General features: G+C 35.7%; 3 protein-coding genes, 2 non-coding genes and 2 pseudogenes across 7 annotated transcripts; 1 reads left to right on the forward strand and 6 right to left on the reverse strand.

Annotated features, from left to right (window-relative positions):
• Window positions 1–9,778: 9,778 nt before the first annotated feature.
• On the reverse strand, window positions 9,779–79,713 carry HGF (hepatocyte growth factor). Its single transcript, XM_057731795.1, has 18 exons — window positions 79,524–79,713; window positions 72,582–72,747; window positions 68,284–68,396; window positions 66,691–66,805; window positions 61,841–61,968; window positions 55,725–55,845; window positions 54,225–54,343; window positions 38,905–39,079; window positions 35,634–35,761; window positions 26,917–27,019; window positions 23,391–23,524; window positions 18,447–18,485; window positions 17,146–17,242; window positions 14,488–14,562; window positions 13,484–13,630; window positions 12,868–12,974; window positions 12,601–12,746; window positions 9,779–10,002 (listed from the first exon to the last, which is right to left on the reverse strand). The coding sequence occupies exons 1-18, from the start codon at window positions 79,609–79,611 to the stop codon at window positions 9,826–9,828; spliced, it is 2,178 nt and encodes a 725-aa protein (XP_057587778.1). The 5' UTR covers window positions 79,612–79,713; the 3' UTR covers window positions 9,779–9,825.
• A 138,715-nt stretch (window positions 79,714–218,428) lies between these two features.
• On the reverse strand, window positions 218,429–219,116 carry LOC130852385 (ribulose-phosphate 3-epimerase-like; annotated as a pseudogene).
• Window positions 219,117–245,230: 26,114 nt separating this feature from the next.
• Window positions 245,231–245,337, reverse strand: LOC130852902 (U6 spliceosomal RNA). The gene has a single exon (XR_009053602.1). It is a non-coding gene; the product is annotated as a U6 spliceosomal RNA (small nuclear RNA).
• A 14,411-nt stretch (window positions 245,338–259,748) lies between these two features.
• On the reverse strand, window positions 259,749–261,144 carry LOC130850872 (serine/arginine-rich splicing factor 10-like; annotated as a pseudogene).
• A 22,505-nt stretch (window positions 261,145–283,649) lies between these two features.
• CACNA2D1 (calcium voltage-gated channel auxiliary subunit alpha2delta 1) lies at window positions 283,650–871,223 on the reverse strand. Of its 3 annotated transcripts, none has more exons than XM_057730987.1 (39): window positions 871,197–871,223; window positions 660,355–660,436; window positions 642,218–642,334; window positions 500,027–500,086; window positions 465,167–465,208; window positions 449,345–449,474; window positions 419,279–419,410; window positions 407,338–407,407; window positions 404,703–404,753; window positions 401,995–402,094; window positions 369,827–369,985; window positions 364,692–364,796; window positions 352,289–352,367; window positions 351,340–351,389; window positions 350,110–350,199; window positions 346,020–346,097; window positions 344,053–344,127; window positions 343,702–343,776; window positions 340,635–340,691; window positions 336,762–336,833; window positions 335,598–335,669; window positions 333,033–333,094; window positions 326,614–326,690; window positions 324,591–324,651; window positions 316,999–317,096; window positions 314,003–314,090; window positions 312,850–312,912; window positions 312,068–312,171; window positions 311,021–311,107; window positions 309,385–309,452; window positions 308,958–308,996; window positions 307,409–307,480; window positions 306,378–306,530; window positions 306,239–306,291; window positions 304,522–304,577; window positions 304,016–304,145; window positions 301,880–301,989; window positions 300,672–300,754; window positions 283,650–285,619 (listed from the first exon to the last, which is right to left on the reverse strand). In XM_057730987.1, the coding sequence occupies exons 2-39, from the start codon at window positions 660,412–660,414 to the stop codon at window positions 285,503–285,505; spliced, it is 3,195 nt and encodes a 1,064-aa protein (XP_057586970.1). In that variant the 5' UTR covers window positions 660,415–660,436; window positions 871,197–871,223; the 3' UTR covers window positions 283,650–285,502. The 3 variants fall into 3 exon arrangements, with proteins under 3 accessions (XP_057586970.1, XP_057586968.1, XP_057586969.1); XM_057730985.1 differs by lacking the exon at window positions 871,197–871,223 and adding an exon at window positions 749,488–749,705; XM_057730986.1 differs by lacking the exons at window positions 340,635–340,691; window positions 871,197–871,223 and adding an exon at window positions 749,488–749,705 and having other exon boundaries at window positions 336,762–336,818.
• On the reverse strand, window positions 645,657–645,763 carry LOC130852906 (U6 spliceosomal RNA). Its single transcript, XR_009053606.1, has one exon. It is a non-coding gene; the product is annotated as a U6 spliceosomal RNA (small nuclear RNA).
• On the forward strand, window positions 779,513–784,707 carry LOC130851907 (iron-sulfur cluster assembly enzyme ISCU-like). The gene is made up of 2 exons (XM_057732586.1): window positions 779,513–779,669; window positions 784,100–784,707. Exons 1-2 carry the CDS (start codon window positions 779,513–779,515, stop codon window positions 784,705–784,707), a joined length of 765 nt encoding a protein of 254 aa, XP_057588569.1.
• Window positions 871,224–1,008,326: the final 137,103 nt, after the last annotated feature.

Raw genomic sequence — 1,008,326 nt, forward strand, 5'->3', positions numbered from 1 at the left:
AATGTTAAATAATTTTCCCTAAGGGAAAAAGAAAAGATCAAAACTAGAAACATGAAAATAATGAATATTGTTTAGTGTCCACAAAAACACATGGATGCTAAACAATGCCTGGAAAATTATAAATATCTGGAGAAAATGAAAAAAAATACAATCCAAAATCTATGAGACACAGCAAAAGCAATTCTAAGATGGAAGTTTATAATGATAGAAGCCTACATCAGGAAACAAGAAAAATCTCAAATAAGCAACCTAACCTTACACCTAATACAACTAGAAAAAGAAAAAGTAAAACCCAAAGTTAGTAGAAGGAAAGAAATCATAAAGATTAGAACAGAAATAAATGAAATAGAGACTTTAAAAACAATAGAAAAGATCAGTGAAGCCAACTGCTAGTTCTTTGAAAAGATAAATAAAACTGATAAACCTTTAGCCAGATTCATCAAGAAAAACAGAGGACCCAAATCAATAAAATAAGAAATGAAAAAAGAAAAGTTACCATTGACACCACAGAAGTACAAAGGATCATAAGAGATTACTATGAACAATTGTATGCTAATAACATGGACAACCTAAAAAAATGGACAAATTCCTAGAAACAGACGATCTCCCAAAACTGTATCAGGAAGAAATAGAAAATATGACCAGATCAATTTTCAGTAATGACTTTGAATCAGTAATAAAAATCGAATTCCCAACAAACAAAGGTTTAGGACCAGATGGCTCACAAGTGAAGTCTACCAAACATTTAAACAATTAACACTTATCCTCTTTAAACTATTCCCCAAAATTGAAGGGAAAGGAACACTTCTAAAGTCATTCTATGATCAGCACCACTCTGATACCAAAACCAGACATAGATACAATAAGGAAAAAAAAATACAGGCCAATATCACTAATGAGCATAGATGCAAAAATCCTCAACAAAATATTAGCAAACTGAGTTCAACACTAAATTAAAAGGACTGTATACCATGATCAAATGAGATTTATCCCAGGGATACAAGGATGGTTCAATATCCACAAATTGGTCAATGTGACGTACCACATTAACAAACTGAAGAATAAAAATCATATGATCATTTCAATAGATGCAAAAAAAAAGCTTTGACAAAATTCAACATTTATTTATGATAAAACTTAATGAAATGGGAATAAAGGGAAAATACCTCCACATGGTAAAGGCTGTGTATGACAAACTTACAATACAGCCAACATCACACTCAATGGTGAAAAGCTGAAAACATTTTCTCTAAGATTAGGAACAAAACAAGGATGCCCGCTTCTGCCACTTTTATTCAACATAGTATTGGATGTCCTAGCCACAGCAATCAAAGAAGAAAAAGAAATTAAAGGAATCCAAATTGGACAGGAAGAAATAAAACTGTCACTATTTGCAGAAGACATGATACTATATAGTATAGATAAATAGATAACCCTTAGACACCACCAAAAAATTATCTGCACTAATAAATGAATTCAGTACAGTTGCAGGATATAAAATTAACAAATAATTCTAAAATTGTATGGAAATAAAAAGGACCCCAAATAGCCACAACAATCTTGAGAAAGAAAAACAAAGCTGGAGGTATAGTGCTCCGTGATTTCAAACGATAGTACAAAGTAACAGTAATCAAGAGTATGGTACTGGCACAAAAAAAGACACATAGATCAATGGTGCAGAATAGAGACCCCAGGAATGAACCCACATATGGTCAATTAATCTATGACAAAGGAGGCAAGAATATACAATGGGGATAAAACAGCCTCTTCAGTAAATGGTGTTGGGAAAACTGGACAGCTGTATACAAAAGAATCAAACTGGATTACTTTCTCACATCATGTACAAAAATAAACTGAAAATGAATTAAAGACAAATGTAAGGCCTAAAATCATAAAACTTCTAGAAGAAAACTAAGGCAGTATGTCTTTGACATGGACCTTAGCAATATTTTTTGATATGTCTCCTCAAGGGAAACAGAAGCAAAAATAAACAAATCATACTTCATCAAACTAAAAAGCTTTTGCACAGTGAAGTAAACTATCAACAAAATGAAAAGGCCAGCTGAATAGGAGAAGATAGTTGGAAATGATATATCTGATAAGGGGTTAAAATCCAAACTATACAAAGAACTCATTTGACTCAACATCAGAAAAACAAACAACCTGATTAAAAAATGGCAGAGGACGTGAATAGACATTTTCCCAAAGAAGACAGCCAACAGGGACATGAAAAGATGCTCAATATCACTAATCAGCAGAAAAATGCAAATCAAAACTACAAAGAGATAGCACCTCACACCTATCAAAATGTCTATTTTCAAAATGATTATAAATAACAAAACTTGCCAAGAATGTGAAGAAAAGGGAAGGGAACAGCCATGCACCATTGGTGGGAATGCCATCATGGAAAACAGTATGGAGTTTCCTCAAAATATTAAAAACAGAACTACCATACAATCCAGCAATTCCATTCCTGTGTATATATCCAAATAAAAAGAAAACATTCATTCAAAAAATATATGCACACCTATGTTCATTGTAGCATTATTTATAATAGACAACATATAAAAGCAACCTAAGTGCCTGTGGAGAGATGAATGAATAAAGAAGAAATCATAAATATATACTATAGAATATTACTCAGCCATAAAAAAGACTGAAATCTTGCCTTTTGCAACAGCATGAATAGACCCTGAGGGTATTATACGCCAAGTGAAATAAGTCAGATAGAGAAAAACAAATGCTGTGTGATTTCACTTATATGTTGAATCTAAAAAAAAAAGATAAATGAACAATCATAATAAAACAGAAACAGAGTCATAAATACAGAGAAAAATTAAGGTTGTTGCCAGGTTTGGGGTGCATAGGAGAACATGGGGAATGAGTGAAATAGGTGAGGTAAATTAAGAGGTACAAACTTCCAGTTACAAAATAAGTGAGTCAGGGGGATGAAATGTACAGTGTGGGGAATATAAGTCAATAATAATGTAATATCTTTGTGTGGTGACAGATCCTAAGTAGACTTGTCATGGTGGTCATTTTGTATTATACAGAAATAGCGAATCATTGTGTTGTGCACCAGGAACTAACATAGTGTTGTCGGTCAATAATACTTCAAAAAACAAACAAACATACACATGAACTCATAGGAAAAGATATCAGATCTCTGTTTTCCAGAGGTGGGGGTGGGAGGAGGGAGAATTGGTTGAAGGTGGTAAAAATGTACAAACTTCTAGTATAAGACAAATAAGTAATAAGGATGTAATGTATAACATGATTAATATAATTTAACACTGCTGTATGTTATATATGAAAGCTGTTAAAAGAGTAACTGAAGAGTTCTCATCACAAGAATTTTTTTTTCTTTTGCTTTTATTTTGTATCTACATGAGATGATGGATGTTCACCAAATTTATCCCAATAATCATTTCATGATGTATGTAAATTAAATCATTATGCTGTACACCTTAAACTTATATAATGCTGAATATCGATTATATCTCAATAAAACAATAAGAAAAAAATCAGAATTAAACAAAACAAAACAAATCTCATGCAGTCATAGGCAAACTATTATAACAGGTGAAAAGGAAGCATCAGCAAAGCCAGTCGTAGGCTAAGAAAGTGATAACTTCTAGATAAGGATATTAAAGATGGATTCACAAGAGATATTATATGATAGTTGATGATTTAGAGGTGTTAAAGAAAAGCCTGATGTTAAGAGGAACTATTCAAACACAGGCATGAAGTTTAAATGTGAAGGTATTTCACGTTTATGATGTGAAATAAAGTGATGAAAATAAAGTGATGAATGTTCAGGAGTATTTGGGAGAGATAAGAGTCCAAAGTTGGTTTGGAGTTAGGTATTATGACAGATTGATAGGTTTGGTTTGGTTTGGTGTTGTTTACCTTTTTAAAGCATAATTATCCATATAATATATAGTCTCATACTTCTTTTTAATTATATAAAAAGCAGAAATATCTTTCCTTTGCGCAGTATTTTCTGTCCTGCTTAGATGTGCTTTAGACAATAATTGTTCTTCATAGTACCATAAACTTTTCCTAAATTACCTTAAATATTATTTTTATCTTGAAGTTACTTTTATTTTATTTTTTAAGGCTCTATATTGGAGTATAATTGCTTTACACTGTTGTGCCAGTTTCTTTGGTACGACAAAATGAATCAGCTGTATTTATACACATATCCCCTCCTTCCTGTGACTCCTTCCCACCCTCCTATCCCAATCCTTTAAGTCATCACCCATCATCGAGTTGATCTCCCTGTGTTATGCAGCAGCTTCCCACTAGCTATCTATTTTACATTTGGTAGTGTGTATATGTCAATGTTACTCTCTCACTTCGTCCCAGCTTCCCCTTCGCCCTCCACCCCAGATCCTCAAGTCCGTTCTCTACATCTGCATCTTTATTCTTGCCCTGTCACTGGGTTCATCTGTACCATTTCTTTAGATTCCATACATATGATATTTAACATATGGTATTTATTTTCCTCTTTCTAGCTTACCTCAGTCTGTGTGACAGACTCTAGGTCCATCCACCTCACTACAGATAACTCAATTTCATTCCTTTTTATGGCTGAGTAGTATTCCATAGTATATATGTGCCACATCTTCTTTATCCATTCACCTGTTGATGGGCATTTAGGTTGCTTCCATGTCCTGGCTATTGTAAATAGTGCTGCAGTGAACACTGTGGTACATGTTTCTTTTGGGATTATGGTTTTCTCAGGGTATATGCCCAGGAGCGGGATTGCTGGGTAATATGGTAGTTCTATTTTTAGTTTTTAAGGAACCTCCATACTGTTTTTCATAGTAGCTGTACCAACTTACATTCCCACCAACAGTGTAGGAGGGTTCCCTTTTCTCCGCACCCTATCTAGGATTTCTTGTTTCTAGATTTTTTGACGATGGCCATTCTGATCGGTGTGAGGTGATACCTCATTGTGGCTTTGACTTGCATTTTTCTAATGATTAGTGATGTTGAAGCTACTTTTAAAATTAGCTTTCCTAAACAACACATGCATTTAAGATATTTGCAAATGTAAAGGCCCAAAGAAAAAATGTAGACTGTTATTAGAATAAGACTTTTAATCTAAATTTTAATGAAAATGTTGTAATTTGGTGAAATGATATAGGAAGCACTTTCAGGATTGTGTAGATTGAGGATGGTGCCTGTGGAGGAAAGTAAATGAAATAGAATGGCATTAAAACTCCTGGACTAAAACACTGAGGAAATACAAAACGAAGGTGATTCTATTCAGGACATTGACAAATGATGACTAATTAAAGCACTACAATTTATAAGGGTAAATAAATAAACTATATCAAGAAACCAGCAAAAAAATTGTCTAAGTTTTATTTCACAGACCCCAGATATATACGCAGCTTACTCTCTCACTTTGTTGAGGATCCTGTTCAAATACCAGCTCTTAAAGGAGCTTTCCTGAACTATTCTACTTAAAATAGCACAGTATTGCTTTAGGATGGAATGGAGTTTTAGAAAATAGTGGAAAAAAAAGAAAAATTTAGAAAAATCAACAGTATATACATTTGAAATATTCTTAATGACACCGAAAATGCGTGAGTACATATATTCTGCTTGGATCATAATCATTGAGAAGATTAAATATTTTATAATGGGCTCTAGAATTAGATACATTAATCATCACTTGAGATAAGTATCTCTGCTAGAAAAATTAGTAGAGCAACCTTTTTGAGGGAGAGGCAGTATAATATAACTTGAAATACTCAATGGTGTTACAAAACCCTTTTTGGTTAGATCAGTTGATAATTAGTTCTTCCAATTTTGCTTCCAATTTAAATGAAATGAGCGAATTTGATTTATATTTATTCTGAATTTAATGCATACTTTGAAGATATATTCCAAATTGATTAATTGAATTATAATTCTGTTTGTAATGTATAGTGACATGCTAAAGGAATTCAGGTGATCATTCATGACATTATATATATAATTATATCATAGCACCACTCTAGCAAATATGAAAAATGAATAATTATATTTTGCAGTGGGAGAAATTTAAGTGCATAGAGTTTAATAGTTTACTGAAGATCACTGTTACTACCATAGATAGTTGTTGAAATAGGATAATATTTTTTTGTCTAGTTCTATAGACAGGTTATATGACATTTCTTGCATCAAAACATATGTAATTTCTGTCAGTGAGATCAGTGCTGTTGTTTTCTACATTAAGCCCTAGAGCAGATTCAACTATGTCCATATGTATAACTAAAATAAGAGGAGAACATTTTGATAAAATCTTTTATTAATAATAATAATATAATCATGGTTATAAAAATAACAACTTTATTAACTACAGAAAATTTATATACAAGTCATAACCACAGTGTTCCCCTTTTGGGTAAGCGTCCAGCTCTACCACTCAATAGGCAGCTTATCTATTTCCTATTTACACACAAGACAAACAGTCATGACATCCACAGTATTCCATTTTCAGTTTCCTAAAGACAGAAACTTTCTGTGCAAATGGAAATGAACCTACTTAAAATTACACTGTCAAGATTTACAGGGTCCAGAGAATTTTTGTATTAGTAAATTCTTAGTTGAAAATTCAGTTGAACATTGAAAGATAAATTCTTTTTGGATTTTATTGTGAAAAGTAATTTATTCACATAAAGACTGTATCTCATTCAAATTAACTTTATTTCTCAAATGATTTTGTCTGTAAATATGGGATATAATTGATTGAAAGTGGTTCTTTTTGGACCTAAGTCAATTTAAAAGTTTTTTTAGTATGAGGGTTTACTAAAATTCTTTACCTCATGATTCCAATATTGCAAAAACAGTATTTCTTTTTTAAATTTAAAAATGTTTAGAAACAACAAGAAAATTCCTGACAGCATTTCTTATTTCTTGACAGTGTTTTTTTCAAGAGAATGTTGTGGCTATAACATTCACTTTGTACAGTACCATTGGTACCAACAAGAAATATTCACAGGAATAAGTGAAATACAGTTTTGCTATCACATGTCATTATTGTTATTTTTCTTGCCTTCCAGTGTCTCACATTTCCCATAATTTGAAACACTCAGATAGCAAGCAAGAGCCTATTAATACTAGAGATTAACTCAATATAAACCATTTTACTGAGGACCTGCCCACAGCAGATAGGTAAAAGTTATTACACATTTTATAATAAAATTAAAGAAGTATACAAAAGGATTACCATCCCTTCTGCACGGCAGAGGCATTATGACAAATATTTTAATTTTACATTACTATTCCTGGTAGACATAAGAAAATGTCCACAATTATAACAGCATATAACCACTATTCAAACAGCCCAAATAAAAATAACATTGAAAACTTCTAATTTAAAAGATCCTTTTTTTCCATGACTCAAAATGAAATGGATTTTTAGATAAATTGGATTTTTTATCTTTTTGTAGTTTCTTACGAAAAGAATGCCCAGGACATAGTATCTTTCACCAGAGAAAAATGACATGATTATTCCCTGTTGTACCACCTAAAATAAATGGGTCTTGTTCAGCTTGCTTTTATTATCAATTCCATCAGTCTCCTTCTACTAAAAGGAAACTCTCAAAGAAAGAACTGCATTTTACACGTCTGATGGTTTATTGGTGGTCTTGGTTTTACCCTTTAATAAAATGGAAAACACTGAGTTCAAAATGTCTGTAAAGTTAGCTTCATTTTGTATCTAGGTCACTTCTCTCAGTGGAAATTTAGAGAAAAACACATCAAAGAAATATTTTAAAATGTGAGTATTTAAAAGAATTACAATTTAGTAAATGTTTTACAAATATCATTAATATGTGACAATAACATTTTGCCATTTAGCAAGAAGAAACTGAAAAATACTTTAATATTTAGACAATATGCCTTTGAAATTTCTGTTTTGATTATAATGGTATATTACATAAGGGAGAGAGAAGTAAGCTGGTACGGACTAGCACCTGGTTGAATCTCTCTTTGCTTTCACTGTTTCTTGATACCAGCACGTGTTTTATTACAAAACATAAATAAATAAAATGGCACAATTTGGAAAAGCATTTTTGTGTTTGCTGCCCTATACTCTGTGGACTAAGCTCTTGAGAGAAGTTAAAAGCGTCTTATTCAAGATTGAACAGTGTCCAATGGAGTTTTTGGAGCATCATTTGGGTCCCTGGCCTTAATTGAAATCATCCAGAAGAAACAAGTTAGAGAAATGGAAATACTAGATTCAAAATATTCAAATAATTATTTTTAAAGAACTTTTATACAGGAATATTTTGTGAAAGTTCAGAACCTATCCTATTACTCTTTGTTATCTCATTTCTTGACCAATACATGATGTTTAGCTAATCATGACTAATACAATAATAAATATGATGATTTGGTTATTATCATACAGAATACAAAATCTGAATGAATATTTCCCAAGCATTAGGAAAGATCTATATAAAATAAAGTAAGATAAAATGAAGATATTTTGACAAAATATCTCATTCAGCAGATTTAACTGTACTTTAAAAACTAATTGAATACGGAGTTTAAACAAGCTAGTTCCTTTCCTTTCCTTTACATTTTTTCCTTTACTTGAGTAAAGTTTTATTAGGCTAAAAGACTTCCAGGCTTCCAGGTAGAGAAAAGTATTTCAACTTCTTTCTTCAATATATATTTTAATGCATAATTTGATGAAAGGGCTATTTATAAATTTTGGAGTCATGGACATTTTCCTCTTAAATATTTGTTTTTAATTTAAAGAAGGTGAGATAGAAGCCAATCACAGCAGCAAGTCTTAGAGTTAACATATTTAAATACATTTTAAAGACCAAAAGACTTTTAAACTTCAATTAGTTATCTCAGAATTTTTTAAATACTTTAGGAAAAAAGATCTAAAAATATCTTGCATAAATAAGTGTCCCTAAATTTGAAGGAAAGAAATAATACTAATACACATATTAGCCTCTTCTCTTAAAGAATTAGAAACTACATTAAATGACTTGGATGATAAATATATGTAAGCACCTAGGTTAGGTGTTATTTAATTTTGTGGGTCATCATCACACCTCAAATGCCAACCATTAGAGGTCATCTGCAGATTATGTATAGAGGATGATCTAGTCACTTCTATCTTTCACCTTTCCTTAATATTTCTACTATTCTTTAGAAATGTTTATATTTTTCTTAAAGAAAAACTATAAGTACACAATTTCAGAATATTTAGGGGTTACATTAGATACACCACAATTTGAACTATAGTTCATGCACATGTGTACCCAAGCATTTGTGTATAGGTATATGTTTTTGTAAAGAGTATATGTACCAGTATCATAGGATACATGGTGAGGAGAAATGAGTGAAATATAATTATGGCATATTAAAGGTAATATAACTTAATAGAGAGTTACAATTTAAGGACACAGATATAAATTGTTTTTGTGAGGTTGAAATAATGTTTAACTTATGATGTATTCGTTATTGAGAAACTAACCTTGGAAAGCAGCTGAGAGAGGTTAATTGATCTTTTCCATTATATCTTTAGCATCCAGCAATTATACCTTTGCATTTTTTTAATCCATTCAAGTATCTTCAGGAGATATGTTACTACACTTGCATGTACCTTAATTCACTTCAACATTTACAAAATAACACTGACAAACAAAAAACAGAAAACAGCCATAAATATTAATGAGTATCTTAACAAACATGACACTCAAGTAGTTGTCTTAGCATTTTTTAAGTTACATTTTAATTCCATGTTCTCTGAAATCTTCATGTAAAAGAGCGTTGTATTATTGGAAGCTTCAGACACAGTTACATCAGCTACGACTGTGGTACCTTATACGTTAATATAATTTTGTGTATCCATTTTGCATAATATGCCACTCGGACAAAAATACCAGGACGATTTGGAATGGCACATCCACGACCAGGAACAATGACACCAAGAACCATTCTCATTTTATGTTGTTCACACACAAGTGGTCCACCATAATCTCCCTAGGAAGAAGACATGCAGCAATAATAACAACAACAAAGTATTATTTTAGAAATAAAAGTTAACAATTCAATAACATTTCCCATATCAATGTATATCTCAAATATACATATATACAAAAAAAGAGAATAACTTCAACTGAAATATGAAGACATAAAATTGATGTACTAGACCATTGGTTGTCTTTCTATTGGACTACCAAGTAAGACTGAGATAAGTACAAAAGTTCAAAGTGTTCTATCATGTATAGTAATCGTTTAAGAATGACTGTCTTTTCTAAAATAGTCACTCATGTTTTAAAGTGGTTTCTGCCTCTGTTGTATGCAGACTGAGTAACACATAACCAGTGATAGCTCTTTAAGAAGCTAGATTTTATATTTGTTTTGATTTTCTTCTGATGTCCAAAGTATGTTCAATATAGAAAATTCGAAAAATGTAGAAAAATAGAAGTATCCAAAAAACTCACCTGTAATCATACAGTTTTTATGATTAAACCACATTAAATTTTCTCTTATTTCTAAGTTTTTTTCCCTTCCCTTAATCCTGCCCCCAGAATGATTTTAACAAGTTAAATAAAAACTTGTAGGTGGTAAAATAATTCTGTTTACTATTTGGAAATTGCTTTTCCAGGCATAAAAAAGGGATGTTCCTCCACTTACTTTTAGTATTAGTAGTTTATATAGTTATATTTATATTTTTTTCTTCCCCTTTGTGGAAGGTAGTCCATGATTTTTTGTATGGTAACCCTGTTGTATCGTCATATATAGATCAGTAATAGATGAAAGATGAATAGACTGATAAAATGATTTGTGTGTATATTTTTATATACATATATGTTTATACACATTGTTATATATAATCATTAAAATGTGCTGCATCACTTTTTTCTGCTATGTAGCCTTCCCAGGATTGCAGTGACTGACTTTTGGCATCTTTGTATTTAGAAGAGTGCTTGCAACCATCTTAATTTTCCCCCAAAAGTGATGTGATGAGATAAAAATAAACTACTGCAAAATTTAGTTGTGTAATACCAGTGGAAAGAAGAGAGCTATCAACATTCTATGATAGAGAAAATCAAGGTGGGGGAGAAAAAGAAGATAAAACATTAAAGAAAATAGTTTATTCAAAAAGACTTCATATAAATTCTGCCATGTGAGTTAATCTGGTTTTTAAAATAATGCACCAGTGATTACTGATACAAACTCTTCAGATCAATTCATTTTGAGAGACTTTCACGAAATGTGATGCTATAGCTATTATACAGATGTTTAGGAGGTTTCTTTTTCAAGTGTCTAGATTTCAACGGTTTGGTGATTATATTACGCTGTTTCAAATATCAGTGATGTAAAAAAAATTCTGAAGGATAAGTGCATTTTTGAGAAGTGGTTGAATCAATTTTAAGTCAAGTCTTGTGAATAGAGATAAAAATAACATATGTGATAATGTGATAAATTTTTCAGTGCTAAAGTGAGGAATCTAAGAATGTATAGATGGCAAATGGCTATTCCTGAAGAGCATTTGTCAAAGTAGTAATGGCAATAGAGCTGGGATAATTGTGAGCTTCCTAAATATCTCAAAGATTTGGTCTAGTTCAAAACTTTGTGCTTACAGAGACCTTAGGGTAATAAATAAACAAACAGATAAATAGTTCTTTCTCTTATTAGTCATACTGATTTACTGGAAAAAACATCTATTTTGAAAGTGGTTATAAACATATGATCAGTTTCTAATCATATTATTTTAAAGCAATTTTAAAAATTCTTTAACGTAAAAACATTTTATTGTCTTTTCAGAAATGAAATCTCAGAGCAGTATATGTATATAATATGCATTTCAATAGAAATTTATGCTCCATACTTAGGGCATTTTCCTACAAGCTGAAAAATATTTCACTATTATTGAACTCATTCCATGTTTTACTACACATAGTATTCTTTAATTCCGCAGCTCCCAGGCTTGGAGAGGTTGTCTCTGGCATTCAAAATACATCAAAAATAACGGTTTAACAGCTTGTCTATGTAAAATAGGGATAGGAACACTGCCAAGTAGAAAGAACAGTTGCCTAACAAATGAAAATGTCCAAGTTCTTAAAGTCACAAACTTTGACCTTTTGGTTTTCTAAAATAGAATTTGTTTAAACATACACACACGCACACACACACAGACAGAGGCTTAACCAAAAACACATTTAAAAGTTTAAAACCAGGCATGTATCTCTTACTGAAATTAATAGAGTTAAATTAGAATTTGGGAAGATCAGGTAAATTTAGAAAAACACTAGAAAAAAATGCAAGCTATTGTATCAAACTGCATATTGGATAGTTCTAATTTGAATAACTTTCTCTTAGAGTTTTGGCTGTATTATTTTCTTGTTTTTTGAGAGACAAATGTCATCTTAGTTTGCTGCCAATGAAACATGGATTGCTTCACTGTTTAGCTAAAAGAAATGTACAAGGAAAAGAGTTAGCTTTTTCAACTCCTCTGTGTTAGAACAGGTTGGTGTACAATGATTCTTATTGGAGAAAAATGGAAAGAAAATATAAACACAAGAAACTAGGCTATCCATCACATACTCCTTATTTAAAAACCTCCTTTTTTACCTCGCATGGTCCTGATACAATATTTTCAGCCCCAGCACATATTTCAGACTCATTCAGAGTCACCTTTCCTTGATGATATTGGCTGCATTTCTCATTCCCCATAATATAGAGATGTGCCACTCGTAGTAGACCGTCCGAATTGATCACTAGAATGATGCAAAATATGTACGGTTAATGAGCACAGGGTAAGGTGAGAAAGATAAACAAATACAAAATATTTTTATAAAATAAATATGATACTGTCTTATCTTTCTAAAAATAGCTTACATCCAGTGTAGCCCCAGCCGTAAACACTGCAAGTGGTTTTTTCAGGAATTGTGCACCCATAATTAGGTAAATCAATTGTACTAACAAAATCATCCAGAACAGCAGGCCTGAAAAGAGAAAATATAACAGTAAGCAGCCTTGACTGGAATCCACACAAAATTCACCTATTAAAAGGTAGTGTGAATGTTACAATGAGTCATTCAAACAGAATAAACAATTTTGCTTCAGAGTAAGTAGAGAAATGAATATTTATTTGCAAAGATTTAAGAATAAATGGTCACTGCTATTTTTTAAATCATTATTTTACCTGTTAAAGTTATCATACAATTGCTCACTAAGCTTTGGTTTTAGAGCAGGCTGATTATACTGTTGGCCCAATTTCATTTGTTCACTTTTGAAAAATTTGAAAAAGTCCCTCTCTCTGCCTCTGTATACACACACAGACACCACACACACACACACACACACACACACACACACACACACACACACGACATGTGACTCATGCTTTTATAACTCATCTACATGAGAGAGAAAGAATAAGCACATAGTTGAAGAAAAACCTTCAACAATTCTAGTCTGTGTTAAAAATATGAAACTATCTAAAAGAACTAACCTAGCAAGCTTCAGTAATACCAGATCTGATCCTTCTGGCCCATATACCAGTTGGGTAACATTTAGAACCTGTTTGCGTTTTTCATCTCCTCTTCCATGGACATCATGAATTCCAAGCCAAGCTTCGTAATCTTTCAAGTCTTTGTTTCTAAGTAAAAGATTAAAATATAAAATATAACTTTAAATTATGTAATATTATTCACATATATTGTTATATTAGCTTATAAGGGCAGATAAATAGCCTAAATTTAAACTTTAATTTTAAGTATAATAAAGAGCAACACATTTGCTATGGGAGAGTCTGAATGATACAAGAACATATAAGCAGGAAGAGCCTTTAAATAGGTGAAATTCTAAATAGCTATTTTTTTTTTAAAACTTGCTTATTCTTGCTAGAGAGTAGGTCACTTATGAAAAATTCTCAGGTAAAGTACATTACATGAATTAGCATTTATTGCAAATGTTCCTTTTTATCTCAAATGTGTATGTTTGGTTTGTTAATAGGGGTTGAAAATTTTTACTAACAAAATCAATGTGACCTTGATGAGAATCAAGAAGCTTACAAATGCTACCTCCTTATCTCTTCTGTAGGCTAATTTTCATTGAAAATTATCCTCAGTATTATTCTGAGGCTGGCTCTACATAAGAAAGAAGTGAGGATTGAGAGGTCTGATGATAATTCAGAAAAAGAATTTCTGTCTAGAAATATACAGTGCAAGAAGGAGGTTGGGGTAAAAATTATTAACATAATTCTAGCAAAAGTTTCCCCCAAATGAGAGTAGCACCAGTCGTGGAAAGAGGTGAACAGAAGTAAGTACCCATAAATATAAGTATCAATTAAGTCAAAGTAAATTTTATAAGCTAAATCTAAAAAAGAAATTAATTTGTTCACCCCATACTGGTGAATCTCTGTTAAATGAATATGCATTCTAAGCCTAAGAGCTAAGTGGAAGCCATGCATATTTTTAAATGCTCAAACAAATATTGGTTTCAGAAACACTTTACCGAGAAGGGAAACACTGTCTTGCAGTAAGAATCCAACTTTCCTTTATCAATGATCCTCCGCAGATATGTTTATTTCTAAGAGAAAGAGGAAAGAGAAACAAGTAACATCTGTGCAGAAAGAGTGACTGCCAATTAATGCAAAACCTATGGCTCCATTTGTTAAAACATAAACACATTGAAACGAAAATGTAGACATTAACCCAACTAGAATAAAATGAATAATCCTTTTATCAAAAGGATATTTGGTGATTGTAGCATTAGAACTTTTTTCATAATGTGATTATGATTTTATGAAATCAACTTTATTTCTGTATAAGGAACCCTGTCGCTACACACGAGGATCCATTCCTAACACACATGTTCACGTATGTGTGTCTATCCTTGCGAGAGAAAGTATGTACTACAAATATAGGATAATTAGACCTATTTTAAATTGAGTGTTTGATTCTGAAAACTGCAAATTTGAGTTTTTATTTAAACTTTAAAAACCATCTGGTGGTAACGATATATAATATTTATTCACTGTTCCCTTCTTTCATTACCATTATTTAGTTCTGATGTGTTAGAATATAACTGAGTTTGAATAAATTTGTTTGTTCAGCTTAAGACCAACAATATAACATTTTATTTATAAAATTAAAAGGTTTATAAAATATATCATCTAGGAAATTATAAAATATTTGTAGAGAATAATAAATACTAGAACATTTATTTGATGTATCCAAAATCTGTAAATCTATCATTTTTTGGCAGACATAAGGAAAAAAGTACAACTATTCACAACTTACATTTCCAAAGAGTACAGATGTTCAGTGCTTCAGAGGGTAATAGAATAAGATTCCCAGACTAAGACCACAGTTATTTATGGCCTGTGCCACACAGGAGGATAAGAATATATATCGAGTTTTAATTTCTATTTCTCTCTGTGAGTTTTGGAAGAACAGCTAAACAGCTGTTGTCACTAACAACTTGGATTTAAAAGGAAATTTATTTTTAAAAAAATGTTTATACTACTGTAATCTGATGAAAAACTGTTTCACCTGCTTCTCCAAAGATGGAGACTTCCTTTGGACTATGACTAAGAATAAATTCAGAAGTATTGCCTTTTTTTCCTCGAACAATGAGATTGGCAAAGATCATCTAATTAATTCAAAGAGGGAGATTCTTGGAAAATTTTCTATAATAAAGAAAACACTCGCCCCCCCCCCAACCTTACAGCCTGCCTTAAGTCTTAATATTGCACAATCAGCTTTAATATTCTGGTGAGTTTCATAACTCTATTTCAGTACTATACACCCAGGACAGCTACCCTACAGTTATCAACAAAAATAATTATAAAAATTGATGAGTTACTCCTTAAAAGAAAGACGTACAAAAAGAGAATTTTAGGTCATCTGCTACCCGGTATCTAAAGTCATATATATATCAAGGGATATAAATTTCATGCTTGTTAAGAACTGATTTATTCATTAAAAACACACTTCACTTTCAAGTTGTCTTTATTCTACTTTAATGTCACTGTGATTTAATTATAGTAAGAAAATGGATTTTCTTCCTCTACTCTAGGAGGCTAGAGGTAAAGGAACAGAGAGAGTTTCCAAAAAGAGGAGATATTCCTCTTTTTGGTATTCAAAGAAAGAAAGATTTTCCAGCCATAAAATACGGAGGAAGAAAGCTACCACACACACAGTGGGAACAACAACACAAAGGCTCAGGGGGAGAAACATGGGGTGTCTTGAAAACAAAGGAAAATGTGGCTAGAATGCAGGTGCACTTTGGAGTATGTTGCATGATGAGGTTCCAGTAGAGAGAGAGATACACACAAAAATATTTTAACATTCTGATTACCGTACAGTATAATATGTGTAGTATATAGAAAGTTGTAAGATGAGGTTTTAAGCTAACTCTTATTTTTAATGTTTAATTCTTACAACATAATTACTGATCTTTTTTTTAAGTGTACAATTTAATATTTTTTTTCTTATTAGTAATGTATATATGGCAATCCCAATCTCCCAATTCATCCCACCCCAACTCCCCTGCCCTGGTTTTCCCCCCTTGGGGGAATCTTAATTGATTCTTACAACCTTGAGAAATAGATGTCAAGAATTTTTTATCCACACTGAATATTATAATTGCAGGACTGTTCAACTATCAGTTAATCTTTTTCTTAATGGCAAAATATTCTAGAATTTTAAATATTTGCCATTTTCCTTAGAATGACAATGAAAAAAGTCAGAAATTTAAAACAAATATAAAATTTTTGATATGATTGTACAGAGACAAGTTAGAAGATAAGATAATATCCTAGATTGGGAAATTAATAACATAAGTATTATAACTACTGTGGTAATATCAAAGTATAAGTAGGTTCTCTGTGTAGTCTTTTGTTTGCTTGATGAGAACTGAAGTGCCACATCAGGGACAGTGCCAACACAAATGGGACCTTTGTAAACATTTAAAATGGCTCTAACTCTGGAGGCACAAATTGCAAAATCGAGGGCTATTTGGAAAGCAGAATGTGATCAGTCCCTCTTGTGCCCCCTGTGTACGGGTGCCTTGTGGACGGCACAACCTGCAGGACTACATATAGGCATACTGCTGAGGATATTTTGCAAATAATCCAAACACATATGATTTGTGTGTATTAATAATTACCTGTATTTCAAACTAACCATCCATCCTACATTTGTTCGTGTTGGAATTCCATTTACAACTCGCAATTGTTTTGTTTTGGCGCAAGATATTACAGGATCTAAAAAGAGGACCAAACATAACATTTGACAAAACATTTTGAAATAATCCATGCCTCTCAGCTTTCTTAAGTGCAATGGTAACTATACAAATGTAACTACTGTAATTGTGTCAGAAGAACATTTTGGACAAAAAAAAGGCAAATAGGATAACTACAGTGCCAAATCAGGCCCAAAATGTTTGCTATTCTCATCTAAGTAGATGGATAACACAGAAAAACTGATCAACTCAAGGTCAACAGCATTGCCATGATAGTGACAGTGGCTTTGCTCACTATGTACAAGTTCTTCAGGTCTAACATTAATTGTATTTCCCTTACCAACCTCAATATAAAATGGAACAATGTTATTTACAGTGCTTATTTCTAAATGTCACTGGAAAGCAATAGCAATAAGTGAAAAAACTAACTATATTTGGTTTATTACTTCTGAATTTGTATAGTAAGAATGTAGAACCATTTTGCAACACGTTACCAAAGTTATATTACTTGAAATTTTATACAAATGACATAATTATGTCTAAATCATTATATCCAAATGACATAATCCAGAATTCTTTGAAGTAAACTTTCTCCTGACCCTCCTCGGTATTCCTTGCCTTAGATTTTCCACATCTTGTCCATGGTCTAAAATAGATTTCCATTTGCTTCTTCAGCCTGGACACAGCAGGTGGTGTCTTAAATCAAAATATTTGAGTAACTTCCTTCAGCCCAAGAAATGTGTGAGAATCAGACACAAGCAGCTCCCAACAAATTTTTCTTAAACAGAGGATTAACTGAACCTCAGATTGTGTCACCTTTTGCCTCATAGAGCATGCGAAGAGCTTTAAAGATAGAGCAGGATAAAGACACTGCATAACTTTCCAATGTTCTGGTTTCATTCTTTCTGACTTTAGCATCCTGATTTAATTTAAAGGATGGTGAAGGTCCATTGAATACATTCTGCCCCCAATTAAAAGCAATATACATCCTTTTTTCAAAGTTAAATATTTTCTGACAGAGCATCGAGTTTTGAGTTTTGATATTCAGTATGCAGTTGCCTTTGTAACACCTTTACACATCACACAGAAAAATATTCAAATAAAATAAAATAGGTTATTTTATGATGAAAGTTTATATAATGATATTTTTCTATGAAGAAAATAATGACATCATTTCTGACACATAGAGACTCAGATATAGTATATTATTTTGAAAGGTTACTTACGGTCTAAATTGACTATTGTAGGTGTGGTATCACCTTCACCTGTGAAAACAAATATATACATATACACATAATTTATACATACATATTTCTGTTATATAGAACCAAAACTGTGTATTGAAATCCAAATATCCATGAATGGATAATTTACTACAATTCTTTGCATTTTATTCAAAAATAAAATGCAGTAATACTCTTTTGAATAATTATATATCACTTTTACTAGACAAGGTTGAAAGTATATATCTACTGGTAGTGGCTGATGTGAGAAAAGCCCTGTTTTGTGATTGTGAAAGCTCTCAGGTATGTGGTTGGATGAATATTAGCAGTTTTGAATTACACTGTTGGCATCAAGGAACTAACTACCTCATTCTCCCAAGATGCCAAACATTGTACACAATGAACTTTCCACTGAATTGCACTAATGCTTATTATTATTTGTTTGGGCTATTCATATAGATAAACTGTGTAGCTTTACTGTAATTTGGCCCATTTATATTTTTTTCTGAAAATTACTTTTATTTTTATATGGTTAAGGATAATTGAAACTTCCTATATTTCAGAAAACCTTTTTAAGTATTCAAGAAGATAGAAATCAAGGTCACTCATGGAAAAAGCAGGATAACAAAATATAATTATGTTTTCTTAGAATATTTCAAAGATTGGTTTTTCTAGGTAGTAAGGGGAAACGTTTTTAAAAAAAGAATACTGAAAACTGCAAATAAATTATAACTAAAACTTCATACTTACTCCTTTTTTATAACCTCCCTACTGAGTGGGGTTTAATTGCTGCAAAGAGAAAGGCTTGGAGGATGCTAGGATTTGAAAATACTTAAGTAGTAATGAATGAGGCACAAGACATTTCCTGGAATTTACTGCGTGACTGTTCAGAATTGATAACATAGAGTTTACTCAGGCATTGTTTAGATCCAGCTGGTTGTTAGTCTCTGGAAGTGCCCTGAACTCAGATAAACGGGCAACGAAACATAAATGACATATGGATTCCTTTGCAATAGATGCAAATTTGATTTTTATCTATGGGAAATCTTGAGAAAATTAATACAGTCTAAAGGGTTTTTATTTATGTTCATTTTCCGGATCTAGATATTTTAAGTGAATAAGCATAAAGGTGAATATACAAATTTCATCATTTCCCTTTCCCTTTAGTTTATCCTTGGGGAGCGTTTTGTCTTAGAGTAAGCTGAGGTCATTGTTTTAGTTCATAGCATAAATTAGGATTGAGGCTGACTGTGGTCATTAAAACATCAAGGATATTGGTTTTTCCACTCAGGTCAATTACTTAAAAACTCTAAAATAAAAAGCTAGATATTTATTCCTTATATTGTTGTGGTGAGAAAGACTAGACTATATATTGTATTCTTAATTGCATATCAAGTTTCCTATTTCTAAGCATCAAGTTAATAGGTCAACAAGTATTTAGTTCATTATTGTGCCTTACTAAAATATTTATATTTTTTAAAATGTGTAGATATTATAATTTAGGAGCTTTAATAATTAATAGTATGTATATAGAAAGATTTTCCTCTAAGCCAATATTTCTCACAATTTAGAACAAGTTGCAAAAACTTAAAATCAGATTTCTAGAGATTCTGATTTGTTGGTTAGATTATGAATTTTTAAAAAGCATTCTAGTTTATTCTGCTTTCTAGGCCTTTTCCATTTTACCTTAAAATACTATTTTCACTTCTTCTCTTACTTTTACTTCACGTCTGCACCATAATACTCAAGTCTGAACAACTATATGTGATGCAAATCTTACTTTATATTGATTCAACTTAATTTAAAGAAGGAAAACATGTCAATGATAAAAGTTTTCCCTATGGAAGAGTAGGGGTGTTTGTGAGTGTGTGTATGTGTTTATATGACCTCAGAACCAAATATGTGCTCTAACTGAAAACATAAAGACAGCTTTCTTTTGATAGATCCTTAAAGTTTCAACTCGAATTCAAAACTTTATGAACAGCACATATTTTTCCAGTCTGATGTTTGTATTGCCATTTTCATTATATATTTAATATTAATATGTGTGTATTTAAATGACTATATTTGTGATTATGTATGTAAATATCTCCTCTCTACACTGAAAACTACTTGAGTATAGGAAAGATTGTTTATATTTTCTATACCTAAAATGTTATATAGGGCTTTGCACACAATAGGAGCTCAATTTAAAATTATGAGTAAATGAATAATTTACTCAAATACAAATTGAGGTGGCAGTAATTTACCCAAGGCACTTAAAGTGATAGAACTAAAATTCCTACCTAGAAATCAGAGTTGAAACTCTAAACCATTATATTCTCTTAATACTTAAGAATTTTCTAAGATACATTGTGTGTATGTGTATAAACAAATGACAGACATTTCTACAGTTTCATTTTTGCATCATGATAATCTTAAAAATATATGTTAAATATTATTTTGTAAGCATTTTTTAAAAAAGAAATCAAACCTTTATGTGTTTTGTAATACAAATGTACAGTGTGAAAATGATATATACAGTATCTGAAGTTAAATAAATAAGAAATCAGATCTTCTAAGAATAAATTATATTAGCCTTTCACCAGCAAGAAAATGTAAATAAATCCTGGCTATAAATATTAGAAAAATGGCAGTGTAAAAAAATTTGTTGAAATTAATGTTCAGAATACATTGAAGTAAATGTTATCTGCAGTAGCGTTTAATCAAATACTAGCAACACCCTGAAGTCTTTCAATAGCACATCACTAACTTTTAGTTTAAAAATGTTAGTTGAAAATATGTTTTAAAAACTTTAAAATTATTAGAGTCTTGTCTCAGGTTTATAAACCGAATCACAGTTCTCTGAGATGCTATGAGAACATTTTACTCTTAACTATGTGTATGTACTAAAATTAGGCTACTGTGATTTTTACAAATCTGGAATTCTATAGGGAAAGCAATAGAGCTTGTTTTAGAAGCCAGGTCACTGACTTTATTCCTTTCTCCTAGGTCACTGGAGAGTCTATTAGTCTCCAATATTCTTATCATAGAAACTTCACAAAAAGCTACCATGAAATAAAACTAATATTTAGAAAAAATAACCCTTTCATCATTAAAAAATTTTTTGTGTGTGCACCAGAGAGGTTGGAAAGGTTGGTTGGTTTGCTCATTTATTTTAGTGTTAAAACTGGAAAGATATCTTCTATATAGAAGAACTTTTCCAGGACCTATGCAAACCCTAATCTGGGATAAGTAAGGAACATTAAGGGAACACTAATTAATTTGAAAGGCTATGATTAAAGCTGATGAAATGAAATATAATAATATGAAATACTATTTCTTTGCAAACATATAAGATATTTACTTACTATTACAGAAAATTCCTTTATTAAAAATAGGTTGGAAAGTTCCAAGCTGTAATTATAGGTAAAAGTGATTAACATCATATTTTAAAAGTTTGCTTTTATGCTAAAATTACATGAAACATGACTAGTGTTTCCATTTACGGCGAGAAATTATCTCTTTAATTTGATGTAAATTATAGAAAATATAGACTTGTGTTTGTGTTTTATGTTTTAAAGCAAACATCATTTCTTCAATCTAATCTCTTTTTAAGTGGGTATTTTTGCTGCTGTTTTCAAGGTATTTGCTACTGTCTTGTCTCACATGAAAAACATTCTTAAAAAAAGGCTTAGTGAACATATGAAACTGTCTTTTAAACAAGACGGCAGTTTAACATGTGTTTAAAGATGTTTACTGTAAACAAAACTGTGAGACATGTAGTACAGTAAAATGGTCTCTTGCTACTAGTAGAGCTTTATAAGTCTTTTTCACTCAATAAGATATTGAGGATATACTTTCATCTCAATATACATTACTCCCCCTTAGTGGTTCTCAGTGGAGGTGACTCTCCCCTGCACCTGGGGACATTTGGCAATGTCTGGAGATATTTTTGATTGTCATGACTGGAGTGAGAGGTGGTGCTATTGACCTCTAGTGGGTAAAGGCTATGGACACTACAAAGGTCTTATAATACACAGGACAGCCTCCCATAACAAAGATTTATCCAGCACAAAATGTCAGCCGTGCTGAGGCTGAAAATTCTGATACATTTCCCCAAACTGACCTCTATACAGGCTTTCCAATACACAAAGCACAGTATTGGCAAAGCCTGATTACCCAGGTTCTTAGTGACACAGAGCATTAATAATCATGTTCTTATTTGCCAACCTGATAGGTGGAAATGATTTCTTATGCATTTATATTTTCATTATAATTATTATATTTTCTTACTATTAAGTTTTAATATCTTTTCATTTGTTTATTAATTAAGTTTATTCTTGAAGATGCGTTTTCTTCAGTTTTCTCCTGAGTCATCTCATCTCTTTCATATTGCTATATAGGCACTCTTTTATATGAAGTATATCAGACATATATTACATATTTTACACATATCTTTTAGTTTACGTGCTAATACTTTTTTTAAACAAAATCATCTTATTCTCAGAGAAGAGAATGGAATGTTCTAGGCTTCTTAGTCTTGGACTAAACAGCTGAGAAGAAAATGGAAGCACCACTATCTCCACTCTGTTTATGGGTCTGTTAGTGGGCTGGGGACTTTGCTAAGAGCTCTGCTACATTCAGAGGCTGAACAGTTAGTATTTATTGGTGGTGGGGGTTAGGAGGTCTTTCTAGCCCAGTCAGAACTATGGCCATGTATTGCTTGTGGATTCCAAATAAGAATCTTCTGATGGAGGAAAATCTCTTTTATAAGATCAGCAGAACTTTTCTTTGTCTAGAGGAGAGATGAAGTTGTGATGTGTGTTGCTGTCTGGAGTGCATCCTTATTTTGGGATCAACTCTAGCCCTCATCTGTTATTTCCACCTCTGATTAACATATTATTTTAGAGGGCATGCAGTATATTTAAAATAGTTCACTTGATAAAAATCACAAAATGCACTTACAACGAGAAATAGGGCAATAATCCCAAGGAATGAGAGGATTCCCCGTGTAACACCAGGGACCATGGGCATCATCATCAGGATTCCGGCAGTAATTTTTATTCAGCTTACTAGCATCTGGTTCCCAGAAGATATGCCTGCATAAACAACACACTCTGAACATCACAAGATGCACATCTTGTCCAAGAGAAACAAAACCTCACGAAGAAGATATAATCCTAGCACATAACTTTCATTACAGATACAACACAAACTACCTGCTGTGAATTTGGGTTACTTTTTGAGACTTATTTTGTTCTTGTTCTTGCAGTTTGGAAACATGCTTTTTAACTCACGAATAAGGCTGAAAAATCAGCATAGATAAAATGATAAAAGATTTTATGACTTTGCGTCTGTTTAATAAGTATACTGGCAAGGTAACAATACCCCGTGCCAAAAAAAGGAGCAGATGACAACGATCTAAATTATAAAATGCATAGAAAATACAAGCTATTGCAAAAGTATTTTTTTCACGTTTCAGAAACATGTAGAGAAGTATCACTAACAACATTACTATGAAAACATTACTTCCACAACAGGAAGATACACTGAAAACTTAATTATGTGCTAATAAAATTATTAAATTCTAAAATTTCACTGGTCATATAATTACAAAGTACAATTTTTTGACAGATACCTGAGTAACACTTCATTTTACATATTAACTAAATTTACTACAAAAGAAAATCAAAAATACTGTATGTTATTTTACAAGATCATGATCACTCATATAACATCAATATTTATCTTTACCTCAGTAATATTAATGAAGTCAAATTCCACATGGCCATCCTGACCATGTCATGAAAACTATGCATCCTAACTTAATTTGTTTTGGATTGTTAATTACCACCATGCTTGAATGTAATTAATGTGTCATTTTTAAAAATTGGGAAGAGCTTCAGCATATTGGGTTGTCTAAAAAATTCCTTTGAGTTTTTTCCGTAAGAAGGAAGGAACTTTTTGGCCAACCCAATAGAAACTTGGATTATCTTTACAGGCTCAGATTCACTTTTTGGACCAATACAACAGGAAAGACATATAATACTTACTATGTGACAGATTCTATTATATATGAGTTACATATATGCCCATAGACCAACCAATCTAGAGCCCTTAGACGACCTCTAAGATTATGCAATTTTGTATTTGAGGAAATTGAAATCAACAGGGGACAATTAATTTGACTAGGCTCACATGGTTTTTAAGCTATACAACAGGTGTTTGAACACATGGCTCTTTCCAGAGTCAGTGTTCAAAACCACCACGCTGTATAAACTCTTTACTCAGTTATAGTTTTTTCTTAAACCAAAATGGTACCATGCAACTTAATCATTCATCAATATCCTACGAATTGTTTCCAAATGATTTTTAACTATTTCCAAAGGCAGATCTAAACTCAGTGAATTAAGAGTTATAACCATTTTAGTCCCTGAGTAAATATGTTGCATATTTCCAGTGGTATGCTGGTAAATGTTTAACAACTGGCACTCTGAAGTGTGTATGGGGGGAGTCATTATTTGTTGTCCTTGCAGATTTCTGTAGTGTAACTACTTCTACCATAAAACTTTCAAGCTTCTAATATGGAATCACTGAAGTCAGAGTTGGTTACAATTGTCTCTCACAAATCCATGAAGAGTGAGATCCACCCAGCTTTTAAAAATACCAATGTTGAAATCAGCATTAATTTTAATCATGCCAATTTTTGCTTAAAATTCTTCAATGAATCCCTTTAATGCTTAAGATAAAACTCAAACTTCTTAACACAGTTTACAGGGTCCTATATGGTTTTGCCACTGAAGAATTCCTTCTCTGTGGACATTAACCAAATTGTACTGTTTCAACCTTATTAAAATTATTTCTGATTTTTAAACTCTTCAGTTTTGGGGCTTTTGGACAGGTTGTTTCTTCTGCCTGATGTACTTTTCCTCCTACACTTCCTTCGACTAACTCCTACTTATTATGTATGTCCCAGCTAATGTCCCTCCCTTTAGGAAACCCTCCTGACCATCTAAGTCTGGGTGGCACTTCTTTGCAGTCCCATAACATAAAACATGCTTTTTCATGGATTTTTTAATATGGCATTGGCATTTGCTGTTTTCTGGCATTCCATACTAGAGACAGAGATCCATGATGGCAGAATTCTCCTTCACTTTGAAGTTCTAGAGCTACAGCACCAATACAGTAGCTACTAGCCACATGTGGTTTCACAGAAACTAGTATGTGGCTGGTCCAAATTTAATGATGCTGTAAATATAAATATACAACAAATTTTGAAGCTTTAATATAAAAATGTGAAATAGCTCATTAATAATTTTTATATGGAATACATATTGAGATGAAAAGTTTTAGAAATACTGGATTAATAAAAACATATTATTTTTTAAAATTGCCTGTTTATTTTTATTTAAGTTATGGCTACTAGAAAACTTAAAAGTACAAGTGTGGCTTACATATGTGAATTGCATATTTATGTTAGAGAACTATTACTATTTGTTTGTAAAGAAAATTAATCAAAACAACATCATCCACTAGTGAGTAAATTTTGAAAGAGAATAAGGACTAAAGCTAAAGTGAAACCAGGAGCAAAATGACTCAACTTCTCTGCATCCTTAAATTCTTATTCACAAATATAGGAATTTCTTCCATATAGCATTATGATGGTCAAATGAGATAACTCATATAAAGCAGCCACATTGCACACACTTTATTCCATGACACTACCTGCTTTTCTTTTAATCCTGCTGCATATATTCTGGGATATTTAATAAAAATCTGTTCTATGTAGCAACTATATCTCATACTTCTTTTGTAATTTCAAACACACTAGTACTATTGCTGGGGTCAAGTGGAAGATAACTGCTTTTATGTGAATATGTCCAATGTCAAAATCTCTAATTCTCTGAAATACATAGATTTTTTTCAATTACATATCCATTCCTTTAATTGTAGAAAAACTGTGTGTGTCAGAATAAAGCTATACAAGGAAACCTGTCTCAGTATGTTTTTAGTAGTCAAGTGGAATTTTAAGGTATGTATGTACATGAAGATGGTCACTTATGAATTTTATAAACTAATACTAATAAATAGTTATGAGAATGTAATCATATAATGTATAATTTGAAACACTAGATTTGACATTTAATTATATACTGTCTTATCAAGTTGTGTAATTGTTTTCATGATATGACCATATCCTGCTTAAAGGTGGAGCCAAAATGTGTGTCCACTTTTCGTTAATGTTCCCAAGGCATCTGTTACAGAGCAGAAACACATAGTAAATGCTCAATAAATATGTGCAGGTTTGAATTGTTTATTTAAATTTGCCACATAGAAAATGTTAAATTGAGTTGGACCGAACAATCAATTTAATGTTTTTATTAGCTTACTATAATATATAAATGAATAGAAAGAAATACCAATGTACCTCACTACACCTATCCGCTGTTATCACTACATACCATATATTGAAAGGAAAAAAATTACACACCGATGTAAATCTTCCATGTTCTTGTCCCACATCGAACATGTTAGTCCAGATCGTGTTTTGGATAAATTGCCCATATAATTTTTGCCATTCCCACGGTAACAATCTAAACATAAAATATATGAAAAGAAGACTAATGAATACTAGGCAGTATAGAACAAAGATTTTTTTACAAGCATATGAATTCATGAAAATCAATATAAAAATTAAAACAAAGCAATGAAATACAAAGCAAGGGACTTAACTCTCTCTAATAGAATATCTTTATTTTTAGCCAAATTTCTTCATTAAAATGAAAGTTTATGCATTAAATTACAAATTCAAAAAAATATCAAAGAAAAAATTAAATGAGTGGCTCTTATGGACACCAAAGAAATGACATATATATTTTCCAACATTTTCTACTAAAAAATTTTACTCCACAGGAAAGTCACAAGAATGATACAATATACCAATCTCATTTGTTGTGTTTTGATTTTTGTCTTTCATGAGACTGACATTCTGAGTCATCCAAGCCAGCTGTTTCACAAATGCTCTTTAATTTCATTTTGTCTGATTATTATCTCGTGAATCAAATCAAGTTAAATACAGAAATATTGCATAGCTGATATTTTATCCTTTTTACATCATTATTTCATGTGACACATGATGTCTGATTATTGGTGAGGAGTTTGATAACTTGGTTAAGTGGTAAAAAGGAAAAACTTCTCTTCATATACAACAAAAACAAACAAAAAGTTTTCTGAGGACTTTGAGGCTGACAACTCCTATTCCCAAACAAATTTTCACAAAATGGCTTACGCATACTTTGATTAATTTTGCATGAATCAGTTATTACTATGTGGCTTTTAAAATCATTTTTTTTATTTCCTACATTTCTTTCTTTCTTCATTATTATTATTCTGTAAATGAGAGTTTTTCCTTCTCCCCTTCTCCTTGCATTTGCATATTACTGCTACTACTGCTACTACTAGTAGTAGAAGTAGTAATGTAAATATGGACTCATGGGTTCTCTTTTTATTCAGCGTGATATATAGTCTATTCCTGTTGTTCATTTTGATGCTCAAATTGTTCCAAATTTAGCCAATGGAAGCCATGTTAAAATGGCTCCTGTGTCTTTTATCATGTCCCATGTGGTTTTATTTTTCACTTTTTTTCAACTGAGCAGTTCACATTCTACTAAATATTGATAGAAGTGTCCGTATTCTTAATTTTAAAAAATAATAAAAAGAAGTTAAGTTCCTTCAAATATGTAAGTTGCAGTTTTACTTTTGAGAAGAAACAGTATTCCATATTTTGAAATAATGCTGCATATTTTAAAAGTAACTAACAATTCTGATTTTTATATGAATAAAAACTAGTTTTGACTGTAAAATGTTATCTACAAATGTATATCAACATTAAGATTATTCTCTGTTTTAAACTTGGTAAGCCATAGTATATTATCACTGGTTTTAAATGTGCTACATGATTAGAAAAAATAATAGGTACAAATCCTAATAAAAATTTTAAATGAATAATTTAATAATTTGTCCACGTGTTCATTAATTTACTAAAAAAGAAGTGTAATACATATATTCAATAGTTGTATTTTGGTATCCATGAATTTGCACTTAAATATAAAAACTCAAATAGGGTAGGATTTGATACACATAATATAACAATCATTACCATACACGATAAAATAGTTTTCCAAAAGCATAAATTTATAAAATCCAATTCTTTTATGTATGCAGAATATGTTAGTTAAAATATGTTCCTCTGGGAATGCAATTTTTTTCTATACTAAGAAAGGTTAAACCTTTGGCTGTTAGGTAGTAAATTCTTCAGATAAGCTCTTTCTGAAGAAAGCAATTGTGCAATGCATATTGGTATTGCTCTTTGATACATTTTGATTTTACATCTATGTTTTCTGTATTAGAGAAAGAGATCCTCGTTACCACTACTACCCTTTCATGTGAATATGAGCTGTGAGCTAGGTTTTTTTTTCTTAGTAAATTTTTTATTTTTGAATAGTTTTTAATTTACAGAAAAGTTGTAAGTTTGTACAGAGAGTTCTAATATACCACATAGTTTCCCCTACTTTTACTATCTTAAAGCATGATAGATTTGTCACAATTATTTACCATACTGATACATTATTATGAACTGAAGACTATATTTTGTTCAAATATTCTTAGTTTTTACCCAGTGTACTTTTTTGTGTTCTAGGATTCCACATGATACCACCTTACATTAAACTGTCATGTTTTTTTAAGGCTCTTCTAGATGTAACCGCTTTCTCAGACTTTTCTTTTTTGATGATCCTGACAGTCTTAAGGAGGATTGGTATTTTGTAAAATGTCTATCAGTTGGGTTTATCTGATGTTTTCCTCATGATTAGATCTGGGTTATGGGTTTTTGAGAGAAAGACATGAATTTTTGAGCACTTATTAATTTGCTGGCAAAAGATATTGCAGCCTTGCTTTGTGTTTTTCTTGCCCCGGGCTTGGAACTGTCAGTTTCACCAAGGAGCCATTGGTTATGTCAGTGATGAAAGGTGAGGAGAAGACAAGAAGTGGGTGCCATGTGTGCTCATTGCTATTTGGTACCATTGTTTCTAGTCCCTTTTATTTGCTAGAGCTGGGCAGTGTATGTGTGTGTGTGTTCAGGAGTAACTGATCCCTTCTAACTCCAGTCTAGCACCAGAGTTCTTCCTCTCCTCCGCATATCCTTTCTCCTACAGTGAAAATCCTGATTCTAGGTAACATCAACATCTTTGCTCATTTTCTTAATTCTCCAATGCACACAAAATAATGTCAAAGCTGCTACATCCTAATACTAACAACAAACTTATACTTTAAATTTCAAAAGGTATTTATAGTTATCTAGCTTTAAATGTATTCCAGTGAGGTTATATATAGTCATAATTTTGTTTAAAAATTATTTGGAATTTTTTTCCCAATTCTGTGGTAATGGTATCTATTTGATATGTAGATAGGCACATTTCTGTGGATTTTTTTCCATCTTTCTTGAGAATACATTTTGAACAATTAAAAATTATTAAAACATTAATATTGGTTGATAGTCAAAATTATATGAAAGTGTGTATTCAGGGTTCTTATTTTCCCTTTCACTTCTGTGTCATATTACCCACTACTACCCACCATTACAAGTAACCAATTTCATTATTTTCTTGTTTATGGCTCCTGTGTTTCTTTTGTTTTTTTTTTTCTTTTTTAGCAAAGATAGATACACACACACACACATATACATATATAATAGATGTTACATGTATATATATTCTATATGTATTATTATATCCCATTCTTTATTACTAGTAGTACATCCCTTTATTACTAATAGAATACCAAATACTGCCTTGCTTTTTTTAAAATTAATAATATACCTGAAAATCACTTCATATCAGTTCATGAAAAGTTTTATCATTCTTTCTGCAAATTCACAGTATTCCATTGTGTGACTTTCCCAAAGTAGATTTGGGTTGTTTCGCTAGTACAGAAAATGCTGCAATTAAAAAAAAAAAAAACTTGTGCATATGTTTTCTGCATATTTATTGGAGCTGTATATTCAGATAGTGCACTGTTGGGCCAAAAAGTGAATGCATATGTAATTTAATTATTGTAATATTCTGTTCCATAAGGATTTTACCATTTTGCACTCCTAAGAGCAAAGCATGAGAGTTCATTTCCCCATACAGCCTGGCCAGAAGATAGTGTTGTCAAGCTTTTGAATTTTTGTGAATTTATATGTGAGAAATAGAAGTCATATTATGAAAAATATCAATACTTACATTTTACTTTTTTCTTGTTATATGTGAATTTAAGCATAATTTTCATGTATTTAAGGGGATTTTTATATTTTTTCTCTAAAGAAATCTTTCTGTTCATGTATTTTGTCCATTATTTAATTTTTGGTCACATATTTTTCACTTTCACAATTTTTATGTACTAAAAATGTTTATCTTTATCTGTGATACACATTTTAAAACTTATTTCCAAATTTGTCATTTGTCTTTTGAATTTAAATATGATGGGTTTGTTTATGTTTTTTGCCATGGCAAGTTTTTGAGGTAGCTTATTATTTTTTTTTTCTTTTATTGCCTTTAGATGTGAGTGTTAATTAGAAAGCATATCACCGCATCTAAGTTATAAAGGCATTTGTTTCAAGTTTACGTCTTGTGTCTATATGGTTTCCTTTCTTTACACTCATATCTCTTATCCATTTGGAGTTTATTTTCGGGTATGGTGTAAGGCATGGATTTAATTTTATTATTTTTCCAAATGGTACTTTATTGATACAATATTTTATATATTTTTTTAATTAATTTTTTGGCTGTGTTGGGTCTTTGTTGCTGCGTGCTGGCTTTCTCTAGTTGTGGCGAGCAGGAGCTACTCTTCATTGTGATGCACAGGCTTCTCAGTGCTGTGGCTTCTCTTGTTGTGGAGCATGGGATCTAGGCAGGCGAGCTTCAGTAGTTGTGGTACGTGGGCTCAGTAGTTGTGGCTCCCGGGCTCTAGAGCACAGGCTCCCTAGTTGTGGCACATGGGCTTAGTTGCTCCGCGGCATGTGGGATCTTCCTGGCCCAAGGATCAAACCCGTGTCCCCTGCATTGGCAGGCAGATTCTTAACCACTCTACCACCAGGGAAGTCCCCATTATTATATTTTAAATGTTTATTTTTACCCAGTGACATATAGTGCCACATTTTAAATACAATCTCAGAAAGGAGTCTATTTTTGGATTCTGTGTTTTTTTCTAATTGTCAGTTTATCCACGTCCTAGAACTATGTTCTTTTAATTATAAACGTTTTTAAAAAATTTAGTATCTGATAGAGTTATTTACCTCTAATCACTCTTCTTTTCAAGGTTTTCCTTAGTATAGTTACATTCCTTAGTATAGTTATTCTCTTGGGAAAATTTTAGAATGAATTTGGAATCAGAAAAAGATGTTGATCTATTTCTTAATATCACTTTATAAATTAGCTTAGGTGGAATTGATGTATTTATGATGCTAAGTTCTCATATCAAGAACAAGGGACATTTTTCTACATATTAAAGTACAATTTGGGGCTTTCAGTAGTAATTTAAAATTAATTACATGGATTTGTTCATCTTTCCTAAGTTTATTCCTAAGTTTTTGTCAGTTTTGTTTCCTATTATAGATGTAGTTTTCTCTTTAATTAGATCTTCAAACCCATATATGAATGCTATTAATATATGTATATTAATTGTATATCCTGCTACCTTAGTGATTTTTTTATTATTTGAATTCAGATTTCCAAGTATATTACTATTATATCATTTGCACAAAGATCTTTTGCCTTTTTACCCAATCAATAAATATGCCTTCTTATCTAATTGTATAAAATAATATCAACAATGCAATGTTAAAGAGAAATATGTTAACTTATATTTACAATATTAAATAGTAAAGGAGATAGTAGTCACTCTTGTTTTCTTTTTGACCTTAGTAAGAATACCTCTAATGTTTTCCCATCAAGGAAGTGGTGGTTTTATGACTGAGATTATATCTATATATCTGTATATATATGTTGTATATGTATACATATATATGCGTAGATATATGGATGTGTGTAAGTATATGTATTCCACAAATCTTGAGTACTTTTATGAAGAACACATGAATTTTATCACAGTAATTTCAAAATCTGTTGAGATTTGTTATATGGTTTTTTTTCTTTCATCTAAGATGAATTATGTTAATGGGTTTTTAAAACTGAACCATTTTTGTTCTCAGACTAAACTCTACTCAATCATTATGTATTATTTTCTTAATTTCTTTATTGAACTGTTCACTCAAATTTCATTTAATATTTTTATATTAATATTTACAAGTGAGATAAGTCTGTTGTTTTCTGTGATACCTTTATCATGTTTAGGTTTCAATATTACAATCCCATCATAAAAGTAATTTGGAAATGTTACTGCATTTGTTAAGGTACAGGACAATTTATATAGCATTGAGATCACCTGGTCTGGGAATTCATCTAGGCATGATGTATTTGTGAATAATTTATTAGTGAATTTCCATGTTTCTTTTATAGGAATGAGTCTAAGTTTTCTTTCTCTATTAGGGTCAATTCAAATAACTTGAATTTTCCTAGTATATTACCCATTTTATTTTCATTTTCAGTTTTTATATGAGGTTATATAAAATAATCTCATGTTTTCTAATTTTCTTGTTTCACTGGTTATTTATACCTTCATAATTATTACATATTTATCCACTCTTTCTTGAGTCAGTTAGCTGATGGTTGTCTATTTTGTTAAATTTTTTCAAAGAATCATCATTTGGCTTTATTCATTAGATCTACTGTTTTCTTTACCTTATTAATGTCTGCTTTTATCTTAGTCTTCTGTCTTGTGTTGCTTTTGGTTTACTTTTTTCTCCACCTCTTTGAGTGGGAAGTTTCATTCCCATCTTCATTATGTATATTATTGATGTAAATATTTAAAACTGTGAATTGTGTCCTGTTTCCTGCTTTAAGTTATGCTATATAATCTAATACAGTGTGTTTTATCAGCATTTTTAAAGAAATTCTGCAGTTTCAGTTTTCTGTTTTTAAAACAGTTATTTGATACCAACTGGAAGAGCTTTTATATATATGCTAATTCAAGTACTGCAAGATTTGAGCAAAAGTTTTTAACTCATCAACCAATCTTTGAAATTTACATTTCCTGTTAAATAGAGAAGGATAAGAGCAACATCCTTTCGTGTGTGTGTGTGTGTGTGTGTGTGTCTGCATCCATACATATATGTTGAAATGCATACTATTAGCTTAGCAGTATTATACAATGACATAACTGTCTGTTAAAATTTCACAGCTGTATGTTGAATTGGCTAACAGTTTCTCTTAAGTAGGATTTATTCATTTTCAAATTACCCCACAGAGCCTAGCATGTTGTTGCATATATCAGGTATAATATATTGTTAAAGAAAAGGAATATAATATATTGTTCAAGTATTAGTGAAAAGGAGAAAGCATGAAGTAATGGAAAGGTCATTTGAAGGAAAATTTGAGTAAATCTCAGTTGCACTAATTTGAGAGTTCAAACAAGTTATTTAAATTCCATAAAAGTAATTCATTCATCTTTTAATGTGTAGATTTATTATATAAGCAATAACATCAGCTTAACTTTCAAAAACCAAAATCCTTACCTGATCTTTGGTAAGTGAAATATATATATATACACACACACATAAAAGCATCTTAACACATACCAGAAGCTTATTAAACAATTGTTTTCATTTGCCTCTATCACTCAGAAATTATCAGTAATTGTTTAAATGAATAAGGCAGGGACAAAGAAGATCCAGCTGGTACCAAACATTCCTTAATCATTGGTTTCAATTTTATTTCCAACTGACCTTTAAAGTCTGCCCAAGAAGAGTGAAATTGATTGAAAAGGGACTCATCCTTTCTTCCCTCTACAACTGTTTTCAGAGTTACTCATGAAAAATGGCACTGAGGAAAAAGTCCGGAGGTGGAAGTAGTATGTATAGGGCAATAAATCTATGAAATGGAGCTTTAAATTTGGCTTGGACATTTTAGAATGATTTAGGATTGACCATGGCCATGACCATCATAATGAAATTTATGTGAAAGAATATGATTATTTAAAAATCATAACCCCCAATTCATTGTATACCAATAAATGCCCAGAATCCAACATTATTATTAATTTTTGACAAATGATTTTTTAAACCTATTTCAGTGTGACTTTTCTCAACCACTGCTCCCTGAAACAATTATTTTCAATGGTGTCTATGTTTCCAAGCACAATGGTGATTTATCCCAAACCCCACTGCTACATATCATCTCTACTGCTAACACCCAGGTCCACATCACTCTCATCTCTCACCTAAATTACTAAAACAATCATTCAATTGATTCCCCTGTTTTGGCCCTTGTCAAGAGTTCTGGCTATTTTTCATAATACAGCCAGAGTCATCCAGTTAAATTTAAGTCAGATCATTTAATTTCCCTTCTCAAAACCCTGCAACAGAGTTTCTTCTCTTTCAGAATACAAGTGTAAATCCTTCCAATTTCTACAAACTGCCTATGCAGTTTTTGCCCAGTTGCTCTCTAACCTCATCTCCTGCTACCCTCTACCTTGCTCATTCTGTACCAGCCACAACGATGTGCTGTTTCTTTCTTTCAACTTTTCAAGCACTCTCCCATCTCATGCCATTTTCATTTGCAGTTTCCTCTGCCTAGAATGCTCTTTACAAATATGTGCACGTGCTGCTCCCTCACTTCTTTCAGGTCCTCCTTAAATGTTATCTTAATATGTAAGATCTTCTCAGGCCATTAAAATATAAAATAGCAACATCCTCCTCCAACTCTGGGACATTTATCTCTCTAGCACTTATGCAAACTAACTTACTGTCCCCACCTCCACTTTAATTTTGTTTGTTTTTTGTTTGCTGGACATTACTTCCACAGGGTCAGAGAACTTTGTTTTGTTTATTGGTATACTCACAGGGCCTAAAACTGCCCCTGGCACTAGTCTACATTCAAATAAATAAATGGATATTGAACAAATTAATATATAAAAGAAATCCAACTTCGGACTTGGTGATTTTGTTTGCTAACAGTGCAGCAAGAAATAAGTCTTCTGCTGTAAAATGTGTACTCCCTTTAGGCATTTCCACTAAATTTAATCATGCCCACACTGCAAAATGTCAGCTATTACCTTGTCCACTTGACACGTCACATTTAGGAATTTGGGAGCAGTAGCCAACTCGGATGTTTGGATCAGTGGTAAAACACCACGGTGACTCAGCCCCATCTGGATTTCGGCAATAATTTTCTCTTAGGTCCCTATTGAGAATAAGCGTGTTAATGTAAATTGCCAGGGTTTCTTACATTGGTGAAGTCAGTCTTATTACATTTCTAGAATCCCAGAATGTATGCATTCTATAAATAGAGCTCTATGTTTTAGATTTAGGATAGTTATGACAATTTAGAATTCAGTATACACAACTGACACTGCCCACATTACTGAAATAAACACTGTCGGATTTCACAGCATTTACTTTTTCCACAGACCTGGGGAAGAAAAAGAATTTGACACAAGCACCACTGCTTCATGAAAGAGAGAGATAGTACCACTTTATTCTTTTCACTCATTTTCAAGACTTGGACTCTCAACTGTTACAATTTTTAAAAACTGTTCTGTTACTTATTATGTATTCATGGGCTGTATGTAATGCAGAAACATTCTCTTCCGCAGAAGAAAGGCTATTATAATTAATAGCCTTTACTTACTCTTGTTTAAAAATGAAGTTCCACCTATTCAAACATTTGCCACAAAAAACATGATAGGTATTTCTTCTTTAAATTCTGCATGTATTTGTTTTATTTAATTCACTGCATAGATTTCTTTTAATTACAAAGTAGTTCTTTCTTAATTTAGAGACATTACCCAAAATCTTTATATTTCTATAAAATTAAGGCCTAATTACAATATAGAAAACCCAACTATAAAAAGAGTTGTTAATATAGTATATGTACTTCCTTTATTTTACCAATGATAGACATTTAGAGTTCACAATAAGGAAAAAGTCTAGACTAATATTCTCTGTATGTAAAAGGATTCTACCTTAATACAAGGTTCACATTAAATAAAATGTGGAATTTATTATTTGCTCTCCTGATAACGCTTCTAATTTGAAGAGAGCATGTACCTTCTTTTCACAGATCTCTGCTAATTAACAAAATTAATATTCAATCTATTGGAAGGTACATTTTTCATTTCACTTAGACTCAATTAAAAATACCGCATTTTTATTACTATCAAAATTTATCATTAGAAACTAGAAAGTTTTTAAAGAAGAAGCTTTAGTTTGGTTATAAAATCAACTAGTAATTGTTTATCTAGCCAAAATAGGTTCTGACACAAACTGTGTTACTTAAGGTTGTGAGAACCTTGAATGCCAATAGATAAGGCCATTGTATAGCAAATGTTATTTATAACCCATAATCAAGCCTTTACCTTTCTTATAAAATTGTAGAATTATTAACTGCAAAGATTAAAAAAAATTTTTCTTTCTTCTAAACAATTTATGCTCATGCTTAAAAAAAATTACGTAGGTACAAAATATGTACAATTTCATATAAAGTGTACAGAAATTTGCAATTTTAGATAATTGCTTAGTTAAATCGAGTTGCTAATTTAAGGCAAGATAATTAAACAGAGATCTAAGGCTGTCAAAAATCTTAGTCTAGGCCCACTTTTATAATCTCTATCTAGAAGCACCTCATTCATCTAGGTTAAGCAAGAATGAAGGTCAAGGTTTGCTCAAATATTTTTTCTAAGTTTTTTCTCTTCACTTGAAGAAAGAATTGTTTACAACTATTAAAACAAATTCAAGATTATATGATTCAGGTACATCCATCACAGGCAGTATTGTTCAGTTATAGTGTTTTAATGATCGTCATTTGTAAGGAGTCTCAGTACTGGGGCAAATAGTGTTTAGTACAACCAGAGACCCCTGACAGTACTTCGTTTTCTTCTAGCCCACAAACAGTAAAGGCATCAGTACTCTGTGAGAAATGTTGAGTCAGATTTTATCAGTTTTATAACACAGCTCACTTTTTGTTTGTTGATATTTATGTTTGGTTATCTTGACCAAATAACCAATTTTTTAAAATGGCTTAAATAACATGTAATAGCTAAACTTTTGATCATTTTTAATTGTGAAATGTGTGGATTCAATTTCTATAATTATTCTCTTTTTTCTTATAGATGAGGTTTATTTGAGTGTTTACACATACACAATCTCCTGCTTGAGTAATACCAGTCATTAGAAGTTAACAAAAAGTGTTCACGGCACTGACACTGTCTCCTTTGTCTCTCTTAACTGTTCTTTCCTCATTTTCTTTGCTCTCCCTACTTTATGTTTATTTCTGTGGTGTGAAACATATGGGTCAAAAATAGAGAGTGAGTTGCTCTGAAGAAAATGAGGGAAATAAATCCAGAGTGGCAGCTATAAATTTGTTATAATAAAATAATTTAAAAAACATAACAGATGAATATTTACTATCTAAGCAAAAAATTCTGAATTGGCTTTAAAATTTTTAAAAATAAAATAAAAAAAACTATATCCCCTCTCCAGTGGATGGGTCAACTATTACTCATGGTTCTCCATCTTGAAATGTTAAGCTCTCTTATTAAAAGCCAATTACATAAAGCCAATATATGTTATTTATAGGTGCTATTTCAGCAAAGCCACTATGAATGACGTGTGTTATAAATTTTAAAAGCAATCATTTTGTGTTCCTAATAACAAGTTGGACAATTTAAAAACACATGGCATTCTGGCTGTCTCTCTAACGAAAGTAAAGTGGTGAAGAAAAGCAGTCATGGAGAAGAACGTAACAACGATACAATTGATAAGCAAGGGCGGTTTCTTCAGTTTGGTTCATCTAAACAATTGTTTTACTTCCCCATGATTTAGTGAAAATTTACAAACAATAAAAAACATTCATTTAAAATTTTAAAAATAATTTTTTTCAAGGCTGAAAGCTCATCAGTTTATAATGTTGACTGAAATTAAGGTATGCCTTGTAATCTCCCCTAAAGTTAATATGAACATTTAAGAAGGCACCAACTTGAAACTTGCCTGGTTATCATTACCACTAATTGGTTTATTAAATAGATCTGCAAGAATAAAGCCATGATCAGAAACCTAGGGATGTGTTTCCCAAAGCATGGATGGTACATTAACCATCTGATTCAGAATCACCAACAGTGCTTGTTAAAATGTATTATTTGAGGTCCAAATTTCAGACCTGAGGAATCAAATTCTCTGGGTGGATGTATCTGCCTTTTAATTGCTCAATTTTCCCTAGGCACACTAAAGTTTAAGGATCACTAATACAGAAATTAGTAAAAAGCAACCATTCTGCCTCATTACCCCCAGGGCCTACTGAAATTTATAATACTTCCCTAATTTACTCACTTGCACTTGAAATTTTCAGGCGTTATATCATGTTGGTGAGGATATTGGGAATCCCAACGCTGACAGGGAATTCCATTCCAAATGGTATTGATGGTGCCTCGGTAACCTTCTCCTTGACCTTGAATGCATTCAGTTGTTTCCATAGGGACATCCGTGTCATTCATAGTACTGTGAGCTATTGATAAAAAGAAATATAAATTTAAATACAATATTTCAATCTGTCATCTGCTTCTTAGAGTTCCCTTGCATTTTATTAGCAGGGTTTTCTGTCACATAAGTTTTCATAATAATTGAATGGAATACAAAATTTTATTTATCGTTACTACTGTCTCACTCAACTGAAAGGAGGAATTAACATGGTGGACTCAACCATGGAATTTCTCTGCTTAAAAAAGAATATTCTGGCTTGACTTTATCTAGGTCTGTTTAAACGAAAAAGCATCCTTTAATAATATTTAAATTTCCTGGATCTGTCTACTCATTTATTAACATTAGATGTAAAATCTCTCTATAATGTTTAAGTATTGCATATATCTTTTTTTAAACATCACTAATCTTGCTTTTGAAATTGGAAAACATCTATGTGTGACCAAACATTTTAACACTGTGCTGTAAGTTTGACCATAAAGAAAAGTAAGAAAAAGAAGATTAATGGTAGTCTAGAGAGCAGTTGTTTTTTAAAAAATCAGTTTATCACTATTACTATCTCCATTCCAATTCATTTCATTTAAACACTAAATCAGTTTATTCTTGAAAAATTCTTTAAAGGCATTTTACTTCCATATGTCAATATAACTTATACATGCTAAATATACAGTATTTCTGAAATGACTATACAATTATTCCTAAAATTAGTTTGCTTAAATACATACAATGTTGGTGATGGTATTAACCATGGTTTTCCTCTAAAATGATAAACATATTCTTTGTTGATATGTTACATTTTTCTTTTTAATCAGCTTGTTGACATTTAAAAAATATTACTTGATTCTAGGCAGATTTATTTCTTGTCTTTTTCCTAGTCCAACTGCTGGGCTTACCATACTTCATGAAGATCCTGAAAATCCCACTGAAAAAATTTTTAAAGTACAAAATTAAATTTACCACAACTTGAACTGTCTCTTTTGTCTTAAGGTTTACTTGCTTGCACAAAATATAACTCAAAACATTCTGGAGGAACTAAATTTCATATACCTCCTTAAAACATGCATGAAAATGTTTATGCTTTCATATAAACTCCCCGGTTACCTTTATAACCTCAGTAGTTAATCAAGATGCCTCTGGATAAAACTCAAGTTGAGACCTTCTATGATAGTTTAAGAAGTGAATAAATGTCTTTGATTCATTCATTCTGGAATTCAATGTATCAGTTCTCCAAAGAAGAGGTCAGAATTAGACATGCCTTCAGAGGCTAAGGATGTCTACAAAAGTGTTCCATATTCTTTTAAAGCGGCTCTTTAACTTCATTTTAAATCTTTCTTTCTTTCTTTCTTTTTCTTTCTTTCTTTCTTTCTTTCTTTCTTTCTTTCTTTCTTTCTTTCTTTCTTTTTCTTTCTTTTTCTTTTTTTCTTATACATGATTACTGCCTTATGTGGCTGAATGCTTTATTTCATTGAGTTCCATGCAACAAAGTAGAGCCTAAGTTTGGAGTTATTCTATGAAGTTTTGTGGAAAAAAGGAAGATTAATTAATGACTATCCCAACCACTAGAATATTTTATATACAGATTTCCACAAATTGCTTTTTTAATAATTCTTCTTTTTGGAAAAAAAAAAACTCTTCTTCAGCTCATCTTAAAGTGTTTTTATTTCTTATATGTGTACTGTAAGGAATAGAAATGCAGCTCCAAAATATCCTAAATTAAAAGGAAATTCAAATGGACATGAGAAAAATGTCCAGAGATTGACCCTTAAAATGGTCATTGAGAGTTGATGGCTTAGAGAATTAATATATATTGATATATTGATTCAGGAAGAATAAAAATTTTGAGAAATGACTTGTAGAGAAGAAGCTTGTGCTGTTGAACCAAGTTCATTATGATTTTAATATTACCTGAAGTTCTTCGATGAAATAGAAAATAAGATGGATTTAATAGGTTCTGAGGATTAGAACTATATTTCATGAAAATAAATACTATTAAGCTATTTTTCTGATGATTTAAGTCAATTGTTAAATGATTTGAGGAGACTGAGAATGTGTGGGAAGTCTTTAAAGGGCAACAACTCTAAAACAGGAAAAGGTCAAGCTCATACTGATATATATCATATCTAGTTATAAAACTATCATGTGAAAGAAGACAAAAATGAATGTGTCCAGGAATCTCTCGATTCATTAGCTTAACATTTTGTAAAGAAAATTTTGATTCCCCCACTTCTTATGCACAAGCTCCTGGGCAGCAAACTTGTGACCTCAGTCAGGACTCAGAATACTTATAATGGGAAGAAGGTCACAGTTAGGGAAGCCAGAGCAAAAACACTTCCACTAATCTTCTCACAGACTTCATAGCCTGACTTGGGTACTACAGCTCTCTTACTTTCCTAGTTATTTGTGTGTGTTTTGTTTTATTTGTGTATTACTGACCCATTCTTCTCAGTATTACTTTGGCACTGGGAACTTGTAACCAAAGAATCTAGTTTTGATGAGTCAGCCAGGGCCACCCTTGGCTAGATATGGGCCTATCACATCTAACTGAGTACCTAGTTCAAGGCTAAACCCATCAGAGATTAACACACTCTGCTCCTTGGACTCTACTATGATTTTCCAGACATCAACCTAAACAATGAAAAAAGAGGAACTATAAAATTTAAAAGCTAGTAGAAAAATATTTTTCTAATTTGAGGGTAAAGTTTTCAAATTTTAAGAGTACCTGTGAAAAGAAATGTCTATATTACAACACCTTCAGTCAAAGAAAAGACTACCTGTATCTACTCTTCTCAGTAGAATGGATACTACTACTGCTGATTGAAGCATTAAAATTGCAATGGCAAGTTCAGAGATGTGAATTATTATACTAACTTTGCACCTCAACTGCAGGGGTTCCCAGCAAGATTTATTTAAAGAATATTTCACTTTAAAAGTAGCTATCATAAAATCTTCATTTGAACAATTATGTTGAATATTTTTTCTGAACTTTCATTATTATATTCTAAAATATGATATAAACTTATTTTTAGTTACTAAATATTCACTAAAAGACTATGTAAGTTAAAATGGTTAGATAAAAACCAAAATTTTGGATTTGGATTAAAGAATTTGGATTATTTACCCTGAGAAAACCATAACTCAAAAAGATGCATGTACCACAGTGTTCACTGCAGCACTATTTACAATAGCCAGGACATGGTAGTAACCTAAATGTCCATCGACAGATGAATGGATAAAGAAGATGTGGCACGTGTATACAATGGAATATTAATCAGACATAAAAAGAAATGAAATTGAGTTATTTGAAGTGAGGTGGATGGACCTAGAGTCTGTCATACAGAGTGAAATAAGTCAAAAAGAGAAAAACAAATACCATATACTAATGCATATATATGGAATCTAGAAAAATAGTACTGATGAACCTAGTCGCAGGGCAGAAATAGAGATGCAGACATAGAGAACAGACTTGAGGACGCAGTGGGAGAAAAGGAAGCTGGGACGTAGTGATACAGTAGCATTGATATATATATACTAACAAATGTAAAATAGATAACTGGGGGAAGCTACCTGCTGTATAGCACAGGGAGATCAGCTTGGTGCTTTGTGATGACCTAGAGGAGTAGGGGTGGGGGAGTGGGAGGGATGCTCAAGAGGGAGGGGATAGGTGGATATATGCATAAATATAGCTGATTCACTTTGTTGTACAACAGAAACGAACACAACATTGTAAAGCAATTATACTCCAATAAAAATATATTAAAAAAATTGGATTTGGATTAAATAATTTGGATTATTTAACAGATCCTAATTTGGAAGTGGAAACTAGAACATTTAGAAATTTAAAAAATTACAGAATACATAGAATTACTGCACATTAATAAAAATACAATATTGTACACAATAAATATAACTTTTTGTTAGGCCATGCTATAAACAATGTTTGTATCTCCCTCAAATTCGTATGTTGAAATCCTAATCCCCACATTACAGTATCAGGAGGTGGACCTGTGGTAAATGTTTAGGTTATAAGGGCATCTCACAAATGGAATTAGCACCCTTATAAAAGAGACCCTGCAGAGCTCCCTTGCTGCTTCTGTCTTATGAGGACACCGGGAGAAATCAGCCATCTATGAACCAGGAATGAGGCCCTCCCCAGATACCAAACCTGCTGGCACCTTGTTCTTGGATTTTGCAGCCTCCAGATCTATGAGAGATATATTTCTGTTATTTAGAATCCACCCAGTCTATGGTATTGTGTTACAGCAGTCTGAACTGACTAAGTCAGGTCCTATCAAGATGTAAAGAATCTGACAATTTTACTTATTCTTGTGTTTTAACTCAGTGGAAATATTTCTTATGATTTTAACTACAAACTAGCAGTATTCACATAATATTTTTCTTTATTTAAAAAGTACCCTCTGAAGTTAGTGCATCTGCATTTATCCCATTTCAGCTGCTAGAAATGACCCCATAAACAAAAGCTACATAATTCTGCTGGCAATGTATAGAATAAATAATATAGGCAAGTAAAGGTATATTAGTACAACAAGGTAACTACATAGTTTTCATCAATTAGTAAGAGTTATTGTGAGACTTCATGCAGCTGTTTAATAAATATTGTCTGATGGGGACCATGATGAATGATTTGCCCATAGACCATTTAACTATAATATAAATGTTTGATCTTTGCCACCTACATGAATACTTATGCTTTAAACACAAGGAATTATTCCTGAAGTATAATAAAATAGACTCCTTCAGCTGTCCTACTATATAAACATCAAAGCTTGGTGCAAAAACCAAACAAATGTTTCATGCCAATTGATTTGGAAAGGGCTATTAAATGTTGGGAAAGCTATTCCTTTGGACTTAATACTTAAACAGAGCCCTGAATAAGGGAAGGCTTTGAAGAGTCTCCAGTGGCTTAGCGAAGTGCTAAAGAAGCACAGAAACATCCCCAATATCAGCTGAAGGTTATCAAGTTTAGACAAAGCAACATGTTTTTAAAATACCGCATCCCCACATCCACAAATGTTTTTGCAAGTATGTCTACCAAGCTCACACTGATAATACCAGGAACTCTTCTGAGAGTTCCTCACAAATAAAACATTTTGCCAGGCGTGTCAGCAGTGGTCACCCTTTGGAAGCAGATGCAGAGATATTTATATTATCTTCAGTGGCCTATGAGTGAAGGAATGTTTTTCTTTGCTGACTGACACACAGTTTTCTATTTGGAAATGCTTTAAGGAAAACAACATTTGCTTTTGAAATTTTTTTACTGTCCTGTTAGAACATGACCAAATACAATGAGTGCCTTTTGGAACATTAATTTCACTTTGCTGGTGTGGATGTGCTATGATCTGATTGCTATACTGTTTGGTAGGAAACGTTAAGGTTTGAATAGATTTTTGGAGAGAATGAACAGTAACTATCATATAATTGTTGGGAAAACCCTCTTGCTCCTGAAAAGAAAGAAACCAATAGAACAAAACAACTCATAATAAACTGATGCTTTTTCTCTGTGAAAGCTGAGCCAGATCCTTGCAGAGAGACCACAAGGCCCTGACAGAAGTCTGTGAATGGCAACTGGAGAATATGAGTGTGAGTGTACACGTATATTACAGAAAACCACACCCAGGGCTCTATAAGCTTTACATTGACAATAAGTAAATCCTTACATTTACAGTCCCCTTAACTCTCCAGAAAATCTGGATTTCTTAGTGGTGACAAGCTATTGCAGTTCTTTTGCCTGTAGCTAAGAACAAGTTGCTGCTTCATAGGTCACTGGGCAAATACCTGATTATTCTTGGAATAATTCAACCCAACCAGCTTCTTATTCCCAGCTACTAAAGAGCAACTGAAATGTAGGATTTACTTTATCATGGTCCCTGGATATTTAGAACAGTGTAAAGCTACTCTCTAGTCAACAGACTTGTGCTCTTTGGGCCACAAAGGGCAGGATTAGGTTCAATGTAAATTTAAAGAGCTTCTTATTTTAAAATTGACGTGGGAAAATAGTATAAAGACCTCCAAAGCACAAACCTCAAATTGCTTGCACGTTTTCTTTCCATGTGGACCTGGGATTCCTGTCTGAAACTTTCCCCTGGACTTTATCCAAATCTTTCCTGGTATAAAATGCTCAAGAGACAAGACTTTCATGAAAGATCTTCAATTCTATACTATTATTCCTTAGAAGATGACTTGGAAAAGACCTCCAATACAAGATCTTTCCCTTGAGAAAGGATATTGATAGCATTGCTTTTTCCTGACACAGAATACAATAAGAGGATTATATTTCTAAGAATCTCTGTTCTGGCCTTGAATGAATTAATTAAGTTTAGAGAAATAATCAGCTTTCTTTAAGAAAGAAAATAATTTGCTAAAGTTATTTTCCCAACACACAAAGACATTGAATTTTAAAAGGTTACATATTCCTGTAAAATGATGCCAATGTACGTTAATTACTAGGAGGAAGAATTCTTTTAATTTAGTACCAATGGCAACATATTTTCTCAAGCCGCCATAAAAAAATAAGACTGAGTGGCTTAAACAACAGTAATATATTTTCTCAAAATTCTGACAGCAGTAAAGTCCAAGATTAAGGTGTCAGCCAGTGGTTCCTGGTGAGAGTTCTCTTCCTGGCTTATAGATGTAGGTGTAGACATACCTTTTTGCTATGTCCTCATGTGGCAGAGAGAGAGAGAGAGATCATTCTCACCCTCTGCTTATAAGACCAAAAATCCTATTGGATTAGGACCCTGCCATTATACTTCATTACCCTTAATCATCTCCTAAAAGCCCTACTCCAAGTGCATTAAGGGTTTAGACTTCAACATTTGAATTTAGGGTGGGGGAGCACAATTCAGTCCATAATGGTAATTTTGATAGAAATCTTAGCTATCGAAGATCTGCCCAGGCCACACTTCTGCAGTGGGGAGCTGTTCAACAGGTATAAAGTTTCGGTTATGCGAGATGAGTAAGTTTTAGAGATCTGCTATACGGCATAGTAGCTATAGTTAACAATACTGTGTTGTATACTAAACAGTTGTTAAGAGAGTACAGCTGAAGTTTTGTTCTTACCACACAACACACACACAGAGGCGAGGGGGACAGGAGGAAACTCTCGAAGGTGATGAATATGGTTGTTATCTTGATTGTGGAGATGGATTCATGGGTGTGTGCATATGTTCAAAGTTATCAAATTGTGTCCATTAAATATGTGATGTTTTTAAATATCATACCTCAATAAAGCTCTTAAAAATATAAAATGGTTCGGACCCTTACATATCTAGAATTTTAAAAAATAAGAAGGAAAAGAAAGAGGAGGTGAAAAACAAGGTTAAAACCTGACAAGATTTGTTTAATTTGTTGAAGGAAAAGCCATCAAGACAACGGGCAACAAAGGCAACAAAACTAGCTCAGGGAGGCATGAAACCTGACAATGAGATGCGGTGATGAGAAGAAGGCATGAAGCAAATCTTCCTGATTGGCAATGACTGGGAAAAGCCAAGTTTTCATATGAAAATCAAGAAGCATAGAAGAAATTCCAGGAGACACTAAAAGAAAATGAAAAACTACCACTGACTAGGAAGGGAACAGTCATTCATTCAACAAAGACTTGTCAAACTCCTGTCCCAAGCAAGGCAATGTGGTAAGTCTATGGGATACAAAAAAAGGACATGGTCCTTACTCCGTTGGAGCTTACAAATTTTGGTAGAGAGAGCTATTAACTTCAAAATAACTTCAAAAATAAGTGTAAAAACTGAACTCTGAGAAGTACATGGATGGAGAGGTTTATGTTGCTATAAATATGCAATAAGGAATTTGACCCAGTCAGGGAAGTCAAATGAAGAAATAACTGACTTGAAATTTGAACAAGTTGCCAAACTAGGTGAGGAAGGAAGAGAATATTTTTCAGGAAGAGGAGATGGTAGGGGTGAAGGAACTATAATGAAAATATGGAAAATATGAGGTATAGGAAGAAAACTAGTCTGGCTGGAACAGAGAGAATGGAGAGATATGTATATGAGGCTAGAGATATGGGTGGAGGAGTAAAAGATGGTTTTGTTTTGTCTGTGTCCTAAGATCAAAGGAAATGATTGAAGAGTTTTAAACTGGTATGTGTGTATGTGTGTGGTGTGCTAGGCATAGGGAATGACATACTCAGATTTTTTAAAATACTCTATTTGCAGTGTGGGGAAGGGGTTGGAGGGGAAAGCTGGTGAACCTGGATATAGCTCCACTCAGAAGGCCACCCAAATATTCAAGATGAAAAATACTGCTGTCTAGGGTAAAGGAGACAGTGATGAAGTGAAATAGAGATTTGAGAGGTACATAGAAAATAAAATTGACAGGTCTTGATGGATCAAATGTGAGGAGTAAAGGAAAGAGCATGTTGAGGATTCTTCTAGGCTTTTGGATTTTAAACTGTGCAAATGGTATCAATCATGCAAAAGAGAGCTTGAAAAGCAAATTAGAACACCCTACAGGATAAATGAAGAAAATCAGAGAAAAAGATAATAAAAGAAGTTTCCAACCAGGCAAGTTGCGGGTGGTAAAAGGTGGGGAACAATTGGAACAGCAAACAGGTATATCCTAGTTAGTGTACTTTAATGGGACATCAGCCTTACATGTCTGATATGTAGCAAAAAAGTTGTTCTCAGAGGGGTACCTGGGGCTCCAGAGATCTTTTCAGGGATCTAGAAGGTCAAAACTGTTTTCATAACAATGCTAAGATGTCACTTGTCCTTTTTACAGTGGAACTGCCAGGTGCACTTGATGTATGATATCCCAAAAGACTGAATGCAGAAGCAAATATGAAACAGCGCCTTCTAAGTAAGGTAACATTAAAGACATTTACAAAAAAATCTAAAAGAGTTATTGTCTTCCCTATTTTTCTGAAAAAAAAATTTTCTTTTAAAATATGTTATATTTAACAACCAATGAGCTTATTATGCTTTAATGAATTAATAAGCGTTTTTTTTAATTTGTGTTTTAATTTCCAATACAGTAGATATTGATTCATGTAACCCATGCAGACAACTTGGGGTTCTCAGTAATGTGTAAAGATATCTTCAGTCCAAGTGACTTAAACAATCAACGGGGTATCTAAGCGACATCAACCACAACAAGATAAGGAACATTAACCACGAGTTAGCTTTTCAGTTGTCAAAGAGCTACTAAAGTTCACTTCAGAGAAGTACAGTTAGTCCCAACAAATATTATTATTCCTCTCTGAAAAGCAGTGAACTAATGTATGGAACAAATTCTTATTCAGAACATGAAGTTATTATTATAGGAGAAAACCATAAAAAGTCAGTACTTCATTTAAGCACTACATGGGACTTCCAATCTTGCTATATGTTTGCAGTGTCTTAAAATTCCATATTCTTGGAAGCCTGTTAAAAGCTACATAGCCAGAATATGTGTGGGCTGCTGCCATCTGGGGAGACATCACCTTCTGAAGAATACAGTGTGAAGGAGGACTGAGAAGGCCTGTCCCAGAACACCCTGGTACACATTTGTCAGGTGCTGAGCAACGTTCATCCTTCACTTTCAGTGATACACTGATTGTAAGATTAGAAAGTTGGAAGCAAAGTGACAAGTATAAATTTGTAGTTCAGCTTTTTAACAAAAAAAATTGAGAGCAATATTCAAAACCTTGGCTCTGGTGTAAATATCCCAGTGTCAAGGCAATGTCAGCTTTTACCTTACTAGTTCATGCTAAAATCTGAAATTTCAGTTTTATCATAGATCTTGGTCTGTTTTGTTCACTTCTATATCCTCAGCATCTAGAAGAGCAGGTGACGTATAAGAGCTACTCAGTAAATATTTGTTTAATGAATTCTATAGAAAGGGGGCAAAAACCCCTCCTTACGCTCTCTCTGTGCTTCCTGGGATTGCTGCTATGTACAAGGCTCTTGCTATCACTGTTCACTCATGACTTTGCATGACCTTCAGGGAAGACTGGGCTTAGATGTGCTTAGAGCACAGGCATGAAGCAACTGCATCTCAGTATAAGCAGAACCAAACTTATTATCTTTCTCCTCAAGTGTACACCTCTCTTAAATATGCATCATCTACCCAATAACTTAGGGAAAAATTTTAGACTTTACTTCTTCCCTATCTCGTTCCCCACTTCATCCAATTCATCATTATATATGCGACATTCTAACTCTTGAATATTGTTCACATCCTCTTCAACTTGTTCTCGTCACTGCTTACTGCCTTAGTTCACATTCTCTTTATTTCTTACTGGCCTCTTAAAATCAGTTCTTATCTCCCAATTCCTCCCACCCCACCCCTTTCCCTTGGGATTGACACATATATATTATTGATACTATGTATAAACTAGACAACTGATGGGAACCTACTGTATAGCACAGGGAACTCTACTTAATTTGGTGTCCTGTCCTAAATGGGAGGGAAGTCCAAAAGGGAGGGGATGTATGTATATGTGTGGCTGATTCATTTTGCTGTGTAGTAGAAGCTAACACAACATTGTAAAGCAACTATACTCCAATTTAAAAAATAAATTAAAAAATTAAAAATATTTTTTAAAAATCAGCTCTTATCAGACCCATCTGCCTCCTTGCTCAGCCCCCTCCATGCTAATTACCCAGAATATATAGTAATTCTTCTGGATCAGTAGTCTTCAAATGTTGTTGGTTTTTTTGTTTTTGTTTTTTGCTCCTGTTACTAAAATAATTTTGAAAAATTATTTGTATTCCTTCTCATGTTTTTCAGTTGACATTTACATTTTTATGCTGTTTAAATAGCTGCAAAATATGTGATTTCTAGCATGTTTTAACTATTGACAGTTTTAAAATGAAAAATTTTATATCACTCTTTTGAATGGATTTCATGGACTATAAATACCATGGTGATTTGATACTTACCTTTTTCTGGATAAAATGTACATTATCAAGTTCTTTTTCTCCTTCAATCATTTTTCCATTCCACTTTACCCACAGAATGTTATTTTAGTGTAATGTATTTTATTTTATGTTGGAGAGTCTTTTATTCCTCACCCCTCATACTTTCCTGAAAGATTTTTATATACTTAAAGTTTCTTTAATTTCTCAAGACTATAAAATTCTAAGAGATAAAGACACACTATACTAAACACATGCACAGGCACAAACACACAAATATACATATATACACATGTATTTGTATACCTATTATGGATAGAGTTGTATAATTATAAGCAGTACATAAATGATAAACTGCATGAATATATAGTATTTTCAAAGGTCTCTTTGTTTAGCGTCCCCAAGGTTTTTACATCCCAGGACAATGCACCACATTAATATTCAGGAAGGATTGGCAGTTTCCCTTTTTTTCAGTAAAGTAGCAAAGGGCAGTTGTCACTGGGCAGGTAGGATGTTGAACTTGACTGACTCCTTGAGAACACATGCATCTCAAGCAGAAGACTGTGGGAAAGAATTTGTATGGAAAAACTGGAGGTGGAATTTGAGCCCTTTAACCTATCCATGCCCATAAACCCCTAGGACACTCTTTGTGTTCCCCTGGGTTTCATGGAAACCAATTTGGAAGCTACTGTTCTAGATCACAGATCAGATAAGACCACTCTCCCTGCTTAATTTTTCAATGTTTCTCATGGCAACTGGATGGGCTCCTCTTGGATCCTACTCCATCTGCCTCACAACAATCTTATTTTTCTCATCTTCTTCTGTTCTTCTGTTTCTACCCCATCCCTACTCATATCGACCTAATTATCATATCTTGAATATTGCAGTGCTGCTCCACCCATCATGTCTTTGCACACCTTTCTCACTGACCTACCTAATCACAGGCATTTTGTAGAACTGAAATAAGGATTATTGATAGTAGATGGAAAGAACCTTTCTGTAGATGTTTCATAAACTGTAGCAATTATAATTTTCTTATACAGTTATTGTGTAAGAAAACAAGAATTTTAAAACCCCCCCTCAACTTTAGAGAAGACAAGTGACACAATCACAAATTCTATTCTTTCCTTCAAACACATTGAAAACTCAGAGTGAATTCAAGCAGCTAGGACTGAAAGATAACCAGAAAGCTCACCCAAGAATTAAATGGTACAAATAAAAAGTGACAATCAATATTCGGTTTTAACCAGTGCACGTAAACATGTGTGCAGTATAAAGAATTCTAATATGGCCCCTAAGATTCCCACCCACTGATGTACACTCTGTAATCCCCTCCCCTTGATGGTGGGTGGAACTTAATATGATGGGAAAGCCACTCCTGTAATTAGCTTATGTTGTACAACAAAAGTGAAGAGATTTTGTAGATGTAATTAAAGTTCCCAATTAGTTGACTTTAAGTTAATTAAAGGAAGACTTCCTTTGGTGGGCCTGACCTAATCTGGAGAGCTCTTTAAAAGAGGGTGCAGAGATTTCTGCATCAAATCATATTGTGGGGGCAAAAACTGACCAGTTATTTTTCAATCATTGTCCCAAATAAAGATATGCTATTTTCCCAGGAAAAACAAAACGTTATTTTTAATCTTTCACAATTGTGTTTTAAGGGGAAAGAAATCATATGGAAGTTCTAAAAGGTGTGATTTTCTAACAAGACCTTTAGATATTCACCCCCAGTGCAGAATCTTGGGTAAAGTTGGCTTATAAAATTCTAATAGCTTTGAAAAATATTTTAATAAATAAATGAAAGAGGGTGCAGGGATCAGAGGTTCAGAGTAGCAGAAAGCTATCCTATTGGCCTTGAAGAAGTAAACTGCCATATTATGGAGAGTGTCATGTGGTAGGAAACATCACGCAGTCTCTAGGAGTTGAGGACCTCAGTGCTACAACCATAAGAAACTGAACTGGAACAGGACACTAAGTCTTAGATGAAATAGTAGGTCTGGTGGGCCCACGTTTGTGGCCTTGTGAAACCCCAAGCACAGAATATACCTGATCCATGCCTTGACTCCTGACCCACAGAAACCATGATATAATATGTGTCATTTTAAGCTACTAAATTTTTGATAATTTATTATGCAACAATAGAAAATTAATACACATTTGAAACCATCACCAAATTTCTTAATTTTGCATTTTAGGCTTTACTATATGTGTAAACCAAAATATCTGGAGGACATTCTCTCTTATGCCTTCAAAAATTCTTGAATGTAACTTTATCTCACTAATTTTAATAAAAGTGTAGTCTCTCTATATAGGTTTACAAACTAAAACCTGTCCTGAAATAAAATATTTTAAAAATATTCCCAAAGCTGAAAATATTTTTATCTTAACTACAGTGTATCCTTGAACAACATGGGTTTGAACTGCGTGGGTCCACTTATTCACTGTTTTATTTTCTGTAGTAAATGCTATAGTGCTACATGATCCCACAGTTGCTTGAATTCACGGATACAGAGGAACCCAGGAGGGTCAGCGCCCCCTAATCATCATGTTGTTCAAGGCTCAGCTGTATATGGGTTTGGCTCACAAATTCTACCACCATTTTCTTAGAATTAGCATCCTATAAACACCACCCCCTGTTTAACAAAGCCATCGAATTGTTGCATGTTAATTGTATAAATAGCCAACTCTGGACAGAAAAGAAAAGGAAATGTATCTAATAATTAGAGGTGTCATATTTGTTCTGTTTTTTTCCCTCTCTCAATATCTTTTAAAAATAGCCAGTCTTGTACATGCCAGTTGAAAGGTGAATGTGCCAGTGAATATGCATGTGTGTGTGTGTGTGTGTGTGTGTGTGTGTGTGTGTGTCTGTGTGTTTATACTGGTCTTATTCCAGAGATGATTTATAAGAGTGCCTAAAACACACACACAAAAATGGAAGGGAAACAACTGGTTCATTGTACCTACCTGGTCTAGAATGATGGACAGATTAGCAAGATTTTAAAAGTGAGTGGAACTAACCCAGTCTACACAGAGAAACACTGCCACAGGAGTCATCTTTTATTTTAAAGGACCAAACAGATGGTTCAATTTCCTTGTAACATTGTGTTCACATTGAGAGCCTTCCAGATTCTGCAGTTATCTCACATATGCCAGACACATCTCCTTTCTATGGATTTTATTTGAGTTGTCCAAAACATTTCCTTTTATTAGCAGGTCTAAGTGGAGAGAGATTTACCTTGGCAGTATCATAGTGTAGATAATACTGAATAAGTTTGTTCGAAGACATATCCTCATCATGCCAATCTAGGGATATGCAAATCCCTAGCCATAGCCTCATAACTGTATGTTTATCATTCAGGGTGCTGGTACCTGATTATCTGTGTTTACATTTTCCTTTCTTTATATACATATTTTTATATTAGCAAGCCAATTTATAACATGTTGACACCTTACTACATTAATGCAGTTCTACTGATTTGAAAGCATTTTAGGATCCAATTGAAAAAATAAGACACGTACACATAGAAGTAAAAGCATGCCTACATCTAATTGTTATTCAGGATTATTTCAGAGGAGAATAAAAACATGAGTTAACCATGGAGGAGAGGACCAAGTGTACAGATTTAAAGGAATATCACAAAGCAAGTAAGAAAAGAAGCTTTTATCATAAACTCAGGAGATTTGGGCAAAGGCCAGTATATAGAAGGATTGTGGGACTGCTAAAATACAGGTTGAAAGAGAATGCAGTCAGTGCCCAAGGACAGCCAGAGAGGTGAGGATCAGCTGCTAGAGATTAAAGCTGTCTATGAGAATCTGCTATTAGACTTAGTTTTCTACATTGCAGCCTCTGTCATTCACCAGAAGAGGTTTATAGTCAGTTGACAGCTCGTGTTACGTCTGGGAGGATAGGTAGGGAAAGGATACAGGATTGGAAGGTAAGAATCTAAGATCCTAGCTCTTATGGCCTTAATGATATTATGATACTGCACATAACCCCTGATCTTTTTCTCCCTCTGTAGATTTTTTTTCTTTTTCTTGGTAAAATGAGAATGTGTAGGCCTCTATTATAAGTATAAATGTTTTGTGTGTATGTGTGCACTTGCATGTGTATCTCTTTTAAAATAATGGCCCTCTGAAAATGCAGAAGATTGTATAGGATTATGTAACACATTCTTAAAATGTTAAAACCTATACACATTAAAGCATCAAGTAAAATAGTTGTTAACCTGTCTCACTAATAACCGCCTGCTTAGATCCAGTCTGTGAGAGGAAAAGGAAGTGATAAATTTGACCCTAACTTACCACACATTTTAATTGCACAGTACTCCCAGGGGGTGTCAGGGTCAAGAGTATAGCACCATGGCCTCGGCTTGCCATCAGGATTGCGGCAGTAATTATCATCAAAGCCCTTGTCGGGATATCTGCAAACCACACCAAGAAAAGTGTCATGTAAATCTGCCTGGAACACCAGCCAGCCCTCAGCTCACAAAATAACTTTTGACTTAGCTCGGATACTATTAGCTGAGAAAAGAAGAGGTTTTCTATGTTTTGCCTTACAAGGACTGCTGATCATTGACTGTGGAATCTATTAATGTACATATTCTACTAAGGCTAGAGCACCATCCCTTTTACTAATAAGTTAGGTCCATCTGGTACCTGTCCACCAGATCCCAAACGGTATCCCCTTCTGACAAAGCCCAATTAAGGACAGATTACATAAACATGACCTAATGTAGAATGTTCATTAAGAAAACAGGTCCTCTTCTAGGGCAAGCTTAAAGTCCAAACTGAAAGTTAGGTTTCAATAGCTGTGTAACTAATGATAGCTTGGTTTTGGAGCTAGAGCCTTTCTAGGTCATGCCCTCAGCTCCACCAGAGCAAGAGACAAATTCCATCACACCACTTTCTCTATACCCACCTCCCTTTAAATTAACAGGGTCCTGAATTGGTGATTTGTTTTTAATTGCTACCATATCCCTTCTCCTCTCACTTAAAAGACAAGAGATGCACTTAAAAACAAAGCAGTTTTCATTTCATCTAGAAGAGCAAGAAACAAAAAGAGAAAGAAGAAAGAAAAAACACCTTTCAGCAATTTCAAAAGAAAGGTGGAGATAGACCTTCTTCTGTAATTATTTGTTTTAATTTTTTATAATAAAAATAAGGAAAAATTTTTTTCAACTAAAATGTTTCCTATGAAATGAATGGGCCAAAATAGACATAATTTTTAAACCATATAAACTCAAAACCTACTCCTGAGGAGAAAAGTAGACTTGGTTGCCTGACTTTTCCAGATTGGCCATTTCAAAATCCACCCCAAGAAAGCAGCCAAAGAATTGTTTGCTCTGCCTTTCATTCCCTCTCTATGGGCACGACCTGTGTCATGATGTCACCCATTGACCCCACTTTACCTAAGTCACAGAAGGTGTGGTACTAGGAGGAGATTGACTTTTATTTAACAATAATGCTTCCTCCCCAGCTTGGGCCTGTCAAAGTGATTATTATTGAATGAGCTTTTGTCTTTTTGCTGCTGTGGAAGAGAAAGAGGAAGCTTCTGTTCGTGTTTTCCTTCTGCACCCGCTGATGTTCCTGTGTTCAGGACCATCCTGATTGCAGGGACATGTAACCTCATCTGCCAAGACCCGTTGAAGGTATAGCCAGCACTCTCATGTCCCTCATTATAAATGTTTGCCCCAAGACTATCAGGAAAACATTATAGGAAGAGAATTTCCATGGCAACACATCATGGGACAAATAACAGTTTGTAGAAAGGATCACTGGAAGCATGATTTCGTGGTATGTTACCTTTCTGGCAAGAATTTGTGCCGGTGTGGTGTCTGATGATCCCAGCGCTGACAAATCTTGCCTGATTCTGTATGATCCATGGGACCTCGGTAACTCTCCCCATTGCAGGTCATGCATTCAACTAATAAAATTAAAGCACGGCATGTTAATTGCTTCTGACAGCAAAATCAAGAACACCACTGTTCCATTTAAAGAACAGTAAATCACCTATTTAGCAAGGATATTTTTAGAAAAACTTACATACCATTTTAACTTTAAATGAGGGCTTAATGTCCATTAATCGTGACATAAAATACTCCCTACTGAACTTTTCATACAGTTTAAATGGGATTTTTGTAGTTAGTGTCATACAGATTTAGCACAGGGCCAAGATGCTGCCTTTCTAATTTTTTAATAACTGTCCAGAAGGTACTTAGAAACTGAAAATCCTTGGGGATTTTTCCCTTTGTTAGTCTAAAATGCCAGGGCTCTCAATATCTATACTGTCAACACGGTAGTACTCCTCTCTCAACTTACCCTCCAACACATACACAGGAAATACACAATTTAAAATGAGTACACATCATACTCCTACAGTTAATGCCAAGACCAGGACCAGATAGATTTGAGGGACCAGCTTTGAATAGTAATCTGGTACTATTTAAAGAATACGAATATTTTAAAGGAAGAAATCACAGTTCCTTTCTATTAGTGAGCATCCACGTCGAATAACTGAGCAGACCTACATTCTTATCTAGCTTAGGATAGAAAGTGACCTGTTATTGAACTTCTTGTGCTCACTGTTTTTAAAATGTATAAGCTGGCCTAATTATGCTGGATATTACCGATTATTCTGTGAGATTAATTAATAGTTCTCTTCTGGCTGGCCTCTTATGCCACCCTGAAAACTCTGAATCACATCAACTAGCTGAAAATAAGACTTTGTAAATAGACAGGTTGATTTGTAGCACAGCAGGCATCTTGTGGAATAAATCATTGCTTGTCTTTCCTCTGAATCCGGCAAACTTCCCCAAACACATCATTTGTATTTTGTGATTACTGGTTATCTAACATTAGCTGAAGTGGGAAAAGATATCAGTGTTTAGTTTTATTCATTGGGACCTAGCCCAATAAGTATCTGTAGTAATTCGGGATATATTATTAGAATCATCACTTTTGAACCTTTGATTTGTATAAGCTAATAGGGCAGTAACAATCAAATCCCTACAACATGAAACCATTTGGCCCAATCCATCTACTTTCGTGTGGTTTAATCTATGAACTAAAATAAGGGACCAATTCAGCTTCCTCTCATTTGATACTGCTATCTGCCAGACACTAGTCAGTAAACACCTGAACTATAAATGAGAGGGGTCCAAGAGCACATGATAAAGGTGTTCTGGTTGGCCAAGGTCAATTCCACATAGGTTATGTAGTATAACATTACAGCTTTCCATCTGAATGGGGGTACAAACTTACTTAATTTCCATTTTGAAAAGAATGCAAGGTTTGATATGTTCACAGAAAATGATGCAACACTGATCATTGTTGTTTGCTCCTTTGTATTGAATGAAAAAGTAGAATAGAATCCTACGATCACAACATAAAGGATAAACAACCACATGTACAATTTCTAATCTTGTATAGTACTCAGGAATTAGAATATACCTATTTTTGTCTCCATCAGAAAATGCAGTTTATAAGAGTATATCCTTTTCAAATAAGAGTGAATAAAATTATTTTCTGGGAAACTGTGTTGGGGCATTTAAAAAAAAAAATTCTCCTGAAACGTTAGAATTTTAATGTTCTTAAGGAAAAATAGCTACACAAATGAAACAGGTGATTCTATAAGGGGACTACTTTCCAACGTGAGTGGTAGGTTCGTGCTTCTCCAAACTTCAGTGTGCATAAAAGTACTTTGAGATCTTGTTAAATAAAGGGCGAGTTCTGATTCAGTGAATCAGAACTGGGGCATTAATAACAAGCTCCCAAGGGATGCTGTTGCTGCTAGTCCTATAACCTCATGCTGAGTAGCAAGTTTGTAGACAATTTGTTCAATTCTGAAAGTTCTTAGTGCTTGGCATTAATGGCTTTTAGGAGAGAATGGATTTTACTTAGACCTTGAAGGATGGATGAGATGTGGATAAACTATAAAGGGGCAAAATAACATAAATGATACAGAAACATGAATTAGTATGCTATGTTTATAGTAAAGTGAAGAGAGTTATGAATGCAGGTGCAGACCTAATGAGATTGACAAAATGGTAAAAGCTAATATGAATAATGCTAGATTTTGGAAGGCAATGAAGGTTGTTGTTGGTCTGAGAATTAAATGTATCCTGTGATAGGACTGGGATGCTAAGTATATTATAGTTACATACTCTTTGATCATTCAGTGTTTTTAACATATAATAAATCATGTGATCCTTGCAGTGAGGAAAACAGGCTCACAAAAGTTTTAAAGGACTTACCTAAAACAGAAAATGCCAAATCTGTGCCTGGAACACAGGTCCTTTAACCCACAGTCTAGTGCTCTTTCCATTCTCCCTAATTGCCTTTTTGTCCTACATATTTTAACTTGTTTCCTGCACATTCTAACTGGTCATACTTTAAGAGAGGCTAAAAGCAAAACTTTTAGAAAGTCAATCTCCCTACCCTTTTTCAATATTCTCCTCATCACCCTCTTCCCTCTTGTTTACAGCAGTAGGTTGCCCTCCAGTTGGATTCTAACCTATTGGAGGCTGGGAGAAATGAGATAGGCCATGTTATCCAAGGATGAAAAATTTGTGGTTTTTCCATTGCATCAAACCATCAGGTTAGTCATAAAAATTACTTCAAGAAAGGCAAATTTTGAACTCATATTTACTTTTCAAACTTCAAGAATTCTAAGACCTCTTCTAAGTTTTCCCAAAGTTAAGCTGCATAGGTGGAAACCAAGTCCACCTACCTACTCAAGGATTCAGGTGAAAGCATTATCTATATAACAGTGCAAGAGAGTAAGGGTGCACCTCCTGCTCTATTTCCTTTTGATTCTCTCTATTGTTGCCAATGTATTATTTAACCATTCTAGCAAGTTCTCCCCTTAAAAGAAAAGGCAATATACTGTCCCAATTCACAGAAACGCAAACTAAATAAATGTTAATATTCATAAGTAAAATATCTTTTTCTAAGTATGGTTCTGCCCTAATTGATAATAGAAAACTACAAAAACATGAATTGTAATATAAGTAGGATTATTTAACACCTTTCTCATATACTAAACTCAAAAATTATTGTGGTCCATTTTTCTCAGTCATAAAACCTCTAGTGATCTGAGTTTACAGACTAACTCAACTATTTTGAAAGTCTCTCTCAGACAAATCCATACTGGTGATTACTTCAGCAAAATTGAATATTTAAAATATGAACAGTTTTACAAATCCACATTTATACATGATAGTTTTATTTAAGTCTTTGTTTTTAAAAGTTTTTGCCACACAGAGTATGGAATTACACATTTGAAGTTATGGCAGTGTTAGTTGGTACTTTAAGTGTAAGGTTTTTAAAAATAATGATTATGGCTTAATAAAATGTATTTACTTGAATATTTATGATTTAAAAAATCTGTTGCAATGACTAGTGATTTCTTTATTTTAAATCCCAAGCAAATGTTAAAGCAAGAAATCAAATTTTATATACCTCAGTTTTCCGTAATCTTTGAATTAAACATTAATGGTAATATTTTCTTTACATAATTATGGAAGGTTCTAAATATGGTAAATGAGTGTTCATTTTCTTTTGGAATGCTTAATGTATTTCACAGGTTGATAAGAAAATAATTTTAATCTTTAAATATCAGATATATTTTTATGAACCAAAATTTCAGACAAATTTCAGGTGATTATTTAGCAAATATTTTAATATAGTTAGAAAACTTTCCAAAAATATATACTGTTCTACTTGTCCTTTTCTAAAGAACAGTCTAAAGTTAACCACAGGTACTTTTCTTATTTAATTTTAAGATATACAAAATGATGTGATCATTAATATTTCATCCATAATAATATAACCTTTGAAACTTGACATTTATGATATCCATAGATTAAAATGTCTCACCCATCATACTATTTAAACATTGTGGATCTTGAGGCTTTTCCCTCATATATGTATTTTAATAGAAATTTACATCATATCTACATTATTTTGTATATTTTGTATTATCCATTTTATAAATAGCTGTTTTGCTTTATTAATGCATTAACAGTGCTTCTTATTTTATATCCTTTTCATTAAAATCCTGCTAAAACATTGTTTATTTTAGCATGAATATAAGTATCACAGCTCAACTCACAGTCCCTGAAATATGTTGAGCCTATAGGACAGGTGTTGGTTTACTTCTGTCACAGGAGGGTTATTCTACTACTGTCAGACTTCTAGTTGTTTCCAAAAAGAGCATACCTGCAACCTTTGGTGCTACGGTGACCAACAGCATCGTGTGCCATTCATACTAATGATCAATGCCTTTTCTAAGGAAGGTGCAATGATCTCAAATCATTAAAGAATCTTAGAGACATATGCTCTAATAAGGTAAGGAATACCAGCAATTTTTCTATTTTTTAGCACATTGATTCTACATTGCCTGTCACTTTAGATATATGCCAATGTATTGTGACGAAGAGTCTTCATATAAACCAGAGATTGAAAAATCACATTCCCATAGACTAGGCAGGCAACATAAATGCTAAACTGTTTAAAGTTTGATCAATTTACCTTCCCTTGAAAACACTGTCCCGGTTCAAACAAAACCAATAGATAAAACTCCTTGCCAATAACTTTCAACCTCAGGAAACTTTTAGGGAGAATTCCCTAAAAGTAGGGTTTTCTTCCATGTGTAAATTTAAGACAAATATTAAATACAGACTTATTCATACAAAACAGACTTATAACGTTATCACAGATAAGTTTATTATTTTTAAAAGAAAAGAAAACAATGAAGAAGTTATAGTGAACAGATTATGATATGGAATAGGAAGTAAGAATTTACAAACAGAGATGAAACTGGCTCTAGCACATGAATTCAAGAACTGTAAATTAACTAACAACAGAAAACAAATTCACCTTCTCTGTGACAATTGGCTAACAATGGCCTTTTAGGTGATAAATATCAACCTAATACTTAATGAATATAATGGAAGAAGTAGTTAAAAAAATATTTGTTAATAACAAACAGGTAAGATATCTTACTATAAAAATTGGACAGCATTCCAGCAGTAACCCTCACCCCCAAGTACTTCAAAATCCTACTAAATTTTGATCAGAATTTAATCCATGTTTCATTTTGATTTTTAGTATTTTAGTTTGTGACAGAACTAAAAACCCAGCTATTCGGTAGCCAGATAACCACGAAAAATGAAACCACATACAATGCTAAAATGGTTACTCTTCCTTCTTGTCAGTCATTCAGTTTCCACTGAACGTAAGGACAGTGACCTTTCATGCTGTGAGAGGAGGTGAAAACACAAACGTGGATTTAGAGTGCCTGCCTTCCAGACAGCTTGGGATCTACTGTTTTGATCACTTCAGATACCATTCTGAATGGTATTCAGTTCCAGTATATGTATCAAATTTGGTTCTGGTCACATATTCACCAAAACACACATGGGGCGCTCGAACTTTCAGTGACCCCCTTCCTTATTCTCTTCTGGGTCCAGATACCCTTGTCACGCCACTTTCAAAATAGGTTTCACAGAACTTCTGCAGAACCAGGCTCTGGATGAATAGAATTAGAGTTACTCAGAAAGGGCTAAGTGTCATTCTGCTTCTTTCAGGTGATATATGGGAGCAGATTTTGAGGTATATGAGCTCGAAACAGTAGATGAGGAAGCCCAAAGTTTTATTCTCCCCAGAGAGATACCTCAGGCTCTTTTGAAATTCAAACTGATAACTCGCTCTGTTATTCTGCATTAATCTGATAATCAGTTTTTAATAATCAGTTTTTAAAACATCCTATAAAAATGCTAGAATACTGATCTATAGTTGCAATTGAATGTACATCATATTCATTGTAATTTGATTCAATTCTGTTAACCTTTAATGCGAGTTGCAGTTTTACACAAAGGGAGAGCAGAGTGCCCCACATGGCATTCAGGTTCATTTACCTTCTGAACACTGAGGAATGTCACAGACTTCGTAGCGTACCTCTGGATTGCTTGTGAAACACCAAGGTCCCCCTTCTTCCCCTCGAGGATTTCGACAGTAGTTTTCCTGTAGGTCTTTACCCCGATAGCTCGAAGGCAAAAAGCTAGTTTTAAAATGATAATCATTACAGTATAAGAGCATGCAACTTTTTTTTTTTGGCCTATTAATTTTACTAACTAGTGGGTATGTTTTCCTGAAAGTGGAGAAATCCTTTATTCTATCTCAGACCTCCATATATATTAACTTAAAATCTGTCATTTCCATTTATTCTTAAAATACTTAAATTTTATAGACATTTACCTGACTGAATTCTTGTATTCAGCATCCTTGAGAATGGTTCATCTCTGGATTCACTAAGAGCCAAAATCATTCTAAAACCTAATTGACACTGTTTGAACCACAATTTCAAACTTCCACTCAAAGGCAGCAAATGATTTAAGAAAGCCACTTAGGAGAAGACTGCAGAAACACTGCACGAGACCTTGAAATTTCACTATTACACTGCTTATCCAAGAAAATTACTTGTTTGTTTATTGCTTTTCTTATGAATAATAGCCCCCCTTTTGATGAAGTAACAGGAACAAAGGGTCTAGAATCAAATTGAATCTGGACTCAAAATTCAGCTCTATCTTACTAACTGGAGACCCCAGTGGGCAATTTAGCCTCTTTCAGTCTGCTAGCTTACCTGTACACTGAGTATAACCATAGCTTATAATATCTTACACCTTATATGGTTGTTTTGAGAAGTTCAAAGAGATGAGAGAGTAACTGACACCTAATAAACGCTTTCTATTATTAAGCACACTCCACTTAGTAGTTTTTAGATTGTCATACTAAAAAATATAAATGCTTATTCTCTTTAAAAATTTTTGAGGTTTTCACTGTGACTGGGGTTTGGTGCTTTCAGGTTTAGTTTATATAGTTGGCCATTGTGTGCAGACTGCAATATATTACCTTCATTTAAAATGCCTAATGCCCTGATTATAATTTTGTTACCAGCATAAAGTATTTCAACATAAGAGCAGAAAAGTCCAAAGCTCTTTTTATTCTTTTGTACTGCTTGTGAACTTGGCCTCAGTGAGGCTGCATGTGTCTGTTAGAGTGCACACAAAAAAGCATAAGTAAACAATATACATCTGTAGGTAACATTAGTTGGCACTTTTTTGGAAAATCTGGTTACATTTTCAATATTTAGTTCAAACTTTGCTGTAAAGCTTAATTTCTACTTTTACTGATCTCTGAGTTCTAAATAGTGCTTACATTACAGTGAAATCCAAAGATTTTAGTCTCTCAGTAAATACCATTCAAATGTTTCCTACCCATTGAAACTTCCAGTTAAGAACTAATCATTTCTGTTATGCTATGGCACAAAATAAATATGGGCATGCCATGGGTACCAAGCAACATACTGCAATGAAATTATTTAATTTGGACAGGAAATACACCAGAGTTAAGTTTTCAGAAAATATAAATAATTGGTCAAAAATAAAGAGTCGAAGAGACTCACTACTAACAAAACATTTTCAAGATATCTATTAAGTATTATAAAGGTTATGAAATGCCAAAATGTCTTTAATAAAGAGTTTATATCCTTACTTCACTAGCATTTTAAATATTGGGAAACAAAAAGTAAACGTTAGGTCTTATGACTGACAAAAATTATAATATAGTGAAAGCTTAGCATTACTTTACAATTCCTAACAGTAATTTTCAAAGGAAAAATGTCATCTTGTGTGTTAGTTTTAGCCCCATTTTTCCAGAATAATTTATGATAATCTTTGTTTGTGCCATTGCATGAAATTTCTTTACTTTCACTTTGCCAGTTCTCCAATTTTTCATAGTACATTTATAATGAAATACTCATTTTTCTGATAGAATCAAAACGGACTTTTACTTTACATTTTTTTCATAAAGTACTGTATTAATCAAATTTACCTAAGAAAATCCCCCTATAACTCTATTTTCTGAAAATGCTTGGCATAGTAGAGTAGTAAGAATAAGTTATTATTAATCACAAAAATCTACATTCTTGCCCCATATATATCACTGGACTAGTATAGCACATTAGTCCTTAGACAATTTACTTACTCTTTGGGTTTTCAACTTCACTTACAAGATGAATGGAGGGAATTAGATTATTATAAGGTTCTTTATTTTATATCATTTTATGTATTAAGTTTAAAAAACTAAATAATGATTTAACAAATGTCAAATGCACACATATCAAATATCTACAGTTTTAAAGACTTTTGTTCCACACACACACACAAACACATACACATATACCTTTCCAGTGGATTGTAAAGCGAGAAAGAAGCTGTGAAGAAGTAGTGAATGAATGTCAACAGTTTAGCAGGCAAAATGCAAGTAGGAAGGGAGATAAAGTAGAAATCAAAACTAGCTATGCTTAAAAGATGAATAAAGTTTTCACACTGGAGTTAATAAAAATGAAAAATAAAGAGAAAAATATGTGCTGCTTTCCACAATTCAATATCAATGCATCTCAAATTCCTCTTTGGGACATGCAGGGTAAAGAGCAGTCTGGGTCACCTCTCCTCTTCATTCTTTGGTGTATATGACTTTTCACCCAAATTAACTGGTCTTCTTCTGTGTCCTGAGGTTTTTAGTCTGCTTTTCTTTAGCATCCCATACTTGATCAAGTGATGAAGCCTAGCCCTGCTCTTTGCACGTATATGTTCATTCAGCACATGTTTATGAGAACCTATTACACACAAGCCCTGTGCCTGTCAATAGGCTCTGTAATAAACTTTTACTCACATACATACTATTTTTGGTTCTTTGTCCTTGTGAGCAAGGCTTTCTTTTTAGAGAGATAAGTGAAGGAATATTTAAAATTGATTTATATCCAAATGTACTTTGAAATATAAATTAGATCTTCTGGGTGCTAGCCACCTTTTCTTTTCTTTTAATATGAACTGTGTTCTTAGGAAACTTGATCCACTCCATCATCTCCTTCTTTAATGAATGCTGGGTGGCCAATGAAGGATATAGATGTAGATATCAGGTCACTTGATTTTCTAGTTAAGCTTCTATACTAATTTCATCATCTATCATCATCTTCCCATTAAGCCACTTGTAAAATATTTCAATCTAGGGAGTCGACAATAAATCACTCCTCCAGACAGAGACATATATAGATATATATTTCTTTTTCCATTTTCCATAGAGTTCATCTTTAGTTAATACTTGAAAGTGTTAACTTATGATGTAGATATTCCAATAAGCTGCTAATTGATGAAAATATGTTGCTCCCATTGAACACACACACAAAAAATTGATTAATGCACAAAATCCTCTCAGACCTAAAGCTGTATATCACAAGGAAATGTTTGTTGGTAAAATAGCTGATTGGACTGGGAAGCCCGTTCCCAGGGAGATCTATTTCACATGTACTCCTGTAGCAGAGAATCGCGATCATAGAGAATTTGGATTGAAATAAGACCTCTACTGGGTCAGTCCAGTGCACTCTCCTTGACTAGGGTAGGATTGATTTCAAACACCATTCCTTTGTTCATGAAAAACTTAAATCCATCTATCTAAGCAAAAGGTTTTCCTCACTATGCAGAGAGTGACACCATGCAAATCCTTATGAGAGGACAAAATGAATTACATTGTTTGTTTTATAATGTAAGGGTAAAACTCTTTCAGAGGTATTCATGTATAATTATAAGTAATGAATTTGGAAAAAATTAGTTCTTTTCTGTTACTGAAACACTGTAAAGCTGATCCGCTTGGACACTTACCAGCTGGTGTTAACTAGACTAAAATCACTGGTTTGATCCCAGTGTAGAGCAACCAACTCTTTTTTTCTTTATATGTGGGCTGATGAACTTGGTCTCTGTTTACTGAAGTAAAATCATCTTGCACAGTTATGCCACCCTGCCCCCCATCAAAATGAATGAAATGAAATAAAAAAGTGGATTCACCAAGGCAAGTTATTACCACTATTGCAAAAACAAGTCACAGCATGTAGCCTACTGATATGTTCAAGGCCCTTGGGTTGTTAAAAGCACAGGTTATAGAGTGACACTGGCTGGCCTCAGATTCTGGCCATACCACTTGCTAGTTGTGCGTGACCCTGAAAAGTTACCAAGGATCTTTGCTCCTCAGTTTTACCATATAAAAAATATAACTAATAAAATCACCTTGAGAGGTAATTTTATCACCTATGTGGTTCTTGAGAGGACTAAAAAAGATAACCAGATATACTGCTCAAAATATTACTAGGCACATGATAGACTAAATCTTCCACTGCATCTAATAATCAGGGAGAGCTGTTTTAAACTACTTTAGTTCCTGTTAAAATTCTTTGTGAAATAAGTCTTGAAAAACTCTGGCTGTATATAGCTCACTAGCAGGTGATTTTAATGTGCAAACAAGTTTGCGAACCACTATGGTTAAAGAACATTCGGTCCCTGGGTAAGGTCAAAATCTGCTGCACCTCTAACTTATCACAGGCAACCTCTCCACTCCAGCTGCAGAGTGCTGTGCCTTCTCGCAGGCAAAGAGAGGGAAAAAACTTTTTAAAATTATTTTTGTATTATTTCTTCCCAAACACCAAGATCTACGAATTGAGATTTTGAGGTGAAATAATGTAGGCTACCTCTTAATGATAATTTTTTATTCTTTGGCTAAATGTCAATGACAAATTCAGATAAGCCTTGGCCTAATACTTCTCAAATTTGGCTAAATTATTACTGAACTGGAGAATTATTCTGAAGGACTAACCTGGGGCTAACACACCTATTTAAAAAGAGGCTCTATCTTCTTTTCTTCATGCTATTCTTACCTGTGTTCGTGTGGTATCATGGAATTCCATGGCTGGCATTTGATGCCACTTTTAGTGATAGATACCGTTCCCTTGTAGCTACCTCCTTTTCCAATGATGCAGTTTCTAATGTAGTCTATCAGAAGAAAGCAGAGAAAAATAATTATGTGTAACATATGCTGTATATATTAAAAATAAAAGTAATGCTAAAACTCCATTCAAAGCTTTAATTAATACTTGTAAACCATCACAAATCATATTAAAATTTCTTGCCTAAAACTTCTACTGGTACTTTCAAAATAATACATTTAAGAGTAATCCAAAACAAACAAACAAACAAAGAAAAAACCATTGAGAAGTTTTAATTTTGTGAGTATATACTTGGCTAACTGTAGAGTTTAGTCCACCTATTTAAAGTAGATTATTCTATATACTCAACTGGCCAGGCAAATTTAATTTGGCACAATGATTTGCTCAAATGCACACGCTATTTTAAGAAAATATTAAAAACAAAAATTTGTAAACCTATATTGAATTCAAAAAGTTACTTTAATACAATGGAAATAACTGATTTGTTTTTATATCAGTAAAACTGTGTGTGTGTGGGATAACTACATTATGCTGATTATCCATATTTTTGCTAACAGATCAGCTGCTAAATTATAGGGCAATCAAATGGAAACAAGTTGCATATTTCTATCAAATAATAGTGTATACAGTTGTTAGCAACCTAGAAGATTGAATATGATTTTATACTGATTATGAATTATGTTTAGCATTTATAGAATTATTGGGGTATATAGAGATCATCTTACTTTCTAACATGAATTAATTTTAATTTAAACATTTTCCTTATTAACAAAGAAATGTCTGTGTATATTACTAAATTCCTAAATTTAATGAAACACAGTATGTTTTAAGAAAACATTAAAATTGAAATAAATAGTATTATCATAAACATAATTCATAATTATTTTGTATAATGAGAGATTTAGTTTGTAAAATACATATTTATTTAACATTCTTCAATTATTTTATTGTTATAAATCCACTTTTGAATAAAGTAAATACCTTGTTAATATAATATCAAACTATTAAAATAGACAAATTAACAAATAATATGGTCTCAATTCTTTTAAAGATTTCTTGAAAGTATGTAAATAGGATTAGATCCTATCTAATTTTTCAGAACTTCCACATTTTGTTTTTATCAGCAATCATCACTATAACTTAGATTAATTATCCAAAGTTATTAAAATTTAAAATACTTATAGTAAGCTCAAAATTTGCTGTTATATAAAATGTCTTAAACTAATAACTTAAGGTGGCACTTTCTGAAATGAATATGGAGAATATCAATTCCAGGAGATGTTACTAGAAATAAGCGAAGAGGGAGAGGATCATCTAAATATGGAAATTTTAAGAAAAACTCTCTTTAATGTACCATACTGAAAATAGTCAAGGCACTAGTGTCATCTGTCTTAATGAATGAACTGACTGCATAACAGATCTAGGATATAATGGAAAAATCAGTTCGGAAGACCACTATGACAGGCAATTATATATATTTTATACTTTAGTTCATTACAAAATACTTAGGGAGAAATCAGTTACCTTTGTTTTCATAGAGGTCAAATTCATGGCCAAACTCTTTTTTCACTCCACCTGACATGCTATTGAAAGGGAACCAGAGGCATCGTTTTCTTGCTTTATCAAAAACAAAGGCCCTGAAAAAAATATCTGAATGAAAAGACAGAATACTACTATTTATACAGTTTTTAAAGAATAGGTACCTGGTTTAACCAAGGAAGTCAATATAAAAAAAGACACATTATTACATATACAGAAACATGAGGGATATTTGAACCTACCATTTTGATAGCCAAATAAGACAGAACAAAATTAAATTTTTATAGGTGTAGATTTAAATATCAGATAGAATAAAATTTGAAATGTTCTCATGTTATTCTAAATGACATAGAAAAATGAGGGCTTCAACAAGCAAAATCAATATATAACACAACTACTTGGATTATTTCTGAAGACTTTATTTTTTTTTTGTAAGTACACAGCAAGCTGGAAGATTATTTTGCAGTTATATACAAATGATTATATTTGAAATATCATGATTAATTTCTAAAGTTTGTAACTGTATAAAGCACATTCTAAAGTGACATGTCCTAAAATGTATTAGACAAATCACCACCCCAGGAGATTCTCCTAGCAAAAAAAGATCTGAAATCAAATGTTTGGGAAATTTTGCATATAATATCCCTTCTTGGTATGTTATAAAGCACTGAAGCTTATTAAAGGCTATGAAAATCCTGCTATTAGGTAACTTTATATAAGTTGATGTTTTCTAAGTAGATTTGCTTGCAAAGCATTTTTAATTTAAAAAAAATTTTAATATGCTTTTGATATATCATCTTGACAAAAATTACTAAAATGTGTTAACTCCTAAAATTATCATTCCTATAGCTAAGTGTTATATTGGTTTTTTTGTTGCTCAGTAAAAAAATAATTTCTAAAGTAAAATGATAAATACAAAAATCCCTTAACTGAGAATAGTAAAGTACTTAGAATTTTCAACACATTGTTACCATTTTTTTTACAATATAGGAAATAAAGTTGGAATTCTGAACTATTTTCTTTCCATTAAGAAATAGTATTAAAACTCCGTCTTACCATGTTCGTGCTAATTATAATGCCACCAAGTATAAGTATCTAATTAAAAGAAATACATAGAGTTTCTAAGAATAAAGATTTTTGACTTCCAGACCATATATTTTTGAAAGCACATAATTTTCTTGTAATTTTAGGTAGTTCAATTCAGTCATTTATTTCTTAACATTTTAAGAACTTTTAAATAATTTTAAATGGGTGGAATAGCTTTTATAAAACAAATATTAAAAAGATGTTATAAAATTATTTTAACTATTTTACCTATTATTTTATATTTTTACATAGCATTTTATTCTATATCTAAGTAAGTTCAAAATTGTATGTGTAAACTTTGTGCTTTGATTTACACGTGGACATTTTGAAATGTCTACAAGAACATTTTACAGCTGAAATAGTATTAAAGAACTAACATAAAAGTATATTTTTGCAACTGTGGCAGTATAACTTGATAAGAGAAAAATTAGCTAATAATATATTTGAATTTTGATCTGGTAGATAGTAAACTTATGCAATACATGTTAAACTTCCTATTTCCCTATTGTGGGATATTGGGGGAGAGTGTTAAATAACCTTGAAAGCACAGTAATTAGATAAAGAACATATATGAAGATAAAAACTAAACAAACATCTAAAAAGAAATTTTAAAACTACAGAATCAAACACCTGCCACTTAACATTACAATAAAAATGTACCACACATATATAAACTACTTTTTTTAAATCAATAATATGCCTTTGACATGAGATTGCCTTGGAAGTGACCCATGAGCCCCATCAGGAACATGTAAGATTTGCCTCTATGAATACAAAGGTGATTCCATCTGGAAAGTGGGTAAAGGGGTTTCCAGTTTGCTGATTTCATTCACCCTTTTCTCTCATTCCATTACAATTTCATAAACTCTCAGAAAACTGTTTTTGCTTGTGTCATTTTACACCTCCATATGGACTGGATCCAAGCTGACAAGTTCCATGAGTTGCATATCTTCTTTTGTTTTACTTTGAGTCTTTATCTTAGTCTTATTTTAACTATCATTTTCCTTTCAAGAATTTATTTTGTCGAATTGTTCATGGCAGAAGGGCAATTCCAGTACCAGTTACTCAATCATGGTTAGAAATTTTCATCTCTGAGTCAATTCATGAACAGCAATTTTCTGAAAAGCTTAAAATCAGGCATCCTCGTCATCTTTCTCATCCAGCAAAAGAGAACTTCAATCTCTATAAAATCAATATTGTTGATACCTTCTCAAGAAAAAAGTGTTTGAGACTTCTACCTCACACCCTCTGAATCATAGATGCTTTCACACAGCATTGTTGGTATTTTCCAAACACTTTTGTGTATTTGCCATTGTTTTCCAATGATTCTAGTCCATGTTAACAAGTCCGCAAAAAGATCTTTAAATCATTAAGAACCTACTTTCAGAGTATCACAGTATATGTCCATTCAATTCTGAATAAACAATGTATTTAGTGATTCCAAATAGATATATATATATATATTTAGAATACACAAATGTGAAGGATGACACCATTTCTGAGCAGAGAACTTTAGCTGTACGTTGGTATTACTAAATGTGGTTTTCTGCACAGGTTGCCATAAATTTGGAGACTAAATATAACTCAACCAGAATTGAGATATGGTAGAAAAACATGAAACCTCATAAACATGGGATATGTAAAGATTTATTAATCAGGTCACATGTGTTCTCCAGTGCAGCAAAATCATTTTAGTTTCTGCTGAATAAAACAAAGGGAAAGCTGTTTTGTTTTGTTTTTTTCTAGACATAAGGCTGACTAATGTGAAAATCGAGGCTTAGTAATACTTTCCTTACTTGTGGATCCAGGAGACTGTATCTTCAGATTCAAAGTTAAAAATCAACCATGAGATGTGGTTCTCCCATTCCTTTTGCCCTGCCCTTCTAACCCTGAGAGGGGAAAATACAATAAATCCAACCTCCTCAATTGCCAGAAGAACATCTTCATAAATCTACACAGCTGAGATGTTGATTGAGAGTAGTTTTCTCTAATTTATTTTTTTAAGTCTCAAGACTTTTCTAGGAAAGTGAGGGAAAAAAGGAATTATCATAGGAAATACTTGCAAAGTTAATTCCCCACTCTCAGTGCCAGGAAATATCTCCCTGAAAGTGGCAGTTTGGCTACAAAAATACTTCCAGAGGAAATCTAACCGAATAGAAAAGAGATAGTCTCTCCTCCTGCTAAATCTTTTGAAGACCTCCTCTGACCATGTCCTTTCTCCTCAAGCCCATAACACTTACTCCTCTGAGAAAGGCAAGATGAATTTAGAACCTCTCGTCATGGCATTGCTAAAATCGAACCTGTGTTCACATTATGTGTCACTACCCACATGTAATAAAGTAGAATTCCAAAGTGACAGGATGCCATGTGCAATCCTGTGAAAATGGGATGAAATGAATAAAAAGGTGGAAAGTAAGGGAGGGGAGGGAATATTTATAAAGAACTAGGAAATACATTTTCTTCTGGCAATTTGGAAGACTATTCAGATGTCTTTGTACAATTCAAATTGTCACCTTCATGGCCCCAAACTCTAAGTTTTATCCTCTGGGATTACTGGCAAAGTAGTAAAGAATTTTTCCCTGGGAGGTCACAGAGGAACTTTCAAAAGATAAGAAAAATCTCCATTTGAGTTCCCTCATGCCTCTTTGAATTGCCCCATCACTTTTCACCTAAAACATCACCATCACTACCCCCTAACTTCTTTTAAACAGCCTCTGCTGCTGACACCAATCCCTCTAGTTTTTTTATATAATTATCTCAACACTTTTTATTTACATCTCTAAAGACAATGATATAAGTTACAGTAAGTTTTGGCTGTTGCCCAACTTATATTCTGAAAATTCCTCCACTCCTCTTAAAAGAAAAAAAAAGTTTACTCTGAATAGAGTATTTTAAAATATTAGAGAGATAAAAAGTTAATCTAATTGAATTTTAGTCCCTAAAGTTCAATTGTTCATAGGATGAAAAAATATAAATTCCATAACTAAATCCACTGTGGATTCTAAAAGATCTCAGTTTATGTGTTCTCCCTTACTCATATTTCCATCAAATGAGAGCCAAGTCTTCTGTTGTAGAGTTAAAACTAAAACCGAGCTTATAATTTTAAGAGCACATCACATTAAAAACAATAAAGATGATGAAAATGAGTACATACTATATTTGGAAAATCACTCTGAGAACAAAGTGAAGTAACTTACTTGCAAGTGAATGGAAGTCCTTTATTCCTAATACATCTATTGGCACATTGATCTGCAGTGTTCATTTTTTTTGTTTTTATCTTCAGTAATGGGTCTTCTTTAATTAGAGTAGTCTTTGTTGACTTTTTGAACTCATGAAGTGTGTTTCTTCTTTTCTTCTGTCCTTCTATTAATAATAATAATTTAAAAAAAAAATAGGGGAAAAGTTTTTAAGGCTCACATAGAAAAAATATCCCTAAGAATCATCTACAAGATAATAATTTTATCTGACAACACACCAGACCTCCAGGGGTTGGAGGTGGAGTGATGTGAGGAATGATACTCTCAGATACTTAAGAGTAAGAGAGAAATATTTAATCAGTGAAGAAAAAATAACTTATAAAGAGTCACTCGTCTACATTCTTTCAAATGAAGGATGCTTTTAAAAATTGGGACAGAACTCGCTCTTAAGCAATAACTAATATGATATTCTTCAAACAGTATGAAAGCAAGTGTCAGGGCATATCATATCATGCTCTATAATTAAATTTGTCATTTCCTTCTACAGTTGGTCCTTATGTAAGTTATAGTTCTAATTAGATAAGCCAATTCAATGACAGGCGAGAAACTTCTCACTAAAAATGGTGCACTGGATGAATTCTTCTGACTTGGTCTTTAAAATATTTCATACTATTCATATTTTAGCCCTTTCCATTTCCTACATAAGTGCTTTCTGTGCTTTTGAGCACTATTTCTTAGTATCACTGAACTGTTTGTTTTGAAATCAAGCCAAACCTTGTAAATCAAATGCATGTAAAACCTCATCCTTTAATGTAGCAATATCATTTTTCTTCCTCAAAGTATTCTACAAGGCCCCTAGATAGCATGAAGCCTCCTATCAAAAAGCTGAAGAGCAAAGCTAGAACATCCCAAGAGACTCTTAATCTTATGCATAACTTTAGAATATGAAGAACTTGCCTCTTCATTCTTAATTTGCCCAGAGTTACCTGGTTTCTAATGATAATCACCTCTTCACAATGAGCATCAAATTGTCTAAGACACTGCAGCTATTATATAATAAAGATGGACATAATCGTGCCCCTCCCCTGCCTGTCAATCTTTTGCATATCCTCATAACAAAGGCAATAATAATACATGCATTTTTAGGATAAGGAAACCAAGACACAGGGGAAAATTGAGAACTTAGAAGATCTGATTCAAAATCCAGCCGCCTGGCTTCAGAACCCCCACTCTTAAACCCTTATGATGCCATCTTTCTCTAAGACTTGCTAAGAAAGCATGTTGAAATGTGGCTTGTAAATAGTTTTTGAAGATTTGGTTAAAGCTATCAGTAGAGAAGTAACTTGGATGACAGAACAGGAAATCATTTCTGATCTTTAAATGTGGTGAAATGTGTCAAAAAAAGAGGGTGAAAATTTTTGTGCAGAAAATTTGGAAATATGGCTTGAGTGATGTACCAAAAATGGCATCATGCTCTTAAGTTTGCCAACAACCACTGGCTCCAGTTGTTTTATTAAACATGCAGATGCTACTCATTAATATCGGTCCTAACCTGAAGTCCACAATAAATATGAGAAAACATGAATTCCTCTAAATTTCTGGTTCTGTGTAAAACTCCAGAACACAGTTGCCAAAAGACTGGTACTAATTTCTGTAATAATGCTTTCATTTTCTTTTCTTTTCTTCATCTTTTCTTTGCCCTCCAAGATGGAATGGCTATGGTAGAACAGATGTAATTTAAAAGACATTTTAACATAGAAATTCAGTCAACCAAATAATCTATCAACGTGTTATTTATTGAGTGTGGACCAAATGCCTTGCATGACGCTGGCAGACTGATGATAATTCTGGCATTCTTATTGACTTGCCAAGTGACTTTGTTTAATTACCTTAAATGCTAATATCCCATTACTCAATCTACAAAACAAAAGTTATATTATATTTGAACTAAAAGGAGCTATTTAAACTATAATCATTTGGAAATCAATTTGGGTTAAAAATGTTATGAATATGCAAAATTTTAGCTTTGTGTTTGAAATGTCATTCTTTAATTTCTGGCATCAGGGAAGAAACTGTTATTCTCCCAAGCAAAGAAGTAATATTATTCTTTTCAAATTTTGGTTTCTGCCATAGGACCGTGTTAATGGGAGATAAGTTTCTCCACTAAGAGTTTCTCCTTCTTTTGACCTTAGTGCACTGTTTCTGAGGTGCTGTGAAATGTTTCACAGCATAAAAATCATCTGAATTCCTATGTAAATTGTAATGTTTCTTAGAAACAAATAGTAGTTAATGGATGCAGAAAATCTGTTCAAAAAACTCTCTGCCACAGTGGAAACATTGTGTTTTATACACACACACACACACATACATATACATATATAAAATAAATTTGATTAAAAGTATCCAATTAAAATTGGCCTAATGTATAATGCATTTATTACATATGTTTAAGTATTTGTGTGAGAGAAGAACTTAAAACTAAATTTAAAATGTCTAAGGCAAACATTGAGTTCAGATATGTATTTTACAAATTATCTAATAAAATAGAATCCCTAGTCAATGCTCTGGTTTCTTTTCTCAGAACCATACAACCTGAAGGTAAGCACTGAAGAGGACTGTAGAGAAAAGTGGTTTCTGTGGGATTGTTGGTTATGTTTAATTCTGCAGATCCTCAGTTGTCCTATTGAAATGTGTTAATGTGTGGCTATACCTCATAAAAATAGTCTACTCTTGCTTACTGATAAACTTTCAATCACTACCTTTCATCTAGAGATCAAAAAGTATCCTGAAAAGCAAATAAATCTATGATTTCCCTTTACTAGATAATAAATAGGAGAGGAAAGCTTGTCTGGGGCTACAAAGCTAATCAGAGGCAATCAGAACCAGATAACGAGGATTCCCTTCTCACTCTTTATTTCTCATGACTTAGAAGCTTTCCCTTATAATTCAGTCATTTCTACTACGTCAGTAACTAATTGTTCAGAAATGCAAAGTTCAAGCTAGTTGTTCATCATGTAATCCACACATCTATAAAATTAATTTCTTCTTCAATAAAAGATAAATTTAAAACAGAAGTCATTCAAAAACAACATCTGAAAATAAAATCCCTTTGCTGAAAATACTTTCAACTTGCTCTTTCATATGTATTAACAACTGATGCTTGTTTTACTAAAACCAATTTAAAGACAAGCTTAAGTTGGGAAGAAACTCAAAAATATCTTTGGATCAGATTTTTCCCTACTATTTCTTGTGCATGACTGTTAGTTGAAGTTTATAAACAAAATATTGAAATGAAATCAAAGGATAAGAGATCACTGCAACTTTGTCATGGTTTCCTGTATTTTAAATTGCAACTCCTTTTCCCTTTTCCCTCAGTATGAGAAAACATTCTTGAAGCTTTATTTCCTGAAGAAACTAAAGTTCCTAGTTTAGAACTGAAATCATTAGGATCTTAGTGAAAACCTACAAAGAGAAAGTAGGGTCAAATGTATCAAGGTGCTTGAAGAAAGACACATTTCTCCCTCTGGTCCCCTGGCCTCACACTCATTTCTCTCAGTACCTCATATATTTTCTTCTCTGTATGGACTAACCATTGACTTCAAAGGAAAATCATGCAAAGGAAAGGATTTGCAGGGTGTGGAAAGAAGCAGAAATCTGGCTCCACATATTCTGAGAAATCTACCCACATGATTAGTGATTAACAGCTTGAAGTGGCAAGATGTTAAGATGAAAGTACACAAATAATTAATGGAAGGGAATGGTGGTGACTGGAGATTTACTTCCCAAAGGCAAAAATCATAAATACAAGTCCAAAGCTTCATTGCTATTACCTAGGACTTGGATTTCACAAGTGGACAAATTTCTCCCCTTCCTTAGAGAAGGGGACAATGTCACAAATAAAGATGCCAGAAAGGGATCAAGTCAGATTTACATCAAATGTTGGTATTTGAGAAGCAGCATAATTATCTCTTCCAAAAAGATTTACAAATGAAATGATGTTCATTGTGAGATTAGGGACCTCCCTAGATATTTCCCTCCTTCTACTTCCATGCCACTTCCTCATTCATCCTCTTCCTGGCCTCTTCCTTCATTGTCTGTTTCTGCCTACAGCTCCCTTCCACTCATCAACCAAAACAACCACACTTCAGTCAGGTGTCTTGTCAACTCAAAAACTTCCAGCTGCGACCCATGTTTAAAATAGTGTAATTTAGCATGATATTCAAGCATAAATGCTAATCTATCTAGCCATATTCCTTCTCCTAGGCTATATTCCAAACTTAGGCCATATTCCTCCTCCTCAGGCACTAAGTACACCAGTCCTACATGATTACCTGTCCTTTCTTCACTTTCTCATTTCAGTACCTTCAGCCACTTTGTGTTCCCGTGACTTAAGTACTGACCATACCTGTATTTTCATACTCAACTTGGGTACTGCATACTCCTAATCCTGGTTTCACCCTCTAAGCTAGAAATGAACTCTCAACCGTAACATCATAATACTTCTAACACCGAACTGTTCTCATATTACTTAGCAAAATGGAATTTTTTTTAAGTGAGCTTCAGCTGATTTCACTGCTGCTGTTTTCAATGTAAATAAAAGGAAAAAATGCACATTGCATATTTCATTCACATAGGTTTGGGTGGGAATCTCAGCTCTATCCATTATCTAAGATTAATAAGACAAAATAATTAAGGTCTTTAACCGCAGTTTCCCCACGTGAGGTGAGTCAAACCAATAATTCCAATCTTATTGAAATTAAATAAGCTTTGTTTTATAACTTGGTCCATAACAGTTGCTCAACAAATGTAGGTTTCTTTCTCACTTGTTCATCTGTAGGTTTCCCACAGGCTACTTGACAGTAGATGCTCATTTAATGTTTTGTGTTTTTGTTTTTGTTTTTTTTTTTTGGTTAAAGCAGATTGGATATTTGTATCCAGTGTAGGTAGGAGTGGATAAAGGATAATCCTATGTAGACCAATTCCTATAAAGATGGCTTAGGTCTATTATATTGAACATGTCTTCAAGTTTTTTGAAACTTTTCTAAAAATATCTCCATAATATATTCTTCTCATAACTGGTCGTCACCTCATTTAGTATCCACTTCTTTTTAAATATTGTTATTTCACAATATGTAAAGAAGTAGACTCATAAGATAAATCAAAAAGTATAACTGAAGCAAGTAACAAGAACAACAAAATTCTAAATGTTCAATGTTAGATGATATAAAAAAGGACGGATTTGCTTTGTTTATTCTAAGAGGCCTATGTTTTCCACTTTGAAGAATGTTATTTTTTTCTAATTATCAAAATAAAGTTGCCACCCAGACAAAGGCAGACCCTCTTTTGATAACAATTTTAGCATTCTTCACTTTAGGAATTATTCTATTATCTGTAATTCCCAATTGGCCTCTCCTTGGGCTGCATTCACCCTATACTCAAGAAACACAGTCATTTCAACATTAGGCAAAGTGAAATATAATTACAAATGTATATCTCCTGCCAAAACTTCAGAATGCCTGCCAAAAACAAATAGACATTGTCTATGGTTGATCTACTGTTTGGGTTTTCCACACTGTGTTCCCCATGCATTAGCACAGATGATTCCAGGTAACCATATTCTACTTCAGCCCATCAACACTTTAATCTTTAAAAATGAAAGTCCTCAAAATATTAGCCATTATTTCAATTTATGTTCAAAAATCTCCCAAACCAGCAATGTCATATAAGAATCAGTTTTAACATGACCCATCTCAAAGGTGATAACCTGCTAGATTGAACTAACTTTTTTTTCATCTCTTCAGAAATCTAACATAAATGTTTTCAAACTGACCCTTCCCACACGGTATTATTTTCCAAAACAGACACGTCACAAAATCAAAGAAAGCCAGGTGGGACTGAATGCTTTTTTCTTGTCATTTTTCAAATTCTTGGTGTTGTCAACCGTTACATTACATCAGAAACTAGATCAGAGGTCTGATAAATTTCATATTTAACTTATCTCAAAAGATATAGCCAGTTCTCTGTCTTATATTATAAAAAAGCCATGTGTACTGTCTGGGCATTTCTTCCATTCTTTTATTCCCCTGCGCCCACCTGCGATGCTCACTACCTTCTCCTGTGGGCATCCCAGCCACGACAATGATAATACAACCAAATACAGATGTTTCCTCTTGCCCTGATAACAACAGAAAACTTCCCAACGCAGCAAATGAAACTTCTAAACTTCCAGGCAATATGAACTCCTAGGCAACTCCTTTCCAACCTGTAAATTCTGGGGAGAAAATGGGAGACTGAAAGGAGCAGTTCTGTAGCTATAATTAAAGTCACACAAGTGTTGCCTCCTTTGCACTGCAGTTTCAAAAGTGCAGGCATCCATACCCAGAATGAGAGGAGGCTTTCCCTTTCATTTTTATACCATGCATATACCCAGAGTTTAATCTGCCTTCTCGAAATGAAAACCTGTATTAAGTCATAATTTGGCCCTGAATATTGACCGAGTGATGTGAGATAGTGGATTGTCCTCTGGAAAATTATCCTCTGGAAAAAAAAGTGTCCCTGCTGTACTGACCATCACTCTCCTCTTTTCAGATCAGACCCTCTGTTCAGCTTTAAACTTATCCAAACCAGCAAAGTTTAGCCAGTGTTAGCACTTCATTCCCATCCCACCATCCACAACTATTAGGCTAAGTGATAAGGGGCTGGATCAATGGGGAGGGGGATGGAAACAACAGAGGGGATGCTAATTATCATTTTAAATGCTTTTCAAACAGAAAGAGAATGTCAAAAGAAAGCTAAATGAGAGGTTTAAAAAACCCATCCCACATACAGAGTTAAGGAAGGATGCTGGGAATAGGGTAAAGAGAGAGTCTTAGGAAAAGGAAATGTTAGCAAGAGAGAGTTTAATAATAATGATAATAATAAAGAAGAAAAGAGAAAACTAACCTGCATAGGGGATGGCAATGGGAAGCAGGAGGAGGTGTAGGAGGACGTGCTGCAGCAGCAGGACTGGCAGAAGTTGGGTCACCCACATGGTGCTGCTGGATGTGCTGGCGGATCCCACTGGAGATGCCTGGGTGAAAGAATCCTGTTCCGACTCCGTGCCTGAAAGAGCCCGTCGGCTCTGAGCTGCTTTTTATTGCAATGAGCTAAGTTTGTTGTGTGATTAACTGGAAAGATCTAGGTCTGAACTCCCTCTTACGGTAAGAAACTGTTTAACAACAGCCCTTTACTCTCTTCCACCCCCTCCTTTCCTCACTACCCCCCCAACAACACCAAACAGATCCCAGCTCCCCACCCCCCCCACCCCCACTCTGCTTAGGAAAGAAACTTACAAAGGAGAGGTCACCTGGCCTGAGGCCAGCTTCAGTTTGGAAGTTCGAGCTCCAGATCCCAGTGGCTCCTATGCGAGCAGGGAAGGGAGGAGCAAGGCTCAGTCCAATAACTAAATCAAGGCACAGGCAGAGGGCTAATTCGCTAAATTTAAACAGGAAAATACATGTGTTTACATATCTATTTGGGAAAAGAGGAAGGGGAAGCAGCATACGAAGAAAGCAAAGCGCTGCCTTTCTGTCAAATGTGCCTCAGCTCCTAATCTGTCTCGTTTCACTGCTGCAGCAATCTAGGGATTCCAAACACTGACACAGTTTCCCTAGGGTGTTAGAGCCGGGAAGGAGGCGGGGGAGGCAGGCTGGCAGGCAGCGTGCGGACAGGTCCAGCCCAGGTAGGAAGAGGTCAGGTGAGAAAAGGGTATGATGTTGTGGGGTAAAAAGAAATAAACAAGCACAACAAAAGCACCCCCAATGTCAGGCAGGAAAATTGCTCCTGCCCAATGGGCTCAAAGCAGGTCGCTTTTCTCAGAAGCTGAGCTAAGCCCCTCAGTCACCGCAAAGGTTCCAAAAGCACAGAAAAGTTATTGTCTGATTTGGGGTCTGTGATGAAATCTGGTCATGTGCTCTTCTTAAAATGTCTAAGACATTGGGATTACCCACTGCCTCCCCCTGACGGATAAGCGTGGCCGGCATTACATGTCCTTGTACACACACACACATACACACTCACTCACACATGTGGGTAACTTCGAAGACTAACTTTCACTGGGAATCTCTCAAGCTGTTTGAATTCATGAATAATGAATGCCCCTCTCTTCTCCAGTTCCATCCTGCCTGCATACACTCACCAACCTCCCTAAATCCAAGTGGAGACATGAAGAGCTCGCGTTGGGGTTGGTGGCAGATAAGAGATGGACACTTGTTTTGTAGAGATTTGTCTTCACACCTTGAGGTGATGCTTTGATTACTTTAGGTAAGAACTTGCTTTATTTTAATGGATTTGGAGGTATAGTTGCCCTTGTGTATCTCTGAAATGGGTACAAGTAGGAACAGTGTCTCTGTCCAGAGAGGAAAGAAATTGGGCATAATGTGGAATGCCTCCGGAGCAGTGTGCAGCTGTGCAGAGGTGGTAGTGGGCGAAATTAAAGCCATCCCTGCACAGCTCTCGTTCCTCATCCTCCAGTTCAGCCCACCGCCACCTCCAGAAAGAACCTAAGGCCTGGGGAGAGCTAGAGAAGCTAGCGAATAAGAACTAGTTTTGAAGAATCCACTTCATCTTAGCTTTTCCTATTGCTAATCCTTCTCTTTGATCATTTTCTCCTTATAAAAACAAAACCAAGCAAACTTAAAAATCATTTGCCAGCCTCTCCCTGATGTGCTAAGTATCCATTTTACTTTTCTTTTTACTTTCTATTACACTTCTTGGAAACTCTTAGTTTCAGTATATTGCGTGACCATGAGCCTGAATTGCCCGTGGTATCTCCTGCGCTCTACTAGGGATTCAGACGCCTTTTAAAGAAGCTAGATTTCTCTGTAAGTAAATTCTTATAGGTAAAGAATGAAGGAGATCAGTCTTTCTATTTGTGTTCTCTCTCTCTCTCTCTCTCTCAGAGATAGCAGAATCAGGGCTGTAAGGATAATTGCAATTATCATTATAGCTTGGGGCAAAAATCTATTCTGGATAAGAGAGTCAGGGCAAAGAAAGAAATTGAATAAACTTATTTAATAGGTCACACATTTTCACAATTTTTTATTGTCACGTTAAATACAATAAATGCTTCACCTTATTTAGAATTATTTATTTATATTTCTATTTTGACAGGTTATTTGGTTTATCTATATTGAGATGACAACTGGTATGCATTGAGTTTTTAGTGTATGCTAAGCATTGTACCAAGTACTCAAACATATTCTTATTTAATCCTTATAATAAACCTACATTAAAAAGAATTATTGTAATTCCCATTTTATAGTTGAGGAAACTTAAGTAAATTATTTTTATTCTTAAATAACTTGCTCAAGATCCCAAAGGAATAAAGACTCAGGTGGGAGAGTTGAACATTGTTGGCCACAACCCATAGGGTGGGGTTAATTTCTGTAAACCTCAGAAGAAGAAGCACATGTCTTTTGTGCCAGATTGTAATCACTAAAATTAGCCGAAGACCAAACATACAGGAGATGTTTAATAATAATTTACAAAATAAACTGAAATATAAACAATGTAAAATCTCTCAAAACTATGATGAAATACACAAGTAAAATAACAAATTGTGCTATTATTTTCCTTTGTCTTGATAATACATTCTCTTTATTCTTTCCAAATTATAATAATGATGTTTTCCCCATGCTCTGCTCTTACCTTTATACTCCTTAGGTGTTAAAATATGTAAGTCCTCAAAACTGTTTCTGAAAAAGTTTTGATGAAACAGAAAATCTTGTAAGGACAATATTTTAAATGCTATAATTTGTGTAATTACTGAAATACAGGATGGATACTCATTGTCCATATAATATCATTTCAAAGCTTTCATTAGTTTAAGGTCTCTAGTATTCCATGTAAACTGGATTGATTGAATGGGGGAAAATGTACACTACTGTAGTTTTTTTAAAGCCTGCAGTTGGTTCCCCCAAAAAAGACAAAAAAAAATCCTTGTCTTCAAAAGCCTCATGTTTCTCAAGCACAAGTGATATTTGCATCTATTTTACATCAGAGTGAAACTGATAGGATATTGTGCTCTGGAGACCACTAAAGAGTCCTGCACTCTCGGACTAGTCGTTTCATTTATTAAGTGATTGGCACATACGTGTTTGTACCGTTCTGTTTGCTACTGCTACTCGTGTAGACTCAGTTTAGTCTATGTCTGGTTTCAAATCCTAATTACTGATTGAGAAAGTTAATTAATCTCCCTAAGACTCAGTTTCCCTACCACTAAAGTGGGACACTATGTACTGGGTATCGATAACTTTGCTCAACATTTCAAATGTGTTATCTCACCTACCCACCTACCCCTGAACAGAAGCTATATAAGAGATAAGTATTATTATTGTCTCTGATTTACAGATAAAAAAACTGAGATTTAGAGATGGCAAGTAACTCGCTTTAGGTTAAGTTGCTAATAGCATGTGCTTCTAAGCCACAGCCATCCAGGTATCAAGTCACTGCTATCAAATACTATGCCATATTGACAGAGATTCAGATTGAAAGATGCCCAACCTTCTTCCTAGCTTTAAAATTTGATTATTCTACTTGTATGAATTCTTTTGTCATTACCATACTTTTATACAGTTCTTTCCTTCCACATAAGAAAAAAGTGCCTGTGTAGTCTTTGAGACAGCTTATCTTTCCCATGCAACCGTATCTTCCCATTCTTTCCCCTCTTAACGGTTCTACCCTCTAAATGGTAATTTTTCATCTGTAGGCCTCACCACTGAATAATCATGTTGACTACCTTTAATGTAGGAAATATTGCAAAATTCATGATTGTTTATATTGATTTCCTTTAGATAATACAGGTCATTTCAGAACATGTACATAAAATGTTGATCGACACATTACTTTGCTTCGACTTATATGCAAGGTGCTATCATCTGAATGTTTGTATCACCCCCCCACCCCCCCACCCCCCGAATTCAAAGATTGAAATCCTAATCTCCAAAGATGATAGTATTCGGAGGCAGAGTCTTTGGAAGGTGCCTTGGGCATGGGATTACTGCCTTTATAAAAAGGCTCCAGAGGGTTTCCTTGCCTCTTCCAAAGCAAGAAGGCACCATCTATGAACCAGAAAGTAGGCCTTCACTAGACACCTAACCTGCTGGTGCCCTGGTCTTGAAATTCCAGCCTCCAGAACTGTGGGAAGTAAACTTCTGCTCTTTATCAGCCACCCACTCTGTGGTATTTTGTTGTTGCAGCTCAAACAGACTAAAACACAAGTATCTTTAACAGCAGTTCCTAAGTTGGAAGGAGGCTATGTTCTAGAGATAGAAAATGGTTATTGGGTGATTGTTTTTCAGAAAACAAAATTTAAAAGTGTGTCTAATGTCTAACACTGAGTACTAGTTCAACAAAAACTTTGAATCAGATAGAAAACATTCATAAATAAGTGAAGCAGAATCAGAAAACGGTATGATAAAAGTAGGCATGATAGCATATGTATTTGCAAATTTCTTCAAGACAGGGTACAATGGCCACGTAAAAACCTCACCCTGTGCCATCCGCATGTTAGCCACAAACCATATGTGGCTGTCTAAAAACTAATATTAAGTAAAATTAAAACTAAACTTTCAAAGTTGCACTATCCATGTTTCAAATACTTAACCGTCAAATGTATGTGGCTCCTATCATGAACAGTGCAGATAGAGAATATTTCCATCATTGCAGAAAATTCTATTAGATAATATTGATCTAGTCTAAGATGTCATTTAAGTGTCATTTAAATGTGATTATAGACTCAAGCAGAGGGGTAGAGCAAAACAATGACTGTTAAAGCTGAAAGAAAAAGAAAATACTAAAAAGTAACCTGTATGTTGGTGACATTTACTTTGAAATCCCCCCACTTTCTTTCTATTAGTATTTCACATAGTTTGAACAAGTATAACAGGACTCCAGTTACTCTGTCTTCTGAACATAAAGTAACTATGACAGAAGACAGGTCATTGTTTAGAGGATATGTCAGGCACACTGGACAGGCACAAGCACAGAAAAATTTGTCATGAGAAAAGCTTTTTAAAATAGGCATTTTTAAGAAAACACCTGTCTACTAAGGAATGTGATACAATCCACACATTAAGTATAGGGTCTCTGGGAATGTGGCAAGTCTTTGTCTATTACATTTTTTTTTAATGACCTAATTGAAAACAACTGGCAGGATTTTAGGATGCATTATAGATGTATGTAAGGTTTTTTAAATTAATTCAACAATGATTAACCACTAAAAAAGGTTAATGTTTACTCAATCAAATCATAGACTCAAGCCTCACCCCTGACTTTTGCCGCACTCCCAGGAAATCTGCCGCAGAACTTGTGGTAAGACCACAAAGCAACATCCAGGAAAATGACAGAAACATCATACAAGGTAGGAGTTGTCAAGTGTGTAAAAAATCAAGGTTATTTTTTCTCTAGAAATGTATCATATATACTTAAGCAGAAATCATCATTTTTCTTCATGTAGCTTATTAATGTCTATAAAGCAATAGCACAGTGCGTTAAAAAAAATTGATTAGAGCTGTTCCTTGCCTGTGGGGAGTAAAGAGAGGATAGGCGTTGAGAACACCAGGAAATCTGAGCTAAAACTAAACTCTATGATGCTGCATTTTCAGTTTTCTTTTCTGAGCCACGAGGGGCCATTCTTTGAATCCAGGGGGCCTAGTTAACTAACACTCATCACCTTGCGCTTAGAGGCCAGCTTTTATGTATTTCCAGGTGTTGGCTGCTTTGTTAAATCTGGAGTGCCCCCAAACTTATAAAGCCTAAGCATTCCACACCTGGTATGTTGGACACTGGCATATTAGTAAAGTGTATGGATTTAGGGAATCCAAGTCTTCTTTCTGAGTTTAGAATCCAATAATGACAAAATCATTAGTGTAAGAAAATGGAAATATTCACAATAAGGTACTTTTCAAAGCAACTGTTTAATCCATTTATTTTACATCTTAAAAGCCACATAATAAAATTGAGGTTTCCCTTTTATTATATGTACATGTTGCATGTTTATTGTGGTCTTGGGGATATCTGAGGGCAACTCCGTTTACCAGATGGCACTCAATACCAGGAATTACATTTCAAACTTGAGAGAAAAAGGCTTCACCTGGTTGAGTACTGCTTTTTCATGAATGTGCATGTTGGGGGGGGGGGGGTGTTTCCTTATAATATACTATACTGTACATAGCTCGCCTACTTATTAATTACTTAAAGAGCTACTTAACGAATGCTATAATAACATGGTCCCTTATAACATAATAACCTTGGTGATTTTTTTTAAATGACTGAATTTCTATCTAGTTTGTTTGCAAGGCAATATGGTTTAGGTTGTTAAACAAGCTTACCCTTAAATTCCTAATCTATGACTCCTTACTCTAAATGGTAGGGTCCTTGGCAGACTTCTTACCCCTCTCAAGTTTGGAAGTATTTGTATTCACTGAACCCCTGGAGACTTTATAGAGCCAAGTCCATCAGAAACATCACTTTTTGCTGGCCATGCAGTGTTGAATACGAGAAGGCAAATTCATAGTTGCTGAAATTATCTATACTCCTTAATTGTTTAATCTTGCTAAATTTGTATGCTTTTTCAATTCACAATAATTTTAGGGGAAAATAGCAAAATTATGTAAACTGCCAGGCTTAAAGAACAGACAGAGTATGTTGCTGGATATTTTAATCTAATCCTGAGTGAAGGGAGAAAAATAACTCTAGAATGAACTAAATGTTCTCACCCTGAAACTCTAAAACAGAATTCTACCTCACATATTGAATAGGTGATGACATTTCACAGAACACCCACTATGGAGAACACTAGCTTATAGCAATCTTAAACTTTTATTTTTATGAATAAGGGAGGTTATAACCTCCTTTTAAAAGTAAATAAAGTATTTTCTTTAGCTATTCTATCCACTCCCAAAACAACATATTTATCCTAGCATTTCTTGTGTCTAAAGGTATACTAATATTTTATCAGGGTTTTGTTTTGTTGTTGTTGTTGGTTTTTTTTTTTTTTTCTGACTTTTTGCTCAGAAATAACTTCCTAATTCTCCAAAGAGCTATTTCATGTTATGCTTATTCTGTATCATCTGACAAGCTACTTATCAGAAAAAAAAAAAAATCCTTTCTTGATTAATTTTTATTTCAGGATTTCTATACAATACATAACTTTAATACTCTACAATTTTTTAAAGCTCTTTATTGGAATACAATTGCTTTACACTCTTGCACCAGCTTTTGAGGTACACCAAAATGAATCAGCTGTATTTATACATATATCCCCATATCCCCTCCCTCCCACGACCCCCTCCCACCCTCCCTGTCCTGGCCCTCTAAGGCATCACCCATCATCGAGTTGATCTCCCTTTGTTATACAGCAACTTCCCCCTAGCTATCTATCTTACAGTTGATAGTATATATATGTCTATGCTGCTCTCTCACTTCGTCCCAGCTTCCCCTTCGCCGCCCTCCCCCACAACCCCGTGTCCTCCAGTCCATTCTCTGTATCTGCATCCTTATTCTTGCCCTGTCACTGGGTTCATCAGTACCTTTTTTTTTTTTTTTTAGATACTGTATATATGAGTTAGCATACAGCATTTGTTTTTCTCTTTCTGGCTTACTTCACTCTATGACAGACTCTAGGTCTATCCACCTCATTACATATAGCTCCATTTCATTCCTTTTATGGCTGAGTAATATTCCATTGTATATATATGCCACATCTTCTTTATCCATTCATCTTTTGATGGGCATTTAGGTTGCTTCCATGTCCTGGCTATTGTAAATAGTGCTGCAATAAACATTATGGTACATGTTTCTTTGGGGATTATGGTTTTCTCTGGGATTACTGGATCATATGGTAGTTCCATTTTTAGTTTTTTCAGGAACCTCCAAACTGTTTTCCATAGTGTCTGTACCAACTTACATTCCCACCAACAGTGCAGGAGAGTTCCCTTTTCTCCACACCCTCTCCAACATTTATTGCTTCTAGATTTTTTGATGATGGCCATTCTGACCGGTGTGAGGTGATACCTCATTGTGGCTTTGACTTGCATTTCTCTAATAATTAGTGATGTTGAGCATCTTTTCATGTGTTTGTTGGCCATCTGTACGTCTTCTTTGGAGAAATGTCTATTTAGGTCTTCTGCCCATTTTTGGATTGGGTTATTTGCTTTTTTGGTATTAAGCTGCATGAGCTGCTTGTATATTTTAGAGATTCATCCTTTGTCCATTGCTTCATTGGCAAGTATCTTCTCCCATTCTGAGGGTTGCCTTCTTGTCTTGTTTATGGTTTCTTTCGCTGTGCTAAAGCTTTTAAGTTTCATGAGGTCCCATTTGTTTATTCTTGATTTTATTTCCATGATTCTAGGAGGTGGGTCCAAAAGGATCTTGCTTTGATGGATGTCATAGAGTGTTCTGCCTGTTTTCCTCGAGGAGTTTTATAGTGTCTGGCCTTGCATTTAGGTCTTTAATCCATGTTGAGTTTATTTTTGTGTATGGTGTTAGGAAGTGTTCTAATTTCATTCTTTTACATGTTGCTGTCCAGTTTTCCCAGCACCACTTCTTGAAGAGGCTGTCTTTTTTCCATTGTATATTCTTGCCTCCTTTGTCAAAGATAAGGTGCCCATATGTGTTTGGGTTTACCTCTGAGATCTTTATTCTGTTCCATTGATCTTCCTTTCTATTTTTGTGCCAGTACCATACTGTCTTGATCACTGTGGCCTTGTAGTATAGTTTGAAGTCAGGAAGCCTGATTCCACCAACTCCATTTTTCCTTCTCAAGATTGCTTTGGCTATTCAGGGTCTTTTGTGTTTCCATACAAATCATAAGATTTCTTGCTCTAGTTCTGTGAAAAATGTCGTTGGTAACTTGATAGGGATTGTGTTGAATCTATAAATTGCTTTGGGTGATATAGTCATTTTCACAATGTTGATTCTTCCAATCCAAGAACATGTAATACCCTACAATTTAACATTTCTTGTTGTGAATTTTTTAATTCTTTCTTGATATATGCAAAGACTGCAAAGTCAAGATCAGCTAGTTCCAGTCCTAATTATTTCACTTACTGAGCAAACTTGGATAAATTAATTCACTTTACTTATTGGCAAAATGATATAATAAGGGTTGTAATAATTTTTTTTAAGTGAAAGTTTTTTAAGTGAAAGCAAGTTTATTCAGGGAGATATGTACTTCATAGACAGAGTGTGGGCCATCTCAGAAGGCAAGAGGCCCCGAAATACAGGGTGGTTAGTTTTTATGGGCTGGGTGATTTCATAGGCTAATGAGCAGAAGGATTATTACAAATGTTTTGGGAAAGGGGAGGAGATTTCCAGGAATTTGATCACTGCTCAATTTTTGGCCTTTTATGGTCAGCCTCTGAACTGTCCTGGTGCCTGTGGGTGTATCACTTAGCATGCTAATGTATTACAATGAGCGTATAATAAGGTTCAGGTTCTACTGGAAGTCAAATCTTCTGCCATCTTGGGCCTAGTTCATTCTAACCTGTTTTTGTCTTATCCTCAATGGCTAATAGTTGTGCCCTGCCCCCTTCCCTCCTGTCTCATTCCCTGCTCAGAGATTTTTTCCCCATAATCTTATGGGAAGCAGAGGGGCAACGGTCTGTCTTCTGTAGCTGCTTCAGGGCTCAGGGTCATCATCCCTGCCTGTCAGGGAGTAAAAATCTCTGGATGCCTGATCTGTACTAATTATTTATATTTACATTTATTTTATAATTATTAGTTATATTAATTGTTACTGAATTGGTCAGTTGGACCCACGCTCAGGGCCCTAGCCCCAGTCAAGACCCCTTGTCTCAGCCAGGGAGGTTCTTTTTCCAATTGGATTTGTGCAACCAATAACGAAACTGATGCTGAGACTAAAAGAGCACAAGCTTTACTCAATGGCCAAATAATGGAGAAGCAGGAACTTAGTTCGCAAATCAACTTCTCAACCCAATTTGGGCAGAGATACCCAATCTATAGGAGGGTTGAGGTAAAGGGGAGGGAAAGGAAAGGTTGGAAGGAATAGTCATGACATCACATGGGTGTGGTTTGGACCCAGAACTGATGCAACCCTCCTTTTCAGTCCTTGCTTGGGCTTTTCGGGTTGTTGTCATAGCAATTGTCAACTGTCACAGCACTGGTGGATGTGTCATTTAGCATGCTAATGTGTTATAGTGAGCATATAATGAGGCTCAAGGACTACTGGAAGTCAAGTCTTCCACCATCTTGGGCCTAGTTCCTTCTAACCAGTTCTTATTTTTTTCTCTTTGCAGCTTCCTGTTGAAACTTAGATAAGAGTAATTGGTTTCCATTCAAGGGAGAGGCAGGGGTATGACTCTGGGGCAATAGCCTTGGTAACATAGTGATTAGAGAATAGTCATACACAGCACACAGGAAATATATAGGAATGCAATACAATTTTAGTTTTTATTGACCTTGCTTATACTCTTTTAGATGCTCATGTCATTTAATATCTCAAACTGAAAATATGTAAATTAAAATTCAGAGTGAAGACATGTTTTTGGCATAATGATATTAGGGAAACCCCTAGTATTTAACAGTTATTTAATCCAAAGTGTCTGTTAATATCTTGCAATAAATTTTAGGTGGTACCAAATATAAATTTAAGTTTTCCATATGTATCCATAAATTAATTAATCTAGGGAAACAGAAAAAGCCACAGAATTCCATATTGTAAAATAATGCTAGTGAAAATTCAGTGTAAGTAAAATAATTTGACAATTTAAAATGTAAAAAGTTTTGGGCATGCTCAACTTGCATTGGTATCTTGCTTAGTAAATGTCATTAAAATAAATTTCTTGAAATGACTTAAAGGAAATACAGCATCAAGAAACTAACAGTATTTGTGTTCTGTTCCATTAAATCAGTAAAAAAAAAAAAAAAGATATTAAATACCAGCATGCTTTATCCAAAAGATTCTTATCTACTCCATTTCTCAATGCTAAATCATTAACTGCTTTTTTTTCTATTTCCAAGTAATTCAAGATACCCACTCATTGTACATTGAAGTCTATAGAGTAAATGGTTGAATAGATATTGTCCACCTTGCCAGTTAGAGTCTACAGCAATGTCTGGAATATCTCAGCAACTACCAAAAACTATTTAGATTCTGAGTAAGCTTTATGAATTTTCACCTAACATATCCAAAATTTTTGATGTTTGTCTTCAAACGGCATGACAAAATAGTAGTAAATTCACCATTTAATTTTATGCACATAGGCACACATATACACACATGAGTGCATAAATAAAATCTATTGGTCAAAACTACCATAAACTTCTCTAAGGAAAGCCGGTTTACCATTTAGTAGACTGCTAGATTTTTAAGTATCCAAAGTCTGCTCTTTACAAAAAAGAAATTTAAACTGAAAGCAAAGTTCTACTTTTGTAGAACACTCAAAGATCCCCTATTCTCTGACATACATCTTTAGACATTGATTTAAGACAAAAAGCAAGATCTATGTCCACTGATGCTCTATTGAGATTGATTTCAGCTCTAAAAAATACTATCTTAATAGTACATGATTTGTAATAGCAAAACTTAGGAACTATTTACATGCATCAACAATAGATTTATTTTTGATAGTTTAACAACATCCAATGATATATTTATAGGCATATACTTATAATAAATTCTAAATTGATATCTTTGAATCTTTTGACTTGAAATCTTTTCCTTCAAACAATTATGTATTTCTGTAGCCATAGCCAGGTCTTGTAAATTTATGCGCGTGATGTCTGTTTCCAAAAACTGAAACATACTTTCCTTGTATCTTTAGTACATTGCTTTATACATCTTTCTATTCATTCACTGATTCAAAACATTTATGGAGCACTTTGCTAGGTGCTAAAGATACCACAGTGGTTATATATGTTGAGGTAGGCAGAAGAATTGCTCCCAAGGATTTCTGTGTCCTAATCCCTCAACCCAGTGAATATAAGTAGCAAAAAAGACTTTGCATGTGTGATTAAGGTTAAGGATCTTTTGATTGGAGATTATGTTGGGTTATCAAAGTGGGCCCTATCTCATCACAAAAGTCCTTTAAATCAGAAAAACTTTCCCAGCTGTTTCAGAGAGAGAGCCATGATGACTGATGAAGAGTCAGAGAAATGCAAATTGCTGACTTTGAAGATGAAGGCAAGGGGACACAAGCTAAGGAACTGGGGTAGCCTCCTGAAGGTGAAAAAGGCAAGGAAACAGATTCTCCCCTAGAACCCCCAGAAGGAACACCGCCTGTGGTTATCTTGATTTTATCCTAGTGAAACACATGTCAGAATTCTGACTTACACTAACAAAGGTAATTCATTTATATTGTTTAAGCCACAAAGTTTTTAGTAACTGGTTACAACAACAATAAAAACCAATACATATGTCTAACCTCCCTGAGTAGTTTGTAAACTCTTTAAAGGTAAGAGTTAAGCCTTACATGTCCTTATATCTTTCCAAATTACATTCGGAAAGGTAATTTGGAAAGATGCTTTCACTTCATATGTATTTTCACTTAGTAAGTATCAAGAAGTCTTGATTGAATGATGTAATAAGGAAGTTTAAAAAAAAAAAACAAAACCGTTTGTACTAACCAGTGTGTGATGGCAATCTTAACCTCATAGTGGTTTCTGCTTTGCCCTGTGCAATAATGCACTAACTGCTCTTTGAGAGAAATATTTTGCAATGTGCTGTTTATTCAAGTAATCAGGAGAAAGCACAAAAAATCACACTTGACATTGCAGGAAGATTAGCAAACAATAGTGCTGTTTTGAAAGACAGAGATCTGTATCTTTGAAAGGGGAAGTTGCAAAACTGTCTTTTCCTTTATCTATTCAGATTCCTAAGGAAGGAGGATTTTACAACTAGTATTATCCGTGTTGGAGACTCTTTTATATGTCTGGCACTCCTCCAGTCCAAGTTTATCTGATACCCTAAGACTTCCCCGAGCCTCCTCTGGGATGTAAATCCAAAGTTCTTGTGCAAAAGTAACTGAAAAACTGATATAGCAGTGCAAAGAAAAAGCCAAATTATTTATTTAAAAGGAGCAGAAAAATAGTTACAGGAATTACACAAAGTCTGTCAAACATAGATGATTTTGCTAAAAAAAGGCTGGTCATGTACTCTAGGACCTATGGGTGTTAAGTGGGTAATTGAAAGTATTTTTATTTCCCTCAACCTCATTGGCCCATTGACTATTTCTTGGATGACTTGTATTTACACATCTTATTACAAACATAAATCATATCTTAAAACCTACTCCAATTCTTGCACCTGCTGGGAAATAACATTAAAAATCTTTGAATGCCCAATGTACTAATACATATGAGATCATACAAAGGAATAGGAGACATAAACCCCATCCAAAGGATGAATTATCTTCTACCAATAAGCCTAACAATGATAACCTGAGAGAGCCACTAGAGATATATTACATTATTTCATGTATTTTTACATTTAATTTTGTTTCCATTCTTTGTATTATACTTCCTGTGATTTTTAAACTGTTGAGTAAGCAAATAGAACTGGGTTTATTCTCTTCCTTTCTTCCTCACTTATCATAATTTTTGGTCATGATCATGGTTAGTCAGTACTATTCATCTGTTTCCAGTTTCTGCAGCTTATTATTTTCACTGTATTTTCTAATTTAAGAGTAACTAGAAATGTCATTTTCATTAATTTAAGAAATGTGCATGGGACATCACTAGGTTATCTCCCATACTGATTTTGCAGTAAATAATTTAAATGCATTAACTCCAGATCATAAATAATAATAAACATTTATGGAAGCACTATTCAAAACACAGTCCATATTTTATACTTTTAAAATACTTTTAAAAAATCATCACAATAGACCTATAGATAGGTACTATTATTATCTCCACTTTACAGATGAGGTTCTGAGTTTTACTACATACAGCTAGTATATGGCAAATATAGGATTGGTACCCAAGCATTCTGCTTCTGAAGCCTATGCACTAGCCTCCCTCAAAAAAAAAAAAAAAAAAAAGTAAAATACTGCACGGTAGTCTAGGGACAAGAGGATAAAGGGTTTCCTCTCATTTGAACTTGAATTAAATGTGGAAAGTGGGGAGAAACCTGTTTATTAATATAACTGATTTCTCCATCTGGTAGGTGGCAGTGTGGATTAGTCACTTCTCTTAATCATTACTCAGGACTGCCCCATTCCTGTATACATCTATAAAATTTTCCATTTTTCTCTGAACGCTATTAATGGTTACAAGTTTCTTCAGTATTAAAATAAAATATTGATTCCAAAGTCCTAGTTACCCATTGTTGCAAACAATGCCTTCATCTAGTAGTCATTCATCCCCTCTCACTTCTTCAAAGACGAGAAATCCACCATCATTTTGGGGAGTACTATCTGTTGTTGAGCATATATACTGTTAGATAATTCTCTTGCATCTTGATCTGAAATCCACCACCTTATAACTTTCATTTATTTGGTCCTGATTCTGCCTGCTGGAGACAGAAATATAAGACTACTCCCATTCAAACACATAAAGATGTGTACTGCTTCTTTAAGTGGTGTACCTCATCCCAGTCCTTCCAAACACTCACTTCAGCTTTTTCTTAAGTTCAAATGCCCTCTTAAATCACTAAGTCCAAAGGAGAAAGGAATGCCATAAACATGATCCAATCCACACAGAGTGAAACTCAGATTAACTCTATTCATGAATTAAAAACTAAAGAGATATCAATTGGATCCAGTTCTTATAATGCAGAATCTGCCATCTATTGACAGACTATGTATGTCCAGAACTGGGAAAGAATTTTGTAGAGCACCATACCATTTAACCCTCATAACAACCCCAGGAGATAGATATTGTGGGGATCAAAGCATACCATTTCTGTCCAGATACAAATTTTCCTTCTCCACATTATATTCACTGCGGTCTCTCAGTGCCCACTCAGTAACACTTCTTCAAGCAGCCTTGTGAATATTAACATACTTCATGGATATTTAGGAACAATAAAATATAAAATGTACATAAATATATTTTATAGGAGTATTAAAATGATGTAGTAAAACTATTCCCACATAATAAATCCCCATAAATGCAGTAATTTTAAACTATTTTCCCATGTAATCCATTTTTTAACTCATGCTTATAAGGTTATGTCAGCTCATATATTTACATGTGATTTGACTATGTCATATTTACAGATAAATATTTGGTAATAGAACTGTTATCTTTTTTTCAAAATTGAAATTCACCATAATTAGGAAAAATCCATATCATTAAGTAAAAGCTGTTTGGAACATAAACATTAAAACAACTATGCAAAAAGTATTCACAAATCACAAAGAAGAGCCTTTGAAATATTCACCCACATGTAAAACGAAGGATCCTGTTTTTCAACTGGAATAAAATTTAATTATGATACCATTAGGATCAGGAATAACTGTCCAATAATGTGTTTTAAATTAACAAAATGGCACCTTAGACTCTTTCACATCTACTCCAGGAACCCCTGATCTTCATAGTTCACAAAAATATAAACAGACTTGTCAGACCTCACTAAATTTATTAAGGTTTGGCAAAATGCCTGCGGGAGAAGAAATCATATTTCAGAATAAAGTTTAAAATGAGTAAGAAAAATAACCTCTTGAAAGTCTAGCAGTAGAGCAAAGCAGGTTGCAGCTAACTGGTGAAATAATGGGTTCCTTTAGTATTTATCTATCACACGCTTACCATTCCTTTTTATTTATTAATTTATTTTTTGACACAAAGTTCTAAAACATTTACTGCAACCCGAGTTCTGTTCATTTTGGCAGATGTAATCAAAATCTTACTGAAGTAAATAAATGTCTTGAAAATGAGGGAGAAAGATGAAGAAAAGCACATTAATTCTGTCACATACACTGATTGCTTAAATTTGTTTTCACCTAAAACTTGAATTTATATAGAACTTGGTGAGTCACACCTGTATTACTTGACTTTAGGCGTGGAACGTCGGACTGTGGCTGTTTCAAAATAAACAATAAAACAATGGATAAAAAATCTTTCATAATATTTATAGAAACAAAATGCATTTAAATCACCATTCCTTATTAAGAAATTAAGAAAATAGTAATGAAAAATGAATGCACATGTATAAATATTTACTCAAAGTGTGTGCAGAGAAATTACTGTATTGCTTTTATTTACAAAGATTTTGATAACTATTTACTCAAGATTTCTGGACATGTAATATTTTTAAAGACAAATCCACTTTAAAATTTACTGACTCAATATATTTAAGAATGAAAAATAATTGTTTTCAATAGAATAAAAATTGCCCAAGGCCTTACTAATGCGGTATATTAATTGTAGTCATGACTAACTTTATTTTCTGCTACTATGGTTAAAATGTGCATAGGATCTAGTCATGTAAATAGAGGATATGAATTTTCTGGATAGATCTATAATTTAAAGTGATTGTTGTTAATGACAGAAAGGAAAATGACATAAAAAAATAGAATTGTTTTATAAGTTCTTTATTTTAATTCTTGAAATAAAAACAAAGAGAAGTCAATTTTTTACCTCCCACTGAATATACCATAACAACAAAGACCTTCAAGACAAAATAGTCAAAACTCAAACAAATGTGGAGACTAAACTAACTATTAAGTACAGAGTTACCCCATGAGTTACAAACTGAGTATAACTTACACTAAAATAAAATTTTAGTGGTAGTAATTAAAATGTAATTTTAATTTTCTGCCAAGAGAAATATTTTTTTCATTCTTGCTAATCTTTTCCAGCTATTGAACCACTACTAATGTTACACTTATCTCCAAATAGGACCACTGATTTCAGAGGAAAATGATAATATGTAACAGGCCAAATGTGTTCTGATGTAGGGAAGGACAATTCCACGTAACTGTTCAGATGTAGCATATATTATTATGCTGTTTTCTATTGTTATTATATATTTATTACATTATGTAAATATGATCCAAAAAGCACATGCAAATTTGTATTTCAAACATCACCATTGAAGCGTTTCAGGAATGTTTGGGGCCAAAAGCAAAATTACTATAAATTTTTAATGTATTGCTTATCTTTGAATAGAACTGAAAGAGTTAATAGGTTAGCATCTAACTGTAGCATCTAGCCCTACATATTTTTATCTCTGAAATTAATCAGTGAATACAATTTAATTTTTTGTCCTATATCACAAATGTTCACCACAATGCATTTTTCTCATTTGGTTTTTATATTATTCTATCACACTCTTACTATGTTCTTTTCTTTTTCTTTTTCATTGCATCAGTTTTGTCCTATACACCATATCTTTGGCTGCTCTCCAGAGTTTAGCCTTTCATTTTGTTCTTATGCCTAAACACCTTGTCTTAGAAAACTGCTTATAGTCCTGGCTTAGCTCCTTAATACCAAGTAATATGCTTCAGAGACTCACATACATTTTGGTTTAATTATTTACATTTATTCCTTCTTTCTTTCACTTTTTTCCTATAAAAATTTATTCAGTGCCTACTTTCTTCTAATAATAGTTTTAGGCTCTGAAGATACACTGGTAAACAAGATTAGCAAAGGCTCCTGGTCACGTGGACAAGGTATTTTAGTGGGAAAGACAGCATACAAGTAAATAAATAATGATTAACATTATTTCAGAATTAATAAGTGCTATGGGAACGTAAAAAACAGTTATGGGTAGGTTGGAATAGAAAATTTAGATTGGACTAGGGAAGGCTAAGTGGGAGAGGTAACAAGGCAGTTAAGACCAGAATATCAAAAGGAAATAGCAAGTATAATTTTAAAGCTGTATTTCCAGAATCAGCCTGTCACATGACTTACCCTCTCAGTGATCTTTAGTTACCTTCTGGTCATCTCAATAAACGTTTGTATATCAACTTAGAGTCAGTTTAACAGGTAACCACATTAACTTGCTCTTTAAACTTGTTGACCCTTTTACATTTAAAATGTTTTTGGTGACATTATCATTTTACATGTCAGTTTCAGAATCTTGAATTAGCTGACACCCACATCCTTTCTTTTCAAGAAGCATCAGCCAATATCCTTTTGCCATGCTCTCCTATTTCTTTCTTCCTACTTCCCTGGATGTGTCAGCCTAGACCAGTTCCATGATTTCCTTAAAACAATTTTTCATCTGTAAAGCAGAGGTAATAATAGTACACAGTCTTTTTTTTTTAATAAATTTATTTATTTATTGGCTGTGCTGGGTCTTCGTTGCTGCACGCAGGCTTTCTCTAGTTGCAGTGAGCAGGGGCTACTCTTTGTTGTGGTGCACAGGCTCCTCCCTGCGGTGGCTTCTCTTGTTGTGGAGCCCAGGCTCTAGATGCGTGGGCTTCAGTAGTTGCGACACATGGGCTCAATAGTCATGGCTCATGGGCTTAGTTGCTCCGCAGCATGTGGGATCTTCCTGGTGCAGGGATCGAACCCGTGTTCCCTGCATTGGCAGGTGGGTTCTTAACCACTGTGCCACCTAGGAAGCCCCAGTATACACTGCTTGAGGAAATAACATGGGTTTTGGAAAGAGGCAAACAAATTTAAAATGTAACTCACCACTTATTAGCTATGGCCTCAGAAATGCTACAACTTGTTTTTTTCTTTCTTTCCTTTTTTTTTGTCTTTTTTTGTGACAACTTATTTTACTTTTTAAAAAATTTTTATTGATGTATATTTGATGTACAATGTTATATTAGTTTCTGGTATACAGCAAAGTGACTGAGATATATACAGAATATATATATATATTCTCTTTCATATTCTTTTCCATTATGGCTTATTTTAGGATATTGGATATTGAATATAGTCCCCTGCCGAGACCAGCTCGGCGACTCGAGGTGAGTGACGGGTGCCGCAAGCTTGAAGAAAACACAGACACAGACTGAAGAAAACACAGACACAGACTGAAGAGAAAGATGGGACCGAGGGGGCTCAAGACCTCTAGGATCAAGAGCCTCGCTGATTCATCCCACGTTGCTTTTGTTGAGTTCTTGGCATAGCCTAAGGGTCTCACACTCCCACTTTAGTCCCACAAACAAGGTTATCTTTGAAGTAAACAAACAAAGGCCTCACATGACTGGGGCAATGATCTTTGTTTGCCTCCTGGGTCCGATTTGAGCTGGGCGTGGATTTGAGCTGGGCGTGGATTTGAGCTGGGCGTGGAGAGCAAAGCAGCCCTGGGGGCAGGAGACCTCTCTTAGATGGATTAAGGGGTCTGTGCCCCACCCCTGTTGGCCCCTCTGCGACTGTGCCTGTCTTAGGTTGTTCCTCCCCTGAGGAATCTTACCCGTCTTTGGCTAACCAGCCATCCTCTGGGGCCAAACAGGGTGATATGAGGTGTGCAAGAGAGAAAGGGGCTGCACCCCCAGAGAGGGTCAGTGTTCTGTTTCCACGGTAGCCTATGCCCCCATGGTCTCCACGCCCAGCACCCTTAGCTCCTCCACTGCTCAAGCAGGACATCCTGCATCCAGTCACTCGGCCCACGTACTTTAATTGCTTTTAGTAACATTTACAAGGTTTCAGAAAGACTTCTGAATGTCTTCCCACAGTCCCCTGTGCTATACAGTACAACCTTGTTGTTTCTCCATTCTACGTATAATAGTTTGCATCTGCTAATTCCAAACTCCCAATCCATCCCCCGCCATCTCAGCTTCCCCTTGTAGCCTTTTAAAAAATTCCACATAAAAGCAATATCACGTGATATTTGTCTTTCTCTGACTTACTTCACTCAGTATGATAATCTCTAGGTCCATCCATTTTGCTGCAAATGGCATTAGTTCTTCCTTTTTTGTGGCTGGATAATTTTCCATTGTATATATGTACCACATCTTCTTTATCCATGCCTCTGTTGATGGACATTTAGGTTACTTCCATGTCCTGGCTATTGTAAATAGTGCTGCAATGAACATTGGGGTGCATGTATATTTTTGAATTATGGTTTTCTCTGGATATATGCCCAGAAGTGGGATTGCTGGGTCATATGGCAGCTCTATTTTTAGTTTTTTAAGGAACCTCCATACTGTTCACCATAGTGGCTGTTACCAATTCACATTGCCACCAACAGTATAGGAGGGTTCCCCTTTCTCCACACCCTCTCTATGTGACAACTTATTTTAATCTCAGTTTCCTTACCTTATGAAAAGAGAATTCATAAAATAGAAATGGTGTACTTGCTTCACAAGACTTTTGTAAAGGATAAGGAGAAAATATCACACCAAAAACCCAGACAAATAGTTAATGAGTGTTAAGCAATCTTGTTCCTTTTGATTGTGGAACTGAAGGAATTGATATAGAGACTACTTTCCTGATGATGTAAAATATTTTGTCAAATTTTGTTTTTGTTTTGCTCTTACCTTCCCAATGTCACCATCTGATTCAAATCCTTATCTCTTCCTACTTGAATTTTTCTCAAATTTTTGGCTGCTAAGTGGAAAATTCAGAATCCTTCTACCTTTAGCTCGCTTGCATAGAGCAAATGGAAATTAGAACATTGGAACATACAGCCTGGAGATTTTGACTAGAATTGGTTATAGGAGACAGAAACTGTCATTGAGAAGAGTTGTGGCAGTTCTAATATCGTTTGATTTTGCTCCACCAGAAATAGGCCCTTGGGAATGAAGGCCTAAGCCCCATGCAAGGTAGAAGGAGGATTCCAATCGCCATCAGAAGGAGAAACTTCTCCATTTAACTGTGATCTCCTGAAGGTCAAAGCCAGGTCTTACTCACCTCAGTATCACCAGTGCCTAGCATAGTTCCTAGAACATGCTAGGTGCTTAATATATTCATTTATTTTCAAGTGATGCTGATATAGTCTTGAGGAAGTTTTCAAATAAGAGGAGGATATATTACTGAATCTGAAACTTCATCACACTTCCCATGATTGTGTTTCTGAGGGTGCAGATGTTCACATGGGGAGATCTGTGACCCCTGGCACCGTGTGGTTTGAGTGACTGGTTATTCTGAAAGGACTCCAGTCACTGAGCCAATTGGAAAGGGAGTCCTCGCCTACTCCTGTAAACCCCATACCACCCCCTGTGATCAGGAGCCTGGCAGCTTCCTCTGCAGATTTTGCCAACAGAGTGACTATAGTATCATACAGCAGGTCATAGCCCTCAAAGATCAAGAGAGAATCTCTTTTTGAAGCTATCATTCCCTGCACTGGGAGGTCCAGCAAAGAGGGTCTTTTGCTGTGGTTGCTTTATTTGTTTTTGGTTTGGTTTTGTTCTGTTTTTGCTTTTTTTTTTTTTAAACCAAGTTCAAGGTCAGAAAAGTGTATCGCCCATAAAGTAACCCCAGAACTTCATGCCAGAGGAATTTCTGACAAAATGAATGGTTTCAAATGCAGCAGCTTGCTACCAAGTTCCCAGCCTGCGATCTCCCTGGAATCTGCAGTTTCAGATTAACCCTCAGCTAAAAGCCCCTCATTCTAATGCCCCTGCCATCCCAATTGTCTGCTCCAATCCCAGGGACCCTCCAGGCTGGGTAAGCTAATTTGGACTACTAGATGTGTGGTCATACTTTAAAGCCATCTTGTTCTATTCCTTCCAAATATATTTTTTAAAGAATGTAAGGAAAAAGTAGCAAAGCCTCTTTAAATACCCAAATTCAAAACACAGCAGAAGGAACACAGGAAGTTTTACTGAGTAATTGAAGTGATTACATGCAAAGCACTTTCCCATAATCAAGGCATTTCAAAGGAGGGTAGAGGCTGATTGACAGTGTTGGCCACCCTTGAAACTACATCCTGATTGGAGGAAATAATTACAAGCAGGGAGAAAGAGACCCAGTACTCTACATTTCTTTATTTTCAGATCTAATCTGGCAGAAGAGAGACAATAGTGGAAAATAAACTTTTTAAGGTTTAAAATCTTCTTGGGGAACAAGAAAGTAGGAGTCCCTGATATATCTATGACAGATTTCCTTTTCCTTTTCCTTTTTTTTTAAATTTTTAATTCATTTACTGAACACCTACTGTGCTCCAGATTGTAAGAAAGATTAAAGGATATCATGTCATGAAAGCCATTCATGTGAACTGTAAACCTAAAAAAAGACATAAGCTGTCATTGTGAATATTAACTTTTCAAGAAAAGTGATTAGGGCAAAGAGACAAGCTGTGAGGCTGGGTTAAGCTTGCTGTCTGTCTGCCAGAATGTACATCTATATACACATACTGCAGAGAGAAGCAGAGCAATTTCAGGTGAAGCAGGCATGGTGTCCCTTGACTCCAAGAATTTTAAAGTTCAGGAGAGCACTTGAAACCCACTGGGCTAGAAGCGTGTTCATGCATCTTTTTCTGCTGTTGGTGCTTTGGCCCTTCAGAAGGAGACAGGCTGTTTTCTTGATGTCTTCACAATGCTTCCTCCTTTTTCCTCTCTAACTTGTTCTTCCACTCCAGTGCTCCTACCTTCAGTTCTTGATTTTTTCTTTTCTTCATTTTTTTTTTTCCTAAAAAAAGCAAAAGCCTCACCATCTTCCCTGAAGAGTCCCAGATTGACATTTATCTTTTAATTTCCCTCGGTTGTGTGTGGTAACTACTAAAAGTATAGTATATCATTGTTTACATTTTTATTACTTACTCAGTGCATGAGTTTCTCATAAGTCCCAAGAAGCTCATGAGATAATTATCTACATCTATTAAGTGCCCAGTCTTTGGAGCCTGCTTGAGAAAGCTAGAATCCTGGCTCTGCCACCTAATTGCCATGGCCTGTAAGTAAGCTACTTACCATCTCTATGCTTCATTCTCTTTATCTATAAAATGGTGATAATACTAGCATTTACTTTTTATGGTTGTTTTAAGTGTTAAATAAAATAATAAATGTACAGTGTTTAGCACAGTACCTGGCATGTATTACATACTCAATACATTTCAGCTACTATTGTTACTGTCAATACTATAATTATATTCTCAGGAAAATCATACTAAATGGAATTCTATTGAATAGAAATTAGAATAGGTCTATGTTCCACATTCTTTCCCAAAGAGAAACATGGAAACTTTCAGAATGTCACCCATTCAACAAGAATGCATTGCCGCAGCCAAATGAGAAGGAACTAGAAAATCCTGAATGGAACTGGCTAAGCAGAAAGTATATTAGACTAAACAACAAGCCTGGTGATGTAGGGGAATACGGCATTAATAAAAAGAGCATTGGCTTTGAAACCTCTGGTCGCCCATGGTCAAGTTGGATGAGCAGAAATCGATGCAGCCCAGCTGCCTTCCTCAACACAGCTTTGTCCATGTTGCAAGCATTTTCTTATGGTAGATTTCATATCAGCAGTATTTAATCCTACCTTTAGGTATTCCATTTCATTTTACGATTAATCATTCTCCTACCTGCTTCGTGGACTTTGTAAATTGATTATAGATGGCAGAATTTAATTGACCTAGAAACAAATGTAGAACTTGGATGTTTTTAGAGACACAGATAACCAAGTACTCTTCAGTGTAGGAGCGGGTCCACCAGTCTGCTGTGTGCTTTTTAACTGTAAGAGAGTTGTGAACCATTAATGCTGAGCAAAACTTTAGATTCTATCAAACAGAAAATATTATGACAATTACAAAATGAAATATTCCACAAATAGCATGTACAATGAAGCACCTTTAAAAGGATTTCTCTTTTTAATCGTTTAAGTAAATTATTTAATCTTGCACATTTTTCTAATTTGGTTGATATCCTCTCAGCAATCTTGTTAACTAAATATCTTGGCTATTCATCCAACATTGTCTTACATATAAAAAAAGCTACTTTATAAATAACTGAAATTTTAATTATATCACCCCATATGTGACATACAAGGTAAAAGCGAAACACTGAACCCCCTTTTTAAGAAAATAAGCTGTATAAATTCCATAAGCCACTAAATACATTTGTGATCACAAAAGTAAGTAAATTTCCTCAGGCTCAATATTTAATGACATTATTGGGGACAGAATAGAAGAAATAATATTTTTAATTATTATTTTTAATAATTTCAGTTATTCTCCCTATTTTTAGAAGCCAAAGAATCATAGGACAGAATTCAGCCACTCATTTAACATATATTTGTTGAATTCTCTCTGTGACCTTAACAGTTATAATCCTCTGGTATGTAAAAAATTATTTATGTTTTATTATATATATCTATATGTGTATATATGTATGCTCAAAGCACTTTACCCACTTAATATTTCAAACAACTAATAAAATATGTATTACCTCCCATTTTGTAGATGAATAAAGTGAGACACAGTGATGTTGAACAAATGTCCTCAACGCATACAGCTGTTAGTGGCTATAAATCTAGATAATCTCTATCCACAGAGGATGGATGGATAGAAGAATTGTAACATGAAAAGAACTTTTAACCAGGAGAAGAATAGAATATTGCATTTGTTTTTGCACAGTTCTTTGCTGTTGATGGCAAAAATTTCCTTTGTTCTGAATTTGAACAATAGGAGTTGATGTTCAAGAGAAACATTTTAATCATTGCTGATAAAGCTGACTTCTCTCTAGCCCTTAAATCATTCTTGCATTCGTAGTATGAAAGGGACAGATCGTGATCATAACACTTGGCATTTATATGTAGTTTATTAAATATTATTTTTAATAGTTGTAATATTCCAAAAAGAAACTTGAAAAAGATTCTTCAGCTCCAGTTTGGAATTTTACTTGCCTTTTTTTTTCATTACACCAAGTTACTTCCCAAGTAGCAAGGCAAATATTATTTTGTCCATTTAACAGATTAGAAAACTGTAGTGTAAAGAGGTCAAGGAACTTGCCACATTCTGTTCCATTACTGAGATGAATCCAAAAACAAAATCTCTTCATTCCTACTCCAATTTTCCGGCCACTTCATGCTTCCTTCCCACATCAAATAGTGCCTAATATTGTAGAAACAAATTACAATTAACCACTGGGTTTAGATAGTGGTGGATGATGTTTTCCTCTCACCTAGTGTATACCCTTTCCATTCACCATCCACTGTGTGATTTCACTTTCAATATCCAGCACCTGTGACTCTTCCTCTGAGGGTGACTGCAAGGGCTTAGGAATTTTATCTCTAAATGGTAAGCAATCCTGAGGGTTCCCACGCTTCCTTGCCTCAGGGAATAACCCGGAGGCAAGTCCTGATCTTCTGAGTCATCAGGCTGAAGCTACACTCTGGAGGATTTTGCCTGAGATGCCTCTTGGTTTGGCTTATTCTCCTTTGTGGGAAGACATTCGGGAACCTTTCTGAAACCTTGAAAATGTTAAAGTATGTGGGCCGAGCGATGGGATTCTGAATGTCCTGCTTGAGCAGTGGAGGAACTGAGGGTGCGGGGCGTGGAGACTAATATCACCTTGTTTGGCCCTGAAGGACGGCTGGTTAGCCAGAGACGGGTAAGATTCCTCAGAGGAGGAACAACCTAAGACAGGCACAGCCGTAGAGGGGCCAACAGGGGTGGTGCATAGAGCCTTCCTTATATCACCGTGTTTGGCCCTGGAGGATGACTGGTTAGCCAGAGACGGGTAAGATTCCTCAAGGGAGGAACAACCTAAGACAGGCACAGTCGCAGAGGGGCCAACACGGGTGGGGCACAGACCCCTAATATCTGAGAGAGGTCTCCTGCCCCCAGGGCTGTTTTGCTCTCCACCCCCAGCTCAGATCCACACCTGCTCAACTGGACCCAGGAAGTAAACAAAGATAATTGCCTCAGTCATGTGAGGCCTTTGATTGTTTATGAGTGTAACCTGAGAATGTTAGCCCAGGAACTCAATAAAAGCAACCTGGGATGAGTCAGCAGGGCTCTTGATCCGAGAGGTCTTGAGCCCCCCGTCCCACTTTTCTCTTCAGTCTGTGTCTGTGTCTTCTTCAAGCTTGTGGCACCCGTCACTCACCTCGAGTCGCCGAGCTGGTCTCGGCACTCCTTCCCTGTCCTTTTTCTCCCCTCCTTTCCCACTTCACCTAGGGTGCCTCACTAATGAATCACTTATAACTGTATCCTTGTCTCATAGTTGGCCTCTGTGGAACTTAATCTAAGACAGATGGTATTGGTTTATTAATATTAATAATACTGTTATTCTCATACTAATTAATTTTTTGCTTTCTATACAGTCCCATGACTACAATACTATTATGTCACCTCTCTGTCTCTTCCTAAGATCTAAATTTGAGTTAGTAACTACTGAGTGCCATCTATGTGGATGTTTTGAAACTCCTCCTAATATCCAAAAGTAACTATCTTCTCCACACACCCTCACTGCCTTTCCTTCTTATCACTATTAGTGGGAATTTCTTAAGGAAGAAACAGCAGTCATTTTTACTTTTCCTTCTTTTTTTACCTTTTTACATGAAATCAGTCCCCAGTATCTACCTGTTCATGCGTTTTTTTCAAATAAACTTTAATACTCTTCTTTTCTTTACTACTTAGTTTACATTCTCATCATGTCCTTCTTGTACTACTCTAATAATGTTCTACATTTCACCATTGTCTCCATTATCTATCCTCAAATTTATTCTACGCCAGAATGATCTCAAAATATGATGATGTTATTTCTTTGCCTCAGGAACTGCTGTGAATGTTGATATTTTAGTTTTAGCAGGTAAAACTTGCTTGGGTTCAGACCACAAGTTCTGATCAGCCTTCAGTGAGTATGGCTTCAATGGCAGGTTCTTTTTCAAACCCTTTATGGTGATACTTGTATCAACCCCATGTGTGTATCACCAGTGGCCACTCTGCAATCTTTGTGGTGGTCTGTCTCTTAATTCAGTTCTCAAAGTCTAGTCGGCTATTAGATCCACATGTACACAGCTTGGTGGTGAACCCAATCCAGTTCTCATCAGAATTCTCCAGTTTCATCTCATGGCAAATTCCCCCACTCAAAGAAATGCTAGAGCTCAATAGGACTACTGGCAAGCTTTGTAAATGTCCCATACACTTAACCCAGAAGTGTCCATAGAGTGCCCCCTCTCCCTGGAACACACTTTCCCCAGTTTATCTATCTCCTGGCTCTTTCTTCATCATTCTAGCTTATAATCCAACACCTTCACTGAATTGTCTTCTCCATCTTCACCAGACAAAAGTAGTTCCTCCCTCCTCATTTGTAGGATGGACTGGTTACAATATTTGTCATGTGGCGTCTGTCTCACTTCAGGCTCTGAGCTCCTTGGGGCAAGGACTTTATTAATGTCATGTATTTGCAGTTTGAGGCACATACTAGAGGAACAAAATATGAATGTTGAAATAACAAATGCTAAATATTTTGTGAATAAAGAAGAGTACATTTTTTAAAGTTTTTTTTTTTTTTTAATAATTCTGAGGTGTAGATCAATAGAACTGCTAAGTTACTCTCTTGAATTCAGAAGTTTGTTCAACCCCCATCCCAATTCCAGGAAGCCCATTAACCAGTGTCCCTAATATGTATGGTTCATCTACAATCTGCTTCATTTCCTTGTTTGCAAATGGGGATGATTATACCTATCCCACTCATAATATGTAAAACAAACAAACAACAACAACAAAAACTCAGGGCATTAATCAGCCTTTGAAAATTCAGATGTTACTGTTGGCACTAAAGAGTAATAGCAGCAATGACCATTGAGAGAGTGCCCATTGGAAAGCCATTCCCAGGAGGAAAGATTTGTCAGTTATCTTTGAACAAACCCAATCTTTCTTGGGAAAGCTTTAAGTCCACATTTCAGCACACAGTGATCAGCCACTTAAAATGCTAATGGAGATGCCATATGGTACTCTTTCAAAGGACAAAAAGAAATACTTATACCTCCAGAATCTTTAGGGGCTAATAATTACATCAGATTAATCGTTCAAGATATTCCATTAGGTGACCAGCAGGGTGTTTATAGGTTTGGCCGTTTCTAGATTTATTGTAAATAATTCTAGATTAAATACCTCATCTTCTAAAATAATATTCATTAAGAAACAGGTTAAACATTACAGATTATGTGTTCTGAAATGTCTAAGAGAATGATATCATTTGCTTCTAAATATTCTTTGGCTTCATAAAATTCTTTGATCCCATATGAGATAGACATAAATATACAAATTGTTCTATAAGTGTTGATTGCAAGTATATATGTGCTTTGCTAAATCAAAATGCATGAAACATGCAAAATTTCCAGATTTCAGTGCTGACATATTTAGTCATGCCTGTAAGATTCTTTCTATAATCCCTGCTTCTGATTTAAAAGAACTTTAAAATATACATATTGACAAAGAAATAGGTACTTTAATAAAATCCCCTGATTGATCTTGAGTTCCCTAAATAATACCTTAAGGAACTGTGTTTCTTTGTTACATAAAATGCAAATATTTTCAGGTGAATTTTATAATACATATTGTTCAGTGAAGTTCATGAGATGTATACATAATAAGAACTTTTATTTAAATTACTCCTAATGGAAATATAGATGTAGGTTAGAAAACAGTCAAAGTTCAATAGGAAATATGTTTACCTTAAATTGTAGTATGTATATTTCTTTATGTTTGGGAAAAGTAAGCGGTAGTTATTTTCTTCATTGTATTATAACCCTATGTTGAAAAGGTTACTAACAAAATATAACTAATTAGATAGTGGCTGAAAAGAATATTTGTATAGAATTTTAAATCCATTTAACCAGTGCTGGTTAGAAAATCACCACCAGCACCAAAACATGAAATCAAAATGTAAACAAAGATCAAAGGCTTTACACAGCTGGCGAAGGTGGCCACTCAGTTCACACCAGGCCTCATTGAGCAGTTAACAAAGTCATGTTTAATAGCCATGCTGAGTGTCAGTGTCACCCTGAAAGCAGTGTATGGTTGAAGATCAGGGAAGGAAAATGAAGATGGGGTTATAAGAGAAGCTGAAAATATCGGCAACATTCCCAGGAAAGCCTTGCCCTACAGAGAAAAAAAAAATGACTTGGGCTTTAAAACTTATTTCACCTTTAATAAGCAGATTCATTTTGCAGACATTTGTTCTAAACTGTTTCTTGAATTAGTAAACTTCGATTTTCAAACAAAACCACACAGGACACTATCAAGTAACCTTAAGATTTGACACACTGTACAGGATCCATTCCTCTCTTTAAGTCAAGCATGCGAAGTCCGAGTCACTTGCTAGGGATCAGGAGTGAATTATGTCGCTTATGTGAGGTTGCTGTATGCACAGAGCCTTCATTCAGGGAGTCATTTCAAAGAACATGGAGACGAATATGAATTGAATTCTTCTAGAATGAGATTATTAAGCAAAGCAACAATGGGTGGATCCCACAATTTGAGAAATAGACCATTCCCCACCCCCGCCCCTGCCCACTTCTCTTTATAATGCGCTTTAAAGTCTGTCTATAATACATCTGGTGTTTGTTCTTCTAGACTGAAAATAACTAGTAGACCACCAGTAATTTAAATTGTACCCTGTTCCAAGGATGTTTGACATGTGGTCCCTTTGGAAGAACTAATGCAAAAAACTGGCTCTAACCCTGGAAATAAGGTTACCACAGACTCACAGAAGGTTGCAATTAACTAATATCAAGAAGGTTAACCTGCAAATTTCTCTTTCAAATACATGCTAATCTCATTTGTAAACCATTTTACGCAGTTACAGAGAATACAATAATAAGGGTTATAATGTTTAATTTTAAATTTGATTTCTTTTCTCTGAAAAGAAAAATAAGAAGGAAATGTCACATTAAGTTAATAGTTACCAGTCTACCAAAGAACACACACACAGTGAATTTATTCAATGCCTAAAATTTATAGATAGATCTGAGAGAGAGAGAGAGAGAGAAAGAGAGATTTCATGTTTTATTTGTATTTAAACATGTGTAAAGGAAATAAATAAAACTTTATAAAGCCTTTTTCATCATTCTCCATCACCGTGATTTCCTAGTGCTGTGGGGAGAAAGAATTAACTCATTAGAATACTAGATTAAAAAGAGTTAGAAATTATGTAATTTAACCACTACACTTCATAGATTAGGAAGCCCAGATCACTGAGGTGACTTGCTGCAGTGTGCACAGACACTTACTGGCAAACACAAGCTAGAGATCTGTTTTCCTGATTCAAAGTCCAGAACACATTTTTACAATTCCATAGTGTCTCTCATAAAATATTCTGCATGTATCTCTGTAATTGACAAAATGTGCGCATACTAAACTAGAGGTTAAAATAGAAGCATATAAAACAAGGTGACAAATTTAAATAAATTCTTGTATAAAAAGTTTCCATTTTAGAAAATTTTTTTAATGGAGGGGGGCAAAGAGCGTGCATTTTCTAATAAAAGGAATTAATCTATTTATTGGATCCTTTTTAAATAAATGAGTCTGATCATGAAACATTTCAGACTCACCTATAGCTTAAAGAATTATTTTAGTTTCATGGTGACTAATTGGAACACAGTCCATAAACTGAGATAGGGAGGAACGTATTACTGTGCGCCCTATGAATTATGATGCTGTCATCCATGCAAAATAAGACCAGTAGAAATCCCTAGGATATTTTCTTTTTTTAGTTCTGTTGCTTAAGAAAGCATGTTACAGAAACACACACCAAGCTAAAAAAAAAAAGCAAAATAAAATAAAAATAAAAATGGACTTAGAATATTAATTTATATGAAAAAATAGATTTGTCTATAAAATTATAGTAATTATTATATAATCATCCTGCGAATAAGTTATTGATTATTTTAGTCATTTATGTTTTCCCTGTAGCCCTGCAGCACCCTCTCCCCAGTGACCACCCTCTCATGCCCTCCAGCTCTCGTTTTCCTTGGCTGGTTTATCTATGGAAAAGTGGATTATTCATTTATTTCCTCCATGTGAATATTAAACTGAAACATAACTCAAAACATCTTTAAATCCTAAAACTTTAAATACCTTTGTACTAAAATCATTCTTGTTTTTTATAATATATTCAAAATAAGCAAAATTGAACAACAAATTTGACACTAAAATGAACAATTTGGCTGAAGCGCAGATCTTCAACATGGGGAAGGAAATGAGCACTTGAAATACTTGAAACAATGTCACTGATAATAAAGTTAATAATACAAATGAACCCAACTATATCCACCGTCGATATTTTTACAAAGGGAAATAAAAAGGAAAAATAAACATTATTACACAAAGTAAAAATGTTAGAAAATGTTACCTTCTGATCATGAAATTATGACACATTCTTGACAAATTTTACTCCTGGAGATTTGATCTTGAAAAGTATCAAAAAGTCAGGAAAGATATCAAACATGAGTAAAAATATTCAACAACTGCTCTATATATGATCAAATTAATTTCCAAAATAGGTCTAGGCTATTTTTATTTTTAGTACAAAGTCTCCATTAAGAGAATATATTAAATTTTATTTTGAGTTTCCTTTCAAAGACTGGAAAGAGTCTTCTAGAAGATGAAGTGATAAAGTACCTATGAAACTGTAGAGATTATCGGTGTGACTCACTTCAGTTTTCTAAACCACACTTTTCTCATCTGAAAAATATGGAAACTAATAAATGTCTTGCAGAGTTGTGTTGAGTTTCACAAATGGCACATGTAAAATGCCTGGTGCAAAAGAGGAGTTTAATAAATGATAGCCAGTGTTACTGATGTGATTAGAGGACACAGGTTCAGCAAAGCATGGGAGAAACTTCAGACAGAGGAAAGGAATAGAAAACTCCACGGTTTTGCTAGGTTTGGCTCTATTAAACATCATCTTGGCAAGAGCAAATAATTTGTACAATGCAGCATTTTTTATGCAGGTGCAAATTCATGATTTATGCACTTTTAAGTAAATCTGGCTTTACACATGTTGACTATGTAAAATGGGGCTTTTTTCCCAGGGGATTCATGATCATGGTGTTCATGTATAAAAGATAGTTGAATTACTGAGAACTTGTAACAATAGGAATTGTGGAAATGATGTCAGGAAAAGACTGAAATACTAGAAAATAATTTTTTTAAATGCCATTATACCCAAGCCCATGGTCATGGTTTACTTTTTAGAAAATAATACCAAAAAGAAGTCCAAAATTAAGTCATAGGCAGTGTGCTCTCCATAAAGATCTCTGTGGAGGGGATCATTAAATAAGAAGCAAAATTTCAGTTATTCACTTGCTATCTGTGGGGCCATAGATAAAACACTGGGCATATTGTTTTATTAACAATAATCTAGGTCAGTGTGTCACTGGATTTTTATCATTTTATCCTATTAATTTAATTTTTTTTTTTTTAGCCATGAAATCCTTGCTTCAAAAGGTAGATTACTCATATGCCTGCTATTTAAGACAGATAAAACTCCATCTTCTCTTGACTGAAGCAGAAATGGTACCCTGGCATTCTTCCAGCTTCCAGAGTGGCCTACATACCCTCATCCCAACCATCTTCCCATCTTAGTGCACCATGGAACCCAGTTTGAAACAATCTTTTCAGAAGTCTTTTGACAGTTAAAAAAACTGTTTGGTCAATGATTCATTAACAACAATGACTACACTTTCCTTAAGAATATATCTCCCTTTTTGATTATTCAAAGGAGAATAATTATCTCTTCCATTTATTTATAAAAATATTTGACATGAGTCATCCACAGTTCTCCTGAAAAGACATATGATCTGAAACAAATAACAGTGGGTTTTGTTTTGTTTTGTTAATATTTATTTATTTGCTTGTGCTGGGTCTTAGTTGCAGCAGATGGGCTCCTTAGTTGTGGCACGCAAACTCTTAGTTGCAGCATGTGTGTGGGATATAGAACCCAGGCCCCCTGCATTGGGAGTGTGGAGTCTTATCCACTGTGCCACGGGGGAAGTCCCTACAGTGGGTTTTGAGTAATAAAATCTGGTTCGGTTCTGTTCACATCCATTTTCAACCTGGGTGATCTTGGCCAAATCTAACTTCTCTGAGCCCCCATATTCTTAAATATCTGATGTACATGATGATCTCTACTTATCTCAAAGGATTGTTGTGAGCTTCCAATAAGATAAATATATAAAAGTGCTTGTAATGTTTATAACATTCACATTCTGTACTATGATTCTAATTTCCACAGATTCAGGTTATGAGTTTTTGTTCAGTATTCAAATTGATTGCTGATTTACTTCTCACTTTAACTCTGAAAATAACTGCTTTTCTCATAAAAATGCAAATTTATAGTCATCATTAAATATTACAGAATTTTACACTTGTAATAAATACATATTTATGCTTCAATTACTAATAGAATTCAACATATGAAACACAAAGGAATCTTTTACTCAAAAGGAAGTAAATATTCAGATATGAAAAATAAATCTGAATGGCATGGCCTGTTTCTTTTGCTGGCATTGATATGGCAATTAGAGTTCATGGGAACCCAATTATTTTTCATACACAAGCTCAGAAATGCCAAAAATGACATTGAAACATTCACCTTTTTGACTTTCCAAAGGCTAAGGTTAAGACCAAAGACAATTAGCAGACTTAGGCCAAATTTAAAGGCTGAAGGAAAACTTTGGTGCATCTTTAAAGATATTTAAACTTCATGAGTTCTTTCTTGTTTTCTATTTGTTTTTTTCTTTATTTTGTCTTATTCTTGGTTTGTGGAAATGATTATCATTTCAAATCTCTCTGAGGGTAACCCGTAAAGATTTATTCAAGTTTGCTTCTGTATTCCAAACAGGGAAGGCCTGCTTCATGGGTATGCAATTGTGCAGTCTCACAGGGCCCTGTGATTAGAAGGTCTCTCTTGACTTCATGCTCTCCTGTAACCAAGTTGAAATATTAATAATTTTTGAACAAGGGACCCAGTTTCTTTCAGTAGGCCCCCCAAATTATATGGTTGTTCCTGGTCCTAAGTCTGCTCTTTCTTCTTGGATCAGTTTTATTCTTTTCATTGTTTGCCTTGTTCTGCTTCTTTTCTACAACTCTTTAGTTACTTTTGGTTGCTTATTCATTTTTTAAGGTGAGGTGATTAAAAATGCTGTTGGTATACCTGTGTATACAGACAGGGCTTTGCCTTAAAGTGCTCAGGCAAGGAGCCTTCCCCCTCCTGAAGGGACTAAAAACTTGTTCTTGGGACATTCAATTTCTCCACCGAACAAATTTCTAATTAAATGTAATACTGATACAATCACCTTTCAAGTTAGGGTCACTCCAAGGTACAAAGGAAAACAGATCCCTCTTTATTCTCCCCACATGTAGCAGAATACATCTATATAAATTATTTTCCTAGAAAAATCCATCTTCCATGATGATCGTCTCATAATCTTATCATCAAACATCTAACAAATGATTCATTTCAAGAATTAGCAATAGAAAATAAGGTTGGTTTAATGGAAGAAATGCTGTTTGAGTAGCTAAAAGAAAGGCTCTTTATAAGAAAGTTGGTTCAGGTATAGCAGATACTGATAGAACTTCAAGATAGGATTCTTTAGTGTTTACTGTGGACTTAAGAAAATGTTAAACCTTGTGTGTCCCATACACACACATGTGGTACCTTTTCCTGAATATTTTTAATTATAGAAAGAGCTGGTGCATTGAGGAGAGTTAGAAATGTTCACAAACTCTGGGGATGCTGAGAAAAATTAGTAAAATTAAGTCTCATTTTAGCCTATCTTATTCTCACCCATTTGGTATTCAAAGTGTTGGTAATTTTAAAATTTGAAAAATACTCCAAAAGTGAAATTTTCCAGTAGTCAGTAATTTTCTCAGAATATGCTCGCAATAATAAAAATCCACTCTAACATCTCAATCTATGTGACAGAAATGCAACTTAAATTTGTAGCAAAATAATATATAATTTTGTATTATTATTTGTCATATAGTATATATTTATAATCTATTACATATATTATAGCATATTATATTAAGTATAATATATATGGACATCTTTGCATATGAAAGTCATATTTCTTGGCTTAATCTCAGTACACATTTCCATAAGTCGATTCTCAAATGAAAAAATACTAAATTAAAATGAGAGGTCTTACCATAAAACTATTGTCATTTAAATGACTATTGTGCAATGAACCTCCCCAAATTATTTATAGACTTGTGGGCAATACATATGTCTGTACGGGTGTGTATATATATGTAAATATATATATACATATATACTTTTTTTTTCCTAAAAGAAGGAGACAAAGAAGATTTAAAGTTATCAAATTCTCCCATGAATCTTAACATCGACATAGTTAAACAAAAATCATTCCTTTTTTTGAAGCTAAGAATATAGAGCACTGACAGAAGTTGGGATATAGTAGAAGTTATATTTCTTCAATTTCTTATCCTTGCCACTCAAATAATTTGATTATCATTTTCTTGGAGAGAAATATAAGAAACATTTAAGGTTTGGTAACATAAAATTTCAATTAATAGCTTCCTCTATTATTTGGCTCTGATTCTTGGATAGAAATATCCCACAGCCATCAAGGAGCCTGCCTTTTTTTGTGTGAACAAGGGTGTTTTAAAAAATGACACCCACACTGTTTTCATCTAGGGAGTGGGACTGGCAGAAGATTTGGGCATCAGTGACAAGGAACTTTTCCTTTGAAATTGGGGAATATCTGAATTTTTATAAAATTATTGACAATGTATTTCTTACTGTTTTTGTTTTTATAAGATACACAAGTAGCAAAAAAAATTAAATTACCTTGTCTAGATTAGAAAGGTACGTTTTCACAGAAAGCAATTTTAAACTCTCTACCATTAAAAAAAAAAAACTTATTTTTTTCTAAAGCTATTATTGGTCTTCATCTACAGCCTCATTTATTTAGCCTTATTTTTGGTATAAACATGATACTAGAGCATTTTTTTTATACTTTTTAAAAATTAATTAATTTATTTATTTATTTATATTTTTGGCCGTGTTGGATCTTTTTTTGCTGTGTGGGGGCTTTCTTTAGTTGCGGTGAGTGGGGGCTACTATTTGTTGTGGTGCACGGGCTCCTCATTGCTGTGGCTTCTCTTGTTGCGGAGCACGGGCTCTAGGCACATGGGCTTCAGTAGTTGTAGCACATGGGCTCAACAGTTGTGGCTCACGGGCTCTAAAGTGCAAGCTCAACAGTTGTTAGTTACTCTGCGGCATGTGGGATCTTCCTGGAGCACAGGGATCGAACCCGTGTCCCCTGCATTGGCAGGTGGATTCTCAACCACTACACCACCTAGGAAGACCTAGAGCATTTTTTAAATAATATATTTGACATACATTTTCAACATGTATTTGATTATAAACTTGGTGTTTTCAAGGAGCTCTGATTTTGTGTTTATTTTTATAAGAAGCTGTGTGAAAGCAGTTTCTGCATCTATTTTAAAACAGCTATTGAAAGTGTCCATAGGGATAAAGAACCTAAGTCCAGAAGTTGGGTTTGAATCCTAGAACAATCCCTGATCATTTGAGGGTCTTTGGCAACTTATTTATTAAAATGGCAGTTATAAATTAGTGCCCCATCTTCATAGGGAGATTGTGAGGATGAACAAATGTAAAGTACCTTGAACAGGGCCTAGCAGATAACAGGCACTCACTGTCAGGTGAAGGGCTGCTGCTGTTATTTTTGCAGCTGCCACTCACACTGGACAGTGATCCATCTGGATTGATTGCCCAGCAATCCATTTCCCTTTTTTAAGATAACACTGATCTCCTGTTGAGGAATTGCCACTGCCTCACTTTGTGTGGATTGTGGGGGACTGTAAATTCAGAGCCTCCTTTCCTACTAGGGAAGCCAGTGAGGTCCTTGGAGGAGCCTTGCATCAGAGCCTTCCTCACTCCCCTCCACACAGCAGTTACGTGGGCTTGTGTGTCTCCAAGTTCAGCCAACCACTGCCACACGGGACTATATCCTGAGCATCTTACCAATATGAAGCCATTAAAAAAAAAAGATATCTGATATACTTGTTGCTTTTCTAGGTGTGACTCTACACGTCTCCTTCCCTGAGGGTGATAGGTTTACTCCCTCCCCCTTCTCCTTCCTCCTGCACTCTGGTCTGGGGATAGGAGTGAGGAGGAACAAAGACTAAGATTCCCATTTAAAGTGTTTCATTTTCTCCTGAAAATTTCTGTCCCTGGGTGCAATGATCTGTAGTCTTATCAGATTATTAAATTTCACTCTCATTTCAGTTCAATATTCCCTCTCCCCTCAGAATAATCTGCTTAACCGTATTTATCTTGACCTGACAGGGCTACTAGCTGCTGGCATAGTGGGAAGGGGGGGAGGTGGACGACAAGGGCAAGACAAAGAAAGCAGTTCCAGGGCTCAAGTGACTGCCGCAAGTAAATACCTGTTATAGAAGGAAGGGCAATGGAAGAGTTGGAGTAATTCATTTGAGTGATAGTGCCTGAGAGAAACCCTCAGGTTCTTTCCACTATTGAGACGCAAGTCACCTTGTTATAGTAATTGACCCAGGGACTGCAGGAAAGTGGCACTTCTTATTGAAATGCTATTGCCTGGGAGAGGCTGTCAGATTGTACCAGCTGTTGAGACTCTTAAAAAGCTTGCTTCTTCTTGGGTCCAAGCCTGGTTTTTCAACCATCCCTTTGATTCTGGGAGCACCTTCATATCTTTTCTGTGAATTTCCTCGAGTTACCAGGAGGTGGTTTCTGCTTTTTGAACTGAAGACTAACTGAATCAACGCTGTACAGTGTCACTTATGAGACAAACTTCTGAAAATTAGTGCTAGCAGAAAATTTGTTTTCCTGGCATTCTGTTATGCTTCCCATGAGATAATGTATTCTATTCCTCTTTTCGTTTAGCCACTGGGAAGTTTAGGGTCAGAAATAGTTCATGACTACAGTAGCTATCTTTAAGCTAGGATTTGAGGGGAAAATAATAATGCCTTTTTTCTCCTATTAGTACTTCTTTACATTGTTTTTAAGTTTTTTATGTTATTTTAATTTTTAACAAAGATTCGCCTTGTATGCCAAGTTGCTCCCTTTATGCTTAAATAGATCAATAAATAAAAAACAGAACTCAAAAAAATAAATCAAATCAAAAATAGAGACGGTACATTTTTAGTTCAGTCTATGAAAACATTGCCCCATTTTCATCCACTCTGCTGCTCTCCTATACATAGCCCCAAAGAATCATCTGTGAAGACATAAATTTTGATTCAATGTAATAAATTAGTCTTTAAGTTTGTTTTATCAGATTTCTTCTAAACCTGACATTTACATATATGTATTGGTATGAAACTTTAGTGTCAGTAAGCCAGATTATCGTGAAAACTTGAAAGATTCCTTTTTTCCTCCTATATTTAATGTCACTGGATCCTTTTCTTTATATTTAAACTCTTCAGTGACACTCACTAATGATTAATGACCCACTGGCTCGTGCTGCCTTATAACATGAAAGTCACCGAAATGCCTTTTCCCCAGAGAGCAATTATTCTGTGGAACAATATCCCCTACCTGGTGCATTGAAGTCCCAAAGGCTGGCTGTTAAACTTGCAGTTGTAATTCGTGAAAAAGTCCAGAAAGCCAAGGTTTGAACTGCTGGGGATTTTATGCACAGTTTCATTTTACTAGAACAACTTGTTTCTTTTCTGCCTTTTCTTGCAAAGATTGTAAATAAGTGGCAAGAATGAAAAAGGCTTGATTTAGATGGTTTTCTATTTAAGCCCAAGGATACCTACCTGGGAGCTATGTATCTTTCAGCTTTTTGGTTTGTGACACTACACTGCTGACATGAAAAAATGCAGAAATTCAGGCCATGTGTACATGTTCAGATGTTCGTCCATTTTGATATTTCAATAGCATAAGACAATTAGATAGAGGATGCAACTCAGACATCAGAGTTACACTATGAGATAGCAAAGAATGTCAGTGTGTAATTCTGCGTGTACATCTCTGGTCCATGAAATAAAGGATGCTTCTTATTCTAATACTTCCCTTGTCAGAAGAATATTCAGGATATTTGGCTTAGGATAAATATATAAATAAAGCCAAAATGATTAGACTTGTAAAATCTAAGGTCACTAACCTCCTTGAGATATTTAATACTGAGGGATATCTTGCCAGCTTTTCCTATCTGCTTATAAAAAATAATAATGCATGTTTAGTGAATTAGTTAGTAAAATATCATTGTTATGTGACTTCAGCTGTTTTGGTGCTATGAAAAATGCAATTAATATTAGTTCTACACCATAAGTATTTATATTCTCTTTGGTAAAATGAACACACCATATCTGTTAGAGGACAATGAAGGACCGGAGCATGTGATTACTGATGAGAATCATGTGAATTCAGAAAATGGATTCATCATTACAAACTTCCTTAATTATAGAAGATGCGGGACAATGATTTTGCAGTGGGCCTCCAAGTGTGGTTATACTTTGAATAAAAAGAAGGGAGGGAAGAAGGAAGGAAGAGAAAACTTGTCAAGACAAAGTTTTGAGGCAAAAATAAGGTGACCTTGTGTAGGAGAATGGATGGAAAATGGCTTCCCTCGAGCTGAGAGTAAAGGTTAAGTCTATCCTAGAAAACAGACTTAGATTAGAAAGACTCAAAATCCCAGAAGTGGTGTTTGGACTAGCTGGTGGCTGTGGATATTGACGGGCCACTGATCTGAGGCCAGAGTGGCAGATGATGGAGTGTAGGCAAGGGAGTCATCCTGAACGCTCCCTCAGTAATTTAAGCCTGAGGTGATGAAAGCCCCGAGTCATGAGGTAGCTGTGGGAATCCCACAGGGGAGGCAAAGATGAAGGGATGATAACTCCTGGGGACAGATCGTAATTAGATGATGAAGGAGCAGAATGAGTAAAAGAGGACTCCAAAGTTTCTAGTCTCATTCAGATGACTAAGAAGAATAATAGTTATCTGTGAGAGATACGATGCAGTTGATAAATTGAATGTAGTGGCAGACAGTTCAGTGGCAACACCCTACAAGTAGTTGGAAATATGACTCAGGAAAACTGCTGAAAGATCCGATATATATCTCCTGAGATATGTGTTTATATATCTCTTGAGATGTAAGTGTTTCTATGACACTATGACACTTGGATGTATGCCATAGAAATTAGTAAACAGGAAACTGGGAAACCTAAAGTAATTTCAGTTTTGATACAAGTAAAAACAAAATGCCATATTAAGAAATCTCATTTATTCAAGCTTAATACCTGTTGTCCCCAGATAAGTGCCACAGCCGCTTTGCACATCAGTCTCCTTATCTGTAACCTGGAGATAATAACGTTGGCATTTCCCAACTCAAAAGAAAGCATCAAAATTTTTATCTTAATTATGCTTTATATTTATTAAAAAAAATCCCTGTCTAGTCAGTTAGCCAATAAGTAAAAAATCTTTTTTTTTGTATTTGAATTTTATTCTTATCTCTTAGTGATATAAAGATATGTATGTAAGATATAAACTATATATGGCAATTTCTGATTACTATGCACATCTGCATTGGTTACGTCCTGATAGCTACCTCAACTAGCCAGCTAAGGGGCTTACGCTCTAGGTTATTGTAAAGTATACCACTTACCTTACCCAACTGATGGGGAACATGACCCAACTGATGTCTAACAAGTCTCCTGCAACCCACCGCAACTGCCTAACACCATTTCCTTCTGCTTCTCCCATTCTAGAAGCCCACGGGGAGCAGTGGCACATGGCTGCCCTGACAGCTGAGTGAGGAGGGTAGAGGCCTGAGAAGAGTGCCCTGTGCCCCAGATGTTGCCAAGCTATTAGCAACCAGAGTGCTCCACAGTTCTCCTGCTGCAACAGAGAGGAAGTAGAGAGGAAAGAGGAGAAGGAAGAAGCAAAGAGTAAAGTGGAGAAGGAGAATAAATCATGGGAGAAGGAGAAAACAAAGTTAAGACCTTTTCAGTCATCAGTAAGTGTTCTAGAGCCCCCCTCTACTTCATCACTTTAACACTTCACTGCTATTTCTCAGCCCCTAACCTCTGATACTTGAATTCTGCTGTGTCTCCTCTATCCTCTAGCTGGAGTCCTTGCCTTCCAGAATCTTTAGGTTCAGAGTATTGAAGACAGTGCCACTAGTCTAGAGTTGGGGTCAGTCTTGTTTACCATCTTCTATCAACATCTAGCAGGACATACAAGGGATGGAACAGTAAGAAATGAGAGAGTTTTCTGCCTTTGCACCATAGTGCCATCACAGTAGTGATGACTTCTTGAAAGTCACTATTACAAAAAGAAATTAATGTCACTAACAAGATAAAGATTTTATTATCCTTTTCCTCTCCTTTCACTATACATAATGCATTTTCAAAGATTTCTCAGTATTTACACTTTGGGGATTCTATTTTCCATTGTTCTATTCATAAGGTGTTTATTGTATTTTTTTAATCTGTGAGATCCAGTCATTGATATTTTCTAATTTCTTGAATTTTAATGAAATATTTTAGAATTTATCTACAATTTCATACAAAAGAAAGCACTGAACCAAATTTTTTTTTAAAAATTCTTATTCCAATTCTGCCTCAGTGGCGTTGGGCAAATCACACTGTGTATGCCATCTCTGAAATTAAGTTCCCTCTACATAAACTTGAGATGATAATATTTATCTCACTGGGCTCTTGTGACCTTTGAATTAGGTAATGTAATTAGAGCATTTGTTAACTATTAGTATCTGGTGATAGCTTTAAGTACTATCTTTTATTAGTTTTTAATCAGAGAATCACAAATGTTTTGCAATATGGGCTGACGTCAGTAACAGATTGCATAATGAAATTAAGAAACCAAGTCGTATTGTAAATTAAACATTTTTGAATTCAGAAACTCTTGATTTTATAAAGATTTAAACATATTTTTCAAATAGAGGAAAAGGTTACATTTTAAGACAAAGGAAAGTTGGATAAAAAAGTGTTAACAGATATCTAGAACTTCAAACAAAATAGATAGACACCCTCTCTGTGTTTTGGGAAGACAAGGCAGTCCTGATGCACTGACAGTTTGCCATTGGCCGAATTTTCCTTCCTCAGTTGCCACCTGCTCTGTATTTTAAGTAGCATTTTAGTCCCATCATCAAGGCAATGTCAGGAAAACAGGTACGTAGGGAATCATCCAGGTGCCTACTTTCACAGATATAAAACAAGCACCAAAAATGGTCTTCATGCTATTGCAGATAAACTGGTAAATATACTTTTAATTTAGCTTTAGTTTTTATTGATTATTAGAATCATGAAGATTAAAATAGAAATTTTAAAATTTTAATTATAACAAAAATAATCCAACACTAGAAATAGTTTTAAAAATTTACACTTGAATATTATAAACATCTCTTTTCTTTCACTATATATTAATGCATTTGGGGACTAAGTTCATTTTATGCATAGCGAAATTATAAAATGCATCGGCATTCAATTAAAAAATTTTTTTCATAAATTTATTTATTTATTTATTGACTGCGTTGGGTCTTCATTGCTGTACATTGGCTTTCTCTAGCTGTGGCAGGCAGGCGCTACTCTTCGTTGTGCTGCACTGGGCTCCTCATTGCCGTGGCTTCTCTTGTTGCGGAGCTCGGGCTCTAGGAACGTGGGCTTCGGTAGCTGCGGCACATGGGCTCAGTAGTTGTGGCTCATGGGCTCTAGAGCTCAGGCTCAATAATTGTGGCTCATGGGCTTTAGAGCTCAGGCTCAGTAGTTGTGGCACATGGGTTTAGTTGCTCCACGGCATGTGGGATCTTCCCGGAGCAGGGATTGAACTTGTGTCCCCTGCGTTTGCAGGCGGATTCTTGACCACTGCACCACCTAGGAAGTCCTCAATTAAAATTTAAGTAAATATTTTAATAGTGGGGCAATATAAGTATATTTTTCATTTTAAGAAATTTTGCCTCAATTTTGCTATGAACTTTCTACAGTCATTTCCATATTTAATCAATGAAATGTACAATTATGTTTATTCATCTGAAAATTAGTGACATTTTTCTCTATTCATTCACATTCTGAGGGAAACTGCCATGTTTTGTGTTGTGATTCCTATCAGAAAGATACTGTACAAATCATTCACAAACATTCTGCTGTATTCTCTGGCACCAGCAGCCTTCAAGGTAAAAGATTAGATTTCCTCTCTTCCAGAGTTTGGCATATACAATTCTTTTTCTAAAATATTCTTTAATTTCAAAGACTTGGTCTTTACCACGTTTACAAATAACATCAAAAGTATGTCAACAGTGGAATGAGGCAAAATTAGTCAAATACCAGCTCAGCTTCCAGGGCAAGTCATTTCATTTCTCTTTGCCTTTTCTGTGAAATAGGGGCTAGTCAGGCTTTTCTTTCTAGGCTGTTGGGAGCAATCAACAAAGCAAGCCATGTGTAGGCAACGCAAGACCTAGTACAACTGTTAAGCACCCCTATCATGCTTGGCACTGGCCTGGGAACAGGCGGTTAAGGGCATGGGTGTGTGTACATGCAGCACACACACACGCATGCACACACACCCCACTCTTTCCTTCTTAAGCCTGAAAGATGCAATGCCACTGTTCTGAAAAGCCTCTATTTATTTTCCTCTAATGAAACCCCAGTTTGTAAATACAAGCTGGTTGTGTACTAACACAAAATTCAATAGAGTTAAGTTCATATTCTCTTTGGAGCTCAGGTACGTTACTCTACCAGAGACAACTTTCACTGCAGATGCTCAAGAGAGTGCAGCGGGGACAAGGTTTACTCTCTACCCTGGACTGCACAGCTGCAAAAGAGGCATCATCTCAGCCTCCTATCAGCTGGTTTATAACAATCTCCACTCAGGTCTCACTTAGAAGAGCATGGATCCAAGGGAAAGTCATTCTGTTTGGGCCACTTCCCAAAACATTAAACTGGACATTAGAGCAAGTTTATAAGGGAAAAGAAATCTTAGAAGCCCAGCTTGAATGCATCTTTGATATGCTGCTTTGGGATTATTGGCAGCCTGCCGGGAGACACCGTACATGCTCATGAGAGAGGCCTTCTTAGACTTTTTAAAAATAGTTTCATCTATAACTGGGGTGAGACGATACCAGACTGACGCCTCGATCCCTTCAGAGTGGGGGAAGTTGAGCTTCGTATGTGGTCACACCAGAAATACCAAAGTTAATTTAGGGAACTTAGCAAGAGTTTATGACAAAAATATATTTATAGTGGTATAATCTTTACATTTTGATACTTTCTGGAGTTGGCTTTGCCATGCTGAAAAGAGTCTGGATTTAACTAAACATCAGAGCCACAATCCCTTACAGATGAAAAGAGAATCAAGTGATACTGTCTTCAGAAGAAACCTTAGCCTCTTAGGGATTCAGGAATGAAGATATACTATGACATTTGCTTACAGCGGTCAGTGCAAGACTGAACTCACCCCACCAGTCTATATGGTCATGTGGTCCACCAGAGCCTTGCGCTGACAACACGAGGATGGCTTGCTGAGGCAGCAGGATTATTTTTAAGTATTATTTAATGGTCTTGAGTCCATTGTTGAAAAAAAAAAAAAAAACAAGCAAATGAGAGAAAATTCCTCTTTTTTTCCTAAGTAGGGCAATACATATGTGGACGCTCTGAGCAGATTACCAAGACCTGATGCAGCAAAGTGGAGTAAAGTTCTACTTCTCAGCTGACTGCTTCAGCACCACACAGAGTCTACTTTAGGGGCAAAGAGAAGGCAACAAACTCTGTAATATCCATCCAAGAGTCTTCATTTCTGAAATTCCTGTACAACAGTTTGTGAAGAAAATCAGTCACTGAATGAATAGGTCAGCCCAGAAGACCCTAATATTCAGTGAATCCTGACAACACTAACTATAAGTACAACATGTATGTAAACACAGGACATGGAGTCTCTATGGCCAGCACTGTTGGTCTTTGAGAAGAAGACAGCTATGGTGAGAATGGGTTCTGCCAGCTCTGTCACTTTCTTTGTCAGTGCCAAGGGAATTTTTTTTTTTTTTTTGGCACACAGGCTTAGTTGCTCCGCGGCATGTGGGATCTTCCTGGAGCAGGGATCAAACCCGTGTCCCCTGCATTGGCAAGCAGATTCTTAACCACTGTGCCACCTAGGAAGCCCTCTGTCACTTTCTAAGAGGTTTCACAGTTTGACAGCACCCTAAGGGAGTTATCTGATCTTCATAATTGAGAAGTGTAGAAATTTTATTTAGTCAACACACCAGAAGTGATGTAAAGAAAATATATTAATCTGGTTCACAGTAAACTCTGGATAAGCCAGAATGACAATTATCGATTTACAGCAGTAAATACAGTTGTATTGGAAATTGAAAACCTTGCCCATGTGACCAGCTCATTTTCTGTATTTGGGAGACTAGCATGGGGATCCAAACCAAAACTCAAAGTGGTGAGCACAATATCAGAACAGAGAGAACTATACAGGCAGGCATATCTGCATCATAAGCTCAGGAGCTTGCTAGAAACATGGAGTATTTAGCCATATTCTGGAGATTATGAGTGGGGCATGGGAACTACTTTAAAAGCAACTCAGGCACCACTTTGCATGTGGAAGTGATATAGAGATCATCCAGTGTGCGCTGGACTTGCTTTGGGACAATCAAATGTGTTGACTTCCACATCAAACATATACCAGCCTACTGACTAAACAGTTCATATCCTTATCTCCTGTCCCTTGGATGTAGGTAAATGAGTACTGTCAGTGAAGTTCCTTCTCAAAATGTCTTTGGCTGAATAACTGCTTTTTCAACCAACACCTTCTTTGTTTACATACATTGCTACTGTCATTTGATTTTGTTATCACCTGGAATCTATTCTGTTTCCTCAAAGGCATATTTCTCAGATAATAGTTATATTCATGGAGCACTGATTTATTATGTACAAGATCTGATGCAATGTAGTTTACAAACATTTTCTCATTTAATTGTCACAATTGCACGATAACTTACTTCTATTTTACTGATAAAGAAAATGAATTTTAGCATATTTAAGTGATTTGCCCAAAGTAAAACTAGTAAAAAAAAATATGGTGAAACTGGAAATCAAATATAGTTAGGGTTAATTTAAATCCCAACGCCATAGGAAGATTTTATACCTTTATCTCTGCTCAGTTGCTCTCTTATGATTTTTGAAATTCAGTGTAATTAAATACAGTGTAATAAGCATTTAATGAGTACTTTAAAAAAATTAACCAAACAGGGTGTTTTCCCAGCAATAACACTCCTGGTCTAGTTAATCTATCAAAATAGGAGTTTGACAAGGGTCAATTTGTTTGGATAATTTATGTTTTTACAAATTACAGTAAAAGTAAATTCTTGATTTTAACATTCTAAAAATTCATTTATAACTTTCACTTTTGTTTCTATTAAATGTTGTATAATGATGCCTTAATATTATAAAGATCTCAGGAATCATTAAAGTAGATATGCAATTATAAAAAAAAAATCCCAATGCCATAACCACTAGGCATATTGCCTTGTACATTGGTTTTTGTACTTCAACTCACAAAGAACGTTGTTCATTCCAAACACTTGTCCTCTTACTGTTTTCTTTCTGTTCATGTAGTACCTGCTCATAGACTTGATACCTGATTGTCTAACAATGCGTTTGTCTGCTTCAGACAAAGGATTCTGGAATTTTATGTGTTTATTTACTTTGTCTATTTCTTCATTCTACTCATTGGCTCAGTGAGGAAATTTTCAGTTCTATTAACAAGTGGGCATTAATTTTAATAGAATATTGGAAAATATCTAATATCAGGGGAAGCTTTTAAATGATCATTTTTATTAGGAGAATATACACACATATGATGGAATAGGAAATGGCTAATAAACATTGAAGAAAATATATTTTTGATTCACCATAGGGTTCTTTAAAAACATATAAATTTCTTAATTTCAAAATTCAGGAGGTCAGAATACCTCCCTCCTGAGTCCAACTCGAGGATGGAAGATGCCTTAGAGGACTGGGACGGGGAGGGTGGGGGGACTCTAGGGAGGGTGGGGGGGGGAGTTGAGGGAGGGAGGGAATATGGAGATATGTGAATAAAAACAGATGATTGAACTTGGTGTACCCCCCAAAAAATAAAAATAATAATAATAATAAAAAAGAATACCTCCCTCCTCATTTTCTTTCCTTCCCTTCTTCACCCATGGTTATAAGGTAAGATTAGGGCAGGGGATATCTTTGGTAAAAAAGGAGGACAATACCAGCACAGGCAAAATTTATTTAGTTTTTGTGATGCTCCAAATGGAAATATATGAAGTATTTAAAATCTCTTCCAGCAATGAAAAGTAAGTCACTCCTACCTGCCTTCAGGGAACACAACCAAGAGTCTCCATCATTGAAAGGACATTTCTCCTAAGTCATGAACTAGAGGACTTGACAGAGAATTGCAAAACGCTGAGCAAATAATGGGGAGAAAAGAGAAGACAGTAGTAGACTATGATCAAAAGATTTCAGAACATTGGAAGAATCCTAGTTGGGCTAAAAATTAACTCAATATGAAAAGGAAACAAATGTTTGGCCTCGTTGGACAGCCTCTAGACTTCTGTAGCATTCTGTGACGTCTAAAATGACTGTTTTCTTTCAAGTAGAAGACTATACCTAAATGTCCTGCTGGATGCTGAAGGTATAATGAAGAAATTAGCTTATTCACGTTTTCTTCTAACAACTTGTCCAGCAATTAAAGTAATGTCAGTAAACCTAAAATTCTGCCAAGTCCTCGCTTTTAATTTTGCAAAAAGCAAATGTTCACTCCTCCTTAATTTCACAATTGATTCTTCTTCCCAATTTGATTTGAAAATTTTTCAACTTTTATTCACTCAACACTTTTGTTAAATAACTGCTCTCATGTAGACACAGTTACATAGTGATCAATCTGCCCGTGGATTAAAGCTCTACCAGTTTTTGTTATTTGTTATGAGTTTATAACGAATAACTTCTCAGGTTGTTTTAATGTTTCTGTATATTTTCACACAAGATATCTCTTCTGTCATGTGTTACTACATTGGTACAAAAAATAAACATCTTCCGTATATTTTAAAACTCAGGCCAACATTTACCTAATCTCTCAAGCCTTCCTTGACCCGTCCCATCCCTCTAGAATACTGGACACCAATTTCTTTGTGCTCTAATTAAGCTCTTCTCTATTTCTATAATAATACCTAGGTTATATAATATATGTTTAAAAATATTCATAACAGACATCATATTTTATCTTCCCTATTTTTTTGAAAATTATTTCTCCTCATTTTGGTCCCTTTGGTTCGGGCTGAACTGACTCCACCTTCCTGCTCACAGAATAGACATACAAGCTAATCATAATAGAAAATGCCTCTGACCACCACTGATGTTGAACCAATGACCCAAATGCTAAAAGCCAAATAGATACTGACACTTGAAAAGAAAGGGTCTCTTTTCTGAGATTGCAATTGCTAAGCATCATGTAAATTTGTGGGTCGTATTTGCCCCCATTTATTGGAAGCATGCCTGAGAGTGAAGTTATTAAAAAGTAAAGAACAGTCAAGAAGTCAAGAGAAAGAGAATGAACAAGAAAATATAATTTTAGTGCCAGGATTTAGCTTTGGCTGAAGCCATTTGTACCTCCTGGATATTCCAGCTATTCTTGCTAATGGACATTACTCTCAGCTAGTTTGGGTTGAGTTTTCATCATTTACAACCAGAAGAGTCTGCATTATTACATCATGTCTGTGTCTGTCACTACACTGTGATGTAGAAATTGCCTCTTCTATTCTATGACAGGACTTGGAACAAATCAGATACTCTGTTTACTGATTAAGGAAGAAATGAATGGATGAATGGAAATAAATAAATAAATGTAGTGTAGTCTAGGAATATGAGAAAAAATATATTTCTTGCTGTAGACCCAGGTTACCAACAATTTTGTGCTCTTCTCCCCCCCTTAAAAAAAATAATTTCTCAAGTAAAAATTATTTTCAAATTATTGTACTGCATAGTGCCAGGTCATAGTACTTTGTGATTCCAAAAAATATCCTTAAGGTGGCTTACTCAGGTTGGATGGATTTGTTAAATATCTCAGGATGATAAGCCCTTTATTTACTTCTTAACACCAAATGATATCCTCCAGGTCCTAAAGTTATTTTAAATGGCACATGAAATGGCGTCTCTGTCAGTTCCCTTGGGATTGAGTTTCATGGTTTAATCAGACTCACCATTAACAATCTTCCCTTGGACAGGAACAGAGCTAATATAGTGTGATGAGAGAGTGTTGGCCAGTGGCTCACCCAGCTCCGCAAGTCTGCACATGTGGATTCTATTTTCAAACCTATGATTGATTTACTTTCTGACCATGGCAAACCACTCCATTCTCCCATATGATGCTTATCAACAAATGGTGTCTGCTCAACTCATTTATTGAGAAAATATAACCGCATTTTAAAAATTGGAAATTATTTCCCACGAACAAGTTTTGCTTTTTTACCACATTGCTGTTCTGCATGTGTGATTTACTACCTGATCAAAATAAAGTTACTTTGGGACAGTGATTTAAAATTTTAGAAATTCATTACTTTCTCTTAATAAAAATATTGACCTCTTTAGATCATTTGATATTTCTCTTATCTCAATTCATATGTCATTTATAATCTCTACTGTGAAAAAAAAACAAAACCTTTTGAGGATGCATTGTTTTTAAATGTCTTCCAGTTGGTTCCCTACAGATTGTAAACTATTTAGACAGGGAGGAATGGGTATTGAACAAATATTTGTTGATTTGACTTATTTACTTTTGAACTTGATGCAAGAATCATCAGTTTCATATATTCATATGCAGTGATGTGTGTATGGATGTGTGTGTGGGTGTGTATGTGTGCGTGTATAATCACCAAGTGCAAACCACTAGAAGGAAGGAGTACTCACTTGGGATTCGTTTTTCCTTTCATGTTATACAAATTTGAGCTGGCTTGTGATGGGAAGAAATGGCATGGGCTGTGAAAAATAAGTAGAGCTCCTAAACTACTGCTGTACCTTAAAGTCAAGGGTCAGGACAAATGACTTTAAGGGATATTTTAGGAATGATTTTGTTGTTTGAAAACTGATATTGGACAACAGGAGAAATTATATAAGACACTGTCGTATACAAATTTTCTTTAAATTTTAAAAAACTTGTTTGTATATGGCTTTATGGTCAGAGTTATGCTGATGTACTTACCTGTCTCCATGTTATGGAACACACTAAATAAGATCAGCATCATCTGTTCCTTCAAGGATTGAAAAAGACAAGTTACCTGAGAAATTATCTAAACTGACACTGCGAAGAGTCTTAGCTTCTGTGGCGATTTGTTTCCAGGGTTAGTGGTTTGTTCAGTGTTTTTCTCTCTTCCAGGATCACTTTGATGTTGTTGTTATTTTGGGTTTTTTTGTGTGTGGGGTTTTTTTTTAGTTATTTATGTTCTTTGGTTTTTATTGTAGAAAATCTTCCATTTATTCTAAGTTTCTGCATTTATTCACCTGTATTTTTGCAAAATAGGGCACTAAAAATTATTTGCCTTTGTGTCTGTGCCTTTTTACTCTTTGGGTTTTTTATGATTGTGTAGCTATATTTGTTTATTTTATTTTATTTTATTTTTCCAAAAATTATTTTTTTCTGCTGTGTTTATACGTATATCCCCATAAACCCTCCCTCCTGCAACTCCTTCCCACCCTCCCTATCCCAGCCCTCTAAGTCATCACCCATAATCAAGTTGATCTCCCCGTGTTATGCAGCAGCTCCCCACTAGCTATCTATTTTACATTTGGTAGTGTATATATGTCAGTGCTACTCTCTCACTTCGTCCCAGCTTCCCCTTTGCCCTCCACCCTGGTTTTTTAATTTCATTTTTTTGTTCAAAATTATTTTATCTAAAAAGTTTGGCTCGTCACTTTATTTTTTTCTATTTCTTGATTAATTTATTACTGCTTTTAAATCTATTTATATCCTTTGTCATTCTTCCCTTAGGTTTATTTTGTGCTCTATTTCTATCTTCCATTAAATGTTTAATTTAATCTTTAAATTATTGTATATCAAATTAAGTAGCATTAATGTGCAGGGCTCTAAATTTTTCATCTCAGCCTAAATTTAGCTCTATCTTACATATTTTGTGCATGTGGTGGTTTAATTTTGGATATTTTCTATCTAGTCTGAATATTAAGTATATTTACAAACACACATATACTTCCATATGTATTTTGGAATGTGTTGTCTAAAATATACTATTATTTGGAAGTGCTATAAAATAACTTGAGAAGTTTAACTCTAAAGCCATGATGTTTATTCATAACGTATGTTTGGATCAACCTTGCTAATAACTATATACATTTATAATTTTTTGTTTGTCTACCTGATTTGGGGGGGAATATAAGGTTTCTTGAGTTAGTCTCTTATTTCTATTGTTTCTATAGATTTATCTTTGAAAATCTGCCATTCTTGTTTGATATACAGTTGACCTTTGAACAATGTGGGGAATTAGGACCCATCTGCACAGTAGAAAATATATGTATAACTTGATATGCCCTCTGTATCTATGGTTCCTCATCTGAGGATTCAACCAACTACAGATCACATAGCACTATAGTATTTATCACTGAAAAAATATCTGTGAATAAGCAGATGTGTACAGTTCAAATCTGTGTCGTCAAGGGTCAACTGTATTTGACTATTTACTATTTACTACATAATGATTCATTCTCTAGTTCAGGAACTTTAGGAACATCTAGAAGTTTAGTGTTAATTCTGTACCCAATATAAACCATCTTTTCTCTAACTACTTTTGTACGTATTTTTATGTCTCTATTTTAGTTTTTAGATATGCATATTTATTTTCCTAACAGTCACTTATTCATTCATTCTGTAGTGATGTGGTTTGATTCTCAACTTGTTTCCTTGATTCTGCTATCTCTAATTTATGTCACTCTGTTTCATTATCTCATCCTTGATTTATTTTTTGTTTCATTGATTTCATCTTTTTTAGCATTTCATCTGAATTTGAAAGTATTTTTTAAGAAAATCTTTTTCAGTATTTGTGTAAATTCCCTAAGTGTTTTTAAGCCTGTATTGCATTTTAAGTTCTTAAAATTGTGGTGGCATTTTTTCCATAGTGGTCAGAGGTTTTCTCCCCATCTTTCACATATTTAATGTGGGTAGTTATGTCTAAATATTTTCCCCTGGATATAGTTTATATGAATTCCCTGTGATTCTTTTACTCACTTACCTGAGTTCTTTCGGTGTTTACCCCAGACTATCATGAAGTTTGAGGGCTGATTATTGTTAGGTTTGTGTTCTGTCTGTATTTTTGTGCTCTTATTTTAGATAGGAGGCATGGATTCGTCAGTAGAGGCTGTATATTGACATGATTGCTGGATTTGGTCTCTGATCCTTTTTTTTTTTTAATTTGCATTTTATTTTTTATTTATTTATTTAATTTATTTATTGTGCTTTGGGTCTTCGTTGCTGCACATGGGCTTTCTCTAGTTGCTGCGAGCGGAGGCTACTCTTCATTGTGGTGTGCGGGCTCCTCATTGTAGTGGGTTGTGGAGCACAGGCTCTAGGCATGTGGGCCTCAATAGTTGTGGCACATGGGCTCAATAGTTGTGGCGCATGGGCTTAGCCACTCCGTGGCATGTGGAGTCTTCCCAGAGCAGGGCCCGAACCCGTGTCCCCTGCATTGGCAGGCGGATTCTTAACCACTGCTCCACCTAGGAAGTCCTGATCTTTTTTTTTTTATTAAAAGTTTTATACCACCTAGTTACAGGTCTCTCTTAACCCAACAGGAGACACATTTAAATTTAATATCAAAGTCAAATCGTGAAGGCTTCATCTCTCAAGGACTCAATCAAAGGGGCTGAATTCCACACTTTTGCCAACCTTTCCCCAGCAGCTCTCCACCTCCTCTCTTAGCCAGAGGAGAGAAAACTAGATGAACTTTGTAGAACTCAAAGTGAGCTTCCTGTGAGGCCCTTCCCTTGGGTACTTACACAACCTCAGAGATTCTTGTGTAACTTATTTTCTCTTTTGTGTTTCTGTGTGGACAATTCCACCTTTATTGTTTTCACCTCCCTGCCCATCTACCTGTAAGAAGACAAACTCATTCATCTTCAGTGAATACTTTTTATTATGTTGATGAGATTTGCCTTTTCTTCCCTTTACCTATCTGTCTGCAGATAAAATTAATTATTCTGGAAAGGAGATTTGCCAATTATTTAACCTGAAGTAATCCCATTTTCCACAACTCAATCAAAATTCTGTGAGGTAGGTAAAACTTTGAAACAAATGTCCTTCGTATCTACAGTGATCAATCCACCAGAATACTCATTTTCTTCTGAAAATATTCATTTTACTGTTCATAGTTCCATAATGATGATGAGACATGCAAGTCATCAAAATTTTTATTTTTTTCTAATTTTAAAATTTCTATAGGCTATGATTTCTATAAGGCTAAAGGAAAGGCTATTTCTTTAGCTTTGCCACACTAATTTGTCCTGGTCAAGCCAAAATATCATTTTAGTTCATGTGGTATTTAATTGTGAACAGCGATGGCTGGAGGATTTTAAGGGTCACTAGGTCCAGATGTTTGGTCATTAGTCACCACCATATAACCCACCTTCAATATAATAAATATGGATAAAATAAGGAAACACTTCAGCCGTCAACAAGATTAGTGTTCAAGACTAATAGGAGCCTGATTTCTGCTTTTTAACTTTGTTAACATTTAACCCTTTGAGGGCAGGGGATTTCACTTGAAGTAAATCTCTCCTCACACACTCTGCTCTTATTTACTGAAGTTTATATACCTTCATTAATGGCACGTCCATTCACCAAAGAAGTGCAGGCATGCTTTTAAGTATTTTAATACTTAACATCACACTTCATATCTTTTTCTTAACAACATATTGGAATGTTTAAGAAGGTGGTTTTGTTGGACAGTCACATAATTGTCTGATAAAGTGACCTATGTCTGTGGCTATGAAGCAGCCTATTTAAAAGAATTTATTGGACATATTGGGCTGATCTGGACTCCCTCCAAACAATAGAGATTCTTTCAAAACCTTCTTTGTATGTTTGTTTGTTTGTTTTTTTGTATAGAATGGAAAGAAAATATACCAAAATCTTCTGTCTCTAATGTAGTATTTCTCACCTGCTGCAATGGAAGTAAAAACGTACAACCATATGGCGCAGGCCTTGGAATCTAGCTGCACTGGAAGCCATTTCTGTAGGTTCCCCTGGAGAAAATTGGGAATGACTATACTAACCAGGTAGAGTTGTTGTTTGGATTTAATTTTACATAAGTAGGCATTCAATTAATGTTAATTCTGTTTTTCTTACTTGCATAGATGTCGTACAATGTTCTGACACATATGTTTGCAAATCAAATACCTACTTGAAAAAATGGATAAGAATGTTTGCTACAAGGTGCCAAGTATCCAGTTTGGATACTTTCGCTGATATTTTGCTGGCATTTTGGCATTATATAATGCTTATAATGTCTAAAATTTTACATCTAGCCCTTTAATGAAAATTCTTATGTTATTTTATCAGATTAGGTATCTCTTTGATTCCATATTAGGGGAAATTTTTCTTCCTGTCAAAGCAATCCTCATTCTGTACAATTAATAAGTTGCTTAAATTCTAACTTGATGTTAAAAAAATCTTAATTTAAAAAAAAGGGAACAAAGAAAAATATATCTCTCTGGCTAGTTGATTCAGTTTATTAGGGTGTATTTTTAATAAAGACAAGATGGCAGTCATGACCTCCTCTTTGAGTACAGTACAGATTTTTTCTCCATTCCACTGCTCTAGAATCCTAAGGCTGGCCCTATTAAAATCATAGCTTGCCTCCTCTAGGACTTTGAGTCCCTCCCTGACCTGTCACAGGAGCCAGGTGGCAATGAGCCAGGTAAAAATAATTATTGAACCGAAGGAAAGCAGTAGGAAAACGATGGATCCCGCAGTCCAATTGAGAAATGGGAGCCCATTGATTAAATCTCAAAACAGCCTCAGAAATTCTTCCTCTTTTTATGAATTGTATGGCTTTCTTCTTTTTCCTGCTCTCCCTACTCCTGCTTCCTCTTTTCTCTTTCTTTCTATAATTTATTCATTCCTCTGTTTCAAACATTAAGAAGATTAATCTCTTTCCATATGGTCTATTCTGACATTCCATTTTTATGAAAATAAAAAACAAGCAATTTATTTCCATGCCAACTTTATGATACTAAAAAGCCAACTTTGTATAACCATCTATATAATAACTAGCAGAATTATTCATTTTCTATTGAAATATTTCATTTTTTGAAAACTCAATCAGCTTTTGGTTTTATTTAAATACTGAATTAAATGTTAACTGTTTAATTACCCATAATCTTTATTTTTCAAGACCATTTCTCAATCAAAATTTATTAAATGGCTACATTTAGTGGTGTGTGTAGCACGTACATGAATAAGTATATATTGTTCACAACAGTATATACATATATGCACCTAAATATGCAAATTAATATCCATTTATATTCATTTGGTCCTGTAAATCTAGAAATAAGCTTTCCAGTGCTTACATCTATGCCTACTGAGTCTGGGAACATTGTCACATTTTTTGTCATACACTGCTATAAAGCTATGGAGAAAATATCCAAATTCTATTTCAAATAACCAAACACTTTATAGATATTCTTCTCCATCCCCTTCTGTAACCCTTTTAGTTAAATTAGCACGGCTGTCTAAAAAATCAGATTTAAAAGCTTCAAATGTTTTCTTGGTCTTAGAACAGATGCCTCAGGAGACTTTCTACCAGGAAGGTACATTGGATTAGCACAGCCTGTTTTTGTACTACATTCTTTAAACATAACTGACAGCCCCCAAATAAGGAGGACAATTTATTTGTTAGGACATGTATGAAATTTAAAGAGGGGTATATTTTTCACCATACCAGTGTGAAGGAGACCAGAATAGGTTGTTTAGGAAATAATTTAATACCATTTCAATGAACAATAGAAGGTCAAATAAAATACTTAAAAATGGCAGGTTTCTATCAATGAAATGGATACTTGCAAAATGAGAAGAAAGGTTTGATGGTGAAGAAAATTACTGTATCAGCTTAGTAGAGCTATCGCTCCAGGCATAATTCTGTGCTAAGGATACTTGACGTATGATAGCATTCCTGAGTGCACACACTATGATCTGGTTTTATTGGAACACACACATCAATAGAAGTCATGTTTATTGATTAGGCAGAAATGAGACATTATGAAATCTGAGACAGAATCTGCTATACCTCAAAGAGAAGAATGGGTTTAGCAAAGAATGCAGCACCTGCTGCTTTTTACCAAGTGAGATTTAAGGATTTTTTTTTTTTTCTTTTAACTCTGAACTGAGAAAGTAGACTTTGGATACTATCTCAGAATTAGAAAACACACTCCAAGATGAGTCAAGAAAAATAAATAGGAAATATAAGCAAAACATAAATAATTCTGTTGCACTCCCCCAGTTGTGTGAGGGGGCAAATGTGTCTGAGTATAAACATGTACTTGGGGCTGCATTGCTCTTCCTTTCTGGCCAAGGAATTTTCCATCATGAAATAGTGGCTTTTGTATACTGATTTCTAGCTTCTGACTTACTTTATGCAGGCACTGGTTATGCTAATAGTGTTATTCAAATAATGAGACACTTTTCTACACAGTGAAGACCAAGAATTCCCACACAAACAACCTGCACATACATTTCACTTTATTATTTTAATAGTAAAATACACATTTTAATATATGTGAGGAAAAAATGCATCTAATTATGACTTGTTAAGCATATCTAAATTTTATTTTTTACAAAGCTATGCCAAATAGAAGAATTTTATTTAAGCAACAAAATGCTAGACTTTCAACAACAAAATAACTATAAATATGGCAAAGGTAAAAAGAAAAAAAATAAAGAAGAGACAAATATTTGTTGAGTATTTAATATGGGCCAGTTGACTTCTGATTTCTGATCCAACATGTAAAGAGCTTGGAAGTCATCACTCCCATCCAGACATGAGAAATGCTGAACAAATTGAAAATCAACAAATCTTCTTAGATATATCAGAGAATTGAGGTCACGGCTCTAACTGTTACCCTGAAAACTGGAAAGAGAGACAGGCAGGTACAGAGACTCACTGCTTACCTGAAGCAGAAGCACAGGAGCAGAACCCTGAAATGGATCTAGCATCAATAGGAAGACTTTAAACTATGATTGATAAATTCTGGAGGCACAGTGAGAGTTAAAAACTCAGAGGTGACCCATTCTTGGTGGGGGAGGAGCACACTTTCATGATTTTTACTTCCATTTGCCCTATCAGATTTTGTGAAGATTTGAGAAAAATTACCTCATGTTTCCAGCAGGGGGAGGGAAAAAGTAATCTTTTTGATGTGTTTTCAGAGCTCTCTCTTCCTGGCCCCAGGGAAACTATTTACTAAAGTCTACCTGATTAGGGTTTTACCAGAGGCTATCCAACCAGGAGAAGGGAAATATCCAACTCAAGCCTCCTCTAGCCTTTGACATTGGGGAAGGGAAATACCCAGCTTAGACTCACTAAAAAAATGAGACCTAATCATGGTACTAGAGATCACTTTCCCTCTCCCACACCTTACTACCATATCAGTAGGGTTCCTGTATAATAACAAGAACACAGCTAAAAGAAATTCAAACCTCAGACCCTATTAAGAAGTCTCTAGGAAAACCCAGAATCACAGGAGAGGCAAAAACATGGACAGTAAATGAAATTTTAGCCCCTGAAACTATAGCTACAACAAGCATACACACAGCCTAAGCCCTGGATAGAAAGATATAAAACCTCACACTGAAAGTCTATCTACCTCATTCCTTTCACCTGATAGTCATGTCTAGCTTTAACAAGAAAATCACAAGGCATGGCAAAGACCAAAACTACACTACACTCTCAGAGGCGAAGTAGTTATTAGAACCAAAGCCAGGTATAATGGAGATTTTGAAATTATCATACTAGAAATTTTAAATAACTATAATTAATATGCTAAGGGCTCTACTGGTAAAAGTGGAGAATATGAAGGACCAGATAGCTACTGTAATCCAAGAGATAAAAATTCTAAGAAAGAATCAAAAGAAAATAGCAGTAATCCAGGACTGTAACAGAAATGAAGAATGCCTTTGATGGGCTTATCAGTAGACTGTACACAGCTGTGGAAAGAATCAATGAGCTTGAAGATATGTCAACAGAAACCTCCAAAACTGACACACAAAGAAAAATAAAGAAAGAAAAGATGGAACAGACTCTCCAGTAATTGATGGATGATTATAAAAGGTGTAACATATGTATAATGGAAATACTAAAAGAAGAAGAAAGAGAGAAAAAGTAGAAGAAATTTTGGGGAAAAAATAGTGGCTGAGAATTTTCCAAAATTAATAACAAATACCAAATCACAGACACAGGAAGCTTGAAAATCACCAAGCAGGACAAATACCAAAAATTCTATACCTAAGCTCATCACATTCAGACTTTAAAAAATCAAAGACAAAGAGTAAATCTTGAAAGAAGCCAGAGGGGGTGAGAAAACTATATTACCTACAGAGAAACAGGAATAAGAATTACATTGGACTTCTATTCAGAAACCATAGAAACTACACAAGCAAGAAGAGAATGGAGTGGAATATTTAAGGTGTTAAGGCAAAAACAAACAAACAAAAAACCCACCAACCTAAAATTCTGTATCCAACAAAATTATCCTCCAAAGAAGAGGAGAGTACTTTGATGATTATGATGTGTCCGTGTAGGCTCACCAGTTGTAACAAGCATACTACTCTGGTGAGAGATATTGATAATGGGTGAGATTATACATGTGTGGGGACAGGGGATATTTGGGAAATCTCTGTATCTTCACCTCAATTTTTCCCTGAATCTAAAACTGCTAAAAAAATAGTCTTTGACAAAATTGCATTTTTAGATTTAAGAAAAAAGTGAAGCATAAATACTTTCTCAAACAAACAAAAATCCAGAGAATTTGTTGCTAGTAGATTTATTTTGCAAGTAGTATTAAAAGAAGTTCTTTGAAGAGAAGGCAAATTATACAGGTCAGAAACTCAAATCTACATAAAGAAAGGAAGAGTATGCGAGAAGGAGTAAGTGAAGGTAAAATATCTTATTTTTCTATTCCTAATTGATCTAATAGATAACAATTTGTTCAAAATAATGACAACAATGTATCTGGTGATTATAGCTTGTGGATAAGTGAAACGAATGGTAGCCATGGTTTAAGGGAAGAGAGGGAGGAAATGGAAATACTCTGTTATAGGTACTTGCATTACCCATTAAGCAATATAGTATTTGAATGTGAATTTGGATTACTTATAAATGTGTATTGCAAACTCTAGGGCAAATTTGGGTCAGTCATTTTACATGGTTCAGCTCCCATAATTCCTTCACCCTGTACTAAACACTTGTATTCTATTTTAGTTTACAAAAACAAACTAAATACTTTGTAGATGAGAAAACTAAGGCTCATAGATATTAGTAAAATCACATAAAGAGGACTCATGATTTTAACCCATTTCCATCAGTTTTCAAATCCTGTAATTTCCACCACAGGTTCATGATGCTTCTCATTTGTGAGCCAACTTTAAAAGATCAAGGAGCAAACTCATAACTAAATGATCAAGGCAAAAAACAAAAACAAAAAACCCCCAAAACTAGATAATATTTTTCTTAAAAAATGATACCATATAAGACATATGTTTGGAAGTAGCAAATCTGTGTACCACATCTACATTAAATAAAGGGTAATGATGGAGACTACATACCTAAAAAAGTCCAATTCTTTACATTCCTGGGCCAGTACTGTTGTCAACCAACTTGAAGGTATATACACCGTCAAAGAATGGAAAACTGATGTCCTCCAGTGTCCTAGAGAGGCATCCAAATCTTACCTCCCAACCCAGTTCAAAGGTTCATTCATTTCTTCAATAAATATTTATCCACCAAGTACAGCATGCCCTGAAGGAGAAGACGCTCTGATATTTCTGAGCCAGAATAGCTCTAATCATTAGAAAGTCCATAATTACATTGTACTAAAAGCTGCCTCGTTAGTCCTAATCCTGCTTTTCAAATAAAAGCCAGTACATTTTCCACATGGTAGTCTTGGACATATTTGAAGTATGTCTCATAACTTGTCTGGACTAAACATTCTTATGCTTGTCCTTTGTGGGCAGAAAACTCATGACTTGCATTTTTCTAGCTGCTACCCTGAGGAATAATAGTTCCAGACTGGGGCCCCATGTTTGCAGAATATTTTTCTTGACCCATACATAGTTTAAAAAAATCAATTGCCAAGATTAAAAATCAAAAGATAACACATAATAATAAATATATCTCACATTTTGGTGAATATTTGAAGGTCCCAAGATCAAAGGCTCCTGGAGTAGTAGCCCCTTAACCAGGTCATGTGCTACCCAGTTCACCACACGCTTCGCCTGTTCTTATTGCCTGAGGGAGGCCAAATGGCAGGTGCCATTTAACATCTTGCTCTTTCTTTCTCTTTCTCCCTCCCCACCCCCTTTCCTCCCTCCTTCTTCCCTCCTTTTCTCCCTTCCTTCCTGCCTTCCTTTCTTCTTTCTTTCAGTTCTGGGTAGACTTCACTTCACTACATTAAATGCCTGGTACCTTAAGCAATTAAATTTCTTCCTAAACCATATGTCACTATCCCTCATAAAACTTTATATCCAGAACTAAGCACTGTACAGCACTTTTTAGACCATTCTCTTTGATCATGATGTTATACTCTTATATGAAGATATAACTGCGTTATATTCCTAGGTATCCAAAATAAGCTTATACTTAATTCACAGTCAAGTAAAATTCTCAAGGCTGAAGCTGCACTTTCTACACAGCTGGAATTCCTTGAAAACCATCTGCAGACTCAGCACCTCCTTACATTCTAGAGGAATACTTGGAGCTCTAGCTAACTGTGAGACTAAACATAAGTCAGCCTTGCAATGACCCATAGCTATGTTCTAATAACTCAGCTTTTACCTTATTATCACTTGAATCTTTATTCTGATAACTGAGTCACTGCTTATTTACCTGTGCAGGAGCTCTTGCTTGGAACCTTGCCATTCTAGAACATATGCCTGGTCCCTAAACCCTAGCACAGTAACTGAGGCTGTTACTGACTTTAGTCAAATGGTAAGTTGCTGTATCTCAAAATGAATCTGGCTGTTGTATGTCTCTGTTATCCAGCATCCTCACCTGTAATTGTTCCTGTTCTACCTGTTGGGTTGATTTGCCCCCTTCTGCATAGGCTCTGGACCCCTCAGTGTCAACCTTATGACCAGACAAGCCTAGATTCAGGTCCCACTCCTAGTGATCTACATGATCTGCTAAGTAAATCATACCTACTTTTATCTTTTTAAATTTAAATAGTAGTTAACTGAGTCTTTGTAGTATAACAGTTTGAATTTTTAAGTCAATTAATAATAATATTTACCAGTAGTATAATTATTGATGTGACTCTTTTTAAATTAGCATTGAATTATCGTCCCAAAATAGTCACAAAGGGCCTTTACAGTGTTCATGTTTTCCAGTGTTCTTCCCTTTTGGTTACCATCGACCTCCATGTTGCTTGCTTTAGTAATAAACTATAAGATATAGTTTACTTTTTGAACTAAAGTTCTCGATGTCCCTACTACATTAACCTTGTTAGATACAGCCTTTCATTTCACTTTTAAACACCTTTTCGACCTTGATTAAGTTACACAGTTTATTATATATGCATTCTAGTTTTAAAGCTTCTGAAAAAATCACAATTATCACTATCTACAAAGTAACTAAAGCAAACTTTGAACAGGCCAAGAGATTTTCAGCTCTTTTCTATAGACAATACTGTGAGTTTATATATTTCTTGATTTACTGTGTCATTAGGTCTTGAGTTTTAACCTTTTCCCCTTCTTCTTACTGTAACATTAATGTTTTTTAGTGGTTGGAAAATATTCAATAAATAAATATGGATTCTGGCATTTAAAATTCATATTTAAAATTTCTTCTTCACCAATAAAATACAAGCAGTCCAGGTAGAAGTGGCAGGTATTTGGTATAAATGATATAAGTAAATATATGAGTGTAGACTCCACAGAATTTGGGCTAATTCAAAGTAAGGTAAAAAAAAGGGGGGGGGATCTAGTCTTATGTCTAAATCTGTGATGTGTGTGATGTGTGATGGAGTATATAGAGTACCACAGCTAATAGAGGATGGGACTTAGGAAGAGGGAAGACAATAAACTATATTGTAGATGTGTGGTGTGTCAGGGTCCTGTGGGATACCCAGGCATGGATACAGAAAACACAGACAGATACATTACTCTGGAACTCTAGGAGGTCTATAGAGGAGAAAAAGATCTGGTATGCATTAGGAAAACAGGTACGGTGTGAAGCCATAGGAAATGATGAACCTGCTCAAGAAAAATGTGGAGATGAGAAAGAGGAGCATGCAGAAGAAAGAACGTTGGGGGACATCACAGGACTTGGTTAAATTGTGACATTACCCCACTGGAAAAATAATATCTTAAAAAAATGGATAGCCTGCCAAAAACTCCATACCACTCCACATAAGGCACCAAGTTCAAATGGTTTCATAGGGAAGTTTCAAAAACATTAAACTTTTCCAAAGCATACACCAGTAGATTTCAACTGGGGAGGATTTTTTTTTTTTTTTGGCCAGAGGACATTCATCAATGTCTGGAGATATTTTTGTCACAGCTGGGAAAGGTGGTGGTGGTGCTGGGGAGGCTGTTCTATTGGCCTCTAGTAGGAATAGGCCAGAATGCTGCTAAACATCCTACAATACACAGAACAGCCCCCACAGCAAAAATCACTGGCCCAAAATGTCAAGAGTGCCAAAGTTGAGAAATTCTAGCATAGAAGAAAAACTTGCAGAATGAAAAAAGCTTATTCTTGGTTTATATTCAAAGGCAAATGAAACTCCAAAACTAAAAACTTTCAAAGGTGGCTGTGATAAAATTATGAATAAAGCTTACTTATATCAATAAAATATGAGCAAGTCCAAAGTTCTTATTAAAATAATCCACACGACAGAGAAGGCTTTATTTCAAGAGTGCGTGGGTAATTCAACAAAAGCAAATCTAATAATATTTAATTTCAAAAATAATGGAGAAAAACTGCATTTCAACATATCCCAAACAGTATTCAAAAAATTCAATATCCAACCCTAATTAAAATTTATAATCCTAGCCTAATGAATGAAAGAATCTTTCTTAACATGGTAAAAAGTATATATTAAAATTTAAAAATCTTATTCAATAGTGAACTACCAGAGATATTTCCTTTAGGAAAAGGAAAAAGAAAAGTGTGACATTCATCACTGTGTTGGCTTATACTCTATAAGATAAGAAAAGATCTAATAATGTAAATTTTAGAATGGAAGAGACAAAATAATCATTATCTACATATATTTTGAATGCTTAGAGAATTCAAGACAAAAGATAGAAAAATACTCAAATTATTGAAAGAATACAGAAAATTTTATTAAAGCAAGATTGAAAAATTAATTTAATACCAGAAATAATCAACTAATCATCGAGTTAAAATTGTTATTCTATTCTCTCTAATAATAATGATAATAAGCTTAAAATAGAGGCAATCTATTGTTTTTGGCTACCCACTGTCTCTCCTCCTTTCTATATAGCAACCTCCTCGTTCTATGGTGGGGAACTGGAGATGTCCATTACATGCTGCTACCTGGATCCCCAGAGCTACTCTGGCCATCTGTTTTTTTCTGAACCCATTATTTTTCTTTGTTTGTAGAGATACCCTATAAAGGTTTAATTGATCTGAAATTGTTTGTTAGAGTAGTTTTATTGCTTTCAACCAAAGAACTGATATATGGAGGACTAAAAGAAAGAAAAGTTCAACCACAAAAGCAAAAGAGCACGTGAGCAATTAGGTGTATGTTGCTCCTGAGTGGAGAGATTCAATTAGTAAAGATGTAAGTTTTCTCCCAAATTAATGATTATAATTCTCTGCAATCACAATTCCACTATAAGGGTGTGACTCAACTAATTAATCCCACATTTTATTTCAAAAACAACTGCAGGAAAATAGGGCAACTTTACAAGTATAGTGCAGTGGATCTTCCCATCAGATAATAAAAATGGAACAAATAAACCCTGTTTATTGCCGGAAAAAACAAGAACAAACGCATAGATGATCAAACAAAAGAAATTCTGGCAATTACTTCATGAATAATAAAATTCTAATTGAAAACTAGCAAGAAATTATTCTCACAAGTTATACCCTCTCCTCCTATATTACACACACATTCACACATGCTCCAGTTTGATTAAAAGTTTTGATTTAAAGTATAGCACCATAAAAATTTAAGAAAAATTTAATATTTTCATCACTTTGGAGTAGGGAGAGTCTAGGTTGAGAAAAAAGAAACTTTGAACAAACATCATAAAGGAGAGAACAGATATATCTGTTTACATAATATATGTAAAGTCATCATCAAAGAGATTTGAAAATTCATTTGACAAGTGAAAACATACTTTACCTCATTAGTAATCCAAGAATTGCAATTTTAAACAGCCAGCCAAATTGAGAATGATTGATAGACCTGTAGAAAAGGAGGCTCCAAACACTGTGGATAGAGATCAGCACATTTCTGACAGGCAGTTTGGTAAAAGGACTTTAACTTCTAAGTGCACAGCAATTTCTACTCAGCAAATTTACTTCTAGGCATTGATTAAATGGAAATAATTTGACAAGTCCAAAAGCAGATATATGTTTCGTTCTTTGAACATAATAATAATAATTTGGAAACAACCTGAATGACCATCGGTGGTGGATTATTCATGAAAAAATGTATAGCACAATCATTCAGGAAAATGTTTATTATACAGTCATTAAATATTCTGAATTATGACTAGAGGTAATAAACAGAGGTTCACAAGACATCAAGTAAAATAAAGCAGCTTGCTATTGTTTGTCTCTGTGCTATGGAGTATAATCCCCAATTATAAAGACAAAGTCTGGAAGAATATACATCAAGTAATTAGAATGATTATTGGGAGATAAAAAATTTAAAATTTTAGGTTTTTACTTCATATATTTTTTGTACTGCTTGAATTTTTCACACACATCAAATATTTTTGTAATTGTAACACATTTATATCAGTTGAGTTTTGAAAGAAAAGTTGGATCAGAAAAAAGCATCATACGTTTGCACTTAATAATCTCACTTATTATAGTTAATCCAAAGAAAATAATTCAAAATAAGAAAAATCTACAGAAGTATTTTATTGGGTCATGATTTATAATTGTAAGATAATAAAACCAGCATATGTGTCCAACAATGGGAATATGCTATTTGATATAAAATTGTACAGCCATTAAAAATGTAACTATGAAGTTTTGTAGGAACTTGACACAACATATTTGACAAAAATAAGTGAAAAAGCAGGATATAAATTGTATGTGTCTAATAAATATCCAAGTGTGTGCAAATGGATGACAGATTTAAATGGGCATTAAGTGTGATAGGACTCTTCTTAGTGTGTATATATGTTTAAATTTTAAACTCAGTAATATTATTTAATTTTATTTCATGAAAATACTTTTTATTTATTTTCTAATTGAATTTTTTAAATTAATTAATTTATTTATTTATTGGCTGAGTTGGGTCTTCATTGCTGCGCCCAGGCTTTCTCTAGTTGCGGCTAGTGGGGGCTACTCTTTGTTGTGGTGCAAGGGCTTCTCATTGTGGTGAACTTTCTTATTGTGGAGCATGGGCTCTAAGTGCACAGGCTTCAGTAGTTGTGGCACATGGGCTCAATAGTTGTGGCTCATGGGCTCTAGAGCACAGGCTCAATAGTTGTGGCGCATGGGCTTAGTTGCTCCACAGCATGTGGGATCTTCCCAGACTAGGGCTTGAACCCATGTCCCCTGCATTGGCAGGTGGATTCTTAACCACTGTGTCATCAGGGAAGTCCCGAAAATACTTTTTAAAATGAAGCATCCTTTGTTTTCTCCCATTAAGTCTCCTGGGCTGTTCATTGAACTCCTGGGAAGCAATCAGTTCATTTTATCATTGACTCTTCACAGCCATTTCATGTCACTTATCAGTTTGTGATTATTTGTTTATTTGTGTATTTACTGGCTTTCAGCTCTTTCAAACAATCATACATTCATAAGTTCTATTTTTTTCCCATTTTACTCACTAAATTCTAAGAAACATGAGGGCAACCCACCACACCCATTTATTTATATTCTTTTCTAGTAGCGTTATTGCAATAGTTCCACATTTAATACTGTTTAATAAACTGTTTAATACCATTTATTGTATTAATCTCTCAGAAAATAAAAACTGTCCAGATAGGACAAATATATTTATAAAAAGGTAACTGGGGAGGGGACAACACAAACACTTATACAGTCCTTTATTAGGTTCTAGGCAGTGTTATAAGCACATTACAAACACCAACTCCTTCAATCCTCATAATGAACCTATAAATTAGATCCTATTGATAAACTATTTTACAGATGAAAAAAGGTGAATTATAGAAAGTTAAGGACTAGATAAATCCTGGTATGAACCCCGGCAGTCTGGACATATGGGCTCCAGAGTCTGAGACTCTTTACCACTGGTATTATCTAATATGTCTCTTTGGTACTGTTATTAAACAAGTATATCAATTAATATTGTGTGGTATACACATCGAATAATTAACTTAAAGAAAACTGTTGAATATATGCATATGTATTGCACATAGTATTGAAATTTTAGGAGGTTTTTTGAAGATTTTATGTACTTACAGGAGTTAGTCATAGGGAACCCACTAAAATCTAACTAAACTCTATTTTTGGTCTAATTAATAAAAAGATCTCTGAAAAACTATCAGATAACATTCCTTTTCTCTAATTCCAAAGTGTCATTTAAAATTAAGAAATGAAATTGCATATATTTAATTTACACAGAATCTAGACTATTTGGAAAGTTGATCTGTCCTCTGATTTTTTGAGACAGACCGAGTAAATAAGACTAGCAATTATAAAATATGGTTTGTCAAAATTTCCCCAAATCATTTTAATGGGTTGCTGGCAATGGAATAGGAATTTCCATTATATAGAAAGGAGCAGCCACTAATTTTACTTAAAGCCAATAGCCTGAAAGATTTTGGTCAAAAAACATTGTAAACTCATTTACAATGCAGTAGTAAAAGTATTTGCAGGGAGACAAAATGATTATTTTTGGGAAGAAAGGCCTTCCACATGTTAAAAATGGGTTCTTCACTGGTACTTCCTAAGCTCTTGGTAAGTTGAGAGTTTTACAGATTAACTTTTTACCTACTATCAAAGCACTACAAAGTCAGGCTATTTAAACTGTAAAAGCAATTAAATTGTACACCTTAGAGAGAATGTTTTACAAATGTAATCATAAATTCATAGTTCCTTTTTTCCCCCCGTTTCAAAATGGGCTATTGATGGCTATAGCTAGAATTCTGCTATCTCATCTGATGTTACTTTATTGTTTCAGTACCTTTGACAGTAAGGAAAATAGTTACCTGTCCTACAGACTTAGCAATGGTACTACGAGACATTAGCAATCAACAAAAGCAAAATACTTAAAAATTTCATAGCTTTTTTAGGTCAAGCAAAAGGACAGTAATGCTCTACAGTTTTGTGATATATGGCAATTTTTATTTTTTCTTATTTTGAAGTGCCCCATGCCTTTATAGAGAGTAGATCGTACTCCTCAAACTGAGTGTAAAACAAGATACTATATGTAAAAGCACTATGGAAAGTGTAAACTAGGCAAGGTATTCTTCTTCATCATTCTTATGTCTTAATTCTTATGTCTTTTTAATTATATTATCTCCCTCTCCCTATCCTTCAGCCTAAATATCAAGCTGCCCTCCCTTCATTCCACATAGGGTAGATTCCCCACTAGTCATTAATTAATGAAGCCATTCTATGGGGTATGGCCAGGAACTTACGTCATCTTCCAAAATTTTAATTTTCTATGTTTAAACAATGGGAAGAGATTAGCTGTCAGCTCACCAAATTGTCATTTAAAAAATCCAGCATTTCAGACTTGCTTGGCTGTGCAGTGGTTAAGAATCCACCTGCCAATGCAGGGGGACAAGGGTTCAATCCTTGGTCTGGGAAGATCTCACATGCCTTGAAGCAACTAAGCCCATGTGCCACAACTACTGAGCCTGCACCCTAGAGCTCGCGAGCCACAACTACTGAAGCCCCAGCGCCTAAAGCCGGTGCTCCTCAACAAGAGAAGCCACCGCAATGAGAAGCCCGTGCACCACAATGAAGAGTAGCCCCCACTCATTGCAACTAGAGAAAGCCTGGGCGCAACAATGAAGACCCAACTCAGCCAATAAATAAATAAATAATTTTTTAAAAAAATTCAGCATTTCTAGTTAAAGCATTTTTGATTTGATATTTCCCTTTTGGTCTTTAAATTCCTGTCTCCACCACCCTCAAATCGATCCTAGTTAGATTCACAGTAGGAAACATCAGGTGAAAAAGAGCACATGAACTTTGGAATCAGACAGAATTGGGTCCGCATTCTTAATTTGTTATTTTGTGTTTGTGGGTTTACCATTGAACTACATAATCTCACCATTGAACTAGGTAATCTTTCTCAACATCAGTGTCCATAGCTGTCAAGGGAGCACAGTCATAAAACCTCTTAAGTTGTTATAAAGCTTAATATACAACCTGCTACATTTAGTAAACTCTTTGTGTGTAATATTTAGTGCATTTTCTTCTTTCTATAGCAATAAAGGTCAACTCCTCTTTGGAGAGCTATTTTTTAAAGTTCTAAATAGTCCTCTTTAATGTTACCTATGTAATAGGAGCTGTAAACTCTTTGCCTCTCTTTCTTAACAGGGGTGACCAAATTATATGTAAACCAAATGTTCTAAAAAGTTCAAAATGATATGGTATTTGCTTGAGAATTAGATATATCTTATAGACTAATTTGGATTCTTGATGTTTAGTTTCCTCTTTCATTCTGCTTGCAACCCAGGATGATAACTGAAAAGAGATACAAGAAATGTTTACAGTTTAGTTTATCCTCTCGTGTTCTTCATTAACTAACTGTGGGTGTTGTTCTTTTAAAAGGCCAAGGTTCATGGTTCTGTTTTTTAATTGCAATTCCCTCTTTCCCACTTCTTCCAGGAGCTTCGGCTTTATCATTGCTGTGAGATTTACAGCGCTTCCTTCCATCGTCAGCTTGCTAATAGGCAGTGCTTGAACTCCCCGGAGTCTAAACTAGGAAATATGAGCAGTATGTAATTGCTATGGCTGGAATCGCATTCAGCTTCAGAAGCTTCTTAACAGCATTCTCAGATGTGTGAATATCCATTAGTGACCCAAGGGGATTACTCCCTGGCACCAAGTTTACCTTTATGAGGGGCCTGGAGGATGAGCCCTTTCCTCCCATAAGCAGAAGGCGAGGAGAGGCAAAGGGCTCAGAGGTTGGTGAATTCAAAAGGAAAATGTGTGGGAAAAGAGAGTGCTTTTAAAAGACAGGAATTCAAAAGGAAAACTTTATAGTTTTGGCCTTGGGGGTATGTAAGTTTAGTATTTATATTGAGTAAATAACTAACATATTTATCAAAACATCCAGGGGCAATAAGGCTAAGTAACATGACTTGATCTTCCTGTGTCTGTTTATGTCGATGGTAATTGAGAGTAAGCAACACTGAACTTTCACTTCCTGTTCACTGTATCTAGGACAGACAATACTGGGAGGATGACTCAGTTGCTCCAGCAGCAACTGCCCTTTGAGGAAAAAGCTTCCTGATTTCACCATGTCTCTTTTAAAATATTTCTACCCTTCCTGCCTACCCCCAATAGCTCTTCAGCTTCTCTTTTTGCAACATCTCTAACCACTGTCCCCTAGATGTTATAACAATCAGAAAGGCTCCCCTTCACAGTTTTTAGATCAAAGCAGAAATATTTTTGCATGGATGTGCCTATTTCACAGAAGAGGTTCACGGGTTTTCTTGCATAAACAATGTCTGCATTATCACATATGCACAATTAGTGTGAAAGTCTACTATGTATCCAAGTAATATGTACAGTGAGAGGATAAGCAAAGAGAAAATTCTAGGGTTAAATTTATGACTTAAACCCATGATATCAGCAAAGTGAGGAGTTTACTCAAAATATCAAAATCTGGAAAATATCTAGCCACATTGTAGAGCTTTTCACAACTCCTAGTAGGAACCTTTGCATTTAGTAATAAATACACTATTTAATGTTAGTGCAACAAATGTAGGATTTAATAACATACAGTTTAAAATTATGTTTTGAATGCATATATGAATAAATGAATGAATATAAGGATAATTTAATTAAATTAGAAATTTCCTAGGCCAAAAATAATGGCTTATATGTTCCTAAACAGATGGGTATTCAGATTTCATCCATTAGAGTGTGTTTCACAACCCTGGCTATACATTAGAATCACCTAGGGAGCTTTTAAAAAATGCTGCCTGAGCCCCACCTCCAGAAATTCTGATTTAATTGGTCTGTGGTGGGCCTAGGCATGGGTATTATTGAAAGCTCCCCAGGTGATTCTGATATGCAGCCAGGGCTAAGAATCCCTACATTACAGCCTCCTAGGTAGGCTTTTAGAATGACTTGCAGATTATAGGAATGAACATCTCTCACTGATCTATTAGGGGGAGGGAACTGTGAAAGAGATAGAGAAAGAGGGAAGGATGTGGAGAAGGAGAAACAGAGAGAGAGAAGAAAAGGAAAAGAAGGTAGGAAGGGATGGAGGAAGGAAGAAAAAGTAAATTCTGGTTATTCCACATTAATATTGAGTTCTTACTGGATAACTTAAATACTGACCCTATAATAGTGATTATAAATGGACTATTGTGGAGTTTACAGTCTATTAAGAGGAAACAAACATTAATCAAATAATACAGAAATGCCTATGAAATTATAAATAACAAATCTTAAAACAAAAAGTACATGGTGCTATAGGAAAAATGTTCTTCTGTACTATTTGGGAGGCAGGGGTTTCCCAATGAAGTAATTTTGAACTGAGATCTTAATTACAAGAAAAAATGAAGGAGTGAAGTGATAAGACAGAGGGAACTGCATGTGCAAAGGCCCTGGGCCTCCAGGGACTGTTTATTGAGAGGAAAACAGTAAGGTTCTCATACAGAGATCAATAAAGAGTTTTTTTTCATAGGAGATACAAATTTGGGTGTTATTTTCAAAGTGAGTTAATGAATACTATCGAATGAAATTTCCTTTGGAGAAAGTATAAAGAGAAGTTGGAGAGAATCTAGGGCCTGATCTTTAAAAACATTCTCATCAAAAGAAACCAGGAAAATGTGGTCTACATTTATTTCAAATTCTCTTTCTTTTCTTTTCCTACATTTATGCATCATGATATAAAATTTGCCATGAAGTTGGAATCAGTTTAAATATAATAGGGTCATTAATGTCTTTGCTCCCAACCAATTGACTTCTCTAAGTCCTAGATTCATAATATTTTTTATAATAAAGATAAACTGAGAAAGGGCAATCTGAGGCTCAGAGAAAAATAGATAATTCAAAAGAGAGTGAGAAGTTTTAAAATTATTATAGCATCTAAAATCTTATGAAAATTAATACGGATCTAATCAATGGTGAGCTGGTAATTATTTCACAATTGGTTCTCCAAAATTGAAAAAAGAAACTGATTTAAAACAATTGTCCATTTTCATGGTGTAAATACTCCACTCTGGCTGATTTCGAGCTTCAAGGATGTCACTGAACCCAGCGTTTAGAAGAGATTCACAAAATGGATTCTTGCCAGCCATCTCAAGATGAAAGTGAAATCTCAAGAGACTACCCAAATTCCATAATCTCATAGTTCTAGCATATGGAACATCTGAAAGAGAACTCAGAATATCTCACAAGTCTAGTGCTTTTCCTACTCACCATGTTAATAATAGTGATATAGACCAGTAGTTCTCCAAATATGATCCTAGAACCAGCAACCTAAGTAGTATCTGTGAAATTCTTAGAAATGCAAACTCACAGGTCTCTTCCCAGACCTACTGAACCAGAAAATCTAGGACATAGCAATGTGAGTTTTAACAAGCCCTCTAGGTAACTCTGATGTATCCTAAATTTTGAGAACCACAGAGCGAGACAATAATAATCCCTTGATTGTTTTTTTTTTCAACTTTTTGTTTTATACTGGAGAATAGCTGATTAACAATGTTATGCTAGTTTCAGGTGCACAGCAAAGGGACTCAGCCATCCATATACACGTATCCATTCTCCCCCAAACTCTCCTCCCATCCAGGCTGCCACATAACATTGAGCAGAGTTCCTTCTGCTGTACAGTTGGTCCTTGTTGGTTATCCATTTTAAATATAGCAGCGTGTACATGTCGATCCCAAACTCCCTAACTATCCTTTCCCCCATCCTTTGATTTTTAGGTAAGAGATGCTTTCTGAAGAATTATTATCCTCTCATCTATGTTTCCGATAGCCCTAATTCTAATAACAATGTAAAACTGCTCTTTAGGAATATCAATCTGGAAGCTTTGTTAGATTCAACAAAGAGAAATTGAACATTTAGAAATGAGGTAAGTTCTTGATTTATTGTGCTGATTGTGAATGGGGAAAGGAGCAGTCCCAAGGTACGATCTGTAGCAACATCTTATTGGAAGTGAAGGCTAACATACAGAGAAATTTAAAATGCCTTCAAGGTTTTCAGCTTGGTTAACTGGAGGAACAAGTATTTCACACAGAAATTAATTAAAACAATCTTGTCCTCAAACCTATCCTGGTTTCTCCCTAGTTTTTTTCATCCTTACATCCATTGCTAAGCTTGGCAGAATGTCTTCCACATAGTAGATTACCCTAATAACTGAACTAAGGAATCCGTATATAGGAATCATTTCACAAAGGTGATTAATTTCATCAATATTTATACACTTTGACATTTCAGGACAATGGGAAGCATGAGGTGAAAATAAAAGGAACAGTTGGAGTCAAATTTCCAGGTGCGCTCACAACAACATACAAACTTTCAAACAAGGTTCAGTCACCGTTTAGTTCAAACCAAAAGATTTTTAAGTGAGTTTGCTTTGCTGTAGCCAGCGCTTATTCTAGGTATGCCACATCCCTGATTTTAGTGTTTTCCTGATTTTATAGTTCCTATGGTTTGGGGGTCCTGAAACTGTTATGGCTTTCATTTTATATTCATGTAGAAGTCAATCTCAATTATAGAGCCTATTTTTAAATAAAAAATGTAGAATTACATATCAAAATGTTTTAAATATTAATTCCCTAATATTCTTGCTCTCTGAAATATTTTAGCTAGATGGAAAAAACATTTATCTTTATACTTACATGCCAAGGCATGCATAAACTATTATTTTACAGAAAACAAAACAGAAGCTTCTAGTAAATTCATTATTAAGAATATAGAATATTATTATAGGATATAGAATAGGCGTTTCTGAGTTATGAGCAAAACCCAAGTATGTTTACTATCAACTGAAAAGGAAAGAAAAGAAAGAAAAATGTATCTGTAGGATACAAGTTTTTGTACATATTTAAATACATGTGGAATTTTAGAAAAAAGTGATGTATTTATTTGGGTGTAATTCCACTCCTTATATCCTTCTACTCTGAAATAAACTAATTGTATGGATCTAGGTAAGAAAGACTATAGGTAGTGGAACAAGAGGCCAGGAATTGAACCTGTTCTGCCACTATAACCTTGGGAAATTCATTTCATGTAGGTTTCAATCTGAAAAAAATGAGATAATAATGATACAATATGACAACGTGTTGTTCAGAAGACTAAATTCTGTTTCAAATAGAGACATTAGCATAGCACGGGAATCAATAGCAGCCCAAGCACGTAAAACCTAGATAAGAATATTCTGCAGGGTAGGAATTTAATTATTTGAAAGTTAATCACATGAAGGAATTCTCATTCACTTTTAGTTGTCATAATCATATTGTGGTTATGTTTTGTTTAAAGAGTATTTGTCTTTTAGAGATTTATTGATGTACATATAGGTGAAATAATATAATGCCTCAGATTTGCATAAAATAATCTGAAGGGAAGCAGTAGATAAAACAATTCGACATACTGTTGAAATTAGAATATATATACATGGGTTTCACTTTACTATTTCATTCACTTTTGCATGAATTTGAAAAAACCCATAATGAAAAATAGCTCATAAGATTAACTGATTGAACTACACTTTCTTGTGCTTTAATTCTTGTTGCTAGTCTCTGGAAAGCTTGACTCTCAGGTAAGCAGCTGCCTTGCCTGCATGTCCATGGCATCAGTGACTGCCAAAATGTACAAAATTCACTACAAGGGAAGGAAAATGCTTGCTTCTGGAGCTCCTTCCTAGTAGCAAATAGTTCATTCCCCCTCCCTGTCCATACATACAAATAAAGGAGACTTTTATGCAAAAAGAGTATCTTATATATGAATGAAATAACTTTTCAGTAAATATGAGTAAGAACAATACTTTCTTGTGGCTCAAAAACCTAGTATCCTAGTGAATTTGGAAAACTCTGTAGAGTTGGATGAGGCATATCTATATATGATAAGACAGCAAGGAATAAGGCAATTTCAGTATAAAGTTATATCAGAGTAATGAAAATATGCTGTGTCGGCCATAAGACAAATTTTCCATGACTATTAAAATGTGAATACTTTTCCAAACTTTTGCAAATCCACCCTTGTGGAAAACCTTTCTAAGTAACAAGATACGCTCTATGAGAATCAAAGGGAACAAGGCATGGGTAACATTGAACTTCATTTAACCTAACCAAATCCCACATAATTGATAGAAGGCAGTTTTCAAATCATCTCAAAATAAATAAATTTATCTCAAGATAAAAAACAATTTACATGTGTTTGTTCCACTAAAATCTAATTTTGGCAATCTTCCTTATTGGTTAAGTTTTCATTATAATTACCAGAATAAGATGGTTCTTAATCTCAGTAAATTTTTCATGTGGTAATCCATTGTAAGGTCATTGTTGTGGTGAAGGCAAATGTTTGACTCCCAATGAATTTTTATGATAAGGAGGTATTGTACTTCAAAGTCACTTTTGAAAGTGACTTCAGTAACTGATGTGTTTTAATTAGACCTACTCTCAAAAACATCCTAAAAGAGTCCTTTTCTTTTTTTATCCTTTACAAATATATGACTTTCTGACAACCAGATACTGGTAATTAAATATAGATCCAGTGTAAACATGAGAAGCCATAAATCACAGTATCTTTTCAAAACTAGCTTAGTGTACCTTGTAGGCATTTCAGAAATCCTGGAGCACCTTAAGCTTGCTCAAAACAAAGCAAACCAAACCTCCTGTAGTGCACTTGACTTTTATTGTTATTGTCGTTGTTGTTTAGTGATTAAGAAAAGCAATGGAAACAACTTCTAATTCATGAAAACTGGCAGAAAAAACCCCTTGTTTAACCTCAGAAGGACTTGTTCTGACTTATCATCTAATCCTGATAATCAGACTAATGAAAAGGAGTCACCTTCTGTAAAAATGGAAAATGGATAATGTTATTTTTATAAATAATATTACAGAGAATGTGCTTTCAGCTGAATTTATTGATACATATGGACAGATTTCATGGCATTTTTCTACTTGTGATTATTTGCATACAGTTTGATTTATATGCAAAGAATACATTTAGAAACCACACAGGTTATCACTTTTTTTTAACCTTACATTCTTAGTTTACAGCAAAGAATTTGACATCCACAGGTAATTTTAAGTTAATGCTAATGATTTATGAAAGGAAATAAAATATGTCCAGATTATGTCTCCAGAAGAAAATGCTCTGAGTTTTACAGTTTGGGGATACATTTGCTTTTTTTGAAATGTACAAGAGTCCTTCCTTAGCTCACATGGAATTATTATAGGATGTTACTCACCATTGATGATAACCCTTGACTTTTGTCGTGCTGTCAAGTGGTAGGCTGAAAAAACAAGTAGCCTTAGGTTGTGATACGATCACATACTCTTTTCAGCTGGATTTAGACAGAATTAGTGTTAAGTTACATTGCATTCATCATGATGACGTGAATACAAATGATGTCGTATAGGAACAGACACCTGACCCAAACTTCTGAACTCAACATCATTCTCCTTCACACGGGTGCTTCTTGATCTGTGCTCTGAATAACAGAACAGCCCTTCAGTTTGCCTGACACGCTAATCAAAAATCTGAGCATACTATAAATCCATGAGATGTCTCAAACTACACTCCAGATTTTTTGTATTTTGTATTTTGGATTGTATTTTATTTTGTATTTCATTAGGTTACATTTTTTTTTTCATTTTTTTTTCTTTGTGCACAAATCTCCTGATATGAATTGTTCTTTGGAGTAGCCCCTGAAATCAAAGTATTCCCTTATAGTAGAAGGAGGAATTGGCCAAAACAATGTATCCTGTGTTTGCCACATGCATATTTTAAAGGATATGGAAGAGAGAGGGAGAAGTAATACAATTAAAAAGACAGAAGAATTAAGACATAACATTTAGGTCCATGGAAAGCTTTTATATAGCTCCGTACACATGATACCCTTTGGTGGAGGGCTGGCACGGGGATGGGGGAATCTCACAAACAAAAATTAGAAAACCACAGTTATAAAACATCTGCCATAAGGAAGAACCCGTAAATAAGGGGTCTGTCAAAACAGACTTGTTAGACCTTCAGACCAATCTGTCAAAGCAGACATGCCGGACAACAGCTACTCTGCCACAAGCCTAAGAGAGAAGGCTTCTCACGAATACTGAGAAACATACATGTTTAAAAGCCTATTTAATTACAGACTTTTAAAATGATATTGTATTCGTTTTCCAAGGCTGCTGTAACAGATTACCACAAACTGTCTGGCTTACAGCAACAGAAATTTATCCTCTCACAGTTCCGGAGGCTTAGTTTAGGAGTCCAAAATCAAGTGGCTGGCAGGGCCATGCTCCCTTGAGTGGCTGCAGGGGAAAACCCTTTCTTGCTTGTTTTAGTTTCTGGTGGCTCCTAGCAGTGCCTAGCATGCATTTCCTCACTTGTGGTAGCATAACTCCAGTCTCTGCTTGGCTCTCCAGAGGGCCTTACTCCCTGTGTCTCCTCTGTATCTCTGTATATCTCCAAAGCGGCCTCTCCTTATTAACACAGCAGTCCGTGAATTTAGGGCCCACCCTAAAATCCAGTATGCCCTCATCTTATTTGATTTTATCTGCAAAGGCCTTATTTCCAAATAACGTCACATTCATAGGTACCTGGGGTTAAAGCTTCAACATGTCTTTTTGGGAAACACAGTTCAACCCATGAAGGATAAATAATTGTTTGTGATGATTCAAAGAAACAGACATTCTCATAAAGTGCTGTCAAAAATATGACAACTTTTCTGGAGGAAATTTAGCAATAATTATTGAGATGTAAAATGCTCATATTCTTTGGCACAGTGATTTCACTTTGAGAAATGTATTCTCTAGACATAGTTGGAGATACATAAAAAATTAAGTACAAAGCTATAAAAGCTGCATTTATAATAAAGCATTTAAAATACATATTATTTACATAGTAATAAGGCCTTTATATATTAAGTAATTTTTAATATAGAGTAAAATATTAATGGAATAATTTAAAGTAAAAACATTATGTACCACAGGTTTTTGAGGTATTCATTTGTCAAAAGATATTTTTCTAGTTGCCATAGTTTTTATTTTCCTTTTTATATATTTATTTTTTTTTCAAATTTTCTCTGATGGTCACACACATGTGTTACTTTTATAAATCAGGGGAAAAAATAAAGCAATGTTATTTAAAAACCCACCTATTCTGTGGTCATTCCAGCTGTAGTGACCTCTCAGTGTGCAATTATAATAGACTGTATCTGTTCATCTGCTTTTTTGTCTTTTGTTTTCCTGAATTGTAATCACGTCTTTCCTCAAGCTCTTTCGATCAACGCTGTTATTGTTTTTCATATCCTACTGAAATAATAATGTACCATGTGTGATCACAGACCTGCTGAGGTAAATAGAAAATGATTTTGAAAAACAGCTACTTAAAAAAATAAGAATGCTACAAAAATCTCTCAGCCACACATTTAGCAAGTTATACAACACTAAAAACATGCTAAGTTATGCTCTTTCATAAATGTGGCAGAGAACCATCAATAAAAGGGAATCATCAAAGAAAAGGATCAAGGAAAATCATAATAATCCACAAATTAGAAACTGAAGACTGAGTGGCTAAAATACACCTGGAATGTTCAGATTATTTCAATATAACAGAGGATTTCTAAGCTTGCTCTGTTATCCTTGTTTCAACAAAAGGCATATCCAACCAAGCAGACTCTAGAATTTAGAAATGAGCACATGCTGATAATACTTTAATGCCCAACATGTGTTGAGCTCTATGAAGATGTAATCAGTCCATCCACTCTATTAGTCTGTGATGTAGGAATTGCAATCTCATCAGGAACAACAGCCTGACATTTAGAATACTGTGGGGAAGATGTTAGGTTAACTTTGAAAATAAGTTATCAGAATATTAAAATAACACAAAGTGATGACTTGAAAAAGAGAAGTTAGACCTGAGAGCATAAATTGAAAATTGGGTCAAGAAGACCATCAAGAAAAGCTCAGGAGGTGGGGAAAGCTTGAGGGGAAGAATAAGCTATGGCCCAACAATATCTCTGTTATGAATGTGTGTCTTGATGGCTTCCAAGGAGATGAGACTTGGTTGTGGATGAACTTGACGTATCAGTAATAGTGGATTACTGAAACATTTTGGATTCCATTTGACTATCAGTCTTCCTCTAAAATCCTCATGGATGATAAAAGTTTTCAGATGTGTATATGTAATATTTTAATGAATGAAGTTGTATGTGGATGTTGCAGAGATATGTGATTGCATCGAGGTGCCACTACTTCCTAATCTGTTATGCACTTATTCTAACATTAGATTTTTTTTGAACCACAAGCAATTATCAATGAGAAAATTATTTAAAACAACATCATGCTATTTTTCTTATATCGGATTGTAAACATTAACAAAAATGACTGTGCTGAATGTTGGCCAGTATATGGAGAAATATGCATTCTCATGTGCTGTTGTAAGGCCGGTAAGTTGGTATCCAGTTTCTGCAGGGAAACTGCTCTGTTGACTAGGCCCACCTTGATAAATGAGTTTTGCTTCTGGGAATTCATGCCAAGGTAATATAAAGATATCATATAGTAATATATGAATAAATATGTTCATTCTTATTTTAAAATTTTCTAAATAAGGAAAAAAGCCCAATATCAAAAATAAATGCTACCTAATAAAAGACAAAATTAAATGCTTTATTACATTTCTTACCACTGAACAATTTCAAGTAAAACTATAAGGTGGCTATTTCAATAAATCCCTTTAAATAGTGTTCTTAAGGTCTTATCTTAAATCTCCCCTATAGGAAATAGAGTTGTAGGTAACGTATAACATAAAAATTGTGTCATTGAGGAAATTGATGATCTGTATTTAGCTTTACTTAAGCAGAGAAGTTTGATTTTTCTAAGCCATTTTGTAGGTAAACTTGAGCATGAAAAAACTGCATAAAACATTTTGATATATACATTTTTGAGCACTGTTTACTTTTGAAAAGGTGTAATGAGTTGGCAGTTGTGACTTTTACGCTGCTCCATGTATTTTATATATTTGTATTTCACTGACTGTAAAATGCACATTTTTTTACATGTACCATTTGGAAATCTGGATACATTGTATGATCAGTGGCTTGTCATATTTATTCAGCAATGTTTTTTGCCTTTTAGTGGGATCAAAAAATGGTGTAGTGATGCTGATGATGACAGATCTGATGAAGAATACTGTGTAGGTAGGCTAACGAGGGGAAAACTAAAAACAAGAAGTATTTTTTTTAATAATTTTATTTAATTTAATTAATTATTTTTGACTGCATTGGGTCTTCATTGCAGTGTGCAGGCTTCTCATTGTGGTGGCTTCTCTTGTTGCGGGACACAGGCTCTAGGTGCGGGGGCTTCAGTAGTTGTAGCACACAGGCTCAGTAGCTGTGGCACACAGGCCTAGTTGCTCCACGGCATGTGGGATCTTCCTGGACCAGGGATTGAACCAGTGTCCCCTGCATTGGCAGGTGTGTTCTTAACCACTGCACCACCAGGGAAGTCCCAAGAAGTATTTTTTTAATGAGCTGGAACCTGTTCTATGGATGGCCTTACCCTTTCCTTCAGACACAAATTCCCCCATTTTCAACTGCAAACTTGTTCAACTAATTTTTAAAAATATACTTGAGCTGAAACTTGGGCCTTTCCTGCACTGACCATAATTTCTGTGTGTGTGAACACAATGTTTTAGAAAATACCCTTAAGTGCTCCTCAGTATCCAGTGTTCATTCATCCTTCTTAATCTGGGACTAAAACTGGGTTACTCTTACCTAGAAGACAACAATCTAAAGAGGTTCTGAGGCATAAGCAATATCAATGAGCTTTTCAATCTTTTTGAAGTATAATGGCACAAAAGTTTTGATACAACCACCAGTCTTCACAAAATGATTTTAATACTCTGTGCCTGAGCTAGCAGCATCTTCCACTGTGACACTCCTATACCTACATAAGCATTTTATCCAAGTACAAATGTTAAAAGCAGAGGAAGGTAAGCAATTGTCTATACGAAGGTAAATTAGACACTATAGGTTATTTTTTTCTTCTTGAATCATTTTTGCTGCACAGTAAATTGCAAGTACATGTCAGTATAACATTACTGATCTATAGAATGCACTTTGAACTGTGAGGCATGGCAACACCCTATAAGAGAGAGCTAACATGTAAACCTGAATATTTTGAGTGATTTTTTTTTTTTAGCTGCCATGGATGGATAAGACCAAAAAAAAATCCAGCATTCAAATACCCTAGAAACTTATTTTTCTAATCAATAAAAAAAAAAAAAAATGTTTAAAAAAAAAAGTGCTTAGTAAATGTGGAAAATTATATAAATAATAATAATTACAATAATAATCATTAAAACTAACAATAACTAAATAACAATAAATTAGAATAATAATAAAATAATGACAATTAAATTAAATATTTGTTATTATAATAATTAAATATTATATTTAGTATTTAATAATAATTAAATAATGACTATTGTTTATTATTAAATAATAATAATTGAAAACTAAATATCTGTAAATAGAACTCTTTACAGGAATTAATTGAAAAATTATTTAGATACAGATTTATTGATATGGGAAAGTCTCTGCTACATTATTTACCAAAGTGAAATTCAAAAGTAGATTTTAATTATTAAAGATCATCAAGAATATGTATGGTATGGCCCTGTTTTTATGTACAGTGTGTGATACAATACACACCAACAAGCTGTTAGTCATTATGTATAGACAATCAAATGTAAGGGTGTTTTTTGCTTTTTGCTTCCTCACAGTTTCTAAGACGACACAATATCCGTGTGATGATGGATAATAGCAAAATGAAAGGGGGAGGCAATATATTCAATTCTTCAACCATCTGACTATCTAATTTGGATTGTCCTGTATGGTCATCAGCTTTTTAAAAATCTTAAAACCTTCACCTTTTAATAAGTCTTAAAACACCAGAGTCAAAGAAATAGATACATGATTGATGTACATTGCTTTAGTATATTGTGAAAACACTTTTCATTTAGTATTAGGCTGTTAAGTGGTCATTGTAATTACAGCAGAGTATGTGTACAGGGTCTTCCTTTAGCCCTTGGACAATGTGTGAGTACTTAAACTCGAACAATTGAAGTTGTGCCTGAAATAGCGTTTCATTCAACAAATATTTATGGAATGCCTATTATGTACCAAGCACTACTCTAGGCACTTGGAATCGAGCAAAACAGGGAAATTCTTACTTCCTCAAGTTCTCATTCTAATCGAAGAGACAGATAATAAGCAAAATAAATGACTAAACTGTGTAGTTTATTAAAGATGATATGTACTATGGAGAAAAATTAAGCAGGGAAGCCTACAGAGGCAATGCCAGGGGAGGGAGTGTTGCAGATTTTAATAAGGAGGTCAGAGGGTCAGAGAAGCGTACTAGTTATATCCAATTTGCCTACTCAGATGTATTCTTCACACTTCTCTGTCCTATCCTGTCCCCAGGAAAACGATCTCTATGACTGCCTCATCCAGGTTCTCTTGTCCTCTGGATTGTAGTTGAATTTGGGCAAAGGAAGTTACCAGTTGGAAACCTGAAGCGAGAGGTCTGATTATTTATTTCTCCCAACCACCGGCCGTGGGACATGGCTTTGGTGCACTAGTCTAGCCACAGTTACTGTTGGGAAACTTGTATGCTATGCAGACAGCTCTCAAGTTTCTCTTAATAGTTTCCTACCTTTGTCTGTCAAGCATAAGGGTTTTAAAAGCTTCTCATCAATGAATCTTTCTGGGTGCCGTGCCATCCTTTATTGCTTCTCTTTACTCTGTTTACACCTACTTAAATTGTTCCTCCACTAAACTGTTGAGATTCTGTTTTGAGGGTACTCTTTCCTGCCTGGCCAATTTCTGATACTTCAAGTTTTGGCAAATTTTGGCACCCCAAAGTAGGCCTTCTTCATTAGATTTGGGACTATCGCTCACATATTTGAAAGATGCAGACTTTCAAATATTGGATGGAATAAAATGGGGCACTTAATTTGTGGCTTGCATTGTTATTAGGATTACTCATATCATCACTGGTAGTGGCATGGGATGGAAAGCCGGTGGAGGATAAGGCATTTACGCATCTTGCAGTAGTGAAGCCTTTAGTCACTATGGTGATGATGATGGTGAGGATGATAAAAACTGTGGGATGAGTTAGTCATTTCTGAATAACTTAAAGGAATGAAAAAAGAGAGATACACTGAGAGCCCTGAATTCAGAACTTAAAGCATGGGTGGAAAATCATCTGGCTTTCAGGAAATATAAAAGAATTCTCTTATTTAGTCACAAGAAAGACATGGCTAAGGATTCAGCCCAAGGCCATATTGCTAGGGTTATAAAATTTCAGTTCCAACTAAATATGCAATACTTTCAGTCTTTTCTCCTGAGAGAAAGATACAGGCATAGTAGGAATAGTCCCTGAGATGTGGTATAGAGACATTTGGGCAGATGCAGACAAGATAGAAAGCCGTGAACATTTCAATATTTCTCAACATTTCCCGGAAGAGAAAACTCCTTCTTCCTCCACTTTATCCCCCCAGAAACAAGCCTCCCCTTCTATAAAACCTTTCAGTAACTCTACTAACTACAAGGAGTAACATTCTCTTCATTGTCACTCGCACCAATTCCTCTCACTTCCAGGCCCATAGGAAGGAAGATTTATATTTCAGCATAGACCAGATATAAAAGTGAAAAGTCTTCTCCAAGGATGAGGCAGCTCAAGCAAAGGGTCTTGCCTATTTGCATAGTCAAGAGTTTAGGCAACACAAGTAGAAATTATTTATAAGAGTATGAGAAAAAAGAGGATTAACTATACGATTGATTTTAGCTGAATTTAGGGAAACTGGGATAAATTTAAAATGTTAGCTCAAGCACTTGGGAGCAGAGGTAACAGTGGCTTGGTTTGAGATACTATCAGTGAGGTTGAAATGATAACACTTCCTGGCATGCATGTGAAGGCCTAAGGAATGTTGGAGTGGATCTATTTGTGCAAGTTGTTCAGCCATGTCCTATCTTCCTGGAAAGTCCAGAAGATATGCTCTTTTCCAAAGCATCAGTGAAAGCTCTGGGATGACGGTCTTCTGTAGGCCAGAGATAATGTTGGGGGAAGGTAGATTGGAACTGAGATCTTGGAGTTTAATTTTAATAAGAAACTCCTGGTCAAATGTGCCAGAAACAGGTCAAAACCATTGAAGACAAATGACTATAAGTATTTGAAAAAGGACACTGCAATGTGGCCACAAGTCATACCATGAATTTTTCTCTCAGTTTTCTCAAAATGGAGGGAGGGGGTGGTTGAACTCTATACCAGAGATGATAACACATAGGCTTTTCAGGTGATTAGACTCACACAGAGGCTCTTCACTGCGGCTAACCCTTGGAAATCCAAAATGCCACTAATATTCACAGCTCACAGTGGAGGTTTATCAAACTATAATAATAGATGGAGTCTTGGTCTGAATCTGTCTCACAGTGAGACCAGTGATCCATCCTGTGGTTATTTACCCAGTCCAAGCATTTGGTAAGAACGTATATACTACTTAGCAACTGGCCAAATTCCCCACATTAATTACCAACCATGGAGTAAGGGCTATTATAATAGAGAAATTCCAGTGGAAGCCTCTGTAAATGTTGCTCTCCACCCAAAATAGTACATTCAAGGCAACACTGCATCTATAGGAGAATTACAGAGATAAGCACTATCATGAAGGTCTTGAAAAATGCAGAGTTTGTAATTCCTCTCACAACCTTGTTTAACTTGTCCCTTTAGCCATTATGAAACCAAACATGTCTTGAATAATGACTGGATTTTCTTGAGGATGATCAGTAGCTGGAGTTAATCCCAGCTACTTTTCTTGATATGATTGTGGCAAATCAGTTCTTGGTACCTAATATACAGCTGTTGATAAGATATCACTTTCTTTTCAATTCCCATCAACAAAGAAAAATAGTAGTGGACCTGCACCTGGAAAGGGGGAAGAGTTTTGTTTGCCGGATGTGACGTACAGAAATGAGCGAGCACATTAGATACACTGTCATAGTCTGGTATGACATCCTTGTAATGGACCAGCAAGATGATTGTGGGTCCTCTGGACTATAATGCAACAGAGAGAAGAGTTGACATAGCCCTGAGTTAAGGCAGTGAGCACAGACTGCTGATTTTTCCAGGTGCATGCCAGTTACTTCTATTTATCTTTGTTGATGGGAATTGACCTTTAAAATGTCAATTTTGTGGCATGTAAAACATTTGTTGGTATAGCTATTATTTTTAAAAAAAGTGGATTCTGGGAGTGGAGTAGGGATGACACCTGTGATTATTTGCCATTTCACCCACCAGATCTACTCTCTGACTTTCTTTGCCCCCACTCTGTGCTCTCAGAGGCTTTCCTCTACAGAGTATGTATCCCAGACTTCCTCACTCTTTGGCCTTTATTCAAACACAGCAAATGTAAGGTCCCAGCAGTCAATCATAGGATGAAAAGAGAGAGAGAGAGAGATCAGGATATTTATTCCCCTTATTCTCTCCCTGATGAAGTATAGTTTGTTAGCATCTTTCTTTCTCTGTTTACAGTTACAGGCTTCTGTCAGGTAACTTTCCTCTTAATATTACAGCTCTTACCACTTTCAGATAAGAGTCTCTCTCCCTGGTGCTTTCACCCTAGGGATGGTAATGGCTTCCAGTTGTTGCTAATTTTTGGCGGCTTCACCATCCTATTGTAGCTTCCTTAAGCCTTCACAGTCTTTGCAAATAACCCCTAATGATCTCTTGCATTTGAGCTACCAACTCATTTCTGCCAGGACACCAGCCGACATGCAAGGTCTGACGGAGCTGTGAGAAGGTAAGATTTGCAAAAAGATTTTAAGAGGGAGCAAGCAATATGAATACGTTGGGAGAGAGTGCTCTGTACTGAAGTAAGAGAAACACTAAGGCCTTGGGGCAAGAGTGTGGCCATATTCTTTGCTTAAGAAGCAGAAAAGAGGCAGATTTTGCTGAAGTGGAATATGCAAGGGGAAGAGCTGCAGGAAATGAGGTGGGAAAGAAAACAGGTTGGATGAACTTAAAGTTTGTTATAGGGACTTTCAGTTTTACTCTGTAAAATGGGATGCCTTTGGGAGGTTCCAATGCAAAAGATAAATTATTTCACAGGCTCACTCTGCTGTGCTGAGAACAGGCTGTAGGGGCAAATATGATAGAGATAGCTGCAATAATCTTGAAGTAATTCAGGTTAGAGATGAAGGTGGCTTGGATCAAAGTGATATCTGTGGAGGTAATGAGAAGTAGTCATATTCATAATATATTTTGAAAGTAAAACCAGCAATATTTACTTATGAATTGGACGAAGAATGTGAGAGAAACAGAGTCAGGAATGTCTACAACTGTTCTGTCTGACCAATAAGAAGAACAGACTCACCATGAATTGAGATGATCTTTGAATTGTTTCGAAGGAAAACAGAATACTCATTTCTATAATCAATTCACACGTTAATCCTTCTAAAAAAACTCAATATTTTGTCTATCTGCTTTATCTTATAAGATATAAAATATATTACATATTGTTTTTCTTATTGAATGACAGATTCTTCAAATACTATCGTGCTTTACAATTTTCAAAAGTTTTGCACAGGTGATTTCATATAATCCCATAACTCTGGCTTCCCTCTTACCCCTGTATTGCCCCTCCCCGCTTCCCCCTCTCCATTGCTAACCACTAGTTTGTTTTCTATATCTGTGAGTCCGCTTCTTTTCTGTTTTATTCACTAATTTGTTGCATTTTTTATGTTTCACAGATAATGGACATTCTAGTTGTCTTTCTCTAACTTATTTCACTTAGCATAATGCCCTCCAAGTCCATTCATATTGCTGCAGATGGCAAAATTTCATTTTTTTTTTTTTATGGCTGAGTAGCATTACATTTTGTCTCTGTGTGTGTGTGTGTATATATATCACATCTTCTTTATCCATTCATCTGTTGATGGACACTTAGGTTGCTTCTATGTCTTGGCTGTTGTAAATAATGCTGCTATGAACACTGGGGTGCATGTATCTTTTCGAATTAGTGTTTTTGGTTTTTTCAGGTGAAGATTCTCTAAATAGCAAACCAGTTGAAATTTTCACAACTTAATGTATTCATTTAAAAAGTACACAGGGTTTTCATGCTTTATTTTCATAACACAGTGTAAGAGGTTGTATAAACAAAAAAGAATAGTTTGATAATGGCTACTCACTTGATAATCGTTCATCTTTTTCTCCATGTGAATAACACACTTGTATTACTTAAAAAATAATAGAAGTATTTCCTGGGAATGGCCAGGGCTTTGAAGATCGTAAAACATACTGTCAAGGGTACTTTTTTTTTTTAATCCAAGAAAAAAATAGTGCATGTGGTTAGGTCACTGACGTCAAAGCAATGATGCAGGTTTTTTTTTTTTTAATTTAATAAATTAAACACATTGTTTTCTTAGATGTGTTTCAGTTTATAGTAATTAGAATCTGATGTTTATTTAAAAGAATCTGAAATTATTGCTGTAACTGGTCCTACAGTTTGCATAAGATAAAAGTGAACAATATCAATGAATTGTTAAGATAGTCAAGGCTCTATATTTTCTTTAAAAAGGTTTATTGAAACTTGCAAAGAGAATTTTATTAAATTTTTATGCAGAGATAATGTATGTAAGTTAAACATGATTAAACAAATATTCTCCAAACATGGGTTCATCAAGGAAAAAGCATGAAGTAAGAAGAATGTTGCCTTTGATTCCTTTCAATGCAAGCTTTGCATCTATTTTCCTCTCGATATTATTTCTTTAGAGAGTTATTTAATGATAGGCAACTGAAAGACTAACTTTGTCTTAATCTTTAAAATTGAAATGTATACCTGACAAGGACAAAGGACATAGAAAAAAAACAATCATTTTTGAATGCCTGAAATAACAATAATAAGAGTAAAAATCACCATTCCAATGTTTACAACAGTGTAGTATTTTATTAGGACTTTAGAATTTCAATGCCTTTAATAATTGAAATTATCTTAATTCATGTAATTCTTATGACCCCATGGGGGCCAATCTAATTTGTACACATGGTACACCATAACTGAGATTATGAAAATTTGTCTATTTAAAAAAATCAGTCTTTTTACTATATGTTTATATCTCTCTAGATATAAACTCAATAGACCAGTTTTGGATGGATCCACTAAACAATGCTATCTCACCTGAGAACTGAATATCTAATGGTAATTTCTTCCTGTTCACCAATCAATACTATTTAAAAATAAAATGCTAAGTCTATCCAACTTGCAGTCATCAATACTCCTTATAATAGTATCTGCTCATTTATTTTCATGAATGATAATAGAATGAAACATACAATGAGACCTTACTAAAAAATATAGAAATAGAAAAATATAGAAGGCAGATGTAAATGTATAAACAATTTAAATTACTATTTCAGTGTAGTTGTGTTAATCTCAATAAGCATTTAAAAGCTACATTAATGGGTTCTTTGATTAGGTTCATTATTAAAGTACATACTTATAACAGTTTTTTTGCATGTAAGTAGCACTTCTTTTTAAAATTTCTCTGCCCCATTTTGTTGGCACCACTAATTTGCATTGAGAAATATTTTTTAAAGCCTATCAAAAGTTAATTTAAGTCTAACTCCTGATCAGATTTTCAGTCTAAATTGGTAGAACCTAAATTAATGCCAGAAACTGAGTGTTGTCCTCAGTTCCTCTTGACCCTACTCCTAACCATCCAGTTCCATTCAATAATGGCTTTTAAATATCTCTTCAGTGTATATATTTATTTCCATTTATTATCATTTGTGTCACAATATGTATAAGATTCCCTACTGAGCCTATATCTAGCCTTTCCATAGGCTCTTTACAGCCAGTCTTGAACTGCTCTGAGCGATTCTCAATACTGCAATGACAAAAAAAGCAAAAATGTCTCTGAAATAAGAATATGTTCCATCCATTTGTTTACAGCCCCTCAGGGCTTTCCATTGCTCCAAAGATGATATCCAAAATCATTAGGAAGGCTACAAGGTACTTTTCTTTATAAATTAAATAATGCTACCCGCTTGTTTCATTGAATACAATATGACTTTAAGCCTTTGCTTGTGTTAACTCAGCTGTGAATCTGCTCCTGGGAAGTTTATATGATTTTGGATGTCACTGATTTGCCACATGACTTCTCTAACGTGCTCAGCCTCCTCCTTCAGGATGGACTGAATATACTTCACTGGTAGGCACTGAGCATAGTGGTGGGTTTTTGAGGATTCAGTATCTTTTTCATCTTTCTCTGTTCATAGCCTTTTTTCATAGTAACCTGCCTGATGGCATTGCCCAAATGTTGGCAGGTATCAGTAATTCTTTCTTCATGTCTCTCTGGCTGGCCTGTGCTTATCTTTGCTCCTTATTTCCCCCAACCTCCCTGACTCTACCTCTAGACTCCAAATCCCATGAGCAAACAAACCAAAACCAAAACAAACCTCTCTGCCCTTTGTCTCAGCCATGCTGACTTCCTTGAACATTTCCTGAATTTAACACACACCCCCCTGACTTTGCCTCCAGTCTTTGTACATGTTCTCTCCGCTAATTTTTAACTTAAAGGTTATCTTTCAATAAGCCTTGTTAGACCCAGCCATGTTTTTAAGGCCTGGTTTAGGGGGTCCTTCCATCATAGCACAGCATCCCAATCTAGTAATCATTTTGTTTGTCAGTCTCCCTTATTTAACTGGAAGTTGCTTAAGTGTGTTCTATGTTTTTTATACCCAATGCTTAGTGGTTCCCCCATCTAAAACATAAAATTAGTTTGATGCAATGAAGTTTAAATTTCTTGCAGAGAATTTATTTTATTTGAAGGCACCAAATAAAAGGTGCTAGCATAACAGCAGCTAGGCAAAAATTAATATATTAATAATTACAATTGTTGAAGTCCCTCCACTTCACTCTGCAGACCTGCTCTCCTAACAAAATAGTCTCAACACAATAGATACCTAACAGTCATAGAGATGATTTAAAACAAAAATCAGATTGTTTTACTTCTTTCATAGTCTATAAAGCCTTACATGATCCAACCCCATCTTCTACCACTCTCAGGCCTCCTCAAGCCTCCATAGATATCTTGCAGTTTTCTGCATACTGGATCCTTTCCTTAGGGTCCTTATACATGTAATTCTCTCTGACCCGAGTTACTTGCATGCCTTGCTCTCTCATTTAGGTCTTGTTCAAACAGCACTTGAAGAGAACTAGCTGCCCTGGGTACAACATCTATGACATCAGCTCCTTGTATGCCATTACTCTTTCGCTTTATTCTGATATCTGTGCTTTCTTAATAACTTTTTTCAATACCTGATATTGATTTGCATTTTTTTGTATTTATTGACTCCTCTAATTATAATATAAGCTCGATGATAACAAGGATTTGTCTTATAAACAGCTGTATTACTAGCACCTGGGCCAGGGCCTCACACTTAGTATATGTTTAGTGAGTATTTCTAGAAGGAAAGAAGGATAGATTAAAGATTTTAAACTGTTAATTTTCAGAAAAAAAGTTTATTCAGTGCTTTAAACCAATTGAGGAGCTAACTTTGTCATACACTCAATAAAAAGGGCATGCAGGCATGGGTCTCTTAATCTCAAATAGCAAATAACAGATTTAAATGGTGGATTTAATGATTAGACATAATCTTGTCAGAATTACATTTTAATATGCTGCGAGCCCAGAGAAGATTTATATATTATGTTGTAAAATGACAATAATAATTACGGACACAGGATGTTTATTAAGTACTTGGGCTTTTTATCAATGTTCGTATTTTAACAAAGTTATCTTTGGGATATTAATTCCATAAACATTTGTTGAGAATTGTCCATTGCAAGGCACTGCAGACAAAGCAGGAACCCCAGCTGGGTCAAAAATATTTTATTCCCCCAGCCATAGTGGTTCATGTTGGCAAGTGCCCCAAATTGGCCTTTTTGAAAGGCAGAATCTTTTGAAAGGATTTTTTCAACAGCAGAGGTAATCCCTTTTGTCTAGCTTCAGATGTGAGAGTGTTTGAGTACAGAGTTGCAGATGGCTATTTCCACCCCCATCTGTGGAGAAGTCCATCTATGGTTAACATAATAAAGATGACTCACAGGCAGAAACAGAAACCAGTGATAGAATCTTACAAGCATTTGTCGTGTAGTTTGAACCGGTCTGACTTTGGAGCTGTCTTCTCTGAGGCTTGGGTGCTTAGCGTTTCTTTCAATTCTCTGTGCTACCACAATATACATCCAATACATTGCTTATTAAGTTGTTAAAAAACGATTTCTGTCTTTGTAACTAAGAGTTCTGACCAACATCATTATTCATAACAGAGGACTTATTTTTTGAAAATTACTTTGCTTGAACCCTATGAAATTTTATGACACTGTTAAAGAAAATGGAGATAAATTGGTACTTGGAATTTGCCTCAGTGCATTACATGAACAAATTAAAAATACAATGTATCATAAGATACCATTTGGGCTGGGGGCTAAATGTGTTGGGGGGAAGGGGAACTTTATGCATTACATATTGTAGTTTTTTGTTCATTTACTATAAGTATTCATTATGTTTTTTAATAAGATAAGAAATGTAGAATTATTTAAAAAGTAAAAAATAAAAGCAATGAAGAATCTGTTGAATAATAGTGGTGAGAGTGGGAACCCTTGTCTTGTTCCTGTTGTTAGAGGGAATGCTTTCAGTTTTTCACCATTTAGAATGATGTTGGCTTTTGGTTTCTCATATATGGTTTAATATGTTGAGGTAATTTCCTTCTATGCCCATTTTCTGGAGCGTTTTTATCATAAATGGATGTTGAATTTTGTCAAAAGCTTTTTTTTTGCATCTATTGAGATTATCATATGGTTTTTATCCTTCAGTTTGTTAATATGATGTATCACATTGATTGATTTGTGTATATTGAAGAATCCTTGCTTTCCAAGGATAAACCCTGCTTGATCATGGTGTATGATCTTTTTAATGTGCTGTTGGATTCTGTTAGCTCGTGTTTTGTTGAGGATTTTTGCATCTATATTCATCAGTGATATTGGCCTGTGATTTTCTTTTTTTGTGACATCTTTGCCTGGTTTTGGTATCAGGGTGATGGTGGCCTCGTAGAATGAGTTTGGGAGTGTTCCTCCTTCTGCTATATTTTGGAAGAGTGTGAGAAGGTTGGGTGTTAGCTCTTCTCTAAATGTTTGATAGAATTCACCTGTGAATCCATCTGGCCCTGGGCTTTGTGTGTTGGGAGATATTTAACCACAGTCTCAATTTCAGTACTTGTGATTGCTCTGTTCATATTTCTGTTTCTTCGTGGTTCAGTCTTGGGAGATTGTACTTTTCTAAAAATTTATCCATTTCTTCCAGGTTATCCAATTTATTAGAATATAGTTGCTTGTAGTAGTCTCTCATGATCTTTTGTATTTCTGCGATGTCGGTTGTTACTTTTTCATTTCTAATTCTGTTGATTTGCATCTTCTCCCTTTTTTTCCTGATGAGTCTGGCTAATGGTTTATCAATTTTGTTAATCTTCTCAAAAAACCAGCTTTTAGTTTTATCGATCTTTGCTATTGTTTCCTTCCTTCCTTTTTCCTTTATTTCTGATCTGATCTTTATGATTTCTTTCCTTCTCCTCACTTCGAGGGTTTTTTCTTCTTTCTCTAATTGTTTTAGGTGTAAGGTTAGGTTCTTTATTCAATATTTTTCTTGTTTCTTGAGGTAGGATTGTATTGCTATAAACTTCCCTCTTAGAACAGCTTTTGCTGCATCCCATAGGTTTTGGGACCTAATGAAACTTAAAAGCTTTTGCACAGCAAAAGAAGCCATAAACAAGACAAGAAGACAACCCTCAGAATGGGAGAAAATATTTGCCAACAAAGCAACAGACAAAGGATTAAACTCCAAAATATACAAGCAGCTCATGCAGCTTAATACCAAAAAAGCAAATAACACAATCCAAAAATGGGCAGAAGACCTAAATAGACATTTCTCCAACAAAGGTATGCAGATGGCTAATAAACACATGAAAAGATGCTTAGCATCACTAATCGTTAGAGAAATGGAAGTCAAAGCCACAATGAGGTATCACCTCCCTCTGGTCAGAATGGCCATCATCAAAAAATCTAGAAACAATAAATGCTGGAGAGGTTGCAGAGAAAAGGGAACCCTCCTGCACTGTTGGTGGGAATGTAAATTGGTACAGCCGCTATGGAAAACAGAATGGAGGTTCCTTAACAAACTAAAAATAGAAATACCATATGACCCAGCAATTCTACTCCTGGGCATATACACAGAGAAAACCATAATCCAAAAAGAAACATGTACCCCAATGTTCACTGCAGCACTATTTACAATAGCCAGGACATAGAAGCAACCTAAATGCCCATCAACAGATGAATGGATAAAAGAGATATGGCACATATATACAATGGAATATTACTCAGCCATAAAAAGGAATGAAATTGAGTTATTTGTAGTGAGGTGGATGGACCTAGAGTCTGTCATACAGAGCAAAGTTAACCAGAAAGAGAGAAACAAATACTGTATGCTAACTCGTATATATGGAATCTAGAAAAATGGTACTGAAGAACCCAGTGACAGGGCAAGAATGGGCAAGAATAAAGATGCAGATATAGAGAATGGACTTGAGGATGTGGGCTGGGCGGGGGGAGGGGGCAAAGGGGAAGCTGGGATGTAGTGAGAGAGTAGCATTGATATATATACACTACCAAATGTAAAATAGATAGCTAGTGGGAAGCTGCTCCATAACACGGGGAGATCAACTCGATGATGGGTGATGACTTAGAGGGCTGGGATAAGGGAGGGTGGGAGGGAGTCACAGGAGGGAGGGGATATGGGGATATATGTATAAATAAAGCTGATTCACTTTGTTGTACAGCAAAACCTGGCACAGTGTAAAGCAATTATATTCCAATAAAGCGCTTAAAAAAAAATCTGTTTACCAATTTAAGGCAATTCAGCCTAGACTGAGAATGCTAAGGCTGTGTCTACACTACTCTACCATGTTATGTATATTTTTTAGGCTAAATGTATGTCTTTAAACTGGGAGTATTAATGGCAATCTGATTCTGACCATTTTTTGATTACTACAAGCCACCAGCCATGATAAGGCAACTCCATAGACATAAATCATGTTTCTAAGATCAAGTCACAATCTTTATTCAAGTTGCTTTATGTATTACTACACTGTAAGCATTTAGCAATATGAAACAAAAGATATATAGCCGAAAGAAAAATCTTTTGGTAAATAGTTGAGAGAGAGGAAACACAGAGCTAGGGTTACACGTAGATTATTTTGTGTAGAGACAAATTTTGGACCAATATTCCTTAACTGTATTATTGTAGGCACAGAGTGAGGCTATTAGCCCCACGGCTCACCTGCTCTGTGGTTTCATAACAACTGACACAGATGCAAGAATTGCTTGGCACTTTGGGTCTAGAGTCACACAGAAATATGATGTGACTTTCCAGCTGTTGCAGTGTATTATCTTCACATAGAAAATACATGATACTTCTCCTCACATCAAGCACTGATGTCACGTGTGTGTTACTTGAACTAACTTCTGATTCAACATTGCCTGGATCCTTTTCATCAAGTAAAGATGATATAGTGGAAAAGAGCAAGACTTCTGAGTCGTTCAAATCTGGGTTTTGAAATCCTGATTCTATTACTTATAAGCCTTGGGATTTAGGCACATTACTTAATTGTTTTATGCATGTTTTCCTAATATGAGAAATGGGTTACTAATGTTGAACATACAGAGTTTGTGTTAATTTTAATTGTGAAGGGTTTGACACATAGTAGTACCTCAATTACTTATAGGCATTGTTACTATTATTCTATCTAACATCCAGCTCAGTCACACCAAAAAACATGGTTGAATAAAAGGCTCATAATGAATAGTGACAAAATTGAGGCAAAGTCTCCTGTAATATTTTTCTATGAGCAATTGATTTAACCTTCACCAAACAGAATTATTATTATTATTATTGTTATTTTAAGAATACAGTTTGCTCAGACTATAAAAGTGCCTTGTATCAGTTCTAGTAGCAATATGACAAATTCATTATGACTATAATAAAAATTAGCATAAATCCTAAGGTCTCAGGGATGATGTCTATGATGAAATTATCTGGAACTGCACACATAAAAATATTCATGCTTTCTGGAATGGATCTAAAATGAACTACCCAAATTTTGCTATAATATTTTATTGAAAGTTTATTCCAATGCACAATTTCCCCTACAGCTGTAGTTAACCTTCAAGAATTTACAGGGTTTACATATTCTTTTGAGAATATAGCTTTTAAGAATAAGGTGACTTGATTAAACAGCAAGACAACAAAAGAAACTGTTTTTTGGAGAATCAGGGAATTGTAACCCAGGTCCCTCTTGTGTGTTTGCTACAATGTAATCCTAATCACATGGGTTATGATTTTTCAACAACTTCTGCATTTGCACAGGCAACAAAGTCACCAAGTATGATTTCCTTAAAGGTCCAGATAAGGCTGTAGTGTCAATTTTAAGAGTGACAGTTGATACCAGATGACATAACAGGCCAGTAATGGGAAAATAAAAGGTAACAAAGAGAGGTTCTGTGCCTCCATTGGATCAGGACCAACTTCTGATTAGTTCAATTGGATCAACTTCTGAGCCTTTAAATTCAAATATTTCAGTAAATGTTGTCCTCTATTTTTTACGTCTTAATAAGAAGATTAATGGTGATCCATAAACCATTCTGGGAGAGCTTTTGATTCATATGTTTTACATAGTATTCAGTTCAACAACTATTTATTTACAAACTTCAACAAATATTTGTTCATTCTGCATTAAGCCTCTGCATCCCTGAACAGATCTTCCAGAAATGAACTTGCCCTTTTGCTTCCTCTAATAAATTGAGAGAATTGTTTCCACAAGTTTTTTCAATACTAGATATCAGCAAAAATATACATAGACTATTCAGAATCCCAATATTTTATGGCTATGATACATTAGTGTCTTACCTAAAAACCATATTTTAAAAATGAATTGTACTATGTGATAATTTAGGAAAATACAAGGTTGAGTCTTATCTCCTACAAAAATAATAACAGGATCAAAATCTAGACTTGTTCAGGGTTTAAGTATAAATTATGAAAACCAGCTAGAAAGAAATAGAATTGAAGCAAATCTTCATTCTAGAGGTTGATCACATGAAAACAATGTATCAAAAGCCTTAGAAATGATCATCATTTGTACTCTGCAGTTTTGCCTCAAAGAATTTATTGTCAACAATAAATGTAAATAAAATTTTATATAGAGAGATGTTTATTGCAAATAGATTTATATTAGCTAAAAATAAAATCTAAAACTCAACTCTAGGTATAATAATAGAAGAATGACTAAATTTCATTTGTTAGAGACAAAAAGTATATAACACATATTCAGAGAACTTTTAGGAGATGAGATAATGCTAATGGTATAATGTTAAGTGAAAATTTGACACATACACTGTGCAATCCCACTGATGAAAAACAACAAAAGAAAATAAAATATTAATAATTATTTTGGAGTGGTGGACTTAGGATGATTATTCTCTTATTTTAATTTTTTAAATTTTAAAAGATTATATAGTAATTTCAGATTTAAATAAAAATAACTATCATAAAATTAAATAATATAAAGATAATACCATATATAAGAATATGACTGTATGTCTAGCTTCCTTCCATGTATGTGAGGAAGATGTTCTGTTTTTCTTTTTCATCCAGTTCATAGTAGCTTTTTTAGTCTAATCTATCCCAAAAGAGTTTACTCATAATAAAAAAAATCCAATCAAAACCAACTAAGAAAACTCCTATAAATACCCATTAAAAGAACAATGAGATTAAAGAGGTTTGCTCATGACAGCTTTCACTGAGGAAACTGTAATATACAGCACATATTTTTGATTCTCACATGTGATTATTTTCTAAAAATAAAGAGTTTGATAATGGTAGTGTAAAGGGATAGTTTTTGAATATTAAAAAAAAAATCAGAACATTAGGCAGGACAACGTTCCCTTTAATGGAAATAACACAGGATTTTGTGTTCTGTCTTCCCCATGAGCATCCACTTGCCTTCCTGGGTAAAATAATGTTTGTTCTTCCAGTCTGAAAGAAGTTAGCTTGTTGACAAAACAAAATTATGGAAATATAGTATAAAATCTAAATCTTTTTTTAAAATTTTTATTTTATATTGGAGTATAGTTGATTTACAATGTTATGTTAGTTTCAGGTGTACAGCAAAGTGGTTCAGTTCTACATATACATGTATCTATTCTTTTTAAAATTCTTTTCCCATTTAGGTTATTGCAGAATATTTAGCACAGTTCCCTGTGCTATACAGTATGTCCTTGTTGGCTATCTTTTTTTTTTTTAAGAATTGTTTATTTATTTATTTTTATTTATTTATTTTATTTGTTGGCTGTGTTGGATCTTCATTGCTGCGCTTGGGCTTTTTGTAGTTGTGGAGAGTGGGGGCTACTCTTCATTGCAATGCACAGGCTACTTACTGCTGTGGCTTCTCTTGTGGAGCACAGGCTTTAGGTGCACAGGCTTCAGTAGTTGCGGTGCATAGGCTCAGTATTTGTGGCTAATGGGCTTAGTTGCACCGTGGCAAGTGGGATCTTCCCAGACCAGGGCTTGAACCCGTGTCCCCTGCATTAACAGGCAGATTCTTAACCACTATGCAACCAGGGAAGCCCCTTTATTTTAAATATAGTAGTGTGTATGTGTCAATCCCAAACTCCTGATTGATCCCTCCCCCGCCCCAACCTTTTCCCTTTGGTAACCATAAGTTTGTTTTCTAAGTCTGTGAGTCTGTTTCTGTTGTTTAGATAAGTTCATTTATATCAGTTTTTTTTAGATTCTGCATATAAGCGATATCATATGATATTTGTCTTTCTCTGTCTGACTTACTTTTCCTAGTATGATAATCCATGTTGCTGCAAATGGCATTATTTCATTCTTTTTAATGACTAATATTCCCTTGTATATGTGTACCACATCTTCTTTATCCATTCCTCTGTCAGTGGACATTTAGGTTGCTTCCATGTCTGGCTATTGTAAACAGTGCTGCAATGAACGTTGCAGTGCACGTATCTCTTCAAAGTATAATTTTTTCCAGATATATGCTCAGGAGTGGGATTGCTGGATCAGATGATAGCTCTATCTTTAGTTTTTTAAGGAATCTCCATACTGTTCTCCATAGTGGCTGTACCAATATACATTCCCACCAACAGTGTAGGAGGGTTCCTTTTCTCCACACTGTCTCCAGCACTTATTGTTTGTTGACTTTTGGATGATGCCAGTGTGAGGTGATATCTTTGATTTGTATTTCTCAATAATTAGCAATATTGAGCATCTTTTCATATGCTTTTTGCACATCTGTATGTCTTCTTTGTAGAAATATCTATTTAGGTCTTCTGCCCATATTTTGATTGGGTTGTTTGTGGGGTTTTTGGTTTTTTTTTTTAATATTGCGCTGCATAAGCTGTTTGTGTATTTTGGAGATTAATCCCTTGTCAGTTGCATCGTTTGCAAATATTTTCTCCCATTCTGTGGGTTGTCTTTTCATTTTGTAAACCCACACACATATGGTCATTAATCTATGACAAAGGAGGCAACACTACAATGGAGAAAAGACAGTCTCTTTAATAAATGGTGCTGGAACAACTGGACAGCTACATGTAAAAGAATGAAATCAGAACATTCTTCAATACCTTACACAAAAATAAACTCAAAATGGATTGAACACCTAAATGTAAGACCTGATTCTATAAAACTCTTAGAGGAAAACATAGGAAGAGCACTCTTTGACATAAATTGCAGCAATATCTTTTTGGATCAATTTTCTAGGGTAATGGAAATAAAAACAAATGGGACCTAACCAATGTTATCTTTTGATACTTCAATATATATGCCATAATATATGATAAACCATAACTGATAGATATTATGGAAGTTTTTTTTTTCTTCATTTTATTTATTATTTTTTTGGGGGTACACCAAGTTCAATCATCTGTTTTTATACACATATCCCCGTATTCCCTCCCTCCCTCGACTCCCCCCCCCACCCTCCCCGTCCCAGTCCTCTAAGGCATCATCCATCCTCAAATTGAGATATTATAGAAGTTTTACCAGTTAATGGCCTACACTGAAAATAAGACAATAGATTATTTTCAGGTATGTGTGTGTGTTTCCTACTCTCATAATAAACATGAGTTTCTGCCATTAGTATCTAACTTCCCTTAATCTGCTATGAGGTAATGAAGACAATAACACCTATAAATGAGGTTTTATTAGGAAAATTAGTAATGGAGTATTGGGCAGGGCGGGGGGGCTGCAATAATATTGAAAAGTGGGAAAATGAATTAGAAACAGGGATGAGAATAAAATGAAAGGTAAAAGTCTCCATCAGGAGACTATTAATGTGACTGGCTTTCATAAATTCAAACATAGCATATTAGAAAAAAGAGCACAGGCTTGATTCCAGTTAATAGTCTATCCCTTCCTAACAGTTTGGATGTGGAAAAAATAATAGCTACCCTTCAGTGAGGAGTTACCCTCTCAGGTGCCATAAATATATTTTTCCTAATCATCAAAAATAGTTGAAAGAAATTATCAGTACCTGGCATAGAGTAGGTACTTAATAAGTATTTATTATTATTAGTTTTAAATATTTATGTAGGTTAGAATAGAAGATCTCATGTGACACATAAAGATATCAATTTCACCTGCCAAGTCAAACATGAACAAACGTGTTTTATACAAGTGTGTTTAAAATAGGCAGTAACATTTTAAATGTTCTCTTCAGCTCTAAAAATTGTCTAGTCTTTCTAGTAACATTATTATGGCCTGTCCTCCTTTCACTTTCTCCCCAGGTTGAGAGGATACAATTACATCTCTCTCTCAACCATAGATATTTCCTTTGCCTTTGGTCATTTTATTAATTCTCCATCTTCACAACTCTCATAACAACTATTTTTTACAATCTAGTTCTTATACCACAGCTTAGAAACAGGAAAACAGGATCAAGTATAAACTGACCACTGAAACAATTTTCATTATTAAAAACCCAAGATTTATTGGAAATTATCAGTGTTACCGAAGATAGCCACAAAGATACTACTCATACTAGCCACAGCATGTTGAAAGACTTTTCTTTAGCGTTGCACATTTTCTCATATGCATGGTCCACAGAAGTAGAAAAGCCCATATTTTATCTATAAACCTATAGATATGTATTTTTAGATTTTATCTATAGCTTTGAAGGGAGAGAAGTTTCTATTTTGATGCCACTATTTTGTTTCACAATCACAGCTGTTGACAGGAAAACTCCCACTGTCATCCTTGTCACCCTGGTCCTGGCTTACCTATGGTCTTCCAACTTTTCTCACTCAGAGACAGACACGAATTTGCTGTCTTATGGAAGTATTGTTTTTCCAGCACAAAATACAGCCACCCTGGTCTCTGATGGGCTTGATATGGCCATTATTTCTCCCACCTGCTCCTGGGGGAATCTCCACAGATGTGGCTTTTATATGTCTCTTCAGATTTCTTATAAGCAGTATTTACATTCATGTATAGTGATATTCCTCATGTTTTCCTTCCATGGGGTTTTTGCTCAGTGCTCTTCATTGTTTTGGTATATTTGGTCATACCAAATTTTTCATAGCTTCATTAAGTGTCTTTTTCACTCACGTAGTCATGGGCTACCAAATCCAGCCTGGAGACGAGGTCAGCCAATGTGAAACGAAGCATCATGGATTCTGAAAAGTAAATCTAGGACTATAGAGAAAGCTTTAGTTATATCAATAAATCTCTTCCCAATAAATAATTTATTCTCACGATCGATAAGGAAATTGAGGTGCACAAATGTTAAAAAATGAGTCTACACTTACTCAAAAAGCAGAAGTAGCACCATGACCCCATTGCCAAATCTTAATTGATTTTAAAAGTTCTGCTCTTGCTAGTCAGCAACTACCATCAGCAACCACATGACATTCTTGCTTTCTTATTCCTGATCCCGAGTCTGGGGCAGATGCTAATGGATCACAGCACCCTTTCCAGCTGAATATGAACTTAACCTCTCAATCTTTCCCAAAACAAATTTGCACACAGGCACTAGCAATTGGCTTTAGTTAGAACTCAATCACGAAGCTATTTTCTATCACAAAGTTAGAATGCATTCTCTCCCCGAAATAATTTAGGTCTTTGTTTACTTATCTGTAGAACAGGAACTTTGGACTAGAAAATCTCTGAAGCTTTTGCCACACTGAAATTTTTATGAAGATCACCAATCTACATATTCCCAGAAAATACATAATTTAGGAATTCTGAGGTATTTTCCATTGAAAATATATTTGGATTACAGTATGTTTACAACAGAAAAGCAGTGTTACCCATGAACTTACGTTCATTTTGCAACCTTCAAATATTTTTCCTCAGGGTGGAAATTTCTCATGCTTGATCACAGCCCAAAGATAATTTGGTCCTGGAAAATACACACACCATATCTTTATTCATCTAGAAGTCCTATCCTGTATGCGAAGAAAAAGAGAAAAAGATGAAGAAGAGCCACACACAGTTGAAATATTCCATGTGTCTGGTCTTTACTGAGGCATAGTCTCCTGAGAATAACCATTTGAAATATGTTTTACAAATTGAATTTTTAATGGAATATATGTAGTATGAGGTCAGGAGAAATTCTTTGGTTGTTTCTTTGAAGTTTAATGTTTTAAAAATAATGCCAATACAGATTTAGGAATCTTTCAAAATTACATAACTGTGGTTTAGTCTTGCTTTTTAACCTAGAGGTATAATCTTTTTTCCCTTTTGAAAGACACCAGCAAAGCCCTGCTCGGAGAAACCTCTCCCTCTCCCACCCCTTTGCCTTTTGGCCAAAATTATGTTCACATCTGTCCAGAGTGGAGGAAGTCCCAGCCACCACGTGCAAGTCTTTGTGCTTTCAGCCTGCAGCCCAGGAAATTACTACCTGTGTGGGCAGATCCTCAGTGCTTAAATGTAAGGTCCCACAAAACTGAGGACTCAGCAAAAAGAAACAGCGGGGAGCAGAGGGCAGGGGCTGGGGGAGTGCAGAAGGGGAAGAGAGAAAGGATGAAAGAAAGAAGTCTCTGCCTCTTCCACTGAAATACTCACCATCTTTTAGGGGTTCATAGCCAGAATTACACACAAAGCAGACTAGAGAGCCAGGAATGCATGTTCCCTTATAAGTGGAAACAAAATAAAACACATAGAACACCCTTAATGACATTTAAGAATATTTTTACAATAATAAAAATAATATATTCACCAAGTGAAAACTCTGAGCCAGAGTTTACTCATTTACTTATCACCTGAGATCATTATCTGTTTTATAGATGAAGAAACTGAGGCACAGAGAAGTTGAATAAATTGTCCAAAGTTCCAGGGCTTAAGTAGCGGTGCTGAGATTTGACTCATGGATCTCCAACACCCCACAGACTAGGACCCTGGCCTGAGCTGTCCCATCACTAGAATAGATTTATGCATAAGACCTATACATCTTTCTTAGAGCCTTCATAGCACCCCAGATAACAAAGTGTTGTAATTATTTTTTTAGCTCTTAATAGGAAGAGAATATGGGGGGTGGGGGTGGATTCTGCTGTTTTGGGAGACCATCACTTCCACCCAGTCTTTAACCCTTAACAAATGCTATTTTAGAAATTCCCTGTGTCAGTCTCTCCTCTGTGACACCCCAAGACTCCCCCCCTCTATAACCCAATGGGGTGCCACACCACTCAGCCTCCTTCATTCTATCACTCTTTTACACACCTAATCAGATGATGTACTATAGTATGTGGCAGAGCAATGATAACAGAATTTGGAAATTCTCTTCCTTAAGGGCCCTGCAATGCCCAACATCCCATAGTGTATAGATGGCTATGTTCCCGGGGAATGAGAACTACAGACATACAGATAACACTTAATCACTGCATCTCATTGTTAGTGTTATCCCTAGAAAACATCCCTTCCAATTTAGTATTCTGTTAGACATAACAAAATTCTTTGAGGAATGTAAAAGCAATGTTATGTCATAATCCAAGTTGGCATTAATATATTTAATATATGCTCAACTTAAAAGAGGCAAGATGTGCAAATAAGATGTTTTCCCATTTTGCATGTGCAGCACTTAATATTTTAACTCTAGTTTAAGCATCTGAACAATCAGCAGTAAACAGTAGCCTCAAAGGTATCTAAAAAAATGAATTTGTCTGTCTCAATCATCCTTGAGTTTCTCCTCCTCCCTTCCCTATACTGGAAGTGTTCAAGCAGAGGATGGTGGCCTATCTTCCAGGGCAGTAATAGAGAGAATACCTATATTAACAAGGAGTTTGAATGAGATAGTTCAAGAGCCCATCCTGTTATTAGCATTTATGATTCTGGGATATTGTATTGTATTGCTATATTAGGAATAAAGAAAAGCATATAAATCTTAATTATGAGTTCCAAATTATTTAGGGTATAATTTAAACCTAAACCAATTTCCATGTGAGTGGTGGTAAATTGAATTAAGTTTTAAAAAAAATATTCTGGCTAGATTCCCTGCAGCTAATCTATATGGTTATGCCATGTGGTTGGGAACAGGAAACACCTGTCTCTCTGCTTGCTAGCACTCACTTAACATGATCCCTGGCAAAACAGTTTTTTCAGCCCCAGTCCAATTCACCAGAGGTCATTTCAATATGGACTATTTCAACTTGTATTACAAACCATCAGTGTTTAACAATTTTCAAGCACTTTCTGGGTATGAATCATTATATAGTCACCAGAGGTTTTTAAACTATTGTCCTGAGGTCCTCTGAAAGAGATCATTTGCAAATTTCAAATTCATTGGGATTTCAATACATAAAATATCTTATTTTTACATTTTTATTGTCATATAGAGACTGTATCTCACCTTGCAAAATGGAATGTGTATTTCTAGTTCTTTGTTTTTAAAAAGCATAATAAATAAAATCTATTGTAAGAGTTTCAAATGTCAGTGCAATATATTTGCCTTAGGGCTTTTAGTTTCTTTCTTTTTTACTTTTTACAGTGCTTGAGAACAGAATCCTCATATTTAATACCCCACTCAAGTTCTGGCTTTGAATTTTGCAGTGCAAAGTTTGACAGTTACCACCAATACAGATGCTTCAGATATGCTAACAATTCGACTTTGGGAATGAATATCTAGACTTTTATTATTTTTTTTTTAACATTTCCATGGTTTCATAATTGGCAGTCTGCCTAGGTTGATCAAGAAAACAATGAGTTTGGACAATTGCTTTACCATTCCTTCTGGCTGTGAATATACTCATTTCCAAAAGAAGGAGATTTGAATAAATAGACTAGACTTTTTTTTCCTCTAACTTGGAAGGGTTAAGAGGCAAATACTGACTTACAAATAGCAAATTGCAGAATATATGTTATAAAACAATCCACAATTATTGTGCTATTTAGTCAGTCATCCTGTATAACTCTGTGGTTGCTTAAGAGAGCTGTTTTCCCTTATGTAACTACTCTTTTCTCCTGTGCACCAGACAAAAAGTATTTGATTTCCCAAGTAAATACTGTGTAGGTCTGGCTCTAAGTTATTATGACACTATGAACCTTACCCCTTAAATTGTAATCTGCCCTACATCATGTTTTACAATCTGTTTGATTAAAAAGTCAATATGACAAACATCAACATAACAGCATGCATCTTCAACGGAAACAAAAATAAATTTTATACATAGATTAATATTTGGTAGCCTTCCTGTGAATAGTTTATGGTCCATCAACTTCCCTTCTTATACAGGTTATATCTAACTCATTAAACCTGGATCAAGTAGTCAGGCAATAAAGCAAAAACCAAGATCAATGGTTGATGAGGCAGGTAGGATTAGAAATGCTGGCAGCTTGTTAGCCATTTGTAACACCACCCACCCAGCTCCATGCCATCCCCACCACCCAGAACCTAGAGAATTTTTTGAGCAGTCAACTGTTCCAGTAATGAGGTTAGTCCATGGGAAAAAAGGGAGTTGGAGGGAACCAGCCACAATGTGTCAAAAAACAGTTGCCAGTCATGAGTTCTATGGGCAAAAGTCATGCCTATACATGTAGAAATAGGCATCCATATGTCAACTTCTTTTCAGGAATCTCTTTCTCATTAGCAATGTCTCTCTAGACTCAGGGAATTCTCTGCAAACTCTAAGTTTATTAGTTTTAAGAAATATATTTTGGGAGTTATATCATTATCAATGGAACTATAATTCAGACCAAAGACAGCTTGGGAGAACAAGAGTAAGCCTTTTTCCTTACATCAAGAATTTACCAATTTCTACATGGAAATATCTCAACATAGAAACAAATTCTTAAACTACGCCATGCTTTATTATTCCAATTTGGAGATAAAAAAGGAAGCTGTAGGACAATAACATAATCCCGTATTAAATAAAAATCAAAATGGAGGCCAAGGATCTACATTTTCCTCCCAGCCAGTGACCCACACTCATTTTAGCAAAACTCATAAAAATTCATTTCCTGAAATACTCACTTAAGCTGTAAAGGAAGTTTCCTTGTCAGGATGACTCAGCACATTGTAGCCAGTCAGCAATGACTGAAGTAAACTGCTTGTCCAAACCAATGAGAATTAAGCTCTATGAGCTTCCTCTTTTATGCTCCATAAGCCTTACTGTAACCTTCCTGAGACAAACTTCTTACCACTTTTGGTTTTGAAGCCTCCCCTGTTCAAGAACTGTTTGTTTCTCACCCAATAAAATATCCATATCAAGTAAAACCCTGAATTTTCTTTTGACACCCTTTACGCATAAACCTCTTACTTTGAGAAAGAGAAGGGGGAAAAGGGGAGAAAGAGCAAGGAAAGCAACACATTGTATAGGACAATTTGGGTGAGATAAAAATAAAGTTTTGACTCTGATGTGTCTCCACAGCCTGAACCGCTTGAGCCACCTCCCTGAGCAGATGTAGTGAGATGCTCCTGCTGTTTAACATTCTCCAACCACAGGATGCTAATGAAGACACAGAAATAGTTAGCTTAGAGTTCCCACCCCTCCCAAAAAATTTTAGGAAGGTATTTTTTAGGAACATAGTGGTGCTAAGTAAAAAAAGTTCAAAAGAAGACTTGATGACAAAAAGATCCAACTAAAATTTCACTCCCCTGCCACCCAAATCCTAACCTCTTCTCTTAGCTTCTACCACCTCGCACTCTGAGTTCACCAAAAATGGAACCTCCTCTGAGTAAATCTCCATGTTGATTTTTAGTTGACTAATTGAATGTTCCTACATTTTGGAAATCAATTCAAAATAATCTGATTTCTCTTGTGAGAAAAAATAAAGCGTAACGTCTTCTCAGTGGTGATTTCTCGAAGCAAGTCTGGCAAGTTAAAATCCTTGTTATGTATTATTGAGACAACTGGGGAAAATGCTTCATGTTGTAATTTGAAATCCAGAACAAAGTCTACCATGGCAGGAGTGTTGGGGGCCTTAGATTAAAATATTCCACTATTTTAAACAATTTCTTGTGACCTTTAGTAAGTTCTTAAGAAAGGAAGACATCAAAGACAGTTGGTATAGAGGCATAAAGGGAATTTTGTTTTTGTTTTTTTTAAAATCCTTCTCATGGACAAGTTTGTAAAATGACTAATTCCAAAAAGAGTCCTACAGAACTCTAGAGGGCCAATTCTCTGCCAAATGCTCACGTTCACATGGGCGAAGGAGCAAAATTGAAGATAAAATTGGGTTGTGATGGGTAGAGATGGGAAACCTTTAGGCACCTCTGCATTAACTCTGCTTTGTACTGTTTGCCCCCAAATAGTAACATTTTCACCGCCCTTCCCTGCAACATAAAATGGGATGTCATGAATGCACCATGGAGCAGTGGGCATATAAGATCTGCCTCATATTTGTGTAGGGGAGATAAAAGCTGAGAATCGTGAGATAAGGAGGGTGGGAAGGAGTTGCAGGAGGGAGGGGATATGGGAATATATGTATAAATACAGCTGATTCACTTTGTTGTGTAGCAGAAACTGACACAACAGTGTAAAGCAATTATACTCCAATAAAGAGCTTAAATAAGAAAAAAGCTGAGGGCTTCCTAGGTGGCGCAGTGGTTGAGAATCCACCTGCCAATGCAGGGGACATGGGTTTGATCCCTGCTCCAGGAAGATCCCACGTGCCACGGAGCAACTAAGCCCGTGTGCCACGACTATTGAGCCTGCGCTCTAGAGCCTGTGAGCCACAACTATTGAGCCCATGTGGTGCAACTACTGAAGCCCACACACCTAGAGCCCATGCTCCATGACAAGAAAAGCCATGGCAATGAGGAGCCCGCGCACCACAATGAAGAGTAGCCCCCGCTCACCGCAACTAAAGCCGCGCACAGCAAAAAAAAAAAAAAAGACCCAACACAGCCAATAAAATTAATTAATTAAAAAAAAAAAGCTGAGTATGTAGCTTTAGTTTGGGAGCAAGGTATTTTACAAGAGAAGTTACCACTAATGCTTGCTAAATAACTGAGAATTAATATTGTCAGAAAACACCAAGACTAGTAAATAATTTCTTACAGAATAACCTAGAAGCAGTAAGACTCAGAATCTCTGGTTCTTTTAATTTTCTATTCTATATTCTATGGCAATATATTTCCCAGAAAAACAGGGTGGTGCTTTTATCCCCCATTAAATAACTTGAGGTCAGTTTCTTTTCCCATTAAGGACTTCTAATTCTAGCAAAATTCAAAGGAAATTCCGTTTTCTGAACTGATATACATCAGAGTTCACTTAACACAGCTTTTTTGGGGGGATATTTTTGCCTTGGCCTTATAGGCAATATTATGGACTCTCCTGAAACATTTAGTTTATTTATATAAGTTGCTACTCTAGAGGCGGAGACAGGAGATCCACAGCCTGTGAACTTTCCAGTGCTGGAACTACTTCTGCAAAATGAAGTCAAGAGTCTATATATCAGTTTCACTAACAGCAAGAATCTAAAGACACCTGGGAACCCTGCAGCCTTCTTTTGAAGTAACTTCTGCTCAGACAACCTCAGAATTGAAATGAGCATTTCTTATTCATTTCTTGCCTGATAAAGACAACATCAATAAGGTATACCTTGCCAAAGATGATGTCAGCCTTGAAGACGAAAGAAAAGATTTGACATGATTTCAAAGAAATGTCAGAGAATTCTGGGTTTCCTTAACATAAGCCACCCTTACCTGGGGAAGTGGCTATGAGAATTCACTCTGTCTCTGTTTGCTGACACATACTTTTATCAGTATGGATTTTGTGCAGCCTGCTATTAAATAGAAAATGGTCAAAATTAATTGCCTGTTAACAATAGCATGTGCATTACCATGTGAAAGACCACTCACCAATTCAAATTATTATTCATACCCACAGCAGCAGTCTTCATATTGAAAGTTACTTGGAGCAGAATTAAACTGATTTGCACAAATTGAACTTACTTCCATTTTTCGAGGAAATGGTCATAGGATTTGTAGCAAAATTATTAATGAAAGACAATTTCTGAAAAATAATTTTTTGAGTTTTAATTGTGAAAAGGAAATTAATTTCTAATGCAATACAATGAATTTTAAGTAAACTTTTGACTACCAGTGTTGATACATATTGAAATAAGCAGAGGAAGAAGACTTTTATCGATTTCTTCAGTCTTACAAATGTACTTGGCTCTAAATGGTTGAGTTACCTTTATATAGTTTACTTCCTTTGTTATATTTTTCAATAATTGGCAACCTATACATTCTACCTGCATGTATTTAAAATTTTCTCTTTAGTTTTTTTGATGAGCAGTGACAAGTCTTTCGACTTCCATTGTACATAAAAAAAAAGTTGAACATTATTTTATAAACACTTAAAATTGGAGCCTAATAGATTTCTCCTCTGTTGAATGTATTTTTCACTTTTAAATCCTGTTTATTAAGTACTATATTTTCAAATATCCATATGAACTTCGAAGGATTATTTTTGTAGTTAGGCACCCACTTTGCCATCATATTTACTAAAATTGTTCAGAACACTATGTGTTTAAATGCTTCAATATCTAACTGCCAATTCTTTTTATTTTCATGTTTTTAAGTATTTATTTTTATATATTGAGAATGTGTATTAAATATTTTTGAGTCATTTTCATATCTGAGAGAAACTTACTATAGTTAACAAACATAAAAAAATTCCAACTGCAGATGACATTCTTATTATAATATTTCACTTTAAAACTACAGTGATTATATGATTTCATGTTCCAGATCATCACCTTCAGTTCCAGTCTGATTTTTGTTCAATGGTAAATAATTTTCACCCTCCTCTAAAATTTACATTGTAGAATAATATTAAAAAAAATTTTTTTATTATATTGCTTAAAATGTATTTGCTAAGTTTTCACTAATTTTTCATGACATAAAGGAAAGCCTGTTAGTGTTCTGCCTAATTGGGTATCATTTTTTAAGTCTGGAGTTTTATTACATGTTATGTTAATGCATTCTTTATGTCATATGTATAATTTTGATACTTTATCAAGAATTTTCACACACTGATTCTTATTCTCTGTTTTCAATATGTGTATTTTTTGTTATCCTAAGTATAACCTACTTGCCCATTTACACTTCATTATAACACTACAGTAAAATAATTTCTTAGATTCGTTCTCTACTTAATTGATTTCTATGCTGTCTATTCTATTTACTGCCTAAAATATAAAATTTTACCCTACTACCAATATTTTAGTTTTGTTAAAATTATTTTCAAAATCTCAACAATGAATAATAAAAGTTTTACATATTCCTTTCTTATATGAATACTGTTTATTACCCTGAATTGCCATATTGCACTGGCTAGAAACTGCAGCACAATGTTGAGTATAAGTGCTGAGAGAGGACATCCTTGTGTTGTTACTTATCTTAGAGCAAAAGTACTTAAAATTTCACCAATACATATGATATTTGCTTTAGGTTTTTCAGAGAAGCCTTTTATTATATTGTGCAAATTTCCTTTTATTACTAATTTTCTGAGACTTGCTATTATGAATGGTTGTTGCACATTGTCAAATGACTTTTTTTTAAATTTTGTAACTTTTGAATCAACTTTACCCATCCACATCCTGCTGCTGATAATAATAAATCTGTTCTCTGTATCTATGAATTCAAGTTTTTTTTTTTTGCATATAAGTGATGGGATAAAGTATTTGTCTTTCTCTAACATAACACTCTCAAGGTCCATTCATGTTTCAGATGCCAAAATTTTCTTCTTTTTATGGCTGAATAATATTCGTGTGTGTGTATGTATCACATTTTCTCTATTCATCCATTGATGGACACTTGGCTTGTTTCCATGTATTGCCTATTGTAAATAATGCTGCAATGAATATGGGGGTGCAGTTATCTTTTGGGGACAGTGATTTTCATCAGATAAATACCCAGAAGTGGAACTGATGACTAATATGATATTTTATAATTTTTTGAGAACCCTCCTGACTGTTTTCCATAATCACTATACTAATTTACATTCCCACCAACCATGTGCAAGAGTTCCCTTTTCTCCACATCCTCACCAATTTCTTGTCTTTTTGATAATAGCAATTCACACAGGTAGGAGGTGCAATCTCATTGTGGTTTTGCTTTCTATTTCCCTGATGAGAGGTGATACTGGGCACCTTTCATTTACCGGTTAGCCATTTGGGTGCCTTCCCTAGAAAAATGTCACTTCATTTCCTCTGCCCATTTTTTATTCAGATTGTTTTTTTTTTGCTATAAAATTATATGAGTTCTTTATATAATTTTGATATTAACCCTTTATCAGATGTATAATTTGAAAATATTTTCTCCCATTCCATAGAAAAACTTCATTTTGTTAATGGTTTCTTTTGCTGTTCAACCTTTTTAATTTAATGTAGTCTCCCTTGTTTATTTTTGCTACCTTGCTTTGCTTTTGATGTCAAATCCAAAAAAAATCATTGCCTAGATCAATGTCAAGGAGATTACCTACTATGTTTTCATCTAGTTTTATGGTTTCAGGTCTTACATTCAAGTTTTTAACCTGTCTTTCATTGATTTTTGTGTATGGTATAAGGTAATGGTCAAGTTTCATTCTTTTGCATGTGGCTGTCCATTTTTTCCAACACCATTTACTGAAGAGATTGTCCTTTCCCCATTGTATTTTCTTGCCTCCTTTCTTAAAAATTAACTGACCATACATGTCTGCGTTTATTTCTGGGCTCTTTATTCTCTCCCGTTGGCTTATGTGTCTGTTTTTATGCCAGTACCATACTGTTTTGATTGTTATAGCATTATAGTATAGTTTGAAATTAGGACATGTGGTGCATCTAGCTTTAGTCTTCTTTCTGAAGACTGCTTTGATATTCTAGTCTTTTGTATTTCAAAACAAATAATAGGATTTTTATCTCTGTTTCTGTGAAAAATGCCATTGGAATTTTATTAGGGATTAAATTGAATCTGTAGATTGCTTTGGATAGTATGGACATTTAAATATTAATGCTTCCAATCCATGAATATTGATTATCATTACATTTATTCGTGTCTTTGATTTCTTTCATTAGTTCCTCATACTTTTCAGGTTACAAATTTTTTTTACCTCCTTGGTTACATTTATCCCTAAGTATTTTACTTTTTTCTAAAATTTATTTTATTGAAGTATAATTGATTTAGAATGAGTTGATTTCTACTGCACAGCAAAGTGATTCAGTTATACATATATATGTATTAATATTCTTTTCCATTATACTTTATCACAGGGTATTGAATATAGTTCCCTGTGCTATATGGTAGGACCTTGTTGTTTATCCATTCTACGTATAATAGTTTGCATCTGCTATTCCCAAACTCCCAATCCATCCCTCCCTCACCTCCTTTCCCCCTTGGCAACCACGAGTCTGTTCTCTATGTCTCTGAGTCTGTCTCTGTCTCATAGATATGTTCATTTGTGTTATATTTTAGATTCCAAATATGTGATATCATATGGTATTTTTCTCTTTATTACTTACTTAGTTTGATAATCTCTAAGTCCATCCATGTTGCTACAGTGCCATTATTTCATTCATTTTATGGCTAATATTCCATTGTATATATGTACTACATCTTCTTTACCCATTCATCTGTTGATGGACATTAGGTTGTTTCCTTGTCTTGGCTCTTGTGAGTAGTGCTGCAATGAACATTAGGGTACATGTATCTTTCCAAATTATAGTTTTCTCCAGGTATATGCCCAGGAATAGGAGTATAGGATCATGTGGCAACTCTATTTTTAGTTTATTGAGGAATCTCTGTAGAGTTCCCATAGTGGCTGTACCAATTTACGTTCCCACCAACAGTGTAGGAGGGTTCCCTTTTCTCCACACCCTCTCAAGCATTTACTTTTTGTATACTTTTTGATGATGGCCATTCTGGCCGGTGTGAGGTGATACCTGATTGTACTTTTGATTCTCATTTCTCTACTAATTAGTGATGTTGAGCATCTTTTCATGCACCTCTTGGCCATTTGTGTGTCTTCTTTGGAAAAATGTCTATTTAGATCTTCCACCCATTTTTGATTGGGTTATTTGTTTTTGGATATGGAGCCATGTGAGCAGTTTGTGAATTTTGGAGACTAGTCCCTTGCTGGTAGCATCATTTGCAAATATTTTCTCCTATTCTGTGGATTGTCTTTTTGTTTTGTTTATGGTTTGCTTTGTTGTGCAAAACCTTTTGAGTTTAATTAGGTCATTTGTTTATTATTGTTTTTATTTTCATTACTCTAAGAGACAGCTTGAAAATGATATTGCTATGGTTTATGTCAAAGAGTGTTCTGCCTATGTTTTCCTCTAAGTTTTGTAGTGTTTGGTCTTATATTTAGGTCTTTAGTCCATTTTGAGTTTATTTCTTTGTATGGTGTTAGGGAGTGTTCTAATTTTATTCTTTTACATATAGCTGTCCAGTTTACACAGCACCACTTACTGAAGAGGTTGTCTTTTCTCCATTGTATATTCTTGCCTTCTTTGTTATAGATTAGGTGACCATAGATGTGTAGGTTTATCTCTGGACTTTCTATCCTGTTCCTTTGATCTCTATTTCTGGTGGTTTTGTTTTTTTTGTTTTTTTTGTTTTTTTGCCAGCACTATATTGTTTTGATTACCGTAGCTTTGTAGTACAGTCTGAAGTCAGGGAGCCTGATTCCTCCAGCTCCGTTTTTCTTTCTCAAGATTGCTTTTGCTATTTAGGGCCTTTTGTGTTTCCATAAAAATTGTAAAATTTTCTGTTCTAATTCTGTGAAAAATGCTATTGGTAATTTGATACAGATTACATTGAATCTGTAGATTACTTTGGTAGTATATTCATTTTGACAATATTGATTCTTCCAATCCAAGAACATCATATATCTGTCAATCTGTTTGTGTCATCTTTGATCTCTTTCATCAGTATCCTATAGTATTCAGAGTTTAGATCTTTTGCCTCCTGAGGTAGGTTTATTCCTAGGTATTTTCTTCTTTTTGATGTGATGGTAAATAGGGCTGTTTCCTTAATTTCTCTTTCTGATCTTCCATTGTCAGTGTATAGGAATGCAAGAGATTTCTGTGTATTAATTTTGTATCCTGCAACTTTGTCAAATTAATTGATGAGCTCTAATAGTTTTCTGATTGCATCTTTAGGATTTTCTATGCATAGTATCATGTCATTTGCATTTTGCTTCTTTTCCAATTTGGATTCCTTTTATTTCTTTTTCTTCTCTGATTGCCATGGCTAGGATTTGCAAAACTATGTTGAATAAAAGTGGTGAGAGTGGACATCTTTGTCTTGTTCCTGATCTTACGGGAAATGCTTTCAGTTTTTCACTATTGACAATGTAGGTTTTTCATTTATGGCCTTTATTATATTGAGGTATGTTCCCTCTGTGCCCCTTTCTGGAGAGTTTTTTGTCATAAATGGGTGTCAAATTTTGTTGAAAGCGTTTTCTGCATCCATTCAGATGATCATATAGTTTTTATTCTTCAGTTTGTTAATGTGGTGTATCACATTGATTGGTTTATGTATGTTGAAGAATCCTTGCATCCCTGGGATAAATCCCACTTGATCATGGTGTATGATCCTTTTAATGTGTTGTTGGATTTGGCTGGCTAGTATTTTGTTGTGGATTTTTGTGTCTATATATTGGCCTGTAATTTTCTTTTTTGTGTGTGATATCTTTGTCTGGTTTTGGTATCAGGGTGATGGTGGCCTCATAGAATGGGCTTAGGAGTATTGCTTCCTCTGCAATTTTTTGGAATAGTTTGAGAAGGATAGGTGTTAATTCTTCTCTAAATATTTGACAGAATTTTCCTGTGAAACCATCTGATTCTGTAGTTTTGTTTGTTGGAAGTTTTTTAATCAGAGTTTCAATTTCATTCCTTGTGATTGGTCTGTTCATATTTCCTATTTCTTCCTAGGTCCATCTTGGGAGGTTGTACCCTTCTAAGAATTTGTCCACTTCTTCTAGGTTGTCTATTTTATTGATGTATAGTTGCTTGTTGTAGTCTCTTATGATCCTTTATATTTCTGTGTTGTCTGTTGTAACTTCTTTTTCATTTCTAATTTTATTGATTTGAGTCCTTTCCCTTTTTTTCTTGATGAGTCTGTCTAAAGTTTTATCAATTTTGCTTATCTTTTCAAAGAACCAGCTTTTATTTTCATTGATCTTTGCTGTTATTTTCTTTGTCTCTATTTCATTTATTTCTGCTCTGATCTTTATGATTTCTTTCCTTCTACTAACTTTAGCTTTTGTTTGTTCTTCTTTACTTCCTTTAGGTGTAAGGTTAGGTTGTTTATTTGAGGTTTTTATTGTTTCCTGAGGTAAGATTGTACTGCTATAAACTTCCCTCTTAGAACTGCTTTTGCTGTATCCCATAGGTTTTGGATTGTTGTGTTTTCATTTTTGTTTCTCTGTAGGTATTTTTTAATTTCCTCTATGATTTCTTCAGTGATCCACTGGTTGTTTAGTAACATATTGTTCAGCCTCCATGTGTTTTTGTTTTTTTACCATTTTTTTTCCTGTAATTGATTTCTAATCTCATAGCATTGTGGCCAAAAAAGATTCTTGATATTATTTCAGTTTTCTTAAATTTACTGAGGCTTGATTCGTGACCCAAGATGTGACCTTTCCTGGAGAATGTTCCATGTGCACTTGAGAAGAAAGTGTATTCTCTAGCTTTTGGATGGGATGTCCTATAAATATCAGTTAAGTCTATCTGGTCTAATGTGTCATTAAGGCTTCTGTTTCCTTGTTAATTTTCTGTCTCGGTAATCTGTCTGTTGGTGTAAATTGGGTGTTACAGTCCCCCACTATTATTGTGTTACTCTCAATTTCCCCTTTTATAGCTATAGCATTTACCTTATATATTGTGGTGCTTCTATGTTGGGTGTGTATATATTTACAATTGTTATATATTCTTCTTGGATTGATCCCTTGATCATTATGCAATGTTCTTTGTCTCTTGTAACAGTCTTTATTTTAAAGTCTATTTTGTCTGATATGAGTATTGCTACTCCAACTTTCTTTTCATTTCAGTTTGCATGGAATATCTTTTTCCATCCCTTCACTTTCAGTCTGTATGTGTCCCTAGGTCTGAAGTGAATCTCTTGTAGACAGCATTTATATGGGTCTTGTTTATGTATCCTTTCAACCAGGTTATGTCTTTTGTGTTGGAGCATATAATTGCATTTAAGGTAATTACCAATATGTATATTCCTATTGGCATTTTTATAATTGTTTTGGGTTTGTTTTTGTAGGTCTTTTTTCTTCCTTTCCTCTTTTGTTCTCTTGTGGTTTGACAACCATCTTCAGTGTTGTGTTTGGGTTACTTTCTTTTTTTTGTGTGTGTATCTATTGTAGTTTTGGGGTTTTCTTTTCCCATGAGGTTTTGATATAGTAGTCTAGAAGACAAGAGAAGTTCCTTTAGCATTTGCTATAAAGCCAGTTTGGTGGTGCTGAATTCTCTTAGCTTTTGTTTGTCTGTGAAGCATTTGATTTCTCCCTCAAATCTGAACAAGAATCTTACTGGATGGAGTATTATTGGTTGTAGGTTTTTCCCTTTCATCACTTGAAATATATCATGCCACTTCCTTCTGGCTTGAAGAGTTTCTGCTGAAAAATCACCTGATAATCTTATGGGGATTCCCTTGTATGTTATTTGTTGCTTTTCCCTTGTTCATTTTAATATTTTTTCTTAGTCTTTATATTTTGTCAATTCGATTAATATGTGTCTCACTGTGTTGCTCCTTGGGTTCATCCTGTATGGAATCTCTGTGCTTCCTCAACTTGAGTTGAGTCTTTCCTTTCTTATGCTAGGGAAGTTTTCAGCTATTTATCTCTTCAAATATTTTCTCAGGCCCTTTCTTTCTCTCTTCTCCTTCTGGGACCCCTATAATGTGAATGTTGGAGTATTTAATGTTGTCCCAGAGGTCTCAGGCTGTCCACATTTCTTTTCATTCTTTTTTCTTTATTCTCTTCCACAGCAGTGATTTCCACCACTGTCTTCGAGCTCACTTATCTGTTTTTATGCCTCATTTATTCTGCTGTTGGTTACTTATAATGTATTTTTTATATCAGTTATTGTATTGTTCATCTCTGTTCTTTAAAGCTTCTAGCTCTTTATTAAATGCTTCTTGTATCCTCTCAGTCTGTGCCTCCATTCTTTTTCTGAGATCTTGGATCTTGTTTACTATCATTATTCTGAATTCTTTTTCAGGTAGCATACCTACATGCCTATCTCCTCTTCACTCAGTTGTTCTTCTGGGCTTTCACTTGTTCCTTCATCTGGAACATACGTCTCTGCTGTCACATTTTGTTTAAATTTCTGTGTTTGTGGTCTGTGTTCCTCAGGCTACAGGATTATAACTCTTGGTTCTGGTGTCTGCCACTTGGTGGATGAAATTGTTCTAGGGGCTTGAACAGGCTTCCTGGTGGGAGGGACTGATGCCTGTGCCCTGGTGTGTAGAGCTGGGTTTTGTCCCTTTGGTGGGCAGAAGCATGTCAAGGAGTGTGTTTATAGGCAGCTGTGGGGTCAGCTTGACTTTAGGTAGCCTGTCTGCTGATGGGTAGGCTGTAACCCACCCTGTTGGTTGGTTGTTTGGTCTGAGGCATCCCAGCACTAAAACTTGGAGGCTGTAGGGTGGGGCCAGGTCTTGGTGCAAAGATGGTGACCTCTGGGGGAGCTCACACTAGTGAATATTCCCTGGGGCATCTGCCACCAGTGTCCTTACCCCCACAGTGATCCACAGCTGACCCCTACCTTCTCAGGAGACCCTCCAAGATCTGTAGGCATATGTGGCCCAGGCTTTTGTGTATTCAGTGCTTTGCCCTGAGTTCCAGTGCATGTGAAACCTTGTGTGTGCCCTCCATGAATGGAATCTCTTCACCCAATCCTGTGCAACTCCTGCACTCAAGCCCCATTGGCCTTCAAAGCCAAATGCTGTGGGGGCTCCTCCACCCAATGCCAGACCTCCAGACTGGGAGCCTAACATGGGGCTCAGAACCCTCACTCCTGTGGGGAACCTCTGTGATACAATTATTTACCAGTTTGTGGGTCACCCATCCAGTTGGTATGGGGTTTGATTATATCATGAAAGTGCCCCTCTACCATCTGGTTGTGATTTCTTCTTTGGGGTGTAGAATATCTTTTTTGGTAGAGTTGAGTCTTTTTTGTCAATGGTTGTTCAGAAGTAATCATGATTTTGTTGTTTTTTGTGAGAGCAGATGAGCTCACATCCTTCTACTCTGCCATTTTGTTTCCAGGCTGGCTTATAATTTTCTTTTTTTGTAGAAAACCATGTCTGCTTTTGGTATCAAGTTAATGCTGTCCTTGTAAAATAGTGTTTGGAAGTGTTCCCCAGTCCTCTGTTTTTTTGAAAGAGTTTGAGAAGGATTGGTATTAATTATTCCTTAAATGTTTAGGAGAATGTGGTCCTGGACCTTTTTTTTGTTTGGAGTTTTTTGATTACTGATTCAGTGTCTTTACTATTAATCAGTCTGTTCAAATTTTCTGTTTCTTCATTATTCAGTCTTGGTAAGTCCTATATCTCTAGGAATTTATTCATCTCTTATAGGTTGTTCAATGTGTAGATGTATAATTTTTCATAGTAGTCTCTTATGATTACTTATGATGATATATCAGTTTTAACATCTTCTCTGCCACTTCTGCTTTTATTTGAGTCCTCTCTCTTTTTTTCTTGAGTCTGGCTAAAGTTTTGTCCATTTTCTTTTTATCTTAAAAACAAACAAAAAAAAACAGCTCTTGGTTTTGTTGATTTTTTTATATTATTTCTTTAGTCTCTATTTCAGTTATTTCTGCTCTGATCTTTATTTCCTTTCTTCTACTAATTTTGGGCTTAGTGTTTTCTTTTGCTAATCCTTAAGGCATAAAGTTATGTTGTTTAATATCTTTCTTGTTTCTTAATGTAGACATTTATTGCTATGAATTTCCCTCTTGAAAATACTTTTGCTGCATCCCATAAATTTTGGTACATTGTATTACCACTTTCAGTTGTCTCAATATAATTTTTTATTTCTCTTTTTAAATCTTCTTTGAGACATTTATTGTTCAGGAGCGTGTTGTTTTATCTCCACATATTTGTGAATTTTCCAGTTTTCTTTCTGTAATTGATTTCTAGTTTCATACAATTATGGTTGGAGAAGATGCTTGATAAGATTATAATTTTATAAAATATACTATTTATTTCATGTGCACTTGAGAAGAATGTGTATTCTGCTGCTTTTTGATAGAATGCTCTGTAGATGTCTGTTAAGTCCATATGGTCTAACATATCATTTAACTCCAATGTTTCCATATTGATTTTCTGATTGAATGATATATCCATCAATGAATGTGGGATATTAAATTCCCACATGGTTGTATTGCTGTCTGTTTCTCACTTTATGTCTGCTGATATTTGCTTCATATATTCAGATGCTCCTATGTTAGGTGTATAAATATTTACAAATGTTAAATCCTTTATTGGACTGATCTTTTTATCATTATATTTATTTCTGTCTCTTATCATAGTCTTTGTCTTAAAATCTTTCATCTGATGTAAGAATAGCTACCCCAACTTTTTTGTTTTTTGTTTGCTTGTTTTCTTGAAATATCTTTTTCCATCCCTTCACTTTTGATCTTGTGTATTTTTAAAACTGAAGTAAGGCTCTTATAGGCAGCATATTGTTTGGTCTTTACCTATTCAGCTACTGCATGTCTTTTGATTGAAGAATTTAGCCCATTTGCTTTTTTTTTTTAAGCTCTTTATTGGAATATAATTGCTTTACACTCTTGTGCCAATTTTTGAGGTAAACCAAAGTGAATCAGCTGCATTTATACATATATCCCCATATTCCCTCCCTCCCACAGCTCCCTCCCACCCTCCCACTTTCCCTATCCTGGCCCTCTAAGTCATCACCCATCATCGAGTTTATCTCCCTATGTTATACAGCAACTTCCCACTAGCTATCCACTTTGTATTTGGTAGTGTATATATGTCAATGCTGCTCTCTCATTACTTTTAAAGTAATTATTGATAGGCATGGACTTGTGGCTATTTTGTTAAATTTTTTTTAATTAAAAATTTATTTTTTTATTAGCTGCATTGGCTCTTTGTTGCTGTGTGGGCTTTCTCTAGTTGCAGAGAGCAGGGGCAACTCCTCGATGAGGTGCATGGGCTTCTCCTTGTGGTGGCTTCTCTTGTTGTGGAGCATGGGCTCCAGTAGTTGTGGTACATGGGCTCAGTAATTGTGGCTCATGGGCTCCAGAGTGCAGACTCAGCAGCTGTGGCACACAGGCCCAGTTGCTCCACAGCATGGGGGATTCTCCTGGACCAGGGCTCAATCCCATGTCCCCTGCATTGGCAGGCAGATTCTCAACCACTGCGCCACCAAGGAAGTCCCTCTTTTGTTAATTTTTTCCTAGTTCTTTTTTTTAAGCACTTTTATTGAGATATAGTTGACATACAATATACAATAAACTGCATATATTTAAAGTGTTCAATTTGATTATTTTATTAATTTTTAATGGCTTTTTATTATTCCTTTGTTCCTTCCTCTATTGCTCTCTTCTTTTGTGATTTGATGGGCTTCCATAGTGTTATGTTAGATTCTGTTCTCTTTATCTTTTGTAGGTTTTTGCTTTGTGGTTACCATGAGACTTACATAAAATATCTTAAACTCATTCTAAAGCTCTATGGTTTTACTCTATCTGCCATGTGTTATGTTTTTTTTTTTTAAGAACTTTTATTGAGATACAGTTAACAGACAATAAACAGCATATGTTTAGAGTGTACAATTTGGTATCCCAATCTCCCAGTTCATTCCCCCCAACCCTCCCCGCTTTCCCCACTTGGTGTCCATGTGTTTGTTCTCTACACCTGTGTCTCTATTGCTGCCTTGCATTTCCACTTTCATAGTTGTTAGCATTTGTCTTATGTATTGAGGTGCTCCTATATTGGGTGCATATATATTTATAATTGTTATCTCCTCTTCTTGAATGGGTCCCTTGATCTTTATGTAATGTCCTTTCTTGTCTCTTGTAACATTTTTTATTTTAAAATCTATTTTATCTGATATGAGTATTGCTACTCCAGCTTTCTTTTGATTTTCATTTGCATGGAATATCTTTTTCCATCCCCTCACTTTCCGTCTGTATGTGTCCCTAGGTCTGAAGTGGGTCTCTTGTAGACGGCACATATATGGGTCTTGTTTTTGTATCCATTCAGCCAGTCTGTGTCTTCTGGTTGCTGCATTTAGTCCATTTACATTCAAGGTAATTATCGATATGTATGTTCTTAGTACCATTTTCTTAATTGTTTTGCTTTTGTTTTTGTAGGTCCTTTTCTTCTCTTATGTTTCCCGCTTAGAGAAGTTCCTTTAGCATTTGTTGTAAGGCTGGTTTGGTGGTGCTGAGTTCTCTTAGCTATTGCTTGTCTGTAAAGCTTTTGATTTCTCCATCAAATCTGAATGAGATCCTTGCTGGGTAGAGTATTCTTGGTGGTAGGTTCTTCCCTGTCATCACTTGAAATATATCATGCCACTCCCTTCTGGTTTGCAGAGTTTCTGCTGAGAAATCAGCTGTTAACCTGATGGAGTTCCCTTGTATGTTATTTGTCATTTTTCCCTTGTTGCTTTTAATAATATTTCTCTGTCTTTAATTTTTGTCAATTTGACTACTATATGTCTTGGCGTGTTTCTCCTTGGCTTTATCCTGCCTGGGACTCTCTGCACTTCCTGGACTTGGGTAGCTATTTCCTTTCCCATATGAGGGAAGTTTTCAACTATAATCTCTTCCAGTATTTTTTCAGGTCCTTTCTCTCTCTCGTCTACTTCTGGGACCCCTATAATGCGAATGTTGGTGCGTTTAACATTGTCCCAGAGGTCTCTTAGGCTGTCTTCAGTTCTTTTCATTCTTTTTTCTTTATTCTTTTCTGCATCAGTGATGATCACCATTCTGTCTTCCAGGTCACTTATTCGCCCTTCTGCCTCAGTTAATCTGCTATTGGTTCCTTCTAGTGTATTTTTCATTTCAGTTATTGTGTTGCATATCTCTGTTCACTTGCTCTTTAATTCTTCTAGGTCTTCGGTAAACTTTTCAATCTTTTCATCCAGTCTTTTTTCAAAGTCCTGGATCATCTTCACTATCATTATTCTGAATTCTTTTTCTGGAAGGATGCCTATCTCCTCTTCCTTTAGTTGTTTTTCTGGGGTTTTATCCTGTCCCTTCATCTGGTACAAAGTCCTCTGCTTTTTCATTTTTTCTATCTTTCTGTGGCTGTGGTTTTCAGTTCCACAAGATGAAATACTGCTGATACTGCTTGATACTGCTGTCTGCCCTCTTGTGGAGGAAGCTATCTAGGAGCCTCCTGTGTGCTTCCTGATGGGAGGGACTGATGGTGGGTAGAGCTGGGTGGGTGGAGCTCAGTAAAGCATTAATCCGATTTGGTGGGCAGAGCTCAGTAAAACTTTCATCTGCTTGTCTGCTAATGGGTGGGGCTGTGTTCACACCTTGTTGGTGGTTTGGCCTGAGGCTACTTAGCACTGGAGCTTACAGGCTCTTTGGTGGGGCTAATGGTGGACTCTGGGAGGGCTCACACCAATAAGCACTTCCCAAAACCCCTGCTGCCAGTGCCCCTGCCTCCTCAGTGAGCCACAGCGGCCCCCCCCACCTCTGCAGGCAATGCTCCAACTCCAGCAGGTAGGTTTGGTTCAGTCTCCTGTGGGGTCACTGCTCCTTCCCCCTGGGTCCTGGCGAGCACATTTTTTTGTGTGCCCTCCAAGAGTGGAGTCTCTGTTTCCACCAGTCCTGTGGAGGTCCTGCAATCAAATCCCACTGGCTTTCAAAGGCTGATTCTCTGGGGATTCCTCCTCCTGTTGCTGGACTCCCAGGTTGGGAAACCTGATGTGGGGCTCAGAACCCTCACTTTAGTGGGTGGACTTCTGCAGTATAACTGTTCTTCAGTTTGTGAGTCACCCACCCAGCATTTATGGGATTTGATTTTAACGCGATTGCACCCCTCCTACCATCTCATTGTGGCTTCTCCTTTGTATCTGGATGTGAGGTGTCTTTTTTGGTGAGTTCTAGTGTCTTTCCGTCGATGATTGTTCAGCAGTTAGTTGTAATTTTGGTGCTCTTTCAAGAGGGAGTGAGCACATGTCCTCCTACTCTGCCATCTTAATCCTATCGACTGACTCCATGTGTTATGTTTTTGATGTCACAATTTACATTCTTGTATCTTGTGTATCCATTAACAAATTATTGTAGTTAGAGTTATTTTCACTGCTTTTGTCCTTTAACCTTCACACTAGATTTCTAAGGATAACCCACCACCATTACATCACATTATATTTACATTACATTATATTTACATTACACTTCCCAGTGAGAATTATACATTCATATGTTTTCTGTTACTAATTAGCACCCATTGTTTTATCTTTAAAAATCTCTCTGACATTTCTTGTAAGGTTTAGCTAGTCATGCTGAACTCCTTCTGCTTTTGCTTGTCTGGGAAACTTTTTATTTCTTCTTCATTTCTGAAGGACTAATTTGTCAGGTAGAATATTCTTGGTTACCAGTTTTGTTTTGTTTTTTTTATTTCAGCATTTTGAATGAATCTTGCTACTCCCTTCTGTGTTGCAATGTTTCTGCTGAAAAATCTGCTGATAGTCTCAGGGTGTTCCGTTGTATATAACAAGTTGTTTTTCTCTGACTGGTTTTAAGATTCTCTCCTTGTCATTTATCTTTTAACAATGTGACTTGGTGTGGGTCTCTTTGGATTCATCCTATTTGGAACTTTTTCTGCTTTCTGTATCTAGATATCTGTTTCCTTCCCCAGTTAGAGAAGTTTTCAGTCACTATTTTCTCAAATAAACTCTGCTGCTTTCTCTCTCTTCTCCTTCTGGGACCCCTACAATGTAAATATTGGTCTGTTTTGTATTGTCCTTTAAACTGTCTTTATTCTTTTTCATTCCTTTCCTACTTTCTGATTGGAAGAATCCCACTGCCCTTCATCAAGTTTGTTGATCATTTCTTCCACTTCATTTAGTTTGCAATTGAATCGCTCTTGAATTTTTCAGTGCAGTTATTGTATTCTTCATCTCTGTGATTTGTGTTTGGTACTTTGTTATATTTTCTGTCTCTTTGTTGAAATTCTCACTTTGTTCACGCATTGTTCTCCTGACCTCAGCAGACATCTCTGTGACCATTATTTTGAGCTCTTTATTAGTGAATCTCTCTCCTCTATTTTATTAAGGTCTTTTTCAGGGGTTTTATCTTTTTTTTTTTTAATTTGGAACATGTTCTTCTGTTTATTAATTTTCTTGGCTTTGTCTTGCATTTTTGTGCATTTATAAAACAGCCACCTTTCCCAGTTATGAAGGAGTGGTCTTGTTTGGGGAGATGAACCTTACTGTTCAATCCTGACCTAGCTCTTGGTTGTTTCTCAAACTTTTGTGATTGTCCAAGCAGCTACCTTTATTCTTAGTGGTGTCCAGTAGGTGAGAGGATCTTAGTCAGCACCTAGATGCAGGTTATTAGAACAGGGACACTTGGCAGAAGAATTAAACTGTGAAAATACACTTCTTTCTTCCATCTCCTAGGAAGACTGGAAGATGGGCATTTCTGTCTGCTCCTTTTTGCACTGAGGACTGGAGGAATAGCCAATAAAAGACTTTATTTTTTTCTACCACCCCAATCAACTTGCAAACACAAACCCACTGGTCACCAGAGCCAGGCTATCAAGGAATTTGTCATCGAAGTGCCAGCCACAACAGCTGGAGTGCCAAACATGTGAAAAATTCCTCTCATGGAGACGCCAATCTCCTCAGTCAAGGCAGAGGGAGAGCATAAAAATGATATCTGCTGGCCTCACCAGTCTCTGGAAAGCATTGCAGTCAGACCCATATGTGTGTTAAATTAGAAGCCTGGGCTTCTGGCTGCTCTTTTTAGGATATTCAAATAATCCTCTTCCATAGAAAGACAGGACTTGTCTATTGCCTCTACACTGGGCCCTGGTGAGTCCCCACAAGCCTGTTAAGAACTGTTTCTTAGTTCTCTACATTCTTTTGAGTCTCATGGATGCAAGCCCTGTTGGCTTTCTGAGCTACATGATTTGGGGACCTGTCTCTGGGTGAGTCTTAAAAGTTGAGGAACCACATATGGGCCCAAACCCTTCATTCCTCAGTGAGAATATGGGAGATGTTATTTCCCTCCTAATTGTGTGCCACTGTGCCTGGGGTGGGGTTTATGGTGAGAGTGGATCTCAGTCTGTTCTAACATTTCATTGTAGTGTTTTTCTCATTCACCCAGTGTGTAACAGTTGCTAAGCTAGTTTCTAGATCTTTTTCAGAGGGAATTTTTGTGTATGTAGCTGTATATGTGGTGTATCTTAGGGAGGAGATCAGTTCAGGAGCTTCCTGTGTCACACTCTTTAATCAGAACTCCTCTTTGCCCTTTTAAAAATGGTATCATATACTATTTGCTATTGAGTTGAATGAATTTATGTATTTTTCTATTCATCATTAGATATATAGTTTGAAAATATTTTTACCCATTCTGTAGATTGTCTTTTTGCTGACAGTTTCAGCTTTTTAGATGGATATAATACCATTTCTCTATTTTGATTTTGTTGTCTGTACTTTTGGTGTCATAGCTATGAAATAATTGCCTAGACCAACAGCAAACAGTTTGTTTTCTAAGTTTTATTTATATTTTTATGATTTGGGTCTTATATTTAAGTCTTTAATCCATTTTGAGTTGATTTTTGTATATGGTGTGAGGTAAGGGTCCAATATAATTCATTTGAGTGTGGATCTGTACTTCTCCCAACACAGTTTATTGAAGGGATTATCCCTTCCCCATTCTGTGTTCTTGGCACCCTATTCATAGATCTATTGATTGTAGATGTGTGGATTTATGTCTGAACTCTATTCTGTTCCACTGTCTGTATGTTTTTCTACCAGACCATACTGTTTTGACAGCTATAGCTTTGTAAATATATTTTGAAATCAGGAACAGTTATACCTTCAGCTTTGTGCTTCTTTGTCAAGATTGCTTTGACTACTTGAAATCTTTTATTATTCTATATGAATTTTAGGATATTTTTCTATTTCTATAAAAATGTGATTGGAATTTTCATAGTAGATCACTTTGGGTGGTATAAATATTTTAACAATATTGATTCTTTTGGTCCATGACCATTAGATATTTTTCCATTTATTTGTGTCTTCTTTAATTTCCTCATCGGTGTTTTATAATTTTGTGTGCAATCTTTCACTTTTTTTATGTCATTTTTTAAAGTATTTTATTCTTTTTCATTACAATTGTGAATGGGATTATTTACTTAATATTCTTATAGAATGGTTTGTTGTTTGTGCATGTGAACATGGTTGATTTGAGTGTTCTGATTTTGTATCCTGCAACTTTACTGAATTTTTTATTTCTAACCTAGTTTTTATTGTTGTTGAGTGCTTTCTATGTATATGATCATGTCATCTGCAAGCAGAAATAATTCTGTGCTTTCCTTTCTGATTGGGATGTCTTTTGTTTCTTATGTAATTACACTGGATAAGATTTCCAGTACTTTATTGAATATCAGTGGCAAGAATGTCTATCCTTGCCTTGTATCAGACCTTGGGAAGATTTCCATTCCCCCTTCCCCACATTGAGTCTGATACCATTCCCCCTTCCCCACATTGAATCTAATATTAGCTATGGACTTTTCATTATGGTCTTTAGTATGTTGAAGTAAGATCATTATCTTGCTATTTTGTTGAGAGTTTACATCAATAGGATAAATGCCACTTGATCATGATGTACAATCCTTTTAATGTGCTGTTGAATTTGGTTTGTTAGTATGTTATTAAGGATGTTTGCATCTATGTTCATCATGGATATTTGCATATAGTTTTCCTATAGTGTCTACTTGGTTTGGATATCAGGGTGATGATGCTGTCCTCACTAAATAAGTTTAGAAGTGTTTCCTCTTCTTTTTTTTTTTTTTTTAAGTTCAGGGAGGGTTGGCATTAATTCTTCTTTGAATGTTTGGTAGAATTCACATAGGAAGCCATCATATCCTATACTTTTTGGGGGGAGATTTTTGATTACTTATTTAATCTCCTTTTATTCCCCCTGCTCTTCTCAGGCTTTATATTTCTTTCCTGGTTCAATTTGTGTAGGTTGTATGCTTCTAGTAATTTATTCATTTATTCTAGGTTATCCAATTTGTTGGCATATAATTGTCCATAATAGATTATATTCTATTTTTATGGAATCCATTGTAATGTCTCCACTTTCATTTCTGATTTTATTTAGTGAATCTTCTCTCCTTCTTACATAATATACCTAAGAGGCTGTCAATGTATCTTTTAAAAAACCAATCTAATTTTACTGATTTGTTTTCCTTTGTTGTTGTTGTTCTGTATTTGATTTGTTTCTGCTGAGATCCTTATTATTTTCTTCCTTTGGCTAACTTTGGACTTAGGTTGTCATTCTTATTCTAGTTTTTTGAGTTATAAAGTTTGATTGGTTATTAGAGATCTTTTTATCAATATAGGCATGTATCACTTTAAATTTCCCTGTTATTTTTGCTTTTGCTGTATCCCAGATGTTTTAGGATGTTACATTTTTATTTTTGTTTGTCTTGAGACATGTTTAAAATTCCCAATTTCCTCTTTATTTTTTTTTATTTTTTAATTTTTTTACAATAAACTGCATATATTTAGAGTGTACAATTTGGTATCCCAATCTCCCAATTCATCCCCCCCCCAACCCTCCCTGCTTTCCCCACTTGGTGTCCATATGTTTGTTCTCTACATCTCTGTCTCTATTTCTGCCTTGCAAGCCAGTTGATTTGTACCATTTTTCTATAGTCCACATATATGTGTTAATATACAATATTTGTTTTTCTCTTTCTGACTCACTTCACTGTGTATGACAGTCTCTAGGTCCATCTATGTCTCTAAAAATGTCCCAGTTTCATTACTTTTTACAGCTGAGTAATATTCCATTGTGTGTATGTGCCACATCTTCTTTATCCATTCATCTGTTGATGGATATTTAGGTTGCTCCCGTGTCCTGGCTATTGTAAATAGTGCTCCCATGAACATTGGAGTTTGTGTGTCTTTTTGAATTATGGTGTTCTCTGGGTATATGCCCAGCAGTGGGATTGCTGGGTCATATGGTAGTTCTATTTTTAGTTCTGCAAGGAACCTCCATACTGTTTTCCATAGTGGCTGTATCAATTTACATTCCCACCAGCAATGCAAGAGTGTTCCTTTTTCTCCGCACCCTCTCCAGCATTTAATGTTTGTAGATTTTCTGATGATGCCCATTCTAACTGGTGTGAGGTGATACCTCATTGTCGTTTTGATTTGCATTTCTCTAATAATTAGTGATGTTGAGCAGCTTTTCATGTGCCTCTTGGCCATCTGTATATTTTCTTTGGAGAAATGCCTATTTAGGTCTTCTGCCCATTTTTTGATTGGGTTGCTTGTTTTTTTGATATTGAGCTGGATGAACTGTTTATATATTTTGGAGATTAGTCCTTTGTCTGTTGATTCGTTTGCAAATATTTTCTCCCATTCTGAGGGTTGTCTTTTCATCTTGCTTATAGTTTCCTTTGCTGTGCAAAAGCTGTGACGTTTCATTAGGTCCTATTTATTTATTTTTGTTTTTATTTCCATTATTCTTGGGGGTGGATCAAAAAACATCTTGCTGTGATTTATGCTGAAGAGTGTTCTTCCTATGTTTTCCTCTAGGAGTTTTATAGTGTCTGGCCTTACATGTAGGTTTTTTATCCATTTTGAGTTTATTTTTGTGTATGGTGTTAGGAAGTGTTCTAATCTCATTCTTTTCCATGTAGCTGTCCAGTTTTCCCAGCACCACTTATTGAAGAGGCTGCCTTTTCTCCATTGTATATCCTTGCCTCCTTTGGCAAAGATTAGTTGACCATAGTTTATCTCTAGGCTTTCTATCCTGTTCCATTGATCTATATTTCTGTTTTTGTGCCAGTACCATACTGTCTTGATCACTGTAGCCTTGTAGTATAGCCTGAAGTCAGGAAGCCTGATTCCACCAACTCCGTCTTTCCTTCTCAAGATTGCTTTGGCTATTCGGGGTCTTTTGTGTTTCCATACAAATCGTAAAATTTCTTGTTCTAGTTCTGTGAAAAATGCCATTGGTAATTTGATGGGGATTGCATTGAATCTGTAAATTGCTTTCGGTAGCATAGTCATTTTCACAATGTTGATTCTTCCAATCCAAGAACATGGTATATCCCTCCATCTGTTTGTGTCTTCTTTGATTTCTTTCATTCGTGTCTTATAGTTTTCTGAGTACAGGTCTTTTACCTCCTTTGTTAGGTTTATTCCTAGGTCTTTTATTCTTTTTGTTGCAATGGTGAATGGGATTGTTTCCTTCATTTCTCTTTCTGATCTTTCTTTGTTGGTGTATAGAAATGCAAGAGATTTCTGTGTGTTAATTATGTATCCTGCAGCTTTACCAAATTCATTGATTAGCTCAAGTAGTTTTCTGTTGGCATCTTTAGGATTTTCTGTGTATAATATCATGTCGTCTGTGAACAATGACAGTTTTACTTCTTCTTTTCCAATTTGGATTCCTTTTATTTCTTTTTCTTCTCTGATTGCTGTGGCAAGGACTTCCGAAACTATGTTGAATAGTAGTGGTGAGAGTGGACATCCTTGTCTTGTTCCTGATCTTAGAAGGAATGCTTGCAGTTTTTCACCATTGAGAATGATGTTTGCTGTGGGTTTGTCATATATGGCCTTTATCATGTTGAGGTAGGTTCCCTCTATGCCCACCTTCTGGAGAGTTTTTATCATAATGGGTGTTGAATTTTGTCAAAAGCTTTTCTGCATCTATTGAGATGATCATGTGGTTTTTATCCTTCAGTTTGTTAATATGGTGTATCACATTGATTGATTTGCATATATTGAAGAATCCTTGCATCCCAGGGATAAACCCCACTTGATCACGGTGTATGATCCTTTTAATGTGTTGTTGGATTCTGCTAGTATTTTGTTGAGGATTTTTGCATGTAAATTCATCAGTGATATTGGTCTGTAGTTTTCTTTTTTTTGTAGTATCTTTGTCTGGTTTTGGTATCAGGGTGATGGTGGCTTTATAAAATGAGTTTGGGAGTGTTCCTTCCTCTGCAATTGTTTGGAAGAGTTTGAGAAGATTGGGTGTTAGCTCTTCTCTAAATGTTTGATAAAATTCACCTGTGAATCCATCTGGTCCTGGGCTTTTGTTTGTTGGGAGATTTTAAATCACAGTTTCAATTTCATTGGTTGTGATTGGTCTGTTCATATTTTCTATGTCTTCCTGATTCAGTCTTGGAAGGTTATACCTTTCTAAGAATCTGTCCATTTCATCCAGGTTGTCCATTTTATTGGCATATAGTTGCTTGTAGAAATCTCTTATGGTGCTTTTTATTTCTGCAGTGTCCATTGTAACTTCTCCTGTTTCCTTTCTAATTTTATTGATTTGAGTCCTCTCCCTCTTTTTCTTGATGTGTCTTGCTAGAGGTTTATCAATTTTATTTATCTTCTCAAAGAACTAACTTTTAGTTCTATTGATTTTTGCTATTGTTTTCTTTGTCTCTATTTCATTTATTTCTGCTCTGATCTTCATGATTTCTCTCTGTCTACTAACTTTGGGTTTTGTTTGCTCTTCTTTCTCTAGTTTCTTTAGGTGTAAGGTTAGATTGTTTATTTGGGATTTTTCTTGTTTCTTGAGGTAGGATTGTATTGCTATAAACTTCCCTCTGAGAACTGCCTTTGCTGCATCCCATAGGTTTTGGATCATTGTGTTTTCATTGTCATTTGTCTCTAGGTATTTTTTTATTTCCTCTTTGATTTCTTCAGTGGTCTGTTGGTTATTTAGTAGTGTATTGTTTAGCCTCCATGTGTTCGTGTTTTTACAGTTTTTTTCCTGTAATTGGTTTCTAATCTCATAGTGTTGTGGTCAGAAAAGATGCTTTATACAATTTCAATTTTCTTGAATTTACCAAGGCTTGATTTACCCAAAACATGATGTATCCTGAAGAATGTTCCATGTGCATTTGAGAAGAATGTGTAATCTTCTGTTTTTGGATGTAATGTCCTATAGATATCTATTAAATCCAGCTGATTTATTGTGTCATTTAAAGCTTGTGTTTCCTTATTAATTTTCCATCTGGGTGATCTGTCCATTGGTGTAAGTGGGGTGTTAAAGTTCCCCACTATGATTGTGTTACTGTTGATTTCCTCTTTCATAGTTGTTAGCATTTGCCTTATGTATTGAGGTATTCCTATATTGGGTGCATATATATTTATAATTGTTATCTCTTCTTGGATTGATCCCTCAATGTTTATGTAGTGTCCTTTCTTGTCTCTTGTAACATTTTTTATTTTAAAGTCTATTTTATCTGATATGAATATTGCTACTCCAGCTTTCTTTTGATTTCCATTTGCATGGAATATCTTTTTCCATCCCCTCACTTTCCATCTGTATGTGTCCCTAGGTCTGAAGTGGGTCTCTTGGAGGCAGCATATATATGGGTCTTGTTTTTGTATCCATTCAGCCAGTCTGTGTCTTCTGGTTGCTGCATTTAGTCCATTTACATTTAAGGTAATTACTGATATGTTTGTTCCTATTACCATTTTCTTAATTGTTTTGCTTTTGTTTCTGTAGGTCCTTTTCTTCTGTTTCCCACTTAGATAAGTTCCTTTAGCATTTGTTGTAAGGCTGGTTTGATGGTGCTGAATTCTCTTAGCCATTGCTTGTCTGTAAAGGTTTTCATTTCTCCATCAAATCTGAATGAGATCCTTGCTGGGTAGAGTATTCTTGGTTGTAGGTTCTTCCCTGTCATCACTTGAAATATTTCGTGCCACTCCCATCTTTCTTGCAGAGTTTCTGCTGAGAAATCAGCTGTTAACCTGATGGGAGTTCCCTTGTATGTTATTTGTCATTTTTCCCTTGTTGCTTTTAATAACTTTTCTCTGTCTATAATTTTTGTCAATTTGATCCTTCTGCCTCAGTTAATCTGCTGTTGGTTCCTTCTAGTGTATTTTTCATTTCAGTTATTGTGTTGCATATCTCTTTTTGTTTGTTCTTTAATTCTTCTAGGTCTTTGGTAAACTTTTCTTGCAACTTTTCGATGTTTGCATCCAGTCTTTTTTCAAAGTCCTGGATCATCTTCACCATCATTATTCTGAATTCTTTTTCCAGAAGAGTGCTTATCTCCTCTTCATTTAGTTGTTTTTCTGGTGTTTTATGTTGTCCCTTCATCTGGTACAAAGTCTTTTGTCTTTTCATTTTCTGTGTCTTTCTGTGGCTGTGATTTTCAGTTCCACAAGATGAAATAGTGCTGCTACTGCTTGATTCTGCTGTCTGCCCTCTTGTGGAGGAGGCTGTCTAGGAGGCTAGTGGGTCCTTCCTGATGGGAGGGACTGATGGTGGGTTGGGCTGGGTGGGTGGAACTCAGTAAAACTGTAATCTGATTTGGTGGGTGGAGCTCAGTGACACTTTAATCTACTTGTCTGCCAAAGGGTGGGGCTGTGTTCCCACCCTGGTGGTCCTTTGGCCTGAGGTGACCCTGCACTGGAGGTTACAGGCTATTTGGTGGAGCTGATGGTGGACTCTGGAAGGGCTCATGCCCATGAGCACTTCCCAAAACCCCTGCTGCCAGTGCCCCTGTCTCCTCGGTGCACCACAGCTGCCCCCCACCTCTGCAGGCAACCCTCCAACACCAGCAGGTAGGTCTGGTTCAGTCTCCTATGGGGTCACCGCTCCTTCCCCCTGGGTCCTGGTGAGCACACTTTTTTGTGTGCCCTCCAAGAGTGTAGTCTCCATTTTCCGCAGTCCTGTGGAGGTCCTGTAATCAAATCCCACTGGCTTTCAAAGCCTGATTCTCTGGGGATTCCTCCTCCCGTTGCTGGACCCCCAGGTTAGGAAGCCTGATGTGGGGCTCAGAACCCTCAGGAGTTCTGCAGTATAACTCTTCTCCAGCTTCTGAGTCACCCACCCAGCATTTATGGGATTTGATTGTAATGTGATTGTGCCCCTCCTACTGTCTCATTGCAGCTTCTCCTTTGTCTCTGGATGTGGGGTGGATTTTTTGGTGAGTTCCAGTGTCTTTCTGTCGATGGTTGTTCAGCAGTTAGTTGTAATTTTGGTGCTCTTGCAAGAGGGAGTGAGCGCACATCCTCCTACTCTGCCATCTTGATTCCTTCCCTCTAGTATAGTCTTAACAACAAACACCAAAAATATATAGAGGGTGAATAATGTGCAAATAAACCTTTGAAAACTGACTTTTTTCTTTTATTTTAAAAAGTAATATAGGGAATTCACTGGCAGTCCAGTGGTTAAGTTTCGGTGCTATCACTGCGAGGCCTGGATTCCATCCCTGGTCAAGGAACTAAGATCTTTCCTCTTTAAACTAATGGCTGTTCAAGTATGTGTTGTTAAGTTTCCTTGTGTCTATAAATTTTCCTGTTTTAATGCTGCTAGTGATTTTTGGTTTTATTCTATTTTGGTTGAAGAAGATACTTAAAATTATTTTGATATTCTTAAATTTCTTAAGACTTATATTGTGGGAAGACATTCTGGAACCTTTTTGAAACATTGAAAATGTTGAAGTATGTGGGCCGAACAATGGGATTCAGAATGTCCTGTTTGAGCAGTGGAGGAGCTGAGGGTGCGAGGCGTGGAGACTAATATCACCCTGTTTGGTCCTGAGGGATGGCTGGTTAGCCAAAGACGGGTAAGATTCCTCAGAGGAGGAACAACCTAAGACAGGCACAGCCGCAGAGGGGCCAACAGGGGTGGTGCATGGAGCCTTCCTTATATCACCGTGTTTGGCCCTGGAGGATGACTGGTTAGCCAGAGACGGGTAAGATTCCTCAAGGGAGGAACAACCTAAGACAGGCACAGTCGCAGAGGGGCCAGCACGGGTGGGGCACAGACCCTTAATCCTTTTGAGAGAGGTCTCCTGCCCCCAGGGCTGCTTTGCTCTCCACGCCCAGCTCAAATCAGGACCCAGGAGGCAAACAAAGATCATTGCCCCCAGTCATGTGAGGCCTTTGATTGTTTATGGGATTAACCTGGGAGTGTTAGACCCTTAGGCTATGCCGAGAACTCAATAAAAGCAACGTGGGATCAATCAGCGAGGCTCTTGATCCTAGAGGTCTTGAGTCCCCCGGTCCCATCTTTCTCTTCAGTCTGTGTCTGTGTCTTCTTCAAGCTTGCGGCACCCGTCACTCACCTCGAGTCGCCAAGTTGATCCCGGCATTATATTGAGGAACTTCCCTGGTGGTGCAGTGGTTAAGAATCCACCTACCAATGCAGGGGACACAGGTTCAATCCTTGGTCTAGGAAGATCTCATATGCCATGGAGCAACTAAGCCCATGAGCCACAAATACTGAGCCCACATGCCACAACTACTGAAGCCTGCATGCCTAGAGCCCATGCACCACAACAAAATTAGCCCCCACTCCCCGCAACTAGAGAAAACCAGTGCACAGCAACAAAGACCAAATACAGCATAAATAAATAAATAAATAAATAAATAAATAAATAAATAAGATGTTAAAAAAAAAAAAAGATTGTAACCTAACTAGTGATCTCTCTTGGTGAATATTCATTGTGTGTCTGAGGAAATTGTGAACACTTTCTTATTGGGTGGAAAATGCTATCAGACCAGTTACATCAGTTAGATTTTTTTTTGTCTATAGTGTTGTTCAAGTCAGTCATTTTATAACTGATCTTTTTGTCAGGATGTTCTATCCATTATTGTTAGTAGGATATTGAAGTCCCCTACTATTGTATTGCTGTCAATTTTTGCCTTCGGATCTGTCAATATTTGCTGTGTATATATAAGTGCTCTGATGTTGATTGCATTTACATTTATAATTGTTATATCTTCTTCCTGTTGAATTGACCCTATAATTAACATTATATAATGACCTTCTTTGGATCTAGAGACAGTTTTAAAGTCTACTTTGTCTAAGTATAGCCACTCTGCTTTTTAGGGGTTACCATTTGCATGAAATATATTTTTCCATCTCTTTACCTTCAGCCTGTGTGTGTGTTTTTAATTTTAAAGTGAGTCTCTTGTAGACAGCATATCACTGGATCTTGTGTTTTTTTAATCCATTGAGCCACTGTGTGTTGACTTATTGGTGAGTTTAATCCATTTACATTTAAAGTAACTGTTGATAAATGAGGAGTTAGTATTACCATTTTGTTCATTGTTTCCTGTTTGTCTTGGAGTTGTTTGGCCACCCATTGTCTGTTGCTCCCTTCCCTTGTTGTTTGATCATCTTTTGGTAGTAATTTGCTTTGTTCTTTCTCTTATTTTTTGTGTATTTTATATGTTTTCTCTTTGTGGTTAGCTTGAGGCCTAAAGAAACTATCTTGTAGTTATAACTTATTTTAAGTTCATAACTACTTAACTTCAGTCACATTCACTTTCACTCAACCCCATTTACACTTCACGTTCTTGTAGTCAGTTTGCTTCTTTTCATGTTGTATGCCCATTAACAAATTTTTACTTATTAATTTTTATATTAGGGCTATATTAGTATTAAAATACTTTACAGTATTATGTTCACTTATATATGTCTATACATGTACCTTTACTTATGAAATCTATGCCCTCATATGTTTTCACATTATTGTTTAATACTTTTTCATCGCAATTTGAAGCATTTCATCCCTGAAGCATTTCTTTCAATGCAGGTCTAGTAGTGATGAGTTTCCTCAGCTTTTGTTTTTCTGGGAAAGACTTATCTTTCCTTCATTTTTAGAGGATCATTTTGCTATGTATTGTGTTCTTGGCTGGCAGGTTTTTTTTTTCCTTTTAGTGCTTCAAATATAAATCCCACCCTTTTCTGCCTTGCAAGGTTTCTACTGAGAAATTTCCATACAGTCTTATGTAGTTCCCTTATATATGACGAGTTGTTTTTCTCTTGATATTTTAAAAATTCTCTTTCTGTCTTGACTTTGACAATTTGATTATAATGTGTCTTGGTCTAGACTTATTTGTGTTGTTCTTATTTGAGAACCTTTAAGCTTCATGAATCTGAATGTCCATTTCCCTTCTAAGACAGGTAATTTTTCAGGCAATATTTATTTAAATTAGCTTTCTGCCCCTTTCTCTCTCTTTATTCTCCTTCTGGGACTCCTATAATGTACATAACAATTCACTTGTTGGTATTCTAGAAATTCAGTAGATTTCTTCAGTCTCTTTCATTTCTTTTTTCTTTTTTATTCTCTGACTGAATAATTTCAAGTGACCTGTCTTCCAGTTTATAGATTCTTTCTCCTGCTTAAGCAAACTTTGAAGCTCTTAAAAATGCTTTTAAGGCTGTTAAATCTGCTGTTGAAACTGTCCATTGCATTTTCCATGTCATTCATTGTATTCTTCAGCTCCAAAATTTATGTTCGGTTCTTTTTTATGATTTCTATCTCTTTGTTGAACTTCTCATTTTTTTCGTGTGTCATTTTCCTGATTTCATCTAGTTGTCTGTGTTCTCTTATAGCTTCCTGAGTTTCCCTAAAACAATTATTTTAAATTTTTTCTCAGACAATTTGTATATCTCCATGTATTTGGGACCAATTTCTGGAAAAGTATTGTGTTCCTTTGGTGATGTTATGTTTCCTTGATTTTGTGTTTTTGTTTTTATTGTTTTTTGTTTGTTTGTTTCATTTTGTTTTGTTTAATAACCTTGCATTGAAGTTTGTTCATTTGAGGGATTTTATGGACTGGCTTCAGTGAGGAAAGACCTTCACCTATTAGTGGATATGATGGTTCCAGATAGGTGAGGTGCAGCAGCTCTTACTCTAAGGAGTATGTGGGAGTTCTGGGTTCAGGGATGGCACAGCAGTGTAGTCTCCATGGAGCTCCATCAGCTGAGGTCACCCTTGGTGAAGACTGTAGGGGTCCTTGAAGTCCACGTGTGTCCCTGGTGGTCACAAGGGTTGTTGGCATCCTTGGTAGCAAAGTCTCCTGGAGTATTCCTATTATTCCCATTTAGGGGAATCATGGCTGAGGTGGTCCATCTTGGCATTGGATCTGGTGCATAGCCAGCAATATGGCAGCAGCAGTGCTGAGATCTGGGGACTGTAGTTATTTATGGCAGCAGTAGTAAGTGTGTAATGGCTGTGGAGGTGTACTGATTAGCCACAGAGCCAAGTCCAGGGCTCAGGAGCTTGCAGAACAACTATGGCACTTGGCCCATAGTGCAGGCTCACTGCCAGCGTGGCCCCAGTGTATGAGGTATAGGTATGCCCTGAGGAGTTACAAGTCATGGTCCAAGGCATGTTTGTGATTGGAGGTGGGGAATGTTGACTCTATTGTTGGGGAGGGGGTGTAGGATGCAGCCATGAAATTGGCCCCAGAGAGGACAAGAAATAGTGGTGGCTGTAGCCACAGGATATGGGATAGGTGTAGCAGTATGGAGTCCAGGCAGCTCCATCACTGGGTTCAGCATTAGTGAAGGCTGAAGTGATCCATGGTGGTGTTAAGGGTTGCTGGGATCCTCCTGCTCTCCTTTTTTCTTCTGGGCAGTAACACCAAGAGGATTCCTCTTGGCACCTAGCTGTGCCAGACTGGAAAATGGAGTGATGCAAAGCAAAATACTTCCTATGCTTTTCTGTGTAGGCATCCTCAGTGTCTGTGCTCCCAGTGTTTTGCACCTCCTTTACTGTACTTCAGAGCTTTCCCAAAGTCATTTTCATTGCTGTGTAGATGTTATTTATTATGTTTGTTTTTTTTGAGGGGAAGCACTGGGATCTCATAGTCTGCCATCTTGCTTACTTTACCTATTAGCCTTTCCTTGTTAATAATCTGTACTTTCCCTCTCTGACACTGAGAAACCTGGCTCTCACAATCCACCATTCATTATATTTATTTATAAGTTCCTTTTTATCTTTAGCCCAACAGTTCCAGTCAAACATCATTTTCCAAAGTTAATTAAGGCAGTTGCTCCTTCACATCCCATTCAGTGTGGTTATATCATATATTGGTAATAGAGTTACCTTCATTTGTCACTGTCAACATTCCATTGTGGCATCCCCAGCATCCTGGATGATGGTCCTTTTTTTTTTCTTTTACTAATATTATAGTTATATATCCATTGTTCCCTTGTGTGTCCTCTCTGTAGTTAACCTCCCACCCCACTTGAAAAACAACTAGCAACTACTGATCTGTTTTCCATCTTGATTGTATTGCTTTTTCCAGAAGGTCATATAAATGGAGTCATTTAATAGGTAGCTTTTTCTGTCTGGCTTTTTCCACTTAGCAAAATGCATTTAAGATTTATTCATGTAGCATAAAACTATAGCTCATTTCTTTTTATTTCTGAATAGTATTACATTATTTATTTCTCCATTCCCCTGTTGGGGAACAACTTGGTTGCTTCTAGTTTTAGCTATTATGGGAAAAAAAAGAACTGATATAAAAGCCTTTTCTGTGTGAACATAAGTTTTCAGATAACCTGGGTGAATATCTAGGAGTGTACTTTCTGGATCATATGGTAAATCTATATTTAACTTTATAAAAAACTGCCAAACTGTCTTCCAAAGTGCCTGAACCATTTTGAACTCTCTAAACAATAAATGTTCCACATTCTTGCCCACATTTGCTACTGTCATTTGGGGGATTTTAGTTACTTAATAGTGTGTAGTGACAGCTCATTGTTTTAATTTACGTGTCTCTAATTACAAAGGATATTGACCATCATTTGATGTATTTATTTTTTTATCTGTTTATCTTTGACGAAGTTCTGTTCAGATCTTTTATCCATGTTTTATTGGGTTGTTTGTTTTCATACAATTGAATTTTGAGAGTTTTTAATATGTTCTCCTTGAAGTCATTTATCAGAGAGATGATTTTCAAATACTTTCGCATAGTCTGTGGTTTGTCTTTTCTTTCTCTTAACAGTGTTCTTTGCAGAGAAATTTAAAACATTTTGATAATGTCCAATTTATTGATATTTTCTTTCATGAGTTTTGCTGTTGGTGCCATCTCTAAAAAATCAGTGATGCATTTTATAGTTTAATGTCTTAATTTTGGTCCATGATCCAATTTTTGTATGTTATTTATGTGCTGGGAGTTACTGTATTACTTTTCCATTTTTTATTTTCACATATCAGTGGCCAGTTTTTTTCAACTTCATTTGTTGAAGAGGCTGTCCTTTATTAAGTTACCATTGAGCCTTTGTCAAAAACTGTTGATTATACTTGTGTGGATCTATTCCTTTTTATTTGATTTCCTCATCTATGTGTCTGTCCTTTCTCCAAAACTGCACTACACTGTCTTTTGTTTTTTTTTTTCATAGCAGCCAATATGCTTTCCTTAGGCATTAAGACACATTTCTGTTCATAACCAGAGATATTTTTACTCTTTATAAATATTGTCTCCCAGTAAAAATGGTATTTTACCACACTAATCTTTAAATTCCATCACTAAAAAATGTAGTTACACATGCCAATTTCTAACTTCTTCACAATGGATTTTAGTCACTGGAATAAATGATTGCTCAGAAAAGCAGCATTGCCTCAATTGTGGTATGATTTGGTAGTCAATATTCTTGTTTTCCAGTAAAAAGGAGATCTCATAAACAGGAACACTGGACTCCTGTGGTTTCATCAATCAAGAGAACATTTCTGTGCAGCTTCTGGACAAACATTTCTTAATAGATTGATCACAGACCTGGAGTGTTCACTCCTCAAAATGGCACTGCCAAAAACAGTAATGTTGGCTCCTGCCTCTGTGCATTTATGGATGATGTCAGGACATAATCCACCATCAACCTCTACGTCCAAAGGCAAGAACTGGGTCCTCAACCACTGAAATTTTGGCATCATATCTTCCATGAATTTCTGCCCTCCAAACCCAGGTTCCACCGTCATAACCAAGGCCATATCTATCTGATTAGCCCATGGTGCCAAATATTCAACTGTAATTCCTGGTTTGATATCAAAGCCAACCTTCATTCCATTCTCCTGAATATCTTTGATTAAAGCCCCTGGGTTCTCAGTAGCCTCAAGATGAAAAGTAGATTGACTGACTCCTGCTACAGCCATTGGCTTTATCCACTTTTCTGGCCTAGACACCATCATGTGCCTATCAAAGAAAGGATCCTGGCCTAGATGCTTTTGGAGGCTTTCTACCATACACAGGGTGACAAAAGGTAATGTTGGGAACAAAATGCCTGTCCATTACATCCAGGTGCAGATAATTGGCCCCAGAGTCCAGCATATGGAGGCACTTGGCATGTAAACTGGCCAGGTCACTGTCAAGGATGGACAGGACAGTCTTGCAGCCAGACGCCATGGTGCTCGTTCTGTAGAGGTACACTGTCTTAATTACTGAAATGTTATAGTAAATCTTGAAATTGGAAAATGTGAGTTCTCCAACTTTGTTCTTCCTTTACAGATTGTTTTGCTAATCTATTTCCTTTGATTTTCATATAAATTTTAGAATCAGCTATTCATTATCTAATAAATTCTTATGTATTTTTGATAGAGATTGTATCAAATCTATTGATCCAATTGAAAAGAGTTAACATTTTAACAATATTGAGGTTTCCAATCCATGGACATGACATCTCTCTCAACTTATTTAGATTTCTTTGATTGGTGATTAATAGTTTTCCACATACATGTCCTGAATGAATTTGTTAGATTTATACCTACATACTTCATTTTCAGGCTGTCATTTTACATGGTATTTTTTTTTTACCTTCAATTCCAATTATTAATTCCCAGTATATCAGAATACAATTGATTTTTGTAAATTGACCTTGTATCTGCAAACTTGCTTGAGCTCATTTATTATTTCTAGAAGAAAATTGTTTAGATTCATTGGGATTTGCTCCATAGGAAATCATGTCATCTGAATAATAAAGACAGTTTTATTTCTTTCTTTCCAATTTGGATGCTTTTATTTATTTTTCTTGCTGTATTGCACTAGTTAGGACTTTGTGTGATATTGAAGAGGAGTGGTGAGAGAGGACATCCTTGCCTTGTTCGAGATATTAGAGGGAAATCATTGTTTCTCAACATAAGGTATAATATTAGCTATAGACTTTTTATAGATATTGTGCACTAGGTTAAACATTTTACCTTCTATCCCAGTTTGCTGAGAGTTTTCATCATGAATGGATCTTGCTTTTTGTCAAATGATTTTCCGTTGGGTGGGCCAAAAGTTTCATTTGATTTTTTTGCATAAGATGGCTCTAGCAGCACTTAGTTGTCTTTAAGTTCATTTGAAACAATTTTGTTAGATTGTATGTGATAGCTGTCATATCAGTGTGCATTTAAAAAAAAGACATCAAAATTGGTGAATTTTTGTGTAGCCATTTTAATATTAAAAATGGAAGAAAACAGCAATAATATGCTTTATTATTTCAAGAAAGGTAAAAACACAACTGAAATACACAAAAAGATTTGTGCAGTGTATGGAGAATGTGCTGTGACTGATCGAACGTGCCAAAAGAGGTTTGCGAAGTTTCATGCTAGATATTTCTCACTCCACGATGCTCCACGGTCTGGTAGACCTGTTGAAGTTGATAGCAATCAAATCGAAACAATAATTGAGAACAATCAACATTATACCACTTGGGAGCTAGCTGACATACTCAATATATCCAAATCAAGTACTGAAAATCATTTGCACCATCTTGATTATGTGAATCACTTTGATGTTTGGGTTCCACATAAGTTAAGCGAAAAACACCTTCTTGACCATATTTCCACATGCGATTCTCTACTGAAATGTAATGAAAATGTTCCATTTTTAAAACAAATTGTGATGTGCAATGAAAAGTGGATACTATACAACGATGTGGAATGGAAGAGATTGTGGGGCAAGTGAAAGGAACCGCCACAAACCACACCAAAGTTTGGTTTTCATCCAAAGAAGAAGATGTTGTGTATATGGTGGTATTGGAAATGAATCCTCTATTATGAGCTTCTTCCAGAAAGCCAAACGATTAATTCCAAAAGTACTGCTCCCAATTAGACCAACTGAAAGTGCCACTCGACAAAAAGTGTCCAGAATTAGTCAACAGAAAATGTATAATCTTCCATTAGGATATTACAAGACTGCATGTTACTTTGATGACCAGGCAAAAACTGTTACAGCTTAGCTGGGAAGTTCTGATTCATTCACCATATTCACCAGATATTGCACCTTTGGATTTCCATTTATTTCAGTCTTTACAAAATTCTCTTAATGGAAAAAATTTTTATTTCCTGGAAGACTGTAAAAGGCACTTGGAACAGGTTTTTGTTCACAGTTTTGGAAGATGGAATTATGAATTCCCTGAAAAAATGGCACAAGTTATTGGAACAAAAGGGTGAATACATTGTTTAATAAAGTTCTTGGTGAAAATGAAAAATATGTTTTTACTTTTACTTAAAAAACCGAGGGCACTTTTTGGCCCACTCAATATGGTTTCTCTTATTTAGTCTGTAAATATGATCAAATTTATTGATTATTTTCCAATATTGAACCAACCTTGCATTGTATGGATAAACTTCACTTGGTTATGATGTGTTGTCTTTTTTATACAATGCTGGATTAGATTTGGTAATACTTTGTTAGGGATTTTGTGTCTATATGCATGAGAGATTGATCTGTACTTATAATGTCTTTGGATTTGATAATATGCTGAAGTCGTAAAAACATTGGAAGGTTGTTTCTGCTGATTCTATTTTTGGGTAATGATTTTGTAGTTCTACCAGTACATATATTATGTAGTTCCATCGTTATAAATAACTGGCATTATTTATTCTTAAATATTTTGTGGATTCACTTTTGAAATCCTTTGGACCTGGAGTGATTTAAAACCTATAATTGTATTTTATTTATTTTGTTGAGATATTAGTTTACAATATTAGTTTCAGGTGTACCACATAGTACATCTATGATTCAAGTTTTTTGTAGATTATAATCCACTTACATTTATTTAAAATATTGGCTGTATTTCCTGTGCTGTACAATATATGTTTGTATCTTATTATTTTATACATATTTGTTTCTGCCTCTTATTCCCCTACCCTATTTTGCCCTTCCTCCATTCTCACTCTCTACTGTTAACCACTAGTTTATTCTCTGTATCTGTAAGTCTATTTTTGTTTTCATATATTTATTCATTTTTCAGTTTCCACATATAAGTGATAATATACAGTATTTGTCTTTCTCTCTGAGAGAGAAACATAATACACTCCAGGTCCACCATTTTGTTGCAAATGGCAAAAATTTGTTCTTTTTTATGGCTGAGTAATATTCCATTATATACGTATATATCATATATATATGCCACATCTTCATCCATCTATTGATGGGCACTTGGACTGCTTCCATATCTTGGCTATTGTAAATAATACTGCTATGAACATTGAGGTGGCAGATATCTTTTCAAATTAGTGTTTTCATTTTCTTCAGATATATACCCAGGAGTGGAATTGTTGGATCAAATGATAGTTGTATTCTTAGTGTGTGTGTGTGTGTGTGTGTGTGTTGAGGAGACTCCACACTGATTTCCACAGTAGCTGCACTAATTTACATTCCCAGAAGCAGTGTACAGGGGTACCCTTTTTCCAGCATTATCACCAACATTTGTTTTTTGTGGTCTTTTTGATAATATTTGATAATATTCATTCTGACAAGTGTGAAATGATATCTCATTGGGGTTTTGATTTGTATTTCTCTGGTGATTAGTTATGTTGAGCATCTTGTACACGTCTTGGCCACCTGTATGACTTCTTTGGGAAACCGTCTGTTCAAGTCTTCTGCCCATTTTTTTTTTTTTTTACTGTTTTTTGCTTGTTTTTGATAGTGAGTTGTATGAGGTGTTGATATATTTTGATATTAACCCCTTAATGGTCATATCATTTGTAAATATTTTCTCCCATTAAATAGGCTATCTTTTCATTTTATCAATGGCTTCATTTGCTGTGCAAAAGCTTTTAAGGTTAGTTAGATTCTGTTTATTTTTGCTATTGTTTCTTTTACCTTAGGCACATCCAAAAAAAATTGTGATGATTTATGTCAGAGAGTGTTCTGCCTATGTTTTTGTCTAGGAGTTTTATGGTTTCTGGTCTTACATTTTTGTCTTTAACCCAGTTGTAATTTTTTATATAGTGCTGGAAATTTTTCTAATTTCATTCTTGTACCTGTAGCTGTCCAGTTTTCCAAGCACCATTTATTGAAGAAACTGTCCTTTCCTCATTGTATATTCTTGCCTCCTTTTTCATTGGACTAATTGACCGTAATTGCATGGGTTTATTCTTTTGTTGTTGTTATTCCATTTTTTTAAAAAAAATTTGTTTTATATTGGAGTATAATTGATTTACAATATTGCATTAGTTTCAGGTGTACAGCAAAGTGATTCAGTTATGCATATATCAATTCTTTTTCAAATTCTTTTCCCATTTGGGTTATTATAGAATATTTAGCAGAGTTTCCTGTGCTATATAGGAAGTCCCTTTTGGTTATCTATTTTAATTACAGTCATGAGTATATGCCAATTCCATTTGTATCATTTTTTAAAAATTCTGCATATAAGAAATATTTGTCTTTCTCTGTCTAACTTACTTCACGTTGTATGATAATCTTCATCCATGTTGCTGCAAATGGCATTATTTCATTCTTTTTAATGGCTGAGTAATATTCCATTGTACATATGTACCACATCTTCTTTATCCATTCCTCTGTTGATGGACATTTAAGTTGCTTCCACATCTTGGCTATTGTAAACAGCACTGCAGTGAACATTGGGGTACATGTATCCTTTCAAACCATGGTTTTTTCCAGGTATATGCCCAAGAGTGGGAAGCATATGCTGAATCATATGATAGCTCTAGTTTTAGTTTCTTAAGGAACCTCCATACTGTTCTCCATAGTGGCTGTACCAATTCACATTCCCACCAACAGTGTAGGAAGGTTCCCTTTTCTCCACACCCCCTCAAGCATTTATTTTTGTAGACTTTATGGTGATGGCCATTCTGACTGGCACAAGGTGATATCTCATTGCAGTTTTGATTTGCATTTCTCTAATAATTAGTGATGTTAAGCATCTTTCCACGTGCCTCTTGGTCACCTTATGTCTTCTTTGGAGAAATTTCTATGTAGGTCTTCTGCCCATTTTTTGATTGAGTTGTTTGTTTTTTGATATGGAGCTACGTGTGCTGTTTGTAAATTTCAGAGACAAATCCCTTGTTGGTTGCATCATTTGCAAATATTTTCTCCCATTCTGTGGGTTGTCTTTTTATTTAGTCTGTGGTTTCCTTTGCTGTGTAAAAAGTTTTGAGTTTAATTAGGTCCCATTTGCTTATTTTTATTTTTATTTTCATTACTCTAGGAGAAGGCTTGAAAAAGATATTGCTGTGATTTATGTTAAAGAATGTTCTGCCTATGTTTACCTCAGAGTTTCATAGTGTCTGGCCTTATATTTAGGTCTTTAATCCATTTTGAGTTTATTTTTGTGTACAGTGTTAAAGTGTTCTGATTTTATTCTTTTACATGTAGCTGTCCAGTTTTCACAGAACAATTTGTTGAAGAGACTGTCTTTTCTCCATGTGTTTTCTTGCCTCCTTTGTCATAGATTAATTAACCATAGGTGCATGGATTTATTTCTGGACTTTCTATCCTGTTCCATTGATCTATATTTCTGTTTTTGTGCCAGTACCATACTGTTTTGATTACTGTAGCTTTGTAATACACTCTGAAAACAGGGAGCCTGATTCCTCCAGCTCCATCTTTCTTTCTCAGTATTTGACTACCCAGGGTCTTTTCTATCTCCATACAAATTGTAAAATTTTTTGTAATAGTTCTATGATGAATACCATTGGTAATTTGATAGGTATTGCATTGACTCTGTAGATTGCATTGGATAGTATATTCATTTTGACAATATTCATTCTTCCAATCCAAGAACATGGTATATCTTTTCATTGGTTTGTGTCATCTTTGATTCCTTTCATCACTGTCTTATAGTTTTCAGAGTACATGTCTTCTACCTCCTTAGGTAGGTTTATTCATACCTACCTACCTAAGTGGAATTGTTTCTTTAATTTCTCTTTCTAATCTTTCATTGTTAGTGTATAGAAATGCAACATATTTCTATGTATTAATTTTGTATCCTGCAACTTCACTGAATTCATTGGTGAGCTCTAGTAGTTTTCTGGTAGTATCTTTAGGATTTTCTATGTATAGTATCATCTGCAGACAGTTAATTGCTTTACTTCTTCTTTTCCAATTTGGATTCCTTTTATTTCTTTTTCTTCTCTGATTCCCATGGCTACAACTTCCAAAACTATGTTGAATAAAAGTGGCTAGAATGGACATACTTACCTAGCTACTGATTTTAGAGGAAATGCTTTCAGCTTTTCACTGTTGAGTGTGATGATAGCTGTTGGTTTGTCAGACATGATCTTTATTATGTTGAGGTGGGTTCCCTCTATGCCCACTTTCTGGAGAGTTTTGATCATGAATTGCTGTTGAATTTTGTTGAAAGCTTTTTCTGTATCTATTGAGATGAATGTATGGTTTTTATTCTTCAAATTGTTGATGTGGTGTATCATACTGATTGACTTGTGGATATTGAAAAATCCTTCCATCCCTAGGATAAATCCTAGTTGATCATGGTGTATGATCCTTTTAATGTATTGTTGGATTCATTTTCTAATCATATTAACATGATTTTTTGCATTTTAATATTGTGTCTTGAAACTACCAAATTTATTGAAGAATCCTAGCAGTTTTGGGGAGGTGTCTTGAGGATTTTCTACATACGATATTATGTTATTAGTAAACAGGAACAGTTTTACTTCTTCCTTTCCAATTTGGATTTATTTTATTTCTTTATCTTGTTTGATTGCTGTGGCTAGGACTTCCAATAGCACATTGAATAAAAGTGGTGACAGTGGGCAAACTTATCATATTCCTGATTGTAGAGGAAGTGGTTTCAGTTTCTCACCATTGTGTATAATGTTAGCTATGGGTTTATCACATATGGCCTTTATTATGTTCAGGGATTTTTCACCTATACCCACTTTCTGGGGAGTTTTTATCATAAATGGATGTTGAATTTTATCAAAAGCTTTTTCTGTATCTATTGAAATGATCATAAAATTTTTATTTTTCAACATGTTTATGTGGTGTATCATGTTGACTTGTGACTATTGAACAATACTTGCATCCCTGGAGTAAGTCCCACTTGATCGTGGTGTATGATCCTTTTAATGTGTTGCTTGATTTGGTTTGTTAATATTTTGTTGAGGATTGTTCTTTAGCAATATTAATCTGGAACTTTCATTTTATATGATGTCTTTATCTGATTTTGGTATCAGGGTGATAATGGCCTTAGAGAATGAATTCAGAAGCATTCCATCCTCTGCCATTTTTTGGAATAGTTTGAGAAGGATATATGTTAACTCTTCTCTAAATGTTTGGTAGAATTCACTTGTGAAGCCATCTAGTCCTGGACATTTGTTTTCTGAGAGTTTTTAAAAGTTATTCTTGCTGGTTCAATTTCATTACTGGTAATTGGTTTGTTCTAGACAATAGAAGAAATTTTCTATTTGCTCCTGCTTCAATTTTGGGAGTGTGTACATTTCTAGGAATTTGTCCATTTCTTTGAAGTTGTCCATTTTATTGGCGTATTGTTGTTCATAGTAACCTCTTCTGATCCTTTGTATTTCTGTGGTATCAGTTGTTATTTCCCCTTTTTTCATTGCTGATTTCATTGATTTGGTTCTTCTCTCTCTCACTCTCTTTTTTCTTGATGAGTCTGGCTAAAGGTTTATTAATTTTATCTTTTCAAAGATCCAGCTCTTACTTTCATTGATCTTTTTTATTTTTTTTTTTAGTATCTATTTCATTTATTTCTGCTCTGCTATTTATGATTTCTTCTACTTTCAGTTTCTTTTGTTCTTTTTCAGTTCCTTTAGGTGTAAGTTTAAGTTGTTTGTTTGAATTTTGTTTTGTTTCCTGTTTGAGCTTGCATTGGTATAAACTTCCTGCTTAGAATTGCTTTTACTGCATCCCATAGATTTTGGATCTTTGTGGTTTTGTTTTCATTTTTCTCCAGATATTATTTTATTTCTTCTTTGATTTGTTCATTGATCCATTGGTAGTTTAGTATCATATTGTCTTGCCACCCATGTTTATGTTTTTTGCAGCTTTTTTCTTGTAGTTGATTTCTAGTCCCATAGTGTTGTGGATGAAAGAGATGCTTTATATGATTTCAGGTTTCTTAAACTTACTGAGACTTGTTTTGTGGGAGACTACAAGCTGTGAGACTACAGTGGTCCTGGGATTGGTGTCCACATGCTGATGTGTGTGACCCAAGCTCAGGTGTCCTGGGGCTGATATCAGACACCAGGCAGTGTGTGAGGATGGTCCCAGGGCTAGTTCTGGCCCTCTGGTTTGGGATAGGGCCCTGGGCCTTCTGTTGGACAGGGCTGTTTCCTAGGGTGGCTGAGGCAGGGCAGCCTGTCTGCTGGTGGATATAGCTGTGTCCCTGTTCAGCTAATTGCTTGGCCTGAGGTTTCCTGATACTGATGCCAACAGCTGGTTGCATGGGACTGGTTCCTAGTACTAATAAGCTAGAGGGAAGATTCCAAATGGTGCTTGACAGTACCAATGTCCACGTGGTAGAATGAGCTTCCAAAAATGGCTCCTGCCAGTGTCTATGTCATCAGGGTGAGCTCAAGTTGCTTCCTGCCTCTCCAAGATACCTCCAAGATCAGCAGATGGGTCTGACCGAGGCTCCTTTCAAATTATTGCTTCTGCCCTGGGAGCTGGAGCATGTAAGATTTTGTGTGTGCCCTTTACAGTGGAGTCTCTATTTCCCACAGCACTTTGGGTCTCCTGAAAGTAAGCCCTGCTGGCCCTCAAAGCCAAACATTTTGGGGTCTCATATTTCTGATGTAGGAAGGACCCCTGGGCTGGGGAGCCTCACATGGGTCTCAGAACCATTGGTCTTTGAGGAGAACCTCTGCAATTGTAATTATTCTCTCATTTGTGGGTTGCCCACTCAAGTAGTAAGGATCTTGACTATACTGTGACTCTGCCCCTCCTCATCTCATTGTGTTGTTTTTTTATATATATGTTTATTTGTAGATGATATTTTCTGCTAGATTTCAGTCTTTCCTATCAATATGTGCTCTGTAAATATTTGTAATTTTGGTGTGCCCATGAGAGGAGGTGAACTCAGAGTTTTCCTACTCCACTATCTCGGCCAATCTCTCAAAACCTATACTTTTAAACTACAACTTAATTTCTTCAATAGGTTTTAACTATAATTTAACTCCTTTACTAGACATAAGACTCTTTGGTTTATCTATTTCTTCTTTGGTGAATTTTGGTAGTTTGTGTCTTTCAAGGAATTTCTCCATTTCATCTAAGTTACTGAATTTATGGGCATAGGTTTTTTTTTTTGGAGGAGTAGCATTTTTTATTATCCTTTTAATCAGTAGTTTTATCTCCACTTGATTCCTGATATTGGTTAGTTTTGTCTCCTCACTTTTCTTCTTGGTTAGCCTAGGTAGAATGTAGGCTTCACCTAATAAAACAATGTGATTTGGTAAGAGATACAAGGTTTTAATTTATATTTCTCTCTAATAAAGCAGGAAGATAATTAAAGAAGGATATAGGCCAAAATAATATAGTTAATAAGGTACATCGAACTCTGTACTCTAAAAATGAAGAAATTATCTTCTTTTCCAGGTTTCATGGAATAGTCACAAAACCTGACCATAAGTTATTTCACAAAGAAAATGTTCTAAAAGTACAAACCAGTAGTACTACTATATACAACATTCTCTGGTTACACTGCACAAAAACTAAACCTTAATTAATGACAATTACCGTAAACAACTATGATAGTAAACCCTAGTAATTCTAATCTTATTGGATAGTAAGCAAACTATAGAAAAAACTGGGTAAGTCAACTATACTTCAAGAAAAGAAAAGAAAAATCTAGAATTTTCTGCCTTGTAAAACAAGGCAAAATGAGACCAAATCAAGCTAACAAAGACATGTAGCTCCCCTTTGAAAAATCACTAATTCAGTGTGAGTTGGCCATGTGAAAATTGCTAGGTGCTATTAGTAAATAGCATAGTTCAATATTTTAATTTCTACTTATACTTTTTTTTTGTTTAAATAAGAGGTTATTTGTGCAGCATCTTTGTTTTGTGTCATGAATACATAATGCCTCCTTTAAACTTTTTGCAGAATTTTCTATCAACTTATTCTGAACACATACTTCTGAGAATGCTTCTGATATGTTATATAATTTTTATGAGGCTCTGAGGTCATCCTGGAAACAGTAGGAGAAGTAATTATCCATTTTATATTCCACAGCTTATCTTAAAGTGTTTCTATGTTCTTATTAGTATTATAATGGAAGCATTTGCAATTTATACAATTATTATCTTTTTAATGACATAGTGGAGATCCATGTACTACTTTGAGGTCAGACTATTGTTTTTAAGGTATAATACGTGCATTTAATCCTGTACATTGGAAAATGTGAACTGTTAAATATTATAAAATTCTTCTGTAATAGCACCTGCAATCAAAAAGCCATTTCCAAAGGAAAAAAAAAAGCCATTTCCCACACATTAAGACTTTGTGTTGCATGGCATATGCTACTGAAGGAAAAATAAATCTCTCAAGCTTGCCGGCATTTTATGTCTGAACCAAGTTGATGATGATAAATTGATTTCATGTTTGATACACTTCTAGTTAATTTCCATTCTAATTAAATACATTTTTTTCATTGGGCTAGTGGATTATTTTGAAAGGTTACAAAGAGTATCAAGAACAGATCTGGATGAGTTTAGTAAAGTAGCAGGATACAAAATTAATGCACAGAAATCTCTTGCATTCCTATACACTAACAACGGAAGAGCAGAAAGAGAAATTAAGGAAACTCTCCCATTCACCGCTGCAACAAAAAGAATAAAAGACCTAGGAATAAACCTGCCTAAGGAGGCAAAAGATCCGTATGCAGAAAACTTTAAGACATTGATGAAAGAAATCAAAGACGACACAAACAGATGGAGAGACATACCATGTTCCTGGATTGGAAGAATCAACATCGTGAAAATGACTGTACTACCCAAAGCAATTTACAGATACAATGCAATCCCCATCAAATTACCAATGGCATTTTTCACAGAACTAGAGCAAGAAATCTTACAATTTGTATGGAAACGCAAAAGACCCCAAATAGCCAAAGCAATCTTGAGAAGGAAAAATGGAGTTGGTGGAATCAGGCTTCCTGATTTCAAACTATACTACAAGGCCATAGTGATCAAGACAGTATGGTACTGGCACAAAAATAGAAAGGAAGATCAATGGAATAGAATAGAGAACTCAGAAGTAAGCCCAAACACATATGGGCACCTTATCTTTGACAAAGGAGGCACGAGTATACAATGGAAAAAAGACAGCCTCTTCAATAAGTGGTGCTGGGAAAATTGGACAGCAACATGTCAAAGAATGAAATTAGAACACTTCCTAACCCCATACACAAAAATAAACTCCAAATGGATTAAAGACCTACATGTAAGGCCAGACACTATAAAACTCCTAGAGGAAAACATAGGCAGAACACTCTATGACATCCATCAAAGCAAGATCCTTTTGCACCCACCTCCTAGAATCATGGAAATAAAATCAAGAATAAACAAATGGGACCTCATGAAACTTAAAAGCTTCTGCACAGCAAAAGAAACCATAAACAAGACTAGAAGGCAACTCTCAGAATGGGAAAAAATAATTGCCTATGAAACAACGGACAAAGGATTAACCTCCAAAATATACAAGCAGCTCATGCAGCTTAATACCAAAAAGCAAATAACCCAATCCACAAATGGGCGGAAGACCTAAATAGACATTTCTCCAAAGAAGACATACAGATGGCCAACAAACACATGAAAAGATGCTCAACATCACTCATCATCAGAGAAATGCAAGTCAAAGCCACAATGAGGTATCACCTCACACCAATCAGAATGGCCATCATCACAAAGTCTGGAAACAACAAATGTTGGAGAGGGTGTGGAGAAAAGGGAACTCTCCTGCACTGTTGGTGGGACTGTAAGTTGGTACAGCCACTATGGAAAACAATTTGGAGGTTCCTTAAAAAACTGCAAATAGAACTACCATATGATCCAGTAATCCCACTCCTGGGCATATACCCAAAGAAAACCATCATCCCAAAAGAAACTTGTACCATAATGTTTATTGCAGCACTATTTACAATAGCCAGGACATGGAAGCAACCTAAATGCCCATCAACAGATGAATGGATACCGAAGATGTGGCATATATATACAATGGAATATTACTCAGCTATAAAAAGGGATGAGATGGAGCTATATGTCATGAGGTGGATAGAACTACAATCTGTCATACATAGTGAAGTAAGTCAGAAAGAGAAGGACAAATATTGTATGCTAACTCACATATACGGAATCTAAAAATGGTACTGATGAACTCAGTGACAAGAACAAGGATGCAGATACAGAGAATGGACTGGAGAACTCGAGGTTTGGGAGGGGGCGGGGGATGAAGAAACAGATGAAGCGAGAGAGTAGCACAGACATATATATACTACCAACTGTAAAAGAGTCAGTGGGAAGTTGTTGTATAACAAAGGGAGTCCAACTCGAGGATGGAAGATGCCTTAGAGGACTGGGGCGGGGAGGGTGGGGGGGACTCGAGGTGGGGGAGTCAAGGAAGGGAGGGAATACGGGGATATGTGTATAAAAACAGGTGATTGAACCTGGTGTACCCCCCAAAAAATAAAAAATAAAAAAATAAATAAAAAAAAAAAGAACAGATCTGTAGCTCTACTAAGAAAATCTGTTTGAAGCAAGGTGATTGAATGTGTGGTTACCACAAGGAACTCAGACTCCTACTGTTGTCAGTATGAGACTTGAGATTGTATAAAAAGACTTTCTATTGCAAATTAGTGATGGCCATTGCCTCATTTAATTTTCCTCAGACTTCTTTGGAGGCTATTTTAATCCTACAGATTATTTCAATTCAAATGCAAATTTGTGGAGAGGGTCAAAATGCATATTTGTTTCAAGAAACAAAACTTGAACCTAATGTTCCCTTATATCTTTCTACAATTATTCTCTGCAAAACACACTGACTCACTAGCAACATAACATGCTTTTAATGCCGTTATCTCAATTCCTGCTTAATTCATCAAGGGTGGTTTCTGTCCTTAACACTTCATTGCAATCACAGTCATTAAGGTCAGTGGTTTGCTGTCTTTTACCTACTTTGTTTAATCTCATCAACACCATTAACCTAATAGGTTACTGTTTTAGTCCCCCCCCTTCTTTCCTTTCCTTCTCTTCCTCCTTCCCTTCCTTCTCCTCCTCCTTTTCATTGCATGAGATTCTCTCTTTTCCTTGTATTTTCCTGATACTGGGCATGAAATAAATCTGCAGTGAAAAAAGTTAAAATAAAAATTATTCTATCTTCAGGTAAACTGTGTGTACACTGTGTCAAAAATATTCCAGAGGTGTAAAAAATAAAACAAACTTTTCAGGTGACCTGAATGCCATTTGTATAATTCGGTTGAAACAATATGCCTTTTCTAAATTATATCATGAAATGAACTTCAGTGATAAATTAACCATATTGCTCAAAGGGTGTAAAATGAATGACTTCTCCCGAAACAAAAATGAATACTTGCAATACAGGTTCTTTGTTAATTTAAACATTTTAAAGTTCATTTTTTAAACTGTTTCAGTGGCCTAGAGCCAAATTCTATGCTTCAGGTGAACAAAAATCTATCCTTTCTAAATGAACAGTATGGGCTGGCAGTTTACTTAGAGGAAAGAAATTTTTAATATATTTTCTCTGCTATGACTATCAATAATGATATAGATAAACTATAAAATATAAAAGAACCTCTTTGTGAAGAATAAGCTTTGCTTCATCCCTGTGTTAAGATAAATGCAGTTTGCACTCACAGAAAAACAAAACTTTAAACTAAAATGTAGTACCATGTCACATCCGTCTTAAAAAGCTTACTTATGTCTCAACCATATGGATGAACATCAGAAAAAAATAATGTCAACTAGATATATGCTTTTAGCAAAAGAAAAAAAATGTGTTTTCATTTTCTGACTTAAATTATTGCTGTTCTAAATGTTTTTCTCCAAAGCTCATGAATATACCATACATCTAAAGAAATACAGTGAATTATGAAACTATGAACTAGTCAGTGTTTGAATAACTTAATAATGAATCTGAAAGTATGGAATAAATACAGCATGCAGCACACAATTAACTCTTCACAGGCTAATAATTTTTAAAACTGAAATCAGATTATTTTCTAATAAAATGTATCATAATAACTTATTTTATAATTGTGATAAGGACATTAAGATCCAAAACATAGTGATGTCATCAAGGTTTATTGAATCAGTATGTAAAGACATGGGACAGTGATCATATCTTTATTATAGCCCTATAAAAATGCTTAGTAGTTTCAGTTGCAGTTAAATAGAATGGATTCAAACAGTATTGTTTATCTTGGAATCTACAGGAAGGAAATATATTATCTGAAAAACTGATGGTTGGAAGAATTGAGGCCAAGGTAGGGGTAAGTTTTGGGAGGTAGAAGGAAGGCCTCAAAAAAGACGCAAAGTGGAAAGTGTGGGTAAGATCAAAAGAAGAGTACAAGTGTTACGTTTTATTCTAAGAAAGCAAGTATTGTATCATATTTAGTGAAGTGAATGAAGCTGATGAACTACAGAAATGCCCCCTATGTCGAATAAACATTGAAAGCCTAGTTTTTATATGTGGGTTTCTAAGAAAAAAGTAGAGAAGTCAGGAACAAAGCTACATAGCCCAGACGTCTTTCTGTCTGAGATCCATCTATGATTGAATCACTACTAGTCAATACCTTCATCCAGAAAATAATTCCTGCCTGGACAAAAATCCCATGTTTTTTCACAGTCTTTCCTTTTCCTTGAGGTGGCCTTTTCTAAACAACCAAAACATGATTGTTAAAGTCATTTTCATTTTTTGCCTTATGAAAAAATAATATTATTACAAGTATCATTTTCCTTATAAACTTCAAAATTAACATGTTTAATTTAAAAAATAAATTCCTATTACATTTCTTTTGTGTTAATTTAGAAAATTAATTTAGTGGTAACTGATGTCTTTATTACAGATTTTCTCAGTATGCTCAAAACATACTTTTCCACTTATTCACTTATTTTAAGTTCCTTAATAGCATTTATTTTTAAATGTATTTTTCCACATTTCCTATTAGCTTTTTCCCCTAGATGTTTCATCTTCTTATTCCTATCTTCTAATGTATTGTGTATATATAGGAAGACTCCTAATACTGTAAATTAATTTTGCACCTGCCACTTATATAAGTTAGTGTTTGTGATATTCTCTAGAGTTTACCTAGTAGCATTTCATCAACAAATAATGATAATTTTACCTTCTCCTTTCCAATTTTTTAACTCATTTACTTTTTCTTTCTCATTCCACTATTTACGTAGTATCATTCAAAATGACTCCAGCTAAAAGGTCATCATTTTGTTAGGTCTTTTTACAAGGGTTTGTGAAAGAGGAACATTTTCGAATGTTTTGAAGTACTGAGGAACAGAATAAATGAAAATGTAACTATGAGAGTGATGCCTTGTGGGAAGCTTCTGAAGTGGAACAGATGACTGATGTGGACACTGAGTATTGCAAAAAAAAAAATGATTTGTCAACCTCATTCTGCTGATGAAGTAATGAAAGCAGAAGTAGCATTTGCCTTTTACTTTTTCTCTTGGTTTATCTAGCGCAGTTTGGTTTCCTGTCTTTCTCCTAACCAGTTTCTAGGGCTGATAGGGGTTCTTAATCTACTCTGGCCATTACCTCCCACTGCTCTATGGCCTTTCTTTAGTACTAAATGCTAAGTGTGATCATCTCGTCAAATGTGCCACCGGTTAGATGTGGGGTCACTTGGTTCCACTGGTCACTCATGTTAATCCTGGAGTGATAGCTCTCCTCACCCTTTGTGCCTTATTCCTAATACTGAAGCTTGGCATCCCTGAGGGACTGAGCCCAAATCCAAAGTCTTGTGACCTGCCACTTCAAGGGCAAAACCTTAAAATGACCATGTAACTCACTAGTTCCAATCGTGACAACATATTAAAATTATCTGGAGAGTGTAAAAAATTTATACATGTCTGTGTTTCAACCTCAGATATCTGGGTTTCAACCCTAAATACCTGATTTCATTAAGCTGAGGTGGAGCTCTGCAACTGTGTAGTAGTTTGAGAATCACTGATCCTAAAAAATACCACCTGCCCCTCTTCTCTTTCTAGATGACATTCTACCAGTACATGGACACCTATAGGGAACTATGGCCTTAGATTAGCCTGGGTTTATCAATTATCTTTGACCACTGTTCTCTGTATTATCTCCCTGGTAGATGCTCTTTTGTCACCCTGGCTCACCTGTCAGCCTATTCAAATCTAGTAAACTGTTGCCTCTCTTTTTATGTAACCTAGGCTGTAGGGAGCAAGCATAACTTACAATTTAGTTGTTCACATGGGTAGTTAACAGTAAAGCCAGGACCTGAAACCAGGTGTACTGACTTCCAGACATCTGTTCTTTACATTATGGCTGAGTGCCTTTAATTCAGTCCATTATTTACTTTGCCATGTTCTAGATTCTCCCTCTTTTCCCACATTTGGGCCTAGTACACTCGATAAATATAGATTAGTGATTATTTATTATTTTTTACATATTTTCTCCCTTTGTACACATATCTCATTTTAGACAATGCTGAAAAGATCATGATTCATTATTCCACATAGAAACTAACAGCTGGAGTCAATTAAAGTGAGTCTAACTCATGTACCACATGGTACAGAAGCTGGGTGAAGTTTTTATTGAAGCTAGACATTGGTAATGTAATATGGAATGTATATAGACTCTTTATCACATTTCATTCCACATGTCCTTGAACTTAGGTGCTATAAAAAGGCATGATCAGTTGATGAGAAATTATGCCTTAGTTGTTTTCAAAGGCATAACTATTTTTCTTCCTTCTAGGTCCCCACAACTGCGCTTTAAAACAAATTAGAAATACAAATTATTTTTCACACTCTAATACTGAAAGAATCTTGAAATAAAATAGCAAAAATGTGACTTACAGCATCAGTTACTGATGTCTCTTATAAGAAATCATATGTTCTTATCTTTTTTCTCTTTAAATTTTTTGTCGTTGATATTGGTATTTAAAACCATTTCTAAAAATCATATTTCTGTAAATTAAGCTATCATACTAGACATGCACATCACATTATATAGTTTCATCCTTTGAGCACTAAAAACTTAGAGGTATCATATATTTGTCTTACAGAAAATAATAGCAAAGGTTGTGTTTTTCAAAGTTATGTTGTTAAATACAGGTGGACCAAAATGAAAAAAAATCATAAAATATTAAACTGTGTTTTGATCATGGGAAACCACACTCAAATGGCATTACATGTGAATCCCAGAGACATTTATAAACTTTAAAGATCAAAACAAAGCCTTAAGTCACATTCTCTAAGTATCACATTACATTAGGGACTGAAGTCTTATTCTTATCCATTCATTAAGTATGGCAGTTGTCTAAACAGTGGAGAGTAAAATTGTACCCACCACATATGGATTGAGCAATGGGATAGAGATCTCTGGGAAAGACTGAGTTTAGAATAAAAGTTTATTCTCAACAAAAATTCCTAAAGTGTAGGTTAGTCTAATTTTATTTTATGATTTATTTTTGTAAAAAACCTCATTCTTTTCCCCCATAGATTCCAGTAACTGTGTAATACTCTGATTTCTTTCATCTCTAAATCTAATTAGCATCTTCACACCAGTCACATGATTTATTTACACATCCTTTAGTACGTGCCCTGTATGCAAAAACATAGTTGCAGCTTAGATATTCATTGCTGTTGCCAACATGAAGAAGATTGGGAAATTTCTGAGTGTGATGCAAACTGTGGTTGGTATTATGAACCAGCAGGCATGCTGAGGGTTCACAGTGGAATGGGGCAAAGGGACCCTGTAGCTGAGGCTATAGAAAGATAGTCCAAGCTGTACTGGGGGATAGCTGAGTTTAGAGTATCAGTCTTTGCAACAAAGACTAAGATGGGACCCAGACTGACAGGAGGAAAACCAAAATCTCCATTTCAGAAAAAATAGTGTACATTTCCTACAAAATTAGAGACCATAAATTATTCCATCTGGAAACAAATTATTGCAATGGAGACAGTGGCCAGCATCCTAGGCCAGACGCGGGAGGCTATCAAGGACAGACATCAGCACTTGTAGCAGACATAACAGTCCTAGGTACCTCCCGTTCCCACTCATTTCTTCTATCAACAAGAGAAGCAAGATAAGAGTCCCAAGAGCCCAAGCTGTAAAACCTGAAATATCTGAGCTACCTTGAACTGGCCAGATAATAATTTCTACTACCAAACGCTATTTGGGATTCATGAGCTAAAAACAAATTTCATTTAGGAAGAAATACGGACCCTATAACTTGACACTGTAATTGTGTTTGTTTCGTAACTGCAACCATTTAAAGCATATTATAAACTCTGAGTGCACTGCCCTACTCTCTTCTCACATTCAAGATTGCTAAGTCTGAAAATTATTATAGTCAACACTTATTAACAGCTTATTAGGTCTAGGTACTGTACTAAGCACTTTAAGGTCTTAACCATAAAAGATAAAAACTATTATTATCTCCATTTTATAGTTGAAGTAACTGAAGTACAAGTTAAGTAAATTGCCTGAATCACGTGGTTAATAAACTGCAGCTCCTGATGCTAGACCTCATGTGTTTAGGTACCACATCACACAGACTCTCATGACAGGCACTTTCTCATTGCTTTTTGAGTGGCTTTTTTAAAAAGTCTTTAGAAGCCTTTAATAGCTTCTTTATTTCTCTGAAGTTTAATGAAAATATGTCTGGGTGTGAGCCTTTTAAAATTTAAAGAAATGGGCATTTGATGAACTCTTTCTTTCTAAAAAGTCTGTCTCATGTTCAAATCTATTTATCTCCTCCCCATCTTTTCCCTTTATTTTAGGTGAACCTCCAAAACCTGGAATGATAAGGGCTAAATTCCAAGGTAAAAATGTCCACAATAAAAGGCTTGGATTTCCCACCTGCCTGCTTCCCCCCCCCCCCCGCCCCGTCCCCACCAATTTTTGGATAATAGGCAAGGCAAAATAAGAATAGATTGGAGTTTGCTAAGATAACAAACAAACCAAAAAACGTAATGACTTTAACAACAGAAGAGACTAGCATCTTTGTTCCAGATCTCTTCAATCTGGATGTAGGCTGATAAAACAGCCAACATCTCAATGTTGCTGGCTTGTGATTGATAGCAACAGAGTTCTGCAAGGGAACAATTAAATGATCTTGCCCCCAAATGGACACATAGCACTTTCTCTGATAGTTCATTGGTCGCAGCTAGTCACATAGTTCTGCACAACCAACAGTGAATTTGCTTGGGAATGAATAAGTATTGCTTATAATTTGTGTGTTCAAGATTAGAGAAAGAGGAATAGGTGTCTAAAGACAGTTATTCAATACTGGTAATTTCACTGAATTTCAGCTCTGTTTTTCATTTGTGTGCTTTAGCCTGCCTCCTCATTCTGAGATGAGAGATTCTGAGAGTTTCTCTGTGAAAACTTGCTCCTTCCTTCTTCCTTCTAGCCTATTCTCGGTTGCAGCTTCTCTCCCTCTTCAGCAAAAGTGTTGATCTTTCTCATTGGTCAATGATGCTCATGCCCAACTCCTATTCTCCTCAGCTTATACTTTTTTTGTTGTTTAATTTTTATTTTATATTAGAGTATAGTTGATTCACAATATTTTGTTAGTTTCAGGTATACAGCAAAGTGATTCAATTATACATAGATCCATTCTTTTCAGATTCTTTCCACATATACGTTATTACAGAATATTTTTAAAAGTTTTTTTATTTTATATTAGAGTATAGTTGATTAACAATGTTGTATTAGTTTCAGGTGTACAGCAAAATGATTCAGTTATACACATACATGTGTGTATTCTTTTTCAAATTCCTTCCCATTTAGGTTGTTACATAATATTGAGCAGAATTCCCTGTGCTATACAGCAGGTCCTTGTTGGTTATCAATTTTAAATATAGCAGTGTGTACATGTCAATCCCAAACTTGCTAGCTAACCCTAACCCTGCCACCATTTCCCCCTGGTAACCATAAGTTTATTCCCTAAGTCTGTGTGTCTGTTTCTGTTTTGTAAATAAGTTCATTTGTATCATTTTGTTTGGTTTTGTTTTTTCATTTCTGGTTTTTTTGTTGTTGTTTTTTAGATTCCACATTTAAGTGATTTCATATATTTGTCTGTATCTGACTTACTGTGACAATATCTAGGTCCATTCATGTTGCCACAAATGGCATTATTTCATTGTTTAATGGCTGAGTAATATTTAACGTCAATGAGCATTTAGGTTGCTTCCATGTCTTGGCTACTATAAACAGTGCTGCAGTGAACATTGGGGTGCATGTATCCTTTTGGACAATGTTTTCTCTGGATACGTGCCCAGGAGTGGGATTGCAGGATCATGTAGTAGCTCTATTTTTAGTTTTTTAAGGAATCTCCATACGGTTCTCCACAGTGGCTGTACCAATTTACATTCCCACCAACAGTGTAAGAGGATTCCCTCCAGCATTTATTGTTTGTGAATTTTTTGATGATAGCCATTCTGACTAGTATGAGGTGATATCTTCATTTTGATTTGCATTTCTCTAATAATTAGCAATGTTGAACACCTTTTCATATGCCTCTTGGCCATCTGTATGGCTTCTTTGGAGAAGTATCTATTTAGGTCTTCTGCCCAGTATTTGATTGGGTTCATTGTTTTTATGATATTAAGCAGCATGAGCTGTTTGGGAATTTTGGAGACTAATCCCTTGTCAGTCACATCATTTGCAAATATTTTCTCCCTTTCTGTGGATTGTCTTTTCTTTTGCCTATGGTTTCCTTTGCTGTGCAAAACCATTTCAGTTTAATTAGGCCCCATTTTTTTATTTTTGGTTTTGTTTCCATTACTCTGGGAATCAGCTCGTAAAAGATATTGCTGCAATTTATGTCAGAGAGTGTTTTGCCTATGTTTTTCTCTAAGAGTTTTATAGTGTGTGCACTCACATTTAGGTCTTGAATCCATTTTGAGTTTATTTTTGTGTATATTGTTCAAGACTGTTCTGATTTCATTCTTTCACATGTAGCTGTCCAGTTTTCCCAGCACCATTTACTGAATGGACTGTCTTTCCTCCGTTGTATAGTCTTGCCTCCTTTGTCGTACATTAATTGACCATAGGTGCGTGGGTTTATTTCAGGGCTTTGTGTGCTAGCTATATTTATACTTTTGTGCCAGTACCATACTGTTTTGATGACGATATCTTTATAGTATAATCTGAAGTTAGGGAGCCTGATTCCTCAAGCTCCATTTTTCTTTCTCAAGATTGCTTTGGCTATTCGGGGTCTTTTTTGTTTCCATACAAATTTTAAGATTTTTTTGATCTTGTTTTTGAAAAATGCCATTGGTAATGTGATAAAGGTTGTATTGAATCTGTCAATTGCTTTGGGTAGCATAGTCATTTTGACAATATTGATTGTTCCAATTCAAGAATATGATATATCTTTCCATCTGTTTGTGTCATCTTAGGATATAATATTCATATATATCATAGAGGAGTGTTAGTTATTTTTATCATGTTGTCCATTATATCCATAGGACTTATGTATCTTATAACTGGAAGTTTGTACGTTTTGACTGCTTTCATCCTATTTCCAACCATCCCCGTTTCTGGTAATCACAAATCCGATCTCTTTTTCTATGAGATTTTTCATTTATTTTTGGAGTATAGTTGACCTACAACACTGTGTTACTTCCTACTACAGAAAATAGTGACTTCATGTTTTTGTTCATTTCAAAAAGATTCCCACAATAAGTTTAGTTATGATGTCACCATACAAAAATATTTTAGTTATTGACTATATTTCCATCAATGTACATTTCATACCTATAACTCATTTATTTTGCAACTAGAAGTTTGTACCTCTTAATCTTTTTACCCATTTCGTATTTCTGTCCTCCCCCACCACCATCTCCACTGGCAATCACCTCTTTGCTCTCTGTGTCTATGACTCTGTTTCTGTTTTATTTTTACTCATTTGTTTTGTTTATTTAGATTCCACATATAAGTGAAATCATGCACTACTTGTCTTTCTTTGTCTGATTTATTTCATTTAGCATAATACCCTTTATATCCATCCATGTTGTCATGAATGGCAAGATTTCATTCTTTTTCATGGCTAAGTAATATTCCATTGTACATATAAACCACATCTTTTTTGTTTGTTTTTTGTTTTTATAAATTTATTTATTTATTTATTTATTTATTTTATTGGCTGTGTTGGGTCTTTTTTGCTGTGGGCGGGCTTTCTTTTTAGTTGTGGTGAGTGGGGGCCACTCTTCGCTGTGGTGCGCAGGCTCCTCATTGCCATGGCTTCTCTTGTTGTGGAGCACAGCCTCTAGGCACGTGGGCTTCAGTAGTCGCAGCACATGGGCTCAATAGTTGTGGCTCACGGGCTCTAAAACACAGGCTCAATAGTCACGGTGCACAGGCTTAGTTGCTCCGCAGCATGTGGGATCTTCCTGGAGCAGGGCTCGAACCCGTGTCCCCTGCATTGGCAGGCAGATTCTCAACCACTGAGCCACCTAGGAAGCCCCTAAACCACATCTTCTTTACCCAGTCTTTTATTAATGGGCACTTAGGTTGCTTCCAGATCTTGATGATTGTAAAAATAATACTGCAATGAACATAGGGGTGCATATATCTTTTCTATTTAGTGTTTTTGTTTTCTTCTGATATATACCCAGGAGTGGAATTGCTGAGTTATATGGTAGTTCCCTTTTTAATTTTCTGAGGAGTCTCCATAGTATTTTCCACATTGGCTGAACCAATTTATATACCCTCAAATGTTCTAGCATGAAGGTTCCCTTTCTCCATATCCTTGCCAACACTTGTTATTTGTTTTCTTTTTGCTAATAGTTATTCTGACAGGTGTGAGATGATATCTCATTGTGGTTTTTATTTTCATTTCCCTAATAATTAGTAATGTTGACAATATTTTCATTTGCATCATGCCCATGTGTATGTCTTTGTAGAAAAACTGTATATTCAGATTCTCTACCCATTTTTTAATCAGGTTGTTTCTTTTATTGATGTGGAGTTGAATGAGTTGTTTGTATATTTTGGATATTAACCCTTTATAAGTCACATCAGTACATCAATTACAAATATCTTCTCCTATTCAGTAGCTTGTCCTTTTGTTTGGTTGAAAGTTTGCTTCCCTGTACAAAAGCGTTATAGTTTGATGTAATCCTTTTTGTTTATTTTTTCTTTTGTTTCACCAGGGTGAGGAAACATATCTAAAAAATATTATGAAGGCCAGTGTCAAAAAGTGTATTGCCAGTTTTCTTCTAGAAGTTTTATGGTGTGATAGATCAGTCCAGATTGACCCTTTTGCATGCAGCTGTCCAGTTTTCCTACTGCCATTTGTTGAAGACTCTGTCTTTTCCCCATTGTATATTCTTGCCTTTTTTGTTATAGATTAATTTTCCATATAAGTATGGGTTCTTTTGTGGAATCTCTATTTTGTTCCATTAATCTATGTGTCTGTTTTTTGTGCCAGTACTCTTTTGATTATTGTAGCTTTGTAGTATAGTTTGAAATCAGGGAGTGTGCTACCTCCAGTTTAGTTTTTCCTTTTCAAGATTGTTTTGGCTATTCAGGGTCTTTTGTGTTTCCATACAGATTTAGGAATTATTTGTTGTAACTCTGTGAAAAATACCATTGGTATTTTGATAGGAAGTGCATTGTATTTATAGATTCCCTTGGGTAGTATGGTCACTAAGCTTCAAATTTTTATTTGTTTACTATATGGAACATAATTTACAATAGAAATTTAATATAAAAATCACAAAAAAATGTTAATTTGAGGACTATAAGTTAGGACAGAGTAACATTTGGTCTGATTAGACTATTGTGGAAATATTCTTTAAGTACTTGGTAAAGGGAACAAAATGACTGAAATATATTTTTAATTACTACTAATTTGCACACTCTAGATTTCACTTTTCCACATTCTCTTTTAATGTTCAAATGTACACCTATGAATATTACATTGTAGCAATGATAGGATATAATTGGCAACCTTTTCTTAAATTTAATTTTTATTTTACATTAGAGTATAGTTGATTTACAAATCCTTGTTGATTATCTATTTCCTATATAGTAGTGTGTATATGTTAATTGCAAACTCCTAATTTATCCTTCCCCCACAATTCTTCCCCTTTGGTAAACATAAGATTGTTTCCAAAGTCTGTGTGTCTGTTGCTGTTTTGTAAATAAGTTCATTTGTATCTTTTTTCAGATTCCATATATAAATGATATCATATGATTTTGTCTTTCTATGTCTGAGTGACTTCACTTCGTATGATAATATCTAGGTCCATCCATGTTGCTAAAAATGGCATTATTTCATATTTTGTGTGACTGAGTAATAGTCCATTTTATATATGTACCAAAGCTTCTTTATCCATTCCTCTGTCCATGGATGTTTAGGTTGCTTCCAAGTCTTGGCTATTGTCAATAGTGCTGCAGTGTCAATAGTACATGTATCTTTTCAAAATTATGGTTCTCTCTGGATATATGCCCAGGAGTGGGATTGCTGGATCATATGGTAGTTCTATTTTTCATTTTTAAAAGAACCTCCATACTGTTATCCATAATGGCTGTACCAATTCACATTCCCACCAACAGTGTAGGAAGGTTCCCTGTTCTCCACACCCTCTGCAGCATTTATTGTTCAGACTTTTTGATGAGAGCCATTCTGATGGATGGGAAGTGGTATCTCATTGTAGTTTTGATTTGCATTTTGCTAATTAGCAATGTTGAGCATCTTTTCATGTGCCTCTTGGCCATCTGTCTGTCTCTCATCATTTTTTGAGTAGCTCTTTAAAAACAGCCTTTAGATGCTTTTAACATATTCACCTTTACTTTTTTTGAAGTTTAATGAAAATATGTCAAAGTGAGAGCCTTTTAAAATTTAAAGTGATGGGCATTTGATGAACTTGTTCATTCTAAAAAATATATCTCATGTCAAATCTGTTTTTCTCCTCTTCATCTTTTTTCTTTATTTTGTGTGAACCTCCAGATACTGAAATGATAAGGGCTAAATTCTGGGGTACAAATGTCCACACTAAAAAGCTTAGTTTTCCCATTCCCTTCCCCCAATTTTTGGATGCAATGATAGGAAAAGTAAGAATAGATTATATTTTGCTAAGATAACAAACAAGCCAAAAAACTTAGTGACTTTAATAACAGTAGAGACCAGGATCTTTGTTCCACATTTCTTCACTCTGGGTGCAGGCTGATAAAGCAGCAAACATCTCAGTGTTGCTGGCCTGTGATTCATGGAAAGAGAGTTCTGGAATGTTCCTGTCCCCAAAATGACACATATCACTTCTGATTGTTCATTTGTCATAAGTAGTCACATGGTCTTTACAACCAACAAAGAATTTGCTTGGAAAAGAATATGGTTTGCTTGTGATTTGTGTGTTCATGGTAAGACAAAGATGCATTGGCATCTAAGGACAGTTATTCCATAGTGACATTTTCAGTGAACTTCAGCTCTATTTTTCACTTCTGTGCTTTAGCATACCTCCTCACTCTGAAATGAGAGCTTCTGAGAGTTTCTCTGTGAAAACTTGCTCTTTCCTTCTTCCTTCTAGCCTATTCTCTGTTGGAGTGTCTCTACAAAGTGTTGATCTTTCTCATTGGTCAGTGATGCTCACACCCCCACCTCCCATTATCCTCAGTGTTTTACTATTTTCTTCTTTGTTATTTATCCCATCTATTCCAGAGGAATATCACAGAGAATCGGGACAAACTCTATTATCTGACATCTCAATCTGAAGTCAGAATGCTTTTTCCACTTGTTCAGCCTCATGTTTTACTCGTTTGCTGAGACACACCTAAATATATGAAGAAAAACACATTGAGTGCTTTGAGATGACCTCTTTTTACAAATCAAAATCATACTATAGATCTGTTCTTCCTAGATTTATGGGACAAACATCAGACTTTTAATCTCCTATGTCACAGTGGGATTACAAAGGTAACTGGCCCTTGTTTTGAAGAAGCTCAGGATTTATCAGGGAGGGAAGATACATAAACACAAATATGCAGTGCTTTTTTTTTAACATATTACATAATATATTATGATAATATAATGATATAACACATTGAATTTTTAAAAATCCTTATGTCCATAGTGAAAAAATATGGAACGCTTCACGAATTTGCGTGTCATCCTTGCTCAGGGGCCATGCTAATCTTCTCTGTATCGTTCCAATTTTAGTATATGTGCTGCTGAAGCGAGCACTGCAGTGCTTTTTTTAAAATTACAAAACAACTGCATAATTAGAGAAGATGAAATTACTTTTACCTGTTAAATGCAAGAAAGTATAGATAGAAGTAATAATTGAAATGAATATTCCTCCTCTTCTTTACCCACCCCCTCCTTTACTTCTCTTTCCATATTCTAAGTTTTTTTGCTCTGCCATAAATTCATGTAAGCTAAGTGTGGGACACATTCAATTCCATCATAGGAATTTGAGAAAATTCCTACTCAAATTTATTTCAAATATGATCTAAGACCTCAGTGATTGTTTTGTTATCAAATTTACCTTAAAAGTATGGAATTATTAGGACATACTCATGAAATAAACATGTTTCTTAAAAACTGTTATCTCCTTTAAAAATCTACACTTATAAGAAATTTGAATGGATAAGATTGGCACAAATAAAGTTTAGAATCAAAAGATTCATTAGACCAAATACATCTTTATTGCCAAACTTTTCTTTTTTCTGGCTCTCCACATCTAAACTGATGATTTCAAGTGATATTTATAGATTGAGCCTAAATCTGTCTTTTTCCCTATGACCTTTCCTGCTGAGATGTGGACTCATATCCTACAGTTACTCTATACCTTGTTATCTCATGGGCATATAAAGCCCAACCTTGCCCGATGAACTCGTTCTTTCTCCTGCAATCCAGTCCCTCCCCTGACTTCCCTTATTTAGTGAATGGTTCCATCTTGTATCTGGAATCATGGTTCAGTTTAGTTCCGTTTGTTTCCATTAGGAACAACAAGCTGAAGAATTGAATCAACAATTGATCAATCTTGTTGATCAACAAAAATCAATAGCTGACTAAAATCTGAAGAATTCATTATCCTATCTACTTGATTATTGTTTAATTGCAGCCTTTTTACCCCACTGGTAAGAAAGGAATTCCCCAGCCTAGAGTTGTAGGGGTGTCTGTATACAACATCCATCATGGGGCAGATGAAACTGACAGCAATTGATTAGTCACATGTACCTGCAGCCTAGGGTAGGAGGACAGAATACACACTAGGAGTCCACATGAGCCTTGCACTTGAGAACCGAGTGAACAACCAGGCACGGTGGGAGACTTTGGAGTATCAAGAGGGTAAAAAGTCCTCTGGGTCCTATGGGAGAATATAATTGGCTTCCTTGAATAATTCCATGCGATAACAATGAAATGAAACTTGTTACAAAGGTAGAAGCAGAAACTGTACCTGGTATATTTGATAAAGAGACATCCACAGGGAACGAAAACTTTTCCTTTGGGCCGTCCCAGTTTCAGATATCAAGTTGGCACTTGATATTCAGATAATTTTAGTTAGGCCTTGCACAAGTATTCTGAGTCGTGATCTTTTTTTTTTCTTCCAGTTTTATTGAGATATAATTGACATAGAGCACTATATGAGTTTATGGTGTACAGCCTAATGGTTTGACATACATACATCATGAAGTGATTATCACAATAAGTTTAGTGAACATCTATCATGTCATATAGACACCAAATTAAAGAAATAGAAAGGAAAAAATTGTTTTTCTGATGAGAACTCAGGATTTACTCTCTTAATTACATTCTATATAAAATAGAGGAGTGTTGGTTATTTTTATCATGTTGTCCATTACATCCTTAGGACTTATGTGTCTTATAACTGGAAGTTTGTGCATTTTGACTACCTTCATCCAATTCACAACCATCCCCCCTTTCTGGTAACCACAAATCTGATCTCTTTTTCTGTGAGATTGTTTGTTTGTTTTTGAAGTATAGTTGACCTACGACACTGTGTTAGTTCCTGATACAGAGCATAGAGATTTGATATTTCTTATATGTCAAAATGATCACCACAATAAGTCTAGTTATTATATGTCACCATACAAACATATTATATACTTATTGACTATATTCCCATCACTGTACATTTCATACCTGTAACTCATTTATTTTGCAATCACTTATTTTGTACCTCATAATCTTCTTTTACCTATTTCTTTCCACCTCCACCACCCTCTCCTCTGGCAGTCACTTGTTTGTTCTCTATATCTATGACTCTGTTTCTCTTTTATTTTTATTCATTTGTTTTTTTTTTAGATTTCCCTTGTAAGTGAAATCGTACACTATTTGTTTCCTTTGTCTGATTTATTTAACTTAGAATAGTACAGTTTAGATCTATCCATCTTGTCATGAAAGGTAAGATTTCATTCTTTTTCATGCCGACATAATATCCCACTGTACATATAAAGCACATCTTCTTTACCCATGCATTTATTGATGCACTCTTAGGTTGCTTCCATATTTTGACAATTGTAAATAATACTGCAATGAACATAAGGGAGCATATATGTTTTCTAATTAGTTTTATGTGTTTTTTTTTTTTTTTGACCTTCCCCAGGAGTAGAATTGCTGAGTTCTATTGTAGTTCTCTTTTTAATTGTTTAAGGAATCTCCCTACTGTTTTCCACGTTGGTTACACCAATTTATATACCCTCCAATCCTCTGGCATGAAGGTTCACTTTCTCCATATCTTTACCAACACTGATATTTGTTGCCTTTTTGATAATAGTTGTTCTGACAGGTGTGAGGTGATATCTCATTGTGGTTTTGATTTACATTTCTCTGATGATTAGTGATGTTTAAAATTTTTTCATTTGCCTGTTAACCATCTGTGTGACTTTGCAGGGAAATTATCATTCATATTTTCTGCCCATTTTTAAATAACATTTTGTTTTGTTGATATTGAGTTGTATGAGTTCTTTGTATATTTTGGATATTAAACCCTTATAAGTCACATCATTTACAAATGTCTTCTCCCATTCAGTATTTGGTCCTTTTGTTGACAGTTTACTTCCCTGTGCAAAAGCATTTTAGTTTGATCTAATCCTATTTATTTTTGTTTTTGTTTCACCTGTGCAAGGAGGCATATCTAAAAAATATTATAAACCATTGTCAAAAAGTGTATTGCCAGTTTTCTTCTAGAAGTATTGTGGCTTCATTTAGAATTTATTTTTATACATGGTATGATAGAGCAGTCCATTTTGAGTCTTTTGCAAGTAGCTGTCCAGTTTTATCAATGCCATTTGTTGAAGGGTCTTTCTTTCCCCCATTGTATATTCTTGCCTCTTTGTCACAGATTAATTTTCCATATTAGTGTGGGTTCATTTCTGGTATCTCTATCCTGTTCCATTAATTCATGTGTCTGTTTTTTTGTGCCAATACTGTTTTCATTACTGTAGCTTTGTAGTATATTTTGAAATCAGGGAGTGTGCTACCACCAGCTTTGTTTTTCCTTTTTAAGATTGTTTTGGCTATTCAGGATCTTTTGTGCTTCCATACAAATTTTGGAATTATTTGTTCTAGCTCTGTGAAAAATGCCATTGGTATTTTGATAAAAATTGCTTTGAATCTCTACATTGCCTTGGGTAATATGGTCATTTTAACAATATTCTTCCAATCCAAGAACAAAGTATATTTTTATATGTTATTGTCATATGCAGTTTCTTTCATTTGTGTCTTAGAGTTTTGGAGGACATGTCTTTTGTCTTCTTAGTTTGATTTATTTCTAGGTATTTTGTTCTTTTTTGATGTGATGGTAGATGGGATTGTTTTCTTAATTTTTCTTTTTATTTATTTTTAATTTACTGTCCACATTTCACTGTAGGTGCTAGAAATAAGATCTGCCTGATCATGTTATGCTGTAAACTCCAGAATTTTATTTCTTTAATATATGTGGTATCATTTACAATAGTAATTTAATATAAAAATCACAAAAATGATAATTTGAGGACTATAAATTAGAATAGAATAACGTTTGGTCAGATTAGAGCACATAAATGTTAGAATTTCAACTGAGGTCAGATCTGTTGAAGTGGGGAAATATCATTCCCCATGACTCTTATAATTATTATTTTGAGTCCATTTCATAAACAGTACTACTGTGGAAGGACTCATTAAACATTTGATAAAGGCAACAAAAATTGAAATACATTTTTTGTTAGTACAAATATGCATATTCTGGAGTTCACTTTTCCACATTCTCTTTGAATCTTCACATTCACATGTATGAATTTTATACAGTAGTAATGATAGGGTATAATTTGCAACCTTTTTTTTAATTTCATTTTTAATTTTATTAGAGTATAGCTGATTTACAATGTGATATTAGTTTCAGGTATACAGCTAAGTGATTCATTTATACAAATGCATATATTCATTCATTTAGATTCTTTTCCCATATAGGTTACTACAGAATATTGAGTGGAGTTTCCTGTGCTATAAATAGATCCTTGTTGATTATCTATTTCATATATAGTACTGTGTATACGTGAATTTAAAACTCCTAATGTATCCTCTCCCCACCTCCAACCGTTTCCCCTTTGGTAATGATAAGATTTTTTTTGAAGTCTGTGAGTCTGTTGCTGTTTTGTAAATAAGTTCGTTTGTATTATTTTTTTCTTTTAACTTCCACATATAAGTCATATTATATGATATTTGTCATTCTCTGTCTGACTTACTTAGTCTTATAATCTGTAGGTCCATCCATGTTGCTCAAAATGGCATTATTTTATTCTTTCTTATGACTAAATAGTAATCCATTGTTTATATGTACCACATCTTCTTTATACATTCCTCTGTTGATGGACGTTTAGGTTGCTTCCAGATCTTGGCTATTGTCAATATAGCTGCAGTGAACATCAAGGTTCATATACCTTCTCGAATTATGGTTTTCTTTGGATGCCCAGCAGTGGGATTGCTCGATCATATGGTAGTTCTATTTTTCATTTTTAAAAGAACCTCCTTACTGTTCTCCATAGTGGCTGTACCAACTTGCATTCCCACTAACAGTGTAGGAGGGTTCCCTGTTCTCCACACCCTCTGCAGCATTTATTGTTCAGACTTTTTGATGAGAGCCATTCTGATGGATAGGAGGTGGTATCTTGTAGTTTTGATTTGCATTTCTCTAATAATTAGCAATGTTGAGCATCTTTTCGTGTGCCTCTTTCCATCTGTCTGTCTCTCATTACTTTTTGAGTGGCTTCTTAAAAATTGTCTTTAGAAGATTTTCATATCTTGTCCTTTATTTTTCTGAAGTTTAATGAAAATATGTCAAAGTGAGAGCCTTTTAAAATTTAAAGTGATGGGCATTTGATGAACTTGTTCATTCTAAAAACTGTATCTCATGTCAAAGCTGTTTTTCTCCTCTCCATCCTTTTCCTTTATTTTGTGTGAACCTCCAAATACTAGAATGATAAGGGCTAAATTCTGGGGTACAAATGTCTCATAAAAGGCTTGGATTTCCCACTCCCTCTGCCCCAAGTTTTGGATAAGATGATAGGCAGAATAAAATTAGATTAGATTTTGCTAAGGTAACAAGCTAAAAATCTTAGAGACTTTAACAACACTAGAGACAGAGACATTTGTTCCACATCTCTTTACTCTGGGTGTAGGGTGGTAAAGTAGCCAGTATCTCAATGTTGCTGACCTGTGATTGATGGAAAGAGAGCTCTTGAAGGGTAATAATTAAATGATCCAGCCCCCCAAAAGATACATATCACTTTCTTATTGTTCATTTATCATCATTAGTCACATGGTCCTGTACAAGCAACAGGACTAACACTTGGGAAAGAATATGATTTGCTGGTGATTTGTAAGTTCAAGGTTAGAGGAAGGTAAATTGGTGTCTAAGGACAGTTATTTCATACTGAATTTTAGCCCTATTTTCATTTTTGTGCTTTAGCCTACATCCTCTCTCTGAGATGAGAGCTTCTGAGAGTTTCTCTGTGAAAAGTTGCTCCTTCTTTCTTCCTTCTAGCCTATTCTCAGTTGCAGCTTCTCTCCCTCTTCAACAAAAGTGTTGATCTTTCTCACTGGTCAGTGATCCTTTTCTACTCGGGTTTAATCTCCTTTCTTCTATGTAACTTATTCTATCTATTTCAGAGGAATCTCACAGAGAAGGTCGGCAAACTATATGTATTATCTCACATCTCAATCTGAAGTTAGAATACTTTTCCCCCCAGTTTGCCCTCTTGTTTCTTCTTTCATTGAGACACACCTAAATATATGAAAAAGAATACATTGAGTGGGATGTGCTTTGACATCCCCTCTTTTTACACATCCAAATTTTATGATAGATCTGTTCTTACTAGATTTATGGGACAAGTATCAAACTTTTCATCTTTGACATAAGAGTGGGGTTACAAAAATAACTGGCCCTTGTTAGGAAGAAGTTCAGAATTTTTCAGGGAGGGAAGATACATCAACACAAATATACAGTGTTTTTTTTTTTTTTTTAAAGAATTACAAAACAACTACGGAATTACAGGCAATGAATAAATTACTTTTACCTATTAAATGCAAGAAAGGCTACATAGGGGAAGTAATATTTGAAATTACATTCCTCCTCTTCTTTACCCCACCACCCTTTACTTCTTTTTCCATATTCTACTTTTTTGCTTTGCCGTAAGTTCATTTAAGCTAAATGTGGTATATGTTCAGTTTCTTCATAGGAATTTGTGAAAATTCTTACTCAATATTTAGGGTTTATTTCCAATATGATCTAAGACCTCAGACTTTTTTTTTTATCAAACTTACTTACAAATTAAAAATTATTTGGATATACCCATGCAAATTAACACCTTCCTTAAAAACATCTGTTATGTGCTTTAAAAATATAAATTTATAAGAATTTTGTATATATAAGATTGGCACAGAAGAAAGTTTAGAGTCAAAAGATTCAAATACATGTTTATTGCTGACTTTTTATCTTCCTGATCTTCCACTCTAAAGTGATGACTTGAAGTGATATTTATAGATTGAGTCCCCCCCGCAATCTGTATTTTTCCCTATGAATTTTTCTGCTGAGATGTAGACTCATATCCTTCAGCTACTCTATACCTTGTTATCCCATGGGCACATAAAACCCAACCTTGCCAAGTGAACTCATCCTTTCTCTTCCAATCCAGTCCCTCCCCTGACTTCCCTTACTTAGTGAATGGTTCCATCTTTTATCTGGAATCATGGGTCAATTTAGTTCCATTTGTTTCCATTAGGATTCTTTTGCTTCAAGAAAAAACAAATGACTAAAATCTGGAAAATTCATTATCCTATCTACTTGATTATTGTTTAATTGCTGCCTTTTTACCCCACTGGTGAGAGAGGAATTCCCCAGCCTAGAATTATGGGGATGTCTGTACACAACATACATTACTGGGTAGATAAAAGTGACAGCAATTGATTAGTCACACATACCCACAGCCTAGGGTAGGAGGACACAGTAGACACAAAGATGGGGTTGTACTTGAGAACAGACTGAGCAGTTAGGCATGATGGGTGGCTTTGGAGTTTCAAGAGGGTAAAATGTCCTCTGAGTTCAATGGGAGAATATGATTGTCTTCCTTGAATAATTCCATGTGCTAATAGGGGAACAAAAACTTGTCACAAAGGCATAAGCAGAAACTGTCCCTGGTATATTTGATAAAGAGACATCTTATCCACAGGAACAGAGTGGGGAGGAGAACTTGCCATTAGGTCATCCCACTTTCAGATGTCAAGCTGGCACTTAATATTCAGACTTAATTTTAGTTAGGCCTTACACAACTATTAAGAATTGTGTTCTTTTTTTTTCTTCCAGTTTTATTGAGATATAATTGACATAGAGCACTATATGAGTTTATGGTGTACAGCCTAATGGTTTGACTTACATATGTCATGAAGTGATTATCACAGTAAGTTTAGTGAACATCTATCATCTCATATAGATACAAAATTAAAGAAATTGAAAAAAATTAATTTTGTCTGATGCAAACTCTTAGGATTTACTCTCTTCATGACTTTCATATATAACATAGAACAGTGTTAATTATTTTTATCATGTTGTACATTACACCCCTAGTACTTATGTAGCTTATAACTGGAAGTTTGTACATTTTGGCTGCCTTCCTCCATTCCCTACAACCCCACTTTTTGGTAACCACAAATCTGATCTCTTTTCCAAGAGACTGTTTGGTTTTTTTGTTTGTTTTTTGAGTTATAATTGACCTACAACATTATGTTAGTTTGTGATACAGAGCATAGTGATTCAATATGTTTTAACATTTCAAAATGATCACCACAATAAGTCTAGTTATGATATGTCACCATACAAACATGTTGTGTAGTTATTGACTATATTCTCATCACTGTACTTATCAAACCTGTGACTCTTACTTTGCAACCAGAAGTTTGTACCTTTTAATCTCCATTATCTGTATCTTTCCTCCTCCCACCACCCTCTCCTCTGGCAATCACCTGTTTGTTATATCTATGACCCTCTTTCTGTTTTCTGTTTATTCATTTATTTTGTTTACTTAGATTCCACATATAAGTGGAATCATGAACTATTTGTCACTCTTTGTCTGATTTATTTCACTTAGCATAATACTTTTTTGATCCATCCATGTTGTCATGATAGCAGTATTTCATTCTTTTGCTTGGCTATATACATATAAAGCACGTCTTCTTTACCCATTTATTTTCATGGGCACTTAGGTTGCTTCCATGTATTGGTGATTGTCAATAGTGTTGCAACGAACATTGAGGTGCACATATCTTTTCTAATTAGTGTTTTGGTTTTCTTCTGACATTTACCCAGGAATGGAATTGATGAATTATGTGGTTGTTCCCATTTTTATCATTTGAGGAATCTGCATACTATTTTTCATATTGGCTGCGCCAATTTACATACCCTCTAGTCCTCCAGCACGAAGGTTCCCTTTCTCCATATCCTTACCAACACGTGTTATTTGTTGTGTTTTGATAATAGTTATTCTGACAGTTGAGGTGAGATCTCATATGGTTTTGATTTGCATTTCCCTAAATATTGGTGATGTTGAAAACTTCATTTGCCTGATGACCATTTGAATGTCTTTGTAGGAAAAATGCCTATTCATATCCCCTGCCCATTTTTTAATTGGACTGTTTTGTGGATGTTGAGTTGCATGAGTTTTTCATATATCCTGGATATTAACTCCTTATAAGTCATATCATTTACAAATATCTTGTTCCATTCAGTAGCTGATCCTTTTTTGTTGTTGATGGCTTATTTCCCTATGCAAAAGCTTTTTCATTTGATGTAATCCTATTTGTTTATTTTTGCTTTTGTTTCACCCATGCAAGGAGACATATTAAAAAAAATAGTGTGAAAACCAGTGTCAAAAAAGCATATTGCCAGTTTTCTTCTAGAAGTTTTATGGCTTCATTTTTAATTTGTTTTTGTGCATGATGTGATAGAGTAGTCCAGTTTTATTCTTTTGCATGTAGCTGTCTACTTTTACCACTTCCATTTGTTGAAGAATCTGTCTTTTCTCCCCACTATATCTCCTTGCCTTCTTTGCCATAAATTAATTTTCCATGTAAGTGTAGGTTCATTTCTGGGATCTCTATTTTATTCCATTAATCTTTGTGTCTGTTTTTTGTGCCAGTACTGTTTTAATTACTATAGCTTTGTAGTATATTTTGAAATCAGGGAGTGTTCTCCCTCCAGCTTTGTTTTTCCTTCTTAGGAAAGTTTTAGCTATTCAAGGTCTTTTGTATTTCCATACAAATTTTGAAATTATTTGTTCTAGCTCTGTGAAAAATGCCATTGGTATTCTGGTAGGAATTCCATTGATTCTGTAGATTGCCTTGGGTAGTATGCTCATTTTAAGAGTATTCTTCCAATTCATAAACAGTGTATTTTTGCATGTTTGTGTCATATGCAATTTCTTTTATTTGTCTCAGAATTTTTGGAGTACAAGTTTTTTACCTCCTTATTTGGAATTATTCCTAGGTTTTTGTTCTTTTTGGTATAATGGTAGATGGGATTGTTTTCTTAATTTTTCTTTCCTTTTATTTACTTTTATTTTATAACCCATATTTTGCCATAATGTGTTAGAAATAAGTTCTGGCTGATTTTATCATTCACTAAGTTTCAGAATTTTTTTTTGTTTAATATATTGGACATCATTTATAATAATAATATAATACAAAAATCACAAAAATGCTAATTTGAAGATTATAAATTAGGATAGAATAACATTTGTTCAGATTAGTGCACATACATGTTAGAATTTAATCAAGCTTAGATCTATTAAGTGGATAACTGTTGTCCTCCATGATTCTTTTAATTATAATTTTGAAACAATTACAAAAACAGTACTACTATAGAAGTATCTGTTAAATATTTGACAAAGGTAACAAGATGACTGAAATATATTTTTAATTACTACAAATTTGCACATTCTAGATTTCACATTTCCACATTCTCTTTTAATCTTCACATTTACATGTATAAGTTTTGCTTCATAGTAATAATGGGGGTATAATTTGCAACCTTTTTAAATTTTTTTAATTTTATATTAGACTGTAGGTGATTTACAATGTTTTGTTGGTTTAAGGTATACAGCTAAGTGATTCAGTTATACATGTATATCTATCCATTCTTTTCAGATTCTTTTTCCTGAGGCATCCCAGCACTGGAGCCTGCAGGCTGTTGGGTGGCACCTGGTTCAGTGCCAAAATGAAGACCTCCAGGAGAGTTCACACCAATCAACATTTCCTTGGGCTTCCACCACCACTGTCCTTGCCCCCACAATGAGCCATAGCTGACTGCTGCCTCCACAGGATGTAGAGGTAGGTCTAGCTCAGTCTTGTATGGAGTCAATGCATTGTACTTGGTCCTAGTGCATGTGAATTCCTGTGTGTGCCCTTCAAGAGGGAAATCTCTGTTTCTCTGGACCTTTGGAGTTCCTGCACTCAAGTCCCATTGACCTTTAAAACCAAATGTTATGGCAGCTCCTCCTCCTGATGCCAAACCCCCAGGCTGGGGAGCCTGACATGGGGCTCAGAATTCTCACTCCTGTGGGACAACCTCTGTGATATAATTATTTTCCAGTTTGTGCATCACCCCCCAATCCCAGCATGCATGGAATTTGATTATATCATGAAAACGCCCCTCCTACCATCTCATTGTGGCTTCTCCTTTGTCTTTGGATGTAAAATATCTATTTTGGTAGATTCCAGTTTTTTTTTTTTTTAATCTATGGTTGTTCAGCAGTTAGCTGTGATTTTGTTGTTTTTATGAGAGGAGGTAAGCTCAAGTCTTTCTACTCTGCCACCTTGTCCAGAATTGAGCAGCTGCTTTTAATTTGGATGCTTGCTGCCTCTTTCCTCAGTGTGTGCTGGCCGTCACCCCTTGATATGGCCTGTGCAGAGCGTCAGCCAGTGATCATTATTGATATAGTGGGGGCAGTGATTGGCACCTGGTCCCAGGCCTCATAGCAGAGGCAGCGGCCTGTGCCCACCCCCCAAGCTCATGTAGGTGGTGTCCTGTTTCCTGAGAGCACGAGAGTATGTGCACAGAGAAAGAAACTTCTATGGCAATCCCACTGCTCTCCTCATGCGCCCACCAACAATGGCATCTTGACTCTCTGGCGGACCCAGGTTTCCATCAAGTGCACCCTCAGTTGCCACACTTCAGCCTCTACAGACTGTCTCAGTGCAGCCAACCCCAGTCCTTTCCCTGGATCTGATCTCCAAAGCCAGAGCTTCAGCACCCAGCCCCCACTCACACCAGCAGACAAGCGCCTCGGGCTGGAGAACACAGGTCAGTGGTACCAACCATCTGTGCAGGTCACCCTCCATTTTGCCTTCTGCAAACTGGTTGCTATGCTCTCCTCTGAGGCTCTACAGCTTCGCCTTTGGCCAGGCTTATCTCCCCACCAGTGAGAGGACTTCGCATGGTGCAGGAACATTTCTTCCTTCACAGCTACCTCCCTGGGTGCAGGCCCATCCTGATTCCTTTCTCTCTCTCTCTTTTTTACTTTCTTTTGTCCTATCCAGTTACTTGGAGGTTTTCTTGCCCTTTCAGAAGTCTGAGATCTTCTTCTAGTGTTCGTAGATGTTCTGTGCGAATCATGCTACTTGTAGATGTATTTTTGATGTATTGGTGGGAGCTCCATGTCCTGCTCCTCCACTATCTTGATTCCTCCCCAATTTGCATCCTTTTTTTAACTTAAAATTATATCATAGACATTTTTCCTACTGCTGTATAATATGCATAATACCAATTTAGTGACTACATAATATTCTATATTGTTGTTGAGCCATAATCCATTTAACCATTCCACTCTTACTGTATATTCAGATTTTTTTGAGGTATAGTTGATTTACAATACAGTGTTTGTTTCAGATGTACAGCATAGTGTTTCAGATATTTTTGAAGATTATATCCCATTATGGGTTGTTACAAGATACTGGGTAAAATTCTCTGTACTATATAGTATATTCTTCTTGCTAATCTATTATATATATAGAAGTTTGTATCTGTTAATCCCATACCCCTAACTTGTCCCTCCGCCTTTATTCTCCACTTTGGTAACTACAAGCTTGTTTTCTCTATCTGTGAGTCTGTTTCTGTTTCACATTTACATTAATTTGTATTATTTTTTTAGATTTCACATATAAATGATATCATATAGTATTTGTCTTTTTTTGTTTGATTTATTTCACTATGCATAATATTCTCTAGGCCTATCCATGTTGCTGCAGATGGCATTATTTTATTTATTTTTATGAGTAATATTCTGTTGTTTATGTATACCATTTATCTGCTGATGGACACATAGGTTGCTTCCATGTCTTGGCTATTGTAAATAGTGCTACTATGAGCATTGGGGTGTATGTATCTTTTTGAGCAAGTGTTTTCATTTTTTACAGATATACACCCAGGACTGGATTTGCTATTCCATCAACAGTGTACAAGGGTTCCTTTTCTCCACATCCTCACCAACATTTGTTATTTGTGGTCTTTTTGATGAAGGCCATTCTGACAGGTGTGAAGTGATACCTCATTGTGGTTTAGATGTGCATTTCTCTAATAATTAGTGATGTCGAGCATCTTTTCATATGCCTTTTAGCCATCTGCATGTTGTCTTTGGAAAAAAAATGTCTTTTCAAATATTCCACCCATTTTTAGATTGGATATTTTTTATGTTGAGTTATATGATATGTTCATATATTTTGAATATTAATCCCATGTTGAATGCATCATTTTGCAATATTTCCTCCCATTTTGTAGGTGGACTGATCCAAGAAAATATTGCTACAATTTATGTCAAAGAATATTTTGCCTAGCTTTTCTTCTAGGATTTTTATGGTTTCAGGTCTTACAGTTAGGTCTATAAACCATTTTGAGTTTATTTTTGTAGATGGTGTGAGGGAATACTCTAATCTCATTGTTTTGCATGTGGCTATCCAGTTTTCCCAACATGGTTTGTTGAAGAGACTACCTTTTCTATATTTTATATTCTTGCCTCCTTTGTCATAGATTAATTGATTATAGGTATGTAGGTTTATTTCTGGGCTCTCTGTTCTGTTCCATTGATATATATGTCTCTTTCGTGCAATACCACACTGGTTTGATTATTGTAGCTCTGTAGTATAATCTGAAATCTGGGAGCATGATACCTCCGGATTTCTCCTTGTTTTATCAGGATTGCTTTGGCAGTTTGGGGTCTTTTATGGTTCCATATTAATTTTAGAATGATTTGTTCTAGTTCTGTTAAAAATGTCCTGGGTATTTTGATAGGAATTTCATTAAAGATTGTTTTGAGTAGTATGGCCATTTTAATAGTATAATTCTTGCAATACAAGACCACAGGATATCTTTCCATTTCTTTGAATCATCTTAAATTTCCTTCACCAATGTTTTATAGTTTTCAGTGTATAAGGCTCTCACCTTGGTGAAGATTATTTCTAGTTATTTTATTATTTTTTGATATGATTTTAAACAGGATGTTTTAAAACTTTATCTTTCTGATATTTCATTATTTGTGTACAGAAAAGCAACAGATTGCTGGATATTAATATTGTATCCTGCAACCTTGCTGAATTCATTTATTAGTTCTAATAGTTCTGGGGTGGAGACTTTAGAGTTGTCGATTAAAAGTATCTGCAAATAGTGACAGTTTTACCTCTTCCCTTCCAATTTGGGTATCTTTTATTTCTTGCCTGATTGCTGTGGCTAGGACTTCCAATACTATGATAAATAGAAACAGCAAGAGTTGGCATTTTTTCTTGTTCCTGAATTTAGCAGGAAGGCTTTCAGCTTTTTACTGTTGAATATTATAGGTTTTTCATAAATGGTCTTTATTTTTATTTTTCTTTTTTTTTTTTTCACTGCACAATAAATCAGTTTATTACAGATTAAAACAAATCATTTTTTCATTACTTGTATTAATGGGATGCAAACAAATTCTGGATACTTTTAAATGCCAAATAACCACAAAATTACTTATCTTTGATAGTATACTGGGTTTTATAATTACACAGGATATAAATGGTGTAAAATATTGTTATCAATAATACACCTCAAACAAAACAATGAGGCCACACTGTAATGATTCACTAGATTGTGCTCAGTAGACATTTATTGAAAAGTGAATTTTATCTATTTTTCTCCCCAATCACCCAGTACAATTTTTGCCCATAGTAAGGGCTCAGTAAATTTTTGCTGAATATACTGACTAGGAAGGAGGTGAGAAGAGATGGACCCTCTTAGCTGGATTTCAAGTATTATAATGGGAATTTACGTAGAAGAGTGTTTAAGGAAGATGTAAACCGCATGTGGCATACAAGTAAGGAAACTCAGATGCCAATGAGGCAAACCATTAAGCAGAAAACACTGGCTGGCAATGGACTAAACAAAGGCAAGCAGTGCCAATAGCGAAAACAGAACTGACTTTAAGAGATAACCAAGTTTATACTGGACCATACCTTTTCTCACCCAATTCAGTTTGAGACAGACCAATAGAGGCACTGTAAGAGACTATGGCTGTCTTCCTTGATATTCAGACATCCTAGTTTCCAATAATTTAACATGGACCTATTACCCATGAATCAATATAAACCTATTCAGATTTAGGGATTAGTTTCCACAAGTACAAAGTTGAATTTCCTTTTATTTGTCCTAAAATGCTTACTTTGAAACTTGAAGGGACTTCAATTATTCCATGTAGTTTCGATAACATTCTTTCATCTTTTCAGACCAGAGTCAAAATATTCATACAGTATTCATACTGCAGCACCTTCCACCCACCCTTTGGTCGCTTGAACTGCCCTTCTTTGGTTCTCTTTCCGCTTTCTCAGATCTTTCTTGAAGTGTAGTAAGCAGAACTGTACTGGGTATTCCAGCTGCAGTTTGGTCTAGAACGTGATTTAGCCTTCATTTCTTTCTTGGGCTGGGACTTGGACCGTGATCTTGAATTGGATTTAGATCTTGAAAAAGATCGATTTCGGTGTTTGAATCTATCATTGTCGGAATGGCTTCTGCTACGCCGTGGTCTTCCAGTCGGTCTACTGTTTCTAGGACTATAAGATCGTCTATAGTTGTAATCAAAGGACCGACTTCTTGATCTCCTTCTTTCATAACTTCGGCTTCTAGAACGTCTGTATCTGTCATAATCATCATAGCGTGAAGAACTATACACATTCCTCCCTTCCTTGGCTTTCATCTGATTTGGAGTCTTTCGATCTCCCTGTGCAAACTGTATTTCAATTTGGCGTCCACAAATCCATTTTCTGTCCAAATTATGTAAAGCATCTTCGGCATCACGAACATCCTCAAATTGAACATATGCAAATCCTCTTGGACGGCGAGTGTAGAAATCAAGTGGAACATACACATCAACTATAGGACCATAACGACCGAATTCGCGTCGTAAATCTTCAGACCTGGTGTCGTCGGCCACGTTCCTTACGAAGAGTGACGTGTTGGGGGGGGCGCAGGTACCGGGACATGGCTGTGGCGTGAGTCTCAGCAGGAGCACTAACGGGCTCAGCAAACCGTCCGCAGCTCCGCCGCCGGATCCTCAGACACATACAGCCAAAAGCGGTCTTTATTATTTTGAGATACATTCCCTCTATACCCATTTTGATGAGAGTTTTTATAATGAATGGATGTTAAATATTGTCAAATGCTTTTTCTGTGTCTGTTGAGATGATCATGTGGTTTTTGTCTTTCCTTTTGTTAATGTAGTTTATCACATTGATTGATTCATGTATACTGAACCATTCTTGTGACCCTGAAGTAAATCCAGCTTGATCTTGATGTATAATTCTTTTCATGTATTGTTGGGTTTGGTTTGCTATTATTTTGTTGAGGATTTTGCATCTATATTTATCAAAGACATTGACCTTTAATTTTCTTTTTTTGTAGTGTCTTTCTTTGGTTTTGGTTTCAAAGTAATGGTGGCCTCAAAAAATGAATTTGGATGTGTTCCCTCCTCTTCAGTTTTTGGAATATTTGTGAAGGATAGGTATACATTCTTTATATGTTGGGTAGAATTCCCCTGTGCAGCTATCCAGTCCTGGACTTTTGTTTGTGGTGAATTTTTCTTTGTGTTTTGGTTTGTTTGTTTTTGTTTTATTACAGATTCTATTTCATTTCTAGTAATTGGTCTGTTCAACTGTCTTTTCAAATCAGTGTTGGCAGGCTATATGTTTCTAGAAATTTGACTATTCGTATTTACTTTATATATTTTGGTGCTCCTGTGTTGGTTGCATATATGTTAATAAGTTTAATAACCTTTTCTTGTATTGACCCTTTATTATTATATAATACTTTTCTGTCTTTTATTATAACCTTTGTTTTAAAGTCTATTTTGTCCAAATATGAATATTGCTACCCCTGCTTTCTTGTTTCTAGTTGCATGAAATATCTCTTTCCATACCTTTACCTTCATTCAGTCTGTGTGTCTTTTGCCCTGAAGTGAGTCTCTTGTAGGCAGCATATTACAGATTCTTGTTTTTATATCCAATCAGCAACCCTATGTCTTTTGATTAGAGCCTTTGGTCCATTGAAATTTAAATTAATTATTGATAGGTATGAACTTACTGCCATTTTATTCCTTGCTTTCCAGTTCACTTTGTAGTTCTCTGTTCATTTCTTCTTCTTTATGTTTCTCCTGCTGTGGTTTGATGATTTTCTTTTGTAGTATGCTTGAGTTTCTTTCTTTTCAGTTTTTGTGTATCTGTTGTAGGTTTTAATTTGTGATTACAATAGGGCTCATATACGTTGACCCATAATTTTAGGTACTTTAAACTGATAATCATTTAAATTCAACCACATTCTAAAAGATCCACATTTTAAACTCCATTCCCCCACATTCTGTGTTTTGATGTAGTATTTTACATCTGCATGCTTTTCACTTTAGTGGTTATTGTAGGTATAGCTGCTTTTACAACTTTTTTCTTTGTTTTTTAATCTAAGTACTGGCTTATTCATGTGATCTTCAATCCTTACTATATATTTGCCCTTCCAATTGGGATTTTCCCTTTTCTATAGATTCTTATTTCTTTTTCACTAAGAGAAGACCCTTCAATATTTCTTTTAGGGTAGATTTAGCATTGCTGAATTCTTCTACTTTTTGCTTATCTGAGAAATTTTTTTGTCTCTCTTTCTATTCTAAATGATAATCTTGCAGGGTAGAGTATCCCACATTGCAGATTTTTTCCTATCAGGACTTTGAATAAATCATGCCACTCCCTTCTGGCCTGCAATTTCTGGGGAGAAATCAGCTGATTGCCTTATGGGAATTCCCTTATATATGACTCATTTTTAGTCTCTTGCTGAAGTTAGAATTCTCTCTTAACTTTTGCAATTTTAATTATGATATGTCTTCATGCAGGTCTGGGGTTCATCTTCATAAGGACCCTCTGCACATCCTGTACCTGGATATTTTTTTCCTTCTTTAGATTTGGGAAGTTTTCAGCTATAATTTCTTCAAATACATTTTTGATCTCCTCTACTACTCCTTCTGTGACCCTTATAATGCAAACATTGTCATGTTTTATATCATCTCAAAGCTCTTGTATGTTACTTTCATTTTTAAAAATTTATCTTTCTGTCTGCTGTTCTGACTGGGTGATTGCCATTATTACTCTGACTTCCAGCTCACTTATGCATTCTTCTGTGTCATTTAGTCTGCTGTTCATTGCTTTTTGTCTCAGTAATGGAATTATCTCTTTTTGATTGGATCTTCTTCATAGTTTCTAGTTCCTTGCTTATCTCCAGTTTTTGGGTGTGATATATTTGTCTGGTTTTGGTATCAGGGTGATGCTGACCTTGGAGATTGAAAGCAGAAGTGTTCCATCCTCTGCAGTTTTTTGGAATATTTTGAGAAGGATACGTGTTAATTATTCTCTAAATATTTGCTAGAATTCCCCTTTGAAGCTATCTGGTCTTGAACTTTTGTTTGTTGGGAGTTTTTAAAGTTACTGATTCTATTTTATTCCTAGTAATTTCTTTGTTCATATTTCATAGTTCTTCTCAGTTCAATTTAGGGAGATTTTACGTTCCTAGGAATTTGTCCATTTCTTCTAGGTTGTCTGTTATATTGGTGTATAATTCTTTTCAGTAATCTCTTATGATCCTTTGTATTTCTGTAGTATCAGTTGTTACTTCTTTTTTTTTTTTTATTGGTGATTTTATTGATTTGGACCCTCTCTCCTTTTTTGTGATGAGTTTGACTAAAGGTTAATCAATTTTGTTTATCTTTTCAAAGAACCATTTCTTAGTTTCATTGATCCTTTCTATTATTTTTTTAGTTTCTATTTCAATTATTTCTTCTCTGATCTTTATGACTGCTTTCTTTCTACCAACTGTTTTTCTTTGTTGTTTTTCCAGTGCCTTTAGGTGTAAGGTTGTTCATTTGAAATATTTCTTTTTTCCCAGGGAAGGCTTTTATCCCTTGTAGAACAGTTTTTGCATAAAACCAACAGATTTTAGATCATAGTGTTTTCTGTTTCATTTGTCTCCAGGTATTTTTTGAATTCTTTGATTTCTTCAGTTATCCATTGATTGTTTAGTAGTATATTGTTTAGCCTCCATGCATTTGTCTTTTTGAAATTTTTTGAAATTTAAAAAAATTTTTAATAGCTAATTTCTCATGGCATTGTGGTTGAAAAGATGCTTAATATTATTTTAATATCTTAAATTCATTGATACCTGTTTTGAGTCCTAGCATGTGATCTATCCTGGAGACTGTTCTGTGTGCACTTGAAAAGAATATGTCTTCTGCTGCTTTTGGATGAAATATTATATATATGTGTGTGTGTGTGTGTGTGTGTGTGTGTGTGTGTGTGTGTATAGTCCAATGATGTAATGTGTCATTTAAGGCCAGCATTTCCTTACTGACATTCTATCTAGGTGATTTGTTCATTGCTATAAGTAAGGTGTTAAAGTCCCCTAATGCTATTGTGCTACTGTCAATTTCTCCCTTTGTGTCTGCTTATATTTGTTTTATATTTAGGTGCTCCTGTGTTGGGTGCATATATGTTTATAATTGTTATAGCTTCTTCTTGGATTTATCCCTTTATCATTATGTAATATCTTTCTTTGTCTGTTGTTTCAGTCTTTGTTATAGTCTATTTTGTCTCATGTAAGTATTTTTGCCTTGGCTTTCTTTTCATTTCCATTTGCGTGAAAGGGCCTTTTGCAGCCACCCCCCACCCCCTTTCAGTCTGTGTGTGTCTTTAGATCTGAAGTGAGTTTTTTGTAGGCAACATATATACAGTTTTATTTTTGTATCCATTCAGCCACTCTGTGCCTTTTTATTAGCCACTCTATGACATTTAAACCATTTACATTTAAAGTAATTATTTACATTTAAAGTAATTATTGATATGTAAGTACCTACTGCCATTTTGTTCATTGTTTTTGGATAGGTTTTATAGTTACTTTTTGTTCCTTTCTTTTTTTCTCTACCTGTGTGATTTGATGACTTACTTTAATGTCTGTTTGTATTCTCTTTTTCCGTGTGTGTGTCTTACAGATTTTTGGTTTATGGTTACCATGAGGTTTATATATAACAATCTATGTATACACATCATTATTTTAAGTTGCTTATCTCTTAATTTCAAACACATCTTAACATGCTGCATTTTTACTCTCCTCCCCCCATTTTCACTATTTTTGACAACATATTTTACATCTTTTTGTTGTGTTTAGATTAACTCTTATTGTGCGTGTAGATGATTTTACTACTTTTGTCTTTTAAGCATCCAACTAGCTATATACATGGTTGGTTTATTAACTTTATTGTAAATTTACCTTTACCAATACTATTTTTCCTCTTGGAATTTTTATGTTTTTAGTTGTATTTTCTTTTTAACTTTGAGATGTCCTTTAACATTTCTTGCAAAGCTGGTTTGGTGGTGCTGAAGTCTTTTGGCTTTTGCTTGTTTGTAATGCTTTTTTTTTAAAATTAATTAATTAATTTATTTTATTGGTTGTGTTGGGTCTTCTTTGCTGCACGCAGGCTTTCTCTAGTTGCGGTGAGTGGGGGCTACTCTTCTTTGTGGTGTGCGGGCTTCTCATTGCGGTGGCCTCTCTTTTTGCAGAGCATGGGCTCTAGGCATGTGGGCTTCAGTAGTTACAGCACATGGGCTCAATAGTTGTGGCTCAAGGGCTCTAGAGCACAGGCTCAATAGTTGTGGTGCACGGGCTTAGTTGCTCTGTGGCATGTGGTACCTTCCTGGGGCAGGGATCGAACCCGTGTCCCCTGTATTGGCAAGCGGATTCTTACCCACTGCGCCACCTACGAAGTCCCTGTAATGCTTTTAATCTCACCATCAAATCTGAATGAAAACCTTGTCAGGTGGAGAATTTTCCACTTTCATAACTTCAAATATATTTTGCCACTCCCTTTTGGCCTGGAACTTTCTGCTGAAAAAGTCAGTTGATAGCATTATGGGAGTTCTCCTGTATATAACTTGTTTCTTTTCCCTTGCTGCTCTTAATAGCCTCTTTTTATCTTTAATTATTGCCATTTTAATTACAATGTGTCTTGATGTGGTCTTCTTTGGGTTGATCCTGTATGAGGCTCTCTGTGATTCCTAGACCTGGATGTCTATTTTCTTTCCAAGGTTAGGAAAGTGTTCAGCACGTATGTCTTCAAGTATGTTCTTGTCCTTTTCTCTCTCTCTTCTCCTTCTGGGACTAGCATAATGTGCATGTTATTATGCTTGATGTTGCCATGTAGCCTCGTAAACTGCCTCATTTCTTTTTATTCTTGTTTCTGTTCAGCTTCATTGATTTCCACCACTCTGTCTTCTGGCTTGCTGTTTGGTTTCTGTGTATCGTCTAATCTACTGTTGATTCCTTCTAGTGTATTTTTCATTTAAGTTAATGTATTCTTCATCTCTTGCTCTTTTCTTTTTTTTAATTCATCTTTATTGGAGTATAATTGCTTTACAATGTTATCAGTTTCTGCCGTACAACAAAGTGAATCAGCTATATGTATACATATATCCACATAACCCCTCCTTCTTGAGCCTTTCTCCCACCTTTCCTATCCCACCCCTCTAGGTCGTCACAAAGCACTGAGCTTATCTGTGCTATGCAGCAGCTTCCCACTAGCTATCTATTTTACATTTGGTACAGTATATTGTCAATGCTACTCTCTCACTTCATCCCAGCTTCCCCTCCCCACCCCATGTCCTCAAGTCTGTTCTCTACATCTGCGTCTCTATTCCTATCCTGGCACTAGGTTTATCAGTATCATTTTTCTAGATTCCATATATATGCTTTAGCATACAGTATTTGCTTTTCTCTTTCTGACTTACTTCACTCTGTATGACAGATTCTAGGTCCACCCACCTCACTACAAATAACTCAGTTTTGTTCCTTTTGATGGCTGAGTAATATTCCATTGTATATATGTGCCACATCTTCTTTATCCATTCATCTGTCGATTAACATTTAGGTTGCTTCCATGTCCTGGCTATTGTATATAATGCTGCAGTGAACATTGTGGTACATGTATCTTTTTGAATTATAGTTTTCTCAGGGTACTTGCCCAGTAATGGGATTGCTCGATGATATGGTAGTTCTATTTTGAGTTTTTAAAGGAACCTCCATACTGTTCTCCATAGTGGCTGTACCAACTTACATTCCCAGCAACAGTGCAGGAGGGTTCCCTCTTTTCCACAACCTCTTCAGCATTTATTGTTTCTAGAATTTTTGATGATGGCCATTCTGATTGGTGTGAGTTGATACCTCATGGTGGTTTTGATTTGCATTTCTCTGATGATTAGTGATGTGGAGCATCTTTTCATGTGTTTGTTGGCAATCCATATGTCTTCTTTGGAGAAATGTCTATTTAGGTCTTCCACCCATTTTTGGATTGGGTTGTTTGTTTTTTTGATATTGAGACGCATGGACTGCTTATATATTTTGGAGGTTAATCCTTTGTCAGTTGCTTCATTTACAAATATTTTCTCCCATTCTGAGGGTTGTCTTTTCATCATGTTTATGGTTTCCTTTGCTGTGCAAAAGCTTTTAAGTTTCATTAGATATCATTTGTTTATTTTTGTTTTTATTTCTATTTCATTGGGAGCTGGGTCAAAATTACTGTAGCTTTGTAGTATAGCCTGAAGTTGGGGAGCTTTGAACTCTTTGTTAGAACTAAACTTCTCACTGTGTTCAACCATTCTCCTGAGTTCTTTGATAATCTTTACAATCATTACCTTGAACTCTTTATTGGGTAGACTGCCTGTCTCCACTTCACTTCTTTTGAGGTTTTATCTTGTTCCTTTGTTGGGAACATGTTTCTCTATTGCCTCATTGTGCCTAATTTGCTGCCTTTATTTTCATATATCTTGTAGGTTGGTTATGTTTCCCAACCTTGAAGAAGTGGCCTTTTGTAGGAGATGTCCTATGCAGTACACTCCACTCTGGTCACCAGAGCTATATACTCCAGGTGTGCCCCCTATGTGGGCTGTGTGGGTCCTTCAGTTGTAGAGGGCTGACTACTGTGAGTGGTCTGATAGGAACAGCTGGCCCCTGGCCTGGTTGGTTGCCAGTCCCTGCCTTGTCTGGAGGCTGCTGGCTTCTGACTGGGGGGGCCCAGTCATGAGGTGGCTGGCTGAGAAGCCTCACAGGGGTCTGGGGTTAGTGCTGGCGCGCTAGTGGGTGGATTTGAGTTCTGGGGTAATGGTTGCTAAGCTGGAGTTCCCAGATCTTGTGTCAACCTGATGGTGGGTGGGGTTCCTTCCTGACATGGCTGCTGTGGGTTTTGGGGGATCTCAAGGCTAGTGCTGGCCCCTTAGTGAGTAGGGCTGGATCCTGGGGTGGCAGTCTTATGGTTCCAAGATGTCCCAGAGCTGGTGTTGGCTTGTTAGTAGGCAGGGCCAAGGCAAGGTGAACTCGAGGCTGGTGCAGGCCTGCTGGTGGGTTGGCTGGGTCCTGACAAGCCAGGCTGTGGGGCTGCAGTTGCCCTGGGGCTTGTGTCTGCCTATAAGTAGGTGTGGCCAGGGCCCAGGGGATCATGGGAGCCAGGTGGAGCCAGGTCCTTTGATCTCTGAAAGAAGGGTCTTAGGGGTTCTGGAGCTGGTGTAGTCCTGCTGGTGGGTGGGCCCAAGTCCCAAGGAGGATGGCTGAGGAGTCTGAGGGGTTTCAGAGCTAGTGTTGGCCTACTGATCAGGTGGGTCAGAGCTCGGGTGGAGGTGGGGTCCCAGGGTTGGTGCCAGACTTCTAGTGGGTGGTCTCGGTTTTGCCATGGCAGACTATGAGGCTGCAGTGGTCCTGGGGCTTGTGTCCTGAGATAGCCCTGAAGCAATGGTATGTGGGACCATGGCCTTGGCCCTCTGATGGATGAGACCATGTCCTGGGGCAGCTGTGGGCTCAGGTCTTAAGGAAAACTGCCTGCTGGTGGGTGGGGCTGTGTCCCTACACTTTTAAGCTAGTGGGAAGATTCCAAAATGGTACTTATCAGCACCAGTGTCCTCATGGTAGAATAAGCTCCCAAATATGGCTGATGGCAGTGTCTCTGTCTCCAGAGTGAGCTTCAGTTACCTCCTGCCTCTCTAGGAGGCTACATAATATCAGCAGGTGTGTCTGACCCAGGCTAGGTAGCTTGACATGGGTCTCAGAATGGTTGCTCCTTGGGGAGACCTCTGCACTTTTAGTTATCCTCCTGTTTGTGGGTCACCCACCCTGAGGGTATGGGTCTTGAATATATCAGGTGTTGATCATTTTTTACCAGTCTTGTTGTGGTTCCTTCTTTATATCTTTAGTTGTAGAGAATCTTTTCTACCAACTTCCAGACTTTCTCACCAACAGTTGCTCAATAAATAGTTATAAGTTTGGTGTGCCCATGTGCATAGGGGAGCTTGGGGTCTTCCTACTTTGTCATCCTGGCCACTTGCCACCTACTCTTTTCTTAAATGCCCAAGGAGCATACTTTTTAAAAATATACCACATTTTCATAAATTGTAACAGAGATATGTTCCAAATATTATTGCAGTTTGTGGAAGGAGGTGTAATTATACCAGATAAGGCTCCAGAGAGATGGAAGCATCTGAACTGGGTTTTGAAGTGTAAGTAGAAGTTAATAGGGGAAATTAGAAGTTGTGAGAATCATATGTTCAGGCACTGAAATGTGTTGTATTTGAATAATTGTAGGTAGTTTGGTAAGACCTGAGGTAGAATTGAATTTTTTGGTGCTGGGATTGGAATGGAAGGAAATGTAAAGTTAGATTTAGGTAGAGGTCAACTCCTAATTGATGGCATATGTCTTCCAAAGGATTTGTATTTTATTTAATAGGCAATGAGGAGTCGTGGAATGTTTTTAAACCAGAAAAGGATGTGGTTAGGGATACATTTCAGAAAAATAAAATATCATGGGGGATGAACTGAAGTAGAAAGAAACTCAAAGTAGGGAATCCAGTTGGGAACCATTTAAATAGCTTGGGGAAGTTGATGAAAGTCTCAAGCAAGAAAGTAGCACTGGATATAAGAAATAGTAGACAGTTAAAAGGTATTTAAGAGCTAAATAGGGTTGTCAGAATTTGATAACTTAATGGCACTAAAGACTCTAGTTTAGGTGGCTAGGCCTCTGTGACTAGGTCTTGACATGCAAAATCAAAAAGGAGAAGAATATATTGAAATATAATAATTTTCTTAGCATGTATTTAAGACATCTAGGAATGGGTATCTAATAGCACTTGGAAATTTGGACCACATAGAATATAAAAAGGCATGAATTTAATAAAAGAAGATAGGTGAATAATTTAGAGTGAGATAAGTAGGAAGTAAGGATGAAGTTCTACAAACATATTTAAGAGTCAAGTGAGTTGGAAGATCTTGAGAAATAGGAGAAAGAGAGAAAGAGAGTGAGCAGGAAGTCAGTGGAGCATTGAAGCCCAGAGAAATTTTGAGTTTTAAGGAGCTAGAATATGACAGGTAGAACACATTGAAATTGGAATGTCATGAAAAGCAGTTTTTGGAGAAAGGTAGGGATGAAATATCAGGAGATTAGAACTAATAGTAGGAAAGCACATGGTAATTGAGCACAGAAAAATTTCAAGAAGGTTTACAATAAAAGGAATAGAGAAAATGGATAAGGGGGTACATCTTAGCTCAGGGAAATTTAAGTATAGACTCATCAGTGAGACGGAGTTCTTTCTTGCACAGCCCAAGCTGTTATCTGAAGTCAAAGGTTCTCTCAGAGATGACATCACCATCTGCTGCACCATTATATCTATATCTACTGTGCTCCAGGTGTCTAATTGTTTTCTTTCCTTTTTTTTAAATTGAAATGTATTTGACATATAATATTGTATATATTTAAGGTGTAAAACATATTAATTTGATACATTTATATATTGCAATATGACTGCCATTGTAATGATAATTATAACTTCTATCCTGTTACATAATTATCCTTTCTTTTTAGTTTTTGGAATAATTAAGTTCTAGTCTCTCAGCAAGTTTGATGGTTATAATACAATATTATTATCTATAATCACTATTCTTGCATTAGATTGCTAAGTCTTATTTACCACTTGTTGCAAGTTTGTACCCTTATAAAACACCTGTTCTATCTCCCCACCCCCCTCCCCTGGTAACCACCATTTTACTCTTTTTAGGAGTTTGGCTTTTTAGATATCACATATAAGTGATATCATAGGGTACTTATCTTCCTTTGTCTGACTTATCTCACTTAGTGCAATGTGTTCAGTGTTCATCCATGTTGTCAAAAATGGCAGATGTCCTTCTTTCTCATGGCTGAATAATATTCCATAATTATTAATAATAATAATAATGCATGTATGTGTGTGTGTGCATGTATATATATAAATATATCCCACTTCTTGTTTATCCATTCACCCTTTGGTGAGCACTTAGGTCGTTTCCATATCTTGGCTATTATGCATAATGCTACAATAAACATGAGAGTGCATATATCACTTCAATATCCTATTTTCATATCCTTTGAGTATATACCCAGAAGTAGAATTGCTAGATCATATGGTAGATCTATTTTTAATATTTTGAGGAAACTCCATATTGTTTTCTATAGTGGTTGCACCACGTACATTCCCATCACTGGTACAAGAGGGTTCCCTTTTCTCTACATCTTTGCCAATACTTGTTATTTCCTGCTTATTGATAATAGCCGTTCTAACAGGTGTGAAGTACTATCTCGTGATTTTGATGTGCATTTCCACATCAAAATAATTTGTAATGTTGAACATCTTTTCATTTGGGTATCTTCTTTGGAAAAATGTCTTTTAGCTCCTCCGCCCATTTTTAAATCGGATTTTTTTTTTTTTTTTTTTTTTGCTGATCTGTTGTATGAGTTCTTTATATGTTTTGGATATTAACCTCTTATCTGATGTATTATTTGCAAAATGTTCCTCCTATTCGGTAGGTTGCCTTTTCATTTTGTTGTTTCTTTTGCTGTGCAGAAGCATTATAGTTTTATTTGGTCCCATTTGTTCAGTTTTGCTGTAGTTGTTTGTGCTTTGGGTGTCATATCAAAAATTCTTTGCCAAGACCAATGTAGAGGAGCTTTTTCCACACATTTTCTTCAAGGATTTTTATGGCATCAGGTCACAGGTTTAAGTATTTTATCCATTTCAAATTTTTTGAGTGGTGAAATATAGGGGTCCAATTTCATTGTTCTGCATCTGTTTATGCTGTTTTCCCAACATCGTTTGTGAAGAGACTTTTCTTTACCCATTGGGGGTTCTTGGCTCCTTTGTTGAATATTAGTTGACCATATAAGCAGGGGTTTAATTCTGGACTTTGTATTCTGTTCCATTGGTTTTTGGATCTGCTTTTATGTTAGTACCATACTGTTTTTTTTTATTACTGTAGCTTTGTAGTATAGTCTGAATTCAGGAAGTATGATACCTCTGGCTTTGTTCTTTTTCCCCACAGTTGTTCTGGATATTCAGAGTCTTTTGTAGTTCCATACAAATTTTAGGATTGGTTTCTCTAATTGTGTGAAGAATGCCTGGTATTTTGATGGTGATTGCATTGAATCTGTAGAAGACTTTGGGTAGTATAGATATTTTAATATCATTAATTCTTCCTATTCATGAAGATATGGTGTCTTTCCATTTGTTTGTGTCTTTTTTGATTTCTTTCAGTAAAGTCTCATCATTTTGACTGTATACATCTTTCACTTCCCTGATTAAAATTGTTTCTAAATTTTTAGGAGTTAGTATCTGTTTCATTGTTTTTTGATGCTATCATGAATGGGTAGTTATTCTTGATTTCTTTTTCATATGTTTCATCCTTAGTGTATAGAAATGGAACTGATTTTTTGTATGTTGATATTATATCCTGCAACTTTACTGGAACTGTTGATTAGTTCCAACAATTTTTTGGTGGAGTCTTTGTTTTGTTTTATTTTTAATTATTCTTTTATTTATTTTTTTATGATTTCAGTGATCCTAGGCTTGACTTTATTTTTTTTTTAATTTTTTTTAGAACTTTTATTGAGATACAGTTAACATACAATAAACTGCATATATTTAGAGTGTACAATTTGGTATCCCAATCTCCCAATTCATTCCCACCCAACCCTCCCCACTTTCCCCACTTGGTGTCCATATGTTTGTTCTCTACATCTGTGTCTCTATTTCGGCCTTGCAAACCAGTTGATTTGTACCATTTTCTACAGTCCGCATATATGTGTTAATATATGGTATTTGTTTTTCTCTTTCTGACTCACTTCACTCTGTATGACAGTCTCCAAGTCCATCCATGTCTCTAGAAATGTCCCAGTTTCTTGCTTTTTATAGCTGAGTAATATTCCATTCTATATATGTACCACATCTTTTTTATCCATTCATCTGTTGATGGACATTTAGGTTGCTTCCATGTCCTGGCTATTGCAAATAGTGCTGCAATGAACATTGGAGTGCATATGTCTTTCTGCATTATGGTGTTCTCTGGGTATATGCCCAGCAGTGGGATTGCTGGGTCATATGGCAACTCTATTTTTAGTTTTGCAAGGAACCTCCATACTGTTCTCCATAGTGGCTGTATCAATTTACATTCCCACCAACAGTGCAAGAGCGTTCCCTTTTCTCCACACCCTCTCCAGCATTTACTGTTTGTAGATTTTCTGATGGTGCCCATTCTGACCGGTGTGAGGTGATACCTCATTGTCGTTTTGATTTGCATTTCTCTAATAATTAGTGATGTTGAGCAGCTTTTCATATGTCTCTTTGCCATCTGTATGTCTTGTTTGGAGAAATGCCTATTTAGGTCTTCTGCCCATTTTTTGATTGGGTTGTTTGTTTTTTTGATATTGAGCTGGAAGAACTGTTTATATATTTTGGAGATTAGTCCTTTGTCTGTTGATTCGTTTGCAAATATTTTCTCCCATTCTGAGGGTTGTCTTTTTGTCTTGCTTATCATTTCCTTTGCTGTGCAGAAGCTGTGACGTTTCATTAGGTCCTACTTATTTATTTTTGTTCTTATTTCCATTATTCTAGGGGGTGGATCAAAAAAGATCTTGCTGTTATTTACATCAAAGAGTGTTCTTCCTATGTTTTCCTCTAGCAGTTTTATAGTGTCTGGCCTTACATGTAGGTCTTTAATCCATTTTGAGTTTATTTTTGTGTATGGTGTTAGGGAGTGTTCTAATCTCATTCTTTTACATGTAGCTGTCCAGTTTTCCCAGCACCACTTATTGAAGAGGCTGCCTTTTCTCCATTGTATATCCTTGCCTCCTTTGTCATAGATTAGTTGAACATAGTTTATCTCTGGGCTTTCTATCCTGTTCCATTGATCTATATTTCTGTTTTTGTGCCAGTACCATACTGTCTTGATCACTGTAGCCTTGTAGTATAGCCTGAAGTCAGGAAGCCTGATTCTACCAACTCCATCTTTCCTTCTCAAGATTGCTTTGGCTATTCAGGGTCTTTTGCGTGTCCATATAAATCATAAAATTTCTTGTTCTAGTTCTGTGAAAAATGCCATTGGTAATTTGATGGGGATTGCATTGAATCTGTAAATTGCTTTCGGTAGCATAGTCATTCTCACAATGTTGATTCTTCCAATCCAAGAACATGGTATATCCCTCCATCTGTTTGTATCGTCTTTGATTTCTTTCATGAGTGTCTTATAGTTTTCTGAGTACAGGTCTTTTACCTCCTTTGTTAGGTTTATTCCTAGGTCTTTTATTCTTTTTGTTGCAATGGTGAATGGGCTTGTTTCCTTCATTCCTCTTTCTGATTTTCTTTGTTGGTGTATAGAAATGCAAGAGATTTCTGTGTGTTAATTTTGTATCCTGCAACTTTACCAAATTCATTGGTTAGCTCAAGTAGTTTTCTGGTGGCACCTTTAGGATTTTCTATGTATAGTATCATGTCATCTGTGAACAATGACAGTTTTACTTCTTCTTTTCCAATTTGGATTCCTTTTATTTCTTTTTCTTCTCTGGTTGCTGTGGCAAGGACTTCCAAAACTATGTTGAATAGTAGTGGTGAGAGTGGACATCCTTGTCTTGTTCCTGATCTTAGAGGGAATGCTTGCAGTTTTTCACCATTGAGAATGATGTTTGCTGTGGGTTTGTCATATATGGCCTTTATTATGTTGAGGTAGGTTCCCTCTATGCCTACCTTCTGGAGAGTTTTTATCATAAATGGGTGTTGAATTTTGTCAAAGGCTTTTTCTGCCTCTATTGAGATGATCATGTGGTTTTTATCCTTCAGTTTGTTAATATGGTGTATCACATTGATTGATTTGCATATATTGAAGAATCCTTGCATTCCAGGGATAAACCCCACTTGATCATGGTGTATAATCCTTTTAATGTGTTGTTAGATTCTGTTGGCTAGTATGTTGTTGAGGATTTTTGCGTGTAAATTCATCAGTGATATTGGTCTGTAGTTTTCTTTTTTTGTAGTATCTTTGTCTGGTTTTGGTATCAGGGTGATGGTGTCTGCAGTTTTCTTTTTTTGCAGTATCTTTGTCTGGTTTTGGTATCAGGGTGATGGTGGCCTCATAAAATGAGTTTGGGAATGTTCCTTCCTCTGCAATGTTTTGGAAGAGTTTGAGAAGGATGGGTGTTAGCTCTTCTCTAAATGTTTGATAAAATTCTCCTGTGAATCCCTCTGGTCCTGGACTTTTGTTTGTTGGGAGATTTTTAACTGTTGATTAGTTCCAACAGTTTTTTGGTGGAGTCTGTTTTTTTTATTTTTTAAATTTATTATTCATTTATTTTTATTAGAGTATAGTTGCTTTACAATGTTGTGTTAGTTTCTGCTGTACAGCAAAGTGATTCAGTCACACATATACGTATATCTGCTCTTCCTTGGATTTCCTTCCCATTTAAGTCACCACAGAGTATTCAGTAGAGTTCCCTGTGCTATACAGTCTGTTCTCATTAGTCATCTATTTTATACATAGTAATGCATATATGTCAATCCCAATTTCCAAATCTGTCACCCCCCCATTCCCCCCTTGGTATCCATACATTTGTTCTCTACGTCTGTGTCTCTATTTCTTCTTTGCAAATAAGTTCATCTATACCATTTTTCTTTCTTTGTGATTTTCTATACACTAAATCTTATCATCTGAAAATAGTGACAGTTTTATTTATTCCTTTTCAATTTGGATCCCTTTTATTTCTTTGTTTTGCCTAATTTCTCTAGCTAGGACTTTGAGCACTATCTTGAACAAGAGTGTGAGAGTGGGCATCCTTGTCTTATTCCTGATCTTAGAGAAAAACCTTTCAAATTTTCTCCCTTAAGTATAATGTTAGCTGTGGGTTTGTCACATATGACCTTTAGTATGTTGAGGTATGTCCCTTCTATAACCAATATATCAAGTGTTTTTACTATTAAAGGATGTTGTATTTCTGTCAAATGACTTTTCTTCTACATCTATTGACATGATAATGTGATTTTTAAATTTCATTAATGTGATGTATTACGTTTATTGATTAACATATGTTGAAATATCCTTGTATCACATTTACTGATTAATGTATGTTGAAGTATCTTTGTATCCCAGGGAAATCTCACTTGGTCATGGTGTATAATCATTTCATTGTGTTCTTTTTTTTTCTTTTAATGTGTTCTTAAATTTGGTTTGCTAACATTTTGTTGGAATTTTTGCATCTATAGTTATCTGGGATGTTGGTCTAGTTGTCTCTGAGATTTGGATGAAGACACCCAGGACAGTTTGGATCTTCCATCTCCCTTTTACCTGGCCCTGTCACTAAACCCAGTTCAGTTTCCATCTGGCTGTGTTCTCCAGCTTGCCATTAGTTTCTTATTACCACGATCTTTTATTACATGATTTTTTTTTACAGTTAGTAATAATGTTTATTTATGTGAATCTTTGGATGAATTTTCTCCTGGTGTTCTTCTACAGCTTTTGCTGTTTGTATTTCTCATCATTGTCATTGTATCCATGTGTCCCACAGAGTAAGAAAATTTGACGTTCTGGCAATGTTTCTCATACTTTAGAAATCCTCTTGATGCCAAGTTTCTCTAGGCACTCTTGAAATCATCAGCATCAAAATAATTGAACTTCTGAAATAAGAAGCAGAGGCTGAACAACTCTTAGTGACTATTATCATTTTTATATACAAATATTTGTGGAGTCAACAGTATAAATAAGACTGACAAGGAGCAGAAAGTTAGAGATATTACATAACATGCCCAAGTTGGGGAGCTGAGATGTGGACCCAAGGAGTCTGACTGCAGAGCCTGGCTTTGCTATTATGTACCCAATGGTCTTGCCTCAGTCAGGTTTCTTTGAGGGTCTGTGAATTAGATGGACAGGACAGTCTGAAATCCATCTGAAGCACTCACCTTTTTAGTGGGTTTTAAAAAGTTTTGGTTAGCTTTTTATTTTATTAAGGAAGACATCATTTTTAATTAAATACAATATCTGTAGAAACCAGATTGTCAAGTAATATTATTTCCTAATTTTATTCTGACTTGCAGTATCATTTGCCATAAGAATGAAGCTTATTGACAAAGTTCTCTGATAGTATTTATAGAAATCTGTGGTTCAACTCTATGAGACATTTGATATCACCAATATGAGTAATAGGAATAGAATTTCCTTTAGTAGGAGTTGTCCTAACAGTGGTCTTATCAACCACAATCAATGAAAACTTTATTGGCTATCAGCTGTGTACAGCTATAGAATCTGGGTTTGAAGAGAAAATAAAACATTAAAAAGTATAGTCCTCAGAAAACTTGCAGTTGAGTTGGAATCGTAGGGTAGGTTACAAAAAACATAAAAAGGGTTATTTAAAAAAAATTGAAGCAATGACATGCTTCTAAATTGGGTTTTGAAAAGTCTATTCAGAGATAGCCTGCACTGGAATTGTCACACCTGTCATCTAACATGCCCCCTGTTAGTGTACAGCTGGCTGCACATTAAAAACACGTGAGATTCTGCATTAATTAAAATCTCCTGAGTGTCAATGTTTTAAACAAAAGAAAACAAACAAATAAAACCTCTGATAAAGGTTTCTAAATGAGTCAAAGTTGGGAATCATTATTCTGGAGTATATACTCCCGAGCATGAGAGAGCATATCATCTTTGTATACTCAGCACCTTACAAAAACTCATTCACATTATTTCTGAAGAGTAAGCCCTCATTTTTTGGCCCAGACTTGTCCCGCCGATCCCTGCTTCTAGTACCCTCCATTGTTCCCTAACTCAGGGGACTGCACCACTCTGCACAATATTAAACTTCAAAAACCTGGAAGTAATTATAAATTTTGTCCTTTCTTTTTTAGTACAACGAGTAAATCATGAAGTTCTCTCCTTTTTCCCTTCTAAATATTTCTAAAATCAGTCTACTTTTCTCTACCTAGCTTCCTATGCCAGTCAGCAAAAGTTTCTCACCTTGACAAAAGCCTCTTAATTGGTCTTCTTTCCTTTAGGTGTTCTACCAGTAACCCACATTTCATCCGGAGTGTTTTTCCTGAAATGCGAATCTGATCAAACTGTTTTCTGCTTAAAGATCTTCAGCAGCTTCCAGTTGCCTAAATACCCCATGTCATCCAGAGAGGACTCCAGGCTCTCAAGCCTTTTCTCTTCAGCTTCAGCTTCCACTTCATCTCCAGCTACTCCTCATCCATCCCTCAAGCCATAATGAACCCATATTCTGCTCCCTCCAGCTTCTTGCATGCACCTCTCAGCTTTCACACACTCTCCTCAATGTGTAACAGTACTGCTACCTCTTTCCCTCAACTCAAAATCATGGCAGCCTTCTCTGGGCACTCAGTCTAGCTAAGTTACCCTACTGTAAGCTCCCACAGTACTATTCATTCCTTATATCACAGCGCTTACTTCATACTATTGTCAATTCTTGTTAAATTTTCAATATTCCTATCCAGTATTTCCATCAAGGACAGAATTGCTTTTTATCTTGTATAAGGCTCTACTTCTAACACTTGACTTGAATAAAGAATTAGTAAATGTCTTAAATGACAAATGATGCAGATAATGAGGATCTTAAAAGCTCTAGGCCAAAATGAGGACTATGATGACTGAGAAGATGATTGTGATAATAGTTCATAATCCTAATGGAGAGCACTGTTGAGTGCTTACACAGTGCTGGGCCCTATACACTGATTATACCGTGTAGTCGTCATTACACCCTACTGTGCAGTTACTATTACTCTTTTATGGATGAGGGAACTAAGGCTTGGACACATTATGTAATTTGCCCAGGGTTAGAAAGCTGCTAAGTGGTAAAGTCAGAATCCAAATCAAAACAGCAGATTGCAGTACTACTTGGCTACACTGCCTTCGTGATAAGGACTAGGTCAGTAGTTACCAGATTTAGGAGTTTTACAGATCAGTATAATTTTGAAATTAAAAAAGGAGGGATTGAGTGCAGATAATGACATCTAACCTAAGTTTATTGTGAATATCATCAATTATCCCATAATTTCACAAAAGAAAGATCATTGTTTCTTAAACTAAGCAATTCTAAACAAGAAAAGACACCATCTGGAAAAGAGCAGTCCTTCTCAACTTAGGAAATTGCCAGTGTTACCCCAAACTTGGTATGTTATGCATTGTTCTTTTATCAATGAAAATGTTACAAGTAACCTTTAAAGACGTGTTAGGGTCCTGAGATACTCAAAAACTATTATTATTAGGATCAAGCATTTTGAAAAAATAAATCCACGCACCTCAGAAAGCTCAAACTTTGAAAAAATTTTCATCAGTGTGCATAAATATATCTTAATGTATGAATAATTACAATGTATAGTCAGATGATTTGAGTCCAGATTTAAACTTTAAGACATTTGTGGCAGAAATAGAAAAATTGACTAATTCATCATTACAATAAATGCGTTGAAGTGTTATGTTAAATATAGCACATTTTATCCTGGTATATGCTGAGTGATTTTTTATTTCATTATAATGGATATGAACCTGTGACTTGAGTACTAATTATGGCAAACTATGTCAGCTTTCCAATTATGCAGTAGTTAAATTTCTTTCTTAAATACATTCATTTAAAAAAATAGTCCATTTACATAAAAATTCTATTAAATAGCACTGTTGACTATGTACCAATTTATAGAAAATTTTGTTGGTGCTTTGTGACTAAAACCCCCCACTTAAATGTATAATGAATTTGAGAATCAAGAAGTCCCCAAGACCTTAAACTTATTAGAACTTCATACCTGTAACTAAAAATTTTCAACGCCCAGAACTAAAGGTCAGAGATAATATGCCTTTCAGATCTAAAATTCTAAGGCCTAGTTAAGTATATTGCAAAGAGACTGCCAATATGCGTCTATGAATGTTCAAAAAATATTTTAATTCTAAGTTTATTACTCTAGGAAGTAATGGGGAGAATGTGCAACACTGGATGTTTGATTTTTCTGTCTGTTTTCAGTAGAGGTGTTCTAAATGTGTTTGCAGGAAGAGGGAAGAAAGCCTGTAGAAAGGGGAGACTGAAAATGCTTGAGGAAGGAGAATTGATGAGGCAAAGTCCCAAGGGAAGAGGTGGGGATGGGATCAAGATGATTGATAGAGGAAATGAGGGTAGCTGGGGAGTAAGAGGATTGACTGAGGAGATAAATTGGTGTAGAATGAAGCCAGATGTTGAAAAAGCAAATGTTATCCCCCTTACCCTTTTAAGTAGGGTTTTCCTGTTAAAATGCCTTGATCAGAAACTAGGGGTCAGATTTTCCAGTAATCACCATCATTGGTCCCCACATACTACATTCCTCCTCTGTGTAAGTATTTTCGCTCTCTCTTATAGGAGTCTCCAGAATGAAAAGTAGACTTACATTTTATTAGGGTCCACATAACATCAGGCTCATTACTTATTAGGTGAGCATGGAAGGGCAGGTGGTAAGTTGCTCTAAATGTAAAAGGCATATAGCAGTTTTTTGTTTTTTTTTTTTAAGAAACTCTTTATACTATACTTCATTGCCTCAGCTTCTGTTTGCTATAAAATAGCTAGGAGAGATATTTAAGTGTTAGATGTATAAAAGATATGCACATTTCAGATATTCTACTTGTTTCTTTCAAACTATTTTCCAAGGTCTTTAAAGAAACATGGAAACATTATTTTTGCCTAGAAAAAAATTTTTTCTTACATGAGTCAAAAGTCTATTTTAATAAATTCCTAAATGCCTTGATGGCAAAGGCACATGTGAGACGCGCCAGAGTTATGCAAAGGAGTTGCAATTCTGTTTGCAAGTTGAGGTTTGTAATTGTAAAAGCACTTTCGTAATCCCAAATTTTATTTGCACAATCCAGAATTCTCTCCACTGGAAAGCCTGCTTTTTTAAACTGTATGTATGACAGAGACCCCTGTCTCTTTCAACTGGATTTTAAATAATCAAAACTGGTGACTTTAAATGATAAACTTTTATTCTGAATATACTGTTTTTGCACAAGATTTAACACAACATTTTCTGGGATTATAAATATTTTTATAACAGTAATATACAAATTTTTACAAAATGTTTTTATCAGGCTAGTTAATTTCCACAAAAGTGTCAAGAGAACATAATAAAGGGGAGAAAAGGTCTTTTGTTCACAAAGCCACTTGGCTTTTTGCATGGATGCACGCTGAGCATTTCAATAACAGTATCCCTAATAGCATGAGCCAACAACATACAGCACAACAAAAAAGACACTTTTGTCAGGTCACACTGTAAACTCAATTGGCATCTATTCAAGACAGCATCCCGTTAGTCTCAGTGGAATTTGAGTTAATCTTGTGAACTAGAAATTAAGTAGATGAAACGGTTGGTAAGGGTTGTCTAAGACTTTGAACATTCTGGAATTTTTTCCCAAGAAATCAAGAAACTTCACACTTTTGCTTTATTGATTTGCTCTTTACAGAAAGGTACATGGAATAATAGCAGTATTAACATTCTGCCATGGGAAAGCAACACAAGTTCCAGATAACTGTAAAATATTTGAAACTGTGGGCAAGTGAAACCATCATTCTATTCTGCCCTTTAAAAAAAAGTCACCACATCCATTTTGTTTTACTAGGTCAGACTCTGTACCTCTAGACACTTTAATGTCAACTAACACGTTTAATGGAATAGTTCAGAGTTTTAAATTAAGACATAGAATGTAAGCTTTGGTGGAGAGAAAGATTTAAATGAGATGTAAAATACAAGAGAGCATCAAATAAGCAAGTAACACTTGGGTTGCAAAGGTCACTTAAAAGGGATACTGCCTATTTGAACCCAGTAAGGCCAGTTTTAAAGTTAATAAAAGGAATATTATAGGAAAACTTACAAATGGCAGCAACACTGTCTTTTTTTTTCCAAGTTAAGCAATAACGCCTCAAGCATTAGAAACATGAAAAAAGATCATACTAAAATCTTATAGGCCCAGGACCTAAAAATGTCTTCAATCAAACTTGCTAACTATGTCATGTTAAAAACCTGTTACAAATATGGACCACGATTGGTGTTTGGCAGTAATGCTGGTTGTTCAAATGAAGAAAATAAAAACAAACCATTAATGCAAAATTCATTCCTGTTATTCAACGCCAATGCAAGACTTATTTTGATTCTGTTTTAGCGACAGCTGCATGAGCATAGCAAAAATTAAGCAAGCAAAAGGGGTTTAAAAGCTTTTTTCTTGATCTCTTGTACTGTTTAGTCTTTGAAAACCAGTATTTATAACAGGCTGAAATTTAAGTTCTTATCTACAATTAGAACTCACAGAAAAATCCTAAATTAAAGATAACAATTGGATGGGATGAGTCTTACTGTCTTTCAAAAAATTATGCCAAATGCATGAAGACTAGTATCAGGCATAAGAACAATTTTTAGTGAGAGAGCATGTTCTTACCCAATTTATAATGTATATGTGGTTGTCATAGTGTATGTTTATTTTATAACACAAAATAAAGGATCATGGCAAGACTCGTGCATGTACATATATTTTGATGGCAAATGAAATCAAATAGGACCCTGCCAAGAGATGCCAAGTTTATCTGTGATTAACACAACAACAGTTTAGTTGAAGAAAACATAAGATTTCAGTGACATTAGCCATGAAAATATATTTAATAGATTTTAAATATAATTTTAAGGTAGTTCGTTGTATGCTGGAAGCAATTCAGTTGTTTTAGTGTGCGTCATTTATATACACAAACTAATTGTATATTTCGATATCCCCTTCCCAACACTTTCATGATTTAAAATAGTCTAGCAAAAGTTAACAATAAGTTTTAAATATTTAATTAACAAACAACATGATTTAAACATACTGTTACTAGAGTGAGAAGTTCCATATTTTTTTAAATCACTTTGGTGTTTTCTAAAATGTCAATACCAGTTACAAATGAGACTACAAAATCACAACAATGCGTTAGAAATGGTAACTGATGTCAACTCTTAGAACAATAGTTGGCAAAGTGATTCCATTTTCCCCTCCCCCCATTTTTAAATAAAAAAATATTTTAAATAAGGAAATGTACACAAATGGTACCTAGGGTATATTGGTGGTGGAGGGAATTACAAATGTATGCAAAGCTAAAAACAAAACAAATAGATCTTTCAAACTATGCTAAAGAATTGGTTATGTCTTTGATATATGAAGCATATTAAAGCATGCTGGATAACGTTAATAAGATTTATACTTAAAAATGGTATATAAGAAAATTTCCAGCATAGACACACACCAATATTTGGCATGTTCAAAAAAAAGAACAAATGCATTTTACCTTTAAAAATATCTGCATACTTCCAGCCTTCCGCAGAATTATTCCCTATAATTAGTTACACATTCATTGTTTTCCACCCTTTCTTCAAATACTGTTTACCCCTGAAAATAATCTTTAAAAGCATAAATAAATTCTGCTACCATATTACTCTATAATGAAATATCTGATTTACTACATTAACCATTTTCACTAATGAGGCTGTATAAAAACAATTTTGAATATTCACAATCAAGTATTCATGTGCATACATGTAGATTCAAGGTTTCCTGTTTGTTCAGAGTATTGTAAAACCCTCATCAAACTGCATGGAAAATTTGGTCAAGTGATCATACCACTTAAAACGGAGGGAACACAAGCAGCAGCAGCAAATTTGGGATTGTACATGCTACTATTCCAGCGAACAAAGAGGAAACCTAGGATGAATCTTCATTGAGAACATATATGTACTCTTCAAAAAATAAATGTGTCAAATCTGATTTATGTACTTAAAATATCTGTACATAGGTTTTCAGGCCAAAGCACGAATCAGTATAAAATCCATGAATTCTCATTTCACCACTTACCTAATCCAATCATTCAGCATTTACATTGCACAGTATATTCAGAGTAGTTTAACGACATTTTAAAAGATGACTTAAGTGCATTACACTGCAAGGTTCAGATTCTTACATAACAATAATGTCACTCAGTTAACTTTTCAATGGACTATACTCTACAGTAAGAGAAAAACAATCCAGAAGTTAAAATAGCAGCAGCATCATGCAAAATACCCTTGGTAACCAAAGTTCATTTATCACAAGAAAAAACATTTCCCCTCCCCCCAACAAGCTTTTCTTAGAGCATTTTGAAATATCTGGCTAGCACTACAGAACTTTACTGTGAACAAAAAGAACATTACATCGAAGCTTTCATTAAGGGCTCACATTTATGAGGAAATATGTCGCATATTAATTCTACCCTCAAGCACCTTTAGTTTAATTTCTTAGTTATTATTTTCAAACAACCAATTTATCACCCCACCAAAACTTGGTCATCATTTGTGTTATATTTCTGGCAGAGAAGCCATTCTTCATAAGGCATTTTATTCATGGCAAATTTTTTTGTAGAAAATAAGCCATTATTTCTATTTTGACAGGTTACACCAACATTAATTCTCTTCCTCCCTCCCCCTCTCTCTATGTATATTTTCAATAATAACTACTCAAAGCAGGAAATAAAGAGAAGAATACGTGAAGGAAAAAAATAACTCTTTCTTTTCCCCTAGAGATTTTCTTGGTAAAAGAACAAGGATTGCAGCAAGTCAAAATTCCAGGTCAAAATCAAGACAATTGGTATGATCCACAAACAACTGTATGGGGAGCCCTTTTACATATAATCACCAACAATGCAACAACAAATTCTCGAATTTTCCAATAGAGCATGTATAGAGTTTTGCTTTGATGTTATACATAGATGATGCAGCATTCACACAAATTTAAGGATCTGACACCCTGACATGCAGCCAGTGGGCGCCTTATGAGTCTGCGTCTTAGATGCATGCCATGGGACGGGCCCAGCGAGTGGTCTGCTGATTCCGCAGTTGACCCTCTTTTAATGCAACTGAGGGCTCATGTTTTGGCAGGGTCTGGAGTTTAATATGCAGATTTGGTTTTAGAAGGTCATAACTGGTAGTGTCTGCTGCCAGATAAAAGCCAAAGTAGTACACACTGGATTCCGATGATGGACCACAGGGAGGGATTTAATCCAGAAACGCCACCACAATCGGTATAATCCTCCTGTTGCAAAGAAAAGGAAAAAAGAAAAATCCTGAAAAAGATTTGGTAAGACATCTTTCAGAGCATCCCATGTTTAGTCCACTTCTGAACTCACCTTATAAAGCTGCTTTGTCCTAGATTTTACTGTTCAATAATTTTGCATAAAGCAATTTTCCTAGTACATTTGCTTTACATTCTTAATTGTGGAGTCTGATGATTATGAAAGGAAATACTTTAATAATAAATGCTGTGTTGAGTGATATACCAATTTCTAAGTTGAAAAACCTACTTTCACAGTATTAAATGTTCTATGTTTGTAAATACAAGATATAAAAATAAAATTTCATAGTCTATTTTATAATTCCAAAGAATTATGGTATCAGCAATTATGCTCAATAAGGCAAAGTTTGAGACTGGCAAAATAAATAACTTTGAGAAATGAACTTCTATTTTCCATATCCCTCACATCCAGTTTCAAGGGTGAGCATATCATGCTGTACATGTAACATCTGGACTGTCACCAAGAATTAAAATGAAGAATGATGTAGTTGAACCCTCAATGAAAGGACACTCTGAAAACCTATATCCAAGCTACAGAGCTAAGCTAGCAAGAGAGGTTTGTTCTGTTTAGAGAACCATGAAACATAAGCTACAAATGTGCCCATTTGGATCCTCCATTGTCTAGTGATGGATCATCAGATTCCTTGCTAACACAAGATTACTCTTTATCTTTTACTCCTAGGTTCTCTATTCTGTAACATTTTCTGTATCCTTTGATTCCTTTAAATATGCTGAATTTCATTAAAAAAAAAAAAAACTTCCTCTCAAGAGGTATAAGCTATTAGGTATAAAATAAACTACAAGGATATACTGTACAATATGGGGAATATAGCAATATTTTATGACTATAAATGGAATAAAACCTTTAAAAATTGTGAATCATTATATTTTACACTTGTAACTTCATATTATAGATCAACTATACTTCAATTAAACCCCCCCAATTATTTTCCTAAACATCTTTTAAGAATTCACTAATCCAAGGTTCATCTTCCAATAATCAAAATAATAGGTTACGTAAGAAAATAAATTTTCTAGTCAGAATAATTTTACAAAGACTCTGAGCTCCCAGAGACTAAAACATAGGTTCTTTTTGCTCACTAGAGTTAAATACAGTGCCCGCCACCAAGGAAATAAAATTTCTTTCTTGAATTGTATTTTAAGGCAGCAGAAGTCTGTTAAAGAGAAGTCTGAGGAAAAAGAATCTGTTAAAGAAAATTTTATTTTTCAAATCCCAGAAGTGGGATTGCTGGATCATATAGTAATTTTATTTTTCATTTTTTGAGGAACCTCAATATTGTTTTCCATAGTGGCTGCATCAATTTACATTCCCACCAACAATGTGTAAGGATTCCGTTTCAACCACATCCCTGCCAGCATTTGTTCTCTCTTATCTTTTTGATAGTAGCCATTCTAACAGGTGTGAGGTGGTAACTCATTATGGTTTTGACTTGTATTTCTCTGATGTTTAGTATCCTTTCACGTGCCTGCTGGCCATCTGTATATCTTCTTTGTAAAAATGCCTATTGAGATCCTTTACTTATTTTGAAATCAGATTTTTTTGATAGTGAGTTACAAGAGTTCTTTATATATTCTGGATACTGGCCCCTTATACATGATTTGCAAACACTCCCTCCCATTCTATGGGTTGCCTTTTAATTTTGTTGGTTTCCTTTGCCATGCAGAAGCTTTTAAGTTTGATGCAGTCCCACTTTTTCATTTTTGTTTTTTTTTGTTGCCTTTGCTTTTTAATGGTGACAAGTCCCCAAAGTCATTACCAAGACCAGTGCCAAGGAGCTTACTCCCTAAGTTTTGTCCTAGGAGTTTTATGGTTTCAGATCTTCAAGTCATTAACCCATTTTCAGCTGATTTTTGTGTAGGGCCTAAGATAGTGGTCCAGTTTCCTTCTTCTGCATATGGCTGTCCAGTTTTCCTAGCACCCTTTATTGAAGAGACTATCTTTTCCCCAATGTATATTCTTAGCTCCTTTGTCATAAACTAATTGACCATATATGCATGGGTTATTTCTGGGCTCTCTATTCTGTTCCATTTGTCCATGTGTCTTTTTTAATGCCAGTGCCATACTGTTTTGATTACTGTCGTTGTTTAATAATAGTTTCAAATCAGGATGTATTATGCATCCAACTTTGTTTTTTCTTCTCAAGATTGCTTTGGCTATTTGGGTCTTTTGTGGTTTCATATATATTTTAGGATTGTGCTAATTCTGTGAGAAATGCCAATGAAATTTTGATGGGGATTGCATGGAATCTGTAGATTACTTTGGGTGGTATGGACATTTGAACAATTCTTCTAACGTAGGAGCTCTGAATATTCTTCCATTTGTGTTGTCTTCAATTTATTTTCCATTAATGTCATATAGTTTTTGGTGTACAGGTCTTTCAACTTCTTGGTTACATTTATTCTTAGGTATTTTATTCATTTTGATGCAATTGTAAGTAGAATTACTTTCTTAATTTCTCTTTCTGATAGTTCATCATTACAGTATAGAAATGCAACCGATGTTTGTATGTTAATTTTGTATCTTGCAATTTAATGGATTTGTTTATTAACAGTGTTAATAATAATTTATTAACACTGTTAATGAACTATTAGTTTCTTGATGGAGTCTTTAGGACTTTTTATATATAATATAATGTAATCTGCAAATAAATACAGTTTTAGTTCTTACTTTTCAATATAGAAGCCTTTTATTTCTTTTTCTTGCCTATTTTCTCTGCCTGGGACTTTCAGCACTATGTTGAATAAAGCTGGTGAGAGTGGACATCCATTATCTTGTTCCTGATCTTAGAAAAACAAGCTTTCAGCTTTTCACCACTGAGTATGTTAGCTGTGGCCTTGTTATATATAGCCTTTATTATGTTGATGCACATTCCCTTTATATCCACTTTGTTGAGAGTTTTTATCATAAATAGATGTTGAATTTTGTCAAATGCTTTTCCTGCATCTATTAAGATGACCATATGATTTTTAGCCTTCATGTTGTTAATGTGTATCACATCAATTGATTTGTGGGATTTTGAACGATACTTGCATTCCTAGAATAAATCCCACTTGATCATGGTGTATGACCCTTTTAATATATTGCTGAATTAAACTTGATAATATATTGTTGAGGGTTTTTTTCATCTATTTTCATCAAGGATGTTGGCCTATAATTTTCTTGTAGTGTCCTTGTCTGGTTTTGGTATCATGGTAATAATGCTGGCATTGTAAGAATGAACGAGGAAGTGTTCATTCCTCTTTTATTTTTTGGAAGAGTTTGGAAGGACAGGTATTAATCGTTCTTTGAATGGTTGGTAGAATTCACCGGTGATGCCATCCGGTCGTGCACTTTGTTGGGAGGTTTTTGATAACCGATTCAATCTTCTTACTAGAAATTGGTCTGTTCAGATTTTCTATTTATATTTCTTCATGATTCAGTCTTGATAGTTGTATGTTTCTAGGAGTTTATCTCTTTTATCTAGGTTATCGATTTTTTGGGCAGTTTTTAAATGGTATTTCTATTTCTCTCTTTAAGTCTATTAATGTTTGTTTTATATTTTTTGGTGCTGTTGGATTGACCCCTTTATCATTATGTAATGACCTTGATTGGCTCTTATTACAGTTTTTGTATTAAAGTCTATTTTGTCTATGTATACCTACCCCAGCTTTCTTTTGGTTTCCATTTGCATGGAATATCTTTTTCCATTTCAGTCTGTGTACATCCTTAAAGTTGAAATTGATTCTAGTACACACCATAAAATCATTGCTTGTGTTTTTAATAGATTCTGCTACTCTATGTCATTTGATTGGAGAATTTAGCCCATTTAACATTTAAAGTAATTGTTGATAGATAGTAATTATTATTATTACTACAATTTTGTTAAATTGTTCTTGAGCTATTTTGAAATTCCTTTGTTCTTTTTCTCTTATTGCTCTCTTCATTTGTGATGTGATCATTTTCTATAGTGGCATGTTTAGATTCCTTTCTCTTTTATCTTTTGTGTATCTACCATAGGCTTTTGCTTTGTGATTATTATAACAACTATTATAAATATAACATGTTTTATGTAAGCCTAATAACAGTGTTATAAATATAATAAGTTGATAAGCCTCATAATAAGTTGATAAAAACTTAAGTTCAAATGCATTCTAAAACTCTACATTTTTACTCTCTCCTCCATGTTTTATATTTTTGATTTCACAATTTACATGTTTTTAGTCTGTGTATCCACTAATTATTGTATGAGAGTTATTTTTACTGTATTTGTCTTTTAACATTCATACTAGATATATGTGATTAACCTATTTTTATATTAGATTATTCTGAATTTAACTGTATATTTATCTGTACCAGCGAGATTTACACTTTCATATGTTTTCCTGTTACTGATTAGTGATGTCTTGTTTCAGCTTAAAGGAGTACCTTTAACATTTCTTATAAGGCCAGTCTAGTGGTGATGAACTCCTTTAGCTTTTGCTTGTCTATACCCTTATTTCTCCTTCAAATTGGAAGGACAGTTTTTCCTAGGTAGAGTATTTTTTATTGGCAGGTTTTTTTTTTCTTTCAGTACTTTAAGTATATCAAGCCATTCCCTTCAGGACTGCACATTCTGGTGGAAAGATCCTGGTATCCTTAGAGGTTCCCTTGTATGTAACAAGTTGTTTTTCTTGCTGCTTTCAAGAATCTGTCCTGTCATTTTTTTTAATTTAATATTTATTTTATATTCGAATATAGCTGATATACAATGTTGTATTAGTTTCAGGTGTACAGCAAAGTAATTCAGTTATACATAGATGTATATCTAGTCTTTTTTGGACTCTTTTCTTATATAGGTTATTACAGAGTGTTGAGTGGAGTTCCCTGTGCTTTACAGTAGGTCCTTGTTGATTATTTTATTATATTAGTGTGTATGTGTTTATCCCAACCTCCTAATTTATACCTCCCTTGATGTTTCCCCTTTGGTAATCATAAGTTTGTTTTTGAAGTTTATGAGTTCTATGAGTCTGTTTCTGTTTTATAACTAAGTTCACTTGTACCATTCCTTTAGATTCCACATATAAGTGGTATCATATGGTATTTGTTTTTGCCTGACTTACTTCACTTAGTGTGATAATCTCTAGGTCCATCCATGACGTTGCTGCAAATGGCATTATTTCATTCTTTTTTTTTATGGCTGAGTAATATTCCATTTATATATGTACCATGAATCCTTTATCCATTCCTCTGTTGATGGACATTTAGGTTGCCTCCATGTCCTGGCTATCATAAATAGTGCTGCAATGAACATTGGGGTGCATATATCTTTTTGAATTATGATTTTCTCCAGGTATATGCCCAGGAGTAGGACAGCTGGGTCATATGGTAGTTCTATTTTTACTTTTTTAAGGAACCTCCATAATGTTCTCCATAGTGGCTGTACCAATTTACATTCCCGTAAGAGGGTTCCCTTTTCTCCACACCCTCTCCTGCATTTACTGTTTGTAGACTTTTTGATGATAGCTGTTCTGACTGATGTGAGGTGATACCTCACTGTAGTTTTGATTTGCAGTTCTCTAACAATTAGTGATGTTGAGCATCTTTTCATGTGCTTTTTGGCCATCTGTATGTCTTATTTATTTATTTTTAATTAATTTGTATTGGAGTATAGTTGATTTATACTGTTGTTAGTTTCTGCTTGTACAGCAAAGTGAATCAGTTATACATCTACATATATCCACTATTTTTTAGATTCTTTTCCCATATAGGTCATTACAGAGTACTGGGTAGAGTCCCCTGTGTTATACAGTAGGTTATTATTAGTTATCTATTGTATACACAGTAGTGTAAATCTCCCAATTTATCCCTCCTGCCCCCTTTCCCACCTTGTTTGTTTTCTACATCTGTGACTCTATTTGTTTTGTAAATAGATTCATTTATACCATTTTAAAATGTACATTCCCACATATTATCTGTATGTCTTCTTTGGAGAAATGTCTATTTAGGTCATCTGCCCATTTTTCTATTGGGTTGGTTTTTTTGATATCAAGCTGCATGAGCTGTTTGTATATTTTGGACATTAATCCCTTGTCATTGCTTCGTTTGCAAATATTTTTTCCCATTGTGTGGGTTGTCTTTTCATCTTGTTTATGGTTTCCTTTGCTGTGCAGAAGCTGTTGAGTTTAATTAGGTCCCATTTGTTTATATTTTCATTACTCTAGGAGGTGGATCCAAAAAGATATTGCTGGGATTTCTATCAAAGAGTGCTCGCCTATGTTTTCCTCTAACAGTTTTATAGTATCCAGTCTCACATTTAGGTCTTTAATCCATTTTGAGTTAATTTTAGTGCATGGTATTAGAGACTATTCTAGTTTCATTCTTTTACATGTAGCTGTCCAGTGTTCCCAGCACCACTTATTGAAGAAAACAGTCTTTTCTCCATTGTATATTCTTGCCTCCTTTGTTGCAGATTTACTTTTGATAATTTAATTATATTGTGTCTTTGAATGGGTCTCTTTTACTTTAATTGAAATATATTTGAAATATAACTGTAAATTTAAGTGTATATGTTAATTTGATAATTTATGTATTGTAATATGATTGCCATTATGGTGATAATTAGCACGTCTATGACATTACATAATTGTCCTTTTTTTTTTAGTAGATGGAATAAATCATTTTTAGTCTTAGCATGTTGGATGTATATAATAGTTTTCTATATTCACTGTACTGTGCATTAGCTCCCTAGGACTTATTTACTCCTTCTAAGATTCTACCTTGAACAGCATCTGTCCTATCCCCTACCCTCCATTCTGTGATAACCACCATTTATTCTGTTTTTATGAGTATGGCTTTTTAGATTCCACACACAGTACTTGTGTTTCTCACTTAGCATAATGTGCCCAAGGTCCATGCATGTTATTGCAAATAGCAGGTTGTCTTCCTTTATCATGGCTGAAAAATATTACACTGTGTACGTGCGTGTGCATAAATCCCACTTCTTGTTTATCTGTTCATTGGTTGCTGGACATCTAGGTTGTTTCCATATCTTGGCTGCTGTGAAATGATGCAGTGAATGTGGGAGTACAGCTATCTCTTCCAAATCCTGTTTTCATTTCCTTTTGCATATATACCCAGAAGTAGAATTGATGGATTATGTGGTAGATTTATTTTTAATTATCTGAGGAACCTCCATATGGGTTGCACCAATTTACATTCCCACAAACAGAATAAAACAGAATAAAATGTTCCCTTTTATTCACATCTTGCCAGCACCTGTTGTCTCTTGTCTTCTTGATGATATCCTTCTAACAGGTGTGAGGTGATAGAGCACTATAGTTTTGATTTGTGTTTCCCTGATGATTAGTGATATTGAGCATCTTTTCATGTGCCTGTTGGCCATTTGGATGTCTTCTTTGGAAAACTATTTAGTTTTTCTGCCCATTTTTTACTTGCACTTTTTTTTTTCTTTGAGTTTTATAAGTTTTTTTTTAATACTTGTTTTGGATATTAACCTCTTATCTTATATGTGGTTCGCAAAATTTTTCTTGCATTCTGTAGGCTGCCTTTTCATTTGGTTAATTGTTTCTTTTGCTGTGCAGAATTGTTCAAGTTTGATGTAGTCCCATTTGCTGATTTTTGCTTTTATTGTTTGTGCTTTTGGTGTTATATCCAAAAATCATTGTCAATACCAATGTTGAGCAGCTTTCTCTCTATGTTTCTACTAAGTTTTATACTTGTTAGGTCTTGTGTTTAAATCTGTGATCCATTTTGAGTTAATGTTTGTGAGTGGTGTAAAATAGGGGTCCAATTTCTTTGTTCTGCATGTGTTTATCCAATTTCCCCATCACCATTTGTTGAGGAGACTATCATTTCCCCATTGGGTATTCTTGGCTCCATTATCAAATATTAGTTGACTGTGTGTGCAGGGGTTTAACTCTGGACTCCCTTCTGTTAGTCTGTGTCTATTTTTATGCCAGTATCATACCTTTTTTTTTTTTTTTAAATTACTGTAGCTTTGCAGTATAGTCTGAAAACAAGACATATGATACCTCTGGGTTTGTTCTTTCTCCTGAGAAATGCTTTGGCTATTTGCAGACTTTGTTCATATAAATTTTAGGATTTTTTCCTATCTCTGTGAAGAATACCATTGGTATTTTGACAGGGATTGTGTCGAATCTATAGGAGACTTTGAGTAGTATAGACATTTTAACAGCATCAGTTCTTACAGTCCGTCAACATGGATGTCTTTTCATTTGTGTTGTCTTTTATTTCTTTCAGGAAAGTCTTGCAGTTTTGATTGTACACAACTTTCACTGCCTTGGTTAAAGTAATTTCTAGGTATGTCATTGTTTTTCATGCTATTGTGAATGTGTTAGTTTTATTTTTCAGACGTTTGTAGAGAAATGCCACTGATTTTTGTATGTTGATTTTACATTCTGAAATTTACTGAAATTACTCATTAGTGCCAACAGTTTTCTAGTGGGGTTTTTTACATACAGAATTATATCATGTGCAAATAATGACAGTTTTAAATACTTCTTCCTTCACTATAGGTTTGGAGGTATTCTCTCTTCCTCATTTGGTTTGGGTGTATTCAGATACCTCTTTTTTGTAACTCTCTGGGCTTCCTGGATTTGGATGTCTATTTCTTTTCCCAGGTTAGGAAAGTTTTCAGCCATTATTTCTTCCAAAAGTTTCCTGCCCTTGTCTGCTGCTCTTCTTCTGGGTCACCAGAGTGTGAATTTCGCTCTGCTTGATGTTACCTCATAAGTCTTTTAGCTATCTTCTTTTTTTTAATTCTTTTTTCTTTTTGCTCCTTGATGGGATGAACCAATGCCCTGTTTGTGTGTTTACTGATATTTTCTTCCACTTCATCCAGTCTGCTATGTGAACTCCTCTCTATTGACTTTTTCAATACATTGTATTCTTCAGCTCTGTGACTTCTGTTTGGTACTTTCTTATATTTTCTTTGTTGAAATTCTCAGTTCATGTGTTCTTCTCCTGACACGGTGACCATCTTTATGACCATATTTTGAACTCTTTCTCATGTCAGTTACTCTTCTCTGTTTTATTAAGGTCTATTTGTGGAGTTTTATCTTTTTCTTTTAAAACATACTTTTCTGTTTCTTAATTTTCCTTGACTCTCTGGGGTGATTTTGTGCATTAGATAAAAGAACCACCTCTCCCAGTCTTAAAGTGGCTTTTTCTTCTTGGCTCCCAGCAGTTGAGGTTGTGTTAACATCTGTCAGTGTCCCAGTGGGGAAGATTTCAGTCAGCATCACGTACAGGCTGACTGGAAGCTGGATCCTCAGGCAGCAGCTTTCAAAGTATGCATAAAGACCTCTTTCAGGGAAAGACTGTGAGATGGGCATTTCTGTCCATTCCCTCTGTGCTGAAGCCTGAGGGGATAGACAGTTGAGAACTATTTGTTTGCTATGGTCCCAGGTCCTTTGGTGTCTGTGAATGCCAGCCCTGGTGGCTACCAGAGCCAAGTGATAAAGGGGTGTGTTCTTTGGGCAGCCACCTCAAAGGCCAGGATGCCAGATGTGTTCACAAGCTTCTTTTAGGAAGACCCCACTGACCTGGAGTGAGTCAGAAGGTCAGCAGGCATAGCGCACCCCTTCTTCTGTTTCCAGGGAGTCTTGCAGTAAGCCCTCAAATGTGAGCTAAATTAGAAGCCTTATTTACAGGCAATAACTTCTAAAGTATGCAAATATCCTCTGTCAGGGAAAGATTGGGAAAAATGCAGTTCTCTCTGCTCTCTCTTCTCTGAGCTTTGGAAGGATAGCCATGGTGAGTCCTTGTGAATGTGTTAAGTTTTTGTTTCTTTGTTGGCTTTAGTCGTGTGGATCTCATGGACATAAGCCCCACTAGGCTTTCAGAGCTAGGAGTTTTGGGGACCCATCCCTCAGGTGACAGTCTTAAAAGTTGAGGGTATTAGATGTTCAATCTAAACCCTTCACTGCTTAGGAAGAAGCTGGGAGTTGTGAGTTTCCTTCTAATTTTATGTTGCCATGCTGAGTGTGGAGTTTGTGGAGATAATGTTCCTCAGCCTTTCATACCAATTTGGATGTATATTATTGATACATTCGCCCAGTGCATAGGGGTTACTTATCTACTTTCTAGACTTCTTTTGGAGGGAATTGCTCTGTTGACAGCTGTGGGTTTGGTAGGCCTGTAGGTTGAGTTGAGTTTTAGGCCTCCTACGTCACCATCTTGGAGCAGAACCTCAGTAACTCGCACTTCTATACCTTCAGCCCTGAATGCGTCTGACCTCCACATTTACTGATCACTACCACCTCTCCTTCTGATCCTCAGAAAGATCTCAAACTTACCCCCCAATATTACTTTTTCTGAATGACATTTCTAGGAGTAATGGATCAGGTCAAAGACAACAAATCACCTGTGACTGCTCCTTTTTTTCTCACATCTAATCTATCAGCTTTGTCTTCTTAACTCTAGTTTCAAAATACATTCCCAAACCTACCAAAAAGCAGTCTTCTTAAAACCATAAATCAAATCCTTTCATGCCCTTCTTGAAATTTCTCAGAACAAAATCCAAATTTCTTACGAAGGCCTACAAAGCCTTATGTGGTCTGCAGCCTGGCTGCCTCTCCATCTTCATCCTTCTATAGTCCTCCCCCTTACACTGCTTCAATAACACTAACTCACTTTCTCTGCCACTGGTCAAGGTATTTACTATCTCAGGACCTTTGCACGTCCTCTTCTCTTTGTTCAAATACCTTTCCCTCTGGGTAGGTTAACCAGGTACAAAAAACCCACGATGTTGAATTACATAAGAATTTGAGATTTAAAAAGTTACATTTTAATCTAAACGTATCCTAAATATCTCATGCATAGAAGAGTGGCCTGATACATAGTAGGTGTACTGTAAGTACTTGATAAATGAGTAGTATGTACTCAAATAAAGCAGTGCATATACTGATTGGCTAGAAACACTACAAACATAAGATACTAACTTAAAGGCTTAATTGTCACTTCAGCAGGCGAGCTCTAGTTCAGTATTAATCTGATGGAATGGAAAAGTAGCATACAGACAAGACCCATTGATGTATTAACGTAAAATACATCTTTAAGTTCTAGAAATGTGTTATGGAAAGAAAAATATTCTCTCTGGCTCTGCTTCCATTGTTTTTATTTTTATATTTCTAGTGTTTTTATGGGGGGGGGTTCATTTCCTCTGTGTGATGATGAGATATGTCTATTTCAGTCTGGGAGGTGGTAGTTCAGATAACTTATTTGGAGTCCCTGAAGTCTGCACGTTGATTCACGCTGAAAAACCTGTCCCTTCAGTTTCCTGATCATGTTTTCTCATGTGTTTTGCCTGGGCAACCACATATACCAAGACTTGAAATTATTATATGAAAGTAAATTATGAGATACATTCTAAAAACATTCTAAATCACAAATGCATAGATGTGGGAAGAAACCTCAGCATCTTTCCTCTATCTTAAAGAGACCCAAATCTCACTAAGACTATGACCAGATAAATCAGTCTGATTTTTGTAGTAGATAATAAAAACAGATTGGTACCTTGTTTCGCTTAAGATAGTAAAGGGATATAGTGCCAATATTATATACATATATTTTAAATTAGGATAGAGTCATTTTACTTGATTTCCTCCTAGGGGCCGCTCTCAAAATACTCTTAGCAAAGGTATCAACTAAGAATCCTTCATTCTTTTTTTTCTCTCCCATTACTACTTAAAAAGTAAGCCTGGGGGCAAAAATCATGAATATAACTATGGTTTAGATGTTTTAAGACCAGCTATACTATATGAGTAAAAAATCTCTTCATTTTTCTCTTATTTTTTCTCTTATTAGACAAGTATTACTAAACCCTTACCCTCCCTTTCTTTCCCCAGCCAGAACCTGGGGTGACTATTCATTGCAATCAGTAAGAGCAAATCACTGGCGAAAACATCCACCAAATAATAGCTAACTTTTGAATTTAGATAGGTCTATACTTACATCACCCACAGCAGCTTCAAAGAAAATGCATATTTAAAATTATTTAGGCAGGTAGCTACTACACATAACTCTTTAAATAGGAATAAGATCCCTAACAAAGAGTTTCCTACACAGCACCTTAACACACTTACCACATTAATTCATGAAGTAGGTTTAATGTATGTGTGGGTGTACAAACCTAAACAAACACACATTTATTCGGCATATCCATTTTTCATGTACCCAATAACGTGCATTTATCAATTACGTTTGCATAAAATAATGAACTTCCTCAATGGTGCATATTATTGGCTTGCTTTACTTCCCTCTTTGATAGACTTTAGCTTTGTTTTTCTTTACCACTTAAATCTTTAAATTATCCCAGAACAAATTTAGCTGTTTTCTGACACTCCCTCCTGCTACTCCACTTTTCCCCCCTTGTGATGAGCTCACTTCATTTATTGTAATGGCCACATCTCCATCTAGTGGTTTCCTAACCCATGAATACCTGGACAGCAATGAAGAAAGAACACAGCGAAAGCTGTCTAGTTACAACAATCATGATTCCAGAGCACCAAAAAAGAAAGTGCAAAACTGTAAGTGGATCCCTGAATATAAACTCAGGCCCTAGAATAGCTATTCAGTCATACTGAGTATGTAATTCAGAAATTTGTCGAAGAGTAACAAATAACGATAATTTTAGCACAGATAATGTAAGTAATATGAAGTAAAATGAACTTAGAAATTGGAAGCGCTTATACTAAAATATCAGTATCTAAAAAATCTAAAAATGCTGTTTAAACCATATCTGTTTAGAAAGGAAAATTAAGAAAGTGAGCTAGAAGGTACTGAATAATGCTTAGTAAAATTGAAATGGATCATTAATTTTGACACAAAATTGATGACCAACTCTAGTAATTGTCCTTAGGGTACTTCTCTTAAGTAAAAGTAAGACATCATGAAGCATGTATAATTTTTCTCCACGTTGACTTATCTTTATACAAAACCTTATGAGAAATTACTGACTTTTAAATAAATATAGGAACCTGATAAATATGTAGAAACTCACATATTTGAAAGCCGCTATTTATGAAACAACATTACTACTGGCATTTTAATCACCTGGTTTCAGGACATTTATTATAGTGGACTTAGGGATATGGATTACTTCTTAAAATTTCAAGCCAAACACAAAAACAAAAAAAATTAGAGAAAGTGACTGACCATCCACACCACATGAAAACTTGCAGTAAAATGAAGATAGGAGCTGACATCATGGTACAGGCACGACTCGTTGTGCATATGAGTTGATCCTATTAATAACGGGCAAAGTAGCAAGTATAGGAAAAGGAAAGAAAACACAGAAAAGAAGACATACAAGATGAGATTTCATGCAATTTGCTGGCAGTTAGCAGTTTATGTGAGCCTCCATCCAGAGCAGATTCACAGTGACCATTGCAAATAAACATTACAAAAATAGTCCACTGCTAAAAAAACACAAGACATTATTTGCACATTAAGCTACTGCGCAAGAGTTGTACTTTCACACACAAGCCACTGTATATTTTATAGAAACTTGAGTACTGGAAATTTTTGTCTTTGTAAAAACTGCATTATGCCTTCATCAAAAAGGTAGTTTCCTATGGTGAAAATATTGAGGCAATGTTTGTATATGAACTTTCAAGTGCATCTGAGTAAATTTAATCTGTCTTTGGTGACAAATAGTTGATGAGGGGAGTTTCCTTAATGAGCGATACTACCTTTGGGCCCACAAACAACACTGTTTGGGGAATGAGTTGATGTGGCCAAAGCTCAGAAGTTGTCATATCTGGAATTCATTTAAGTCTTACTGTAAAATGGAAAAAAATGAAGTAGCTGCAATTCTGAACCACTTTCCCCCTCAAAGAGGAATGATCAATAGTCCTGACAGAGATAACTGGGATTTATTGGCTAAAACATTTTGCTTTTACCGCCTTATTCCCCATCACTGATTTTATTTCTTCTTTGCTCCACTTTTAATTTATATTATCTACTTGCATATGATGCATCTATGGAAATGCCTCATTCTTTTTTGGAACAAATGTGGATATGTGTCTTTGAGTAAATAAGTACATACTAGGTAAATCTGTTCTAAATACATAACCTCTAGAAATGCACATTAATCAATAAATGATCTAACGTGTTTTTAGACTAAGCAGTTCCTAAGATGATGATGTTTTATGTTTGCAAGCCACTTCATGCTAAGAGACATGAAGGATTGGAGAAGTGAAAAACAAACATTATTTGTAAAATTTTAGTTTTTATAAGTGGCAAGAAATTTTTATATGGGCTTTATGTTTGAGAATAAAGCTTCCTAAAAATTAAAATGATTTGGAAAGCATAAAGCTGCTTGTATACATTGTAAGCCCGAATAGCGTTTATGAGAGGAAGACAGCTAACCTACAGGAAAAGTAGTAGTCATCTTAAGTAACATACATAAAATATGCTTTGTAAAACTTTATCAACTTAACCCTGTGTTATTGACCTGGCCTCGTTTCAAACAATTTAAAAAGTAATACAATTACGAGAAATAATACAAACCTAATAGGTGACAGAATTAGAAACCATATAAAAAAAAAGAATTATCAAATATGGGGATAATAGCCACTTAACAGGCTTTTAAATACACTGACCGAAGACTAAACACAAACTAATATATCTTCAAGATTGGAACATAAATGAAGGAGGGAAACATATACCATTAGTTACATTTACTGTCAGTTACTATTTACTAGAAAGTCTATAAAATCATCAGATTTGTGATCTTGGATTATTAGGAAGTTGACTGGCATTGTGTTTGAAAGTACAATGTCTGTGGGAAGGGCAGATAGAAGAAGCAACTGTTAAGCTTATGCTAACCATGAAAAATACTGAAACAAAAAATCTCTGTCATGTTAATGAGAAACACTGTGCTTAAGACACTATGTTGGAGTTAAAATTGCAGTTTGTCTCCTCAAATTCTTGTGGACAATGAGCACTGAGTTACAACCTGTAATACAGTAAATGTTTCGTCTTACTTACCAAGGCATTGTTATCAAAGCAGACGTCAGGCCCTTTCCGGTATCTGGGTTGCTTCACCATATCGCAAGGATCTGGACCGTCAGCTAAAGAAACTTGTTAAGGAATAGGAAGTTACTTTTTTTTTTTTTCACACAATTACAAAAATACAATGCAATATATTTATTTCTCAAAGCAAGCAAGAGAAACCTATGTCATTATTCTGGTCCCACACAACTGGTTCAAGTGCTACAGGATTTAAGGAACGAAACTGCCACAAATTTTCTCTGGTCAGTGTAGGGGCTGTGTGAAGAGATCAACTCTTTATTTATTACTGTACATAACATGGTCGCTGGCAAAGAGGAAGTCCTCAGTAAATATTTGTAGAATGTAAGTGGGTGAAATGTGCAAATGACGCAGCGTATAAGTCAGGGTTATACACGTAAGACCATAAGGGGGGACGACCGTGGTGCCTCCTATTTAGCAAGAGAGAAACAGAAACTATTGATAATTCCTGGTAATAAACGTCAGTTCCAAACATAGGTGAGGATTGGTTTTTTCTCCCCCAAACAGCAAAAACTAGAGGCAGTGTACTGAACTTCTGCCTGCGATGCTTCGAGAGTCATTGCACCGTCATTTAGCATATTTACTACCAGAAGTCGTTTTAGTGTTATTGCCATCGCAGCTGTAGCATATGACAGGGTTTACCTTCTTTTTTTTTTAAGGCTGACTAATATTCCATTATAGATATGGACCACATTTGACTCCACTTTTGATGACTGTCTGTTGACAGCTTTCAAGCCACAACACTCCCTTTTCCCTTCTGTCACACATCTGGGCAAGCTGACAGGGAAGACTGAGTCTGGGCCAACAAGCCCCCGGCAGCACTGGCAAAATCCCAGCACCCTCCCCAACCACCACAAAACCTTGAGCCAGGTACCCCTCCCCGCCCTCTCTAGCCATTTTCAGAGCTGCTTGGGAACCTGCACGGCTCTCGCCACAAAGACTCACTGTGCGAGGAAGAAGCCTGTCACGTTCTCTCGGGCATGTGTGGTATCATCATCTTGACATCCAAATGAAATTTTGCATGAAGGGTCTGGGCTGCCTCTGTGAGGTGACCTCAGCACCCTGTGGTATTTTTCTCTTTTTGGGTACGAACAATGTGACAAGGTTAAAAATGCACAGCTTTAAGATGGCTTTCCACTCCAAACCTCTCCAATGTCAAAGGATACAAGTCTGTTCTGCTTGTATGAGCAATCGCGTGTCACAGGGACAAGTCCCTTTGCTCTCAACCATTATGAATATTAAGTTGGTGTTCATAAGTTTTTCTACATGGAAGATTCTGGAAAATAATATTTTTAAAAATCAGAGAAAATATCATTTGAGATAAGAATAAAGAGATTTCAAAGATTTTTACATATTAAAAGAAAATAGGACCTTTTGAAACAAAGCATCACCTACACAGTAAAATTGAATGAGAATATTTTTAGAAAGACAGACTACCTTGTTTAACATGGACATATTATCTCTCAAATGAATACTAAAAAATTCCAACAAGAGATGTTTCTTAAGTGATAGTTCTCAATGCAAAATAAGCACCATTTAGTTGCTGAAACTCATAAGCAATGTTTTATTTTACATGTTTAAGGAATTGTGATATTTATCACTGAAAATGTACCAAAATTGCCTTATTTCACAGTGAAGGAAACTAGGAGCACAAAAATGGCTCAGCATTTGCCCAAGCGCATGGCAGAGTGCAGTCTAGATCAGTGCTGTTCAACAAACTTTCTGTGAAGCTCTACATGTCTTCTGCTTTAACCAACATGGTAAACAATTACCACATGAGGCTATTGAGCAACTGAAATGGTGACTAGTGTGACTGAGACACAAAACTGTAATATTAATTAACTGCAACTGATGATTGAAATTGCCACCTGTGGCTGGTCATTACTGAACTGGGACAACACAGGTACAGACAGAATCAAGGGCTTTGAATTCCATGCAGTGTTTTTTCTACAGCTTAAGCTGCTTCTACCTTCCACAATAAAAATGTAGATCTGTCATTAAAGAGTAATTTACTTTTCAAAGAAGTGGGGTTGTTGTTTCCTTTTTTTTTTTTAACCTACTGACACTGGGACACAAGCATAAAGGAAATCAAAAGTAAGCGTGATTTAACTTAATATCTTATATTGATCTTTACAGTTTAACTTAGTCATTTTTTAAGTACACGTTGCTGTTACTGGACATCAATGAATGAAACACCAAAGACTCTAAACTCTTCCTGATGTACCCATTAAACATGCCACAGTTCTGTTTCCTGAAGGTGACATCCTGATATGCTAATCTCCAAACAAGCTGGTCTGCTTTTTTTTGAGTACAAGCCTGACTCCGCCCCTCTCCTCTCCATATGCTCTACCTCCTCCTAGGATATGCAGGTTTAATAAAGTAAGTCATAAAATCATACTAACCATGTCTGTTAAAAATTCATGCTAGTTTCAGTTAACCCCTTCCTGAAAACTTTTTTTTTAACTGTTATAAACTTCTTTTCCGGATCCCCTAGCAACTAACCATTCCAGCCCTGTCACCTGCTCAGATTACCTCACCTCCTCATATTTCCCCTTCTCTCTGTTAGCATTTCTTCTAGAATAAGCTGTCCTCAGTTACTGAAAACAGTGTCCCAACTCAGTGTGCCTTTCTTCTCCGTTCTCAGGGATCCTGTGACAAAGATTATCCCTTTCCTCTCAAAACTTCAACAATCTCCACCTCGCCTTTCTCGCTCTCCCTCGCTCTCTCATTACAACAAAATTAAATTCTACATCTCTTCCAAAATCTTTTCAAGATGTTTTATGGACAGTGATGACTAACACTGACCTTGACTTTAAGAAATGATACGTTCTCCTAGTTCTTTCAGTTTCAAATCAAAGACACATTCAATTCTAAATTTAAGTGAAGACTACAGGTAAAACAACTTCCTACTCAAGAATATTTTTGTTAACCTGTTTAGTAAATATAATTCTCATTTTATCATAAATAATATAATTGCTGAAACTCTCTCTACATTAGAAACATTTTAATAAGGATTCTTTTTGACAAAATATAATACAATCAAATTCCTCTATGTTCTGCCTACAAGTGGGTATAATTTTCTTCATCGTGTAATTATTATAGTTGAAGGGATTACGACTTATCGAAGTTAGAATGAATTTTATAATCCTTCAGGGAAACTGAAGATCCCTGATATTGACAACTTAAAGCGGCTACTCATCTCTCTCACAAAGGCCAGTCTCCATCATCTTCTGTAATGATTATAAAGTGAACACAATTTATTCGTCAAACAGGACGAGTCCAGAAAGGAAGAACCAGATTACCTGGAACAGTTTCCACAGTCTAACACGCCGCTGAATGATTTACTGTCGTTATCGAAGAAATACTGGGTTTGCTCAGTGATGCAACTCTGCTTTGACAGAGAGGCCGTGAGGTCGTCATCCTCCATCTCAACTGCGGGGAAAACAAAGACCATCACCAGGAGAGGACACTTCAGTTGGTCTTTCTCCCAGACAGAGCAAAACAAAGGTATAAGGGCAGGCACCTCAACTGGCTTGTTTACTCCATGTGGTACAGTGGCAGCCCCTAAAGGTTCCCAACAGCTATCAACAGAATAAATAAATTTGAATACACTTGAATTTGAATATAGCTGCAAAACAGAAGCCAATGTGACCTAGAAACATTTCTAAGGCACTAGGAAAGATGTGACAAAAGTGGACGATCAAATGGACAACCTCTCTCTCTCTTACCCACACACACTTCGGAGTTTTGAACTCAGCGCACCCAAAAAGATGTTAATTGTTATGACAGCATCTGAGCATTTACATACCTGCCTCAAGAAGTCGTGGAAAGCTCAAACTCAAGAGAAACTGCTGTAGGATAGACCTGAATTTTAAATATGAAAAATTATTGATAAAAATCTAGATATCTTCCTTCATAAATTATATAATAAAAACCAGAGGATTTTTGCATGTATACAGAAACACGTTTCTTTTTCATCTTTTTGGAAAAAACTGAGAATTTGCTAATAGAAAGTTTAGGAGCATTTTTATATAAGTATTTCTTAATACTTATACTTTATATTTCTTTCCATAAAATAATGAAGTCAGATGTGTTCAGGACCGAGTGAGGGACACACATATATGAAGACGCCTAATATAAAATCAGAGCAAGGAGAAGTGATTAACTCTAAGAGGGAGAATGTCATCATTTTGGTGCATAGTTTTCACACTCAAGATTTTCTCCTTCTTTTAGTTATTAAAGCTCTGCAGTAGGAAAAAAAATCCAAAAAACAAAAATGACTTTGTACTGTGGGTTTACGAAGCATTTACTTGACAACAGAGAATGTATTTGTTGAATGTGGCATTCATGAAATATACATATTTTATACAGGGCATAGTTTTACAACAAATGACACAATGTGGCATTCATGAAATATACATATTTTATACAGGGCATAGTTTTACAACAAATGACAATTGAGCCAAATATTAGTAAAAACTCATCTGGAACTGAGTTTATTTAAAACAAAAGGTGGGGGGAGGTTGAGGAGGGAGGAGGTTCTGGCCAGAAGATAGTAGTAAGACAATCAAGTATTTCAGGTTGATCATGAGCTTTAAATTAAAAAAACCTATGTAAATTCATATGTAAATATGTCAGAACAGAAAGCACCCTTCTTCACAATTTTTTTAAGAAAAAATTGGATTTTTAATCTAATATCTTTGGTATTTTAATAAAATGGCGTACTCATTTAATTTTAGCTGGGAAAGCATCAGCATCAAGTGAATGTTATAGATTAATCTACATGGAATAAAACTTAGACAACACAGTAGGGTAGTGATACGAGAGAGAGAGAAAGGGAAGGAGGGAGGGAGGGAGAGAATGGACCCAGACACAACAGGAGGATTAGTTACTTGACTGAGCAGACCCAAACAATGACAAATTTGATCTTCCAGACTTTTCACAGTGCCTCAATAAGCAGTTTAAATGTCTCCTTTTCATAAGTGGCAGGATATAGGTAAGAGGGGAAGGAGGGAGGAAAGGTAGAAGCAGTGAAAAGAAAGAATTAGATCCATTTCAGGAACACGATGCTTCTAAAATGATGCTGACCTTTGTAAGAAAAGTGAAGAGGTAGAAAGATAAGTCATCATGTCATGAATTTGATGGATGAAGACATTTAACTTGGATATTGAAGGCAATAAACTAACTTTTTATAGGTCAATATGCCTAAAATTTAAGAATTGAGTATAATATAAACAAAAAATACAAACGAAAAGAGTTTTAACAGATCCACAAATAAAAGAAGTCCCTGCAAAGGCTGAAGTTTTACATGAGCGTAACAGTTTCATTTAAAAATCTGAATAACTGTAACGATTGTACAGTGACCATTAAGAAAAAATACTTATGAATATTACTACTATGTGCTCTAGGAAATGAAAAAACTAGTTCCCATAATAATTATCTACACGCCCATAGTTTCATCAAATCCTTTACTATTTGCACAACACTTTTCTCTCATTGCCAATAAAACTACAATTTTGACTTACCATGCAGCAGCAGTGGCCCACCAGCCAATGTGTAATATGTCTGCTACTGATGGCTGTAAAATAGAATAAAAAAGTATTACATTAATCTGCACTGAGCGTCCCTCTGAGAGAACAGGAGGGGGAGTTGGATATTACTGACCACGTATGCTGAGCGATGCCCTGCTCCTTGTTTTGGTGCAGCTCCGGGCTCACACACTGACTGATAATCATAAGATTTGTTATAAGCATAAACCGAGATATTAACCAGGTGTCTCATCAAACTTGGATCAATCTCTCCAAAAAATCTTCCAATCTGGTGCAGGAAAAAATAATAAAATACTGTTTCAAACGTAAGCCAAATATTAACACTTGAACCAGCAGAAAGAAAAGAAATGATACAAAGGAACAGAACTAAAACTCTTGAGGAACTTAAAAACAAAAGCAAGTAATAAGCCAGTATAAGACACACTGAAAGAACTCCAGTGAGACTAGGTGTAACTCCAGTGACACTAGGTGTTCTCATTACTGAATGGCTTCCTGTGTGATCTGCAGAAGGAACGGGCAGTTTACTAACCATTAAGTCACAATCAAGCGAGAGAAACAGTGAAACTAGAAAAAGAAACTTGAAGGGACTGTGCTGAACTCGAGTGAGTTCCATCTATAGGGACAACCTCGAGCTCATCAATTCCAACCCATAAATATTGTCATTTAGGAAAAGAGTCCAGTGTTGAGAGAACTTTTAATTTTTATTCTTTAAAGAGAAGCCAGATATACAGATTCAGAAATGGAATTAGTTGGCAATTAATTCTACTTTGCTTAAAATCCTGTGTGAACCAAAGAGCCTAACTGCTGCCAATTTGCAAATTTGGGGTTAGAATCTTCATCTGTTTCAAACCAGCTATGTATTAGGACTGACAATATCAACTGATTAATATGTAAAACTTTTCCAAATTTCTGAGAGATCAAAAATAAAAAGTTCATATCACATTAAAATCCTCAGGTCTGTATTACTCGAGAAAGTAAACTCGACCAACAAATATAAGGAAAACTAGTTTTAGGATGCACTTCTTAATGGCTTATATTAAGCATGTCAATTATCAATCTTTATAGCGGTGTGAAGGAGTTCTGTAATGTTGATCAGGGAAACACACTTTGCAAACCCCACTCCTTCTTGCCACTTTAGGTACATACCTGGTTAGTGTAATCATCGTGATTAGCCATCAAAAGAAACCCGCCATCATCTAGAATCACACAATCCATTACCTATCAAAACAGAAAGAACAGTTAATACATTTTTTAGGAATATTAGGGTGCATTATCATTACTCCATTATATGTGGATGATTATAACAATAAAAATAGGAGAAAAACTTAAATAACTGTATCTTCTCTTGAACATATATGCTTAGGAGATGCTGATGAAATAAATCAAGGGCATGCATAGGTTGCTATCAAACTGTCCGGGCTTGAAATTCTACCACCATCCATCCAGTTAAAATTGTCAACTCAGTCTGAACAAAACATAAGAACAAAGCAGAAATAATATTTTTGCCACTCCACGGTCATCTAAATGTACCAGGAAATTGGATAAACCAAAATATTTAACAACGTCTAATTATTTTATTTTAAACATACTTAAGATCTTGACAAAAAAATATTTAAAAAATCCATTTTTGGCACTATCCATCACAGACTTAAAAAAAAAAGCTGCAGCATAGTTATTTATAACTATTTTATATTTTATATTAAAATATTTGATTGGATAACTGAGATGTAATAGCAGGAAGCAAAACAAAAAAAATCCCTCTGACTGAGGAAAAATAATCATATATCCTAAAATATTCACATCCAATTTAAATTATGCTTAAATGTGTGAATCAACTTAATAATTTTTTTATCGTATAAAATCAATTAAAAACATTGCTTTTGGAGTTGGGGACGTAACGCATTCTATTTTTCTAATATGGAAAGAGCTTGCTAAAACCTTTGCTCTAAAAACAGCTAATAGTCTATGTAAAATGGATGTTACAAAAATCATTAAAATTACTGGCTTATGATTTCACAAAACTAAGAGTGATAAAATAATATGAAACTCCTGCTTCCTTTGGAAATATACAGACATACAGAGGAGGACTGAAAAGATAGGGGGATTCATCATTCTTATTCATTATAGGAATCATTTAGTATCATTCTTACAGCATCTTCAACTTGGAACAAAGAAAGTTCACATTTGCTTTTTCAGTTTCTCAAACAGATATAGAAGTAACAGAAGACAATGTAAAATCCAATCCAAGCAAGTGAAACTTTATGTAATTCCAAGGTTTACTTTAAAAAACTTTCTCACCACAACAAATACAGTGTGAACAAATTCAGATAAAGTGCAAAAGATGAGGAACGATTGCATTGCTAATCAATACGTATGCTTCAGTTAGAAACTCTGGTCAGAAACAAAGCTAAAGATAAATATGTACAAAAGAATCTAACACGATTAAGACTGAAGCGTATATAGTCTATATTGATATGGTTTTTTACAAATATTTTTAAATGCTTCCAATGTTTACGGTTAGGAATTAAGAGATATAATTCAAATTCTTATCTCTGAATTAGTTCACAATTCCATACAATATTTTTTTTATTAGCATTTGACTAAAACTTCCTGCATCTTTTTTTATCATTAGAGTCTTAGAAAGAATAACACAAACAAGTATAGTTAAAAATTCCATTTTAAAGAGTTTTCTTACATCACTGTTTCTTTTACAGTCACAAACGGGACCAGCACACTGAAAGACAGAAATACAATTATCACCTCATGTCATCTTTATAATTGGATTTTAATTATATCATTTTAATAATTACCATATTGTAATTAGACATTTAATAATAATTTAGTTAGTATAAAAGATTATATGATAGTTTAGTCAATAGCTTTATCTTTAAAAATTAGAAAATATCAGCCAATAAATATTTATACTAGCATTTTAAATTACAATATTGAAATTTTTTTTATTATTTATTAGTTGACTAAACAAAAAAATCTTTGAAAAACAGGAATTCATAATTCTGCTTAATGTAGTAGCATTGAACATTTATTTTGCCACTGTATAAGACTTTACTTCCTTTCTATGATCAGTAAATGTAGCATAAGAATTTTTTGAAAAGTTATCTTACCGGATCCCTGATTGATGTTTTGGTGAAATTCTCTATCCAGGAATTTACATCAATTTTAATTCCAACAACTGAAATAATCATGTAAAGAAAAACTGACACATACGTTTTTAAAATGTAGCTATAATTCTCATTTATCTTTCCTCTCACATTTGAAAATTCCTCAGCAGGCAAATGTAAGTATTTCAAGATAAGAAAAAATAAAATCTGTTTAATTGCAGATATACATTGAAAAGCTGACTCAAATTCATTTAAAAGGTTCCAAATTTAATTACCTACAATATAATTTATGTTATATGATAATTTAAGTAATTTATAAAATAGCATTAAGCTGAACATACTGCTTATTATACAGATATATTTCTTGGGGTTTTCATTAAGAAGTAATGCCGATAGCTCTTCAATTGTTACATAAATTTCATTTCTATTCACATTTATTTACTATAACCTGGCCAATTAACTAAGAAAGGAAGCTTAAAAAATGATAGTGTCAGGAAAAGATTTATAAATATAAGGTCATTCAAACGGTGGATTTTAGGAGGCTTCCCTAACCAGACCAGTGCATGCAGTAGGTGCTTAAGAAATGCTTTCTGAAGTGTGGATAAATGAGCAGATGAGTAGGTAGGTGAGTGAGTAGGTGGTACATGAATGAGTGATTGAGAGAATAAGGTTGAGTAAATGCACAATTAAGAAAACGGAGGGAGGAACAAATGAGTTACTGAGGGCGTGATGAAGGGAATCTACGTAGTTGAATTGCTGGGGGATAAACTGCCCTCAAAAGCAGAAAGGAATTTATCTACCTTCTCAATTCTGGCCTATTTTTTCAAAAAATTCACACAATACTGAATTATACTTTTTTTTTTTTTAACTTTTACTGTATCTATTCACTCCAGTCCACTTCTAATTCCCATTGATGCTCAGTTGTTTTTTTTTTTTTTTCCAGATCTTTATTGGAATATAATTGCTTTGCACTGTTGTGTCAGTTTCCACTGTACAACAAAGTGAATCAGCTGTACTTATATATATATCCCCACATCCCCTTCTTCTTGAGCCTCCCTTCCCACCCTCGTGAACTTTTGCATTTGCTTGATTTCTTTTACCAAAAAACTCATTATTCTATATATTTTATCGTAAGGTTTTTTTTTAATAGATCCCTACCGAATTCTTTTTAACAGATACATAGTATAGATATGCCATAATTTATCTTTTCCCCCAATGATGGAAATTTAACTTTGCATGTTTAAATTATTACAAATATTCATATCCTTGCCCGTATCTACTTTTGTATATTTGAAATGCTCTATAGGATAGACTTCTAGAGTGGAACTGCTGGATCAGTCCAGCACTTAGAATTCTGATATACAACACAAAATTGATTCCATAAATTTATGTCAACAGTGTATAAATATATACACTTACTTGAAAATTCTTCAACTCTGTATAGTATCAACTTTATTTTATCCCCAATCTCATAGGTAACTAATTGTGTTTCATCTTATTTTTCAAATTTGCATGCCTTTGACTTTATTTTGGTTGAAGCTTTCTGATAGCCTTCCTGATAAGCACGTCCAGTTGATAATATAAACAGTACGCCACATTTAATTTTGGTTGTGTGAATGTGTACAATATATGTGCTTACCTGCAGGTTTAAGAAGTTTTCCTTGAATGTATATTTCTACAGCTTTGCTTACCATAATGCCCGATTCATAAGCACCAGGTCCGCTTTCTAAAAAACAAAAATGGAATACAGACCTATCTAGAGAAATCAAATAATATTAAATTTCTTTTAATAAGTACATGTGCAAAGTGTTTTACTTAAATACTCTAACAGAAATATGTTATCAAGAAGTGGGTGGTCTCCTCTTCCCTTTTCTTCCTCTTTATAACAGGCTACCTGGAGTGTCCAGGAATTGGTTTGCATTAATTGACTTTGGAATGAGGATTATTCTTGTTGGCTGCATCACCCACAATATAAAGGAGGCACACCAACTCTCTGCTTTATGACACGTACTAAAATATTGGGGAGGCTGCTGAAGTAAAACGGAAAGATTGATCTTAGATTCATAAAACTGCTGTAACACTGTAAAAGATACACATCCCTGGAGAAAACTGAAATTCTCTGAACTTCAGTTTGCCCCACTTGTGAAAATGGTGATCATTAAGACCAACCCCCAGAAAGGCTGAAGGATTAAATTAGAAAGTTTTAGGGAAAGAACCCCATAAAATAGTCTAAAATAATAGGCTATTTTTTTTTTTTATAAATAGTATGTAACTAATACTGATAAAGGAGAGTATACTGATTAACTACATTTTTAAAATTCATTAAACATTCTTCAGTATATTTGCAGTTTGTGAAATCAGGGATTATCTACATGTGTTTTAATGTATTATGCCTGCCTGTAGATATGCTGTCTTTACATTACTGGGTGGCTGATTTCCTCTAGATGCCTTTTACCTGCCTGTAGATATGCTGTCTTTACATTACTGGGTGGCTGATTTCCTCTGGATGCCTTTTACCTCCTCAAGTAAATGGATACTTCTGTCTTTCCAAAGTCATGCATATGGTATATGACCAATAAGGACTATTCTGAGCAAATAACATATATTGTTGGGGGGAAACAGGTAGTACCAACAATTTATTTTAAAAAAGGGAATTGAGATGGCTGAATTCTAAAGCAATACTTACTGTTAAAGTAGGGAGCAGTGAAAACATAGTTAGCGTTATCTAGACTTCTTTTATAGAAGCTGTCCTCATATGTTTCTGGGTTTTCTTGCCAATTTTCTCCAGCCCTAAGGAGGAAATGGCTCATCATTTTTATTCTTTAATCTATGTGATAACTTACTTTTCCCTTTGTGGACATCACGGAACTTTACAGATATGTCTGCATCTCAGGTAAGTCTGAGGAAGTCAGCGGTGATTGATGGTGTAAGTGACATTCGTTACTAAGCAATAGGATCAGCACAGAATGAAGGCGCAGAAAAAGCTGACTCCTAGTTTTACTCTGCCATTTACTAACCAGGTAATTATGGACAAGTCAATTCATAAGTCAACTAATATTAAGAAGCCTACACAGCCCACTTTATGGACTCTTCTGAAGATAAACACAGATAAAATCCGTAGAAGAGTGAAAACAATGAAGAGCTATGCAAATATTGCCAATAGACATATTCGTAATAACCATTATGTTCATTTAACCAGGTTAGCTTATGTCTGCAAAAAGAAAAAATCTCTTAAAACCTCTTATAATTTTATAATATATAAGACGAGCTAAAACATCATTGAAGAGTCATATAATAGCATTTTTTAAAGAAATGGAGTATTTTCATAATTAGGTACTTTAAATAAACTCCAATTTAATCTAGTAGTAATAGTTTCTCTGAAGAATGGCTTCCTTATACAGTAATGTACAAATCCTTGGAATAGTCGTTTGTAATGTAGTAGTTTTTACAGATGTTATTTGAACTTACTCTTTGGGATAAACTCTGGTAATTCCACCATCAGTCACAACAAACCGTGCTTTCACTCCCTTGCTGGAACAGAAGACAGAAGAAGGAATTTTCATTCAACTTATTCTTTGTAAGGTATTAGCTTAGATGTCAATAGTACAAAGAGAAATAAAATGAGCTCCTAAGATAAAGGAAGCCAAAGTAAATATATCAATAGATGTAAACTATGCTTTAACAAAGTGTAGTTTTTAGATATTTCTTAAAACATCTACAAAATAAAGGGAGCATACTTAAGGAAGACAGTTCATAAGAAATAATGATATAGTTGCATTTTGAAGATGGAACAGGAGTTAACAGAGGTCACAGGAAGACATCACATGTAAAGCAAAGAGTACACATAAGGGAAAGCTAGTGACAAGTGGTAGTATTTGGTGTAAAAAACCATAAGGCATGAGGTGAGAAAGAACAGGAAGGAAAGTTCCAAGTATAAACTTCCGAAGAATGGTCAGCACACAAATGACCCTGAAATCCACGCTGGAGAGGTTGCTTCACCGTCATCCTGAAATGAGGACTCCGTTTTAAAAGTGAGACTCTGGCAAGTATGAGTTACATGGAGAACAGACCGGGGGCTGTGGGCAGAGGAATCAGAAGCACTGAAGGCACAAAAATTAGCTGCTGTGGTTTCTTAGAAATGGAAAAAAAATTAGAACCTTGAGTATGAAGAAGAGAGGAAAACATTTTTAGCAAAAAAATATTTACCATTTGGTGATTGGAAATGGGGTAGTGAAGAGACAGGAAATGAGAAGCATCATCAGAGTTCTCAATTTCTTAACTGGATGTAGGGCAGGGCTATTCGAAAGCTAACTGAACATTCACTAGAAGCCCCATTTTACCACAAACACTGAGACACATGCAAGCACACCTATATAGTTTGGTTGTTCACACTGTAGTGCCTACGCGTGTAAAGCTGAGTAATGGCAGATGTTAGTCCTGACACACACCCACAACTGAAAATTCACGTTGTAAACAACTGCAAAATGGTTTTCTTGAGAAATTGTTATTAAAGATAAATAATAAACTTTAAATTTATGAGACCTATTTTCCAAGAACTTCCCAGAGAGAAGCTAAACTGAAATACAAAATATATCTCTTATTAATAAACACAAATACTTACATGTTTTTCTGCTTACTCCAGTAATTTTGGACAAGTTCATTTGTAAAGCCTGCATCCAGCAAGACTCTATTAATCAAGTCCGTGTTGCCTAACACAGAAAAAGGAGAGCCTCAATTACACCCACATAGTTTAATTAGGATAATAAGGAAACAAATGTATTTTCTATTTCCAAAAGCAATTTAGAGTAGATAATACTTCTATGAATTTGAAAATGTATGCTTATTAATTTTCTGCATTTTTTTCAGTTGTTCCTCTTCCTGCCATTTTTCAGCATATGAACAAAATTAGAAGCGGAAAACCCAATTCTAAATGAGGTAAATTATTTTGTAAATGTTATCAAAAAGATAAAGATTCCAAAACATCATAATTTCATAGACAATTTCATATATAAATATAAAAGTGTATAATACATATAGGGTTTTTTTTTGGGGGGGGGGTTGTCAAGGAACAGAATAACTATCATAGACCAGGCCTACTCCAAGACTGGCTTTTGGAATCTACTGGTATTGGTGAAAGAGCAAGGCTTCAGGTTGTCATTTCTGGAGTAAGTGAAGTGCATATTAGCCCAAGTTCAAAGGTAATGGAGGGAAGAGACAATGAGGAATGAGGACCAAGGGTCAATTAATACACTCTCTTAAATAAACAATGTTGCCTTCTTCCCTTTCTCTCTGCTCCTGTGCTCTAAGCCCCTAAAGCTCTGAAATTACTTACAAGTACCCTCTGAAACTTCACATTTATGATAAGATTTCATTTTATTCAGATAAAGAATATACTCTCTTACTTAATATTCTATTACTACAAGAGTTGGGGGTGGGATAGGCTAGAAAACATTTTAGTTCCTTTAATTTCTTTAACTCAGTGTATCTTTCACTTAAAGGTTCAATTTAATTCATATTTTAGACTTCATTTCAATTTATTCTAGGAATTTTCAAAACATTATTTTAGAAACAATCACTATAAAAAACAATCCATTTGGAAAGTGAATGATAGATTTTAATTCTTAAATCCTTTTAATTCCTAAATCCTTTTAAGTAAAACAAAGGGACCATTATTTTAATCTGTAATATAAATCGATGTTGCAAGTAATTGCATAATTTCATTTATATTTTCATTATGCTCCAAGCCTCAAATGGATCTTGAAATCTGTCTCCTGCAGCTGATTATATGCAATAGATCGCTAGGATTAAGCTTTACCATTTTAAACACACACTTTTCATACTTACCTGAATTCAAAAATAAAGAACATGAAGAAGACAACCGCTCTGCAGCGTACACAGGTAGGTTAATAAATTAACTTAAACAATAGGTGAGAACTGTAATTTTACTGATGGATTAAGTACTTTTATAAAGCAAAATTAAACTTGACTGCACCTCTTTAAAATTAAAAAACATTTAGGTCAGTTACATTTTGATCACTGCTATCTACTTTTAGAGTTGGTTTTATAGATTACAATATATAACACTGTCAAAGGAAAATATAAATTATTTCATAGCTATTAGCTTTTTTATAATAAAACATCCAATAAGCTCTGAATTCTTTACAATGTTACATAATCATCTGAAACATTTCCCATAGAGTTATAGGGGAGGCAGAAGAAAAGTTAATTGAAATGAAGGAAGAGACTGAAGAACATCAATAACAGTATGGATATCAGTGCTGTTTTACTAAAAGTATTTTGTTTAAATATTTTTACTTCTCTGGGACAAGAGACATCCAATTAAAGGAATGGTCAAATCTTGTTACTTCATTTCTCTCTTGGCAATAAATAATAACATTGTAAAGGCTCTGCTCAGAGTGAGCTCACACTGTGCAGAAAGTTCTGAGATCACATGTGTTCAGACACGAACAGTGCAGACTTCACCTACTCAAGACAGGTTTCTCGAGTGGCCCTTTAAAGCAACTGGCTAACTCGTGTTAGAGGTGCTCAGTAGTTATTTCTTCTTATGAGATAAATATAAGTTTGAGAGACAGCTTTAAGAAGGGATTTTCATTTTTTATAACTGAGGAAACACTTTATTCAACCCTTCCTGACAGCAGGAGAAACAATTTTTAAGAAGAACAAAAAAGAAAGAGAGGAGGAAACTGGGGGAGAGAGAGGAGAAAGGGCAAGATGGAAGAAAAGGAGAAAGAGAACAAAAAACTCATTTCTGTGTACTTTTGTCTTCAAGTTATATCTAGTAAGGTAATTTTTGCCAGGCAGTTGGTTTTTCTCTCTTATTTCCTATTTATACTGCATTTTCTCCTGATAGTACTTTTTAATAAATAGGGTATTTTTAAGAAGAAAAAAACATTTAAGATTTTTAAATGTTTTAAGAGCCAAAAATCCATAAATCTCTATGAGATTTCATAGTATAAATGATGCAAATTTATCTGAAAGACAAATAACATGGTTAAAAACTACTAAAATTTATCCATTCCAACTTGCTTTCCTTCATAAAATGAGAAATATATTTTTTAAGATTTAAAATATTTAAGATTTAAAAATTTAAGATTTTTAAACATATTTTTTAAGAGTAAAGTTAACTGTGATCAAAATAGAATATCAGGAAGAAAAAAATCCAGTAAATGTTATATCTCTATTTATACTTTGTTTTCATGCTATCCATGTTGAAATTCATTATATAAATTGGAGAATATAAATAACTTGATTAAACTGTGCTGTGTTTTCCTCTACATAGCAAGGACAATGCGATACAAAACCTTTAAAAAATCATTCCAAATTAAATTTCCTAAATTTAAGAGATGCAAAGGTAAGCATATCCTATTTACATCTAACCATTTGCAAGTATTTAATGCCTGGCTTTGAACATCAGATTTTACTTAATAATAGAATGAAAATTTCTTTAATATATAAAAAAATTAAGGGTCAAATTGTTACCATTAAAAATTCAAAAAGTAAATAAACCAGCATACCAACAAACTACACTGAACCAAGATTTGACTACTTTGGATATAACCACAATGAAGCAATTATTGGAAATTAATGCATACTTACATGATGGGTTGTTCGGAGTTTTTCTATCAATAAACTCATTAAAATTTAAAAGAAATTCGGTGTTATTATCTGATATTTTAAGATCATTGCAATAATCTCTGAAAAAAATTTAGAATATTAGGTGTTAAAATGAAAACTTTACAAAAATGTACACAGTAATCAGTGAAAACAATTTTTAAACTTTTTACTAGCTGCATGACTTTGCACACTGTTGAATTCTGGTTATCTCCATTTCCTCATCTCTATAATGGAATAATACTTCCACGGCAAGGGGTAGGGATTATAGACCATATAGTAAGCATCTGAACTCTGGACAGATGGTGCTCAATAAATGTTAGCTTCTGTACTATTGTCATTTTATGTTGCAGGTTAGCAATTCGCATATAGAAATTAAGACTGAGAAATTTAAAAATATCAAATATCTACAATAAACCCATTATGTTAATATTTTTATGACATCTTATATTTCATTTTAAAAAAATCTAGTAAGAAAAAAGTTGCATTGATTTACCTATTTGCGAATTTTCTGTAATTCCTGACTTAGAAGACAAATGTGCCTCTGCATTCAATTGACTGCAAGATTGTGTTGGCACAATGAAAAAAGTACATTCTCATACAGATAGCCAGTTGGAAAAGACAGAATTATTTTAGCAATCTTTCCAGATAATTGTGGCTATTCTTTTTTTTTTAATAACACACTAAAACTTGATTATTTGCAATTTCCTGATTTGTAATTTGTGATATGGAATCTGAAACAATACCAATGAACTTTTTGTACTCTATTATATTAAAATTCAACGCACCATCTTACATTTTGAATGAATCTTTTACCCATCATTATTTTATCACATCATAAATTGGTTATTTGGAAAATATGAATAATGCAGATGTTCCAAATGGTAACATTTTATTATATGATATTGAAAATTCATATTCATTAATAACATCACTAATCTCACCAGATAAGTCTATGACTACTGGGAAGCTGTCATGCTTACAATAATGAATATAACTTTCCTAAAATCCTAATTTTTGTTTGAAAGTTCAGCTTTTGTCATTGGGGACAAATGCTTTCAGTTGTCTTCTTCAAAGTAAAAGGCTCAATTGATTTTTGAGAAAATGTCTGCCAAATACCCAAGTCTGAATAACCATAGTTCATCTGTCATTCATTCTTTCTAGTAAAATGCTATCTTATGGAAAAAAGCACGAAGCTCCTATTTTAGCTCTCAGTTCAAACAGTTTTTGGAGATAGCCAAGTTACTCTGGTATGCAGTAAAACTTCATTATTTTTTTTTACAGAGTAAAAGACATATACTCAAGGGTAAACCTCAATAAAATTAATAATTCTTACTTTTTTAATCAAGGATATTTTAAAAATGACACTGGCTTTTTCCTCAACATGGGCACCTGGCAATGAAGATTACAATGGCTACCAGTAGTCTTCAGTACCACTGTCTTGATTCCTGATAAGGTATCAGAGCTCACCATTGCTTTTGTCCTGTCAAATGTCAATATGATGAGAAAGACAAATGCCATTTAACACTGTTAGGAAAATAGCTTTGTCCTTGTGGATTCTCTCAAAGAGACTTTGGAACCCACAGGGTGGGTTTGAGAACTGCTATTCTAAGTGTTTTGAAAATTCAGAATAAATGTAAGGCAGCATAAATATTATAAGATTGCAATTATAATAACTAGGTTAATACAACTAACAGATTGGATAATCAAATATTCAAGACAAAAATGCAATCAAAAAGTAAACATTTTCGGATGCAAGGCCATTATCTAAATACAAAGCCTCAGAGAGCAGAGAGGAATAGAATGTCAGAACTTTAAAAACAAGACTTCCAGGTTCATGGAAAATTTTAGTTTAGCGACGATGTTTAAAAAGTTTTCATAATTAATACTCATTTAATTACTGACAGAGCTAAAACTGACTTCTTCCAACACTGCTATGCTTTTTGGAAATAACACTAGCCTGGAAGTCAAAAGGCCAATATATTGAATTAGTATCTCACAGAATTAGAAGCTGATGGGAAAGCTTTAGAAGGATTAAATAAAATGTTTCAGAAGGACCAAATGAAATAATTATTAATGAAACCATTTTTAAAATTCCATGTTATTATTTAAAAGGCATTTCTAAAATTATCTTTTAATCATTTAATCCTAAAAAATAACTTTATCGGAAGATAATTTAATATTTTAATGGTGAGGAAACTGACATTCAAAGATGTAAAAAGACTTACCCAAAGGCACCCAACTAGCAAATGGTCAAGCCCTGAAGGGAAGCAAGGTCTTCAGATCACTAATTAGTGTTTTAACATAACATACAATGTGCTCTGAACTTTCACTTTGTGAGCTTTCATAGTCACAAAACTTCAGGCCAAAAGCAGCTTTGACCTCTACCAATAGAAGGTTCTTAATGTTGTGAGCAATTGGTTTAGGCAATGTCATCATGTTTCGTTTTGTTTTTGTTTTTATCCTTACTGGCTCAGTTGTGCCCAACTTTGAAGCTGTCTAAAGATAATATTGACCATTTGATGTATCGTAATGGCAAAAGCGGTGAAAGTGTTGAAACTACCATTAAGGAGAGTTGTTGAATTAGGATGGGAACAGAAGCGAAAGAATTTAAACAATGGAAATGTGAGACAACACGATGCTGAATACTGTGTCAGGGGAATGAGTTTTCTCCAGTAATATGAATGATCCAGAACAACAGAAAGTCACGCACCAGGCAAGGTAGGCTGCCTGGGCAGTAGGCAATAAGTAGCGAGAGCCTGACTGAAGTATTTGAGATGCAGACGTGTGGCTAGATAGACAGCATCAACACCGGTTGCCTGTTAGCCTAATGACTATTCAGCACAGGGCTGGGAACTTGAAACTCAAGATAATCGGCATTTCCTAGGATCTGGTCCCAAAGGAACCACCCTAGGGAAGTGCGTGACAGGCAGTAACTGTGGTTACCACAACTGCTGAGTTCCCTCAGGACATGTGGGAAAACTTGCTGATAAACTTTCTATGAGGCACTGTTTTTCTAAAAGAACAATTTTACACATATTCATTATTATTTTTCTGAGGAATTTTTTTTTTCCTAAAAAAGATTAAGTAGCAAGGTGGAAAAACCTCTGGAAGGCTTTAAAGAAACAAATTCAATTTTGATTTGCTGAAAATACCTTCAGGGCCTGAAAGCTATGTAATCTTTCTTTGGTCACTTTGTGTTTCTGACCAAAATAGAATTTGTAACTTAAATGGCTGTAAAGTCAAAGATTTTCGGTATTAGAAATTTGGCAAGTTATTTATTTCTAGAATACTGAAAGTGAGTTTGTTCTCATTCTATTCCACAAACTTACATAGGTTATACATCACAAATTAGCATTTAATGACTGGTGATCACATACTTTTATTTCTTTCTTATTGTAACTTATCTTCAAAGTGCTTTCTCATTTCTCATTATCCAAGATAGAAAAATTAAATCATGTTGTAGACTTTCATCCCTATGACTGTAACTTCTCTTAAAGTAGGAACACTTTATTCTCAATGCTTCCCTTTCCAGCAGTCTTTTAAAATTCTAGGAAATTGCAAAAACTGAGTACTAATTAGGATCAAATAGTTTAATTATTTAAGAATTAACAAAAATGGTTCTACCTTTAAAATTCAAGAGCTTTCTTCTTAAAATTATTTTAAAATAACTTTTTAACATTCTTTATTACTATCATTGGCAAAGCAGCACGCCTTGTGGGTTCTTAGTTCCCTGACCAGGGATCGAACCCAGGCCCATGGCCGTGAAAGTACCGAGTGCTAACCACTGGACCACCAGGGAATTCCCATCACATCCTTTATTACATAACTATCCCTTCTCCTCCTACCTCTTACTACAACCATCAATAATAATAACATAATTATTTAGAGCTCATGTCATACCAAGAGTTATGCTAAGTATTCTGCATGCAGTATTATCTCACTTGGAGCTTATAAAAACTCCACGAGGTAGGGATTACTGTTAGCACCATTTTGCAAGTAAAGAAACTAAGACGCAGAGAATCTGAGTAACACAACTATGACAATGAAGAGCTGGGAAACAGACCCTGAAAGTCTTTCTCTAGAGTTTGCTTCACTGTTTCTCATTAATAACAGTGACAAACACATATGCTGGATGTTCTATACTACATAAACGTCTGTCTTCTCTCACCAATTTTTTTTATCCCACTTTTCGATCAGTTTACGATCCACAAATCTTTGAATACACATTGAATGCTCACTTTTCCAGGAAATGTTCCCTATGAAAATATTTTACTCAGCTGCACTGGACATTCTTTTGAGATTCCCTAAGTATGTATATATTCAATGTAGATATCTATACCTTCGAGTAGCAAGGAAATTGATTCAAATCCCATATTATTTAACATCTCTAAGACCATTTCCTAATCTGTGAAATAGGATAATATATAATACTCATTTATTATAGAGTTCTTTTGATGGGTAAATATAATCATTCATGCAAAAGGCTTAACACATGTGAACTAGGGAGGACACTCATTGATTTGTCCCACAAGCTACAACATTGCTTCCCTTCTCTGGTATTTCCTGCTTCCCCACACACAGGCGAATTCTTCCCGCCAGTCATATTGATAACGAACGTGACTTAGGCCATTGAAATGGTCCATATGCTAATCCTTGCTGAACTACACAAAATCCATTGCCCATGAATTGGGAATTGGGATTGAGAGAGAGATTCATCCTCTCCGGGAGTACTTGGACGTTTACCATCCTTTCCACCTTGTTTAATGGTGAGGGTGAAAGAGCCAATCTGCATGGTTTGCTGTTTAATAATTGAGAGAAATGAGTCAAGAAGCTGCCCAGAGAAAATCACAGGCCTGAGATGGAGGGAGAGTCTCACCAACATAGCACACCTAATATCCCAATCTCTTCTCACATCTGTGCTACATTAACAGTCTGCTTTCCAGCTACAACTAGTTTTAGCAGTTGCTCAAAGTTACTTGTATCAAAAAATTGCTAAGATTGCAGGTATTATTATTAATATGATTTTTTAAAATACTTCTCATATATCTATGATTCCCTAGTCATCAAATATTTATGAAGCCCTTACTGTGTGCCAGGCAGTGGATTTGATGTTGAGTATTGAATGGCAAGTCAAAGAGATGCCATCGTGTCTCTGTTGGGGAAAGTAAATAAAATGAAACGTGGCCAGTGCTCTAGTATGGGAACTACTGGACTCTACGAAGCAGTCAGCAAGGATGTCTAATCCAGTGATGATGGGAAAGAAATTCCCAGATCAAGGAGCTTTGAAGTTGGAGTTTGGGAAGGATTGGGAGTGTGTGCGTTCAAACCAAAATAGAAAAGAAAGTTAGTGGATGAAAAGAGGTAAGGAGGCAAAAACAACGCATTTTAGGAACTAAGAAAAGTTTAGTGTGGCTGGATTTTAAAGCAGAGGTTGGCCAACTGTTTCTTAAAGGGCAAGAGAGAAAATGATTCAGGCTCTATGGGCTAAAAGATCTAGGCACAACCCCTCAGCTCTGCCTTTGTAGTGACAGCAGCCACAGGGAATACATCAACAAATGGCCGTGCATGGCTGCGTTCTAATAAAACTTTACGTATAAAACAGGCAGCCGATCTGCAGACTAGTTTATCAGCCCCTGACCTGGAGTATAGGGGACCACACTGGTAAACTGGGACCTAGTGACAGAACATTTGAAAGCTATCCTATACAGTACAGATTCTCATGAGGACAATACTAAGCCACTGGTTAGTATTTAACAGATGAGAAACATAATTGTAGTGAACGTTTAGAAACTCCCTCTGGTTACAGAAAGGATACAGAAATGGGAAATAAGGGAGAAATACTGGAGCAGGGAGATCAATTAGCCTTAGGAGTTTAGATGAGGGCAGACAGTGGCCTGCACTAGAACAAAGAGAGCAGAGTTTGACAGACATACTTGATACTCATAACATAAATGCTATTTGGCAAGACTTCTTGATTGACCAGGAGTTAGATATAAGGGAAAAGGAGCAAAGACATCTATCAGGTTTCATGACTGGGCCTTTGGGGAGGATAGTATTTTTGTCACTGAGGCAACAGGAAAGAAGAGTTTTCCGAAGAGGGACACATGTTCAGGAGATACTGAGTTTGAAGCACCTTGAAGGGAAACGCTATAAGGCTCCGTAAACATGAATGAGTCATATTGAAATAAAGTCTGGACACAGATATACGGTTTGATCTTGTACTGTAAGGTCAGGAAACCACACATTGTGTCTGTTTTGTTTCTCGATGTTATGACCATCCTGTAGATTTGGGCGCCATCACCCCAAACTGTCGCACAGAATACTGGGCGTCTGTGGTGTGTCCGAAGCCTCAGAATGGGAAGATAAGAGAGCCCTGGCCAGCAGCTTCATGTGAATGATGTGCCCAAGAAGGGAAGCTCATGAAAGAGACGGAACATGCAGCCAGGGGTGGAGGAAGAAAACCGGAAAAGTGTGTCATCAAGTAAGAGGAGGCAGGGTCCAAGAAGGGTGGGATCAGCAGTGTTCAACACAGAAGGACATTCAAGCAGCAAAACTGCTTAAGGGTGCCGTCACTCACAAAGCCAGGAATATGCTTGGTTAACAGAGATTCTCACAAAGTAATATATATATATATATATTCCCTACTTGTAAGAACCACAACTTCAGATATTCTTATGCAGAAATAAAAGGAAAGAATGAGACCAATTTTTAGCAATATTCTTAGAGTGATTTCTTTAAGAAGGAAAAAAATGTGAGAATTGAATACTACCTGCTTCTGAATCTATTTTATTCAATAATTTAGCCTTGGGTAATAGGAATTTGTTGATTTGTATGACTACACGTGTCTGCTAGAGAGTGGGAATCAAAAACTAAGGAAAGAAATAAAGAATAATCTTGGATTCCTGTATAGCGTTTCAAATAATTATAAAAAAATAGAGGTAGAGATAAAGATGTATATTAGAGACAGGAAGGGGGGATTATATAAGAGAGAAGTAAATTTGGTTTGGAGGAAAAAGAATGCTAATCTTAAAAATTATGTGAGAAAAATCTCACTATATTAAAATATATTTTCCCGAAAACATGTTAAAAAAATCAGTAATGAGGTTAAGTCATTCTATGAGGTATACACATTCTTGTGTATATATATATATATATATATATATACATATATATTTATCTGTAAGTATCTATCTCAGTGTATGTGTGTGTGTGTAGAGAGAAAGAGAGAGAGAAAGCGAGCGAGAGTTTGTATGTGTATACGTAGTCACAAATGCAAATGCGCAGCTATTCATGTTTTTGGATACACTGTTGGTTCCAACAAAAGCAAAACCTCCATCTGTCCTATTCACCACCACATCCCCAAATCAGCACATCGTTTAGCACACAGCAGCTGCTAAGTACTGAAAGAGTAAATGAATGAATGAACACAATTCTTTTTCAGTTGTAAAATTTTTGTTTCATTTGGTTCCATAATTTGGCATGGCCTAACCCACAGCAGTCTTGACCCCAACTCAGACCTGTTATTGAAGGCCTACATAACCACAGTGAGCTATAAAAAAGAAAACAAAACCTACCTTGGTGCTATGAACGTATAGCCAGATTCTTCAAAATTATCCGGCTTCAGTGTTTCTGAATCTGCAAAGATAATGTTACGAGGTTAGACAATCTGGAATATGCATCCTGAGATTTGATGTCAATAAAATGGCATTAGAAACATAACCTAATAAGGAAAAATAAAAATAGACTAATTCCATCCTAAATTAAAACACATGAATGACTATACAGATCTCCAATACTTAACAGTAATAAAATCAATTTTAATTTCATAACATGGATTATAATAGTTACATCAAAGAAAATGCTAGGTCGATAATTTTCCCATTTACTAATTAACCCTACCATAACCAAGATATCCTTTTAAAAGGGACTTATGTTAGTGTTACACCAGAGGTATTTATTTAAAATGTCAACCTAAATATTTTATCAACATTATAAGAAAGCAATTTCAATAAGCCCATTAATGCCTTTAGTGAATTAATAGCATTCTTCATATTAGTATGAATTAGTAAGTGGAAGGATAAAAACACACAAATATTTAAGAAAGAACCAGAAAGTGAAACAGGTTACATATGAAAACACAAGCATAGTCTTTCCTCCTTTTTTGCTGCTAAGGTCTGAGTGATCATGGAGGAAAATCTAGCAAATGAGAAGCACAGAGGATAATATCCAATAGGAATGGAAATATCAGTGGAAATGTCAAGTGTACTAAACAAAAAGAAATTGAGCAACAAGAAAATACTTGCCCTTCATTCTGCCCTTTTTTGCTGTGAAAATCCATCAGAAAGAGAAAGCAGGGAAACAAAAAAAAAAAAGAGGGTAAAGCAAAGGGGGTCACAAACAATATTTTATTCAATGACTTTCTTGAATAAAAATATTGTGCATAGATCAAAGGTTTACTTATGTACAGCTGTAGTCTGGAAAAAAAGACACATATTTTTGAAGACTGGAAAGTATGTCCTGTCAGTTACTACTAGAGCACCCTCTCTGTACTGTGGTTATTTCGAGGGTCTATTTTGCAAAGTGGCTAAGGCAAGTACAATACCGATGATGCTAGGCTATACACAGAAGCATTTACCAATCATCAAGGACCCACTAGGCACCCCCTCATGTATCAAGTGAAGAACTTGCTCATGCACAGTTGGTGGTTGTTAAAAGACCATCATATCTATCTATCAAGTGAAAGTGGAAAAATAAATGTCTAAATTACTACAATGAGAACCAGGACTGAGGAGAGCAAAAAAGAACTGACAGAGAAAGGAAAGAAATTGTAGTTTATGTTCAGTCAGATGTAAAAGGTGTATACATATATATATATACACATATATATATCTTACTTTATCATACCGGAAAAAATTTAGGTGGTTAGGAATAATTGAGTGATATGCAAAGGATATGATGGTCATTTTACTTTATTAAATCTAGTCACCCAAAACAAAGATTAATAATGACTTCAAATATGCACTAGTGTTAATAATTACTCCACATTCCAAATGATGATTAAAAAAAAAGAAACTAATCCATTTGAGTTACTGAAGACATTAATTTGGATAATTAGAAGAAAGTTAATTGCCAAACCAAAGCCAAAGACCAATGCAATTTAATTTATTCAAATAAAGTCGAAGATGTGGAGCATATCATTCTTGCCAAATGCAAAAAAAAAAAGAAGAAAAGAAAAGAAAAACTTTACTAGCAGAGTGCCATGAGCAGAGACTATGTGAAACATTCTGCGCCAGCTAGCAGACCCTTAAAACAACAGCAACAGAGGACACAGCACTGCAATGATTCTATGAGCACAGAGCAAGGCAGGGGAGGGTAGTGGGGACTGCCAGTGAGACTGGAGTACCTGCTCATATTCTATCCATGTAGAATATTTCTTGTTCCTTGCATGTTTGGGATGGGTTAGAATCATTGCTGTTGATTTGGTAATAACACCTACTAAAAGGTATAAGCCTTGGGTATTCCAAAGTCTAGATGTATTTAAACCTCTGGTACCAGGAGATAACAAATAGACCCTGAAGTCGCTTTCACAGTACTTACATCTGGCCTGAGTTATTGTCTCTTCTATTTTGGCTTTTATATAGTAAAAACTGTAGGTTGGTAATACCAAGGCCAAACTGCAATAGAAACAAGAGAAGCATAAACACAAACAAACAAAAATGAAACATAACTTAAAAAAAAAAAAGACACATCAAGTTCATGGAAAATCCAAACATCTTCCTCATGGGAAGGAAAAGACATATTACTTTGACAGGAAAATGCTTTTGGCAACTAGGGTACTTAATTTGGTCTTGCCATCCAGTTCTCTACATTGTAGGGAATCAGAAGAGACACATGGAAAATAAGCTACAAAGTACACCCATAAATTAGCTGAAGAAGAAATGTCATAGATACTATACTGCCAGAAAAGTATATTAAAATACTTTGTTGGCAAAAATAGAAGACTACCAGGGGTATGTTTAAGCAAAGTAATTACATCATACCAATCACTATCTCCTTCCTGGCTACCCCCTCCCTAATGAATTATATCAATACATAACGTTCCAGTGCTTGCTAGCAAATGTACACTATTAAAAATTACAAATGGACTGAGTATTATTATCATTACTATTACACCATGCATAAAATCATCTGAAGTGTTCTCTTTTGAGGGGTTAAATACCTACTGTTGTAGAACTCATTTCTAGGCAATTTCCCTCATGTTTGTTTTGGAAGGGAAATTCAGATTCCTTTATAGCACTTGCTCATCCCATTGGTTCTTACCCAACAATGTGACCGTATTTATTTCAACTTCATTAACTGTGGGTATCCTGTATCATTCGGTAGATTGTCATTAGGTACAACAGGAAAAACATCTTGAGTTTAATAATTTACAAGAGCCATAGGGCTACTCTGGTCTTATGGTAGGTGTACACACTGGAGGAAAACTCCAGTGCAAATCTCAAGCCAAATTCAGGACATGTTAGACACAAAGACTGTCAAACAAGCCTGCCATCCAACTCTGTCTTAATATGACTGTACAAACTAAAAAAAAGCTGGTAGGCAGGCAACCATACTCATTTTGAAGTCATCAATGAAAACACACAAAATGTTAGAATTGTTAAAACATATCAGAATATTATGCAGTTTCCTATAACAAATGCATATGTGTAACCCCTCTACTCTCACAATGTCTGATACACATGTGCAGAACACAACTAATTACTCCATATCTACACTTACAGTTGCAAATGGCCTTTGCTATCCTTTGAAAACACAAGGAAATTAATGAACTAATGCCCCAAATGGGGTTATCTCTAAGATTCTCAATGCAACTATTATTAAAAAAGATGCTTGATTAATGTGACCAATTAAGTTATTCAGCATTCATTTTTACAAGTTAACCCCAAATTTAGCAATGCACAGAAAAATGTGTGCATGGGCTTCTGAGTATTTCTAAGCATTTGCAGAAGATCTTCTTTTAAATCACTCAAGCCTCATGTTTCCCAGGCTTTGGAGATGGATGTCCAACCTGGAATCCCATTATACGTTTTTTATGAACAATACAGAACAGAACAAAATATAAAATTCCAGGTTTTTCTTCTTATGAATACATGTTTAAAATTCACTCTATGAAGAGGAAAAAAGCAAGGGCTTATTGGCTACAACGTAATGATGCAGTCAAGATAGCAAAATAATTCCCAAATCTTTCTCCATAATAAAGTAATTCATAGACTTTCCTTATCGGAAAAGGTCAGAGAAATAAAATGTTATGTAGATTTAATGAAAATCTCCACATTCGTTTTAAAGGTAACTTCCTTTAAGTGGAGGCAGAGATTAAAATTAAAATAAGCAGTGCAATTAGTCTGAAAGCAAGATGACCTTTCATGATTCACTTGCCATTTATAAAATGTAGAGCAGAATTAGTGAGCATTTGAAGATTGTCTCCCACAAATTCCTCTCAAGGGAAATTAGGACATTTTTATTGCCCTATCAGCATTTACTGTTAAGAGAAACTTCAAATTAAAACCGATAACATTATATCATGTGGCAGCTCCAGTGTCCCACTGTAAGCTTGGGTTACATCTCATGTACCGTAAAAAGCAGTGTGGAAACCCATGAGGAACACAACAGAAGTTTTAAAATTGACATATCAAATATACATTTTATTGGCCTGCAAGTCTCAGGTTGTTATTAATAGCTATACTTTATTTTATAGAAAAATATAGTTATATATAACAATGATTTTATGTCTTGAGGCGACAGTCATTTTTTCAACAAAAGGCAGATAAGATCTTTAATCAACATTCTGAGTCAATGATGCTACCATATTCAGTGTTTGCTGTCTCTCTCCTTATAAAAGCAACAGACCCAGGCTGCTTTATTTTCTCCTAGGGATTAAAGTCTAATAAAGCCAGTGGCCACCAGAAGGATGGTACAGCCCATGCAATATTTTTGTGACTCCCATAAACATGGTTAACTTAGTTATATGGAATATAACACACTTTTCAAGTCAATCACTTATATCACCATAAAAATCACTCTTCCTTAAAAAAAGAGAGTATTCTATTAAAATAATTACTGTATTTCAAAATATGTTATATCAAGTTATAGCGAGGCTTAAGGAGACAGAAATCACTACGTGAAATTTGATACTTCATTCCTTAAATAAAAACATGGACTTTTTTCCTTCAATCTAGAGGTACGTAATATTTTGTTCTAACTTTTTATTTGTGAATTTATTTGTATGGAGATTCAGGGGAGTACTTAAAATGGAAACAGAGTTAATCTGGCCCAAAGTTGTAGATTTGTGAAGGGAATATACGAAGAAAACAGGCAACGGTGGTGAGGCTGAGGCTTGTTTAGACAACAGCAGTTAGCACGGTGAGGGCGGGGGGGAAAATGACACGGCAGACAGTTTAGGCTAGAAATGTATGATGTGAACTTTAGACTTGGAAATCCAAACTTGGATGAAAATGGGAAGAGCCTAAAGTTTTATGAACAAGGAGAGACATGCTCAAGAACTGGAGAAAAAAACACGAATCTGGCCACATGTATTATGACCGGGTGTGTGAGGGAAAGGAGATGACTGTAGGAGACATTTGGAAGAATATTACAAACATGTTTAAGTATGGTGTAATAAGATTTTAAAATCCCCCCAGAGCATAATTATGACTGCTGTAGGACCAACCATCAGACTGACTCACTGTCAGGGTCAAAAAGAAACAGTTTTACTAACATGGAATTTGCTCATCTAAGAAACAAGGGCAGAGAGCACTTTCCCACATGTGCATCCAACACTTTCTTATATCATGAAATCATTGCTAAGGAGACAGGGCTCCCAAATTTCCTCTTGGCCGTCGCACCTTTTGACAAGTTTACCCAAAAACTGAAAGGCGGCAATAACCATGGAAGCGGAAGGAAAAATAATAACTTATGTGTGTATATAAAGATTGTATATGTGTAAAGAGATGCCTAATAGAAATGAGATAGAAATCAAGAGATAGACACAAGTAACATAAACAGTCATTCTGGTGTTTTTCAATAGGTTCAAACGTATGTCAAAAACTGAAAAAATGGAGAAAGACTGGCATGTAGTATATCAGGACATTAATAACCGTGTGCTCCTCTTCTAGATCTAGTCTGCATGCCATCCTAGCAACACAAAAGGCATCGATCTCCTACGACAACCACATTACAGCTCTAGGGGTGTCCCCAGCACTCTAGGCTCCCCTGAAAAGTTATGTCAATGTTCCGGGGCAGAGATGGGGAGGAGTGTTGTTTGATTTTATTAGGAAAAGAACAGTTGAGTCCACCACAGCCTCTTAATTAGGCTACATATTAACTGTATATTAATATGTCATCAAAGAGTCCTTCACACTTGAATATTTCAATGGAAGTTTGGACACTATTATTCGAATTTGAGAGAATGAGACGAACTGAAAATCTAAATATTTAATCGTGTAAATATTTACAGAATGTCTACTGTGTGAGCTGAATATTCAAAAGTAAATAAGATTGTCTTAACGAGCTGAAGATTCAAAAGGAAATGAAGCAGGCAACAATCTTTGAATCTCAGAATCTAACAATCTTAGAACCTTGTCCTCTTAGGACTTAATAGTGAGGAAAGATTAAAAATAAACCGTAGAAATAAATTTCTTTATATATGATTCACATATGTGTGTGTATGTGCATATACATATTTATAATATCAAATGACAGTGAGGCACTTCACATTTTAAGTAGGATTATTGCGGGGGGGCTTATTGAGGCAACAAAAAAGTAAGTGAAGCTGTGAAGATGGAGCAAGCATGTGAATACCTGGGGAAAATTCATCCTAGGCAGGAATAACTTCAGGTGCAAAGGTCCTGAGGCAGAATGGTCCCGGGTTTATGAGGAGTAAGTAGCAAGGAGGACAGTGTAGCTCTAAGATGAAGGTGGTTCAGTGGAAAATGTGAAAAGGTAACTTGAGAGAACTGATGGTAAATGAGGTCAGATGCTGGAAGGCCTTTAATGGCCATGACAAACTTTGGATTTTACAGAGATTAAGATAGCAAATTATTGGAGAATTTTGAGTAGAGAAATGAAACAATATAACTCAAGCATTAATAATAACAGTCTTGTTATTGTGTTGTGAGTAGAGATACAGATATGAGACAGAGATATAGATGCAAGTAGTTATGTGGCAGAAGGTGTCTTCTGATTGCTTCCTATTTCACTGAGAAAAACAGAAGTAAAGACATCACCTGAGAGAAAATGGACAGGAAAGGGATGGGTTTGAAGAGCAAAGAGAAGCTAGCAAAGTCATCCAGAAGCATCCCAGGTTTACTGGACTATTAATATCAGCAGGCACCACTGAAGTCCACTTGAGGTTAGAGGTCCTGAATTTTAGACATTATCAGTCAAGGAGCATTTTATTTCTCCCATTTGCAGCTGTGTGGGTGCAGTGTGTTGCTGGTAATTATTTAATTTAACCAGGATTGGGATTGGTCAAACTACTGTTTGCCAAACCTGAGTATGGAAGGGAGCTGATGGTGTGTGTAAGAGAGTGAACACAGCAAGACCCAAAGAATTTATGCTGAATGAAGAGGGGTACAAGGACAGGGGGAAGGCAAGGACAATGAAAAGGTGGAAGAAGGTGAGAGATTTCACACCTCAACGAGTCAAAGGACTGCTGCAGTTGGGTTCTCAGGAGAGGATGGAAAGCTAAAATGTATTACTCTGAGAGGTGGATAAAAAAAGTCTCAAATTAAGATTATGAAGGACTTGCGGTCTTAATATTAGAGTTGCAAAACATGACTCTGGAGTAGGTAGCTAAGATAGGGGAATGACAAGATCATCAGAGGGGAGGAGATTAAAAAAGAGAGAGAGAGAGAGTCCAGGTACCAGAAAAATCATCTACGTTAATGGTACTTAAAGCGCGTCCAAGGAGCTGGCCCACTTGCGAACTATCTATTACCAGCTCCTGATTAGTGAAGTATAGAAATTGAGAGTAAGCATTTAGAAATGTTTATAGCAATTTGATAGGCTAATTTTGTTTATGGAATCTAATAAAAATTTTTTCCACCTGAGTTTTCATCTCTTTCAAAGTTTTAAACAATTTTTGTTTTATGTAAGTGTGGCTATGTCCCAAACAGTTTGAGAAACAGTGATCCATGTGAATGGAGGAGAGGGTGGCAGTCAGCTAGGGACCGAAACCTTACAGGAATGAAAGGGAGATGATTGTTCAAAGGGAGGGATGGTGAGCAGTGTGGTCTGGTGAAGTGAGATCCAAAGGTGAGGGTGTGAGGGAGGAGGGAAAGAATGAGTAACAAGAAGGACATAGTCATATCTGCCTCTGTAGGAAGCCTCTGGCTGTAGGAAGCCAGATCACAGGGAAAGTGGTGACCTTAGAGCAAGCAAAGAAAATGCTCAGCAAGTGGTGAAGAATGGACAATTTCCAAGAAATTTTAGGGTATTAGTCTGTTCAGTTTTCCACGGTCCAGTCAATTGGAGGGATTAGGATATTATAGAATTTCTACTCACGGGGCTAAATTATATCACTTCAACATTTTATGTCAGATAGACTATGATGTGATAAGTTTTAAGTTAATTTGCAACCTAAATGTACGTAACGTAAACTAAATGACAATTTACATGAGGAGGTCAGTGGACGTGGTGACTACAAAGGGGATTTTATCAACATCTATTATTACTGACATAAATACACAAAATGCCAAATGTATGTGTATCATACAAGTTTTCATTTCTAAATTTTATATTTCTAGCTATATCCCATCTCTCCCACTTTGAAAATAAGAACGTATAACTTTAATTCATTTTAATGTTGGAAAGGATAACATTTCTGCTTTACACTGAGGATAGTTTATAAATATGTAAAGACAACATTCATCTACTGGAAAAATGACTACTAGAAGTAGGTGAAAGACAGTGAACTGAATATCCTTTTATACAGCACACACATAAATATGGTTAATTACCTGTAATCTGTGCCGTTGACAGGAGTCCATGTATATGTCCTGTTTCCTTTGTCAATATATCTCTAAAAAAAAACAGTTGGACATGGTTATCACCACTGTTTATTCTATAATTTATTTGAAGAGCAGAACACTAGGATCTATTTATAAACTCAGAGGTCATTCAGCACACTCCTTCACAAATGTCTGATCTATTCTATACTACAATTATTTTTTCTGTTATGTGGGTGTGTATGTGTGTAAAGCTAAACTTAAGGAAAAAAAATACCTACATGATAAATTTTAAGAACATTTAAGTGCAAAATCATAGTAATTTATGCCAAATTTTTAACCTCAAAACTTTAAAAACATTTCCTGAAAAACTTTAATAACGAAGCAAGACTAAAAGATAATGCTCAGATATTTCCATAGTAGAGTATGTTTAAGAGAAATTGGTAATATCAGGAAATTAATGCAGTGTGTCTAGATGTAAATGTATGACTAGCATTTTACTGTTTTTATTAAGCCATTATTACAGTACTCATCTATCATTAGAGACTAATTGGTACCATTGAAGGTTAGAACAACAACTATATCCACCAGGGTAAGGAAGTAAGAGCTAAATAACTTCATGGATATTGAATCTTTCTTATGCAGCTACTGAACAGTAGTAAAGGAATGATCATTCCTTCTTCTATTAGGTATAATGATGACACATATGAATCTTTTGATATTTTTAGTTATCTCCAGCTCCATCATCCTCATCAGAACAATAACAGTCAGTGAATATTACTTGATGTTAGGCAACATACTAAGCATTTTACAGTCCTTGTCTCATGTAATCAACCCCTTGGAGTAAATGAAATACTATTCTTTCCCACAGCTTACTGATAAAGAAATGAGTCTTAAAGAGGACTTCAGTTGGCAGGATGAGGGGAAATGTATGATGCCAAGTTCATTTTATAACAACTACATAATGTTGTCTCTATACATCAAATATCCCTATGGCTTTATTGATGTGTGTGGGGAGGATGTGGCGAGGGAGGGCGGGAAGTGCTGAGGAGGTTTTCAGATTCGTAACATTCTTAAAAGACTTAGAAATAATGTTTATGTATTTCTTACTACTCATAAAAACACATGGCAAACTAGTATTGTTCAGCAAGTTATAAAAAAGAATATCAAAACCAATATCAGATTAGTGAAATAAACATACAAGATAATACTTTCTTCAATATTATTAACAGGGTGGATATTGGTCAAAAAGAAGAATGTACACTAAATTGAAGGAGGGAAATATCAAAGTGACTTAGAAACAAACTGATTTGTAAGTTGAGAAAAGAACGTGCTGGTCAAAGAGTTCTTATTGACAGAACAACACAGAGAAGTTGGCAGAATTGCTGAATGGTTTACATCTTTCCTCTGAAAAATGAGGGGGTAAACAGCATAGCTAAAGTCGAGGTAAACAGAGTTCACGTTTCACCAAAAACTGATATTGATATATACCTCCCCTTGTGTTCTGTAATGGGGACTCCTGATGATATTAAAATGAGAAAAGAACCTGCTAATTAAGTACTATATTTAGACCACATCTCCATCTTAAGGAAAGATCTGCTGAGAAATTCAGGAGAAATGTTACAATTAAAACAGATGAGACTGTGAGGGAATGGACATGAATTATACATAAAAGTTTAAATTTCCAAGGTCAAGAACTTGGGGGGGGTCTATATATTTTTCACATGTGTATTTACTCCACATATCACTGATAATGGGTAGACAGACTTCTCATATACAAGGAGTTTTTCCATTTCAATATAAAAGAAAACAAGTATATAGTTGTACCAGTGGTTTTATGGTGGTAGCTGTGTTATCTCTTGATTTAATTTCAGATTTAAATGTAGGGCAATAGTGCGTAAAGAGTGAAAGAAGATAAATCAAGCCAGAAACAAGTAAAAGAACAAAAAGCTAAAAAAAAAGTTTACTATATGGAACTCAACAATTAGAACATCTGCATGTACAAGCAATATAACATACAGCTATTCAATACTAACTTCAAATCTGTATGACTGAAATGGCCTAGAAGAACAGGGCACAATATCATATTGTGTGTTCTATTTCTTACAATGATAAAAACATAAAGACATAAAATATAATTTTTAATGACCAACAAGGACCTACTGTATAGCACAGGGAACTATACTCAATATTATGTAATAACCTATAAGGGAAAAGAATATTAAAATGAATATATATATGTATGTATATGTATAACTGAATTGCTGTGCTGTATACCTGAAATTTACGTTATTATAAATCAACTATACTTTAATGAAAAATTTTTTAAGTATATAATTTTCAAGAAGATATTAATGATATAAGAACACAGCAAGAAACCTAAAGCAACATTATTTTATAAAAATTTTAGAGTTAAAAATCTTAATGAAAATATCTCTTCATCAGAGTGCTTTAAAAATAATTTACTTCTTTTACTTATGTGAATAAATTGTTGCTTTACTAGATTAGACATACCATCAATATAAATTATTATTATTATATATTTCTATTTAAGAATAAACCAGACTTAATTCTTACCTCATCTTGAGATTTAACCAGAGTTCTGAATGTTTTTTCTCCGCTTTCTCCATCTATCATTTTATTTCGAATCTAAGGGAAAATGAAACAAATACTATATTGCAGATACTCAATTGACTTACCAAAGTATGGGAATATTGTTTTAAAAGTTACCACATTATTGTTACTTTACATTATCTTAAAATAATGAAAACATTCTTAATGAACTATTTCAACCGGTCATTAATTTTTGAAATGTAATTAATAAAAGAGTGGTCAGTTACTTTATGTGATCGAGACCTAAAAGAGATTAAATAGTTGTTTAGTGGTGTGAGAGTCCAAACATCAAGCTCTTCACCATTATGCGATCCTACTTTTTCCTGTCAAAACACCCGACAACAAATATTCATTAATCACCTGAAACGTCCCAGCACTATGCCTCGGTCTAGGAGGAGTTAATCCACCTGAAAGACTCTTAAACATCTCTGCTCTGGAGCCCAAGGGCCAGGTTCAAATCCTGGTTCTGCTACTTGGAGATAAGCTACTTAACCTCCTATACCCCAAACATATCAGTACAACAGATATAATAACAATAAGAAGAAGAAGAACAGAAGTAATGTACCTATTTTAAAGGCTCTTGAGACTCCGTGACTGACACATATCATGTACTCAATAAATGTTATTATTAATGATTATCCCTATTATTATGGAAGGCCCTCCCAGAGCAAGTGGCATGTAATTTTGGTTTTGAAATAAAATAGAAATTTCCCGAGTATAGAGTACTAAGACAAACATGGCAGCTTCTTTCCTCCTGTTGCTTATTGGGTGGTTAGACGGTTAAATTCCCTCCAACTTTTCTTTCAACTCTGTTGCAACTTCCTCCTCTCTATGTTTTTTTATTGAAATTTACAACTTACATTTGTATTGAAATACTTAAAATAACTCTACTTGTGAAAGGAGAAAAGAAAAAAAACTAAGGTCACACCCAATCTAAAATATTTTTTCCTCTTCATTTGGTCTTTCGGATGAGAGAGCCCACAATCTAGAAATTTTTAAAGGCCAAAAATCTTTGTGTACACAGTACCAAAGAGAGAACCTACACAGTCAAGCCGCTCAACCGATCCTTGTGGACTGGAAGAATCCCAGCATCTCACCTGAGGGTTCAGGCCAACTGATTGCACTCACCTCCACTTTAATATCATTCTCTAATTCTGCATCAAGGAAATCCAAAGTTACTGGCTCCTGAGATTTGGGGTTCTACACAGAAAATAGTAATTAAGCATATATGACGTAAAATGATGCTGTGTATAGAATGATTTAATAGATATTTAAATGTGAAATTAATCCCATAAAGGTTACTTACCTAAGATATATTAAAAAGTTGACAAAAAATTGTATAAATGTATATTCTTTTGCATATATTTTAAAGTAATAATATATAGTCTAGGGATTTGAGCTTTAAGTGCAGCAGACAATTTTTAACTAATCACCAACTGAATATAGTTTCATTTTAAGTGTTGTGTTAGGACAACTATAATTACAAATTCTGTGGGAATATGACTTTTGAAGATCTACTTACAGCTTTTTTCTTTAACTGGGATGTGAAAGGAGCAAAATATAGCCATGTGGATAACATATTTGGCAATAAAACAAAGGTAACATGTAAGTAATATGCATTATTTGTATTCCATAAAAAATAAGAAATTATATTTAATGTATTAAAAATGTTTGAATTTGCTAAGAAAAACAAACTCTTCTAAATTTATTCTTCCTTCTTAAAATGCATAAAGAAAAGATGTAAGTTTGCTTCATGTATTAGAATCTCAGAAATTTTACATTATATTTTAATGTCAAGTCAATTTTATAAGATAAAATTTATCATCAATTCATAAGGATTTTAGTAAAGATTAGCTATTGTGATTGAAGTCTAACTTGAATAATAACCCCTAGGTTCACTAAATACTGTTTTACTACTTAACATGCCCTACTGCTGCTTCTTGCCGGTGTGTAGTAAGAAATCAAATTCGCTATGGAACAGGAAGAGTGTTATTTTTTACATATATATATATCAAATGAACCTGGTAACTGTACCTCACATGACAGTTCAAAATTTCTCAATCATAAAATGAGGACATCAAAATATTTGTTAAACAAAAATATACTATTCTCTTATAACAGTTACCAAGTAATGTAACATGCCATGGTAGAATTTCAAAGTTCACTAGAACATAAAATCATAATAGGTGTCTATAATTTTACAATTGTAAAAATTTAGAAACCGGATTTTGAATGCTTACTACAATAAATACCGTCAAGATATGATAACTAATTAGATAGAAGTAACATACAAATTATGCTGTATTAGTATAAGGTCACTGGAATTTTTAAAATTTCAGCCTCACAGGCTCTTCCAAATTAGATTCAGATCATCATTATTTTCATTACTGTTTTAGGATGGCTGACTCCCCCAGACAATGCCAATAATTAAATGTATTAAAATTAAATGTATCTTATTTACCTCAAATGCTGAATGACACAGTATACATGGCATGCATTTATTTTACAATTATGACAAAAATGCCTTCAAAGAGTAACTCCATTTAAATAATGAAAATATATGATTCCCATGGGTTTTGATGAATGCAGATTCTTCAAGACAAATTAAAATAAAAACCAAACCAAACCAAAACCAAACCAAAACAAACAAACAAAAAACAACCATGCCTGGCACTTTTATTAAAAAAAAATTCACTGCTTATGAACTTGATATCTAGATTCAGAACATTCTAGAATATTGAAAATAAGTATTAGATTGTTCAATAGGTGAAAAAACTGATCATTGTTTAGGCAGCATCTTATTGGCTCAGAAACAAACTACTCTTTTGAAAAGTAACATATTTCTTAAGAAAATAAAAATCAGCATTGAAAATAATTCTAGTCTTTTGTTTAAAAACAAAACTGAGAAAGTTTCTATCAAAAGGATACTCTAATGCTGGCAATATGATTCTGAATTGCTTAAAGTCTCATGATATAAATTATCTTTACACAAACACCCTCCTATCAGCGTTAAAATTTTAACTCACTGCAAAACAAAGTCAAAATAAAACAATAATATATAAACATAAATAAGAATATTATCTTACATGCAATGGATAACGCATAGCATGGCCAGACCCAAACAGCATGCACGGAGGAGGCATTATCAGGAAGAATGGGCAATATGGAGATCATGTCCCAATCCAACACAGAAAGACACAGAGAGGAAAAGGAAATCACAAAAGAAAAATGTCAATGCATCACTTGTACTTTTTCAATGGCAACCTGGCTGACCATTTTTTAAAAGACTCATTGTTACAGGTTCAGTGACTAAAAAATTCTAAAGCAGAGCTCTTCTCACCAGAAAACACCAAGAGAGGCTTGAGAACTGGAATCCAGTCCCTGCACTCCCAGTACTTTTGTTCAATTTTCTAAATATTTAGCAATTCTCAATTGTAAAATTTGAATATCAACTGATGTAAAGGCCATAGTGTTTGTGGAACTAAAATAAAAGGCACAGTGAAGTGTTGTTGAATTTTAAATTGAAACAATTAGTAGTTGGCATTATTAAAAATACTACATAGTTCAAAAAATATTTTCCAAATTAAGATGTCTTGTGTGGTTGCTAGTTTGCCATTTGGAGTTTCCTTGGAAGGAAAACAAAAATAAAACAAACCATTTTTCAGGTTGTTTATTTTTAAATCATATCACAGTATTTACATGCAGTATTTGAAAGTACGACAAAACTAAAAATTCACTAAAATGTACATGGCTGCAATAAGTATGATTTAAAGTAATCCACAAAAAGAAACATGCAAGAGGAATAACATAAAACAATTTAATAAATCAAGAAAAGACACAAATATAATTTTAACCTCTACAGGAATCATAAAAGAAATGAAGACGGATGCAACAACATGAATTTCAGATTGTCACAGAGTTCTAGAGCTAGAAGGGAACTGAAGCTTCCATTAATCCAGTGGCTTTGTATTTTAGAATTACCTGGGAATCTTTAAAACTATTTCAGAAGCCCGGGTCCCATCCCTGGCCAAATTAAATCAGAATTTTCAGGAGATGGAGCTGGGGATCAATATATGTATTTAATTTCCTAAGAACATACTATGCAGGATAGTAAACAATTACTAATCTTCCTGCTTTTCAGATGAAGAAACTGAAGTACTATGGTGTTTAGTGAACTACTCAAAGATATACTGTTGGTTATAAGTAGAACAAACTGGAACTCAGTTCTACTAATTCATAGCTTAGTGACCTCTTAGTATCACACTACCTCTGCATTGTAATGTCACCAACTTTTTAAAAGAAATGATAGGCTTACATATAAAACTTTAAGCCATATTGAACATTCTCTGAAATCCTGAAATGCTCTTACTAAACTCTACTAAACTATAGGAAGTATCCTTTTATGCTGATTATTTTTAGTGCACTTATAGAAATATGCATACACACGATAATGTTTAAATATGTTGCCATCAGAGGAAAGATTTTGCAATGAGTTTGCCAGGCAATATATATTTGAAGTTTTGTACATTTTTAATTAGGTGAAGGTAACTTTCTCTACCTGCTAATCTGAAAATACATTTTTAGAAATTCAAAGAAATTTGGGCTTAAACTGTGTGTTTCATAGAAATTATACATTAGAGCTGTATTTTTATTTCCACTTATAAGTTAATTTTACAAGCAAATTGTTAGCATTACATGGATTTGGCACTAATTTCACAATATTTAATAACAAATTTCTTTTTTAGAAGCGATTTCATTGTGATTACTCTGTTGTTATCACATAATTTGCTAGCAATCTTTAGTCAGCAAATGCATACCCTCTGCCATCATTAATAACATTTTTGCTCCAGTTTATTGAGAAATGATGCTCATCTCCATCTCATGCTCTGGAAGCTTGATGTCAAGAAAGCTGGCATTAATCATATGCTTTGAAGAAGAGAAGCTTAATTGCAACTCTGATTTAGCAAATTTGAAGGCACTGCTAACTTCATTCACAGTTACCTGAACATTGGGTCTCCTTTTTCTTAAATTAATGGTTGGTATACCTACACCAATAGGCTGAAGCAACAGAAAGATGGTAATTCATCATACTACATATCAACACGGGTAAGAGTTCTATCCTATCATCAATTTTGGTCAGGTATTTCCTCAATCAGAAACAGGTGTCGTCAAGCTCATGAGTCAACAAATGAAAGTTCAAAAATATTATTAGTGAATAAAATTTGTAATGCTAGTGAAAATACTCAAATTTTTATTCAGCAAAATGACTAATATTTTCCTTTTATTCCTAGGGAAAAAAAAAGTGAGAATGTAGGAAATGAGAGAGTTGTTTTGTCTCAGGCAACTTTTATGCTGATTTTATTTTATGTTTGGCCGCGCCCCTCGGCTTGTGGGATCTTAATTCCCTAACCAGGGATCGAACCCAGTCCCAAGGCAGTGAAAGCACCGATTCCTAACCACTGAACTGTCAGGGAATTCCCTGTGCTGATTTTTAAAAAAGAAAAAGTAGGAATTTTTTTTAGAATGTATATGATTCAAATATGTTAAAATATAAATATTATATGATATTGAAAAGTCTTAATCTTAAACCCTTAAAATTTGTGCCTTTGTTGGTGATATCACATGTGACATCTATGGAACAAATGGAGAATTCAATCATAACACTAGGTTTATTTTAAATATTGACTTTTAAAATGTAAATTATGTCCAGTTTCCAATACAATAAATATTTCTTAAGACTGATAAAAATGAGGTATCTAATAAGTATACCTAATCTGGTTATTTCAATGAAACAAAATGCAGGAACTCTGAAATGCACTTTGGAATAAAGGAGGATACATAATTCAGCATTTGTCAAAATGTGGTCATGGTAGAGACCTCCTTAGAAAATTAGACACGCAGAAGAGTCATAGCTACTTTATTTTCTAATCTTCTTGGCGTTAGGACACCTGTTCTGCCTTCTATAAACTTCAAAGTTGTACTGAAATAATCTGAATTAAGATTACAGTTTCAGGTAGAAAACACAAGGCATTCAGCAAAGAACACCTGCATAAGATTGGACTTCGATCTTTTTAAATAATAATGTGTATTATGGGACGTAGCATTATTTTCTTTTATTTCCATTGGTGAATTTTGGATGAAAAAATTAATTTTGTCGGTATATTGCTCTAACCATATTGATCCTTTGTATTTGTCAATTGCTAAAACAACTGTCTTATATTATATCATCCTTTATCAGGTTCTTGTATCTATTTGTATAGCAAGGAGTGTCACCCACAAAAATAAATTATAATATATAACCTGTTAACGATGAGAATTAATAAGCATATTTAATTTACAAGCATGAATTTCAGAAAAATACATTCATTGTTCATTTTCTTTTTAATGGTTTTCTAAAAGTTTTTTCTGCTGCACACTTGCTTTTAATAATTTCCTATATTAAAATATGAAAAGCTAACATATCACCTGATGAAAAATCACCTGGGCTTTAATTAGAATTTCTAAAGAATATGTATTTTCTTTGTAACTTTACAAATTTTAGTAAATTGATTATTCCAAATATTAAAAATGGATTTTATATATATATATATATCACATGTGCATTATTGTAATTATTCTTTTTTATTATTTTGCCTATATTTTAGTTCCTTTGAGGGAAGAAGTTAAGACAATCATAAAATGTCCTACTATGTAAAAGTAGGGGTCCTTCACACCCTTCAGCATATTACATTATTACTGCATTTAAATAACTTTACTTTGGGGAATATAATTTAAAATACACTGGATATACAAACATAATACAAAATAATACTGTAAATTTTAAAAAATCTTAGACCTAAAAAGATAAAAGTTTTCAATTATAGAAAAATCATAGAATGATTAGTCAATCATAAGCAACTCTAAGAGGAACTTAACATGATGTTTTTAAAGAGCAGTGATAGATTAATAATGTGAAAATATGCTTATACCACAAATATAAGAAAATTTTTACTTAAACTTGTTACTTTAAAAATAATGCAGGGTGATCAGCAGCTATATATGATTAGCAAATATTTAGATGATGATGGATTTTATATGAAAATAAGTTCCAAAGTGAGAAAATATAGACAATTATAACCATTCAATGTTTTTATATTCAATATCAATGTTCTTACTTATTATTTTTTCAACAGTTTTTAATGACCCAACTGTGTGTGTGTGTGTGTGTGTGTGTATGTACATACTTGTATGTGTTCTAAAATATCACTGACATTAAATATCCATGCCTGGGGAGAATAGTACACATGAGTCTGCATATATTTCCCTCCAGCATGGTTTAAATTATCCTTAATATTATCTTCAAAGTTAAACAATAACTTGAAGATGCTTATAAATTAAAAATACATAAGGTTTTGCCAATTTACTTCTAGATAAATAAGGTTTTTACCTGTGAAGTATTAATGAAAAATGAAATGAGTTGGATGAGATATTTAGGAAAGTATTTTATATCTTGGGAAAATAGGCATAAAGATTAGGATAAAATGGTTCATGTATGGAGAATTTTATCACTTCCATGAAACTCTCTTCCCATTTCTGAAGTTCATCCCATTGAGCTTTACTTTTTGAATTTCATACATATCTTTATAAGCCTGGGAGATGGAAAGGAGAGATAACTACCAGAAAAAAATGGTGATGCAAATGGCCTATTCATAGAGGAACATGAATAATGCTATCAGGTTTACACCTATGCAGGCCATCTTCTTCACTACCTTACAGTCTAATCGAAATACCAAGTGGGATGTGTGAAGCTCAGGCCCAGGAGGAGATAATGACTGCCTCTGAGATAGGAATGTTGGTTAGCTGGACCCTGGATAGAAATATTGCAGAGCTTAATTGGTAAGAGAAAACGAAAACTGCCTTCACACCTTCATATATTATAAACTGTGGTCTTGTCATCCATTAACGTTACAGATATAATGCTCCTTTATACTTAGTGCTGTATAGTGAATTTAAAAATGATGAACCTTTTAAGAACATTAATCATTTATTTTACAGAACACTAATCATTGTAAACAAATTATATACATACCTTTGGCTGAAGATTTGGATGTAATAAAACATAACCATTAGGATCAATTGCAAAATAATAGCCATTGGGGCACAGCTGAAAAATAATAAGAAAAAAACTTAAGGATTCCTGAGGCACAATCAGAAATCCACATTCTTTAAAAAAAAATTCTTAAATACATATTTTAAAGCATAAAGAAAGATAATATGATATCATTACACTCTTTTAAGAATCCTTTTAAATATTTAGTTCCTTTGCTAAGATAACAGCACACAATTTTTAAGAATTCCTTTTAAGTGCTTTAAAGACAAGCTAAATTAGTACAGAGTTTTAAAGTAGAAAAGATACCCAAAAGAGTAAATTGCATCTTACTGTAAAACGTGGAGTTAGTCTTTTAATATCTTCTAAAGACACATCAACTCCCATCACACCAAGAATCAGCTGGTTCTATAATGAAATAACAAAAAGGCAGTGTATTTTATTCCAAAAATTTACATATTTCTACACAATTATTACATATGTTCATCCTTTCGCCTGACAATGGGTGTATTCCATACTAGCTTAAATATATAGATATGTAAGGGTAAGGCACTTTTGGTATCAACTTGCAATGATTCTCAGCTTTATTTTCCCGTAACTGTATCATTATTATTTAGCTGAGAAAGTGAAATCTTGATGATTAAAGCTAAAATACAAAAGACATATGAAATTTTAAATTTGATGCTTCTTGTACTCATTATCTCTAATTGCTACTGTACAGTCAGCAGCTGTAGGTGTGTGTGTGAATTTCAACTAACTTTTCGGTATACTATGATTAAGAAATCACAAAACTGTCTAGCTTAAAGTTAATTAGGCAATATGAAATGAGAAATCCATGGATGTCTGCTGCTGATAATAACCTGTGTATATGTGAAAAGTATAATATGTGATCTCATCTGTAATAAATTAGCAGAAATTCTCACAACACTATTTCTGGTTGCTGCAAACTTCTAAATACCAAAGAATGGGCATCACAGTTTTAGTTGCAAATCAAAAAGGCCATGTGGTAAATTTTTATCATAATCTTCCAGGGGACATAAGGATGTGCAGGGTGTTAAAATTTAGAATCAGGAATTTTTGTCTTAAATATAACTATATAAATTATAAAATAAATAAATGTTACAAAGAAAATCATAAAATCCAGTTAACAGTTATCATAAGAACATTTTACATTTTGTGTAGGTGCACACAGAATGAGAAAGTCATGTCAACAATTATGCTCTTTTCCCATGAACCAACCCTAGTCTGAGCAAATACCCCACATTTAAGCAATCCCTTAGACAGTCTACATGAGGAGTTAGAGAATTACTCCTTCATGACTTATGATAAGTAGAACCAGCAGATATTTAAGAATGGTAATGGGCCCCCAAAGAGGAATAACCAATGTTTTCTATGGGCACATCATTAAAATAAGGAGGTCCACTGAAATTTATAACAAGTGAACAAATAATACTTTAGTGCAACAGACTTCATTATGTTATAAACCGGAAATAAATTTCCCTCAAATCAGGAATGTCACCCAAACTATAAAATGAGTATTTAGCATTAAAAAATCTCAACTTCTCCCACATTCTTAACTTCCTTCTAATGAAAGCTAAGAAATAAAATGTAAACCTACATGTAAATCACAAGTATTTTATACAAAATGAGACAATTTAACAAGTACAAGATACATATTTTTCAAAACTTGCAGAACTTGAGGTTGGTAGCATGTTATTACACTGACAATATTTGCCAGTGCTACAGAAATCAAGCTTTTTATGAAACTCATTAAGTATTTTTCCTGAATTTTAAACCAAAGAGAAAAAAAATAAAAGCTATTCATTTAAATCAGATCCTTAAGTTACATGACAATTAAAAAAACTGTTCTTTGAGTGGGAGTTGGAGGAGCAGTGATTCTATAAAGGTACCTATAAACTCCCGAATCAAATATCACCATGGTATTTTTTTCCTTTGGATCTTTTTTTCTGAACTTCAAGGATATCCTAGATGCATTTAAAAATGTGCACACAATAGTATTGGCCATTTATCCTGTAATTACTCCCAGAGTCTGAACTTGTGTTCTCATCAAGTCATGGTTAAACAGAGTTAAGTTGAATCTTGGCTCTGGGGACTAAGCACTTGACCAGTATTTCCTTTTTCCCAGGTGGTTATCACATAGGCAGCTGTTGCCTTTTACTTCCCGCCTCACGAGACAGTTACATTGTATGTATTTCCTTATAGAAATATCTTATCCACACTGAGCTTCAACGTCATATTTTATCATTTATTATTATTAATTTTATCAATTAACTTTTAACCTTTAAGTTTGTCTTATTTTCATTTTGGCCGGTTATGTTGAAGACCGGAAGAGTTCCAGTAATGACAAGTCCCAGTTCCTAAAAATAGATTGAGAGAGAAAAGTCAAATTAAAATTACAATTTAAACTGTGTCATTCTGCATTAGTTTTTCATATCTGACAGTGCATTTTAGTTACTTTATAAACAGCCACAAAAAAAAAATTAGTATTTGATTTTGAAAGCTTATTTTTTAAAAAGTCAATGAAATGTCTTAGAAATAAACAGGATCTAGTAGGCAGTTCTTTAAGCATGCAACATCTAAAGAAATACTCTTAAGAGAGCATTGCAAATAACTTTAAAAATAAAATTACACTAAACGTTTCAGTTATCCTGCCCTTCCACTCTTTTTTTCCACAGTAAGTGACAGTTCACCTATCATCAGGGGCCTTCGTGAGCAGAGTGATATTAAAATATTGCTTCAAATGATTTATTTAACCTTCCTTTGTTTTAGTTTCATTCTTAACTTTTTTCATGCCCTAAGCCAAAGGCTTCATGCTAAATTACAGATGTGTAGCAGAATAACATTATAAACAGAAAAAACATGCTACGGATACTGCGTTTCTGGGCTATTCTAGGTAAGTATACTATGGTGTTCAAAAGAAGCAATCTTGCTTCTAAATACTCTCCAAAATAAATAGTGCTTTTTGACAAAGTGAAATAATGCAGACAAGTGCAAGCATCAAATATGAAAGTCCAGTCATGAAGCAGTTTAGTATAATCAGCATGCAGATAACTTCATATATTACATGAATCCACATAGATTAGTTGGAATACACTGATTTTCAGGTCAGAGGTTGCCTATTTATGACTGTCATCTGCAGCAACTATATTTCTTTTACCACTATTTCATGTCAAAACTACATTTTCAACAAAAATACTCTTTAAAATAATTTTAAAATTATTTTTGAAAATTTTGGATTTGTTGAGCGACTATTAGTAATCTTATTATGAATAGTGACCCCAAATCCAAATCTCATGACTCCTGTTCTAATTCTAAGAAAAACAGCATGGTCTTATAAAGAAAATGGCTTAGGCTATGGTTTGTTATTAATTATACACGTGGGAATCTCAAAAACAATGGGAACTGAATTAGTGCGGAAGGACAATCACAGGCTTTCAGCAGAACAAGATATCAAATTGTTTGGAACCAAGAAAATTAAGGAAATGACTACACGTAGTTGGCTGCATGATATACATGTTGGCTTTCTATTTAATCCTAAGAAAGAACATTTGACCATGAAAACATCCCTAATTGAATACACAAATTAATATTTGCAATGAAAACTTTCCACCTCAAAGGCTGATTATAGATAATTTATAATCTTAGTATCCAAAAGATACAAAAATCCACAGATGCTCAAGTCTCTTATATAAAATGAGTAGTATTTCATATAACCCATGCACACATGCACATCCTCCCTTAGACTTCAAATCATCTCTAGGTAACTTACAATACCTAATACAATGCAAATGCCATGTTAAGTCGTTGTAAATACAATGTAAACAGTTGCCAGTGCCTGGCAAATTCAAATTTTGTGTTTTAGAACTTTCTGATTTTTTTTTCCAGGATATTTTCAATCTGCAGTTGGTTGTGCCTACAGACATGGAATACATGGCTATGGAAGACTGACCATATGTGTATATGCACAGTTTTAAAAATTGGTAGCATGGTATAAGATAAGGTATATAGGGATGCAATCCTTTTCTTTCCATCACTTTTACATTTACACAGAATACCATAATTTGCTTCTAAATATGGTAATATGTACCCCAAAATGAGATATCAGTCTTCTAACATATTAGACAAAATTATGAATGAACTTATTGGTGCCTGACTTCCATTTTCTCCCTCCTTCATTAAGCAGACCAAAAAAATTGTACTCTATTCCAAGGTACTGGGCAAGATAATGCAAAAGAGAAATAAAACAAGATTTCTGCCTCTTGGAATTTATTTGATGGTTATTTCCAGAGTACAACTCTTTTGTCTAACATAAAGAACCTCATGTTGTCTACCAAATAAAATGTCCCAGTCTTGCTTCCGTTCTCATCTCCCATTATCTCCAAAAGTGACTGACGTATCATTCTTTCAACATACCCAGCACTTCTCCAATTTTCAAATTGTATCTACCTTCTATAATTTCACTACTCATCACAAACTGTAGAAACCTTACCTAGGCTCATATATTTAGCTACAAGGACATCTTTTTACCTCACTCTACTCTATCGCCAAATATATGGGCTTCTTTCTTCTGATTTCCAGAGCTCTTTTCATTTTTCTCATGATATTTATTACATTTTGTCCTTGGATTATTTTTACCTTTTTCTTCTTCAAATAACTATTAACTTGACCAGCATATATTTTGAATCTACTATGTGCAGAGATTATAAATAAATACGTAGAAATGAAAGACAGGTCACTTTCATTCTCAAGTCAGTAAAAAGAATGCTCTGTATATCCATTGACTAGCCAATTCATGTGCTTCATTTGTTTCCTTTTTTTACATTTAGTTTCAGCTAATAGAACAGCATATTTAGAACCAAAATCTCTTCCTAAAGTCATTTGTGCTATCAGTAAGAACCTTACCAACAATGCAGACATGCTGGTTAATGAACTTCTGGTCATAGGAAACACAACAGGGCATGATTATTGACTCCTATCATACTTTGTTCTGTGATGGATTTGGATATGTGAAACATTGTGACCATAGATTTAGATGACCATGTGACCTTAAATAAATATGTGATGTCAAGAAGGAACACTGGACAGTAATTTTAGCGAGGGCTTGAGGTAAGCAAGCTTCACTTTATCTTTCTTAGCGTGCAAGGCTGCTGCTAATAGTGCCTATTTTTCTTCTAACTTCCTGTATATGTTTATTTTACAAGAACCAAATGATAAGTAATTTTAAATGGATTACATTCTGCCCTTTGGGTTCATCATTGCATTCAGAAAAGTAGTATCAGCATATAATTGAACTCCAAGTAGGAAAAGGAGTTATTGAATCAGCATTTACTTTTCAGAGCTTAGTATTTTAAGTCTCTCTGATATATTTCATTAGTAAAATTGTTAATAACGTCTTCTCTAATTAAGTTAAGCATATGAGTAAATCTTAAGGATGCTAGTTACTATTTATAACTTTCACACCAAGTAAAAATTACATTAAAACATGATTTCTCAACTTTGGCTTTACTGACATTTTGAGCTGGATATCCTTTGTTGTGTGTGTGTCTGTGTGTGTGTGTTGGGGATGTGTGTGACTGTTTTGTGCACTATGGGATGTCTTACAGCATCCATGGCATCTATTCGGTGGATGCCAGCAGCAACCCCTCCCTATTCTGGACAGGACAATCAATTATACCTACAGATATTTCCAAACAACCTGAGGGGCAAAATTACCACCAGCTGAGAACCAACGCTTTGAAATATGATGGTATACCTGTACTAAAGTTTCTATTGCGCAGTGGACAAATTAACGTTTTTATTTGTTATTTCACTTCAGTTTTGATCACTTCAATGGCTTATTTCCATAAATACTTGGGGTTGAATCTAAAGCAAAAAATTATATATGAAGAGGTGATTAAGTTTGAGACTGTTCTAGGGTAGGGTAAATGTATTTGTTTATCTAATTGCATGTACCTCTGGGTTTTGCTGAATCTGGTTTGAGATGTGAAGGATAAACATGCTTCTGCTAGCTGAAGTCCACTTTAAAAGTACTTTCTTCACAATTCTTGTTCAAAATCTGAAGTAATAGGTACTAATTCATGTGACAGTATTTTTTACACAAAAATTCAAAAAGTTATCAAAATGGTCTTAAATTCAAGATTTGAGGTTTGAAATTCTACATCCTCAATGGCAACTAAAAAATAACACTTTACCTCTGTGGTTCTCTATTACACACAAGTCTAGGTTTTTATGTAAATCATCTACATTCTAGCAAAGAAGGTTGTGATAGAAGTAATTTTGAAAGGGTTTCACGAAGAAGAAGCTAGAAAGAAATAGGAGTCAGCTGTGTGCTTTTGTTACGACAGTCTTTGGTTCAACAGCCTAGCTTACCAGTGCATCCAGGTATACATTTGTCCACTGGACTTGCTTAGCTTTGTCTCCTGCTAAAACCATTGGTCTTCCCAGAACATCCAAATATTCCTATATAGGCATATACATTAAAAAAAAGTTAAGTGGTTGAAAACTACGAATGTAGTACTAAAAAAAAAAATCTCCACAGAGAAAGAGATATCTCGAGTTAAAAATGAAGATGGAATCAAAATTACTAAGAGAGTTAAGAATATAATCATTCAATTCCTACTTTGGGTACTCCATAAATGGTATGTCTGCATACTTAGAATCAACAATATTTGACTTACATTATTTATACAATGTATCTACCCCAGTTTTTTTTCTAGTAACAAAAGATTCTTTTTCTGAGCCAAGGATAAGTGAAATAGGTTTCTTGTGAATTGTTTTATCTTAATCTAAACTACTTAAGGCTCTGTGATTTACTGGATAGACCTACACAAATTTGAAATAATAAAGCAGTCACATACTTGTTTTCATATCACAGATTATTTGGCTGAAATTCAAAACTACATTTAAACATATCAAAAAATAAATGAAATACTGTGCCAAATCTAGACATCAGGCTTAAATGCAGCTGCTGTTTCATTTCAAAATTCAATGTACTCAGTATTCATTTCCACAAATGCCATGCTATTTGTGCTAAATTTTGACTTTGTCTATTTTGTAGACCCTCAGTTATGTTTAGAATTGAGTAATGATTTCAAATAGCAATTTATGAAAGTTTAAAAATAACATATATTTAAGTTAACCCAATTGCTTCAATCTACCTAGTTATTTAACAAGCATGTTTTCAACTGAATGGTTGTAGAAAAATCATCTCCTTGTTGTAAGTTGTAATAATTATTGTCTAATTTTCTATGTTGTACCTACAACTTGGAGAAACTCATTTAAATAATTTTCAATAGAACCAAGTTGAAATTATATGATGAGATTGTTAGCAAACTGATTTTATTTTCTATGATGTTTTTAACATCTGAGAAGAAAAAAACACTCCTATTTTTTGCCAGAGTTTTGGATGTTTAAAAACACTCGGAACCTTAATGAAATAAAAACCAATATATTACCATGCTACTCATCATTTCATTACAAATGGAACAGTATGAATCATTTATTCATCTAACCTGTTTTCTCCACACTGAGCATATTTAAAGCAGCAAAGAAATATCTTAGTTTGAAAAAATACTTTAAATGAGTTTTAAAAAACCATACCTGAGTATTGATTCTTATTGCTCCAATGGAAGGAATTTCATAATAATAACCTGAAATATATATATACATACACACAGATTTATACATATAAATATTATGATATAATAAAGGAATGCAAAATTATTTTATGGCTTTGTAGGAGAAACTGAGAACTAATTGAGCAAACACTAAACTATCTATACCACTGATAAATTTGGAAAATGTTTGATTAATGTATACTCATAGCAAATACATAGTCTTTATGAGAAATTTCACTCATTTCTTAGACTGTATAAAATACATGTTATTTTTCTACAAAGCAGTAGGGAACCTGGTATCATTAAAATTTTTTTTCATTGGAGAAATTGTAAAAAATACACAATGATGGGTATCTAATAATTATTATATTTATATAAAACATCTGCCTGAATATAACTTTCAGAATAAATCTAGGTTCTTTTTATTGCCACGTATCATTTTTCAAATAACATGTTTTTTTTCCAAGTATAAAGGAAATATAGGTGCACGACTCAAAGTTTGAATTACCTAGGAATGTATCAGAAGACATTTAAAAAAACAATAATTTAACCACTTAGAGCAAAAAATGCACATATAATGTCATATTTTCTGATATCTAAGTTTTACATAATTCAGATATTCTTTCATTCTTAATTATTCACATAAAGTTATATTTGATAAGCATTAATATCATTCAGTAAAGTATATCCCTTTATAAATGTATATGATCAATGTCTGCATTTTTATGTAATGTAACACTAATGTCAAAGTTTCATGTGTGTGTGCGCGTGTGTATTTTCTTTATAGAAAACATCTTCAGCATCTTATTTTTGCCTCGATCCCTATAAACATAAGCTACAACTTTAGAGTATTTCAAATGATAATATGTAGAACTAACAACTACCAAATTCTTCTTAATAATAAGATGTGGTCAAGTAAACAGACTTGTTACCTTTATTTTCACAGGCCATCCACTGAATAGGTCCTCTGTCATAATTATGTTGACCAACTGAAAATGTGAATACACGTACCTGGTAAGTTGAAAAATGGGTATCTGTTAGGATGAATAAAATTTAATTGAAAGCAAAAAGAAAAGAGCTAAAACAAAAAATAAATAAATAAAAGCATGTTTTTCAGTTAATTAATGTGACAAGAAAAATTGAGGCCACTAAATCACTCGAGAAGGCACCAGGGAGAAACCACAAAGTCTACTCTAAATATAGACTTCAGTGACTAAATTTAAGTTAGTACTTGGGTGCCCTGAACCATATCTCAATCCTGTGGCAGGATCATGACTAAGGTTTCATTAGTAGAAATGGCATCTTTCAGGTTCAACCCAACTTCCTGTCTCACTTGATTAAAACATTCACATATCTAGTCACTGCAAAAAAAAAAAAAGAAAAAGAAAAAAAAGAAGTCCTACTTCATAGGTATGAGGTTATAAAAATATACACAGAAAAGAGGTCATTATACTTTTAGTTGCTTAGGGTATTTTACTTAATGATGGTTTTGCTACTTTCACACCATAGAAAAGTTTAGGATGCACATGTATGCTCATGATGTTTGCCATATTACTTCCTTTTATAAAAGATGATGGGCATGTATAAATAAATATTTTAAGCTCCTAGCATTTTAAAAAAGAATCAAAGTATTGACTGTTTCTAATATATACTATGCAAATATTTAAAAATTTAATTGATAGTGTTTAATTATAGTAATGTATACATTCATTGGAAGCCACTGAATTTAAATAGTATAAAAGTATAGAAGATAAATTCAATGGTGTCAGCAAATATTTAATAAAATGGTTCTCTGACATATTGATCTTTACCATTTTAGTCATCTAAGTAAACCAGTACTCTAAGTTCAACATTTTAAGCTTTTTCTAAAGATAAACATGCAGAAAATCACTTTTCCATGAATTCCTGGTCTGGTTTGAACTATGTTAAGAGCTTTTCCCTAATTCATGTCGATTGACTGTTTGAATTGACATTTTCTGTTTCGTCTGTTTCATCTTTCGCACGACTGCAGAGCACAAATCTCAAAAGAGATTTCACATCTGTTCTCTGTTCTTTTGCTGGTCTTGGCCACGCAGAGATCACATCATAACAATCCCTGCCCCAAAATGTACATCGGGGATGTTGTTGTTTCACTTATAAGATTTTACACAAGCCACCCTTAAGTTGTCAGGGTTTGCCTTGGCTAGTTATGTAAGAAGGCATGCATCAGAGTTTTAATCATCTCAAATTGGAAGGACAAATGACTGGTTCTAGTTTAAGAGAAGTTGGTGAGACCTAACTCTCTCTGTCTCTCAATCCCTCAAAATGCAAAATGCAGTCTCATTTCCTTAAAATCTTCAACTGGGTCATTTTGGGGGCTATGAATTTCAACGTACTGTCAATAGTTAAACTTACTCCTAAATGGAAATATTTTTATACACAGGTTGGTAACCCTACTGATAATTCAATTTAATTGCCATACCTTAAACAATTGTCACGTGAATTCAGGGCAAGGAAACAACCCAGGTGCTGCAGAAAGCACCTGGGTATCGCTTTCATAATTAACATCTGAAAGCATGTCTCAAACCTTCAATTGAAATCACTGCTTTGTCTGGTTGTTCCTTTTACCACAACAGTGTTCCAGTAAAATGTTTTCCATAAAATACATTTCAGTACAAAGAAATAAACGAATAAGACTAAATGAATTATTATATCTACATCCCTGGAAATCAAGCATTTCTAATAACATAGAGGCTACACTTACACACACAGCATGTGATTATTTGGACTGATGTTACTCATTAAATAGTCCAAATAAACACAACTCAGCCAAAAAACATACTAGTAACACAAAGACAACAACAACAAAACTTGTTCCTATATTTGTTTTACTACAAAAGTTGTGCTGGACCTGCATCGTTGGCCTACACGGAGACCTTGGAGGTTGTTCAAATTAAGGAATTCAGAATCAGAGCTGGGAGTTGAAGTGTGCATTGTCATAATTAATTATAATTTAATAAAATTTTAATACACACTAGGCTTTTCCCCCTCTCTATTTATCATATAGGCCCTTCCTTGGCTATTTGAATGTACGCAGCATTAACTGATGGCATCATTCCCATATTACAAATGTATAATTTTTACCCCTTTCTCAATTTATATTTGACTTACCATAGACATTTTTAAAGACATTATTTTTCTGAAATTTTCCTCTCAATGGTTACTAAAATCTTAAAAATTACAAATTCAACCTTTCTATAGTTTCAGCAACTGCCTTACCATTACAATATTTACAAAATCTTTCTAATACAACTAAAATGCTTATTTTTCTGTTGGTGGACATACACACACACACACAAAACATATGCATGTCACTATTTAATGATTTTATAGATTATTTTAGAATTTTCTAAAATGATGTTATAACTATATATTTGGTTGAGAAAAGCTTAATATAAATCACTCAGAATTTTTAATTCTTTAGATGACAGTGAAAAAATCAACATAAACATTCTTTCAATCCCAGGTGCTGTACCCAAGCTGAATTTGGCTTTGCTTTACACATTTTAGCTAATTATGTAATGAGGATCTTAACTTCATTGATTCCAAAAGCATGTGTGATATTCAACATTTCATAGGGCATGTATACAATGAACTGGTGAAGTTTAAAAGATCATTTTTTAACCCTAACTTTCTGCTTGGAGTTAGTTTCATTCCTCCTATGCCACACTATATTACTGCCACCCTGTGGAAGAGTTAATGAACTGCCTCTAAAATTCCAGAGGCCAGATCCACACAGATGATAGCTATCCCTCATCCTGCAGACGTTTTTCACTTCTTTGAGTGCGCCATTCTCCTTTAGCTATGATTTTTGGGAAAGGAAAAAATAAAGTGATTCCCTGAAACAGGCATGATTTAGAAACTAAGGTAAATTACATTCTCAAAGATGTGTATTTTTAGAGTTCTTTTCTTATTAGGGTATATATGGTCTTACATAAAAACAAATAAAATGACATATAAAATAACTTGAAACAACGTGCAGTCACACAAGCTAAATATTTCACCTAAAGTCTCCGAGAAACCAATTACTTACTTTAAATCATGCCTCCATTAAAACAAAGTCAACTTTTGTGGAGGAAAAATTCCTTTACTCATGCCTAGTAGTACATTTATAACCATAACATTAGATTCACGTAAATACATACTGGAGACTTTCTGCTCTAAGTGAAATGTTCCTAGAAAATTTGCTAAATGGTCCTGCACAGGCTGATTTTAGACTGGCCATGTTTCAGAATGTCCACTTCCGTGAGGGTCGTGTATGAAACATGCACAGTTATAGATGGCTTTGAAAAATATTTTTCATGATGCTGGAGCCCAGGTCTCTACCAGAAATAATGTGGGAAGGTAGTATTGAATAAACGTTGGCTTGGCTTAAAACAGTTCCAAGATTGTACACCTGTATCTATCATAGCGCCTTATACAGAAATGGGAAAAAAAATTATTAAACAAAAAAAATTGAGTAGCTAAATGAGTGGTCTTGATGTTTTCCCAGAGGGATATAAGACAAATTTTGATATCATCTGACATATAAATCAATGCATTATTATAATAGAGTAGAGCCAAAACCAGACTGATGGACGGCTTGCATTTTATAACTTGGATTGTTTCGTTACACTTATATCATGGTAAATTCGTAATCTTTTTCTTTTATGTTTCGCAGACTTGCTCAATGGAGATGAACAAACTTTTTCAGGCAAATTAAAGTATGTATAATACACTTATCCCATTTATGTGCTGTATTGTTCCCAGAGAATCAGAAAACTGCTCATAATTAGTGACTTACGCTTAGTTATGTAAGAATATTCACGAAACAAATTGCAATTTGAGAGCACATGTAATAAAATTAAACTTAAAACAATTAAAAATCAGTCTCTATGATTAGTTGCAAATTTAAATAATTTGGCCTTCAGTTGGTTCAAAAATCATTTTTCCTCTGAACAGAACGTTATAGTTCCAAAATTTAAATTTGACATGTCAAGCCTGGCCTACTTGATCCGAGAAAACTTTTAATAAACAGCAAATTGGGATATTGATTTGTTTCTTATAATATACCACTGATTTATCCTTCAGTTCTAGACTTCTGCTAATCTGGTTTTTATTTTGTCTTGTTTGTTGAAGACTAAAATACTTGTCTTCAATTAAGATTTTTCCAAAACCACAGGGTCAACCTATTTTTAAAAGCCATAGGAATTTCTTGTTTCCCAGCAGAACCCAGTTACTGGAAACTGTCACCTCAACAATTATCAGTTACCCAGAGTTCAAGTTTAATTTACAATAGGCAAATCTCCAAGGAATAATGGAAATGAGACTATGAAGAAAGAAAGCCAATAAAACTAAAATAAAAACTTCAGCTATCAAAATCATGTTAGAAAAATGATGTCAGAAATGGGTTTTATTAATTTACTGTGTGTACTAAAATTTTTGGCACTAAGCCTATAAAAATACTAGATTGGACTGAATATTTTAGGAGAAAGTTCTACAGTGGTTTCCATAATTCACAAGTGTACCAGAATCCAGAGCGTTTAAAATAACCCACATCTCTAGTTTTATAGTGTTATGAAATAAATAAAAGTGTCCAAATGCACCTTTCACACAATTTATTTTATAATGCCCAGTGATCTGAAAGGTTTTTGCAAGCCTGCAAAGGTTTGATGGCTTAGTTTAATCCATCTTAGCCTCTTAAGGCTGTGAGAAGCATGTCCCTTAGCGGTAAAGTCTTGCTCTCCGACCAGAAGGAAGGATCCTGGGTGGGCAAATGATGATTGGCGTAGCCACAAGGCTGCCCTGGAGAAAAACACACACGAGCACATTCCACATGAGGTTATGAAATTTGGACTGTAGATCATTTAAATGATTGACTTTGCCACTTAGTAGCTGTTTAATGTTCAACAAGTTCCTTAACTTCTCAAATTTTGGTTTTCCTATTTCCAGAATGGGGATGATGCTGATGGTACTAAAAATCTTTTATCATATGGTTATTCCAATTGTGAATGGAGTGATACGTGAAAAGCTTTTGTGTTATATGGAAAATTATAAGCACAATAAATATTAGCTATGGTAATAAAGATGACCACAAGGTCTTCCACAGACAAACTATCAGAATTCAATGAAGTAACATTTTTTATTAGTGGGATACTAGCCTTTCGTGCCTTAAAAAGAACGCAAAATAATGTGAAATAACACCTTCCTGAAGGAACAAATTTGGCCTGCTTTACTATATTTAGCAATAAACTCCAAAGAAAAGGTGCCAATGTTGTCTAAATGCCATTGTGTCCACTTAAGATATATCTGTATGGAATTTCCCAGTGTCTGACAAAGGCAAGAATTTAATAAGTGACCGTTGCATTTGTTTGAGTAAATTACACAAAGCAACTTTAAAAAAGGAAAACAAAACGCAGTAGGTTTTGCATACATGATCTTAAAGCACCAACCTAGTACTTCTCTCACATCTCCTGCAGGTGGGTGCATAACATGGCTATGTGCCGCGGGATTATGTTAACGTTTAAAATGTTTAATAATTATAACGAATCACCCTTGCTTTATCAGATTACGAGGAAGTAGTTTTGGGTTACCCTTCCCTCTACATACATTTATAGTAGTTGATAGAGGAGGAATAAGTGATGCACATATTTCATTTCCAAGCAATTTATGTCTCTGCAAAGACTAACATCAGCTGGGAGGCCAGAAAATAAGCGATATAATGATTTATTTCAGATGGTCTTCTCGGGTAATGCTTAAATACTTCACTGACAGTAATAATGAGAATACGCATGAAAAAGTATGTGTTGGACTGATTAGGGTAAATGGAGAGGTGCCATCAATACAATCATTTTTTTATATAAACTTAAGCCCTCCCTGCTTACTTATAAAGATGACATATGCAAGAACGGAACATTAATTTTACTCTACATTCCACATATAAGGAAAAAACTGTTTTAAATTATTTTCTTTTAAAAGAGCAAAGCTGTTGAGTTTTTCTAACATTTAAGAATGTTTTATAGCTTACTGTAGGAGCTTATTTTTTGCATATTTATATTTATTTATTTACGTTGGGCATCCTTAGCAAATACTTGGCAACCACGGTGCATCAAGGCCTTGCTAGCCTTTCAGGAGTCAACGGTCAGTTTACAAACTAACACAACCCCTAGTTCATGGAGCTTTTAATAGAGGAGAGTTCAAGATAACAGGTGAATAAATACATAATTAAAATAATAAAAAATGGTCATCTGGGAGAAAGAAAACAAAGAGGAAAGATGGTGCTGAAATAGAGAATGATAAAGAAGATGTGTGGGGAAAGGGGACCACTCTAGAAAGACTGAGCGGGGGGAGACCTCTGTGCGGAGATACAGGGCAAGCAGGGTTCTCACTCTGAGAAGGAGGCAGCCACAGAACAGCAGAACAGTGTCTCTCCTGGTATAATGATTTCACACAAACAAACGGCAATCCCAACTTTAGGTGGCACAATTCTATCCAGAAATTATTTCATGTGCATTTTTTGCCCTCTATGGCTTACGTCGCATAATATATTTTGTGCTTAATATAATACATATTTTCATTTTTCATTGGATTTGTTTTAGCTTTTAAATTAAGGAGTCTGTAAGATGTATGGAAGTAATATTACTCAAACATGAAGAGAATGTACCTGATAATATTTTCCTTAGTTTAGGCAACACATTAGTAAGATTAATTTTACTCTTAAGAAAACAAATGCAATTGGCAGATTGGGATTGCCATGCATACATTACTAATAAGAAAAAAAATCAAATTGTACACTTTAAATACATGCAGTTTATTGTATATCAATTGTATCTTAAAGTAAGTTCTTAAAGAAAAAAAAACAAAAATCAAAAAAACCAAAGTGTTAGTATCAAGAGATTCTAATTAGTTATCATCTCTCAAATGTCAACTTCTCTTAATAATTCCTAAGAGCATGTTAACTTTTTATATTACAATATAAGCTTATAATCAGATGACAAAAAAAACCACAAAAAACAAAAGCAAACAAATCTGTCAGAGAGGACACATACGTAACACATGTGCACAACATGAATTTTAAGTTGGTCATTTCTCTATCGGCATGGCCAACGTTACTTGTAATTACTGCTTCCAGCTATACTGTAACTCCAGCATAAGTAATAGATTTGGTCATTACGAACATAGGTACAGTTGCTATTCTAAAGCTGAAAGTCTTTTGGAAACTGTTGTAAGTGCCAAAACACATGAAATGAAACGTTTTAGAAGCGGTGCATTTGTTAAACAGTATTAAATATCTACAAATCTGAATGGCCGTCATTGTCACATGTTTGAACATTCCTTCGAAAGGCTTTGCTCTTGCCTGATGGAGAAGCCACGCAGAGACAATTGAGAAGGCAATGAATTATTTCCCACGAATTATTTTCCCCACCATCTGTTGAAAAAGTAATTGACAATTTTCACTCTTATTGTGTAAAACACATAGGCAGATTCAGCCATTTGTGATTTGCTTTAGATTTTTGTAGGCTATAGATTATTTCTGTTTTGGATCTGACAGAAAAATAGGAAAGAATGCCAATCATTTTTGAAAGAATTAAAAAAATAATGCATCTATTGACAATTATAACTTTAGCTATGCATTCTTTATTTTAAAAATCATTCCACATCTAGGGTACGCTTTTTCTTCCCATTTGTTCTTCTCATCCAATTTACTAGCTATTTTGAAATTTTCATTTTATAGATTTACAGATTTTGAATGCCTTTTTATGTTTTGATTAATTCTGAGAATTAACCAAAGGATCCGAGAACTATTATCTAGCTGGCTAGACAATCTTAAGTGTGTACTGGTAGCCAATCCCTTTGCTATTCTACAGAAAATCAAATATCTTTAATGTTGCTAGGCCTGGGAATTATCTTTCAACTCTGTGTCTGGTTTTACTTTCCTTTGTTCATTTGTTTGGACTCTATGATAGAGTTCATTTTGGTTTTGGCACCATTGTTAAGGAAGTCTCATACACACGGGTGAACCCTAAGGAATGGCATAGTTGCAGGTAAAGATTAGAAAGTGAATGCAGTTTAATTTGGAACAGCTGTGTGAGGAGATTAACGTGGACTCGATGTTAAACTGTACCTATCTATAATCAGGGAAGTTAATTCCCAAGAGTAATACATTTCAAAAGAACCCAAACTTTTTTTTCTAATTCTCAAACCTTTTGGCCTCATTAAATCGTGCAGTATTACCTGCAGCCTCATTCATCAGCTCTCTGGATGTACCTCATCACACCTACCTGGGTTGCTCTGAATGATTTCTAATGTCATCTGGATGAAAAATGAGTTTCAATGAAGCATTTAGCAGCACACTAATGCCAAGCGAGATGGTTGGGGAGAAAGTAGGATTCAAAGAGTAGTTTTCAGATATTTTTTCTTTACAAGCTCTCCAAACTTGTGACTTTGTAATTTTGATATTTTTAAGCTACAAATGAACTTCTACCTTAAAGAGCATGCTTTAAAATACAGTTATAATCGAATATAGAATTTCTGAAAGTATTGAAAGTTTTTATTTTACTATCAAACTTTAGTCTTACACATTGGCCATTTGAAAGATCATGTGGCTGGTAAAGTTCTGACTTGATAAATTCATCCTGTAATAAATATGAATTTTGCAGGTAAAGAATTTGGTCTATCATACACATCCTTAGATGACAAAGATAGACAATGATCTTCCATATCACTGTATGTGGGCGACAAATCTCTCGGACTGGGTGGGTGAGTGGAAGGTAGGGAAGTCTGAGAAAGGAGGGAAAATTAGAAAGGATTTGACAATTCGTCCAAAACCATTTGAAGCCATATTTGAAGACGGTGGAAAAAACCTCTCATATATACATATACACAGTGTTTTTAGTAAGTACATATACACACTATTTGCACATATACACCCTTTGCATAAACAATTTACTATGTAAATGTTGTCTTGACAACATACAAATACACTCAAAAATACAAGTGAATTAAAGTAGTTGTTTGCCATCATTTTTCACTGTTAGTGGATACAGAACACGCAAATACCAAGAGACAAGTTTTGCGTTTAATGTAGTTTTCCCACATTAGGAAATATGAAAACCCATTGAAATTCGAAGTAGAGTGCATATGAAATGCGGTACAACATTTCCAGAAATATAATTCCTGCTTGTCCAATTCAGAAATCTGTGCTCTGTATCTCTCTCAATTCCGCCTCTTTCAAAGATCTCCATCAATTATCCTTTCTCTGTTTAGTATCTGCAAGCTTTGTCTGTCTGTGTGTCCCTTTACTAACCTTAACATATAATGACTTAGCACTTCCATCTTTAAAAAAACAGTATACGTGCACGTGTGTGTGCACAACTTGACCCAGAGTTGACTGTCATACTTTTCCCTAATATTTCTTAGCAAATTTGCAAAGGTTTTAGAAAAATTAGTTTTTATTTAGATTTCTACTTCCTTATGCCTCAATCACTTCTCAATCACCTGTCAGAATTTACTCATACCACTTTATATAAGACAGCTAAGCCAAAGTTACATATGTGGTCTCTTGTTCCTGAGATACAACAGACAGAGGAATGTCCATTTAAAACAGGTACAAATATGTGTGCATATACCTGTGTATATACGTATGTATACATGTATAAGTGTGTGTACCACAGAACTTTGCTACAGGCCCTGAAATTAAACCCACGTGAAAAATGTAGTGTCTAATTCCAAGGACATATTAACTTGTCTTCGCTAACCATACATTTATTTTAAAATCATAGAAACTAAGCACTGACTACTTAACTTTCAAAGTTGCTTTGGAATTCACAAAAATTACATGTCCTTAGAAGTGTGTGTCATTAAAGCACAACAATATTAATAGGCAAACAGCAGGATTGTTGAGTAAGATTAGAGTCATCAGTTTTACAAAAATGAATGTGATATGGATCATTTCTTATGCGGGTTAGCACGTCACAAAATGCCTTTGTTTAAAACGTGAAGTTCCTATAAAAGGTGAAGGGGATGAGAAGCAGTGTTCAAGATAAATTTAGATTGGACATTTTTTGGATGTACACATAGAAAAATGGCTTTAAACTAGTAAATTCTTTATTTATTCGATCTATTGAACAATTTGTGAAAATAGAGGGTAGAATACAGTTGCTTTCCTTACGGCATAAAACTTCTCGCATTTTAAAAAAGGAAAAAAAATTACGATATGCTTCCAGGATATGTTATTGTGTTAATTCTATATGCAAACAGAGTTTTGGGAGAGAAAAAAAAAATAAGTTTACATGAAAATTTCTTCTCTTCATATACATTTAAATTCTTTTATTTAAATTTGTTAATTTTTTTTCATACTCTGAAATCAAAATATATCTTAGGCACAAATTCTGATACTGAATGTAACATTCATTGCCATATTTGTTTAAGGAACTCTTCCTTTTTGAAGAAAAATATCTAGAGGTGAATGATATTCCTGCTGGTTGGTTTGGATGATATTAAAATTAATGATTTATCTAAACTTATATTCATTAAAAAATGAAAAGCAGTGGGGCTTGCACTTTTATACATCTATCATAAAATAATGAAATTTACTTAAAATTATAACTGTAAGATACTAAAAAGTCTCTTCCAAGTTATCAGTGCATGATTAATTAGTAGAATATTGAGATAAATGTATTATATTAATAGAGTTGAATTTGGGTTCAATTTATTTTATTACATTTGAGTTCTTCAAAACATGGTAATGTTACACTATTGAGAATATTTAAATAGGCAAAATATTCCTTACTCCAGGTTATGTTTTATAATTATGAATTTGTTGTATAACAGAAATCATGCTTCCAACTTTTGTTAGCATACTCAAGTTATTTACTGCCATGTATTGAGAACAATGAACTATCTCTGAATCCATGCTCTCTGCAGGATGCTGAGAGTTCAAAGTCAAACAGTACAAAGGCCCAGTCTTGTAGGAGGACCTGGTCACCCAGAGAGGGAACAGAGGAGAGATGCCGTGAGTAGAACACAGTAAGAGGGACACGCAGGGCTGCACACACTGTGTTATATGGGGTCAGGGCACAGGCACCTGAACAAGCCTGAAGTGGGAGGAAAGGGTCAGGGACATCCTCCAAGGGGTGATGACTGCCCTGGACTTTGAACAGTGAGTAGAAGCTACTAAATAAAGTAAGTAGCGTACATTTACATCTTAGATTAATCTGTATCTTCCCATCACTTTTCATCCTAATGATGTTTTTGAGATAAATTTTCAGAAAATCAAGCTAGCATTTGAAAAGATTCATAGTCTATTAACAGTTCAGTCTATTTATCAACTTTTTCAAAAGGAATAGCTATTCCATGTAATCAAAGTTACCAAGTATTTAAAAAAACTCAACCCTCTCATTAAACATGTCACATGACATACTTTAATAGCATTTCAGTATCAAAGAGTTGAGTGTTAAAAAATTCTGTGAATAAGTTCTATGTATATATATGTTTTCTACTCTTTGATCATTTTCAAAGTACCTAAGGGTGTTTCAAAGTGTTCCAAAAATTTTCATCAATACTCTACCTCATTATCCACAATACTGTGCCTGCCAAAATATATAACATATATATTTACCTAAATGTACTTACATTTTTCTCTCATTTTAATTCCTCACACACATATAAAACAATTCGTTAGAGTTAATGGTGAGTCACACCTCCCCAAATGGTAGAAATTCCAATTAAAAGCAAAGTAAGTGGGCATTTTACCCTGAGAGAGTTCCCTTGTAAAACATACAAATTCTGTTGAAATTATGAAAACTCAAGATATAAGTTATAATTTTTCATTACTTATTTGTGGATCTTTAGCATTTTAGGAAACCAAGTTGAGAATCATTGTTCTCTTGTAAAATATGGAGAGTCAGCCAGAAAACTGAAATCAGCTGACAGTAGGAGCGCTAGAAAAAATAGTTACATTTGATATTTTCCACACTATCAGCAGGTTCAGCTATATGGGTGAACTTTCAAAACAGGTCTTTCTACAATTCTTTTCTCTGCAGCAGAACAATCAAAGAAACAAATCTATTCCGAGATAGGGTTCTATAGGTTCAAATTATTTTACTAATGAATTAGTCATAAGGTACTTATGAATCTCACCAAAGATATTAAACATCTAATTCAGTGGTTGGCTTAGAATGCATGATCTGTATGACTTTATCATCAGCACACTCATGTGTTAACCAGAAATGTCTTCCCTCACCACCCTCACCACTCTCTCTTTAAAAACCACCTAAATTAAAATTCAATTTAAACTACTGGAAACATTACACTCACTTTCTTGTCTTTGTTGTATTTGGTAAATATCTCCTGCGCTCTCTCTTCTCCTCCATCCGTAAACAACATGATGATCTTATTGCAGTTGGCTCTAGAGACGTTATACTGTAACAACAAAAGATGTCTATCATTCACGATAAAAGGTAGGGGGTACAAAAGCAATATGGAAAGAGCATGCACAGGTTGCAAGTAATGGTTGAAGTATCTGCTCAATAAGTCAATTCTAAGAACCGGTTCCTGGATCCAGCCAGGCCTACGCCTCCCTACACAGCAGCTTGGCCTCATTCCCAGCGCCCGCGGGTCTCCCTTCCTTCAGGTTTCGGATCAAATGTCACAGTATCAATGAGGACTTTCCTGACACCTCCATTTTAAATTGTAGGCTCCCCTCCCAGGCTGTGTTTTCCTCTATAGCATTTCACATTTATTTATATATAGAATATATTGTTTTTTTTTAATTTTATTTATTTATTTATTATTTTTGGGGGGTACACCAAGTTCAATCATCTGTTTTTATACACATATCCCCATATTCCCTCCCTCCCTCGAGTCCCCCCCACCCTCCCCATCCCAGTCCTCTAAGGCATCTTCCATCCTCGAGTTGAACTCCCTTTGTTATACAACAACTTCCCACTGGCTATTTATTGTTTTTTATTATTGGCTTCTCCCAGTAGAGTGTTAAATGCCGAAAGGGCATAAAGTTGTGTCAGTTTTGTTCAGCGTTATTTCCTTGTCTAGGTGAATGCCTAGCACATAATAACCTCTCAGTGGTTAATTAATAAATGGGTTTTAAGTTAATTAATGGCTATGATGTCAATTTTACATCCCTATAATTTATACCAGAAACAAAGAAATCATATGAATAAGATGTGCATACCCTTTCACATATATTTTCAATCCATTTACAAACATCTGTTCCCTCCTTCTTCATGTTACTTTATTCACTTTACATTTCTGAAATCGCAGTATAGATCCCTAACATCCAGTGCTCTTTCATGTCTTTGTAAATGTCGACAGCTATTTCCAAAATATTCTCCTATCTGCTTGCAACCAGCCACACATATCCTGAAAGACTCAATTCCAATGATAAATCCTTTCTTACACTTTAAGGTCCCAAAAGAGTCAGACTTAGGTAAACAAGGCGTTAGCATCAAAGGGCAACGGAAATGCACAATTAATTTAGAAAGCTGTATTTCTTTGAGGTCTGAAATTATAATCTCAGCCTTTCTACTGCTGTGAAATGTTTGCAAAAGTGTTGAGCATGAAAGATCACACTAATTTATGAAGGCTCAGCTTCTTCGAAAATGTCAACCCTCTAGTTTGGTGATATTCAAAGGAAATACAATGTGAGCCTAATTTGTAATTTTAACCCTCTCATAGCCACATTAAAGAAAGTCAGAAGAAATATCTGAAATTCTAATAGCATATTTTATTTAACTCAGTCATTCAAAAATATCAATTCAACATCAAATAAATACATAAGTTATTGAGATGATGTACATTTTTTTCTTTCATAGTAAATACTAAAATTTCGGTGTATACTTATAACACCTTTCAGTTCAGACCAGGCACATTTCAAGTGCTCAACACCCACATGTGATCCTGGTTACCATACTGGACAGCACAGTCCTGGTCTTTAAGTGACTACTGTATTTTTTAAAAATCACTAATTCTCCTATAGTATTGAAGCTTATTGAAGGTTCCTATTCCTATTTTTCAGAAAGGTAAATCCCGCTTCCTGTTGGAAAAGTTAATGAAGACAACATTTTGCTTTACTGATGAAAAGATCCTGTTTTATATATTCTCGCCCCATTGACTAGGCCATTAGACCATGGGCAGTTAAGGCTTTTAACCAAGCATTGTGAAAACTCAAGTATTGACTAATACAATTTATCACATTCAAGCACCATTCTCATCTTTGAAGATAATTATCTGAAAATCTGACTACACAAAAAGTTATGTATTTCATCATCAAAATACTTTTGTGAAAGGTGCTGAAGTCCCTTAAACCAAAATTAATTTCTCTGATGACTTGTCTTTTCTATCTGCATATGTAAAATGGGCAAAATAATATTACCTAAAGGACTGTCTTAGAAAAGTGATAATGTAACTAAAGTTTTTTAGAACAGGACTTGGTTTCATTTTTTGAAGGAATGAGGTATTATTATCACTGAATACAAGTATCAAAGTTAGTTAGCACACTGAGTCTTGCTGCTCATTCGCAAGATACCCACAAAAAGAGGAATGAAGAAATGTTGTTTTCAACATTATTTTTCCTCCAAGCAGACTTCTCAGGACTTGTGGGAAAGCAGGGTCTATCTCAGCAAATTTTCACTGGGTTTGCAACTATCTAAAGAATCACAGTCACAATAATTATAGCTAACTGGCTTGGAAGGAATTAAGCAAAGGAAAGAAATTGATCATGTCAATAAAAATATAATGGCTAGGGTCAGTAATTTACTTTCACACGCTATTTCATAACACAGTGCTTTATCCCTGTGTGGCCAGTACATAGCATCTATCATATGCACTCAGTAAAATTTTTTTGAAAAATGCATCTCAATATATTTGTCAATATTTTATGAAATACTAACTGAAGACTAATTCAAATCCTAATGTCTAATTCTATTTGACACTTGATTCAATGATCTTAAGGGTAAACCCTGCCAGGACAAACAAAAGATAAGGAATAGCACTGCGTGATGAGAAAAAGACTAGAAGTGTCTGAAAGATGTAACAAAACATGCTTCAGCTCAATAAGGCAAGCCAAAGTATTTGGGAAAATTATTTTAAAATGAAGAATGGCAATACCTAAGGGACGTGTGTAAAGCAAAACATATGAGGTTTACTGCAGGAATAACTGAGGATATATTAAAAGTCATTTACAACTTTGGTAAAGGCAGTAGGAGAGGCCAATAGGAGTTAGATCATATTTTATAAGCAACTATTAATGAACGTGGGAGTTAATGTGGCCCCTCTATGTGACTGTCTCTGAAATAGTACATTAGACTTGAGACTCCTCTTCATCACTTCATAAGGGAAACCTGAATAGGAGGGAATGAGTGAGGCCAATTAACAACACTAAGAAGAATAATTAAACTTCCAAGATCTAGAAAACTTGATTATTGACTCAAGAGAAAAAGAAGTTATTATAAAAACCCTTCACATTCCTTTACTACAGAAAGAATAGATCCCACTTGAATGATCAATTATGCTTGAATTTCAAAGTTTTGAGTTTTCCTTTTTTTATTAATGAACATACATCATTTAATAATCACATGCATTTTACCAAAGATAATTTCCCCTGAAAACTGCAGCACTGAGTTTCCTTGCTTTTCTAAGTCCTTGCTTGCTTATCTAATGGTATCTAAAAAGTATTGCTGCCTCAAACTCCAAATAATTGAAAATTCTACCCTCACATCCCCTCTGTGTAGACTCCTGTGCCACCATCCAGCTGTTTTCCAGTTCACAGAACTGGGGGTCACCCCCACCCCCTCCCCTTCTCAACAACCCCTCATACCTACCCCATCTATTACCCAGTCACTCGGCTTAACAACTCTTCACTTCTATTCCAACACCAGGATTTCTACAATAGCCTCTTAACTTAGAACACTCGTCAGACCACGTCATTCTCCTGCTACAAACTTTTCATTTGCTCCTATGCATGTCACTTAAAAAGAGCTCATGGCCCCTCCATTTCCATCACTGCTCCTCTACTGCTTATGGCCCAGCCACGCAACCCACGTGCAAGTCTTTCAGTGTGCGGGACGCCTCATGCTTCTGTGCCTTTGTCTATGCTGCTCTTTGTATCTGAAATGATTTCCCCCCCTCATCACCTACCTAGATTCTACTCATTCTTTAAAATCCCGTTTTCAAGCAAATGCAACAATTTTCTGACCTCCTTTGGGTAAGCTGAGTCCCTTGCCAAGCTACTATGAGCAAACGCACTGCAAATATCCTGTAACGGCACTAACACATTATATGAGAAATGATGATTTAGCATGTTATGCTTGACCTTCTTGAGAGCAAATGGTCTTCTTTACTTCTGTAATATCAGTAATAGCACCGTGACAGGCAATTATGAGGCACTCAATAAATACTGGCTGAGTGAACAAATGAACGAGTCATCACCCAATCAGAGACCTTAAAAACTGTTTAGAAGATTTACTTAGGGAAAAACAAAATCAAATTTGCAGAAAAGACCAAATATAAGGGCTTATTCAGTGACTCAGAAAATCTGATAGGAATTATGAGCAGATTCCGTACCAGTCTCATGCTAGTTATTTACTAATTATAACACCAACCCAACAACCTGCACTCTCATACAGTTTCTCAGATTCTGTGGACATTCTTTCCACAACCCCAGTGAGGAAACCAAGGCAGAGAGAGATTAGGTCCATACTCTCAACCTCTGCAATAATATTGCTTCATGAGAGACACAAACCTGAATGATAGCTCCTGCTTTCAAATAGTTCAAAATGAAACAGACAACATGGCCATTTGAAAATACTAGTCTGCAGTGTGAGATTCATGTTATAATATCGTTACAATATGGAGCAGGGAGGAGGTGTGCTGGAGTCTAAAAGCCTAACTATAGACATCGATGATTCATTCAAGGGAATTTTCTCTTTGGAAGGAATTTCTGCTCTTCCTGTCCACCTGGATGTTTACCATTTGGACCTTTCTATAGACTTAGGAACAACCTAAAGACTCAAACTAGATGCTTGAAACTAAAATATTTCCAGAAACCATTTGATGATTGAAAGCACGTTTCCAAATATTGTACCAACTGAAATAAGAAAAAAGAAATAATACTCTAAATGTGCCAACCAAGTTTCCAATTCTTATTCAAAATTAAATAATCACCTTACAAATGTATTTTTTAAACATAACTTGGGGGAAAAAAAGGGTGGAAGAAAATATATAAAAGAAAATCTACATTTTGTAGAATGGATTTAAATTTGGATTTAAAAATAAAAATAATTCAAAGATTTCTACTGCCTGGACACATCTGTTTTCTAAAGGAATGAAAAACAGCATTGTTATCTAATCCTACAGAGCTGTAACTACCAGGATATTGAATTTCACATACTACAATTCAATAATAAAAGCAAAAAGGGGATAGTATTGATACTTACATTAAGCAGCTGTTCAAAAGCAAAACTAAATCCCTTCTTATAATCTGTGATTCCTTTCGCTGTGATATTATTCACTGCATCTTTCAGCACTTTCTTATTTCTTACATTTGCTTGGACAAGGTGCTGAAAACAGCTTACGTCCTGGGCATTGCTGTTAAACTGGAAAAGATAAAAAGGTAAATATATAAACAAACATTAAAATCAATCATGTAATTGTCACTGAATTTGTGGTATACATCTCAATCCTGCTGCACTGTTTTCTCTTTCAAAAAGAAAAGTGAGTGGATTGGTAACAGAAGTGCACTAAAGATCAAACAGGAGTTTCCATCTAAACCCCACCTCCTACTGTAACCGTAATAGCCTGTCACTTACTTTCCTGAAGCTTGCTTGGTTTCCCTTATCATAAATTTGGGATTTGAATTATGCGAGGTCCCTTCCAGCTCCCAAATTTTATGAGCATTTAGATTACAAAAACAAACAAACAAACAGCTCAACAAACAATGAAATATATTCAGAATCCCGAAATGGTATGATGATACTTGCACAGAATACAGGGCAACAGTGAGCATTTTACTTACCTCTGAGAAGGAAAAGCTAAGGGGAAATACAGTACATGGAATGACAGGACGAGAGAGAGGTCTAATACATTTGAAATCTGATGGTAGTCTTTCCATGGGGGTTAAAACAGGAAAGTAATCTGAAAGACTCAAGAACAACGGGTGGCCTTTCAGAACAATCATTCTAGAGGTTATACAGGGAAGGCAGTAGAATCACCAGGGGCAAGAGAAAGGGCCAGCGGTCACTGCCATTACTGCCGGGAGTGATAAGGGCCTGAACGACAAGGAGGCTGTAGGAGGAGAAAACAAACTCCAACAATATCTGCCCTGAATGGAAAATTTAAGAATGATCACCGAAGTAATTTTACCAACTGTATAAACAGTATTCACATAGTTCACTGGGTATTTCCAAAAAGATAAGAACAACAGAAGACCAGCAGGAAGATCAGGGTGATAATACGAATGGGATCATCCCGTCATTTATTAACTCTGCTATGTGTACAAGCCCCTTAGGCTCTTGGGGCCTAGACCGTCACATCTGCAAAATGAGAATAATAATACAAACACACTTGCAAAAGTGGGGGGGGGGGGGCTGGCCAGATCAAATGTTGGAGATAGTCTCATAAACATATAATCAAAACATATAATGATTTTAATAGGTGGGTCACAGGCCAAAACATGAATTTTACATAGGCGATGACATATTATAAATATAACGCATACTTCTTTTTTCTCTGAAGATCCCTGAAGCCTAGTGACGAGGTCCACTGGACAATTCATCAATCCATCAAGCCAATATTCACGGGCAGCTTGTTATATGTCCAGAGTTGTGGCAGGTGAAAGCTCTGTGCCTCCAGCCATGAGGCAAATAACGCACACACACATGTATGTGTGTAAGCACTTTGACAGTGTGTGCTTTGTGCTGCATTGACTATTTACAGATATTAATCATTTCCTTTTTGCAAATGCCCTACAAGTAAGTTACTATTATCCATGAGAAACCTTAAGCATAGTTAAATGACTTGTTCGTAGTCACATAACAAATAAGTAACAGAGTCAGGATTCAGACCAGCACTGTGGCTGAAGTTTGGGATTTTAACTAGTTCCCACACGACCTCTCCATCTATTACAATAAATCATGATGAGTTCTATAAAGCAATATAATACTGAGCTCTAAGAGATAATATCTGGAGAATGGGTTCTAATTTGGACTATGAGCAGTTGGGGGAAAAGTCCTCAAAGAAATGGCATTTCCTGTGATTCCAGAGAAACGTTTCCTTGAAATCGAGGGAGGAAGAACAATCCTGGCAAACTGAACACCACATAAAAAGGCCCTGATGTGACGAAAAAAGAAAATGGGTTCTAATTTGGACTATGAGCAGTTGGGGGAAAAGTCCTCAAAGAAATGGCATTTCCTGTGATTCCAGAGAAACGTTTCCTTGAAATCGAGGGAGGAAGAACAATCCTGGCAAACTGAACACCACATAAAAAGGCCCTGATGTGACGAAAAAAGAAAAAAGAAAAGAAAAGAAATCCTCTTAGGGAAACATAAAGATGGAGAGTTTAGCTCAGTCTCATATGAAGACTAATGACATGAAATGACCTCAGGGAGGAGGCAGGGGCTAGATTGTGCGGGGTCTAATGGAAATGCTGAACAGTTAGGAATTTATTCTCTATCGACTGGCCAGTCACAAAAGGCTCTAAACCAAATGCAAAATAATTTAATCTAGAACTTTAAGAGCTTGCCTAGCTGCTGTTTGGGAAATGGATTTAAAGTGAGCAAAATTTAAAGGATGGAAAATAATTAGGAGGCTATTGCAATAACCTAAGTGAACAAAGTGGCTTTGTTATTCACGAAGATGGTCAGAAAAGAGGGGTTTGAGACCTATTTTGGAGAACGAGTCACTAGGTCGTGGTGCTGCACTGTGTCTGGGCTGAGTAAGAAGAGAGTGGCATCTTGAACGGCTGCCAGGATTCTGACATGGGCATCTGGGTGACCTGAGGAATGGGAGGAGGGATGGGTTCAAGGACACTTGAGGATTAGGGAAGAGAAGCACAAAGTTCAAGTGCGGGTGAGTTTTCAGTATGTGAGATACGCAAATGGAGGTGCCAAGAAATCATAACGTTGAAAGCAAGAGGCTCACAAGAAGTCTTGATTAAATACAAAAAAAAAAAAAAAAAAGGGAAAGCTTCAGCAGAGAAATCTGGTTTAAAATCATGTGAATAAAAGTGAAGCAGAGGAGGAGTCTCTGAGAAAACTGAGTAGGAGTAAGTTCCCATGGAGGCAGAAAGGAAATCAGGAGACTGGACTGTCTTAGACGATGAGAGGGGAAAAAAAAAACAGTGTCAAGTAGAACACACTTGCAGGACAGAGACACACAAGAGGAGAACTTAAAAGAGCCCATTGAACTCATCCATGTTACACAGGCAGCGTCTGGATGCGGGGGTGGAACACGATGGAAGGAACTGCACGTCAACGGGAAGGATGAGCTTGTGCAAGGGCAAGTCTTCAGAAAGCCTTGGCTGGGAGGCAGAGAAGGATAAGGGTGGTCCCTGAAGGGGTGCACTGGGGTCAAGGAAAGGCTTCTTTAAAGTGAAGGGTCACTAGAGCAAGAAAGGAATGGTACTGAAGACAGAAGGAAGAAAATGATGCAGGAACAATAGAGGTCAACTACAAAGCTCTTGTGAAGATGCAGAAGCATGGGATACAGATGGCCTGCAGAGGAACAATCCTTTAAGAAACCATGGATCCATTTCATTGTCCTAGGAAAGAAGAGTGAGGACTGAGTCCAGACGCTGGGTGTACAGAGATTTGGTGTGGGAAGATGGTATTACTGCCTGCAGCTTCTGTCTCCAATGGACGAAGAGGCAAGGTCATCAGGATAAAGTACAACGCGAGGTGGGGGTTTGGAGAGACTATAGATAACACAGGAAGTAAAACGTCCTGCAAAGATAGGACACTGAGTTCTTTCTCACTTTTACTTTGAACACTACTTTTGGGTACATCATATATATGAGCACAAAGCTTTAATATACTTGTTTTCAGTTTTCAATAAACTCAAACATTGAAAACTCAGTATCTTCAGATCCAAACCTCACTGCCTTTTCCCTCCGTTATTTGATAATCTGACATAGTCTTATTCTACACATTCCATTTTGAAAGCAAAAGAATGTGAGAAAGTAAAAAACAAAAGTTAAAATAAAAATAGATTGCCAATACATTAACAGTAAAATGTCTGACCTTAAAGAATCATTAGAAAGGATTACAGGAAATGTTATTATGTGATTTAGTTAAATCGTGAAATTTGATAAAATTACAAGTTATGCAGAAAATGAATGCTGAATAATGTATTGCCCTGAGTCTTTCGATTCACCTTGACCTGTTCTTAACACAGAAAAAAAGTGAAGCATCTCATTGAGTCACTTTAACACAAACTGATTAAATGTAAATTCAATCCATTAAAGACAAATTCAGTGGTGTATAACAGGGATACTACAATAATATTCATAACAAAACTCATAAATAATGAAGAGAAAGGAATAACTTACAAAGTATAAGTCCCTACGGCAAATCTTATTCTCCTAGAAAGGGATGAGAAATGTGAAAAGTTCTAACTTAAATAAGTATGTATTTCACAGACATCTTAGACTCACTTGATTTTAGAATACAAAAAAAAAAGAACAGATTCACTTGCACAAACTGAAATTACAGTCCTTGTTGACATGTGCCCAGACTGTAATTTATAAAATCACATATTTAATACATTAACCACCACTTAGTGCAAAAGTCTAATAACACAGCATTACAAAACTTTGAAATACTATACGGTGACTGAAAATAGATTTAAGGAATCCTGCTTTTGTCATCTCTTAAGTAAATACTTCTTTTAAATATGTATAGTTAACTAACACTACAGAGTCCCAAATCCAAACTAACATCACACTCATTCCTTTCCTGATCCTAGAAAATTCAACCAAGTAGGTCCCTTATCATAAGCGCTGAGAAAAGCTCTGTTAGCTCGCTGAGATAGAAAGGTAGGCAGGTTAATGTGAGCATCTGGGGTAGAAATCAGGAGGGATTTGTATCTTTGCCCCAGCATTTAGACATTCTTTTGTTTCTTCTTCCACATACCCTGCTCCTTCTGCCTACGACAACTTTTCTTCTCTTCTTCACTTGGTTGTCCCACTTACCTCAACACTCTTTCCTTATAAAAGGTTTTCATGATCTTCCCTGACTAGGTCAAATCACCCCATTAAAAGTTCTCATAGGCCTAGATGTATCTTTTTTATGGAATACATCACGGTCATAATTCTATATTTCTTTGTATGATATCTTGATAGACTCTTTGATTGGATTAGAAGCCATGGTCAAAGAAAATGTCCATCCTACCATTGTACTTGATATATTAATAGGTATGTATATAATTGATATACAATAAACATAGAAAATAAATATTTACTCAATGAATGTATGGAGTCTAAGAAAATTAGAAGACAGTGCACAATTATTGGTCAATAATTGAGCTAAAGGCTTCCAAGTGTAGGAATTGTATCTTAGTTCTGCAGTATCTTGTTAAATTTGTACATTTATAAGTATAAATACTCTGTCCAAAAAGACACTATTAAAATATCCAAATGAAGATATATGCAGAACACCTAGCATGGAGCCCGGCATACATATATGTTAAATCAACTGCAACTCTATCATTTTAAAAATTATTTTAGTAAAAACATTAGTATACCCCACAATGAAATATGAATGGATTCCTAGATTCATGAGAAAGATTCATATAAACACTATCAGCTTTAGTGAGCTTTCAAGAAAGTTCACTAATGGGATGATACAATCGTCCCTCAGACATTAGTTTAGTGCTTGAAAGAGTCTCTGGGAATAACCATGAACAGTAAATTTCAATGCTTCCAGTGAACCTTCCTATTAAACATCACAGTCAGGTACACACATCAAATGAAAAGATACTTTGGGGCCCAAACAAATTGTTAATTTCTCAAATGAAATAACAAACTCTTGGTTTTGTGAAGGCAATGTCTAGTTTTTGTTCTGATGTCCTGTGCTGAACAGAAAATCATCCACAAAGTATTTCTGGGAGAGGGACTCTGCTGCTCATTGGATTAACCTGGGATACAAACGATGAAATGCTGGCACTGCCTTGATACACACAAGTCAAAGACGCATCACGTTCCCGGAAAGCAACCTTGCCTAGGAACGGCACCTGTAACACACCTTCCTGGAGCACCAGGGCTCCCTCTGACGGGGCTGGTGGGCTCGAGTAGTTTTCCCCTAGACTGCTGAAGAATTAAAGGCAAGATAAATCTGAAGGTGATATTCTTCCACTTGGAACTGCAGAGAAAAAGTGACCCATTTAATCTTTGTCTGAGCACTCAGCATGTCTTTAATTTGCACCCCTTCACCTTATCCATGTATTTCAAACTTTCTTTTTGACATGAAAAAGAAGTATAGTATAAAATTATGGGCTCAAGCTGTGTAGATGATCAGCAAAAGAACTGAAATTCACTGTCCTGCTTTGGAACATGGGTATTTTTTTAAATTAAAAAATGCAAGTAAACTACTTTACATAATTAACTACTATAAATAATTTATATAAAATTTATATTATATGAAATATTTAAATGGCTTATCTAAGTTAAATAAACTGCATACAATTTTGCATATCAGGCAGTAGTTAACAAATTATGGTATCAGAAGCAATCCACATTTGGGACACCAGATGGCGATGAAGGAAAATAAAAGGAAAGTGAACACAGGCTGTGATCTTCAAAATCTTGGTGTTTTATTCCTACTAAAATACTTGTTATTTATTTTGATTTTCCCACTTTTCGTAGGAAATTTGGAAACTAGGAAATACTATAGAGAAACAAAATGGTTATCCTAAAAACAAGAGAAAATAGCTGATAGCATTTATCCACATACATGTGTACATATTCCTAGTTAAGAATGATTTTAAGGTTTTTATCTGTTGCCAAATTACTTTCCAGATACATTGTGCCAATTTAAATATATGTGTAAGAGTCTCACTTCACTCTCACTCTCACAAACAACACTTTTACTTGCTAAATTGTAATTTAAAAGAATATTTCTATATTCAATAACTACATGAATACCTCGATGGTTGACAAAGTGAGTTTCTTTCATATATTAATTGTCATATAAACCTGTGAATTGTAAGTCCTATTTTTTCCCAGTTTGTTGCTTACCCTCTAATTTTAACATTTGAATCTTTTCTGTATGATTGCTTAAGATATTTTTATGCTTAGAAAACCATCCATTATTCAGGTAAATACACATCTACAGTTTCTACTAATATTTGACGGTTTTGTTTGCTTATTTTACATTTTGGTGTTTAGTCATGGTGGAAATTTTTTCCCCCAATAGTATGAGGTGACAATTAGATTAAGCCATTTCTTTTTCAAATAGCCTATTTTCCCTTTTATTGAATAATTATTGGTTCCTGATCCAATGTGTATAACAAATTAAGATTATGGATACATTTCCTTTACAATTTGGATGCATATTCCTTTAGGAATATGTTTCCATCATTTCAGCAGCTTCTTACTTTTTAATATTAATAATAAAAACATTAGCTAACATGTACTGAAAATCACAACTATGCCAATCTAAGAACATCACATGTATTAATTCACTTAACCTTTACCAAGCTCAAAGTCTTAGCTGTAGCATGGTTTCCATTACACAGTTGAGGAAATGAGGCTTAGGTTAGAATGTCAAGGAATGCGCTCAGTCATGCAACAACCAAAGTCAGGACTCTACCTCAAACCCAAACCCCTGAAACTCTTCTCCATGGTATCTAATCACTTTCAGTTTATTCCAGAAGCAGCAGCTGCCCCACTCTGTCGTGCTACTTTGTCCACAATGATTTTCCTACTGAACTTCAGAACTATCTTTTATCAAATTAAAACCACATTTACCAATAATTTTGGGACAAACTGGTATCTTCACATGAGTCAGCTTTTCATTCCAGGAAGAATCATTCATCAATTCCACCTTTATTACCGTTTCTCCATTTCAACGTGTATCTCATATGCTCTTTTTTCTTTCTTAAAATGCAAGTCCTGATGAGATCAAACAAGATGGCAGAGTAAGAGGAGGTGGAACTCACCTCCTCCCACAAACACATCAAAAATACATCTACACGTGGAACAATTCTCACTGGAAACTAATTGGAAACTGGCAGCAGGACTCCTGTACAACAAGGCTGCAAGAAAGATACATACATAATTGGACAGGAAGGGAAGAAAAGTGATCGGATGGGGACCTGCGCCCCGGGGAGGGGACTCAAAGGAAAAGGGAGACTACACAGGCGGAGACCCTCCCTGGGGAGTGAGTGGTGAGAGCCACAGACTGGGTGCCCCAGTACCGATGCCCTACACGGGGGAGATGAGACCCTTCGGCTGGTTGGAGGACCTCTGCGATGAACAGCAGGGCTGCAGGAAGCCTGGATGTCACTTGTGAGGGGTGCATGCGTGTGCTGGCTTGCCCCCAAGTCAGGGTGGAGAGGGTGGAGAGAGGACTGCTCTATGGCTGCTGGTTTCCCGTGACCACCTTGCTGCCTGCCTCAGCCTGAGCTGAGAGAAGGCTCTGGCCCCACTCGCTCCACGCCACAGCGCGGCACTGGATCTCAGGTGGCCACAACTGGGAAGAAGACTCAGCCCAGGGACACAGAGCTGACTCCATCCCAGGGCAGAGCCTGGGTGGGCTGGTAGCAGCCACTGCTGGTGCTTACTCAAGCAGCACCTCAGAAGGAACCCAGATGTCTCATGGCAGCTGCTTCATCACAGCGCGTGCCCCACAGATGCTGAGAGTCCGTATGGGCCCTGCTTGCCCTGCGGTGTGTCTCTACAACAGAGTGGGGGCAGCAAAGTCTCGGGGCTGTGATCGGCTAGGAGGGATAAAAGGGGCTTGCACCCACGGCTGTGTCTGAGCAGAGCAAGGGAAACAACTGCCGGCGCCTGAAGAGCAGCTCACCTGAGACAGCTCAGACCTCCGTCTGTGTACAACAGGAGCCAAGAGCTCACATGGGCCCCCCTAGCTTCAGCACTGCCCCCTACTCTGGGGCGAGGATCCCATTTTGGGGAGAGGGGAAAACACACACTTAAAGAGAATAGAATCAACTCAGGCCTGATCATCAAGGCTTTTACTCCAGCAACTTGGGATCAGACCCCACCCCCAACAGGGTGGTGATGACCACAGAGCAGAAGGGAAGTCTTGCCCCACATCCAGCTCCAGCTTTAGCCCCAGTGTGTGCAGTCCCACCCCCTACCAAGGTGATAGATGCCAGCACATCCTGAAGAAAGATGTCACTGAATTCAGGAAAAGAATAGATTAATGCAGTGAAAAATTTAACAGAGGACTAGAAAATACTACAAAGACTCAATCAGAAATAAAGAATTCAGTAAATGAACCCCCTCCCCCCTACCACCACACACACACACTATAAGGAATGACTAGCAGACTAAGTGATGTAAAAGAACGCATAAGTGATCTGGAAGATAGAATAATGGAAGTCACCCAATCAGAACAATACAAGGAAAACAAATTTTAAAAAATGAAAACAGTTCAAGAGATCTCTGGAACAAGATGAAGTATACCAACATTCGCATTATAGGGGTCCCAGAAGGGCATCTCAAATGTATTTGAGGAAACTATAGCTGACAACTACCCAAACCTTACGGAAGAAAGATATCCAGAAGCACGGAGGGTCCCCAAAAACATGAACTCAAACAGACCCACACCAAGACATATCATAATAAAAATGGCAAAATTTAAAGTGAAAATTCTAAAGGCAGCAAGAGAAAAACAGAGTCATATACAAGGGAATACACATAAGGCAATACCTGATTTCTCTGCAGAAACTTGCAGGCTGAAAGAGAGTGGCATGATATATTCAAAGTCCTTAAAGGAAAAAACCTGCAACCTAGGAAACTCTACCCAACAAGACTGTAATTTAGAATAAAAGAAGAGATAAAGAACTTCTCAGACAAGCAAAAATTAAAAGAATTCAGCAACACTAAACATACCCTAAAAGAAATGTTAAAGGGTCTTTTCCAAGTGAAAAAGAAGAAAAGGAAAATCCTACTAGGAAATGCAAATGTATTGCAAGTACTGAGGATCAACCACTTAAATATGCCAATATGAAGATTAAAAGACAAAAAATTGTAAAAGCAACCATAACTACAGCGAAGAATTATGGCATAAATTGAAGACGCAAAATATGACATCAAAAACAGAAAATCTGGGGAAGGGAAGTAAAATGTAGATCTCATAGAATGTGTTTGAACTTAAATGACTCTCAGTTTAAAACAACTAGATCCAGTTACAGGTCAACATATATGAACCCTGTAATAACCATAAATCAAAAACCAACAATAGATGCAGAAAAATTTTAAAAAAAGGAACACAAGCATACTACTAAAGAAAATCATCAAACCACAAGGGAAGAAGCCAAAAGAAAAAGAAATGAACAGAGAAGAACTACAAGAATAACCAGAAAACAAGTAATAAAACAGCAATAAGTACATACCAATAATTACTTTAAATGTACATTTAATCCAACAATACATAAAAAGGATCATATACCATGATCAAGCTGGATTTATTCCATGGTACAAGGATGGCTCAACATGTGGAAATCAACCAATTTGTTACACTACATTAACAAAAGGAAAGACAAAAGCCACATAATCATTTCAATAGTTGCAGAAAAAGCATTTGACAAAATTCATCATCCATTCATGATATACACTCTCATCAAAGAGGGTGTAGAGGGAACATATCTCACCAAAATAAAGGCCATTTATGACAAATCCACAGGCAATATAAAATTCAATGGTGGGAATGTAAATTGGTACAGCCACTATGGAAAACAGTATGGAGGTTCCTCAAAAAACTAAAAATAGAACTACTATATGATTCAGTAATTCCACTCCTGGGTATACATCCAGAAAAAACAAAAACACTAATTCTGATACATGCACCTCAATGTTCACAGTAGCGCTGTTTATCATAGCCAAGATACAGAAGCAACCTGTGTCGATCAACAGACAAATATATAAAGAAGATGTGATATACAATGGAATATTAGCCATAAAAAAGAATGAAAAAATGCCATTGGCAGCCATGTGGATGAACCTAGAGAATATTATGCATAGTGATGTAAGTCAGAGAAAGACATATTACTATATGATATCACGTATATGTGGAATCTAAAAAATAAAACGAATGTATATAATAAAATAGAAATAGACTCAGATACAGAAAACAAACTAGTGGTTACCAGCGGGAAGAGGGAAGGAGGAGGGACAGGATAGTGGTATGCGATTAAGAGATATACACTACTGTGTATAAAATAGATAAGCAACAGGGATATATTGTACAGCACAGGATATTAAAGCCGTTATCTTGTAATAACTTTTTTTTTTAAATTTATTTATTTTATTGGCTGTGTTGGGTCTTTTTTGCTGTGCGTGGGCTTTTCTTTTAGTTGCGGTGAGTGGGGGCTACTCTTCGTTGTGGTGTGTGGGCTCCTCATTGCCGTGGCTTCTTGTTGCAGAGCACGGGCTTTAGGCGCATGGGCTTCAGTAGTTACAGCACATGGGCTCAATGGTCGTGGCTCACGAGCTCTAAAGCGCAGGCTCAGTCGTTGTGGCGCACGGGCTTAGTTGCTCCACGGCATGTGGGATCTTCCTGGAGCAGGGATCGAACCTGTGTCCCCTGCATTGGCAGGCGGATTCTTAACCACTGCGCCACCTAGGAGGCCCCAGTTGTAATAACTTTTAAAGGAGTATAATCTGTAAAAATACTGAATCACTATGCTGTACACCCAAAACTAAAATAAAATATTTTAAATCAACGGTTCTTCAATAAAAATAAATAAAGTAAAATAAAATAAAATGCAGGTCCTCAATATATTATTAAAAGTACGGCTAGATAATTCATGGCTTTTGTTAATATTGTGGATGTGATTTTAATTTCTATTATTTATCCCTGTTTAGTGAAAACCAGAATGTGTGATCACCCTCCCGTGGTTAGAGGTGCAGTAAATACCTTTGCTAATAGCACTCTGGGACTTGAACACTCCTGTCCTGAAACTGCTGTTGCTGTCCCCTAACACTGCCTGCTGGCTTAAGGTTTCCTTGGCCTACAGAAAAAAATTTTAATAAAGAATTTACCATTCTTTAATTCAGTTTAGGAAAATCAGGTCTAGTCCAGGCTCTGCCTGTAATAAGCACCCAAGGCCACAGCTGATTCAATGATCTCCTCTGAGCTTCAGGTTTCTCCTCTCTGAAATAAAAGGCTTTTGCCAGATCACTTGGAAAGCCCCTCAAATTCTAAAATCGTATCATTTATATCGGATAATTTTAACAACTATGAAAAAATTACATAAATGAATAGGAATGATAAATTCTGTATATATCGAAAGAAAATGGCATCAATAAAAAGTGAAAATACTGAGAACATTATTAAGACAAAATTTATGTTTGCCTCTAATTATAAATCATTGCCCATCAAAACTTCAGATAAATGTTGTCATTTTTAAGCAAGTATTCCCATTAACTTGAATCATGAAATGCCCAAAATTTAGTCTGTTGATTTTTTGTCAAAACGTTGCATGAATTTCTGAGTAAGTCCCAAGTATCTTTTTTAATACATTCTGTTTACATTTCAGTGTAGAAAACTTTTAAACCTCTCTAATTATAGGCATTTATAAGAATTTCAAGCAATTGAGTGTGCTACTCTTTTGCTTCAGAATTAATTTGCATTTAGCTTCCTTGCTCATCTCTACTTGACATTTATATTTTCTCAACTATCTTTTAATTAACCAGTGTGTAATTCTGATTCCAGAACACTCACCCAACCAGAAATATGGGCAGATTTCTCTTCATTATTCTTGAGATATAATAATCATATCAATATGACTCCTAATACAAGTATTTTTCTCATAGCCCTGTGGAAATTTGAGCACCAGCTCCCAAAGATGAAGCTTTATTGAAATGACCAAATAATCACGTACTCTTTGATCATTTCCTCTCCACACATGTGATGCAGAGCTGACCAATATGTTTAATATTCTCATGGTACATGAAGCTGATTACTTGGAACATCTTCCCTAGTTGAAAAAAGAGCATTAGTGATGATGGCTGGATTTGCCTAAAGAACACAATGAGAAAGATACACACATCTTAATGTGTGTGCAGAGTAGAGAGCCTATCATACTGACAACATGAGTGAGGATGACTCTTAAAACACAAAGATATTTTATCACTGATTGAAATTTGTTATAAAATGACATCTACATAGCACGCCCCCCCCACCCCAGCAAACTTTACTGTTGTCTTATTTTAAGACATTTCCACAGCCACCCCAGCCTTCAGCAATCACCACCCTGATCAGTCGATGGTCAGTGTCAAGGCAAGACCCTCCATCAGCAAAAAGATTAAGACTCACTGAAGGTTCAGATGATGATTAGCATTTTTTAGCAATAAAGTATTTTTAAATTTAGGTATGTACATCTTTTTTAAAGACATAATGGTATTGCACTCAATAGACCACAACATAGTATAAACATAACTTTTCTATGCACTGGGAAACTAAAAACTTTGTGAAACTTGCTTTATTGTGATGTCTGGAACTGAACTGGTAGTAGTATCTCTGAGGTATGCCTGAACTTTGAAAAAGTTTACTCGTTAAGTGCGGATTATTCATCTGTGCTTATTGGACATGAAGTCTTTTCATAGTCTTTCTAGACCCAGCAAATAAGTCAGTAACTTTTTTCTTTTAAAAACTATAGTTCATAGCTCAATTCAACATGAAAGTGTTCCCTCTGTCTCACCTTAAGAATTTGCTATTTCGAACACTGCAAATACAATTAATTTCTAATTATCAAAAATTGTCTTTAGTGCATCATGTAATTAATGTAAAAATATTTATTATACTTGTCAACACATTATAAACCTTCCTTATACTTGCAAAGCGATTAACTTATCCTTTGGCAATCTCTCTTTTTAAAAACCAAATGACCTTGGTTTCTTGCCCTGCTATTATAATTACTAAATTTGTCCTTTATTTCAGAGTCTTTTCTTCACCGTCTGTAATTTTTTATGTCTTTTAAATGAAGATAATTCTAAGAAGCATCAATTATTTTTGCCTTAACAAACAGTACTTTTTTAAAAATTGAAATATAGTTGATTTACAATATTGTGTTAGTTTCAAGTGTACAATATAGTGATTCAGTTTTTTTTTCCTTTAAAAAACAAGTATATAAGAGAGAGAAAACTTGGGTTCTCTTAATGAACTTAATTCTACTCCTTCTTTCTGCTTTTTAATACCTCCCTCCAAAAATCAAATGGCTACAAAATAAAATATTCATAAACTTCCATAGAACTAGTAATTCTATGAATTACAAAGATCTTAAAATTTAAGTCAATGATAAGCATGATTAGTTGTAACAAGCCCCATACAAACATCTGTTGGACTTTGCTAAAAGTACCTTCTTAAGGTTCCCAGATTTCCTCACTGCTTAATAATCACCTGGGAGACTTGCTAAATGCAGATTCTGGCTCCTTAGGTCTGGGGTGGAGCTTGGGATTCCACGTTTCTAGCCAGCTGTCAGGCGCTGCTCAGGCTGCTTGGCCACAGACCTCACTTTAAGAAGGAAGGGCATAAACTACAATATTCTTGTTCGTTGACATAAATGAGATATGAATCAACATAAAGTTTTCCTGAAATCTAGATGGATGGCTATTTGATAAGACATGAAATGAAATTACTCTCCTAGAATTCATTTGTCACAACACTGTACTGGCGTGCCAAATATCTTTTATTTTACTTGAGTCCTGGCAAAAGGGTCTGTTTTGCAAGGGTGGAGAAATCACTTTTAAATTTAAATTGTGCCACAACCTACAAATGTGCTCGTTATCATACGCAGAGTAGGAAAGTTCCTAAGCTAAGAAAACCATGCCCTTGTCTAGGAACACATTAGGGCTAGTTTAGAAAGAAAACCGAAATGTAAAGCACATAGGAAAAGGAACAATCCAACTCATGTCTTTCTTGCATATACAGTGCGGTTTGATATTTAAACAAACCCCCACTCCGACATTAGTTGATGTTAAACTGTCAAGCCAAGAACTGGGAAGTGTCTGAGATTTTATCCTTCTTGCAAGCTAACGAGTAATCCTCCTACAGTTTCATAGACACTGGCAGAAAAATACAAACCCTTTGGGTCAGAGAGAAAAGGCCACTTATTACGAATAGCAATACCAACAGCAGTACCAATAGCCAGAGTGCCCACCTTTGCTCCCACCCACAACTCAGTTCCCACAGGGAGATGGGAAGAGGGCCAGGGGTCACCCGCACAGGCGGTAGGTGTGTTTCAGGCAAGGAATCCCCAGATGAGGAAGCCCCTGATCTCATATAGGTGCTGCTGGCAGCTGGCCCATCCTCCTCTCAAAAGACAGACAATATCTTACTTACTCTGCATTGTAACTCTCTTATGGGGAGGGAGACATCTCCATCTTGACTTATCTTGGAATGAACATAAATCTGAGCAAACTGGCTGTTAATGGTCAGACCTGAAGAAATGTGACACATTCACGAAGTGTCTCCTAACGGTTGGCAGAAAAGTGTTGGAAGATGACAACAACAGCAAAAACAACAATAATAATAACCCGAACAAGGATTACAATAAATAAGCACTTTGCATGCGTTATTCCATCTGGTGCTCAACAACATAAACACAAGTGAAACAGGATTCTGTCTATTTCAAAGAGGAGGAAACAGACCTGTAAGCCTTCAGTAACTTGCATAAGCTCACAAAACTAGCAGTTTTGAGGCAGGAGGTAGATGGGCCCCCCAGGGAAAGCAATCAGAGATTCATTCTCTGTGGACCCATACTCCAAGATGAGAACAGCAGGACGACTGGGAGAGGGGGCTGGGATAGATGATAAGAGACCACATACTTCTCATTGTGGAAGTCAAGGAAACCTCCCCAACTAGAAAGCTCCTTGGAGGTCAAAAAGGGAGGGAGCGCCACCTCATAGTAAGTGATGCCAACTACCCACAGGCCTCTTCGGTGGAATCCATCCTGGCTAAGAGATGCGCAGGCACACAGGGGAGCATCCTGAGATACACCACATACGGACTCAGAACCAGGCAAATCAAATGAGCGGCCAAAGGAAACCTGGGAGAAATGCCCCCCAAAGCGATTCAAACTACCACGAGGACGCGACTCTCTTTCTGAGCCCGCCCCTCTCTTTCTGAGCCCGCCCGTGTGTCTGTCCACACGTAGGGTACTCTTTTTCCTCCTAATAAATACTTAACTTGTTTTGCTACTTTCCGTCTTTGTGGGAATTCTTTTCTGCAAAGCCCAAAGGGCCAGGGCCTTGTCACTGACCACTGGTCTAGTGGCCCTCACTGGATTCGGTGCTCTCACTGCCGTGACCCAACCTCAATCTCTGGCTGGGAACCGAAACCCTACTTCAAGCCGCTGCAGGCCGAGGCCACAGGAGATCGGTTTCAAAGGTTGTGCATTATCCCTAAGCAAGTCTAAGAGTACCTCTAAGAGGCAGGGTTATCCGAGAAGAGTGGGGAGTAGGGCACTTAAGCAGGGGTGAGCATTTCATCACGACCATCCCTTCCCAGCCTCCTATGTGGCTACGGATCCTCACTCCTCACTGTGCACTGGCATTTAGGGATTGTCACCTCTAGAAGTGTTGCTTAGTGACTACAATCGGGGCAGAGGGTAGAGTTGATTTTTAAAAAAAAAAAATTACCTCCTACAATTAACAGCAAAGATACTGTAAGGAATGATACTTTGATTAGTTCTTTCTGATGAGTAATCACAGACAGCATTTTATAATGACCACAAATTAGGAAAGCCTCCTGCAAGAAAACTGACTCAAAGATCATTGACTAAATCATAACATTCGCATCTAATTCTTAAATAAAAAGATATGTGGTCTTATTGAAACACATGACCATCTTCTTCAGTTAACTTTTCATATATTGCCCATAATTAGCATATATCTTCCTTTCATCCTCCACTGGCTTGCAGTATTTTACTCCTAAAATGTCAAGCTTCCTTACTTTCATAAACAAATCCCACTCTTTGTGTCAACATTTGAAATTTTGCCTGTAAATCAGAACATGCTGTGATTGAATTGCTGCTCTTATCATCTACCACTTACTTCTATCAAAGCATATAACTGGGTTAGTGGGAAAACAGCTACATTATGCCTGCATTTCAGCTCTGCCTACCAGCAGGCTTCCTTTCTGTAACAAAGAACAGCCCTGAAGATAACAGGAACACCAGGAGATGATGCAACATTTGTTCTGACATCTTACGTGTGACTGAAGCATAAAAATTACCATTCTCAAAAAAAGAAAGACACTTAGATATATAAGCCTAAAAGTGAGAAGCTGCTTGATTTTTCTGTCTGGTGGTTCTAGGCAACATTGGGAAAGTGTTCATATAGATTGCATCATAACTCTGGATGACAAACATGATCTTAGGTTACGAGGATGAAGAGACATGCGTGAGGGCTTTGTGGGAAGATTACTGTCAGAGTTAATTATAGAATCACTACCAGGTTTCCTCAGTGCCTTATTATTATGCCTCCTTGAAGTTACAAAAGCTAAAAGTTATACTGCTTCTTTCCTAGACTTTCGAGCAATTTCAGAGAGAAAAACATACATTTGTGTGTGCGCGCGCACGCGCGCGCACACACACACACACACAGAGCCCAGGAGATCATAACTACACCAGAAATTTTTCTTTTTCCCTTAGAATCTCTATGTCATTAAATTGTTACATTTTTGTTTAATGAGAAAGGCCTATCTGTTAAAGACAAAAATATGATTTTACTTTTATCTGACCAAAACGTTGTATAAGAATTCTCTATTTTTGAATTTTTAAAAATTAATTTTTATTGGACTATAGTTGTTTTACAATGTTGTGTTAGTTTTAATTCTCTTTAAATGTATCACTTTCAAGTATTTTTTTTCACCCAACTAATAAAACTGAAGAATTTCTTTTAGATTATGAAGTTGATATGGTTGACATCAAATATTATATAAATGTAAATAACAATTGATGTAGTTTGATAGAAGCAAAAGGACACATGATAAAGTAAATAAATTTGTAAAAAGAAGATATACTACCTAAGCAAAATGTATAATTCAGATACAATGTTTAAGTGTTTACTTGCAATTATAAGAATAATCCAATTCATATATGCTTTTTCAATTCAAAATGTGGCAGATTTCTTAAAGGAATTCCTCCCTGAAACGTAAATAACCTTCTTCTTCAAAACTTAATAATAAATTTAGATTTAAAAGAAGCATTTCTCCTTGCTTTTACAACCTAATCATACTTTATCTAAGAATTCTAATAGTTTGGAATTTTATTTAAATATATCAGTGAAATTATTAAATCTATTTTATATTTTCCTTCAGGGTCCAGCCACATAACTCTGTGGATAAATCTAGAATGATAAATGAAGATGGCTATGTGCCAATCCGGGCTTCTCACTTAGAAAAGATACTACACTTTCTGTTTTTTACCTATAAAATTTAAGTCAGTAATATTATCTCCCTCTCAAGGTTGTTGTGAAGAATAAATGAGTTACTATGAAAAACACATAGAACAGTCTTGCTTCATAAGCAGTGTTTAAAAAAAAACTCTACTAATTCATTCAATTTGATTAAATCGAAGATTAATACACAAATTAGATAAACAATGAACAAATAGATACTTTAGATCTTGTTCACATTGGTTTTCTGAAGGGCAAATCTATGTCTGGAATAATATGACCAGTTAACATCATTTAGTGACTTTTCATTCATGAAAATGTACTAATGGTTTTTCTCAAATAACAAAAGTAAACAAAAATACATAGTTGATAAAAAAAATCAGAGTATAGTTGACAAAAAATCTCCTTATGGTAAATAAGGACCATAAACCACTAAAATAAATTAAATTAATGAACCTCAACTAAACAAGTCAATGTACTAGGAACTGAGACCAGCAATAAATTTCTCTGGGAGTTGAGTACGAAATCACTGTGCCTTCCTCTTTCAAGTATCTTCTGAAATAGTCACCTTAGAATTTGCATGAATTGTGAATTTTTTAATATCACTCCTCTATTTTTGAATATTTAACTGAAATATTTTCATAATTTTTCAGTTGAGATATTGAGATATACTACTTCCATATCAAATGCACTCCCAGCTCTTTCTAAAACCAACAAATTCACTTTGTCTATATCCTTTCAGATCACATTCAAGCTATGTGAAGTGAGGATGCCCCAGCAAGGATTTACAAAGAGCCGTCAAGGCATCAGTAAAGGCTATATCAACCTGATTCACAGAAATCACAAAGAAATATCTTGCAATTTTGTTTCTTAAGAAGTTAGCTAACCATTTCCTTTAAAGAAATACACATTGAACAACCATAATATTTTTAGGAAAAGCAAAGGTCTTTAAAACTTGTCAGGCATTAAGAATCTCAATGGCAATCCCATCTAAGTTCTTTATTTTAATTACGAAAGAATCATTGGTTGCTGGCAAAACGCTGAAAGCATAAAATTCATTCAAAGCCGTTTCTACTGTTTAGTCAGAAAACCTTTTGAGACATATTTTTAAAAGCATCATTCAGTTTCTAACTAAGGCAGAGGCTACTGGGGCCCTATCCATATTTCCCTACCTGTCAGCCCAAACTTAGCTGCCGGAGATTTCTGGAAGCCTTTTGCTTGTGCATATGTTGGCCTGGGAACACTACGGAATTAACGTCCCTAGTGAGCAGTCATTAACTTTAAATACCCTAGCACACTGTCCCTTTGGAAAGAATAATTCCAATTAGGCAACCTATACTGATCCTCAGTATTGCACAGAGGATTAAGCTCTACTCAGAGTGGTAACTTGTTTGATAATCCATTGTTTATTAGTTCCCTTCTTTTTTTGGTTTTGCTTCTGACATTTCTCTAAATCTTTCCTAGAATTACTTTCCATATAAGCCATTTGCACTTGAATCCTTGTCTCAGGAACTATAATATTTCAGAGGAAAACCAATAAAAGCTGATACTAGCAGAGGTCTTAGGAAACAGATCATCAGGATGGGATTCCAGAATTAAATCATTCACCAGTCATGTAGCAACAAAGATTCCACTGATAATTGGCTGTATGTCAGTGATAACTGGAGTAAAGAAAGCCCCTCAGAGGCTACAGCTTCATAACTGCTAAGATTTTCATCTGTAGTGACCACAACACAATGCAGAATAAAGGGGAGGCACGTAGCATTTGAGAAATATGGTGACAGTAGTAATTACAGGGGCTTGCAGTTGGTTAGTTGTTAAATTTATTGAAAAAAGTGACAACCCCCAGGTCAGCCAGCTATCAACTAAGGCCAAAGTGTGAAAGCCAGAAAATACATGGCAGCCAATAAAGAGATTCTAATTTCCTGATGTGAGAAGGACAACATGTGCTAGAAACAGACCCAGAATTGGCTTTTGAAAGTCACTAATTATAAAGGAGGCCACATTCACAGCCTTGGCAGGTTTCTATGCAAAAGTCAGGGCACTAATAGGCAAAGAATGGGACCTTAAGAGTAGGATGAGGACATGCGTAGATGCTATTGAGAGCACTGAATTTCCAGATTCCCTTATACCATCTGGGTAGGAAGAAGTGATCGCTGCCCCTTAGAGGGCAGTAGATTCTCCATTCCTAGAGACCATAAAAGATGATGCTATCCTTAAGATCTGATCTCATCTCCCCTCATGGCTCTAGGCAACAAACAGACCAGGTCTCAGCATGGCCCACCTGGAAAAATAGTCTCTGTTCCAGGACAACAGAAAAACAAAATATTCAAGAAAAGAGATGCAAGATCTGTTTAATATGAACCAGCAGATACTGGGAGAACATGACAGGAAATGGATGTTGATGGATCTTGAGGCAAAAAACACCTGGTCATCAACTTGGTGCGAGGGAGCAAATAGCCTGAGATAAGAAAACACAACTCCTGCATAGTGGCAAATGGGTTGGCTGGTTGGTCAATGCCCTTGAAGAAGCAAGAATGGAAGACCTTCCCCAGACAGAGTTCTGGAGAAGAAGCATGAGGATGGACCTATGGGAGTAGGCATGAAATGTGCAGATCTCTGTCTCACATCAATCACCACTAGAGAACATTCATCACAGAGGAGGTAACTAAACAACTGGGTGCATAGGAGAATTTGTCCATTGTATGTAGCAACTGCCCATAAATTCAGCATTCAGGTAGCAAAGAGAGAGGGGAAATATGTGGGCCTAAAAACATGGGCTCTTTCCCACTACGGCTATCACCATTAGTGAATGGCTAACCCACTGGAAACTGTCCAATGCTGAGTATCCCTCTTCAAAAAGACATTAAACAACTTGATTTCAAATAGGTTATATTCAATTTTACCCCTCTGGAATGAGATGGGATAAATTTTGTTTTTCTTGCTATCGATACATATTTCAGTTAAGTGTTCTGCTTTCCTGTTTCCAGTGCCTCATGCCATATCATTAATCCTCTGGATTCACATACTGTCTGATTTATCATCATGGAATATCATCATGAAATCCTGCATAACATTTCCTCAAATCATGCAATCTCTTTTATAGTAAAGGAGGTCCAATAACAAACAAATGACCATAGGATCCACTGGGTCTAGCATATACTACATCACTTAGAAGCAGCAAGCCTGATAAATCATTGGGATAGTCTCTTAAATGTGGACCTGAAGCTCCAGCTTAGAGCTGACAATCTTTGAGTTAGAGTGTTGGCCTTCAAGATGCTGTATGTACTTTGAACCATGGTGCTAAGTCCACCAATATGCTGGCACCAGACTGTATCCACTCATAAAAAACAATGCTGGAGAAGACAGATGGTGGCGAAGTAGAAGGAAGTGGAATGCATCCCTCTCCACAGATGCATCAGGAATACATCAAAAGACGCAATAATTACCACAGAGAACCAGCTGAACATCAGCAGACGACCTCGCACACAAAGGACTGCAAAGATCCCAACATAACTGGGTAGGAAGAGGGGGAAAAAAAGGAGAAAGAGGAGGAGAAGAAAGGAAAGGGATGGGTCCCACACCCTGGGGAAGGGAGATCTGAAACAGAGGGGAGATTGCTGAACTCAGGGAAACGTCCCTTATCCAACGGAGAAACCCCTTCTCCAACGGGGAATTTCCCTGGGTCAGAAGGGAGGCATTTGGGACTGTTCAAACAGGGTGAAGCAGCTGATCTGGGGCAGACGAGAAAGAGTGAGAAACACACAGAGGATCCACATCATGGCTCAGCATGTCCAGACTGAGAAGTCGGTTCACAGCTGAACAGGGGGTCTGGGAGCTAGAACGTGGGAAACGGAGAACTGGTTCAGCATGAGAAATATTGTTGGCAGTGGGGAGAGGGACTGAGAGGACAGGGGGTTAGAAATCCGCAGCGGAGAATGCCTACCACGGAAAGCTGGGTGGCCATGACGGCGGTTCGATACTGCTGACTCACAAGCCGCGGGTGTAGCCCCTCTCTCATGGTGCCTGCAATGCACAAAGGGAAGACCCCTCTGGGCCTGGCTAATACACTCAGGGATAACAAAGGCCCCCAAGCGGGGCTGACCTAGAGTGCCTGCAGCCAAGAGCCAAAAGTCTGCAGAGTGGCCCAGCTCTGGAGATATTCTGTTTACACCTGAGCTGCTGGCTTCCCTCTGCAACAGGTACCACCATGGCTGACTGAGCTGCCGTGACCCCGGCAGGGCACCTGGGTGGAGTCGTAGCAGGGGGGAGGAGCAGCGGTTGGAGTTGCTCTCTTGGCCTGAGCCACTGGTGTCCCTCTGCAACAGGCACCGCCCGAGCCGCTGCGACCCAGGCAGAGCACCACTGCTCACTCACTCCCAGGGGAAGGAGCCACTATTGTACCCTCTCTCTCCCCACACACTGGAGCTTACAGATGAAAAATAAAGGAAGGGGAGATTGCCGGTCGCAGAGTAACACAAAAAGCCCAAGGTGGGTGGAAGGGCATTTACAGCTGAGACCCCAAGGAAACAGAAATAATAGTATTAATTCTATTGATCTGGTCCATTCTGGGGTCAGTTCTAGCCTTTTTTTTTTTTTTTTTTTTTAATTACAATCTTAGTCCTAAGGGATCTACACGTTTTATAACATATTTTTTAATTCTATTTTTTATTCTATTTTTATTTTTAGCCTTTTTATATATTTCTATTTCTAGCTAAGTTTTTTGTAGTGCTGACTGTATCTCTCCTACCTTCTTCTCATCTCTATTATACATTTCTATTTTTTTTCTTCTTCTTTTCATATTTCCAGTCACACTATGCTCTTCTGTTGCCCTGTCTTCCATCCTTTTTTAGTTCCTTTTATCTTAATATACTTATAATCAATATTATCACTCGGCTCTGTTTCCTTGCTTTATTCTCCAGATGACACACTGCTTTGGTTTTCATCATTAGGTTTAGTCTTTATCTTAGTTCTGATTATACTTGTCTGATTTTGTTTTGGGACTCTTCAGTCTTACTGATTGTACTCTCGCTCTTTATTTTATTTGATCCTAGCTTTCAAAATTTCCCTGGATATGTGTTTGTGTGTGTGTGTGGTTGTTTTTTGTTTTGTTTTCAATTAATTACGATCTTAGTCCTAAAGGATCTACAAGTATTATAATATATTTTTTTATTCTTTTATTCTATTTTTCTCTTCTATTTTTTATATTTAGACGTTTTACATATTTGTATTTCTAGCTAACTTTTTTGTAGTGCTAACTTTATCTCTCTGACCATCTTTCCTTCTCTATCTTTTATACATTTCTATTTTTTTCTCTCTTTTCTTTTTCTTTTCATATTTCCAGTCACACTATGCTCTTCCGTTGCCCTGTCTTCTATCCCTTTTTAGTTGATTTTGTCTTAATATACTTACAAACAATATTATCGGTCTGCTCTGTTTCCTTGCTTTATTCTCCAGATGAGACAGTGCTTTGGTTTTTATTATTAGGTTTAGTCTTTATCTTAGTTCTAAGTATAATTGTCTGATTTTGTTCTCAGAATCTTCAGTCTGTTATTGTGCTTGCTCTTTATTATATTTGATCCTAGCTTTCAAAATCTCCCTGGATTTGTGTTTATGTGGTGCTTTTTTTCTGTTTCTTTTTTTCTGTTGTTTTTTTTTTTTTTTTTTTTTTTTTGGTTTTGAATTTCTGTTGGTTTTCTCTTTGATTGTCTGATGGCATACTGGGGTTCTTCGGTCAGGTCTTTCTAGTGCCTTATGTTCTACTGGAGTCAGTATTGGTGTGTCTTGTACATGTATGTGTTTCCCTTATTTAGTATTTGTTTGACTCAACACTCTGCCATTAGTCTGGGGCTTGGACAGTCTTCTTTAAACCCCTTTATTGCCGGGACCAGCAACCTCTGAAGTCTGGGCTACTCCATCAGAAGTCAAGTAAGAGGTTCTGGGGAGGGAGCACTGAATCCAGGATGCTAAACTACTACAGAGTCCTCAGACACAAGGAAGATTAACTGCAGACTACTCTCACAGAGCCCTGTATCGGAGTCTAAGACTCGGCTTCGTCCGACTGTCTGCAACTGCCAGTGCTGAACACCTCACTCCAAACTACAAACAAGACAGGAACACAATCCCACCCATCAGCACACAGACTACCTAAAGCCACATTAACCTCACAAGTACCCTAAAACACACCACCTGACACAGCCCTGCTCATCAGAGAGAAAAGGCACAGAGCTACACACCAAAAGCAGACACCAGACTCCCCCCACCAGGAGGCCTACTCAAGACACTGGACAAACCCCACCACAGGGGGCAGAGGGCAGAAACAAGAAGAAATACTAGTAGGAAGCATAGGGAGAGGAGAAAGCAAATTCTGTAAATTAGACAAAATGAGAAAACAAAGAAACACCATACAGGCAAAGGAGCAGGAAGAAAACCCACGAGTCCAAATAAATGAAGAGGAAATAGGAAAAATGCCTGAAAAAGAATTCAGAGTAATGATAGTAAAGATGAACCAAAATCTTGATTACAAAATACAGAAAATACAAGAAACAGTTAATAAGGACTCAGAAGAACTAAAGAGCAAACAAATAGTAATGGAAAACAAAATAACCAAAATTAAAAATACTCCAGATGGTATAAACAGCAGAATAACTGAGGCAGAAGAATGAATAAGTGCGTTGGAAGACAGAATGGGGGAAATAACTGCCACAGAGCAGGAAAGAGAAAAAAGAATGGAAGACAGTCTCAGAGACCTTGGTGATAACATTAAGTGCACCAACTGAATCATAGGCATCCCAGAAGAAGAAGAAAAAAAGAAAGGGTCTGAGAAAATATTTGAAGAGGTTATAGCGGAAAACTTTCCCAACGTGGGAAAGGAAATAATTAATCAAGTCCAAGAAGCACAGAGTCCCATACAGAATAAACCCAAAGAGAAATACACCAAGGCACATATTAATCAAACTAATGAAAATTAAACACAAAGAAAAAATATTAAGAATGGCAAGAGAAAAGCAACAGATAACATATAAGGGAAAACCCATAAGGATAACAGCTGATATTTCTGCAGAAACCCTCCAGGCCAGAAGGGAGTGGCAGGATATACTCAAAGTCCTGAAAGAGAAAAACCTACAGCCAAGAATACTCTACCCAGCAAGAATCTCATTCAGATTCGACAGAGAAATCAAAAGCTTTACAGACAAGCAAAAGTTAAGAGAATTCAGCACCACCAAACCAGCCTTACAACAAGTGCTAAAGGAACTTCTCTAAGTAGGAAACACAAAAGAAGGAAAACACCTACAAAAACAAACCCAAAATAATTAAGAAAATGGTAATAGGAACACACATGTCAATAATCACCTTAAGGTAAATGGATTAAATGCTCCAACCAAAAGACACAGATTGGCTGAATGGATACAAAAACAAGACCCTTCTATATGCTGCCTACAAGAAACCCACTTCAGACCAAAGAACACATATAGACTGAAAGTAAAGGGATGGAAAAAGATATTTCATGCAAATGGAAGTCAAAAGAAAGCTGGAGTAGCAATACTCATATCAGAAATATTAGACTTTAGAGTAAAGACTATTACAAGAGACAAGGAAGGACACTACATAATGATCAAGGGATCCATCCAAGAAGAACGTATAACAATTGTAAATATCTATGCACCCAACATAGGAGCACCTCAATACATAGGGCAAATGTTAACAGCCATAAAAGGGGAAATTGACTGTAACACAATAACAGTAGGAGACTTTAACACCCACTCACATCAATGGACAGATCATTCAAACCGAAAATAAATAAGGAAACACAAGCTTTAAATGACACATTAGACCATCTCAACTTAATTGATATTTATAGGACATTCCATCCAAAAACTACAGAATATACTTTCTTCTCAAGTGCACATGGACCATTTCCAGGATAGATCACATCTTGGGTCACAAATCAAGCCTTGGTAAATTCAAGAAAACTGAAATCATGTCAAGCATTTTCTCTGAGCACAATGCCATGAAACTACATATCAATTACCTGAAAAAAACTGTAAAAAATACAAACACATGGAGACTAAAAAATATGCTATTAAACAACCAAGAAATCACTGAAGAAATCAAAGAGCAAATCAAAAAATACCTAGAAACAAATGACAATGAAAACACAATAACCCAAAACCTACGGGACGCAGCAAAAGCAGTTCTAAGAAGGAATTTTATAGCAATAGAGTCCTACCTCAAGAAACAAGAAAAATATCAAATAAACAACCTAACCTTACACCTAAAACAACTAGAGAAAGAAGAACAAAAAAAACCCAAAGTGAGCAGAAGGAAAAAAATCATAAAGATCAGATCAGAAATAAATGAAAAAGAAAGGAAGGAAACAATAGCAAAGATCAATGAAACTAAAAGCTGGTTCTTTGAGAAGATAAACAAAATTGATAAACCATTAGCCAGACTCATCAGGAAAAAAAGGGAGAAGACGCTAATCAACAGAATTAAAAATGAAAAAGGAGAAGTAACAACTGACACCACAGAAATACAAAAGAATATGAGAGACTACTACAAGCAACTATATGCCAATAAATTGGATAACCTGGAAGAAATGGATAAATTCTTAGAAAAGTACAATCCTCCAAGACTGAACCAGGAAGAAATAGAAACCATGAACAGACCAATCACAAGTACAGAAGTTGAGACTGTGATTAAAAATCTCCCAACAAACAAAAGCCCAGGGCCAGATGGCTTCACAGGCAGATTCTATCAAACATTTTGAGAAGAGTTAACACCTATCCTTCTCAAACTCTTCCAAAATATAGCAGAAGGAGGAACACTCCCAAACTCATTTGATGAGGCCACCATCACCCGGATACCAAAACCAGGCAAAGATGTCACAAAAAAAGAAAATCACAGGCCAATATCACTGATGAATATAGATGCAAAAATCCTCAACAAAATACTACCTAACAGAATCCAACAGCACTTTAAAAAGATCATACACCATGATCAAGTGGGGTTTATCTCTGGGATGCAAGGATTCAATATACGCAAATCAATCAATGTGATACAACATATCAACAAAGTGAAGGATAAAAACCAGATGATCATCTCAATAGACGCAGAAAAAGCTTTTCACAAAATTCAACATCCATTTATGATCAAAAACTCTCCAGAAAATGGGCATAGAAGGAAATTACCTCAACATAATAAAAGCCATATATGAGAAACCAAAAGCCAGCATTGTTCTAACTGGTGAAGAACTGAAAGAATTCCCTCTAAAAACCGGAACAAGACAAGGGTGCCCACTCTCACCATTATTATTCAACATAGTTTTGGAAGTTTTAACCACAGCAATCAGAGAAGAAAATGAAATAAAAGGAATCCAAATTGGAAAAGTAGAAGTAAAATTGTCACTCTTTGTAGATGACATGATAGTATACATAAAAAACCCTAAAGACTCTACCAGAAAACTGCTAGCACTAATCAATGAATTTAGTAAAGTAGCAGGATACAAAATTAATGCACAGAAATCTCTTGTATTCCTATACAATAACAAGGAAAGAGCAGAAAGAGAAATGAAGGAAACTCTCCCATTTACCATTGCAACAAAAAGAATAAAATACCTAGGAATAAAACTATCTAAGGAGGCAAAAGACCTCTATGCAGAAAACTGTAAGACACTGATGAAAGAAATCAAAGATGATACAAACAGATAGAGGGACATACCATGTTCTTGGATTGGAAGAATCAACATTGTGAAAATGACTATACTACTCAAAACAGTTTACGGATTCATTGCAATCCCTATCAAATTACCAATGGCATTTTTCACAAAACTAAAACAAGAAATCTTACGATTCGTATGGAAATGCAAAAGACCCCAAATAGCCAAAGCAATCTTAAGAAGGAAAGATGGAGTTGGTGGAATTAAGCTTCCTGTCTTCAAACTATACTACAAGGCCACAGTGATCAAGACAGTATGGTACTGGCACAAAAATAGAAAGGAAGATCAATGGAACAGAAGAGAGAACCCAGAGGCAAACCCAAATACATATGGGCACCTTATCTTTGACAAAGGAGGCACGAATATACAACGGAAAAAAGACAGCCTCTTCAAGAAGTGGTGCTGGGAAAACTGGACAGCAACATGTAAAAGAATGAAATTAGAACACTTCCTAACACCACACACAAAAATAAAATCCAAATGGATTTAGGTCAAAAGATGTAAATATATGGCCAGACACTATAAAACTCTTAGAGGAAAACGTAGGAAGAACACTCTATGACATAAATCAAAACAACATTATTTGTGACCCATCTCCTAGAATTATGGAAAAAAAATCAAAAATAAACAAATGGGACCTAATGAAACAAATGCTTTTGCACAGTGAAAGAAACCATAAACGAGACAGGAAGACAACCCTCAGAATGGGAGAAAATATTTGCCAATGAAGCAATTGACAAAGGATTAATCTCCAAAATGTATAAACAACTTATCCAGCTCAATATCAAAAAAGCAAATAACCCAATCCACAAATGGGCGGAAGACCTAAATAGACAATTCTCCAAAGAAGACATATAGATGGCTAACAAACACATGAAAAGATGCTCAACATCACTAATCATTAGAGAGATGCAAGTCAAAGCCACAATGAGGTATCACCTCACACTGGTCAGAATGGCTATCATCAAAAAATCTAGAGAGAATAAATGTTGGAGAGGGTGTGGAGAAAAGGGAACTCTCCTGCACTGTTGGTGCGAATGTAAGTTGGTACAGCCACTATGCAAAACAGTTTGGAAGTTCCTTAGAAAACTAAAAATAGAGCTACCATATGATCCAGTAATCCCATTCCTGGGCATATACTCAGAGAAAACCATAATCCAAAAAGAAACATGTACCATAGTGTTCACTGCAGCACGATTTACAATAGCCAGGACATGGAAGCAACCTAAATGCCCACCAACAGATGAATGGATAAAGGATATGTGGTACATATACACAACGGAATATTACTCAGCCATAAAAAGGAATGAAATGGAGCTATATGTAATGAGGTGGATAGACCTAGAACCTGTCATACAGAGTGACGTAAGCCAGAAAGAGAAAAACAAATACTGTATGCTAACTCATATATACAGAGTCAAAAAAAAAAAAAAAAAAAAAAAAGGTACCAATGAACCCAGTGACAGGGCAAGAATATGGATGCAGAGAATGGACTGGAGGACATGGGGTTAGGGGTGCGGGGAGTGAAGGGGAAGCTGGGATGAAGTGAGAGAGTAGCATAGACATATATACACTACCAACTGTAAAAAAGATAGCTAGTGGGAAGTTGCTGTATAGCATAGGGAGATCAACTCAATGATGGGTTATGCCTTGGAAGGCCAGGACAGGGAGGGTGGGAGGGAGTCGTGGGAGGGAGGGGATATGCGGATATATGTATAAATACAGCTGACTCACTTTGATGTACCTCCAAAAAAAACAAACAAACAAAACACAATGCTACATTTTCAGGAATTTTTAAACAATAAAGGAATCAATCAAACAAGAGAATATAACACTTGTGAATATCTATGCACCCAGTATAAAGCACCTAAACATATAAAGCAAATATTAACAGACATAAAAGGAGACACTGACAGTAATACAATAATAGTAGGGGACTTTAATACCCCAAATTCATTAATGGATAGATCATGCAGACAGAAAATCAATACAGAAACACTGGCTTTAAATGACTTATTAGATGCCATCTTTAAGGATCATTAATTGGATGCAGTGGATACTGGGCAGGTTTCTAACTAACATCATCTGCAACTTTCTGTTTCAGTTCTCTCTCTTGCGGCCACAGTCTATTCTGGCCACACATGTGGAAGGATGGTACATACTTAAAACCCCAGTTCATTTGGCCTTGAGGCAGAAAAACTTTGAAGTTCATATTCTATATAGCTTCTAGGATTCCTCAGTAGGATTGAGTTCCCTTAAATTAAGTTTCTTTAATTGGCTTCCTTCCTTCCCTTGCCTCACTTCCTTTGATTGTGTTTCCTGGGATCACGTCCCAAATAAACCACTTACACTTGAATCCATGAGTAAGAATCAGGACGAAGCCAGACTAAAGACATTAACCATATTTAATGTCTGCTGGTTTTATATAAATTTCATTAGATATGCCAAATATGTACAGAACTTAATGTTTTTACAATTTTCTCCTTTGCTATACCAAAGATAATATTTTGTTAGCAACTATTCTAGTGCCTTTATAATAAACAATATGTTTATGTACAAATTAAACTAAATGATTATCTTTTCTGATCAACTAATTTGAGAGACCAAGCATTTTACTTGTTCTCATTTTGTTGAATAAGTTATGAGATAACACACAGGGTCAGATTATAAAATCAGATTGACATGAATCAGAGCTCTTAAACAGCATCAAATTTTACTAATAATATCAAGGATGTTCACAAGCTAAAGGACTGCTAAAGGTTCAAATAAAGATCTGGGCATGGAGGGCAGTTCCTGCAGGTGTTATGAGCTGAACTGTGTCCTTCCGATATTGAAGTCCCAACCCCTGGTACCTCCAAATGTAACAGTAATCATAGATAAGTTCTTTAAAGAGTGGCCATTTGGGTAAAGGCAGAATTCACTAAGACTGGTGTCCTTATAAGAAGAAGAAGAGACACTAGTCTGCACAGGGAGATGACCATATGAAGTGGTAGCAAGAGGGCAGCCATCTGCAAGCCAAGGAAAGAGGCCTCAGGAGAAAATGACCCTGCCAGCACCTTGATCTTGGACTTCCAGCCTCCAGAACTATGAGAGAAAAATTTCTGTAGTTTAAGCTACCCAGTTTTTGGGTAGTTGTTACAGCAGCCATAGAAAACTAATAGACCAGGTCCTTCCTTACTGTATTGGAGATACTCCTCTGGGCCCAGATGAATGAGGTCTCAAAAAGAGGTTTGCAGGGTTCCTTGCACAGTGGGAGTATTAAAACTATGAATTATCTCCAGTTTATTGCCCAGAGAGTTATATTACCTACTAGATATTTTTAAAGGAGTCTTGCCTAGTTGATCTTGGGTTCTATTTATGACATTAACCTTAAGCTAGGGATATCCTGCTAAAAGCTTTTTCAGAGTAATTCCTCTTCCTCTTAAGTAAATATGATTTATCTAGTTTTTTGAGGCTCTGGTTGATTATACTCAGTTCCTCTGCCTACTTTTTCCCAGGGGGATACCCTTCCAGTGAAGGGAGTAAATTGACTATAGGCCAGCTGCTTTAACTTCCTCTCATGTGATTTTAGAGGCAGATCCATTCTCCTGTGTTCAATACAAAATGACCTCATCACAAATACTTCTTCCCTCACTTCACCTCTATGAATATAACCACTTCAAATGTGAAATTATATCAACCAGTACACGGCCATGAAATTTTCTGCCCAAATTCTATGAATTAAGATGCGATACGGTAATATTCATTTTGTCCTGTTTTATTTGCGTCAAAGTTCAATGCTCTCTAGCTTTGAGGAGGAAGGTCTAAAATGGTTCCTGGTAATTAGATTTTTAAGAAAGTACATTCAAATATCTATTGCTTCTCATGTTAATAAAAATTAAAAAAAAAACAACTTTAAAGAAAAATACATTATGGATATGCGCCCAGTATGAAAAAGGAGTATTATAACGAACAGAAAATTGCCATACTTCCAAGTTGCTACTTATTGGGAGTTACAATGGTATCAATGAACACAGGAGTTCATGTCAAGTGTTTAAGCTGCTCTGAGTCAAAGACAGTATATATAATGGTTTTCCTTCATTGCTTTGATCACTTCATTAATGGGTAAATCCTCAAACATTCAGAAAGGACCTTGGTGTGGAAGTATGGGAGAACGAGTAACTAGATAGGAAAGATCAGTAAGATAATCTTGTGATAGGACCAGAAATATCTCAGTCTGTCTAAGACAGAACACTATAAAGTGTTTAAAATTAAAGGGAGATAAAAACTGTAGATTTTACTCAGCAAAAGTGCAGTCATCATATACTTACTGAGGCTACGTTTACAAAATCGTCATCTGAGAGGGTTTCCAACATTTCGGAGACAGATGTTCGGATCAGCTTAAGTGTCAATCCACTAACACTCCCACTCCTGTAAAAAAAATAGGTCCACACATTAATAACCATTTAATCAACATCAGACACCTTAAGGAAATGAAACTTATGCACTGGCTCTAAATTATTTGTATAATATTCAACTAATTTTGTCTTCAAAAATCAGTAGTAGAAAAAGTCCTATTTTTGATAGCAAGTAGAAATAAATTATAAGAAATCTTGTCTTTCTTTCCTACTAGCATCAGAATGTATTTATTTCTAACTCAAATGATGAAAATTACATGTCAAGTGACAATTTTAAGAAACTATGGATACTCAGAGCATATTTACTTATTCAGGAAATATATACTGAATACCAGCTCTGTTAGCCAAGTTAGAAGTGAGGGCTACAGAGGTTAATAGATACAGTCATTGCCCCAGGAAGCCCACTGTTTGACTTGATTAAACCAATAATTGTGAAGCAGCATGGTAATTTGATAATAGATTTGTAAACACAATGCCTTGTTTTATATCCTAAAGTAGATATTCTCTGGGGTTTAGTCTTCATTTTTCTTGTCTCTACATATTTTATGATCCTGGATGACCGCATCTGCTTGTAGGGCTCATCTCTAGGCAATTAACTTCCACTTTTATATCTCTAGATCCCAACTTTTTTCCAGTTTTACTTTTCTAGGTGCTTGTTAAGTGACTACAGGTTCAATGTCCAAAATGACAAATTAGTCCCAAACTTATTTTTCTTTCCTACATATGTCCTTTCCTACATATATCCTTTTCCTACATGTCAACCACACTAGATCTCAGTCATTCGATTTCATGCTCCCTCTCATTCTTCCTACCGATTCAGACAGCCTCTCTTATTCATTCCACTTTACACTGTTCTCTCCATCCTCTCTCCACTCTGGCTTAGGTCTTTATCACCTCAAGACCCTGAGCTAAGATAAAAGCCACTCCATCCATCTCTTAATCCCTTCTCCTCCCCATGCTAAGAGGTGAAAATCCTGGCAGCATACCTTGATCTAATTCTGTCAATAGATCATAGTTACCTATAAAATTGCCAAGAATCTTAAGAGCCTGTCATTTAGAAACTTTCATCTTTTCTCTCTCTCCTTCCTCCACTTCCTGTTTAGTTCCCTCAGATATTCTCATTTGATGCCACTTTGCTTCTGTCATTTCTTCCACCTGAAATTCCACTCTTATTTCCTCTCCCCTCCCATGCCTGCCTTGTTAAATCTTAGCTGTAAGGATTCAATTCCAATTTTATCCCCATAACAAAGTCTTTCCTGACACTTCAAATTGAAATGTGCTCTCTCACCTATGTATTGCTTCAGTGCTGTGTCATACTTAGTATCTCACGCTTCCTATAACTGTTTTAGGTATTTGTGAATATGGTTTGTTTTCATCATGGTTTGAATCATCTTTGAGATCAGGGACCATGTCTTAATCATCTTTGTCTCTATATCATCACATTGAATATAGGATACCCTCAATACATTTCTGTTGAAATAATTTTTTAAAATGGCATTACAACTCCATATACATTTTTAACCTTGGTATCCCACACGGGTTCTAAAGATTTCAATAAAAGAAATCATTTCTGGAGATTAGCATATATCCAATAGGATTATAACATATTGCATTACCATGTAGATTTATACTTCAGAATAGCCAGGATTAGCATATGTTCAAACTCTACAATAATTTAATTAAAACAAGATGAAGTTTAAATGCAAATGAAATGAGATTTAATATTTAAGTTACATTTGTCAAATTCATTTATCTTCTCTTTCTCAGGCAAGGTCACACAATTTTAAACTTGTTTAATTCACGTTACAACGGGGAAATTTTCAAACGCTGACACTATCCTGTGAAATGAATTTAGTTGCCTATAAAATACTGGATTATGTTTCTTCCAGGGCAAAGAACAGATGAGGATATACTTCTTTTTTCTCTCTGGGAAAATAATATAAGCATTTTACACCTCATGTTTTTAATTCCTTGGTATTACTCTTAAAAACTAAATCTCCAAAGCATGATATATGGATATATTCTTCTCTATGTTCTACAGTTTCATCTTCAATCTTTTTTGGAAGATTACACACACACACCCTAACTTCAAGCAATGTGACAAATAAATAGAATGACCAATATAAAAACTCATGAAATTCTTTCTTGTATTTCAGCATTTCCCTTGAGAAAGGCCCACTGTTGACATTTAATATATCTAATATTTATCTATTTTGTGTCCAATTGCTAAAAGATATTTGAATCATTAATAACTAAGTGCCAACTAATGATTCTACTTTTTTTGTAGCAAAAACAGATTAGTTTTAGCAACCACGTACTTTAATATTGTTTAAAATATAAAGCAAAAATTGGAAGCAAATCAATAATTTTTCAAAGAGCTCCGACTTTAGAACCAAGCCATAATTTTCAATTCTGACATAGATTCCTCTCATTTTCAATAAGAGAATTTTTGTTTGTTTTGTTACTGCCTTAATTTGATCTCTTTGTCTGGATATAAAAGCCATCATAATTATCCTTTGCCTTTTTTTCAACCTATTTTCTAGTCCCAACCTACTACTGTTATCTAAAACTCCTCCCTATAATCTCAGTTTAGAAAAATCATATAATATTTAACTACTCACACATCAACCAGAATAAGCATGTCTTTAGGAGATGCAGCTCCTTGGATGTACCTGTAACAAATATCATACGAATAATTTTTTCTCTTGCAAAATATCAAACATTGATATTTGTTGAACTGCTATTTACTGATCTCTGAGATATTTTCCAAGCAAGGCCCTCCTTCATTCTATCTCAGTAGGCAATGCTCTTTTATTCACAATTCTTCAACATCAACTTTAAAAAAGCTACATTTAACATAATAAAAATGTCAGAAGCATGATACTTAAAGTATGTTTTGCAGATATTTATAACAAAGGAATAAGAGATATACTTTAATACTAGGAGCAAAAGAAATTAACTTCTGGAAGAACATTTCCCCCTCCCAAAAAAAGTCATCATAAATTCCATTTTGCTGATCACAAGTTTTAAAACTCACTCTAAATAATAATAATAAAAACAAGCAATAATAAGATTATGTCATATATTTAAACACACACACAAAAAAACCCCCACAAAAGTAGATTAGTGGTCTAGGAACATGAAAAAGCAATATCAATATAAGACAAATACAAAGGGACAATAAAGTAATTAAAAACAAAACAATATATAATGTTACTTGCAAAAATTTCAAGTAGTGGTTCTCAAACTTTATAGTATCTAAAATTCATCTGGAGAGCCAGTTCAAAATGCCACACTCAACCCCAGCCCTGCAGATTCAGAATCTCTATATGTGAAAAGACTCTAGGAGAATAGTTCAGCCACCGTAGAGATAAACTTAACTATAGGTGAATAATCTGGAAAGCTCATGTTGCCTGACTGCAGACTGATGGGAACTGGGGACCTGCCTTCCCCAACAAAAAGAGCTGCATCTGAACTCAGTGTTCTCATTGTCCATGACTCTAAATCCAACTTCTCAGAAGCCTGCCAGACAACATGCCAATTAGTTTTCAGACAACATGCAGCACAATCAATATTCAGGACTATATGATCATGAAACAGAGTTTATAGCTTGCATTCAAGTTTGTTTCCCTATTAGAAGGTAAAATGGCAGGGTTGCTGGGAGATTTCAATTGAAGGCAAATCTAGTTCATGTCTAGCATCCTGACAAATGGTCCTGGCATGCTTCTCCACGAGAAGATGAGAGGACAGGATATGGTCTGTCTCTTCTGGTTGGGACCTAGTTTCTAAGTTTCCGCCAAAACAACTGGTTCTTGACCCCAAATCATGTGATGTCATAGACTTTGCCCCCACTCGACAACCCATGGCTCCATGGCCACTAACTTGGAGAAATATTATCAAGAATGATATGTGGATTAATAATATCTGGTAGTATTATACATGGTTCGTGTTTATGTAAATTGCTACTGGGATGTTTAATAGGGCATTTTAAAAGCCTTAAATACATTTCTTTGAATCAACTATTACATGTCTTACCATTCGTCTGAACCCTAGCAAAAAGTCAGAAATAACCTAAATGTCCAAAAATAGGGGATTTTGAAAATAAGTTACCACCTAGTCATTCTTTTAAAATGATGTTAGTATGTCTCTTATGAAAATGTATTGATATCAAAGAGTAGGTTACAAAGCAGCATATTGTAAAATGTGTGAACTCATTAAAAAAATATATAGCCACACATTTAAATATATTTAAAAAATCAATTGAAATACATGAGTTTAACAATTGTTTCCCAGTGAGTGCAATTGTGACTTACTTGATATTTTTTTACTTACATGTCAGGAGAACGAGTTTCTTTCTTTTTTTTTTTTTTTTTTAATAAATGATTTATTTATTGGCTGCGTTGGGTATTCGTTGCTGCACATGGGCTTTCTCTAGTTGACGTGAGTGGGGGCTACTCTTCATTGCCGTGCACAGGCTCCTCATTGTAGTGGCTTCCCTTGCTGTGGAGCACAGGCCCTAGGTGCGTGGGCTTCAACAGTTGCAGCACATGGGCTCAATAGTTGTGGTTCACGAGCTCTAGAGCACAGGCTCAATAGTTGTGGCACATGGGCTTAGTTGCTCCACAGCATGTGGGATCTTCCCAGAGCAGGGCTCAAACCCGTGTCCCCTGCATTGGCAGGCGGATTCTTTAACACTGCGCCACCCGGGAAGTCCCAGGAGAATGAGTTTCTTTAGTAGTAAGGAACAAATATACTTTCTTTTTGGAAAAATGAAACCTAAGCTATATGTCTGTAACTAGGGGCAGCTCTTACCTTAGAGCCAGTTCTCATTAGTCCACTGCCAGAGGCAAAGTACCTTCTACTCTACCTAGATGCTCTGTTAGAGCCCTACTCCAAGCAAACTGGGAGCCTTTCAATAGAAATCCCCACCAGCTAAAAGAGATTTAGAGATGACATTGACTAAGAAACTCAAAGTAGTCCATTTGAAATGCGTTTGATGAATCATTTCAACAACAGTCATTATCATGGCCATTAAGCTCGTCATCTTCATTTAGCTTTAACTGTTTTAAAGTATAAATACATAAAAAATTCAAATGTGTAAAAGAAAAGAAAAACAATCCAGAACTCTTTAAATAATCAGACAATATTCATCCTAATAATGGAAAAATTCCAACTTTTTCATAAAAAAAAATAGAAAAGAAATGAAACCTTATTTTGTGTTTTTTCATGTTTTCATGACTACCCCAAAATTCTTACCATGGTCTCCTGCGTACATCATAAAGGTCAATCTTGTTTGGAGTTCTACTGTTATCAACCCATGGAGAAGCTTAAAGAGAGAGAGAGAGAGAGAGTGAGTGAGACAGCAAGACAGTGAGAGAGCAAGAGAGAGAAGTCAAATTTAAAATATAGCACTCTCCCAAATCAAAATGTTAGATATTATCTAGGAAAGTAATATTTTTAAAAGTCACAAAACACACATTCCACTTATCCAGAGTAATGTTAAAATGGGAGATACCATTGTCTTGTCCTTAATCTTTTTCTTTGTTAAAATTTAAAACAACATAGCAATACAAAAGAAAGCTGTGTAAGTCAATTTCTTTTTATATTATTTCAGAAATAACTTGTCAACATGGAGATTTTCTGAGTACCAACGAATATGTTTTACCAAGGTGTCCAGTGGTTACACATTGTCTTTCTTCTCTAACAGAAAAATTTACCTTAAAAGAAAATTTATTTGCCACCAATGGAAACTGTAATTTCAATGATTTGATCCTTATATTTTCATTCAATGCTATAATATCTTGGTCTATAAAAAAATTGTTATTCTTGGGTTATCACATAATAGCATAATTTTAACCTTATTATTACCATATTTGATAATGGCCAGTTCATTTGAGATTATAATCTAGAAGTTAAATTATGATTAACATAACTGCACAAAAACTTTCCTGATATTTGAATGATCTGAAGTAATTCAAGTACAGATTCAAGAATCTTCTGTTAGTTTCAGAACCTTTACCATTTTGCAGATATGCCTAACTTTTTAAATGCAATGAATTTACACCATTCTAATTAAATCTATACTTTAAAGTACTTTACAAAGCTTTACACATACACACACCCCTCAGACTCAATGGAGAACAATAAATGCTGACGAACTGGATGACAACTTCATGCTGAAGTCCTCCTCTCCTTGAACACGTTTCGACATGTGACTCTTGGGAAAACACCTAATAATAATTTATATGACTCATGCCCTTCAATCTATTTTGCCCTTTTCTTTATTGAGAAATTATGAAAATTATGTAGAATTTTCTGAGAATCATGTTTATTAGCCAACTAAGATAATTTGGCCAATTAGGATATGTCAAAAAGTATATACTACTGAGCCTCTCCTTGACTGTGAAGTTTCTTTCTTATTAGTGGCTATATTATAAAATGATTTATTCATTTAAAATGACTAATCACATTTATGAGAAACAGTTAAGTTTAAATACAGCACTCCCTCAACAACCATTTACTGATACACTCAAGGCAACTGAAATGCTAAATTTACCTTAAATGTTTCCATTTGCATTTTCAGAAACTTAGAGCCAGTGAGACAAAATGACTTTTTTTTTTGGTTGTAGCACTAGAATTAAGCAACAAGCATGCAGGCAGACATGTCAGTTCACTTTCAACTATTATCTAACTCCTCAAGTTAGGGTCTTTGTAATAACTATATATTTAAATAAGTTGTATTCTTTCAGTACAATGTTGTGCTGACTGTATTTACTGCTTCTCAGCTCCAAATTCACCCTTTTATCTTGTTCTATGAATATATCTTTGTGTCCTTCAAATAATTTTCTTTGACCCACAAGCACAATTTGAAGCTTGGTCAGATGATGAAAGAAAGACAATGAATGAGAAAAGGGTTTTGCTTCCTAGTCTGATTTGCTTGCTCAGAGGTGCCTGCAGCAAATGTAGCTTTCTCGGTGTCTGGCTCCTGCAGTGCAAGAGTATTCTCCAGAGCTCATGGGTATCTTCTCTGGACCAAGGCTTCTGGAGCGCTCCCTGGTTCTCCAGCAGTACCCCTGGCTATTTTTGTAGTGGAGTGCCTCTGTCGAGCCACCTGGAATGCTTTAGAGGGTGAACTTCCAGCAAGTCCTATAAGTGTGATGCTGTAGTACCTTCTCTGCCACTTGGCGGGCCACGACGATGTCCTCTGTAAAAAGGTCTGCATCTGAGGGACCAAAGTCTCTTTCTTCATCTGTTTCTGCCTTATGGGTGGTAGTTATTATATATTAATTATGTAATATTTTATCTGGTAGTCCTGTATTTAATGAGTTCTCTATACTTCAAGCCAACCCCTTTTTAATCTCTGCTATAGTTAATAATTCTTTATTTAAAGAATTAACTTTCCCTGTTCAAAACACTGTGTTATCTTTCTCCTGACTAGACTCAGACTGATATAAATATTTTGGTGAGTTGAGAAGTGAGATTAATTACCACTGCCAATACAACAGTGGCCATTATGAGCTGAAAGTGGTCAAACAATGAATTTGAAAAATGGTTTAAAAAAACTGAAATTTGAAAGTCACATTTATATTAGGTTTCTGAATTCTTTGCAGAGCACATTCACCTAGGATCTGTCTTCAGCATAAATGTTAATTGAAAGGAACTGTGATGTGTATTACTATGCTCCATAAAATTTATTTCTTTAAAGACAGAAAGAAAGGGCTAAAATTTACAGTATGAGCCAGACCGCTAAATTTTAATGTTTTATAATCTTAGATGGTTTTTATTTAAAAATATTAATAATGTTCCCTTAGATGTCTGCTGAGATATTTACTATTAAGAAATATCCCTGTTATAATAAATTAAGATATTTATAATATATTAAAATTAAATAATGCACTTTCTTCTGTGATATTACTAATTAGTTTGTTGTAAAATCCCACTGTGGTACTTACATGGTACATTATTTATACAGGCTCAGAAATATGAAAATCAAATAGTAAAACAGATAATAACCATATACTGCAATTCCCTGAAATAATCAGTTTCATAATGAGGTACAATGAAAGCTCCATGAAAGGAAATCAGAGCTTATACAATCCCTGCAAAAAGTGAAATGTCACTCATTTTAGATGTCCCTTTTGCTTTCCAATAAGATTCTGGAATGACAGGAGAAAGGAGCGGAAATGACAGCCTACAATGTGGGCATCTCATTTCTGAATGCCATCATTAATGCTCATTTATGCTTTTTATCCTGATAGAAAATGAACTGTGGGTGTCTCTTAGACTAAATCTATCTGATGACATTTCTACTTCACATGACATTTAGGGTGTGCTATGTCAGTGATCAAATCACTGAGTTAAAAAGGGTGTTTACCTGTACGTTAATGCAGAATACTGGAATATTCTTGAGAAAGTATGCAGATTGCAGAGCCATTTTCTAATTAATATGCTCTAAAAATAATACAATATCAATTTTTATTTCTGCTAGGAAATAAAGTACAAAATGACGAATTGAGGGCTGATTCTCTTGGTAGAAACACCATTTTGAATGACATCTAATTGCATTTCCAATTAACAAGTTAAAATGCATTTTTCTAATTCTAAAAGACTTCACATTTTTAGTCTCATGGAAAGACAAATAAAGCATATTTCACGTACTCAAAAATGCCAATAAAAGCCAACCCGGGTTCTATTGCCTGGATCTAACTGATGTTATGCGAATCATTTTTTATTTTTTTTAGGCTTGTCTCAATCATCTCCTGTGGAGTATTAGCCATGGCTCTGAGTTGCTAGCCAAGATAATGAATTTGGACTGTTTTTTTTTTTAAGCAAAAATTAATTCAATAAACGCGTACTGCACAGCTCACAAAATTTCCAGGGATCTGAGTGTTGCTACCCAACTACTACTGTCCCAATATGGTTTCTACACAGGCCCTAATTTCTTTGCATCATGGCTCCTCCATCAAGGCCCAGGTACATAACACAGTGAGGGTTATGTACCTGTACCAAGGTGCCAATGCGTCTTGGAAAGCAAATCGCTGTCCTCTTCAGATTCTGAGGCAGGAGATGGGTTCTGCTCCCCCAACAAAACTTTTAACCTGGGAAATACCCTAAACATAGAAAGAGGATTCTGCATTAGCTATAGGAACACAAAGTGATCTGATGAGCAATATTAAATTTCCTGTTTCTGCACAGTAAAGCTTATTTCTCTCATACAGCAGACTAAGTTAGATATTACTAATCACGAGGGCATAGATTCTGCTCCAAACAGGTATTCAAAGACCTACAGCTGGTGCCGCTTTTGCATTCTTCAATGCTGGTTTCCATGGTCACCTAGGGCATTGACACGCAGCTGCCAGAGGGAGGGAGGAAGTTCTGAGGAGAAGGAACAACCAAGTCCTAACGATCCCAGGTTTGAAGTGACACATATTACTTTCACTCATATTCTACCGGTAAGAACTAGTCACATGGTCCTACAGAGATGCAAGAGTGCTTCCTGGCTAGGCAGTCATGCCCAAAAGCAAAACGTCAGGATGGAACGGCAGGACAGAACTTAGGTAGAGAGCCAGCACCCTCTGCTACAGGTACAGACAGACAATTTAAAAATGAACAATGTCCAGTACTATGATAACACCAAATGTTCTGTTCTCAGCAATACCGTCCAGCAGGCTTTTAAGATGAGACAGGTGAGGTGGGCAAAATATAGAACCCATGAAATGTATAAGATTTTGGACTTAAGAATGACTTCTAGGCTAAATCTTAGGGCTGGGGTTGCTTGCACGAGAAACTTGCTAGAAGAAAAAAACTGGAAGCCACCCAGGTGTTATCACTGATGTCTGTGCTACCAAAGAAAGCACAAGCCTCATCTGCAGAACTCTTGCAACTGTTGTGAACCCTAAAGCAACTTTTGAGCTCTAAACCTCATACCAGAAACGGCAAGGTATGAAGGCTTTTAGCCCCAAGCACACCCCTTTATATGTGTCCGAAAGGGTTATAGACAAGAGGGTTGCAACCACAGAACACTATACTCAGAGCAGTCAGATGGGCTAACCAAGATTTGATAGTCCTTTTATGAGGGCTAAGTCAGACAGAGAAGACAAATACTGTATGATATCACTTATCGGTAGAATCTGAAAAAGCCAAAACTCACAGAAGCAGAGTAGAATGGTGGTTACTGGAGGCCGGGAGAAATGGGGAGATGTTAGTCAAAGAGTACAAACTTCCAGTTAGAAGAAGACGTTCCGGGGATCTAATGTACAGCATTATATACAGTTAAAAGTGATTATTGTTAATAATACTGTAGTGTATGCTTGCAAGTTGCCAAGAGAGCAGATCTTCAATGGTCTTACCACAAAAAAGAAATGGTAATTGTCTCTGGTGATGGATGTATTAGCTAATAGTATGCTGGTAATCATGGTGCAATCTATGAGTCTATCAATTAGACTGTTTTTTTGGTAAGGGTTCTGATATCCTCATTTTTGTATTCAAGGAGCCTTCTTTTTTAATTTCTATTTGTTCCTTGTTCAGATATGTAAAATTCCACCTCTGACCATTATAATAGCATATCTTCTGGTCAAGGTTTCCTAAGTGTTTCTCTTTCCAATCAGAATAAGCACTATTTTAACCACAGTATCCTACTGCCCTTAAAAAAGTGGTATTTTCCTACACATTAAATTCCAGACAAATCATTCTGACATTCAAGGTCACATAATCTGCCACTAATAAACCTTCTGAATTGACATCAGTTACTTCTGTAACAAACTACTAGATCAGCTGGGCTCACTAGCCTCCAACAGCACTTGTTCATCTTCCTGTTTTTTACTTCATGTCTTTCTTCCCACTAAAGAGGCTTTTGCCTTTTCTACTTCATTGACGTGACTTTAAATCCACAGTTCGTAAACCTCTCCCATGATTCTGGTCTATAATTACCTTGACTTTTTCAAAACTGTAGCAAATCTACTGCTATAGTCTATCTCATTTATTTGGCATTTAATCATTTAGTGATTTGTATTGTAATTTAAAATTTCAAGATGTGTAAATTCTGACTCGCTGATTTGATTAAAATTTTCTGCAGAGCAGAAGCAACTTGTTATTTTAAAACACAGATTTGCACAGAGTAACCATGACAGAGATTTTTCTGTCCCCCACCCCCTCTCCTCCCCATCTTATGCAGGAGAGCCCGTGCTTTTTAGCTGCGTACATGGCACCTTGAAGGTAACTGTGACCATGTAACCACTAAACGCTGGCCAATGTCGCAGAAGAGGAAAGGCTTTGTGTGACTTCCAGAAAGTTCCTTAAAAAGAGAGGGAATACCATTCTTTGTCCCTTAAGAAAACACACATTTAACAGTGGTGGACACTGCAGCACACGACATGCTCAGAGAATGACAGAGAAAGAAGATAGGAGTGTGAATCTCTTAAACGTGAAGCTTTCTTATCAGCCCTGGTCTCTGTAATTGATATTCTTTGACTTGAGTGAGAAACAAGTCTCCATAGTGTTGAGATCATTATTGTTTTGTATCTTCTGTAACTGGCAGCTGATATTAGTCTTAAGTGATGTGCTGGACTTTAATCATTATTAGCATAAAAAAGGAATAATCATTTCAACATAAAGTGTGTTTATACAGCAAGCAATAAATGTAACAACATATTTATAGTTAAACTTTGTATCCATTCACAAATATAAAAGTAAAAAAAAAAAACAAAAAAATAACAGGCATTTTTTAAGTTAACTGATCACCGAAAGCAGTTCTTTTATAAATACCCCAAAATGTTGAGGCCCCACTGCTGTCCTGTTTCCTTCAAATTAACCAGAAATCTATCAAATGCTCCTTTTGTAAATAACCAAGAAAGGATTCTTTGCACTACTTTGTCATCTGCTATTTGTCGCTTAAAACATTGTAACGGTATTTTTCAGAAAGAGTTAAGCAGCTCAAGAACAACTGGCTATCCACATGGCAAAAATATGTCCCTCCATATATTTTGCATACAGGTTCTTTTACATTTTATTCTAGCAAAATTCTAGCAGTTGTAAGAACAAGGAAGTGTCTCCCTAAGGGATATTTAACGTTAATTCAACATATACAGGTTCCTGTACTGGAAACCCATGTTTCTGAAATGAACAAACGAAGGAGGATGAAGAAAGAACAAATGATTAATAAGACATTAAAAACTGTAATATGAAGTTTAGGAACTTTGTAGCTTTTTTCTTTTTTTTATAAGGGCAACTAATTATCTAACAAAGAATAAGTGCTACCCACCTTGGCATTTTGACAAGCCACTAAGTCCTAATTACAATCCCAGCCACTACAGTAATCGGTACAATGTCAAGAGACACTAATAGATGTGTAGTTTATACCTACAGTTTTTATGATGCATAAAAATTCACAAAGTTGATAGCTCCTGAAGCAGTTTAACAGCATTAAGGTTAATTTATATAAATCAATTAAGGGCTGCTAAAGGAAAGCACTCATACATTAAACTGACTGTCCAGTCAGCACATAGTCAATGAAGATGTCACCAGACAAGGGTTCCACCTTCAGCTCTGCCAGGAAACAAGCTGTATGACTAGGGCAAGTCCCTCTAGTTACCCTACAAAACAAAGGCTATGAACTTAGCAAATGCGAGGGTCTAAACACATAAGTAAATAAAGATAGTGTCTGCCCTGGAAATTACCTTCTTCAATCACCCCAAGTTCCTAAGGAAGAAATAAGTTCAGAGATATAACATGACTTAAATTACACACCTATACTGATGACAGTTTTAATATGAATCAAGAACTCCTCTTCCCTCAGCATAATATTCCTTCTATCATCACACAGCCTACCTACCTTCTAAGTTGGAGAAGAGAAAGAGGAAGAAAGGAGAGGTGGAGAAGCAGGAGGAAGAAGAAAAGAAGGACAAAGAGGGGAAAAAGAAACAAGTCATACAGTAATGATTTTTATAGCTTATTTCCACACATATCAACCAAATTACAAAACAGATTATTTGTTGATACTCAGTCTAAGGACAGATGTTAGAGTTCAAATCCCCATTCTTTATCAAACTGCTATTCAGAATCAGCTCTGCAGAGATGCCTTGATATTATGTCAGCTCTACAGCCCTCCTGATATGGAGGCAGTAGTGACTCCATGCAGTGTAAATAACCTAAAAAATGGAAATCATGAAGGTGGTTAACCATCACTGAATTTCTCCTAAATGTCTCAGCAAATAAGAAACATTTAATTCTTTCTCCTCTTAACAACTCTACTCTATCGTCATTATTCCACAGCTCAAGTCTGTGAATGTTTTTCCAAGGTTACCACCGCATCAAGTGATGGCAGTGAGACTTACACGCTGGCTATCGGGTATATACCTGCTTAATCCACTCAACATGTAGCCCTGTTGTAAGCAGCATCTTAACAGTGAATATTTTTTATGATTGTGAGTCAGAGGATTCTAGTTTCTACAAAACATTTTGTTTACAGTAATATGGCAAAAAATTTTAAAGGTAGTTTATAGAATTTAAACAAGGAAATACAAAATTCTACGTTTGTATTAATATATGAGATAGATTCTTTGATCCCCACCATGCTGTGAGGTAATAGGAAAGTGGACTTCTCATATTTTCTCATAAACTCAGAGCTTGAAAGATAGGGTTAACTGATTTAGGAAAAAGTAATACAGGACACCCAGTTAAATTTGAATTTTGATGAAAAAATAAAACCATACTTTTTTAGCATAAATATTTCCCAAATATCACATACCTATACTGAAAAATTCTTTATTATCTAAAATTGAAATTTAACTGGGCATCCTTCATTTTATCTGGCCATCCTACAGAGAAGTGACTTAACTAAGGTCATAGGTTAAAACCTATATCTTCTGACCAACTCCACCATATGCAGTCACTGGTAGATATTATTGCTTAGTCATCTGTTTAGACCTTCTTCCACATTTCTATTTCAGCTCTCAATTGTAACCTCAACTATTTCTTTAATTTCTCACATGAAGAGAAATCTGGATTTAGGCAAAATTATTCTAGTCGATATTCACTCTTGTAAAAATGCCTAATGTTTTGTATTTTCCAAGTACTTTTCATTATATTATCTCATTGGTCACAAGAACCCTCAGGGAATAAATTGAGGCTTAGTGTTCATATTTTTTAGATTTGATGACTAAAGCTTAGAAAATTTAGGAGACCCATCAAGTTTCTCACATTTAGTAAGGAGATCCTAGCCAGAGGTCCAAATCTTATTATGTGAAAATCTAGTTAAGTAACATTTATTATATTTCCACTCACAATTAAAATAATTAACAATATTTAAAGGCTATTTTGACCTTTTCTCTAACAGACAGTAATCAGGGATTAGCTGTTCCACATTATTTTGGCCGGTATAAAAATGACAAGGCTAAAATCAAAGAGGAAAGTATGGCTTACTGAGAAATTTTTAAAAATCACTTCATTTTAAAGTCTTTAAACCTGAAAAAAGTCTAAAGTGTGTTGAAAACATGCCTTAGCATAAATAGAAATATAGCGGTCCACTTTTAAGTTATAATCTTGTCTTAGTGTCTTGGCTTAAAGAGATTTGGTTCTATTATAGCACTATCATTATAAAGAGCAACTCAGCCTTAAAAAAAACACGGAAATCCTGCCATTTGTGACAACATGAATGAACCTGGAAGATATCACACTAAATAAGCAGACACAGAAGGACAAGTACTACATGATATCACTTATATGAAGAATCTAAAATAGTCACATTTACAGAAGCAGAGTGGAACATTGGTTGCAAGGGACTGGGGAAAGTGGAAAATGGGGAGGTATCTGTCAAAGGGTACAAAGTTTCAGTTATACAAAATGAATACGCTCCAGAGATCTGAATAGCATGTAGCTGAAGCAGACACTAGTTGAGAAGGGGATGGACAGAGAGCAAGAGGTAGATCTACCCTCCACACAGGGTAGATCTTATGTTAAGTGTTCTTATCACAAAAAATATAATAATAAATAGGAGGGTGGGAGGAAACCTTTGGAGATGATAGATGGGTTATGGCATTGATTGTGGTGATGGTACCATCACTGTATACCTATCTTCAAACCAATCCAGTTGTTATGCATTAACTATGTACAGCTTTTCAGATGTCAAAAATTAATTTAAAAATAAAATAAAAAGGGCAACTCAGCAACAGACTCACTGACATTGAAATTTCATTGGTGTATTCTTTGAGAGAGCAAACAAGAGAGCCACTACAGTGGCTCGGAGATCATTTTGTGAGTCAAACCTTTCCTAAAAGAAAAACAAGGTATTACAGGAGAGCCCAGGGTTGCTTCCACAGCTAACATGCTGGGAGACCACATGGATTCAGCTAATTTAAACCTTTAAAGATCTTTTCCAAGGTAAAACTGGACAAATGTCAACATATTAGGAAATATACAATTAGGGTTTAAAAAAATTTAAAGCCATAATCCCTCAAATATCATTTAAAAGAAAAAACACGAAAGATGATTTATTGGCATGTTTAAAAGTTAACTGCTATTTGTCAAAAGAGTCATCTTTGAAAAAGGTGCATAATATGATGTATCTTTCCTTCTGCCTCTTGACCCCAATGTTCTCTCTCCTCTTTCTTATACAGTTTTCCCTTCCTGTCCCTTTCCTACTTCTCTCTTATAATCCTTAGTGTCCCTTCTTTTGTGGCATCATCAATTTCCCTCTAGGACTGGGCTCTTGGTTTCTCATTATTATCCGAATTTTCTCTTACTTATCTTTTTCCTCCTTCCCTCAACTGCTCATGTATGGAATTTTGTATGAGGTAACGTATTATAAAAGACTTCAAAGCTACATAATGCTGTAAGTTATTGATAAATAGAACTATATTTGTGCATTATTGTTATTTGTGTATTATTTTTTAAAATTGTACTTCTAAATGTTTTATAAGATCTGCTTTAACTTTAATTATATTAGGTTTACTATGTACATGAATAATAATGCCTTTTTTCTTTATATTACATATGAAAATTTTTAAACTCCTGATATATGATATTGAACATATTAGTAACACTAGTATTTTAGAAGTGCTGTATTATATAGAAAAATACTTCTGTAAGTAGAAAATCCCACTATTATGACCATACCTATGTGATATTTTCCAGACATCAGATATTAATATTTATATTTTGCTAATGCATGATTTTTCTTCAACAATAAAATACCAAGTAAGCCTTTCCTATCCCACTGGATTTCTGCAAAAAATAATTGTCAATGGTCTTACCACATGGCATTTGTTGTCTTTACCTGATTTGAGCGCTATTTAGTCTGAAGATGCCCACATAGTTTTTATTCACTGCTATTGCCATACAAAGATAGATGTTATCTAATTTCTATTTCACCTCCTTTTCACTGTTGTGACCTTTTATTATTAATAACTTTATTTGTTAAATGCTTAGAAAACGCAAGTCTAAAAAAAAACTCTCATATATATTGTAGCTGTTTAAAGCCAAATTACCTAGCATGCATCTTCTAACTCAGGTCACAGTTCGAGAAAGAAAATGCATTTGTGTTTGTCAGCTTGTTCTGAAAGGTGAAGTTAAAAATACCAACAGACATTTCACTTAAAGTCTTTTCAATAGGTTTTCAGATCTACCAGTGATGAATCTTTCATTTTCATTATAAACTTATTTCTCCTTAATCTTTTTTATAAGAATGAAGGACATTACAAAAGGGTTTACTCATGTCAATTTGTAAAATATATTCATCTTCTCGTTTTAACAAATCCACACTCACTGACTAAAGAAAAGCATCAACAATTTCATATAAAAGCACAGACTTGAAATCTGGAAAGAAATATTTCAATTGGTTTCTAAAAATTCTATTCGGTCTAAAGTGACTCACAACTTGGTCCAGGTATGAGTTGCGCCCTTATCTCAGAACTGTTTCAGGATTCATGGCAACCTTGTGCTCCAGGTGCATAGATACCTGCCCAGTCTCATTGCGGCCTGGCCTGATTCCACATGCCAACAGCTCCAGCTGCTTCTGAGGTGTTTTGGTTCAAAGTAATTTTGGTAGTTGTAGAGCCGTGTGTAAAGGAATACTCTTTCCTTATAACAGTAGTGTGATAACCATCTTTTACCAAGTAAGAGAAGGTAACAGAGTGTTCTCAAGAAAAACGAAGTCTGGTACTTACAATTTTAGTTGGTACCTATTGAATCACTTAGCACTTACCCGGATAATATCGGGCCAGGCCCGTGGCACTGCCAAACACCTGCCACAACAATGAAGGATCTTCCTCTCGATTTTTCTTGAAAACTTCATCTAAGGCACTTGTCCAGTTGAGTTCATTTAACACAATAGTTGCTACCAAAAAAATTAGACAAAAATCAATCAATTCAAATTTGTAATTAATAATTGAACCTGTCTTCATTTATTTGCAAAATAATGTTATACATTTTCATTGCTCTACCTATAAAAGCAGTCTAATCTGGTGGTAATAAAAAAGTTTAGCCATGGAATCATTTCTTCAAACAAATGTTTCTATGATGGTGGCCCTACTGACATTTTAGGGCTGGGTGATGTTTTTGTAGGGGAAGCTGTTCTGTGCTTTGTAGAGATGTTTAGAAACATCTCTGGCCTCCACCCCCTAGATGCCAGCAACACCCCTGCAGCTGCAACAAGTAAAATTGTCTCTAGACATCATCACATAACTCCTGAGGGGCCAAATTACTTCCTGTTGAGAACCACTGTGATATATAAAAAAGGCAATTATCAGAGCTCTCCTGGTGGGAGGCATTCTTCCCATTGAGGCAGTTCTGAAGATACCTACAGGATACCTCAGGACACAGTTTGATGACTACCTCCCTCAACTATATGATTCTCTGTGATATACCAACACAGTTTGATCTGTTACCTGAGTTAAAAAAATAAAACAAAACCAAAAACAAATACATGTTTGTCACTGAGCATAGTTTATTAACTATGCTTATGTAACAACCAAAAAAGCATGCGTGTTGATAATGAAAAACTCATTGAGAGGCTTGACAGTATTAGTGCTAGAAATAAAAAGTAGCTGATATCACTACCTTTATGAGCAATATTTTTTTTTTCTGGTTAGCTCAACTAATAACTAGAGCCTGGTGTTGAAAAGGCACAGGTCATTGATTTCGATACCTACTCATAACAAACAACTGATGTTGCACAGGTATCACAAATCTATACCAGTCACTGTAGGCAAGGAGAAGCAATTAAAATGTGGGATATAACATGGAATCAAATAGTATATAATTTATAATTATGGACCTCCATGATCATAGCATCCTATGTCTAACATGTTAAATATTGGCTTAGAATATTATTTTCCCTTTACACAAAAAAATAAGACATAAAATAATCTCATCTTTTTTGAAAGGGTCTTTATATGTAAAATATGCACCACGCCCCCCAGTAGATTAGCAGATTGGGACACTGCATTTAAGAAACTATGACCAAGCCTAAATAGTAGAGGTGAGCTTGGGATAAGGACTGAAGATACTGCTCAACTTTTTCTATTCTTTTCCACAACCACAGCAAGTAAAAGTAACGAATGCAATCATGGTTAAATCATGCACAAGATTTTTTAAAGGTAAAATAAAAAAGAGCTTCTATCAAGAAAGATGCACAGCATACGTGTTTATATTTTAAAGTTTATCATTTACCAAAAAATGAAAAGCAAGTATACTGTGAAATTGTTCTGGGACCAGCATCTCAATGTATTTCTCATTATTGAAAACTAATGAGATTTCCATCTCTATGGATGTGATTACCTTCAGAAAGATCAGTCGTGTGTGTGTCTGTGTGTGTGTGTGTGTGTGTGTGTGTGTGAATATTCATAAGCTCGGTCAGATCCACAGTGCATCTGAGATACTAGTGAATTCCTATTCAAAACCATGATCCAGTGAATACTGAGTGGCCAGTTACATGAAAATTTATATTCACATCGATAACCTGAACTGATACTCACACTTCATGAATATTCATGCTACTATACAAAACATCACAGAAAAAGAGGGACATCTTACCTTTTTTTTAAACATTCATGAATTTTAGAGTAATATTCTACTCAACAAAATAATGTTTATTTATGTTCCAGATAGTTAGAATAGATTGGGGATTAATGAAATGTATCTCTTCAATTTCCTTGGCTATTTAATTCACATTAAGCAACAACTGATACCTAATTATTTTGAATGAAGTTTTATTTGTTTTCATGGAGGTTAAATTTTTTCTCAGTTTTGTAACAACTACAAAGTATTAGGCTCTGATACACTGATTGTGAATTATACTTTTACATACTCGGGGGAAAAAGTCAAGCTCTGAAATGTTCTTATCTGAAATGTCCTTGTGATATTTAAAACACATCATGGTGATATGTTTTAAAATAGTTTATATATTTGAGAATTCTTTTTCAGATAAGACACTGCAAAATGTTTTTCTCAAAATTCTTTCATGTGCAAATGAGCCAAGTGAATAAAGAATTTTCAGAGCACTTGAAGTGATTTACTCAGAATGAAAGAAAGGTACTGTAGACTTCTATAAGCAAGGTTTATAAACTTGATGATAGTATGCAGCAAGGAGTGAGGGTACAGATACCTGCATTTGCCACTGTGTATTTATAAAGACTTGAGGCCAATCACTATTCTAATAGCCACAATGTTTATTTGAATGTTCAGAGAAAGAAATCAAAATTCAAAGGACCTGCATGGGAGTACAAAATTAGCACAACCTCTTTGGAGGAGAGTTGGGCTGTAGTTGCCTATCAAAATGCAGTCTTTAATCCAACAATTCTACTTGAAGGGACTTATACTATCGGGAGAGTATAGATCTCCAGTCCTGAGGCAGAGGATTTTAGACCGAGAGTCATTCTTTCAATTACACTGCTCAAATTTCCTTAAAACACCAAAACTAGGAGATAAAATAAATTGCTGCAGTAGGATATACTTTTTTATCAAATCATATTAAAGCAACTAAAAATGTAAAAGAAAATATGTAAAACATCAAAGCAAACAAACAAGTATGAATACTATTTTAGAACCTTCTTGGTTATTTGGGCTATATTTTCCTGATCCGTACTATGAATTACGTTTGACTAATAAACATATACCTTGGGATCCTATAATAAGCCAATTATTATTCTCTTAACCTGGTAAAAAATTAAATACCTAATCAAGAATTACTAAGGTGCCTGATAGAAAGAGGAAAACAAATATTGTATATTAACACATATATGCAGAATATAGAAAAATGGTACAAATCAACTGGTTTGCAAGGCAGAAATAAAGACACAGATGTAGAGAGCAAACATATGGACACCAAGTGGGGAAAGTGGGGGGGGGGGCGGATTAACTGGGAGATTGGGATTACCATATATACATTACTAATAAGAAAAAAATATCAAACTGTACCCTTTAAATATATGTAGTTTATTGTATGTCAATTGTATCTCAATAGAAGTTCTTAAAGAAAAAAAATAGAATTACTAAGGTGCTCAAGATTTCCCCATTTCTTTGTTATTAGCATAACTCAGGAAAAACAGTATGTAAATAACTGGGTCATTTGCAGATGATGGCATAATAAAACAAATGCAGAATACTGGCCACGCTAAAACTTTTAAAATGCAGTTATTTTTTCTAGAAGGCGTAATCTTTATATAAATGCCCAGAGCAAGAAATCAAAATTCAAAGGACTTTATTTAATTGCAGAAACATTGGTATAAAGTAGTAGCCAAATAATATTTCATATAATAATTCCAGAACAAATGATCTTTTTAAAAGGGCTTGAAATAGTTCTTGGCCACAAAATAAAACATTACCTTTCATTTGGACAGATAAAAACGTGGGTAAGATTCTCACTGGCTTTCTATAAATCATTTGGCATTATTTAAAATTACATCATATTTTATCTTCTCAATTATATACTGGATAGGTATTATTTAATATATACTGTATACTATACTCACCCATGCTCTCCTTCTCTACCTTCTAAAATAGTAATGTATTTCCATTCACAAATTCAAACTTCTAATTTCTTGCTTGAATGGAGTACATGAGTGTACACAGAAGTACATGAGTGGCTTATATTTTTTTCACGGTAGAAGACTAACTGGTCAATTGTGATCTAGCCTTGAACCTACTGCCAATTACTAATGAACTTACCAAAGTGTCTTATGGCTTCTTTAAGAGTGAAATTCGTCCTCATTTTCTGTTAACTTTTGGGAAATGAAGACTTTTACCTTTGTTTGCAAATTAGAGTTTGTGAAAACAAGTTTTTCATAGATGTCCAAGGCTAAGCTTATTAAAAACAGTGAATGCTGCGGAAGCAAACCTTGACTTTGGGGCGTCTATTTTGAATGGTACAACAGGATTTCACTGCTAGTTGATGCAGAATGCCAAGCATATGTCTCTATTCTTCTTATACTTAGTTTTCAAAGCATGGCCTTGGTGTTCAGCAATTCTCTCTTTTAGAGGATTCTTTTGTTCAATCTGGCTACTCAAGGGAAGAAAGAAAAATCTAATTTGTAACAGGACAAAAGAAGCACCTTACATTTGCTGCTAATTCTTCTAAAATACGTGACATATCTGTGTCTCATTTATGACACGAGTGTAGAATCGTTGACAAGTTCGGAATCCAATTTTCTCCTGTAAACTTCAGCCATGAAGTGTTGCACTATTGCTTCCTTTTAACTCTGAATACATTTTGTTGACTTATTCAGGGTTCTGGGCCTCACCATGCACTGAAGGCACTATATAACTATCTGAAAAACTTTAAGGTTATTTGTAATGTCAACTACAGCTTTGAACAGAAGTGGAAATATGCTAGAAAAAAGAAGAGAAACATTTTTTATGCTTTAGTTAAAATATAAAATAACTTTGATAAGTCTGTATTGAAAATACATTTTATAAACATAAAATAGCTTTGACAGGTCTTTGATAAGACCTGTAAAATCTTAAAGCTATGTAAGGGACTGGATACTAAAAATTATTTTTAACAATACTAAATATGATACAATTAAATAATTAAAACAAGAAAATTGTCCCAAATATTCACTACACTATTTCCATTTAATAATATCATTCTATTATCATAGCCTTTCGTTAAGATAAAATTAGCATATATTATTCAAACTATTGCCACTGGTAATAACAGGTGAAGTCAGTAATATTTATTAAGGACTTACTGTGTACCAGCACGTGGTTACCCATTTTCTATGCATTATCTCATTTAACTAAATATGACACTTTGAGTGAGACACTAATATTATCTTTTGTTAGACGACAAAAATAAAACCTATTTTTTAGATGACAAAAATAAAAGGGTATGTAATTTGTCAAAAATCATACAGAGAAAGCTGTAGAGATAACACCCAAATAAGTCAGATTCCAAGATTCTTACTGTTTATGAGCTATTTATTTCTAAGCTTTCATTGTATGTGTAGCTCTGATTTAGAATTTTAAATCTGAAAAAGTAAAAATCACCTATGCCTTTGTAACACAGTATTTCTCAATTGAGAGAGATATTCCTTCCCAGGGGACATTCCTCAATGTCTAGAGACATTTTTGATTGTCAAGACTGGTAGGAGGCTATTGGCATCTGGTAGGTAGAGGCCAGAGATGCTCTAAATATCCTACAAGGCACAGGACAATCTCCACAACAAAGAATCACCCAGCTCAAAATGTCAATAGTGCCCAGGTTTGGAAACTTTGCTGAAGTACAACTATAAACACAAGACACTTAATCCATTTGTAAAAAGCAATATTCCCAAGGAATACTGTCATCAAAAAGCCACAACAAAACTTCTTCAAACTGAAAGTTGATACATTTTAAAAATATTAGTTTCAAATTAAATTATGTCAATATTTCAGGCTACATTTTGATATCCTTTTGGTTGAGCAAATCTTCATTTTAGTCCCAGAAATTCTAACATGCTATTCTCATACCTGAACCAGTAAGGATATCAAAACTACGTTTTTAGTGCCATTAAATGTTATCCCACCCCACCTCCTGTTTTTGGGCATTCATAGAATATTAGAGGTTTGCTTTTTTTTTTTTAATGGTTCAACACTGGATGATTCCAAACTAAACTTATCTTTATAGCAAATGTCCATTTTATGCCACAGTATATAAGGTAGTCATTAAAGGAGTTGCATTTAGCTGATGAGCTGAGCCAGATGTCACTAATTTTATTCATCAACCTTAATCTCGAAAAAGAAAAATGTTAATAAGAAGAAACCCACTGATCCAATTAAGCACACAGACAAAAAGAATCCGCTTTAAGGACTAGACAGTGTGCATAAATATTAAAATGAACGAATCTTTTTAGTGGATTTGGCTAAAGGAATCTTGTCTAATCCCAGTGTAAATGAAAGATTAATAAAGTACAGGGAGATGGAAAGACCAAATCTAATCTCTCTAATCATGTCTCAGGCACCAGCATCCACCTCCCCCTGAGGACGGGAGAACAGAAGGCTCCAAGGCACACGTGGGCACTGATGAGGAGATAAGCCTTATTCCTACCCTTAATTTGGTACAAATATTAAAAGGCCCTTGTCCTCGTCAATTCCCTAACCCCCGTATTACTCAGATTTCTGGTCTCGCTCCCTGTGTCTTTAGTTCCCCCATAGATTGAGCACCTGGCTAATACCCAGAACACAGCTGTTCCACTTTAATGAAATCTGCAAATCGTGGAACACATAGAAGGAGCTCAGGAGAAACCACTTTATTATCAAAGAAAATAAGAATACAAGGGGAATAGAAGACACTAGGACCCAATGTCATGTTTATTCATTGAAGGATTTTTAATGTCAGCTTCAATAAAATAATTACTTGTAAGATTTTTCTTGGAGGGGTGTAAGGATTATGCATAAGAAATGTTGTAAGAACAGGAGGCAAAATAAAAAGCTTATTTTATCTTTCAAGCATTTTGTTTTTCTGTTCTTACTATCAACACCAAATAAACAAGTAAACAATTAGTAACGGGTGGCCAAGAGTCTCTCTCACTGGCATAACCTGCTACTTAAAACTAATCTTTAATGTCCCATACTTCTGTCATCCTTTCACCTAAAAAAAATAAACGTAAACACACTAAGAATGCTAGGTAGGGTTAGCAGGAATGTCAAATAAGCTTATGAATAAAAAGACATTGGTGAGCGTGATTTTATTATAGTCCTTTCCTTAGCTGGATTAAAAAATTGTAAGTTGCACATCTCCTTTAGGTGTCTTACACAGAAAAACAGCTGCTTTTTACGTCTTCGCATATTCTTTTGTCAGTGATTTTTTTACTTGAAAAATAACATTTCGTTTATATATAGCATCTAGAATATAATTCTATATATTTTTCAATAAAACTACATTCCTTATATCCACCTCCTAATTTATTTAAAACCTCTTACATTATGAGATTGAGATGAGAGTCACATTTCAATGAGACTCTTCACTGGAATCATATAGTTGAAATATTCAATGTTTTTACATTTTGGGAACACTGCATAATTTGTAAACATAAGGCTGAACTTTATAGTAATTACATGAGGAATGCAATACAATTTCTTCCACTGATACTATCTCACAAAGTCATTTTCATCATAAGTGCGACTATTTATAATCGAAATTGCTAAAAGAAAAATTCTTAAACATCTATTTCTATATATTAGAGCAATACTTCAGTGAACACAGAGCTTGCTAAATTCTGAACAAATGAAAAACAGCCAAAAATGCTTTAGACATTTTTAAATTTAAACTTGAAAAAGGGAAATAAAATATGTGAGTTTAAAAAAGATATCAAACTATGAGAGCACAGAAATGAAGTTGGAAGCCATATAAGAACAAATATGCAATTAAGACTAAATATAAAGGCTCCAAATTGAAGGTTTTCTTTTCTTTTCTTTAATGCCTACGTATCTTACTGGTGATGCTTTTTCCTTTAAATAATCGGCATTTAAGCCTTCAGTATGTGCATGTACGCAGTATGAGCAAAGACTATTCTTTCTTACTGTCTTCCCACTGAAAGGCCACGTGTCTTTGGGCCAGAACTATCCATTTGACCTTAGGAAAGCATTTCCCCTTCTCTAAACCTCATTTTCCTCCCCTGCACAATGGGGATAAATAATAGCGTCTGCCTCACAGATCTGTACTGAGGATCACATGTACTTAGAAGACTTTTGTCACTAGTAACTGCAAAACAAATGATACCTGCCCTTATCATTAGCATTATTTTCTTATTTACCCCTTAATACTCAGCATTTAAAAGATTTTTAGGGGTTTGGGTGGGATAAACTGGGAGATTGGGATTCCCATATATACATTACTCATAAGAAAAAAAAATCAAATTGTACACTTTAAATATATGCAGTTTATTATATGTCAATTATATCTCAATAAAAGTTCTTGGAAAAAAACAACTGATACTACTTGCAAAAAAAATTTTTTTTTAAAGATTTAAAAAAATATCTTGAAGGAGCCGTTCTGATCATGCTAACATGCTAGGATGAGTGAGGAAAACCTAGCATCCTCTTTTTCGCTCCAGGAACCTTTGCTCTTACCTCGGCCCTAAGTTACTGTTCAACAACACTACTTAATTTTCTTGTTATAAATCTCATGAAGAAAATAGCATGTTAACCTTTCCAAGCCACTTACATTGTTCCAAGAGAAGGCAAAAATGGAAAAAAAAAACAAAAAACAAAAAACCTCTCTAGTGATAGCATGTAATCTACTGTATTATTTCAGTGGAGATAATTTTTCATAAGGAATATTCCCAGTGCTCCTGAAATCAAACCACACTGGTAACTGTGGCCCTGAACACAGCATGGACACACTAAAATTCTGCGAGAAGATATTAAATTACATAAGACCTAATACACATACCAGATACAACACAGGCCCACACACAGAATAATGCACACACAGTTCTGTTAAAGCAGAAAGGAAACTGACGGAGAATCGCAGACCAAATTAGATATGGGAAATCTCTTGCCTTTGCTCTGAGACCGTCTAAAGGCATAGGGAATTTAGTGTCTACATACAAATGTGGACTGCTGAATTCACAAAACAGGATCAAAAAGTACTGGAGCTGACTAATGAGATATGGTTGGAGAAGGACAACAAGGCTCATGGGGGCAAGGGTGGTACCGTCAATGAGGCACACACTGCTTGGTACTTAAGGGTTTGTGTCAACTAGTTTTCAAACAAAGAGTTGCCCGGTGATTTTAAGATGGAGAGATCAGATGCGCGGAAACACAGTACACAGTGGATGGCTGCAATCAAGGAGAACAAGCGCTTGATTTAAACACCATGCACTGCTTCAGAGTGAAACTCAACAAAAAATTAATCTAAGATATTGAAATGCCAATTGTTACGTACAGAATCCAGTTCCATAGAGGTATGGATGAAAGCTAACACCATATCTAAGACAACATGAGGTTAATATCCTTACATCTCTAGTTGCACACAATAAAGTACTGTGATATGTACATAAGCATCCATGCATATAAGTATAAATCATTTATATAGATAGACATCTATATACAAAAAGAAAAAATAAAGGCATCAACTCTGTTTTCAGGATGCTTACAACATAGCGAGCATGATTCGTTCAGATCTGAATGTACTTATTACAGTTATTGGTGTGTTAATTTATATTTATCAGTCCTGGCTACTGCCTAGTTCAACAAATACCTTAATAAAGAAATAATTCCTTTTCTATTCTAATAAATCATGTATTTTAAATTTTCATTCATAGCGTAATATCCCACAAAAGTTTAAATTTATCAGTCAGACTGGTTGGAGAAGCTCAAGTTATTCTGACACAGCTTTAAAATGTTGTAAAGGATTCAATACCCAATCTAAACAAATACTCTGCACACAAGCTTTTATAAGTGGCATAAAGGTTTTTGATCTGATGAAATATCATAACAGATAGTAAATGACCAGGTCATGTTGGTTCTAGCTCTCTGTCTCCATCTTCTCTCACTCCAAGGGCAAACTCACTTAAGTCTCTCACAACAACCTTTAAATAGTCTCCCTGCCTCCAATTTCAGCTCACATTCAGCCATTCTTCCCACTGCTGTCACAGTATTCTACTTGGCAAATGCCTTCCCTAATGAAAAGTCTTCTGTCAGTCTCCATAAAACCTGGTCTTTTATGATTGCTTCCTTCCCATCTTCCAGCCTCCTCTCCCTCTGCTCACTTATCAACAGAATGGCTTTAGGATCTAATGTGATATTTCAAGGATAGAATCTCACACAGTTTTCCACCACCACCAAAATATCCAAACAGAAACATATGGCACAAAAGGAATATTGACATTAAAAATGGTTTGTGTCTTTTTACTATAATAGATGGAATTCTACAGAGGTCAAAGTCTAATTCCAGCACTGTATTCAATCATTCAAAGCACATTAAAAACCCATGACTAGGCTCTTGGAATTAAAATTATATAAACTGGGATCATTCTTCTCAACTTGCTCTACATCTAATGGAGAAAGAGAGATAAATCAAAGCATCTTAGATCCAATTTTGCTTAGATCCAAAGCATCACAGACCCTATTAACAACAGTAATGTCTATCAGAAGCTAAGTAAATGTTCTGACAGGGGAAGGAGTGGTGGTCAAAAAAGACTTCCTATAGGGGCTTCCTAGGTGGCGCAGTGGTTAAGAATCCGCCTGCCAATGCAGAGGTCATGGGTTTGATCCCAGCTCCAGGAAGATCCCACATGCCGCGGAGCCGAAAAAAAAAAAAAAAGACTTCCTATAGGAAGTGGTACAGATAGTTTTAAAGAAGAGTGGAGAAGTGGTAGGAGAGTTGGGTGAGTAATTCAGTGAATGTCCTGTGCAGAGCACAGAGGCAAAAAGACAAAAACAAACAAACAAACAAAACAAAAAGAAAGAAAGAAAAAAAAAAGGCATAAGGCATTTCAGGAACTTGATGTTTTTCAAAATAGCTGCATAAAAAAGGAATATGGGACAAGGCGGCAAGGATAAGATTAGAGACACACTGTTACAGTGATCCAGAAGTACTAAACACAAAATAATTTTATTTTGAAAATTATAGAGAGCCATATAAGCTAAAGTATGAAATACTCATGTCTGCACTTGAGGCTTCACTCAGAAGCCAGCATGGAAGAAGACTGAAAATGGACTGGGAACAAGCCAGATGTGAACGGGGAACACAAGATAGAAAGCTAGTACGGTCAGGCTGTGAGGGATGATAATAGTCTGAACTAAAAAAGCAGCGCTGGACATGGGGAGTGGAAGGAGAATCAAAAGATGTTGGGGAGAAGTAATCGACAGACTATAGTGACAGATGGTGGAAAGGGGTAAAGAGGAACCCTGGTTTCTGGCTTGGGCCTGAATGATACTATTAATAAAGATATGAACATTGGAGGAGGGACATATTTGAAGACATCAATGTCATAATGAGTGGTATCTGTCCCCTTTAATCCATTGAAAAGGGTTATCCAAAAGGCAATTAGAGAAATGAATCTGCGGCTTAGCCATGAATCCATGTGGAAGAATCAGATTTGGAAGTCACTCTTTCAGTGACACTTGAAATTGTCTGTTTGAAGGATGTTCACGGTTATTGACATCAATAGGCTTTACGGATCCTTAAGTACTGAAGAGGCTTTACTTATCTGAGAAACATTACCAAGAAGAAATACTGTGGATCTAGCTCTCATAAACAAGAACAACTTTTCCCATGAAAAGTAATCAGTGGATAGCATGCTTTAATATGTACCTATTGTTTTCATTTAACAAAAACAGCAAAATTTGCCATTCGAACATAATTTTCACATCTGCATTAAAATAAATGCACTGAATACGAATTCAATGTATCTATGCCTGACTCACAGTCCATCAAGAAGAGATAATATGAAAAGATATTGGAACCAATAAAAATCCATTATCTTCTAATGCATTGTTTTGAATTTTGCCTTTTTAAAAGAGTTATTGACTTAAATCAAGTGCCCAGGGATACAATGCCTGAAACTCTTGCATGTAGAGCACTTTCATGTTTGCTGTGTACTTGGAGAATAAGCAATTTCCCTTCTGCTCGGTTAGAATGATGAGGTAATCTATTGTGCCTTTACACTTACACAGAGCCCCACGAGACTGAAGCGCGATGATTACATGGTCTTATAAGACCATAAAGTTCTACCACAGGAGTCGTATATGTATGATACAGACACTTCAAATTGCCGACCACACTCTTCTTACCATCACTGTGTGGCTCTCTTCTGCAATTCACTTGCACTTTTGACTTTGGGAAATGATTTAAACCTGCATCAGTGGCTATAAAAGCACGAATGCCAACCACTCTCATTCATCAGAAAGGCTAGAGTGACAAGATTTAATTACTTAGAAACATCTCAGATATTTATTCCTAAAAATGAAATTTCAATTGACCTTTCTGTAAAATTTAATATCAGAAGGTAACATACAGATGAAAACTTTAAATCTTCTATTTCATAAAACATCAAATTAGGCACAGGTTAAGAAGTAATAAAGTCAATTTAATTTTAAACACATAGTTACCATTCTCTAACATAAACATGGATGGTTTATTGAAATGAATTTTGCCATTCTTCGCAGTATGTATTTTCTTTGATATTAAACTTTTTCATGATTTTGAAACAAGCCCTTCCTCTCTAGTCACATTGCATTCTGCATCAAAAGGATAGAAGCCAGGATCTTTTACAGCATTTGTCAGCTTCTCTGGCCTCCCAAATCAATTTGAAGCAAAGCCTTTTCATTTTTTTTCTATTGAAATTCTTTCATATTTATTCTACTAAAGGACCAGTCTCCCCATTTCTTGCCCTTTCATCTGCTATTCCTAAATGTGACATCTCCAATACTTTTTGTTTAAAACCAAAAGCCTGTGCATTTTACTAACTGTTTTTGTACTTTTTCCCCATTTTTAAAATCACATCCTTAAACAAGGTAGCAATACCTTCTTAGACAAGAAGGTAGGGATGTGTATGCATCACTACGAGCACCATATCATATTTTTCAATTTTCTATTCAAAATGATACATGTTTATGATACACTCAACCAATAACACACAATTAATTTCAAAGCATTTAGTTATAATAGCTCTTCTAGACATGGCAGAAACTTCACATAACTATTTTTTAGTGAGGACAAACAACTTTTTCTGCCTTTGGAAAGTGCAAATATAATGAGATTGAGACTGAATTTAATGTTTCTTTGTAATATTCTGAGATTCCCCTGGGTGCACATTTATTCCCTTGTTTCCAAAGGTATGCCTAGTGATCTTTTCTACTCTTGGAACCTATCTTACTAATCATTTCATAAGAAATTTCCTTTTTATACAACCGTTTAAAAAATCTCATCTTATTGTCTGGAATTTAGCATCTTTTATTCAAGTTAATAAATCTTTCATGGGTATTATCAGTTTTTTGGAACATAAAGAAGTGTTCATTGAAATGAAAACCTCCCTGAAACCCATGAACATTGTTTATGCCCATCTCTAAACAATTCTCTTTTTCTACTTAGGTCAGAAAAAGTTGACATTTATGCTATCTACATCAAAACATAGAGTACAGAAACATATTTTTATCTGAAATTTGATTCAATGAATAGCTTGCTGGAAAGTGTTCTATATTTGATTGATATACATATATGAAATGTATGTATATGGACATTTATGCAAAGTAAAAATGGGGATTAAATGGAGATTTGAAATAGTATTCTAAATATTTCAACTTTCAGAATATTTCACACAAAGGTTTTTTTTTCAAACTACTATTTTTATTTTGGTTCAAGACTGATGTCCTTAACCTTTCTACACTTTTTCTGGCAAATGCTTTAATGTCATTTTCTAAGAAGAGCTCTTAATTTTAATATTTGAAATGTAGAGAACTTGTAATTATGATTTTTGATATGTATAAATCATAGTCAAGACCATGGGTTTGTGGATAAATTTTTGAAGTAAAACAGAATTAAACTATTTGGCACTATTTTACATTGAAATCAAGACCTCACTATTTATACCAAACACAAATGTGGGTGCAGACATGATAAATGTGTAAATGTAATGTTCCTTTATAGACTACTAACATGGGGGATTCTTAAGTATACAACATTACATGAACAGATTAAATCTGTAGTAACTATACAATAACATAACATGAAAATCAAATCACAGAGAAAACAACTATGCACATGTACCACTGTATGTTAACAAAAGAATTTGAAGTTGGGAATTAAGAATATCTTGGTCAGAAGAGAATTCTTAACTTTCACTGTTAAGATCTCCCATGCTCTCACTGCTATAGAAGGTCTGAACTAAGTATGGCCAAAATCTAAGGGAGACAGGTCAGATGATGGGCCACACACAACTTTTACATTATTTACCCAGAAATTCAACAAATGAACACCAGTAAAATGCCAAATGAGAGACTGAACTCCTAAGACAAATGAAAACCTAAAATTTCCAAAATAAAACTTCTAAATAATGTACCTTACTGTTAAATTGAAAATCAGCAAGGTATATAATATTCCTATTTGATTGCAAGCCTGTAATTTTTTTCAATTTTCATTAAAATGTTATGCTTCATTATAAGAATTAATGGAAAATATTTACATTAAAGTGAGTATAGCAATGCCATAATTACAGTAACGGTATTATAATATATGGTCCTCTATCATGCAAAAATGTCATATTTTACTATGTACAGAATATACATATATGTATATACTTTACAGTCTACTAACCCAGGTTAAATTCAAATCTCTTCATTTGAATATGTACTCTAGCCTAGTCAATTTTATTTTCTCATAAATTATAAGCAGTGCAATTGTGTCAGTGGGAGCGTAGTTAATGGCATATATAGTGGATAGCGGTTTACTTCTGAGTTTTATAAAACAGCCTAATAAATTGGACACTATCATTTCAACAAGTAAGATTTATGAATCTTTATAATACTTTGCTGACTTGGAAATGAGCAAAAATGTAGATTTTAAAGTGTCAGAGTCTAAAATTAGTGTATCATCCAACCTTCGAGGAGAGTAAGCAGTGAGTTTTTGTTTTTCCTAAGCTGTTGTATTGCTAAAATCTAGATTAAAGAGAAAGAGAAAAAGAATGAAAGATGGAGAATAAGAGAATGGAAGTGACATTTATTTTGTAATCTAGATAAGTCTGTTTCATAAGGGCTTTAAGACTTGGCAAATATTTTCTTAGGTTTATTTTGGAGATAAGACTTTAAGATTGAAATTCTCAGTTTTAAAAATTTTGGGAAAAGAATCCCAAGAAATAGAGAAAGCCAGATTAGTCATTTTATAAATAGAACAATGATGTAAAGATAAGTAGATGAATAGTGATAATTTTGGAAGATTAGTTAGATAGAACTATTAGAATATTATTAGTTGTGAGAGTAAGGGTGTGTGTGTGTATTTATATGCATATTATGTACATGCATATGATTTCAGTGAGTTAAATATCAAAGTAGTTTGCCTGTATCTTTTTCTCACTCATCTTACAAACCCCAAGCTTACTGTTGGTGGAATCCAGATGTGTAAGAGGGGGTAGTGTCTATAGTATGTGCTCATTCAGCTCAGGGATGAAGACTGAGGAAGCTTCCTTCCATGCGGTTCTACCCATCTCATCTTGGGGCAGGAAGAGAGTTCCAGAGAGTCTAATTCTGGCAATTTTAAATCCACCAGCTTGAAAGTCACAAATATCACTTCCATCATAACCCACTGGATAGCACTAGCCATGTATCCCCACCTTGTTGCAGATGGGGAAAGATGTGCAATTCTCTGTGTCTACAAGAGAGATTCAGATACAGTTGAGCCATGCAGTCTGTATTAAGCCTTGCCATATAGCACAACACACCGAGGAAAGTGTATTGGTAGAATAATGATTTTTAATTTCATTAAAAAAAACTATAAACTAGATAGTAATGGCTTCTCTTTTAATAATGATTTATATAGAAGAATACAAGAGGAACAACCTATTAAAAAACAGACAGTCAGGGGGCTTCCTAGGTGGCTCAGTGGTCAAGAATCCGCCTGCCAATGCAGGGGACACAGGTTTGAGCCCTGCCCCAGGAAAATACCACATGCCGCAGAGCAACTAAGCCCGTGTGCCACAACCATTGAGCCCACACTTTAGAGCCCATGAGCCACAACTACTGAGCCCATGTGCCACAACTACTGAAGCCCACGTGCCTAGAGCCCGTGCTCCGCAACAAGAGAGGCCACAGCAATGAGAAGCCCATGCACCGCAACGGAGAGTAGCCCCTGCTCGCCTCAACTAGAGAAAGCCCATGTGCAGCAACGAAGACCCGACACAGTCAATTAATCAATAATCTTAAAAAAAAAAAAAAAAAAAAAAAAAAAAGAAGACAGTCAGGAATGCTTTGGAATGATCTGTGGAACAAGGTTCCATGGAGAGGACTGTTCTGAATGGAGCAGAGGGCTGGTTTTGATCAAGAGCAGAGAAAAGGTTGGCCACACACTGAAATTCTTGAAAGGCAGGAAGAATATTATGATTATGCTACTATATGACAGAGCCCTAATAACTAGTCTTTGTACCTAATTCTCAATGTTTACTATACATAATTTATACTAAAGTCTGCTACAATACTATAGTACACTAAAATACACAAGTTCCAATTACTCAATAGCCTTATTTTTATTTTTATATTCTGATTTCCTTATATTTGCTGTATAAATTAATACTAGTTACACAATTAGGCCTTTGTATTCATATTTTCAGACTTTTTTAGAATAGGTAAAAATAGAGATGGCTTCTAACCTCAGCACATTCCTTTTGAGATAGATAGGAACAATGTATTTAAAGCCCTATGAGTAAAATATACTTAATCCCCAGCTATGTATAGCTAATTCTATTCATTCATAAGAATTGGCTTTACGGTAGCAAAAGCATATTTTGTTTTTATTACTGTATGTGTAGTAAGCTTAATTGAACTTTAAAGATTGAAAGCTTACAAACTGTAAAATATATTAATTTATTTCACCAAAGGAGACTATAAATTAGTAACAATGATCTTCAAAGTACATATGTTTTCATATTACAAATGTGAATTTTCAGATTCACAGTGTATTCATTAAAATATTAAAACATATCTCAAAACTAGCAACAAAAATTCATGTTTACAAGCTACTCACTATACCATAGTGACCCTGACCAAACAGCTATGAAAAGAAACTAATCAATATCAAATATTTCTTACTTAATTTGCATTAAATAAATTTAATTAATTATATAATTCATCAATATTTATTAAAAGTTATTTTTCTTAATGAATGAAAAGAAGACGTGTATATGTACTTAATTCCATGTTAAGAACCTCTAATAGATGACAATATTCTCATTAGACTTAGATAAAAATTTTTTATTTTTCAAATAGCTATAACTCCTTTAGAATTAAGTGTGATGAAAGTCTAGCTGTTTTATTAATCTATTCTTTTTGAAAATATAATAATTATTTAATTTTTTTCCTAGACTAGAACACTGGTATTGAAGGTAATTCCAAAAAGGAGTTGTAATGTCAAAATACCAAAAATAAAATATATTTGCAAAATTTCTGAATAAAACTTGTTCATATTTAGAAGAAAAAGAAAACATTTTTACATTAAAAAAATTTTTTTTTAAATCTGAGACTAGAAATTTCAAATAATAACTGACAAAATACAGGGGATAATTGATTTTTCCAATTAATTCTGTTAGAAACAAGAAAATGTCAGGTATATTTATTGAAAAATGATTGAAATTTTTGAAGTTTTTCTTGTTATTTATTTGTGGGTTTCTTTTTGTTTTTTCCAGCTTTGGGGTAGAGCTGGAAGAGGATCAAGGAATTAAATTATTCTGGAATGAGGATGTTTTCCTATGGGTCAAAGAAGCCCTGTGATTTATAAAAGATGAAAATTAAATAGAGAAGCCACATTCAGTATGAAACAGACCATCTCCATACCATCATTTCTTTCAAAAATAAAATCTACTACCTGTGTAATTCTCCTGGGGATTTAAGCTCTGTACCTAATAATTATAGCTGATGTATTTTTTATATGATGTGTGGTAACTACCAAGAAAGTACAGACACAACAACAGCTCTTCACAGTTCTGTAAGGACAGTAACAGGCCATTTCCTTGGTCAAGTTCCTGTCTGGATGAACGTAAGGTAAAAAAGGATCCACGTCCATCGGAGCCTACCATGAACTTCCTCATAGCTTCCAGTCATTATCATTTGCAAGAGACAAGTAAAAACGAAACAACTGCTACGTAAGACTGGAACAATTAGCAAGGCCTGAAGTATTTTTAAGTGTCATGTATTATTCATTAAGTTAAAGCCATATACATATGGCTTGATTTGCTCCAATGACAAAAATATTGACTAAATTCCATCTCAATACAAGCATAACTCAAAGTCCCATACTTTAAAAATCTGATCGTTGTATCTTGAGACAAAATAGTTCTGAAATCTCTAGCCCATTTAAATCTTTCTCTTTTAATAATGGGATTTTAGAAATATCTTTTAAGTGCCTCTTTATCTCTAGGGAGAAATCTGAGTAAGATCTTATCCATGAAGCAAAATGCCAGATGATTAAAAAATTCTCATCTCAAATTCCAGACCTCTATTTTCTCTCCAATTGTCAATCCCTTTTTAATTTGCTGTGAACAGCACCGTCGGTCTGTTTTGGAAGCTATTGTAATTTAATATTTCATTATCTCTCTTCTTCAGCCTTTGAATGGCCTGTCACTTGTTACAGCCATCATAAAAAGCTAGCCAAGGACACTTCTGATCTCCAGCTATCAATTTATAGAGGCACTGAATTGTGCACACATCCTTTTTGATGTATTCCCTCTATGTTCCCTTTTTAATTTCTTTTTAAAAACAAAGAAACAATGAATTTTCATTTGTATTCGCCCTCTAAACATTTTTTAAGTACAGCAATAACTGGACGTTTAATAAATCCTTGACTATTCCTGTTCAGTAACAGACTAAAAAACCGGACAGAATATTTTTTCACGACTCCTAATAAAATATGAAAAATAAATAGAAATTAAGGAAGTTTACTAAACATATTATACAATATCTGAAGCTCCCCCTTCTTGCAAACAACACTGAAATATATATTTCAGCTCCGAGAAGTTACGGAAAGATCTGTGATTTTCCTTAGTGAGTTACATATACACTAGAGAGAGGGCTGGGACCTAGGTGACCTACATAGGTGCATTCATCTTATTAGACAGGAAACACTGAGGCAATACCAAGAGTAACCATTTATGTTCACAGAGATTCTTAAAAAACTTTTCTAAGTATTCTCAACTCACCAAACATTCTTCATGAGGCTCCTAAGAACAATAGACTATCCAGTGGCTCTTTCTTACATATTTGGCCAAACATGCAACCATATGAGATAAACTTTGTAATGAAATATAGTACAAGACGTACTGTAAAACATTAAGAGTGATGCAACATTTTATGCCCAAATTTTGGGCAATATGGTAGCATCTGCTAAGGCTGGCATGCAGCATGAAGCCTGCACTATTCTCCTATAGTACCTTAGGTAGTTCCCAGCAGACAAATCCAAAATGCCACCTAAGGCCATGGAAACAAGTAGCAGAAGGTCTTCACAGAGTATAGAGATGTGTGTTTGCTGGGTCAAAGGAACTACAGAAAAGGATAGCCCAGTGAGAAATTTCTAAATAACCCATAAAAAACCTCTCCCCAAGAGAAAAAGTTATTTTAAATTATTTACAAGATAATTACATCTACCTAACTGTGCCAAAGCCACCCAGCCAGATTACCAACCATTCTCTGCCCTCCCTTACCCTCAGCACTTCTACCTGGTAGGGGTAAAATCCACACAGCTAGGAAGTACCCCATCCCCTTTGCCTCTTTTCCACTATCGGTTTCCATTAGCCATAATCTAGGATGCAGGGCGGTCGGGTGGTAGGGGTTAATACTAATTCAAATCTGGAATTGAGACTATTTTTTTTATAGACTGTTGTTATATCTAAAAGTGACCAAGGCCATTTGATTATTTGTCACCAGCAAAGTCATCTTTATCCAATCACTCACTGAACAGGTTTGAGTCCAACCAAATAAAGTTAGATCTTTACAACAAACTGCATGTCACACTTGGACAAGGTGATTCACAGGGATAACAAAATGCGTTGCAATTTTTTTCAAAAATATTGTGCCCACTTGTCAATAATATAAAAATTTCTGGATAAAGTTATTATGTGAATTAAATGAAATATATGCTGGTAGTATGTTAATGTTACATGCTGATAGAAATATGAAAAATTATCAGTAAAACAACTTAAATTTTATTTATTCCTAGCATAACTTCTCTGAGCTTTAAAAGGTTAATGTATACTATGAATATCCAAAGAGAGTTATAAAATACATTTCCCAAGTATATTTGGCCAGCAAACCATTACTCCACTTAAGAATCCTGATGTAATTTTATTACCTATAGCAGAATTGAGAAAATGTGGCATGCTTGAATGAACAGCTGTCAATAACATGGTAGTTGATATAGAACATGGATACATATACAGGAGCTGAGTTGATCTTGCAGGAGAAGCTATCTCAAGAGCTAATTTACAACTTTATTTTCAATGAGATCTAGGGGTTTTTATAATCTTACATATAACTGTGCTCTAAAATATCCTTCGAATTTCAAATAAGGGACTGGGATGCTTCACAAATTCAATCAAGAGAGAGCATTCTAAAGCAAAATCACTTTGTAATGTACACAGGACAATGTTATCTGCACAGACTAGTAGGAAAAAACTTGTCAGTGTGACTCCAGCACCATGGACACCATGATCAAATGACTCGACAATCAATCAGGTTGTTACAATATTCTTCTGCCCTCTCTTAAAAAATAACAAAACAGAGTAGCACAGACATATACATACTATCAACTAAAATAGATAGCCAGTGGGAAGTTGTTGTATAACAAAGGGAGTTCAACTCGAGGATGGAAGATGCCTTAGAGGACTGGGATGGGGAGAATGGGGGGGACTTGAGGGAGGGTGGGGGGGGAGCTGACGGAGGGAGGGAATATGGGGATACGTGTATAAAAACAGATGATTGAACTTGGTGTACCCCCAAAAAATAATAAATAAATAAGATTTAAAAAAAAATAACAAAACAAAACCACACTCCAGTAACTATATATTTCGGGCTCTACATCTGCAGAGCCTGTGGACCCACGAATTCAGGGAACCATAACTTAGGGAATGTGCCAAGAAAACATCAATCTAATCATTACTGCTATATACGCCTAGAATTGCAAATTAATTGTCTCTCCAATTCGAGTCTATTTATCTATTGAGTTGGTGAGCATTAATTGATTTCCACAGCACAACCACTTTAAGGGGAAGTACAGAAATTAAGATTCTGAATTAAAATGCAAAAAAGCATCTTGCAAATCCAAATTTAAACAACCAAATACTTCTAAACCATACATTTCAGTATAAAGTATGAAATATCCAACTTGACTTTTTCAGAGCTCATTTCATACTTATTCTTTTAAACTTGAGTTTAAGCCTATAGCAATTTTTCTCTGGAAACAAATTTGTGTCTTTGCCAGCTCAGGTTGCCATAAAAAAATACCACAGACTAGATATTTTCTCATAGTTCTAGAGGCTGGGAAGTCCAAGATCAAGGTGAGTGCCAATTTGGTTCCTGGTGAGGGCTCTCCTTCCAGCTTGCAGACAGCTGCCTTCCTGCTATCTCCTCATGTGGCCTTTCCTTTGTGTGTGTGTGTACCTCTTCTTATAAAACCACCAATCCCACCAGATTATGCCCCACCCTAATGATCTAATTTAACCTTCATTGCCTCCAAAGGCCCTATCCAAATATATTCAGTTACACTGAGCGTTAGGGCTCCAACATGCAAATCCAGATGGGACACAATTCAGTCCATAGCAATTTACAAAATCCATAAAACTGTTACTACTTATTGGCTTATTATTCTATAATTCTGAATGAATTAAAGGACCAGTATCTGTAAGATCAGAAGAATACTGTATCTTTGGCATTTGGGTTTACCTGTGGTCAACATTTTCCTATCTGAAAATGAATGCTATATTGCAATCTATGAGATGATTGTATTACAGAAACACCATTAGACAAGAACAATGAAAGGAAGTGCAAACTTCCCTTCAGAAGTGAAATTATTTCTCTTTGTCTCATACTTATTAAATCTGATCAAATTATCCTATCCTAAAAATTTGTAACTTATACCTCAGGCTTGTCCTCGGTGTCTTTTCATGATGTTTACACTATCTCATTGCTCTGCTCCTAATGAGGAGTGATGCTAATTAAACTTACCCTTTGGAAAAAACACAAGACATGCACACAAAGATCATTCTGTTACAGAACCCACTGTATTTCTTAAAAGTGTCCTTTTTTTAGCACGTATCAGATTTCTGATTCCATGATTTAGAATCAAGGCTTTATAATTTAAATAGTATTTTAAAAGAAGAAAGAAAAGCTACTTTGTTAATATCATAACTGTGATAACACTTTAAAATCATTCACTTTTTTAGTCATTAGACACACAACTCTACAGCATGGGATGATGTATCATCCAAAATTGCAAAAACTCTTTTTTTGGTCAGTTATCTGGTTAAAAAAAATTAACACCAAACTTCAGAATGCACTGATGCATTTTATATTTTTGTATCTTAAGCCAAATTCATATTTGTAATAAATAACAGCAAAGACAATAACTATTCTGAAAAAAAGAACAACAGGTTAGAAGTAGGGGATTTCTGAGCTCTCCTTAATCATCAGAGCAGTTTTTATTGTTGGTAGCAGTATTTTGATAATATTTTAACTAAAGAGTATAAAATTATTTTTTTCTATTTCTTTAATACTAAAACTATATGAGATGATGGATGGTCACTACATCTATTGTGGCAATCATTTCATGATGTAAGTCAAATTATTATACTGTACACCTTAAAAGTGTACAGTTCTGTATGTCAATTATATCTCAATAAAACTGGAAAAAATAGTTGAATGCTTAATTTGCAACAATTGATATAGAATACAAAAGCATTATTAGACATCTAAAATAATTATTAAGTCAGTTATTTTGTCATCAGGCATTATTCTTTAATTGCTGCTTCACATGGTAAATGTTTTCTTTTTAGTTTTTTCATCATTATTCACAAAGTGAAACCAGCCTATAGTTTTCTCTTTTTTCCTTTTTTGTGCTATATCATTTTTATGAGAGAAGTGATATGAGTTCACTAATTTTTCACATTTTTATTTTTAGGTGTTCTAGTAAAATCTTTAAAACTTGAGAGTATTTATTTGTAAATTTTATAGAAATAACTCAGCATGAAGTACTTTCTTTGGCCAGAAATTTGAATAGATTTCCAATTTACTCTATGATTACTGACCTATCATTGAGTTGATTTGATTGTTTATATTTTATAATAAACCACCGACTTTTCTTATACGTTATAATACTTCACTGTAAAATTGTACATAATGTCCTTTTATGATTTTAATCTCCATGTTATCTGGAGTTATACTTTTTACTTTTAATATTTTTCTCTCTCTCTCATTTTTTAAAAGCCTTGACAATTTTTTTAAGGCTTTTGATTTTCTTGCTCAAGTATACTTTAACACATTTGCTACTTTGAAATTTTAAATTTGCATATTTATCAAAGTTCAATTAAACATAATCATTAAATTCAGGCTATTCAGGTAAAGGTGAAAACGCTATAATACACATTGTGAAAGATCTAGCATGTGGGAAAATCAGGATAATTTCTAAAGGAGTTTGTTATCATCGCTCAAACTGCTGCTACTTTTCATAGTGCCCTAGCATTTTATTTCACACAGCAACAGAATCCAGTGCAGAAAAAAGAAACATACGACATCAAAGTTGGAAAAAAATTAGCAGTAAACTATTCCAACATATTATCAATAATCTACAAATCAGTAAAACAGCATAACATTGGTGTTGACAAGGCTAGAGTTAGAAAGGCACTGATTCATTGACGGCATAATCGAAATTGGTACTAACCTATAAGATCAAGGAAATTCATCAATAACTTTGACCTTTTAATACCAGTTCTTATATTTTGTCTTAAAGTGATAATGTGAAATGCAGATTTATTTATTCACCATGATAAAACTGTAACAATCTAAATGTAAACTAGTTATGGAACATATAATATTAAAATTTTATTCTCAAAAAGTATTATTAAATATATGATAAAGCTTCCTGGTAAGTTAAAAGATCAGGTATAAACTTTGTAGTGTTTCAGTATCAGTGTATTTTTTTAGTTTACTATATATTTGCTACTAAAATATTTAATGAACACACACACATATATAATATCAGTATTTTTTTCCTTTACACTAGATTGTATTTCATAAAATCATCATGTGTTTCCTTTATAGTGAGAAAAAAGCTTTTTAATGTTATATTTATGTGAAAAGCAATTTTAAAAACATAAAAGGTTAAGCAGGAAAAAATATGCTATTTCAGCCAAGAATCTGGTAAGTGGAACAACCCAATTAACATTTTTACTTCAAAGAAATAGAGCATGGCATGAACTCAAGATTATTTGTTATGTATAAAAAAACAACAGCTAAAACACTACAATGCACATACTGACATGTAAATCCCAAACCAGAAGTCTATCACAGGAAATATGCCAGGCATCAGGAATAAAGGAGCGCAGCAAGTTGCACCAATGTGTAAAGATTTATGTAAACAGGAAAAATGAAGAAATTTTCTTTGTATATTTTCCCTCCATTTTCTGCTCAGATTACTATCCCCTGTTCCTAACTTGTACCACTGAATGATCAAGAGAATACTAACTTTCAAGAAATTTCTGCAACTTGAAAATTTAAAAGTTGTGGAGAAAGAGAGAGTCTTTTGATAGTCTACTGAACTGTAAGTTGAATTGATTCAATACTTTTTAAAGATGTCAGTAATTTTATCTTAGCTCATTAACTGTCAATTAAAAGTGCTTTGTATAAACAAAGGGGAAAATATCAGATTTCACTCTCTCTGCATTGTGCACAAAGAAGAGGTCATGTGAGCACATTGCAAGATGGCGGCCATCTGCAAGACAGGGAGAGAGAGCTCACCAGGAATTAAATCTGCCAACACCTTAAACTTGGACTTCCCAGGGTCCATAACTGTAAAATTAAATATCTGGGGGTTAAGTCACCCTGTCTATGGTATTTCATTATAGCAGCCCAAACTGACTAAAAGAATCTCAAAATAAAAACCAACTGCAATTATCCACAAGGCTGTATACGAGGCCTCTGCTGCTATACCTGCTCCCTCACTACCTGCTACCCTCCTAAAAGTCTCCTGCCTTCTTTTATCAAAGTCAATGTACCTTTGTGATAGAAGTATGTTCATTTTTAAATTTCTAAAATAGAAATTATAAATTGCCTTGCTTACATCACAAGGTAAGTGTAAGGACAAAAGTATCTAGTACCTGAAAGTTATGCAAGTTGGGGTTCCTTATTATTTTCCCTTAGTAATGTTTACTTTTTTATAACTAAAATAAATCTATAAATAAATATCAACAGAAATTTCTAATGACAAATGACAAATATTCTATGAAGACATTCCCTATACTCGAATCTAAAGTGATTTAACAAATCAATTAAGCTCTATGAATAAAACAAATTAAGTAGGAATATTCAGCCCTTTTTACTAAGTTCATTGCTTATTTTTTTACACTCTTAAACAGATAAATTAGATCTGAAAATTAAGCATGGTTTGGGTGCCCTCTAAAATAAAACTACCGACAAGTGAAATCCTCAAAACTAAACACTTTCAGATAGGATTTTAATTATATTATTTGAAAACTTTAAATATATCATGGAGCAAAATAATCACATTTGAATTCAAGGGACTTTCAAAAGTAATCACCTTTGGAAAATCAGAATACAAGATATCTTATGAGAATGCAAAGACACAAACTGTCTTTGAGTGAAAGAAGAGGCTGTTTCCTTCAGTTAAGCCTTCAATTAAAGTGTGCTTTTCCGTTTACCAAATTCAGAAATCTAGAACAATCCTGTACATCTGATATGTTCCGATGAACTGCAAGAAAAATGCCAGTAATTATTAAATTTTCAAGATCTTGTTGACATTTCTGATTTTACTCCCGTGTCATTTACTCACTCAGCCTTTAACACCGGATATGAATTTTAAAGTAACACAGGCCAAGCAAGGTCAGTGTCTTACTAATGAGATTTCAGCAAAGAAGCAGCAGCCAATATTAAGATAAATGGGACTAAATAAATAATCCAAAGTCAGAGCTTCTTTTCCTTTTATTTTTTAAACTATGCCATATAGCAAAGTGTCTTACAACTTCTGAAAACATCAATTTCAATATTTTGTCTAACTGATTTTCAAAGTAATCAAACTAATACTTTTTATTCTGAGACTATTAAAATCATCCTCTAAATATTCATAGCTTATTCTCAATTATAAAGAAAAACATTTACGCAAAGTTGAAGCTCTTCTGTAGGATACTGAATAAAAGATGTGTATACTATGTGACACGAATCTGAAAAAAACATGCTTGGATTTAACTTTATGTGTCATATTTTATTTCTCTTCCATCATAAAACAGATGAAGACTTTAATGAATGTGATTTCAATGAAAAAAAAGGAGCAAAAGAAATAAGAAAATGAAGATTCTCATGCAAAATAAGTATCTTACTAACTCCTATGGACAATCCTGGCTCCCACATAACATAACTGAGTCAAAATTATGTCAACGGTAAATTATCAGAAATTTTATTTATTGCAGTACGTAAAAGTATAAAGTTTAGAATTAGAATTTATATGAAATTTGACCCCATTTCTTACAAATGATGTGGCCTTTCATTAAAGACTCAGCTTCAGTTTCTCCTTCAAAATTATTTAACAAAATTATAGTAAATAAATGAGATATAATTTACTAGACTGGTGAATTAGGTTCTCACTATTTTAGGTGTTAATTATCTAGTGAAAAGTGTATTTTTCCTTTATTTCTTAAACATCAGCCCATTGAAAAATTAAGCAAAGTTATTTTGTTTTTATATTTCCAAGTAACCTCCTCCTGAAGAGATACTGTCCTCCTATTTTCAGCTTTTTAATAGTGTAACTAAACAAAACAAAACAAATCTCTCTACTACAAGTGAGGCAGGTGGGAGGAGGAGGAAGCAAGTTGAAAGCAATATGAAAAAATCTCATTTGGGTTATTTCCTTAGTTACTGTTCACATATTTTATAGGACTGTGCCCCAGTTAGTCATGGTTAGCTTCAGGAGGTGTTATTGTTGGAGACCTTCATTTTCTATTTTAAATATCCATGCAATATTAAGATTTATTTTTCTAAAAACAAATAGCTTTTAGAAAAAGAAATCTGTTTTTAAAATGTGTGAGGTTGTTGGGGTCCAAGGCAGTCCACTCCAAAATATGCCTCAATGGCATACTGATTATTTTGAATTCAAGTTATGTGAGAAAACAGCCAGTGGAAAATAAATGATATTAAAAAAAAAAACACTCTGGGGACTTCCCTCGTGGTGCAGTGGCTGGGACTCTGCTCTCCCAATGCAAGGGGCCCAGGTTCGATCCCTGGTCAGGGAACTATATCCCACATGCATGCCACAACTAAGAGTCTGCACGCCACAACTAAGGAGCCCACCTGCCACAACTAAGACCTGACACAACCTAATAAATACATAAATATTAAAAACAACAACAACAACAAAGCATTCTTATGCTCCCTCTTTCCCCCTAAAAGTGGGAAATAAACCTCCCATGTGAAAGTATCCTCCCTATACTAGGAGGATAGAAAGCATACCGGTCACCAGAGTTAGGGAATTCAAGGCTAAGCAAGCTGTATAAACAAACTTTGTTACTTCATTAGTCTGCTACCCCAAGCACAAGCCCCCCTTGTTTTATCTCTTTAAATAATTGTTTGTCTAAAAGTAATATATAATTGGCCTGCTTTGGCCACTTCGGTAGTCCCATTTCTATGACTTACATGCAAACAAATTATAGTTTTTTAAATTAATGTGTTAACCTGTCTTGTATCAACTTATTAGACCAGCCCAAAGAACTCAAGAGGAGCTGGCGGGGGATCTCCCCAACCGTGAACAAAGTTCTGGTATCCTTCCTTGAGAATTTAATGGAAAGTTTGAGGATTTCTGGATAATCACTATTGGCAACAAAACAGAAACACAATCATGAAAGCTTGCTAACAAATTAAAAACACTCAAGTTGGCATCAAGTTTGTTCAAGATAGTAATACAGATCAGATAACAGTGATATGATAGCCACAGCGTATAGACATAAAAATGTTTTGATTCAAAATTTCTATACCCAGCCAGTTTGTTCTTCTAAAGTGAATTCAAAAGAAAGATATAATAAGTGTAATAAGATTTTCTTGCTGACATATCCAACAAACAACAGGTGATAATTTCAAAAGGAGATAAAATGGATGAAATACTGTTTAAAAAAAATGAGAAACACAACCACACAGCTCAGTATTATCCGATTGTTATAACAGTTACAAAATTTAATAGCAAACATCAAAAATAATTCTTGAAAAAAGAACGCAATAGACAAAGTAAAAAAAAAAAAAAAGGCGAAGAAAAACCCCAAAACTGAATCTAGATCCCAGTAATTCCAAAAAGTACTTGGAATTAATAGGATAAGTTGTAAAGAAGTCAGATTATGTTTAATTCTCATGTAATATCAGAAACTACTTACAAACACCACCTTGTTTCTATTATAGAGAAAAATCCTATGTTTAATATCTTTAGACTTGATACGATGAAAACATGTACTTTTCAAAATATTAAAAAGGTGAAACAAAAAGAATGAGTAAAATAATTTGACAGATGAAATTTGTTATGAAAAGAATCAGCTATGTACATAAAAATTTCCTTTTAAACAACAATCTCAAATAAAAGCTAATTTCTTATATTAGTCTTTGTACTTAATCTGTTTTGTCTAAATAAACTTTAATTGTAATTAAAAATAACAAGAAACATTTACATAGTGCTTACTATGAGCCTGGCACTAATATGCAAACTCAAATATATTAATTTATCCTCAAATTAACTTTTGGGTTAGTAATCTTATCCCCATTTTACAGGTGAGAAAAATGCTTGCCCAGAAAGTTAATGGATTTGCCCAAGAAAATACTGCTGGAATTTAGATTTGATATTCAATTTAACCCAGGCCACCTGCATCCAGAATGCAGGCAGTTCTGGATACACTCTGAATACTCAATACACTTTAAAGCCTTTTTAAGTAAAGGGACTATTAGTAACATACTTTTGAAAATCTCAGGTGGTTCTTTCTCCACACCACTTACTTACGTGAAAGGCAGAATACTAGGGGGAACAGGTTAGAGAATGGATAACATCTAAGACCAGAGTTGTGCCTGGGCAAAGACCCTGCTTTCTGGGTCATAGTTGGTCTTCATAGAGGATTAGGCTGCCCTTAGGAGAATTCCTAGTTAGAACTGTCAGGCTCTGCCCTTATTAATATACAGGGTGTCTCTAAGAAACATCACTGGCACAGCTTCCTCCCCTGTATCTTCCTAAATAACTTATTCCCCTCCCTTCCTCACAGTGAAGTCTTCTCAATCAAGTCTTCCATTTGATGTTCTTCTATGTCTTTAGGTCTATCATTTATTTACCCAACACTTTTTATCTTGACTTCACAATATATTATACTGAGAGGGAGGTATCTTTTCCTTACATCCTAGAGTAAGGCAGAGATACAGAAAGAGAGAGAAAGAGAGACAGAGAGAGAGAGAGTAAAACACAATAAGATAAGAACTAGAGAGTCTACAATGTACATGTACATCTCTCTTCCTTTACCACTTTGTGTCTGTGTAAAAATATTTGTGTATGTGCACTAATGCTACACCGTTTTGATTTTTAAAACATACATCTATTACTTTTTAAGTTATTGATATCAATTGGAAAGGCAGAATTATTTGTTAAACAACAGAGTGGAAGGACACCTCCACGGATACCGGCTTTCCTGCAAATATTCACAGAGTGAGACCCTGCGAATAATATATCGCTCATGAGAATCAGCCTTCTTCTTTTGCATAAATCAAAGTTTACCACAGACTCTTAGATGACACGTAAACAAAACAGTATCAGATTTGCTCACTTTTTTTTCCAAATATTAGATATGTAAGCTGGATGAGAGCATGGTATTCCAAGAGTTGTTCACATTTTTTTTTTTTTTTAACTTACAGCCCTCATAGATGTCAGTGGGAATATGGACTGCTGCGTGCTGATAGGATATTTGTCGCCCAAAATTAGCATCCTCGATAAAAACAGGTTTTATCCTCTGGCTGCCTGGTTCACTATCATTCTTTTCCGGCTATAAAGAAAAAAAAAGATAAACAAAATATTATAATTTATGCTAACACATATTCTCACATTCACTTCATTTGCCAAATGCATATTATTTAAAAAGTAGATCTACAAGAATATTTTAAAATACAGTCCCATGATGACATCATACACAAATTTTCATTCAGGTATTAGCATTCACATGGTATCTTCATGATAGGATTCACATTATAACCTAACTTCTCTCCTAATTTCCTCAATGTTGGAGTCACTTAGGATCATCCTGAGTGGACCAGAGCTTTGCCACATCCAGAACTTATTAAAACATACATTTAAAGAATAGAGTAAGTACCTTTAAATACAACCAAATTAAAAGTTTCCCCTTGAAATAAATTTCACCACATATGTTACCAAATTTCTATAAATCTTTGTTTGGTAGCCAATAGTACATGACCACAAAAAAAATAGCAATGAAAGATTATTTTATGTCATATTCCCTTTATTTTTGCATGTTTTCCAAGTGTATCAATTTTTGTTTTAAAAAACAAAGTACAAATACTAGGAAAGAAGAGATCTATTGTAACTCTAAGCACAATCAAATTCTAACTTCAACAAATTTGTCTCCCTAGGTAAAAGCAAAGATCCAATCAATAATGATTCAAGAAAATCCCACAAGAGTTTCAGGTTGAAGATTAACTTTCTACCTATTTGAACGATGTTTTTGATACTGAATTACCCTGGCAAGGTAATTCAGTTTCTCCTCTGGCAAGAAACTGAGAATCTCACTCATTTATCCAAAATGCATCTCTCTAACAACTGTTTTTGGCTAATTATGTTAAACTCCCCTCCCCAGCTCAAATATAATTGTTTTAACTCTTTCCTAACTAAATATTTTTTGATTAAATTCAGACCTGTAATGCAGCTGATAAACAAGAAAAAAGACTTAAGTGGACAATCAAAAAATTTCATAAAAGCCTGGTAGAATGTGGCAACACAAAGTCTACAAAGAAGTGATAGTGTCCAACTTTCTAAATGGCTCTGAAAATTTCTATAACCAGATAACCCATCAGTATCCCAAGGTATTTAAACACACACACACACACACACACGTGTTTCTCTAAGGAAGTTACAACACTGGAAAAATTATTTTGACACCAATAATAGCAATCGGGCTTTTTTTTGTTTTTAAATCAATGACTTCTAAAGCTGTAAGTCCAACTCACCATTACATAATGAAATCAATTTAATAGGTCACAACCAAATTATTTTTTTTAATTTTTTAAAATTTATTTATGTATTTTTATTTATTGGCTGCATTGGGTCTTTGTTGCTGCACGAGGGCTTTCTGTAGTTGTGGAGAGCGGGGGCTACTCTTCGTTGCGGAGCGCAGGCTTCTCTGTGCAGTGGCTTCTCTTGTTGCAAAGCACGGGCTCTAGGCACGTGGGCTTCAGTAGTCGTGGAGCATGGGCTCATTAGTTGCGGTTTGCGGGCTCTAGAGTGCAGGCTCAATAGTTGTGGCGCACCAGCTTAGTTGCTCCGCGGCATGTGGGATTTTCCCAGGCCAGGGATCGAACCTGTGTCCCCTGCGTTGGGAGGTGGATTCTTAACCACTGTGCTACCAGGGAAGCCCCATATTATTTTTCAAATGAAACTATGTTGAAAGAAAATATAAAAATACACTCTCTATAGTAAGGGGAAGGACTATATTTGGAAACTGCGGTTTAGTTACATAAGACTCTGTATGTATGTGTGCTCATGTGGGTATGTGAGATTCAGATTGCAAAATTTGTCATCGATAAAAAGAGTTGAAGACAGATCACTATTTTTTATCTATCTGAAAGCCACAAAGATAGAACTGAGCCCCCATTAACAAACTGAATATACAAAATCATGAAACAGTCGTGTTGAAAGTCTAAAATTTGGCAAAATACCTACATGCAGGAATCACTAATTCATACTCTTTTCTAAAACAAAGGTTAGGTGTGTGCATCGTGAAGGACGAGAAAAGAAAGAAGAAAGATGATAAAGAAAAGAGACACCGTAGAGCCAAAGAACACAACCTAACACATCTACCATGATTCCAACTGTTAATAAAGGAAAGAATAAAAATAATAACTGGGATTCTGTCTTGGAGCCAATTGTGAATTTTAACATATTTTAAAATTCATCCTCTATTCTATGGCTGTCTGTTCTTGGGCTCAACTGAATAAGAGAAGGGAACATTAAAACAAACTACTTTCATCAATAACAAGAATGTAAAGAGGGTCTCACCTAATAAATGATGTCATGTTTCTTTTCGACAGCAAACATTCTTAGTGAAAAGCCTCCATATTTATTTTAAAGCAGAGGTTTCTCAAAGTGCAGTCCTTGAAGAAGCAGTATTGGCCACCACTGAAACTTTTTAGAGTGCAGGCTCTCAGGCCCCACACCAGACCCAGGCAACCAGAAACACCTGAGACACGCCAGAGGCGGGATCCAACAACCTACTAGGTTCAACAAACCCTCCAAGTGATTGTGATACACGCTGAACCTGCACGTCCACTGCTTTAAAATACCAATAGTTTAAATTAGACACACATTTTTATTTAGAACTACTCATGAAAAAATTAGGATTCGTAATAAGCATATTAATGCATATCTGATAATATGGCTGTCATCTGTGGTCTCCCCTTTATTATAATCTCCATCAAGTGAAATAATTTCATGAAAACATTAGAATTGCTAGATGCAACTCATTTCCTTAAACTTATGCAATGATTATTCCTGATACAATCATAATCCATCTTTACCTTTCTTGATATATTATGGCATTATGTAACAATTAAAATACAGCAAACACTAGACACAAAGGAAATGACTGAGAAAAGTAATGTGGAGAAAAGCTACTTAACACATATTGTTTAACGTGTTATAAGTTTCAAAGAAATTCTCCCCCGGAATTAAGATTTCCTTGTTTCTCAGACCACATACAAGAAAAAGTAAGTTAGCATGTCTCATAACATTTTTTTCTCCAAAATACCTTTTCTGAATTCTCCAGATTACACTATATAAATGTGTAGAGATACATGGAGGAGGTAAATTTCAAAATGTATTCAAATATATTTGGTAAAACACATAACTGAAGCAAGAGAAGCATGTTCCTCCAACTATTCATCTCAATATAACTTCAGTTATTAACTAATAGATTAGATTACTCAGAGACAGAGGTACCAGCCAATGTTGGATGGGTCATTCAATTTTACAAGCAGCGCGTATTAGCAAATTTCATTTGGAAAGTCACAATAAAAAGTCTATGACAGACACAAAGACTTTTGCATATTTAATATATTTATCTCAAATGAAACACAGAATTGATTTTTATAATATTTGTTTTTAATATTTTGTTATCTTTTAATGCTAAAAGTATCTCTACCAACAGCAAAACATTCAGAAACTGAGAGATATATTTCACTTAAATTGCAATAGAAACTAGCTTAATCATTGGGCACCGTTCAGACTGGACATACTTGCTGAGAAAATTTGTTCACAATCACATTATGGCTAAGTTTACTCCCCATGCTCTCTATTATTTTTTGTGTCCCAGAAAACCATGAGACAATTAGTTGATACTAAATAAGAGCTGAGACCCTCTACAGAGGTATCACAATTAGTATTTCTATCTCACTAGTGGAGGGGTTAAATGAACGGGTTCTTGTGTAATGAATCAAATTCTTCAATAACCAGAGACTGTAGACTTGTATACAATTCTCCACAGTGTATATGTATATACTGTATTTTAAAACTTTCACCTCCAAATACCTCCTTTTCTTTTTTACAACTATTGCACAGATATTATTTACAATAGGGCCTTACAACTTTCACAACGTAGACTCTTGAAATTTTTAGTCTCAACTGTATTTCCAATATCAAATAAAATTTTGGATACATACTATGCCTTTAGGCATGATATTATCATCCATTGTAAATAATTATCATGGATGTATTATATTTACAATCAACTTTCACACAGCCACTAAGGCTGAAAAGGCTACTATACTTACATGTTGGTATCAACTCTGCAGCTTAAAAAATAAGGTTGCCTCTGCAACCACTAGCTCACCACTGGAATCTAAGCATTCTGTGGTGCTGCAATACTTCAGGCTGGTTACCAGTTCTGACCCATACATAGGAAAGCCTCCTTTTTTAGTAAATCACTTGCCTCAATTAGAAGTGGAGATTCACCAAAGCAGCTGCAGCTGTCCATGCCCAATTAATGAAAAATGAATAGAGAGAAAAAGCTGCTGAGCCTTCAGCCAGTTATAGTTGTTCTGGTCAGGGCGTAAGGCCAGGCTGAATAGTAAATAATGAATCCAGTTACGATGGCAATAAGAACACTGTCGAGTCTCCTGAGTTAATTGGTTTAAGCTGTTATTTTTCTCCTTGAGGATGCTATGACTCAGAGACACGCTGAGTGGACGAACAGAACTGAAAAGGAAATGTGAGTTGGATGACGCTGAATACATGACACTAAGATGACACTAAGGGCTTTAATATAATATTTGCACATTTGCTTTACTGAATGAACAATAAGAAAATAAAAACTTTTAATTATAATTTAATGAATAGCCATATTGTCCTTGGAAAAAACATATGAGTTCAGCTGATCATGTTTGATGAGGAAATAAGAATTCTTTATGAATTGAGAAGATTTCTCCAATTGTTCAAGTAGTTAAATTTTTTTAGCTCCTTAGATTGACTCTATGGAAAAACTATAGCATTAATTCCTCAGAGGCAATTTACCACCAATGCATTAAGAAAAGAATGTTCTACAGTTAACATGAAAAATAAACATAAAATTAGTGGTCAGAAGAAACTTGAACAAATACTTCTATTTCTTAAAATTAGATTTATTATTAAGTCTCCGTGTATTCTTCTACTCTTAATTATGATATGTAAAACAGGAGGAAGAAAGAGTCTGAAATAAGCAGACTCTCGGGGTAGGGGGAACAGTAAGCAAAAGCAACTGTGCAATAACAGAGAAAGACAGCAAGTTAAAAATTACATAGGGGATGTTAAAACAAAAAATATATACATGTTCTAAATATGACGAAGTCAGCCAAAGACAACTATGAATATGAAACACATAAAACAACTAAATTAAGTCAAAAAGGGATACTGATCACTGCAATCGCTTGCTTATTAAATTAAATTTTAACAGCAGAAAGAGGCATTCCTCAAATAAAATGTATTGAGGTTGCTGACAAGGATTACAAGGCTAACGGTTTAATAAGTAGACTACGGAATCTGAGGACACCCTGTAAATAAAACTGATGAATTTTTGGTCTGCAGGATGGATGAACGCATGTGCATCACGCATCCCAGGACCCAGGCCATAGTAAGCACGAGAGCCGCCACAATCACAACACAGGTACGTGTGATGACAAGGGCTGAGGGCTGATTTAAACTCCATGAGTAGTATGAAATTTTCAGATTATCAGCATTAGAAAAGGATGTGGTACTCTAAAAATATACACACAACTGTTTTATATATAAATATGTAACCTAAATTTTGGGCACTGGCTGATAGGGTATGTTCTCTACTGAGGGACTGTGAAGTGGTTTCTTGCATGTGAAAAGCACTATGTGATTTCAGACAGTCTGAAAGTTCAATATAGCACTCCCCCCTGGAAACCATACAGTGGTATATATTATATTATGAAAGAAAAACATTTAAATGAGGCCAATCTATTTCTAAAGAAAAAATTAAAAGCAAATTTTTATATTACGAAGATTATGATAGATAAATATACTTTAAAAAATATTGTCAGGGCAAAAGAGGTTTAAAAAAAAAAAAACAACTTTGCAAGGTAGAAATCAAGTACTTTTCTTTGACATCCGAGGCAAAGACTGACTAACACCTTTCAACTAATGTACAGAGAGCCCAGGCTCCAGGATGCCAAGATCCTACCATATTTACAAAGAAATGCAAACCTTTTTAAGGCCCATAAGATCCCGAATGATCAGTTTCCAGCCTGACTCCTCATCCAGATCTCCTGCCCTGCCTTCCCTTGCTTATCATGCTCCTGCTACACTGGCCTGTTTTCTGCTCCTTACACACAGCACGCTCTTCCTGGTTTACTGTCCTTGTGCTTGCTGTTCCCTTTGCCTGGTATGCTGTTCCCTGGTCTTTTTTCATAGTATCAGTTCGTTCTTCAGATCTCAGTTGAAAAATGCTCTCTTGGAGATTCTCCCATCTAAACTATCCCCCATAGAATACTGAAAACGTTACGCTTCATTTATTACCTTCAGAGCAATGTAGACATGACTGATGTTACAGAATTTCACATTAAGATTTGTCAAACATTTATTGTACTGCTTAACATGTAAAACTTAAGTCATTCTAAGATATATCTTAACATGGATAGTATTTTAAGTATCTAGATGGCAGACCATCCCTTTTAAGATAAAGACTATAAAATAATAGCCTTGTATAAAATGTCAAAGGAAGGGATAAATATTGGTTATGTAATTGTTTTGGTGCAGTTGCCTTTTGTTTCAATTCTGTCTTGTATAGATTGTGTCAACTTAACTTTGGAAGCAATAATTTTACTACATTTTATCCTCAGGCATCTTTTAAAAACTAGTATTGTAAATGCAACAATGCTCATTCAATGATCAGAATTCTCCTTATTAAAATCATAAATTTGGCATTGACACTTTGTTATTCTAAATAGTGTTTAAGGACTTACGGATGCATAAAAATGTTATCGAATTTTTTATTTGCCTCATGTTTGCTGTCTCACTACACTAAAGTATAATCACCATGAGGGCAAGAGACCTCACTGACATCGTTCAGTTGTGGCCCCAGCACCTAACTGCTGGCCCTATTTATAATATTTGTTGAGCGAATAAATAAACTTGAACCCATGTTTCCTAGTCCCCAAATTTATGCTTTTTCTGCTTCAATATGAAGGAAGGACAAACACTGGACGCAGTCTGGTAAATGGACAGACAGTTTCTCAGTCAGGAATCCAGCTTCACATTCTCATTCCAACTCTGTGTCCTTGCTATGGCTCCTCAGATTTTTTTTTTTTTTTAAAGAAACAGAGGGAAACAAGATCTGTAAGTTTCCTTCCAGCTTTGAACATTCTAATTCTGAGATCTATGAACTTCAACTTAAAGCAAATTGTTTCCACTCTTTTTTTTTTTAATGCCAAGTAACTACAAGAACATGTAAATGACGGAAGACTGGTATAAAGAAGCCTTTACCAAGAGTCTGTTGGTATCCAAACTCTTGGCCCTGAGAATTTACATTTTAATTTAGGACAATGCATTCATAGCATAGAATATCATAGATATCAATAGCACAGATGTCAATCTGTCAAACAGACAATACGTAGGTAAGCAAGGGTTAGAACATTAGTTGGGCTTTTCGCCTCAACTTCACAAGTTGAATTATTTCAGTTACTTCCCTCAAGTGACAAGCAAGGTCATCTTTTAGGGAAGAACTTAAATAAAAATGAACACGCCATGGGTCTGTGGTCTCCAAAAGAACTCATTGCAAGGGTGGAAGAAAATACTAGAACTTAACAGTTACACCCATTTCTAGCAAATGAAATGAGAAAAAATTAATATTAAAAACTCATATTTACTATACGGAATGACATTAGCACTCGCTCCCCCCTTGCCTTACTAACTGTGTGTGAGTTGGTCTCAATTCATCCGTCATCCTCCAGGTACCACAAGGAGAATGTGGAAACCCTACACACTGATGGGCGGAGAGCTACCTTCTCACCTACAAACTCACTTTCAATGTACTATTCTACACTTTATATGTAAATTTACTTATTATTTTCTCAGGTTTAACCTACTGCATATGTGCTACCAGCATTAAAAGATTTACAAACTTAATAATGATTGAAGCTGAAATTCTAGTACTGCAAGCTGCACTGAACAAAAAGAGAACAGAGATGATGCTTTTATTCCCAGTACTAGCTCTTCTTCAGTCTCATCACCAGAGAGAAAACTGATTCAATTAGGTCAACCAGCAAGTTGGTCAAAAAGGTTAATATTATCAAGAACACTATTATAGAAATGGATTTAGATCTACCATATCAGTAATAATGCCCTGTGTTCATATGGCCTGTTGAGATATTTCCAGTTATCATAATTAAAGGCATTTAATTATTACGCATCTAGAAAAAACTTTACCCTTTTTTTCTGGTGATTTTTAATGTCACATATCACTTATACCAATACTTTATAACATTGCCCTTATCTTAAAAATTTAGAAGTCTCTTTGGTGGTTTCTCAGCGTATTAGTTCCATATACAGAATTTATAAGTAAATATTGTTGTATTGGGAGGTGCTTTTTTTTAAATTTATTTATTTTATTGGCTGTGTTGGGTCTTCCTTGCTGTGCGCAGGCTTTCTTTTAGTTGCTATGAGCGGGGGCTACTCCTTGTTGTGGTGTGCGGGCTCCTCACTGCTGTGGCCTCTCCCGTTGTGGAGCACGGGCTCCAGGCGCGTGGGCCTCAGCAGTCGCAGCACACAGGCTCAACAGTTGTGGCTCATGGGCTTAGTTGCTCCATGGCAAGTGGGATCCTCCTGGAGCAGGAATTGAACCTGTGTCTCCTGCATTGGCAGGTGGATTCTCAACCACTGCGCCACCTAGGAAGCCCTGGGAGGTGCTTTTTTTTAACTGATATGCCTGTACAAGCAAAAAAAAGGTTGAAGATACCATTCAAAACAATCCAGTCCCCATATCTCTGTTTACCCAATGCTGTACATAGGGTGAGTTTACAATACCCACATAATGCCACTGAACTTTCCAAACAGCAAATATTCAATGAGTTCTAAATAAATACACCGTACACTACTCTCTAGAAAGAAGGGACTGGATGTGGGATCTAAAAGAGAATTACGCATGCCACCACTCCAAAGCAGCTGAGGACCAATGATTTAACTATCTTTGCAAAAGCAGCACATTCCCAAGTGCACAAAGCATTACAAAAATATCAAAATAGAAAAAAAATTTTTGGAAGAAGGCCCAAAAAACATATGGTGCCATTCCTAGAAGGAATGGAATCTAATCTAACCTTTCTTTTTATTAGTTTTAACAGTCTTTTTCCCCCAAGGAATCCTAATGTGGCTACATTTCACACAGGGGTACATGCATTAATTTTAAGGTATCCATGATAAATATCACTGGGAATGATGGATCAGATCAGTGAAGATTTACAACTTAAAGTCTTACGATCTTTTTAATCACAGAGATTTTACTTTACCTACTGCAAGTCACTATCAACTAACAACTGTCAATGATGAAGCTGGCTGGATAAATACAAGCCACATACGTCAAAATTAAATACGGACAGAATGATGGGTAGGTATGACAAATTCAAATTTTAAATCAAAACCATCTTCAAAACTGTTAATCTTAAGTCTTGATTTACAACAGTTCCATCCCATGGGAGCCCACAGCATAGGCAGAGCAGCACAGCACAGGGGCGCACGGCTCCTGCTGGGGTCACATGGCCTGTACTGCATTCACTGCATTCCCCGCACTTCCAAATATCACATGCATGACACTGGACAAGTCACTTAAGCTCACTAAATCTTGTCGTTTCTTTTTTTTTTTATATTTATTTATTGTTATTTTTATTTATTGGCTGTGCTGGGTCTTCGTTGCCGTGCGCTGGCTTCTCACTGCAGTGGCTTGTGGAGCACGGGCTCTAGGCACACAGGCTTCAGTAGTTGCGGAGCATAGGCTCGTTAGTTGTGGCTCGCAGGCTCTAGAGTGAAGGCTCAGTAGTTGTGGCGCACGGGCTTAGTTGCTCCGCGGCATGTGGGATCTTCCCGGACCAGGGATCAAACCCGCGTCCCCTGCATTGGCAGGCGGATTTTTAAGCACTGTGCTACCAGGGAAGCCCTTACTTGTCTTTTTCTGAAAATCATTAAAATAATAGTATTGCCACAAAGGATGAGTGTGAACTTTAAACGATAACATAGCCTACAAAGCATTTACTTTTTAGTATAGAGTAAGTACATATATGCTATTATTATAATCCAATCCAAACATACAGCATTGAAAATAAACTGTTTATTTTAGATGCACACACAAAAAAGGCAACTCTGATTGCACCATTTACTGTACAGAAGCAATTAATATTCTATCTCTATGCTATCTTCTATTTGAGGATTCAACAATAGTCATAGCAGAGCCTGAAATAAAGGCTGTACACTACTAGATAGTTTTTTTTAAAAAACTAGAAAAGAAACCTAGACTTTGCATCTTTCTTTAATAATTAGAAAAGATTTCATCTCTGTTTGATACATATCCCTACTGGCTCATTCTAGAAGCAGACTGATTTATTTCAATAAAATAAAATCATGAATGATTGGGCTTTTAAAAAGACATTTAGACAGGACATTATGTTGGAATTAATTTTAATGTAGAAAAGACTGGTAAGAAAATAAATAACAACATAAATATGCAAGGAATTCAGCAGCCTAGCCAAATGTCCCAGAACGGTCAAATTTTTAACATGATCAATAAAATAAAATGTAGCAAATAAATCAACTCAATTTATCGACGTGGGAATTCTGGGTTGAATTTATTTCATTTGGATTTCAGTCCGAAACATAGATCTTGAAGTTAGGTTAATAAGGGTTTGTAATGATCTGCTTTCCCTTTGCTTGCTTTGGGAATTAAGAAAATAGTGCTGCTTGCTGGCACAACTCAAGTCTTCTGGGGAATCTGCTTCGCTAAATCTTTAGGGAAGGGAAGGATTTATTGAGACAGGTGTCTCTAAAAACCTAAACAAGAACCTAAATAAATTTCAAAACTAAGGAAAACTTGAATGTGTAATTTCATAAATAACTGTTGCATTATTATCTTTTTTTGCTATTTTATTTTGACATTTAATTATCTCCTCAAATGAGGATATATAAAACCTACAATGATTTCAAGACAAATTTCTGCATTACAGTCACATTTATTTCTCAATGTTTTTTGAAGATTTTATTCTGATTTTTATTTGTTATGCATTTTCTTAAGTTTTTTACACAAATATAAGGATACTCATAACTAAAATGAAAAAGAGTTCAAACTAGTACCCTCTGATTATTAACACATCCGCACATATAAACGTGCTCTATTTGGAACTAAAATCACTTCAAATCAATCTTAAATGTATTGTAATAATATTAATAATAATTATTATTTAAATTCTATTCTTTTTTAAATATTTATTTATTTATTCATTTATTTATTCATTTACTTAGGCTGCTCCAGGCCTTAGTTGTAGCACGCGGGATCTTTGTTGCAGCATGCGGGATCTTCATTGCAGCATGTGGAATATTTAGTTGCAGCACGTGGACTCGTAGCTGTGGCATGCATGAGGGATCTGGTTCCTCAACCAGGGATCAAACCCTGGCCCCCTGCATTGAGAGCACGGAGTCTTACGCACTGGACCACCACAAAGTCCCAATAATTAGTATCTTTAAATATTATACTAACATTTCTGGATTGCCTACTATAAGACAGGGAACATTCTAAATGCTTTATATGTGTTAATGAATTTAATTTTCACAGTAACTGTATCAGGTAGGTATCACTATTACCTTTATTTTTCAGACCAAAAGAGTGAAAAACAGAGAAGTTAGGTGACTCTGCCAATATCACCCAGCTAGAAAATGGCAGAGCTGGGATTCAAATGCAGACCATGGAACTCAGAGTATGATCCTTAATCATCACACACTACTACTTCCTCCGCACGACAATGTACACAGTAATTATATATTTATGTCTTGTTATTAGTTAGGGAAAATAAGTTTCATATAGAAGTATTTAGGAGTGAAATGTCTTATCTCCAGTTTACCTTAAAATATTCAAGCAAATAACAGATACAACAACTACGGAGACTCAGTTTACTGTTCTTCTTTATATTTAAAATATTTTTCCTGATAAAACCTTAAAAACTAATCTTACATTCAAACATTATACCCACATTAATGTTGTAGTCTCTCTGGAAATGAAATTCAACAACTTACTTATTCTACTTAAATGCTGAATTAAACAAAATTTTAGTTTGATGGACTAATAAAATAAGCTTGATTTCATGTTTCACAGAGATTCATAAAAACTTAGCTTATCAGACCTCACCAGAGACGTGGAACCAAAAATTCTGATTCTTATATTACTTGTAGTAATTGCAAATAAATATTCTAACTCTGCTACTTATTCCCAACTTGAATCAGTTTTAGACACAAGGGAAAGCACATTGTCTATCTGAATTTACTTAGTCTTCATGACTGAACCAGGGGCTAATGAGAAGGGACAGATGAGAGAAGAGGAAGGAACAAGGTTCACTCCACTCCCATCTTCTGCAGCCTGCCCCATCACATGAACAAAGGAAATGAATGTCTATATTAAAAATTAATTCCAATACAGTCCATAGTCAAAGCCAGTCTTGCCTTTCCTCTCTTAATTTTGTTTCTACCCAACCTTGAAACAAAACAAACATTTTCATTTCCACCATGCTTGCAAAGGGTTTCTTGTTTACTTTGCAAATACAGCACCACTTTAGAAAGTGAACAGTCTTCACAAATGCTATGTAAGTACTAGGGGTAATGAAACACAAAAACACCTACCCAATTATACAACCATTATCTCAACAACTCATCTAAATCATCACAGAGAGAAATTCCATAAGACCCTTACTTCAAGAAGCTAAAAATTTAATAGAGAAGATTATCCCTATATAAAAATACTATAGTGTAAGATATTATACCATTAAAACCAAAAATGTGTAACAAGTTATTTTGAGGACCCCAAGGAAGGAAATACCATTTGCTACCTAGGAGAAGAAAGGCAGGCTTCAAGAGGCGGTAGTATTTGAATTAGTTTTTAAAGAGTAAGTAGCATTTGATTGGAAAAATTGTAGGATACATAATCAAGTAATTAAAGGCGAGAATATGTTAACATTAACAAACACAAGGGACAAGAATGATCGTCTTAAATTTCCAGCATGGCTATGTACCTTATACCTTCCATGAGAATTGTGGCTCACCAAATAATTTAGCCCAGTTATACCTGCATTTTTAAGTTTCAAAGCGAAAATTTGTGTAAATGACTATAGTCATAAATTTTAAATCATATTACACAATCCTAAGGGACACTAATTTTACCCCTTATTTCAGCCACTGCTTTAGGTAAATCTGGCTGTCACTAAGTATTTACTTTTATACCCAGAGGTGAATATAAATAGCATCGATCTAAAGTAGCACAGATATTATAAAATGCCCCTGAGGAACTGTCTTATATCAAAGTCCTTAAAAAGCTTACAACCTGACAGCTCCCCTCAAACTAACTAATTCAGAGGTAGCTAATAGAAAGTTACACTCCAAAGAGATAACTGATCACCTTTAAATGCTTGTTTTACCTTTACGTGAGGCCATGTATCATCATTATCATGAACAAAATTGATAGATTACACTTGAATATGTGAATGACATTCTTTATATTCAAATCTTAACTTGATGACGGACAAGCATATTTAACATGGATGAATAATAGGAATCAGGAGATTCCAAACTGAATCCAATCCAACATAAACTAAAGTTACGGACTTCTTCATATGATTTACTTTTATTATGAAAGATATTTTTTCTTCATCTCCACCTACTCATATTCTACACACCTTACCCCTGCCCTCGCCCTTCCTTAAATGTTGGTGTGATAAGGATTATATCCTGTACTATCTTAAGGTATTTTTATTTTACTTTATTTTTTATGTGTATAGATGTGTGATGTAGGCAGGGAGTAACACAATAAGGAGTAGTGGAATTGTGGCAAGCTAGAGAACGTATCACATCCAAAGGCAATCAAATGCACTTTGTTTTTCTGTCAGCACACCAAAATATATCTGTACTTAAGTCAGGCCTTCCTATTTCTACAGTTTTACTCTTGCTGGGAAGATTTCAGGCCCTTGTTCTCAAAGTCCACTCACAGACTAAATATATGACTATTATAGAAAACAGAAAATTTATTTATATCAGATATCCCCATTCAAACATATGAGGATGAATGTGTTAACTGGTAATATTATTTCAATATTTAGTATTCCAATTAGTTCCTGTGTTCATTAGATATTAGATATTGATGTTTGAGATGATAAACACATCATATAATCTCGAATCACCAATTTTTCATAATGAAGAAGGCTTTCTGGAATTTGAGGAATAAAAATATACAACTACATTGGTACACAGAAAAGTACAACAAAGAATAATGAAGGTAAGCCAATTCAAATTAAAACAAGATGGCATTACGATTATAGAAACATTTGATAAATAAACTATCAAGTGCTACATGTATAAAGCTGGAGTATAGTAACCAGTTAAATCCAACTATATACTGCAAAACTTTGGGTAAAGGTGAATAAACTTCATCATCCACGTAAGTCCAACTTCATCTGATAAGCAACAATCTTCAAAAAAAAGCTATAACCACTAAAAATCCCAAGGTGAATACCAAAGTTCAACATTTACTTACATTTCTTAACATTCTTTCATTCTAAGATAGTAAATATTTCTATTGCAGAAAACAATTTGTTTGTAATGATCAAAACACATGCTTTAGGAAGGACTAAATACTCAATACAGCACATAACTTTATACTCGTTTCCCTGTAAAAGAGAATTTTTTCCTCAGTTCCAAGCTGAAGAATTTGACTATATTTAATTGACAGAAGTCACTCAGATGAGTGGGTAGAATTTGGGCATTAATTTTAATATGTCAAGAAGAGCAAACTGAAGTTAAGTGAAGAAACTGCTAATTAACTCCCAAGTAGTATTCTCCCTATTTTCGCTTCAGAAATGGAACAACATGTTTTATTTGGGCACATGCCTATCCAGGGGGAAAGAAAATTATATTCCACATCTTTCTGCAACTAGGCAAGACTAGTGACTAAGCTGTGGGCAATGGGTGCAGGTAGAAGTGCTATGTGCAATTTCCAGAACTTGCCCTTAAAGGCAAAGGACATATGTTTCAGTGCCATCTGCCTCCTTCCTGATGTGTAGAAAGCAAAAATCATTGTGGATATGGGAGTATCCATTTTGGACCACAGTATGGAAATGCTATATTGAGGAGAGTAAAAAGCATGAGAGAAGGACCCTAGGGCGTGGATGCTATATTATATTAGGCCTTGCATGCAGAATGTGACATGAAGGAGGAATAACCTTGTCTTTTTTAGCACTTTTACTTTAAGTCTCTCTATAATAGCCAAACAATATACTAATCATGAAACACGGTTTATTTTTATTTACTATCTATGGGTTTACAAGAGCAATAGTATTAACATATCTAAAGCACTTTGAACTCCCCATAAAAAGTTTTAATGAAGTGTAAAATGCATTATCTTATAGTTCTTTACAAATTCTCAAATATTTTCTGTGAAATAGTCTAACTCCAGCAAACTTGACAAAGTTAGCAGGATTTTGAGAATATGCAGAACTAAAATGAAATTTACGGATCACCACGTCAATTGTAGCATGTCTTAGATGAGAAAAAAACAGTTTGAATTTAAATAGATTTTAATGGCCTTAGGCAACTACAATTTTAAGGCTGGACTGGGGCATGAATCCACCTAAACCTGCTAAGTCAGCTTGTTTGTAAAGCCAATCACCCTAGTATAACTAAATTTACCCTGGAATTTAATGCAAAACTTTTAATACTCACATCAAGATCATCCTTTGCATTGTAGTAGACAACTTCATTGCTCTATAAAAAAAGATAAAAGAAGTGCTTTATTGATTTGATTAAAAACATAAAAACATACTGGATCAAACATTAAATACATTTTATTCATATTTTAAACAATAAACCTCTCATAGTATTCCTTCTGCAATACATTCCACAAAGATCCATAAAGGTTAGCCAATATTTTCTAAGAACATATTAAAACACTATATCAGTGATATTAGAAAAGTACATCTTGCATTGAGGGAAAATATCTCAGTATAGGTCAGAGAACAATTTAAGAAAAAAATTTAAGAATTCCTAACGTGAATAAGTTACACGCACACACCCCCAATCATGAAATTATAAACAGCATAATTCAAGAAAAGTGATTAAGTGGTTTGTTAAGACTCTGTTGCAACCATGACTTAAAATATATATATCAAGTGTTGAAACTATTCTTGAAGAAAAGTGTATCTGCATGATACTGGCAGGAATTTCTTCAGGAGATTCAGATAAGGGGTTAATAGTATCTGTGAATTTAGATAGCAAAAAATATCAAATAATCCAACACACTAATGTTCTCATATTCTCCCATAGTAGCAAATGAGTGTTGACCCTTCAAGAATGAGTATATGTGGACATTTCTGCTAACAGCTAGCAATGTTGCTGAATATGCCATAAAGTATGGACATAAATTGTGTTACAGAGGAAAAATGGAAAGGAGAAAAATGGATAAAACAATTATCAAGGAATTTTAAATTGCTATTCGTTCTGTCTACAAGGTTAGTTCTATGCAATATAAAAATCCACATGTACTGATTTCTTTTTTCTTTCTTCTCCTGAACTGATTGAAGATATTTATTATCCATCTTCTATACATTTTTAGTCGCAATTTGAGTGCCATGCAAAAGTGTATTTTTCTGTGTCTCAAACATTTATAGATATGGGCAATCTAAAATTTTATTAAAAAGAAAACAATTCATAAATTTTTAAAAAAATCACTTGGCAAAAATAGACTAAATTAGTGCTTCTTAAAGTATGTTCCAAAGAAAATAACTAGTTCTTGAAGATATAATAGATCTTACATAGGCAAAAATATTCTATGGTCATGATTTTAGAATAAACAAAGTTAAAATTGTCTCTTTTTAACAGGAATTCACACAGCCTCCATGCATGAATGTACATTATAAATCTCCAAGAGGAGAAAAGGTCGTGTTTTGTTTCCAATATATACATATAATTTTTTTTTTTGCCACAGAGTCTCCCTTTTTTGATTTGAGAAACATATCATGATAATGAAGATGTATAAAATATAGGTCTCTCTGAAGAGCAAATAACCAAATCAAAAACTACAGAGATAAATATAAGAACATATGATTTGTAATACTGAAAGAAACCCTTGAGTTTCAATTTACTTCATTTAGAATCATTAAAACTTTTTAACTTGCCATTTGGTTCATTTTTTAGAAACAACTGAGTAGCTAGAGGATTTTCACATACATAAAAGTTCTACTTCCTGGAACATTTCTTACAGCATTAGTTCTGTAACAAAGTTAAATACAAAATCAGAACTCATCACATACACAAAGCAAGAGAATCTTCTGAATTCCCCTAAGACCCAAATCCAATTACTAGTTTATTGATCCCACATGGAATCCTGTAACTTATACTTAGGAGCCAATTTTCAATTTAGAATGTGGATTCAATCAAAAGTTAAAACACTGAATGGGTCTACTTCATTTTAGATACTATATCTGCCAACTGATTGCTTATATTTACAGGACTGAAAAGTGTGGAAAACAAGGTGAAACTGCATTAAATTTCAAGCAGTTCAGCAGCATCCGTTTCAACACTCATTCCATACCTATTTGTATACACTGCTGTGCCGAGAAAGACATAAACTAAGTTAACATATCTACCCCTACTTTTAGGTAAAATAACATGTTCAGATAACTTATAAAACAATTTATTTGTCTAGGATTACACTTGGCCCATGGTGCCAGAGCTAATGGGCTAAATGGATTAGTCAATTTTTTTTCTTATGTGTAACACGTGATCACATTAACAAAGAGAATTTATTTATTGTACCTAAGATGAAGAGTATTGCATACAGTGTCAGAAAAGGGTACCGTATGATAAAAAAAAATGCTAGTTTTAACCCAGACTAAGTATTTTGATGCTACTAAGATAAACTGTGATTGAAGTTAAAATAAAAATTAAAATGAAGAAAATCTAAGTTTGAGAATTTCCAAATTTTTTCCCTTTGTCACTGTATTATATTTTACATAAAACCCCACTACTTGCCTCTTCTTTTAGAAGCTCTATATTGCTTCTGAAATTTTTAAATTTATTTTTTATTTTTATTGGAGTATAATTGCTTTACAATGTGTTTCTGCTGTACAATGAAGTGAAAGAGCTATATGTAATATGTGTATATATATCTCCCCTCCCTCTTGGACCTCCCTCCTCCCCATCCCCCCATCCCACCCATCTAGGTCATCACAGAGCACGGAGCTAAGCTCCCTATGCTAAACCGCAGGTTCCCACTAGTTATCTATTTACAGGTGGTTGTGTATTTACATCAAACCTAATCTCCCAATTCATCCCACCTCCTCTTCCTCCCCTGTGTCCACCCATCCATTCTCTACAGCTGTGTCTCTATTCCTGCCCTGGAAATAGGTTCATCTGTACTATTTTTCTAGATTCCACATATATGCATTAATATACGATATTTGTTTTTCTCATTCTGACTTACTTCATTCTGTATGATAGACTCTAGGTCCATCCACATCTCTACAAATGATCCAATTTCATTTCTTTTTATGTAAAACTGTTATTGAAAATGTGTATTGCTAAGTTTATTTAACTTTTATGCATTTACACAAAATTTTCTGGATTTTGGAAGACACATAATTCCAAAACCTGGCTTTCTAAAGCAAACTGAAAACAAAATACATTAGTCATAAAACAACACTGCATGCCAAACATCAGTACTCCTTGGGACTAGGTATTTTGTTTCTACTTTTTAGAAGTTTTCCTTATACAATGTCTCTTTCTTACACAGTCAAAATATAAATGCAAAGGAAAACAAAAGTGTGTCTTTTTTTTAAATAGAAAAACAACATACCTAGGAAGCACTTAATCAAACATGTGTGCTTAGACAGGTGGTCACATTTCAATAAGAGAACACAGACCTTAGTGGAATGTGCAATTGACTACATCCACAGTCTTAAAATTTCTTCCCTCCAATAAATGTGACATTGCTTTAGGCTCAGAGGCTTTTTTTTAACCTCACTTTTTACAAATATACTTTCCTTTCTCAAACCTCAGACTGTGCATTGATAGCATGCACATTTCATTATTCCCTGATTTTATCTAACAGAAAAGCTCAACTGATCAATTTTCGCAAAGATAAATCTCCGTAGGGCATCAGGATTTGAGGAAACTAACTCTGCATTTAATCTGTCAACTCAGTCCACCTACATGGCAGCAACACTAAGATAGATGGTAAACATTCATAGGACCTTTAATTTGTATAATTATATAAAAACTTTAATCTCAGTTTGTCATAATTCTTATGGAAAATTGCAGTGATTTGCTTCATTGTGGCTTATGTTTATATAGTTTCAGAGTTACTTGGCTCAGAAATAATTTTGAATGTAGGCTTGAGAAAAACCATAATTTGGTGGTCATAACTCTCTTTCCTGTCACATTTAGTTCGAGCCATTTCTTCTGCTTTATGGAAATACATATTAGCTCTATCATAAAATATATATATATATTTAGATGTATGAAGCTACATTAAACTGAATCAGTCTGAAATCAAATCATACAAATCCACTGAATCACCAAAATATATCCATAAACAATCTTAAGAGAATTGGGTTAAAGGACAATTCTCAGGAATAAAAGACAATTCATACTGAATCAGCCCAACTTCCATGTCCTGATGTCTTTATAGCGATGACTTTTGGTTAAAATTCCCTCTGTGCTAAAAGAAAATTAGGAGAGGATATTGTACAAAAAGAGTTAAATGGTCTGAGTGGAGAAATTTGAGGAGAAGAGGCAAGAGTATCAGCTGAATTCCTTCCCCCTTTACCCTGCCTACTGCCTCCATCTCACCGAGACTTTGCACAAGGAGATGCTGGGGTCTCAAGACCAACAGATGGAGCCACACCGCACTCATTCAACAGTACTCTGGTGACCTCACTCTGTGCTGTGTTGGAGAAGCGAAGATGAAGACGATGGGCACCTTGACCTAAGAGGCAACTTCTTGCCTTCCTGATTCACACATGACAAGATGTGGAGGCAGCTGCACCAGTTGCTCCAATATGCTATAACTGAAGAATGTCTCTTTTTATCCTTTAATAGTACGAACACATAAACCAAAACTTTCCCAGGTTTCAAAATAGGTGAGAGTTAAGAATTTCAGATATTTGAGACATTCCTCCTCTGTTGATCAATTCAAGCATGTCTCTGTGTGTGTGTGTGTGTGTGTCTTTCCGAATCATTTACCTACACTATCACTCAAGATTGTCTCAGTCCCTTTTCCAGAAAATACATAGTTATATCAGTATCACTTAAGACTTTAAAAATATAGCATATACACTAATTATCGCAGGCACAGATTATAGAATTGAGTCATCTTGTTTGCCTACCATCCTTCTAGCTAAACATTTTCATGCAAATTACTAAACAACATCATCCTGGAAGGTATTTTACATCCCAAAACAGAGGTTTTCAGTGGATTTCAGTGCATTATGTGCAGGATGATAGGATAAAGCCAGCAACAGCCTCAAACTAAAGTCATAGATTAGTTAAACCTTTAGAGAGCTATTTTTCATAATTTAAGCACCACCAGATGACAAGAACAAATTGTTTCATTTCTGATTTTTAACCAAGCAGTTTAGTTATTTATTATCTCCTTGAAACAAATTTACCCAAATGGTTCATGCTAATATAATACTGCTGTTTACTGAAATTTAAAACATCCCCTAGCAAGTGGAGAGATAAATGACTTTATATTCTCAGTGTCTACTGGGAGTCAAAAATTAAATCTGGACAAAATAGACCATTCCATCTTAAAAATGTATATTGTGAGCGACAGTCCTTTGCATGCCACTTTCCTATAAAATGCTGCCTCTGATGAATAGTTTATGTTAAAAATCTGAAGCATAAGGACAAAGCTTCAACATGGGAGTAAGATGTTGCCAAGGATAAGATTTAAATATTGGAGTTGAAAATTAGGATTTTATAGCCAACATCTGATATATATGACACATTCAAAACTCAAATAGATATTAACTTCCTGTCCAATTTAGTACTTCTCTTTTCTTGGTTATTCACTTGACTCTGCGTGTAATTCACAGTGAGGCTGACAAGTTTGGGGCAACTCTATTGCCTGCTAAAGTCAAAAAAAAAAAAAAAAAAAAACACCAACCTCATTCTTACTGTCATTTTATTATTCTTTAGTCATTTTATTATTCTTTAGTTCCAAATATGAAGTCAATAGGGTGAACATTAAGGATACTCTTTGTTTTAAATGAGTTGTATTAATGATTCCTGCCAACCAAGATCCACACTGTTTAGCTCAAATCATTTAAAACTCAAATTTTTTGATTAACATATCTTTGTATTGGCCTGGCAACCAGACACACCGCCAGTATTGACTCTGCCCAAGTCAACCACGGTACCTGAGATGGGGTAACCAGCAGCACTGCTTATAGCACTGTGCGCCTGAAACAGCTTAGGAAAGTATGCTTGTTTGTACATCCAAGTGTGTGTTGGGGAGGGGGTGTGAATGAACATAAGTTTCCAAAGATAGCTGAAAGTAGCTGAAGCAGTAAAGGCAGTGGTTCTTGAAAAAAGGTATTTTTTTTTATGTCATTATATCTGTTTGAGGTTTGGAATACATGAAAATGTTGTTCACGAAGATAAAAAGGAAAAATAAAGATGGGCACAGGTCTATCTAGAGTTCAGTGTTACCAGATTACTGGACTGAAGGCAAGTGATAAACTTACATTCATTCACATTATGTGACAAGAGATAACAAAGAAAATGACATAAAGTGTTGAACACAGTGCCTGCAGGTGTCCCCTACACGTTATCAGCTTTTATTTTATATATGGAAAAAGAAATATCAGAAACATTCATAGAATTTATCTATTAGCTTTCTCTGGTACTTACATATGAATTAAAGTAAAATGCTTACAATTTTATTTTCTTAGATCAGTTACTATGTTATGAGTCTAATTCATTTAGAGTCCTTTCTTCAAAGATTCCATATAGCAGAGTGGAGAAGAAATGGTATTACTAGCTGCTACTGTTATTTTTAACCTGATAAATTAAATGAGGTAATTTATAAGAGAGTCTGGTACAAAAGGTAATTGTTGGAAAAAAAAAAAAAAAGGTAATTGTTGGTTCTATATGCAACCTGTTCATTAAATGTGTTGCTGTGATCCAAAATTTCTCTGTGATTCTAAGCACGCTCTTTCCAACCCTACATCTCCTTTAAACATCCATCCTCATCCACGCATGCCTGGAAAAACACCAACTTTGTTTTAAACGCAAAATTTGTTTGTCTATCCTAATACCCAAACTGTGGAATCTTGCTGGAGAAAATTACATAGGCAGCCCTCACATGGAGTAAGTCAGTGGTTCTATGTTTTAAAAACTATAGTAAACGTGGATTTGCTTTGTTTCATAATTTTTTTTTAAATCAGAAACTCTACTATTTTTAGGAAACTGTTTCTTCCAATCACATGATTCTGATGGCTGGCAAATCATACCACTCTATTTCTTTGAAACTAACAGATGCCTTAACCTATCCAAAAATAGCATCTCATCTCTCTACTCCTCTTTCAGAAAAATACAGTTTTCCAGGAGTGGTTATGGTTGCAAATATGGTACTGCTTAAAGCCTGAATCTTGATGTGTCAAAGGCTACATCTATCTGTTGGCTTCATAATTGTAGGACCAATATTTTTTTTTCTTAAGTGTGTTAGAATGTGACTTTAACTCCTACATCTGATAGTACTAATACAAATACCACACTCCCTATAAAGTGTTTTTCCCTTCTAATTTCCTGTTACTAACAGTCAACAGTATTGATATTTGCCTGAACTTTAATTTCTGTTGATGGCATTATGAGACTATAAATGTTCTAGAATGAATTCTCCTCTCTGTGTCCTGGATGTCAGCCTCTCTTGCATGCTCAAAGATTCCATTCCTTCATCCCCTGTCTTTCTGTGTATCCATCTTCTCCTTACTCACAGTCAGTGGTTTGCAAAAAAGAAGATTTGCAGGATAAAAATCCAGATGTGTGCGGCACGAAACTTCTTTTTTTTTTGTCTAAAGTTGAAAATTCTATCAGAAGATTAAAACAAAAGATCAAAGAAGCCAAGAGATGAGTATTTTCTTACCTCATATATAAAGAAAAACCATTAATATTTCTCTAACACCTCTCTAATGAACAAAAGGTCAAAAATCTCTCAGTGTCAAGTTAATATTTTGTGAGTAGTATATCAATGAGTAATTACCATTTAAAAAATAATTTCTATCAATTTTGTTACATCAACTCAATAGCCTTTAGAAATTATGAGTAGTTGCATAATACAACATGGCATGACTAGATAAATTTTGATTAATGCTTGAATATCACAATTTCTATTGAAAAAGAAAGTAGAATACTATTGCTAAGATGTTGTGCAATGATCAATGATAAAGGAAAAAAAACAAATAATTTATTCCGTCTCTGAACTCTCAGCACTCATTCAAAGTATTCATTAAAGCTTTGTACACATGGCAAGCTCTGTGCTAGAAACCTAAATACATGTGCTTTTTTGAGAAACTGATTGTTAAAATTAAACCAGTGAATAAGATATTATAGATCTCAATTCTGTATATTCAAAAGCCAAGACTAATAGGAGTCAAACCAAGTCAAACAGAGGTCTTCTTATCCCTAATCAAGCACTTATTCCTCCATGTCCTGCGATTATGAATATGGAATGATCTACTTCTTACGGGCAGTGAATTCCTTATATACTCAGTATTCACCTAATAATAAAGAGAATGTCTAATAATCTTTGAGATGCATTCAGTCATCTTATCTGTTCTTCTAAATTTGCCTTATAAAAACCATATGATAATCTCAATAGATGCAGAAAAAGCTTTTGACAAAGTTCAACATCCATTTATGATAAAAGCTCTCCAGAAAATGGGCATAGAAGGAAATTACCTCAACATAATAAAAGCCATATATGAAAAACCAAAAGCCAGCATTGTTCTAACTGGTGAAAAACTGAAAGAATTCCCTCTAAGAACAGGAACAAGACAAGGGTGTCCACTCTCACCATTATTATTCAACACAGTTTTGGAAGTTCTAGCCACAGCAATTAGAGAAGAAAAAGAAATAAAAGGAATACAAATTGGAAAAGAAGAAGTAAAATTGTCACTCTTTGCAGATGACATGATATTATATATAGAAAACACAAAAGACTCTACCAGAAAACTGCTAGCACTAATTGATGAGTTCAGTAAAGTAGCAGGATACAAAATCAATGCACAGAAATCTCTTGCATTCCTATACACTAACAACGGAAGAGCAGAAAGAGAAATTAAGGAAACTCTCCCATTCACCATTGCAACCAAAAGAATAAAAGACCTAGGAATAAACCTGCCTAAGGAGGCAAAAGATCCGTATGCAGAAAACTTTAAGACATTGCTGAAAGAAATCAAAGACGACACAAACAGATGGAGGGACATACCATGTTCCTGGAATGGAAGAATCAACATAGTGAAAATGACTGTACTACCCAAAGCAATTTACAGATTCAATGCAATCCCGATCAAATTACCAATGGCATTTTTCATAGAACTAGAGCAAGAAATCTTACGATTTGTATGGAAACGCAAAAGACCCCGAATAGCCAAAGCAATCTTGAGAAGGAAAAATGGAGTTGGTGGAATCAGGCTTCCTGACTTCAAACTATACTACAAGGCCACAGTGATCAAGACAGTATGGTACTGGCACAAAAATAGAAAGGAAGATCAATGGAATAGAATAGAGAACTCAGAAGTAAGCCCAAACACATATGGACACCTTATCTTTGACAAAGGAGGCACAAATATACAATGGAAAAAAGCCTCTTCAAGAAGTGGTGCTGGGAAAACTGGACAGCAACATGTAAAAGAATGAAATTAGAACACTTCCTAACACCATACACAAAAAGAAACTCCAAATGGATTAAAGACCTACATGTAATAAGGCCAGACACTATCAAACTCCTAGAGGAAAACATAGGCAGAACACTCCATGACATCCATCAAAGCAAGATCCTTTTTGACCCACCTCCTAGAATCATGGAAATAAAATCAAGAATAAACAAATGGGACCTCATGAAACTTAAAAGTTTTTGCACAGTGAAAGAAACCACAAACAAGACTAGAAGGCAACCCTCAGAATGGGAAAAAATAGTTGCCTATGAAACAACAGACAAAGGATTAACCTCCAAAATATACAAGCAGCTCATACAGCTTCATACCAAAAAAGCAAATAACCCAATCCACAAATGGGCAGAAGACCTAAATAGACATTTCTCCAAAGAAGACATACAGATGGCCAACAAACACATGAAAAGATGCTCAACATCACTAATCATCAGAGAAATGCAAGTCAAAGCCACAATGAGGTATCACCTCACACCAATCAGAATGGCCATCATCACAAAATCTGGAAACAACACATGTTGGAGAGGGTGTGAAGAAAAGGGAACTCTCCTGCACTGTTGGTGGGAATGTAAGTTGGTACAGCCACTATGGAAAACAATTTGGAGGTTCCTTAAAAAACTGCAAATTAGAACTACCATATGATCCAGTCATCCCACTACTGGGCATATACCCAAAGAAAACCATAATCCAAAAAGAAACATGTACCATAATGTTTATTGCAGCACTATTTACAATAGCCAGGACATGGAAGCAACCGAAATACCCATCAACAAATGAATGGATAAAGAAGATATAGCATATATATACAATGGAATATTACTCAGCTATAAAAAGGGATGAGATGGAGCTATATGTCATGAGGTGGATAGACCTAGAGTCTGTCATACAGAGTGAAGTAAGTCAGAAAGAGAAAGACAAATATTGTATGCTAACTCACATATACGGAATCTAAAAATGGTACTGATGAACTCAGTGACAAGAACAAGGATGCAGATGCAGAGAATGGACTGGAGAACTCGAGGTTTGGGGGGGGCAGGGGGTGAAGGGGAAGCTGAGATGAAGTGAGAGAGTAGCACAGACATATATATACTACCAACTGTAAAATAGATAGCCAGTGGGAAGTTGTTGTATAACAAAGGGAGTTCAACTCGAGGATGGAAGATGCCTTAGAGGACTGGGATGGGGAGGGTGGGGGGGGGACTCGAGGGAGGGTGGTGGGGGAGTCGAGGGAGGGAGGGAATATGGGGATATGTGTATAAAAACAGATGATTGAACTTGGTGTACCCCCCAAAAAAACAATAAATAAATAAATAAAATTTAAAGTTGCCTTATCATTTGTTTTAAAATGTGAACTGAATTTAATACTAATTTCTTTAGCTTATTGGAAGAAAAAACTGGGAACTAATTTTGACTTTTTTTTTTTTAAATAAAAGCTTGCTTCTGTTACTTTTAGCAAACACCATTTTACATTTATTCATCATGTAATTGTCATTAAATATTTGTAATAATTTTTTTTAAGTTGCCATTATGGTGCTTGTAAATTGAAGTGTTACTTAATACCTGGCCCACCACATTAAGCAATGAACAAGCAAAGCCATCTAAGTGCCACCTAAGCAAAAAGTAAACTCAGGCGTCTCACTATGTTCAACGATTTAATTACAAATATGCTCAAGTACTCAAGCCCCAAGCTATACTTACTATGAGGCTCATGACACAATTGGAACTATCATCCCAGATGAAAAAAACACATAATATTCACCAAAGGAAATGTTCATTAGTTCTATATAAAAGAAGCATTTTTTTTAAAAAAAGGAGAGAAAATTATTTTGATTTGAGACGAGGCACTATTCTATTATGTATATATTCAATGCTAGTGTCTGGAATGTTAGAACTACCACTGAATGGACAGATAAATGGATAAATGACTATCATAATCTTAAAAGGAACTATTAGAAATTCTAGAGTAAAAATAACAACAAAACAGACATATACATGCATGCACACACACACATCCCCCGCATCAGAGTAGAGAAAAAGTATATAGCTTTTAAAAAGCTTCAAATAAGTTAAAACATAGACTGCTTTCACTCTTATAAGAAATTAAGGAGGAATTCCAAGTGGACTGTGATATCAGAGTTCTGTTCTTGAACTTCAGACGAGATCAATTCCTATTAAACATTAAGAGCTATAGCAATTTATTTCTTCATCAGATAAACTTTAATAAGAATCTGCCTGTAAGCTTTTTGAGTGTTGCAAAGGATATCGATAAATATATTATTTAAAGTATAGGATAAAAACCAAAGTAGAATATAAGAAGATAAATGTTATTTTCATCCACCAAATCTCCCAGGAAACTCAGTCCAGACTTGAACAAACGCATCTATAATGCTGCGGACCGTGCTTTAATCTCCTTTAATCTGTGATTCTAATGAAGCTTGGGGTATAATCAGCTAAAACATTAAAATTTAATCCACCAAAATATTCCATTTTCTATGCTTCTTCCTATTGATTTAGACAACTCAGATTTTTTTTACTTATGATCAAAGTTAACAGCACTTAATCTTAACAATATATGATGTCCTAGCAATAGAGTTGTGTTAATTTTTCCAAAGGTAATACCAGCATTGCCTTTCCAAATTAATCACTATCATACTAAAGAAAAATAAATAGACTTGCACTATGGCCAATGAATTACCGAGTATAAAATAATTTGGGTAAAATCAGACCTTCAAAGAATATTAAATTGGTAATCACTACATCAATTTAACAATCTTTCACTGGGTTCGATGGGTTATGCAGGATGGGAAAGAAGAAGAAGAGAAATTTATCGTGTGTCTGTTATGGGACAGGCATTTACATACATCATTTAAACCTTGCAAAATTCCTTGGATATACAATAGACAGGATATTTTTGATAATAACAAATTGGTAAAAATTTAAGTAACCTTGTATCACAGTATCACATTGCTTGTTGGATTTTCCACCCCACTCTCCCCTCCATACCAACTCCCCACTATTTTCAGACAGTAAAAATTTTGGCTAATACAAATCCGTCATTGTTTAGCCTGGATAATGTCTTAGGTTTAGATCTCTATGAGGCAATATTCTTAAAAGCCAGGTGGCTTGCTGAAGTACAAAGGAGATTTACAAACTTCAAAGTTGGATAGTTTTATATAGAAAGATGAAACTAGGAAGTCTAAACAATGGGCCACAGTTAGAAAGAACTCAGGCTATGGAATAAAGGGACGTTCTTCCCATGAGGAAAATGATTAGGAAAAGGATTGCTGAGAATTTCCTGAGTTGGCTTGGAAGACCAGAAAAATGCTAAAGGGGAGATCTAAGAGTGAAATGAAATATATATGATCTGGATCCTCCTACAGGTGAAAAACACAGTGGGAAAGGGAAGATGTGTTTGGGAGAATTCTAGAATGTGCTGCCCTTTCTATCTGGGACCCTGGAATAAATTCTTTCCACACCTAAATTCCATCCAGGAAGCTTTCCTTGTTGTGGAAAACTTCCCCAGCTTTCCCACCTCAAGTCAAAGTTAGGTATCCCTGTTAATGCTTTTCACAGCACCTTCTGATATTTTTCTCCTCTATAAATCAGGGAGAACAACAGTAGTTACCTTACTGGCTTGCTGCATGGAATTAATGAGTGAAAGCCTGATTCAAAGATCAGCTACAACCCCTTCTGCATTCCTTACACTCACCACACTATATTCTATTCATATTTGAGCCCTGTGAGGGAACAGACAGTCTCCATCATCTTTGTACTCAATGTGTGGCTGGCAGCCCATCACATTCAGGTGCCAGTGACTAATGAACAAGCCAGCCCTCCTATGCTTAATGAGCTTTATCCTCTATAGATGAAGTCTTTAAGGACAAGTTTCTAACACTGCCTTAAGTTGGATTCTCCAGAAGCAGACACTGAGACTAGGTTTTACTGGGGAGGCGATTCCAGAAAAGAAGTGAGACATGGAGGTGAAGAAATTCAAAACAAGGTGTGCTCAACAGCAGATGGACAACCAAGTTCCTCCAAAAACTGCTGGGAGGCTCTAGAACATGACTCAAAATTGTTATATCCAAAGAGTGAGAAGATTGGTAGTATTCACCCACACCAGTCATCATTGGTTAAAAGTGTTCCATTCTGCAAATTTCTGCCACCACAGGAAGCCCTCAAGCAAAGATCTGCAGATGCTAGAGTAGGAAACTGTACGACTGTGTGTGTGTGCGCTGGGGAATTGTGGGCAGGGAACCAACATCTACCACAGTCACACAGTGAGTGTTTTAGAAATATTTACCAAGCATGTGGCTAAATCAATGAATGACTTTAAGCACTAAGTTGGCAGTGTGACTTCTTAATGTTTCGGTTCTTCATCTGTAAAATGATGAGTCATTTGACAACTGTGGTCTCTAGAATCCTTCCATCTATATATTTTTATGTGTCCACTAAGTAATTGTTTTTCTTTAGATCACACGAGACCTAGTAGCTGTGTGCTCATCTATTTTTCTCAGTGAGTCTTTGATAGGTTTGCTTCTCTTTTCATGTGAGCAGCCAACAGAACTCAGTGACATCTTTCCATTCTGAGAAACAAAGGCAAAGCTGCTTCTCCTTCCCCGCCCCCCAAACACTGGAAATTTCTCTGACATATTTCTGTAGAAACATGTAAAAGCTTAATTTCTACATCATTATTTTTCTTTATGTCTAGAAAGGTCAAGTCAAAGTATATTCATTCGTCTCTGAAAAATAATAACTGTGTTTCTGAGGAGGGATGTGTTGAAGAAGAAGCATCCTCAAACTAGTTTAAATCAACCCTTTTCCTGCTACCACACACAGTCTGGCAATCGTTCCATTATGGTAGAAATGAACTGCTCTAGATCAACCACAGCTACCTTTCCTTAATATAATGGAATGCCATTCATTTCTATTTTACTGGAGTAGAAATTAAAGTGTTTTTTTCTAGGGGATAGATTACAGTTTGAATAACTTCTACTACCTCTCTATGAAAATAATTTTGCTAACAGTACAAAGAAAGGTTACCGCAGAAGAAATAAATGGAATAGTTTCTGACATTTTAGAAGCACTCCATTCCATCTGAATAATATATAATTGCTTTGGAAACAAACAAAAAAATTCCTAGGAGCCTACACGTCATTAGCCTAGTTTTAGTAATTGTATTTAATTAAGTCATATTTCAAAGAGCTTTTTAAATTCAAACTGTTCACTGACTCAGATATAACTTGTCTCTAATTAAAACATGCATGTTAAAGTGTTAATTTATGAAAGCCACAATCCAAAAGCTACTCAAGTAATCCAAAAGATTCTCAGCATAGTCCTCGTTAAGTTGTATACTGCATTTCATCTGTTGTCCAAAATTGTTAAAAAGAGGGACAGGGAAAGGGAATTCTGTGGACCATGCTCTGTTCCTCAGACATACTTTTAGAATTCTACTCCTTGGTCCAATTTTCAGCCTGTGGCAGCAAACAAATAAATTAATAAAGCCAAAATTGTTTTGTCTTCTCATCTATCACCTAAGCAAAGAACTCCAACTTCCAAAGGTTGCAATGATAATTTAAAATTATGATTTATCTGAAAAAACTTTGAAATTTTAAGGATGTATATAGGCAATATATAAATAATATATTACTTTCTAGTATTCAAATTATTTTAAGACTCTTTTATACAATTAGAATCAAGGCTATTACTTAAGTACCCAAAATATATTTGTTTCAGTGATGTAATTACACAAATAGAATAGAATAAGAGAAGGTTGAAATAGCAGATAAAAATTTTCCTAAAAATAAAAGAGGCATTCATCTCGGTTAAGTATAAATAATAAAATTTAGATAGTTTTTAAACAAGAAATTGATGAAAAAAGAGATTGATCCGCTAAAGGACTTGGCTAAGTGAAGTTATTTCAATCATAAGAGGCTGGTGTCACTTCAAAGGAGAGCAGAAATCTTGCAGAAAAGCCAAGCCAATTATAGAGTTGTCTACATGTTAAACTATGCTTCCAGATGTGTTACTGAACAAAGGAACACGTCGACATACTCATCTTTTGATCAGAATGACTTCTTTCCTAGTGGACAAGAAACTCAGTACGAAAAATATTTTACATTTAAAGAATAAAGAAATTTCAAAGTCAGTATCCAGGTGAGAAGTAGCAATGGAATATATTAGCAGCCAATTAACCTTTACAGGCACAATTTCCTCCCTAAAAAATTAGAGGGCTGTGTTTTTTCCTCCAATCTGTTGTATATTTTGGTCACTTTCATGGATTATTTGTTTGGTAAAAATAGCACCTCTAGAAACACCCAAGAGGAACAAGTAAACCAAAAGCAGATCAAGTGAAATTATCCTCTATATTTTACATTTTAAAGGTAAATTTGTTGAACTATATTTCAAAAGAGTACAAGATAAACCTAAAAATGATTAATCAAGCTGATAAATATTAATATACATAATGTACTTTCCATTTGCCATCAAATGATACAAAAAGTTACAGTTATGTGATTGGACTAGTATTGTTTAGAAATTGCTCAGAGATAGTCCACAAAAAGAAATAATAAGCATAGGAAGTTGAGGAAAGCTTGAGCTAAGAATTTTCATTTAAGAGCATAATGTTAGTATTTAAAATATAGTTTTCCATATAAAACAGAGAACAATCAAATTTGAATATCAGATAATGAATTTTTTTTTAGTAAAAGTACGTTCCAAACTTATACGAAAGAGATATATATGTTGTTTATCTGAAATTCAAATGTAACTGGGCATGCTGTCTTTTTATGTGCTAAATCTGGCAACCCTAATTTGTGAGATACTATTACATCATTTAAGCATATTTTATATTATTACCAGCAATTTAAAAATTAAATATTGTTGCAGGAATTTTTTGGAGGGGAGAAGGATGCTGTATCATTGAACACTAGCTTTGAAATGAAATTTCAAACAATGATCCTAAAGGAGTGACATCAAAATTACAAACTGCTCCAGGCTTTAGAAAACTTAGGTACCCAGAAAGGCCAAGGAATATTTGTTTTGCAAAGTTGGAATAAAGCCTTACTCAAATCCATTGTATGCTTCAATAATATTCTCAATTTTACATATATATTTATTTGGCATTGTTCATTTAATCCTCATTTTGAAATACACTAAGGCATCATCAAAATGATTGCATTGGTAACAGCAGCAGCATGATAGTTTTTGATGGTTAGAGAAAGATGGCTGTCGAATCTATGATCCCACAGATCACCTAAATTGATATCCATGACCTGACCAGCCAGGTATTTCCACACTTACATTCAAACTATAGTTTATTTGATCCTGATAAACTCCCACACTAGGTCAAATGGTATAACTTTCCCAGAGAGAGGACATTCCTTTTATCAAAAGTACACAAAAGGCTGACACCTTGGTAGCACCTGCAAACTAAGTGTTTTAAGTGACACCTAAGCCATGCTTAACCTGTTGCCACTGGTCATTCTGTTGAGGTTATTAGGAGCTTAGCTTTCTCAGGAATTCATGAAAAGGACTCAGGACCATCTGCCACAAAAATTCTGGACACAATTTCTGAACTAAAGGCAAAGTAGTCATGTATAAACAAAACAAAGTAAGCTGGAAAGAACTAAGTAATAAATTATACATAATTAATATAAATTTATTCTTAAGATTTTATTTCCTATAATTTAGTCATTGAAGATAAACTCCAATTTCTGTAATTATAAGACTACTGTTCAATCACACAACTGAAAGTTGCTCATTTTACCATTTTTCTCCAATATTCATTTCAATGACTCAAACATATAGCAGTTTCTAAAAATGACAGATTATGTAAAAGAGTATAATAGACCATTGGATCGCTACATATATAATATAAATATATTTGTGGCAAAATATTACTTTCACAAGTTCCAGTGCCTTAAAACTTTTAACCACAGCTTTCATCTATGTTTGCGTGACCACTTATAGACATTTAATTGCCCAGTCATTGATTTATAATTGGATTTTGTGTAGGGATATCAGGAAAGTTGTATTTGAAATACTCTGATGGAGATTTTTCTGAATTCCCCTCTCCATCCACCAAATCCCATTAAGCATCATTGTTCTAAGACATACAATTCCATTCCTAGAGCAAACTACAAAGCACCTATTCAACAGGCAGTTAAAATAAATATTTTAGCAATAATAATTTTTAAAAACTTAGAAGGAGAAAAAGGATAACTGCTATAGAACCCCATAATCCTGTAATTAAGCATTAAATTTAGCCATGACTTTCTTGACGCACTAGGAGAAAGTTGCATCATCTTCCTTATCTGATACAAAAGGATAAACGAAATTTTGCCATAAGCCATCAGGGCTTCCTGTCACCAAAGCCTGACAGACATCGAAAAATATAATGGGCATAGGTCTTCAAAGCTGTTTTCTGAGCAAACACAAAAAGATTATTTAAATAGTTACACTCTCCCTCTCTCTGTTTCCATATACTTCCATACATAATAAGTATCATATATTTGTATATACAGAAAACAGACAACGATCTAATATGTCTTTCAAGATTTTTTTTTACATTTGCCAGCACAAAACTAAGTGAAATATTTTCTTAAGAAATGTATAATTTTTATATGTGTACAGAGGAAAACAGAGAACCTAAGATTATCAGCACTCGTTTCTCATGCCAGTAGAAGAACGAACAATACAACACATAAAACATACATCCGTGCTCACATAAATATTGAAAAGAAAAGACCTGCACTGAATTTAAGGAGGTATAAAATATGATTTGAGAAATAAATGCCAGTTAATCTTTGCAGAGCTATCTTTTGTAAAACAGGATATAAACAATACTAACAATAATAATGTAATGTCCATTCACTGATAATTTAGGATGGAAATCTATACTATTTCATGCAGTGTTCATCTCAAATATTAAAGATATGTATATTATTATAATTTACAGATGAGTAAACAGGTTGAGGAGGTAAGCCTATTTCTCAAAGTTACTCAGTGAGTAGCAAAATAGAATTGGAATCTAGATCTATGTAACACAAAAAGCTTCCATTATTTTCCTCTAGAGCAAATGAAAGTCCTTTTTTCATTTACTGATTTCACACCAGTATACCTCAATACATATTTTAAATTGTGGATGTTTAATAAATACAATAATAAGCCAAACAAGCATCTTTAGTATGGGAATACCAAATCCTAAATCTCTCAGTTTCTGAATAACAATGGTCCCTCCCAGTGAGCTTCTGAAATGGTATTTTTCGTCATTAGCAAAAGGAAATCAGCTCAGCAAAGCTAGAATTTTCTCCAAATTGGTCTCTGTGCTTCTTCAAATCTCCCTCACTGACTATTGCCAGAAAGCCTAAGTACAATGCAGATAACATAAAGTGGAAAATGACAAAGGGTGAAAGGGTACAGAAAATAAGGTTTCACCAGCATGAAGACAGAATGTAACAAATTACTGTCTTCATTACTGTATATTTCACTAGAAGGCAGCCTAAACAGACAGCTAAAAGTTAAGGAGAAGCACAAATACAGCAGCAAAATATTATTATATTTGGACAGAAATATATTCAGCAAGGTGTATTTGCTTAAATACTGTCAGTATTCCTGTATTAGTAATATTTTATTTACTCTCTCATCTAATTCTTAGAACATTTCAATTTACTTAAAAAAGCAGCTTTAGTAGCAAATGAATTTTATATCATTAAAGACTTGGTGCTAATACATAAGATTTAAAATATTAAATGAGTACCAAAATGTTATTACAAAATACCTATTGGCAAGATTATAAAAACTAATTTTACACAAAACATATTGGCACACTATGCAGTCAACTTAACTGCCCACACCTTTGCTTTAACTCAATAAACCTTGTTTTTAAATTTAGTGACAATCAAGGCCAATAATGCCTATTTAATTACCTGTTTTGTTGCCTTCTCTTTACTTTTGGTTTCTACTGACTTTTGGTATTAGCTATCTCAGCAGGAAACCATTTGTAACCAAACTGCCTGGTACAAATAAAACTGCAGGGAAGCTTGAAAACAGTTAAACTCCTGCCATACATCAGTTTTTAAGGAGGGAGAAGCTCAGAAACCAATCTGTAAGCAACTCAGACAACAGTTCTCCCAATTTTTCTGGGTAATCAACCTGCATTCTATCATCCCAAATAATATACTGCTACCCTACTTTTTCTTAAGGAAAAAAAATAGATAGATAGATAGATAGATAGATGATAGATCGATCGATCTCCATTTACATTAACTGTACCTCTTCAAAGCTATAATTGAGAAAGAACTATGATTTTTAGTATAATAGTAAATAAATCCATCTTTCTCCCAAAAAATGAGATTCATGTATACAATCCCAAGTAACAGATAATAACCAAACTATTCATCACTGCTAATCACAATTTTTTTCTTTCTTCTTTTGTAGTGGGATGGAGAAGGGAATTGAAGTAGAAAGCTAGGTAAATTTCACTTTTTCATGAAAATATGCTTGAACTTTTTCTCTGTAAACTTAATCTGTTGTGAAAGTTGCTTAAATTTTATAGTTTCTGTATTACCAAATCAACTAGCACTAACATGCCTCAATAGACTTTCTCTCAAACCACACAATGCATGTTTATACCCTTTGAAATCAAAGTATTTGATGAATTTAATTTGCTCCACAGTAACCTTGAATTTTACATCTCCTGAAGAACTTGAAAGCTGCTGAAAGATATGACTCCTTGGCACTCAAGCACAGCTATGAATTATAGTACTACTGCCCATCTTCATTCTAAATTCACAAAGCTTTCAACAAGGCCAAGCAGTGCTTTTGTAGGGAGACCTTGGCTTTTCTTGTCATTGCCGTATTTTTCTGTGAGTCACATGGCATGACTCAAGACAATTCATAATCATCAATGAAATATCCTTGACATTTGAGAGAACTGAGAAAGGAAATTACAAGTAAGCCATACAAAGCTTCCAATGCCAGAGAATCCAATTGTTCTAAAGTTCCAAAACTCTTGGTGCTTATTCTGTGTTCATTCAGATGAGAAAAATGAGTTTGATGAAAATGGCGTAAAATGTGAATACTCTTTCATGGATTAAAACTATTCATGTTTTCCACCATTTCCCCTTGCCACCACAGACTGGTAACTAATTATGAATCAGAAGTTAGAACTAAAAGTCTGTAAGACAGAAGAAACCTGGGATTAAAATCTAGGTTATCAAATGAATAACTTTATGAATTGGAATTTCAGAGAAAACCCTGTGAAAACCAGAGACAGTTCTGGGAAGCCTAAAGATTAACATCTATAATATTAAAATAACAGAAATATTGATATTCTCTAACAGGTAGTTTCATTTCCCTTCTAGTCAAAGAAACAGGCTTAAGTCAGCTTGAATACATGATTTGGTCATTTTTACTCAACACAAATATGATGAAAAAGGAATTTAGCAACCATCAAACATATATTTTAGATTTATGACAACTTAAATTCTGTAATCTATTCTCTCCTGAGTGTAATGAATGTTCTTTATTTCACAACCAAAACCACTCAGAACAAAGAAACATAAAAAATAGTAAAGATTTTGAAATAAGTGTGGAAATGTAAAATTTATTAGATTTTACAGATTGTAAGTGGTGTGGTACTGGGATTCCAATATTCATACATTTTAAGAGCTTAAAATAGCTGTGCTGAAAAAAATATATGCATATTTTGCTCAAAGCAAGAATACAATTTATCAAAATGGATATTTTGATTCTGTACTGCCCTCCTTATTTAACATTTCATAGTGGGTATTTTTTTTTTGAAATCTTTAAAAATGTGTTTCAAAAGGGGAACAACACATTCACAAGCAAAACTGATCTCAATGAAATGTACTGATTATTTATACGTGAAAGGTGTTTCATGATGTCAAGATGTTGCCTACATGAAACCAAGCAGGAAGACTATAAGTTTTTAAAGAAAACTAAATTTGACTGCTAAGAAAATTTCAGTTATCTCAAATGCTTGAATCTACTTGTCAAAGACCTGTGTGAAGGCTTCCATGCATAATTTTCATTAAGTATCAAAATAACTCTATGCTATTAGTACCAATGTTATCTTTTTATTTTTGAAAAAAACGGTGGTTTAGACATTAATTCGCTAAAAATCACACAATAGGAAACAACCAAACCAAACTCTTCATAGCACCTTGGTTGGCAATTCTATTTATTAGAGTATGCCACTTCTAATTATGATTTTTTTTGACTTGCTTCATGGCTCAAAAAATAATTTTAGACTGAATGTTAGACAACAAAATATCCTATTGAATGAAGTCAGAAGCAAATTATAAGCTGAGAATCAATAATTCTCATGCGCAAATGGTAACTTTAGGGTTTCTATTTAGAGTATTTTCTGCTTTCTCTATCTTCTCACCGGTTTACATTGTATTTTCTTTTCTTCCTCATATTTTCTAATTAATTTAATAGTGGAATTTATAATTTTCAACTGGTATTAAGCGGCTAATTACATATACATATTTTCAGGAACACTTATGTTGGACATTCCCTATTTTGGCTCTGAAAATGCAATTAATACTACTATTACCTGCAGTTTTCTATTTTTACTAAATAAATTCTAACTGAAAAACATAAAAGGATATAAATCCCAGTAAGAAAGAGAAATGGCAATCACCATATTGCTTCAAGAAAGCCATGACAATTGTTTTTACCATAAGTCTAGAGACTTCTTGAATGTTAAAAAACTGACTGGAAATGTGCAAAGGAAAGAGCATATTATGGAATACAGCTAACACTATTCACCTTAGTGGAACAGTCCTATTAGTGGAAGCCCTAAACTATCTTGGGTTCTCTTTTATTTTTAACTTTTCTTCATCAGCTTCCATCAAATTAGTACTTTACTCAAAGATTCAGGAACCTGTGCATAGCCATTTTTGGAAAAGGGAAGGAAGAAAGGAAAACTAACTTAATACATGAAATCCTAACGTAAAAGGAAGAATTAAGAGCCATGGTTCTTCAGAGTCTCAGAGAAATTACAGACCTATTCTTTAAAATAGGGGGTGGATGGAGATACCCAGGGGAAAAAAAATGAAAGAAAATAAAAGATAAAGGAGTTCAGGGGCTTCCTAGGTGGCGCAGTGGTTAAGAAACAGCCCGCTAATGCAGAGGACATAGGTTCGATCCCTGCTCCAGGAAGATCCCACATGCTGCGGAGGAACTAAGCTCGTGCACCCAAAAAGAACTAGTGATAAAAAGGAGTTCAAAAGATTAAATTATAAACCAATATAAGTTGGTAAAGAAGCTGTCAGAACATAGAGAAAACTGGGAGATACAAAAAAGATTATTTAGCGAAGAAAGTCACAAGAAAACAACAAAGCACAGATGTGGGAGAAAAGACCATCATTCCAGACAGTCTTCAGAAAATCATGCCAAAGGAAATGTAACTGAATAAAGATGTACTTTTAAAAAACTATAATAAAGAAGATGTCATTTATGGAAAACATAAAAGGAGGTCCAACTTGCAGTAAAGTAATATTCTTGAAAAAAAGAGTATGAAAAAATTTATGCAGAAATATTCAAAACTATGCTGAAAGTAAACATCTACATCTCTGAAATGAAACTGTAACTTTAATAAGAAGACACCAAACAATCAACAATCAGATGTATCATTCCTAGTTCAACCTCAAGAACAAAGAATATATCATTAGCGAATCAGTGAAAAAAATCAAGTCAATTCAGGATACAAACCAGGGACTAGAATCAGAATAGCTTTAGAGTTCTTGGTGGCCACTAAAAATGATAAAAGACTGTGAAGCAATGTCCCAACATTTTGAGGGGAGAAAAATGCATACTTAGTCAAGGTTTTCTTCAAGTCCAAAATGAAATGCCCAGATAATCTCGATCACACAAGAACTCAGGAATTAAAGCACCTCACGGCTCTTCTTCATCAAACTACTTCACAACAAAATCCATTCAATCAAACTATGAATTTAAACAGAAAACAAAAACAAACAAATAAAGTCAGTAATGGAGGATCTATCACAGAAGTTCTGCTGATAGAATTTAATCCATCAAAATACAGAACCAGGATTAGACACTGTGGAAACTATGGTTACAGAATGTAAGACAAATCTTAATGTAAAAGTAATAATTTAATAAGATTTGGGGATATATGAAGAAAGTTAGAGAACACAACACACAAACGTTAATTTATTCAAAATAGAACACACTTTCTGATTATAAGTTTGTACATTCTGTTATATGACTATGAATTTTGTGTATATATCATAAAAATACATGGAAAAAAGGTATAAACAGATAAATTGAACATCATGAGATGTAGCATCACTAAATGTAAACAAGGAGTAAACTTGGTTGTGGAGATTAGGGGAGATTTTAATTTTTCTTTTGTAGTTATCTATCTCATTTTAATTTTTAATGATATTGAAATATTTTTACAAAAACAATTAAGATATAATTTTAGAAGAAAAGTGATTGAGTAAGGCTGATTATTGTTATTATTGCTATTTTGGTATTAACTAAACCCAACTAGTGTTTTTGCAGCCTCTGGTTGCCTATTACAATTTTCTTTTCTATATCAAGTTTATTTACCATTCAATCCTCTTTTACCAAGCTTTAGAACTGGATTTAGAGTCATTGTTTTTATTTTCATAATTAATAAGCCCTCCAGTTAGTGTTTGTCAAGCTTTCTTCAGTTTTAACACTCATGAGAGAGAGATCGTATTCCAGTCAGTCACACTGGCTCACTACAGAAGGATTCTCAATGTCTTGGCTTCACCCCCATAGGACATCACTAAGAACCTTGGCAGGAGGATGTAATAGAGGACTTTGAAGGAAAAGGCTTCCAAGTGATTCTTATTAGATCCCCAGGAGAACTGCCCACACAGTGGTGAAACATTATAACAAAGTAATGTAGTTTTTGCAATGTGGTAATTTTACAATTTTTGGAATCTAATAATTTAGTTAACATATATCTCATGGCACATAATACTACAATTCCATAATAACAGATTTTTTACAACATTCAGCAATTGCAAGCTCTCTTGATTACCCTCTCTCTCAAACCATAATACGTCTTCAAACAAAGCAGAAGCAGGCATTTTGCAATTACTATTTTACAACCAAATTCATACAAAACTTCACATTTTGTATCATTAATTTTGCCTAAAGGTAATATTTTGCTCTCTCTTTTTTTTAATCTAGTTGTTACTTGTGCTGCCTAGATTTTATTGTTGCTGCTATACAAACACATTTTTCACGGGCGGTTTGAGAAAAGCAGCACGTAACTTTCTAATTTCGGATGTGTATTAAACTACTCCATTTTGATATTTGTTTGACTTATTGGTTTAAAATTTTTACAACTTGTTCATCTTATTTGGCCTCCAAATGTTTGTGTCAGAAGGATATACACAGCTACATTTTCCACTATCTTATAAAATTGTGTATTAATTTTTAAAAGTCTCGTCATTCTCTTCTATTGAATTGACAGTCTAAAAATCTTATTTAACTATGTATAATATATGTTAGACCACTATGATTCTGTAAAACAAATATGTGGATTCCTTAGAACAGTGGAGTGAACTCTTTGATTCATAATTTGGTTAAAAATTTCAAGATTATTCTGCCTGTGAATGTCAGTGGTTTGGATGAAGATGGTGGTTGTAAAGATGAAGAGAAATGAATGGTTGCATGATGTATATGGAGTTGGAACTGATAGAATTTCACATGGATTATATGAGGGGTTATGGCAGAGAGAGAAATTAAGAATTGGCTAGGTGAACCAGGAGAAGGTGATCTCATTTGAGAAAGAGAAATTAAACAGATGATTAGGATACTAAGGGAGGGAGGAATGGAAACAATAGCTCATCTGGGCATGTTACTGCCATGCAAGTGAGACAGCTAAATGGAAGCAGCAAGTGGTCAGTTACATAAATGAGCCTAGAGCTCAGAAAAGAGATTTGGTTAGAATTATATTTAATTTCAACGAAATGGATGAGGTGTCCTGGGAGAAAGTATAGGCATTAAAGACAAGAGGGCTAAGACTGTGCCCTAAATTTAGGCATTAGAGCTACAGTATAGAAAGAAGTACTAAAAAGGAGATTGAGAAGGAATAAATAGTGATGAAACTAGAAAACCAGGAAGTGGGGTTTCCTGAAAACTAATAGAAGAAACTTATGTTTGAAGAGAGAGGGAAATAGAGAGGAGTACATTCCCTTGGTCTTCGGAAAAGTCCAAATTCAAAGACAAATAGAAAATGTCCATTAGATTTGATGACGTGGAGGAAAATGTGACTACTAAGAACAATTTTACAATGGATGAATTTTGCTGTCAGATTGGGGTGGGCTGGTCAAAGGGTGAAGGTGAAGATGAAGGGATGGTCTACATCTTTTTTGAGGCTGGCAGAATAAGACAGCAAAGAAATGTGGCAAAACTAAAAGGGACAACACAAAAAAAAATTTTTTTTAATGACAGAAGATATGGAAGCCAGTTTGTATGTTGATGAGACAGTAAAAGGAAAAAAAAATGTTGACTAATTAGAGAGAGAGGATAGCATGAGGGATAAATCCATTGACAGACTGGCTTGAAAGGTTAGAAGATGACAAAAGGTGTGAACTTTAAAGAAGTAAGTAACTTTGTATGAATGGAGGAGTTGGTTACTCCCCTCAATTACCATAGCATTTCTCTCTTACGCAATCAAATCCAGCACTAAAGTCTATTACATACTTTTTTAAACTTGTAGTTGAATATTCTCTAGATTTTCTTGTCTTTTTTTTTTCTTTAACCTATAAGTTTAAATTAGAGACCTCTTAAAAATGTCTTCTGTCTACCTAGAGACATTTTTTTGACTAAGCTTTTGATTGCAATGTTCACATTCTCAACACTTGTTTCAACAGCTTTCCTATTTTCTGGACATACAATATCCCTCCACTGAAACTGGTGTACTAAGCCCTCAGTTCTCACAGTCAATTCTCCTACTAGGTGGCTCCCAAAGTCCAAATGTATCCTACTACTGACTAAACTCTATGACCTACATTAATTGCCTGCATCTTATACTTTGCTTCTTTATTTTAAAGCTCCAAGTTTCATCACCATAATGTCAATCCTTTAGGAGAAAAGCTCTCTAGGCCAGTAATTCAATTCCTAAAACATTCTCTTTCCCATAGCAATATGAACAAAGCCATTAACATATCTAAAATTCCATTAAGTTGAAACTATTCCAACATCTAATGTTATTCTCAAGATAATAATTATCTCTGAGAATACAGTTACTGCCCCAGGACTTGGTCCTAAAGGATCTACAGTAAATAGAAATATGTATTCGTTTCTGTACTCCCTAAAGATCTCTTTAGATACAACTGTTTTGTTTCATCTCTACAAAGGTCTACCAGGGCTGTTTTAGGCACCAAGTAAACCAAAACTTCATACAAACTTAAAGAAAAACATCAACAAGAACAAAAAGCTTAATTTTGTTAGTCTCACACTGAGTACTTGTCACTTCCAAATGTAGTCATTCTTCATGAATGCAGTCTTAATACATAAATGGAATGTAAGTAAAAAGGGTTTAGGTCAATTCAGCAATCACTCATCTAGTGCCTGTTATGGACAATGCATATTTTCCCTCTTAAGAAGGTATAACCAGCTACACTTTTAATGATTAGCTACACTTAATCATTAAAAAGCAATATGCCAACTTCTTGAAAGAAAGAAATCTAGAAGGAGAGAGTGCCTCCTCTATTAAAATTATCATTGTTTAAGATCTTTCAAAGTACTAAGCATATTCCCATAAACTATCTCACTTAATTTCAAAGAGCTTTTTGGAAATATGAATGCATGTAGCAATCAAGGTCTTCCAGGATGAACATGAGCTATGGCAATACAGGATTAAAGTTGAAAAAGTATCAGAAATCTGTTTTTATGCATTCATTTGCTGGAGGTTGACTGTTTCCTAAAAAAGAAAAAACATAAACAAGAGTTCACACAGACACTAACAAAATGAGGATAATGTAAAAAATAAGTCTCCTCAAAGACCCCTAAGGAAAAGGTGTTTCTGCCTTCTTTGGGAGAAGAACTAAATAAACGGAACTATGAGAACCACCCTCAGAGTCTGGTGATTAAAATTGTCTAGGGTTATCATTTTTGATAATGGGTTATACAGGTTCCTTATATATTTTGGAGATTAACACCTTATCAGATACATGGTTTGCAAATATTTTCTCCCACTCTTACATTGCTTTTCACTGTGTTGATTGTTCCCTTTGCTGTGCAGAAGCTTTTTAGTTTTATGTAGTCCCACTTGTTTATTTTTGGTTTTGTTGCCTATGCTTTCGGTATATCATATCCATAAAATCACTGCCAAGACCAATGTTATGAAATTTTCCTCTATGTTTTAGTCACAGAGTCTTAGAGTTTCCGGTTTTACCTTTAAGTCTTTAATCCATTAAACAACCAACAAGCATTGGCAAGGATGTGAAGAAATTGGAACTCTTGCACTCTGTTGGTGAGAATCCAAAATGGTGCAGCTGCTACACAAAACAGTATGAAGGTTTCTCAAGAAAATTAAGAAAAGAAATGCCATATTATCCAGCAATTCCTCTTCTGGATACATATCTAAAAGAATTAAAATCAGGATCTGGAAGAAATATTAACACTCCCATTTTCATTGTACCCTTACTCACAATAGATAAGATGTGGGAACAACCTAAATGTCCATCGACAGATGAATGGATGAAAAAAAACGTGATATACACATACAATATGGTATTCTTCAGCCTCTAAAAAGTAGATTTTGTAATATGACAACATGAATGGACTTTGAGGACATTAAGCTAAGTGAAATAAGGCAGACACAGAAGGACAAATACTGCCTGATTCCACTTACATGAGACATATAAAAAGTCAACTTAATAAAATCACAGACTGGATGGTGGTTAACAGGGGCTGGGGAGGAGGGGGAAATGGGAGTGAGTAATCAACAGGTATAAAATTTTAATTAAGCAAGACAAGATAATTAGCTGTGGAGATCTACCGTACAACATTGTACCTGTAGTCAACAATAATGAGTACACTTTGTTAAGAGGGCAGGTCTCATGCTGTGTTATCACAATAAAACTTTTTAAAGAAAAGTAAATTTAATATTTTTTTCACTGCGGATTTTTTAAGAACTTTGACTTTTTAAAATAATACATTAAAATATTATTTATCTAGGTTTAAAAAACAATCTATGGCTGGAAATTAGGGTCATTCACCTTCTTTCTGCACAGGGTGCACCATGACTCAAGTTCAAGGGCTTTGCAGTTTGGGATGCACCAGTTGACAGCAGACTGAGCAGTGATATTCTTTCCTTGGAGCAATGATAGCAAATTGAGCACCACAGTGATGGGAGCTGGCAGATGCTTGCTGGGCTAGGCGAACAGCCGTCCAGGGACTTGTGTCAACCTGTGTCTGAACACCTGAGATGTATCCCAAGGTTTGTAGAAAATATCTTCCTTGGTAGGGAGATAGGGTAAGCACAGCACATCTTACAAAAATAATTATGCTGGTGGAGACTACAGAACCAAGAGTTTTTAGATAAATTGATATTCAAAAGACTGTTATTTTTCTAAAATTGCATTGCAAGTTAGTGGCAAAGCCAACATTTGAAACAGATTTGCCTAACTCCAAGCCCAGTGCTCTGTAACTATGCCACAGCTGTGGGCAAATGTATTCAGACATTTCAAAAGTGAAGTTTAAGCAAAGTTTTTTATTATCTCTCCAGTAAAACTGAAAAATATTTAGAGTAAAAATAGATACCTCAATACTACAAGTAACTTTTTAATTAAAAAATTATTTATAGGCTACTGTCTATTATGCATTGCATTAGACTACAGGTTTTTTTAGTAATGCTTTAGCCAAAGTTCTTATCCCCAGGAAGTTTATATTTTAGTGCTGAAAAAATGTGGAAAAGGGAAAATTATACAGGGAGTACATACCTGAACATGAATATATACTGGGCATATAAAACAGACAACAAATCCAAGATTGGTGGATCAAAGCCAAAAGGAAATTGGGGAGAGATGAAAGAAGATTTCTAGGCAGAGATTATCAAAAGGTCTGAAGATCTGAAGATGAAGGAAAGAATATTGTCTTAGGGAAACATCAAGTAGTATACTCTGTTTGGGACTTGGAATTTCAGGAGAAGGATAACAGCTGTGGGGAAAATGTTGCAATAGAAAATTTGGGAAAGATAAGACGGGGCCAGATCATGAAAGGCCAGTAGATCATTTATGCTAAATGGAAAGTAATTGAAGATTTTTAAATAAGAAGTGGACAAAAGTTTATAGAGCCAATCTTCGTAGACTATGCAGTGATTTGTAATGCTTATATATTTTTCTTCATCTTTTTATTTCTTCTGTGGTTGGGAATTAATTTAGTAAACCCCACTTTAATGCAAATAAGTGGTGCCCAAAATTTTTAATAAAATGTAGCTCAAGTTATGGAGAGGTTAATGAAATACCTAAGCTCAAAAGCTCTCTTGTGACAACTACAGTTCGATACATGCTGATGGCAATAAAGAGCTATAGCTTAAATATCAATGAGGATGATTCTGTGTGTTCTTCATGGCTACAACTTTTAGTATATTGGCAGCAATTCCAGGAATCTCCCAATAATTTAGCAATGTTTTCATCAGCTCAATACCAGGATACTAAGGCAGCACATTAGCCTTAAAAAACATAAAGACCCCATCCACCTCCCCATTTCCCAAGTCAGAGATACCTGTCTTTTCTAACTCCTCTCTACCTTCCTGAGCGGGGGACAAAAAAGAAAGAAACTTACCCAGCTCCAATTAGATCTCAATCTGCATTAACCCAGGACATACTGTCATGACATCTTACTTTGGGGAGTTCTACTGTATTATCATGTACTATCATGTGACCTTGGCCTTCAAGGAGATAACAGTGAAGACAGGAAGATCATTAGACCTTAATAAATATTATTAAAAATAAAACCAAGATTATTGGCTAGGTAATTAATGGACAAATACTTTGTTGCTTCTTTTTTTCAATATAAGAAACAAAAGATAGCGGTTACCACCCAGGATAACTAACAGTTTAAAGCCCATGGTTATTATTTTCCACTCTGCTGTCTTATAATGCTCTTACCACGGGTATTTATATGCATGCATAAACTAAAAGTGTACAGCACCATAAATTTGCCTGGCTCTTTTCTATTAAATTGGTTTCCTACAATTTGGGAATAAATCAATTTTGCATTGTGGCTCCTTTTCATCTATCTTGATGATGAGGAGAAACTGACAAGACTCTAAAAAAAAAAGCAGTAGTAAAAAACTGATTGTTTCTCTACATAAGAATTGTTGCAAAAATATACTGAAATATATGCAAGCATTTGATTTCAAAAGGACAATTCAACCAAAGGTAGAAACTAAGAAAGACTAAATCCAGCTGGAGACTAAAATCATCTTGATAATCTATTAAATTCATTCATTCATTCATTAAGACAGAATGCCACCTCCCCATTTTTTTATTCCTAAAAAGTCAGCACTTTCATATCCAGGACTTGCACAATTATAATTTAGAATAGTGTTTCTCTTATAGATTATAACCAAAATAAGTACAGTATAGTTTCATAGTTCCCATACTCACAATTGTCTGTGCTGCAATCAACAAAGGTGATGCTTTTTCATGAAATGATTAGGATGAAATAATAAAATACAGAATGCCAGTGCCTATTGATAACTTATATAAACCCAAAATTCTAAACAGAATAACTTTTAAAGCAACATTTCAAAACATGATTTGAGTAAGGTAATTTTTAAAAAATATATGTAATTAAAGCTAAATTAGGAGACCTAAGTGAGCTGATTAACACTCAATAACATTCAACTTCACTAGAAAAATTCCCACTGTCTAATTTAGTTTCTCTGTGAAGCTAGGGCTTTAAAAGGCTCCTCAAATGTTTTATCTACTGGCCAATTTCTAGACTGTCTTTATTCAGCCTTCACAGTAACAAGCTGATGGTAATAAGCCATACATAAAGATCCTACTTATTAAAATACAAATTAGGCACCCCTTATGTTTATACATGTGTAAGTACAATTAATATTGCAGGGTTAGTTGGAAACAAAATTGCTTTAGTTAACCAACCATTGCAATGCAATCAAATGAGATTTCAAAGCAATTGGAAAAGATCTGTTCAGGAGAAATAATAGCAATTATTTCATGCAGAACAATTAATTTTCAAAGCTCTTTTTTCCTTCTCCCACCTGTCCTTAATAAAATAATATGCCCATAATAAGTGACATGAGATGTGCCCTTGAATGCCAGTAGGTTGCATGCAGACCTCAAAGGCAGCTGATAGTCACATCTTATTTACAAATATTGGTTTGAACATGTAAATGCATGACCGCATAAATCTTAATCCATTTATAGTGTATGCCCTTTGTTCCCTCAATTGTAAATCCAATTGGGAACTGAGTGGAGCTGAGAGAGAGTGGGAATTACAGGAGACATTTCTTGTTGCCAGCATTTAGTGCTTTGCCTTTTGTTCTTGTTGTTCTTGAGATTTCTCTACAGCACAGAGTACAAAATGTTAATCAACATTTTGCTTAAGTCATGTTAATGAAACTTCCCTACGTATACTGGAGGGAAGAATTGGCATACTACATTTCTTTTTGAAATGTTAATGTACCTTTTAGGAAATTATTTCTGCCTTCTAAATCATCCTAGTGTTAAATTATTAAAGGGTGGCATTAAAGAAGTATTGCACTGATGCAAATAGATAAATGCCTTAAAAGATAAAAGGCTTATAAAGTCTAAAAGAAGGACCTTTTGATGTATAATAGCATTTAACTTCAAATTAAACATTTTAAAATATTTGGTTAAGATGTTGATCATATTTGCAACTGTTTTGTGTGTGTTTTTAATATTGGTGGTTTCTATTTTCCAACCATGCATGAATTTGAATTTGATTTTTATTATGGTCTTGAAGGATGTGTTTAACCTTACTGTATATATATGTATTGAAGCAACATCTAGTTTATCAGGAAAGGAAAAAGGAAAAAGGAAGAAAGGGTCTCTTCTTTTTGCAGTATTTACTTATTTGAACCTGAAGGCAATCTTCATTCAGGTTCTGTTCTTCAAATATAAGATCACTACTATCTCAACAGCCTATCGCTGACGGTATTTCAAAAGGAAGGGCTGTTGTAAAGACTTTTATGGAAAATATCAGTTCTCAATGGCAAACTGTGACAGATACGAGTCCTGTGAACATCATTTATAGTCCTTCAAGATGGGTACTTGGGAAATGAGTTGACAGGGCTCTAAAGTGCCCTAATTTGTTTTCCCTTTAACAATCTCTTTTAATGTCAATCACTATGTTCATAGGTCCTAAATAAATTGTGAGGTAATCTAAGGGGAAATTTAGTACAGAATTTGTTCAAGAATTCTCCCACACGGTGACGACTATTTGCTAAGAACTCCTAACATTTACTGGGTAAACCATTCATTTTCTATTTAACCATAGAAGATCTAGTCATGGCATTTGTGTCACTGTGGAACTGATGTGTCCTCTTGCATGACTTTTCCTAGCAGTACTTCTGTTTGGATATAGGCACTGAGAGAACAGATAAAAGGAGTTACATTTCAAGGTAAATTTTTACACATTTTGACATCCAACAAGTATGAATGCTGCTTAAAATTGTTGGTGCATCATAATTTAATTGGCTTTTTTTTTCTTAGCAATACATAACCGATAAAGTGCCTTTGGATTCAATAAAAGAGAGTAATGGCTAGCACGCACTGAGAGTTTCTGCGTCATCTACAATGGTCACCCATCACTTCTGTAAAGAAAAATAAATCACTGCCAAAATGTCATCTTAGTGTAAATAAGCCAATACATCTGGGAAAGGAAACTTTACATACCACATTCCTATTTGTAAAGTTATCTTTAATACATTATTTCTCCCTCGAAAACTGGAAAAGACACACAACTAATAAATGACTACATGAGATATTACCAAATTCCTTTAATGCAAGAAAAGCTTTTTGGAACAGCAATAGAATATATATATATATATACTATGCAATCTGATTTGGATGAACTTAATGGTCTTTGGACTCTCAGAATCACTCATGATTTAAACTAAAATAGCACCAATTTACTATATCAAGACTAGGAAGAATACAAAGTCTAACTTCACAACTATTATGCCTTTACGCTGGTTTCACTATGCCACCTCTAAGATGGGGAGGCAAAGTAAATTCCACTAATTATTAGTTCATCAAAAGGATATTTGCTTGGATTAATTACTTTGGCTGTTTTTGGTCTATTCAAGACACACCAAAAAATGCAGGTTTACTTTCCTTTCATCTAACAGCAACCAACTCCACTGTAAAATCTTCATTGGATTAGCTTAAAATTTGTCCTCTATACTCAAAAAGGTTGTTTTTAACTTCATCACTGATTTTTTCTTTATATATTATTGAAGACACATTGATCTTTCTTAATGTACCTATAACAAAGGTATATTAAGCCAGTACCTATATGATACCATAAGGTATAACATATAAGCCAGTACCTACATGATATCAACAAATCAAGCAATATGATCAATTTAAGTGAAAGAATCAAATTGCCAGTAGTCAAATAGACTCTCAACTGAGTAGACTAAGAGTTTGCTTAAGAGATATAAATCTGTGGAAAAGACAGTGAAAATAAATAATATCAAAATCATCAAGCATGAAAGACTGTTACCCTATAAATGAATGAAGTATCATTGACTGTATTTTCCTTTGATATACAATATAATCACACAAACACAAAGTAAAAGTGCTAATTCCTAAACCTCAGTTTAGTGTTCTATTGAAGCACAACTTTCTTACCTTCAAATTTGATATTTTTGCTTTGTAAACATTCAAAGACAATTGAACAGTGTAATCAAGCTGCCACTCACTCTCTAATCCTATTTTATATGGGGGAAGGGGGGTTAGCATGCCCCAAATGAGTTGTCTGGAATTTTTCTTTGATCAGAAACTAAAGAGATTTTCACTATAAATGAAACAATTCAAATATGTAACAGAAGTAGTTTAACTATTAAGGTCAAACTTCTTCACTGTGTACCATGGATATAAGAAAATACGATAGAGATGAGAGGGAGGGAGGGAGGGAAGGAACTCATCACAAGAAGAATGTGTATAATTAGCCCAAATACAAGCAAAAATTAATATCAGATGACATTTCTAAAAGCAGGCCAGAGCAGACAAAGGATAACTTCTAGCTAATGTGCAGCAAATTAAAATTTAAGAGGTCTTAAGACATCTACTCTAACTTCAATCGCATTGCCCACACCAAAGTGATTACAATATGCATGTCACTTCTCACAAAATGCCACTTATTTTTCAGCTAGTATATTCATAATACCTACAAAAATTATTCAAGTATAGTAATTTAATGTTATTTTTCTGTTGTTTTTCTAAAACAACAAAGTACAGCTAGCTAGTTTTTGGTCCCATTAATACCATAAGAGTCCATTACCAAAAAATTATTTTAAAAGCAATCATAATTATCCAAACACAAAACATCAATGTACTTATTAAATCAAGTGGTTAAAAAGGGTCCTTACTGCAAAATCCTCCCTCCACTGGTGGGCTGCTTGAACTTTCTCTGCTTCCAAAGCCAGGCGCTGGAAAGGAAACAAGAAAACTTAGAATTCAAATGACCACATGCATATATACTTGTTATACGGTGCTTGGGTTTTCCAATCAATTATTAAGACACAAACAAACAAAAAAAAGAGATTCCTTATTTGTGATTCATAAATTCTAAATCATTTAGTAATCTAATTTACTAAAGTTGATATATATGTATTTACTCTTCAGTAATAAATAGCATAGTATTCTTGAACACTGTTAAGTTTACTACCTCTGCCATCACTGGCAGTAGTGTCCACTTTGAGTGCTTTCTATCAATGACTAACATTAAATTATTTAGAAAAAAAGAAAAAAAGCTTTGATTAGTAGAGCATATAAATCTTGGTGGAAGCTTGCTTTTAATAAATACCTTTATAGCACATATTTCTATGTAAGTGGAAAGGAAATGACATTGCGAAATCAATAAATATATGCTAAATGCTGTATAGGCACCTTCTTAACAGCATTTTTAGTTTTTTACCAAAAGCCACAAAGATGCAATCATTTTCTCCTTGCTAAAGTACATTCTTAAGACTTTATTCAGATATCTGTGAGTAGCAAACTATCATAATCCACACATCTGAAAATGGCTTCATTTCCCCTTCACTCTGTATGCCAAAGTCGTTAGAGAATTCTAGCCTGACTTATTTTCCTTTAGCATTTTTAAAAAGTTATTTTGTTAGGTTTAGTTGGAGATGAAATGCCTATTGTCAGCCTGCTAATGACTTTTTTGTAGATGAATTCCTTTTTCCTTCTCTAATAGTTTTTATATTTTTCTCTTTGTGTTCCCCAGTGTTACTATCATGTTCTCTGTTGTGCTAAGCTTTCACAAGAGACAGTAACATTTGGTTATTAAGAACAGTTTTGAAACCAGACTGCCTGAGTGTAAATACCAATGCTATTGCACGATAGCTGTGCAAACTTGGGAAAAGTTAAAGTCTCTTCTCCCATTTTTGAATGGAAATAATGTCAAAATCTGCATCATGGACTGCTGAAAGGATTAAATGTGATACTATATATGAAGTGATTAGAACAGTCCCTGGCAGACAGTAAGCAAATATATATGTCAGCTCTCTACCTCTGCAGGGTCATTATGATTGCATTTGTACTCTGTGTCCCTTTTAGTGTTGTGTTCATCTGTAGCCTGCCCCCCACATAGCTAGGAGACATGCAAAATAGGACAACTATAACACAAAAATATAATATACGTACTAAACTCATTTACTAAGAGATAGAAATGATCAGGTCAGGTTTTATAAAAGTATAAATCTCATAGTGGTTTGTTGGTTCATGTTTTTGACCTTTCACTATGAACTATACGTTAGTGTGTGCTCTTGCTGTGGAAGTCTAGCCCACCTTGGGGAATGGAAACACCACTTTAGGCTAGTTTTATACTAATGCATTGGTTTTTATTCCCTCTTAAATAATATTATAATCCATTCAGTTTTCTAAACTATTACAAAGGTATTACCAATGACTACAAAATACTGCCTAGTGGGAAATCTCAAGTTAAGAATCCCTCACTGAATTAAAGGAAATATTCTCCAGTGTGCTTAAATGACAGAGGTTTCCGTTTATCAACTACTAGGCATCAATGGAACATAAGAGAAGCTAGTAAATGTTAGAAATTGTACCAGGGAGAGTAACCAAAAAAAGATTCTCCATCCCTACAAAGCCAAAAATCTAAAGGGAGCAAAATCAAGGGAAAAGTGTATACATTTCAGTAATACTGCATCATAATACTTTTAGAAACTCAAATTCGGGGTGAAAGTTTTGCAAAAAAGTGCATAAAAATGGCAAAAGAAATGGAAATGGAAGTACTTTCTTTATAGGAAAACTTTAGTAGGGAAAATACTAAAAGACAGAATGAGAAAGTAAACACAAAGGCATATTCTTGACAAAATTCAGAATATAAGTCTTCCCTTATTTTTAACAGGCCATATAAGAACAGCTAAATTGGGACTTCCTAGGTGGCGCAGTGGTTAAGAATCCTCCTGCCAATGCAGGCAACCCGGGTTTGAGCCCTGCTCCATGAAGATCCCACATGCTATGGAGCAACTAAGCCTCTGTGCCTGTGCGCCACAACTATTGAGCCCATGTGCCACAACTACTGAAGCCCACGCAGCTAGGGCCTGTGCTCTGCAACAAGAGAAGCCACTGTAATGAGGAGCCCATGCACCACAATGAAGAGTAGTCCCTGCTCACCCCAACTAGAAAAAGTCCGTGTGCAGCAATGAAGACCCAATTCAGTCAATAAACAAATAAAAAAAAATTTAAAAATTAAAAAAAAACCAGCTAAATTGGTCATATGTATGGGGCAAATAATAAACTTAAATATTTTGTGAATTTAAACAAAATACTGGATAAGATACACATTAAATAATTTTTTTAGATTAAGAAATATTAGAACTCTAAAATGTCTTGAAGACGGATATTAAGATTTTTCCTTGCAAGACACACAGGAGGCTGCCACCCCAACAAACAAAACACACTGGGGGACATTCAGCCACAGGGCCACACACAGTTTTCAAGGCACCAGCTCTAACTCAACCGTGCTGTTCTCTACTCTAGAGAGCAGGAGAAGGTACAACTTAACTGATCTGACTCAATCACACGGCTTATAATAGGAACATAATCCCTGTTTAATAAGCTAGTGACAGTAATCATCACAGTTAATTATTTCTAGAAAAGAAATTAAATAGGATGAACAATGGCCACAAACTATAAAACAATTCTCCTAGGGGGAGGAGAGTCTAAATCAGTCTTAGTTCTAATACGTATATATTTAAACACTAATTTTATGAAGTAAATGCCGTTTATTGCAAGATTCTGAAATAGTTTTAGAAACCTAAAGAGCTGTAATTATATATAAGAAAAAAAAAGTATACTTTAAAAGGAGCTGGAAAGTTGCAAAATTTTATATCCCCAGCTTGGCAATCCAGGGATACATAATCATGAAAGTGAACTACAATTATCTTCTTTTTTCAGGAAGAAATTAATAAAATATTTTTTACCTCGCAGATTCCACGACAAAGCAAAATACAGAACTTTAGATGCTTAGCCTATCTTGGGGACTGCTACAAATAGTTGCTGATGGTGCTCTTTCTTGTGGCAAAAGACCAGCTAGTCATGATTCATAGAAAACTGACATGTCTTCTGGACACTGCAAGTCCCTAACTGACTTCTATTTTGGTCAAGTGACATTTTATTTTAATGGCAATGATCTACCATTAAATGCCACGGGCAAGTTGTGTTAAGACTGATAAAATTCCTACCTAATAAAATGTGAATATTTGCTCAGTAGGACATCCCTGTTTCCATAGTTGGCTATATATATAAATAGACCCTGTAACAGTAACTTACTCCAGAAAAGGAAAATGTATCTCTTCTCATTTAATTTATAGTATAGCTTAATATAGTATCAAATATTAAAACCAGATGGAGCACTAGATAGAAAGAAAAAATCCAGCTCAGCATAAATACCTATGAGAGGAAAACAAAATTCTCCTCATATTAAGATAAGCCAGTAAGTTTCATTAAATGGCTTTATTATAAATGAAACAGCACATGTGTATATGAAAATCCTTTGGTTATGGAATGAGAAGTATATATACAATGTCATAAAGGTATTAATGACATATATATCCACACCTACCTATTGGTTTGAGCATTTAAAACAAAAAATCATTTTATAGACTATTTTAAGGACTCACAAGTTTAACAAAATAGACTTGAACCTAGGCCTTCTGACTCTAAAGCTTATTCTATTTCCAAAAGACCAATCTTCAGTTCCCACTAAACTCAAGAAAATGTTAACATTACTTGGCATTCGTAGAATATATGAAGACATAGCAGTATCAAAATAAAAAACACTCATACAAAACTATTTCAGGTTAATGGAAAATTTCCCAGTAATTTTTAGAATTTGCTAAAGGCTAAAGACAAAACAACACAAAATGTCATATGTCAGCTTGGAAACTATCTTAACCTAGGTCTTGCCCTCAAATCCTGAGAGAATGTTGCTAATCAGAGAAAAAGCTTTTGATATGCAGCGATCTGCAAGGAAAAAAAAGGAAAAGAAAGAAAGAAACAGATAATGGGAGAGGTTTTATCAGATCAGAAAAAGAGCAGCTCCCTTAAAGGCCTATTCATTCTCAACCTTCACCTTTTGGTCATATCTTTATCTCTTCCACTAGCATTGCATTCTGTCAAGTGATATGAAAGTTTAATACAAGCAGTATAATCGTACAATATACAAAGAAATAATTCTATCATTCTCCTTAACAATACCTAAATATATTTTTTTTCCCTGGGAATAGAGTATTTTCCAAACCTGTAAATAATTTGCTTCCTAAACTGTATGTTAATTGCAGATGAAAGATAAAGTTCTCTGAAACACAGAATTACAAAGAATTTTCTTTTGATAGCTTTGAAAGGAAACCTTCAGGGAATCATATGACAGTTCCGTTAGACTCCAATAATGTTGATACTCATGTTAATAATACCAAGAACTGAAATATTCAAAGAAACATCTCTAATTCAAAACAATTTCTTTGGCTAGTGTATGTCGAGATTTTTCTTTCTAATAAGGAGGTGATAGTCATCCACAAGACTCATCAGTAAAATATGCACGTTGTATGATTAATGATCAAATAGTAAACATCCAATAAGGATGAAAAATTATTGTATTATGCCTCTTCTGACAAGTTTTCCCTATCCTCATCAAACGTTCTTAACATATCAAAAGAATCAGGATAATTATTTGAATGGTCCAAAAATATCTACTGAAAGTAGCAAATTTAAGTGAAAGAACAGACTTTTATGTTCTGAAGAGGAGTGTACAGGTGGCATCAGTAATTTTAGAGTTATAGTTTAAGCATGCGCTCTTGAATCAGACGGATCTGGTTTCCAATTCTGGTGCTGCTATTCACTAACTGGGATTTTAGGCAATGGACTTAACATTTTTCAGCATTTAATAATAATAGCTACTTGATATATTTTCTACTGGTATGCTCAATATCAGGCATATTATAAACTTAATAAAATTTTACCTCCATTTGAATCTTACAAACACAACTACAAAGAACAGAATATGTTAGAACTGTAATCACTGATGGCCACTTCAATATGTACATATGTGAGTGAAATGAATGAAAACGTCTTAATGGCCCCTAAATTTTCACTGTATTTTGCCTGCAGAAGAAGCTCTTATCTATGGAACTACAGGGTGGGCCAAAAGCAAATGCAATTTAGTGAATATAGCAATTTAATACAGTAGTCAATAAAGTGAGTTCTTCAGTTTTTTCATTTTATTTTTACTACAAATGAGAAAGGAGAGCAGATCATGTTCTGCTTTCCCAGCTTATTTCCTGAAATATTAAAAAAAAAAAAAAAAAAAAAAAAGATAGTGAGGTGTGACTTTTCTTAAGCTGATAAGAAGTTTGAAGACCTCAATAGAAAAGATAACACCATAACTCCATGAATATTTAGTATAATATTCCATCTAAAAGGTAAAAATGCTCTTTCCCTTTAGGAGCAGGAACTGTGTCCTATGTTTTTACTCCCTAAACATTCCATATAGCAAGTGCTCAGTAAATATTTGTTGACTAAGAGCAAATGCACACTGTACTTTTCCTCCCAGTCAGGATGTGTATTTACCTAGTGATCACAGTTATCAAGTGTTGAAACCTGCCAAAGTTAACTCATCCTAGTTAGCCTATTCAAATTTTATAACTTCTAACCTCAAGTCCCAGTTTCCAGCCTTGCTTCTTTAGCCAACAGATCTTTTGTAAAGTACCAATAATGTTCCTTTATAAAAACATTTTAAACAATATGTAAGTATAGCCGATGTAATTTTAAAAAACTATAAAGCAATTTCTCTACACATGAAGATTTTCATACTAAATTCCTTGCTCACTAAAATATAATAAGTTGCTATAAGGCTCTGGTAGAATTCTGCTGAACATGTATATGTATACGAATTTAAACACTGTTCACACATTGTTTTTTGTGAATTAAAATGAACATTTTGTATCATTTCCCATTATTTGGTGAAAATTATTAGAACCATCCCTAGCTCCCTTATTTATTCATTCATTCATTCATTCATTCATCCATCCATTCATTTATTTATTTATGCTGCACCAGGTCTTAGCCAGGGATCGAACCCGGGTCCCCTGCACTAGGTGCACAGAGTCTTATCCACTGGAGCACCAGGTATGTCCCTCTAAACCCCCTTTTCAGCACCAAATGTCGATGCATTTATTGAAACCTCATCATAAGAACATAGAACAGGCCTTATTTGTAAATACAGTCCTGCCTATTCCATCTCTCCATCAAGAGACCATAATTCTGTTTTCATAGGTGCTAGTCATTCTGTTTGACCCACACTAAATCAACACTTAAGCGAGGCAACTTACCCAAAGAAATGACAATCCCCTTTTCAATACGGTCCTATGGCTTAGCAAGCCCACTCTTACACAGATGACTAAATTCTGTTTTTATGTTTTACTTATGCTTACCTAAAAACATACTTTTGCAGAGTTTCTGCTTTTGTTTAATGACATGAAACATGAGCACATAATTATAATCGTTATTTCTCCATTTTTACAAATTCAATTTTGTTTTTCTCGCAAGGCAATCTCAGACTGACTCCAAGACACACAAGAAAATGTGTTTTTTAAAAAATAAAATCCAATTTTAATTTAGAAAAATATATTCCAATGATGGGGAATTCTACCAAACCCAATAAAATAGCATAGCATCAGTTCATCTACTTGAGTTTATGGAGGCGGAGAAAGGAGTTTCCTCTTGATCACTGTATCTCAAGAGAAACAGAACAGGCTACATAATATGTAACTTTTAATGCATACTTTGGTTAAAATTATTTATAGACTGACCAAGTAGAAATAAAGTGTGTAGTCTTGTTATTTATGTCTACTCAACTATTTTAACGGTTCTGTAAATACTGGAATTGTGACATAAGTAGAGAATTACCAAAATTAAGAGCAAAACACCAATTTTGATTATATTAAACAAATCATATACAAATCTTATACTATACTCATAAGGTTCAATGTAAAGTTACAGATTAACTATTTTAATAGCCTATCATTTTCCTACAATTAATTTCATTCCAGGTTATATGAAATGAAAATTGTATAATACAAACACTATTTTTCTTTCTAGTGTAAGATTTAAGGGAGTATGATATATGCAAAACATATAAATAAAAGTTGCTGAAATCAAGCCAGTCATCATTTATTCTTCTATTGGTGGCCCAGTGAAAATTAAATCTTTTGGAACATGGCTTCTGGATCATGTTGTATAGATTTCAGGCTAGATCTGCCACATTCAGGAAATGCTTTTGAAATTAATGACAAAGCTTCAAGTCTAAAATTCAGAGATGTAATTAGTTCCAAATAAATTGGCAGACTCTTGGAATATATAAGCCAGGGTAAAGGAGATGTGATCTGGTAAGAACAGGAAAACTCCTTTAGCAGTAGTGAAAGTAAATAAGACACAACTGGCAATTATCACTACCTTTTTTTTTTTTTTTTGGCTCTATAGCACAAATACTAAAATAAAACTGTTGAACTGAATATAATTTCTACATCACCTCTACACTTTCATACCTGAAAAGAAACACCAGATGAGCTTGCTCAAATAACCTGGACTACATGCAAACCCACTCAACCCCACAACCATCCAAAGATTCTGATTCTATACCTGGTAACATTCCCAGAAATCTACATGTTTAATATAGTACACCTTTTCCATGGACTAAACTTTGAAAACATTCCTCTAGAGGGTTACATTTTAGCTATACTAGACATATGGATTTAATTACTCTTTGAAAAACACTGTTCAAAATAGAAGCACAATTTAACAGACAGAAACAAAAATAACCCACTAGTGCCCTATCCTTACACTATCTTGACTCCCCTCACATACTTAACTCTCTCCATCTCTTTTTTTTCCCCTCTCTCTCATTCCCTTTCCCCTTTCTCCTCTCTCTGTCTCTCTCTCCATCTCTCACTTTCAGTAAACCACTAAATGCGAGTTCATGAGGAACAGGACACAGTTCTTTCATGTCTGTACACATTCAGTATTTCATACAATGTGTGGCAGAGAGCAGATACTCAATTATTGTGTGTAGAAATGTATAAGTAATCATTTCCAAGCATTGTCAAGTTTTTATTTCAATTGTATCAAGATTTATAGCTAGGTTCACTACATTATCATCATTCATTAAAGTGATACTTGGAGAGGCCACAAAAGTTGTTCCTACATGACAAGCACATTCCTAGATCAATACATCACTACCTAATTCTTAAAATTTGCTAGATTAATTCATCACCACCTGATTCTTAAAAATTAGTAGAATCTGGCTATGAATGTGGTAGGGAATCCAGGCTAATACATGTGATTTCACTCTGGGATTCTAGAACTAATCTATAATCAGTTGCCTTATTCTTTAAATGCTGACTATCAGTGCAGATTCAGAAACCCAAGACACTACATCCACAATGGCCACCTGGTCCATTTTGGCTGCCTGAACCACAGTTCTCCATTTTCATTTTTAAATGATCTTAAATATGTCATCACTGTTCCCTCTAGATTAATCCTATACCCAATCACGATTTAAGAGACAATTCTCCATGGGTCTCTCATGTTTCTGCATGTTATGTGAACAGAGGACGGGACAGCCTGTGCTCTAGATTATCTTCTCAAGATTGACTGTGTAGCAAACAACCTTGGAAAACAGACTGTCTCCCTGAAGGGCAAAGGACAGATTTATTTGTTGCTCAAGAAAATAAGAATAACCCTGTGGGGCAAAATTTAGGCAGGCTTGCTGGTAGATTCCCTTTAGATGAGTGGGGTTTCCCAAGCTCAGGGTTTCTCAGCTGTGACACAAGATCACAGCATAGGCACTATGCACCTGGGCTACTCAGCATGGCCCCCCTGGACTTGACAGTCAGGAGTCACCCATAGGAACACACAACTCATGCTGCCTGCTGTGTCGGGAGTCATCATGTCCATTGTGTCCACCTCACGGAGACTCCTGAACCTTTGAAATGGTGGTTGGCTAGCTTGTTTGCTTGCACGAAGGGTAAAATCTCAGACCCTTCCTACTTCTCGACACACCATATCTGGTTGAGTCTGCTTCCGTAAAAATGTCCACTGGTCCCTCTCCATATCTTCAAACTCTCACGTGTCATCTTTATTTTGTCTTCAGCTCTTTTTTGAGCATGCATTTTGTACCCCTCTCAAAGTGTGTCTAGACCAGCAGGAGCAGCATCACCTGGGAATAGGTTAGACACCCATATTCTTAGATTCCCATCCCAGATCTGCTGAATCAAAAGCTCTGAGGGCGGGTCCTACCAATGTATATTCTAACAAGACTTCCCTGTGATTCCAATGTGAACTGAAGTTTGAGAAGAACTGTTCTAAAATAAAAATGCACAGCACTGTTCACGTAGAAGTTTCTATTATCTTAGCAAGCTACAGCTGTGGGAAATAAAACAAGAACAAAGTATTCATTCTAAAGCCCTCTCTTTGAAAAACAAACCTTGTAAATTAGACATACAGGAGATGAATAGGTGAGGCAGAATTCCCTGATTGGATTAATACCGATCACTTGATACCAATTCAGAAGTTCACTCATAATTTAGAGGCTTACTTTTACTGATTATTACAGTTTATGAGCTTTGTCTCTGAGACAATTAACTTTAATTTCAAAACAATAAAATAATAAAAAGGAAAATGATATTTGCCATATTGAAAAATATGTAAAACAACTGCATAATGTTACAGAACACAGTATTAAATGTATATTGGAAGCTGTAGAAATATTGAATCCTCAGTAAAATACACTGAAACATAATGAATTGGCATTTTATAACTGTCTAAAATTACCTTCTCTTACTATTTTTTTCTTTGAAATATATTATTGAAACACACTGCCTTAATCTGCCTTAATTTATGGTCTTTACATTTCTCTCCTTCTTTCCTCCCTTCCTACCTCCTTCCTTCCCCTCTTTCCTGTATACAGGATACTAAGTCAGCTAAACTTCTTTAAGTCTTATGAGCCTACTACTCACAATTTGCAGGCGCTTTTATAGGCTGCAGGACTTCATTTTGTTTTTCATATATCGGGTGGCAGATATAGCATAAAGGACAAAAGTTTATGCAAGTTAGAAAGAGGGAAATCGCTTTACTTATAAGAAAGTGATCAAATTTTATAGGAAGCAGATAATAGAAACTGCTAAAGGATGCAACCACTTTAAAAAGAAGGAAAAAGATGTGGAAAGACCATTTTTCACTGTCAGATGCTTTGCCTGCGGCTCTGCCTTCCTGTAAATCTAGGAATGCATCAAAGTTCATGTGAGTTTTACTTGTCTATGAAAATAGCAAAAATATTATTTAATTGAACATAATTAATGGACATAATTATGGACAAATGGACATAATTAATAAAAAAGATGTAGTGTAATAGATGAGAAGTACCTTTGAAATTATTTTTTGGTACCTTATTTCTACGTTATTTTGTTTTTAAGAAAAAACAGAAAGTGAATCTAAAGGCTTCAACTCTCCAAAACTAGACTCAGAGATAGAGATAAATACATCTGGTCAAAAAATATATATTTATAATTTATCTTTAGTTTCATATATGCATACCTATAAGTTTACATATTTAGTAATAAACTGAAGTAAAAAAACAAAAAAAGACTGTCAGGAAGGGCAGATTAAAAAATCTACCAAATTTATTTTGATATCCTACAGTGAAAACTAACTTAAAAGCTTTATACTGGGACTTCCCTGGTGGTGCAGTGGTTACATATCCACTGGCTGATTCAGGGGACATAGGTTCAATCCCTGGTCCGGGAAGATCCCACATGCTGCAGAGCAACTAAGCCCGCGCGCCACAACTACTGAGCCTGCGCTCTAGAGTCCACAAGCCACAACTACTGAAGCCCACGTGCCTAAGAGCCCCTGCTCCACAGCAAGAGAAGCCACCGCAATGAGAAATCTACACACTGCAACAAAGAATAGCCCCTCATTCTCGTCGCAACGAGAGAAAGATCACATGCAGCAGTGAAGACCCAACGCAGCCAATAAATAAATAAATAAAATTGTAAAAAAAAAAAAAAAAGTTTATCCTATCAGTAAAGGATCATTTCTTTCCATATATAACTTATCTTTCAGCACGTTATAATTCCTAAAGTGTTTATCACCATATTTCCCTTGTCATAATTTAAGAGTTTTAAAACAGCCTGAATTATTAACCCTCCAAATCGACTCACAGACAGACATCCATTACCTTCCACTGTCCCGAACTGCTCTTTGAGCAGATAATTTAAGAGGGCAGCTACAACACATAAATTTAAAGTACTAGTAAATGCAATAACTTCCTAATATTACATAGTAACTGAAGGTATTACATAAAGTATTCATCTATTCTGAACTTAATTTTGAAGTTAGCTTTTATTTTTAGTTAAAATTTTGTGAAGGGCTTGTTCAGGATTTCAGGAAACCATAAATGATGTATTGACTTTGAAAATAGAGGAGAATTTATTTAATTGCTCTGAGATTCTGTTTCTTCTTCTGTAAAACAGAGATAATAATACCCTTTCACAAAACTGTTTAGGGATTACATGAGATTTTGCTAAATAAACACAGCAGTAACATCTTTGTCAACATTAGCTTTGAGGAATTAAGAAGGGGAAAAAGGCACTTTCGTGAAGGTATAATCAAATATGTATCAATATATATCACTATGGTCTAAGGAAACTGCAGTGTGTCCAAGATCCTGTCAGGTTACAGCTGCTGCAGCCACCCTCCATCCTTTGAATTTTACAATAATCATTTGCCATCTCCAGGTCTCCTTCTCCAACCACCCTCACTTTGGTTCTTATTCTATCCAAGGAGATTTGTTTCCTTTCCTTCAGGCTACTCTCTGACTGGTTGTAAACTATTTACCATTCCTGCCATGTTAATTTCTTTTTAGTTTTAAATAATTTAACCTTGAGTTAAATTATTTAACTCTCAGGCTGCCAATTTGGTGAGTGGGTTGTTGGCTCAGGAAAAAAAAAATCTAATCTTGGCAAATTTTCTATTTTGCTAATGTTGCTATGGAAATACTTCTATATTCTGTTTTTGCTAATTCATTGGGGGTGAATATACCACATTCTCTGGTAGATAAAAGTAAGCGTGTATTGGGTGCTCTTCCCCCACTTGTATGATGTTTCCTCCAAGGATTTGGAAAATCACTATGATATGTAAATTAGTTAATCAAATTGGCAAAATATGCAATTTACTAGGTTTTTTAAAATATCAGAAACATTATTCACTACTAATCTGAAAAAAAAAAATATGCCACTCCTGTTCCTCCCTTTGCCAGAGAATATGATTTTTATTTTTTATTTTTTGGCCGTGCTACATGGCTGTGGGATCTCAGTTCCCCGACCAGGGATTAAGCCAGAGCTAAGGCAGTGAAAGTACTGTGTCCTTAACCACCAGACCACCAGGGAACTCCCAAGAATGTGTTTTTCAAATTACTGTAAAAATATCCACTAGTTTTTAGTTTTTACTTTTAACTTGAGTAATATTATTTCTCCTTATTCTCAAGTTTTAACATTTTCAGTAAAAAGCTTCCACTAAATGGTAATATCCAATTTCTCTTAACAATACTCACACTATTATTCTATAACTTTATGCTCATATTTCATAGATATAAACTTCTAAGAAGTGACAAAATTTCAAACTTTCAGGTGGAAAGTTCAAGAAGGCTTTTTTTAATTTTCACTTTTCTTAATTTTTAAGATTAAAATTGTATATTCAGTTATACAACGCACATGATGTTATTAAGAATAAAGATGTTAAAATGTGTGTAGCTCTTCACAATTTATGGAATTTCTTTTACAGATGGCATCTCAGTTGACCACCATCATGAAATAAAAAATGACTGACATCCTCTCAGTATTTATTCTTTGCCAAGCACCTTATAGGAATTATGCCATTTATCTTCCTTACAAACTTATTAGATACACCTTTTACGGAGGAGTAAATAGAGTTTGGAGAGCCAGTAATGCAGGGTAACAAACAGCTCTGAAGTCTGTTTGCTCATTTACACATGGAGTTAATGATAGTATCTACTATGTTTGTAGGAGGGGATAATTCCTATAAGTGCTTAGCAAAGAGACAATGGTGGAGAAACTGGAATAAGACTACCTATTCCAGAGCCCCGCCCCATCCCACCTTTTAAAAGAAATCATACAACTTGCCCTCAACATCACGTAAGCAGAAGACAGCTATGAACAAGAAGTAATTTCTTCTCATTCTACATTCAGAACAGAGGAGCTCAGATATGTATCAACCAATAGAGCACTTGAAAAAAAGCCTCCCTCAGCATTTGATTTCTTGTTCATTTTCTAAATTAGTAGCCTCCTTTTACATCTGATGACTTTTCTGTCCCCATCCCTCTGCACTCCACTGCTTTGCCATAGCATTCCTAGGCTAACACAATAGGCCAAATGAGATAGAGTTGTGTAGCTAAGAATTAGACAAGGGTTACCTACCCCGGTAACTCAAAAGTAGCAATGTCACTGTCAATAAGAATGACGATCAAAAATGGAAGACATGATCAGATCAAAACAAACAAATGAAAAATGCACTGTGGAGGTAAGTCACCCTCCTCAGAAACCCCACTAACTCAGTCCTTCAACAGAGATCTGTGATATCTAATGATTAAAAAGGCAAGTGAAGGGCAAGAATAATGTATAGTTTGGATACATAGACTGTATCTACTTTGTCAAGTTTGAAACAGCAAATGAAATGTTCCTGCAGAGATTTATTTACCCAAGGTATGCAGGAGTTTTCAACACACCTCTTATTGTCCTTACCTCAGAACCCAAGGACTCTTGAAAAAAAAAAAATTAAAAATTATTTCACAAAAATCTCTGTAAGGGATTAAAGGCCCAAAGTGCAATTTTGATGTGTGTAGCAGAGCAAAGTGAAGTGAAGGGTGCAGGGTACTTCCTGTCATTGGCATTACTGGGGTGTGACCAACCCCAGCAGGCTCCGAAACGCCTCAGCCTGACAGAGATAGAAGGTTATTGCCATTTGCAGTGAGAGTCCCAAAGAAACATGTTTGGATAAATAAGCTTTTAAAAACCTATTATACTCCCTTTTTATCTCCAGGTTGGGTAAAATCTTGGGGAACACGTTAAAGCAAAGGGAACAGGATGGAAGATTCTTGAAAAGTGATCTAACAGTGATAATAATATCAATAGCTAAGGAGTACATATCCACACATGATAACATGCATCCAAGAAAGATGCACGATGGATTTAGACACAGATCTGAATTCTAACAGTAGCTCACCCATTTATTATGTATAATCTTTAAATCCCAGTTTCTTCTCCTATAAAAAGGAGATAATGATTTCAAATACCCTCACAACTTTATGGTGAAGATTTAATGTCACAACAGACATAAACCACCTAAGACTTAATCAGATCTCTAAAGTTGTCTTTTCCTTCCATAACACTGGGTCCACTTTTAAGGTCACAAATGATAATACATGATTTTATAAAATCCACCTATCTATACTTTATACATATCTAGTTTTAAATAAATATCAATAATATAAAATCTGGCATAGTGAAAAAAATGACTTGGTGAATACTGAAAAATATGAGCCTATTTTCAACTGCATGCATATAAAATCTACATCTCTACTTTCAATCAATCTCAAAGGTTGAAGCTAAGTACTATAGTATTCCATAAAATGAGTACATTCCCAAAAGGATTAGTCATCTGAAAGCAAAAACTGTATAGAAAATTATTAAATTGGAATCTTTTCAAGTATCATAGACTCACAAACCTAGAAACCATCTAGTCTACAGAGCATTAACAACGGAAATAAGGACAATGTACAGTAGTATTTATTAAGCTAGTGATATCTTAAAAGAGAATCATTTCAATTACAAAATCAGAAAAGGTCAAGAGATCATCTATACGTAAATGAGTAAACAACAAGGAAAAAGTAGCAATTGTGAAGATTTCTTAGGAAATTGCTCATTGCCATCAACGAATTAAACAGATTTAATTAATCAAATTGATCAATATATTTGTAATCACCTCCTTTCTATCTGAAGAACTAGATTTTAGGAGCTACGTAGACTGCTGTGATAAACTAAGAGCTAAACTTCATGCTCAGATCGTAACACATCATAATCTACCTGGGGAAAAGATCACAAAGAGAAAGAAACATAAAATAGACCAAAAGGATACTAAGAAAATATTCAATTAGATGGATTTGTGAAAAAGGTAGGAAGCAGAACAAGAATTTAGCAGACAGGGAGAAAATCATAGCTGGGGGGTGAGTCAGTGAAAAACAAAATAATACAGTGGTCATATTTGAGGCATATTTTACTTGCTTGGTTTGTGGAAGGTCAAATAAATTGATGTAGCATGAATTTGTCTATGGAAATAAGCTAATATGTTGTTGAAAAGCATCACTGTAGGAAACTGGTACAATGTCTACCTTCTAAATAACCAGTAAAGGAAACTAGGTTTTCAGGAATCCACCAACTTCAACACTATTAAAGGAGTATTTGGCCTGCAGTGTTCTGCTCTTATTTAATGCATAAGCAGATGATTAATGGGAGTATTTAATGGGTAAGCAGAGTAGTACAGACTGGTTACTGGGAATCTAGAAAGATGCAGCAGGCTGCATGTGTCCCTCAATTTTTCCCTGCTTGGCCAATAGTGCTCTAAAGTTTTTCCATTCAAGATTTACTCATTTGGCCTAAACCTGCATTATTTATTCCAAAAGTGCTCTTAAACTGAAATATCCAGGGGAGTAGTCATCATGAGTTTTCTTAGCATGGAATTACTGTGAATTCATTCATTATATTGTTTTTAGAGATGGGAGACAAGCAGGATACTAGAAAATATGAAATTTCCAAAGAGTTTAAAAGCAAAGAAAAATAAAAGCATTACTTTAGACTAAGAGATACCACCTGATCATGGCATGTCTGGGGAAAGGTTCAGAGAAGTAGATCCTGGAGAGAAATGAAAGAGAACTCGATTATCACAAAATGGGATAAAGGAAGGAGAAGAACTCACACAGGAAAGCTTTCATTCATGGAGTTATTATTGAACGAGCTTCTGCAAATACACAGATGAGAAAAGAGTCATAGCTGCATCAGGGCTACTCAAAGGGATAGGTGTGATTTTGCTTTAGAAAGAATTTATTTTTTAAAATCATGAATGAACTAAAAGCTTACAGTAAATAAATGGAATGGGGGGAGCCACAAACCTTATTACAGATACATTTCAAAGATAAGTGATTTAAAGTGAAACTACTGTTTGAAATTATTAGCTAAACCTGCCTTCTTGAAAAAAATTCCCTGTTATAGAATTTGCAATCAAACAGTATCGTGTCCAATTATGGGAAATTGCCATTTTTTCGACTCTCTATTGAATGAATTTTAAGTCAGAGAAGCCGATTGTTTTAACTAAAGGTAACAATCTTAGAAGCCAAAATAATATTGCTATTCACTTCCACAGAGAGAATTATCTCCACAGTAAGACTGTTCTGCTCTTGTTCTATGCATGGAGAATTCAGTTTATCAATTAGTTTTTCTTCATCCTGAATGTGAGCCAATGTTTAATTGCTTCATATCCATAATTGTATTAACTTTGAGTAAACTGTTTTAAATAAAATAAATGTGTTCTATGACACAAAGGAGATTAATTACTAAAAGACAATAGCAATCCTTTGCTATCAATCAAACAGGCAGAAAAGCATGGCCACCTAATAAGGATTCAGCTTCATTAACTTTCCTCAAATCTCATTTGTAATATAAAAGACCACCATATTCAATTCCCAGAAAGATAAATTTAATCAACCCAATAGTGTGTGGATTTGTTTACATCACCCTTACTGATTATCTAACCACAATCTCATGCTCTCTTCAAATTGTAATATCATCTTATTAAATATTCTCTGCTAGTGCTCTGGACTGTTTTCAATTGAATAAAGGAATCCTCCAATATCCTTAAACCCATCACCATGTCCTCCTGGCATCATGATAAAAAATCAAGTCATAATACCTTACGTTGTTCAAGATTGGAAGGGATTTTAGAGGCCACTGGGAAGACAAAAGAGATGAAATAAAGGCAACCCGAAAGTATTTTTGTTAGAAAGGAAGGTGTGCTATTGAACGATGCCGCAAAATTACAAAATCTGTTCCATGTATTTACAGGTAAACAATTCACATTTAATAAGCATACTGCTATTGAGGGCAATAAGAAACAGGATGCTTATAACGAAGATGAGGTTTTACATACAAATACAACCTGAATAGACCTATTATCTACAAAGATTTGCTCTTCTTTCTTCACCCTGCTCTCCATACACAGGCACACGAAAACATCCCTTCGTATATAATTACTACAGATTTTTAAAGAGAAATCTAAGTGCTAAGGGATCAAAAAGTTATTAATTTGCCTTACCTACTACAAGAAAACATGTACTTATATATTTACTGATGGTATATTTCATACTTTTTAAAATATATTTTTGCATCTATTCAATGTAAGGATTCTAGCAAGCATATTTATTTAAATATCCTTATAATTTATTTCCAGTCTGGGAAATAATTTTTCACAAGCGATTAGTTTAAAAGATTTCTGCCATATTAGCTTTCTGATAAAAGCTTTGAGAGCTTCCCAAAAGCTATCTGGATTTACTGAGCTGCTTTTCAGCAAAAAGGTGTTTAATTAGGTTGTCTCACACTTCTCTAAATCTGAAAACCTAATCACCACCTTCAAACTGAAAGAACACAGGCAAGTTGCTTTGAATATTATCCTGTACAAAACTTTTGGTCTTTCCTTCCACTCATTTCCACCTTCTCTCCAGGAAAACTTTGACTTTAAAAGTATTCTGTATTTTTTTAAATCAAAGAAAATTAAAAAAAAAATCAAAGCATGAATAAACCCAACTAATTTCCTTCTTCTCTCGTTAAGGAAGCATAGCTGTGTGCATGTGTGTTTTCGTGTGCCTGTGTAATAATCTTCAAGCATAAATGGGCATTTGAAAGCAGCTAATCAAAAGACAGGAACAAAGAAAAGTAAAGAAAACGAAAAAGCTGAATCATGGTATTAATGGATATATTTCAAAGGAACAGGCTGCAATAAACAGGGTTAGTCAGACACGATTTTCTATCAATTTGGACTCACATTCATCTTAGAAACCCAAAGAAAAATTATCACTACTTGCTGAGAGTTTAAGCCCCATATCCCTCCAAAAAAATCTCACCATGTACTACAGGGAACTTCTTAAAGTCATATTTTCAGAAATCCATGCAGGTAAAAAAAGTGTTTGACTCTTCTCTACTCAACTCCACTTTGTTCTGTGAGATATATGTACATATCTTTAAGCACCAAGATACAGTTCTTGCCCTCAAGAATTTTCAAATTAATGTAGAGAAACAGAAAAGGAAAAAAAAAAGTTTAATAGGATGACTAATGGAGTGTCCTAAAGTCACTTAATAAACAATGGAGCTCCAAAGAAGAAATAAGGAGAACATGACATTTAATCACTCAGTGCTGCGTGCCAAGCATGGTGCTAGGTAATCTCACAATAACCTCATCAACAGATATTATTATCACTGTATTCAAAGTGCAGAAACCCTTTCCTGAACAGGCCCAGGGTCACCTAGCTAATTAAAACAGGAAATATATATATTACTTCATTTGCTATCAAATACAATCTCTAAAAATACAGAAAAATTTAAGAAATGAAGGTCTGGGTGGTGTGTGCTTCAGAGAAAAGAGACGGACAGAGTTGACTTCAATTTCTGAATCAAAATGGAATATGGGGACTGCAGAGGGAAGAAGCAGAGTAAGGGGAACAGGCACCACAGATAACTATTCCTAGAAACGATGAATTTTTCCTAAGGAGACTAAATCCTATGAAATAGAAGTGCATTTTGTTCTGCTGTGCATCTAGTTGGGTTTACACATAGAAGTTTGGGAATCAAGCTAAGAAAAGCAGAATTGCTCTGCATAAGGTAAAATGAAATTACACTTCTGAGGGAGTTCCAGAGGGTGTGAGGAAGGGGAAAAAAGAATACCCTTCAAGGTCATATGTATATGTAGAACAGACAGAATGAGAGATCAGGGACAATTGCTCATTTTTGGATAGTCAAAAAAGTTTTAAATAATTGAGAAGCTTAATTTTCAATTTAGCATGACTTTTGTGGCAGAGTTAACCTCCTATTCTAACGTTCCCCTGAAATCTTGATATGACACACATGACCACTTTGGGAAATTGAAGAAATCTATTTAGCTTCTTTTCGGTCAGTAAGGTATGTAAGAAAAAGGCTACAACTGTGGAAGCAGAAGTTCAACACAAAAAATGACATTGTTATTTTTAAAGGCACAAAATCTTGAGGAAGGACTTTTTGAGGGAAACATTAAATGTTCAGTTTGAGATTTTGAGGTGTATGTGGAATCTGGAAATCTGAGTAGAGATTTCAATGTTTTGGAAATGGAGAACAAGAGCGTAAAAATGCTGAAGTATTGACTTGATAGTCTTCTTATATATGGAAATATTAAATGTGATCATAGATGGAGAATATAAAGAGAATGGCAAAGAGAATTGAGGGGTCAGTCTTTGAGAAATATCTATTTCTTAGGTAGAAGGATCAACAGAACCAGTAAAGAAAATACAATGTTAGCATCCAGGATGCTTCAGAATTAATTCCAAAATGTATAGGTCACAAGCTGAAATAATAGTGGTGTAAGTATTAGGTCAACTCCCTTTGGCAGAGGCCAACTGCCTGGCGGATTTCCCTATTTCTTTTACTCAGTACTCTCCACTGTCTCTGTAATATTCTACATAGATTTTCGAATGCTAATAACTTGAGCAACCATTCCTTTTTTTTTTAAGATTTATATTATTTATTTACTTATTTTTGTCTGTATTGGGTCTTCGTTGCTGTGCACGGACTTCGTCTAGTTGTGGCAAGTGGGGGCTACTCTTCACTGCAGTGCACAGGTTTCTCATTGCAGTGGCTTCTCTTGTTGCAGAGCACAGACTCTAGGCACGCAGGCTTCAGTAGTTGTGGCATGTGGGCTCAGTAGTTGTGGCGCACGGGGCTTAGTTGCTCTACGGCATGTGGGATCTTCCCAGCACAGGGATTGAACCCTTGTCCCCTACATTGGCAGGCAGATTCTTAACCACTGTGCCACCAGGGAAGCCCTCATTCCTTTTTTAAAAAAATTTATTGCAACATCTAAATTAAATACTGCACACCCACCCACCCCATACATTCTGTCTCTATACTTTGAGATTAGCTCCAGAAAGTATTATTTTCTTGTACAATGCTATCTAAAATCCTGACCTACATAAAAAATGTTACTTGATTAATGATATTTTAGTCATAATTTCCTTGATACAAAAAAAGTTACCAAGGTCACCTTTGAATCAACAGTTAAACTGGAACTAGATTCCCTCTGTTCTAATTCCTAATCCCCTTTGTCTGATTTTTCTTCTGCCAAACTATATTGGTGAGTGATATGCTGATCTCAAGGCTGTTCAAAGATTTATCCTGAAGCTTTATAGTTAGATTTGGATAGAGAACAATGTTTAACCTGGGCTCTTACCCTTCACAATCCAAAATATCAAACAAGGCCAAACAGGTGAGAGAAATATTTGAATACTATTAATGGTAGACAGAGCTTGAAATTTTTATGAACTTCAAACAACACACATTTACACATTCTCTACTTTTTTGATGACTAATGGCCATATGACAATAGAAAATTAAACTCCTCTACCATATGTATCCAAAATAGACCTGGGCAAGCCGACAAATATCTGGGATATTTTAGCAGTCTTTGGTATTAACAGTAATTGCTTTCATTGTAGTCTGCCAAGTTTTTTGAGATGTGTAGGTTTGTAGGGGTATTTTTAAGTCTAAAAAGATTTAGCATGGACAAAATGAAAAGTGATTTCTACAGTATATTAAAACACTGAATCTACACAAAACACATACTATTCCTGAGCACATCATAATATATGGAAATGTGTACTACATGTAAATGAGTATTAAAAAAGTTAATGCTTTGAATTTCATAGAGTTTTTTAAACTATTTTGGCAATGTTTTGGAAACCTTGTAGAATGCTTGAGTTTTTATCCCCTCCTCAACTCCACCTAAAATTCAACACGGGAACAGTATATATTATTAAAAACAAATGTATTTAGCATGCTAGTTATGATACTTGGTATATTTAACTTTATCTTTGATTAGCTGCTTTATAACCTGAAAATTCATTTGGTGTTCCTGAATGAAATCCAAGAACATATGTATTTACGGATGATTTAAAAATATTTCTTTTATTTGTTATGTATATTTTATCACCTTCATTTTATGAATTTTTTTAAAAAAAGAGTCACATCTGTACAACTACTTTCAGAGTGGACCGGACTCAATAATTTTGGCAACAAAATGATAAGACTACAGTGTTGTTCTGGTAGCATATCCCTCTAAATAAGAAATTTTATGTGGAATTAAATGTCTAAAACTAACCAACCTTATCAAAATAGGATTTCAAAGCAGCTGCTGAAAGCCCTGTGTATCTCCATACAAGTTGGTACCAGTCATTGGCAGAGTCTACAGTGTTTTCCCCTGAGCTGCTCAGAAGACCCGGGTATTGGTTACCACGAGCAACCTCCAGCTGGGGGTGCTTCCAGGACTCATGTCAGGGCATAGGGTCTCCTATGATTGCCTCAACTCAGTCCTTCAAGATGACAAACAATTACGCTTTGTGCCAAAATAACAAATAACAAGTAAATATATTTTCTCAAGTTCAAAGAGGTTAGGAAAATATGTCTCTACTTTCTGTGCTAGAACAGCTGAAAAATAAATATTTTCTTTTCTTAATGATTTGCATGCCTATGTGTGTATCCACATGGAAATATCATGCAAGGGTTGAGGTATTTACATGGTGAATCTCACACCCATTTCTCCTTAAATCTTTTTTTTTAATGAATTGTAGCTAGTAAGGTAAAGTCTAAGCAGAAACTTTAGAAATCTTAATGAGAAGAGAGGGCAAACAAAACTACATGGTATTTTTATCTAATATATATTATGGTATATTTTAATAAAACATTAATGCTGAAAACATGTTCAGATCAGATCTTGAGAAAGGGCATCATAATCTTTGGCAAAGGTCATATCAAGGTGAAGAAAGAGAGTAAAGAAAATAATATTTTCTGGCAGAAAGGACTGAAAACCCTATAATGAAAAAGAACTCTCAAGAGTATTCTATAACGAGATAAGAGACTGTGAAAGTGCTTGATAGATGGAGGGGGAGCAGTATTGTATTTTTACATCTGCTCAGCACAAGGGGAAAGTGACAGAGAGAATGAGGGTGAGGGGCGGCAAGAGCAGGTACGCAAGCATCCAAGTACTCATGTGAAGGTAACATTGTGAATTTCACTCTCTTATCTTTTAGAGGAAATGTTTTTTTCTGCAATTTTTAAATGTCTCAATTAGTGAGCTACACACAAAGTATTCCTTCAGATTTACATCATATCTCAAGTTAAAAATTCCATTAACAATTTTCATTTACAAAAAAAAAAAGAGAGAGACACTGGCAGTTGGTGCCAGGGATGCAGATATAAAAGAGAGTCCTTGCATTAAAGAATTACATAGTCTCACAAAGGAGACAGACAAAACCGTTATCCAGGTTGACGAGTGATTAGACGGAAGTAAGTGAGGTGTCATAAAAACATAAAAGGGAACATCTAATGTAAAACAGAGTGGGGGGAGCTCCATTGGAAAGGTGATTCCTGAACTGTGTCTTAAGAACAAATAGGAGTTAAGTAAGTAAGGAAGATGAGGAAGGGTGTTCAAAGTGTTTTGATAAGGCTTAGAGTTTCCGATTGAAGGACTGGTGGTAAAAGATGAGGCTAGATAAATAGGGTACGAATATTAAAGATTTTGCCTGCTATCAGAACTGGATATTCCTAAGGTCTGTAGGACCCTATAGTGCAAGTAACTGCCTTTCTTCCTTGCAATGTCAAATCTCCTTTCCCTAAACCAGGATGTTATCTCCTCCTGATTCTATAATTTCAGATCTTAAAACAAACAAACAAACAAGCAAACAAAACTGCTGGCCTAATGAAATCTCTATCAAATTGAACACTGTCCTCTCTTGTCCTGATTCAGCCTGGGAAATCTACAGAATAATTTGCACTATTTATATACCAGGCTCTAAGGCTACCCTCCCACACTTGCTGCAATCCTTAAGAGTTAGCTCAGGGGAGGAAGGAGAAATGATGGCAGAAAGGGGCCCCCTTGGCTACAGAGAGTTATAATTTGCTGTGGGTGGGTTTGAAGGAATTCCAGTGCTAAATCTGTTTCCTAGGAAAATGTAACCATTCTACAGAAATTCCCTTGCTGGGGATCTCTCAATGTAATCACCTAGAAATGGCGATTCTTTTCCCAACTACCCTGTGAGCCTCTCCATCCAATGTAGATTCTGATAATCCAAGCCAGGCTCTTCTGGTTTGGGGCATTTTGACTCTCACCATGTATACGCTTTGCTTTTTATTACCTAGCCTCAAGGTAGGAGATTAGCTAAAGCTAGAACTAGATTTTGGAACCTTCTGGCACTCATAATCTTTAGCTTTGAGGCCTAGCCAAAATTTCCAGACAAGAGTCTCATGTTAACAACCAGTTGAATATGTGATGAGGTTTAGAATTTATTATAAAGGCAATGCCACTAAAGAATTCTATGATGCATGCCTGGAAAGACAGACAGGAGGGACATACACGAGGTAGGAATTTCTGTTAGATACTTATTGCATTCACATAATAGGAAGAAAATGATGGGATCCCAGATTAAGCCAGGGGCATGAGGAATGGTGATGTGGAAAAGATTCCCCAAAGAGTAAGGAGGTAGAATTGAGAGGATTGGGGTCTAGAGGGCCTATAGATACAGTTGCCATTGGGTTTTTTGTTTGTTTTTTATGGTTTATTAGTTGGTCTGTTTGTAAATTTGTTTACATTTAAAAAAGAACAGTAGAAAACAAATCATTGATGGAGGGGAGTAAAGTCCTTCAAGAGCGGGGAAAGAGATCCAATAACAAGAGAAGATTGTTAGACTTAAGCAAAGTAGAGTTCAATTTCCCTAAGTCAGAAAGAAAGGAGATGGATGAAGACAGCTACAGATGAGAAGAGGTGGGCAAAGAAATTGAGGAAGTTCCCACCTGACACCCTCTATTTCATCTCTGAATGAAGAGAGGTCAGTGCTTGAAAATGAAGGACAGTATGGTAGAGTGGGAGGAAAGGAGTACAGGTTTGAAATAATACTCTTTTTTTTTTTTTTTGGTGAACTGAGTGAGGGTATTATCCAGGAATAAATAAATAATTGTATAATCCTCAATAATTTTTTAAGGAAAGACATTCTTGTCTTAATGAATTGAAAAAACTCAGTACTAGGTAAAAAGTCAATGAAAAATGTTGGCTAATTAAGCATTCAACTATCACATAAATGACTTTATTATAACACAAAAAAGGAAATAGCTTACTTCATTAGAGATTAAAAATTATATGGAGATAAATGTTTATTAAATATTTAATTTAAAAGACTGTTATTGTGGCAGGATGCAATAATTGGGAATGTTCAAAGAGAAAAATCTAAAATTTAAGGGTAATTTATGAAGTGAATAGAAATAGGAAATGTTTTCATCTCACCCTATCCATGGTTCTCTGAATAATATATCTGATATTTTAGGTGCTTCAAAATACAACTGCTAAAATAAACTGAGTTTTACAATTCAAGAATACTAGAAATATTTAAAATCATGTATGTGTTACTACTTTGTGAACCATAAATCAGAATATAAATGTAAGGAATTCTACTGCAAAGATGAGAACTGACTGGCATATAAGTTTCTAACATATGAGGCAGAAAAATGAACTACAGTCTTTCTATCCTGCAGTGAAAGTTACTTTGAATGCACTGTGATATGTTGCAAGCACTTAAGAAACCAACAGGCTTTGTTAAACCTGGTCATTCTTCACAAAATCTGTTGCTATCTAGATGTGCCACAAACAGGCCACAAACAAGTTAGAAAACTTTTTCAGAAGAATTAAACTTTCAACTACAAGTACTTTTAACACGTTATGCATGAAAATAAGATTTCCATGAAAAAAATTAAGGTACAGCTTTCATTCATCCTTCTGATATCTCTAACAATCATTTATCTAATCTGCTCCCATGTGATTCTAAGTTAGCTTGTTATCTTAATGTCAGTCATATTGATTAAAACTTTTAATATATGTATTATATATATATTAAAGGGAAAGGATAAACAGCACCTTTTTTCCACATTGAAAGAACTCTTATTAAATGTCAGGGTCTATACTGAATGTCAAGTATGGAGAAAGGAATCCCAGTTCCTGTCCTCAATGAGCTCACTGTCCTCTGGGCATCCCATTCATTTCTATACCCCTAGTACAAAAAAGCAACAACAACAATAAATGGATAACATTTGCTGTAAACTGAGCACTGCATTAATAAGCACTTTCCAGTCATAATCTCATTTGATCAGCACAGCTACCCTACCAGTAGATACCATTAAGGTCCCCATTTTACAAATGAGGAAACCAAGGCACAGAGAGGTTAATTATCTAGTAAAGTAGGGTGTGAGGGTTATGTCCGTGGAGTGCAAGAATACTGTAGCCAATCCTGGCTCTGCCACAAAATTCTTTGTGAACCTAGGCAAGTCCTTCCCCCTCTCTGGGTCTTAGCATGCCCACCTGCAAAACAGATGGATGGAGCTCTGTGAGCTACAAGGCACTAAGATGCTGATTCCCAAACGTTGCTGCATAATAGAAATACCGAGAAGCTTCCATATATCTTGATACCACCTCTGGACTCAGACCAGTTAAATCAGAATGTCTGGGGATGGGAGCCAAACACCCGGGTTTATGTAGGACTTTTAATGAGCCTGGGTTACTTCTTAGTTTGGTATAAGAACAGGAAAGCAAGCTGGTCTCTTCTATTTATCTTCAAACCAATCAAAGAGATATATTTGAAGCCGAACATTTTTAAAAAGTGCATATCCTTGCCCTCTGGATTGCCACCAAGGAAAGAAAATAGATTATGGAGAAGAAACCTAATAAAACCCGAATCCTCTACTCCTTTAAAACAATGCTGCTCTAGTGAAAGCTGGAGCTTTGACCTTTTATTTAAAACAGTCACAATGTTTGCAGGTTCAGATAACCAATAGGTGTATATACCCAATGTATTATGAAACTTGGTTTTGTGAGGAGTTTCACCTATATACACCAAATTGGGGTTACGATCACTTCTCACTTCTTCATATTTAAAAGGAAGGGTTGGATTTCTCTTGCCACTGACTTAATAGAAGAGTCAATATGCAGATATCCTCCCTCCCAGACATTCACGATTTTAGTCTACACTTTGAGAGTCACAGCCATTGTGTCCCGTGATACCAACCTGTTCAAAGAGGGAGGTATTATTTACATACATTTCATTATTTTCACTGATATATTCTGCTTTCACTGACCTGTATATATTTATTAATTATTTACGTGAATGGGTGAATTATATAAATACTGATTGCCATATGTGTGTTTTGTCTGAGTATAGCCTTGATATACAGTGTGTTACAATCACCCAGAGCAAAAGCAGGAAACAGATGTATTCTAGAAAAATTTATGAAAACAAGATGTCTTGTTAGGTTATATTATGAACTAATGTTAACTTTATTTTATCATGAAAGAACATGAGTCTATGGGCTTTGGAACATGTAAAAGTGCTTGAAAATAATTCACCCTAAAAGCTTTTATTCAGTAATAATTATGCTGACTTTGTGAGAGAAGGCTTTATATGAGATACCTTCATATACAAGGGCAAAAACTCTAATCGCTTCTGAACACTTTATCTTTAACCCTATTTACATTATGAGACAGAATTTAGAACCGATTAACACTTTTTTGGCCAAGAAAAACTGTAATTCTGAGTTTTCCTTTTTGGCAGTTTCTTATAAAGCTCCACATAGTTTTCCTATCTTATGATCCAGCAATTCCGCTCCTAAATATATGACTATCTCCAACACACACGCAAAATAAAAACATATAAACATATATTCATAAAGACTTCAGAAAAAGTTTCACTGCAGCTTTACTCATAATAGCAAGAAAAAGTCAGAAAAAACATGAATGTAGATCAATAGGAGGAAAGATTAAAAAATAGTGGTATATTCATAAGAAATTACTACTACACAAATCAACCTGTAAATGAATCTATAAAATATTATGCTCTGTGAAAGAAGACAGATAGAAAAAGACCACAAACTGTATGATTTCATTTTATGAGACATAAAAATGAGCAAAATTACTGCAAGACAGAGGTCAGAAGGATGTTTCCCCGGGGTTGGGGCAAACTACGAGTATAATTATTCTTAAATAGGGAAGACTATCTAAAACATATATGTGTGCGTATGCATATGTAGATATTACAAAGACAATGCAGCAAAATAAGGTACAGACATTATTAATGTCTATTTATCTTTCTTTTCATATAGAACCAAATAGAAGGTATATTGTGTATTATTTAGCAAAAAGAAAGATGTAAATATTTATCCATCTACCACATATATAAATATAAAATATTCATATAAATATTTATAAAATATCCTTATCTTCATGTGTCAGAATATTAATGAGGATATACCTTTGGATGTTAAAATATTTAGATCTTTTTATTTTTGTCCTAAAATCTTCCATGCTGTCTTATTTTCCTTTTAATAGTAAGCATATATTTTTATTGAAAAAGAATACTTCTATCCTGGAAAAGAAAAAACATAACAGTTGAAGTTAGCTTTATTTCTGTCTCCTTCCTGAACATGACACATTATTTGTGTGGTTTTGAATCTGTACCATGGCATTCTATATAACTTTTAAAATTTTGCTCTTAATTTATTTCTTGATACATTTTTTTTACTCCTTTATCTTGATCCTTCGATATCTTACTTTTCCTGTCATAAAATGTTGGCTGTCTGTGAACATACCTTAATTACAGGCTATTCCATACTTTTGAACATAATGCATCCTGAAAAATAGTATGAATGCTGAATATGCAAAAGAACATTGTAGGAGGAATGATATATGTAAAACCATCAAGTGATTCAGGAATATGAAGATGTTCAGCTTATCTATCTGAAGCCAATTAAACAAGAAGACAATAAGATGTAGCTTTTGAAATCAGAAAACTTGCTATTGGAGAACACTAGGGCCTGTGTGTGCACCCATGCATGTAAGCTCTGTGTAACAGAGATGTGTGTACTTTATAAAGGGTTCTTAATAAAATAGTGTAGAAAGAATCACCAAGTGTATACATTTATTAATTATTCAATTATCTCTAATACTAGGTGGCTCCATTCACATCCAATGTCCGTTGTTCATTTACTCAGCAAATAAATACATATGAGGGACCATTAGATGCCAGGCATTGTGAGAGATGCGAGTGACCCAGTAGTAACGCAACTGGGCTTACCTCCCTTGCATAAGAGTTATCAACCATGGAAACCTGTGTGCTGAGAACCACAGAAGAGAAGGTGAGGGTATCAGAAAAAGCTAAATAATCTGAAGAAAGAGAAGTGTCCATTAGTGACAGTAAAACCTCAGAATTTCGGTCAACGTGTTTTGTATATTTTTTGCATTTTGTGTCTCAGAGTTCTAATCAAATTTGTTTTAAACACTAGAGAATGTGTATCACTCACAAAAATACTTCAGACAGTACATTATGGGTCTAAACAATTTCACCAGTATCACAGACTCACAGAATTTACTAAGCAAATACTATCAGATTATCAAACGTGACATCAATTGATTGGACAATGTTGGTGCCTGCCCACTTCTCTTTCCATGGAACTTTCCATGGCCAGGCATACCCATCTCCTAGCTGCAGTGAGCTTTAGTTGCAAACATTTAATAGCTGACCAGATTCTCCCTAGAGGTTTTGCTCCCCTCCCTGCCCCCTTGCCTCCTCCATGCACCCTTCAACCAATGACTGTTTCACATGGGAAGGCAAAAGGCCAACCCCATCCCTGATGTGAGATCAGTTTTGTGGTGTGGTTCATGCTAAAGTGTTTCTCATGGGATCTGGCTTTAAGTGAGTCTTTGAGCTGAAAGCATGTCTTGCCCATCCCAGTATTACCTGAAAGCATCTCCTGAACAAACAAGAATTCTCATCTCAGGCTCTGCTTTTAGGAGGTCTGAGAGCTACATAATAAGCTGTATTATGCATATTTGCAATGTGGATATATATAAATAAGCATGTGTAATGAACGCTTAAGGCTTGGTGGAACTGTTAGTTCATCAAGACTACTTCAGTTAGACTCACAGACATAGAAAACAAACTTAGGGTGACCAAAGGGGATACGGGGGATGGAGGAGAGAAAAATTAGAGGTTTGGGATTAACATATATACACTACTATATATAAAATAGGTAAACAGGGCTTCCTAGGTGGCGCAGTGGTTAAGAATCCGCCTGCCAATGCAGAGGTCACAGGTTCGATCCCAGTTCCAGGAAGATCCCACATGGCCCGGAGCAACTAAGCCCGTGTGTCCAAAAAAAAAAAAAAGAAAAAAAAGAAAAAAAAAATAGGTAAAAAACAATGACCTACTGTATAGCATAGGGAACTATACTCAATATCTTCCAATTACCTATCATGGAAAAAAATCTGAACCACTTTGCTGTACAATGGAAACTAACACAACATCATAAGTTAACTATGCTTCAATGAAGAAAAAAAAAAAAGACTGCTTCTATTAGAGTGGAGGAGAGTACCTACTAAATTTTTACTTCCTTCCAGCTAAGCATTGTTCCCAACTAAGTGATCTCTCTTTTCCTGTATATGGGAATATACTATTGCAATGAAAACCTTAAAAATTTATGTTAACAAGTAGCCAACAACAGTTTATCAAAACGAGCTTATAGGACTTCCCTGGTGGTGCAGTGGTTAAGAATCTGCCTGCCAATGCAGGGGACACGGGTTCAATCCCTGGTCCGGGAAGATCTCACATGCCGCGAAGCAATGAAGCTCATACGCCACAATTACTGACCCTGTGCTCCAGGACCCACGTGCCACAACTACTGAGGCCATGTGCTACAATTACTGAAGCCCACGTGCCTAGAGCCTGTGCTCCTTAACAAGGGAAGCCACCTCAGTGAGAAGCCCACATACCGCAACAGAGTAGTCCCTGCTCACCACAACTAGAGAAAGGCCGTGTGCAGCAAAGAAGACCGAACACAGCATCCCGACCCCCAAAAAACAATAAATTAAAAGCAAAAAAACTTATGTAAACTAACAAATTTATTCCACAGTATTCAGTTTTCTAACCTCTTGGTATTGTACATTATATATTTTTTTCACTCACATGTTATTTAATTTAATACACTGATCTCTGTTATTTTAAGCCCCCCAAAAAGTAATTTATCCTTTAAGGCTGCTCACTACAATATCTCTAAGTGAAATTCTGGTATTAATTTCTGGGTAGTTTGTTCTCTATATACAATTGCAATAATAACTAGGATAGCATGGCTGTGTCTTTCCACTGATGGAAGTAGATAAAAAATGAATTAAAGGAATAAAATCACACATACACACACACACACATATATATATCTCCTTTTAAAGAAATGCCAACTAATCTTTAGCTCAGAAATTATTAAAACCCAAAAATACTATTTTGGTAAAATAGTATTCTATGTTACGAGAAGAATGTAGATAGTCACAATTGTTTTTATATGTCATCTCAAATACCAGATTTCTCTACAAAAAGATTTTTAAAATCAGATCTACGCAAATATAAATTCAACGCATATAACGCGTAATTGCTGATGTTCTGAAGTATTAAAAAGCTTAACCACAAAAACCACAGAGCTATGCTGCACCCTGAAATAGTCCCCATAAAAAGGGCTAACTCAAGCTCAACTGATTCACTCCAGTAATTTCAATCTTATTACATATGTCCTTTCTACTCTTTTTCATTTTGATATACAAATTTAAACATTCTTTATTTTTAAAACCAGCTAATTAAAAGTAAAAGAAAAATGAAAGCACCAAGAATGTGATTCAAAATGGAAGCTTCCCATTAACATCTAAAGAAAAATTTGTTTCTGAGCTATATTGGACTTCTATTAATCATGACTTTAAAATATGTATTTAATGAAATATGACATGAATCTGAATTTTATGGGTTCTTTTTAACTTTATTAACTAAATCCTAATCTATTATTTCTGAAAGCATATTTACAAATTCACTGTGAGTCAATTAACTTCGCATAAGCCATACATCTTGTTATTTATAGGCAGGTGAATATATTATATATTTTTTTTAATTCAAAAACGATGCTATTACATAGTAAAACTGTCAAAAATTTACCAATTTTCTTATTCCCTTTGATGAATTGGGAAAAAGAAGCTGGTGCTTAGTAGGAATTTAATAACCTCTTCAGGGTTTGTTCTGAAACAGAGGCGGTAAGTCTACAATAACCATGAAATTAAACATTTATTTTACTTAACTGTGATTAACTCTTAACAAGTAACAACCCTGTATATTTTATTTCCTAATTCGTCAAATGGTCACAATACTACCAATATTATCATTCCATAAACCGAATTAGATATTTAGGAAATCAAATAATTAGCACCCTTCAAATCAAATGTTAAATATATGCAAAAGAGGTTCAAATTTAACTGCAGAAAGAACCGCTTCTGCTGTTTCTTCAGGCAAAGCCTGAGGCTTATTACCTTTCCCCTTAGTCTCAGAATAGCAGGAGCTAACCAGAGCATTTGGTAAAATAGTATAACAGGATAACAAATTTAAAGGAGGGTAAAAATTATTGTTCCAATAATGATATTTCTAACCTGGAAGAATAATAAATAGAGTAGATTAAAATATATAGAAAGATATAGATATGTTTTTACGTGTATGTGTTATAGCTGAAGGCCAAAACAGGAATGAAGAATTATAATTATTCATTTGTTGTTTTACTAGTTCTATCTATAATATTCTTTAGAGAATAATATTTTTAACTATACAATCTTAGACTTATTTGTTAAACAAATGAAAACAGGTTTAAATGTACTAAGAATTTAAACATACATACAAAATTATAGGAACCACTTTCCTGGGGTGCCTCATGATTATAAACATTTCTCAACTGGGGCATCACAGGATTTTTAGGTAGAAAGAGTCCTGGTTGTGTAGAACTATCATTGTCAGCAGCTGTTATATTATGAAAAACAAGACACCCTCACACAAGATCTCTCTTGGTGGGAAAGGGGGGTGAGAGAGATTGAGAGAGATTGGTAGGGGTATTACATCAGCCTCTGCTTGAACACATAATCAAAGGGCTCAAAATGGAGCAAACAGAACTCAGTAAACCTGACCCTAGCAGATCTGTGATCTTAGGCAAATTACTGCTCTCTCTGTGCCTCAGTTTATTCTTCTGTGATGTGGGTTCATTTTTGCCCTCAAGCCTCACAAAAATCATTGTATGGACCAAAGGAGACAGTGACAATGAAAAAGCTCTCCATAATGTCAGTGCCACCCAAAATTAAAACATTTGGTTTCATTTAACAATTATCCTATGTCATACTATTCATGGTTAATTAAGAAAGATGAAGAAAAAAAAAAAGCATGTATTACTCGTATTACTGTCTAATTTGAACACAAGTGTACTAATTTGAAGGCTCTGAATTTTTCAGTTATCCAAGCCAGAAGCAATTCTACTCCTGACCTTGTGTTACAGCCTTAATGAGGCTCCAGTCACCTGCTGGTAGCTCTGTTGGCAAAGGAAAAGAAGCTGGGCTTAGTAGGAATTTAATAACCTCTTCAGGGTTTGTTCTGAAAAATCCAGTTTTGTTTTTTTTAACTAACAACAACAATATGCCCATTTAAACTTACTTCTATGGACTTTGTAAATTACAGACTTTTTCAGTCCATATTTTCCACCCCTCCAGTGTTTTTACAAGTGTATACCCAAAAAACCACACACGGTACATTACCAGAGAGGGAAACAACAGTACATATATGCACAAAACCCTGTCTTTTCTTCATCATTGAAGACAACTCTTGGCCTCATAAGAAGCTTATAAAGCTGTCTAATGTTTAATGGCAAATAGCAACATGTCACATTATAACTTGTTGTGAACTTGTGCCATATACCTTAAGGGGGAGAAGAGGTGGCTGTCATTTTATAGAAAGAATGGTGCTTCCCTAGTAGAGTGACAGAATTCAGTCTAAGTGTGATAAAGCAAGAATTACTAAAAAATGACTCATTTTCAGATTTGCTCTCTAAAATTGCTTACTTTTTAAATGTTCAATAAATAAAATGTATTATATGTATGTATATAGTATACATGAAACAGTACTTAGATTCTAATCTATGACATAAGCTCATTCCATACCATTAATGACCTGATATCCTTAATAATTTATCATAAAGCAATAGAATTTACATTAAAAATATTACAGACTAATTGTTCAATCTACGAAGCTTTTTTTTTTTTGCTATTTCTGTATCACGTGGGATGTACGCAAATAGCTCAAATCCAGATATAAAATTGTGATCAGATTAACACATCCATAGGTAACTCATGTTTTATAGGAAAAAACCTTTTTTTGAAGAAAACAATCATTTAAATGAGTGACCAATTCTTATCATTGAGATTTTCAATCTTTTAGTTATATAACTCCTCTCAAATTGGTTTCCTCAGGAATTATTTTTTAAAAGATACTGATTTCAAAAATGATTTTGAAATCATTTTCAATCATTTAATCAGAATTTTCACCACTCATTATTATCTAATTTTATCAGCTTATATTTATCCAAGAAAAGCCCACTTTATAAATAAAAATAATTTCCAGTGATTGCTTTATAATTTCCCATGTTTCTTATCAATGAAGCAACTGCACATTCAGACACACATGGGTCCGTGTGCGCTCACTAACACACACACACAGACACACACACACATACACACAGAACTTTAAAGAAAATCCTGCAGAACACATTCCAACCAAATATATCTGAGGAAAATTAAACTGGGAAATAGAGACCATTCTTGGATTCTGAGTACACTAGTATACGCTCCCTGCCGCTACTTTTCATTTGTGAAAGCTGCCATATATCTCTGTCCACTGATTCACTTGCATTTGGCAGAGGGGTTAGTAGATTATTTATCAAAGAGATTTCTGTCAGGCTGGGATTAAGATATCCTAAAAATTCCCAAGTGGGCAATTCATCACAACACAATTTAGAAAGCCACAATAGACCTTGGTAGCAAAGTGGAAGCGAGTGATAGGTGAACCAAAACCCCCAGCTTGATCTAAAGAAAGCAGACAGCATATACCAATGGTGTCAATCAAATTGCCTCTGAGAAGCCTCATGAATATGAAATAGGGAACAAACAGATTGGTTTTTCTTTTCTTGTTCCCAACAGTTATAAGAAGATAGTCCAACGCTAATGAGCTCATTTCTGTATACATGCCAGGAAAGTTCTATCTCTAATTCTTTCTTATAGTCAAAGAAACAAAACAGGCATTATTTCTGAAATAATGGATGTTGTGAAATGGTTTAGTGTTGCCAAATTGCTCCCTACACAGCCAGTGCCACATTTCTGCACAGTGTGAACCAAATAAATCCTGTCTCTTTGTTTCTAAAAATTAATAAATTAAGGTATATTTTTGGTACCTTCAGACCAACATTTACAACACAACGTAAAAACATCCTCAATGTAACTGCGAGTCTTAAATCATCATGTTAATCTTGAACTAAAAAAAAATAAAAAAGAACTGCCAACTATAAAGCAAATAGCCTTATGTACCAGAATTCTTTGAAATCAGCAGTTATTTAGTCAAATTTTTTCAATTTAAACATGAAATCAATTTTTTCACAGATGCTAATGTAAATAAAATGTTGATCACAAAGAACTGTGCCTTCAAATGGCATGAACTATACGAAATGTGGTGTATAAATGCATTGAGGAGGTAATTAATAATGGGTTCTTTTTTTTATTTTAAGTTCAAAACAAGACTCTTTAAGATTATGCAGAATTTGCAATAGTTTGAAGTTTTCATTTTAATTTAAGTATACTGCATCTATTTATTGCGTTAGAGAGATACATTTTTGCCCATTTCAACTACCACCTATGAAAACTGGATTGGTTTTACAATGAATGATGAGTCACAGTTTGCAGATTTTTTAAAAATGCAGTATCATCCTGTGTTCTACAATGGGTAGCACCGTAGATTTAAAGAATATTTTTGAAGTTAATATTTCTCTGACATTACCTGATCATCAACCATGTTAATTGACTCTAACATCCATTGTAGTACTAACAGCTTATTTCCTTGTATTATTTCTCTGCCTGTATGTTTTGTCTTTTCAATGGGACTGTGAGATTCTTAGAGCAGACTATTCTACAATACCGCGAGGTACATACAACTGTCCTACATATATAATTATTAATTTGAAAGCCAAATAATTAGTTAACGTTCAACATGGAACCTTTCTGTCCTAACTTGCCTAAAATTTCTCAGTCTTGGATCAGCACAATCTCCATCTTTTCTGCATCTACACCACTTTACAAATGGTACATGTTACGGTATACCTTCATGTCCCTCCAAAATTCATGTTGAAATTCTAACCTCCAATGTAAGGTATTTGGAGTTGGAGCCTTTGAGAGGTAATTAAGTCATGAGGGTAGAGCCCCTGTGAGTGGCATTACTGCTCTTATAAAAGGGACCTCTAGAGAGCGTGCACGCGTGCTGCCCCCTCCACCTCGCCCCCCCCCCCCCCCATTTTCCGCTACGTGAGGAGAACAAAAGTCGACACTTGGCCACCCAGAAGAGAGATCTCACCAAAACCTTAGCAGGCTGGTACCCTAATCTCACACTTTCAGCTTGCAGAACTGTGAAAAATAAATTTCTGCTGTTTACTAGCCACCCAGTCTATGGTATTTCGTTATAGTTGCCAAAACCAAAGACAATTCATAGTCAATCAAACTTGCACTAATGTTTATCTTTTAATTTATCAATATTTGCTACAACCCTCTCCTCCTTTTTCTACCTCAGAGGAAAAGATTCCTTAATTTTGAAGGTGAATCTCTCCTCATGTGCTCAGCAGCCTCTCTTTGATTGTTTTCCCTGTCTACCTATTTTCTCCGGAGCATATGAATATCCTCAAGGCTTCCCTAACTAAAATAAAATTGTGTGTTTTCCCATCTGATTATGGGAGTAGCAACAGCTATATCACAGCCCTGTGAGAGTTACATTAGCTAACGTTTGTAACAGGCTAAGCATTGAATAAATGGACGTTATCACTCGTATTAGGTCCTAATAATGTTAAAAGCATAATGTGAGGCACTTGGTCAAACAATGCCTAACTATTCTCTCACAGAATTATAACTAAAGAAATGAAATAGAGTCAAAGTAAAGACAATGCTCCACACAGGTTTCCTCTTCTACATAAATACAGAGTTACATCACCACAATATTGGATAAGCAAAGCATAGATATCAGGGTATGTTGGAATTCACTTCCTAAATTACACGCCTCTTGCAAGAAATTATTTCCAAACGCTGGAAGGAAAACTGACACCTTGGTATCTTTTTATATGTTGCTTGGTATGTTTATGAAAGTGTTCTCTAAATTATGACCTGTAAGTGTCAGCTAGTTTTATCATGATTATTCTTACTATCGATTAAAATTCTGATCATAAATTTTCATTATTCTTTGGTATACAGAAAATAATCTCAGCACTATGAACTTAATTTTCTGTGTGGCTCTTTGAGCTATTTTATATGACTGCACAGTATTTTTTGTGATAAATTAGTGTTGAACTAGCAACCATCTGACGTGTTATACAAGCCAATGAATTTCTTATCCTCAAAGTGTAGGTGAGCCTCTCTGTTACATAATAGTGTGGATGCGAGTGATACACAGTCAGTCCAATGAAAGGTATGATGAAACTTCATGAGTGCTGAGGCTGTATTTGGATATGAGGAAAAACACTCCTAAAATCCAGGCCCATAAGAGCAAAGATGTGCAACAGAATCAGTGTCAGACTCAAAAAGAGACAGTATTTTACATTAATGGAAAGGATTGATTGATTGATTGATTGACTGTTGATATGCAAAGAAGTTGAGTAATTGCCACTTGCATAAATATTTAAGTACAGATTGGAGAAAAGGTGATATTTGGTGGGATTGGGAAGTTTTGTTGGTTAGGAGAGTATTAGTTCATGCCGCAGAGCAACTAAGCCCGTGCGCCACAACTATTGAGCCTGCACTCTAGAGCCCGTGAGCCACAACTATTAAGCCCATGTGCCGCAACTACTGAAGCCCATGCACCTAGGACCCACACTCTGCAACAAGAGGCCACCACAATGAGAAGCACGCACACCACAACAAAGAGTAGCCCCCGCTCACTGCAACTAGAGAAAGCCGGTGTGCAGCAACGAAGACCCAACACAGCCAATAAAATAAATAAATAAATAAATAAATAAATAAATTTATTAAAAAAAGGGAGAAACGTTCAAGAATTTAAAAAAAACAAGAAAGAGTATTAGTTTAAGACAATGACTACTGTTGTCTAAACTTTAGATATTTACCAATTTACTTCTAAGAGGGACATTTCAATCCCCTTTTAAAGAGATGTGTAAAAAAATTTAGGAGACTCTTTTAGCTGGTTTCGACATCTACTCAAATTAGCACACACAGTTAAAGTATGAATGAAACTCCCTAATGTGATTCCAGTCAGATCCTTGTAATGGGGACATTTTAGCTGAACTTTTATCTTTAACACACAAAGCTAAACATCAATACAACTAACCTTCCTTGAAGTTCCAATAAAAAAAAATAATTGCAATCCTAGTCAATTTCTCTTCAGTCTTCTAAACAAAAGGAACAACTAGAAAGAACTGAAAGTAAGGAGAATAATTCTTTGAACCTCTGTCATTATGAAAAGCAGATCAATTGAGATGGCTGGACATTATTTTTCCACCTCAAAACAGTCATTTGAGCAACTTCAAGATTCTGTTTTTTCTCTAATATTAGGTTTACTTTGATAAGGCTTTCCTAAGTAAATCTCCTTATCCACTGCTGATTTTATCTGCTGTGTGTATTGCCTAGGAGGACTGACTGACCTTAGAAGGTTAAAGATATACTGAAAGAAGTCACCAGAGAAGGAATAAGTAGTTCTGGAAAATGAGTAATAACACTGAATCTGCAAGTCTCCTGAACTGTCTCTAAGATGGGACTTTTCTTGTGATGGGGTGGAAGTTGAGAATGTCTCTCTCAGGCCAGAGAACTATAGGAACAGTAATTTTTAACCTCGATCTGTAACTTCAGTAGTAAGGGGTTATATGAACTGAGAACTGGATTGAGAGTTTAGATTATAGGAGGGGTCTATGCAAAGGTTATTGGAAATAGGGCTGAATCTGTGGGTAAAGGGAGACAACTAGTCTCTGTGGTTTGGAACATGGATTCCTGCAGAACTACAGCTGACAGCTCAACACAAGTAACTGGAGATTTCAAAACATTCATTCCCTCTGAACTAGTAATTTCTCTCTGTTCCTAGGAAAGCTTTCATTTTGGGAGGGAGAAAAGTCTAAGGAAAAAGGATATTCAACACAAATTATCTCACCATTCTCCCATTAAGTCTTTATTCCTATTAAGAATAAATCACGAAGATTGTGAAATAATACTGAAGTGCTCAATACATATTTGCTTAATGGATGGAGTCAATACTTAGGTATTAGAATTAGTAGAACAGTAATAGCATGTACAGTGGAAAGCATTTACTGAGATTTTCTATGTGCCAGGCACTGTGCTAACAGCTTTAAAAGGGTTATCTCATATGATGGAGAGATCTCGGGAGTCCTACTGGATATCACTTTTATAAAACATTTTTACTTGTGTATATGTTTTTGTTTTCTCTGTGCACAGCATCTCTTCTTTAATAATAGCACCTCAATTTTTGTTATGAAGTTACTTTTCTCAATTTATTTGCTTTGAGGTGGTAGGGTTTAGTTAATGACATATAACCAGGCCTAGTCAACACTTTCTCACCCTAGCCAGAGTTATGTGTTAACAGATTGACAGGTTTCTATCATATCTAGCAAATAAAAATATAGGACACCCAGTTCCATTTGAATTTCAGTTACACAGAGAAATCGTTTCTTAGTGTTAGTACATTCCATGCAGTGTTTTGCCCACAATTTTAAAAAAAATGATTCATTGTTTATTTGAAATTCAAATACATTTGAATTGTATCTGGAAATCCTACAAGGAGAGATGGTAAGAGTCACTCCAGGACTTATACTGAACCACTGGACAGGAAGTACTACATGTTTTTCCTGCAATGGCTAAATTTGTAGAACATAAGCCTACTGTTGACTGGATGCCATCTTTGGTTCAACATGGAGAAAGTCGGCCTAGGAATGAAACTTCACAGAGTACAGCCAAGGTTCTGATAACATCACTTGAGCCCCTGGATCCAATAGGGCCTCTGCACTGTCTCAATGGGTACAACTCAAAGTTATCATGCCACTACATTTTTTTTTTCCATTGGAACATGAGTTTGGTTTACATCACATGGCAATGAAATATTCTGACCTGTCATTATCATCCCCATAAATGAAGAAACAGATATTATTTCGACAGATTTTAGGTCTCAGAGCAAGTATGTGGTAGATTTGGGATTTAAAACAAAATCAGAGTATAATATTCTAGTTCTGAATATTCTAGACTGTCTTTCTAAAAAATAAATATATAACATGATAAACTGTAAAGAGTTCTTTTTAAAAACATATTTAAACATACACTCAAAGAGAGACACCCTCTTGAAGAGGCCAGTCCCTTTCAGGCTGGCAGGTTGCAGGATTCATCCCTGGGTGTAGACATATGGCTCATATATCCTGGGGCAAATTTACACCTCCAAACTATGCTGAAGAAATTCAGATCTTCCTCCTACGCAGGTTGTACTTCTATAAATACTCTACTCTCTCTCACTCCAAACTACCTCATAGATTCAAAATTGAAGCTCACTAAAAACCAAAAATCTAAAACAAAACCTGTTTATAATTAAACTTACAGAGGAATACATGTCTAAAAGACAGCTTTGATCATGGCAGTCTCCTGCTTACCAGCAAAGTATACTGCCCCTTTGTTGACATGCAAGAATTGTCATTATCTGACCATTGTCCATTTGCATGTCTCAGTCTTTTACCATTCTCTACTTGCACCTGTTGACCTGTCGTGATGAACTTCTGGGAGTTCTGTACAGGACCCATGCTTTTTTGTTTCACCTCCAAATAGCTCCTGCTGTTCTGCGCACTTGGAATGCCGTGCTATAATTACTTGAAAAGTGAACTAATACGGCTCCTCTGAGAAAGCCTTCCTTGATCTGTTACCACCCCTCATTGGTGAGATAATGCTCTCTACTTAGGACAGATGCCTCTTTCATGCTATGTTTAACGTGTGATTGACCAGTCATTCCATGTAGGTCTGCTCTGAGGAGGGGGCAGGACTTGGGTGGTTTTCTCTGGCTGACAACCGTCAACTACCAAAGCTCTTAGTAGCTGAGAGAATGAGTTCAGTCCTCTAGGGGATGGGGAGGCCTAAGTGGGATTCAAAGTGGGACAACACAGCACACAGTGCCCAACATAGAAGTTAGGAGCGTTGGGAAGGAGATTATATTATCAGAGAACAAAACCAGAACAGTCTATAATTTACAATAATAGGCATAGTTGACACGTCCATTGAAAATGAAAAACAGTAGAAATGACTACAGCAGATCTCTTGTGAATATAGTAGTTTCTGTTTATAATATATCAAAACTCCTTTTGTAGCAAGTTAAGTATCAAGAAAATCAATTAACTCTTCACTATCCTAATAATACTCTGGTACCCTAAAGAGCATTTGTAAATTTCCAAAGGGTTTAACTATTAAGTAACTTATAAATAATACAACATGTCATTCCAGCTTTATCAATACTCTCTTCCTTTCAGCAAACATCAGAAAGAAATATCACTGAAGTCGACATTCCAAAGAATAATTAATTTAAAAGAAGCTTTTATAGAAAGCAGTTAGCCATATATTAGAACCATAGCAGCAAGTAAGAGATCTTATCATTTTTGCTCCAAATACATCCAAAATCTGAGCCTCAACACTTTTACTTCACATCCCATAAAAATACTAGTTTCTCAGAATGATTTAGCAATAAATGACATTATATAATACATAATATAAACTCTAATGTAATTCACATATGATCTCTTTTATAACTATTTTTAAAGTTTCTCCTGTTAAACCTTTTCATTTATTTAGTATGTTCTGAAATATTAGGCATTTAAAATAATTTTAGCTGACTAATACGCCTTTAAAATCCAGTGCCAGTCTTTTAATCATATTTCTTCTTCACTGTGAATTCTTTTATGCCAAAATCTCTGACAGTAATCATTTTCTTAAAGCACTAAAATTCAATATTTGCTTCATCTAAAAATAACGTTTTTCTGATTAGTCCTACTAACATCTCTATCTTTTTCTTAAAAGCAAATTTACTTTGATAGGTCATGAAAATTGTGCAAAATAAACACTTCATATAACCCAATTTAATCAAACATAAAAAAAACTCATATCCAACAAATCTCGATTGTGCCTTTGATTAAAATTAACTAGTCAAAAACCATTTTACCTCAAACTGAGTTTTTTTTTTTTCAGCTTCATACATTACTTTTTCACTTTATCACAGATTCCTTGGCCATACTATCTAATTAAAATCTATGCCTCTTCACTCTCTAGTATGTGCTGTCTTCATCATTAAGAGGTATTACATTGTGGCCTTCAAATAAGTAGACCTCTTTATGCTATAGAGTTACACAGCCTCAAATACACTTAATCACACCACATATAGACACTTGAAAATAGGCAAAAACATTTTTTAAAGTATCTCAAATGAATGCTCTGGGTGAAATAACTTTTCACGAACAGCATGTCAGTCTAGGAGCAATTTGTCCCTAAGCTTGGAATAATCTGTTAGAAAGGTCATAAGGAAACCAGAAGTGAGGGCCCACTGAAACAGATATCAGCAAACTATTTTCTGGTTTTGAACAAAGGCCCATCCTTGCAAAGCACGGCTATACTGAATTTGTTTTAGCATATTTTAAAAGTAACGGGTAGCCTCTCTTTCTCCCTTTCATTCTCCTGACATTCATACCACTTTGTTTCCAAATATTCCTTATATTGTTTCAATTTCTCACCACACAAAGCAAAATTTTCTAGACAGGATAATAACAGTAGAATATGAAGGAGTTTATCAAAATCAATTTGGTTTGCTACATATTCATGAGATATTTCATTGTAAATATTAACTTTCCTTTTCCAAAAATTCAACTGCTGATATATTCTTACTTTTATGAAATATTCTGGAACTTAAAGCATCACCATAATAAGACAGTTCACTCCGCCTAAGAATGGTTTTATTTTATCAAGTATTTCAGTTACCCAAAGTCCAGATTTCTAGCAAAATCAAGTAACTAGAGCACAAAGAATCCAAAAGTTAAGTACAAAAGGAAATGATGTCCCAAATATCAAAGAAATCTCCATAAAGAAGCAACCAAAAAACTAGTAAATATATCTGATGAACAACCAAAAAAATAGCTATAAATTTAAAATTGATCTCTTGATCTTCAAATTGGCTATAAACCTACATGAATAACATTTAAAGTCTGATGGCTGGAATACCTGAAAAAGACATAAAAACAGAAAAGAAAGACAGAAGGAAGGGAGGGAGGGAAGAAAAAGAAATACAAGGAATACACTTTTTTTTCCCCAAAAAGATGAGGTTGAAAACACTTTAAATTACATTATATGATATTCTTTTTATGCCAAACCAATGGAAAATTGTCTTATAGTCACCTTTTAAAAGTGCTATTTTCTTTTTCTTCATAACATCTTTGACCATCTCCATTAAGCTCAGAAGCTCAGTCTTTTATTCCTATCACCTGTCTGACTGGCCTAGTTTGTGAGTGATTTCTGTGAGTTAATTTGCTCCTTTCAACCACCTTTTTCACTGACCTCTTTAAACAATATACTTTGAATGAATTACAAGTCACACACACAAGGTGACAGCCTCCTGAAGCTGTAAGAGCTAAAACAGGAAGCTAATGAGAACAACCAGAAATCAAGATTCGTACTTCATGTTACACGGATGTCTGTAACATTCTGTTTTTTTGTTTTTTGTTTTAATAACAGGGAAAAAACCTATGCCTTTGACATAAAGGAATTTCACAGCCATGTTCAGATAAATTAGATACATTTCCAAAGTTAACTACAAATTTAAAAAAATTAAACTGAGACAGGACATTTCTTTTCAGGTGTAGATAGAATTGCAATAGTTTTAAGGCAGCTATTATAGTATTGCCACAAGCAAGATCTACTGTCAGTCACAGTGAAGTTTAACACACACACAAAATAATATTTTTATCATGGAAACGACCATATGTTCATCTTGTTAATTTCAAATAAAAGAAAAGGAAAAATAAATTTAAAGTTATTAAAATGCAGGAATGTTTCGGGGCAAAAATACCACTAATCTTTCATTTTGAAAAATTTTCCAGTCCTTTCTTCATTCTTTTTGATGTCATCACCATCATCAACATAGACAACACACATTAAGATTTTCTTATAAATGTGGGAAATATTATGCTACAGCTTCACCAAGACTATTATTTCCTTCTCAGATAAACCCTTACAGACAGGTACTATTTTTATCCCCACTTGAGAGAGAAGAAAACTGATGCTTAAGGAGGCTCACTGACTTACTGAACTTTAGACAACTAGTAAATACTGATCCTAAAGTAGAGAAAGTTTTCCTCCAGACCTAGAATTATTAAGCCTGCAAAATGCTGCTTCTCCAGGAAACAGCAAACTTATCCGTAAGTCTTTATTCCAAAATGTTTTCTACTTGATAATATTTCCAATGACACCCTACTATAAATAGGAGTGTAGGATTTATCTGCACGATAAATTTACAGATTTTTTTTTAAGTTACAAATGTATTAATCACCAGGAAAGAAGAACAGACCAGAGAAGAGTGGTCCAACTTCTGATATTGATGCAAGGTTTCATTTTCTCTATAGCAGCTGAGAAATAGACACATGTCCATTTCTCACATCTCAGTTTCATATGTATACTGCTTTTTGTTAGAATGTGATATGTTTTTCTCAAGAAATCTCAAGTAATCCAAGTGGTTTATGTTATGACATGGGCCAATTAAAATTTTGAACAGTTAGATATTTTGGATTGCTTTTTTTTTTTTTTTAACATTTTAAAATCATCAGAATAAAGAAATTAGCCTCTAGTTGTGAGAAAGGAGACAGGGTAGCCAAGTTTTCCCTAAATGGTCTTCATGGGATCCTCAGGACAGCTTCGTTTCCCTCCTGTGATGCTGAAATTAATTGTAAATTGAAAATATTTATCAAAAAGACATTTTAAAAATTTATTCACTTGTAAAATGACAATGGTATGGCCTAAGGAATTTACAGTTGTATGAATTATTTACCTTAATAAATATTTATCTAAAACATATAAAGTGTTTGGGATAACAAAGTCTTATGAGAGAGAGCTATAATCATATGGATAAAAATAGTATGGGTAAAACATTTATGATTTAGTAAGAATTTGATAGTTTCATTATTGACAGTCATAATAGTGCATACTTCATAAAAATTATTTTATATAGCTTTTTTAAAACTTGGAAAATGACATGATTGATTTTACATGTAATTTTTTTTTTCAATTTCTGTGTCACTTAAATAAAGGCATCATGATCCTTTCCAACTATACAATTTTGTTTCCAATAGTAATAGAAAAGCATAAGCTTTGAGCTAGTCATTTTTGCTGTATAAAATGACATTTACTATATAACAATTAAAAGACTACTATCTGTTGTGTTTATTTATTTATTTATTTAATTTATTTATTGGCTGCGTTGGGTCTTCGTTGCTGCACACAGGCTTTCTCTAGTTGCTGCGAGTGGGGGCTACTCTTCATTGTGGTGCACAGGCTCCTCATAGTAGTGGTTTCTCTTGTTGTGGAACACGGGCTCTAGGCGCATGGGCTTCGATAGGTGTGGCACATGGGCTCAGTAGTAGTGGCTCATGGGCTCTAGAGCACAGGCTCAATAGTTGTGGCACACGGGTTTAGTTGCTCCATGGCATGTGGAATCTTCCCAGGGCAGGGCTCGAACCCGTGTCCCCTGCATTGGCAGGTGGATTCTTTACCACTGTGCCACCTAGGAAGTCCTGTTGTATGTATTTTTAAACAAAGAATTATACAAAAGTCTAGGTGACATTATTTTAATATTTTAGAAATATCTTCAGTCATTTTCTTAGAATAAAAAAAAAATCTATTTTCATAGTTCCCTGTGAATTTTTATAAACAGCAAAACTGTTAGAAAGGTTCACAAAGTAACTTTATATCTAATCATGCTTAAATAAAAAGTACAAACTTGATTCTAAAATTCCAACTACACTTTAGTTACAAAAAATACCAGAGCAACGTTCTTATGCATGTCTTATGATTAATTTTATCTTATTCTGGTGAGAACATTGAAATATCAATATAAAAGGTACCTACCCAGAGTAGAATACCCATACAAAATATTTTAGACATGGGAAAAAAGTCTACAATGTTGTCAATCGATTTTCACATGTAGAAACTTTATGAAATGATAATATTTCCCCCTTTTAATGATATAAAGATTACTGTAGATTTGTTTATTGGTTTGTTCTTTGAAAATAGTATGCATGGCTACTGAGAATGGCAGAAGTCACAGCCATTAATAAAAAGCCTGTATAAGTGTCTCATTTTGGGTTGCTATAACAAATTACCATGCACTAGGTGGCTTAACAACAGACAAGTCTGGAAGGCTGGAAGTCACAATAAACATTCAGTCTCATGATGTGTTTATACTCTTAAAAATTATTGAAGACTCCAAAAAGGTTTTGTGTATGTGGGTTATATCTACTAATACTGTATTGAGAATATTTAAATTTTTATCTGTTGATTCCTTTAGAAAAAACAGTAACCCTCCCATTACATGATTAAATGACATATTTTAATGAAATATGGACTTTTTTAAAACAATGAGAAAGTGGCAAAGATACGTAGTGTGAAAACAAAGGAATATTTTAGTGTTTTTTATAGAGAATTGTGGATAATCTTTCATGATACCACATCATAACTCAACAAGCAGAAATTTCTTAAAGCACAATGTAAAATCTGAATCCTATCAATGAACATTTCTTTCTGTGTTACATTAAAACCTCTTATTGGTATTTCTTGCACAGGAATTATATTTTTTACCCACACATAATTAGTAACTTGCAGACCCTCTCAAAGTGTTCTGGAGACTCCCGGATGAGACTCGACCACATGTTGAGAACCACTGATTTTGAGTGTTTTAATATAGATAACCTCTAAAATATGTTTTCATTATACATCTACCAAATATTGTAATATGCAATTCAAGTTTGCATATTACACATAAGACTGATTTGTAATACTTTTTCTATAAGTCTCAAGATTGTTATCAGAGCTATGACACGGTCTTGGATTTCCACCCTCAGGGTGAAGCAACTAATTGTTGTTATATCAGCTTACTCTTAAAATAAGGTTAGAGTACTTACAAATGCTGATAGCCTATCAAAATGGCTTCCAGACAAATTATAGGATATTTTCTATAATGGTGTTTTTAAAATATATACCATGGTTTTGATAAAAAGAAAACCTCTTGTAGTCTAAAAAGCTAGGCTGTCAGGAATAATAAAAGGCCTGCCAGCTGTAATAAAAATAAAAATGTTTCTTTTTAATCTGTCTTTAGGTCCTTTAACCTTTCTTTAGGTGCTAGTAGAATATCATTATAATATATAAAATTAATAAAGGAGGGGGTGGGTGGAGAGGACAGAGCTGCTGGCCCCAGAATGGAAATAAGCAGCTCAAAGATGCAGTTCCAAGTGAAAACAAAAGAAAATGGAAGGGCCAAAGCAGGTTGCTACTGCATGTAGGGGATTTCAGACCACAAAGCTCAGCCATGAATGGGGGACTTCTCAGAAGGAACTTCTAAGACACTAACGACCAGAAGCTAATCTTTCATGATCAGTTGAGATCTGGGCGGCCAGAGAAAGCTATTCTAGTCTATAGATATGTTACATATATGCCTGTAACTGTAGTCATAGGTACCTGTGTCTATAGTTATATGGTTTTCTATACTGAAGAATGAAGATTTTTATTCCATCAATCAAGTGAACTTTTCCACTGTGTCCAATGGTAACAGAAGAGATGATCTATCACAAATACTTTCTCCCCTCTGAAGACTTCCCTGACATTCTACAGACACAAACCTGCTTACTGCTTTCTACTTTTTTACCGGAATACTTTATCTTTTCCTTTAATTCAAGCTATTATCATTTACTATACAGCTAAGCTCTTGAGGGCAGATATCATGTCTTACTTTTTTCTAAATCTCAAGTTTCTGATACAGTACCTGCCACAGACTAGGTACTAAACAATTATAATGAATATTTACTGAATAAATAAATATCCCATTAAAAGGTCAAATCTTTTTCAGGATTTTTGATTGTTCCTAATGTTCATTTCTGTATTCTGCCTCTAGTGCTTTATCTTAAAGTGCTAAATTGCCATTCCGCTTGCTCCAAAAATATGGTTTTTACTTTCAATGCATTGGATCTCTAAACTTTAAAAATTCTAAAACCTGCTATATAACTTCTTCCATTCTCTTCAATCTGCCAGCCTTACAACCTTTTCCTCCAAGGTATCCACTAGGATTGAAACTATCTATAGTATACATGAAAAGAAAAGTTTACTTAGCCATGCAACGTGATCAATGTGCAGTACTTGTCATTTTTCTTTTCTCATTTACATCTGGATGTAGAAATAAGGGAACATGGGGAGCATCACACTATACTTGCACTTCAGTTGTATCGCCTTGTGGGCAAATCACACCTCTGAATAGTAATGAGATTTCCCTTTTAGGGCTGTTGTGTGGATTAGACAATATATATGGAAAGCATCTCATGCATGGTAGGTATTTTTTACACTTTAACCACTCTCAGGCTGGTCCAAAACACCATCATTTCTAACGTAAACCATTGCAATTGCTCCTAATTGATTTTCTTGACTCCAAGCACATCCCCCATTCTCCACACATAGCTGTAGTGCTCCTTCTTACAATATAAATCAGGCATGTCACTCTCTTGCTCAAAATCATCCATTGACTTCCTTTCCTTCCACCTGTTATGGAAGGTCTGACACCACATGCCCTCCTCTCCCACCACCACCACCAGCAACCTCATCTCCCGTGGTGACATTCCTACCACTACCTTGCTGGCCTCCTTCTGGTTCCTTGAACAGACCAGGCACACTCTGGCCTTGGAGCCTTACTGCATCTAAAGATCCACTGCCTGGAATGCTCTTCCCTTCACTTCCCTTACTTTACTTCAATGGTCTACTCAGATATTCCCTATCATCAACCCACCCTAGCAACCTCCCTCAGCCCCACTCCCATCGTTCTGTTTCATCCACTGCTATTTGCCTAAGATGTAGAGCAACGCCTGCTACATGTGGGCCCCTCAAACATATGTGCTGAATGAATATATTATTCATAATAATTTTTAAAAATCCTAGGTGCATGAAGAATTATAAAATCATGGAGAAACATTTTTCATGACCTTAAATTTAAAAATAAGGACAGAGTGCATTCATTGAAAGCTTATTTACTATACATCAGGCATTAACTAATTTTGCCCTCATACAAAACTGATACTGTGGGAATAATTACTGTCCTTGTTCGACAGATGAAAACACCGAGGTTCATCAAGTTATGTAACTAGTCCTAGGTCACGTAGTGAATGACAGGATCTGGTTTTTAATTCAGATATTCTGATTCCAGAGACTATCTGAATCAACACACTAATTTCCAAGAAGAACTTCACAACAGAAATATTCTTGTCTCCTCACAACATTCATTTTCTTGTAGGGTTCATAAAATCATTCTGATCTACTGTTAAAATGTGTCAAATGATTTGTTACAATTCAAAGAGCATTTTTTCCTGTCCTGTTGGGAAGGATAAGAAATAAGACAGGACCTATTTCTCAGTCAGCCCACACTTGATAGTTCATAGAGGTCTGAGGAGATGGAGCTCCCTGTCTCAAAAGAAACTGTGTGAACTGCCCCTGTACATCAATCACATAGTGGCTGCTAACTCATCCCCAGGCCACATTTCTCTCCACACGGCATCTGGGTCTTCCCCTCAGCAAAGCTAAAATGTGCAATGACAGATGAAATTTCTGCTCCCATTTGGATGTGAAATTCAAAACTAAGCTGGAATGTCTCACTGTTGGAAAACAAACTTAGATCACTAATGAGACACAGAATGCATGCTTGCTAAGACTGTCCAGGGTAAAAATGCATTCGCTATTTGATACTCACGTCAAGCAGTTAATACATAGAATAATATAAAAATTGTTCTTTGTCTCTTAACTTTTTCTGTTTTCTCATTTATACATTAAATTTTGCCTAAGTGACCTTGTTACTTTGCTGAGAAAATTGGTCAGACGCGGGAAATAAATTGACAGAAATAATACAAGGAGCAGTAAGAATTATGACCAGGAGTAGTTATATAATGTAGAACACATTCTACAGGCTCTGCCAATTATAGGGTTAAATTACTATGGACACAGCTAGGAAATAAGGGAAGAAACTGCTAATATAAGAATTAAGAACTAGGCCTTTTTCCCCTAAAAAAGGTAGCTGAGTGGCTTACCTACTCTGTACTTCAATAAACTCACTATAAAATTAATTTAATCACTTAGATTTTCCTTCCAACTCAAAGTTCACTGAAGAATGGTGCTGACTTTGAGATTCATGAATCGCTTACCAGAAGTAGATCCATCAATCTCTAGAAACTGTCCACAAAATTTTGTGTAGGCATGTATATATCAACTTTTCTGGGAAAAGTTCCATACCTTACACCAATTTTTGAAGGGAATCCATGACCTAACAGAGTTTAAGAAAAAAGCCTACTCAATATAGTCGTGAAAAAACAGGTGTTCTTTGATATTCGTATATGTATATACGCACACACACATATACATATACAAATACATGGAAGAGAAGTTTCATAAGACATTCAGCCAAGCTTTTCCTTTGGGGATACAGCCAATCTACATAAAGGAATGTCGGCCCATCCTCTACCAGAGGACAGTTTTTAAATTGCTGGTTTATTAATGTGTTGAGTAGACAGAGGTATTCCTTCTGGTTCTCCTTTTCTTTCAACATAAGAGTGTCTCTAAAATGGCTAGCAAAGACCCATTTAACGGTGCACCCATGCATATTTACCATGGCTCTGCATGCAAATGCAGACTTGGAGTAGGACTAAGGTCTGTAGAGAAAGTAAATGCGATAAAGATAATAGTTTATTCATCATTCAAAATGAAACCAATTCTCCAATGTAAAGTACATGTTAGAAAACCCAACATAATTCTACTTTAATGTTGTTTTAATACCAAATATAAAATTATATTTTAAAAATTGTGTCCTGGGTAGTTGTTTAGTTGGTTTACTAGGTACTCAGTCCTTCTTAGACATCTTTTGCAAAGCACAGGAGAATAACAGTCTATTTATGGTCCATTTATGACTTTCTTACACAGAAGACTCATTGATTCTCATTGATTCAAGAGGTATGAACAGTTCAAAATGCTGTCACCAACATGACCACAGCCACCTCTGCTGCTCTACAGCCACCACGTATTGAGGACTGACACACTCTGCTAGGCATTTCACACATATTTCCTCATTTGTCCTCACACGAGATTGAAAGGAAAGAGATTGAAGTGCATTTTAGATGAGGTAAGGGGTTATTACCTAGACCTCCTTTCTGGGACTAAGGCTTTTCCTATTACCCATTCTTTTTGGAGAAAGGGAAGAACTGATTTAACTTCTCAGACAGGTGTGCAGGCTCTGAGACATCTTGTCATTCTGCTAGCATATCGGCTCTTCAGAGTGATCGATTAAAAAGCAATTGAGCTACAGGACCAATGGAGCAGGCTTCCTGAGTACAGACAAGGAAAAGGCCCATTCAGCCATCCATCATATTAGAAATCAGAACAGATCCAGACACAAAAAAGCAATTCATATCCTAAAGAAAGAAGAAATATGGGATTCGGGGGCTTAATCCTATAATGTTAGACCTAGAACGTATCTTAGCTCGCTGTTATTTTGTACCTCTCAACCCTCAAATTGTATGTTTTATATACTCGATTATGTACTGGATATTTTTAACAGTCCTTCAAAAGGAAGAATCAGTTGAACCAGACACTATGCTCAGTCTTACTTGTAATATGAAAATTGTTTTAGGAGTTCCTCCCCTTGAATTATATAAATTACGTAAAATACTACAATTCTTATTTGCACAAGGACAGTGAACAATTTTACACTACCTTGTTATTTTTTGCTCTCCAAATTTTATGTTAATAATTAAAAATATCTTTTTTAAAAATCTTGGATATAGATTAATGCAATTGAAAGATGTTGCTATAGAGGTAAATACAGTCTCTAGGATATAAGGAGTTGAAAAAATAAAAAAACATTATCCATTCCCCCACGTTGTGAGAGCAAGCTTATTCATTCTAAATGAGCTCAGGACCTTTGGCCTGAAAGGCTGAGAGAAGTTAAAAATTAGTCAGCCAAAACTACTGTCATGGTCTTAAATGGCTCACAGGGAACAGGAAAAGGGCTTTATAAGCCGAGATACACCAGTGCAACTGACCTTCAGAAAGGAAAGAAAATAAACTGCATAAATGACAAAATTGAGAGTTTGGTATTGATTCTGGGAAAGGCTCTAGGATAGGTTTTAAGTCCTGAGAAGATGTAATAGCATCAAGTATCCAACTGGTGATTGGTTTAACAAGCTATTAAGATCTCTTCTAAATCAGAAATTGCAGGCCTATCAATCACAGTGACTGGTTTAGATTCTTTGGATAAACATGTTCCTAGAATGATGAAGAAAATGTATTAGATTAACATAGCTAATAAAAACATCACATGACAGCAGTATAGCCTAGTGGTTAAGAGGGATTTCTCTGGATTTGATTACACCTGCTTCTGTGCTTATTCCTGCTTCATAATCCTTTATCTGAAAATTTTAGGCCAGAGTTTGGAATTTAATACTTTTTTAAATTTCACAAAGCAACTTTACAGATGAATACATACAGATGAATACTCTGTGTATTATATTAACATTTCCAGAACCCAGCAATCAAACACAGTGAAATGTCTGAATATTCATACTATGTGGGAAAAATAAACTATATTTAAGTCAGATTTTGTCTCTGTAAATAAGGACTCATGTATCTATAGTTGTGTGACTTTAGATAAATTATTTAATTGCTATAAGCAACCTATTTAATTACTATGAGCTTTAGTTTTCTCATCTTTAAAAGCCAGGTAACAGCAACAACTACCTCAAAGGATGCTGGCGATAATTTAATAAAAGAGTGTAGGTAAAACATTGGATAGGATACCAGGAATCAGCATGCCGTCGAACTTTTTTTATTATTCTTATTTTTTTTTTTTTAATTTTACAACCTTTGCTCTAAACCAGTGGATCTCAATACTAGCCACATACTAAAAACACAAGGGGATCTTAAAAAAAAAATAGCAATGCCTGGCTCCCACACCCTATCAATTGCACTGGCATCTCTATCTTTGCTGGCAGGACCAGGACCATGGCAGTTTTTAAAGCTCCTCAGGTGATTCTAATGTCCAGTCAGATTGAAAAACCACTACTCCAAACATATGGTCACAGAGAATCCTGGCTGCAGCTGCTGCTTCTCCAGTAGCATTTAATGGCTATTTCTGAACAAACACATCATTGAAAAGGGAATGTCCAATTGTTGAATAAGATATGCCTACCACTTTACATAAATAAAAGGTCTTCATTATAAATCTCTCAGATTAGTTCAGTGTGTATGGATTTAGATTAGTAGGTAGTCTCTCACCATCTAATTACTTTGAGGAAAACTGATAAATCACAGGTCTAGTCTCCCCAAAACAAGAGACCAAGCCTTAGATCCAAAGTGCACCAAATGCGAGTCTCTGGAAGAGCACATCATTTTCCTTGCACCCCGTCTAATGACTCCACTTCCACAAGGTTCCTTCTATGATGAGACTGAATATTCAAACAGACCTCTCAGACCCTATGTGTCAACAGAGCTCTGACCCACAACTTCTGAAGCAACCAACTAGGGAAACCACACCACAGCTCTGCAGCAACTTGCCCACCGCTCTCAGAACTTGGTCAAAGATCGCCAGCCTCTCTATATTCTTGTCCTGGCTTCCAACTCAGGATCAACCGGGGAAAGCCATTTATGCTCCCCCAAACCGATCCCATAAGATGCCCCACTTCTCACCAGCCCACCTCAGCGTCCCTTACCAAGATCCTTCAATCACAGCATCCCTGAAGCCTTCCCTTTTTTCTTCCCCCAAATGCAGTGCTGTCCCACTCCCCTCCTTACCCGAGTCTCTGCCAAATGCAAGTGATGGTGGCTGCTATAGAAAGCTCCGAATAGAGAGCCGCTTTCTTTTCTAACAGGTGAGGTCTTCATTTACTTTCAGAGTTCAGTGGATGAGAAGCAGGAAGGCTAGGAGCACGGCTCCATTTCCTGTTATATTTTTCCATATATTCACTTACTTTAGCTATTAATTTTGAAACTTTGTGTGGAAGTATAACATACACGCAGAAAAGGGCATATCTCATAAGTGAACATACCCATGTAACCAGCTCCCAGGTGAAAAAACTCCATATAATGAGTAGACCCCAAATAACCTCTTCTGTGCTCCCTTCCAGGCACTACAGTCTCCTCCAAAAGGGTGACATCAGGGCTAACTGCTAATTCCACAGTATAGTTTGGCCTGCTTTACATTTTATTGATGTGGAATCAGAGAATAGTATCCACCTGTGGTGTCTAGCTTCCTTCATTCAGTGCTATGTTTCAGTTTTGTCCTTACTATTGCCTGTTTTCACTACCATGTGATATTCCCGTGTGATAAATGTACTGTAATTTATGCTTCCATTTTACTGTTGATGGATATTCTGGTCGCTTCTAGTTTGACGCTATGAAAAACAGTGCTGCCTACTATTTACAAGACCCAAGACGTGGAAACAACCTAAATGTCCATCGACAGATGAATGGATAAAGAAGATGTGGTAGATATATACAATGGAATATTACTCGGCCATTAAAAAAATGAAATAACGCCACTTGCAGCAACATGGCTGGACCTAGAGATTATAATGCTAAGTGAAATAAGTCAGACAGAAAAAGACAAATACATATGATATCACTTATATGTGGAATCTAAAATATGGCGCAAATGAACCTATCTATGAAATGGGCTCACAGACATAGAGAACAGACTTGTGGTTGCCAGGGCGGGGGGGGGGGGGGGGGGGGTGGAAAGGGAAGGACTGAGAGTTTGGGATTAGCATATACAAATTATTATATATAAGATGGATAAACAACAAGGTCCTACTATAAAGCACAGGGAACTATATTCAATATCTTGTGATAAACCATAATGGAAAAGAATATGAAAAAGAATATATGGATGTATAACTGAGTCACTTTGCTGTACAGCAGAAATTAAACAGAACATTGTAAATCAACTATACTCCAATAATTTTTTTTAAAATAGTGTTGTTATGAACACTCTAGTGCATGTCTTTTGGCAACTTACATATTTCTACTGGGAATATAAGATTGGAACTGCAGGATCATAGCGTATACATATGTTTCACTTTGATAGATACAAAAATTGGTCTTTAATTTAAAAAATAAATCATGCAAACCATGTACTGGCTCTCAATTAAAACTAAAGGAAGAAATTTAGTGTCCAAATAGGTGCAATGCCAATCTTGTATTTGCTATCATGCAAATGTCATTTGAAAAGACTGCTTTAAACTTTTCTTTCTTAAAAAAAAAAAAAAATAAGAAACACTGCAGATATCATGCCAGCTTTACTTCTAGAAATATACAATCTAGCTTTTGTGAAATGTAATTTACATCTACTGGAAATATATATACATCTGAGAACACCAGTATAATAAAAGCATCCTTGGCTTTCTTTCTATGTTTTATAAAAAGAGAAGAAGCTGCTCGCATTTTCAAGAAGGCTTAAAATTAAGCAGGACAAACTTCTCCCTTATATAAGCTACTTGAGGTAGGAAGCAGGTCAAATTCATCTTTATATTCCTACACCTGTACCTCCGGTACATAGAAAGCTTTTGGCTAAATGCTTGTGAAATAAATGAATCTTCAAAAAGCCACATCAGCAAATGTTCCCCTTGAAATGTTCTTTTAATGAGGTGGTAGGACACTTGATAAAATTAATTAAATCTGCCTTCCCAGCCTGCCTTTTGTCGTTTGTGCTTCAGATCCTAGAGCATAGTGCCGAGACCTTACAGAGAGGCCATGCCCCTCCATGAGAGGCTGGAAAGGACTTGAACCAAAAGAGGAAGAAAAGTAAACGTTTACATTTTATGCACTCTGCTTACACAGACTGCTCACCTATGCATTCGGGTAAGTACCCTCCAACCCTAAGGCTGGATGGAGAGAGATTCTGCTTAATGTCAGTGTAGCCAGAATTGGGCACAAGAAGGAGTAATCAGAAATGCAGGTAAGCCACCAAACCTAGAAGCTTCAATTCATATTTGTTGCCACATTAACTGTGCTTATTAAATAATTTACATTTACCTTTTACATTTACTAAAAGATGGGTCAGATTTCAACGATATGTTTTGGAGAGAACAAAACACAGACAGAACCCTGCAGCAAAGCACCTCAATTCTGTAAGATTTTAATATACTCCCACCAAGAAAATCACATCATAAGGTAAGCCAGTATCAGTACGCCAGGGAAAATGTCACTGGTCTAATTAAAAAGCAACTGCTCTGAAGTTGATTATGTACTCTCGCTCTCCACCTCACCCTGCCTAGGTGGAAAGAACAAAAATAACAACATTAAAGGAACATTATCGCCCCAAATTCCACCATTTTAACTCAAGAGATGTTTGCATTTTTCCTAACTGTTCAACTGTACAGTTCTAATAAATAATGGTAATCACGGTGTGCATATACTTTTAAAATTTTATTTACCCCATGGCAGACTGTCTATACTGCAACAAACACTTCATAAAATTTGTTTTTAAATTATAAAATACTCTACCCACTGGATAAATTAAAATCCTAAACATTCTATTATTATGTGATATTTAGACTATAGACAATTGTTTACTATTCTATGTTTATGGCTTTTGTCCAACTTTATAAATTATTTTTTGAGGATATATACCCAGCAACAGGAGTATGAGGCCAAAGAGAATGCATGTATTTATTGTTTCCAAAATAATTTTGCCAGTATTACAAATTTAAATAGTCATAATATTGAAATTTAAAACTAAGTAGCACCTCCAATTAGGATACCATCCTCATTTGGCCCATACTCACATCACATTGATAAATGTCATCCACAACATAAAGATTTTTCATCTGACTAATGCTTTCATAAAATAACGCATATTTCAAAGTAACAAATGTTCTCTTTGTGTTGCCAGCAAGTTAGACAATCCATCCATTTCCAACTGTAGACTGAGGTAAAATCTCCATGGGGGATAAAGAATACACAAACTTTTATTGAAAACACACCATATACCAAACGTTATGCTATAGACTTTCTCGTGTGTTATCTAAGGCTATAAAGTATACAGTAACTGCTCTCATTTTTACAAAACTCAGGGTAAAGCATAGTCCATGGTGTTTCTACTATAACATCCCAAATACACTGGAAAAAACTAATAAACTAATACAGATCTTCAGGATTGCCTTCAAGAAGTGTTGAAACATTTAAAATCAGGTAGACAATTTCTTACAACATGGAAGCTAATCTGGAAAAAAAAAAAACCCAACATGGAAGCAATTAATTGTTCATTTTAAAGACAACTTTTTCTTTTCTGACTGTGAGCTAATTATAGAAAAGAAACACTTCATAAAATTTATTTTAGGTGAAAGAATTAATTCTAAAGCATCTTAGCGTAAATTCGGCATAAAAAGTATGTTCCAGAAAACATTTTATCCCTGACATATCAACATTTCATAACACAAATATTTCTATAATTTTCTTCAGGTGTCCACAAATATTTTTTCCCTTTTTAAGTTAGTCTATTGTTGAAAAATAGTATCCATACAGAAAAGTGTATAAAGCATAATGATTTCAACAAGGAAGACATACTCATATGATGCAGTCACATCAAAACCAAATTACCGGCATCTCAGAAATGTCCCTTGTGCTCTAACTTCTAACACCAGAGATTAATTTTGCCTTCACAGATATTTTTTAATCTAGCAAAGCTCTGATAAATTCTTTGTGACCTTTACTGAAGTATTCATTTAATTTCTCCTAGCTCTTCATTTTTTCACTGAAAATAGAAGTTTATCCCATGGGATGAAGTAAAGCAGACCTGATGAAAATAGTAATATCAAGTTGGCACTGATCAGGACAGGCTTTGAAAGTCTGTCACTGGCACATACTATACATTTCAGGTTCTATCTTTCCTTTCCACTCTTACAACTACGTCAAAACCAAAAAGATTATGTTTCACTAAAACAACTCACAGTAGTTATATTTGCATAACATGATTTATTCCTGCTTAGTTCACTACCATCTGTTTTCATATTTTAAGTAGAAAGATTTATACATAAAACAATCTTACAGAACTTTTCATATTCTATTTTAGAGAGCAATTGGCCCAAATCTAGATTATTTTTTCTATGTATGTACAGTCATTTTCAAAAGGTAGGATGCAAACTCTCCATGTCAATATTTTTCAGTATCAATAATTTAGTCTTATTACATTGTGATAAGAACAATTGCTTGTTCGATTTATAATGAATTATTCACTGAAATAGGCATTAAGATATATACCTCCTGACATCAACCTCTTGAACCTTTATGTAAAACATAAAACATACACTGAATACAGGAGAAAAAACTTCAAAAATTTACTTTCCTTAATGTTTATTTTCTCTGAAATGGTTCAAAATGCTTCTCCTAATTAAAAGTAAAATAGAATTATAAGAGAAACTAGATAATTATTTTAATTAAAATATTAAGATTTAATTACCAAAAGCATATACGTATGCTGCTTCATATCCTACTATCTTATTAGGTTTTAGTATTAAATAATATATAGTTAACAGATTCATTATCACATGAGACATACTGTTTTAAACTACCTTATTAATATATCTAAACTATCACATAAAGTGGGGTAAGGAATATAATTATTCAGATATTTTATTCACATAAGCATGAACACATCTCTTTATATAAAAAATTAGACATTTGGCCATATGTTAATTAAATATATGTTCAATGAACTTACGTTTTTATTATCCATCAAGCTCTTTTATAACTTTTAAAGCTAAATTTTTTGAATTTTCAAAAATAATTTTTTTAGAAAAAGATATTCTTCAATCTTGAGAATTTTACATTATTTCACCACAAGGGGGCCATAACTATCTTTGAATTTTTTAGACAACCCAGTTAGCAGAGAAAACTGAAACTGAAGTCAATCAGTAAATGAAAACTAAATAGTTAACGTAAGGAAACGTTTAGTAACGTAAGTCTTATTTTTGAAAGTGAAATGAATATGAACTACCTTAGTTTGCCCCATACATGCTATGCATTTGAAGATAGAAACTTTTTCCTACTTTCTCTCCAAAACAAGGCACATCCCTGTGCCTCTGGGCTCACAATACACTTTTACTTTAAAAAGAATTAGTAGTAAATATGAGGGCTTATGAGCATTACTAATAAAGCTGTTACTACTCAACTGCTGCAACATATCACATAGCAAATATTAATCTCTATCCAGCATCTAACCCAGTGACCAGAGGTGAAATGCGAGAGTAAGTAAAATTACCAAAAAAGTTCACCAGGCTAAACAAGCAAACTAAAAGATGGAAGTTATGCTTCACATCGGTATACTTTAATTCTGTTCCCCTTTCTTTTAATTACAATTACTTACAAAACAGATGGACTGGTAAGCTACAGAAAGCAACTAAACACTTTCTTCAAATATTCTCTGTGGTGCAGTTGGCAAAAATCAGCTTCTCTGTGCGGATACAAATGTTATAATGCTTGTCTCCTGAAAGAAACAGTCCAACCAGTGTTCATGTAAAGTGGAACTAAACCACTTATCCTTTAATCCTTTAGTTAGTGCCCTAGGACATGTTACCCAGCACACCAAGCAAAGGCAAAAACAGGACTTTCATTTGCGAGGAGGGGAAGCTTCCTCTAGAGCACTGGCAACAGTATAAATTCTCTATACCAAAGATCCTTTTTAAAAAAAAAAAAAAAAAAAGCTCTTTATTGGAATATAATTGCTTTACACTGCTGTGCCAGTTTTTGAGGTACACCAAAGTGAATCAGCCATATTTATACATATATCCCCATATCCCCTCCTTCCCATGACGCCCTCCCACCCTCCCTATCCTGGCCCTCTAAGGCATCAACCAATGATCCTTTTAATTGCCAGAAAAACTCATTCCATTCTCACACATCACTTTAAATTCTGCTCCACCAGAGAAGTGAAATGATGAGGAGGAGGAGGATGACAGTATTAGCTGGAACAACCAAGGATTAATCCTAAGAATACTGATAAAAGATCTATTGGTGACTCTTCTACTTTCATCTTTTGTATTCGTTCTCATGATTTCATCACGTCTGGATCTTCCTTATTTTCCTAGATTTTACCTACAAGGCCCAGGAACATTGCCTAATTACCCTGGTGGTTGGACTTTCAGCTTTGGAGCAACAGCGACATGACAAGCCAAGGGGCCACAGGTAAGTAGACAAGAATGGCCTGGGTGTATTCCTAAAGTGCCACTGTACAAGAGGCCCAATGATGTCTCAGTTCCATGACTCATTCCCCATACCTCTCTAATCGAAATCTACTCACCACCTGCCCTACTGATGCCTATGTGCTAGGAACTGTGGAAGAACTTGCCATGAGGGAACCCTACTAACCCTCCCAATAACCTATGTGAAAGGCTAAGAAGGGAAGAGAAATGAGCAGGCTAACCACTGTTGACAACATTCTCAGCTGTGCAGCACCGTGCTAACAAAAAGTCACCCGTTTCCTACGGAAAACCAAGATCTGAAAAGGAAAATGCAGCACAGAAAGACCTCTCTAGAAACTCCGATGTACTAAGTACATCGTCAACTTATGAAAAGTGAAAACCAGCTTCCTAGGCAAGAATGTTATTCCTAAGCAAATTTTCAGGGGCTTTGGGTCCATTCCGAAGCAGAGGCTCACTTCCCTCAGTTGGAAAATAGAGACAGTGTCACTCCAAGAGCCAACGTGCATTAAAAACACTGCAGATCAATAGTGTACTTGGCATCTGTATGCCAAACTGGTAGGTGCTCCAGGCTTGCATAACTAATACACAGAGTCTTACTTGTTTTTCAAAAGACCTTCAACAAGTTGCACTTGACATTCACAAAAGAGCACATTCTCTGTGATAATGCTATTTCTCTCTTTAGTTTTAAATTAAATGTGACATTCATAATTTAATCTCTACACTAACCAATTGTATATCAGAAAAATTGACTCCAAGTAAGCCATTTTCTTCATTGATTTAAGTTAAAAAGAGGATTCAAATGAAGCTATTAGAATCCTTTGCCTCTTTCCTTTTAGTAGTATTTCTTACACTGGGCTTTTTCTAAAAGTACCCAACTCGACGATATGATAAAAATAGAAGAAAAACATTACTGTTTTTAAGTTTTATTTGATTCATGTTCTTAACAATATTTCCTCACTTATAGAAGAGTCCCATGCCATAAAACTAATTTATCATCTACTGCAGGAGATTTTTCTTCTAAGTTCTAAAATTTTATATTGAACAGTAAAATGAAATAAGGAATAATCCAATTAGTTAGCTAGAATTTGTGAAAGGAAATCTGTTTCCTCAGCAATGGTGGAATCTACTTACATTTCTAACTGGGTATTTTAATACAGTTATAAATAAAAATGTTCTTTATTTTAATGAGTCCACCTAAATCATATGCTAGCACCTGTAAAAATAAAAATTATCACACTAATTCTACAACACTGTGCTTATAATGAATATATTTTAAAGTGTCTTTTTCTAATAGCTGAGTACTTACTTATCCAACGCTTTTATAAATTATGTAAAAACTCAGAACCAGAGTGTTCTAAATCCTAAAAACAAGATTTTCAAGTATCTTCCTACTAATAAAATTCAAAATACTACAAATAATCCCTTCCAGTTATATATTTTTTTAAATGTGGGGTAATGTCAGAAACTAAGCAGAAAATCTAATAACTAGAACTTCTAAAGCTAGCTCAGTGAATAATTACTCAACACAAGGTATAAGAGTTCTGTGGGTTATTGACAAAACATCAGACATACACACACAAACATATCCTTCTGTCTTGTTCTTTAGTTTGTTTTCTGGTTTTTTTGTTTGTTTTTCTACCTTCTGCTATTTTTTTCTACTGGGACTATCAGGAATGAATAGGTTGTGTCAAACCCTACTCAGTTAAGTACTTTTAATTTTACAAGCAAATCATGAACAATTATTAACCTCACTTTAACATTCTGATCTCCTAATCAAATTATTTTCTGAAGCCAAAGTAATTGGTCCAATTGATGGAGATGTCAATTTAAAAAATAAGGAAATATGAAGCCCACTTAGGACGATGTAAGCACTACTCATTATTACTGTTACTCACAGGTGTTTATTATTATAGAGCAATATTTTTTCACACACTATCTCCGACATAATCTGACTTCATCGTCTCAACCAATCTATATTTTAGATAAAGTAGGTACTATCTTCTTTTGTGGATGAGGAAACCGAAATCACAGAACAAATTCATACTGGAGACAAGAGCAGGATTCAGTGTTGTCTGTTTTCAAGTCCAGCATTTAACCACTAGCTAACATGTGTTTTACAGAACCTATATTTTCTTGTGTTCCTCACAAGCCAGTAGACTTATGCTAACCTTTTCAATACGTTCATATTTTGACACCATATTTCACTTAAATCCAATCTAAAAGGGGAGCAGAAAAATTACATCACACCAGTAATCATTCCCCCCAAGCATGGTGGAGCTATTAATCAGTCACATCAGTGACGGTAGGAGGGGATCAGGTCTCTTTTTTTTCTTCCACTTTCACTGACATATAACTGACATACAGCACTGTGTAAGTTTAAGGTACACAGCATAATGATTTGACAAACAGATCATGAAATGATTACCACAGTAAGTTTAGTGAACATCTGTCATTTCATACAGTTATAAAATTAAAGAAAGAAAAAATATTGTTTCCCTGTGATGAGAACCCTTAGGATTTACTGTTTAACGGCACTGTTAATTATACCTTACTTTCCTAGTACTTATTTATCTTTCACTGGGAGTTTGTACCTTTTGCCTCCATCTAATTACCTCTCCCTCCTCCACCTGCCTCTGGTAACCCTCTTTTTCTACGAGTTTGTTTGTTTTGAAGCACAGCTGACCTACAACCCTGTAAGTCTTGTTACACAACATGGTGGTTTGATATTTCTACAGACACTTCAAAATGATTACCAGAGTAAGTCTAGTTATGTCACCACACAAAGATATTATATAGTTATTGACTGTATTCCCCACACTGTACATATCACACCCATGACTCATTTATTTTGCAACTGCAAGTTTGTACCTCTTCATCTCCCTCACCTGTTTATTTCCTCCCCTCTACCCACCCCCCCTCTAGCAACCACCAGTTTGTTCTCTGTATCTATTAATCTCTTTCTATTTTGTTTGATCATTTGTTCTGTTTTTCAGATTCCACATATAAGTGAAATCATACAGTATTTGTCTTTCTTTGTGTGACATTTCACTTAGCATAATACCCCCTCGGTTAATTCAGGCTGTTGCAAATGGCAAGATTTCATTCTTTCGTTATGGCTGAGAAATATTCCATTGCATATATATACCACATCTCCCTTCTCCATTTGTCTATTGATGGGCACTTAGGTTGCTTCCATATCTTGGCTATTGTGAATAATGCTGCAATGAACATGGACGGGGATATATCTTTTCTAATTTCTGTTTTTGTTTTCTGCAGATAAATACCCAGGAGTAGAATTATTGGGTCATATGGTAAGTCTATTCTTAACTTTTTGAGGAATCTCCATACTGGTTCCCACAGTGGCTGCACCAATTTACTTTCCCACCAACAGTGCCTGAGGTTACCTTTTCTCCACACCCTCACCAGCACCTGTTATTTCTTATCTTTTTAATAATAGACATTTTGACAGGTGTGAGGCAGTATCTCATTGTGGTTTTAATTTTCATTTCCCTGATCATTAGTGATGTTGAGTAAGCAGATCAGGTCTTAACAGAAAACTGTGAAGACCAAAGTCACTGGACATGAAAATGCCTAAGTACCCTAAGGCTTTGTAAACCAACAGGCTACAGGCCAGGACTGAGCTAAAACCACCAGGAGTTTATGAACACGTAACTAGAGGTATGAACACATTAGTGCCTCCTCTAAGGGTGATTTCCAAAATCTCTGCAAAAATTTTCTTATCATCAAAATACAGTGGAGTCTGTCCCATAAAAAACCTCTTCATATTTGTGGATTAGGAAAATAAATCATAACAAAAACTGCTAGAAAATCAGTAATTCATTGAAATTTTTTTTTAATTTATCATTATCTATGGTGAACATGAAGTACCTCTGAGGGTCCAAAGCTCATAGGCACATGACACTTTCATACGTAGTTTACTTTTTCTATAGCCTGTCTTTTACAATCTGCTGATCTCTAGGAATATGACGTGTAATTTTTAGACATCCATTAGAGATAAACCAATGAAACTATCTATTAAGCTTAACTTGATTGAAAAAATATGTGGAAGGCAAATGGAGGCGAGGTCTTCAATAAGTCCAATATAGCTAAAGATCATCTTTAACAACCTTACCGAGAGGGACTAGGAATCATTTTTCACACTTGTCTGCCAGAAAATGCCTATGGGAAGGACCATGTCATGGTCTCTTTATATTCTCAGATCCCAACACATGGCCCAGAAAATTACAGCTACCTGAAGAATTCAGTTGAACAAATAACTTGCTAACTGTCAACACAGAGCCAGAAGCCATGGATCCTTAACCGCGAAGTCTCTTGTTAATGAGCAGTCTTCTGGCCTCTGGCCTCAGCCCTTTCCAGTTTGCACTCCTGGAGTAAGAATTTTTAAAAACCAATGTGATCCATTTAAAGTCCCTCTACAGCTGCATGTCATTTTCAAGAAAAATCCCAAAGTCTCTAACATGACATTCTGCGTTGCTACCAAAAGGACAGAAGAAAAAAGATAATTTCTCTCTACTGTGGAGTTTCTCTAGTCCCATCAAATTACTTCTTTGTTGTTACTGGCAAGCATGCTTTTCATTCAGCATTCCCTAAGTCAGGTAGTAGCAGTACCTTTCTTACTCAGAGCCCAAAAAAGTAACCACTCCTCCTTCTGTGCTTCCCAGATCATGAAGGTAATTCTAACATGCATGGTCAAGACAAACCATATGCTTACACCTCCATTTGCCAGAAGAGTCTTCGAGTTCTTTAAAAGGCACAATCTAGACTTAGACACATTTGTATCTTGAGTGCTATCACGATGCCTGTCACACGCTAGATACTCATTAAATGTCTGCTGAACAGAAAACTGTCATTGCTTAATACCACTCTGATGGATCGGTCTTTGCGGATAGACTAGATGTTGCTTGAGGACAATCATGGCAATTGAATTGATTCATCTTATTATTCTCAAAACTCATTACAATATCCGACACAAAACAGATGCGCAACAAACCTCTGTTGAATGAAAAAAATTACTCAGGAGATGAATGATGTATTAGGATAAGGACATCTTGAGATAAGTAAAATATTACTAAGTAATATATCCTTAGCAGGCTCTTTATAATATGTTAGGAGCCAATATATTAAACTGATAAAAAGGGAATCGCAGGGCTTCCTAGGTGGCACAGTGGTTAAGAATCCCCCTGCCAATGCAGGGGACACAGGTTCGATCCCTGCTCCAGGAAGATCCTACATGCTACAGAGCAACTAAGCCAGTGCACTGCAACTACTGAAGCCCACGCGCCTGGAGCCCGTGCTCCACGACAAGAGAAGCCACAGCAATGAGGAGCCCGAGCACCACAACGAAGAGTAGCCTCCACTCACCGCAACTAAAGAAAGCCCACGCACAGCGAAAAAGACCCAACACAGCCAATAAAATAAACTAATTAAAAAAAAAAAAAGGGAATGGCAGCCCAACAGAAGCTCTAGTAAGCTATGTTTAATTTTACAACAGTATTTTAGTTAAATCCATCTCTTTTCACCCTTTTTCTCTGATTTCTTTAAAAGCAACAGAATATTAATTTAGAAATACTATGGTGTCAGGAAAATAAAAGATACTGAAGAGTATGCTGCTAGTAGAAAGCTAAATCTTATTGCCTCTAAATGCCAATAACTTAGTCAAATGAAGCTGTATGTGAGTCAAATGTGATAAATTTAGAGAATGTTCTAAAAAAAAGATCATGCCTGTATAAAGACACCATAAGGGAACTGAAATTTTAGCTCCACTGAATCATGACTAATAATTTTAAAACATTCAGTATTCCCCACGCCCTCCACAAAACAAAATACAACACAACAAAACAAGAAAACCACTGCTGAAGTGATATCTCCCTGTTTCCTCCAAGTTTCCCCTCATTAGTAATTACAGCAGTAGCAGCTAAAAATAATTGTGTTATCTGGTAGATTTTTTCTAGTAAATTTATTCTTCTCTTTAAGGCACAGTTATGTAGCTACAAAGCTTCTCACTAAACAAAAAATGAGTAATATTCCCAATATCCATTATAAAGTTATCAAAACCTATATTGCTAAAGCCAGTGCTAGAGTTTTTCCATAGGGTAGAAGTAAGTCCAAATTATTTGCCTCTTCTTAAATTATAACATATTAGAAGCCAATTGCATTTTCCTGCCTAATAAATGACTTTGTCGAAGGCAGGAAGGCCTGTTGGAAATATTTACCCTGTCTACAGGTCTACTTGAGCTTGTTTGTGTGCTTATGATGTGTAAACAACACACACACACACATACACACACCCCCCACCACCACAAAACAGTTTTCAATTTCTTTACATATTTACAAGATCTCAGCCATGCTGCTCAAGCTCTTTGCATGGTCTGTAGTAAAAAGACAAAGATATTATTAAATGCAAAGAAGTAAGAACTAATGTGGATGTTGCATGTCTAACTAAGAACTGGCATATCAAAAAGGAAGACAGGACTGAGCAATAAACACAAACTACAATATCAGACCCTCTGTGGAGCATATGAAATAGGAAAAGGACCCTCATCTTTGGAGTCATACAGATTCGGGTTTAAATCCCGTCCCTGACACTCACCCACCAGTTGTATCACTCAGACCAATTAATGAATATCTATGAGCCTCTGTATTCTCCTCTATAAAACTATAATAATATCACCGACATCATAAGTTTACTGTGGTAATTACATGAAATGGAATCTCTAAAAGAGCAGGTTCTCAATATATGTTATATTCCTTCACGTTCTCTATCTCCTAATTTACTATAAACGTCAAGAGAATTCAAATTTCATTCCTGAGCTAATAATCCCATTTTATATTTTGGATCTAAATCTATAACTGAGTTTAGAAAAATATTAGCCTTTCATGAGAACATGAAACATAATATGAGCTTTAAAATCTCAAAGTTGAGCGGCAAGTATAACTGTATTACTGACCTGGCAGTGTCCATGCATCAAAGAATTCTCACAAACCATGTATCTTTCATTTCCTGTTGCTTTATATGTTAATTAATTCATCAATTAAGGTAATAATTTGTTCTATAAATACTTAAAGTACTCTTCCTTAAATTTTACCTAAAAGACACCTTAAGGTTTTGGTTTAAAGGTGTTCTAAAGTGTCGTTATAGAATTATTTAAACATTAGAGCTGAATTAAGAGTATGCAAACCTAAGGATCTAAAGCAGTCCTTAAGATATCTTTAATTTAGTTGCAGGCTTTCAGTATTCCAATTCTACCAGTTGTATAGTAGGACTGATGCAACTCAAAGTAAACTGAAAATCATTTTTCAGACCTTCTCAGTAGTTATTAACCCAATTATGAATCAGACACCTTTATAAGCTTTAATAATGGTTTGGATTAGTAGATGTTTACTTATTAAAGATAAAACTACATTTCTGTATTTCAACAGTTAACCTAAATACTCTTCTGTATTTTGCTCTCAAACACTATGAAGTAGTTTCAGAGAGAATCGTGCTAATCGAAACTATATTTTGCATTAATTCAGGGATTTCTGGAGCTCCAGAGAATTGCTTTTCACACCTGCTTAAGGTCAGACAGCTGAAGATAAGCCAATACTCCACAATGAAATTTCAACCATCCTGGGAATACTCACTTCATCTCTGTGGGATCAATTTGGGGACTCATGACAAAAGGGGTCCCAAGAGGTCTACTTATACCATCACCATCTCACCTTTCAGATGTTAATCTCCTAATCATTCTAGAATGCTTGGAAGGAGGGAGGGTGGGAGTGTGTGTGTGTGTGTGTGTGTGTGTGTGTGTGTGTGTGTGTGTGAATGGAAGGAAAGGTGGAAGACTACGTCAGAAGAGATAACGCTGGGTCTGAGCACACATATGTGGAAACTGTTTCTATGTTTAGTGCTAACATGGCTTTCTCCACAGTATGAACTATACAGTGGCAAGCTTCCAGAAGGAAAAAATTAAATAAATAAATAAATATAGCATCACACTAATAGCAGAAATATACGTTACCATCTTTAATTCCTCTAGGAGTAAAATTGCCTCACTATTCATAGTATTGGTCTATTGAAAACCTTAGTACAGGAAAAAATACAATGTCCTGGGCTGTAAGAGCAGAATTATGACAGTACCACCTCAAGTGCATTTAATCATTCAAATGTAAGCTTCTAAAATCATTCTCCAAAAATCTTCAATTGCCTCACCTTCATAAAGAGAATAAAATCTGTCATCAAAAGTTTGCTACAAGGCTTGAACAAGAAAAAAATAAAGGTGAAAATGTACAGTGCATGTGTGAGGGATTAATTACAGATTACTTAACATTATGTGAATCTAAATACCCTTGAAATAACAGTAAATGAATTTTATTGTCAAGAATAAGAAATAATACCAGAGTGGTATATAATACACTAGATTAAAATAATGACTGATACAAAATGTTTTACTCAATTATCTAACCTATCTGAGACATTATTACCTCTAAACACAGCTAACAGCAGACATAGCTACCAGGAGCAATTCTCATAATGTTAGAAAAAAAACATGTTATTTGTCTCATATTCAAATTTACTAAAACGATTTCACTTTTAAGTTAGACAAAGAATTTTATTTTTGGATTTTAACCAATTTTTACTCATTCCTCCTATAAGATTATTTTAGGCTGTATCTTTTAAAATAAAGTCCACTTTTTCATGCTCATACACTAACTGGCATTAAGTCTTTTATAGTAATCACTGAAAGAACATGGCTCTGTCAAATGCAAAAGATCTTATTCAGCAAATTAAATAACACAGAAGAGATTTTCATTATATAAAATATAAAATTTTCCTTTGCTAAATAAACTCACTGCACTGCTGTTTTCTTTTTTCTTCACCTGTTTTATATTATACACATTCCAAATCAATTTCTTAAGTAAGGCTCATACTGAATTTATTGAAGAAAAAAAGTACTTTGAAAAAGCAAGGAAAATATATTTTGCTCAAATTTCATTAAAATTAAGAGTGTGCCTTAAAATTATATTTAGTGTCACAGTTAGGAAACCGTTCATTGTACTATGAAAGTCAATCTTCTTTTAAAATCACAAATCAAATGTTCAAGAAAATCTTCAAAGCATTGAAAAGTTGTATATTTAACTCTGGATAGTTAGGATACCAAAACATTTTGTTATATGTTAAATAGATATTTGTGCTCCTAATATCTATTTACGTTTTGTAGCAAAACATTTTAAACTGTGTTGTTCTGATCTTTTGTTTTATAATGAAAGCAAACCTTTAAACACAGTATACAGAACTAAAGTGTTTACCTCTTTTTTATTTCAAGTCTTCCCCATCTTTCACCACCCCCTACCATAACACCTTCCACAAGCACCATTAAACAACAAGTTTTATGTAAATACATTTTTCCAAAGAGAAGAATCTTGGCTGATTTGAGTTCTAGATCATTAAAAAATTCACTTCTACAGTGGATTTCATGCCTTGCAAATATGTTTTAAAGATAGCTTGACATATAATTGGTTCATCTTTGCCTGAAACAGGGAAATGAAATTCCCAATTAAAACAGATTAGCTATTCAAATATTTACTTGTTATAGTCAGTTATTATTATCAAAGTATTATTAAAATAGCCAACTGTTACTGAATACGGGCTATCTGCCAAGCAATATGGTGTATGACATATATTATCTCTTCCAATCGCCACAATCCCAGGAGCAAGGTGTCGTGATCCCCCTTCAGAGGTGAGAAGGCAGAGGTACCAAGAGACCATGTCTCTTACCCCACACACTGCATGGGTGCAATCAGAAGAAAACCTACATAGTAGGACTCTAGATCCCCAGGCCTTAATCTTTATTCTATATAGTCTCCAATAGTGAAATCACAGAATTATTTACATTTTTGCTCTAGCTTTTGAGTTTTTAAAAGTATGATTTGTGGTTCTTGCATTTAAATGTCAAAATTCCATTTTCAAAGGTGACCAGAAGCCTCATGCTGGCTTCATAAAGGGAATGAAGACAAAAGGCTTTTAAGAATTTTCTGGGCTGAGCTTACCATTCTTTTGACAGACTAATTTAGAGGTATAAAGCCTTTCATGTTTCACCTTGATTTGTATCTTTAAATGAGAGGGAAAAGAGTTTTCGTTCATTAATTAATGTGCACATTAATGAGATAATTTGCGGGTTTTATAATTTTTTCAAAGGCACTGATCTTCTCAAGGGAAAACATTTCATAGAAACAAAGTGCACTCTTGTTATTAAAACTGCCATTTTTATCTCCATGGATAAATACTTCATATGTATATTCATTTATTAGGATTTTAATCAGCTCCAAGTTCAAATCCTTCATGACACTAGGGATGAAGTATCCAAACCTACACACAAATCCTTTTATTTATCAAAGAGGTTTCTATTATCCCATAAGACAAAAGGAAGAAAGTGAGCTTGAGGAAAAAAGAAATCGAAAACAACTACTAACCATAACTGCATTTTCAAATGGTCTTTACAGGCATTTTCTTAGGTGCAAATTGGATGTTTAGGTTTAATTTTCATTTTTTAGAATAGACCACCAGCCCTAACCTATGTTAAACTAAATCAAGTAATAACTACTAAGAGGTGAGCTCAAAGCCCTTGTGAAAATAACAGTACACGACTAAATACCTGTCAGTTGAAACAAAAGGAAAATGAAGTTAAAGAAAAAAATAAATAAAACAAAGAATGATTATAAGTGGAGAAAGTTAACAGCCAGAAAACAGTCATACAAAGGAAAATTATTCTCAATAAGAATAAAGCTCTTCATTATTTCAGGATTCTTGATGCGGCACCCTCTTTCAAATTTTCCCCACTCTAATTTTTTTAAGTGTCACCACACCTTTTATCTTATTTGATCTTCACAAGTTCATTGTGAGCAGCCTTCCTATGTTTCCTTGTGTCCTACATGAGTAACTTACTTTCATACAATGTCACATGGGCAAATGGATGGCAGAAGCAGGACTGTAATCAGTCACCTTATTAATTTAATGATTCTGTAGTACACTTAATTTAAAAATGTGTGTGTGTGTGTTGAAACTGAGGTTTGAATATTATCATTACGTACCTAATCCTTTATGTAAAATTTTCTATGGGTTTTTCTCTTCAAAGCTTACTAATGGATCAGTAAAATTTGACAGACAATCTGGGGGCAAAATTATGCAGCTAAATTTATGTACCAGAGAAACATAAAGGGCAATCAGAAACAAACAAATAAAGGTAATAAAAATGCAATGCTAGGCCACAGAAAATATTAATGTACACAGAATTTGGGCCCGGGATGGATAACATGTATGTCTTAAATGAGATGAATTGCTAAGCTAAGGGAGGCAAAGCAATATTTCAGAAGTAGCTTAAAAGTTGTCAAGGGTATGATTGCCTAGGTCATAAATACAGACCACAAATGTTTTACAAATTTCATCCTCAGTGAGGTCCATATATTGACAGCTTGATAAAGTATACCCTAGAGATTCGTGTTAAGGAGTAACTAAAAGATCAAGACACTAAGGCCTTTCAAAAATCACGATCTTTTCCTAACAGTCCCAACTTTCCAACTTTAACACATACAAACACAATTACTAGTATTATTTTAAATGTATAGTTTAACTATATTCCACTACTACAGACAACGGCAATATGCTTTCCATCAGAATCATATGAATTATACATGGGAAAAAAATCTTTGATCATTGCTGCCTCTCACACTTGGGAAAAGTGTAATAAAATTGAAAATGTAGCAGCGGCTCAGAGCTGATTTTCTAACAAAGCGTAAAGCATCCTCCAGCATCTCCACTTAAATCTAGGGAGCAGCGCTGATACCAACAAGAACTATAATGCGTTACCTGGGCAGCAAGGCCATGGCAAACCTTAGGCCACGCATGGAACATTAATGTTTCACAGTATCGGTGATAACTGTCTCACTCCAATCACCTTCGTCACAGGTGAGACAAAATTCTCTGACTCCTCTTGAGCTTACAATCTGCTCTGCTCTGCACTGACGCATAATTTGTTTTTGTCTTGAATAAACCCCTGAATAACTATCTATTCACGCAAAAGTCTCCACACCACAACTGGACTCTTCGTTTTGGTATTTCCCAAGATGGAAGAAAACGCTAGTAATGGAATCACTGAACACTATATACAGTAAAATTGGTGAGGATATTTGTTTTATAAATAAAATGGAACACCAAATTTTGCAAGAAAGCCAAGCATTCTTAAACATTCAGTAATTCAAAACGTTGCAAACTCTTTATCCAGCTACACAGACAGACAGACAGACAGACAGACAGACACACACACACACACACACACACAGGGTTTAGAAAACCCTTTAGTTAGATTTATAAAGTTCACTTTAAATAAAATGTCAAGTCTTCATTTTCAAGGAGGAGAAACTGACAACATTAGAGAGTAAAACACATGTTGATGGTTAGTTATAAAAGCCCTGATAACTTCACCTTCTGGTACAGCATAAGCTATAGATTTATATTTAAACATCCCTTCTACGATAGTTTATAGTTTATAAGCATGTTACTTACTACTGTATATGTGTTCTATAAATATGCATGTATATAAATTTGTGGCCTCAGCTTATTAAAGGTCAGATGTTAACTTGTTTATGTGTATTGGCTCCTCTGCATTCAGGAAAAACTGACTTCAGGCTGTCACAGGAGTCACATTCCCTCAAAGCCCTAAGCCTCTACATCCAAGAACCCTGATCAATCATTATGTTTTTCAAAAACAACAAAAAATACTTATAAATGCTTCATGCACATTGTTCCAAACAAACTAGAAAATACTGATAAACAAAAGAAGCAAACACTCTACAGACCACTTGGTTAATACCTTAAAGTATATCTGACAACTATATGTACTTTCACATTTCGTGAATATGTAGAGATATTAATATACGCATTTATTTTATAAATATCTTATCAGATTAAAAATATACTTTGTAACCTGTTCTTGCTCACATGACAGCAGAATGTGAATATATTTGCAGGTCAATAAACAAATATCTGGTACTATAAGCATGTATCACTTTTAATTGAGCACTCTACTATTATTTGATAACAAAACATCCAAGAAACATTATAAAAATTCCTCAGCACTGCATGAGAAGCATTTTATTTTAAAAACTACCTTGTGAGTATTGCTGAGACAGTCTCTGCTTTAAGCCCTGTCTGATCTGTAGGGGTGTGGGTGTGTGTCAGCAGGGCGGGGAGAATACTGGTGGGGGGAGGATGGCTGAGAGAAGGGATTTTATTCTTTGATCAGCTGACATGATGGTTGAGACATCTGTGCAAGATCTTCAATTACCAGTTGTTTCGTAAAAGTGTCTTAAACATATTTGGGGTAATATTCAGACAGTTTTGATCTTTATGAAAAGGGCAAACCATCTTTGGTGATACAGATACACAGGGCTGGGGGAGAGGGAGATGTGATTCTGGGGCCCTCGTGGCTTAACTTGGTTAGTTCTGTACATCAATATACTCAACACTCCCACCCCCTCCCCACTGTCACCCCAGAAATACACACACACACACACTCACGCCAAGAGCACATGAGGCACAGAGAAGGCTCCCACTCCTAGGATCTTGTTCCAGATCCCTCCAACAATCACAAGCAGCTTTGTAAAGAAGAGAAGTCATCATGTGCCAAACAAGGAATGAGGAAAAGTTTTAGGACTGCCAACTCTATTAGCTTGCTTTCTCCTCTTTTATGTCTCTTGGGGATTTTAAAATAAGGATTTGGAGTGGAGAAATAACATTTTAGTAAGTAATTCTGAGTTAAACCATACCAATCTTCTTCAAGCCAATCTGAATGTGTAATTCAAAGTGAAAGTGAAAGGACCAAACTCTTCTCACAGGGCCATTTAGCTCTGCCCTAAAACATATCCAGTCATGTGTTCTTGAACTTGCTGGTGCTTTGTCATGGAAATAAAGGCTTTGCTTGATTTGACAAAGAGACAGTGTCTTAGCCCATTCTGGCTGCTGTGAGAAAAGTATCATAGGGGCTTCCCTGGTGGCACAGAGGTTAAGAATCCACCTGCCAATGCAGAGGACATCGGTTTGAGCCGTAGTCCAGGAAGATCCCACATGCTGCAGAGCAACTAAGCCTGTGTGCAACAACTACTGAGCCTGCACTCTAGATCCCGCGAGCCACAACTATTGAGCCCCATGCCGCAACTATTGAAGCCCGCATGCCTAGAGCCCGTGCTCTGCAACAAGAGAAGCCACAGCAATAAGAAGTCCATGCACTGCAATGAAGAGTAGTCTCCGCTCTCCACAACTACAGAAAGCCCGTGCGCAGCAACGACGATTCAATGCAGCCAATAAAGAAAATAATGATAATAATAATAAAATAAATTTTTAAAAAACAAGAAAAAAAAAGTACCATAAACTGGGTGGCTTATAAACAACAAACCTATACCTATCACACCTGTGGAGGATGAGAAGTCTAAGATCATGGTTCCTGGAAGATTTGATGTCTGGTGAGGGCCCTCAAGGGTTGTCTGTTCACTGTAACTTCACATGGCAGAAGGGGCAGGAAAGTTCTCTTAAGCCCCTTTTATAAGGCACTAATCCCATCCATGAGGGTTCCACCCTCATGACCTCATCACCTCCACACACTCCCCACCTAACACCATCACATTAAGCATTAGGTTTCAACATATGAATTTGTGGGGTACACAAGCATTCAGACCATAGCAGACAGTTTCCCTAGAGTTGAATCTTAAAGAATAAACGGTAGTCGGGCATTGAAGAAGCATGATTAAATGAAGGATTTTAGGTAAAAGGACTTAAAGGAAAAAACAAATTTGATAGAAATAGAGTATGGGACAATCTGGAAATTCTTCACAGGATCATGTGGCTGGGTTAAAGAGTATGGCAGGGAAGAGTATGGAGATGAGGCTGAAAAAGGTGTGCAAGAACCAGATCATGAAAGACTACTTTTGCCACATTAAACAAAGAAAAAGATATGAACTTGTCTCTGACCTCCTCCCTGTAGTGGTGCTATCTTTAGCACATCATCTTCAGCTATGCAAACCTCATAGTTGCAAAATGGCTGCAAACTGCTGAAATCATCCTTATTTTTATCCAATGGGAGACTAGGGGTCATATTCTCAAAACTATCAAACAATATTCCTAATCCTAACTATTTGAACAAGCACAGATGTTGTGCTGACTGGCACAGGCAGATTTTATCTCCAATCCTGAAATGAGTTGGTTTACAACAATCAAAATTTACTCCTGAGTGATGGGTTGTGGGTCTGGAAGCAGACTCACAGATACAGAGAACAAACTAGTGGCTACCAGTTGGGGGGGGGGGTGGAGGACAGTACAGGGGTCAGGGAGTGGGAGGCATAAACTACTGGGTGTACTGTACAGCATGGGGAGTGTAGCCAGTATTTTGTAATAACCGTAAACGGAAAGTAATCCTTAAAAACCATATAAACATTCTTTAATTAAAAATAAAGAAGCTTGGTAATATTATATAGAAAGAAATAAACAGAGGACAGAGTTGGCCCTATAGAAATGAATTTTTATAATGGGAAAGTATTTTGTTTCTTAAACACCATATAAATAAGAACTTATCATTTCCTAATGATATATACTGAAGATTATTCTTCTTTTTACTTCATCACATAACTAAGGATATACAAGGCAATTCTTAGGGATCCAGAGTTAATAGCATCACTTATCTTCCCTCTGAGGGTGATCACTATTAGATCAGGAGTCTAAGCTTCAATCGTTCTTCCTTAGCAATTAACTTACATGTAACATCTCAAATTTTAATGAATATCAATTTCTAATCACCATAATATAATAAGAAATTTTAATTTAATATATATTTAGCTTTCTGCTTTCAGTATACAGCATTCTTCTAAGAAATTAAATATTGGTTCTTTTGTGTGTTCTTGTCTTCTTAAAAAGATTTATGGTTTACTAGTAATTTCAAATGCCTGCCATTTGAAATTTTGTTTTCCATCACTATCAGTTTTTCCAAAGGCTTTCAGCAAACAAAAATCACTTAAACACTTTACCATAAGAACACCTCAGGACGTGATTTGTATAATTTTTAATAATATTTTCCCAGATATTTTCAAATGTTAAGAGAGTCAGTTTTACACATTTATCTATGTATTTAAATAAATTAAGCCAGGAACAATAAGTCATAAGAAGAATAACAAGTCAGTCTATCTCTATCTGAATTCAAAACTCTTCATTAAAGCAGACATAATAAAGAATGCTGATCTCTTATACTCTCCTGAAATCTCCCATCTCTCAATCCAAGTTGTAATAAGAAGTTAATAAGCAGTATTAAAACACCACCAGCTTCTGCCATCTGCATAATTTATTTTTAAAGGGCTCATTTAATGGTCACTATACTAGCACCTAAAACAGGCTGCTATTGTGATATCAGAAAACAAAGACCTTTTAAATCTTGCACTAAGAACAACAGTTTGGGGGTGCTGGAAATTGTCCATATCTTGACAGGAGTCAGGGTTACACTGTAGTAAGCACCAGTCAAAACTCACTGAGTTTCACATAAGACTTGTGCATTTCATTGTATATAAACTGTACCTCAAATTAAATATATAAATACACATATATATGAAATAATCCTCAAAAGTAACAATATATTATCACTGTGATGTTGCAATTGAATCCTTATAAAGCAATCACTCACTCCATTAGTTACCCCCATGAAGACATATGGACGTGAAAGGACTGAGCTGTAATGTACTTTTCCATTTCCTTTCTGGGGTACATGAATGATTTGATGCAGCTATGGTCTCTGTTCTTTTTATTTTCAGAACCATATATTAAAAACATTTTTCCAACTTATATGTTAGAGGCATTAACATAACTCCTGAGACCTCCCTGGTGGTCCAGTGGTTAGGACTCTGTGTTTCACTGCTGAGGGCACAGGTTCGATCCTGGTTGGGGAACTAAGATTCTGCAGGCCAAGCAGCGTGGCCGAAACAAAACAACTCCCAAGATAATTAGGAAATGTCACATAGCCCATCAGTGATTACACAGCTTGAAGGGAGCAGGAGATGGGATGTAAACTTGGAACTGTCCGATGCCAAAAGCCTAGTTTCCTAAAGACCTTTAACATGTTTTGTCAGATTTTTGTCAACATTTTTTATCAGTTGCAGAATTACAAAGGACATGACTGATAAAAAGTCTAGCAAATCATTACTTTATTTCCATGACTCATTTACTTTTCATTACCTGAATTTACGTCCTTTAAAATACAAGTGCATCAAATTTTTTATCTGTTCTCTAGAGTTCACTTATTAGACATTACAATAATGACTGTTTTCTAAATATGTTCTACCTTATTCTTATTTGTACTCTAAAATGAGAATGTGAGTAAGCCTTGGGATAGGCAAAATAAAGAGACTATACTGTAATTTTGATAAACTTCCTTCCTTTGCAATAATAATAATAGTTAACATTCGTTTGAGCTTTGATGATATCCCAAGCATTTTGCTAACTGCTTTCTGTAGTCCTTGCAACTATACTCTGAGCTAGTTATTCCTGCAGCATTCATTTTCCAATCAGGAAAGTTAAGCACACAGAGTTTAAGTAAGTTGTTTATTAGAAATAGCCGCTAAGTAGTGGAGCCAGGATTTGAAAACTGGCAGGGCTGTCTGACCTTACCACAACTACACTAGCCCCACTGCCCGTCTTAATTAAACATGCCTTTGCTCACTCATTAAATGTATATTTACTGAATGTCGTTTGTACTCATCAATGGAGATACAGAGTTCTTGGACTCAAGGAGTTACAAAAGAGGAAACATCACAGCATTAGGAAATGTCACTGCAGTATGACAAAGGCTAAGTTGTTTAAGCAAAAGAAAAAACACTCAACTCAGAGACAACTGTGGAAAGTAGACAGAATGAGTTGGAGGACATATTGGGGAAAGTGAAATCTAAAAATGTTTTGTGGAGAAACCCACATTTAAGGATAAGAAGTTCACCTGTTGAATAATAAAATGAAGGGTCAGGACACAGCGGGTTGGCATTCAGGGAAACAGTGTGAGCGCCTTTAGAGATTCAGGAAAGGCTGGGGTAGCAGAGGTGTGCTGGAACACAGGCTCAGTCTGACTTTGAAAATAGTGTGAATTACATCCTGAAGGGGTTGAGAAATGAGTATGGGATTTGGGGTAGGGAAACGAAATTTTTGAATCTGAAAAAGATGACTGGCAGTAGTGTGAAAAATGAACTGAATCAAAGGACAGTGGGAATTTAAAGCAAGAGGACAGTTAGAAACATAGGTCAGAAATGATAAGGGCCTGAACTGAGGTAGGGATGATGACCAGGGTAAGACTTCTTAAATGTGCTTTAGAAAGGGGGATCCGCAAAGAGAGAAAGGAACTTGGTAAGCATGGCACGGTGCATTTCATGTATCATATAATGTCCAAGTACATTAGTCAAGGACATAATGATAAAAATTACTGGCTCTGGAAGATGATTTCACTTTACAAGAAAATCTGAAAGGTTATCGACAAATATTTTAACACACAAAATGAAGAACCAAAAAGAATCTGGTAAGACATAAAATACTGGCATACAAAAGAAATGTGCATTAATGCTGTTAATGACATTTCATATTAAACCTTTTTCTGGTATTTTTCATTTAATAAATTCCACGGTCCCACATAATGTGTTTTTATCATAGAGTTTTTATACTAGAAATAAAATATACTTACTGTTTATTCTCAAGACACTTGCAAGGTTTTAGACAGATTCCCTGAAGCTATTGAACCTTGAATTTAGTATGTTCCCATATGGCTAAGAAACATGAGGTCAAAATATTTTTTTTAAATGGCAGGTTTCTTTGGAAAGGAACGCTCTTCTTCCCTGACAACTCAATCTGATGAGTAGCTTCACCCTCTCCCTGATCTGTACTTGGGGAGTGTTTCTATTCTGACTTAAAAACAAAAAATATAAAAGACTCATGTCACAAAGGAGGCAAGAATACACAACGGAGAAAAGACAGACCCTTCAATAAGTGATGCTGAGAAAACTGGAAAGCTACATGTAAAAGAATGAAAATAGAACACTCCTAACACCATACACAAAAATAAACTCAAAATGGATTAAAGACCTAAATGTGAGGCCAGACACTATAAAACTCTTAGAGGAAAACACAGGCAGAACACTCTATGACAGAAACGACAGCAATTCCTTTTTGACCCACCTCCTAGAGTAATGGAAATAAAAACAAAAATAAACAAATAGGACTTAATGAAACTTAAAAGCTCCTGGACAACAAAGGAAACCATAAACAAGATGAAAAGATAACCCTCAGAATGGGAGAAAATATTTGCGAATGAAACAACTAACAAAGGATTTAATCCCCCAAATATACAAGTGACTTATGCAGCTCAACATCAAAAAAATAAACCCAATCCAAAACTGGGTGGAAGACCTAAATAGACATTTCTCCAAAGGAAGACATACAGATGGCCAAGAGCACATGAAAAGATGCTCAACATCACTAATCATTAAAGAAATACAAATCAAAACCACAATAAGTTATCACTTCACACCAGTCAGAATGGCCATCATCAAAAAGCTTAGGAACAATAAATGCTGGAGAGGGTATGGAGAAAAGGGAACCCTCATGCACTGTTAGTGGGAATGTAAATTGATACAGCCACTATGGAAAACAGTTTGGAGGTTCCTTAAAAAACTAAAAATAGAACTACCATATGAACCAGCAATTCCACTACTGGGTATACACCCCAAGAAAACCATAATTCAAAATCATACATGTATCACAATGTTCACTGCAGCACTATTTACAATAGCCAGGTCATGGAAACAACCTAAATGTCCATCAACACATGAATGGATAGAGGAGATGTGGTACATATATACAATGGAATATTCCTCAGCCATTAAAAGGAATGAAATTAAGTTACTTGTAGTGAGGTGTATGGACCTCGAGACTGTCATACAGAGTGAAATAAGTCAGAAAGAGAAAAACAAATAGTGTATGCTAATGCATATATATGGAGTCTAGAAAAATGGTCCTGATGAGCAGAGTGGCACAGCAAGAATAAAGATGCAGATGCAGAGAGAGGACTAGAGGACATGGGGAGGGGGAGGGGAGGGGAAACCGGGACGTTGTGAGAGAGTAGCATTGACGTATGTGTACACTACCAAATGTAAAACAGAGAGCTAGTTGGAAGCTGCTGCATACAGAGGGAGATCAGCTGGGTCCTTCTGAGGACCTAGAGTGGTGGGATAGGGAGGGTGGGAGAGAAGCTCAAGAGAGAGGGGATATGGGGGTATATGTATACAAACAGCTGAGTCACTTTGCTGTACAGCAGAAACTAGCAAAACATTGTAAAGCAATTATACTCCAATAAAGATGTATTAAAAAAGAAAAAAGTATTGGAAATACTGACGCCTAGGAATTGGGAAATACAGTGACCTAATCTGAATCATCTTTTCAGACAAAGTCTTGCACTGAAAACTTAAATTTAAAATTTAAAATTTAAAACTCTGGATTAAAAAAGTATCTTTTTAAAGCAATAAATGTGGACACAGTGGGGGAAGGGGAGGCTGGGAAGAACTGAAAGCATAGCATTGACAGATGTACAATACCATGTGTGAAAAATATAGCTAGTGGGAAGCTGCTGTATAGCACAGGGAGATCAGCTTGGTGCTTTGTGACTACCTAGAGGGGTGGGATGCGGAGGGTGGGAGGGGGGCTTAAGAGGGAGGGGATATATGTGTACATATAGCTGATTCACTTTGTTGTACAGCAGAAACTAACACAACATTGTGAAGCAATTATAATCCAATAAAGATGTAAAAAAGGAAAAAAAATACTCATGTCACCAACAGATTATTCATGTAGTCTTTAATTTACCAATAAGGAAATACAAATTATATTTTTGCTTTTCTACCTACTAAATGGGGCCATTAAAAAGTGAATTATATACTATTAAAAGATCATATCCTCCACCCTCTCACTTTATTCTAACTCTGCAATTCAAATGGTTAGTTCTTATTTGGTCCTTCCAAAAATGAGTATAAAACAAACAAATTAGCATTCACCATAAATCCCTTGGATATCCTGTGTTTTCCTGAACACAAAAACATATTTTGTTGTTCCACTTTAATTTTTCATTTGTTTGCCCTATGACTTTTGTTTGTGATTTTTTTTTTCAGATCTTTATTGGAGTATAATTGCTTCACACTGCTGTGCCAGTTTCCGCCATACAACAAAGTGACTCGGCCGCATTTATACACATATCCCCATATCCCCTCCCCTCCGCGACTCCCTCCCGACCTCCCCATCCCACCCTCCCAGGTCATCAGCAGTCATGGAGTTGATCTCTCTGTGTTATGCAGCGGTCCCCCACTAGCCATCCACCTCACCCATGTAGTGCACATATGTTAATGTCACTGCCTTACTTCATCGCAGCCTCCCCCTCCCACCCACCAGTGTCCTCAAGTCCATTCTCTGCATCTGCATCCCCGTTCCTGCCCTGCCACTGGGTTCATCAGTACCACTTTTTTTAGATTCCACATATATGCACTAGCATATGGTAGTTGTCCTTCTCCATCCAGCCTACCTCACTCTGTATGATAGACTCTAAGTTGTTCGTAATTCTTTGTGTGTCTTTTTGGTAGTCCCCTAGTGGTAGAAGGAAGGATGTATTTAAGACCTAGCTGTAAAGCAGCACTTATGTCTCTTTATGCTGCGTGGATTCTCTTTGCCCAAATAAGCATATTGCTCTGAGTTAGCAATATAAGGTCAGTTCTATGTTTTAAAACAATAATGATCAGAAGTATGACATTTTACATAGCATTGTTGTTATATGTAACATTAGGCTTATCATTCATTTCGTTGTTAGCATATACAGGAAAAGTCTACGCTCAGGTTGTGAGAAAAACTGGCCTCAAAAGACCTCGTAGGCTAAAGTTCATTACCTTGTTTAAATTTACCACATTCCAGAGTCAGGCTTTCAGCTTTAGAGATTTAGAATCCCAGTTTCATCAGTGCCCTTTAAGTGGATCCATCTCTTGGGTGTGGATGTAAAAGTTATCTATTTATTGCATTTAGAAAAAAATCCAAACTCACTGATCTATAAGGTTCTATTTAGTCTAATCTATCTCTGTTAGCCTTCTTTATATACTAATACTCTAGCTTGCTCGGAACATCTGGTTTCTCTGCTTGGAAAACTGTTCTCTCACTTGCTAAATAAATGCTCTGGGGGACTTCCTAGGTGGCGCAGTGGTTAAGAATCTGCCTGCCAATGCAGGGGACATGGGTTCAATCTCTGCTCCAGGAATATCTCACATGCCTTGGAGCAACTAAGCCCATGAGCCACAACTACTGAAGCCCACGCACCTAGAGCCCGTGCTCCACAACAAGAGAAGGCACAGCAACGAGGAGCCCATGTGCCACAATCAGGAGTAGCCACCACTGCCAGCAACTAGAGAAAGCCTGTGTGCAGCAACGAAGACCCAACACAGTCAATAAATAAATAAATTTATAAAATAAATTTATAAAAATAAGGTTGTGAGCCTTTAGTTCCTTTCAAAAGTCACTTCCAGACTCAAATCCCCTCACCAAACTACTCCTTTTCTCTCCCCTGAGTTGTTCTGTATTATATCATCATGTTCATTTCCTTTATTGTGTTTTTCTCAGTGGGGATATATCTTGTCTGTCTCTCTACTCCAGAATATAAGCTTTCTGAGGATAAGCAACTTGCTTGCTTATTTATTGATTTATCCTGAGTACAAAATACGGCTGACCCCATTAGCAGACTCCTGATAAACGTTTCATGAAGGAAAGAATTAACTCCATTCACGAGACTTTTTTATAATACAAAACTGTCGATTACAAGAAATATTATTTTCTGGATTACTACAGTTGGCATAAACTACACATTAATCTCTTTGCAGGCAAAATGTCTTTAAAAGCCAAATGATAAATAGCTTTTGATCATGTGATAAGAATAAGGGGCCTTAGATGAATCAAATAGTCAATGGGAATGATTGGAATAGATTGATGCATCTAGTGATAATCTTGCCAGTGGTACCTAAATGTCAACGACTAATGGCTAAATGTCTCCCTCTAGAGGTAATGTTTGGTCACTGAAAAAGTTTTCCCTATGATCTTTTTTTCTTTACAAGAACTACTACTGACCAACTAACTGCCTAACTTAATAAGTTAGTTAACTTATTAATACATTCAGTCGGGTTACAGAAGCATTCTGGATTCTGAATTCTCAAGATTCATGCTTCAGCCCTCCAATAAGTGTCTGTGTATATGAATTAAAATTTGATTATTGAATTTTGATCTTCCTTCCTATGGGAAAACATTCAGAAGTCTTTCTGAAACCTTGAAAATATTACTAAAAGTAATTAAAGTATGTGGGCCGAGCAACTGGATGCAAGATGTCCTGCTTGAGCAGCGGAGGAACTAAAGGTACTGGGCGTGGAGGCCATGGGGTATAGGCTACCGTGGAAACAGAAAACTGACCCTCTCTGGAGGCGCAGCCCCTTCCTCACTTGCACACCTCGTACACCCTGTTTGGCCCCAGAGGATGGCTGGTTATCCAGAGACAGGTAAGATTCCTCAGGGGAGGAACAACCTAAGACAGGCACAGTAGCAGAGGGGCCAACAGGGGTGGGGCACATACCCTTACTCCTTCTGAGAGAGGTCTCCTGCTCCCAGGGCTGCTTTGCTTTCCACACCCAGATCAAATCAGGACCCAGGAGGCAAACAAAGATCACTGCCCCCAATCATGTGAGGCCTTTGTTTGTTTACTTCAAAGATAAGCTTGATTATGGGACGAAACTGGGTGGGAGTGTGAGAACCTTAGGCTATCTTGCTTTTGGAATGCCGAGAGCTCAATAAAAGCAAGGTGGGATGAATCAGTGAGGCTCTTGATCCTAGAGGTCTTGAGTCCCCCAGTCCCATCTTTCTCTTAAACCTGTGTCTGTGTTTCTTTAAGCTTGCGACACCCGTCATTCACCTGGAGTCGCCGAGCTGGTCTTGGCACTTTCCAAGTTGTGGGATGCTTCAACTCTAGCTTCCAAGTACTGACAAGAATATATAAAAGTATAATGTATTCTTATCTTCTATAATTCACTGTATTTTCTAAAGTATTTTGCTAAAAATTGCATTAAGTTTAGCCACAGAGTAATACTTACTACGTAGAGCATGTAATCATTGTATGTATTTATAGATATAGGAAAATGAAGACATATACTGATATTTTACACATCAAAAAGAGAAAAAAAGATTAGTGGTATAGAATTATGAGAAATGCTTTTAAAGTACATTTGAATCTTTCAAAATGAGTTTATTGACCTACTTCGAAAACCTTAATTAGTTACAACCTACGATAAAGACCCTTAATCAAGGCATCCATCAAAAGATACTATGATAATATTATTGTGACAAAAGAAAAGCACAAAGAACTGAAGTAATCTGAATCTCTGAGTCACTTAAAATTTGAAGCAAAAAAATTTAAATAAGATATATTTCATAAAAGAATATCTGACTTAGTACATGCTCTGATTACACTACCATCACTGGAAATAATATATATATATCACACGTTTCAAAAATTAAAAATCCTTTTCCACAATAAGTGCTGAAAATTCATTAGGGATGATATCAACAATGAAGGCGGTAGCAACAAATTTAACTTGAGTTATTACAGTTTGGAAGTATTTTGTTAGTATTTCCCAATACTAACCAGATTATAGTAGACTGTCTTTGTTATTTGTATTTGTGTTAAGTTTTAACACTTTTCATTTCAAAGTAAAATAAAACTTCACTGAGTTTCAGTCAAAAAAATAGTTCATTCTTTCCTCTAATGACACTCAGTATGGTATCTTACATATGGCATTTTAGTTGAGCAAATCAGCTCTCATCAGCTCTGTTCCTCAAAAGGACTGGCACAGAATACGAGACAGGATTCTGGCCCCAAGCTCACAGCAGTCTATATTTTACCACCAATCATATATATTACCCCTCTCCTGACACTGAAAACACACACTCAGTGCCAGTCATCTATTTTCAGGGAAAACGCATATGCATCTTGGGATAATTTCCATTTACAACTGGCAATGCAATCCACTGAATTAAATCGCATTCCTTGTTTTGATTCAAAGCCAATGTAGTGAAGCCTAAAATCTAAATACAGGCACTGAACTGCAACAATGAGATCATAATAAAGAAGGAATTAATGAGAGTAAAAATTCTATTCTCTAGGACTATGTAAACCCTAAAACAGGTAGTCAGAATAGAAAAACATAAATATGTCCTTCCTCCTTTTATGGTGTTATAAGATCCTCTCTTTTCTGAAATTCTGTTGGTGAGATACGGTAATTGTTAGTAACTTAGACTAATTCTCACATTTAAAAGAATATACTGGTCTGTGAAATCTAAAAATCTGGAAAGCTCTGGTAAAATCTGGCTGTAAAGTAAAGGAGAGAAGAAACATTTTAACTAAAGGCAACATAGAGTTTAAGAATGTTTTGTTTGTAGATTTCTCTTATAAAAAGATGGGAGAGATTAGAGCATGCGTAAACTTATAAGCTTTGAGCCAGGAGCCAGCAAAATGGAAGAGATTGAAAATAAAATAGGAACACAGATTGTTGGTAGAGGGAGACCCCAATATTGGGAGGGTTGAGAAGCAAATTTTTTAAAAACAGGTCAAGCCATTAACTTCCAGCAGAGGAAAGGACATGTTCTGGAACTGGAGGGAAAGAGGTATAAGTGGAGATAAAGTTTGAAGATATTAGAGCTGAAAGAAGAAAGAAGCCTGCCCTCCACTCTCACAACTAAAGTAAATCAAAGTAAATCAAATATTCTCCATTCTAAAGAGTATATACTCACAATGACTTTTCCCCCCTCTCCATTTCCTTCAGAGATTACAGTCCCGCAGTCAGATTCACTTACTCCTTTACTTCTGCATAGGGAGAAGGAGGAAAAATAATGCTTCTGTGAGTTTTATCCAAGGAAATCAGTTCCCTGGTCAATCTGAAAACATGTAAGACTGTCCAGTAAAATGGGCAACAAATGTTGTCAAAGGATGAAAATTCCTTAAGGAATTTCTCCCCTTGAGCATTCCTGGCAGGCAAGGTTCCCAATTCATAACCACTACTGCCCTGACAAACAATGAATTTCTCATTTAAAACCTGGAGTGTCACTTGAAACAGTTTCAGATACAAGAAAACATAACACCAAGAAAGCTCCTTTGAGGGTAAATATTAATCAAAACTCTATCTTCCAAACATGGTGTTCTCTTTTCACTCAATATTGAATCATTCTTCTGAACTAATGAGTAACACACAAACCAATACTTTTGAGAGTATGTTTCCTGCTAATTATAATTACTTAAGAAAATAAAAATCCTATATCTTATCCCCAAATAAACACTGGATAGGTAGGCAGATGATGATGCAGATATACACACAGACAGACAGACATATAGAAGGATAGATAGGTAGACAGACAGACAGACAGACAGACAGATGCATGCATTCATACATACATATGCTTGGAGTATTGTAGGATCTTTGGGGATCGTGTCATCTTCTATCCAAAAAAGGACCATTATGTCTGGCCTCAACCCAAATAGTTTAGGTGGTGATAAGGTTAAAATACAAAATGCAGTTTTAAAATTTTATTTTAAGTTATAGATATATCAGTGTCCTTTTATATGTATGTATACAGCATTCATGTCACATCTGTTGCTTGGATTATATGTAAGTAATCTAAAACTTTAATGTGGAACTCTTTGTAATATTTCTATGATACACATTTGTGTTATTTATGCCATGAACCTAAATTCGAATGTGAATTATTCAGTCACCAAGCTTAACCGAAGGCCTCTTCTGCTAATTAGTACCATACCCACCTCACAAGACTGGGAGGCTATCAACGTTCCTCCTTTATAAACAAAAACAATCAAGGATGCAAATGATAAAACACTCTACAAATTTTCAGATTTCAAGGATTCTCTGGATATAGACACGTTTTGATTGTTAAATGTCTAATGAGTATAATTTGAATAACTAGAGAATTTTAGGAACTTTTTACAACATAAGAAATAAAACTCGTCCTTTCCCATTAAGGTCTATTGGAAGATAACAGTTGGTAGCAGAACATCTCTGAGAACCACTCAGGTGACAACTTTAGTTCCAAGAGACAACAATTTCTGGAGTTGTGTTGTTTGGTTTGATTGACAGTTAAGGGTTAAAAGATGATGAGAGCTCTTTGATTAAGTACTTATTAAGTACATGCTAATTTCAGTCCTAAATGCTAAAGGCGCTATAAAGTAAGGAGAAAGCCATAATCATAACTATCCAGGAACACTGATACTGGAATGCTAAAGAACTGAAAAATTGGGCTTGCTTGGGTCACATGCTCTGCAGGTGGGAAGTGAGGACCAGGGCTCTTCATGAGGCCCTTTCTCTCCATATACTGTAGTGGTTAAGAGCCTAGACTCTGGAGCCTTATTGGTTGGTTTGACTACTAACTCAACCACTTATTAGCTTTGTGACCTTGAGCTACTTTCTTAAGCTCTCAATACTTTGCTTTTTTGGTCCATAAAAATACACATATATATATACACACATATGTAATATTCAAATAATATCACTATGATATATTACACATATACATATGATATTTAAAAACATATGAAACACCGGATGAAATAAACAAATAGATTTCCATCAGGGCCTTACCCACGTCTTTTATATACCCAAGGGTTCAATGAGTCTATGAGGAAAGATATATAAAGTCCGTCCAAAAGGTACCAGAACATGGCCCTCTTTTTATTAAATGTCTCTCTGAACCTGGGGGCTATGGAACGTGTTTTGGCAAATTCTGCATTGTGCCGTTACCTTTCCTCTCCTCAGCAGCACATATGGCTGGCTCTAAGCATTTCATTATGAGTAGACTTCTCAGACTACTCTTCTCCTATTTTTTTCTCACATGACTGACGGTGACTGAGGCCAACCAAAAATCTATCCCTTTGCTGTGGTGTTTCCATTCTAATAAGCCTTCCTTAAGCTGATGGAGTCTCCTTTCAGGTACGAATCAATGAGGGGATAAGAACTGCTGAAAGGAACATTGTCTTCTAAGCACTCCTGATATCACATCATAAAGGTAGTCACTTACCTATATGTAAGGACAGTATTCTACTTAATCATTTCTAATCAAATATAAGCCTTCTTATCAGAGATTACAAGCACCCGTATGAGGAGAGGACGTTAGAAATAGATACAATATTTTCATGGTAAGTGGAAAAACTGAGGTAAATGATTTTTGGGTGTTGTTAAAGCCCCGTGTCTTACTAGTACCTTTCTTGCAATGACCTTCTTATTCAAAGTGCTAAAGTGGACTGACCTTTCTTTGTGAATGACTTATTTGGAGGTAATGTTAATTTCAAATGCTCCTGAGGAAGCTGACCAACCTGCCTTTCTTCTGTAAATGACAATGCACACAATGCTTCAATGCTGACAAATAACAGAATGTATTAATAGTAGTTTTTTCATTATTATTGTTGGTGTGCTATTACTATTATTATTTTATCATGTAATCCACAGACCTACAAGTAAAAATCTGCTGAAGGTGATTCAAAATCTCACATAAAAGAGAGAACGCAAGAGGAAAGAGAGATGTGTTACTCTTTTACCTACATACATCAACACACTGGGGAAAGCATCGTGCTCTGGTCATTTGGCTCCAGCCAATTAGGGAGAACCTTAGCTTAAACTTAAACGATTAAACTTGGATGGTGTTATCTTTTAAAAATTGCCACCAAACCAAAAACAAAAAAAAAGTCAGAAGATCAACCCCATCCACAGAATTACCTCTGAAATTAGAAATGAATGACTGAAAAAATATTAGATACAAGTGGTTATTTAAATAGAGCATTAATACATTCTGCTTAGAGATCTCTTAAAAGAGACATTAAAAATGAAAATAGGGCTTCCTAGGTGGCACAGTGGTTAAGAATCTGCCTGCCAATGCAGGAGACATGGGTCTGATCCCTGCTCCAGGAAGATCCCACGTGCCACAGAGAAACTAAGCCCGTGCGCCACATCTATTGAGCCCATGAGCTGCAACTACCGAAGCCCACAAGCCTAGAGCCCGTGCTCCACAACAAGAGAAGCCACAGCAATGAGGAGCCCGTGCACCACAACTAAAGAAAGCCTGCACGCAGCGATGTAGACCCAACACAGCCAATAAATAAATAACTTTTTTAAAAAATTAAAAAATTGTATTAAAAATGAAAATAAACATGAATATATTTAATATTTTTCAATTCTAGTGTATTAGAACTATTATCAATTGTTGTGGGTCATTTCTCTTCAAGAGGAAGAAAAAAACCAAGAAAGCAAAGGCATGTTTGATTTTCCCCTAAATGGTATGAATAAATCTACATGGGTATGGTAAACAAAACAGCAAGGCTTGCTTCAACCTCTGTGCAAAATGAAACAAACCACAATGTGCTGTTTTTCCCCCAAGACTAGGATAAAGCTATAAAGAAACACATCGTGTGGGAATTTTTTTTCTCTCTGTTAATTTAGAGAACGTTCTAGTGTAACTATTATGTAGGCTCTCACTGTTTGCAAAAATTACATTAAGCCCATAAACTCATCCTAATTGGCAGATTTTAAAAAATAATTTTAAAAAATAATGTTTATGTTTACAGATCCTAAAGCTTTTGAGAAAACAGACACCCATGTCCATTTCTTTGCTTCTCAACACATCATGCTGGTGACAGATGTTTCTGAACTGTTTCAATGTCCCTTTCCAAATATAAAATGCGCACTTAATGATTCCCATGTGTATTTATAGTTCCAGTCATATCTTTATATATCTACAAAAAAATTGTTCCCCTTGGTAATTATATTCCTATTCAATATTAATGAATGATTGGCCAAGAAACATCTTGTATGTATATATGCACACACAAAAGATATTTTTGCATGGTACAATGATTGTAGATACACACTTAGGTTTGCTTCAGTGTAAACGGCCACAAATGTTTTGGGTTTTTTCTCTTTTAAAAGCTTCAACCTCATATGCTTATTTGCAAGGCATACAGTATCATTTAGTGTGTGAAAGAGTAAAAGAAATGCAGCTTAGTGTCAGCTCTGCTGTCTTTGACTAACCTGCAAACCACCCCACTTTAATGGCTCTTCATAAATAATTCAAATTTTAATTATGCTGCCAGCCTCCGACCTGAAGAGAAATGAAGAAAGAAAAGGAAAAGAATGGATGAGGGAAAGCATATCGGTTGAATCAAATTTTGCCTCCAGTAAATGACTTGGTGTCTCAAAGCTCCACTTTCTTACTCAAGATGCACCTGCTTCCTCGTCTAAGATTTTTGAAAATAAAATTAGTGTCATCCAAGATACACCATTAATGATGGAGCAACTCACTCTAAAAAGAGGCATTCTTGCTCTTAAAGAGCTTTCTCTCTATATATTGATCACATATGTACACATATACATATGTGTGTATATAGAGAGAGATTAAAATATATACCTATATTATAGCAGCCTCTCCCATTTCCAACTTCAGTCTCTCTTCTCTCCTGAAAACCCAGTGGGGTTCATTCTATTATCAGGCATGTTCTTATCACTGTAGTGACACATCTGATCTCTGTTATATTAAAAAAGGGACACATAAGTCTTCTTCCAAACCCAGGTCTTATAAGTTATTGTTGCAGGGACTGCTGCCAAATTAATGGCTGGCTGAATAGACTTAGGAAAATCTAACTGCATCTGTCGCATGGAAAGCTGGCCAAGGTAGATCTGACAGGCGATACATGGCTGAATGATCTCCTCCCACCTAAAAACATCTTTTAATTGCATCAGGTCTCTCAATACACAGTTGAGCATCTGCTCATTAGAAGCAAAGCGCTATTTCTCAAATTGAAATGCTAAATTTCACTGTACAATTTTTTTCTAAATATTGCCTTACATGTTTCCTAAAGCGATGCAAACCCAGTCATATTTAACCTAAGATCTCTGGGGCCAAACCTAACCCATGCATATTAATGACTTATTTTTTCATTTTTTGATGTCTGTATACTTTTTGTCCCTTTATTTAACAACAAACACATTTGGATTTCACTCAAGAGAATCCCCAAATCCCATTAGCAAATAGGTCTTCTTGGTTTATTTTGGCAACGCACAAACATATATCCAGAAATTTATTTAACCTGCTCTGGGCTCCTTTTCTTCTCTAAATATCTGCCTTTTACTGCAAGCCCTTATGAAGGATTTGGAAAAATCTATTGGGCTCTATGTAAGAGTATAATGTAGCTGAATCAAGGATAAATTTATCTTAAAACTATATCTTTTTCTTCAACAATCTGCCATTATTTGCAGCCCATTTTCCATTTTCTTATACATTAAACTTTTGATTTATCAATCATTCTCCTCTTTATTTTCCTTCTCCCTTACCCAGGATTTCATTCTGAGAAGTGAGAGGCAACACAGCATCTTATATTTTTGGTTAGCTATTTTTAATGGTTCTAGCTCTGTCTATGATGATAAAGCAGTTAGAAATATATTCTACCTCATTAAATTATCTATTTGATCTACACGGTAGCATATTTATTTGTGTGTGCATCTAATGCACTGTTTTGTATAAAATTATACAGAGACAGTCTTACAGGAGCCATTCAATTACCTTGAAAAAAGCCACAAAAGCATTTCTATTCAATAAACCAATTTGGAAAATGAAAGAGAAATTGCCTGGCCCTTAGTTAATAATGAGGTACATCTCCTTTGTCTATGTGAAATCCAAGTTTTGATTTAAGATTTATAAGTGCAGGGTGCTACTAGTTATCAGCAGATAGATTCCGCACTGTCACTGCTGTTAAAATACACTTGTGCTTCCACTGATTTAAGTAAGTATATGCTTCTCCAAATACTCAGTTAATTGAGAAGAACATACTGTGAAAATGGTTCTGAGTTTACTCTCATTTGTATGTAAAATAAATCATAACAGCTGTAGAAATATACTCATAAATAGTATCTTATGAAACCCCAAATATAGCAGGTCAGTACTTGAAAGCTTTCCATCACTATCTATCGGTAGAAAAGGTTTTTGATTAATTCTTTTTTTAATTTAATTTTTATTGGAGCGTAGTTGCCTTATGATGTTGTTAGTTTCTACTGTATAGCAAAGTGAAATCAGCTATATGTATACATATGTCCCCTCTTTCTTGGATTGCCTTCCCATTTAGGTCACCACAGAAGATTGAGTAGAGTTCCCTGCGCTATACAGCAGGTTGTCATTAGTTGTCATTAGTTATCTAGTTTATACGTATTAGTGTATATATGTCAATCCCAATCTCCCAGCTCATCCCACCACCTGCTTTCCCCCTTGGTATCCATATGTTTGTTCATTACGAACATGAGACTAATTCTTAAAAGAAATGCGTTTGACCATTTTCCTTGCCCAGATAAACTGTAAGAAGAACTATATTACCCTAAAGAAGACTGAATCCAGGAAATAATTGATTTGTTCTATTTCTACATTTCAATCAAAGGACAAACTACTTCTGAAATACATTCCATCTACCAGATTCATCAACCAGATGCTTCCAATGAATGTATACAAAATCTAGCTCCCTTAAAATTAACAAATTAATTTAGGTTCGAATGGACTTGAGGCAAATATCAAAATCCCAAAAGATTCCTCATTAAAAAATATTTATTTTTCAATGAAAAATATATTTGGGTAAAAAGGGTATGCCAATGTTTTGATTTGCATTTTTCTTGGAAGAAAAAGAATAAGCCCTTTCATGTATTACTGCTGTGTGAGTGTGTGCGTCTGTGTGTGTGTGTGATGACTTTTCCTACACACTGTTTTCCTTTGGATTGTTAACTTTTTGCTTATTGATATGTAAAAAGTCTAACTTTTTGATATAGACAGTCATGATACAGTCCTTAAGTGTCACAATTATTTACAGTCCAGTACCAGTTGGTATTATATCCAAATCAAGAAACAGCTCAGAATAATTTGTTTGCTAACAATTCATCTTAAGACATTCAATTACAGCACCTAAACATGTAATATGGCATTACTGTAATATTACTGGCACTTGTCTGTTTCTCCCAATGGCCCTTGCCTACAGGTAATAAATAGTGTTCTCAGTATAACCACCACTTCACACTGTGACTCAAATACAACAGCAACACATGATTTTCCTACAGAATTGAAGAAACTAAAGCTTTTAAAGTCAACCTCTTTAAACCTATAGACTCTACATGCTACCTATTTAGAAAACAAAAAGCAATAAATTAATAAATAAAAAGTATTTTACTACTTTTGGTGAATTAGATCATTTAAATATTTTATATAGGCAGAGGGAAAAATCTATTTTTGGCATAAAATTTTGTTTTTAATGTTTTTTTTTTATATTTTAGTAAAATATAAACAGAGCATAGAAAGATTGAAATTGATCATAAGAAATACAGTGCTATAATTGCACCAAAGTTAAAATTTGTCTTTTAAAAAATAAATTCCTTACTAGATGGCTAAGAGTTAATGTTTCAGATTTAATCTCTATACTCAGTAAGTACTTTAACTGAAAACATTCATAAAATATGATTGATATGAAAGTAACCTCTGATGGTTCTTTCACAAAAATTGATGAAACGACCAATGGACATAATATGGAGAGGACATGAGGCACACTGTCGGGGGTTTACTTAATCACAACAATGTCTGGGCATCATCCAGTTATTCACTCTCCCTTCAGTCACACATGGTCTGCCCTGACTTCTCTCTACCCTACCCTATTTTTCAACCAAAACCAGAAATACCCAAAAATAAGTTCCTTGCTAGAGTCATATGGACCACATTTGGATGAAAAGTTGAGAAACCAGTTTGGCCACATGCGGCAAGATGTCTTACACAGTGGTTAAAAGGATGAAAAACTAAGATGATCTTTAGAGAAAATGGGAATGAAAAGAGCTCTGGAGAAACCCCTGAGACAAAATAATAGGATGAAATTAAGGCGAGTCAACAGAACACTATGACGAGGAATCTTTCCAAGTCAGTAAATCTAAAGAGTTTGCTAAACAGCTTAAGGCAGGAAAAAGACAAGAAGAGGGTGTCAGGAAGCTTCAGTCCAGAGTTCCCGAGCTGTAAGAGAAGGTGAAGAGACGAAATTGAAAAGAAGATGGTTTCTCAGGCCAGAATCAGAGCACAAAATGAAATGGCACGGGAACTGCCAGGAAGTGTAATAAGCAGTCTGCAACAGAAAGTGGACGCCCCTCGTGTATACTTCCTTAGTGGAAAAGGCCAGCGTGCACCTGATAATCAGAAACCTAAATATCTTCTTTTCTCTCAAAGGTCACATTCAGCAACTCAGGAGGACTTACATATTCTCCTCTTTTACCTCTCACCTCTCCTCCGTTTGCATGAAAACTGTTTTCTTTCAAGCTGTCTTCCCTTTCCAGGATTTCTGCAGCAGGCTTCTCACTGGTCTTCCCGAATCTGATTTTGAAATCCTCGAGTCCATATGGTGCTAAAGCTGCCTATGTAAATTTACAATGATACCAATTCTTCTTATTCTCCTTCTTTAATATCTTTAGTAGTCATGATTGGGCTACTAAACAACAGCAAGTGTGGTTTTAAGACTGTAATTCTCACAATGCTGAAAATGGACACCATTTTCTCCATTTTACAGGAAAGTCATAAATTCAAGTCCAGATGTGTCCACTTTCAAGTGTGGAGGTTTCCCAGGGCACAGGCCATGCAAGCCCCTTCATTATCTGGCCTCTACTTACTTCTCTAGTCGGGTATTTCAGCATTTCCTTTACGCACCACAATCACAGTGTGCACCTTCTGAAAGTCTCTTAGGCTTTCTTTTCACCTCAGTAGTTTTAGAACTGTTCTACCTGCTTCTATGGTATTTGGACATCAATTAAAATTGTCTAATGGATAAACAACAAGGTCCTACTGTATAGCACAGGGAACTATGTTCAATATCCTGTGATAAATCATAATGGAAAAGAATATGAAAAAGAATATATATATATGTATAACTGAATCACTTCACTGTACAGCAGAAACTAACACAAGACTGTAAATCAAATATACTTCAATAAAAAAAAATTGTCCATTTGACAGTCCTCCCCCACTAGACTGTAAACTCCTTAAGGCAAAGACATCATCTTTCAATTGTATATCCTTAGTACCCAGCTCAATATCTAGAACATAAGAGGTACTTAGCAAAAATTTTCTGAGCAAAGGATTGAGACGTAACAGATACCAGGAAGAAAGTCACAGGAAAGAATTAACATCATCGTTTACATTCTCTCCTCCTCCCAACTCACAGCATTAAACTGGGACCTCTAAGATATCAACAGTAGACAAGAGAGATTCTATTGCCTTATGTTGTCATATAGTTCTACACCATTGTTTTGCCTCTCTGGTTTCCGTATCTTGAATTAAAGATCCATCATTTGGCTTCAGCTAATTAAGTTCTTAAGCAGTTCTCTCTTCAGCTATTTCTAACTGTCCCAATTATTGTTTACTTTTTTAGGTTTTATTCACAAATCTATACGCTCATTTGAGTCAAGAGCTATCCTTCCCTACCCCTGTGTCTGAGGTAACCACTATTCTGACTTCTGTTACCACAGATTAATTTTGCCTGTTCTTGAACTACACAAATGTTGAATTATATACTGTGTACTCTTGTCTGTTTGGCTTCTTGGGCTCTTAACTATACCTGTGAGATTCGTAACTGCTGTTGTGTATAGCAGTCCTTTGTTCTTTCCATTGCTGTGCAACATTCCAACGTATGAATTTACTAAAGTTTATCCAAAATGTCTTTTGTTGAAGGACATTTGAGTTGTTTTCAGATAAGAGCTATTATGAATAATTCTTCATGACTTTTGGTAGACATATGTGCTCACTTCTGTTGGGTATGTTCTAAGAATCGCTGGGTCATAGGGTTAGATACTGCCATATAATTTCCACAGGAAGTGCCATAAAAATGGGTATCCCCATAGCCAATGAATTTACATTCTAGCTGCTCTATATACTAGCCAACAATTGGCATAGTGAGGCTAAAATTAAAATTAAAAAATTTTGGCCGTTCTGCTGAATTTGAAAATACAGACTTTCTTAATGTCTCCAGTACCCAACTCCTCGTTACTTCTTTAGGTCTCACTCACTGTTTAACTTATTTCATTACGGCCTCTGCCTAATTAATCTACTATCCATGATTTGAAGCTCAACTGTATTTTTTTCATAATCACCCTTCTTGAACTGTATTCCTTACTTAACTACAAATTCCTCCCCTCGCTGCACTGGATGACATGTTAATTTCATAATTTCCATGAGACGCTAGCTCTATTCCCCACTTCCACCCTATAAATATCATGCTTTAACCACAGATTCAGCCCTCTGCTCTTGCTTTTTTATGTCAACTCTCACCTAAATGAAACTACAGATTCACTGCCATCCTTTCTCTCAGAAGTGTCAATCCCCTAACTTCACTGGCTGTTAACCAGCTACAGCAAGAAAGTCTTCCATCACCTCAAATTTATCACATAGGGAAGGAAAGCCACTGCTTTCTCTAGAACCTAGCTTTCTGCTGGAGTTTCCTCTTGCCACTCAAAATACCATTATTCACCCAGTCATTCAATCTCAAAATCTTGAGTCATTTGTTTATACTCTTGCTTCTTCCCTATATGCGGTAAATGAATGTATTATCTAGATTCTTTTCCAAATTTTATTTCCATTCTTTATTCCATAAAATATACTTATTCCATTAAATGGAAATTTTAATTATACTTTTATGTATCTTTTATTATGCATAAATTAACTCATTCCAATCGGCCAAATTGCACACATGCTTGCTAGTTTTCAATTTGCTGATTTGGATTCAGCCTATCACCACCACTGATAAAGCAATAACTAACAAACATCACAACTACTCTGTGGATAAAGTTCCTTTATTATCCCTGTTTGGAAGTGGAGAGAAACTGAGCTCTAGAAAGACAGTTATTAATTAGAGCCAAGGATAAAAAAAAAAGGCTTCAAGAGTAAGGAAATGGCTAGAGCCAGGAAAGCAGTTAATTACAGTGTAAAACTCTAATATTCATTTTTTTGCTTTCCTGAATCTATCTTAACCTATTTGAAATAATAGTATTTATAGTAGATGGTGGACTAACAATCCAAACAGTACACACACACACACACAAATTATAAACTTACAGAAGTCATTTAAGTAGAAATCCAAAAACTCATTTAAGCAGAAATCCAAAATGATTAATTTATGAATCAAAATGTATAACAGAATTTTTCCCTCTACATAAAACTAACTTGTAGCATTCCAAATTTTTAAAAAGAACTAGTGTGACAGCATGGGAATTGGAATTTATGATAAACATGTAAAACAGCCTTTACTGAGTAATTTTCATGGTAAAGACAGGGAGGTGGTAGCATTGATTGTCCAACAGTAATTATAACTGTAGTAATACAATCAATGCCCCCTCAATACGCCAGTGAGAAAATGGTAAAAAGCTATTGAGCGGCTTTAAATATGTCTACAAATTCTTTGACATCCCCTTCTTCAAGTGATGAGGCCTGACTTAGTGACTACATCTAATACACAGCATAAAGTAGAAATGACAGGGCATCACTTAAGAGGCTGGGTCATAAAATGTATCGTGCATTCCTTCTCACGTTCTCTTGGACTGATCACTGTGGAGGAAATTACCTACCATCATCAAGCAGTATGGAGAGAAGCCTACAGAGAGCAAGGAACTGAGACCTACCCTACTGCCAACAGCCATGTGAGGAAGACATCTTGAAAGCAGATCTTCTAGTGCCGGTCAAGCCTACAGGTCAAGCCTGACCATAACCACACAAGAAATGCTGAGAATCACCTAGATAAGCCACCCCTGAGTTCCTGACCCACGGAAACTGGGAGAAAGCAAGTGTTTGTTGTTTTAAGCCACTATGGTTTTGGATAATTTATTGCATAGCAATGGATAACTAACACAGCTACATAATAAACAGACTTGACTTTATGTTCTAAATAAAACCACAAAAGAAATAGGTAAAAGTGAGATACCATTTTTCATCTATCAACCTAGATATTTAAGAAATGATACCACCCAGTGTTCTAGAGAAAGTAAACATGAAGATACTCTCATATACTGCCCACAGTTTCAGATGAAGAATCTGGCAAGCTCTAACCATATTTTTTTAAACAATAATAACATATCTTTTGATATGGTTCCACTTTAGGAATTTATGCTCCAGAAATAAGTCTCGTACATTTATTTATATATAAAAATGCTGATGGGTTTGATATAGGTGATGCTAAAACAATAGGGTTCTACTAAATTAGCCAGACATTGGTATATCCATATGATGTTGCCATTAAAGTATATATTTTATATATTATTTATTGTTTCATATATAATTATATTTTTGCATATAATTTTTTTTAATTATTACATTTGATGACAAACATTCTCAATACATTAAGTGCAGATAACTGATTTGAAACGTGAAGAGGGTATTTCCAACTCAATAAAAAGTTGCACACGTGTGCATGCCTATTTGCCCATATTTGTGCCTGTGCACATGTGGGTACGTAAGGATAGAAAGAGCAATAGACATAAAACTACCTCAATGTTAATAGTTATTCCTGACTGCAGAATTAATATTTTATTTTCCTCTTCTACTTATCAGTTTCTTAATACTGAGGAAGTAATTTTTCTAATGAAGAAAATATTAATAGTCACTGTCGCGAATGCTCTTCTAGGACACCGTGTGTCGCCTGACCCCCTACCTGCCCCTCTGAAGTCTTCGCACTCTCACACTTGCTCGGTAAGTTCCAGTCACCCTGGACCTTCTGACCCTGGGACCACACAAAGCTCCGTGGACCGCAGTTCTCTGCATTAACCACTCCCCGCCCTCTTGCTGGAGTGGTGCCTTCACCCGTACACACGGCTGCTTCCTTCATCGCAGCTTCCTCTCACATCAGCTCAGAGGACCTTTATTGACCGTCACATTCCAAGCAGGCTGCCCAGGCAACAAGTTAAGAATTATGTCCCTCTGGTTACCAATCTTCAGAGCACTTCTTACTATACAAACACCTCTTTTTTTATTTCTTGTTTGTCTATAGTATATCTCCCTTAATTTATAAAATAGTACATGATAGCAGGAAACTTGTCCATCTTGATAACTGCTATACCCCTACTCCCTACAAAACTGCCTACCCCGAAGCAGCGATTCAAGCAATGTTTCCTGAATGAATGAGGGCTAGAATGAACGCCTTGGTTAATGCTGTTGACCATCACCTATTCTTCATAGTGTCTCCCCTCTCGGCTTAGAGGTACTGCACTCTCTACATTTTCCTTCTTCATTTCTGCGGTTTCCTCATTCACTGAAGTCTGTCACTGCTTGGCTGTCCTTACTAAAGCATAACAAAGGGTCAAGCAAAGTGGAGACCACCAGACCTACGTCACCAACCATATGCAGCGCTCCTCTGAATGCAACACACTCCCACACTCAAAGAGTACTAGGATACAAGCTCCGTGAGGGAAGTGATTGGTTTTGGTTTGTTGTTGCTAGCCCCTAAATCAACGCCTGGTATAAATTAGGCACTCCATGAATAAGCAAAAACTGTTGAATACACATATTTACGAATGATTAAATGAGGAATCGCCAACATATTTTGTTTCCTGCACCCATAAAAATGACATGAACTTAAGGGAATGAGAAAAACAAGCCAAATGTAATTCTATGCAAGGACATACACGCTGTGACCTCAAGTGTGTAGCAATAAGAATATACTGAATGAAAACCGCTTGCTCATGAACCAGTCTCATGCAAGTATTAAGTGTGATGTGAAAAATATACACAGCTGCACAACGCAAGCTTTTCCCATCAAGCAGCCCGTTCTCTGGTGCTACCAATTAAGTCACATTGTAAATATATTACTTCATTAAACACCAAAATTTACTGAGGACCTACAGCAAGATCCTTGGCTCTGTCATGTAGTTCCCTGAAAAGACCTGGAAACGATACCCCATCTGAACTGTTTTCCCAAGTAATCAAAATTTCAATAGCATCCCCCCTGTCATAATACTTCTTTAAATTCTAGTCCAGCTCAGAGCATGGACCCAGCAGTGTGTGCTCATTATTTAACACTTTCTTTTTAACTTCCCTGATCTTCTTGAATAGATAGCACAGCTGTGCCCGCAAGGTGAAGGCAGCACCCCCCATCAGGTTGCTCTCTGATTCTATCAGTTGCCAAAGCAGCTCTATCATTATCTCTGGAAGGGGTCTTTGTGTAGAGAGTCCATAGTTTGTGCACGCTTTTCGTACACTCTCCAGCGCGACAAACATCATCTAGCTGGCTTTACACTGTTATTTCCATTGAAAGCCTGTAATTACTTTCCACAAGCCACACTTCATCCTGCCAGGCTGATTAAAGGCAATACACCCCGGGAGGCAAAGAGCAACAGTGCTCAGGCGATGTATCTTGTGCATCTTGTAAGCAACAGTGCAGTGGCATGCACACAGTAAGCACTAAATAATTGTTTGAGAAGACATTATACTTGCCCTTTGACAGACAGTATAATTACGGATTTTCTGCTGAAACATAATAGATTTCTTTTAAAGAGCAAACTGAGCAGACCATAATGGCCTTTTGAACTGTCACTTATTAAATATAGTCCACCATAAAGGGTATACACTTCTAGGGTCTCCACTCACATTATCTCATTTACATCTATACCAATTAAGTAACGGTTTAACTGCTCTCATTTCCTGACAGGCAAACCAATCAAACCAGCAGTTTTACTTTATCATCTTCTTGAGCTGAGTCAAGTCTATTTTACCCTGGCTGATTAGAGTAATCAGGGAAACCTGAAATGTCAAATTATTTCAACAGAGGCGTGTTTAGAGGCACTTAATTGCAGTTACCTAAACTTTATAGACATCTGTCTCAGTTTTGACTTATTTGTTTTTGAGTCTCTATGTTTAGAAATCTCTCAAGATATAAATTATGCTGGGAGGCAGTGCCCACGTTAAGTACAGAATCAAAAGCTTGTTTCGCCTGTTTTCTTTGCGCCCCTGAGACTCGGCCAGCCACTTTGATTCGGCCAATCAGATGGACCTGCCCTGGATCTTGAATGAGAAGCTAGTGACCCAGACAAGCAGGGACAGTGACAGACCCATCCTGGCTGTAGTAGCAACATCCAGTTTCAGGGGCAGCAACAAGAGGCTCAGGTGACCCGTGCTGATGGCCGTGATGCCTGTGTTCGGGGGGGGGGGGGGGGGGTGGCAAACGTGTCCCCCTCGGCCTGGCTCTGTATGTCATGTTCTTCTGTGAATTATCTGATACACTCCTTCAATGACAATGTCTGGTGTTTAAGTCAGCTTGTCATTCTCTGTTATTTGAAACTTTAAACTGTTACTAGGACAACTTTCAAGTAGCGGATACTTTTATAGGTTATATACTGGCACCATTTTTTTTTTTAAATCAACTCATGTTGACCATTTAGAGCTGGTTCAAACTTCTACTACCTAAGAACCAATGGTTTTATTGGACAGCATTTTCATATTTATCTGTATAGCAGGTGTCAGTAGGATTCTCTATTTGAAATTTTAATTGCATTTTGCCCCTTTTTATTTTATGCAATGATTGCAGACTGGAAAAGTAAAGCTGGGGATATTGGGGACAGAGTATCAATATGATTACATTAATAGTTGGGAGAATGATAGAAATTTGACCTAACAAAACTGACCAAGCCCTAACGTCAACTGGAGATATATGTGTATATGGAATTGTTAGTGTGTGTATATCCACATGCACACATACACACACAAAATGTTCAGAATATATCATTGAAGCTTATGTCATTAAAAAAGGCATAACAGAAATTTCTATAAATTTTTAGCTCTTTGATAGTAGGGCTTTTCTCTCCCTTAATATGTATGTTAACTTTCACACATACAACTTCTAAAAAGTAATGTATCACATACAAAAACAGGAGACTGCTGTCAACCTCTTATTATGTTAATACAATTTATACCACAGATAGAAGGCCATTCATTAATTTTTTGAAATATCACTGACAAACCTAATATATTGATATCAATGAACAAAAATGTACATCTTCCTGACATAAAGAAACTCCCATCTTTGGAGGAAACCAAGTAAGTTCCAAAAATGGAACTTTGGTAAAATTTGTTATAAAACTCATGAGTGCTCTTCTCTTATTTCTCTGGAGTAAATAATGTAACAATTCAAATAAACTCAGTGATAAACTACAAGACTAATTTAATCCCATGTTTAAAGTTTTCTTATTTTCATTTGAATAGGCATCCAAAATTTAAATTAACAATGACACTGGAGGGAATATAGGGCATAAGATGTGAAAGGCAAGCAGATACAAGACACTCCTTTGTAAGTGTCAGCAGAACATGAGTTGGTTCTTAGTGATTTTTCAAAGGTTTCTGAAAATCTAAGCAAAACCCACCTGACTCCCCTTCCACTTCTTGACATTCTTTCAGCCCCTGACCTACCCTTAGCCACCCGTGCCATCATTTCTATTCAGAGAAGCTCTGCAGAAAAATCAGCTCCAAAGGTTTCCTCCCTTTTTATGAAAACTTCACTGTATTTTGTGGGCCAATTACATGATCTTGGTATTTGAAGAGAAAAAAAAATAGGATCTTGTTATTAGGTAATTCCCTTATGACTGATAAATTTACCTACTCTAGGGAGCATCTGCATGTTCAAAAAGAAGCAATAAACTGAATTGAGCATGTGCTGGAAAAGTATGAGTACAGAGCCCTTTCTGCTCCTTCTTCTATTCCAGGCAGCAATCTGCCCATTTCCAACAATAACATGGATTGCCAATGTACAACCACTTTTGAAAAGTGGCCAAAACAAACTATATATTTTGTAGATTAACAGTCCATATACAGTGAACTATAGCAAATTATCAACCAAAGAGTCATTATTTTTTAGAAACTAAAATACCTGGCCAACAATGTTCCCTCTAACATGTTTCCTCAGAAACTACACAAAGATAAAGACCTCTTCTCTAAGTTTATTTTTATCTGAATGTGGATAAATCTGCATGAAGTTGAGCCTCAACAGATTACTTAAATAATACCCAATCTCCTCTTCTCCGACTTGCTAGCATCTTAGGCTGTGGCATTTCCATACACTACTGTTCCTTTAATAGCTGTCTTTTAAAAACTGATCTGTTGTTAGGACCTGGAAAAAAATTAGGTTTCCCTAAACAAATAATTATTACATAAAATGCTTACTATCTGTACCCTGAAGCTTTGTATTTATTTAAAAAAAAAAAACTAACTAAAATGTTATTAGGTTGTATCTCATGACAGGAATAAAGGCTGGATAATTCCCGGACTGGATAATTTTCATGGGATCTGATCTCTGTTCACAGCATCAATAATCAAATGTAAACTGTACTTGGATATCTGTAAAAACACAAAACACTTGTAACAGCCACACCTTTTCTCATACCTTCACTTTTAAGCAATATGAAAAAAGTCAAAAAGTCACAATGATTTTTTAAAAAGCAGAACATAAAGCCTGGCATCTATCTATTAAAATGAAAGTAAATCCTTGAATTAGAAAAAGACAGGAATTAAAAACACATTAATTTTAAAATATAAATAATGTAATTTATCTTGAATCACAAGTGAAAATAAATACTACCTGTAATGATATTTTTGATTGTTAGCTTTTAGCTAGTTTCTACGTTAAGGTATTATTCAAAATGTAAAATATAGATTGGGAGTTTGGGATTAACAGATGCAAACTATTATATACAGAATGGATAAACAACAAGGTCTTACTATATAGCACAGGGAACTATATTCAATATCCTGTAATAAACCATAATGGAAAAAATATGAAAAGGAATATATATATAAATGAATCACTTTGCTGTACAGAAATGAACACATTGTAAATGAACTATACTTCAATTAAAAAATTAAAAATAAAAAAATAAAAAATATGCCTTAGAGGACTGGGATGGGGAGGGTGGGGGGGACTCGAGGGAGGGTGGGGGGAGAGTCGAGGGAGGGAGGGAATACTGGGATATGTGTATAAAAACAGATGATTGAACTTGGTGTACCCCCCCCAAAAATAATAAATAAATAAATAAAATTTAAAAAAAATAAAAATAAAAAAATAAAAAATATGCAAAACGTGTTTATGTGCATGTCTTCATACGCTTGCACACATGTGCACACTTTCATTTATATGGGAAAAACATTGAGTGACAAATGTACTGAGAAATTACAATTTTCAGAATCCCAGAGACATAAGAGTCTAGAGAAATAAAACTCAAAGCTCACGTAATCAATAAGGGAATTCTGTGACATTTTTTGCTCATGTTAATATCTTTCCAGATCAACTTTGATCTATACTATCTTAATATATCCCAAAGAGTGCACAGGCCTGCAGTTTTCTCACAAGAGCACAGGGGACTCGACTAGCTCTGGAAGAAACTAATGATGCTCATTATTAACCAAAATTCAGATAGGGCTTTTCTTCCCCACTTTTTAATTCAGAAGCCAATTTAGGATCAGAGGATTTTAGAATTTTAGAGTTAGAAGGAGCCTTTTATGTCATCTCATCGTATCTTTTTTACATAAAAATACCTTATTTGAATCAGGTCAAACCACAGGTAAATGGAAGAGCTAAGACAAGAATTTAGGCTCCTGATTTGGAATCCAGTTCCATGCTAATTCCAAGACAAGTACATCAACCCAAGGAAGTGGGTTTCTTTTGTCTGCAAATAACTGAAAACCCAACTCAAACTGGCCTTATCTGTAAGGGATTTATTGGATTGTGGCACAGAGAAGTCCAGATATAAGGTGGCAGTCAATGTTCATCAAGGATTCAAGTGTCCTATCATCTAAAGGCTCCTCTCTTGCTATTAGGAGAGCTGGGTTCCAGATTAGTGGGAAGGAGAGAGGTTTTTCTTCCTCACATGACTACTGAAGAAGGGACTTGAGCTTTGCACTGGTGGGATCGCCCCTAACCAGTCCTCCTAAACAATGTAAGACCATGTGTTAATTGAGTCCCGGGTTGTCACAAGAACCAGTCACTGTTTCAAAAGACACATGCCATGTGAGCAACTGGTCAGTGTTATCCAAACCAAATGAATGTTACACAAAGGAGCAGAATGAACTGGTTGTTAGAGAAACACTCTCAATGTCTACTACACAAGACAATGGGGAACTTAACTTTTCACATCAATAGTTACCTATTAATTGTTATCCCTTAGACAGTGAACATTCTCAATAATACTGAGTTGAGTTTTACATAGATTACTAAGTAGCATTACCCTCAAAAGCTTTCCACTCTTTAAAATATGTACTGCATATAAAATTCAAAGAGTTGTGCTTGCCTTTCTTTTTATTTCCACAAATATTTCTACAAAGAGAGGAGGGATAATTAAAAGACTAAGTATTATATATAGTGGGTATTTTATAAAGAGATATGCTATTTTTATATAGATGTATATCAATATGACTATAAATGTCAAATGCATATATATCATTGTGAAGTTTAATCGAATGGCTAAAATAATTTATAAATTCAAAATGTTTATTTAAAACTCCTAATTTCATTTAAAGGTATTTACCCCATGAATGTAAAGTTACACCTCTTGAAATAACTTATGGAGATTTTCTTTTTATGATAGCAATCTCTAATATCTTTCATATATTGTAAATATCAAGAAAGCCAGGGGACTTCCCTGGTGGCATGGTGGTTAAGAATCCACCTGCTCAAACATGAGTTAGAGCCCTGGGCCGGGAAGATCCCACATGCTACAGAGCAACTAAGCCTGTATGCCACAACCACTGAGGCTGCGCTCTAGAGCCCGCAAGCTGCAATCACTGAGTCCGCGTGCCACAACTACTGAAGCCCATGCTCCCCAACAAGAGAACCCACCGCAGTAAGAAGCCTGTGCACCGCAACGAAGAGTAGCCCCCGCACTCTACAACTGCAGAAAGCCTGTGCACAGCAAGGAAGACCCAATGCAGCCAAAAATAAATAAAATAAATAAATTGAAAAATAAAATAAATAAATAAAATTTAAAAGTCTAAAAAAAAAGAAAAGAAAGCCAGGCAAGTAAACTCCATATACCAAAGCTAAATATAATCTGTTGTTGCAATTATGTTTAGATCCACTGAGTGATCTGGGGAAGTTGGAGAACATCTAAACCAAAAAAAGAACAGCAGGTTCCCACAAGTTTCAGATAACAGATGTGTCCAGAGTTGAAATCTATGCATCTTGACCCAAGGGTAACTCCTATGATACGGGTACGTATCATATTTAGAGGTTGAGAGGTTATTGGGACTTATGAGGAAAACTCTTATCAGAAGGAGGGCATGTATGATTCTCTCAATATAGTTAATTAGCCCAAGTGATTATTCCCTTCTTACATTTAGAACTAATTCCCATACTGCCAATAAAATTTTTTAAATTATTTCATTTCATTAAGTAAAATGTAATATAAATAAAATTGTAAAATGGGAGAAAACTCACAGAGGGTTATCTATAAGGATATTCAAATCAATAAAATGGATTCCAAAGTGAGAACAGATCTCAAGTTATTTCTGATTTTTTTTTCCTTTAGTTCAAATCTACTATGTGTGTGTATGGTGGGGCGGTGGAAGAGGGAAGCAACTCAGGTTCACCATGCACCCTTCCTGCCATACCTTCTAAATTTGTATGCAATTGATCCAATAAGAATCAAACTGAATAAAATTGTCAATGCTATGACAACGGTGACTGTACTTTCAGAATTTTTTAAGTATCTTTAATTTTTATGGCAAACCTTAATGTAAGCAACTGAATCAAAAGATAAGACTTTTGTCTCTTACAAAAGAAAACTTGCTCCTACAATTGCGTTTTAGACTGTATTAGACCTTCCCCGAAGAGTACTAATCCACCTGCTGCCATAAAAAAACAAAAAAAATTGAAGTTAAAACAATTTCACTGCAGAAAATAAATGAAGAGTGTATCAGCTTTTCCGGTCTGTACTCCAGAATTCAACCTAACCTTGCTCAAGTTGTTTAATGTTTTATGATCCATTTTCAAAGCTTCCTGCCCCAAAGGTTCCTTCTAACAGTAGGAGAACACTCAGTATTTACTATATAGAAGGTGAGGGCAAAGTAAATAAAAAAGATAGATAGGATCCAGGAACTAAAGAGCTTAGGATTTTGTAAAAGTTTAAAATTTATAAAGGGAGAATAGACAGATCTAAATAGGAAATTTACTGAAAAAATGAAAAGCAAGTAACAAAAAAATACAAATCCATAAAATTATTCAACCACATGGTGACCAAAAAATGCATGGTAGAATGTCATTCTTTCATCAAAAATCAGAGAAAACATCTTAAAGAAATATATGTATTCTATGAGCTAAGGTTTGGGAAAGTAAGAACTTGGTAGTGAATCTAAGCAAGTGTGTTGGAGGCCAGTTTAGCAATACACACCAAAGTCTTGGAAGAGTAACTTCATTTACAGAACATTCTAGAAGAATGTACAATATTTAATATAACCTAGAAGAATGCTAAACTTTCAAATATAACTATTATAACCTTAAGGAAACATATAAAGCTTTACCTTCAAGCATATTTACTAGTGTTTTTATTGTAATAAGTTATGAAAAGAATGTCAAGGTGTAATAAATAAATCATATTACACCAATTTGGCATTACAGTGATCTTAAATATTCCAGAAATCTATTATATTCTTACAACATAATTATAGGTGCCCCTTGAGCAACACAAATTTGAACTGTGTGGGTCCACTTATACGCAGATTTTTTTCAATAAACACCACAGTACTGCACAGTCTATGGCTGGTTGAATCCACAGATGTGGAACCAGGGATATAGAGGACCAACTATGGGACATGAGCATCTGTGAGATTTTGGTATCTGCAGCAGGTCCGAGAAATGATCCCCTAAGGATACGGAGTGATGACTGTATAAGTGCAAAAAGCCAACTGCAAAATAGTACATATGGTATGATACAAAATTTAAGCCCAAATACGTGTGTAATCTTTCCCTTTCCTTCTCCCTCCCTCCCTCCTCCCCTCCTCTCCCATCTCCTCCCCTCTTCTCCTTCTTCTTCTCCCTCTCTCCCTCTCTCTCTCTCGTTCCTTCCCTACTCCCCCACACCTCATACCTGCCTATAGCTCTACCTCTGACCCTTATCTTCATCTCTGTCTCTCTCACTCTTTACCTTTTCCACATATATATTCTCTCTCTTTCCCCTCTTCCAGAAATGTGCATGACTAGAAGAAATATACCAAAACATTAACAGCAGCTATCTTTAGGTGGAGAAATTAGAGGTTATATTTTTTTCTTTATATTGGAATTTTCCATATTGTTTACAAGAAAAGACAAAAATAAAGATATTTTTTAAAGTGAGTTAAGTAAGGATGATGATACCTGGAAGTCAAAGAAGAAAGTGAGCCAGTAGTTTACATGACTCAAGAGTTGAAACAAAGTGCCTATATTTGAGCATATTAGATCACAGGAAGGAGTTAATGCAAGAGGAAGAAGAGACACATTAGGAAGTTTGCAGGAAGGGCCATTATAATTACCGCAGATTATTTCACAGATGTTAAACATTAAACATGTGCAATGGGCTATTATTATTAAAGTTACCAGTGGTCTAGTAGCTTGGGCCAGCTCTAAGTACCCAGAAACTATAAGATCTCTATTCCTCTATCACAGAAAAGACCCAAGGTATTTAACTAAAGTAAACACTTGGGCAAATCTAAATAAACCTAAACTTATAAAATAAAACCAAAGTATTCCTGGTCTTATGTTATACCAGGAGTTGTACCAGAAAAAAGAACAAGACTGATGCCCATGATGGCAATGAGTCTGAGATGGAGCAGTGGTGGCATCAGTGCCATGGATTTGAAAAAAAAAAAAAATGTTTTTGGAAGCTTAACTGATTCATAAAAAGCCAGCAGAGTTTGTCCAGGTATTTGCTATTTTCTCTCTCATAATGGGGGTTAATATACATCTAAGTTGTTTGGATTGTCTCTGTAACATACTTTAGACCCAAAACAGTCTGGCCCTTTCATTCAATTGACTCTAGGAAGCTGCATGGATCAGGCTGTTATATAAATGAGCCCAAGATGACTCCTGTATGTGGGCCCCTGGGTTGTTTATATCTTCTCAGCAGACTGAGAAGTTCTGCGAGAACAACTAGCACCAACGTCAAAATTTACACAATCAATTGTTTTAAACATAACCCAGACAGGGCTTCCCTGGTGGCACAGTGGTTATGAATCCACCTGCCAATGCAGGAGACACGGGTTCAAGCCCTGGTCCGGGAAGATGCCTCATGCCACGGAGCAACTAAGCTCGTGAGCCACAACTACTGAGCCGAAGCACTGCAACTACTGAAGCCCGCACGCGCGCGCATTTAGAGCCCGTGCTCTGCAACGAGAAGCCACCTCAATGAGAAGCCCGTGGACCACAACTGAGAGTAGTCCCTGCTCTCCGCAACTACAGAAAGTCTGCATGCACATCGAAGACCCAATGTAGCCAATAAATAAAAACATAATTAATTTTAAAAAACCCCAAACAGATGTTGATCCATTTAGCACCTGCCTCCTTTGCAAAGCCCCTCAAAACCCTACCCCACATCTGCCAGCAACAAATAAGTCCTGGGCCATAAAGACCCTAAGACACCAGCACTGCTGCCATTTAGAGCTCTCTGACCCAGAGACTCTCTTAGAACGGCCAAGCGACACCACCTTCGCTGATGCCCCGCAACTACAGGAGTCCCCTTGCCCCACCCCTCTTCTGGAGAGTGGCTTCTGTCCCATAAGTTTTGCTTTTTTTTTAAAAAATAAATCTGTTTATATTTTATTGGTGTGTTGGGTCTTTGCTGCACACAGGCTTTCTCTAGTTACAGCGAGTGGGGGCTACTCTTCATTGTGGTGCATGGGCTCCTCATTGTGGTGGCTTCTCTCCTTGTGGAGCATGGGCTCTAGGCATGTGGCCTTCAGTAGTTGCGGCACATAGGCTCAATAGTTGTGGCTCATGGGCTCCAGAGCCCAGGCTCAATAGTTGTGGCACACAGGCTTAGTTGCTCCGCGGCATGTGGTATCTTCCAGGGGCAGGGATCGAACCCGTGTCCCCTGCATTGACAGGCAGATTCTTAACCACTGTGCCACCTAGGAAGTCCCAGTCCCATAAGTTTTTGAATCACCACATGCTGTGAGGGACTTTCCCTTTCATGCAACACTGTCCAAGTGCCACCCGATAAAGCTTGCTTGTATGTTACTGCCTCCCATGTTCATGTCTTTTCCCTTGATCAGGTCTCAAATCCTTCAAAACCCCTACACAGCCCAGCCCTGGATAATCTTGCCATCCCAGCCAGGGCATTGTTTGCAGATTGCAAAGTGTCACAGTAGCTACTCTTGAAATAGTTATTTCCTTATTTATAGTTATTTTCCTTACTTACTTTTAGCATATAAAGGATTTTGAATATTTGTTAACTCTTTGGTTCTTTAAAGAGCCAAATAACTGTTATGAGAAATCTTAGCTCCAGGTAGGGGGTGACAAGAAGGTCTCAGAAACAGTCCTGTAGACATATTATGACAGCTTTGGCATGGAGTTCATTTAAGTGGACCATGTAACATTTTGTTAAAATGGAACCCTTTCAAAGAGAGTAAAATTGAGTGGTATATGCAAATACACTGGGTGACACAGAATCAGGACTTCCCCAGGCAACCTGGAACATAAGGCTACCCCTGTCATTTTGGCAATAACATATTGATGAATTTGGGACTGGAGCCCAGAGGACCCTCTATGGAGAACATGGGTTATCAAGAATCTCTCCTACTTCATCATGCATTGAGTTAAATAGTTTAAACAGGTTAAATAAACACAGTTGATAAAACACAGTTAGGAGTAGGTATTTGAATGAATAATTAGTTCTGTTACTTGTAGATCAAAAACGAAAAAGCCACAGAGTCCGCTAAACTCCTCCTTAGAAGATGAGAGCACTTTCAAAGGTAATCCAATAGCAGTGTTTGTCGTTCCCCTTTTGTCTTGTCTTTTCATCCCTCTTCCTTCTCTGCTCTCCATGCCCCTTATATCACACCATCGCTTCCTACTTTTTCTCCTGCTTTTACTTCTCTCCTATGTCCACCATTTTTGTGTCTGTCATTAGTGGCCATGCAGTAGACCTGGTCATCCAGAGAACAACAGAAAGCTCTTCGGGGGAAATATATCCCAACGACTGAGAAACACCACTTTGTGGTGCAGGTTGAATGGCATCTTCCAGAAGCCTCTGCTCTTTCTACCTCACCTTTGTTCCCCTCTCTCCTTCCTGACTCGGCCACTCCCCACACTCCTTATCGTCTTACACTTCAGAGGAAGAAACGGATTTATAACCACTCACAGGAAATTTTGATCAAGTATTTACTTACACACACACACAAGTCCATTCAAAAGAAAAAAAGAAAAAAAAAACCTCACTAAAACAGACACAGGTTCAATCTAATTTAATAGTTTAAAAAATGCCAAGTTCCTATAGTTTTTTGCAATCTAAGACAACAAAATACAATGTTACAGAAACATACCAAATTGATTTTCTCAGAGTCTTAAATTTTCCAGTTTTGCTCTTTTTCCCTAAGTTTCCTTACTTTCATATTCTGACAACTGAATCTGAATATTGATGTAGCACAGCCTGGTCAGAGGAGGGCAGATTAGATCATGTCTCAATACCTCATCTGGCCTTAAAAAGATTTAGTTTGTTCGGATAAGAAAGGAAGAAGGAAGCAAAAAGAAAAACGTTTTACTAAAAAAAATTTTCCAAATAGGCTTTTAACGTCTTTAGCCAAGTTACTTTCTCTGGTCGCCTACTTACGTGTGTGTTTTTCCATTTATAAAGATAAAATGGACTCCATGGGCTGCTGGAACATATTTGACTTGTCTAGAGGTTTCAAAAGCACAGCAGGTCCAGGGCATGGAAAAGGCAGGCAGGCGCTCTCTGCTTCCTGCACCATTTAACAAGCACATACAGATTAAAAGAGTAATTTCGTCTTGTTTTAATCATCAGCTGGTCTAATTTACAGTTCATTTACAATTTATTATCACTGTCTTTTGAACATTCTTTTTTTAATAACATGTCTTCAACCCAGGGCAGTGACAATTAGCACCAATGTAATTTCTTTTCTTTTTTATGGATTTCCAGAAAGTAGCTTCAAGACCAATTGTCTGGTTACTAACACACAAATCAATTAACACATGGGACGTCTAGCCAGGACTTCTTACTTCTCTTTTTGCACACTAGAGAGTCTCTCATTTATTTCTAAAAACCAATTTCTTACCAACGTAAATTATATTTAGGCAGGCAAGTTAGGCTGTAAAGTCAGGGGCCCCCAAAATGGATGGTATACCTGGCTGGGATGTCCTGGAGAAATACCCATGTTGAATTCTGTTACATCTCTTCCCAATCACATTCCATTGCACAGTTGTGTTTGTTTTCAGTTTTCTTTCTCATACACAACATCTGTCCTATATGCTTCACTGCACTGTCTTTTTGGTGAAAAAAAAAAATTGCAACTGAGAAAGAAAATGAATATCAAATTCAGAACTCCCAGGAGTACTGACCCAAATTCTCAAATGATAGCATTAAAATGCACTTTCTACTTTCAGATCTGGGATATCATAATATGATTCCTTAATGATTCAAATGTCATGTATTTTGGCAAGCTATCTTTGACAAGCCTTTTAAAAATGATGCAGACAATTAAAACTAATGAGAAAACAAACCATAAACTATCTAATGACATTACTATAAAGGGGTAAAGCTCTGAGAGACACAAGGACTAAGAATAGAAATTGTTTATATTCTACTTTTACCCTGGCTACAGACTTTCACACTGTGATGCTTTTCTCAGCTCCTATGTGGAGCAGAGCACTGGATGCTGGGTGCTTGCTAATGGTATCTGTCTGCTGTAAGAAATGTTATGAATACTTGAGGCACAATCTTCCCAAATATTTTATATATAGGTCGCCAAGCGTCACAGAGTAAACATTCTTGCAGTTGTCTTCTGGACATCCATTCCAGTATTAGCAACTGTTTTTGTTATTCAATATTTCTTTTAAAAAATGTTGGTTTTTTCCTGGCTCCCTTTGGTCCCATTCCTGTCTTCCAAAAGTTATTCTATGAATTATTTTAAGGAAATTGATGGGAGGGAGAATTGCTTTGGGGGTTAAGATAGAAGAAGGAGTACTCATATCAAAAGCTTGGCCTCCCTACATAATAAACACACACACACACACACACATGTGCGTGCATGTCTGAATGCTTAGCTTCTTTATTAAGCCACTGAAATGCTATACTTTGTTGGGTAGTCTAGGCAGATTAAAAATTATTCCTACTTAAATATTTGTATCTCACAAATACACACATCTCTTCCAGACACCAGTTTAATATTCCATATCTGTAAGGAATCTGATGCTAATTGAGCAGGCTTTCTTCTGGTATTAATTTTAATTATTTAGAGCAGCATAAAGCCCTTCGTAATTTCCCACCTGACAACTGGGACCCAAAGCAGCTGCCTATGGTTTTATGCTCCTATGAACACACTGGCTATCAGAGAGTCTATAAGCTCAGGCATGCGTTCTCTGTGTGTTCCGCTGAGGTTGTGAAAATGAACCCTTTTGGAAGAGTTCAGAGGGATCTGCAACTGAGAACAATGTCCAAGCCAGTGTGCAAAGTATGATGACAGTCAGAGATCTCAAAGGAGCTGCAGGAAGAGAGGCTCCCTGCTGAAATGAACACAGCCTGTGGTTAAATAATAAATCACAGCCATGTAGCCAGCCTGCAACAGCCACTACCATCAGAAGGGCACCACAACCACATAGTGCAAATATTTAGTTCCACACAGTTGTATATCTTGATGGGCTCCAACTGAAGTGGTTATCTATTTGTTCTTTCTAAAGGAAAAATATGAATGCTATTTGTTTATGACGATGTGAGAGCTGAAATGATATTATTTAAAGTTATCCAATGCAAAAAAATACAATGAAACTTAGTTCTATATCTCCACATTTAAATATACCCCCTAGCATGACTGTAAGAATCAAATGCTAAACATGTAAATAATTTAGCACAAACATCTTTTGACACCTCACATTTTTTTTCCTCCTTTTGCAAAAGAACAAAAGGCTTCCTATACGAACAGAACACACAGGATTATATTTGCTCTCAGATACGCCGATTCAGGATACAATGAACCAGATGAATTATTCATTTTGAAGTTGCAATTGTTTGTGGATGGAAGTGTGCAGAGGCCCAGAAGAAAAGGTAAGTAAAAATAAGAAAAGAAATGGACACAGAGAAAAGGGGCAGACCATTCTCAAGAATGTAACCAACTACATAATTTATTTTTAACTTTGAATTACAATAATGGAAAGGGCTTCAATTAAAAAATCGAATAGTATTTTCAGTGAGTAAAGATATAAGAGGGAAAAAGAACCACCATTTAACCTACCATAGCTGAAATATATATAAATGATCCTGAATCTCTCTCAGCAAATACTTAGCCAACTACTGGCTCTGATACACCACCCAGCCCTTGCTGTGAAAATGCTAATATTCACTGCCTCTCTCCCAATGTGGTTTAAAAGGGAGCCGACTGTCTGTCTAATCTCTATAACCCTAGTAGCTAGTAAAGTGTCTGGCATGCATCAATGATCAGTAAATATTGTTGAGTGAACAGCCCAGGAATAGTGATATACGCGGGTGAGTCAAAAATTTTCTGCACCCTCCTGCACCAAAACTTATCTGGCTACAGAATTTATAGAAGTTTTAATATAACCGGAGTGCAGATAATTTTTGACTCACCCTAGTAATACGCCTACCCAAAGATAATTATTTTCCACTGAAAATATTTTGCCTCATTTACCCCTTAACTCTTTTTTGCTTACTAAAAGAAGAACTTGCACCATTGTCCTGACTTTTGACATTTAATCTGTAAGCACTGTAAAACAAATTGAAGCAGAAAGGGACTAGGCAGGTAGAATAGCATTCCAGAAGTTGTTGCTATAGTCCAGGCAAGCAGTAGCAAAGTTCTGGGCTAAGGTAGCATCTGTGAAAGGGAGAGGCCAGCACAACACCAAAAGAATCCAAAAAATGCCTCAAATCTTTGCATGCTCAGGTAGAGAAGGAGAAGAGAGAAATTGTTGCTGCTTCAATCTTATTAAATGCAAAAATACAGATTTCAAGAAGAAAACAGATACATCTTTCAGCAGTATTAGAGTGGCTAAAACTAGGCACAAACATACCAAAGATGCAAGACTCAAAGCTAAATCTGGGGGGCAATACATAATTTTATAGAAGCAATACAAATGCAGTCTATTTATTTCCAATTAGAAACTGCATAAAATATTCTGTTAATTAAATTTTATTTTCCCCAAATAATACAGGTGCTTTGTTTAAAAGTCAATCAGGATTATAAGTCTCAAGGGGAAAGAGAAAGATTTTTTAAAATCCTGCCATACCCTTCCCCGCTCCCAGTTGATCCCCTGAGCCAAGCGTTTTCAATCATATTTTTATTTTGTTATAAACCTCCATTTTAAAATAGTACATGCTACTACCCATAAAATTCCTCCTATGAAAAGTAATGTCTTAAGTGACATATCACTTCCCTTTCTCCGCCACACACACACACACATTTTCTCCCCTCCCTCAATTTTACCAGTATAGGTAGACAGATTTTTTAAGTAATTCAATTCTCAGTGTTGATATAATTATGATAATGTAAATATTACTCATAGCTAAGCTATATAGTGTACTGGGATAACATTTCCTTTCTTCTACAACTTTTTTGTTTCCCTAGAGTTATATATTGCCAGCCTGTCTAAAGGAAAAGTCAGTCCTTCCAATAGGGTTAACACACTGAGCAATCTAACTGCTCATGTTTTCTTTGGAGACCTCATGCTGGACCCCTCCATCACCTGCATGTGTTTGGACTGATTAACTCCTGGCTTGCTACTCTGCTGACATGCAGGTAATTACCTGCCCTTTTCTATTTTCGACTCCTTGTTTTTAAAAAAAAAATCCATGTATTCCTCCTGTTACTTGCTTCCTCACTTTTTTTTAGAGTATTTCCATCAGTAGCTTCCTGAGAAAGAGTGCATGGGAGAATAATTTTTTCAGAATTTACTTACCCCATCTCACACTTGACTGATAGGTTGACTGGATATATAATCTTGCTCAGAAATTATCATCCTTTAGAATTTTGAAAGCATTTCCCATTGTCTTTAGCTTTCAGTGTTGTTCTGAAAAAGTCTATTGCCTTTAGACTGTTAGTCCAATGCAGTATCCCTTATTCTTCTCTCTGGGCCTATAATATCATCTCTAATGTTTTCAAACCTCTTGCCATGGTCTTTTCTTTCTTATACTTCATACTTAGTGATTCCCATCAATCTGGGTTTCAGGGAATTATACGTATGTACACATAATTGGAATATATAAATATTTATATGAATATATGAATATGCATTCATGATGTATATAAAAATACATAAGAAAAATCATACACATATACACACATTTACATATTATTTCTTCCTATCCATTTTCTTTTCTCTCTTTTTTTAACTCTTATTTTACTTGGAATCCCCTAGACTAATTTTCTAAGACTTTGTCTCATTTCTTTGTCTGTTTTTCTAGGAAACTGTCCTCAACTTTACCTTCTTTACCTTCTACATAATGTTTTTCTTTCTGTTATACGTTTTTATACGCTATCTGAACATAGCACTCTGATCTTAATTCAGAAATGAAAGATCTCTTATCTGAGGATATTTATTATCGTTTTTTGAAGTCTTCTTGTTTCCTGCACTGTCTCTGTTGCCTCCGTTTTGTTTTTGTCTTTTTTTTCTTTTTATGCTGTTTGTCATTTTGACGTTCTCATTATGTTCAAAGCTTTCCTCAAATATCTGTACTCTGCCTATCCATATAAGAGTAAGGCTTGGAGAAGTATATTGAAAGTTCTCTGTGCTTGGACAAGTTTGCGAATACATGGGTTTTACTACAGGGTGATCAGTTAGTGACTTGGCCATTTTGTTGGTGAATCCCAAAATGTCAGACTTCATAGATCTCATCTCTTGGGCCAATATCTCCAGAAATTAAGTCTCCAACTCCTCTCTAATTCTGGGATTCAAGAGGGAAGGAAATCAGGAATCTCACAGCTCAAAGTACAGACTTTATTTAACTCTGAAAAGAGTTTCCTCTTTCAGACTGATGATACTTCTTTTAGAATGATAACACTTCTCTTATCTCCTGGTATCTTTGAGTGCAGAGCTTCTAGGGTTCAACCCAAGGCTGAGTTCAAGGAGGAAGGAATTAGGGATTGAACTTCTTTTAAACATTCAGCAAATTGTTCTGTCTTCAGCCCCACTTTGTACCCAACCTTTCAAAGTCACCTTGTGGCTCCAATTTCTGGTCTCTTCCAGAGTTCTGAGACACAATTGTTTTCTCTTTCTGTCTCAAAGTAGTACATATGCCTTATATGTTACCCCAATGCAAGCACTTATTTTTTTGTACTTTCTGTCCATCTAAGTCAATGATCAGTCTTTCAGCACTAAACTTTTATTAGCGTCCCTTACCTGACATTATCGTCTCTTCTTTAAACTTTATCCTCAGGGATTTAAGCCTCTTTATCTCTTAATTTTATTTTAACGGAATTTTGGAAGAAAGTGGCACTAAACATGCTTGTTTAAACTACCATGCTTAATCGTAACTCATCTTTAAATTATTTTAACAATAACGTAAGCTGGGTCAGCTATATTTTGATATGGTTAAATATGCTAGTAAATTTCCTTACTATTAGGAAGTACCTAAAATTAATAAAATAACTGTGCTTATTACACAAAATTCAAAGATTTTTTTGTTTGATGTCAAGATCAATTTTACACAGAAGCATGACAGGAAAAATTTTTAACTTGATATCAGGCCCCTTTATCACAGGTCTTTTTCTCTTGAACTCAGGAATTCAGAGTTATTCACACTTAAAATTTCTACATAGTGGCATGACTCATTTATTTTTACTTTAACTGAATATTTTGCTACAACAAAAATATGACTTTTTGCACTTTGAGATAAGCTATTTTATTCTTAGGAAATATGTTTAAAAATGAAAAGACTGATGAAATGTTAATAGTAAGTTGTATCACTGCCTATCTCTTAATGTTAAAAACACATTTCAAAGGCCATGGAATCCATCATGCATTAAATAATTAAAGAGAAATCCCTTGTAACAAAATAGATGGTTACCCAGATTTATAGTAGTTGTATCCCTGAAGCCCAAAAATGTACAACAAAATTTAAACTGTCTAAAAACTACCAATACTATCTTGCTAAAATTTCATAAGGGGATTACCCTAATAAGTTTAAGAGCTGAATTAATTTACACTTTTCTACCTACATTTTATACTGTTACAATACTTTTTGTTTTTATAAGCTTATAAATTCACTTTATAAAAATCTAAATATTAACAAAAGAACACATAAAAAATTAGTCTAAAACATATCAAAGTTAACAAGTATAAAAAGACCTATAGTTATCAATATGTTTACATGTTCCATTAAACAGGAAACAGAGGGAAGACTTGCCATCTAATTATTAGCTGCGTAAAGTCTTTCAGGAAAGGAAATAAAATATGAGATATCATTTTGAGGGGAAGAAAGCAGGTATTTCTAATACTCCATTTTGCCTATTTCCTCAAATATCCTATAAAGGAAAAAAAAAAACTCTTAAACGTGTAAGTTAATGTAAAATATTTCTTGTTATAATAAAATAAATATCAGAGCAGAAAAGATTCATTCAGTTCAATCCAAGTAACAAGAGCACCTGGGCCACCTCCTCCTAAGCATGTCCAGAAATAAAAACAATTCTCTCTCAAGTGCACTCTGACTCAGACATTGTACTTGGAGGGATAGTTTCAAAATTTAGTAGGACAGATGGTTCAGTGATTTACAGTGTACGCACATAAAGGAGTCACTACTGCTATAACACAGGACAACTTTGTGACAGCATACAGGACTAAAGGCTAGGGGAAAAAAATGTGAGGATACTAAGTTTAACATGTAGATATTGAATAGGAAAAGCTGTCTCCACAAGTGACCCTTTTAAAACAGGGTAAACATCTCAGAGCATTTGTGACTTTTGAATCAGTCTGCTCAATGTATCAAGTTCAAGTATTGCATCCCTAAGAGCCACAGCTGTTATAGTAGATGAAGCTTTGAGCAACCACAATAAATTATCAAAAAGACACACAATTAGGAAGCTTCTTGGAGTAGGAGGGAGGGTTTTGATGAATTTAGAGAAATTTAGACCTAAGAGTCCTAACTGTACATGTAATTTTTGAAGTATGCACTGATTTACAATGTAGCTATAGCATTCTCTGGTCCCATCCCACCCCCAACAAGTGAGTTAATCATTCTCTCCTATGTACTACCACTGTACCGTGGATGTTCTTTATAGTTTCACTTGTAAAATATCCTAATTGTATGCAAATATGAAGTCTTAGATCGCCAATATCTATATGCCTGGATAATAACAATATATTCAATAAATAAGATTCTAACACCAGATGTCAAAAGGATTTGTGCATATAATTGGAGACTAACTACATACCTGTAAAGATTCTTTTGTATTTCAGGGTCTAGGGTACTATGTTTCTTCACTTAAAAAAAAAAAATCACATTAAATGCATGACCCCATTCAATAGTATAAGAACCATACTGATAACAGGTATGTGACATAAATATCTCCTGACAGCCAATATTGAATAAAGACACTTAGCTTATTTGAAGAAGAGAAGGTTTAAAGACAACCTACCACTGGTTTTCTATATGTAACTGTATCTAATTAGAAGTGTATTTCTTCTAATCTTTTAAAAGGAGTAGCAGAGAGAATGTAAGGAATTTGGTAGACTAGCAAACCTCAAGCAAAGTCAACTTTCATTTTCAAAGGAAATTAAAACGAAAAGCAGTTTCATTATGATTATAGAATAATCAGGATCCTTGTTAAAAATAATAACAGATTTCTAGGATGTAGTGGCTACATGTATTCCTGAGATTACCTTCAACCTTTTAATCTAGCTGTGGTCTTGACCAATATTTGTGTCTTGTGGCATTGTTCAGCTCATTCTATATAACACAAATTCTCAGGAATGCGTAATATTTAAGGTGCTGGAGGCCAGTAATAAAGCAATCTTAAAAGAAGTAATAAGCAATCTTAAAATAATTAGGTATTCATTCACCTTCATAAACAACTTTATTACCAAATGAGACCCAACCATAATTTTCACAATAACTCTTGTAGCATGGATATCTCAGAAGCAGAATTTATTGCCAAGGGGTATTTTAATTAGAATCAAGTAGGGTACAATTGAAGTTTTAATAATAAAAAGAAGACTTTCCTCATTATACATTAAAAGAAAATTATCATAAAATGCATGACTAATTAGAAAATGTTATTCAAACTTTTCAACTCAATACAAAGAAATGTGTGCAGTTATTGCAGAACCATAAATATCAATTAGAATTACTAAATAATATTTACTGTGAATTTTTAAAGTGTTCTAGTATAAAGTAACAGCTGTAAAGATCTGTATCACATAAATATTTTCCATAAACTGGGAATCAAAGAGAAATGTAAACATGCCCATAGACTACCCATCGTTTTATTTCTGAATTTACTAATAAATAATATTAGAGAAAAGGACTATAATTGTAATTGCCACTGAGATACATTATATTACAGTCACATTATGAAATCCTCTGAGATGCCATTATCTTCCTTTCTCATATACTTACATTTCAGGACTTGTCATAATCCAGGTTTTCCATTCTTTTCTATAATACTAGTAACATCTGAATGACAGTATTGTCTATCTTTATCTGAAACTGGAGACTAGAACTCATGAATTCATTTTCTTCCCTCATTTTAAAGTTCATATTTATAGCTCAATCACGCGATGGAATTTATTTAAACTGAAAAGTCCTACAAGTGTCTTTCACAATGATGCAAGTTAAAGTAGGCACAAGTAAGTAAAAATGGTGGTAAATGCCCAATTATATTTTTCTGACCTGGTGAACTGGGAAAAAAAAAAAATCTCCGTTTGTCATAGAGACATATTGTTAACATTAAAGAGATGTTACATATAAAACGAAAGTTGAAAGTTGATCTTACAGTAAACTGTTCTCAGCAGTTTTGGGGGCTGGTTTGTTTGTTTGTTTAGGGGATAGGGTTAAAGTAGGAATCACTGCGTCCTCAGAAACAAGAGCAAAGATCATTTAATGTAAAAAGTGAGAATATGTTTTTTTAACATCAAAGTCTCCTTACTATTATTTCATTCAAACTTTCAGTTTTATTATTATTTGAGTAGCAATCAAATAAACATGATTCAAAATCATTTCTACAAAAAAAAATCATTTCTACAGCTCTAAAAGATTAGGACTATAGCAAACTAGAAAATATCAGAGAAATCATTAAGGAAACAAAATTATATTTTAATCATTAAGGAACTTAATCATTCGGAAAATACTGACTGAATATTCACCACATATCAGGCACTACTAGAGGCACTGCCAATACAAAGATGAATAAAAACTGAAATGGACCCTAATAAACATTACGGCTTAGAGAGACAATTTAAAAACCAAACAAAAACTTTAATAATTACCCATTTGTGATCTCTGCTCTGAAGATAACATAGGAGTCCCTAACTCAGAATGACACCTGTGGGTAGGCTGTCTGATGTAAACCATATAGTCAAACATGGCTATTTTGACAATTGACCTTCACAATGAGATCTAAGGAATGAACATAAAGCCCTGAGCTGAGGAAGGAAACAGAATATGGAAATACGCTTAGGTGGAAATGAAGATAAAGACCCATGAACAGAATGAAGCAATGTGAGAGGTCACAAGGAACGCAGGAGGGCAGAGAAAAAAACAAACCAGATGTATAAGGGCTCATGGGCCTTGACAGAAATACAGATTTTATTCTAAATGAATAATATTTTGTAATATTTTATATGCAAGTAGATGGGAATTTGAAAACTCTTGTATGGTTTAACATACAGATCACGTTGTTCTCATTAAACAAAACTGAAAACACTGAGTCAATCATTGAGTTTTATACAGAACATGCATAAGAAGCCCCAATGTCTTGCTGTATTTTGGTATCATAAGTATGCAGGAAATACCATTTTTTAGCAGTAATTATTTCTGTCTCCTTAAGTATGAATACTATCAACCATGTTTTTCAACTGAGGGCCATTATTAAGTAAACGTCAACCAAAAGAAGGCTTCTTAAGTTAGAACATTTAGCATACGAGATTAGAGCATTCAGAACACTGATAATTTACATCTAATCCATGTATCTGTCTTCTTAATGGAATAAAAAAATATATAAAATGAACTAAAATATTATAAATATTATATATAATATAGTTCTTAAAATTAAAATATTTTATTCCTATAAGAGATAATTTTATTTATTATAAGAATGAAATATTCATCCTTCAAAAGAGAGCCTAAATAATTCAATATAGTGAAAAGGAAGTAGGATCTGGATGACTGGTATTAGTGATTATGAAGAAAGTCGATGGCAACTTCCAAATACAAATTTTATAAAAGAAAAATGAGTTGATAAATAACATCCAAATTTAATCACTGCAATTTAATTTACGTATTATAATTTCATTATAATTGCATAAAAGTTGAGATGGTAGGAAGGTGAATGGCTAAAGGAAGTTTTGTTAACCTAATAGACTGGCCTTATATGATTACGTGGCAGAAACACTTTCAGAGCTCAATTTAAGGTAATGTAATAAAAAGCCCTGAAATGTGTACAGCCTCAGCTCTACGATACCTGGTTCTTACAGTTTACTTAAAGGAATAATTCAGAATATGGGAAATGTCTACCTACAAGGACATGCATGTCAATATTATTTATATGTAAACAAATATACGTCAAATCTAAATGTTCACCAAAGGGGGATTGTTAAGTAAATGGCGTTATGTTCAAGATACGTTAGACAGTGAGAAAAGCCATGTTATAAAGACATAGTCAATAATAAGGGAAAATGTAGGAGGTATGATGATATGTTAGGGAAATGATACAATATAACTTTTAAGATAATCAGTTGTTATCAGTTTCAAATGATCCTGACTCTACTGCTAATTAATCTTGTGATTTTGGAAAATATATTTGAGTTTCAGATGACTCCTCTCTAAAATGATAATTGTGAAGATTAACTGAGATAATGCATTTGAAATATTTTGCGAGAGTCTGGTACATGCATGTACAAGCATACAAAATATATTGGCATCATTTTTTAAGTAAATATTTTAAAGTATATATTTGTATTTTACTTTTAACTTTTAAAGTAAATATGTGTATAGAAATAATCAAAAACATATACACCAAAAATGTAAATCATGGTTGTCTCTGGATAATAGCATTTAATGTATTTCCCATTCTTATATTTCTTATGTTGAACACGTATATTTTGTGAGGCAAAAAAAAAAAATGTTATTTTAATAAGTACTAAATAAAAAATAAACTATATTACATACTATGTCAATGATTTCTACCAACAGTTTAAATATATTTTTAATGCAAAGTAGTATACATTCTTTTTGGCTATTTTTATTTATATCCAATGCTGCTTTGAAAAAACACATGCTTTATAAAAGAATCAGGGGAATAAATAATATTTAAGTCATTACGTTTTCAATCTTAATAATGTTTGGTTTCTTTTATATCTGAATCCCAAAGGATCAAAGGTTGCGAAGACAGGCAGGTAAATACTTTGGTTTGCTTGATTTTATTTTTTTCTATTTGTTATATTTTCCATCTTAGCTTAGTTAAAAATTGAAGAAAAAAAGGTTTTATTCGTCTTCATTAATTTTTTACAGACACTAAAAAAACTGTACTTGTGTTCAAAATGCTAAAAGCATTTATTCTCGCAGTCAGCTATATGTGCTGGTCATTAAAGAATGTGAGAAAGCCAGAGAATACTGTTTTTGTCCGATTCTTCCAAACACCAGGATAATGAGACTTCTGGCAAAAACTGTATTCTAAGTTATTCCTGTAGTCAGCATATGAAATAAATGTAGTGAATATCAACAATATGTAGGAAAAATTGCAAGAAAATATAACATTGGCAGTCTTAAAGCTCCTGAGAGAAGTATGTTATTCACACCTTTGCATGCCACCTTTTCCTTTAGAAAATATTAAAACCTTAGTAAATTCACATAGTTGGTATTTAGTCAAGGCATAAATAGTCACCTATTTTAATGAGTGATTTTAAACAGCAGGCATTCTTTCCTGACTTGAAAAATGTCCAATCACCCTAGCAGCAGTAATAATGACATTTTATATGGTACAGAAATGCATGAGATAACCTCATCTATCATTATACCCGTGATAGTGTGATGATTCAAAGCAAATGTGACTAATGTTAACAATGGCTTCAGCACCCTTCACCACTTCATAGTCCACTGTGGGAAAAAAGGACAACCTGCTCTGTCTCTCCTGCTCTAGATTTTTAAGCACACTACCTTCTTATATAATATAGTCGGTGGTGGATAATCAATAAGGAAGGAAAGAGAGCTAAAGGAAGCCCACAAACAAATATGAATAAAAAATTTTTTATCTTCCTATGGGAAATGTTGTCACAGATACTGGAAGTAACAAACTGTCAGACTTGGATTTTCCCCACATTTATCTAAAGGTAACTTTAAAAGCAGTGCTTTCTTACTGATTAATGACATGGTAAGAATTTTGTGTAGTTTAAAACTAGATAATATATCCTAATATATATATTTATAATTAAAAAGCTAGACGATTTATGGTTTGCTTACAAGAATCCAAATGTTTACTTTCTGAACATTTTTCACATGATTGGAATTAAGACTAATAAACGTGTACCATTTTGCCATTTAATGAATACAACTGCACTTGGTGGGGGAGATTCTGGTAGCATAATGACCTGAATATAGCCTCCTTTTCCTCTGCTGCCATCTCCTTGCTTCTGAATCAATCAACCAAGCTATTTGCCTCTGCTGAGTCAATCACCTACTAGAACCTCTGGGCAACCCATCTATTAAGATTTGCATTAATGTGCTAGGGCCGCCAAAACAAAGTACCACAGACTGGGTGGCTTAAAAGTGGAAATTTATTTTCTCACAATTCTGGATGCTAAAAGTTCAAGTTCATATTCGCAGGAGGGTTTGTTTCTTCTGAGGCCTTTCTCCTTGGCCATCTTTTCCCTGTGTCTTCCCATGGTCTTCCCTCTGTACTTGTCTGTGTCCTAACCTCCTCTTCTTATAAGAACACCAGCAACATTAGATAAGGGCCCACCCTAATGACCTCATTTTAACTTAATTACCTTTTTAAAGACCTATCTCCAAATATAGTCACATTCTCAGGAACAAGGCAGGTTTAGTTTAGGTCTCCAACATATGAATTTGGGCAGGGATAGAATTCAGCCCATAACAAGATCCAAGAGGAAAAATTTTTCAGGGCTTCTTTCCACAATGAGGCAAAACACTTACTGGAATCTGTATGGAAACCCAGTTTAAGAACTCAAAGGTGGAAGATGCAGGAAGAGTTAGCCTCTAGTATCTATGGTACCCATCCCCAACCCCTAGGTGAAGGCAGTCCCTGTAAAGCTCTTTGACCTCAAAAAAGTCAAGACAGATGATTTCAGCAGCCTCATTTCTGTGTGTGTTGCAGAAGTGGGAAACTGGTAATGATGGAGCACTTTGGGGAAACAGGGGTGAGTATATTATTGCATTTTTTTTTTACTGATCTAGCAACTTTTCTGTATGTTTGAAATTATTTTTAAATTATTTTTTAATTAAACCAATCTAGACGAAATTCAAGAAGGATGAGTTTTCCTTGGTATTGAGGCTCAGAATGTGCAGGGAGACCCTAAGTCAGAGGACTGGCGGAAAGCTCTGTTACAACATGGACCCAAAGAATCCTTTGCCTGTCAGCCTCTGTAGGATTCCTGAATTAGGTGTATTTCAATAACTAGACTATAGGCCCAGGATGGACAGAAAAATTTTAAGTCCAGAGAAAAGACTAAGGAGAATGATCAGAACATCCTTAGGTTAAATAGAACATAAAAAGAGATAGATAAGTTCAAGAACAGAAAAGAAAGAAAGAAAGAAAGAAAGAAAGAAAGAAAGAAAGAAAGAAAGAAAGAAAGGAAGGAAGGAAGGAAGGAAGGAAGGAAGGAAGGAAGGAAGGAAGGAAGGAAGGAAGGAAGAAAAGAAATGAAGGGGGGGATAAAATAAAATCATGAGTCTCCATGAACAAAAAATTAAGCGGATGAATTAAAGGAGAGGGTTTTCATTGTGGATATCTGTATTATGAGCCTGAAAGTTCAAATATATATTTTACTTGACAAATAATAGTATTGCTTATGTTTTAAAATCCATTTTAAAAGTTTTAAAAAGAATCATTAAGAATTACTAAAGGAAGTAGATAATGAATAGGGTAGTTTTGATTATTTTATATGGTAACTTAACCATTTAAAATAACTACTTTAAACATATTTAACACACTGTTCTCATCATTTATAGGGCAAAACTGTTCTTCAGGTATACATATACAATGGAATATTACTCAGCCATCAAAAAGAATAAAATAATGTGATTTGCAGCAACACAGATGACCTAGAGATTATCATACTAAATGAGATAAGTCAGAAAGAGAAAGACAAATTCCACATAATATTAATTATATGTGGAATCTAAAACATGGCACAAATGACTATTTACAAAACAGAAACAGACTCACAGAGAACAGACTTGTGGTTGTCAAGGGGGAGGTGGGTGGGGAAGGGAAGGCCTGGGAGTTGAGGATTAATAGATGCAGATGCAAACTACTATGTAGAGAATGGATAAATAACAAGGTCTACTGTTATGGCACAGGGAACTGTAGTCAATATTCTGTGATAAACCATAATGGAAAAGGATATGAAAAAGAATATATACATGTTTAACCGAGTCACTTTGCTGTACAGCAAAAATTAACACATCGTAAATCAACTATACTTCAATAAAATTTTTTTTTAAAAAACTGTGCTTCAACATGTGTCTCTCAGTGAGTACTGCTTATTTATATTTGGGCATATATTCTTCATAACTCAATTATTTCCTTTCATTACTAATTGCCTTTATAAACATTAATATTTCTTCTCTGCTTAAAACTGAAAAAAAAAAAATTACTATCAAAACTCCTCAACCTTGCTGGTACTAACTCCAATTCTTTCTTTCCCAACTCCCAACTTCTCATAAAGAGAAAAAGCCAGTTCCTTAAAAGAAAACATGCCCATAAGTTATGCTGGATAACTTAATGAGACCCTCTTTGACAGTGACAACTAAACATAATGGACCAGAAACTAAAGCAACTGAATCAGGATCTAACATATAAAATCAAAATATCTAATTCAGCAACACTTGAACAGGTAATACAACAAAGGGAATCAGAAAAGGATACACCAATGTCATCAAGGGCACTTTAGGCAGACCCTGGTCTTTCATTGGTCAATGTCAGTTGAATATTATCCAATTTTTAAACATTAGCTGTACCATAGCTGTACCATATACACAATTCATTCGACTGGCGTTTATATAAGCTCCCAAGACTCTTTTGGAGCTGCTTCTTAAAATGCATATATTATTTTCCTTTTTAAACACTGTCACTAAATGGAGAGGTGGGAAATTACTATTGTCACACAAACACAACAAAAATGTATTCTGCCAGCTCCCTCTGTAATGGAGGCCCACTTACGTGGCAACGAAACACTGGCAGACCCCAGGGCTAATTCCCCTGTGTGTGTGCACGGCTGAGAGGAAAAGTATGGCCTGCCTTGACAGGAACCGCCTTGAAATCTTTAAAATGTCCTCCTTCCAGTATTTATTCAGTGTGCCTTCCACACAGCTGAGAAATGCTGTTTCCAGTCAGCAAGCACATCTGAATCCCTTCAGGGAGAGCAACTGAGGACCTTCGAGGTGACTCACACGTGGTGACTTTTCTCAAGACGGGCATTAGGTGCCACTTGCTACTTCTCAATATGCTGCTTTAGCTTCCAACAGCGATGGGGCAATTGGCATGAAATGTCAGCTAAGGACTAGACACTATCATTTAGTGAAGAGAAATTTGATCACGGAATTGCAGCAACAGTAAGTAGCCCTGATTTTCCTGGCCAGGTTGACTGGCAGACATTTGGCATCACTGAAATTAAAGCAAGAGCTACCCTCCTCCAAATTCCCAAAAGATAACATCACTTTCAAATTATAAAGCTCCAGTAAACAATTATGTGGGAGGCAAAGGAATGACAGTGAATACACTGAATATCTATAAATTTGAGGAAGAACAAAAAGTCTCGGAGTTTACATAGCTTCTTTGTATTTTACTACATAAATTCAGCTGGCCTCCATGTTTTTCCTTCCGTGTTCCCATGATGCCTCTCTCTCCTCTAATGGAGTAAGTGTTTTTGTCCTTTAACTATATACCATGCCCTGCATTTCTTGCAGCTTTATTTTAAGAAAGGCAGACTGCCACATGCAGCACCCCATTTGGATGTGTCTGGAGTTCTGGAGTCCCTGTTCTTCTACAAATTGCCCTTGAGAGCACGCTTGGAGGTTCCAGCAGGAGAGTACAGCTACTCTTAAAACCCTGGCCAAAGAAAGGTTCACCTCTTTCAGGAAAGGTCATCCTCTTCTACCCAATGTACAGCTTCAGGGGAGACGCACTTGGAGCCATGAGGGAGGAGGGGACTCCACCCAGCCCACCAGATTAGCAGAACCAACCCTGGTGATCACTGGGGTGACAGCTGTCCACAGCCAGATGGACCGCACATCCAGTTTCTCACTATTTGTAATTGAAAGTTGGTTAATTTAAGAATACCTTAGGTTTAGAAGTGCAAGTAATCCACTTAGCTTGGCATCTTTGCCTTTAACCTACGTTTAGGAGCTAGTAAAATTTACTCCTTGAAATACCAAGTGAGAAGCACAGCATGAAAAAAAGTTGTTGGTTTCATTGGTTACAATAAGCGTGAATATCCACATGGTATTTAAGCTCAAGTTTAGAAATTAAGAACTTTTCTAATTAATTCTGATCTTTAGGCCACGACTGCGTATGTCGTACTATCTAGACGAGAGTTTCCCTAAAACGCTCCTAAAATACGTTCACTTATTGGTGTAAAAGCCCCAGCAGTGTGTGGCTTGTAGAAACTCTAAAATTGTTGGTTTTCAGATAGAAGCCCACGTAATTACACTGAGCTTAATAACACTTTTGGATCTTATGATCTCTGTCTCCATCAGCAGACAACCACACATTTTTATGTAAATACTTAAGGCATGAAAAATAATAGACAGGCTAGAGAATAGAAAGGCTAGATCCTCTCTCCTTTGTTCCCTGCATTCCTCCCTTCTTCCCTTTTGGCCCTTCTCTCCTTTACACACATTAATTAAAATTAAAATAAGCTATCATTACTACTTCCTTTGTACAGCACATCTTATATAAAACACAATAATATATAATCCTATTTTGAAACAAAAATATCAACCTAGAAGTACATGACCTTTGATAATACACTTAAAGCTATCTAATTCTATATGTCCTCACCTTATCATATTATATGATAATAACATGAGGATAAAGGTCAAGGAGGAGGGGGAAGAGGAGGAAAAGTGGAAGAGAAAGAGGAGGAGGAGCAGGGGAAGAGAAAGAGAGAAGTTATTAAATGGAATAATACATGGAAAATACTCAGCAGAGTGCCCGACACATAGCAAGTGCAGAAACACTATTATAAAACCTGGAAATGAAATGCACCTGGGTTCAAATCCTTGGAGAAAATCTCTATAAAATAGCAATAATAATATATCAAGTGGAAGTATGTTGTAAGAATTAAATAAGTAAATGCAAATAAAGTCCTTAGCACAGTGCCTAGTATATTGGAAGCACTTAATAAATTATTACTATTATCCTTCTATATAAGGTGGCATACAATGCTATTTTCAAAAACAATTTAATATTTAAACCAAAGATGTCATCACTCTCTACCAAGAAAATGTGCGAATCAATTTCATTTCAAAGGATATCATTACTGAGTCAAAATATACTTATTAATAAAGGCATCAAATTATATACTTGATTAATCTATTTTGATCTCTCAAGTTTAAAAATGCGTATTTAAGAGGGGAGAGTTGATGTATACAAAGCTATTTAATGAAAATGAATATTTCTGCAAGAGTCAAACTCATTCCTGTGAACTGACTGCAAGCAAAAATGACTACTGAACATCCTCATTTTAAAGAAATATCCCAAGCACATAAATATCATACTGGATGATTTATTTAATTATTTTCCTTTTTAAGAGGTCATATTACATTGTTATGCTGGGGGGGAAAAATGGCACAGGCAGTGATATATAGGGCAATAAATTCTCTGTAAACCCTCTTGGAGAAAATGAGTCATTATTATTTATTACTGGACTTCTAAGTCGGCCAACCTAGAATTCCTGATAAAAGATGGTGTAAATAATCAGAGGTGATTGGTTTGTCAGGCAACAATGGACCAACAATTCTAGGAGTAGCTGTAATTGAGAACTAATGAGTCCTGGGACTAAATGAATAAATTAACCAGAGAAGGGACAGACAGTCTTGTCACTAACGCCTTGGCTGTCAAGACATAACTCAGTTTTTGCTCTTAACTGGGACTTGACAGTGTCACTTGCCCCAGAACACGAGGTCTGTGGGCAGCACGCTCACGCATCCAGTGTGCAGCACGCTGGCACGCCGCCTGTGGCTGAGATAACGCACGCAAGACAGAGCCTACGAGCTGCTCTGTGTCATCAGCAGCTGCAACTCTTAGGCCGAATTTTTTTTTAAAGAATCTGGAGGACAGATGTTTGCCCCAGCCAGCCTGTTAATTCTCAACTGATTATGTTGCCAACAACAAAGGCACTAATCTGTAGAGAACAGTATGAGTTTCTGACATTACTAGAATAATTAAAAACATATCCATCATTTAAAATTAAATGATATGGTTCTGTCCTGCATACAGAACCATAGTTAACTTACTATACTGGGCCAAATGCAACCTGGTCACTCCTATCTAAGTCTATCAGAAGCCCTGTTATTTAAAAACAAAGAAAGAAAAGGGTGAGAAGAAATTAGTGGAAAGATGAAAGATTCCTTTTCCTTAAAAGAAAAATATAAATAATGCCCCATATGCCTTTTTACCATTCCATTTATATGACTTCATTCTAATAAAATAATCACAAGTTTTCCCATACATAAAGTGTGCTATAAACAATATTGTCTGTATAAATAGTATAGAAAGAAACTAAATGTCTATCTCAACAGGAGACTGGTTAAATAACCAATATATTCATACATACAAAGCCATTAGAAAGAATTATATATTCATATCCAGTGACATAAAAATCTCCTTGAAATACTGATAGGTAACACACACACACACACACACACACACACATGAGTCCTAAAGGGTAGTCACTACACTGTAAGAGGTAGTTTTTTTCTGGATGGTGAATTTCTAGGGGATTTTTTGTTTTCATTTTATAATACATTTTATATTGTTTAAATTATTTACAACAAAGATATATTTGTATATATAGTAACATAAGTATAAAATATATCAGAATCATCTAACATGTGATCCACTGTAGCTGGATCACATGTCAATAAAAATGGCTGACTTGCAGTTATACTGTGCTTTATCAGAGCACTCCATTATAAAAGTACCACCTTTAATTCCAGCCTCTACGTTTTAAGAAAGCTGGAAAATAAATATTTGATAATTTCCAGAATATAGAAACGAAAAAGGAATAGAAAATACGTCTACATAGGAAAGTTAAAGAAATTAGTGTTCATTAGGTTATAGAGCTACAGCATACTGTCAAAAAGCATAGGCTTTAGAAGAGTCAGGGATACCTGGGTTGAAAAATCTCTCCTAGCTGATACTCTGAGATGGCTCAAGCTTACTAGGTAACACTTCTAATCTTTAGACACAACCTACAACACACCTACCTCATAAAGCTGTTCTGAAGATCAAATGTGAGAATGTGTGTAAAGCATTTAACACAATGTCTGGCAATAATGATTGCTCAGCAACTGAGAATCATCATCATTTATCTGCCAAGAACACTCAGCTATGATGAGCTGATGATGGCTCCTACCTCCCCCAACTTCATCCCCCCAAACACACACACACGCAATGAGATATTCTTGTAAGGATAATGCCAATCAAATTTCAACATATAAAGGGAACAGAAAACAAAATAAGTTTAAATTAGACAAGGACATGGATGTCAGAAATAATTTCTTGAATACTAAGCTAAGCAACAGTAATGGGGTATTACAATTGTGGAAGCTTCATCACCAAAAACATTTGATAAAAGAACAGCTAATTCCTTAGCCTTGGTGGTTTAGACATTCACCCGCCTGAAAGAAGAGGATCAAAAAAATGAATTCCCAAATTCCTTCCAGGTTCACAAATCTGCGATACTTTAATTAACAGGACATCACATCATTCTCCTGGTAAATTGTGTCAGGGGATTTTAAGCAAAGCACAGACAGCTCATTTGTGCATTTGTAGTTCTCGATTTTACAAGCTCTAAAAAAATTTAAATATTAAAAAAATAAAATTAAAAAAAGTTAAATTACATAGAGTAGATTCAGAAGAACTCCTGTATATACCAAAAAAAAAAAAAAAAGCTGGATGGCACTGGGTATCTCATAAAGGACTTTTGCCTTCATGTTCTCCATTAAAGTTAGAAAATGAATTCAGAGGGAAGGTTGAGAGTTTATGTATTTCTGAGGACAAGAAGGGATTAGTGGGAGTGGGAAAAGGGGAAAACTAAACATCAAAAGTTTTAAAAAATGAAGTTAATAACATTTAGGAATCAGCCACCACTTGAAGCTGAACTCTCTAAATAGCTAAAACAGTGTTTACCTTTAGTAAACACTACTTTATCAGACTGTCTCCAAATTTACAGCATGTTATGAAGTTTTATCTAAAGATTCCATTATGTGAATCAAAGATGGTGGCCTTGGATTAACACTGTTTCTCTATATTTATTTTTATGTAAACATCATTCACTAGCACATTCAGGTCAGAGCATGACTATTGTTCTGCTGGGTCAAGGCTGAAATTTTATAAAACAGAAGTGAAATGAAATATGAACATTTTTTTTTTTTTGCCTCATTTTGGGATTCTAACAGTCATCATAGGTTTCGTAGATTCCCAAGTCATCAAGTAAAGTTCAATGACAATCACTGTAGAAACAGCACTGTACACGTGGTTAAGAATCCCAAGGCCAATTCCAGTTCTGTCACTAATCACCTGGGTGCGAGGGCCGGCCAGCTTCATGGGTGTGGGGCCCGTGCAGTCAGATAGGACCCTTCGCCAAGAAGGACCCCACAATTGGTCTAAATCTCTGCTGCTGCTCTCTTAAAATTCTTAGTAACTTTTTAAGAAGTCCCCCACATTTTCATTTTGCACAAGGCACCACAAATTACACAGTCGTTACTGCCTGTGTGAGCTTTGCAACGTATTTCGTCTAATTCTCCTTCTCCTCCGTGTAACCAACAACCTAACATTCCCTTTCCCCTAATTTTTGCAAACACAGTGCTATCAGAGCACACATTATCTTTGTCAAATTGTCAACACAGTAATGCTGTTGTGGATACTTTCAATATTATTTTCTTTTTGTTGTTGTTTTTTTAATATTTATTTATTTATTAGCTGTGTTGGGTCTTCGCTGCTGCACACAGGCTTTCTCTAGTTGCAGAGAGCAGGGGCTACTCTTCTTTGTGGTGCGCGGGCTCTGCATCGTGGTGGCCTCTCTTGTTGCAGAGCACGGGCTCTAGGCAAGTGGGCTTCAGTAGTTGTAGCACATGGGCTCAACAGTTGTGGCTCACAGGCTCTAGAGCACAGGCTCAATAGTTGTGGCGCACGGGCTTAGTTGCTCCATGGCATGTGGTATCTTCCTGGGGCAAGGATCAAACCCGTGTCCCCTGCATTGGCAGGCGGATTCTTAACCACAGCGCCACCTAGGAAGTCCCAGAATATTACTTTCTGATCCTGAAGAATTAAGCCAACTCAAGTCTATGAAAATCACATTTCCAAAAGAAATTTCTTCTAGCAGAGACTATCAGTGTTGCCCAGAAACTTTCCTTGTCTCAGCACCTTCCATTAGAAAATGAGGTGCACTTTACCATTAATTGTACTCTCTGTCTTCAAGGTATACTTGGCAGCTACCTTTTTTACAAAAGTGTCTTTGTTCAAACAGTCATTTAGTGCAAACACTACTTCGTGGAATGGAGGAGGGAGAAAGTACTGTGTACCACAGAGCGATTTACAACAGAAAGTGTTGTTTAAAAACATTTCACCACTAACCTTTAAATAATATATTAATCAGAACAGAATGTCAGAAAAATTAAAGCGCTGAGTGTGGTAGCGAGTAGCAGCAGAGTTCGAGGTAAATGTATCTGTTTCCTTCTTAAGGTAATTTCAGACGTCCTAAACCAGCACTTAGTGTATCCCCATCCCTTCTATTTGGCCCTAAATTTCTCCCGTTATAATTACTTTAGATTTAAAAACCCATAAAGATGCTGCTAAGCTGTATAACTTGAGAGAAGAATTGTGCTGGTGTAGCTGGAAATTTCCATTTAACACATTAGCAAATGGTATCAAAAAATATAGGCATCTCCCATTTAAACCTGTCAGCTACTTCAGAAAAAAATCTTATGTTCTGAGTGAAAACTATGATATCACTCATTACGGTATTTATTTTGTTAAATGGAGAAAAGATACATCAAGTTTATATCCATCCACACCCCCATATACATATTTGGGTTTGAATTCTTTACTGTGTAAAGTTGGACAAATTTTTTAAATTCCTTGAGTTTTCTCTTTTTTATCTGTAAAATGAAAACAATTATACCTATTTTGCAGAACAGACATTGTATCAGAAATACATAGAAAGAACCTAGCAAACTGCTTGGGCATTCAGTAAATGCTAACTATTCCTTTGTCCCTTACTATTAACACTCCAAAGACTTTCACTCTTCTCCATCTAAATAACCCACCCGTTCACTCATACCTTAAACTTATCACCCACAACTCTTGATTTCTTTATTTTCTATCATTTATCACAATTTCTTGTTTCTCTATTGTTCCATGTAAATGTATACATTATACACATAAAAATGTTTGCTCTTGAACTTGTAATTCCTGACCATTATCAGACCCTACTTGTCATGGTTTATGATTTCAAATATTTCAACCACTGTTGACTAATTCTTAAGTATCTCTGATGCTTATGAAATTTACTCTGATAAGTCTTAATCCAAGATGGATTCAACAGTCCTTTTATTCTACTACTGTTCACACCATGCCAAGCCTTGTTAGAAAAAGCTGATTTGATTTTGCATGCAGTCACCACATTGAAGGAATGGGACTCTATATAAAAAGCCAAAGAGGGACTTCCCTGGCAGTCCAGTGGTTAAGACTTCGCCTTCCAGTGTAGGGGGTGTGGGTTCTATCCCTGATCGGGGAACTAAGATCCCACATGCCTCACATCCAAAAAACCATCTTCTTCTTTTCATTAACTAATCATAAGCTAAATATCAAGGCTGAATTAAGAAATGGAGTATATTACAGTATTTAAAGCTTCATAGTAGATGGAAGCAGTTTTAATTAAGGTTACCAAGACAACCAGAGGGAGACAGGATATACCATAATTGAAAAAGTGTCACCAGAAAAATCTGTTTATGATAACCTTGATCCTGTTTCCTTTGAGCAAAATGTCTAGAGACCTCCATTTACTCAGCAGATCCTCTTGGCTGGGCTGGTTGGTGAACAATGAGACCACTGGTTTCATTCACCTCCATCTTTCAGGAGGCACCACTGGAGGCTGGATTGTTTTACTGAAAAGCCTTCTCCTGTAAATTGTTCATTAACACTTTCAGATTTTTCAGCCTAGTTCAGGCTAAAATAAATGTTAATAACGATGTTAAACAATTGTTTCTTTTTTGTTTCCAAACATTGATTTGAGATCACTTAAGACTAATTCAACAATATTAGCAGGATAATCATATTGAGACAGTTTCTAAGACACAGAAAAAGCAGGTGTCAGAAAAATAGTCATTTACAGACCTAACTTTGAAATAAATGGCTGAAATTACCAGTGTGGGCTTAGAGCAGGGAAAAAAATAGATTTGGAAACAGAAGTCCTAAAATTGAATTCCGCTACTACCGCAGAATTCAGCAAGAACCTTGGTCCTCTGTGAGTTTCCTACGTTACAAAACAAGAGTAAATAGATTTTTTAATGTGCCTACTTCATAGGATTTCTGGAAGAGCCTAATGCCTATGAATCATCAAAATCATAACGTTTTTGTATAGTCACAAAAACAAAGCAAAGCCAAATAGACAACTATTTGAGTGCAAAGTCTGTCTTGCTAGCAAAGGGATGGTTTTAGTGCAAAAGCAAGTAAATTTTTTCTTTTAAATCAATTTCCCTTTCAGCTCTTCCTAAGGCTGGTTGATGGAGCACGGCACAAAATGCATGTGAATAAAAAGTCAAAATAAATGCTGAAATTGAAAAAGAAAATATTGGTTGAAGTAGTTTAAACATATAACCAACACAAGATAAGCATAAAGCAATGAAATAAGTGGTATTTTAGTTTTTAATCAACAGGCTATAAAAGACAGGATTAAAATTTTAATGTCCAAATACATAAAATCTGTGTACATGCATGCATGAAACAGTATTGCAGGTATTGAAAAGTAATCACTCTACTAAAAAAAATTTTTTTTTAAAATCTCTAGTTCATCTCCTTTTAAAAAAAGAAAAGCTGAACTATTAAACACAAACTGTTAGGTAATTTCTTTAGTACATATGTAAGAACAATCAGTTCTACTTACTTCTCCTTCATAGATTTTACATCTATAATATATTTTCAAAGGTATCTTAGGTTGATAACCTCGATGCTAAAAAACAGTAACAGTTTTAAGTTTTTCACATTCAAATAAAAATGAAATTTTTTTCAATACTGTATATTTTATTTCATTGATCTTTTTTGAAAGTGGTTAACTGATATAGGATTCATTGACAAATTCACAGCCTTCCAGAATATTCTGTCAACTGCCACATCCAATTCTTAATCAGTCTGAATGAACAGCAGTTTACAGCATACTACTTAGCCTTTGTTTCTTCCTAGTTAGTTTATATACTTCTTTAGGCCAAAGGATATATTTGTGTAATAGGTTAAGAATGAGAACTCAAAGTTGGACACACCTGAATTTGAATCCTCTTACATTCTTAGTACTCAAAATATAGTCTTTGTACCAGGACCATCACCTAGGAGCTTATTAGAAATGCAATATCTCTGGCCAGATCTACTGAATAAAAATCTTCATTTTAACAAGAGCCGGGGTGAACCAAATGCACATTAAAGTTTGAGAAACACCAGCCTACATCGCTTGTTAAATACATTTCCTGGGGCAAGTTAAAGGAATCCTCAAAGACCCAGTTTCCTCATTGAAAAATGAGACTAATAATGGTGTCTAGAGCACAGCATTATTGTGAGAAATAATCAGATAATGCTACTTGGTAAACACTAAGGTCTAACTAGCATTAAATTTTATCATGTACCTCAAATTTGTATATTCAAGATATTTTCCAATGTATCTATTTATGTAGTTACATTGGTACCCCACTCAGGTAAATTAAAGCTCCTTTAATCCAGAAGCCTCTCTGAGTATAAGCCCACAACAAAAATAGAAGTAAATTAATAATGTCATCTTGTATTCATTTACAACACAATGTAGCACCTATTTTTCATTTAGCCTCAAAATATTTCTCTTTCAAATAGTGTATTTTTTATTTTCATAAAATCAAAAAAGTTAAATAAAGAAACTAGTTTGAAAACAAACATGAATCTTTCTCCTTCACATAAAATCTAACTAATTCTACATTTAATTAGTCATCGTGTTTTTTGTATTATGCCATCATGTGCTTAAGATAGTTACTGATCCCACAGGACTCAAATAATGTACCAGGTGTCTAGACCTTCAATTCCAAATGATAAAAAAGAAAGTCTCATTAGACTCCCATTTTAATCTGATTAAGGCAAGATACAGCCTACTTCATTCTATGACCTTTTTCAAGGGACTGTGATGTCCAGACTATCTGCTCCCTACATCCAGAGAAAAAAATGTACTCTGATAAAAATCAATATAAATGGAATCATTTTCAGTTGTCATTAGTGAAATTAACCAGTTAAGTAGAAAGTATCTTTTTATTAGATAAGTTTTTGACGAAAACATATTTACATCTATAAATGATGCTTTAAAAGGGTATTCACACACCCAAAATTGAAGATAATAATGCTTTGACTCTTCCAATCATGAAAGTTTGACTTACCACTTATACATTTCTTAAAAATTAAATGTTTCATAAAAGACCTTAACAGACATTTCTGCAAAGAAGATACGCAGATGGCTAGTAGGCACATGAAAAAATGCTCAGCACCACTAATTATTAGAGAAATGCAAATCAAAACTACCATGAGGTACCACCTCAAACCAGTAAAAATGGCCATCACTAAAAAGTCTACAAATAACAAATGCTGGAGAGGGTGTGGAGAAAAGGGAACCCTCCTACACTGTTGGTGGGAATGTAAGCTGGTGTAGCCACTATGAAAAGCAGCATGGAGGTTTCTCAGAAAACTAAAAATAGTTACCATATGATCCAGCAATCCCACTCCTGGGCATATACCAGGCAAAACTATAAATCAAAAAGATACAGGCACTCTATGTTCATAGCAGCACTATTCACAACAGCCAAGACATGGAAACAACCTAAATGTCCATCGATAGATGAATGCATAAAGAAGATGTGGTACATATATGTAATGGGATACTACTCAGCCATAAAAAAGGACAAAATAATGCCACATGCAGCAATGTAGATGCAACTAGAGATTATCATACTAAGTGAAACAGGTCAGAAGGAGGAAGATAAATACCATATGATATCATTTATACGTGGAATCTAAAATATGGCACAAATGAACCTATCTACAAAACAGAAAGAGATTCACAGACATAGAAAACAGACTTGTTGTTGCCAAGGGGGAGGGGGGATGGAGAGGGATGGACTGGGAGTTTGGAGTTAATAGGTGCAAACTACTACATTTCAGAACAGATAAACAACAAGGTCCTACTGTATAGCACAGGGAACTATATCCAATCTGCTGGGATAAACCATAATGGAAAAGAATATTTAAAAACAGGGTATATATGTATATATGAGTCACTTTGCTGTACAGTGGAAATTAGCACAACACTGTAAATCAACTTTACTTCATTCTGGCAATATGGCATACCAAATATTCCAAAGGCCCCTCCTATTACATTACAACAAGATCCTGGATATTTTAAGAAACATAAAAATGTGTAAGGGCCAAAAACACCAAGGACATTTTCTGAGTGCCAAGATATATATAAAATACATTAAGTGAAAAATCTGAGCTGTAAGTAAACAGGGAACTCAGAGTTATCCTGGAACAAACACCTATACAGTGCTGAGATTTGTAGAGTAAGAGGAGCTAAACTTAAGCTTCGGCAATACATCTAACAAAAGATGTATAAGAACTTTATGAATTTTAAAACTTTATTAAATGGCATAAAAATAGCTAGGTGGAAAGAATATCATGTTTATAAATAGAAAGACAAAATATCATAATCATCAGTTCTTCCAAATTTGGTCTGAGTCAATGTAATACCATTCAAAATCCCAGTAAAGCCTTTTCGAATAATAGCATGCTGAATCTAAAATTTAGATAAAGTGTGAAGGTTCAAGCATACTCAAGATCGGGCTTCCCTGGTGGTGCAGTTGTTAAGAATCGCCTGCCAATGCAGGGGACATGGGTTCAAGCCCTGGGTTGGGAAGATCCCACTTGCCATGTAGCAACTAAGCTCATGCACCACAACTACTGAGCCTGGGCTCTAGAGCCCACGAACCACAACTATTGAGACTACATGCCACAACTACTGAAGCCCACACACCTAGAGCCTATGCTCCGCAATAAGAGAAGCAACTGCAATGAGAAGCCCGTGCACCGCAATGAAGAGTAGCCCCTGCTCACCACAACTAGAGAAAGCCCTGTGCAGCAACAAAGACCCAATGCAGCCAATAAATAAATAAATAAATAATTAAAAAAAAATAGAATACTCAAGATACTTTTGAAGAAGAATATGGTGAGAAGCTGGGCCTACCAGCTTGATAAATGGGGTACATTGTGGGAAGGTAAACTACCTAATAAATGGTCCGGGGAAAATTGATTAGAAAAAAATTTTCATTCGTACTGCAACTTAAAACTATATAATGATATTAGCTGCAGGTGGGTTAAGTAAATCTGAAAGAAATGGAACCTTTTAGAATATCTAAAAAATATTTAAAACCCCAGTGTAGGGAAGGCTTTCTTAAACAAAACAAACACTCCAAAATACTAATAATTTTTTTAAGTTGACTTTCCATTAAAATTAAGAACTTATTTTATCAAAATATACCAAAAAGACAAGTCACAAACTGGAAAAAGATCACATCACATGTAACCTAAATGAATTACCATCAAGGATATATAACCTACGAATCAATTTAAACAATTAAAATGTGCAAAAGGTAGGAATAGATGTGTCACTGACCAGGAAACAAGAATGTCCATCTCATTAGTAATAAACAGAAGTACCATTTGGTACCCATTTGGTTACCTATAAGAAGTCTGACATGGCCACCTATTGGTCAGAATATGGACCAACGGGGACTCAAATACTGCTAGTGGAGGTCTAAATCGATACAACTATTTTGGAAAATCATGGTCATACTTGGGTAAAGCTTATTTTGTGAATACCCTACAGTCTTGTAATACTATTACATACTGGCCCTATTGATATTCTTGCACATGTGTACCAGGAGACTTGTTCAAGAAATTGTGGCCACCATGTTCATGGTAGCACCCACCTGGAAACAATCTAAATAATAATTTACCAGCAGAGAATAAATTAACAGATTAAGATATCCTCACAAAATAACATTTTACCATGAATAAAAATGGGTTAAAGCTAATCACAAACATCTAGATAAATCATGCAAACATAATGTTGATGGAAGAAAGCAAGTGGCTGATGACTACATACAACATAACGTGATTTTAATAAAGCTGATAAGCAAACTAACACATATTTAGCAAAACATTTATGTGAGGTACAGCTACGTTTAAAGAGCAAAGAAATGAGTAATCAAATATCTAGCATATTACCTACCTCTGGCAAGGAGGCAGGGTGATGAGACAGGAAAGTACTACAAAGGCAGCTTTAAGGATGCTGGCGGTATTCACAGGTTTTACATTGTATGAACGATTTAAACATGATTCTTACGCATCATAACTTACATATGTATCAACAGATGTATGTACCAATTAGATATACCATTTCTCTGTATTTAAATCCACTAACATAAAAAATAAACTAATAAATTAGAAATAAGCTAACTCATTATTTGATGTTCACAGTGAAACCATGATCTCATCTTTTATGAACATATTAGATAACACAATTTCTCAGGTAAAGATAGCATACTAAAGAAAACCTCCAAATAAAGCATGAAAGATAAATAATAAATAGGTAACAGAAAATAATAAATAATAAATAATATATAAATAATAAATAAATAAATAAATAAATAAATAATACAATTTAAACTCACCACCAGGGCTTTGGATCTGTTGCTCAGAAGTTTCTCAATATCCCTGGCTGCAATTTCCACCAGCTGGCGTGCATTATTTGGTTCCACGGTATACAAATCTTGGTACTTCTCATAAATCTGTATGAAGGGAAAATAAAATTAATAGGAACACTAATTGCTTATTTGGCTCCTAAATGCACATTAGAATGTATTGAAAACCATAAACAATTGATCAGAAGGACAAACGCTTTCCTCTCATCATCTTGATCTTTTTGAAGTTTAGGTGTGTCCGAAATAAATAGATAAATATCAGTTTGCTGTAAGACCACAAGCTTACCAAAATAAAGTGTCATGTTACCAGCTTGTAAAACATCTTGTACCACAGTGGTTTGCGTATGCAATTTTGTGACCTGAAGTTGTACCCCCAACCTCAAAACCTGCTATTAACTGCCTTCAGCATTTTAAAGAAAGAAGGAGGCCATTCTAGAAAACAGAAGGAGAATTTAAGCATGGGAGGTCCAACCTGGAGGATGTGTACAGCGAACAAAAGTAGGAGGAAGGGGAATGCATATTGAGGGAGACTTGTACTTGTTCCCTCTCTGCAATCACGGAGGCTACAGACTAGGCTGCTATTATGACCAAAAAGAGAGACACAGACAATTAAGCCCCTCCCCCATTCAGGGTCATCCTGGTGACACAGGGGGCCTCATTTCACAGAGGGAGAAGAGGTCTACATTAAAGTTTGGTTAAAGCTGCAATAGTAGAAACATTTTTATTATGCAACTGAATTCTTTTTTAACTCACCAAATGAAACTATACTGAAAGTAAGCTAGACAGCAATAGGAAAGTAACTACATTTCTGGCTCACGTCAGTGTTTATGCAAGGATTTCCCTAGAGTGGCACAGATGCACCTGATTTACCGAGCGTGTACACTCCCCACAGGAGCAGAAGAATTAAAGGGGAGGGGGGGAAATCAGTGACTGTGTTTGTGGCTGGAGGGCTGAGCTGAGAAGGAAATCCTTCATGCATCCAACAGATGGGTTGAACATGCATGACTAAACCATCTTTGAAAGCCAGGGACTGGCAGGTTTTTACCATCTTATGAGAAATGAATCCAGGCACAAGCAGGAACCAGCTCAACCCTGCTTTTTACTGGCATAACGCCAGCATTTCGCATTACTACCAACAGGTTCTACAGCCTGGTCCCAGCTGAGCATGGCTGCTGCTGGTGAGTACTGGTTTCCAAAGGACACAAATATATATGCTAATATTTAATTTTTTAAGTACTTTTGTTTTACATGAAGTTATTCATTTTTATTTGTGATTAAAAGCATATCAATATTTTAATTAATAAATTAAAATTAACTATAATTAAATTGACAAACTAATGAATAGTTTTTAAAGATTACAATCAAACTCTTACTGCTAAAATTATCTTTTTCAAGCCATGAGGTTTTTCTCACACGTGTTTGAATTTTGACCTTGTAGATTTTCATTCAAACTATTCAAGACACAGTAAACTCAGTCATATAAAAGCCTCATATTTAGTTTCACTCAGGATTCCTGCATATTACTGGATTGCTTCTGCTTTCTTCTATTGATGGGTAGATGACTGAGTCCTATTTTTAAAGACCCAGGTTATCCATGAAGAACTCCCTCCAACCCAAGGCTGTCTCTTTCACTTCAGCCTAAAATGCCATCTAGGAACATGAATTCCTGAATAGGCTAATTCATTTGGGATACAAAAACAGATAAATCTCAACATCACTTTAATTGATCCAGGATATTTAGTTCTTTGCAGCAAAACTGATATAGCTAATTGGCATGAGAGACAGTTGTGCTTTGTACCATTAATGTCTTGTCCATTTCTGTCTGAAGTCTAACCTCCTTCCTGTGGTATAGGGACTCGAATAGAATAGAGAAATGGTAAAGATTAGTTCAGGATGCACAATCTCTACTTTGCATTATGTACTACAGTTAATGGCATTTATTAGTTATCTTGTACACCAGACACATTCTAGGTGCTATAAAGAATGAATGAATTACAAATCAGAAAAAACAATTTGAGTTCAAGCATATACATATTGTCTCAAGTAGATACAGAATATTCTCTCAAGTACTGTTTATAGGGTAATTTTTAAATGCTTAGAAAAAATAAGATCTAGGTTGCCAATAAACTTTAATAAATAAAGTCAAGGAAGCTTAAGTCTAGAGCCCCAATGTAAATATCCTGCTGTATACTTTTATGTATAAAACCACATTTGAAATGTGTTCTTTGTAATAAAAATGAGTTAGAACCATATAACTGACCCAACCAAAAGAACTGGACCTTGCTCCTGGTTTCAAAGAATGTAATATTCTATTTTGCTGCATGAGATATTGTGAAGGCTCTCAAAAAGTCTCCCGGTGTATATTTAGTAAACAATTTTCAGAGTAGAAGGTTTCACACGGATTTTTAAGATGACATATTTCCATAACTTACAGATATTTATCATTCTTTCCACCACTAAAATAAACCACATTTATACAATATTTATTAGCATGTTAACATAATGAATATTTTAAACAGAGTCTTAAGTATCTTTTCCTCTTTCTAGCTTTTTTTTCCCCTTTTTTAAAAAAATTAATTATCTGCTTTACCATTTTATCCAATGTCTTTCCTGAAAGAAAAACAGCACAGTGGAAATAATATAAGTTTCTGGCACCAGATAGAGCTCCATTCAAATCACATGTCAATTCCTCACACACTACGTGACACTGGCTTCCATTTCTTCTACTAGAAAGAATGCAGCACATAAAGAGAATTCAAAACAGGATCTTTTTCCTCCTGAGATAGTAATATGCTTTAATTTTTTTGTAAAGTTCAAATCTTCTCACTGCCACCCTTGACACTAGTTTTGACAAAAAGAATACTTGCCGCCTATACATTCTTTCTTTCTTACTACCTTAATTAACTGGCTTTAATGTCCTTTCATTCCTAAATTCACAGGACAAGTTTTGCTGTGATTACAACAGAGACTATGGTTTCCCTACCCTTTTCACTGGAAACTTTTTTCTAAGTCTCTTTGCTCTAATTAAGCCCATGGTTTCAAGATAATTTTCAGAATAATACATTTAAAAATAACTTCATATGTAATATCTAAAAAGTGACATCATTCATTGATATAATCCCTTAATAAACATGCCTAAAGAAATGTTTCAGAAGTCACAATACTTAGTATTACACCATGGAATTATGCCATGAAATAATACCAATACCCCGGAGGTGTTTTTGTTGTTTTTTGTTTTTTGTTTTTTTTTTGGGGGGGGGGGGTACACCAGGTTCAATCATCTGTTTTTATACACATATCCCCGTATTCCCTCCCTTCCTTGACTCCCCCCCCTCGAGTCCCCCCCACCCTCCCCACCCCAGTCCTCTAAGGCATCTTCCATCCTCGAGTTGGACTCCCTTTGTTATACAAAAATATGGAACGCTTCACGAATTTGTGTGTCATCCTTGCGCAGGGGCCATGCTAATCTTCTCTGTATCGTTCCAATTTTAGTATATGTGCTGCCGAAGCGAGCATACCCCGGAGGTGTTTACGGAAAGCTAGATATGCTTCCAAGTTTTGGATGATCTAGAGATTAAATTAGCAATCACATTCAGGCAGCTACTCTATACTACTCTGAGGTGTTTCACACATACATTACATCATTTATTCACTTTAAGAAATCTAAAAAATACATTTAATTAACCAATTGTCTTAGTGAGAACAGTAGGTTTAAGGCTTTGGAATATCAGAGTGGAGGGAATTTAAATCCCATTTCACATCATTCAGAAGGAAACCACTGCCCAGAGCAGAAGGAGGTGACACAATAATGTGTCACGTTTAGGCAAAGGGAGTCTGCAGTGCCACCGGACCTCCCTTGGCTTCAGCAGGATGTGGAGAAATAGGAAAGCCCGTTAGGATGAGCAAGAAGGTAGCTGAGAATTAAGGATCTCTGCTAGGAGACAGTCCTGGTGCAGGTTCAGGGGGATCCTAATGCAGAGACCAAGATGGACAGTGGGAAGCAGAGGTCCAGCTGAAGGATGATGGTGAAAACCATCCAGAGCTGAGGCACCCTACACAGGCTGGAGAGACTGGCCAAGTTCTTAGTAGCAATCACATTAATATCTATGTCAAGAGAACAGAAGAGAGCAAATATACCAGTTAGCTTGTCGCATAAGTCTCCCTTGCACCCAGATGCCCAGGAGAAAAGTTAAGAAAATCAGAGAATATAGAAAGGGAGTTGGAACTTGGAATTTATTGAATACATAATTGACCACAAGAGGCTGTTTTAAACTCAAAGAGACTAATCTTGAAATGCTGAGACTAATTTTTTCCCCTCCTGGGAGAGAGAATTGCAGCTCATGGTACGTTAAGTTCCCTAAAGAGAAAGAGTGTGAAATTTCTGCATATTAAATCTTAAATATGAAAATCTTGACAGCCCCTTCCCTCAATACTTTTACATTTACTTCCCTCCAATGGAATTTGTCCTGGACAAGCCATGAAGACCTCTGCCATCTTTCTGAAGGAAGTTTCTTCTTGGACAGTCCCTGAAGAAACAGCAGCCTGAGGAGCTGCCTTACAAATGGGTAGCAATGTTCTAATGTAATTCCTTGCCCTTGGCCCCTGCCTAACTGCATCAGCACATATCAGACCTTGAAGCAACTAATTTCTGAATTAATGGCCTGTGAGGAGTCAGGTACAAAGGATCTATATAAACAAGGATATTATATTGAACCAATCCGATTCTCTCACCATAGGATGACACGTTGGATGGGTCAAGGGCAGAAGCAGCAGCAAACGTGAAAAGAGGAGCAGGAGGAAAAGTCTTCAGATACGATTGAGTGACATAGTGATGGCTGTGATAGATAGAATAATGACCTCCCAAAGATACCCACATCCTCATCTCTAGAACCTGTGACTATGCTGTTACCTGGCAAAGGGGAATGAAGTTTGCCGATGAAGTTCTGTTAATCAGCTGCACTTAAAGAGATTATCCTGGATTGTCCTGGTGAGTACAATATAATCACAAAGGTGCGTAAAAATGCAAGAGGAAGACGTAACCATGAAAGAGAAAACCAGAGAGATGGCAGTGTGAGAAGAAACTGGCCTGTGTTGCTGGCTTTGAAGAGGGAGGAAGCGGGCCATGAGCCAAGGAAAGGATTTCTGATCTACAGCATTGTAAGATGATAAATCTGTGTTATGCCAGTAAATTTATAGTAATTTGTCACACTAACAAGAGAAAACTAACACAATGAGTTAGCTGTGACGAGCTCTCAGCTGAGAGGCAAACAATAATACTCAGCCTCTGGGGCTGCCTTGGCTCTGGACCTCTCCTTCCACCGCCCAAATTAGCTCCTAAATGCCTTGAATTCTTGCTAAAACCCCGGCTCTTCCTAAGTCCCCTTAAATGGTTACCTTCATTTTTCTTTTACAGGTAGTTCTATGACAAACTCCCCAAGGGATTCACTCTTCCAAAACCTAAAAATGTTAAGAAGCATTTTTGTAAGTTGTGATTAACATCATTTTTAATTACTACTTTGCATGTCCATTTCATTAGTCACCAGATTCATTTCACTGAAATGAAAAATGAGCTCTATTGTGAGAACTGTACAATTTCCGTTAGACTTTATGAAATAATGAAATTACCTACGGACTCCCATTATAACCTTCATAATTGTGTAGGATTCTGAAAAGAAATTTTAGACAGAAGAGCTAAAAATATAAAGAATAGATGGCACACACTGTACAAAAATATATATGAATTGGGTGAATAAATATGATTCCACCTTCTAATGATGTAAGGTGGTATAACCCTCACCATCATTTAAATTTCACTATCTTTATTGGCTAAATTCACATATCCTCAATACTAATGCAAGCAGGAAAAGTGATTCACTGTCCCTTCAACTGCTTTAGATATTCACAAAATCAATTTCATTTACTTTTAGTTGAATTTTGCAATGTGGGATGGTTGTTGTTTTTTGTTTTTTCTTTATTAAGTGTTCTGTGTGCTTTTGAAATACTTGTTCCCTAGCAACTTAGAATGTCTTGTTTCTAAAAGATGTGTTAACACAAAAGTATGATATAATTTTCTTTCTTGGTCACTTTCAAGGATGAAAGTTCCCTTAAGAAATTTTACAATTCAAAAGCAAAGTCTTTCTGTTAATTTATCATAAATCCCATTATCATCTAAGCTGGACAACACAGAGAGATGTTGAGATATGTGAAGAGTCCTTCATCTAAGGTAAAGAGTAACTAGTGACACTAATCTGAATTGGCATTGCAATATATTTTACCAAAAAAAAGAAAATAAAAACAAAACCTACCTTCCTCCTTTGAAAATTAGCTGAATTTAAAGAGTGAACTTTGCCATTAAAAATATGCAGTATTTCCTAATTAACCCCTAAGCTCTTCAAACTCTCCTATCTTCCCCTTTGATTAAAAAAGCAAATTATGCAATCTCTTAAACAAAAGTCAAGCTTTTAAAATGCATTAGTTCTATTATATTGTCAGTTGCTTCAGCTAACACAGTTGGTAAAAAAGGAATGCCAACACCAGTTGCTGAAATACATTAATCCAATACAGTTTGCGTAAATTTATGAAGATATAACACTCATAAGATGAAAGACATTATATTATCATTAAAATAATCAGATTTGATTGTCTACGACTTCATTTTAAGTAAATTACAGCCCCTCCCATTTTTTTTTCTTTTCCCAATAACCTAATTTTGTTTTGTTTTTTTTAATTGGAGTACAGTTGCTTTACAATGTTGTGTTAGTTTCTGCTGTACAGCAAAGGGAATCAGCTATATGCATACATATATCCGCTCCCTCTTGGACCTCTCTCCCCACGCCATGCTACCTTTGAAATTTTTATGGCTTCGGATTTCTATTTTGCTACCTTTAAGCATATGCAAACATCATATAACATATAAGTATCATGTTTATTATGTATTTCCTACTTCCGTTTTGCCCGTTTTGTCCACTGGTACAATCCAGCACTTAGTATAGTGCCTGGCACACAGTGGGCACTCAATAAATATGGATGACATGATGACTGAACAGACACTGACACTGGTACTATGTCAGGCTTTTCTAGGAGCATGAATGCTTATTTTAATGAGATCGTCCTTGTATTGTAAAATTAATATCTACTCTGAACCAAAAACAAACAAACAAGGCTATATAAGGTGCTTTGCAGTTACCTAACAAAATATAAACACAACACCTAAATAATAATTAGACTCTAATAATAAATACACAAAATAAGGTAATAGTCAATATGAGGATGAGTATTAGAGGTACAGAAAATTGTGCTGTCAGAATATAGAGAAAAGTAAGATCACATGGGTTATGATGTCAAAAACATGGTAAAAGATGGTATTACAGCCACACTTTAGAGGAAATGTGCATTAATAAGGAGAGAAAGAAATCTGAATGTGTGTGATACAAAGAATTACTGGACAATATTGAAAGGCAAGTTGAGACACTATTATGTGAGGTATAAAATTCAGGGTATTGGTCTGTATTTGACTATGGCATCAACAACAAGCTATTTTAGACTGACTCCTAGCTCAGAAATTCTAGTGCCTATTATAGTAATTCGTACATAGGAAGACTTCAGGCTACAACATAGGCTTTTTTACTATAAACATGGCCCATATATACACATATATATACACACACACGTAATTACGTACTTTTATGCACTTACATATAAATACACACATACAATATGTCTTGTTCTCAGCTCTACAGTGCACGCTTTTCCATGATAACTATATCAAACAGGCATTCTAACATCAAACACGAGAGTCTGATAATACTTTCCCTACTCCTATTCATTCTGTTTGATATGATATAGCCTCTTAGCTGGGACAGTATCATGTTTTAAATGGGACATTATCTTGAGGAAGAATATTTGGGAAGAATTAAGTCAGAACTGACGACCCTTCCACAGCATATATTGCTACTTGTCCTAGTTCCTAGTAACAAGAATTTGATGGTGACACTTTTGAGCAACATACTAAAAGTGTAAGAAGGAACAAAACAAGTGACAACCAAAAACATGCCTGTTCACTTTCTCCACACTACACATAGGAACAGGTGATTAACCAAAAATACAAGTGAAATACTAGGGGTCATTGCTGGAATAGGGAAAATAACTCTAACAAAGACTAAGGTGAGCATGAAAAAGGTTCACGTCAAGAATTCTCCAGGTTTTAGGTTGGAGACATCTCACACGTATGGTAAGTTTTAAGCTTCTCTTAGGAGACTTGGAATTAAAACAAGAAAATTATTAAGATGTGTATAAAAGCTACCTACTTGGTTTTTTGTCTTTAATTCCAGAAATAACTTATTAAACTATCCTGCTTCCCTTTGCATATCGGGAACTATATAAGAATGGTGTATGTACTTTGACCAGAAAATTCATATGAAGAGCTCATACTAAATTTTATTAAAATTATATTAAAAAATAATCAACCATAGGCTGAGTGAGTGGCTTGTTTAATGTCCCTAACCCCAAATGACCTAAATTCATTTCGCTGCCAACAAAAGAATTTTTAAAAAGCATCAGAGTTTAATTTGCCCTTAACCATCATACCTTATTAACAGATGGCTTTTCTAAGGTAAAACTGCTAGCTATCAATGCTAAGATCCAATTTTTACAACTTTATATTCATTTAAAGAAATTCAGACATTTATTCTTGCCTCAAATTCTTCAGTTTTTCTAGAGCAGTTCTGCAACCTCAGCACACACTAGAGGCCTGTAGTACTCACCACCCCACCCCCAGCTGTGACCATCACAAATGTTTCCAAGCGTTGACAAATGTCTCCTGGGGTACAAAACGCGCCCCCCCTCCCCCGGCTAAGAACCACTGCTCTAGATATCAAGACATTAATGATGTCTTCAGGAAAAAAATGAAGCAGCAGCAGCTCTATCTTGCATAGCAAATAATGAATGGTCTTTTATGCCATTCATCTTCATTCTAGAGAAGCAGCCAACACTTGGCTACATCGCTTATGAGTTTTTAGTTTCCCTTTCCTCTGTGCAGCTCACAGACGAGAAAAGAGCACAGCCACTATACATCACTCTCTCTGTAATTAGTATTACCAAACCACCTGACTGCTATTTGGGGAAATAATAGTAATTTATCTTTCAAGTACAAGCATAACTTAAAGTGTTAATTATTGATTGCTAATGGAACAGATTTGTAAGGCAAAAAACGTTTTTAATAGTCTTTCACCATTCATGTTTGTGAAACAATAGTACTTCACTTAAAAATCTGTTAATAAAATACTGAAAGTCACCCTAAGATTAGAAATTCCCTTACAGTTTATTTTGTATCTTTGAAAATGAACATAATTAACCACTGTCTTAAAAAAATACCTTTTTACTTTAAAATCTTCAGTAGGTGAGTAGGGGGATCCATAGTATCTACTGATAGTACATTCTGTAGTCAAATAATTTCCCTCTTCCCTCTAGTAAGAGAAAAAAGTGTTCCTCCCTCCCAAAATAATCATCATCTCAGGTTGCTGACATGACTATGGTATAACTGATTAAGTTACAACCTTTCATCATTGAGGGAATAAGGCAAATCTAAATAAAACCAGAAAATATGAAATAAAGATAAATAGCTTTATCTGAAAAGTAATTATATTACCTTTATAAAAGTTATATTACTTTTACAAAGTAATTATATTAGTTTTACAAAGTAATATAAATGTAAAGCTACATTTTAAAAAATAACAAGCATTTAACTTCTTCATAGCATCTATTATTGCCTTCACATTTCATGTTATATTCCCTTTTACCCCTGTAACATTTCTGTAAGGAAGGGAGAGTGTTACTATCTACCTCAGTCAACAAGCAGATAAAGAGAAATCTAACATCATCCAGCTACTTAACAGAATTCCCTAGAGTAGAAAAGATTCCCCAACCCTGTTGTCGCCTCTGCATTTTACTGATTCCCTAGTCACAATCTCCAATGATTAATTATATTCTGCTTTACAGTATCTTCTTTTGTAAACAGATTTAATAGATTAAACTCTTTACCACCCAGAAAATGAATATTCTATTTACATAAAGATGGCGTGACCACAATGTTAAAGTCAAAGCATCAGTCTGTTAATCCCATGAGTTACTAATGAAAAGAAATTCTTCACTTAAAACACTTCTGTAAATACTAACTTAATTAAGAGTTCTGAATGCTCAATATTTAGATACATTTCATATCTACATCTTTGAGAGCATATTAAAATACAAAGGTATTGATTTCAAGATAACTTTAACTTATGAAATCACAATAGTGAATCAAAAGCCAGGAAACTCTATGATGATACTTTTGCAGAATGAGTCTACTTCAAACATAAACTTCCAGGAAAAATTAATCAATAAATTCCTTAAAAATGTTTGCACATTCTAACCTGATGTTAGAAATCCAGACAGAATTTACTTTTAAGATGAAAGTCTTATAATAACAAAGTGACAAGCATCATTTCAACTCCCTTAGATAACAAGAAGGATACAACAGTCTCTGTTAACAAAGAGTTTGGATTTCCCTAACATCCTTCTTTATAAGAAGACACAACATGTTAGAATTGAAATAGAAGGGGAAGTATGGAGCAATGTCAGATAATGTGGGTGAGATTTCGAAATGCATGTATTGTTAACACTGAAGGAACAGCCAGTGTACCTTACATGGACCTAAGAGGAGTCTGGGAGGCTTACAAAGCATCAGGTAAAGCTGTAAGAAACACCTAACATTATATGTTGGGGGAGGAAGGCACAGAAAAGAAAATGTAGCCTGGAATTCGTGTTACGTCCAAAGGCTGCAAATGTCTCTGTGTTCAGCCATGGGGAGCAGAAGATACAGAGCAAGTCAGGCCTTTCCTGTCCATGGGTCCCAGGGCTAGTACTAGAGTGAGCCAAGTGAGGTACCAAGGGCACAAAATTCTAGGAGCCACAAACTCACTCTGAGGATTGTGCAAGTTTACGACCCTCAGAACAAGTGCACCTCCTCAAATTCTTCCCTTTCAGGGCATTATGTGTCTCACATCAGTCCAGGTTCTGTCCCCACCTGTCCCCTGCCAGGAAAAAGAAACCTATGTAGAATGAGGAGGAACTCTACCTCTTCCAAAATACAGTCTTCACATCTGCTTGCTAAAACCAAATCTGTTCTGCTTCAGGGCTCAAGGAGTTTTCTAAGACTTAAATAACCAAGTGGAAATAACTACCAACCCCTTCCTTTTGTAATAAAAAGGAGTCTACAAGAAAATCTTGGATTCCTAAAGGGAAAGGGGGTAGTGTGAAGAAAATAGTACACAAAGACGACAACAAAACTCCCAGAGGATTGTAACTTGCTTCCACTGTTGTGCTTTGCTTTCCCCAGGGCAGAGGCAGTCAAATGCAGCAACTCAGGATTTCTGACATATTTGCAGAGTTCTGTTTCCTTTTAACATAACTTCTTGCGAATTCAGAAAGGCATTTTATAGAAAAAACAAACAGAAATTTGTATTCAATTTATTTTTAGAAACCTTTTTCATAAAGCTAATTCTTATTGTTATAGAAACCATTAGAGTATCTGATCATTTAGATATTGGTTGAAATTTAGGTATAACTTTATCATGAAATATTTTATTAATGTATTAAATGAAAAAATGGTTTCTAGTGAATGCTTTATGAACTTAACTGTTTCCAAGAATATTAAGACCACTTTAATTCCTAAAATGTTATCTATTTATTAATATACAATCATCATCCTCTCCATCTGCCAGCATGATAGCTAAAAAAGTGTAAAGTCTTCACTTTACTGAAAGAAATTGCAGAAAACGTAAACAAATGGAAAGACATCCTGTGTTCATGGAATGGGAGAATTTATATTGTTAAAATGGCCATACTATCCAAAGCCATCTTTAGATGCAACACAACTGCCATCAAAATACCAAAGGGATTCTTTACAGAAGTAGAAGAAACAATCCTAAAATTTGTTTGAAATAACGAAAGACCCCAAATAGTCAAATCAATCCTGAGAACAAAGAACAAAACTGGAAGTATCACATTTTCTGCTTTCAAACTATACTACAAAGCCATGGTAATAAAACAGTATGGTACTGGCACAAAAATAAACACATAAATCAATGGAACAGAATAGAGACCAGAATTAAATCCCAGTATGTACAATCAACTAATATTCCACAAGAGAGCCAAGAACACCCGAGGGGAAAAGGATAGTCTCTTCAATGAATCATGCTGGGGAAACTGAAAAAACAAATGCAGAACAGTGAAAATGGACCCCTATCTCACACCACTTGCAAAAATTAACTCAAAATGGAAGGACTTAAATGTAAGAGCTGATACCATAAAAATCCTAGAAGAAAACACAGGCAAGAGGCTCACTGGTAATGGTCTTAGCAATGATTCTTTGGACACAATGCCAAAAGCACAAATGACAAAAGCAAAAATCAACAAATGGGACTGTATCAAACTCAGAAGCTTCCGCACAGAAGAAAAAAGAAATTAAAAGGAAAAGGTAGCCTACAGAATGGGAGAAACACTGGCATACTAAATATCATAAAGGGTTAATATGCAAACTATATTGAAAAACTAACACAACTTAATAACAACAACAACAAAAATAATCCAACGGAAAAAAGGGTAGAAGAAATAGAAATTTTTTCAAAGAGGTCGTCAATGAGCAACAGGCACATGAAAAGATGCTCAATATCACTAATCATCAGGGAACTGCAAATAAAAATGACAATGAGATATCATCTCACACCTGTTAGAATGGCTGTCATCAAGAGACAACAAGTGCTGGCACACTACTGGTGGGAAGTAAATTAGTCCAAAACACTATGGAAAACAATACGGAGGGTCCTCAAAAAATGGAACATAGACCTACCATATAATCCAGCAATGCTGCTTCTGATATACCCCAAATTAAGAAAACAGGAGTCTGATGAGACATATGTACCTTCATATTTATTGCAGCACTATTCATAATAGCCAAGAAATGAGAACAACCCAAATGCCTACCAATGGATGAATGAATACAAAGATGTAGTATATAAACAATAAAATATTATTCATCTATGAGAAAGGAGGATATTCTTCCATTTTTAACAACATGGATGGACCTTGAGCACATTACGTTAAGCGAGATAAGCCAGACAGAGAAAGACAAGTACTGTATATCACTTACATGAAGAATCTTAAAAAAATCAAGCATGTTAAAAAAAGAAAAGAAAAAAAAAAAAAACAGAGTAAAGTTGGGGTTACCAGGGGGCAGCTGGATAAGATTAATAATGTTTAAGGGTACAAACTTGTAACAAATACTAAAATAGTGATAGGGATTTAATGTATAGTTTACTGAACACAGACAATAATATTGTACTACAAGTATGTAATGTGATAAATATCATTATAATGGCAACCACATTAAAAAATATAAATGTATCAAAGTAACATGATGTACATCTTAAATTTACACATCAAATTTATCCAATAAAAGGTAAATAAAAGTAATACAATGTATCCAAAAAATTCTATAATTCAAATTGTTTAAAAATATATATATGTTTCATAATCTGAGGGTCTTTTTATTGTTTTTTGGTCTATGACCTTATTCTTGTTTATGTTTAAATATACTTATTACCTTGCGTTTTGTATTAACGTATCTTTAACAGATTTTTAGATATAGCTCTTCAAATAATAATATCTATCAGTGGAAGACTACTAGTTATCCTCCACTCTTTGTTCTGCCCTCTTCCACTGTGAGAGAGTAGGCATATGACTACCCAGCTAAAGACTCCATTTCTCTGACTCCTTTCCAGTAAGATGCGGCCATGAGAATAAGTTCTGACCACTGGATGGGAGCAAAATATCTTACCCTTACAGTGACTGCGTACCTGCTCTTCTAGTCTCTCTGCATGATGGCTGGGAAATGACCAACTGAAAGGATCACCCCGGACCCAGGAAGGAAGCCATATGCTGAGGATGGCAGAGCCACTCTGCTGACCCTAGATGGCTCACCTCTAGATTGTCATACAAGAGAAAAATACACGGTTATCTTATCTCTTTGTTACAGTGGTTCCGCCTGTACCTCCAACTAATATAATACTATACCCTCAATTAATACAACTAATGAATGACATCTGTCAAGTTCTAATTATAGGCCAATAACTATTTTATATGGATTATGTCAACTATGTCAGCAACTCCATGAGATTAAACATCTTGATCACAAAGCTATCAACTGGAAGAACCACAGGTCTTTAAGATTTTTTAAAAGGATATGCTATAATATTCTATAAAAAAAAAAAAAGTATATTTTCTTTAGTTAGAAGACCATGAAGACAAAATCAGAAAAAACTTCCTGTACAATCCATAGCAATTCTTTCAATGGATATACACAAAAACCATTTCTGTGCACGTTAACAATAATAGAAGTTTTTAAGTTCTGCATGTAAATTTACATCTTAGAATTTCCTTCTACATTTTTCTCTTCAAAGAAACTAAAATGGAAATGTTCATGAGCAGATACTTGGTGGGGATCTTTGACTTCTTCTTTATGTCTTTTATAAAAAGAGCAGTAGCATAACCAGATATATTATCCGTGTACCTAACTGGGGATCTGCTCACCTTCTCAAAATACAAGTGACAGTATAAAAAGGTAAAATATTAACATATATCCTAAAGCATAACAAGACTCTTTTCAGTGCTGGAGTTATATTCCATTTAGTGGTCATATAGCTTAGAACAAATAATTTCTTCCTGCATATTAAAGATGATGATATCCACTTCACAAGGTTGTCCTGAGGATTAATAAGATAATGGATATAAAGGGTTTAGGACAGCACTGGAACTAATTTAGAAAAAAAAAAAAAGTAGTCCTTCAGTTGTATTTAAAGGTTCTGATATATTAAGTACTATACTAAGAAAAAGTATAATGCATTATCTCTTTCTCCTAATTGTATTTTTTCTTTCCTAAATTATTTAATCTACTTTGTGGATAATCATACGCACCCAAGGACATGTGTATTCTTCCAATACGTGATTAGAAATGGAAAAATCCAACAAAAGATATCTTAAAACTTGAATGCATCAGGGCTAATAGTACTAGGCCTAGTCATTCTTTTTTTTTTTTTAATATATATATTTGATCTTTGTCCCCAGTTCCTGGCACATAGCTCCTTGGAGAGATGAGTGTCTTTTGTACACTAGTGACATGACTGGTGGATGAGGGCCTGCAGAAAGCTTCAGGATAGGGGTGGTGGCCAGAAAGACCAAGCTTTGATTAGAAGCTTGGAACTTTCAGCCCAACCCCCAATCTCCAGGCAGGGGAGAGGGGCTTAAGACTGAGTCCAATCACCAGTGGCTGGTGATTTGATCAATCATGCCTACATAATGAAACTTTCTTAAAAACTCTTAAACAATGGGGTTTAGATAGCTCCCAAGCTGGTGAACACATCGAGGTGCTGAGAGGGGCCTCCAACTCCATGGGGACAGAAGCTCCAGACCTTGGGACGCTTCTGGACCTCGTACTATGTTCCCCTTCATCCGGCTGTTCATTTGTGTCCTTTATAATAAACCAGTAAACATAAGTAAAGTGACTTCCCAGGTTCTGTGAGCCATTCTAGCAAATTATTGAACCTGAGGAGAGCATAGTGGGAAGCCCTGATTTATAGCCAGGTCAGGAGTACAGGTGATCTAATACCTGTGACTGGTGTCTGAAGTGAGGACAGTCTTGTGGGACTGAGGCCTATTCATTCTTACTCTTTAACAGAAGTTAGTCAGGTACCTGGGCAAAATCTCTAATTTTTAAAGTTAAAGTGCTGCATTTTTTCAATATTATTTATCAATCTTCCCTGGCCTAATATTTTATGATGCCATAAAGTCATTTTTGTAAGACTGCAAAGACGTCCTATTTTAGCTATGTTCCCTCATTGCAGCTGAGCCTGCAGGTGAAAAACAAGATGTGTCCTGTGATGCAGTAAAAACTACTCAATAATTTGGGAAGAATCATCATTTTTTAAAATATTGAATTTCAACCCAGAAACCTACTAAATTCCTCTATTTCTTCAACTTTTGATCCTCACCAAGCATAAAACACCCCCAGTCTCAACACGAAGTTCACGCTCAAGCCTGGTGTCCTTCAGCTAGTCTGTGCTTTAAGTTCCTGTGGCCAAAAAGAAATGCATCCCTTTTGCCCCCATCATGGACCACCTTCCCTCTGGGCAAAAGGAAAGAGGCATGTGGACTCATTAATCTATCTTCTTGTCCCCTAATACTTAAGTTCTTCTTCCAATAGTAAATTCTGCTCTCTTTCCCTCCCTTGTTACATGCATGTAATTCTTTTATTTGTATTTTTTCCGTCACTGTAATGAGGTACATTCCTCATAAACGCAACATTGTGGGGATTTTCTTCCATCCTCTCCATTCTATTTTGTTATCTTAATTTAGACAAGGCCATTTACTCTTCATCAATATTTATGCTCTTCTTAGTAATCTACATCTCGTAAAGCATATGGAAATCAGGAGAGACTTTTCTTTTTCTTGAGGATTCATTGAAAAAAGCAGATTTGGCAAGAGAGGATTCACATATTAACAGAAAAAGTAAAAAAGAGGTCAGCCAAGAAAGTGGTTTTTGAGGCTAGAGAAACACTGTAGGAGTAAAGGAGAGCTCCCAAGAGCACTTTACTTTTAATTTCAATCTGTCATTAAAAAGAGTTATATAACTTTTCACCAGAATCTGTCAATTCTCATTTCTTTTTTTCTCATTCCACAAACACCATCACTTTCATAAAGGCTTACTTATTACCCTCCACACTTTCATATTCTAATTTATTCTCCCACAGTGAATCATTGCAGATCCCAAACATCAGCTTATAGTAGCCTTCAAGCATCTCTGCACCTTCAGAAAAGGAGATTTTGATTACTAGCGTGTCAGTTCTCTGAGGAGAGGAACTGTGTCTCTGTCAACCATTCGTAGCCTGCACAGTGCCTGGGACATATTATGTGCTCAATAAATGTTCATTAGAATTAATTTGATCATTGCTATTCACAAAGAACACTTTTCATTTCAAAATATATTCCTTATGCCATCTCATAAATATTTAAATTTACTCAACATACTCTGAAACCTACAACTGTTTTATAAAGAGATTCTGGAATAATATTTTGAAATATATGCTTAGAAAGGTTTCTTTATGAAGTCTTATTAATACACAAGGTAACCATCCATTCTAGTTTCTCCCAGAGAGGAATATTCACATTTAAATACTCATATAATAAATATTCACGTATCATACATGAAACCACTTTTATCCCATTTCACCTCATTGATCAACCACATTTTTGGAAAACAAAACACCTCACTGCATCACTAAGAACACAAGATGAAGGTACTTTCAAATTGTTAGATTACTTACATTGAAATGGAAGCAGTGAGACTCTAAAGAAATGATGTTTAATTTTTAATAAATCTTACAGAAGCTATACATGTACATGCGCTTACCCAAGGAAAATGATCTCTTTAAGATGCTACACAAATACTTATATGTTGCTATTATTTTCAAAAATCATTTGAGTGACATTCATAGTCATTTCATAAATCATAAGAAAAACAGTCTTTCATAGTGTCTCCCTTTCTTGCACAAAAGTCTGAGTTACCCATCTCAGTGATTCACTCTAGTCTCTAGGCATGGCTATAGACATTGTAAACCACTTTTAAAAATAAAACCTACCCTCAAAGAATGAAGATATATTCCCACTGAGGATATTCAAAAGAATCTATCACAGGGCTTAAAGTCTCCACTACATCAGAGATTCTCTGAAGAAGGGAGGAAACAGGACACCCCAATTTGAATTTTAGGGATGACTATATATCACATGAACTCATGTAAGGGAGAGCTGTATATAAACTGTAAAGTGTGGTGAGAACATCTCACTAATGATTAGGGATGGCAATAACTAGCAGCACCAAGAGTCCCTCTCAGATTCTCACTATGAGATTCACATGAAAAATTGTGTCCTATTTATAATATATTAAGGCAGTTTCTTAGAAGAAAGAACTGCATTCAAATTAAAGAAATAATTAGTAAGTTTGGGGAGACTTTACTCACATCGACAAGCTGATTGACTCCACTTGCTGTTTTTGCCAGGGTGACAAGGTCTTCCTGCATCTTATCCACCCATGACTTGATGCTGCAGAAATCAGAGAAGAGAATGTTCTGTCAGACCTCTGGCAAAGTAAGGCCACAGACTGACATTCTATATGCACAGATTATCCGCAGATAATTCATTAAATTACCTTTAAATCTTTCTCCTCCCTCCTAGTTCCTACTATGCTACCCACCCCAGCCCAGTTTTAAGTGACAAAACCAATGAACTTTTACCTCTTCAACCTCTTAGGATGCTCAAATATCCCCAAATCAAAAAGAGAAAAATGACAAATAAGGGTAAATATTTGCTTAATTTTTATGAATATTCCATTAAAAACAAGTTACTAAATGGAAAATTCTAAACTAAAGTTCATCCTTTAGCTTGCAAGCCTTCTTAATACAATACTAAGAGTGTGCTAAATGTAGAATATTTGAAAAGTGCCAGAAAAATGAGAAATATTTTAAAATTTCTTATAATTCCAATACCCAAGAATAATCACTCTTAACATTTTGATGTATTCCCTTCAAGTCTTTTAAAATTCTTTCACAAGGTTGAGCACATATTATATAAAATTCACATATCTTTTTTTCCATTGGTCACATGGTAAATACTCTTCCATATCATTACAAATATTTTATAAACACTGTATTTTTTTTTTTTTTGGGGGGGGTACATCAGGTTCAATCATCTGTTTTTATACACATATCCCCGTATTCCCTCCTTTCCTTGACTCCCCCCACCTTGAGTCCCAACCACCCTCCCTGCCCCAGTCCTCTAAGGCATCTTCCATCCTCGAGTTGGACTCCCTTTGTTATACAACAACTTCCCACTGACTATTTTACAGTTGGTAGTATATATATGTCTGTGCTACTCTCTCGCTTCGTCTCAGCTTCCCCTTCACCCCCCGCCCCCTCCCATACCTCGAGTTCTCCAGTCCATTCTCTGTATCTGCATCCTTATTCTTGTCACTGAGTTCATCAGTACCATTTTTAGATTCCGTATATGTGAGTTAGCATACAATATTTGTCTTTCTCTTTCTGACTTACTTCACTCTGGATGACAGATTGTAGTTCTATCCACCTCATTACATATAGCTCCATCTCATCCCTTTTTACAGCTGAGTAATATTCCATTGTATATATATGCCACATCTTCTGTATCCATTCATTTGTTGATGGGCATTTCGGTTGCTTCCATGTCCTGGCTATTGTAAATAGTGCTGCAATAAATATTATGGTACATGTTTCTTTTGGGATTATGGTTTTCTTTGGATATATGCCCAGGAGTGGGATTACTGGATCATATGGTAGTTCTATTTGTAGTTTTTTAAGGAACCTCCAAATTGTTTTCCATAGTGGCTGTACCAACTTGCATTCCCACCAACAGTGCAGGAGAGTTCCCTTTTCTCCACACCCTCTCCAACATTTGTTGTTTCCAGACTTTGTGACGATGGCCATTCTGATTGGTGTGAGGTGATACCTCATTGTGGCTTTGACTTGCATTTCTCTGATGATTAGATAAACACTGTATTTTAATGGCCACTTAATATTCCATTACCCCTAAATCCCATAATATACTTGACCATACTCCTTTTCTAAAAGATAGCTAGAATGTCATCAGCTTTAACTGCTAAAAATTTCACCGTAACAAATATCTTAGTACATAAAGCTTAAAAGTATTTCATTTTCTTAGCTAGACTCTTAGATTTGGAATTACTGGATCAAGGCCTAAGTTTTAAAGAAACGGTTTTAAGCATTAAAATTATGATTGACGGTTCCAGTTCAAATCCTTTTCATGTACAGCTGAGCCTTGAACAATGATGGGGGTTAGGAGTGCCAAGCCCCAGGCAGCTGAAAATCCACAAATAACTTTACATCAGCCTTCCACATTCGCGGTACATTCGTGCTATGGCATCCACAGATTCAACCAACAATGGATCATGTAGTACTGTGCATTAACTGAAAAGCAATCTACTCTAAGTAGATTGATGAAGTTTAAACCCATGTTGTTCAAGGGACAATTTATATGCTTTAATATATATAACTTACATAATTAATATATAATTAATAAACTAAATTACTGTAAAGGAGATCTTAAAATACAAGCTAAGAATGTCAGGACATGTTAGAAAACTCTAAGCTGTCATTAGAGATTACCAAATACCACACAATTTTCCCATTCTAATAAATCTAATTTGCAGTGCCTTCATGTATTTCATTTATTCATCCTCATGCTGCAAAAAGACCTAGTGTGTGTTCTTTTCTGCCCATGCAAAAATAAGAAAACTAAAAGAATTAGCCCTTACACTAATAAGAACAATAGGAAATGATTTGCATCTGAATTTGAACTTCTCTCTCTCTATATATGGTATGTGTAGCTATCTTTGCTTATTTATTTTATTCTTTGGATTTTATTAATACTAAACATTTTCCCTTTTTTTTCTGATTGACAGTTTTCCCTTTTTCTTTTTTCATTGACAGTGTGATTTATGTAGTTTCAGTATACTACAGTAGCATACAAACAATTTATACATTTAAAAGGGAACTGTTATATATGTTCATTTGACAGTGAACATAAACTCTCAAATGAACATATCTATGAAACAGAAACAGACTCAAAGACATAGAGAACAGATTTGTGGTTGCCAAGGGTGGAGGGAGGAGAAGTGGGGGAGAGAAGGATTAGAGGTTTGGGATTAGCAGATACAAACTATCATACTATATAGCATGGATAAACAAGATGCTATTGTATGGCACAGGTAATGATATTCAATGTCCTGTGATAAACCATAATGGAAAAGGATACTGAAATATATATATGTATAACTGAGTCACTGCTCTCTACAGTAGAAATTAACATAACATTGTAAAACACCTATACTTCAATAAATTTTTTTTTTTAAAAAAAGGTAACTCTTCTGTCATGAGAGCAAGCTGTAATTCAAGGACTGGAGCCAGTTTCTCCACCGCAGCGCTGGCTCTGTCCAGTTAGCATCCACACTGAACGGAGCCCCCTCTCTCCTGTCTGTCCGCCTTTTCAATGGAATGACAAGGAGGCATGTTTTTAAAAATGTCAAGGAGCAGAAATCATATCTGTTGATCCCACCAGGAACCTCTAAACGCACAGGTTCTTTAAAGCATGTTAGAGAATGAACCGTTCAGTGGGTCAACTTTGTGGAAGAACAACAACCCTGGTCCCTTCCCCCAGTTCTCCAGAAGTGTGTTAGTGGCTCTCAAACATTTCAGAAAAACTTGCTTTGAGGAAAATCACAGCTTTCTTGATTAGTATCTAAAAGGCCCTTATGCACATTTTCACTTAGGAAACTGATCGCGCAATGAAGAGTAACACTGAACCATTCCCTTACCCTAAACGACCACCATTCTGCATCTAAAATGGAAGGTGGCTGCTTCGCCTCTCTCAAGAGAACTGGTTCTCATTATTCCAAGACCTGGCTATGTTCACTGGTTTCACTGCATTGACTTCCACCCCTACAAGAGTGGGGCAGAAAAATGCTGTTTTGAAAATGAACTTTATATTTTATCAGTGCTTTAATCATGAGGATTTAACCACATGTGTCTTCTCCTTAGGCAGAAATTTCAATAGTACTGCAAGGTCATCCACTTTTTTTCTGATAAATTGAAATACAACAGTATTAAAAATTAAATGTGGAAAAAGTTTAGCATGGGAAAGGGATTTAAATGAGGTCTATACAGGAGAACATATAAAAGAATAATGAACTGATAAACTAAAGAGGAAGAAGAAAAACTGAAAATTAGTCATGAAAAAGGATGAAATGCCTTAGAGGAAAATACAGAGGCTTGATTTACATGTGACACAAACTAGCTGTAAATGAAATACATAAAAGCAAGGGGTACTTTCACACAAATGAAAATAAGGAAGAATATTTATTGAATCATGCTATATGGATATGATTTTAATTATCAGAAAACAAAAAATAAATAAATGGGAAAAGGATGTAAAGTAAATGATGCACACCACATTATTCTAATATACTTTGTACTACTTATATGCTGGTATATATATTTGAAAAATATTATATGCTAACTAATATTCTTATTACTCTGTTAGAAAAGTATAATCGTGATCCATTTTTACATTAAGAACAAAAAATTACAGTAGGGAATGGGTAGGAGGAAAAACCATGGACATCATTTTCTAATTCAGATGAGACGATTTCATTTCTCCAAGCAATTACTGGACAAAACCCAGAGAAAATGAATCATCTCTTCTCAAATATAATTGCCAACACCGACAAATAGTAAGAAGTGATACATGTCTTTGGCTGGGAAACCAAGACAAATACTATATATGTATAAAAAAAAACTTAACTCCTGAATTCTGATTTATGCTAAACCGATCCAAAACATGCCTTCTAACTTGACACCTGAGTGTACTGTCACTGCCAGTGTGCATTGGCGTGAACCTGTTTTGGCTGAAAAGCAATTCAGGGCCCGTCCAGTCTGCTCTGCCCTACTGACAAGCTGTCAAGAACACTTTATAGGAGCAAAGATTATTTTTTAGAGACATGAGGTATTACCTGGTTTTCCTAAAATATATAAGCACTCTGCCTTTCAAACCTAGAATTATAAGATTATAATGGCTCGGAAATAAGTGAAGATCTCATTAATCACGAAAGTGAAAAATCACATAAGGGAGAATATTCACATGGGCAAATTCTCTATTGGTCTTTCTCTCTGTAGGTAAACTGTCAAGCACATGTGTATAATCACTAAGCACTATTTTACTAAATGTCTCCAGAAGGCACTACAATATGTTGCAGAAATTCATAGAGGATATAGTCTTTTCAGATAATAAGATATGAACACAGCACTCCACGAGGAAGAATTTGTTGTTTCTTCTTCGTCAGCCCATTCAACAAGAAATTCCTGCTGGAGAAGGTACTAAAAGCTGGTGGGCAGAAATGAAAGGTACAGACATGCCTTACACTCTAATTGGGCTTAAAACTGGGTCTGGCATGAAAGAGGCAGAAGAGAACAAGAACAAGAATAAGGTGGTGCAGGGGAGGGAAAAGTATCTTTTTCTCCTACCTTTCTAAATTCTTGACAGAGCAATGTAATAAAAGACAAATTAACAAGTGACATGCATACAAATTTATTTTTTACATGACACGGGAGCCTTCATAAGGAAATGAAGACCCCCCCCCAAAAAAAATGGTTAAACCTGAGTGTGTTTGTGCTAGGTTTGCTGAAGAGTAGAAAGATATGATGGGACAAAGACTATGAACTAAATACAGTAAACTGGGGGAAACTTAACAAAGGCTGTTCGTTCACATTTCTCCTTCTGCCTCATGTCTTCAGAGATGAGGATGCTCCTTTCTCCCAGGTATAGGGAAGGCAACATGAGGGGAAGGTCAGAAAGTCCTTCCTGCATATGCCACTTCCCAAATGCCTTCAGCTTAAAATATTCAATAGGCCATGTATCCATAGTTTAGGGTAGCACGTCCTGAATCCCATCAGTAGGATATGCTTCAGGAACCAGAAGAGTCACCTAAAGTTTATTAGATAGTTTTGTAGGGAGGTGGACAGAGGAGGCTTTCTGGGCTACTTAAAGTGAGATTTGAAAGACAAGTGGAATTTGACAAAATCGAGAAGGGAAGGAAGTAAAAACAAAGGCAGAGGGAATGTCAAACATGACATAGTCAGTAACCACAAGTAGGCTGTATGGCCAAAGTCCAAGGTTGTTCAACAAATGTATGGGGGGCAAGAATGGTCGGGAAGAAATTCAGGCAAATAGCTGGCCAGACCCAGGGTATTAAATAACATTCTGAAGCTTTTAGACTGTATCTTCAAAATGATGCAGAGATAATGGAAAAGGTGGAGTTAGTGAGTAACAAGATCAATTAAGGGTATATGAACATGATAAAATAATTTCTCTGACAGCCCAGTGGGTGGTGGGTTAAGAGAGAACAGAAAGTGAGCAGGGAGGGGCTTAGATAAGACCTAAGAAATGAGTAGGATTCAAACTAGCTCAGTAGTAGCAAGTATAGAGAGGGAAACAAAAGGGAGACTAAGCAGAAGAAACCAGCTCAACAAAACTCTGAAGGATGGATGGCAGGATTTCACATGCAACTGGATTTAAATAGTGAATGGGAGGAAAGATTTGAAGATGATTCACAAAGTTCCTCAGTTAGACAACGATACGACATTTTTTTATAGAAAGTACAAAAGGAAGAACAATTTGGAGGGATATTGATGAATTTGTTTTCATTGGTTCAGATAGAGATGTTTTTGAGCGATTCATGTATAGAAACCCAGTAGGCAACTGTGAATATACATAGATTTGAAACTCTCAGAAGATAAGTTTCCATAGTGTTTAAAGATCTGGTACTTACCAAGGACAGAGGTAAATCAATGCATAACTCACACAGGAGAGTTTTTAGAGGGAGGAAGGAAATACACAGTAGCTAGAACTCTGGAAAATAACATTTAAACAAGAGACAGAGGAATCTGAACAGTGGCAAGAGAGAAGGGAATCTGAGGACAATGGCATCACAAAAGCCAGAGAAGGCAAGAGGTTCCAGCGAGTCATCAAATAAGATGAGAGAAACTTATCTTACATGTGAAGAGAGTGAGAGACCAGTGTGGAATCTAGGAAAAAATGGAGAACAAGGATTTAGTGCTCCTTTTTGTTTTTTAATCGGAGAGATATAGGCGTGGTTCCATGCAAAAGGGGAAAGGCAAGGAGAGAAGCAGACATTGCAGATTCAGAAAAGAATGTGTAACTGAATGACAGGGCAAAGTCCTTCAAAAGACTCCAGGTTCATTCGGCTTTTTCTTATTCACCCCCCACATTCCAAACATGATAGGGTGAAGGATGAGTAAAGAAACAACAGGAACACAGGAGAAACCTAGTCCATGGCTGGAAGGGAGGTTTCTTTTTCCGTGGAGACTGAAGGGAAATTGTAAAAGGTTTTAGGTAAACGGAAATAACTACAACCAGATTAAAAACTCAAAACAGCTTTACTTATTGGTCTCAATTTTTTTTTTCTTTTAAATAAAGGAGACAGAGTCATCTGTTCAGAGATAGGCAGGAGGTGGGGTAGTTGAAAAGAAAGTCAGAGGTTTAAAAAGAACAATGACTGGAGAGTATTTAAGGACAAGCCCTATACTGGAGGTCATCAGTTTTCATCAGTACTAATCAGCATGACTGTGATTTTCTCTACCAGTACTAGGCTAAAGAGGGCAAGACGGAGAAAAAGGCAGTCAGATGAATATGGGGCAGATACCAGTAGGTGGGAAAGATGGACAAGGAAAAGTGCAAGGAAGGGCCTGAAAAGTTTAAGATCTCTATTAATTCTAAATAACAAAAACTATCAAAAATACTCATTAAAATGTTACAGTATTATAATCATATAAAATACTTATTTCCTAAGCACTTTTCTTATGGAACCAAAAATGCTATTATAATATTTCTAGGAAAGTATGAAAATACTGTATTGCCAAACTTCAAATTTCTCATCATTTTAGGGTTTGTAGCCTAATGATCCCATAAAAGAATATGCTGTAAGACTAAATGAAGTGGCCTGAACACATACTCCATGCTTAAATCACTTGAAACAACATATAGTTTCTGAAAGAAACTAATTCCTAAAATCACTGAGATAAAATGAACTGCTCTCAGAAAGTTCAATAGTTTGTTTGAAAATGTTTTTCCTAGAAAGAAATATATATTACAATATCTGAGGAACTCAAAAAAAGTTAAATCAATGTATATCTGGTTATATAGATACAACAGAACTTGACTAACAGGTATACTGTTTCCATGAGAAAATGCATTGGATTTTCAAACTTGTGATGTCAGGAACACACTTAACTCTGCTTGTGAGAAATGTAACTCCCTGATTTCAAATGTCAAGTGGTAACAGAGGCTTCAAGGTTACGAGGATAGGACTTGAGCATGATAGGTAGTCAGAAGAGTAAGAATGTATGGTATTTGTAGAGGAAAATGGTGAGAAGCTCCAGAGATTGGGTATGTAGCCAATGCATGCATGCAACAAAACTACTTCCTCTCTCTCTGTTACCCCAGTCTCCCAATTTTCCACTGCCTTTTGAAACCCTGTGTTTCTTTAAGTTCGTACAACCCTAAAAATTCAAAATCTCATGACTTCAATTACCCCTTTTACATACATAATTCCTACATTGGAGCCCCAGTTCTGCCTTAACTACCATTTGCTAGATCACTCCCTTTTGATTTTCCGCCATTCTTTTTCAAAGTATCTATAAAACTGAACTCAAAATCTTTCCTCCCCATAGCACTAATCCTTCTGTGTTCCTTCTCCTTGTTGGCCAACCATCTTCTCAGTCATCCAGTTCCGTGCCATCAATTTCGTCATCATATCTCTCCTTCGATGCTTTGTAAAATAATAGTATCTCAATGTTTTTCCCAATACGTACCTGATAGCTGAATGCATTAAGACCTTATTTCATGCCAACATTCTTGCCACAGTATTTAACATTCACTTTCTCACTTAGTCATCAGAAAAACTAGTGCTCACTTTTCATAGATGAGACAACTTAAAGTTTAGAGGTTTAACAACACAACCTTCTAGCTTCTAATTTTCTACGCCATTTTACTTCCACCAATCTCACACATTTCCATGTCTGTCAACCGTCCATCTCCACATTCTGCTTTTGCTCTATAACCTCTCCCTGAAATTAATCCTCCACCTCTACTGGGAATAAACTTCACAAATACTCTAATATCACCTCTCAGAAGCTCCAAAACTAAAAATATTCTCTTCTATCCACTAAACTCCAAAGCACTTTAATTGTGCTTTGTGCTTATTTTTCTGTAGACTTTCATGATTAAATGGATATACTTTTATTCTCATTTATCACTTAATCCTCAATATTACAGTGCCTTGCATATAGCAGGCACGCAGATATTTACTGAATAAACAGAAAAATGTATTGAAATAAAACATAATTGCAGTATTGTTTTTTAAAATGCCCAATTATCTTAATGCGTGTAGAGTAAGTAATTTATTTACTAAATTTCCTCTTCTCTCCAAAATCCACATCAGAAAAAAATGAACTGCTGGACCCATGCATCTATAAATAGCATTCATTTTTCAACAAGTAGAAGAATTTTAAAATGTGACTTAACACTTTCAAGAAAATTTTAAAATCTTTAGAATGCATACCTTATAATTCTAAATCTTTCAAGTGGACACTGAATTTCATAGGACAAAAATGAAGTCTTGTAATCCTTCTATACCTCTACAATAACTCATTACAGAGTCAAATAGCAGTATATGTTTCCACGTTTTTGATGATGAATCTTCAGACTCAGTGTAATTTGGAGAATCCCACATGAGATCTCTAAAAATTGAGGCAAATTGTTTATTGAATAGTTGAGATAATCTTTTATATCCTTTACTTCATTTTACTGTACAGAAATAGCCCAAATTCTAAAGGCAAATAATATAAAATATTCAAGTTTTCACTAAATTTAAGAGACAAATACTCGCTATGCAATTAATATTGTTCCATTTTAGGTTAGATTTGCCTGTAAGACGGCTTTCAAAACAGTATTGCATAAAAAAAAAAAACCTAAAAAAAAAGAGTATTGCATAGTTCAGGAAACTATTTAAAGAAAAAAAAAGAAATGAGAGATGGTAATCCATTTCATTTTGCATGCATTTGAGGAACATCAAATTCAGAACAGTACAAATTATACCCTGTTTCATCTATTGTAAAGTGTAGCAGTTGAGTACAAAGTGTCAAGTCTGCACAGTTATCTATTTAATTGTTTTAAACGCTACAGAGAAAATTTGCCTGTTTCACTGGTTGGAATAGCGGAGCCAAAGTGATAGCTAAGAAATGTTAATAATAGGTCCTACAAAGGCTGACGGTCCTTCTTTCCTATATCTCACGTAGTAAGACCTCTGTCAAAAAAGAATGTGTGTGAACTTCCTGCTATTAGTAAGAAAAGAGTATTAAAACAGACATCTTTCTTTCACATCCATCTTGTATTATCACACTAGCAATTATCACAGAGACTAGAGCAAAAAAGGAATATAGTAGTGTGTATATGTCAATCCCAATTTCCCAATTTATCCCTCCCCCTCCTTCCTCCTTGGTAACCATAAGTTTGTTTTCTATGTAAGAACCTACTGTATAGCACAGGGAACTCTACTCAATACTCTGTAATGACCTATATGGGAAAAGAATCTAGAAAAGAGTGGATACATGTATATGTATAACTGACTCACTATGCTATACAGCAGAAACACAACACTAAATCGACTATACTCCAATAAAAATTATTTTTAAAAATGTTTTTAAAGTAATATGAGACACACAGAAAAAAAATGTGAATGGGAGAGCTGGTACAATATGGGATTGAGAGGAGGAGAGGGAAAATGAGAAGCCTGTGCCCTTTGGGGCCCTTGTCCTAAGGCAATTCTCTGCCTGAGCCACTATTTTTAAGAAATAATTTTATTTTTAACCCAAGGAAATCAGAGACATAGTTCTGCCCTGTGGACCTGGGAAAAATAAAAATATCACAAGATCTAACAAACTGACCATTTCAACTGGGTTGCTATATAAATAGCTTATTTATAAACTTGAAGTAATAAGACCATATATTTCAAAACTGTTCCACTTGCTATAAATATCCCACCAATGCTAAACTGCTCCTATTTTTGTTATATAATAAACCACCCACAATGTTCTTATAGTTGGGTAAAAAATAACATAAGTAAGCCAAGGATTTAGATGAGCTAGACACACTATTTTGCTAAATATGCATTTCTTATAACATGATAACTGTGTATCATGAAATACTCAGTGTGTGTGTGTGTGAGTGCAAGGAATACTTGGTATCTACGTTAAATCTAAAATTGCTTGTGAAATGGGTGTCATGCCAGGAATGTTAGTTCCTGAAATTATTCTCGATTTAAATCATTTTCAATAACACTGCTGCTCTGTTTTTAGAAAGCTGTTTAGACTTGTGAAATGCTTTAGTATTCCATTTTTGTCTAGAGTCACTCCTGAAAGAAATGCAGAAAGGGATGTGATTGTGCTAATCAGGGTGGAAAGGTAAAGTACTTGAGAGTAGAAGAAAAAAGGCTTTATCACTAAAATCGGATTCTTGTGCTATTAGTGTTCCTCTGCCTTCATTTCCTGTTTGCTTTTCGCTGTCCTGTGAATGTGAGTGTGTGTGTGTTTAATCTGCTTTACAAATACACACACTCACAATTCTCAAAGACCAAAGATTCTTCAGGAGATCTGCCTTTGCACCATCTTGGATTGATTTCTGTTTTATCCCAGCATTTTCATTGTTTCTTTAGTTAATATTTTTTGCCTCAGCTGCAGCAATTTGCTGCCAGCTTCCAAGACAACAAATGAGCAACACACTTTCGGGCTGATGTTAATGTAGTTCCCCGGATTAGCTAGAGGCAGGAGGGTTCTCATGCGAGGGATCTGCTCCCTGGAGGCCAGGAGAGCTTTGTTTTTATGCTTCCACGTCACCGTTAGTTACAACTTGCAGCATTGTCCCTCCAGCCTGGTGGCAAGGGAGGTGTCCCAAATGGCCCCACAATCTGCTGCTGGTGTTTCTATGAGCCAAATGAGCTGAATTTCTAATTGCACATTACAGCAACTCCAATCATTTTCTCGAGGAGCTTCCCTTTCATTGTTTACCTATATTTTTTCCCAGCCATTGCAGATAGCTCACAAAATTTATTCTACCCTGATTCAGGCGGGTACATATTACTTAATGTCATGATCAAATTTTCCTCACTTCCATTTGCAATGCTGCAATATCTTCAACAGTTTATTTGGATTCTGACTTAAATAGCCCATCTACCTCCCTACCTAGATCAGTATCTGCAGTAAGGCCAGTCTACGTGTTTCACAAACACGTCAGTTTTGTCATGTTATTTAATCACGTTTTCCACTAGCCTCAAATGACCTCTCTTAAGTCTCTTCAGTGCCTGGAAATCATTTTTCAAGTCTCCACTTCAGTTTCTTCTTCTGGACAAGCCCTCAGAAATTTTCTTTTTTCTAAGTTCCTAAAATAGACATAGCCTGTCCTACAAAACATCACACACATTGATATACTGTCTTATAATAGTATTAATTTTGCCCCACCAATACTGGATTTCCCTGAGTGGATGGGCCACAGCTTCTAGCTCTGTATTCTGAGAATATCTAGCACATTTCTGAACATACAGTAGATGCTCAGTAGACAACAGACAGCATCTATCACACACCTATGTACCACCAGCTGTTCTAAACATATTATGTGAAGAACCTCTTTAACTCTCACAAAAATTCTATGAGGCAGATACTATTATGACTCCCACTTTACAGACAAGGAAACTGAGGCATAGAGCAGTTAAATTACTTGCCCAAGGTCATGGAATCAGTAAGTGGCAGAGCTGAGCAGTTTCCCCTTAGAAGCCTATAGTTTACCATCTTAATAAATGCTAATCGATGTGACTGGAAACACATCTTGTTCTCATCATTAAACCAGCAGATAGCAGTCTCCAACTCTCCTCTCATTCTAACTTACAAATATGCTGTGTTTTCTATTTTATAGACTTTCATAGGCCGGGGTTCTAAGTCTGTTTCATTGATGTAAATAGAGAAAAATGATAATTACTGGAGTCTTATTTTGGCACAGCAAGAGAAAAGTTAGGAACAGAAAATAAGGATTTAAATACTGTAAGTGAGAAAACCCAGGTATTTTCTTCCTTAAAAGAAATATCACATGATTGTTTAATAATAAATAAACAAGCACTAGCTGTTGAATTTCACAGCTTTCATTACATAATATCATAATATCATAGCACCCTCAGCACTGGTATACAGCCATCAACGCATATTATACACAACACGCACAAAGATTTGACATAGAGTAGCAGGTCAGATGTAGAGTCAGCCCTGACGTGTTTTTAAATATAAAATATTCTAGAAGCAACATTAAACCCTTCAACTATGAATGGAAAATATGACTCTTTCAGCTGGCCTTCATTGTGTTCATAACACAGGTTCAGATACACAAACAAATGCAAGAAGATAAAAGTCTGGGCCCAGACCAACTTGTATGGTGCTCCTTTTAAAGATAGCTCATAGTATAGCTTGTCTGATAGCTATTCCAGGACAGAGTTTATTTATCAATCAGAAAGCCAACCTTGCAAATTTATTAACTCGCAAATTTGAAAAACAGTTAACTCTCTCTTTCTGAAGACCATTGGAAAGGAACATCTTAAAAGTAGCCCATCTGTAACATTTCGATTCCTTTAGTATTAAGCACAGGATTCTAGAAAAATGGGAAAGTATTTTTCAAATATGAACTTGTAAAGATCTTCCCAGCTCAGAAAATACATTACAATTTAACTGCTTTCACCCTTTTGGTCCCCACAGACGCACGGTTCTTTTTGAGCCTCTTTGCCTGAGCAGCCTGTCCACTGCCCTTGTGCATGCTCCCCTCTGACGGCCTGAGCCACTAAGTATTCCAAGCAGAAGACTGCTTCTTGGGCAGGAATTACAGCCAGTTCCCCTTCCTGATCTGCTCAACAGAAACACAAAGCTAAACTACTTTTTTTAATCAAATAGTTTTTTCTCCATTAACATAGTGAAATTAACGATAACTGTGTTTTAAAATGAATTTATGCTGATCAAATGGTGAAAAAAATTACAATTTTTAGCACTATCAAATAACTCCTTGCAAGGATTGTCAACCACTGGTGAAAAGTTTGTGTAAATGTCAAAGTCATATAGGAAAAGAAATCATTTTCAATTTCTTTGTCACAATTTTGAACATTTTTAATTTGAATTAATTTTCCAAATTATGTCATAATTGCTAATGTTTAAATAACAAAATAACAACATTATAAAGTAATGACCTTCAATGCATTATATGTGGAAAAATAGGTCAAAATCTAGGCGATTAAATAGAAAAAAATATCAGGGAGGAAGAAGATTGCACTTTATGTAGCTAAACCCAATTGAAGCTTCTATGTCTGGCATTTAATAAGTTTAAAAAACACTACAGGGCGTTCTCTGGTAGCCTAGTGGTTAGGATTTGGTGCCGTCACTGCCATGGCCTGGGTTCAAGCCCTGGTCAGGGAACTGAGACCCGTCAGGCTGTGTGGCACATCCAAAATATTAAAAAACAAAAAACAAACAAACAAACAAAAAAAGTGTAAAGCATGATTCATGTATGTATAGTTACTTAGAGTCCATTTTAAATACAAACTAAAAACAGTACTCTTCTAGTTAAAATAAATCTTCAATATCAGATCATTCACAATTAATAACAGAATATTAAAAATCAAAAGTCTTAGGTATATTTTCCTTTATCATGAAGCAAATGACAAGATGGTCATTTTGAATTTAAATTATTTCTATAAACATGAAATAAACATTTTAAAATACAATGGTCAATCTCAGAGAAAGTCTCATTTGTGCTGATGTTTGTATCTTCCACATTTGAAATAATTCTTCAATCAGAAGGAAAGACTTAGAAACTGATCGCATTCAGTCATTTTAGAAACAGGCAGGAAGCATTTCACAAGCCCTGGTGAAAAGAAGGCAGGTCTTTGGCTCAAGGGGCCTCCTGTAGGATGGCAGGCCCATGGAACTCATCATCTTTATGAAACAGGGAGGAATCACGAAGCAGCCAACGGCGTGAATTAAACATCAGCATTCCAAATGAACTCCTGCGGGCTGCTAATTTTTTTAATTAACAGTCATTCTGTCACCGTCCCTCATGCTCCATTTAGAGCACACCCCAACGTGGATGTCAACAAGCAGTTTTAAAACAGACCCCCCTATACTGCAACGGGAAAACCGGAAGATTTCTGAAGCCAGATCTGTGAATCACATGTGACTCAGCAGCCTTCCGCAGGCCTGACATCCCGTATATTTTCCCTCAAAACGTTCCTTCTATAAAAGAGAGGTTGAATCGACTCCCTGATCACTATTCAGAAAATACAAAGGAATCTGAACACAGGCACTCCATTAGAATTCACACTACCAGTTTTAGGTCACTGTAGTATAGAAAAAGTAAAACAAGAAAAACCCCATTGCCATATCTCTTGTAATTTGGAGAATTGCCTTTTCAACTCTCCATGGTGTATTGCCCCCAAGTTCCAGATCAGGCTTTCATATCTCTTGATCACATCAGGGAAAGAATAGCCTCACAGGCATTTATGTCACCATTGCACACCTTGCAACTGAATCTTTAACTGAAGTTATTTATCCAATTCATGGAGGTAATAAACATTATTTCAGTTCCAAAAACTGCTTACACCTCAGGCTTGCAGTCCAATTTCCCACTTAATGGAAGCTTTCCATATACATTATCCATATAAAATTATGATGTCAATTCTGCCAAATTCTTCCTGGGATAGGTGTTCATTATCTTACTAACACTCTGAAAGTTCTTCTGGTGCAAAAGATATTATGGTATATTTATGTTATAAATTATTAGGCAACCATCTAAAATAAGAGCTACCTTTTATATACATTCTATATGGTTTGATTTTTTAATAATTATTATCACTTTGGAGTTTACAAGTACAATTATAAAAGTTTCAGAAAAAAATTAAAAGTGTCTTCGGACATCCAATTCCTAATGCCTAGCCAAAGGACAATGGATGCAGCTGACTTAGCTGTGGCCATCTGACTGCCCTATTTTTATTTGTTTCTTTTTATACTTAGATTTAAACAAAATGAAAAGGGTAAATAAAGATTTGTATGTAAAGGGTGAAGTGAGAATTTATATCTTCTCCCTGCTATTTAAAAAAAAAAAGGAACAATCAGTAACTAAGAGCAAAACAGGTGACAATGGTTAATAAATATGCCATGTAAGCTTAAAAGAAATATTTTTTCTGGACAAATGTTAAGTTCTAGAACCTGGGTTTGGGGTTTAGGAGCAGACTGGGTCTGGCTTCAGCCAGGTTCTTTGGACTATGGATCTAAAGAAGATCCAACAGCCATGGCCAAAGGAAAGTTGGGGCCAGGAACCAAAGAAGTTGCCCATGGAAATAATGGTTCAAATAGGCTGGGTAAAAAGAGTACACGGCTCTAGGAAGAGAAGAGTAACTGGAGACAAATATACAGCAAAAACCAAAAGCAGCGCATAATTGTGGCTCAGAGGAATAGCCCAATACTTTTATAACGAGGTTAAGGACATATCTATAGAATTCCTGTGTTCTTGCCCACCTGTGGATACGAAAGGAGCTGCTAAAAACCCCAACTGGTCCATGAGAGAGACGGCCATAAAGGTTTGTTTAAAGACCTCCACTCTACATATCATTTCTTACTCTGCGATCCCAAAGTGCATCGTGCAAAATGCCACTACAATGAGAAATTAATTTGGTTTTCCTATTTCTTTTAGACAACTGAAGTTTAAGAAGTAAATATACTTATTTTTATATTAATGGCAGGGCTCAAATTAGAACCTTATTCTTGACTCTCTTAATCAGAAAGTCCTTGGAAATACCTTTGGATAAATTCAAGAACAGTATATGTACTTTCCTTCTAAAGCAAACATCTCTGTTAGGGCTATGGTAAAGGTGTTCGCATTTCCATCCAAGCTGGTCTTGTTCTCTATTTTCACTCTTCTGATCTGACAGAAGGGGACGAGTGTGGGATGGATGGGCAGGCAACAGAATTAATGGAAGAGACTCCATTATGCCCATCACAATCTCTCTCCTCTTCATTAGAAAAATCCAGAGGAGTGCACACAGCTGGGAAGCCCAGGGGAAATAACATGTTCCTGATTAACCAACTCTCCCTGAATCTATAACATAGCCACCTGGTAGTAGATAAGATTAAAGGAAGGAAAATGAAACAGAAGGAATTGAAAGAGATTCAATGGATCCAATGGAAAAGAAAGAAATTAAGAGAAGACATGAGGTAAAGGGGCACATGGAAGTTGGGGGAAGTGAGGAGGAGAGCATAAAAAAAAGAAAGGAGACTAAAAATAAAATCACATTTCTAAAGATGAATATGGAGTTTCTCTTAAAAAGATGAAAATTTACTTTTGCACATCTGAAAAACTTTAGCTCAATCACCAAAAACTTTAAACAATGCACTATTTACTATTGCTAAACAACCACTGCGACTTCTAAGATATACAATTAACAGTCCTATAAACTAAAATGATATAGCTTTTAATCCAATTATAATGGAACATATGATTGCTATGCTCTACTTCACATCGAAACAATCTTTTAAGACTGTTTCTTTTTAAAAATTTTTTTAAATATTTATTTATTTATTTTTGGCTGCATTGGGTCTTTGTTGCTGTGCACAGGCTTCCTCTACATGCTGCTAGCAGGGGCTACTCTTCGTTGCAGTGCGCAGGCTTGTCATTGCCATGGCTTCTCTTGTTGCAGAGCAGGGGCTCTAGGCACCTGGGCTTCAGTAATTGTGGCACGAGGGCTTCAGTAGTTGTGGCTCGTGGTTCCTAGAGCACAGGCTCGGTAGTTGCGGCGCACAGGCTTAGTTGCTCCAAGGCATGTGGGATCTTCCCGGACCAGGGATCGAACCTGTGTCCCCTGCATTGGCAGGCAGATTCTTAACCACTGCACCACCAGGAAAGTCCCAAGACTATGTTTATTTATATGAATTTTGTTTATATTCAATTTACTGTTAGGAAAAAATGTTCATTTATCTTTACAGTTCAAGTATACATCTTTTCAGTGTGGACAACAGATATGAATAAGATTGATTTTTGCTGTGTAGATCAATGACACATCAATAAATGAATGGTGATTTTTTTACAGCAATCATTAGATTGGCTCCCTGGAGAGAAATGGAGCTCATATTCGTGCACCGCCACATTTTAGCTACACTTATATTTGAACATTTCTGTGAAAGACACAGCTTTATTACACTACATACTGAAGTGCCATAGCATATGCTACTTCTACACCTTAGGCTGGCATCTGTCACACTCTCTTCAGGAGGTCTATGTGGCTAACAAGGGGAGGTTTAAAGGAGAGCTGAAGTCAACTGTTTGATTTGCATGACCACACACATTATTTTCTACTGAACGCAGTGGATGATGAAAGATTTGGGTAGTCAAGCTACTCTGGGGAGGTAGACTTGGTCGTCTTCTATAACCCTGGCTGGGGGTTTTACTCCCTAACATTTCAGCTAATGAATTAGAGAATCTTTGGCACTCAGACCCTCAAAAGGGAAAATGAACCCAAATGGCAAATAACTCCTGAGTCAGCTCTCTTCCTAGACCACTCATTGCTATAGCAGAGATATAAGAGCTTTAGATCTTGAACTTGCCACTCTAGAATTTGACACCATCACTGACTAGCATGTTCTTGGCTACTCTTTCTTCTGTCTACCATGTTTCCCTTCCATGTCTTCTCATTTCTTTAAACCCCAGGGCAAATATCACCACCTCACAAACACACTCCCGATCACACAAGCTAAATGCACCTCTTTGTCCTGCCTCCTGTCCTTCACATCAGGCCCTTATTGTTTTTTCAGGACACTCACAACCTTGCAATTATTATATCTATTTATTTGTTTTCAGTCTTTTTCCTCTAGTATCAATAGAATGTAAACAACACAAGAGAAGGTCTTTCTCATTTGAAATCAAAAGCACCTAGCTTTGCACTGGGATAAAATAGTTGCCCAACAAAATATTAACTGAATAAAAAAATTGAACAACTTTGGGGGAAAGCAAAGAGAATGTCAAAATGGATATCCACATTTATGCATAAGGCATAATAAGTCTCAGCTGAATGCATAGTCTTAAATCCAATAACTTCTCTTTTTTCTTTCTTTTTACTTCTTTTTTTTTTTTTTTTTTTTTTGGGCACACGGGCTTAGTTGCTCCACGGCATGTGGGATCTTCCTGGAGCTGGGATCGAACCCGTGACCTCTGCATTGGCAGGCGGGTTCTTAACCACTGCGCCACCTAAGAAGCCCCTCTTTTTTTCTTAATTAATGGAATGGAGAAGAATAGGTACACATAATCTTGGCTGACACAGAGACCATAAAGTTTCTATTAAAGTCATGTGGAAAAAAAATTTACCTTTCAAATATCTGATTTTTCATACAAAATATCCATAAAATTATGTCAGGTCATTTGGGAATGACCTAGAGCAAAAATTACACAATCTGACAGGGATGAAGCCATCGCATCAGCAATGGCAATGCAATCAGAATTTCTGGGCACTGTCCACCTCCACCAGTTTTGATCCAGCACTGCACACCACTGTCAATTTGCCAGCTACCTAGACTCTGACTGCTTTGATGATGGGAATGTTCTTCATCATTTGCAGAAACTTCAACCCATGGGATTATAAGGGTCTTTCCCTATGGAGTTGAAGTAGTGGCATACTAGGGTAAATCTTTAGATTCCTCAGAGAAAAGCAGCTACACAAATTGTGTAGAAATACACTGAGGTTACTATTTAACACTGCCTGGCTTTGCCAATGGCTAAAATTACTTTTAAAAGCTCATTAAGTTCTATGAAGCAGAAAAGTAATGACACCACAGCTGATATCTCATTCACAGTCAAAAGCAGAATCTGAAATTAAAGTGGAAACAGAGTATCTCTATTTCTGCATTTTTAGACTTTAAACAAATCAACGTACCATTTTATTTTCTTTTAAATTGTTAGAGACTATTAATTCCAAGGAATGTAATATTTTACATATTTTACAAATGCTTTAATCCAGCCTCATTTTCCTAGGTAGTTGCTTAGGGATTGGCATTCTATTATTGAACAATAACAACAACAACAAATTAAAGCCCTACGAATTTGTTACTCAGAATAACTAGAACCTATCACCTCATTCCCTGTTCAGAAATTTACAGGTACATCCTAGTAAGTTACATTTTAATGTTTTATAAGGGCTTCCATTAACTGGCCCCTCCTACATTTCTAATCCTATCTTCTATCAATATTTTCTCTTCTTTTGCTTCACATAACAATGATCCTTATGTCATTCTCACTCCAGAATAACATAAGTTCATCTTAACATCACTTTGTATAAAAATTCAAAAATTTGAAATAATTTGAGTATACCATGTTACTGACAACATCATGTACTCTTCTTTTTCCTAATGCACCAACTTTTCACATTCTACTTTCTCTACTGGAAATACCTCTTCCTTGAAATCTTTCTCCTAGAAAATTTTCAGTCATCCTTTAAAGACCAAATTCAAATATTAAGTTCTCAGCAAATCTCTCCCAGATATCATATGATTTACTTACAATATCACAATGATATTGAATTTCATACTAATTATTTTTTTGTCAAGCTTGCCATTAAACTCTTAGCTTCATGGCAACAATCAAAGTGACTAGTGCTGGACACATAGCAGGAATTCATTAAATCTTTAATGAATTAATGTCAGTTCTATTACATGAAGAACTCTTTGCCATCCCTTCCCCCTTTCCATTCTCACTGTCACTGCTTTTAGGGACTTTTCCCTCTAATGTATGGACTGTTGCAGTAGCCCACTAACTGGTCAATCTGACTCTAACACTAGCTCTGCCTCTAATACTTGTAACTCCAAGTTATTACATTGGAATAACTGTGCCCTTTACACAAAGCCCCACTCGTTCTATATAAGATTAAAAAAAAACTTTCATTACAATGAAATTCTATGAGATGCTTAATGTGCAATTTCATTACAAGACTATAGGCCTAGAGTGTTGTACAACTGCTTGTCATTTTCATGCTTTTATTAAAATCCCCCTCAGTATTTTTTCTGTTTAATAAACACTCTATTAGAAAAAGGAAAAGGAAATTAACTGATCTTCAGTTTTATATATTGAACAAATTAATAAGATAAGAAGCTTAAAAACTGTAGTTATTTGATTTATATATTATTAATATATATCTGTATATAATACAAAAAGTATGCTCAGTAACAGCATGAACTTACATATAACTTCTCTTCCAAGATAATAGTCTCAAAAATAAAAATATAGAAAATAAATATTAACAGAAAATAAACTATAAAGATTAAGATATTACGTAACCTCATTATAGTATTTCCAAACTTACTGAGTAATTTTCCTGGGTAATTTTAGCACAATCATTCCTCAAAAAATTTGTCCAGTCCTCTAGAAATTAGTGTGAGATTCCTCACTGCATTTAAGATATGCATGAATTAGTTCTCTAAGCAATAACTTATAGAATTGATTGATATAAAGAAAACAAATTCAGTAAGGCAAAATGTCATTCTGTATAAAATTATGGCAGTATATAATGGAAAGTAGATTTTTATTTTCTAATCTTACCTAAAACATAAAAAAAAAAATCTTATTCAAATTTAGAATACAGTTTACAAAGAAAAATCCTGAGCACTATTTATAAAACATTAAATATTGATAAAATTTGTGAAAGGGAGGACTTGCAAAGAACCTACAACAATGGATGATTAAATATTACTGCTTCGAGAATCAAGAGATGGCGTACAGTTTCCTTTACATATTCTTATATTTACTATCTTAAGGTATAGTTAGAAAAAAAAATTACTAATATAGGCAAGAAAAATACCAGACGGTGAACTGAACAGATTTGAGAATTGCCAGATTGTTACTAGACTTAACCCACATAACTCTTTTTCTTTTAGCAAGAGGCTTCTAATTGAAGTTGCTACAATCAACAACTCTTTATTCATTTTTTAATATATATTAACATCCTTCTCCTTTGTTATGGAAAACCACAAAAAACACTCCAAACATTTATAGACCAGGTGATCAAACAAGATCAGTCTTCTACTCAAGCAAGCCTTGGCTACTATGATTCATTTTTTTTTTTTAATTTATTTATTTATTATTTATTTGGGGGGTACACCAGGTTCAATCATCCGTTTTTATACACATATCCCCATCTTCCCTCCCTTCCTTGACGCCCCCCCCAAGCCCCCCCCACCCTCCCCGCCCCAGTCCTCAAAGGCATCTTCCATCCTCGAGTTGGACTCCCTTTGTTATACAACAACTTCCCACTGACTATTTTACAGTTGGTAGTATATATATGTCTGTGTTACTCTCTCGCTTCGTCTCAGTTTCCCCTTATGATTCATTTTTAAGAACTTAATTTTCTGTGCTGTCAATTCCCCCTTTTTAATTGGTGAAGGATCTCATACATAATGCATAATTTTATTAGAACACATCATATTGCCTTGTGATGCAGCATGAGTTGTCAACTAAAGCGTTAATAATCTTTGGCCTCAACTGACCCACTGACATCAATAAAAAATGAAAATTACACCTACAAGCTGGCTGAAAAGGATTTTATACTGTGGCACTCAACTCCCCAATAATGTAAACAATATTTAGCTCCTTAGTCATTCTCCATCTACTACAAATCTTTTCCCATTCTGTTTTCAAGAGTTAGATTTATAAATACTTGCTGCTATTCACTGAGTAAGCCTACGCATTAGTCTTTCTATATTCTAGAAAGAAGCTCAGTGTGATCTTATTTTTAAAAAAATATGCAATCGGTCTTTCATTTGCTTATATCTAAATACATCTAGATAAAAAGCTAGTTATACTTTTAAACAATATAGCTTCAATTTTATTTGGGGCAATATTTTCTAAAGAAAACCCTCCCAGAGAAAAGAAGGCTATTTAACAAAAAAAATGTATTACCCATGGGAAGCTCTCCTTCTGTTGCCAGCTAAAGGTTGACAAGGGTCACACCACATGAAAATGGACATGAGTGACATTCAAGGCAAACCAGTTCCAATACATACAGCTCACTTTCTAGGGAACATTACACTTCTTCTCCAAGACAGTGTAAATGTTTTAAGGTCAGAAGAACACAATGCCTGTCAAAGTGTTCTGTGTATGTTAAAAAGACAGGTAATTTAGGAAGCATCTCCGACATTTAAAAGGGAATCATGCTTGCACGGTCTCCCTCTCTTCCAACTTGACACCTAATTAAGCATCAATACAAAACAGTATAATTGAACAGATGTACTAGTCATTAACAGGAATTACCCATTCTCCTATCAAATCAGAACGTACAGAGAGGGCTCTATTTGTAATAGGTTGACTTAATTGCCTGAGAATTCCCTAGAGAAATATACAAATGGATCAAGACATCTCACATGCACGCACACACACACGCACACACCTCACAAACACAGACACTCCTTCTAAGCTTTGATCCATGCTTTAGTCATTGTTACATCCATCTCTGCAAATGAGAATTTATGGTGGCTGCAATCAGTACTAGAAGATCAAATAGATGGAAAAATAAATAAAGCTAAATGAAAGGTAACAGAATTCAGATTCAGCAGCATCTTACTATAAACTTCTTATTCATCAATGCTTTTCATAAGATAGTGGTTTAAAGAAATTAGTAAAAAAAACAGAGCACAATAAACAAAACATCCAAAAAAAACAAAATAAATCAAAAAACCACAAAGAATACAGAACTGAATCTTCTGGCAATTTACTGGGAAACGTTTGTTTCATCACAAGGACCTGATTCACAATGACTGCAGTTGCAGGGTCTGTTGATTAAATCAGCCAACAGACATCATCAGGGGGAGCTCAGAAATCCTGAAACACGCCAAGCAATTCTCACGTCACTATGCAAGGCAGGGAGTCCAGAAAGTTAACACCATCATGCTTTCCTGTCCTTCTGATTAACAGCCCTCTCGGAGACATATACAGTATCTGCTGACCAAGGTAACCCATTTTACCCTCACGAAAACCTCTCAACCAAAAGCACGTAAAAAGGAGAAAATAAGGTATTTCCATAATGGGTTAAGGATGTAGCTGGATTTTAGAATTTAGAAAACAGACTCCAGTTCTCTAATCCTCAACAAGCGAAGGGTATTAAATTGGCAGAATATAAAAGATTTATTCCCATGAGTATCATATTGTATCTGAATTTCCGGGGATAACTCAAATGATAGATTGGGGTCAGAGATATATAAAATAAAAATGAGGAGCAGAAAAGATGTAAAGACACAACTTTCGAACTGAACACTCCTAACACACACACACAAACACACATTCAGAGCAGTTAAGTCTGCCGCTATTCTATCCGCCCTACGCCATCACCCAGAAAGGGGTCTGCAGAATACAAAAAAAGCCTCATCTAGCACCCCATCACCCTAGGTCATACTTCAGGCCATGAGAGAATATAAGGACCTATTTCAAAGACCGCTTGCATTTCAGATTCCAGAAATAACACTGTCGGGGTTGTGCCTAGGCATTTTCAGTGACAGAGACTCCTTGGCCATATCATAAAATCTCTCCTACTGGAACTGCAAGTGCCCGATCAAATTCCCAGGAGTGTGGAGGCATGGAGGTGTGTGCTCTGCTCAAGCCTCCTCCCCTACAGATCATTCCCAATCACCCCAGTTCCGTGGTGCCTCCCTGCTCTCTTCCCAAAGCCCATATTATCTTCACCACTTATTTATTTGTCCACTTATCAGTGACTGCTCTCAACACTTCTTACAATTTTGTATTTATTTTTCACTATAGAGCTAACAAGCTGCTTGTGTGTACTTCCTTCTCCACAAAGATGCAGATTTTTGTGGGCAGGAAACACACGTGTATGTGGCACAGTGCTTAGTAAATATACTCAACATCCCCCAAATATTATTGATTTCATTGTAGACGGTCTTAATTGCCTACAGCCCCAAACAGCGTGTCTGCGAGGTCTCTGGAGTGAAAATCAGTTACGGGTGATTGCCTCGGGCTCTCTGGGCTCCAGGAGCAAGCTTCATGACTGAAAACACGTTGGCTGCCCGTCAGTGGAACAAGGCCACGTGTCACTGCATTTCTGTGTCAGCTAGAGCTGGGGGTACAGAAAATAGGTGTCACAAAGGAGATCTGCAGAACACTGGGCACCCTACACTCTTATGAGATGTAGGAAATCTGTGTCTCTTTTCTCATGAGTATGACTGGTTTTGTCCAATTCACCAGCTTGGGCAGTTGGTAAGAAATGTAATTGGATCCCCCAAACTGCCAACTTTAGTTTTGAATTCTTTCAAATACATTTTTAAATGACTAGGAGCTTTAATGGATATTTTTCCATCTTGCTATATGTCAAGCAGCTCAATAAATAACGGTCATTCACACACTTAGAAATGAAACAAGTTTTAATGCACATAGCACCACTTTTACAGTTCACCCCATTGTTATCATAAACACGAAACAGCTGGGAACTTGACCATGCCAGCATAACACTCATCATTTCCAGCAGATGTTGTCCTTGCTTGACTTCCTTATTACAAGGCTAATGTTCTCTTCAAAGAGAAACCACCAACAGGTACAATATGATCTTTGACTATGAATCGTACATTCTTGTCACAGTTAGTAAACTATAGATATTCTAAAACAGCAGGTATCTTAATTCAGTAATGTCAGCAATGGCTAAAGTCTTCTCATCTGAAATGAACAGTTTCACACTTCTTTTCCAAATATATCCTCTGCATCTGATTTAGAAGAATTCATGTGGGTTAGACTCTTAAATGTATATATTCACAGAATTTCCATACAGTTTCTAGTCAGATTAAATTTCTCCTTGTGACTAGCCTCCTCAGACGCTGATAAGTAAAATATTTGGCTTTCAACAGCATTGAGCTCACTGCTGATGAAAGTAAGCCGTGTTGAGCAATGTCAAGCTTATACTTTTAAGAAAATCTCAGGCGATGAAGGAAAACAAACGAAACCAACACAACTTAGGGGAAAATGCAGAACAATGAAATGGAGGGTTATTAATTCTCTGCCACTTGAAGATTGTTTTCCACCCTTTGGCATGCTGAGATAATTATATACACATGACACAGTATTATACGCGCTGCTTGCCTACTTAAAAACTGTTCTCCAATGCAAGTATTATTGATTGAAGCTTCTTGTGCATCGTGTTTAAGTCACACACACAAAAAAACTGCCTAATTTCCAATGGTAACCCGCTACTCAAATTTTGTCAAGGAAATTTTGGATTATTGTGCAAAACTGCCAGGCTCCATTCCTAATAAAAATTGATTCTTCTTTATTGAGGTCATATAGTCAACTTTAAAATTCTAACATCTCTTCTTTTGCCAAAATCTAACATTCCAGTTATTGATTAAAGCTTCAGAGTTGCTTTGGAAGCTATTAGATTCTCTTTTCCATTTAGATCACAATTGTTATACTAGATCAATGCAATTGTGGCCATCTGTCAGATTCAGCTCTTCACGCTGGCTTGTCTTGGCCCATATTTTATCTACAGAGTTAATACACCCAGTATGGCTCTTAGGAAGTTTGGGAACACTGTCAAGAATGTAGGCAGAAAAATCCAAGAGAGGGAATATTTTTGCTTTCTCTCCATTGCTGGAAACATTTGTCTCCATCCTCCTGGATGGGATCTCATCCTCTCAGCTTGCCATACCCAAAAGGATTTCATAATCCTACTTCTTCGCACTTGCAACACTGAATATCCAGTGAATACTAATAACCAGGGATCATGAGGGCTTAAAGGGCAAGGATTGTATAAGAGAAAAGATCTCTCTCTGTTGCACTTTTTGCTCTTTGCCACAAGATTATCTGACCTCAGACTATATCATTTGTGTTCTCATTCTCTTCCGGGACCCAAAACTTTCGATGGAAAAGAAAGCACATGTCCCCTCTGTGGACCTAGCTTGCTCTTTCTGACTTGCTTTAGCTCTCACTGTTTCCACAAGTACTCAAGCCTGTGCTCGAATTTTAGATTCACAAGAGATTATTTACAGCTAAGCCATTAGCTCCAAGCACTGCATGAGGCTATCAATCATCTAGTGAGCACCTATGATAGTACTTTTTTCCCCTGAATTATGTGCTTGAATAAACAAGTTCTCTGAAAACTCCAAAAAAGAAGAGCAGGAATTCATGCATTTCTAGATACTTCTTTGTGTTGCACTAGCATCAAATAAGACCAAAACACTTCCTCCTAACCCCCGATGTGATAAAATCCGCACTCCACTTGGTGGGAAACAGGATAGACCTTCCTACCCTCCACTGTTAAATATGACAACTGTAACTACTAAGAGGTCACGTCAATCTGGAACCATGTAAGATGAAAGAAAATCATTAAGATGCAGTTGATATTTAAAAAAGAAAACAGGACTTCCCTAGTGGTGCAGTGGTTAAGAATCCACCTGCCAAAGCAGGGACACAGGTTCGATCCCTGGGCCGGAAAGATGCCACATGCCGTGGAGCAACTAAGCCCATGCACTGCAACTACTGAGCCTGCATGCTGTGACTACTGAGCCCACGCATCACACCTGCTGAAGCCCTCAAGCTGCAACTACTGAAGCCCATGCACCTAGAGCCCGTGCTCCACAATGAGAAGCCACTGCAATGAGAAAACCATGCACCGCAATGAAGAGAAGCCCCCACTCGCCACAACGAGAGAAAGCCCGTGCACAGCAACGAAGACCCAACACAGCCAAAAATTAAATAAATAAATAAATCTTTTAAAAAAATAATAAAATAAAATAAAGATCTTGGGGGGAAAGAAAAAAGGAAAAAAATAAACCCTAATGTTATCTCACTCAGACCCTCTTCCAAACATATGTAATCTGAATATATTAAACTTCGATTTTATCTTCTTATCTAGGAGTTCAGGGTCCAGAAGAGCTGAGATTTGATTCCCTGTTGTGCGCAACCTATGAGGTCCTAGGCAGGACACATAGTCCTCCTGAATGTTTATTTTCTCACCTGTAAGATGGAGTTATTCACTGGTACCTTTCTCTTAGGGATGTTGTGAGGATTAAACAGAATAACAGATTAAAAGGGTTTAAGAATATCGTACATACAAGTGCTCAATAAACAGCAATTATTATAATTATATTAAACATTATGATTCACAAGCTCAGTTTCTTGACAGTTTGTTTTAAACTTTGATAAAAGGAACTTCTTTAACTTGTACCATACTCTGCCTCCCTATGATTTTCACACACCAGCCTAAATTTCTGATGCTTACATGTCTATTTCTGTGATGAACTCTGAGCTTGCTAAAAAATACCAAATTATTAACTGGTATTCTTCCTAAAGAATATGATTCCTTGCTACTTTAGCATCCTAGTCTCCTTGAAAATAATCTGTCAATAAACTTATTAATAAAAGTTTGATTCTGAGACCTGAAGCCAGCATTCAAGTTGTCATCTGACCAGGGTAGAGTTCTGTGTCTCAGTAGGGATGGTATATTTTGCTTACAACTGGCTCCTGCCACTGCTGGGGGTGGGGAGGGGGGGAGGTTAAACTCAGGAGCTATACCTAAGCCAGTTCTTGTCACTCTGTACTATAGACTGTAAACTTAAACTAAAAATTTGTATTTTTCCTGTGAAACTGTATTTTTTTTAAATGGGAGTAAGGGAAGAGACTGGGAAAAGTAGTATATTTTTAGTAACCTATACTAGTTACATTTATTTATTTATTTATCGGCTGCTTTGGGTCTTTGTTGCTGTGCGTGGGCTTTCTCTAGTTATGGTGAGCAGGGGATACTCTTATTCGAGCTGCACGGGTTTCTCATTGTGGTGGCTTCTCTTGTTGTGGAGCACAGGCTTCTAGGTGTGCGGGCTTCAGTAGTTGTGGCACATGGGCTCAGCAGCTGTGGCTCGTGGGCTCTAGAGTGCAGGCTCAGTAGTTGCTGCACACGGGCTTAGTTGCTCCTTGGTATGAGGGATCCTCCTGGACCAGGGCTCAAACCCGTGTCCTCTGCATTGGCAGGCAGATTCCTAACCTCTGCACCACCAAGGAGTCCCTGTACCAGTTACTTTTCATTCGCAGTTTCCCAAATCCGTTTCTCCAACCACTTGCATTATAATAAATTAGATGCTTTTAAAAATTACACATTTGTTACACGTAAACAATGGAATATTACTCAGCCATTAGAAAGAATGAAATAATGTCATTTGCAGCAACATGGATGAACCTGGAGATACTAAGTGAAGTAAGTCAGACAGGGAAAGACAAATATCATACGATATCACTTATACGTGGAATCTAAAAAAAAATGATACAAATGAACTTATTTACAAAATGGAAACAGGGCCACATATATAGAAAAACTTATGTTTACCAAAAGGCGAAAGGCAGGGGGAGGGCTATATTAGGAGTTTGGGATTAACATATGCACACTACCATATATAAAATAATCAACAAGGACCTACTGTACAGCAGAGGGAACTATATTCAATATTTTGTAATAACCTATAAGGAGAAAGCATCTGAAAAAGAATACACACATACACACATATGTATATGTGTAAGTGAATCACTGGGCTGTACACCAGAAACTAACACAACATTGTTAATCAATTGTACTCTAATATAAAATAAAAATTTAAAAAATAATTACACATTTGCTGGTCCAACCCCACGTCTGCTGAATAATGAATTTCAGTGCATGTGTCAAAAGAACCCATGGAAACATAATTTATAAACCATTTTTTTCTCATACGGTTATTAAATATTTACTTCTCCCTAGAAAAACATTTCAAAGATAACCTTGATAAATAATGGACACACATAACATTTTTTACCATTTAAAATTTGCAAAGCACTTTAATAAACATACTCTTTCATAATTACCTTTATAACAATTGTATGAACAGATTTTACAAAAATAATGATTAAGTAATTTATTTACATTTATCTGAATTTCTCTGAAAATAGCATTGAGGGAAATGTGTTTGTATGTGTGTGTTAAATAGCTGTATTGTCCTCAGACATGTTAAAATATTATTGACTACTCAGAAAACTCCCACACACTTCAGACCTAATATACCCACTGAATCACTCATTACCTCTTTAAAAATACAAAAGTAATACATGAAATGGAAAGTTATAAAACAAAAAGTAAACGTTTCCTTTCATTCCATACCCAGTTTTATTCCATGGAAGCAAAATTATATTTTCCAGTTTCCGTTTATATGCCTTGTTTTGGCCACGTTCAGAACTTGAAATAATCTGTTTTCACCTCCATTTCTTGATTCTTCAGCTCTAAGGAGTCCTACTCACTCCTTCTATGAAATATATGGAAATTAACTCACACGTATGACTTTCCTTTCTTCCCGCATATATCCATCTGTCTTTTTCTCTCCCTTCTTCCAATTTTTAATACTTTTAATTTTACTCTTAACTTTTCCATTATTTTCATTTTAACAATTAAGTAATACCTTAATTGATATTATTATTATTGGTACTGGAGGGATGGACTGGGACTCTGGGATTACCAGATGCATAGATAGCTAGGTAGCCGGAGATAGATATGGATAAATAACAAGGTATAGAACAGGGAACTATATTCAATAACCTGTGATAAACCATAATGGAAAAGAATACGAAAAAGAATGTATACATATGCATAACTGATCACTCTGCTGCACAGTAGAAATTAACACAACACTGTCAATCAACTATACCTCAATAAAATAAATTTTTAAAAAGAGAACCTATTGGACTATCCATAGGCTTTAGGCAATATTACCTACTCCCTAAGTATGAAAAGTGAAAAAGTTAATATCTTGCCACATCCCTCCACCGCCTGCCCCCACTCATAACCCAGATTCTCTCCTCCACGGCATTACTTTCAAATTGTCAACGTTTATTACATTCACATTCTGTTCTCTAACTATAATTGTCTCCCATTTCATTACCCAAGAAGCAGGAGGTTTCTATTAGGCATTAAAGCATGGTTCATCTCAAATCTCAAAGTTTTTCACCTCTAGAGAAGGTGATAAAATTTAAATAGAAAAATTAGTTTTATGACTGATTAGAAAGGTACAAGTCACTCCATACCCTGGAACCTCTCTCACCTTCTGAGAGGGACTGCATTCTGCCTAGGGAATGTATATCTCTCTAAATAAAGTCACTTCCACTTTATGAAAGACAGACAGAAAGACAGACAGACAAGACAGAAAGAAAGGTGGGAAGGAGGGAGGGAAGGAGGTGTCAAATAAGCCTACAACAACTCCAGCTTGTGCTTTCAGGTAATTCATAATATCAGCTTTGTTTCAACGTTTTCTATGTATCGAGCTCATACGTAGAGAAAAATACCCCATGGTTATTGGTTCTTTCAAGAAGAAGCTTGGAGAATTGATCACTCCATTTTTCATGTGTTGAGGTGATCCAGAACTATTATATAAAGAAAAGCCCACTCTAACTGCACACACACTCTTAGAACACATTTTCAAAGCAATGAGTGGCAGGTGGGAGGGAAGGGTATCCAATTAATAAGCATTTTGATAAGGTAAATTCAATTTTCATAATACTCCATGACCTAGCAACCACTCTTTTACTATTAATGTACATACATATATCCCTAATAAACAACAAAAACTATCTAGACTCCAGGGTCCTGTGGGAAAACACTGAGGACATATTCTCAATTTATTTGCAGTTACCTTTACCATTAGCCTGATAAGAAGAAATAATATTTGTGGAAAACAATTTAAAAGATATTACTCTGGAAAAAAAAAAAAAGACATTACTCTGGAGTCTATGTTTTATTTGTGAATCAAAGCCATGTTCTTGGGCCACATTATCTTACAACTCTGTAAAATTACTTTTACTAAGTTTGGCCTGGCAATTGTACCCTCAGCTGTAATGGACCGCAGCTGATAAAAATCCAGTATTTCAGTTATTAATCCTTCAACAACTTATGCACTGGAAACTCATGGGAAGCCTTTCAGACCAGTAAAATACTTGAGCTCCCTTATGAAACTAATATACCATATCCAGAGACAAATTATTAAATAGATTTATTTCCCTTCTTACTTGGCCTCTAGGAAATTCAGGAAAGAAACTAGCTGGTCAATTTTTAAAAACTATATAATACTTGTGGTTTACATATTTTTATTCAAACTATCCTAGCCTCTATTTCATATTTATCCTTTTCCTGTCTTTAACTTTGTATTATTTTCACATTCTACCATAGTTTCATATTCTTACATTTGTATTTATAAATACAAAAATATTAATAGACACAGTTCTTTCCTAATGGACTTATTTTGCCCATATCACATAAGAGACTGTTAACCAAAAAACATACATCGGGGACCGACATCAACTGAAGAATGCATCCTCGGTAAAGGCATTTTGAACCCCAAAGTAACAGCAATGAAGTCTGAGTTGAAGCTAGGTAGTAGACGTACAGCGTTCTAGCGAGAAGGCAGACACACATGATGAAGAACCTCATAGTCATTTAAATTTAAGGACATTTTCTGATTTTCAGATGGCCAGAGTTTTGTCTTTCACCTCTAAAATACACGAGTATTAGTGAAAGAAAAACAGAAGCAACTGGTCCTTACCGGCCTTCTCATCCTGGAGCCCTCCTCTGTCAAGTGGGTGATTTAGACCCTCAAGTGTTCTTTTGTTTTCTTTGTCCAAAGTCGTTCCCAGATTAGTTTGAGATTTGCTTGCACGTGCTTCCCAGCAGTGATGCTGTGCTATCCCATTCACTTCTGACCTGCACCTGCTCTTTTCAAGCGTTGCACCAAGAGCGCCTGAGGCCTAAACAGAGGCATGCTGGCCCATTCACTGAGACTATTCAGAGAATTGTTAGGGGAGGAGCAGTGGGCGGGATGGTGCCCCTCTAGAGAAGAAAGGAAAGTGACCCCTTAAATCAGAAAATGACCTTCTATTTGTCATTGGTTGTCTAAGTAATGTAAGGGGACCACCTCCTCTATAATACGCTTTGTGATACCGTAAATGTTACATGGCCTAAAATGGGGCTTCTGAAAAGATGAGATGAATTATTGGTTTTTAAGACTAATCAAGTGACATGTTTAGACATACAGAAAGAGTATAAAATCTATATGACTGGTATTCATAAATATTTACTATGTTTGTTCTAAAAACAAAAGGGTAAGTGTATGTGAGACATTTCTGCATAAAAACATAGAATAGTATCAACAGATTTGCAGATGACTGGGGTCTCTCACTATCTAAGGTTTGGGATTTGATCACTTAACTGCTTCTATCAAAATGGTACTATCACTTCTTCTACACCATCAGTTCCAGAGTGGTAGAAGAAAGACTCACACTGATACTTTATCTAGTAACCTAAAAGTCAGTAGAGGTTGTGAAATGAACCACTAGGGATATTTACACATTTGTCATTTAGAATATAGCCATGATCAGAAAACAGATCGTAATTCACACTGGGTATTTTTCTCCACTAGACGAGTTTACAGAACTTGTGCTTTGGCTTCTTTTATTGAGATTTTTGGGCCACGGATCTATTCCAAAAGAGAAGAATTGGTCCTGAGGCTGAACTATTCCTTCCTAAGGATGCTTGTAGGCAAGACAGCCAGCTGTACCCTTGCTACTCTGAACTAAAAACTACTTGCCATTCAATTATTCATATTCAGCCCTTGTCTGGAAGAGAAAGTACTAAGGAGAAACAGAGCAGCAAATATGTACACCGAGAAGGAAGGAAGAGAGATTTTTAATAGTTATGAGGGAAAGGAGCATCACAGAAGAAAGATGATATTTGAAACAAGGGATATAGAGAATATCCTCAGGAATTCTAATAAAAATAGCATCCTTGGTCTTCATACATACTAACTAAATTAGTAGCAAATATGTACGAAACATTCAAAGAAATGCTGAATGAGCCAAGGCTTTCAGAGTAGGAACACACACAGTACTTACACTGCTTTCTGTTTTTCACCTGAGCTCTACTCTCCCTGTACGCATCATTTTTACATATTTGAAAACCCAAATGATTTACTTAAAACTAAACAAGCCAAAAGCAGCTTCTGGAAAAATCTGCAAATCTGTATGAAGGGTATATCCACTATGCATAGCCAAGTGAGTGCTGGAAATACGACATGGTAAAATATACAGAAAAACTAGCTCCTTTTCAGAGTTTACACTTAAATCTCTCATTTCTCAAGTTTCCTTTGACAAATACCTTAGAGAATTAAAGCAGCAATTGAAGAAAATTCCGAGTTGTTGTTTTCAATTTCAGTGGTATGGACCAAATGGTGTGCTCCCCAAAACTAATATGTTGAAGCCCTAATCCTTAATGTGACCGACTATATCTGGAGATGGGACCTTTGGGAAATAATTGTTAGATGAGGTCATGCAGGTAGTGCCTTTCAGATGGAATTAGAGGCTTTAGAAGAAGAGGGAGAGAGATGCTTGCACTTTGTCATGTGAGGACACAGCAAAAAGGTGGCAGTGTGCAAATGGGGAAGAGGGCTCTCACCAGGAACCAAATCTGCCAGCACCTTGATCTTGAACTTCTCAGCCTCTAGAACTGCAAGGAAAAAAAAGTGTGTTCTTTAAGTCACCCAGTCTTTGGTATTTTGTCACAGCAGCCCAAGCAGACTAATAGAATTAGTGGTAAAATATTTTGGAAAAAAAAGTAGATCATGGATAGTCAAATGAGAAAAAAGAAAAAAAAGAAAAAATATTTTTTCCCTAGAAAGAATTCTATTTTACGATATGAAATAAACACTGCATTAAAATGCTCAAGATAAAAGAAATGTAAAGTTATTTATTTGCCTTGTATATAAATTACAAAAATACCTGGCTGGTTGAGAAAGAGATATTTTTCATATAATTTGAAATCAGTAGAAGTTAGGGCAGAAATCAACAGAAAGTATATTTCACTGCTGAAAATAGCAAAGATGGAGTTGTTTTTAACGGAATGTTGATGCAAGACACAAGGGAAAACGGGACATGATGTAAGAATCAATTAATGCATGTAAATGGACCATAAATCACACTAATGTATTGAAATGCTCCTGCACCCTTATCCCCTACTGAAACACTGGGCCTTGCAAATCCTTCTCTACTGTCTGCATTAAGAGCCTCCTCCTTCTTGTTTCACCATCTCCTACAAAACTTCACTATTTCACAAGATAATAAGTGTAAGACTTGTCTGCCTTCCCTCTGGAGCACAAGCTCCCTGAGGAGCAGGATCACATTTTGCTCAGCTTGTGCTGTGCTGTGCTTCCCTTTCCACTCCTGCTACTGTTGCCCAAAGAGCTGGAGAGTGAGCCTTCCCTCCCACTGCTGGAAGAAGGAAGAGAGTTTAGAATGTCAGACTGGAATGGACCATAACTTACCATGGAAAGAATTATTAAATCTTTAGAGAAAGGCAGACAAAGATACCACAAAAAGAGAAAATTACAGGCCAGTATCACTGATGAACATAGATGCAAAAATCCTCAACAAAATACTAGCAAACTGAATCCAACAATACATTAGGAGGATCACACACTATGATGAAATGGGATTTATCCCAGAGATGATTTTTCAATATCCGCAGAGCCATGACTGTGATACACCACATCAACAAATTGAAGAATGAAAACCATAGATCATCGCAATAGATGCAGGAAAAGCTTCTGATAAAATTCAACACCCATTTATAATAAGAACTCTACAGAAAGTCGGCATAGAAGGAACCTACCTCAACATAATCAAGGCCATGTATGACAAACCCTCAGCAAACATCATACTCAACGATGAAATGCTGAAAGCACTTCCTCTAATATCAGGAACAAGACACGGATGTCCACTCCCACCACTTTTAATCAATATAGGCTGGAAGTCCTAGCCACCGCAATCAGAGAACTCTTTAGAGAAAGGGACTTTGCTATACGTATTTCTTCTGCCCCTCACACCCCCCTCCTTCACCCAAAGCACCTACATATGTCTCCCACTGATGTTCATGGTGAGTAAATGAACAAGAAAGCCTGGTGGTGAGATATAGTTGAAATAGATCTATTTAAATTTTCTGTCTGGGACGTGTGATTTAAATGGGTTTAACCAACGGGGCTGTGAACCTACTGTTTTTAATGATAAAATATATTGTTCATTTTCCAAAGAATGTACTCACAAATACACTTCTGGAACACTACAGCAAGATACCACCTATACTGGATATACTTTTCGACACTTGAGTTTGTTTTTTATTATATAACATTAACTACATCCTGGCATTAATATTTGGGTTTAGAATTGTCACTACATTTCGAAATAAATGAGCTAGGATTTTTTCAGGTAATTTCAAAATATTTTTAGTTCACGGAATGACTATACATATTCTTGGAATCTTATGCAAAGTCCCCTAGAGACCACCTGCTACCATTAAGCAGCAGCAGCTTCTGCTTGTTTCAATGGCAATAACCACTGCAGTAAGCACATTCAGCAAGGGGGGAACTGCTCTAGTGTTGAATACCCCTCTGCTTTAATCAATCAGATTCCCAATTCTTATTATCTGCTTTATTCTCCTGTGGCAACTTTTTTTATCAGATCCACTGTCCATCATTACAAAGTGCAAAATACGTAAGACAATACGTTAGAGATACATTTGCACACAAGATTGAGGGGAGAAATTAGCTTTCCTTTCAAACTACATTTTAACATAATAATCATAACCTTCTGAAGCCAAGGGAGTGTCCATTAACAGCCAGCACTTAGCAGAAATACACAGGCACATATGAAGAATGAAATAAAATATACTCCCACACCTATTCAAAGACTCTATATGCAAAAGTAACAAATCCACTGTTAATTGTTCCATTGCAAAAAATATACTATGATAATTTGGCTTTTAACTGTGAATTAAACTGTATTATAAGGCAATGAGATTAGCACCCTCTACACACACACACACACACACACACACACACACACACACAATGTATATAGCATAAAGTAGTGGCAATTTAAAGAATTATTTATCATGTGGTTAAAGACTAGTATGACAGTTAATTAATTACTGCATTTAAGATATTTCTTTGGAAAAAATACATAATTTACAATGGCCATATGTCCTTTATAAATCATTAAATGCCCTTACTATGATGGCTAGCAAAGGAATCCACGATTAGTCCTTCCTCAGGCCCTTTGTTTTTTTAATAAACAACCACAAGAAATAATATTAACAAAGAGAAATATTTGTGAAATAACTCTTGTAAATAAGTATAGCACTGTTATCCTGCAAAATTTAAAGCATTCTTTGCTGTAATCCTTTCCCACCTTAAAGGGCTTTTTCTTGAATATTACCCTCTCTGTGAAACTGAAGATTAGTGCTGGATCAATGAGGATCAGATCTGAGTCAAAAACACACATTTTTAGCAATAAATGAAATTTTTATTGTTAGCTTGTCTTGCACTGCCAAGTTTAATAATGTTTCTTCAAATTCGCAAATGTTTTCTCATGTTTAAAGTGCCAAGGACGGCAAATTTTATTTACAAAGTTATAATGTATTGATATGATGATCCAACAATGAAAATTACCATGAAAATATCAGTTTTCACATTGTAAATGAATCCTTAATTCTCGGAGGTACTCAGATAATCCAGAGGAAAAACTTTAATCAAAATCTGGCTTTCCTGCAGTATTTCAGACATTTTTCATTTTAACATACCTGAAAACACAGTATGAATAGCTTTGTTCTTTTCTTAGCTAGATGCAAATAAGAAGTAGCAACAGAAATTAAAATATATTAGAATAGCATAAAGCATTCAGGTTCACTGTGAAGGTTCCTCAGTTCAAATTCAAATCAGAGCTAATCTCTCCATCTCCAGATCTGACTTTCCACCAGCAGGGTTGTCTTCTTTTCATAGGAAAACAGAGAAGTACTTTCTACTTATAAATACACTTTTAGTCTATGAATTAGTGAACTCTAGAAATTTCACTTTTACTTGACAATCAAAGAAGTGGGCCATGGTTTGGTTTTGTGTTGGCTTACTTTACTGGTGGCTAAGTGGAGGTGTGACTAGCTAAACAACTTGAAAAAATTTTTAAGGTAAATCAGACCACAAGGATAGCAGATTACTTTTAAACCCCTTGACTATGTTCTTTTTCAGAAAGTTATCATTTTGGCTGTCATTTCTACCCTAAACATTTTAATGTACACTGCAGGTTACTAAGGTTTGAATGTTCACATTGGTGGTACTTCACAAACAACTGAAATCCCAATTTCATTTATATATTACATATGCTCTGATTTTTTAAAGATTTTCTGGGTTCTTTGCTTCATCTCCATTCTTAAATATGCATCCTACTGATAAAGCCACACGTAGGTGCACAATATATAAGGTGTCACCTCTATGACAGTGGTCTTAGTCTCCCTGCCCCAGCAGCCTTCTAACAGTGAAGCTATTGCCTGAATTTGAGGCCTCATTCTTACTTAATGTGTGACCATAGAAACTCTCAGCCTCAGTTTCCTCATCTTTAAAATGCAAGTAGCAATACCTAATTTACTGGGTTGTTGGGAGAATTATATTAACTAACGCATAGAAATAAATCAGCAAATAAGCTAAATATATCTCACATGCTATTCTGTGTTAAGTTTTAAAATAGGTACATGCAATAGGAGAGAAGACAATTAGAGGTGTCAGGGCTTTTCTCTGGGATCTTCAGGGGTTATGATATAATCAGCAAAATGAGGATGAAATAGCATTCTAGAAATCAGCACACGTTTACAGAAAGGGCAATGTGGGTGTGGCTCATCTGAATGACAATCAGCAGAACACTTTAATTTACTCAGAGTCAGTAACAGTACCTGTAGGAAGAAGACTGGAGAGAGCAATTCCTCTCTTTGGGTCTTTACCTGCCTCTAACAGAAAGCGGGGTCACCAACCCTTATCTGTGTGCTAACCTTCCTATTTTCTTGGAGTAAAAGAAGAGCCTACTGGGAACACTGAGTATTCTCCCTGCTCTGAGCTGACTGTGCAAACCTGGAGGTGAAATAGAGTTGAAGCTTGATAGACTCCTTAGGGATTGCTGAAAGCAGGTCTTAAGGACTCACAGAAACAGCCAAGGAGCAAAGAAATAACAGCAGAGATGCAAAATACCACTTCTAGAAAAGGGATTTGTTCAGCAGTAACTGTGAATGCGTACGGTTCCAGAGAACTTGAGAAGTCCAGCCCCCATCGTTTCTCCCTTGAGGTGTTTATAATCACCTAGGGGACAACACCTCTCACATATATTTGTACATAATATGTACAAAACTAGATCTCCAATGTAGAAAATGTTAATTACTGAATAGATGAAGAGTTCTAAAAGGGAAACAAAATTTTCAATGTTTATCAAAGAAATTATTTTGAAAGTAATTTTCTTATTTTTCATTTTTTAAAGAGCATCAGTGAGATTTAATTCACATACCACACAATTTTCCACTTAAAATACACAGTTCACTGTTTTTTTTTTGCCAAGTCATAGGATTGTGCAACCATTACGAGTATGTAATTTTAGAACATTTTTGTACCCCCTGAAAAACCCCAGGCACCCATTAGTAGTCAATTCCCATTTCTTCCACCTGCCCCTCTCCCCCCGACCCCGAGTGATTGCTAATCTACTTGCTGTCTCTATTAACTTGCCTTTTCTGAGAGCTTCATACAGATGGAATCATACATGATGTAGTCTTTTCTGTCTCTTTTCACTTAACATAATGTTTACAAGGTTTATCCTCCCTATCATTTTGCATTTTTTTAACATTTTTCATAAACCTAAATGTAGGGCTTTACATTCCTCCTCATTTAATTTCATCTTTTTAGTTATAGCTAATACTTCAACTTGTCAAAAATAATTTTAACTTTCAATATTTCCTTCAAATAGTTATTCCTTTACTAATGGCCTGTCCTGTGGCAGCATGGTCACTGGTGGGGATAAACAAAAAGGGCGGACAGTAATTACAACTCATAGAGCACTTACTTCATGCTAACTCGGGGTTAATTTATGTGTAAGTATAATATACATATTATTTATATAATAACAATACTATAAGGTAATAGTATCTCCATCTTATAAATAAACAAACTCATGCTTAAACCAGGTAGGTAACTTGCCTATGTTCATACACCCAGGAATTTGCAGGACTGGAATTCAAATCCCGGCCTGTCTCTGAAGCCCACACTTTAAGCCAGTAGAATCCATGATCTCCCATGACATTCCTTAGTCTCCAATAATAATATCCAGGAGCATTATCATGTTTCATTCCCTATACATATATTACTTTGTGTTAGTATATGGAAAAGACAATAAAGTAGATACTGTGATCTTCAATGTACAGTAAAATAACTTTAAGTTCAAAGGGTTAGGTAATCTGTCCAAGTTTACCAACTACTGTGTGACAGAGCTGGCATTTACATCCAATTATACCTAGAAAAGATATCTTCTTTTTCATGAGGTAGTAACTCCATTTACTAAGGGTGGTTTCATCTAAGGTTGATGCTATCCTGATACACACATTTTTTCCCATGAAGAAACACAAAAGAACCTTTGGATTCTTCCTTCCTCCCCAGGTACACAGAGTAGAAAAGCAGAGGGGGAAAAAAGCCAAAAACTCTGCCAAAAATCTGTACTTCTAAGCAAGACAACTGGCCCATTAACAAATGTCTCCATCAATATCTTACCATCTGCTGTTTGCACTGCACTTGTCAATATTGAGCATCACTCACAGTTCATACGACCATATAAAATCTCAGAAAGCACAGAGTACCAAGGTGAAAAAAAAAAAAGAGCTAATTCAAAGATGGTTTTAGAATGTGACAACACATTCGCCACACAAGTATATAATCAGATGGAAACAAGTTATGTTCTCTGCATGCTTTATGTGTCCGGGAAAAATTCTTCATAATTTCCAACAGTAGGTTGAACAGGACTGGCAAATTATTCAGTATAATCTCTACTTCTCCTGCTGACTCACCTGATGTTTTGCCCACTCATCTAATTCTGAAGCCTCTGGTTATACAAACTAATCTTCCTAAATTCAAAATACAGCGAAATTTAATTATCCATGTCATAAACGGGTACTGATACATGGCAGAATAAGGTATACTGCAGCACAAAAATATTATATTTGGTCTTTAAGTACCTTAAATATTTTCACACAATAGATTTTTTTTTTCTTAAGTTTTGTTTTGCTCTCCCTTGCACAGATTCAAACCAAACAGAAGGCAAGAATTGTTTGCAGAGGTGAAGTTGGTGGTCCCATATGCTGCGATTTAAAGGGAGCTGTAAAGATTAACTTCGTTTCCACCTGTAATTAGTCATTCCTTGTTTTATATAAACTTTTCTCCCTTTCCTGAAATTTTCTTTTATTTTAAAATATCCCTGTGAGGGGTGACATATTAAAGTATTATCAGCTAAGAATGAATTTATTATAACTGAGAAGATAAAACAATATATATGAACACTAAGTACCTCAGAGCAAAAAGAAGAAAATCACTGGGTTCTGTCCCATGTCAATGGAAAAATTCTTAAAATGTTTCCCTTTAGATTCAAAGGTTCAAGTGCCTCTATATGTCATTAGGAAACAGCAAAGATACGAAATAAATTTATTATCCTTCACTTTGAAACATAATGTTCCCCCTTTCCAAGTAATATTCTAGGAGTGTTATCAATTTGACTGTATCATCAACAATTTCCATAAATTTTATGAATATGAAGTTAAAAGTAAACAGTCTTCCAGCTCATTGTTGAAAGGTTCAAATATAATAAAATGACAGACTACAAAAAAAAGAGGAGAAAGAAAAGGGCAATTACATTTGAATTACCTCGAAACAGCATCTGCAAGTAAAATTTTTACCTATATATGGACATGCACTATTTGCCTGCAGTAGGGAAACATTCATTCTTATAGGAAGAACAATACTACATATGTTTTTGAATGTGAAGAATGTAAAATTCATGCTGAAGGCTACACTGATGTGCTCAAGTTATGCAATGGCTCAAATAACAGTACTGTGTCTATATTAACAAAAACACAAATAAAAAGAGGAGCTAGAGGAAAACATAGGCAGAACACTCTGTGACATACATCAAAGCAAGATCCTTTTGGACCCACCTCCTAGAATCATGGAAATAAAATCAAGAATAAACAAATGGGACCTCATGAAAATTAAAAGCTTTTGCACAGCAAAAGAAACCATAAACAAGACTAAAAGGCAAACCTTAGAATGGGAAAAAATAGTTGCCTATGAAACAACAGACAAAGGATTAACCTCCAAAATATACAAGCAGCTCATGAAGCTTCATACCAAAAAAGCAAATAACCCAATCCACAAATGGGCAGAAGACCTAAATAGACATTTCTCCAAAGAAGAAATACAGATGGCCAACAAACACATGAAAAGATGCTCAACATCACTAATCATCAGAGAAATGCAAGTCAAAGCCACAATGAGGTATCACCTCACACCGATCAGAATGGCCATCATCACAAAGTCTGGAAACAACAAATGTTGGAGACGGTGTGGAGAAAAGGGAACTCTCCTGCACTGTTGGTGGGAATGTAAGTTGGTACAGCCACTATGGAAAACAATTTGGAGGTTCCTTATGTTTATTGCAGCACTATTTACAATAGCCAGGACATGGAAGCAACCGAAATGCCCATCAACAAATGAATGGATACAGAAGATGTGGCATATATATACAATGGAATATTATTTAGCTCTAAAAAGGGATGAGATGGAGCTCTATGTAATGAGGTGGATAGAACTACAGTCTGTCATACAGAGTGAAGTAAGTCAGAAAGAGAAGGACAAATATTGTATGCTAACTCACATATACAGAATCTAAAAGTGGTACTGATGAACTCAGTGACAAGAACAAGGATGCAGATACAGAGAATGGATTGGAGAACTCAAGGTTTGGGAGGGGGCGGGGGGTGAAGGGGAAGCTGAGACGAAGTGAGAGAGTAGCACAGACATATATATATCACCAACTGTAAAATAGATAGTCAGTGGGAAGTTGTTGTATAACAAAGGGAGTCCAACTCGAGGATGGAAGATGCCTCAGAGGACTGGGGCGGGGAGGGTGGGGGGGACTCGAGGTGGGGGGAGTCAAGGAAGGGAGGGAATACGGGGATATGTGTATAAAAACAGATGATTGAACTTGGTGTACCCCCCCAAAAATAATAAAAAACAAAACAAAACAAAAAAAACCAGATGATTGAACTTGGTGTACCCCCCCAAAAAAAATAAATTAATTAATTAAATTTAAAAAAAAGAGGAGCTAATAAGATACATTTAAATTAGAAATGGAATTAAAAATAAAATTTAATCACTTTAGTATTTTATTTCAATGTAATAAGCAAAACAAAAAAAGATATACTTTCTATCTATTCTTAAATTATTTTAACATCATAAAAACAAAAACTTGAAAAAAATTTTCCAACACATGAAATCCATTTATAAGAATATCTGCTAGCAACTGATCTCTCTTGGGCATAGCTACCAAATGCTGCGTTGTATTTATACTAAAGCTTTCACTTTTGTCTGATATACAGAAGACTATGAAAAATAATTGTAAAGAAATATTTATTCTTGATATTCTAAAATGTAAAATCAAATATAAAATAACTAGATATTTGACATCGATATATGAATATATAATTTATATACACTATCTTATTTATAGATAGATATCTTATACACCCCAATGTAATACCAATGGGAAAATAGCAAAAACAACAGTTTATTGAAATAAGAATTGGAAAGCAACAGAAACTTAGAGTCAGAAAAAGTGAAAAAAAATTTGCTATAGGTCAAAGGTAAAATATAAATATCTCCTGAGCCTTTGGCACATGCCAAATATACAGTGCAAGGAACAGCAATAAAAGAGTCATTTCTTACTCTCAGATAATAGAGAAGAAAAAATAATGAAATAAATTAAAATAAATTAAGTATACTAAGTTCATCAATAAAGGCAAGTACAAGTGCGACACAACCCAGAGGAGGGTTTGAGTCACTCGGCAGTGAAATGGAAGACGAGAGGAATCAAAGTGGGCTCTAGAGGACACATTTACGGATACATCTACCTGAATTTAAGTCAGAATTTAGTGATTTTATCATTAATACCCTCACTCCTCTTTTAAGTCTTGAAGAGTTTACAAGAAAAGTGACAGAAGGGAAGGAGGGAGGGTAGATGGATGGATGAAGAAAATTAGAAGAAAGGAGCAGAGGAAGGAAGAGAAGAAAGGAAGGAAAAAATAAAACTAAATTTTCCATACTGAATTCTATTATGATAGATAAAAGAGAGCATGGCAAGTTATCAATAACCAATAACATTTGCCAGCTAGTTTGCCTCACAGACCCTTTTTGAGAGCAGTGCATCCTATACAGAGAACAAACAATAAGAGACCACTCCCGAAAAAGCAACATGCATAAGGTATATTTGGGGGAATTTTTAGGGGCTTGTTTGGTTTTGTTTGTTGGTTATTTGGTTTATTTGTATTTGTTTTCCTAGAATCCTTTCTATTTATGTAAAAGAAAGAATTTCTCCAAAAAAAAATGACAAACATTTCAGGCTATTATTAACATTTAGTACATGATAAAAGTTCCTAAGCCCTTATAATATTGTACCATACTTGTGGCCTTCCAAATTAGTTTTACATTTGGGAGAGAAAAATTACACACAAGTCATTACATTTAATTAGCTAGAGGCACTGTATATGAAAGCATGGAGAGAAAGAAGTGATAGGGAAGAGAAAAACTGAGCTATGACACCAATGGTTTAAGTTACTAGCCTGAAATACATGACAAACCCAATCATCACAAGTAAAAGAATAAAAGGCTGATTATCTGGGAAAGGAGACAGAAAGGGATAGAACAGCAAGCCAAGAGGTTCAAGGCCCCTTCAAAGCTTTATTAGTCAGGACTTACATAAAGCCATCACCCTTCTCTCTGTGTTGGACTAAACAAAACTAACTGCCAGATACTAACATATTGATTCTTTACCAGAATGGAGAGCCCTTCTCCAAAACACCAACTCTCTTACTTGCAACAGTCTACAGTTTCTTTATCTTTTTAACTTCTTTCACCCTCAGCCAAGATAACAGACACAAATAATGACAACGTGAAAATAAGTGATAGCAGCAAGAGGAGACGCTATCTCCTACTCGCCAAGAACAACTTTCAAAGCAATGTATGGATAGATAATATAGTCAGCCATTTGCAGATGTATTAAAAAAAATACTTGATGAATGTCTATAACATGTTGGGCACTATTCTAGACATTCAGAATTCAATATTGAACAAAAAAGACAAGAAAAACACAACTCTGATGGAATGCATAATCTGGCTAAGTAAACTGAGCTAAAGAGAACTTAAAAGATACTTGCTGGGCATTGAACACCAGGTAAGTGACAAGGCAACTCAAGCGATCTGATTTTAAGACCCGTTCCCTCGTACCATGTACTTGGCTACTATGGATGTAAGAGCAGACTTTCCAAGGCTCAGGCACGGCATTCTGCTTTTCAGATTTTAGATTCCTCCACTTAATATATTAGTAGTAATTCAATGTAATACAGTTATATTTTTAAAAAGAGAAAATCTCTAAGCACAAAAATCATAAGTATGCAAAGTAAAAATGCTGATTTTAAAAGTGTCTGAGAAACTGAACTGAATATTATCATGCTCGTTGATATAAACAGTTGATTATAATTAATAATTTCAGTACAATTAACAGTCTAAAGAAAGCTAGAATAGCATGCATCTCTATCTGTACTTATAATACAACACGTCACATTTTGGCCAATGTTTTGTGGCAAGTGCATATTTTTCATCCTAAAGAAATATTCTGTAACAGAAAAAACACTGTAATTAGAGTCAAGCAGACAACTCTAACTACCCTAAGTCTCCACTGATGTATGTAAAAAAATAAAATGGGCATAAGATACATTCCTGACATTTGTTTGATAGGCTTACGTGAGATAAATGTAAAAATGCTATGAAAACTAAAGAATGAAGTGCTCTATCATTTTCTCTTCACAGAATTACAGAATTATTTGGACTTCCTAATATATTTTATTACTTTTGTAATTATTAATTAAATTTTGCCTACGTATAATTCAAAATAAAAGTACTCTGCCCTTAACTCCTTAACCCAAACTCAAGTTTTAGTAACCTTTATTTCTAAGGTTATACTACCTTCTGAATGGCCATACTGGTCTTTTACTCTCCAAGATTTTTCTTTCCAACTTCTAAGTTTTGTGTAATTTGTAAGCAATGTAGAGTTCTAGGTACAACTGTATAAGTCCCATAATCTAAGTCTTTAAAGATGAAGATGCCAAAGCAATCTTGAGAAAAAAAGAGGGAGCTGGAGGAATCCCTGACTTCAAACTATACTACAAGACTACAGTGATCAAGACAGTATGATACTGGCCCAAAAACAGAAACATAGATAATGGAACAGAATAGAGAGCCCAGAGATAAACCCATGCACAGATGTGCACCTTATCTTTGACAAAGGAGGCAAGAATATACAATGCAAAAAAGACAGCCTCTTCAGTAAGTGGTGCTGGGAAAATTGGACAGCAACATGTAAAAGAATGAAATTAGAACACTTCCTAACACCATACACAAAAAAGAACTCAAAATGGATAAAAGAGCTAAATGTAAGGCCAGACACTATAAAACTCTTAGAGGAAAACATAGGCAGAACACTATGACATAAATCAAAACAACACTATTTGTGACCCACCTCCTAGAATTACGGAAATAAAATAAAAAATAAACAAATGGGACCTAATGAAACTTAAAAGCTTTTGCACAGCAAAAGAAACCATAAACAAGACAAGAAAATAATTCTCAGAATGGAAGAAAATATTTGCCAATGAAGCAACTGACAAAAAATTAATCTCCAAAAAGTATAAACAACTCATCCAGCTCAATATCAAAAAAGCAAATAACCCAATCCAAAAATGGAAGACCTGAACAGACAATTCTCCAAAGAAGACATGTAGATGGCTAACAAACACATGAAAAGATGCTCAACATCACTGATCATTAGAGGAATGCAAGTCAAAGCCACAGTGAGGTATCACCTCACACCGGTCAGAATGGCCATCATCAAAAAATCTAGAAACAATAAATGCCAGAGAGGGTGTGAGGAAAAGGGAACCCTCCTGCACTGTTAGTGGGAATGTAAATTGGTACAACCACTATGGAAAACAGCATGAAGATCCCTTAAAAACTAAAAATAGAACTATCATATGACCCAGAAATCCCACTACCGGGCATATACCATAAGAAAACCATAATCCAAAAAGAAACATGTACCACAATGTTCATTGCAGCACTATTTACAATAGCCAGGGCATGGAAGCAACCTAAATGCCCATCAACAGAAGGATGGATAAAGAAGATGTGGCACATATATGCAATGTAATATTACTCAGCCATAAAAAGGAATGAAATGGAGTTATTTGTTGTGAGGTGGGTGGACTTAAGAGTCATACAGAGCGAAGTAAGCCAGAAAGAGAAAAACAAATACCGTATGCTAACCTATACATTTGGAATCTAAAAAAAAATGGTACTGATGAACCCAGTGACGGGGCAAGAATAAAGATGGAGATGTAGAGAAAGGACTTGAGGACACGGGGTGGGGGGCAAAGGGGAAGCTGGAACAAAGTGAGAGAGTAGCACTGACATACATACACTACCAACTGTAAAACACATAGCTAGTGGGAAGCTGCTGCATAACACAGGAAGATCAACTCAACGATGGGTGATGGCTTAGAGGGGTGGAATAGGGAGGGTGGGAGGGAGTCCTGGGAGGGAGGGGATATGGGGATATATGTATAAATACAGGTGATTCACTTTGTTGTACAGCAAAAACTGGCACAACAGTGTAAAGCAATTATACTCCAATAAAGAGCTTAAAAAAAAAAAGACGAAGATGAGTATTTGGATAATCATAAGTCAGCTAACATTTCTTTAATATTAGCATTTCTCATGGTTGATTCACCACTTAGTGACTACACAATATATTTCTGCCCTGGGGATTCCTTGTACTTGCTACTTCTTTACTTCTGAATAACTATTCCTCAGTTTGTAATACTGCCCTTAATTTCTGTTCACTATGTACAACCTTTTACGTAAAGCTCACTATTATTCTGAAGCATGGTTTTCCTGGCAGCTATCCTGCTACTTTCTGTATCCAAAGAATGAAAGAAATATAACTACATTGAAACCAAGATCTAAACTACTACTCAGCATAGACAGCTCAGTCAAAAAAAAAAAAAAAAAAAAACCCAATCGAAAAATGGGCAGAAAATCTAAACAGACAATTCTCCAAAGAAGACATACAGATGCCCAACAGGTACATGAAAAAAAACTCAATTATTAGACAAATGCAAATCAAAACTATAATGAGGTATCACCTCACTCCAATAAGAATGGCCATCAAAAAGTCTACAAATCATTAATGCCGGAGAAGGTGTGGAAAAAAGGGAGCCGTCCTACACTGTTGGTGGGAATGTAAATCGGTGCAGCCACTATGGAGACTCTATGGAGGTTCCTTAAAGAACTAAAAATAAAGCTACCATATGATCTAGCAATCCCAGAGAAAACCATAATTTAAAAAGATACATGCACCCCAGTGTTCACTGCAGCACTATTTACAATAGCCAAGACACGGATGCTACCTAAATGTCCATCGACAGAGGAATGGATAAAGAAGATTTGGTACATATATACAATGGCATCTTAGCCATAAAAAGGAATGAAATAATGCCATATGCAGGAACATGATTGGATCTAGCGATTATCATACTAAGTAAAGTAAGGCAGACAGGGAAAGACAAATATCATATGATACTGCTTATATGTGGAATCTAAAAAAATGATACAAATGAACTTAATTACAAAATGGAAATAGGCCCACAGACAGAGAAAACAAACTTAAGGTTATGAAAGGCAGGGGGGAGGGACATATTAGGAGTTTAGGATTGACATATGCACACTACTAGATATAAAACAATAACCAACAAGGACCTACTGTATAGCACAGGGAACTAGACTCAGTACTTTGTAATAACCTATAAGGGGAAAAAATGTGAAAAAGAATACACACACACACACACATCTATATAGACATGTATATGTATAAGTGAAACAGTGTGCTGTACACCTGAACTAACACAATATTGTTAGTTTTGTATTATACAACAAATCAACTATACTTCATTTTAAAATAAAAAGGTTTCACCCAATTTTAACTTTTGTACCTCAAAATAAAATAAAATAGTACTCAAAATATTAAAATGTGTGGTCCACTGATTGGCACTATAATAGACATGAAACACAGCAAATACTTCTAGGGAATAGAAGTTTGATAATCCCTCATGTTACAAAATGAGATTCCTTTTTATTTTACGTTCCTTAACTGAAAACAATATCTAACAAAATTCCAAACCAGATGTTAAAATCCACTTACATATCTAACCAATTTCTGAGGTTGTGAACTAAATGCTTTTCTTTTTTTTTTAATTCTCACAGAGTTCTTCTTGTTTTTCACATGTTTCCAGATGTTTCATAAAAGCCACTTTTCCCTCCCTCCCCTCCCTCATTCAATACAGGTTACCAACCAAAGTCATTTCGTCTTTGAATTCAGATAGAAGAGATACTCATTCACAATAACACTTTTCCCCAAAGTTTTTTGGTTTTGTTTTTGTTTCTGTTTATCATTAGCACTTGGTCTCTTTAACAAGGTCCACCCGTCCCATGGATTACCCTTATAATTATACTTTTAAAACTTTAATTAATATAAGAATATGTTTTTAAATATATTTCTATTTTAGTATTCTCGTAGTTCTTTATTCCTGTGGCAATCTTTTGATCTTCTATTTCCTCCCTTTCTGAATATATTTATAGACTTTATATATTTGTGTTTATGACAATATTTTTAGATTGTAAGCAATTATTCTTAATAACAATATTCATTTTGCCTTGAATTGAGCATCTGAAAATACAGACATCTAAGCTGATGGAGCCCACAAACTAGTGGAGAAACACAAAGGCAAATCAGTGATAACAATATAATGCAATAAGGGTTTTAATGAGGTATTTGTACAATGAAAGAGCAACATTAGTATAGGAGGTAGCAACTAATTTCCTCTGATTTCCAAACTGACTGAACATATATTGCCGTATTAGAGAATGTGCTAAGCCCATATGACCTCATTTAATCATCGCTGCCACATTCTGTGATAAGCGCTCATAGAGATGAGACACAGAGAAGTTAAATAAGTTACCAAAGTAACACAGTAGTAGACTCAGTGCTTATTAGATAAGACTAAACTGGGTCTTGAAAGATAAAATTTTTTTATTAGGTGATACAAGGGGAAAAGAGCAAGCCAGTGGTGGAAATAAAATGATTAACAGCCAATAGTCAGGAATATGTGAACAGGCTGCTGAGAGACACCAGTGGGACAGGATTGGAGAGGTAGAGAATGGCCAAAGACCAAGCTGCATAAGCAAGCTTCCGCCAACTGCTTTTTACCTAAATATCTACAGGTGATGTCATTCCTTGAGCATTACATCCATAGGAAACTCAAGTTAAACCACAACTATCAACATACAAGGGCTCAGTAGCCTTAGAGTCCAGTCCTAATAAAAACGTAGGGGAGACAGACTTACAGAGATGGAGGAAGAAAGAACACTGAGCCGGGAAAGAAGGATCATGACCTCTTCGTGATTTTTATTGCAGCAAATCAGCTTATTTACCACTCCTCTAGTTAAACTGTCTTTGCCCCAGTACAAACATTATTCCATTTACAGAAGCTTATTTTAACAATACAGTTTTCAAGTCAGAGAGTCTGTGTGTTTTAATTCTTTATTATGTATCATGTGTTGAACTATTTATTATTACATAAATATATGCATGTGTACATACGTGTGTATGTATCTATTCATACCACTATACCCAGAGATTCAATCAATATGCTGCTATTAAACACAATGAATAGAATAAATAACATTTTAGAATTGCTCTACTCATTTCTGAGTGAGGTTTCACTACAAAATCACTGTAGTTTCTCTCCTTCCTTCTTTCCTTCTATTCTCCTTCCCTTCCTTCCATCTTTCCTTTTTTTTTTCTGCCTTCTTTTGTTTATCCTTTTGTTCTTTCATTCTTTCTCTGAATTATAAGCTGGGAGATATTTTGACATTGGAACAGAAACCCTTCCACAATTAAGTCACCAATTCAAATCTGACCAATACAGTCATCAAAATCTTGCTGGACTGTGATTATTATGAAATGGAGTAAAGTTTTCAGTCTCATAAAAGTCACAACACGAAAAGGCATTCTTGCTTACACTCAATTCTATTTCTCTGTTGTGATTTAACGAAGCTTTGTGTTTTAAATAGCTATGTAGAATTGAACTGTTCTCACAAGATAGTGTAAAAGCATATAGAAAAAAAAAATGTTCCTAACAACTTAAGGTTTACACTTCCCTTTTATAAACTGATTGGTAAAACGTTTATACTACAGTTTTAATTCACTATCTATTTGTAAATGGGTGAGAACTAAGAAGCCCCATCTCCCATTTCACTTTTCTTTCCATTTTATACACTCTACCTCAAAAAAGACAAAAAAAAGACCAAAATGAGGCACTTGAAGAGTTATCATTATAATTCACATCCACCTCTCTAAAGTTAAATGCACCTAAACCATCATAGAGGACCTTTTACATTTAAGTCACCAACTCACATTCTTCCAATTTCCCAGGTTTACAGCATCACTCATTCATTTATTCAGCCAACTGTTTTTTGGTACCTAAGATATGCCAGCTATTGTGTTAGGCATTTGAAATTAAAGATAAATAAAACATTCATTCATTCATTCAATATGTTGACCACAAAATTCAGAAGACAAATATTTTCTTCCCTACTCTCTGAAAAATAGTCTCAGACATCATTCTAAGCAACTTGGTGTCATTCCCACACTGTCATGAGGGATGGGGCTGCACTGACTAGCATGGAATCAGGGCTCACCTAAACTACATGGATGCCACGTAGTGGGGGAAAACTAGAATGAATGCTGGGGAAGTAATCCCAGTGTCCTGCTCGACTGCCTTCCAAAGCTTATAGTGGTTATTATTCCATGTTTCTAAAGGAGAATATTTTTCAAAAATCATATCAAAGAAGAAATATTTATCTATGATTTATAGACTTTTTAAGATTCATTAAGCTTCCAACATCACCCAAACCCAACCACACTTCCTTGCCAGATGTAGAGACAATGGAAATATTCAAGTTCTATGAGAAAATACTGTAAATACAGAATAGTTTTACTAGGTGTGAACGGATAAAATCTAGTACAGTCATAACTGAATTCACTTTCTTTCCCCTTTCTCTGCCCTCCAGCCCCAATCCCTACACTGAGTCAGTAGCCGAAGGAGGACACCAAAGTACACAGATGAAAGAGTCAAACTCTTGTATGAGAGTTCTAAATAAGTTCTTGAAACTCTGGCCAACAGAGAGACGTGGAAGTGGCTGACAGAGGCCAGTGACCTGAAGGAACCCCGGGGCTGCAATGAGGAGGACACAGAGTGACATGTGGAGGAACATGAATATCTAAGGATCTGCAGTAGAGACAAAAGCCAAAACAGACTTGCTTCTTTTCAAACGAGCCTCGTTCATCTTCCTTTCCAAAGCCTAGAAACTACTTACGTCCTCCTCAGATCTTAAACTGCCACCCCTGGTTCAAACGGGTTCAAATTAATTAAGGTTAGTTGTAAGTAACTAGCTTAACTTCTCTACCATCATTCTTAAGTCTCAAATTTAAAATAAAGTTCAATTACAGGGGAATAAATTTCATTTTATTTCCTGCATACTTGCCTTTGTATGCGTCACAGAACCTTCGCTTAAAGCCAAACTTTAATTCTACATTTAGCAACATGAGATTACTTTTAAAACTAACTCATTTCTCGCCCTCAGTCAGTACTACTAATTTTACACCCAGAAAAGAAAACCATGAGCCTGTGTGCCCTACGTCTCACGTAGTTTCTCTCTCTGGTGTCAACAGAAAAGATATTTGCTAGATCAGTGAAGTCCAGAGAGCAGTGATTTGCCTAATATGGTCCAATGAAGCACTGAGAATTTAGGGTTAGGTTTCAGCATTTGCTGCTGTCACTCAAATGCTAAATCTATATTTACTTGGGGCAGTAAGTGGAGATTTAAAGAGAAGAATCCAAAGCATCCAAGACACTTTCCTTTCCTGACATAGCTGATTTTGAGAATTACTCTCATGGAGCTAGGGTGTTCCAAAACTGGTTAAATATAATTCTATTGGCATTATAATAAATTTTGTTGAGGTAAAAGGGGACGTTAGCAAAAAATATTAATGTTTCTCTTTATCATTTTTCTAATTATCTGACTAGCCATTTAATGTCACCTCTCTTGAGGATTCTAAAAATAAAATATGAACAATGTTGAAATACAAGTGCTCTCAATTTGCAAGTAAAGATGTATGTTAATAAAGATAAAAGTAACATGAAAATAATAGACCATTAATATACATTACTTTTAAACATATTTATTAAAATTTAAATAAATTTAAATATGAAATTATAATATTAAAATTTAGCAGAATGGTCAAAAAAATACAGAATTAAGGTTTAAAATCAATATATAAATTAAGATGTACAGATAAGTTAAATCTATGTGAACAAAATCATATTTCTAAAGTTGGGGAAATTACTGATAAGTAAAGACAATACAACATCCCTGGCCCACCCCTCACCCCCCAAAAAAACCCAAAAAACAAAAAACAAAACCTGGATAAAACTATAGGAGCTGGTCATTAGGAAAATAAAGGACAAAGTCTAGAAATTCACACTATGGTTGAGAGGCCAGGAGCACTGTTGTCTGTGGAATTCATAAGGGGATTCCAAAGAACATGGCTCAGCATGTATTACACAGTGCAAATTATCAAGTCTGTACAATGGGAACCATTTCTCAAGGGCACTGGAGTTTGAATGGTGTTTGTTGGAAGGCATTCCCCAATCTACCATCAGAGAGCGTCACATTTTCAACTCCTCCCACCTTTGGGTTATAGTTCAGATTCTTGTGCTACATAGAGAAGGAAAAGGATGCTGATAATGAGGGAGGCTGTACACATGCAGGGGCAGAAGGGCTATGGGAAATCTCTGTACTACCTTTCTCTCAATATGTCTGTGAATATACAGCTACTCTAAAAAATAAAGCCTTTTTAAAAAAATTCTCATTTTGGAGAAAACCTGGCTCAGAAATCATAGCTTTGGTGTTCATCACGCTGCTTTTTTTCTGTAAATCTTTACCTATTTTAACCTTGGAAGCTTTTTTTTTTTTGTCTCACTACTTTAATTGTAGACGTTCCACTTTCTTTTCAACCTTACCAGCTAATCAGTTTTTTAAATGTTTTCAATAATTATAATGAATTAAGTTATGTTTAAGCAGTTTCAAATGATAGGTCCACATATATAAAAACTAATGTCAACAAATATTCTATTTATTACCCTTTTAAAAATATTATAAAGAGACTAATAAGGCAGATATATTAATGGTAAAAGTCTTCTGCCCAACTAAAGGACGTGAGGGGCACAGACAGAAAATACCAGCACAGCATAATTTAATAGCTGCCTGACAGTTGTCTTCAGCTCTTTGTTCAAGTATTTTCTGAGGGCTCTGCCTACCACCCTAAGCAGTGTGAGCGCGAAGAGCACACACACAAGGTGTGTGAGCTCACTTTGCTAGAGCTATGAATATATATTTGAAATTCAAAGAGGCAATGGGAAATGAATTTGACATCCATATTAATGTTAATCTACTTGGGTGAGAGATTTTCATATCATAAGTAAAATAAGCATGTACAAAATATCTCATATTTCTGTAACTGCATAAAATACACAATCTCTGTATCCAACTAATGGAAGATTACTGCTGTTTAAAACACTTATTAACTAAATTTTACCTGATTATCTGCACTTTGGTCACAAAAAAAGACTAAGAGTAAGGCCTGCTAGATTTTTTTGAATGAGGATTCCTTTTAACAAAAAATAAATGACCTGCACACGCACGTCCAAATATAATCTATTAATAACAACAGCATCTACAGCATTGACATCCAGTTGAAAAACAGCAATAATTATTATGAATATAATCATTGTTATAGACAGATAATGTGTGGTGCCCAAAGGATTTTGAGGAGTTCCTCTCCTCTGCTCATTCAAAACACACAGACTGGGTCAGAGCTCGTACTAAGCAAAGACCAGGAAGAAGGTTTAATGCTTGATGAGGTCAGTTTTACTCTGTACTCTGGACATAATATTGACACTTAATGGTAGATAGTTTTTCTTCAAAGAGTGTCAGCCATCAAGAAAGGCAGTTCAAACAAAATATCAAATATAGTGGATCATCAGATCTTTGCCAGGAAGAAGAATATTATATAATTTAATGCATACTTTGCTTTTCTTTTGCTTTATATAATCCTTCCTATCATAACCTCTCAAAATGTGCATTCTCTTTACACTATAAAGAAACATGCAAGCAGTTTCTTTCATAGTCCTACATAGGAAACATTTCATAAAAAGAATGTTATGGAACATAAGATGAACTTATTTCCACACTGAAAGTAACAGTTAATAATATTTGGAACACTAAGATGTCACAGTATGCTATATATTAATTCATGGGGACAGAAATACTTTTAAGAAGTTTCTTTGAAACAAAACATAAAAGTTCAAAGAACATGGACAAAAAGTAGATAGTAGAGAAATATTTTAGATGCTCGTGCCTTCTCTATGCTGGCAGCTTTATGTGAGTAGATGGGAATTTTTTTTTTTTAACAGACAATAAACAGCATATATTTAGAGTGTACAATTTGGTATCCCAATCTCCCAATTCATTACCCCCCAACCCTCCCTGCTTTCCCCACTTGGTGTCCATGTGTTTGTTCTCTACATCTGTGTCTCTATTTCTGCCTTGCATTTCCACTTTCATAGTTGTTAGCATTTGTCTTATGTACTGAGGTGCTCCTATGTTGGGTGCATATATATTTATAATTGTTATCTCCTCTTCTTGGATGGATCCCTTGATCTTTATGTAATGTCCTTTCTTGTCTCTTGGAACATTTTTTATCTGATATGAGTATTGTCTATTTTATCTGATATGAGTATTGCTACTCCAGCTTTCTTTTGATTTTCATTTGCATGGAATATCTTTTTCCATCCCCTCACTTTCAGGCTGTTTATGTCCCTAGGTCTGAAGTGGGTCTCTTGTAGACAGCATATATATGGGTCTTGTTTTTGTATCCATTCAGCCAGTCTCTGTCTTTTGGTTGGGGCATTTAGTCCATTTACATTCAAGGTAATTATCGATATGTATGTTCCTATTACCATTTTCTTAATTGTTTTGTTGTTGTTTCTGTAGGTCCTTTTCTTCTCTTCTGTTTCCCGCTTAGAGAAGTTCCTTTAGCATTTGTTGTAGGGCTGGTTTGGTGGTGCTGAATTCTCTTAGCTGTTGCTTGTCTGTAAAGCTTTGGATTTCTCCATCGAATCTGAATGAAATCCTTGCTGGGTAGAGTATTATTGGTTGTAGGTTCTTCCCTTTCATCACTTGAAATATATCATGCCACTCCCTTCTGGCTTGCAGAGTTTCTGCTGAGAAATCAGCTGTTAACCTGATGGGAGTTCCCTTGTATGTTATTTGTCGTTTTTCCCTTGTTGCTTTTAATAACATTTCTCTGTCTTTCATTTTTGTCAATTTGACTACCATATGTCTTGGCATATTTCTCCTTGGGTTTATCCTGCCTGGGACTCTGTGCTTCCTGCACTTAGGTAGCTATTTCCTTTCCCATGTTAGGGAAGTTTTCAACTAGAATCTCTTCCAGTATTTTCTCGGGTCCTTTCTCTCTCTCTTCTCCTTCTGGGACCCCTATGATGCGAATGTTGGTGCGTTTAACATCATCCCAGAGGTATCTTAGGCTGTCTTCAGTTCTTTTCATTCTTTTTTCCTTATTCTTTTCCACATCAGTGATTTATCACCATTCTGTCTTCCAGGTGACTTATTCGCCCTTCTGCCTCCGTTAATCTGCTATTGGTTCCTTCTAGTGTATTTTTCATTTCAGTTATTGTGTTGCATATGTCTGCTTGTTTGCTCTTTAATTCTTCCAGGTCTTTGGTAAACTTTTCGATCTTTGAATCCAGTCTTTTTTCAAAGTCCTGGATCATCTTCACTATCATTATTCTGAATTCTTTTTCTGGAAGGGTGCCTATCTCCTCTTCCTTTAGTTGTTTTTCTGGTGTTTTATCTTGTCCCTTCATCTGGTACAAAGTCCTCTGCTTTTTCACTTTCTCTCTCTTTCTGTGGCTGTGGTTTTCAGTTCCACACGACGAAATACTGCTGATACTACTTGATACTGCTGTCTGCCCTCTTGTGGAGGAAGCTGTCTAGGAGGCTCCTGCATGCTTCCTGATGGGAGGGACTGATGGTGGGTAGGGCTGGGTGGGCGGAGCTCAGTAAAACTTTAATCTGTTTGTCTGCTAATGGGTGGGGCTTGTGTTCACACTTTGTTGGTTGTTTGGCCTGAGGCTACCTAGCACTGGAGCTTACAGGCTCTTTGGTGGGGTTAATGGCAGACTCTGGGAGGGCTCACGCCAATGAGCACTTCCCAGAACCCCTGCTGCCAGTGCCTGTCTCCTCGGTGCACCACAGCCGCCCCCCCCCCCCCCCCACCTCTGCAGGCAACCCTCCAACACCAGCAGGTAGGTCTGGTTCAGTCTCCTATGGGGTCACTGCTCCTTCCCCCTGGGTCCTGGTGAGCACACTTTTTTGTGTGCCCTCCAAGAGTGGAGTCTCTATTTCCCCCAGTCCTGTGGAGGTCCTGCAATCAAATCCCACTGGCTTTCAAAGTCTGATTCTCTGGGGATTTCTCCTCCCGTTGCTGGACTCCCAGGTTGGGAAGCCTGATGTGGGGCTCAGAACCCTCACTTTAGCAGGTGGACTTCTGCAGTATAACTGTTCTCCAGTTTGTGAGTCACCCACCCAGCATTTATGGGATTTGATTTTAACGCGATTGCAACCCTCCTACTGTCTCATTGTGGCTTCACCTTTGTCTCTTGGATGTGGGGTGTCTTTTTTAGTGAGTTCCAGTGTCTTTCTGTCGATGATTGTTCAGCAGTTAGTTGTAATTCTGGTGCTCTTGCAAGAGGGAGTAGATGAGAAATTTTAAAATGTCACCCAGACCAATACTTCTGATGCTGCCCTGACTATTCCTACTTTTCTCTTATTTATCATGTAACTAAATTCTAACTCTTCCTTTCCATTATTTCTGCTTTCCATCCTTCCACGTTTTTTGACCCCTTGAGATGAAACCATCCGGACCACTACAAAAGTCTTGGTGATTCCTGTATTTCCTTCTACTCCTGGAACCCATCATTCTTGCAGCTGGGTACAGAAAAACACCAATAGGAACCAACTAACCAATGGGCAGGTTCAACAACAACACATGTAAAGGGCAGATGCTGTGTCTTATTTCTCTTTATCTCCAAGGTGTGTAGCACAGTATATTATACAGAGAGTTCTAGATTAAAAGCACTCACTAATGCAACTCCACTCCCAGGGACTAAACAGTGTATTCAAAACAGGATGTATTCAATAAACAGTTTTTAAATGAATAAGCATTTTACTGAACTAATATAACCTACACATCCTTGCCAGATGGCCTTCTGAAATATGTAAAATATATCCCCCCTTCAAAAATCTTCAATGGCTGCCCACTTCCATCAAGCTGAAATCCATTCAGTGCATTCCACCACCCAGTCTCTCCCTTATACCTTCCTCTTGTCTCTTCTTATTATTCCTTTATTGCAGTGGTCTCTAACTTTTTTTGCACAAGGACCAGTTTTGTGGAAGACAATTTTTCCACGAGGCGGTGGTGAGGGGAACATGGGGATATGGTTCAGGCAGTAATGCGAGTGATGGCGTGATGGCAGCAGCAGATGAAGCTTCACTCACTCATCCACCACTCACCTCCTGCTGTGCTGCCTGGTTCCCTGGTTGGGGACCCCTGCTTTATAGAAGGCAACACAGCAGAGTTGCAAGGGCACTGCGTTTGACGTCAGAATGGCTACTGAATTATGTTTGAGTCTTGACTTGATGACTTACTAATTATAAAACAAACTCTTTGAACCTCACATTTTACTAAATAAAAGTAATTAATACCTGGCAGAGGGGGACTTCCCCGGTGGCACAGTGGTTAAGAATCCACCTGCCAATGCAGGAGACACTGGTTCAATCCCTGGTCTGGGAAGATGCCACATGCGGCAGAGCAACTAAGCCTTTGCGCCACAACTACTGAGCCCACATGCTGCAACTACTGAAGCCCACATGCCTAGAGCCTGCACTCTGCAACAAGAGAAGCCACTGCACTGAGAAGCCCGCGCAATGCAATGAAGAGTAGCCCCTGCTCACCATAACTACAGAAAACCCATGCAGAGCAACAAACACCCAACACAGCCAAATTAATTAATTAATTAATTAACTGACAGAAGTTGTAAACATAAGACAATAATCAAAATGCACTTAGCTGACAGGGCACACAGAGGAAAAACTGCATGAACTCTGGTCCCATTGCAATAACATTCCTTTTTCAATCAGACTGGGTACTCTTAAGCTTTGTTTAGTATGTTCCTCCTGCTAACCTAAAATAGGGAAATTCAAGCTACTATACTTGCACCTAAATTCTGTTCATTCTGTAAGGCCAGTTCAAAAGCTACCCTGTCTTAGATAAACATCACATTCAAGTACCAAGTAGCTGTAAACACAAGGGGTAATCAGCTAATTAAGGATGGTCCCAAGATAATGTTATTCAATGAGAATAAATTATCTACAGGGGATGACTAGATAGGTCTAAATTATTGATCTGATCTCAGAACTTTTAAGCCACCAGCAAAGTTTCCCTCTCGGTTTCTAACTGAGGCCTTAAAAGAAAAGCTGTGATGGGGAGGATTGCAAACCAACAACTTGGTACTCTTTACAAGTGTCATACCTTCCATGAACTCTCCATGATAACACGAGCCCAGAGTTGTTACTCTGTCTGCATTCACTATAGCACTATTGTACACTGCTGTGAAGCACACATAGCTTTGGAATGTAAATTACTTCTTAAGTTATATCTATTAGTTCCCCAGATCCCAAATTCCTGCAGAACAAATAAAACGCCAGATCCTTTAGTCTTTCCATCAGTGTCTTCTACACAGTAGGTGTTCAATAAATATTTGAATGACTATCATGTGTAGATTATCAGGTAATGAAAGCATTGTGGTTTTTTTTTTAATTAATGCTAGTACATTTTTAAATGTTATTTTCTACCAATCGTGCAAGCCAAATATAATGGGTTGTATATAATTCTGAATGCACCTTACACAGCTCTCCAGTTTTAAGATATATTTCTGCTAATAAATCTTAATATAGGACATTGACATATGAAGTGAAGTATGGTACCCAAGATGATGCAGACATTGACAAAAGCAGAACTAATTGCTGTTGAGTTCTCTAAGTCAGTGGTTCTCAACCCTTGCTACACAATAAAATCATCTGGGGAGGTTTTTTAAAAATACCAATGCCAAGCCAATTATTGTAGTCTTTAGGGTAGGACCTAAGCACTGGTAATTTTTGAAAACTTCCAGGTGATTCAAATATGCATCTGTGCTTAAAACCACTGTATCTCTCTTAATTCCAATGAACAACATGAATTGCTGACAGAAAGTCACTGTCTAAGATCTCTTCTGTTCACTATTGTTTCCCAGGTTTTAAATATTTAAGTACTTGAAACAGACAGTCTTTATTAAAGTATTTTTCTACAACTTCTGCACCACTATCTATCCAACACCCTTTCATTCTGATTACCTCAGCCTCAAGAAAACCGTAATGCATGTTAACAGTCAGTAGAAAAACTACCTCCCTTATGAGCTCAGTGGGTGAAGAAGCAAACTACATCAGGGTGGCTGACAACAGGTGACTGGCTTACGAACAATAAGGAAGCCCCTCACACCTGTCAAGGGAGGCAAAGACTACGAGACAGAGAGTCAGTCTGACAGAGCAGGCGCAGAAGAGCAAACAATGCTCCAACTGCTGTTGGCAGAGCTCTAAAAATAAAACTACGAAAGCACTGGGAAGGCAGAATGAATTCTTAACACGTGTTCTCTTCTATTTTAGTCTGTTACAAAGCAGGTGACCTCAGCACCAAGCGATGGATCTTTTAACTTTCTATATCCCTCACTTTCAGAAATGATCCTCAGTTATGTTGTCAGGACTGAATTCATTCCAACTGTTTCAAATTCATAATCATAAAGAAAATCTTTTTTAATCTTTCAAGACTGCTCTCTCATAGGATTACACTCTAAAATAAGCTCCTTCGATATTCATTTGCCTATTTTACTTTGAAGATTTCTTTCACATGTATTATTCTGGGGAAAAAATGTTTATACATTAATTTTTTTTTTTTGGGGGGTACACCAGGTTCAATCAACTGTTTTTATACACACATCCCCGTATTCCCTCCCTTCCTTGACGCCCCCCTCTCGAGTCCCCCCCACCCTCCCTGCCCCAGTCCTCTAAGGCATCTTCCATCCTCGAGTTGGACTCCCTTTGTTATACAACAACTTCCCACTGACTCTTTTTACACTTGGTAGTATATATGTCTGTGCTACTCTCTCGCTTCTTCTCAGTTTCCCCTTCACCCCCCGCCCCCTCCCATACCTCGAGTTCTCCAGTCCATTCTCTGTATCTGCTTCCTTGTTCTTGTCACTGAGTTCATCAGTACCATTTTTAGATTCCGTATGAGTTAGCAATATTTGTCCTTCTCTTTCTGACTTACTTCACTCTGTATGACAGATTGTAGTTCTATCCACCTCATTACATATAGCTCCATCTCATCCCTTTTTGTAGCTGAGTAATATTCCATTGTATATATATGCCACATCTTCTGTATCCATTCATTTGTTGATGGGCATTTAGGTTGCTTCCATGTCCTGGCTATTGTAAAGAGTGCTGCAATAAACATTATGGTACAAGTTTCTTTTGGGATTATGGTTTTCTTTGGGTATATGCCCAGGATACATTAATATTTTATGCATTATTTTGGTGACTCATGTCTAAGAGGCAAGAGTTAAAAGAGTCATTAACATATCCAGAGAAATAACAGTTTACATGTCCTCCATTGAAAAATCACTGGTCTACAGAAAGAAAAACTATAGACTTCCTAATAACATATTCAATGACCCAAATAAGGTCATCCTTATTTTAAATGCTATTTTTTAAATATTTATCTACTTGGCTACAACAGGTCTTAGTTTCAGCACGCAGAATCTTTGTTGTGGCGCACGGGCTCAGGTGTCCCGCATCATGTGGGATCTTAGTTCCCCGATCAGGGACCAAAGCCACATCCCCTGCATTGGAAGGTGGACTCTTAACCACTGGACCACCAGGGAAGTCCTTTCAATGCTACTTTAATGCTTGGTCCAGGGCAGTTCTGTATGAGAAGGTAACACAATGTTGAGGCTGAGAGCAAGTTTGGAATGAGACACATCAGAGTTGCATCCCCATTCCACTGTTGCCAACTGTGTGGTCTGGAACAGGTTACCCAACTGCTCAAACCTCAGCTGCTGCTTCTTCACTTATAAAAGACAACATTTATGTCTATCCCTGTTTTATAGGGCTGAGGTCAGAATTAAATAAGACAGTATAAGCAGAACACAAGCTTACTGCCTGGTCCCTAGCACTCAATAAATACTACTGATTATGGTTACTGCTACAACAAATTTTTATTTGATGAGCAGTTGGTGATCAAATCATCAAGAAGCAATATTATTTAAAATGCTGTTGACGTTTTTAAATAGGCACATACCATTTACATCTAAGATCCAAAATCTCAAAGCCTTTTTTCTAGACAGGCTTGCCTCTTCTCATTTTTCCAGCACACAGAGCATAATGGGGTATAAGATATCTTGGGGAATTTTTTTTCCTGAGTGGTAAGCTTTGCTGGAGGAAATTCTGCATTTTGGTACATTTCTCACAGCAGGCCTGGACTAGAGATGTCTACATTTGATGAAAACTTGAAATTATTTCATAGAAATTGAGATTGCCTCAAGATGTTCAACTCCTAACCCCAAGCCCTTACACACACACAGTTATGTATATTTGCAGATCCCAGAAAAGTCCTGATTCATGGTTAATCATTATCACTTTACCTAAATCTCAAACAATGTAATTGAGTTGCCACCCACCAAGGTGTCACTGAACACATGAGAAGTCATTTTAAAAAGTAAACTTTGATCAAAAGTCTGGCTTCATCTCACAGACATCACCCCTGGACTCTTGATCAGTTTTCCCAGAGACTGTTCAGGTCTTCAATTACACGTTTGTATCTGTGTTTGAAGCTATCCGTGCCCTAACTGTTTAAACCATTTCCCCTGATTTGGTTCTCAAAGAAGATAGAAATCAGCTGTTAATCTGGTGAATACTAGTTTTATTTTTGAAAGAGATACTAAGTTGCTTCGCACCTTACTCTTTAGACCGGAAATGATAGATTCTTGATATAAATGAAGAAAATTATGCAGAAATCCATGTTAAAAAGAACACTTGAAATTCAGAAGGTCCATTTAGAGTAAATATTTATCTCCCTTGAGATTAAGAAAAGATTATGTTAAGCTCAGAATTAACTCTTTCCCAAGTTGTTTCAGATTTAAAATGATGAGAGAAAAAAGCTCTAAAATGCTTATAAACTAACAGTTTGCTGAAAGTAATGTATTTAGTTTGCTAAATTATTTTAACTATAATCATCGTACCTAAAAAAGAAATATTACTATTTGAACTAGTTCGCATATACAAAGTAAACAAATTTACACAGACTACATTAGCATATCTTGGATGACTTTTCTGACCAGTTCTTAATTGGATATTTCTCACTTTTTTTTTTTTGACTGAGGAAACACTTTTATGTCTGCACAAAAGGAACATGGCACTGACATTAATTTTCCCTCTATAATACCTAACATTTGCCCACATAAAAATGGGTCATCAGCAAGTTTATTTCTATTCGTGCCCTGATTTCTCAAAGAAGCAATGTGTCTGCATTTGCAGGCCTGGGCTGAGACTGTTCCTTCAGACGTCTTTCCATCTCTACTTGGCTGCAAGTCTTATTCTTATGACCAATAACTCCCCGAGGGGCTTCAAGACAATGGCTGACACTGGGTTTGGCTCTAAACCCCATTATTCCTTAGAAAAATAAATACAGCTTATTCTATTGGGTGTGTACTTTACAGAAAAGCTGAGTTTTTTGTTTTTTATTTTTTTAATTCTTGATTACAATCGAAACACTTGTTAACCCAAAATAATCTAGAAAAAATTAATAACAATAAAATAAAGCTTATAATAGTAGATGTAAATGCTTGGTTAAGTATTAAATATTGTTATAAGTATCCTATGAATTACCTAAGGTATAATCTTGTTCAATGCCTTTCTTTCCTCAAGGACTAACATACTGCCCAGCCCATAATTTGCAATGCTTAATTATTTTATTAATCTAATTAATTAGTATATATACAAATATATATACATATATGCCTATATATTATATAGATGCACATATATATGAGATATATGCAATACATGATGTGTATGTGCATCTATAGATACAAAGTATATTTACAGACACAGAAACATTGAATATTTTACTGATAAGCATATATGATCATGGATAACATTTATAACTTAATCTATATGCCAGAATTTTAACCAGTGAGATGCTAGAATAACAAACCAAGGTATAATTGTAACACAATCATAATTTTTAAATTACAGCATACAAACGCTAGTGTCTAAATAAGATGGTGTCTACACTGCATTTCAAACATAAGATGAACGCATGAAAAGCAAGGTTCTGAAACAGAGCCCCACCACCAACCTTAATGCTGGCTTAAATGTTATACAAATCCACCACATTGGCATAAGTGAGGAAAACGAGTAGTCTAATATCACATATCGATATTGTGCTCTAGAGTTTATTCCAAGTGTTCTATAACATTGCCACATTTGAATGTCACAACAACACAGTGAGCTCGGTGAGACAGAGCACTTGAATTCATTTTATTGATGAGGAAACAGAAACTGAGGTGTCAAGCACTGTACCCACGGGCCCACAACTAGCACGAGAGCCAAAGTCACAACTGACCCTACACACCTATTGTAGAGCTGGTTACTGGAAGCATCAAATGACAGAAAAATGACTAGTGGGAAGAACTACTAAACAAAGCACCAACAATGAAATATTGAGTATTAATTTGTGCAAAGCAAGAGTAGCAATGAGAGTTAGAAGCACATATCAAGCATCTATCTAGGGAGGCCAGGGTGCAAAGGGTGTCAAGTCCTGAAAGCGGATACACGCAGCACTGATTCAGCATACAAGTGATTTTGATCCATTCTAGGCAGGAGGTGCATGTGTCCAGAATGTTTATCATAAAAAGGTTTTCCTCAAGAAGGTGAACATAGTACCAGCACTGACAGCTCACAGTGAGCCTGACCTCTGATTCTACGAGACTGTACACCCTGGAAGCATACAGCTCTGTGAAACTGTGTGTTTAACGCCCTGGCTCTAGCTATCCATTTATGTTTATAATCACATCATTAGCATTCTAAAAATGTACACAGTACCAAATTCATACTCTTCTACCTTAAAGTGTACCAAAATAGAAGGTACTACTACTACATTATCTGATAAGAAGAAATAAAAGTTTTCCAATTTGGCCTTTTATTTTTTTAATTAAACTAACTTTTAAGAGCCTAAGGGTTCTCTTTATTTCTTGGGACGTCTGTCTGGCAAGAATCATCCTATTCATCCATCACATATTTTTCCAAACCTGGAGCAAGCCCACTGGTGTTGTGCCAGAGAGGAGTACAAGATATAATAACATCAGATAAAAGTCTCTCTTTATAAAAGAAGGCTGGGAAAATGCCCTTGACATGACGTCTAGAAGCTGCATGCAACTCTCTAGAACATTTGCCTGTAAGACCAGAGACAAGCTCCATTGCACAAATCTTGATTCCAGTCAGGTAGGTTATTGCACGAGTCTTACCCACGGCACAGGCTGTGTAGGAACCTGCAACAGCAGGCTTTGAATATTTTTATTTTGCTTAAATGTACTGCACCTTATCTTTGGAAAAATCAGGTTGATTAGTTCAATCTAAATTTTTTACAAGAGAAAAAATATCCAAAGACAAGCAAGACACAGCAGGGTCTGTGTGTGTGCAGGGTTTGTACATGTAAAAAGATCACTGGGAGCGTAAATATATAAAGTATTCATAGCTAAATGTTCTAAAGAACTTATTTTTAATGATGTGTCATTTAAAATGCAACCACAGTAACAATTATGGTATCTGATGACAATTTGATGCACCAGGTCTTGAATGACTGAATGGGATGTCCTGACCACCCCAGCAGAGCAGCGTAAACATGGGGTCTGTTCTAGTGTGCCGGGCTGCCATAACAAAGCACCACAAGCTGCGTGGCGCAGAACAGCAGAAATTCATCGTCTCACAGTTCTGAGGGCTAGAAGTCCAAGATCAAGGTGTCAGCAGGGCCACGCTTCCTCTGGAGGCACTAGGAAGATCTGTTCCCTGCCTCTCTCCTAGTTTCCGGTAGGTCCTTGGCTTGTGGAAGCGTAAGTCCAATCCCCCCACGGTGCTATCCCTGTGTGTGTGTGTTTCAGGGTCCAAATTTTCCCTTTCCAGATGGACATTTGTCATACTGGATTACGGCCCACCCTACTCTGATATGACCTAATTCAAATTAATTACACCTGCAAAGACCCCATTTTCAAATAAGGTCACATTCTGAGGCAAGGGTGGTTAGAACTGCAACATATGAATTTTGAGAGAACATGAGTCAACCTATAATAGCGTCCCATGCTGGGATTCAAAAGAAGTCTCACAAGTAATGCATAAATTAGGATTGCTCTTCATACTAACAGTTAGCATAACCCGGTAATTCACAGCTGTTTGAAAAGCCTAAACTAATATTGTGTAATATATAATAAACAGCCAATTTTTCAACGCATTTAAAGGAAAGAGTACATCCAGGATATGAAGAAGCTAGAACAAGCAGGTGACAATCGTGGTTTTTCAGAGTTAATATATCTACAATCCAGATATATGCCTAGAAGTATATACAAATATTTCCACTCTGTGTTACCTAAACACGTTAATAATATATCATCTATGTTTCCTAACAAGGATACCATAAAGATGGTAAGGCATACTGGTGATACACCCTCAGCTCAGGGTGACCATAAAATGTGGTGTCTGAACGTGGACATCTGTGCGAGTGAAAGGGCATTAATAACAACTAGGCTGGGTAACAAGCACAAACCAAAAGCATCCTGGTGAAACCCAACATGAGGATAAGCAAAAGAGCTGAGCTGAAGTAAAATGCTGGAAGGCATAGGATACCTTCTCCCATATCTGTCTGTAGTAGAGAAAGGGGAAGGCAGTGATTATTCTGCTCATGTATGAATACTGAATACCTAAAGGAAGGGAGAAAGTATGCGTAAATGCACTAGATTTTTCATAACGTGAGAGTGTAATACATTTATGTTTTGTTAATAAAATAACATGAGCAAAGTATCAGAGAGTGGAAACTATGAAAAGGAAATAATAATCGCATAAAAGGAGATCTTTCTACCTCTCCTAAACTGATCACAGTAGAAAGGATCTGAAATAACTTCAAGTGCCCCATTTAAGCCCAATCAACTAAAGAGGTAAACGATTCAGGGTTTTTTGTTTGTTGATTTTTGTTTTTCCTTTTTACAGACAGAAGGAAAAGAAGCTGAGAAATTACATTTGACTGAACAACAGAAAAACAGAGTATCTTGGACCAGAGATTCTGGGTTTCCATTTTCCCTCATGTAATAGCATTCCCTCGCAACCAGAGCAGACAGTGATCCCTGGGATTACTGTTTCTATACTACATCATTTTGTGCTGCAATTCTTGTAAGTGCACCGTCCTAAAAGAGAACAAACAGCATGTAGCTGTTCTCCATTTACAGAAAAGGTAGATGAAAAGACACACCTGGTATTCTTTTCATACTCATCAAGATATTTTTGGTGTGTGATCAGTTCAGGCCAGCCCTATAAAATTTCAAAGTTCCATATAAGACAGAACACTATATATAATACACCTACAAATAAAGCTCAGTTGTATCATGACTTTGTGCCAATAGCGCTCATATTGTTTCGAGGTCTCTGTTAATTGTTCTTCCCTGAAAAGAAATGGAGCACTTTCAACCAAGAAAAATCTTCATTAGTTTACCATGCAGCTTTCCCAGATGAAACAAATACCCCTGGCAAGACTGTGTGTCCATGTTAATTACAGTTTGCCCACAGGCCATCCTGGCAACTGTCCAGCATCCCTAGTATCTACAAAGCATTTTAGGCAGCGTGCACAAGGACAGGCGAGATTGTCTCATTTCCGCTCCAGACCCAGCAGGAAAGAGCAGACACCAGTATGCTTCTGTTAAAGACATGTTTCACTACAAAATTTTCCTTCAGGAAATTCAGAGATCTCCAGGAACAGGAGAACTTTACCCTGGCACATTTGACTCTGTGTTAAATAAGTACACTTCCTGCTTCACTAAGCACTAAATGTAACAGCTTAATTTAGAAAATATTTTGAACTAGCTAATTTACCCTTTTTAATATCATACTTATTATCAGGGATTAATGAATAAAACTCACTGATGCGACAAAACATTAGCAAAATGCAAACAGCACGTTAGCATTGTGGGGTGGGCCAGAAACAGACATCAACGGCCAGAGGAACACGTCACAGGCCAAATTTACTGCGCAGACTCCATTCCGATCAGTGCTTCTCAACCAGGCGTGATTCTGCACCCCAGCACACATCTGACAACGTCTGGAGATAGTTTTTTTATTATCATGACTCGGGAAGGAGTTGCTACTGGCCTCTCACAGGTACAGACCAAACTGCAGGACAGAGCCCCAACACTGTCTGGTCCAAAATGCCAATAGTGACAAGCTTGAGACACTCAGCCTTTGGCTGTGTGGGAAAATTAGTGGGTTTTTTTAAATACATTCCATGTGGTAATACAATACTATCTTTCCTAGGTGCATTTTAATAGACTTTAAGAGTTACTTTCAGTTAAGTGTCTCTGATTTGATTTTTCTAACTTGTCTAAATTATAATTCTGAATTCTTCCCAAATACTATAAAACTATTATGAAATGCTAAAAAATACTATAAAATTAAAACAGTCTAAGGCTTCCCTGGTGGTGCAGTGGTTAGGAATCCGGCTGCCAATGCAGGAGACAGGGGTTCGATCCCTGCCTCAGGAAGATACCACATGCCACGGAGCAACTAAGCCCGCGAGCCACAACTATTGAGCCCACGTGCCACAACGACTAAAGCCTGCTCACCTAGAGCCCATGCTCCGCAACAAGAGAAGCCGCAGCAATGAGAAGCCCGTGCACCGCAACAAAGAGTAGCCCCCCTTGCCACAACTAGGGAAAGCCCGCGCACAGCAACAAAGACCCAATGCAGCCAATAAATAAATAAATGTATTAAAAATAAATAAATAAATAAAACAGCCTAGCCTTTATCACGCTGTGTCTGAATTTAGGAGACTCAAGATTGCTAAGACTGCAAAGAAATATAAATGAGTTAACACTGAACTGCATTTAATAGTAATTGAGGATTCCAAAAACCTCTTAATTTCCAATTTTTATCCCATAACCAACTCGTGATTTTGTTTTCTTTATAAAACACTTCGTTTAACCCACCACAGCATGAAGGTCAGAAACAGAACCAAGCTCACTGAAAGATAAAAGCATGAGAAACATTGTCAGAAATGTACCTAAATGAATATAAAGAGGAAATCTAGTGCTATCTCTTAAAAAAATGCTAGAATATCTTCTCTGTGATACACTTCACAGAATAAATGCTTTAAGTTTGAGGTTCTTGTTACTATATTGTAAACAACAACGACAATTCACAGAGTACTTGCCTGTGATAAATTTGTATTATGTTTTATGTGGAGATTTTCAACCTTCAATTCAGAATGACATAAAAGAGAAAAATCAGAGCAGAAAAAAAAAATCAGGCCACACTTTCCTCTAACATTGGTTGTATCACTTAGTTCTTGAAGTATATAACTCAATTATCCTCTAGACTTCTTCAAGTGCATGTCCTTCAAAACATCTTTGTCTTTTTATCCAGTGATCTTCCCCTCTTAATCTAACACAGTGGTATTCCATTGGCCATAATTTTATAAAATAGCACCTTTGCTTTATTATTATAAAATACTACATACATCCAGAGTAGTTCTATACTGACTATGTCCAGCTTCTTATCACCACTTTATTATGTGCTGCTGGTAACTATCTACAATGATGACTTTAGAATAGTATCAGGGGTTCTAAGGGGTAGAATCTGAAGTTAGATAGAAAACCTCAAGAAATCATGCTTTCACAACTTTTTCCAGGACTCTATGGCAAAACACTAGCAAGCACACTTTCAGAAGCAGAAAACCCAGATGTTCTTCTTCTGACAGAGTATTTGGCAGCTGTAAGCACAAAGTCGAAACAGAACTACAGAAAACTCCTCTCTAAAACTATGGTTTGCATTTACATGGTCTATATATTTGGGATTCATTATTGCTAATAAACTCCCTTTAAAATGACATCTTTAGGAAGATTCTGTTTATCCAATGGTTTGGGAAAGAAGGGGTCCTTTGAATTTTTTTTTAAAGGGGGGACGGGTCTCTAATGGATGGAACATAAAACCAAGGAAGACAATAAAAAATAATTAAAAAAAAAAACCAAGGAAGAGCTTGCGTATACCTGTTCTATCAGGAAAATAATAAACAGAGCGGTAGAGGGATAGGGAAAGAGAGGCAGATGGACACAAAGCCACATTTCAATACAACTGGTGACTGCCTCCAATACTATTTAATATGATGTCCTGTCAATTCTAGGATACTCACCTGGAGGCAGGACTGGCTCAGATTTAATCGGGTGGTGTATGCACAGATGTGCCTTAATTCACAATCTAATTAAAAATTGAGCATGGTCAGGGATGAAAAAGAACAACGCAGAGACTTTCATTTCCAGATGATCTAAGGTCAACAGAATAACCTCACAGATAAAAAATAAAAATTCCATGATGCAGCTAAGGTTTTGGTTGCCTTGTTCATATAGTCGTTTTTTTAATCCTCTTAGAGATTTTTTTTATTAATTTTTATTGGAGTATTGTTGCTTTACAATGTTCTGTTAGTTTCTGCTGTATAGCAAAGTAAATCAGTTTTTTGTATACTTATATCCACTCTTTTTTAGATTTCCTTTCCATTTAGGTCACCACAAATCATTGAATAGGGTTCCATGTGCTCAACAGTAGGATCTCATTAGTTACCTATTTTAGTTCATATAGTCTTTAATTTTATTTTCCTTTCCTGTTTTTTCCCTGTAGCTCTAAGAAACAGGCCTAACTAACCCCTAACCAAAGCTGCTCACAAAGAAGATAATATTTTATTTTCAGATGTGACATTTATAAGGCAATGACATCTGGTTCTAACTTCTCACCCATATTTTTGGCCAAATTGCAAATATATTAAATTACATTAAAATATTCATGTATGAGGGTCATCTTGCCAAGATATTTGAAATGATATGCACATAAAATGTAATAATAATTAATATTTTATTGCAATAGTTAACTATAATGGTTACCAAGGTGTTGGACAATTTCCATTGGTAAGATTTCTGCTGATTTCTTAGAATCATGGCCTTTGTAATGTGCTAAATTGAACATTTTCTTAAAGAAATCTTTCTTCAAACTATATTAAAACAGCTATAATTTAAAAATACTATGTAAACTCCATTAAGTTATAAGAGAATTTGTCAACAAGGTATTTTTTGTGAGCTTATCCTGAAAGTCACTTAAAAGGGAAAGCTGTTCTAGGAAGCTTAGCAAGAATTTGTCTAGCACTGTTAACACTGGCATTCTTCTTGACCTGACATCCTAACTATTAGCTGGAAGATACAGCATCTTTATAAAAAGATCTAGTTTAATTTGATTTGTTTTAAGTGACCCACTAAAGAACAGAGGAAGAACCCTTCAAGAGATTCTTAAAACATATAATTCTGATTTTTTAGGCAACTAGTTTATCTCAATTGTCTGGAAAAACTCTATAAAAATCCTTGAGACAACTGTTCAGGAATAAGTGTATAGACAGGTATTCCTCAGAGGGACTGCATGGAAAAGGCATAAAATAAAGAGCGGATAATCTTGTTGTACCAGTCTATTGATATAACTCAATATGGCTCAGTTTTTTAGGTAAAATCCTTCATGCAATTTAAGAATAACTTTAGCAACAGACTGTCAGAAAAATCTCTAGTCAGACCAACAGAAAATAAAAATATTCTTCATCCAAAAAAGTCAGGTTTTTTTTATACATTTCAACTTCAAAGTGCACAGATGCCTAAGGAGAAAGTGGACTCTACAAAATTAAAAAGTTCTGCAATTCTCACTACTTACTAAGTGAACATTTGAACCAAAGAAAAACGGCACATTCCATTCTTTGAAAAAAACTTCTAATTGCCTTTTGCAAGAATCGTTTTGTTTGATTCAGGATGTGTTTCAATACAGTGACAATGTTTATACTTTCAGACTTTGGCAGACACGCTGAGATCTGAGATATAGGTGGAAATTTTTAATGTAGCCTCAGCCTCATAGACCAAGTACACCTTTTACACATAATTTTTAGAAAACAATGGTGGGGGTGGGGGGGTAGGGACTCAACCTGCCCCAGGAATGTGTTACAATGTTTTCATCTTGATTCTGGGACAAAAGATCTTTGTGGAGTAACAGTTGTGTAGCCATCTGTTTCTTGAATATATCCAAGTAATCCCATAATCCATCAAAAGGGAATAATAGCTACCTTCACATGCGTCCTGATTTATTGAAGTGGTCCTAAAAAGGGTATGCAGCCTTTAACTTTATTACAGTACCAAAATATTTGCTTTGCTGACAGCAAATGCTTGGACCCACTGCAAATAGTAAATGTTCTAAAAAGAATACATTAAAAGTCACGTAAATTTGCTTGTGAAGAACATAAAATTCCAGTGAGGAACTACAGCATGTAACAATCTGAAATCAGCAGCTCCTTTCAAGTCAAATTATTATGATTACATTGAGGAAAAAGGCCATAGCTATCTAATAGCCAAAATAAAAGATAAGCATTAAAGTGGAACGGATCATTTTAAAAAATCATTTAATGTGAAAATCTTCAATTTTAGCTTTTTTTACATGCCACTTTAAATTGAAAACAGTCATTTAGTTACCTTAAATAGCCAAGTCAATTAAACTAAGGTTACTCAGATTACGCTCTGCAAATCTAGCTCAAGGAAAGTACAGAAAAGGAGGGTGTTTAGACATTCTTACATCAGTTTGAAAAAGTAATGTTATGACTATTGAATCTAATTATTTAAAAACAAAGCTTTATATCTTTTTTACATTCATTTTTCCACTAGCTGATTTTCATTGTAGTATTCTACAAAAATATACATTTGCAATATGAAATTTACAAAAAATAAACTCTGTTCCTTTAGCACAGTTAGTGTGAAAAGCACTGAATTAGACAGACAATTACTCTGGCCAGAATCCCATGGTGTTAGCAAATTAATTAGTATTAGAGGTACAACAAGACAAATCCTGAACAAATCAGACCATCATCTGTACTTCCAAGATGAAATGACTAGGTATGCAGACTACAGAGCAAGGGAGCACCTGTATGCAAGATAAGAAGGGCCTTTTTTTTTTTAGGTAACCTTGCTGAGTACCCAGTACTTAGGTATTGTGAAGAAGCATCTTCTGATAATATTTTCTTTGAAAAGCAGAAGTCATAGCTATTCACCTAAATCTAGTCAGTGAAGAGGAGAAATCACATATGGATGTTTTCAGTTACATATGAACATTCCTGCATTAATACTTTATAAATGGGGCCTTACGAGAGAACATGACCATTCCATATAGATATATATATAACAAAAATAGATGCTAACTAGGATTTTATAGAATCACCTCATTTATACAGGCAGGGAAATGCACCCAATTAAAGGAGAAACCTAAGATTTCATGAAGTATAAACCTTACTTTAGAGTTAACTGTTTACATTTCAAAAGAACCGTCATACAATTTTTCTACACATTTATTAACAATAATTGCGTAAACTGGCTTAAACCATAATATGGAGAATTCTTTTCTTTGTAGAGGGTGAAACGTGCAGCTGATTCTGACAACACTAGTAATGAGTAGTTAGTGAGTTTGGAATTTACTTTCCTGACTGCTGACAGGATGGACAGCACCAAGATGGCAAAGCACAGTTTGCCTGAGTCAGATAATCATCTGACTGCTTCCAGGATCTCCAAAGTTTGTGAACATCTCAAGTCAAAAGGAGCGAGTACTCCCATTTTCCAGCTTTTGGTGTTTTTAGGATGGCTGTCTAATAATACACACCTGGGAGGAAGAATCTGAAGATGGCTCCCCCAGATCACCCACTCTCCTGGAGTGGGGGTGGGACCTGGGATCAGGAAGAGCTGTCACTCCCATGATTGTTATGTTAGATGGCTAAAGTGCAAGGGCACTGTCGGTGTAAATAAGATCCCAAATCACTTGACTCTGAGTTAATCAAAAGAAAGATTATCATGGATGGTCTAACTTAACTAACTGAAGGCCCTTAAAAGAGGAACTAGGCCCCCTTTCTCTGAACAGAGAGATCTTCCTGCTGGTCTTGAAAGAGACAACTGCCATGTTGTGAGAAGACCTTTGAGAGGGCCACGTGGAAAGGAAGTGAGTGGCCTCTAAGAGCTAAGTACAAATAGGAAGGGTAGGTAGTCCTACATCCACAAGTGAGGGTCCACAACCACAAAAGCGTGAAAGAGGAGCAGAAGAGTAGTCCCGGAAAGGAACACAGGCCAGTCAACACCTCACTGCAAACTTATGAGACTCTGAAGAAAGGAGCAAGTGATGCCAAGGCTGGACTCGTCACCATGGCAACTGTGAGAAAAGACATGTCCATTGTTTGAACCACTGAGTCTGCGGCAACACATTACACAGCATAGAAAACACCAAACTAAAATAAAGAAATAATTCTGGATCACTGAATTCTAAACAAGGGATTCATTATCTCTCTCAATCTTCATATAAGACACATTTATGAAGATTCTATCTAGTTTGTTTCATTCTCTGTACTTTAAACCAGCAGTGACAGTCAGTCTTCAATCTCTTGTATAGTCTGATTCACATCTTTTGTGCATAAATCTTGAGGCTATAGCTGTTTCTCTAACTTCTCTCACTTAGGAATTGCCTTACTAGGAGGAAAGGTAACCAACCGGGCACAAGGAAAGGTCATCCTTAATGTGATTCTACACACACACCTCCTCCAAACTTGAAGATGCATGATGAGCCCTAATATTAATTCTCCTTGAAAAATTAGATATTTTAAACAGCACAATATAATGGACTTATACTCTTCTAAAAACACTTCACAATATTCACTTATTCCTTGTGTAAGATATGATGATTTTACTTTTCCTCATCTTGAAAAAGAAAGCACCATTCTATGTTACTCACAGTATCACAATTATTGCTGATATTTTAATGTCACCATTTTCAGACAGTTTGCAACAATTACTAGAAATATATTGTCAAGCGAGAACATCTAGGGCCTCTTTCACAGAACCAAGATTTCACATGACAATAGGCAATTAACATTATTTCCCTGCACATAAGAATACAAGGTCACTGACTTCCTTATATATTTCTCCCCCCCCCCTCAGATCTTTATTGGAGTATAATTGTTTTACAATGTTGTGCAGTTTCCACTGTACAAAGTGAATCAGCCGTATTATATATTTCCTAATGGGCTCTTCAATCAGATAAGGAAAGAAGTCTGGTACCAGACCATGCTTGAGTACGATGGGGACAGCACAGTGTATTAAAAAAAAGAGGAAAGCATCAAACTTTACCAATTTTGCTTTCAGAAAGATTATCAGAGAGAAAACTAAAATGTAGGGGCTGTGGGTGGGACCTTTTCAGAAGCATCCTCAAAGGCAGTGGAGTACTTGGGTACCAAGAGACATCTCGTTTATGCTCAACAGGCACATGACAACTAAGACCTAGTTGCTATGAAATGGTTGGGCGGTGAGCAACTATAGAAAGCCAGGAATTCTTCCTCAGAAGATGTTACCTAGGTCGGTCCCACACCTAGTTAGCGGTGGAGGCAAACAGGAACTCAAGTCATCTGACTCCACTAAATTCTCTGCCTTCTAACCAAATTATATTTATCCAGTGCTTTCTATCCGCCATGTTTCAGATGAATTAACATTCTTAATTCTCACAACAACCTTATGAAGTTTTAGCAATGAAGGGGTTAACTTGTTCAAGCTACCCAACTAAGAAATGGTAGAATCAAGCTTTGAACCCACACTATTAACCAACCAAGCAAATTCCAACAGAGAATTAAGCCCTGATGTTCAAAAGTTATTATTAAGTTCTCCTCTATGCTTCTAGAATGGTACTAGTCATGAACCATTTTTGAGAGAACTGAAAAAATCGTCACTCAAATCATTATCTGTGTTCTGAGGTTCAGATGAGGAAACCTGGTTACAAAGGCTGCAACCACACCATAAATGATCACTTTTTAGAATTCAGAAGTACTCAAAAGTCACCTACAGGAACACAGCTTCGATGACACTCAGCATGGACCCAACATCTAATATTTATACATTATGTGTGTGTGTATATAGTTATAGTCATATAGTTTTATATATATAAATAGTTAATGTGTTTGCTTGTAATTAAGGTGGGAATACAGAAACATAAAAATGAAATTGAAAAACAGATTCTGAGCAGCCTATTAAACTCAGGTTTTAGATCTCTATGTATATTATAAAAGCAGAATGCCAGGGTCAAATCTACTTCATTTTTGGGAAAAGAAAAAAAAAAGGAAGAAGGGGAAGGACCAAATCTAAAGCTTGCAATTCTCAAACCACCCCTAGGTCACGGTCATTTACACCCAGGGACTCAGCTGGCTTTTAGATACCACACAGACAGGTTGTGTCACCTCTGATAATTTAAGGAGACGAATGACCTCATCTAATTACCATGCATGGTTTGCTCTGTGATGAGTTACCATTCCCCTATGTTTATTTATTACCATGGAGTATTAATATAAATTTTAAACAATTACTCACCAGCTGACCTTAACACCATGTATCAACCCCCTGGGAACTGAGCTACACATGCACAATAAAATTTCACCTCATGAAAATTAATTCTGGTTTCTACATTTATATCGACAGGAAAATCAGGTGTTCTGAGAGACAACCAAGCATCCTACATGTTTAATTTAGAGCAATCTGCATACCCCCATTGTGCCCATCCTCCTGAGGCTTCACAGGGCCCATTTGTTTGTCTCTCCTAACATTTTCACAGATGCAAATTTAAGTCAATTCCAGTGTAATGTCATGGCAAAGAAGGGTTGGTATTTTTAAAGTGACAGACATCATAAGAATTGTACACATCCCTTTCTGTGGCAAATGTCAAAATGACTGCCATAAAAGGCAGATTCCTGGCGCTTGAAGATTGGCTGCTTCAACGGGTAGCAGGTTGTACTCATCAGTCGTTGGTATTATTATAGTTTCATCTCAACTATCTCTTCCCTCCACGAATCAATTAAAGATATGCTGCAGAAATCTCATTTAAGTGTTTTATTTCTACCAACAAGAGAACAGTGTCTGTGAAAGGCTAAACTGCATTTATACTGTAAAGTGAAGGGGTGGGGTTTCAGAAGTGTAACTAATCATCAGTTAGATGAGTCAAAGGGAAACTGGCCTTTTGCAGTCCGCTCTTGGCAGATTTTTTTTCTGACTTCTGTGTTCGTTGCTAAAAATGCAACCGGTCTCCATTTTACTATTGTGCTCACCCAATTTGCAGGGTTGCCTGGAATCATTTCTGTAAACATTGTGGATAGATTGCTTTCTTCCCTTTCAAATATTCTGTCTTGAAGCTGAAAACTCCCATCTTTGACAAGCAGAGGTTATCAGTGGCAAAGTTATGACTTTTAAAAATAGACTCAACCTCCCGTGGCACGGATCTCATACAACAGGTGCTGGCTGAAATGTCAAGACGAAGCACATCAAATCCTTTGTGGTCCTGCTTTCTTCATGGTCCTTTTTAAGATACAGGTTGTGTCCTGAACCTGGAGACAGAACACTTCACTCACTCTAGTCCACTGCACCTCCTTTCATTTCCTCTTTATGATTAAAGGCAACACACCTTTTAAGAAGAAAAATTTTTAAGGCCTGCTAAGCATCCCTTTTCCCATTCATTTCAGGATTTTCTGATGCACCAAAGGATGTATGAGCACAATAATCTAGCTCACTAACCCTTAGTCATCAATACATGATCCCTTGAAGGCAGAAAAATCAACGTGGTACAAATAATAAAGCCTGGCCATTAAACAGTTCTCTCTCACTTGATCCCCATAGTATAATACTGGGATTCAGGATTAGCTTAACCTTACCCTTGTTCTGCAGATGGAGAAATGGGAACTTAGTGTTAACTCTGCTCTACTTGACGCTCCTTTTCCCCCTTGGCCTCATTGCTAGGATATGCAGCCAGCCACACCTGGAACAGGTAAGATAATGGATGCAAAGACATCCTGGCTCCTGCCATGGAAGGGCAGCAAAGTAAAGCAACTAAGGGTAGGACACGAGAATCAAGTGCTTGGGGTCGTATTTTGTTCCTAAAGAAACCCAGAAGAGTCCTTCACACTCAAAACTTAACCTTCCTCATCTATAAAACTGGCATAATACTTATCTTAAGCTACTGACATAAAGGCTGGATGGATTAAAAAACATGCAGAGTATTAATTCACAGTGCCTGGAACTCAGAAGCTCAAAAATGAAAGGAAGCAATATTACAATAACTGAAAGGTAGCTGTGAGTAATTATTAGTGTCCAGACATTCTGCAGGTAGAGACATTAAAATTAGCTCGAGCAAACTATGAATACCTATGGAAGAGAAAAAGGAGCAAAGTCACAAAATGGAAATAAATATCTGCCCTAACTCTCCTCATCTCGTTACACACCACAAGGGTGGTTTTTCCACACTGCACTGGGGCCAATGAGATCAAGACTGATTCTTATATCCACTGGCATCTGCGATCCTAACCATTCATTCAGTCATCATGGAAACTCAGGGAACTGCTGTGATGGCAGCTGCCGGTGATTTTCAGACCTTCAGGAGACCTGAGATGCCTCTGTAAGGGCTGACCAGGGACACGCTTTGCAGAAATATTCTGTCAGCGGTTTGTTGTCTTATCAAATTCATTACTATTTTTTTTTTTTTTACAAACATCTGTTTCAATTCAAATTTCTGCCCTCTACTAAAGAATGGACACGGGGTTGGGGGGTTTGGCCGGGGTACCACCAGAGTGGGGCCTAAATCACCCCTATCTGCCAAAAAATTAATAAGTGAATAATGCTAAATTGCCAAAAGCAAGAACTATTTGCTTTTTTTGTTGTTTTCTTTTCCTTGATATCTCTGTAACATCTTTCTATTGTAAGCACATACACTTATTAAAGCTAATGACATTTTGCAAAACTACATGGATCTTCAAGATGATAATCTCTACTAAAAAAAAAAGAAAAAGAAAAGAAAGAAAGGAAAGAAAAATAAAGACAACAGAGAACCAAACGTTGCTGTGTCCAAAGGAAATATAGTGATGTGATGTACTGGAGACTGGAGTCTTTTTATTTGCTACCAAGTAAAGAAAAACTCTGGTCTGTACATCTCAAAATGTGAACATTACTAATGTGCATTTATTATATTTCTGAATCATGTCATTCCTTCTTGAGAATGGAATATATAATTTTGAACATTCCTCCAAAAACACCTCCAGTAAATTAAAAGTGTATCTAGCCTATATTCCAACCATCTGCTTTAATCCTCAAGGCTGTTTCATATTTCAAAAGTTACTTTGTAAGACGGTTGTTTTCCATCTTGATCCCTTCCTCACCTGCCTCTGTCAGAACATTCACCCATCAATCATGGCCTCTCTTATCCCTTTCATCGCTCTGCCATTTGGTCTCCTCACTCTAATATGCTCAAATCTCTCCTCTAGTAACACTTATTTAGTTGCCTCTACAACCTCCCTCACCCCCCAGGAGCCTTTTTCTAATTGCCTCTTCCTCTATCCATGGTACTAACAACTTGCCTGTTGCAATACAGTACCACCTAATGAGATTGGACCAGGGTATGAAAAGTGACTCTAGCTTAGGCAACCAAAATTCTTTTTCCAAATTCCATCTCCTGGTCTCAAATGAATGAGCTGGCCATTTGGCCCATATTCGGATTACCAACATATCTTCTTTAGGAGGCTATGTTTTGGACTAGGATTCTAGCCTCAAACTGGTTGAAAGCTTCAATAGGGAAAATGTAAACCCTCACAGCCATTCAACAACACGAGTGTCAGGAAGCAGACAAAGTCAGTTTGCAGGGACAGAGAAGAATGAGGAGTCAAAGAAAACCAGAGCCTAGAGCAAGAGATGATCCTGATAACAGCTCCACCCCTTTCTGCAGTTGTTGACACATCTTTCACCTTGACTCCCGTGACTGATCATCCAGCTCCAACCACCACTGAAAAATATTTCCCTTTTTGGTTTAAGATAGGCCTATGGTTTTCGACTACCTGCAGTCCCAAATGGCCTATTATAACTCCTATATTTTAAGCAAAAACAAAAGAATGCCAAATCCCTTCCACTATCTTCCCCTGAACTTGCTATCTCTCTTCCTTTCCTCACATTGCCAAGTTCCCTGAAAGAACAACCTGCACTTGCTGCCTTCATGTTCTCACCTACTACCAGCTCTTCAAGGCAGGGAAGCCACGGTTGCATCCAAAACACTCTACTGAAACTGTTGTCATATCAGCAACAGCCTGGTGACTTCCTTAAAGGGCCCATCTTATCTAACCTCTCTGCAAAATCAAACTGTACCTCGACTCTTCTTTTGAAACTTACAGTGCCTATCATAATAGACGCTAAATAGATATTTGTTAAATGAATGAATGAACCCATTTTCTGGCTTCAAAGATACTCAGTTTGCCTCCAAATCCCCTTCAGACACATATTTTATAACTGCCTAACAGTCACCTATAGAGACACCGCACTCAAAATGTCCAACAGCGAGCATGTTACCTCCACCCCACCACCAACTTGTTATTCCTTCTATGTTCTCTAGTCTAGGAAGTTCAGCATAACATGATCCACCTGTTAACGAGCTTGGAGCCATCCCCAACACTTCTCTCTTCCTGATTCCCCCAATCCCATAACCAACAGTACCTAAACATGTACCTCCATGTTATGTGGCATCGCTGCTTTGCTTTCCCACTGCCACCATTCCCTTTAGACCTTGTGCATCTGTCACTCGGGGACGCTGCAAGAGTCTACCAACTGCTCCCATTGTCGCTGCTTCGAATAGTCTCTCTTTACTCCATCTTCTACATGCTATGATTCAAACCTATTACTTTTATTCTTAATTTAAAAGTCTCGGGCTGAAAGCCAAAGTTGAGTACGCAGAGCTGGGCTACCACAAACGTCCACGTGTTGTGGACATCAGCCACCCCCCACCCCCTTTTGGGTCATGCAGGAAAATAGCTCTGAGGCAAAAATTGTATAACCTAGACTCAGACTCACGGTTCAGTCCCACCAATCTCTCTTCCCACCCAGGAGTCCTTGGCCTGACATGAAACAGCCCGTACGTATGTCTTCACCACCCTATGTGTGTTTCCTTGGTCATGCTTTGTCAGATGCCAATGCTTTACAGTCAGCCTGGAGCTGGGAATGTCTTCCTTGGGGACTCTCTTCCTCCATGTGGATTCTCAGCATGTAGTTCAGTGCACTACATACTTTGCTCTGAATAATAATAATTGCATTAATTGTTGAATTAAATAACATTTGATGTTAAAAATCTTTGAAGCAGGAGACATTCAAAGAGGCAGCATAAAGCAAAAAGTATTTTTAACAAATAAAATGTACTATGTACTTAGAGGTCTAAATAGTCTTCAGTGTACTACCTAGAAGCCTAGAACCTGCAAGTTATTTCACTTCTTATAATCTGATTGATGGAATTTACTAATGGAATTTCTTTCTTAGTCAGTAGCATTTAAGCTTTTAATAAAGTGTTATACTAACATTGTTTATCCAATGAGCCATTTTCCCAGGGTCTTATTAAAAATAAGAATGCCCAACTGCTTCTATTTTTTGAGAGGAAGACAATTTTATTGTCTTTGGTTTCTAAGGTGAATTTCCATATATGAATATTTAGGTCTCTAAAAACAAATATGTGCAGTACACAGCATTTCTAAGATAACCAAACTCACATGGAAAATGGGGGGAAAAAAGAAGAAAATAAAGTAAAATAAAATAAAGCAAAGCAAAATAAAATAAAATAACCAACTGCCACTTTTAACATCTTTAATGTAACTTCACACCTCACAAATCTGAGGGCTCTTCTGTCTGCCCCACTTACACACACATCATTCCTCACAGCATCTTCACCAAAATGTCTCTTGATTGCTTTTTTAAAACAGATTTTTTTCCCAGTGTACCTAAGCCTATTTATTTTACTGAGCCATTCCTCCTTTGACCCTCAAAATGAAACATCATTAATCTAACCATCCCTTTATACAGCCTGACAGTATGTACCTTGGACAGAGAACAATCTCATTAGCTCTTTGCACTCTTCCCCCAATTATCCCCACAGTATGTGGGCAAATGTCAAAAGGAACAATAGTCTAGACCATTTGACAATTTTGGTGAAAGTGTTAATAATGTATTACAGATTTATGTATGCATCAAAATCCCTCAACAATTTCCCTATAGAGAGAAAAATCTAGTAGTAAGAGGAAGTCCCCTGAAACAGTGAGTGAAGATTGAAGTATGAAGGACCCAAAATTGAGGTCTGGTCACAGGTAACCTGATGGAAAACCAATCAAAACTTTTTCTCCATTTGATTTGATGTCATGTACAAATAATAAACTATGACATAGCAATTGTGTGTAAGAAAGAGAGAAAGAGAAGAATTAGCAATTAATTATTTGAATAAAAGAATACAAGAATTATTTTTCATACTTTGCCAGGAGATCACTATACTAAATTTTTAATTACACAAGGAAAATAACTTCAGATAAACAGATTATTTGCAAATCTGAATCATTTAAAATGGACACCATTATTTTCCGCTGCCATCATGTCTAGCTTAAGTTGTTCTTCCATTTATGATACAGAATTTAAAATGTATCCTAATTTTTTAATCCAGCAGAAGCATATGGTTAAAAAAAAACTCAGCAGAAGCAAATGTTAAAATAACATTTAGCCAGAAATATCCCACATTCATATTCAAAGAGAACTTTAAATATTGCTTCATATATAACAGCCCGATTCCGTGTTATTGAAATTAACTGTAAAAGTGTGCCAGTTTGTTGAGGCCACAATGTCAATCTTTTCCTTGTTTATGATCTTGCTAGAATCTATATAAATGGCAAATTTTAAAGGAGCAATGGAATTGAATTACCACGAATTATACGAAGCCTATAAGAAAGAAAAACCTAGAAGTTTAGGTTTCACAAACAAAATTTTAAAACCTGTGCACATTTATCCTTTATTCCTAAAACATGCTGCACCAAATGTTTAATTCTTAAAAATTTCAAAGTATGCCATATCTAAATGGCAGAAATAAAACTGCCTAGTGTGCAAAGACCTTTTAATAAGTGCCCAACACTTCAAGTACAACAGTCTCCTTCCTCATATTTGTTTTGTTTAAAAAACGGCAAACCTATCTTTAGAACCACATTTCTTTTGTTACTCATCAGTTATGTTAATAACTCGTCTAACAAGACCTGAACATTTTCAATACCTCATCTGATTCTCTTGACAAATTATTCTTAAATGCTGGTGTGATAAAAATATTCTAGATGAGATATACTCTCTGTAAACAGTTGTGGATTGGCAGAGAGCTTTCAGCATGCACCTTTGTTAATAAACTTACCTTACTGAGGTTCCTCTACCCTAGCAAACCACCTGAAAAAGTTTAAAAAAAAAATGTGTGTCTACACACATGCATACATAGAGATAGATAGATACATAAAGATATAGACACATAAAATATTTTCTATTAAATAGACTAACAGTAAGATAAACTAGACACATTATATAATGATGCAAATGTTAATATATTTTCTACCCTAAAGGAAAAGGTGGTAAATACAGTATTTTTCACAAAGTGCTACCATTTTCATCTCAATTAACACTGAAGTCAATCACTCTTTTTCCTTAGACTCTGTAAACAATATGACAATAATTTCCAGGTTTTATGCACACAGAAGAAAACATGAACAGTATGTAAGCTACATGGTTGACGATCTCAGTGCAGTTCCAAGTTTATTGGAAAGGAACCATATGAAAGCTAGGGAACAGTTGTGGCACTACGTATAAATAGTCCTGGAAAAGAAAAACTGGCTGACACAGTGTGACACACCACTTGAAACATACCATATGCCTTAGGTAAATGTGCAATAGATGTAACAGAACAGAGGTCATTGCCCATGGTAAGCAGCTTACATGCTTTTTGAAATACTAGGACAGACAGCTCTTCTATTACAAATGATGGAAGGCTGTCACTTTAATAACAATAAAATGTTACTCTTTAGAAACACTGAAACAACTTCTGATTTTTTTTCCAAATTTACATCTACCTATGCTCATGTCAGAGATGATTATGTCCACATAGGGAAGATACTGAAAGAAATCAACAAACTGGACAATATGCCTAAAATATTTCACTTTAACCATTTCAAAGATTTCACTTTAACCATTAAAATAGTTTGATGACACATATTAGGTACTAGATGTGAATTCAGAAGAACAGATTACTTTCTTGGATATTTGCATCTGTACTGAAAAATAAGAAGAGAAATTTCTATGCACGTGTTACATACAGGGATACTCCAGAGAACGCAATAATTAAATAATACATTCTGTTATGGACACAATATTTGGTATTATTTTTAAAATTTCTAAATACATTGTTATTCCTTATGAATATATACTTCTAAACGTAAACAGTAAATTTGAATACATAATTTGCATGTGTTATTTATGTTTCTGCAAAACGTTACCATGTGTAAACCCTAGAAGTAGTCTATGATATTATTTTCATCAATGTTGGAGAACTATTGGAAAGGCGTCTACAAAGCAAGGTCTCTTTGAAGAAAGAGGGTGGTAAAGTTTTTACCTATTTTCAAAATGCACAACTTGTGATAGAATCTGTCTGATTTTATATGTATTCATTAAGTTAAAATTAAATTGGTGAAAGCCAAAGGAAAATAATAAAGGCACATTTTTTTTCCTCTTATAAAACACAATAAGCTTAAATTCTTGTACCTTTCCACAAATGTTTTTTTAGACTATATCCATTTCAATCTGCCTAATGCTCATTCAAATGCCAGTTGGAACAGCCAGCCATATACCCATATATAAACATTACTAAATTTAATATCATGTTACTACTCATCTGGAAAAATACATCTACTGTTGCATATTTTAAACGTATACCTATGAAATAATAAATGTCATGTGGTTAAGCTGATGAGAATTAATCAAAGATCTGAGAAAGGGATTTATTAATGTTCATTGTTTTTAGATTTTATTTCACATTTAATACTGTATCTCATATTTTACCATAAGGGACATTTCCTTCTCTAAGTAGTATGTGAATAGAAATTGCTAAGCCCAAATGAGAATAATTATATGACTTCCAACATATGAAAAAGATATCCATTCCAAAGTTATGACAGAGAACTTATTTTCTCTAGCCTTTATATATAAATTTGTCTAATAATGGAAAAAGAGATTTATATTCTAAGTAGTTAAGCCCCAAATATTATTCTTTCATGAGATTTTATGTTTATTTCCTGTAGATACCTATAATTCTTACTAACATATTTATTTCATTATATAGTTTAAATATATTAAAATTCCCATATGCCAAAGGGCTTTCAGCCAATTATTCTGGACTGATTGGCATTTTGATACGACTGAGGTAAAAGTTTAACGTGAGTAGTAGTTATAGCTATGTGTTTTTGTTTTTTTTAAACTGGATTTGTAAATAGATTCTAAAATTAGGAGTGACAGATTTAAATTAACATTACAATACTGGCTACCATACATATTATCCTGAGTTTTAAAATAGAAGTGTTTTCACGTATGTGCCAAGAAATTATTTCTAGAACAAGGGAGAATTCCCTTTTAGAAAACTGCATTTTAAACTATCAATATAACATGTGCATACTATAACATGAAAATCATGTATTTTCCATTCATATACAAACCAATATGCACTAGTTGGCTGCTGCCAGATGGTATATTTATGTTTCACACCTTATTGAAACAATCATTTCCCAAAGAAAATCCTAACCTGGCAAAAGAATTGTATCAAAATTCCTTCCTTTGTCTGAAAAAACCCAGTTATTTTAGTATTATCTCTTAGAACAGTTTAGCAACTATCTCAGCTCTGAATATGTTATGAGAATGTATGTTAAACCAGAAAAAAATTAAAATATTTACAATGGTATATTATTTATGTTTTACTATAATAATACTTAAGCCCTTAACATTATTGTAAACACTCTTAAAAAAAAGAAAAAAAGCAACTCTGTATTACTAATTTTAATTCAGGTCCCACTCCAATGAGTGCATTAGGAATTTTATACTGTGTTGATGGCATATTCTTCCTCTTCTGATGAGAAAAAAAAACTTCTTATATTACTTTTTCTGGGAAAAATAAAAAGATCGAAAAACCAAAAGAATTTAATAATTTCCAGAGAAATGTATATATAGAAGCACAATAATTTGCCTTTAGTGACACTATAATCATTGTACTGAGTTTTTAGTGAACTTGGAATTTTTCCCCCAAATTTGAGATTTATCCTGATAAATCCTCCATATCAACTCTTTTCTTGCAAGAAAAGTAAACAGCAACACATCTTGATAAAATTAACACTGCGTTCTTTTTTTGATTTCATAAAGTTTTCTCAGAAATTTAACACGAAGTACAAATGTTAACTCTCATTTCTCCTCTCCTCAGAAGATGGGTTACTAACTTTTCAAATAAATAATTAAAGGTGCAGAAGCTTTACAAAAATATTGCCAATATTTCCTAAAAGAGACTGACTGACCTCTACAAAATCTCGTACTAAGCTTTTTTTACAAAAAATAATCAGTTTCATATTATTTGAAAATATCTTAAATTTTCATTCTTAAAAAATATATTCCAAATCCTTCCAAAGAAAAGAAATTGTGGCTTCCTAAGTCCTATTCTTGCCCACTATTTATTTTTTTTCTTTTCTTTAGTGACTATCTGCCATTGAAAACTGAGCTATTTTAATTTTACGAGAACATTTATTGCAGATGTCCTTCTTACAACAAGAATTTTTACATTAATATTTTACCATGACCTGTTCAGGAATAAAAGGTTGTATTTTGTAGTATCTTAAAAAGTCATATTTTTCCCTGACGGTGTGATGATGCATTCCCTCCAAATGATAGAAATATTGATAAATTGTCAGTTAAAAATAACACTTTAAAAAATGTGTAAACTGAACACACTGACTCCTTTTTAAAGCGCCACGTCTTTGACACAAAATGCAAGCGACTCAATCTGAGTTCTAGCTTTACAGGCCAAGCTACAAAAAGACTAAGAAAACAAATGTATAAAACTGTAATTTCTTAATAGGAGTGAATAATTTTGAAGCATCTTCAGAGTAATTCTTACTCTTTTCATGTTTCAAAATATCCGCTTGGAACATCCTGCCAATTAAAGGAGGATCTACAGATGGCATCTACCCTTATGCTTCATAACAAAAAGGAGCTGTAATCATCTTTATGGAAGATTATCTAAAAAGGAACATGACTAAATCAATGACAAAAAATATTAGACACTCCCCTTCGCCGGGTTAGAATGTGCATCCTTCGGATTCTTGCACTGACACCTAATAAATACTTTAAGCTGAATCTTAAATAATAGCTGCAGGGTTTCAACTGGTAAAGATTCACGGTTAGTACCCATCAAAATCTCCAGTATTCAGCACTGAGCCAACAAAGGACAGCAAATAATTCCCAACTACAAAAATACTGGGAAGGCTACCTTGGGCTTTGTTTTTGTTATGTAAAATGCATTAAAGTGACTCATCCACTTACGGTTACCTACACTTAGAAGCTTTAAAGTAGCTTCAAGAACCAAAACAAATGCTTTCCCAGAATGCCTGATAGGCTATTCGTCGCATTTAAAAATATGTATATATTGTTATGTGCCACTGACTTTGAATCTTTTTCCCAGCCTAAGAGAGAATTATTATTTTCTCATTCCCTTCCTGCCGTGTGACTATACAGCTACCTTCAAACGCTCTATTTTCAGAACAGCAGAGAGGTTTTTTTTAAAATCTATTTTAGAAATGTTAAAAATAAGAGAAAATTGCAGGAGACTCTGGAAATGCTCAGTCCCTCCCCCCAAGAATAGGTTCTATTCATTCTAAGAACAGGAACCGCGTGTCCGCCGGAATTTAGATGTTTCAAATATAGGGCGAGGGAGGTTGGGTGGCACGGTCCCAGTACCTGCGAGCCCCTGGGGGTGGACAGCACCTCTGCTGCGAGGAACCAGCACTCGTCTGATCAGAAAGGCTGTCAAGCGCGCCCCGTAATTTGGGATCTAAACGAGTTTGGGTACCATAGTAATTAGAGAGCATCCCAGAGGCCAAGTGCGGGAGAAGTCCACGCTACCCTGACCAGCCTGCAATTACCTATTTGCAAAACACCCAACCCAAACACAACTTTTTATTGGACTGGGTTTGATGAGAGCCGGTATCTGGCTAGAAACTTTTCCTACAGAACAGCTAAACTCTGTAAGTCCAAGGAATCCTTTTAGAGATGGGCTGAGGCGTCGCGAGTCGTCGGCGGACGTTTCCCGGGACAGCCCGGCCCCGCCGCGGCTCCGGAGACGCCGGTTCGGTGCGCATTCCTGTGGCGAGCCGCGCGCACCTCCCGCTCGGCCTCTCCAGACTCAAGCCCGGCTCGCTCCCCACCCCCACGGGCAGACGAGCCCCTCAACTCGGGAACGGAGCCTGCGCCCGGCTGGCCGCCCGCCGCACACCTCGGCCCGCACTCCCCGCCCTGCCCGGCCCGGCCCGGCCCGGCCACTTACGTGACGGCCGAAGGGAACGGCTCCTCCAACGAGGGGCCGATCAGCAAAGATTGGAAAAGTGTCAGAGTCAAGGCCAGCAGGCAGCCAGCAGCCATCTTCGCGATCGAAGATCAATCTCGCCTCCCTCCCCGGCCGGGGAAGGACCGGCGCTGGAAATCGGGGAGGAGGAGGAGGACGAGGAGCACGGCTCGCCCGGACCGCGGACGTCTGAGGGCCCGCGCGCCCAGGGCCGGGGCGCCGGCTCTCGCGCGCGCGCGCGGGGGGCTGCAGGGGCGCAGCCCGGGGCCGGGGAAGGGGCGGCGGCGGGCGGACCCACTAGCGCGCGTCGGCTGCTCCGCGCCGCGGCCGCCGCGCCTCCGCCGCCATCAAGGGCGACTTTGGAAGCAGACCTAGGCGAGCCCGCCGGCGCTCGCGCGCTCTCGCTCCCTCCCGGTTTCCTCCCTGATTTATTCCCCCGACCGCCGTGGAGAAGGCGGGGGCGGAGGCGGGGGCGGAGGAGGGGTGACGGCACTGGGGAGGGGTGGGGGTGGCTGCAGGAATCGGGGAATGGCAGGCGGAGAGACTTGTGGCCAAGGGAGGCTCCGTCTGGCTTCTCTGGGCAAGTCAGAGGGAGGCGGCTGGGGGTGGGCAGCGGGAGGGCTGGGCGTCAGAGCAGCCGGGCGGAGACCGGCCGGAGCAGCCCTCCATACAAGGCAGAGAGGAACTCCCAAAGTCGGCGCCGGCTGGCTCCCGCCGCCCGGCGTGCGGAGGGGGGAGCGGGGCCGGCCCCGCGGGGCTCCCGGGGGACCGCCGGCCGCCCCGCGGGGCTCCACAGGCTGCAGAGCCTCCGGCCGCGCGCTCGCCTCGCGTCTTCGGGGGTTATTTTCGCCCAGGCAGGCTGCGTTCCCCCCCGGCCCTGCTCCCGGGCGCAGAATCCACCGCCTGCCTTTGGACAACAAATGTAGGAGGGATTTGTATTTGCATTTTACAGCACCACTTTTGACTCCCTACCAGGTGGCACTATTTTTTGTTTTTGGCCGGGAGTGCCAGAGGCTAGAGCCTCCGGCGGGGCTGAGTGCCAGCCGGGGCGGCGCGGCCCCACGCCCAGGTACGGCTCACCTGGCAGGACAGAGCCTCAGGGTCCGGGCTGCGGACAGTCAGAGAAGGACCTGACGCTGTGAAATCTTCCTAGCCCTGCAGCGTGGCAGGGCAGAGAGGGTGGAGGGACGAATTCCACACCCAGAGAGCACAGTGCCACAAGAAAGGCTTTGTAACCACCTCCAAAAGGTCCCAAACGCCCTAGTCGCACCGCTGGTTATGCCCTGTCTTGACAAGGTTGCTGCAAGACGAGGTTGTCTGGGTGAAGGCAAGAAAAGGGTAAGCCCCAGGAACAGGTGGCAGTTTGCGAAACGCGCCCGAAATACGGAGGAGGAATTAAGGGAGGGGGAGAGAGCTAAGGAGTAGCAGTGCGGACCAGTTTCATCTCCGTCCCCAGAAGAAGCAGTGGCAGGCGTGCTCAGGCCTTCTCGTAGAAAATTCTAGACAGAAGGATCCTGGGTTAGGCCTCCTCCCAACCAACCAAACAGGCCACCTTCAGGAGGGAGCTGATGCACCAGGTGGAAAGCTTTCCTTGAACATCTTAAATTCTTAAGCACCCTGTGGTAGTGTATTAGAGCACTTTTGACACCATTCCTGATGGGGGAAAAAGAAATGACCACCCTGCATATGTGTAAATAGTGTCATTATGGGAAGGCCGACAGATTTCTAATTAGCCCTTCTCTAGTTTCAAGAAGAGCTTATGAAAACAGAAAGACCCTTATTAATTCGGAATCGATTTTCCATCTTTCTAAAGGCAACCTCCCCGAACAGGGAAGACTGATCGTACTTACTAACAAAATTCTTCAAAGGTGATGTGATTTTATGATTCTTGACCCAGTGATGTTTCCTTACCCCTTACCTGTCTCTTTTGTGCGTGTGCTTTATTTGTTTTCTTTAAATCCTTTACATCTCTATCTTGCTCTGTTTCTTTCTTCTTACTCTGAGTGGTCTCACAAAAGGCACCCCACCGTGACTTGACTTTGTTTTATGCTAAGCAGAGAGAGAGTGGCAGCAGCAGCTAGCAAATGAGAGATGAAGTGGGATGGAATGGGACTGAGAACTCGAGCTCAGAGGATATTTTATATAACTGAAGATAGCTTTCCAATCCAAAATTAGATAACTAAATAGTCAAGTACATCTTTTTTTCTTCTTCTTCTTATTTTAATGATTCAAAAGCAAGTTTTCTTCCCCAGCATGGGGATTAAGAATGGCAGAATTAGATGCCCATTACTGTCTATGTGATATGTTGGTATCATAATAGCCACACTGCATAAAAATATTACAATATATTTTGTCAATTATTTCAATAATGACTTCAGACTTCCTACTAAGGCACCCCGTTTCTAATTTTATAACTTTAAGAGAAAGAGCTTAAGGAATAAAATAATGTAATAAACTTCTAGAGAAGGTAAGTCAGCCTTCATTATTAACTTTGTTGGCCTTTGAGCCAAATCTCAATTTCTTTGGATCACTCCAGTGAAGCACTGTGTTCTCTCATATCTGAAGCAGTTGAAGAAAGATATTGCTTCTACAATTCTTTCTGAAAGGGTTGGTTGTCAATTGTAAGCCTAAATCTTTGCTTAATGTCCTGTTGTGACATTTGCTGTTAATTGCTTTTTATCAACCTAAACTTTTTTAATAAGGATATTCAAAATGTGGCTTTTGTTTCTCATGTATGAAAGCTAAACCAAGGCCATTTTCACAACATAGCATTATGTGTCTATTGGATTAACCATAACCTTCTATAATGCACTGTTTCTGTTCAGTTGTGTTATTTTGGAAAATTCCATGAAAATCAAATATCTTATTAATTTTAATAAAATTTTGCTAAGTCACCAAAATTTGCCATTCAAGATAATATGTTTATAAATCAAAGGATTGACGATAAAACAAATTATGGGCTGTAAGTGAGCGACAAGTAAGAAATCGTTATCTACTATTCATTTAAGAGGAAATATTCTAATAAGAAAGTAAAGATTAGTGAAGACTTACAGATGTTTGTATTTAATCATTCCTTTAATAAAGTTTAAAGATTTCATGCGGCACACTGACTTTCACGTATGACATATTTATGATCTGTAACTTCTGGCTAACTATCAATTGCTATTATATGTAAATGTTGAATTTGTTCATATACATTTCATTTTTATTAATTAAAAATGAAGAAAGGACAATATGAATGTAATAGCCATAAAATGTTCCCTCTTACTCCCTTTCTGTTTTAGGTTATACTATGCATATTGGTAGCATGAAATTCTATTTCTGTTGTATTTTTCTGTAAGCATATTTCTGTATGTATGTATGTAAGAGCATGCTTTTTATTATTTATTTTTCAGTAAGAAATCTAATTTCTTCAACATTTTGGATTCAAGAATAGAACAAAGAAACTAAAAATGGGCTCTTTTTCCATTTTTTTCTCCTTTGTACAGAGACAGACACTAGAAAGAAAAATAATTCTCCTTCGCTAAAAAAGTTTTAAAGGAAATGAATTCTCTAGGGTTTTTTGGCATATCTTAAGAAAACTAAGGGGAAAACTATAATGACAAACCTTAATTTTTATATGCAAATAGAGTAAGTGACCTGCCTCTGAGATAAATGTACACTGAAGAGCCACGAACAGAAATACTTGTGATCTGAGGCCCTGTCATGCTTCTGTGCACACACACATGTGCCAGAGAAAGCCAAAGTTAAAGACAAATGGACAGAAAGCTTCAGCTATCTGTGACCTTGGGGAATATTTTCAGGAGATGGGAATATAAAAGAAAGCAACTCAGAAGCATCATTTCCCAGGAGAATGGTTAAGAAAGTGTGTAGTGGTTTTTAAGTTGGCGTTCACATTCAGTCCTTTTAAACTAAAACAGCACAGACAGGCCATGATAGAAAGCAACACGGAAAAGACACTATCTTATGTGCACAAATATGGTCAAATATTTCCTAAAAACAAGACAGATATTTAGAAGACATTTTTCCTTGGCCTGAATAAATACAGTTATTGACAGATACCACATTAAGCTTTTGAGGAAAGAAATACCTTTTCTAAATGGACACAAAATAACACTAAAAGTACTTACTGGAAGTTTATCATTTGTCCATCAGAGTCTCTTATTGGCAAACTTATGGTAACTTATGTATGTAGAAAAATTAGCTCTTATATTTAAAAATACATTATATCTTCAACAAGCAATAACTTATGCTATTTTATTTTTCAATCTCTAATCATAGAATTTTTCATTCATTTGTTTTATTTTTGCTCTTCCTCTCCTCCCTTTGCCATTAAACGCGAGCACCTCAGAAAAAAAAAATCAGCACCTACAGTATGACTTTCCATGTAAAAAGATAATAATAATAACTCTATTAGACTCTAAAATCTAGGTTTCATAGTAAGATCCTTCTCCATAAATAGAGCTGGAGTTTTGTTGTTGTTTGAACTGTAAGTTATAGCACAAAGTGTATGGAATCCATTTACTTAGACCTATACAGACAGAGGGGAGTAGAGAATTCAGTTATTTATCTTAAGTATTCACTAGCAACAAAAATGCAATGGGAAGTAGTTAATAAGAGGTAGATAGTAACACTTGAAATAACCAAAAGTAATAACTGTTGGCACTCTTTTCGGTTTTTTGTTTTTGTTTATTTTTAACTTTGTGGATGCAGACATACATGAGAGAGAAAGCAAAAGATCATTTTTCGATATTATTCTTCTGATACTAGGTTTTCAATATACTTTACACACAATAAAACACCATTATAACCTATTTCTATAAGTGTTTGGATATGTTAGAGACCAAATGCATCTTCTGTACAGATAACATAATTGATTAATTAGATACGTGTCCACAGAAGCACCACAAAACGGTGTGGCTAGGAATTTCTCCTCCTGCAGCAATGAGCATGGGAAAGAAAAGAAAAGCAGTCATTTGACTTTGGAGCCACATATTTTAGATTTATGTGATTAAAACACCTATTGTTACTACAAAGACATGATCTGGATGGGTCAGCAAACTTAGAGTTAAAATCTCATATTCCATTAATAGATGACAATGATATGATCTCCTTTTTACTAACCTATCACAAATGGGAGATATAAACTTCTAATTTTGCTATCTGGAAACATTGGAAAATCAATAGAGCAAACAGTTTAATATAATAACAGTATTTTCTCCAAGATATTGATATATAAGGTGGTGGGATATAATTTCTAAGGGTCCCTGATAATTTGGGGAAGAAATACTGTAATGCCTAATCTGCTGAAGTATATTGTCATATGCCGTCAACTGTTCTATTGCTTTTTCATAATTGAGTCAGTAATATTTCAACATTTTCTACCTTTAAAACTAAGAACAGAGATTTGAACAATACTAAAGACAGCTTGCATTGTGTACAATTGGAATTTATATACATTGATTTTTCTCTTTCTTATTCAAATTCCTTAAATTTTACTCTAAGGTAGCTTGTTCTTTAAGATGATGCTCTCAGAATGTCCATAGCTAGCTAGAAGAGGAGAATTGATTTCATACATTTGCCAACCTGGGTGACAGTGGTCCAAAGTAAAATGGTAAACTGAATCCTGAGTTTCAAGCTGAGCCTGTTTATTACCTGGATGTTACTGCCAGTTTTTCTGTTACACAGAGATCAATCTGTCTTTTACCAAGATGTCATTCATTTTGTGGATAGAATTTACACTGTCAGGATACTTGCAGATTAATTTTTCGTAAGTTTAAAGCAAATACATAACTTTAAAATATCAAATGAATAACTTCAAAATGAAGATTTTTGTTTTTATAATATTCTAATAACATTTCATGATCTAGCAGCCATTGATAATGATATAATTTAATTATGTGATTCACGTGGTTAGTAGTCATCATTTGTAGTAAGAACAAGCAAGTTCTTTGTTGGGAGGGCTGTGTATATTCACTCATCTCTGTCTCTATCTCTGTTAGTACCTGAAAATTCTTTACATTCAAGACCTTAGGCTTCGCAAAAGATTATGAGAGTACTTTTGGATTTCCTATATATTGGAATGACTATACATTTCCTTTAAACTTCATTTTTATTTCTCAAAATGTGTAAAACATTTCCCTTTCAACAACAACAAACTACTTATCAAAGATGAACAGTCATCATAAACTTAGTTACAACTGGTTGACAAAACTTTAATTCATGCCTTAACAAATGTCCATGATTCATCTGTGTTCAGGAACAGAACTCGGTTCTGCTGTTTTTTCCCCTTTTCTTCCGCAAGTCAACCAACCAGCCCCGCTCCGCCCCTTCTCCACCCCTTCCTTTGATCTTTTTCTTCCCCCACATACAACAGTTCAATGTCTATAAGACAATACCAAAAAAGGGACTCTTTTTTTTTTTTTTAAGTGAAAAGGAGAAAAGTGAAAAAAATCAGGGAATGCAAAGAGAAATTATCCAGAGAAGAGAAAAATGGAAACAAGAAGGAAGAACAATGTGAAGGGAAGAAAGAGTTTGTTCCTGTAACAGATGAACAGAACAGTGCAAAGAAGAAAGAGGTAGAACAGAGACAGCCACAAACATGAAGGCCAAAACTGGGAATGAAGCTAGAAGTATACACACATGAGGCAAAAGAGTAGGGCAAATCATTGACTTCAGTATTTAACCACCTAAAATGTTTATTGCTAAACAAATACACTATATAAACGTCAATACCTCCCTATCTATAGAAAATATGAATATTTTTTCAAGATTCTTTCTCTAAGTTAAAAGTAGCCCAGATTATATGATGTTAATATTTAAACCACTTTTTTAAGTAAAAATAGTAAATGATATTAAAGCTTTACACAAAGTACAGCTACTGTATATAAGTTTACAAATTCCCTATGCATTTGATATACCCAGAGACAGAAAATCTGATCACTTGACATGTAGGATTTCTATATGAACTCTAGGGGAAAATATCATCATCCATTTCATAAGGAACACTGATTTGTATGTAACAAATAGTTTTATAGTAAGTCACTTGGGAGTGTTAATGCAGCTAACACTCTTTCCATATTCAATCTCTAGAACCACTTCTTTCTCCCAATACCATTTTTTTTCTTTCCAGATAAAGTCATGAACAAGAAGAATGTGTAAATGGGATTAGGAGGAAAGGTCAACGGTGATTTCGCTGCATCAAGGACTTTGTTCTCACCTGAAAAACTGTTCATATTTAGAAAATGTTCAGGAGCCCTGTTCTAAATGTCTCATGTCCCAGGCTCCATCCCAGGTCTTGCATTAATTTATTCTTGATTAGTGAGAAAACTTGAACTCATCCATCTCTAACACCTCAATCAAATACTCAGATTCTTGACCCCTGATGTTTGGTTGACTCTTGAAATCATTAGAAAATGCTACCTAACTACACAGGAGTATATTGACATGCTAGAAATGGTACAGACCTAACTAACTACAAAACCAAATAGTTTAGTAGTTCTGAGATGTAGGTCAAATTACTTAGCCTTCCTGAGTTTTGATTTTCAATTTCTAAGTATTAGGAATAATCCTGTGAGGATTAAAGGATACAGAATAGTTCCACCATTCACGCATAATCACTCCCTAGGTCGGGGATGCTACAGGACAACAGGTAGACCATTTAGTCATGCAAGGTGAAAAATTCTCCATCTCTATGGACTTAAAAGTTGAAAAAAAAAATCTACTTGTAACAAGTCATTTTAAAGAAAACTAAACACTTACTTGTATGAACAATTAACTGGCAAGAAGTATACATTTAATGACTTTTATGGTACACACATGCTCGAAGGAAGTACCATTATTTTTCTCATTCTGTAATTTGTATGTGTGCATACTTTAAAATGTACAAAATATATTAGTATACTAATGATCAATGAAGGTGGAGACTATTGATTTAGAAAAAAAAGCATGTAATGAAAAATTGAGAATAAGTAAAGCATTTTCAAGGCTCAATTTAGGTAGGCAAATCTGAACAAAAAATAGATACTGAAAATATACGATAAGGTTTTTTTCTTTTTAATAGCTTTATTGATATATATTTCACAAATCATGCAATTCACCCATTTAAAGGGTATGTTCCAATGGCTTTAGTAGTATAGAAAGATTTTCACTATCATTCCTATTTAAAAAGATTAATCGTTACATATTTAAACTAGATGAGGATTTGATGAGACCTGCAAGTATTAGCTATGTAGACATGTAACAAATATTAATTCAACTTAACATTAATGTTAGACAAATTTTAATGACTCTGATACTTAAACAAATTACTGATGACTAGGGTTTTTCCAAATATAAAACCTTAGCCTATATTCTCCACAGAGTCTACCTCAAGCAACTAATCAATATAAAATTTTATATATAAACTTATATAAAAAATAATCATTTGGAGCTCACAGATTCATATACAAACAATAAACATAATTCAGATTGGCATATGCACCTACTTCATTTGTATCATTTAAGTATATGCTATGGAGTTCACTTGTGTTGCCATCTTTACAGTAAGAATAGTATTTACGATATGGAAGGATACAAGGCTGTAAATGGCATTTGCATTCATCTGATACATCAACTCTAATTCTACATTTAATCACTGGCTAGAGCTATTTATTGCTTCATGTACTATTCCTCCATAAACAGCAAAACCTCCGTAGGATACCTTCATAGTACTGAATTTTGAGCCTTTCAATGGAGATGAGAAAGGCAGAAAAATTTTATAGAGATGAAACATTCGCACCTTGATCAAGTAAATATGAAGCTTTAAAAACTGAATATGAAAATATAAAAATTAGATCAGTAAAATGCATAACTAAATGCATTTTATTTTGATAACGTCTATTAGATCCTCAAATGTAGCATATGTTGAGGATTTGTCATTTTATTTCTCAAGGAAATATTAAGACAACTAACTGAATTGAGCGCTTTCTCTTAGAAGTGTTTTTAAAAACTTAAGTAAAAATACTTTCTAAACACCATAATACACTCAACCCCCAACTTATAAACATATGTTCCAAACAATTGTTTTTATACCAGTGTTTTGAAACACAGGCTGCATTTTCTCAGAGAGAACATGTGGATTTTAGTTAGCAACCTGAGCATGCACCCAAATTTCTACTTAGCTTCAAGTGCTGTGTTAAGAATTACCATTTCTATTCATAAAGTCTAACAGATTTCGAATAACTCTTAAGTTAATAACCTTGCAAGTACCAATTCATTAATGTGGGTTTACGGTCATCGCTTAACCTGATTAATAGCATTAAGAGTAATTTATTATATTCCATTAAGAAAAAAAGCCACATCCTCCCTTTTACACATGTAACATATATGCACGAGTATATAAATCTAAAGAACACACCATATTGTTTGACGCAAAGTAGAAATTTAGAGGTCTTTATTAATTCATTCATATATTTATTCTTTCAGTCAGTTATCTATTCATTTATCATTAAGAACATGCTAAGAGCTAAATATTCTGATAGGAACCATGTGCTTCATAAATTTATATGTTTCTACTTGCTACCCAGAAACTGAGTGAAATGTGTTTCTATGTGATATATAAATGTTTAGATGAGACAGCCACTTATTTTCTAATTTTAGGATGTGTGATGCCCTTTGGTACTTAAAACTGTTGTTTTTAGTTACCCAGCAATTCCATTTCTAGGTATTTGCCCTAGAAGAGATGAAAACTTATGTCTACACAAAAACACGTACATGAAATATTCATAGCAGCAATATTTACAATAGCCAAAAAGTAGAAACAAGCCAAATGTCCACCAACTGATAAAAAGATAAGTAAAATATGGTATGTCCATTCAATGAAATATTATTTGGCAGTAAAAATTACTGAAGGACGGATCATACTAAACATGGATGAACCTTGAAAATATGCTAAGTTGAAAGAAGCCAGTCATAAAAGACTACATATTATGTAATGATATAAAATAGGCAAATCCATAGAGACAGAAAGTACATTAGTTTTGCTTAGAACTACAGTGGGCTGTTGGAGGAAACAGGGAGTGACTGCTAATTAGTATGGAATTTCTCTTTGGGGTGATGACATGTTCTAACATTGATGGTGGTGATGGTTGCACAACTTTGTAAATATACTAAAAACCATTGGATCGTACATTTTACATAGCTGAATGGCATATCAACTCTACCTCAATAATACTCAGATACATACTAGATACAGATATAAATATATAGATATATTTACTACATTGCAAATTTTGTAGACAATACTGTCCTTAGTCAAGTACCTGGGCTGTGGAAGGCACTCTACAACTATATTGTGAAAGAAAGAAGACAGAAGGTAAACAAGCCAAAAGCATGACATGCAAGATAAACGGATCAAAATGTTGTATTCTGTCTGTTTAAAGTAAATTTGGCATACCTGAAATTTGTTCTAATTATCCTCATAAAAACCAAGATCAATTCCTGAGAAGGATCAATTTGCAGAGATGAAGATTTGTCCCTCCTAAGCAATGTCAAAGGACGTATCCAGCACTAGGAAACTGAGATAGAGGCTGGACTAAGTTGACACAGGAAGAAAATCCTACTGACAGGAGAAAGCTATAGCTGTAACTCTGAAGCCACCTTACCATTTATACACATCAATGGTTCTCAAATTTGACCAGGCATCATAAATACCTGGAAGACCTGTTAAAACACAGGCTACTGGTCCCAGAACCCAGATTTCTGAATCCGTAGGCCTGGATGCGGCCTGAGAATTTTCATGCCTATCAAATTCACAATTGATACTGATCCTGTTGGTCAAGGGAATTCTGCTGCTTATTCATAAAATAAATGTTTATAAGTGGGAGATGATGGGAGGTGAGCTAGGGAAGGGCAGAGGAAGGAAATGACACACTGAATACACATTTTGTAAGTCAATAAACTGACTTAGAGCAAAGGTGCTAACTCTGGTGGGTTATCTTGGTACCTGGTGAGAGAAGTGATTCAGTGAGCAAGCTTTACTATCAGGTGATACCCTTAATACCAACTTCTGAGTTAAACTGCTTGTCAGATCTCCTGCCAACGTTCCATGTTTCAAATTCACTGATATTGGCACACCCCTAAAATAGCTCTAGCAACACATGAGGCCAAGTTGGAAGTCCACTCTTCAGTATGGGAGTTGGAATGTGTCAAAGACCTCAACTCTTCCCGAAACATGTACCTCTCAAGGCCATCTCCCTCTCCTCCTTACCTGAAAACTCCACTATCAAGTTTATTACATTAGGTTAGTTAAGGAACACATTCAAATGCACAAGCCATTAGGGTGGAAACACCTATCTCATTGAGACATAAATAGCCATTGGTCATTATCAAGAATTAGTTTATTAGATGAACTAGCTATCTGAAAGGAGATTTCAGGCTCTATGAGAAATTATTTTGGTTTTGGTAAGAAAAGTCAGCATGGACCTGATTTATTCCAACTATTTCACTCTGAAATAAAATGATTAAGACATTTTACTTAATTTACCATGAAAATAAAATAGCAAGAACAATAATCAACAAGGAAGCATTGTTAACAAAGCGTACTTTAAACACAGTCTTAAATGTTTCTCAAATCTATTTTGTGCGACACTGAAAGACAATTTCATTCACTTTCACTCTTTTTAATAAGACTTAGAGCCTGATATAGGTCACAGAATTCTTTCAGAGAACAAAAGCAAAAAATAAAACTCCTTATTGGATAAAAAATACGAAATGGTCTGAGTGCCTTGGACAGAAAAGTAATCTAGATGCTCCGAAGAAAATGGGGTTATGAAAACAAAAAGAATCCAATAGAGAAAGTAGAGAACTGTAATCTAGCCTTCCTCTTCCTTCAGTTCCCCAGGTTTTTCAAAGAAATGTGTATCATCTGGAGATAGATGCTTGTTCCTTATTTCTATTATGTCAATATGAATAAACAGATATGCACACTACTATAGAGACTGGCACTGGTTAAAACATGGATTGCGTTACTGTAAGCTTTTAGGAGCTTAAATTAGAATTTTGTGAGCACGACTTTTGAAAACTATTTGCAAACTCAAAAAATACATACATAATGTTTTAATTTATAAGAAAGTCTGCACTGTAACTATTTGGTAATTCACTATTACATTTAGAATATGTTATGTAACTGAGCAAGCTAATTCTTGGGTTTAAATTAAAGCATAGGTAACATCATTAAACTACCTTGATACCATAAAAAAATTAAGCCCCTGAAATGTTAGGGCTAATTTAGCAATAATTTATAAACTAAATAGGTTAATTCTTCTTACGATATACTCATTTCCAAGTGTTATCACCTATAAAACTGTTCTATTTATACTTCTTTTATATAAAACAATAATACTGTTTTTAATAGTCATATATATACACACATATATTTCTCTTTAATACAAAATTTTTCTAACCTTGGAGTTGATGTGACAAGATTATATTCACATATAACTTAATATAAGCAAGACCCTTAATAAAAATTGAGGATCATGCTAGATTATATCAGTGTTTTATCTTGTTCTTACTTTTAAAGGAATATTCAACAGAATAGGCATTTTTATACTTAAATAATTACAAATTTAGCACTGATTAAAATAGTCACAGCACTAATTATCTATGCAATCATGCTATGATTTTCATATATTTTGGTATTTCAATGAGGGGAAAAATGAACCCACTCAAAAGTTAATTTTTTGTTTTATAAGATTAAGGTGTTTTTTGATTTTTTGTTTTGTTTTGTTTTCACTAATTATATAGGTCATCCTATATTAAGTTAACGTTGATTTACGTGAGAAATAAAACTTTACATTTAAGGACTTAACATAGAAGTTGTTTTGCTTTGCTTTTGCTTTCCTCATTTAGTGATCCAATGCAGGCTGGCTTATCACCAAGCAAATTGCTCCTAGTAGTAATTAAGGGAAATAGGTTCTTTCCTTCTCATAGTTCCTCTGTTTCCTAGGGCCCTGGAGTTCTTTGCATCCAAACAAAAGAAGAAAAGGAGACTGGACAAGGAGTCTCCACTTCTTAACAGCTTCTTCTCTGAAATCTTGTGATTACTAGTCAAATGGTCCTGCCTGTATGCAAGTGGAGGTTGACAAATGAGGTCCCTGTTGGAGCAGTAACTTCCCATAAATACTATGGAAGCTGGAGCACAAATTTTGGTTGCATGTTAGCTTTCTCTACCATAGGCCATCCTGAGTAAGAAAGATCTGACCATCCATTGCTGGCTTTTTTTTTATTATTAATTTATTTTTTATTGGCTGTGTTGGATCTTCGTTGCTGAGTGCAAGTTTCCTCCAGTTGCAACAAGCAGGAGCTACTCTTCATTGCGGTGCGTGGGCTTCTCTTGTTACGGAGCATGGGCTCTGGGCATGTGGGCTTCAGTACTTGTGGCACTCAGGCTCAGTAATTGTGGCGCACGGACTTAGTTGCTCCGAGGCATGTGGGATCTTCCCGGACTGGGGCTCGAACCTGTGTCCCCTGCATTGGCAGGCAGATTCTTAACCACTGTGCCACCAGGGAAGTCCCCCATTGCTGGCTTTTAAAATGGAAAAATAACATGAGCTAAGGAATGCAATGGTCTCTAAATGCTAGAGAAGGCAAAAAACCAAATTGTCTCCTAGAAGAAGGAGTGCAGGCCTGCCAACATTTTGATTTTAGTCTAGTGAGACTCATTTTGGACTTCTGGCCTCCAGAACTATAATAAATCTGTGTTGTTTTAAGCCACTACATTTGTGGTAATTTATAATAGCAGCAATAGATTTTGGATCTCAATTCCTGTTATTATAAATTAGGGGGGAACAGAGGCTTTGAAATTTTTTTTTAACAGTTGTAGTTTTTTGTGTTTTTTGTTTCTTTTGTTTGTTTTTTAAGGCCAGGCTCATGTTTTGTTTTGTTTTGTTCTTAACAATAAAATTCTCTAAAAATTTAGAGGCTTCTGATCTAATTAGTTCCATCAGTACCAAGTTACAATTACCACACTCAAAAGTTCTTTCTTAGACATAAAACTGAAGTCAGCTTTAGTTCTTTTCTTTTCCTCCTATTTTTTACTCTCTGTCCTTAATGTCAGTTGCATTACAACCATGTGAGCTTACAAACTTCTCTGAAATACTTTTAATCTTTGCCATAAGGTTGAACTTTTCATTCTGTTTTTTCATGAGCCCTTCTTGTAAAATTCCTTTAAGTCACACAAGAAACATCCATTATCTTCATTACAGGGTTTTTTTTTTTTCCTATCTCTTTTTTAGAAAGAACTATAGGCCTTGTAGGTACGTAGTTTCCTTATTAAATTCTGCTGGTGACACGAAGACAAAATCTGCATAACATGGGTCTCTTATCTTAGCCTGTGAGATCAGTTTCTTTGCTGACCACCTCCTGACCACTGAACCAATGCTGCATATTTTAGGGTTTTGTTCTGGTATCGACCCAGTTCAAGGAATCACTCACTGCATTAGTTTGAGAATGTTAACTGTTTTACTAATAACCCCCTACATTTCAGTAGCTCACCAAAATGGGCATTTTTATCTCACTCTGTTAACAGTACAATATGGGGATTTACCTAGATGTTATCAAGTTGTGGTGCCAACCTCCCTGAAACTCACAGTCATCTGCAGGAGATGGAGAGGAGAAGGCAGGCCTTCTTTTTAAAAGATTTGGTATAAGAATAACTCACAGAATTTCTGCTCACATTTCAATAGAAAGAACTAATTACATGGTCATGTCTAGGTGCAAAGAGGCTGGGAAGCATAGTCTTTTTTAGTAGCATGGGCTCTCCAAAGTCAGTTTTATACTATGGAAGGAGGGCTACACATTTTGTTAGACAGTGAGCTGTTTTTGCTACTAATACATATTCATCATACTCGAAAAAAAGAGTATTTTTAAATTTTTCTTATTTATAAAGGCTTTGCTAACTAGGACGATGTCCTCAGCCAGGATGGAAAACCACTGCTTTAAAGGTATCATGCTACATCTTGGGAGAAGTAACAAGCATATAAATGTTGATTCTTTGGAGGATGGGGTACTTGAACAGATACTGAGATAAAGGTCAGGAACACAAGGGGACTGTCATAGGCTCTGTGGAAAAAAAAAAAAACCCACTTAAAAAAAAAAAAAAGTACAATGATCACTACCCTTTTGGACCTTACAACTGTCTCAAGGAAAAGCATTAAACAAGTCACACATATAATTACAAAAGCTGAGATGTGCTATTGATGAAAAGTCCTATAAGAGACTTACACAGTAAGACAATACCAGTTGATGAATTAGTAAGTCATTTCTCAGAGAAAGACATATAGAAGAGGAATGATGGTCAGGCAGATAAAGAGTGGGGCAGAGAGATCCCATGGAGAGAAAAATTGTGTGAAGACATATAGGCATGTTTCCCCTACTGATAGAATGAGGTAGCTTGTAGCCAACCAAAGACTCTTTTAAGAATAACTAGAGGACTTCCTAGGTGGCGCAGTGGTAAAAGAATCCGCCTGCCAATGCAAGGGACACGGTTTCGAGCCCTGCTCTGGGAAGATTCCACATGCCACAGAGCAACTAAGCCTGTGTGCCACAACTACTGAGCCTATGCTCTAGAGCCCGTGAGCCACAACTATTGAGCCCGTGTGCTGCAACCATTGAAGCCCACGTGCCTAGGGCCCATGCTCCACAACAAGAGAAGCCACTGCAATGAGGAGCCCATGTACCACAATGAAGAGTAGCCCCCACTCACAGCAACTAGAGAAAGCCCATGTGCAGCAACGAAGACCCAATGCAGCCAATAAATAAATACATAAATGAATTTATTAAAAAAAAAAAAAGAATAACTAGAAAAGTCACAGAAAACATTTAGAAAGCACCAAAGATCTTTAAAATCAACTAGAGTAAAGAGGCCAGAAATCTGGAGAAATGGGAACTGAAGAGGGGTGAGCTAATATTCCTCAGCAAATGCCTGAGAGTATGGGCTTTTCTTGGGCAAAAATCACTGTTGGAGGACAGGGAAATGAGAAGAGATCTCATCAGTCTAGCAAGGCTGAAGGCAAAAAAAAAAAAAAAAATGGAGATCTGCAGGGCCAAGATCCAAGATCCTGATGAGAAGAGAAGTTTGTGCCTGACGCATGGCCAGTTTAACAAGCTAAGGTGAATGCTTCTGAAAAGCATAAGAGAGTTTTCAATAGTTTCACTGTGCCTAGGGGGCAAGAATGAGAGCTCTAGACTTCCAGGTTAAAGAGCTCAAACATTCATTTTAAAGCCCTAGAGGAGCATGCCCCAGGAGCAGGAGAAATCCAGAACCAGACAAAGTATCATCAAAACCTCAACCTATAAGTTTGTGATTATACTGGGGAGATCACTCTCAATATATTTTTCTTAGAAGAAGAAAGGAGAAGATAATGTAACATGAAATCTCTATTTTTTTTTTTTTTTCAATGCCTAATGTCCAGCATTTAGTCAGACATCTTAGAGGCGGTATAAGATCAAACCACATGATTAAACATTTAGAAAACTTAAGAAAATAGAAATAGATTTACAGTGATCTAAATAGTGGAGATAGTAGACAAGGACTTTCAAATAATTATGGTTAATGTAGTCAAAGAAAGAGAGAAAAATGTGCAGAAATAAATAAAATTCTGAAAATTTCTGCCAGAAAATCAAAAAAAAACAAAAAGAATCAAATGGAAATTTTAGAACTGAAAAATAGCTGTGTTTAACAGCATATTGGACATGCAAAGACAAAACTAGAGAATTGAAATACAGACTTATGGAAACTATCCAGATTAAAAAGAAAAAGAAAGTATGCATAGACATGTGAGACAGAGTGAAAAGAGCCTAACATACATGTAATTGGAGTCTCACAAGGAAAGGCAAGAGAATGGTTGAGAATTTCTAAAACTAAGGAAAGATGCCAGCCCAGAGATTTGGGAAGTACCATGAAACTCAGTCAGTACATATAAAAAGAAAACCACATTTAGGCACATAACAAACTGCTGAAAATCAAAATCAGTGAGAAATTTTTCAAAGCAGTTCAATGGAACAGAGGCAGGAAGAGTTTGTCACATTTAGGGAAAAAATTTTAAAAGCCAAACTTGTTGGACTTCAGGTAAATAAATAAATAAAGGAGAAGTGATTCAATAAGAGGATGAAAAAGGAAGAAATAGGTAAAGTTTTAGAGAATCTTGAAGGATTTTAGATCTTATTTTGGGGTAATAAAAAGTCATTGAAGTCATTGAAGGACTGAATTGGGGAACCGCATGATCAAATATGCACAACTAAAAGTTTACCTTTGCAGTTCTGAAGAAAATGGATTGGGTGGGATGCATAAATAGGGGATATCAGGAATCTGGTTACCAAAATTAAAAGCAAAAAATATTAAAGCAAGGTGGAAGCACATTTGGAATGACGAGGCACAAGTTCTAGTCATTCTAGAACAACTAGAGAGCAAATACCAGCAAGGTCTCCACATGTTGAGTGAGATCTTGTAAAAATGTCTCTAACCAGTGGTTGTTGGGATACTGGCAAGACTGAAATTACTGGACAGGGTCCAATGATCAGTGATCAGATCTGTGGGGAATTAAAGGCTGCCAAGGTGAGGACCTAGCAATGTGATACTGCTCATAGATTCTCAAAAGATACTTTGCCCATTATTTTATCTCTATAATTTTAGAGATATTGAGGCTACATATGGTCACCATGGGGATAACAAATCTAATTGGATTAATGGAAGTTAAGGAAATAAACAAGTGTTAAGCACTTATCCATGTCAGATGGTGTGTTATATGTTTTATATATATATATATATATATATATATATATATATCATCTCACCGAATTTTCACAACCACTATGTGAAGGAGGTCTTATTTCCCTTATACAGGTGAGAAAACTGAAGCTAAATTTAAACAATTTAAAATTTTAATGATTTGTTGAGGGAAACAGGGATTATGAAACTTGTTTAGGAAGGCACCATGCCAGACAGCAGCACTGGAAATAGACAGAGGTCAATGACTTTAGAGCCTCTGTGGTATTTTTTCTCTATCCTGCTCTTTAGATCTTCACATCCTTATTCACGGTTTTCAGGAAAGAAAGAAGTGAAGGGGGAATTTAGGTTCTACAGAAAGTTAGGCTGGTAAAGGTATAATCATTGCTGCCTCAGGTTGTAGGACCACAGAGTAGAGTAATAAAGAGAAGGTGACTCAGTTTCAACGATTATTATGATCGCTTTTTTCCCCTAACTTTGTGAGTCACATATAATTTTGTTTTATGATGACTTCTGCTAACAAGAATGATAAAATATTAATAAGCATACATAATTCCACAGAATAAGGTCATCACAATGACAGAATAAAACAAGAGACAATTACAACATATAGTGACATTTTGGAAAAATACGTAGAATCTTATTTTTTTTGTTGTTTCTAACAGTTTGTGATTGTTTCTGTGTATAAACCTCTAAACTTGGTACCACCCTTAGTGAGTTTTCAGTTAACACTGAGCTGAAATTATGGGAAATAGTATGATCCACTTTTAATCTTTAATAAATTATGTGATACATGGAAAATCCTATACATCACATAAGGCATTGGCAAAAAGGAATTGAAATAGAGAGACATACAGTAATGCATAAGAATGCCTTTAATAAAAGTGACCTAATACCTGTGCTACAGATTCCAAACTCAGTATCTCATGAAAGATGACTAGTCTTGAGAATAGGAAGGAAACTGTAGAATTTCTTAAAAAGTGAAAGTAGCGGCTTGGATAGCCTCTACTTTTAATCTTACAGCCTCTGACACAGTCTGCTTAATTTCCACGAGACCAAACAAAATCCCCATAAATGACCTAGTTATAATCTAGGACAGACTGAGGGAGGTTCATGGAAGTTTTGCCAGATAGGCTAGGAAATATCACTCGCTCATCATCTGGAGACCATGATTCTAGGAGACTGTATGGTGTTAAGAAATCTGTAACTGTGTATGGTGGGCGGATGTTAACAAGATACTGAGAAGATCATTTTTCAATATATACAAATATTGAATCATTATGTTGTATACCTGAAACTGATATGTTAAATGTTAACTATATCTCAATTAAAACAATAAAAAAGAAGGAATCGGCCCACCTGGAATGGGATTAATATCTCCATTCTGCCACTTACCAATCTGAAACTTTTTCAATTTTATTGGGATTTTATTTGCTTAGCTTAGTAATGTGAAAAATGGAAATCATCTTAGACCTATCCCTTGGAGTTACTGAAACGGTTAAATGAGTTACTGTACACAAACTGAGATCATTGTCTGGAAAATAACAACTATTCCATAAACAGTAGATACTGTATCATCATCATTTTAATGTTACTATTAATACGTCATCATGACCAACACTTCTCTGTTCTTTGTAACTTTCCCTTTGGGATTTCTATTTGCTCAGACTGCTTAACTATTTTACTACTCTTTCTTAGTCATTATTTTCTGGGTTTATTTTTCCATGTTTTTTCCTTCCTGTCTCCCTCATTCCCTTTCTTCCTCACTTGCTTCCTTTCCTTTACAACTCCATGTTTTAAATTATTTTAAATTTAATATTTGATATGGACAAAATAAGAAAATATTTACTACAGATTGTACACTAAAATGAATAATCATAACTTGGGCACGTGCATACCTACCACTCAGGTTAGGAAGCAGCGCACTACCAGGATACCTTGAAAACCACAGCTTGCCCTGCCTGCTTCCATCAACCCCTCTCATTTACCATGAATTCACTAACATTCAACTTTGTTTTGCCATAACTTTATTTCTAAGTATTTTTTGTTTGCCTTTTTTTTTAAATTTTTTAAATTTGGCTGCACCACAGCTTGCGGGATCTTAGTTTCCCAATGAGGGATCAAACCCAGGCCCTACCAGTGAAAGTGCTAAGTCCTAACCACTGGACCGCCACGGAATTCCCAATCTCTAAGTATTTTTATTTCCTATATTTCCAATCAGTGTATTATTTTATTGTATGTTTTAAAATTTTATATAAATGGAATTTTACCGTCTATAGTCTTCCTTGTCTTATTTCCCTGCATGACTCCAAGGTAGCTTCATGCTGAGTTTAGCTAAAGAGCATTCATTTTTATTGTAACTAACATTCCAACATGTAAATTTACCATAATTCTTTTGAATCATTTTCTTGTTGATAGATCCTTACTTAGTTCCTAATTCTTTACTTACACCAACAGTGTTTCTATGAACATTTTTGCACCTGTTTCTTGGCTCATATATCTGAAAACTTCTTTAGGATATAATCCTGAGAAAATTGTTGAGTAGTTGGGTATGCACAATTTTACTCAATAATGCCAAATTATTGTTCACAATAGCTATTATGCTTTACAACCCAACTAACAATGTATAAGAATACGGGTTATTCCAGAGCCTCACTTACACTTGAAAGTATCTTTTTTTTTCCCCTGCTACAACAAGAACTTAAAATGAAATTTACATGGAATTCAGTATATAAAGGTCTACAGTATTTTGCTAGGCCTAAAGACATGTTTTATAGTCGGCTAACAGTTTCATCTTTGAAACTTCTAACATTTTTACAACTTTGGTAGAGGAGAATATTGGAAATAATACTTTGTAAAAACTTAAATTTTTCAGTAACATAATTGGCCCTCCCACGATCAAGCACATAAAAGAAAATAGAAGGCTGTAACATGGTAGGCTATATGGTTAGAAAGTTGGAAACATAACATTGCTATATGAAGATGTTATAAAGCTGGAGGGCATTCTCTATAGAAAGGTTAGGGATCAAGGATACAGAAATGAATTCCTCTGCCATGACTTTTTGGAAATAGTATTGAGTCATGCCAGCAAAGCTTGGTGTGAAGGCTGACTTGTCTCAAACTGTTTGCATTCTATGGCTCTTCAATTCCAACGACAATGACTAAAAAAAGTCAGATGAAATAATTTGCACTTTCTATTGAAACTACCTGAACATATGTTTCTAATAATTAATGCTTAAAAAACCAAATCTATTTCTCTATATTTAATATTCTTTATAATAGAGATTCCTGTGGTGTCCAATATTAGAGAAGTATAAAGTCTGGTCTCATTAGCAAAAAAAAAAAATATATATATATATATACACATACATACATATATACATATATATATGCTGGGGGGTGGGGGTGGGCGAAGACTGCTTGGGAAGCAAGAGTCTTACAAAAATTATCAGGCTCACAAAAATTCCATTTGGGCTGCCAAATTTGCATTAGTCCCGCCCACAGTTTGAAATGTCACCCCGCCCTCTCTTTGCCATCTGCACCACCACCTACTGATTCCTATGTCTCTAGTCTTAGAGAACAGAAGCATCTGCCTATGACAGGCACATTCAGAATGGCCCCCCAAATGCAGATTCAAATGAAAATTTTAAGAAATATATTAAAGAAAAGTCAGGACATATACTTCTTTTAGAGTCAGAACTTTACCATCATAAAGTTTTCAAGCTGGTTTCTTTTTCCCTGATTCCTTCCATTTCATAAGCATCCAAAAGAGAGTGTTATCATGATGGATCTAAAATCACTTTGCTGGAATAGTAACACACAACCTGTGCAAATTTCTTTACTTGTTGCTAATGAAATAATGCAGGTATTTTCTACTGATTACTTGCCATTTATTAATTGATTCCTTCAATACATAGTTTGGGCCATCTGATGATATGTAGAAGGTCAATAAAATGTTTTCTCTACTCCTGAAGACTGTGCTCTACTGTAGTGTGATCTAATACAAATCTAAAGTGTGGCATATATGGACATAGTAAATTTTCTAGTGGCCAGGTTAAAGGGAGTAAAACAAAAAAGTGAAATTAATTCTAATAATACACTTTATCTCAATATACTTGAAATGTTAAAATTTCAACATGTAATGAATATAAAAATTTTGTTGTGATACTTTCTATTCTCTTTTTGGTGCTATTTTCAAAATGCAGCATGTGTTTTACATTTACAGCGTAATTCAACTTGGACTAGCCACATTTCAAGTGTTCCTTAGTCACATGTGGTTAGTGGCTGCTGAACTGGACAGTACAGTTAGCAGATAGATGCTATTCATTCATTATTCCAAGGTGAGGAAAACAGCAAATAAATAAATAAATACAGTGCAATCAAGGTGTGATGCGAGCGATAAGGGGTATTTACAGAGAGACTGGCTAATCTTAAGAGACTGGGAAGGTTTTCCAAAAAACTTTTAAGCCAAGGACTGGTTGATGAATAGGAGTTACAACAGCAAAACAGAGAAGCACAAAGAGAGAGTCAGAGAGAGAGAGAGCTTTCCCAGACCAAGTGAATAACATGTGACACATTGAGGCTCTGAAATAAATCTAGTAAAGGGAAGGATGTGCACTAGATATGGCAATTGCTATATAGCGGATGAATGTTCAAGATGCAATGTAGAATGGAATAATTCTGGGATTAGGAATGAGGTTAAAATTTTAGCCAGAACTTGAAGAATGAGTAGTTGTTTTAAAAATAGATGAGAAGGGAGGGGAAAGGTGCTTGGAGGCAGGGGACAAGGTGAGGTAATCGCTGTTCTGCACAGGTGTATAAGGCTTGCATGTTTCTGCATATTCAAAATAGAGGAGCTGAGCGTGATTGAAGGGTGGAGTTTTCTGGTGCTCTGACGTCACCAGGCCAGTCCCGAGACGCCTGCGCAGGCCCAGCTTTGGGGTTGGTGATCCCAACTTGGCCCAGCCGACCTGCACTGGGCAAGAGCTGACTCCAAGTTCCTGCAAACCAACTGGGCTGTGTGAAGCTGGAAGACTGAATATTCGTCTAATCCAATACTTGGACATTAGTCTGAGGCTTGGACAGTCTTCTATAAACACCTCTATCACCAGGACAAGCAACCCCAAAAGCTTGGACAACCATGAGGAAACAAAGAAACACCATGCAGGCAAAGGAGCAGGAAAAAAACCCACAAGACCAAATAAATGAGGAGGAAATAGGAAAAATGCCTGAAAAAGAATTTAGAGTAATGATAGTAAAAATGATACAAAATCTCGATAACAAATTAGAGAAAGTACAAGAAACAGTTCATAAGAACTCAGAAAAACAAACAGCAATGGATAACAAAATAACTGAAATTAAAAATACTCTAGATGCTCTAACCAGCAGAATGACTGAGGCAGAAGAACGAATAAGTGAGTTGGAAGATAGAATGGGAGAAATAAACGCCACAGAGCAAGAAAAAGATAAAAAAATAAAAAGACTAGAAGACAGCCTCAGAGACCTCAGTGATAACCTTAAACGTACCAACGTTCGAATTATAGGCATCCCAGAAGAAGAAGAAAACAAGAAAGGGTCTGTGAAAATATTTGAAGAGGTTATAGTGGAAAACTTCCCCAACATGGGAAAGGAAATAATGAACCAAGTCCAAGAAGCACAGAGAGTCCCATACAGAATAAACCCAAGGAGAAATACACCAAGACACATATTAATCAAACTAACGACAATTCAACACAAAGAAAAAATATTAAAAGCAGCAAGAGAAAAGCAACAAACAACATATAAGGGAAAACCCATCAGGATAACAGCTGACCTTTCTACAGAAACTCTGCAGGCCAGAAGGGAATGGCAGGATATACTGAAAGTCCTGAAAGAGAGAAACCTACAGCCAAGAATACTTTACCCAGCAAGAATCTCATTCAGATTTGAGGGAGAAATCAAAAGCTTTCCAGACAAGCAAAAGTTAAGAGAATTCAGCACCACCAAACCAGCCTTACAACAAGTGCTAAAGGAACTTCTCTAAGTAGGAAACACAAGAAAAGGAAAACACCTACAAATACAAACCCAAAACAATTAAGAAAATGGTAATTGTAACACACATGTCAATAATCACTTTAAATGTAAATGGATTAAATGCTCCAACCAAAAGACACAGACTGGCTGAATGGATACAAAAACAAGACCCTTCTATATGCTGCCTACAAGAAACCCACTTCAGACCAAGGGATACATATAGACTGAAAGTGAAGGGATGGAAAAAGATATTCCATGCAAATGGAAGTCAAAAGAAAGCTGGAGTAGCAATACTCATATCAGACAAATTAGACTTGAAAGTAAAGACTATTAAAAGAGACAAGGAAGGGCACTACATAATGATCAAGGGATCCATCCAAGAAGAACATATCACAATGGTAAATATCTATGCCCCCAATATAGGAGCACCTCAATACATAAGGCAAATGCTAACAGCTATAAAAGGGGACATCGACAGTAACACAATTATAGTGGGAGACTTGAACACCCCACTTACATCAATGGACAGATCATCCAAACAGAAAATAAATAAAGACACACAAGCTTTAAATGACACATTAGACCATCTCGACTTCATTGATATTTATAGGACATTCCATCCAAAAACGACAGACTACACTTTCTTCTCAAGTGCACACGGAACATTTTCCAGGATAGATCACATCTTGGGTCACAAATCAAACCTCAGCAAATTCAAGAAAATTGAAATCATATCAAGCATCTTCTCAGACCACAACGCCATGAGACTAGATATCAATTACAGGAAAAAAACTGCAAAAAATACAAACACATGGAGGCTAAACAATTCACTATTAAACAACCAAGGAATCACTACAGAAATCAAAGAGGAAATCAAAAAGTATCTAGAAACAAATGACAACGAAAACACAACAACCCAAAACCTATGGGACGCAGCAAAAGCAGTTCTAAGAGGGAAGGTTATAGCAATACAGTCCTACCTTAAGAAACAAGAAAATGATCGAATAAACAACCTAACCTTACACCTCAAACAACTAGAGAAAGAAGAACAAAGAAACCCCAAAGTGAGCAGAAGGAAAGAAATCATAAAGATCAGAGCAGAAATAAATGAAAAAGAAAGGAAGGAAACCATAAGAAAAATAAATAAAACTAAAAGCTGGTTCTTTGAGAAGATTAACAAAATTGATAAACCATTAGCCAGACTCATCAAGAAAAAGAGGGAGAAGATGCAAATCAACAGAATTAGAAATGAAAAAGGAGAAGTCACAACGGACACCTCAGAAATACAAAACATCATGAGAGACTACTACAAGCAACTATATGCCAATAAACTGGATAACCTGGAAGAAATGGATACATTCTTAGAAAAATACAATCTTCCAAGACTGAACCAGGAAGAAATAGAAACCATGAACAGACCAATCACAAGTACAGAAATTGAGGCAGTGATTAAAAATCTCCCAACACACAAAAGCCCAGGACCAGATGGATTCACAGGCGAATTCTATCAAACATTTCGAGAAGAGTTAACACCTATCCTTCTCAAACTCTTCCAAAATATTGCAGAAGGCGGAGCACTCCCAAACTCATTCTATGAGGCTACCATCACCCTGATACCAAAACCAGGCAAAGATGTCACAAAAAAAGAAAACTACAGACCAATATCACTGATGAATATAGATGCAAAAATCCTCAACAAAATACTAGCTAACAGACTGCAACAGCACATTAAAAAAATCATACACCACGATCAAGTGGGGTTTATCCCTGGGATGCAAGGATTCTTCAATATACGCAAATCAATCAACGTGATACATCATATCAACAAATTGAAGGATAAAAACCATATGATCATTTCAATAGATGCAGAAAAAGCTTTTGACAAAGTTCAACATCCATTTATGATAAAAGCTCTCCAGAAAATGGGCATAGAAGGAAATTACCTCAACATCATAAAAGCCATATATGACAAACCAAAAGCCAACATTGTTCTCAATGGAGAAAAACTGGAAGAATTCCCTCTAAGAACAGGAACAAGACAAGGGTGTCCACTCTCACCACTGTTATTCAACATAGTTTTGGAAGTTTTAGCCACAGCAATCAGAGAAGAAAAAGAAATTAAAGGAATCCAAATTGGAAAAGAAGAAGTAAAATTGTCACTCTTTGCAGATGACATGATATTATATATAGAAAACCCTAAAGACTCTACCAGAAAACTGCTAGCACTCATTGATGAGTTTAGTAAAGTAGCAGGATACAAAATTAATGCACAGAAATCTCTTGCATTCCTATACACTAACAACGGAAGAGCAGAAAGAGAAATTAAGGAAACTCTCCCATTCACCATTGCAACCAAAAGAATAAAATACCTAGGAATAAACCTGCCTAAGGAGGCAAAAGATCTGTATGCAGAAAACTTTAAGACATTGATGAAAGAAATCAAAGATGACATAAACAGATGGAGGGATATACCATGTTCCTGGATTGGAAGAATCAACATCGTGAAAATGACTGTACTACCCAAAGCAATTTACAGATTTAATGCAATCCCGATCAGATTACCAATGGCATTTTTCACAGAACTAGAGCAAGAAATCTTACGATTTGTATGGAAACGCAAAAGACCCCGAATAGCCAAAGCAATCTTGAGAAGGAAAAATGGAGTTGGTGGAATCAGGCTTCCTGACTTCAAACTATACTACAAGGCCATAGTGATCAAGACAGTATGGTACTGGCACAAAAATAGAAAGGAAGATCAATGGAACAGAATAGAGAACTCAGAAGTAAGCCCAAACACATATGGGCACCTTATCTTTGACAAAGGAGGCACGAGTATACAATGGAAAAAAGACAGCCTCTTCAATAGGTGGTGCTGGGAAAATTGGACAGCAACATGGAAAAGAATGAAATTAGAACACTTCCTAACACCATACACAAAAATAAACTCCAAATGGATTAAAGACCTACATATAAGGCCAGACACTATCAAACTCCTAGAGGAAAACATAGGCAGAACACTCTGTGACATCCATCAAAGCAACATCCTTTTTGACCCACCTCCTAGAATCATGGAAATAAAATCAAGAATAAACGAATGGGACCTCATGAAACTTAAAAGCTTTTGCACAGCAAAAGAAACCATAAACAAGACTAAAAGGCAACCCTCAGAATGGGAAAAAATAATTGCCTATGAAACAACGGACAAAGGATTAACCTCCAAAATATACAAGCAGCTCATGCAGCTTCATACCAAAAAAGCAAATAACCCAATCCACAAATGGGCAGAAGACCTAAATAGACACTTCTCCAAAGAAGACATACAGATGGCCAACAAACACATGAAAAGATGCTCAACATCACTCATCATCAGAGAAATGCAAGTCAAAGCCACAATGAGGTATCACCTCACACCAATCAGAATGGCCATCATCACAAAGTCTGGAAACAACAAATGTTGGAGAGGGTGTGGAGAAAAGGAAACTCTCCTGCACTGTTGGTGGGACTGTAAGTTGGTACAGCCACTATGGAAAACAATTTGGAGGTTCCTTAAAAAACTACAAATAGAACTACCATATGATCCAGTCATCCCACTCCTGGGCATATACCCAAAGAAAACCATAATCCCAAAAGAAACTTGTACCATAATGTTTATTGCAGCACTCTTTACAATAGCCAGGACATGGAAGCAACCTAAATGCCCATCAACAAATGAATGGATACAGAAGATGTGGCATATATATACAATGGAATATTACTCAGCTATAAAAAGGGATGAGATGGAGCTATATGTAATGAGGTGGATAGAACTACAATCTGTCATCCAGAGTGAAGTAAGTCAGAAAGAGAAAGACAAATATTGTATGCTAACTCACATATACGGAATCTAAAAATGGTACTGATGAACTCAATGACAAGAACAGGGAAGCAGATACAGGGAATGGACTGGAGAACTCGAGGTATGGGAGGGGGCGGGGGGTGAAGGGGAAACTGAGAAAAAGCGGGAGAGTAGTACAGACATATATATACTACCAACTGTAAAATAGTCAGTGGGAAGTTGTTGTATAACAAAGGGAGTCCAACTCGAGGATGGAAGATGGCTTAGAGGACTGGGGCAGGGAGGGTGGGGAGGAATGGAGGGGGGGGCATCAAGGAAGGGAGGGAATATGGGGATATGTGTATAAAAACAGTTGATTGAACCTGGTGTACCCCCAAAAAAAAAAAAATTAAATTAAATTAAAAAAAAAAAAAAAAAATAGATGAGAAGGACTTCCGTGGTGGCACAGTGGTTAAGAATCCGTCTGCCAGTGCAGGGGAAAAGGGTTCAATCCCTGGTCCAGGAAGATCCCACATGCCGTGGAGTGACCAAGCCCGTGCACCACAACTGCTGAGCCTCAGCTTTACAGTCTGGAAGCCACAAATACTGAGCCTGCATGCTGCAACTACTGAAACCAGTGCACCTAGAGCCCGTGCTCCTCAACAAGAGAAGCCACTGCACTGAGAAGCCCATGCACCACAACAAACAGTAGCCCCTGCTGACCACAACTAGAGAAAGCCCAGGCACAACAATGAAGACCCAATGTAGCCATAAATAAAATAAATAAATAATAAATTTTTTTTAAAAAAATGGATGAGGATTGGGAAGGAGAGGAGATTTCCCAGGCAGAGTGCAAAGCTTAAAGCTGTAAAAACACCATGGCAACATGGGAAATTTGAGGTAATTCCTTTAGGCTGATAATTAGGGTGCTGTTGGAAACGGCAGGAATGAATCAAAAGAGCAACCCTGGGGCCAGATCATGCAAGGCCTTGTTTGCCAGGATCAGTATGAACTTTGTGCCATAGATGAGCTGCTATCGAAGAGCAAGCCAGTGTCATGATCAGGTTGGTGCAGTAGAGCCATCCCTCTGCACTGGACATGTCCTATGAGAGGGCAGGAAGATTGCAGGGAAATGCCACTTAGGAGGCCCACAATCTCTCAGAACTGCCTTCTTTCTGTTATCTGAAGAATTTTTTTATGTAACAATATTGGAATTCTTATTTGACTCTTGTCTGGTCATTTTGGCATGTGGATAATCATGAAATTGCAGCCTTTTGGTTGTTTCCATCTGCTAGTCAGGTTGGGCTGCCATAACCAAAAATAGACTGGGTGGCTTAAATAACAGAAATTTACTTTCTCACAGTTCTGAAAGCTGGAAATCCAAGATCAGGGTGCCAGCATGGTTGGGTTCTGGTAAAACTTTCTTCCTGGCTGGCGGATGGCTACCATCTTGCTATGTCCTCACGTGGAGGAGAGAGAGATCTGGTGTCTCTTCCCCTTCATATCAGGTCACCAGTCCTACTGGATTAGGACTCCACCATTATGAACTCATTTAACCTTAGTCACTTCCTTAAAGACTCTGTCTCCAATAAAGTCACATGGGGAGTTAAGGCTTCAACATATGAATTTTGGGAAGATACACCTTAGTCTATAGCATAGCCTGAGCAGACCAAAACACTTAGCTTCGATCTTTAGGGACAGACCACCTTGGGTCCCAGATACCACCCTGTTTTCTGGCAGGGCTAACAGGAAAAGTCCCAAATCTGAACATGTCAGCCTCAAACCAGCCCCAAACATCTATTTTTTTTCCTGCATAAACCTAAGGAGTGGATTTTCTTATACACCAAGTTATCTTATTTTAGGCACCAGCACGTTGCAAAACAAAGAAAACTCTTGCTTCTTGATCCTTATATTGTTTCCTTGGTAACCTGGTACTGTACGACTTTAGCCTTTGTCACTTTGCCTTTTCTCACCTTGCAATTCCAATGAAAAGCAATCTTTCAATAATAGAATCCAGTATCCTAGAAGGTAGACACACATGGTACCTTCTAAGCATGTTTGCAATTCATTGCCTGGATCTGATTGGTTTTCAGGTTCTGATTAGGTCTTGATAAACCACATGCATTCTTCAAGGTCTATCTTATATGCCACCTACTAAATATTTTTCTCATTTCATTCATTGGAAATGTCTTCTCTTTCTTTTGAACTCTATATGATTTATTGGTATATTTTATATAACAAGCTTTCATTGTCTAAGTTTTGTTTTATTTTTTCTGTAACAGGATTGCAACTTGCAATTGACACACTACAGTCTGGTTGGCAGTGAAAAGAACTGTAAAGCCAAAGTTTCGGCATTAGGATAGTGAAGGTATATGTTTGCCCTCCTTTGATGGTGGTCATAAAGGAGCTTGCTGATGAAGGGACATTTGATCAAAGACCTGAATGAAGTCAAAGAGCAAGCTATGGGACCACTGAAAGTCACAGGGGTCCAGAAGTGGGTTCTTAGACCCCATGCAGGTGCTCCTTGTCTTGGCAAAGGAATAATTATGAGGCCAGTGAGGCGGCAGCAGAGTGAGCAGTAGCTGGGGACTGCATCAGTGAGACACCTAAGGACCACATGAAGAGGAGCCTCCTTGACCACAGTGAGAGAGACAAATGTTATTGTGAGTGCACTGTGAAACCATTGTAGGGCTTAAGCACAGGAAGACATAATATGACTTACCTTAAAAAATATCATATTGGCACATGTGTGCGTGCAAAATAGATTTAGAGTGGGCAAAACTAGTATCAGGGAAACCAGTTAAGAGATTATCAGGCAAAACATAATAGTGGCTTAGATTCAACTGGTGGCAGAGGAGATGGGTGGAAAGCAACCAGATTTTCAGTGTATTTTGAATTTAGAGATGGTCAAACCTGCTGATGGATTTGAAATTAAGTATTAGTTTAAGAGTGGAGTCAAGATTGATGTGGAAGATTTTCAATTGAACAAGTGGGTAAGGTGAACATCTATTGAGATAGAAAAGGCAGGAGGAGGAATAGGCTTGGGGTAAGAATCATGATTTCTGTTTTAGGTATGCTAGTTTTGAGGGGGCATGTGAGTTTTAAGATTTCAATTTGTCATGCAAGTGGAAATGGTGAGCAGACAACTGGTGTGCTTGTTAGAGCTCAAAAATGGTTTGGACTACAGATAGGCATTTTAAGGCTTGGACTACAGACAGACATTTGTGGCAAAGAGCTAGCATATACTCAGATTTATACACTTTCCCGGGGATCCTTACTGGCTTCCACTTCTGGGACAGCTGGTCTCATCATGTTTCTAGTGAGATAAGCCACCTTTTGTTACACCCTGTTGACACTCTCTAAAGCTCTTCATTCCAGGCATTTGTACCTCTTTTGTGGAAAACCTCTAAGGATCTACCTTTCACACCAACCTTCCATTCCCCCAGCATACCTCCATTGGGGCACCTCCATCTAGACACCTCCTTCCTTCTGTGCTTGGGATGGATCACAAAGAAGAATTCTCCAATAATCCTTCAGCCTCTCCCATGATCTGCCCAGGAAAGTAAGCTACTAACTCCAAATATTTTTAGTTTCCTCTGATACTTGTCTTGATACTTCTACACTGTTTTTCAAACTTACACAATCTTATGGAGAAGAGGAAAATATTTTCCCTTTTTCACTCTTGTAATTTCTCCTTGCACCCTACCTTAGAAACCTCTCTAAAACATTTTCTTCTGCAGGTGGCAACACTCACTTTCTTGATGTTGCTCTATCTTAGAACAGATCTAACACTCCACCTGAGAGGGCTGAAATCTTAATATGCTAACGACCATTTAAAGAATTTAGAAAATCCTTTTCCTTGTCAAAATTGCCTGAAGTTTAGACAGTTGTCTTGCAAGACATCCTCCCAAAATTAATTTTGTTCTTAAAAGCTGAACAGTTATTTCTTTCTCTTTCCTTAACAGCTCTAATTCCTCCCCTCCCCACTCCATACACAAAAATAGCTGATTGGGAGAAGATTACATAGCACAGAAAGATAAAAGAGAAAAAAAGTACCTTAACATATTTTAAAGGATTATTACATCACATGGGTGACAGTGTATACAAAAATTTTAATTCCTTTTAATATATTATAAGCTCTATTGGACACTGATTTTGTTTCACTTTTTTTCTTTAATTTAAAAATATTTACTGAATACCTACTATGGTCCAGGCACTATATAAATAGGCATGAACAAGACAGAAGAAGTCCCTGGCCTCACTGAGAAAAGTACTAGGAAGAAAAACATAGGATGATGGGATATCTAATACAGCAGTGAGGGTGCTTCCTGTCTCAGGTTACTGGAAAAACAATTTTTTTTTGGTCAGTAAGGACATTTATTATTTCACATAAACGACATCGGGGCTAGAACAGTTCCAGGATGATTAAGTCAAGAGCTCGGTTACCTCATCATTTATAGAAATTCTTCTTTGCCATTTCAGCATGTTGGCCATTTTTGCCTAGATATCCTCCTGATTCCAAAATATCTGAGCAAGTCTCAGATGTTAGATATCCTAGGGGTAGTAAAGGGGGCACTCTTTTTAAGAGATACAATTTTCTGGAAGTACAATGCCTTACCCTCACCCAGAGCTTCCTGTGAATTGTTTGCTAGGCTTACGCCTAAACTGATTGATTGGCAATAGTATGAGATAATCCTGATGGCCTTAAAATTACCAAGTTATGCCTTGGGCTGGGAAGTCCCTTGAAGACTCTGTTCTTCTAGTGGATGTGAAGGTTCTGTTATCAAGGTTCCGTTACCAAAGAAGAATAATTGTATAATAAGCAAGTAAGAGTGTCAGCTATAGTGAATGGCTGGTTTGGAAAGCATGGGAACTCCAAGAAATCTCTCTGAGATAAAATTGAACTAAGACGTGACTGACGAGAAAGACACAGCCATGTAGAAATCTGGGGGAAGAGTGCTCCAGGCAAAGGGAAGAGCAAAAGAAAGGGACCCAAGATGGGGAACAGTTTGAGGGGCTTGAGGAACATATGAAAGACAGTGTGACTGAAGTTCAGAGACTATCAGGGAGAGTGCATGAGAGCAGGACCAAAAAACAAGCACCAACTAAAGCTACAGTGCCTTGTAGGCCACTGGGAGGAGCTGATTTTATTTCTACTGATAGCTGGAAGTCATCAGAAGATTTTTAAGCCTGGGAAATTTTTAAGCCATTTTTAAATGGTCAATCTATATAGAGTTGAACTACGCTGAGCCAAAAATAAAAGCATTTAAGAAGCTAACGTAGCAGAATGAGCAAGAAATGATAATAGCTAGGATGACAGTAGTGGGTTAAAGATGCTGAGAAGGAGTCAGTTGCCGGGTTTATGTTGGGATAATGCTGACGTGACCTACAAATGGATCATCTGTCCCGGATACGGAAAAGAAGGAAACCAAACCTGACTTCTGAGTTTGAGGCCTGAGCAAGTGATTTGATATTTGTGGGGAATTCTTGAGGAGAAACTCATCTTGTTGCCCTGGGGTAATCAAAAGCTCTTTTTTGGACATGTTGAGTTTGGCATGCCGATTACATCCTAGTAGAAATATAAATAGAGAGTTGGATATACAAGCCTAGAGATCTGGACAGGGTTTTCAGCTGGTGATTTTAATTTTGGAGACAAGGTGAGGTCACCTAGAAAAAAGTAAGATGGAGAATAGGGCTAACAACTTTATGCAAAGGCATGTAAATAAAAAATATTGCCTGCCATATCAGTAAACAAAGGATGTTGTAGCCATCAAGCCGTCACATTACAGCTGTCCTGGCAATGAACCGTGAAGGAACTCAGGATGGAGACAAATGGGCTGCCCACTGCCAAGTCCATCTAGCAGTCAGCCGCTATAACCACCCCCAACAGTGCACCCTGATGAAACTCAGGATGAGAAAACACTGTCTACTGGCCTCAGATAGCTGAGGTGCATATTAAAGGAATGATTTCAGCAAGTCTAGACGCTTGCATCTTCCCATACATAGAAGAGCACTAAATTCCTTAATTTGAGATATCTGGTTTTCTTTAATTAACGGTAATCATTTGATGTTCTGGCTACCTAGTCTTTTTTGCAAAAATTCCTATATATCCTGGCTCCACTACCCTTTGCCTCTTTGGAACAGTCCCTCAGAATAATCTGAGAGTCCTACCTCCCGGGCTTGAAGCCCTCGGAATGTTTGCCATATAAAACATAGCTCTCAATTTTTAGGTTGTGCATTTTTTCTCAGCTGACAGGCACACTAAAATGAAGCGTTTTGTCAGGTGAGTAAAGTTTAGTGAAGTAACCTAGAGAGGAGCTACCAGTAAGGTAAGTGAAAAATCAAGATATTGTGGAATCTTGGCAATCATGGAAAGAAGTGCTTCAGGACTGAGAGGCAGTCAACTTTGTCAGTGTTACAGAGCGGTGGAATGAAAGAAGTACTTTGCATTGACCAAAGTTGGGGTTGTTGATGACTTTGACAATAGTCTTAGTGGCGCAGTGGTTAAGAATCTACCTGCCAATGCAGGGCAAACAGGTTTGACCCCTGGTCTGGGCAGATTCCACATGTCTCAGAGCAACTAAGCCTGTGTGCCTGCCCTCTAGAGCCGGCGAGCCACAATTACTGAGCTCTCGTGCCGCAACTATTGAAGCCCGAGCGCCTACAGTGCATGCTCCTGGACAAGAGAAGCCACTGCACTGAGAAGCCTGCCCACCACAAGGAAGAGTAGGCCCTGCTACTCTAGCCGCAACTAGAGAAAGCCCCACATGCAGTAATGAAGACCCAACACAGCTATAAATAAATAAAATTACAAAAAAATTAGATGTCCACAACACTAATCTAAATGGTTAATTCTTGGTCCTCACTTATAAAAAAACATAGCCTTTAACAGAGCTCTATTTAAAGAGTTGTTGAGTTAAAATGATATTCTGGTTTGCCTTATTTTCTATCTCACTATTGTCACAAGCTCCAATTGTGACTGACATCTAAAATGTAAACAGTTCTGGCAGGCATAAGCCCGCAAGATGCCGGCGGCCTCAGCCCCGCTGCTCCGGGCCGGTGCCTGCCCGCCAGGGAACTGTCAGCTCCGGCTGGGCTCTATCACAAGAAGGTTGTTGATCGTTCTGAAAAGCCCCAACATGTGGGGTCCCTTGATAAGACATCTAAAAATGTAGGAACCGGATTGGTGGGGGCTCCAGCGTGTGGTGATATCATGAAATTACAGATTCAAGCGGATGAAAAGGGGAAGATCGGGGACGCCACGTTTAAAACATTTGGCTGTGGTTCTGTGATTGCCTCCAGCTCGTTAGCCACTGAATGGGTAAAGGGGAAGGCGGTGGAGGAAGCCTTGACCATCAAAAACGCAGGCATCACCACGGAGCTGTGCCTCCCGCCCGTGAAACTGCACTGCTCCATGCTGACCGAGGATGCCGTCAAGGCCGCTCTGGCTGACGACAAATGGAAACGAGAACCCAGGAAAGGAGAGGCCGAGAAGACGGGAGGCCCCGGCGAAGCCTCCCGCAGGTCACACGGGCTGCTTGCCCCCCACCCCCACCACGCAGTCACATACGTGTTCAGAAGCCCTTGCACTACAATAAAAACACAATGAGATCCGCACACACTCAAATATAAACAGTTTAATATAACATAATACATAGTTTTACTGTGTGTGGCCTTAATGATTAGCCACTCTTATGCCGCTTGATGTAACATATTGTTGGAAGTAATTCTCCACAGCTCTCTTGGATTTCTGTGCATTCTGCTGGCAGTAGAACTGCTACCCCAGAACAAAGGTTCAGGACTGTCTTCCCAAGGACATTTGTTCGTACAGGGAATCATCTTTGAAACTGAAGATCGTGTTTCCCTCTGGAGCAAAAAGCTGGTTTGTTTACTGTTGTGTGTAAATATATATAATGTCTCCTACTGGGGCAAAGGTCAGTCGGACTCCATGTCATTTTAAAGGACATGTTCCCTAAGCTCGGGACTCCTCTCCAATAACGTAACCCACTGTGTATATGGGTAACATTTGTCCCTCTTCAAATCTGCCTGTGGGAATTGGGGCATAGACGTAAATGCTGATACACTAATATCAGCTCATATAACAAGGAATAAAGTTCTCTGTCTTTGCCCCAGAAGCCTCATGTCTTTTGTCAGCAATCATGAAACTGTGGCAGGCCAACCTGTTAGCTTGCAAGTGTGATAAAATTTCCAACCCTATTTGATATATATATGTACCTCAGTGATCTAAGCAGCAGGTCATGAAAACAATGATTTATTTCTAGCTTTTAATATTTAGTCCCCAATAATCCTCCCGTTACATAAAGTTTTTGCTCTATGAAAACTTATAAAAACTGTGCACTTTCAAGCCTTAACTAAATGATTTTGACTGTTAGTTCCACTAGAAACAGCTGTTAGTTGCAAACATCTGGTAAAATGAGGTATCTTGAACAGACAGAGTGTATATTATAATAGGATTTCTACAATCCTCCACAGATTCTACCAACGTTTGGAGTTTATAGTCTACTTTTTTCTTGAACTAGAAATAGAAATGAAATTACGATGTTTTGAAATTGACACATTTGTTTCTGTGAAGAAAAAAAGCACTGCCATTCTGTGGTAACAAATATTGCTTCAATAATATATGATGATTTATTGTATCTGTTCTCACATACTCAGAATAATAAATTATAGAGCTAGAAGAACCTCAGAGAGCATAATTTCTAACTCCTACTTTTGCACGTGAAGAAACAAAAACTCAGACATGCTAAGGAACTTACTTCTGTTGGTTACAATACAGGAATGAATACAGACGTCTGACTGTCAGGTAATTTCCCCTTCCACGGTGCTTTATATACTTGTTCCTTCTGTTCTCTGTACCCTGTTAATCCCGTGGTGCCAAGAAGGAGGAATGTTTGGAAAAACAATGTATTTTGAAGAGGGGAATAATGCGGGAGGAAGTGAGAGAAAAAGGGTGAAGTTTACAGCTGAGGCTCCCTTGTCTCTGCTGGCCTGCTATTGCCAGCAAATTCTATTTAAAAAACAAACAACCCACCCAATCTGGAATTTCATAATTCTTCTTACTTTGAAAAAAAAAAAAAAGCCTATTGGCTAGGAATTCAGAGAAATTATGAGCAAATCATCAACACATAAGGGATGTTGGGAAAGTTACCAGCATCACATCATCCATTTATTCCTTTAATTAGTTCCCTGGACTGGTTGGTGGAGAGAATAAATCAAATTTTTGATTATTTAGGATACAAATTTAGGTACTTGATACATACACACAATTTGTCCCTTTACAACTTGTTTTTCGACATATATAGACATAGAATAAGAATCCTTTAGCAACTAGAGCTACCATAAGACTTTTTAGCAGACTGAATCAATTTAGATTGGGTCTAGTTTGTCTATATTTAATTGTTTTTGCAGAGAAGATACAAATTTAAAATTTATATTTTTCTTTTAAGTGCAATAACAATCTTTTGTGTATTTCATGTTCCAAAATTGATTATAATTTCTCTTTTGAAGCCAATGAAAAGTACACCAAGAAACTTCCTTATCATTTTTTCCTTTTATGTGTAATCTTGTTTATGACTCTGTTTGTGGAGCAGCTTGACTTTAGGAATGACTGATTTCTATCTCTGACCAACCTTGAGAGTTTTATTTTAAATTAACTCCAATGAGCTTCTAATTTTACTCTTACCTCAGAAGTGTAAAGCCACAGCATCTAATCAGCAACAGCAATATTATCTAGCAAGTTCATGATAATTTGGCTGGTAACTAGCACGTTTATCCACTGCCAGCTAAACAGTGAGAACTATTTTTACAGACATCAGTCATTGCTATGTTTAAATGAGAAGCAACAGCATGGAGAGTCTGAGCACAGCAGTTAACAGCTGTTATGAGACAGTTTTTCTTTAAATTAGCATCAGCATTATATCCTATTGCTAGTTAAGACCACTTCCGGTGGTTCCTAGGTTCATAAGACTTTGAAACACACTTGAATTTGTATAGTTAGGAAACCATGAGTAAACAAAGATTTCCTTATCTAAAACCAACATAGACTTGAACACATCCTGATTTGTTTAATCAACTGATCTTTCAAAAAATATGCAGAATAAATGGTCACATTGCACCTAGCAGAGATTGAATATATCAGTATGCTTATTCCTTAACTTGCCAATAGATGTCACTTATTATTTAATAAGGGAGATTCAGTTTCACAGTGCAGCTAAACTTAGATGCGGTTTCATTACTCATGAAGAGACCAACCAACATGAATTTCTCATGAAGTGTTAGCCAGTTAAAGTGAATCTCTGTAAGATCATCATACATTACATACATTATCCTTACATCTTTTTTTTAAATAAATTTATTTATTAATTTAATTTATTTATTGGCTGTGTTGGGTCTTCGTTGCTGCACATGGGCTTTCTCTAGTTGCTGCGAGCGGGAGCTACTCTTTGTTGTGGTGCGCAGGCTGCTCATTGTAGTGGCTTCTCTTGTGGAGCACGGGCTCTAGGCACGTGGGCTTCAATAGTTGCGGCACATGGGCTCAGTAGTTGTGGCTCACGGGCTCTAGAACACAGGCTCAATAGTTATGGCGCACGGGCGTTGCTCCGTGGCATGTGGAATCTTCCCAGGGCAGGGCTCGAACCCGTGTCCCCTGCATTGGCAGGTGGATTCTTAACCACTATGCCACCTAGCAAGTTCTATCCTTACATCTTCAAAGTTGTGAAAAAGCACAGAGTTCTGTCTTGTGGTCACTGTATACTTAATTCAAAGGCTTGCTCATTCTGTCTTGTTGATTTTGTAAAATCTCCTGCTTTCTTGATTGTATTTTGGTGCCTCACTCCAAGATAATCTTGCCAGCTTGTCATTTCTTCATTACCAAATATAAGTGACAATACCTTAATATTGTTTTTCTGGCTTTCTCTAGAGAAATCTTGACCCAGTGCTTCTATTTTTATATTCTCACTCCTTTCTTAGCTGCTGTGATTCACTCATGTTGGTTTTATGCCATTATACTACCAACAAACAAAACCATCCACAGCATTACCACTAAGTGATTGCATGTGTGTGTATTCATATTCTAACCTTTTTTGATTAAAATATGGGCCATTGTTATATTGAAGTCAATAATGGTTAATCTCTATTGTATTGTTAAATTATGGTTATGCAAATTTCTAAAATATTGATAAATGGATAAATATTAATATATAACAATCAAAACATTGTTACTCACTTATGGAAATTTATCTAAGTGCTTTTTCAAAATTAAATGATCAAAGAAATTCACTCAAATGGGGATTAGGAAGTTATCTTAGCAAATCTATTTACGAGTTAGTAGTATCTTAGATCTTTAACTGCTTTAGACAACTTGCTTTTAAGCTGAGCCTAAATTATTTGCAATAAAGTAGAATATAGAGACTTTAAATTTTATTTAAATTTACCTACCAACATTATTTTCAAGTTTGAAACAAGTTATTAAAAGTTAAACTGTCCTTTGCAAATACATGTATGCATTCTATATCTGTTACCTACCTTTTTATAATTGGGTTTCTTCTTCTCAACTCTTACCTAACAGTCTGTCCTAAAAACTGCTGTAAAATTAATTTTCTTAAATTATAGGTCTTATATCATTATTCTGTTGGAAAACATTCAGTGAGTCCAATTTCCTCTTAGACGGAGGACAAATGATTTAGACATGCAAAACCCTCCATAATCTGAATCCAACCTTTTTTCAAAATTTATTCCCTTCTACACTGTCATGGATTGTAATAGCCTGCAGAAGTAAACTGTAAAGTATTTATTTAGGTGGTTTTTTTGGGGAGGGGGAGGGGTCAAAAATACATTCGAGCATTTTAATTAGAATTTACCTTATTTAAATGGTAACTTTGAAGTTCTTTGATTATGCTATGCACTTATTATAAGCTGTCACATGCTCTTTTTTCATCTTCTGAGTTATCCATCACTGACTTTGAGGTAACCATAACTGAAGCAATGATAACAAACACACCACTGCATTTTTCCCAATTTGCAAAAATGTCATCTAACACAGTCATGCTTTATTTTTGGAAAACTCTGTGACGGAATGACCACAGTTGTCATTATCTTCAGTTTTCACATCAAGAAACTGAAGCTCAAAAAGTTATCATTTACTTGGTATCACTTAAGTGGCAAGTCAGAAACAGAATCTACATTTTTGATACTTAATCCAATGTTTGTGTTTTTCACGCTAGCCAACTGCCTCAGTATGATGTTATCACATGAATACTTTTTAAGCATCATCAACATTACTATTCTGTAAAAAAGAAAAGACAAAGAATCAAAATATAAGTGTAAATCAATATTATTAGGTAATAATTATATAATTAAATAGCTATTAATACAACTTTAACAGAATAGCAAAAACAAATGTGAAAACTGAGATTAAAAATAAATCAGTCAGGGGCTTCCTAGGTGGCACAGTGGTTAAGAATCTGCCTGCCAATGCAGGGTACATGGGTTCGATCCCTGCTCCAGGAAGATCCCACATGCCGCGGAGCAGCTAAGCCCGTGCGCGACAACTATTGAGCCTGTGCTTTAGAGCCCATGAGCCACAACTATTGAGCCCATGTGCTGCAACTACTGAAGCCCACGTGCCTAGAGCCTATGCTCTGCAACAAGAGAAGCCACCACAATGAGCAGCCTGAATCACAATGAAGAGTAGCCCCCCTCACAGCAACTAGAGAAAGCCCGTGTGCAGCAATGAAGACCCAACGCAGCCAATAAATAAATAAAATAAATAAATAAATTTTTAAAAAAATAAATAAATCAGTCAGTTCTTTTGACACCTAGAGCAATATTATATACACTATTTAGATGTGGCATGAAATTGAAAATCTATATAGTTTGATAATTCAAGAAACAGGATTTTTAGATATGTCATATCATTGGGAAATTTTAAGATCATATGAATTTAAAATATAGAAATAATAAATAACCAAAAATAGGTATAAACTTCAAGATTGTATGGTAAGAGATGAGAACTTAAGGACTTTGAACAATATGTTGTTTCCACATAGCAGAACTTAATTGCTTCTAAGTAACTGAAGCCCAAAATCTATCAATGTATAAGCTGCTAAACTTCCTAGGTTGTCTTGACCTCACAGCACACTGGCATGAGATTTTAAGCAAGTTACTAAACCTCTCTGTTTCTTAGTTTCTTTGTCTATAGAACCAAGACAATGATAGTACCTACCTGATAGGTTTGTCTTGCAGACTGGATGACTTAATTCATGTTACATGCTCAAGATAGATTTTGGCACATGTAACGAGGTCACTACGGACTCTAAACAGCGCCTGGTTCAGTAATGTCAATCATCAACACTGTCATCATGTTCATTATCAAAAACAGTAATGAAAAGCCTATGAAATCAATAGTTGTAAGATGTGAAAAGGAAGCATACACCCAGAAGATTACACATTTTCCAATAGCAGTTTCAGGTTAAAAATAAAAGAACTAAATGATATCTAGCTGCAAAGGCTTAATCAAGTCGACTTAAATACATCTGATTTATGGCTAAAATGGAGACACTCTGAAGAAGCCTGTGAGCCTTTTTGATACTTAAAAAGTAAATTTAGGATTTATCATGAATTCTAACGAATCTAAACTTTTTTCATAAGTGTATCGCCAGATTTCTCTTCTACCACCGAGTGTGTGGTTATCCTTGAATAACAGGCTTCATACATTTAAAGTAATTATTGGTTTATCTTATTGAGTCTATTGGATTTATCTAAGTAATAAATGATCAAAATAACTAAAACATAGCCTTTGGTTTGTTTTCAAATAAATTCCTTTAAAATAAGGAAAATGTTGTTACAGTAAAAACAAAGGAGAGGTGTATTTCCAGTCAAGTGGTTCAAATCAAAGTATCAAATCATCTGTGTTTGTAAATTGCCTCAAAGTATGACTATTTTCCTTTAATAAAATTCTATGAAGGTAAATAATTATTATATAATAAATGGTCATATATTGATTAAATAAAGTGTTGTTTTGCAGAAATATTTTCTTATGGAATTGTGGCTGTGTTTTTCATTTCACCCTCTAGTGGCCTTATGCTAACATTGTATTATCCCTCTTGGTCAATTCACAGCAGTATACTGTCTTTGGTTAACAATTGTTTTCTAGCTCAATGCTAAATGATTTAATCACATCTCTAAATTCATGCCTGACAGTTTTTTAGTCTATGCTAAAATGCTACTCTTATAGCCAAAGAAAGAAAATGGATTTATTTTGTCTTAATGATGTTCATCTACTCACGCTTTTCTAATTAAATATTTTTGTTGAGTGTGTCCATACCTCCAAAATATGCTCTAAAGATCCTCATATAGGGAAAAAGTAATTGGCATTCTTCCTAATGTTCCTCATCTTTAAATCAATTTTAAAATCGTAATAAGGTGGTAAAGATCATTAACCTGACAAAAGAAGGATAATGCATACCTTTTACTAATCTAATTTGAAAGTCTGATTTCAGTTACTACAAAATGGCTAACAGGAGAAAAACTATGCTATTTTGGTTTCTGTCTTTAACCATTTATATTGATACTGTGTTTTTGTTTTGACCAAAATATGAAGTAAGCAGAAATGAAATAGTCTTATTAGAATTACATGGACTCCCTCAATGATACTGAATATATGTAGAAAATGATTGTAAACACCATGCAGTAACTTTTTATTAAGACCCATTAAGGAGAAATGGGAGATTTTTAAATTGTACATAGTATTCTTTTTTTTTTCTCCCAATAATTTTACAGGAGGATTCAGAATTCAAGCAGTGATAACATTCTCAGGTCACATTATATTCTTCATGTTTTTAATTATCCCAATACCCTAAAGTTTGCCCTACCTTTATTACATAGTAAGGAATAGGTTTTGAATTTTTATGATTTTTCTCATTTGTTTGCTGTTCTGATTAAAAGGAAGTTAAATACTGCCTACAAAATCAACGGTTACCACACTGATGATAATACTTGGTAACTACATATACATATATATTTACATATATATTTTTCGAAGCACATTTAATCATACAGAAGACTGGGTATTATTTCATCTTTGCTTATGTTCTCTTGGCACAGAATCAAGATATGACCAAGAGAAAAATAAGCAGTTTTGGAAATTAGCCGGAGTTTCATTAATTTGGATGAACACCTAACAAGAGTCAAAACAGATAAGACTTCAGGTATCTTCTATTCTTCTAAGAAGGTATAAAATAATGATATAAATAAACATATGATTACAAATTCTGCAATGAAGGAAAATTGAGGATATAAGGAAGATCAGAAGTATGTGATTTGGGCAGGTAGGTAAGATTTGCTGAGGAAATAATATTTAAGCTGAAACCTGAAAGATAAGTAAGAATCAGCCAGAAGAAATGAGAAGGACAAGTTTTCCAGGCAGCAGAACTGCCTGCTTAAAAGCCCTAAGGTGGGGAACCCTCCTAAACTGTTGGTAAGAATATAAGTTGGTGCAACCACTGTGGAAAACAGTATGCAGGTCCCTCAGTAAACTGAAAACAGAGCTACCATATGACCCTGCAATCCAACTCCTGGGCACATATCCAGACAAAACTACAATTCGAAAAGATACATGCAGCCCTATTTCATAGCAGCACTATTCACAATAACGAAGACATGGAAACAACCTACATGCCCATCGACAGATGAATGGATAAAGAAGCTGTGGTACATATATACCATGGAATACTACTCAGCTGTAAAAAAAAAAAAGAACGAGATAATGCCATTTGCAGCAACATGGATGCAACTAGAGATCATACTAAGTGAAGTAAGTATGGTATCACTTATATGTGGAATCTAAAATATGACACATATGCACGTATCTACAAAACAGAAACAGACTCACAGACATAGAAACAGACTTGTGGTTGCCAAGGAAGGAGTGAGGGGAGGGATGGAATTGCAGGTTGGGGTTAGCAGATGCAAGCTATTGTATATGGGATGGATAAACAACAAGGTCCTACTGTATGGCACAGGGAACTATATTTAGTATCCTATGATAAACCATAATGGGAAAGAATATTTAAAAAAAGAATGTATTGATATGTATATAGATATATACCTATATATCAGAATCACTTTGCTGTACAGCAGAAATTAACACAACATTGTAAATCAACTATACTGCATTAAAAGAAAATCTTCCCTAGGGTTAAAAATAAAAAGAACCCTAAGGTAGAAATAGCCAAAAAGTGAATTATCAAGTTATATTTACAATTATTCCTTACACTACAAAACTGTACTTATAACCTCTTCATTTTCTCTTTGGTATTTTTTGGTATATGGACATTCCTACATTATCACCTAATTTATTCACAATATCTGTGTTAACTGGGTACCTCAGTAGGTAAAAATTATGATCAGTATTTATATATGTATATGTACATATTCATGTACGTATGTGTATATATACTGTGTGTGTGTGTATGGTAGACATGGTTAACGTTACTGTACAAGAATTTTTTTCAAATTTTCTATTCCTTAAAAAAACAAAGAGCGCTACTGAACGCAACATATTCCAAAGAATCTGAGCAGTGGGCTACTTCATACAGGTGACATTTTTTGGAGAGTATTAACTAGACCTTTTTGTCTTTGTTGGTGGTTTTGTTTGTTGTTCCCCCATTACTTTGCTATAGTAACAACCTCAGCAAAAATTTTTTAATCCATAAGACCTGACTATACAGGGCAAAGTAAGTCAGAAAGAGAAAAACAAATATTGTAAATTAATGCATAAAAGTGGAATCTAGAAAAACGGTAGAGGTGAACCGGTTTGCAAGGCAGAAATAGAGACACAGATGTAGAGAACAAACATATGGACACCCAGAGGGGAAGTGGGGGTGGGAGTGGGGATGAATTGGGAGATTGGGGTTGACATATATAAGCTAATATGTATAAAAGAGATAACTAATAAAAAATAAAAATAAAAGAAGGAAGGTGGGGAAAAAAAAAGACTTGACTATAAGGTCAGATAAATTGCCAAGATAGCAAACCACTGTCCTGGAATCTTAGGGGTGGCATACTCAAAATTTCATAGAAATTGTTCAATGATGAGCCCATTCCTTCTCACTTCTTAAAACAAAGGAGCCAAAATGCAAACCAGAGCTCATTATCTGACGTTTTTCACACAAGATACACTAAAAGTAAGAGTAAGACCTATGTCCTGGTCTTCTTTTGCATCTGTGGTGGTTACAGCTTAATTTTTATTGATGCCCACACTTTGACTCCCAAAAGTGTCCCAGATTAAGATCATGAATTACACTGTTACTTTACCTGTAAGACATTAACGGGTCCATCCGCAATTGCATGTCACACTGAAAGCCCCTAACTATTATGAGAAGTTGCCTGCTACCAGTCAGTACCGTGAGTCGCAAGCTATAGAAAACTCTGTGGGAAAATGTAAGCAAAAAGTCAATTTCTTGTAAGCATATAACAAGAAAACTGAAGAGCCAGTGTCCCAGTGCCAGGAAGTAGAACAGCTCCTGGAGGCTAGGTCACTAAAACTAATGCACAGTTTTGTTAGGGTGCTGCTACAAATTGCGATATTTTTGCCGTGAAGTTTCAGATTTGGTGGCACTCCACTAAGAGTTCCATTTCAAGGATGAGGAATCTGATTCATATGGGTCATGTGTCCCTCTCAAGGTTAGGGAAGGTCAGGGCTCTTTCACTGGCAAATTCCCTACAACAGAGAAAGCAAAACTGGCGTGAGGTCAAAGGAAAGGGTGCTGGCAGGAAAACCACAGAAGTCCACCAGGTACAGCTGGGTAGAACTGAGGAATCATCTCAGGGGATGTTTCAACAGTGAGAAATCCTCTTTCAGACCACCTGAATTCATTCTTAAGATTGATAAAGATATTCATATCAACATTTTTGCCAACTATTTAAAATTTTTACATCAGTTTGCTTTTGCAACATCTCTCAGGTCAAAGAAAGGAGGCATGTAATGAACAACTGTTTTCAACTAAATAAGTTCATCACTTTTTAACTCATCCAAATCTTACATTTCTGTTTTGATTTATGGATGTACTGACTCAGGATCCAAATGAACGTTATTAATACAGTGTTTGAGGTCCACACTTCTCAATCTGGCATGTAATATCCTCCACAAACAAGCCCAATCTTACTTCTACTGTTCTCTCACATATATTCAAATATCCTGGGAAATAGGTATCAACTTGCCAATTCCAAACACTCACAGCATTTGCTTGATCCTTTGCCTTTGTCACGACCACCCTTCTCCTCATCACATTCAGCTGTGACACATCCTTATGTGTAAACATACACTTACTGTGAACAACTTTATCTTGCTATCTTAGGTCAAAGATATTTACCTTCTGCCCTAACTGCCTGGTAATTGCACTATCTTACATAAATTATATTTCATGTGAACATGTCTTATACTTTCCACAGTATCATAAATTTCTTAAAGGCAGAAATTATTTCTCGTATATATAGATATTTTTATCCACAGCAGTGGCCTTGACATTTATTGATTAAATACCAATCTAGGTTTCAAGTAACAATAATCAATGCCTGCAGATAAAGTGAATAATTGTTTTGCTCCCTATTTAAATATATATGTCAAAATAAATTTCCTACCATCTTTAATAAGTTTGAGAACATCTCCATACCTTTTAAACAACATTGGAATCTAAGCCACTTAGGCCAGTTAGCTCATATCTGCTTACAGATTCAGAGTGAGTACACACCTCCTGCATGAGTCTAGTTGATGTAATTCAATATCCTCTTATGACCTAAAAACAGAGTGATGGTAATTTAGAAAATGACTAGTCAGTGAATCCAGGCATTTGAATCACTCAGTTAATTTCACTGTTTGTATGAAACATACTGCAAAAGAACACACTCCTTCAGTTCTTTTATATTAGATGAGCTCGGTAAACTGCTGCTAAATTTCCTATGCTAGAGAGTTGCTGACAAATCATCAAACTTTTGGCTGGTTTTATATAAATCTTTGAAAGATCTTGGAAAAAATCCAAAAGCAACATACAATTCTCTTATTAAAAACATCTATTACTGCCCAAAATTTATTCATGTCTCAATCGTGGTATCTTCTGTAGAATATTTTTTTTTTGCTAAAACATAGTACTGTGTTTGATAAAGACTGCTTTCTGCCACCTAGAATGGAGTTGTTTGGTGCCTGAAAAACTATTTTACTTTATATACACACACACATAGCTCAAAGATTTAATTAAGCTAGCTTTAAAAATATATGTATAGGTCACAACTTTGTCCTCTGCTTTGAATTGGTGGTTCTAAACTTTCACCTTAGTAACTTTAAAATGACATTGAAAATCTGTGATTTTTTATCACAAATTCCTAGTGTATGTTTATCCAATGCTATTCACATGCCTTCAAGAATTTTTCAGTTAAAGTTTTGAAGTCTAAATGAAGTCTAAGTTTCTGTCTAAATTCAGATCTACAGATCCTTTGAAGCTGTATGCACTTATTTGAACATCCCATCTAACCAGTCACTTCATATAAGTAGAGGTCTTTGTGATTTGACACATACACATGAAACTGTTTAAAGCTGTGGCATTGTCAGGTCAGGAGCATCCCCAATTCTCTAAATGTAAGTGACAATTTAGTTATTGGAAAGTATAGTACTCATGTAATCTTCTATCAAAGCAAACACATATGCTTTAAAAGTCCAAGGTACCATAATGCACAGAAATGTGGTCAGGATCACACTGTAAAGACCCCACAATTTACTAAGTGCAAATATTGATATACAATATTGTGGAAAGTTCCTCTATCCACAAAAATATTGTAAACTCTATGTTTCTTTTATTTTCATGACCAGCAACTTGTCAAATATAATGTCTTGCTCCTAAGGAAAAAGGTATCATATTTACCTAATAAATATGAGTCTCTACACATGACAGCATGTTACTAACCCACCCAAAGAGTGCCCAAGTGGCACTTGCTCCTTTTTCATAAACTCTCTGCACACATCTCTGTATATGAGCTTTGGTGTCCAGCTTTTTTATTGGACTTTCATTATAGGCATGACTGAATCATTGGCCACATGACTGAACTGACTCTCCAGAACTTTCTCTTTCCTAGGGGTCCGGTTGATATGCGGCTCAAAGCCTTAACCCTCCAATGACATGGTTGGTCTCTCTGGCCTGAATTGCCGCTATTCTGAATTATCTTGCAAGGTTAACTATGCTGGAGGCTACTACGAGTCTCTTGGTTAGCATAAATGATCAGGGTCCAACATGAAAACGAAACACCCCTATCACTCAGGAAGTTCCAAGGATTGAGAGACTACCGCCCAGGAACCAGGGACCACGACCAGTCATAATTTTATTATACCCCTCCCCCACCCTTTCAAGCCCAAATTACCATTATCGCTTGCCTGGACTATTGCAATGGCTCCCAAAAAGGTATTCCTCTTATTCTTCTACTTTCTTTCAGCCCATTCTCCACACATCAGCTAAAGTATTCCTTTCTAAACTTTAGTGGAATCATGTCATCTCTTGGCCCCAAACCCTTCAATGACTGCTTAGTGCACTTATTGTACAAGCTAAGGTTTTACATGGTAAATGAGGTCCTATACGACCTGGTCCCTGGCCACATACGTATCTGAACTCATCTTCTATCCATCTCCTCCTCCTTCACTCTTTACAGCCATGACAGTTTCCTAAGCACTCCTCCAATTTTCAATACAGTTTAAGAAAAAAAGTTTTGCACTGATTCCCATGGCTCTCTTCCTTCTTTCACCGTCACAGACACCTCACTTGTGGCCTAGCGGCACTGACCTGCATGTTGCTCAGAAAGACCCCACCAGGTAATGCAGAGCCTGAACACCACAGTGCTTCAATGGAGATTAAGTCTAACCAGTTCAACAAGTTTAAAATTCTAGATTCAACATGGTTTAATAAACGGGCTTATCAAAGTTTTGGCTTTCTAACAGAGACATCTATTATTTCTTTCACTGATGATACTGAATGTGCCACGTTAACAAAAAAGAACAACCTAAAAATATTTCGCACCAATTAATGAATATTTAAATAGCTAAAGACTCCTTTATTAACTGAAATAATGAATTACTGAAGATAGTAATTCATCTTTGAGATAAAAATATTCCACTCTTCCTCATTTCAACTTCTGGGTTGGATTAACATCCTAGTGTCATGAGAAGGTAAAGTGAAACGTTTAAAGCAGGGGTTGGCACACTCTCTTCTCTCAAAGTACAGACAGTAAATATTTTCAGTGTTGCGCGCCATGATGCTTCTGTCATGACGATTCAACTCCGCCACTGTACTGCAAAAGTAGCCACACACAACATGTTAATAAATCAGTGTGGCTATGATCCAGTATGACTTTGCTTCCTGAAGCAGGCAGTGGGTGAGATGGGGCCTATGAGTCACAGGAGAAATAAAAAAGGATATTATGGTAACTACTTATTTGTGTTAAGCAGAATTTTCTCATTAGAAGGCTAAAAAAACTACCAAAATAAATTGGATGCTGAAGGTCATCCGAGACTTCCATCAAGTAGTCTCACTGTCCTCACTGATAAGATTTATAATAAATAAAAGTTATAAATTTAGATATATAAAATAAATTTATTTTTGGATTTCCACTTCTGGGAAGATGGAGTAGATTTTTCTTTCCCATACCTTCCACTAATTACAACTAAAAATCCTGGACCTTATGTATAAAACAAAAATAGCAATTTGCAAAGGTGGAGAGAAAAGACAGACCAGGTAGAGATCTTGGAACCAGAAAATAAAAAGCATGATATTAAAGCATGGGTTTTCCTTCCGCCTTATATATCCCAGACCACGTGCTGGAAAAGTGGCAACCTGGAAATACAAATAGGGGCAGACAAAAATAACTCCAACAAAAGTCTGTTCTGTTCAGCCCAAAGACCTGGAAATAGGAAGCTTAGCCAGAGAGAAATGTTTTAAACAAGAAGTAACTGCTCTACTCCAGCCAAACATCAGAGAGAAAAACTAGGGCTCCAACTCTGCCCCACACATCAGCAAAGTTTGAGAAAATCTTGTAACAACATTCTGCAACCACCTTCCCCGCTCGTGCCAGAGAAGGCCAAGCTGGGAACTGAGACTTTCATCCCCACGGAGCAGTAAAGAGAGCCCCCTTCCCACAGTATCCATGGAGACCACGTGGGGAACTCAGTCTTCCACTACCACCTGCAGTCACTGGGCATTCTTTCCCTTTTCCACCAAGGTGTTGGCCAATGAGGATTAGCGAAGAATTAGGACTTTGTCCAAAACACAGTGATAACGAGGTCACTCCTTCTGCCCTGATGTCACTGGAGGCCAGAACCCCTGCCCCGACTCAGTAGAAAGGAAGCAGTTCTAACTCTCCCAGGCAGAGACCTCCAGGGAAACTGGAATTCCACCCCTATCCAGCAGAAAAAGACCCTCCCAGTCTCACTGGAGACTGAGTAGGAAATTGGACATCTACCCCTACTTGGCAGTTACAGAGTGGCAGGAGAAAGCCACAAGAAAGAGGTCTGTATGCAATCCAGAATCTCACTACTTAATACCCCATTATGTCCAGGATTTAATTTTTCAAAAATCACATACCATATTGAGAAATGGGAAAATCATAATTTGAATTTAAAAAGACAATAAATACAAACATCGAGATGACATGGTAGAAATATGTGACAGAGATTTTAAAGCAGAAATTTTATAAACGGGCTGGAAATAAATGAAACAATGGAAAGTTTCAGAAAAGAAAGTCTCAACAAAGAAACAGAATAAAAAAGAACCAAATGGAAATTTTAGAACTAAAGTATGCAATAACTACCATAAAAAAACTCAGTAGATTCAATAACAGAATAGAGAGGACTGAGGAAAGAATCAGTGAATTGTAAGATAGAATGACAGATATTACCAATTGGAACAACAGAGAGAAAAGACAAGGAAGAAAGGAAGAGAAAGAAAGAAAGAAAAAGAAAGAAAGAAAGGAAGGAAGGAAGGAAGGAAGGAAGGAAGGAAGGAAGGAAGGAAGGAAGGAAGGAAGGAAGGAAGGAAGGAAGAAAAAGAGAGAGAAAGAAAGATAGATCAACATAGCTTCAGGGACTCGTGGGACAATAACAAAAGATCTAACATTTCCATCATTCCAGGAGTCCTGGAAGGAAAGTGGAGAGAGGGCAGGACTGAAAAAGTACTAAGACATAATGACTAAATAGTAGGATGTAGAATAATAAGGAACTCTCAAAACTCAATAGCTGAATACTAAATAACAACTAGAATTTGAACAAAAGACATGACAGCTAAATTAAGGTAAATCTCAGATAGTTTAATGTCCCCAATCCCGCTGGAAGTTCAAGTGACTGTAAAGCAAAAAGAAGAACTGCTTCATTCATTTTGGGTAACTTGGTGTTTTTAAATGCACCTCCATAGAGCAACTAATAAAGGAAAGAGGGCAGGTGACTTAAAGGGCTCTCCTTCTGCATGTCAATTACCTTTGTTAATAACACCTTTAAAGGAGGGTGCTTTCCCCTGGGCAGTTTTCCCTTTCAAAGGTTTGCATTTATTGAATATGAAAGACTGACGACAAGAGCAAAAAGAACAGTGGCTCCTACCACTACATTCTGCTGTGACTTAATGGGAAAAAATTGCTAAGAAATATTTATTTTATACATGAATATCCAAGACTGCATGACACAATTCTGGTTTTGTATCATCCATCTATCGCAGTGTGAATGCACTGCATTACTAGAGACTTAGGTGGATATTATTTAACACTGATTTCTTTGGTTAAGTTCAGTGATGTATCTATTTCCATGGAAAACTCAGTGCCTAGCAGCCTTGAGAAAAGTCTGTGGGAGATAAGTATTTGAGTTTCACAAACGTATTCACAAACATATCAAGCAAGCTAAATAATTCCATAAAGATTCTCTGACAATATTCTTAAAGTTACCATATATGATTATTTAGAATTCAGCTTTAAACATAGATTTAGTTACTAAATATTCTGATAGTTTTTCCTTATTTATAATAAGTGGTCTAAGTTAGAGATACTATCACATATATGACCAAACTGTACATTTTTTAAAGACAATCACTGTCTCTTCTGCATCTATATATTCCCCTCTGGGCTACAGAGAGTACCCTCCACCTACTTGATATTCAACATATTTGTCAAATGAATGTATGTGTATGAATAACATTCATTTTCCTTGAAATATTTACCCTAGGTTTAGTTACCATTTTAAAACCTGTATGTGGCAAATACACCATTGGTGTTAAAATTAACTCACTCGTTGTTATGTTTTGAGCCCTGATTTAGGGGAAAAAAAAAATTGAGGAAGGAAAAAAGCAGTCCCAGGCAGCCTAAAACTGATCTGACATTGACAGCTAGGACTTAGTGTTGTCAGAAACTGGCCTGGCTCTCACTGTTAGACGATGCTGTCCTGTGGAATATTAACATTCTTATAGAACATCAACATCAGACAAGATTCATTCTGAGACAAATGATAAAAAATGATTAAAAACAAAAAAGGTCACTTGGTAATTTTAAACAGACCAAAACTAGGTCACTGTGTCATCTACAAACTACCAAACACCTCCCTTTCCCAAGAAATATGAGGGACTTTTTTTTTTTTCCAACCAATTACTGTTTTATCCTTATTCTAGTTGGCTCTCTCTATAGCTATTTATTGAGATACCTCATCTTAAAACTGTCCACACTTTCCTTTTAGTAAAATCACTTCTAAATCAGATGTGTCCTGGATTGTCAGGGGACTGAAGATGTTCAATAGTCCCTCTCTTTTATCTTCTGAAAAATGTTAAACCTAATGAAGAGTTGAAAAAATAGAACAAAAACAACCATAAACCCTCAATCTAGATTCAACTGTTATTCACATGTTGCTGCATTTGGTTACCTGTGTGTGTGCAGTTGCATGCATGTGTGTGTATATATAATATATATTTTATAGGTAATATATAATATATATTATATATATAATATTTAAGTTGCAGATTTATTCCTAGTTAACTATGCTTCTCCTAAGAATAAAAATAATTTCCTAAATAACCACAATACCATTGAGTTAGGCAGAATAATGCTCCCCTTCCACCCCATCTTCCCCAAATTCCATTCCCAGAACTTATGAATAGTTAACTTATCAGGCAAAAGGGACTTTGCAGATGTGATTAAATTAAGGACCTTGAGATGGGGAAGTTATTCTGGATAATCTAAGTGGACCGTCTCTAATTACATGGATCTGTAAAAGCAGAAAACCTTTTCCTGTTGTGGTCCGAGGAAGGTGTGACTGAAAGAATGGTTAGAGTGATGCAACATTACTAACTTGGAAAATGGGGGAAGAGAGCCCTCAGCCAATGAACGTTGGTGGCCTCTAAAAGCTCAAAGAGCCTCCAGAAAGGAACACAGCTCTGTCGATACTTTGATTTCAGTTCAGTTAGACCCATGTGGGACTTCTAATCTACAAATCCTTAGGGTAATAAATATGTGTTGTTTTTAGCCAAGTTTTGGGCAATTAGGTACAGTAGCAATAAAAAAGAAAATGCAAACATTTTTCATCTGTAAGAAAATTAACAATAATTTCATATAATCAATATATAGTTCACATGAAAAATTTTCTCTAATTGCCTCCAAAATGTCTCTCAGAGGTGTTTTTGTTTTTGTTTTTTTTCCCCAGATCCAGGATCCAATGAAAGTTTACATATTACAATATTGTTTTGTCTCTCTGGTCTCTTTTAGTCTAGAACAATAGACTTGCCTTTGTTTCTCATAACAGTGACTATTTTATTGAAGATTCCAGGTCAGTCATCCTGTAGAATGTCCCTCATTCTGGATTTGTCTGGGTGCTTTTCACATGATTAGATTCAAGTTAGATAATTTTTGGCAAGGATTCTTCATAGGCGATGACGCATAATTTTTAATTTTTTTATTTACTTTTTTTGGCGGTGCCATGCAGCATGTGGGATCTTAGTTCCCAGACCAGGGAATGAACCCGTGCCGCCTGCAGTGGAAGCAGGGAATCTTCACCACTGGACCCCCAGGGGAGTCTGATTGACATGTACTTTTTATTGCTTCAACTCTTACAGGGATTAATTCACTTATCCTCATAACTGCCCCATGAGATAAGGACCCCAATTTTAAATAAAAGGAAATTGGGGACCTCTGTGACTGTCGGTCCAGTGGTTAAGACTTCACCTTCCAGTGCAGGGGATGCATACAGGTTTGATCCCTGGTCAGGGAGCTAAGATCCCACACACCTTGTGGCCAAAAAAACAAAACATAAAACAGAAGCAACAATGTAACAAATTCAATAAGTACTTTAAACATGGTCCAAATCAAAAAAACTTTAAAAAAAAATAAAAATAAAGAAAAGGAAACTGAAGCACAGAATTAGTAAAGGCAACTTCTCAAGGCCACAAAGAACTAATAGAAGCTAGGATTCAAACCCAGGCTTTCTGAATATAGAGCTCATATTTTTAACCATCACTCTCCTACAACCCATATACTCTAAGACAGCTGAGGTGATACAACAGTTCCTCCAGAAGCCGGAAAAGGCAAGGAAACATTCTCCCAAGACCCTATAGAAAGAAATACAGCCCTGTCCACACCTTGGGCTTTAGGCAATTATAGCCATTCGACTTTTAGCCTAAAGAACTGTAGATAATACATTTGTGTTGTTTTTAAGGCAGGAAATTTGTGGCAATTTGTTACAGCAGTAATAAGAGTTCATAGATTAAGTGAGATGATGTGTGGAAGGAACCAATCATAGTGCTTATCTGAAGCACAGATCTATTTCCTAATTATTAGATATTATTGCTTTTATTATTTATCATTAATGATGTCATTCTGAATGTCTGAGAAAGCTTCAAAGAGCAGTTGTAGCCTGAATTGGTCTTAAGATATTGATAAGCTATAAACAAAACAAACTGCTAGGGAGAAGGAAAAATATTGGCAAAAGTATGATGATGCAGTAACACAAGGTTTACTGAGTACTAGGTTTTGGAGGCCCTTCAATAACAAACTTCTTTCTGTTAGAAACTTTCACAGTTGCTGGTTATGTTGGGAAATTTGTTCTTAAGAGTTTAATCTGTTACATAATTAATTGACAGCAGAGGAATTCAAGACAAGGAGACTGACTCTAGTACTGAGACAGGAGCACAAACCCAAGGGAGCAAGTGGAAGGAGAAAGAATGGGATGGATAGAGTATGAGCTCCCTGAGGGCTGGCATTGTGTCTTACTTTCTTGTGCGCATCTAAGAGAGGGTATAGTCATATTGACCACTGAATGTATACTAGTTTAACGAGGAAAAAAAACATTTAGGAAAAAGGCTTACTAAAGCATGATATGTCGCCAACTTAATCGTAAAGCCTCCAAGTTCTGGGTTAACATCTAACATATTTTTTTTGTTTATTCTCAGAGTCTGGGTCAGTGTTTCCACCAAAGCTCAAAAAAGATCTATTTTTGAAGAGGTGATAATCGAAATCCTTAAGTGTGGGTTAACAAGGTCTTAGGATATCATCTGTACGTTGAAAAGCTATGAATGGTTGATCCAGTGATTTCTATGGCTGCCCAGAATCTGAATCTTGACCTTCTCATTTGCTGATCAGTGTCTTTATGCTGTACCACAGTTGTCTAGTTAGAAATATTAAGCAACTAATAATTATTAACACTTTATCAGAAAATATATCTACTTCCAACCCTATGGTGATTATTAATTAGCAAATGTTTCCTATAATGTAAATCTTAGAAGGCAGATGCTGAAGAAGTGAAAGTATTTTAAATAATTTAGAAAAAAATTAAGATACTATTTCTGTATTAGCAAGCATTCACATCTTTTTATTTGTTCCTAACAAAAGAGTCATGATCTCTTCCCACCCATTAAATCATCTGATTGCAGTCTTGGTCCTTTAAAGTTTCCAAATGTCATGCAGTTTTAATATGATATTTATTTGTGTGCATGTGCATATTTTGGGAAAGGTATATTTGCGGATAAATTTAAAACAGCATAGCTGCATTTTATATGGCACAGAACCTCAGTACTGTGAGATATTGTCATGGTTACCTGCAAAGCAGCAGGATGTATGTGGGTGAAAGACAAGGTTCAAACAGTATGAGAATAGGCTCTTTAACAAAAACCAAAGATTATGGACAAAAAGAGGAAGGTGGAGAAAGGTAGGAGCAAGTGTGAGCAGACCGATTTAAATACGCATTGGCGAAATAATTCTTTTCTGTAGTCATGATCTGAAAATTATTAATTTCAAACGGCTATATCGCAGAAGTTGCTTTCTTTACAGAAGCCCTCCCCTCCCCCCTCCACAAAAATTGAAAAAAGTTAGAGTGAAAATATAACCTATTAACGTTAGAGGATTTTTTTTTAAGAAAACGATGAATATTTTCATTAGGGCAAGACATGGTCCCCTTATTTCAGGCAGTTTGAGATTATTGAAACAATAATCCAGTTTACAAACAATACATTCAACTAGAATATTTAGCGAATTTTGTGTTTAAAATACTTTGCAATGATGATTTGTTATGAATCTTCTCCTGCAAAATAAAATTTCTTTCAATAAGTTGACCCTTGAACAATGCAGGGGTTAATATGCCTAGAATTTATTGTTGGTCCTCATATCCACAGTTCCCCTGAATCTGCAATTCAACCAATCTTGGACCATGTCGTACTGTAGTATTTACTACTGAAATATATCTGTGTGTAAGTGGACCCTAGCAGTTCAAACCATAATGTTCAAGGGTCAACTTGTAGTTATTAAAAGTCTTAATTATTTGCTTAGATTCCTCAAAACCTAGTCCGACTTATTTTTATTTACTTGTTTCATTTTGTTTCTTACTTTTCAGCAGCTTGGTCAAAGCGCAATATTCTTACTTTTACAGTCCTCTATGAAGTTAGAGGAAAGAGAAAATAATTAAAAAGAACTAGTTTTTTTTCAATCTAGATAATTTGATAACAAATTCAATGAATATCTATCTAGCCCTTAGCAAGTACCAATCTAAGTAGTGACACAATACAACTAACAAAATATGATCTCTGACATTGCGAATCTCACAAGACTGAGAAAAATGCCACACACACAAGAAAGACAAGCAGATAAATATAATAAGGACTGTGCTAGGTTGAGGAACAAAGGGATTTGGGACTAGAGAAAAAAGAATAATTAAAAAGAGACTAAGTTTGTCAACAAAGAGTATTCAAAACAAAACTAGGACACAAGCTTTTAGTATTCCTATAATGAATGTGAGAACTGATATTTAAAACAATTTTCTAAGTATTCTACTTTAGTAATAACAGCAAACTAGAAACATTCGGTCACCCAAAGAAAGCAAAAAATCCTTTGTGAAAGATGTAGATTCCTTCAATCCTGTGGTTCTCCTTTAACTTGCCTAGTTCTGCAAATAATCTTAGTTTACATAGTTTTTATAATTGGGAATTATTTTGTTTCTCTTCCCATAGGGTTATAATTGCTTTTGAAATATACATAATATAAATATAGGTTAAATGACTCAATACAATAAAAACAAGTCTGCTGAAAATGCACAACTTCATGACATAGGATCAGACATGAAACTGTTATTTCCATGAAGTTCAGTTAACTTCTTTTTTCTAATAAATATTTTAGCACCATCATCTCTTCAGTTTAAATTGATGCTCAAGATAGATAAGAATACAACTGGTAAGAAAGGAGCCATAGGTTTCCTGTTCCCAAAAGAAAAACCTCAAACTGAAGAAGCACAGTTTTTTTCCAAAACCCAATTAAAACAGAGCCAATTACGTCTTATGAACATTCATGCCTCCTTCCTATTCTTCTAGATGCCCATGGAGTAAAACCTTCCAGTTGGATGTGTTGGAATTTACTAACATGAATCCCATACATTGCTTCACCAATCAACAGCACTTCAGCTCCACGGGGGAAATGAGAATTAATATTTGTTTCACTAGCTTTTCAAATAATATCACATTTATGACATGCTAAAGAGCAGGCGTTAACTCAGATTAAGTGAGGGGCCACAAAGTAAGAACCGAAGAAAGGAAATTGTCTCAAATGATGGTACAATTTTGTGCTTAAAAAATACAACCGACTTTCTCTTTCCATCTCCCTAGAAGTAAAAACTAAATCTTTTAAGAACATGAATCTAAAATCTCATTTGCAGCCTGTTGACCCAAAATCTGCAACATTATTGTGAACATGCTGTGAACAAAAGCAAATCTATCACTGCACACGGAGATGCTCTCTGGTTTTCATAATTGGAAAAAGATTCACAGAGCAATATGAACATTTGCAAAGGAGAGACTCTTTTCTTATGAGCTGTTGGTGTGGCTTCTCTTTTAAGTGAATTGAGCTGTCATTCTCTTTTCCTATAAATAAAACCTTACTGTTTTAATCCCAGCTGGTTCCCCCCTCAGCATACAATATATAATGGAAAAAGGATTCTTTTCTTGAAGAATGAGATTTTTTTTCTTGTTTAATAACACTAAGTCTTCTGATTCTTGCTTTGTCATTCCAGAATATAGTCAGAAAGCATTCTGTGATAATCAGAATATTTATAAACTAATTAATAAATATTTTACAGTACACTTAGAATTATAATTTTTAGAGATGAAATAAATTTAGAAATCTCTCTATCTAGCTGCTCAATTTTACTGGTATTGAGTTTGAGGTCCACAGACATTCATTGGCCAAGATCTCCTATGATGGTCAGAAATGACACTAGGACTGAGATCATCTGTTGAACTTTTTTTTTTAAATAAATAAATAAATAAATAAATAAATATGTATTTATTTATTTATTTATTTTATTCGCTGTGTTGGGTCTTCGTCAAGGTGTGCGGGCTTCTCATTGCGGTGGCTCTAGGCATGTGGGCTTCAGTAGTTGCAGCACGTGGGCTCAGCAGTTGTGGCACACAGGCTTAGTTGCTCCGCAGCATATGAGATCTTCCCAGACCAGGGGTCGAACTCATGTCCCCTGCAGGTGAATTCTTAACCACTGTGACACCAGGGAAGTCCCTGGAGTTTCATTTCTTATTAGAAGGGGAAAAACACTTGAATCAAATATTTTGTTACATGAAAAAAAAAAGCAGCAACGATATCTTAATGATCCTGGGTCAACAGAGTAGACTGTAAACTTAGGCTTATCTCCTCTCTCCCCCCAAATCACATTACAATGACAATAATAGAATTCTTAAAAGTATATTCTACTACATGAAAGTATAGCAAGCATGGGCTTTAATCAGATATCTGGAAGACAGTAAGTGGATTGAAGCATGCCAACAGACAGAGCGGGCAGTGGAAATCCATTGTACAATTCTGACAGAAGAAGTGAAGAGGAGGTAGTCCAGATTTGAACATGGAAATGTCATGAATTACTGAGCACTAGGCGCTTGACACCCCCTCCCCAAACTTCCACACGGAGAACAGCCTGCTGTTAGCAAGTACCCAATAAAACCTCCAACAGAGTATAGTGCTCTAAATAACTTAACAGAATTCTACTGAGAAGTTAGAGCAAGTCATGGTTATTGGCATCCCAGCACAAATCTCTTCTAATCCTGGAATTTAAGGCACACATAGCATAAAAGCCAGGTCCCTGACCCTACCCTTAAAAGAACCAGTCATCATAGTCTATGCATATATAAAATGTGCCTCTTCCTCTTTCCTATTTAATTATGAATTAATAACCAAATCTTATTCATATTATCATAATGAGCTGATAATCAAGGGATTTGAAAGTAAAAGACCAAAATAAAAAATAAAGACTACACCAAAGGAAACTGAGGTAATTTGCACAACTGAAGATAACAAAAAAATTGTTTGATGTCTTTAAAGACATTTACTAAGGTATCACATCCATGAAAAATAATCATATATTATATGAAAGTAGCAACTAAAAAATAGAAAAACCTACTGGAAATTAAATGTACAAATGATGAACATAAATCCCAAATTAAATTTGGAAAACAAAGAAATAAAATCTCCCAGAATGTAGATCAAAAGAAGGTAGAGCAAAAAAAAGAAAAGAAAAATCTAAGACATAAATGATTAATCTAAATGTCCCAATATCTGACTAAATTTAGTTCAGATTGAGTCTAACTTAGAGAAAACTGAAGTGGTAGGAATAGAGGAAATTATGAAAGAAAAAACATACACCAGGGGCAAACAAATGTTCAGGTTGAATATTCCCATAGAGGGCTGATGCAGATGAATCAAAGAAGATCTAAGCGTAAAGGTAAGATGTTAGAGATCTGTGTGTGTGTGTGTGTGTGTGTGTGTGTGTGTGTGTGTGTGTATGTGAGCATGCACGTGTGCATGTAACAGAGCAACAATGAGAAGGATCAATTTGAGGCTATACTTTGGCAAAATAATGGATTCACTAAGAATGGTTAAGAAACTGGTTCTAGAAAAGTATGACTAGAAGTAAAGGCAAGTCCTAAGGTGACAGCTATATGGCAGGCCTAGAGAATGTAAAAAATTAATAAACAGAAACCTTAACTAAACAGAGGAGGGAAACCAAAAGTGTGAACTCTCACTCCGGTTACAATAGCAGCGTCCAATAAGAAAAAGAGAGACTCCTTTCCTGGCAGCAACTCAGCCAATGAAAAGCCGTGGACTCTTTGTTTATGGACAGCCCTCCCAACTTCCTTTCCCATTCTATACAAGAGTTCTCCATTTTTTCTGGGAACCTGCACAACGTGGTTCACCACGGTTGCAGACCTCAAATTAAAATTCTCTGCAAAACCCATTTTGCTGGAGAAATAATTGGCAGTCTACTTGTTTAAGGTCAACAAGAGCAATCTGTCCAAACTTAAGCAGAAGGAAAGAAGGCTCTTGGGGGGGTATTTCCAGGGGAAAAAAAAGTTCGAAACAAAGACAATGTGACTACAAATTTGGGATAAATTGAGGATATAAAAAGTTAATGGCAGAATTCCATGTGAGAAACAAGCATGGTAGTAGAGGAAATGAGAAAATATTACATTTTGGTTATATGTTAAAGGTAGAGTTGATAGGATTTGGTGGAAGACACATGTTCAATGTGAAAGAAAGAACAGGCTCAAGTGTAAGTCCAAAAATCCTTCACTTTAAGAGCCCGAGGGAATAAAAATGGTCCTTTGAAACTTAAGGGTCAATTAAATACCTGTACAAGAAGGTGTGGTCTAAATATGTGGACATAAATGCAACTTACAGGCAAAAATCTGTGACTTCAAGAAGAACAAAATTAGGGAATAAATAGAGTGATTGAGATGAAAGATACTAGGGATTATGTGAGATAAGCAATGCTTCTTCCTCTTCCTCCCGCAATAACTCAGAAACTCCAAGAATAAAAGAAACTAATAACAAAACTGTACACTATATTCATGACCCAAACATAAAACTCACCAAAATGTGGCATTAGAGTCATTCATTTATCCATTCCTTTACTGATTCAGTTATTTAATAATGAACTGTTAATATGTATCAGGCACTGTTAGATATGTGGAAGAAACAACAGTAAACAAAACAAATACGTCTTTTCTAAGCCTTTTTTAAATGGAGGAGGTAGACAATCAACTATTATGACACGGATAATATAATTTAAAGGTTCCTTGCAGAAAACTAAAGCATGGTTGGAAAACAGAAAGTGATGAAGAATTTCTAAAATGATGGTCAAGAAAGGCTTCTTCGAGGAAGTAACATTTAAACAGAAACATGAGTTAAGTAGGGAGACAGCAGCCTAAATCTATACGAAAAAAGTCATCCTGAAAAGTGCAAGGTCCTGATGCAGGACTGTGCATTAAGATGAAGGAAACAAGAATGGCTGGAATCCAGTGAATGAGAGGAAGTGTGAAAAGATGAAAGACTGGAGGAAAAATTACTTTCTTCTAAACTGGATGAGAAGTTCATGGAGAGTTCCAGACCGGGGAGTAATATGATCTCATTTATATTTTAGAAAATTAGTCTGGTTGTTAAGGGGAGAAGAGTCTGTGATGGGGCAAGAGCAGAAGCAGGAGACAGCTTAGGAAGTGATGGCAGTAATCCAGGTGAGAGGTAGGTATGGTAGTGGAGGTGTTGAGAAGAGATTAGACCGGGGTTATATTTTGAAGTTAGAGCTGATAAGATTTGCTTGAAGACTGGATGTGCAATGTGATAGGAAGAGCAGGGTCAAGTATATTGTCAAGATTTTCACTTTAACCATTTAGTGTATGGTGCTGGCAGTTATTAAGATGAGGAAGAATAGGGTGGGTCTTGCAATTGCACAACTTTGCTGTCAACATCATTTGCTCTGCTATCAAGAGTACACTTGGAATAGCATAAAAATGATTTTGACTCATCAGTCTAAGCTGTATCCATCTTTTTCCCAATGCCAATCATACAGAAGGCTACTCCTGTTGCTTGAATGTTGAGGGAAGAAATGGAAATAAGCACATCTGGGGAAAGAAACCTGTAGCACTATTTCAAAATATGATCATATAATCTGTATGTGTAAATACAGATGTATGTATATAAATGCAGATCTTACATACACATTCTTGTTAAAGCATCTATGAAGAACTTATAAAAATTGACTATAAAATGCTATCACAGTTTGAAATCCCCAGAAACAGAACATGAGACAGAAATTTGAATGCCTGTGATTTATTGAGGCAGTGCTTTTCAGGAAGGAAAAACCCCCACACTCACCACTTCTAATCAACATTGGACAGAAGGTTCCTCGAGGCAGGCAGAAGACCAAGCTCTGCCTGGGTTGTGCCTCCCTGCACTGCACCCTGGCAACCCTCTCCCGTCGGTACACTGGGGCTATTGTAGGGCTCACCTTGTTTGTTTTCCTTGTTTGTTTATCCTGTTGCCAATCCTCCATGGCATTTCTACATGTTTTGTGACAGTTTTTATCCTGGACTATCTTTTCAAGGATGTTTGTGTTACAACTAGAGATGGTTTTCCCTATGGGGCAGAGTAGAGATATCTGACCAAGATAGTAAATACAATGCCTTCCTCTAGGGCATGGGTTGGCCAGACTTGCTAGTACTTCCCTAATAAGATTGGGAGCGTCCTAAGTTCAAGGTACTTCTCCTGTAATGCATCCCCAGTGGGTATCCAAGTAACACTTATAGGAACTGAACTTTGGAAAATCAGCTCTCAGTTGTCACCATCGCTGCCAGAATCAAACTGTCCAGATCCATTTTTGTTCACTGTCTTCCTTTCTGTGGCAAATCAACCTAAGCAGCTGCCACCATGCCACTGCTTAGGAGCTGCTTGACTATGTGACATCGCCTCTCAGGTGTCACCTTCCTGTGCTATCTGATGTTAAAAGTCTGAAAATCATTGTTTAATATATTCTGCATTGATTTTCAATTCTTTCAGGTGTGAGACTAAATCCAGTTCCTGTTATTTCACAGTGGTCACAAGCAGAAGTCCCCAAAGATTATTTTTTTCAAACAAAAACGAGCAGTAATAAAACGAGATACTTGGCAAATCTACTCAAGATAAATCAGAGAAAACTCAAATTCACAAAATTAGTAATGAGAAAGCTTTGTAACATGTTCAAAGAAGACTAAGTGTTATAGGATCATACTTATGGTAGATACCATTTCTTGGCTGACCTAAGATACGTTCTCAAACTTTCGCTCTTGGGCCCTAGGGTGGTCCTTGAGACAGGAAGTGGTAAGTAGAAGTCTGCTTGGCTAAGACTCCCAGGAAAAAATTTTTTCTGGCAAAATTAATGATCCTGTCGACTTAAAAAAATGCACAACATGAGAGTCACGAGTTGAGTTTATTTGGGGCAAAATTAGGACTGCAACCCGGGAGACAGCATCCCATATAGCTCTGCGAAACTGTTCCAAAGAGGCAGGGGAGAAGATTAGTATACATGTATTCTTGGTAAAGGAGGAATACATGCAATCAAACATTTTTTTTGTAAGGGGTTTCTGCTAGTCACGAGGAGCAGATGTCACCATATAGGGATTTAGTGCTTTTCTAGATATGAGGGGATGCAAGGGTTTGGCCCACAAATTCAGCTCCTGAAAACATCTAACTATCTGAAGACCTGTTCTGCCCATCCTCCAAAGCACAGAGTGCCTCATTCTTAGTCTCCACCATGAATTCCCTTCAAGGGATGTGGAAGGTCAGTAGCTACAGTAGCACAAAGTGATTTAATTCTTGTACAGGCAGATGGCAGGTTCCAATTTATAGCTGACAATCCCACCCATTGTTTTTTCTCTTCTTTCATTTTTCTGCCTGGTAAGTAGACAGTGCCTGTACCGTGAGAGTAAACCACGCTTTACAAAGATGGCAGAGCAGAAAAGTAGAAAGAATCCACATCCTCGATGACATTCTTTAGCAACTGCATCATTTCTGCATCACTCAAGATTTTTACTTATCTATTTGTTTATTTATTTATTTTAGAAAAACAAATCTTTAAGCCAGTGGTATTCAGATTTTCTGTTATTTGCAGCCAAATGCATTTCTTGTAATAACTATAAAGTATCTGATATGTTGCCCTCTTAGCAAGCTCACAAGTTATGCTGACACAGTTTCACAGAAGCTGGCAGGAGACACGAGACTCTTGAGTTAGAGACAAAAGATAGTTAATGACTCACAGCAACATCAGAAGCTAGAGTATCATCATTTCCTTGTGCCAATTTCCTGAGCCCCTTCTCCCACAAGTGTTAGGATAAGGGTCTCACCACATAGTGGTTGTGTTATAAGAGGGAAAAAATGTTAAATTTCTATAATAATTTTGCCCCAAAGGGAGACATCTTTATTATACTGGGCATCAAAAAGAAAATCTGTCCTCTGCTCTTAAAGAATATCTTCCAAGGTTGTTTGCTAAGTCTAAGGAAAAAGATAGTCTAACAAAAAAAGAGTCTCACGATACATGTAGAAACATGATGAAGAATTGCCAGTTAATGCCTCTTTTTGCAAGATGTGCACAATCTTGAGATAAAAAGATAATTCGTTTTCAAAATTTGTAACTGAGGAGATTTAGAATTTGGTGCTTTTAATTCTGTGCTTTGAAATTTTCAAAATGACTAAATCTATCTGAAAAAATATATATACATTTAAGTAAGTTCAAATGTGAAAATAATGGAAAAAAGACCAGTAGTAGAGGAAACTGAAAACAGTTATTGAAAAATTATCCACCCTTTTCCTTTCTGTTCCATTTTCTTCCCTTCCCAAATGACTTGATCCCAAGTCTATTAGGTGTGGCAGAGAAAAGTAGGTAACTGCAGGGGACTGGGAAGGGAATTAGCCCAAAGCGGGGTATCAATCTAAACGGCTGTAGGGGTCCCTCACTGTGGGAAGTCAGAAACCAAGCAGAGGCAGGAGGATATCGCTTCATGGGACTGTGGCCTGGAATGAAGTGTCAGATCTTGAGCAAAATAAGGACAGCATCTGTATAGAAGGGCGGCCTAACAGAAGGTAGGGTGTCACAGCCCAAGCTGGGCGTGGAGGATAATGACACCCTAGGCTCAAACAGGTTCAGCTGGCATTCACTCTGGGGAAAGGGGGAGGCCAAAGTGAAGAGTTAGATCCAAAAAGGAAGAGGGATGCTTCTGTGTGAAAGTGGGGTGAGTGGGAAATTTTGAGATAGGTCAAAACAGGGGGTTGGTCAAATAAGTAAATATGTTAAACCTTGTGAGAGCCAGATTCCTCAATACTGTAGAAGGGAGTTAGGGGTATGGACAGGGAGAAAACGAAAATGAAGCCTGTGGTGTTGAACTGGAACTGCACACGTTAGTGTGAACTAAGGATTTCCAATATAGAGATATAGACAGATAAAGCAATAGATACAGAGCACATTGTGCGTGCATGTGTGTACGCGCATATACTCCCTAAGTCTGTTCTCTATCTGGAATCAGTGACATTTCAATAGCATAAGCAAACCTAGTGCTCAGATGCTGGCTTCTCAAAACCATCTCTACTAAAAGTAACCAGGGCTCCTGGAAGAAATGGTAATATCATGTCTGGAGCAAGGAAATTACAAGATGAATCCGGAATATCTTACGCCAGAGACTAGGCATTGCTCAAAGAATGTGAAGAAGACACAAGAGCTGGCTTAAAATAGCTCCCACTGGTCTCATCAGAAAGAACATGAACAATCCAATAGTGATAGTAATGGATTATAATCCATTGAATAAAAAGAGAAACTATGAATCCACACCAAAAATAAATTAAATTAATAAATACATAGAAAACATATTTATGCAGCCTTAAATTACCTCCACACAAAATATCTACTAATTTCAACAGGAAAAGAGTAACCTGGCCATGGACAATCCCAGTAGACATCAGCCTAATCAAGTGGCCAAAGTGAACCACCAATAGTGATGGGGAAAACTGAAATCATGTGTCTCTCAAAGGATGCAAAGAGGTGGATGCCCTCCTTCTGTCACAGTCCTGTCAAAAATGCATACATGAATTCAATCACGCGGAACATCAGACAAATCCAGATTGAGAGGCATTCCACAAAACAACTGCAACGTATAGCAAAGCCACGGTCACCAAAATCAAGTAAAGACTGAGGAATTCTTCCAGTCTGAAGAAGACTTAAGACATATGAAAGCTAAGTGCAGCCAGTAGTTATAAGCCAAATCATTTTGCAGAAAAGACATCTTTGAAACAAGTAGTGAAATTTCAATGGTATCTGAGGATTACATGGAAAAAGGTATCCGTGTTAATTTGTACAGGGGGAAAGTCTTTGTTTATAGGAATTATACAATATGGTATGTAAGGGTTATATGCTATCAGTTTGGCAAACTAAATCATTCATTAAAAAAATCTTACTCTTCTAGTCAGAAAAAGACAAATATATGATATCACTTATATGTGGAATTTAAAATATGATACAAATGAACTTATTTATGAAACAGAAACAGACTCACAGACATAGAAAATAACATGTTTATTAAAGGGGCGAGGGGGATAAATTAGGGGTTTGGAATTAACAGATACATACTACTATATATAAGATATATAAACAATATGCATCTACTGTATACACAGCAAACTATATTCAATATCTTATAATAACCTATATGGAAAAGGAATCTGAAAAAGAATACATATAAAACTGAACCACTTTGTTGTACACCAGAAACTAACACAACATTGTAAATGAACTATACTTCAACAACAAAAAATCTACTCTGCTGTAAATTTTGTGATTATCTCACAACAAAATATTAAAAAATTTAAAAATGACTCAAAAATGACATGGAGAGTAATGATTTCTGTGAATGTAATACATAATCCTAAATAAAATACCACCATTCCAATTCCAGAGTAAATCATGAGCAATTAGGGTTGAGACTAGGAATAGAAGGTCTATATAAAATATAGTGATGAAAAGCATGGGCACTGAGGGAAAAAGAAAATGTGACCTTGAATCCCTGGGTTGCCACACTAGCTGGGTGAACTTGGGTAGATTCCCATACCTCTTTAAGCCCCAGTTTCTTTCTTAATAACCTAGTTCATACTGTTGTGGGAAATAATCAAAATATGCATATACATATACACTAAGTAATTATTATTAAAAGTAGAAGACACATCAGTAATTATCTAATGAAAAAAATTAAGAGTAGCTTCTTTTGTTTCTAAGAGAACATTAGATAAAGTATAATACCTAATATACCTAATCCAGGCCAGAATTCACACACACACACATCCTTAGCAATAAAATGATTTTTCTTGAATAAAATAGAGAGTATAAAACTGTATTAGCCGCATATTGCTACAGAGTAAATTACCTCAAAATTTAGTGGCTTGAGACGACAAAAAACTTTTATCTCTCTCTCAATGTCTGTGGATCCAGAATTTAGAAGAGACAAGATCGGGCAGTTCTGCCTCAGAGTCTCTTATGATACGGTCGTCAAGATGTTGGTTGAGGTTGTGATCCAGTCATCACGTGATTCAACCGTTCAAAAGCTTAAGTTGGGTTCAAAATTCTGTTTCTAATGTTGCCAAAATATCATGGCTATCCAGATGAGACTAGCTGTTGGAGAAAGCCATAGTTTTGTCCACGTGAGCCTCTCTTTAAGGCTGTTTGACAGTCCTCATGACATGGTACCTGGCCTCCCTTTGAGTGAGCAATGCAAGAGAGCAAAGCTGAAGCTACAATATCTTTTATTAACTAGCCTTAGATGCCATTCCATCACATTCACAGTATTCAGATAGAGTAGACCATTCATGGCGGGTGAGGATTACACTAGGGTGTGAACACTAAGAATGAAAGATTGGAAGCCATCTTGGAGCCTGGCTATCATGCTATCTTAAACCAATAGTCAATACCTCATCTATGATGAAACTTGGAGTGAACAACTTCTGGCTGACTACACAGTCCTCCCATGAACCTCCTTTTTCAGTGACATCTGTGATCCACAAGTAAAATGGTGCACCAGATACCTCCCGCTTACCAGAACTGACTCAAGGTCATGAACACATTTGTTTGGCCAGTCACTCAGACTAGGCCAGGCAGTATTTGCTTCCTATAAATTTGCCTTGGGACAAGAAGTTCTCAATGTAAGCCTGTTTTTTGGGGTTTTTTTTTTTTTTTTTTTTTTTGGCCTGAGTTTAGAATACCCCTTCCTGAAAAGGGGTATTCTAAACTCAGATATGGTAACCAGCACTCACTTTGCAGCATAAGAGAAAAAAGAAGCTCTGTACGAAGAGAAATCAATGAGAACTGGAGAGAGAATATATCCTGCAGCGGTTATTGGTTGGTTGCCCATGGAACATCTATTTTCTCTTTTTAAATTATCAGCACACCTATGTCTCCTTTAGGTGGTATGAGACATTCTCCGATCACTCCCAGCTCGTGGAGCAAACCACATAACCAAGGCAAGGCTGATCATCACTTTTCACCTTCTGGACGTAATAATGGCCTGGGGCCTTGTGAGCACAGGGAGCATCTGGTCTTAGTCAATCTCAGATTTTTAAAGACACTTAAAAATCTCAGATTTTTTTTTTTAATAAATTTATTGATTGATTGATTGGCTATATTGGGTCTTTGCTGCTGCGTGCAAGCTTTCTCCAGTTGCGGCGAGTGGGGGCTACTCTTCATTGTGGTGCATGGGCTCCTCATTGCCGTGGCTTCTCTTGTTGAGGAGCATGGCCTTTAGGCATGTGGGCTTCAGTAGTTGCAGCACAAGGGCTCAATAGTTGTGGCTCACAGGCTCTAAAGCACAGGCTCAATAATTGTGGCTCACGGGCTTAGTTGCTCCGCAGCATGTGGGATCTTCCTGGAGCAAGGCTTGAACCCGTGTCCCTGACATTGGCAGGCGGATTCTCTGCACCACCTAGGAAGCCTGAAATCTCAGATTTTTAAAGACACTTCAGAAAACCTGAAGGAAAAAGAATGCAGGTAACCTTGGGATGTACTGGCTGCCATATTGGAATCAGGCTTAGGATAAAGCTGGCACTGAGAAAGGGAACAGAAAGGGACAGGAAAAAAACTTGACCCTTGTTTATATATTTGAGAAATTATGATTATCTTTATATGAAGCCTCACCCACCTCTAGACTTCTCAGTTATAAGAGCTAATAAAGGGTCTTTGGTTTTTTTTGGAATGCTAGAGGCATTTTTACTTTGCAGTTATCAAAACGTAAGAACACACTTTTTTTCCCCCTCAAAGATTTCCTAGGAAGAAACAACAATAATTCCCAGATCTCTGAAAGTAGCCTAATGTGAGAGTATTTTTAGATCTGGCAATATTTTCACATTTCTTTGATTTACAGAGCTTCTTTCTCTCTTACAGTTTAGCAGAGAAGTTAGGCCTCTAATTATGCAGGCTTCACCCACAATGCGAACACTTTTCTCCTCATATTATCATCAAGTTAACGAAAAGCTTTCATTCTTTCTCCTGGCTTTCATAATACAATTTGAATTCATGTCCATGTTGCACATAGGATGTTTTTTATTTTTTGGTACTTCTATGTGCTTTTTTTATTTTTCCCTCAAACTTTTAATTAAAAAAAAAAAATCAAATCCATAGCAATGTTAAAAGAACATTACAAAGACCATCCCTAAATACTTTACCTAGGTTACTGACCAATTGTTACTATTCTGCCACATTTGCTCTCTCTCTTCCCCAGTGGTGTGTATGTTTTTGTCCATGTATATAGATACACATATACCCATAGACAAACACAGATTCTGTCTTGATTATCGACTGCTGGGATTTGTACATCCCAAAACATAAGGGCTTAAAACACAATTGATTATTATTTTTCATGGTTCTGTAGGTTGACTGGGCTCAGCTGGGTGGTTTTTGTTTGGGGCATTTCATGTAGCTGAAGTCAGTTGAAGGTTTCAGTTAATTGAATCCTCAAGACAGTCCACTTACATGACTATCATGCATTGACTAAAATGGTCTCCTGTATTAACTACATGTTCTTATTTTCTGTATTCATCTCCCCTCCCCCCACAGTATTGTTAATTTATCAAGAGAACCTGTTCTTTAGCCCAGATACTCATAGTTCATAGTTTCAAGGTTCAGGAACACAGGTCAGTGACAAACTTCCATGGAACTCAACCCAAAGAAATTCCTCACATTCAGAATCACTTTGCACTCTGAAAGATACTAGCCTTCCTCATCTCCTCAAAATCATTTATGGAATCCTAGTTTCTGTAGAAATCTGCATATGCTATCTTTCTTGGTTCAACCACAGCAAACTTATAGAAAGCAGCAACCCTGAGGGATACAACAAATGCTCCACCAATATGAAATTGCAGACGGTTGGCCAGAGAGGCCACGTATCTGAGGTTTCATCGAAGAACTGGAAGCCATGGTAGTTATTTTCCTCAAAAACATCCTTCCAGACGGATGGAGAAATAGATCACTTTCTGTATTCTTGATATGCTGGTCTTTGAGTCCGTGTTGATGAGAGAGAGACTGCCCCTCCCAGCGCTGGCCAATTCTGAGAGATAGCAAATGACATGCAAGGGAAGGTGCCCTTTGTATGCAATTGACCCATCAAAAGCCCGTGTTCCTTACTACCTCCTCTATCTGGCTCTTACACTCCAGGAGGTAATCTCTCCTCTGGCCTAATCATCCCAGCGCCAGGTACCAGATCAGTAAAGACAGATCTTAGATCCCAAAGCCTGCCAAAATTTTTCAAACTAGCCCAACTCTAAAATTTCTCACCCTATTTGCCTTGCCTTTCCTGTGGAGATGACAATAAAGATTCCTACCACATACTTTCCCCTCACTCCTTCTGCCTCCTGACCCACCCTAGTGGTCCCCTGTGTGGTATGGTGTATCCTCTCCTTTTAAAAACTGTGAGCAAACTGTCTTTTCAAAGTAGTTGTCTCCTGAACGGTTGGTCTAGCCATAGCTGAAAAATAATAAAACCTACATTTTAAAACACTTCTTAGGTTTCTCAAGCATACGGAGTGGCCATAGGATGTAGATTCTTCCAGTCTCTTAATGCTTGGGCCCAGAAACTGGCACTGTACCACTTCTGTCATAGTCCACTGGCTAGAGCAGTGATAGAGTCTGCCTACACTCAAGGAGAGGGTACACCCGTTACTGGACTGAACATCAAAGAGTTTGTGGCCGTCATTAATCTGCCATAGACCATCTTAGGTCTATAAATTATTTCTGTCTCTTTCATATATAAAATGTACTTAGCACCTTCATCATCCCAAGAACCCAGAGTCTAAAAACAATTACAGCATTAGCCTAGGATCCTGTCATCTAATTCAGGTCCAGGTGCAGGTGAAGCTGCATCGGTGATATTTACTGAGCATGACTGCTTTCAATCTGAAGATCCTATAAACTAAAGAGAGAATTTACCTGCTGTCCACAGACCCAATATAAAATGGTGAAGCTGAGATACTATCATCACAATAGACATTTCCACGGAAGGGGAAGGGAGAGCGGGAAACAGAGTCAGCATAGTTACTCAGTCACAGCAATTCTGAAAGCCAGCTGAGCACTTGTCTCAACTGATTAGGATCGAGTCTATTCCCTGGGAATGATTCTATGAAACTCCTGGCTCTACCGTCTAGGGTCCTGGTTCCACTGGCTGAGACATCTTGCCGTTTTGATAAGAAATAGCCTGTACTTGCAACTGAATAGATTTCTGGGTTTTCTACTTGCCCTTGGAAGGGTCAGGAACCAAAGGCCTCTTTCCACTTTGTGCCATCTCTGTCTCAAACTTTTCTGTGAATCATGGTGGAATTCACTCTATTATCTAAAAGTCACACCCACAGATCTCCTCAGACAAGCCTCTCTCTATTTTGCACCCAAAGTGATGCTCCTGTGGGGCAGTGCCCTTAAGGTTCCAAGAAGTCTATTGTTTAATCGAGAGGGACTGCAAGGAAACTTCTTCAGAATCTTAGAAAGTTTTTCGCTTAACTGAAACCGTCAATTAGCACTTTCTGTCTTATAGAAACAGAAGATCCTCCAGGGGTATCCTGGATTGATCTTTGCCCTGAAATCATGTCTTATGTTGTGAATTTTTTCTGGGAAAGCCTAGGGATATGAAATAGTTTTATTTTTAAATCTAGAAAGTCCTTTATACTATATTATTTTATAAATTCCCCCCAAACAGACTCTTTGTTATTGCATCTCTTTCTTCTTTTATTTTATCATAGACAGTGTACTAGTTTCCTTAAACTGTGTAACAAATTGCCACCAACTGGTGGCTGAAAACAACAGAAATTCTTTCACAGTTCTGGAGGCCACAAGCACAAAAACAAGTGTGGGTAGGGGGCCCGGCTCTCTCAGAAGATTCTAGAGGAGAATCTGCTCCATTCCTTTCTCTTTGCTACTGGCATTGCCAGCAATCCATGTTGCTGCTTGGCCTATAAACACATGACTCCAATATTTGCCTCTATTTCAACATGGGATTTTCCCTGTGTGTCTATGTGTTTTTGTCTCTTCTCCTTTTCTTATAAGGATACCAGTCACATTGGACTGGGGCCCATCCTAATAACCTCATTTAACTTGAGGTTATTTGCAAATACCTTATTTCCAGATAAAGTCAAATTCACTAACTTGCAGTTAGTACTTTAAATATCTTTTGAGGGTGGGTGGGAAGCCATTCAACCTATAGCAGGCAGCTAGAAGCAGCCAGTTGCCACTTTCCCAATTCTTCCCGGACATCTTCACAGTCAGATCGACAAACTCATTGGTACATTTTCTATTTTTTATTCAATTGCAGGTGCCAGTATTACCAAACTTTCCTTTACTCTACAACAAGGATTCCTTTCTCTCTATCTCACACGAATATTTTCAAACCCTGACTAACAGTCTCCTTAAGGCTCTTCCAACTTTGACCACTCATTCTCGAGGTCAGTGTCACACGTTTAGCGCTTTGTGATACAGCAGTCAGTCTCTCTCTCTCCTACCCCATACACTCAGTTGCGCACGCGCTCCAACCACCGCCCCCCATACTCTCACAGGTGCTCACACACACAGACACACATTTATGCAGTAAGACCAATTCTCAGACATCATGACACTGCACATCATCTCTCAGTACTTTGGCAAATATCTTCTAAGAATTGGGCGGTTCTCTCTTATCACCACAATACAATTACTTAATTCAAGAAATTTGACTTTAATACAATGTTTTACTTAATATATGCTTTTATAAACTAAAATTATGAAAGAAAGAAGAGTATCTTATGTCAGTATGCAAATGAGAGCAGTCCTATCTAGCAAAGCTCTGAATGCACTCTTTTGGCTCCAGGGCTTTATAATTCTTCTAACTGCAAGTGCCTAAGTGATTACCTATTGTTGATTATATCACTTCATTAAAAATGCTAAATAAAATGCCATTTATTAACTTCAGTTTTTAAATATTTATTTCGCATGTCGAAACTCCAATTTTCCATGTAATAACTTTGAAATGAGACTATTAATCTATATGATGGTTTATTCACTGCAGATTTCTCCTGTAGGGAGATTAGCAAAGATTATATCTAGTTTTGTTTGTTTCTCATTATTTTCTTGCAATGAGTGGATGATGAAAAAACATTAAATTATATGTGTGCATTCAATTTAAGAAACATGACATATAGCATTTCAAAAAACCTCTTACCATATAATTAAAAAAAATGAGTTGTATCCCATATCAAGAAAAACTTCTCAAAGAGAACAAAATGTATCCAGATGAGGAAGGTACCTCAGTCAATATTTATCCTTTATTTCTTCATGATTTCATTGAATCTTCATAAAGGAAAGAGGCAATATGTTAATGAAAGTCACTGTAAAATTAAAAGACTAACACTCATTTTTTTATAGAAACTTTAGCCATGATAAAGCACTACCTTTCTGATGCAGATAAAGTATTTTTTAATTCAGTTTCTCCTTAAAATTACTTTTTATATCAAGTCACTACGGAGCAAGCATTACGGGTAGAAACAAGTAAACATATATTCCTACTTTAATTGGGCCCAAAGTTTTGGAAGCATTTCAGGCATGCTGAATTCATCAGTAACCTGCTTCCACACAGCAAAAGCATTTTAGGTTATAGTTTCAAAGCTTATTTACTCTCAAGTCGAGGGCCTCAGGTTTTATATTAATTTTTCAGAATGGAGAAAAGCAAATCTGGGGGAATATATGACACATATTCAGAAAGCAGAGGATTAAAATGGAATTTGCAACATCCCTATAGAAAGGTATCGTTGCATGCTATCTAATCATTAGTCTACTGTGTCTTAAATGAAGCAGGAATAATACTGAAGGTTATTAATCATTCAATTTTCACAGCAGTGCACCAGCATGAATTTATTTAGCACAGCCACTTACACTGTTTTGACACATTAGGGGAAAAAAAAATGTTTTGTCTAATTGGCCTTCAAACTCCCACTTCCATCAGGATGTTGTGTTAATCTATTATTATTTCACGTGATATGTGCTATGTGGCACAGAGCGAACACAACCTGGTTTCAGATATGCTAACGAAGTTCCACTGTGTCATTCGTGTATTCTCTTTAATCACGTTCCTCTTCTTCTGCTGCAGTGATTTTTAAAAGGATATATCTTCAAAGAAGGGAAAGAAAGATACTGCATCTACAGTAGTGTTGAATCCCCGTCTGAACAGCTGATACAGCTATGAAGGCTGATGAGAGGAACAAGCGCCTCATGGCATGCGTGTCACAAATACCTTTCTTCATTTCACTGATTATCTGCAAGTAAGCAGCTTTATCAGAGTCTATGACTGAGAATTGTTCACTACCCAGATCCTCTCAGAAGTCAAAGTAAAGTGGTTTCAGAAGAAAATAATCTCAGAAACATGGTATCATTCCCTTTAGGACCACATCACAGCCTTCATTAATATGCAAACAGACGCTTTTACTGAGACACCTTCAAAGAAAGAGCCAACAGAAAAGCACTCTCTGGGTTTCGAGGACTACTTCATATTTCTCTTTTCTTTTCAAACTTCCTCCAGTCCCTCACTGCTTCCTTAATCTCACTATCTCACCTTGTATGTCACTTGTGAAGTGAGAAGCAGTCACTGAGGAACTCTGAATTGCCCCCACAAGCAACCTACCTACATCTGTACACAGACACACTACCTACACTGTTGCTGTGGATGAAGCCTCCCTGCTTTTGTCAGAGATGAACCTTTAACTTCTCTGCTTGAGCTCTGGATGCCACCCACCTCTCACCTCAGCAACTTTGTGTCCATCATGACTCTGCTCCTGATAGCATCGGCTTCTTCCTATCTACTAGATATTTCCACCAGCATGCAAACATGCTTGAGCACCACTTCAAATAAATAATCCCCTTTCTCCCACATCCTGTCCAGCTGCCTCACAGTTTCTCTCTTCACAACAAAACATCTTGAAAGAGACGCCCAGGATTACTGTCTCCACATTATTTATCAACATGTATCACTGGCATTTTTGCCCTTGGTACGTCTTTTAATTCCGTTTTTGTGTTTTTTGTTTTGGGGGTATTTTTTTGCTGACTAATTTCCAAACAAATCTCAGATGTCATATCTTTTTGCTCATAAATACTTCCCATACCTCTCAGATAAAGCCACTTCTAAATAAATACATTGCTAATACTGCACCTAACAAAGTAATAGTAATCCTAAATGATCTCACACCCCGTTAAAGCTCAATTTTTCCTAGCTGTATTAAAAAACATTGTTCCTTTACCCTCTTAAACTGCTGTTTTTGTTGACGCAACTGGATCACGTGTACCATGGACTTCAGCTTATTACATTTTCTTGATATCCTTGAATATATCCCTGTATTCCTCATAGTTTCTGTGAGATGATAGTTATAGAGATTTAATTTGATTAAGGTTTTGGGGGGTTTTTTTGTTTTATTTTGTTTTGTGTTTTGTTTTGTTTTTTGTTTTTGTGTTTTTGTTGTTTTTTGTTTTTTGGTTGAGGTGTTAATATTGGCTCTGTTGGTAAAACTGCCCAGGGTTCCCATCTCAAAAAATAAAGTCAGGTTTTTCCCCCAGTTCTCTACTTTTATAAAATTTATTTTTTGAGCCCTTAACAGTGCCACTTCCCTCATCTCCTACATTGTGTTCGATAGGCATCTTCTCTGGTACTTCATATTGAAAGCTGTTAGAAGGAAAAGCTCTCAACGTTCTGCCAGTGGATTAGTAAACCTGCCTACATACACACTTGGGCATTTGTTTCCGTTAAAGTTGAAAGTGATGTCATTATTCCTACCTGAGACTCTTCTGCTCCTTCTCAGGGAAGTTGCTACCTTGATCTCCCTCTTCAAGTTCAACTTCTTTTTTTTTTCTGCTTTTATTCCATTAGCATTTAAAAATGTTCCCACTTAAAAAATGAAAGAACTCTCTTTTAATTCCCAAACCCTCTCCAGCTATCTTTTTCATCCTGATTCATAACAAAACACTTTGAAGGAGTTTTCTACAATCATAATGAATTCTTTCTTACCTCCCACCCACTTCTCAACCCATTGCAATCTGGCTTTTTCCTATCAACAATTCCATTGAAATTGCAGTTGCCAAGGAAATCAACAATTTCCACATCACTAAATCAGATGAGCACTCCTTAGTTCTTATGTTGGTTTAGTGTCTAGAAATATTTGACAGTCTTGATGACTCCCTTTTTGAAAACTTTCTCTATTTTGTTAAAAGAAAAGGTGATCTTGGTATACCTAGAATGGCAGCAAATAAAATGCAGCACTCTCAGCTACTTAGGAGCCACCCTAAAATCAATGATTTTACCAATTGCCACTTCTCTTGGAGGGACACAAGTACCACAGGGCATCTATTCAATAAATTGATACTTCTGGAATATGGTGTGATCATAGGTCCAAGACTTGTTCTGCCTCTATCTTTTATAATTTCAACCACTGTTATAAAGAACCCTCACTAATTCCTAATGCCCGTTTACTTCGTAGAGAGAGTTCTAATCAGATAGTTAACTACCTAGGAGGACAGTCACTTTTAAAAGAAGTATACTCTTTTTATTTTATTCAGGGCATATAAGACTTCACATTTTCCTTCTGTAAAAGCAAGCTAATTAGAATGATGAATGGGGTCTGGAAATAGAATTCCTGACCACCATATTTAGGGAATGTTTTTGCAGTTGATAAGACAGTATAAAAAACCTGAGCCCCAAGGAATTAATTAAAAGTGGATTATAATAATGAATACCAGGGCTAGAAAGGTCTCGTTGGATATATCATTTTTATATTATAATTAGCTAAATTCCAATAATTCTACTATATATATATATTAAAGCATCCTTATTCTCATTTGTAAGGAGAATATTTTCTATTCGAAGTCACTAATTTATTAAAAAATTATTGAACAAAATTTTTCAATAAAGATACCTTATGATTTCTTTTTTTATAAACATACTCTAAAGAAATAGTACTAATAGCCAGAAATAATTAACACAATTGCAGTTGGATTTTTGACAATGACTACCATCCTTGTTAAGTCTGTTTGAGGACCATTTTGATTTCAGCTCCATAGCAGTACGAGAATTTACCTCTATAATCAAAGGAGATCTTACTGTCTAGAATTTATCTCATGTATGACCTGACATTACACATGATAATACACTGATACTAGAGAAAAGTCTAATTATTTAATATTATCTGGTAGTTGTCCTAGAAAACTTGGCTAAAAGTCAAGATAAGTATTACTTATACGGTAACATCAATTCTCCTGAATTTGCGCATAAATTAAAATATTTGATTGTTATCTGGCAGCACTTTCTACTGAATTTTTATTAAATTGGTTAAAAATTAAGATAAGTTTTTTGATCAGTTATTTCATAATTGGGCAAATTATTATTATTCCACAGTAAATGATATAGCTGAATATGCTATTAAATTCTATTTCTTGAAATAAACACAGATATATCTATACTATTATGTAAACCTAAAAAAGATATAGTGATTACATAAGGTGTACATAATATATAATCTGTAAATTCAGACTAAGGAACTAGATCCCACATGCATGCTACAACTAAGGACCCCATGAGCCACAACCCATGAGCCTGCGAGCTGCAATTAAGGCTCCTGCTGGCCACAACTAAGACCTGGTGCAACCAAATAAATACATAAATAAATAAATAATTGAAAAAATAAATAAAACAATATAAGCCTATCTCAGGAAACAAGAAAAATCTCAAACAATTGAAACTTACAGCTAAAGGTACTAGAAAAAGAAAAGCAAACAAAACCCAATGTTACTAGAAGGGAGGAAACCATAAAGATCAAAGCAGAAATAAATGAAACAGAAGCTAAAAAAGAAAAAAAAGAAAAGAAACTGTCAGGTAAACTAAGAGCTGCTTCTTTCAAAATATTTTTTAAAAAATTTGATAAACTGTCAGCCAGACTCATCAAGGAAAAAGAGAAAACCATCAAATCAATAAAATCAGAAATGAAAAAGAAGTTAAAATTGACACCAAAGAAATACAAAGGATCAAACAGATTACTATGAATAACTATATGCCAATAAAATGGAAAACCTAGAAGAAATGGATAAATTTCTAGAAATGTACAATCTCCCAGGACTGAATCAGGAAAAAATAGAAACTATGAACAAACCAATTAGCAGGAATGAAATTGAATCAGTAATTTAAAAAAAACACTCCCCCCAAAACAAAAACCTAGAACCAGATGGTTTCATGGGTGAATTCTACCAAACACTTAGGGACGACTTAACACTTATCCTTCTCAAATTGTTCCAAAAATTGCAGACAAAAGAACACTTCCAAACTCATTATACGGAGCCAGCATCATCCTGAACCAAAATCAGAGAAAGATATCACAAAAAAAAGAAAATAACAGGGCTTCCCTGGTGGTGCAGTGGTTGAGAATCCGCCTGCCAATGCAGGGGAAATGAGTTTGAGCCCTGCTCTGGGAAGATTCCACATGCCACGGAGCTACTAAGCCCATGTGCCACAACTACTGAGCCTGTGCTCTAGAGCCCGTGAGCCACAACTATTGAGCCCATGTGCACGACTACTGAAGCCCACACACCTAGAGTCCATGCTCTGCAACTAGAGAAAGCCCACACGCAGCAATGAAGACCCAACGCAGCCAATAAATAAATAAATAAATTTATTTATTTAAAAAAAGAAAATTACAGGCCAATATCACTGAGAAACATATGTGTTAAAACCTCAACAAAATATTAGCAAACCTAATTCAACGATACATTAAAAGGATCATACCCATGATCAAGTAGGGTTTATCTCAAGGATGCAAGGATATGCTTCAATATCCAAAACTCAATGTGATACACCATATCAACAAATTGAAGAGTATCAATCATACAATCTTCTCAATAGATGCAGGAGTTTTTGATAAAATTCAACATCAACTCATGATAAAAACTTTCATCTAAGTGGTTACAGAGGGAAGATACCTCAACATAATAAAGGCCATATATGATAAGCCCATAGCCTACATTATACTCAATGGTGAAAAGCTGAAAACATTTGCTCTCAGGCCAGGAACAAGGCAATACTGCCCACTCTCACCACCTTTATTCAACACGGTATTGCGAGTCCTAGCCACAAGAACAAGAAAAAGAAATAACAGAAATCCAAACTGGAAAGAAGTAAAAACTGTTGCTGTTTGCAGATGACATGATACTGTATGTGGAAAATCCTAAAGACATCACCAAAAAAACTACTAGAACTCATCAATGAGCTTGGTAAAGCTGCAGGATATAAAATTAATATACAGAAATCTGTTCTGTTTCTGTATATTAGCAAGGAACTATCAGAAAGATAAATTAAGATAATTTCATTTACAATTGCATCAAAAAGAAAAAAGATACCTAGGAATAAATTTAATTAAGGAGGTGAAAGATTTGTTCTTAGAAAACTATAAGACACTGATGAAAGAAACTGAAGATAACATGACAGATGGAAAAATATCTTGTGTTTATGAATTGGAAGAATTAATACTGTTAAAATCACCATTCTACCCAAGGCAATCTACAGATTCAATGGAATCCCTATTAAAATACTAATGGGACAGGGCAAGAACAAAGATGCAGATGCAGAGAATGGACTAGAGGACATGGGGTTGGCGGGGCGGGGGGCAAAGGGGAAGCTGGGACGAAGTGAGAGAGTAGCACAGACATAGTTACACTACCAACTATAAAACAGATAGCTAGTGGGAAGTTGCTGTATAACAAAGGGAGATCAATTCAATGATGGGTGATGCCTCAGAGGGCCAGCACAGGGAGGGTGGGAAGGAGTCACAGGAAGGAGGGAATATGGGGATATATGTATAAATACAGAAAAAAATAAAATAAAATAAAATACCAATGGCATTTTTCACAGAAGTAGAACAAATAATTCTAAAATTTGTGTGGAAACACAAAAGACCCTGAATAGTCAAAACAATCTTGAGAAGGAAGAACAAAACTAGAGGTATCACACTTCCTGATTTCAAATTGTCTCATAAAGCTACAGTCATCAAAAGAGTTTGGAACTGGCACAAAGACAGACACATCAATCAACAGAACAGAATGGAAAGTCTAGAAACGAACCCACACTTACGTGGGCACTTGATCGACAACAAAGGAGGCAAGAATATACAATGGGAAAAGAAGATCCTCTTCCATAAATGATGCTGGGATAACTGAACAGCTATATGCAAAAGAACCAATCTGGACTACTCTCTCACACCACACACAAAAGTGAATTTAAAATGAATTAAAGACTTACATTTAATACCTGAAATCATAAAACTTCTAGAAGGAAACAAAGGCAACCCTCTTTGACATTGGTCTTCATAATATGCTGTCTCCTCAGACAAGGGAAACAAAAACAAAAATAAACAAAGGGGACCACATCAAACTTAAAAACTTTTGCACAGGAAAGGAAACTATCAACAAAATGAAAAGGCCACTCACTGAATGATAGAAGGTATTTATTTGCAAACAATACATCTGATAACGGTTAATATCCAAGATATACAAAGAACTCATATAACTCAACATCAATAAAACAAAAACCTGACTTAAAAATGGGCGAAGATTTTGAACAGACATTTTTCCAGAGAAGACACCCAGATGGCCAACAGGCAGATAAAAAGATGCTCGACATCACTAATCATCAGAGAAATGCACATCAAAATTATAATTAGATATTATCTCACACCTGTCAGGAGGGCTATTATCAAAAGACAACAGATAACAAGTGTCAGTGAGAACAGGAAGAAAAGGGAACCCTCATGCACTGTTGGTGGGAATGTGAATTGCTGCAGCCATTGTGGAAAACAGTATGGAGATTTCACAAAAAATTCAAAATAAAACTATCATATGTTCCAGCAATTCCACTCCTTGGTATTTATCTGATGAAAATAAAAACACTAATTGGAAAAGATACATGCACCCCTATGTTCACTGCAGCATTATTTACAATAGCCAAGATATGGAAGCATATCTATTGTATAGGGCAGTACTGTTCTAAGCAATGGCATCCTATATTGAATTGACCTCAACATTAAACTATTTGCATATACCTGAAAATGTAAAATAAATAAAATATATGAACAAATAAAGTATATTTACCATCTATGTTTCATTTTTCTTAGATAACTGAGTAGTTTTTTGACATAAGATTGACTTGTCAGTGATTCTGTGAAATAAATGCCTAAATTCTTTCTTTTGATGATACTTTACTCAAAAAGACGTGGGCGGCACCCTTTGGCAGCTTCTGCTCCCTGTAATTCAATGCCCCTCTTCTATGGACAAGATATGGACAAACACTTTTTCCCAGTGTTTCAGTAAAAGTCCTGGGAGTTACTACTTAGGTCAGATATCCACCTTAATTAATCTCAAGGACAAGTGGAATGTGATGATGTTTAGGAAAGTGGAGTAGAGTTCACTCCTTGAAGAAATATTTGAACTGTTTCAAAGTATTTCCCAGAGAAAAATGAGGATACAAAATTACTAAAGATGGGAGACATATAAAAACAGCTGAAAAATCATTAATGTTTATTCCAGAGTGACTCTAAATCATTTGACCTCTTTGCTTCCTTTCAAAAAGAAGGATTTAGAAACCTCCTAATAAGCAAGAACTTGTTTTGCATTTTATTGTCACAGAGTAATTAAAATGTATCCCCCAAAGCAATTTCTGTCCAATGTTTTGCTTATTCCATTAATTCTATAGTAAGTACCTTGACCGATTATTAACTTTATTACTGATATACCCCTTTCAAAGAATACTGATACTTTTGTTCATTTTTCAACATTATTAAAGCCATACCCATTTTTGTTGGTTTTTCAGTGGTATTTTTATGTTTCACTAGAACATACCTGACTTATAAATAAAATCATGGCAGTGAAAAAGTCTTAGTTCTGAGATTATTTTATTTTATTTTCTGGCCATACCACGTGGCAATGAGGGATTGAACCCATGCCCCCAGCAGTGGAAGTGTGGAGTTTTAACCACTGGACCACCAGGAAAGTTCCTGTTCTGGGATAGATTTTAGAGCACAACTATTTAAGTGACCTCTTTTCTAGGTGTAGTAACTCAAACCTAGGCCAAATGATTGCTCAATTTCATTTAATGGGCAAACAAGTAGTAAAACACATTTTTTCCTATTGTAGTGCACTTCCATAATCTCTGAACAGGTGAAAATTCTCATACATATTTTGGGTTAAAAATATTTTCTTTTACTAAATATATTTATGTTAATTCATAATATTCATGCATCTTGACATGACAGGTGGGAATAGATTAAATACAAATAAAACAACAGCAGCAGGAAGTGGAAGGAAAGGGAAGCCCTTGCATGAGTGCAACAAAAGGTCTGGTGTTTGAAATTTTAAAGTGAACTACATGTCACATGAATGAGAGGGTCACATCCTCAAATGATAGAGGCTAGGGTACTTCCTGTCCCGATGGTAATACAAATGACATCTAAGTAAGTGAAACTGTGGGTCATGTGTTCTGAATTTTAAGAACAGCATCAATAGCAAATCACATGAAAGCTATATAATTGCGTGTGTTCTTTGTTTATTGATTTTTATGTTAGGCACACAATAACATATGGTGAAAGGGGGGTTATATTACCATTTTCTTGTTTACTTACCCTGAGGTCTCTTAACAGTGCAGATTTTCTTTACAAATACATTTCTCTGAGCCGTTTGTATAAATATACTTTACAACATTGTAAAAAAGACATCCATTCAGGTTTCTCTTTGAGAGTTGTTTTCTTTGAGGTATTTGTTGCTTCTAAATATCAGGGGAAATACTCAAAATCAATTACATTCCACTGTAAGACTTAAAAGGACAAAAGATATTTTAGTATGATTTGAGAATGCAGTGATTTTTTTTTAGCATAGTGTAAGGCCACTTCTGATCTGGTCATGTATAAATTCAGACTCAAATTCCATCACTCACTTCTGTGTATTCCATACTCCAACCATAGCGAACTACTCTTAAGTTATTATTTGTCATACTTTGCTAAGCACTCCTATGTACTGTGCTAAGCACCTTACATACAGAATAAGAAATCTAACTACAACTCTATGTCAAAGGTATTATTAAGTAACCCTCATCTCACCACAGAAGAAACAGAAACATAGACAAAGTCAGGCAAGGCTGCAGTATCACTGTCAGGAGCAGATGTAAGGATTCCTTTCTCCACACGATCCCAGGCCTATGCTTCCCTACTCAGGGCCACACACACAGCCTCCTACTCACTTCTCGTAAATCACCATGCTACTGACCACCCTCCTGTCTTTGTGTCCTCAACTTCCATTGCTAGAAGTGTCCTTATTCTTGTCCATCTGAAACATTCCTGTACATCCTTCCACTGAAGTCACAGATCAAGCCTCCAGTCTCTACCAGGATACTTAACATAGGGAACTGTAATTGCTTCTTTTCTAATAGGATTTTCCTCAGGCTGTGAGTTCCCTGAGAATAGCTGTATTATACATCTTTGATCCTGCAGTCTATCACAGAGCTTAGCTCTAGAAAAGGGACAAAGAATAAACACTCACAAGAACACTGCATCATTATGTATCTCTCTGACACTAAACTCTACTGTGTAAAGAATGGCCACTATACTCCATAAAGAAAATATTTTCTTGTTAGCTCATTGAGCACGTAATAAAATCCTACCGGTTAAATCTGTTCTTTTTGTTTCTTCTTTTCCTTTTCTTTTTTTTTTAATTTTACGTGCAAACAATGTAACTCAACCCTTATCGAATCTACAGTGCAGTAGAGATTTGAAAGCAGCTTTTCTAAGATATCAAATTGCTCCCTGTTGGGAAGAGGGCCTGCAAAGGGCAGAGAGCTCCATGCCCTAACTGCTTTCTCTCTCTTTTGCTTCCTCTCCAACTTCTTACCCTATAAATCTCCTAAGACCCTTCCTTCAGCTTGGGTTGGCAATAAATCACTACTGGATCCTGTTCTGCTCCAGGAAGAGTGAGAGGGGAGCAGTGCTCACCGGGCTTCAGGTCCTGAGGATCAGGCCTGGAGGAAAGGAATCTCCATGGTGATCAGGGCTCCAGATGCCGTATCAAAAATAAAATTATACCCCTCACACTGGAATGATTACTCTCCTGTTAACACAGGTTTTGTAAATGATGTTAAAAGGGGGCCCATATCTAGCCAAGATCTTATACAAAATTGCCTTCTGTACTAGTGTTTATGTAGGCCAGGTTCCAGAAAGTGGGAGTAGCAGATCAGAAATTAAATCCCTATATCCTTACAAAATATTAATCCTTATTCTACTGGGTCTCCTCCTCTAAAGAGTGGCAAAGCTGGCTGATCATTGCAATCACCTGAGAAACCTTCTTCAGTCTAATTCAGAAGGTGTATATTAGTGCTATGGAAATTTTATTTCTTAAATAAAGCTTCCCAATATTTTGGTCATTTTACAGGTTTAGGAAGTATTGTCATATATCCTAGAGTAACCGAATTATTCTTATCAGTGTTTATCACTTCTATCCCTCTATATTAAAACACACTCATGCCATTATTTATTATAAGACTCCACATCTCTTGAATTGTGTTAGTAATACGGATACTATGTGAGGTGACAAAAGAAGAATTGAAGAGGATGAAGCTGTCACAGTCTTGGAATGCTGAAGAGATTATGCTCAGTTAAGAAGAGTTACTGAACCCCATAAGATTATTAAAGTGTGATAAGTCCTATGACAGGAGTATAAATGAGGTATGTGGGATACACACAGGATGGGGTATTAAACTAGAGCTGCAGGGACTGGGTAGAAACTCATGAAGGAAGTAATTTTGAGTTGGATATTTAAAATGAACACCGGTTTTTGGAAGGCCATGAATGCTATGGTAGGGACTTCAGACTTGACATGTAGGCAATAGGAACCTTTTGAGAGATTAAACAGGTCAGTTATTTGACAAGATGTGTGCTTCAGAAAGATCTGTCTAGCGACACGCAGAGTCCCTGGAAAGAGTCACGACTGGAAACAGAGAGATTATTAGGAGACTTTTAAAATTATTTGGTCATAATAAGGATGGACAGCAGATGTTAAACAAGAGCAGCCCGTTTTTTTGTTTGTTTGTTTGTCTAACAAATACAATCTGTGAGCTAATAAAAAATTGGTAAGAACGATCTCTAGATTTTCTGAAAGCAGCAACTAGGTGACAATTACATTGACTATGAGTGCGGAGGAGCAAATTCAGAGAGCAATTTCAAGTTCAGGTTTGGGAATTTTAACTTTGAAGCACTTCTGGCTCAACTAGGACGAGCTGTCTGGTAGAAATATAGATTTTGGAAACATAGTCATTAGCACAGTATCACTTCCAGATACCAAAATGTAATCTCCTCATAGTTTTTCTTGCAATCTCTATGGCTACCAATAATCTATCAATTTATTAATCAAATTAGTAAATAATTCCAGTTAAAGTTTTGAAATCTTTGGGCTTCCTAGGTGGCATGGTGGTTGAGAATTCACCTGCCAATGCAGGGGACACTGGGTTCGATCCCTGCTCCAGGAAGATCCCACGTGCCACAGAGCAACTAAGCCTGTGTGCCACAACTACTGAGCCTGCGCTTTAGAGCCTATGAGCCACAACTACTGAGTCCATGTGCTGCAACTACTGAAGCCCATGTGCCTAGAGCCCATGCTGTGCAACAAGAGAAGCCACGGCAATGAGGAGCCCGCGCACCACAATGAAGAGTAGCCCCCACTCACCTCAACTAAAAAGAAAGCCCACGCACAGCAAAAAAGACCCAACACAGCCAATAAAATAAATTAATTAAAAAAAAAGTTTTGAAATCTCTGATGTTCCAAAGTAGGAGGGTGAGTCAAAAATTATCCGCACTCTGGTTATATTAAAACTTCCGTTGGCTGTATTGTCTTATCAGTGCTTTCTGTTTAAGGCTACTGTCTCCCCAGTCACTGCTGTGAAGGTGTGAATGTGCTATGTCACTTCCTTTGCAACTGTGGTGTGAGCAAAAATGGATGCCCCACTTGTGATTTGCATGGAAGAAGAGTAGTGTGCAGTGATTCGTTTTTTGTGGTCTGAGGGTGTGCACATCCGCACACTTCTGCCCATGCTGTTGATACTCTGCTAAAACTAAGTTTTGAGGTGTTAAATCATCCTCCCTATAGGCCTGATCTTGCTTGTGTATTCTGGAGATTAATCCTTTGTCAGCTGCTTCATTTACACATATTTTCTCTTATTCTGAGGTTGTCTTTTTGTCACGTTTATGGTTTGCTTTGCTGTGCAAAAGCTTTTAAGTTTAATTAGGTCCCATTTGTTTATTTTTCTTTTTATTTCCATTATTCTGGGAGGTGGGTCAAGAAGGATCTTGCTATGGTTTATGTCATAGAGTGTTCTGCCTATGTTTTCCTCTAAGAGTTTTACAGTGTTTGGTCTTATATTTAGGACTTTAATCCATTTTGAGTTTATTTTTGTGTATGGTGTAAGGGAGTATTCTAATTTCATACTTTTACATGTAGCTGTCCATTTTCTCCAGCACCACTTACTGAAGAGGCTGTCTTTTCTCCATTGTATGTTCTTGCCTCCTTTGTCATAAATTAGGTGACCATATATGTGTGGGATTACCTCTGGGCTTTCTATCCTGTACCATTGATCTATATTTCTGTTTTTATGTCAGTACCATACTATCTTGATTACTGTAGCTTTGTAGTATAGTCTGAAGTTGGGGAGCCTGATTCCCCCAGCCCCATTTTTCTTTCTCAAGATTGCTTTTGATGAATATAGATACAAAAATCCTCAACAAAATACTAGCTAACAGACTGCAACAGCACATTAAAAAAATCATACACCATGATCAAGTGGGGTTTATCCCTGGGATGCAAGGATGCTTCAATATATGCAAATCAATCAATGTCATACATCATATCAACAAATTGAAGGATAAAAACCATATGATCATCTCAATAGATGCAGAAAAAGCTTTTGACAAAGTTCAACATCCATTTATGATAAAAGCTCTCCAGAAAATGGGCATAGAAGGAAATTACCTCAACATAATAAAAGCCATATATGAAAAACCAAAAGCCAACATCGTTCTCAATGGGGAAAAACTGGAAGAATTCCCTCTAAGAACAGGAACAAGACAAGGGTGCCCACTCTCACCATTATTATTCAACATAGTTTTGGAAGTGTTAGCCACAGCAATCAGAGAAGAAAAAGAAATCAAAGGAATCCAAATTGGAAAAGAAGAAGTAAAATTGTCACTCTTTGCAGATGACATGATATTATATATAGAAAACCCTAAAGACTCTACCAGAAAACTGGCAGCACTCATTGATGAGTTCAGTAAAGTAGCAGGATACAAAATTAATGCACAGAAATCTCTTGCATTCCTATACACTAACAACGGAAGAGCAGAAAGAGAAATTAAGGAAACTCTCCCATTCACCACTGCAACAAAAAGAATAAAATACCTAGGAATAAACCTGCCTAAGGAGGCAAAAGATCTGTATGCAGAAAACTTTAAGACATTGATGAAAGAAATCAAAGATGACACAAACAGATGGAGAGACATACCATGTTCCTGGATTGGAAGAATCAACATTGTGAAAATGAGTGTACTACCCAAAGCAATTTACAGATTCAATGCAATCCCCATCAAATTACCAATGGCATTTTTCACAGAACTAGAGCAAGAAATCTTACGATTTGTATGGAAACGCAAAAGACCCCAAATAGCCTAAGCCATCTTGAGAAGGAAAAATGGAGTTGGTGGAATCAGGTTTCCTGACTTCAAACTATACTACAAGGCCATAGTGATCAAGACAGTATGGTACTGGCACAAAAATAGAAAGGAAGATCAATGGAATCGAATAGAGAACTCAGAAGTAAGCCCAAACACATATGGGCACCTTATCTTTGACAAAGGAGGCACAAATATACAATGGAAAAAAGACAGCCTCTTCAAGAAGTGGTGCTGGGAAAATTGGACAGCAACATGGAAAAGAATGAAATTAGAACACTTCCTAACACCATACACAAAAATAAACTCCAAATGGATTAAAGACCTACATGTAAGGCCAGACACTATAAAACTCCTAGAGGAAAACATAGGCAGAACACTCTATGACATCCATCAAAGCAAGATCCTTTTGGACCCACCTCCTAAAATCATGGAAATAAAATCAAGAATAAACAAATGGGACCTCATGAAAATTAAAAGCTTTTGCACAGCAAAAGAAACCATAAACAAGACTAAAAGGCAACCCTCAGAGTGGGAAAAAAATAACTGCCTATGAAACAACGGACAAAGGATTAATCTCCAAAATATACAAGCAGCTCATGCAGCTTAATACCAAAAAAGCAAATAACCCAATCCACAAATGGGAGGAAGACCTAAATAGACATTTTTTCCAAAGAAGACATACAGATGGCCAAAAAACACATGAAAAGATGCTCAACATCACTCATCATCAGAGAAATGCAAGTCAAAGCCACAATGAGGTATCACCTCACACCGATCAGAATGGCCATCATCACAAAATCTGGAAACAACAAATGTTGGAGAGGGTGTGGAGAAAAGGGAACTCTCCTGCACTGTTGGCGGGAATGTAAGTTGGTACAGCCACTATGGAAAACAATTTGGAGGTTCCTTCAAAAACTACAAATAGAACTACCATATGATCCAGTAATCCCACTCCTGGGCATATACCCAAAGAAAACCATAATCCCAAAAGAAACTTGTACCATAATGTTTATTGCAGCACTATTTACAATAGCCAGGACATGGAAGCAACCTAAATGCCCATCAACAAATGAATGGATACAGAAGATGTGGCATATATATACACAATGGAATATTACTCAGCTATAAAAATGGATGAGATGGAGCTATATGTCATGAGGTGGATAGAACTACAATCTGTCATACAGAGTGAAGTAAGTCAGAAAGAGAAAGGCAAATATTGTATGCTAACTCACATATACGGAATCTAAAAATGGTACTGATGAACTCAGTGACAAGAACAAGGATGCAGATACAGAGAATGGATTGGAGAACTCGAGGTTTGGGAGGGGGCGGGGGGTGAAGGGGAAGCTGAGATGAAGCGAGAGAGTAGCACAGACATATATATACTACCAACTGTAAAATAGATAGTCAGTGGGAAGTTGTTGTATAACAAAGGGAGTCCAACTCGAGGATGGAAGATGCCTTAGAGGACTGGGGCGGGGAGGGTGGGGGGGACTCGAGGAGGGGGGAGTCAAGGAAGGGAGGGAATACGGGGATATGCGTATAAAAACAGATGATTGAACTTGGTGTACCCCCAAAAAAATAAAAAAATAAAAAATAAAAAAAAGATTGCTTTGACCATTCACGGTCTGTTGTGTTTCCATACAAATTGTAAAATTTTTGTTCTATTTCTGTGCAAGGATGTCATTGGTAATTTGATAGGGATTGCATTGAAGCTATATATTGCTTTGTGTAGTATAGTCAATTTCACAATATTGATTCTTCCAATCCAAGAACATGGTATATTTCTCCATCTGTTTATGTCATCTTTGATTTCTTTCATCAGTGTTTTATAGTTTTCTGAGTACAAGTCTTTTGTCCTCTTAGGTAGGTTTATGCCTAGGTATTTTATTCTTTTTCTTGCAATGGTAAATGGGATTATTTCCTTAATTTTTCTTTCTGATTTGTCATTGTTAGTGTATAGGAATGCAAGAGAATTCTGTGCATTAATTTTGTATCCTGCAACTTTATCAAATTCATTGATGAGCTCTAGTAGTTTTCTTGTAGCATCTATAGGATTTTCTAGGCATGGTATCATATCATCTGCAAATGGTGACAGTTTTATTTTTCTTTTCCAGTTTGTATTCTTTTTACTTCTTTTTCTTCTCTGATTGCTGTGGCTAGGACTGCCAAAACTATGTTGAATAATAGTGGCAAGAGTGGACATCCTACTTGTTTCTGATCTTAGTGGAAATGCTTTCAGATTTTCACCATTGAGAATAATGTTTGCTGTGGGTTTGTCACATATGGCCTTTATTATGTTGAGGTAGTTTCCCTCTATGCCCATTTTCTGGAGTTTTTATTATAAATGGATGCCGAATTTTGTCAAAATCTTTCCCTGCATCTATATTGAGATGATCACATGGTTTTTATTCCTTAATTTGTTAATATGGCGTATCACATTTGTTTGCCTATATTGAAGAATCCTTGCATTCCTGGGATAAGTCCCACTTGATCATGGTGTATGATCCTTTTAATGTGTTGTTGGATTCTGTTTGCTAGTGTTTTGTTGAGGATTTCTGCATATATTGTCATCAGTGATATTGGTCTGTGATTTTCTTTTTTGTGATATCTTTGTCTGGTTTTGGTATCAGGGTGATGGTGGCCTCATAGAATGAATCTGTGAGTTTTCCTCCCTCTGAAATTTTTTGGAAGAGTTTGAGAAGGTTAGATGTTAGCTCTTCTCTAAATGTTCGATAGAATTTGCCTCTGAAGCCATCTGGTCCTGGACTTTTGTTTGTTGGAAGATTTTTTATTACAGTTTCAATTTCATTACTTGTGATAGGTCTGTTTATATTTTGTAACTCTTCCTGATTCAGTCTTGGAAAATTGTACCTTTCCAAGAATTTGTCCGTTTCTTCCAGGTTACTCGTTTTATTGGCATATATTTGTTTATAGTAGTCTCTTATAAATCCTTTGTATTTCTGCAGTGTCAGTTGTGGTTTCTCCTTTTTCAATACTAATTTTATTGATTTGCATCCTCCCCCTTTTTTTCTTGATGAGTCTGGCTAAAGGTTTATCAATTTTGTTTATTTTCTCAAAGAATCAACTTTTAGTTTTATTCATCTTTGCTATTGTTTTCTTCATTTCTATTTCATTTATTTCTGCTCTGATCTTTATGATTTCCTTCATTCTACTGATTTTGGGTTTTCTTTGCTCTTCTTTCTCTAGTTGTTTTAGGTATATGGTTAGATTGTTTATTTGAGATTTTTCTTCTTTCTTGAGGTGAGATTAAATTGCTATAAACTTCCCTCTTAGAACTGCTTTTGCTGTGTCCCATAGGTTTTGAGTCATCATGTTTTCACTGTCATTTGTTTCTATGTATTTTTTAAATTCCTTCTTTGATTTCTTCCATGATCTCTTGGTTATTTAGTAGTACACTGTTTAGCCTCCATGTGTTTGTGTTTTTTACACTTTTTTCCTGTAATTGATTTTAATCTCATAATATTGTGGTCAGAGAAGATGCTTGATAAGATTTTAATTTTCTTAAATTTTCTGAGGCTTTATTTTATGACCCAAGATGTGATCTAGCCTGGAGAATGTTCCATGTGCACTTGAGAAGAAAGTGTATTCTGCCACTTTCAGGTGGGATGTCCTATAAATATCAGTTCAACCTATCTGGTCTATTGTGTCATTTAAAGCTTTTGGTTCTGCAAAAGACCCTGAATAACCAAAGCAATCTTGAAAAGGAAAGACGAAGCTGGAGGAATCAGGCTCCCTGACTTCAAACTATACTACAAGGCTACAATGATCAACATAGTATCGTACTGGCACAAAAACAGAAATATAGATCAATGGAACAGATTAGAGAGCCCAGACATAAACCCACGCACATATGGGCACCTTATCTTTGACAAAGGGGGCAAGAATATACAATGGAGAAAAGACAGCCTCTTCAATAAGTGGTGCTGGGAAAGTTGGACAGCTACATGTAAAAGAATGAAATTAGAACACTTCCTATCACCATACACAAAAATAAACTCAAAATGGATTCAAGAGCTAAACATAAGGTCAGACATTATAAAACTCTTAGAGGAAAACGTATGCAGAACACTCTATGACATAAATCCAAGCAAGATCCTTTTTGACCGACCGCCTAGAATATAACAAAATAAAACAAATAAAAATAAAAACAAAAATAAACAAATGGGACCTTATGAAAATTAAAAGCTTTTGCACAGCAAAAGAAACCATAAACAAGACAAGAAGACAACCTTTACGATGGGAAAAAATATGTGCCAACAAAGCAACAGACAAAGGATTAATCTCCAGAATATACAAGCAGCTCATGCAGCTTAATACCAAAAAAGCAAATAACCCAATCCACAAATGGGCGGAAGACCTAAATAGACATTTCTCCAAAGAAGACATGCAGATGGCTAACAAACACATGAAAAGATGCTCAACATCACTCATCATCAGAGAAATGCAAGTCAAAGCCACAATGAGGTATCACCTCACACCAGTCAGAATGGCCATCATCAAAAAATCTAGAAACAATAAATGCTGGAGAGGGTGTGGGGAAAAGGAATGCTCCTGCAACTTTTGGTGGGAATGTAAGTTGGTACAGCCACTATGGAGAACAGTATGGAAGTTCCTTAAAAAACTAAAAATACAACTATCATATGACCCAGCAATCCTGCTACTGGGCATATACCCAGAGAAAACCATAATCCAAAAAGAAACATGTACCATAATGTTCACTGCAGCACTATTTACAATAGCCGGGACGTGGAAGCAACCCAAATGCCCATCAACAGATGAATGGATACAGAAGATGTGGCATATATTTACAATGGAATATATTACTCAGCCATAAAAAAGGAATGAAATTGAGTTATTTGTAGTGAGGTGGATGGACCTAGAGTCTGTCATACAGAACAAAGTAGGCCAGAAAGAGAAAAACAAACACCGTATGCTAACATGTATATATGGAATCTAAGAACATGGTACTGTTGAACCCAGTGGCAGGGCAAGCATAAAGACACAGATGCAGAGAATGGACTTGAGGACGCAGGGTGGATGGGGTGAAGGGGAAGCTGGGACGAAGTGACAGAGTAGCAATGACATATATACACCACCAAATGTCAAATGGATAGCTAGTGGGAAGTTGTTGCATAACATGAGGAGGTCAACTCAATGATTGGTGATGGCTTAGAGGGGTGAGATAGGGTGGGTGGGAAGGAGTCGCGGGAGAGAGGGGATATGGGGATATATGTCTAAATACAGCTGATTCACTTTGATGTACAGCAGAAACTGGCACACCAGTGTAAAACAATTATATTCCAATAAAAAGCTTTAAAAAAACTGAAAAAAAAAAAAGAATATCAGACTGGTTATAATCGTAACTATGTGATAGGCACATAGCTCATTATATATTTTTGTATGAATTTTTTCTAAAAAACAGTTTAAAATTTTAAAAAAAGCTTAAGTTTCCTTTTTTATTTTCTGTTTGGATGATCTGTCCATTGGTATAAGCAGGGTGTTAAAATCCCCTACTATCATTCTGTTATTGTCAATTTCCGTTTTTATGGCTGTTAGCATTTGGCTTATGTATTGAGGTGCTCCTATGTTGGGTGCACAAATATTATAATTGTTATATCTTCTCCTTGGATTGATCCCTTGATCACTACATAGTGTCCTTCCTTATATCTTGTAACAGTCTTTATTTTGAAGTCTATTTTATATGATATGAGTATTGCTACTCCAGTTTTCTTTCGATTTCATTTGCATGGCATATCTTTTACCACCCCTTCACTTTCAGTCTGTATGTGTCCCTAGGTATGAGGTGAATCTCTTGTAGACAACATATATGTGGGTCTTATTTTTGTATCCATTCAGCCATTCTGTGTCTTTTGGTTGGAGCATTTAATCCATTTACATTCAAGGTTATTATTGATATGCATGTTCCTATTACCATTTTTTTTAATTGTTTTGAGTTTGTTTTTGTGGATCTTTCTCTCCTCTTGTGTTTTCCTCCTAGAGAATTTCCTTTAGCATTTGTTGTAAAGCTGGTTTGGTGGTGCTGAATTCTCTTAGCTTTTGCTTGCCAGTAAAGCTTTTGATTTCTCTGTCAAATCTGAATGAGATCCTTGCTGGGTAGAGTATTCTTGGTTGTAGGTTTTTCTCTTTTATCCCTTTTAGTATATTCTGCCACTCCCTTCTGGCCTGTAGAGTTTCTGCTGAAAAATCAGCTGATAATCTTATGGGGATTCCTTTGTATGTTATTTTTTGCTTTTCTGTTGCTGCTTTTAATATTTTTTCTTTGAATTTAATTTTTGTTAGTTTGATTAACATGTGTCTTGGTGTGTTTCTCCTAGGGTTTATCCTGTATGGGAATCTTGTGCTTCCTGGACTTGAGAGACTATTTCCTTGCCTACGTTAGGGAAGTTTTCCACTGTAATCTCTTCGAATATTTTTTCAGACGCTTTCTTTTTTTCTTCTACTACTGGGACCCCTATAATTCGAATATTGGTGCATTTAGTGTTGTCCCTGAGGTCTCTGAGACTGTCCTCAATTCTTTTCATTCTTTTTTCTTTATTCTCTTCCTCAGCAGTTATTTCCACCATTCCATCCTCCATCTCACTTATTCATTCTTCTGCCTCAGTTATTCTGTTATTGATTCCTTCCAGTGTATTTTCCATTTCAGTTATTGCATTGTTCATCTCTGTTTGTTCTTTAGTTCTTCAAGATCTTTGTTAAACATTTCTTGTATTTTCTTGATCTGTGCCTCCATTCTATTCCCAAGATTCTGGATCATCTTTACTACAATTACTCTGAATTCTTTTTCACCTAGATTGCCTATTTACTCTTCATTTATTTGGTCTTGTAGGTTTTTACCTTGTTTCTTTGTCTGTGATTTTTTTTTGTCGTCTTTCATTTATTTATTTTTCTGGTGAAACTGTGTTCCTGTGTTACTGGTTGTTTGGCCTGATGCTTTAAGCACTGGAGTTTATAGGCTGTTGGTAGAGCTGGGTCTTGGTGCTAAGGTGAGGACCTCTGGGAGACTTCACTCTGATGAGTATTCATTGGGGTCTGGAGTTCTATGTTGGTCCAAAGGTTTGGATTCATATCTCCCACCGCACTAGCTCAGGCCCAACCCCCAGTTTAACAGACTCCATCCTGACAGCCATCTCATTGGTTTCCAGTACCTTGTTGGTGCTTTTCCAGCTTCTGGCGACCAACCACCATCCTTAGATTGCACCTTCAAAACACATCTTCAAAATGCATCCCAGGCGTGACCACAGAGGGTGGGTGGGCAGGCAGGCTGAAGCAGAGAATATGAAGCTCCAGGAGCATGGCACCTGCTACCCAGTCACCATCGTGGCTGCCCCCATTTTAGATTTCAAATGGACCCCCAAATTACATCCAATAGAAGATTCAGTGTATGTGTTATTTCATTAGAAGGAAAAGGAATGAGGGGAAAAAGCAAAAACTACTGTAAGCAGGCGCAGTATGGAGAATTGTGTATGACTGGTAGATGCTAGTGTCTATAAAGGTAGACATTTCACTGGTGAAACTCTTTGTAGAAATAAAAAGACTGAATCAGATAAACTCATAGAAGATCCTCCTTTGACATTTGCTTGGAAGAAGATATTGTGACATTTCAGTGCCTTATGGATATAAGATACTAAATAAGATTAAACATTGTCTACACAATCAATAAACACAATTTCTATGTCAACAAAGAAAATATAAATATGGCATAGAAAAGCAGCAGATAGTGAAAACAGAAGTCTATGAGTTGTATATACAAGTAAAAATAGAAAATGTATTAAACAAGGGAGATCACTGATATGTTTGTTGGCAGAATTTTTTATAGTTTTATCCCAATTTTAACTTTAAAATATTCTCATTCTAAAATAAGACACAAATAAAAAAAATAAGACACTACATACAATATTAAAAAACTTTCTTATATTCTTTAAATGTGAGCCTCAGTTAATATCAAACTATCATTACTTATATTTTATTTAGTACCTTTTCTGAGAAGAAGCTTTCTTTGCATATGTAATTTATACATCACTCAAAGAGAATTCTAGGCTTTTTAACAATAATTTATGCTGCTCTTGGTAACATAACTAACATTGAATTCTTAACAAAGACCTTTCTTGACTTTAATAGTTGCCATAAAAATTAGGAATACTTCAGTTACTGGAGTCCCACTTTTAAGTCTTTCCTTCACAGGTAATAAAAATAAATCTGTAATGCAATCACAACCAAAACCTTCATGTTTCTCTCTTGAAATCCTTATTAGAGCTGGTTGTTCCTAAGAGGGAAAAGGGAGCTGGAATGAGCTTCAAAGGACAGAGCACAGTTGACGTGTATATAAGTATTGCCAGGACTCCCTGTGGTTTTTAAAAGAAATTTCAATGGCTGGTATTAATTCTTGACAGTTTCATTTCTAATGGCATCTGATTGACATAAGAGAGCCACTGTCAATTTTGAAAATGAGAACAGAATGAGAAGAGAAAACCAGTGTAATCTAAGAGAGAACTCTAATGCACCTGAAGCGTTTTGTGTTTTTTTTTTAATCAAAAGAAAAAAACAACTTGGGCTATGAAAACATTGACTTTCCAAATTCCCAATTAACAGTAAATATGTTTTACATCCTTTTCTTTCCTGTTGCACATAAAAATACAGTAATGCCTTGTTAGAAGCTCTGTTGTTGATGAAACATTTTATTTTTGGCATGTTTGATTACATGAAGTGATGTGCCTGACAAATTGGTTTCAGTTTCTCTGATATGCACATAGAATCCATCTATACTTTGCTCTTACACATGTTTTGCAAAGTCATTAAGAGTAAGTGGGGGTGGTCTGAGACACCTTTAGTGTGCAATGAATAGTCAATGAAACAATATGGGTAGGTCATTTAATATAGTTGTAATCGATTGCTGCTGTTGCCTTTCCGGCCACGCTGTTGTGCAGGAACAGATTTTTAATTAAATAAATAGCTGGGTCGGCAGGCAGGTGCGCCTGGGCAAGCAACCTGCCCCGGGATTTGGTCTGCAGCAGTTGCTTGGCAACACAACACAGCCAGTCCCCGAACAACAGCTGCCCCCTGTTAGCAGCTAGCAGATGCTCACACCTCAGAGAATGGCTTCAGAAATAATGATTTGTGAAGAATAGTTTGTGGAGCTCTCCAATAAATAGAAGAAAAAAAATTAGCCTGAATGATAAAGGTCAAAGATATTCCAGGCTGTTATAATGAATGTGAATTTGCATCTGGAGAAATTATCAGAAGACAATAAAGATAAAATATTACCATATACTGTAGCTGAAAAATAAACTTCTATTATGTATGAAGCAAAGTGAGAGATGTTTTCATATACATTACCACATTGAGTTCTCCTCAAAAACTTCTGAGGTAGTGTGACTATATTTCAGCAGAGGAGACATTAAATTGCAGAGAATTTAAATCACTTATAAATGTAAAGTTTTCATTATTATTGCAGTGTACTAATTTAAAATTGTGTTGAAAGTAGGAACCAAAGAGAATGTTTCGCATATCACAAGAGAAAATCTGTGTGATATAGTAACTGTTACTACTAGCAACTGGTGGCCATGTCTGTTTATAACCACATTTCACATGCTGAATCTATAGGCTCAAGCTTGAAGCAAAAGTTTCAGTAATTTGATTTGTTACAGCTAATTAAAAAATATTATAAAAAGCAGGTCTGGAAATTCTTAATTTCTGTACTCATAAGGATGTATAATTAGGTTGTGACAAACCAGAACCTCCTACTATTTTACTTTTATCTGATTATCCTGTGCCATGAACATATGGCCCCAATTTTAATGGGTTTTTTCTTTTTGGTACAAATTCAGTATAATGAAATCATTGGAGTGTTGTCTATTTACATTTTGGTAAAGTAAAAAATTGCTTCAACATTCATTTTAAAATTTATAATATTTGTATTTTACAAGAGGTTTAAAATTTTTTTCAGGCAGTTTATGAATAAATTTTTTTTCCATTCCAATATCCTATGCACATATGGGGTATGAGGCCCAAAGTACAGATATAAATTATGTAATCACACAGAAAAACCTGTCTCCTTCCACAACAGCACCCATATGTATAATGAGCCCTTCTTTTCCCTTCATTTAGGAGAAATGCAGGTTGAATAATAATGAGGCAGCTCTGCTATAATAATATATGAAGCCAAATTTTTCATATCTAATTTTTTTTAGTAAACAAAGTATATTTTCTTTCAAAGCTATGTTTAAATAAAAAACACATCTTCACAAGTAATGTTTGATCATGCTAATATTTTTCTATGAACCTTCAGATGAAAAATATTGATTCATTTTCCCTTTCAAAGCCTTAAAAACTTAAGTTGCCAAAACAGCATTTTATGCTTTGTCACATTTTTGAATGCTACAGTTCTTTTAGAAGAAAAACAAAAGCAAAAACAACAAAACTGCACCCCAACAACTGAATATATAATTTGGCGATATAGCAGTAAGATTAATTTAATGTACAGTAGCTATACTAAATTAATCCTTATTGGGTCAACAAATAAGAAGTTGCAGATAATTTAGACAGTGTTTCTTTCCTGTTCTTTTCCAAGATACAAACAAATCTAACGAATGAGATGATACACATATAGAAAACTGGATGCCCTTAAAAATAAATTCCTCAGGGAAAAATAGTACTTTTTTCAGAGAGGGCAACATTTACTGACTAGATATGCTGTAGAATTCCAGAAAAAAACCCTCCACTCTCATTTACACTTAAGACAGATCTAAATGCTCAAAAAATTTTCAACTAATACTCAGAAAGACTCTTTACCTCCTTCACTCATCAGTGTCACCTATGAATGGAGGACAAGATGTAGGAAATGCCCTCTTCAGTTTCTTGCTCACACTGAATTTTTAGATAAAGTAGATCATGTAGAGAGTTTTTTGACTCTAGTTTATGCAGGTAAATTTAATTTGTAAGTGGATTAACTGTCCTCAGTCAACCTCCTGCAAGGAGATCGGTATGAATCTTTGATTTACAAAACCAACAAAAAGAACCATATCATAAAAGACTTTATTATATAAGGTTTAAAAGGTCTAACATGTGGATAAGACTATCACTGCAAAACAGAAAAGTGAAAATTTGCCTTTGTATTTAAGGAGTTCTGTGAGTATATCGTAATACGAGGTAATGAGCACACTACTCACTTCCCTGGTATTACAGCTGAAAAGACAATGTCCTAAAATTTAATCATAAAAAATGTAAGATAAACTGGAATTGAGGCTGCTGTTGTCTCTTGCTCACTGTTTTTTTTTTTGTTGTTGTTATAATGTCTTCATTTTTGAACCTATTCAATAAAGACATGAAGCAAAAAAAAAAAAAAATCCAGCATAATTTGCCAGTATCCTTCAAAAATCTCAAGGTCTTGAAATAAAAGAAAGACTGAAGAGTTATTCCAGACTTAAGATTATGGAGAAATTATAACTAATTACAACTCATGATCCTTTATTAGATCCTGGACTAGAAAAAAGACATCAGTGGATCTGAGTAAGGTCTATGATTAGGAAATAGTATTCTATTAATTTCCTGGTTTCTATCATTTTACTGTGGTTTTATAAAATGTTAACATTTACAAAATCTGGTTGAAGGGTAAACAGGAATTTTTATACTATTTTGCAACATTGTGTGTATGATTAATTTCAAAATAAAAAATTTAAAAACTCATTCCTTAGCATCAAGTCATTGTAGGATACAAGTCAATACCGATTAAGAAAGAGTCACCTATTAAGCTCTTTTTAACATCATTTCTTTGTAATGGTGACTGATATCATTAAGGATAAAAAAAAATACATTCATATACACATAGATTAAGCCAGATTCCCTGAAAGTAAAATGGGGAGTTATAAGTATTGGTAAAACAGGAGTAAACAAGCACTGTTCGGAACACACTGGAATGTACGCTCATCCTATTTAGAGAAGAATTTTCTGGGTTTATCGAGAAACAGACTTTAATAATGACTCATCCATCTTATCCATTTTTGTATTCCAACCACTTAGCACAGTGCCTTGCATATACTAAAAAGTCAATACATGTTTACTGAACCATGCAGGAGCCTGGCAAAGAAGTCTACTACCTATGGAAGGAAAATGGCAAATTTTATGTGTTTCACAGTTTAATGTGGGACTGGCTGGCCCACTCAACAAATAAAGTCTGGGAAAATGTCTTTCCCTCCTTACTGTTGTGTTTTTAGAATTATTAACATCATTGGTATTTATTACCACACATATGATAAAAATCCTAGACCCAGTTGACCCTGTCAACTCAGGAGGAGCCTCAGAAAGAAAGGAATGAGCTGTAGGACATTCAGCAGAAATGCTAGAAATTTCTGTGGTTAAAAAAAAGTAGTTTTTGGTGTTGTTTTTTTTTTTTAAAGAGGAAGCATAAGCAATGAGTCATTATTTAATACAGAAATTACTTTGTAGAGGGCAATCTAATTGTTGAATGTGCTTGCCGGTGGTGCAAATGAGAAAATCTTTGAACACTACTAGTTCCCAAATTCTCTCTCATGACACATAAACAGAAGTCTCAACAATCAATCAAGCAATTTACTCAGAAGCCAGTGCTGTGTCAAAAAGATGGCTAAATGCTACTTGTTAAACTGCATGATCCTTTGGTAACGAAGGATATAATTTTCCTATGTTTCCTCTTAGTAAAAAGCATATTTAATCTATTCTTGCTTTCACAAATAATACCAACAAATCTTTGGGTTGCTTTAGACTGCATGAAGATAACACAGTTCGTTTCCCTCTGAAAGGTTATAAGTCTCAAGCACGAATTCTATATATAACTATTATTAACCTAAAGATGTGGGTGCCACTATACCCTCCGTGATCAACCTATTCTCAAATTAAGGAATAATTAATAAAGCTTGCATATTCTTGATAACGTTAAATAATAAGAATGTGGAAAGGTTTTCTATGCTCACCATTGTAATAGCTTTATGTTCCTCTAAGTGTTGAAATTTATTTACTTAAAGTACAAAATGATTTATGGAAATTTAGTTAAAGTACAAAATGATTTATGCCATCCTCTGGGTGAGAATGGCAGTGTGTCATCAGGCTATGATGAGCTTAGTAAAACCTTTACAAGAATTTTAAAATTTTGCTTAGGAAAAGTCTTTTATTTAAAATCACACAATAGGGGCTTCCCTGGTGGTGCAGAGGTTAAGAATCCGCCTGCCAGTGCAGGGGATATGGGTTCAATCCTTAGTCCAGGAAGATCCCACATGCCACGGAGCAACTAAGCACGTGCGCCCCAACTACAGAGCCTGCGCTCTAGAGCCTGTGAGCCACAACAACTGAGCCCACATGCTGCAACTACTGAAGCCCATGGTCCTAGAGCCCATGCTCCACAACAAGAGAAGCCACCACAATGAGGAGCCCTCACACTGCAACAAAGAGTAGCCCCCACTCACAACTAGAGAAAGCCCATGTGTAGCAACGAGGACCCAATGCAGGTAGGTAGGTAAATAAATAAATAAATAAATAAATAAATAAATAAATAAATAAAAATTAAAAAAAAAAATAAAAACACACAATAAAAGAAACTGAAATACTTAGACTCCAGCATTATATTTATCTGAACTAGGCACATAGTTCCTGATCAGAGATTCTCATTATTTAAAAAAGTTTCAGTGATATTTTTACATTTCAGGAAAATGGCTTCTCATTTTCCCCAAAGAAAGAGAAATTAGAAAACAAGCTTACGTGTTGATTCTGTACCTTGAACATGCAGCTCTTTGAGTGACACTGAAGGTGAATGGTAATATTGAAAGACTTTGTGAAGGTTGGAATAGAGGGAGGATGAGAGAGTGTTAACTATGCTAAACCAATAGTCTGAGATATGAAGGACATTAATTCATCAGAAGCAATGCAGCTGAAGACCTTTTAAAGCAAAATCCTCTCTCCACTATTTTTAATGTCTTCACAAATTTACTCCTCGCTTTTACACATATATTTCTCAAAAAGCATAACATATCTGTGACCCTAAGCACTAGATAGTAGTTGAGGGATTGAGCATGGTAACAAGGGAGTAGGAAACAGAAAGAAAAATTAGACATTATTTCTTCCTTCGTTTTAGAGTAGACACACAAAGGAGAGAACCAAGTTTGAAATAGTCTTTTTCCTTGGAGACAACATGCAAATGGACAGTATTTTACTGCTATTAAATTTATCAGGGCCAGGTACAAGTCATGTATGGAAAAAAAATCCTATTTTACTCTCAGTATAGCATGAAGAAACAGCTAAAATTGGGTCACTTGCAGTTATTTAAATTTAAGTACCTTTGCTTAATTTTTAAAATTAAGTACCTTACTGCCATCCACTTCCCACATTAGGTATAGTCATAGTTTCATGAGTCATAGTCCCACCCCTAGCTTTAACAAATATCAACTATAACAAATATATATCACAATAGATTGTCTTTATAAATTCTTAAAAGCATTAATTGTTTCCTAGTGAGCGTAACATAGAAGCCAACAATGTTTTGGAGTGAGTTCCCTCTTGAACACTGAGACCCTGGGACAAGATAATTGATCTTTTATGTAAATAGGTGTTTTTTTTTTCTTAACATAAATTGCATGTTAGAATCATTGATAAAGCTTTCAAGAAACAGTGATGTCCAGGTCCCAGTTCAGACCAATTGAATCAGAATCTCTGGGCAGGAACCTGGGAAATAGCATTTTTAAATTTTTAAAATTCCCCAGATGCTTGTGTTGAGTTAGGGCTGAGAAAAAATGTGAATGCTTTATTAAGGATTAGGCCCTCAGTGGTGGATTCCTGGCTCCCTCCTCCCAACCCTCCTCCCCTTCCCCCTACCCCCCCCCGCCAAGGTGTATGATCTCGGCCCAGTGTCCTCATCTATAAAACAAGAGTGAAAAAGAGAGTACCTCGTGGGATTATTGAACTAAGTAAATGGGTTAATATTTGTAGTTAGGACAGTAGTCATGACTATGTAAATTTCTGTTAAATAAACGTGAAAAATTAATTAGGCTTTGTGGGTAAAGAGGAAAACATGCTAGGAGAGCGAGGGAGTCAGTGTAGCAGTCTGAAGTCCTGAGATTTCACTGCAGTTGGACCATCATTAAAGGTTTAGCTTGGGCTTGTTCAAGAAATACAAACAGACAGAAATGGGAATATTTTGATGCTTCATTTAGTTGTGACTAAAACTTACTTAAAAGTATTGATGCACATAATTGAAAAGACCAGTTGGCTCAACTGAGGCAATGAAGATTCGAAAACACTTTCTCCTCTTTCTTGACCTCATTTTCCTTTCAAGTCTCTATTCTGAGGCATGCCACTTCTCTCTACTGCAAGAGTTCCATCTTACGAGAATTCCACTCAGCAGCTCAGGAAGAGAGACCTTCCTTCCCCCATAGGTCCAGGCAAAGTCCCAAGATTGAGTTTCATTGGCTCTGGTTTGCCCTGCTCAGAATGTTGTTAATGTGCCATTGTTTTCCTGACATCAGAGCTTCTCAGTTTGACTAATGATAAATAATCACTGAGTCCAGGGGAATCTGATGCTCAAATTAATTAAACTTAAATCATATGCTCATTTTAAGGAGCCAGAGTCAGAGTTAACCCTACACCCACCAGAGAGGCACAGAGAGGAATTAACAGTCCCTTACAGAAAAATAGGATGCTCTATCCAAAAAAGGGAAAATGCATTCAGGGCAGGCTAACAACAATAGCTTTTACTATGGTTAAGGTATAATAATTTTATGTCCTAAGGAGACCTCTTTAGTGGGCTTCTATGTTCAGCTAGATTTGAAATCTATGGGTTGGCGTATTTAGAGGATCTTCTCTCACTGTCTTCCTGCTTTCTAATTCCTGAAAGCATTTATGATAAGACTTAACATGAAGAATAACCCTGGGCTAGAGATCATGCTTATCTAAACTCAAATTCAAATATAATTGACTGACATGAGATCCTCTCTGAAGGAAAAAAAAAAAGGGGGGGGGGGTTTGATGGGAGAAGAGGAGAGAAAAGCCAAGGAACAAATAGAGAGGCACAGAAAGGTGAAGCTTTGGACACTCTGGGCAAACAGCCTACTTCCCATGGCTGCCAAGGCTGGCCGTGTCCCTTGTCAGAGCTCTAAAAAACTAAATTCTCAGCACATTACATTCTGGCATCTTGGAGCGCTAAATGTAGTTCATAGTTTCACAATCTGCCTAAAGTACCTTTGATTCGAAATCAATTCTTTGGGTGGTTATAGATGGGATGGATTGCGGCTGCCGAAACAATCGCTCAATTCAGTGAAGGACTTGATTGTTTGACATTATGTGGATTAAATACTGTGGTTATTGACTAATTTTTTTCACATTTAAAGATGCAGGCAAGCCAGTTTTTCAAGCAACTGCCAGAAATGATACTGTAACCTTAAGCGGTAAACACTTTCATCTTGGAAACCTGGCCATTAGAAGACTGTGACAGACTTTGCTTCCCTTTCCACAGACCCTCTGTGCCTGCTTCCCTTTTTATTTGGCTTGCCCCTTTTGCCCTCCATCTTCATTTATTCCTGGTTAACAAGTACCTACTAAGTGATTGCTGCACAGCCACACAGTTCTCCATGTAGAGTAATAAAGTGGTTTCAAAAAAAGTCAGCATCTTTGTGATCCCTGAGTTGAATGTATTTAAATCTCTGTTTTTAAATTTGGTTTCCATTTTTTTGTATGCATCTGGATTGTTGATTTTATCCTCCCATTGCTCCAACTTCTGCTTTATTTCTTCGCTTTGCTGTCTAGAAATACAAGGTGTCTTTGCTTCCATGACGTCAGAGTCTTTGGGTTTCCCCTGACTCCTTTCTGTTGGCTCCTTCTCCACCTTCCTCTCCTCTTACATGCAAAGGTTCTTTTAATCAAATTTCTGTATCCTTCTAAGCTGGGTTAACTGTTCCTTCTATGTGTTTTCATAATACTCTATCAAAGAACTAATCACACTGCACTGAGGTGAGTTGTTTGTGTACTGGTACCCTTACTGAACTTAAACTTGAGAAGAGAAACTGAATACTAATCACTGTTTGAATTCTACTACCCAGTCCAGTGTGTACAGCTGCAAATAACCTCTTTGCCCCTGATAAAATATATCCAAGATATTTTGCCTGAAGGAATCGCATAACAGGGAGCTTCAGGCCACTCCAGGCACACATTATGGTAAAATTAGATCTGATGCTGTATGGCAGCTGTATCACTAGAAAATGATGGTGCTTTTCTTCTCTAGGTCTGTGGAATCAGAACCTGCTAATCACCAGGTAGTTGTGATGACTTGCAAACCAAGTCAGGTATATACCTATACCTAACTCAGAGTTAGAATAGCCCTTTTTGTCACATTTAAAAGGAAGTTAAATCTCAACACAGATGGGTTCTGGTACTAAGAGAATAACTATAGATCAGGGGTTTTATGAATGTGCATGAATAGTAATAATTATGAAACCACGTCAGTAAAAAAAAAATACTGTGCATCCTTTAAGAAGTACATATTCACCTGACCAATAAACTTACTTCCAGAAATTTGAATGCTGCTGAGAATAATATAATACGGAGAAAACAATGATGCTGGAAGGGAGTACTGCTGAAACGATATTCATGGATAGTCAAGAGGGCATGGGATCTTCCACAGGTAGACAGGCTGGCCGCCATTACCAGCCCAGAGAGTCTCTCCATGTAACAGGAGACGGGGTACACTCTGGGCAGAGACATAGGTAAGATTGCCTAAATTCTTTTCTGTTTCTGTTTTCACATTGGAAAAGTAGCAGGTCATTAGCTGAGAGTGAGGAGGTACTTGAAATTTGAAGAGAATTTTGAGAGTATGGTAAAGAACTTACTAACAGAATGGGAGAACAGTGAATGACTTCCACCTTGTTAAGTCCACTGGTCAATTCTCAGTTGTGCAATCTGAATGACAGACAGCATTTGACATGGTTTGTCACTTCTTTCCTCTTAAGAAACTTTCTTCACACACTTTCTCGACCACTTACCTCAGGCTTCTTTGCTGGTTCTACAGCATCTCTCTAACCTCTATGAAGTGTCCCACAGCTCAGACCCTTAAAATCTTTTTTTCTACCTACACTCCCTAGATGATCTTATCCATTCTTCTGACTTAAAAATTATCTATGAGCAGATGGCTCTCCAATTAATATCTCCAGCCCAGACTTCTCCACTGAACTTCATTGTTAATGTATGCAATTGCCTACTTCGTATCTCCACTTGGAACTGTGCTCTACTCCTCAAGCTTAACGTGTTCAAGATGGAATCCCTGACATATCGCCGCCTGCTACCAAACTTCTCCTCCTGTATTCTTTCCAATCTTAGTAGCTGGTAGCTCCAGTCTTCTGGTTACCCATACACAAAACTTGAAGTTGCACTTGACTGGTCTCTTTCAGTACATCTCATTTCCAATTCACCAGTAAATCTTTTTGTCTGTAATCTCAAAATATATCCAGACATCCAAATACATCACATTCTACCCAGTCCCACTGCCACCACTCTGATCTAAACTACTGTCATCTTTAGCTTTCTAATTAGCTACTTTTTTTAGTTTACTCTTTCTCTTCATCCATCTACTTTACTTTAGTTATGTTCCCCACCTCAGTGCTCCTAGAATACACGAGGCATGTTCCCAATTTAGGGCTTTTGTACTTACTATTTTCTCTGCTTTAAAACTGTTCTACTGTTCTCTTTGTTAGCCATATGGCCTACTCCCCCACTCTCTTCAAGTCCTTATAGATGTATAGAAAGAAGGATTCAAGATTGTACATCAAAATGTTACCTTTATAGTTTATAGAATACACACACACACACACGTTCAACTAGTTCTCTCCACATGGTGGAATTTAATGTGACTTAAGTTTCTATTTGAATACCTAAATACTTTCTTAGTTTACTCCAATGATAATATAATAATGAAACTCTAACACCCTTCAAAACATGGTATTATTTTCCAAATGGAGTTAAACAGTTTCATGAGTTATAAACATGCTATTCATTCCCCAGCCCCACTGATATAACTTCATGATAAATGTTATTCGCTATATCCCCATCACTCTAATCTTCTCTCATCCATTACTCAGTTTGACTTTGCATACATTAGTGATGTATACAAGATGTAATACTTGAGGTCTACAACTGCATTTTAAATTTTGTATTCACCTTCTACTGATTTTATAAACGAGCATAAACTCGTCAGGGATTACTTACACTAAAATGACCGTTGCAGTGATGGTTGAGACAGCAACAGTGACAGTAACAACAGACACTACTGAAGACTTCCTACGCGTCAGACTCCATCATAAGCCTGGTATTTTATTCAACCTCACACTCACTCCATAAAAGAGATAGTTGGCTATCCCCTTTTAAAGATAAGGAAACTGAGATGCAGAGAGATTACATAAAAGATTAATTTGCCCAAGATTATGTAACAAATAAACCATTGTGAACTCAAAATGAGGTCTGACTTCAATGGCTTTGGTCTGGACCACTATATTCTTCTACACCAAGAAGGTCGTCCCTATGATAATAACCTCCAGAAGATGAGAAGCAGATTAATTAAATCCAGAATCAGGCAGTGGAGAAACCTATCAGAGGGATTTTTTTTTACTAGGCACCAGAAGGCTCCTTAATCTCCTTAAGGTTTCCTGTTAAAATGAGACGTGAAAGTGTTGGTTTAAGACACAGAGTATAAGGAAATATAAACAAACATGGTCCTTATTCTTTTACTAATTTTGTATAATTTTCAACACGTTCTTTCTGTATCACAGCTTTCTCATTGTAAAATTAGTGGGTTTTGATTCATTGTTCTCTAATAACACTAACTTCAGCATTTAAAAACTATTTTAGAAATGTTTGCCTCGATTGTGGAAATATACACACAGCAATTTTGTATTCCAGTTGGAGTCTCGAGAACCAATTTCACAACAAATTATTTAAAATATGTTGAAATTTGATGAATACATTTTGGATTCCTATCATGTCAATAAGAGTGGTGGTAAAGACTATCATGGAGATTGAAGAAGGGATGACTTTACATATTTTCAACACATATTGCTTAAACAAAAGCAGACCACCAGGACTTGGCTGGCTCCTTTTCTTTCCATGAAAATTAAGTAAGAAGGAAAGGGTGGTTTGGAAAAGTTTGTCTTATGTAGTCAGAATCTCAAGAAGCACATTTCTAATAGTTATAAAGGAAAGGTGGAATGCTCAAAGCTCCTTGTGATGTTAATTAAAGTATAGCATCCTTTGGAGAACTTTGATCATAAAGAACACTAGGAACATGGCATTGCTTGGCTAACCAACATCAAGTTGAACATAGATAGAGATCGGCACTGTTATATTAATACACTCTGAGCTGATGTACTGGGGAAATCAATCTAACTTGTCCTTAAAATTTTTAAATTACTACTATTATTTAAAAATTTAGAAAAGTGAATAGAATGGAAAAAAAATTTTATCCAGTCTTATTTCAATAAAAGTATCTGAACATGCAGGTTGAAAAAGAAATTGGCATTTGGAAGCCTTAGCTGAAAAGTCAAGGAAGTTTCATCAGCCCTAATGAGGAAATAACGTGTTTAGAAGCAGTGAAGAAGAAGCATTCATTCTAACTACAGTAAAACCTGCCATAACCGAGAAGGTTGCCTTGAAAATACAATTGAATAAAATCAAGGGTTGCTTTTTTTCAAGTGCCTGACCTACTGAAGCCGGCCCCCAGTTTCCAGCGGTTTGGAGGCAGGAGCTAAATCCATCCATCCCCATCTCTTCCCAGGCCGGCTATGGTTTGGCGCCACCTGGTGGAAGTTAAGCTCTGTTTTAATACAGTAGGGTCAAGAAAGGATCATCACATGCACCGTTTTCCATTAAAGGACTGGCGGGGGTCAGAGGAGCCTTTCCAAATGCTGAAAAAATTATTTGATGAGGAATGAAAAAATGATGCATAAGAGACATATGGCCTAGGCAAACACTTTAGAAATCTGAGAAGGCAGAGTGTGTACTGGTTTGGGCGACTATAACAAAATACCACAGAATGAGGTTTAAACAATAGACATTTACATCTCACAGTTCTGGAGGGTGGGAAGTCCAAGATCAGGGTTCCACCACATTCTGGTAAGAACTCTCTTCCTGGCTTGTACACAGCTGCCTTCACACCCTCCAGGGCTAGAGGGAGATAGCAAACTTCTTACAAAGGCACTGACTCTATCGTGTGGGTCCCACCCTCATGAGCTCTTCTAAAGCTAATTACCTCCCAAAGGCCCCATCTCCAAATACCATCACGCTGGGGACTGGCGCTTCAACACATGAATCTGGGGGGGACACAATCATCTGGTCCCTAAGAGAGTAAGAAATAGAATGATTGACCCTACTCTATTAAAACATCAAAATTCTTATGCAAATTTTTAGTATCTTATGAACTGGACTTTACTGCCTTGACAAAACAGCATGATAATTTTGTGATAATTTTGTATTTGGTACTGATTATGTTTCTTTTATTCAGTTTTTAAGAAAACTTTAGTCAAATATAGAAAGCAACAATTGCCATTTAAAATCTTGTTTATATGTTGAGACAACATACTGGAAAACACAGATTCTGGGCAATATTAGCTTGTGTCAATTTTCAAATTTCTCTTTATTCCACCTTTATTGGGAATCTTTGTCTCACTTCACTCCTCTATGCCTCAGGTCTCTCATCTGTAAAATTACAATGTTGGATTAAATACTCTGTGTTTTGCCCTAGAATTAACACTAGGATCACATAATAACATAACATAATAACTATACCGTTACCACCAATAACATATTTGTGCAGCACTTCACCCTTTACAAAATGCTTCCATATGCTAGCAGTGAAGCTCCCAATAGCCTCGAAAGCCAAAGTTTGTAAAGAGCTGTTTTACAAATAGGAAGAATCAGCCTTTATGTAATTTGTCTAAGAGAGAAAAACTGGTAGGTTATGGGGCTAAGATTCAAACCGGGAGTTTCCGATTCCAAATTTCATGCTTTCACTACCAGGCCACAGTAGCGAGATCAGTGATGTATCTAATTATTTTTCCCCATTAGTCTGTTATTTGATGGGTTCTTTTAAGTAAGATTATGCTCATTCTAAGTTGACACAAAACCCACTGAACACAGTGTTTCTCTTAAGCCAAAAAAAGCCAGTTCTACTCTCAAAAAGATCCTCAATACACATGCGGGATATTCCAGTCTGCTCTGCTCCCACAGTCCCTTTCCTTTGAAAGTGGGAAGTTTCTGAAGTATAGCAAAGGTGCCAAGATCACTACTCAAGAGAGATGACAGGGGCTTCCTAGGTGGCGCAGTGGTTGAGAATCCGCCTGCCAACGCAGGGGACACAGGTTTGATCCCTGCTCCAGGAAGATCCCACATGCTTCGGAGCAACTAAGCCCATGCACCACAACTACTGAGCCTGTGCTTTAGAGCCCATGAGCCACAACTATTGAGCCTGTGTGCTGCAACTACTGAAGCCCACGCACCTAGAGCCCGTGCTCCACAACAAGAGAAGCCACGGCAATGAGGAGCCTGCGCACCACAATGAAGAGTAGCCCCCACTCACCTCAACTAAAAAGAAAGCCCGTGCACAGCAAAAAAGACCCAACACAGCCAATAAAATAAATAAATAAATAAATAAATCTATTTAAAAAAGAGAGAGAGAGAGATGATAGCAGGGATTCTAAGAAAGTAAAACCAAGTTCACACAACAGTATGACTGCTAGATTAGCTTCCTACTTCCAGAAAGGCCCAAACAACTCTAGATGTGGAGAAGAGATACCAGGAACGGCAGTCTGGGGGTGGGCAGGAGTGCAGGCTTTGATGCCAGATGAAACTGGGTTCATGTCTTGTCCTCCCCTGACAAGCTGAGTTAATCTTGCTCAACTTTTTCTGATCAATTAGAGTCTTCTTATCTGCAAAATACCTACAACATGTGGCATTGGGGAGGCTAAAATGCCACAAATGTATAAAAAGCACCTAATTCAGTGTCAAGAGCATTGATGACATATGATAAAATTATATCTAACTGTACATACCAGATAGTTCAACTGAAACTAATTAATTAGATCACTGTACCCATTTATAATTGTCACCTTAATATATTCTGGACTATGATTTTTTAAAACGTTTTAATGCAACCAACACAGTAACATAAGTAATAATAAATAATGTCAAACTGTATGCTTTGACTTGAGAAACCCATGTATGCATTGAACAAATTCACCCATTCAGCAAATATTTATAGAGCATCTACTAATTAATGCTCAGTGCTGAGGAATAAGACAGTTTTTTTTTTTTTTTTGGTATCATGGAGTTTATATTTTATTTACAGTTCCACTTAATTGTCTACATATAGTGGGAACGCACTTTTTAGAAAATCTTGCCATTGATAAGTCCAAATTTACTTTTTTAACTTCAGTATAAACTTCCCATGACAACTGTAACTCCCACAAGGATAACAAGGCAATAGATATGTTTGGCAGAGCAACTATTTATGTCCTGTCTTCTGTGTTGCCAGGGTGATGGTAGCAATATTGAAAACACTGGAGGTGGTTGTTATTGGAAAGGATCCTGACTTTTATTCCTAAATGGAAGGACTGTAAAAAACCAAAATGTAGGCTGTGGTGTGGGCTGTAGACTGTTCATGGCTATACATAAATTAGATGAATGGATTATTGGTTATTAATCAAGAGTGGATGCTATCCTTGGAAATGTAAACTCATAGGCAGTATTTCCTTAATAGTTAAAAATTAATGAAATGTGGTGATTACACCAAACACTTTTTTAAAAAAGCTAATACCATATAATTATACACTTTCATATATTACATTTTTCACCCACTTTTCTTCTTTCTTTCAGTGGAAAACAATTCAAAAGGTTTTGGTCCCTCAATATAAATTGAAATGTTGCTACAGTTCAAACTCAGCTTCTAAAGGATTTTTTAAAAAACATGTTGACAGACACCATAAAACTCCTAGAGGAAAACATAGGCAGAACACTCTATGACATCCATCAAAGCAAGATCCTTTTGGACCCACTTCCTAGAATCATGGAAATAAAATCAAGAATAAACAAATGGGACCTAAGGAAACTTAAAAGCTTTTGCACAGCAAAAGAAACCATAAACAAGACAAGAAGACAACCCTCAGAATGGGAGAAAATACTTGCCAATGAAGCAACGGACAAAGGATTAATCTCCAAAATATACAAGCAGCTCATGCAGCTTAATACCAAAAAAGCAAATAACCCAATCCACAAATGGGCAGAAGACCTAAATAGACATTTCTCCAAAGAAGACATACAGGTGGCCAACAAACACATGAAAAGATGCTCAACATCACTAATCATTAGAGAAATGCAAGTCAAAGCCACAATGAGGTATCACCTCACTCCAGTCAGAATGGCCATCATCAAAAAATCTAGAGACAACAAATGTTGGATAGGGTGTGGAGAAAAGGGAACTCTCCTGCACTGTTGGTGGGAATGTAAGTCAGTACAGCCACTATGGAAAACAGTTTGGAGGTTCCTTAAAAAACTAAACATAGAACTGCCATATGATCCGGTAATCCCACTCCTGGGCATATACCCAGAGAAAATCATAATCTAAAAAGAAACATGTACCATAATGTTCATTGCAGCACTATTTACAATAGCCGGGACATGGAAGCCACCTAAATGCCCATCAACAAATGAATGGATAAAGAAGATGTGGCACAAATATACAATGGAATATTGCTCAGCCATGAAAAGGAATGAAATGGAGCTATATGTAATGAGGTGGATAGATCTAGAGTCTGTCATACAGAGTGAAGTAAGCCAGAAAGAGAAAAACAAATACTGTATGCTAACTCATATACATGGAATCTAAAAAAAAATGGTACTGATGAACCGTGACAGGGCAAGAATAAGGATGCAGAGAATGGACTGGAGTACACAGGGTTGGGGGAGCGGGGGGCGAAGGGGAAGCTGGGACGAAGTGAGAGAGTAGCATAGACATATATACGCTACCAACTGTAAAATAGATAGCCAGTGGATTCAACTAATCACAGATCTTGAGTACCGTAGTATTTACTATTGAAAAAAAAATCCACATATAAGTAGACACACAATTCTAACCTGTGTTGTTCAAGGTTCAACTGTACTTAGTGCATTTCTGGCAAAGGGAAGCATCATGAAGGTGTGATAGAATCGCAGTTGGTTGCAGCTGCAAGGAGACCAGGTAGGAACTCTGAAAGCTAAACCTGTTCTTTATAAAGTTCAAGATTAAGCTTCTCTTGCCAGTTTATTAAAAAAATAAAATACATTTCAAGAAAAGACAAATGGAAGAGACACATAGGATAAAGCCCACTCTGGGTGCACCATCCTCCTAGTACCTCACTGTGTTCACCCACCTGGAAGCTCCACTGCTGGATGTCTTGATGCAAATTTGGTTTTGCCAATTACTTGCAATGTTGTAATGTCTGAAAGGCAGGACTAATATGGGCACATGTTGTTATGTTTGACCCGGTTTGTTTGTTTCTGTTGCTAATCAAAGTACATGGATATGAAGTTTTTCTGTAACAGTTTTAACATTTTTCTGGCAGTGTTTTAGTGTCTACTTGCTAGCTTCTTGGGTTTTGAGAAGCAGTGTACAGCCAGCTCTGTAAGACCCAGGCTGGTGCTCACTTCTCGAACTGTTCCAGCAATTTTTGTACCTAATCCTCTGTTAAATCACTTTCTGTACAAATTACCTAAAGTAGTTTTGCTTTTCTATATAAACCTTGTCTAATATACCTCTCATTTCCTTCTCTGTTTAAAAGCTTTAATACCTAACCACCCTTCATGGGAATCTAAATAATTAGCATCACAACAAAGGAACTGTATAATGACAAACTTCTGACACTTACAGGTGTATCTTTTATTATTTTTTCATAAATTCCCTTCTTTACTTTCCCATATTCATTTATTCATAATCCAGTATACTTAGCACACGTTTTCTTACGTCTCTCCTCTTTAACTTGTTTATTGAAATACACCTTCCTTCAAATTCTCATTGTAATCCACCATTACATGATAAACCTCCTATGATCACCTAACCAGAATTAATCTCATTCTTTCCTAGCTAAACAAATCTAGCACCTATGTTTCTTTAGGATCATGTGAACCTAACATTCAACACCATTCAATTTCAACTGAACACTGAGAAGTCTCTCCCCCAATTTACATCATTTATTTACCCCCAAATTATCAAGTACTTAACCATGAGCCAGTCACTGAGCTAGGCACTGGAGTAAGGTATGAATACACAGTCCCTGCCTTATTAAACCTTATATCTTAATAAGGTAGATAATTATCAAGTAGACCCACAATGAACATGAAAGTATCAACTCTGATAAGTTCTTTTATAAAGAGAAGTGTTATGTACCTTTACAGGAGATCTTATCTGGTTTGAGGTTAGGAAGTCTACCTATGGAAGTGACACTGGAGGTGATACCTAAAGGAGGATTAGACATTAAGTAGACTAGGGAGGAATAATGGCAACATGGCATGTCAGCCAGTCTTTTGTTAAACGGGCACTCAAGAAGGAAATGGAGTCTCTGCTCCTTCCACAGGGAGCCTTCATCTCTGGGTGTTTCTAATGAAACCTTATTTTGCTTTGGATGTGAGGGAAACACCTTTCCTCATACAGAAAGAATGTCATCAAAGCACACACTTTCCATTCCACAGGGCTTGCTATACCCATGCCTTCAACTGTGTCTTTTCTCCACTCCAAGTTTTCTCACACACACACACACACACACACACACACACACACACACGTGCATGCACCCAGGGGGATGGTTGTAGCAACTAAGGACAAAGCCACACATTTACTGAGTACTCATCTACGCCCAGGTACTTTCCTTATTATTTATGCCTATGCTGGCATTTAATCTTCACAAATACCTATGAAGTAGGTATCTATAAAGGAGGACACTGCAGCACAGAAAATATTGAGTAGTATTTACTAACCGCTGGATATAAGCACCATGGAGCATTTACTATGTGCTAAGTGTAACTGCTGTGAGCACTGTTTTTGCAGTTATTATCACTGCCATTTTATGGGGGAGGCTGGGGGGAAGGGAGATTAAGTGACTTGCTCATGGTGACACAGCTAGTGTGGCCGGGCCAGGATCTGAAGCAAGCGGACTCAGTACAGCACCTGTGCTACGAACTACTCTGCAGTTTTCCAGAGCTGGTTCTGATCCTGCCTAGTAAATCCACAGAGAGGACTCCGACCTCCATTTTTGGAGTAGCTCTTCAGAAAGTGAGTACCTAATACCTCTTTGTTCTAGGCCTTGGGTTCTAGTCACCAGTTCCGGGGCAACCAGAAAATTCCCACTCATCATCCTATTATATATGAGAAATTTCCTCTGTCATTCAATACACTTCTGGATTTCTGTCTCTCATAGGGTAATACATACTGAGATATGCACACAATATTAAAAGTAATTATAATTAGGATCTTAAATTGCTTTAAACAAATGTATGTAAACAACAAAGCCTTGTAAATTATTATTTTAGATGATTCACAACATCACTTACTTCCATTAGTTTGTACTGGTGAGAACCAAACTATAGTAGAAAGATAGAGTTAATATATTTGTATCAAGAATGAACAAATAACTATCACCAAGATGATTCTGTCAGCAAGGAGACCAGCATAATGAAAAAAATTATCTGTTATAGAAGAGACTTATAGAAAAATGGTGTTACCACTATTATACATTCCTTTGTCATTACATGAAAATGTAGAAGAAGGGTTTTAAACAGGTCCTGAATTGAATTTTAAGGATGCCTCTGGAAGAGTATTGAGGTATCAGTAAACACCCCTAAACTTTATGCAAAACTTGTGTTTATTTCTGTACATGTATTTGTTTCTGGGGGAAGAGTCCATAGCTTTGGCCAAGTTTCCACAGTGGTACCCCTCAAAAGGTTAAGAAACACTGATGTAACATGGTGATATCATGTAATTATCAATACTAAATAGATCCAAGAGAATATATTTTATTTATAATTACCAAAAAAATCACTCCTCATTCTCTATTAAATAAGAAAATCATAGCTTTAAAGATTGTCTAGATAAACCATTAAAATAAGCACTGATTTCTACACCTCTGCCCTAGACAAAGTCAAGGTGGCCCTCAGGCAGATGGCTCTCATGGAGCTCATTTCCTGGCAGCAAATTTTTCCTTCTATCAGCAGCCTATTTTACCTTCATTCTTTTACCCATTTTTTTAAAAAATTGAGGTTATTACAAGTGATATAAAATTCTCAGATCTAATAATTTTTCAGGTTTAAAATGTTCCCATAAATAAAAGTTAATAAAAGTGCATTCTCCTTTCTCCCATCTAACTACCAGAAGGCATAATTATTTGGGTCTCACTGGTTGCAGCAGAGATATTGAAATAGAATAAACGGATGGATAGTAATCTTCACTGCCCAAAATTGGTCCTCCTTCCTTAGGCAATGTTATAAGGTCAGCTTATAATCATATTGTTGGTTTACAAGATTATTATGTTATCTAATAACTTGTATGAGTCTAAAAAAATAAATTTGCGTGATTTAGAATTTTAAAAAACAAAAGCAATATGTACATGTACATACACATATATATAAGAAATTTTTAAACAATTTAATAATATATATAGTTAGTCATATTTGTCAGGTGACACACTTATTTTAAGAACAATTTTATTTAATAAAATTGTAGAAAAATAGACCAAGTTGGAACATACACTTGACATGTATAATACACTTGCATTTTCTTACCTCTGAATAATCTGCCCAGCATTTGTTTGCATTATGATGCTAAAAGTGTTTTCATATCATTAATGCACCTTGAAGTAAAACTTTCTCTGAAAATCCTAATGTTAGAAGATTTTCTAATAGATTGAGAAACTACCCAGAGTAACATATCTATAAGATAATTAATTGACTATAAACAAAATAAACACCGTAAGGGAAGGAGAAGGAGAAACAGGAGAGGTGAAGGGTGTAGCCTTTGTGGCAGAGTCTGCTGGTGATCCTCTAACTCTGTCCTTTCATCTTGACATTGACTGGTCTACATTTCTCCAGGTCTCTAGCAATTGGGTGTCATACTTGATCGATTTATCTCAAATGGAATGGGCTGGAAAGACTATGTGCCAACTTCTAGGCCTAAGTTTTCAGATCTCCACATTCTCCTCCCACTTCCACTCAGAGTGGACCATGAACATAATACCAACATCACAGAAAAGGAGCTTTTAGCCGTTAAACCAAGGGCTAACACTAGGTAAAATTCAATGTGTTCATTAGATTTGGATGGTGAAAATTTTATCTTTGTTAATTTAAGATTTTCTTCTGTTGAAAATGTAGACAATACACTATACTCTTACTAGTACGTGTGCCTTTGGCAAAAATAGAAATCACAGGTATTTTCGAATCATATTACAGCCATTGCAGATATCTTAAAATATTGCTTATGTTCATAACTGCTTCAAAATTACGGTATTTATACCCATAATATAGACTGTTATATCTTATAATTTTAAGTGTTAAGAAAGCACACATTTATATATTTTGACCATGGTGTTTTAATGTAATTTGTTTCCTTTTTAATCTGATGCATTTTATTTTATGCATTTATTAAACATTATGCTGAGAAAGTCCATATATTTTGGCAGATTACTAAAGAGGTCTGTGGCACAAAAAAGTTTAAGAACCCCTGCCTGTCCTGGAGGATGGGAGAAGCAAGAACTTGGAAGGAATTTGAGCCCCTGAATGAGCACAAGGGAAAGAACTTCCTGACAGCCTAAAATATGCAACACAAATTTTTCCATGAGAGAAAGAAATATTTTTGTTAATTAAGCCAATCTACTTTTGAGCCCTTTTTGTGGCAGCACTCTACACGTAACCAATATATCCCTTACTATCAACTTCTGTTTAGTTATTACAGGAAAGAAACACTATTCGCAACTTTTTAATATGAAAAGAATAAGCAAAATACTTTTAAGAATTAAAATAACAATTCCTTTTTATGTAGAATTAAAGAATGTTCAATGCTTTAACACAATAAAATACCTATGTTAATTGTTAGCTATAAAAACTAAGCAAAATCTTTAATCCATTTTATTTCTGTATATGGTGTTAGAAAATGTTCCAATTTCATTTTTTCACATGTAGCTTTCCAGTTTTCCCAGCACCACTTAAAAGAGACTGTCTTTTCTCCATTGTACAGTCTTGTATCTTTTGTCATAGATTAATTGACCTTAAGTGTATGGGCTTGTTTCTGGGCTCTCTATTCTGTTCCATTGATCTGTGTGTCTGCTTTTGTCCCAGTATCATACTGTTTTATTACTGTAGCTTTGTAGTATAGTCTGAAGTCAGGAAGTATGATACCTTCAGTTCTTCTCTCTCAAGATTATTTTGGATTTTAGAGGTCTCTTGTGTTTCCATACAAATTTTTAAATTGTTTTTTCTATTTCTGTGAAATTAATCTACCATACAGCAGGCAAGAATATATAATGCGGGGAAAGAGTCTGTACAATAAGTGGTCCAAGAAAACCGGACAGCTACATGTAAGAGAATGAAATTAAAACATTTTCTCACACCATATACAAAAAATAAACTCAAAATGGATTAAAGACCTAAATGTAAGACCAGAAACCATAAAACTCTTAGAAGAAAACATAGGCATAACACTCTTTGACATAAATTGTAGCAATAGTTTTTTGGATCTGCTCCCTAAAGCAAAGGAAACAAAAGCAAACAATAAACAAATGGGACCTAATTAAACCTATGAACTTTTGCACAGCAAAGGAAACCACTGACAAAGGGAAAAGACAACCTACTGAATGGGAGAAAATATTTGCAAATGATATGACCCATAAGAGGTTAATATCCAAAATATATAAACAGCTCACACAACTCAACATCAAAAAAAAACAAACAACTCGATTGAAAAATGAGAATACCTGAATAGACATTTTTCCAAAGATGAGATACAGGTGGCCAACAGGCACATGAAAAGTTGCTCTGATGTTAATCATCAGAGAAATGCAAATTAAAACCACAATGAGATATTACTTCACATCAGTCAGAATAGCTATCATCAAAAAGAACACGAAGAACAAATGTTGGCGAGGATGTGCAGAACAGGGAACCCTTGTACAGTGTTGGTGGGAATATAAATTGGTGCAGCCACTGTGGAAAACAGTATGGAAGTTTCTAAAAAAACTAAAAAAAAGAACAACCATATGACCCAGCAATTTCACTCCTATCCAAAACAAAAACAATAATTCAAAAAGAAACATGCACCCCAATATATAAATATGTACAATGGAGTACTATTCAACCATAAAAAATGAAATTTTGCATTTTCAACAACATGGGTAGACTTGGAGGGCACAATGCTAAGTGAAACAGTTCAGACAAAGGAAGACAAATACTTTATGGTATCACTTATATATGGAATCTAAAAAATAAAATTAGTGAATGTAACAAAAAAGAAACAAGACTCAAAGATATATAGAGAATGAACCAGTGGTTACCAGTGAGGAGAGGGAAGGAGGGAGGGGCAAGATATGGGTAGGGGATTAAGAGGCACAAACTACTATGTATAAAATAAATAAGCTACAAGGATATATTGTACAGCACAGGGAATACAGTCAATATTTTATATTAATTATAAATGGAGTATAACCTTTAAAAATTATAAATCATTATGTTGTACACTTGCAAATTATATAGTATTTACATCAACTATACCTCAATAAAAAACTAAACAAAATAATAAATTTTAAGTATACTATTCTAAGAAATAAAAATACAATAAATACTACTGAATATAACTATTAAAAGTTACAATCAAGGCAAGGATCAAACGTATATATCTCTTAGGATTCGTCATTAGCAATCGTTGCAAACCCACATCACCCCTATTTCAAGTGCCCACTCTCTTATCAAACAATCTTTCAAACCCAGTAATGTAGTCTGTAAATCTTATAAAAAATTTCACTTTTCCAGGTTTCCCTCATGAACTCATTTCCCTTCTTACCAAGTTTACACTCCACAATCAAACCCTCTAATCATTCTCTTACACATACCTGAACTCTTTTCCATCTTTTGTTTTACTCTCTGCCTCTACCAAAGCATCAGTTTGGGTAGGAGAAAAACATACTGCCATAATCACCATTCTCATTAAACTTCATGACCACTGACTTCAAGAGGACCCTTGGAGCTCTCTCGCAATAATACAACACATTCCTTCTTAGTCTATTCAGTCTTCTACTCTCACAGAAAAATATTTTATGCTTTCTCTTCTTTCATCAAACTTTTAATTTATTCTCTCCTCTTCACTCTCAGTTAATATCTGATTTCTTGGTCATGGAAAAAATTCAAAGAATGAGAAGAGTTCTTTTCCCAGCTCCCATGACCATACCTAACACATCTACCATCACCAAGCAGTCCTGTAACTACAGATGCTCTGTGCTCTTTTGTAAAGCTCCCTTCTCCACTAGATCCCATTTCCTCTCCCATACAAAGGGCTCGGCTCATCCAATCACCCTCTGAACTTGATCATTCTCTTTTGCATATATAATACACTGAGATATCTCTCATCATTAAAAAAAAAAAAAAAAAACCCTCTGGACCCCACATTCTTCTGCAGCAGCTGGCTTATTTCTTGTTTCTTTTTATAGCAAAACTCCAGGTAGCTGTCTATCTTTTCTCTTTCCAATTTCTATTTTTTCCCTTAGACCCATTCAAATGAGCTTTAGCCAAAGCCTACTCCCACCAGGAAACTTTACTTATCATGGTCACTGGTGATTTCCATACAGGTGAATCCAATAGTCAGTTCTTGGTCCCCATCTTACTCAGCCTATAAGCAGCATTTGCCAAGTTAATTAATATCCCTCCCCTTCTTTGAAACATGTCCTCCTGGTCCTTCCCCACTCCCCATCACCAATCACACACCCTTCCTCTCTTTTGCTATTCTTTTTTGGTCTCCTGATATTGTAATATGGGAAAACTCCAGAGCTCAGGCATCATTACTCTTTTATTTTTATCTACTTTCACTCCTTTAATGACCATAAGTACCATATATTTAAGTGTCATATCTTCAGCCCACACTTCTTCTCTGAACACCAGGCACATATATAAATCTCAGACTGAACAATAAGGTGAACACATGATCTCTCTCCCCAAATACACTTCACCTGCAGTTTTCCCCATCTTAGGGTAGAAAAATGGCAACTATTTTTCATTTCTTCAGGACAAAAACACTTTTTTGTTTCTATAACAAACCACGCGAATTCTGTAAGCGCATTTTGTCTGTTGTAGCTTCAAAATCCAAAAACTTCATCACCTTCCTGTTAAAACATGGTCCAAGGCACCTTAATCACTTACCAGATTATTGTGTTAACCTTCTGACTTGTCTTCCTGCTTCTGCCTTGGCCAGCTTCAGTTAGTTCTCCATCACATTCTGCGTGATCCTGTTGCAATGTAAGTCAGTAGAATACCATTAGAATACAATTTGTCAGTCTCGTTTAAAATAAAAGCAAGATTTCTCATCATAAACTGTAAGTCTCATGATCTACCACCCTCTTGAATTTTGTTTCCTACTCTTTTGCCTCTGAGGACCGTCTCCGTCCATCTAACACCAAACTTGCTATTTCTTATACACGAGGCATGTTCTGGTCTCAGACCCTATGACGCTTTATTTATTCTTCCCCCAGGATTCCTTATAACAGTCTCCTTCACCAGTTTCAAGTCATGGCTCGAGTGTCACCTTCTCAGGGATGCCTTTCCTAACTATCCTATTTAAAATCACCCTCCCCCACCTCTACAATTTCTCAGCCCTTCCCTGCTTCAATTTTCCCCACATCTCATATCACCTTCTAACATGTATGTTTATATCATTATGTTTATCCTCTCTCTTCCCATGATGATGTGAGTTCATCAGGGTAGAAATGTTTGTCTCCTATGTTCTCTCACCAAAAAAATTCCTGACACACAGTAAATATTCAGCAACACTTAACTCTTACTATTATAATTTTTGTTGTGATCTACTCAATTACTTGTGAATACTATTCTAGCCTACATTATGGGGAGAAAAAGAAATCAATTTTAACCTTTCTACGAATCAGAAAGCTAATGGAAACATCTGATAGCATTAACAGCACTTATTTTCTAAAGCATCCCCAATTTCTCCAGAGAATGTTAAATCAGCCCCATTTAAAAAAAAAGCTTGCAAGTTAATTTTTGTTCAAAAACAGTTAAGAGTTACTTAACCTCTGCAAACAAAATATTAAATGGGGCTTCATATATCTACTGTATAAAATGGAATGGATAAGATGACCATAGGGCTGAAATTAGATAGTTGAACGTATACTAAATTCTTAAAATGTTTACATCATGAAATACATCTATAAACATATATTTTAAAAATAGAGAATGCCCACCTACCCACCATGAAGCTTAAGAAATGGAATATTTTAATGTCTGAAGCCCCTATGTGCCCCTCCTCAATTACTTCCCTTCCCTACCGCTAAGAAGTAAATGCCAGAAGTTGCGTTAATCATACTTTGTTATATCATTTTGCCACATATATAACCATCCACAAACAATATGTTGTTTCCTTTTGCTTGATTTGGAAATCTATATTAATGGAAGCATAGTATAGGCTTTCTCTGTAACCTTCTTTGCGAGCTCAATATTATGCTCCTGAGACGTACCCATGAGGATTTGCTTCACTCTATTTAAAACGATGATCTTAGGGATATTTTTGATCATGAATTTAGGATCATATAGTCAAAACTTATGAGGCAGCATGATTTTCTTTACAAAGAAGTTAAACCACTCTCTATTCCTGTGAGCCAAGTGTAATGGTATCCATTGTTCCACATCCTTGCTGTTATTTGAAATTGTAAGTTTTTATTTTTCGTCAGTCTGATGAATGTGAAATGATGCTGTGAATTTAACTCACATTTTCTGATTACTAATACAGTGAATATTCATAGTGAAATTAAGAAGTTGTTAACTATAATGTAGTTTCCTTTTTAAATCTTCATTAAGAAATGTTTGCAATTTTTAAATTCTGCTTAAGAACTTCTTTCCTACCTCAATTTCATGAAGGTATTCTCTTATATTACCATCTTAAATACTTTGCCTTTTATACTTAAGTCTTTCATCCATTTGAAGTTATTTCTGAGTATATGTGAAGTAGATTTCTATTCCAGGACCACCTAATAAATAATCCATCCTTTGCTTACTTACACAGTTTCTATATCTTTTGGTATATTTATGAATTCTCTATTCTGTTCCTCTATCAGTCACTAATACAATACTACCATATTAGTATAACTGTAAAACAACCCTAATATATGTTAGAGAATCTCTCTAGCATATATATATTTGTCAGTAAAGAATTAGTATTTTTGGCACATTTGCTCTTCCATGTATATATTTTAGAATACAATTGTTGATTTAAAAAAAAAACTCCACTTAAAACTGTAACCTGTCACAATTCCCTCCCACCTACTTCTAATCATTTACTTATCTCTACTTTCTCTTCATAGTCAACTATTACCTTCTAAGATATTATATGGTTTATTTATTTGTATCCCTATTGTTATTTTATCTCCTTCTCACCCAGCTATCTCCTACCCAGCTAGACCATAAACTCAACATTGGCAGGGTTCTTTTTGGATTTGTTCCCTGGCACATCTCAAATACCTAAAACAGATCATGTTTGAGTAAAGACAGGTTCTCAGTAAGTATTTGCTGAGCGAGTGAATCTAACCTGAATGTATGGCTCGTGTGGGGAAAGCTGACCTCTTTATGACATTCAGTGGGTCTCCTTCCATAAAGGTTTTCTCTAAAATATTTTAATCAGGCTTTATAAGTTTCCTACATGATGTTTTTACACATATTTATTAGATTTATTCTTGTAAACCTTATACCTTTGCTGTTGTTGACACTGATGCGATGTACTGGATGCTACTTTTTGTCTATTCACTCTATTAAATGTAAATATAATTCTATTTTATATTAATATTTACAGTATATAAAGTTGAACACAATACCTGTGTAAAATATTTTCTGTCAGGTTTATTGAGGTCTAATTTGTATACTGTAAAATTCACCCTAAGTGCGTAATTCAATGAGTTTTGATAAATGTACACACTCACCACCACCACAATCAAGATACTGAGAATTTCCCATCACTCCAAAAACTTCCTTTGAGCCTCACTGCAGGCAATTCCATTCCCCTACACCCAGCCTCTGGCAAACTCTGACCCATTTTCTGTTATTATTTTGCCTCTTCTAGAATGTCATATAAGTAGAATCATACAGTATGTAGCCTTTTGTGTCCTGCTTTTTCAGTGTAATGCATTTAAAATTCATCCAAATTATTGTACCTCTGAGTAGTTCTTTCCTTTTTAGTGCTGATCACATTCTATGGATGTAATGCAATTTGCTAATCCACTAACCTTTGGATGGACATTTGAATTATTTCTGGATTTTGGCTATTTTGAATAAAGCTGCTGTGAACATTCACCTAACGGATTTTGTGTGGACAATTTTCGCTTCTGTTGGGTAAATTTCTAGTGGAACTGCTGGAGCATGTAAGAAATTCTTTAATTTTGTAAGAAATTTCAAAGCTGTTTTCCAAAGCATTTGTACCATTTTTTCCCATTCCCACTAGCAGAGTGAAAGAATTCCAGTTGCTCTACATTTTCACCAGCACTTGGTACTAAAAGTCTTATTTTAATCCATTCTAGTGGTTATGTAGTGTTATCTCATTGCAGTTCAAATTTACATTTCCCTAATGACTAATGACATTGAGCATCTTTTCAAGTTCTAATTTGTCATTCATATTTCTTCTCTAGTAAAGTGTCCCTTTAAATCTCTTGCCAATTTTTAAATTGAGTTTCTGGTTTCTTATTATTGAATTGTGAGGGTTATTTATGTATTCTGGATACAAGTCCTCTTCTACCCAGCTCCACAGTATCCTTGAAAATTATCAGCCTCAAAACCACAGAGCTGTGATAACCAGTAGCCTTGCAGACACTGGAGGCAGGCAAACTGGGTTTGAAGCTCATCAAGAAGTCCCATCGCCAGAGAACTTCATTAGGTAACCTTACATCTCTCTGGAAAATACCTGCTTACAGAGTGTTGTCATCATTTGACCTGACATGGAACTCACTTGCAGGATATATCTGATATAGGACTTGCATCTAGAACATACAAAAAAATTTACAACTCAACAGTAAAAAGACAAATAATCTAATTAAACTTGGGTAAAGGATCTGAATAGACATCTGTCCAAAGAGGATATACAAATGGTGAAAAAGTGTATGAAATGATTCTTTACATGAGCCATTAGGGAAATGCAAAGCAAAACCATAATGAGATACCACTTCACACCTAGTAGAATGACTATAACCAAAAACACAGATAATAATCATTGACAAAGCTGTGGAGAAATTAGAATACTCATCCATTGCTGGTGGGAATGTAAAATGGTGCAGCTACTTTGGAAAGCAGTTTGGTAGTTCCTCAAAATGTTAAATTAACACCTAATTAACATATAACCCAGCAATTTAACTCCTAGGTGTGAACCTAGAGCAATGAAAACATATGTCCACCTAAAATCTTGTAAAAAAAATGTTCAGAGCAGCATTTTTCATAATTGCCAAAATGTGGAAACAATTCAGATGTCCACGAACTGAGGAATGGATAAACAAAATGCAGTACAGCCACACAACGAACTATTATTCAGTTTTATAAAGAAATGAAACACTGATACACATGAACACTGATGATCCTTGAAAACATTATGCTAAGAGAAGGCAGTCACAAAAGACCACATATTGTACGCTCTCGTTTGCATGAAATATTCAGAGTAGACAAATCTATACACACAGAAAGTATTGCTTACAGCTGAGCAGAGGGTTAAGGGAAGTGACTCCTAATGGGTTCTTTCTGGGGTGATAAAAATATAACAAAGTCTGGTTGTGTTGATGGTTACATAACTGTGAATATATTGTATTCTTAGACACATACACAATGAGATACCATTTTAACTAGATTGGCATATTTTAAAAGCCTGATGGGACTTCCTAGGTGGCGCAGTGGTTAAGAATCTGCCTGCTCCAGGAAGATCCCACATGCCGTGGAGCAACTAAGCCCGAGCGCCACAACTATTGAGCCTGTGCTCTAGAGTCCGTGAGCCACAACTATGGAGTCCATGTGCCACAACTACTGAAGCCCATGTGCCTAGAGCCCGTGCTCCGCAACTAGAGAAGCCACGGCAATGAGGAGCCCACGCACCACAATGAAGAGTAGCCCCCACTCACCACAACCAGAGAAAGCCTGAGTGCAGCAACAAAGATCCGACAAAACCAATAAATTAATTAATTAAAAAAAAAAAAAGCCTGCTAATGCTGCCAAGATGGAGGGATACGGAGCAGTGGGCACCCACTTTCATTGCTAGTGGGAGTACACATTAGTGCAGTCACTTTCTTTTTTTTTTTTTCCTGGGTTGGCAGTTCATTTTAAAAACAGCGCCCGGTTATCTTATCTTCTTCCTTATCCATCATTTCTCTTAATAGAACAAGTTACAAAAAATTGGGGATGGGGGGTATATTATCTTTGCAGACGGACATATTTGCAGAGGACTCATGAATAATAACAATGATTCAAAAGCTCCTAAGTTTACTCCTGAATCAGGCAAAGCGCAAAGGACAACATAAGAAGGAATTTTGTTTACAGCAATCTTGTAACACAACACTGACTATGACAGTGCAGTGGTCACGATGACGTTCACCACAGGATATTCCTCGCCCAAATACCAGACATGCTAAAAGCACCGGGCTGCTCACAAACTGGAGGAATCGGTGCAAGCAGTCACCTGAAGGGTGAAAACCAGAATCGGTAAGGCTTTTCTGGCAGTGAGATTCTGACACCAGTGGCTCCCTCACCTGGGCCACCCTCACTTTGAGTCTTGGTCTTTCTTTTCATTTAAGAGGGCGGAGCGGATCCCCAGTTTTCCAGCTCTTCCAGCTCTTCCACCAGCTCCCCGTTCTGGCGCATCTGCAGAAGAATGTCTCAACCCCCACGAACTCGCTGTTGAGGTACACCTGTGGGATGGTGGGCCAGTTGGAACAGTCTTTAATGTCTAGTGCAGTCACTTTCATAAACAATTTTGCATTTAGCCACATTTAGCTCTGATACATACTGTAGCGAAACTTCTGCACGCATTCACTAGAAGAGCCACACTATTCCTAAGAGCCTTATTCTTAAGAGATAAACGTGCAAAACAGAATATCCACAAGAGAATGAATAAATACAATAGAACAAACTCCTACAACGAAATACTATGGCCCTGTGTAAATGATTGAAATGAATCTCACATGTTAACACAGCTGAATATCTGAAACATATTTCAATGAAAAATTGTTTCAAAGTACAGATTGAACAGTCATGTAAAGCAAATAGAAGAAATATCTTTGTGGAGAAATATGGTAAAAATACAAAGAAAAACAAGTTAAAGATGATCATAAAATTCAGGATAGTGGTTACCTCTATGGGGTAAGGAAGGAGGAAACAGGACACTTCCAAGTCTTGATAATGTGGTAAATCATTTGTAATTAAATCCCCTGCACTAAACCTCATCGTACATCAAATATCTAGTCATGAAGTGGATAAAAAAGTCAATTTGGGAGCAAGTCTATTTCCCAAATTCTTAGGCTCACCCCATAAGTGTATACATGTATATTTAATATAAAATTTTATATATACATAATTAAATATAACTATATATTATAGTTTTATATAACATAACAAATATATTCTAGATATATTTGAACAGCATATAATTTACACATATGTATTTGAAAAATACATATGCATATAAAGCATATTTGAAAAGAAATCGAATATATATTTTTTTAACTTATTTGTGTTAAGGGCAGTAGAGTCAGCATCATTTAAATATTTTACCGAGAAAAACAAAAACATTTCAAACCTAAATGTTGAAAGCAATGAGACTATTTTATTATGTCATTTCCTATCACACCTTCAAAGTATTTTTATTCCTTCTCTTGTCTTTTAGTAGTTAAATATTTTCTTGATCATTACTGATTTTTACTTCCTATTTTGTGGCAGGGATTACTATTGTTATATATGGATTTTCGTGTTTTCAGGTTAAAATTGTACTTGGTGAAACATTATTTCTCTCCAGAGTTAAGTACAAAAGGGGAAAGATCAGTCTATAACAGAATGATGTACAGAAACCTTGGCTGGAAAATATCTGGCTTTAGCAGCAGAATCGCCTCTCTGAGGGTTAAAGTTTATCTTTTCTCACCAAGCTATCTATTCTCTACCACTAATGAAATTGAAAAAGAACCTTTTAAAAGTACTTTCCATCTTTCTGGTGTCAAATTATTTATACTGATGTTAATAAACATGGACATCTAATATATATGTAAATATTACTATTTAATAATTTTGCTACTGGCATAGTGTCTCCATGCATAAATTAAAGCTGTACAGTAAGATCTTAAATAATTCTGTCTCTTTCACAGACATCCTCTTATTGTGTAATTAGAATAATGGAACTTTGAGGGCTTCCCCATTTCCATTCATTCATCCTTCCATTTAAAAATTCATAATGTATTTTTAGTATCATTCATTTATTTACTCATTCATCTACAACAAATGTTTTTTACCTCCTACCTGGCACTATGCTTATTTCTGGGGATACAGTAAGAGTAAATGGTTAAAGGTCCCTGCCTTTTCGGAACTCAGAATCTATCTACAGAGGCAGAGAATCATGATTACCACCTACACATTGTCTTGTAGTAGTGCTACATTGTGGTTAATGGTACAAACAGATGTGTCTGGTGGTTTGGTGGAGGAACTTGAGGTAGAACTGAGATAAGTGGGGGTAAAAAATGGAAGGTGAGAAGAAAAGCATGCAAAAAGCCATACAGTAGAAGGATTGAAGATATAAGGACAGAAAGGCTGGAAGAGAGAGAGCAAGAAGGAATGTGATAGCATAGAAAGGCAAGATTTGCAGTCAGCTACGATTAGCTACGTATTAAACAACAGAAAAACACGGAGGCACTAGGCAATACAGAGACATCGCCTGACTTGTGTTTGAGATCGCTTAGATGCATTTTTCAGCATGTGTTCTGCAGTTATTCACAGTCTCCATCACTCTTGGTGAATTGCCATTTATCGTCATAACTGTGCTGTGATGTTCCAAAAATCCACCTCAATTACCTGCCTGCCCTCTTGTATGCATTCCAGTTTGTGAACTCAGAACAGTATTTAAGTTCTTCTAAGATGCATTAGACTTTAAATTCTTCTAAAGCCTAATGCGCAATAAATACCTATAAACATACACTTACCATATGACATGATAAGAACGCAAGTAGAGGCATAGACAAAGTACAAAGGGTGACGGCGGTGGGAGTCAATTACTATTACTCTGCCTGGAGAGATAGGGAAAGCATACAGAGAAGAGGTATATTTTATTTGGTCTTGAAAGGTGTCTAAGACATTGCTTTGTTTTGATTTTAAAGACAAAAAAGATGGGAACAGTATTCTGAGAGAAGAGAATTTTATAAAAGCATAGAACTTTCCTGGGAGATGATGAGAAATTTGATATATGGGAAAGGACAGAGGGAATTTGGGAAAGAAGCTAAAGATGGATTCTGAGAGATATTTTATGACAGGATAAAACAGAGATTCCATCCTTTAGGCACTAGGGAGCCAAAGCCAGGGGGTGGGGAGGGGGGGGCTTGTTAAGCTGGGAAGTGACCCTGATGGTTAACCTTAATACTGTTACAGCTGCTTACAGGATTAGAATTCATCTTCCTGAATGTCCGGTTACTTTATGTAGCTGCCCACCTGCTTTGTATTATGTGTACAGACCACCATGCTTACATGCTTCAGTTCAGATACCATCAGTTTTGCTCCCTGCACTTTATCTTCATTCCTAGAAGCAGACTAGGCACATGGAACAGAATTGATGTGGTCCTAGAGGCCATGCTTTCTTCTCTAGTTTGACTTCCAAGTTCAAAAAAATTTTGACCTTCTCCAGAAACCAAAGCTTTTCTACTTACCCAAACATCTAACACAGACAATTCAAACATATATTTATTTCTGTGAGATAATATTTCCTCTCCTACTTAAATTGTAAGTAATTAAAAAACACTTGGCTCATAAACATCATTACCGATTGTATTAACAGAAACTAATTATAACTTCTAAAAATAAGATGTAGACATTGATAGAACGGGAAAAATCAATGTTCTGGCACAAGGGCAAGTGCCAGTTTTTGAATTATATGTAGTGATGATTCATGGGCATCACCATCAATCTTAAAGAAAAGAGCACATCTGTCTTGAGGCATCGGCACGAGCATACGGAGCATTCAGGTGCTGCAGTGACTAACGACCACTCGTATGTCAGAGTGAAATTTGGCTTAATGCCTAGGTACACTCAAGTACATGATAAAAACTCTATTGGGGCATTTTTTTCACGAATTTGTTGTGACCTGCAGAAGATAAAATTATTACTAAGTAAATCAGATATCAAGTGACATTTAAAAATTATTTTTCCAAAAACAGAATGGTCTTATTCAAAATTACGGCCTGTGTGCACGTGTGTGTACAGAATTGTGTATGTTTAAGTGTACACACTATAAACCTAGTGCATCTCCCAGGCCACTGTGAACATTTGAACCAGGCTTTTATTTGTGTGTTGGTTTATTTATAATACACAGAGACGATTTTTTTTTTTAAGTAATGCTTAGTGAAAAGAGGAAGCTGGATAAAGAGAGAAAAGTATTTCTGATATGGGAAGATGCAATCTGACCCAATACCTCCAGCTTTGAGCTGGGTTAAACATAAAAGGTTCAACCTAGTACCGAGGTGCTGTTATGGAATTGTGAGGATGGGAACTAATTTAAATTCTTCCACGTTTCCAGTGCTCTTACATGGCTAAGACAGAAAGCCCGTATTTAAAAGCCGATGTAGTGTTTTTTTTTTTTCCCTTTGGGAAGCAACAGCGCTCTTTCTAACCGAAGTGGAAAGAAAAATTCCTCCTTGTACCTAAGGAAGAGAACCGAGACCGGCGAAGGTCCCTGCAGTGCTGCTCTGTCCTCGGTAAAACTGAGCTCGAAGAAAGCTGCCTAGTTTTTGTTTCATCAACTCCACTAGATTCCACTTGCCCAAAGCTTTTAATATCTAGCCAGCCTTGGGGGACTCCATTTCTCACAGTTACTTCAGGATCATTCTTCGTGCCAAACCAGCCAGGTTATTTTTAGGTTTTGAGGGCCGTGGTACCAGGTGAGGGGCAAAAACAGAGTGAAGGGTCACACTGTGGGGAGTTTTCAGATGCAGCCACTAAAAGCCCACCCAGCAGAATCAATTATATCCACCCCCTCCTAAACTTAAATTAGAATACGATTTAAAATACTTTGCTTAAAAATAGACCTTAGTTGTTTTGTGTGCAGAAAAAGAAAACAGAGAAATTCAGAAAACAATCACAGAAAAAAAATTCAACCTCTTACGGTGGGTTTGAAAGCTCCCATCTATCAGGTTTAATTCTGTATCCTAGGATAGAAGGCAGACCATTCTGACAGGCTAAGCATAGATTTTATTTGGCCTTCTATCATTTTCTTCTGTGTGTCTGCAATCTGATTTTTGTTGATTTCTCCCAGGGATTTTTTTCCCAATGAATAATTAATTAGAGTCTATGTCAATTTTCCGTGGCCATTGAGTTCTGTAGAAATCTTCCTACAATAAAACTTTCAATTTGTAAAAAGTGATTTTGTGTGTATTCGCTTTCCTTGAAATTTTAAGGTTGTCCAAATCCATATGAGATTTGTCATTAAAAACTCAATTAGCTTTCACAGTTAATCCCTGATACACTTTCCTTGTTACTCTCTCCCTTTTCTCATTTCAACCATACTCCAGGAAACTTTTATTAAAGCTTGAATAGCTTGTATTTTATTAATTTGACTGATTCAGCAACTGCTTAGCACCCATGATATGTTAGATTATAAAAATATGTAGCTGTGGTCTGTTCTTAGGGAATTCTTAACCTTTATTTTATGAAAACAGTCTAAGAATTTCTGTACTCGAAAATAACCTGTAAATAAATGATTATACAAATAATGGAATCAAAGACTTAGAAACAAAAATTAGGATAAGAAAACATCCATTTATCCTTGCTCTAAAATGTGATGGATGATTCTACAACTTTCCTCAGTCATCGTAAATATTTCTCATTTGTATATTAAGAACAGTTTCATTCACAAGTAGTATATTCCATACATTAAAAAAAATTCTTCTTCCTCAAAGTAATATTTTTTAAGTGTTTCCTTTTGGGTTCATTTTTCAAAAATTTCTCCTTGATTTTGACCTTTGTAAACCATTTAAGGCTTTGATTCCTTCCTTAGATAAGAAATCAAGTTCAGAATGGGTTCAACTGATTCTGAGTAGGGGACACTGATTCATTTCATCACTATCTCACTGACCCTTCCATACACTTGAATATACAGCTTTGCTGACTTGGATTCAGTTAACTCATTAAAATATAAACATTATGATAAAAAACATGATTATTATTTTTCTGATTATTTATCAAATGTATTAATATTGATAACAATCACGATATTGGGTAAAATGTGCTGTTTATTTGGAGTTCACGATCTTCCATTCTCTTGTTCATTTTTCCTCCACTAACATACATCAGAGGTAGATTTACTCTCCCTGTGACCTCAGTTTTCTCCTCCTTCACCACCACTTCCTCCCTCCATCTCTTTTTCTTCTTTTTATGTTTTCACCTAAGATACCCTTGCCTTTTCTCTATAACCTCCTAAAGTTTTTCTTTTATTGTGCATCCTGAAGTAAAAGCTTGCATCTCTAAAATTTCACAGCAGTTATTTGGTGTGTGAATTAACTTGACTGTCTCATTCAACGAAGTTTCTTGAGCACCTATTATTTATCAGGCAACACTGAATAAAACAAATGAATTCATGTCTCAAGGAGTTTTACATTCTAGTGAGTGAGACAGACCATACACAAAACATATAATTATATAGTATATTGAAAGGTGAAAAGAGAAATAAAGTAAGGGAAGGTGATAGAGAGTGAGCTTACAGGAGCGGGGGTTTTGCTTGTATTTTTTTTCTCTAGGTTTTCTGCCAACTGCCACATTCTCAAATGCATGATTATTTTGGATTGAATGTCAGATTACATATGAAAAATTGTAGAAATAATCTGAGGCTCTAATTATAATCCCTGTGAGGGCTGCTCTGTTTTCATGCCACTCTTACTGAAGGACTAGGTGGTCTTTTAGGTTGTGAACAAAAGCCTCAGCAGGTCTTGGAGTCCAATTTTAACTCCTTTGCCCTGTGAGTCAGCCAGGATTTCTGCTCAGCTTCTCAACATCCCAGCTGCTACTTGCAGACCTCGTATAGCACACCGTTGTTGGAAGTGAAACGGGTAGCGGGTGGGAGTTGCCGACAAATTTTAAATAGTAGTCAGAGGCCTCTGCACGGAGTGTGCTGTAAAACACAGCTTGTTAGATTTTGAGCAGCAGCAGCGATCTGTGGAATCCTGGTAAAGAGTTGAGGCTTCCTCAAAGGCCTCATGCTTTTTCAGGCAGGTCTTGATCTTTGAGGATGGTCATCTTCCACCTGCAGCTGTCTCTGCTGTCAGGTCGGGGCTTTTGGATAGAGGTCAGGTGCAGGAACTTCTCAGTCAGGAAGTGCTAACCTCATTGAAGTAATCGAAAAGTTCACAACCATTAGTTTTCTGCCCCACACCACTTCACGTAAGATTAGTATTTAAAATGATCTTCTTCTAGACACCCAAGAAGGGAGGAAAATCACCTTGCCCATTGTGAATCTCTTACCTTATCTAGTTACCTACCCCCAGCTGGAATCCAGGTAAAGGGAGAGTAGAACACAACTACAACTTACTTCGTTACTCTGGTAGTCTTTTTTTTTTTAAACAGTAGCTGAAGTTATATTTTATTTATAAAGAATATTTTACTTATTTAATTACTTTTATTTAGTTTTATTGAAGTATAGTTATTCACAATGTCATGTTAAAGGTGTACAGCAATGATTCAGTTATATATATAAAATATATACATGTGTATATATATACATATACACACATTTTATTCTCAGATGCTTTTTCCTTATAGGTTCTTACAAAATGTATAGTTCCCTGTGCTATATAGTAGGTCCTTGTTAGTCATCTATTTTATATATAGTAGTGTGTATATGTTAATCCCAACCTCCTTAATTTATCCCTCCCCCACAATTCTCCTTTGGTAATCATAAGTTTGTTTTCTATGTCTGTGGGTCTCTTTCTGTTTGTTTTGTAAATAGGTTCATTTTTATCTTTTATTTATTTATTTTTTAGATTCCACGTGTAAATTGGTGCAGCCACTATGGAGAACAGTATGGAGGTTCCTTAAAAAGCTAAAAATAGAGCTACATTATGATCCTGCAATCCCACTCCTGGGCATATATCTGAATAAAACTATAATTACAAAAGATACATACACCCCAATGTTCAGAGCAGCACTATTTACAACAGCCAAAACATGGAAGCAACCTAAGTGTCTATCAGCAGAGGAATGGATAAAGAATATGTGGTACATATATACAATGGAATACTACTCAGCCATAAAAAAGAACAAAATAATGCTACTTGCAGCAACATGGAGGGAACTAGAGATTCTCATACTAACTAAAGTAAGCCAGACAGTGAACAACAATTATCATATGATATCATCTACTCTGGTAATCTTTTCTTTCCTCCTCCCACAACTTTCCAGGAACAGAATAGATAGAAAGAGATACTTGCAGGGAAAAGGAAAGTCTATCACAGGCTTTATGTCCAAGGGCTTGGGTTAGTACAGGGGAAGAATCCTCTGTGTCAGGTATTCCCATTTATTTAGCAAATGACCTCACCACAAAACCAAGCCTTGAAAATATTATCTTGGAAAAGGGGACAGATTTTTGCTGCCCTACCCCACCCTTTTGTTCTGGAGTGATAATTCTCAAGATTTGTCTTGGAGATGGGAGACTGTAATGGATCCTTATCCAATGAGAGCAGTTAAAACACATCAGCTTAAACTTCATAACATATTAGCTCTGATAAAGTAGGAAAGCTCTCTTACTAAACAATGCCCTCAAACCTGTGGCTTCTTAGGCTTGATCTGATTGTGCCATTTACACTCAAGAGATTATTTCACCAATTAAATCCCAATAACCTATGTGAGAACCGAGCACCAATGCAGAATTTCATTTATCACCAAAATCAGTCAGAAAGTGGTAGTTTAAAACAAGTCATTATGTGTTAAGTATTCTAAAAAGAAATGCTTATTCAAATATTCAATTTTCTTCCCACTGAATTAAAAAAATTTCCAACCTCAGTGACTGTAACTTGGCATAAAGGAAATAGGTGCATTTTACTGATTGATTTTGTCTTGAAGAATTGCCCAACCCCTAGGACTATGGTGATTGGTCACTAGTAGAACCTCGGTGTTGAAAGTAGACTTACCACATCTTTTCTACAGATTTTAATTTAATTATGGGTTGGTGAAAAAGTCTGGTTTTTTCCATAACATCATATGGAAAACCCCAAACGAATTTTTTGGCCAACCCAATACAATGTTTCCACTCTTAACACAATATTAATCCCTATCTCCACCACCAAGTATTTATTGAATTTAAACTGGTTATGTGCTACAAATAAGGGGGTAATAAAGCATACACAGGCTTGGGTATGAAACAGACTACAGGTAAAGCGGCATTTGGGAAACTCAGCAGTGAGACCTGGAAAGTAATAGTTCTAGTTCAAAAGAATCATGGAATTCAGCGATTCTGGGAAGAGAGGTACTCTTTGCATGTTACATTAAGAACATGGACTCAAGGTAGACTGCGGGGTTCAAATGCCATCTCCGGCATTTTTAGCTATCACAAAATATTCACTGTTACAACACTAGAGGTACTCTTAGTGGATAATATCCTCGTAAACTTGGCTCCTTAGGACTGGCCCCATCATGGCTTTTCCACTTAGGAGGTTGTTTCACCAATTAACTTCCAGTAACTTCTGTGAGGATCTAGCTTCAGTGCGGACTTTTATTTTTGTATTTCTCTATTCCCCAGCTCCCTCTTTTGTAAAATGGAGATCATGATAATGCCTGTCTTATGGTTTGTTCAAAAGATTGAATGAATCAATATTTGTGAAGCACTTAGAACAGCCTGGAACATATTACACATTGAATAAATAAACATCAACATATACCCAGAAGCTATTTTTCCATTAAAAACTCAGTAGTGTATAAAACACTTTCTAATTCCATAGTGGACAAGATAGAAGAACACAGAACAGACCTAAAAATGGAAGAAAGGGCTGAAAACTATACAGGGAATATATACAATTTCTTTGATAAGAAACAACTAGAGAAGCCTTCCTCCTGGGTCCATTTTGAAAGAGTGCACCCTTTCTTAAATTATAGTACACAGACGTTTGCATAGCTCGAGATAAAATAGACAAAAATTCTATAAACAAAGTCTAAACTGTAAATGGTTGTCTCTGCAACCCACACTAAATGTCATGGCATCAAGAAGCAACTACAATGCAGACGGAGCAGGATATGAACCTTGTACACAGAAGAGGCCAGTAGGTAGTGCAGAGTTGAAAGATGAAAGAAGACTGAAATCAGAGTAGGAACAGCCTGGACAGCTTTGTGTTTTCACCGGATCCTTAGTGAAAAGCTTGTAGACGTTAAAACCACATGTATAAGTATTTCTGGTTTGAGATATATGTATGTATATGTATATATAAATAGTTAAGCATATATATATGTATATATAAAGTGATTAAGTGATTTTCATCTCATAAAACCCTTTAGTCACTTTTAGTAAATTTTCTTGTATAACCAACATTCAAGTGTAACTTCTTGTAAATAATTGTATAGATGGGGGTCTGAATTAGGAGAACTCTAAGAATAGACCGTCCAGATACACTTTATAAAATGAAGCCTTTCTTAATAATAACAGTTAATATCATGTGTGATTATAAGATTATACATGTTCATGGGAACTTTAATGTATAGGGAGGGGTTTGTGGGGAGGAGCACACAGGATGATGTACACACTTTAAATGCTAAATTTATTACTCTGAAATTAAATAAAACTGAGAAAAATGATTTTTTTTCTTGAGCATTGAAGTATTTATTATAAATGTGATTGTATTCCTTAAACAATTATATGTTGCTGTGATTAATTCTTCAAACCCCTTAAATGGCAGACATGCAAAAACAGACAACAAAACTCATTATTAAGCACCATGGACTTAGTGATTTTCTGTACCTGTTTTTGTATATTTCTTATATCATTGTCATTCTTATTGTGATAACCTCTTCGGGATTCAGTGATATCATTCTGATTCTTTCTGAGGGTTTCAGTAATGCTTGCAGAGCCCCATCACCCAAATAATACCTTCTTAGACCTGCTGAGGTTATAGTTATGGGGTAAAAGATCAGTTGATTCTAATGGCTACATGGGTTTTGGGGGTGGCAAAAATTAGATTGTGGTGATGCTTGTACAAGTCTGCAAATATACGAAAATCCACTGAGTTATTTACTTTAAATGGGTAAATTAAATATATTTATTTATATCTCAACAAAACTATAAAAAATGGATCAATTGACTCTTGGTTGCTTCTCCCAAGTGGATTCAAAATCAAGGCACTAATGCTAAACTTCCTTTTAATAGCCACATTTTGCTTGTTCCATCAATGTGGATTCTTAAGTCTACATATGTTTTATAACTTTGAGCCTGGTGTCCTTCCCACAAAATGATTTTTTAAAAGTCTTGTTTGCCCAATGTATGGCATGTCATTATAACTCCATAAAAGATTTTTAATTCATAGATGCATCAAAGGTTTTGCCTTCTGGGAAGTCAGGAAGAAGTCTGAGTAGTTAGACTCAAAGGGTCCCTGTAAAATGTTTGAGTGTGTAGAGGTCAAGTGCACTGGTCCTACATCTGACTACCTTGAGTTAAGTCACAGCTCTGCCTGCTACGAACTGTGTGAGCGTGAGTACAGTACGGAACCCATGTTTCAGTTTCCATCTATAAACTGGGAACGATAACAATATCTAACTTACAGGGCTATTAGAGGGATTGAATGAGTTAGTATATGTAAAGCACTAGAACACAGTGCTATTATTACCATGAAATATTATTAGTAAATAGTACCTTTCTATCCACCACTTTGTTCATCCTTTTTATAGTTGGTTATTTTTTGTGACCACTGATGTTGACTAGTTCTTCCTGTTTTCCTCGTATTATCTACTTTCCCTGCCCTCTTTTGGTTTACTCATTATTCTTTGTGTTTATTCTTCCATTAAACAGATAGACACATGTGTATTTATATTTCTAAAGCTGACCAAGAACATAAAAATAGTATTATCTATCAAAACGAATACTCTGCTTTACTACATATTAAAGTGAATGAAAGGACCAGTCATCTCCTATTCTATTCTCCCTGATTTTGCTTGACCATTATCTTCCCACACACTTTACAATAACTTTTCTCTTTTGACTACAGTACATCCATATCCTTTTATAGATTCACTAAGTTTCGGGTGTCATTTTCAACACCATTGGAATCAACATTATCATTTTTAGTATAATTTTATTGCTCAAATGGTCAAATTTGACCATTAAGAGCTAGTTTAAATTAGACATTGACTCTTTTTAGCACTGCCCCTGAAATCTTTGAAGGGTCTGCCAGAGAATGATCAGTACCACCCTGATAGTTTCTGCCCTGGCACAGCAAGTCAGTCATCCTCCAAGAAGCACTGAATCCTTACTGGGGCGAGAATAGGATAGAACCAAAAGTGGACACTAGAAGATCACTGGAGGAACTGGGGTCAGAAGAAGGATGTATAGAAAGAAAGACACAGCTCTTGGCCTACTGGTTAGAGCGCAATTGTGTATAAGTTTCATAAGGTCATAACTTCTGTCTATGATTATAAGTTCACATTGCTCATTACATTTTTTCCCAATACGTTACAATGCTGTACTTCTAGTACACAATTGTATCTACTACCAAAACTTTTTCTGCTCACAACAAAGTAAAATTTTTATGAATATTTTAAAAATCCATGCCCTTAGAATATTTATTGCCTAAAAGGCAGAAGCTGCATGTTTGGCCATCAGCCTACTCATGATAAGAATTTTTCTTTGATCTAGTTTCAGCTTTAGGAATTAAAGAAACAAGTGCAGCAAAATTCCGTTCTAATCAATGAATATGAAAACAGATTGATCTGATTTGATATTAACATGAAAAATGAGGATCTATATGTTGGATTAAACTTTTTTTGGCTTCTTTTGCTTTTTTTTCACAAGCTCAAGCTTTTCCATGTTCTAAATTTATACACCTAATTTGCCTTATTAAAGCACTCAAGTATTGTTGATGAATAGATAACAGTTAAATACTGAAGTGTACATATACTAATACAGTCAGTCCCATTGACATATACAACAGTCCAGTGATGTGATAAGCCCTTGGAAGAGAAGGTCCCAATTTGCCTGAAAATCCAATTCTTAGTAAACTTCTCACCATTATAGGCCTCCAGAGACAAACCAGCATATGGCATTCACAGATTTTGATTATAAGTTGTAAAATGATATCTGTAAGTCAGGTCCTATGAAGAATACTGCCCCTCAAATGTGTATCTATTTTTTTTTTTTTATTAAGGAGTAATTTATTTTCCCTTTTCATTAATCTAACAAATGTCACTGCCAATAGTCAGAGCTCTGGCTGGGTTGAGATAAATATATTACATTATAGATTTATATAATCTCAGCTCAAAGCAAAGAAACTTGACATTTTAATTAGTACATACAATGTTATTATGAATAAATGTGTAATTTCTATTAGATTTTTATTTTATTTTTTTAATTAATTTTTATTGGAGTATAGTTGCTTTACAATGTTGTGTTAGTTTCTACTGCACAGCAAAATGAATCAGCTATACGTACACATACAACTCCTTTTTTGGATTTCCTTCTCATTTAGGTCACCACAGTGCCTTAAGTAGAGTTCCCTGTGCTATACACTATGTTCTCGTTAATTATCTACTTTATACATAGTATCAATAGTGGATATGTGTCAATCTCAATCTCCCAATTCCTCCCACCTCCTCCTTTCCCCCTTGGTATCCACACATTTGTTCTCTACATCTGTGTCTCTATTTCTGCTCTGCAAATAAGATCATCTATACCATTTTTCTAGATTCCACATATATGTGTTAATATACAATATTTGTTTTTACTATTTTTACTTAAATCACATGAATTCAGAGTAAACCTAACTTTTAGAAGATTTGGTGTAAAACCTACACCATATTATGTTTCCACTGCAGAAATGTACTTTTGCACCATCTCTGAAGGAAAATTTGGTAAGATCATTACTGTAATAAATACAGAAAAAATCTTTTCCGCACAAACTGCAGTTTGGCAGCTGTTAAGATGATAATAACATATCAGAAATAAGAGCTTTAGAATCAGATTTCAATTAAAATCCTGGCTCTAGCATCTATGTCCAATAAGGCTTGGGGCAAGTTTACCTAACCTCTATAAGCTTTTGTTCTCCTACATTTGAAACAGGAATAACACTTTTTTTTTCTTTTTGCCTCTTAGAGCTGTTGTAAGGACTACCTGAGATAACGTTGAAAGCAGCAGTGAATGGGAGCAACTGTAGAAGGTGTTACTTAATGGGTTTTCTTTATAGACTTAGTGTATGATTCTATAAGGCCTTCTTCCTCAGAGTAACAGTATAATTACACGTGGAACTTTTCCTGATGCGGAGTGAACCGTGAGATCCTCAAGACGGGCATTTTGGAAGCACCTCATGCTCCTGAAAAGAGCAGAGACTCCAGGTGGTGGAGGAGGAGGAGGAGGAGTCTGAGAGCTCTGCATAGATCTCGGGATATACCAGTCTCTCCAAAAAAAAGCCCCTGATGGTATTTAAACCTGACTTTTCCTATTACGCGGAGTAGAAAGACACATGGGACTATCTGGTCTTCAATCCCGATTAAGCCTTAAACATATAATTGTTCATTATTCTCATTAAGGCCTTTCAAAACTGAAAGACTAAGAATTTCTTGTTTACTGAGATTTAGTAAGATGCTGCTACATAAATTCATTTATGGAAAGCTCTTTAATGATGTTAATAATATTAAGGACAATAAAAGACATTAATTTCTTTGGTGTGGTTCAGTTGGAATTTCAAGGAGAACAGTGAACCTTTGTTTGGGGGAGATATTTATTAAACAACGATGGTCCCCATTTAATGTCACAATGAAGGGGGCTCATATTGGGAAATGACTGATACTTGAGGTCTGATAATTAAATTCTTAATTCTAATCGAGAAATGCAGTGTTTAACACATGGTCCTGGCGCCCCTTAGCGTACAAAAGGATTACTACAGTTACACTGATATTCTCCCTTGCCCTGAGTACTCTGAGTGTGATACAGCTCCAGATCTTTGAGAAAAGATGCTAATACATAAATCCCCCAAATATATGTGTTGAGAATAATATCTATGTCACCACCCACTGCGCGATGCATATAACAATGCTTGCTGTTTCTGTATTGTTAGACATCTTCAATGAACCTGATAAATTCAATTTAGAAGTTCTTGATGCCATGTTTTTGGGTTATCATTGTGCCATGTGAGTAAACGAGGATAGAATAGATTTCCTCAGTGTTTTGTTTGTTTGTTTGTTTTTGTTTGTTTGTTTTTCAAAAAACGTCTGGAAAATATGCTCTGCCTAAAAAGTAGCAGGGTGGGGAGGGAAGAAAGCAAGAACAATATAGGGGATTGTTTTAGTTTACTAGTGCTGCCCTAACAAGATGGGTTGGTTTAAACAGAAATGTATTTTCTTGCAGTTCTTGGAGGCTGGATTCCAAGATGCAGGGAGAGTTGGTTACCTCTGAGGCCTCTGCCTGTAGCTGTCCCTTCAAAGAACTGTCCCTCTGTGCACGTGTCCTTGGTTTGTCTCTCTGTGTGTCTTTATCTCCTCTTCTGATGAAGACACCAATCAGATTTGTTACGGCCCACTTTAACAACCTCATTTTTACTTAACCACCTCTGTGAAGGCCTTATCTCTAAATCCAGTTATATTCTGAGGTACCAGACGTTAGAGCTTCAAGATATGAGTTTTGGAGAAACACAATTTTATCCATAGCAGGGGTCTATGAAACAAGGTTAATAGAAAAGCATTCTCCTCAGGGATGATGCTTTAGTGAACTTCCCAGCGTGACAGTTTCAGCAGGCCAGAGAGTAACCAGTTTCAACCAGTACCAGTACCGCTTGAAACAGGAAGGAAGATACAAGATTCCCACAGTGATTTCCACAAGAGAAAAGGAAATCTATGAAGTGTTTGAAAATATTGAGAGAATATTTACTCTTCTGCAGATTTCTGAGGGTGAACTGGTGATACGTACACAGAAAACTAAGCAAATAAAGAATGTGGCAGTTACTAACTCAATGGAGAAGAAAAGAGTTGTATAAGAAAGGAAACACAAGCATTGCATATTACATGGCTAGTTAAGAATAAGATTTTCATAGTTATAGTGATAAAAACAGTGGTTATTTTTCTAATGAAAACTGTGACATAACGATCAAAAGGATGGACAGAGAACGTGTAAAAGGAAAATCCTCAGCTTTTGTAATAGGATGTCAATATATCATACCCAAAACTGAAAATACAATTCAAGAAATGGTTGTATAGCTAGTTATTAGATATATGGAGGCTACAGAATTTTAAAAGTTCAATTCTGGAGTAAAATAAAGGGGAAAGGTAGAGATGAGGTAGGACACGACCATTTTGCATTAAACCTTTGTAGAAATTTTGACTTAAACTATAAACATGTAACAAATTTTTTAAAAAACTAAGAAGATTCAAAATAGAATTTCCACTTAAGAATTCTATGCCAATAATTGCCAAACTAAAATTCTAGTTCAACTATCTCCCTGGGCCTGTCTGTCTTATGCTTCTTGACATCCCCATTGCCTGCTTCATAACTAGCTCCTTATTCCCCAGCCTGCTGCTGCTTCCTCCCCACCTCTGTCCCTCCCCACCTCTGTCCCTCCCCACCTCTGTCGCTCCCCATCCCCATCCTCTTATATTTTTCCAAGCAGGAAGTAGCACTGTTATTCAGCCTACCACCCAAATCAGAAAACTAAACATCATCCTTCTCTGACTTACAATCACTGAATTTTTTCAATTCTACCTCTTTCCAATGTCTGGAATCAGTTTTCTTGTCCCCATCCCTGCTCTTTCTCACTTAGCTCTGACATTATTGAACTTACAGTTATGCACAGGTATGTCAAGTATTCGCTTGCCTTAATTCTAATCACTTACTGGTCCTTCTGTTTCGACCAGTTTTCTGTCTTTCTCTTTTAGGGATCAGCAAAAGCATCTGCTCTTCCAGAAAGCTCTCCCTGATATATTCAACTTATTACACATTTTTTACCTAGATATTTTATTTGTGCCTATCCTAACTGACACAAAAAAGATACAGTATTTTCTTTCAAGAATGAATAAATATACCACATGATCCAGCAATCCCACTCTTGGGCATATATCCAGTTAAAACCATAATTCGAAAAGATACACACACCCCTATGTTTATAGCAGCACTAGTTACAATAGCCAAGACATGGAAATAACCTAAATGTTCATCAACAGATAAATGGATAAAGAAGATGTGGTACATATATACAATGTAGTATTACTCAGCTATAAAAAAAATGAAATAATGCCATTTGCAGCAACATGGATGCAACTAGAGATTATCATACTAAGTGAAGCAAGTCAGAAAGAGAAAGACAAATACCATATGATATCACTTATATGTGGAATCTAAAACATGACACAAATGGACCTATCTATGAAACAGAAACAGGATCACAGACCTAGAGAACAGACTTGTGGTTGCCAAGGGAGAGGGGGATGGAAGCATGATGGAGCGGGAGTTTGGGATTAGCAGATGCAACCTGGTATATATAGGATGGATAAACAAGGTACTACTGTATAGTACAGGGAACTCTATTCAATATCCTGTGATAAACCATAATGAAAAAATTATGAAAAAGTATGCATATACATGAGTGTAATTGAATCACTATGCTGTAAGCAGAAATTATCACAACACTGTAAATCAACTATACTTCAATAAAAAATATTTAAAAAATGAATAAATGGATCGAATAAGTTGGAATTAATAAATTCCAAGAGAATGGGTCTTTTTTTTGATCACTGGGGAGCAGTCATTTCTAGGTAACTGAGGTATAGGTAGAAACTTGCATGTCTGTTCCACCTAAGTTCTATGCTGCCCAGAAAAATTTTATTTTCATAAGAAGTCCAAATGTTCTGACTATTATCTGCAAGTTCAAATATGGCTTTTAGGTGAAGTAGGAACCTGTCAGTCTAGGTGTTTCCTTCTAACATATAGATATTGTGAAAGAAACGTCTTTTGGCTTAAGGAGGTATCTTCTGCTTGGGAGGTTAAACTCAGTGGAAGCATACTGTCTGCTTAGAAGACATGGATCAGAGATGTACCTATGCCTTTCATCCCTTTCCTCCCCTAGTGGAGCACCTGTCAGTTTGCCAGGAAAGACCTCAACCCTTGTTCTGCTAGGATGTCAGGGAGATGCAAATTCATCTAAGACGGCTAGGGACAGGGTGAACTTGGGTGGCTGCATTTATTTTTGGAGAAATTTTATTTTAAGATAAAAAGAAATTCTCCCTCACATTACGAGATAATTTTGACAGCTCAGGGGGTAAACAATCACAAGAGGTTGCTGAGTGGAAAAATTCTAGTAGAGCTAACTTCAGGAAGAATTTAAAATGAAACAACTGTTGTATAAGCAACATGATTACCTTTGTCATCTTCAACTTTTCAGTACTGGAACTTTCCAGTAGCTAAGCACATTACTGGAATGAATCTAATTTCCTCATACACATTATAAGTAGGAGGTGGCAAAATATAGTTATGCTGTTGTGTACTTACCCCCACTCTGTTTTTCTGTGAATGCGATGTGGTTAAAAAAAAAAAAAAAAAACTGCACTGGGAAACAGAAGCCATGCGCTCTATTGTGGTTCATTCCTTACTTTGTGGCCTTGAACAAATTATTTCAGCACTTCAAAGCTCAATTTCATTTTCTACAAAAGGGGAAAATATGTCTCACCAAATACCAAGTTTAAAAAAATACATCAAATTTATATGGAAGGGGGCTTCCCTGGTGGCGCAGTGGTTAAGAATTCACCTGCCAATGCAGGGGACACAGTTTGAGCCCTGGTCTGGGAAGATACCACGTGCCACAGAGCAACTGCAACTAAGTCCAGGACCACAACTACTGAGCCTGCGCTCTAGAGCCCGCGAGCCACAACTACTGAGCCCACAAGCTGCAAATACTGAAGCCCACATGCCTAGAGCCCGTGTTCCACAACAAGAGAAGCCACCGCAATAAGAAGCCTGCACACTGCAATGAAGAGTAGCCCCCGCTCTCCACAACTACAGAAAGACCGCGCAAAGCAGTGAAGACCCAAGGCAGCCAATAAATAAGTAAAAATTTTTTTAAAAATTATATGAAAGGGTATTACAACTATAAAAGTGCTTTACAAGTGCAAATTATTATTTCTTGGATAATATAGAACATTTATTATTTTATAAACATTTTAATAACAATTACTATATAATTATATATTATAATCAATTCATAACTTATACTATGTTTTCTCCATAAAATGTGCAATATATTATATATAATTTAATATACATGATATCTTGTAATTATATTGTATATTATATAATTATGTTAAAATTGTAATTATATATATTTATTAAAATTTTCAAGTGCAAGAATAAGCTAGTTAAAGGCACACTGTACTCAATACAGATTTATCATTTACACGGTTTGTTCATTGTATAAGTTTGTGAACACTTAGTCAAAGCAGGACAATTCTCTAGAGCAGGTTAGGGTTTTGCTATGAAAGGGCTTAATACTATGGTTAGGAGTTAGGACATGATTTGTTGTCAGAAAAGAACAGAATCATTTTTATTCATGATTCTAGTCATTGAAATCTATTACTTCTCTAATATATTTGAGTTACTGCTGAGTAACTAGCTTTGTGTTAGGTATTGAGAATCACAAGATAAATATCACTCAGCCTCTGTCAACTAGCTGCACAGAGTCATAAAGAAGTAATAATTTTGGGACTGCCCTGGTGGTGCAGTGGTTAAGAATCTGCCTTCCAATGCATGGGACATGGATTCCATCCCTAGGCCCAGAAGATCCCGCATGCCGCAGAGCAACTAAGCCCGTGCGCCACAACTATTGAGCCTGCACTCTACAGCCCATGAGCCACAACTATTGAGCCCACATGCCACAATTATTGAGCCTGCACACCTAGAGCCCGTGCTCTGCAACGAGAAGCCACCACAATGAGAAGCACACGCGCCACAACAAATAGTAGCCCCTGCTCGCGACAACTAGAGAAAGCCTATGCGCAGAAACAAAGGCCCAGTGCAGCCAATAAATAAATAAATAAGTTTATTTATTTATTTAAAAAAAAAGAAGTAATAATTTTGAATGGAGCAAGGATAGGTCCAGAAATGCTACACAGAGGAGACAGGTCTAGAATGTGAAGGATAAGTAAGGGGGAAAGGTGAGATAAAAAGGAATTTTAAGTAACATAGGCACAATAGCATAAGTGACATAACCAAATCTGGGTCTGAGGAGCAAGCTGGTGCCTAAAGATTAGGCAACATGACAAGGAAAAACTGATGATTAGAGAAGAAAGGGAGGCAGATCATGAAGAGCTTCTAATGCTAAGAAACAAACTTTATTCTGCAGATACTGGACTATCGCAAAGAGTTTCAAATAGACAAGTGTCCAAGTCAGACTGTGTGTGTGTGTGTTTATTCTGAAAGCAGTGCAGTGTGGAGAATGAATTCCAGTGTGAAGAGGATAGATTATTGTAATAAATTTAAAACATGTTGAAGCTGTTATGTAAAATGATTTTTTTCATGGGGATAAAGACCTGCGGTTATCCAGGTATTTTAGGATTACAATGATAAAACAGTAATGAAATATGAGAGGGAAGTCAACATCCAAGGTGGGTTTGAGGTATGGGTATTAATGGTGAGCAAAATTACATTTAGGATATGTTGAGTTCTACATTTAGATCATTCAAAAGGAAGTTTTTACTAAGAGATGTATGGAAGTCTAACCTCTGTAGAGAATTAACGAGTATGAGAGAGAGATAAATATTTAAGTTGTTTTATAAAGCTGATATTCAAATTTATGGGTGCTGGTTAAAGAGCTTAAGAAGACTGCTGAATGTTAAGAGAAGAGCCTACAGGAAGGAGAACTCTTTCTCACAGCTGTCGTCAGGTCGAGGAGCGATACTGAAATCTTTCATGACATTAAAATGTTATTCTTTATTGGAAATGAATTAATGGTAATTCACCAGTCATATCTGCATAGAAATGTTATGTCAGGATATATAATAGAATAAAAGTTTTAAATAAAAATCCCTGGGTATAAGTTGTACAGAACTTTCTAAATTTCAGGATTTTATTGATCAGAGCACAGCTGCAGTATAATGCAGGCAATCTGAAACAACGTATTGCTGCCTGTCTTAGGTTTTTCAACTTGAAAATGAGGACTTTTAGTGGGAGGGTATGACAGTGATGAACAGTTCCTTCTTAGTCCTACGGACTCAGGCAGGGCTAGAGTAGCATCCAGGCTGTTACTTACTGGCATGACCCTGCATCACTGGCTTTAACCATCTTATTACATTTAACCATTTTATGATCCTGATGGTACTGGGGACCAGATAAGGAGACTTGAGGTATCAAAATAGGTAGGCAAAACAATAAAAAAATAAGTGACACTTAGCCATTTAGTCATCTTTGTTTAAAATGTTAATAAGGGACTTCCCTGGTGGCGCAGTGGTTAAGAATCTGCCTGCCAATGCAGGGGAAATGGGTTCCATCCCTGGTCCGGGAAGATCCCACATGCCACGGAGCAACTAAGCCTGTGTGCCACAACTACTGAGCCTGCACTCTAATAAAGTCCATGAGCCACAGGTATTGAGCTCACGTCACAACTACTGAAGCCTGTGTGCCTAGAGCCCATGCTCCACAACAAGAGAAGCCATCGCAGTGAGAAACCTGAGAACCGCAACTGAAGAGTATCCCCTGCTCGCTGCAACTAGAGAAAGCCCACACAAAGCAATGAAGACCCAACACAGCCATTACATAAACAAATGAACTGAAAAAGAAAATGTTAATAAGAACACCGAATCTTCTCTATCCATTTTCATCTTAATAATTTCCATCATGTGGAATGGGGATTCGATCCCTTTTTTAAAAAAGAAATAACAGAGCATAGTCCTATCATTTGATCTCTGATTTTAAAATTCAGGCTTAAGGACTGGTTTGCATCTTGATTTGGTATTGCTTTTTGAAGAAAAATGGGTAATGTCTGCATATACTTTAATTACTAAAGTTACTTTAGTTGATGGGTTCTAAATAATGTAATTACCTTCATGGCACAAAATACATCTTTCTTCATGTCACTTTTTAGAAATGAAATATACAGTTTACAATATAAATGCACATTATTTAAGAACAGAATGCAAGAAGCAATAATTTTTCCACTGTTAATTACTGGCAAGATATCTCCTTTACTATTTGGTCTTTTTGGCCATGCTGTACCATTCTATTTGACTTTATTTCATCTCTAACTTAATATTTCTGTAAATGTGCCTATTAGCAGATAATTAAAAACTTAAGAATTATGCATCTTGACAAAAAAAGCTTTGCCTTTCTATACAGCTTATTGCTTTTATTTTTGTCTTTATACTTTTGAAAACATTTAGGGGATTATTTTCCCTATATACCAAATACTATCTTAAAGACTTAAAAGCTGTCCTATGTCTAAATGAGTAATACACAAAAAGTAAACTTTCTTTGATGATTTATCACAGGGGTCAGCAAATTTTTCTATAAGCCTAGATATATATTTTGGGCTTTATGGCTAAGAGGCAAAATTGAGAATATTATGTAGTTTCTCAGTAACAGGGAGAAAACAAATTTTACAATTTTTATTGACAAAATTCAAAATATAATAATTAAGTATAGTACCTGTGTAATATTAGTCTACTAACATGAATAAAACTGTTTTGTGGGAACGATATTTTGCTCAATTGGTGTTCAAACTTCATGTTCCCCATCATCAACTGAAAATGTTCATCAATAAGAAACATTCTCAGGTTGAAGGTCACAGAGAATTAGGTGGTAGGCTGGATGTGGCCTGTGGGCTGTAGATTGTCAATCCAACCCGAGTTAAAGGATGCTTCAGCAAAATTTGAACATTTTTAAGACAGTTTAGAAAATGTTGGAACAATTTTAATTGTAGCTATATGATTTAATAAATAACAAAAATGAAACCCAATAGTATTAGCTATAGATGTGTATGGAAAATTGTGATCTATATATTGTACCTTTTTATAAACTTGAAGTTTCATGATCCCAACTACAAGTCCAAGAGTGAGTGATTTTTAGCAAATCCAAGAAGGCTTGTATGCAGAGGAATTGCCATACTGTTAATGCTACGTAGTTTTCACCCTAGAGTGGGAATCATATTACTGAGTTCTTGTCAGGACTTACAAGGATAGGTATTTTGCTTTACCCATGTTTTATCCCATGGGCAGAAAAATTATATGTAAACAGTTTACCACGTTTTCCAGAGAAATAAGAAGTGACTACAGAGAGGCTCCCCATAAAACGTAGAGGTGGACCACTTTGTGTTATCCATCAATGTAGTGAGCTATGCAGAGCCCTGAATCCACAACGCTCTCTCACCTGGATACCTGGGGAAATGACGGCTACAGAAAGATTCAGCTCTAGCCTTAGCGATGGAAATTGTGTCTTTCATTCTCAGCCATTTAAAGACTATTCCTAATCCAGAAACTGAGGAGATTCAGAGTTAAGCGTCTCCTTTTTTTCTGCTTTTATGCCAGAACTATTAGCTCAGCTACATGGTGATCACTGATTTTTACCCTTGCCCTAGAGACTTGGTCTCAGTGTGTTGCCCTTCAAATCTGAGTCTGACCTCAGTAACCTGGCCAGCTTCTGTTCCCTCTGTGGTACTTCTTTCAGGATTGGAGCTGACCTGTGAGCCCCGGCCTTGACACCAAGGTACTGCTGCCTACTTTGGACCTCTGGACACTGCATTCTGGTCTTGGGTCTCCAGATTCTGGCCAACAGAAGCCTTATTGCAGGGCCTTGCTCTTGCTTAGAAATAATGTTTCCCAAACGCCGGTTTGTCATCTGGGGCCAGTAAATGAATTTTCTGTACTGGAAATATATTAAGAAAACGACACTGAAAAATTCTTGCTTAACGTATTTTGTTTTTAGTTTTGTCCTTCCCAATCTTGAGGTTGAAATCCCCTTCATTACTATTATTTTTTTGCCTTTTAATTTGTGGAATACTGGCATTAAGTGTTTGATATTTCAGTCTGCGGTTGAAAAAGCAAGCTGATCACCATATGTTTGCCTAAAGTTTTGAAATTTTATGACTTCATAAAAATCCCAAAGGTGGGAGCAGAGGAAGACAGTCTAAATAGCAGTTACCCATCCCTAGTCTGCCCAGAGGCTCATGGCCTGTCCACTACCATGGGTTGCCAATTATTCTGCTAACTGGCAATATTTCACCTTGTTCTATAGCCTGAAGGATTCTCTATCCCCAAGGATGGCTGTTAGGTAAAAATACAGAAAATAACCCCTCACCAGTCTAGATATTGATGACTACAGGGCTCAAGTGACAGGGCTACCTGGTCAATCAATGTCAAAATAGGGGCTAAAATGAATGCTAGCAATTCAGCAAGTGACTACAAATCAGAGTGACTGAATCTATTCATCACAACCAATTCTGTTACAGGAAATAGGCTTGATGAAATACAGTAACTTAATCCACCAGAAACAACGTGCCCTATCCATCAAGCAAGCAAGACATCACCTTCATAGTTTTCCCTTCAAAACAACTCAGCTTCCATACAGAAACTTTGTAGACTGGTCTGAACATATCTTTGCACTTTACCTCCCTGTAGATGTGTGTCAGCCTCATTTAGGCACTTAAGAGTACCATATTAGAATTCCATCCACCAAGTGTTAACCAGGTATGTAGGTTAACTGCATTTATATGCACTTTTGCATTGTGTTCATTAGGCATGTTTATTAATTATCATGATAATTGTAATATTTATGCTTGCAGAGGGGTTTCATTGTCATGTAGGCAACTGCAAACAATTTTAACTGGCTGTATATTGGAACCATCTCTCTGCTACATTTTTCCACTTATGCAAATGCATTATATAACAAGCATCATCTTAGATGTATATTATGCAACCGGGTCACTATTCCAGAACTGAAAATACCACAGAGATGAAAATAAATTTCAGAGTAAAAAATGCTTTAGGATGTGCCAACACTTTCAATTCCCAAAGTGCCTGTGCTTAATCACAATCAGCTTTGTAGTAGAAGACCGAAGGACAATTGCAGAAGTGTTGTTTATCTATTGGAGAGGATTCATTACCTCCAACATTATTTGACATGAAAACAGATGTACCTCTATCACTGCTTTGACCTCTCTAATAAGATGAACAACTAGGCTGATACCGTTATTGATCAGAGCAAAACCCATTCCACCAGAAATAGACAATAGATGCACAGCACTGTAAATGAGGATTTAACATCTGTTCCAAGTAGATTGGCTATTAATCTGGAACCTAAAATGGCACAACTAGCTGTTTGGCAGTGCTACCTCTTATTGTAGGTAAACAGATAAAAGGATTTCTTGCACTGCTCAGTAGGCAATGTTTTATGAATATGGGTAATTGTATATGAAACTTGTAAATCAAATATCCCAAACTCGGTCTGCATTCTAAGTGTGTTGAATATTGAAAGTGTTTATCATTTTGCAATTAACTTGCCTTTTTTTCTACAGGTAACAGGAAGTATTTGTGAATATTAGTGGGTACTTATTGAACAACTGATTCAGATGCTCTTTCATTGATGTTAATATTTACAATATTTATATAATTTATAACCTTACTGAAAGTGTTAGATGAATAAAATGTCAGAATAAAGCGTGCATATGATGAGGTACAAAGCACTTTGAATGAGTGCTTTATACAAACACTTGAATTTAAGTTAGCTAAGGAGCAATTTTATAAACTTTGACAGTTCTAAATCTTTTTCAAGTTCTTATATGGGTCTATTTTTTCATGGCTCTTAAACACTAAAAAATTAAAAAGTAACTAATGAGTATTTAATATAAATTGTATACATGACTAGGTAAGGACCAAGAATCATTCATGAACTATTTTGATGCAACTCAAGGTATGTATGTGTCTTGGGGAAAGGATAGTGGGAAAGCAGGACAGAATGGTGGAGTCTGAGTATTCCTGTATATTTTCATTTCTCCTCAGTTATTCTTTCCTGTCATAAAATAGAAATAACTTTATGTTTTAAACCTTAATTTGGATGTGCATACATGCACACACGCATGCACGCACACACATCAGACTGGACTTTCTGCCCATTTAGTCAAACTTATAAAAGGGAAGAATAATGTGTTTTCTGGGGCAAATAATCTGTACCAGCCATGCATGAATCAATAGATGTTTTGAAATGATCTCAATAGAACAACTTCTGTGCCAACTCATATGCTATAAATATTAGATGTGTCATACTAAAATTGCTTTTTTCACCCATAGAGATGTACTGACAAATTCAAACCCCTCAGCATTTTAAATGTAGAGTTTATGCAATGATAAATGTCATTAACCATTCCTCCATCACTTGGTTCATCCCTTAGTCTATGGACCTATGCCCTTTTATTAGATATCATAAAGAGAAGAAAATTCTAGTTGTTTCTCTTAGCTCAATTCTTTTTCATACAACAGAAAAGAAAACTGACTAATTAAAAATCCCACATGGGGACTTCCCTGGTGGCGCAGTGGTTAAGAATCCACCTGCCAATGCAAGGGACACAGTTCAATCCCTGCTCTGGGAAGATCCCACATGCCATGGAGCAACTAACCCATGAGCCACAATTACTGAGCCTGTGTGCTGCAACTACTGAAGACCGCACACCTAGAGCCCATGTTCCACAATAAGAGAAGCCACCACAATGAGAAGCCCGTGTACCACAACAAAGAGTAGCCCCCACTCACCACAACTAGAGAAAGCCCGTGCACAGCAACAAAGACCCAACATGGCCAATGAATGAATGAATGAATAAACAAATAAATTTTTAAAAAATCCCGTATGATGAAATTGTTTATAAAGTTTTAAATAAAAATATCCACAAATATTCACAAATTATAAAGATGCTCTCAGACTCAAAAGGCCAGTGAAATTTGGATATACTTGAACATTTGAGAATAACTTTTGGATGATTTCTCCATCAATATCTATTAATATGAAAGTATAAAATTTATTACATAAGGAGGACTACAACTGTACAAATGGACTACATAAAGAGATTTCATCCCTATGTGAGTCAAACTTGCTTGTAGCACAGCCAAGTTATTCTTGTAAATCTTAACTACGGAAATTCTTCTTACTGTTGCTTTAACTATAATATTTGCTAAAACTTTTAGAGGTGGTAGAAAGAATTGAGTAGAAAGAATGCTAAAATATTCTTGGCCCTTTTCTTTCAGACAAAGGCATGTGGGTCATAAGCAAGATAGTTATCTTGATGTTAACAGGGTTACTACCACTTATATCTATCATCTATCTATCTATCTATCTATCTATCTATCTATCTATATGTACCACTTTAGTGGAGAAAAACGTTTTCATTAACATTTCTCATTCGATCTTTAAACTGACCTTAATAAACTGATAACATAGGTAGGTAGGTAAATAAAGCTATTTCTCATCATCGATTAACAAGAAAATGAATTTAAGAGACTTGTCCAAGATCTTATTTTGAGCAGCAATAGAGCAGAGACTCAACCACTAGTCTTCTGACTCCAACTCCAGTGTCTTTCCCCATCAAGCTAAGCTGCTAATACAGTCGGTTTCCAAGTTCAGATTACCTGCTTTATGGTTTATTAAACGACATTTAGGCACTGCTCTCGCTCCTGCCAGATCATTTCAGTAACATTCCACCACTTTTAAATTCAAAAAGTCATGTGAGAGAATCCATTACATTTGTGATTGTATTAAGCAGAGATAAGTACAGAGAAAAATTTCAGGATATTAGAGTATTACAAGTCTGGATTTGGGGCCAGGAGACTACTACAAAGCTGCAGTATTTAGAATTTATGTATTTTTATAATTTTATAGAAACACCTAAATTACTCTTTAAAATTTTTTTCTCTTCTCACCCCTTCCCCACCACCAGCTTTTTGGGAAAGCTATTTGTTGGTGGAATCCTCTTTTGATTTTTCCTTCACCTCCACAAATAAACTTGTTAAGCTGTCTTATTTCACTACCTTCCTCACAGCAGCTTTGTTAGTGACCAAACGCCCTATCTGGAGAGGCCATCAGGGGTGCAGATAACAGGCTGAAATTCAGGGAAAACTTCCCCCGTAGATGGCAATTTATTGATCGCTAGCAGCATAAATGCATTATATTCAATTTTATATTCTCAGTGCCTAGCAGGTTGTCGACCATACAGTAAACATTCACTATTATTTCACTGTTAATGAGTGGATACTTAATAACAGTCCTGGAAATGGAATTGGCAAGAGTCAGTAATGTAACTACCATAAAGATATTACAAGATATTAAAAAAAGTACCCATAGTAATATCATAAGCAAAATTTGAATTGACCATTTTCTTTCATTTTTTTCTATGTATATAACATGCATATGTGTCAATAGATTATATGTATAGATTTTTATCCCAACAATTCTGCTTGACATTTTAAGAAGTTGTTCCTATGCTTATATTCCTAAACATACTTTTTTATGCCTGCCTAATGATCCACTAAAAGGGTACAAGAATTTACCCCAGCATTTCTCCATTAGATGGCATTTAGGCTGCTTCAATTGTTTTGTACTTTTTTAAATGACTATCTGTTCACATATCTATCTGTTTTAAAAGTTTGAATTATCTCTTTCGGATAGATTCCCAAAACAGGAATTTAGAGTAGGACATAAATAGTTTTTAAGGAGAAAACATTTTTTCACGGTCTGGCTCAATTTAATTTTCATAAGCAGTATTTGAATACACCAATTTCTCTGTGCCCTTGTTATTATCTTTATTATGCTAATGTGATGAAAAAATATTTTAACTTATTCAGTTAATTGAACTGTCTTTTATACTTTTGAGTTTGAACTTTTTTGTTGACTAATCAATGATCAGTATTTTCTCTTTTACAGTTTCTTTCATGAATTTATTCATTCATTCAATAACATTTATTGAATGCTTATTCTTTATCAAACACTTAGTTAACACTAAGAATTTAATGTTGAAAAGTCCTTACTTTCAGATAGTTTGCCGTCTGTTGTATACAGGAAAGCCAAAGGGAGGCAAAAATTAACCGCTGATGTTCCTCTTTTTCCCTTTATACATTGTTATTAAGTAGTTCCTATTATCTGACAAAATATAATCCAAGAACTTTCCTCAAGGCACAGATGGAAAAGCAGATATAGCACATTGTTAATAGGAGCTGCAACGATAAAATGAGCTCAAAGTTGCTGAGATATAAAGCACAGGAATTTAACAATGTCAAATGAGCCACTTAGTAAAACATGAAAGGCAAATGCCTATATACAATTTAAAATGCAGATGATTAATAATCTCTACCCTTTTATAAAACTGCCAAGTCTTCTTTTGTGACATTAGATTAAAATAAATTATTTTCTTTCTGCACAATATTCTTCCTTTCCAAAATTCTTCACTACTATTGCATCCATTTAAAATAACTACCATTAGCATTCTATTCATTTTATTCAATGATCACTCGTAGGACATTGTCATTTGAAAAGCTGGGATAATTACGTAACATATTTAAGTCTATGGGTCAATCTTGGAACCCATTGTAGCTAATACTTAACATTTGTGTCATTGTTTATAATTTACAAAACACATTCGGTATAATAATGTCTTGGAATCTGCAGCAAGACATGGGAGGAGAGATGATGCATCAGTCCTCTTTCAGCAGTATGGTCATGGAAAGAGCCAGAAACCTCTAGCAAGACATACAATCCCCAAACAACATTTATCGCAAGCTTTCTTTCCCCCTGTCTTCCGTCTTTTCTCTCTAAATGTCTTTGCGCCTGGCAGTTGCTGTTCCCTCTTCAATTAACATCTCTCCTACAATTGACTAATTAGAAAATTTCTACCAATTTCTAAAGTCCGTATCTAATGCCTTTCTATAATTTTCTTTGTCTCTGCCTTCCTTCATGCTCTGGTCAAACTGGTTTCTCATTTCTGTTTGTTCCCATAAAATTCAGCAACTTCCCTTATGCCATCCACAAACATATTGTTATTTATTTTCTGTTTCTCTCTTTCTCTCCCCCCACTCCCTCCCCCACACCCCGCCCAAGGATTCAGCACTTAGGACTACTGATGTCTGTTGTGTGCTTAGGTGACTGTTGGAACCAAGTATGAAAAATTGAATTGATCATACAAGTTTGGAGCAATGAAAGGACAGAGACAGTGCATTTGGACATGTCTGTAGTACTAAGTGTACAGATGATTCTGGGGAAGGCAGGGAAAGAAAATGGAGCAGGGTTAGCAATAAACTCAATGAGAATTTCACCTTTAGGAGTTGGTTTGAAAAGTACTAAGGACTTAATTATTCAGTCCTTTTCATTTTAGCTGAAAATTCCATTGTTTTGACTTGTGCTCCAGGGCATTTTAATATAATTTCTCATAATTGCAACATTTTATGAGAAGATAATAAACACTGTATTCCCCTATAAAAGAAAACTTAGTTTTTAATCGCTGCTTTTAATTTGATAAAGAAATAGTTATTTATACTGTAGTTACTTTTTTTTAACAATAGATTTTAAAAGTGCATGAATAAGGTATTTTATAAAACTCTGTAAAATATATCTTAACTTTAACATTAATAAGATATAGTCTAAGGTAACAAACTACATCTATCTTATACAGCTGTTCTAGGGAGAAAAATTCTAGCAAAAAGATAGGTCTACAATCCCTTATCAGAAATCCGAAGAGCCAGATGTATTTTGGAACTTAACACGGCTTGGATTTCTGAAAGGTAGAATATTGGTGATACTCAGTATTACCTAAGTCCCCAGAGGGGTTTGAAGCAGCACTCCATAATCAAGTACATTAATATTTCTGCAGTGAATCATGAATATTCAAAATAAATAGTATAAATAAAAACTAAACAGCCTTTCTTATTTTATTCTCACCAAGGTCTGCAGCTGGATAATTTAAGAAAAATTTTTCAATTTTCAGAATTCTTTTGAATTTTACTACCATGGATAAGAGATTATAAAATTGAACGGTTTAAGCTTATAATACAGACTGTTTATGTCAAAGCCTAAACAAACAACAGTGGAACGTAATTCCTAAGTTTATATACGTCAAACTTAGTATTTTAAAATTTCTAACTAGATATTACATTGAACAGTCTTAGTTTCTAAATTTAAACTTGAATAAATTTTGCATGCATAAAAAGTTTCTCTTTGCAAGTGCTCATATAACATTCACATATATTGATCCTATTGGCCATAACACGAACATCAACATATTACTAGACCTACAAGCTGCAGAGTTAATGTTTTCTGATCACATTTGATGTTAAACTAGAAACTACAAAAAGAAACCCTAAAAATAATAAAATTCCTATTCTCTTAACAATAATTATTATAAAAATATTTCCCAAACAATTCTTATGTCAAAAAGGAAATAACACCTGCCCTCCCTGGTGGCACAGTGGTTAAGAATCTGCCTGCCAATGCAGAGAAAATGGGTTCGACCTCTGATCTGGGAAGATCCCACATGCTGTGATGCAACTAAGCCCATGAGACAAAACTACTGAGCCTGTGCTCTACAGCCTGCGAGCCACAACTACCTAGCCCATGTGCCACAGCTACTGAAGCCACCGCAATGAGAAGCCTGCATACAACAATGAAGAGTAGCCCCTGCTCGTCACAAGTAGAGAAAGCCCGTGTACAGCAACAAAGAGCCAAAGCAGCCAAAAAAATTAAAAATTTTTTAATTTAAAAAATCATAAATGAATATATTTTTTTAAAAAGGAGATAACACCAAAAAATCACAAATTTCTTATAAATAATTATATGAAACCCTATATATGAAACTATTAGGTATAGTGATACAGTAAAACCAGGGCTTGGAGGAAAAGATATAGACTAAAAGTCACTGAACTAATGAAGAAAACATTAAGTAAATGAATTAAACCTTCAAATCAAAAAAGAAAAAAATGAACAGAACCAAAAGTTACAATAAACAAAGGGTGCAATCAGTAAAGACAAAAAATTAGAAAAACTATATCAAATAATCTGAGAAGTCTTTTTTCATGAATAGTTAAATTATTTGCAAACCCATTTAAAAATCAAAGGAAACAAATATACAAAATAAGCATGATAATGGGATATAAAAGTACAGTGGTAATTAAGAATTATTACTTTTCCAAGTTCTCTAAAAATATATTGGAAAACAAATGAAATGATAATTTTCTAGCAAAATGCTAATAAAACTGACTAAAGAAGAGACAGAAAATCTGACCACTTTTTATAAAAGAAATTGAGAACATAGTAAAATAATTGCAATTCCCCTCAAAATGTCAAACATGGTGAATTCTATAAAATACTTAAGGAAAAAACTTCATGGACTGTTTAAACCATTCCAAAGCGCAAAGAAAAACTTCCCAATTCTTATAAAGCTGCAGACATATCTTTAATATAAAAACACTACAAAAAGAGAATAAAGCTACAGAATAATTTCACTTTTATCTATTAATAAAAAAATAAAAACCTAAATAAAATATTACCAAAAAAATCAAAATATAACCAACTGATGTTAATAGTACAAAAGTAAACATGCTTTAATGTCAATAATTCAATCTATGAATAGACCACAAGAGAAAAATCATAGAATCGTCTCCATTGACATGCAAAGGCATTTGCTAACATTCAACATATATTTGATAGTATTTAATATGAATTTTTAGTAACACAGATATGTAATTTCTTAACGTATCATGACAAACGTTTAATGGTAATTGGGAAAACTTCCCTTAATATGAGCAACAGGAGAAGAACATCTAATAGCACCTCATTTAATATTTAAGGGCTATACTGGCAGACTCTATTAGAAAAGAGGAAATGATTAAAGTGAGATGTTCACGTCCAACCAAGAAATATGAAGAAAAATTGACCCTGCTGTCTTGTGGAAGATATACTCTAAGATTATTCCCAGTGAGTCCTATCGTTGTATATTACTCTTCCCCTGAGTGTAGGCTCGCGATGTCATCTACTTCTAGCCAAGAGAATACGGCAAAGGTGAAGGCATTTTGCAGACATAGTTAAAATTCCAAATCTATGGATTCAAATTTAACAAAAAAAAGAGATTGTCCTGACTGGGCCTGGCTTTAAAAAGCTGGCCTAGACGTAGTTCGCTGCCATGTTCCAAGAGGGCAACGAATCGCAGGTGGCCTCTCGCAGCTGAGAGCAGCCCCGGGGTGAGAACTGGTGAGGAAATGGAGACCTCTGACCTACAGCGGCAAGGAACTTGAGTTGTACTAACAACCACAAGAGCTTAGAAGAGGACTCCAAGGTCCAGAAAAGAATTTAGTTCTGCCCACACCTTGACTTGAGGCTTATGAGACCCTGACCAGAGGACCCAACGATGCCACGCTCGGACTTCTGATCCGTGGCACCTGTAAAACAAGAAGTGTGTGTGTTGTTTTAAGCCACTTAGTTTGTGGCAATTTAATACACATGTAAAAATTTATAAATAGAAACCTCAATTAGAGTTGGGAGACGAGAACGGGGAGCTCTCACACCCCACAACAAGAGCAGAGCCCAAGAGGAAGAAGAAAGACTCCTTTCCTGGCAAGGCCTCAGCCAACAAAAAGTCCTGGACTCTTTGTTTACTTAGTCCACCCAACTTTCTTTTCTCCTCAATAGAAGAATTCTCCTTCCCTTGCCAAGCAGGGACTTGCATGTGGCTCGCCATGGTTCCTGGAGAAATAACTGGCAGGCTATTTACTTCAAGTCCATGCACAGCAGTAGGAACTAATATACACTTAAATAAATAACTAAAAAAAAAAAGACAAAATACATGAAACGATAGTTTTCAGATACTAGATAACAGGTAGTACAAGGAATGTGATATCCACAGTAAGAATAAAGTGAGCTATATGATTTGACCAGCTTTCTGCCTGGAGTCAATGTCTAGGCTACAATTGGAGGAGGAAGAATCTATACAGGTGTCTGTGGGCTCACTGGGTTAGGGAGGCCCACGCAGCTAGATTTGATGGGGTACAGTACTAAAAGAAAATTATCACATGGATTGAGAGAGGGCTCTGGAGATTTGCACAGGGGTCCTTTTGAATCTTTGCCTGAGTACTAAGCTGTTCATACAGACCTAGTCTGAGTCCCACAGTGGAAGGACCTTGATATCCATGAGCATCAGGAAGACTCCTCTGTAGGCTATCACCCTAATAGAGGGGCCAAATTAGCCCCGGAACAATGGCTACTCCAGACCTTCCCTGACCAAGCCTTAAAGCAAGCCTCAAAAGATTTATACGGATTGTTATTAACTGCTTGCCAAAACAAAATCTAAAATGACTTTAAGGAATACAACAAAAGCCAGCAATTAACAAAGCTAAAAAAAAAAAAAACCACAGTATCTGGCATCCTGTAAAAAAATTACCAGGCAGGCAAAGGAAGCAAGAAAATCTATAATATATTTCATAATTAGGAGAAAAATCAGTGATAGAAATCAACTATGAAATCACAGAAATTGTGGATCTGGCACACAGACAGGCAGGCACTGAAACAGCTATTGTGCACATGCTGTGTACATTCCAGAAAGCAGAGGAAAACATGAACACAAGCAGCAAGATGAATGATATTTAAAGACAAATGCAATCTCTAGAGATAAAAAAAAACACCATCTCTGAAATGAAAAACACACCGAGACTGTGCAGGAAAATATCTATCAGTAAACTTGAAGAAATAGAAACTGTCCCAAACTAAGCACATGAGGAATCTGGCTCCTGGTTAAAAACCTGTGTGTGATTTTTCAGGCCGGCCATTATAGAGACTTTATCTGATAGGACACACTGGAAAAGCTGCCCTTCCTGTACCAGACTCAGACATATTCCTTTCTGAAGGGAGCTGACGTCAAGGACTCAGATGGCTGGCCATGTTCTTTGCATATTCCTAGTCCAGGCACCTTCATTCCCACATTTCTTTAACTGGGGCCTTGAACAGAGGTTTCAAGTACCTCTGCTCAGCCCTCCTTGTGGGGCTGCTGGGAGACTGAGCCTTGAGGACAGCAGGAAATACTGAAGACACTTAATCCCCACTCAGACTCAGTACCCAGTCCTTCTCCACCCCAGCCCTTCCCTCCTTGCCTTCTCTCTGACCCCAGTGAACACAAAACTGCCCAGGCCTTTTCTTGGGGGCGGTGTTCAACAGTGAGAAGACTCCACGAGTCTGTACGGATATACTCTACCCTCTACCCGGTGTGTTCTATGGGGGACAATGAACAGGGGAAGTGGAAGCTTTCTTTAGTTTTATCCTCTTGCTTATACCATCACAGTAAGTGATGAAGGTTTAACTCTTTTATTTGGGGCTAGTTGCTTTCATCAGCTACTCCAACACCTGGCAGCTCAGCTCAGCTCTCTCTGCTCAGCTAAGCTCCTGACTGCATAGAAATAAAGACTGAAAAATAATGAAGAACATCCATGACCTATGGAAAAATATCAAGCAGTTTAATGTCGCACAATCGGAAACCCAGGAAAAGGGGAAGAGGGCAGTGTGCAGAAAAAAAATTGAAAAACAATGGCCAAAATTTTCTAATTTTGAAGAAAATTATAAATCAACAGATCCAAAGTCTGACTCCCAAAAAAATTTGTAAAGGAAGATATAAAATTATCATTCATAAACAATATGATTTTATACTTAAACTTTTGATGAAAATGTATTTTAACATAATCCAGTAACATGGCAGGTTACACAATTAAAATTAATAGACATATATTTGGAAGAAAAATACTTACAGTAGTAAAAAAAAATAAAGTATCTAGAAATAAGATTTATAAGATCTGTGCAAAATCTAACGTCTGAAAGTGAGGAGATAAATATTGATTTATTCTAAATATATGCTTTTCTATTCTATAGAATATTCTTGAATAGAAAATCTCAACTATAAACTAATGCCAGGTTTCCCTAAATTAATTCCAATAGAATACCAACAGGAATTTTAGTTGACTAGAGAAGATTACTAAATTTCATAAAAAATATGGAACACAAAGGGAAAAAACAGTAATAAGGAAAGACTAGTTCTATTATTGCATAAAGCCATATGAATTAAAAAACAATTTGGTACTAAAGCATGAACACAGACAGAAGTGAAGATCTGAAAAATAGACAGACGTAATTAGTATATGGCAAATACGGCATTTACAATCAGTGGAGTAAATATTGATCAATAAATTGTCTTAAGGCAGTGTAATAACTTCAAGGTTGAGAGGAATGGCTATGAAACGAGCTGGATCTCTTCCATATTCCTTTTACGTATAAGAATTCCAGAAGAATTAAAGATTTAAGTGTAAAAAAAAACCCTCTACAATAATTTTTTAAAGAATATAAAAATAATTGTAAGTACAAAGGTCTTTCTAAGCATGCCTCCAACCTTTAAACTTTTAAAGAATTAACTGACCACCTAAAATTTTTCATGTCTGTATAAAAGGTATGTTATAAACAAAAAACAAGCCTACCATGTGTTTTGTCAAAAGTATGTGTTTCACAAAAAGCACAGTAAAGTTTTATAATATATTTAAAGGTTCCTAAACATCAACAAAACTACTAGCAAACAGTGGCACATCAAGTACACGAATAGGTAATTCAAAGCAAAAGCATGTGGAATGATTCTCAACATCAGCCTTAATTAATTAAGGAAATATACATCAAACTAACAACGGGAGATACTTTTCACCTACAGGCTTGACAAAGGTAACATTAGAAATGTCCACACAGTATGGAGTATGGTGCTTTCACCTTCGTTGTTAGAGAGCAATGTGGCAAACTCTTTGGAAAGAAATTTTGCCGTAAGTATCAGTGATAAAGATGCACTATTCTTTGATACACCAACTCAATTTTTAAGTTATTTAAAAAATATTCTCGAATATGTATGATATTTTTATGAGAATATCCATCACTGCATTTTTGTATTAGTGAAAGATTGGAGCTCATCAATACCTAATGATGTATGGAACACTGTGCATTTTATGAAAAGAATAAGGCACATATGGAAAATTTTCCAAGACATACTTTTAAATGAAAAAATTTTTAAATAAGAGGCAGAAGATGGTGTATTCTATGCATCAAAAGTATAAAGGGTGTATTTAGGTAGCACATCCACAGTCGTGTATGAACTGGTGTGTGCATAGACTATGGCTGGGGTACATGCATCTGCATCTGGTCAGGGAAATCAGGAGCCTAGAAATATATATCACCACATTCCTTAAATGTATACATATATATGTGTACATTTATCACCACACGCCTTAAATTGTTAAAAAAAAACTCTTAAAACTTTGTAAATAAGTTTCAGGTTAATAAAATTATTCAACATTAGCCAGCGCCAGGGAAATTTTTCCTTAGGTAAAATAGATTTTCATGTTTCTAGACATAAAGGCTGAGAGTCATTCTTATAAAGTAATTTTTAGAGTGTAGTAGAACTTTGTTTTTCAACAATTGAGTAATTATAGTTTTAAATACGAGTTATCTGGAAAGCCCACTGAACATGTAATTTATAATCTGAAAGTTTAGTTTGAATCAATTAACTTATTACAGTGAGCCTAGCCATCTGCACAGCATTTACAACTTTTATTTTGATGTGATTTTTAATTTATTTAGTTTACCTAGTAATCCTAATAATGGGATAAAATTATGTGAAATATAGTGTGTGTTTTTGTGTAAGCCATTGCCAGTGATAGAGAAGAAATCTAAGAAGCTGCAACTGGGCAATTTGATTTTCAAAAAATCAAGCAGAGGAATTTACTCCCTAAACAAAGTTTATCAAACCTATACAAGGAAACAAAACCATATGTAAAAGGAGAGAACTACCTGACCATTTACTCCTGACTGCATACAAGGCCTTAGTTAAGAACTTTTCCAAGTCCTTATGCTGTTCATATTACTGTCTTTTCAAAAATTTGCATGGTTCACAAAGTTCTCTCATACATCTTTAACACTGTTAGTTTTTTGTCCCTGCTGTATCACGCACTATAGTATTCCTTAGTTCTCTACAGTTGTCAAAACAAAACCTATTGATGCCTTGTCCAGCTGCCCTAGCAATGTGAAGAACGTAGCTGCGCAGATTAAAATTATTTGCCGTATGAAAATAACATTGCTCAGCATTTATGTATTGAGTAAAAATAAAAACAAGTACATGAATAAAGGTACCAACTGTAGTGTTACTTACAGTATTTTTTTAAGTAAATAATTTTTTGGAAATAATCTAAGGAGATGATTCCATAATCATGGAACCTCAATATAATGCAACATTATGTAAGCCTCTTAACATGGAAATATTATGAAATGTTAAAAAGCAAAAGCATACACAATGCTATTGATCATAACTCATTAAAAAACTGCGTTATTTCCAGGACTGAAACTTGTGCCTCGTTTTATTCTCAGAGCTTGTCTCCCTTCCATATACATGGCTTCTCAAAGAGTTGGTATATTAAGGAAAACTTACTATGAAGAAAAATGTCTTATGAAATGGACAAAGAGTAGACAACTTATCTTGTCTTCGGTTTATTGCTGTGATTTAGTGCTTTGGAGAGGTACTGCTGAAGGTCTGTCCTGGGAATGAAATACACTCCATTTACTTTCCAAATGTGAGCAGCTGTAAGACTAGATGGCAATATAGACTGCTGATGACACAATTCTGCCTTCACCTTCATGCCAGTTTAAATGGGCTGAGTGTCAAAAGAGTTTACAGGTATCACCTGAAGTAAGGTCATTACTGAAGACGAAAATTTAAATTTGTATTCCAATAAAATTGGATCCAAATACACGTTTTACCCAATTAATGATTTTTCCCAAGGAATCCTCAGGTCTTCCTTAAAAGGCAAACTCAACCAATGCATTTATTACTAACTCCTCGGGAAAAATAGTTAAACTCTTAAACTGAACCTTTATTCCATATGTTACGATATACCTATGCCAGGAAGTAGTTTGAGTTAATCCAAATCATTCAACTGATCATTTTTCTGTTCAAGATCAACGAGTTTATTAACAATATCTCCACAATAGTGTGTTTATTCTTCGGGAACAAATGAAAACAAGAATTCTATGCCATTCTTTCAACAGGCATCCAGTGGTGAACCTGTGATTTACATTTTAGTGTTCCTTCTCTGAACTCTCTTAAGTATAACTTGCTCCGGAGAAGAAAGTTTCTTCCTGTGCCCCGGGGGCTAGCATCTCATAAAACGCTGTATCAGAGGAAATCTGTGAACCACCCAATGGTCTGGCCTTAGATCAACTTCAACACATTTAAAAGCTACTCTTTCACCTTCGTCCTTCACCAGAGAAGGGTTGCAACGGCTGCCATAGAGTCTCATATGAACGAGGCAGCAGAGGAATCCAGATCTGACTTTTCAGTTGAAAAATATGGGCCTTAGCCTCTTAGCTGCTTAGTTATAGAGGCACAGATGCCTCCCTGAAAGCTTAACAGAAGGTGGGAAACTTTATTTTAAAGCATCATCTGTGCAGGAAAACAAAGAAAGAAAGCTTATCCCTTAGTTTATTAATTTTGTTTACTAAACTAAGCAGAGTGGCAAAAGGCTGAGTTAAAAATCCTACTAAAAGTTTGCATTTTAGTTTATTTACCAATTATTTTATAGATAGTTCATTAAATAAAAGGAACATACAGATTCAGGAAAGATGGTCTCCATTTAACTTATTAGGTCTAAATTATCCCTGTCATAATATTTTATTACCTATGTTCTAACAGAATAAATTGTATTTGTCTTAGCTAACTATACCTCCACAATATATACATCTCCAACACTGAAGTATAGTCAAAAGCCATGAACACTTTTTTTTTAACTACTCTTTTGAAAACTATTAAATGTCTAAGTAAACTGCACAGTAAAATATTTGTTTTTCATGGAAAATAGTATGAAGTTTATCTCGGATGAATGATTATGAATTTTAATTTTTAGTGTAAGCATTCATAATATTCTGCCCTTATCAACTTTCCTGTGTTTGAAGTTTTGGGAATGATGGATATGGAATGAGTAATCGGGGGAGAAGGACATCTGCCTGGCCAGATGGATTAGATCAACTCATTCCAGCCATAAATAGAATAAAATTTCACAACTGCATCATATCACCTTTTAACCAGCTATAAGATCTCTAGAGTAATAATTTACAGGCTGGCATATTTGTTTATTCCTTGTATTTTACTGAGTATCTACTCTGTGGTAGACACCAAATAAGATATAAACAAGGTTTTAAAAGAGCACCTTCCTTTCCCTATGAAATCCACAGTCTAGTGGGCCTAAGAAAATCTACCAATGAATCATGAAAAGACAGTGTCATTGGCAGTGCAACAGAAGTAGGTACAGTTTGCCATAGGATTATAGTGAACAGTTATTTCATAACAGTAAGTTAGGAAATTACTGTCCCCTCATACCCATGATATTTGTTTTTGCATAATGAAGAGAGACGTTTCCATGTGAACTGAGGAGGAAGTAGGCATTTCACAAAGGGGACACAATTTATGCAAAAGCAAAGAGACAAGAAGGTCCACAGGCTGCCCCGGGGCCTGAATGCTCATAGTGGCCTGAGTGCAGGGCCTGTCTGTTCGTATGGTGAGAGGTGAGACTCTTCCCCCCAGATTTAATGCTTAGTCTTATACATCATGGCAAAGAAATCACATTCATCTTGTAGAGGAATTCACGTTTCCAGAGTGACATTTTAAGAGCCTCCTTTTGATATATGTTTGGAAGATTGGAGACAGAGATATGAGAGTGGAACTGACTAAGGAGAAAAGTTAAGAGTTAGTATTTGTCAGGATCCCAACAAATGGCACACTCAACATAGGATAAACTGGAGAGGGTGTGCATATGGAGTACCTCCAAAGGCATAGGCAGAGTGTAGGGGAATCACAAATGATAGTGCATGAACTAGGCCCGGTGAGCAAAAGGACAAAGGGAATGAAAGGTTACAGGAACCTGGACAAAGAGTCATGCAAAGTGATTGGCTTCAAAAGGAGCAGTGGCTTGCTGTCACAACACAGGCAGCCTTAAAGATCTCACATGGAAGGAACCAGGAGATTCAATACCCCCAACCTCACTCTATTCCCTCATTGCAATCTCCTGCCAAGGCTTTCCACTGGCCAAACCCAACCAAAACGAGGGGGCATAGCCTTTCAGGGCACAGGGTCAGTTGGAGAGAGCAAGTTAGTGGATCTTGAAGGATAAACCAAAGATATCCAGTATCACAGTGGTACAAATTTTAATCACATGAGCAAAGGTCTTGGGAATAGAGAAGATGGTAGGATTTGAAAAATATGTAAAAAGCATAGTAACCAGGATGTGGCCTAATTGTACCAAATGAATGGTAAATAATAGCCAAACATGGCTCAGATTTCTAGCCTGGGCAACTGAGGAGATGTAAGTGATGGTGTTGGTGATGTATTTTCACACAACTCGTTACTTCTGCTGATCTGGACCATTTCACTCCCAATTCTAGACTATTACTCTCCCATCCTCATTTTTAAGCTCACCCTCATTTAAGGCTCATACTAGTAACCTTACTATAACTTTTCTTATTCTGTAATCTAGTAACACCAATGACCTCCCAGTCACTCCTGTGGGTCACTGAACACTGAGTTCTAGCTTACATTTAAATCTGCATGGATTAGACTCACCAAAAACTAAATCTAATATAAGCTATTTCATCTCTGGATGACACTTGGATCTTGGCATCACCATATATCTTTGTACTTGAGAAAAACTTTCTTAATTGTATCTTCTTAATTACATCTAAGAAAGATCGTACATCAGAGCTAATTCTGACGAGCTTTTATTCTTCCAGTCCTTTCCTGTGTATGTCTTATGTATTTGTCTGAATACATTAATTAAACCATGTACATGACACATTGGTGACTGAGAGGAAAGAGAATTTTTTCTGCCTATCAAGGTTAGGCTTCACAAAGAATGTCAGTGTAATACGTAACAACTCAAACACTGGAAGAGTACAAGTTTGTTAGTTCCACAAAAGGCAAAACAGAATTCTATAAAGAGAACATTGCACTCAATCACATAAAGCTGTAATACACTATGCATGGTAGGAATTGCAAGCAGTTCATTGCTAGATAGGACAATAAAGTGAGAGATGGCAGAATCTTAAGGTAGAAATAGTGAGGAAAATTTATATCAGGTAAATATTATTTCTTTTTAATATAAGGGCTACTAGAATAGTACACTTGGAAAAATAATTTACATTATTAATGAATCAATTCAATAGTAGATACTTTAAAAAGATCTGTAATAGCCATTAATAGAGAGAGGTATATACAATAGTAACATATAGGAACATGACCTTATCTACTGTATTTTGTCAGCTCATAGGCTGGGTGGCTTAAAAACAGAAATTTATTTTCTCACAGTTCTGGAGGCTAGGAAGTCCAAGATCAAGGTTTTGGCAGGATTTGGCTCCTGGTGAGAGTTCTCTTCCTTGTTTGTAAATAGATAAACTTTACGTGGCATGCACAGAGAGAGAGCAAGCACCGACTCTCTGGTTTCTCTTCTTATGAGGACACTAATCCTATGGGATCAGAGCTCCAGCTTTATAATCCTATTTAACTTTAATTATTTACTCTAAGCCACACTGGAGGTTAGAGCTTCAATGTATGGATTTTGGAGGGACACAAACGTTCAGTCCATAACATTTCACTCCAACTCCCAAATCCATGTCTTTCTCTTAAGCAAAAAACATTGATTCTACCCCAACAGCCTCAAAAGTCTTAACTTATTCGTGCATCAACTCTGAAGTCTAAGGTCCAAAGTGTCATCTAAGTATCATCTAGATCAGACAGGGGTGAGACTCCAACTATGATTTAACTTGAGGCAAATTCCCTTTCAGCTGTGAACCTGTGAAACCAGGAAACTTATGTGCTTCCAAGATGCAATGATGAGATAGGCATAGGGCAGACATTTTCATTCCAAAAGGGAAGACTGAGAAGGAAAAAAGGGGTGATAGATCCCAACCAAGTTAGGAACCCAGCAAGGCAAATTCTATTAGATCTTAAGGCTCGAGAATATTCCTCTGCCTCGATGCTCTGCTCTCCAGAACCGCTGGTGTGGCCACATCACCACTGTGGCTGTAGAGCAGCTCTGCCCTGCTAACACTGGACCAAGGCCTTGCCCCTGAGGCACTGGAATCTGACCCCACTCTTTGAAATGGAGGTACCAGCCTTGTCCCCCGGACCTAGTGGAAGTGGTGAAGGCAGCAGCCCTGAGATCTTGGAATCATCTTTGGGGGTCATTCTTCCCTTTTTCTTGAAGGATAAAGCATGTTTAAAGCTGAATAGCTCTATGGTCTCATCCAGTAGAATCAAACCAGTCAACAGCCTTCTCTTTGAGCATGCACAAGGAGTGTGAACTCTGATGTCTCTTTTAGAAGGACACTAACCCTATCAGATCAGGCCCCACCCTTGGGACCTCATTTATCTTCATTCCCTCACTCTAAATACAGTGAGACTGGAGGTGGGGGCTTCAACATTTGGATTTAGGGGGTATACAACCCTTTGATCCATATAGCCATCCATATCTAAGCTATTGAAATAGTGAACACAATTATTCTACACAAATAGCCACTTAATTGAATACATCAGCCAATTCTGGTGAAGGCTAAACCTGACTCTTTATAGGTTCAATACTAAATAGAAAGTATACTTTTTATTGTTTATGATCAAAGCATATAAAGTTGATTTTCAAATTTCTTACTTCTTTTTTGCAGTCAGTTGAATTCTGAATGCTTTTTTCTTCAGTCAAAATTTTTCTTTAGCAGATGTCCAGGACAGATTGTATAGAAGAGACCACTGACAGGTGCATGCTATTGAGCAAAGGAGTGCTGCTCTTCCTAAAGAATTTGCCAGACCAGACAGCAGCTGAACAAGTCCTTTATCAACAGTTTAAACCTCTTAAAGTGCTGAGCAACTGTAACGGACTCAGAACTTACAGCACATAGTCTCACGAATAACTGAAGTTTTATCAAATGCCAGAATAGTTTTCATTTCTCTCTGTCTACCAGACATTTAATTCCACATCAGACACATAGCATCACTATTGCATAGATTTAACTATGGAGTGCTGTGGGCTCTTCATCTTGTGTTTATTTCTCTTCACAAATTCACAAAATTTACTTGAATGAAAAATTCTGTGTTGTCTACTACAGTCTGGTCATTCTGTCTTGCAAGCCAAGCACAGCATTTAATGTCAAATGCAGAGCTCTGATTGGAGCTCAGTGTAGCTTCAGCGTCAGCTCTGGTTTATCCAGATGGAGCTGGTTTCACCCAATGTGTCATTTTTATATTAAATGAACCATTTCACCATTAAGTGCCAAAGGAAAATGAATTTGTTTTTATTCCTATGTGAATGAATTCAGGCCCTCCATGATGTACTAAAAAAGGTGTGTAGAAAAATTGGGGGAGGGGTTCAGGATCAAGATATTCACTTCTGGAAAATATCTATTCTAATATGTCATTATAGAATATTTAGTTTCTTACATTTTAGTTTAGGTTTTCTTTTTTTGGTTTTCTCTGGGGTTTTTTTTTTTTTTTTTTTTTTTTTGCTATTTTTGTTTATCTAGTACAGTAACTTCCCTGAAATTGACCATAAACATCAAGCTTTTTCAGTCAAATTGAAATAACTGAGGACAATTTCTCCTTCCCCCAGGAGATAAATCTTGTGTTCATATAGTCTCTCCCCTGGTGCTCCTTGGCAAAGGAAGGGTGGAGAGTCTGGAGTTCAGAAGTGTGGGTTGGTGATTAATGATCATCCAGGAAGTACTCCTAATTGCTGCTAATGAGCCCTCCATGCCTCTTTCTGAGCACCTTCATCACCCCACTGTCATCTTTACACTTGTCTCCACCATTAAATAAAGCTCTTCAGGGCAGGAGTATTTCTTATACATCTTTACATTCCTAGGTAGGACCTAGGACATTGATTGGTACACAGTGAAAAGTAAACCTATTTAATTTCCAGAAGTAGTATTTAGAAGTGTTTAACAGCACTGTCTTTCAAGTCAAACAGATCTGGTTTTGAGACACAGCTTTACCACTGGATCCCTAGGCAAATGCAGTCAACATCTGTCGTTTTCATTCCTACATGATGCCCCTTCTTTCTGTTGTAGAGCCCTGCGTTTTCCCCTCCTTTGGGGGAAAGAGGATGTGGATCAGGTGGTCTGACCCTCATCCCAAGTTGGAAAGATGATCACGTGACCCAGGCTAAAAAACCTCTACTTGTCGCTAAGACAGGTACATCAACCATCAGACTTTTTCAGGTAAGCCTGGTGCTTGTTAAAACTATGGGGGAGGAGAGAGCCTCTTATCAAATGACCAAACTAAAACAATTTAGTAACAAGTTTGCTGTCCTTTATTCCAGGGAAAGCAATCCATGGGATCGGGGAGTATCGTGTCTCACCAGCAGAACTCTGTTCCTAAAGGATCTGGGGCAACAGTGAGCGTTACACAGAGTTAGAAGAGGCAATGTGGAAACAGGGCATGACTTGGCCAGGAGTTTGGGGATTTTCTTGTATGACTAGCAGGTCCTGTTTTCTACAGCAAGGGAAGCTAGCTAAGCTAAGCTGGAACATTGTGACACATTATATTCCTTGACAGGTGCTTCCCTTAGTGCAGCCTGACTTGTGTTTAGAGTTGCGATGTGGGCCAGGCCACTGGGGCAATCTCCATTTTGTGGGTCACAATTTAAGAATTAACTTTATCTCTCTTTTCAGTTAGGAGTTATCAGAAGGGGTGAGGCGGAGCCAGGGTAAACAGCTGTCTTCCAGAGGAAATGATATGGAGAGAACGCAGGTCTTGCTACCCTTATTTGAACCCCATGAATACCTTTCCTGGATCCCTCGCTAGAATTTTCAGCTATACAAGTTAATAAAATCCCTTTTAAAAAAAAGCACTTTGAGGGATTCCTAGGTGGCGCAGTGGTTAAGAATCTGCCTGCCAGTGCAGGGGACATGGGTTCGATCCCTGCTCCAGGAAGATCCCATATGCCACGGGACAACTAAGCCCCTGCGCCACAACTATTGAGCCTGCACTTTAGAGCTCATGAGCCACAACTATTGAGTCCGTGTGCTGCAACTAGTGAAGCCCACGCACCTAGAGCCCGTGCTCCACAACAAGAGAACCCATGGCAATAAGGAGCCCTCACACAACGAAGAGTAGCCCCAGCTCACCGCAACCAGGAAAGCCTGTGCGCAGCAATGAAGACCCAACACAGTCAAAAAATAAATTTTTTTAAAAAAGCACTTTGATTAGATCTGATACTCGTAATTGAAAGGATCCTGACTAATTCCTCAAGTTTTTTAAACTCTTGAAGACAGTGTTTACATGTACAAAAAAGGGATAATACAAAGCTTACAACTGGAGTAAAGGGTCTTAATAATACAATATAAAATTATACTTTTTATATTGATAAACATGAACATAATAGCCAATACATTTAGAGCTCTATGTTCCAGACACTGTTTGAAATGCTCTACACATAATAAAGCATTAATCCCCCTAAGAACTCTTTGCGTTAGGTACTTTGCAGATGAAGAAACTGCAAAAGAAATTAAGGCACAGAATTTAAGGAACTTGCTTACAGCCCTAGAGCTCTTAAATGCTGAGGGTGAGGATTCAAGCCTGGTTCCAGAGTCTACACTTTTCATCACTGTGCTACCCTGTCCCTGGGCAATTTTACAAAGCCCAGTGCTTGTCACAAAGTCAGGCTTATTATCACTGCTATTTTGTGGGTGTCCATCGAGTACTTTGTTTCTACACTAACTGTTGCACCTTCCCACAGCTGATGTTATTTTAAAGCAATGCTTCTCACAATGGAGCCTGCATCCCAATTACCTGCAAGGCTTTTTGACGCTCTGACTGCTGAAACCACCCCCAGAGACTCTGACTCCAAGTAATTAGCAGTTCTGACCAGTGGCAGCTGACCCACCCACCACCACCTATGCCCTTTGAGGACCACTGCTGCAAAGTTCCCTTGCAAAGACTTGTGTGTTGCTTGTTGCCAAGGAAGAGGAAGGATGCAGGGAGATAGTTCATTTCATAAGACCAGGGGGCACATTTTACTATTTATATGATTTGAAGAATTTAATCAGGTTCCTAAAGTCTCCTAAATAACTGAATTCCTAAAATTTCACAGGGAACTGCATCAAGTGGGTGTGTCTAAAATACTGAAAGTGAGATCAGGGTCCACACAGAAAAAAGGGCTTATTTTATTTTGTTCAATAGCAAGTGAAGTTTTTTTGTTTGTTTTGTTTTGTTTTATTACGGGACTCTTTTTTTGTTTGTTTGTTTTTTTATTTTATTTTATTTTTTGGGGGGGTACACCAGGTTCAATCAACTGTTTTTATACACATATCCCCATATTCCCTCCCTTCCTTGACGCCCCCCCCTCGATTCCCCCCCACCCTCCCTGCCCCAGTCCTCTAAGGCATCTTCCATCCTCGAGTTGGACTCCCTTTGTTATACAACAACTTCCCACTGACTATTTTACAGTTGGTAGTATTTATATGTCTGTACTACTCTCCCGCTTCTTCTCAGTTTCCCCTTCACCCCCTGCCCCCTCCCATACCTCGAGTTCTCCAGTCCATTCCCTGTATCTGCTTCCCTGTTCTTGTCATTGAGTTCATCAGTACCATTTTTAGATTCCGTATATGTGAGTTAGCATACAATATTTGTCTTTCTCTTTCTGACTTACTTCACTCTGGATGACAGATTGTAGTTCTATCCACCTCATTACATATAGCTCCATCTCATCCCTTTTTATAGCTGAGTAATATTCCATTGTATATATATGCCACATCTTCTGTATCCATTCATTTGTTGATGGGCATTTAGGTTGCTTCCATGTCCTGGCTATTGTAAATAGTGCGGCAATAAACATTATGGTACAAGTTTCTTTTGGGATTATGGTTTTCTTTGGGTATATGCCCAGCAGTGGGATTACTGGATCATATGGTAGTTCTATTTGTAGTTTTTTAAGGAACCTCCAAATTGTTTTCCATAGTGGCTGTACCAACTTACATTCCCACCAACAGTGCAGGAGAGTTCCCTTTTCTCCACACCCTCTCCAACATTTGTTGTTTCCAGACTTTGTGATGATGGCCATTCTGATTGGTGTGAGGTGATACCTCATTGTGGCTTTGACTTGCATTTCTCTGATGATGAGTGATGTTGAGCATCTTTTCATGTGTTTGTTGGCCATCTGTATGTCTTCTTTGGAGAAATGTCTATTTAGGTCTTCTGCCCATTTGTGGATTGGGTTATTTGCTTTTTTGGTATGAAGCTGCATGAGCTGCTTGTATATTTTGGAGGTTAATCCTTTGTCCGTTGTTTCATAGGCAATTATTTTTTCCCATTCTGAGGGTTGCCTGTTTGTTTTTTTAAGGCTTATTTTTCCCCACTAGAGTGTTCTGGAAACAGTATAACTTACCTGACATATAATCTAGATAAGGCTGTCTTAAAATTCTGTCCCATATCCTGAGAACAAATTCTTATTCCAAATTTTAGCAAGTTTATGAGAGCTTACATCTGTATTTTATTTCTGAGTTCCTCAATTTCACTTTACATCCTCCAGCTTCATTTTGGCTTTAACCCAAATGTGAGACTCTCTCTTTTCCTGAGACTGACCAAAACCAAAGAGAAAGAGTCACACAAATGTATTTATGGACCAGACCGAAGATATAGAGAGATGGAGGAAGCTTTGCATTTTAACCAAAGAACCAGTTTGTTTACCAGTTCATCACTGACTATCTGATCCTCTCCACCAGGATGAAATCAAAGTTCTTTGTCCACTCTCATTACCTCACCAATTTCTATTTTCTTTTCTCTGGCTTTGAGACACAAGCGAGCAAATTAAGGGAATGAAAAAGGATGAAAATGCTGGAATAATGGCAAATTCTTCTCATTATTTTATGCAGCTTTTTAGTGCCCCCTGCATCAGCTCCGGCCTCACTGTGTTCTCCAGAGGCTATAAATGCTTGGAAATTGTTTCTTGTTTTGACCAGATAATGCTCCTCAGGGAAGTTACCATCCTGTCCTTCTGAGTTGTTGGAACATAGAGATTAATATATTTTGTTCTTCCAATTACATGTATGATTTTAAATTACTGGGATGGGATGGAGGAAGAGACTAATATTGCGTTTCCCACTAACCCACCACACTAAAACTCCTTTAATGGAAACTTCGACTTTAACTTCCAAATAATGGGTATTACTAACAGCACATCAGCTTAGATTCGTATAAAGATAAGTGACTACAGCTGTACACCCAGACCTCACAATGCTATGACAGAAAAAAATCTAGTCACATAAATAACCACAGATTCCCATTTTAGCTCCAACCTTCACCGTAGGAGGTCCCATTTTCCTGTCAAGTTTTGCAACAATTTGCAAGACTTCCCAAAAGTCAAAATAATGTACATGCCTAGACAGAGCACCTTCTGAGAACGCTCACGTTTCCTGCTGACCTCCACATCTCCCAAAGATTCAGTTCTCCTGTTCCCAGAACAGAAAGGAAATAAAGGGAGTCCATGTAGAAGGTAGATTCGACTCTCATGAAACACTAAGCCAACTGTTATCACCTGAGCACCAAAGTAAGCACACCGGTCTCAAAAGGCCTCTCATGAAAACAGCATCCATGTCTTCTGCCCTAATACTTCATCTTACACAGTGATTCCCAATGGGAATAGAGAAGAACTAAGACGCATTAGTCCAAGAAACTTTGCAAACTGGGCTCACACACTTACCTACAATAACTCTGCTGAGAAGCTTCTGTGGGGAGCGTTACATCCCTCAGGAGTGCATGAGAGTTAAAAAACAAAAACGAAAAAAGACTCCTTCCCAAGACAGTACTTCTTACACTTGGCTGCACAGTAAATTCACCTGTAGAGCTTTTAAAAAATACCAGTGCCATGAGGACAAGACCAATTAAATAAGAATATCTGGAAGTGGGACTGGGCTTGAGAGTTGGTTGTTTGGCTTTTTAAATTTCTCTTAGCTTCTGTGTTAATCAACTCAGGATGCCATAGCAAAATACCATAAACAAGGTGGCTTAAACAACAAAAGTTTACTTTCTTACCATTCTGGAGGTTGGGAAGTCCAAGATACACGTGCTAACAAGGCAGGCTTCATCCAGAGGTCTCACCTCTTGGCTTGTAAGCCGCTGCCGTCTTATTTTGTGCTCACATGACCTCTCTGCAATGTGCGCATGGCCAGTAGGGGAGCGAGCGCTCTGGCGTCCCTCCCGTTACGAGGGCCCTGCCTCGTGACCTCATCTAACCCTAATTACCTCCCAAAGGCCAAGCTCCGAAGACCATCACATTGGGAAGTAAAGCTTCAACATACGAATCTGGGGAGAAACACATTCAGGTCGTCACAGCTTCCCAGGTGATTCCAATATACGGCCAGAATAAAACGACTCTTCTAGGAACTACAAACCAACTATTGAACTGCTTTGTTGTTTTGTTTTTAACTCTTGTTTGGCCCCTCAAAACATGCAGCTCAAAGATCTACCTGAGGAAGGTGATTCATAAATATTTGCTAAATAAATGAGTTGTGTCACAGAAAGCAGAGGCCTTGCTATATTCTTGGCATGCCTCTACTACTCTATGACAATCACTAGAAGAGAATTTTTTTAAGGACTTTTATTGAGATATAATTGACATACAATAAACTGCATAAATTTAAAGTGTACAATTTGATTTTTTTTCTTATTAATAATGTGTATATGGCAATCCCAATCTCCCAATTCTTTAGAATAGAATTTTGAATCTTACTCTGGGTTGCTCTACCTTCAGTACTTAATTTCCAAAAAAGATAATTTTACATTACTATCACCGTAAACAGAAGTATCAAACAAAATTATCGACCTTAAAAAAGGCAAATTTAATTACTGTTTGCAAAAATCATGACAGTTAGACATGTCAACAATTACATGAGTTACAGATTAGTGAAAAAATAAATTTCAAAATCTTGCTCTCATTCTTGAGTGATCTAAGAAATATCACACAAATATCATAGAGACCACAATTGTTACATCAAAAGAGAAGAAAAGAGAGTATCCTTTCAATCATTTCTCAAATGAGGATTTTGGGGGTATATACACAAACTAGAGTTTAGTATACCAGAGAGTTTCTTGAACTGTTTCTCAATACCACATATTGAGTGACGCTATATTTTAAATCATGTCCATTAAGTAACTAAGGAGGGATCGATGTGTCTCTCAGCCATAGAGGGAAGGCTCATGAGATGTCTGTTATTCTTTCCTGACCCTAGCAATGTTGTGATGAAGAAGTGACAGCAAGATTCAGGTACTTCATGAACCCAGTATTTTGGTTCCCGGTTTCAAACACTTTCTGCTGCAAAATATTACCTTCCTCCAATTAAAAAAAAAATAGAAAACTATTAAAAATTTTGGCAATGAATTTAAGCATTATTTTTAGCTTCCTGAAAATTAATATATTGTTTTAATAAACTCTCCCTACTACTGAATGCCACTATAAAGAATCATCTGCCAGTGTTCACACGTTCAAAAGAATGTATTAACATTTATTACCACAAATGTCCTCATTAATATTTTATACAATGGCTGGCACAGAAAGTGGCATTAAATCTCAGAGGCTGCTGTCTTATTTCATGCCTTTCCTTGAATTTTGTAATAGCAGTAGAGGACCAAAGTTTGTACGTGATTCCATTGAATTTTGGACAAATTTAGAGTACGGTGACTTTTTAATTTATCCATTGTTATCTTCCCCTTTCTAAATATAAAATATGTTAATCAAAGAGAAGATAAAATATTAGGGTTTTAACAAAAATAAATAATTATTAATCTTTTAAAAGAACCCTGGCACATGAATCTTCCCTATGTTAGACACTGCTGGCACTATGCAAGTTTGGCAAAACTTCTTCCCCGCTGCCTGTCTTTACTATAGAGCAGCACTTTCCAGCAGAACGTTCTGTGATGATGAAAATGTCCTATATCTGCTACACAGAGGATTATGGTAGCCACTAGGCACATACAGCTTTGAGCACTTGAAATCTGCCTCCTGAGACCATGGAACTAAATTTTAAATTTTATTCAACTATTTGCAGCAACATGGATGGACCTAGAGATGATCATACTAAGTAAGTCAGAGAAAGACAAGTATCATATGATATCATTTATATGTGGAATCTAAAGAAAAATGGTACAAATGAACTTATTTACAAAAGAGAAACAGACACACAGACTTAGAAAACAATCTTACGGTTACCAAAGGGGAAAGGTGGGGGGGGGGGGGATAAATTAGGAGTTTGAGGTTAACATAAACACACTACTATATATAAAATAAATAATCACCAAGGACCTACTGTATAGCACATGGAACTCTGTTCAGTATTCTGTAATAACCTAAATGGGAAAAGAATTTGAAAAAGAATAGATATATGTTTATGTATAATTGAATCACTTTGCTGTATGTTTGAAACTAACACAACATTGTAAATCAACTATTGTCTAATATTAAAAAATTAATTTAATTTTTATTAAATTACATTTTTATTAAATTTACATTTAAATAATCACATGTGGCTTGTGACTATAAAATTGGACAGAGTGGCTATAGAAGTTAAAAACTAAGAACTCATTTTCTCTGTAACCCTTTGCAGTTGTATGTGGCTATATGTCACAGTTACGATCGATGAGACTGTATCTCAGAGTGTAGTCATGAGAGCAGAACCACTTGATATATAATAACAATGATAATAATGATGTGATGATAATGGATACGCAATTCTTGGAAGGGCTGAGTGTCCTAATTTATCAGTCAGGAATGTACTATGTAACAAGAAACAGCTTTCAGAAAATCTATAAAGGATGGCATTATTATCAATGGAATAGATCTACCCAGCCCAGATGAAAAAAATGACAATGATTCCTTATGAATCCCAAATAGGGAGAATTCAAATAATCAAGAGATAAGTTTTCCATTTGCAGAATCCTTTTCTTTTTTTTTTAATTGGGGTATAGTTGTTTTACAATGCAGAATCCTTTTCAGTAACAACTTTCCATTTCTATCTTGGACTTGCTCACTATTGTGTCGTTGTTATTTCTCTTTCTGCTGTTATTCCTTCTCCCTGAAACACTATCTTAGTGCACCATCACTGGCAACATTTCCACAAGAAGCAAACAGCTAATGATATTCAATAAGTGAATTCTCTAGATTACTTGTAGGATCATAATCTCTCAAAGTAATAAATTCAGTATTGGAAAACTTGAATGTTGACTCATTAGGAGAACATCTTCTTTGAGTTTGTTCTGAGAGATAAGACATTCAGACACATAAACATCTTTAAGTAATGTTGCAAGGGCATGAAGTCTTCTAAAGAGGCAGTAAGTATGGACGGTCAGTGATCAAGTGGATAATTTAGGACACTGTCATTTTCCTGCTTAGAAATGTTTCAGAGTTTCCCTTTGACTGAAAAGATAAATCCCAAATTTCAGAACATGGGTATCAATATGTCTTTAAACACCCTGTGGCATCTCCCTCTCCTGTTTTGACACACTGCATGCTCTATTCCCTCCCAACTCTTCACCATCAAAGGCAATGTCCCATTCTGCCATGCTTCCCTGCCTTACCCTTCCTTTAGCTTGATTCTTTTTCTGCCTTTCTGTTCAGGGTTTCAACTCAAAGAGGCTCTTCCCTGCCCCCTATCTGTGGCTGCCTCCATCACAATGTCTTATGTTTAACAACATTTTTTCCCTTCTCTATCACTGAAATCTAAGTTCTAAAACAGCATGGAAAGTTTTGCCAATCTCTCTCTCTCTTTTTTTTTTTCTCTAAGGTTGGGCATGTTTCAGGCATGAACTTATATTTTAATGTCTATCAATAAACATTAACAAACATCAAGAATTTAGGTGTTCTAATACATATACACCCATGTTCATAACAGCACTATTCAATTGCCAAAAGGTGGAAAGAGCCCAAAGATCTCTCAACGGATGAATGGATAAACAAATAGTGGTACATACAATGGAATATTATTTAGCCATAAAAAATGAATGAACTACTGAGAGGTGCCACAATGTGTGTGAACCTCAAAACCATTATGCGAAATTGCTAATCTCTTTAACTGTAACATAATGTCTGGCATGTGATTTATATTCAAGAAACGTTTGATAAAATTATTTTATCAATTACCTTAAGCCAGGATAGGCTGCAGTTAAAAACAGAGACAAAAATCTTAGGACTCATTTCTTCTGGACAAGCAAGGTATACTCCTAGCTCAAGTTATATGTCTATTGCAGGCGGTGGTCCTGCTCCATGTCACCTTCGATCTGAGGCAACAGGTCCTAGGCTGAAGGAACAGCCTCCATCTGAGATATTGCTGGTTTCAGGAGAGAGCCAGGGTGGAGGTAGCAGACCCTCACAATGGTTCTTAAAGCTTCTTCTTGAAAGCGGTTACTTACACTCACAATGTATTGGCCAAAGCAAGTCATACAGGAAATTCATGGGATGAAAATATAAAATCTTTTTATAGGGAAGGAAAAAATATTTTTAATCATAATACAATTTAATATTATCATCCATAATAACCCCAAATTGTTACTCACGTAACATATATCAGGCATAGTGCTAAGTGCTTTACATTATTCCTGTTAGAAGACACTGGAGACCCCCTGGAGGTCAAGGAATTTATCAAGTCATACAACTAGGAAACGGCAGAGCCTAGTGGTAAAGATAGTTTAATTTGAAGATTAAACATTTGAGTCTTGATATTGCTTCCCCATAAAAGAGCCATCAATAAATATAATTCTCAAGAAAAAGAGCGGAATAAGAGCAGCAGGCTGCCTATTTAAGTCATGGTTTTTATGACTAACTAAATGATAAAGTTCAGATTCGGATACAGGTTTTCACACATCTTGATCTAGGGCAGTGGGTCTCGGCCAGGGCTAATTTTGTCGCTACTGGCAAGGGGCTAGGGGTTGCTCCTGCCATCCAGTGGGTAGAGACCCGGGAATCTGGAAAACATCCTACAATATACAGAACAGCCCCACAACCAAAAGCCATTTGGCCCAAAATGCCAACAGTGCCAAGGCAGAGAAACCTTGGTCTAGGGTACAGATAAAAATATAGGTCACCTTTAAATATGAAAAACTCTTTTTCTTCAAGTAAATAATTATAGGAAGTTATTCTCTACCTTGATTAGAAGCATATCATTAATTTTTACTCCTTATCAATGTAAATAACCGTTAAATTTTTGTGTTCACCTTTTTCTAAAAACTATTCGTGATTGATTTGGAAGCAGTTCAAGCTGTACACAAGTTCAGAAGGAAGAGGTCATTCAGCAGGAAGGTGACATTTGGAGGAGAGGCTTTGAGTACCACAGGATGTGGTCGCCAGTCAGGGAGCTGAAGAGGCAGAGCTGCTGAGAGCTCAGTTGGCTCTTGGAATCAAATCACTTTGGATATATTCTAGTGACATTTTTTGTCTCACAAATTGCACTTTATGTTAATTGGCTAATGGCTCAAGTGTTTTAGTGATGAAAACTCAAGTAAATAATCAGTACCACTACGTCCATTCGGCCTCCTCTTGTTGAACAAGAGTAAACTTAAATTTGCATAGTATACACAGTATTATTTCCTTATTACATGAGACTCTTACTTTTTTTATTCTTGATATATTCCTTGGATATTTCTAAAATTTTTCATATTACTGCAAGTTTAAATGAGTGTTTTCCAAGGTATTTTATGACATATTTACGCCTTACAAATATCTTCACTGATCAATTTATGTTCCCATCTTTCTTTTACTTACTTTGCTGGGTGACATCAATGAGTTAAAGGGTGTCATTATATAATGACAAAATTAAATGAGTACAAGTTTTAATATACATGGTGCCTCAAGCATTTGTACGTGGTGACAGAAGTAGAAGAATCCAACAGTTGACATTGAATCAATGTTGAAAATCTTTGCCTGGCATTTTGTTCATATAAACAAAACTGATCTGTTTATGCAGGGCTACGGATAGTGAGGTTTTGAGAAAATACAGTAGTACAAAGATTGTCAGCCTAAATATCTGTCCTTTACACTAGTACAAGGACAGATACTTAGGCTTTTCGGGCTATATGCAGCTACTCAACTCAGGCTTTGTAGCACAGAAGCAGTCACAGATACTATGTAAACAAATGGGGGTTGCTGTGTTCCCATAAAATTTATTTAGAACAACAAAAACAATTGGCTGCTTGAAGTTGCTCTGCATGATATACTTTGCCAACCTATGCCCTAATCAAGTTAAAAGCATAGTCATAATTGCACAGAAAGGAAAAACGTTCCCTCTAATAAGACCATACATACAACACAAACTCTCTAGCCATGTACTCAAAGCTCTCTACTGTCTGACCCAAACTCCATTTTCACTTTTTTCTCTCTCCTATGTTCCTTTGCGTACCTCATATACCAACCTAAATTAACCATTCTCTGTTCTCTGTGAAATTTATTAATTCCATGACTGTTTTTCCTACCTCCCTTAACCATATTTAGCATTCCACCTTAAATTCTTGCTAAGTGATGCTTAATGCTGGATAATGACCCCATCATTGTTTGTCATTGAATCTGTCAAGTAGTTTTGTGCATCTAACACCATAGGGTTGTGGAAGAAGCATGGGCTCTAGGGTCGGACACATATAGGTTTGAATCTCAGTTTTGCTACTTGTTAGTTATATGACTTTGTGCAAGATATATGACCTTTTTGAAGTTTATTTTTTCCATCTGCAACCCTGGATAATTAATACCTGTATAGAAGTATGATGGTTAGGAATAAATTAAACAATTCAATGAGATAGTACCTACAGGTGCTCAGGGACAGTCGGGTATACTCCACCTCCTTTCACTTCTAGGGAGTCATAATCCTAAAATGAATTAAATAAATAAACAAATAAACGTTTCAAGGCAGAGTCACTCAATAAAATGTACCTACTCTTATAGAAAATACTTAAGGTAGTATGATAGTGAAAAAAAAGTCAGGGCAATGAAACAGAAAACAGACTTTTAAAAATGTAGACCTAAACACTTAGGGGAATTAGATTGATAGTAATTGTGGCATATCAAAATTTCAAGTACAAAATGTATCATTCAATAAGTGGTGTGAAAACTGCTACAAATTGGAACCAACAATCAAAAAAGATGTTTCCAGTAGCACAAAGGAGTAAACATTTAAAAAACTGAGACCATAAACACAAGTAAGGAAAGTGTGAGTGAATCTAGTCACAAGACTAGAACACAGAAAGGCTTTTTGAGTTGCTGTTAACTAAAAGATTAAAAAAATTGATCTTATGAAATTAACAACAAAACTACTGGATGGTAATACATTTCAAACCAAAAACAAAAAATTAACAACTTGAAAAAATTCTTATGCATATAATAAAAGGCTAATTTTCTTAATTGACAAAAAGCTTATGGAAATCAATAAGAAGAGATGAACAGAACAATTTTTTAAAAGAGCAAGGCATTTTTCAAAAACCACAAATGACAACACATTGCATGTACATGAGGCTCAATCTCAGTAACAATAGAAAAATGCAAATTATGAAAAAAGCATATTTTCTCCTATTAAACTGTCAAAAATTAAAATACTTTGATTTTCCCAGGGCTGGCCAGGGTGTGGATAAATGGACTGTCTCATACTTTCTGGTTGGGAATATAAATTGCTCCCTTCTTTCTGGAGGACAACTTCATAGCATCTATCCAAATTTAAAATACCTTTTGCCCACTGCTTAAAATTTAATCTATCAGTAGCCTTACGAAAGTTTGTCAAAATTTACGTACAAGGATACTCAGTGCAGAAATTTTTATAGGAACGAAATATTGTTCGTCAAAGGGGAACAGATTAAATAAATTACAGTGTATGAATATGATATACTCTACCATAATGATAAATAATGAAATAGTGATATATGTGCTACTGTCTACAGCTCTCTAAGATCTATGTTAATGGAAAAAAGCAAGATACAAAATAATATAAGATCCGTTTTGCAAAAGTTACTTTACATGTATGTGAATAAATGTATATTTTGGTGAGGGAAAGGAATCATAAGAAACTGCTAATAGTGGGTTTTTAAGGAGAGGAACCAGTGGTAAGCATTTTGCAATTTCCTGGAAAATATAAATTTTCTAACATTATGTAATACTTTACGTTATCTGTCATAGGAGTCAAGAGGGTAACGATATGGTTGGTGAAAGTTACTGAGAGTAGGTCTTACATATTCTCACCAGCAAAAAAAAAAAGTTAACTCTATGACACGCAGGATGTTTTCATTATCTTGATCTCAGTAATCACATTGTATACTTCAAACATATACAATTTTATGTCATTTATTCCCAATTATTACTTAATAATGTAAAAGAAAATGGTAAGAATTAAGGCTATTTTATACATTCTTCTGTATTTTGAAAAAAATGAATAAATATTTAAAATATAACTACAGCCACACACAAACATTTTTAAAGGTTAAGCTTGTCTTGATAAAATTGTTTCCAATAAGAGTATGTGGTTTGTATCAGAGTTTGTTAAATATAAGGTAGGTAAAGAGAGAACAAGATGCTAAAATCCAAGAAAATGATCATTAACAGCTTGTGGATAAGTATATCTTAGTTTCTTGGTCAATTTTTCTGCTCTCAACCACTATTTCTTAAAATATTTATGAACTCCTAAATGCATGTTATTGAGGAATTACTAACTCCATATTCTCTTTTCATTTTTGTTTGATTTTGTAGGACTCCACTGAGGAAGTGTGGCCTTTTATTCTTTTCATTTGCTTATTTATAGTTATTCCATGTTTTCTTCCAGAAAACATTTAACGCAACATTTGAATGTATACATGGTCAACACTATAACCTGTTCATTGATGTGTACAGTGTATTTTTAGCCAATAAATTGGATTGGGTAGTTTAAAATATCAGGTTGTTACTGCGAATAGAGACAGTCTTAAAAGATAAATACTTCATTGTATATTCAAAATCTAACTACATTTCATACATTTAATCAACATTTTTAAAGGCCAGTTGTATGGGTTGTAGTAATGTTGTAAGATGCTGGAGAAAATTATAGGACAGATGCACCCCCTTTCATACCTTTACTTAGTGCTACTCCACAACTATTGTATCTGTCTTGTCACCTTTTTTTTTTCCACTTTCCATATCAGCTTTCCTAAAGGCCATTATATTTCTTAAAATATGTTTATTAACACTGTTTACTTTTTGTCTCAGAAAATGCATAATCTTCCATCAAAGGAACTTAAAGTGGGGATGGGGTGGGGAGAGGTTAGATGAAGTCTATGTGAGGTTTAAAATATTAATGAAAAATGTGACTTCAACTCAGTATGCTAAAATTATCTTTTTGTAATAGAAATTATTTTCCAAGACTTGAAATTTTTCTCTAACAGTTGTCTCTCATTTCCAAATTTTCTTTGATCAAGAAAACTCCTTTCGTTGTTGTTCTAGAAGTTTTCACGCATGATTTCATTTTCTTTGTTGCACTTGAAAATAGAAATTGAAGTTATAAAGTTATAACCTTAAGATACATTGATGCTGTCAAACCGAAGGCCATGTAATTTATTCTTGCATTTTTCCGTGGTTCTTAGCATGTCAAGGATGACTAGTTGCTTTCATTAAGCACTCTGACCTGGGTATGGAAATCCAAAGATATTGCAGGGCTTGTCAAAATAGCTTAGCTCATTTAGCATCCTCTGTGCCATTTATTTTAAAGTTTAAGAAATAGAGAGCAAAGAGTTACTGAAAACAACATAATTATAGTTACTAATCATAAACAATAATAAATTATAAATGGTATTTATTAGTGTTTCTATGAAAAAAAGTCAGCTTGGAATAAGGGGGCCGAAATTAAATGTCTGCAGAAATGGGGTTATACAGCCAAGTGAACTGGGCCAGATTGAACTTAGTGACGGGGGAAGACTGAAGGAAATAAGATCATATTCATGGTCTAAAGGTGTCATCCCTGCTCAAGAGGAGTGAGTTGTTGCCTTGAAAAAAGGTGGGCTCAGTGTGGCCAGATCTGATTTTTAAAAGAGAAAACAGAAATCAGAGTTTGTATGAATTCTCCTGAATTTTAAATGTTGCCAAATATATCAAATTTACATAATAAAACTAAGCCAAAACTATATGAGTCAGTGTCAGCTCAGTGGTTACCTGGTGCCAAGTCTGGTTAAAATCTATTAAGAGGAGAAGAGCTCATCTCCACAATATGGTTTCCATGCTCTTGTATTGTTTCCAGGAATAAACGTTTATTTTTTAAGCACATATGTAGTTAACTACATATTTTTGCAGAAACAAATGGACTTTGATCAATGATTACTGTGTGTTTTGTACACTTACATGAATATTTAGAAACCTAATTAATATTTTATTGTCTTATTAAATAAATTTAAAAATGATTGAGAGACTGAATAGCATATAGGATAAGAAAGTACAAGTGGAAGAAGGACTTATTATTTTTAAAAGTACTGATTTTGATGTCAGGGACTTCAAAAAGCCACTGGAAAATGAATAAACACAAAAGTTAATTTAATGTAGGAAACAATCTATCACTGCAAATTAGTAAAATGTAATTAACTGTTAGACTAGGCAGATTTTCACTACTAGATCAAAGCAAGTCCATTTTTAAGGGTGTAATGCTAGTGATAAACAGAAAATACAATAGAGGAAATAATTCACGATGTTCTGTGTATATACATAGACGTGATTTTATATAGATGTGTGTTATATATCAATGAATGACTTTTATATTCATCACTAATATAATAAAAAATGACATCAGGTTAATCATTCAAGCTACAGTCATTCTTCCTGGCCTCAAATGTCAGTTTTACTGATTGTTAGCTGTGGCCTTGAGCTTGTTACTTGACCTAACACTCAGTTTCCCCTTATCATAGGGATGTTAGGAAGATGTAGTAAAGAAAACACTTGTGGTAGGGAATGTCACATCGTAAGCACTCAGTAAATATTAGTAATTACTGTTATCAAGCATTTCTCTAAAAAGTGTATCATGATTGGCTGATGGACTACTTCATTTCTTGATTCCCCCAATTTTTCATCTACTGGACAAATATTTTATGGACTAGGCATTAAGGCAAGAATGAGAGAAAGATGTTAGTTCTATCCTAGAAGTGCTCAATTATTAGTAGAGGAAATAGAAATATATGCACACCAAAAATTGCCGAACAATGTGGCTTATGTTAATAGAGAAATTTTACAAAATATTTAGGAATATACATGGACCTGGAAGGGTTAAAGAAAATTTCAATACTGAGATGATATTTTAAGCTGAGTGAGGCTTACAGGCTAAACACAGGTTTTCAGATGAAAAAAAGAAAGTAATCCAGAGTGAAGGAGGAGGCAGCATGTATACGTGATGCGAACACTGTTTTCTCCCAAGAACATGTTGCCTCTAGTAGGAAATGGAAAGTAGTTTTGACTCAGTGGATTGTAGGAAGTTGAGAGTCTGGGTCGTCTTCAAAGTCATCATGGTACATTTGTAGATCAAATTAATTCGCCCACAAAACAAAATTGCAAACTTTTATATGGAGTTTCGTATGCACCAATCTTTAAGTATTTCACTTGTATTAACTTTTAATCCCCACAACCCTATGAGGTTAGTACTATTATTGTCATTCCATTTTTATGGATAAGAACAATAAACACAACTATGTGCAATGACTTTTCCAACAATACACAAATAGTAAACAGCAGAGCTGAATCCTGAGTCACATCACCTCACTCCATGCTCACCCCTACAGTGAAACGATTCTCATCAAGTCTTACTTTCTCAAGGCAAGCTTGGTGGGCTTGTTAGAAATCTTTATACCTTTGAAGATGGTCATTATTACATGTAAGGATATAGGAAAGTAAGGGTTAGTTCATTTAAAAATAACATTAATTTCATGATTTTCATTTTGGCAAAACTATTTTCTAGAATTATTTACAATTCTCCATAATGTTATAGTTTTATGATTGACTTGCTTATTTTTGTGCTATTTTCATGAATATCATGATATTTCATGAAAGAAGATATGAGATTTCAGAGACTGCACCCAAAATTAATTATATTGATGATCTTACCATTAAGATTACCATTAATATGTTTCATCACAAAATACATGATAAAATGGGGTTTACAGTCAGCAAAGTACCAACACCAGTGTTAAATATAATGAAATATTAGCAAGTGACACAAATGTCTATCCTTTTCCTTTCTTAATGTGAAGGACTTCACCACACAAGCAAAACCAAATACCAAAAACAATGAGGTCAATTAAGTTTCACACGCTAGGCTCCACTTTTTTCTCTTTCCAGAATAAACAGTATGATGGATGGATCACTTTAACCCTTCTCCTTTAGAGCAACTTCCTAAAAAAGTTCGGTCTTGGTAATAATTTAATTTTCTTGCTGTTCTCCCCCTATTCCTGATTGCTGGGCTTTAATAGAAAATATTACAGAAGTATGCAGGTAGGAATCACTACAAATGTGTGGGCTATAGCCTATCCTGGGAGCCTCTCTTCAACTTTGCCTGGTGAGTTTAGATTTTCCTTGGTTCTCAAAGCTATTCCTCACTGAAGCTACATATTTTCTTCCCTTATTTCTTCAAGGCCCACCATCTCTCCACTCACCATCAGAATCCTTGACCAAGAAGATAAGATCTTTAGGCAAGAAGTTTCTCAACTTCCAATCACCTACCTACAAACTGTCATGCATCCACAGGCGAAGCACTGGTCTCTGCCGCAGGGGTCCAGGGTCCATTTTCTCTGTCACGAGCAAGTTCTCTGCCCAGCCCTCCAGGCTGTGTGGTCCACCATTCACTCTGCCTTCTGTGTCCACCTGTAGCACCTGGACACATACCCCTTAATGGTCTGCTTCTCTTCATCATCAAAGAGGTGAGTGTGAGGCAGGTTTCCTTCCTCTTTTCTGCCCTTCGCATTTAGAATCTTTATCGTTACCATGTAAAGCTGAATATGAGGGTAAGTTATTCTTTAAGGAAAGATGGGAGCAATGAGCAGGAACTATAACACAGGGGAGGAAATTGTGTCAAATGTGACACTCCCCCTCACCCCAAAATTTAAAAGGAAAGCATTTAAGAAGTACAATTTTCTAAAGATTCTGATTCAAATAGACATAATACAAGTCTTCCAGAAATCTAAAATTTGGAATTGTGATGTATGCTGGCTTTGGAACTGAGTCATTTAAAGGAGTCATTTCTCAGTAAGAAAAGGATCTGTTTATACATTTATACTAAAGGTTAACTGCTCCTGTTTCTTCTTCACCCAAGGCTTGATTGGACAACTTTACTTTCTCTCTCATTTTGTGAGTAAAGTGCCTTTTTGGTCAAAACCATCCAGTGAGTTTCATTTGCTTATATTTGAAAGAGGCCTAACTACTAGCACATGATATAGACATGTAGAAGACACGCTAGGGGCAAAGAGAAGATAAACAAGTACAAGAAAATATGCTCAGTATCATTAGTCATTAGGGAGATGCAAATCAAAACTAAAAAGAAATATTACTACAGACCCACTAGAATATCAGAAAGTTTAAAAATCGAACGGTACTAAGTGTTGGTGAGAATATGAAGTAATTGGACATCTCATATACTGCTTGTAGGAGTACAAAATTGCACAGCCACTCTGGAGGTGGGGTGTCTTTTTTGGAGAGTTCCAGTGTCTTTCTGTCAATGATTGTTTGCACAGCCACTCTGGAAGATGGTTCTGCAGTTTCTTGTAAAGTTAAACATACACTTAATATGTAACTGAGCAATTTAATTCCTAACTACTTACCCAGAAAAGAGGAAAGCATGTGTCCAAAGAACTGCACCTTTGTATTCATAATAAGCCCAAACTGCAAACAACTAAATGTCCATCAATAGGTGAATACAAAGAACTCCTGATATATGTAACAATATAATGTAAAATTTTTATATTATGCTAAGTGAAGGAAGCCAAATATAAAATTATACACACTATATGATTTCATTTATTTGAAAGTTTAGCAAAGGCAAATTAATCTATGTCAGAAGGCAAGTGATCATTTAGACTAGAAATCAAAGAATTAACTTCCAAAGAGCAAAAGGGAACTTTTTGTGTCAATGGAAATGTTCTCTCTTGATTGTGATAGCGATTACATGACAATATATATTTGTCCAAAACTCATCAATCTGTATACTTAAAACAAGTAGATCTTATTACATGTGAATTATACCCTAATAAAGGAAAAAATAGGAAAAGAAAAATGGGAGCACAATAAAGTCATGTCTTTGGGTTTAATTGCCTAAAATGTACTCACTGGCTTTGCATCATTTCAGCATGAAAATAATTATAAGCTTCGCCTGTGGATGTCTGCAGTCATGACTTACTACTTCCAATAACACTTAGTAAAATGCATTATACATTGTGATTATTACACAAATACACACAAATTAGACTAATATAACTTTTTTCTTTCAACTAATTCGCACAGATAGATGTCTTACCTTATGTTATATGGGTAAAACTTTTTATCAAGCTATCTGTTAACCAGAATTTCTACTTTTTTGTTGGTAGTGTTGTTCTAAATACTACTAGCTCTGATACCCTAAAAGGAATTCTAAAAGGGAACTGCAAATCTACGCCTTGCTCTGCATCTGAGAAGCATGATTTTGAGGATTCCCCAGGTAAATAGGGAATCCCGGAAAGTGGTGTGAATTACATTTATCTCTATCCATTATGTCTATTTTGTATTAAGGAGAATTCTCCTTATCAAACATAAAATAAAGGGAAACAAGTCTAGGTTTCTCTATGAACCCCCAAATACTACCACGCAGAATAAGATGACCTAATAATTCTCTCAAAGGCAGTTTGAATGAAATTAGAAGCTAATGTTTTTTTCTTTGTTTGTTGTTTTGTTTTTTAGCTCTTTATTGGAGTATAATTACTTGAAGCTAATGTTTTTTGAATTGCATATTTGCCAAGATAATTTAAAAAGTTTTCTGTGATTTCTATGCATATTCCTTTAGAGAACGTTCTTGATTTTTTCTTGGATGAAAATCTACTTTTTCTATAACTGAAAATGCTGAGTATAACGTGTAATATGAGACTTTATAAATATTCTATTCAGATTTCTCAAAAGATTTAGTTGAAATTTTACCTATGATGACAGATGGGATAAGGAAGATAGGGCAACAGTCTTTGCCCATATTCCGAACAGAATGGATTTATGTTCTTGTTTTCTACCAGGACAGAAGATGCCGGGCTTCTATCATAAATCTACTTACTTTTGCTGTGGAATGAATATTACAGCCAAATGTCTGAGTGGATTTGAAAGTGTCATTCTGTTTCAAATTGGGAAAAACATGGGATGTTGGAAAGATGGTATCAGCGGTGCAATGGCAAACACTTCAAAGCCAACTCTCCAAAAAGTGAAAGCAAAAATAAACAAAAAACCCAACCCTAATTTGTGGCATGGTGATATTCTTGATGTAAATACTCCTACCATTTGCAAGTCAGCAACGTCATGTCAACTGGCTTATAAATTCCTAAAACGTCAATGCTTTCAACAGCCATTGCGTACTGACCTCAGCACACAAGTGCGTTAAACATTGAAATTTATTTTTAGCAATAAGTTTCAAGCTCAGCAATGAATGAGCTGATCTAAGAAGAATGACAGTTCCCCTTTTAAGTGAAAGTGGAAAATGAACATTAGCCCTTATTGCACCAAACTGATGTTACTTTATTATTGCGTTAACATGGAAGAAACAAATACAAATAATCTTTGGAAAAATGATACAAAGTATCTCCTTTTTCATATCATGGATCGTTTTGGGTGTGGTCCTCCTGCAAGTACCTATTTACTTTGAGATCTACATTTAGAAAAATAAATCATGGAATTTAGGAAGTGAATGGAAACAGTATTTAAGGTGATTGCAGTGGACAGAACAATGTCTTGGATTAACATTTTAATAGTGTGTCAAGTGATCAGAATAATTCTTATCTACAGGCTAGGCCAGAAGTAAAAGGAAGTTAGAACACAACTGTATTTCTCAAGATATATGCAATGCATATAAAAATTACTATTTATAATACATTTTAAAATTCCTATAAATCAAGGCAAACAGAAAATACCCATTAGAGAGAAAAAAAATCCAGTCACATAATGAGAAAATTCTCATGAATTAAGTCCTATCATCATCATTTTACACATAAACTGAAGTACTGAGAGGGTAAATGACCTGCCTAAGGTCACAGGGCTAGTAAGTGGCAGAACCAGGACTCAGTCCAAAGCCCGTGCTTTTCGTCGTTAATGCCCATTTGATACAATGCCTGAACAATATCCCCTTAACACTTATGGTTTAGGATCGTCTATGCATTGGTTATTAGCATAAGAGGCTTGCTCAGGCTTCCTCAAGTGTTTTGGGAATATTAAAAACAGGAATTGTATTTTACGGCTAAATCTCACTGGGCCCTAGAGAAAGCTACATACCCAACTTTCAGGGAAGACACAAGAATTGCTGCAGACGCAGCTCATTGGGTGTAACACCATTCTGAATTCAATGCCACTCTGGCTTTCACGTGATCTGTTGCTTTCTCAAGCAAGAGTCATTGATTTCTACAACTGTTCTAGAATTGATTTGACGCCACTGCTCTTCTAAATTCCTTCTTCCAATTGTAGGCAAAGAAACTCTGATGAAGCCAGTCAATTAGCATTGCCCTGTGTAAGCAGAGCTGTGTGTCAAGGTGTCTTCACAAAGGACACTGATTATTAGAGAGAGGGAGGGAGTAGGAGAAATCCAGGCTTCCAGCTTTGGTAACTAGAGGGATGTGAGTGTCATTCACCACAATAGAAAGTACAGGGGAATGATGGGATGATGATTTGAATGTTGGCTGACTTGAGTTTTAGTGCCTGCAAAATACATAGGAGGGGCTACTCATTAGCAAGACAAATTTAGTGATCCACAGGTCAGGAGAGTGCCCTAGACAGTGACCCATCAGTGTACTTGTGCTTAAATCAGAGTGCCTCTTAGTCATGCAATAACATAGTCTCCAATTCCTGCTTTGTTATTTTCATTTTAAAGCTGTGTTTCAATTAAATATTTAAATTCGATCCCAATGCATTTGGGTGTGAAGTTTTAATTAAAAGTCAGTACACTACAGTTTTTTCAAGTAAATTTGTTGCTTGAAGGCTGCCTAGCAAATAGAGAGAGGATAAAACAGAACATGTCTTTGAGGTAAACTCAGCAGAATCATAGATGCAGTTCCTCTGAGTACTGCTGCATTGAAAATCCCTCCAGAGAGAGGAACAAAATATTCCTGTCTGCAGGGCTGCACATTCCCTAAACTCTAGTCTTTTGAAGCGGTCATTAACATCTGCATCCTCAGTGTATAGTGTTTTATGGCCTCCCTGTATGTGACAACATTAAATATCATTAAAAAGGGTAATTAGAATAAAAATGGAAAGTTCCATATTTCTTTTGAAATACATCAGATGTAGTCTGTCCTTGAAACAGAAAAAGGGCACAGTAATAAAGTTAGTTTTTCTCCCTTCTAAAATATGTGCATGCATAGAATAAGAAGTCTCTAGATTGCCAAGACACAATCAGTAACTCTAAAAAATGTTAAAAATAGGAAATTTCAGTGCTTTATAAGATCCTTAAGTGAAAAATGTTTTTAAGTAACCAACATAGTAGAAAAGTAAAGCAAAGCATACATAAATGTCTCTGTAAAGAAACCAAAAGGTCAAGCAGTCAAAATTTATTGCTAAAATTAGTGAAAATTTAGGGAAAAAATGTGCAGCATAAATGTAAAAGCATCCCTATAATGACAAGCTATACAAACATTATCAGATGTTTTCAAAGTGTAGTTAATAATAGAAAAATACTCACATTTTAACTTTAAGTGAAGAAATTCAAGATACCCAGCTCCATAAAGAGAATGGTTGAAAACCACAAGGTCAAATATTTAGTAACAATTGTTTCACTATACATTCTCCTCCAGAATCACTAACTGGGAAGCAAATAATATTTTTTAAAAATATTTAAAATAATGAATTCATTTTCTACATGGTTTCTAGTAAATTTTCCTATCAACAGCATAAGAGTTCTATAGGAATACTGGATATGAAATGTAAATTTGGGGGAAATGATTATCAACTGTGAATATAAAGTGATCCCTCTGCTCCAGCGATGGGAGATGGAGGTTTAATTAAAAAGATCATTCTTATTTTGTGCAGGATAAAGGCATGTTTTAAGCTTTGGGTTTAGGGAAAGCTGAACTGGTGCATGTAGTTTTGCTGATTATGCTTGGGTCTGGATTTCAACTGCACGCTCTAAACAACCTCCAATGAAAATTACTATACAGTGAAATGGATGCACTGTTTATAAACAGCTTTTTATAAAATACATAAAGTGTATTATGAAACAAAAAAATTAAATTAAAAGCATTAAAAATTCCATGAAAAAAGTTAAATATGATTCAAATAAATAGATTGGTTATTGTGAGAAATACTTCCTAAAGTGGTTCAAATACTGACATGCTAGGGAGTATTTGCAAATTCACTAAGGTACTGGGAGATTGAAAGCCATGATTTCCATTAGGAATGAATTTACATTCTGCTTCAGGGGAACAAGATGTCTTTCACTTCTTTATCATTCAGTGTTAAGTACTTAGTCACTTTAGCCTCAAGCCTCTATGGGGATTAACGAGCAGGCACCAGAAAAGATTGACAAGGCTAAATTGAAAGATTGACAAAGTCCTGACTTAATAAACAGAAACTTTTTTTTAATCACTAGATTTGCAACCAGAGGGACTTCCCTGGTGGCGCAGTGGTTAAGAATCCGCCTGCCAATGCAGGAGACACGGGTTGAATCTCTGGTCCAGGAAGATCCCACATGCTGTAGAGCAACTAAGCCCATGTGCCACAATTACTGAGCCTGTGCTCTAGAGCCCATGAGCCACAACTATTGAGCCCACGTGCCACAAATACTGAAGCCCATGTGCCTAGAACCCATGCTCCACAGCAAGAGAAGCCACTACAATGAGAAGCCCGCACACCGCAACAGAGTAGCCCCCACTCGCCACAACTAGAGAAAGCCTGTGCACAGCAACAAAGACCCAAAGCAGCCAATAAATAAATTAATTAATTTAAAAATTGTAACCAGGAATATATTTTTATACCAATGAAATAAAATTCACATTTTATGGCAAGACAAGAAACATTTAAACAAAATTTACTCTTCCCTTTTGGGCCTCCTCCCTCCTCTTTAGTGTGTAGTGTGCATCTGCATTAAGCAGACCTCCTTAGGAGATAACCTTCCTTCTTAATCTTGTAAAGGGTCCAAATGACAGATCTGGACTGTGTAAACCGTCAATGTCATTAGGCATATAACCCGTTGTCTCAAAAACTGTAAATAATAACTGTGCTTTTGACCTCAGAGATTTCTTTTTTTTTAAGTTTTTTTTTTTTGATTGAAGTATAGTTGGCTTATGATTCAGGTGTACAGCAAAGAGATTCAGTTATATTTACATATATATACAAATATATGTTATATATATTATATATGTTGATATATTCTTTTTCAGATTCTTTTCCATTATGGATTATAACAAGATAGTGAATATAGTTCCCTGTGCTGTACAGTAGGTCCTTGTTTATTTATCTTACATGTAGTAGCATGTATCTGTCAATCCCAAATTCTGAATTTATCCCTCCCATCCTTTTCCCTTTGGTAACCATAAGTTTTTCTATGTCTGTGAGTCCATTTCTGTTTTGTAAATAAGTTCATTTGTATCATATTTTAGATTCCACATATAAGTGTTATCATATATTTGTCTTTCTCTGTCTGACTTACCTCAGTTAGTACCATAATCTCTAGGTCTATCCATGTTGCTGCAAATGGCATTATTTCATTCCTTTTTATGGCTGAGTAATATTCCATTGCGTATAAATACCACATCTTCTTTTTTTTTTTAGTACCACATCTTCTTTCTTCTTTATTCATCCCTTTGTTGATGGACCTTTGCATTGCTTTCACATCTTGGCTATTGTACATAGTGCTTCTATGTACTTTAGGGGTGCATGTATCTTTTCAAATTATAGTTTTCTCCAGATACATGCCCAGGAATGGAATTGCTGGGTCATATGGTAGCTCTATTTTTAGTTTTTTAAAGAACCTCCATACTGTTCTCCATAGTGGCTGCAACAATTTACATTCCCAGCAGCAGTGTAGGAGGGTTCCCCTTTTTCCACACACTGTCCAGCATTTATTATTTGTAGACTTTTTGATGTTGGCCATTCTGACCATTTTGAGGTGGCATCTCATGGCAGTTTTCATTGCATTTCTCTAGTAATTAGTGATGTTGAGGATCTCTGCATGTGCCTGTTGGCCATCTGTATGTCTTCTTTGGAGAAATGTCTATTTAGGCCTTTTACCCACCTTTTGATTGGGATGTTTGGTTTTTTGATATTGAACTGTATAAGCTGTTCATATATTTTAGAAATTAAGCTCTTGTTAGTTGTATCATTTACAAGTATTTTCTCCCATTCTGTATTTGTCTTCTTTTTTGTTTTCATTTTGTTTGTGGTTTCCTTTGCTAGACAAAGCTTTTAAGTTTATTTCCATACACTAACAATGAACTATCAGAAAGCAAAATTAAGAAAACAATCCCATTTACCATTGCATCAGAAAAAATAAAATAGCTAGTAATAAACCTACCTAAGGAGGCAAAAGACCTGTACTCTGAAAACTATAAGATGCTGATGAAAGAAATTGAAGCCCACACAAACAGGTGGAAAGATACACCATGTTCTTAGATAGGAAGAATCAATATTATTAAAATGACCATACTATCCAAGGTGGGCTACAGTTTCAATGCAATCCCTATCAAATTACCAATAGCATTTTTCACAGAACTAGAACAAATAATTTTAAAATTCATATGGAAATACAAAAGACCCTGAATAGCCAAAGCAATCTTAAGAAAGAAGAATGGAGCTGGAGGAATCAGACTTGCTGGTTTTGGACTATATTAAAAAGCTACATTAATCATAACATTATGGTGCTGGCACAAAAAATACATAGATGAAGGGAACAGAATACAAAGCCCAGAAATAAACCCACACAATTATGGTCAGTTAATCTACAACAAAGGAGGCAAGAATATACAATGGAGAAAAGACGGTCTCTTCAATAAGTAGTGTTGGGAAACCTGGACAGCTACATGTGAAAGAATGAAATTAGAACATTCTCTAATGCCATATACAAAAATAAACTCAATATAGATTAAAAACCTAAATGTAAGACTGCATACTATAAAACTCCTAGAGGAAAACATAGGCAGAACACTCTTTACCATAAAGCACAATAGTATTTTTTTTTTTTTGGATCTGTCTCCTAGAGTAATGGAAGCAAAAGCAAAAATAAATGGGACCTAATTAAATTTAAAAGCTTTTTCACAGCAAAGGAAACCATAAACATAATGAAAGATAACCTCAGAGTTTTCTGAAGACTGTCTCTCAGGTTATAAGCCTCAAGTTGGCTTGAATAAAATTTTCCATTTCTTTCTTCAATCAACTATTAATTTTTTTCATTGACAATATAAAAACCACCTTGAGGGTTAAAGAATAAAAGAGAAATTTAAATTTTAATATTTATACAGAAGAAATCCTTAAACATGCCTGTTTAATGCATGCTTGTACTATAGAAATCTCAATCTCACTGAAGAAAACTTGCAAAGATCCTTACAAAGCCTTCCTTTTATAAATCCAGGTGAGCCTCGCCATTCAGTTGATGATCAGGGGCTACCCTTCCTGGTACCATTTCCTTATTACTGCCGAACATCTCTGTCTTTGTTGTGTGCCTCACAGACATTCCACAGGGACTTGGCTACTCAAAGTGTGGAACAAGGACCAATAGTATGAGCATCAGTTGAAAGCTTGTTAGAAATGCAAAATCTCAGGCCCTACTCAAGACCTAATGAATAAGAATCTGCATTTTAACAAGATCTCTAGGTGATTTATGTGCACATTACACTGAGAAGCACTGTTTAAACTCTTGAGGGGCTCACAGGCAACCCTATTCTCACAGCCCATTCTCTTTTAAATCAACTATATTTGGAAGTACTACTTCACTCCCCCACTAAAATTACTGAGTTCCAGATTCCCTTCTGCGTTTTTAAAGTTCTCCTTCTAAGTTGCAGTGTTTAAGTTTCTTTTGCTGGGGAGTAAGAAGTATGATATTGAAGTACCTTAGAAAGGGGCAAAATGAGCCTGGGTTCCATGGACTCTCTGAGATTTTTTTTTCAGGTGCCTATAATAGTAAACATATCTTGGATTTTGAGAATTATTTTCCCGCTGAAATCCTCAGTTGGTCTACATTAAATACGAGATTCCCACTTTGTGTATAACTTGGACCCTATTTCACTAAAAGAGAATTCTCACATGGCCCTGCCCCTAAGAGTGGTATGTTTTGGAAGGAGTGGTTACTTACATGATGAGTTTCTTCAAATGCTTCTTTTTCTTCAAGGAGGTCACATTTCTTCCAGTTTCATCATAATAAAGTGTGGGAAAGCCCTCTTGAATAAAGTAACCTGTAATTATAAAAACAAATTAAGTTTTAATCACTTACTGCCTCAAGGAAGAACACCTTATACTGACAATTCCAAATGGAAGCTCATTAGGAGAATGAGAGCAAGTTTGTACTGCTTATTGCATTGAGCTCTGGCAGGTTCTCAAGGCAGGGTATCAGAAGCACAGTGTGCCTTTGGATTGGCTAATTTCTTAAAAGAAGAACAGATGGAAATGAGGTGAGCTTTTTTTTTTTTTTTTTTTCATTTTTTTCTTCCAGTTTTATTGGGATACAATTGACATACAGCACTGTGTAAGTTTAAGTCATACAGCACAATGATTCAACTCAAATACATCATGAAATGAAATGTTTAGTGAACACCCATCATCTCATATAGATACAAAATTAAAGAAATAGAAAAAAATTTTTTTCCTTGTGATGAGAAGTCAGGATTTATTCTCTTAATTTTCTTTTCCTTTCTTTTCTTTTTTAAAAAGATGTTTTGAAGAGGTGAGATTCTAAGGGAAGAGAAAATGTCATGAGAGTCATCAGACATTGTGCAGGTGTAATCACAAAATTGATTGTAGTGGTTATTCTGTTTCTCAGGAAGAGAAGAAAGGCAATTAAAATAAAATGTTATACTTTTCACAAATTAAAATCTCTATTTTCGCAATTATTTACTACATGAATTATACTTCAACAAAACTTCAAATGCACAAGATAAAATACCCAATGAAATACCACTTTGCCCTCAACAGCTACACGCCTTGTTAAATCAATTCCATCCTTACACAATGTGTTTGTGTAAACAACCTATTTTCACAAAACTAAAATGTTTCAGAATAGGAAGATTGCTATGTAAATCCTTCATTTAATAGATGTGAAAAAAGAAGTAAAGTTTCTGTTGACTATTCCGAATCCATTTGTTCACTCTTTCCTTTTTATACTATGTCTACTAGTTCTCAGAATGCCCATCTCTGAGGTTATCATGGTGTACAGCAAGAACAGACTCGGCCCATGTTTTCCTGTAACATAATTTCATGGGTGAGACGTACAAAAGTCAGACAGTCATACTAACGAATGTATAATTACAAAGTGTGACAATGTTGAACTTCACTGGACCTCTGTGACACTGGAAAACAGCATCGGTTAAAGAAATCCCCTACCCCTTTGTCTAGGAATTGGCTTACTGCAGAGAACCATACTTACTTTCTCATGTGATTTAGACAAGATTCGTGGATGCACCCGTTGTTTGCCTACATCAAGGCCAAACACAGACACTCCAAATTCTCATTCTCTGCCTCAGAAATGATTAGCTGACCTGCTTATCCCCACTGATGAATGGGAAGAAAATGACTGTTAAACTTTAAGCTTCTCTTTTTCTTCCAGGCACATGAACTTTGACCCATCCTCAGCCCTCATCCAGCAGATAGCCTGTCTTGAGTATACATGGGCCTCAAGGTAAATATTCTTTGATGCACTAGCCAACAAAGCTGCCTTTTCACGCTGCTTCCCCACACTGCTTCTTTCCAGCCCTGTCTCTTCCTCATTGTAAAAGAGAGATCCTGTTTGCCTAACCCTTGAGAAAGCTTCCAGAATTTATGGTCAGAGCTTTTACTGTAGCAGTCCCTCCCTCCCCTCTCCACCTCCACTCCTTGCAATAATCCATTCAAGTAAAGTCTCTTCTTACTTCATCCAGATTTGTTTTGTATTTGACAAGTGAGATAGGGGTTTAATGAAAGACAAGCTGCCTGAAGGACAAGAGAAGGGTGCCTTGAAGAAGGAACTCTTGAGCTGAGAATGAGTGAGGGTGGGGAGTTTCTAACATCTAGGGGAGAGACTTGGGGCTAAGTTCAGAGCAGAGCCAGGCATGACCTGGGCAGAGAGAAAGGCAAAGGGGAGGAAAGCCAAGCTGCCACTTGGTAGAGTGGGCAAGCATTATTTAGAGGCGCTACAGGATAGGGACTTCCCTGGTGGTCCAGTGGTTAAGACTCTGTGCTTCCACTGCAGAGGGCACAGGTTTGACCCCTGGTGGTGGGAAATCCCACATGTCGCGCAGAATGGCCAATAAATAAATAATGAACAAAAGAACCATTCATTAAAAAAAAAAGCATTAAAAAATAAAGTGCTATAGGATATTGTATTATAATCATCAAACTTGCTAAGAGCCTAGGTCTTAATTATTCCTACCACAAAGAAGAAATGATCGGTTACAACCTGATAGAGATGCAAACTAGCCCTATAATGGCAGCCACATTGCAGTATATAAATATATCAAATACACACGCTGTCTCCCTTAAATTTACACTGTGTTATACGTCAAATACATTTCTGTGAAAAAAAGAAAGGTCTACCCTTTGACCAACTTTATTACACATCTTGGGATCTTGCTTTCCCACTGCTTCCTCTGTTTTCTCATCGTCATGACAAATTTCATAGAAAACTTATCATATCAGTTTAATACTTTAAAAGTCAATCATGTTACCACTGAAGAGTCACTTGGTTTTAGTTAGATTTTCACATTTATTTTTATTATATTTCTTGAAAAGAAAAGAGCTGGTAGAGGGAAAGCCACATGACATTTATAACCAGAGTTTAATTTTACAACTTATGCTTTCCGTATTCGTACATTTGCACTCGTTTTAACTTCTCTCAATTATTAGACTGAAACTTTTGCTCCATCTATATTTTTCTAACAAGAAAATCTCCAAAAGTAAAATGGAAAGAATTGTGCATTGAGCACCCAAATACTTACCAAGTAGATTTTATAATTAATACTTTATTACACTTACTCTTTAGCATATGCCTATGCATATAATTAGCTAGAATACAATGTTTATTTAGTTTCTTTTTCTGGTAAAATTTACATACAATGAAATACACAATCTTAAGTGTAACATCACTGAAGTTCTCTGATGTTCCTTTCCAATTATTCCCCACCCCCCACTTCCAGAGTTAAAAGATATTCTGAATTTTTCCCCCTGTAGCTTAGTTCTGCCTGCTCTAGAACTTCACATAAATGGAATTATTCATGTGTTCTTCACATAAATAGAATTACTTATATGCCCACGGTGCAAGGCTTTTTTTAAAAAAATACTGAGCATGAAGCTTCTGAGATTCATTCATGTTGTCTATTAGCCATTCATTGTCGAGTCAATTCCATTGCATGGTTTTGGCACAGTCCGTCATCCCCCGAATGCCAAACAACTGAAATGGGTCCAGTTTTTTGTTATTATGAATAAAGATGCTATTAACAAACATTCTTTTTGTTGTTGTTTTGGTTTTGGTTTTGGTTTTTTTGGCCACGTTGCATGGCTTGTGGGATCTTAATTCCCCCACCAGGGACTGAACCTGCGCAGTGAAAGCACACAGTCTTAACCACTAGACTGCCAGGGAATTCCTTGAACAGTCTTATATAAGACTTTTTATGAATATGTTTTTGTTTCTGGGTCATAAGTTAATTCTAGGTTAATTACTGTATAAGAATTAGCCAGGGCATTTTTAAACTCATTATGTCATTTTAACACTCCCACCAACAATGTATGAGTTTGTGTTGTTCTACACCCTCGTCAGCATTTGTCATTGCCACTTTAAAAAATTTTAGCTCCTCCAGTGGGTCCACCCATATTTAATTTAAATAAAAATTATACAAATTTACTTTTTCATTTCCTATTTAATTTTCCCATTATTTACATATGCCTAACTATTTCTATTTTTTTAAACCTTCCTTAAGGAGGCTTGGAAATAATAGCACCATGTATTAATTTATGGGCAAAATGTACCTTCTTATTTGTATAAAAGTGAGAGAGACTTTGTAAATTAGAGAAAATAAAACTTCTGTATAGATATAATTGAATCTTCAAGTCATCACCTTAGAAAGGAAATTAGGATTCTTGTTTACAACCAGAATGCTTTCTAAAGCAACACTGACAAGTGGACATCCATATGCCACTTGCCCACCACCAAGAACAAAATCACCTGCTTTACATAGCAACCCATTCTATGTTCTGATGTTCATGTTTAATTGTTGTTGGATAACTCCAATATGATTTTAGGTTTTAATGATCTTAGGTTGACGAACTTAAGGCTTTATAGGTAAAGCAGTAATTTTTAACATACTTGCTATCATACAACAATAATGCCCATTAAATAAGAAAAATATACTTTAGTTATCTGAGACAAGAATATTATCTTCTAATATTCTTTTCCACTTACCATGCCTAGCATGTTAAATATTTTTAGATTAAAAATTCCCTGAAATGGAAGTGCTCTTCTAGTTGTTAGGGGAGATGCTGCCCAATTCAATGAATCTTTGAATAAAGCCAAGTAGATCTTCAGAAAAAAAAAATCCTGAAATACCAGTGCTTTGCTTACTAACACTGTACTTCTTTCAGAGAAAGATATATTAAAACGCATTTTCTATGACTTGTCCTGTGTTCTGTGAACATTTTATAACAGCTGATTTAAAGTCTTTGTCTAGGAAGTCCAACATCTGAGCTTTCTTTCTTTTGGCTGCTTTTTTTTTTTTTTTCCTTGGGTATGGACCACATATTTCTGATTCTTTACATGTCTCTTAATTTTTAAAGAATGGATGCTGAAATAATATAATGCACCAAGTCTGGGAATGAGATCCCCCGCCCCACTCAGCTTTGTTATTTTGCTGTTTCTTCTTGTTGTCATTGTTTTTACTATTTATTTAGTAAATTCCCAGTCCTAACTCTTTAAAGTCTGTATTCTTTGTCATGTGTGGCCACTGAAATCTCTGCCGTTAGCTTAGTGTTCAAGTAATGACTGAACAGAGAGTTCCCTAAATGCTTTGAATGAATAAGTCCCCACAATGTTTGTCAAGTGGCTGTGTGTGTGTGTGTGCGCACGCACACAGGTATGTTTCAGATGCTCCAGCAGGCAGTTTGCAACTCCTCCTTAGTCTTCACTTCCAGTCAGGCAGAGCCTCAAGGTCAGCCGCAGGTGAGAGATTAGAGCCTTCTTGGGTCTTTTGTGGTCATACACGCAGCCCTAACTGTGCATGTGGACTACAGAGTATCCAGGAACAAATCAGAGTTTTTCACAGCCCCTGATGGACTTCCAAGTTCTCAGTTTTTACTTTCCAGTTTTTCGGCCAGTGTCTCACGAGCCCCAACCAGCACGCTACCTCAGGCAGTCGCCGTGTTTGACAATTCCCACGGGTTGTTTTCTGCCGGTGTCCGGAGGTTAGTGCTGTGCAGCAGAGTCATCTCAGAGTTGGGTCAAATGGAAGCAAGCCTTGAAAGTGAAGCTGTTTACCAAGCCACCAGATAGGTCAACAGTGACAATTTTGAGGGAATGGGGACTTTGAGACACTCCAAACCAGTCTGCTTCTTCTATGGCTTGCTAGGCTGCTGCTTTTCGCAGTTATTGTAGCGGTGAGGCTTTGGGTTTTCAAGGTTACCGCAGCAGAAGGGAGAAACCGTGGGGCTGGGCCACACTGAATGCCATAAAGCTCACGGTTTCTACTAGTTTCAGCTATTTTTCTTGAATAAATTGTCCTCAACGTGTTGCATAAATTTAGTTAATTTCCAGAATTCTGAAAATGTTTATTTTTGATATTTTTTTTGCCAATGTTCTCATTGTTTTTATGGAAAAGGAGGTTTTTGGGAGTCCTTTATTTGCCATTCCAGAAATGAGCCCTCTAACTTGCAAATTTTATGATTACAAGTTGAAAAACACTACCATCTCATGACATTAACAAATCAATTTACATTTTGTTTGGAATGATTGTCTAGTCCTCGTTCATATGAATGTATTTATGTAAGTATAATAATTACAAAATGTGCAGTCTTTTTTTCTTAAACAACAGATCATGAACATTTTCTGGTCTAAGTTTCTATCCTATGCTATAAACATCTTATAATTTCAAAGCTTCATTACCTCTCAGATTGTCTCCAATTGTTTGATATTGGGAAAAAATCTGTGGTATTATTTTTGTACATGTATTTCTTACTTTGGATATTTTTGTTATGAAAAATTCCCAGGAAGCTGAATCAGCAGATCAAGAGATTCTTATGTAACTTTTTAAAAGTACAACATACGGTACAAGTCAGGACTATGTTAATAGTTATTTATTATAACTTTCCTATCTTTGTTTTTGCCTAGGTGCTTGCCTTGTAAATATCTCTCATAATTTTTCATTTTATGAGGTTAAAAGACCCATCAATTACAATTTTTTGTTTTCCATTTCATAAGCATTTATATATCATCTATTTTTACTTTTTGTAAGTATAAAATGAACACTAGGATTAAGCTAATTGAAATGTCTTATGCTATTTAGACTGAAATAATCTTTATTAATATAATATCTATATTACAAGCTTCCCTGGGTAATTGTAAATTTCCTGAAGCCAATGCTTCTAAAACTTTATTTTGGTTATCATTCAACTGAGAAATCTTGTTGAAGTGTAGACTCTGAATCGGCAGATTGACAGTGGAGCTCAAGAGTCTGCTTTTCTAATAAGTTCTATAGGCCATGGACCACACTTTGAATAATAAGACTTCAGGACACTCTTCTGCATTCACATTACAGATGAGACCTTTAAGAGGATGAATTTAAGTCAAGTCACTTTTTTCGGTCCTGGTCTAACCTTGTCTTGGAAATCTTCACCTTCGTTACAGAAATACAGTGGGATCAGAACCCAAACAGGGAATAGAGAGATTTAACAATGATTCCTGGTGTGTCCTCATGGACCAGATATCCTCACTAGTTAGCTTCTTGTCCTTCTAAAGACAGCGTTTTCTTTCTCTCATCTCTCTGCTCTCCAGGAGCCTATTTTAGAAACCATCACTTAAAGTTGAAAACTAAATAAAATACCTCGTTATTGTTCACTGGCTGTTAAATTGTGTCAAGGATATAAATTGTTTCAAAGAAAAATATATTTTAGTATTAGTACTTACTTATCTCTCTGATTTTTAAACTTATAATTGAAACTAGGATCATAGCCTACTCCCAGGTGGTACTTGCCTCAGAACAGAAGGCAGTGTTTCCAGTTCCAAAGCCTTTAAGATATGCTTATCATCTTCTATTCTTCTTTAAAAAAAAATGCAGACAGATGGCTATTTATGTTTAATAAATGGATTAAAAACATAAAGTACATTTATCAGGATGTGCATTGTTAGGAGGATTTAGAATAATGGTTTGTTCACTGATTAATTTCTGAAGAGTTACATCAGAATTCTCCTTTTTAATGGAGTTAAATATTATTTGAATTACATGAAATAATTTCATTTTTAATTTAAAAATAATTGCTTTGTATAGCTTAGTAATATGAAGTAAACATTGCAATATTAAGTAGGTCACTTAAATCTATTTCTAAGTAAACCACAAGAACCTCATGACAACCACAGAGAGCAGGTCTAAGAAGAGAACATCCAGAAATATGATATTCTAAAGGTTAGACTGAACCAGGTGTGGAACAAATAAGACAAAATTAATCTCCTAAAATCTTCTGGGATATCTAGAAATTTTGCAACCTTTATCTTAGTTTAAAGAAGCCCTAAACTGATCATGACCTTCCATACAAAGCAGAAGCAAGTGAGCGAAGTATCCTATTTACTTATCATAGGCTTCGAATGATTTCTTTAAATAAAATTTTAAGTACAACACCAAAAAAAAAATCGAAGATAATTAGGCACAAAATATAAGTAGATCTCAGGAGTGAAAACAGCACAAAAATAATAATAGCAGCAGTAGCACAAACAGCTCTTCAAATGCTTAAGATATTGGGATTATCATTTTCAAATTAAACAATTATGTCAAGTATATTTAAAGAAGCAATAGACAGGCTTGAAGATATCTGTTGGAAACAGGAAAGTAATCAAAGTGACACAGGATTATTAAAAATGAACGAGGGACTTCCTGGGTGGCGCAGTGGTTAAGAGTCCGCCTGCCAATGCAAGGGACATGGGTTCCAGCCCTGCCCCAGGAGGATACCACATGCTATGGAGCAACTAAGCCTGTGTGCTGCAACTACTGAAGCCCACGTGCCTAGAACATGTGCTCCACAAGAGGAGAAACCACCACAATGAGGTGACCGTGTACCACAAAATGAAGAATAGCCCCCACTCACCACAACTAGAGAAAGCCTGTGTGCCGAAACAAAGACACAACACAGCCAATAACTAACTAACTAACTAAATTTATTTTTTAAAAAATGAACGAGAAACTTATAGGAATAAAAATAAAAGAAAATAAAATAAAACCAATTATTTTTTAAATTTGAGGGAGGAGACAAGATGGGGGAGTAGGAGGACATGGAACTCACCTCCCTCCACAAACACATCAAAAATACATCCTCATATGAAACAATTCTCACTGGAAAATAATTGGAAACTGGCAGAAAGACTCCTGTATAAACAAGGCTATAAGAAAGACCCACCCAGAATCAAGGAGGAAGAGAAAAGAAATGATCAGGTCAGGTCCTGTGTCCCTGAGAGGGGACTCAGAGTGGAGGGCAATTACACTGGAGGAGATTTTCCCTGGAGAGAGAGTGGTTAGAGCCACATATTGGGTGCCCTAGACCTGCACTCTGACACCAGGAAGATGAGTTCTCTTGGTTGGTTGAAGGGCCAGTGGTACTAACAGGATGACTGTGAGAAGCCTGGACTCTGCTTGTGAAATGTACACACACATGCTCACCTACTGCCAAAATAGGGAAGAGAGGGCAAATTGAAACAGCACAAGATCTTGGCTAGTTCCCCAGGACTACCCAGGTGTGTGTCACACACTGAGATGGACAACCACCTCAGCCCCATTTGCTTCACAACACAGCTCTATACTCAGGTGAGGGCTGCCGTGGCCCAGGGCAGAACTCGTGGCCCAGGGCGATAAGGGTGGCTCAGACCCAGAAGCATCTGAGCAGGGCGGGGGTATCCATTATTGGCACTGACAGAAGCAGAGCATCAGAAATGGCCAGGGTCCCTGACTGCTGCTGGGACTGCCATAGCCTATGCCCAGACACATGTCAAGTGCCTGCACCAGCCCCTCTTGCTCCAGTAAAGATTCCCTCTGGGGTGAGGATGCCGGTGCTGGGACTGGGGGAGAGCACACACTTAAAGGGAACGTAGCCATCTCAGACCCAACCCTCAGGGCTTCTATTCCAGCAACTTGGGACCTGACCCTTCACCCAATAGGGTGGTCCTGGTCACTGAGCAGAGAAGTCCCAGCTTACACATGGCTCTGGCCCTAGCCCTTCCACCTTCAGCCCCACTTCCTCCTACCAAAGTGATAGCTGCCAGCATACTCTAAAGAAAGACATGACATGTTCATGTCAGGCTCAGCTCTCCCACCAAAGCCACTGTATACTGTATAGGGCATAGATATACTGTATAGGGTCACTCCCACAGGAGGACACCACTTCAAGATCACAATAGGCAACTGTATCACTCAATTTCATAGAGCAAGAGAAAACTAAGCAAAAATGACAAGACAGAGGAATTTGTTTCAAGTGAAAGGACAAGAATAACCCCCTGAAAAAAAGAACTAATGAAACAGAAATAATTAACCAAAGAGTTCAAAGCATTAGTAATAAGAATGTTAATTGAATTAGGGAAATTAATAGATGAACACAGTGAGAATTTTAACAAGGAACAACAATGTATAAAAAAAGAACCAGTGAGAGCTGAAGAATACAGTAACTGAAATGAAAAACACACCAGAAGGAATTAATAGCAGAGCAGATGATGGAGAACACAAAAGTGATGTGAAGGATAGAATAAATTACCTAATCAGAATAGCACAAAGAAAAACAAAATTTTTAAAATGAGAACAGTTTCAGGGACCTCTAGAATAACAAGTGTACCAACTTTCATATTATAGGGGTCCCAGAAGGAGAAGAGAGAAAACAGTGAAAATGAATTTGATGACATTATGGCTGAAAAATTCTCAAACCTGAAGAAGGAAATAGATACCCAGGTGTAAGAAAGAGAGAAGGTCCCAAGCAAGATGAACTCAAACAAACCCACACCAAGACACATCATAATTAAAATGGCAAAAGTTAAAGAGAGAATTCTAAAGGCAGCAAGGGAAAAAGAAAGGGTCATATACAAGGTGATACGTATCAGCTAATTTTTTTGCAGAAGCTTTGCAGGCCAGAAGGGAGTGGCATGATATATTCAAAGTGCTTAAAGGGAAAAACCTTCAACCTAAGATACTCTACGTAGCAAGACTATCACTTGGAATTGAAGAACAGATAAAGAACAACTTAGACAAGCAAAAACTAAAACAGTTCATCATCACTAAACCAACCCTAAAACAAATGTTAAAGAGTTTTCTCTAAGTGGAAAAGAAGTAAGAATCTATAGGAAAAGAAAAATCCTACAAGCTAAGGCAAATATATAGTAAGGGATGAGGATAAACCACTTAAATAAGCTGATACAAAGATTAAAAGACAAAAATTGTAAAATCAACTGTAATTATAATAAACTGTTAAGGCACAACATGATGATATGAAACTTGACAGCAAAAACACAAATTGTGGGGGAGGGGAGTAAAACACGTAGATCTTTTAGAATGTGTTTGTACTTAAATGACTGCTAGTTTAAAACATGTAGATATAGTTATTGGCCAACATATATGAACCCCATGGTAACCACAGATAAAAAAACCTACAATAGGCACACAAAAACTAGAAAGAAAAGAACACAAGCATACCACTAAAGAAAATCATCAAGCCACAGGGAAGAAACTATAAGAAGAAAAGAAGAGAGAAGAACTACAAAACAACCCAAAAAAACAAGTAACAAAATGGCAATAAATACATATGTATTGATAATCACTTTAAATGTCAATGGGATGAATGTTCCAATTAAAAGACATAGGGTAGTTGACTGGATTAAAAACACGAGATCTATTTATATGCTGCTTACAAGATTCACTTCAGAACCAAAGGCACACACAGACTTAAAGAGGGGGATGGAAAAAGAGATCTCATGCAAATGGAAATGACAAGAAAGTAGGGGCAGCAATACTCATGTCAGATAAAACAGAGTTTAAAACAAAGGCAATAAGAAAGGACAAGAAAAGGGCATGATATACTGAGAAAAGGATCAATACAAGAAGAGAATATAATACTCATTAACATATATGCACCTAGTATAGGAACACCTAAATATATGAAGCAAATATTAACAGATATAAAGGGAGTAATTGAGAATAATACAATAATAGTAGGGACTTTAAAAATCCACTTACAACTGACAGACCATCTAGAGAGAAAATAAGAAAACAGTGGTCTTAAACGACACATTAGACCAGTTGGACTTTTGGACTTAGACATCTACAGGACATTACATTCAAAAACATCAGAATACACATTCTTTTCAAGTGCATGTGGAACATTCTCCAGGACAGATTACGTATTAAGCCACAAAACAAATCTCAGCAATTTAAGAGGTATAAAGATTATATCAAGCAATTTTTCCAACTACAGTGTTGGAAGACTGAACAACATGCTACTAAAAATGCCAGTGGATCAATGAAGAAACCAAAAAGGAAATCAGAAAATACCTCGAGAGAAAATGAAAATGGAAACACAACTTTACAAAATCTGTGGGATGCAGCAAAAGCAGTTCTAAGAGGGAAGTTTATAGCGATATAGGCCTTCCTCAAGAAACATGAAAATTCTGAAATAAACAACCTAATTTACCATCTAAATGACTTAGAAAAAGAACAAACAAAGCCCAAAGTCAGCAGAAGGAAAGAAATAATAAAGATCAGAGAGGAAATAGAGACCAAAAACAATGGGAAAGATCAATGAAATCAGGAGCTGTTTTTTGGGGGTTTTTTTGAAAAGTTAAAAAAAATTGATAAATCTTTAGCTAGGCTCATCAAGAAAAGAGAGAGGACCCAAATAAACAGGATAAGAAATGAAAGAGGAAAATTGCAACAGATATCACCAAGATACAAAAAAATTACAAGGGAGTATTTGGAATAGTTACAGCCAACAAACTGAACAACCTAGAAGAAATGGAAAAATTTCTAGAAACATACAACCTTCCAAGAGTAAATCAAGAAGAAATAGGGAATCTGAACAGACTGAATTTGTAAAACAAACAAACAAAAAACCTCCTAAGAAACAAAATTCCAGATCTGCATGGCTTCACAGGGGAATTCTACCAAATTTATAAAGAAGAAGTAATACCTATCCTTCTCAAACTCTTCCAAAAATTTAAGAGGATGGAACACTCCCAAATTTATTCCTGAGGTCACCATTACCTTGATATCAAAACCAGAAAAATACACTACAAAAAACAGAGAAAATTACAGGCTAATATCTCCGATGAACATAGATGCAAACTTCCTCAACAGAGTATGAGCAAGCTGAATTCAGCAATATATTAAAAGAATCATACACCATAATCAAGTGGGATTTATTCCAGAGATGCAAGAATGGTTCAATATCCACAAATCAATCACTGTGATAACTAAGGGAAGCATAATAATCACATGATCATCTCAAAGATGTAGAAAAAGCAACTGACAAAATTCTACATCTATTTATGATAAAAGTTGGCATAGAGGAAACATATTTCAACATAGTAAGGGCAATTCATGACAAACCCACAGCTAATATCATACTCAATGATGAAAAGCTGAAAAGCTTTCCTCTGAGGTCAAGAACAGGACAAGATGCCCACTCTTGACACTTTTATTCAATGTAGCATTGGAAGACCTAATTACAATGATACATAAGAAAAAGAAATCCAAGTCATCCAAATTGGAAGGGAAGAAGTAAACTGTCACTATTTGCAGATGACACAATACTATGTATAGAAAACTCTAAAGTTTCCACCGAAAGATTACTAGAACTAATAGTTCTATTAGAACTTATAAATGAGTTCAGGAAAGTTACACCATACAAGATTAATATAAAGAAATCCATTGCTTTTCTATATACTAATAATGAAAGAGAAAGCAAGAAAACAACCCTATTTAAAATTGCATCAAAAATAATAAAATACTCAGAATAAACTGAACCAAGGAGGTGAAAGACCTGCACACTGTAAAATATAAAACACTGATGAAGAAAGCTGAAGATGATACAAAGAAATGGAAAGATGTCTTGTGTTCACAGATTGGTAGAACTAAAGCTATTAAGATTTCCTTACTACGCAAAGCAATCTACAGATGGAATGAAATACCTATCAAAATACCCATGACCTTTTCTTCACAGAACTAGAACAAACAATCCTAAAATTTATATGGAACCACAAAACACACCAAATTGCCAAATCTTGAGGAAAAAAAGAACTAAGGTAGAGAAATTAAAGCTAGACTAATCAAAATGGCATGGTACTGAAAAAACAACAAACACATAGCTTGATGGAAGAGAATAGAGAGCCCAGAAATATTCCCACTCACTTACGGTCAATTAATCTATAACAAAGGAGCCAAGAATATAAAATGGAGAAAAGACACTCTCTTCAATACATTGTTCTGGGAAAACTGAACAGCTACATGAAAACAACTTAGAACGTTTTCTCACACTATGTACAAAAATCACCTCAAAATGGATTAAAGACCTACATGTAAGACCAGAAACCAAAAAACTCCAAGAAGAAAACATAGGAAGACACTCTTTGACATAAATTTCAGGAATTTTTTTTTTTGGATCTGTCTCCTGAGGCAACAGAATAAAGCAAAAAAAAAAAAAAAATCAAATGGACCAAATTAAACTGAAAGTTTTGCACAGCACATGAAAGCATCAATAAAACAAAAGACAATCTACTGAATGGGAGAAAATATTTCCAAATGATATGACCAATAAGGCACTGATCCAAAATATATAAACAGCTCAAACAACTCAATAACAAAAAAACAACCCAACCAAAAATGGATAAACATTTTTCCAAAGAAGATAAACAGATGGCCTACAGGCACAAGAAAGATGCTCAAAATTACTAACAATCAAAGAAATGAAAATCAAAACCAGAATAAAATATCATATCACACCTGTCAAAATGGCTGTCATCAAAAAGTCTGCAAATAAGAAATGTTGCAAGGGGGCTTCCTTGGTGACGCAGTGGTTAGGAATCTGCCTGACAATGCAGGAGACACGAATTCAAACCCTGGTCTGGGAAGATCCCACATGCTGCAGAGCAACTAAGTCCATGCACCACAACTACTGAGCCTGTGCTCTAGAGCCCTTGAGCCACAACTACTGAACCCCATGTGCTAAGAGCCTGTGCTCCACAAGAGAAGCCACCACAATAAAAAGCCCTTGCACTGCAATGAAGAATAGTCCCTGTTCTCCACAACTATAGAAAACCCACTTGCAGCAACAAAGACCCAATGCAGCCAATAAATAAAAGAAATAAATGAATAAATAAATAAGTTAATTAATTTATTAAATTTTTAAAAAAGAAATGTTGCAAGGATGTTGAGAAAGAGAACCCTGATACACTCTTGGTGAGAATGTAAATTGGTGCAGACAATATGGAAAGCATTATAAAATCTCCTCCTAAAAATTAAGAAAAGAACTACAATATGACCCAGCAATTCCACTCCTGGGTATACATTTGGAGAAAACAAAAACACTGATTTGAAAATATACATTCATCACAATGTTCATAGAAGTATTATTTACAATAGCCAAGATACGAAAGCAAATTGTGTGCATCAATATACAAATGAATAAAGAAGACATGGTATACACATACACACACACAATAAAATACTACTCAGCAATAAAAAAATGAAATTTTGCCATTTGTGGCAACATAAATACATCTTGAGATGCTAAAACTAAGTGAAATAAGTAAGATAAAGACAAATTCCATATGATATCACTGTTAGGTGGACACTAAAATTGGTACAAATGAAATTCCTTTTCCAAACAGAAGCAGACTCACAGATTTACAAAACAAACTGAAGGTGACCAAATGGGAAAGGTGGGTACCAGAAAAAATTAGGAGGTTGGGATTCACATACACACACTAACATACGTAAAAATTAGAAAATTCACAAGGACCTACTGTAAAGCACAGGAAAACCTGGTCAACATACTAATAAACAATATGTGAAACGAATCTAAAGCATACTAGATATACATCTACATACAACTAAACCAAGCTTCTGTATACCTAAAACAAACACAACATTGTAAATCAGCTATACTCCAATGAAATCTAAAAATCAAGTTAAATAACAACAATAACAAAAAGTAATGGCTACTATATTCCCATAGGCTTTGGAAACCCGGGCTCCTTCATAAGCCTGGACCTGAGCAGCCTTCGTTCCCAAACGTGGATTGTCTTGGGGCTGAGGGAGCTGGGAAGTATGTGCCAGTAAATGAACTCCCTTTGGACCTGCAGTGCCCTATTTCCTGCAGATGGTTGCAATCTCCACTACCAGGCGGGACCTCCAACAGCTAAACCAAGAATTGTGCACCCAAAGACTGGTGGACACTCTGGACAGAAGAGCTTTGAAAAGGCATCTGTTCCCCACGTCACCTGGTGCTGGGGTTCCCAACTCCAGACCCCTTCCTTAGAGTCCTTGTACCCATGGTCGAAGCAGCCTCTGCCCATCGTTTGCAGGGCTTGGGATTTGTCTGCGGATGTAGTGTGAGGGGGAGGAAGTTAAGAGACACAAGACTTTGGGTGTCTGTTCTCCCACATTCCACTCTGTTTTACTACCCAGAAACAGGACTTTCACCAAGCCTCTGCTTACTTCACTAACAAGAGCCAGACAGGAAGAAATGCTGCCATCTCATGGCCACTTCCTGGAACTACAACTTTAAAACAGGTGCTGAACTGAGTGTTACAAATTCAACAACTCTCAAGATAAAATATTATTTAAAAAGATCAGTAACTAATTTTTCCCCAACAATAACAGATTATTTTTTATTCTTGTGATATTTAGATTTTTGCTGAACATTCAGCTTATACAAACATTTAGAATTTTTCAAAATTCCCTGATGTCTCTCTGTGGATGGTAAAACGCTGGTTTGGTACCCTGCGCAAGGTAGCTCCTCAGTAATTGAATACCAATTTCGGGGCTGAATGGAGTTATTATTTCAGTGTTTTATTTACTGTTGTAGTTCTAGCATTTAGATCAGTGTTAGTCCCTTTAGATATGTAATAAATATTTCTTGAATTAAATTATTATGTAGTATGGTCATATAAAAACCCTTAAAGACAACATTTGGAGCATAAGGTTTTTAGAAAGATCTTTACTTAAAATTGGAATAAAGATGACTGTTGTACTCTATATTGTTATTAATATCTATGTAATATTATTCTCTCTACATACTCTATATATTATATAATTTAGTATGTCTCTCAGGGAAGCCCTATTTGTCACTATGTCCAGGACTTGTCCTCAGTTTGTAAAGATTTTTAAAATTAAGGTTTTCCAAGTAATCAGACTCAGAGGTCTACTCATTAACCAAACTCTCACAGAAGTGTCTGTGTGTGTGTGCGTGTGTGCACTGTATTTGGTGTGTTATTTACAAGAAATGTAACTTAAGGGGAGCATCACAATCTTTGAATGGGGAATAAAATTATTTTCATATTGAATTTTGCTTGGTGAGTATTGGATTTAAACTAGGGCATTATCTCTAAAAACAGAAAGACATGCTATATTTTACAAAGCACGTTTGCAAACTTTACCTCAATGTAGCTATTAGCTCAAATCTTCTTGACTGGGATTAGCCCAGCTTTACACTTGTGTCACTGAGGCTGAGAGATTAGGTCATAGCTAGTTAAAAGAAAATGTGAAGAAGCCCACGGGCTGTTTATCATTCTCTGCATGTTAAGATGAATGCTGGTAGACAGTACTCAAGTTGAAAGATAGTGTCTGTCACACAGAAGTAGAATGCACCAATAAGTAGGAGCTTAGACAATTGCCAGAAGTTAGTGGTTCTTAGTAAGTGAGAATGGTATAAATTGCAATAGGTATATAACGGAGATAAAAATTGAGTGAATCACTTTTGTAAAGATTGCTGTTTTTGAAGCTACACAAAATGAAATTTAAAGTATTAAAGTAAGTTTAAGCATAAAAGTTCTTAAAAGTCAAGTCATATATATTTGTTTTTTGACACTTGAAATGTTCTTTATCTATTCAACTGAACTTAAATATTCTTTGACACTGTAGCTGTATTAATGGGCATTCCAATTTTGTCACCTCCTTGGTGATTTTTCATACTCATATTCTAAATATAATTTTCTTTTGACCTTTTGTTTATGAAATAAATATCCAGCATGAACTTTGGAAAATGAGTTTGGGCTCAATACATATTCATCAAATAGATCACTTTTATTGGTACTGGGTTTTTTTGTTTTGTTTTTCTCACAATTTGTGAGTGAATGCTGTCATAGAACATTATTCAAGACTGAAGATGAAAATACTATGAGACTATCCAAGAGCATTTCATAGCTAAGTATCATCATTATAATTAAAATCTAAATTGTCCCAAATTCTCCATCAGAAAAGTAATCCTTCCCTAATGTTCTAAATGTAATAATAATTCCCCAAATAGGACATTAATTTGTATGATAATTTTATAAATCTTTCATGATACAAGTCTTCCCTCTCAAAAAATAATTCCTGAATACCTTTCCAATTTGAGTAAAAGTTTCATATCTCTGTAAAAACTCTTGAGTAGAAATCTAATAAAAGAATATTCATGCACCAGGGAGTTCCTGAATATTTTCTATTTCCCTTGATTCCAACACTTATTCCTGGTGTAAATACTATGAATAATTCAAAAGGTTAGATTTTTTAATATCTCAGAATATAATTTATCTATTACTAATAATTTCTTGGTTATCAAAGTCTATCAACTACAGTATTGTTTTATTTTAATTTCTTAGCATAAATTGATATAAGAATAACTACTATAGAACAAAGAATTTTACAGGTGACAACTCAAAGTAGACTGTTGATCTTTGGCCAAGGACTCTTGAGGACTGAACACCAGTTCCACTGCATCATCACTTTTTAATGAATATAACCCTGGGAAAAATTCATTTCCCCGTTTAAAAAATTATGTCTAGGGCTTCCCTCATGGTGCAGCGGTTAGGAATCTGCCTGCCAGTGCAGGGGACATGGGTTTGAGCCCTGATCTGGGAAGATCCCACATGCCATGGAGCAACTAAGCCCATGTGCCACAACTACTGAGCCTGTGCTCTAGAGCCTGCAAGCTACAACTACTGAGCCCACACGCCACAACTACTGAAGCCCACACGCCTACAGCCTGTGCTCCACAATAAGAGAAGCCACCGCAATAAGAAGCCCGTGCACTACAATGAAGAGTAGCCCTCACAACCTGCTCTCCACAGCTACACAAAGCCCGTGCACAGTAACGGGGATCCAATGCAGCCAATACATAAAAAATAAAATAAATAAATAAATTTTAAAATTGTGTCTCTATCTATATATAGATACAGATTTAAATATATAGAGGTGGATATACAAATACGTATATCTCAAAACGCTTATCTCATAGGTTTGTTGTGAAGACAACTGAGATAATATATTCGAAGCACCCAGAGTATTCTAGGCAGTTAATACATATTTATTTTAAAATAGTAAAGATAATAGCTAACCTTTATTAGATGTTTAAAACATGCCTGTCCCTAGAGATAGAGTGATGAATCAAACAGTCAAAATGATTTGACTCAAGGAGTTTATATCTAGTAGGAAGTAGAGAGATAATAACCAGGTAAAACAATAAATAAAGATTTCAATAAATGATCTGAGTGATACTCCCATAGCAGATAGTGCTTTAGGCAGGGTGAGAACTGAGCTTTTCTACGGAGATGGAATTTGGCTAGAGGGCAAAAGTGAAAATAGACTACATAAAGAGTTTGCATGGAGACCAATGTGTATTTAACTAGCTTGAGGAACCAAAAGCCAGTTTGACTCAAGTGTTGTGAATGAGGGATTGTTTTATGAGATCTGAGCGGAAGGCAGGAGCCAAGTCACACATATTGCTGTAAATTATAATAAGGGATTCGGGTTTTATTCTAGAGTGTTCAGAAGCCACTGAAGGTTTCTAAGTAGGAGAGCGTCAAGATCAGAATTTGAGTTTACTCTGGGTGCTGCATGGAGAATGAATTGCGAGGAGGTAAGAGGAGAAGTTGGAAATCAGCCTGGAATTATTTTAAATTGTCCTGGTAAACATATGATGGTTGTTTGAATTCGGACAATGTCAGTAAAGACGGAATCAACCAAATGGACTCCAGATACATTTTGGCTGTAGAGGAACATGAATTACTGATAAGTTAGCTGTGAGGGAGGGAGATTGAGAAAAAGAGAGAAAGGAAGAATGGCTTATGTATTTGTGGCTCGAACCATTGAATGATTGATGGCTCCATTTCCTAAGATAGAGGATAACCAGAGGAGAAGAGATGGGAAAAACTAAGAGCTTTGTTAGCACCAAGTAAGTCTGAGATGTCCATAAGCAGAGATATCAAGTAAGACACATGGAGTTGAGGGCAAGAATCTGAGTTACATACTTAAATGTGTAATTCGTTAACATGTAGATGTCATTTAAAGCTGCAGGACTACATAGATTTACCTAGAGAGAGACTAAAAAAAGATTTTTGTTACTGATACAAGGTATTATGACTTCATATAATACTGTAGTAATATAATCTCAACCACTTGCAGAGCTTAGCTGGGAGGACAGGAGGTGTTGGACAGAAAACAAACACATGAAATTAAGAGAGGATGTAGTTACTGGTTGAACTAACAGAGAGGATTGTTCTGCCAAATAAGATTCACTAACATTAAAGATCTTACTATTAAGCTTCATATAAATAATGACGCAGCATGGGAAAAGCAGAAATTGCTCTAGTATCCATAGGATAGCTCCTCAGCTTCTTCCTTCATGCCAGACCTGCCTTCTGGCCCAGAGTAATAGAAGAAAAGCCTGAGCAAGTGTGCAGGTGAGCTCACACAACAGGAAGCATTTCAGGCTGCGAAATATATCCATTTTTATAACTGCAGAGTTACATAGTTACATAGTTTACATGACATTCTCTAGGAAGTTATGCCTCATAAAGTCATAGATTTAAGCTTATCCTGCTAAAAGCCTTCTTATACATTAGGATTTTCCTCCTAGGATATACCAGTGATTTGATCCTCAGTCAAATATTAGCATATTTACATTGAGTTTAGACAAAATCATTTGAGATCTGTCTCTTCTGATAACATCTCCCAGTAAAGAAAGAGAAATCGACCACAGGCTAGTGACTGTGGGTCCTTCCCATGGTATCATTAGGAAACAAGGTATGACCATGGGAATGGATGATACAGGGAGATGGAAGGAAATGCTTTGAGGGGAGAGGACAAATATGTAAAGGAGTGTAGAGGGTGGAGTGCTGGCTTTGTCATTCATGTGACTGAGGTCATGGACAATTATGAGAGAAGTAGGATTAAAGTGAAAGAATACAGCAGGGGGTCTTTAATGAAGGAGAATGACTGGCAGGTTGGAAGTTGGTAAAACTAAGGAGGTTAAGGAAAATTGGGGAGTGCAGATGATAGGGATGGATTATGAACCAAAAGTGTGGGTTGGAATTTTGGGCTAGTTCTTCCTTGTCATGAGGATACTTAATATACCTGCATTTTGACAGGATCAGTCTTGAGATCCTCTTAAAAGAAGTCCACTGATCCATTGTGGTTTCGTCCCTAGTAGGGTCTTGAGACAATTTCACTCTAACTACACTGAATTTAAGTGAAGAGATTAAGATGAAAGGAAATTGCTACTTAACATTTCATATGGGTTTCATTTTTTTGTTTCTTTTCATAACGTTTGGCTTTGCTGTAAAATTTCACTTAAAGGTGATGAATTCGGTTAAGAATGCTTAGTAGTTTTTTTTTTTAATTTGGTCAATTGAATTAGTGAATGAATAACACAATTTGTCAAAAATTACAAAACACTATAAGAATACCTTGTTTAGAATTTACTTTACAGTTTGAAATGCATTCTTTTTAATTAAAAAAACTTGCTTATGAAAATATCAGAAGCTGAAAGCCATTCAAAGACAAATCTGGTTAATAAAATATAAAATCAAGGTGAATGATACCGTTTTTAAGGGAAACAAAGTTTGATAATAACATGGACACTTTAAAAACATATATTGAAGATAATTCAAAAAGAGGTATTCCAAAAATATTTTCAGAAATTATAAGATTAAAATAAGTTTGGCAAATTAAGGATAACATGCATTTAAATAGAAAACATAGCATTTGTTAAAACAAAGACACTAATTTACAAAAACAGACAATTTACATGCATGCAGCATAAATTATGCCGCCAAATCTGTATTTTCCCAAATTTTAATATGTCAAGCAGTGAATTGGTTCTTTAGGAGCAGTGACTGGTCAGTTTACCAGACGTCCATGTATTTGGTTGGTAAGGAGAAAACAAGCCCAAATTGATCTCTGGTGGCTTCGGCCACAGCAGCCTGAAGCGGGGTTTCAGCTCTCGGTCAGCGACTAAGGTCAGGTAGCGGTGGTGAGAGCACCAGTCACTAGACCAGTTGTCAGAGGCAAGGCCCTGGCCCTACAGCTTTGCAGAGAAGAACTCCCACAAAGACAGAAAGTAGTGAAACAAGTAAAGTATTTATTAGGGAAAAAAAAGGAGCAGAACACTTGTGGATAGACACACGGGCGGACTGAGAGAGAGAGTCGTGTCCTCCTGGCAGTTTGAATCACTTATATGGGGCATTTCTTCCGTGTTTCCTTTGACCAATCATTTTGATTTGCCTGGTTCAGAGTCTGTATTTGGTGAATCTCAGGATTTTCCCATGTGTGTGTGCGCATCTCTTAGCCAAGATGGATTCCACCAAAGAGGCCTATGGGTGGGTTTGGCCACTTGGCATCACTCTCCTTTTGACCTCCAAGGAGGCTTTCTGTGCATGTGTGGTCGGGGGAGGTCTGCTGACTTCGAGAATGAGGAATATGTGGTCTCTTATCTTCTATCTGGGCAGTGCCCAGCCTCCTTCTTGGACTGAAAGGTCTTAGTTGCAGATTTGCAACAGTGTGGAAGAGAACAGAGCACTGGGCGAAATATAACACAAATCAGTATGGCTGAATTGAGGAAGGTTATAAGAAAATGGAAACCTCCCATCAGAAAGCTTTTGATACCTTGTGGGATCCAGGAGAACAAGTTAGAAAACCAGTTTTCAATTTCCCAACCCATATTGAATAGTGAGGGTTGGTGGTTAATTGTCTGCTGAAGCCAGGTGACCTGTTATCGAATTTTCCCAATGTCGGTCTCTACCTGGGAAGAGGTGTTAATGTATGTGCAACAAGAAGTGTTGGCAATTGTGCATACTCCTCCTTGTTCTGCCAACAGATAATCCAGGGCCAGACAGTTGTCGAGTACCACCTTGGCCAGTGAATCTAGAGACTTCTGTAAGTTAGTAAGAGAGTTAGCGGTACTTTGAGCTATGGCAGTGAGAGTAAGAGACAAATTTCAGAAGACATGTTGATGGGCAGCTACTCCCCACCATGGTAACAGGATGTACCCAAAGAAATAGGCATCTCCGTCTGGGATGCCACCAGGTAAATTTCGAGTTAATCGAGTAAATAGTTTTAATGAACTCGTCCAGTGTTTGGATTCATTTAAGGAGTGGATGGAGAAAGGAGTAATCAAGTTTCCCAGCATACACTGTGTGGACACAGAGTTATTGCGTAGGCAATTCGTGGCCCATGGTTTCTTATCTGCCTGGCATACGAAAACATATCCTGGCGGGGTGCAGTAGACTAACTTGCCCCAGGTTTTAAAACCTAGCCATCCAATTCTATTGTTATGGAAATGGTCTCCAACTATATACCCAATGCGTTCCATCCAAGTCCATCCTGATAATTTTTCTTTTAACGTGGCACCTTCTGCCTTTGGGTAGCGAGTTTGGGTTTGAGCACAGATAGGTAAGTGGAGTTCTGGCTTAGGAGGGACCATTATAAAGTGCTGGGGTGCTCTAATGCCAGTTCTTCATCCTGCCAGTTTGACTTCATATTCTCCTTCTGTTGCTAAGGGGAGAGTTAGGCAAGAGACATTAGAATTTTCTTCAGTAGGAAAATGAACAATTCTGACTCTGTACGTTACCATTCTGAGCCTTGGGTCTTTGGTAGAAGACCATTCTCCATCAGGAACTTGGCTAAAATTCCCTACGGGGTGGACAAACAGGTCTCTGTGGTCCATGATGGACTTAGCTTGGGATAAACAAATCCAGCATTCTGTCAAACGAGTGGAGGAAGCAAGAGTTTGTGCAATGCGAACCAGAGAGTTGTCTGTCTACCCTGTGGATAAGGGAAATAGGCATAGAAAAACTAAGGTGATTAGTAACTTCAGAGAAATACCAGTCAGGGTCATATTTAAATCACCTAGCATGGGCAGAGAAGTTCAATGAATTCCAAAAGCAAGGGTGAGAGAAAAGAAGACAGTAGTTTTCTAAATCTACTAGAGCAAAATGGCTTCACACTGTCCATTTTTCATGGCAGAGAAGGCAGCATAGACTTCTGTTTTCTTTGGTTCCCTTCCCAAGTCCCATCCCCGCCTCATCGAGGCAACACAGAGGTGAGTGGAGGTGGATTCTGCACATGTGTAAAATGTGTCACAGCTGAATGATCTTGAAACTAAGGAGATCTAGATCTTGTGCTGGGTTACCGGCAGGCAGGTGTGAGTCTGTTTCCTACCTTCTAGAGAGAGACATTATCTTTAATACCTTGGAATGTCTCCAGGGAGGGAGACTTTTAGCTTTGTTAGTTGACTTTTAAAAAAACGCACAACTTGAGAGTTGTGAGTTAAGTTTTATTTGGGGCAAAATGAGGACTGCAGCCCAGTGGACGGTGTTTCAGATAACTCTGAGAAACTGCTCTGAGGAGGCAAGAGGGAAGCCAGGTTATACAGAAGTTTTGTAAAGAAAACCAGATAGCTCAAGTTAAGGAATTTATCACTTTTCTTTGGGAAGATGCAAGAGTCTAGGCTCACTGAAATTATTCCTTTGATAGGCGCCTCAGCTATCTGGGGCCAGCATCCTGTGCTTTCACATTCTGAGTTTCCTCAGGGCTCACTGCAGGGAGTGGCTGCAGTCTGCTGGCTGCTGGATGGCAGGTATTCTTTTTTCTCAGCCCTGAGTTTCCTCAGGGCTCACCAGCCCACGTTAGAGGGCAATCACTGATGACTGTGACATCTTTTGTTTACTGATAGGGCAGGAAATATTCCATTTATAAATATTCCATTCCACTATCATTACCCAGAGATGTAAACCAATCTGCTGCCCGTTTTGGAGCAGTTTTCCAAACATTCCTGAAACTGCCACCGCCTTTTGCTCAGAAGAGCTGCACAGATGGCAGAATTAGCACCTAATGCGTCTATGAGGAAAATTTTAAAAGAAGGTGTGGCTGAGGCTTAAAATAGTCCAGTGTAGAGTATCTCAAACTACTTCAACTTTACAACTTCTTACACGTCTATTGTTTTTTTAAAACCATTTTCTAGTCCCAAGTAAAAATAAATAGAAAGATGTGACAAACAAAAACACTAGAATTAATAAAAGGAATGCTATTGCTTTAAATTATTGTTGGATATACAACAATTTTATTTTCCTAACATTGTCAGAAAATGGCTAATTCCACTTGTGTGTTCTCCAAATAATTAAAAACAAATGCTTCAAAAATAAAATATTTCTAGACATTTCTCAAAATTTGAATTATTTTAGTTTCCTGATTTCTTAACATTTAGCATAGCTGGAACTTGAAGTTCCCCTTAGTTTTAGGCTCGTTTGTCAGCCCATAAACTTCTAAGTGTTTGAAGCTGAATGAGGTTAAATTTCAGGGATTTAAGGGTAAGAACTTTATACCACCTCCTTTGCTGTTCGGGGAGGTTTTCCCATCTATTCCTGGATTTGATAGTGATTTACAGGGGGCTGAGTTTGCCTCCTTACTGAATAGCTCTTGCCAGATATCATATTCCCTTATCATTTTTAAACACTAAGACTCATCAAGATTTCACTTAAAAGCTGCAAGAAACCAACTGTGTAACTCCTAGAGAATGGCTAGCAGCCGCACTAAGTTCAGACAGAGCATTCGGGAGCTCAGTGATGAGCACAGAATTGCTAATCTAGGAAATTAACTCTTCTGCAGGCCAATCTAAGCATTACCACACTGTCTCACAGGTTTTTTAATCTAGCTTCTACTATCACAGACAGTAGAAAACTTATGGTGACTTTTTAAAATAACCTCTGTTATCTTTTTTTCTTCAGTAAAGCTATATTGTACAGATTTGAAAATAAACAGTATAAGCAAGGAAATGAAAACCATCCATAATCCTGTTACCCATATAGCACCACTGTTCACATTTTGGCTTATTTTCCATAACGGTTTTCTCTCTTTCCGCTTCGTAAATATGGGCGGTTCTAACATTGTTGACATAAAGCTCACAGTTTTGCATCGCATCTGTCTGTCTGTCTCTTTTTTCATGTATGATATCATGACCATTTTATCATGTCAACATTGTTTAGTCATTTTCAGTTCCTGAACTTTCTCTCCATTTCTGTGCTTTTAAATCCTTTCCTGGTCATCCTTCTAACCCAGGTTGAATTGACTGCTTCCTTGTGTTCCCTGGGTATTCTGCACACAGTTTGGTCAGAACACTCAGGACTCTTCAGTTTGCTATTTCTGATCTCTGCTATTAGATTGTACACTTTCTGAAGTCAAGAGCAATGTCCTTCACTGCCGTATCACACACATTTTACTTGGAGTAGCAGCTCAGTAAAAGTTTGTTCAATGAATGTAGAATTGATAACCATTGTTTCAAAACCAGTTCAAATATGTTTTCACAGTAATTGGCTCCCTGGCAAAATACTGTCTCCCTTTTGGGGACTTCTACATCATTTTGCTTTTCTTGGTAATTGCTATTTGTTTTATATATTTTTTCTTATGAAAATAAAAGCTTCTTGAGAGCAAAGGCAACACTACCTTTCATGGTAAAGAATCTACATACAGGAAATTGTGAAGAATTTAAATTGAATCAGGAGAATATGACCCATCAAATTAAATCCTGTTTATAAATAAATAACCAGTAATTCAAACACATTAACTTAATTTAGAATAATTATTTTCTCAAATGAGGATATATAGAGGAAAAAAGACATAAAATAAACAGCACCATTTAAATTTTCTGTATGAGATTTTCATAAAGATTTCTCAAAAGAGACAATCTATTCAAAATGTATATATTTAGAGAAAATGTTGTTTCTTAGTATCTTCTTTTGTCATAGCCAAACATGTCAATAACAATATGTATTTTTTGTGATTGTGATGACGTGTGTTTATTTATTTTCAGAAATTCTAAATAATCTCAGTCAAAAGTCACTTTCCTAAGACTCTTTCATGACAAATGTTAGATTTCTTTTCTCTCTCTCCTTCTCTCTTTTTATATAATCAAAACAAGGGCATTATTTTGGCCAGATTTTTAGAATTTATCCTCTGAAGGAAAGTATAAGTTTATGCCAGATTGTGTGATGTTCTCTCTTGTTCTACAAATGCACATTTTTGAAACTATAATATAAATATTATGGTTCATAAAAAATGAAAAAATATGGCAGTATTTTGACCTGCTGTGTTCATTTTTCTAAAAATAGCTCATATTTATTACATTTTCTTGTTGAAACTTTAATATCTGGGTATTACAGTAATAAAACTGTTCACTACATATGTAATGGGTGATATTATTATGTTAACTACCTACTTTACATTACAGTTTTACATAATTTTGACATCCATAAAGGTGATTGAATATTATAATAAAGTTTAAAGCAGTTATACCATTTTTCGGCTTTATTTCAGGCAACACAATACTTTGTTCCAGGCATGTGGTGACCATAGTATTTGAATATCTAGTCTTATATATGGTGTTCGAGCTGTCCTGTTCCATTAGAAATGTCCTTGAACTAGAAATTTTAAAACTGAGGTTTTCAATCCAATCTCACTATTATGCCAGAAGCCATTTGAATGTAAGCAAGTTCTTATTCTAAGTCCAGTTTCTTTTTCTGCAATATTCCCCTCAAATACTCAATAAATATTTCCTGAGCATCTGCTATATTTCAAACACTGTGAGCATTGGGTTTACAGTACAGACTCTAAGAGAATAGTGGTGTCAAAGTATAATTTTCAAAAAGTTAAATATAAAACTTTCATATGAACATAAAGAGAGCACATGTCAAATATTTAATTCACCAATGAAGGATAGAACTTGCATGATGGTGAGGATGGTTCAAAGAGAATTAGAAAGAAGTGTTCAGAGTAGCTTAAAAAATGAATGCTTGAATAAGATCACTAACTTGGATATAAACCTAGTTAATGTATTACAGGGCAATAAAACAGCATTGCTGGAGAACAAGCATCATTTGAGTCTACCAGTTAATGACTATCTTTACAGAGTTATAAATTATCTAAATCAATAGTAAAATACCAGGTTAAACAAAGGCACATACTCTGAGGAATCAGATAATATAATCCCTGGCTGGGCCTGACAATGCTCAGCAAAAACACTGGGAGAAAACACAGCAATTTCCTTAGTTTATTCACAAGTTTTGGATAGTTTTCTTAGCAGAAGGAAAAAGAGATCAGTAACTCAGATTAAAGTATAAGTACTTTGATGCAGGTAGGAGCAAGTTACTATCAAATTGAGGCAAAATAGCACCTACTGGGGACTGTGGGACAAGAGGAAAGGTATTTTCAAGGAAGATGCTGAAATTCTAAGAGCATCTTTCTTGAGACCTGAAAACAGATAACGAGGCAGTAAAGGATCCTTTAGGAATAGAAACAGATTAAATGAGACTCTGCCTTTCACTCTTTAATGGCTAATGTGTATAGCACATGAGACAAGAAAAAGAAAACAGGTAAAAAAGAAAATAATCTGATTAATAAGCATATGCAGGGGTGGGAAGCAGTTTTTGTTTTTGTTTTTGTTTTTTTTTGTAGAAAGATTAATCTGACTCAGAACGTCTGGAGCAAATAGTCAGAAAACAAAGAACACAGTCTTCGTATTAGCAGTAACGCTTCAAGCATCTTGGGAAAGACAAGCGGCTGGGGAACAATTTTTGACCTCTTGACCAGGTACTACCTGCCGTTTTCATAAGGTAATAGTGCTGGGACTATTTATTATTACATTCTCTGGTTATGGTTTCCCTTCAGGAACAGCTATTACAGTTTGATAGCATGATTGTAGATTCCACACAGGCATTTTTATCATGTATATAACTGTGCTCAGTAACACCAACAAAATTTTGTCATCTGACTCTATTGTACCTGGGAGGGAAGCACTTAACCCCATTTTACATTTTCCTCTTCAGTCATAAACTCTGGAATCACCATTGACTTCATTACATGTTTATTTGATTATATTTAAATCACCACACTTTCTATTATTTTCAAATTCATATTTTTTTTCCTAAGTCTTTTGTCCAAGATAGGAAAAAAAAAAAAAAAACCTTCTTGAAATTCTTGCTATGCCAACTTTGGGCAAAAGAAACCTGACAATTAATATAAATTTCTTGGGACTTCCCTGGTGGTGCAGAGGTTAAGAATCTGCCTGCCAGTGCAGCAGACATGGGTTCAATCCCTGGTCTGGGAAGATCCCACATGCCGCGGAGCAACTAAGCCCATGCTCCACAACTACTGAGCCTGCACTCTAAAGCCTGTGAGCCACAACTACTTAGCCCACATGCCACAACTACTGAAGCCCAAGCACCTAAAGCCTGTGCAACAAGAGAAGGCATCGCGATGAGACGCTTGTGCACCACAACGAAGAGTAGCTCCTGCTCACCACAACTAGAGAAAGCCCTCGTGCAGCAACGAAGACTCAACACAGCCAAAAATAAATAAAATTTAAAAAATAATAATATAAATTTCTTTTGTTTCAAATATCTTTCATTATCTTTTAACCTAGGACTTTAGAAAACTAAGCCAAAAAATGTTAAAAGGTATATAGTCACATTATTGAATAAAACTAATGTAAAATTATGCATAATAATCTATAAATTTTATATAACAGGTTCCTTAGAGACCATTTTCAAATCCCTTTTGATTGAAGATGTGACTTTAATAATTAGTCTTACCACAAATGAACATATCTATGAAACAGAAACAGATTCACAGGCATAGAGAACAAACTTGTGGTTGCTAAAGTGGGGGCGTGGGGGAAAGGAAGGATTGGGAGTTTGGGATTAGCGGATGCAAACTGGTGTATATAGGACAGATAAACAACAAGATCCTTCTGTATAGCACAGGGAACTGTATTCAGTGTCCTGTGATAAATCATAATGGAAAAGAATATGAAAAAGAATGCATTAATATATATGTATAACTGAATCACTTTGCTGTACAGCAGAAATTAACACAACATTGTAAATCAACTATACTTCAATAAAGAATAAAAAATAAAAAAACAAAATAATTAGTCTTGCTTATTTAGGAAATCATCTATGATCTGATTTGTGTATGTTTTTCCTTCTCCTTTGTTTTCCAAGATTTGTTATTCTTCTATTACATGTCCTAACTTATTTCTTGTAAGAAAGAGAAAAGTAGCCTCTGACAGCTAGGAGCTGCTTTTGAACCATCAGTTAGACCTTGGTCTTGTTAGCTGCTGACCTTGTGTCTTGGTATTCTCCTGCTCAATATAAACAATTTCATAGGACACCCATCAGGTGATACTACAGATGCCACTGATGTATGTGACTATAATGGGTGAAGACAAAATACGATCCCTCCATATTCGTGTCTAAACACATAAAAACACAAATGTTATTAAAAGGACAAAAATGACCAAACATCCCCTTATTCTGGCTAATATGAATAAGTGCTGCTGCTTTACTAATCAGAACTTTAGCCACATTCTATTCTTCCCTCATTCCAGATGAGATTCATTAAGATTCCTATGACAGACCTACTCCAAAATGGCCCAATTATCCCACCTACTAGCTGTCATCCCTATGTGTAATCCTCTTCCCTTGAATGTAGGCAGGATCCTTGACTTGCTTTTAAGTAGAATATGAGATTTTATTTCCATGATTACATTTTGTAAGATTGTAAAAACTCCCATCTTGCCAGCAGTCTCTATTTACTAGCTGTCCCTTGTTGACTTCGATGAAGTATGTTGCCATATGGAAAAGCCTGCATTGCAAGCAAGTGAAGGTGGCCTCCAGCTGACAACCAGCAAAAAACTGAGCCTTTCAATATGACAGCCCATAAAAAGTGGAATCCCACTGACAGCCACAGGAGGAACATGGAAGTGGATCCCTCCCCTATCAAGTGTTGACATAAGAGCACAGCCCCAGCTGACACTTTGATTGCAGCCTTGTGAAAAACTCTAAAGCAGATAATCCATCCAAGCTACGTCTAGAGTGCTGGCCCACAGAACAGTGAGATAAATGTGTGTTGTTTTAAGCTGCTAAGTTTGTAGTTATTTGTTATGCAGCAGTAGATAGCTAATACAATAGCCAGTTGTAGAATTGCCTCCAATCATGACAACATTCAATCCACAGCAAAGATCCACTTCCTTCAAGCTGTCACAAATCACCTAATATAAGCCCCAATTTTACAATGCATTCCAAACTCATTCTTATTGAAACATACCCATGATTCTCCCTAGTGTACATTTTTCCATGTTACAATTATTACTACCCCTGACCCCAACTTTGTTCAACCACAGGTGTATTTGTGGTGGTCTTAGACTATTGGCACATATATGGTCAATTAATTTACAGCAAAGGAGCCAACAACATACAATGGGGAATGGGTAATCTCTTCAATAAATGGTGTTGGTAAAACTAGACAGCCACATGCAAAAGAATGAAGCTATATCTTACACCATACACAAAAATCAACCCAAAATAGATTAAAGACTTGAACAGAAGACTTGAAACCTTAAAACTCCTTGAAGAAAATGTAGGAGGTAAGCTCCTGGACATCGGTTGTGGCAATGATTTTTTGGATTTGACACTAAACACAAAGGCAAAAAAGCAAGAATAAACAAGTAGGATTATATCACAAAAAGGACTTCACAGCAAAGGAAACCATCAACAAAATAAAAAGGCAATCTATGGAATGGGAGAAAATATTTCAAATCATGTATCTGATAAGAAGTAAGAATCTAAGAAGTATTTAAAACTCATACAACTCAAAAGAAAAAAGCAAGAAACAATCCGTTTTAAAAATGGGCAGAATATCTGAGTAGACATTTTTCCAAAGAAGACATACAGATAGCCAATAGGCACTGTGAAAAGATGCTCAACATCATTAATCATCAGGGAAATGCAAATCAAAACCATAGTTAGGTACCACTTCATACATGTTAGAATGGCTATTATCAAAAAAAGACAAGAAATAACAAGTGTCGGCAAGGATGTGGAGAAAAGGGAACTCTTGTGCACTGTTAGTAGGAACGTAAACTGGTGCAGCCACTGTGGAAAACAGTATGGAGGTTCCTCAAAAAATAAAAAATTGAACTGCCATATGGTCTAGCAATTCTATTTTTGGATATTTATCTAACAAACAGAATCACTATCTCCAAAAGATATCTGCATGCCTATGTAGACTCCAGCATTATTCACAATAGCCAAGGCGCAGAAACAACTGAAGTGTCCATGGATGAATGAATGGATAAAGAAAATACAGTGTATATGCACAATGGGATATTATTCAGCCATAAAAATGAAGGAAATCCTGTCATTTGTGGCAAAATGGATGGATCTGGAGGGCATTATAGTAAGTGAAATAAGACAGTCAGAGAAAGACAAATATGTATAATATCACTTACATGTGGAATCTTAAAAAAAAATGTTAACAAAAACCAAACTCATGGATGCAGAGAACAGATTTGAGGTTACCAGAAACAGGTGTGTGTGTGCGTGCACGGGGTGGGACGTGGGGTGGGATGTGGAGTGGGATGTGGGGGAAAATGGGAGAAATCAGTCAAAGTGCTGAAAAGGTACAAACTTCCAGTTGTGAGATAAATAAGTCCTGGGAATGTAATGTACAGCATGGTGACTAAAATTAACACTACCGTATTGCATATGTGAAAGTTGCTAAGTGAGTAGATCTTAAAAGTTCTCATCACAAGGAAAAAAATTGTCACTGTGTGCTGTGATTGATGTTAACTAAACTCATGGTAATCATTTCACAATATAAACATGTATCAAATCACTATATTGTATGCTTAAAACTAAATCAATGTTATATGTCATTTATATCTCAAAAAAAAAAAAAAAAAAACCTACTCTGCATAGAGCCCAAATGGTCAGGTCTTTATACCGCCACCTTGCTCGGTCAGTTGAAGTGGACTGCCCTGGGCCGGGCATAACCTCCACATAGGTGGCTTTCCACAGCTGAGGCAGAAGGAGTTGATAGCTAGAGGCTGTTTGCAGACCACATCTGGAAAGCAGACTCTAATGTCTACCATAGTAACATATAAATGCTTTAGTATGGGGCACTTATGATTAAGGTAAATAAAATACTGGCTGCTACTAGTATTTTTTTTTTTTAATGAAAAAATTAATTTTGAAAAATCCAATTTTAGAAAAAACATTAAATAAACTACCAAGGTCTAAAAGTAAAGCTCAAGGCAATGAAACACATTCAGAGACCCCATCCTACCACTCCCATTAGAGAATCTCCATTAATGCTGGCTAGTCCCAGATTTAGGTTAAGCTTTTCTGATGATTAGTGCTATCTGGTGGCACCTCTTGGTATACCACACAGGAGTTTTAAAATGTTAGGTTTTGTTTATCATTTTAAGAAAATATTACCTGTCAAATTGGTATAAAAGGAACAGAAATTATAGGTGCATTGCACAACATAATAATTAATTAAACCACTTAAAGTTTGTTAAAATAGTTACAAGGTAATGGGATATTTTTCTCTAAGCAATTTTCATCCAGTTAGAAGGTTTTGGGCGTGTCAAGGAATCTAAGATAGAAGGTTATACCACCACCTTGTGGCAAAAGGACTGTAGAGCAAACAACTATTAAATTGTTCTGAAAAAATGCAAAAATGAAAAAACTGATACCTGATATCTAAGAGGAGAGAGATCTAAATACACAGAGTGCTATGAATATTTTAGATGTAAAGGAAAATGTGCTAGCTGTTGTCTCTGGACTTTAGTACTTTGTTCATTTTTAAGTTTCAAGGGTGTAAAGTTGCTGAGGCAAAATAGTACATGTTTTTTAAAGAGTTGGGGGTCAGTTATTTTATAAGAAATTTTACTAACTCACCACTGTCATATAATATTTGAATTGCTAATAGTTTATATACATCACTAAAACACAAATTATAATTTTCAGTACTTTCAAATCAATAAAGCATTTTATATCTGTTTTTACTACATTGTGTAGTATGAATTTCACTGGCATATTTCTGTAACAGAGCACAAAATACTTTCTCTACATGTCACTTTTTTTTTACAATAAAATACAAAAGGATTTACCTCTTTATAATACATCACTTCCCCAAATTCTCAAAATCAGGGTGAAAGTAATATTGAAGAGCCTGAATGAAACATCATTTTAATTTTATAATCTTGATTTTAAAATCTGGCGGTAAAAGATGCAGTGCTGGAAACAGATGATTGTAAGCATCTTAAGCAGAGCAATTGAACTCAAAGACAACTATCAATCAATAGTTTTAAAACTTGTTTAACGATAAGTTACGTAAGGGACAATTGTTCAAAGTACAATTTACTAGGTCCCCTTTAAATCTTCAGGTTAGTATTCTGAAAAAATTATTTTTGTAAAAACGTACCCCCTGGAGATTATTGTCCTCTTAACTCGTGAAACTTAGCTCTAATTCAGCTATAAAACCTAACATAAGATACAATATTAAAAGACCAGATAAATAAGAATCCCTGTTAATCTAGGTTTCTTATCTGCAAAGAGGTTAGCAGAGATTGTATTTAAGTAATGATAGGACAGTGAACATTGAGTCACTGGATGTAAAACACCTCGCACGGTGCCTGGCACAAAATAAGGCCTTAGAGAATGTTAGCTCTGATAACTGCATATCATCCTTATTTTCAGAGTGATTTCAATTCTTATAATTTATATATCATTTAAGAAAAATTCATTTGCAATAGAAATTTCATTCCTACAGTTATTAAAGCTTTAGACAAATTAAACTGTGAAGCAAAAATAAACTGTACTCACAAGTTATATTTGTTTTTATAAAGCTTGAAAATAACACTCAGGATTTCTTTTTTTTTTTTTTGAACTTCAAAGAGTTATACCACCACCTTGTGGCAAAATGACTGTACAGCAAACAACCATGTACTAGCTTGATCCTTAGTCATCGCAGAGTAAAACATTATTTGTACAAGTGAGGAAACAAATGTAATCCTACAGATATTGGCCAATAAATGTAAATGTGTGAATGAATACATGAACAAATAAGCAAATCAATCCCTAAACAGAGAAATAAAATTTAGAAGCACAATTCTAACTTGAAAATTGCAAATCTCTCAAGGCAGGAAGCTACCAACTTCCTGTCTTGCCAAGTGTTCCAGCTGCCCTGGGCCTGCAGAGCCAGTGATGAGCCGCAATCAGAGCTTTGAAAAGTCAGTGCTGTCAGGTCAGGGTTAGAGGCAACTTCCGCCACATTTCAGACAACTCACTGTGCATAGGACAGTGGGCAAGTGTGTCAGCCAATTGATGCTTTGCTGTAACACATTTGCAGAGAGATACATCATATTTAGAATGGACATTCCCCAAATAAGTATGTTTTAAAAATCCTCTCAGAAAAATATTTCAGATGAATTTTACATGGAGTTCCATATTTCTACCTCCCCTTTCCATCTTGGCCATTTTCAAAATGATGGGATAACTGATTTAGAATGTCAGCACAACTTTCATGAAAATGTTAGATTATTTTGATTTTGTTGTTTGAAATGAATGTTCAAAAATCAAACATTTATCAAATCTACCACAAATGTGAAACATCAATTTTTATTTCTCTCCTGACAATTTTTATCAGCTCAGTGTAGATGTTACTGCTAAGCGACTTCTTCTGACTAGATGAAATTAATTTTAAAAAGCCATTTGTTGTAAAGTAAGCAATGTCTTGTAAGCTCCTCAGCATTTTCCTACTTTTTCTTTAATGAAACGTCTCTGAACTCACTTTGACATTGCCTACTTAATTCTCACCCACCAGTATCCAATTATCACTCTATTAACATATATACCCAATAATGGCTTCCTTAATTTACTTTACCGTGCTACTAATTAGCAGATTACCCAGAAATGTAGGGATGAGGAAGGGAACATTTACTAATACATATTTCTGAATTTAGAGAACCACGATTGTCCATAGACTAACATAATTAGAAAAAATTTCCCCATTTTAAAAAAGCGCATCTTAAAAAGTAAAATGCAGGATGATTAAACAAATAAGAACATGAAAAGGAGCTACTGTATAGCACAGGGAACTACAGCCAATATCTTGTAATAACATAATGGAAAAGCATCTGAAGAAGAAAATATCAATGTATTATGTTATATATTAATATATATAACAATAGAGATGTATAAAACATACTTCGCTGTACACAGAACACTGTAAATTAACAATACTTCAATAAAAAATAAAATTATATGACAGAAATTTAAAAAAGGAAAAGAACATGGAAGACTCCTAGCTATTGTGTTTGGTTATACGATGATACAAGGCTTCAACAAAGTTTATTTCTATTACTCAACAGTGATTAAAAATTTTCCAAATATAATGCAATGAGCCATCCACATTTACTGATCAAGTTATACCTTAGAAATGTGGTCTTCAATGAATTTCTCAGATAAGAAGAAAAAAAAAATAATATGGGAACAATTCAGTGCATCATAGCAATTGCTAGGAAACTCCAGAGACGGGAGAGGTTACTTCTGAGAGTGGTGTTTAACTCTCACTCCCCCGCTACCAAGCCTTCTCTCCTTGACAGTTGCTACTCAACACACTGTGACCCTTCTCACCACCTAGAAAAATCCCCTTTCTTGGCTACCTTGACAGCCTCTTAACTGGTTACTGTGTAGGGAGGAAAAAGAGCTATTTCCTTTACCCTTCCAAGATCTTGACTGGGACCCCTCGAATAAAAGACAAGGTGACAAGAGAAAAGCACACAAATTTGTTGAAGTTCCATGTGACACTGGAGACTTCATTAGGACATGAAGACGTGGTTAAACCTTATCTCCAAGATGTCAATTCCTCTTGACATCTTGGAGATAAGGATGGACCATTCCTCTGGCTATAGAAAGTGTACCCCTCATATAAGGGTCTTACAGTCTCCTGCAGGGGAAGGTCAGAGAGTCCTTTCCACGTATGCTATTTTTCAAATTCCTTCCGCTTAAAATATTCAATATGTCCTGGTGTCATATTTGGGGTTAGTGTGTCCTGAAACCTGTTGATAATTTCACACAATTAGTTTTATAACAAAATAGCATCTAATTGGCGATTCTAATTTCCGAAAGTAAATTGTTCTGTAGACTTCTTCAAAGCCACTGAGAATGTGATTTCAAATGAGATCTGAAGGGTGATTATTAGGTGGGCAAAGGGAAAAGCCTGGGCAAATGCTGTGGGACAACAGGGAAACAAGGGTGATTTGAGAAACTGCAAAGTCAGCGTGGCTGCAGCAGAGAGAAGGAGCGGAGAGTGAGGAGAGAAGAGCTGAGGCAGGGGCCCAGTCACAGCAGCCCTTGTAGGATCGATCCTAAAAGCAATGGAAGCTCTATTTTTAGTTTCTTTCTTTCTCTCCTTCTCTCTTTCTTTCTTTCTTTCTTTTTCTTCCTTCCTTCCTTCCTATCTTTCTTTCTTTCTTTCTTTTTCCTTTCTTTCTTTCTTTCTTTCTTTCTTTCTTTCTTTCTTTCTTTCTTTCTTTCTTTCTTTTTCTTTCTTTCTTTTTCCTTTCTTTCTTTCTTTCTTTCTCTTTCTTTTCTTTCTTTCTTTCTTTCTTTCTTTCTTTCTTTCTTTCTTTCTTTCTTTCTTTCTTTCTTTCTTTCTTTCTTTCTTTCCTTCCTTCCTTCCTTCCTTCCTTCCTTCCTTTTTTCTTTCAAGGACCTCAATACTGTTCTCCATAGTACCAATTTACATTCCCATCAACAGTGGAGAAGGGTTCCCTTTTCTCCACACCTTCTCCAGCGTTTATTGTTTGTAGAGCTACCATATGTTCTAGCAACACCATTCTTGGGCATATACCTGGAAAAAACCATCATTGGAAAAGATACATGCACCCCAGTGTTCACTGCAGCACAATTTACAATAATCAGGACATGGAGGCGACCTAAATGTCCATCTACAGAGGAATGGATAAAGAAGATGTGGTAATACATACAATGGAATATGACTCAGTCATAAAAAAGAATGAAATAATGCCATTTGCAGCAACATGGATGGACCTAGAGATTGTCATACTAAGTGAAGTAAGTCAGACAGAGAAAGACAAATATCATATGATATCACTTGTGGAATCTAAAAAATGGTACAAATGAACTTATTTACAAAACAGAAATAGAGTCACAGATGTAGAAAACAGTCTAATGGTTACCAGGGTTGAGTGGGGGGAGGAGTATAGTAGGAGAGTGGGATTGACATATTACACACTGCTACATATAAAATAGATAACTAACAAGGACCTACTGCAGAGCACAGGGAACTCTACTCAATACCTGTAATGGCCTCTATGTGAAAAGAATCTAAAAAAGAGTGGATATATGTATAACTGATTCACTTTGCTGTACACCTGAAACTAATAACATTGTCAATCAACTGTACTTCAACAAAAATTAAAAAGAAAAAGCAATGGAAAATCATCGAATCTTAAAACTAGGGAAGAAACGATGAGATTTCCCTTCCAGGTATAACTTTTCCTTCAGGCAGTTCCTTCCTCCAAAATGCATTGCCTAAGTGTGGGCATGTGACGAAGGTGGCAAGTGGCCCATGAACGGGGTGGGGAGGCTCATTAAGCTAGAACAAACTGATCCAGTTTCCTAGCAATTTGAACTAATATATAATAATAATATTCCAGTTATGGGAAGCTGTCATGGTGGTTGAGGATCTATGCCAAGAAGCCATGAATTAGTGATATTCATAAAATTATTACAGATTTTGACTTGGAAATAAAAATAGGTATTTTTTATATTCAATATCTGAAGCCACAGCTTGCCATCTGATTCTAAAATGGCCAAAGTGTTTACCATGAGTTTATTTACTTCTACTTAATGAGATTTGTACTCTTTTTTCCCCCTTCCCCCCAATACACCATCAAACTTCCTGCTCTATTAAATAAAAGTGAATTTCCTGAACACAGTGCAGGATTTGTGTGTCTGCACACACGCATCTCCCCGTGATGTTTGAACTGATTTCTATAATTTGAAAACTCACTATTTTGTGTTCTGAACACCCCAGCTCTAATGTGTGGAGGGAGGGTGTTTCCCACCACCAAGACATTTTTTGGACGCCAACTGGATATCCTGTAGTTCAACTCAATTCTGACACTATACACCTGGAAACAGCATCAGATTCCACAGGTTATAGGCTCAGCCCTACCAGACCGCATGGTCCCCCACCGCCCTCCACCTCCTTACACACACACACACACACACACACACACACTTCAGACACAAATGGCAAGCCCAGGTTATCACCTGTGCTTCTGACTGATTGGCTATAGATCAGCAAGCAATTCCAATGACCCCTCCTCAGTTTCAGGTTACTTTGCTTGAGCAGCTTACAGAACTCAGAGAAACATTTTACTTCCCTGATTGCCGGTTTATTATAAAAGAATACGACTCAGAAACAGACAGATAAAAGAGATGCCTAGAGCAAGGTATGGGAAAGGGCATGAGGTTCCTTGCCCTCTTTGGGTGTGACACTTTCCCCAAATCTTGGCGTGCTCACCAACTAGGAAGCTCTGGAAGCCGTCTTGACGTTTTTATGGAGGCATCCTGACATAGGCTTGATTGATTAGAACACTAGCTACTGATATCTGAACTCAATCTCCAGTGCTGTCTTCTTCCTGGAGGTTGGAGGTTGAGGGGGCGGGGGAGGAAAGTGAAAGTTCCAACATACCAATCAAATCATTGGCTCAGCTAGCAACCAGCCCCCATCCTTAGGTTCTTTCCAAAAGTCACCCCAGTAACGTAAGGAAAGACACCTTTGTCATCCTTATCACTTAGGAAATTCCAAGAGTTTTAGGAGTTTTGTGCCAGGAACAGGGTTGAAGACTGAATATATACTTATTATAAATCGCAACATCACATCACCAAAACAGCTTTCAACATTAATTTACAGATTAATGAACTCTACGAGGAAGGAAAACTTGATTTAGCCAATCAAGGTTTTGATGCTATATTTCACAGAAAAAAGTAACCCTGAATTGTGGTATTAATGCCACCTGGTTCAATTTTCTCTATCAGCAGACCTCAACTTCACAGTCCCATACCTTGTACACAGTGTTCTTAACTCCAAGAGTTACAACGTTGTAACCGGCCTTCATGAGCAGTAAAGTATTAAGGACACCATTAAAAAGACAAAGTCCATTGAGATCATTTTTAACTACTTGGTATCTCTGCCTCCTTGTAATTTTAGTTCCTTTTACATAAATCGTGTTCAAGTGAGAGAATGTAATTTTAATAATAAATCACAAAATTTGATGTATATTAGCAAGCTGGGGAAAAAAACAAATCCCCCAAGTAGCAGCCAGAAGGATTCCCTTCAAGCAGGACAGAGGGAGTCTTTGCTGGGGAATTTGAGCAGTCCCAGAGGAAAGCTCTAAAGATGCCAACATCAGGATTTCCACGAGGAAATGTCCCAGCCAGATCACTCTATGAAGGCCAGAATTGAAGAGCCTCTTCAGCTCTCAGAGCTTCCATTTGGGTCTCTAATGTACCACTCTTAAATATGAGCAAACACACAAGCAACAAGACAGGCAGGAAAAAAAAAAAAAGAGAGACAATGTGGATTAAGCAGAGAGAAGAAAAAAATCATTAAAATAGCATAAATATCATTGGAGCAATAAGAAGATATTGCACTTATAAATTAAAGTGGATGCTTTGAAAAAGTAACATGCAAAGAATAATAGAGGTATTTTGATAGCTGAAAATATAAGAGCAGAAATGAAAAATTCAAAACAAGATTTCAGTCATATTTGGGCCTAGAAGACAATGGAGAAATACCTTCAAAATTTTGAGAGACACCAACTTCCAATCTAGTATTCTACACTTTGCCAGACTATTAAGTGGGAAGGTGATAGAATAGGGGAATATTCACATATGCAAATTCTCCAAAAAAAGTTTCATATTCATCCCTTTATTAGGAATATGCCAGAAGATATACTCCACTCAAACAGGAAGTAAATAAACAAATATTCCCTTCTCCCAAGTAGGAGATGGGATCCAGGAAATAGGAAATCCTGCCAAAGAGAGAGGTGAAGGGAATTAAAATGATAGTGAAGAGTGCCCAGGACCAGAGGTGGGCATGGAGAGGAAGCAATCCAGATTGCAGCAGGTTAGAAGTTTCCAGGAAAGTTATTTTTTAGTAAGAAGAGAAAGTTGGGAGAAGACCTAATGTGTTTGGATATAATAAGAAGTTTATTACACAACAGAAGGAGCCTTTGGGGTTGAATTAGTGAAGAGTCCATATAAAGTTGGTAGAATTTAAAAGAGAGAAAATATTTGCTTAAAGTTAAAAAAATATTGTACAAGAAAGAAAAAGTGATCATAGTATAATAGATTCAGTCCTAAAAAACAAAACCAAACAACCAAACTAAAATTTCACTCTTAGTAAATTGAAAGGATGTGTGTCTTTGAGTAAGTGTGTGTGTGTATTGGGTGCAGAGAAGAGGTTGTGAAAAGATATAAATTCTCATCTTTCCAAAAAGAGTCAGCAGAGAATTTCAATGAGAAAATACAGGAAGTAGAAACATGTTTAAATATGTTACATGGAGATGTAGAGGTAAATTCCAAAATGTCAAGTTGAAAAATTCAAAGTGGTTGCCACTTGGAAGTGGGAAGTGGGATGGTAGAAGCTTATAGGGTCATTAAAAACTTCAAGCATTTTGCCAGCCTTTCTGTAAATAACAACCTCAAATAAAGGGAAGAAAGGAAAAGGAAGTGGAAAATAAAAAAATCTGGAAGAATATAATAAAAAAAGCTTCTGCATCTTTCTCTGTGGCTTGAATATGTGGCAATGAAGGTATATCATATTTATAATAAAAAGTTATTTTAAAAATTAAGTATATACGTAAATAAACAAGTCACGCACAAACACACTGGCCTAGCCAGCTGATGCTGTAGTGAACAAATATATCATTATTAGCAGCAACTTGTGGATAAAACCTTATTGTTTAGTTTTATCATTATGCGATTATACTTATTTTCCTTTTAAAATATGTTAAAGGTACAGAAATTTCCTCCCACCACTGTAAATACTACTCTCCTCTCTTTGCCTTTCATGTGACAGGAACATGTTCTCCAATGATCGCAGTGGTTTGTGTATGCGAAAAAGTACTTTTATTTAATTGCCTGATTCTGCTAAGGATGCTTCTTTTAAAAATTAGACTAGTTTTCTGATATAGGGGGAATTTTCACATTCTCTAAATTTCACTTTTTTAGGTGTAATGAGTATCAGAAAGTTATAGTCTTCCTATCTTAATGTAGACATAGACGTCGGAACCTAATGAGACAGGCTTAAATACTAGCTCTGCCACTCAATAGCTGTGTAACTCTGCTCAGATTATGTTGTCTCTCTGAGTTTCAATTTCCTCATTTTAAAAATGGCAATTATAATGCCTACATTGTAGCTGTGTTATAAAGATTATAAATAATTTGTGTAACAGTAGTTACTCAATAAATGATTACTGTTACTATTAATTTAAGTTAGCTGGGAAAGGAAAAAAATGCATCTTATTATATCCAAATTTTCTAAAACATGATGTCTTAAGTTGATTGAGACCATGCTCTTTTTGACATAAAATACAATGGAGTAGTATTGGGGGGTTCTTCATGAACTGCATACAGCCTATTTTCTGTTTTCCGTAGGAACTGCTTTGGGGATGCTTTTAGGACAGTCTGAATGGCATATTGGTGGTATTAATGGGTATAAAGTATTGATTTTGGTTTATATTAAATGCAATTTTTTAAAATCAGGGGACCCCCTCCCCCCATGCCCTCCAACTATACTCTTCCCATAAAGACAAAAGTCTCCACAAAATACTGAGAGATAGAAGCAGAGAAGGGTACATTTTTATGGGATCTCTACATCTCTTACCTATTGAACTATGTATAAATGAAGAGAAAACTAAAACACTTTAAATCTAGATTTTGCTATTAAGGACAAATGATAAAGCAGAAAGCTGAGGACCCAAAGCTGTCTGAAAAATCTGACTAAACCTCATTAGTCATTTACGAAATAAATCGTACAATAAATAGATCACAATAGAAAGGCTCTTGTCTCTGAGTGACTGCTGAGCATACACGTTGTGCGTCTTCTCCATTAGCGGGACTGTCACTGGTGAAAGTGTTTTCGCTGCACTCAGTATAATCATGCAGTATTGATACCACATCCTTAAACCAAAGCTGTGGGGCTCCAGCAGAGGGCATGATTCACAAAAGCTGCAGCAGGGGAAGCTTTATCTCTCTGTTCGTTCTATCATCTATCTATCTACATATCTATCTATCTATCTATCTATCTATCTATCTATCTATCTATCTATGTATCTATCTATCATCTATCCCATCTATATCTATCTACCTATCTACTATCTACCTACTTATCTATCTATTCTATCTATTCCATCTATCTATCTAATCCACCTAATCATTTATCTATCCCATCTATTGATCCATCTATCGATCCCCTCTATCTATTCCCTCTATCTATTCCACCTATCTATCCCATCTATATCTACCTATCTATTCCATCTACCTATCTATTCCATCTATTCTATTTATTCCATCTATTCTATCTATCCCATCTATTCTACCTATCTATTCCATCTATTCTATCTATTCCATCTATTCTATCTAGTCCATCTATTCTATCTAGTCCATCTATTCTACCATCTGTCTAGAGATAGATCTGAAATTTCCAGTTTTTTTCAACCTCACATCCCTTTCCTTGTGCAGTGGGCTCAATTCAGGTAGTTAGTAATGCAAGCTAATACAAAATAATTCATGCTTTTTACCCTAGAAAATAGCAATGAGGACTAGGAAGCTGATTTTCCAGAGAGAGAGATTAATTATTGAATAAAATATTTAAAAATATTGCTGAAAAATGATTCTTTTTTGGTAAAATGCATCTTTCTTTAGAATGCTTGGATATGCTTTTCCTTTGTGGATATGAGCTGCCTTATTGAGTCCAGAATCTGAAGGAGGGGAAAAAAACATATTTTTTAATGACGTGTTAACAGTCTATCTTAGGAAGGAAAAGTGACTGCAGTGAGAAAGCACCCAGAGCTTGATAAGAGCACTTAATAATTAATTCTAAACAGCACACGGACGCGCACGCGCACACACACACACAAACACACACACCACCACTGAATAATAATTAGCTTTGCTTCTCAGGTCAGTGTCTTAAAATATATATGTTTTAGTTTTAAAATATTCCTGTTGTCAAAAATATTCAAAGAATATGAGGAAACTGGTGTAGGAGCCAAGGGACCAATCTCCATCAGCAGGATTTCTCTGCCTCCTCAAAATCTCCTGACCTCTGAGCAGCTCCCATACAATGTTCCTCTGTGGGTGGGAACAGAGCCTGCCCCCCGATCCTGCCCCACCATGTCCAAGTCCAAGTGAGGCTAAACTTCATGACAACTGAAAGAAAAAAGTCCCCAGTAATTCTTTCTCACCTTCTGACTCAAGATCCCAACATTGGGTCTTGGTGTTTCTGAAAAGGATGGGTTTGAGTTTTCAGCTTTAGTTTGTATTTGGCCCTTATCCCTGAATCTGTCCTGTTATACATAGCAGGCTGCAGGCATTGGCTCAGGTTGGATAATATATAACACATTGAAGAAGACATGATACTTTTAATAGTGACTTTTGATAATGCTGTTAACGATGGTGATAAAAAACAACATTGTGCAAATAGAAAAAGGAACAAGAGAGAATATAGAAAACAATAGGAATAGAAAGGGCAATAGACCACGTATGTTTCAACTGAGGTCTTACCCCTCAGTGAAAAAAATAAAATATCCATCTCAACTACTGTTGGGCTGTATCCCGCAGGCCTATAAGGCTTGCACTTGCCAGCTTTAAGGCCGAACAAAGAGCCCGGAGTCCGCAACTGAGGCATCAGCGGAGGGGAAACCTTGCTCGTCTGAAGCTGGGTGCTGGGGCAACACCCCACTGTGTGCAGCCCAGGACATGGTGGCACGCGTTGCTCCCGGGCGGAAGTGGAAGTTGTCGATTACAGGGGGAGTTAAGTCCGATTGGCTCATTGGCTACCAGGAAAACCAGCAGAGGGGCACGCCCCTCACCACGTATTTGATAAGAACGATCCACTAGCTGGGGCCTGGGGCAAGTATGTAGGACGATCGGTCATGTGAGCAGGGTGTAGGTGAAGCAGGCACGAGGTAAGCAGGGGATGTGCAGAGAGCAAGAGAACAGCCATCTTGAGTGGCCTGACCGCACAACTAATATCTGAATGTGTCTAGGGCCTGGGGTTATTCTTCCTTGGGAGCAGACACACTTTCATTTTCCATTTTATGAGAGTAGCAAACAATTGCAGAGGCAGTGGCTCAGCAGTCCTCTGAAGTATGTACTAAGGAAGCATTGCAAGCTCTACTAAAAGTCTGCTGCACCATCAGTAAAAGCCAGTATTAAAATTCAGGGTCCAAAAGCATGTTTACGCCAGGCTCAAACATTGTTTTTTTCATACATTAAAAGAACATCAAGCTATTCAAAACAATTCCTTAAAAAGTTCTCTTCTTGTTTACCCATCAACAAATAAGGCACTGGGCCAACATTATTCTTTTTTTCCTAGAATTTTTAGTCTTCTCCTTGTATAATTTTTTTGATTGTTTTTTATTACAAATAACAAAGAGATATTTATGTTTCCTAGAATTTTTACTATCAGCTTGAGATCTGATTAAACAACAACAACAACAAAAACCACAAACAAAACAAACTTTAACCCTATTGCTGCACTCAAACTTCTTGAATTACTTGCATCTATTTGGCTAGAAAGCATGATTTGTTTTCCAAAACTATCCCTTTTTGTTGTTGATGTTGTGTTAGTAAGCAAACAAAAATTCCAAAAATAAAAAATCTTTTTTCTCAAAAGGAAACCTATTAGAACACTAAACTTAGAGTTTGCAGATTCTAACTTAAGACCACTAAATGTCTGACTTTGGGAAACATATCAAAAGCCTCTTCTTTGAGCTAAATTAATAAGTGGATAACACAGTACACACAGCAAATTTCTAAAAACTCCAAGATTACCACTAAACTTAAAGCTACAGTTGAAAATTTTTATCTGTCTTGAATTGCACATTTATACAAGCATACAATTTCAAATTGTGTAATTTTTTTAAAGGGCAAACTTCTCCCATACAATATCATACTTGGCATTAAGAAATAGAGTTTTTGAGGGAAACATACTCAATTAGGTTAAACATCTAAATTCACTTAAAAACTCGTGTTTAGTATTCTCCAACATAGAATATAAGGTACACTGGTTTCTAATTCTAAACCTATCTCCAATTTTTCCATAGTCTTAAGTTTTAATTGCCATTAAACTTCTCCAGCCTAGGTTTCTGTGTTGTACAGTGGAATCTTGCATATGACTTGTGGTAGCTGTGGAAGTGGCCATACATTCATGAAAACTGCTGTGCAGAGCCTAGAGGACCAACCACATCAATTAGCCACCCGCATGAGCCCTGAGGTCACACCTCTCAACTGCTGCCAGCCAATGGCTGAGCAGGGCAGGGGACGAGACCTAGACCAGGCCTGCCTGAAGTCAGACTTCTAAAGAACCAATTGTCCTTGGAGCCTCCCATCAGCTGGTCCAAGATTTTCTCAGAACTGTTCTGTGGCTTTAGGCTCCCTTCCTCCCCGGCCTCCCTTTTCTTCTGTCTTCAAGGTTGTCACCCTTCCACCTCACCCTGAAGGCTCTGCCCGCCTACTTCTCTTCCCCGCTGCCTTATCCTTCACAGGCAGTACCGCCAAATACGTGGCACGTCCAATCCTGCCCAGGTGTCTGCTCCAGATGCCTTCTTCTTGGAAGACCCAAACTGACACAAATTGCACACAGGGTGGTCTGAGGATAGAGGTCACGAGATGTGCTTTGGGGTCACTGTCCAGATGGCAAGTGAGACCTCACCCTGAGTGAAGAATGAGGCAAACATAGCCCTTGCCTACAGTGGCAGTCCAACTGCTAATGACTTCATGAGTGGCAACTCAGGAAAACGTCCTCATGGAGAGGAATGTCCTTGCTGGTGTGATGATTAAGGCATTTTAATGATATATGGGGGAAAAAAGCCTATAAAGACAGTGCCATTGATTGTTTACTACTAAAGTAAATTGAGGCCTTATAGAAGAACAATGATTATTTGTTAACTGCCCTCCATTTAAGAGTGACAGTCAGAGGGCTGCTATGGCAGTCTACATAGAGGCTCTTGTTTCCTGTATTGGAAGAGCAGACATAGTAGGGGAGCTGACCCAGATTTCATATTTAGAACTGCTGAGCTCCAGAGACATTTAAGTGTTCAGATGTTCAGCAAAGACAGTACTGGTACCCTATAGTCAGGGCTGTGGTTGGGAAAACGTGAACCCTGGAAATGCTGACCAAGATGGCCTTAATGCTCCTCTCACCTTGACTATACTTTAGACAGACTTCTTCCTGCCTCTAAGCACCTGACTTCTTTTTCCTTAGAACATTCATTTCAGAAAATGTGTAATTATACCTTTTTTTCCTTGCCATTTTCAGATGTAAATCCTTTTAAAAACTTCTTGACTGCTTCACAACCCAGAAAAGTCTTTCTGGGATGACCTGGGAGCCATCTTTTCCAAATCTAATCATCAGGAAAGCTAGTACATCATCTCCCAGTCGTTGTGGGAGGGTAAGAACCTAACTTCCACAGGCACCAATTACACAGATGGCCTAGTAACAGAGAAAAACATTTGAGAACTCAGGTGTAACTCAGTATGCTAGACACATCCCATTGGTCAACCCGTGCTCCTAACATCCTTCAGCTCGCTTCTGCTAGCTCACCCCAGAGCTTGAAAACCCTCCTGCCATTTGTTTTCATGGAGTTGAGATCAGACTGAGTTCTGGCCTCTCTCCTCTCTTTCCTTGAACAAAATCTTCCTGTGCAAATTTTTATTTTAACAACATCCCTGAGAATATTTGCTCTTCAGATCCTTCTGACCTTGGGGACTTACAGAGGGGAGGAGGCTGTCCCTCCTTAGTAAGAGATAACACTTCTCCAGGCAGGAAGTCCTTGACTGTATTGGAAAGACCAAGTGGAAGACTCCAAAATTATTCCCCCTCCCTCCTTCCAGCCAAGATAGTGAATCAAAGCATCCTTGGTGGACAGGAAGGAATAGTAGAAATTAGCACCCCCATTAAAGACCTAAAGGATGCACTGCCCTAACATTCATCATCCTGACCCTTGGAGAAAATGAGTGGATTGTGGAAAGTGACCATAGACTATTATAAGCTCAGGCAAGTAATGGCTCTGATCATAGTTGCTCTGCCATGTGAGGTATTATTGCTAAAGCGGACCACTAAGGGTTCAAGTGCATGGTATAGACATGGGTTTTGCGAATGCACTTTTTTAAAAAAATTCTGATCAGAAAAGATCAGGAAAAAGTTGCATTTTTATGGAACAGACAGCAGTATTTACTCAGGGTTTTCCCCCTGGACTATATTAGCTCTCCCAATCCTCTGAGTAACATATTCAAGAGAAATCTGGATTATTTGCACAGAGTGTCACATTATTACACTGATGACGTTACATTGATGCTAAGTCAGGCATCAATGAGAAACTGGTGGCTAGCACATTGGGGGCCTTGCTACGACATATTACAGAGAACTGCTATTTCTGTCAAGTTTCTAGGGTCCAGTGCTCAGGGACATTTGCAATATCCCATGAAAAATAAAAGACAAATTGATGTGTCTTACAACTCCTGTAATAGAAAAGAAACCACGACACGTGGTAGAAATTTTGGGGTTCTGGCTGGAACACATTGTGCACATAGAAATACTGTTATGGCCTTGAAGTCCAATGATGTGGACAGCTTCCAGCTTTGAATAAAGTCCCAGAGTAGAAAAGGGTTCTGCAGCTGGTCCAGGCTATGGTAAAATTGGTTCTATTACTTGGGCCATATAATCTGGCAGGTTCCATATTGTTGGAAGTGTCCATGGTGGGAAAAGATGAAATCCAAGTTTATGGCAAAACTTAGTGGGAGAATCCTCATGCATGCTACTTGGATTCTGGAGTAAGGCCATGCCATCTGCAGTGGAAAATTGTATTTCATTAGAGACGCATCTGCTGTCATGATACTTGACCAAGGGGCACCAAGCGACCATGTGTCTGGAGCTGCCCATAATGAGTTGAGCTCTCCTAGACCCACAACATCAAAAAGCAGAAGGCTGAGCAGCTGTCCATCATACACTAGAAACAGTGCACTTGGGATCAAGTCTAAATGAAAACAGAGGCCACAGGCAACCTGCAGGAGCAGGTGGCCCAGACCCCATGTCATTCTCAATTGTGGTACGAGTGCCCCTCTGTAGGTAAATTCTCTATGACCAGCTGAAGAAAGAGGAAAAGGCCCAAGCTTGATTTCCAGATGGGTAGGCTCAGTATAAGAGTGCAAACTGAAACTGGATAGCAGTGGATAGCAGTATTGCTTGATAATACTGAAGAGAGAAAAACTTCCCATGTGGGTAGAGGTCCAAATGGGGAATCTGGTCACCCACTCTTTGTGGTAGGACAAGTGACCTGAGGGGAGAATATACATGTATGTTTCTGGACATTTGCTAATGGCCTAGTAGACTGGTCAGGAGCATGGAAGGAAAAGACTGGAAGATCAGAGACAAGAGGTCTGGGACAGCTGTGGATGGATACATGGGATTCGGCACTGAGCGTACTTTTTGAATCATATGTTAATCCTGAACAGAAAGCATCCACCAAAGAAGAGGCACTGAACAATGACGTAGACAAAATGATCTGGCCAGTTGACGTTAGCCACCTTTGTCAGTGACCATTCCAGAACTGGCATTTGGGGCACGTGAATGGAATGGCCACCATCATATAATACTGGTGCTTCTTGATAGTGAACAAAGATTAAATGATGTTTATGCTTACTGCTTTGTCTTTTAATTTTCCCCGTACCTTTCTATTGTGCTTAAAATCTAGAAACCAATAATTACAATTATAAAAACAAGTCATGAGGTTTACAAGAAAATTACCAATACCAAAATTATGTAGCAAGCCAGTGTTTGACCAGAAGCACAGTAAGTTCCACAGAAAGTGAATTTCACTTTATTGATTACACCTATTTAGATTCAGATATTGACTCAGACTTGGTATAAATATCTTCTTTTAAAATGTGGCTAATTACAGTGATTTTTTGGGGGGCGTGGGGGAGAAATTACATAAAATGGGAGCAAATGAATCAGCAGAAAGGTTTTGTTTAAGGAATGCAATTGTATTCTCAATTTTATTAGATCTGAGAGGAACCTTGTGGATTACGTAGTTTAACCCTTTAGTCTGGAAAATCAGGCCTTGAGAAGGGAGACAGTGTCATAGCACTAATTAGTAGTAAAACTATGGTTAGAATCCAGCTATTTTGAAAATCTACTGTTTTTCCACTAAGTCATGTAGTCTGTTATACTTAGAATAATGTTATTTTAAAATACTGTGGTTACCTACATGAAGTTCACAATCCTTATAACTGATGTCTTAATTTGTTTTAATGATGGCCCTGAAGAAGTCCTGCATTTGCTTCTTTCAAAAGAAGAACTAAAAATGCAACTTGAGAAAATGGTGATAATACTGAAAAGTATGAAAAGTGATAATAGGTTGACAATTTTCCAAATTAGTAATTTGTCTCAGCTATTTTCTTGCATATTTAATAGTAATTTTTTTTGCAAAATGTTAATTAACTTATTCTAACCCTGGACACTCTTCTTTGATTATCACGTACTGTCTTGAGATGAGATTGTAGATTTTCCATCCTAAACTCTTAAGATTTCATTTAAATTTTTAATTTACTTTTGGTCAGTTTAGTGACAAAAGGTCACTTTCAGGATTATTTCCATTTCAGATTCTAAATATCAGATTCTTTCTGGAGCACTAGCTAATCAGCATTTCACACTGATTTTCTTGAAAACTTTTTCTTTTCTTTCTCAGATTCCTCATCAGTGCAAGTATTTTCATCACTCAGGTGATGACTCTAAGATCATAAGGTAACAAAAGTTTACCTGAGAATAATCTTCTCCTTCTCTCTATATTTTACAAATTCAATAGCTTTTTAACGTGAAATATTTTTTATTATATAAAATGTATTTTGTGTAAGAGTGAGAGCTTTATGTTAAATTCATTGACAAAAATATTTAATGACAAGAAATGTCCTATCAGAATTTGTAAGAAAAAAGGTCCACTCGTCCAAGATTTGACTGAATGCTAGAATCAGATAGTGCATCCAACATAAGGCCAAGAAATTTTAAGTGATTTTTTTTCCCTGTGCTATTCTCTAAAATGCTGAAACTCGTGAAAGCCTTTTACTGTTATACCAACACCATTCTGTCCTCAAAGTCCTTTCTCCCCTTCTCCCTTTACACACCACACTTTCTGACAAACCATCCCCTCGCTCCTAACCATCCTCCTTACAAAATGTGAGACGGATGTAGTTCTCTGTTCTATCAGTCTTTCTCCTGACCTTCATTCCATCTGGTATTTATCTTTTTTCTTTCCAGATAAAAGGAATGTGTGTGTGTGCGTGCATCCATGCATTTATGTGAGTGTGTGTGCGCGCGTGTGTGTCTGTGCATCTGTGTGTGTGTGTGTGTGTGCTGGAGATGGGAGGTAAGTGAAAAGTAAGTAGGTAACCAAAATGGCCTTAACATTTCATCCAGCTTTGCCAAACTTTAGACAGACATCTTTCTGCCTCTAGGCCCCTGACCCCCCTTTCCTTAGGGTGCACTTTAATTTTAACTTCTTAATATAATCTTGATATACAAAAAATACACATGTAATGGATAAGATTCAATGAACTTGGACATATGCAAATGTGGAAACCATCACCACCATCAAGGTAGTAAACACCGCCTCCAACACTTTCCTCATGGCCCCCTTTTTAGTGATAAGAACACCTAACACGAGATTTACCACTTATATTTTTAAGTGCACAATTCAGTATTGTTAACCCTAGGCACTACATTGTACAGCGGATGTCTAGAAGTTATTCACCTTGCACAACTGGAACTTTATACCAATGGGAAAACAACTCCCTGTGCAAGTGGGTGAACCAGACAAGAAGCATTTACAATAGTTCAAGTGTGAGAGATAATTAGAAAAACAAAAGGATGTGTTTTTTTTGAATAACTTGAATTTCAGTGGGGAGAGTACAAGGGAAAATGGTGTCAAGGATACTGTCCAGTTCTTGGTCTGGCAATAGGAACCACTGTGAAGTTTTAGAAGGGACATATTATGGTCAGATACGGATTTTAGGTAAGTCACCGGTGGCTGTGCAGGGGTTCATTTGAAGGGGAGGAGGTAGCAAAGTCATTAAGAGGCTACTGTGGAAACCTAAGTAGGAACTGATAGGGTCTGAATGAGGCATAACTGAATTAAATATTCTAGGCAACATAATTCATTTAGTCTACAAGTCTTAACTACTGTTAAAAGGAAGTAATTCAACAGTGCATGACTTTCTTTCCAATGTGTACAGCAGATTTGAGTAGTCCATTTTAGGGGAATATTGGAACCATTTAAAAGCTCTAATCAATTAACAACAACAGTTTCTTGAATTTCACAGGTAGAACAGAAAATCAAATTCTCCAGCTCAACCAAAAAAAGTTGACCCCCCACATGAGAAACTTTTCTTCATTGAAAGCAGAAATATCATTTGAACCTCATGAGGTCAGTTTGAACTTGGTAAAGTATTACACAGGAAATGAAGGAAAATTGGTCAATTTTGCTAATAATCAGTGATTGTCTCTGATTCAGCTATCTTTTTTCAAGCTTTTAGGTGCAATTCTGTATATTTTGAAGAAAACGGTAATCGCTTTTCTGGGGGGAAACATTCTTTGAAGAACACAGACTAAAATATGTTTAGAAATACTTGATTTGCAAAATTCTCAGTTGATATATAAGAGATAGAATCAGATATTGCCCTGCTGGAATAACACTTATTTTATAGCTATCATTATTACAAAAATATCAGAATTTATAGCAGTTTGTGCAATCTGATCCTGATACCCTATAAACCTCTTTTTTCAGCTCTTCTTTACCTTTGTAAACTATGTTTGGGAAATACAGTTTCTTAGTATTTTTGAAATAACCAATACCTTTTCACAACACTCGTTTACAGTATTCCCTTAGCCTTAACTCTTCTTCTCTTGTTTCAACTGGTAAATTCTGATCCTGTTCTAAGACTTTACTCTTAGTCTCCTGTAATTTCCCTGATCTTCCCAGAGAGAGTTAGTTATTCCATCTCACTCAACTGTTTATGGTTTTCTTTTTCCCAGTCCACTGTCTTTCACTTTCTTTACTTCCCTCCTTAGCAATTACACCTGCTATGGTCTGGCAATTTAAAGTCAACTTGTCAGGACTTCCCTGGTGGTCTAGTGGTTAAGACTCCCCACTCCCAATGTAGGGGCCCAGGTTTCATCCCTGGTCAGGGAACTAGATCCCGCACACTGGCAACTGAAAGAACCCGCACAGGGCAATGAAGATCCAGTGTGCAGCAACTGAGACCCGGGGCAGGCAAATAAATAAATATATATTTTTAAAAAGTCAGCTTGTCCTGAGAGTTGCACTCCCTTGCACATCTGTCTTTTTGTCTAATTTATCTAATTAAAATTTACCGCATCTGTTCTCTCCTCTTACAAATAAACCATGTCGAGGCTGGGGAAAGCCACATGGAAAGGAAGATGTCACTACGTGCTGTCACTAAGCTCAAAAGGGCCCTCAATACAGCACAGCATCCTTCTCTTCCTGTTTACTTATTCTCCCACTCATTTCCAGGACTATTTTAAACCTCCTTTGCTCTTCGAACATCCAACTTCTATTCGTTTCCTCTTTAAGCAGATGACTTCTTATCTCACTGAGAAAAACATAGCCATCAGAAGGAAACAACCTCTTCCTATCAAACTTACAATCTGTCTACTCCTGTACTCTGACCTCCTTTTCTCTTTTTGTTTCATTAGGGTAGTAGTTTTAAACTTCGGTTCCACGTTGGTAACAGAATCTGGGAGCTTTCAAAAAACACTTTTGCCCAGGCTCCAACACCAGAGATGATGGTTTAAACAGTCTGGGTTGGAGTTTGGGTATCCATGTTTTTGAAAGCTCTTCAGATGATTCTAATGTGTAGTGAGGGCTGGGAACCCATCCCTAGAAAAATTTTTCTTTCTCCTCTCAGACAGGAGTTGTGGAACAAGTATTTCGATTCCACCCTCTTTATATCATACACTCGAACTTATTTGTTCCTTCCTCTCTATACATAGAGGGAGTGTAGAGAGTCACTCCCTCTCAAATTTGTTTTTCCCATTGAGGTTGCAATTTACTCAATCCTCTCTCATCTTAAAAGCCAAACCAAACCAAACCAACAGCCCGGCAAACCAACCAACCAACCAACCAACAAAATCTTTAGATTTCTCCATCATACCTGTGGTGAGCAGTTTTACATATCAGCTTGGCTAGGCTGTAGCACCCATTTACTCAACCAAACATGACCAGAGGCATTGCTGTGACAGCATTTTGTAGAGACAGTTAACATCTCTGAACAGCTGACTTTAAGTAAAGTGATTATCCTCAATAATCTGGGTGAGCATGGCTGATCTCAGCAGCTGAAAGTCCTAAAAAACTTTCAAAAGCTTAGGTTCTAAAAGGAAGAAATGCTACCTGTTGACTTCAGCGTCCACTTCTGTCCAAGTGTTTCCAGGCTACCCTTGATACAATCCAAAGGTCTCAAAATAATTAAATATTTGTTGAATCCATTTAAAAAAACTGGTTCTGTCCGCATCATTCCACTCCAGCAGCCTACACGTTGTAATTAACCTTGTTTTGCCAAACACATTTTTCAAGTGCCTACCCAACTGACCCGTGCTTAGAAAGTTCATGCTCTTAGAAAGTTTGCATCTCTGCTCTGTCTCCTGTTAGATATGAAGCGTCCATTTGTGTGTTAGTCAGCTGGTCTCACTATTTTGTTCAGTTGTTCAATTTACAAACGTAAATAGATGTTGGATTTGTATCAAATGTTTTCCACCATCTTATGATTTTTATATGTTAATATATTAATGCCCTGGATTTCATTAATTCATTTTCCAATATTGAAATCATCTTGTGTAACTGGGATAATTCAACCTGGTCATAATTCTATCAGTTTTATACATTGCTGGATTGGGTTTGTGAAGTTTTGGCTTTTGGTATCAGCATCTATGTATTTCGTGTAACTGATAATGGTACCTTGGCCTTATTTCTTTTGATTGCCACAGGCTTGTTAATTTTATTGATCTTTTCAAAGTATCAAATTGTTGGAAGGTCATTTTTTACTAAATAATAGAAATATTCCTTAATTTTTACAAGTAATAAAACATAATATTAAGTAAAATTTAAAATTAAAAATAAATTAAAAAAATAAAATTTTAAGTTATCTGGAGTTAGTTGAACAGAGAGAAAAGTTTCAACATTTTTCAATCACAGTTCTATTATTACTTTTAATACAGAACTATTTTGGCTCAATTTCCTACAAAAATCTTAAAAGCTGAAAATCTATACTCTAACGTGCCTAGAAAATAATCAAAAAGTCAAACTCATTAATCATTTATCTAATCATAACCTTTTAGATATGAAATTATTTTCAAAAAATGTTCCAAGATATAGTTCATCCAAGAATAATCTTAAAATTTACCACAAACATATGAAATACTATGCTTGATCTTAGCAAAAGGGTGAGAAGAGATAGCACATTAAAGTTGATCAATCAGTTCAATGCATTCCTAAATTTAATTGTTTTATAGAGATAAATATAAAGAAAACTAAAAGTAAAAATTCAGGTTAATTAGATTTCATATACTGTTTTAAGGTTAAAGAAATGATATATAATGTTCTTGCCATAGAAATTATCAAATAAAATAAGATACATGTAAGTCCACTCAAAGATGTACCCACTGGCCCAAAAGGGTAAATTTGAGGATTAATAAGAGCAACAACTTCAATGAATTAAAATGTATCAAATATGTTAAAGTTCAATTTCTTGATCTGGGTGGTGGTTATAAGAATGTCTGATATAATAATTTATTAAGCTACATATTTATTTAATTCTGTTTTCTGTATCCATGCTGTTTAAAACATACTTTTTAAACTGGGTGAGTGAATGTATTCATTATATAATTTTCAGAGAAAATGTTCCAAAAAGTTCTATTTCTATATTAAGTATCAATCTAGCAAGTTGATAAACACAAGAAGTCAAAGTTGATATTTTCAATATTTATTAGTAAGGCTGAGGCTACAGCCTTTATACAGCACAATTTGCATAAGTTATCAAGATACATCTTGTATACAATCACAAAACCAAGACATATTTTTACATAGAGTAAAACTCAAGACAGATTTACAAGCATTTTTATACAATCCTCATATATTTCAGTTCAATTTATACAACCTTTAGCCCAAGAATTTCTATTTGTTCATTAGATTTTCCAGAGAGATTTGGGTAGAACAGAAGAAAAGAACACATTAGCAAATCACCAATACGGCATGCAACATATAGTTAGAAACAAGACATATCTCCAAGTATTCTATTTTTTATTTTGAAATCAATTTTATTAGGTTTTTATTTTTTCAGACAAGAAATTTATTTCCTTTAACATCAGATGTGTTTTTGTTAGGATATCAGCACACACATTAATTGGTAGTGGGAGCACCTGAGCACGTCACCAACAAATATACAGACACAATCAAACAAGAATCATATTCACATGCTGAATACCACAGGGATTTAATATTTCAACTTCGTCTAGGTTACCAAATGTATAGTTATGTACAGGGTAATGCATTAAGAAAATGCTCTCAATCTACTTATCAGATAAGGAATCATTTGATTAAATGATTTTGATTTAAAGGGTATATCTTTAATAATAACAACATGGAACATACAGAAAACATCAATGTGTCATATTCAATGAGAATGTCTGTTTCACTCATTCATTCTCATGTTACATCGAAGGCAAGTTATTATTAAAGAGACAGCTCAAAATTATTCATTGAGCTTTCTTTTACTTCCAGCTCAAGCTCAAAAAGAGGGAAAATCACTCTGTCACACATAGTTATAAACACATATATAGCTGTAGTTGGCTGCTTTTGGAATATTAGACCTTGTAGCAATGAAAATAAGTTTTTAAAAATATTGTTAGTTATGATTTAAATAATAAAGTAAAAAAATACTATAAACATCTTTATGGTATCTCAATGAAATGAAACTGATCAAATCATTTCTAATAAATTGGGCACAATATAATATATAATTTCATTTTATTTCACATCACCACCAACCTAGTTCACTACCTCTATCACCACGATCATTCCTATAATAAGAATCAATATCAGCTGGTTACCAGCTATAATATTCCCACAATATGACTATTTTAATGTGTGTGATCCACAAAATTAAATCCATTGATGTGCTGAAAATACGCATTTATGAATGTGATTAATTACAACGTGGGCAACATTAAGGAGCAAAGACAATCACTACCCCTTAGTCTTGGATACTCTTCTTTCAAACTGAACTGATAAAGAAAGAGTTCAGAGTCATCAAAAATCTCCTTAACCTGAAGTGAAACAGGGAAACACCAACTTCTTGCTACTAGTGTTGTCTACGTCTGTAACAACTGTTCTAGATATCCCTGTCCTTTGTAAAAATTCACTCTGTGCTTTTGCTTCACAGCTGAAGTTTTCTTGAGGACCACATTTTAAACCAAGAAGCAACTTCAGTCTCTGATGACTCAACAAAATTGTGGGAAAAATTAAGATGCTTTTCAAGGTGTAAGTACTGTAATCAGACTAATCACATATTATTTAGAGATTACAAACTTTGTCTCTATTAGGATAAAAAAACGAATTCCAATAAAATGAATGAAATAAAAAGTGGAAAATCATGTGCTCTGATATATACAAAAAAGTAAAAAACACCAAGAGCCCTATTTGCAATTAAAAAAGAAATAGTTTTGTTGTAAGAAGGGTAATCAGTATCATTCAGAAGAAATGCATTCGTATAAGGATCAGTGTTGCATAGAATAATTCCAGTACAACCTAGGTGTTTGGTAAGCTGCAAACTTGGCACACTTGGCAGGATTTTATGCTCTCTGAAGGGGGATGCTGGTGCACAAAAAGAAGCCCTGTCATTTAACTCTCTCGATTGGCCTGGCGCCATCACCAATAGTTGGAATAGAGGGGCACCTGTAATGGAAAGACTCCTACCCTTTCAGGTCAAATAGCTACCAAGGTGTGATCTTTGTTTTGGGGGCACCTTCTTTTGTGTATCCTAAAAGAAACTGCAACTGGAATGGAGTAAACTAACTGGTCATAAACCTCTCATGCACACGTCTGGATGTAAGTGGCTGCAGAAGAGGACCCACAGGAGCCAGAGTTTCCTTATAAGGACAAACAACAGAGCCTTTTTATGTCAGAAAGAGATCTTCCTGAACCCTTTCCTTCCCCAATCATGAGTGATGATTATAAGCTTCCTAAAGTGCTAAATTCTGCTGGAAATATCCATGGCAACCATCAGCAGATGTAGTTGTCTCTAAAAATAAAATCCTAGCAATATTAAGTCTTTAGTGATTCCCTGCTGCGTGCTCATTTTATAGCAATATCAACGATAAAGGACATTGCATTGTCGGGGAGGGGGCTTAAAAAATAGAGGGAAGAAAAGTGACTATTACCTTTCTTAGCTTGGAAAGAAGTAAATTTGTATTTCTTTATGAATATAATAAAGATTATAACCTGGAATTTATTAGAAATTATTTTTAATGTCTTAAATTTAAACAATGCCTCTTAAATTTCAAACGTTTTTCATTAAAAATGAGAAAATTCAATATTTGACCAATATTTGGAGATGATTTCTCTCATCCCACTAAAACCTCACCCTTGAATAAAGAAGCAGCTTTTAAACTCAGAGTTCACAGAGAAGCAATTTAATTAATTTATTTTTGTGGATATGGGAATAGGATAAGATCAGTATAATTTATTTAATTTATAATAACTCAATTTGCAAATTATTTTCATTGACTTTTTTTTTACCTTTCTTAGGTTAAATGAAAGTTTATATTTAAAAAAAAATTAGTTTTGGAGCTAATATACTGCTTTTATCCATGTCAGTGCTTGCCATTAGTTTGGAAGATGCTTTTTCACATATAAAAGTGGGAAATAAAAAACTGCATAATACTTATTCCTCACTTATGTATATAAAACTATATTTGGAAATGTGCTTTCATCTTCTCTCATAGATCACTTAGTTTGACCATCCCAACATCCCATTAGGAAGGCTAGGAATATGTAATTACATTTTCCCACAAATAAGAAAACTGAGGAAAATTGAGTTTAAGTGACATGTGCAAGGTGACACAGTTAGTCAGTGGCAGAACCAAGACCAGAAGCCAGGCTTTTAATCCTAGCTGAGTGCGTCTCCTATAAGTCCATGTTACTTCCTTTGTTCACGTTGTTGGTTGATGGGGAAGAGGATGCTTCATTTTAATGACTTAGATGTTGGTCCTTTTATTCTATATTATTAAAATAGCTCAAAGGATATTTTCGCCTTAATATAATGTTGATTTTTCACATATTTTCCCAACATTGATGAACTTGATCACTGTGATACTGTCACTAAAGTAGGAAAATAGAGCACTAAAGAGAACTTGAATTTGGTGTCAGAGTTTTCATTTTACAATCAGTTAATATATTAAGGAAAAAAAAACCATTGCAGAAGAGCAGGAAATGACACCAATTTACTCAGTGTCACAGATTAATACAATTTCCTTGCCAGAGGAAGAATTTTCTCTCTCTCCATGTATCATTCAAGAGAAAGAAAATATGTGGAATAATACATTTATTTGCAGTTCCACAAAGAGC

The sequence above is a fragment of the Hippopotamus amphibius genome, chromosome 4 (genome assembly GCF_030028045.1).
Source record: "Hippopotamus amphibius kiboko isolate mHipAmp2 chromosome 4, mHipAmp2.hap2, whole genome shotgun sequence".
Taxonomy (NCBI): Eukaryota; Metazoa; Chordata; class Mammalia; order Artiodactyla; family Hippopotamidae; genus Hippopotamus; species Hippopotamus amphibius.

What these genes read in the sequence shown, in the direction of transcription:
- LOC130851907 (XM_057732586.1), top strand. Translation starts at nt 779,513, where the DNA reads ATGAAGGGACATTTGATCAAAGACCTGAATGAAGTCAAAGAGCAAGCT. An exon ending in GCCAGTGAGGCGGCAGCAGA is followed by an intron (nt 779,670 to 784,099) that starts GTGAGCAGTAGC and finishes AAATGTAAACAG; the next exon opens with TTCTGGCAGGCATAAGCCCG.
- CACNA2D1 (XM_057730985.1), bottom strand. Translation starts at nt 749,582, where the DNA reads ATGGCTGCTGGCTGCCTGCTGGCCTTGACTCTGACACTTTTCCAATCT. An exon ending in GACTAACTCCACGTTTTACA is followed by an intron (nt 343,777 to 344,052) that starts GTAAGATGCAAT and finishes ATTATTTTTCAG; the next exon opens with CTGTGCCCCAATGGCTATTA. An exon ending in TGGGCCACTGCTGCTGCATG is followed by an intron (nt 304,578 to 306,238) that starts GTAAGTCAAAAT and finishes TTTAAAATTCAG; the next exon opens with GTCTATCCTACAGCAGTTTC.
- HGF (XM_057731795.1), bottom strand. Translation starts at nt 79,611, where the DNA reads ATGTGGGTGACCCAACTTCTGCCAGTCCTGCTGCTGCAGCACGTCCTC. An exon ending in TGACGTGTCAAGTGGACAAG is followed by an intron (nt 27,020 to 35,633) that starts GTAATAGCTGAC and finishes TTTTATGTTTAG; the next exon opens with ATTGTTACCGTGGGAATGGC. An exon ending in TACAATAGTCAATTTAGACC is followed by an intron (nt 17,243 to 18,446) that starts GTAAGTAACCTT and finishes TCCTCTTTTTAG; the next exon opens with ATCCTGTAATATCTTGCGCC.